Consider the following 1,044,449-nt stretch of genomic DNA (forward strand, 5'->3'; position numbering starts at 1 on the left):
CAAGGGGCAAAAAAATAGTCAGATAATCTTATCTACTAAAGTCTTATTTTATTTTTGTGTATTCTATAAAATATCTTATAAAGATATCTACATTAGATTTATTCTAACTAAGAAGTCTATGTGATATAACAAGGGTAAAGAAAAAAGGAATTGATAAAATAATGGATATTTAAAATACTCAGTTTATGGAAAGATCATCACTTGAAATTAGGGTTGATAGTTTCTTCATTTTTATAGGGTGACTGACTGACTTTGAAGTCAAACCATTATCCAAACACCTTACGAAATTCTATCAGAGTGGGATGAATTCAAAGACTATTTCATCATTACAAACAAACCAGACCAAATAAGCAAAGCTGCAGAAAAATGCCCAAAGAACTTTCTCTCATTGGATGAACTTTGTGAGGTCTTTTTGATCATGGGTTAACTATTTGGTGTATTTCAGATTTTGAAATTGCTGGAGCGTTCCCATGGGAAAAAATATAGCCATTATTTTTGTAGTAAAGATTTTTCATTTCTTACTTTACCCTTTTGCCATTATGCATGCATTATGGTGCTTGCGGTGGTGTTACCTGTATTTCTAACTATACTTTAAACCTAAAAAACTATAATACTTTCCATCTAGCCAACAAACCCTACTTCAGCAAGTTAGGAAAAGAAGTGTATTTGAAACACTGAATCCTTCTCTTGCAAACTGTGGGGTTTCACAGAAAACACTGAGCCAAATAGAAAGGCAGCATTTTATTCTTTTATATAGAGAATAAAAGGTCAGCGGGATTGCAGCATAGGGAAGTGCAAAGGTCTAGAGCTGAGGGACATACAAAACTGACAGCTTGCTGCAGTCTGGTTATGCAAGATCAGTTGCTCAAAAACAGATCTGATACATCTCACATTTACTTCTTGTCTGTCACTGAGGTTGGCCACTCTAACAGATGCAGATGACAAAAGGAAGGCAACTGTAACAAAACAGAGCCTTGCATCTCAGGGAAGCCTCTGTCATTGCCCTCTTCATTTACACTCAGCACTGTGTCCCATTAGAGAAGTCTTCCGGGCACTGCTTTATCTCTGAGCCAAGTCAATCCAGTAAAGAGAGAGTTCTATGAGACTTGGGGGAGATACAAAAAAAATGTGCATGAGTAACTGACATGAATAACTTAAAACTCTTGAATGAGGCCAATTCTAAAAGACATTTGTTATTACAAGAGCCCTTAACTTATTTAGGAAAGTAATGACAAGAGAAATATAGGAAATAAATTTCATTATCACTATGAAAACAGCTGTCATTTGCAACTTTTAATATGTAGTCATGGTTCCTTAGAGGTCTCTTTATTTGTACCAGCAAATGATGGCAATGGAAATTTGTCCCTTCCTTCACTAGATTTGTACAGTAGGCCCTCATTATTTATTTATTTTGTATTTGTGAATGTTGGGGAACATGGAAATCTATATTTTTAACAAGCTTCCCAGGTGATCCCTATATTAAAATATTTTAGAACACAGACCTAAGCTCCAAAAGCAGATGCTTACCCTCTGGCAAGCTGTGGTCAAATGGGAGCATAGGCACAGCCCCCTTTTACTTTCCCTATTCCTCATTTCAGAGGTAAACACTCATAATGTCTGGGCTTTGCTCCATCTGTGAACCTCGGGCAGAAAACAGATAGAACACTGGAAGGTGCTCTTCTTGGGAGTCGTTATAGATACTCTGGAGCTCATCTTTGGGAAGCCTTGAAGAGGAGGTATGAAGCTGCATTTAGTCCCCAGCTGCTGCAGTCTGCTCTGTCTGACTATGGATCACGATGTTTACATTTTCAAGGCTCTCCTTCTTGAAGACAAATGGGAACAATCCCAGTATAGTCAGCTCACCCATCAGCCCTTGCATGGCCCTCCAAAATGCTCCCTCTAGCCTTCACCTCTAGCCGCCTCTTTTACCACTTTCCCTTCCTTTACTTTGCCCTGGATGCATGGGTCTGCTAGTTTGCCCTTGCACAAGGAAACCTATTCCTGCCACATTGTCCTTGCACCTGTATCTGGATCTTCATATACTTGGTGAGAGATCTCACTTGATTTAGTTCTTTTCTCATATGTTACCATACCAGGCTCCTCTGTCCATGGAATACTCCAGGCAAGAATACTGGAGTGGGTTGCCATTCCCTTCTTCAGGGATCTTCCCAGCTTAGGAACTGAACCCATGTATCCTGCATTGCAGGCAGGTTATTCACCATCTGAGGCACCAGGGAAGCCCATCTAGAACCCTACTAAACAAGAAAATACTTCAGAATGATCAAAGAAAGGGAAAACCATAGTCCCTAGTCTTGAGGAATAAACAGAATACAGAAAACCAATTGTTAATGCATCAGACAATGATGCATCACACAATTTAGGATTTATTGGCACAAGAGCTGTAATTATTAAGATACCTAGCAGGTTTCTCTGAGAAAGATGTATAGTAAAATGAATACAGAGCAGTGATTTAAAGGAAGATGTCAAAAGATAATTAATTTGAAAACAATGAGACTTGAAATAAATAACCAACAGGAAAAACTGATTTAAATAGGCACTTATACCAACTAACAATGCACCTATTCCACCTTCATTAAGATAATTGTTAGAAATATCTCCTTTGAGCCTGCCAGAGAGTGTTTTTATGGTTTTCTCATAACTTACTCAGAAATAACAAGAGAATTAAGCACTCATTTCCAGGCACTTAAAGTAATGAAAAAGGAATAGAGACTTGTTTGGTAAGTAGCAAGGGGCCAAGCGGAAATCGTGGCAGCAACTGCCCATACCCACAAGCTCTCAGCTGGGGCACCTCTCACTGGGTTCCACCAGACGGGTGAAGAAGGCGGGCTAAATGGTACCTTCTGGACTGACACTGGGTGATGACAGGTCCTCTTACAGGACCCCTGTTCATGAGGCAAAGGAGGGGGCACAGTGCAGCCAAGCTGGGCTTCTAGGTGCAGGTATATAGCACGTCATCTACAGCAACCTCGGTCTGTGATATAAAAACCTCCCTATCCCAGCTCCTGAGTATCAGAGATGTGAGTTTATCCCTCAGTGATTATGCACTCTTAAGAACTACTCAGTAAAGTGGGAACTCAACTGATTTACTTATGAGGACAAAGTTCAATAAGACTTAGGCACCCTGTGCTCAATCATTTTTCATGGCTAGGTTGTACTCATTATTTCAGAAGCATCTCAGATTCACCATAAATTTTAAACAAAAACAAATTCAAAATCCAGAAATAATATATCCAGTATGGTTTTTCTTGCCTTTTATAGTGAATTAACTCTCCATAATTAGGCTGATCCCAAATTTTCTCACTTCCCCAGGTAGAATGTCACAAATAAAATCTTGAGAAACCCAGTGTGCATCTATTAATCATTGCTTACATTTTGGGGTGGCCAAACATAGCTTATGGGATAACTGACTGGAACCTGCAACTTCAGTTTTCACATACAAATTTTCTCAGAAAACTTTTTTCATCTTACCTGACCTTCACAAAGTCCTGTCTGACTCTTTGTGACCCTATCGATTGTAGCCCACCAGGCTTCTTTGTCTATGGAATTCTCCAGGCAAGAATACTGGACTGAGTTGCCATTCCCTCCTCCAGGACTGACCTGACCCAGGGACTGAACTTGGGTCTCCCACATTGCAGGCAGATTCTTTACCATCTGAGCTACCAGAGAAGCCCATCACAAAGTACATGTATGCTCAATTAATTTTTAGGTTCGGTGATTTTTTAAAAGCCAGTCTCATTCATCTTTGACTTCATAAAATAAATGCTCAAGATGCCATATGGCAATCAAATAAATATTTAGGAATTGCTCTTCTTTCATTTATTTTTTGCTTTTATATATAAGTTTTTATGTTTTTGCTAGTCTGGTACATTAGTCAGTCTTTTGGAGCTAGCCTCAGAAACTAAAAAATCTTCTACCCACATGTACATATATGAGTATATTCATTGTTCCTTATTTTCAAAAGATCTACTGCATACTTTAGAGAGTCCTTGTGACTACTACTGCTAGCAGTATTTCAACTGGAATAATTGCCTTGAAATCATATAGGAAAATTATTCTGAAGGCCTGGAGATCATGGGATTAACTACAGAACTATGGCTTAGAAAAACAAACTGAGTTAAGGATAACAGTCTCTAACTGGAGTCTAACAGGGGTCTGAGCATATTGGCAAAGTCAGAATCATTTATAAATGATTCAATTGTTAGGAGTCTTGCGTTAAAGAAAATTTAGAACAATAAACACTGTGTGCAAAGGATAAAGCGGGATAAAGCCAATATACCACCTCAAAAAGCTTATTGTCCAATATGGGCAACTGACTTGGATAGATCGTACTCTAGTAAAATGCATTACATGGTGATTATCCCCAAATGAGGGATAAACAGGGTGCTATAAAAGGTAATCATTCTTAACAATGTAATTAGGAAACACTTTATGGAGGAGATGGCATTGGAGAAAGGCTTTAAAAGACAAGGGAATAAAAACTAAGGCTGATGGAACAGCTCTACTATCATATCCAGGTCAGAGACAATGAAGGGCTAAAGGAGGCCACAGGGAACAGAGACGAGATCAAAGTGTATTCAGGAATGGCCTGTAGCTTATGGGGCTGGTGTGGGGGTATCTATCACTAGACTTCCCATCCTTCTTGAAAGAAAATCAGAAGTCACTTCCTAATGCCAAGAATGGCAAACGTAGGACAAACAGGATGATTTTAGGCTAATTCTACTTAACTTTATATTTTACAATTCCATATTTCAATCCAGGAAGGTTTACTGATGATAACTGAAATTTTCTGGTCCCCAGTGATACTGTGAAAAGTTAAAGTTTCACATAATTGTATGGTATCCATTATGAACGTTCATTTCCTTCAGATTTTTTAATTGAGTAGGTGCTAATTGCTCTCTTCACACCAAGGTCCCAGATCACTGGTGGTTGCTCTCATTCATCAATAATGCTCACTGTATTGCAGTGAATTCATCCATGAATATTTTCTGAAAAACTCTATTAGGTTTCTCTTATTGCATTAGGAAGACGAGCCCCAGGAACAGATCTTTTGCCCGAAGTGCAATCATTAATTTTGTTCTTCTTGTTGAGTAGCTCTGATTCTTGCTTTGTAAATTCCCTATATTGTCTTAGATTTAACCACAGTCTGAGATGATATTTACAGGGGCAAGGTCCCCAATTGGAGGGCTCCATGCACTTCTAATATACTCATTGTAAGTATGTTGGTATGGATGGTCATCCCTTACTCATATAGAGAAATCAGGTCCTGTTTCTTAAGTACATTTAAAAGATAAACATCAGTGGAAGTGGAAAATAAAACTATTCTTCAACAGGCCATATGGCCGTTATGACATAGTGTCAAGGAAGAGCACAAATTCAGGGGCCTGCCAGTAAGACATTGCTTCAGGGTAAAAACAGTGGTTGTTAAGTCCCTTTGTGAGACTTTTGAAATGATTAGTGAACTTACTAGCTCCTTTCACATGGACAAAAGAGTTCCCACAAAGATTAAGGTCTTGGTTCTGTAGAAGCCAGGAACCTCTGAAGTACCTGTAATTGAGTCTCCAGAGAGAGGCATATCTCAGAAAGAATCTCGGGTGTCACATATTTTGGTGCAAAAATGTTTGGAACTTACAACATTTTTAAAAGAGCCATATTGGAAAAAGCATCGCCAGCCAAACTAAAAGATGAAATCATATGAGACATAGAAAGGTCTTGCAACTCCCATATTTCCTCAGGTAGGAATCAGTGTGCAAAAAGTACTCATTTTTTTAGTGCAAGTTCTTAGTATTATTTTATCCCATTGCCGTTCTATCTCTGTACATTGGATATGTGCTGGACAGATAACCTGTCTTTTTATTATAAGATCTCTGAACAAAGAAGAGCTATGTTTAGCCTGATGTAGATCACAAGGTCCTAGACTTTGAACACGATGCTGTGACTAAATGAGACTTTTGAGGGTCTTGGGATGTGGATTAAGGTGTTTTCTATATGGGAAGGATATGAATTCATATAAAAAGAGAGTTGAGAGTAATAGTCTCTGTGATTGTTCAGCAAAAACTCCCCCCTCCCTCCCTCTGCCTGATTGATGCGAGGCTTGGCCGTGTGCTTTGTCTTGGCCAGCGATGTTGGTGGAGATTACACAAGCGCGTGCTTGTAATGTGCTTGTGTGGCGGTGCTTCTGTCACTGCCATAGGAAGAGCATGTCGTAGGGAGCCTGCTGTTTCCAGGAGGAAGGACATGTGTGGATCAGAGCTTGATCAGCTTCCCCTCGCACCTGCAGCTTCAAGGTGTCACCTCAGTCAACTTCAGACATACAAGAGTGAAAACTCACTGCTCTCATGCCACTGAATCTGGGGTATAATTGTTACATATCAATAGCTGATTGATATGATTCTATATCCTAAGCACCAAGCTGAGCGCTTCATCATTTATCAACCTTGTGAAGCTATAATTAGCTTCATTCTGCAGGAAATTGGAGTTTAGAGAAGTTCAGTAAGTGTAGAGACGGTCCTGTCTGGTTATAAACCTTTTTGCTTTAACCTTATCCATAACTTTCAATGTTTTAGAAAATTCAGGTTTGATCATTTTCTCCCACTTCCTCATACCTTGCTGTTCCCCTGCTTTTGTATGAAGACACTTAGGGGTTAGGACAAGAAGTCTTTCTCTCCACCCACTGCTGCTTTTGACCTGAGTAGAGATGACGCTCAGAGAAGGCAATGGCACCCCACTCCAGTACTCTTGCCTGGAAAATCCCATGGACGGAGGAGCTTGGTAGGCTGCAGTCCATGGGGTCACGAAGAGTCAGACACGACTGAGCGACTTCACTTTCACTTTTCACTTTCATGCATTGGAGAAGGAAATGGCAACCCACTCCAGTGTTCTTGCCTGGAGAATCCCAGGGGCTGCGGAGCCTGGTGGGCTGCCGTCTTTGGGGTCGCACAGAGTCAGACACGACTGAAGCGACTTAGCAACAGCAGCAGCAGAGATGACCCTAACCAGGACTGGCCCAAAATCCCAGTGGTAAAACTGGCAAAAGTTGATCTGAAGCCTTGCAATCACCCCTACTTTATGTTGCTGTTTCTTTTTCCAGTGAAGTATACTACCCCTACTTTCAAGTACATTTTTTTTTAATTTCTGGATCCTTCTCAAGAAAAGAGATTTGAAATATTTATTTGGTGAAAGAAACTCGTCAGTACTGTGTGCTCTTGATCCTAGCTACTTGCATTTTAATCTTATCTCTAAATGAAGATAGTGAGGGCTGGAGAGAACCTCTTGAGCCCTGAAATACTGTCATAAGTCAGTCTAGCTCTGCAGTGCAGGAAGGAAAGAGGTTAAAGGAAGGAAAGAACAAAATGTAGACTTGAGCTCACTTTAAGTGCTAGACTCTCTACATGTGTTCTGGTGTACCTTGCCACCTAGACAGAGACTGCCCTATGGAAGACATGTTACAATGTGCCCCTTTCAGCTTCCATTGAGTTCCTGGACCCATTTCCAGTATGTGTGTGTGTGGAGGGCTTCCCGCATAATACCAAGCAATTCTAGAACACCAGCAGAATGTCTGAGAACTCAAATCTGAGACTATTTGTGGATGAAGACCAAATATGTATTTCTAATAAATCACAATATCACAGTCTACTCTGAAAAGTTGGACCTTGGCTGAGATAGTCAGTTAGGGTTCTTTCTCTTGCAAGCCTTCTTACCAGGCGAAAATGACTTACAATTCTTGGGGGAAAGTCCTTTTAACTGTTTTATAGCAAACTATGTTTTACATGGAGTGGATTTCACTTTTAAATTTCTAGTTTTTTCTCTACTAAGGAAACTGATATTAGACAAGGAAAAAGTTTCTCCAAACCTCATTTGGGATAGAATTTTTTAAGGCTGTGTAATTCATGACTTTCTTCTATGAAGATAGTAGCAAGGCTAATAAAATACTAAGCAATTTTCTAATAAAATTTATGGGAATTAATGGGACTAAAATTTGTTCTTGGAAAACCTGTCCCCCGTTTTTTCAAGAGTCTAGTGATCTTTTGCTCTTTTCTTTTTGTATTTGATCTGATGAAGACTATTTCACATTTTTCTGTTTCTAAAAATGTCACTGTACATAAGTAAGTGTATAAATGTTAGTCACCCAGTTGTGTCTGACTCTTTTTGACCCCATGGACTATAGCCTGCCAGGTTCCTCTATCCACGGAATTCTCCAGGCAAGAATACAGGAGTGGGTAGCCATTCTCTTCTCCAGGGGATCTTTCCAACCCAGGCATCAAACCTGGGTTTCTTGCATTGCAGGCAGATTCTTTACCATCTGAGCCATCAGGAAAGCCCCAAAATGTCACCACTAAGACTGAATCTTTAAATTAGCCTACTGATTAAATTGGCCTCCTAACAACAAAACTGTAACCAAACATTTGACTGCATGTATAAACACCAAGATTATAATGAAACACATATCTATAACTAAATTTCTAATATTAAAAAAATATTTTAGCATTCAGTTCAGTTTAGTTCAGTTGCTCAGTCGTGTCCGACTCTTTGCCACCCCATGAATCACAGCACGCCAGGCCTCCCTGTCCATCACCATCTGGGCCAATTCTTCCTCTCCTTGTGCTGCTTGAGGCTACTTATCCTTTTTATGGTTCACCCTGTTCTTTTCACAGGCCAGTATATCTTGGTGTGGATGGGGGCTGAATTCAGCCCTGGTGGACCCCCCATTACATGATAATATTTGCAACATGCCTAGCATGAAATACTTAATCAATGTTAATTTCTTTCCTCGTTTACTCTGCCATTCCTCCCTTTTTCATTCACTCTGCTCAGAGCAACCGATTACTGTCAACAAGCTTTAGGGCAAGAAGATTTCGCCCCCAAACACTAGTCCCTTATCCTCACTGTCATAAAATTTCACAATTTCCACTCTAAGTACTGCCTGTATGTTTTTAACAGAAGTTTGTTCTTTGAGTATCCACCATTAATCATAGAATGATTTACTTTCTCTTGTGTGGCTGACCCTGCAGGTTGTTCTCTATTGAAATTGAACGTGCTTGTTCCTGTCCTATGGGTGGACGTTGCATCAGTGTGGGCATGAAACAGGAGTGGTGTTTTGTTCTAATCCCTTCAACCCAAAGAACAACTTCATGGCTGAGGTCAAGCTGAGTATGGTGTCCTCCCCCCTGGGCAGAGACGTGGCTACCAGGACACTTTCTGTGTGACATCATTAAAGCCTACCCCTGACAGCAGAAACCCAAGGTTGTCCCTTTCCTATTTCATGCCCCCTATGGTGTGGGCAGGCTAAAAAAATCACACTTTAAGCACTGCTGGAAATCTGAAACATGGGGACAAGTATCTTTATTTTGTAGGGGGGAAAGCAGATTCTCAAAGAGACTAGGTCAGTTTTCCCAAGGTCATATGGCTAGTGAGTGGAGGGGGGGAGTCCCACGCTGGCTGACGGTGGAGTCCATGTGCTTTCAGTATACGTTCCAGTACCTGTGATGCCAGGCATTTGCTTAAGGCCTTGCTAAGGAAAGTACAGGCTGCAGGTCAGCATCGCTGATGTCTCCTGGGAACTCGATGGCTGTGCGGAATCTCAGGTGCCACTCCACAATGCTGAATCAGGATCTTCCTTTTTACTGAGGTCCCCAAATGATTTGTATATGAATCAAATCAAAGTTTGAGAAGCATAGAGACAGGGCATAATAGGTAGCTACTAAATAAAGGCATGATGAGTATAAAAGTAATTTTTCAAATATGTAGGAGAGGTCAAGCAGTTCTGAAATCAGTCACTTGGGAGTTCTAGAAGAGACCAAAATAATGGATGGAAGGCAACATTCAAAGAGTAAAAGAGAAGAGCGTTATTCACTGCAACTGCTGCTGCTAAGTCGCTTCAGTCATGTCCGACTCTGTGCGACCCCACAGACGGCAGCCCACCAGGCTCCCCCGTCCCTGGGATTCTCCAGGCAAGAACAGTGGAGTGGGTTGCCATTTCCTTCTCCAATGCATGAAAGTGAAAAGTGGAAGTGAAGCCACTCAGTCGTGTCCTGTGTCCGACTCTTCGTGACCCCATGGACTGCAGCCTACCAGGCTCCTCTGTCCATGGGAGTTTCCAGGCAAGAGTACTGGAGTGGGGTGCCATTGCCTTCTCCATTCACTGCAAAGGGTGCTCCATGTCAGAGCATCAATACAATGGAACTCTAGGCACTAGGATTATAGGTAGTTTCACTTTTTACACTTTGCTTATCTATAACTTCTAATTTTTCTTTAAGGACATGAATTACTTGTATTAATTTTTCAAGTCAAGGAAAGTGAACTTTATCAGTTGTATTCAGTGTGAAATTCCCCTTCTAGAGCTGACTGAGAAAAGATTAGGCAGAGACACTCATTTAAAAATTGTCAGATAAACTTTTCCTTTATGCACTAATCTTTTATTCAACAGACCATCTAGCACACAGGTTTTGTGACAGGAAATCGTGGCTAGAAAAAGGACATGGCCCTACACTCATGGAGTTTACTGAGCGGTCACTAGATGCTTGTGAAGCACACAGGTCATTTCCTGTTACTCTGGCAAAGCAGAATGCTGACTTTCTTCTCTAGTCTATGGCCATACCACTCTGAATGCACTTGACCTTGTCTGACTTTCTGCTCTGGATGTGGTGGTTTTGCCATTGGAAGGATCCAAATGGCACACGTGCTAGGCAAGCATAAAGGAATCCTTGAACTTTCAGCTGGGAGAGCCTGGTGGACAGATGCAGAGACGAGAGGCAGTTCCACCTGGGCTCCCATCCTGGTTCTGTCAGTGACTCCCATGTGACCTTGGGCTAATTACTTAGTCTTTCTTATCTCTAGGTGTGTGTACTCAGTCCTGTCTGACTCTTTGCAACCCCATGGACTGTACACCTCCAGGCTCCTCTGTCCATGGGGATTCTCCAGGCAAGAAAACTGGAGAAATCTGAAAACTCCGTGCCTTCCTCTGGGGGATCTTTCTGACCCAGGGATCTAACCTGCATCTCTGACATCTCCTGCTTTGGCAGGTGGGTTCCTTACCGCTAGTGCCACCTGGGAAGCCCCAGGGAACCATAATAAACACTTATCTTGAAGAGAAGATGAAAACCACGTGGTACAATGTAGTTTTCCATAAAGAGTGTTAGTACCCACATTGCTGTCGCTTGGATACCCCTGTTTATATAAGGGCTGGATTGAGCCTACCTCCTTCCTCCTCAAATCTTTCTCTGGTAGGTTTTGGAAAAGCAGGACTTGAGCTCTGTGTACTCCTGAGTTGGCCCATACCACAGCTTGCTTCTCTGCTGTCTCCTCGCAATTGCTTTCCTTGCTATCATCTCCTGAAAGCTTCATGCACTGGGTGCCCCTTTCCTCACACCTCAGAGCATCCTTAGTGTAAAATCCCTAGTCTGACAGATGTTCACTGATGATGTGAGTAACATAAGGGGGAGCCCTGCAACCCAGCACAATCTGAATACATGACATGCTCTTTAAAAAAGATTCCCAGGTCTCATGGAGATTAATGCTTTCTTTCTGTCATTTTTGTCTGTAGGGTCTGCTGCCGCCATGCTACCAGTCTTTTTGACTAAGACCCTTTTCCTATCACCCCAGCCGCCTGAGAATACATCTGATTTCTTTATTATACAAAACAATTTGGCCTTCATCCAGATTAAGCTTCTGATCTACTTGTGCATATCTAAAAAGAAACTAATGACTTTTACTCAACGAAATAATCAACCCTTAAATCATTTCTTCTAGAATGTGAAAGTTAAGGCAGAAAACAGCTAGTAAATATCATAGAATACAAATATTGAAGTCCTCTTTGGAGTGAGACTTGCTTGTCCAGATAGGGTTGGGTGGTTGCCAGTAGGTGAATCGAATGTTAAGTGGGTTTACACCATAGGGGACAATCTACTCTAGAAGTGCTTGGACTGGGAAAAGGGAATGAAATGGTGAAGAACTGTTCTACCGCATGCCTCTCTTTCAAGTAACCGAAGAGAGCCCACTGAACATCAGATGTTACAGCGCCAGGGGTGTGCCATTTTTACCTATTAGCAGGCACAAGGGTAACCATCTTCTCAATATTAAGGATAAGACTTTCTGAAGAATACTGCCCAGATGAAAACATGCAGGAAATAGATATGTATGTGTTGAAAACTCAGTGGCAGAACTTAAGTAAAATTCATAGCGTGTGGGTTTCAGTCCTAACCTAGGGGCATACTGAAAAAACCCGATAGATTCCTTAGCTTATTTATTTCAGGTTACCTCTTAAGCCTTGAAGATTCTCATTTCTTCGTAAGTGGCAATTTCAATTTGAATAATTTTTTCAATAAAAATACCTTTATATTTGGAAATACATGAATAAAATATGCACATATTGAAATATTCAGGCATTAAAATTATTTTGTAGTGGAAAAAAATCAACTGTAACTCATTATCAAATACAGTTACTCCTGTACTATATGATGTATATCTTTCCAGATGATTATATATATTTGAGAGCTGGAGAGAGAAATGGGATGAGGGAAGAGAGAGAAAGAAAGAGATAAAGACAGAGAAACAAAAATAATGTATTTGTTTATGCATTTTTTTATACTTACAAAATGAAACCATACTATACGTGTTTCTTTTAACATGTCTTTTTTACATCTCACAATATTATGGCATCTTTTCTTGTTAATAAATATACATGTAAATCATCTCATTTAATAACTACATAGCACTCCATTATATGAATGTACAGCCATATGTTTAGTTCATTTCCTATTCATGGATATTTGGATTATTTCTACTTTTTGCCTTTTGTAAACAATGCAGGTGTTATGGATTAAATTATATACCCACCCCCCCACCCTCCAAACACATTCACATATTGAAGTCCTAACCTCCAATGTGACTATATTTGAAGACTGGGGCTTTAAGGATGTAGTGAAGGTTATAAGGATGGGTCCCTCACCCAGTAGGACTGGTGTCCTTAAGAAGAGGTAGAAGTGTCAGCGATCTCTCTCTCTTCATGCATACATGGAGGGAAGGTCAATTGAGGACACAGTGAAAAAGCAGCCATCTGCAAGTGAAATCTAAGAAGAAACCAAATCTGCAAAACCCTTGATTTGGGTTACTAGCCTCCAAAATTATGAGAAAATAAATTTTTGTTGTTTAAGCACTGGATCTGTGGAGTTCTATTATGGCAGCCATAGCAAATTAAGACCATTGTCATCCTAACGGATTTGAGGTGGTATCTCATCATGGTGTTAATTGTGCATTTTGAATTTCCCTAGTAATTAGTGATGTTGAGCATCAAATGCACAAAATTTTAAGCTTTTGATTTGTATTAACAATCTGTTCTCTAGAAATATTATACTAATTAAAGCTCTTAACATTAGTGCCTCATTTGCCCTCTCTAACACCCATAGGTAGTATTTATCATATAACTTTTGAACAACACTGATTACAGATATGGAAAATGCTACTGTAAGCTCTTTGATTGCAGTTATAAGTTGCTACATTTCTTCACTATCATATACGGACTGAGCAGGATAGGCACTAAAAATATGCTTACTGATCTGAAAGCTACATTTTCAAAAGTATAATCTTTAGAATAACTTATGTGAAAGGGCTTCCCTAGTGGCTCAGATGGTAAAGAATTTCCCTGCAACGCAGAAGACCTGGGTTTGATCCCTAGATTGGGAAGATCCCCTGGAGAAGGGAATGGCAACCCACTCCAGTATTCTTGCCTGGAGAATTTCATGGACAGAGAAGTCTGGCAGGCTATAGTCCATGGGTATAGTTGACCTTTAGAATGATTGCATGAGGTTAAATAGCCAATCTGATTCTTTTAAATCTGCATTCTCTCTGCCTCTCGTAAGACCTCCTATTTCTAACACCCAAGTGTTTTCACATGATCTCTCATCTCCATACAGACTCTTTGATGATATTTAAGTTTACTTACTAATCTTTAGTTCATTTCACTTTCCTTCTGTTAACATAATCTAACAAATAACAGTTATTTTTTACAAGAAAGACAGAAAAGGAGGGTAGGAAATCATGTTTTTAATTGAGGAAGCTCACATCTCTTGACCAAGAGAACTCACTGACATGTTGCACTGTACCCTTCCATCACAGTTAACATTTCTCTTTCTCTATCCGATTAACTTTAAAGTAACAACTCTACCAGTAAATTCTACTAATAATATGCTCTTCAGTGAGAAAGTAAATCTTGCTTGAATAGTCTTCCACTCATGTTTTGCCCTTTCAATCTCTGGTTTTAGTGACTTTTTTTTTGCTTATCTCTTACTTTTTAATAATATGATTGATAGAAGAAGAAAATGTTCAGGTTTGGACCATATCTGACAGAATGTCCTGGCTTGGGTGAAAACTGCTTGGAGATTGCCTTCTCACTGAACTCTGGATCCTACCTTGACTTTTTGTGCTTTTCTAATCAAGACAAAGAAGAAGCAGTCAGTCTCTCACTTTTCTGGGAATATAAAATAAATATATAAAAATTCACATGTTCTATTGGAATGAAAAGGAAGTCACAAAATGGTTCAGCCTGCAGGCACACATAAAAACACAAAAAATAGAACAGGAAGCAAACATAATCTTTCTAGAGGGCATTTAGAGAATCATCATTATCTACCTTTCCACAGATAAGAAAAGGAATGGACACCTCATATAGGTGGAACCATGAAGCATTTGTCTTTCTGAGACTGGTTTATTTCACTTGGCATAATATCCTTAAGGCTATTTATGTCATTGCACATTGAAGAACTTTTTTTTAAAAGGCACAATAGTGTGTATGTATATAAGACATATCGGAGAAGGCGATGGCACCCCACTCCAGTACTCTTGCCTGGAAAATCCCATGGACGGGGGAGCCTGGTGGGCTGTGGTCCATGGGGTCGCTAAAGAGTCAGACACAACTGAGCGACTTCACTTTCATTTTTCACTTTCATGCATTGGAGAAGGAAATGGCAACCCACTCCAGTGTTCTTGCCTGGAGAATCCCAGGGAAGGGGGAGCCTGGTGGGCTGCTGTCTATGGGGTCGCACAGAGTCAGACAGGACTGAAGTGACTTAGCAGCAGCAGCAGCATATATAACATATATATACCTCTTTTACTAATTTATCTATGAACACCTTATATTTTTTGAACCACATTTGTTTAATTCTATTGATTTAATTCATTTTGCTTTTACCACAGAGCAGAATCACAACATATCATTCATCCCAAATTTCTCCCTCACTTTACTATAGCAAGTTTACCTCCTTATGGGACTGCCCATGCCATCCTAAAATTTTTCTAAAATTTTATCCTAAATGTATCTTTCTAAAATTTTTATTTCTTTATACATGGCGCTAACATCTAAATGTTCCATATTCTTCTCATTTTTTACCTAGTTAAAATTTTCCTGTGAGGTGTCTTCTGAGAAATTAAGAAGAAAAAAGTGGAAAAAAATACTTTGGGGAGTGAATGATGGGAGATTATTAGAAGAGGCCAAAGAGTCTAAGCTTATTTGATATAACAGGTCTAACAAGCAAAACTCCAGATTAAAAAATTGGCATGTGAATGTGTTGGGGGTGCTTGAGAGAAGAAAGTGACAAAGAAAACAAATCTATAAGAAAAATCTGTGAGGGATAGCAAGGTAAATCCAGGTGAGTCAGAACAACTAAGCAAAGCTTAGTTTATCAACACGACAGAGGCTACAGGAGGGCAGTCTATAGATTAAAAAAAAATGAACAAAATGAACATTTCAGGTATTTTATGTTGTAATGTACAGTTTCTTAAGGTATTGATTTTATTTAATAGTCAGATTTCATGAAATATTACTAAAATGAAGAGGTTTGAACTAAAAAAATTCGCTCTGTGACATTTGTAGAGTGTCAAGCCGCCATTATATGTAATGAGGTATATTTAGGCATATTATTTAAAACATAATGGATTATTGGCTGCTCTATGGAGATATTCATAATGAGTTGAAGCTGTTGGCATGGTTTAATGAGATTTTCTATTTTTCTTCCATTCATTCAGCTTTTAATAACACCAGGGCCTGTTTTTTTTATTTCAGTAGGCTGGCAACAGTCCTTAGAAAGGAAAAATGCTGCAAGGCTGCTTCAGTCTTAAAGTACTGTTGCAAATTTTCTTAAGCATTTTAGGATCATCTCTTTTATTTAGTCCAGATTCCTCTTTATCATGTTGCTGCTCTGTTTTCAAATGGTAATATTAAATTTCTGTTTGCCCAGATTGTTCCGGCTAAGCACTGTGCATGCCCAAAGCACAACTATCTGCAGAACAACCAACTACGAAAGAAACCCAGACTTACCAGGATAGAACTGCTGCTGCTGCTGCTAAGTCGCTTCAGTCAGTGTCCGAGTCTGTGCGACCCCATAGACGGCAGCCCACCAGGCTTCCCCGTCCCTGGGATTCGCCAGGCAAGAACACTGGAGTGGGTTGCCATTCCCCTAATGAGAAAAAGGAGGAACCACAAAGAGATGGCCAGGAGGAGCAAACTAGCGTGTGCGTGCTGTCCGCTAAATTGTGTTGGACTCGTTGTGATCCCATGGACTGCAGGCCGCCAGGCTCCTCTGTCCATGGGATTCTCCAGGCAAGAATACGAGAGTGGGTTGCCATTTCCTCCTTCAGGGGAACTTCCTGACCCAGGGATCCAACCTGCGTCTTCTGCATAGGCTGCTGCTGCTGCTAAGTCATTTCAGTCGTGTCCGACTCTGTGTGACTCCATAGATGGCAGCCACCAGGCTCCCCCATCCCTGGCAGGCAGAGTCATTACCATTGTGCCACCTGCGAAGCCCAAACTAGTGATATAATCAAGTCCTATACCCTCAGGTGGTGACCCACGAACTGGAATATAATTACTGTGCAAAGATCTCTCCCACAGGACTGGGAGTTCTGAGCCCCACATCAAGCTCCCCAGCCCAGACATCCAGCACGGGGAAGATGAGTCCCCAAAGCCAATTTGAAGGCTGTGCCGCTTAATTTCGGGAGTCCCAAACAACTGCGGGAAACGGACTTCACTCTTAAAGGCACACACTTCACTACACACACAGCGAGACCCATGGCGAAAGCAATGATTTGATAAGAGCCTGGGCCAGACCTAACTGCTGGTCTTGAAGCATCTCCCAAGAGCGGGACCTCCCAGGAGAACTGGGTCCTAGAGCTGCAGCTGCAGCCATATTTGGGAGCTCCTTCTACACGCGGGGAAACCGGAAGTGGTGGTAGGAGAGCCAGGTGGACCCTCCCTCTCTCATTAGCGCCAAGACCTGGCCCCACCCAACAGCCTGTAGGGACCGGGTGCTTGGACTCCTCAGGCCAAACAACTAGCTGTGTGGAGACACAGTCCCCTCATCAGCAGACAGGATGCCTCCAGTCTTCTTGAGCCCACCAACATCTATAGATGCTGCTCCATACAGCCCAGACTACTAGAGGGCCAAGACCCAGCTCTTTCCACCAGTGGGCAGATGCCAGACTTGAGAAAAGCCCGCTCCTACAGCCTCCAGCAGGTCAGACCCTACACTGGCACCAGCTGGGCCCTGGCCCTTCTTACTAGCAGGCCAGCACAAGCTTCAGGACACCCTGACCATGTACCCAGCTGTGTCAGGAATAGAACCCCCACCCCCACCCCCCCTCCGCCCCAGTGTCCCCCACCCCCCACCCCCAGCAACCTGACATCAGCTCTGGGATTCCTGTACCTGCAGCGAGACCCTAGGACCCAGCTCTTCCTGCCAGTAGTCTGGCACTAACTCCAGGACCTGGCTTCACCCAACAGTGGGGGGTGGGGGTGGGGTGGGGGCAATAGCCCCAGAGTCTTCTGGATCCTGACCTCATCCACCAGTCAGCCAGCACTAGTTGGGGAGACCCTAGGTTTCTGCAGCCAGCTGCCTCCTGACCAGAACCCCTTAACCAGCAGTCAGAAACATCCACATAAGGCAGAGCCTGACAACCAACTGGGCTGGGGCCAACCAAGCCCACCAGATTACGCACATAGTCAGTCTGCAACAACAGAAGGACCCACGCAGCCCTCTTATGGAATCCCTAGAGCATACAGCTTGGGTGACGAGAGCAGAGTGCACTGCCAGGACACACAGGACTCCTCTTACAGTGGCCACTTCTCCAGGTTTGAGAAAGGTAACTAACCTGTGTGTGCATGCCTGCCAAGTCACTTCAGTTGCATCTGACTCATTGCAACCCTGTGGACTGTAGCCCACCAGGTTCCTCTGTCCATGGGATTTCCCAGGGAAGACTACTGGAATGGGGTGCCCTTTCCTCCTCCAGGGGATCTTCCCAGCTCAGGGATCGAACCCACATCTCTTACGTCTCCTGCATTGACAGGTGGGTTCTTTACCACTAGCGCCACCTGGGAAGCCCTTAACTAACCTGCTGAATACATAAAAATACCCATAGTGGACTTCCCTGGTGGTCCAGTGGCTAAGACTCCACGCTCCCAATGCTGGGGCCCCAAGTTCGATCCCTAGACAGGGAAATAGATCCCACATATTGCAACCAAGACCTGGTGCAGCCACATAAATAAATATATTTTAAAAAATAGTAACTTAGACAAAAAAAAGGCCGTAGAGGAATGTATTCCAGACAAAAGAAAGTGAAAGTGTTAGTTGCTTAGTCATGTCCGACTCTTTGAGACCCCATGGACTGTAGCCCTCCAGGCTCCTCTGTCAGTGGGATTCTCCAGGCAACAATACTGGAGTGGGTTGCCATTCCCTTCTCCAGGGGATCTTCCCGACCCAGGTACTGAACCCTGGTCTCCCACATTGTAGGTAGATTCTTTACTATCTGAGTCACCAGGGAAGCCTGGTGTTCCAGACAAAGGAACACGTTTAAATCCTAGAAGGACTAAGTGGAGATAGGCAACCTAGCCAACAAAGACTTCAGAGTAAAGATTGTAAGCATGATGAGTTGTAAATAAAACAACAAAAATTATAGAGATTAAAAGCAACAAAGGAAAAACAACAAATAACATACAAGGGAACTCCTATAAGGTTATCAGCTGAATTTTCAGCAGAAATTCTGCAGACCAGATGGGAGGCACAGTGTATTCAGAGTGATGAAAAAGAAAAACCCACAACCAAGAATAGTCTACTTAGCAAAGCTCTCTAGGTTTGATGAAGAAATAAAAAGCTCTACAGATAAGCAAATGCTAAAAGATTTCAGCAGGACTTCCCTGGTGTCTCAGCAGTAAAGAATCTGCCTGCCAATGCAGGAGATGTGGGTTCGATACCTTGGTTGGGAAGATCTCCTGGAGAAGGAAATGGCAACCCACTCCAGGATTCTTGCCTAGGAAATCCCCGAGACAGAGGAGCCTGGTGGGCTTCAAAGTCCATGGGGTTACAAAAGAGTCGGGCATGACTTAGTGACTATACAACGATAACAGAAGAGTTCAGCACCACCAAACCAACTTTACAACAATGCTAAAGGAATTTTTCTGTAGGTGAAAAAAGAAAAGGCCACAAGTAGAAGCAAGAAAATTACAAAATGAAGGAGCTCACCAGAAAACACAAACATATAACAAAGGTAAGAAATCATCTGCACACAAAGCTAGTGGGGAAGTTAAGAGACAAGAGTAGTAAAATTATCTATATCCACAATAAACAGGAAAGGGACACACAAAATGATTAGATATAAAGTAAGATATCAAAAAGAGTAATCATAAGGGGAGGAGAGTACAAGTGGAGAGTTTTAAAAATACATTTGAAATGAGATCAACAACTTAAATCAATTTATATAAAAGCCCAATCATTTATATAAAAGCACTGTGCAGTGTTCCAGAAGAGACATACTTTCTTTGAAGTATTTGCATTATGATTTTTCAAAGCTTAGTCTTGTTGCTGCCTGCCTCTTCTGTGTCTCAAGTTTATATAGCGAGTCCAGAATTAGAGAAGTAAACTAAAAATAACTAATTCCTGATTACTCTTGGGCACTAATTGGGTTTCAAGTATCCATTTATCCTGGCAAAATAATGAACTAAATTTATTAAGTATTTTCATTACAGTTTTATTATTCCTTGAAGATTTCCAAGCCATTTGTATTGGGCATCCATGGGCTATTATTAACTACATTAGTCAGAAGGTAAAGAAAATCGTGTGTTTATTTTTGATGTACAGGATTTTAACATTTCAAGGAGATTATATGCAAGCTGGATAAATGTAAAGCAACATTCTGAGTAAAATGTGTATTTAGTGCAAGTAAACTCTGAGAACCGTGCTGTTATTTGCTGTTGTTGGCACCGTAAAGCAAATTATACTATCTTTCGTTTTACAGAGTTTGTATCACATATTGTAAGGTAACCAAAAGCTATATTCTCTGCCTAGAACAATTAATGTAACCATCAATGGCAGTGGTTTACATGGCTGTAATTATCTCCAGCTTTTATACAGTTCTTTCTTATTAAGTGTTTTAATCATGATGTTACTGAATTTATCCTTTTGTTGATGATAGTGGGAAATAGTTTTCTCTTGCAGCAGTCTTTAGAGCCCTAGGGATTTGGTTTTTCTATTATGTTGACAATGGTTCTTTAGCTTTAAATTGTGTGATTTGCATGGAAAAGTATCCCTACTTTTGTCCCTTCTGAGATTTGCAGGTGTTAAAAGAGAAAACTGAGGTAAATGCTACCAGTAGAATGATACTTTTAATACTTTTTTTCTACGCTGTAAATCTCTGTGGAACTCAGCTATTCTCTGTATCTTACAGCGTTGCATCTGCCAATGAAACAGCAGCAGTCTTGGATATTTCTACCAGGGCCATGGCTGCAGCCTTCTAACTGGATTTTCTCCTTCAGTTTTATTCTCCTTTATTCAATTTTCTGTTCCTCAGAGAGAAATTCTCTGGTCCCCCAATGGAAACAACACGCCAACGCTCTTTCCATTACCTTATCTTACTTTTCTTTGAAATATGTATTTTCTTTGAAGTATATTTATTGACTTTTTTCCCTTTAGAATTTACAGTTCATTGGTTCATGAAATTTGTTCCCTGCTGTATCTACAGCATCTAAAACAGTTCCTGGCATATAATACATATTTAATAAACATTCATAGTAAGAGAATAAACATTGCTAGGTGTCATGGCTTAACACAACTGTGTTTTAAGTGAGAACTTATAAAATACACTGTGCTCAGTCCTAATCACACAGACAACAACAGTGGTCTGTATGGGGCTTACACTTCTGGGTACCACAGGGTGATAAACAATGGAGAAAGAGTTCTTAAAATGTCACCCTCTTCAGGGCACAGCAAGAGGCAATATACCCAGGGGCTCAGTCTTTCTGTGAAAGAAGCCTAGTGGCTTATCATCACAACTGCAGCTTGAAGTCAGGCTTCTTATTAAACACACATTTAAGTGCCAACTGGAAGGTATTCCATAGACCTTAGAGGGTGGGTGATACCCACACCCTCTTTCTCTACAACACTCTAGAATGCCAGTAATTCCTGAAGGGGTAGGGGGAGCTTCTACATGTGTCCAGTGCCTTGGTTTTTAGTTTGGGTGCCCTATCTTTGTGCCTAAGGAATGCCCCTTGATACTCTGGCTCTGGCAGCCAGGGAGCTCGCATGTCTGGGTCCTGCAAGAGTGTAATAATCAGAGACTCAGTTCTTAGCTGGCTGCATTCCCAGGACACTGCACAGAGAACAGACCCAGCTAAAAGCTAGTCTTTCTGTGAAAGAGGTCCTGAAGCTTCAGCCTGAAGGGGAGGGTTCAGCATGGGCACAGCTAGGGGCCTGTGGATGTGCCCTCGGGGAATGTAGTTGTGGTACACACTGCTTTTGTGCTTCACTCTGCCTTACTACATCTCACTGATATCTCCTGGACATGAGTGGAAGCTTGCCTGGAGCCCAGATTTTTGTGACTGCCACTCGGGCAGGGGACACCTCCAGATCACCTATCCCTGGTGGTCAGCAGGGCTTATGCTGGCAACCCCGCAGGACTGTATATATTTGCATACTTTAGACACTACTGCTTGAGGGTCTGAATTCCAGATAGTCTGAATCTAAGTGGTCGAGAGCCTTTCCTTTGGGACACTAACAGGTCTTGGCACACTCTCAATTACTAGGGGCCATTAAAAATAAAATAGTTTGCATGGATAACAAAGGTTTGAGAAACAACCAAGAGCCAGAAAATGTTGAAAGATAAGGCTTATCTCCTGTATGAAATTGCTCCTTTGAGATTGGGAGAGTCTGTTTTATCTAATGTATAGAAACCAACACAAAGAGTCCAGAAAAATGAAGATACAGAGGAATATATTCCAAGCAAAAGAACAAGATAAAACCTCAGAAAAAAATCTTAATGAAACAGAAATAAGTAATTTACCTAATGGGACGACCCAGAGGGATGGTATGGGGAGGGAGGAGAGAGGAGGGTTCAGGATGGGGAACACATGTATACCTGTGGCGGATTCATTTTGATATATGGCAAAACCAATACAATATTGTAAAGTTAAATAATAAAATAAATTAAAAAAAAAGAAAAAAAAAAGAGTTCAAAATAATGATGATAGCAGTGTTCACCAAACTTGGGAGTAGAATGAATAAACTGAATGAGAATTTCAACAAAAAAGATAGAAATTAAAGAAAGTATCAAATAGAAGTCAAAGAGATAAAGAATATAATAACTATACTGAAAAATTCACTAGAGAGTTTCAACAGAAGACTAGATGAAACAGAGAAAGGATCAGTCAACTCAAAGACAGAGCAGTGGAACTCACCCAATTAGAGCAGCAAAAAAGAAGCATTTTAAAAAGTGAGGATAGCTTAGGAGATTTATGAGAGAACATCAAGCTAACATTTGAATTATAGGGATTCTCAAAGTAGAACAGAACAATAAAAGGGACAGACAGTTCATTGGGAGAAATAATGACTACAAACTTCCCTACCTTGGGGAAGGAAACAGACATCTGGATTTAGGAAATCCTATTGTCGGGGGAGTGTGTAATTTTTTGGTTCTGTCTCACCTCAGCAAAGATTTGAACGTTGAAATGGCAGACCAGTGTTACAGCTTGGTTACAGCTCAGTTTTATTAGGAAAAGCAAAGGATAGTATATCCTCAAGGTGTGAGGGTGGGCCAATCCCAAAGGAGAGAAGTCCTTCTAGGCTTCCTCCTTTTATACATTTGTCTCCTCCCCCCAAGCCTGCACTATGCAAATTGGGCTAGCTTAGAAGGGGAAGTGTTTGTTTCACCTGAAGTTCTCACTTGTCTGCAGATTTCCTTTTTTTCCATTTTCATGAGCTTTTTCCTTTCTTTGTCTCTTAGCCACTGCCATTTTGGACTCCTTTTTCCCTGTTCTAACTACCTAACCAGAGAAGGCAATGGCACCCCACTCCAGTACTCTTGCCTGGAAAATCCCATGGACGAAGGAGCCTGGTAGGCTGCAGTCCATGGAGTTGCTAAGAGTCGGACATGACTGAGCGACTTCACTTTCACTTTTCACTTTCATGCATTGGAAAAGGAAATGGCAACCCACTCCAGTGTTCTTGCCTGGAGAATCCCAGGGACGGGGGAGCCTGGTGAGCTGCCGTCTCTGGGGTCACACAGAGTCAGACACGACTGAAGCAACTTAGCAGCAGCAGCAACTACCTAACACTATCAAATTCCGGAGAGAGTTTTCACAGAAGAACAAACAGCCCTAAAATTTATGTGGGACTATAAAAGACTCCAAATATCACAGTCTTTGGAAAGAAGCAAAAGCTGTAGGCACCAAGCTCCATGATTTCAAATGCTATTATGAAGCTGTAATAATTAAAACAGTTTGGTATTGGCATAAAAACAGACATGTATATTAAGGGAATAAGATAGAGAATACAAAAATAAACCCACACATTTATGGTTAGTTCATTTACAGCAAAGAAACCAAAAACATAAATAAAGACAATAAACAATAAATAAACAAAAATCTTCAATAAATGGTTTTGGGAAAACTGGACCCTGTACCTTACACCACATGCAAAAACAACTCAAAACAGATTAATTACTTGAATATAAGACCTAAAACCATAGAACACCTAGAACACAACAGGCAGTAAACTCTTTGGTATCAGTCTTGACAATAATTTTTTTTTTTTTTGCATTTGTCACAAAAGACAAAGGCAACAAACATTTAAAAAAACAAAACAAAAACAAATAAAGAGTACATCAAATTAAAGAGCTGCTGCAAGGTACAAGAAGTCATCAACAAAATGAAAAGTCTGAATGGGAGCATTATCATAAATAATATAGCTGATAAAGAACTTATACAACTCAGTAGCAAAAAACAAACAAAAAAAAATTCAATTTAAAAATAGGCAGAAGTTCTGAATAAACAAAGAGCTTACTGAATGGACATTTTTCCAAAGAAGACATGCAGATGTCTAACAGATGCATGAAAGATGCTTAACATCACTAGTCATCAGGGAAATTAAAATCAAAATAATGAGACATCACTTCACACCTGTTAGAATAGCAATCTATCAAAAAGATAAGAAAGAACAAGTGTTAGTGAGGATGTGGAAAAAAGGGAACCCTTGTGCATTGTTGGTGGTGATGCAGCCGTTATGCAAAACAGTATAGAGAAATTAAAAATAAATAAGACTGACATATAATTTGGTATTCCCACTTCTGTGTATATATCTGAAGGAGATTAAAACAAGTTAGGGAAGTTAAAACATGTACCCTCATGTTCATTGCAGCTCTATTCACAGTAGCCAAGACATGGAAACAAACTTAACTTTAAATGGCTAAAGAAGTTGTTACACACACATACACACACACACACACATATATATATATATATATAATTTCATTATATATATATGAAATTATAGTATTTATATATTATATAATAAACATAATATAATATGTTGTATTATATATAATAAAATATATGATGAAATATTATTATTCAGCCATAAGAATAGAAGTGAATCTTACCATTTGTGACAGCATGGATGGACCTTGAAGGAATCATGCTACGTGAAATAAGTCAAAGTGAGACAAATGCCATATAATAACACTTTTATGTGGAATATAAAAACAAAGCAAAAATGAAGAAATGAACTCATAGTTAGAGAACAGATTAGTGGTTTCCAGAAGTGGGTGGGAGGTGGTCAAAAGATACAGACTTCTAGTTATAAGATAAATGAGTCCTGGGCATGTAATTCACAGCAGGGTGACAGCAATTAACAATGTGTGTGCTCACTCACTCAGTCGTGTCCAACTTTTTGCAACCCCTTGGACTGTAGCCCACCAGGCTTATCTGTCATGAAATTTTCCAGGCAAGAATATTGGAGTGATATTCCACTCCAGTGGAGTGGTTGCCATTTCCCACTCCACGGGATCTTCCCAACCTGAGGATTGAACCCATATCTCCTGCATTGCAGGAGGATTCTTTACCCACTGAGCCACCTGGGAAACCCTAATATGGTCATAAGTAAAGATTAAGAACTTCCAGTATCACTTCAAGTCATCTGAGCAGTCTGTTCTGCACTACTCACTATCTTTAATGAAAATGATATATTGGCATTATACATAAAATCACTGAAGATCTCTGCATAAGATAGCTGTAGAAGGCAAGTGGTGCAGGATTCCTTAGTCCTCTTATAGGATTGAGGAGGGCATGTCATCTTCTAAGGAGTTACATGGCTGTGGCCAGAAGGAGAAAAATTGATCTTTATAGTTGAGCAGATATTTCTGCTATTGGGGAGGTCTGGTTAACACGTAACACAGATGCACAATGCACACAAGAGGAGAGGGAGGAAGCCCAAATGGGCGGAGAAAATTCTTATGTTTAAGTTTTTCTTATATTTCCTTAAAACATGAATTTTTATTTCATTATGGATGAATAACTAGATCATTTTGCAATATACACAAACACTGAATCATTATATTGTATACCTAAAACTAATATATGTCAAAAGGTACCTCAAGAAAAAAAACAACAAAAAACCCCAAAACCTAAGGTTAGAGGGTTGTTTTACTGTGTTATCAAACAACAAAGGCCTTGTGAAAGACATATTTTTAAAAATGGACTATAATTTCCTTTCAGGTAAACATTTTCATCAGTCCAGATAAGAGTTTATATAGGTTTATGCTTACAGTTCTATATTAATTTTCTCAGCACTGAAATATTTCTTGAGCTTCATAATTCACATGATTTCTGCAAAGTATGTGGCATCTTCATCTTATGCTGTTCACCAACCTCAATGTCATTAATGAGTGGAGTGATCATATTTGCTTTTATTTCTAGAATTAGAATCTTCTCATGACTTAGGATGTTTATTGAAGTAATTTTTTGTAGGGGAGGAAAATTTTTATTTTTACTCTACCCATTTCAGGTTCTATAGCTGGGGCCTTGTAAATTAGACTAACAAAGACAGATTAACAAAAGAAAAAGCAAATAGAAGTTTATTAACATGTGCATCCTGAGTGTTCATTGGAAGGACTGATGTTGAAGCTGAAACTCCAATACTTTGGCCACCTGATGCGAAGAGCTGACTCATTTGAAAAGACCCTGATGCTGGGAAAGATTGAGGGTGGGAGGAGAAGGGGCGGGCAGAGGATGAGATGGTTGGATGGCATCACCAGTGCAATGGACATGCGTTTGGGTGGACTCCAGGAGTTGGTGATGGACAGGGAGGCCTGGCCTGCTGCGGTCCATGGGGTCACAAAGAGTCAGACACTAAGGGACTGAACTGAACTGAACATGATCAACACACATATACATGGTTGTACTCAGTGTCGAGTAATTAATTGGGGTGGTTAGAAACCGGTCTTATGTAGCATCTTAGCAAAGAACAATACATTTTTGGAGAAGTGACAAGTCAAAAGAAAAGGACTTCTAGGGTGGCAAACTGTGGGGGTAAATGTATGGGGGAACTAATGGTGAATAAAGTCAAATTAGTAAAGTTTGATTTGAAGATTGCTTTGATGCACCTCTGGGGAGATCACGGTCTAGAATTGTCAATGGTGATTAACTTCTTTCTAATAGAGGGGTCAGAACACTTTTACAAATTTATGTCCTATGCTATGCTATGCTATGCTAAGTCACTTCAGTCGTGTCTGACTCTGTGTGACCCCATGGACGGCAGCCACCAGGCTCCCCTGTCCCTGAGATTCTCCAGGCAAAAACACTGGAGTGGGTTGCCATTTCCTTCTCCAATGCATGAAAGTGAAAAGTGAAAGCGAAGTCGCTCAGTCGTGTCCGACTCCTAGCGACCCCATGGACTGCAGCCCACCAGGCTCCTCCATCCATGGGACTCTCCAGGCAAGAGTACTGGAGTGCAGTGCCATTGCCTTCTCCAATGCATGAAAGTGAAAAGTGAAAGTAAAGCCACTCAGTCGTGTCCGACCCTCAGCGACCCCATCAACCGCAGCCTTCCAGGCTCCTCCGTCCACGGGATTCTCCAGGCAGCAGTACCAGAGTGGGGTGCCATTGCCTTCTCCTCTCTGAGGCAGAGAACCACTAACCACTGTGTATGATTAGTGGTGGTGGTGGTGCTTTAGTTGCCCACTTGTGTCCAACTCTGCAACCCCATAGATTGTAGCGTGCCAGTCTCCTCTGTCCATGGAATTTCCCAGGCAAGAATACTGGAGTGGGTTGCCATTTTCTTCCCCAGCAGATCTTCCTGACCGAAGGATAGATCCTAGGTCTCCTGCATTGCAGGCAGATTCTTTACTGACTGAGACACCAGGAAAGCTCTATTGTATGATTATAATAGCAAAAACAAAGAAAAGCAAGTCAAAGAAACAGATCCAACACAGAGTCAGATTGGCTCTCCCTTGCAACCAAAATAATACTTTGGTGGAGGGCTATCTTAAGTTTCAGGAAAAATTGCCCTCCTTATTATTCATGTAAACTTACCCTTTATTTTCTAATTACAATTTATTACAGTTTTTAACTTTGGCTGCTCTTAGAATTCCTGCCCCCCATTTTGTTTTTGTTTTAGGACACCTATGCTAATAGGATGTTTCTGTAATTTGAATCTAACTGAGCATAAAAAAATTGCTCAAAACAATATAAATATAAGCATTTTTCATTAGGAATTTCACTCAAAAGTATTTTCCTCTAATAAAAGCTAGTGAAGAGATACTATAAAGGAAGCAGCAGCAAATAACTCTTAATCTTTTCTTATTCCCATGAATGATTACATTATTTATTTAATCAATCACAATGTCTTTCTCAGTCTTGGAGGTATTATATTTGAGGATAAAGCTTTTTATAACAGCACTATTATTTGTAGTGTTGTCTTACCAAATTAAAAGGTTTCCATGTTATATGATCAGATTTTATTTGTACTGAGCACTGTCGCTTATCCTTTCTCTTTTGTCCTACTCTAGAATGTGAGTCAAATCATTATTCCCACTTAGATGCAAAATAATGTAAATTTTGAATTATGTGAAACAAAGCCACACCAGTGAGCAAGTTCTAATATTGCAACTCTGGCTGACAGAACACTTCCTTGTTCATTTACCTGTACCTGTAAGTCCAAAGCTAACATCCATGGAAGTTAGGTACACCTCATCTCAACTGAAGTGCCCTGAACTAAACACTTTTATTGTTAACCAAACTTTAGCTGGATATTAAACAGTAAAATCAAATCATACATTATTTCTTATTTACATTTTAGTTCCTTTCTTAATTGTCAACTTCTTGCCTGCTTTGTCCCCAGTTATTCTGCCTTTCCTGTGAAAACCAGTAGAAACATTTTCCACAATTCAATTTGCCTTTGGGAAGACAGCCAGTTCTTTTCTGAGTAAAGTTGACCAGATGACAGTTTCATTGGCCTTGTTTTATTTTTGAAACAGAAAAATAGCAAGTTTCCATCTTTTTTTAATTTTTCTTTTCATGGATGAGAATGCTAAATGACAGCTGTGTTGATGAAATTCACTTTTCACTTTAAGAAAACTGACTATTGGACCATCTGATAAAAATGCTGCTACCATTCGTGCATCACAATAGTTTCCCTCCTCCAAAAAAACAAATCAAGCATGAAACTTGAAAGCTGGAAACCAAAGAAACCTTTGTCATTTTGCTTAATAGTTAGGTTAATCCCAAATTAATAAGTATTTTTAACAATTTGACTGAGGACGGAAACCATCTGAGTCCAAGAGGCATCATTGAAAATGGAGTCAGAGTTTATAAACAACCATAGTGGCAATCTCAAGTACTTAGAGATTTGAGGTTTGTGAAAGACTTGCAGGTCTTTTGTCTCATATCCCCATGATAATCACTATCATGATTGTTCTCAGTGTGCTTTATTATCAATGAAGAGTAGTAATAAGAAGAGGTAATAATTCTTTGTTTTTGTTTTTATTGAAAGTATAGTTGACCACAATATTATTAGTTTCAGGTGTACAGCATAGTAGAGTTTTTTTAGTTTATTAAAAATTTTTTTTTAATTTAATTTTTATTTATATTAGAGTATAATTGATTTACAATGTTATATTGGTTTCAGATGTACAGCAAAGTGATTTAGTTATCCATATACATTTGTCCATTCTTTTTTAAGATTCTTTTCTGTATAGCTTATAACAAAATAATGAGTAGAGTTCCCTTTACTATACAGTAGGAAGTCCTTATTGATGATCTATTTTATATATAATATGTGTATATCATTAATTTCAAACTCGTACTATATCACCCCCCAACCTTTCCCTTTTGGTAACCATAAGCTTGTTTTCAAAGTCTGAATCTGTTTCTGTTTTGCAAAAAGTTCACTTGTGTCATTTTTAAAGATTACACATATAAATGATATCATATGATATTTGTCTCTGACTTACTTCAGTTAGTATCATAATCTCTAGGTCCATCCATGTTGCTGCTGATGGCATTATTTCATTCTTTTAGGCTTGCCAGCTCTAGAGCACAGTTGTGGCTCGTGGGCTTAGTTGCTCCTCAGCATGTAGAGTCTTTCCTGGACTGGAGAAAGAATCTTTGCCATGTTCCCTGCAATGGCAGGCAGATTCTTATCCACTATGCCACCAGGGAAGTCCTGGTTATCTATTTATAGAAATAGCAGTGTGTATACACCTGTCCCAAACTCCCAATCTATCCCTCCTCCACACCCTTCCCTCTTGGTAACTGTAAGTTCTCTGAGTCTGTGTGTCTGTTTCTGTTTGTAAATAGGTTCACTTGTGTCATTTTTTTTTTTAGGTATTGCATATAAGTGATATCATGTGATATTTGTCTTTCTCTGACTTACTTCACTTAGTATAATAATCTCCATCCATGTTACTACAAATGGCATTATTTCATTAGTTTTTATGGATGACCTGACCTGCTTCTTGAGAAATCTATATGCAGGTCAGGAAGCAACAGTTAGAACTGGACATGGAACAACAGACTGGTTCCAAATAGGAAAAGGAGTACGTCAAGGCTGTATATTGTCACCCTGCTTATTTAACCTATATGCAGAGTACATCATGAGAAACGCTGGACTGGAAGAAACACAAACTGGAATCAAGATTGCCAGGAGAAATATCAATAACCTCAGATATGCAGATGACACCACCCTTATGGCAGAAAGTGAAGAGGAACAAAAAAGCCTCTTGATGAAAGTGAAAGAGGAGAGTGAAAAAGTTGGCTTAAAGCTCAACATTCAGAAAACGAAGATCATGGCATCTGGTCCCATCACTTCATGGCAAGTAGATGGGGAAACAGTGGAAACAGTGTCAGACTTTATTTTTGGGGGCTCCAAAATCACTGCAGAAGGTGACTGCAGCCATGAAATTAAAAGACATTTACTCCTTGGAAGGAAAGTTATGTCCAACCTAGATAGCATATTCAAAAGCAGAGACATTACTTTGCCAACAAAGGTCTGTCTAGTCAAGGCTATGGTTTTTCCTGTGGTCATGTATGGATGTGAGAGTTGGACTGTGAAGAAGGCTGAGCGCCGAAGAATTGATGCTTTTGAACTATGGTGTTGGAGAAGACTCTTGAGAGTCCCTTGGACTGCAAGGAGATCCAACCAGTCCATTCTGTAGGAGATCAGCCCTGGGATTTCTTTGTAAGGAATGATGCTGAAGCTGAAACTCCAGGACTTTGGCCACCTCATATGAAGAGTTGACTCATTGGAAAAGACCCTGATGCTGGGAGGGATTGGGGGCAGGAGGAGAAGGGGATGACAGAGGATGAGATGGCTGGATGGCATCACTGACTCGATGGACGTGAGTCTGGGTGAACTCCGGGAGTTGGTGATGGACAGGGAGGCCTGGCGTGCTGCGATTCATGGGGTCGCAAAGAGTCGGACACGACTGAGCGACTGAACTGAACTGAACTGACTGAATATTCCATTGTATATATGTACCACATCTTTATCCATTCTTCTGTCAATGGATATTTAGGTTGATTCCATGTCTTGGCTATTGTAAACAATGCTTCAATGAGCATTGGGGTGCTTGTATTCTTTCAAAGCAAAAAAATAAAACTCATGATATTTACCTTATGTTGGGCCCATCTTAATGTACTCTTAAAACATGCTTTCCTTTAATTCTTACATCAAACCTATGTGAGAGATGTCCCCATTTTATTGATGAATGGGCTGGGTCTTGGAGAAGTTAAAAAACTTTGCCTTTGATTACATGCTTAGTCTCTTCAGTCTTGTCTGACTCTCTGTGACCCTATGGACCATAGCCCGCCAGGCTCCTCTGTCCATGGGGTTCTCCAGGCAAGTGGAATGGGTTGCTGTGCCCTCTTCCAGGGGATCTCCTGACCCAGGGACTGAACCCGTGTCTCTTGCATCTCCTGTGTTGGCAGACAGGTTCTTTACCACTAGGGCCACCTGGGAAGCCCGCCTCTGATTGCAGAGCTAGTAAATGGCAGAGGTGATACTCGAACTATGGTCAATCTTATCTTAGTCTTAGCTAAACAATTACGTAGATAAATATATTACTTTAAAGAAGAAGGCTTGCCTGAAACTTGAAATTTAAAGGATTAGGTTTGAGTTTTCTTTGATTTGGTAATATATTTATTTTAGCTCAGTTTGTTGAATTTCATTGTACCTGCCTAAAATGTTAATATTTGGAGAATCAAGAGAATTATATAAAGGAGATGCATGAGTTGAATGTGCAAGTGGAAAATCCTATTTGTTTTCTTTAGGGGCCTTAGCAAACATTTTAGGGAAAAATAATTCTGAAAATTTCTGTGACAAAGACAAAGCATATCATTTAACTCATAGAGTGAACGTGTCCATTCCTATACATGTTACTTTCCTATGTTAGCATTTGAAGTGTGTGTTTCAGTGGGAAGTATTAATAGAAGACTCCTTGTCTACTGCTTAGGGATAGCTCATGGAGTGGTTAGAAAAGCACAGGTCATTTTGTGTCCATTTCAGAAATCCCCATTGTCATTTTCAGAGATGCCAACTGTCCCTCTAGAAAGTAAATACCAAGTTTTCTCTTTCCAGAAGGATATAAGACAATTCCAAAGAAATCACCCAAAATAAAGCTGTACGTTTTAATCAGACTTTTACTATTTGTTTTAAGGTTGAGATCAAATGTCTGTGGTTCAGAAAAGTAATCTAAAAACACAGATCTACAGAGGTTACTGTTCCAAATATACAAGAGCCCTCTGACACACATTTAGGGGATATACATAATTATTGTTAGACTGCATGGCAATTAGGCATAAATATAAAACAGTTTATGTAAATAATTCTACTTCTTTTTCAACCATATCAAGATTTCTCAGCCTATGAGGTCAGTTTTCCAGTATATATGCTTTACCTTGTTAGTGTTGATGGTTTCTTTGCATATCACAGTGAAGTGTTAGTCACTCACTCCTGTGAAACTCTCTGTGACCCCAGGAACTATAGCCCGCCAGGCTCCTCTGTCCATGGAATTCTCCAGGAAAGGATACTGGGGTGGGTAGCCCTTCCCTTCTTGAGGGTATCTTCCCATCCCAAGGATTGAACCTGGGTCTCCTGCATTGCAGGCATGTTCGTTACCGTCTGAGCCACCAGGAAAGCCTGTATCACATATCACAGTACTAATAATCTCTGGCCACCCAGAACTCTTATTACTTCAGAACACTGGAGTTCAGTTTCCAAGAGTGAGAATTTCTTTTCCCTAACATTAAAGTTCTCTGTGGTCTACCACTGAACATTCCAACTCTACATCTGTTTCATTCTCTAACTCTAGGTTCCTAGATCTCAAAATTTCTGAAATGCATGTGCATTAGTTATCAGTATTGTTTTATAAAATCACATATATTCAGGTCTCACTCCTGACTTACAGAGTTAGAATCTCTATGCATGAGGGAAGTACTTAAAACAAGCTTTCAGATGTTCCTCGGGCAGACTAGAGTTCCCAAATCATCTGTGTTGTTGCGGAGGTCTTGAAAGTGCAGGCAAATTATATCATGGACATGAGATGTTTGAATGTATAATCAAGATATTGTGGGAGAAGAAGATACCCAGACTACTGAGGGAAATAGTGAGAAAAATCTCAGTGTTAGCTTTTCTAAATCTTTCTGAAATTTGTGATGAAAAAATGTGAGAGATATTTGGGTATTTTATGTGTGGCAGACATAAAGCACATGGCACAGAGAATTACCCACAGTAAGTGTTCATTAGTTGTTGCCTCTTGATATTCATTCATTCATTCAACTCATTTTTAAATGCAGAGTCTGAGACTTTTATAAATATGAGCAAAACAAAACCCTCAAGGGAGTATATAAAGTATTGGTAAAAATAAACAACAATTAAATAAATACAAAAACAAATATGAGATATAAATTGAGGCAGACACTTAGAAAGGGGAAAGAGGATGTTAAAGGATTATACAAAAGAGAGAATTTGACCTAAACAGACAAAGGGAACGAGTATGTTTCCCAGGGAAGTCCAAAGGAAGAATAGAAGGGTGGAGAATTGGACTATTTTTGGCAAAGAGGTCAGCATTGTTTTACACACCTGTAGTTGTTATAAATGCCTGTGTTCAGTGATTTGCTTCATAAGTCTTTAGACTTACACCCTTTTATACATTATAAAACTGAGGTTAACTAATGTGAGCAAAGTCACACATGATTTAGCAGGTGATGGGTTTACAATTAGAAATTCAATTGGTTCTGTTCGAAGCTTATGACTTTTCTTTTTCATTTGAACATGAATATTTTTCAAAGGAAAAATGACAGTAACATCTTCTCAGGCTTTGCTTACAAAAGAGTGTTAGAAAACAAGCATTAAATGTGTAAAGTTGGAAGTACAAGGGAAAGAAAAGAGGAATATAAAGATGCTTTCCTGCATCAAAATTTTCTTGTGGGTTGAGATCCAGTGGGTACGAATTCCACTGTGGTAGAAATGGCAGTGTGGAAGCATCTTGAATTCTCATTCTCTTCCAAAAGAGTAAATCAAAGTCAATTCTGTATCTCTGGAGAAACCATAGATGTGAGTGCTGCTTCTAAAGTGTTGAAAGATGAAGATTGATGATTCTTACCACATCCCGAGTTACATTAATGCAGAAGACAGATGTCTCTTGGAGGATGATAGCAGATTATTATAAACTTAATTGGAAAATAATAGAATGGGAAAGACTAGAGATCTCTTCAAGAAAATTAGAGATACTAAGGGAACATTTCATGCAAAGATGGGCTCAATAAAGGACAGAAATGGTATGGACCTAACAGAGGGAGAAAATATTAAGTAGAGGTGGCAAGAATACACAGAAGAACTATACAAAAAAGATCTTCATGACCCAGATAATCACGATGGTGTGATCACTCACCTAGAGCCAGACATCTTGGGATGTGAAATCAAGTGGGCCTTAAGAAGCATCACTACAAACAAAGCTAGTGGAGGTGATGGAATTCCAGTTGAGCTATTTCACATCCTAAAAGATGATGCTGTGAAAGTGCTGCACTCAATATGCCAGCAAATTTAGAAAACTCAGCAGTGGCCACGGGACTGGAAAAGATAAGTTTTCATTCCAATCCCAAAGAACGGCAATGCCAAAGAATGCTCAAACTACCACACAATTGCACTCATCTCACATGCTAGTAAAGAAATGCTCAAAATTCTCCAAGCCAGGCTTCAGCAATATGTGAACTGTGAACTTCCAGATGTTCAAGCTGGTTTTAGAAAAGGCAGAGGGACCAGAGATCAAATTTCCATCATCCATTGTATCATCGAAAAAGCAGGAGAGTTCCAGACAAAACATCTACTTCTGTTTTATTGACTATGCCAAAGCCTTTGACTGTGTGGATCACAATAAACTGTGGAAAATTCTGAACGAGATGGACATACCAGACCACCTGACCTGCCTCTTGAGAAATCTGAATGCAAGTCATGAAGCAACAGTTAGAACTGGCCATGGAACAACAGACTGGTTCCAAATAGGAAAAGGAGTACGACAAGGCTGTATATTGTCATCCTGCTTATTTAACTTATATGCAGAGTACATCATGAGAAACGCTGGGCTCGATGAAGCACAAGCTGGAATCAAGATTGCCAGGAGAAATATCAATTACCTCAGATATGCAGATGACACCACCCTTATGGCAGAAAGTGAAGAACTAAAGAGCCTCTTGAAAGTGAAAGAGGAGAGGGAAAAAGTTGGCTTAAAGCTCAACATTCAGAAAATGAAGATCATGGCATCTGGTCCCATCACTTCATGGTAAATAGGTGGGGAAAGAGTGGAAACAGTGGCTGACTTTATTTTTTTGGGTGATTGCAGCCATGAAATTAAAAGATGCTTACTCCTTGGAAGGAAAGTTATGACCAACCTAGACAGCATATTCAAAAGCAGAGACATTACTTTGTCAACAAAGGTCTGTCTAGTCAAGGTTTTTCCAGTAGTCATGTATGGATGTGAGAGTTGGACTATAAAGAAAGCTGAGCACCAAAGAATTGATGCTTTTGAACTGCAGTGTTGGGGAAGACTTTTGAGAGTCCCTTGGACTGCAAGGAGATCCAGTGAGTCCATCCTAAAGCAGGTCAGTCTTGAGTGTTCATTGGAAGGACTGATGTTGAAGCTGAAACTCCAATACTTTGTCCACCTGATGAGAAGAGCTGACTCATTGGAAAAGACCGTGATGCTGGGAAAGATTGAGGGCAGGAGGAGAAGGGGATGACAGAGAAGGAGATGGTTGGATGGCATCACCAACTCAATGGAAGTGAGTTTGGTTAACTCTGGGAGTTGGTGATGGACAGGGAAGCCTGGTGTGCTGTGGTTCATGGGGTCACAAAGAGTCGGACACGACTGAGTGACTGAACTGAACTGAACTGAATCAGGTAGTGAATCAAAGTGTAGTTGCTTTTCCTGATGAGATCTCCTTAGATAGAATTTTTACAGCCCATTGAATCTGCTGTGTAGCTATTAAACCGGTAAATATTATCCTCTTTGTCCAGTTAGTTAAAAACAAAAATAAAAACAAAACAGGAGCAGTTTGTTCTTGTCTGGAAGTTAAACACTACACCTTTACTGTTTTTCTCAGGGTTTGATCAATTTTCCAGTTTTGTGCTACAGTTTTGTCTAAAAGCAATGGGTGTATATCACTGCCCCGCTGAATATTATGTTGATTCACCACATTTATCACACTCTATAAGATGAGGAGAAAGGGAAGTAGAAGAAACCCTGGAAGTGTTGGTAAGATGTCTTTTCAAGTGCCAGAGAGGAGGATAAAACTCTTCCTAATATAGCGTACTATCACTTCTTTGAAGTACCTGAGGAATATCGCGATTTCTTCAAAGTGAAAAACAAATAGTTATCGGTTGAGCCCGTTATCACTAAGAAAGAGGTACAATTCTTGGCATTTGTGTGTGTGCTTTAGAGGTAATGTGCATTTTACATTTGCTTGTGTTCTATGACTCAAAGCTTCTAGAGCAAGCCAAGAGCTCTCTAATTGGTCCAGGCAAGCAGTGTGCCACTTTACTTTAATGAAACTAGCAGATGTTGTGATGATAAAATTATCTGAAGCAGATTAGGAAGTTGAGTGAAAACAAGTCAAAATCCAAGAGGAGAATCCATAACAGAGAGGAAGCGAAATGATTCTCTTCAGGCAAGTAACTGTACTCAGAATAAGAAGCAGCTTCTATTTATAACTAGCTCAGTAGAGACCTTGAGGGTCCCTTGCAAGGAGATCAAACCAGTCGGTCCTAAAGGAAATCAAACCTGAATATTCAATGGAAGGACTGATGCTAAAGTTGAAGCTCCAATACTTTGGCCACCTGATGCAAAGAGACAACTCTTTGGAAAAGACCCTGATGCTGGGAAGGATTGAAGGCTAAAGGAGAAGAAGGTGGCAGAGGATGAGATGGATAGATAGCATCATCAACTCAGTGGTCATGAATCTGAGCAAACTCCAGGAGGTAGTGAAGGACAGGGAAGCCTTGCCTGCTGCATTCCATGAGGTCACAAAGAGCTGGACATGACTTAGCAACAACAAATAGTAGCGATAATGATAAAAGTTGTACTTAATTCTTCTGGCTTGAATCCTCAAAGATAAAAAAGGATGATGAAAGAGATCATGAGTTTTAAGTACATTGCTGGATCTTATAGAGCTGATAAATGGTCCTGGTATTCATTCTTGGCATATTAATTAGGAGGTAGGTGAGCGAACAACTCATGGAATAATCCTGCCAAGTAAGGAACTGCAAAATGCTGAATGATTAATTCTCCAAACTAGATTTGCTGTTGTTGTTCAGTTTCTCTGTTGAAAAGAAGTTTACTGATTGTGTGCATGTGTGTGTGTGTGTGTGTGTGTGTGAATGCAGTGTGTTAGTCAGAAGGACTGACTATTAAAATAGTATATTCATTTGATACATAGATTCTCAACAACAGGGCTTTGGAAGCTGTAAGTCCTCAGCTTTGGAGTTGAAAGAAAGAAATTACTTGTCAAGTGTAGTTCTACAAAGATACACTTTCCATAGAAAAATGGACATTCGAAAGCATAGCTTAATTTCAACATGCTGGTATAAAAGAATAGGAAAATATAATGAACTTAAGGTCCCCTGGAAATTTCTACTTATAGAGTTGTATGTATTGAAATGGAGAAGGAAATGGCAACCCACTCCAGTATTCTTGCCAGGAGAATCTCGTGGACAGAGGAGCCTAGTGGGCTACAGTACGTGGGGCTGCAAAGAGTTGGACATGAATGAGCATCTGACCACGTGCATTGAAAAGTATCTAAATAGTCTATACAAAGAAACCCATTTAATTGTCTCTTTTTTCCTATTTGATTAAAGAACCCATTTAGCAGGGAGCATACATAGCATTTTTAGAAAAAAACAAGTCAAGGGAGCACAATTTGGAGAATTGCACTCTAGGACAGCAGTTCCTAAACTTTTGGCACCAGGGACCAGTTTCATGGAAGACAGTCTTTCCATGAACCTGGGGAATGGAGGTTGTTTCAGGATGTTTTCAGTACTTGACATTTACTGGGTACTTTATTTCTATTATTATAACTCACTTCCACCTCAGATCACCAGGTGTTCAATCCTGGAGGTTGGGGACCCCTGCTCTAGGATAATAGCTCTTTTTCAAATTCCTTAAGAACTTCCTATTAGTTACATAAAGCCAAGCTCAAATAGGAAACTAGGTCCGTACTATAATAACCAGAAGGGAATTAGGGAGGGTCTATCTCCTGAAATGCACCACATAGTTTAGGATATAATAGTCATTCTTGGGCTCCAAAATCACTGCCCATGTTGACTGCAGCCATGAAATTAAAAGACACTTGCTCCTTGGAAGAAAAGCTATGACAAACCTAGACAGCATATTAAAAAGCAGAGACATTACTTTGCTGTCAAAGGCCTTCCTAGTCAAAGCTATGGTTTTTCCAGTAGTCATGTATGGATGTGAGACTTGGACTATAAGGAAATCTGAGTGCTGAAGAATTGATGCTTTTGAACTGTGGTGGCTGAGAAGACTCTTGAGAGTCCCTTGAACTGCAAGGAGATCCAAGCAGTCCATCCTAAAGGAGATCCGTCCTGAATATTCATTGGAAGTCCTGATGGTGAAGCTGAAATTCCAATACTTTGGCCACCTGATGTGAAGAACTGACTCATTGGAAAAGACCCTAATGTTGGAAAAGATTGAAGGCAAGAGGAAAAGGGGATGACAGAAGATGAGATGGTTGGATGGCATCACCGACTCTATGGACATGATTTTGAGTAAGCTCCGGGAGTTGGCGATGGACAGGGAAGCCTGGCGTGCTGAAGTCCATGGGGTCACAAAAAGTCGGACATGACTAAGTGACTGAACTGAGTCAATATTGAAGTTTTTTTTCCCCTGTATTGTTCCCTCCTTGTGCCTAACTTCTGCCTCTTTTTTTTGTTGTTTTTTTTTTTTTTTTTTTTTTTTTTTGCACTTGGTGATCAATACATCAAAGGCAAAAAGTAAATTTTCAGTGTACATGTCTACACAGAACACTGAGCTTTGTGAATCTTATGTTTGGTATCAGATTTTTATGACCTGTTTCTATAATCTTTGAGACTGGATTCTGGAAAGTGGGGAAGACACTAGGGAAGAGTGGGGAATTCATATGTAATAGGGCAAGTAGACAACTGAATTTCTTCCAGTGAACTCAGGGAGAGCTTCTTCTCAGGATGCTGAAGGGTATGTCTGAGGCTTCAGTACATGGTACCAAGTGGCTAAACAGAATGGGGGAGGTCTGAAAAGTATATAGTGCGGTAGACACCAGTAAGCTATTTCTTGGGCAAAATCCACAGCCAAACGTTTTCAAAGCACATTGGTAGAATTTAACAGATAACACATTTGAATTTTCAGACCAAAAATTTAACAGTTTTGGAAATGTGTATTAAAAGTTTTTAACCTTCTAATAAAAAGGTTTTCTAGTTTAGATATTATGAGTGCCAATGATAAATTAGAAGCAATAGAGAACATGAATTTATTTATTTGTCTCACAGATATTTATTATGCATGAATTATATTGCTGGCATGGTGCTGAGTGTTGGCTTGATCTTTGCCCTCAAGGAATTTACAGAGTACAGCAGACAGAATGGAATAAGCTAGATAGACCAGGGACATCTCCTTCTACCATACACTGAAATAGCTAGAAATTAAAATTAGACACACATTGTATATTAACTATAGCTTATTGCGGGTATTATTTCATGCTAGATCAACAGATAAATGAAGTCCTCATGTGTAGTGCAGTGGTTTAGGATGGCAGAGACTGAGTGCAGACTACATAGCCAGAATGTCCAAGTTCAAATCTTAGATCTACTGTTTAATATCTGTGTGGCCTTGGGCAAGTTATTTAACTCTTCGTTCCTCAGGTGCTTCAGTCAAAAGAGGAAAGTATTAGTGCATACCCCAAAAGGCTGTTCTGGGGATTATAGGAACTGCTGCTGCTGCTGCTGCTAAGTTGCTTCAGTCGTGTCCGACTCTGTGTGACCCCACCAGGCTCCTCCGTCCCTGGGATTCTCCAGGCAAGAACACTGGAGTGGGTTGCCATTTCCTTCTCCAAAGCATGAAAGTGAAAAGTGAAAGTGAAGTTGCTCAGTCGTATCTGACTCTTCGAGACCCCATGGACTGCAGCCCACCATGTTCCTCCGTCCATGGGATTTTCCAGGCAAGAGTACTGGAGTGGGGTGCCTTTGCCTTCTCCGATTATAGGAACTAGTACCTATTAAATGTCAGAATGGTGCCTGGTACATAGTGTGCAGTATATGTTGCTATCATTATAGTTTTAACTTATTATATTAGCTATCAGGGAGTCCAGTTACTTTCAATTAGTTCTTTGTTGTCATTTTAAGAACTTTCTTTAAAGACCTTTCTAGATGCTATCATAAGTAAATATCTGGGAAGAACAGAACTAAACTAAATCATGCAGTACAAGACAACTTTCATTGAACTAAATGAAATAGCAAAACAACCCTTTTACCAAATGTTGCCTTATCTGTTTCTTTGCAAAGACAAATTTCCTACAATAGTTTGATTGCTTTAGTGTGAAAATCCTATATTTGAGTCTAAGCTTTTTTTTTTCTTTTTATTTCTTTCTCTCTCACTCTCTTTATTCCTCCAGTTTTAAAAATATATAATTGACATACAGCAGTATACAAGTTTAAGGGATAGAGCATAATGATTTGACTAATATATATGAAATGATGTATGAAATGATAACCACAATAAGTTTGGTAAACATCCATCATCTCATACAGATACAAAATTAAAGACTAAGAAGGGAGGTTCAAGAGGGAAGGGACATATGTATACCTATGTCTGATATACATATACATATGTTGATGTTTGACAGAAACCAACACAATTCTGTTGAAGCCTGGCTTGAAGAATTTTGAGCATTACTTTGCTAATGTGAGATGAGTACAATTGTGAGGCAGTTTAAAAATTCTTTGGCATTGCCTTTCTTTGGGATTGGAATGAAAACTGACATTTTCCAGTCCTGTAGCCACTGCTGAGTTTTCCAAATTTGCTGGCATATTGAGTGCAGCACTTTCACAGCATCATCTTTTAGGATTTGAAATAGCTCAACTGGAATTCCATCACCTCCACTAGCTTTGTTTGTAGTGATGCTTCCTAAGGCCCACTTGACTTCACATTCCAGGATGTCTGGCTCTAGGTGAGTGATCACACCATCGTGGTTATTTGGTCATGAAGATCTTTTTTGTATAGTTCTTCTGTGTGTTCTTGCCACCTCTTCTTAATATCTTTTGGTTCTCTTAGGTCTGTACCATTTCTGTCTATTATTGAGCCCATCTTTGCATGAAATGTTCCCTTGGTATCTCTAATTTCCTTGAAGAGATCTCTAGTCTTTCCCATTCTGTTGTTTTCCTCTATTTCTTTGCATTGATCACTGAGGAAGGCTTTCTTATCCCTCCTTGCTATTCTTTGGAACTCTGCATTCAAATGGGTATATCTTTCCTTTTCTCCTTTGCCTTTAGCTTCTCTTCTTTTCTCAGCTATTTGTAAGGCCTCCTCAGACAACCATTTTGCCTTTTTGCATTTCTTTTTCTTGGGGATGGTCTTGATCACTGCCTCTTGTACAGTGTCATGAACCTCCATCCATAGATCTTCAGGCACTCTGTCTATCAGATCTAATCCCTTGAATCTGTTTCTCAATTCCACTGTATAATCGTAAGAGATTTGATTTAGGTCATACCTGAATGGCCTAGTGGTTTTCCCTACTTTCTTCAATATAAATCTAAATTTTGCAATAAGGTGTTCATGATCTGAGCCACAGTCAGCTCCTGGTCTTGTTTTTGCTGACTGTATAGAGCGTCTCCATCTTTGGCTGCAAAGAATATATAATCAATTTGATTTCAATATTGACCATCTGGTGATGTACATGTGTAAAGTTTTCTCTTGTGTTGTTGAAAAAGGGTGTTTGCTATGACCAGTGCATTCTTTTGGCAAAACTCTATTAGCCTTTGACCTGCTTTGTTTTGTACTCCAGGGCCAAATTTGCCTGTTACTCCAGATAGCTCTTGACTTCCTACTTTTGCATTCCAGTCCCCTATAATGAAAAGGACATCTCTTTTGGGTCTTAGTTCTAAAAGGTCTTGTAGGTCTTCATAGAACCATTCAACTTCAGCTTCTTCAGAATTACTGGTTGGGGCATAGACTTGGATTACTGTGATATTGAATGGTTTGCCTTGGAAACTAACAGAAATTATTCTGTCATTTTTAAGACTGCATCCAAATACTGCATTTCGGAGTCTTTTGTTGACTATGATGGCTACTCCATTTCTTCAAAGGGATTCTTGCCCACAGTAGTAGATATAATGGTCATCTGAATTAAATTAAACCATTCCAGTCCATTTCAGTTCACTGATTCCTAAAATGTAAATGTTTACTCTTGCCATCTCCTGTTTGACCACTTCCAATTTGCCTTGATTCGTGGAACTAATATTCCAGGTTCCTATGCAATATTGCTCTTTGCATCATCGGACTTTACTTCCATCACCAGTCACATCCACAGCTGGGTGTTGTTTCTGCTTTGGCTCCATCTCTTCATTCTTTCTGGAGTTAGTTCTCCACTGATCTCCAGTAGCATATTGGGCACCTTCCGACCTGGGGAGTTCATCTTTCAGTGTTCTATCTTTTTGCCTTTTCATGCTGTTCATGGGGTTCCCAAGGCAAGGATACTGAAGTGGTTTGCCAGTCCCTTCTCCAGTAGACCACGTTTCGTCAGAACTCTCCACCATGACCTGTCCATCTTGTGTGACCCTACACGGCATGGCTCATAGTTTCACTGAGTTAGACAAGGCTGTGGTCCATGTGATCAGTTTCATTAGTTTTCTGTGATTGTGCTTTTCCTTCTGTCTGCCCTCTGATGGATAAGGACAAGAGGTTTATGGAAGTTTCCCTATGCTCAAAATTCTCCCAGCCAGGCTTCAACAGTACGTGAATTGTGAATTTTCAGATGTTCAAGCTGGATTTAGAAAAGGCAGAAGTTCCAGAGATCAAATTGCCAATATTCGTTGGATCATTGAGAAAGCAAGAGAGTTCTAGAAAAACATCTACTTCTGCTTTATTGACTATGCCAAAGCCTTTGACTTTGTGGATCACAATAAACTGTAGAAAATTCTTCAAGAGATGGGAATATTAGACCAACTGACCTGCCTATATCAGATGGAGAAATCTGTATGCAGGTCAAGAAGCAACAGTTAGATATGGACATGGAACAACAGATTGGTTCCAAATCTGGCAAGGAGTACATCAAGGCTGTATATTGTTACCCTGTTTATTTAACTTATATGCAGAGTACATCATGTGAAATGCCATGCTGGATGAAGCCCAAGTGGGAATCAAGATTGCTGGGAGAAATATCAACAACCTCAGATATGCGGATGACACCAACCTTATGGCAGAAGGTGAAGAAGAACTAAAGAGACTCTTGATGGAAGTGAAAGAGGAGAGTGAAAAAGTTGGCTTAAAACTCAACATTCAGAAAACTATGATCATGACATCTGGTCTCATCACTTCATGACAAATAGATGGGGAAACAATGGAAACAGTGACAGACTTTCTTTTTGGGGGCTCCAAAATCACTGCAGATGGTGATTGCAGCCATGAAATTAAAAGACGCTTGCTCCTTGGAAGAAGAGCTATTATCAACCTAGATAGCATATTAAAAAGCAGAGACATTACTTTGCTGACAAAGGTCTGTCTAGTCAAAGCTATGGTTTTTCCAGTAGTCATGTATGGTGTGAGAGTTGGACTATAAAGAAAGCTGAGTGCCGAAGAATTGATGCATTTGAACTGTGGTGTCGGAGAAGCCTCTTGAGAGTCTCTTGGACTGCAAGGAGATCCAACAAGTGCATCCTAAAGGAAATCAGTCATGAATATTCATCAGAAGGATTGATGCAGAAGCTGAAATTCCAATACTTTGGCCACCTGATGTGAAGAACTGACTCATTTGAAAAGATCCTGATGCTGGGAAAGATTGCAGGCTTGAGGAGAAGGGGATAACAGAGGATGAGATGGTTGGATGGCATCACTGACTCTATGGACATGAGTTTGAGTAAGCTCCAGTTGTTGGTCATGGACAGTGATGCCTGGCACACTGCAGTCCATGGGGTTGCAAAGAGTTGGGCATGACTGACCGACTGAACTGAGCAAAATTCTGTAAAGCAATTATCTTCAATTAAAAAATAAATAAATTTATTTTCTCCCATTCTGAAGGCTGCCTTTTCACCTTGCTAATAGTTTCCTTTGATGTGCAGAAGCTTTTAAGTTTAATTAGGTCCCATTTGTTTATTTTTGCTTTTATTTCCAATATTCTGGGAGGAGGGTCATAGAGGATCCTGCTGTGATGTATGTCAGAGAGTGTTTTGCCTATGTTCTCCTCTAGGAGTTTTATAGTTTCTGGTCTTACATTTAGATCTTTAATCCATTTTGAGTTTATTTTTGTGTATGGTGTTAGAAAGTGTTCTAGTTTCATTCTTTTACAAGTGGTTGACCAGATTTCCCAGCACCACTTGTTAAAGAGATTGTCTTTAATCCATTGTATATTCTTGCCTCCTTTGTCAAAGATAAGGTGTCCATATGTGCGTGGATTTATCTCTGGGCTTCTATTTTGTTCCATCGATCTATATTTCTGTCTTTGTGCCAGTGCCATACTGTCTTGATAACTGTGGCTTTGTAGTAGAGCCTGAAGTCAAGTAGGTTGATTCCTCCAGTTCCATTCTTCTTTCTCAAGATCGCTTTGGCTATTCGAGGTTTTTTGTATTTCCATACAAATTGTGAAATTATTTGTTCTAGCTCTGTGAAGAATACCGTTGGTAGCTTGATAGGGATTGCATTGAATCTATAGATTGCTTTGGGTAGTATACTCATTTTCACTATATTGATTCTTCCAATCCATGAACATGGTATATGTCTCCATCTGTTAGTGTCCTCTTTGATTTCTTTCACCAGTGTTTTATAGTTTTCTATATATAGGTCTTTAGTTTCTTTAGGTAGATATATTCCTAAGTATTTTATTCTTTCCGTTGCAATGGTGAATGGAATTGTTTCCTTAATTTCTCTTTCTGTTTTCTCATTATTAGTGTATAGGAATGCAAGGGATTTCTGTGTGTTGATTTTATATCCTGCAACTTTACTATAGTCATTGATTAGTTCTAGTAATTTTCTGGTGGAGAATGGGAGAAAATAATAGCAAATGAAGCAACTGACAAACAACTAATCACAAAAATATACAAGCAACTCCTACAGCTCAATTCCAGAAAAATAAATGACCCAATCAAAAAATGGGCCAAAGAACTAAATAGATATTTCTCCAAAGAAGACACACAGATGGCTAACAAACACATAAAAAGATGCTCAACATCACTCATTATCAGAGAAATGCAAATCAAAACCACCATGAGGTACCATTTCACGCCAGTCAGAATGGCTGCGATCCAAAAGTCGACAAGCAATAAATGCTGGAGAGGGTGTGGAGAAAAGGGAACCCTCTTACACTGTTGGTGGAAATGCAAACTAGTACAGCCACTATGGAGAACAGTGTGGAGATTCCTTAAAAAACTGGAAATAGAACTGCCTTATGATCCAGCAATCCCACTGCTGGGCATACACGCTGAGGAAACCAGAAGGGAAAGAGATACGAGTACCCCAATGTTCATCGCAGCACTGTTTATAATAGCCAGGACATGGAAGCAACCTAGATGTCCATCAGCAGATGAATGGTTAAGAAAGCAGTGGTACATATACATAATGGAGTATTACTCAGCCATTAAAAAGAATACATTTGAATTAGTTCTAATGAGGTGGATGAAACTGGAGCCTATTATACAGAGTGAAGTAAGCCAGAAAGAAAAACACCAATACAGTATACTAACGCATATATATGGAATTTAGAAAGGTGGTAACAATAACCCTGTGTACGAGACAGCAAAAGAGACACTGATGTATAGAACAGTCTTATGGACTCTGTGGGAGAGGGAGAGGGTGGGAAGATTTGGAAGAACGGCATTGAAACATGTATAATATCATGTATGAAACGAGTTGCCAGTCCAGGTTCGATGCACAATACTGGATGCTTGGGGCTAGTGCACTGGGACAACCCAGAGGGATGGTATGGGGAGGGAGGAGGGAGGAGGGTTCAGGATGGGGAACGCATGTATACCTGTGGTGGATTCATTTTGATATTTGGCAAAACTAATACAATATTGTAAAGTTTAAAAATAAAATTAAATTAAAAAAAATAAATTTAAAAAATAAAGAAATATAAAATTGTGTGTGTGTGTGTGTAACAAGAAGTCTTAGGATTCCAGGATGTGTCTTCTGGCTATACCATTGAATGACTATGTGACTTTCATTTCTCTGGGTCTCCATCCCACATCTGTAAAATGACAGGATATTCCAAGATAAACTCCAAAGTTTCTTGAGGCTCAGATATTAAGTTGGTATCATTACGGTTGTTAATAATACCCTAGGTTCTTCTTCTGGACATATTTGAAGTCAATATCTGCTTGGCCAATAAAATGTGAGTCAAAGTGATGCGTGTGTTTTCTAACAAGACTTTAGAAACCCTAAGTTGTTGTAAACCGTACACTCTTTTGGGGATCATGGAAACAAGTGTTGACATAGTGCTCTGTAAGCCTCAGATGGCCACAATGTAACACAAAAGTAGATCTTTGCTGTTATAAATCACTGTATTTCAGGGCCATTTGTTCCACAGTAATAATTAATATTCCCTAACTTATACATGTTGTACAACTCAATGCAGATGCAGCCTATATAACATGGTGGCCATCATATATAGTATGTAGTAAGTGCTTGAAGTTGTCTGGTTTTATGCTTATCATTATGCTTTGTGTCTGAGTTGAAGGATTGTTAATGAATATCAAGTGGCTCAAATTTGCTTGCACAATGAATTATTGAGTCATTTTTTTCAGCTGATATTTGTACTCAGCCATATATGATATCTCTCTCTCTATTCAAGATTGATCAGTCAGTTGCGATTAGGCCCTATGTCTGGGTATAGTGTAATAATGTGTGAGAACCAGAATGCCTTCTCTCCCCCACTCTGCCAAATATTGTCACAATTAGTTTAGTTCAATTAAAAAAAAACATTGATTGAACATATATACCAGGGACTGTATTAGGTGACTTTTAGAATAACCTTCTGGTGTTAAGGAAATCATTCTCAGGAAGCCTGGGATGAGGTGCACTTTTTTTGACTCAAGAATAATGTGTGAAATGGTTGACATTTCTCTTTTCCTTGCACTGTAAGTCATGGGTGTGGCTACACGTGGCGCTGGTGGTAAAGAGCCTGCTTGCCAATGCAGGAGACTTGAAAGATGTAGGTTCGATCCCTGGGTCAGGAAGATCCTCTGGAGAAGGAAATGGCAAGCTGCTCCAGTATTCTTCCCTGGGAAATCCCACGGACAGAGGAGCCTAGTGGGCTACAGTCCTTGGGGTTGCAAGAGTCAGACACAACAGAGCATACACACGCACACTCTAGAAGCCTGAGGCTGAGGACCAGAGAGCAGAGAGACCTGGACAGTGGCATCAAGAGTAAATTGTGGAGCCTTGACAGCCAGCAAGAAGCTTGGGGTTGAACACCTGACAGGCTAGGGAGGAAGTGGGCAAGATAAACTTTATTGATATCCAAGTTTAGGTCTTGTTGAAGGGAAAGAAAAAAAAAAAAAAAAAGCTGTAGAAAAAAAAAAAAAAACTTGTAGGGAAAAAAAAGCTTGTAGAAAACTTGTAGAATATGTGTTTTATAAACCTGTTACTTAACTACCTTTTATTTATGGATATTTATGCTTTAGTTTTAGGCATTAGGATAAGAGGCTTGAGAATATCAGAAAAACATCATAATACAATGCTTTTTGTTCCTGCCATTTTCTACCCCATTTGGAAGTCCTAATAGCCCATTTCTCGAAGCTGGTAATTCTTAAGAAAAAGTTTAAATTGCCATTGATTACACTGACCTAAGAATCTCCCAATATCTAATTCTTGCATGAAAATGTAACTAGGAAGATGACTCCTGCTGGCTTATAATATGCTAATTAAAAAAGCCCACTTATCAGGCTCAGAGCCTTGATGTGAATATTTGAACATGATTAAAATGAATTTATAAGCCAGCTCAATCTGTCAGATGTTTTCAATTCAATTCTTCTGATGGGTGATGAGACTCAGCATGAGGGCGCCCAAAATTGTCCTGTGAAAATTTTAAAAGTCAGTGAAAAGAGGCTAGAAAAATTTTGACATTTAGTTTATAATCGTTGTCTATTTGGAATTTACTACTTCAGGTCAAGAAAGGTTTTGATTTTCTAAATTACTGCTTCAGAATCAAATATTATTCCATCGGCCTTCTTTAATGACAGAGATTATATATTTTACCACATATCACCTGTGGAATGCTGGCAAGGTCACTTCAGTTATAATATAAACACTTTTACCTGAGCTTCTAGGATGAGCAACACTACAAATTTCTCTTTATAGATAAACACAGGTAGCTTGAGGCCAGTCTAATGTCAGGCTATCGTAAAATGTGCATATTTTCAAATGAATGTTTCTGTTTTCATGTAGCACCGTGCTCTGGTGCATGACGGTCGACTTGACCGCAATGTTGCACTGTAGCTCCTGTGCAGGGTCATCACACAGGCTTATTGCTAAAGCCAGAATGGTCTATAGCTGTTTGGAGGTCCACAGCCGGATGACTGCTAACCCCCCAACCCCCCGCCTCAGTGCAAGGCTTAGAGCTCATTGTTGGTGCCTTCCTAACTCCTGCAGTCCACCTGAATGATCACTGTGGCCGTGGCATCCGTAATGCCATCAAGTAGGCATAGAAGAAAAGTCAGTAATTCGTAGGAGATGGCAAGGGTGACTATGACGTAGGCTCTTTGCAAATTAGGCAGTAGTTAATATGCAATACAGATTTAGAAATCGGTTTTTCACTTTGCCTGAGTTTTTCCCTAGCATTCTGCTTAGTTGCCCAGGAGTCCGACTCTTTGCAACCCCTCAGGCTCCTCTGTCCATGGAATTTTCCAGGCAAGAATACTGGAGTGGATTGCCATTTCCTCCTTCAGAGGATCTTCCTGACCCAAGGACTGAGCCCACGTTCTTCTGTGTCTCCTGCATTGCAGGCAGATACTTTACTGCTGAGTCACCTGGGAAGCCCCTAGCATTCTGAATTTAACTTTATCGTTAACTTTAAGCCAATGTCCAATTTCTCAATAAGATATCCTTCCTTGTTTATAATCTTTTCTAAACATCTTCTATAACATCTCCCCTTTAAATTTTTGTCTCTCAAAATTCATGGAAGTATCATTCAGTGAGATCTTGTCTGGAGCTGTCGCTACGTGAAGAGCTAGATACTGAATGAAAGGTGGAATCTACTAAGCATGATCTGGTTGGATTTATTAGATTTATCTGTGTGAAATATTTAAATGACAAAGTAGTGTCAACAGCTGTGAAGGGTTTGAGACTTTTCCATACTTAAAAGCTTACAAGTTGCCCTATCACAGTTAGTTTCCTGGATACTGGTAGAAGACAGGAGACCCTTAGGTCAGAGAACAAGATTTCATTACTTACAGAACAGAAAGTTACATGGGCATGAAAGTTACATGGGCCTATTTAAATCAGTTCCCTCTTGCCTCTAAGTCCCAAAGAAGTGATACAAATGGGCCAGGTGAATGTTCCCACACTCATTGTGTTTTGATATAGGAAATAAACCATATGTTTAGGCAACCTGAGTTTTCTTTTTTATAAGAGGCTGTAAGCATGCCTACTGTTTGCTTCAGAGAGAGACACCCTGTCTATTTTCCAAAGCTGTTTGCTGTATAATCATCTTTGAAAGGATAGTCCAGAACAAAGACCAGTCAGTGCCTCTTCTTATAAGATAGGCATAAATGCAAAAGGTCTATGGAGGGTTGCCTCCCACCAGGAGCATATCTCTAAATGAGTTACAAAAGCAGTACTTGCTAGAGAAATTCAGAGAAGGAAGCTATGAATTTGATCTTTGATACCAAATTCAAACTGCTTCAGTTAGTTCAGAAAGATTTTAGAGAGCAAGTTAACATTTAGAAACCTTTAAAACATGGGAAATATTTGGAAGGATAAAGAAAAGGACTGGTGCTTCTTTTGAGGAGCACAGTATGCATGTGAGGCAGATGTGTTATAAAGATGCATTGAATCAGCCTTATCACTTGGTAATCATCTGCAGCCATGCTGATTGGTCAGTGTCCATTCTGTACTCCTTGTTTAGAATTGTAAAGAGTAACAGCCATAGTATTTGTATGATGTGGGTGTAGTGTGTTCTCACTGTTGCAGCTGGTTAGCCTTCAATTAAAGTTGCCAGATAAAGTCCTCTATTTTTATTTGCCAAATCCGGTAGTCTTATCTTCAGTATATTCTCGTCTCTATGGTTCAGGGGCTCAACTCCAAACTGTCATTCTGCTCTTGTAGGTAAAAGCAAGCCATTAAAGGTACTTAGGCAAGAGGTTACATAAAAAGTTGCATTTTAGCAGAATGAAAATGATATTGGTCTGCTGGGATAGAGGACAAATCAGATCTTTCTGATTGCCTCGATAATTCCTATATCTCTACTTTGGAGCACAAGTTAAAGGAAAAAAAAAAAAACATTTCGTAAGTTAAGGAGATGAATGATTTAAGGCTGGGTTTCATGAAGACAGGGAGTAGATTCCATGGGTGTGACATAAATAACATGTAGGAGAGCTATGCCCCAAAGCATGTTTATGACATGCATGACCTATAATTGTCCTCTGAGTATCAATGTGGAAAGTGTCACTAGTGATCCAATTGAGATGAAAAGTTCAGAAATGGCTGATACCTTTTATTGTCTTGTCTGCTCTGAATTAAAAGAGTCAGACAGAGGTAAACTTATACCAGAATGACCAGTAAGGTGTATGATTTCTATGCAGTATTTAATTTATGTTAGAATATGAACAAAAAAATGGGTAGCAAAGGAATTTTCATACATTAGAATGTAGATTTGAATGAACTTTCATTTATATAAAGCTCATGGACTTTGGTGCCAGGTGTACTGATGAGCAGAACTGGGATGAATAAAACAGTGGTGGGAAATTGGCAGGAAGAGTACATTGATAGCAGAGGATAGGAGCTGAGGAGCAGAGTGATGGAAAATCAGGATGTCTTACCAGGGTGAGGTAATGTAGACAGTAGGATAACAAGAATACTGAAGGGATAGAGAGGCAAAACAGATGGACTGTGGTAGCTCTAATAGGCTTAATATTAACATGGTGGGGCTTTACTAAGACAACATCGTCTTCTCTGGGTCTCCATGGGGCCCCTGCAGATGGAATTTAGGTCTTTGGTTATCTCCATTGGGAAAAGCCTATGACCCTTCATGGTAAGTAGAACGTAAAACAAAAATAGGGTGTTTTTTTTTTTTTTTCTGAAAATCAAACAAAATAAATATGTAGACACATGAGATTTGGTTTATTTTGCATTTGACATACAGAACAGGTGCTGTAAAATATACTAATGGATAATATTGGGGGGATTCTACTATAGTTGCTAAAAGTTCTAGAAGAGAAAGGAATATGTATGACAAGGATGTTGTCATTGAAGTTTTGGTCAAAGCACAGAGAAAATGCCATATTTCACAGTGAAGTACAAAATTATGATGCAAAAATTTCAAAGGAAGTATTATTCTAACTTTAAAGCAAGATTGAATTTTGACCATTCTGTAAGCATACATAATAACTCTCCTGCAACTGTATTGGGAGACTTGACCATAGAGTCTTTATTATCTAAGAAGCACCAGATAATGTCAGTGGGCCTGCCAGGAAAGACCTAGCCCATGGCGTGTACTTTAGGAGATAGTTAGAAATAACTGTCTTTGTGTTATATGTTGTAAATCATGATTATTGAAGTCTTTGTGTTATATATTGTAAATCATGATTATTGAATGTAATGATTACACAGTTAGTCTGGCAATCTGAAACACAAAATCTATGAAAGAGAATTGATAAGGTTCAGGAAGTTTGGTGGACAAAACATATGGTATAAAGAGTAGCATTTGTAGCGTCAAGCATATCTAAAAATTCTGATTTAAGTAGGTAAAAAGAGAGGCAGATTTTCTCAAGCACCCTAATACTTTCCAAATTTGTCAATGGGTGAACCTATAAAGAAAAAAATAAAATTATCTTGTATGGCATATTGGAATTCAGGGTTCAAAATAGCTGGTTTGAACTTAAAAATATGCTAATCAAAATGAAAAATATAAATAAATATCATTGGCCAACATTTACCCCAGCAGACAAGGTATAAAAATAAGGAAAACATTTTTTCTCTATGTCTGATATATATCAAGGACTTCCCAAATATAGGACATGGAGAACCTTTAAAATAATTCATCTAAAAGACTAGAAAGTGTATTCCTGTTGTTTATTTTTTTCTTAAAAATGTAATGTGTTTTCAACTTTTTTAAAATGAAAAAGTATTACCTTAAAAATAAATACTTAAAGTGTTCTAGGTTTCTCCTCCAGCATACGGAATCAGATGGTTTGCAGGGAATTGGGAGTAGTGACTGACATGGTAGCTGTGAATTACTGAGGCAGAGACTAGTCCCAGTGTGAGTACTCTCTTTGCGGGGTCAGTGCTTTCTATCCAAAGTACCTTGTCTGGCTTATAAATGAAAGGAAGGGCAGGAAAATTTCTCTGGAATGGATCTCCCTTTCTCCTGTGTATCTTGACAGACTGTGACAAATAAAACTGTGTTTTAGCCACAGGAAACACAGGAAAAGGCCAACAAGAGGGACAGCAAGCTGGGGAAGTCAGAAAACTAGGCTAAGTCTCAGTGGTTTGCCCAGACAGGTTGCAAGCAAGCCACCCACCAAGTAGCACTGCATGGTTGTAGCGAAATCTGTAGAGTAGAACACCAGTATCGTGCCCAGAACAGAGAGAGACTTTTTCAGTTGGAGTCCAAATGCAGAGCATCTGTCACAAAGTCACTTATAATTAATTCTGCCTTTAAATTAGCAGCTGTCTTAGGACAGTTTGCTGGTGGGCGGGTTGGGGGTGAAGATACATTCATTCAAGTGTAATGGATTTGAGCTTGTCAGTTTTAAGGTCACCACAGTATCCAAGATTGTGCTCATCTGAGGGCTGCTCATGTTTATAACAGTGGTCATGACCTGTTTTGACATCTTTCATATTTTCTTGGCAAAAGCTAGAGAGAGAGCTCTTTCAGTGAAGAATTTAGCCCATCAAATTCTTTTAATTCCTCTTTCTTTTCCTGCTACTCATATTCTCATACTTTGAAGAAAAACTGATTCCACCTAGAAAAATCATTGTCTAGCTATCCTGCTAATTTCTGAGGTTATGGGTACTTATTTTTCTTTTCCCCACATCATCCTTTGACTTACTATAGTGAAGGATAGCAGGACTACTTAATTCCAGTGTCCTCAGTTGCAGAATAGAAGACTCTGGTGGCCATGGTGAAAGCAAGTCACCACTTTCACAAGTCTTCAGAGTGGATAGATGAGGCTAACCTTCCTCATGGTCTTTTGCTTCTAACTATCTCCCTGTTTGCTTGATATAAATGATTTGTAATACTGTGTGTTCAGATATAATTTGCTAGATTAAGGACTTGGTGACTTGAGTTTCATATTTGGGCATATCCTGTCTTATTTGTTATTTAGGATATTTTTGAAGATTGAGCACAAATAGTACCTCATCTATCCACTAACCATAAATAAAGAGCTATTTTGTGAGTTTTCCAAAAGATACTAATCATAGGCACTAGCATATATTAAGCTTTATTATGTGCTGCTGCTGCTGCTGCTGCTGAGTTGCTTCAGTTGTATCCAACTCTGTGCAACCCCATAGACAGCTGCCCACTAGACTCCTCTGTCCCTGGGATTCTCCAGGCAAGAATTCTGGAGTGAGTTGCCATTTCCTTCCCCATTATGTGCTAGCACTTTGCTAAACACAAGTGTGACAGACACCTTCCAAGATAAGGTCCAATGATCCTATCTCCTGGAATTCTTGCCTTGTGTAATCTCTTCTTTCAAGGGTAGGCTGGATTTAGTCACTGTGACACAATAAACGTTTGTTGATTTTAGCCACTAAGTTTTGGGGTAATTCATTGCACAGCAATCAATAACTAATACAACTTTAGATATGTTATTTCATCTTTCTAGCAAGCTAAATGAAGTGGGTATTGCTATTGCTATTATGAAGAAAGACTCTGAGAGGTTAATTAACTACGTTGTCAAAAGTACAACCCAGATGAAATAGGGACTTAAACATAGATCCCCCTGGCTCCAAAGTTGGTTCTTAGAACTTAGAATAGTTAAGCTATTCTCTCTACAGTGACAGAAGTTTTAAACATTAATGCATATTCAAAACAGGTTTTTCTCATTAGTCAGAATGTTGATGTCATTGAAAACTTCTCTGCCTTTCAGAAATACAGATGGGCATTGTTCTGAACCTTGATCCTGGTTATAGCTAGGAAGGGACAACTGTTCAGGTGGTGTCCGTGGCATTATTTCACTCCTAGGCCCTCTGGTTCCCTCTCTGTCTCCTCCCAAGTCCTCCTGATGCTGCCTTCCTATTCCTGGCAGTGCACTAGGGAACATGGCTGTTTTCTCTCCCCACCTCTATCCTGCTTTGCTCTTGGGATTCAGCCTCACTTTGCTATTGACCATCTGTAGCTCTTAAGAATTCTGGAGAAAACACGTTTTCCCTCTTGTTGAGTTATAAATATAACCAAACTCATCTTAATGATGATGTGAGATTAAGATAGTCCCTAGAGGTATTGCCATGCTTTGGGTTGTATTTTCCCCACATTCAGGATATTAAATTGTTGCTTTTCTACTAGCTTTTCTGCTTTGATATATTTTTTATTCTCCTTCATCTTAAAACACTTTTTTTTTTTTACAACCTGGGGTAAATTTGTATACAAAGGAAAAATAGATAGACCCTGAGTAACGGTTGAGGGTTGTTTTCCATTGCATATGCTTATGGACATGTTTTTTTTTCAAAAGGTACAGATTCACAACTTTGTTTTGAATGACTAGGACAGCCAAAAATTCATTTCCACCTAAGTTGGGTATTATTCTCTTTTTTCCTTTCATTTCACATTATTTGTAAATTTGAACACATTCTTCCTCATTTTATTCCTGGATAATTCTAGCAAGCTTCTATTCTTTCTGTTCACACTGCATTCTCTCCTGTCCAGCCCCTCTATGGCTATGTGAAGAGCTTCTCCAAACCCCCACCTACATTATAGTCTAACTTGATAATGGCATATCTTCATCAAATAAACTGAGACCTCTTCCTGGGATTAAATACAGTTTGTTTAAATAAACTAGAATGGAAAGTTTAGAATGAAGACGCAGCTAATTAAAGTTGGGTTTTATCTATTAGAAATTATCAAATAGGTTTATGATGTTGTTGTGTTTTAGTTGCTAAGTCATGTCTGACTCTTTCGTGCCCCCCGCCCACCCCCGACCCCGGTATCCCACCAGGCTCCTCTCTCCATGGGATTTCCCAGGCAAGAATACTGGAGTGGGTAGCCATTTTCCTTCTCCAGGTGATCTTCCTAACCCAGGAATCAGACCTGTCTCCTGCACTTAATAGTGAGCTACCAGGGAAGCCCCAGGTTTATGATAACTGTACCACTAATTCTAATGTATGGTAAATCACCTTCATGTGTGAAAATGAGTAGGAAAAAGTGATTTCTAATTCAATGTGTGTGTGTGGGCTCAGTTGTGTCCTACTGCCCCCTGATTAAATAATGACTTCTAATATAATAAAAGTCATTTAAATGTCAATATAAATACTTTTAGTTAGTATATTATGTTGCTTGAGCTATGTGAGTAGTAATGGAAGTAACACTGGTGGCAGTTTGATGGAATACCTACAGTGAGACGCTGAGGGTGATGAGAACCTCATACAGATTCTCTTTTGATCTCCAAAACACCCTATAATGTAGGTACTAATACCATCCTACAATTTACAGCTTATTTTAATTTCAAAAGTTAGCACACTTTTTTTTTTTCAAATTCTAAGTAACTATCAGTCCTGTTTTCATCAGTCAATAAAAATCGCATGTTTCTCGCTTGTCTCTCATAGGCGTGTGCAATACAGGGGTTTAGGGAAATGAAATATCTTCTAATATGAAATATACTTCTCTAAATCAAGATTTATTATACCTGTTTGAAGCTTCCACCTGGGGGAATTTTCTGTCATACAAGTCAAAGAACTTCTATTTGTTCTGCCTAGTTTAGCTGTTCCCTCTACTTTGCTGGATAAAATAAAAAAGATGTGACAAAAGGCGACATTAATATCCACAAATCCTTCTCTACAAAAGTGAAAATCGGTAGCTTTTATGATTCCTTTGGCAAAGGGCTCCTTTTTGAAGGGAGCAGCAATTATAAATAATACTAATAGCTGGGGCTGCAGTAATAGTAGTACATTTGTCTTAGAACCTTTTTTTTATATACTTTTATTTTTCCAAGTGAACCAAGACAGAATAAAGTCATAGTGTCTCTATTATAGTTGTAGTGTAAAGGTAGATTAGGAAGAAAAAAAATTTCTTCCTAAGTAATTTTCTTTCCTATTGAAATACGCTATAAAGTCATCAAGCATGTCACTATAATGCTCTTAAAGTTCTCAAATCTCTATTCTTTCTGAACTTGTTTGATTTAGAACAATGACTTTGAGAGAACAAACTGCAGATTACAAACAGCAGCGAGATAAATAGACTCCAATTTATTTTGCATATGTGGTCAAATAAAAACCAGTCCTCCCAAATATATCCTCCCCCCAAAAAAAATCTCTCTTGTAGAATCATGTGGTTGAAATAATTCAGAGAAAATTCAAAATTAATCGTGGTTCAATGTATAAAATATATTAAAGAAATCAACAAATTCAGCACCAGTCACAACATCATTAATTCTCTCAATTTTTATCTTTGGGTGTACAATATAGAAGTAATGTGAAATAGGAATGTCAAAGGATGCATTCCAATGAATGAAAAAATAGTAAAACAACTACTAATTTAGGTACTGTACATCTTCTAATGCTAAATGCCTTTAACAGTCTCTTTGCCTGTACATGCATATGTTAATTTGCCCAGTTACTTGTGACACTTGAATAATCACTTCGTGTTATGTTATTTCAACTAAAATCAGGCAGTGATTCAAGGGAGTAGGAAAATGCTTCTATAAATAATAAACCACTTCTGAGTGATTTTGATTCTTCATATTGCTGTAGTACACTCAATTTGGTAAAGTTAGCAAATCAAAAGGTTCACACCCCACCAGCCTTTACACAGTCTTGAGTCTTTTGTGTCTTGTTAATAGTGTGTATTATCAACTCAGAATCAATGGAATTAACCAATGTATCCTTCCAACTTAGTCAACTTTTGCAATATCCATATTATTTGTATTTTTAGTCATACTTAAGGCCCTCTCCTAAGCTCCCAGGCTTTGTATCTTAGTTTCAGTTTGAATTAACACTTCATCCTTGTTCCCACTTACAGCAACAGGTTTTTTTTTTTTTTTAATTAATTAATTTTAATTGGAGGCTAACTACTTTACAATATTGTAGTGATTTTTGCCACACATTGACATGAGTCAGCGACGGGCGTACATGTGTTCCCCACCCTGAACCCCTCTCCCACCTCCCTCCCGATCCCATCCCTCTGGGTCATCCAAGTGTACCAGCCCTGAGCACCCTGTCTCATGCATCAAACATGGACTGGCAATCTATTTCACATATGATAGTGAAAGGTTGTTGCTGACCCATGAAAGACGCTGGGATTCTTGTCCTCCCAAGGAGAGGAATTCAATCTGGGGCCAGAGACAAGGCATGATTGCTCAGAGCTTTGATGTAACAAAGTCTTATTAAAGTATAAAAGAGATAGAGAAAGCTTCTGACATAGACATCAGAAGGAGGCAGAAAGAATACCCCCTTGCTAGTGTTAACAATGGCATTATATACCTTTTAATTAGTTATTACAATGAATCAAAAGAATGTCTCAAGTTTGTGAAAATTTTACCAGACCCACTCCCACAATTTACATTTTAGGATACTGCTAAGTCACTTCAGTTGTGTCCGACTCTGTGCGACCCAATAGACCGCAGCCCAGCAGGCTCCCCCGTCCCTGGGATTCTCCAGGCAAGAAAACTGGAGTGGGGTGCCATTTCCTTCTCCATACATTTTAGGATAACAAGATTAGAATTAAACAATAGAAAGATCCTACCAGACCCACTCCCATAATATACATTCCAAGATATCAGGATTAGTCAGAAAGTTTTCAGGAAGGAGAAACTGTCCTCAAGCAGGATACATTGTTGTTGTATAATCCCTGCTAAGTCACTTCAGTCGTGTCGGACTCTGTTGGACCCCATAGACGGCAGCCCACCAGGCTCCCCCATCCCTGGGATTCTCCAGGCAAGAACACTGGAGTGGGTTGCCATTTCCTTCTCCAATGCATGAAAGTGAAAAGTGAAAGTGAAGTCACTCAGTCGTGTCTGACTCTTAGCGACCCCATGGACTGCAGCCTACTAGGCTCCTCCATCTATGGGATTTTCTAGGCAAGAGTACTGGAGTGGGGTGCCATTGCCTTCTCCGGTATCATCCCTAGTGCAGAGTTTAAACTGAGTTGTGTACATCATGAGAAATGCTGGGCTGGAAGAAGCACAAGCTGGGATCAAGATTGCTGGGAGAAATATCAATAACCTCAGATATGCAGATGACACCACCCTTATGGCAGAAAGCAAAGAAGAACTAAAAAGCCTCTTGATGAAAGTGAAAGAGGAGAGTGAAAAAGTTGGCTTAAAGCTCAACATTCAGAAAATGGAGATCATGGCATCCAGTCCCATCACTTCATGGCAAATAGATGGGGAAACAGTGTCAGACTTTATTTTTTGGGGCTCCAAAATCACTGCAGATGGTGATTGCAGCCATGAAATTAAAAGACGCTTACTCCTTGGAAGTAAAGTTATGTCCAACCTAGATAGCATATTCAAAAGCAGAGACATTACTTTGCTAACAAAGGTCCGTCTAGTCAAGGCTATGGTTTTTCCTGTGGTCATGTATGGATGTGAGAGTTGGACTATGAAGAAGGCTGAGCGCCAAAGAATTGATGCTTTTGAACTGTGGTGTTGGAGAAGACTCTTGAGAGTCCCCTGGACTGCAAGGAGATCCAGCCAGTCCATTCTGAAGGAGATCAGCCCTGGGATTTCTTTGGAAGGAATGATGCTAAAGCTGAAACTCCAGTACTTTGGCCACCGCATGCGAAGAGTTGACTCATTGGAAAAGACTCTGATGCTGGGAGGGATTGGGGGCAGGAGGAGAAGGGGACGACAGAGAATGAGATGGCTGGATGGCATCACTGACTCGATGGACGTGAGTCTGAGTGAAGTCCGGGAGTTGGTGATGGACAGGGAGGCCTGGCGTGCTGTGATTCATGGGGTCGCAAAGAGGCGGACATGACTGAGCGACTGAACTGAACTGAAGACAACTAGAATGTATAGGAATCTGAATTGGCTAATAACACCCTTATTCTCTGCTTGAATGTAGAACTGTTGGAGATATAGTTACAGGCAGATGAAGATGAAAATGTCATTACTTTTATTGCTAGTGTGAAGAATGTGGCTTAAATAAAAACAAATTAGGTTTCTAATACTTTCCAGATGGAGACCTACCCAGTACCACTGCCGCCCAATCATTGCTTTGGGTGGCTAGGGAAAAGGAAACTAAATTCTTGATATTTCAGAGATGTAATAGAAGACTCCACCTAATTTGGAAACCTGATTTACTAATTTCTTCCCACAAAAATAGTAGGTGAGCAGTGGCCATGAGAAGTGAGGAAGTGGTAGTGCAAAGGCTTGGAAACCTTAACTTAAAATTTCTCTCTGTAGAGAAGCATTACAAAGAGTGAGGGATGAATATTTTCTGTAATATCTCCAGCTGTTTGTTCCTCTAAACCGGTTGGCTTGGCAACGAGCCTGTGGTTTCCCAGAAGGTGTCTATGGGTCCCAGAGGAGATCACTGTGTACAGAGCTATACTCTGAGCTTCATGAAGCCATTCTCTGAATTCCAACAGGGCTCTGCTGTGCAACTTGGACCACTGGTGAGCAGTGTAGACTTTGGTTTAGAAGGCTCTAAAAATGAGTGAGAATGGTACATTATTTCAATTAATCCCAGATCCTTGCTCTACCCAGTGCTTAGAGGTCACCTCATTCTATTTCTCCTCCCACATTATTTCTAGACACATGGCCTAGTAGAGGGCATGCAGTGAGATTATACAACAACATATATTCCAAAAACAAAATGCCTCCAATATAGGAGGCCCTCATACTTGAATATCTGCTCAATGCTATCATTAAATTGCCAGGGGAAAATTAAAGCTCAAAGACTGAAAACACAAAGAAATTAAATTCCAGAATTCTCAAGTTAAATTCCAAAGCAAAGTCCCAAATCATATTCTCTTATCCTTATGAGTTATAGATCCAATGAATTAAAGTGTAATTTTTTTCCTCAACCAGTTCCTATATAATAGGATTAAAAAAAAAAAAAAAAAGACCCTGAGGCCCACTTAGTCACTGTCTCTTTATATATCTGTCCTGAGTCCAGAAACATTAGCCTATAATACAGTTCCCAACAAAAAGTCACGTATCCCCTTCAGGAAGAAATCTGGGCCAGTGACATGATAAACAGTAAGTGGTCAAACAGCCACCAGTCACACCTATTAGATAAGTTTTTTTAGATGACACATTGTCACTTTTTTTTTTTCCCCAGTTAGAATGAGGAATCAATCTCTCATCAGAAAAATGAGGATGCCACAATTCCAGGACAGTGTCTGTAGTTTTTTCCTTCAGAATTGCCTGGCACACCAAGGATGCTTGGGTCATTTACATTACAACTGGCACACTTGAAATTCTAGCCTGAACTTCCTTAGGGGATGGTTATGTTACAGATAATAACACAGATACACACACGCAAAAATGGTACAAACCCAGCAAAATTTCCCAGGTCTCCAGATATCCGGAGGGTGTTTGAGAAAATATTTTGCTCAAATCATAGCTGTTCTTTTTTACATTCCTGTATCTACATTGAGTGGCTTCCCCCACCGATGGCTCAGTGGGTAAAGAATCTGCCTACAAACTGGTAGATGTGGGTTCAAGCCTTAGGTTAGAAAGATCCCCTGGAGAAGGAAATGACAACCCACTCCAGGATTCTTGCCTGACAGAGGAGCCTGACAGGCTACAGTCCATGGGATCACAAAGAGTCAGACATGACTGAGTGAGTGCAAACACCGGTTTACCACTGAATTTAAGGGATTATCCAAGTCAAGTCCTCCAATGCAATGGTCTCACTCCTTTGGATTGAAGTCCTATGTCACAAAGGGTCAGACACAACTTAGCAACTGAACAGCAACAACCCACATGGCATCATTTAAGAGCTCCCCATCGCACCTCTATAAGGTTCATATGCTCCAAGCCACCAGTAAATCCCATGGAGTATTCCAGTGTAAGCGACAGTCTATATCATATAGGTGGTTCCTAAAAATTATATGATTTCACATTCTGTGCCTTTATTTCTCAGTCTGATAAATTTTCATGGCCACAGTTCAATATATGATTAAATAACTTTTATTAAGAAACACATTCATATTTGTGTTATGTTTTCTTTCTTCTGTCTGTGGAGGTAGAAATCAAGCTCTGGGATATTTGAAACATTATTTTAATGATAACTAAGGAGCATTATAAGAAACACTCCCACTAACTTATGATCCTCTCCCTTTAAGACAGAAAACAGCTACAGTTTTTGCTTTTATGTTTGATACAAGAACAGCTGATGAAATCACACTCATATATACTATCAGAAAGTGTACCTGTCTTGAGAGAAGACCAAGTGGAAAGTCCTGAAGACTTGAATATCGTCTCTGAACAGGTGTCAGCCAACCTGGGGGCACATTTACAAATGGGATCCTGCTGTCAGCCCCTGACACCGGGTGGTGTTCTCTCGTCTTCATGGGAAAAGGTTCCATCCATTGGGATAATTGTAGCTTTTTAACACATTTCACTATAATTAGTGAATCTGCATGTCAGTGTTTTTTAGTGTATTCCCTGATTGAATTGGAGACCGTTTTAGTTCTCCCCATGACCCGTCAAAGATAAAGAATTTGTTTACTGTAAATTGCACACCACTCACTCCTATGTGCCATCTGCCACACTTAACTACCCAGAGTTACAATTTTCTAATAACAGCTCTTCGAGCTCAAGAAAAATCACCAGAGGTGCTAATCATACATGCTAAGGGAATATTTACCTCTCTCATCCTTTTTCTTTTTGGTGGGATTTTCATTCTAGTATATTAAAGTGAGATGACATTGGGCTTCTATTAAACAGTGTGCAGCCAAATAGGGTTCAGAACTTTCCCTAAGTGGTAGTCACTTAACATAATTTGGGAGGTGCACTTCAAAGAAAGGGTATAAAGTTCCAAGTTTCAGAAAGGAATTTAGATTTTTTCCATGGCTCTTATTGTCAAGTCATGGGTAAAATCTGTGACGTTTGCTTCTGGAGCTTCTCACCTCCTAGTTTACTGTTTTCTCCTTTTTTCTTCATCTTTTATGAAAATCTTGGGTAACCATGAAGTTTATATGCCATGTTCTTAATTTACTCCTCTCATTTTTTATTATTCCCAATGGCTTTCCTTAGCAGCCATATTGGAAAGAGTAATCAACAAACTTGGAGAAGGCAATGGCACCCCACTCCAGTACTGTTGCCCAGAAAATCCCATGGATGGAGGAGCCTGGTAGGCTGCAGTCCATGGGGTCGCTAAGAGTTGGACACGACTGAGCGACTTCACTTTCACTTTCCACTTTCATGCATTGGAGAAGGAAATGGCAACCCACTCCAGTGTTCTTGCCTGGAGAATCCCATGGATGGAGAAGCCTGGTGGGCTGCAGTCCATGGGGTCGCACAGAGTTGGACACGACTGAAGCGACTTAGTATTAGTAGTAGTAGTAGTAGTAGTAGTAATGCATTATTAACCAACAGACCTTGAATGTCAGCAAAGTCTTCTTTCAAAGAAATGATTTGTTGAAATTTACCTATCAATGGTAACATTGGATAGATACTGGGAGATTTTATTTGGTTGGAAGTGCTCACAGTCCTTTATACTAAAATATCTGCCTTCAAATGAGATATCTGTTATGACTGTGGAGTCAGAACAAATAGATTTTTATTTATAAAAATGAGATATAACAGCAGCAACAACAAAACCGCTAATTCACTACCTCTTTACAAAGCACTATAGACCATTGCTCCTTGAAAGTTTTGTTTTTCTCACTTGGATAATATTAGAGGACATGGCATGATGGAGAAAAGCCAGCTGGCTGGACGTGAAGGGCAGGTTGAATCCCTTTTTCAACATTTAATATTTATGTTCTCAAATATATCCCCAAACATTTGAGGATATTGATGTTACGACTTTATTTTGCTATCTCTGAGTCATTGTGCTGCCAGAGCCCTCATTTAACTAACTGTGATGAAAGAGCAGCACAGATAGTCTGTCCTGCAGAGGACAAGCTGTAAACTTTTCCTGTGAAATTTATCTTTTGTACTTTGATATTTTTGTTACCAAATGTCCCCTGTGCTTCACAAGCTTGTGGATAAAATGAAATTGCATTTGTATTTACGACCCACATTTCAATGGCTTTAAAACCTCTCCCAGTTTACTAGCAAGGTTCCCCTTCCCCAATTTTTCTAAGACTCCCCAGGGATGCTTACTCATGACCATGAATCAGTTATCTCAGAATAAATAGAAATTCAGACCTTTTGTCTGGACCCCACTGAGACTGACATCTGGATAACTTTATCTGTCAGGTACATCCAGTCTGTCATCAGATGCCTCCAGGGTCATTGGAGCCGCATCTCCTTAAGCCAATGAGAGCAGGCTGAAGGGCCCCAGGAGATTCACAGAACTATGGTTCAGTGAAATTTTCCATTCCTCCTGTTCTGGTGCCTCATTTGCTGATCCCGTTGCTATTACCACTGAATCTCTCATCTCTTTGGAAGTTTTGTTCAGCCTTGAAATCTTGCATTGAGGAAGAAGACATTACTTTCCTTGGTATCACTCTCTGAAGGAAGCTGCCCACAGCTAAACTACTTGGGTTCCAATTTTTATTAGTTATGCTGCTTCAATTCTTTGGCTGCACATACACAGAGTCATTTTTACCAGGCACACCCATAGTGCAAGAATGACTGAATAAGCATGTGTTCCAAAGTTAACCAAAAACAGAATCCAGAAGCAACATTTCCATTTATAATGCAGGTCTAAACCTCTTCTTCCTTCTGTTACATTTTCAGTCAGAAGCCCTCATTTTCCTTTATTGAAAAAATACATGATTTTATGTTTTTATATATAAAATATACTTTAAAATTTGAACTTGAATGTTGATGGTGGATTGCTGAGTGGAAAAAAGAGGAATCATAGTCCAAGTTTTTATCTTCCATGAGATTCCTATTCCTCTGCATAAACTTGTGTCATCAAATGTAGGTATTGAGGGAGGGCTTTTTCTCATTTCCTCTTGAGCCAAGCCACTGGGGAAGCAATGACATCTTATTTCTATCACTGATTACATATAACCCCAGATTTTTACTCAGGTAAAACTTCCTTTTTTTTTTTCAGGTAAAACTTCTTGTAAAATTTTGCATTATTTGTGATAAATGTTTTGGATTCTTAGAATTAATGTATTCATTTTGAGGTACGCCAAAGACCCTATTATATGAGGTTAGAATGTCAGTATGAGAGTTGAGGTAATGATTGTAATTTGAAGCATATATATGAACAACAGTCTCATTTTTTCTAACTTGAAATAATAGCATTCATTTAACTTAAATGAAAACAGCATGAATTTAAGTGATGAAGAAATTTGTAAATTACATGGTAGGTTTTTCCCTTTTCCTCTTCTTAATTACCTATGTTCTCATTATATTTTTATTCATCTAGCATCTATTTTAATTTTAACTAAGTTATGACTTAGAAATACCTTTATAAATTAGATGCAACCCTCACTCTTAAGGAGTTCATGATCGGAAGAAACTGAATAGGTTAAACACACACACACACACACTTTGCACTTTATCAGAAACTCAAAAAAGGTCTGCGATTTCACCCTATTTAAATGCTTACCAGGGCTTCTTACATGGCTCAGTGGTAAAAATCAGCTTGCCAATGCAGGAGATACAGGGGATGTGGGTTCAATCCCTAGGTTGGGAAGATTCCCTGGAGGAGGAATTGGCAACACACTACAGTATTCTTGCCTGAAAAATTCTTTGGACAGAGGAACCTGGTGGTCTACAGTCTTTAGGGTTGCAAAGAGTTGACTGGCATAATACATGAGATTCCTGGCTCAGAGAAAAGGGCAAGGTTAATCTAGTCAAAGCTATGGTTTTCCCAGTAGTCCTGTATAGATGTGAGAGTTGGACCATAAACAAGGCTGAGTGCTGAAGAATTGATGCTTTCAAACTGTGGTGTTGGAGAAGACTCTTGAGAGTCGCTTGTACGGCAAGGGGATCCAACCAGTCCATCCTAAAGGAAGTCAACCCTGAATATTAATTGAAAGGACTGATGCTGAAGCTCCAATACTTGGGCCACTTGATGTGAAGAGTCAACACATTGGAAAAGACCCTGAGGCTGGGAAAGATTGAGAGCAAGGGGAGAAGGGGGCAACAGAGAGAGATGGTTGGATGGCATCACTGAGTCAATGGCCATGAGTTTGAGCAAATCCAGGGGATAGTGAAGGACAGGGATTCCTGGCATGCTGCAGTCCATGGGGTAGGAAAGAGTTGGACATGACTTAGTGATTGAACAACAACAACAACTCGTGCTCAGCAGGTGGCACGAACCTCATACTCTCATGGAATCCTTCCTGACCCCCACCAAATTCCATGGCAGCAATGTAAAGTGCCCAGGTAGGTGTGAATATAGGAGGTTGATATCAAAGCTGAGGAACCCTAAGCTTAGGAAGCTCCCAGTGTTGTAAAGGAGGCTGCTAGTGAACTTGCCTGACCTCCACTTGGTATAAGTCACCTTCTTTGGTATCAACGTGTTAGGGGAAAAACCTGCCTTTTTCCCCCTCGAAGGAAGACATTATCTCTGCCTTAAAAGACAGTTTGCCATACAAACATCCTTGAAAAGATAGTTGGAAGCAAAAAGCTGTCAATATCTTTGCTCAAATGGGCAAAAAGGCAAGAGTCCTATGGAAAATTTTTTCTCACCAGTTATCTAGAAACAATAACAACAGTGTGATAAATGCTGTAGAAGAGTTATGGGTATGCCACAGAGAAGGGCACAATCAAGCCTGACTCCTAGAGTCTAGGAATAAAGAGAGATACATTTTAACCCGATAAGGGAAGAAAAACCCAGACAAAAAATTTCATCAGCATGAAAACACTTACTGCTGCTCCAAGACTGCCCTCTAGTGTGTGCAAAGGCTTAACCTCCCTGACATTTGGCTTTGATGTCTGCAGGATGGGAAGATGACCTGTGCATCTCTGAACACTGTTTCTCGTTTGTTTTTTTTTTTTACTTAATTATTATTTTATATTGGAGTGTGTGTGTTAGGTTGCATTAGTTCAGGTATACAGAAAAAGCAAAGTAATTCAATTATGCATATATATTTATCCATCCCTTTTCAGATTCTTTTTCTTTTTTTTTAATTTTTGGCCGCACCACAGGGCATGTGAGGTCTTAGCTCCCCAACCAGGGATCAAACCCACACCCCCTGCAGTGGAAGTGCTGAGCCTTAACCACTGGGCTGCCAGGGAAGGCCCCTTTTCAGATTTTTTCCTGTATAGATTATTACAGAATATTGAGTAGAGTTCCCTGTGCTGTAGAGTAGATCCTTGTTGATTATCTATTTTATATATAGTAGTGTGCATATGTTAATCCCAAACTCCTAATTTATCCCTCCCTTTCCACACTTTTTCCCTTTGGCAACAATGTTTGTTTTCAACATCTGTGAATCTGTTTTGTAAATAAGTTTATTTGTATCATTATTTTTAGATTCCACATATAAGTGATATCATATGACATTTATCTTTGTCTGACATTTCACTTCATATGATAATCTCTAGGTCCATCCATGTTGTTGCTAATTTCATTCTTTTTTAATGGCTGAGTAATTTTCTATTGTATTTATATATATATACATATACATATACACACACACACACACACACACACACACACACACACACGCTCAGGCACTAAGTCATGGCTGTCTCTTTGTGACCCCATGGACTGTAGCCTGTAGCCTCCTCTGTCCATAGAATTTTCCAGGCAAGAATATTGGAGTTGATTGCCATTTCCTTCTCATAAATATATATATGCCACATTTTCTTTATCTACTCCTCTGTAGATGGACATCAGTTGCTTCCATGTCCTGGCTATTGTAAATAGGAATGTGTGTATCTTTTCAAATTATGGGTTTCACGAGGAGTGGGATTGCTGGGTCATATAGTAGTCCTATTTTTCATCTTTTAACGAACCTCCATACTTTCTTCATAGAGGTTGTACCAATTATATTCCCACCAATAGTGTAGGAGAATTCCCTTTTCTCCACACCCTCTCCAACATTTATTGTTTGTGGATGTTTTGATGATGGACATTCTGATTGGTGTGAGATGATATGTTATTGTGGTTTTGATTTGTTTGTTGCTCTAGAACTTAATAATGTTGAGTATCTTTTCATGTGTTTTTTGGCTATTTATATGTCTTCTCTGATAAAATGTCTATTAGATCTTCTGCCTATATTTTGATTGGGTTGTTTGTATTTTTTATATTGACCTGCATGATCTGTTTGTATATCTGAGGACTGTTGCTTTGGAGCTAAAAATTGGCTCTCTAGTATACCGCCTGGATATCTATTTCTCTTGATACTTCTAAGAATTTATGCTAGTACTACATATTTCTCTCGCCTTGAAGCTTTGTGCCTTTATGTGGTGAGTTTAAGGGAACATTTTCTCTTGGAACTGGACAACAGAAGAATGATTTATTGGTTTTGATAGCTACCCTCTTACTGCCTGTAGATTATAAGTGTATGACATGAGAGTCTGGCCCAAATAAAAGGAATCATGAAGACAGAATTTTAGAGCTAAAAGGTTCCTAGCATTATCTAGTAACCCCTTCTTTTTTCCTTCCCTATTTTCTCTTTCTCAAATACTTGAACTGCTTATTATATATTCATGAACCTTGCTGGAGATACAAAAGTGAAGAACAATGGTACTTTTTCTTAATGTCCTCACAGAATAGTATGAATAAAGAAACATGGTCAGTCAATTATGAGAAACTGAGATAAATTCAAAGACAAAGGGAACTGCATGGAGCTGTGACTAGGAAGCCTGATTGAGATAAGGAGGCCATGAATGAATATTCACAGGGGATAATTCTTGAGTTGGGTTTGGAAGGATGAGCAGGGGATATGAGGGGAAAATGGGTAGGGAAGAAGTCTTCCTTAGTGACTCAGATGGTAAAAATCCTGCAATGCAGGAGACCTGGGTTCAATCCCTGGGTTGGAAAGATCCCCTGGAGAAAGGAATGGCTACCCACTCCAATATTCTTATCTGGAGAATTCCATGGATGGAGGAGCCTGGCAGGCTACAGCCTGCTGCTAAGTCGCTTCAGTCGTGTCGGACTCTGTGCAACCCCATAGACGGCAGCCCACCAGGCTCCCCCGCCCCTGGGATTCTCAAGGCAAGAACACTGGAGTGGGTTGCCATTTCCTTCTCCAATGCATGAAAGTGAAAGTGAAGTCGCTCAGTCGTGTCCGACTCTTCGCGACCCCATGGACTGTAGCCCACCAGGCTCTTCCATCCATGGGATTTTCCAGGCAAGAGTACTGGAGTGGGTGCCATTGCCTTCTCCGAGGCTACAGTCTATAGAGTGGCAAAGAGTCAGACATGACTGAGCGCTAACACAAGTCCTTATTAGGGCTTTTAATCTCATGCTGAGAGTCTGGATTTTATCCCAGCTGGTACCAAGGAAATTTTGGAGGATATTTATCAAGGAAGTGATATTATCAGATTTGCATTTTAGGATGATTATTTTGGTGGCAATGTGGAGAAAAATTGAAAGGCAAAACACTGGGGACATTGGAGATCAATTAAGATACTGTTACAGTGACCGAGGCAAGAGATTAATGGGGCTCTGATTCAGCCATTAACAAACAGAATGAAAGGAGTGTCTAGACACTAGCAATAAAAGCAATAGAATTAGTAAAAGATGAGGGGAAATGGGAGCAAGTGACGATTCAAAGATGACTCTGAGGTATGTTGTGTAACTGGGTAGCTGGGCTATCATCAAACAGAATTTGGAGAAAGAAAATCTGATAGCAGTCAAGATTAGTTGAGGTTTTGATATGCTGTGACTTAATCATGTCTGGATCCTCCATACAGAAGTAGCGTCTGGACTCAGGTATATAGATATAGGAGCTCACTTTTATTGTACTCTTTCATTACTTGATCTGTATTTATTCCAATTTTTTATTTCTTTCTGCAATCCCTTTTGAAGTCACCATTCTTGAACAATGGACAGGCTATTGCAAAGCATTGCAGGTTCTCTACTTCACTGAGTACATTTCTTACCTGTGAATGCTCATACATCTAAAGGTACTTCTTTCATGTAAATCTTTGCTTCATATTGAAAGTGACTTGAAATTACTGTAGGGCTCGCACCTTTATTTGAAAGTCACTTAATTCAGTGGTTCTCTGTCATGAAAATGTTTTTCAATAGAATCTGCTTCCCCCCACCCCCCTCTCTGTGGGAAGTGTTTTGATTGTTCTGCAAATGTGCATAGCATTCTCAGAACTCTATTCAGCTTGCCCAGTACTTTTTGAATCTGTTGTAGATTCATATGATAACAAAAAAATAGTTTCAATTCTTTTGTTACTGTTTGCTGTTTGTGGAATTTGGTTTTTACATTATATTTATTCAGCATGAATAATTTATGAATAGGGTATATAATGTGGCATTTTACACACTTAAAAAAATGATTTTTGCTCTCATTTCATAGTCATCTTTTGCTCCATGCTGTACAATTCAGCCTCTTAACAGTTGCAGTCAATTTTATTGGTAGCTTAAGATCTACTTCATCTTTTGTATTATGCTGAATATTGAGTATAGACTTACTTTTTAAAAGATTTTTCATCTTTTTTGAACAGAATGACTCTAAGAAGACAAAAAGAAATGGTATATTTCCATCAGAGAAATGCAATAATTAGAAAGGAAGCAGCCTGAAGTGTACACTTAGTGTTAGTTGCTCAGTTGTATCTGATTCTTTGTGGCCCCATTGACTGTAGTCTGCCAGCCTCTCTGTCCATGGAATTCTCCAGGCAAGAATACTGGAGGCGGTGGCCATTCCCTTCTCCAGGGGATCTTCTCGACGGAGGGATTAAACCCAGGTCTCCTGCGTTGCGCATAGATTCTTTACCGTCTGAGTCACCAGGGAAGCCCTTGATTCTTTCAGATGTTTTGAGTCTGCACCTTTTCCTGGGCATGTATGGTCACTTTCTAATTTTCCCTATATAAGCAGTTGCTTTAGGATGTCCTAATCCTTAGTTTCTGGCTTTCAAAAGAGAGAAACAAAAAAAGTTATTTGAGGAGAAATAGAGCTAACCCTTTAGGTCCCACTTCAGTCCTGGAGGGTGGGGCTTGTCAATAACAGAAGGAGGCACAACTACGGTGGCCACCCACGTCTATGTCTGCACTTTGTGATCACAGGCAGCAATCAGAGCACAGACCTCTGATATTTGGAGGTCAGGGTCATTTTTGTCCACCCTGTCTCCTCCAGGCTCTGTGCAGATTGCTCCAGGATCATGTGCACAGCTGCCTGCCATGGAGTTGGTGTTGGGAGATGGGCAGCTGCTACTGTACTAAGAGCTGAAACTGACCAAAATGAACTGCAGTTTACTGTCCAAGCCTTCCCCTGGAATGTCCAAGGTTTCAATAGACTCCAGCATTCTAAAATAGTTATATCAGACAGATTCTGCCAGTACAGTTATTTTCTTGGTAAAGAGATAGGTTCCTGGTGCTTCCTAATCTGCCATTTCCATTTTTTTCCTCCTCCCTCCCTCCTTTCCTCCCTTCCTCCCCTCTTCCTTCTTTCGTTCCTCCCTCTTTCCCTTCCTCCTTTCCTTCCTTTCTTCTTTTTCTGGAGAGCCAGTTTACCAGCATGCCACTGGAAACGCTGCAGACATGTGCTCCTTGGTACAAGCTGCATTGGGATCAACTGGGCCAGCTGCTCTGACTGTAGTTCTCTAATTAGTCTTCTTCACATGCCCTATGGCCATTTCCCATCGCTGCCTCAATTCACTGACTCTGTGAGCTATTTTCAGGGGAAGTGCTTGCATCCTGTGGTCCCTAATTAATTTCAAAATATGGATCTCACTCTTTCCTCACACAGGGTCCTTTTTCTGCAGACACTTGTCCTACCTAAGCACAGAATTGCTTTCTCCCACCTTCAGGCACTTTATCAGATCTAATCCCTTGAATCTGTACAGTGGAAGTGACAAATAGATTCAAGGGATTAAATCTGAAAGAGTGCCTGAAGAACTATGGACAGAGGTTCGTAACACTGTACAGGAGGAAGTGATCAGAAGCATCACCAAGAAAAAGAAATACAAAAGGTAAAATGGTTGTCTGAGGAGGCCTTACAAATAGCTGAGAAAAAAAAGAGAAGCAAAAGGCAAGGGAGAAAAGGAAAGATGTATCCATCTGAATGCAGAGCTCCAAAGAGTAGCAAGGAGAGATAAGAGAGCATTTTTAAGTAAACAGTGCAAAGAAATAGAGGAAAACAATAGAATTGAAAAGACTAGAGATCTCTTCAAGAAGATTAAGGATACCGAGGGAACATTTCATGGAAAGATAGGTACAATAAAGGACAGAAATGGTATGGACCTAACAAAAGCAGAAAATACAAGAAGAGGTGGCAAAAATAAACAGAAGAACTACACAAAAAAGATCTTAATGACCAGGATAACCACAATGATATGTTCACTCACCTAGAGCCAGACATCCTGAAGAATGATGTCAAGTGGATATTAGGAAGCATCACTACACACAAAGCTAGTGGAGGTGATGGAATTCCAGCTGAGCTATTTCAAATCCTAAAAGAAATGCTGTTAAAGTGCTTACACTCAATCTGCCAGCAAATTTGGAAAATTCAGTGGCCACAGGAATGAAAAAGGTCAGTTTTCATTCCAATCCCCAAATGGGCAATGCCTAAGAATGTTCAAATTGCTGCACAATTGCACTCCTTTCACATGCTATCAAAGTAATGCTCAACATCCTTCAAGCTAGGCTTCAACAATATGTGAACTGAGAAATCCCAGATGTTCAAGCTGGATTTAGAAAATGCAGAGGAATCAGAGATCCAATTGCCAACATCCATTGGATCATAGTAAAAGCTAGGGAATTCAGAAAAACATTTACTTCTTCAATAACTACACTAAAGCCTTTGACTGTGTAGACCACAACAAACTGTGCAAAATTCTTAAAGAGGTGGGGATACCAGACCACATTACCTGCCTCCTGAGAAACCTGTATGCAGGTCAAGAAGCAACAGTAAGAACCAGACATGAAACAATGGACTGGTTCAAAATTGGGAAAGGAGTACATCAAGGTTGTATATTGTCACCCTATTTATGTAATTTCTATGCAGAGTACATCATGTGAAATGCTGGGCTGGATGAAGCACAAGCTGGAATCAAGATTGCTGGGAAAAATATCAATAACCTCAGATATGCCAGTATACCACCCTTATGGCAGAAAGCGAAGAGGAACTAAAGAGTGACAGGTGAAAGAAGAGAGTGGAAAAACCTGGCTTAAAACTCAACTTTCAGAAAACTAAGATCATGGCATCTGGTCCTATCGCTTCATGGCAAACAGATGGGGAAACAATTGAAACAGTGAGAAACTTTATTTTCTCAGGCTCCAAAATCACTGCAGATGGTAACTGCAGCCATGAAATTAAAAGTGGTCTGCTGCTTGGAAGAAAAGCAATGACAAACCTAGACAGTGTATTAGAAAGCAGAAGACATTACTTTGCCTACAAAAGTCCATGCTGTCAAAGCTATGTTTTCCCAGTAGTCATGTACAGATGTGAGAGCTGGACAATAAAAAAAGGCTGAGCACCAAAGAATTGATGACTTTGAATGGAGGTGCTGAAGAAGACTTTTGAGAGTCCCTTGGACTGCAAGGAGAAGAAATCAGTCAATCCTAAAGGGAATTAGTCCTGAATATTCACTGGAAGGACTGATGCTGAAGCTGAAGCTCCAATACTTTGGCCACCTGATGCAAAGAGCTGACTCATTGGAAAAGACCCTGATGCTGGGAAAGATTGAAGGCAGGAGGAGAAGGGGACGACAGAGGATGAAATGATTGGATGGCATCACTGACTCCATGGACGTGAGTTTGAGCAAATTCTCAGAGCTGGTGAAGGACAGGGGAGCCTGGTGTGCTACAGTCTATGGGGTCGCAAAGAGTCAGACACGACTGAGTGACTGAACAACCACCACCATCAGTCCATACTTAGGCTCTCCAATGTTGTCCTCTCTCATTGATTTCTCATTATTGACTAGGCCATTTCTATGAGTATGCACACACACCCTCGGGCCTTCTTCCTATTAAAAAAGCAATAACAGAAGCAGACTGTCTTGATCCATCATCTCGTTCTGGCTACCATTCTGTCTCCACAGTTTGTCTTTTTTTTCATGCTTCCTGTTGTTGTTCATTCACTAAGTCATGTCCAACTCTTTGCTACCCCATGGACTGCAGCACTCCAGGCTTCCCTGTCCTTCACCATCTACCAGAGTTTGCTCAAACTTCGCACTTCCCATGTACCCTTTTTTTTTTATAATCTCTATTTATTTAATTTTATTTTTGACCACGCTGGGTCTTCATGCTGACCGCAGGCTTTCTCTAGTTGTAGTGAGCAAGGGCTATCCTTCTTTACGGTGCTCAGGTTTCTCATCATGATGCTTTTCTTGTTGCGGAACATGTGCTCTAGGTGTGTGTGCTCAGGAGTTGTGGTACATGGGCTTTGTTGCTACGCAGCACGTGGAATCTTCCTGGTCCAGGGATTGAATCCATGTCCCCTGCATTATCAGGCAAACTCTTAACCACTGTGCCACCAGGGAATTCTTCTCACTTACTCTTAATCTTGCTTCATCACTTCAATGAAACTATTCTCGTCAGTCACCAGTGACCTCCATTTCCCTAAATTCAGTGGAATACTCATTCTTGCTTTAGAGCTTGTTCTTCATATATCTTCTTCTGCTTATTTCACTCTTTCCACAGTTCATCTAAACCCATTTTTCTAATACAACTTACATGCTGATGATTATCAAATGTATTTATCTAACCCTGACATTTTCTCTGAGAATGTCATATAGACAGATGTTTAATTGACACTTTTATTTGGAGGTCTGCTAAGGTTTTTAAACTCTACACATTGAAATCTGAACTCCTGACTTCACTCCCAAACCTATTAATCTCTTAGTCTGTCCTCAGATCAGTTATTTCCTCAGTGACCCAAATAGAAAGTCAGGGAATTGCTTTCATTTCCCCCTTTCTCTCATCCCCCATTCACAAACCACAAGAAAGTATTCTTAGTTCCTCTGTAATATATCTTAAATCTGTCTACTTCTATTCTTCACTATATTCTAAGCCCTAATATTTCTTACCTAGAGTGCAGCAAAAGTATCCTGACTAGCCTCTCCATAATTCCTTCTTTACAAACTAATATTTAAAGAATACAATAGAGCTTGCCACTTATGCTCAAAACAGTCAGTGGCTTCCCCATACTCTTAGAATAAAGTTATATCTCTTCAGTATCACCTAAAAGTCCAAACCAGCTGCTTACTTAAAAACTTACTGCTTCATTGCATATTTCTCCCTCCCCTTTCTCTAGGCAAGGTCTTTTCTGATTTAGTGGAACCACTCTAAGGACAACTATTATAATGAAAGGGTTATATGATATATGATCTAGGGTTGGAAACCAAGAGGTAATTATTTTTACCCCGTTACTGAGCTTACAAACAGCTACACTTTGGATACGTAGATTAGTAGGAAAAGTCAGATTTATCATCTTTTCCTGCTGTTTTGACCCTCACTTCATCACCTGGCTCCCCATAAAGACCTTTCTGCTGCTCTCCTCCAGGGCTTGCAAGAAACAGAAAGAATAAAGACATGGCACACATGTTGGGAAAACCATACCTGAAGGAGATCAGCCCTGGGTGTTCATTGGAAGGACTGATGCTAAAGCTGAAACTCCAGTACTTTGGCCACCTCATGCGAAGAGTTGACTCATTGGAAAAGACTCTGATGCTGGAAGGGATTGGGAGCAGGAGGAGAAGGGGATGACAGAGGATGAGATGGCTGGATTGCATCACTGACTCGATGGACCTGAGTCTGAGTAAACTCCGGGAGTTGGTGATGGACAGGGAGGCCTGGCATGCTGTGATTCATGGGGTTGCAAAGAGTCGGACACAACTGAGCCACTGAACTGAACTGAACTGACCCCTCACCCTCTTGGGTGTAGAGGTAAGATTTCTTCTTTTGTACCAGTGTCTCTTGTCCATATTCTTAACTAGCACCTGGCTTATTTTTTATGCTTTGAAGTTAAACATTCTATTGTTTAATTTACATTCTCTAATTTTTTCACATGGTATCAGTTGTCTGATTTTGTACAGCCTAGGATTAAAAAAAAAAAAATCCTGCAGGGGGAATGTCTGGTGCTTGTATCAAGCATTTGTTTGGTTTGTTGTAACTGAAAATAAATTTGGGGTAATATTAGAAACTGACAGTCTGAGTAGATTTTTATCTCCCCTAGGTAGGATCAGGATTACTGAATACTTCATAGATATCTGCACGTGATTTAGTACTTTCAGGCAACCCATAATCTCTATGCTGTAGAAGAGTGAGTGGAGCAGTCATACTGCTTTCATTCTGTTTTACTAAGAATTGGCACCCCACTCCAGTACTCTTGCCTGGAAAATCCATGGACAGAGGAGCCTGGTAGGCTACAGTCCATGGGGTTGCTAGTGAGCGACTTCACTTTCACTTTTCACTTTCATGCATTGGAGAAGGAAATGGCCACCTACTCCAGTGTTCGTTCTTGCCTGGAGAATCCCAAGGACGGGGGAGCCTGGTGGGCTGCCATCTATGGGGTCGCACAGAGTCGGACACGACTGAAGCAACTTAGCAGCAGCAGCATTTCTCCTTAGCAATCACTGTGCTTGTGTGACATGCTATCTCGTGACTACTTTACCTGATACCCATAACCCATTTGTGATGTTTAATCCTGCTCAGAACCTTAGGTACCAGCTGGTTTTCCTGATAAATCTTATAACTTATCTTTCCTGATAAGTCTTATAACTTCTTATTCCCTCTGTTTAGGCATATGTCCCATGTCACCCCAGAAGTGGTTGTCATGTCACACGACATGTTGTTACTGATAATTCTGGAATTATTTCCCCCTCAAAACAGTATCTAATGTAATGATGATTTTGGTGTGTTTTTTCTTAAGCAAGAGCAATATAATTTATCTTTAACACTGTCATTTTTAAAAGTCCATTAGTAAGTTACAATTTACTATTCCTTTTACACAAAGTGCCATTAAATAACATTGAGCTATGTACACACATCAAGGATTTTACAGACTTGTAAAATAGCAGGCCATTTCAAGGATTTCTTTCTTGGTAGAGACATTTATGGGGAAAAGAGAAGTGAGATTAAAAAGTAAATTTAGTTTCAGGTCTAATGACAGTCATCTGCGTTGGGTGGGTTACTAGTTTCTTCAAAGAGGTTTTAATCCATTTTACATTAATCAGAAACTGCTTAAACAGTTCATCAGGACTACCAATCTTTTCTTGAGATGAGGTTGTACATTATATTACCAGAAAAAGATTCTGTCTCAGAGCAGATTTGGACAGTTTTTTAAAGTCTTCCTTTTGACTCAGAAAATCTTCAAAGATCTCTCTCAGACCAAAAAAAAAAAAAAAAAAAAAAAGATTCTCATTGCATATTTGTGCTAAGATCACTCACTGGATGTTTTTGGCCCAGTCAGTCTCTTTTACATTTTGTAATAAATGGCAAAAATTAGACATAGGTTCATCTATGCACTATATATGGAATCATGTTTGCAATGGTGTTTCATCATATACTGATATTCCTTTCCCAGTGTAATAGGAAAATTTCCAAACAAAATCTTGTGGCAACTCAAGATCAATATTAGCTGTTTTATATAGTCTATGGACTAAAGATTTTATATTATCTATGTTCTTTTCAACATGGCCTATTTTATTTACCTAAGTTCAATTAAAAGTGTTAATTAATGCCTTTGCTGTTAGCTTAACAAAACTAGAACTACTCCATTTTAAAGACAGATAATTAATTTCTATTCAGAGATTTAAAAAAAAAATCCAGGCTCAATTATTATTCCAGAATTTCCTTTTCTCTCCTCCCATCCATGTCCTTTCTTCTCTTCTCTCTCCTCCTTATTCATCTCCTTTCCTCAACTTTTTCTCTCCTTCCTCTCCTCAATTCTCTACTTTCCAGTTCCCTTCCCTTCCTTTTTTTTCTTTAATTTTTCCCTCTTTCTTTCCCCCTTCCTTCCAAACCTCCTTGCTCGTATCTGCTCTTGTCACCTTGTCTACTCTGAGGCAAGGAATCAAAGAAAAAGTGGCTGTTTTTTTCTAGGATTAACCACCATCCCTAAAAATGTAGGACTGATGCTGAAGCTCCAACACTTTGGCCACCTGATGTGAAGAGCCAACTCATTGGAAAAGACCCTGACTCTGGGAAAGATTGAAGGCAAAAGGAGAAGGGGCAACAGAAGATGAGGTGGTTGGTTAGCATCACTGACTCAATGGACATGAATCAGAACAAACTCTACTTGATAGTGGAGGACAGAGGAGCCTGGCGTGCTGCAGCCCATGGGATCGCAAAGAGGCAGACACTGCTGAGCAACTGAACGACAACAAAAATCATTTTTCACCTCTAAGAACTCAAATTCATGATTGTATCTGACTTGCCAGGAGTGATGATATATATTCTTGTAAGGCTGGAATCCTATTAGTCATAGAATGGGTACCAAACCAAATCCCATACATGAAGTTCAGTTCTAAATCTTTTAGAGTGGGCTTGTCCACTTAATGAAATGCAGTTTGCCTTCAAGTGTGACATTTCTGGTACAGTTATGATTATAAATTTGTTTTTTCTAATTATGTTGAAACCATGCAAACAGCTACATTGCCATGAATGGTGTACAGGGAATCAGTAAAGACACTGTGCTTTTATAATATTTGACCTATTTAACAAGTAGCTTTATAGCAAGGCCAATTCATATATGTACTGTTTTTACAAAATCATCATAAGTACTATCAGCACTTTGATTATTTACAGCTATTATGTGGTTAGAATTCAGTTCAGTTCAGTCACTCAGTCATGTCTGACTCTTTGCGACCCCATGAATCACAGCATGCCAGGCCTCCCTGTCCATCATCAGCTCTTGGAGTTCACTCAAACTCATGTCGATTGAGACGGTGATGTCATCCAGCCATCTCATCCTCTGTTGTCCCCTTTTCCTCCTGCCCCCAATCCCTCCCAGAATCAGGGTCTTTTCCAATGAGTCAACTCTCCGCATGAGGTGGCCAAAGTATTGGAGTTTCAGCTTCAGCATCAGTCCTTCCAATGAACACCCCAGACTGATCTCCTTTAGGATGGACTGGTTGGATCTCCTGGCAGTCCAAGGGACTTTCAAGAGTCTTCTCCAACACCACGGTTCAAAAGCATCAATTCTTCCGCTCTCAGCTTTCTTCACAGTCCAACTCTCACATCCATACATGACCACTGGAAAAACCATAGCCTTGACTAGATGGACCTTTGTTGGCAAAGTAATATCTCTCCTTTTCAATAAGCTGTCTAGGTTGGTCATAACTTTCCTTCCAAGGAGTAAGCATCTTTTAATTTCATGGCTGCAATCACCATCTGCAGTGATTTTGGAGCCCCCAAAAATAAAGTCAGCCACTGTTTCCACTGTTTTCCCATCTATTTCCCATGAAGTGATGGGACCAGATGCCATGATCTTAGTTTTCTGAATGTTAGTGAACTTTATAACAACATCTTTTATCTAAAATAATTGTGACTTTTTTCCCCAAGCTCAACTCATTTTAAAACACTCCTGAATTCCGAATATTAGTCATTACACTTAAATTCTTTTTGAGAGTCCACTAATTACATTTACAGTTCCCATATTAAGAATTCATAAACTCAAAGCTTTTTTTTTTTTTCTGGTTTCCATTGGATCTTCTACATAAACTATGATATCATATGTGAATAATGACAGTTTTACTTTTTCTTCTCCTATATAAATTTCTTTTATTTTTTGTTCTAGCTTTATTCATCTGGTTAAAACTCCTGGTACAGTATTGAACTGAAATAGCTGAAGCAGACATCCTTGTCTTGTTCCTGAAATTAAGGTGAAAACATTCATCATAAAGTCTAATGTTACCTATACATTTTTCATAAATGCCCTTTATCAGGTTGAGGAAGTTCTTTCTTATTTTCAGTTCATTGAGAAATTTTTTATTAGGAAAGGATGTTGGATTTTGTTAAATCCTTTCCTGTATCTATTGACATATCATAAAGCTTTCCCCCCACCTTCTAGTTGTTTAATGTGGGGAATTATATTTGTTGATTTTCAAATTATAAGCTGATCTTACATTCCTGGAATAAAACTAACATATTAAAAAGTTCAAAGTGCTAGTTGATCAGTTATGTCCAACTACTTGTGACCCCATGGACTATAGCCTGCCAGGCTCCTCTGTCCATGGAATTCTCCAGACAAGAATACTGGAGTGGGTAGACATTCCCTTCTCCAGGGGTCTTCCTGACCCAGGGATCAAACTCTGGTCTCCCACATTGCAGGCAGATTCTTTACTGTCTGAGCCAACAGGGAAGCCCCATTCATGATGTATTGTACATTTTATATATTGTTATATTTGGTTTGCAAAAATTTTATTTCAAATTTTGACATGTATATTAATGAGGGATCCTGATGATTGGTGTTCTTGTAGTATCTTTGTCTGGTTGTAGTAATACAGCAATGCCCTTTCTTTTAGAATGGATTGTGAAGTATGCCCTCCTTTTCAATTTTTTTAGAAGTGTTTCTGAAAAAGTGATACCATTTCTCCCTAGATGTTTGGTAGAATTCACCATTGAAGCCTCCAGGGCTTGGAGTTTCCTTTGTCAGAAGGTTTCTACCTAAAAATTCAATTTCTTTATTTAATATACTATACAATATTCAGTACCTATAGGGCTATCCAGGTTATTTAGTTATTCTTGAGTGAGTTTTGGTAGTTTATGCTTTTCAAGGAATTCTAAGTCATTGAACTTGTTCAGTTTATTGGTCCTTTCGTCCATACTCTGGTCTGAAAGTCTACCAAAGTATTCGGTTGGGACAGTCATAGGGCTCACCTTATTCATTGTTCATCTCTCAAGGATCGCAGTCTTCCATTGCTTGATGTTCAGTATCTTGAAAATTATTACATATTTTGTATTTTTTTTTTTTTTAGGCAAGAGAGAAAATCCAAAATTCTTCATTTGGGCCAGAACGAGAGTTGTTGACCCAGGTATTTGAAACCCATAAATAAAATTTTCTTAGAAGTGAATTTGTTGGAAGTGACCATATCAGCCCAAGTTCATGAACATCAATATATTTCTATCCATCCTCAAAGGTAATGCAATTACTACATTATATTCATATTAATAATTTAGGTTTGGCTGAGCTTCTCTTTTTTACTTAACTAAGAAAATGTGGAGCCTATCTATCCTAACTCACTATTGATAGTGTACTTCCTTTCCAGGGGCCAACCCTTGGTTCTAAAGAGAGAGGGTCTGTGCTTCAGGGGAGTAACAGAGATGATGGAGTATGAAAAACACCTGGTCAGTTTATTATGGCGTTTGCGGACTTATCCTGGATAGATCATCAATGGAATTATGGTTGAGTAAAATCATAAGTTTCTAAGAAAAAGAAATAGCCACATATTTGCCTAAATTATTAACCAGAGTAGTTAATATACATTAATGTATTAGTAGGTAATATACATTAATGTATTAATGTAGTTAATACATTACAACTACCAAAGGAATGTTAACTTTACACAAGTGAGAAATCCCTTATTTTTCTGGTGGATTTGCTTATGATTGTTTATATTTGTGAAATATGCCAGAATAGCTCAATTCTCAATAAACCCTTCCCAAAGGAAAAAAATCCTGACATCTGGGTAGAACATGAAGAAAACAAAAATATTTTTGTACTGCCTACAAAGACCAATTTTATTTGTGAGCTACCAGAGCTCGCTTTCTCTATTATACATAACTTCTTTTAAAATTTAATCTTATTACCTCCAAATGTTTTTATTTAAAATACATATGTACTACATAATGAGATGATACTGCTTAAATAAACCATTAGTTTTTAAATGCACATTTTTAAAAGATTTATTTATCTGTGGCTGTTCTTGGTCTTCTTTGCTGTGTGAGGGCCTTCTCCAGCTGCACTGAGCAAGGGCTATTCTGTAGTTGCCGTGCGCGGGCTTCTCATTGCAGTGTCTTCTCTTGTTGTGGAGGATGGGGTCTAGGCATGTGGGCTCTCGAGAGCTGGCTTAGTGGTTGGCACAGGGGCTTAGTTGTCTCTCAGCATGTGGGATCTTCTGGGACCAGGGATAGAACCTGTGTCCCCTGCATTGGGATGCAGATTCTTCACCACTGAGCCACTAGGGAGGCACTCAAGCACATTTTAAGACAATATTTCACTCTGCTAATTTTATCCTCTTAAAATGAGTATTAGCAAGAACAAATGTGTGAATGAATAACAGCACAGAAGTAAAAATTACTGTGTAGCCACCCAGTGTTTTTGTTGGACACTACTGCTTGTGTCTCTACTTGCCAAGTACCATATCCTCTGTCACAAGGAGAGATTTCTATTTATTTTAATTACTTAAGTTTTTCTAAGCCTTAGGTCTTAAACTTAATTAAGTCTGAAGTCATAAATTTAATTAAGGGTCTTAGACTTACAATTTAAGTTGACATTAAAGAATGCTAAATTTACTTGGTATTGAACATTTATACCCCAAATTTTACTCAGATAATACAAACAAGGTAACTGTGTAGATTTAGGTAATATATAGCGTTGCTTGAAGTTTACAAGAACAGTGGTCAGATGTTCATAATTTTGACAGAGTATAGTTTTAGATACATGTCTACATCTCTGCAATCGTAAAAGCTCAGTGCAGTGCAGTTCAGTTCAGTTCAGTCGCTCAGTCATGTCCGACTCTTTGTGACTCCATGAATTGCAGCACGCCAGGCCTCCCTGTCCATCACCAACTCCTGGAGTTTACCCAAACTCATGTCCATCGAGTTGGTGATTCCATCCAGCCATCTCATCCTCTGTCGTCCCCTTCTCCTCCTGCCCTCAATCCCTCCCAGCATCAGAGTCTTTTCCAATGAGTCAACTCTTCGCATGAGGTGGCCAAAGTACTGGAGTTTCAGCTTTAGCATCATTCCTTCCAAAGAACACCCTGGACTGATCTCCTTTAGAATGGACTTGTTGGATCTCCTTGCAGTCCAAGGGACTCTCAAGAGTCTTCTCCAACACCACAGTTCAAAAGCATCAATTCTTCGGCGCTCAGCTTTCTTTATAATCCAACTCTCACATCCATACATGACCACAGGAAAAACCATAGGCTTGACTAGACGGACCTTTGTTGGCAAAGTAATGTCTCTGCTTTTGAATATGCTATCTAGGTTGGTCATAACTTTCCTTCCAAGGAGTAAGCGTCTTTTTATTTCATGGCTGCAATCACCATCTGCAGTGATTTTGGAGCCCAGAAAAATAAACTCTGACACTGTTTCCACTGTTTCCCCATCTATTTCCCATGAAGTGATGGGACCAGATGCCATGATCTTCGTTTTCTGAATATTGAGCTTTAAGCCAACTTTTTTCACTCTTCTCTTTCACTTTCATCAAGCGGCTTTTTAGTTCCTCTTCACTTTCTGCCATAAAGAATTCCAAAAAATAGCAAGGAGAGATAAGAAAGTCTTCCTTAGCGATCAATGCAAAGAAATAGAGGAAAACAACAGAATGGGAAAGACTAGAGATCTCTTCAAGAAAATTAGAGATACCAAGGGAACATTTCATGCAAAGATGGGCTCGATAAAGGACAGAAATGGTATGGACCTAACAGAAGCAGAAGATATTAAGAAGAGGTGGCAAGAATACACAGAAGAACTGTACAAAAAAGACCTTTATGACCCAGGTAATCACGATGGTGTGATCACTCACCTAAAGCCCGACATCCTGGAATGTGAAGTCAAGTGGGCCTTAGAAAGCATCATTATGAACAAAGCTGGTGGAGGTGATAGAATTCCAGTGGAGCTATTTCAAATCCTGAAAGATGATGCTGTGAAAGTGCTGCACTCAATATGCCAGCAAATTTGGAAAACTCAGCAGTGGCCACAGGACTGGAAAAAGTCAGTTTTCATTCCAATCCAAAAAAAAGGCAATGCCAAAGAATGCTCAAACTACTGCACAATTGCACTCATCTCACACGCTGGTAAAGTAATGCTCAAAATTCTCCAAGCCAGGATTCAGCAATACATGAACCGTGAACTTCAGTGAGTGCAGTTAGTGATTATTTATTCATCTATAAGACAGATGTAAGTTATTTCCAATAAATTGACTCCCTGTCAGAAAAGAAATGAGGATCAGGTGTCAACAAAAATGTTGTTTGCATTTTATCCCACACTGTGGAAATATTTAATCCATCCAAGTATTACCATAATTAGGAGTACCGAATATTGTAACCTTTTAATAAGATATTTATTTATAAGCATTTATTCATAATTAAAACACTTTTATACTGTTTAAAATTTTTTGAATAATGGTAAAATCTTAATACAGAAACTTTTCTTAAGATTGGCCTGATGCCTATCTGTTTACCTTTTGTTTTGTTTTGTTTTTAATCTTAGTCACCAGGGACTCCCACAATTAAATGAAATATATTCATTCCCTGTTTTGGAGAATTTTGTGTCTTTCTGTAATTGGAACACAGTTATTTTTAGAACCGTATGATTGGGCCACCTAATTGACTTCTCTCTTACCGTCTCTGTAAATCGCTCAACCAGTGCCTGCTTCACCTACACCTACACTCACATAGCTCACCTAACTACAAACTTGTCCCCATCCCAGCTAGTGATTGTCCATCTGCACTTGTGTTCAGTCATGTGCGACACTTTGCAACCTGTAGCCCTCTGGCAAGCTGTGGCCCACCAGGCTCCTCTGTCCATGGGATTCTCCAGGAAAGAATACTGGAGTGGGTTGCCATTTCCTCCCATAGGGGATCTTCCTGACCCAGGGATCGCACCTGCTTTTCCTGTGTCTCCTGCATTGCAGGCACATTCTTTACTGCTGAGCAATTGTGGAAGCCCATTAGTGATTGTTCTAACCTTTAAATCAGCTCATCTCCAACTGTTAGCTAATCAAAGGGACCATGAGAGACATTCCCTTTTGCTAGTTTGTGGTAACCAATGAGCCACCTGACACTAATTACTCCATAAATAGTACTCTCCCCTCCCCTGGGAGCATGGACTGCCGCCATGTTCTGCCCACCAGTTGCACAGCGTGCAGTGTTGCTCCAGGACCTTGCTTCAGAAATGTAAGTAAGATCCCCTATCCATTGAACAAGGGGTCCCCGACCTCTGGGGCCTAATGCCTGATGATCTGAGGTGGAGATGTAGAATAATAATTGAAATAAAGTGCACAATGAAGTGCTTGAATCATCCCCAAACCATCCGCCAACCCCTGAGCCTGTGGAAAAACTGTTTTCTGTAAAACTGGTCTCTGCTGCCGAAAAGGCTGGGGACCCCTGGGTTAGACCGTTGATGCTTCTGTCGCTGCCAACTCCAGGCTCTTCCTTTGGTCTTAAAGCTGGGCAGGTACAGGGCTTGCAAGCCTGGCAGGTGCAGCCCAACAACCATTTTACAATCTAATCAACAATATATGCGAGTTCAGTTGCTCTGTATCCTCACCAATATTTGGAGCTGTCAATTTAAAACAAATTTAGATTTCTAACCTTTTAGTGTAACTCTAATGGAATTTCATTGTGGTTTTAATTTGCATTTTCCTAATATGTTGAGGCCTTTTCACATGTTCATTGTCTTCCTTTGTGAAGGTTTATCCCTGCTGATTGCCCGTTAGATTTATTTGGATTGCTTCCCTTTTCATATTAAATTATAGCAGTTATTTATAGATTCTAAAAACCAGAAATCTGAAATAGATTTGGACTAATTTGAACAGCTCTGAGATCTTTGTGTTTACATGAGTTTTCCTAACTGCTGCATTTCTCAAACCAAGACTTATTTTTGCAGATTTTTAAAACTGTTTTCTAACACTTTTTGTTGGCAAGGTTCTGATGCATCTTGAATCTCATCCGAAGTGACTCTTTGATGATTGAACTTTCACTTTTCACTCAGCTTTGAATTTCAGAGTTTAGTCTTAAAAAGTAGCAGCCAAAATGTCCCCATCTTTATGTTAGGACATGTAATACCAGAGTGTTGTAAAAATAATATATGCAGACTTAGTAGTTTGTTACTGGTTCTTTTAAGTCTTGCATACAATTTTATATTTTGGCTCAAGAGAAGATCATTTAAATTTTCTATCTTTGAAGAGTAATTTCTAAATTGATTTTGTTATCAAACCAAATGAGTCTGCTCACCAGTGCAGTAAAACCAATCTAGTGACACCAGGTTGTGGTGAAGGAAAATGTGGTATATACTGCAGGGCACCAAGCAAGGAGTGCCGAAAGCTAATGTACAAAGGAAAAGGCCTGAACTCCCTGATGGCTTCCAGGGAAAGGGTTTGAAGACAGGGTGAGGAAGAGGGTTGTAGGGTATGTGATCAGCTGGGGGAAATTCTTCTGATGGGTGGTGAGATAATCAGGAGTCAACATCATCAACCTTCTGGTTCTGATTGGTCTGGGGTCTACATGCTTGTGGATGGCATTCAGTTAGCTTCTTCCATCTGGTAGAGGTTTTTCAGTGTCTGCAAAAACAGCTGAAATGATATGGCTCAGAATATTCTCTACAGCCCTTGAGAAGGAGCTAAAGGTTCTTGCCTTTTTAGTGGATAAACTATTATTCTTTTGTCTTGCTTGACTGTTTTCTTTTGTTACTGCATTTTCTCACTTCTCTTTGGAAGAATTAAATGAATTCTTTGTAGCTTAGGGAAGGCTTAGGAGTCCAAAATTTTCCTGCAGACAAGAGACAGACAGAGGAAAATGGTAGGATCTGCCTTAGGAAGGCCCCATGAGGTTCTGCTCAGTTATAGTTTTATTTAATTTTTTATTTTAAATTTAAAAGTTTATTAAATATAATAAATTATTTCAGGAAAAATAAAAAAACCTATGAAAAACTGTAAATTACCTTTCATACTGATGCTTCAAACGTTAACACTTTAAACACACTTACCTTATGTTTTCTCTTTGTATTAGGTAAATATGTAAAAAGTATTATAATTTTTGAATCATTTGTGAATAAGCTGCAGGTTTGTAACACTTTGCATGCAGGCTCAGTTGTTCAGTCATGTCCAACTCTTTGTGACGCCATGGACTGTAGCCCTCCAGGCCCCTCTGTCCATGCAACTTTACAGGCAAGAATACTGGAGTGGGTGGCCATTTCCTACTGCCGGGTATCTTCCCAACCCAGGGATGGAAAACACTTCCCCTGTATTGACAGGCAGATTCTTTACCACTGAGTCATCTGGGAAGCCCCCATAATACTTCATAATGCCATAAACACTTCAGTATATATTTCCTGTTAATGAGTATATTGCTTTTATAACCATGGCACAATTACAAAATCAAGAAATTAACACCAGTAAAATACTATTATCTAATCCCAAGACCTGATTCAGATTTCACTAACTGCCCTGCTAATGTACTTTAAAAAACACTTTAGAGTATAAAATCCAATCTAGAAAGACACATTGCAATAGCTTTCCTATCATTTTACTTTCCTTCAATCTGGACTAACTCCTAAATCATTCTTTTTCTTTCATACCCAACATTTTTGAAGAGTGTAGTTCACTTATTGAGGTGGAATCTTCCTCAATTCATAATTGTCTGAGGTTTCATTTTGATTAAATTTGGGCTATGCAATTTTGGCAAGAATGTTACAAAAGTTGTGTTCTTCTCAGTGTACATTATCAGGAGCCCGTCACATTTATGTTTTTTATTACTGGTGAAGCTAACTTTGATCATTTGGTTAAGGTCATATTTGCCAGACTTCTTCTTTCTTTAATTAAAATGTCTTCTGTAGGAAATTCCTTTGAGATCTTGTAAATTATTCCTCTTCTTATTACTGAGTCCAGGCTTGTACTGCTCAGTAGTACAGTGGTAGTACTCAGTAGTACAGGCTAGGCCAGTAAAGGGAGAGATGAGTTGTTAGAGTCAAGGAATAGCGACTTTATTTAGAAAGCCAGCAGACCAAGATGGTATCTCAAAGAGTCATCTTACCCCAGTAAGAATTCAGGCTTCTGTTTTATGAAAAGGTAGGGGTGTGTGGCTGGTGGCTGAACACTTTTTGGTGCCAGACTCCTTTGTTCTTGCAGTTGTTCAAGTGGGTCCAGTCACGATGTTCCTATAAACCTCCAGCAAAACAAATGTTATTCTCTGTTCAGCAACTTTTTATCTCGATATGAATGGAAAAGTGTTATACCTCTAAAGATCAGGGCCTTGAGAATGAACTGTCCTGTATATTTCAGGTTATAGCCAAGATTCTTAACTTATAGCAAAAAGCAACTATAAGAGGTCAAAGTTAAAAAAAAAACAAACCCAGATCCAATGTCGAGTCAGATTTGTGTTTCCCTGTTACATTCTCCTCAACCTTATGCCTACCAGCTTTAGTGTCTTGAATGATTTTTGCCTGAAGCAATTATTAATCAGTGGTTGTCAAATGATGATTTTTCTAATTCCAGTATTCCTTCTACATTTATTACTTGGCATTCCACTATAAGTAAAGCAGTCTTTTCTGTTAATTTGTATCAGTATGGATTCTTGGGGTCTTCTTTTATTTAAATTGAAATAATCTATTATTACTGTTTCTTATTTTGATACTGAAATTGTCTTTTATTTGGCCAGTGGGAACTTTTATGACCTTTTGCCAGGTCCCCATCCTTCTTTGAACATGTCCTTAAAAAGCAATTGAGCAATATTTTAAAGAACTCACACTTGAGACTTGTGTTGTCTTTTTGGGAATACGTTAATCCCCATCATCTAAGGCAGACACTAACAATAAGAAATTTTGTGGCTATTTGATTTGAACATTTCTCTAAGGTGACTTGTTTTAATTACATTAAAAGAGACCTTCAGTGGCCATTTATGATATATTAAATATGGCCATAGTGTCTTTGCAGGCCCTTCCATCAAACTTTGTGACATTCTTAGGCTAATGGAGTGTGGCAAGTTCTACTTTCACCTTTTTGAACTTTTGCCCTGAGATCACCATGTTTGGAAGCCAGTCTAGCCTACTGGAGGATGAAAAGACACCTAGAGAAAAACCAGGGTTCCCAGAGATCACAGTCATTAACTGTCTGACATGTGAGTGAGACCATCTTGGATCTTCTCACGTGGTTGACTCTCCAGCTGAACTGGCTGCATGAATGAGATCAGGCAAAACCAGCAGATGAATCATTTGTTTAAATCATAGTATTATGAAGAATGATAAATCTTTTCTTTTAATGCTTTAAATATTGGAATTGTTTGTTACTCAGTAATAAATATACCATCATAAATTCAAATTATCTGTAATTTAATAATTCCATGTTTTAAAGTATTTTAGAACTTTTCTCAATAACTCAAAAACAGGCCAAAAGTTCTTTGGGGTCCCCTTGGCTGGAAGGTCTATTTGATTTGAATTCGATAGCCCCACTATGACATAAATGACAGGCCCTGCAACTAGCAGCATTTTTTTTTTTCATTTAATACTGCTTTTATGTGAAGGAAAAACTGGGTTATTCAGTCTTGGTAGTTGGCAGACACATTTCTGAAAATGAATGAGGTTAGTGTCACATCAAGAAAAAGATTTCATAGTATTTGTTGCCAGTGATAAAATTTGAACTGTCAAGTACAGAATTTGCATTTTGGAAAACTTATTTCTGCCACAAGAAGCTTCACAGCTTCATAACAGTCTTTTGATATTGGTGATGATACCAACTAAAGTGATACTTTGGCTATTTTATAATGAAATTTTTGTTCAGTATTTGGAAGATCCTCATAACTCAGGGAATCTGTATTTTTCAAATGACAAATGCATGATGTTGCAAAATTATATATGTGCCAAAAATATGCATTCAAACAAATTAAAACCATGGATTTTAATGTAATGAGATACAAAAAGTTTGTTCACATGGTATCAAATTCCACATGCCAACTAACCTTTTCAAAAACTACCATTTATAGATTTGTAGTGTCAAAGAACCCCATGGACGGGGGATCCTGGTAGGCTGCCGTCCATGGGGTCGCTAAGAGTCGGATACGACTGAACGACTTCACTTTCACTTTTTACTTTCATGCATTGGAGAAGGAAATGGCAACCCACTCCAGTGTTCTTGCCTGGAGAATCCCAGGGATGGGGGAGCCTGGTGGGCTGCCATCTATGGGGTCACACAGAGTTGGATACGACTGAAGCGACTTAGCAGCAGCAGCAGTGTCAAAGAGTTCACAATTATTTGAAAGGCTGTTAACTATTTCTCCCTTTTCCAAATATTTACCTTTGAAAATCCAGGTTGCTTCATTACTCAAACCAAAACAACATATTACAACAGGCTGAATATAGAAGTGGACGTGAGAACACAGCTTATCTTCTATTAAGCCAGATATTAAAGAGTTTTGCAAAACAGTAGCACAACCCTTGTCTTATAACTAAATATGCTTTTGTCCTGGGTAATTTTTAGTTCTTCATAGAAATATGGTATTTATGCTATATGAAATTGTTACATTTATAAAAGAATTAAGAAATATGTTCATTTTTTCTTGGCTTTTAATTTGCAATATTAAAAATCCATGGATAGAACTCCCATTAAAAAGCTATTTAGTATCCTTAATTCTTATTAAGAGTATAAAGGAATCCTAAAACCAAAAATTAGAGAACAGCTGCTCACAGCAAACGGGAAGCTGTGTATCTAAAAGATTCCCAGAGAATTTCTACTGACTGCACACTCAAGGCCCTACAAGCAGCTTCTGAAATACCCAGGCAAACATACAGAGAATTCTGAGTTAAATACAATATTCTAGCCCGAAAGCAGACACAAATGTGTCCAAAAATAAGCCCTGCAGGAAGACAATATATACTCATGAATTCCTCAAACATCTCTAGAAGTTCTCAACATTTACCGGAGAACTGATAAGTGCATTTACCAAAACCATGGGATATCATATCTAGTTCCCCTTCCTGAGGGAAATTGATATCCCTTACATGTCAAATCACACAGTCCTACTCTGAAGGAGGTCAGTGATAGGACCCAAACTGCAAACCTAAACTAACTTAACAAGTTCTCACCTCAGATGGCAAAATGTGTCAAAAATAGTCATCTTTTAAGATAGCTGATAGACAGTCATCCTCTAAAATGGCTAAATAATAGACCCCCCCTCAAATATGCCAATGCCCTTATCCCTGGAAACTATGAATCCCATGGAACCTATGTTACATGGCAAAAGGGACTTTGCAGGTGCAATTAAGATTATAAACATTAAAAGATTATCCTGGATTATCTGGGTGTTAAGAATCATGTGAAAATGTTAGTCACTCAGTTGTGTTTGACTCTTTATGACCCCATTGACTGTAGCCTGCCAGGCTCCTCTGTCCATGGAATTCTCTAAGCAAGAATACTGGAGTGGGTAGCCGTTCCCTTCTCCCAAGGATCTTTCTGACCCAGGGATCAAACCTGGGTCTCCCACATTGCAGGTAGATTCTTTATTGTTGGAGCTACTACATTTGGACCTGTAAAAGTAGAGACTTCCTCCAGCTGGAAATAGAAGAGATGGGGTTGAAAGGGAAGTCAGAAAGATTTGAAGTGTGAGAAGGACCTGATGTGCTGTTGCTGGTTTAAAGATGGAAGACAAGGGAACAAAGCAGATTTAAAAGAGCCAAGAAAGGTGAACAGTTGATAGCCAGCAAAGAAACAGATACCTCAGTCCTATAACCACATGAACTGAATTTGTTCTTCAACTTGAACGAGTTCGGAAGATTTATCCTCAGAGCACCTAGAAAGGAACATAGTCCAGATGACACTCTTGATTTCAGTCTGAGACTCTAAGGCACAGGAACCAAATGAGCTGCCCTGTTCCTGGACTTCTCATCTAAAGAGGCATGAGATAAGAGGCTTCTGTTGTTTCAAGATGCTAATATATGGTAACTTATAATAATAATAGAAGACAGATACAATGGCCATTGAACTTTGATATGTGAACATGAGAGTGAGCTCAAGTTTTGACATATTAGCAAAAACTTCCCATCAAAATCCAGGTACAGGAAGGTTTGGGCAACACAACACAATCTCACCAGCATGCTTTGATCCCTTTCACTCTGGTGGGTCTTTGTGAGACAAGCTCATCTTGATGGGTCCTCCAAAACTGTAATAAATACTTTTCTGACAATAATTATGAGCTTGTATGAGCATTTTATTACAATTTTATTACAATTTAAAAGATCTCTAGTAGATCATTTAGAGATTTCTCTTGGTAGTGATATGTATAGAAAAAAATAAGTTGGCTTCAATAATCATAATCACGGATGAACCAGACAGAAAGGAAAATGAATATCTAGTTACAGGTAGATAGCAGGGTTACTAGTTCCTAGACTCCTAAAACCAATTAATATCCATCAGAATGTTGCTTAAGCATTTCATCAGAAATGTTAATTCCTTCTCAGATATAAAATGTGAATTATATTACAATGATCAAGTCCAGTTCAGTTTTCATTCAGTCATGTCCGACTCTGCAACTCAATGGACTGCAGCACATCAGGCTTCCCTGTCCATCACCAACTCCTGGAGATTGCTCAAACTCATGTTCATTGAGTCGGTGATGCCATCCAACCATCTCATACTCTGTCGTCCCTTCTCCTCCCACCTTCAATCTTTCCCAGCATCAGGGTCTTTCTAATGAGTCAGTTCTTCGCATCAGGTGGCCAAAGTATTGGAGCTTCAGCCTCAGCATCAGTCCCTTCAATGAATATTTAGGACTGATTTCCTTTACGATTGACTGGTTTGATCTCCATGCAGTTGAAGGGACTCTCAAAGTCTTCTCCAATACTACAATTAAAAGCATCAATTCTTTGGCATTCAGCTTTTTTTATGGTCCAACTCTAACAACCATACATGACTACTGGAAAAACCATGGCTTTGACTAGAAAGGCCTTTGTCAGCAAAGTAATGTCTCTGCTTTTTTAATATGCTGTCTAGGTTTGTCATAGCTTTTCTTCCAAGGAGCAAGCGTCTTTTAATTTCATGGCTGCAGTCACCTTCTGCAGTGATTTTGGAGCCCAAGAATTTAATTTGTCACTGTTTCCATTGTTTCCCCAACTATTTGCCATGAAGTGATGGGACCAGATGCCATGATCTTCATTTTTTGAATGATGAGTTTTAAGCCAGATTTTCCCACCCTTCTCTTTGACTTTCATTAAGAGGGTCTTTAGTTCAAGTCAAAGGTGAGACAGTTTTGTTGTTGCTGTTTACGTCTTCTTTTTGGCAAGGCTCTTTCCTCCCCTCCTTACTGAATTAACTCCTCCTCACGCTCAGTATCTCATATCATGTATTACTTCCTCACAGATACTGTGACCTTTCAAACTCCTAGCTTGATCCCTATGTTGGGATGATCTCCTGGATAAGGCAATGGCTACCTACTCCAATATTCTTGCCTGGAGAATTCCTTGGAGGAGAATTCCCTGGACAGAGGATCCTGGTGGTCTACAGTCCATGGGGTCTCAAAGAGTCAGACATGACTGAGTGACTAACACACACACACACACACAACACAATGTACTTCATGTCCCTGTCTCCATAACTCTTTTTACACTTCTAATTTTACATGTGTTGATTTTTTTTTTTTTTTTCTGGCTGTACTGTGTGTCATGTGGTATCTTAGTTCCCTGACCAGGGATTGAACCCGTGTATTATCAGTGTAGAATCTTGACCACTGGACCACCAGGGAAGTCCCCTGTTGTCCTTTAAATAATGCTTCTTGAATTTACTAGATTTTAAACTCCCAGGCCCAGGGGCTATAACTGTTTTTGTTCAATATTAGATCCTCAGTGTTTGGTAGTGCTGGCCACATAATAAGGGCTCAGTAAATGTTTTTAAATGGAGAAATGAGTATGATACCTTTTAAATGTGGTGAAATATATGAATATCCTTAATAGGAACATCTTGCTGCTTTCTTTCACAGTGTTTTACCACCACTTGCAAGAGCTGGTGAAATGTATGGTTGAATGTCTGAGAACAATTGCTGTAGTTCACAGTGTTAAAAAAAAAAAAAAAAAAAAAAGGCTTGATATCTATAAGCTTTGTTCTGGTAAGAAAATGACCCATTTTATAGTTGGAGAAAATCTGGTCTTTCCAAGTTTACTGAGGGGCTTCCCTGGTGGCTCAGATGGTAAAGAATCTGCCTGCAGTGTGGGAGACCTGGGTTCAATCCCTGGGTTGGGAAGATCCCTTGGAGGAGGGCATGGCAACCCACTCCAGTATTCTTGCCTGGAGAATCCCATGGACAGAGGAGCCTGGCGGGCTAGTTCATGGGGTCGCAAAGAGTCAGACACAACTGAGTGACTAAGCACAAAGTTTACTGAGCCCAAATAGGGAATCAGAAGTGAGGTTATTTTCTTAGGTTTCTCATCTCTTATTTTAATAAGTAGAAAAGCATCCTTAGGAAAAGAAAATAATTTTTTATATCACTGAGCTGCAATTGCAGGATAGTCATAGGAATGAGAATATGTCTGTAAATTCAATATTCATTTTCTTGATTACAAATAAGGTAATATACCTTGGTATTCTACAGAGCTCATATATGCAGGGAGAAGGTTGTGAAGCCCTTTGTTTCAGTGTCTTTCTATTCAGGATATGAAATATTCATTGAGCTCACCATGCCTTCTTCCTTTCTTCTCCACACTCTATTCTGGTCACCTACTTATTCTTTTAATGAATAGCTGTAGAATATCATGGTGCTTAGAAAAATCTTTTTGTAAATGTTTTTCTTTGCTTCTTTAACCAGGAGCCAAAAATATCATGTGTTTCTGTTTTGGGAGTGTAACAAAAAAAAAAAGCTTCTGAAAAATATGGATGGTGTAGCTGAGATAGGATGGCAATATTTTTTAAAGACACGTTTTTGTAGAACCAGATGGTCTACTATATTCTCAAACAAATATGTCACCTATAATTTGATGAATACCTTCCAAAGGAAAATAATTTTTTCAGGAGATAACAGATGGTATCAGTCAAAAGCATATCGAGATGCTTTAAGAAAAACTTGATGGCTCAAGTGATTTAATTTTCTCCAATGTACCAAGCATGTTTTAGGGTCTAAAATTTGTCATCTGCAAATAATTCAGCCTCATTTCCAAACTTTACTCCATGGAGAATTAAATGCAACCTGCTTTATATGATACCTATAAAAATGACGAAAATTCCAAAGTTGTTTTCTGGCTTTGTTTTTCAAGTATCTACTATACTATGAATAAAAGAGGAGGCGGTGGGGTGGGGGGAGTACATATCTAGGTGTCTTAAAACATTAAATAGTCTAAATTAAAATATAAAAATATTTTAATAGAAGTAAACTTCATTTTACCTATGGGAGCATAAAGTTGTATTAATACTGAAATTTTATTATGGCTTTTCTTAAAGCAGCAGTATATGAACATAATAGAAAAAAATTATGAATCCATTTATTTTGGGTTTTGGCAAATGATACTGTAACTAACAGGGTCATGGTTCAGGACCAACATGCCAGTATGTTGACAGTAAGTCTAATGACATACGTAAGCTTGAGGTGCAGGAGGTACGGTGCAAATTAAAAGGTTATCTTTCTTCAGGCCTCATATCCATACATAAACCGAGATGGGACATATAATTTATCATTTTACCTGGGATGTGTTTGTGAGTGAAAGAGGCACTGATTGTAGTTACAACATAAAACTGTCCAGGGAAAATTGGGATATATAATCATCCCAAGTGTATACGACTCGAGTTGTAATGAATGAGTCAGCTGTTTTTTGGCTGGCATATTTTGGAGACTGGTTATACCCTGGCCACTTTAGACACTGGTGAGGGGGTAATGCCAGTGATTCTGTATTGTCTAGAGTATCATTACTGTTTTCAGACTTTTGTCAACAGTAGAGGAAAAGGCTTGTTTTTAAGACCATTTACAATTCTGTGTCTTAGCATGTAGCTCAAATAATTAAACATACATTTGTTTGTTTAGGTGTAATGGGATTGAGATTTTGCTTACAAGTTTGATGTAATAGACCATGGAAAGGCAATAGTCCCACTAAAATAGCAAATTGAAAAAAAAATACAGGATTTTTTTTTTTTAAAGAAATTGCACTGCTTTATTAGTTAGGAGAATAGATGAAATAAAATTCCAGACAGGGAAGAGCCTTTCCTAGATAGGTTCATAATTGCCAGCCATTTTCTTCTCTAGGGGCATTTCTTACTGGGTCCAGGAACAAGATTGGTCTTAATCTAAACAGAGGAATTCTGCTGAGGGAGAAAGTAGGGCTTTTAAAAAAGCTTTTATAACATATAACATAAACTGGAGCTTTTTAAAAAGTTGAGGTATAATTGACACAGTGTAAATTTACCATGTAAGTTTAAGGTGTACAATGTTTTGAACTGATGCATTTATATCATGGTAAGATTGCCATTGTAGCGCTGTCATGCCACATAATTATCATATCTTCTAGTGGTGGGAATAATTAAGATCTAGTCCTTTAGCAAGCTTAATATTTGTAATACAGCTTTTGTTGTCTATAATCATGTACTACGTATTAGATATCCATGACTTTGTCTACTAGTTTCAATTATATATTCTTGTAATTTAGTGAAATATAGTTGATTTACAATGTGTTTAATTTCTGCTATACAGCAAAGTGACCCAGTTATGTGTGTGTGTGTGTGTGTGTGTGTATTCTTTTCATATTCTTTTTCATTAAAGTTTATCACAGGATGTTGAATATAGTTCCCTGTGCTACACAATAGGACTTTATTTGCAAGTACATACTCATATTCTTATTCTTATCCCTTCCCCCAACTGCTCCAGCTTCTGGTAATTACCATTTTCTTCAGGTTTGGTTATTTTTTGTTTGGTTACTTCTTTTAAAAATTGTATAAGATAGTATGATTGATTGAATTCAGAGGGGACCCAAAAGCATAGTTCCTTTTTCCCCTGAGACATTGCTTGGCGATGGGGTCACCACCTGTAAAAGGTAAAATTTCTAGCAATTGTATTGCTTCCCTGCTGGCTCAGAGGTAAAGGGTCCCCTGGAGAAGGGAATGGCATGACACTCCAGTGTTCTTGCCTGGTTAATCCCATGGACAGAGGAGCCTTATGGGCTACAGTCCATGGGGTCACAAAAAGTCTGACATAACTTAGCAAGTGAACAACAGAGATAGGTACTGCTTGAGAGAGAAGGCTTGTCATGGCCAGTCTCCACATCAAAATACTTGGCATATGTTTGATACATATTTGCAATAGTGTGGATTAGGAAACTATGGAGTTCAGCTCAATATCCATAAGAGGCAGAATAGAATCTCCTATAGTTTTTCAGGATTAAAGAGACAAAGACCTTCCAGAGCCTACAGCAAAAGTCTAGAATGCCCAGGACTAAGGAACATTTTAAAATGAATGGAGACTTCATTTGACTGAAATTGCAACCTAGACCTGACTCAGTTAAATCTCTGATTAGATTCAAATAATCAACTTTTTTATTTATCTACTTGAGAGAAAAAAAGAATAACATTTCTTTGGGGAAAATAACATTCTCAGCAGGTGGTACAATTATTTTTTATACAATGTAAAATATACAATAAAAATTATGAGACTATGAAAAGATAGGATAATACAACCAATAAGAAAGAGCAAAAATAATCAGTAAATGCAGACCTCTAACATTTCTTGTAAGGCCTGTATAGGGGTAATGAACACCTTTAGCTTTTGCTTGTCTGTAAAACTTTTTATTTCTCCTTCAATTTGAAATGATAACTTTGCTTGTAGATCATTCTTGGTTGTAGGTTTTTTCCTTTCAGCATTTTGAGCGGTACTGAGTCAGTCCTCTCTGACCTGCGAAGTTTCTGCTGAAAAGCAAGCTGGCAGACATACGGGAGCATTTTTATGACCATTAACCTCAAACTCTTCATTAGGTAGATTGCTTCTCTCTCTTTTTAGTTCTTTTTCTGAGGGTTTGTTTTGTTTTCTCTCTTGGAACATAACCATCCGTCTCCTCATTTTACCTAGTCCTGCTTATTTCTTTGTATTAGTTAGGTTGGTTATATCTCCTGCTCTTGGAGACATGACCTTATATAGGAGATGTTTTCTGGGACCCAGCAGCATACTGATCTCTGGCCATTACAGTCACATGCTTCAGGGTCTTCCCTATGTGGGCTGTATGAACTTTCTGTTGTGTTGGGGCCAACTGCTGAAGGTGCATTGGTGGGTAGAACAGACCTCCACTGCAGCTGGCTGTAAGGCCATTGGTGTTTGACTGCTATGGCCATGCTGTGGGTAGGGTAAGCCAGCAGCACAGCCGAATGTGCGACCTGGTGGCACATGACTATTATAGGTATGCTGATCAGTGGTAGAATGCCATTTTTAAAAGAGATGGAAGGAAAACAGTGACCAATAGAGAGTTTTATACACAGTAAAATATTCTACAAAAAATAAAGTTACTGCTGATGCTGCTAAGTCGCTTCAGTTGTGTCCAACTCTGTGCGACCCCATAGACGGCAGCCCACCAGGCTTCCCCTTCCCTGGGATTCTCTTAGATGCTATTATCTTATTATGTACTTTAGGAGAGAAAAAGGAAATTAGTGGAAAATATGGTCAAATATGAATAAAGTTTAGGTAATGAGTGTTAATGTTTTAGTTTTGAAGTATTTCAAATGCTGACATTAGGGAGTTCTGAGTGAAAGCCATAGAGAAACTCTCAGCACCATCTTTTCAGCTTTTATATAAATCTCAGTTCAGGTCAGTCACTCAGTTGTGTCCGACTCTTTGTGACCCCATGAACCGCAGCACGTCAGGCCTCCCTGTCCATCACCAACTCCCGGAGTCCACCCAAACCCATGTCCTTTGAGTCAGTGATGCCATCCAGCCATCTCATCCTCTGTCGTCCCCTTCTCCTCCTGCCCTCAATCTTTCCCAGCATCAGGGTCTTTTCAAATGAGTCAGCTCTTTGCATCAGGTGGCCAAAGTATTGGAATTTCAGCTTTAACAACAGTCCTTCCAATGAACACCCAGGACTGATCTCCTTTAGGATGGACTGGTTGGACCTCCTTGCAGTTCAAGGGACTCTCAAGAGTCTTCTCCAACACCACAGTTCAAAAGCATCAATTCTTCAGGGCTCAGCTTTCTTCACAGTCCAACTCTCACATCCGTACATGACCACTGGAAAAACCATAGCCTTGACTAGATGGACCTTTGTTGACAAAGTAATGTCTTTGCTTTTTAATAATGCTATGTAGGTTGGTCATAACTTTCCTTCCAAGGAGTAAGCGTCTTTTGATTTCATGGCTGCAGTCACCATCTGCAGTGATTTTGGAGCCCCAAAAAATAAAGTCAGCCACTGTTTCCACTCTTTCCCCACCTATTTGCCATGAAGTGATGGGACCGGATGCCATGATCTTAGTTTTCTGAATGTTGAGCTTTAAGCCAACGTTTTCACTCCCCTCTTTCACTTTCAAGAGGCTCTTCAATTCTTATTCACTTTCTTCCATAAGGGTGGTGTCATCTGCATATCTGAGGTTATTGATATTTCTCTTGGCAATCTTGATTCCAGCTTGTGCTTCTTCCAGCCCAGTGTTTCTCATGATGTACTCTGCATATAAGTTAAATAAGCAGGGTGACAATATACAGCCTTGATGTACTCCTTTTCCTATTTGGAACCAGTCTGTTGTTCCATGTCCAGTTTTAACTGTTGCTTCCTGACCTGCATACAGGTTTCTGAAGAGGCAGGTCAGGTGGTCTGGTATTCCCATCTCTTTCAGAATTTTCCACAGTTTATTATGTTCCACACAGTCAAAGGCTTTGGCATAGTCAATAAAGCAGAAATAGATGTATATAAATCTAAAATGATTCAAAAATACAGATGAAATAAAGAAATTAGATAAAATCTGAGAGTATTTGTCACGAGTAGAAGTAGACTGTAAGATATGCTAATAGAAATTCTTGAGACCAAAGGTAAGTATTAACAATTCCAGATGGATGCATAAAACTAGAGAAAGAAATGGCAGTGGAAAGTGTAAATATATGAGTAAATATCAAAGGATATAGGTGTTTAACAATACTATCTTTATGGTTTAATTTTTATATTAATAATATATAAATGTAAAATATATGACTAATGTCATAAACATCAAGTGGCATGTAAATTGAGTTAAATTGTTACAAGGTTATTGCATTATTTAAAAATGATAAAAGTACTAATATTAAGAGGATTATGTGATGGCAAAGAGAATATTATAATCTCTAACTTCTAAAAATAATAACAATGTAAAATAAACAAGCTAAAGAAGAAATAAAAGGAAACTTTATTAAATTTATTGAAAATGTATTGAATTCTAAAGAAGGGAGGAAAAGATTAAAAAAGAACCAAAGACCAGATGGAACAAAAAACAGTTATTGAGATACTGTTAAATGCAACTGCATTGGTTATTACGTATAATGGGGTAAGCACTATTTAAAACACAAATGGATTATAAAAATGAAATTCAATTATATGCTTTCTACAGAGATCCATTTAAATATATAGATTGAAAATAAAAGGATGAAAGAAGGTACACCAAATAAACAATAGCAAAAATTCAACATGGCTATAATAATATTAGGCAAAAAAGAGTGCAAGAAATACTGAAAGGCATGAAAATGATATTTCATAATGAAAGAGGATCAGTTAAGCCAGAAGCCAAAAACAATTCTAAACATGTATGCACTTAACAAAACAGCTTCAAAATATATAAAAATTGACAGAAGTAATTATGACTGTGGATTTGTCTATTTCTCATTTTAATCCTGACAGTTACATTCTAGATCTTAATCTGGGTAGTAATTTCATTTCACATTTGTGTTCTGTGTTTATGGTGTACTTCAATTTAAAAGTGTATAAAAATATATTATAGGCTATTATTAAATGTTTAATGCAGTATATTTCTTTTATGTTTTACCAAATACCTGAAATTAGTGAATAGTCCTACATTACACCTTGCTAAGTCACTTCAGTCGTGCCCAACTCTGTGTGACCCCATAGATGGCAGCCCACCAGGCTCCCCTGTCCCTGGGATTCTCCAGGCAAGAACAATGGAGTAGGTTGCCATTTCCTTCTCCAATGCATGAAAGGGAAAAGTGAAAGTGAAGTCGCTCAGTCGTGTCCCACTCTTAGCGACCCCATGGACTGCAGCCCACCAGACTCCTCTGTCCATGGGATTTTCCAAGCAAGAGTACTGGAGTAAGGTGCCATTGCCTTCTCCTAGCATGTTTAAATGACATTTGGTGAAGAGGTCACAAAACTCATCATAGTTGTGAGGACTTTGTGACACATAGTATATGTAAAGTTTCCATTATTCTAAAAACATAGTGAGAAGTATTGGTTAAATAGTATTTTAAGATATTCCTCAAGAAATTATCTTCTTTATAAAAATTATGGGAAAAAGATATTACCATAAATATTGCCAGATCTAGGGAGACCAATAAACTGTGGCTAAACTTTGAGGAACTTTTAGGTAAGCAAGTTCTGAAATTCATATTTATTTTCTGGCATCCCATCAAGCAAATAAATTATATTCTTTAATATACTTTAGTTTCATTAAGTTCTCTTAACAATTTTTTAAACTATTAATGACCTATATTTTCCATATGAAACACTTGCATTTGCTGGTAGATAATACATGCCATATGTTTTTCATGGTTGTTGCTAATGATAATTTAGACAAGAGTTTGGAAAACTGCTTGAGAAATCTTTGTGGTGTGTATAGATGGTCCCTGAATTATGATAGTTCAAAAACAGTTTAAGAATTTTAAACTTTGCAGTGGTGTGAAATAAGTTACATGAGATATTCACCATTTTACTATATAATAGACTTGTGTTAGATAATTTTGCCCCATTGTAAGCTAATATAAGTATTCTGAGCATGTTAAAGCTAGGCAGGACTAAGCTTGGGCATCCCATCTCTCTTTAGCATGTAGTAAGAAAACTTACCTTACTGACTGTAATGAGTAACTTGGACATTTAAAAGGGCTTTAATAAATTTATAAGCCTGTTTTTTTTCTGTTACTTGATGTAATACCTCAAACAAATTTGTATTTTCTTGTCCACAATTCCCAGTGTATGATCATTTCCTCAGTGATCAGAGATTTTCACATTTCCTTGAGGAGAGTTAAGATTGTTGTAACTGGAATGCAACAAAAAGAAAAATCAATGGATGTTCAGCCTTTGACTTCTAAAATAGGCTTTTGAAACTCACATCAAAATCAGTATTTTCAAAAGCCAAAGACTGCATAACAAAAACTGAGTTTGATTGAAGGAAAAACAGTCTCTTGACAATCAAAAGGGAAGACTTTGAAGGAAGTAGATACAGATACTAGGACAATGACAACAAATAGAAAAGAGAACAGAGAAGAGTTCAACTACCCCACCTTCTAGGACACTAGATGAACCGCGACTAGCGTTATCAGTTAGAAACTGTGTTTGGTTGCATGTAATAGAAATTAGCCAAAGTTGCCTTAACCAAGCATTGGTTTATTTAAAAAGAAGTCCAGAAAAGGCATTGGAGGCTGGCACAGCAGTTCCTTAATATCAATATCAGAGCTCTATCCTTCTGCTCTGTTACCCAGTTATCTCTATATGGTTCTCCTTTACATGGTGATTTCATGGTCACAATATGCCTGCTCCAGCCCCATATTGGTGTCCTAGGTAGACAGAAAATGAAGAAGGACACAGAAAGCAAAACTCTGAGAAGTACAATTAGGTATTAAAGGCCAAAGTTGGTTCTTCTACAGTTAGTTGCAAAGAAGTCTGGGAAATGTCTTTTTTTTTTTTTTTTTTTTTAATTTATTTTTTTTTAAGTGGAGTTTCCCCAAAGAAAAGTCATATTGGGCTAGGGATAAAAGAGTGAAGAGTGGATGGGAAATACTTTATGAGGGTGTTGAGAGACTTAAGTCTTCCCCAAGGGTTTCACATGGAGAGAAGCTGAGTGGATATCAGTATGCCAATGCTGTGAGCTGTAGGTAATCTGTGCAAAGAATCCTCATTAATTTTAAGAAGGGAGGGGGCTGGGGAGGACTTTCCATTGACGTCTGCCTGAAGCTTTCTGAACTGCTCTCTTTGGAACTGGCTTTTCAATGGTTAGAAATTCACAGCCTCAGAAATAGAGAGTGGGTTTAATGACATATGGGCTTACCTGGTGGCTCTGTGGTAAAGAATCTGCCTGCCAGTGCAGGAGACGCAGGTTTACTCCGTGGATCAGGAAGATCCCCTGGAGGAAGGAGTGGCAACCCACTCCCATATTCTTGCCTGGAAAATTCCGTGGACAGAGGAGCCAGGCAGGCTGCAGTCCATGGGGTCATAAAGAGTTGGACATAACTGAGTGACTAAAAGTTTCAACACAATTTTTCAATAACAGCTTGTCACACAAGGACCAGACAGGCCAGGGGAGAAAGGAAAATTGCTCTTCTTTTCAGCAGGACTTTATGGGGACAAAATTTCCTCCCACTCACCCCTATGAATAAATATTATAGACTATCTCTTTTGTGATTTAACATGTTTTCTTAAACTCTATAGCTCAAATGTCAGTTCTGAGAAAATTTCTGGGATGGAAAAATGTGGAGAAGGAATGGGAAAAAACTCAAGAGGAACTTTCAAATAAAGCTGTGCCTGAGTTTAATACTGCAATAAATTCAAGAGACTTTCACCAACTATTCACACTACAAAAGCACTTAGAAATATTCTTGGACAACTTTTGGGAATGACCTTCATCATTGCTTTTAACCTTTGTGTGTGTGCTTCCCGTTACCTTTGTTTGATTTATATTGTCATCAAAGTTGTTAACACTTCTATTGCAGGGACTTGCCGTAATGGATGTTCATGGGCTCACCATTTTTTTAAAGAGTGTTGGGCAAACAAGATGTTTCCTCTCACAGACTATCCCAGAGAGAACACATTGTAAATAAGTAATGCCTCCTAAAAAAAAGGAAGGGAAAAAAGAATGTGTAGATTTTGATAAATATAAGCCATTTTTATTTCACTTCCATAGTTTCTGAAGTGAGAGACTAGATATTCTTTCTCCACCCAAAATGCATTAGATGGATACTTCCAGAGGTGTGCACTTTTATTATGCTATTCATTTGATTCATGATTCATAAAGCACCTTTGCACGAAAGCTGGCCTGTGTCTAAGCCAACACGCTGACTTTAAAGATATACTTGGCCATAATTCTCTGTGCTCTGACTAGAGCAGCAGGGAATGCCAATTGCATTTAAACTCCTAGTCTTTCAAAGTAAAATTTAATAAAGAGAAGCTTATCTTATATATTGTCGGTAAAAGTAAAGAGAAGACAGGGATGAAGATGCCAACAAAAAAAGAAACAGAATTGCTCTCTTCCAGAGTTGTGTTTTTTGGGGAAAAATGATTAATCTTATCATTCTCGCTATTAAAATATTTCTCCCACCTTCAGAAAAATAGCATTATCCTTGCAGAAAAGGTTTGTCAGATGTTTTATTTTTGGCTGGAATCAGAATTCTATGATTCTGATTGGCTACTGTAAGTTTTAAAATCTAAGAACCTCATTAGAGTCAACAGTATATATGGGCTTTTAGTGGATGGGGAGTCTCCCTGTTTATATTCTTGACACAATTCCAAAAGTACTAGATTCCAACAACCACAGACAACTTTGCCCTCCATTTGTTTTGATGAGCAGAGTAGTACACACAATACCAATAAATTCTTTAAATGGTTTTTCTTATATAATAGGCTTTTACTCTTGGTAACATAATCACAGAGGTAAATAATAGCAGTTAGAGCAAAGTGAAGCCATGTAGCTAAACGGAGAACCAACTATCACTCTTAGCATTCTTCCCCACTAGAGCTAAAAGCTTTAAAATAAACGGTTTTTAAAGAAAAATTTTAAAATTCCCCTAACAAACGATGGCATCTTTGAGGAGATAAATTTCCTATTAAGCATATATTCAAAAGCTTTAAACATATGCTAAGTGGTGAATAAAGGAAGAAATATTTTGTGTCTAGCACAAGCAAAATTCTTTGGATTTTATATCTAGGGCCTTGGTTAGCAGTTGACATTATTGGTGAAGAAATTAGAATCTCATAAATTCTACCTTAATTTTCTATGACTTGTTAGGAAATGCTAACCCAGCCTGTTACCTTTTTCTACTGTGACTTGGGCACCAGGCATATATGGACGGAAGTCTAGGGCCTTCCTGATTAGCAGCGAAGTGGCTCTTTCTTCATTTATTCCTTTTTTTCAAAAATAATAACCACTTTTAAATAATACATACATAGCATTTTTATCTTTTAATTCTTACAATGCCTTGTAGGCATCAGAGTATATGATATCATTCCCATTTTGCAGATGTGTGTGAGATCTTAAGACCTGAAAAGGTAAGGTGACTTACTCATGCCTAGAACATCCTAAAGATAAGACTAAAGTGTCCTAAAGTCTGGAGTCTCTTCTTGCTGTCAAACATTTTGTGGCTTTCCATGCCAGCAAGATTGGATGACCTCCAGAAATGTAACTGGGCCAATTGGCTTGACTTCCAGCATTGGTTGAACCCAGCTGTTCACTCACCAACCTGGAGGAGGGGAAGATCAACTGAAAGAAAAACATCTGATTCCTGTCCTGAGCTAGCTCACTCTCTCCTACAGCTTTGGCTGTTTGAGAGTAGGGATTCTGTCTTCTGGGGTAGTTTGATGTCTGGCACAGAGCTCTGGAAAGCGATCTAATGAAACACTTGTAGAAACAGATAAAGAGCACTTTACTTATCTCTGTAGTGCTCAGATCACTTAGTTGTGAGTGAGCAATGCCTAATTGCACGGAGATTGCTGTAAGGAATAACTAAATCAATTCACATTTGATGTCAGAGTACAAAGCTGATGGCAGCTATATAGTAACCAGTTAAATGCACCTGGATATTCAGTGCCATTACCTTCTCTGCCATGAAGTTGATATATTGATAAAAAATGACTTTAGTTATTAGATGTTCATTTTAGAAATAAATATTCTATATTTAAGAGCGATTTTTCTATCTCATTAATGAGGTACTAATACATATAATTTTCCATTGGTCATGTATGGACTGTGAAGAAAGCTGAGCGCCGAAGAATTGATGCTTTTGAACTGTGGCGTTGGAGAAGACTCTTGAGAGTCCCTTGGACTGCAAGGAGATCCAACCAGTCCATCCTAAAGGAGATCAGTCCTGGGTGTTCATTGGAAGGACTGATGCTGAGGCTGAAACTCCAGTACTTTGGCCACCTCATGCGAAGAGTTGACTCATTTGAAAAGACTCTGATGCTGGGAGGGATTGGGGGCAGGAGAAGAAGGGGATGACAGAGGATGAGATGGCTGGATGGCATCACTGACTCGATGGAATGAGTTTGAGTGAACTCTGGGAGTTGGTGATGGACAGGGAGGCCTGGCGTGCTGTGATTCATGGGGTCGCAAAGAGTCGGACACGACTGAGTAACTGAACTGAATATATATAAAAGAAATTAAGATCTCATTAATGAACCCACAAGAATAATATTTTGCAAGTAGTAAATACATCACACAGTATCATCTAAGAGTTGGAAGAGTCCTCGGAGAAGTCAGGTATCCTACCTGATGCATGAATTTCCTCTACAACATCCTGAATGCTATCTCCAGCCTCTACCCAGGTTCCAACATGGACAAAACCATTTTCTTAAAACAGTTGATTAGAGTGCTGGATTCCTGTAATTGTTACAGCCCTTTCTAATACTGAACTTAAATCTATTTCCTCTGGATTCCATCCATGCTGCTAATCTCTTAAAAAATTTTTTTTTCTTCCCTTCTGGGCAGTACAATGGCTCTAAACGTGCTGGGCTGGCCTTTAAACTTAAATTGAAAAATCAATGGGTGGTACAAAGCATATGAGTGTTTAAATATGCTTTATGAATGGTTATTTGAACTGGATCCTTCAAAGAATGTAAAACGGATAAAGAAAATTTGAGAATGCTTCATTTTTTTCTCATTTGTTCTATTTTTAAGCACCCCTATCACACTATTTCACTCGTCTAAGTGAAACAGGGATCTTTGGACTAAAGTGAAAGTGAAATGAAAGTGTTAGTCGCCCAGTGGTGTCCAACTTTTTGCAAACCCATAGACTGTAGCCCACCGGGCTCCTCAGTCCATGGAATTCTCCAGGCAAGAATACTGGAATGAGTAGCCATTTCCTTCTGAAGGGATCTTCCTGACCCAGGGATTGAACCCAGGTCCCCTCATTGCAGGCAGATTTTTTACCATCTGAGCCACCTGAGATGCCCTGGAATTCAATATCTATGGGCGTGATTGGTATCTAGTGAGTAGTTCCATTTGTAGTAAAAAAATAATGGTGGGTGGGTGAGGGGGTGGGTAGGAAGAAAATGGTTTGTTTTATTTGAGCACCTAACCGAAGAATTGAGATGTAGAGAGAAGCATGGTGTTTGCCTGTCCTACTGTCTCTACATCAGTCTGTAGAGCTACAGCAAGAAGGTGGAGGACATGTTTGCATGAAGGGCTCCCTGAGATATGAAAAGAGTGAGGGTCCTTTGGCTTTCTCACAACTTACAAAGTGTGACCTGAGTCATAAAGGTGTTATCTTTGCACCTCTTTGAGTTGCTGGGGATTTACTACTTTGAGAGGTTTCCAGTGTTAGCATTTTGGTCTGGATAAATTGCACTGGGTGGAGTTAAACAAGACATTATTCCAGATAGTTATAATAGGGAGAGAGAATGAACTCAACTTCAATAGGACAAAAGGTCGGAGGTTTTTAAGTAGTGGGGTGAGCTAATGGAAAGTAACTAGAGGTTATTAGTGGGGAGGTTGGGCCATGTGTTTAGTCCATCTGTGTTTGCTACTTGGCACTTACTGAAGTCAGGCTCCTACCTCCTACAGAGATAAAGAGATAGGTGTCCTGTCTTTCCCTATGATTGTATTTCACAGGTATGACTCCCAAGTCCTTGAGAAGGATATTTCTGGGTTGTAAAACTGGCAAGAGACTGGGAGAAGATTTACAACTTAAAGGGGCAGAGAATAAAAATAAAAGTTTTCCTCAATAAAGGGTCTAAGAAAAGGGAGATCAGGACACTAGAGTGAGGAAGAAGCCCATGTGAAGTTGGTTAGTCGAGTTGAGCGAACATTAAGGCTGTCTTGGTCAGACATCAGTGTTCTCGTGGAACGCGGCTGTAGTAGCAGCACTGTGAGGCTCTGCCCTCACGTGGTGTCCAGGGAGTGGGCATCACTGAAACGACAGGGTTGGGGGATGCGTGAGGCACCCCTGGAACTCCCAGAAGTGTATGGAGGGGTTTGCAAAGAAGTGAGAGTATGTGTAATGCAGGGAGAGGAAAGACCAGTGCAATTTGGGTTATTGCCATTAATGAGATCCCACAGATAGCCAACAATGGCAAGGCCTGGGAAATACTAGATTACTGAAGTCAAACATTTTTAGCTCACTTTGGAACTTACTGCATCATTCACTTTGGAACTTATTGCATCCTTTAGTCCAGGAGGGCATGTATTGTGACATGTTGCTTCTTTGTCCTTCATACAAAGGGTGCTGTGGTAGAATGGAAATAACATTTCTAGACAATGAAAAGAGGATTTTTGTTTGTTCGTTGTTTTATTCTACCATTTACCAGCTAATAGTCTTATGTGTGTGTGCTCAGTCGTGTCCAACTCTTTGGGACTCCATGGACTGTAGCCCACCAGGCTCCTCTGCCCATTGGATTTTCCAGGCAAGAATACTAGAGTAGGTTGTCATTTTCTTCTCCAAGGGATCTTCCTAACCCAGGAATTCAACCCACACCTCTTGAATTTCCTCTATTGGCAGGTGGATTCTTTACCACCAGCACCACCTCTTTCCTTTACTTCCTTGTGAGAAAATTGGGGATAGTACATCTACCTCAGACTTGTTATCAGGATGTAATCAGTGTACCTGATATCCTTTGCAAAGCCTTATGAACAGCAGGTATGATGTATTTCTTTTGACTTCCATTACTTAATGGAAGTGTCTCATCCATTACTTAAACACAACCTTCATGTGACCCCAATAGGGTCTCTTTAGGGACCATTGTAACTTTTCATAATCAGACTAGTTCTCCTACGCTCTGTTTAAGCAAACTTACTCTAGTTCCCATTCATCTAAGTGGCATATACATGTTCTAAATAGATTTTTTTCTCTATTTTCATCTTTCATGCTTGATCCATCTCCCAGCTGACCAAGTTCTGGACTTGAACTTCTGTGTTTTCTACAATACTCTCTCTCAGGAGGTCTTTTGTGATAAAATAGAAGTGAGTGGAAGTCCTGCCCCTCACACCCATACCTGAATACACATGTTGCTAAAAGATCCCAGTGCTTGCTTACTGATTTTGATGTTTTTAATGGATCTATTTGAATTGGACTAAATTATGCTATGTAGCTGTAAGTTTCTCAACATCAAAATCTACACGTGATAAATCAATCTGGTTTACAGAATATCTAGAGAAGATACCAAATAAAATTCTGTGCTCCTTGATAGAAAATGTGTGCGTTGACAAGTAAAGAAAAATCATTGTTTGGTGGGAAAGTTAAACATTTGCTTCTCAGAAAAAATAAATAAATTCTTAACTGCAAAGGAATTGCTAATTTTTCCATTAAATACTCAGGACAAAGAAATAACTATTTTGAGAGGTCTATCTAATGATGCAGTCACAGTTACTATGTTATTTGGCCCTTATTCTGTAGCAATTTAGTCTGAACAAGACCCGAGTGTATGCTGTTCTTTGGCTTTATGGTCCTCTAACCATAGGCACTGATGGCATTCATGATTATAGATTAAATAGGGCCAACTCTTGTCAGTAATATGTTGGAAAACTCCCACAGCGATGTCTATGGTGCAGCTGAACAATGATGTTGGGAGTGTGTTATTTTGCTTTAGAAAAAGCTACAGCATTCCAACACGGGGTTCAATGCCTGGTACTGGAAGGCTCTTCTCTATTTGATGTAAATTAAACCTTGAGTACACTCTGCCTGGTATTGCAATTAGCATCTGGGGCTGGACCAAATTTTAATTTGTGCAATTGCAGATTATTTACTACTGGATAAGAAATAGACTCCGTCATATCCTTACTTCGTTATATAATTTTGCCTGGGGTTGTGAAATCACTGTTGCATTCTGCCACTGTGTGCAGCCAGTGGGCTTTTAGAATTTTCAGCATGAAAGGCTCTCAAGAAAACATGAAACTCTTAACATAAGGTTATCTCCAGGAGACTACTTTTTGGTTTAGTTATGTGATTGCTTTTGAACAAATGTATTTTTCTTTGGTTCTACGTAGTGGTTTTTACATTAATGGACTTTTATGATAGGTTCTCAGATCTTGTACTTTCAGTTTTATTTTTTGGAGGGCTAAAAGTTTCAGAATGAGATATTCTGGGAGATATTTTCAACTGTTTTGAGTTGAAAAATAAGTTGATCAATTAGGCAATTGACAACTCTAATTGAGTTGATCAATTAGACATCATTTTGCTGATTTGATTTTTTTTTTTTCTGCAAATAGCATCAGTAGAAGGCAAATGTTGTTAAGAGAAAATGACATTTTTTGGACGAAAGCTGCTGGATAGTCTAATTTTTTAAATTTACTGATGAAATCATTCACATTTTGAAGAAAGTATTCACTGAGGTGCGGTATTAATGGGATTCTTTGTGAGGTGACAACAAAGGGCTGCTTGGTTTATACCAGTGTCAGCAAACCAAAACCTAGAAGCCAATTGAGGACACTGCCTACTTTTGTAAACAAAGTTTCACTGGAGCATGGCCATGTCCATTTATGTAAGCTCGTTCTGTGTCTCCTTTTTAAAAGACTGCATGGCTTATAAGGCTTAAAATATCTATTATCTGACCCTTTCTAAAAAAAAATATGCCAACCTGTGGTTTACACTATTAACTTTTCTTGTGGAATCAGAGCAGAGTGTGTACATCCTCAAAACTATGGGAAAATCAAACCACATATTTGACAAAGAGTTAAACCTCATTCTTTCCCATCCCTTGTACTCTGGATAGACATTTGTGGAAACCACAAGCGAACCTCATCTCTCCTGTGAAGTCCCAACTCTTGTCTATGACTGTGGCACCAGAAATTGTTGGATTATTGATTTTTTACCTAAACCCTTGAGAATGTTTTGAACCCGATGGAGACAATATGTGTTTTCAGCAGTGTCATATTTTAGACTGCCTGTTTAGAGCTGACCCTGTGCTACAGTTTGTACTTACGTTATAAAACTAGAGCAACTTATTTCTTTTATTATTAGCTCAAACTAATCACACACCCTTTTCCAAACTATCACTGTGGGCTAATCAGAATCTACACCTGCATTTTGGAATAGGGTTACTTAGCCCTGCATCACTTGGGAAAAGAGTGGACACCCACCCCTCCAAAACTACCCTTTTCTGTCTATTTTATCTTAGGTTCCCTAGAGCAGAATTTGAGAAAGGGATACATGAAGGTAGTCATTTGGGGAAATGATATCAGGCAATAGGAGTCAAGGGACTGGGAGTGGTAAAACAGAGAAGGAGGTCAAGTTAATTCAAGAGTTGAGTTATTAAAGTTGAATGCTGGTTACTGTTATGGGTACCTGGGGCTCAGTCTTTGAAGAACTGTGTCTGTTCTGTGAATATTTTTTCATCTCAGAATTGTCTGCTCAAGACATGAAAAAAGTTCTGTTTTTCTATTGGTTTCCAAACCCAATCCATCAACAGCTGCCCCAGAGGCCACTAACCTCCTTACATGTACAGCTTGAATACGCTGCAGAATGGGTAAACAGGCTAGTCTTGTGTAGGGGTCTCAGATGATGAAGGTAAAGGATTCTAGAGAAACAAGAGACATACTATGAAACTGAGTCCAGGGGCTATTGCTGCAGCTGGGTGACCTAGCAATGGCCAGGACAAAATGGTGGGCCAAGGGAATGCAATACAGGATGTAAAATATGTATATTTCTCTGCTTTTCTTAAGTTGCTACCTACCTCAAGGGCTGATATCTATAACCTAGATCACCTAATCTCCTTTGCTATCTGGCTTCTCATTGAGTCTTGGTACCAGGAGACATGAGAGGAAATCTGAAGGCAGGAGGGGAAAAAAAATGGTGAGGTATTATTCTCCCCAGCTTCCTCCTGTTTGGGCTGCCACTGGCACAACTCCTCTTGGGTAGCTAGTCCAGCTTCTGTGGCTCCAGCTCTCTTTGGGTTTTGGTAACACCATTCTCTTTATTCCAAAGGCCATAGCTCCTTCTACAAGACCTTCTCCTGTAGCTATAGCTTTCCCTTGGGTTCAGTAACCTCTTGTCCCTCTTTTCCTTCAGGCCTGAAGTAGGTTTGTAGCTCTCTACTGTCACGGATCCTTGGAACCTACTCAAACCACTTGAAGTAATCCTTTCATTGAACTCTCGTCTATTTAATCCTTTTCTTCATTTTCTGTCTAAGCAAAACTGAGGAGTGGGGTGCCATCGCCTTCTCCAAGTAAAGAAGGGGAAACATCTTTTGGGTTGGCATTGAAGAGACTCCATAATTCCTGCTACAAGGGCCAAAACCAACAGAAAGCTTGCCAGTATATTACTGGCTTCAATACACTTTGAAAAATGGCATAGAGATGAAATCCCTCTTATGGGGCAACTTTCACATTCAGCGGTCCCTATTCCCATATTGTGGGCTGTTGAACTGGGAATGGTATATTTTAAATTTTCATGCCGTTATTTTTTCTTCTTGTAATATTGACATTTTTCCAATGTAAAGAATTTAAGCAATATAAAAGGCATAAAAATGAAAGTGAAAATCTCCTATAACTCAACCACCCATAGATAAATATTAACATATTGGTGTTATTCCTTCAGACTCTCTTAAGTGGGTCTATAAAATAAATGGGAATCTCCATTTTATGTTTGGAAGGAGGACACTATGAAAAGTGGAATGAGGTGAGAGGAAAGAAGGAGAATTAAGTCACCTTGTTTCTGGGTAAGCATCAAGTTTGGATGTATCTGTTATTATTCAATGATGTACAAACAAGAAAAAAGGAAAAAAAAGAGAAAGAACAAATATTTACCATCCCCTCCAAAGAAACAACCCCACAATTCAAGAATCAAAGGAAAACCAAGCTTTAAAAAAAGACCACATTTTCCATGGTTAAATACTTATGACAACTTATATGTCCATCATGAATGAATTATGGTGGACTCAATCAATGCTACTTGCTCACTACTTAATGAACAGTGTTACTTCAGTGAATGAATGTGATAACCATTCTGTGATACATTTAAAGATGTGTTTATAAACATGTAGAAAGATATTTGTTGTTTGTGCACTACTTTGAAAACAGCATTGTTAGTGGAATGAAGTAAAATATTATATGCTAATATGAAATGATCTTCAAAATATGTTGAGTGAAAAAAAGCAAGGCTTACAGAAAGTCATCTATATTAAAAACATATACATCTAAATGCTTGTATATGCATAAAACATTTCCAGAAGGAAATGAGAAATTATTAGCAATATTTGATTATAGGAAAGGGATAGATATTTGGGATAAGATGGAGTTCAGTTCAGTTCAGTTCAGTTGCTCAGTCATGTCTGACTCTTTGTGACCCCATGAATTGCAGCACGCCAGGCCTCCCTGTCTATCACCAACTCCCAGAGTTCACTCAAACTCATTCCATCGAGTTAGTGATGCCATCCAGCCATCTCATCCTCTGTCGTCCCCTTCTCCTCCTGCCCCCAATCCCTCCCAGCATCAGAGTCTTTTCCAATGAGTCAACTCTTCACATGAGGTGACCAAAGTACTGGAGTACTACCAGATGGAGACTGGAGACTACCTCTTAATTACATACATTTTGTAATGTTTGATTGTTTTTCCTGTTCACATATTATTTATTCAACTAAAGATTTACTAGAGGGGACACAATCCCATCTTTATTATGCACTCAATTAACTTTAAAAAGATACAGATTCTCTTAAATGAGAGAAGAAAGTTGATATTTTTAAATATGGAAAAGGGATTTCTACACAGTTGTAAGTATAAAGGGAAATGACAAGAAAAGTTTGAATTGTAAGGAAATTAAAAATATAATGAGAAAATTTAAAGTGTATGTTAGAAGCAGTGCAGATAAGAATTATCTTTCAGAGAAGTAACCAGTGACTTGGAAGACAGCTTTTAAAAATTCTCCCAGGATTCAGAGGATAAGAACAAAGAGAGGGAATTAACAAGAATGAAGAGCACAGGTGTGAAAGGCACGTGTTCAACCTACATAATATTGGTCTTCCAAGAAAAGAGAAAAAACTGAACCCAGCAAACATCAGGAAATAACAGTGTAAAAACTTTCTGAGATGAAGAATATCCTGAAACAGCACATAAGGCAAATTGGGCAAAAGGAAAACAACACCTAAACATATCCTGGTGAAATTTTTGAATTTCAGTAGTCAGTAAAGTGTCTTCTGCACATCCAGAGAGAAAAAAATGGAGGGATATGACTGGTTTTGATCTTTTCCAGCAAAACAGTGAACATTAGATACCAGTGGAGCAATGTTGATAGAATTTTGGAGTAGGAAGAATTTGAGCTCTAACCAGGAATTTCCTATTTAGTTACGGTATCATTCATGTGTAAAGAGAGAATTTTTGTTTAGCATATATTGATATGTTTGTTATAAGCTTTAGAAAATATATTCCACATTTTTCCTGGTGAAAAAGATTGCTCAAAGATAAACCTAGAATTTTTGTTGTTGTTGATACACACAAGGTTATTCTAATATTTAAATGGTTAAATGAAACGAACTAGAATAGCTACAACAATTTGAAAAATGATAAATTGGGAGAAATCAATCAATTGGAGAAACTACCCAATTTCTACAGTATTAAGACTGTGTGTTATTGGCAGAAGGACAGACACATGAATCAACGAACAGAATAGAGAACTGAGAAATGGACCCACACAGAAATGCCCAATTGATTTTTGACAAAGATGTAATCCAATGGAAGAAAAGCAGCTTTTTCAACAAATGGTGCTGGAGCAAGTAGACATCGATAGACAACCAGAGAGATATACCTTTGGAAAGCCCAAATCAATCTACTTTGGTTTTGTAAAAGCAAAACAAAAAGTGTGATCAACATAGCAAAAAACAGGGCAAAAAAAGAGTTGGCATGCAAGAGTATGCCTACCAAGTGGTAAGCATAAAACATATTGTAAAAGGGAACAGAACAAGACCAAATAAATGAATTATGATACATTTAAGAGGGTTAATGTTTTAAATAAAATGGAGTTGTTCAGGTATCATTAACAAGCCTGTATAAAACAAAAAGAACAAAATAAAATCTAAAAATTTAACCTAAATGCTATCTAAGAGATACACAAGGAAGGACCATTTCATAACACATAAAAAGCACAAATAGCAATATTAATATCAAAGAAAATAGAACTGAAAGCAAAACCTACTAAAAGTGACCATGAAGTTCTTGCATAGATTTAATAGTAATTAATTTTTATGTAGTGAGTAAAATACCATCAAAATATGTAAAGCAAGGTAAAAATATCAGGAGATTTTAGATGCACCTCTTTCAGTTTTTAACAGATCAAAAAGTCAAACATGAAAAAGTATATTCTTATTATAAAAATATATTAGTATATTAGTAGTAGTATATTGTTTTATGAAACAATTTATAATAGTATCTAGTAGTATATAATGGCATGTATATTTATAATATAGGTATACTATGAAGTATATAAAATAATAGCATCTAAATAAAATATAACATTTCATTGTCATATTTCTAACTTTTTATAAACAGAATACATATTTTCATCAACAACAATAAAACATTTATAAAAGTCAGAACTACTAGTCCACAAAGAAATCATAGTAAGTTCTAGAAATGGAATTATAATGGATATATTCTCTGGCCTTAATGCAAAATAAACCAGATATTAATAATAAGGAAGCAAAATATCCCTGTTTGAGATTAAACAAGCATCATTGCAAACTATCCTCCTGTAAACTAAGTTAAAGAAAAGCTCAAATCAGTTGTTAGCAAAAATAATAGCCAGGATGACATTAAATAATATTAATTGCATACTCTCAAAGCTGTATTCAAAGGCAAATTCATAGTTTAAATTTTTCATTATTAAACAAGAAAAAATTGCTTAAACTATTAAAGCTAAAACCAAATAACATGAAGTTAACCAGATACCTAAGTTTATATAAGCCTCATGAGGACATGGACCTCTTCTTTTCTGTTTGGGGCTGGGAGCCCACCAACATCCTGAACCTAGTTCAGGCCACTGATAAATGTTTGTTAAATTGCTATGTGAATGAGTGATTACATAAGTGAATGAATAAAAACAGAGTTTGTGGAATAAAGACAATTAACAGAACTGAAAAATATAAGATTTTCCTGATGTCTGTTCTCACGGCAAAAAGACAACCTGAGCCGAGTGTGGTCTTAGACACACAGGTGGAGTGCACCAGAGGCCTCAGTGTTCATTTCTGGAATGTTTGGTGCCCGTTGGGGATAAAAATCTCACAGATGGGAGACTTGCCTCTGGGAAGAGGGACATCGTGGCAGTTTAGTGCACTGCAAGAGGCAAAAGCCATCCTTCCCTCTCTAATGCTTACCCTCGAAATCCTTTGAACAGGTGCTGAAGACTTCCATTTCAACCCGAAAATAAAACCCATGCAATAACAGAAGTGCTTGAGGCTTACTTTGAGGCTTCTTATAGCAAAAATGTTTCCTGAATGCACAGTTTGAAATAGAAGCTTGCTGCACTGCTGAGGGCTAAGTAACTGAGGAGAAGGGGGTTTCATTGCTACGGGAAAGAGTGCAGGATCATTAAAGACTCATTTGATTGCGTCAAACATTTTCCCAACATTAATTCTCCAGAAAGAAAGAGAAACAAGTAGGATCTCAAATTAATGACACATCGTTGAATATATTGACTGTAGAGAGAGTCACTTTCGTGGTTCCCTTTGTTTCAAGTCACTCAGACTGGCTTCCTTCATTTATGTGTACAACATCCCCAAGTCTTCTGATGCTGAGATGAAATAAATCTTTATCACTGTCAACCCCTAGTCCTCAAAAAATTCTCACTTTTTTTGACCTGTGAGGGGATCAATCAAATTGAAATGAAAGCCTTAATTTTTTGAAATATTGAAATAATTACAACTTTTTGGTCATAGCTCAGGATCAAGTCCCACCTACTTGGTTTTTCACTTAAAAGAGCCCAACATACTCCTTTAATCAGAGAATTTCCCACAATCCTGTTTAGAATCCTAGCCAAACCTAACTTCACAGGTATTTCACATGGAGACTAGTTTGCCTTTTTGCTTTTGTTTGGAAAGTCACCTTTGTCAGGGCTGTAATTAATTCTTGCCAGACTAATAGTGTTCCCTGTGAATCACACAGGTCTTGAGGGGAGAAAGTTGATAATCTAATAATGATAGCAAAATGAGACATCTTCACCTTCCAGACCAGGTATTTGGCTCTTTCTCTCTCTCTCTTTTTTTTTTTAAGGCTGACACAGCTTGGTCTGTAGTTACAATTGCTGCTAGCGGTAGGGAAAATAAAAAAAAAAATAGTTCATTGGCTTTCTTGAACACCATCTTCTGTTTCTGTTTTCAAGTACAAAGTCAGATTCTGAGTCATCCCAGCCCTTTACCTGAAAGCAAAAGCTTTTCAGTCAATAAGATACAACAGCTTAGCTTGCATGAGGTTTTTGGGAAAAGGCCAGATATTCAAAAAACCATCTGCTTGCACTGCTCATAAATCAGAGAAATGATTGCCCTTGATCTGCAGCCATTCCCCATTATAGAGGATATTGGTTTCCAAAAGATGTCACAGCATATTGAAATGAGATGGTCTGTTCCAAGCAGAAAATTCCTCTTCACCATTACATTATATAGTGGAGTAGAATTATGTTGTGTTAGCCCTCAAAGGCAGATAGGATCTCAGAGAAGATACAGGTGGAAGGGTGACTATAAATTTTGCAACTAGCACAAAGGACAAGTCACTAAATTTTTGTGTGTGTGTGTGCTTTACTTCAGTCAAATGCTGTAAAAATTTGAAATGATTGGGAGCAAGGAGTTCTATTTCTGAAGATGTCTTTTAACCAGGTGTCCATCTTGTCAATCGTATCAGTGTTTCTCACCAACGGCAGAGACAGAGGCAGTTAATAGAATGAGTATGAAGAATGACTACCTCAGATATCCCATGAAAGCTAGACACTGTTATTATTTAGCACTTGGAGGACCATCTGCAGAATGCTTGGCATTCCACAAAGCGCAGGGGATGAAGAATGTCTGGCCAGTGGCTTTGATGATCTAAATGAGACACAACCTTCTGAGGAGCTGGCATGGCACAGGCACACTCCACTCATTTACCCTCTGTGGTAAAAGCCAGTGAAACGCCACGTCTGAAATCCACAAAGCATTGGGGAATCCTTGGTACTTTCTTTAATACCCAGGGTTCATTCCAGCTCAGCTGATCTGACAGCATGTTGCTGGGTGATCTGCAGGGAGATGGCTGCCATTACAGCCTCATACGCAGTGTCTCTGTTGAGATAATGGCTTCAGTGAGGGCTCTCTCATTCTAAGTTTACTTTGCCATCTGGTCTGAAATCATTTTGGGCTTCCCGAGTGGCTCAGACAGTAAAGAATCTGCCTGCAATGCAGGAGACCTGGGTTTGATCCCTGGGTTGAGAAGATTCCCTGGAAAAGGAAATGGCTACCCACTCCAGTATTCTGCCTGGAGAATCCCATAGACAGAGGAGCCGTGGGGTTGCAATCCATGGGATCACAGAGAGTCTGATACAACTGAGCGCCTAACACTCACACTGAAATCATTTGTGTGCTCTGTACTTTCTTGAGTGACATGAAATTCTAACTGGTGATATGTACCTCAGATATGTTTTCAGATTGTCTTCATTAAGCTTTGAGTACTGTGTGTTCTACTTTGATTGCTGCTGCTAAGTCGCTTCAGTCATGTCCGACTCTGTGCGACCCCATAGACGGCAGCCCACCAGGCTCCTCCGTCCCTGGGATTCTCCAGGCAAGAACACTGGAGTGGGTTGCCATTTCCTTCTCCAGTGCATGAAAGTGAAAAGGGAAAGTGAAGTCACTTAGTCATGTCCGACTCTTCGCGACCCCATGGACTGCAGCCCACCAGGCTCCTCCGTCCACTGGGTTCTCCAAACAAAAGTACTGGAGTGGGTTGCCATTGCCTTAGCATTTTGTATTCAAATTGGTTTTCCATGACAGTTCTGTAAGATCTCATTCAACTGTTTCAGCTCCTGAGGATATTGGAATATATTTTGACTCATGCTTGGGATTGGGAAGTAGGAGAAAGTCCAGAATAGGGGAGCACAGGAGAAGACCATGGTTAAGCAAAAGATTTTGGTGACTGACAGACCTGGGTTTGTATTCCTGTTCTACTACATGCTTGAGAAATGCATAACATTGGACTAGTATCTAAGATCTCTAAAACTAATTTTCTCCATTGATCATAATCCTACCTCATAAGAATGTGAGGATTAAAATTAAACATGTGTATATGTGCATATATATGTGTGTAACATATATATATATATATTTATATATCTGAACAACCTGAATGAATATTAGTGGAAGTTAGCTATTACTACTCCTATATGAACCAGTGTCAATAACAATTCCAAGGTAGACTTAGGTAGAACAAAAAAGTACCTGAAACAGGATTGATCAACCAAAGTGAGTGGTGATCCAATAAAGACTGGGGCTGAGTTATTTTCTTTATCGCCAGCTGGTTGTGTGTTTCACCGGTTCTTGTGGGGGACAGACTGAAAATTCAAACTGAATCAACATTGAGCACTGTGCATGCACATTCACGTGTGTGTGCCTGCCTGCGTGTATATACTTCAGTTTGAAAGGAAAAGAAATAGGCTCAGCTACCTGAGAGAGGGGACACGTGGGAAGCGAGGAAACACAGGGAGCTGTCTGTCTGCAGCTGCCCTGGGCTTCAAGAGCCTGGAATGAGGTTCCCAGCTGTTCCGATTACAGAAGCAGCTCCAGCAACTGCTGTGTATGCGAAGATTCAGTCATTTGTCACTCCTCAGAGATGCCTATTACCCACCACCACCCTGCTCTAGTGAGCACAATTGTCTTGGCTAAAGTTACACCTTTCCCCACTTCTCTTGACTTTCAGAAGAGCTCACTGTCTGCCTTCTATTGATTTGCTCTGAGGACTGGCTGTCCCCTTTCATGTGTTCAAATGCCTTGCCACCCTGGCATAGTTGACTGATCCACACAGCTGGGCACCTGACCCAAACTGGGAAAATATTCTTCTTTCTCACTGGAATTACAAAATCAGAAAAAGTAGTGAGGGAGGCTGTTTGTTTTCTATGCATCGTGTGATGCTTAGCTACATCCCTGGCCTTTACCCACTAGACACCAATAGCGTTCCTTCTCCCAACTTCTCCCCATCTGCTGCAGTGCCACGATCAAAACTGTAATCAGATCTTGCCAAATGCCCTTTTGTTGGGGGGGCAGGGGACAGTCACCATGATCAGAAGCACCTCGAGACCAGCGCTATAAAAAAAGTGTGGTCTGTGGACTGGTGGGAACAGTGTCACCTGAGAACAACTTAGAAAATATCAGGCCTCACCTCAGAACTACTGAATCAGAATCTGGTGGTGGGGCCCAAGAGTACGTGTTTTCACAAGGTTTGCAATGCCTTTGATATTTGCTAAATCACTCTTTTGTACAGTGACTGTATTGGTTGAGGTTATTAGTCTTGTTACCAATAGAAGTGGACTCTGGCTAGCTTAATTTAAAACTTGATTAGGGAAGACCAAACAGGTGGCTCACAAATTAAGAATTGAGAAAAGATGTTTTGGAACCCCTGCCCTAGATCTTTGCTACCCTAAATATGGTTTGAGGATCTGCAGCCTCAGATCACATGAGGACTTGTTAAGAATATAGAATCTCAGGCTTACCCTAGACCCAAGTTCAGCATCACCTGGGAATTTGTTGTAAATGCAAATCATTTCTAATGGATTTATGTAGATCAGAAATTCTGGGACTGGAGCCTGGCAGTCTGTGTTTTAATAAGCCTTCCAGGTAATTTTGATGCAGCTGAAGTTTGAACCATGGCTGCCGACTGGAATCAACTCTTGGGTTATAAAAGATACTGATGCCTGGGTCCCATTCCAAAAGATTTTGCTTTCAATTTGTTTTGGGTATGGACTGAGTATCAGCACTAGAATTATATAATTCCCACATGACTGGAATATGCAGACGAACTTGAGAACCACTGCCAAAGAGACAGGGTCTTTAATCTCTGCTGCGAATGTCCCTGGAGATTCTGTAGTTTCTTCACCTCTCCAATCACCCTTGCTCAATTCTTATTTTAATTTGTGAGCCCCCACTATACTCCTCCCTAATAAGGTTTTTAAATTAAGCTAGCCAGAGTCCATTTCTGGTGATAACAATGCTAATAACCTCAACCAACACAGTCATTGTCCAGGAGAGATTGCAGGCAGCAGACTCTCAGGAGATGAATAAGAGAAGGTATTTGGAATTGGTTACTGGATTGTGTGTATGTTCAGGTACCTTGCATATTTCAGTTTGGAAAACTAGCAGCCTGTAAACCTACATTCAGCCATTAAGAAACCTACTCAGAAAGTATCTTCCTGCCTGTAACTGTTGGGCAAAAGTTGGCAGCTGAAGGTCATTAGCAGGTAACATTCAAAGCACTGGGAGACTGATAGGCCTGCCTGGACAAGGGGATCCCAGCAGGCCATCAAGAGTGGGTACTCTCTGTGTTCATTACATCGATGATGTCAAGGTGATGAGTCTGCTGCTGCTAAGTCACTTCAGTCATGTCCGACTCTGTGCGACCCCATAAACAGCAGCCCACCAGGCTCCCCTGTCCCTGGGATTCTCCAGGCAGGAGTACTGGAGTGGAGCGCCATTGCCTTCTCTGATGAGTCTGAGGAAACAGGAAAAGGAAAACACCCCAGATGTTTTGGTTCAAGGAGTAGGAGATAGTACATGCAAAAGTTCTGAGAGTTAATACTATGACATATCTATGGCATTGATACTTTAGAATATGTTGGGATGTTATTTCCAACCTAAAATATGTTTTTCAAACTTTTTATTTTGTATTGCAGCCACTCCAGTATTCTTGCCTGGAGAATCCCATGGACAGAGGAGCCTGGCGGGCTACAGTCCATGGGATCGCAAGAGTCGGACATGACTTAGCGACTAAACCATAGCTTATTAGCGATGTTGTGAGAGTTTTAGGTAAACAGCAAAGGGACTCAGCCATACAAATACATGATCTATTTTCCCCCGGACTCCACTCCCATCCAGGCTGCCACATAACATTCTAAAATACAAGTTTGTCCCTTTATTCTGACATGGAGAAGGAAACAAAATGCATGGGATGATTGTCCTTTTCAGATTTTGATGACAGTTTGCTTCATATTCAAAAGAAGTATGTTGTACATTTTTTTTGACCTGTTTACTTGGCATCTTAGTCTGCTTTCATTTAGTTTTACTATATCACAAATGGGAAGCCCATGTGGTGCTAGTGGTAAAAAATCCATCTGCCAATGCAGAAGATGTAAGAGACGAGGGCTCAGTCCTCTGGAGGAGGAAATGCCAACCCACTACTCCAGTATTCTTGCTCGGGAAATTCTATGGACAGAGGAGCCTGGTGGGCTACAGTCCATGGGTTTGCAAAGAGTTGGACACGACTGAGCATCTGAGTATAGCACATGTCACAAATAACCTTGAGAATCTCAGTGGTTTACAAACTAAGAATTTGTGTCTCCTTCACCTGCATCATGCATTGCCACGGGAATGCTAATCCAGGCTGCAGGTAATGCACCACGTGCCATGCTCATTCTAGGGCCAAAGCCGAAGAGGGCCATCTACTTGGGCTGTTCTCTTGGTGCAGGGCAGGGATGCAAGAGAGCAATTGGTAACAGACATCACACCTTACCGTCTCTTCTAGGAGCTGGAACACCATCATGTCCATGTACATTCCATTGTTGAAACTAAGTCATTTGGTGGGGAAACCCAAATAAATATACTTTATCCACAGTGAACCATGGCAAGAAAAAGGAGAGAAATCATTGTGAATATATCCTCTCCAGGTACCTGAGTATCTGCCAGCATGAGAGAAACACATTTAACTCTCTCAAAAAAAAGTTCATGCTTCTCTGGTGGCTCAGAGGTAAAGAATCTGCCTGCAAAGCAGGAGATGTGAATTCAGTCCCTGGGTCAAGAAGATCCCCTGGAGAAGGAAATGGCAATCCACTCCAGTATTCTTGCCTGGGAAATCTCATGGACAAAGGAACCTGGCAAGCTATAGTCCATGGGGTCACAAAAGAGTCAGGCACAACTTAGCGATTAAACAACAGCAGCAAAGTTCATGCTACTTTTCCCTCAGCCTTTGTAACCCAGCAAGTGCAGTGGTGTTGTTTGCAGATGGGGTTGCACAATGGAGTCTGTGATGAGCCCTAATGGGACAATCTAGTGGTGGTCTCTAGAGTCTGAAAGCAGAGGTATCCTCTTCCCTTGACTCTTCCCTTTAGAGTGAGCTTCCCCAGGTGACTCTCCCCTTTAGAATGAGCTTCAAGTTTTTAAATGGACTCTGGTGAATACAGAATACCTGTCCCATAGAAAGCTATGGAGAAGGCAATGGCAGCTACTCCAGTACTCTTGCCTGGCAAATCCCATGGACAGAGGAGCCTGATGGGCTGCAGTCCATGGGGTCTCTAGGAGTCAGACCCAACTGAGTGACTTCACTTTCACTTTTCATTTTCATGCATTGAAGAAGGAAATGGCAACCCACTCCAGTATTCTTGCCTGGAGGATCCCAGGGACAGGGGAGCCTGGTGGGCTACCATCTATGGGGTCGCACAGAGTCGGACACGACTGAAGCGACTTAGCAGCAGCAGCAGTAGAGAGCTATAGTGTTTGAGCGACTCATGAGCAACTAATACCATTTGATATATGTAGCTTTAAAACTGGGTATGGCTAGTAATATTCCATTATCAAATCGGATCCTGAAAGCACAAGTTATTTACACAATCAGATTATACACACTCCCATCGTTCACATTCCCATGAATTTCTTAGTCCATATCTATGAATGGTCTCATGGGTGGTTTCCTGTGACCACTTGACTAAAGATGAAGCTGTCACGCTTGCTTCTTGCAGAGATGCTGACATGAACTGGAACAGTCTGTCGTATGATAGCAATGCTCCAGACAGGAGTGGCCTGAAAGACAGTGGCAGAAATTAAAACTCTCAGGAGTGGCCAGAGCAGTAAACATACCAATTGGCTATCTACCTAAAAGGAAATTTGGCCTAAAATCAGGATCAATATTGATTTCTAGGCTATTGTTATTGTCTGTCCCTCACTGGAGAGGAGGAAGATTAGATTATTCATGACAAGAAGGTTAAGGAATGGGCAGTGTGGTTGGGTCTTTCAGGATGGGCTTAAAGCATGAAAACAATTATATCTCACACATCCCTTTCAGAAGACTTTCTTCATAGAAGAAACTCGTGGTAATCAGGTGGGCAGGATGGTCCATAGATGTCATTTCCCTTTATTAGTCAGTGTGTTGTTTAATAATTGGGTTTATGAATAAGGCAGGCATGGTGGCAGAGATAGATACCAAACTTGCTATAGGCTCAACTGCATGAACTCCCCTTCACTAGATCTGACTTTCCTGCCTTGGATCATTGCTGAGTACCCAGTTTTTCAAGCAGGGGCATCCAAGTTTGAACCACTACCAAGCCTCAAGGATGCTTTCTGGGCGCTTGGTAAATAGATCAACTAAACTGGGCCCGTGCCCAGTCAATAAATTGGGGATTTTTTTTTTTTTTAACTATCAGAAGAGGTACACATGCTCTGGATTTGGACTTTGTCTTTCCTTCACACCCATGCACATTGTCTATGAGTTTACTGAAGGTCATATGCACTGATAGTAAACGTATTATCACCGAATCCACTTCACAGCAAAAACGGGCCAGCAATGAGATGATATCCAAGGGATTAATGGATACTATCATATGCCCTGTCATTCAGACAATACTGGCCTTATAGAATGATTCAATGACCTATAGAAACCCAGCTGTGACATGAGCTGGTAGTTATCGCCATGCAATTTTAGGGTGCTATTTTGTAAGAAGCATTATGTGGTCTGTATATGTTATTGGCAGATTTATACAGAAAAAAAAAAAAAAAATCCAAGACATCCCTGGAGAATTCCTATCTGCTTTTCTTTCTGAGAGTAGGTTAATCAGACTTTTCTTCATTTGTATGACATAACCTAGTATACCTCTAACAGCCCCTCCTTTTAGCTTCAGTTTGTCAGTTGGTTCAGTTCCTTACAACTAAAATAGTCTTAATGAATACAGCCTATTACTAAAGCATTTTTCTTGATTTTTAAAATAGCAGCAAGAGAAGCTCTAATGATGATTTTTATCTTGGCAAATATAATGGTTGACCATTTTTCAAGAGTATGGCAGACATGTTAGTTGTATACTCCATATCCACGCTCCTTAACTTATTTCTGAAAGACTTCTGATGCTCTTTTTCTTTAAGTATCTGTTTGGCTGTGCAGGGTCTTAGTTGCACACACAAGATCTTTGTTGTGGCATGGCGGTGTCTCTAGTTGCAGCACATGGGCTTAGTTGCTTGCAGCATGCGGGATCTTAGTTCCCTGACCAGGGATCAAATCTGTGTCCTCTGCATTGGAAGGCAGACTCCTAACCACTGGACCACCAGGGAAGTCCCCTGATGTTCTTTAAGAAAGCAAAGTACCCAGCTTTAAAAAGAATCTGCAGCATGGGATGAATAAAGAGGGCCATAGCTCTGGTAATGTATGACAAGTAGATGCTGCTTTCAAGAAAACCTTCCACTGTTTCCCCTTGACCCTTTGTATCCCCTGCTTTTTCTTGCCTGGAATGCAGAGTGAGCTGACACTGAAGCTCTCTTGTATGCATAGATGACCAAAGTAAAGCAAAGCTGCCTGCTGAGGGTGACAGAGCAGAAGGAGAGAAGGGTGTCTTTGTGGAGAGTGTGGACTAACCCTGGACCACCTACCTCAGGAATTACGCTAATGAGAGAAGATCTGGACCCTCTTAGATTAAACCACTATATTTTGGGATCTGTACATTTAACTGAACACAATATTGAACTGGCACACATACTATCTCTTTATACTACAGTTCCAGGATTGAGCAAAAAAAAATCTTTCTATTTCCATATAGGTGACAGGGCTATTCAGATGATTTCAAGCTTTTGAAAGTACAATTTATAGCTATATTTTTAAAATTATATGGATTCAAATAACTAATAACTTCTGTTAGGATTGTTATGATTTTAGTCGACAAAAAGAACACAGACTGGGACTTTAGGAGAAAGCAAGTTTTGATGTGATTTCAGGCACATTTGTTTACCTTCAGTTTATTTTCCCCAAATATAGGAATTCCTTATTTTTTTGTGAAAAGTGCCGTCTTTTCTGTGACCCATAAATTCTGCCATTACCAGAGAATGTGTTCTTGCCTCTACTGGTGCTGATGGATTTGTGTTTTACCTTCGGCTCTGCAGAACTGTCTCCAGATTTCCTTGAGGAATATTCACATTTTGCCTCAATAAGCACTTAGTCCACTGTGAAGGTATTTTCCAGGGCTGACACAAGGGTCATGTCTTTTGGTTTCTCTTGTTCTGTTTCTTACCAAGGAGTCTTGGAGGTTTTGTGCATGGCCAGCTGGGGGTTTTCCATTTTAGCTGTACAGGATTTTGTGTCGATATAGCTACCATGCCCCAAAGTGTGTGATATAAACTTCAGGAGCCCCAAGAGCTAACAAGGCAACATCCAGGCCAACATCAGACACAAGTTTGAACCATCAGACACACAAGCAGTGTCCTTGAGCTAGAGTGGGTGTGTAGGATCAGGTCCTTCAAGCCCTCCCCTCAGAATTGCCTGGACCAAGGCTATGAAGGTAGAGAACCCTCTCTACTTTGGAACTAGCACCAGGGAACTGGGAACAGGGCCCTCACTGCCTATTTAGTGCTCTTTCTAGGACCTTCCCATGGACTTCTCTGGTTGCTCAGATGATAAGGAATCTGCCAGCAGTGCAGGATCAAACCTGGGTTTGATCCCTCAGTTGGAAAGATCCTCTGGAAGAGGAAATGGCAACCCCTCCAGAATTCTTGTCTGGAGAATCCCGTGGACAGAGGAGCCTGGCGGGCTGCAGTCCACAGGGTCACAAAGAGTCGGACATGGCTGAGCTACTAACACTTTCTCTCTTCCCTTTTCTTTCTCTCTCTTTTTCTGTCTTTCTTGGACCTTTCCTGTCTCTTTCCTTCTCTTTTCAGATCCTTTCCCCCTTTATTTGCTTTCTCTTGAAACTTCCCCCATGTGACCATTTATATCCAATCCTACTTCTTTTGAACTTTCCCACTTGAACCAGAAAGGGTTTGCATCTAATTGTTCAATAATGATGCATTTTCTTTGCATGTATCTGAAGTCTCTAATCAGAAGTCAGAATCCAACTATCACTGTGATACCCCCTCCTGAGGCCCTAACAATAGTCTTCTGCTCGCATCTTTTGCACTGACAGCTCAGAGCCTCACCAAAAACTGCCTTCCTAGGCATTGCCTCCCTTCCTTGTATTTTAAGAACCTCTATATTAGTTTCCTCGGAGAAGGCAATGGCAACCCACTCCAGTACTCTTGCCTGGAAAATCCCATGGACGGAGGAGCTTGGTGGGCTGTAATCCATGGGGTCACTAAGAATCGGGCAGGACTGAGCGACTTCACTTTCACTTTTCACTTTCATGCATTGGATAAGGAAATGGCAACACACTCCAGTGTTCTTGCCTGGAGAGTCCCAGGGACAGGGGAGCCTGGTGGGCTGCCGTCTATGGGGTCGCACAGAGTTGGACACGACTGATGCGACTTGCAGCAGCAGCAGCAGCAGTAGCAGCATATTAGTTTCCTATGGTTGCTGTAATAAAACACCCAAAGTTGCTGGCTTAAAACAAGTTTATTCTCTTATGGTTCTGGAAGCCAGAAATCCAGAATGGTTTTCACTGGGCTGAAATCAAGGCATCAGCATGAATGTGCACCTTCCAGAGAATCTAGGAGGACATTCATCTCCTTGCCTTTTCCAGTCCCCAATGGCTGCCTGCACTCCTTGGCTTGTCACCCCTTCCTCCATCTTCAAAGCACATTACTCCACTCTCTGCTTCCATCTCCTTTAAAGTTGTATCTCCCTCTGCCTGGTTCCAGAAAGGACACTCGTGATTCCACTTAGGGTTCACTGGATAATCCTAAATAACCTTCCCATCTAAAGATTCTTGTTAGTCCATCTGCAAAGTCACTTTGGCCACATAGGTAACACTCATAGGTTCCAGAGGTTAGAACCCAGGTATCTTTGGGGGCCATTATTCAGGTCACTACAGCCACCCCTCCCACTTTTGACCTCTACTTGGCCATCTGGTGACAACGGGTGCTGACATGTGAGTGCACCTTCTGAACACCTTCTGCACCTTGTGCGGGCCCAGGTGAGGGTGCTACACAGGCCCATTAAATATGATCCTGCACTCTAAAATTTGTTCTGAGAAAGGTGATTCTGTGTTTGTGCAGATAGCAGGAGCTATGCTGTGTAAAACTCAGACCGTTTGGTGGTTTTTGTGCCATAGGAGCAGAGATCATGGCAGCAGTTGAGAGAGAAATGACATGCTCCAGAGAGGCAGACAGAGACGGGGGAGGGAATATGACTGAAGAACAAACAGCAGAGTTGGGGAGCCCTGCTGTGATCCCATAGCCTTACTTCCACTGTTGAGGCTCATCTGAGTCCCTACCCTTATCCTGGTCTGCTGGTCGACCCTTTCTTGCTTTCTATGGGATACCTTCATACCTAAACAACAAACTCCTTTTCTTTCCCCTTAGTCTGATTTTGCCATCCTCAGCTAAGAGTCCTAACAATTACAAGAATGTAGAGACAGAAAGAATGTGGCTGGTAATGGGGTAGAGAGGGTAAGACCTGTGGATAAGAATTTGATTCAGTTGATGTTAGGTGGGCTACGAAAAAGAGAGCTCTTGATAACTCTTGATAACTAGCTCTTGATAACTGACTAGCTCCTGCTTGTCAGTGTAATATTCTGGGTCTAGTACATGGTTTTGAATGTCTGGATGTTGTGCAGGGAAAGCTGGTGATAATTGCAACCAAAAGTAAGGAGGGAAATATTTGTGGCATTGAAAGAATAGCTCTTTCTATTCCCTGAAGCACTGTTACTTAATCTCTTGAAGATTCTATAGTTCAAGGTGTATTAGCAAAAGGACAAGCACTTCATTAGGAAAAGGCTATTACGGTGAAGGAAGAGGACATGGAGATTATCCTAGCCCTCTTGAAAGTCCCTAATCCTAGACAACATCCTTGGAGTCACTTTAGAGATTTTTATTGAGAACATGAGAAAGCAGCCTTCCAAGGTCATATAGCAGGTCTCTCATACTTCTCATTTTTCTGTTGTAAACCTCCCTGGAAATGGCCCCAACATAAGCTGGTATTAAAGATCTGTTAGCCAGTAGCAGATAGCCAGCCAGAAGGAAAAATGGGGAAGAAAAGGAGACTGGGGAAGGGAGGCTGGTAAGGGGAGTGGGGGTGGGGCGGACGGTTTTGCCCAGGCTTGGCTCTCCCCTCATGACCACCTCACATGTCTGAAGCACAAGGGTGGAAATCCATATTTTTTTTCAAACTGGAACAGAAACCAAATTTTGTGTATAGCACATACAGTCCTGAACTTGAGTGAAATTTGAGAGCCTTCAAAATTGAGAAGGAAAACAGATGGGGGATCCAAGGGTCAAGTCTGAGAGGAGAGGGAGCCCCGCTCTTGCCCCACGCAGTGTGATGACATCCTTCTCAGCCCAGGAACTGCTTGAGTTAGCAATGCATCTAATGACTCGGGTTCCTCAGGAAATAAAAAGAAATGCCTACCTAAAGCAGAATGAATTATGGCATCAGCAACACTGGAAAAGTAAAAGGGATTTTCTCTCCTATGAAAGAAAGGAGTTGGAGGTTAGCAAGGGTGCTCCCAGCCAAAGAAGATAGGGAGGGGATAGGGGACAGAGAGAAATATACCAGTGGCAATGAGGATGCTGGTGGGGCAGCGGGGGGTGGGAGGGAGAGGGATTGACAGAGAGTCCAGAGAGAAGAGGAAAATCTCTGACATAAATGGGACCACAGCACAATACACCCTCCCCAGGGAGAGATGGTCCCCCTGGCAACACAGCGCACCCGCTTTTTCCTGCAAAAGATGGGGCCTGCTCACCGCTAGGGTTGTATTTTAAACATTAGCTCAACTGACATCTCTTAATAAGGGGCGAGAACTTCATGTATTTTTGATAATGCACCAGTGACAACATCCCTCTGAGTTCAGCAGAGAAATACTGCAAGAGTAAATTGTCAGCGACAGCATCAGTGTCTTCCCTAGGCATCTGAATTAAGTGACAACAGCCACGGCCAGGCCCCTGACATGGTTTTCAGCATCTTTAAAAAAAAAAGGGGGGGGGGGGGCAACCAAATCAAAGGCACACATGTAAGGGAGAGAAGCCTCCTACCCTGGCATGAGAGATACCTTTGATTAAAGCTCAGTCTGACCTTCCTGCTTCATCTCCACGGAAATGGAGACACATTTCCTAAACGCCAGGACTTTACAGAATCATAATGAGCAGAAAGCAAGACACTTTGAGTTACAGTCCCACCTTCATTCCGGAGCAGAGCAGGGAAAGGAGACAGCCAGGGAGGGGCTCCACGGGGAGGGACTCTACCATGTGTTATCAAAAGAACAATGTGGCTCCGTCACCCCAGTTTCTTTGGTGCAAAGGCGGGATTATCTGTGAAACAAGCAGTCCATTCCCAGACACTTCGGATTGCTTTTCTGCACAGCTGAATTCTTAGGTTATTAGCGTTTAGTGGATGCCAATCGTTTGATGGGAGATATTCTACTTTGAGGATGATATATATTAGTAAATAATTCACTCTGGGAAAACAACCCAAGCTCCAGAGAATTTAAAGCAAAAACAAAACCCAACAAAACAAATCTGCTTCAAAGTTAAAGAGGGTAAAATAAACCAGAGGGTTTTACTTCTAGGTTCTTAGATGTTTCATTAAATCATAATTACTTAAATGGCAAAGTGCCCAAGTAGGCTATAGAGTCAATAAGACTTTGCTATTTTTATCACATTAATTTTGGGGGGTCTGAACAATTTCTACCAACTTGGGAAACATGCCCACTGCAGCACTGTAATGTTCTTCTTATGAATTAAAATTTAAAAATAATGAAACCTGGTTCTTATATTACTAGTGCCCTCCACTTTATTTTTGGTATGAATTATAGAACCTAGCACATCTCCAGTACTTAATGAAGATTAAAACATTGTAATAAAATATGTGTATTGGAAGCAAGCTCTCAAAGAAATCATACACGTATTTTTTAAGCTGGAAAAACAGTATTCGCATCCATCATGTTTTTACATAAGCAGTATATGTTGCTCTATGATTTTGGCAAATATATACTCACCGAAGAGAGGAAGGTAGATTTTTCTGAAGGAAGACAGTGCTTACTAAAGAGAAAAATTCTGCCCGCTTATGAAGAATAAAATTACATAATCTCAAACAGCTTCACCACTGTCCCCATTGTCATTTAACATGCTCTTCATGCGTGTCAGGTTTGTGTTCCTGCAAATGGTGAGCATGTGTCCAATAAAATCTCGCCTGTGCCTGCATGGGGGAGGAATGTGTTATGTTCACATCAATGTTCCCAGACTCAACAAACAGGTCGAGTATAGCCTCCGTCTCGGTGAAAGGCAAAAAAGAATCTCGAGAAGAGAAAGGGCTCCAAAGACATTCAAAACTGAGGACATGCTCCCCTCTTGTGGAGAGCTGTGATCCTTACAACGTGCATCCTGAACTGAATGCTTTTATTTTCCTAAAGAAGGGGTCTTGATGGTCTGCATGATTAGGATCTCAGAACAATGTTTGAAAATTCTAGCAGCATCCTTAGTTGTTGTTTAACCCACCTTCTGATGCAGAGGTCATCAAGACCCTGTGTTGTTCACTGTTTTCACTATTATTTACTATTTTCCTACTTTTACTATTCCTCTTTAAAAAAGTAAAATCTTTGCTGTACCTTCTCCCGAAAGAAAATACCCTTCCCTTTCTTTCAACTGCCTCCTCTTGCCCCTCTCCACTGTCTTTATTGATTGTATTGCTTTCTCTGTAAAATAAACTAAAGAAATCTGGACATTTCAGTTTTGTTTTTTGATTATTTTTAATACAAGGCAATTCATGCACAAATGGTAAATGAGTGAAAACTGAGGGAGATATCAGCACCAAGCAAAGAGATGAAAGAAAACCAGACTTGAACACAGCACCTGCCTGCGAGTGCTGGGTTCAAATGACCTCTCTCACCTTAACGCTGGCACACTGGTGTTTCCTTCCCTCGCGGAAGATCGCCTTACCTCCTACTTTATTGAAAAAAGTAGGAAATCGTACATTAATCTGTATTCAAGTTATCATTTCCCTCTTTCATTTACCAGTTTACCTGGGTCCACATTCCAAACCCTTCCACTCACTGCCAGAATGACACTGCGTCCCAGCAAGGCGAATGTCTTCCTATCTCAGAAATGTGCATCTTTGGTGTATTTGTAGCTTGAAATTCTGCCCCTCTACTGCTGCCGGCATGCTTAGTAGCTCAGTCATGTTGAACTCTTTGTGACCCTATGGACTGTATCCTTGCCAGGCTCCTCTGTCCGTGGGACTTTTCAGGCATGAATACAGGTGTGGGGTTCTTTCTCCAGAGTGTCTTCCTAACCCAGGGATCAAACCCATGTCTCCTGCTGATCCTGCTTTGCAGGAGGATTCTTTACCCACTGTGCCATTGGAACTTCCCGCCCCTCTACGGGATTATTCCCCATTATCTACCAACACACGTGTCTTCCATACTACAAACAAAAAGAGAAACAAGACAACCCACAAACAAAACAAAACAACATACCCACCCTAAATCCTGCACTACCCTCTGTCTCCAATGCTGCTGCTTTGGACATTCCTGAAGAAAAGTCTTCAGTGTCTTATTTCTTCCTTGTCTACTCATTGCTCAGTCTGCCTGACTACTAAGTTCAGAGCCTCCCATTCCACTGGCCTTTCTGTGGAAAGAGGCCCCAGACTGCTTTGCACCATCAAGTAGTTCAGCATCTCCTCAGCTCATTTCCTAAACCACTAGTTCCTTGTGTCCCTGAAAGAAGGTTTTAGTGGTTCAGTAATTGTGGGAAGTGCTGTCTGCTACAGGCCCCCAGAAACTCGGTGTAGAGTAAAGTATCTGCCATACTAAGAAGTCCCACAATAACGAGGTCTGATCCTTTTAACTTAGAGCTTCCTCCACATAACTGATTGAGAAATCCTTTTTTGCTTAATACCTATTAAGCACCTGAAGAAAGAGTGTTTCACTGAATGTTTTGCTGTACAAGCAATTCTTCACTTATCCTTGAATCCCTCTGCTTGTGGGCACAGGCAAATCTTTTCAGGGGATAGATTCAAAGGAGGGATTTACTGAGTCTTAGGCAGATTCAGATTATTCTGAATATTCATTGGAAGGACTGATGCTGAAGCTCCAATCCTTTGGCCACCTGATGCGAAGAGACAACTCTTTGGAAAAGACCCTGATGCAGGGAAAGATTGAGGACAAAAGAAGAGGGCAGCAGAGGATGAGATGGTCGGATGGTATTACCAACTCAATGGGCATGAATTTGAGCAAACTCTGGAAGACAGTGGTGGACAGAGGAACCTGACATGCTGCAGTCCATAGGGTCCAAGAGAGTCGGGCACGACTTCGCGGCTGAATGACAAGGCAAATTCAGACACATTGTCCTCTGTGGCTGTACCTATTTGTAAAGCCAATGGCATATGCAGCTGTTTCCTCACACAAATGTCAAATCTTGATACTATCAAATTTTTAAAAAATTTTCTGTGTAAGAAATGATGTATTATTGAGATTTAATGTCTAATTTTAATTCTCTGAACTTTAGCAAGTTAGGGGCAAATGTATATCTATACTTTCCCCTTATGTGAGAGTTGCTGTATATATTATTTGTTCTTTTTTAGGAGGGTAGTTTTTATTCTTTATATATATTCTGGATTCTGATCTCTCTCACATAAAATGGAAATACTTTCACTCAATTTGTTACTTACATTTTAATTTTTGTAATGCTTTTTTGCAACACTTTAAAAAAAATTTCCTGTTCACAATGTTTAAAATTCTAGTATTGTAAAAATTTTCCTCCATACCTTTTAATAAGAGCTTCTCTTTGCTCAAGGAAAAAAAAAGCCTTTGTCTTATATTTTCTGTATCAAATTTTTTATAATTAAATTTATTTTTATTTTAAGGATAATTGCTTTACAATATTGTGTTGGTTTCTGCTAGACATCCACATGAATCAGCTATAGGTATACGTATGTCCCCTACTTCTTGACCCTCCCTCCCAACCCCACTCCACCCCACCCTCCTAGTTTGTTATGGACTTCTTAATTCAACATGTTGCTTCAATCCTTTGATATTATCTCAGTGTCTACTTGTACGGGCACCTCTGTTCAAGTACATAAGGATTTATTTTACAGACTTATTTACAGTGAATTTTAAAACATGAAACGTAGAGACTCTTGAAGAGGGTACTTTCAGATGCATAGCTGTACAATGTAGAAGGACAGTTTGGATGACAAGGAAAACACATACTTTCCTTTGAAATGAAGACTGGATAGTCAGGTAAAAAGATACCTAGTAAACAAAATTTTGTAATAGACTAGATGATAATGCTTGTATTATCCTATTCTGCATTATTGGTAATATGTTATTCAGTAGCATTTTTTTTTATTTCGGCAGTTGAGATCTATCTAAATTTTGATTGTTCTAATTGTCTGTTTGTTAGAATTTAAAACTTACATCCTGAAATTCAGTCCAACACTTAGGAAAATGTTACTTTGCCTGACGCTGTAGTTCTCTTTCTGTATTCATGAAAACCCCATTTTACTAACAAGATTTACAGACAAATATTAGGTGAATTCTGGAACAGGCAGACAAAAAGGATTATGCTATTTCATAGAAGCATAAAATAATCACTACTTTCTTGACCCAGCAAATGAATGCCATTAGTTGATTTCTACTGAGTTTTTACATCAGCAATTCAGATGCAATTAGTGATTTCCATGCAAAGATAAGAACCAATGACGGAGACTCATGGAAAGGTCTTTGTCCTTGGGTGCTCAGGTGGTTTAATGCTGCTGATGAGTTTGTCAATGGCATTCATGAAATAACTGGACCTTAATTTCATTTGCAAATCAGCACTGAAAAGAGTAATGGTCCTAAGAGGAAAAGCATGGAAAGCCACATGAGACCATGACCTGCCAGCCCAAGGCCTGACCACAGGCATGGGCATTCTGCTGCAGATTCTCTCCCTTCTGAAAAAAAAAAGTGTTTCCCAATGTTACAGTCTTGTGGGATGGGAAGGAAGGTGGGAGAGAGCTTCAAGAGGGAGGGAGCATATGTATACCTATGGCTGATTCATGTTGATATGTACCACTACTACTAAGTCACTTCAGTCGTGTCTGACTCTGTGCGACCCCATAGACGACAGCCCACCAGGCTCCCCCGTCCCTGGGATTCTCCAGGCAAAGAACACTGGAGTGGATTGCCATTTCCTTCTCCAGTGCATGAAAGTGAAAAGTGAAAGTGAAGTCGCTCAGTCGTGTCTGACTCTTCGCGACCCCATGGACTGCAGCCCACCAGGCTCCTCCATCCATGGGATTTTCCAGGCAAGAGTACTGGAGTGGGGTGCCATTGCCTTGTTGATGTGTGCTGCTGCTGCTAAGTCGCTTCAGTCGTGTCTGACTCTGTGCAACCCCATAGACGGCAGCCCACCAGGCTCCCCCGTCCCTGGGATTCTCCAGGCAAGAACACTGGAGTGGGTCGCCATTTCCTTCTCCAGTGCATGAAAGTGAAAAGTGAAAGTGAAGTCGCTCAGTCGTGTCCGACTGTTAGCGACCCCATGGACTGCAGCCTACCAGGCTCCTCCATCCATGGGATTTTCATGTGTAGCAGAAACCAATACAACATTGTAAAGCAACTTGCCTTCAACCAAAATAAATGATTTAAAAAAAAAAAAAAAACAACAACTAATTTTAAGGCCTTGCAGGGCTCCACTTTGCCTCCAGCTTTTATTGCAGCCAAAAGGAATCACTGACATTGTCTCACTTGCTGGGGTTCAGAAATCAATTCAATTCAGTTGAGTTGCTCAGTCATGTCCAACTCTTTGTGACCCCATGGACTGCAGCATGTCAGGCTTCCCTGTCCATCACCAACTCAAGGAGCTTGCTCAAACTCATGTCCATCAAGTCAGTAGTGCCATCTAACCATCTCATCCTCTGTCATTTGCTTTTCCTCCTGCCTTCAATCTTTCTCAGCATCAGAGTCTTTTCCAGTGAGTCAGTTCTTCACATCACGTAGTCAGAGTATTGGAGTTTCAGCTATAGCATCAGTTCTTCCAATGAATATTCAGGACTGATTCCTTTTAGGGTTGACTGGTTTGATTCCCTGCAGTCTGAGGGACTCTAAAGAGTCTTCTCCAACACCACAGTTCAAAAGCATTAATTCTTCAGTGCTCAGCTTTCTTTATAGTCCAACTCTCATGTCCATACATGACTACTGGAAAAACCATAGCTTTGACTAGATGGGCCTTTGTTGGCAAAGTAATGTCTCTGCTTTTTAATATGTGGTCTAGGTTGGTCATAACTTTCCTTCCAAGGAGCAAGTGTCTTTTAATTTCATGGCTGCAGTCACCATCTGCAGTGATTTTGGAGGCCCCCAAAATAAAGTCTGGCACTGTTTCCATTGTTTCCCCATCTATGTGCCATGAAGTGATGGGAGCAGACCCAGTTTCTTCACTCTTCTCTTTCACTTTCATCAAGAGGCTCTTTAGTTCCTCTTCACTTTCTGCCATGAGGGTGGTGTCATCTGCATATCTGAGATTATTGATATTTCTCCCAGCAATCTTGATTCCAGCTTGTGCTTCATCCAGTCCAGCATTTTGCATGATGCACTCTGCATATAAGTTAAATAAGCAGGGTGACAATATACAGCCTTGACGTACTCCTTTCCCTATTTGGAACCAGTCTGTTGTTCCATGTCCAGTTCTAACTGTTGCTTCTTGACCTGCATACAGATTTCTCAGGAGGCAGGTCAGGTGGTCTGGTATTCCCTTCTGTTGAAGAATTTTCCACAGTTTTAGAAGTGGCCTAACTTAAATTCAGAGTAATTTTCTTTGGAATAATAAGGTGAATTATTCAATTAGCATGAATTTAAAGTGGAGTCTTGAAAGGCGAGGAGAGACAAAAGGCACGTGACCAGTCTACCATCTTGACTGAAGATCTGTGTCATTGTTTATCCTCCTTGCTTTCCATTTCTTCTTACCATGAATGTGTGCCATCATGGTGAAGATGACTTAGAAGCCAGAGAAGACGGCAAGGCCGCACTGAGCCTGGTCTGCTCATGGGTGAGGAAGGCTCACTGAGGCCCTCCCTGTGACATGAGGTGCACTGTGCAGGCACGTTACCGGCACGAGGCAGACGTGGACGTGAGCGCCGGCCAACGCAGGCACTTGCGCAGCATCAAGTACTGACTGCCAGATAAGGAAGCCGATGAAGCATAGTCATTGTTGACTCTGATCCGTTGCCTGATTGTCACCAAGCACAGTGATAGGAGCTTTCCAGAACTTCTCCTCACAGTCTGGATAGAAAACCAGGGTCATCTCATGCCATATGTGTGAGCTGAATCATTTCAGTCGTGTCTGACACTTTGAGACCGCATGGACTGTAGCCCACCAGGCTCCTCTGTCCATGGGATTCTCAAGGCAAGAATACTGGAGTGGGTTGCCATGCCCTCCTCCAGGGGATCTTCCCAATCCGGGTCTCCTGCATCTCCTGCATTGGCAGGCAAGTTCTTTACCACTAGCTCCATCTCAGAAGCCCATAGGGTCATCTCTTCTACAGTGTAAACCACCTACCCTCACATTTCATGAGATCCATTTCTTCCTTCCAGTGAATATACCCAAGAATTAAATGGCTTCTCTACCCCAGTGTAGGATGCTGGCATAGATCCCCCTTAGGAGGAGCATTACCCACTTATTGTCAGAATGGAATGTATACAAGACAGTCCGCTTTTCAGGCAGGTGTCTGAGTTTGAATACTCAGTTGAATACCTTTAGGAGAAGCGCTCCCTGGCTTCAAGCCACAGTCGAATCTGGGAGCCGTCTTAGCTGTCAGCAGAATGTCGTGAGGGATGCCAATATGATGGCCTGTCTTTATTTTGTGCCAGTTTCTCTTTCCCCCTATTTCGTTGTGTGTTCTTGTCTCAGGACTTATGCACTTACTGTCCTCTCTACTGGAATGCATATCCTTCTCCTCCTCCAGGTCTCTGGTCTCCTCCAGCCCATATCCTTCTTTAGTTAGACATTTTTTTACTCATTTACTTATCCTTTGGCATACTGTCTATTTTACTCACTTATGATATGCCAGGGAATCAGGGATTAAAAAACAGACTGAGTAGTTTTTCTTAGAGTCTGGAAGAGTACCAGGAATACAGTAGATGTTCAATAAATGTTTATTTTAGATTAATGAGTAAAAAATTCATTCTGATCATTCTGAACAGTCCACTGTTCCCTCTGCCTAGTCCATGATTCCTAGGCTGCTGCTTCTGCCCATTATCACAAGTCCAAATCCCTTTAAGACCTTTAAAACCTGCTCAGTGTCAACTCATGCATAGACTCTGTTGATTCTCCCCAGTTATAAATAACATCACCTCTCTGGCCTCCCTAAAACATTTATAAAGAGCACTTCTTTTTTTTTTTTAATGGGAGTATATAGTTGATTTACAAAGTTGTGTTAGTTTCAGGCATACAGTAAAATGATAGTTATACATACATGTCTGTCTGTGTATTTCCAGATTCTTTTCCCTTATGGGTTATTACAAAATACTGAATACAGTTCCTCCCTGTGCTATATAGTAGGTCCTATATATGTTGGTTATCTATTGTACATGTAATGGTGTGTATGTGTTAATCCCATCTATTCATCCCTTCAACTTTTCCCTTTGGTAATCATGTTGTACGTGTGCTCAGTCCTGTCTGCCTCTTTGTGACTGCAGCCTGCCAGGCTCCTCTGTCTGTGGGATTCTCCAGGCAAGAATACTGGAGTGGGTTGCCATTTCCTCCTCCAGGGGATCTTCCCCACCCAGGGATCGAACCCATGTCTCCTGCACTGGCAGGCTGATTCTTTACCACTTACCACTGCACCACCTGGAAATCACATTTATTTTCTATGTCTATTTCTGTTTTGTATATAAGTTCATTTGTATAATTTTTTTTTAATTTAGAAAGCACTTTCTAAATGGTATTATATATACTTATATATATCTTATAATTATTGCTTCATATGAAAAGACATATTTTTTATTAGAATGAGTGATCCTAGAAGCATAACATACTGTTAACATACTGCATTCTCGGAGTATGTGTAAAATACCCCAGAGCTTACAGCCATGGATTTTGCAGTGGAGTTGACCTCGATTTGCTGTCTGACTGCTCTTCTTTACCTGTGCTGGAGGGCTTTGTGGTCTCTCATACCCACCCCCTGGTTATGGGTCCAGGATTATGATTTTAAGATCATGACATGGGGTACTCTCCATGCGCTACAGGTCACCCCCTTATCCACCTCCCCCTGCTTCTCCTTTTGCCAAGTTATGGCTCTGGATAACAGTAACTATTTATCTTAGCCAAATTGAGTGCCTGGGGCAGAGCAGAAATTCAAGAAATATTTGTAAAAAGGAATGAAATAGTAATGGTGAGAACTGAACTTCTAACAAATGAGTATGTTCGTCCTCTAAACACTGCTGGGTGAGGGAAGGTACAACAATGGTGGGAATTAGGAAATGGCACACGGGGACCAGCTTGTTTCCGTTGCATCAGCCAGGGAGACTGCAGTGGAGTGATGGTGGGAGAGAAATTTCAAAGAGCTTAGGAATGAGCTCTCACTTACGACTTTCTGGGTAACCTAATGTGCCATACCATCTGACACATAATGCCAGCCTTCAGTTGAGGGTGCGACAGCTCAATTAATCATTATGGAATAGGATTGCGGAACACACCGGTTTTGTCATTGTTGTTGCTATTGTTTAGTGCTAAGTTGTGTCTGTTTTGCAGTCCCATGGACTGTAGCCCGCCAAGCTCCTCTGTCCATGGGATTTTCCAGACAAGGATATTGGGCCTCTATTCCCTTCTCCAGGGAAATCTTCCTGACCCAGGGATCAATCCCCCATCTCCTGCATTGCAAGTGGGTTCTTTACCACTGAGCCACCAGGGAAGCAAATCTGGATCACGTAGTGCCCACCCAGAGACATCACCAATGTGTGTTGAATGAAAATGTGAATAGATCATTACTATTAGGAACAAAGATAATGCTATTAACATAACTGTTGATATACAAGAGTTGTTTATTTTTAATTGACTTGTCATATTCTAAGACATTTCAGCGTTACTTTTTCAAGGTTGGTTAGTTACCTCTCTTCATGGAAGATTTTTTTTTTTAATGTTTCTTAATCAAAGAAAGCAAACTATGAAAAGGATTGAGTTATACACTGAAAGACGTACTGTTCAGATAGGAGTCATCATTTTTTATTCTACATTATTAGTATTACCTGTGATTATTAAAGATGTCCCCTTTGCTTGTTTATACTCCCTCATGTTCGCATTTTCAACCTCATTTTACCTTCTGTGGTCTTACTTTTCCTAAGGGTTATTGTTAAGTTACTCAGTTTCTTGCAGGTAGTGTTCCATGTCTGCCATCTAGTGGATTAAAGTGTTTAAGACAATTTTTAAGGTGATGCAAAAGTTTAAACTAGGCACAGTGCTGAGAATAGCCATTACTCCTTTCATCAGAGTTCAAAGCAGTGCCTGGACTCCAATTTACCAAATGTGTGTAGTGAAACTGAAAATTGCATTTAATTTTCTGAAATGGTTTCTGGATATATGTGTTTGCTGTCTTATTAAATTTGGCAGAGCTTTTGAAGAGTTGCATAAACAAAGGTAGCCCTGTTATATTTGCTGTGAAAAGTGTGGTGGTGAAACTAATGACAGAAGCAATCTGGGGGAGAAAGGAGAAATACCAGGAGGTGTCTTTTCTGAAGATCATCCAAGATCACAGCCATGCTGTCCTAGAAAAAGAAAATTAGGTCATTAACCTTGCTCACTCTGTGCCATGAAGTATGAACGCTGTTATGGGTTCTCTTTGAAAAACAAAGGGAACACAAAGATGTTTCTGTGGGACAGTATACTAGTAGATGGTTTTGCTTGTATTGTTTACTGATTTTTCTGCATATATGGGTGAAGAATATATTATTTTTATCATCAATCCATGACTTTTCAAATATATTCTCTGATTATAAAAGTGACACAGTTTCCTTACAGATAATTTAGAAAATTCAGAAATATTATAAAATATAAAAAAGACACCTGTAATTTTCCTCTTCAAAACACCATAACCATTATATCATTTTGATGTATTTCCTTTTGGCTTTTCGTCTCTTAATAGACATAATATATTTATAATATTCCTTTGACAAAATTTTAATCAGTTTCATTCCGCTTTTCTTAATTAACATTATAAGACGAACATTTTTATCAGGTGATTCAAGAATACAATTTCTTTCCTTTTTTTTTTTTTTTTTTTTTTTTGCCGCACCACACGGCATAAGCAACCTTAGTTCCCTGCTGCTGCTGCTGCTGTTAAGTCGCTTCAGTCATGTCCGACTCTGTGCGACCCAATGGACAGCAGCCCACCAGGCTCCCCCGTCCCTGGGATTCTCCAGGCAAGAACACTGGAGTGGGTTGCCATTTCCTTTTCCAATGCACGAAAATGAAAAGTGAAAGTGAAGTCACTCAGTCGTGTCTGACTCTTAGCGACCCCATGGACTGCAGCCTACCAGGCTCCTCCATCCATGGGATTTTCCAGGCAAGAGTACTGGAGTGGGGTGCCATTGCCTTCTCTGTAGTTCCCTGACCAGGGATCAAATTCAAATCCCCTGCATTGCAAGGCAGATTCTTAACCACCAGACTGCCAGGGAAGTCCCCCGAAAAATGCCACTCTAAACAGCCATAAAATAATTTTCATTATTGAGTACAAAAGTTATTTAACCAATTCTAATTATTAAAAGCATAGGTGGTTTTCAAATATTTTCCTCTTTAAAATACTGCCACCTTGAACTCGTAATATGTACGCATTGGTGAGAATTTGATTATTTCCTTGAGTACAAATTCCCTTGAATTTTAAGGGTTCAGAATTATGAAATATTTTATGACTTGTGCTTTAAAGAGCAAACTTACCTTTCCTAAAGTTGTAATAATTTTTTTGAAGCTAGCATTGTATGACAGGATCCCTTTCATATCAGCCTTGTAACATCTTTTTCATTTGATTAAATAAATGTAAAAAGAATTTCTCACTGAATGACAATTTGCATTTCTTTGATTATTAGACTGATTCTTTTATGTTTAGCAGAAATTGCATTTCTTACATCATTATTTGTCCTTTTTTCCCTCACGTGGCATTTTTCTTGTTAGAGCTATTTACAAAGAAGCTATTAATCAGTTTTCATCATATATGCTGCCAATCATTTCCCCAACTTGTCATGTGTATTTTACTTGGTTTGTGAAGTTAAACTTTTTGTGTGGAATAAAATTCACCAAATTTTTCCTTTTTGCTTTTATGCACGCAGATATCCTTTTCATTTTCCATCTTCATCTCTCTTTTGCTTATACTTTTCCATTTCCATGTCTTAGAGGCCATGTCTTTTTGTATCTTTTTGAAGATATCCTTTAGAAATAAAAATTATTTTCATTTGGTTATTAAACCATTTTCCAATATAATTATCCCATTAGTCTTTGGGATAAATGAAGAAGCATCTTCCGTAGGTCATAATTAGCATAAATGTCTCTGCATGTATAGAAAAGTTTTTAATTATTCGAGTTAAGTTTCATTATTGTTAGGTTTTCCTTTTTTAAAATTAGAATTTTAATGGGATACTGGGCGACACTGGGTCATGAATTCCTTGCCATCCTAAACCGTACATCTATTTAATATCTTTTATTTAGTAAACATTAGGACAGAGAGAGAAATGAGTGAAGGTTGGAAGTAATGAAGATAATTCTAAATGATACTTTTGCCTGAAACAAACAGGCTGCCAACTATTTCTCTAGCAAAGATGGGTTCATTCTAGATCAACAGAGAATTGCAATTCAGAGTCTACAATGATGGAGAGCTGTATGCAAATCCCCCCACAGCAAGGGAAACAGCATACTTTATAGAGGGAAAAAAAGTTGGGAGGGCTACCATAAACCAAGAATCCTTGCCTTTTCAGTGACCCAGTACTGGCCAGGAAGGAAGAGGAGTCTTTATTCTTCCTGTTGGGCTCTGCTATCATGACAGGGCATGAGAGTGCTCTCTTCTGATCATCCAACTCTGTTTACTTTAGCTTCCTGTTTATTAATTTTGTAATACTGATTCATGTCTGACACCAACAACACAGATATGCTTGCCTTTTTACTGCAATTGTGCATCAGGTTAATTCCTTTGATAACTCAAATAGGAAATTGAGGCAGTCAGAATGGCTGGAGTTTTGATCCTTTAAACATTTCTCCCTCCTACACCTTGCTCACATTGCTCAGTCACTCAGTTGTGTCCAACTCTGCGAGACCCCATGGACTGTAGCCTGCCAGTCTCCTCAGTCCATGGGATTTCCCAGGCAAGAATACTGGAGTGGGTTGCCATTTCCTCCTCCGGGGGATCTTCCTGACCCCAAGGATCGAACCTGCATCTCTTGCATCTCCTGCATTGGCTCAGCCATTGCCGAACTCATTTTTCTCCCATCCATACTTGTAGATGTGAAAGGCTAGTGAAATGGAGGAGTATGGCATTCCAAGGCACAGTGTGCGCTTCCTCTACAGTCCATCTGATAACCTGAGCGTTCAGCCCTTTGGAGGGGGGAAGGCACCTTGAATGACAATGCAGCCTGCACACTCGTTAGTGGTTTTACCTTGTAATCCTAGATGAAGGCAAATGAAGGGAATGCCCATCAAATTATCTTTTGTTCAGTTCTTTCCTTCTTGCCCTCCTCCAGCTTCAATTTCCCCTCCTCCAGCTTCAACACCATAATCTAAAGTTTAAATGCATATGAAGTTAAACAATAATTTATCATGCCTCCATGCAGTGGTATGGAAAAGGCAATGGCACCCCACTCCAGTACTCTTGCCTGGAAAATCCCATGGGTGGAGGAGCCTGGTAGGCTGTGGTCCATGGGGTCGCTAAGAGTCGGATACGACTGAGCGACTTCACTTTCACTTTTCACTTTCATGCATTGGACAAGGAAATGGCAACCCCCTCCAGTGTTCTTGCCTGGAGAATCCCAGGGACGGGGGAGCCTGGTGGGCTGCCATCTATGGGGTCACACAGAGTCGGACACGACTGAAGCGACTTAGCAGCAGTAGCATGCAGTGGTAAATGGTTAAGAGCCAGACCTAGGTCAGCCCACCTGGCTTGAGTGCTGTTCCTACCTGTGGGCAAGTCACTAAACTCTTAGTATGACTCCCCTTTCTCACTCTTAGTGTGGTTACAATTCTACCATCTTCATGGAGTGGTTATGAGGATAAACTGAGATAACCCAACTAGCACATTTAGAAGAGGGTCTGACACAGTAAGAGCTCTAGAATATTATTGAATGTATGTAGAGTTGACCGCCCTTAAACAGAACACTCAATATGTCCAAGTGGGAGCTTCATCCCAGCAAGGAAGATCTGAGGGAAGTAATTTTACACTCTTATACTAGGAGTCTCCACATTATTGTTATTATTGTTGTTTAGTCGCTCAGCTGTGTCTAACTCTTTGTGACCCCATGGACTAGTTCGCCAGGCTCCTCTGTCCATGGAATTTCCCAGGTGAGAATACTGGAGTGGGTTGTCATTTTCTTCTCCAGGGGACCTTCCCAACCCAGGAATCGAACCCGGGTCTCATGCATTGCAGGTAGATTCTTTACCACTGAGCCACCAGGGAAACTCCTCTATAACTATATTCAAATGTTAATTTTCAGGGAGCAGAAATTTGACTGTTAGATATCACAGATAATTTGAGGTCAGAGATACATACAGGTTCTCCCTAATAATAACACAAGTCTATGTGTTTGGGGTTTGCATTACACCAGCCTCTTTGAACGAGCATACGGGAAAATGGGGAATTAGGAGAGTTCCAGCTGAACTTTCGGAACCACAGGAGCTAGAACTATTCTCTCAGGATTTCTTTCTTGCTTGTCTTGCCTTTCTCTTCCTTCTCACTGTCACCTGGCTCTCTCTGCTTCCCAGGTCTCAGGGTCAAAAATATTACTTTCAACAATTCCAAGTTTGTTATTAATGCTCCAGCCACCAAAGCCACAGAATGAATCAATGCTGCATTCCAATTCTAGCTCCACCAATCTCTCAGACCAGTAGAGTGAGGCCCCTTCTATGATGTAGGTGAGTATGCTTCCCACTCCTGCTGCCTCAACTGAGGCCCCTGAGGGCTGGGCGTTAACACAGAAAATGTTCACTAAATGATGATTTCTAAATCTCTGTTGGGGTAGAGAAACTACAGATGCTAGAAATTACAGATAATGAAGGCAATTTAGAGAAAATGATGAGAGCTCTGAAATAACAAACATTGATTTATGACTTAAAACTTTATACCTTACTTGAGTCCACAAGAGGAACCAGAGAGCAAATTGCCAACATCTGCTGGATCATCGAAAAAGGAAGAGAGTTCCAGAAAAACATCTATTTCTGCTTTATTGACTATGCCAAAGCCTTTGACTGTGTGGATCACAATAAACTGTGGAAAATTCTGGAAGAGATGGGAATACCAGACCACCTGATCTGCTTCTTGAGAAATCTGTATGCAGGTCAGGAAGCAACAGTTAGAACTGGACATGGAACAACAGACTGGTTCCAAATAGGAAAAGGAGTACGTCAAGGCTGTATATTGTCACACTGCTTACTTAACTTATATGCAGAGTACATCGTGAGAAACACTGGGCTGGATGAGGCACAAGCTGGAATCAAGACTGCCGGGAGAAATATCAATAACCTTAGATATGCAGATGACACCATCCTTATGGCAGAAAGTGAAGAACTAAAGAGCCTCTTGATGAAAGTGAAAGAGGAGAGTGAAAAAGTTGACTTAAAGCTCAACATTCAGAAAACTTAAGATCATGGCATTCTGTCGCATCACTTCATGGCAAATAGATGGAGAAACAGTGGCTGACTTTATTTTTGGGGGCTCCAAAATCCCTCCAGATGGTGACTGCAGCCATGAAATAAAAAGGCACTTACTCCTTGGAAGAAAAGTTATGACCAACGTAGACAGCATATTAAAAAGTAGAGACATTACTTTGTCAACAAAGGTCCATCTAGTCAAGGCTATGGTTTTTCCAGTAGTCATGGATGTGAGAGTTGGACTATAAAGAAAGCTGAGCGCAGAAGAATTGATGCTTTTGAACTGGGGTGTTGGAGAAGACTCTTGAGAGTCCCTTGGACTGCAAGGAGATCCAACTAGTCAATCCTAAAGGAAATCCATCCTGAATACTCATTAGTAGGACTGATGTTGAAGCTGGAACTCCAATACTTTGGCCACCTGATGCAAAGAGCTGACTCATTTGAAAAGATCCTGATCTGGGAAAGATTGAAGGCAGGAGGAGAAGCATATGACAGAGGATGAGATGGTTGGATGGCATCATCGACACAATGGACATGGGTTTGGTGGACTCTGGGAGTTGGTGATGGACAGGGAGGCCTTGCGTGCTGCAGTCCATGGGGTCGCAAAGAGCTGGACATGACTGAGTGACTGAACTGAACTGAACTGAGTCCGCAAAACTTTGAGACCAGAAAGTGATTGAAGTACAAAATTTTATTTTACCAAATAATTTGGGGGAGGGGCACATCTATCTATAAAGCAAAAATAGCGCAGCTATGGTTTCTTTTAAACTGTATTCACACTCAGCTATTCTTAAGATCAGTATTTATTTGAGGGGAACTATAACATTTAGAACTGAATTCTTCTAAGACAGTGCTCCTTGCAGCTGATACTCAGCAAATGACTTTCTATAGATTTAATTTATCCTGCAACTATTGACTGTGAGATTTAGAAAACCCTAAGTAAGCTGTGTGTTACTAAAGTCTCTGATCTAAAACTGAGTATGAAGTTCCCTGTCCCTTGTAAACAGATAAAATAGCACACTATTTTTTTTCTGAAGCACCCATTCCAATCGACCAACCTTTGGGTACCCAGTGTTCTATGGTACCTGCTTAAGGCTGTCAGGATATAGAAAGCTAGTTTTGCAGAATAATTGTTGAAAATGTTGGTTTCTTTCCTTTTTTTACATTCTGTATTATTTCAATTTGCAGAAAAACAGAGATGAATAAACAGACACTTAGGTATTCACCAGTTAGATATAAGCAATATTGACATTTTACCGTTTTGCCTGAGACCTGTCTGAATTTACATGCAGAGTAATGTATGTATCTTGAAGTTAAATAAGGTTTGTCAAAGACATGCTTTCATGTAACCACATTGCCATCAAGAAATAGTGCTTTTTGGGACTTCTCTGCTGGTCCAGTGATTAAGACTCTGCTCTTCGAGTGCAGGGGGTACTGGTTCAATCTCTGGTTGGGGAACTAAGATCCCACATGACACGTGGCCAAAAAAAAAAAGTTTCCATTACTCTAGCATGCTCTCTTATGCCCCTTCCCAGTTAACAATAGTCCCAAACCCCCAGAGGCGATTTTGAATTCCACCAAAATTATTTTATCAGAATTATTAGTTGTCTTAGAAGTTTATGTAAATGAAATCATGCTGTTTGGATTCTTTGGCTTAGAATAATGTTTTGTGACTCATCCATGTTGGTGCATGCCTTAATAGATTATTCCTGTTTTAAACATTTCTGAGTAGCATTCTCTTGCACAGATATACCAGTGTTTGTTTATTCTTTGTCCATTGATGGACATTTGGGTTGTCTGTAGTTTTTGGCAAGTGTAAAGAAAGCTACTGTGAACTTTCTTGTACAATTCTTTTTGAGGGCATGTATTTTTGTTTCTGTGAGTAAATGCCTGGGGAAAGAGTTGCCGGATCATAGGATAGATGTATGGACTTCTCAGGTGGCTCAGTGGTGGCAGGTTAAGAATCCACCTGCCAATGCAAGAGGAGCAGGAGAAGAGAGTTCAATCACTCAGTCAGGAAGATCCCTTGGAGGAGGAAATGGCAACCCACTCCAGTATTCTTGCCTGGAAAGTCCCATGGACAGAGGAGCCTGGCAGGCTACAGTCACGGGGGTCGCAAAGAGTCAGATATGACTGCAGGCATGCACCCAGGGTAGACGTATAACATAAGAAGGTGCAGACAGTGTTCAAAGTTGATGAACCACTGTACGATCAGGCCACTCAAGTTGGCTCTTCTGTTTGTTCTCTGTACATTGCCTGCTCCACCTGTGTCTGCCTCACCTACACCTACTCATGCCACTCACCTAACTACAAACCTGCCCCCGCCCCAGTCAGTAACTGTTCTAACCTTTAAGTCAGAACATCTTCACCTGATAGCCACTCACAGGAGCCGTAAGGGGCGTGCCCCTTTGCTAGTTTCCCTGGTAACCGATGAGCCACCTGACGCTAATGCCTCCGTAAGTGGTAACCTCCCCTCCCGCGGGAGTGTGAAGTGCCGCCGTGTTCTGCCCACCAGTCACACACCGTCGGGTGTTGCTCCAGGACCTTGCTTCAGAAATGTAAGTAAGATCCTCTATCCATGAAACCAGGGGTCCCCAAACTCCAGGTTACTATGCTTGATGATCTGAAGTGGAGCTGATATAATAATAATAATAAATAATAGAAATAAAGTGCATGATAAATGTCACGCACTTGGATCATCCCCAAACTATCCCTCTACCCGAGTCCATGGAAAAATATTCCACAAAACCGGTCCCTGTTCTCAAAAATATTGGGGACCCCTGGATTAAACCAATGATGCTTCTGTCGCTACCAACTCCAAGCTCTTTCTCTGATCTTGAAGCTGGACAGGTACAGGGCTTGCAGGTCTGTGGGGTGCAGCCCAACAACCATTTTACAATCTAATCAATAATACATGTGAGTTCCAGTTGCTCTCTATCCTCACCCATATTTGGGGCAGTCAGTTTGAAACAGATTTATAATTCTAACCTTTAGTGTTTGTGTAATGGAATGCCATTGCTTTTTAAATTTGCATTTCTGTAATAAGTTACCTTGAGGCCTTTTCATGAGCTCATTGGTGTTTTTCTGTCTTCGTTTGGGAAGGTTTATTCCTGTCTATCACCCATTTATGTTTATTTGGATTGCTTTCTTTTTCATATTGAATTGTAGCAGTTATTTATATATTTTAGAAGCCAGAAGTTTGTGATATAAAGATCAGAAAAGAAGTATAACTGTCTCTTTTCAGGTGAGAAGATTGTTTACTTAGAAATTCTTTTAGTAAGTCTTGAAGTAGTGTGGGTCTTGAAATTTTTGTTTTTCAGAATTGTCTTGATGATTCTAGTGCTTTACATTTCCAAATAAGTTTTAGAATCAGCTTGTCCATTTCTTCCAGAAAGTCTGTTGGGACTTTAATTGATCTTGCTTTGATTTTATAAATCATTGCTGCAGAGTGGACGTGTCATGTCCTGGAACCCACAAGAGTCCTTAAGATGGACTGCCAAGTGAGGGTTCTTAGGGTTGGGCAGGGAAAAATTCAAGAGCAAGCGAAAGAAAAGCACAAGCAAGCTTATTTAGAGGGATATACTCTCCAAAGACACAATGTGAAACCTTTCAGGAAGTGAATGTGGGCCAGGGCATGAGGTCTTTGGTTTTTATGGGCTAAGTAATTTCATAGGCCAACAAGTGGGAGGAATATTCTTGCTATTCTAGGGAAGGGTGGGGATTTTCCAGGAATTGGGTGACTGCTCATGTTTTGGCTTTTATGGTCTCAGAACTGCCATGGCATAAGGGCAAATGATATTTAGTATTCAGATGAAGGTACAATGAGACAAAGGTTAACGACTGGATTATTCGCCAAGCCACCTTGGTTTCAGCTGGTCGCTGTCACATCCCAGCAGCTGAGTCCCTTCTTCATCATCTAGAGTTTCTATCTGCCCCTTTCCCTCCTTTCACAAATCAATTTGGAGACAATCGAGATCTTAACGGCTAATATTGATTTTTTCCCACTTCACAAACATGGTATATATCTCTTCATATATTTTGATTTTTAAAATTTCTCTCAGCAATGTTTTGATGTTTTCAGTACAAAGATATTGTGCATCTTTAATTACATGTATCCCTAAATATTTTATTTTTGAATGCTATTATCAGTGATAGTTTTCTAAATTTAATCTTCCATTTGTTGGTTGCTTGTATACAGAAATACAATTAAATTTTATAATTGCATTATGTGATCTTTTAAATTCATCTATCCAGTCCTGTAGTTGTTCTCCTAAATTCCTTGGGAATTTCTATGTAAATGATTGTATTATCTGAAAACAGAAAAATTTTCCTTTTTTCTTTTTGAACTTTATATGCTTTCTTTTTTCCTGGCTTTATTGGAACATCGGATTCAGTGTACTGTTGAACAGAAGTGATGAACCCAGACACCCTTGCATAGTACCTTATCTTAGGAGAAAACTATTTGCCATTAAGCATGAGGTTAAATGTAGGCTGTTCATAGATGCTTTTTATCAGTTGGAGGAAGTTTTCTCATATTCTTGGTTTAATGGGAGTTTTTATCAATAACAGGTTTTGAATTTTAACATTTTTCTGCATTTATTGAGATGATCATGTACATTTTCCTTTTGAATTTTTTCATTTGGTGAATTACATTTATTAACAAATATTGATTAATTGACACTGCTTAACACCTCACATTCATGTGTGATAAACCTGATTTTGTCATTTATCCTTTTATCTATTTCTGTGTTTAGTTTGCAAATTTTAAAAGAATATTTATACGTATCATGAGGGATATTGATATTAATCTTCAACTTTACTTTCACTGTTATTCTCAGACTTTCATATTAATTTAAGCTGGTCTGATAAAATTATTTGGATATAACCTATTATCACTTCTTTTCTTTTTTTTAAATTTTTTTTAAATTTTATTTTATTTTTAAACTTTACATAACTGTATTAGTTTTGCCAAATATCTAAATGAATCCGCCACAGGTATACCTGTGTTCCCCATCCTGAACCCTCCTCCCTCCTCCCTCCCCATACCATCCCTCTGGGTCGTCCCAGTGCACCAGCCCCAAGCATCCAGTATCGTGCATCGAACCTGGACTGGCGACTCGTTTCATACATGATATTATACATGTTTCAATGCCATTCTCCCAAATCTCCCCACCCTCTCCCTCTCTCACAGAGTCCATAAGACTGATCCATACATCAGTGTCTCTTTTGCTGTCTCATATACAGGGTTATTGTTACCATCTTTCTAAATTCCATATATATGCGTTAGTATACTGTATTGGTGTTTTTCTTGCTGGCTTACTTCACTCTGTATAATAGGTTCTGAAGGAGTTAGTATAAGATGGTTACTATATCTTTCTTGAATATTTAATAGCATTCACAGGTGAAGCTATTTAGGTCTGAAATTTTCTTTGTGAGAATGTTTTAAACTGTAAAGTCAATTTACTTAATACATAAGTAAGTATATTAAAGGGAATATTCAGATTTTCTATTTCTTCTCCTGTCAGTTTTGATAATATTTGTTCTTCAAGGAATTTATTTATTTTGTCCAAGTTGTTGATTTTTTTAGTATAATGTTTATATCTCTTATTCTTTTTTTTTGTTGAGAAATTATATCTCAATAATAACTTGCACTTCTCTTATTACAAGCTGCTTTTGCTGCTGCTAAGTCGCTTCAGTCGTGTCCGATTCCGTGCTACCCCATAGAAGGCAGCCCACCAGGGTTCTCTGTCCCCGGGATTCTCCAGGCAAGAATACTGGAGTGGGTTTCCATTTCCTTCTCCAATGCATGAAAGTGAAAAGTGAAAGTGAAGTCGCTCAGTCGTGTCCGACTCTTAGCGACCCCATGGACTGCAGCCCACCAGGCTCCTCCGTCCATGGGATTTTCCAGGCAAGAGTGCTGGAGTCGGGTGCTATTGCCTTCTTCGTATTACAAGCTAGATTGAGTTTTTTTCATAGATTTGAATGGCATTTCAATTTCTTTTCTTTTCCTGTAATCTGCCTTTTCTCATTTTTCACTCTATGGTGGGTTTTGCCTTGTAATTTATGTTGGGTTTTTTTTTTTTTTCGTTTTCTTTTTTTATTTTTTTTTAAATTTAATTTTATTTTTAAACTTTACAATATTGTATTAGTTTTGCCAAATATCGAAATGAATCCGCCACAGGTATACATGTGAATGTAATCAAATGTCGTTGTCTTTACTGGTTCTGGATTTTGAGTCATAGTTAGGAAATCAGAATTGTTTCTGATAGAAGTCATTGTGTGAGGAAACCTCTGAAGACCTTAGTGCCTGAGATGATTTCTGTTTTTTATTACTCTCATACTGAGTGAAAATTTGGCTAGATATAAAATGCTAGGTTCAAGTTTCTTTGAAAACTTTTACTTGCTTATTTTGTGTCATTCAATGTTGATGACTTTGTTGGTAGAATGTTCATAATAGCTCTTGGTTATTCTTTTAATGTCTAGAGGCTCTGTAGTACATTTCCTCTTTCACCTCTGCCATGAATAATTTGAATTTTCCTTTTAAAAAATTTGTTTTGATCATCTGGGCTAGTCTTAATTAATTTTGTCATCTTTTAAAATAATTTGCTTTTGAGTGTATCAATTTTCTCTATTGTTTTTCTGCTTTATATTATTGACTTCTCTTTCTGCTTGGTATTTAACTTACTCTTTTATTCTTTTCAGCTTCTATGGTTGTATTTTAGACCATTATTTATAACATTTCTTATTTCCCAATATTAGCATTTACACCCAGAGAAGGCAATGGCACCCCACTCCAGTACTTTTGCTTGGAAAATCCCATGGATGGAGAAGCCTGGTGGGCTGCAGTCCGTGGGGTCGCTAGAGTCGGACACGACTGAGTGACTTCCCTTTCTCTTTTCACTTTCATGCATTGGAGCAGGAAATAGCAACCCACTCCAGTGTTCTTGCCTGGAGAATCCCAGGGATGGGGAAGCCTGGTGGGCTGCCGTCTATGGGGTCGCACAGAGTCGGACACGACTGAAGCGACTTAGAAGCAGCAGCAGCAGCATTTACACCATAGCATTTCCTCTAAGGCTCCACTTGAGCTGAGTTCCAAGAGTTTTGATATGCTGAGTTAACTATTTCTTCCCCTGGTGTACTCTGAGCTCTGAGGAAAGAGAGGGCTTGTCTTATTTACTATATCTCCAGCACCTACTGCACTGCTTGGTAAAGAGTAATACTCAATAATTCTCAAAATAAGTAATACTTTTCCTTGCCAGTACCTTTCCAGGGTCGGAATACCTTTCCATGGTTCTCTGCCCTCAGTACCGCTCTGATAGCTGCTTTGTCAAGAGATCCTTTTGTTCTCTGGTGGCATATAAAGTCCTCTCTATACCAAGGGCCTTGATTGCTTCTAGCTCACATCCCCTCTCAGCTATTCAGGCATTCTTAGTCTTCATTTGCACTGTCAATTGTAATGGTTAAGATACCCAAGATTTTTTTATAATCAACAATAAAAAACTGCTTTAAGGAAACATCCACAGCTACATAAAAATGAAAACCAAAGTGAAAGTGTTAGTTGCTCAGTCATGTTCCACTCTTTGCAACCCCATGGACTGTGGCCCACCAGGCTCCTCTGTCCATGGGATTCTCCAAGCAAGAATACTGAGTGGGTAGCCATTCCTTTCCCCAGGGGATCTTCCCAACCAAGGAATTGAACCTGGGTCTCCTGCATTGTATGTAGATTCTTTACCATCTGAGCCACCATGGAAGCCCCTAAAAATAAAAAGGCTAAAACCAATATAAATAGATTTATCTCATAGATGTTTTTTCCCTACAAAACCTAGGCCCTTTGTCCTTCATTCAAATTGCTTTTTATACAACCTCCTCATGATCCAGGTAACACATTGTCCACCGTAGTTAACACACTGATTTCCTTACTGCAAGAACACAACTTACCTCTTTGAAAAAGTGAGGGGAGAAATACATTATCCTCCTTTGGAATTTATCTGCATTAAGAACAATTGATGGAAACAAAGGTTCACAGTATTACCTGATTAATCTTTTTAGTCAGCATTCTCTAAGAGTCTCATGGTAGCCTTCTTTTGCAGTCTGTTGCTTTAGACAGGCTCAATTTTATGCTGCCAAATTATGAACTACATAGAGGTGTGCATAGAATAGCTTCCTTAATTTTCTAGGTGTGCATGATACATCTGTGGCTTCTCGGCCATCAGCAAAAGCCCCATGGCAGTTTTATGATGAAGATCCCAAAGAGATCCTCTTGTTTTTTCATGTAAATCAATTGCCCATTTTCCAGTCAGAACTGCTAGGCATAACAGGCTTGGCAAGTTTATCTTAAAAACCATCTAGAGTAATTTGTATTGGAGATTGGAGACACTTCAGTTGCCTGACAGCCGCTCTGCCGTCAATCGTGATTGCAGAAATCAATTAGTCCCCTGGCTTTCTTGAGAAACCTTAGTGCAGACAATCTTGTCAAAGAGAAACGTGATGGTTCTAACATTAAATAGATGTTGAAGGAGGCTTTCTCTAAGTTACACAAAGCTGTCTGATTCCTACATTTGACTGCCAGCTTCACTCTCAGGAGCTCTTCTGGAAATACTAAATCACCTGGGTCTTAAGGGGATGAAATTTGGAACATGTATACACCAAAATTGGGGGGAAGGAAATGCCAGTTATGACTGTGATCTATTAAAGAAGCTCTTGAAGTTTTATGTTCAAGCCATAATTTGTGGAAGGATAGGCAGCTAGGTATAAGATTGTTGAAGCCAATTGATTTTTATTGCATGAATGAAAACATTTTACAGTGCAGTGGTTTTTATCCTAGAGAACAGAAGGGAAATCAAAATACTTGTTTCAGCCCATCTAGATATGGAAGACAAGTTTTTGTTTGTCCTTTATTTTTTTTATTTGTTTTGATTTTTTGTGATGTTCCATTGTTCTGTGAAAAGCTGACAAAAATTTTTTTGGCCGTGGAAGGAATAATGTTAGAGTAAGTCAGCTTTACTAATAAGTGTACTGAGCTCTCTTTACTAAATAAATCGAGTTCGTAGATATGACAAACAGACTTCTTACTTTTAAGCTGATCCTTTTTTTTTCTTCCTGTGAGGCTATGTGAAGATAGAAGAAATTTCAGATTCAATTCTCCTTGGTCTGAATTCTAGGAAATAGCTCAATGAACTCCAAACTGAAGTGTTTCTCCTCGTGATCTGAATTAAAAATAAAGGATGACAGTTCAAATGCCTCTCCCTGTAGGATGATAATAATAGCCTGATTGCAATTATCTCATTTTATCCTTGCCCCCACCTGTCAGACAGGCAAGGCAGGAAGTATTGTTTCAGTTTTATACAGGAGGATATGGTGAGGTGACTAAAGTCATATGGCTAATAAGTGACAAAACCAGCAATCCCAGCTAGACTCTGATGCTTTGCCTCTGTCAAACCACAATAATTTCTTTTGTTTTCTTCCTTTTAGAAAACAGACAGGTCCAAATATTCACTGGAAACCTTATTAAATGTCTGAAATAAAGATTCATATGAGGAAATAATTGCAAAATGCTTTTTATTTCCAAAACTTTATCATAAACCTATTTACAAGTATTCTTACTATGTCTACATGGCAAAAGACTTGAGAGTTTAACTGGCTTCAAATCTGAGATTATCCAGCTAATTTTCTAAAAAAAATTCAGATGTAAAAGTCAAGAGACTTTGAGAGGTTTTTATTTTTGATTACAGTAGCATTTTCCATTTTGGAATTTTGTGTATATTGGTAACATCTGGGGAGTGCCTTAACAAGAGCATGTTTTAAATATAAGGTGGGTGTGGTAAGCTGAATAATGGCTTCCCTAAAGATACCCAGGCCCTAACCCCTAGACTCTGTGAAGATTTAACTTTATGTGGAAAGGGGGATTTTGCAGACAGGATTAAGGTAAGGATCTTGAGATGGGAAGTTTATTTTGGATTAACTAGGCTGGCCCAGTATAAACACAAGGGTCCTTATAAGAGAGAAGTAAGAGAGTCAGAGTTAACAGTAGAAATGATGATGAAAGCAAAAGCTTGAAGTGATATAGGGAAGTTGGAGTGAGCCAAGAAAGGAAGGCAAGTGGCCTCTGGAAGTTGAAAAAAGACGCAAAAAAAAAAAAAAAGATTCTTCCCTGAAATCTCCAAAAGAAATGCAGCCTTATTGACATCTTGATTTTAGATTTCTGACCTCCAGTACTGTAAGAGAATACGTTGTTGCTGTTTACAAAATACTAAAAAATCTGCGGTAATCATTACTGCAGCAATATGGAAATAACATAGTGGAAATTTATCTTAGTTTTTTTCCCTTTGATTCAGAGCATCTTAGTCAAGTAGAAGAGTATCTGTTTTGCTAGATTATAGGCAACATTCTTTTCCATTACATTGTCTTATATAGACATATGATATCTTAATTACTGGTGAAGTTTCGAGTTTTGTTTAATTGAAATGAATCTTTCCAAGGAACATTTGATTTTTGTTGGAGAAAAATAGTCTCCCCCGAACAAACATTACTCAGAAGTGGGTTTCTTGTTTTTTTAATGAAAATGATTTATTACATTTCCTTGTTATGAAAACAATATTTATTCTCTGTGTTTTGGGAAATAAAAGGGTATAAATAAGAAAGGCAAAGTTGTCTGTAATCCTACCATAGTTGGCAAATATAGGCAACCTTGTGGAGTTCTCCTGAAAGCAGTGTATGCTCCCCCAGTTGACTGTCAGAGAATGAGGCCTCTGGAGTTGGGCTTTGGACCAGAGGATGAGCTTGGGAAGTGAGAGAAGTAGCTCTCACAGATGTCAAAGGTCTGTGTGGTCTTTAGACTGATAGAAATATCTCAAGTTGTCCTGGAGCGCCATGGGCTAGAACAGGAGACTCTGGCAAGGAACCCTGAGGATACAGCTAGACTTAGGCTGGGCCCTTTGAGTGCGTGCTCAGTCAAGTTGGACTCTTTGCAACCCCATGGACTGTAGCCCGCCAGGTTTCTCTGTCCATGGGATTCTCCAGGCAACAAAACTGGGGTGGGTTGCCATTTCCTGCTCCAGGGGATCTTCCCAACCCAGGGATGAAACCTGCATCTTCTGTGTCTCCTGCACTGGCATGTGGGTTTTTGTTGGCATGTGGAGAACTCCACAAGGTTGCCTATATTTTCCTGTGTCACCTGGGAAGCCCCTTAGGCCCTATATGTATATGTATAGCCACAAGTAATGCTTTCCCTACACATTTCCGTTTTCTCCCTTTGCCCCAGATTCTTCCATAGGGTCTTGGTGAAACTTGGGGATTCGTCTCTTCTGCTGCAGAGAATTAATTGAAATTCTGCCTCTGGGGATGGACTCACGGAGGTTAGCATACTCTCCTCTCCCTAGGAGCTTAGGTGTTAAAACCAGCAGTCAAAGAAGCAGTTACTTAGTGTTTGGTGGCATCTCCTAACACCATGAAGTTCTGTCTGGCTGTGGCAAAAGCACTAAGTCCCTCTACCAATCAGGCACTGCTGCACCAGCTCTCTCCTTGAAGTCACTTACCTGCCAGGGCAAGTGTCCAGAATCCCCCAGATATGAACTACAGGGACCGTCTAGCCCTGGATGCTTGTGTGATATAATATCACAGAGGCAAATGCAGTAGGAGAATGACTGGTGCTACCTTGATTTCAATATCCAAATTAGAGAACTGAATTATGTTCCCTTCTTGAATTTCCTATTGTGAGACTACACAAATCTATCTCCTTCTTTGGCTTCCCAAGTGTCTCCGTGGTAAAGAATTTGCCTGCCACTGCAGGAGACGCAGATTTGATCCCTGGATCAGGAAGATCCCCTGGAGAAGGAAATGGGAACCCGCTCCAGTATTCTTGCCTGGGAAATCCCATGGACAGAGAAGCCTGATGGGCTACAGTCCATGGGGTCATGAAGAGTCAGACGTGACTAAACCACCACCACCATCCCCTTCTTCAGACCCTTCAACCAACAGAGGCAGAGAGGAGTCTGGACAGGACTACCCTGATACTGACCTTGTCTTCCATCTCATGGGTGGAGCAATGCAGGGGTGATGGGCAGTTCAGAGGTACTTCTTGGCCCCAGGTTCACACTGTCTAACCCTAACTCGCAGTGGTCATAAACTGAAGAGGCATCAGCAGAATGGCATGGTGAAGAAGCTGGAGCTAAAGACTGTGAGGGATCTGTTTCTAAAGCACGTGAGACAGCAGCCTGGGGGCCTCAGAAGTAGCTGAAGTTCATGGCGAAGGGGGCTGGATTTCTGACACGTTGATGGCAGCTCAAGTGCACTCATCTGGGTGTGGAAGGTAAAGTGATGGCTTCTGGCAGCTGGAGAGCCTGTGTTTTACAACCAGCAAGTTCACAAGAGCAGTGACAGGAGATCCTTGTGTCACGTGGAGCTCTGTGTTTAGAGGCAGCAAGAAAAACACCTTCTGGGCTGCCTTGCACAGCTGTCTAGGGTTTGCTCTGAACAGTTCTGGTCCATGGGTACATGATCTTCCTTGGAGTTGTACAGTACAGCTGCCCTGCCATCTAACCTCTGTGTATTCAGGTATTTGGCATTTGATGTTGTGAAATAATTTGCTTAGGATTGTCTGACATTAGCTATCACATACTTTAGCATGAAAACCCTCAGGGGTTTGCCATAGTCTTAAAAGACATTTGATGTCAACCTATTTAAAGATGAGACAGCTGTGAAAATTTGTGTACGTGGTATGTGAGTGTGTGTGTTACAGCAAGATCAGCTTTGTTTTAAGGAAGCTTTGTTTCCTGGGATTCAAGCAAAGATATAATCGTGAATGTGTATATAATTTGCAAGACTCTCTCAATCCTACTGCCTTTGAGAAGTCAGCAATTAGGATGTGCTAGGTTTGGTTCTTTGAGGGGTGGTTGTGATGATGTGAATGGATATATGGCCCTAATTTTCTATAGAAAATCTAAAGCTCTACATTTAAAATTTTCATTTGGAAAACAGACATTGGATTCACGGCTGTTACAATTTCTGACGTCTTGGGTAATGTTACATTGTGGGTAACATCTTGCATTAGACATTTTCCCCTCAAACATGGATTTAGAAAGGAGTAACAGTACAAATAATCCCATGTATAAAGTAACCCAAAATGGGTTTTATTTGATGTTGGAAGGCTAAGTAGCAACCTCCAGTGTCATGGCTCTAAGAAAGCAAGCTAGCTAATTCATAAGCAAGGGTGTGAAGATGTCTTGTGGGTGTTAGGCATTACCTGGTTTCTCATGGATTAGATACAAATGATACTACAAGTACAAGAGGTAGAAGAACCTAGATCCTTGACGGCGTAACAGAGCTGGTGATCCAGCCAGTCTGGCAGTGGTTGGTCACAGTCTCCACACATGGTCTCAGTGCTTCGGCACTTTGAGTCAGGGTTACTTGCAACTGAAAGCATGCAAATGAATACTGAGGAGGCCGACTAGTCCATCTCTGGACTTTTCATCAAATTCTCATCCAAAGCAAAACTGATTTAGACCTTTTTGCAAAGATCTGGTGTCTCAGGTGGTAAAGAATCTGCCTGCAATGCAGGAGATCTGGATTTAATCCCTGGATTGGGAAGATCCCCTGGAGAAGGCAATGGCAACCCACTCCGGTATTCTTGCCTGGAGAATCTCATGGACAGAGGAGCCTGGTGGGCCATAGTCCATGGGGTCGCAGAAAGTCAAACATGACTGAGCAACTAACACAGAGCTTTTCAGAATTTACAAGCTTAACTCTTGCCAAGCATGCTTTAAATTTAGCCTGTCTCCTTCCTGCTGCTGTTTAAGCACGTGTTTTATTGTCCTGTCAGTGGAGAAAAACTCTAGGTGATATACTGAGTGTTATTTTTGCAAATCTTCCCAGCTACTTCCATTCCAGTATTAATTAATCTCTGGAACTTTAAGGCTTTCTTGATAGATCTTATTTTATAACGCTTTAAATTGAAACCAAAGCAGCTAATTACATCCTAGTCTAATTGATCTCTCTTTTTTCTTTCTTTCTTAAATTATACTTTAAAACTTTAATGCTTCAAAAACTTGGGAGTGAATAATTGGTCTAACATGTCTTCCAAACTCCATGATTGCTGTAAGATAGGAAAGACCTGTAAACAATCAGCAATTGGAGACTTCAAATAGAGTTGGGAGACCAGAAAGGGAAGGTCTCAAGCCCTGCGACAATAGCAAAGCCCAACAAGAGGATAGACCCCCTTTCTCTTCTGACAAGGATTCAGCTAATGAAAATTCTTACACTCTTTGCTTACTATAGGCCTCCAGCTTCCTTCTCCCCCTTGATTAAAACACTTCCTTCCCTTGCCCTGTGGAGACTTGCATGTCATGGTTGGAGACCTTGCAATCCTCTCCCGACTCAGAATAAATCCACCTTTGCTAGAGAAATAACTGGCAGTGCATTTGTTCTAGGTCCGCAGGCCCTTAAAGCTTCTGAAAGCAATCCTTTGGAGGTCCTCCGTCTTCTACCTGCTCTCTGGTGGTAAAGCCGATGTCACGTGTTGTAGACTTCTGTGACTCCCAGGGACCAAATTCTGTCACCTATTTCTGAGTTGAAATTATACACAACTTAGTGACCAAAAACAGTAATAATTTATTTGGCTCACAAACCTGTGATGTGGGCATAGTTGGGTGGGGTAACTCAATCTGTGCAGAGTGATGACAGGGGAGGTGTCTTTTAGGATAATTGATCTTGTGTGTCAGACTCTTGAGAGTCCTTTGGACAGGAAACCAGTCAATCCTAAAGGAAATCAACCCTGAATATTCATGGGAAAGACTGAAGCTGAAGCTCCAATACTTTGGCCACCTGATGCAAAGAGCCTACTCGTTGGAAAAGAACATGATGCTGGGAAAGATTGAGGTCAGGAGGAGAATGGGGTGACAGAGGATGAGATGTTTGAATGGCATCATCGACTCAATGGACATGGGTTTGAGCAAACTCTGGGAGAGAGTGAAGGACTGGGAAGCCTGGCGTGCTACAGTCCATGGGGTTGCAAAGAGTTGGACACGACCGAGTGACTGAACAAAATGGCCAGGGGCCCAGTGTTGGTGGTTGGTGGGAGGCTTGATTCCTTTCCAGAATGGCCACTTTACAGAGATACTTGGGCTTTTTCTCAGCCTGGTGGCTGGGTTCCAAGAACAGATGGTTTGAGAAGCAGCAGCAGCTATTAGTCTCTTAAGCACAGATCACGTCTACTGTGTTCTGTTGATCAAGCAGTCACAGCTTCTGTCCGGTTCTGAAGAGTGAAATATCACAAAAGTAACAAAGAACTTGCAGCCGTCTTTAACAAAAACAAGGTATCTTGTCTAGGTTTTAAAAATGGAGAAAATGGAAACACAAGACAAAGAGGTCACAAGGTCTTCAAGGTCACACGGCTTGAGTGCAGAGCTAACATTTTTTCTAGGTGGTACAGAGGGCTTCCCAGGTAGCACAGTTGGTAAAGAACACACCTGCCAATGCAGGAGAAATGAGAGACGGGGTTCAGATCCCCTGGAGGAGGAAATGGCACCCCACTCCAGTATTCTTACCTGGAGAATCCCATGGACAGAGGAGCCGGGCGGGCTACAGTCCATGGGGTTGCAAAATGTCAGACACGACTGAAGCAATATAACACACATCATTATAGAGTCCTATTTGTTTACAAGTACACTTTTATGAGAAAATATGACAAAAGCAAACTTTTTACAACTTGTCCACTGTGTTATTTTAAGTTGGTCAATCAAAGCCTAAAGAGAAGCAAGTCTTGAAATATTTAAGAAAACCTCCAGTTGAATAGTGAAGCCTAACTATTACTCCAGTGTCATGGTGTAGTAAACTGCAAAAATCATTAAATAAAAATTTTAAATTGTTTAATAATTTTTATTGAAGTATATAAGTTTTTATAATTTTTACAGGAGTATAGTTTACGCTGTTATGATTGTTTCAGGTGTATAGCAAATTGAATCTGTAATACATATATCCACTTGAGAGGGTCAATTCCTAGGCAGGTTGATAAGAAATCTGGGGTCCCTGAGGAGGAGAAAGGCCTTTGGGGTTCTCAAGGAGGAGATAGGGGTCTGGAATTCTCAAGGAGGAGGAAAGGACAAATGTTTGTTTTTTTTTTTTTCTCTCTACATTTTTTAGTCTTAGTCACATAAAGCTGTTATTTTCTTTAAGCCAGGAACTGATGATTACACAACAACTCAGTTTAAACTCTGTACTAGGGATTATATCAACAATGTATCCTAATTGAGGACAGTTTCTCCTTCCTGAAAACATTCTGACTAATTCTGATATCTTAAAATGTATATTATAGGAGAGTGGGTCTGGTTCAGTTCAGATCAGTCACTCAGTCCTCTCAGACTCTTTGTGACCCCATGGACTGCAGCATGCCAGGCCTCCCTGTCCAGCACCAGCTCCCAGACTTTACTCAAACTCATGTCCATGTGTTAGTGATGCCATCCAACCATCTCATCCACTGTCATCCTCTTCTCCTCCTGCCCTCAATCTTTCCTAGCACCATGGTCTTTTCCAATGAGTCAGCTCTTCGCATCAGGTGCCCAAAGTATTGGAGTTTCAGCTTCATCATCAGTCCTACCAATGTATATTCAGAACGGATTTCCTTTAGGATGGACTGGTTAAATCTCCTTGCTGTCCAAGGGACTCTCAAGAGTCTTCTCCAGCACTACAGTTCAAAAGCATCAATTCTTCTGAGCTCAGCTTTCTTTATAGTCTTAACTCTCACATCCATACATGACCACAGGAAAAACCATAGCCTTGACTAGACAGACCTTTGTTGGCAAAGTAATGTCTCTGTTTTTTAATATGCTGTCTAGGTTGGTCATAACTTTTCTTCCAAAAAGCAAGTGTCTTTTAATTTCATGGCTGCAGTCAACATCTGCAGTGATTTTGGAGCCCCCCAAAATAAAGTCTGTCACGGTTTCCATTGTTTCCCCCTCTATTTGCCATGAAGTAGTGGGAGCAGACACAACTTTTTCACTCTTCTCTTTCACTTTCATCAAGAGGCTCTTTAGTTCTTCACTTTCTGCCATAAGGGTGGTGTCATTTGCATATCTGAGATTACTGATATTTCTCCCAGCAATCTTGATTCCAGCTTGTGCTTCATTCAGTCCAGTGTTTCGCATGATGTGCTCTGCATATAAGTTAAATAAACAGGGTGACAGTATACAGCCTTGACATACTCCTTTCCCAACTTGGAAACAATCTGTTGTTCCATGTCCAGTTCTAACTGTTGCTTCCTGACCTGCATACAGGTTTCTCAGGAGGCAGGTCAGGTGGTCTGGTATTCCCATCTCTTGAAGAATTTCCCACAGTTTGTTGTGATCCACACAGTCAAAGGCTTTGGCAAAGTCAATAAAGCAGAAGATTTTCTGGAACTTGCACTTTTTTGGTGATCCAACAGATGTTGGCAATTTGCTCTCTGGCTCCTCTGCCTTTTCTAAATCCAGCTTGAACATCTGGAAGTTCACGGTTCATGTACTGTTGAAGCCTGGCTTGGAGAATTTTGAGCATTACTTTGCTAGTATGTGAGATGAGTGCAATTGTGTGGTAGTTTGAGCATTCTTTGGCATTGCCTTTCTTTGGCATTGGAATGAACACTGACCTTTTCCAGTCCTGTGGCTACTGCTGAGTTTTCCAAATTTGCTGGTGTATTGAGTGCAGCACGTTGACAGCATCATCGTTTAGTATTTGAAATAGCTCAACTGGAATTCCATCACCTCCACTAGCTTTGTTCTTAGTGATGCTTCCTAAGGCCCACTTGACTTCACATTCCAGGATGTCTGGCTCTAGGTGAGTAAGCACACCATCTTGATTATCTGGTAGGATTATCCCATTGTGTGTCTGGTAGGATCTTTCTATTGTTAAGTTCTAATCCTGGTATCCTAAAATGTAAATTGTGGGAGTGGGTCTGGTAAAATTTTTACAACCTTGAGACATTCTTTTGATTTATTGTAATGTCTAATTTAAAAAGTATATAACTCTTGCTAACACTAGCTGGGGGGCACTCTCCATCCCCTCTCTGATGTCATGTCAGAAACATTCTCTGTCCCCTTTTACACTTTAATAAATCTCTGCTATACAAAAGGTCTTGTGTAATCAAGCCTGGTCCCTGGTCCCAAAGTTAAATCTTCTGCTTCAGAGATCACGAATCTGACACCGTTCACCATAAACTATCACTTTCTTCTTTAGATACTTTCCCCATAGGTTATTACAAAGTATTGAGCAGAGTTCCCTGTGCTATACAGTAGGTCCTTATTAGTTATCTGTTTTTATACAGTAGTGTGTCTATGGTAATACCAATCTCCCAACTTATTCATGCCCGCCTTACCCCCTGCTAACAGCATATTTGTTTTCTAAATCTGAAATTCCATTTCTATTTTGTACATAAGTTCATTTGTACACTTTTTTTAAGATTACACATACAAGTGATGGCATAAGATATTTGTCTCTGTCTGACTCACTCAACTCAGAATGACAATCTCTGGGTCTGTCCATGTTGGTGCAAAAGGCTGTATTATCTTTTTATGGGTGAGTAATATTCCATTGTATATATGCTCCACATCTTTTTTATCAATTAATCTGTAGATGGATATTGAGGTTGCTTCCATGTCCTGGCTACTGTAAAAGCCCTGCAATTTGTGTGCATGAATTTTTTCAAATTAAGGTTTTGTCCAAATATTTGATGAGAAGTGGGATTTCCTGGGTCACCTGATACTTCTACAAGTAGTTTTTAGAGAACCTCCATAATGTTCTCCACAGTGGCTAGGCAATTTACATCACCATCAACAGCGGAGAAGGCAATGGCACCCCACTCCAGTACTCTTGCCTGGAAAATCCCATGGACGGAGGAGCCTGGTGGGCTGCAGTCCATGGGGTCGTGAAGAGTCGGACACGACTGAGCAACTTCACTTTTACTTTTCACTTTCCTGCATTGGAGAAGGAAATGGCAACCCACTCCAGGGTTCTTGCCTGGAGAATCCCAGGGATGGGGGAGCCTGGTGGGCTGCCGTCTATGGGGTCACACAGAGTCGGATACGACTGAAGCGACTTAGCAGCAGCAGCAACAGTGTAGAGGAGTTTCATTTACTCCAGGATCTGTCCAGCATTTACTGCTTGTAGAAATTTTGAGGTTCCTACCCATGGGAGGTGATACCTCATTGAAGTTTTGATTTTCATGTCTGTAATCATATGCACTGGTGAGGAAGATGGGATATGTGCTCTTTCTTTCTTTAAACTGTGAGTAAAACTAACTTTTGAAATTGACTTCTTGTGAACCTGCCTTTTTTGAATTCATACTCCATTACCTACCTAGAGCATTTTTTTTGAGGGAAGAAGTTATTTTGAGCCCATCAGACCTTCTGAGTTAAAAGTTACCCTAAGCACAGATGTTAAAGTTGTCATTAAGATAAAGGCCTGATCTTGGGAAGGAAATGAGAGTAGAATGTGGCAAAACAAACCCACAAGGGCTTTTACTTCATTAATTCTTCTCCATTCACAATCAGCACCCTGTCCCTTTAAAATATCACCTCCTTCAAATCTGCCCTGCAGAGGGTGCTGTGTTGTAGTAAGAATTTGCTGTTATTTGTCAAAGGAGCATATTTTCTACTGATGTATAGTCGATGCTATAAAGAGCAATATTGCATAGGAACCTGCAATGTTAGGCCCATGAATCAAGGCAAATTGGAAGTGGTCAAACAGGATATGGCATTTTAGTGGCATTTTAGTGTTCAAACAGGAACATCAACATTTTAGAAATCAGCGAACTAAAATGGACTGGAATGGGTGAATTTAACTCAGATGACCATTATATCTACTACTGTGGGCAAGTATCCCTTAGAAGAAATGGAATAGCCATCATAGTGAGCAAAAGAGTCCGAAATGCAGTACTTGGATGCAATCTCAGAAATGACAAAATAATCTTTGTTTATTTCCAAGTCAAACCATTCAATATCATGGTAATCCAAATCTGTGCCCTGACCAGTAATGCTGAAGAAGCTGAAGTTGAACGGTTCTATGATGACCTCCAAGACCCTCTAGAACTAACACCCAGAAAAGATGTCCTTTTTGTTATAGGGGAATGGATTGCAAAAGTAGGAAGTCAAGAAATACCTGGAGTAACAGGCAAATTTGGCCTTGAAGTACAGAATAAGCAGGGCAAAGGCTAACAGAGCTCTGCCAAGAGAACACACTGGTCATAGCAAATACCTTCTTTCAACAACACAAGAGAAGACTCTACACATGGACATTACCAGATGGTCAATACCAAAATTCGATTGATTATATTCTTCACAGCCAAAGATGGAGAAGCTCTATACAGTCAGCAAAAACAAGACTGGGAGCTGACTGTGACTAAAATCATGAACTTCTTATTGCCAAATTCAAACTTATTGAAGAAAGAGGGAAAACCACTAGACCATTCAGGTACGACCTAAATCAAATCCCTTATGACTATACAGTGAAAGTTACAAATAGATTCAAGGGATTAGATCTGATAGAGTGCCTAAAGAACAATGGATGGAGGTTCATGACATTGTACAGGAAGCAGTGATCAAGACCATCCCCAAGAAAAAGAAATGCAAAAAGGCAAAATGGTTGAGGAGGCCTTACAAATAACTGAGAAAAGAAGAGAAGTGAAGGCAAAGGAGAAAAGGAAAGCTATACCCATCTGAATGCAGAGTTCCAAAGAACAGCAAGGAGAGATAAGAAAGCCTTCCTCAGTGATCAATGTAAAGAAATAGAGAAAAACAATAGAATGTGAAAGACTAGAGATCTCTTCAAGAAAATTAGAAATACCAAGGGGACATTTCATGCAAAGATGGGCTCGATAAAGGACAGAAATGGTATGGATCTAACAGAAGCAGAAGATATTAAGAAGAGGTGGCAAGAATACACAGAAGAACTGTACAAAAAAAAGATCTTCATGACCCAGATAATCAGGATGGTGTGCTCACTCACCTAGAGCCAGATCCTGGAAGGTGAAGTCAAGTGGGCCTTAGGAAGCATCACTAAGAATAAAACTAGTGGAGGTGATGGAATTCCAGTTGAGCTATTTCAAATCCTAAAAGATGATGCTGTCAAAGTGCTGCACTCAATACATCAGCAAATTTGGAAAACTCAGCAGTGGCCACAGGACTGGAGAAGGTCAGTTTTCATTCCAATCCCAAGGAAAGGCAATGCCAGAGAATGCTCAGACTACATTTGCCTCATCTCACACACTAGCAAAGTAATGCTCAAAATTCTCCAAGCCAGGCTTCAACAGTACATGAACCATGAACTTCCAGATGTTCAAGCTGGATTTAGAAAAGGCAGAGGAGCCAGAGAGCAAATTGCCAACATCTGTTGAATCATTGAAAAAGTGAGAGAGTTCCAGAAAAACTTCTGCTTTATTGACTATGCCAAAGCCTTTGAGTGTGTGGATCACAACAAACTGTGGAAAATTCTGAAAGAGATGGGAATAACAGACCACCTGATCTGTTTCTTGAGAAACCTGTATGTAGGTCAGGAAGCAACAATTAGAACTGGACATGGAACAACAGACTGGTTCCAAATTGGGTAAGGAGTACGTCAAGGCTGTATATTGTCACCCTGCTTATTTAACTTATATGCAGAGTACATCATGAGAAACGCTGAGCTGAATGAAGCCCAAGCTGGAATCAAGATTGCCGGGAGAAATATCAATAACCTCAGATATGCAGATGATACCAGCCTTATGGCAGAAAATGAAGAACTAAAGAGCCTCTTGATGAAAGTGAAAGAGAAGAGTGAAAAAGTTGTGTCTGCTCCCACCACTTCATGGCAAATAGAGGGGGAAACAATGGAAACCGTGACAGACTTTATTTTGGGGGGCTCCAAAATCACTGCAGATGTTGACTGCAGCCATGAAATTAAAAGACACTTGCTTTTTGGAAGAAAAGTTATGACCAACCTAGACAGCATATTAAAAAGCAGAGACATTACTTTGCCAACAAAGTTCTATCTAGTCAAGGCTATTGTTTTTCCAGTAGTCACGTATGGATGTGAGAGTTGAACTATAAAGAAAGCTGAGCGCCAAAGAATTGATGCTTTTGAAATGTGATGTTGGATAAGACTTTTGAGAGTCCCTTGGACAGCAAGGAGATCCAACCAGTCCATCCTAACCAAATCCATTCTGAATATTAGTTGGTAGGACTGATGATGAAGCTGAAACTCCAATACTTTGGCCACCTGATGTGAAGAACTAACTCATTTGAAAAGACCCTGATGCTGGGAAAGATTGAAGGCAGGAGGAGAAGGGGATGACAGATGATGAGATGGCTGGATGGCCTCACAGACTCAATGGACATGAGTTTGAGTAAACTCCAGGAGTTGGTGCTGGACAGGGAGGCCTGGCGTGCTGTGTCCATGGGGTTGCAAAGAGTCGGACAGGACTGAGCGACTGATCTGAACTGATGGTTGATTGCCAATGATGTGTTTGTTGTGGATGCACAGCAACTTGACTCGGGTACATAAAAAGTTCTTTTAAGTTCTCTATGTTCTTTTTTACATAATCACCTTGTGGCAGAGGATGAGTGGCATCTCTTGTGCCATAAAGTAAGTCATTTTCCAATCAATTTTTACACATATGATTGTGTACATGTAAATCCCAATGACCTGGTACAACCTAAACTGCTCTGTGACCTTCAGTTACACTAGTTAAGTTTTCTAAGTCTGTGGATGTGTGTATGTCTTGGAATTGAGTAGCTTTGCATCAATATTTAGATTCCAAACACAAACATACCAAATTAGGTGTTTCTGTCTGTTTCAGACTTACCTCCCTGAGCAGGACGATACCTTAGTCCTTGTAGGTTGCTGCCAGGAGATTATTTCATTTATTTTTCTTTTTGATGGCTGAGTAGCTATCCCTTCATTGTACATACCACATCGTGTTTGTACATTTTTCGGTTGGTGGATATTACGGTGGCTTCCAAATCTTGGCTACTGTAAATAGTGATTCAATAAACATGATGCTGCAAGTCTCTTTTCCAATTAGAGTTTGTAGAGATATAGATTTCCAGGTCTTATGGTAAAAGTGTTTTGAAGTTTTTCAATAGCATATAGTGATCTCCATGCTGTTTTCTATTTTTATACACAAGATGGTTATTTTTATACCCCAGACAGTTATTTTTGTATCCAACATGGTTCAAGGATGGTATTTTGCCCTCCAGGCCCCGCCCAGGTGATACTGTTTCTCCACCATGTGAGGATGACTCTTGTGGCTGCTGGTGAGGGGGGTGGCTTAGCACTTTGAAGATCTGATTTGCATTTCTCCAATAATGTAGGGTGGGGGCGGAAATGGTATGTCGTCTTTTAAAATATTTAAAATATTATAACTAAAATTCATTTTGAAATCAGCCTCTACACTGCCTGCCCGGATTAGTGACCTTCAAACACCTTACCAGGTGAGGTCTTCAGGGCAAACAAAAGTCCTTTAACTCAGGCTTGGGAGTTTTCAATTTCCCTGAGCACAGGTGTTAAAGCTGTTGTTACAAGACGTGGCCACAAGGCGGCAGCACTTCCTCATACTTTCACTTGATTCTGGGGGCAAAGTCCACGTGCTCATGCTGGGTACCAAATGAAAGTGAAATGTGGCAGAACAATCCCTAAGGGCCATTTTGTGTCTCCTAAAAGGTTCCCCATCCCATGCAGCACTACCCCACCTTTGCATTATTAACCCCTTCAAATCTATGCTACCTGGATGATGTCCTCTGCCTTTGAAGCATTCTAAAGAAAGAATAGCAGGTGAAAAGCCTCCCATGGAGACTTATAGAGCCCAGAAGACTTTTCAAACTTCAAGCCTAAAGGGCGTACTTATTTTGGGTAATGAGGCTTGGATTAGCTATGAAAGGCAGGCGAGGTTGTGGAGATGTCGGTTTCATCCAGAAAGGCCAAACAGAGCTGCAACCAGTGAAAATTTGCTCGAATATTTGTCTGACCAACATCAGCACTAAAGCACTCCGTTCTCTGGTTCCAGGGCTGTTCGTGCTGCAGGGATGTGACCCCAGTTCGGGTCTCTGTGGCCTGCCTGGAACACGGAAGGCAATCCCTTTCATTTCAAAAGGAACTTTTATTTTTCAAATTGATTTTACTCGATTTTGAATGTTGCATTTATGTAGAGTGTACAGGTTTGCTGTATACTACATATACACAAATGTCTTTTATTTTTCGACTTTTCTGTCCATCTAGGGTAGTATAAGGTGTAACTGGGGTCCTTTACCGTAGACTCGGTCCAGTTGATGAACGATGCATAACACCTGTGAGGGTGTGTGTGTCAATTGAAATGTCTTAATTTAACCCTACACGGCTGTTTGGACTTCTGAAAAACTGGTTTGTCTGTCCAAGACTGTGGGGCTGGTTCTGTCTTCCCATGGCGTTGCTTTGTGTCAGTTTTGAGATTCCACGCACCAGGGATACCCCATGGTCTCTTTCTTTCTTCAGAATTAGCTCGTTGAATATGATGATCCATAGTTCCTTGTAGCTTGCTGTCAGCCACATGATTTCATCGTGTTTGGTGGCTGAGTATCTTTCCCTTCTTTTACATACCACATCGTGTTTATGCATTCATCTGTTGATGGATATTACGGTGGCCTCCAAATCTTGGCTACTGTAAACAGTGCTGTTATGAATGTTGCGCTTTAAGGCTCCTTAGAATTTGTCGAGATATAGCTCCATCTTGTGACTTCCAGGTCTTGTGGTAAGAGTATTTGGAAGATTTTCAATACATTGATTTTTTTTTTTCCCCATTTCATTTTCTGTTTTTATGGCCAACATAGTCCAAGGAGGGTCCTTTTCATTCTGAGCCTGCCCAGGTGATACTGTTTGTCCACTTTTTGGAAAACGGTTCATCTGGCTGGTGGGATGGCTTACCACTTTGAAGATGTGATTAGCATTTCTCCAGTATTGTAGGCTGGGGAGGAATCAGTATGTCCTTTTTAATTTTATATATATATATATATATATATATAATGTTAGGAAAACTTATTTTGAAATCAGCTGCTACAACACCTGCCCAGATTAGAAACCTTATTCCAACACTTAACTAGGTGAGGTTTTGAGCGCAAAAGTCCTTTAGGGCCCATTAGGCTTGAAGCTGAAAGTGAAGTGAAGTCACTCAGTCGTGTCCGACTCTTTGTGACCCCATGGACTATAGCCTACCAGGTTCCTCTGTCCATGGGATTTTCCAGGCAGTAGTACTGGATGGATTGACATTTTCTTCTCCAGGGGATCTTCCCAACCCAGGGATTGAACCCGCGTCTCCCGCATTGTAGACAGATGCTTTACCGTCTGAGCCACCAGGGCTTGAGAGGTCTCAATTTCCCTGAGCCCCAAAACTGCTGTTACAAACAGCTGCCACAAGGAGGCAGCACTGCCTCATTCCTCTGACCCATTTTTCTGGGGCCACTAGAGCCTCTGTCCATGTATTGATGATGGGTACCAAAGGAGAGCGAAATGTGGCAGAACAATCCCTAAGGGCTAAGGTGTGTCTCCTTAAACGTTCCGCATCCTATGCAGCACTCCACCACCTTTGCATTATCAACCTCTTCAAATCTATGCTGCTGCTGCTGCTGCTAAGTCGCTTCAGTCGTGTCCGACTCTGTGCGACCCCAGAGACGGCAGCCCACCAGGCTCCCCCGTCCCTGGGATTTTCCAGGCAAGAACACTGGAGTGGGTTGCCATTTCCTTCTCCAATGCATGAAAGCGAGAAGTGAAAGGGAAGTTGCTCAGTCGTGTCCTAATCTTCGCCAGCCCATGGACTGCAGCCTACCAGGCTCCTCCGTCCATGGGATTTTCCAGGCAAGAGTACTGGAGTGGGGTGCCATCGCCTTCTCCTGACCAAGTAGTATAGAGGCAAGATAACTGTTCAGACTTCAAGTCTAAAGGGAGGACTTGGTTGGGGTGGTCACTAGTCTTGGATTAGCTGTGAAAGGGCGGCCAGGGTGGGGAGATGTTGAATTCATCCACAGAGGACAAACCATACAGCCTGAACCTGGGAAAATTTGCTCACATATTTTTCTGAGCTCCCTCAACCCTAAGGCAACCCATTCTCTGATTCCAGGGCTGTTCATACTTCAGGGTTATGGCCCCTGCTCTGGTCTCAGAGGCCTACCCAGATCACAGAAGTCATTTCCTTGCATTTGAAAAGAAGCTTTCTTTTTCGAATTGATTTTAGTCAATTTTCAATGTTGTACTTGTGTAGAGTGTACAGCATTTTGATTCTTCTCCATGTCCACTAATATCTTGTTTCTTTCTTTTGACTTTTTGTCCTGTTAGGGCAATGTCGACTAAAAAGATGCACAACTTCAGAGTTATGAGTTATGTTTGCTATTTGGGGCAAAATGCGGACTACAGCCAGGGAGGCAGCATCTCAGATAGCTCTGAGAGACTGCTCCAAAAAGGCAGTGGGGGAAGGTCAATATATAAGGTTTGGTGAAGGGGGAGTTCAACACCATTAAGCACTCATTTTACAAAAGGTTTTTTGTTAGTCATGAGGATCTAACATCACAATGAAGGGACTTGGTGGTTCTCTAGATATGAGGAGATGCAAGGACTGAAATCATAAAATCTGTTTCTGAAAACAAGCAATTATCTGAAGACCTGTCCCACCAGATTCCCTGGAGTACAGAATGCCTCACTCCACCCTGAACTTCCTCAGGGGTTGTTGACGATCAACAGCTATAGTAACCTGGGGTTCAATCTCCGTAGAGGCAGATGGCAAATGCCTTTGTTGTTCACTCATTGGCGATGCCCTTGGTAAGTGCCAATCTCTACTTGACAGCAGTATGGATGATGGACTGGGTACTCTCTCATTCTAGGCTGACTCCAACTGATGATTGATGTTTACACCAAGGGGTGTATATGGCGATGGGAACATCTTGATTGAACCCTACCTGGCTGTTTGGTCTGCAGGAATGCTGGTCAGCTCGTCCAAGCCTATGGGTCTGTGCATGTCTTCAGACTGAGTTGCTTTGTGTCAGTTTTGAGATTCCACACACTGGGGATACCACATGGTATCTTTCTTCCTCTGTCAGCATTAGCTCACTGTGTGTGAGGATCCCCAGGTCCTGGTCGTTTGCTGCTAATGACATGATTTCATCGTCTTTTACAGCTGAGCATCCTTCGCTTCTTTGCACGTGCCACATCGTGTTTATGCATTCACCTGTCAATGGCTATTACGATGGCCTCCAAATCTTGGCTACTGTAAACAGTGCTGCTATGAACATTGCACTTCAAGGCTCCTTTTCAATTAGACTTTGTCGAGATACAGATCCAACTTGTGGTTTCCAGGTCTTATGGTAAAAGTGTTTGGAAGATTTTCAGTAAACCGATTTTTTCTCCATTTCATTTCCTGTTTTTATGGCCAACATGGTCCAAGGGGTTCTTTGTCCTCCAGGCCCTGCCCAAGTGACACTGTCCACTTTTTTGAAAATAGCTCTTCTGGCTGGTGGGAGGGCTTACCGCTTAGAAGGTGTGATGAAGTTTTTCTCAAATAACATAGGCTGGGAAGGAATCGGTATGTTCTTTGTTTAAAAAATTTTAAATATAGTTTGTAAAATTTCTTTTGAAATCTGCCTCTATGACACCTGCCCAAATTAGTAACCTTATTCCAACACTAAAGCAGGTGAGGGTTTGAGGGCAAAAGTCCTTAGAGCCCCTCAGGCTTGGGAGCTTTCAGTTTTCCTGAGCACTGTTGTTGAAGCTGGGGTTCCTTGCAGTGGCCACGAGGCAGCAGCAATTCTTCATTCCTCCCCTTGATTCTGGGGGAATCCAAGCTGAAGTCCACGTTTCCATGCTGGGTTCCACATGAGAGCGAAATTGAGGAACAATCACTAAAGGCTGAATTGCGTTCCCTTAAAGGTTCCCCATCCCGTGCAGCTCTCCAGCACCTTTGCATTATCAACTCCTTCGTATCTACCCTAGCTGGATGCTGTCCTCTGCCTGTGAGGCATTCTAAAGAAAGAGTAGCAGGAGGAAAGATTCCCACTGGGATTTACAGAGATGAGATAACTGTTCAAACTTCAAGTCTAAAGGGAGGACTTTGTCGGGCATTACTAGGCTTGGATTAGCTGTGAAAGGGTGGCCAGGGTGGAGAGATGTTGAATTCATCCACAGAGGACAATGCAGATAGCTGGAACCCAGGAACATTTGCTCACAGATTTTTCTGACGTCTCACAACCCTAAGGCAACCCATTTTCTGATTCCAGGGCTGTTTATGCTTCAGGGATGTGGCTGCACATCCGGTCTCCAAGGCCTGCCTGGATCACAGAAGTCATTTCCTTGCAATTTAAAAGGAACTTTCTGTTTTGAATCAATTTTAGTCGATTTTCAATGTTGTACTTGTGTAGGGTGTACAGCATTTGGATTCTGCTGCATGTCCACTAATATCTTGTTTCCTTTTTTTCAACTCTTTTGTCCCTTTAGGGCAGTATAGATGGTGAATTGAGTCTCTTTAAATTAGGTCCAAAAAATGATTGATGTTTATACCTATGAGGGTATATATGGCAATGGAAGCATCTTGATTCCACCCTACCTGGCTGTTTGGTCTGAAGGAATGCTGGTCGGCTCGTCCAAGCCTATGGGTCTGTATCTGTTTTCAGACTGTTGCTTTGTGTCACTTTTGAGATTCCACGCACCGGGGATACATATGGTCTCTTTCTTCCTCTGTCAGAATTAGCTCATTGAGGAGGAGAATCTCCAGGTCCTTGGAGTTTGCCACCACGGACATGATTTCATCGTATTTGATGCGGAGTATCTTTCCTTTCTTGTATAAACCACATCGTGTTTATGCATTCATCCATCGCTGGGTATTATGGTGGCCTCCAAATCTTGGCTCTTGTAAACAGTGCTGCTACGAATGTTGCACTGTAAGTCTCTTTTACAGTTGGAGTTTGTCGAGGTATAGATCCATCTTGTGATTTCCAGGTCTTGTGGTAAGAGTGTTTGGAAGATTTTCAATAAACCGATTTGTTCTCCATTTCGTTTTCTGTTTTTATGGTCAACATGGTCCAAGGACGGATGGTACATTTCCCTCCAGGCCCTGCCCAGGTACTACTGTTTGTCCACTTTTTTGAGAATGGCTCTTCTGGCTTGTGAGAGTGCATACAACTTCAAGGATGTGATTTGCATTACTCCAATAATGTAGGCTGGGAAGGTATAGGTATGTCCTCTTTTTAAAAATGTTTATATTTTTAGTAAAATTCATTTTGAAATAAGCCTCTAAAATGCCTGCGCGGATTAGTAACCTTATTCAAACAGTTATCAAAGTGAGGTCTTGAGGGCAAAAGTCTTTTAGAGCCCCTTTTAGAGAAGGCAATGGCACCCCACTCCAGTACTCTTGCCTGGAAAATCCCATGGGCGAAGGAGCCTGGTAGGCTGCAGTCCATGGGGTCGTGAAGAGTCGGACACGACTGAGCGACTTCCCTTTCACTTTTCATTTTCATGCATTGGAGAAGGAAATGGCAACCCACTCCAGTGTTCTTGCCTGGAGAATCCCAGGGACGGGGGAGCCTGGTGGGCTGCCGTCTCTGGGGTCGCACAGACTCGGACACGACTGAAGCGATTTAGCAGCAGAGCCCCTTTAGAGCCCCTTCAGGATTGAGAGTTTTCAATTTTCAGGAGCAGTGGTTTTAAAACTGCTGTTAAAGCAGTGGCCACAAGGCGGCAGCACTTCTTCATTCATCAACTTGCTTCTGGAAGCACCAGAGCCTAAGTCTGCCTACTGATGCTATGTTGCAAATGACATCAGAGTATGGCAGAACAATCCCTAATGGCCAAATTGTGTCTCCTTAAAGGTTCTCCAACCCCTCCAGCACTCCAGCACCTTTGCATTATCAACGCCTTCAAATTTACTCTAGCTAGATGCTGTCCTCTGCCTGTGAGGCATTGTAAAGAAAAGGGTAGGAGGAGGAAAGATTCCTACCAAGATTTATAGAGACCAGATAACTGTTCAAACTTCTGGTCTAAAGGGAGGGCTTTGTTGAAGGTCCCTAGGCGTGGATTAGCTGTGAAAGGGCGGCCAGGGTGGGGAGATGTTGAATTTACCCAGAGAGGACAAACCATACAGCTGGAACCCAGGAACATTTGCTCACATATGTTTCTGAGCTCCCTCAACCCTAAGGCAATCCATTCTCTGGTTCCAGGGCTGTTCAGGCTTCAGGAATATGGCAGCTGCTCCAGTCTCTGAGGCCTGCCCAGATCACAGAAGTCATTCCTTGCATTTGATAAGAAGCTTTCTTTTCTGAATCGATTTTAGTCAATTTTCAATGTTGTACTTGTGTAGGGTGTACAGCATTTTGATTTTGCTCCATGTCCACTAATACCTTTTTTTTTTTTTTTTCAACATTTCTGTCCCTTTAGGGCAATATAGATGATTGACTTGGGTTGCTTTTCTCTAGTCCAAGATCCAATTGATGATTGATTTTCACATCTATGACGGTGTGTATGGCAATGGAAGCATCTTGATTTCACCCTACCTGGCTGCTTGGTCTCCAGGAATGCTGATTGGCTCGTCCATGGGCCTATCGCTGCTACCAACATTGCGCGGCAAGTCTCTTTTCCAATTAGAGTTTGTGGAGATACAGATCCAACTCGCGATTCCCAGGCCTTTTGGTTAAAGTGGTTTGAAGTTTCTCAAAAGTTCGGTTGTGTTCTGTTCAGTTTCTATTTTAATGAACAACACGGTCCAAGGAGGGTCCTTTTCCCGCCAGGCCCTGCCCAGGTGCTTCTGTGTGTCCACTTTTTGAGGATGGCACACTTCTGGCTGGTGGGAGAGCTTACCGTTTTGAAGATATGATTTGCATTTCTGGAATAATGTAGGGTAGGGAGGAATCGGCATGTCCCTTGTTTAAAATTTTTCAATTTTGTAACTGAAATTCATTTTGAAATCAGCCTCCTACACTGCCTGCCCCGATTAGTAACCTTATTCAAACACCTAACCAGGTGAGGTTTTTAAGGCAAAGGTCATTTACTCAGGCTCCTGAGTTTTCAATTTCCCTGAGCGCGGGCATTAAAGCTGTTGCTACAAGTGGCCACAGGGTGGCAGCACGTCTTCATTCCTCCACTTGCCCTGGGGACGAAGTCCTCGTGTTCACGCTGGGTTCCATGAGAGTGAAACAGGCCAGAACAATCCCAGGGGCTAAACTATGACTCCTTAAAGGTTCCCTTGCATCACTCCACCACCTTTGCATTATCAACCCCTTCAAATCACCTTGGCTTGATGCTGTCCTCTGCTGTGAGGCATTCTAAACAAAGAGTAACAGGTGAAAAGCTTCCCACCGAGATTTATAGAGACCAGATAACAGTCTTCAAGCTAAAGGGAGAACTTAATTGGGGGTCACTAGGCTTGGATTAGCTGTGAAAGTGTGGCCAGGGAGTGGAGATGTTGAATTCATCCTGAGAAGACAAGCCATATAGCTGCAACTCAGGAAATTTTGCCCACATATTTTTCTGACCTCCCTCAACCCTAAGGCAAACCATTTGCTGGTTCCAGGGCTGTTCATGTTTCAGGGATATGGCTGAAGCTCTGGTCTCCGAGGGCTGCCTGGAACACAGAAGTCATTTCCTTGTATTTGAAAAGGAACTTTTCTTTTTCAAATCAGTCTTAGTCAATTTTCAATGTTGTACTTGTGTAGGGTGTACAGCATTTTGATTCTGCTCCGTGTCCACTAACATCTTGTTGCTTTTCTTTTTGATACTTTTATCTCTTTAGGGCAGTATAGACGATTGACTGGGTCTCTTTCCTCCAGACTAGGGCCAGGTGCTGATCAATGTTTACACCTATGAGGGTGTATATGGCAATGGAAACGCCTTGGTTTTTCCCTACCTAGCTGCTTGGTCTTCAGGAATTCTGACCGAGTCGTCCACGCCTATGTTTTTGTGTCTGTCTTCAGATTGAGTTGCTTTGCGTCACTTTTGAGATTCCACGCACCAGGGATACCATATGGTCTCTTTCTTCCTCGGTCAGAATTAGCTCATTGCATATGAGAATCCCCAGGTCCTTGTAGCTTGCTGCCACTGACATGATTTCATTGTATTTGACGGATGAGTACCTATATCTTGGTACATTCCACATCGTGTGTATGCATCCATCCGTCTATGGATATTATAGTGGTTTCCAAATCTTGGCTGCTGTAAATACTGCTGCTATGGACGCTGTGCTGCTGGTGTGTCTTCCAATCAGTTTATCTAGATACACATCCACGTTGATTTCCAGGTCTTATGGTTTAAGTGGTTTGAAATTTCTCTAGAGCCCGATTGCGTTCTCCTGTTCAGTTTCTATTTTTGGACAACATGGACCACGGAGGGTCCTTTTCCCACCAGGCCCCGCCCAGATGATTCTGTTTGTCTCCTTTTTGAGGATGGCACACTTCTGGCTGGTGGGAGGGCTTAGCACTTTGAAGACCTGATTTGCATTTCTGGAAAAACATAGGGTGGGGAGGAATCGGTATGTCCTTGGTTTAAAAAATTCTAAATTTTGTAACTGAAATTCATTTTGAAATCAGCCTCTACATTGCCTGCCCCAGTTAGTAACTTTATTCAAACACCTAACCTGAGGACGTCTTGAGGGCAAAGGTCCTTTAGAGCCTCTAAGACTTGGGAGTTTTTAACTTCCCTGAGCCCTGTTGTTAAAGCCGTTCTTACAAGCAGTGGCCACAAGGCGGCAGCACTTATTCATTCCTCCCCTTGACGCTGGGGGCATCAGAGCGGAAGTCCAGATGTTCCTCCTGGGTTCCAAAGGAGAGCGAAATGTGGCAGAACAATCCCTACAGGTGGAATTGTGTTTCCTTAAAGACTCCCCATCCCATGCAGCACTCCACCATATTTACATTATCAACGCCTTCAAATCTACCCTAGCCGGATGCTGTCCTCTCCCTGTGAGGCATTCTAAAGAAAGACTAGCTAGTGAAAAGCTTCCCAAAGGGACTTAGAGAGACCAGAGGGCTTTTCAAACTTCAAGCCTAAAGGGTGGACTTTTTCGGGGTTCGCTAGGCTTGGATTAGCTGTGGTAGGCAGGCCCGAGTGTGGAGATGTTTATTTTATCCTGAGAGGGCAACAGAGCTGCCACCCAAGATAATTTGTTCCCATATTTTTCTGATCTCCTTCAGCCCTAAAACACTCCATTCTCTGGTTCTAGGACTGTTCATGCTGCAGAGATGTGACCACATCTCTGTTCTGTGAGGCCTGCCTGGAACACAGAAGGCATTTCCTTGCATTTGAAAAGGAACTTTTTTTTCCAAATCGATGTTAGTCGATTTTGAATCTTGCACTCATGTAGGTTGTACAGCATTTTGATTCCATCCATATCCACAGATATCTTGTTCCTTTCCCCCCCTGGACTTTTCTGTTCCTTTAGGGTAGTGAAGAGGATTGCCTGGGGTCCCTTTTACTCTAGACTAGGTCCAGTTGATGATTGATGCTTACACCTACGAGGGTGTATATGTCAATGGAAATGTCTTGATTGAAGCCTACCCAGCTGTTTGGTCTTCAGGAAAACTGGCTGGGTTTTCCAAGACTATTGGCCTGGTTCTCTTTTCCCATGGAGTTGCTTTGTGTCAGTTTTGAGATTCCACGCACCAGGGATATCATACGGTCTCTTTCTTCCTCTGTCAGAATTAGCTCACTGTGTGTGAGGATCCCCAGGTCCTGGTCATTGGCTCTCACCAACATGATTTCATCGTCTTTTACAGCTGAGCATCCTTCGCTTCTTTGCACGTGCCACATCGTCTTTATGCATTCATCTGTCGCTGGATATTACGGTGGCTCCAAATCTTAGCTACTGTGAACAGTGCTGCTATGAATGTTGTGCTTCAAGGCTCCTTTTCAATTACAGTTTGTCGAGATATAGATCCAACTTGGGATTTCCAGGTCTTGTGGTAAAAGTGTTTGGAAGATTTTCAGTAGACTGATTTTTTCTCCATTTTATTTCCTGTTTTTATGGCCAATGTGTTAAAGGGGGTCCTTTTCCTTCCAGGCACTGCCCAGGTGACACTCTGTCCACTTTTTTGAAAATGGCTCTTCTGGCTTACTGCTTAGAAGATGTGATGAAGCTTTTCTCAAAAAATGTAGGCTGGGAAGGAATCAGTATGTCCTTTGTTTAAAAATTTTTTAAATAATGTTAGCAAAAATTCATTTTTAAATCATCCTCTTCAATGTCTGCCCGGATTAGTAACCTTATTCGAACACCTAACCAGGTGAGGTCTTGAGGGCAAAAGTCCTTTAGAGCCCATCAGGCTTCAGTTCAGTTCAGTTCAATCGCTCAGTCATGTCCGACTCTTTGCAACCCCATGAATCACAGCACGCCAGGCCTCCCTGTCCATCACCAACTCCCAGAGTTCACTCAGATTCACGTCCATCGAGTCAGTGATGCCATCCAGCCATCTCATCATCTGACGTCCCCTTCTCCTCTTGCCCCCAATCCCTCCCAGCATCAGAGTCTTTTCCAATGAGTCAACTCTTCACATGAGGTGGCCAAAGTACTGGAGTTTCAGCTTTAGCATCATTCCTTCCAAAGAAGTCCCAGGGCTGATCTCCTTAAGAATGGACTGGTTGGATCTCCTTGCAGTCCAAGGGACTCTCAAGAGTCTTCTCCAATACCACAGTTCAAAAGCATCAATTCTTTGGCGCTCAGCCTTCTTCACAGTCCAACTCTCACATCCATACATGACCACAGGAAAAACCATAGCCTTGACTAGACGGACCTTTGTTGGCAAAGTAATGTCTTTGCTTTTGAATATGCTATCTAGGTTGGTCATAACTTTCCTTCCAAGGAGTAAGCATCTTTTAATTTTATTGCTGCAGTCGCCATCTGCAGTGATTTTGGAGCCCAAAAAAATAAAGTCTGACACTGTTTCCACTGTTTCCCCATCTATTTTCCATGAAGTGATGGGACCAGATGCCATGACCTTTGTTTTCTGAATGTTGAGCTTTAAGCCAACTTTTTCACTCTCCTCTTTCACTTTCATCAAGAGGCTTTTGAGTTCCTCTTCACTTTCTGCCATAAGGGTGGTGTCATCTGCATATCTGAGGTTATTGATATATCTCCTGGCAATCTTGATTCCAGCTTGTGTTTCTTCCAGTCCAGCATTTCTCATGATGTACTCTGCATATAAGTTAAACAAGCAGGGTGACAATATACAGCCTTGACGTACTCCTTTTCCTATTTGGAACCAGTCTGTTGTTCCATGTCCAGTTCTAACTGTTGCTTCCTGACCTGCATATAGGTTTCTCACGAGGCAGATCAGGTGGTCTGGTATTCCCATCTCTTTCAGAATTTTCCACAGTTTATTGTGATCCACACAGTCAAAGGCTTTGGCATAGTCAATAAAGCAGAAATAGATGTTTTTCTGGAACTCGCTTCCTTTTTCGATGATCCAGCAGATGTTGGCAATTTGATCCCTGGATCCTCTGCCTTTTCTAAAACCAGCTTGAACATTTGGAAGTTCACGGTTCACGTATTATATTGCTGAAGCCTGGCTTGTAGAATTTTGAGCATTACTTTACTAGCGTGTGAGATGAGTGCAATTGTGCGGTAGTTTGAGCATTCTCTGGCATTGCCTTTCTTTGGGATTGGAATGAAAACTGACCTTTTCCAGTCCTGTGGCCACTGCTGAGTTTTCCAAATTTGCTGGCACGTCAGGCTTGGGAGTTTTCAATTTCCCTGCTCACTCGTGTTACGACGGCTGTTACAACTTATGGCCACTGGGTGGCAGCACTGCATTCCTCCCTTGATTCTTAGGGCGGCTGAGGCTGCTGCTAAGTCGCTTCAGTCGTGTCCGACTCTGTGCGACCCCATAGATGGCAGCCCACCAGGCTCCCCTGTCCCTGGGATTCTCCAGGCAAGAACACTGGAGTGGGTTGCCATTTCCTTCTCCAATGCATGAAAGTGAAAAGTGAAAGTGAAGTCGCTCAGTCATGTCCGACTCTTAGTGACCCCATGGACTGCAGCCCACCAGTCTCCTCTGTCCATGGGATTTTCCAGGCAAGAGTACTGGAGCGGGTTGCCATTGCCTTCTCTGGATTCTTTAGGGCACCAGAGCCAAAGTCCTCATGTTCATGCTGAGTTCCAAATGAGAGTGAAATGTGGCAAAACACTCCCTAAGGGCTGAATTGTGTCTCCTTAAAGGTTCCCCATTCCATGCAGCTATCCCCTACCTTGGCATTATCAACCCGTTCAAATCTACCTTGGCCCGATGCTGTCTTCTGCCTGTGAAGCATTCTAAAGAAAGAGTAGCAGATGAAAACCTTCCACCAGGTCTTATAGAGACCAGATGACTTTTCAAACTTCAAGTCTAAAGGGCATACTTTTGGGGGTAATTACAGGTCAGGAAGCAACACTTAGAACTGGACATGGGACAACAGACTGGTTCCAAATAGGAAAAGGAGTATGTCAAGGCTGTATACTGTCACCCTGTTTATTTAACTTATATGCAGAGTACATCATGAGAAACGCTGGGCTGGAAGAAGCACAAGCTGGAATCAAGATTGCCGGGAGAAATACCAATAACCTCAGATATGTAGATGACATCACCCTTATGGCAGAAAGTGAAGAGGAACTAAAAAGACTCTTGATGAAAATGAAAGTGGAGAGTGAAAAAGTTGGCTTAAAGCTCAACATTCAGAAAACGAAGATCATGGCATCTGGTCCCATCATTGCATGGGAAATAGATGGGGAAACAGTGGAAACAGTGTCAGACTTTATTTTTTTGGTCTCCCAAATCACTGCAGATGGTGACTGTAGCCATGAAATTAAAAGACGCTTACTCATTGGAAGGAAAGTTATGACTAACCTAGAGAGCATATTGAAAAGCAGAGACATTATTTTGCCAACAAAGGTCCATCTAGTCAAGGCTATGGTTTTTCCAGTGGTCATGTATGGATGTGAGAGTTGGACTGTGAAGAAGGCTGAGCGCCAAAGAATTGATGCTTTTGAACTGTGGTGTTGGAGAAGAGTCTTGAGAGTCCTTTGGATTACAAGGAGATCCAACCAGTCCATTCTTAAGGAGATCAGCCCTGGGATGTCTTTGGAAGGAATGATGCTAAAGCTGAAACTCCAGTACTTTGGCCACCTCATGTGAAGAGTTGACTCACTGGAAAAGACTCTGATGGTGGGAGGGATTGGGGGCAGAAGGAGAAGGGGACGACAGAGGATGGGATGGCTGGATGGCATCACCGACTCGATGGACGTGAGTTTGAGTGAATTCCAGGACATGGTGATGGACAGGCAGGCCTGGCGTGCTGCGATTCATGGGGTCGCAAAGAGTCAGACATGACTGAACGACTGAACTGAACTCACCAAGGGCCAGACATCCTGGAATGAGAAGTCAAGTAAGCATTAGGAAGCATCACTCTGAATAAAGTTAGTGGAGGTGATGAAATTCCAGCTGAACTATTTCAGATCCTAAAAGATGATGTTGTCAAAGTGCTGCACCCAATATGCTAGCAAATTTGGAAAACTCAGCAGCAGCCACAGGGTTGGAAAAGGTCATTTTTCATTCCAGTCCTAAGGAAAGATAATTCCAATGAATGTTCAAGCTTTTGCACAGTTGCTCTCATCTCACAGGCTAGCAAAGTAGTGCTCAAAATTTTCCAAGCTAGTCTCAACAGTACGTGAACTGAAAATTTCCAGATGTTCAAGCTGAATTTAGAAAAGAGATCAAATCACCAACATCCCTTGGATCATAGAAAAAGCAAGAGAATTGCAGAAAGACATCTACTTCTGCTTCATAGACTACACTAAAGCCTTTGACTGTGTGGATCACAACAAATTGTGGAAAAATCTTAAGCAGATGAGAATACCAGACCACCTTACCTGCCACCTGATAAACCTGTATGCAAGTCAAGAAGCAATAGTCAGAACCGGACATGGAACAATGGACTGGTTTAAAATTCAGAATGGAGTATGACAAGGCTGTGTATTGTTTCCCTGCTTATTTAACTTGCAGAGTATATCATGTGAAATACTGGGCTGGATGAAGCATAAGCTGGAATCAAGATTGCGGGGAGAAATATGAATAACCTGAGATATGCAGATGACACTACCCTTGTGGCTGAAAGCAAAATGGAACTAAACAGCCTCTTGATAGGGGAGAAAGAGAGTGAAAAAGCTGGCTTAAAACTCAGCATTCAAAAAACGAAGATCATGGCATCTGGTCCCATCACCTCATGGCAAATAGATGGGAAAACAATGGAAACAGTGACCGATTTTATTTTCTTGGGCTTTGAAATCACTGCAAATGGTGACTGTAACCACGAAATTAAAAGGTGCTTTCTCACTGGAAGAAAATGTCTGATAAACCTATACAGTGTATTGAAAAGCAGAGAGATTACTTTGGCGACCAAAGTCCATATAGTCAAAACAATATGTCAAAAACTATGGTTTTTCCAGTAGTCATGTATGGATGTGAGAAAAGGACCATAAAGAAGCCCTGGCATCAAAGAATTGATGCTTTTGAACTGTGGTGTTGGAGAACACCCCTTAGAGTCCCTTGGATTGCAAGGAGATCCAACCAGTCAATTCTAAAGGAAATCAGTCCTGAATATTCACTGGAAGGACTGATGCTGAAGAGCCAATACTTTGGCCACATGATGTGAAGAACTGACTCACTGGAAAAGAACCTGATGCTGGGAAAGATTGAAGGTGAGAGGAGAAGGGGACGACAGAGGATGAGGATGGTTGGATGGCATCACTGATTTGATGGACATGAGTTTGAGCAGGCTCCAGGAAATGGTCAAGGACAGTGAAGCCTGGTGTGCTGCAGTCCATGGGGTTGAAAGAGTCTGACACGACTGAGCAACTGAACAACAGAGGCTTGGATTAGCTGTGAAAGTCTGATGTGGTGATGTTGGCTTCATCTAGAGGGGACAAACCATATAGCTAGAACCAAGGAAAATTTGTTCACATATTTTCGAGAACCCCCTCAGCCCTAAGGCAATCCATTCTCTGGTTCCAGGGTTGTTCATGCCTCAGGGATGTGACCCCAGCTCTGTTCTCTGAGGCCTGCCTGGACACAAAGGCACTTCCTTTCATTTGAAAAGGAACTTGTTTTTCTAATCATTTTTAGTAGATTTTGAATGTTGTACTTTTTTAGGGTGTACAGCATTTTTATTCTGCTCCATGTCCACTAGTATCTTCTTTTTCCCCCACTTTTTGTCCCTTTAGGGCAGGTGTAGACAATTGTCTGGGGTCCCTTTTTCTCTAGACTAGGTCTTTCTGATCTTTTTTGCACCTGTAAGTGTGTGTATGGCAATGGAAACATCTTGATTTAATCCTACCCGGCTGTTTGGTCTTCAGGAATACTTACTGATTGATTTTTCCAAGGCCATAGGTGTGTTCCTGTCTTCCAGTGACTGACTTTGTACCAGTTTGAGAATTTCACCCTCCAGGTGTACTGTATGATCGCTCTCTGCCTGTCACAAATATCTGAGTAAGAGAATCCCTAGGGCCTTGTAGCTTGCTGCCACCGACCTGATTTCACTGTGTTTGATGGCTGAGTATGTGTCCCTTCTTTGTACATACCACATGGTGTTTATGCGTTCGTCTGTTGATGGATATTATGGTGGCTTCCAAATCTTGACTGCTGTCAATAGTGTTCCAAGTCTCTTTTCCAGTTAGAGTTTATGGAGATATACATAATCATCTTGTGATTTCCAGGTGTTATTCTAAAAGCGTTTCGAAATTTTTCAATAGAACAATGGTGTTCTCTATGAAGGTCTTATCTATTTTTATACCTACGATGGGCCAGGAGGGCTTTTTCTTCTCCCGGTCCCGCCCATTATTTATTTTTTTGTATACCTTTTGAAGATGTCCATTCTGATAGATGGTAGGGGATACCTCTTTGATATTGACTTCAAATCTGAATAACATAGGGTGGCCATGTAATTAAAATTAACTTTAAGAATCTGTTTCTCAACAGTCGGTCTTTTTATAATCCTTATTCTGTTCCCTACCCAGGCAATGTGTTAAGGAGAAGACTCATTTGGAGCCTCGTTGGTCTTGTAGTTTTAAGTTTCCCTGAGCACTGGTAAAGTTGTTGTTACAAGTAACAACCTGATTATTGGGATGCCAGTGCCTTAGTCAAGTCCTGTTCTGACAAAGAGAGTGAAACATGCCCAAGGCCTGGGTCTCATCAATTTTTCCACAATCCCATTCAATGTCCGCTCGATTCAAATATCAACCCTGTCAAATCTGCCCTTCTTGGACTGCTGTTGCTCTTTCTGTGAGTGAACTCTAGAGAACAACTTTTCAGATAGAAACTCATTACCGGAGAGGTAAAGACCGCATCATTTTTCATATCTTGAAATAAAGGTACAACTTCCTTTGGATTCCTAGGCTTGGTTTCACTGTGAGCGGCCAGCCCTGACCTGGAGATTTTGATTTTTTCCCAACAGGACAATCACTATACATCTAACTGGGTACATTTTTCTCAGTTCCCTCAGCCCAAGGGCAGTTCATACTTGGGACCCAAGGCTCCAAGGATCCAGGGATGTGACTGTAGCCTGGGTTATGGAGGCCAGCCGAATATAATGGTGGTTTTGTTGGTGGCTTAGTCGCTAAGCCAGTTCAGACTCTTGGGACCCGTGGATGGTAGCTGCCAGGCTCCTTTGTCCATGGAATTCTCCAGGTAAGAATGCTGGAATGGATTGTCATTTCCTTCTCCAGGGGATCTTCCTGACCCAGAGGTCAATCTCGGGTCTTTTGCATTGCAGGTGGTCTCCTGCGGGAATATCATAGCCATTGTCAAGGACTGTTCTCTACTGGAGTGTAGTTGATTTCCAGTGCTGTGTTTGTTTCGGGTGTAAAACAAGTTGATTGAGGTATAGATTGGTATATATCTTGGCCTTTTTTTTTTTGAGCTTTTGTCCCTTTAGGGTATCATAGGAGATTGTTCAGAGAAGGCAATGGCACCCCACTCCAGTACTCTCGCCTGGAAAATCCCATGGACGGAGGAGCCTGGTAGGCTACAGTCCATGGGGTCGCTAAGAGTCGGACACAACTGAGCGACTTCACTTTCACTTTTCACTTTCATGCATTGGAGAAGAAAATGGCAACCCACTCCAGTATTCTTGCCTGGAGAATCCCAGGGACAGGGGAGCCTGGTGGGCTGCCATCTATGGGGTTGCACAGAGTTGGACACGACTGAAGCGAATTAGCAGCAGCAGCAGCAGGGGATTGTTGGGGCTCCGTTTGCTCTGTCAAAGGTCCTTGTTGATGACCAGTTTTTACACACGTGAGTGTTTATATGTAACTCCAAACATCCTGATTGAAAACTCTCAGCTCTGATTGGCCTTCAGTGACACTGGTTGGGTTTTCAGAGTCTGCGGGTCTGTTTTTGTTTTGTAATTGAGGCACTTTTTATCAAGTTTCAGATTCTACCCACGAGGGCTGCCACGATGTGCGTCTTCCTCTGTCAGACTTACCTCGCTGAGTATGATCATTGCTAGTTCCTTGTAGGTTGCTGCCGGAGGCATGATTTCATTTTTTTTTTTTTTTTTTTGATGGCTGAGTAGCATTGCCTTGTATGTCTATAGAACACCGTGTTTATGGATTCAGCCATCGATTGACATTATGGCTGTTCCTGTATGGTGGCTGCTATAAACTGTGCTGCCAGGAATGTTGGGCTGCAAGTTGTTTTCCAATTAGTTTTCTTGGGATATACATCCAAGAATAGTTTTCCTGAATCTCATGGTATATGTTTCTTGAGGATTTTAAGGAACCCCAATGCTGTTCTCCCAGCGACTTTTTAGCAATTTACATGCCCAGTGTCAGCTTAGGAGGGTTCCCTTTTCCCCAAGCCCCTTCCAGGTTTGAGTGCTTATAGACTTTTTGAGGATGTCTATTCTGATCGGTGGGATGTGGTACCTCTTGGAAGTTCTGATTTGCACTTCTGTGATAATGTGAAGTGGTGAGGATCTTTGTATATACTTTTTTTCTTTTGTAATCAGTGTGAATTCAATTAACTTTTGTAACTGACTCTTTGAGAGCCTGCGCTGTCATTTTTACTCCTTCACCTACCCCAGGTGTTTCCTGAGGTCAGGAGCCTGCAAGCTGTTGGGTGCGGTACTGGCAGCTTCCAGTGGGGCTCGCTCCAGTAAGCCATTCCCACAGCTGCTGCTGCCGGTGTTTCTCCCCGCCGTGGGTCCCTGCTGACACCGGCCGTCTCTGCGGGTGATCCCTCAACTGTGGGCAGGCAGGTTCGGTTGGGTGTCTTAGAGTGTAACTGCCTTCCCCCTGTGTCCTGGAGCCTCTCCGTGTCCCGAGTGGAGTATCTCTTTTTCTCAGTCCCGTGGAGTCTTGCAACCAAACCGTGTGTGTGTGTGTGTGCACGCACACACGCTCAGTCGTGTCTGACTCCTTGCGACCCCGTGGGCTGTAGCCCGGCAGGCTTCTCCAGGCGAGAATACTGGAGTGGGTTGCTCTGCCTTCCTCCAGGGGATCTTCCCAACCCAGGGACTGAACCCGTGTCTCCTGTATTGGCAGGCAGGTTCTTTACCACTGCGCCCCCTGAGCTTGCTTTCAAATTAGATTCTCTGGGGGACTCCTCCTCCAGGTGCCATGCCCCTCAGGCTGGGAATCCTGACACAGGCGGGGCTGAGCACTCTCACGCCTGTGGGAGAACTTGTGCGGAACTGGAAAACTGTCCTCCAGTTTGCGGCCTGCCAAGGCGTGCGTCTATGGGAGTTGACTTTATCATGTTGGAGCCCCTCCTACTGCTGCCTGTGAAGTCGCTCAGTCATGTCTGACTCTTTGCGACGCCATGGACTGTAGCCTACCGGGCTTCTCCAGCCACGGGATTTTCCAGGCTAGAATACTGGAGTGGGGTGCCATTTCCTTCTCCAGGGGAACTTCCCGACCCAGAGATCGAACCCAGGTCTCCTGCATTGTAGGCAGACGTTTTACCGGCTGAGCCACAAGGGAAGCCTACTGCTGCCTGGGGGCTGCTGCTTTTTTTGGATGAAGGATATCTTTTTGCTAGGTTGTAGCTTTTGTTGTTGTTGATGGTTGAGCCGCTCTGGACAGTGGATTTATCCTGAGTTTGGATCACGGGAACCTCTGGTTTATAGCCAATCTGGTGTTAGCCTGGACTTGGAACCGGCACCCGGGTTGGGCTCAGGTCCTTCTTGTGGTGCTGAACTGGCAGCCTGGAGAGTGGATGCTTTCTCTGGGGAGGCAGCGTCTGCTCGGAGTAGGATTCTCTCAGGGAATTGCTTGCAGGTGGCACGGTGGATCCTCACTCGTCTCCCCCACCCTGCCCGGTGGAACTGGGGGCAGGAATACAAAGTATCACGCTTATACGGGGGTCTCCACTGCTGTGCTCTAACATTCACTCTCACCGTATCCTTTATTTTCTCCATGGCCATGTCCATCAACAAACACATTTCCTTATTTTTTTTTTTTTAAATTTATTGGAATATAGTTGATTTACAATGACGTGTTCCTTATTTCTTTACTGGCTTTCCCCTCATTGGATCATGTTATCAGTAAGGGCAGTTTTGGGTTTCTTCTTTCTCACCTCCCACCATTCAGGCCTAGACTGGAACCTGGCACCCAGTAGGTTCTCCTCAACTGTAAATGAATGAATGAGAGAGAGACCACCCACCACTGCCTGTGTTCAGTGAACACCGCTTCTCAGTCTGATTGAGAAGGTTTCAGACATCTCACTAACCAAGTGGTCTTCTCAGACTCACAGTGATAACTGTAATTTCTTCTATAAAGTAATAAAAAAAAACCCCAGCTTTCCAGCACTTATATTATTGCAGCAATCTTGGTATATTAGAACTGAATGTTTTCATGTGGCATTTAGCCTTCCATTTCAGCTACCTTTGTATTGGCCAGTGATGTTTAATTCCCAGTATTTTACTCCTGAATGGAAGATAAAAGTTTCTTACATGCTTCTTGTGTTTGGTCTTCACAACCAAGTTCTAACAGAGTGTTTCAGAAGATATACAGTGAGGATAGTCAATAAAGAAGAAAGGTGAGCACCGAAGAATCGATGCTTTTGAACTGTGGTGTTGGAGACGACTCTTGAGAGTCCCTTGGACTGCAAGGAGATCCAACCAGTCCATTCTGAAGGAGATCAGCCCTGGGATTTCTTTGGAAGGAATGATGCTAAAGCTGAAACTCCAGTACTTTGGCCACCTCATGCGAAGAGTTGACTCATGGGAAAAGACTGATGCTGGGAGGGATTGGGGGCAGGAGGATAAGGAGACGACAGAGGATGAGATGGCTGGATGGCATCACCGACTCAATGGACATGAGTTTGGGTAAACTCCGGGAGTTGGTGATGGACAGGGAGGCCTGGCGTGCTGCGGTTCATGGGGTTACAAAGAGTCAGACACAACTGAGAGACTGAACAGAACTGATAGTGAGGATACAATTAGATAAACATTTGTTCTGCTTTTTTTCCCCCCAGAGCCATCTAATGCAAATTTTTGGAGATTCCCCCCCACCCCCCACTTAATTAGCTTCAAAAATTGAGGCTGGGTATCTAATCAGAAAGACAATTATCAGTTCTCTGAGCTTTCACATGAGTGTTGTGTGTTTTTTTTTTTTTTTTTAAATCTGATGAGCTGCAAATGTCCTGCTCATTAGCTGGTAAGCACCGACCATCACAGATAGGAACGGGTTTCTTTCTCCAGCTGCTCCCCCTAATGTTGCAGAAACCTTCCTTTTCAGTTCATTAAATTTAACTCCAGGCAATTACCAAACTGCAGGCTGGTTCTTTTCTTGTTATTTCTTTGGCACTTCCACATCTAGTCTCACATTAGCAGCAACCAGCCACAGGGTTGTTGTCGTTTGGGTAGTTATTTTGGAAGATAGGGACTTAGAAAAAAAATCCATTCCAAATGACACATATTTAACATTATCTTTCCTTTTATTTATATTGAAGTGTCCTCAATCGTAACCATTTTCTAAGTTGGCTTTATACGTACATCATCCCCATGAAATATTTTTGAGTTTCATTCTGTAGCAAAAATCTAGACTCTCAATTTCCAGTCGTTTGTAACACTGAAAATACATGGTTTGAAGACTACTTCTAGAGCGTAACTTAGAAATATTTTGTGAATATGTGTGCGCTATGACTTTTTCACTAATTTTTTTGCCAGTCTTCAGTTCTGAAAAATTAAAGACAGAAATAAGAGGATCTTACAGAATATTGCATAGTATTGTGTGTTATGAATGCACCATAATTTATTTAAACTTTTACATTATGTTGCTTCCATATGTTTATAACCACAAATGTGATACATATCCGTATACTCTATCACTGTGCACAGGCTTTGTATCAATTATCCACCTACCTACTTGTCATCTTTGTCACACGCACACACACACACAGTGTACACACATACCACACTTGTCCTCTATTATCTATCCTTCCTTCCTACTCTATGGAATTACTAAGTCAAAAGACATGTTTATTTTTAATTTAAGAAAGTGCTACATCGCCCTTCATTGACTTAATATTTTCCTCATTAGTATAAACAAAAATCTACTTTGCCTCATACTTGGTAAGATCATGTCACAACATTTTCCTTCATCCACAGGGTTTTCATTTTAAATGGCACTTTCTGATATTCACGAGAATCTTTTTTATAAGTTTAAAAGTCACTTACATTTTCTTTTTCTTCTGACACTGTTCTTATATCCTACCAAAAAGTAAGAAGGATCTTTCAGTCAATGATTTTTTTTGATCTCTTCTTAGTTTTGCTTTGTTTTGTTTTTTTTTAAAAACAAGCTTTGTATAATAGGCAGGATCCGGTAACTCTCAGTGGAAGGTACTGCTTTTAAAACTTGTGGACTGTGTCTAGGCATGGCGCTGTTATCTAAGAATTGTACTAATTTACCGCTACATCTGCCTTGGCATGGATCCATAAATATACTAAAATATTTTTGACTAGGGATTATTAACTTTTGAAGGCAAATATGATGCCTATTCTCAAGAGAATTGTATCAAAGTCCTCTTTAGTTTCTATTGCTGAACAAATGTTGCCATAATCTTCTTGCAACATGCCATTATATCATAATTACTACTAGACATAGCTTCAGTACATCATTATCTACTTCATTATAGGAGACATTTTAATTTGCTTTTGCTGTGGATTCTTACATATAGACATTAGAATGAACATACAAAAAATAATTTTCTTGTAACTTTTAAGAATTTTTTAAAGCAGATATCAGATAAAAATCCTATCCATTATGACACCTTCTACAGTTAGGATACTTTTTAAAATTATTTTTGCAGTAGGTAGCAGGTAGTGTAATCAGAAGACATGTAGCCTTTTGGCAAAGACAGTAAAAAGTGATAAACACCAAAATCTCCAGATGAATATTATAAATGAGGGAGCCTTTTATAAAGATAAATTGTGAAAGGGTATAGTTATACATCAGCTGTCAAACTAGATGTGATTTGACTGGGTTTTCATCACTATGTTTATGAAAGGCAGTGGGTTGTGGGGAACATAGTCCTAGACTCACCAACTGACTCTGATCTTGAAATTCTTTTCACTTTTCCATGAAATCAAGACACTGTATTCTAGAAGGAATGGATTTTAAATGTTTAATTTCACGTATTTACACGTTTGCTGAATGTCCACCTCCATTCTTCCAAAATGAGTAATGGGGATTTGGGAAACACTGAATTGCAATTTTATTCTGTTCTTATTGTTGTATTTCTGCTTTAAAGCAAGCAAATAGTGTATCACTTGGTGGTATTATTGTTCAGTTTCTAAGTCGTGTCTGAGTCTTTGTGACTTCATGGACTGCAGCACGCCAGGTCTCCCTGTCCTTCACCATCTCCTGGAGTTTACTCAGATTCATGTCCATTGAGCTGATGATGCCATCCAACCATCTCATCCTCCATCGTCCCCTTCTCCTCCTGCTATCAATCTTTCCCAGCATCAGGGTCTTTCCTAATGAGTTGGCTCTCTGCATCAGGTGACCAGAGTATTGGAGCTTCAGCTTCAGTCCTTCTGGTGAATATTCAGGGTTGATTTCCTTTAGGATTGACTGGTTTGATCTCCTTGTAGTCCAAGGGACACTCAAGATATTATTGGTATTATATTATACAACAAAGTAAATTAATACAGTGTAAGACTTAGTAGAAGAGTCAGGCTGCTTTTGGATCCTGGAACAAGGGTTGTTGTTTTTTTTTTTTTTAGAAATTTGTGATTGCCTGCCTCCTTTATTTTCCCGTATTCCCTGCTCACTCATGTCTCCCACTGGAATTTTCCATGCAATGAAGTGAAAATAAGAGAAAGCTATGAAAGAATTCTTTTACAGACTCCAGAGAATTTTACATTCTCAAGATAGGTTTCCAAATCCCGTCACCCACATCTTGCTGGCACGTCCCCAGCTGTCACTCCTCTCTGATGCCAGGCTCATCATTACTGATATAATTTCTTTGCCTGCCCTGTTACTGCTCTTCCCATGTCACAATATTGTGTTTTCTGAGTAGGTTAGGTGAACATATTTCTGGAAAGTGAAATGATATAAAATGATTCATGACAGAGAACTGACAACTTGAAGCTTTGAATGAATTAGTTGGTCAATTAACCTTAGTGGTCTCTTTATAACTGATCTGCTAATTAACCTTAATGATTCTTTGTCCATTAACCTCACAGTTCACTACTTCTTCGGTTCATTTAATCATCCAACAAGAATTTGTTCTTACTATGTGTTGGACTTGATTCCAGGTGAGGAACAAAACAGATAAAGACTTGGCCTCTCTCCTGTATATCTGAGAGAGAGTAAAAACACAACCTCAGGCCAAAAAGATATATAAAATCAGGACCACAGAGAAAACTAAAAAACGGCAAGAAGAAATAAAAGGGATAAAGGTAGTCAAGGAAGACTTCTCATAGGAGGTCGCATTTGAGCAGAGACCTGCATGAAGTGAGGGAGATGCCAGGCTTATATCAAGGGGAAGAGTGTTCCAGGTAGAGAGAACAGTAAGGGCAGAGCTCTAAGGAAAGTGTGTGGTTTTAAGAGAAGATTTGGTTCCAACTTCATCACCTCCATGCGACACTGGCCTCAAAGGCCATCAAGAGAGGACAGTGAGCATCCTGAGGAAAAAGCAGAGAGCTGGGGACAATGAAGAGGCATGGGCCCTTGTTAATATCATCTCTGCTTGGGATAGAAAACTAGATTGTGGAGAAAAAAAATTCAGAAATTTTTCTTTACCCAAAAGTTTAAATTTCGCTGATGGCCTAAAATTAACAATTACTTTGGTAGAGCCAGAATTGCCATTTAAAGATGATATGTAAGAGAGGACCAAACCCAATAGCCAACACAGACAGGAAAGACAGACATTGTTCAGAGTTGCTAGTCACCAGAGAAATGAAAAACCATGAGACAGACTGAGGTTTTGTTCTGGCCTGGACTGAGTCTTTTCCATAACTCAAATTGTGACCAAAAAGCTATGGGATTTGCCTTGGGTGCTGCCAAGGGGAGGACAAAGGACATTTCACTCTATTTGAAATAGTAATGGGAAAAGAAATGAAGCTATTTTACAATTGTATCTAAATTTAACTCATTTTTCTGTCTTCTCTTTTTCCACCCCTGTCACCATCATATTCATAAGATTGTATGATCAGGGAGAAAAACATGGCTGAACATATATCAGATTGGTAACTTGATTTCCCTTGGCAGGGAGATGCTATGGCAGAAGGTGGAAAGCGGGAGAGGGAGTGATCCTTGAAAGAAAAAGGGGGGAAAAAAAAAGATGCAATATCAGAAAGCCTGACTGCAGGTAAGCACTTCTGTATGGACATACTGTTTCCAGACTAATGGACATTGACAAGACCTGTAAATTGTAGTGTGTGGTGGCTTTTCTTTGGAGTACATTTGGTGTGTAATGAAAGGAATCACTAGGGACTCAGACCAACCAGCAACATGTTCATATTTGTGTTTGCAGGACATAAATTAGAGTTGCAAAATAAAAAATGAAGTTAGTGATTTGACTATGAATGTCCAAGTACCTAGAGCTACGTCAGTTATTTTAAAAATTCTCCTCTTGAATCAGTTGTAATGAACAAGATAGAAAATAAGGAGGCTGCAAATCACTGTGTTTTCATCAGGCATTTGAGTCTAGCTATATATTTTGAGCTTTATATACTGTGTTTAACAGGTTCCTTCCTTATTAGCTATATTTTAGCAAATAGCGATTTCAAAAAATGTTTTAGTTGCAAGCTACCCTAACAATAATTGCAATGATTCATCTAATTTGTGCATCCCTTTCAGAATTTGTTAACATGTGCATCTTAATTTGGAGTGAAGGAATCTTAATTTATTCACGTATGAGCTTCCACCTGAGGGTTAGTCCCCTGCTGGTAGACACAGGGAGAAGGGACAGGGAGTGGCGTGCCTTCTGACTGAGGGGGAGAAGCGCTGTACCGCAGTGTTCCAGCGTGTCTCAGCATCCTCTGCTGCTTCCTACCTTGTAATGTACTCGAAACCAAGGGGTCCTTTGTCCAGGATGATTAAACTGTGGCTTCTGCAGACACTTAAAGGTTTGCATCTCTCAAACTTTCTAAATTGGGATTGTAAACAAAAAGACCCAAGAGAGGGCAATATGGTAGTAAAAAGGTGTTTTTTTCACTGAAGATAAATGTTAACCCACACTTCAGCAGCAAAGGATGCAAATTAAAACACAGATACACACAAGTAGAATGAAAATGATCTCCGTGTTTTATGTTTATCAGCAACAGTTATTTACAAATAACCCATATGAAAATGTAAAAAAGCATATTACATCTTCACATGCCATCTGTATTAACTGAGTAAAGCTTAGTGACAGTATTTGCAAATCTGTAGTAAATTGTACATAGACCTCTTGTGCATTAAAAAAGAAATGTACATAATTTAAAATAAATTACATTACACAATTTACAAAGTAATATTAACAAAAACTTCTTAGACAGCTGCCTTCTTATTTAAACAAAATAAATACTCAGGTAATTAAATTAACCAAAAAAAAACACATTTAGGGGGTTATAATTTATAGAAAGACATTGCAAATTTAATAAAGTTATATTTTACAATGACAGATACTGATTGCTTCAAAATCTCTGTGCTAAAAATAGGCAAGAAAAAAGTACCAGAAAGGAAATCTTAATGTTTATTTAAAAAAAAATAAATAGAGTCCTGAAAAATAGTTGAGAGAAGCTCAGTGAGCATTCAAAGCAGGTAATCTAGAAACTATTGCTTAAAAAAAAAAAAATCTACAAAACACGGGAAGACTGACATCCAAGGACAGTCTAAATAGACTAGAGATTTTTGATCGCTGGAAACATGACTCTCACAACTAAGTGTCTTCATAAAATTTGCCCATTTTAAGATCAGGCTTGGTAGAAGCACAAAAACATAAAGCTACAAAATTAACGCTATCCATTTAGCATTTGTTTTGTTCATTTAACAATGTAGACATACCCATTTTTCAGTGTCCCTGCTAGATACAGAATTATCGTATCACACCGCATAATATCCTTTTTACAGTCCCGTCTGCGGGGCCCACACTCCTGTTTCAGACCCTGAAATCCTGCTCTGTTAGCTCCGGCCACCAGAGGGCAGCACCAGAGCGGACAGGCAGCAATTTCAGTTCTCACATCGCAACCAGACCCAGGGAAGATGGTTGTCTGACCTGATTCCTCACAGATGTGTTCACGGACTGCTCTTCTTTCAACACCCTCAAGCTTAGAGGGGAAACAGAACAAGAAACACATTTTAATTTGATAATATATTTACAGATAGTGAGACCCTGGGCCATTTGGGAAGCCTGATTCTTGCAAGGCTATTCAAACCTTGATTCAGCCTAAGGACAGGCTCTTTTTTTGTCCGTTTTGAGAGCTGCAGGCCTCCCTTGCTGTCTCACAGGGTAGGACGTGTACAGAGACGCAAGGGGAAGGTTGGTGGAGGGGGGAGTACTGGGTAGGACTAAATCTAAGGTAAGAATTGACATTTTTACAGAAAAGGTCTTTTTGTGGGGTGTGGGGAGGGGGGAACGTCCTCCACAGCTTTCCTTTCTTTATCCATGTCTTTGACTGGTACAATTCTGTTTAAACCAAACTGTTCACACTCTAAGTGACACTTTGACTCCAACAGAAAAGAGATATAGGTAGTCACCTCTTTTCTTATTAAAAATGTAGGCATGTTTAGATGGTTCTAGGGGAAGCAGACAAGACTAGTTGTTGCTAAGGGAGCAGACTGGACAAGAGACCAGGCATTGATCATTGTAAAGGAGCAAGGGTATATAGCGAGTTGGAGGTTAGGAAAAATTGAGAGGCGTTACTTGCTTCCTGTGAGAAGTTTTAAATAACTGACTTTGTCTTGAAATGTCTAGGAACTTAAGAGGGTTCGGATTAAGCTGCTGGGACCACTGCCACCTGCCTGAGGGTGGAGCAGACATATAGCCCACGCCTGCCAGCATGGCCTGACACACAGATATTACATGAGGAGAAATGTTCACCAAGTTTGAACACCAAATAGATGAAGGGTGATGTGTGCGTCATTTTCACTCATTAAGCTTTTCCCCTTCTTTTGAATGTCTTAGATATGCATGTAAACAAAAGCCATTACTAATATTTTACAATATCTAGCAGAGTCTTATGTGTGTCTTATGTGTGATAATTCAATAAATATTAGTCTTATTACAGGTACTTTGTGCTTTGCTATAATTAAGAACATGCTTTTATGAACCGCTTTTCAAATTAGCTTTAAGCTACACTGTAGTGTCCTCGAAAAGGCTTTGAAATAAGGATTATAGTCAGTTTCCTAGCTTAGATATTGATGAATGAGCAAATCACCCCCTTTCAAGATCAGTTATGTCACTTCTATGTCATTTAAATGGAAACAGTCCAACAAAATAATACTGTGTCAATATTTTTCTTTTTTTCCCCCCCAACCAAGCAGACCTTCGTACTTACAGAACAGTGATTCTTAATCTTTGTGGGCTCACAGACCATTTTGGTAAGGCAAAAGTGTCAATAGACAAGTTACTACTATATTCCCCTCCTGAATTCTTAGAATGAACAGGAGGAATACTGTTTTGATGAAATCCCAGTAAAGTATTTAACTCATTATTGACTTATGCCAAGAACAAAAATAAGGCTATTTTCATGTTATAAACATGAATATAGTAACCTTCATTTGTCCAAAATAGCCTCCCTGTACCTTTCCTAACAAAAGGCCAACTTCCAGTATGCTCCCTAGTATTAGGTCACACTGAATCTAGATTACTTCATACATGTAATGTTGCAAAAGGTAATCAATTTATGAGTAAGGTCACCTTGGATTTTCATAACATAATTTTGACCTATGAATTCATTTAATTTTAACAGTATAGGTAGGAGGACACTTATCTGCTTTCTGAATGAATGCCATTGTATAGTGTTATAACTATATCATTAGTAGTAACAGTTTATTCCACTCAACAATTTCAAGGGTGTAAGACTTAGCAAGATTCTTCACGTAATGGTAATAGATTCTTTCTCAACCATTTTGGACAAATGGGAGCTCATTTTACTCAAATAAATCAACTTGAGGATTATCTGGGAGACCCCTGAGTACATTTATTGACAATCACAGTTTTAGGGTGACAATATTATTTTTGTCTTCCTCTTTTAGTAAGACAGATGAGATGGAATTTGTTTTTATGCCTTTCCTTGTTGAAATCCTTGGTCTAAGGCAAAATTCTCATTTTCCTGATAACCTGTTTGCTCAGAAATGATTTACACATTGCTTAACACAGGAAATACTGATCAAGGTTATTAGTGCATACCACCTTTAATGCTTATTGAAATATGTAGAAATTTGCTTATTTGAGGGACAATGACATTCTAATCTATCTTTTGTAATCTTTGCAGATACTCTAGAATGAAGAGTAGGGTGAATTCAAACTCTAGTACGAAGGTGATATACCTTCGAGTCCTAACCACTTGTACAGCAACATAGCTATGTTTAAGATAAAATGGCTTGTGATACTTTTTTTTTTTTTAAAAGACCTGAACATCTGATGTCCTCTCCTCTCCCAAAGGTTGTTGCAAAACTGTTGCCTGAAAAATGGTATTGCTTTTTAATGGCACCTTTTGGATTTTCTTTTCATATGAAAGAAACCAGCCAAGTTAGATATCATTTTACTGTGCCATTCCCAGGGCCACATCTGTGAAAAATATAACTACTTGCAATACATTAAGATGTTTAATGACTGCTTTTTGGTTTTGAAATTAAACCCTGATCATAGTCAGAGGGTAAATGAGTGAAAACTCAAGATTACATGATGGAGAATTAGCACTGGAAAAAACCTCTAGACCAGCAAATCACAACTTGCAAATGTGGCCTGCTGACTTTATAGGAAGTTTTATTGAAAAATAGCCATGCCCATTCTCCATGGACTGTATTGTGTATTGTCTATGGCTGTGTTCTCACAATGGCAGAATGGACAAGCTGCAACATAGACCTGGCTGGAATATTTACCATCTGACCTTTTACCAAAAAAAAAAAAAAAAAGAATGTGCCACCCTTGGTCTAGATATTTAATGAGGTCCTGGACAAAATATTTATTTTTCTCTTTTGAAAATTCTAGTTTTTGATATCATACATTAAAAAGACTTGCTTCAAATTTTACCACTGACAAAGACTAAACTATGGATTTTGAAATACATTCCTTCTGAAAGTAGGAAAACAAATCTGGGAGAAAAAAAAAATCAGACCATTTTGATTTCTTTTAATTACAAAAAATCACCAATAAATTATTTTTTCCATCTGCTCAAAATTAAAAAGACAACCAGCTCCTTTTTTTCTTTTCTTTTCTTTTTTTAACAAAGATAACAAATATAAAAATCTAGTCATAAACAGCCTTCAAAGTACAATTAGAAGCCGACTAGAGGGGCCCGTGTTTTGGAGGGTTAGTGAGTTCGGGACTTGAACTTGAAGTTATCGCCATGCTGTTGATATCACAGTGGCTGCAGCCATGAGGAAGTATGTATACAGCAGATGTAACAGCTAACTCCATCCTGTCGCCGTCCCAGCTGAACTTTTACTCTCTTCAGGACACAAGAACTTGTAAATGTCTCCACGACACTTTGAGCACAGATGTCTTCATCCCATATGAAAAGAGGCAGTTTCTATGGCAATACTGGTTAAGCGCCTATCATGCTGCACTAATATAGTGCAAAAATGTGCCTTCCGTATAGCAAAAAAAGATCCAGGCAACCAGTTTGAAAATTAGGGAAAGTAGAAATGTACTGTATTAACACAAGCAAATTAGTTTTCCAGACAATAACCATTGTAAAATACTGAACTTGAGGACTCTTCTAAGGTACTAGTACATGTCCAGAATTCGCACTTTGGAGAGAGACAAGAAGTCTTACAAAAGGGTCTTTGCCTCTGAAATGCAGCTCAATGAAACTATTATCAACCACCAAGATGCTGAATTTACTCAATGGGTTTTCTGCTCAGTTTAGAGCTTAGTTTTAGCCACCATTAAAATTACTTATTAACAAGTATATAATCTGACATAATAATGTGTATCATTCAATTGAGTAGGCATGTTGTTATGTTTGAATATAGTAGTGTAGAGATTTTGGTATTAAAATCTTCATGCGAAAATGTTACTAGGGGTTAACACTGCAGACAGAGGCTTGCATCAGGCATCCTAAACTGGTCAATCCCACCATTGTGTTTTTAGAGATGAAAGTGAGTTATCAGTTGGTAGATTTCAGAAAAGATCACATAAGACTCTCAGAATGCATCATGTATCAACTAAATCTCCTAGAATTCTCAGGGCTGATGGTTTCGATGTAAGTAGTACTGACTTGGTATATCCAATGGCACTGTGATTTTCACTCCTTCCTTAATGATGATCTTTTAAGAAGTAACACTGTAGTTTAATCCACACCGTTTGAATAGCTTTGTGGCCTCTGGATATCCACAGCAAAGGCAGAAAGCTGAAATTGGAAGCTGCAGAGTAAGTTACAACTTACATGTCAGCATCTCCATCATAGGCTAAGGTCAAAGGTTTCAGCCGGTTGTTTTGCCTTCTTTGGGGTTTCTTTGGCTTCTTGCTGTTAAAAAAAAAAATCAGTAAAACTGTGAGAAAGAAAATCTTCAATTGTAATTTTTATTGCTTTAAATGAAAAAAACTGAAACAATGATAAACCTAAAAATTGCTTAATTGCCTACACTTTCTAAATTCAACCCCAAAATTTGATTTTCTGGTTTTTTAATTCCTCAGTTTTATGCTCTGAATAAACATAAACCAGAACCCTTCAAGTATGTTATTATCCTGTAAAAGAGAAATTATCTAGATATAATTTCTCTGGTACTAATAATGGAATAATGTTATAGTATAGTCATTTATATTTGTCCACAAACTTTTATAAATAACACAACTTATAATATGTTTTAAAAGACAGTTGAATTAGGTATTATCATAATCTCTTCCTCAGTAGTAACTTAATAAAAAAAGTACAGTTCACCATAAGTATACAAAGTAATACATGGTGCTTGCATAACCAGGGGGAACAACTTGAGAAGATGACCTGGGGCAGTTCTGGCTCATATTCAGAAATTAAATGGTTCGGATTCAGTTGCTTTTAGATTATCCATCTATGCTTATTCAGAAACTCAGATGAACCCTAAATAAATGTGGAATGCTTATTTGGGACATTAGATCGCTGTTCCTAGTTATGGCCAATTGGAAGTATTTCCTCTGAAATAGATCTCCTTAGATTTTTAAATATTTAAACACTCACCAAGCTAGATAGATCATGGAGACAATGAAGATGAGTAACACGAATGCCCCAGCTGCTACACCATAAACCCAGGTCTTCAGTCTCCCATCTGAGAAGAATAGACATTGGTCATTAACTTACATTAGTCTGCTGTATATATTACAGTCTTTAACTATGACCAATGACCAGTCACATATGACCAAGTTCTTTGAAAACTCAAAATGAATTATTGCTTAGGCAGAGTTAATGATTAATGCAAAGCTGCTATTATGTGTTAGATGCTCTTTTGTTAAAGATAAATTCTCAATGAAAACTGAATTGAAAAATGATAATGTTGCAATTCGAGTTCAGATTTCAAGTTAATATGTCTAAATTTCTGCTACTTCCTATATGGATTTTACTTTAAACTCATGTGTTATGCTATATAAATGTTTTCTTCTGATTTTCATTCTATCTTCAGAATGGCAATTGTGAGAAAAGAAGAAAACAATGCAATTTCAAGAAAATTCCTACAACTTTTTTGATGCTGACAGGTATCTCAACGTAAATTTTGTCATTTAAATATTTTTTTCAGATGAAAGTAAATATATTTAACATTTTTGGAATTAATAATCCTTTATCTAGTTTATACTTTAGAGTGTGCTTTAAAATTAATTTGACAATATCATTTGTAAAAATAACCAAGTTTGATTAACACATGAAAGAATCTCGAAAGAACTTTTTTTCTGTCTTTTCCATTTATGGAATCAGATAAGACAGGAACTTTTTTTCTAGTTTTATGACAGGAACTTTTAAAATTTGGTTTTCTGGTCTCATTCTCTTTGAACTTCTGTTTTATATTCTGAATAAACTTCAAATGGATGATAGTATTAATGATTTTGTCTAACTTGTTCCTCACACCAACATTTATTTTCTGTTATACCCAACCAGCTAAACATTAATTTTATTTATATTTATTTTTTAAACACTAATTTTAATATTGAAATTATAGATTGGGCAAACTGACCCCACAGAGACTGGCTTATCCAACATTTGAAAGATGTCAAAATCAGTACTATGATGATTATTATTTTTGCCTAGAGCTGGATCAACTTAGGAGTTCATTCATATGCTGGAAATAAACCAAGTTAATATTCTAGATATTCTTTTTTTCAATTCTAAATATTTTTAAAAACTGAGTGAGTTCAAAATCAAAAGAACTGTTCTACTGTTGGGTTTATCCATCCTGAGAGAAGTTCAACAAATATTTTTGGGTTTTTCAGAAAACAAGAGCATGCTCTAATTGTATGTTTTTATAATGTATACCTTTTTAATATACTAAAATGTTCATTTTAGGAAAACTATAAAATGAAAAATGACAATAATAATATGTTATATTTAAAAAGCAGTTTTGATATGAGGAGATCTGCTTGGATTCTTGGTCAAGGTCAGGATTGCAAATGGCCATTTGTTGGTCCACCATCTTGGATATTGAGAAGAAGAGCTGTCCATGCTTACACAGACAGGTCAGCTTTATAAAATAAATTTTATCTTCAGATCAAAATCTAATAAAGTCAGGGATAATGTGGTTATATATTAATCACCCAAGTGGTGAAAATACTTTAAAAAAATCCCAATAGTGATTCACCATTAAGGTAGAGTGTTTTGACTCCATGCATTAAAAATACAGCTGTGCTAGCTATACAAATTCTTTCCTTTTTTTCTCAAGTTTCTACTGGCGTTAGGAAGAAGTTTATGCTTTGCTTTGCCTGGCAATTTCCTTTGGTCATGAAGTGGTAATCCCTCTAGGGTGTGAGGAGAAGTGGCATGAGCTGAGTTACATAGAGCTCTCGCAGCACATTTTCAAACACCAGCTTAGTCCCAGGGGTGAGTATATGGCTGAATCAACTGAGGAGACCGAATGCGCAGAGTAAGGATAGAATGTGATCAGCCTCCAGGCTTCACGTCCATTACTGGAAACATTATGAGCTGTCTGTTTAATGACATGGGTCTGGTCACTCTCCAAGTTTAGACTGTCCCATTGCGACAGGACGGCTCCACGCCTGTCCCCATGTATCTGGTCCTAGTACAGATTCTGAGTATTTGAGTGTGCCAGCTCCAAGCACTGACAGAAATTGGTCTGGCTGCCAAGCATCCCCTGCATTACTGACCTTCCCATTTAGGGTTCAAATATTTAACACTCTGTGGTCAGATGGAAAATTCTTGAATGTCTTTTCATAGTTTTGATTTGTTCTAGTTCTGCATGACAACACACTTTCCCCCTAATATTTTCACTGTTAGATTGCTTTAATCAATGTGAAAATAATTCTAAATTTATGACTGAAATTTATCAATCCTAGAATTTTTCTCAGAAGAGAGCAGATTCATATCTCTGAATTTTGAGTATGATTGTCTTTTTCATAATTGTAAGAATTATACGAATATAAGACAGTATCAAAAGAAATGACTATAGATGAAATAATTCTCTGTTAAGAAAATGCTTGCTCATTATTGGTTAAATATACAGCCAAGGAATGCCACATCAGCACTGTCTGGTCACTTCACCTGGCCCAAACGGCTGCAGAAACCAGGTCCTTCCCCGTCCCACTGGGTTACTGGAAGGCTGGGTTGGATGCACTGCCCGACTGGTTTTCACGTCTCCTCTTTTGTCCTCCACAGTGGGTATCACCATCACGGGGATAAGTGTGCACTGCTCAAGTGTACCATTGGAAGACATGACTTCAGTGTACCCTTCTTCACAACTGCATGTCCTTGTCTGCAGGAGAACAAGACTTACACTGTACATGCAAGTTGATCTTTGTAAGTATACCACACCTGACCTGAAGGGCAGGCTTTAAAGAAGTACTGTTCTGGGAATTTACTGCACGTAATTTCTGTCACCACTATGTAAAAAATAACATACTTTTTTGGTACCTTATACAAATTTATTCTAATGGTAGAAGGAAGTGCATTCAGAATTATTTATACGGGTAAAAAGAAGTAGTCCCAGAATAGAATTTTTATGCCTCAAAACATTTTTCGGGGGGCGGGGGGGATGGATTGTACCAGAAGCAGTGTGATGACAAACGATGAAGCTGGCTTGCCTACTCTAATGAATTCACACATACCTCGCTACAGTATGAGTGGGGTTGACTACACGGTGGGTTACAAGACCTGTCAGCATCAGGCTGGCGCACCACCAAGCAGCCCCCTGCAGAACAGAAAACCATATTTTGACAAATAGCATCTCCTGCAGTGATAAAAAAAAAAAAAATAAACCATTGCTGTAGAGGGGTCTTTGAATCCTGAACTGCCTTGGGAGTCCCACAGACTTCTGAGGGCAGCTTACTGGAATACCTGGTTAACCTTGACCACTTTATTTAGGAACTTGAGACCCTCCTCATTCAGAGGACACAGTACTTGCCACCCCAGCAGGTGCTCAGAAGTACCTGTTGATTAGATGATTTTATAGCCGATAGTCTGAAAACACTAATTGTCTGCAAGCTAATGTCATAGTTTCTGAGACCAAGTCCAACATTAAAAAGCAGATTTAATTCTCTTTTAAAGTTAAAATTCTTTCCTTATTTTTCTTTTTTTTTTAATTTTATTTTATTTTTAAACTTTACATAATTGTATTAGTTTTGCCAACAAATTCTTTCCTTGTTTTTCAAATGAACAGTCTTCAACTTAAGATACCTTTTTGATTTATGTGACAACGTTGTAAATGGATTTTTTTATAATATGTATTTCTTTTGGAGAAAGGCACTAATTCAGGATTTTTTTTTTTTTTTTGTATATAAGAAAACAAATGCAGCTTCTAAGTGGTATGTCTGCACTGTTGTTTTCACTTGACACTGTGGTCCTCTAGTGACTCCTCTTATTTCCTCCTCCTTGAGTTTAACACCAGGTATGCCACAGTTGTTACAATGAGGTTTTCAAGATGAGACTAGATGCCATTAAGAAACAGACCTGGAAGCATGTAAAGAACTCATAGCTTCAAACCACACTTGATCAATTTCACAGAATTTTAGCAAAGCAAAAATTTTCCTTTATTTATGGAACTGATGATCCTCTGGAATCGAATTAAAGGTGTTAATTCTTTGCGTTATCACTTAACAGTATAAACAAAATATTCACAGAAAAATTGTTATGGAAAAGCAGTTAGTCATTGCAAGGCAGCTGGAGTGACATGGCTGTACTGAAGTTATTAGCATTAAACACATGAAGACAAAGGAAACCATTGTGAGTTTCCTGTAAGGACAACTATTCATAAAATTAGAACAATCGATCAAGGTAGGTAATATACTTTACATGCTTGACTATTTCCCATAAACAGTCTCACCTCTCCTAAAAGATGGGAGGAGAATGCATATAGTGTTTCATCACAAATCATTTACACAATTTTTTTTTTTTTTTGCTATAAAACATCTTTAGACGGGGATAAATACATGGGATACTCTATGGAAAAGAAATTGAAAATATGATTTCTACAGGTAAGTCTTTTAAAATTTGACTTACCTTATATTGGGGAATAGCTCCAATTTCAGTGTGAAAAGAACTTGTAATGTGTAGAATAAAAGTCAGACAACGATTATTTGCATCCATATTTGGGGGGAAAAAAAAGAAAACACTGAAAACTAACAGGATTCACTGGAAAAGCTGTAAAACTCCTGATTAGTTTAAACAAGGTAGACATTCATTTTCAACACCTGAGTTGAGTGGTGTCCATGCATGCTAATTCACTTCAGTTGTGTCTGACTCTCTGACCCCGTGGACTGTAGCCAGCCAGACTCCTCTGTCCATGGGGATTCTCCAGGCAAGAATACTGGAGTGGGTTGCCATGCCTTCCTCCAAGGAATCCTCCTGACCCAGGGATTGAACCTGCATCCCTTACATCTCTTGCATTGGCAGGCGGGTTCTTTACCAGTACTGCCACCTGGGAAGGACCACCTCTTTCATGTCTTCAGGTTCAGAAAGCCTGTGCTCCTCTCCCCAAAGCTCTGTCTCCCCCTGTTGCCTCTGAGAGTGCCTTGCTTGGATTTTTTTTTCCCCAGAAAATGACACTGTCAGAGAGCAAAGGGTTTCCTGGTAGGTATCTTGTCTTTATTATAGATGTGTCCACTGAGAGTTGCTTTATCAAGTGTTTCTTAACCCAGATTGCTCATGTATAAAATCTTATCTTCACAAGAATACAATTTGACATCCTGCTCTAGATTTCATAGGCTGGAAATGCATAATTAGGTTTCAGTAAATCCAAGTAACTTAAAATTCAATATAAAAATTTATGCTTTCCAAAAAGCATATTGATCCCTGATCCTGTCATCTTACTGTAGATGTTACAATTAAATTTACAAATGGATATTACTCAGAGGCACCAAAATGCACACTACCTTTTTCTCTGCCAGAGGGTCAAAACAATGGCAGCAGGTCAGTGTTTGAGACACTGGGGACCCATCTCTGGGTCCATAGGCTTGATGCTGAGGTTCTTCTTCCGACCTTAGTTCCTTGATAGGAAATTTTTGCAGGGTGGCTCACTCTATCTCAGGAGCCAATTTTCTTCCCTCTTCAAGAGTCTTTGGGATCCCTTGCATTTTACTGGACTCAGATAAGGAAACTTTTAGTAACTGTCTTGGAGAAGGAAATGGCAACCCACTCCAGTGTTCTTGCCTGGAGAATCCCAGGGACAGGGGAGCCTGGTGGGCTGCCGTCTATGGGGTCACACAGAGTCGGACACGACTGAAGTGACTTAGCAGCAGCAGATTAATTCTATGGGGTCTGCTTGGGTCAAAGGGAATTAAAAAAAAAGCTCTTCATTTGGATGTCTCCGTTCAATGTATAATAAGGTTTGAGTGGGGACAGAGTAGGTACTGTGACTACTCAGATGTTCTGAGCCTCAGTTTTACCAATAGGTCTTGTATCTTAGTTAATTAAAAAAAAACTAGAGGTCGTAGATTTCTGAATTTAAGCAAAATATTTGGATTTGTATAATCATATTCTCTTGGCAATATTTTTGGACTGCATATATTGCCTCTAAGGCACAGAAACAGATATAGTCAACAAAGACTGACTTTTTAGCATGTAGTATATAAAATTTTTAAGAAAACAATCTGAGATAACTTATAATAGTAATTTATTAGAATTAGTAATATCTAAAATGGCTGGGTGAGGGGGAATTTAACTGAAATATTTAAAAGTAAAATAATTTATCACTGGTCATCAGGTACACAGCTCAGGTGTCGTGAACTCAACCACATGTGGAATACTGAAAGAATATCTCTGTTTTCTTAATTATTTTCTTTAACCAATTACATGTGTATTATAGGAAGACTTTCAAAGAACAAAGAGGAATGGAAGGTTTACCTGTTACATTTACACCATCTGATCTTTGACACCAGACTGTTCGGGAAGAGCCCTTCCAAGCACTGGCCATCCATTTATATTCGTAACACTGTCCATCTGCAGGGACACAATACACATTAACAGAGGCATTCTGCAGGCCAGGGGGACATCATGGAGACAGGTATTAGTGAAATATTTATAAACAATTAGAAAGGGATAAGAAGTCCATCCTGAATGATTCAAATGTGAAGTTACCATCCTGAAGTTGCCATATAGATGTTACAAAATTCCAGATGCGTACCTAAATGCCAACTAATTTTCCAAGTCGGCTACCATACTGTTTGATGTGAACCCATATTTTCAATTTAAATTTATGTTTTATTTAAAGCATTATATCAGACATACAAATAAGGACAAATAACTGAAAAAATATATTCAACTACCCATCATTCAATTTTAACAAATATTACTGTTTAGTCATATTTGCTTTAGTTTTGTTTGTTGATGAGTAAAAAATACTAACAAACTTGATGGCCTGTTATAGTCCTTCCTGATCTTCCTCTGTCTCTGTCCTGCAATATGCACTATTTTGAAGTACATACAAGCATTTCTGTGACAGGCTTTTTATTCTTTGAATATGACTATAATATAAATATATGTAATCCATAAATGACTTACAGCATTATTTTTAGGCAGTTTTAAAATTTAAAAAGCATTATATTGACACATGATACATATATCTTTTTGAAACTTAATAGCCAATGTTATAGATGAACTATTTCTATGTGATTTTTTAATACAGACACAGTCAATTAATTTTAACTGCTACACAGAATTCCATGATACTAACTACAATTTATTTCCTCTATGGATGGGCTTTTACATCGTGTTCAATTTATACTATTACAACAGTGCCCCAGTGGCCAGCCTTGTGCAAGCCTCCTAGTGTTTCTTTAAGGTAAATATTTAGAAGGGAAATTTCTGGGCATTACTGTAGGGATAGCTGAAACTTTACTAAACACAGCTCATTGTTTTTCTTTAAAGGGTGACAGTTTACATACCCGCCAGTAGTGAATAAGAGTTACTATTACTCTAAACCCTCAAAAACATCTGTAAGTTCCAGATTTAAATTTCTTGTCAGTGTTGAGGGTATGGAAAGCTGTCTTGTCATTTTAACTTGCAGCTATTATCAAACAGTAAGAAAAACGTTTTGCAGCATTCAGATTTCCTCTTGTGAACTGCTTATGTATATCTTTTGGTTCTCCCCAACCCTTACTGAAATCTATGCCTTTTCTGAGTTGTGGGAATTTTTTATTCTAGAATAACAGTTCTCAGATGATGGTCCGGGGACCAGGGATGCCTTTGGCATTCCCTCAGAGTATGTGTCGGAGAAGGCAATGGCACCCCACTCCAGTACTCTTGCCTGGAAAATCCTATGGACGGAGGAGCCTGGTGGGCTGCAGTCCATGGGGTCGCTAAGAGTCGGACATGACTGAGTGACTTCACTTTCACTTTCATGCATTGGAGAAGGAAATGGCAACCCACTCCAGTGTTCTTGCCTGGAGAATCCCAGGGACAGGGGAGCCTGGTGGGCTGCCGTCTATGGGGTCACACAGAGTCAGACACGACTGAAGCGACTTAGCAGCAGCAGCAGCAGCAGCAGAGTATGTGTGTGAGGATTTTCCCTTCTAACTGCACACCTAGGTAAGTAAGTCTGGACTTCCCTCACATACAGAAACTAAACTAAGACGGCCATAGACTGAATGCAGAGGCAGGTAAGAGAATCCAGCTGTCTTGTGTTAAGCCAGATGTTACAGAGACATGGAAAAGTGTAAAAGAAGACCATGCCTGTCATAAAATTTATTTTCTTTTTGCTTTGGAAAATAGTTATTTTTCGGGAAATACGATAACATACAATTGATTTGTGATTGTTTTAAATAAGTCACCAAATATTTAAAACCTTAACAGTTGTCATTTTCCAGTGTGCAAAAGTTTGATATGTGTACATCAAAGAAAAGCCATTTGGGGTCCTCCACAGTTTTACAACTGTGAAATTGTCTTCGAATGCTGAAAAGCTTTAGGATAGTTGTTCTAGACATGAATTCCTTCAAACTGACTTCAGATCTTTTCTGTGTCTGTGGCTTGTCTGGTTTATGAGCTGCTTTGCTGTGTGCACACGCTCAGTCGCATCGCATTCTCTGTGACCCCGTGGACTGCAGCCCGCCAGGCGCCTCTGTCCATGGGATTCTCCAGGCAAGGCTCCTGGAGTGGGTTGCCATGCCCTCCTCCCATTTCAATATGTAGAAGATTTAAATTTTGATTTAAAAGTATTTTTATTGTTTACCATTTTTGTTTGTGATCTTGGTGTTGTACTGGGGAGATTTTTCTCTTTTTCTGCCCAACTTTGTTTTATTTCTTAAGATTTCACACAAATGGGAGTTGTCTGTTTAAATTTTTAGTAAGACTCATAATTAAAGCCATCTAGGTTTTAGTGTGTGTGAGCCTATCTGACACACTTGGGTTTTAATAGTTACAGAATCTATGGTTTGCTTCTCTGTTACTCTTGATAAATAACATTCTAAATAGCTGTCAAGTTTTTACATTTATTAGCAAAATATATTCACAGAAATTATAGTTTTTAAACACTATCAGTATTATAACTGTGTCCTCTTTTTTGTTTCATTGAGTTTTCCATGAGGTGGTCTACTTTGATCAAAAAACAAGCTATTGGTTTTATTGATTATCTTGGTTATTTTCTATCTCACTGAATTCATATTTATCTGTATTACTTGTATGTTATCTCCCTTTCCTTTCCTTTTTTTTTTTTTAAATTGAGTTGAAAGTCGAGTTTATATTACACTTTTCTCTCTCTTGTATAAGCACGCAAGGCTTTAAATCCCCTTCTAAATACTTTGCTGCTGCATCCTGCATACATTTGATATGTAATGCTCTAGAAATGCAGCTTTCAGCTTTTAGTTCTGTGGGTGCATGAGAGAATTTCTTTGCAATTGTTGTTGCTGATTCCTAATTGTCATTATGGGGTAAACAACCCTCTTTCTTTTTTTGGGAATTAACTCAGTTATTGTAACTGCTGTCCTATCTCTCCTCCTTTACTTACCCTGTCCCCAGAATATGGATGGTAAATTTGAGAAAATATAATCAATAAGGTGGATAATTCAATAATTCCTGGGTTAAGTCATCTAGCTCAGGCGGCTTTTATTCTAAGCACTGTTCTCCAACATTCTAAGCTTTCCTCAACTTTTCAGTAATATAGATTTTGGCCCTTCTTTGCTAATATATGTCTCCTTAATTACTTCAGAACATAAGCAAGAATGAGAAGGTTTTTTGTTGAGCAAGACATTCTCTGCTAGGTGAGAATAATGCTTTGAGGTTTTTGTAAATGTATTGCTTATACTGGGTGCATGGCTCTGTGTGTATATACATATACACACAGACATATGCATATATACAAGACATATAAACATATATTTTTATATATTCTGTATGTAAAATTCAACCAGTCCTTACCAATACTTTATCAATTTCTGAGACTATAGTAAAATGTCTCATTTTGCTATTTCTTTGTAATTTTTCTTTCAATTTAAATAAATTGAGGATATTTTTAGATTCACATTGGATCAGGATTGTTACAGGTATGTACAAATAACATGCTCCAAATGATCTTAGCTTGCTTTAACTCATAAAACTTAGAGATATGCTTAAGTATTTCATACCTAACTTATGAAGGGTGGCAAGACTCTTTTTCTCTAAATCTTTAGAATTCAGAATCATACCCTTAACCTAATTCTCAACTTTTTAAAAGCGAGATCTTAGCAAATTTCCTTATCTAAGAGAAAAATTTACACTGTTTCCTTTGCTTATCAACACACCACTAAAATAAATACGTGTTATGAATGGTCGCACTCACCATCACATGGTTTTGTTTCCAGCTTCTGCTCGGGGCACAGATGTTGGTTCTCTAGTTCTTGTATAATCACCGCTCTAGAACGGACCTGTATTCCGCCAAAACCGAGGTCCTCGCCATTCACACAGGTCAGCTGACACAGGCTCCAGGAAGACCAGTCCTTCAAATAACAGTCACCTGCAAAACACAGGTTGGTAGTTTATAACCTTGCCCATAAAGAATAGCCAGCCAGATCATCATTTTATGTTTAAGCCAATTAAGCACTGTTTTTAGGTATGCCAGTCATACATGATATTGGTAAGACGTATATTCAGTTCAGTTCGTGTCCGACTCTTTGCGACCCCATGAACTGCAGCACGCCAGGCCTCCCTGTCCATCACCAACTCCCGGAGTCCACCCAAACTCATGTCCATTGAGTCAGTGATGCCATCCAACCGTCCTCTGTCGTCCCATTCTCGTCCCGCCCTCAATCTTTCCCAGAATCAGGGTCTGTTCCAGTGAGGCAGCTCTTCATGTGAGGTAGCCAAAGTATTGGAGTTTCAGCTTTAGCATCAGTCCTTCCAATGAACACCCAGGACTGATCCCCTTTAGGATGGACTGGTTGGATCCAAGGGACTCTCAAGTCTATTTATACATTTGTGTTAGCGGTGTCATTTTCTGAGTGGATGTTACTGAGTGTAGGCTGTGTGCTGCTTAATGATATCAAATGTAAACTATGTTTAAAGCAGCTCGTCTGTCATGATTCCCCTTATCTTAAATGACAACGAGAATTAACACCAACTACCGCAACTCTTGTCATTATCTTCATAAAGAGGTTTGCTAAGCACTTGGTACTATTAAAAGAAAATAGACATAGGTCTTGTTATCTAGGTATTCAAAATTTTGAAGAACTTGAAGTCCAAGGCTTGGTTCCTATTTCTTCTCAAAGTTGTGGTGGTGAGACAGCCAACCACTCTGCTCTCGTGTGGCAGTAACACACACAATTTCCTCTGACCTGTATCTTCAGTCTACTTCCACCACTTTCTTCAATTCTATACTGAAGAATAATATTTATGCAAAATGTGACACATCATAAGTGCACAGACAGCTGAATTTTCACAATCTGATTAAATGCCCATGCAAGCAACCCTGAAATCAAGCGACCAAGCATTCTCAGAATCTCAGTAACCCTCCCCATGTTATGCATGGAGTAGAACCACATGCGCTTTCTAAAGTTTGGTTTCTTTCACTCGTTAATGTTTGTGAGATCCACCACAATTTGCTCGTTGTTACTGCTGTGCTTTATTATATAAACATACCACCATTTACATATCCATTATACTACTGACGGGCGTGTATAGAGTTGTAAATTTTTCTCATTATGAATACTGCTGTTGAGAACATTTTAGTATGAGTCTTTTGGTGAACTTACATATGTATTTCTTTTGGGTATATAACTAGAAATTAGTTATAGTTCTGTAGCAATTGTTGGGTCATAGTATGTGTTCATCTTCAACTATTTTCAGAACAGGGAAGACTTAATGCAATACACCTTTCCCATACACTAGTTCATTCTTTAGGACACTGCTTGATGATACTGTTCAGAGGGTACAGTACACTTTGATGAATACAGATCCATAAGAAGTTCTTATCACTTTAATTATTTCAGCCATATCACCTAATTTATATCGCCTTATATTATGCTGAAGATGTCTAACGTTAGCACAAAGTTGCCTGCAGATCTGATTAATGAAAAAAACTTGTGGCAGGATTAAGAAGTTCTGGAAAGACATGAATTATCGACAAACAGATCCATGTATAATACTGAAGTGGAGTGAATTTTGTGGGCCTTGATTATAGTGTGTCATTATTACTCTGTGTAATGTCATCCTAAAATGAAGGAAATTCTAGTAAATTTTGGAATTGCTAGGGAGAAAGAAGCTAGTAAGAATTTTTAAGTGGTCAAAGAAAGTTTTAGAAATATTTATATCCCTTAGGAAATACTCCTTTTGGGTCACTCAGTTTTTAATTATACAGGAGAAACTATTAAAAATGAAATAGAGGAGCTCCTGTCAATATGAGTGTAGTGTAACTTCATCTCAGAGACTGCGAGCTCCATGGAAGTAAAATATACCTTTTTACTACTAGGCTTTAGCTCTCTTCTCATATCACTTGATATAGTGTATTTTGACACAAAATTCAATCTTTTAATGTTAGTCTGTGAATTATACAATTAGCACTTCAAAATAATCTATGTCAAGCTTCCAAGATTTAATAACAGTAAATAAGTGTGAGGCACTGACTTGCATAAAATATATTTTTATATTTTGCCATATAAACCACTGTAATAATAAAACTACACTCTGTCTGCCAAAGATAATTACAACTGTTTGAAATGCATTTGCTACCTCAATATTCTACTCTTTAAGCTTATTAGCTCATATGTTGCTAGCTTTTAAAACCCATCATTGGAAAAAAATAGCAAGAGAGGAGTGGAAATGAATAGATTGTAATTTACAACAGGAGCCTCCCACTGGATTTCTAATTTGCTTTAATTAAAATGGTGAATTGCCCTGTTCTATGTTACTATGAGATCTTGAAGTTTTTCTTCAAGTTGTTTACAACAGATTTTATATTAGAGTCCAGTTGATTAACAATGATGTGTTAGCTGTAAGTGTACAGCAAAGTGATTCCCTGTACCTATACAAGTATCCATTAGTTTTCAACTTCTTTTCCCATTTAAACTGTTACAGAACATTAAGCCAAGTTCCCTGTGCTATAGAGAAAGCCTTGTCAATTATCTGTAGAAGTGTGTATATGTCAATTGCAAACTCTCAATCCACTTCCCAACCCCTTCCCCCCTGGTAACCAAGTTTGTGCTCTTGTGAGTCTGTATCTGCTTTGTAAATAGTTCATTTGTATCTTTCTTTTAGATTCCACCTGTAAGCACCATCATATGGTATTTGTCCCTCTCTGACTTACTTCACTTATTATACTAATCTCCAGGTCCATCGCTGTTGCTGCAAATCGCACTGCTTCATTCTTATTAATGGCTGAGTAATATTCCCTTGTAAATATGTACCACGTCTTCTTTGTCCATTCCTCTGTCAATTACATCGACACTTAGATTACATCCAGGTCTTGGTGATTGTAAACACCACCACCAAGAACACAGGCATGCATGAATCTTTTTCGAATTATGCCCAGGAGTGGGACTGCTAGATCATATAGTGGTTCTGTTTTTAGTTTTTTAAGCAGCTTCCATAATGCACTCCTAAACAGTTGTACCAAATTATATTTCCACAAACAATGTGGGAGGGTTCCCGTTTCTCCAGTCTCTACAGCATTTACTGATGTCAACTTTACATGATGGTCATTCTGACAGGTGGGAGGTGATACCTCCTTGAATTAATTTGCACTTCTCAAATACTGACAGAAACCTCAGCAGAACAGAGTTGAGAGCCTGGGATTTGTCTGAGGTGGGTTTTGGCTGGTGAAGGGAAATGGGCAAGAAGTAATGACACACAAACCCTTGGGTGTTTGTTCTGGCACATTCCATTCTCATTTAGAACCCAGAACAGTACTTTCTGTAAGTCTGCTGCTACTGCTGCTAAGTCGCTTCAGTCATGTCCGACTCTGTGCAACCCCAGAGACGGCAGCCTACCAGGCTCCCCCGTCCCTGGGATTCTCTAGGCAAGAACACTGGAGTGGGTTGCTGTTTCCTGTGGTGCCCCAATAAGCAGAGTTGGGAATGAAGAAATGCTGCCTCCTCGTGGCCATTTTGAGTAAAAGCAACTTTAAAACCGGTGCACAGGGGCACTTAAAACTCACAAGGTCTGCAGGACTGTAAGACTCCTTCCTTCAAGAAATGGCCTGGGGTACATAATAGGATAACAATTCAAACAGGGCAGGCTTTTAAGCAGCCAATTTCAAAGGTAACTTTACTTACTGTTTAAAAGAAAAAAGGACCTAACAAAGATCCTCAACATTGTCCATCATTCTGTTCTGTTCTGTGGAGTCGCTCAGTCGTGTCCGACACTGCGACCCCATGGACTGTAGCCTACCAGGCTTCTCCGTCCTTGAGATTCTCCAGGAAAGAATACTGGAGTGGGTTACATTTCCTTCTCTAGGGGATCTTTCCGACCCAGGGCTTGAACCCAGGTCTCCCGCATTGCAGGCAGACACTTGAACCTCTGAGCCACCAGGGAAGCCCCATCATTACAGGAATGCAAATCAAATCTATACTGATGGATCACCTCTCACCTGTCAGTAAGGCAATCATCACAAATTCTAAAAACAGTAAGTGCTGGAGTGGGCCTGGAGAAAGGGAACTCTCCTCAGTGCCTCTGAAAATGTAAACTGTTAACAGCCACTGTGGAGAACAGCATGGAGTTTCCTTAAAAACCTAAAGACACAGATACCACATGGTCTGGGATATTTCAGTTCAGTCGCTCAATCATGTCCGACTCTGAGACCCCATGAATCGCAGCATGCCAGGCCTCCCTGTCCATCACCATCTCCCGGAGTTCACTCAAACTCAAGTCCCTCGAGTCGGTGATGGATATATACACAGAAGGACCTATCAGTGATCATTCTAGGTGAGTTATGTCAGACACAGGAAGACAAATATCATACAGTATCACTTATAGATGGAATCTAAAAAACTAATACCAAAAATTCATTTACAAAGAGACTTACAGTCTTGGAAGAGCCACTCAGGATTACTGAGGGGAAAGAGTGAAGGCAGGGTTTGATCAGGATGTTGGGATTAATATATACACACTCAAGTATCTTAAAAAAGAGCATCACCAAGGGACTAGAGTACAGCTCAGGTAAACCTAGTTAACGCTTCAGCATGCATGAGAGAGGCAAAGCATCCCCCAAAGGCCAGATATTCATCACTGTATACCTCTTCAAGTTGCTGTACCCTACAACCAACTCGACACTGGAAAGCAACTATACTTCAGTAGAAAGTAAACATTAATGTGATAAATGAATTGCCTCCTATATTCCTCTCAGGGCTCACTGACCTGGGCTGCTGCCACATCCCTGGAGACTGAGCAGCCTTGGGTGCAAGGATGGACTGTCCTGGGTCTGAGAAGGATATGCCAGCAACTGAGCCCCTGTAGGGGGGCTTTCCTGGTGGCTCAGCTGGTAAAGAATCCACCTGCAGTGCAGGAGACTCCTGTTGGATTCCTGGGTTGGGACAATGTCCTGGAGAAGGGATAGGCTACCATTCCAGTATTCCTGGGCTTCCCTGGTGGCTCAGATGGTAAAGAATCTACCTGTAATGAGGAAGACCTGGGTTCAACCCCTGGGTCAGGAAGATCCCCTGGAGGAGGGCAAGACAACTCACTCTAGTATCCTTGCCTGGAGAATCCCCATGGACAGAGGAGCCTGGCGGGCTACAGACCGTGGGGTTGCAGAGTCTTCCATGACTGAGCAATTAAGCATTGCACCTTAGGACCTGTAGTGTTTGTCCCTGCTGGATGAAAGCACAGTCTTGGGACCCAGACCTGCCCTCCACAGCCCCACCACGCCTAAGGTGCCCGGAGGATGGTGGACCCTTTGGGCTGGAGGAGCTTTGAAAAGATATCTGGTCTCCAGGGCTCCCGGTGGTGAGGTTCCTACCTCCAGATTCCTTCCTTAGAGGCGTCCAACTTAATGACAGCGCATTCTGCAGGGAAGAATGGAAGGTTTGGGGTTTTGCCTGGTAGTGGGGGTGAAAAATGATGGGCAAGAAGCAATGAGACACGAGCCTGTGGGTGTTGTGGCACATTCCGCACTCATTCACAACTCAAAAGAGGCCTTCTCTCTGAGTCTGGGGCAGCTACAACCAGAAGTGCTGCCACACTGCGGCCGTTTCCAGTAACAGCAACTTTAAGACCAGTGCTCGGGGCACATTAAACTCCAAAGGCTTGCAGGGCTATAAACATCTTCTACCCTGCAGTCATGGCCTGGGGTACCTAACCAACTAACACTTAGAATTGGCTTTAAAAAAGCAAATTTCAATAGGTAAATGTTAATCACGCTCTTTAAAAGAAAAAAAAACAAAAAACCACCTACAAGGATCCTTACCAGTGCCCACTAAGAGACGTACAACCGAATCTACACAGAGGCATCACCATCGACTTTGACCCATCAGAATGGCCATCACCAAAAAGGCTACAAAGAGTAGGTTCTAGAGAGGCTCTGGAGAAAAGGCGACCCCCCTCCAATGCTGCTGAAAACAAAGCGCTAACAGCCTCCCTGGAGAACAGCATGGAGATTCCTTACAACCCAGACACAAGTACAATATGGTCTGGAAATCCCACTCTTGGGTGTACATGTGGAGCAAAGTATGACTGGAAAAGACACATGTACCCCAACATTCATTGCAGCACTATTTACAATAGTCAGGATATGCAGGCAACCATAATATCCTTCCAGAGATGAATGGGTGTGTGTGTGTGTGTGTGTGTGTGTGTGTGTGTGTGTGTACATACATACAAGAGGATGTTACTCAGCTCTCCCAATGAATGAACTAATGCCATTTGAAGGAACACCAATGATCATTCCAGATGAAGTACATCAGACACAGGAAGACAAAGGTCATAGGGTATCAGTTATAGATGGAATGTATAAATTGGTACAAAGGAACACCTTCACAAAAGAAAAAGACACAGTCTTGGAAATACCACTCAGGGTGACTGAAGGGGAAAGATCGGGGGTGGGGTGGGGAGGGTTTAATCAGGACTTTGGGATTAACATATATACACACTCAAATATCTCTAAGAGCATCAACAAGGGCCTACATTACAGCACAGGGAACCCTACTCAACACTCGAATACCTTATGGGGAAAAACATCCCCCAAAGATGAGATATTCATCTATCTTACAAGTTGCTTCACACCTACAACAAACTCAGCACTGGAAATCAACTATATTTCAAATAAAAATTTTAATTTGACAAATAAAATGAATTGCCTCCTATATTCCCCTCAGGCCTCTGTGAGCCGGGCTGCTGCCACATCCCTGGAGTCTGCGCAGCCGTGGGTGAAAGGCTGGACAGTCCTCAGATATGCCAACAAGTGGGCCCCCATAGGACCTGGAGTGTTTGTCCCCTCTGTGAGAAAGCACAATCTTTCACCCGGGCCGGCTCTCCACAGCCACACCAAGCTGAGGGGCCCCAAGGAGGTCGGACCTTTTGGGCTGGAAGAGCTCTGAAAGGTCATCTGGTCTCTAGGGCTCCCAGTGGTGGGGTTCTTACTCCAGGTTCCATCTTTAGAGCTGCCTGACTTGAAGATGACGACAGCTCCCTCGGAAGGGCAGAACTGAAGAGTTTGGGATTTGTCCAGAGGTGCGGGTGAAGAGTGATGGGCAAGAAGTAATGAGACACAAGCCCTTGGGTCATTGTTCTGGCACATTCCACTCTCATTTACAACCCAGGACACAATTTTCTCTGACTCTGGTGTCCCAGTAACCAGAGATGGGGAAAGAAGAGGTGCTGCCACCTCGTGGCCATGTCTAGGAACAACAACTTTGAAAACTGTTCAGTTCAGTTTAGTTCACTCAGTCGAGTCCGACTCTTTGTGACCCCATGAATTGCAGCACGCCAGGCCTCCCTGTCCATCACCAACTCCCCGAGTCTACCAAAACCCATGTCCACTGAGTCGGTGATGCCATCCAGCCATCTGATTCTCTGTTGTCCCCTTCTTCTCCTGCCCTCAATCCCTCCCAGCATCAGAGTCTTTTCCAGTGAGTCAACTCTTCACATGAGGTGGCCAAAGTACTGGAGTTTCAGCTTCAGCATCAGTCCTTCCAATGAACACCCAGGACTGATCTCCTTTAGGATGGACTGGTTGGATCTCCTTGCAGTCCAAGGGACTCTCAAGAGTCTTCTCCAACACCACAGTTCAAAAGCATCAATTCTTCAGCGCTCAGCTTTCTTCATAGTCCAACTCTCACATCCATACATGACCACTGGAAAAACCATAGCCTTGACTAGATGGACTTTGTTGACAAAGTAATGTCTCTGCTTTTGAATATGCTATCTAGGTTGGTCATAACGTTCCTTCCAAGGAGTAAGCGTCTTTTAATTTCATGCTTGCACCATGTGCAGTGATTTTGGAGCCCAGAAAAATAAAGTCAGCTACTGTTTCCCCATCTATTTCCCATGCAATGATGGGACCAGATGCCATGATCTTCGTTTTCTGAATGTTGAGCTTTAAGCCAACTTTTTCACTCTCCACTTTCACCTTCATCAAGAGGTTCTGTAGTTCCTCTTCACTTTCTGCCATAAGGGTGGTGTCATCTGCATATCTGAGGTTATTGATATTTCTTCCAGAAATCTTGATTCCAGCTGTGCTTCTTCCAGCCCAGCGTTTCTCATGATGTACTCTGCAGTTCAGTTCAGTTCAGTCTCTCAGTCATGTTCGACTCTTTGCGGCCCCATGAATCGCAGCACACCAGGCCTCCCTGTCCATCACAAACTCCCGGAGTTAACTCAGACTCACATCCATCGAGTCAGTGATACCATCTAGCCATTTCATCCTCTGTCGTCCCCTTCTCCTCCTGTCCCCAATCCCTCCCAGCATCAGAGTCTTTTCCAATGAGTCAACTCTTCACATGAGGTGGCCAAAGTACTGGAGTTTCAGCTTCAGCATCATTCCCTCCAAAGAAATCCCAGGGCTGACCTCCTTCAGAATGGACTGGTTGGATCTCCTTGTAGTCCAAGGGACTCTCAAGAGTCTTCTCCAACACCACAGTTCAAAAGCATCAATTCTTTGGCACTTAGCCTTCTTCACAGTCCAACTCTCACATCCATACATGACCACTGGAAAAACCATAGCCTTGGACGGACTTTGTTGACAAAGTAATGTCTCTGCTTTTGAATATGCTATCTAGTTTGGTCGTAACTTTCCTTCCAAGGAGTAAGCATCTTTTAATTTCATGGCTGCAGTCACCATCTATAGTGATTTTGGAGCCCAGAAAAATAAAGTCTGACACTGTTTCCACTGTTTCCCCATCTATTTCCCATGAAGTGATGGGATCAGATGCCATGATCTTCATTTTCTGAATGTTGAGCTTTAAGCCAACTTTTTCACTCTCCACTTTCACTTTCATCAAGAGGCTTTTTCGTTCCTCTTCACTTTCTGCCATAAGGGTGGTGTCATCTGCATGTCTGAGGTTATTGATATTTCTCCCGGCAATCTTGATTCCAGCTTGTGCCTCCTCTAGCCCAGTGTTTCTCATGATGTACTCTGCATATAATTTAAATAAGTAGGGAGACAATATACAGCCTTGACGTGCTCCTTTTCCTATTTGGAACCAGTCTGTTGTTCCATGTCCAGTTCTAACTGTTGCTTCCTGACCTGCATATAGGTTTGTCAAGAGGCAGGTCAGGTGGTCTGGTATTCCCATCTCTTGAAGAATTTTCCACAGTTTATTGTGATCCACACAGTCAAAGGCTTTGGCATAGTCAATAAAGCAGAAATAGATGTTTTTCTGGAACTCTCTTGCTTTTTCCATGATCCAGCGGATGTTGGCAATTTGATCTCTGGTTCCTCTGTTTTTTCTAAAACCAGCTTGAACATCAGGAAGTTCGCGGCTAAATTCACAAGGCCTCTGGGGCTGTAAGTGTCTCCTGCCCTCAAGACATAATCACGTAACAGTTTGAACAGGGCAGGCATTCAAGAAGCCCATTTCAACAGGTAAATTTTACTCACACTCAGAAAAAAAACACCGACAAAGATCCTTACCAGTGGCCACTCTCACAAAGCAAATCATATCTCCTCAGAAATATCACCTCTTATCCGTCAGAACGGCTATCATCAAAAAGTCTACAAACAGTAAGTGCTGGAAAGGGGCTGCAGAAAAGGGAGCCCTTCTGCACTGCTGCTGAAAATAAAAATTGCTAACAGCCAGTGTAGAGTACAGCATGGAGTTTCCTTGAAACCCTAAAGACACAGATACATTATGGTCCGGAAATCTACTCTTGGGTGTATATCTGGAGAAAAGTATAACTGGAAAAAACAAACCCCACTGTTTTTTGGGTTTTGTTGGTTTTCAGTATAACTGGAAAAATGTTCCAGGTAACTGGAAAAAACAAACCACCCCAATCTTCACTGCAGCACTGTTTACAATAGCCAAGACATGAAGGCAATCCTGTGTCCTTCCAGAGATGAACAGAAAAAGACGCATTTATGTACAAGGGAATGTTACTCAGCCATCTCAGTGAATAAACTAATACCATTTGCAGGAACGCTGAAGGACTTACTGACGATCATTCTAGGTGAAGTACATCTGACAGAGGAAGACAAATGTCATATAGTATCACGTTTAGATGGAATCTAAAAATGGAGACAAAGGAATTCATCTACAGAAGACAGAGAGTCTTAGAAAATGCATCTAGGATTTTGTTGGGGGAAGAGCAGGGGTAGGCTTAAATCAGGACGCTGGGATTAACCTGTGGTGGTGGTGATTTAATCGCTAAGTGGTGTCTCCGTCTAGAGACCTCAGGTAGCCCATTGGGCTCCTCTGTCCATGGGATTTCCCAGGCAAGAATACTGGAGTGGGTTGTCATTTCCTTCTCCAGGGGATCTTCCTGACCAAGGGATTGAACCTGTGGGTCCTGCATTGGCAGTCAGATTCTTTACCACTGAGCCACCAGGGAAGCTTTGGAGATAACATTGTCGTTCAGCCACCCAGTCGTGTCTGACTCTTTGTGACCCCATGGACTGTAGCACGCCTGGCCTCCCTGTCCCTCACCACCTCCTGAAATTTGCCCAAGTTCATGTCCCCTGCACTGGTGATGCCTTCCAGCCATCTCATCTTCTATTAACGTGGTGGTGGTGGTTTAGTTGCTAAGTCGTGTCCGACTCTTGCAGCCCCATAGACTGGCGAGGCTCCTCTGTCCATGGGATTGTCCAGGCAAGAATACTGGAGTGGATTGCCATTTCTTTCTCCAGGAGATCTTTTTATACACACTCAAATATCTCAGAAAAGAGCATCAACAAGGAGCTATGTATGGTACACCACAGAGAACCCTACTCTCCACTCATACCCCAGGAGGGCAAAGCATCCTCAAAAGACTAGATACTCATCTATGTGTATCTGCATCTAGTTGCTGTCCATCTACAGCAAACTCAACCCTGGGACACAACTACACTCCAACAGAAAATAAGTACTAATTTTACAAGTAAAATGAGTTCTCGCCTATATGCTCCGTAGGGCTTGGTGACCCTGGCCGCTGTTACACCCTGGAGCCTGAGCAACCTGGGTCCCCAGCTGGACTGTCCATGGTGCTGAGGGAGGCGGCAGCAATGTGCCGGCGAATGAGCCCTGTTGGACCTGTAAGGTCTGTCCCCTCGGATGAAAGCCCAGCGCCCATGCTAGGGGCCAGTCCTCCACAAGTATACCGATTGTACCCAAGGGATGGTGGGCCCTTGGGGCTGGAGGAGCTTTGAAAAGTTGTCAGGTCTCCATAACTCCTGTTGGTGGGGTTCCTACCTCCAGTTTCCTCCCTTTGAGGTGCCCACCTTAAAGATGACAGCACCATTGGCAGGGCAGATTTGAAGGGTTTGGGATTTGTCCAGGTAGGGGGAAGAATAGAGGCAGGAAATAAGACACAACCCTTGAGTCTTTTTTTCTGTTACATTCCACTGTCATTTACAACCCAGGACTTTCTCTAAGGCTCTGGTGCCCCAATAACCAGTTTGGAAAGAGTAAATGCTGCCGCCTTGTGGCCATTTCTAGTAACAGCAAATTGAAATCTATGTGCTCAGATCCGTTCAGTTCAGTTCAGTCGCTCAGTCATGTCTGACTCTTGGCGACCCCATGAATCGCAGCACGCCAGGCCTCCCTGTCCATCACCAACTCCCGGACTTCACTCAGACTCACGTCCATCAAGTCAGTGATGCCATCCAGCCATCTCATCCTCTGTCGTCCCCTTCTCCTCCTGCCCCCAATCCCTCCCAGCATCAGTCTTTTCCAATGAGTCAACTCTTCGCATGAGGTGGCCAAAGTACTGGAGTTTCAGCTTTAGCATCATTCCTTCCAAAGAAATCCCAGGGCTGATCTTCTTCAGAATGACTGGTTGGATCTCCTTGCAGTCCAAGGGACTCTCAAGAGTCTTCTCCAACACCACAGTTCAAAAGCATCAATTCTTTGGCCCTGGTGCACTAAAAACTCAATATGACTGTAGGGCTGTAAGTGACTCCTGCTTTAAGACAACGGCCTGGGGTACATAATCGAATAGCAATTCAAAACAGGGCAGGCTTTCAAAAAGTCAATTTCAACAGGGAAATTTTACTCATACTCTTTAAAAGAAAAAAAGCACCTACAAATGTCTTCCCTGTAGCTTATTGTTAGAGAAAAGCAAATTAAGGACTTTCCTGGTGGTTCAGAGGTTAAGAGTGTGCCTTGTACAAGTTCGATTCCTGGTCTGGGAAGATCCCACCTGCCAGGGAGCAGCTAAACCTGTGCACTGCAACTGGAGCTCATGAGATGTTCAGCTACTGAAGCCTGAGCGCCTTGAACCCGTGCTCCCCAACAAGAGAAGCCACCGCAGTGAGAAGCCCACACACCGCAACGAGAGAAAGCCTGCACACAGCAACACAGAACTAGCACAGACAAAAAAATAAACCCAGAAACAAACAAATAAATATATAAAAAAAAAGCAAATCAAATCTACACATCTACACTGAAGTATCACCTCTCACCTGTCAAAATAACCATCATCAAAAAGTCTACAAAGAGCAAATGCTAGGAAGGGCCTGGAAAAAAGGGAAACTTCCCACACTGCTGCTGAAAACCTAAACTGCTAACAACCGTGTGGAGAACAGCATGGAGGTTCCTTATGACCCTAAAGACACAGATGCTGTATGGTCTGAAAATCCCACTCTTGGGCCTGTATCCAGAGAAAAGTATGACTGGAAAAGACACACCCACCTCAAAGTTCACTGCATCACTATTTACAACAGCCAAGACATGGAAGCTAAATGTCCAGGAAGAGAGGAATGCACAAAAAAACACGTACATACATAGAATGGAATGCTGCTGCTGCTGCTAAGTCACTTCAGTCATGTCCGACTCCGTGTGACCCCATAGACGGCAGCCTACCAGGCTCCCCCGTCCCTGGGATTCTCCAGGCAAGAACACTGGAGTGGGTTGCCATTTCCTTCTCCAATGCATGAAAGTGAAAAGTGAAAGTGAAGTCGCTCAGTCGTGTCCGACTCTTAGCGACCCCATGGACTGCAGCCTACCAGGCTCCTCCATCCATGGGATTCTCCAGGCAAGAGTAAGAGTACTGGAGTGGGGTGCCATTGCCTTCGCCAATGGAATGCTACTCAGCTATAAAACAGAATGAAATAATGCCATTTGCAGCAACATGGAAGGACCGGGAGATTATTGTACTAAATGAAGTCAGTCTGACAGAGAAAGACAAGTATAACATGCTGTCATTTATATGTGGAATCTAAACCAATAACACAAATGAACTTATTTCTAAAACATGGACTCATAAACTTCAAAAACTTGGGGCTGGTGCACTGGGACGACCCACAGGGATGGAATGGGGAGGGAGGAGGGAGGAGGGTTCAGGATGGGGAACACATGTATACCTGTGGCGGATTCATTTTGATATTTGGCAAAACTAATACAATTATGTAAAGTTTAAAAATAAAATAAAATTAAAAAAAACAAAAAAAAAAAACCAAACTTGTGGTTATCAAAGGAAGGTGAGAGGGAGGGATAAATTAGGAGATTGAGATGAACATATATACACTATTATCTATAAAATAGGCAGTTGACAAGGACCAATTTCCCTATAACACAGGGAAATCTACTCATCATTTTCAAATAATTTATATGGGAAAAGTATCTGAAAGTGTGTATGTACATAACTGAATCATTTGGCTTTATACCCGATACTTAACACATTATTGTAAATCAATTATACTCGAATATAAAATAGCAATTAAATGTAAAAAGATAGATAGTTTATACTCATTCTTGTTCTTTGCTGCTAAGTCGCTTCTGTTGCTAAGTCACTTTAATCGTGTCTGACTCTGTGCGACCCCATAGACAGCAGCCCACCAGGCTCCGCCATCCCTGGGATTCTCCAGGCAAGAACACTGGAGTGGGTTGCCGTTTCCTTCTCCAATGCATGAAAGTGAAAAGTGAAAGTGAAGTCGCTCAGTCGTGTCCGACTCTTAGCGACCCCATGGACCACAGCCTACCAGGCTCCTCCACCCATGGGATTTTCCAGGCAAGAGTACTGGAATGGGATGCCATTGCCTTCTCCAGTCGCTTCAGTCATGTCCAACTCTGTGTAACCTCATAGACGGCAGCCCACCAGGCTCCCCTGTCCCTGGGATTCTCCAGGCAAGAACACTGGAGTGGGTTGCCATGTCCTTTTCCAATGCATGAAAGTGAAAAGTGAAAGTGAAGTTGCTCAGTCGTGTTAGATTCTTTGCGACCCCATGGACTGAAGCCCACCAGGCTCCTCCGACCATGGGATTTTCCAGGCAAGAGTACTGGAGTGGGGTGCCATTGCCTTCTTCTGTTCTTTTCTAGCCCACAAATATATTGCTGCCCCTTAATCTTAAAGCCCAGGGTCATGCTTGACAATGCGATTATTTTGACTCTATCTGCCTTTGGGTGTTCTGCATGAAGCCCAAATTCCTCATCATTAACATATCACTTGCTGCTAGTTATTTCTACATGACTTGACATACAGCATTTTCCTTCCACATTTTACTTGCTTCGCTCCTGTGTCCAACATTGAGCCACTGATTTATTGGAAAGTTTTCTCACATAGCATTATTTTTTCTTACTCTTGAATGATAATTTAGCTGGCAGTAGAATTTTAGGTTGTTGATTATTTTGTATCATGCTTTGAATATATTTCATTATCTTTTGGCTTCCATCTAAGACGATATCTGTTATAATTCTGATTGTCTTCCATTTGTGGGTAATCTGCTTTTTTCTTTCTGAATGCTTCATAAATCCTCTATTTTCCTACATTTTATGTTTTCACTACAGCGTATCTAGGTGTGAATTTGTTGTGCACTGTACCCAGGACCTACAAGAAGCTTTCATTATGACTTAAATCCTTCTCTATGCATTATGTGTATAAACACTGCCTGCCTCTCATTCTCCGTTCTCTTTCTGGAAATCCTGAATACATATATGTTCTGCCATTCTTTGCAGATGTTAAAACTCCAAGGGGGTGAGTGTCAATAGAGGCTCATGTGGAACTGGACTTCACCCCCAGCTGGCAATAAGGAGGCCGTGCCCACTTCATCCACCCTACAGCCTCTAGCTGTTTGCACAGGTATTACTGAATGAGAAGACTGTTGACATCTCTTACCTTGGGCTTACACATGCAACCCCTTCACCGTGGTCCTGGTAAGGAATGGCCAAAAGTATGAATTCTGTTTTGCTGTTGTTACCTGGGCAAGGCTGGGTGCAGGTTTCTTCGAGAACCACTTTTTTATTACCATCTATAGCGGGTTCAATGTCAGTGCAGAATTCTTCATCCACCACTTTGCTGAAATCGTCAGCTGACCCATCACTCACTACACAAGAAATATTCCTTGTTCTGGTCCCTTCGCCACACTGCGCATCCTGAAGTGGAGGAAGAAATGACTAATCAGGAAAGAAAATAATTCATTAGTTAGCTTATCGCTCAACAGTCATCTCTGCACCACTGATTATGATTTATGAGCAGTTTAAGGAGCATCTGAAACCCTAGGGAAGAAGTCCTGTAGGGCACTAGCTATAAAGCATACAATGAACAATTTATTTGTTTTCTAGCCAAAGACAGGCAAATAAATTTTCATTAAAATGGATCAGTCTCCAAATGGTTTTAAAATACGGGACAGGAAGTGCTTGTTATCAAAACTAATTAAACAGCTATGAAATGGCAAGGTACTAAAATCTTTAACAAGAAACATGCCGTCTGTAAGCTCTGAGAGAGATTTCTGAAACCAAGTCTCTGAAGATAAAGAATACACATTTCCATACCACTTCTTGAGACTGATTACCTGCACTTGGCATGCAGACCATGGGCCATACCGCCACTGATAACAGGGCTTCACTGGGCAAGGCTTGGACTGTTCCATCAAGGCAGGGCATGGTCTTCCATCACCCTGAAAGGGCTGGGTCACTGTTCGTCTTCGGATCATTTTTCCTTAAAAGATACAACGTGATGCACTGTTAGTAATATGCTATATTATCAAGCATGTATCTTTCTCGGAGAAGGGATCAAAGGCATTTCTCCTGAGGTTTGAGGAACAAGAAAGGTTTAGATGTTTTGGAAAGAAATATACCCTGCTTCAACCTTTCTGAAGATTGTCTGATATGACTTAAAGTAAGAGGGATGTTTTATTTTGTACTCCTTGACCATTAATCAAATGCCAAATAAGGCACAAACAAACCTGTGAGGCCACACGTTTGAGAACATTCTGACCACGGAGACCAGTCAGAAAGCTGACAGTTCACAGGACATTCCACCATGCAGGATGTGTTCATCTGCCAGGTCTTCTCCAAGCCAAGCTGAAGGACAGAGGCAGATCTGTTAGTACTGATGCCGAGAATAAGCAAGATGCATAATAAAGTAAAAACATGTCTGCAGGACAAAGACCCCAACTATTAAAAATATAAAGTGGTTCACTCCAGGAGAGGTGGGGCAAAAGGAATAGGATGAATGGAAAAACAAATTTATGTAATATACTTATATATTATTGACCTTTTTAAATAAAAAATGAAAAAAGGAAGATTTAATCTCCATATTGGTTGAATTTCCCTAAAGGAGGAATAAATAGGTCTAAGCACAAATATTTTCTACTAAACACAAAGACTATCATCAATATACGGACATATAATTGCATTTGGGGGATATTATTTTTATATGTGGATGTCAAACTGAAAAGCAAAGGAGAAAAGTTAAAGACCACTTGCCACTCAAACCCCAAAATATAATGTACTAATATAATATAAAACAGTTTTGAATAAGTTACCTCTCTCAAAAGGAGGAGTGGGCCTTTAGAATTTTTATTACAAATATTTTATATATATTTATTAATTTTTAACAGAGATTTTCTCTTTTAAAACTCAGCAGCCAACAGTGGTGTAATTGTTATTTTGGCATTAGCCTCTCATCTCATAATAATGTGTATTTTATTGCATTCAGTTGCATTGCTTAAGTATTCTACCTTTATAGTACAGGAAGAGATTTTATCCACTGTGTATGCACACATGTTAAAAGTCTAAGGTGCAAAGTAGCACTGAGATAGAAAAAATTAAGAGCAGGTTAGGAAAGTGCAATTTTTAAAATTGGTAATCCTTGGGGATTTTTAAGACCTTTTTTATTTCTACATGAAAGATAAGCTTATAGTGTCTAATCTATATAGCAGAAAATGGCAAAAGAAAAGTTTTCTGAAATGTTATGCTGTGATTCAAGTAACGCTCCTGGCCCCAAGTTATGCACTGGGAGAGGATCAGATCGGTGATCTATGCACCAGAACCCTCAGCAGGCACTCCCGTTATATTCCCCACCAGTAATACTTGACAAAGCTGAGCATTTGGTATGAAAACTTTTACCATATCACTTAAGTCTCAGAAAATCACTTGAAGTGACTGGAGATAAGAGATGGAAATCTTAAGATGATATGATAAAAATTATGTTTTGCTTTTAAGGTACATGATGGTTTCGTAGAGAAAGGGTTTGAATCACAGAATTCAATTACTATTGGCTTATTTATTTCACTAGGGGATTAAAAAGGATGTCTGTTTACAGACATTTTGGGTATCTAGCAGTAAGATATTTTAACCCTGTACTACTTACTCTCTTAAATTTTTTTATTACTTCATTTTTATTGGAGTACAGTTGCTTTACAATGTAGTGTTTCTTAAATTTATTGTTTCTTCTTTTCTCCTCTATCATCTATCTAATCTATCATTTACCTAAACATATGTTCAGGGATCAAAGAATAGGAAAGGAGAAACCAAATTATTAGGTATCAGGTAAATTAATGTCTGAGAAACATCAAAGACAGAAGTGCTATATAAATGCTGGATGGGTTTAACCCTAATTTTCCTCTTTGTTGGATAGCAGCACCATCTTTCTTTTTGGCTGTTAGAGGAACAGCAAGAGTTAGCTACTGCCGCTGCACGGAATGAAGGGTTTGCACATGTATTAGTAGGTAGGCAACCAATCCAGTGTTAGAAAAGACAGCCAGCTTTTCTCAGGGCTATTATTTAATTCTACTGCTTCCATCAGTTCAGTTCAGTCGCTCAGTCCTGCTTCCATAGGGTGGGTAAAATGGGAGTTGCTGCTTCCATAAGAAGTCGTTGCTTCCATAGGGGATAAAATGGGATATGAATTGTTTAATCCAATTCCTGTGAGAGGAGCACTGTTCTCCCTGAATACAGTATGTGCTAAAATGTTACGATTTGAATCCCTAATTGTCATCATAGTAGTCAAACATGATAATATTTGTACATAAAAGTAAATTTATCCAGACTTCTGGATAACAAAAACTATTTCTCAGACTTTTACTCACATTTCATTTAAGAAATAAAAGGCTTTATTTATATCTTTTTTCTGGAGTCATATGAGATACTTAAACACTGGTCTTATGTGACTATGTAAGAGAGTTGGACATGACTTAGTGACACAACTTATATGATTTGGGTTAAGCTTTCTGAAAGCTCTCAGAGCTCTTCATTGTTATTTTATTCTGGCCTAGAAGGGCATTTGCATGTGCATTTGCAAAAACAAAAAAAAAGACTCATGTGAGAGGCAGATCACAGGATGCTCTCCAGCCTGTGTGTATAACTATAAAAATAATATTCACTAATAATGTTATTTTTGTATTTTTATAGTGGTCACATTACTTCGATGTTATTAGTTTCAAAGCCAAATTGATTCAGGTATGAAATTTCTGATTAAAGCTAAGGCCATAATTGACTGAATTATGTTGTAAGATAGAGGAATTTATTAACTAAATTTGTTTTCAGTGCATTTGGGAACTCCGTTCCTATGGACAGATATATAGAAAGTTAAATTAGGTCTATATGATAATATCAAAGATATCAAACGGATTAAAATATTTCCATCTTGAGTGTTCCCTTAAGATTTGGAATAATTTACCACAGGCTTATAATAAGCTCTAGAACAGGAAGACAAAGATTGTGGTCACATGTCCACTGAGCCCTACTGAGGTTACAAGTCCCTCCCTGGGTGTTCCAGGTCTACAGAGGCTCGAGCTTTTCTTGGTTCATGTTGAACCCACTGGGCCTTAGTTCAGGAGGAGTCAAAACCTGTCAGGAAGATGAGTACCCTTTTCGTCTGGAAATTAGACAAAATAATTGTAACCTGAAGAACAGCTTCGTGAAAACTACGACTACGTTTTCTCACATTTCATAAGGTCATATTAGAAATGATAACATTACTTTTGTAAACTGGAGAATTAACAGTTACAGATCTCTGTACCCAAAAGATACTAATGGTAGACTCCATTCCTTTGTTTGGATTTCAAGCTCTCTCTTACCCAGACCTGACTCAGACTCTCACAGCTGGATATTAGATCCTAATATCAAAATCTGTTATGAAACGACATGCGATCAATGTTTTGCAACAGAGAGAATAAATGACGGCTCTTGGCAGGTGTCCCAGGCAACACAAAATTCATATGAAATTACAAAAGATGATGAGCAGTCTGATTAAGATTTATTGCCTTTATTCACCTTGATTACTTATTGTTACCCAAGCATTTCTTTCAGAATGGGCTAATTAGCATACCTTTGGTCTCCCAGCAGAACAAAATACAGGAAATTATGTGTAGAAATCAGTAGTGCTTGGAAGAGTCTCTTTTCAAGAGCGGGTTTAGCAGAAAACATCTGCTGGCAAAGAGCTGCATAACGCACCGGTCACTTGGCTCAGCATGAATTGAGACTATTCGGGAAGAATTTATTCACAAAGATATAACACAGCCTCCCCTCACCTCTTCACAGTATTTCAGGTTAACTGACTTGCCGTCACTTCGAACACAATCCAACATCCTTGTTTTAATGCCATTCCCACATACTGCCTTATCACTCAGCTGGCACGTGCTCCAGTCTGAAAGGGAAGGAGTGCATCAGAACAGAAGGCTATGTACGGAACAGATTTCAAATGAAACTCGGATGACCTGAATCCCGTATTTAATTCACAACTGCTTCTTAAGCCCCACCATCAATCATCCCACATGCAGAGCATATGGGTCCCAGCTTTGAACGTATCAGGAGTCAAATGGAATTGCTGGGGCTGCACACAGCTACAGGGATTATTCCTGAGGCAGCTGTCTCCTTGACCATCTTGATGGCTAGTCGTTTGGTGATGCTGTAAAAATGGCCGTGGCCTGCAGGTGAAATGTCACTTAGAAACTGTTTATCCTAATGAAAGTAAAAATGTAAATCTCAACATTTTTGTTTTAGCAAAATAATCATAATTTTAATGGCTGGCATTTTGTGCAGTTACATCCAAATAAAACTATTTCACTTGCTGTCCATACTTAGGATATTGTAAAATGTATTATTTATTTCAAAACCAGCTTGGCCATATTTATTTCTCTTATTAAGTATCTTTTGCAAGGTAATTCTTTTATCTTTCTTCCCAGGGTAATGTAGCCTGTCCCAGAGAACTGTGATTTCATTGTGTCACAAAAGCAAATTGAAGAGAAAAACCAAAAGGAACAAAAAATCAAGCTGACTGCTATGTGTCATAGTACAGTTTCTGGGGTTTATTTCAGCATGAAAATTACATGGGGGAAAATTCCAAAATAAGCTTCAGTGTCGCCCCAAGTTATATAAGCCAAAAAACTCTTCTTTCCTAGAGTATATGCCTTGATGACATATGAGACAAGGGTTTGGGGAAAAATATAATTTATGATAAGTCTTTTTTTCTTCTAAAAAAACAATCATTTTTTTTTGCCTAGCTCTTTGATAACACTAAAAAATTCTCTTCATACACTATTTGGAAGGTTAAGCTTGCTAATGCTTTTTACATCAGACTAATCATGCATGTGAACTGCCCCCACACAAAGAATTGTTGTCCCAGTACTCATAATGATTAAACATATTCTGAAGAAGAAAGACATCTTTCAATAAACTGTTTTCCATGGGAAAGATGTTTATTTCCACCTTCTGAAAGTGGGAGGATGTCTTACATAGGAACCCTTAGACTATTCACAATCTGCCTTCAGAGCTAATGTTTGTGTGAATTTTTCATTCTCTATCTTGATGTTTATTAAAAATAAGACAGATAAATATTTATTTCATTTAATACAGAATTACTGCTGGGAGATTAAGCAGTGTGTGTGGCTTTCCTGGGGACTCAGGCGGTAAAGAATCTGCCTGTAATGCAGGAGACGTGGGTTCGATCCCTGGGTCGGGAAGATCCCCTGGAGAAGGAAATGGCAGCCCACTCCAGTATTCTTGCCTGGAGAATCCCATGGACAGAGGAACCTGGTGGGCTACAGTCCATGTGGTCACAAGAGTCAGACATGACTCAGTGACTAAACCACCAAGTAGCATGTCCAAAAGACACGTGGATGGAGGTGAACCATCCTTCTGGGAATGCTGCTAAGCTGACAGACGTGGAATTTGGCCTTTATGAGGTGAAGGCTACTCACGTACCTGTTACATTATAATCGTAGTGGAAGCAGTTTTTGTTCAGGTTGCAGGGTTCCTTCTCCACAGCGTCAGGGCAGGCTCTTCCTTCCTCAGCTGGTTGTCTGATGGGATCAGCTGACCTTTGCCGGAAACTGCTTTGATTGCAAGGCTGACAGAGAATAACGTAACTCTTCAGAAAGGTGAGTACTTGGCCACACAAGAGCAAATGTATTAAGGCAAGCACTGGAGCAAGAGTTAGAACCTTTGGGCCACTGGCTAATCTCATCTGTAAGTCCAGGAGTTGGATGAGTTTCTGATGTGCCATCTGCCTCTAAGATGCTGTGGACCGGGAATGCTGCCTGCCATCCCAGCAGACAGAGAATGGTGCCACTGCCCCGCTTCCCCAAGGACCGAACCCTCATCACTGCAGCTGCTGCAGGCCATGTGCCCTGAGGCAAGCAGGATCGAGAGAAAGAGGCACCGTTCTATGCTTTGGATACTGACCCGAGATGGGTAAGATACATGTCTAAGGAATAATTTCAATGAGCCCAGAGTCCTGCATATTCCTATACACAGGAAAGCACTAAAATCATTAACTAGAGATTTCTGTTTCACTGATTAGCAGTACTCTTTTGATTTTTGACTATGTGTTTTTTTCCCAGCAAAAAACTCCTGCTTCTTCAGGCTCCTCTTCTACCTCTTTGGAACAGTTCCTCAGAGCTATCTAAAGGGCTGTCTCCCAGGCCATTGTCCTCAGTAAGATCCCCAAATAAAACTTAACTGGCAACTTTCAGGCTGTGTCTTTTTCTTCAGTTGACAATACTTAAGAGTCTGTGTCTAATCTGAAAATATATCTGTTCCTCTATGTTTACTGCAGCATTATTTACAATAACCAAGATACAGAAAAAACCCAAAATGCCCATCGATGGATAAATAAGCTGTAATATGATTATACAACGGAATATTATTCAGCCATAAAAAATGAGGATGCCTACAATTTTTGACAACATGGATGGACCTCAAAGACATTATGCTAAGTGAAGTGTCAGAGACAAATACCGTATGCTCTCACTTACATGTGGCATTTAAAACAAAAAAACAAAACTCATAGAAAAAGATCAGACTTGCAGTTAACAGAAGTAGGGGTAGGGGAGAGGGAGAACTGGAGGAAAGTGGTCAAAGGTACAAATTTCCAGTTGTAAGACAGTAAGTAGTAGGGATACATCCCTACTACTTGGACTACATCAAGTTCAGCATGATGACTGTAGCTAACACTGCTATATGTAATATAGCAAAGGTGTTAACAGAGTTAATCTTAACAGTTCTCATCACAAGCAGAACATTTTTCCCCCCTTTATTCTTTTTTTCTTTTTATCATACCTATTTGAGAAGATGGATGCTAGCTGAAACTATTGTGGTAATCGTTTCACAATATACGTAAAATCAAACCATCATGCTGTATGCCTTAAACATGTCTGTTGATTATCTCTCAATAAAACTGGGATTAAAAAAAGAGTCTATGTGTCAAATATTAATAGATACATCACATCATCCATACACAAAAATATATGCTCATACTAATTACTGTAGGTCACAAATTTTACTGTGGGTCACAGAACTTATAATCTATTTTCTTGGACCCAAAAAATTAAGATTGTGTGTATGTGTATGTGTTAGTTGATCAGTTGTGCTCGACTCTGTGACGCCATGGACTGCAACCCACCAGGCTCCTCTGTCCATGGAAAAACAGCTATTAATATTTTCCTAATGTGCACACATACATGCACACAAATATAAGGTAGCACTAATTTTAAAAAACTGGCTGTCATTCTCCTACTGGTACAGTCTTGTTTTGGAAACATTTGGTTATTAAGAGCAGAAACAGTAACTTCAAACCTGATGCTATGAAATTAGAATACAAAATCATTTGCATACCCTTGTGAAACAGCTGATTGATTCTTTATTGCAGTTTATTCTGTATCCAAGTCAAATGCCACCCCTGTTTTGCTCCTGCTCTATCAGTTGGCTGCTAATCAGCATCTTTAATAATGTTAACACTGGAACAGAAAATTAATTTCTCCTTGAAAACATGTATCTGTCCCATATTATATTTCAGCAAATAAATTACACATTAAATATTTTTTCCATGCTTTTGATGCCACATTGAGTGTGCAGCTTTACAAATGTGCCTGGGTAAGCCAAATTTCCTACATCATCAGCCAGTCCTGTTTCAAGTGACTCTCCTCCCCAGGGCCCATGGAAGTGCCCCATGAGCTGCTGAAATCTAGAAGCTCTGTGCTCTCAGCTGGCTTTCCAGGTCCAAAGATGCTCAGAGTCAGTGCCTGGAAAGAGATTCATTGATGCCCAGCTTTCTTCTTTCTACTCCCTTTCTTACCAGAATCTTTTGAGTTTTAGTGTCAATACTCCTGCTGCCATATCCCCACAGTGTGAAAGATTATTCCTACAATTTAAATAAAATGGCCTGGGCAAAAAGCAAGGGATGATAACAACTTGACACCATGAAAGCACTTTTACTAGAGTCTCATTCTTTATCTCTTTACCTGGAGGGAATCATTATCAACCACTGCAGTTTTTAACATGCTGTGTATTCATAAATCAATCTAAAGACATTTTTGTGCTACGATTAGGAGGATGGTGAAGGAGTATAAAGTTTGCAAGAGGCTAAGCTGTGCCGGGATGAGTCTAAACACTGCTGATTTTAAATGGCACATTTGTAGCCAACAGCACACCTTGGTAACTAATTCAGTAACCAAGTTTTATTTTCTTAATGGTAGTTAAAAGCTTTAGTGGTAAGGAATTAAGCAAATTCTACATTAACAAATGGTTAATTGTCTCACCAAAGAGCATCGGGTCCATGGACCCCATTCGGATACCACACAATCCTCAGGACATGGCAGTTTGCACTCTCGAGAGCCCAGGGGCATCTCTTCTGGGTCACAGAGGTAATCCTCTACATGGTCAGAGGGGCCATCTGCTGTGTTCTGCATGCATCTAGAAGAAAACATGTCTATCAGTGAAGGAATTTGGACAATCGAACAATGGCCAACCCACAAGATTCAAGGTTTCTCTTAAGACATCATTATGGAGGCAGAGGATGGGGAGCTCGGCATTTAATGAATAAAATTCTCCAAACATAAAGACACAGAAGATCTCTGCCTCCCATAAATAGTTGGAGCCCTTCAGTATGACTTAAAAATCTCTGCTTGCATGTATCATTATCATTGTTGAAATTGTAGCCACTATGTGTATACTCTGTATATACAATCTCTATGTGTCTTCCTCTGAAAGGATAGAGTCATTTATTTTCACCTAAATTATCATGCAGAAACTAACGCATTGGCCAAAGATATTTAGAGATGGGTTGCAATTTTGGAATATAATTCATTTTTTTTCTTTCAAGAAAAATAGTGGATTCCACAGAGAAGGTAGAGTCATATATGATGGAAGACAAGGCACATTGAAATCTCCTAGGCAGAGGTTTCATTAACTGCTTTTGAAAGTAACTGATGATCTTTATCAAGTTATTTTGTCATTTAACAAGTAATTTTAGCTTCCCGTTTGCTGATAACCTTAAAAGAAAGCCAGAAGTGCGAGACAATCTTTAGAGTAATAGCACAACTTCTCTAAATGGGGTTGCTGGGATCTTCCTATATCTTGACTGTTTTTATTGTTAGCTTTAACAGAATAAATCCAAACATTTCATTACATTTCATTGTGTTGTGAGGAGTCATAAAGGGCTCTTTAACTCATCTCTTGGGAGTCTAATTAAAGTGGCTAGTATACTGGACTTCGCTTTTTGCCATAGTTATCTCTCCAGGCACTTTTCTAATAGAAGACAAAAACTTCATCCCTCATTTGTGACTCAGAGAAGGTCAACCAAATTATTAAGTTTGGGAAGAGATCTGCATTGCAGATGAAGAGGAAGGCTTGGGCTGTTAAACCTCAAACCCATTGCAATGTTTTAAACTGTTGGTTGCATTATATTACCAATTATACCTGGAATCTCAACTTTTCTCAGGGATTTACAATCAGTAGGGAGATTGCATCTTGACAGTTCTCTGCAGAATCACCTTTCCATACCGTGCTGCTGATTTTAAGAGAAATGTGGGTTTCCTGTGGGATGCAGCAAAAACTGGAAAAGTATGCTGTTGGTTTCGTCTTAACTGGGTTTGTAACCTGAAAAAATATCCACACAGATACCCAGCTCTGCATTTTTTTGTATGCTGAATATAAATATAAAAAGTAATCACTCATGTTGATGTTTGGCAGAAACGAACACAACACTGTAAAGCAATTATCCTTCAATTAAAGATAAATTAAAAAATAAAAAGTAATCACAAAAACATGCAAATGTAGGCTTTTTTGCAATTTCACTGTTGAAGGAAAAAACTAAATTATACATTTTGGGGGGAGAATTTTAGTGTCCTAGGAAAAAATTTTTAGCTTCACTGGCATTTTAAAAATGCTCTGTTGACAGCAGCTCTGAGAGGACATGGAACAGACAGGACAGTTCAATCTCCAAAGTTGGATTTGCTGCTAAGAAAAGATTGCATTCATGTTAGGCTCTGACATGATGTACAAGGATTAACTTGCAAAATTACCTATTGATCCAGAGTTAGGGACAGATGTTCAATACTCTATTACGTACTTATGTACATAAAACTTTTTATTTTCAAAGGCTTTTCTTTTCCTTCAGTTTTTATTATACAAGTAATAAATTCATTTTAGGAAAATCAGAAGAAATAATAAAAAATTCACTACATTGTATCAGAGAGAATCACTTTTAGCAGACTACTGTATTTAAACATATATTTTCATTTCATTAAATAGGAATAAACTTTACCTACTATTTGCACCATTTAGGAAAAACATTAATATGATAAACATCTCATGTTATTAACTGTTTTTCTAAAACATACTTTTTAATGATTACATTTGAATTTTGCAATTTCATCATTTAAATGTGCCACAACTGCAAAAAAAAAAAAAAAAAAGAACCCTTCTTGTTGGCATTCAAATTATTTGTAAGTTTTATTTATTTGATTTTGTATTAATGATATTTTTATCACTGTAGAATGGGGATAGTGGTTTAGTCCCACCACCACTGTTTAGCACTGCAGAAGACAGAAAACCTATTTGGATCAAGTCTTGAGCCCAAAGGAAGGCACTTTAAGTTCATTTGCTTTCTTCAAATGCTTGGACTTTTTCCATTCCATAAGAGAAGGGATTATGCTGTGAGAATATCAAACTGTTTTAGAAAACAGAGCATAGAACCAAACTGGGGCCCAGGGTGGAGCCAGGCACCCGCCACAGTTGTGGCAGTAAGGGGGTAGACTGCCTGCAGAAATTTCAAAAGCAATAGAAATAACCAAATCTGACTGGTTTTTATTATCATCATGTGCTGAAAATTTTAGAAAAATGTCAGTGAAAAAATATTCTGTCTCACCAGGGCAAATCACTACTATTATTCAGTCTTTGATATGTCACACCACCCTAAAAGGGCTTTTGTAGCAGCTCAGCTGGTAAAGAATCTGCCTGCAATGCAGGAGACCCCAATTTTATACCTGGGTCTAAAAGATCCGCTGGAGAACGGATAAGCTACCCACTCCAGCATTCCTGGGCTTCCCTTGTGGCTCAGCTGGTAAATCTGCCTGCAATGTCAGAGACCTGGCTTCAGTCCCTGGATTGGGAAGATCCCCTGGAGAAAGGAAATGCTACCCACTCCAGTATTTTGGCCTGGAGAGTTCCATGGGCTGTATAGTCTATGGGGTCACAAAGAGTCAGACACGACTGAGCGACTTTCACACTTCCTTATAGATGTATTTGTCCTGAAATGTCACCCAATGGTTGCATCTAACACGACATTTAACCTTGCTGCTGCTGCTGCTAAGTCGCTTCAGTTATGTCCGACTCTGTGCAACCCCATAAATGGGAGCCCACCAGGCTCCCCGGTCCCTGGGATTCTCCAGGCAAGAATACTGGAGTGGGTTGCCATTTCCTTCTCCATTAAACCTTAAGGAACATAATTACATGATAAGAAATTTTAATCAATTCTCTATTTGCATTAAAAATGTTTACTGAAAAAATAGGTTGACCTTAAAAGTTACTTTGTTTAAAATGTGTTTGAAAACATTGACAATAGCCATTTGGAAAGCAAAAAGAAGCAACATATATGAATAGACAGCTGGAGGGAAAGCTGAAAGAAGCTACTGTAATTTTTATATTAACAAAAAAACCCCAACTTTATCAAATTTTTAATATAAAGGAAATACTTTTATATTTTAAAGATAAAATTTAAATTTGGCAGAAGAGTGGTAGAAAACAGAATATCTTTTTCTTCCCTGTTTCCCTATTAACTCATTCCCTCCACCCTCCACCTCATCCACTTTTTAATACTCAGAAAAATAACTTGAGACTTAAGATGAGTGAGGTTTAAAAAAAAAGAGATAGAGATTATTTTTATCAGAGCCAATATTTTACACAGGGTTCCAAGGTTTTATGATATAAACATTAATTTGCTCTACTTTCCTACTGAAACAGATAAAGAAACAGTCATCTTAAATTCACGAAGAGTTATGTCATGAGTAAGAATGGAATTCTTCACATTTGGAAGTTGTAAAGCTTTGGATGTTTTATGTTTTTTTACTGTGTATCACTCAGTAGAGTTAGGATAAACTGGTTAAAGAGTGGCAAAACATTTGAATTTCAATGCAACTCTGTCACTTCACTCACCATCTGCTTAGGCACATTACTTAGTACTTTTGAATCTTTTCTTAAAGTGGAGATAATAAAGCCTCATATACTGATTTCTTAGGTTTGAGACCCTTAAGAATCATATGCAGATGCTTTAGGCATAATTTAATGAGTAAATTTAATTGTATTACCCTTATTATGGGCTTCCCTTGTAGCTCAGTCAGTAAAGAATCTGCCTGCAATGCAGGAGACCTGGGTTCAATTCCTGGGTTAGGAAGATCCCCTGGAGAAGGGAATGGATAACCCAATCCTGTATTCTTGCCTGGAAAATCTCGTGGACAGAGGAACCTGGTGGGCTACAGTCCATGGGGTCACAAGAGTCAGAGGCAACTTAGCAACTAAACTACATTTATTACAATATTTCAATCGTATTGGGTTTTAGAGAATTTCTATGACTATGACAGGGTCTCAGTTTGGACAGATAGCATTTAATAAAGGGGGCAGACATATAGATGGATCTTTCGAAACACTAAGGGGTATGTGGGGCATTATAGAACAAGATTGCTCAGTAGTATGACAAGGCTTTTATACTTTCTATGACAATGGAAAAATACTGTGCTGTCTCAAAGAAGAGCCACTAGCCCCCTCCGACTATGCAGCACTTAGAATGGGTCTAGTGTGGCTGAGGAAATGCATTTTATTTAATTTTCATTAGTTTAGATTTCAAGTGAAATAGCCACACGTGGTGAGTGGCTACCCTACTGGCCACTGGCCACAGATAACACATGAGTGGCACTAGCTAGCCAGGGGTTTTAGTGAAGGCTTCCCAGGGCAATGGGAGTATTCAAAAGGTGGACAGTTTGATGCCTTAACATCAAAAGATAAAAGAGTTTATAAAAGATTATCACTGAACTATGGTTAGAAATACAGTTGACCTTTAAGGAAGAACTGATGGGGGTTGGAAAATCTGCATTTAGTCCAGCTCACGTTCATTATGCAGCCTTTTCCCGGCAAGAGCACCGTGAAGCAAAGCTTCCAAAAATCAGAAGGCACAGAGTGACAAACTGCTGCTGGAAGCAGATCCTCTCAGAGCTTTCCATGAACACAAGACTCCCTAAAAGTACTGAAGAGAACTTCACTCAGGAGACCTGGGGGCAGGGCAAGTTCAGGTTGGCACACGAGAACTCGGGAGGTGGCGCCGCCTTTGCTCCCCCGTGCTTGACCTTACCTCACTTTTCGGGTTTGCACACCCTCTCCGCAGTTGTCCCGCGTGTTCACAAAGGTCACCTTGCAGATGCTCCACGGCTCTGTGACCCATATGTACTGGCTGCAGTCACTGTGGCAAGGGACGACCTCATACACCTGAAACACACACGGTTCTCAGTGACGTCACTGCATGGAGCCTGAGAAGGTGAGAGGGGACGCCTCACAGTTCAGTACTCAAGATATTTCACTTTTACACCAGCCTCTCTTTTACTATTCATTGTCCTAAAACAGGAACATGGCGGCCCTCGCGAGAGTTCGAGTTGCAGCAGTGAAGGGCAGGCAGGGCTGGCCCTGTTGTGTTCTGCTGATCTGCGATCACACTGTAGCTGGAGATCAGACCTCACGGACCACATCAGACACACTCTGTACTTTCCTGGACTGAAGCTTACCACACGGTATTACAACTTCCTGGGCCATACCTCCTGGTCACAGTTTCTGTGTCTTCAGTACTTAGCCCAGGATGTTCATATGTGACGCATTCTATAGAGATTTGTTGAGTAAGATGAATGAATGAATAGAAGAATTATCATTAATTTTTAAGCAATTAAGGAAGCATATAACAACAGTTTTGAAACTGTGGTTTAGGAGAAGTCTCTTGAGAGTCCCTTGGACTGCAAGGAGATCAAACCAGTCAACCCTAAAGGAAATCAACCCTGAATATTCATTGGAAGGACTGATGCTGAAGCTGAAGCTCCAATATTTTGGCCACCTGATGCGAAGAACTGACTCATTGGAAAAGACCCTGATGCTGTGGGAGAGACTGAAAGGTAACAGGAAAAGAGGGCAGCAGAGGATGAAATGGTTCAATAGCATCACCGACTCAATGGACATGAATCTGAGCAAACTCTGTGAGATAGTGGAGGACAGAGGAGCCTGGCATGGGGCGGTCCATGGGGTCACAAAGAGTTGGATGCGACTTAGCGACTGAACAACAGTAAGAACACAGCATATAAAAGTAGTTATTTTCAAATAAATATAATTTGGCCCATTTTCCAAATACGTATGTACACCAATAAGAATTTTTTCATGTTCCATATAGGAAATTAAAAGATAAATAATACGAAATACAGCTATCTTAAATAAAGTTATCTTAAATCATTTAGGGCTTGGAAGTAAGGTCTGAAATTGGTCTCATATTACACAGCTGCAAAGCACTGAGGGCCACATGAAATAAAGCAAATTGTCGGTGCTCTGGTGCCCATTAAGGCTTGCAGGTCCAGGTCTGTGGTGGTGTCGTTGGTGGGTTTCAGGATTTTTAGCACAATGAACCAACTATAGTCTTTTCTCAGTGAGAGAGAAGAATGGAGTAAATTAATTTAAAAAAAAAAAGGACTTTAATCCACTGCAACAGAGCTGACTCAATCATTAAAGAAAAATGCCTCTTAAAATTATTTCAAAATCTCTGATAATTCAACTCTATTTCCTACTTTATAATACCCACCCACACACAATAGTACGTGAATATTTTATATAGTTGTTCAATTCCAGAAAATACAGATTTAAGTAGTCCATTGGAGCCATTCTTTGTGCAAATTTTAGTTTTACTAAACATCCCTGGAAAGTGAATAAAGTTGACCTGCCACACATAGGAAAAGTATGCACTGTTGGAGTAAGACTCTGTAATGACTGTCATAAGTGATCACCTTCACATTGTGTGCTGTATTAAAATAGAACTAAATACCATTTTAGTGTTTAGTGAAACATTACCCTACATGTTGTGGAGAAGGGAACGATTGAAGGGGAAATGCCATCTTTCCTAGTCCTTTGACGGCTTTCATTTTAATCTCCTACGCTGGAGAGAATACAAATTTCAGTTCGGAGCGGCCTCCTGCGACCCCTTGGAGCCCACCTACTCCTCTTCCTCACCCAAGAAGCATGAGACAGGAGGTGCCACTGCCTTTTCAAGGCGAGAGATTTAAGCTTGTTCTCCTCTATCCCTGTACCTTAGGCCCTGATTTTAAAATGAGAAAATGCATGTAACATATTAGGGAAAAAAAAAAAAGGGAACTGCTGCAGAAAAAAAGTTTTATGAAAAATATGACTTCTTTTGTGTGAAAGATAAAAAGAATACATTCTGTGATGCCAGGAGTGAAATGGAAACCAACAGCACTCTATCATGAAGCATGAGGTTTAGCGGTTCTTACCTGGGCCTGGAGCAGGGTTCACCAGGAATGAAGCAAAGGGAGAGAAACAGAGACAAGTTAAAATGTTGGTATATTTGGCGAGAAGATCTCATGTTCTAAGTTTCAAGTATTATCCATATAGAAAAGGTGGGTGTGTTTTTTTCTTGGTAAATGACTCGAACATTTATCTTAAAATAGAAAAGCCACCTCCTTATTATTGTTTAAAATTAAGATACACAAACAAATTGCAAACAGCACAGTCCAGGAAAGGATTTGGTAGGCAGGATGAAGAAATCTTAGAAAACCAAGTAGACCTCAAAATACGTATCTTGGGGAATGAATATATGACTGCAAATATCTGGTGGACCAAACTGTGAGCAGGCTATTTATAGACTGATTAATCTTAATCAATTCATTCCACTCATATTTCTGAGGAAATGAGTATTCGCTTCCTCAAATGGAAAATGGAACCTCAGAAATCATTTTCAAGGCAAACTACCACAGATTACTTATTGAGGAATGTATGACTGTAGTAAAAATCTATATGACTTATAATTTTCACAAATTTACACCAACACCCCGCAATGTCCAGTTACACAAACCTTTGCATAGTCTTTACTTTTCTTACATTTTACTAACAAATGAATCCTTAGAAGTTTCTACTTTTAATGTAGAACATTTATGCTCGAAGATTCAGAAATCTATTATTTCCTGTTTCAGTTTTGATTTTTCCATTGTACATATCTCAATATACCACCAGTAGTCTGGTAACAGAGAAGGCAATGGCACCCCACTCCAGTACTCTTGCCTGGAGAATCCCATGGAAGCAGGAGCCTGGTAGGCTGCAGTCCGTGGGGTTGCCAAGAGTCGGACACGACTGAGCGACTTCACTTTCACTTTTCACTTTCATGCATTGGAGAAGGAAATGGCAACCCACTCCAGTGTTCTTGCCTGGAGAATCCCAGGGATGGGGGAGCCTGGTGGGCTGCCGTCTATGGGGTCGCACAGAGTCGGACACGACTGAAGCGACTTAGCAGCAGCAGTCTGGTAACAAATACTCAGATATCATATTCTGCATTAGATTTTATCAGAGTGACACAGAACTGGCTTAGGTAAAAGTTTTAGTAGCAAAGACAACTTGGCACAGCCGTTTTGAACTTTTCTAAATTCACTACATAAAAGACGCTGAGGCAAGCAAAACTTAAATTCTGACTGGCTGTACACATACACACTGAAGGTAAGAAAATGCATAGAATTTATTCAAAATATGAATAAAAATTATTGAAATTTTAAGTTTACTACTGGAAATTCAATATTTTAAAACTTGTATAAAAATATTCTTTTGTATTATAAACATTACATTTCAGTTTTTCTGTTTCATCAGGGTCATGCATTTTCTTTAGAAATCGTTACTGGGGTAGAGACACTCGATTACCAGTAGGTGGCAGCAGTGAGGTATATTAGTCACCTTTAGATGCATTTATTTAAAGGTAAGTTTAGCAATTTTACTTGCGAAAAATCAACACTGTTTTAGAAGACTTTCTATGCAATTTCATTCTCCACTTTCTTGGCCCTTAATTGCTTTATTCAAAAGTGATTTTTATTTCTCTATAATTTTATTGTGATGAACAAAGGTTATTTTGGGAAGGCAAATGTATATGGGTGAGCAGTGTATTTGAAGATTAAAATTAGACAGTCTATGTGTGTATGAAACATACCTACATATTTAAATTTGGTTCATACATATAACTTTGTTCTTTTATGACTTAAACATCCACACACATATCCTCATATCTAGTGTGAAATTCACTCTTTGTTAATCCTCATGTAGATCAAACATGGCAATAACTGTCTGATGAATCTTTTGTTACATTAAACTAGCAATCTTATATTAAACAATTCCTCCTATTAGATATTTCACTCTATTTCCAATGGAACACAAGTAATAACTATGAAGAGCTGCTAACAAAGTGTGTATTCAAAGTCAAAGAAAGTTCCAAATAATACTGAAAAGGCCAATCGCCAAATTGATAGATAACACAGAGTCACTTTGACACCATCTTCATCTCTTTCATCTTATCATATTTCATATCAACAGAATATATTTCCCATTTTTGACCCACACCCTACATAACTTCCTTGATTTTAATTTGTATGGTTGGCAATTGAGATTTTTTTTTCTGAGTCTAATGGATTTATCAGATAAGACAATCTTGCTCTCAACACTCAAATTATTGTATAACAACAGATTAAATACCTTGACAGTATTTTAAACGTAGATTTCATTTTTTATTTCTTTTACATTAATATGCACATATATACACATACAGTATATTAAATCTCTTGAGAATACAGAGATCATCCATCTGACTTGTAATTTTAATAATTTACTCAGGCATTGTAAAGTGGGTCAAATATCTTATTCAGGGGATATTATTTATTCTCTATTTTGGATAAAAAAAAAAAAAGAGAGATCAGTGTGCATCTAAGAAGTATTTTACAATATTCCCAAGAGCAGAAGATACCTGGTTGACATGGTCCAGTTTGGGGCATGGCCTCCCTCCATTATAGGGCTTTTCACGTAGCCATTTAGACCGAACCTTCACACCGCTCCCACAGGACTTGCTGCAGCGCGACCAATTGGACCACTCACTGAGCTTGCAGTCTGAGGGGCAGGGGATGATGCAGGCCTCTTCAATGTAACCTGAGCAGATAAAAATGAGACAAGGGCTGTCTCCTCCACATGGCCCTCAGCTATTACCACCCACCATTCCAGCCCATTTAGAAGGACTTGGCAGCAACATGCAAATGGAGAGGTGTCTCTGTCATTAGGGACTCAAATTAAATCCTGCAGGAAAATGACACATAGCACAGCAACTCTGTTCAAATAACAGCTAAGCAGCTGCTGTATGATCTGCTTAGGATTCATGCTCACCATATTTCAACATTTCTGACTTTCTGACAGCTCGTGTTTAATTGACAATAACCTGTCTGCTGCCATGTCATTCTCATGCTGCCGGAATAATACATTAAAAAAATGATAACAGTTTTCTGTAAAATCCTATCTGCTAATGTCACATAAGTTCAAGTGTCTGAGTCCATGCAATATTCTCTCTCAAGAAGAAAGCCAGACCCTCTCAATCAGTATTCAAAAGGAACCATTTAACTTAGCACCTTATGTTTCGCTTTCATTGAAAATCAATCTGATGAAGAAAAATGAAGGATGTTAAATAAATAATGCCTCATATTATTATAGTGCTGTCAGTTTCAAAGCACCTTCACACACCGTAGTCAATTGATTCTCTTGAAAATAGCTAAACGTAGTGGGCATGTACGGATGCTCTACTGGACAGATAAGAAAACATGTACGGAGAGATAATTGACAAGGGCAAGGTCACATAGTCAGAGATGAGGCCAGGATCTGAGTCTAGTCTAGCACTCATTCCATCAAATCACACAGTCAATTAATTTAAGAGTCTACAGATTTGTCCTGAGAAATGGGAGCATTTTCCTAACCCTTCCCTTAGTACCAACTTGGCATTTCACAGTTATCAATTTATCCCTATTTATCTCAAGACAAACAAGTGGAAAAAGCAAAATTCCCCTGGTCAAGAGTCCAGTGTTATCCTCTGTCACACTCTGCCTGTGAGAGTGGTTGTTCTGGAAGCAAGAGAACATTCTGCTCTTACCATTTTACATCAACACCAAAGATTCCATTTTGACAATGACTATAACGTAAACCAGAGAAGGCAATGGTACCCCACTCCAGTACTCTTGCCTGGAAAATCCCATGGATGGAGGAGCCTGGTAGGCTGCAGTCCATGGGGTCGCTAAGAGTCAGGCACGACTAAGCAACTTCACTTTCACTTTTCACTTGCATGCATTGGAGAAGGAAATGGCAACCCACTCCAGTGTTCTTGCCTGGAGAATCCCAGGGACGGGGGAGCCTGGTGGGCTGCCATCAGTGGGGTCGCACAGAGTCGGACACGACTGAAGCGACTTAGCAGCAGCAGCATAATGTAAACAGTTTCTCTTAAGAACTCTAGGTAGACTTTTAAAAATTTTATTGAGACATAATTTCTATATGATAAAGGTCAGCTCATGTTTTGGTCTTTAATATAGTCTGTGTTATGCAACCATCACCACCATCTGCTTTTAGAACATTTTCATTACTACTGCCATACCTGTTAGCAGCCATTTCCCATTTTCCCCTCCCGTTCTCTAGCAACCACTAATCTAGTTTGTATCTCTAAGAATTCACCTATTCTGAACGTTTTATAAAATGAAATCAAACATTATGCTTTATGATCGGCTTCTTTTACTTACTACAACGTCTTCAGGATTCTTCTATGTTGTGACATGTGTTACTACCTCACTCCTTTTTATAACTAAATGGTATTCCATTGTATGGACGTATCATATTTTTCAATCCTTTCATCAATTGATGGACATTTTAGTTGTTTCCGTGTTTCGTACATTACAAATAATGCTGTGAATATTTGTGTACAAGTTTCTGCACACATGAGTTTTCAGTTCTCTTGGGTATGTATCTAGGAATGGAATTACCTGATCATATGATAATTCTTTAACTTTTTCCTGAAATGCCAAACTGTTTTCCAAAGTGACGGTACCATTTTACGATACCACTAGCAGGATATGAGTGCTCCACTATATACATTTGTCAAAACTTGCTTATTATGTCTCTTTTATTTTAGTGTCCTTTGAAGAACAAAAGTTTAAATGGTAATGAAGTCCAATTTACCTATTTTTATTGCTGTGCTTTGATGTCCTATCTAGGAAACAATTATCGAATCCAAGGTCATAAAGGTCAAAAATGCCCATTTTTCCCCAAGAGTTTTATAGTTTCAGTTCTTATACTGACGTATATAATTCATTTTGAGTCAAGCTAAAAATGTCTAAAGTCACTTACAAATCCATGTCATCAGTAACCAAATTATTTAATGTTTATAAAAGACAATTAATTAACAAAAACCCAACTATTGCCAAATATTATCAAAACTGCTTTAGTAAAAGAACACTAGTATTTCATATGTAATAAATTATTGAAATATTTCTAGAATTTCATTTCCTACCTTGTGCATGTGTGCGTGCTAAGTCGTATCTGACTTTTTGCAACCCTATGAATTCAGCATGCCAGGATTCTTTGTCCATGGGATTAATTAATTAATTCTTGTTATTAATTAATTAATAATTAATTTTTGTCCAGGCAAGATTACTGGAGTGGGTTGCCATGCCCTCCTCCAAGGGATCATCCTGACCCAGGGATCAAACCCGCATCTCTTCTGTCATCTGCACTGGCACGCAGATTCTTTACCACTAGCGCCACCTTTCCTGGCTTGCAGAAGATCAAAATAACTGCAAAAACAAACCTCTAACCTTTTGCCATTCAGTAATTATAACTGACAGTAGACTCACATGATTTTTATGTCACTACTTCAGAGTAACAGATAAATGGAAATTCTTTCCATTTTATCTGCTGAAGTACAAATGGCACTGGTGAAATATGTCATGTCTGACTTCAGTTTGATTCACATTGTATTATTAAGTAAGCAGATATAAAATTTTTATGTTTGATCTTCCAATAGAGTATTCCAGAAAATGTCTCTCCAATAAAACTCAATCTATTAAATTGCTGAAAGATACAAATTAGGCCCTGAGATAAAGACACAACTGTGAAAGAGTATAATGCTTAGCATTCCATTTTAATTTTCTAATGTGTAACAACATTCAATAATTGCCTGTCAAGTTTATCTCGTACAATTAAAATCCTTAATGCTACTAGTGAACTACCAGATAAGCATTCCCCTGCCTTCTCCACTAGGATCATTTTTGAGGGCAATTAACACCAAACGATCACGGGGGATAGAAAGACAGAAACATCTGAAGCGTTTTAAGGCTAAATAAACTGCTGGCATCTTGAAGCAATTTATGGTTCCCGAGAATGCTGGAATAAAATAAATGACTTCACAATGAGGGTGTTAAAACTTGGTAGCTCAACACAGAATATGACACATGAAAAAATCAAACTCCTGAATTTTGATTGTAGTTTTGGTATCTATATCTGTTCTGATGGCTGCTTTCAGGTTGAAATGAATAAAGAACTAGCAGGCTTTGAGTGGCAACCAGAGGACCTTTCAGATATATCCAGTCACCTCATTCATTTGAATTATGAATGTGCAGATAAAGTAGCTTTCAACAACTTTCCCAATTATGATATCGTGCTGTTGAAAGGTGTACTGTTGATAGATTAAAGAATTCATTTTGAAAGCACGTGGAACATATTGGTTGGTTCTGATTTACAGCTGTGTGAATGAGCTCTGCTGGCACTCCATTGGAAACATCTGGATTAATCTCAAAAGTGACCTGAAAAATCTATCCTGCTTAAATGTGTGTTATATGCACATGACTGCAATTGCAAATGAGAACATTTAGCCAGAAGTTTATCTACCATGATCCTTATGGATTTGAAAATACTGAAAAAGGTTACTGAAAAATAGTTTCAAAATGAATAGAATATTCTTTTGTAATTATAGATTAAGAACAGATAACTTGAAAAGCTGGGGAAACTAAACTACCATGTATATATCCAAACTCCTATAATCAACTATTCTACCTATAAAATTCTTATATTCAGTGTATGAAAGGTTATAAATCAACCCTAGGCAATTGAAATGTTCATAATGAAGTATTCAGGTAAGCTTATGTAACTGCAATAAACAGTTATTTTAATTTTATTTTTATATTTTTGTTTCATATACATGTGAAGACATAGCTCTTCATATCTGCTAGGTACTTATAGACTTTTTCAGAAAATTTCAACAATAGTTTTAACTGCTGTCAGATTTTGTAGCTGTTGCTCTTCCAATACTGATAGCTTACCCAATGACTAGGAGCATTCAGATTCAGGCTATATACCTATGTAGTTCACGATCAAGGCCATTTCTAATAGCAAACTCTAAAACACTGCTGTATAATGAAGACTTTGGCTGTTCTGTTTCTCTGATTCCTGGCAGACAGCCTCTAAGCTCTGAAATTTCCTGAGTGACAGGAGTATCTTTGTTATTCATGGTGGGCCTCTTAGACTACATGTGAGTTTATGCGAAGATGTCTAAGGAAGGGGGATGACTATACCACGAAGACCAACTATGTATTTAAAAAGCTTGGGGCTTTCAGCCTCTTGATATCCTCCCAATCTCTGGGGAGAGGAGATTGAGTTTAACTCTGTGGTCAATGATTCAACTAATAATGCCTACATAATAACTCCTTCCCCACTAGAAAACTGGATACAAAAGCTCAGGCTGGTAAAGGACATCCATGGGCCAAGATGGTGATGTCTCCTCGTTCCACGGGGCGATGGCATGGATGCCCTGTGTTTGGGACCCTCCCAGCCCTCATCTATGTGTCCCTTCTATTGACTGGTTCTGATTTTTATCCTTTTGCTATAATAAAACTCTAATTGTAAGTATGGTGCTTTCTGAGTTCTCTGAATCATCCCAGTGAATTATTGAACCTGAGGGAGTAGTGGGGACCCCGAAATCTGTGGCCAGTTGGTCAGAAGTGAGGCTCACCCGGGATTCCCGAACATGCACAGCTCATGTCGGAGGTGAGAGCAGTCTTGTAGAGGACTGAACCCTTAACCTGTGAAGTTTAGCCCAAGTCTAGGTAGTTAGTGACAGAAATGAAATCTACTTTCAGATGTATATTTTTATTTAAAAAGGAAATAAACTTATTTATGCAAGAGCCCATATCCAAAGTTTACTTATTCAACCAAAATAAAAACTTTGAGAATAATTACATACATGAAGGCACTTATGGGCTTTTTCTCCCCAAATCTAACATTTATAATTTTAATTAATATTGTATTAAAAATTGGAAAAAAGTTCTAAGAACCCATTTTGGAAATAGGGCTTTGTCAGCAATATAAACATATTTGATAGAGTGTTCAGATTATGAAGTAATAAGAAACTAACTTTGAAACAGTAGAGTGATTTATTTTTAACTGGATCCTTCAGGGCACTGTTCTTTTAGTCAACAAGAATCACACAATGACATGCTGCTGCTGCTAAGTCGCTTCAGTCGTGTCCGACTCTGTGCGACCCCGCCGACAGCAGCCCACGAGTATTTCCAAAGGATGATCTTTAAACACTAGTTTGTTGAGTTCTTGGCTTCCCTGGTGGCTCAGACAGTAAAGAATCTGCCTGCAATGTGGGAGACCTGGATTTGATTCCTGGGTTGGGAAGATCCTAATAAGTGTTAAACATGATTTTTATAAATTACATGGTCAAGCAAGTTGGAAAATTGTTGCATTAAACTAGGTTAAACAGGTCTTTTTACCCTGGGCTTTCTTTTTTTGTGTGTTGTTTGTTTGCTAACATGAACTGTGAATCTCTAGGAGAATGACTCAGACACTGCATTATATGCTTCTTAACTTTTTCCTACAGCATCTCACTGGACCAGTAAGAAACAGATCATTCTGATAGGTTGTAATTATAATGCATTAAAACTGGATTCATGTTTTGAGCTGTACAGAGTTTTAATGTTTAATTAGACCTTCTTATGTCCATTTCTAGATAAGGGAAAAAATGCAAAAGCTAACAAACAAAAACAAAACCCCTAAACTTAAGAAAATTTCTTCTTAATTTATAAAGTTTTAAAGAAGTAAAGGTTAAACTTATGGCAAAGAGAGAGGAAACTGTTATGCAGATAAACTTCTTGAATATTTTTTTAATGACTATTTTAAACAACCATTTTGTGTTTATGCAGATTAACTACAATTTCCTGTCAGAGCTAAACTGGCTTTCACTGTAACTATGAAAAAATGGCTAAACACTGGAGAGTAAATGCAAGTGAAGATTTTCCTTTTAAATTTAACTGCAAAATGCCCACAAATATGTTGGAGTGCTCTCAGGTTACTTTTTGAGCCCATTGACATGGTTTATGTCTAATGTAAACCATATGGTTTATGTCTAATTCTTCATGCATTTACAAAAAAATTCCTATGTATAAGCCTTGCTCACTACATAACCATTTTGATGATACTTTGAAGTAGAAAAAGACCAGGGACTGAACTTTAGTTTCCTGTGTGGCCTGCATTGCAGACGGATTCTTTACCCACTGAGCCACAGGGGGAGTCCTGAAATGAGAAGACACTCAACTAAAGGGTATTAGACTATATTCAACTAATGGGTATTACAGTTACTTTGGACTTGCAGGGCATTAATATAACAGGATTCTATATAAGGGTCAGTTAGTATCCCTATGAATTATGAAACCTTATAATACAATAGGCTTCCCTGGTGGCTCAGCGGTAAAGAAGCTGCCTGCAATGCAGGAGACGCAGGTTCCATTCCTGGGTCGGGAAGATCCCCTGGAGGAGAAACTGGCAACCCACTCCAATATTCTTGCCTGGAAAATCCCACAGACAGGAGCCTGGAAGGTTATAGTCCCTGGGGTAGCAAAAAAGTGGGACATGACTTAGTGACTAAACAACTACAACAACCTCAACAACAACATAACACAACATGAGTAATGAACAACTTTGTGGTTTTATCAATCAAATTATCATAGTCATCAGCAAGATTACCACACCTAATCATTTCACTGAAGTTAGTCTATGGGGTCACACAGAACTGGACACGATTGAAGTGACTTAGCAGCAGCAGTGTTATCTTAGGGCTTCCCTTGTGGCTCAGCTGGTAAAGAATCAGCCTGCAATGTGGGAGACCTGGGTTCGATCCCTGGGCTGGGAAGATCCCTTGGAGAAGCAAAGCCTACCTGCTCCAGTATTCTGGCCTGGAGAATTCCATGGGCTGTATAGACTATGGTGAAGGTGAAGGTGAAGTCGCTCAGTCGTGTCCGACTCTTTGCAACCCCGTGGACTGTAGCCTAACCAGGCTTCTCCATCCATGGGATTCTCCAGGCAAGAATACTTGAGTGGGTTACCATTTCCTTCTCCAGGGGATCTTCCCGACCCAGGGATCGAACCCAGGTCTCCCACATTGGAGGCAGATGCTTTAACCTCTGAGCCACCAGGGAAGCCCGTATAGACTATGGGGTCATCTCAAAGAGTCAACTCGACTGAGCGACTTTCCCTCCCTCACTCAGTGTTATCTTTCCTCTAAGGCATTGGGGAGGGGGAGGAGTCAGAGCCCAAAAGAAAGGATGTGGAATAAAACATAATAGCAGATATTGTTGATAAAGACAAAGGTAAATAGATTTTTCTCTGCTGCTGTTGCAAATAATGAATTGTCCTTGTTAGTTAAACTTTATTTTAAGCAGTGAAACACTTTGTTCCTAAAAGGTAGAAAGCCCAGTCCGTGTATGGGGGATCCTGGAGGCTATGTTTGACAGCCTGGCCTGAGGGGCTCCATGGAGCCCAGTTTAAAACCTTATAAGTACTAGTTAAGTTGAGGTCTCTGTGACATGGAGCACACAGAACTAAGTGATAACCCCAGAAGTATTCCCATCTCATACAGCATGAATGGTAGCTGCAGGAAAACTGCCAAGGAAAGTCACCCTCAACCTCTATGGTCCTCCTTCAGGGAGCCTGTTAGGAAATAATACTGATACCCACACTTTATTTACACTCCACCCTAGGCACCTGGTTTCTTTTTGTGCCCACATATCCACAGTAGCCCCTTCTTTATTTCCCTGGTTCTTTAAACTTGCATCTTCTACTTCAGGAAAAGTCTCTCACTCTCTGCCTGTCTTTTTACATTTGAAGGGAAAAAGATCTCAACTGTGAAAGATGACTGTAAAAGCAAACACTAGCTTTATCTGTGTAATCAAATGAAAGGTTTAAATTCTAAAATGAATTAAGACATTAGAAAAATACTACCAACTGAAAAAGTTTCTTAGAGAAATCAGCACGCCGTTTCAGCTCATTTAAAAAATTAAAAATTAAAAAATTGCCTCTTTTCCTGGTTTAATGAAACATGCTGTTCCTCAAATACAGGCATCTACTACAATAAGGAATAATTTCTCACTCCATTTTGTTTCTAATTAACCTTTAACGTTAACCTTATATCATCTTCTATAGAATTTCATTACAAAAAGGAAAACATTCCAGGCATATTATGGTTCAGTGGTCATGTAGGTTATTTCAGAATCTACTTTCTTCATATACATAATTAATTTTCTCAGATGTACTCTGAGCTCCACAATGTCTTAAAAGTACGTGTTCTTGATCTAAAATTTACTTGTAAATTGAGTATTCTCTGAATTTTAAAAATTTCAATTGGGCACTTGTACAAGAAATACACTTAGGATGCATTCCTTTTCTAAGTTTTGTTGATGGTCTTTTGTTTGTTCCCATAAATCCTAATAGGAAAAAAAAAAACCCACACTTGGTGGCACATATACAAGAATTTCTGACTGATAAAGCAGCATCCAGCATTTACAGTTCCTTACAACACTGAGGGACGATCATTCAAACATGATACCTGTTTTCAAATCATCTATATCATAACTGCAGGAAACCGGTGGAATAAAGATGGAGACCATTTAGGTTATTATGCAATAATACTAAATGCTGTCATAGGGTGGGCTATCATTATAAAATGAAAATATCTTACTAGAAAGCCTTTGTTTCACTTGTAAAGTTTTCAGAGCTTTCTTTTTATTAAAATAATTAGTATTGCAGTACAAACCCCTTATGAAGCAACCTGTAAGAATGACTGCAACAGCCAGAAAGGGTTTTGCAAAATATTAAATTTTAATGGGCATCCTTTGAACCCCACTGATGCTTCCAAAACTAACTGCTAAAGCCATTCGTTACTGTCCAGAAGGTTCTCTGTGATACCATTCATAAACATGCGAGGCAAAGAGAGAAAGCATGAAAGAATCAATATAAATCATTCTATTTTAGAATTAATGTTAAAGGGAAATTAATCTTATACCACTGAGGCATTAGACAAACTATGCTGAACAATTCAATAGTGACTGTAGTTAAAAGACTGAAATAATTAAAAGAGTGTAATGTGTCCTGGAACAAGTAGCACAGCTATCTGAATGCCAGCATGGTGGTCAAAAGGCAGTACAAAGTCCTAGAATTTAGTCACTGGATTGTGAATACTGAGTGCACAAAGTCAAATGCACACACAACGCTTTAATGCAATACCGTACTCTGTTTATAAATAGAACAGTAAATAAACACAGCGCTCTCTCCTATTTCCCTGAGCCAAAAAAAAAAGACTTTCTTCATCCTCAGGGCAATCGTTAACTTGCCAATATCCTTTCACAGAAGATCCTACAGAATTCATTCTGTTTTCAAAACCATACCTAAATAGGCATTCACCTTATAAAGATCCATGTTTACAAATTTTAAAAACTTCCTAATGTTTGTGCTCCTCCCCACAACTGGTAAGCAAGGGAACTATCACCCATTAGGTGTTGATTGTTTTGACACCCTCTGCACACCCCCACCTCCCCGCCATCTTGTCAGAATGCAGATGACTTGGCAGCTCTGCAATGTGGGCTGAATTTCCAGTGGCTTTTCTGGGATGTCTACGCTGCTGGTCTGAGTAAGAAGGGTTCAAATCCCAGTTGGCAAATGATAGCCTAGGCTGACAGCCTATTTTTGTAAATAAAGTTTTATTGGAACATACCTGTGCAATTCACTCACATATTGTCTCTGGCTGCTTTCATGCTACAACTGCAGAATTGGGTAGTGGTTACAGATACCTTTTGGCCTGTAGAGCCTGAAATATTTGCTTTTGGCCCTTTAGGAAAACATTTGATAACAAGTAATTTAACCATACACAGTGGAGCCTAGTAGGCTATAGTCCATGGGGTCGTAAAGAGCCAGACATGAATGAAACAACTGAGTGCACACGCAACTTAACCTAAAAGCTGATTCTCAAGCTTCCTCCGAGTCTGTCCAAGTTGGTAAGTATTTTATAGGTATCAATAGCAATATATAAAATTACTTTTAGGTGATAGGAGACCTATGTGTACATAACAGCATGAGCTCAAGAAAAACAGTCATATGAAATAGGCTTTTTTGCTTATTTGAGATTAACAAATGATAAAACATCACAAATAAAAATGAGTTCAATTTTAGAATATCTGTTGAGAGTGCATTGTGGCTTAAACTCGATATGAGGAACATCAAAGACAAATATGCTGAGAGTAAAGATTGAAGAGAAGTGTCTAGAAGAAGTTACATAATTCAAAGAGCTCAAGACTTGAGTATCTGGCACTTTTACCATTTATCCCATTTACCTTGAAAGCATTGTTTTGAGATAAATCTAATAGAAATGTTACTCCTTATTTTTTCAAGGGAAGTTGAGTGGACACAAAGAGAATTAAATAAAAATTCAATATTCCCAATTAAAGCTGTAATCATAGGCTGGGAAAAAGCAGGTTGTCATAGTTGCTAATGTAAAGCAAGAGATAAGCTGTTGTCCAAATCTGGTGTTGTGCAAATCAGGCAATTCTGAACCTACCTACAATTCAGTAGGCAGAGAGAAGCACACATACTTGATGAAGAGCATGTAGAAAGTTTGTGGATTATATATGTTTATTCCAAAGATCTTAGTTGTTCTCAGTGATCTGTTTGATTATATCCCAGAATTGTGACGCAGAGGGAAGGGCACTGTTTGAAAAAGTGTCCAAGCCTGATTGTAGATCAAACACAGCTACAAAAATTCCCTCCAACTCCTCACTCATTCATTCATTCTACAAATACTTACTGAGCACCTACTGTTCTAGTGCTTGGGATACATGAGTGAATAGAGTAGTCAAAGATAACTTCATCAATCTGTTTTTGTACAGGAGATACAACATAGATAAAAATATAATAAATAAATTACATGGTATGTTATAGAGTGATATATGCTTTTGAAATACAAAATGTTGAGCAGAAAAAGGGGTTTTGGGTGATCTGGGTAGGGTTGAGGGACAGCATAATAAAATCTGTCACATTTCAATAAGAATCTTGTATACATGCACCTTGCATAAGCTAGGTTACCTCTGTGATTCTTCAAAATATTGAGGTTAAATGATATCATAATTCCGGAAGTTCTACCTCTTGTTATGTGAAATTTTAAGAGTGATTAACTGGAGAAGTACCTAGTACTATGTGCATAGGCAATCAATTTCTAGGAAATCAATTAAGTTCTTTGGAACAGACCCTGATGCTGGGAAATACTGAGGGCAGGAGGAGAAGGAGGCAACAGAGAATGAAATGGTTGGATGGCATCACTGAATCAATGGACATGAGTTTGCGTGAACTCTGGGAGATAGTGAAGGACAGGGAAGCCTGGCGTGCTGCAGTCCATGGGGGCAAAGAGTTGGACACGAGATAGCGATGAACAACAACAACAATCAAGGTCTTAGAGGATTCTAGCAGTGAGGAGAAAATGTGTAATTTGGTTTTTGAATGATTTACAGTCTGTTGCCAATAGTGACACTGTCCAAGATTTCATAGCAAAAGTAAATATATGTAGTTTGTATTATGAGGTTAGGACACATAACAGCCAAAAATCTATTCATATATTAACATTTGCATGGGAACTATACTTAATACCATGTATCAGGAGGGGTGAACATTTATTTGGCTCCCAGGTATACTTTAAGATCTGATTTTTGGAGTATTGGTATTGCTTTTCAGTACAGAGTCTATCACTATGAGAAATTCCAGACAAAATTGTGCCTTGAGTTACAGATGCTTTAAAAAAAAAATGGTAACCACATGGGAAATGACCTAAAATAATATACTTGAACTGATGACAGTCAAACTGTTTTATCAGTATAATAACTGATAATATGATCCACAGATGGATAACACAGATTAAATAGAAATGCCATAAGGCCACTATTGAACAGGACAGGGGATTAGTGTCTTTGCACTCCACACACGTGGGGATCAATTTTATGTTTAAACTGAAAGCTGTAAGAGACTTTTCTTGAAAGCCACTTTAAAACCCCATTTCCACCATACATCTGGAAAGCTGATTTGGCCGAGCAAAGGCAGGGGTCATAGAAACTGCAATTTAGAGAACGCCTAGGATAGAGTACCAAAGTGATAGCATTCCACTATCAGGATTGACAGAACATCAGTAGTAATTCCAAAGAAATCAGGCAATAGAGAGTCAATTTCCTCAGACTTTGAGTAAAACTGTTAGCAAACACTAAAATATCCCACTGGACACGCATCATAGATCAGATTTACTGAGAAAGGAGTAATGATGGATAGACACAAAGAACTAAATTGGAACAGTTCACTTGAAGAACTTCAACCCATTCACAATTTCCATGAAGTTCAGTGCTTCTAGGGACCCACCTTTTTCCTAGATGTGCTTTTCTTTTAAAATACAGTACTGAGTTCTTCGTGCTTTGAATCGACAGTGCTAAGGTAGGAAGTCTACTGCTTTTGGTCAATTTCAGTTTTTTCTGTAGTTTTTTGCAAGGGATCAAACCTTTTTTTGGAGAAGACTCTTGAGAGTCCCTTGAACTGCAAGGAGGTCAAAGCAGCCAATCCTAAAGGAAATCAGTCCTGAATATTCATTGGAAGGACTGATGCTGAAGCTGAAACTCCAATACTTTGGCCACCTGATGCGAAGAGCTGACTCACTGGAAAAGACCCTGATGCTGGGAAAGATTGAGGGCAGGAGGAGAAGGGGACGACAGAGGATGAGATGGTTGGATGGCACCATTGACTCCATGAATATGAGTCTGAGTAAGCTCCAGGAGTTGGTGATGGACAGGGAAGCCTGGTGTGCTGCAGTCCATGGGGTCACAAAGAGTCAGACACGACTGAGCAATTGAACTGAACTGAAACATTTCATGAGAGTCACAAGATATTTTTAAAGTTTTCTTTTTTTTCTAAAAATAAGATTGACTGTTAAGTGGTTGACCGAAGCACTCATGCATCTAATTAGCAGATCAGGGTAAAAGAGAGAACAGATGAGAGTCATTCTGAAAGCTTACAGGCTATATTAAAAACAAACGATTATCTTGGTGATTCACTACGAGTAACAATTTAAAACATGAGCAAACACTTACATGCTACAAGTCAGGAGAAACATTTTTAAAGTGATCTCCAATTTTACGTTTTAATGACTAACTATGGATCTTCTACATTATCATCATATCACCTCAGAATGGCAAGTGTGTTTACATTTTTCCTGCTATATATAGCACCTATGTTATTTAACTTATACACAGAGTACATCATGCGAAATGCGGGGCTGGATGAAGAACAAGCTGGAATCAAGATTGCCAGGAGAAATATCAACAATCTCAGGTATGCAGATGATATCACTCTAATGGTAGAAGTGAAAAGGAACTAAAGAGACTCTTAATGAGGGTGAAAAGAGGAGAGTGAAAAAGCTGGCTTGGAAACTCAACATTCAAAAAACTAACATCATGGCATCTGGTCCCATCCCTCCATGGCAAATAGAAGGGGAAAGTGTGGAAGCAGTGATAGACTATTTTCTTGGGCTCCAAAATCACTGCAGACAGTAATTTCAGCCATGATATGAAAAGACGCAAGGTCTTTGGAAGGAAAGCTATGACAAACCTACACAGCATATTCAAAATCAGAGACGTCACTTTGCCAACAAAGATCTGTATAGTCAAAGCTATGGTTTTTCTAGTAGTCATCTACCACTATTAGAGTTGGACCATAAAGAAGGCTGAGTGCTGAAGAATTGACGCGTTTGAACAGTGGTGCTGGAGAAGACTCTTGCGAGTCCCTTGGACAACAAGGAGATCAAACCAGTCAATCCTAAAGGAAATTAGTCCTGAATATTCACTGGAAGGACTAATGCTGAAGATCCAATACTTTGCCCACATGATGCAAAGATCTGACTCTTTGGAAAAGACCGTGATACTGGGAAAGATTGAAGGCTAAAAGAGAAGGGAGTGGCACAGGATGAGATGGTTAGATAGCATCACTGACTCATTGGACTTGAGCACAGTCCGGGAGACAGTGGAGGACAGAGGAGCCTGGTGTGCTGCAGTTGATGGGGTCGCAGAGTCGGATACACTGACTTAGCTACTGAACGACAAAAATGTTATTTGATACAGAGAATAAAAAAAATTACTCTTACAGAAATTTTTCAAGGCATACTAAACTTAATATTGTTCTAAATGCATAGAATAATCTTAAATTTAGAAATGCACATATACAAAATTCTTATATCCAGAGCCTCAACATAATGGAGTCTTATAATGGGGGCTCCTATCACTAGACTTTGATATAACAGTAATTATTAAATAAGGTTAAAAAAAAAGGGTTTTTGGAAACTTCATTTTGGGGACAGATTTAAGAGATTCCATAAGCGTGTCAAAATGATACCCCATAATGGTTTATCTATGTGAGATGATCCTATTAGTTCATGATGTCTTCTGAACTATATAATAAAACTGGAGGAGTTCTGTTCCAATAGCAGAAGCTATTGCAGCAAGGTTGGCGGGGAACTGCCATGTACCTCTCTCCTAGTAGTTTAATTCATCTTTCTCAGGTCACCTCCATGAAGGGAGGAAGATCACTGTCCAATGTTTGCAAATACTGGTACAAACAATATTTTGTGACATCCGCGACATCCTCAAGTGACATCCGTCATTCAGGCTGACCCATAGGAAACTGATCTCATTCCATAATAAAATGACAGATACATTAAAAGAATGAACAAATATTGCTTAAAGCTGACTATATTATGACATAGAACCAAAGAGTTCACTACATACTTTGGCCAAAACCATTCTTCACAAACTTTTGGCAACTCATTAACACAGTAAATTAGCTTCTTTTTTTTTTTTTTGATATACTTTTTGTTTCTTTAGAAAACAAAAATTTCCTAACTCTACATATCTTTTTCTGGTTTTGTTTGTTTGGGCCAGTCTCAACTTAATGATGAATAAACAAGGGATACTTGAGTTTTCACAAATTATGGCTTTCAATCTTTCTCCTCTGCCACTGAATGTACCTTAGGCATGTCATGAATCTTGCCAGTTCAGTTCTTAAAAGTCTGTCTAGTTCAAAACTTTATTCTCAAATTATAGTGACATCTTCTCTACTCCTCCCCACTCTCTGTACACAGACTTGCTGGGGATTGTCAAGCCTACTCAGCCTCAGAGGAGGTCTCTGGCACTATTCTGCCTACATGTAAGGTGCTGGCTTCGCTGGTGGCTGACTTGGTAAAGAATCTGCCTGTAATGCAGGAGAACTAGGTTCAGTCCCTGGGTTGGCAAGATCCCTTGGAGGAGGGCATGGCAGCCCACTCCAGTATTCTTGCCTGGAGAATCTCATGGACAGAGAAGCCTGGCAGGCTGCAGTCCATATGGTCACAAAGAGTTGGACACGACTGAATGACTAAGCACTGCACAGCAAGGCTTCCCTGTCCACCAGCTTTGGGACTTGGTTGCCAACTTCTGGACAATGAGACAAGTGCCACTGAATGCCCTGTTATATATAAATGATAGACATACAGTGTGGTGGTGCCCCTGATGTTCAGTGTAGAACTCCCTTCAGTAAACTTTCATTTCCCTCCATTCTGAAACATGTGCATTTCAACCCCAAAGATAACGAATGTTCAACAGTGAGGAAAAACTGGACTACCGTGGCTGTTGCACCTGGACGTCTCCACGAGCCTGCCATTCTGGTCATAGCACGCCATCGCCTGGTAGCGATATCCTTGACCACATTCCTTGATATCTCCTTGGACCTTCATTCCCAGCAACACTTCCGCCTTCCCCTCGGGCAAAATGCAGTCGGACCAGTTTCCCACAGGCTGTGCGTTATACTTGTCACAGGGACAGTACTGCGTCTCAATCAGGGGGTACAGATGAGAATTTTTACATTTTTCCTTCTTCTTACTTTTTCCTGTGGAGAAAATTAAGTCGGAAAATACCATTATTAATACCAAGCATCCCTAGGTTTTTTTTTTTTCTTTCCTACCTTCCTTTCTTTAACTGTATTCAACTGTAGCCTATAAATAAATGCTACTTTCTCCCTCTGCAGTGCTTTTTATGTATGTTTTTGTTATACTGGGTGCTTTGCATAGTGAAAATTTTCTTTTTGTTCTCAGTTTAAAAAAGCCCATTTTGAATAAGGCACTAACTGTTGTGCTGAATTTTACACTCCTTGAAAGGATTAAAATCCTCTCAAATGATCACGTGCTTTCAGTGACTGGGGAGTCTGAGGTAACTGCATAAATATCTGCTTTATAACCTGTGCAAAAATATGACATGGAGAGACAGTCACTGCACAGGCCCACACAGTTAACTAACTTTCTGTTAAGTCCAAATAAATGGTATAGTTATATAAGGGGACCCCACTCCAGTACTCTTGCCTGGAAAATCCCATGGACGGAGCAGCCTAGTAGGCTGCATCCATGGGGTCTCTAAGAGTCGGAAACGACTTCACTTTCACTTTCAGTTTTCACTTTCATGCATTGGAGAAGGAAATGGCAACCCACTCCAGTGTTCTTGCCTGGAGAATCCCAGGGATGGGGGAGCCTGGTGGGCTGCTGTCTATGGGGTCGCACAGAGTCGGACACGACTGAAGCGACTTAGCAGCAGCAGCAGTTCAGAAAATGAGAGTTTCGCATTTACTTTTCTGATTGTGAGTTCACACCTTTCAATAGTTCTGAAGAACAATCATTTTGACATACTTGGTGATTAATGTAGGGAATAATGATATTAAAAATGAAAATGTTTAATATCAAATAAAAATATTAGAAATAGTTTGTGTGTAAACCTAAATAAATTCCCTTGTAAGATAAAAACTTGAGTATAATAGTAATATGTGCCTGAATAAAACCATTATTTTAATTAGATTACATATATTTATCTCATATATATTAATTATATTGCACATAACTAGTTACATATGTCTTATATATATATATTTAACTTTCATAAGCTGCCTTATACAGTTTTCAATAGTCTTCATTATGACAGCTGGTCCATTTTACCACTTAGAATTCTGAATACTCTAGTAGAATGAGCGTTTTTAGGTTTCTCTGGCCACTGACAGTGTTTTTGCATCAGAGTTTAGTTCAGCATGATGGCTCCTGTTTCTGTTCATTATGCTTTTTGCCACTGTGACTACCTTTTAAAATAAAGCTTTCAGATACAGAATTAATGTCGTATTTTTCTTCTAGATGATGAAGGATAATCTGAGGTTGTGACAAGGAGGATGACTTAAGAAAATCAAGTTGCAACCTCTCCCTGGGTTCCTAAAAATCTTTTTTTCTAAGCATCTCACAGTCTATTGATAATTCAACAAAAGTACATGTTAAAACCAAAGAGTAATCTAGCACAGATCGTTTAGGCAGACAGAGTTCAATTTTCAAGGCTACTTTTTCTACTGAAAGTACATAATGCATCTGTCACGGCCACCTTATGTTAAAATACAGCTCTGAATCCACTGCCATATTAAGTGTTACGACAGCAAGAATAAGGCATATCCGTGCATTTTCCAAATACATTGTCAGAACTATCTTGTTCTGATTTTTTATTATGTTTTTCTGCCTTGGCAAGTGTTGGCTTTGGCATCCCAATTATTCTTACCAACGATAGCACGCTTTCTGGTCCTAACTGCGCCGCAGTCTCCGTTGCATGAAGAAAACCTGGACCAGCTGGTGAGCTGACAGTCATCTTGGCAAGGCATCTGGCAGGCTTGGGTGAGGGCTGGCACGGGGCCTGCATACCGGAGGCATTCATGGATGCCAGCCTGCCCTCCATCTTGCTTTCGACAAGTAATGGCTAAAGGAAAAGCAAAGGGCTATTTATCATGAATTTGAATGTCAGTAATTACCCTTAATCAGGAATTAACCGAACATTGTTTTACTTAGGTGGAGAAATCCTCTTCTGGCTCTTTATTTGCAGCAGAAATCTGGTAGGAGTGTTTCTAGTAATCACGGTGGTCATTAAATTGATCCTATAGCATTTTTAAAATAACAGATATCTGTCAGACACAACAGAAGCAAACACATGCACACAGCAGGTTTTATTAGATGTCATTAAGGATTTTAGGGCTTCCCTGGTGGTTCAGATGGTAAAGAATCTGCCTGCAATGCGGGAGGCCTGGGTTCTATCCCTCAGTTGGGAAGATCTCCTGGAGAAGGGCATCCATTCCAAGATTCTTGCCTGGAGAATTTCAAGGACAAAGGAACCTGCCGGGCTATAGTCCATGGGACTGCAAAGAGTTGGACATAATTGAGCAACTAATACTTTCACTTTCAAAGATATTAAGTCACATGTGGATTATATTTAGAAATGAATTATTTAAAAGAGAAAACAGACAGGCTCTGCTGCCCATGGAAATTTCCAGGCAAGAATACTGGAATGGGTTGCCATTTCCTACTCCAGGGGATATTCCCAATCCAGGGATCCAACCCACGTCTCCTGCATTAGCAGGCAGATTCTTTACCACTGTGCCACCTGGGAAGCCCCTAGAAGGGTCTTAGTGGCAGTCAACTCTTTGGAAGGTTTGGGTAGGGGAGAATGCTTATGAAACTTGTCACAGAGCTCCATTTGCATAAAAGAAGCATGTTTCTTTTTAAAATTACATTGAAAGCTTGTTGTGATGGCTTTGAAGTGATTAATGATTAATGGGAGAGGGCAGTGTCAAAGTCCCTCCCTACTTCCCTCTGTGTACAAGTTCTTCACATGCACAAATAACAAGCATGAGTTTAAAATGAAGACAAGGGTGGGACGAATTGAGAGAGTAGCACTGAAATATATATGTTACTATCTGTAAAACAGATAGTTAATGAGAGATTGCTGTATAACACAGGGAGCTCGACCCAGTGCTTTGTGGCAACCTAGAGGGGTGGGATGGGGTGGGAGAGGGGAAGGAGGTTCAAGAGGGAGGGAACATGTGTATACTTATGGCTGATTCATGTTGGTGTACAGCAGAAACCAACACAACAGTGTAAAGCAATTATCCTCCAATTTAAAAAATTAAGACAAAACTTTTAGCAATCTTAATCTATCACATCATAGTTGACATTTCCAATAATTACATATGGAGTCTCAAAAAAGGGTCAAATAATTTTGGTTTATATATTTTAGTTTTCCCAAGATATTGTTTGACTGAATTTTTAAAACCAAGTCATTGTTTTTTTACCTATGGAACATAGACGTAAAATTGCTTTAAGGTAAAATGTCTTAAAGAAAAAGAGCAAGTGATGTCTAAGTCCTCTTTCCTCCCGCAGCCGTTTCCCCCCTATGGGTTTTAGAAATAATTCATTTTTTATTGAGGAAGCAGAAGAAACATTTAGACCTTGGTCCTAAAGTTAAGGCTTCATTGGACCAGCCTAAATGGCCCAGTCAGACTGATTTACGTGGGCCTTTCAGGTTTTTGGTCTAGGCTGACACTGCAGCCTAGAGTCAGACCCTCTGGATCTGTATGTTAAAACTCAACTACTCTGTAGTACAGGAGTATGTGATGGGGGTGTGTAAAAAGATTTAACAGCTTTATCCAAGGAAGACTTTCTCTGTGTACGGTGAACACAACTTGTTGGTACTGCTGTAGGAAAAGTTACATTAATTGGGCAAATGCAGGTGAAAACACTTATTTCTTAGCTCTAGATCTCTCTTCATTTAGTATGCACAACACTGGAAGAGCCAATCTGTATGAAATGAACAGAGGTCCATGAATTTTAAAGATGTGAAAACCTGGTTGAGGGGAGAGTGGTAGACTTTAGGAAGTTGACGTGACAGGAAAAAACATTAAGTGCTCCAAGAGATTCTCACCTCTTGGAAGAAGAGTTGTCTGGTGGACTGCAGTCATCAGACCAGTGCCAGGTAGAGGCTCTCACATCAAGCTGCAGATGATCATCACCTGGATAGCTTTGGGAACATGCGCATGCCCTTGCTAAACTCCAACATTCTGATTCAACTGGTTGAGGGCAGGGTCCCAGGCATTAATATCATTTTTAAAGCTCCCTGGTGATTCAAACGCGTATCAGTGAAATGAGACCACTGCTCTAGTAGGCAGTGTATTTCCAGGGGCATCAGATACTCCTGGAATACTATTCAAGTTGAAGATTTCTGGATTCATTCCAAAGCTCCTGGATGAGAGCTCTGTGTGTGGGGTCAAGGAATATGCATTTATTTTCAAGTTGCTCAGATGGTCCTCATGTCCATTCAAGCTTAAGTCCTACAGGCCTGAGTATTCAAGTCACTAGGATATGTTTGTCTGAGACTTGTGACTAAAACTGAGGGTACTCTGGTGCCCAAGTTCCCAAAGCTTGGCACTGTGCCAAGGCTGAGCACGTGGGAATGAGCTAAGGGGAACTTAAACTTGGAGTACAAGGAGTATACCAAAACGAGCATCCAGGTAGGTGGGAAGACTGTTACCTGTGGATTTGTATAGGAGCAATCCACAAAATGAAGTATATTAATAAGCTCATGTGATTTTGCAATTCTCTCTACACCTGCTTGAACACTTTATACAAAGGAAGCTCTGATGGTTTGTGGCCAAAGTTGCCCCAAGGATGCTTAAGAGGAAGGATTGATAAAGAGGAAAATATTAGATCTTTACTCATCAGGATATGTAGGAACCTCAAAAATGATTATTTTGGAAAATAAGAAATTTAACCATAAGAGTTCTAAGCTGTGAATAGAGTCACACTGTTTATAACTAAAAGAAAAAAAATCTAAAAAACTAAATTTATATTCTTAGAAAAAAGATGAATTTATCTAAGCATCCAATTTGGCTCTCTGAAATACAGACTTGACTATAAATCTTTTAAACTAAATGCAATTGCCTTGGGTTCTCCATTAAGGTTTTCTAAGGTTCTTTCTCATAACTTTTATTTCACAATTGTTCCAACCATCATCATATTAAGGGACATGAAAAACCAAAATAAAGTAAAACTACTATCAACACAATTCTAGAAACTAATTTCTTCTGTGCAAATCTATACCATTTATATAAATCTAAAGCCTATATTCCTGTAGCACGCAAAATCTCAGAAAGTATTTCAAGTAGCTCAAAAGAAAAAAAAATGTAAAATTCCCATATTTATTCTCAGGAGCCCACTCAGCACTCCACTCCCTTTATCTGACAGTTTAGGCAGCGTATTTTGAATGAAATACTTATGCAATGTTATCCAAACAAGCAGCAGCAGTACCATTTGTACAATATATTGAAACTTATCATACATCTCAACTTGTTTCTATTCTGACTTGGAGGAAATACAACAATTCAAACAGGAATTTAATCTGAAATGAACTTCCTGCCATTAGGGTGAAGAAAATATAAATGTTTGGAAAGGAAACCATCTGAGTTCTCAACTGTATTAATCTTAGAAATCATCTTTAAGACACTGAAAATAGGGTGGTTTTCACTGCAGAAAAGATGCGTCATCCTAAGCATGGTTTCCTAGCACATGAGAAAGCTACATATACACAGACAATTGTATTTACAGGCGCAGGGTGCGTATCTTGCGTACAACAATTACGCAAGTTTTCCTTTGGGCTGAGGCCTTGTTAGGAAGATGGCCCAAACCCATGTTGCCCTATGGATAAATTACCATGAAAATGAGCACGAAAGCTTCTTAGTGAGGTCAGCATATATAAAAACAATTATTTTAAAGCAAAATTCCTTCTTTATGCTGATTATATCAATCTGATTTATAATGTTAGCTTATTTATATGAAGCACAGAAGTTATTTAAGTGTCATGGATGGGCAGCTTCTAGGAGGCTGAAAGCCTAGAAGATATCCATGTGACTTACCTTGGGGGTTACTTGGAAATTAAGCAAGGCAAGCTCAGCCCAACAATACTGAGGAAATGTTGGAAAGATAAGTAAGAAAGCCAGTTTCTTCAACAAGTAAATGCTCTGAAGAAAGGAGCTCAAATTGTTATGTTAAAGGTGGCTAAAGAAATATTCTAACCAAATGCAATGTGGAGACATTCATGAACCCAAATTGGAACAAACTGATTGTAAACAGACAATTTTGAGATAATGGGGGACAGTTAAACGTGGTATGAATATTAGACATGGTATGAATTACACTTAATTTTGTTTGGTGTTATAATAATACTTTTGTTATGTTTAAAAAATTGGATATACATCTTAACTGGGAGTTGTTTTAAAATACTCCAGCACGATATCTTTACCTGTGTGAGGAGTAGCTGATGACCAAGAGTGACAACATGTTACAATCTGTTCAAGTTATGTCAGTGGTGACTACACGGCTAGTATTTATTACATCAGTCTCTATACTTTTGTGTATCTTTGACACATCCCATACATTTAAATAAAAAGATTAATAAGTAGAATAAGTAGAGCCAATTCCAGAGTGTTTCCATGTAAGTTGAATTTTGAGTTATGTTTTAAAGAGGAGAATAATAAAGGTTTCTGAAATGAAAGGCAATAGATAACATTGGGAGAAGGCAATGGCACCCCACTCCAGTACTCTTGCCTGGAAAATCCCATGGATGGAGGAGCCTGGTAGGCTGCAGTCCATGGGGTCGCTAGGAGTCAGATACGACTGAGTGACTTCACTTTATTTTTTCACTTTCATGCACTGGAGAAGGAAAAGGCAACCCACTCCGGTGTTCTTGCCTGGAGAATCACAGGGACGGTGGAGCCTGGTGGGCTGCCGTCTATGGGGTTGCAGAGTCGGACACGACTGAAGCGACTTAGCAGCAGCAGCAGCTAACATTGGTTTGAGCTAAAAGGACATGGGTATCTGGGTTATGCATATATGAGTATGTAAATGGAAGGCTACTGATGCAGCTCTGAAGTAAATCTAATAGAATTCAGAATGGAGTTGCTCATCTTCATTTTTTTGAAGAGGAATGAAATGCCCTTACTGTTCAAGATGCACCAAAAGAAAGTATTCTATTGGTCTGTGGATTACCCTTCAGCATGTAAGGCCAAGTTGTCATTTCGTTTGAATAATCAGAGTGAAATAAATGACTAGATTGAAAATTCGTACACAGAAGTTCATTACAGGAAACAGAATAAGATCAATGCCCGAGTGGAGTGAAAGCTGTTAGATTTTATGTAACGAAGAGTTCAAGGAGCTCTGAGGCCTTATTTATTAAACTGAACCATATAAACAGGGCTTTTCCCACAGCAACCATGTCTGGACAGCACTGCAGACAGAATATGATGGGCTGACTGAGCAATTAAGAGGAGTGATTTTTTTTTCCCTATGATATTACGAAAGAAAAAAAAAAAGACAATAGTGAAAATGGATCATGTAGAAATAAAAGAGAAAAAGCTTAATGTGAGTGGGAGCTAGTTACCAAGAGACCTAATTGTGCTTAGAAATAAGACCAAACCTATAAATAATGCAAGAGGGCTCCAGTTGTTTACTACGTGGATTTAACGATCTTGGTCTTTCTCTGTGTGAAAGAGATTTTTCACGGACAAGTCTGCCAAATTACACTTCCTAATTACAATTTGTGACTGTAACTCTGGCCGAATGGAAAGAAATGCACCTTTTTTTTTTTATTGATTCTAAATAGTTACCAGTGATCTCTAGTCTCACTGATGCTCTTAATATATGCAAAAGTCCTTGTGTAGAGACTTACTAGGAAATAATAATCAGCTCCCTGTGGAGCAGCACAGACCAAGGTCAGTTAGATCCTTGACTGGGAGCTGGGAAGGGTTAACTGACTGCAACACAACCAACAAGGCACTGAGGAACCATCACAAAAGGCATCCCCGTGTCAAGCGTATTCTATCAGCTATTTAAAAAGCAGCAAATGCCACTCATTATTTTATGACAGGGCTCTCAGAGATCTAAAACAAAACCAAAATCCCCAAATCAACTAGAATGCTGATATTCATAGAAAACTAGAGGAAGTGATTTAAAAGCAGAAATAATTCTAGAAGTTTTAAATAACAACTTACCTCAATGAAGAATATGAAGATATTGTCTAGTAATGAGTAAGTATTAATAGTATATATATACAATATTAATATAATTAATATTAAATATCATGGGCTTCCCTAGTAGCTCAGATGGTAAAGCTTCTGCTGGCAATGCAGGAGACCCAGGTTCAATCCCTGGGTCGGGAAGATCCCCTGGAGAAGGAAATGGCAACCCACTCCAGTATTCTTGCCTGGAGGACAGAGGAGGCTGGCAGTCTACAGTCCATGGAGTTGCAAAGACTCGGACATGACTGAGCAACACACACACACACACACACACACACACACACTATTATATATTAGCCCAAAGAAGAGTTTAAAAATCATGTCTGCACAAAATTTCTTTACAGTAAACTCCTTGGCTCTTTTCTATCTAGTTCTCTTTCTACGCCATTATTTTCATTCCTATTATAAAAGTCTCTAAAAATTAATAGATTAATGTGAGTTTCTGAGATAAATTGGCCCAGATCTTCTGGGCCTAACCCCAATAATGCCTCTAAGGTATAATATTTTAGAAATTAACTGAAAGAGAGATAGCAAGGGTATCAATACTGTTTAAGCCACTATTTGCTCACAAAAAATAACAGCATGAATTATAGTTAAGTATTTACATCTCACCTTATACAAATTCATTTAGATGTAATTTTGTTGGGAGGAAAATTAGAACCTTCCTTTTTATTCCTAGACTTTCCTTTTATAACCTTTTTAACCAATATGTGATACAGGATAAGGACTCCCAGGGCCTGGAAGGTCCCTGCCATGTGAGGCATACAATTGAAGTTTTTTTCTTTTCTGTGGTCTGGACTTGAGAATACATCTGAATCAGGCTGGCTTCCATGTAAAGGCTGATGTCAGATCTTAGTGATGGATCAACATCATAGTGGACATTCCTTGGCATGCAAGGATACAGAGTGTGTGGGAGATCAGGCAGGGTTGATCCTGGGGATTATTAACTCTAGTTCCATCTAAATTACAGAAAATACACTTGGCAGGAGGTAGCATCAAGATCAACACAGAGATTGAGAAAGAATAAATTTGAATTCATGAAATCCAAGGATCTAATCTATGATCTTTTTGGATCATATTCCTGATATATATATGTCATAAGGTAATAAACACTGTTAAAATATATATATTAGTAGTGGTTGACATTACCCCCTTAGGACAGTTATAGAGGAAAAAATAAATAAAATGTCCCAAACTGTCATTAATATGAGCCACCTCTTTTATTTTGAATGCAAATGTAATGATGACTCGAGCTACAGCTAGTAGGGCTATGTTTCAATGACATAGTCACTGACCAATCAATAATCTAGCCCTCTAAATGCCATCTAAACTGTAGAAATGTGAGCAGAGAGAAGAGACAATAGAGGTTACAGTTCTATTAAAAGTTTATACCAAGTGACTTGAATAGCACAAAGCAAATATAACCTGTATACATACATTTAAAAATTAAATAGACTAGATATAATTTTGTTATTTGCATTTCTTTTATTGACAAAAAATAAGAAATATGCCTATTTCAAAAGCCTTCTAAAATTTCCTTGTGAGATTTAAGAATGATTTAAAGTTGCAAAAACCTGTTAATTCCTTCTTTAAAATACCTTTTTCTCCTCTCTCTTTTTAGTGCTTATACCACCAGATAAGGGATTCCCTGGTGGCTCAGCAGTGAAGAATCTGTCTGCAATGCGGGAGATGGAGGTTTGATCCCTGAGTCAGGACGATCCCCTAGAGAAGGAAATGGCAACCCACTTCAGTATCCTTGCTGGGAAATCCCATGGACAGAGGAGCCTGGTGGGTTACAGTCCATGGGGTCACGAAAGAGTCGGATGTGATTTAGCGACTAAACAACCACCACCACCACCAGATGAAATTTTCTGGAAGCACCATTCTCAATACCCAAAGCCTCACTAAAGTTCCTTATTACTCCGAACTCCCTATTGTATTCTAATGTAAAGCATTTCCATAAAGAGTACTTTCACATAAGTTTGAAATACACAGAATGTAGACTTGGTCATGACTGCATTTACCTGACCGGAGTAGAATCTTCCGATCTTCTTATACCTGTGTTATTCTAACTCATTTGTGGGGAAGGCTGATTCTCATTGCTTTGCTTTACAAGGAATGCCAGCACTGGGATGATAAGCAGCTACTGTTGGTGACTCATTAAAGAGACTCTGGGAACATAACTGCTTTCCAGCTCCTTTGCAATGCATCACCGTAGCTGATAGTTCCTACAGCTGGAATTATGCTAATAACAGGATTAAGAGTAAAACTGAACATCTGTCTATAATGGCTGTGCTGTGCTAAGTCCCTTCAGTCATGTCTAACTCTTTGCAAATGATATGGACCATAGTCTGCCAAACTCCTCTATCCATGGGATTCTCCAGGCAAGAATATTGGAGTGGGTTGCCATTTCCTTCTCCAGGCTATGTTCCCCATATAGGGATCAAACCTGCATCTCTTAAGTCTCCTGCACTGGCTAATGTTTTTTGTTGTTGTTAGCGGGTGGCTAACAGTAGGCACAGGTGACTCAATATGAGGACGACGAGGGCAGCTTGCTAGAAGCTGGTAAAAGAATTAAGAGTTATTTTTTTTTTACTAATAGGAAAGGCTCAAGTCATTTTAGAAAAAATGAATGGTGACTAAGTGTTCTTCTGAGTGATGTGTAGTATATGAGACACACACATTATTTCCTTTCTATTCATACTTAGTAAACTAACTCTTCTTTTGGTTCATACAACATTTTTATTTAACTTAAGAAATTTAAATTAGCAATTCAAAATGTAGTTCACATCAGAATAAAGGACAAGATAAATCCTGTTCTTTTTGAGTCTTAAAATGCAGTGTTTTTACAATTAGTTTAGATCAAAATCTAAATTTGATCTGAGATTTCATAAGATTTTTAGTTATAAGAGAAAATTCACAGAGTATTTAACTCTCTTTAAAAAATAATCCCCTATGCTATACACACTGAAAATATTAGAGTTAAAAACTATATGATCGTCTTTGACTTACTTAGGTCCATCTCTGCTGCTACTGTCTGCTACTATGTCCTAAAGTTATTTTCTTCTATTACATGTTGAAACTCCATTTATTTTTACCCATTTTGACTACAGTGGTTCCAGTCTGAGCTCTTCAACGTTGCATTGCTACAACAATGCCCTGGCTGGCATCCAGACCCATGTGTCTTATCTTTCTAACTTACTCTGTACACGCTGACAGATAAAACACTGCTTTCATCAGGTCCTTGCTTGCACCACTTATCGAACAAGGTCTAAAATACTGATCCTGACATTTATGGCCCTCTACAAAATTACCCCGGGCTCCAGCTCACATCTTCAGAGCTTCAATCTATCCACTTCTCTGTGAACACATTTAGTTTTTTTTTTTGTTGTTTTCCTTACCTCCGATGCTTAAATAATAGACTTGCTCTCATTTTCTAGTCTTTTCTCCTTTCTATTTAATCTAATATTATGGTACAAGTCAAGTCCCGGCTCATCCTTTAGATCTTTCTTAAGCTCTTTATGTTCAAATGACTACTTTTGCAATAGATTAGTTTCCGTCTTTATCTCCTCCTTGTTAGGCGATGTTACCAGTGATCTCATTTCCCTAAACAAATTAAGTTCCCTGGGCTGAACATCTTCATCCCTTCTTAACACTCATGACTCTTTCTACGCAGTCTTCCGAATGCAATCAGAGTCACAAGAGTGACTGGAATTAGAAAGTCTGGAGTATTAGAGAGGAAGGAGGAATAGCTTCTCCATAGTCTTTGCTCACTGATGATAATTTTCACTACATCATCTTACAATTTAGTAAGATACTAATTTCTTACATTCTTATTTTAATTATTCAAAATAGCACAATTTGGCATTTTTAAAAGTCTCTGGATAAGGGCAAAGATGAAAATAAAACAAGAGTCTGAGAGGCCAATTCTGCAGAGTGCTGAAAACAGCTATGACCATCAACAAAAGAATTCTTTGCCTTTCTACCAATAATACAAGATATTTCTACACTCTTAACTCTCTCCATTTCATACTTCTGTAGGAATATAGGCTCTCAGGAAAAATAAAATCTTTATCAAGGCAACAAAGAAAATGATTATCTTCATACAGAATTTAAAGGGGTTCTTCTGAGTATATTTATGCAGACATTACTTGTTATAATGAACAGTCAACTATGAAGAGGAATAAGCAGAGGTTTTTAGATTTGGAAATGAAAAGATCACTGGTAATCACCAAAAGAAATGTTTTATACAGACTGTGTCAATAAAAAACTAAAGACCTTGTTAATACTGTTGCTTTTATGCCTACAGCGATCTATGCACACATTTATTAGGCCAGGATCTAACAGGAAGGGGGAAGGATTAGCATCTAATGAAGATTTACTATGTGCAAGGGCTTCCCATGTGGCTCAGATGGTAAAGAATCCGCCTGAAATGTGGGAGACCTGGGTTGGATCCCTGGGATGGGGAGATCCCCTGGAGAAGGGAAAGGCTACCCACTCCAGCATTCTGGCCTGGAGAATTCCATGGACTGTATAGTCCATGGGGTCACAAAGAGTCGGACATGACTGAACGACTTTCACTTTCACTATGCGAAAGCACTGTAAGGATCATTACTTTCTCAGCCTCAGAGAGAGGAAATGAATAAACCAAGGTTGTGCAGTCAAGTAAAAGTGTTCAAAACTAAAGCTGTTTTCACCCTGCACAGTTTTCACATCTTAGAATTCCCTCAGTGCCTACAAAGTATAGTTTTCACCTGTTTTACCTAAATTCATGTCACACTTTGATGGCAGGATATTATCTGTGCATAGATTGTAGGATACAAAAAAATTGTAACAGATCATTTGGTCCAGCCCTTTTTTCTTTTTTTTCCCCATCTAAATAAACTGAGACCTAGAAAGGCAAAGGGGATGAATAAAACTCACATTGTGTGAGTGAAAGAACTGGGACTAAAATTTAAGTTTCTTGATTCCTAAACGCATGCCTGTTTTCATTATTAACTCTATGCAGGGTCCAGACTGTATGCAAATGTATGCTTGATTCAAGGAGGAATTAGTAGGGCACGACAAGAAATCCTTATATCACTCAATTTCTCATGAATGGTTTGAAATGGGGAGAAAAACTTTCAACTGTAAATACCTAAGTCTCTGAAACTGTGAAGGGAGAGAGTTATTTTTTAGCCGATGCTGATGGTAGAGGATACACAATGAAAAATAAGTATTAACACAAAATCCTGAAAAACACTAACTAGTTAATGTTAATTGTAAACTAAATGTTTCAAATGAAGATTTCTAAAATGACTTTCAAAATAGAAAATTCTTACCAAAAATGATGCTATTTTTTTTTTCAAATTTAAAAAAAGCAACCTTTACTCTGTAAAGAAAAGGGGTCCCAGTTGAAATCAGCAAAAACTGGAATCCAATTCTGTATGTTCACACTTTTGCAATATCATCAAATATGTAACTACAAATGAGGGTGTAAAATATGTTTTTATGAATTAAAGAAAGGTGGCTGTGTATTCAATTACATATTCAAAATACATTTTAAATATGTATCTGGAATTAAATGTATAAGCAGCATGAGTAAAAAGAATCATGTACTCTTTACAAAATGAATTTGCTACATGTATAAAGAACACTTTTCAAAGATTGGAATGAAAGTATTATCCATAATATCTAGTAAATAATCATGGAAAGCTGGAAATATTTCCATATTTCATTTCTGCAAGATACCATGTTATCTAGCAGTGTCGACAGATTGCAGTCCACATATGGCAGGTTTTGAGTACATAAATTTGCCATTTAAAAATCAGTACTAAATATGAACCAAATTGGGGGTAGCCATGACAATGACAAGAAAGTCATTGCTGAGAATTTCTGGGAAAGTTAACCAATTATATTACATTATATGCATGCACATACATAACGCATATGGGCAAAGATGTAAGAATCTTATTGATTGTTAAGGTGACAAGCAAAGTGTTACAGAATACCATGAGCCAAAAACTAATTACAAGAACAACAACAAAAACAAGCTGCACTGTACATGCTGATCATCTTTCAGATAAGCATGAATGGAAGTGCAATTAGAGGAGCTATGTTCGATCCCTGGGTTGGGAAGATCCCCTAGAGAAGGGAATGGCAACCCACTCCAGTATTCCTGCCTGGAGAATCCCATGGACAGAGGAACCCGGGAGGCTACAGTCCATGGGGTTGCAAAGAGTCGGACACAGCTGAGCAACTAAAACAACAACAATGACAAATGAACTACTAATGTCAAAGAACAAACGACACAACTTAAAAGACAGGTCTCGTGTTCTGGTGTGTGGTAGAATGGATAGTAGCAGATTTTTATGTGCTCTGCTCTGCTTGCCTAGTGTGGCATCAGAATAACAAACTCTACAGGCTAGCTAGTGGTTAAATTAGTGATGCTGGAGAAATGTGAAGCAAATCAAGTGTGGAATGGGACCTCCCACCTCTTGCCTGCCGTCCGGGCCCACAGCCCTCCTGCGCTCCAGGGCTGTCCTGTTGCACGCTCCAAGGGACAAGCTGGCACCGGCGCCATTTGTGAGTCTTCCACCTACATGGAAAGAACAGAAGCCGCATCGAGAAGAAGCAAACATGCCAGAGAAATCACAGTGATACAATGCCAAGGAGCCATGACTTTGACCACTACAGAAAGGAATTTGACAATGCTTTGGTCTTATCCAAATTCAATTTAAATCTTCATCAAGGAATTATAAAAAGCAGCACTAAATATAAAAGTACTTTCTATGGCCGTGGAGACAAGGGTCCATCACAGTCAATTCCTTAAAGAATGAACTCTACTGATAGTATTTAGCATTTAAAAATGTCATGAAGAATGTGGGATCTTAGTTTCCCACCCAGGGATCAAACCTGTGACCCCGTGCAGTGGAAGCAGATCCTTAACCACTGGGCCACCAGGGAAGTGCCATATTTAGCCTTTTTAATGATTAGGATTGCCAGCAAATGTAGCAGATGGTATCAGAAGTGATGTGTTTCATTTTAAAAAGGTATATTTATTTTATAATCAAGTTGTACAACTGCATTCAAGCCATGAGCCTTCTGTATAATGCTCTTTTGATTAGCATCATAGGGGTAACTCAGAAGGTGCAATTTATAATACACTTCACAAAAACAAATCCCTCAAATAAATAAGTTTGGGCTCATAGTTAATGTCCATCATGTAACCATACAATTATATTGTCTGTCATCTAAGAATTAAATACAGATAAATTAAGATGACAAATTTGCCATCAATTTCATCTTAAATTATTATTTTGTGATCACACATTCCATCAGTTGATGCCATAATATTTCATTTGTTGGCACTGAAAGTTTTGTCAGGACTGCAAATTTTCACTACATCAAGCTTTAATTAGGTACATTTTAAAAATAATTATGGAAAAAAAAGCTTTTCTCTAATAATTATCATGATGATGATATGTATAGCTTCAATAGCTTTAATTCCCTTGAGGTGACCAGAAATGAAGAGAACAGACATCTTATTAATATCACTGATATGAAGATGTCATTTCGTGAGCCAGAATGCCAGCATTCATGAAGAACATGTGCTCTCTGGAGCTCAGGAAGGACTGCTTTGGCTATTCTTGAAAGCACATGTTTCATAATTATTAATCACTTTTCTGCATTTCCTATAGTTTATATCAACAAAAGAATTTTCCTCAAGCTCCTGAAGCTAAAAATAGAACTTGGAAGTTTACACAAGTATCTGTGTCCCTGGAGATGATTTTGGCAGCAAAGCAGCTCTTTAAAAAAGGCAAGAGATGGTGCCCACAGTCATAAGCATCCTCAGCTCCACTGAGTCTGCATATAGTGTTAGCTCCTTTTCTTAACATTGGAAAGAGGAGGACCTGAAGTGTTTCGCGCAGTGCGTTGCTCACAAGGCTTTTCTTTCACCCCGTTACCTGTAGCTTTGGCACACTTGAGGGGCCTCGCAGGCCTTCTCTTCATAGAGTGGATCCGTGCAGTCCCTGCCTCCATTGGCTGGCAGCTGAATGATGACCCGGTGCCGAGTCTGTTTCTTGATTCCGGAGTCCCCTGGAATGAAGCAGCTTTTTAACCTTTGTTCTCTGCACTGATAAAGAAATCTCCGAATACCAGCCTGTGTGAAGAAATTACATTGCCTCCAGCTACACGTGCTTTATGGAGAAGGAAATAGCAACCCACTCCAGTACTCTTGCCTGGAAAATCCCATGGACGGAGGGTCCATGGGGTGGCGAAGAGTCGAACACGACTGAGCGACTTCACTTTCACTTTTCACTTTCATGCATTGGAGAAGGAAATGGCTTCGACATCCCTGAATGAGAGGCCTCATTGAGTCGTTTCCTCAATTCTCCCAGAGACTGCTTATATTGGAAACCCAATCAATTTATATTAAAAATGTGAAGAATGGAGAAAATAGTTCCATAGTCAGCTAGCCTTCCTAAGGCTCCGTTACAACGTGACTGCTCTGTCGTGTGTTTCTTTCCCCTTGAGAAATATGGCAGATCTAATTAATTTATTTTTCTTTCCCTTAAGTTTATTTTCATCCCATTTCATATATAGCCCTGTTTACCACATGGGACTCATACACATCTAATGAATCTTTCTTACAAAAATATATTCAATGTTTTATGTGAAATTCTATTTCTTGGCTATTCACTTAATTTGAAATGTATAACTCATAAATTATTCTGGTCATTCATTATTCATGTTAAACAATTTAAGATCTTTAATTCAGGTCACATCCTAAACATCTGAGCTGTCATTTCCTAGAGACAGAATTTTTAGAGAAGCATTCAAAAATAGTAATAATTATTATAAATAAATTACTCCAAATTATGTTAAAAAACAATGTATCTAATTAAGGTTTCCCTTAGATGAAGATATCAACTTAACAGTGTTACTGATATAAAGTTGTTCAGAATTTTTTAGTATGAGAAACAGGTGACATATAAGACTGACAGCTTTGATAAAATATGTCTCAACTTACAATATATACATTTTAAAGATGAATAGTCATGTGTCATTTAACAGAGTTCCCCTGATGCATTTACATTTTTTCATAAGACAATTAAATATTTGAGATGTAGACTACAAAAACAGAGATATTTAGAAGGGTTAGTAGCCTTTAACACAATGAAAGTTTAGTCAGAAATGAAATGCTGCTGCTGCTGCTAAGTCGCTTCAGTCGTGTCCGACTCTGTGCGACCCCATACACGGCAGCCCACCAGGCTCCTCTGTCCCTGGGATCCTCCAGGCAAGAGTACTGGAGTGGGTTGCCATTTCCTTTTCCAACACATGAAAGTGAAAAGTGAAAGTGAAGTTGCTCAGTCATGTCCGACTCTTCAAGACCCCAGGGACTGTAGCCTACCAGGCTCCTCCGTCCATGGGATTTTCCAGGCAAGAGTACTGGAGTGGGGTGCCATTTCCTTCTCCAGAAATGAAATGAAATATCCTTAAAGTCATTGTTTGTAGAAAAATATGATTTTATGATTAGAAGTTTTCAATAAATGGAACATGATTTTACATGGAGTCAGGGTTACCCCTCAACATGATCTGGCCACTGATTTCCAGAAATGTGAATTGGAGATGCCTGTGTTAGAAGGGACGACAGAGGATGAGATGGCTGGATGGCATCACTGACTCACTGGACGTGAGTCTGGGTGAACTCTGGGAGTTGGTGATGGAGAGGGAGGCCTGGCGTGCTGTGATTCATGGGGTCGCAAAGAGTTGGACACGACTGAGCGACTGAACTGAACTGTATTAGATAGGAGGTTCCTTAAAAAACTGGAAATAGAACTGCCTTATGATCCAGCAATCCCACTGCTGGGCATACACACTGAGGAAACCAGAAGGGAATGAGACACGTGTACCCCAATGTTCATCGCAGCACTGTTTATAATAGCCAGGACATGGAAGCAACCTAGATGTCCATCAGCAGATGAATGGATAAGAAAGCTGTGGTACATATACAAGATGGAGTATTACTCAGCCATTAAAAAGAATACATTTGAATCAGTTCTAATGAGGTGGATGAAACTGGAGCCTATTATACAGAGTGAAGTAAGCCAGAAAGAAAAACACCAATACAGTATACTAACGCATATATATGGAATTTAGAAAGATGGTAACAATAACCCTGTGTACGAGACAGCAAAAGAGACACTGATGTATAGAACAGTCTTATGGACTCTGTTGGAGAGGGAGAGGGTGGGGAGATTTGGGAGAATGGCATTGAAACATGTATAATATCATGTATGAAACGAGTCGCCAGTCCAGGTTCGATGCACTATACTGGATGCTTGGGGCTGGTGCACTGGGACGACCCAGAGGGATGGTATGGGGAGGGAGGAGGGAGGAGGGTTCAAGATGGGGAACACATGTATACCTGTGGCAGATTCATTTCGATATTTGGCAAAACTAATACAATATTGTAAAGTTTAAAAAAAAAAAAAAAAGGATAATGGGTCAGATTAGGGAATCCTAAATGTCTGATAATGCAGGAGAATTTCTTTGAAAAAACAAACAAAAAAACAAACAAAAAACAGATTTCTCGGCATGTACCTAGAACTAATACATGAGAATTTTGGGGATCTGGATGTGCGAAACTGTGGATGTGGGAATCTGATTTTGACAAAGCTTGCTGGGAAATGGTGATAAACATCTGAGTTTGACATCTATTGGAATAATTGACCCTGTATGTCCCAATTTAAGATTCTAGGGTTTGCATGTAGCTTTTTAGAATTTTTCCTATAGTGGGGGAAACTTGTACTATTAATGACTGTTTTAACTATTTTAGTGAACAGCTGGAACACTATAGGTAATGACGTAGGGAACTAATGACGTAGGGAGGTAGTGGGTAGCAGAGTATTAACGCATTTGAAAATATTATCATAGGCTTTTAAAAATTGTAGCAATCATAGTCTGAATGTTAACTGCAACTTTTACATATTAAGTATAATTTATCTAAGAAAGATCTAAGGAGTGCCAATAGGACTCAATAAAATTGGCAATGCTATCTTCATTTATTATATTGTTCACTGACTGCTATTTTTAGACCCAGGTGATAAATTCTTCTAATAATTTAGAGCTAGGAAAAATATTGTTTCCCTTCAAAATCTGTTAAACACCCACTGTGCTTCAATTTCTTGCTTTATTCACCAGAATCTCAGAGTTAATTTTCTCAAGTACAGAAGCTTACCTTAACTTTGATTTTACATGATAAATTCTCTTCTCCCTTCCCTCTACCCTATTTACTACCTGACTCCATGCTTTTTTTTTTACACTATTATCTATTACTTTCCTTATGTTTTATATTTATGATGTGTCTTTAATCTTTTTAAAAGACTAAATGAGCATTCATATCATTTGTTTAGCCTTGAGGGAAGCAGGAAGACATGTGTTTGTTTTTTAACAGGGAAAAAGAGGGAAAGAGCACAGAGGGGTCTTTGTTTCCCGGGTGGTTGAAATTCTTGAGTCAGTAACTTTTTTCAACTGGCTGATAAAAAACAGACACAGAATTTAGGTCAAGGGATCTGGAGACTGGAGGGGAGAATGAGGTTAGCATCAGTGGTACCATATAGATTCCCTAGATATCACCTGGTACATACCCAGGGTGTTGAGATAGGAAGCAGCAATCAAATGTTAGTATTTCAATTCTACTTTGTTTACTGTTTTGAAAGCAAAAAGCCTCCTAATATAAAACTCTGAAAGTGCCTTATCACCATCTCCACAAGCTTGTACTAGATATATATAAGACTATGATAACTCTTTTTCACTTCCATAATTGATTCCACAATGGGAATCCATTTATTCTTATAAAAAGTTCAAATACCTTAACCTTGTGCACGTTAAGGTTAAGAGATTGTGATCCGATTAAAATGGAACATTCCAAAGCCATAACACCTAGAGAGGAAGTTTAATGGAGTTACACAGAAAGTGTCATGACATCCACGTTCCTATGAACTAGGAGGTTCATTTCTTCTCAGCTCTCAGTTAATGAATTACTCATACACGCAACAGAACAGCACCGTAGAGCTCAGGCCAGTTATACAGCCCTCAGATCAGAGTGCAATGGGAGAGCTATAGCACATGTTTAAAAAAATTTAATAAATAAAAATGGAAGCTTCCTCACCAGTAACTTGAGTTTGTAAATGTGGAACTTGAAAAGTTCGTATGTATGTATTTATACCACTTATTGCATGTGGTGGGGATACATAACACAGTTTCCAAAATCTTTGTATTTCAGCACTGAGAGCAATGGTCACACAGAGTAAAGTCTTAATAAATATTTGCTGAATGAGCAAACACATTAATTTCACTTCTCAACTGGATTATAACTAACATCTTCTGTTCTTTTTTATCCATTTTCTTATAGAATTATTCAGATGGGTACTAAGTCTGTTCTTTAGTTTTAATTAAAAAAAGAAAGGTATCACTTTCATTGGAAATAATGAGCAGGGGAAAAATAAAGGAATATTCCTGTAGTGTTTATACTTGAAAATACCTACCTAGGATAGGTAGAGAAAAAAGGGATCACATATTTATGTGGTAATGGGCCACAGAGACTCAGAGGATATATAATCTCTCACTCAGTTACACACTTTTCAGTTATCTTAAGACATTCAAGGTAAATTTCACTGGGGAAGTTTCTTGATAGAAGGATTTAAAGGGCAGGCAAAAGATGGGTTAAGATGGAAGTGAGGTAGATGACAGGTGGAACAGCATAGTGATAAGAAATTGAAAGGGAAACATTTCACGCAAAAAATAAAATGTAAAAGCAGTTTTGAGCCCATCAGGGGTAATTCTAGAAGAGTACAGCTTGAGAGCATCAAAGTAGAAAAGGTGCCTCTGCAATATCCCTTCCAGCCCTCAAGTCAATAAATGTAGTAAGAAAAAAAAAAAAAGGAGCACAGATGGTGAGCAGTCAAGTGTATTATTTGATCAAAAGTATTGATTTTTTAAGATGAGTTACAAATATACACATAAATGTTTTCCATCTTTAATAAAGCTCTTTGTAAAGAAAATTTGGAAAAGTTAACTAGTACACTGGTTTGAGGATTAACTACTGTCTCCTCAATACTGATGTTTATCAGCATTGATTTTTCAAGACGTTATCACTAGAGAAGGGCTTCCTTGGTGGCTCAGGTGGTAAAGAATCTGCCTGCAATGTGGAAGACTTGGGTTCGATCTCTGGATTGGGAAGATCCCCCAGAGAAAGGAACCCATTCTAGTGTTCTTGCCAGAAGAATTCCATGGACAGAGGCTACAGTCCATGGGGTCACAAAGAATCAGATACTACTGAGTGACTAACACACACCCACACATACACATACACCATGAGAGAAGAAATTTCAAATTACTCTGTTCTTTCTGGAACCCTGAGCTACTCTTATCTTTCTTTCTACAATACTATAATATAATGTTACCTATCTAAAGTGATTTAAAAAGGAGGATAGTGCCCCATTTTCATAAGTTCAAGACTCCTATAAAATGTAAATTTTACCTATAGAATTAAATTTCAAAGAACAACCCCATTCCTGAATTACTTTTCTTTTGCTATTATCTATCCTCGAACATTCAACTTTTTAAACATTTTTAAATTGTGTGTGGAAGTCAGAGTAATTTCAATGGAGCTTGCCTCATTCCTATTTCATATCAAACAATGAAAAGCTAACGACATGTCATTGCTTTATTTTCCCTGCAACAAAAGACAAGTTTTCTATAAAACCATTGTATCTTTATTCTCAGTTACAGCAGTCTACAGGCAAAACAGAAAAGGCTTCTCCCAGCGCACAAAGCATCTTGGCACTGTTGTTCAATAGCAACCTCCTCTGCCACCCCCTGGTCTTTCGTTTTTTCCCTCAATACACAATTATAGTTATTCTTTTTAAGTCTGAGTGTCTAGGTTTAGATTTCTGAAAGGCTTTTGTTCTTGGAGACTCAACAGAGAGCTGCCAAACAGAAGAGGCAGAGCTCACCTGCTGGTGGGAAGATGGTCTGAGCTTGGCCAAACATAGCCCCACCTCTCGGAACCTCTTGCTCACAGGATAGCAGATTCTTGAACTGGCATTCTTGCACTCCTTGGCCACTACCACCTAGGAGCTCCAGAGGAGACCAGTATCCTAGTGGCTCCAAGCATTTTAATTTACAGCAGTTTATACCTTCTGCTGAGACACCATCCCAAATAAACATCTCACATACCTGACATTCGCCCTGACAAACTAGCAGTTCCGATTCCCCCTGCATCATCACCTGGATCACAGCATACATGCTGTACACAACTTAATTCAATTTGTCAGTCTTTTCTATCTTCTAATCTTTCCACCATTGTACCCAAAGGTGAGAACAGGACATGGAACAACAGACAGGTTTCAAATCGGGAAAGGAGTATGTCAAGGCTGTATATTGTCACCTGCTTATTTAACTTATATGCAGAGTATGTCATGCGAAATGCCAGACTGGATGAGGCACAAGCTGGAATCAAGATTTCTGGGAGAAATATCAACAACCTCAGATATGCGGATGACACCACCCTAATAGCAAAAAGTGAAGAGGAACTAAAGAGCCTCTTGATGAGGGTGAAAGAGGAGAGTGAAAAGGCTGGCTTAAAACTCAACATTCAAGAAATGAAGATCATGGCATCCAGTCCCATCACTTCATGGCAAATAGATGGGGAAACAATGGAAACAGTAACAAACTTTATTTTCTTGGGTTCCAAAATCACTGCAGATGGTGACTGCAGCCATGAAATTAAAAGTCATTTGCTACTTGGAAGAAAAGCAACGACCAACCTAGACAGCATATCAAATAAAAAGCAGAGACATTACTTTGCCGACAAAGGTCCGTACGGTCAAAATTATGTTTTTTCCAGTAGTCATATATGGATCTAATAGCTGGGTAATAAAAATGGCTGAGCACTGAAAATTGATTCCTTCAAACTGTGGTGCTGGAGAAGACTCTTGAGAGTTTGCTGACCTACAAGGAGATCCAACCAGTCATTCCTTTGAAGGACTCATACTGAAGCTGAAGCTCCAATACTTTGGCCACCTGATGTGAAGAGCTGACTCATTGGAAAAGACCCTGATGCTAGGAAAGATTGAAGGCAGGTGGAGAAGGGGACAACAGAGGATGAAATGGTTGGATGGCATCACTGACTCAATAGACATGAGTTTGAACAAACTCCGGGAAATAGTGGAGGACAGGAAAGCCTGGCGTGCTTCAGTCCACGAGGTTGCAAAGAGTTGGACATGACTGAGCTAATGAACAACAACCCTAAGGAGCACGTTGTCTATCAGCTTCAATCTTTTCTTAGAAATTTCCCTTCACATTCTTTGCCAGTGGAGGCAGTTTCTACCTAGCCATTTCCCAGTCTTTTCTCCTCGCTTTAACGCCGTTGTAGTTCAGTCGCTAAGTCATGTTCAACTCTTTGCGATCCTGTGGACTGTATAGCACACCAAGCTCCTTTGTTTAACCCCGTCTCCTGGAGTTTGGTCAAATCCAGGTTCATTAAGTGGGTGATACTAACTAATTCAATAACATCTAACTCCTCTGAAGCTCCTGTCATTAATTTTACCATCATCTATCTACTCTGTGGCAGTCATCAACTAACATTTCATTACATAATGGTTTTAGAATATCCCTCACTGTAATCCTTTCTCTTCCTACCCCTGCCACCACTCTGTTGGTCTGGGCATCCACACAGTTATTCTATTCAAGGCACTGGAGGCTCTGAATTGCTGTACCTCCTCAGCTCCAGTGACTTTTTTTGTGCATCTTGCATCAATTACTAGCTCTTCTGTCATCCCCTGATGATATCTTCATCAATATTTGTACATTCTCATCTTTAAACACCTTAATTTCTGGTCATTCCACCTAACCTTTCACTTTACCTACTATACTAAAGGTAAAAGTTAATTTCACTAAAATGCTTTACACTTCTAAAGGTTGCCAATCCACTCTCCCAATCACTTTTTTCTCTATATCATCCCCTTCATGACCTTACTTCCATCCCAACCCACCTTAGATTCCATACTCCATTATTATTGAAAGTACTCCATGGAAAACACTCTTGACTTTCTGTTCCACTCTCCCTTTCTTGTGCTCTTCTAGAAGAGCCCTGACCTTGCTGCTGCTGCTGCTAACTCGCTTCAGTTGTGTCCGACTCTGTGCGACCCCATAGACGGCAGCCCACCCGGCTCCCCTGTCCCTGGGATTCTCCAGGCAAGAACATTGGAGTGGGTTGCCATTTCCTTCTCCAACCCTGACCTTAATCGATGCTAATTATTTTCCTACACCTTTCCTTCATTCAGGCAGCTGAACATGGCTGAATAAACAGTGGCAACTGTGTTGAGCAACTCCTTTTAAAATGCACGACTACATGGCTATTCCATATTGCCTATTATAAGTTCTATTACATGTTACTTGGCCACTTTTGCATTCTCCAAAATGATCTCACATCTTTTTTCTTACCTAACCTGAATCCTTCACTTGATCCTTCACAAGCAATCAAGACATTAGAACAATCATTAAATGTCTTTTCTGTCTCATACTACCAGAAAATAAGCTTTCTGATATCAGGAAAATTGGTTTCCCTGTTTACTGATACATACATATGTGTGTGTATATATACATGCACACACACACACATATACACACACATCATGAAACTTACTACTCATTTTTATGTTCAATCAAAAACTAGAAATAGTGTCCTGCTATGCATGCAGGCTCAGGTGCTTCAGTCATGTCTAACTCTTTGCAACCCTATAGACTCTAGCCCACCAGGCTTCTCTGTCCATAGGGTTTCCCAGGCAAGCATACTGGAGTGGGTTGTAATTTCCTTCTCCAAGGGATCTTCCCGACCCAAGGATGGAACTGGCATCTCTTAGATCTCCTGCATTGGCAGGAAGGTTCTTCACCACTAGCGCCAACCAAGTCTAATTCAATCTTCTACAACCTGCCTCAATTTTCCAACTTCACATTCTGACTTTCCCCCAGACATTCCAAGCTCTAGTGGGTTGGATCCCACTTTCTTTTGAACAGTCCATCTTTTTCATGGTCACTAAGACTTTCCTGATGCTTTTGATCACCTGGGGTTCTTTTATGCATTCTCTCTTTCAAAAAGGTCTCTTCTTCCTTCTTTTTGGCAAGATTTCCCCTGATATTTGCTCCCACAATGGATTTTTCCTGTTTCTTCCCTAGAGCTCTTTCTGCTTTACCACTAAATCTTGTTACTGGGTCATCTAAGTCTTAAATCTAAGTCTGATCTATGTAGAATAGTTCTATATTTTAAATGAGATCAAAAGCTTCTTTGAAGCTCTTTTCTGTAGGGCCATCAAAGTATTAGTTAAATACAGTAATCAATAAATTAGAAATGCAATATGTATTTATACATATATTACAGATGAGTATTAATTTAATTAATACATGCAGAGCATTTACAATTTATTTGTTCCCTCATCTGTAAAATTTTTAAGTGCCTTATATAAGTTATTACAGTTTGTCATATAAAATTTTTTATATTTTATAAATGGTCAGAGAAGAGTAAAACAGCTTTAGTGCTATAAAAAGCATCAGCAGAGATCAAATTAAAATCATGTTATTTAATTTCCAATTATAGGTTTTTAATAAGTTATATCTATTTTCTTCCTTTTCCAGACACAGATAATGCATAATAAAATAACAAATTCATAGGCTACTAAACTATTACCTAATTCTTGGACACATTTCAATATCCCAAATTAGTTTCAGATGAAGATATAATGAAATGAGAGATATTTACTTGATTCCTTATTTTTAGGAAGGCTATTCTAGAATCAATTTAGTGGAATATTTCTGGTTTATTTCTTAAAATTTTTAAAAATATAATCACACCAGGCTTTTTTTTTTTTTAGCCACACCATGTAGCATGTAGGATCTTAGTTCCCTGACCAGCGATTGAACCTATGCCCTCTGCAGTGGAAACACAGTCTTAATCACTTGACCCTACTTTATTTCTTTAAATAAAGAAATATTTATTAGGGAAGTCCCTACTTTATTTCTTTAAAATACTTAAGACCAAGAGAACTGTTATTTCAAAATATTTTATGCAAAATGAAAAAATGTCCAATATAAAGAAGAGGCAAAGTTTTTTTCTACTTTCAAAAATTTTACTTCACAAATGTTAAAATTCTGTGAGGTTATTAATCATGGTACTACAAATGTAAATGCATGTTTTGGAATTATTAGTAAATGGCTTACATCAATATAAAATATTAAGTATAAAAATATCCAGAATAAAATTTTCAAGCACATAAATTTCATGTAATAAACCTTTTACATGGTAATGATGAATAACCAATTATCACAGGAATATCAATTTATGAGAAACTACAACTCTATTGCTGATTGTGACCAAACTAAAAGATATCATATGCTATTTAGTTTTTAAGAAAGTAAGGAGACAGAGTCAATTCTAATGAGGTGGATGAACATAGAACCTATTACACAGAGTGAAGTAAGTCAGAAAAACAATTATCATATACTAATGCATATATATGGATTCTAGAAAGTTGGTACTGATGAACCTATTTCAAAAGCAGCAATGGAGACACAGACACTGAGAACAGACTTAAGGACAAGGTTGGGCAGGGAGAAGAGGGTGAGAGGTATGGAGAAAGTAACATGGAAACGTACATTACCATATGTAAAATAGATAGCAAATGGGAATTTGCAGTATGACTCAGGGGAAAACAACCCAGGGGGTGGGATGGGGAGGGAAGTGGGAGGGATGTTTAAGTGGGAAGGGACATGGGTAAACCTATGGCTGATTCATGTTGATGTTTGATAGAAACCAATGCAATAATGTAAGCAAATATCCTTCAATCAAAGATAAATAAAAAAAAAAAAAAAGAAAGTCAGGGGATAAAAGAAGAAAATCTGGATAAAAATGACAGACAAAGACATTGCTATATCAATAAAATTAAAGTCATTAACATTTTTGAAGAGTTAGTGCTAACTCTTGGTCCCAAAGCTTTTAAAATGCCTTAAAAGACTTTTGATCCAGTGGTTAAGAATTCAGAGGAATTGAGAGAGTAGCATGGAAACATATACATTACCATATGTAAAACAGGTAGCCAGCGGGAATTTGCTGTATGACACAGGGAGCTCAAACTGGTGCTCTGTGACAACCTAAGGGGGTGCAATGGGGTGGGAGGGAGGTTCAAGAGGGAGGGGATAGATGTATATCTATGGTCAATACATAAACTGATTATCCTCCAATTAAAAAAAAAAAAAAAAAAAGAATCTGCTTGCCAAAGCATTGGACATGAGTTTGATCCCTGGTTCAGGAAGATCCCACATGCCATAGAGCAACTGAGCCTGAATGTCACAACTATTGAAACCTGTGCTCCACAAGAAGAGAAGACATCTCAGTGAGAAGTCCCAGCATGGAAAGAAAAGGAGCCCTTGTTTGCAGCAACTACAGAAAGTCCAGCAATGAAGACTGGGCACAGCCAAAAATAAATAAATAGATAAATAAGATGTTAAAAAATGAAATAACAGAAAAAATTTCTATTCTTGCTCACTTTGTGATTTATTTTATATATCAATGGTATTTAAAATAGAAAAAGCATAAGAAGGAACCCATATTTGAACTATATAAAATAAGCACACAGCTAAAACAATCAATTATGAAGTTTATAATCTTATGTAATATCTTCAGGATTAAAAAAAAAATATTCTGGTAATTTAAAGCAGTTGTTAAACCAGAAGTTGATTCTTACATTAATCCCTATAGTGAGTCAAGAAGCATAAGTAGAAGCATAAAAGAAACTTAAGATAAACTACCTCTATTTGTCAGAAGAGTAAAATAAAAAGTAGGAGACAATGTCATTTGTGACACTGAGAGAAAAGGTGCTCACTTTCTGTACAGTCACCTAGAGGATGAGGACATCTTTCTTAGTGGCAATGAGAAAGGACCTTATGCATGTGGCATAAGCCCTCTTGGAGGAGGTTGCCATTAGCCCCACTATAGAGCCACCAAGCAGATGACCCACAGACTGCAGGACAATTATACCAAGAAAAAAACAAACCAAACTGGGAACAAATCCTCATCTTATAAATGCCTCATGGCATGTTAAGTGTTGGCAGAGGTATGCTTTGATAATTTCCCTCTTTCCTTTATTCCCATCCTTTGGGCCACATAATTGAATCTGTAGTGAATCTGGTCCCATGGCTATTTCCTGCAACTAAGTAGGTTGAAAACGATGAGTACTCAGAAGATCATTTTGTATTCTTTTTGAAATACACAAGGCCGTTACACATTCTTGTAGAATCAGTGCTAAAGGAAACACTATGAATATAATAAAATCTAGAATATTTTCACTTAGATCTATATCACACAGTTATTTAAGTCCATTGTGGCATAAAACTCATTTGACTTATTCATTTGGTACTCTAAAACCTGTATTATTTTCTAGAAGGCATTTCAAATGCCAAATTTCATGGCATTTGTCCCAATCCAGGATCATAGAGTCAGCCCCATGTAAGAATCAAAACATTGCTCAGCCAGAGGAACTTGGAGGTCTAGAGAGAGGGTTACTGGGTGAACTGCCTTCAGAACTCTTCAGGGCATACCTTCTTTACATGAGGAAGGGCAAGATGTCCAGTCGCTATATGGTGTCACAATACAGTCCTTCCTACAAGGAAGCAGACAGGGTCGCACTGTTTCAGGTCGAAGGCTTTCAGGACACCTAGGAAAAGCAAAGGGAGGTTACTAGACCTCTGTACTAACCCAGAACCAGGTAATTTATATCTTTAGAATTTTTACTTCTAAAATTGCTAAACAGGCATCCATCTGTAGTATTCAACCTCCAGGATTCTTTCTACTTTTTGACAAGAACTATACAACTGAAATAATTCTTCTGAACTGAACCTCAATAAAGCTTCTCAAGGCAGGAAATGAAAATTTAATTATAGTAATTGTGCTATGTAAGAGAAAATACAATAATTGTTCTTTATCCATTTATAACAATCTATTAATAAAACTGCACTTTCTAACATGTCTTATAAGAAATTTATGAAAGTTCAAATTACCAATTTAGGGAACCAATTCTACACCTTTGTAAAACTAAATAGGCTTATTGTCAATCATAATTTTCCAGGCTACTCTGTACTTTATTTTTATAAAATATGTTTAGCAAAAAGTAAATTTATAATGGCATATTCTATACATAGTCCATGCTCAAAAACCAATATTATATTTACAGCTATGAGTGTCATAAAAATAAGGAATAAAACAAAGTATACAGCTAATTAAGATAAACAATTTTTGTTCTGTTCCTGGTTTCATTCACTGTATTCTTGTTTTTTCTTCCATTTTCTTCCAAGTTTTCATCTACTGGATTTTAAATATTTTAGGTATTTTTATAAATTATAATATTGTTACAAAAAGAGTGAATGAATATAAATAAAAAGAGTCAATAAGTAATTTAAAGAAAAACAAAACACTGTGTTCTTGACATAGATTATAGTAAAATTAGCTTAATTATACTTTTTTAAAACACCAAAATATAAAATATATTATTAGGGACACGAGAGAAAAATAATGACAAAACACTGAAATGCCTTATACTTTATAAGGTTTTCACTTCCTAGAAAAATTTTAGGAAGCTGAGGTATGAATTTTAAATAAACTAGTTTGTTTATTGTGTACTTATTACATGATTTTTAAATTTCCCAATTCTTTTCTGAATCTTCACAATCTGATTCTACTATCATTAGCAATCAAATGTTATCAATACTAGTAGATGCATATGAGGACAACAAAACATAATAACATAATTCATGTAACTAAAAGTAATGTTCTGATTCCTAAAAAATTTTCTTTTGAGGTGATATCATATCATCTCTGAAAAGTAAGTTAAGAGGCAGTGAAGAAGTGAATCAACCAGTATAACTGTTGCTGGAATAACTTGGCAAATTAGTGAAAAATGGGATTTAAAAATACTCCCCATAGGAGAAGTCAAATTTCTTGTACGTCAAGATAAATTATCTTTCAACAAGTAAGTTAATCAGGTTTTCAGAACTGAACTATGAGTGAATAAATCAACATCATTAATCTCCTTCCGGTAATTTCTATATAGCACTCTGCTGACACTTCATTTTTGATATATCTATAAGTTTTTGTTTATGTGTCCTATCTCATCCATAAGTATTATATTCTATTCAACTATACAGATACATGTTGTTTTTTTTTTTGCTCACTCAGTAACACCAGCCTTTATTTGAAAGTGGATTTTAAAAAATACATTGGATTTAACATTTCAAAATGAAATATTCTCTCTGGTTTATGTTGAATATACGCTTGGATTTTCCTAACTGCTATGCCTACTCAAAGTCATGAACAGAAAAGAAATTTAGATAAGAATCATTAGAAGTTAATGTTTTGTTACAACTGATATTATAAATCACTAGAATTATAAGTTAACCTACATTCTTAACCAGGAAACATTATATGGCAAAACCTCACATATAATCATCCTGTTAATTCTTGTTGAAACTATTAGTAAGCATTATTGGAAGCATTCCTTCTCAATGAGGCAATTTTAGAACTTTAACAATGGGAGAGCATTACTCAATTACATGCTTTTCAAATTTTAGCTCTGAATAAATCAATGGAATTTACAATGCTATCACTGACAACCTCAAAAATTCTATTTTAGTTTAGAAATTTCCTCAGCAAGATATTTGATTAGCTGCGGAGAACAAAATTACCAACAACAAAGCTGTTAAATGAACAGACCGATATAAATTATACAGCCTAGATCACAGCCAATGAAATGAATTCAGACTTCCTTTGGTGAGGCAATTGGTTCAGTCAACATGCTTCTTTTCTCCTTTGTACTGTTTGTATTTAGTGTTTGTGGTTTAAATCAAGGAATTGATTTTCCCCCAAATCTTATTCAAGGTCAAATTAAACAGATGTGATAGGAGTTGAAGTTTGTTACTCGGAGGATAGATAAGATCAATAACATTGATTTTACCATTGCACAGTAATCTGTTTTATTAAGAGGAGTTTAAAACAAGGTTTCTATTTGCATTTTTGTTTCAAATGCCTAGTATGGAAAAGCAGTCACTGAATTTTACCTAGCATATTTAGGCATAAGAGTAGTAATATTTTCTTTTGAATTCACATTTGCTTTATTTTTTAGAACTTTAAGGGCAAAGGAAACTCATTTGATTTAACAAATCTATACTTGTATCCAGGTCATTGAATAAAGGCGGCAAGGGTAAAGCACATTTTTAATGGATTATTGTGGTGCTCTGACATGGGGCTTCAGGATATCCTTTCTATTGAATGATTTAATGACATTAATCCACCAGGCTTTACCACACATAGGCTTGCGTGTATGTACATCCACTGCTGAGGAAAAAACTCTGTAGTTTGCATAAGGGAGGAAAATATAACAGGAACATCTAAAAGGTAAATGAAACTGCAAAAGAGGAACCGAGTGAGCTTACCCGTAGAAGCTCAGAACAATAACCCTCCAATCTGAACCATGACAAGTTGGTCAGGTGATAACCTCCTGCAGCAAATATTTCTGCCTCTTTGCTTGTCCCAGCAAGTCCCACAATCCCCCAGCACTTGGGACTTCCGCTTCTGCTGTTACTGCTATTGACTTTTAATATACTGCACATTAATATCCTTTGTTACATTCATCACAAATCCAGCATCATTTTTACTGAAATATTGGTTTGGGGCTACCTATGAAGCATATGGAATAGTTTCTCAATTTACTCAAATCTTTGGGCATATATTTTCTAACTACATACTTGTTTGCTAGAGAATCCAGAGTTGACATATTGTCTGTGCCTTGTGAGAAACAAAAAAAACCATATCAGCATAACTGGGCTAATCATTTGTTGGAGAAAATTAATAAATCAGTTATAAAAATACATGCAATGAGGAAGAAATCTCTATCATTGCTGATTTAGACAGCATCCATCTTTTAAAGTTCATATCATCTTAGCCATGTGAAACATGAAAAGTAAAACCCATCAGTTTTGCATGTTTCTTAATTTCTAACTAAATGATGGGGCAAAATATTGCTAAAGTCTAGAACCCTGGCCATTAGAAAAAAAACAAGTCATCATGAGATTTTTATTTATCCCCTGGAGTTTGTCATGTATCAGTTACATTATTATCATTTCTCTGAAACACTAAGAAGTATCTCAAATTTTCCAAGAGAAAATAATTTCTAAGATTTATTGAGTGCTTACATTACTACTTTTTGTTTTCATTAAATTTCTGCAAATATTTTTGAAAACTGAAGCCAGAATCTGTTAAGTAGTATGTTTAAGACCACACACGGAACCTAAGTACTCGACCAAGTTTTCAGAAATTTTTATACCAGTGAAAACCAGTGAAAAACTGATGGGTTTTACTTTTCTTGTTTCACATGGCTAAGGTGATACGAACTTTAAAAGATGGATGCTGTCTAAATCACAAATGATAAGAGTTTTTTTCCTCTTTGCATATATTTTTAATAACTGATTTATTAATTTTCTCCAAGAAATGATTAGCCCAGTTTATACTGATATGGTTTTTTTTGTTTCTCACAAGGCACATACAGTATGTCAACTCTTGGGTTCTCTAGCAAACCGTTTGCTGTGTTATCACACTACTTGTTAACTACAGTGAGACACTGGTGCTTTTTCTGCTTATTTTAACCCTCATCCTATCCTAAGGCTCTCTCTTGGGAGTAAATGGTTTATTCATTTAACCATTAAAAGATGTTGTACGTTTGGCCTCAGTATTTTTGATATAGTGCCTTCTAAGGGAAATGAAAGGCAGATCATAGAAGGCTATTGCCCAATTCAACTAGATGGGCAGCCTCCACAGCCTACGGGTACACAGGAGGTCATTGATGACCCCCACTGCTAGGACTTTGGATACTGTCCCTATTGATCAGCCAGGCCTAGAGTGAGCACTTCTTTCACTGCCTTACTAGCTCAACAAAAGCAGAAAGTGCTACTATTAACACTGAAAGTAGGTACCACATGGAGAGATTTCTACAGAATTTATGGATCCCAGGTACCAGCTGTTATAACTTTATCAGTGGCTGCCTTCAAAACAGAGAAGTCTTACTCTTGAGGTCAGGTATGATGAGCATCAAACATTCCATTTCATGAAGCAAGTGAAGCCTGGGCCCATCCCTACATGGTTGGCCACAGGAGTTAACTATTGTCATTTTCAAGTCCTTACTTTTTGGGTCCCACTTGGCCAACATTGACCCGCACACAGATGACTTTTCTTGTCTGCATGCCAACGGAGCAAGAGGCCTCCCCGTTCCAAGTTGTAGTTGTGTTGAAGGACGAAACTGAAGTGTCCTCGATACACTGGCCCCAGGGTCCAGTTTGCCAGTGGTACACAGTACAGGGATGCTCGTTACAGCTGCGTACCTCTTGCAAAGCACTGGTGTTTGGGCACTGAACTCCACCTACAAAAACAGACAGTATTAGCAGATTAGATATGGTGCCAACAGAAACCTTATCATTCTCTGCTCCTTGGAATTAACAATAAGAATGATGCCGGCCACTTACTAGCACATGTGGCCATACACTGCTAGGAAGGCAAATCGCATGAATGGCATTGTCTGGCTTAAAACTTAAACTTTGTGGTATATTTGATATTCGGTTTGGGGGACTCAAGAGGACCTCAAAGACAGGCCATTATTCTCTAGAGAAGATGAAAATGAGGAACAAACGAAGTCTATGTAATTCCTAACTAGAGGAAACATGGGCACTGAGAATCCACAGATGGGGAAAACCCAGTATGTTCACAAATGATATCCATCAAATTGAAAGTCTTAATTATAGGTTTCAAAGTGCCGCTTATTTCAGTGAATTAGGATTTAGGGTGATTTAAAATCAATAGAAGCTTTCTGACCCTCCATGGCATCACTGAAGAATACATTATACATGTATTAATGATAATACACAGTATTTCTTCAAATCTAAAATGCGTGAATGACTGTGAGATAGACCATCATTTTATGTGTTCCAGAGAGAGTAAAATGGCATCAAATTAAACTACAATACTTTTTTTATCAACTCTAATTTTTACTGTATGCTCACCCAAATAGCTTTGTATGACTTATTTAAATACTTTTTAAAAAATGTACCACTTTTACATACATTAAAAGGGAAGGTATTCCTAAAACTTCTTTACATTCAGAATCCAAATCTTTCAAATAGCTTATTAGTTGACACTCATCAAAGTTTGTGTTCTCCTACATATATCATCTCTGTGGCATCGCATGCATTGGTTATCCAGGATATCTTAAAGAGTGTTCCCTGTTGTCTCCAGGGGTTTTTTTTCCAGGATACTGGTACCTATTTCTAAGTTCTAATGTGGCTCCATTTTTAATTGTACCAGAAGATGTTTGTCAATGAAAGATTTAAGCTACCAAGGGAGGGTTTATTTTCCTTCCTCAAATGGCCCTTACCTGTTTTTTATTTCTTTGTTTTTGGTAGAAATATTATGGGGTTGCTATTGCTCTCAGGAATAACAATGAAATTCCCAAGTACTAGCAATGACAACTACATTATAACTGTTGCTTGGCCACAGTGATTTTAAAATGAACCTAATGTAAGATGCAGCAATTACAGAGATGATAAAGGGTTAAACACATGTGTCCTTCAACCAATAGAATGTGGTGTGGAGTTGTCAATATGGAACTCTTTTTTAACATGCTGGCCCCATTATAAGTACTTCATAGGTGGGATCTCATTTTATATCCACAGCTGCTGAATAAGTTAAAAATTATGAAGCGGATGAGTCCAGACAGCTTAAATGATGCAGTCACAGGAGCACTTAGGGATTTATGGAGTCCGGTGCTGTTTTTTTGTTTTTACCTAAATGCTATTTGTGATGCCAGCTCTGAAAATAAAAAGCTTTATCCTGTTAAAAACAGAGTATTTGGAGGAATTTATTGTTTATTGACAATTTGGTCTAGTCACACTTATGTAGTCTCTGGATTTCATTTTAAGAATAGAAAATAACTGGTTGTTCACATGGAATGGTGGGACCTTGGGTGTTCATCTCACATATCTGTGACAGTAAATGGAGGAATACTGAACATAATAAGAGGTGGGTTTTAGATATTAGGAAAGCAAGTTTTAAAAAGTTTACAAATGTTAAGAAAAGTGATTCAGTAGCTAGTGACCCTAATATGACAGGAGATCTGGGTTCAATTGCTGGGTTGGGAAGATCTCCTGGAGAAGGGAATGGCAACCCAGTCCAGTATTCTTGCCTGGAGAATGCCACAGACAGACGAGCCTGGAGGGCTACAGTCCATGGGGGTCACAGAATCAGACACAACTGAGCAACTAACACTAATATGGAAGATGGCTCCTAAAGTTTGAGATCTGGGTAAAAGTAATAAGCAAAATCACACCCTGAGCTGATCTTCAGGTATCATTTCATTTGTGACTAAGGACATCCCTCTATTCAGCATATAAATCAGCAGGCAATTCATGTGATAATTTAACTGCAATTTACAGTCACTTATGCAATGTTGAACATGGGATCAACATCAGAATAACCTGTATTAAACAGCGTTTCATTACTGTCCCCTGCTTCATGAAGGTGAAAACATCTGTCACAGCTCATATCCTATCTTCCATCACACAACTCAGCAACCCTGGGAGCAAGAAGTTTAGTATTTGAATAGGGACAACTCCTAAACCTGCTAATTGGATTGGAGAGAAGTAAATGAGCACTCTTATTACCCACTTCCCTGAGGCTCTAGATTTATCCAATGGTATTTCTCAGGAAAACACATGCTAACTGTAGAAAACTGTGTTCACTTTACATAACCATTTAAAACTATATCTTATTTAATAGTGAAATTACCCCTCCTCAATTGAATAATGTGTTTTTACTTACCCCATTTTTACTTTGAATATACGTATGCTATGTAAGTTGTGATTTTAAAACTCTGCATTATTTTTGACATTGGAATTGACTGGTTGGTTTTGAAAAAAATAATAAGAAAACAGCTTCTACAACATCAGCATAATGCGTCCAGGAACTGCAAGATAACTGTTAAGTTTACAAACATAAAGACTATTTATTTTCTTGCCCCAATCCACATTAAAGCTGCATCAGCATTTTTGGTGTGATGTCAAGGTATTTGCACAGATAAGTCCCAGTGTGGTCTTAATTGTAATAACGATGTGGCAATTTGGAAAGCATGGCTTGGATAATCAGTCACTGCAGCACCGTCATGTTGTTGGGGGAATACTTTTATGGTTGAAAAATTGATAGATATGATACTGAATTTATTTATTATTTATGGGAAGATTTAATTCCAGACATCTGGGAATATTCCCATTCCTGTAGTACTGAGATTATAAAATGTCACCTGTGATAAAATTAGTGATAAGTGTATTTTTTTAATTCTCTTATACATAAAAATATATGCTTCATATTAATGTGACTATTTAGGCTTTCTATCATTTCACCAAAAGGAAAGATTTTATAATACTTTGATGAAATTCTGTTATATAAATAAACTTTCATGTTCATACAAAAATGCCAATTATTATATGCAAAACTTCTCTCAGAAACTAAAAATGACTTTTCCTCCCTACCATCAAGCCCAAAAGACCTTGGTTAGGAGACATTTAACAGAGCTATGTTGTTTTTGAGTATGGCATTGAAGTCCTTAGAATTTAGATGAAAGATTGGAGAGAAAAAAAAAAGAATCTTTTCAGGGACTTCCCTTGTGGTCCACTGGCTAAGACTCTGAGCTTCCAATGCAGGAAGCCCGTGTTCGATCCCTGATCAGGGAACTAGTCCCACATGCCGCAACTAAAGATCCTGTATACCACAGCTAAGACCCTGGCACAGCCAAAGAAAGAAATAAAATAAATAAGTGGTTTTTAAAAAAAGACCTTTTCAAAACATTAATTGAATACCTATGTACTGACTGCAATATGCAATGGTTACCTATGCTTCAAGGGATAGTCTAGAGGGGTTAGAAATAGAAATAATTCTTGCTACTCTCAAGATCTTACAATGCAGTGGAGAGAAGTATAGGGGTGATAATATAAGCAAAGAGTTGAGTACAATTCTAGGTGAAAGCAATAATTAATGATAAAGAATATGGCAATTACGTTAAAAGAGGTATTTAGTATAATTGGGATTCAAAAGTTTAAAATTACATTAGTTTGGGGAATACTAAAAATGACTAAGGTTGCTGAGATGAGGCATTGAGATGACTTTTGAAGAAATAGGAGTTCGATAAGCAGAGTTCTGGGAAGGGAGACAAGGAAGAGAAAATTTAATTTAAGCAGAAGAGAAACTAAATAAAAGCTGAGGCACTCAGGCAGGTATGACCCTGGGAATTAGCAATATTGATGCAGTCAACTGGAGTGCAGAATTCACGCAGGGAAGTAACCGAGGATAAGGATAAAAAAGTGGATGAGGCTCAGGGTAAGAAGAGGCTGTTACACTGTACTGTGAATTACAATTTTAAGATACTTGTAACTTTGCCTGCTACTGCAGCCCTAATACCTTTGACAGCAGATTACTGGTGGGTGAAAGGCAATGGCATGATTTCAGGGAATCTAACCGGAAGTGCGTTAGTCACAGAGAACCTCAAGAGACGCTGGGGCGGCCACCACCCCCTCCATTTTTTCCCCCTTGTAGTAAGGGACAAAAGATATCCCACAGTAGAGTCTGTATAAGTCCTGTAGGACTGTAGGAACAGACTGACGTGGTGGTCATGTAGGAACAGACTGAAGCAGAACTGCTCTTTCAGTCAGTTCAGGAAGATGGGGAAGCGGCAGTATTTACTTAGAAGTCAGAGTTATGTGTGTATGTATGCTCAAAATAGATCCTGATCTCTTCAAATTCCTCTATAGGAAATAGAAGTACTTCCTGGTTTTCAGAACTAAAATCATTCCACTGCAAAAATGAAACAAGGTAAAACAGAAATATTTATCCTCTCAATGTTTTATACTGCAAAGTAAAACTTCTGAGAACTACTAATTATTTGAGGAAAAATTGGCATAATTTTATTTCAATTTGCATCTATTTTCTGCAAGTACAAAGAAGGTGTAAAGACACACTAACACTTGGCTGAAGTTATAATATCAGGTCATTCTGAACTCTGCAAGAATAAATATTCTCTTATATCTTGCTTTTTAAAGATAATTGACTATAATGAGAATAGCAGTTGTTATACTTAGTGGAAAACATTTTGAAAATCATTTTTCCTTTTAAACCAAGTTTGTTAAGAACCTGCAACATGAGTTAAAAAATGGAGAAGGTCATAAATATAACATCAATTTTTAATTTTTTTAAAAATTCAATATACTACAATGCATATCAAAAATATGTCAAACTTAAGTGTTAAAGGATTGAATTCTTTTAGAATTCCTGAAATAATTCTAAAGTAGCTCTTGGGACCCATCCTGTATTTTCACACGATACAAAGAAGATTTTTACATCAAAGTGTCAAAAAAATCTAAAAGCAAATTATTAATCTTATTTAAACAAAAGTCAAGGCTTTTGAAGTAAGACACATACACACAATTTTACTTTCAAGTTGAAAAGAAATATTTTTGTATTAACTATCTTCAGTTATGCCATTTGTGATTTGGTTTCCAAATGACAATATTTCAGTAAGAGGCATTTTATGACATTTTGGTTTACTGCCAATACACAAAATAACAGGTTACATAATATTACTCAAAGATTATATGAAAAGTAATTGTATTCAAATTATTTTTATTCTATTATTTTTTATGTTTAACTTTGAACTAACCCCAAAACTATAAGGGATATTTAAAATGTTACCAATAATTGTTTCCCCTCGATCATATGGAAGAAGTTATTGAAATGATGCCCCATTACCCAAAATACTTCAGTATGTATTTCCTGCAATCAAGGGCATTTTCCTATACATAAGCATATGCAATATTCAGGATTAGGCAATTAATACTGATGCATTATTTCTATCCAATCCTCAGACCCATTTAAACTTGCCAATTATCTCAAAATGTTTTTTATAATACAAGGACCTGGTTCAGAATCAACTGTTGCATCTAAATGCATCTAAAAGCTTATGTCCGGCTAGTTTCCTTCAATCTTTCTCAATCTTTCCTTAATTTTCGTAACTTAGACACTTTTGAAGATTAGGGGCCAGTTATTTTGTAGAATATCTTCCAGGTACGGTTTGTCATATGTTCCCTAATGATCAGATTCTACAATACGCATCTTTGACAGGGATGGTACAGACATGACATCATGCTCTCATCGCACCACACCAGGAACACATCCTTTGTATTTGCCCCATTACTGATGATGTAAACTTTGATTACTGAAATAACATAGTGTCTGTCAAACTTCTTCATTAGAAGGATATTTAAGACTGTAAATATAATGCTCTTCATCAGACTTTCAATTAATTTATTTATATCAAATGTGGATTCATGGTTTCCTATCTTAGTTCAGTTCAGTTCAGATCAGTCGCTCAGTCGTATCCGACTCTTTGCCACTCCATGAATCACAGCACGCCAGGCCTCCCTGCCCATCACCAACTCCTGGAGTTCACTCAGACTCATGTCCATCGAGTCAGTGATGCCATCCAGCCATCTTATCCTCTGTCGTCCCCTTCTCCTCCTGCCCCCAATCCCTCCCAGCATCAGTCTTTTCCAATGAGTCAACTCTTCGCATGAGGTGGCCAAAGTACTGGAGTTTCAGCTTTAGCATCATTCCTTCCCAAGAAATCCCAGGGCTGATCTCCTTCAGAATCGACTGGTTGGATCTCCTTGCAGTCCAAGGGACTCTCAAGAGTCTTCTCCAACACCACAGTTCAAAAGCATCAATTCTTCGGCACTCAGCCTTCTTCACAGTCCAACTCTCACATCCATACCTGATCACAGGAAAAACCATAGCCTTGACTAGACGGACTTTTGTTGGCAAAGTAATGTCTCTGCTTTTGAACATGCTATCTAGGTTGGTCATAACTTTCCTTCCAAGGAGTAAGCGTCTTTTAATTTCATGGCTACAGTCACCATCTGCAGTGATTTGGGGGCCCAAAAAAATAAAGTCTGACACTGTTTCCACTGTTTCCCCATCTATTTCCCATGAAGTGATGGGACCAGAGACCATGATCTTCATTTTCTGAATGTTGAGCTTTAAGCCAACCTTTTCACTCTCCACTTTCACTTTCATCAAGAAGCTTTGTAGTCCTCTTCACTTTCTGCCATAAGGGTGGTATCATCTGCATATCTGAGGTCATTGATATTTCTCCCTGCAATCTTGATTCCAGCTTGTGCTTCTTCCAGTCCAGCGTTTCTCATGATGTACTCTGCATATAAGTTAAATAAACAGGGTGACAATATATAGCCTTGACGTACTCCTTTTCCTATCTGGAACCAGTCTGTTGTTCATGTCCAGTTCTAACTGTTGCTTCCTGACCTGCATACAAATTTCTCAAGAGGCAGATCAGGTGGTCTGGTATTCCCATCTCTTTCAGAATTTTCCACAGTTTATTGTGATCCACACAGTCAAAGGCTTTGGCATAGTCAATAAAGCAGAAATAGATGTTTTTCTGGAACTCTCTTGCTTTTTCCATGATCCAGCAGATGTTGGCAATTTGATCTCTGGTTCCTCTGCCTTTTCTAAAACCAGCTTGAACATCTGGAAGTTCACAGTTCACGTATTGCTGGAGCCTGGCTTGAAGAATTTTGAGCATTACTTTACTAGCGTGTGAGATGAGTGCGATTGTGTGGTAGTTTGAGCATTCTTTGGCATTGCCCTTCTTTGGGATTGGAATGAAAACTGACCTTCCCAGTCCTGTGGCCACTGCTGAGTTTTCCAAATTTGCTGGCATATTGAGTGCAGCACTTTCACAGCATCTTAGTTAATGTATATAAATAGCTATTGTTGTTAATTTGCATTCACATTGCTCCTGTATGTGGCTAGTGGGAGACTCTTCAAGCTAGCTTCCCTGACCTTTTTTTAATTTCACTTTGATTTTATATTGGAGTAGAGTTGGTTTACAATGTTGTGTTAGCTTCAGGTATAAAGCAAAGTGATTCAGTTATATATATGTGTGTGTATATCCACTTTTTTCAGATTCTTTCCACATATAGGTTATTATAGAATATTGACTAGAGTTCTCTATGCTACATGGTAGGGCCTTATTAGTTATCTATTTTATATACACAATAGTGTGACCTTTTGAAATATTTTCCTCTTCTTTTCTTTCTGGCACAAGATCCTCCAGGCACATCTTGTACTTTTGCTATCCCAGCCCTAGAATCAGCCATTTCTCCAAGAAGCCCTGGCTCCTCTCATCGGAGAATGGTATTAGGCACCAAGATCTCAGTGCTGAACACACTGACTGCTAATAGGGTCCCACTGCTCTCATGTCATTTCAGTGAGCAGAGTTAACACATGTATATGTCTATAATATGAATATCATACTTATATTTGAATTTTATGTATTTATGTATTTCTATGTCTAGGACTTCCCTGATAGCTCTATTGGTAAAGAATTCGCCTGCAATGTAGGAGACCCCAGTTCAATTTCTGGGTTGGGAAGATCCCCTGGAGAAGGCTACTCACTCCGGCATTCTTAGGTTTCCCTGGTGGCTCAGACGGTCAAGAATCCGCCTGCAAGGCGGGAGACCTGGGTTTGATCCCTGAGTTGGGAAGATCTCCTGGAGAAGGGAAAGGCTACCCACTCTAGTATTCTGGCCTAGAGAATTCCATGGGCTGTATAGTCCATGGGGTTGCAAAGAGTTGGACAGAACTGAGTGACTACACTTTCACTTTCATGTCTAGGTTTACAAATTGAACACCATGAATTCACACTGATAACTTCAAATTCCAATATAATACAACATGGTTTACTCTAGTTTTCTTTCTTAACATATTCAAAATTCCCTTCTTTAGCAATAAGAAACCCAACTATGTTTAATACATGTACCTATTTGGTCAACCAACTCCCCTCACCAATCTCCCACTGCCATCTTCACTGCTCTAGCCATGGGCCATCTTCATCACTCTGCTCATACTCTGACACCCTGCATTCAACCACTCCACATTACTGAAACCCTCCTCAACCCTGCTTGGCTCCGACACCTCCCACTGGGTTGGTTTCCTCAATGCTGAGATTCCCTCTCCATCCTGCTTGTGCCCTGGCATCCTATATTGGGTCACTGCTTTTAATCTCTTGTGCAATCCATGTGCCCCTCCCTTTAGACTTCTCAGCGTCTCTGACATTTCAGGTCAGGCCACCCTTTTCTCACTGGGGATGCCCATCTCACTCAGGTTGGGCTCTGACAACCCACCCTGGATCACTACAGACCCCCTCTCCTGCCCACCTGCTGGCACAGATGCTCAACTGTTTGGCTCCACTTAATAACTTTGCAGATAAAACTGTTCATGAAGGGAGCTAAAGAGCCTAGAAAGGACAGGAAGGAAAGGGAAAAGAAAGTATAGCATGAGGTAAAGGAAAGTGCTATTCTATTATTTTACCATTCTTTTAATAGGAGTAAAAAAAATAATGAGTCATAACATTTTAACAATGCAGAGTGTGTCTAGTTCATTGAGGTCATATGGAATACTCCTCTATCTCACACACTTATATATATACACATGGATATAAATACACACAGACATAGAGGTAGATACACAGACACATACAAAAGAAGACTGATAAACCAGGGATAAGATCAGTAGCCAGCACAACTTTCTTTCCAGCACACAGTAGGAATGTATTTCCTCTGCCCCCGCTGAAATTAGGTTCAAATTCAAGTCATGATTATATGACCTGGTTTGATAATGAAATGTCAATTGAAATGATATAAATCACTCTGGATGAAAGAATTTAATTGCTGACTCTCTTAAAACAGATAAGAGTCCCCAGCTACCTTCTTCCTCTGGCATGAAGATTGTGAGGTAGTCTTTCATACAGAGGTGCAATGCTGAGACATTTCATGGAGGACAGACTGTCATGGAGAGTTGCATGTCACTGTAGCAAAATTCCCAAGAGGGAAAAATAATTGTTCTATTAAGTTACTGAATTTATGGGCTTACTGCAGTACAACTTTGACTTCATCAATACAGAGGTTATATAATCTCCAGTATAATGTATAATGGTGACATTTTTACTGAGATAAAAGTACAAATGAATAGGTTACAGCATTTATTTTGTAAATCCACAAAAATGCTTTGCATGTGGACTTGTCCTGTAAGTTATTTCACCAGAAAATCATTTAATTTCATGTCTAAACAATCAATATATAATTTTATTAATGTGATCTTTACCCTTAAGGTTATCACAGTAATATTCTGATCCACAGATAATTAAGAAGATCAGGCTTCCCAGATAGCGCTAGCGGTAAAGAACCCATCTGTTAATGATGGACATGTTCGATTCTTGGGTTGGGAAGATCTCTTAGGGGCGGGTATGGCAACCCACGCCAGTATTCTTGCCTGGCGGGCTATGGTCTACAGTGTTGCAGAGTCAGAAACAACTGAAGCAACTTAGATACATACACACATGACATGTACAAGTATTAATTCTTGGGGAATAATAGAAAAAATAGCTTTTGTGCAGAATTATAAAAAGGTTATCTAATTGGCAGGGAAACGTATTTTAAAACTTCCTGCAAATTAGTTTCTTAATCATTTAAAAAATAGCTTCAGAATTAGAAAAGTCTTATTTTGAAGGAAAGAAAATGTGTTTCAGTGTCAAGCAAATAACAGGTATTAAATTGTCTTTGAAGGACAAATTCTTCATTAAATATTTCACATAATGATACCAGTTTCTGTAGCTGTTATTAACAGAGACAAATAACAGCAGATTCCCCATTGACTGAATCTCCTCTACAGTTTCCACTTAAAATAATGTTTTGAGTTCACGGGCTTCCCTTGTAGCTCAGCTGGTAAAGAATCCACCTGCAATGTGGGATACCTGGGTTGGATCCCTGGGTTAGGGAGATCCCCTGGAGAAGAGAAAGGCTACCTCTCCAGTATTTTGGTCTGGAGAATTTCATGGACTGTATAGTTTACGGGGTCTCAAGGAGTCGGACACAACTGAGTGACTTTCACTTCACCTTTATGATTAATTATTTTCACATTTATAATTCTCCAGCATGTGTTTCTTATGATGCAGCTGTTAGCCTTCATTAAAAATTATCCAAGTCCCATCCTTTCAAACTAAGCAGATGATACATACCAAAGAGCAATCATAAATTCCTGCCTTTAAAGCATTTCATGACCTTTCAGTGTGAAGCACCACGTCTACGGAAATAATGATCTGGTGAGTTCTGCAAGCATGGCAAAATCTCAGCCATGTGACTCATAAGGCGAAAAGTCACTCATTACTAGTCACACAGCAAGTGTCTGCAGAGTATAATGGATTTATAGGAAGCGGGGTGACCACAGATCTAATTTTAATGAAGCCCAAGACATAATTTGAGCTGATAGAGTGTGAAGTCTGAATATAATCTCTACAAGGTTAGAGTTATTGTTTGACAACATAAGGAATATAATTTTTTCTTGGAAAGGTTCTATTTTTTCTATTAGGTTCCACAGATACATTCTTATTTTGGTAGCAAAAAATTACACTTACATTGAGGTGATGAGAAAAAAGTGTTTGGACACTTAAAAAATTCTAAATGTTCTCATAGGTTGACTATTTTAAATATGTTATATTTTCTCCCACAGAGTCCAAAAGACTGTGGGTGGGATGATTTGGGAGAATGGCATTGAAATATGTATAATATTATATATGAAACGAGTTGCCAGCCCAGGTTCGATGCACGATACTGGATGCTTGGGGCTGGTGCACTGGGACGACCCAGAGGGATGGTATGGGGAGGGAGGAGGGAGGAGAGTTCAGGATGGGGAACACATGTATACCTGTGGCAGATTCATTTTGATATATGGCAAAACCAATACAATATTGTAAAGTTAAATAAAATAAAATTAAAAAAAAATATGTTACATTTTCTCCTGTGCCTTAAGGCCAACATATTTTTGGCCTTATATTTTTGCACAGAATAACATACAAAGAAAGAAAATTTGATTAAAAAAGAACACTAGCACATTTCTATCACTAAAATGTTTCATAAACAGGAAAATGAAATAGGCAATGTGAAAACTCTTCTAAAATTGATTAACTGGGGGTATAGAAAGAAACATGTGCACATAAAGAAACATGTGCTTACTACTATTAACTGGGGGTATAGAAAGAAACATGTGCACATAAAGAAACATGTGCTTACTACAAATAGAAATCATTAGTGTTAAATGTGAATGAAAATAGTCATTCAGCCTTGATTATATTTAAATAACATATGCCTATATTCTTGAGACAGAACATGCGGCACGTGACAGAACTTGACTTATTTCTGTGTTTTCCTTACTCCTGTGTTATTTTCCAGAATGACAAGATTAAGTATGACATTATATCACCCAGTCACAGAGGCCAAATTAGCATTCAGATACAAACTTGAGAGACAATTACCAAGAGCCTTGTATTTCTTGACAATGGAGCTTGCATGGTATGAATATATGAGAAACTTGTGCTTTATTCACCCAATAGCATGAAGTGACTTAGGAGCAACATATTTTAAAAGTGAACACAATCTACATATGAAACTCAGAGCCTATGTTCAGAAACCTGAATGGTAGAAAATCCATGTCATTTTCAGTCAAGCAATAGTCATGGTGGTGGTTATTTTTAATAAAGTTTAGTACTTATGAGATGGTAGAATAGGATTTCACTGGGAAAAACTGACTACTGAAATGAGAGAAAACAATGAAACCCGTCATTTGGAATTTAAGGAGTCATTTTCGGATTTCTCCACAAGTTTAACACTTTGAAGTAGAAAGAACCTGAGTTATTAGGAGGGAGGAAAGGAAAAGTGAATTCATTTTTCAAAGTCTTTTCTCTTTTACTAAAGATCTATGTTCAAGATTAATATTAAGGAAGAGTAGCAAGCTGCTGCTGCTGCTGCTAAGTCGCTTCAGTTGTGTCCGACTCTGCGATAGCCTAATATGTCAACAGATATTAAATCTCCTTGGTTTGCTGGGTTTCAGGAAGCTGATTTTTGTGGAACTATCACTGTATCTGGGCTGTACACACAACGAAAGGCACACCAGCTTCTGGAAGAGATCTGAGTCCCTTCTCAAGCTGGTGACCTTACCTTCCTCTCCTGCATAGGCCAGGATGGACCGCGCTCGTGTCTGTTTTCCTTCTGTGGTTTTTCCCGAGCAGGTGTGAGAGCAGGAGGACCACGTTGACCACATGCTGAGCACACAGTCCTTGGGACAGGGCACATCGCAGGCAACCGGGATGGGGAAGATGGCGTCTCTGCACAGCTGTCTGTCAACTTCTTCTCCTGGGAAAGACATCATCACCAACAGTCCATCATTTTAAAATAATGTAAAATGAGCAACTGAAACCAGACGGGCACCAGAATAAATTAGCTTACTTTCCTTTTGTTCTCTGTTAAAAGCCAACAACAACAACAAAAAAAGAGTCACTGTCTACTACAGTCAGATGTTAAAAGAATACCAGGAATGAATAAACAGATAGATCCCCAAATGAGGCTTTTTTATTATCAGTGCTTAGGTGTGTAGATCAAACACATTGCTTCAAGTATTTTATGCTGTAATACCTGCCCAGGAAATGATGTTTATAGATACTAATCTCTGCAATAAAGAACATCAGTGAACTATGTCTCTCCCCTTTATTTAATTGTTGGAGATGAGCCATCATTCACAAATAATGATTCTATCCATAGGATGTACCATTTGTTTTCATGAAACCAACTCATAGTCGCTATTTGTAAACTCTTGTGTCTCCTAGGGAATTTATTTTTGTACAACTGGCAACCTTTCTCTTTCATTTAAAAATGACTTTGTTAGCTGGAAATAGACAGGAAGCATAAATAGTGGGACAGTATTATAAAACCACTGGCTATAGCGATCCCATTTTGAAAGGGGGAAAAAAAAACCCAAGGTACGCAAATAGCAGAAGCAAGATGTTGTCACTCCAGTACTTAAAGCTCTTCAGTAGTTTCCTTCTGCTCTTAAGATAAAGGCTAGATTTCTCAAAAGTCTATGAGACTTCAAACCCCATGGCTCTTGCTTCCTTTTCTAGCTTCACCTCACTTCACTCTTCCTGTTACCCCAAAGCCCTAGAGTCTGGCACTTATGTGGTGTTTTTTGAGTGAATGAAGTGAGATATACAAAAGGCAAATGAGAAAGAAAATATTGTTGCTGTTAATAAATGCCAAAGCAACCTAGAATAATTACAAATACGTGATCAAAATACAGTATGAAAAAAGTCTGAACTCTGTTGCATAGCTGGTAAGCATAGGAGCTAATCATTCAAACAGTAAAACAAAATACAAACAAGCAAAATTAATCCTCTATTTTTCCACAGACTATATCCATAATTCTGGATGGGTGTATCAGAAATGTGTGCTTTAAGGCATTATGCATTCAGATGAGAAAAGGTGACTAATCTTGCTTTTGTTCATTGTTATAAGCAAACAACTCAGCTTTGTCACTGATGGAGGGTTAGGAGGATAATTTTAATGGACAGTCATTTATCCATGTATTTTGAAAACAAGATAAAAAACCAGAAGTCAATGGGAAATGCTCTAACATATTAAATAGCTACTAGTTTGTAGGGCTTTAAATCATCAGGCAAAATCAAAAGTCAATTATAATGCACTTACATGTTAACAATCACTAGTTTGCAAGGCTTTAAATTATTAGACTTGCTCACTAGTAAGACTCACTAAAATGGAGCTGAGTCATCATTACATCATTCATTCTCCTTTAGTTACTCTGACCTGTGAGATCTCTTTTGAGTTTGGCTTATATCCCAATAAATGACATGATAGCTTATATGATAGAGTACAAAAATCATTATAATACAAGGCATGTAATATTTTAGAATTTAAATAACAATGATGACTCTTGTGTTTACTAGACTTTTTTTGTTAGTGCAAAGAGTGAGTTGCATATGTTTTATTTCCTTTATTGCTATCTTTTATTGTTTCATCTACTTTCATCCACTTTTGTTTCCAATAGTCTGTAAAATGTAAGGCAAGTTTGGGGCTACAGTTTTGTTTTCTATAAGAGTTACCTAATCATTTCTACTCAGAAAAATTTAATTCATTCGGTAGCATTTGAGGAGAGACTGCTACCTGTGTGTTATTACATTAATTTGGATGACATGATACATTTCTGTTGCATATAGCATAAATCTGAGTTCCCTGGTGGCTCAAGCAGTAAAGAATTTGTCTACAATGCAGGAGACCCAGGTTTGATCTCTGGGTTGGGAAGATCCCCTGGAGAAGGAAACAGCAACCCACTCCAGTATTCTTGCCTGGAAATCCCATGGGCAGAGGAGCCTGGTGGGCTATGGACTATGGGGTCGAAAAGAATTGGACACAACTGAGTAACTAACACTTTGACTTCACTTTCTTTCATAGTATAAACCAAAGAGATACACAATTTTAACCTTTTTTGCTTTCTGAATTTTTTTTTCAACTTGTGTCCCACATTTTATGTTAGCTCTTTTTCACTCATCATTTTTGGTTTAGTTACCTATTGATATATTTTCCTGTAGTTACATTCCTTCTAGAGTCTCCTTAACTCTCTGTGGAGCTCTAAAGATCCACTTTGGATCCGACCTCCGGATTTCAGCATTTAGTTTACTCCTCCCTTGCCCCCTGAGCTTTGTCACATGTGACCTTGCCTGTTTGCCCCCTAATGGCTCCTGACTGCCCATCTCGGTCTTGCATCCAAATACCAGTATTATGTCCTGGCCACAGTGGCTTTTTCCCCTTTCCTCCTACAGACCTATCTCATTGTTGCCTCACTGTTGCTCTTCACTTTTCATGAATCTTTCAGATCCTCACACAGTAGACTGCTTCTCACCATGCAGGTTTCAGTTGTCTCCCTGCGAGGGGAGCCTTGAAAGTCGCTCAGTTGTGTCTGACTCTTTGCGTCCCCATGGAATACAGTCCATGGAATTCTCCAGGCCAGAATACTGCAGTGGGTGGCCTTTCCCTTCTCCAGGGGATCTTCCCAACCCAGGAATTGAACCGGGGTCTTCTGCATTGCAGGAGGATTCTTTACTGAACTATCAGGGACTGACCAGATACAATTTCATAGTAGCTTCATTTTGTTTTCATTTTAGTGAGTCTTACTCACTAGTGAACAGTCTAATAATTTAAAGCCTCATTTTCTAGTTTCACTAGAAACTATTGTAATGAATTGTTTACATGTCTAGTATTTGATCCTGCTACTAAAGTACGAGCTTCATAAGGGCATGTTCTTATCTGCTTTGCTCATTATTTTATACTTAGAACCCAAAGAGCACCAGGAACCTAGTGGGCAAGAAATAATCTTCTGCTACGTAAACAGATAAACTAATTAACCTGAAGTTACTGTTCTAGGGAACAGAAGGTTGGACTAGACGAATATGGGTTTAAGCACAGTATTTCTTCAATGGCCATGTACTCCACTGCTTGAGGACTGTGCTAAGGTGTATTCAGAGGACAGCTGGTGGCATATGCACAATCTGGAGTTTGCTAGAAATGCAGTCTCTCAGTTTCCACCCATAAATTGTGACTTGCATGTTCAAATGATCCCTGGGTGATCTGTATGCAGGTAAAATTTAAAAAGGATTGCTTTAAGATTTTTCTGCCCTTATTCTCCTGTGGCTTGATTAGAACCAAATTGCCTTGTGAAAGAGAAGCATATAAAACAAATTCATCTGGATTTCATACCTAACATCATTCATTTCTCTGTGGGACACCCTTTTAATCCTCTCTTTATACCTGGCTGAAAACAGTCATTCAATGAATAGTTACTGATTGTCCATCCTTGGTCAGGCACTGTGCCATGAATATTATACACATCATCCCAGCTAATTGTGACAACAATCTTTTTTTTTTTTTTAGGTATAATTGACATATAACGCTACATTAATTTTAGGTATATACAGTCACCACAATAAGTCCAATTAACATTTCCATATGATCACATATAAACATTATTTTAAGGAGATAAAAACTGTTTTACATGACACTACCAGAGAAAATATAGAAGTAAATAAAACATAAACATATAAAATATCAGGTTAATTTACAATCTTTCCATAGAGAGAAATGGAAATTCCATTTTTCCATATCGACTCTCCTATTACTAGGACACTTTCAACCACCATATGTCTCCATTATAGAACCATTTGAGACTCTGATTATCTGAATGTGCATCCCCATAAATCCAGGCAGGCACATCTGATTATCATTACGATGAATAACATAGTTCTACAATTCATTCAGGCACAGAACACAACCTGTTTCTTTTTTGTTTTTTTTTTCTTTAATCTTTCTGAAGTTGAAGTGAAGTGCTACTCGCTCAGTCGTGTCCTGACTCTTTGCAACCCTATGGACTATAGCCCACCAGGCTCCTCTGTCCACGGGATCCTCCAGGAAAGAATACTGGGGTGGGTTGCCATTTCCCTCTCCAGGGGCTCTTCCCGACCCAGGGATCGAACCTGGGTCTCCAGCATTGCAGGCAGATTCTTTTGTCTGAGCCACCAGGGAAGCCTTTTCTGAGGTTAATTTCTTGTTATTCTGAATGTGATGCCAACATTTAGAATACTTCTCATGCTTGCCTTTCTGTATTAAATATGCTATATTTTTTGGCATTTCCAACATGAAAAATTTGGAAGGACTGCTTTGCTTTTAGATAACATACTTATCCCCTCAGTCCACATCAAGCTCTAGACATTTTAACCAAATCTTAAAAATATGCATATTTTACATGAAATATATAACACAGAAATAAAGGAATGAATCATTGTCTATGTATTACAATTTAGTCTTGCTCTGATGCCTTAACTGAAGCATATTTTGTTCAACCTTGTTTGTGAAACCCAATAACAAGAAGTTGAGGAATAAGATGAAAATGCCTGAGTTTATTTTTATGAACTCAAAAATGTATTTAAATATTTAAGTTGGTGACTCCCATTTAACATTTTTCTTCACAAATATAATCTTAAGAATATTTTTAATAATTTGCCATTTCAATCCATTTAAACACGTATTTTGCATCTTTGAAGTAACTCCCAAATGTCCCCTTGTTTAATCTATTTTCATAGATACCACCAAACTCTAACTCTTCTAAAGTATCTCCTTTCATTCTGCTGTTTCCTAGTATAGAATAAGAGAACTGAACATCTGCTTGAAGTAATTAAACTAAAAATTCATGAAGATTTCCAGAGAAATAAAACACGATGAGAACTGAGGTCAGAAGTTAAGACTTTTTCTTTGCTTGGAAAAAGTATATACTAAAAGTTTATTGCACTCATTGTGGTGAAGCATAAATGTAATATAAAAGACAAACCTTGGTTTACGAAGGTTTTTATAGAGTCAAGGTTTTTATAGTTTAGGAGCTGAGTCACTAAGAACACAACACTAATACATTAAATACATTTTTAATGTATACATTTTTAATGATATTAAAATATAATGAACTATATTTTAATGTGAAAATATATTTAGTCCTATTCCATAAATGTCACTTGCATCATCCTGATTATTTTTTAATCATAGAAATGTGGAGATTGTTATAGTTGATTTTTAACAGTCCCAGTAGTACTTTGTGCAATACACCTCCAGAAGGCATTGTAAAATCAGAATTCATCAGTGCAATGAAACTGAGATGAGGGTAAGCAGAAAGGAGAAATCAAAGTAGAGGAAAACCAGATATACAGTCAATATATATATTTTTTAAATCACACTAGTTAAAAAGTCTCTAATATTGTAACTTTGGGATCAGATTCCTCTTGCCAGACATGTACAAGCTCTAGAGTCACCGTAAGAATTATTATTGAGTTGTTGATGTCTTATGTATTCTTCAGAAATTGTCTTAAAAATTCATATGGACTTTTGAAAGTGAAAGCTATTATTTATATACTTACTTACATATTGATAACCAATATAAATGCAATAAAGAATTGAGATGGGAATTGAGATAGGAAAAGAATGGAGGATCCTATTTGCCTACATCTCCTAGAAAACATTTTAAAATAACCATCTTATCTGAACTTTAAAACAACTGTAAGATATGTAGGTTCAGAATCACTCTCTACCTATTGAAGTAAAAGATCCATAACTTATGTAACTCTTTTTCTTTCCCCTTCTTGAAGAGATGCTACACATCTCTTCTACTTCAAAGGGAAGTTTCTAAATCAATTTTAATCTCTGCACTCCCTCTGTGATCACATTCAGTAGCAGGTCTGATTTATTCAATGTACTCAGTATTGCCTGACCCTGTGTTCTCTTCCAGATCACTGCCCACTTTCCTCTGATGGCCGGCAGCATGCCATTCCCTCCGCAGTCCATCACCCATCCTGACCCCAAGGGTGTATTTCTAAAATGCAATATGAGCATCACAGTCTTCCCAATACCTATCAGCTGAAGGCCAAATTCTCACTAGGGCAGAAAACAAAACATCCTCCTTCTCCATCACTGCCTTGTGGTTTCCCTGAATTCTCGCCACGAGAGCCATTTGCTTTTCCAGGAACTGACATGCTGCTTTCTTGCTCCTCTGTCATTTCGTGTACATGGTTCTCCATGCGTCATTGCCCCACATCTTGCTAAGTCATCCTTTAGGACTGAATTTCCTTCCTCTACAAACCTCCTCTGACTTTCTTAAACTGTCCAGGTGGAGTTATGCTTTATCCTCTCTGTTCGCACAGTTTTGTAGACATTACACTGTTTAAAACTGTTTACAATTATCTGTTTACTCACATTTACCCCCATTAGCCTATGAGAACCTTCTGACCAGAGATCTTATCTTATTCAACATCTTTATATCTGGATCCCTTCTTTCAGTTATTGTTAAGACTTAAGAGAGTTTTGCAGTAAATATGGAGAAGGCAATGGCACCCCACTCCAGTACTCTTGCCTGGAAAATCCCATGGACGAAGGAGCCTGGTAGACTGCAGTCCATGGGGTCACGAAGAGTCAGACATGACTGAGCAACTCCACTTTTACTTTTCACTTTCATGCACTGGAGAAGGAAATGGCAACCCACTCCAGTGTTCTTGCCTGGAGAATCCCAGGGACGGCAGAGCCTGGTGTGCTGCTGTCTGTGGGGTCGCACAGAGTTGGACATGACTGATGTGACTTAGTAGCAGCAGCAGCAGTAAATATTTGTTGGATAAGGGAAAAAAATGAATTGGAAAGCCCAGAACATTTGTTGTTTTCCTGAAAAAGCCACTGGTATTATACAGCCTGTTTTCACATTCCAGGCAAAACTGAAACAAATGACCCTGAGATAAAAAACATCTTCCTTCCCTGAGAGCAGCCATATTCCAAATCTAGGCTCTGATGTAGTGAGTAATACAGGCTTTAACCAGAAAACTAATAGGGCTTATCAATGAATTCAGTAAAATAGTAGGATACAAAATCAATACGCAGAAATTTCTTGCATTTCTATACACTATCAACAACAGATCAGAAAGAGAAATTAAGGAAACTAATCCTATTTACCTCTGCATCAAAAGTAATAAACTTACCTAAGGAGACAAAAACTTGTACCCTAAAAACTACAAGATGCTGATGAAAGAAATCATCAAATAGATGACACAAACAGATGGAAAGATATATCATGTTCTCAGGTAGAAAGAATCAATACTGTCAAAATACTGCCCTAGGAAATCTACAGATTCAATGTAATTCCAATCGAATACCAACAACATTTTTAATTGAACTAGAACAAACTGGTTTTTTTTTTTTTTAAGTTTGTATAGAGATGTAAAAAACCCAGAATAGACAAGACGATCTTGAGAGAGAAAAACAAAGATGGAAGAACTGGCTCTCTGACTTCAGATGATATTACAACACTACAGTTATCAAAATAGCATGGTAATGGCACAAAAAGAGAAATACTATTGTATTGAATAGGTTAGAAAGCCCAGAAATAAACCCATGCACCTATGGTCAATTAATCTAAGACAAAGGAAACAAGAATATACAATGGAGAAAAGGCAGTCTCTTCAATAATTTGTGCTGGAAAAACAGTATAGCTACAGGTAAAATAATGAAATTAGAACACTAACATCATATACAAAAATAAACTCAATGGATTAAAGATCTAAATGTAAGACCTGATACTATAACACTCTTAAAGAAAAACATAGAACACTCTTTGACACACATTGCAGCAATATCTTTTTGGATCCAATTCGTAGATGAAAAACAAAAATAAATAAACTGGACCTCATTAAACTCAAAAGCTTTTGTACAGCAAAGGAAACCATAGCAAAACAAAGATAGCCCATAGAATGGGAGAAAGTAGTTGCAAAGGAAGCTACTGACAACAGATTAATCTCCAAATTACACAAAGAGCTCATGAAACTCAATATATTTAAAAAAAAAAAACAATTAAAAAATGGGTGGAAGATCTAAATAGACATTTCCCCAAAGAAAATGTACAGATGGCCAAAAAGCACAAGATGCTCAACATCACTTATTAGAGAAACGCCAATCAAAAAACCAGGTCACATTGATCGGAATGACCATTGTCAAAAAGTCCACAAACAATAAATGCTAGAGAAGGTGTGGAGAGAAGAGAACCCTCCTACACTGTTGGAGGGAATGTAAATTGGTACAACCACTATGGAGAATAGTGTGGGGGTTCCTTAAAAAACTAAAAATAGAATTACCATATGACCCAACAATCCTACTCCTCAGCATATACCTGGAGAAAACAATAATTTGAAAAGATACATGCAACTCAATGCTCATTGCAGTACTGTTTACAATAGTCAAGACATGAAAGAAAACTTAATGTCCATCAACAAAGGAACGGATAAAGAAAATATTGTACATATATATAGTGGAATATTATTCAGCTGTCAAAAGAATGAAATACTGCCATTTACAGCAACACGGATGGACCTAGAGATTATCATACTAACTAAAGTCAGACACACAGAGACAAATGTCATATATTATCATTTATATGTGGAATCTAAAAAAGTGATACAAATAAACGTTTTTACAAAACAGACTCACAGACTTTAAAAACAAAGTAACAATTACCAATAGGGAAAGGTAGAGGGAAGGAAAAATTAGGAGTTTGGTATTAACATACACACACCACCATATATAAAACAGATAATCAATAGAGACCTACTGTATAACATAGAAAATTTCTCAATATTCTACAGTAACCTACACGAGAAAAGGATTGATATATGTATGTGCTGTGCTATGCTTAGTAGCTCAGTCATGTCTGACTCTTTGCAATCCCATGGACTGTAGCCTGCCAGGCTACTCTGTTCATGGGGATTCTCCAGGCAAGAATACTGGAGTGGGTTGCCATGCCCTCCTCCAGGGGATCTTCCTAACCCAGTGATCGAGCCCGGATCTCCCACATTGCAGGCAGAATCTTTACCACCTGAGCTACCAGGGAAGTCCAAGAATACTGGAATGGGTACCCTATTATCCTCCTGGGGATCTTCCCGACCCAGGAATCAAACCAGGGGGTCCTTCATTACAGGTGGATTCTTTACCAGCTTAGCTACCAGGGAAGTCTGGAGATATATATATATATATATATATGTATATGTATATATACATATGTGTGAGTATATAATTGAATCACTTTGCTATATACTTGAAACTAACACATAGTAAATCAACTATAAAATAAAATAAAAAGTAATACAAGCTTTAATTTCATTTTTGAGAAGAAACCTAACAAAGTATAGTAAGTAAGATGATTTGTTATAAATAAATGATGACAATTTAGTACTAAATATAACCATAACCTTGCATTTCTAGCTTCATTGGCCTTAGGGCACTTGTAGTGCAAATTGCCCACTTCGTGAATAGGGTGTTAGGCAAACAACTCTTTGTTACTACATCACTGACATCCTTTCCGAATAACTCTAATTAAGGATTTCACTTTGGGTTAGGCAGAAAAATAAGTAAACAGTCAAGACAGTTATCAGGTCCATGACTTCTGCCTCTGTTGAATGTCAACGATCATGTTGAATTTTTAAACTCATATTCTCTATATGTAAAATCTGATACTGGTAAAACTGAAGGTACATGTGTTTTGCAATAAAGGTGTGAAATGTATTTCTTAACTGAAATTAATACTTCATTTTATGCTCTTTCCAATTATACCTTCGTTCATCTGTCTGAACAAAACCGTGCTTTGCTCATTTTTAGTAACTAAAAGGTGAACTGACTCATGTTTATAAAAACACTATAGAAATTCTCTATAAAAGCACTAAGAAATTCTCTGAAGCCTTTGTGGCTCAGATAATAAAGAATCTGCCTGCAATGCAAAAGACTCGGGTTTGAGCTCTGGGTCAGGAAGATTGCCTGAAGAAGGGAATGGCCATCCACTCCAGTAATCTTGCCTGGAGAACTCCATGGACAGAGGAGCCTAGTGGGCTACAGTCCATGGGGTTGCAAAGAGTTGGACATGACTGAGCAACTAACATTTCACTTCATGGAAACTAGACAAATCAAATAATGATTTTACCTCTGGCATTATTCAAGATTAAAGAAAGCTTAATTCATTCTTAGTTCCTCAGTTTGTTTTAATTTCATATTTTCATTCTTGATTTGCTCTTTCTTGTGACTTCAGTCTCCTTGTTTTTGAGTTTGAAATTATCTATAATGTTAACATCATCTCTTCCAAATTTACATTTTTAGTTAACTAGAAGTTAAACAGCCCTGGTGTAAATACTGCCTCTATCACTTAACTACTATGTGTTCTTGGGAAAATTATTTAATTGCTGTGAGATTCAGTTTTCTAATCTGCAAAATGGAAGTTAAATATTTATGGTGGTGGTGGTTTAGTCATTAAGTTGTATCCGACTCTTGTGACCCCATTGACTGTGGCCTGCCAGGCTTCTCTGTCCATGGGATTTTCCAGGCAAGAATAGTGGAGTGGGTTGCCATTTCCTTCTCCAAATCTTCCCAACCTAGGGGTTGAACCCAGGTCTCTTGCATTGTAGGCAGATTCTTTACTAACTGAGCCACCAGAGAAGGCCAAAATATTTATGGTACTGGTATGCATATTAAATGAGAAACTTGTTTATGGTGCTGGTGTACATATTAAATGAGAAAAATGTTTTAATTGTGCCTAGCTCAATGTCTGACACACAGATGAAAAAAGTTACATATTATAGCAATATCACGCCTATTTCATCTCCTTCTGTCAGTGGAGGAGCTGAACATCCCTTCCTGCACCCTTGTGGAAATGGATCTACTCCATTCAAAACACCATGTTTTTCAATACACTTGCATTAACATGCTTAATCATCTCCCCCATAATTCTGGTTATAAGTGGGCTTGCAGAAAGGTATTAGAAAATACCATTGCACTAGACTCACATCATAAACTTCACCATTCAGTAATTTTGTATTTTTCTTTTTGTTAAAGTGCTAAGGTTGTGGGAAAATACAGAAACCTTTGGAAAAGCCAATTTATGTAATTATGACCATTAGATATTAAATCTCATATTCTGAAAATTATCTAGAGTTGTATTATAAATGTCTTCTGGGCCTCAATCAAAAATTTAAAAATCTAAGGTTATATTAGAGAATATTTAGATCACAGTGATAAGCAGAAGTACCAAGACGTGTGGCATCCTATAATCTTCCTTCAGTCCCTTCTCTATGCAACTTCTAAAAACTGTATGTTAAATAGCTGCACACAACTACTTTCAGTCATTAAGCCTCACAGGCATCTTCTAGACAAGGGAAAAAAAAAGTTTCTTTGGAGATGCAGTGATGCAATTACACTGAACTGTTTTACAGTACTAAATGAGAGAAATTATGTTACTAAATGAAAGCAATTATACCTTAGGGTCATTTTGAAGCATTATCAATACCATCAACAGAACAGTCCCATTTATTATCACCTATTGGTTTAATTAACTTTAAAAGCTTATGTGAATGCACAGTTCCATATCAAGCATTTCCATAGACTCCCAAGTACTTGAAAATGAAATACAACTCCTGTGTTGATCTCTCCAGACTCATCCTCTGTCCCACTAAGGCATGTGACAGGCTGTATCCCAGTTAGTCCCTCTAACAACTCTGCAAGGCTCTTTGAGGATGAGGGCACTGGGAGTGGCTTTCCCTTTTGTTTTGTTCCTTTCAAACTTCTGTTTTTCCTTTTTTCAGGTCTTGGTTACCTCTCATTCTTTCTCTGAGAGAGTTTCACATTTCCAATCTGTCCTGCAAATTATCCACCAGTCAGCCAGCCACATTGCTGTGATTGTATTACACCCTCTAATGATTCCCTGTAGTTTTCCAGATCAAGTGTGCATTCCTGTCTGTTGTGTTTTAAGACATCCCACCATCTGTCGTCACTTGACATACCTTGTCCAACAAATCCATTTGCAATGCTCTGGGTATGGTTGCAACAAAATTAGGCTCAGGGGACCACATTACTCAGAAAAAGATGACTCCATGCCTTTATCAACTCTTTGGATGTGATGTGCTCAGATGCTTCAGTCATGTGTGACTTTTTGTGACCCTATGGACTGTGGCCTACCAGGCTCATCTGTCCATGGGATTTTCCTGGCAAGATCACAGGAGCAGGATGCATGCCCTTCTCCAGTGGATCTTCCTGACCCAGGGATCAAACCTGCATCTCCTGTATTGCAGGTGGATTCTCTACCTGCTGAGCCATCAGGGAAGCCATTTAGGACTACATTAAAAAACAATGTCAATTTGTAAATTTTCTTGTTTTACCATCCTTAAGTACTCTTAAATTTTGGGATCTCTTTTATATTCACAAAAATAAAAAGTATAGTTACTCTACAAGTAGCTATTATAAGATCACAATGCACAAATGAGTCTATGGAGTAATGGAAAACATTACAGAAAAATATTAAGTAGACCTATATTTGACTTTGAAATCTTGCCAGGATTAAGGAGAACAAATGATTTAGAGATACTATATTTATCACATAAAATGTTCATCAATAAAAATGAAAAGATAACCCATAGAGTGGGAGGAAATATTTGCAAATGAAGTGACTGAGAAGGGATTAGTCTCCAAAATATACAAACAGCTCACATAGCTCAATATTGAAAAGCAAATAACCCAATTCAAAAAAAAAGTGGAAGAACTAGACATTTCTCCATAGAAGATAAACAAATGGCCAACAACCATATGAAAAGATTCTCAACCATATGATGCTTACTAATCATTCAGTTCAATTCAGTTCAGTCACTCAGTCATGTCCGACTCTTTGTGACCCCATGAATTGTAGCACGCCAGGCCTCCCTGTCCATCACCAACTCCCAGAGTTCACCCAAACTCATGTCCATTGAGTCGGTGATGCCATCCAACCATCTCATCCTCTGTCATCCCCTTCTCCTCCTGCCCCCAATCCCTCCCAGCATCAGAGTCTTTTCCAGTGAGTCAACTCTTCACATGAGGTGGCCAAAGTATTGGAGTTTCAGCTTTAGCATCAGTCCTTCCAAAGAACACCCAGGACTGATCTCCTTTAGGATGGACTGGTTGGATCTCCTTGCAGTCCGAGGGACTCTCAAGAGTCTTCTCCAACACCACAGTTCAAAAGCATCAATTCTTCAGCACTCAGCTTTCTTCACTAGAGAAATGCTAATCAAAACTACAATGAGGTATCACCTCACACCCATCAGAATGGCAACTATTAAAAAAATCTACAAACAATAAATGCTGTGGAGGGTGTGGAGAAAAGAGAGTCTTCTTGCACTACTGGTGGGAATGTAAATTGATACAGCCACTATGGAGAACAATATGGAGGTTTCTTTAAAAAAAAAAAAAAAAAAAAAAAAAAAAAACTACAAATAGAACTACCATGATGTGAAGTGTTAGTCACTCAATGGTGTCTGACTCTTTGTAACCCCATGGACTGTAACCCACCAGGCTTCTCTGTCCATGGAATTCTTCAGGCAAGAATATTGAAGTGGGTTGTCATTCCCTTCTCCAGGGGATCTTCCCAACCCAGGTATTGAACCTGGGTCTCCCACACTGTGGGCAGATTATTGTCTGAACCAACAGGAAAGTCCTTTGAACTACCATATGACCCAGCAATCCCACTACTGGGAATACACTCAGAGAAAATAATTCCAAAAGACACATGTAACCCAGTCTTCACTGCAGCACTATTTACAAAAGTTAGGACATGGAAGCAACCTAAATGTCAATCAACAGATGAATGGATAAAGAGTATGAGTTATACATACATATATATAATCGAATATTACTCACCCATAAAAAAGAACAAACCGTGCCATTTGCAGAGATGTAGATGGACCTAGAGACTGTCATACAAAGTGAAGTAAGTCAGAAACAGAAAATAAATATTGTGTATTAACACATATACGTGGAATCTAGAAAAGTGGTAGAGATGATCTTATTTGCAAAGCAGAAATGGAGATGTAGAGAATAAATGTATGGACAGCAAGGGGGGATGGGTGAAAGTGAAAGTCACTCATTCGTGTCCGACACTTTGCAAACCCATGGACTATTTCCCCATGGACTAATCCCCCATGGACTGGAATTCTCCAGGCCAGAATACCGGAGTGGGTAGCCTTTCCCTTCTCCAGGGGATCTTCCCAACGCATGGATTGAACCCAGGTCTCCCACACTGCAGGCGGATTCTTTACCAGCTGAGCCACTAGGGAAGCTCAAGAATACTGGAGTGGTTAGCCTATCCCTTCTCCAGTGGATCTCCCTGACCCAGGAATCGAATCAGGTCTCCTGCATTGCAGGCGGATTCTTTATCAACTGAGCTATTAGGGGGGATGTGTGGGTGGGTGGGATGAATCATTGACATATATACAGTATTGATACTATGTATAAAATAGACAACTAATGAGAATCTACTGTATAGCACAGGGAACTCAGTGCTCTGTGGTGACCTAAAAGAGAAGGAAATCCAAAAAAGAGAGGATCTATGTATACATGTTATTTATACACTTCGTTGTACAGAAGAAACTAACACAACATTGTAAAATAACTATACTTCAATAAAAATTAATAAAAGTAATCTCTAATAAAAATAAATAAGAAATAAATATAGTGTAAAATTTGGCTCACTGATAGAATTGATCGGTGATCAGAGATCACACAGTTTTTAAAGGGAGACATTCTGAAATTCGAACACAGTTTTGAGGGAATGAAAGCTAAGTGATTGGAAATCAGGAAGAGAGAACAGTAAAGTATAGGAGACTATTCTATATTGAAGGCTCTAAAGCAGAAATTAACTCAAATAATTAACCATCACCATTAAATTTTTCCAAGATCTTCCATTTTGCCCTCTGACAACCCTGATGTAGAAACAGAGTTTGAACCATGAAAACTCTGTGGGCTCAGAGTTACAGCTGAGTAAGTCACAGTCTGTCTCTTTAACATGGATAACTCTAGTGGAGTATCTGCTAGTAAATCACAGAAAAGAATCCAAGGGAAAATAAAGCTTCACTGATGGAAGAAATTGCTTTTGAACTGTGGTACTGGAGAAGACTCTTAAGAGTCTCTTGGGCTGCAAGGAGATCCAACCAGTCAAAACTAAAGAAAATCGGTCCTGAATATTCATTGGAAGGACAGATGCTGAAGCTGAAACTCCAATACTTCAGTCACCTGATGCAAAGAACCGACTCATTTGAAAAGACCCCGATGCTGGGAAAGATTGAAGGTGGGGGGAGAAGGGGACAACAGAGGATGAGATAGTTGGATGGCATCTTCGATGTGATGGACATGAGTTTGAGTAGGCTCTGGGAGTTGGTGATGGACAAGGAAGCCTGGCATGCTGCAGTCCATGGGGTAGCAGAGTTGGACATGACTAAGCGACTGAAGGCTATAGTTTTTCCAGTGGTCATGTATGTATGTGAGAGTTGGACTGTGAAGAAAGCTGAGCACCGAAGAATTGATGCTTTTGAACTGTGGTGTTGGAGAAGACTCTTGAGAGTCCCTCGGACTGCAAGGAGATCCAACCAGTCTATCCTAAAGGAGATCAGTCCTGGGTGTTCTTTGGAAGGACTGATGCTAAAGCTGAAACTCCAATACTTTGGCCACCTCATGTGAAGAGCTGACTCATTGGAAAAGAGTCTGATGCTGGGAGGGATTGGGGGCAGGAGGAGAAGGGGATGACAGAGGATCAGATGGCTGGATGGCATCACCGACTCGATGGACATGAGTTTGGGTAGGCTCCGGGAGTTGGTGATGGACAGGGAGGCCTGGCGTGCTACAATTCATGGGGTCGCAAAGAGTCGGACATGACTGAGCAACTGAACTGGACTGAGCGACTGAACTGAACTGGGCTGAACTGAAAGCGACTGAACTGAACTGAACTGATGGGAGAAATGTGATCCTATTAATTGATCCAAAAGCTGTTCACTTCCACACTGAAAATCACGGATTGGTGGGAACTTACCAGCCCATTTCCTCAAGAGTAAACATTCATAAAATGTTGCTCAGAACCATCTCAGACCTAAAAACAATCACGAGTTTGTAACAATAATAATAATAAAAAAAAGTATAGCTACAGTTGGTAGAAAAAGAGTTCAACAACAGAAACAGAAAGCCTCTGTTAAGATCAAACAAAGCCAAACCATGATTAATGAATATTTGTAGGAAATAAACCTGAGAGTGCTATCAAACATTAATATCTGTCCTGATACAGCAAGAGTTGGTTGGTTAAAGATGAGCCAGAATGGAACTCAGGAACCAGTCAACATAAGTCAAATTAAAGGCCAACGAGAACAAGAATCTGAGAAAAGATAGAAAAATTACTCTAGTCCCCAGTTTTCTGAACCTGGGGGAAGGTGGGGAGTGGTGACAGTTCTAAATCTTCTCGTCTGCAGGCCCCGTTACACAACTACTCAGTTGGATCTACACAACAAGATCTCAGAAGCATTGAAGAAGATCCCTGACACCACCATCACATCACAACATTATCATTTGTGTGTGTGTGTGGGGAGAACATTTAGGATCTACTCTCTTAGCAGTTTTCACATATATGACATAGTGTTGTTATTTATAACCACAACATTGTGCCTTAGATCCCCAGAACTCATGCATCTTCTAATTGAAGTTTGTACTTTTTGTCTAATGTCTCCTCATTACTGCTTACCCAAGCCCTTGGAAATTACAGCTTTTTCAGATTCTACATATAAGTGAGATCATATTGTATTTGTCTTTCTCTGACATTTCACTTAGCATGATGCTAACACTAAGATGGTAATCATACTGCACTATATAAGTGTATCAAATAAACATCTTGTACATCTCAAAGTTATATAATGTTATATGTCAATTACATTTCAATACATTTTGGGGGGAAAATCCCTAAGTGATTCTGATACATCAGTGTTCAGGAGCTCTTCTGTCTACTTATTTCTGAGGAAGGACAGATAGAAGGAAGAATGGTCTAATAGTTCAAACCAAATTCTCATAGTCATAATTGGGACTAACATTTATGTGTACTTATTTAATTAAAAGTAAATAACTGGCCCATTGCATCACCTTAATTTCTCTCAAATAACTTTTGTTCTTGTTGTTCATCTCAAGCCCCAAGCTGAAGAGATAATTTAGGTATTTTAAGGAGACATATAAGTAAATCAGAGTGGGCTCTTTTTTTTTTTTACTTTGTCTTCTATAAACAGACTAAGTAATGAAGTTCTATAGTAGTGGTTTCCTAAAGACATCTGGGGGTAATATCGTTTTGTTTATAAGATACTTTGATGAGTGTAGGTGGGCTATTTAATCATAAATCAATAAAATACAATTGCTGCTCTGAAGGAACACATACACACATTTATACCAATATATATGTAATATAATTTGATCCAAAATCTAAAAGCAAGCATTGGTATACATTAGTGGAAACTCTGCTCTTACAGGAAAGAGTAAATGTTTTCTATAATTGAAACATAACTAGATTAGGCTAAAGATATTACACAATTTTATCAAGTAAATATGATGCTAATATTCAGTTGGTGTGTGCTGGCTTGCACACAAAAATGTATACTGATTTTTAAAAACAGACTGCCAGATTAAGGCATCTTTTCAAATTGGTTTGTGTTTGTGTCTTGGTCAGTGAATACTTTGTTAAGTTTTACAAATAAAAGGCTTGAGTATAAGCAACAATTTATTTACAAGTTCGGTTCTTTTAATACCTAGTGTTTCCATTATAATTTTAAAAGAAAAAAAGTAAAGAAACAAAAAAATTATGCATTTGAGCTCAAGAACCTTAAATTTCTCCCCAGTCTAAATCTAAATCTATCTATCACTGCAATTCAAGGTAAGATAATCTCTCGTGTTTCTTTTCTGTTTAGAAATCTATAATAGTTTTGCACTGATTATTACATTCTAAATTAAGGGAGATGAAATAACATTTCTGAGTACCTCATAAGTGTCTAGCAAATGATCATCATCATGACAATAGGTAAATATTTTTGTTAGTCACATTTTACAATATTTGAAAAACAGAATCAAAGTTTTTTTCTTTGCTTTTCAACTCTGCCCCAATTCATCAGCTATTTAAAGCAGAAGCAGGATTTCAAGCCCACATTCCTGGACTTCAAAGCTCATATTTTCTCCATCATAACATGACAAATTCCAGGCATAAGTATCTTATAGGCATGATTCAAAATTGGTAAAACAAATGAGTTTATATTTTGCCCAAATCTATATACTAATGCAGTTTTCAAAATATATTTTCTTTTTCTTTCAGAGTATAATCTACCCTTATATTAGACCAATTCCATGTAGCATATTACAATCTGAAAACAGTATAACTTTGAGAAATGGAACCACAGTAAAGTCACAACTTTTAACAAATGGAAGCTTAATTTCTTTGGAGGTTTGTTTTCCTATGCAGTCTAACTGTTTCTGACATTTCAGTAGTGCTTTTATAAGCAACTCGACCTTTGATACATCTCTTTTTATAAGCTTGGAGCCTGATAATTGTCAAAAACAAAACATTCAGGAGGAGAGTCAAAAAAAAAAGCAAAAAAATAAAAATAATTGGCTTACAAAGCAATGCTTTTTCAGATAAAATTTTATCTGATTTATAATCTCACCTTTTGATTTATTTTTAACACCCTGCATTCATATGCTATTTTACATTGTACTTTCATAATCTGAGGTTCAGAACACATGCAGTAACCAGGCAACAAAGCTTTAAGGAGCATTGGCCCTAATGCTTATGAGGATAAATGTTAAAAATAATAATTGAGTAAGCAAATAAAGAAAGAAGAGACATAAACAACAGTTTATGTTTAACTCTTTTACTAAAAATCAGCCTAAATACTAAGGAAACCATGATTACATTCACTTACAAACTGGCAGCACTTTTATCCCCCAATTCTATAAGCAGCTGCTAGAGTATCAATGAAGATAAAAAAAAAAATGTGTGAATACTTTCTATTGTAAAACTATATCTTTTAGCATTGTATGCCAAGATAATGCTCTCCAGAAGCCATTAAAAAAATCAAAACCACTATTGAACTAGAGAAATCTTAAAAAGTACTCAGCTTATGTGTACATCTGAAAGATGGAATAGAGGCTGCCTATGTGATCAAACAAGGAGAGAGGATGCAGGCAGAATGAGTTCCATAGCTAATGTGCTAAGACTTTTGAAGTCTTTACCCCAAGGGCATGAATAATAAGCTACTCTGCTTGGGTTTGGATGGACTTACACAGCCCTGGGGGAATGCATGAGATGAAATACACAGACTCAAAATAACAGGGGATTTGGGGAGTTGAGATTTGTAGGCAAGTTACTGGGAAGTCAATGCCTAGAATAACAATAAAGACCTACAGAGGAAACTTGTCAGTAATATTCTAAGATCATAAATTTTTCAAGTGATAAATTCTATAGTCAGAAGTATAAACAAATGCTATGATCATATGAGAACACTATACTTCTATTTCTACTCAAAAGGACATGAACATAAAATCACAATCTGGAAATGATAATTGCGAACATTTGAACATTGCTATGTGTTAGGCACCAGTGTTTCACAGGTTTTAGCTAATTGCAATTCTCTAACAATCCAACGAAGTGCATATGATTACTATATCTGTATTACAGAAAAGGAAACTAAGGTGTGGAAGTTGAATAATATGTGATTGATATCTTGTAATTCTCCAATAAAAGACTGTTGTTCATGTAGAAAAGTGTGGAAAGAAAAGATATGGAAGTGATTCAGTTTAAAGACTGGGGGCCATAGAAAAGGAAAGACTTGCCCAGGGTCACACCACATTGTTAATGATATAGCTGGATTTCTACTATTCATTCAGTGAGCATATGAAGTTAAGGGTTCAGGGAAGAAACATCTGTTATTTTCTTATGTACAAGGTCATTACAGAGATTATAGATACTACTTCACAACACTGTGTTCAATTATCTGATGCACCAAGAAACACAAATTCCACTTCTCCCAAGGCCAATATACTTGTGCTATGTAAACTGCTTAAAATAACCTTGAGAAGCAGAAAATACTATCTTGCTTCCACAAGTGAGGAAACTCTGAATCAAATATAAAAACAGTAAATCTCACTGAAGCATGCATGGGGTTAAAAACACAGAATTTCTTGAAACAAAACAAAAGAGATAGTGAAGAAACTCAGCCAATGAAGAGTAGAACTAAAGTCAACAACTTAGGAGTAGGAAAGACAAGAAAAAGTTATGGGTTTGATAACAGCAACCAAATCTATGTAAATAAAGGAACTGAAGTTAAATAACTGTGAGACATCATTACAGAAGACCACACAGATGCCATGAATCCAGAAATTAAACTATTCAACATAAATCAATAAGGTAATTTTAATAGACATATATCTGATGAGATAAGCAAGATGTTCTGGTACACCTTCCAGTAAATGGTATTGATAGAAATTCACCCCATTCCATTTCTTCAGGACACATTAGAAATGAAGTAGCTCTTGAGAAAGCAATTCAAATAAAGCCAATCTCCAATCCAGCACTGCTTCAAAGAGAGAATGGAAATCACTGATCACCCAGTTGGTAAACACATTTTGCAGTATAATCCACTGCAATTTCATCAGCTGCTCTAATTCTTCTCTCTAAAATGTCTTACAAACAAATGATCACTAACGGCAAACATCCATTTCTGATATTTGATGTGAGAGAGTAATTCCTTTTGCCTTTTCAACTTAAAGTAGGAATGATTTAAGTATTTCAAAAGAACTCAGCTACAATCTAAATGGGCTTTCCTGGTGGCTCAGACTGTAAAGAATCCACTGGCAATGCAGGAGACTCAGGTTCAATCCCTGGGTCAGGAAGATCCCCTGGAGAAGGGAATGACAACCCACTTCAGTATTCTTGACTGGAGAATCCCAAGGACAGAGGAACCTGGAGAACTATAGTCCATTGTGTCACAAAGAGTTGGACAGAGTACATCATGAGAAACGCTGGATTGGAAGAAACACAAGCTGGAATCAAGATTGCCGGGAGAAATATCAATAACCTCAGATATGCAGATGACACCACCCTTATGGCACAAAGAGAAGAGGAACTAAAAAGCCTCTTGATGAAAGTGAAAGAGGAGAGTGAAAAAGTTGGCTTAAAGCTCAACATTCAGAAAACGAAGATCATGGCATCCGGTCCCATCACTTCATGGGAAATAGATGGGGAAACAGTGGAAACAGTGTCAGACTTAATTTTGAGGGGCTCCAAAATCACTGCAGATGGTGACTGCAGCCATGAAATTAAAAGACGCTTACTCCCTGGAAGGAAAGTTATGTCCAACCTAGATAGCATATTCAAAAGCAGAGATATTACTTTGCCAACAAAGGTCCGTCTAGTCAAGGCTATGGTTTTTCCTGCGGTCATGTATGGATGTGAGAGTTGGACTGTGAAGAAGGCTGAGCGCTGAAGAATTGATGCTTTTGAACTGTGGTGTTGGAGAAGACTCTTGAGAGTCCCTTGGACTGCAAGGAGATCCAACCAGTCCATTCTGAAGGAGATCAGCCCTGGGATTTCTTTGGAAGGACTGATGCTAAAGCTGAAACTCCAGTACTTTGGCCACTTCATGTGAAGAGTTGACTCATTGTAAAAGACTCTGATGTTGGGAGGGATTGGGGGCAGGAGGAAAAGGAGCTGACAGAGGATGAGATGGCTGGATGGCATCACTGACTCGATGGACGTGAGTCTGAGTGAACTCCTGGAGTTGGTGATGGACAGGGAGGCCTGGCATGCTGCGATTCATGGGGTCGCAAAGAGTTGGACACGACTGAGCGACTGAACAGAACTGAACTGAAGGGACTTAGCACAGCTACAATCTATGCTTCCAAGAATATTACATTGTAAAGGAATTATTTTCTATTTGATGAAGTTGACATGTTAAGACTTGTAAATTCAGGGTGTAAAACATGTGACTTTGATACATATATAATATGACTGTCACTGAAGGAATATTATCACATTACATAATTATAGCCTAGTATTATTCACTATATTCATCATACTGTACATTGGATCTCCACAGTTTATTTACCACTTTAAGAGTAACAAGTCTGCACTCTTAAATACAATCAATCTTATCCTTCCTCATTCTTTGGTAACCACCATTCTACTCTGTTTTTATTTTTACAGTTTTTTTTTTTTTTTTAGATTTTTCATGTAAGTAAGAACACACAGTACTTTCTGTCTGATTCATTCTACCAGCACAATATGCTCAAGGTCCAAAACAAATGGCAAAATATTTCCCTTTTCATGACAGAATAACGTTCAATTATATACAGTCATGTCCGGATGTGAGAGCTGGACTATGAAGAAGGCTGAACACTGAAGAATTGATGCTTTTGAGCTGTGGTATTGAAGAAGACTCTTGAGAGTCCCTTGGACTGCAAGGAGATCCAACCATTCAATCCTAAAGGAAATCAACCCTGAATATTCATTGGAAGGACTGATGCTGAAGCTGAAGCTCTAATATTTTGGCCACCTGATACGAAGAGCCAACTCACTGGGAAAGACTGAGGGCAGGAGGAGAAGGGGGCAACAGAGGATGAGATGGTTGGATGGCATCATTGACTCAATGGACATGAATGTGTGCAAACTCGGGGAGAGAATGAAGGACAGGAAGCCTGGTATGCTGCAGTCTAAGGGGTCACAAAGAGTCAGACATGACTGAGTGACTGAACAACTACACACACACACACACACACACACACACACAACCACATCCTTTTTTATCCATGTATCCGTGGGACTCTTTTTTTAATTCAAATGATCAGAGCAGAAGACTTTGAAGATAAAGGCAAAGCAGTTTTATAGTGCAATTGGGAATAAAAGAGCTGCCACAGACAGAAACATCAAATTTTTTTAAAAGCAGAACATATATTTAAGGTAAAAAAAATTAAATACATTGGAGAATTTATATAATAAAAAGATTTAGGTGGACTCAGGGAGAGACTCCTTTCCATTAGAATGAAAAACAGAAATGCATATAACATTGGCATGTTTAGTGAATAGGGTCATGGGAAATTGTACTTGGTTAAAACTGATGGAGGATTCAGTATAATGAGGAAATGAAGCAAGCTAGCTGAATGGCATTTGTGCAGTTATTGCATTACTGGGTCGTGCATTGCAGTTTGAGATTTATGTACCTGTGGTGCTCAGTATCTATTTTCTTGTCCTTTTGGTAGTGACTTGGCATGGTAAGCATTTGGAATTAAGGATGGAGGCGCTGAGTGCTTTAAAAACAGCACCTGTTTTAGAAAGTATTTTTGAAGCAAATTATATAAAATTCTATGAGAACCACACAGGGATAAAGAGATCCTACAGCAACAACAGCGTTCCTGAAGCAGTACTAAAGCAGAGTTACCAGCATGTACAGACAATCTCACTGAGGGACACTGCAAAAAATACATGTGTTTTGAAGTCTTCATTTTTAAGTTTCTCTGTTAATTTAATATTTTCATAGCAAAGAGAATGCATTTTACTACTAAGCATGAGGATGCTCCTTGATTTATATGGTGGTTATTATATTTGGTTCATTTGTATCCTGATCATTTTATTACTCATTTGGTCACCTTGTAGATTCCAGCTTCCACGCCTGCTCGTCTCCACTAAGCAGCCAGTTTAAAATCCTAATTCTGATCACATCATTCCTCTCTTGAAATCTTCCAAGAGCTTCGCATTAATGTGGAGTGGCTTCCCAAGTCCTAAAGGGCTCTCTATGGTGTGGCTCTTGTCACATCAATCTTTTGCTGCTTTCATATTCTGTTCCAGCCCCACTGGCCCATGTGACACTCCTGGAACACTTCAAGTGTTCTGTTTGGACTCTTCCTTCTGGTTGTAGTATTTCTCTCTCTGATATTCACTTCATTGCTCCCTCATGTCCAAAACTTGCTTACCCATCACCCTTAGTTCTTGCCAGCTCCAATCCTAAATCTTGACAATTTATAAAACCTTAGGGTTTTTTTCCTTTGTAAGTTTCTCCCATTTTGTAATGTGGCAGAACACAATTCAAGTGCTTAGATCTGTGTCTCCTGGGCTGCAGTCTTAACAAATCCCCTCCAAACACATTTCTCTTGCCTCAAACATGTCTCTGTTCTTGGAAAATTTGATTAATATTCCATTAGAAAATATTAAAACACATGCCTTCAACTGAAAATGGAAAAATTCTGCTCTGATTCTGGTTTCTGTTCTAACAATGAAATTTATTTGTTGAACTCTGTATTTATCCTATTGGCCTCAGAACAGTATAATCAGTTGTTCAGTATGTAGTATTTTAACTTAATAGTCACAACTCCAACAAGATTGGCATCAAACCCTCAAAACTGACCCTATTTTTCTACTTGTTGATATATCCCTGGCTGACCTCTGACAGCTGTCAACTTGACCACGTATTTCTATCTTTTTGTTGAGATAAAAGAATTCCTCTTTGATCCAGCAAATGTTCAAGACAGGCAATTTAATAATCCAGATTACCAGAAATAAGCACAAGTACCAATAATCAAATATAATGTATTTACTTAATACGGAAATTTCACTTACCTGCTGATAATGAAAACAACTTAGTGTCTTTGTGTTTAAAATGGCTGGATTCATTGCCAGATACTGATTTATCATCATAGAAAACTAAAGCTTAAGAGAGCTTTTCATTTTTTTTTTTTTTTTTTTTTTTTAGAAATGAATAAACTGAGCTGGTGATAGTAGAAAAGATTTGTCCAACGTTTTACAGTAAGTGACAGAACTAGGATTAGAATTCATGTCTCTTTATTCATATTTAGTAGTCTTTCCAGTATTCCTCCAGAGATGATTTGTATACATAATATTAGTTGTGCTATCCCGGGATATAATCTCTAAAGTTGCTGAAAAGAGTGGAGTACTGCCTTGGTTAAATGAGTTGGGATTTCATAATTGTGACTGGCCAAATCACAGTAGGAGCCTGCCAAAATATTCCAAGTAGCAGTATCAATCATGCTTTAGAATATACTGTGACTGACTGTGATCATTTTTAAAAATGTATTTGCCAATCCCCCTTCCTATTAATTAATAAGAGCTATTTGTATTATGCATGTATATTTAAGCTGTATTTTAGCTATAATGAAGTATAATGCCTAATTAGTAATTTAATGAACTTACTGAAAGTAAATTCTACACCAAAGGTTAAGGTTGTTGTTTAATTGCTAAGTCTCATTTGAGTTTTTTGCGACTCCATGGACTGTAGCCCACCAGGCTCCTTTGTCCATATCAATTTCCAGGTAAGAATACTGGAATGGGTTGCCATTTCCACCTCCAAGGTTAAGATAACTATACTTATAAAACACACACATACATGAAATATAAAATCAAAAGTTTTAAACTACGGCATTGATCCATTTCTTGAAATAGGAAAGGCAGAATGAAAGATAAGTAGAGTTGTTGATTAAACCTAGCTAATGTCTTCGGGCAGAAAAAGGTGATGAGAGAGGATGAGATGGTTGGAAGGCATCAATAACTCGATGGCCATGAGTTAGAGCATGAACTGAGTCAGTTGGCAAAGAACTGACTCATTGGAAAAGACTCTGATGCTGGGAAAGATTGAAGGCAAGAGGAGAAGGGGATGACAGAGGATGAGATGGTTGGATGGCATCATCGACTCGATGGACATGAGTTTGAGCAAACTCTGGGTGTTGGTGACGGACAGGGATGCCTGGCAAGCTGCAGTCCATGGGGTCACAAAGAGTCAGACACGACTGAGTGACTGAACAGAATTGAATGTCCTTCTACCCTGAGAATGACTCTGAGAATTGTTTCATGACTCTTAAGTGACCTAGTGCAGACTTGTTAGTTTTTCCAGAATATAAATTATGAAAGCACACTTCACTAATGCAATATAGTCACTCACTCCCATTATCAGATAAAACAAGGCTTTCACAAGCCAATTAACCTTGTCTGCATGCAGAGGTTGGCTTGTTTGTATATGTACTAAGGCCACTGTTTGGCTTTAGTATAAAATGCTGTAAATAATATTTTGGTTACAAATAATTATCTGCAAAACTCTTAATCCTATATTTTTCTTGAGGAAAAAGTAAATAAAGTATTATTTACTGATAATAGAAAACTCCACACAACAACTTTACAGGAGAAATAGGTAAGCAGAATTTAAATTGCATTTTTGAAAGATTAAATATTAATTGAAAATCTATTGGAAGAGTTTCCATGCCCTTCTCCAGGGGATCTTCCCAACCCAGGGATCAAACCTAGGTCTCCCATATTGCAGGCAGATTCTTTACCATCTGAGTGACCAGGGAAACCCATGATAAACCTAGACACCATATTAAAAAGTACAGACCTTGTTTTGCCAACAAAGGTCAGTATAGTCAAAGCTATGGTTTTTCTAGTAGTCATGTATGGATGTGAGAGTTGGACCATAAAGAAGGCTGAGCATTGATGAATTGATGTTTTTGAACTGTGGTGCTGGAGAAGACTCTTGAAAGGCCCTTGGACTTCAAGGAGATCAAACCAATCAATCTTCAAGGAAATCAGTCCTAAATATTTATTGGAAGGACTAATGCTGATGCTGGGAAAGATTGAAGGTAGGAAGAGAAGGGGATGACAGAAGATGAGGTGGTTGGATGGCATCACTGACTCAGTGGACATGAGTTTGAGCAGGCTACCAGAGATGGTGATGGACAGGGAAGCCTGGCATGCTGCAGTCCATGGGGTCACAAAGAGTTAGAGTGAACTGGGCAACTGAACAACAACAAATATGGCTTGTGGGATCTCAGTTCCCTGACCAGGAATTGAACCTGGTTGATGGCAGTCAAAGTCCAGAATCCTAACCAGTAAATCACCAGGAAACTCCCAGCAAATTTCTCTTTGAGTTAGTGTTTTAATAACATTTTTGATAATACTTTTACCTAACTGTATCTGTTTACTGTCATTCCAAACAAAAACATTTGTTAAATTAATAAAAAAAAATAAATTGGGCATGCCACAAAAAAAAAAAAGAAAATCTACATATACTTAAGTAATTAGGAGACACTATGTGTTTAATAATGAATGTGCATTTGGGGATATGGTGCCAATTGATGTGTAATTTCATTAGCACTTCTATTTGGTATTAAGAGGGCATGGTCTCTGTGTCCAACTCTTTGTGATGCCCCTGGACCATAGCCTGCCAGGCTCCTCTGTGCATGGAATTTTCTAGGCAAGATTACTGTAGTGGGTTGTCATTTCCTCCTCCAGGGGATTTTCCTGATCCAAAGATTGAACCTGCATTACCTGCGTCTCCTGCACTGGCAGGAAGATTCTTTACCACGGGCCACCTGGGAAGCCCTTAGAGGGCATGCTGCTGCTGCTGCTAAGTCACTTCAGTCATGTCCGACTGTGTGCGACCCCATAGATGGCAGCCCACCAGGCTCCCCCGTCCCTGGGATTCTCCAGGCAAAAACACTGGAGTGGGTTGCCATTTCCTTCTTCAATGCATGAAAGTGAAAAGTGAAAGTGAAGTTGCTCAGTCGTGTCCGACCCTCAGTGACCCCATGGATTGCAGCCTACCAGGCTCCTCCGTTCATGGGATTTTCCAGGCAAGAGTACTGGAGTGGGGTGCCATTGCCTTCTCCTTAGAGGGCATAGGTATATCTATTTATACAGCTGTTATCTATCAGAATTGCACTCATGGCCACATAAAGTAACTAAAGTATCCTGTATCTTTACAGGATACAAAATGATAAAACAAAGCAATAATATTCTTCCCATACCAGTAATTATTTTCATATGTAAAATGTATTGCCATTTGTCACAGTAATAGAGTCAACAGTTAAGAGATGGTAGAAACATTTCCATATAATTAAAAAAATCAAAGGCTATGTTTCAAAACCTACCATACTACAAAATCTATAAAACCTACTATACTGATATTGCAAAAAATATGTTTTCCTTTCTGAAACACGTCTATGTCATTAAAAACAGTTGCATTGAGTATAACAAAGTAAAAGCTATAAAGAAAAAGCGCAAGGGAATCAGATAAAAGGATGAAAATTCCAACACATTATAATATTTTAGTGTGAGCTTCTGATTGCCATTTTACCTTGTCTTTTTTTAGGACCTTCTACTGTTCTGAGATGTAAGAAGAAAACTACAGTATTTTAAACACAACTTCATAAATGTTCTGTATAGAAAGTATGTTTTAAAGATGAAAATCACTAGAACTAATCAATGATTATAGTAAAGTTGCAGGATATAAAATCAACACACAGAAATTCCTTGCATTCCTATACACTAATAATGAGAAAACAGAAAGAGAAATTAAGGAAACAATTCCATTCACCATTGCAACGGAAAGAATAAAATACTTAGGAATATATCTACCTAAAGAAACTAAAGACCTATATATAGAAAACTATAAAACACTGGTGAAAGAAATCAAAGAGGACACTAATAGATGGAGAAATATACCATGTTCATGGATTGGAAGAATCAATATAGTGAAAATGAGTATACTACCCAAAGCAATCTATAGATTCAATGCAATCCCTATCAAGCTACCAACGGTATTCTTCACAGAGCTAGAAAAAATAATTTTACAATTTGTATGGAAATACAAAAAACCTCGAATAGCCAAAGCGATCTTGAGAAAGAAGAATGGAACTGGAGGAATCAACCTACCTGACTTCAGGCTCTATTACAAAGCCACAGTTATCAAGACAGTATGGTACTGGCACAAAGACAGAAATATAGATCAATGGAACAGAATAGAAAGCCCAGAGATAAATCCACGCACATATGGACACCTTATCTCTGACAAAGGAGGCAAAAATATACAATGGATTAAAGACAATCTCTTTAACAAGTGGTGCTGGGAAAACTGGTCAACCACTTGTAAAAGAATGAAACTTGAACACTTTCTAACACCATACACAAAAATAAACTCAAAATGGATTAAAGATCTCAACGTAAGACCAGAAACTATAAAACTCCTAGAGGAGAACATAGGCAAAACACTCTCCGACATACATCACAGCAGGATCCTCTATGACCCACCTCCCAGAATATTGGAAATAAAAGCAAAAATAAACAAATGGGGCCTAATTAAACTTAAAAGCTTCTGCACAACAAAGGAAACTATTAGCAAGGTGAAAAGGCAGCCTTCAGAATGGGAGAAAATAATAGCAAATGAAGCAACTGACAAACAACTAATCTCAAAAATATACAAGCAACTCCTACAGCTCAACTCCAGAAAAATAAATGACCCAATCAAAAAATGGGCCAAAGAACTAAATAGACATTTCTCCAAAGAAGACATACAGATGGCTAACAAACACATGAAAAGATGCTCAACATCACTCATTATCAGAGAAATGCAAATCGAAACCACTATGAGGTATCATTTCACACCAGTCAGAATGGCTGCGATCCAAAAGTCTACAAGCAATAAATGCTGGAGAGGGTGTGGAGAAAAGGGAACCCTCTTACACTGTTGGTGGGAATGCAAACTAGTACAGCCACTATGGAGAACAGTGTGGAGATTCCTTACAAAACTGGAAATAGACCTGCCTTATGATCCAGCAATCCCACTGCTGGGCATACACACTGAGGAAACCAGAAGGGAAAGAGACACGTGTACCCCAATGTTCATCGCAGCACTGTTTATAATAGCCAGGACATGGAAGCAACCTAGATGTCCATCAGCAGATGAATGGATAAGAAAGCGGTGGTACATATACACAATGGAGTACTACTCAGCCATTAAAAAGAATACATTTGAATCAGTTCTAATGAGGTGGATGAAACTGGAGCCTATTATACAGAGTGAAGTAAGCCAGAAAGGAAAACACCAATACAGTATACTAACGCATATAAATGGAATTTAGAAAGATGGTAACAATAACCCTGTGTACGAGACAGCAAAAGAGACACTGATGTATAGATCAGTCTTATGGACTCTGTGAGAGAGGGAGAGGGTGGGGAGATTTGGGAGAATGGCATTGAAACATGTAAAATATCATGTATGAAATGAGTTGCCAGTCCAGGTTCGATGCACGATACTGGATGCTTGGGGCTGGTGCACTGGGACGACCCAGAGGGATGGTATGGGGAGGGAGGAGGGAGGAGGGTTCAGGATGGGGAACACAGGTATACCTGTGGTGGATTCATTTTGATATTTGGCAAAACTAATACAATATTGTAAAGTTTAAAAATAAAATAAAATTAAAAAAAAATAAAGATGCATATAATGAGAGACATGGAAGAGAAATTTTGTAGCCATGTATGTGCTGTGTGTTCAGAACTAGGTGTTGTGGGTAATTAAAGCCCGATTAAATATGTCTATCATTTTATTTTTAAATTAATTAATTTTAATTGGAGGATAATTACTTTACAATGTTGTGATGGCTTTTGCCATACATAGTCATGAATCAGCCACAGGTGCACATGTGTCCCCTAATCGTGAACCCCATCCCCCTGCCCTCCCCACGCTATCTCTCTGAGTTGTCCCACAGCACCACCAGCTTCGAGTGCCCTGCTTCACGTGTTGAACTTGCACTGATCATCTGTTTCACATATGGTAATATACATGTTTCAATACTATTCTCTCAAATCATCCCACCCTCGCCTTCTCCCACAGAGTCCAAAAGTCTGTTCTTCACATCTGTGTCTCTTTTGCTGTCCTGCATATAGGATCATTGTTACTGTCTTTCTAAATTTCATTTTTATGCATTAATATACTGGATTGGTGTTTCTCTTTTTGACTTACTTCACTCTGTATAATAGGCTCCAGTTTCATCTACCTCATTAGAACTGACTCAAATGTGATCCTTTTAATAGCTGAGTATATGTACTGTGTATATGTACCACAACTTCCTTATCCATTTGTCTGCTGATGGACGTCAAGGTCGCTTCCATGTCCTGGCTACTGTAAACAGTGCTGCAATGAACATGGGGGTACATGTGTGTTTTTCAATTCTGGTTTCCTTGGAGTGTATTCTCAGTAGTGGGATTGCTGGGTCATATGGCAGTTCTGTTCCCAGTTTTTTAAGGAATCTCCATGCTGTGCTCCATAGTGACTGTACCAGTTTGCATTCTCACCAACAGTATAAGAGGTTTCTCTTTTCTCCACACCCTCTCCAGCATATACTGTTTGTAGACTTTTTGATGGCAGCCATTCTGACTAAAACCCAATTAAATATGACTTATGGTTTCCAGAAATTTATAATTTCATCCAGTGGACAAAATGAACTCATGTGAAATTATAATCACATTCTGTGGCACTGACTATAAATGAAATCAGAGCTAAGAACTGGAGATAGTGCAGGAACATATTACATTCACATGTCTTTTTCTAATGTTTCCACTGTCACTGTTCATTAATATAGACTTCCTGAGAAATTTGTTCACCAAATCTGAATATGAACCAAAGTTTTACTCCTCGCAATTACTGAATGAGGATAAATCATTCATAGGCTTTGAAGTTAGATAGACCTGAATTTGAACCTCTCACTTTCATTTTCTAGACAGATGACTTTTTTCTTATTTTTAGTATTTGGTTTAACCTGCATTTTTTTGAAGTATATAATATACGCAGGGCAATGTTATAAAAAAAAAATGTATGGTTCAGTAATTGTCAGAAAACACACCTGGGTAATCACTTATCAAAGAGTGCAAAATAGAACACTTGTTTGCACTTTTGAAGTCCTGGTGCCTTGTCATGATCATTCCAACAATTCCTCCTTCCCTCTTCCCCACAGTAACTATTATTTTGATTTTTAGCTCTGTTGTTTGGTTTTGTTTGCTTTTAAAATTCATATGAAAACGTTTTCCACATTCTTCATATGGTTTTAGAGCACTTATGCACACACTTCCTTTCGGTATATACTTAGGGGTGAGATTCCGAAGTCACTGGTGATGAGTATGTTCATTTTCGCTAGACAATGGTAAACTGTCACTTTTTCTGTAGCAGTGTTTGAGAGTTCCCTTGCTGTACATCCTCCCTAACTTTTGGTACTGTCTAACTTTTGAACTTTTAGCCATCCTTGTATATGTGTAGAGGTACAGCATTTTGGTTTTAATTGGCATTTTCTAGTTACTAACGAGTATGTTTTAATATATATTTATATTATCTTACAATGTCTTTTTGGAAAAATCTGTTCAGGTCTCCTAATGATTTTTTTCCATAGGAATGACTGTTTTTCCTGTTGAGTTGTAGCAGTTTTTTATATATTCTGAATACATCAGAAGGAAAGTTTTCATCAGTTCAGTTCAGTTGCTTAGTCATGTCTGACTCTGCGAGCCCAAGGACTGCAGCATGCCAGGCCTCCCTGTCCATCATCAACTCCTGGAATTTCCTCAAACTCATGTCCATTGAGTCGGTGATGCCATCCAACCATCTCATCCTCTGTCATCCCCTTCTCCTCCTGCTTTCAATCTTTCCCAGCATCAAGGTCTTTTCCATGGAGTCAGTTTTTTGAGTCAGGTGGCCAAAGTATTGGAGGTTCAGCTTCAGCATCAGTCCTTCCAATGAATATTCAGGATTGATTTCCTTTAGGATGGACTGGTTGGATCTCCTTGCAGTCCAAGGGCCTCTCAAGAGTCTTCTCCAGCACCATAGTTGAAAAATATCAGTTCTTCGGTGCTCAGCTTTCTTTATAGTCCAACTCTCACATCCACGGATGACCACTGGAAAAACCATAGCCTTGACTAGACGGACCTTTGTTGGCAAAGTAATGTCTCTGCTTTATCACTAAATATCATACATGATTTAGCAATTTTATCACATACTTATCAATATAAAGTAAGTTTCCTTTGTCATATATAGCTTTTATTATGTTGAGGTATGTTCCTTCTATTCCTGCTTTCTGGAGAGTTTTTATCATAAATGGATGTTGAATTTTGTCAAAGGCTTTCTCTGCATCTATTGAGATAATCATATGGTTTTTATTTTTCAATTTGTTAATGTGGTGTATTACATTGATTGATTTGCGGATATTGAAGAATCCTTGCATCCCTGGGATAAAGCCCACTTGATCATGGTGTATGATCTTTTTAATGTGTTGTTGGATTCTGATTGCTAGAATTTTGTTAAGGATTTTTGCATCTATGTTCATCAGTGATATTGGCCTGTAGTTTTCTTTTTTTGTGGGATCTTTGTCAGGTTTTGGTATTAGGGTGATGGTGGCCTCATAGAAGGAGTTTGGAAGTTTACCTTCCTCTGCAATTTTCTGCAAGAGTTTGAGTAGGATAGGTGTTAACTCTTCTCTAAATTTTTGGTAGAATTCAGCTGTGAAGCCGTCTGGACCTGGGCTTTTGTTTGCTGGAAGATTTCTGATTACAGTTTCAATTTCCGTGCTTGTGATGGGTCTGTTAAGATTTTCTATTTCTTCCTGATCCAGTTTTGGAAAGTTGTACTTTTCTAAGAATTTGTCCATTTCTTCCACGTTGTCCATTTTATTGGCATATAATTGCTGATAGTAGTCTCTTATGATCCTTTGTATTTCTGTGTTGTCTGTCTCCATTTTCATTTCTAATTTTCTTGATTTGATTTTTCTCCCTTTGTTTCTTGATGAGTCTGGCTAATGGTTTGTCAATTTTATTTATCCTTTCAAAGAACCAGCTTTTGGCTTTGTTGATTTTTGCTATGGTCTCTTTTGTTTCTTTTGCATTTATTTCTGCCCTAATTTTTAAGATTTCTTTCCTTCTACTAACCCTGGGGTTTTTCATTTCTTCCTTTTCTAGTTGCTTTAGGTGTAGAGTTAGATTATTTATTTGACTTTTTTCTTGTTTCTTGAGGTATGCCTGTATTGCTATGAACTTTTCCCCTAGGACTGCTTTTATAGTGTCCCACAGGTTTTGGGTTGTTGTGTTTTCATTTTCATTCGTTTCTATGCAAATTTTGATTTCTTTTTTGATTTCTTCTGTGATTTGTTGGTTATTCAGCAGCGTGTTGTTCAGCCTCCATATGTTGGAATTTTTAATAGTTTTTCTCCTGTAATTGAGATCTAATCTTACTGCACTGTGGTCAGAAAAGATGCTTGGAATGATTTCAATTTTTCTGAATTTACCAAGGCTAGATTTATGGCCCAAGTTTATATCCTGAATAGAGGTTAAATTTTACCAAACATCCTTCCTGAATCTACTGAGAAAGTTGTACTTTCTTTTTTACATGGTTAATTAATTGAATCAGCTGTTTGACTTTTGAATGATAAACTGACCTCACATTCCTGGAAAAAACCATAGCTACTTGTTATCTATTACTCATTTTATATATAATTGGGTATTATTTCCTAACTTTTACTTATAATTTTTGCTTCTAATTTTGATATCCAGTTTCAACTTTAACTTTGGTATTAATGTTATGCTTGGTCTCATTAAATAAGTTGGGATTATCTCTCATTTTTTTCTTCTCTCAAAAATTTGTATAAGACTGACAGTGCTTTTTCCTTAATATTTTGGCAGCATTTGCTAGTAAAGACATCTGGATTTGTACTTTTCTTTATGGGAGATATTTATTTTGGATTCAATTTTAGTGAATTGCATTTTTCTGGATATTTGTTCTTTTCACCTAAATTTTTAAACTGGCATCAATCAGTTAATCTTATTATTTTACTATTTTTTCATGTTTTTATGATATTTAATGATATTCCCCCTTTCACTTTGAAATTGGTAATATATACTATCATTTTTTTCTCATTTGTCTCTGTATGGATTTATAAATCTTTAATTAGTCTATTAAAAGACAAATTTGTGTGCCTTTATCATTATCTAGTGCATGCTTTATTTTCTATTCCATACATTTTTTTACTCAAATATTTTCTTCCTATTATTTATGCTTCTATTTCTAGTATACTTTTTAAAGTACAGGGATACTCAGCTATTGTTTTTTTTTTAGTTTACCTTTGTGTCTAATATGTTTTTAAGATTATAAATTTCTCTTCACATACAGATTTAGTTGCATTTCATAAGTTTGGATACATAGTATTTATACTAGAAATCAGTTAAAAATATATTTTACTTTCCATTTTGATTTTTTTCTTTGATTCATTTACTGACTGGAAAATTATTTCTTAATTTTCACACATGAAGAATGTATCTATTGTTTTAATATTGATGTCAAGCTTAATAGTACTATGATTAGAAAATACATTCTGGGAGATTTGAAACCTTTTACATATATCAACACTTGCTTTATGTCCCCCAATATTTACAGATTTTGTATTTACTGAGAAGACTATTCTGTGATTATTGGATATAATATTCTTCTAGTTCAAATTTGTTAATTGTGCTTTCCAAACCTTTGTTATTATTATTGGTTTTTGTGTTATTATTCTATCAGTTTTTGTTAGTGATCCAATAAAATCTCACACTGTATTTATTAATTCATACTTGTCTCTTGAAATCCTGGACAACTTAATCCAGTTTTCATGATTAAAGTGATCTGAAGCTGGCCTTAAGACTCTCTGTGTATTGGTCATTTATTTATTCTTTTGATTTATCCTAGAGTAGGGTTCTTTGTGGAGAAGGCAATGGCATCCCACTCTTGCCTGGAAAATCCCATGGACGGAGGAGCCTGGTGGGCCGCCGTCCATGGGGTCACTAAGAGTCGGACATGACTGAGCGACTTCACTTTCACTTTTCACTTTCATGCATTGGAGGAGGAAATGGCAACCCACTCCAGTGTTCTTGCCTGGAGAATCCCAGGGACAGGGGAGCCTGGTGGGCTGCCATCTATGGGGTCGCACAGAGTTGGACACGACTGAAGCGACTTAGCAGCAGCAGCAGCAGCAGCAGGGTTCTTTGAGATCTCATCCTAAATACTGATATACTCACTAGAGTCCCCTTCTTGGCTGATCCTGAACTCTAATTTTGTCTACATAGCACTATTTGGCTATTAAAAGCTGTTAATCTTCTCAGCCACACAGCCTCCCATTCTAGAGTTGTAGATATCCATACAGCTGAGACTATCCAAATAGCAAACTTTTTTTTTTTTGCCATTCTCCTCTCAGATCTTTTTCCTATAATTCTTCACTGCCTTGTTAGCTCTCCAGTGTTCTCAAAAAAATATTTCTTTTCTGGCTTTTAAAATTGTTCTTAGAATCAGTCATAATTATTACTCTTCATTATCAACAGTAAAAGTATTTAATAGCTATGACTTTAATAACTTGAGTTATTATACTCAGGTTACTTAATCTGAGTCTCAGTTCATTCTACTATAAAATAGAAATAAAATTATTACCTTTAAAATTTTCTAGTGTATAATCTGCACATAGTAGTAACTCAGATAAGAATGATATTTTATTTCAACTGTGAATATTCATTGGAAGGACTGATGCTAAAGCTGAAACTCCAATAGTTTGACTACTTGATTCAAAGAACTGATTCCTTGGAAAAGACCCTGATGCTGGTAAAGATTGAAGGCAAGATGAGAAGGGGACAACAGAGGATGAGATGGTTGGATGGCATCACTGACTCAATGGACATGAGTTTGAGCGAACTCTAGGATTTGCTGAAGGACAGGGAAGCCTGGCATGTTGCAGTTCATGGGGTCACAAAGAGTTGGACATGACTGAGTGACTGAACTGAATTGATGCTTTATTTACTTAGAGATCTGATCTAGTCTGGTGGTTTTATCTTATATTTGATAAGTCATACTTCATTCCTGACCTCTCTTTTGATGTTCTATCTCCTATTCATCACACATCATTTGCTTATGCTGCTTAATATCTCAAATATAACTAATTCATCTAAATAACCTTTCTTCTCAAGGTCACTTGCTCCTATAAACTATAGATAAATGTTTTTGTGGTAACTTTGCTTTTCTAGTTAGGCCCCAAATTTTGAAGGAATGTCTGAATCAACTTTCTATTACTATTTATTCAATGATCTGATTTGTCCTTAAAAATGTCACTAGCCTTTTAGTTCCACTGCGAGAATCTTGTTGTGGAACTTAGCTCCATATCTTTGGGCTAATTTAAATGTCTCCTAATTGTTCTACTTCCAGACACTCAGACTCTATCCTCCAGTTCTGTCAGGTTAAACAGTAGTCTTAATCCAGCATTTGATAGTATTATACTTTCCCCCAAAAGTTTTCAAGTAAATGTGGTCTGTTCAGTAATAAACACCAAGCCATTAGGTGGCACACACACACACACCCTTCCATAACCTTATGTTAGTGACTCAGTTTATCTCCAAACTACTTTCAGATGAAACTTAAGCTCTGTACACATCAGCATATTCAATTCTCCAGGACGCATGTGCACCTCCTCCCTTTGTCTTTACTCACCAACTTGGGCCTTTTCTCCCCAACTCAGAAACCCTTTTGAAACTCCATCACACTAAGAAATGCTAATTCAACCTGTCCTCTGTCAAATCCTCCTATAGCTGGAGGTAATCCCTAACCTCTGAAAATCTGTAAAGTCCATAGAGATGCAACAGGATACTTTGACAAACTGTAGACATTGTCAAATGGAGCTGAACTTAAAACTATGTCTTAGCTGCACAATCTTGAGTAGGTTACCAAAGTTCCCTGTCTGCAAAATGGATTTAACACTAACTCTTTGGATGGGCTTTTATAAAGGTTAGATATGAGAGCTGTAAAAGCTGAACACAGTATAAAGAGCCTAGTACAAAAGAGTTGTTACAATAAGTGATAGATATTACTTCTATCATTATTAATAGTATGACTCATTTAAATTAAATTGTGTGCCATTTTTATTGTAACTACCTTTTATGTAAATACTCCATATATGTCAGTGTTATTCTATATATGTACATATATAAAATACGAATCATGTATATATGTACTTTTGCAAATCTTGAATGCTTGAAAATATCTGTTGACTGATATATTTGTGTATGAGTACATAACATTTTTAGAAATAGACTTGATGAATATTTAGGTTGATAAAAGAGCTTTTCACAACTGTTGAAAAAAAAAAACAACTTCAAGTTTTGGTATAATCTGACTACAACCTGAACCATTCCAGCTTTCATTTATGAAGGTAGTCACTGAAAGGTCTATAAAATCTGTGAACACAAGGATATTGATTGTGCTCAATGACAGAAGCCTTCTTCTGTTGAATAATCCAATCAAATGTCATTTTGGCATAAGAGAAAAAGTAAGCCTGATGACAGGCAAAGGTCTCAGTGTCAGGCGGGAGGAATCAATTTTAGTCATGGAAACAAGAGGGATCAATATGGAGACCACCAGTCTACAAATATACTGAAGGGTCTGAGAGGAAATCAGAATGCTGACTCTGTTATTTGAAAGAAAAGCCCACAAATACTGCTCTCCAAAATGTAATCTTCTAAAACCTTTCTGCTTTTATCAGATAAGTGGTGATCATTTTAAATTAGACTGTGATAATAAGCATACTACACACTCAGACATTTCATGTATCAGAACACATCTGCACACACACACACACACATAACCAAAGAGTGCTCCATTTGAATTGCCCTGTGAGTAGGACTACTTTCCAATTACAAAATGTCATCTAGGTCACCTTCCATTCTCTTATACCTTTAAATAATGAAACATGCCAAGTCCATTTATATAGCCTTGCATTTTCAAAGAACTTTATACATAATTACTAATTTTAAGAAATTTATTTGTTAATTTGGCAAATATTATCTCTGAGACAGAACTCTCTAGACACACTGAGTCACAAGCTTAGGACTCTGGGATAGAGCCACATGTTTAAAGAAAACAAACGTATGGTTACCAAGGGGAAGGGTGGGGGAGGGATAAATTGGGAGACGGATGAACACATACACACTACACTATATAAAATAGAAAATTAAGACCTTACTGTATAGTACAGGGAATTCAGTACTCTGCATTGATCTATATGTAAGAAGACTATAAAAAAGAGTGGATATATTTATACATGTAAGGGACTTACTTTGCTGTACGGCAGGAACTAAAACAACATTGTAAACCAGCTTTACTCCAGTAAAAATGTAAAAAATGGGGTTTTCATAGCACTATGTTTCCATTGTATGACTTTCTCCTTCATATGACTGATTGGGGAGTGAGAGGAAAAGAGGATTGGCACATACCAGGTACAGGCCGTCACAACCATCTAACTGGTTGATTGCCAAATTCCAGGTTTATGTCTGGAAGTCAGAATTTAATATATTAATTCCTATGTCATATTGTTCCAAAAAAGGTTTAATGTAGTGCTAACAGTAATTAAAAAGTTGAGTCATAAATTTATTTTAAGTACAGACATTGGAGAAATGAAATTAACACAAGCAGTTATGCATATAAAATCCCATATACTGGTTACAGGTTCCTCATAATCATAGTTCTAAGCTTCTTAGCAGTCAACATAAAGGGGATTGATTATCAGAGTTATCCAAGAATGAACTTTTTAGGACAATTTTCAGGGGAGGTAAAATTGTTCTTGATTTAAAAAAATAGCAAATTTCTTCCCATGATTTTCATAAAGGAGATACTATATAATTAATGCATAAGTGTTACCACAACAACTTCCTTCCACATGCCTTTTGTGACGATGTCTTCAACATGGGCACATTAAGTAAACAATTCAGTGAGAAGGCAATTGTACAGAGAAACAGACTATCTTTACTTTCATATGGAAAAATATTATACCTAATCACTATTTTCTAAAAAGATTTCATAAACCTTTTCTGATAAAGGACCAATCTAGCTTTTTTATTTTAGTCCTAAAACTTTACAGTCTTGAAGCTTTTTAGGTCCTAAACCCAGGAAAGGTGTGACCAGTGCTAGGGAAAGAAGAATTAGAGCATGATAAAGACCTTAGGAGAAGGCAATGGCAACCCACTCCAGTACTCTTGCCTGGAAAATCCCATGGACGGAGGAGCCTGGTGGGCTGCAGTCCATGGGGTCGTGACTGAGCGACTTCACTTTCACTTTCCACTTCCATGCATTGGAGAAGGAAATGGCACCCCACTCCAGTGTTCTTGCCTGGAGAATCCCAGGGACGGCGGAGCCTGGTGGGCTGCTGTCTATGGGGTCGCACAGAGTCGGACACAACTAAAGCGACTTAGCAGCAGCAGCAGCAGCAGCAAAGACCTTGATAGTAAGGATATTCATGATACTATCAGGGAAAAACTGAAGTGGTGGAAAGTGGTAAGGAAGAGGCACTATTTGACAGAGTGAGAACATTTATCACCCGTTGTCCAGAGGACAGAATTCCTAGCTGGCAGTCCAAGAGTCAGAGCCTGCTGCCCCCATTTCCTTTTAAAAGTGCATGTTTCCCCACAGGCCACTAGGAAAATGCCCAACAGAAGTAGGTCACTTTGCCTAAATAAAACTAGTAGAAATCAATATTATTTAAAATGTTCTTTGGGTAAATATTTTAACACATTGATTTATAACAGTTTTCTTGCACTCTTATGTTTATGGATGAGAGTTCACACTTACATACGGGTTTAAAGTATTTTTCTCTTTTATCCTTGGGCTTTGTTTCTTTTATTTCTGGTTGCTACTATAAGAGATAATGTGAGATAAAAGCTGTTATTGACAGCTGAAGACTATTATTTTTAGGGCATCCTACATTATTACAGATAAATTACTACAGATAAAAGATAAAATGATGATCTGTTCAATGCTAAAACACTAAATATAGGAACCAGATTACATCAGGGCTATGGAAATTATTAGAATTTTTTAAAAGTTTCTATCAGCTCATTGCTTTCACATTTGTTACGGAAAATATTTATTGTGGTAATGTTTGTTTGGTGTCTACTATAAAATGAAAGTACTTTGAAAATTAAAATATCAGTGCACAGCACACATTTAGTTAAAAATATAACAGGTACATATAATATTTTTCCTTTGTTAAACATTTACTGTCCCTTTCATGATAATCTGCACTAGGTGTTTTGAGGCATTTGAAATATTTCTGTAGAATCTGAATGCCAAAGAAATGAAAGGATTATTACAGTTGACAAACTCAGACCAACTCTCTCAATGCCCAAACTACAAAGAAAAGTTACTAGAAAATGGTACTTTATTAGGGGTAACATGTAAGACCCAAAATATATATCACACCACATTCACTTCTGTGTTGATTCTGCACATTAATGAATGGAAATATATTGTCTGCATATTGTCACCCTGCTTATTTAACTTATATGCAGAGTACACCATGAGAAATGCTGGGCTGGATGAGGCACAAGCTAGAATCAAGATTGCCAGCAGAAATATCAATAACCTCAGATATGCAGATGATACCACCCTTATGACAAAAAGGAAGAACTAAAGAGCCTCTTGATGAAAGTGAAAGAGGAGAGTGAAAAAGTTGGTTTAAAACTCAACATTCAAAGAACTAAGATCTTGGCAGCTAGCCCCATCACTTCATGGCAAATAGATGGGTAAACAGTGGAAACAGTGACAAACTTTATTTTTGGGGGCTCCAAAATCACTGCAGATGGTGATTGCAGCCATGAAATTAAAAGACGCTTGCTCCTTGAAAGAAAAGTTATGACCAACCTAGACAGCATATTCAAAAGCAGAGACATTACTTTGTCAACAAACGTCCATCTAGTCAAAGGTATGGTTTATCCAGTAGTCATGTATGGATGTGAGAGTTGGACTATAAAGAAAGCTGAGTGCCTAAAAATTGATACTTTTGAATTGTGGTGCTGGAGAAGACTCTTGAGAGTCCCTTGGACAACAAGGAAATCCCAAACCAGTCCATCCTAAAGGACATCAGCCTGAATATTCATTGGAAGAACAGATGCTGAAGCTGAAACTCCAATACTTTGGTCACCTGATCCGAACTGACTCCTTGGAAAAGATCCTGATGCTGAGAAAGATTGAAGGCAGAAGTAGAAGGGGGCAACAGAGGATGAGATGGTTGGATGGCATCACCGACTCAATGGACATGAGTTTGAGTAAACTCTGGGAGTTGGTGATGGACAGGGAGGCCCTGTGTGCTGCAGTCCATGGGGTTGCAAAGAGTCAGACAAGACTGAGCGACTGAACTGAACTGAACTGAATGGAAGTTTCAGACAGCTCAATGCATTGTACAAACACTACTCAGAAACAGAATCATAAGTAAAAGCTGAGCTTTCTGATCCCTCTAAGAACATGGCTAATTTGACTTTTGCTTTTAGAAAATGATTACCAAATGAGAGTTACAGGCATTAGAAAATGAAAGTAACAGCAGTAATCGCATCACTCCATCTCTTTCTCTAAGAGTATTTTTCTTCAACATAAAAAGTAATTTTCTAATCTCTACTGAGAAAAATAAAGGAAAACTTGACATATAATGGAGAAATACACCAAGCTCCTAGATGGAGATGTTATATACAGTAAAAATGTCAGTTTTGTCTAAATTCATTTAAGATTTGCATAATCCACCTTCCTACTCTGTTGGTGGGAATATAAATTGGTGCAGCCATATGGAGATCTATATGGAGGTTCCTTAAAAAACTAAAAATAGAGCTACCATATGATCTTCCAATCCCACGCCTGGGCAGGTATCCAGAGAAAACCATAATTCAAAATATACATGCACCCCAATATTCATAGCAGCACTGTTTACAATAGCCAAGACATGGAAGCACCCTAGGTATCCATAGACAGATAAATGGATAAAGAATATGTGGCTTACATACACAATGGAATATTACTCAATTACAAAAAAGAAATAAATAATGCCATTTGCAGTAACATGGATGGACCTAGAGATTATCATAGTAAAAAAGCCAGAGAATGACAAATATCAAATGATATCATTTATATGTGGAATCTAAACTATTTATACAAATGAACTTATTTACCAAACAGATTTAGACTCAGGGACATAGCTCTCCTAGGTACTCTGAATGGCCCCAGAGTGCTTCAGTGAAACTGAAATTGAAACTAAGTTGCTTCAGATAGGCAATCTTTTTATGAATGTAGAAACTTTAAAAGACAAATAAATATTTTATATAAGTAGAGTGGTGATTTGGTTGTAAAAACATTTTCAATCTTTGTACCTCATGTGTGCCTAGCCAGGCAGAAGCGCAGCATACATCTGAGCTCTCCTAGGTACTCTGAATGGCCCCAGAGCTCTATTTTCCTCCTCTTATGCATGTGGGCAGTCAAATTAGAATAATATGGACCACTAGGCTTCAGTCGAATTACTGCCATTCTTCTATGAGAAAGAGTAAAGTTGTTAAGAAATCAAGATATACTTAATTCAGAAGGTATGGTTCATGCATACCCCCAAACCCACATGAAGTACAATTTCATAAAAGAAAAGTTCAACAAATTTTTTTTCCCTCTGAATTTGACTAAATAATTATGGTATCTTTAAAAAGAAACAGTAGGGAACCAGTCTTGCCTTTCTTAATTTTAGAAAGAGATAAACACTTCCTTTTTTCTGGGGATGAGAGGCACATTCTTCATACATATTATCATGTTTTTCACATTTAATACTAACCTTTTTATTGACCAAAGCTACATTTTAAGCCTTCAGTAAATCCGCTTTGAAATGCTTTTATCAAATTATGAGAAGAGGATTTGACTTTGTGAACAAAGGTAAAGGATTCTTTTATGACTCAAATGCAACTCTGGTATGGTGTTTTCCCCTGACTGTAATCAATCAACCATCCCTGAGTACAGTCCATCTAAACAGCATTAAGTTATTATTTAATTTAACTCCACCCTGCTAAGAAACTGCATTATTAATGAATGCATTAAAGTACCCTAAAATACATAATATAATATTCTTCACACTAAATTGAAAATAGAAGAAAATAAAATTTTAAATTAAACACATAAGAACAATCAACATTTTAATCATTGCTATGATTACAATTTAATCACTGTCACAATCTAAATGATTAGATCAATTCCAGGAATACAAAACTTAAACAACCCTACTACTTCTGAGTAACAGAATTAATACAATTACTACAACTTTTTCCCAAGTATTCCTAGCATATTAAAACACGATATTTAAAAATTACAACTCTCATCGATATTATAATAATCTGTCAATATTTTACACTTTTATGTACAGGTCAGAAGTATGTATATGTAACATTTGGCTATGATCTTCTCCAGTAATTATGAAAGACATCCTTACAGCTACATTATCAGAGGCTCTTTAAATAAAAAATAAAGTGTTCAGTATAACTTCTTTCTTTATTTGCTTGCTATATCATACTAATTTGGAATATTCCTTTTTTTAATTAGCATTATGACAACCTATAAAAATCTTTCAGGATTGATTAAATATATAAAATAAAAATTCTAAAACATATGGACTTCCTCACTTTCTAAATTTAACATGTGAGAGGAACAAGAGCAACGGCAACACTGATGAAACCCAAATTCCACTACAATAAAATCCTCAGGATTATTCCTAGGTCAAATTTGGTTTTAAAGACAAATATACTTCATTTAGTTTAAAGAAGAATAAGAGCATCTGTTTCAACCTCCTTTCCTCCCTGCTGTAATTGGAGTTCTATTTCTACATTATCTGATTATACCACCTCCATAGCAGAATACTTTAAAAATTTTTTATTTAAAAATATTTTTATACAGTTTTAAAGGTTCCTTCCCATTTATTTACAGTTAATATAAAATATTAGCTATACTTCCTGTGTTGTACAACACATCCTTGAACCTATCCTATGCTCAATAACAGTATACCTCCTATTCCTCCAGCCCTATATTGCTCCTTCCACCCCCTTCCCACAGGTAACCACTACTTAGTTTTATGTATCTGTGAGTCTGCTTTTTTTGCTATATTCATTAGTTCACTGTACTTTTTATATTCCACATATAAGTGATATCATATAGCATTTGTCTTTCTCTGACATTTCACTTAGCATAATGTCCTCCAAGTCCAAACATGTTGTTGCAAATGGCAAAATTTTCTTCATTTTTATGGCTGACTAGTATTCCACTGTGAGTGTGTGTGCATATGTGTATATGCCACAGTTTCTTTATCCATTCAATAGTTGATGGACAATCAGTTTGCTTCCATATCTTGGCAATTGTAAATAATGCTCCTATGAACACTGGGATGCATATATCTTTTTGAAACAGTGTTTTTTCCAGACATATACCCAGGAGTGGGGTTGCTAGTTTATATGGTAGCTCTATCTTTAGTTTTCTGAGGAACTTCCATACACTTTTCAACAGTGGCTGAAACAATTTACAATCCCACCAACAGTGTACAAGGGTCCTCTTCTCTCTACATCCTTGCCAACAATTTCAGCCTGCCTTTCAGCTGTGGAAAAAGTGTAGCCAAAGAGTAAGTTTAATCAGAAGAAGTGAGAACATGAAGAAACAAAGGAAAATAGCTAAAGGAAACCGAATAATAATGGGTTAGTCATTAAGCAGAGCCAAAGACTTTTAGTTCCTTCTCAAGGTCTATCGGTAATATTCTGAACCATATTCTGTGAGCTGTCTGGTAGATACCGAAACCCTACTGGGTGGAAAAAGTTAACTACATGATGACCAGAATGTAGCCATGATATAGCAGCCACAATTCTGAGGACTGGTCTCAAGAAATGGAAACAACCACGTCTGGACCTAAAGATTTAAACAACCAAGATGATGCTGGTCAGACCACTGAGGACCAATTTCAAGATGACTGTCAGAGCTGACTGTGCTGTTTCTGCATGTAGCCACCCTCCCTCAGGCTATAAAAGCTATTGCCCACTGACTCTCAGTGGGGGGAGGTGGCCTTTGGACAGGTGTACCCTCGGCCCCCATCGCCAACATCCAAAATAAAGCAAACTTTCCTTTCCACCAGTCTGGCCTCTTTAATGGCTTCTGAGCAATAAGCAGTCAGATCTGGGTTACATGCTATCAGGTTGGTACAAAAGTAATTGCAGTTTTGAACTGTGAATTTTAAATCATTGTAACTAGGCTCAAACACATATTTATTAATCAAAATCTGAACCATTACAATCAATACATTTTTGCCAACAGGAAATAAGTGAGTTTATTCCTGTAGCATAAAAATCCATGTTACAGGATTCCATGAACTCGTGGAAAGCATCTTCTGCCTTCTGCTGGTTGTGGAAGCATTTTCCCTGTAAAAAGTTGTCGAGATGCTTGAAGAAGTGGTAGTGAGAACTCAGGTAGAATATGGCAGATGAGGCAAAAATTCGTAGCCAAATCTGTTCAACTTTTGAAGCATTCACTGGTTGTGCAATGTGCAGCTTTCCACTGTCATGGAGAAGAACTGGGCCCTTCCTGATGACCAAAAATGTTGACTGCAGGGGCTGCAGTTTTCACTGCATCTCACCGATTTGCTGAGCATACTTCTCAGATGTAATGGTTTCACAGGGGTTCAGAAAACTATAGTGGATCAGACTGGCAGACCACCAAACAGTGACCGTGACTTTCTCTGGTGCAAGTCTGGCTTTGGAAAGTGCTTTAGAGCTTCTTCTTGGTCCAACCACTGAGCTGGTCATTGCTCATTGTCATATAAAATTGACTTTCCCTTGCACATCAGAACCTGAATGAGAAATGGTTTGCTGCTGCTCAGTATAAGAGAAGATGACACTTCAAAACAATGATTTCTTTTTATTTTCTTATTTTTTAGCTTTACAATATTGTATTGGTTTTGCCATATATCAACATGAATCCACCACAGGTATGGGGCACCCACTTGTGGAGCTTCTTCACCTTTCCATCTTGCTTCAAATGTCGAATGACCATAGAATGACTGACATTGAGTTCTTCGGCAACTTATCATGTAGTTTTAAGAGGATCAGCTTTGATGATTGCTCTCAGTTGGTCACTGTGGACTTCTGATGGTTGGCCACTACTTTCCTCATCTTCAAGGCTCTGGTCTCCTTTGCAAAACTTCCTGAACCACACTGCATTGGATGTTCATTAGCAGTTCCTGGGCCAAATGCATCATTGATCTTGTGAGTTGTCTCTGCTGCTTCAAAACCCATTTTGAACTCAAATAAAAAAATCACTCAAATTGGCTTTTTTGTCTAACATCATTTCTATAGTCTAAAATATAAAATAAACAGCAAGTAATAACTCGTTAGCAAAAAACATAAAATAAGAAGTGTGCATTAAAATGATGTATAACATAACCACATTTACTTAAGAATGTATTCCAATATCAAATGGCAAAGCTCAACAATGCAAAAACGCCAAGACTTTTGTACCAACCGAATACAAAATGCCTGAAATATATCATTAAATACATGCTGTGGAATGGATGAATGAGTGAGTCTAAGTAGCAGACTCTTAGTGATCTAACCAATGTTCAAACCAATTCTAAATGTTGATGTGATCAGAACTTCTCTGCAGGGTTCTAGCTCTCTCATGGCACATGGCCATCTTCTGTGTTGTGCAGCCTAGAAAAGCCCAAACTAAATACTCAGAAGGGTCAGTGTATACTTTTCTTATTTAAAACTTCTGATATAGCTCTGAATCAAAGCTGACATTTTGGAATCTTAATATGAAAAATATTAGGAAGAAATTCTGTGACATCATGTCATTTCTGTGATCTCTACAATGATGTCCAGCAATGGAATGGTTCAATGACAAAAGAGTAGAAAAGGACAGGAAGGATAAAAAGCATCTTGTAACAATAGTGGGAAAGAAAAAACAGATGCCTTGAGGCACTTTAGACACTACTCCATTTCTGTTGGCCTACTTCTGCTTTGGTAAGGACAACGAAGGTTTTCTTAATCTAACATCAAATGCTTTAAAGGTATAAAACAAGTCCTTCTTCTTCCATCAAATTGTCACCTTGCATTCTTCTACTGAGAAATCTTCTAGCAAAATTAGTTGATTCAAAAAAGCTACATCTGACCCTTCTTTAAATAATCAAAAGGTTTTGAAAATGTTTCACAGACATATTCTTAAGAAAAACAGAGATTGAATAATTGCTTAGAGGCGATTATTGAATACACATGGGAGTATGAGCCCAGACAGTCACTCATTCAAAGTGGGAACTAACTTTCTAGTCTCTTTTTGTATCAGTTAGATCCATTCTGGGACAGAAATAAGAAAACACTTTACTGATTTAAATAATGACTTCAGGTCAGGATATATTCAATGGCTCAAATGGTACCAACAAATACCTCTGTCTCTGTCTTTTATATTATCAACATTATGTAGAGACTAGATAGTTACAGTGTCTTTTTGGTTATTTCCACACAAGTTCTTGGGTGTATTCTCTCCTGCTAGCCCAAACTGGGTCATACGCTTATCCTTAAAGCAATCACTATGGGCAGGTAGATGGAATACAGCTTTGGCAAGTACAATCCCGGCAAGCTTTGTGAATAGGTTTGGGGGATGGATAAATTCCTCAAAGAAAAGTCAGAGGTATAGTCAATGAGAGAGGGAATGAATGAATGTTGAGTAGGCAAGTAACATATGATAAACAGGTATCTAAAAATTTCGTATCAATTTACAAATTCTTTTAATTAAGGATTTAAGACTTTAAGATATAAGATCAAAGATTAAAAATTTTTAATAGTTAATTTACTTAAATTCTTTATCCCCTTTTAGCTTACTGGAAAAACTCAAAACCAAGAAAATGCCCTGTATTAATCTTACAGCTTATCATACCTCATTCCCCATTTCAATACCAGGTGCTACTGAAATAAGATATCTTAGATTGAGGATCACAGCTAAGCAGCATCTACTCTTACCCCCTAATATGGATTTTTGAGGAGTATTTTTTTTTCTTCTTTCTTTTTTTTTTTTAATTTTATTTTATTTTTAAACTTTACGTAATTGTATTAGTTTTGCCAAATATCAAAATGAATCCACCACAGGTATACATGTGTTCCCCATCCTGAACCCTCCTCCCTCCTCCCTCCCCATACCATCCCTCTGGGTCGTCCCAGTGCACCAGCCCCAAGCATCCAGTATCGTGCATCAAACCTGGACTGGCAACTCGTTATTGTGGGAGACTAGTAGTCTTAAGAGTTCAAAGATTACTACAGATTTAGTTTCTCAGATATTTAATTGCCATTCCACAAAAATCTCCCTGATCTAAGTCAAGTGAAGTCTAATTTCTGACTATAGCCACTAACATTATCTTGCCAAGGAAAGAAAGAAAACAAAAATTTTCTGTGCATGCCAGAGTACAATCTTCGCATCATATGAATAAAAAATGTACTCATAATCTAATTTTAAACTAATAGAAAAATGTTATGAGAACTAATTTTCAAAATTTGGTCAAATTCACATCAGTTGATTCAAATGATCTTAGTTCTCTTCATTTAATAAATGAAGACTTTATTAGCTCAATACTAATTTGAATCAATAGCATGTGTTCAGTGGAAAAAAAAGAAATGTCAATTCAGAGATCTACTTCCTTGTGTAACAAGAGAAAGGATTTTCTATGATGGAATGTTACTGTTATGTACTTATTATTTTCTGATAGCTAATAGAATAGAAAAGCAGGCATTCATTTTTTAAGGATATATGTATATTTTTTTTTCATACATGATATTTTATATGTTTCAATGCCATTCTCCCAAATCTTCCCACCCTCTCCCTCTCCCACAGAGTCCATAAGACTGTTCTATACATCAGTGTCTCTTTTGCTGTCTCGTACACAGGGTTACTGGATGAAACTGGAGCCTATTATACAGAGTGAAGTAAGCCAGAAAGAAAAACACCAATACAGTATACTAACGCATATATATGGAATTTAGAAAGATGGTAACAGGATATATGTATATACATATGGTTTTGAATATATACAAAAATATACACAATAGTTATTTTATGACAGTGTTATAAAAAATAAGGGATAGGCTATAAATAATTTGATCAATATGGGTAATTAATAACATTATCATCTTTAGCCAAACAAACAAAAAAGAATGGCTTTTGTGCTTAGTTCCCTTTTTCACTATATTTTGAATTCACGTCAGATGAATGAAAGTAACAACAAATATTTAAACAGTTTTTGCTATGTGTAAGGCACAATTCTTACCACTTAACATATTTTAACTCATTTATACTCCATGACAATATTATGAGTAGGTAACGGCATTATCCTTATTTCATAGATGAGGAAACTTAGTCACAGAGGATTTAAGAAACTTGCCAAAGAAAATGGTAAAGTTAGCATCTGAGCCCATACTTAGTGCTTCAATGACTGGGTTGCAGAAAACTGAATCTCAGCAAAAATCAGATTAATGAAAAAATGCTGTGAGATGAACCCTTCAGATTGTAGGTTTTTATAAACATTGTTTACTTTTTTCCTCTTTACGCAAATAGAGTGGCTGTTTTGCTGGTGAACTGGCACGTGAGAGTGCAGAATTGGAAGGCACATTGAGATGCTAATGGAGTGTGCAATTTGCTGTCCTGGCTAATCTGACCTCTAGTAGGCAAAGTTTGAATTTGCAGCGAGAGCAGTAACAAAAGTTTCCTTAAGGAGAAATTGAGAGTCACTTCCTGAAAAGATGAAAGGTTCAGGAATAAAAGAAAGAAATTAATGACGAATCTTATTGACAACCTGTTATGTGGAGCACAGTGCTAGGAAATCAGCACACTAAAATAAATAAGACATGATCCCTACCCCCAGAGTGACAAACAGTATAGAGGGGATTATGGGTAAATTGGAAATAACCAAATTCTCTAAAATGTACCATGATGCAAAAAACAGAAGGACAGAAAGATGAGCGATAAAAAGGGCAGATGAGATCAGGAAAGACATACTGTGATTCCTAAATAGCTCCGAACACTATGCAGGAGGCAACAGAAAGCCATCAAGAGATTTTTAAGTAGCTAAATCACACAATCAAGAGAGGATGGCTGGAGATCCCTGTGATCCCCAAATTGGGAGAATCTGCTCACGGGACCCCACCGTCTCTATTAACCGCCTCAGTAATTCCCAGTCTGTCTCCTTTAAATTAGCACCACCCTTTCCATTGTTGCCACCCTTATCTAAGCCTCACCACTCTCTCTCACCTGAATTACTGCCATAGCCTCTTCACTGCTTCTTATTCATGCTTTCGAAGTTCATTCTCAACAAAGCAACAAGAATGATTCTTTTTTTTTTTTTGAATGAATTTTTTTTTCACTTTTTTTTTTAATTTTATTTTATTTTTAAACTTTACATAACTGTATTAGTTTTGCCAAATATCAAAATGATTCTTTAAAAACAAAAGTCAAAGTTCCAGTTACTTGTCTACTCAAACCTGCCAACAGATTTCATCTTAGAGTGAAGATCAAAGCCTCTGTTTTGTCTTCCTACTCCATAACCTCTCTCAGCTCATCCCTCATTATTCAGCCCCTAAAATGCTCTACTCCAAGCACAATGGCCACTGTGTTGTGCCTCAGATTCAAAGCAGTTCCCACCTCTGGGTCTTGCATTTGATGTTCCTTTTTAGCAGAGTTTTCTTAAGAGAACAAACTGGTCATAGCAAACACCCTCTTCCAATAACACAAGAGAAGACTGTACATATGGACATCAGCAGATGGTCAAAATCAAAATGATTATATTTTTTGCAGCCAAAGATGAAGTTCTACACTGTCAGCAAAAACAAGACCAGGAGCTAAGTATGGTTCACATCATGAGCTCCTTGTTGAAAAACTCAGGTTTAAATTGAAGCAAGTAGGGGAAACCACTTGGCCCTTCAGGTATGACCTAAATCAAATCCCTTATGATTATACAGTGGAAGTGATAAATAGATTCAAGATATTAGATCCGATAGAGAGAGTGCCAGAAGAACTATGGATGGAGGTTTATAACACTGTACAGGAGGTGGTGACCAAAGCTATCCCCAAGAAAAAGAAATGCCACAAGGCAGAATGGTTGTCTGAGGAAGCCTTGCAAATACCTGAGAAAAGAAGAGAAGTAAAAAGCAAAGGAGAAAAGGAACGATATACCCATCTGAAAGCAGAGTTCCAAAGAATAGCAAGGAAAGATAAGAAAGCCTTAAGTGAATAATGCAGAGAAAGAGAGGAAAACAACAGAATGGGAAAGACTAGAGATCTCTTCTGGAGAAGGTGATGGCACCCCACTCCAGTACTCTTGCCTGGAAAATCCCTTGGATGGAGGAGCCTGGTGGGCTGCAGTCCATGGGGTCTCGAAGAGTTGGACACGACTGAGCGACTTTACTTTCACTTTTCACTTTCATGCATTGGAGAAGGAAATGGTAACCCACTCCAGTGTTCTTGCCTGGAGAATCCCAGGGACAGGGGAGCCTGATGGGCTGCCATCTCTGGGGTCGCACAGAGTCGGACACGACTGAAGCGACATAGCAGCAGCAGCAGCAGCAGAGATCTCTTCAAGAAAATTAGAGATACCAAGGGAACATTTCATGCAAAGATGTATACAATAAAGGACAGAAATGGTATGGACCTAACAGAAGCAGAAGAGATTAAGAAGAGGTGGCAAGAATAACAGAAGAATTGTATAGAATATGTCATAATGATCCAGATAACCATGATGGTGTGATCACTCATCTAGAGCCAGACATCCTGGAATGTGAAGTCAAGTGGGCCTTAGGAAGCATCATTATGAACAAAGCTAGTGGAGGTAATGGAATTCCAGCTGAGCTATTTGAGATCCTAAAAGATGATGCTGTGAAAGTGCTGCACGCAATATGCCAACAAATTTGGAAAACTCAGCAGTGGCCACAGGACTGGAAAAGGTCAGTTTTCATTCCAATCCCAAAGAAAGGCAATGTCAAAGAATGCTCAAACTACCACACAATCACACTCATCTCACATGCTAGCAAGTTCACGCTTAAATGCTTCAAGCTATAGTGTTCAATGGAGAAGTCAATGGCACCCCACTCCAGTACTCATGCCTGGAAAATCCCATGGATGGAGGAGCCTGGTGGGCTGCAGTCCATGGGGTCAATGAGGGTCGGACATGATTGAGCGACTTCACTTCTACTTTTCACTTTCATGCATTGGAGAAAGAAATGGCAACCCACTCAAGTGTTCTTGCCTGGAGAATCCCATGGACAGAGGAGCCTGGTGGGCTGCTGTCTATGGGGTCGCACAGAGTCGGACATGACTGAAGTGACTTAGCAGCAGTAGCAGCAGCATAGTGTTCAATAGAACACAAACGGAGAACTTCCAGATATACAAGCTGGACTTAGAAAAGGCAGAGGAACCAGAGATCAAATTGCCAACATCTGTTTGGATCATAGTAAAAGCAAGAAAATTCCAGGAAAACATCTGCTTCTGTTTTATTGATTATGTCAAAGCCTTTGACTGTGTGGATCACAACAAACTGGAAAATTCTTAAAGAGACAGGAATACCAGACCACCTTACCTGCCTCCTGAGAAAACGGTATGCAGGTCAAGAAGCAACAGTTATAATCAGACATGGAACAATGGACTGGCTCAAAATTGGGAAAGGAATATATCAAAGCAATATCATCATCTGCTTGTTTAACTTATATGCAGAGTACATCAGGTGAAATGCCATGCTGGATGAAGCACAAGCTGGAATCAAGATTCCAGGAGAAATATCGACCACCTCAGATATGCAGATGGTACCACCTTAAAGGCAGAAAGTGAAGGGGAACTAAAGAGCCTGTTAATGAAGGTGGAAGAGGAGTGAAAAAGCTGGCTTAAAACTCAACATTCAAAAAACTAAGATCATAGCATCTGACTCCATCTTTCATTACAAATAGATGGGGTCAAAAGTGGAAATAGTGACAGATATTATTTTCTTGGGCTCTAAAATGACTGTGGATGGTGACTGCAGACATGAAATTAAAAAATGCTTGCTCCTTGGAAGAAAATCTACAGCAAACCTAGACAGCATATTAAAAAGCAGAGACATCACTTTGTTGACAAAGGTCCATCTAGTCAAAGCTATGGTTTTTCCAGTAGTCATGTATGGATGTGAGTTGGAGCATAAAGAAGGCTGAGTACCAAAGAAATGTGTTTCAAAATGTGGTGCTGGAGAAGACTATTGAGAGTCCCTTGGACTTCAAGGAGATAAAACCAGTCAATCCTAAAGAAAATCAATCCTGAATTTTCAATGGAAGGACTGACGCTGAAGCTGAAGCTCCAATACTTTGTTCACCTGATATGAAAGCCGACGCATTGGAAAAAACCCTAATGCTGGGAATGACTGAAGGCGGGAGGAGAAGGGGGCAACAGAGGATGAGATGGCTGGATGGCATCATCAAATCTATAGACATGAGTTTGAGCAAACTCCAGGAGATAGTGAAGGACAGGAAAGCCTTGCATGCTGCAGTCCATGGTGTTTCAGAGTCAGACATAACTGAACAATTGGAGAACAACTGCCTAGGACATTATCTCCCCAAATTCTCATGGAGTGACTTCTTTGCCTCCTTTATGTCTCCTCACAGTTTTGACTCTATCAACAGGACTGAGTAAATCTTGGTGCTATGAGTGAGAGGAGGAAACCAGGAAGAAAAAACAATTTTGGAGGGAAGATGATGAATTTCACTTTGGTACATACTAATTTGGAAATGCCAGTAGGGTTTAGCTGGAGCTATCAGGTAGAACTCAAAAACAGAAGGCTGAAGGGGAATCTTAACATTTAAGGAAGAAGCACAGAAGGAATATAGCATACTGGAAACAGAAGTAGCCTGTGGTAGACAAATTCTGACAAGTACCTTCCATCAAAAAGTATAATTGAGTCCAGTATCCCTTGAATATGGCTAGCCCAGTGTCTGGCTTTGACCCAAAGAAAGTGGTAGAAGTAATCTTATGGCTGCCCCAGAATCCAGGCATTATAAGGTCTTTCGCTTGTTTTGCCCTGTTGGAACACCAGTCTATGATCACCTTGAGACTAAGCCAGTCTAGTCCACTGGTGATGAGAACACACAGGGAGGAAAAACAAGGTTCCTTCTCTGATATTATTGAGGCCAATTTAGACACCATCCACAACAGCCCTCCAGTGCACTATACCTGACCAGTGAGCCGAGGAGGAACCAAAGAGAACCAAAGAGGCCCAGCCAACCAATAGAATTGAGGAAAAAAATTTGTTAAGTTTAAGGGTGGTTTGCTATGCAGCATACAGATCTGGTACAGAACTCAGTACCTAGAAATGGGGTCTTCTGAAACATAAACCTAAAATATTACCTCAATGGACATGAACTTGAGCAAACTCCAGGAGTTGGTGAAGGACAGAGGAGTCTGTTATTAACAGCATCAGCTGATGTGCTACAGTCCATGGGGTGACAAAGAGTCAGACACAACTTAGCGACTGAACAATAACAACAACAACAACAACAAAACAGGTAGCATGGCCAAAATGTAGTAAAGGCTGAAAAGTAGGTGAGAAGATTAACAGAGGATGGAGTCAGAGTCTCACATTACATATTTTGGAAAAATTGGCAGAACTGTTGCTTATAGAAACTTGCAAGATAGAAAATATTAAATGAACCTATGAATCCACATGTTTCTGGGAAAGATGTTAAAAAATGTCAATTTAACTTTTTTCCACTGAGAATCACATGCTATAGAGAGAAATAAACTATAAAAAGAATAACTCAATGTACAGTTGGAATTATGATGATGCCATAATGTGCTGAAATAGAAAATAAAATAGTTTCTTTTTTCTAGTTAGAAGAAGAGAGAAAGATTTTCAGAGTCATAAATGGCCTAAGATAAAAATCAATTCAAGGATGCAGCTAAAAGTTCTTTGATAAGACCTCAGGAAAATTGTGGTATTTAGAAGACTCTCTGTCCTTTAAAAGGCCTCTAAAATTCTTAAAGGTAGTTTCCACAGCAGCCTCATACATGGCCCAAAATCAAGAGAGGTTTTTTCCAAAAACAAATTATCCACATTATGGATATGGCTTTGGTACCAGAGAGTGACCTCCAATGAGATTCTTAAGAAACCCACATTTTGACAGGGCTGTATTGATAAAAACACTGTCACCTTGGTCTTCGAGAAATTGAAACGTTTCAAAATGAATAAAAGAATTCCAGGCTCTCTGGTTCAGGAGAAGGCAGACTAAGGGAGTCCCTCAGCTATAAATGTGCATTTCTTATGGAAAAGGCGAGACATCTTATGGAAAATCCAGAAGTGAAGAAGTGAAGAACAAAGAGCCAAGGAGTAAAATGGACTAGGGAACCACTCTCAAGGAACAAAAACTGGCTTAGATCAAGGAATTTTCCCTCCCCTGATATACGGGAGACAGGCTGGGTTTCAGAACTGGTGTAGGCCACGGACTGCTGAACGCTTCCTGTTTTTCTCATCTTTGAGTCTATTCTGATTTTCTGCTCCCTGTTACATCATTGTATGTTGTATGTGCGGAGAAGGTATCTTGTCTTTTTTGTTCAAATTCCTGAGACTTGAGAATAGCCACACCTAGAAACCATAAATTTCGATTTCAATGTGAAATCAGGTTCTTTGCGACAAGTAACATAAAACAAGGATTGTATGAAATCTTTATCTTAAGGAAAACCATTTTTCACAAATCACTCTGTGAAAAGCATGCACTAATGTAGAGTAAGACCTTGAAGAAATGTGTATGTCAGGGGAGGGAAGAAAGGGTTTCATTTTTGGGGGAAATTATCTGAATGATTAAACTTTTTATTATATCTACAAACTGAAATATCTTTCAATATGAGGGTTATGTTTTCCATGTTTTGACACCTTAAATAATTCATTCAGATAAACTGATTCTGTAGGACTGAGTACTTTCTAAATTCACAGAAAAAAGAAAGGAATAATGATATTCAAGTTAGAGACAAAAGCACTTGAACATTTACAATTTTAAAAAATAAACACTCTAATCCTATCATAGGAAATAATTTTGTGTTTGTGGAGGGGGTATTATGTGGAAGATACAAAGTACAATTCTGTTTAAGATGTCAAGTTCTATAATTTTAATCTGATCAGATGAGACTGTTATTTTATTTTTGCAATGCTAGAGACCAGGGTTTGATCCTTGGGTTGGGACGATCCCCTGGAGAAGGGAATGGCTACTCACTCTAGTATTCTGGCCTATAGAATTCCATGGACTGTATAGTCCATGGTGTCACAAAGAGTTGGATATGACCAAGGGACTTTCACTTCACTTCAAGGTTATATATTTATTTTTATATTTTATGATTTATTTTTTCTCCTCAAAAAAAAAAAGAATTTTTTAATAATTAAAGAATATTCTTTAATTATTTTATTTATTTAATTATTTTATTCTTTAAAATAATTAAAGAATAGCACTAAATGACTTTGAAATGCACAGGAAAGAATTTGACAAATTGCCTCCAGGGGAAAAATAGCTCATTTAAAAATAAAAGCTCAAAGCATATATGTAAAAAAGAATACAAATAAAAAAGAGTGTGTGTGTGAGTGCTTGGTCACTCAGTCACGTCTGACTTTTGTGACCCCATGGAATGAAGCCCGCCAGACTTCTATGTGCGTGGGATTTCCCAGGCAAGAATACTGAAATGGGTTGCCATTTTCCTTCTCCAGGGAATCCTCCCCACTCAGGTACCAGACAGACATCTCCTGTGTCTCCTGCATTGCAGGCAGATTCTTTAAACCCTGAGCCACCCAGGAAGCCAAAAAAAGAGTCGCTGCACCTGAACCGTTGTCCCTGAGATACCTCGTCTACATTTGAACTAGATGCAGATCATGAGATAGTAAACTTTAAGCCTGATGATGTAACTGCCTGAGAATTTTGATAGTCTCAGGTGAAAAGGGGGAGTACCTTGCACTTTAGAGAAATGCAAACAACTGTGACCAGATGGTGGACAGTGGTAAATTAAATCCTTTGCCACAATTCTTTGTAATGTCTCTCATCAAGCGGTAGAGCCTGTTTCTATCTTCATTAAATCTGAGTTGTCTTTGGGACTTCTTTTGACCAAAAGAATGTGGCAGAAGTAACATCGGACAAGCTCAAGAGTCTTGTCAGCTTCTGTTTCCGTCCTTTTAAAGCAGTGCCCTACATCCACCATGTAAGGAAGCTGCTAGACTAAGTGAGAATGAGAGCCTCTGTCAAGAAGCACCAACACACCTCAGTGGGCAGTTCACATCAGCTGGAAAATATGTGAGGGGGTCCACCTTGCATCTGGCTCCAGGCACAGCCAAACCTCTGCAAGTGAGCACAGTCAAACCCGAACAGGAACTCGGAAGAATCACGAGAAATCCTAATCAGTTTTGTTTCAGCCAGTGAGTTTCGAGGTGGTTTACTGCCCGGCAACAGTTACATGACACATGACCTGAGAGGTAGGAAAGAAATCAGAGGGATGGAGACTCAATGAAATCAGGGGAAACAAAGTCAGCTAGAGGAGATTACAAGATAAACAAAGTCACAGAGGCAAATAAGAGAGAGAGACAGTGGAAGGGATGAGAATCTGTTAGATAGATTAATCTGTTAGGAGAATCTGTTAGGTTTAACAGTCAAACTCCAGTTTAAATGATTGAAAGATGTGTCTTCTATCATACTGGCTTTTACTGCCCCAGCTATGAGAAAACTGGCTGCCCTGGGTTATGTTAAGGCACTTGACCACTTATGATAAAGTGAAAAGCTATTTTCTTTCTCTTGCATTTGCCATTTCAAGTGGTAAATAACACTCAGTGAGAGATTTATATCATCCAGTTAAGTGGTTAGCAAACTACTGTTCACTTAACTTTCATTCGAGGTTTCTGCTATAACTATCCTACTTTAAAGAAGAAACTTCCTTATAAAACTCTGCTCTTTGCTAAGATACTGCTAGGCAATAGAACACTGGCTCAATCCTGATGACATCCTTACAAATAAAAAAGTATTTTTTATTTATATCATATCAAAACATAATATACATATCACACATGCATGCATGCTCAGTTGTGTCTGACTCTTGAGACCCGCCAGGCTACTCCATGGAATTTCCCAGGCAAGAATACTGAAGTGGATGGCCATTTCTTCCTCCAGGGGATCTTCCTGACCCAGGGGTACAACCTGTGTCTCCTGCATTGCAGGCGGATTCTTTACCACAGAGCCACCAGGGAGATCCATACATTCCACACACACTTACATATACAAATGCACAAAGCTAGATCAGGACATCTGATGCCAGATTTTTTAAGACCAGAATAAAACTGCGATTACTACAAGCCAACACTGAAGAATAGCTTGTTGTCTTAAACTTTGTAAAAAGGCTATAATGACTTTCATCTTTACAACAAATTGAATAGAGAATCTCAACCGAATTATAGGAAACAAACTCTTACCAACAGTGTTAGATGATCCTAATTGTAAAGTAAGAGAGCTTAGATTTAAGCATAATATCCAACCTAATTATATTCCAAACACATTAAATGACATAGCATTCTACAGGAAGGAAACTCCTTAGTTGATTTATTGCCTAAATTATGGAAAAACAATTCAGTTATAGGACATATTCATGCATTTAAAAAGATCAGCTTTTCCACGTAATGGCTATGTAATTTGTGTTAAGAAGTAGATTCCAGTTCCAAAGAATGATCACGGTTTTGAAATTGTGTTCTACAGATATTTCAATTGATCTGAACTCAAGTTCTTGTCAGTTTTAGGAGCAAGTCATAGGTTAGCTTTCCTTCTAAACTTACACAAATTTTAACCGACGTTTTCATCACTCCTCCTTCTGCATTACGAGGTTCTTGTACATTATTGATAATAATTATGGAAAGATACAGCACAAAGGGTATTATCCTGATGGAAAAAAGCAAAAATATTTAAGAATAGGTTTTTCAATTTCAAGTTCTTGAAAAGATATGTCAACATTTTCAACTATTGAACAACCTCAATGCCTGCTACTTGGGTGTTTTTAAGTTTCTGAGCCTTCTGAAATTCCACTTTCCATATAACTTAAAATAGAATTATTTAAATTTCACTGGAGAATTCACGAACAATTATGTCATAATAGCTGGAAGTTTCCTGGACCCACCTTCCTCCTTCCAGATAGCATCTGTGGGCCAGTGGTTGACTGGTTTGAGAGTATAAAATCCCAGCTCCTTTATTTTTAAAACTATAAGTTTTGGGATTTAATCTACAATCCAGAGTGTCTCACCTGCTTAGACTGTGTCTGAAACTTTGGTGCTTCTCTGTGCAGAAAGGAGTTCACTTAGCAGGTCTGAGACTGTTATCCTTAGACACTCTTGATCACTCAGCTGGCCCGTGGCTTGTATCTGGAAACTTGAATATCTGCAGGGCTCTATGTTCTCTGGGCTTCCTTGATAGCTCAGTTGGTAAATAATCCACCTTCAATGAGGGAGACCCCAGTTTGATTCCTGGGTCGGGAAGATTCCCTGGAGAAGGGATAGGCTACCCACTCCAGTGGTCTTGGGCTTCCCTTCTGGCTCAGCTGGTAAAGAATCTGCCCACAATGCGGGAGACCTGGGTTCAGTTCCTGGGTTGGGAAGATCCCCTGGAAAAGGGAAAGGCTACCCACTTCAGTATTCTGGCCTGGAGAATTCCATGGACAGTCCATGGAGTTGCAAAGGGTCAGATACAACTGAGCGACTTTCACTTTCCGTGTTCTCTAAATAATTAAAATTTTGGTCACTGTGCCTAAAGCATTTTTACAAATAATTGCTGCTTAGACTGAAAGACTGCTTTCCTTGTGGGAGTCTGCAATTTTGGTATGTGCTACTTAGCAGGTCAGGCTTTCCCTAGTGGCTCAGTGATAAAGAATCCACCTGCCAATGCACGGGACGGGGTTTGATCCCTGGGTCAGGAAGATCCACTGGGAGGAGGAAATGGCAACCCATTCCAGTATTTTTGTCTGGGAAATCACATGGACAGATGAGTCTGGTGTGCTAGACCTTAGGGTAGCAAAGAGTCGGACACAACTGAGCACAGCACACAAACAGAAGGTGACCTCATGGCTGAGTCAATACAAACTCGTGACTCCTGGGCTCAGATGAGCTCTCCTGGTAGACAACACTTCACACATGTCACAATTCACAGATGGAAAATGACACACATTCTATGTGATTTTGTTGGGAGAGGACTCTCAGAAGCCTGGACTTTGTTTTCTCCAGACTTTGCCCCGTGTGCCTTTTTTCTTTTGCTGCTTTTGCTTTGTGTCCTTTTGACAAAATAAATCACATACTGAGTTCTGTAAGTTCCTCTCCTTAATTAAAGAACCTGGGGGTGGTCTTGGGTACCCAAGACACACTCCCCTTTCATTATTTTGCTTCTTCATTCCCCATTTTCTTACTGGCTTTCCCTAAGAGCACATCCTTAATCAACTGTTGGCATCCCAATCCTTGACATGGTCTATGTCTCTAGGGCAGCTCATGAATATTCTCAATCAGACCAAATATTAGTTTCAACTAGAAGCTTTGTAATCTCTATTCCTGGGATGATTTCCTCCTTACCTCTTATACTCTTTTCCAAATACCTCTATCCCCCTCCAAACTGTTGTTCTCTAATAAATATATATTTGGACAAATTAATTCAGCATTTACATGATTTGCAAATTGCATATGCATTGTATGTACAACAAGGCTTAAAATAGAACAGGCTTGCCCCATTTCTCCCCATACCGAGTCCTGTTTTCCAGAGACAAAAATTTTCCATACTTTTTAGGTGCTTATTCCTGATTTACTTCAGGATACCAGGTTTTACATTCCTCTTAATAATGAATTCCTGGGAAAAAAGAAGTACAACATGAACTGCTTGGGGAAGAAATAGTATTCAAGTCTCTCCTTCCTTCTACTCATAGGCGGACACATATCTCGTTCCATGAAGGAGAGGAAGAAATTGGTGGTAAAAATTAAGAAAGACTAAGAAGTCATATGACAAGCCAGTGCTTGGGATATTAGAGTCATCTTCAACCATCTTTCACAGTTTGTCCTTCTGGAACTTTTGCCGATATACAGAAATGGTTCCCAAAACAGGCAGAAAAATTTACTTTAAAGACCTGCTTCAGTACTACGCTCTTAGTTGTCTTAACCTTATGTCTTCTTCAGCATTACCCAAATCCAGCCAGTTTGCTTTGGTGCTGGGAGTCTTTGGATAAAAGAGTCAGTTCCTAGGTTCCACCAAAACAATCCTGTTCTCATTTTAGTAGAGGGGTTCACAAACTTCATTGTGCATGTATCAGAATTATCCAGAAATCTCCATAAAAATGCAGCTTTCTGGGACTTGCCTCTGTATATTGTAATTAAGTGAGTCTGTAGATAAGACAGGAATCTGGATTTATAGCACACTTAAGGAGATTTTGATACTGGGGGATCCAGGATACCCTTTGCCAAAGCAGATCTAGCACCTTATAGGGTAATTTGAAAAAATACTTGCATATAATGAAAATACACATATGTACATATATCTCATATCTATCTATAGATGACTTAAAACATCTAATGTTATTTATGTGCACGCTCAGTCGCTCAGTCATGTGTGACTCTTTGCAACCCTATGGACTATAGCCTGCCAGGCTCCTTTGTCCATGGGATTTTCCGGGCAAGAATACTAGAATGGGTTGCCTTTTCCTAATCAAGGGGATATTCCCAACTCAGGGACTGAACCTGTGTCTCTTGTGTCTCCTGCACTGGCAGGCAGATTCTTTACCACTGAGCCACCTGGAAAGCCCTAAAATTATGTATACATGAAAAATCTGTTGACATTCTTAGAAATCCAATAGTTTTTAACCACAGTGGCATGACACAATGGTGTGCTACAATCAGGGTTCAGGTGTATGTTAAACATTTGTTGTTAATGACATTTAGAGTAAGTCAGTTACTCTTAACAAATGAATTGCAATAATTTAAGGTTGTCTATATAATCATGACATTCCCAGTTAGTTGAATTTTGACACACTTTACCTAACAGAAGAGGAAGGAATTGAGCTTCAAGAACAGTATAATACACTTGGAGGTCATGGCTGGATACTGCTCTTACTACTGTACTATTAATATTAGTAGCTGTGTAATCAGGGATTGTATTGATTTACTTCTATAAAAATATTATTTTAGGGTTTCATAAAAATCTCTGTCAAGTGTGAATATGACTCATCCATGTCAGTGTCACTGGTTAGATGTTAACTTTTACTCATGTGGATAAAAATGAGAAAGGTAGCATAGAAACTCCAGGAAAACAGTAGTTTTGAAATTCACACAGAAAGGTATCAGTACTCAGATTCCTGGAACAGAACACATGATAATGAAATATGGATAGCATCATTTTATATGGATAGTATGATTTTATATCATCTTATATGGAAACAATATTTGATTTACAGTATCCTTACATAATCAGTAAGATCACAGACTATTTTTCACTTTCAGCCTGATAGCCTTGCTTTCTTTCTGTCTCTAAGGAACCAATTTGGGAAACAAAGTACAGTTGCCTCATCAATTTACACCTTTAAATAAAACACAGACAAATCCTGCCAAACCTGGAAGAAGGCAGATTCTGGGTTTGCTCACAGATTCAGCATCCTTGAGGATCCCACTTGCCCCCTGCCCCATCACCCCAGACCTTTTGTGCAGAGTTCTTGCCTTTGTGCTCAGAGATCTGGCACTGCTTTTCTGAAGGTCTTTTAATTATGAGTAATATTTTTTTTTTCTGTTACACATAAAACGTTCTTCTCTTTCTGGAGAGGCTAATTGCCTCCTTGAGTTCTCCTTTGTCTCTCATTTTTGTTACACCCCTCTGTCAGAGAATCTACACAAAACTTCTCTTGGGGGTTCTTCCAACTCTTTCCCAATCCTGCTCCTTAGGAGTCAGCTGGGAAAATGAACAATAACAGCAAGCGGCAAATCCTAATGATCTCAAAAGCCTGGTAAAGAATAATTCAGAAGAAAAGAGACTTTAGACACTTTGTGATCATTAACAAAGTTGTGAAATTTGTGAGGAAGGTGGGAGAAAAAAGATTTTTTTTTAATTATTTGTTAGATTCACAGGCTCTAATTCCTCATTTCCCTAGTTGAGCTGTAACTTAATTATAAAACAAAATCTATAGCCACAGACAGGCCTGGAGGTACAGTCTGTACAACTAATCAACTTTAATTCCCTGGGCTCGATTTAATTACAAAATGACATTCAATGCAGCTGCTAAACACTTTACCAGATGACCACATGATAATACTCGTACAGCACTTACAGGTCCCCAGCTTTTGAGCTGATCCTAGCAGTGCAATCATGTTTCAGGTATAATAAATTTGAACAGCTCTAGGATCTATAATCAGAGATTCTCTTGATTTTATACATTTCTGTAGTTGAGCCAGCTAAAGTATTGAGTTGCCCTACAACTAATAATATATGTCAGGGAGTAAAACATAATGACAGAGGAGATGTCCTGATAAAGAACAATAATAACAAACTGAATTTCAGTAACACATTTCTTACCTTTTTAAAATTCATTGTTGTTGTTTGGTGGACAAAGTGAAATCTGCCTTATGTATACTGAGTTATCAACTTGTATTTCAGATTATGACATACATTATTTTTCAATGTAACTAGACATAGCTAACTCATTTGTCTGCTTGTCTCAACGTTCCATAAGAAAATTTGGGAAGTGATTGTCCTACAAAATATTTTTTACCTGACAAAATTAATCACTAATGTTTTTAAAATAGTCAGCTCCTCTAGTATATTTCAAACGTATTCAATTTGTACAAACATCCAGGAAGACCACTGCGATACGTAAGATCTGATTGTTCATTTTATAACATTTTGCCAGAAGTTCCATGCACAGTTAACTTTTCATCTTAGAGCTGTTTTCATCCTAGCCCACATAGATATACTTTTAATAATACTTGGGATCCCAGTTTCTCCCTAGGTCTCTAGGAGGTTAAGAAAAATTATTTAAATTGAGGAAAAGGAATCAAGAAGCAGTATCATTAAGGGAGTTACTAATGATGCTAAAATAAATATGACCCTTACTGCTTTTCCAGCAACTCACATGGTAATGTAGTGTCATTTGATTCAAATTAGGATTTGAAGTGGGTTTATAAACACAGCAGGATGCGTTCCATTTGCGTCCTTTCTCCTAGATGTTAATCCTCTTTTCTTGCCCTTTAGAGTAGAACTGGGTACAAGCTAAAGAGAGGATGTATCGTAACTAATTATATCTATAGAGAAAAGAGCAACATTTACTGTCAAGTATCTGGAGCTCTAATCCCCTTCACATTCACCTTCCAGCCTCCAGTGCCGGTTCAGATTTTACCTGATGCGGTCCTGCTCGACTACCTGAGACACCAGACAAAGACAACACTGCACGTTTCAAAGTTGAAAGGCTCATTTCTCAGTACTGGCAGTGCTTGTCAGTCTCTTACCCCAGAGAGTATCCTTCTCTACTGAGCAGTGATTGAGTCACAGGAGGAAAAGATTCTGTTTGCTGGAAGAAAATAGGATAGAAGGAATCATGACGGTTACCAGATGCTCCAGTGGCCCTGTGGGGGCACCAGAACGTTTCTGCGTAGGCTGCAAACAGCAGCAACCGTCATCCACGGGGCCCTGCAGCGTGGTGCTCACGCTGCTCTGATGTGCAGTCACAGGATTCCAGAGTCGGAAGGGACCTTAGAGACAATTTTAGCCAGAGATTTACACTACGTCTGGGGGAGTTCTGTGTTTCCTAAGTGTAATTCAGGGATTGCTAAAGAGTCAGGGGGAATCTCCCTGAAACAGTAGCATCACACTTGGAAAGGATGCAAAAATCTTCAGTCAAGGCTGAGAGCAAGACAGTATATTTTATCAAACAAAAATCAGTTGTAAAAGTCCTGGGTAATTCCTATGGTTCAAGAAGAGAACTTTGTGGAAAATCCTCACCTGGGGGGGACTCTATGACATTCCTGGAAGGGAGAGTCCCAGAGTTCAGAAGGTTGATTCAGGAGGAACTCTAGGCTGCAATAGGAATCATGGCTTGGTAATCATTACTAAGACACAGTATCAGGGTGGGAGATGAAGGCTTCTCAAATCAAGTCAACCAAAGCTAACAACCCTTCTTTATTTACATATCACTTTCTGTGGCAAATTAAAAAATCTTAGAAAAATGTTACCTATCATTGTTTTTACACCTTGTCTTGATGATGGTTTCTTATTGCATGTTACTTGTTTTAAAAGTGAAAATACCCTGTGATTGTTTAAAGACCCTCTCCACAGCCACCATCAGAAAAAATGAAAGAGAGAAAGAGAAGAAACAGGAAGAAAGGATGGAAGGGGTAGTTGTTTCTGTGTTTGTAAACAGAACCAGCTATGACGCGAGAAGACATGATATTTTAACATAAGGAAAAGTATTTCTCCAGGGTCAAACAAAACAACCATAAAATAAAAGGAGGACAGATAATCTTTCTTACCATCACTGTTGATGCACACAACCTCCTGAACTTGGGAGCCTGGACCGCACTCCTTGCCATTATCTGGTTCACAGTCGCCGAGCCTCACCGCTTTCCAGTCATAGCAGGATGGCTCCTCACAGGGAATGGCTTCCAGTAAGTGAGGGCAGTTCCCAGTGCCTCCAGAGCCTCCAGTGGGCTCATTGGTGATGCGCCGCTTCCTCAGTTTGAAACCTGAATTGTTGGGGAAGGAAAATATTCTTTGTTACCATCATGGGTTGAATATTTCAGAAGGCTGAATGAAACCCTAAGTGAAAGCAGGATAAGGATAAAGGGTAAAATTCATATGTGCTTTATTCACTAGTGTATCCCCAAACTCTAGTTTAATAGGAGCTCATTAATAATTTATTAGATGAATAAATGAATGAACAAATGGCCAAAGAGAGACTTTTGGTGTTAGCTTACTATAGTAAAAATAAAGCAAATAAAAAGAGCTGGAGAGAGAGAAAAAGAGAGAAGAGATTTTGCTTTTGGTTAATTTGGAAAGTCTGTAGTTATAAAATGTTAAAAGACAATAAAATCTCCAAAGACACCATAAAATCTCAAGCTATTCAGAAATATTCATGACACCGATAAAAGTGATATTACTTTGAATTCCTCAACAGGCTTATGTGGTTAAACTTGAAAAGGAACCTCTGAGAAGTTGGATGATCTCAGGAAATTGTCTCTTTGAGCCTTAGTTGATTTTAGACTCCCCAGAAATTTGAATTAGGGATATAATCCATCTGGGTTCTAATGAGGAGTATTCAAAGACCTGCTCTGTGCTTTAATAGCACCTAAGTGTTGCCTTGTCTGACATTGTATGACAAAATTAGTAAGTCTGTCTATTACTAAGTGAACATACTAGAATCACTAGAAAGCTGTCCTTTGAAACAAAATAGAAAAGTGTTTTCAATTACTAGATCATGTGAAAAATCACTCTACCGTGCCTACCACATGGGAAACAACTGCATTTATTTTACTTCTTTCAGATATAACATTTGCATCATAAAAGTAATAGTCATTATTTTCTCATCTTAAAATAATAAGGAGTTCTATTTATTAGGTACTAGCTATGGGTCAGCAATGAAATAAATGCTTTATGTTTTATCTCCTTGGATCTTTAAAGAAAACATGGGTGCCAGATCAGATTACATCACTTTTACAGATGAGGGGATAAAGACGTACATTAATTAACTTATCTAAACAGTAGAGGACAGAACAGGTTTCCCGATTCAGGTCAGTATGACACCATAGCTCATCTTAACCACTGCACCAACTGCCTTAGATGTTCTCCATCTGTTGTCTAAAATAATAAGCATCTCGCCTACATTCTGCAGTTTTTATCTTCTGGTGTCATTACCAGAGTGGGTTTATACTTCTTTTGTAATCAGTACTCTTTAGCCATTCTAGAAAATACTGTCAACAAATGATCACAGGAACACGCAGCAGCGTTTGTTAATAATTCATGGTTTGACTCCATTGATGGGAGTTTCAAGCATGCCATTTTAGTATTACATACCTTTTTTGCCTTGCTGGTCATTACAGTTTTCATAAGTGCAAGGTCCCCACGCTGTCCAAGGTGAAACCTCACATTCAATAGGACAGGGAATGTGGCACAGCTGTGTCGTGTTGGGGACAGGGCCAGTGCATGATTTCAGGTCCACTGGTTTTGGGGCTGTTTGGAGACAAAGAGAGATCCCTTAAGCATTAAACATAGTACTGGTCAATAATATGATTCTTCTATGTGTATGAAGAAGGAAAAATGCTTAGAGAAGTGTCACCAAGACATTACTTCAATGCTTCTCAGCTCCATCCTGAGAATAAAAGGAGAAGGAGAAGGGGGAAAAGGAAGCAATGTAGTGTCATCAAAGGAAACTGGGCTAGAAGTCCTAAAATTGTTTAATCTTCAGCTTCACCACTATGCAATTAATAATGCTGAGTCTAATATTCCTAGCCAATAAAACAATACTTATGGCTAATTTTATTTCTAAAATTTTATAGTCAGAATCTAAAAATGTAGAATTTCCTTTGGAGGACTGAACAGAGTAGGAGGGGAAATAAATGTCTATGGAAAATCTCCACTGAGTGCCTTGTGGCACAATAGTCTCTGTTTTGGCCCACAGAAAGGTACCTGGTGGATATGATGAAGGACCAAATGGGGCATCTCTATCTCCAACTGCATGACTCACCAGGTACTTTCCAGAACTTTCAAGAGTACAGCACCTGCGTATGTGATCCAAAGCTCAGAACTGCTAAAGGGACTAATTTATAACTGTCCATGTATGTTCATGAGTTGATCAATGAACTGTGGATAAATACTGCTAGCCCATGCTTCTTTCTTCCTTTGATGACTGCAATTTGGCTATTTTGTACAACACATACATTTGACAGTTAATGTCAGATGGTGTCCATAGTTCTGGTTAAAAATGACTAAGTGAGAAAGATACTTGAAGCTATAAAGACATCAGAAGAGAATCAAGTTTACTACTGTCATAAAAATTTAAAGAAGCAAATGTCTTAGACACACATTTCTTTTAATGACAGCTAGCTTCTGTTATAGTCTGGTACTCTGAAAAGCCCATCCACGTAGCACAAAAAGCCTGACATAATAAGAGATTTAACTCTTAGGTTCTTTATGTAAAAGTGAAGTGAAAATCACTCAGTAGTGTTCGACTCTTTGTGACCCCATGGACAATACAGTCCATGGAATTCTTCAGGCCAGGATACTGGAGTGGGTAGCCTTTCCCTTCTCCAGGGGATCATCCCAACCCACTGAACCCAGGTCTTCTGCATTGCAGGCAAATTCTTTACCAGCTGAACCAGCAGGGAAGCCCATGTTAAGGACTATCAAATTCCAATTACATGGGATTGCATATAGATGTTCATAGAGAAAATAAAATATTTTAAACTATAATATCCCAACTTTTAAATAAAAATATTCAATACATCTACTTGTAGTTTAAATATTAAAGCAAACTGTAGGTACTTGCATATCCCTCAACTTTCTACATACAGAAACACACACAATCATAAAGGCTAGTATATTAACTCCTCTTTCTGCCACATTTTTCAGTTCTGAAAAATATTCTACAGAGTTTTCCTCCAAGAAGTACTTATTTCCCTCCCTTCTGAGTCAAAGCCTTCCCCTTCTCCCCTCCCATACACAATGAAGTGAAAATAAATGACTGGGCATCCCTAACTTGCTTAACATGAGCACCATGAGCATTCTCACTTAGGTTTATCAGAATTGCTACTAATTTGTATCATAACATTAGCCAAAGCCAAAAATGATTAACTGGATTGCTTTCCAACAATGAAAGCCCTTGGCACAGTAATGACGGAAAGTACAGAAATAAATGCTTCATTTGTCTGAATATAAAAAAAAATGACACTGATAATATGCATCTCACATAAAATGATTTGTTTTTAATATTCTTACAGGCATAAGAATCTTGGGATGGTTGATTTCATGTGGCAACTTGCCTGGGCTAAGGGAGGGTGAAGCACTGTTTCTGGGTGTGTCTGTGAGGTCATTTCTGGAAGAGACTGGCATTTGAATCAGTAGGCTAACGTAGACTTTCCTCACCACTGTGGGTGGGGCATCATTCAACCCACTGAGGTCTGAATAGAACAAAAAAGTGAAGGAAGGTCCATTTTTTCTCTTCCTCATCTGGGATATCTATCTTCTGCTCTTGGACATCAGAATTCCTGGTTCTGGGAAACCAGAAAGTACACCAGTGGCCTTCTTCCCAGGATTCTGGGAGCCGATTCCTATAATGTACTTATATACAACCTATTGGTTCTGTTTCTCCAGAGAACCTTGACTAATGTAAGTCTATAATACATAGAAAAACTCCTATAACTTCCAGTTAACGTAATTCCTTCATTTGTGGAATCTTTTAGTGAAAGTTTTAGTCCTTCAATCATGTCTGACTCTTTGTGACCCCATGGACTGTAGCCCACCAGGCTCCTCTGTCCATGGGATTCTCCAGGCAAGAGTACTGGAGTTGATGGCCATTCCCTTCTCCAGGGGATCTTCGTGACTCAGGGATTGAATCCTGGTCTCCTGCATTGCAGGCAGATTTAAATTAATGCTTATATGTATACTTACTTGAAAAGTCTCTGTGTTTTATTTTCAGTGAACTAAGAGTAACTTTATGGTTCAGTGTTATCATACAGTTTTGGAAATTAGAGTTGGAAAGTATACAATTGTGAGAACTGTTAGAGCCTGAAGAACTTTATTTTATATAGAAAGTTGAAAACTTTAGGAGGAAACAAGGCTTTGTTTTTTTTTTTTTTAATTAAGGAAACAGATAAAAACATTAATTCCTGGCCATTTTTCTAAAGTTTAATTTTAACTTGGTGTATTTTGAGTAAACAAAGAAGAATAATCACTCACAATTCTTTAACTACTAAGAAAGAAATATGATGAATAAAGGCTTAAGGAAGTATTTCTTGAAGCAAAATATGCTTAACAATCTTCTGCTAAGCTGGCCAACTCAGCACAAAGATAATACAGTTCTTGAAAAACAGTGCCAACTAAAAATTGGCACTTGCCATCTGCCTCTTCAAGGATTAAACACAAGCTGCTATGACAGCTGACCTTCAACACACTCTGAAAGGGGTTCAGTGTGGAGACCCAGAAGGCGGCACTCTGTGCTCTGGGTAAAACTAACAGGACAGGCTTTCAGATAGATAGTTTCAGAAGATTTTATGAGCCCACTTCTTGCATCTCCTCATATCTAGAAAAACACTAAAATCCTTTAGAGTGACATCTGCTCCTTATGATTAGCAGCAACCTTCTGCAAAAAATGTGTGCCTGATCGCACGTATTCCCTTCATCAAAATTATATATATATATATATATATATATATATATACACACATACATACACTGACCTTCTCTCCTACCTCTTTGGAGGTTTCTCAGAGCTATCTAAAATGCTGTCTCCTGGGTTATAGTCCTCATTTTGCCCCAAATAAAACCTAATTCACAACTTTCACACTGTGCATTTTTTTCAGTTGATAAAAGCCTCAATTTCACAGATAACTTTCTATCTATCTTTCATTAATCAAATAAACACAAGGGGGAGAATATGTATTTGTGTACGATTCTATTCCTTTGGTGATTTTCACTGTAGATTTTCTTATCTGGTATATGCTGGTTTGTTTTTTTTTTCAGTTTCAGTTTTTTTTTATTTAAAAAAAGATACTGTAAATAAATGTATTCAGCCAGTTTTACAAATATGAATCACACAATTGTTGATCTAACTGATTGGGTTCTGTCTTAGACCTTCCCTGGCATACAAAGAGGTGGCAAATTGGGGCTACCACTTCAAGCCTCATGCCCAATATACAGACTGACCAGTGGAGGTAACCAGGATGAAACCATCAGGGAAAGTAAGAGGAGGTTTGGGTAGTGAGAAACATAGGTTCAGCAGAGTCAACTCTATGCCTTCAAACAGTATATGCTTATTAATGTAAATCACAGGTATGAGCTGAACTCTTCAAAAGCTGTCTTTTTTTATTTTTTGCAATGGCTCAAGATTTATCTGAATTCAGTATGATTCAATAATGAAGTAAAGAACAGACACAGAAGATCTTATTAGGTTCTAGATTAATCTGTGAGATATAACTCCTACAGTTTTATATTACATAATATAGCATTTATTGCTGATCCCTTATTCTCAAACATTGAGAACTGAATTTTTTAGCATGGCCCAGTCATCATTCTTATATAATTTTATTAGAAATTATTAAGAAACTGTTCTTCCAGTATAAGGTCCAAAGAAGTATACATTAGATTTTTTAAAGTCTTATTGTTGATCTCTTGAAAATAAAGGAGATATTTTATTGTTCTCATATGACTTAAAGGGTTTTTAATTATATGTACTCTGTATGCTTCACAAGGTCATAAAAGAATTTTATTTTCTAGACTTAGCAATTTTTGTAGGTCTGAAACATTTTGCATTTGTATAGAGTATCACAATAGACAAAAATTCCTTATAGGAGATAAACTTAATCATTTGTTTCCAGTAATGAGGCCAATATGGTATTGTGAAAATATACTCTTTGTATAATCCCTAAGAATAGTGAATATGTAATTTTTTTCAAATTAAATGTCTTATTCTGAGATAAGTATAGATTCACATGAAATTGTAATTTCACAGAGATCCTACATATCCTTTACCCAGTTTCTCCCATTAGATCTCACAAAACTATAGTATAATACCACAACCAGAATATTGATATTGATACAGCTAGGGTACATGTACTGGGTCGAATAGTATTCCCCTCTCCACCCTGCCTCAAATCCGTGTCTTCTAGAAGCCCATGGACAGTGGAGCCTGGTAGGCTGCAGTCCATAGGGTCGCTAAGAGTTGGACACGACTGAGCAACTTCCCTTTCACTTTTCACTTTCATGCACTGGAGAAGGAAATGGCAACCCACTCCAGTGTTCTTGCCTGGAGAATCCCAGGGACGGGGGAGCCTGGTGGGCTGCCGTCTATGGGGTCGCAGAGTCAGACACAACTGAAGCGACTTAGCAGAAGCTCAGAACGTGACCTTATTTGGATATAGGGTCACTGCAATTACTAGCTAATGAGGTCCTACTGGACTCAGGTAAGTCTTAATTAAATCCAATGACTGTTGTCCTTATGAGAAGGCCATGTGACGACACAGAAAAAAAGGAACTGCCGTAATGTAGAGAGAGATTAGAGTGATGTAGCTACAAAGACTGCCTACATCCACTTTGTTCTTAATCTTACAGGGAAAGAATTCAGTCTTCCGCCATTAAGTATAACATTAGCTATAGGTTTTTGTACATGATCTTTACCAAGTCAAGGATGTTTCTCTCTAGTCCTATTTTTCTGCGAGTTTTTATGACAAATGGGTGGTGAATTTTGCCCAGTTCTTTTTCCCCACTGACTGATATTATCGTGTGAACTTTTGCTCATTAGCCTGTTAACGTGGTGGATTCTATGAACTGATTTTTCCAATACTGAACTGGCCATGTTTCCCTGAGTAAACTGTACTTGGTCCTAGTCTTCAATTCTCGGAATGTATAACTGAATTCTGTTTGCTAATATTTTGCTATGGGATTCTGTGTCTGTATTTATGAGGGATTTTGGGCTGCAGCTTCCTTTTGGTCCTACTAGCTTGCTGTTTGTTCTTTCTTTTACTGCTGTCTGGATAGAAGTTTCCTGTTCCATATTCAGCGAGTTACAGTAGTTTTCTGGTAATTTTCTTTGCTTTGACATCTAATTTGTCTGATAGTAATATACCCCATTCCTGCTTTTCTTTGAATAATATTTTCATGATTTATTGTTTTTCATTATTTACTCTCAACCTGGGCTATTGCTATATTTGAGGTTTCTTGTTGAATGTGTATAGTTGGGTCATATTTTTTAATCCACTCTACCAACCAGTGTCACTCCTTCTTACATGTTTAGTTTTTTATAGATAGAGAATACATTTTAATTTTCATATGGTGTTGGAAGCAAATTCTAACATTGCCTGAATAGGTATCTGTTAGATCCTTTCAAAATCTGTTCCCACTGGCGTTTCTGGGTGGTTTTCTTCTCTCACTCCAAGTCTGAGACATGGGAGGAAAAGATACACCAAGGGAACTCATCATTTGTCTTTTCTTGAGTTTTAAAATCTCTAGCTTGTCTGCCTCCTCCTCCATCTTTCAGAGTCATCTTATGGTCTGTTTCCTAAAGGATTTTTTTTTTTAATTTAGTGAGAGAATTAGGAAAAATTACAGCTTCTCTATCTTCCTGGAAGCAGAAGCCTATATGTTATTTTAAAAATAAAACTTTTCAACTTTATAACTGGGATCATAAGAAAGGAAAATCCTCAAATGAGTCCCCAGATCCAGAGCACAAATCCTGTATAGTACCAGAATCCTAAAGCTGGCCATTCCTTTGGGGCATTACTGATCCTAGGTCATAGAACCTGCATATCTAGATTTCTTTAATTACCAGGGACAAAGGAGGGCATTTTCAGTCAGAACATGCAAGTTTAACTAAACAGGCCATCATTAAGGAAATTTCTAAAGGATTTTTTTCTCATACAAAGGGAAGTGAACAGAAAAGCAGGGACTAAAATGGCAGATGGAACAGTGACCAAAGAAAATATTAAACGTGAGTAAGAACAAACACTAACTGTAAAAGCATAATTGATGTTTAAACAGAGAGTGTGGAAGGCAGAACAGTGGTCTCCTAAAGATCGTATGCCTTAATCCTTGGAATCTGTGAATACATTATCTTAATGGGAAAAAGGACTTTACAGATGTGATTCAGGGTTCAAGCCCTGAGATGAGGAAAGTATCCTGGATTATCGAAATCAGCCTAATCTAACCACATGAGTCCTGAAAAGCAGAGAACCTTTCCCAGCTGGTCAGAAAGGAGAGATGGGATAAGGAAGAGCAGAGATTCAAAGCATGAGAGGATTTGCCATTTCTGTCTTTGGAGGAAAGGGATAAAAGCCAAAGAATATGGTCTCTAGAAGCTGGGGACAGTCCCCAACTAACAACTAACAAGGAAACAGAGATCTTGGTTTTCCAAATGTGAAAAACTGAATTCTGCCAACAATCCGAATGAGCAAGAAAACAATTGTTTCATTAGAGCCTCTAGAAAGGAATATGGCTCTACCAAAGCCCTGATTTTAGTCAAGTGAGACCCATGTCAGACTTCTGACCTACAGAACTAGAAGATAAAACATTCAGTTTGTGGTCATTTGTTATAGTAGTTATAGAAATCTAATACAGACAGTTACAAATAGCAATATAGAAATAAAATACAAGACTATATAATATGAAAGCTGGTGAAAGGTACTCAGAGGTAAAATAGTTTACAGCCCTTGGCAAGGTTAGCATATTAATTATAGATTATATTCATTTGGGTCTGGACTTTAATATTTTAAGGTAATCTCTTTATATAAATAGGATAAGAATATATAACTTCTAAACCAAGGGAAACAACATAACAATAACAAAACTGTTGTAATAAATTTAAAGGAAGGCAGGAAAGAAAAAACAAAGAAACAGAAAAAAAATGGAACAAAGAGAATAAGATGGAAGAAATGAATACAAGAGGATAGACCACTAAAAGTCAAAGACTATGAGGGTTAATAGAAAAATAAAATCTGAAATGACATTTTATATCTACTAGTTTATCCAAAAACTTATATGTTTGCCAAACCAAGCGCTGAAGGAGATGTGAAACAGCCACAACAGTTAAACACCACTTCTAGAAAACTAGGTTGTTTTCAACATTTGGGAAAATAACTTGGAATATTCCTCTCAAATGTTTGAAGACAGGCTTACTCCCAGGTATATACCTTGGAAAAAGTCATCAGACATCATTTACCTCAGGAAATATTTACAAGAATTGTCATTGCAGCATTGTTTATAACTGAAAATATCTAGGAATAACACTCAGATGTCCAACAAAAAAGGAATGGATTTTAAATGATGGTGTCAATACTACTGTGTCAATACAATGTTATACAGAGGTGCAAATTAAACTATAGTACAATCACCACTAAGATGAAATGCACAAGTGTATCAGAGTGAAGAAAGCAAACCAAAGAAGAATATATACAAAATGATACTACTCATATAAAGTTTTAAAAAGCAAGCATTATCATCATGTTTGGGGATAAATATGTGTCTGAAAAACAGGGAGTGGCCACCATTGTCTGTGAACTGGCTTGGTCTTTTCAGCTAGGCTCTGATGGAGTACGACAAAAAATAAGACTACTTCATTGTCTAAGTGAAAACAAGGTCACCATAGGAACCACCAAAATATCAACTATTCCCATCTCCCAGCTAATTAAGAGTGAGGTTTGCCTCTTTATCTATTACAGTTTTGGTCTCCCTCTAGTCTTTGCTACTTTCCAGTAAGGTTAAGATAAACCTGGTTATAGAATCACACTTGCCTCCTTATAGCATTCAATCCATAGCAAAGTCCATTTATTTAAACTCCCCTAAAATAATTACTTAACTGAAGCCGAAATGCTAATATAAGTGCTTTCTGACACTCCTACTGAGATGCCCATGGCTTTGCCCAGGTGTGAGTGCATCCTTGCTGCAAAAAGTAATAAATCCAACTTGTTCAAACACAAGTGTGTTCCTGGTGGTGTCTGGCTGAAAAGCATGGACATGTAAAATATATAAGAAAAAGCAAGGAATGTCAAACATCAGATTTAGAATAGGAGCCCCACCTGTGGATGGAGTGCATATGACTTATTTAATAACAAATGCTTACTGGCATTTACGATGTGCTAGGCAATGTTACGGAGAAGGCAACGGCACCCCACTCCAGTACTTTTGCCTGGAAAATCCATGGACGGAGGAGCCTGGTAGGCTGCAGTCCATGGGGTCGCGAAGAGTCAGACACGACTGAGCGATTTCACTTTCACTTTTCTCTTTCATGCATTGGAGAAGGAAATGGCAACCCACTCCAGTGTTCTTGCCTGGAGAATCCCAGGGACGGGGGAGCCTGGTGGGCTGCCGTCTATGGGGTTGCACAGAGTCGGACACCACTGAAGCGACTTAGCAGCAGTAGCAGCAGGCAATGTTATGGTCCCCCAAGTACTTAACAAATATTAAGTCATATAATTTTCACAAAACCCCATGGGATAGGTATTTCAGTTATCTCTCTTTGGGGTGGTGGCGGTGGATAATTATTCCCAAATGGGGAAACTGAGTATGGAAAGGTTAAGTAACTTTCCCAAAGTCATATATCTAGGAAACAGAGTTAGATCCACATTCACGCAGTCTGGCTCCATGATCTTCAGCGTGTACTTCTAAGTACTACCCCACGTGATCTTGGAAGGATAAATGAGGAAGTTTCAGTAAACACACACACACACACACACACACACACACTGGCGAATACATCTAAAATAGGGCATAATGTATTAAAATACAGTTAATGCGGATTATTAATATTATGTATATATGTCATAACAGTGAAAGTGACAGTTGCTCAGTCGTGTCCAAGTCTTCGTGATCCCTGTGGCCCACCAGGCTCGTCTGTCCATAGAATTCTCCAGGCAAGAATACTGGAGAGGGTAGCCCATCCCCTCTTCAGGGGATGTTCCCAACCCAAGGACTAAAAATGGTTCTCCTGCATTACAAGTGGATTCTTCACCGTCTGAGGCACCAGGGAAGTCAAAACAGTAAAATGAAGCTATCAAGATAATCCAACATCAGCCTTTGTGGCCAATGAGTGAAAATTAATGTGACTTTCAAACATCAGTTGGGAATGAAACTAAATTTTCATTCTACAAGGTATCAAGAACTGGATATCCAATTATTAGTAAATTACTATTAACATGGGATGTTCTATACTTATATTGATAATAATAATAATAGTAAATACTTAAATTGAATTCACTAAATTCTTTTAATCATCACAGCAATCTCATGAAGTAGGTACAACTGTGGTAACCTCAAGTTTGAAGATGAGGAAACTGAGGCACATAGAGATTAAGTAACTTGCCTAAGGTCACACAGCTAATTAGTGGGAGCTGATATCTGACTTTAGCAACTATGCCCTTATCCATTTTGCTATATACTATGATATGACAATTAGCAGAAGACATGTTCTTCCCCCGTTTTTTACCCCAAACTCCTGGAAGTCTATAATATGAAGTGTGGCTTGACTAGGAGACACAATATATTTTTTAAACAGTCTATTGAGTTACTGCTGTGGGGGTGACAGAAGAAATTGGGAGTGATATTCATCTGGAAAATGAGTCCTCAGTATTTTAATAAGCAACATTTCAGATTCTCATCTTTTTTTAATACAAAAATTTTAAAGCTAAATAAGTTCTGTTCTAATGCCTAAAAATATACCAAATGTGTTAAACTTTTTATCATTAAAATATATATTTTGAATCTCAAAACATTTTAAATGACAGATTTCACAACCAGCATACTTCAAATCTGTATGTTCATAAAAAAAAATGTGTATGTTCAATGATATGCCTCCTCTGAGTCATTCAAAAGATATATTAAGGTTCAAAGGTTGAGAAAAATGCAATAGGTTTAATAATTCATTCATCCATTTAGCAAAATGGCTAAGCATTTTACATAAAGTCTCCTGATACTGTATTCATTATCCATTGCCTTCCCTGAAAATCTTATCTTTTTCTTAAAATAGCATTGTTTCTTCAAACAAGCTTATTTGATTGCAAATTCACAATTACAGGGAAATTCTTTTGGGTTTAAGTCTTGGTTTCTGTGTAGGAACTGACCAAACACCATTATTAAATACAAAGGTACCTGATAATGAAAGAGATTCCAAAGATCTACAAATAAAATCAGTTACAAATGGCTTTCCTTTCCTTTGTTCTTATTTTGTTCAATGTGTTAAAATATGTATTAGATGCCAACTCTGTGCAAAGCCTGCCATTGTATTGGGAACCTTTTGCCCAAGGGTGCTAGACGGTCAATGGCAGGGGCAATGATGATTTGTTTTTCTTATTATAAGTATGTGTTAGTAATTTAGGGTCTATGTAACCAAAGTGCTTTTAATTCCATGAAGATTCTACTGATGGTCTACTCCACATCCACTTACATGTCAGCTAGAGGCACAATAAAGAACTTATGTCAAGCAAATAAAGTCTTTGCTTTATTCTGAAAATTAATCAAATTCTACTTGTATCAGCAATTGCTTAAAGCTTTTTGAAGATGTTCTTGTACTAAACTTTATCACAGAAAATTTCTTTTATCTTTCATAGGCTGCTATAGTTAATGAGGACATGAAACCTATTTTCTTTTTAATAATAGAAGGCATTGTTTGTAAGATAATGTACTTACACTTTAATCAATTTTGCAACCATATTTAAAATGATGGTTGAGAATTATCTCTCAGTATTTAATGTACTTTGAAGCTCACTGCCAGTCCTTTCTGGCTATGATTAATTCATTATAGAGCTACTGTTTTGGATTAATCATTTCTTAAATTAACACAAGACATATACTTTATTTACGAAGCACACATGTCTTGAGTTCATTTTCTACACCATGATTAATATTTTCAGTATCTGATGGACCTATCACTGCTTCTATGAAGCTTATGAACTGATAACCACGATTTTCATCCCCAGAGCATCCTGTTTGACCTAACTCGCCTCCTCTTTGTGCTTGTTTGTCTTTGCCATTTGGATAACCCCTTGAATCAAATCAAAACATTTGACTGAGGTCACAAAACATTATCCAATTTTTTTTTCTTACATTAGACAATTTCAGAACAAAGCTGTTTGAATGGTCCCTGTGTTTGAAATTGTGGTATATTTACATTTATCTAATTTATCTGTTTAATCTTTGGGGGTTAAACTCTAGGCTTGCTGCGTTGTTGTTGTTGTTTAGTTGCTCAGTTGTGTCCTATTCTTTTGCGACCCCATGGTAGCCCACCAGGCTCCTCTGTCCATGGGATTTCCCAGGAAAAAATACTAAAGCCATTTAGTATTTCCCAGAAAAAATATACTTTAGGATTTCCCAGAAAAAAATACTAAGCCATTTCCCTTCTTCAGGGGATCTTCCTGACCCAGGGATTAAACTCGCATATCCTGCACTGGCAGGTAGATTCTTTACTACTGAATCTCCAGGGAAGCTCCTCTAGACTCACTCTATCTTGTGTTTTTTTTTTTTTTTTTTAAATATAAATTTATTTCAATTGGAGGCTAATTATTTTACAATATTGTATTGGTTTTGCCATACATCAACATGAATCCACCATGGGTGTACAAGTGTTCCCCATCCTGAACCCCCCTCCCCCTCCATCCCATCCCTCTGGGTCATCCCAGTGCACCAGCCCTGAGCACCCTGTCTTATGCATCGAACCTGGACTGGCGATTTATTTCACAGATGATAATATACATATTTCAATGCAATTCTCCCAAATCATCCCACCCTCACCCTCTCCCACAGAGTCCAAAAGACTGTTCTATACATCTGTGTCTCTTTTGCTGTCTGGCATACAGAGTTACTGTTACCATCTTTCTAAATTCCATGTTAGTATACTGTATTGGTGTTTTTCTTTCTGGCTTACTTCACTCTGTATAATCAGCTCCAGTTTCATCCACCTCATTAGAACTGATTCAAATGTATTCTTTTTAATGGCTGAGTAATATTCCATTGTGTATATGTACCTCAGCTTTCTTACCCATTCATCTGCTGATGGACACCTAGGTTGCTTCCATGTCCTGGCTATTATAAACAGTGCTGCGATGAACATTGGGGTACATGTGTCTCTTTCAATTCTGGTTTCCTCGGTGTGTATGCCCAGAAGTGGGATTGCTGGGTCGTATGGCAGTTCTATTTCCAGTTTTTTAAGGAATCTCCACACTGTTCTCCATAGTGGCTGTGCTAGTTTGCATCTTGGTTTAACAGTCAAGTAAAAGGTGCACTGAATACATTTCATACATTTAGATAAGGTTGTTCCCAAATATTCCAGTAAAGAATACTTAGGTCCAGATTAAAATAAGAAGAGAACCTTTTTCTTTCTTTTCTTCTCAGCTATATATTCTAGTTTTAACTTTTTAATCACGGGTGTTGAGGAGACTGATGGTGGCGAAAAGAGCTAGTCCATGAACACCACTGGTGCTTTCAACTGGACAGACTGGGCAGACTTCTAAGCAAGCCATCTTCCCTCTATAAAGGACTCCATCCACCCTGCAGCTGGTGTGCTGTGGGGACCAAGTGATGGACTTATTACTGTTTTTACCTCCAGCCTTCACTGCTCTGTTGGTGTCAGGGACAGGAGTGCCAGGTCCCTTCCTACTTCTCTTAGGAATTTTACTCCATCTCACAGGGGTTGTTCCTTTGCCCTGGTGCCTCTGTTGCCTCAATCCTATATCATTATCATCTTAGCACACAGAAACTGCTTTAAGCATCTAGCCACTGAATGAGCTCTCTCCTGGTTTCAAGGGCTGACTGATGCAGGTTGTTCTCTATTTATGGACTCCGAGTGGTCAATTTAGGGAACTACAGAGAGAGATCCATATGCCTATGCTCACAATGCCATATTGCCTAGAGAACAACTATCTTTGTGTCTTGACTCAAATAAAACACTGTTAAGTATTTATAGGGACAAACATATGTCAGGTAATTTCTCTTGGTGACCCTTATTCTTACAAAACAAGGACACTTAAAAATACATGGGACTGTTCAAAATATATATCTTCATGGCAATGCCAATCATGTTAGGATTTAAATTTCACAAACTTTATCAACAACTTGATGAGGACATCACTCTCCTACCATGGGGATGTACCATCTGTTGTAACTGCAGATACAGAAGGTCCCCCCCCACCACCTTTTTTTTTAAACAGGACCTGTTGGAGAATAATCTATATAAAAGTTACACTAAAATCTTTCACAGTATTATTGACTGAAATTCCCATTTACAATGCCCCTAACCTAATGAAAACATTAACAAATACTGTAAATTACAATAAGCAGATGTTTGGAGCGTGTACTGCTATCCACAATATAATGACAGAGAACCTTAGCAGTTAGAATTTCAAAGAACTGCAACTATTGTTTCAAAAACAGCTATTAAAAAGTCAGAACATCTAATCAAAGAAGGCCTGCAACCAGCTCTGCAGAGCTGAGCTCCTCCAAATAGAACTGTTCTGATGACCAAGATGACAGTCTGCAAGGACTGCCATAACAAGATACCACAGAGGAGGTGTCTAGAACAACAGCAGCCTATTTATTTGCTCACAGTTCTGGAGACTGCAAGTCCTAGACAGGGGTGCAGGCAGCGTCCCTGAGGCCTCTCTTCTGGTGGCCTTTCACCCTCCTCACGCCACCTTTTCTCTGTGTGCTCATCACTGGTGTCTTCCTCTTCCCAGTCCTATTGGATCAGGGCCCCACCCTTTTGATCTCATTTAACCAAAATTATTTCTTTAAAGACTTATTTCTTTATCTCCAAGAAAAGTCACATTAGGGTTACAGCTTTAACAAATGAATTTGGGGAGAGGGGCACAATTCAGTCCATAATACCAAGCTTAATGGGATATTGAAGGAAAAACTAATTTGGGATGATGACTTAAGCATAGTCACATGCACTGGCATATTTGATCAACTTTTCCCTGTTCTTCTGGGGGAAAAAAAATCTATGCTAAACTTGCACTAACTCAAGTTTCTCCATAGCAGGTTGCTGCCACTGTTACTGACTACACTTTGTGAGTGTTAGTGGCTCAGCTGTGTCTGACTCTTTGTGACCCCATGGACTGTAGCCCGCCAGGCTGTGGGATTCTCCAGGCAAGAATACTGGAGTGGGTAGCCATTCTTTTCTCCAGGGGATCTTCCCAACCCAGGGATCAAACCCGCATCTCCAGCATTGAGGGCAGATTCTTTACTATCTGAGTCACTAAGGAAGTCCAGCTACACCCTTTTCAGAAGCAAACAGAGGTGAATATAATACCTCCAGTATGAGATTTTCTGTTTTTCCTGAAATTTTTCATTCTTTTCTCAAAACCTCTATCCATAGAACTCCAGGTGCAAACTCTCATTTCCTGATCACTGCATAGACAGAGGATGTACCTGCCAAAAAGCTTAGAGAAATTTTATGGCATTTCCTTATAATGTCTTGGCTTATAATGTCATTATTAAAAATAAAAGAAAACTTGAAACACTGAGTCAAAGGCCAAAAGCATGATTTATGGGCAGCCTTGACCTCTAACCTCAAAACTGCTTACCATGTACAAATAAGCTATTGTCATAATGAGTCTTTTGGATCCATGTCCTCTCAGATTTTCTGACCCACCTAGTTATTTTTGCATATCTCAGATCTGATTCTTCTTCTAATTAATTTTCTCCACTTAATCCTTTGTAATTATCCCTACATTTGCCCTTACACTTACTTGGTCAGGGCCAGTGTTTGTGAATACTTACTTAAGTAAGTCACTCAGCGAATGTTGACTCAACACCTATATGTACCAGGCACATGCTGGGACACAAAGATGCTCAGGATTTAGGAGAGAACAAAACAGATAAAGGTGCCAGCTTTCTTGCAGTGGGAATTTTCACTGAAGGAGTGGAGAAATCTAAAAGTAACAAGAAGCTTAATCAACTACTAACTGGCATAGCATGGTATAAGGCAAAAAGAGCCAAGAAGAAAGAAAAAAAAGAGCAGAGGAAGGGGTCCGGGAGTGTGACGGGGAGAGGTGGGCAATTTAAAGTAGGGCAATCACATCTAGCCTCTTCGAGAAAGAGACATTTGAGACAAGGCTGAGGGAGGGGATGGAGTTTGCCAAGCACTTGTCTGGGGGAAGAACATTCCTGGCAGAAGGTGTGGTCCAGGAACTACAGAGGAGGCTCAAGGAACTGGAGAAAAAGGAGCAGGAGACAGAGGCATGGGAAGTGGGGTCAGAGACAAGGGGCAGGGGAAAGAGACGGATTTTACTTGGAGTGAGCCACAGCAGAGGCATGGCTTTGAGTGGAGGAGTGACACGGCCTGACTACGATTTTAAATGACTGCTTTGCTGCTGTGCCAAGAATGGACTGTGGGGGGTACAAGGGACATGGCAACACCTGTTAGTATGCTATTCTAACAGTAAAGGCAAAAGAAGACAGTGCTTCAGACCAGGGGTGATAGTGGACATGAAGTGGTCAGATAAATAATGAAGGTAGAGCTGGAAGAATTTCCCAAGGAACTGATGGTGAGAAAGAGAGAAATCAAGAGTGACACCAAAGATTTTGGTCCAAGCAACTAATACCGAACTTTTGGTTGTCATTGCACCATTTCTCATTGTTCTTTACCTTTCAGACTGTGATGAGTTTTGGTTTTCTTTTTTTCCTCACAATGCCTTTCAGAAGATCAGGGTCCTATGCTCCATACAACATTCCAATTGACAGGAATCCCAATTCCTCCTCTCTGTATGTCTACTCCTGACCTGTTAAGCTTCACGCCATTTAGTTCACTCATTCCTGCAGCTGCCAGCTGAGTTGGCAGGTCTAGATGAAATTGCTGGGTTTGACATTTAAACAAAGTTTCCAAGATGTCTAGATTGCTCCTATAGGCTATAACATGAACTATATTAGGCTCTAACATGAGCGCTGCTAATGTTCAGCCCATTCATGGTAAGACACGTGAAGTCCATGCTAAGACTTCTTGAAAAAAAAAGAAATACCGCTAAAGTTTCTAGCATTAAACTCTAGCATGTGTTTCTAAAATAGCAACGAAAAGATCAAAGGTGACTGAGTCACAACATCGCTTGTTGGAAAACGTCATCATGTAGCATTAGAACTTTTTGGAACGTGCAAAGTTAGTGATTTCTGGGTCTGGGGAGTAGAATCATGGTTTTTCAGGATCCATGCTTAACCTTACAACAGAGCCTTCTCAATTTTCAGTGCATGCAACAATTACTGGAAGGCGGGAGTGAGGAGAGAGCTTGTTTTAAAGATGCAGACTTCTGGGTGCTGTGCCCAGAAATTTGTGGGCACTGCATTTGGATTGAAACATAAGAAAAAGCTCAGAATATGGATTTATAACAAGCACGTCAGTTGATTCTTTTTTTTTTTAATTTTATTTTATTTTTAAACTTTACATAATTGTAGTAGTTTTGCCAAACATCAAAATGAATCCGCCACAGGTATACATGTGTTCCCCATCCTGAACCCTCCTCCCCCCTCCCTCTCCGATGCAAGTAATGCTCAGACTACCTTTTGAGAAACATAGCTACACAGGACTGGAGCTGAAGCTAAGCATAAGATGTCAAATCTCTGTGACACTAAATACTTATCTTTCAGAAAGTTTCATTCATTTTCCAGAACAGAGATGTGCACACTCTGGTAAAGAACTGCTTGCTGTTGTCTTTGGCCATAAGAATATTAAGAACCATTTCTTCAAGGGTATACTTTTTCCTATCAGTGATGTATTTCTTCCTGAATAAAATTCTTGTAAGCGTAAGTCCACATTTTAATTTAGGGTAGCATGTGAACTGAGTTTGAATATTTTCCTTGAGTTTATACTATATTCTTTTAAATAAAACTGCTTGGAAAATGATATTGGAGATTCAAAAACATCTGCCGTTATAGATTTCAAAGCTCATTAGGAAATGTTTCTGGAGCTTTGATACTGGTGATCTCCTTGACTCACTTATGTGTGCTGATAAAATCATTTTGGAGAAGGAAATGGCAACCCACTCCAGTATTCTTGCCTGGAGGAGCCTGATGTGCTACAGTCCATGGGGTCACAAAGAGTGGGACAGACTTAGTGACTAACTCAAAATCATTTTAGGGAAAATGAGTAAAACTGTGGGAGAAAGTGAGAGATCTCTAAAGCAGATTGACTTGTATATTTTGGTTATTAATCCCTTATCACATATGTGCTTTGCAAATATTTTCTCCCTTTCCTCAGTTGGCCTTTCCGTTTTGTTGATGCTTTCTTTTGCTGAGTAGAAGCTCGTTAGTTTGATGTAGCTCCACTACATCACTGTTTATTTTTGCTTTCATTGCATTTGCTTTTAGTGTCAAATCTAAAAATCATTGCCAAGGCCAATGTCAGGAGCTTACCCCTTATGTTTTCTTCTTGGCATTTAATGGTGTCAGGTCTTACATTCAAATCATCAATCAATTTTAACTGAATTTTTATTAATTATTAATGAAGCTCCCTTATATTTTATCTCGCAGATTTTTAACTCTTTAATCTCAGCTTTTTCTCATATTTATGTTCCTCTTGACTTCCAGCCTGTTGTAATAATCAAAATCTTATATCTTTTTCATTTTCAGTTTTTATTTTAATGGTATTTTGCATATCATATTTTTACCTTGTTACTTTTTTTCTAAATCTTTTTTGTAATTTAAAGACTTTACTCCTAATTTCTCTTATTATTTTTAAATTCCCTATTCTCAGATAGTTCAGATTTTTTTTTTTTTCTGAAAGCAAAAATGAGAGAACCTTCAGCAATGAATGTACAGGTATATGGGTGATGAATTCTCCTTTTACTCTGCTGACCTCCTCCTGATTAACCCCCAAAGCGTCTCTGAGTGTTTTAAAGTATAGCTTAAAAAAATGGAATGGTCTTGGTCTTTAATATTTCACATCATTCAAAGTTTACATGAAGAGCTACTTGTTTTAAAAGCCACTAAACCTGACTCAGGGCTAGCCTGGTGGCTCAGATGGTAAAGAATCCACCTGCAATGCAGGAGGACCTGGGTTGGGAAGATCCCCTGGAGAAGGGAATCGCTACCCACTCCAGTACTTGGGCCTGGAGAATTCCGTGGACTACAGTCCATGGGGTCGCAAAGAGTTGGACACATCTGAGTGACTTTCACGTTCAAACCTGACTCAAGAAACCCCTGAACGTGGAGGAAAAAAGAAAATGTCAGCATTACAGCCCAAGAAAGGAAAGACTACAGACATGGAGGTGGAGAGAGGCTTTAAGCTTCTGGCTCCATCTTGATGAAGGACCAGGTGGTATACAACCTGAAAAGGGCTCTTGAGAGGATATTTAGAAGAGGATCCAAAACTCGGGATCCTGCCTCATATGTATTTTGCTTGGTTCCTGTGTTCTGTCAAGATGATTTCTGTCTCCAGTCTTGATGAATTCATCAAAGAACCCTCCTGGCTGTGGTATTTCTCAGCTCTATCCTCAGATTAGGGGAGTTTGCCAATTAGCTCAGCAGGATTTAAGCTGGACAGCCATGTTCATTTTGTAAAGACTCATAATGATCAGCTGGCAGCAAATAAACCTGAGAAACCATAGACATGAGAAGAAAAGCTGGTCCTTTCCTCAGGACTCTGGGTTTTGACTCTGCCAGGTGAAGGCCTCTGAAACTAAAGAAAGGATGGAGGCCCCTCAGATTCTTTAGCTGTCCCGCCAAAGTAAATTAGGATGTTATTCTGGGGAAGGGAGAAAACTGGGCCCTGAAGGCACTTACTCAGTTCCCAAGGTCTAAGTTGGCAATTGTTTTTTTTTTTCCCCTAGCAGAAACATTGCTTGTTTCTGATGAGATTTCAATCCTTTGTTATCTTTATTCACATGTATATATCATGTGGCTTTTCCTCTAGGTGCTTTGAGGCTTTTCTCTTTATCTTCAGTGTCCAGAAATTTGAGTTTAATATGTTGTTGTTGCTGTTGTTGCCATTGTTGTCTTTATATTTATCCTGTTTGGGGTTTGCTGAGCTTATTAGATATGAAAGTTGATGGTTTCTTTTTCAACAAATTTGAGAATATTTTGGCCTTTATTTCATCAAATATCTGTCTTATCAGATCACTCTCTCTCTTTCCTGTAGTATCATTAATACTTGGATATGACTTTACCAGTACTCTTGCCTGGAAAATCCCATGGACGGAGGAGCCTGGTAGGCTGCAGTCCATGCTAAGGGTCGGACACGACTGAGCGACTTCACTTTCACTTTTCCCTTTCATGCATTGGAGAAGGAAATGGCAACCCACTCCAGTGTGCTTGCCTGGAGAATCCCAGGGACGGGGGAGCCTGGTGGGCTGCCGTCTATGGGGTCGCACAGACATGACTGAAGTGACTTAGCAGCAGCATGACTTCACCAATTATTGAGTCGCTCTTCACTTCCCCCACCCCCACCTCTTCCTCTCTCTGTTCTTCAGATCTGATCATTTCTATCGATCTGTCTTCAAGATCAATAACCCTTTCTCCTACTCAGATTCAACAATTTCCATCAATCTATTTTCAAGATCACTTAATCCTTCTTTTGGTAGCACTAAGAGTTAAGCACACCGAATGTATTTTTTAAATTGCAGACCTGTTACATTTTTGAATTTCCATAGTCTTATAGATGTCTAACTTTCCCTTTATACTCCCAGCTGTTGACTCCCCAAGACAATCTTCTCCTTTAAACCTTTGAAAATATGTACAGTAATAAGTTCCCTAAAGTCCTTGTCTGCTAACTGTAATATCTGGGTCTTCTCAGATATACTTCTATTGACTTTTTTCTTGATAACAGATCTCTTTAATTTTGCATGTAGAGTAACTTATTATTATTAATTTTTTTGGCTGCACCACATATGCCTTACAGGATTTAGTTCCATAAACAGGGCTTGACCCAGTCTATTCTTGTCTGGAGAATTCCATGGACAGAGGAGCTTGGCAAGCTACAGTCCATAGGGTTGCAAAGAGTTGGACACAATTGAGCGACTAACACTAACCACTGGACTGCCAGGAAATTCCCTGGAGTAATGGTTTATCACACTTTCTAGACTGTGAATACTATGTTGCAGGAAATCTGAACTGCATCATCTTCCTTTATGATTTTTTTTCTGTTAAACAGTTAAATTGCCAGTAGATCCTTTTGATCTTCTCAAACTTGATTTCATTTGGATTCAGGCTTGTCTGGTTCAGATTTGAATTTGGTTGTGACAGTACGGTCCTACTCCTAAGCCATGAGGGCTGAGGTGTTCAGTGAGTATTCTCATCCTTCCAGGGCTGGAACTTTGACATCTCCTGCTGCTGCTGTTGCTAAGTGGCTTCAGTCGTGTCCAACTCTGTGCGACCCCACAGACAGCAGCCCATGAAGCTCCCTGGTCCCTGTGATCCTCCAGGCAAGAACACTGGAGTGGGTTGCCATTTCCTTCTCCAATGCATGAAAGTGAAAAGTGAAAGTGAAGTCGCTCAGTCGTGTCCGACTCTTAGCGACCCCATGGACTGCAGCCCACCAGGCTCCTCCGCCCATGGGATTTTCCAGGCAAGAGTACTGTAGTGGGTGCCATTGCCTTCTCCATGACATCTCCTAGTACTGCACTATCTGTTCTATCAGCCTTGCAGCCCACGATCTCTGCTAGACTTCACAGAGTCTCAGTCAGCACAATGCCCTGGTCAAGGCTCCATGGAGTATCCCACATAGACTCCTGGACTCCATCCCACTCCCCTCAGTGCAGCTGCTTTTTCTCTGTTTGCTGCACTGAAATTTCTAGTCATTTTAGCATCCTGGAACTCAGATTTCTGACTTCTTATTTTAGCAAGACCTGAAGCTATGCTTGTTTTCATTTTTTCTACTCTGTGTTAGGAAACAGTCTCAAGTAGAAGACTGAGGTGATTGATCACCTCACAATTATGACCACAATTTTCTGCTGCTTGCTGTTTAATACCCAAAACCAGCTGCTTTGTAATTTTGTTCAATTTTACAATTATTCTTATTGAGAAGGTTACTTAATTATAGTTGGAAGCTGAAGCCTAACAATATGCTTGATTTTCTGATGATTTAAAATATTTACTTACAAGGATTTTATAAATATGTTTCTAAATATGCATATCTTAGAACTTTCATCTCTTTAGCTATCAGAAGAAGAAATTTTGCAAAATAATGATTATTAGAAATCATATATATCAACCCTTGGGGGTCATTTATTAAGTCCATTTATTGATTTACTCAGTAAATATTTACTAAATAACTATTATGTGTTGCCTATTCTGATAGTGATTTTTTCACCCCTAAGTAGCTTAAAAGGATTTATTTTGACATGTGTACCAAGTAGATAATGAAACTTGCACTATTCAAGTATACTGTACTCTCAGTTCAGTCACTCAGTCGTGTCTGACTCTTTGCGACCCCATGAATCACAGCATGCCAGGCCTCCCTGTCCATCAACAACTCCCGGAGTTCACTCAGACTCACGTCCATTGAGTCAGTGATGCCATCCAGCCATCTCATCCTCTGTCGTCCCCTTCTCCTCCTGCCCCCAATCCCTCCCAGCATCAGAGTCTTTTCCAATGAGTCAACTCTTTGCATGAGGTGGCCAAAGTACTGGAATTTCAGCTTTAGCATCATTCCTTCCAAAGAAATCCCAGGGCTGATCTCCTTCAGAATGGACTGGTTGGATCTCCTTGCAGTCCAAGAGACTCTCAAGAGTCTTCTCCAACACCACAGTTCAAAAGCATCAATTCTTCGGCGCTCAGCCTTCTTCACAGTCCTCTAATATTGTACTCTAATATTATTTTAAAACTTTCAATTATTCTGCCATTATAAGAATGTGTGGAAGGGAGACAAATATACCTGAGTGTTCTGAGTGGAGATGTCAAACAGATAGGTCATTATATAATTTTTGTTTCTCAGATGAGAATTTTAGGCTAGATATACAAATTTGGGAAGCCAAACAATACCCTGAAGATTCAAAAAAATATCACTGCACCATCATTCTCTCTCACATCCCCCTACTTTGATCCTCTGCATAGTACTTATTGCTATCTGATGATTGCTTGTTTATTTTATCTCTTTGCTTTCAACCCATCTCTTAAAATTCACAGCAAGTATTTTGTCTGTGTTTACTTCTCTATTTTCACCATTTAGAATATTACCTGGACATAGAAGGCACTCAGAAAATATTGGTTGAATAAATGAAAGAATGACTAATTTTCTGACATAGTAATAGAAGCATAAGCATTTTCATATATGCAGTTTTTATGCTATTAAACAGGAATAACCTTATTATAAACCATTGGCTCTGAGACCTAATTTAAAAGAAACCAATGTAATAGACATGAACTTGGTAAGCTCTGGGAGATGGTGAAGGACAGGGAGGCACGGCATGCTACTGTTCATGGGGTTGCAAATAGTCAGACATGATGGGGCGACTGAACGATATATTTTAAAACAAATGTCACTTAAGAGGGGAGTTTAAATTTTTCCCAGTAGCAAACTGTCTTATAATTAAAAACCCTAAGTCTAAGGCATACTGGTTAAGAGCACAGGCTCAGAAAGCAGGCTTTTTGATTCACTATCCAGGTTATTATATTTACTAGCTATATATGCCTTGGTAAAAATATTTAATTTTTCTGTACCTCAGTATTATATAACAATGGTACTTCTTAGGCTTTTGGTGAAGGCCCAATGAGCCACTAATGGTAAAACAGAACAGCATCTCACATATAGTGTCTATTGCCTTCTCAATCCTCCTCATTGTTAACATTAATTACTTCAAATTAACTTATTTAGGTCTACAGATATACATTTGTAAATAATTTTATCTTGATCAGATCAGATCAGTTGCTCAGTCATGTCCGACTCTTTGCGACCCCACAGCACGCCAGGCCTCCCTGTCCATCACCAACTCCCAGAGTTCACTCAGATTCACGTCCATCGAGTCAGTGATGCCATCCAGCCATCTCATCATCTGACGTCCCCTTCTTTTGCCCCCAATCCCTCCCAGCATCAGGGTCTTTTCCAATGAGTCAACTCTTCACATGAGGTGGCCAAAGTACTGGAGTTTCAGCTTTAGCATCAGTCCTTCCAAAGAAATCCCAGGGCTGATCTCCTTCAGAATGGACTGGTTGGATCTCCTTGCAGTCCAAGGGACTCTCAAGAGTCTTCTCCAACACCACAGTTCAAAAGCATCAATTCTTCGGCACTCAGCCTTCTTCACAGTCCAACTTTCACATCCATACATGACCACAGGAAAAACCATAGCCTTGACTAGACGGACCTTTGTTGGCAAAGTAATGTCTCTGCTTTTGAATATGCTATCTAGGTTGGTCATAACTTTCCTTCCAAGGAGTAAGCGTCTTTTAATTTCATGGCTGCAGTCACCATCTGCAGTGATTTTGGAGCCCCCCAAAATAAAGTCTGACACTGTTTCCACTGTTTCCCCATCTATTTCCCATGAAGTTATGGGACCGGATGCCATGATCTTCATTTTGTGAATGTTGAGCTTTAAGCCAACTTTTCCACTCTCCACTTTCACTTTCATCAAGAGGCTTTGTAGTTCCTCTTCACTGTCTGCCATAAGGGTGGTGTCATCTGCATATCTGAGGTTATTGATATTTCTCCCGGCAATCTTGATTCCAGCTTGTGTTTCTTCCAGTCCAGCGTTTCTCATGAGGTACTCTGCATATAAGTTAAATAAACAGGGTGACAATATACAGCCTTGACGTACTCCTTTTCCTATTTGGAACCAGTCTGTTGTCCCATGTCCAGTTCTAACTGTTGCTTCCTAACCTGCATACAAATTTCTCAAGAGGCAGGTCAGGTGGTCTGGTATTCCCATTTTACCTTGAAGAAGACACCAAAAAATGAAACTGATTCTTCCAAGACATGGCATTAATGTTGAAGCTCAGTCTCCCTTGCACCTGTGTCCAGATTTATATCATGGATGTGTGCTGGAATAGATTTAAGGACCTTTGACATTCCTTTTTCTGTGTCTAAAGTTGTTCCTTGTCCTACATCTAGTTAGGGCTGAACTTTTCTCACTGTTCAAAGTGGGATCATATTTATTCAAGCTTATGTCTTTGTCAAGCCTTTCAATTTTCTTTTAAGGATGCGAATCCTCTTCTCACCTAGATGATGGCTGGAATATGTGTCTCTGCATTTAAGTGCAACTAAACAGAACTCAGAACAACAGTGCTCCAGATACCTGTGTCAGGGGATGTAAGGAAACTCTCTCTCTCTCAACATCTATCAACGCTCTGAGGAGGGCTGCCTGAGGGAATAGCTCCACATCCATTCACAGATACTCTGAACTCTATCCCTGGGTTATCCTGTTTAGCAGAGACCTATAAATCTGTACCATATCACATTAATCCCCACTGATTTGCCTTTTCTGAGTTACACTTTCATATTTACGCGAGTGGCCTACATTGAGGAAAACCACTTAAAGAAAAAGCTTCCTTATAAAATTCATTGTGGTGTTGATACTAAAGATGTTAATGAGGCTGTAAAGCAATATCCTTACAGTGTCCTCTTTATTAAGGCCTACTGGTGAATTTTCTTTCTCTTAAAAGCAGAAATTGTGCTTTTCCTTTACAACTGGTTTCTACTATCTAATGGATGCTATGAATTTCATAATTAGCATAGTATTCCTCATTGCTTGGCTCCTACAAGCTTAGAGCTAAAACTATTAGTCCCACTTCAAGAAATTTCTAGGATCTTATGGCACACATTTTGTATATTATTATATTCATCATTGAGTTGATAATCGCCTTCTACTAGTATTTTTCCTTTGTCCCACATTCTTCACCCATTTATTCTTAAAATGACATTATCACCCTTTATTTTATATGCTTACATAAAACAAAATGGGGCACAGATAAGTATTAAAAATCATATCATTGAATGCAGATTTCTAACTGCACATAGAATAAAAGTTGCTTGAAAAATTCAAGTCACTCTCAAGCCAGCAATATAAGTTATCTTCCCATAAATAATATCTGCTATGGGGAAATTTACATAATTTTACAGAAGACAATCATTACCCTCTCTAAGGCACACTGCATGCAGCACAAACATATACTGTTCACGTGGAAACGACGACTACAACTCATGGCCCCTCGCTGCCGGCTCGATACTGACGGGGGAAAACCTACAGACATTAGGTGACTTGACATAATACAGTAAAGGTACCTTTTCAGGTGACATACAGGAAACTGCCACTAATCAACAGCTCTTTACCTACAAAACTAACAATTTCATATGATTCAACACACTATTGGTTCAAATATCAAGAGCCTGTCAAGACTTCAGGACTTGACGTGGGCAAGACTTCATGTTGACCTCTCATAGAACCATATTGAGGAATCAATCTCTTAATGGTGTTGAATCTTAAAAGGCAATTAAATTATCCTTAATTTTTTTTTTCAATTTTCTGTTATAAGGACCATTTTTGTTTATTTTTGCAACAGAACTATCTGCAGTTTGTGATATTTCTGAGGACAGATCATTTAATACACTACAACTAGTTTCAATGATTTTGATAAGGTTGTGGGTAGCTGCTGTATCCAGTTTTTTTATTCTGAAGCAAATTCATAGGGCAGAGGTGGACTAGACAGAATTTAGACTTGGAATCAGAAAACTGGCTTGAGTCTGTTCTTTTGTCACTTACTGTCTTGGTATGTCTGTGAAAATGTAGTCATGCATTAATGGGAAAACACTATTACAACATGCTAGTTTCTCGCTTAGTCCTTCTGCTATGAATTTTTGAAAGACAGTGAGAAATGGATCAATAGCTTTCTTAGTGAAAACCTGACTTTTTAGTCTCAAAATACTTCTGGAAATTCCTAATGCAGTAGGAACTTAATTGACCCAAGCCTTTCTAACCAGACCTAGCTGAGGACATGTAAAACAGAAAGCCTTTTTTGTGATTTTTCGCATGTATTTATTAACATTATTTTGACAAAAAAAGTTAAGGTCTCCCAGGCCTAAAGCCTAACTAATCAAGATTTCCAGGAAAAATATCAATAACCTCAGATATGCAGATGACATCACCCTTAAGGCAGAAAGCAAAGAAGAACTAAAGAGCCTCTTTATGAAGGTGAGTGAAAAGGAGAGTGAAAAAGCTGGCTTAAAATTCAACATTGAAAACACTAAGATCAAGGCATCCAGTCCCATCACTTCATGGCAAATAAATAGGGAAAAAAATGAAAATAGTGACAGACTTTATTTTGGGAGGCTCCCAAATCACTGCAGATGGTGACAGCAGCCATGAAATTAAAAGACACTTGCTCCTTGGAAGAAAAGCTATGAAAAAGCTACACAGCATATTAAAAAGCAGGTATCACTTTGCCAACAAAGGTCCATATAGTCAAAGGTATGGTTTTTCCAGTAGTCATGTACAGATTTGAGAGTTGGACCATAAAGAAGGCTGAACACCGAAAAATTGATTCTTTCGAACTGTGGTGCTGAAGAAGACTCTTGAGAGTCCCTCGGACAGCAAGGAGATCAAACTAGTCAACCCTAAATGAAATCAATCCTGAATATTCGTTTGAAGGGCTGATGCTGAAGCTCCAATACTTTTGCCACCTGATGCGAACAGCGGACTCATTGGAAAAGACCTTGATGCTGGGAAAGACTGAAGGCAAGAGAAGAAGGGAGTGACAGAGAATGAGATGGTTGGATGGCATCGTCAACTCAATGGACATGAATTTGAGCAAACTCCAGGAGATAGTGAAAGACACGGAAGCCTGGTGTGCTGCAGTCCACTGGGTCACAAATAAACAGACACAACTGAGTCACTGAACAACACCAAGGCCTAACAAATATGATTTTAGATGCTCAGGAATCCTGTGTGCCATAAAGGGCAGATGAACCAGTGTGGGACAGGCTGAGCAAGGAGGTAAATGTGCTTTCAGAGCAACCACACAATCCCAGGATTATTGCAAGTATCTCCATCAGACTCCTTTAGCAACAGAGTGCTGCTTAAACTTCTCAAGGATTCAGCGTCACAAAGTAAGGGAAGCGGTAATTATTCTGTCTCCTATAAATACAGAAGTAAAATAGTTCTATTTCTTTTTACTCTGAAATAATACAAAGGAAGACAATTTTTCCAAGAAAGGAGCAATTTCATTTATAATGTAAGCATATGAAAGGATTTTGAGACATACTGAAAAGAGACTCCATGAATTATACATTCTCTGTGTTGTTTCTCAACTAGCAAGGCCAGGATACAATTAAGCCTTTATTACATGCAAAATGCTTAGAGTAAAACTATCATTTAAAGAAATTCCTTCCTTTTTCTCAATTTAAGCAGAAAAGTAAACACATAAACAAAAGCAGTTAATACTCATTTGGCATATAATAAGCACAAGACCTTATGCTAGGATGTGCTTTACATATGTTATCTCATTAAGCCTTTGTAGAGGAAAGGAAAACAAAGGAAGAAAAAAATGAAGTTAGTGAGACATAAATATTAGTCCAAAATGAAACACTATAAATTAGATGTCTAGGAAGTCAACATCCTTTCATTGAAGGCCTTTTTAATCTTTTTTAAAGATATTTCTAAACGACGCAGTTAGCAAACCACCCAGACTTCTGGTAAGAATGATGGATAAATTAAAATTTAGGAGGGGAAAAACACCATTCCCTCCTTCTAAGCTTATCATTTTGGGGAGTTGGCATAATACTCATGACACAATTATCAAAGCATAGAATTCTGTGTAATCAAATGGGAACTTGTGTAATGTAGTATAAGAAAGGCATAGGCTTTGGATGAAGGAAGATCACTGAAATCTTAACAGTACAACAAAGATGATTTGAAACAGCAGGTACTTGGATAGTTATGACAATGGCTGAAGGCATTTCAAGTCAGATAATACAGGAGCAGCATGAGAAAAGGAAGAGGAATGCCACTGGTCTCTGCTGCAACAGACAGCGGATCCTTGGCTTAGAGGAAGTTCTTGTCTACAGATAGGAGCATCAACTCTGATGTTGAGAAAATATAGTTTTGTGTAAAATGATAACTCAAAATCACATAATTACAAGAGTATGGACGGCTATTTTAAATTCTTAAATTGTGTTCAACATACAATTTTTCTCATAATATTAGTTGACCCATAAGAGGCATTTTGAGTGGGTTCTGAACTAATAATATGGATTCTTGTATTTCAAGTGTATTTTTTTGTGTGCAATAAATGGTGAAGCTTTTCAAGATGAATCTGTTGTCATGGCTTCCTTTTCCCATTGCTATTCTCCCCGGTTTATTTCCCTTTTTATTGCCCATTGCTTTTAGCAGGAATAAATATTAATGAGTTCCACAATGTAGTTTGTACTCCTCTGTTAACACTGGTGAGAGTAGCTACTCCCTATTGAGCAATCATCAGCAAGGCAGGGAACAGCCCGCCACAAACCATTTCTTTTACATTCTTAGATGGCAGGAGCGTGCCTCAGAAAAAAAAGAAAAACACTCTATTCATTCGCCAGTGCAAGTCCCGGAGTACTCATTTCAAAATTCCTTCTGGTGCTATCACTCACCTACAACTGACTCGATGAAATAAGTGCTTAAGGGTTACAAAAAGCACACACAGCACAGTCACTCGATAGCGTCAGGTTATGTGACATTTTATACACCCTTTTTCTTTCATTAATGGAAGGTCTTTTACTAACAGCTCTGGCTTCTTCCCATCTTGGGTTACAAGTACAAAGTAAGATGAAACAGCATCTCAGTGTAAAGTGTTCTTCCCCTCCAATTTCCTAACTTAACTACTAGCAACGTATCATGGTCTTCTAAAGATCAGCAGCTCAGGGACCTAAAACTAGGGCTCAATGAACATAAATAAGACCAATATCAGAACTAAAGTTCTACTTCACTTCTGAAGACACAGAGTGACTTTTCCCAGTCACTCCATTCTCCCCAGTTTTACATCCAGAACTCTGGGGAACCTGTTTTCAGGACATGAATGCCTGTATTTCTTTCTGTTTCTCATCCTAATATACCGATCCTCTTTGGCAGAGAACAAAAAAATCTTGTGTATTTAGAACAGATTCATTAAGAAACTCATGGAGCTTAAGGTCAGGGTCCTTCACATACACAAGACCCTTCTGAAACTGTGATAGAGAGCTTAGAGATTATGTATTTGCAATTTTGCTTTTTTAAAAATGCATAAATTATGTACGTTTTGGGCCTCAAAAAATAAAAAAAGAGGGATTTCCCTTTCTCTATTCCAGTCTCTCCAAAGGCTTTGGAAAGGGCCTTTGAAAAGGACCATCATGAGATATATGATCAGATAAAATCATTCCCTGATTATAATCATCATGGTGCTTATCAAAAAGAGATTTCTGCATCCATTTCAGACCTACAGAATCACAATCCCAGTGGATAATACTCAGGGACTTTTTGCATTTTCTTAAAGCATACAGGTGATTCTTAAGCCACATTTTGAAAACATGTGATTTCCAGAAAAATAATATGCCCCGTGGATAAGGGTAAAGGTTCTTTGTTAAATATGGACCACGTTTATATAGTATATTTTCATATTTTAACTAAAGAGCACCAAACTGGCTCTCCAGTGTGTAGAAGCCTCTCCATGTCAGCCTTGTGAAGGGGCAACTCTGAACCTCCAGTAAACAGGCCTTAAATATAAGGCTACTGCTGCTGCTGCTGCTAAGTCGCTTCAGTCATGTCTGACTCCGTGCAACCCCATAGACGGCAGCCCACCAGGTTCGGCAGTCCCTGGGATTCTCCAGGCAAGAACACTGGAGTGGTTGTGAAGAGTCGGACACGACTGAACAACTTCACTTTCACTTTTCACAAGGCTACTAGTAGCCTTAAATTCAGAGGGCAGTGATCAAGCATGCTTTTTAAAACATTCTGTCTTCAAAATCTAAGTCAATGGTGCAACGTAACAGTTGCTCAATAAGTATGTATTAAGTGAATGAAGAAATACAAATTGAGGTACCCGAATTGTAGCACTTCATTAATCAGACTGTGATTGATGTTCAGAAAAGTAACACTTGGGAGAACAGACACAGAATGAGTTTAACACTAACCCTCTGACTGGAGAAGGCAATGGCACCCCACTCCAGTACTTTTGCCAAGAAAATCCCATGGACAGAGGAGCCTGGCAGGCTGCAGTCCATGGGGTCGCTAGAGTGGGATACGACTGAGCGACTTCACTTTCACTTTTCACTTTCATGCATTGGAGGAGGAAATGGCAACCCACTCCAGTGTTCTTGCCTAGAGTATCCCAGGGACAGGGGAGCCTGGTGGGCTGCCGTCTATGGGGTCGCACAGAGTTGGACACGACTGAAGCGACTTAGCAGCAGCAGCAGCAACCCTCTGACACAAGCTTCTCTGGTGGTTCAGATGCTAAAGAGTCTGCCTGCAATGCAGGAGACCCAGTTTGATCCTTGGGTTGGGAAGATCCCCTGGAGAAGGAAATGTCAACCCACTCCAGTATTCTTGCTTGGAAAAATCTCATGGACAGAGGAGCCTGGTGGGCTACAGTGCATGGGGTCACAGAGTGAGACACAACCTGAGCAACTAATACAACACTCCTCTGAGTACTGTGACATGAAACATGTGACATGAGCATCTTTTCTGACATGAAAAGATGCTATGAGTTGCCAGTCCAGGTTCGATGCACGATACTGGATGCTTGGGGCTGGTGCACTGGACGACCCAGAGGGATGGAATGGGGAGGGAGGAGGGAGGAGGGTTCAGGATGGGGAACACATGTATACCTGTGGCGGATTCATTTTGATATCTGGCAAAACTAATACAGTTATGTAAAGTCTAAAAATAAAATAAAATTAAAAAAAAAAAGAACTGCAAATCAAAACTATAATGAGATACCACCTCACACTGGTTGGAAAGGCCATCATCAAAAAGTCTACAAATAAATGTTGGAGAGGGTGTAGAGAAAAGGGAACCATCCTACATTGTTGATGTGAATGTAAATTAGTGCAGTCACTATAGAGAACAGTATGGAGGTTCCTTAAAAAACTAAAACAGAATTACCATGTGATCCAGCAATCCCACACTTGGGCATATGTCCTGATAAAACTCTAATTTTAAAAGATGCATGCACCCCAATATTCACACCAACACTATTTACAATAGACAAGACATGGAAGCAATCTAAATATCCATCAACAGAGGAATGGATAAAGATGTGGCATATACACATAGAATGGAATATTACTGAGCCATAAAAAGACAAGGAAAAAAATATCATTTGAAGCAATATGGATGGATCTAGAGGTTATCAAACTAAGTGAAGTAAGTCAGACAGAGAAAGACACACATCATGTGATATTATTTATATGTGGAATCTAATAACATACAATACAACTGAACTTATTTACCAAAGAAAAACAAACACAAATGTAGAAAACAAATCTATGATTACCAAACTGGAAGAGGGGAAGGGGTAAATTAGGAGTTTGAGATTAGCAGATACAAACTACTATATATAACTTGCAAACAAAGTGACTGACAACTGATTAATCTTCAAAATATACAAACAGCTCAATTGAAATATGTATATTACCATATGTGAAATAGATCACCAGTCCAAGTGTGATTCATGAAACAGAGCACTCAAAGCCAGTGTACTGGGACAACCCAGAGGGATGGGTTGGGGAGTGAGGTGGGAGGGGGGTTCGGGATGGGGGACACATGTACACCCATGGATGATTCATGTCGATGTATGGCAAAAACCACCACAATATTGTAAAGTAATTAGGCTCTAATTAAAATGAATAAGTTAATTTTTAAAAAAGCAAAAAACAAAACAAATAACCCAATCAAAAAATGGGCAGGAAACCTAAATAGACATTTCTCCATAGAAGACATAGAGATGGCCAACGCATAAAAAGATGCTCAACATCATTAATTGTTAGAGAAATGCAAATCAAAACTACAATAAGGTATCACCTCACACCAGTCAGAATGGCTGTCATCAAAAAATATATAAACAATAAGTGCTGGAGAGGCTGTGGAGAAAACGGAACCCTCCTACATTGTTGGTGGGAATGTAACATTGGTACAGCCACTATGGAGAACAGAACAGAGGTTTCTTAAAGAACTAAATATATAACTACTATATGATCCAGCAATCCTACTCCTGGTCATGCATCTGAAGAAAACCATAATTCAAAAAAATACATGCACCCCAAAGTTCATAGCAGTACTATTTACAAGAGCCAAGACATGGAAGCAACCTAAATGTCCATCGACAGAGGAGTGGATAAAGAAGATTCCATAATACAATGGAATATTACTCAGCCATAAAAAACCAAAATAATGCCACCTGCAGCCACATGGATGGATTTAGAGATTGTCATATTGAGTAAAGTAAGTCAGAGAAAGACAAATACCATACTGTATCACTTATATATGAAACCTAAAAAAATGATACAAATGAATTTATTTACAAAACAGAAACAGAGTTACAATACAGAAAATAAATTTATGGCTACCAGGGGGAAAAACGGAGGATAAACTGGGAGATTAGGATTAACAAATATACACTACTGTATATAAAATAGATAACTAATAAGCACCTAGTATATAGCACAGGGAACTCTATTCAATATTCTGCAATGATCTGTATGAGGAAAAAGAAAAGTGAAAGTGAAAGTCCCTCAGTCATGTCCTACTCTTTGTGACCCCATGGACTATACAATCCATGGAATTCTCTACGCCAGAATACTGGAGTGGGTAGTCTTTCCCTTCTCCAGGGGATCTTCCCGACCCAGGGATCAAACCCAGGTCTCCCACATTGCAGGTAGATTCTTTACCAGCTGAGCCACAAGAGAAGCCCAAGAATGCTGGAGAAGGTAGCCTATCCCTTCTCCAGCTGATCTTCCCGACCTAGGAATTGAACTGGGATCTCCTGCATTGCAGGTGGATTCTTTACCAACTGAGCTATCAGGGAAGCCTGCATAAGGAAAAAATCTAAAAAAGTGTGGACATATATATATGTGTGACTGATCCAGTTTACACATAAAACTAACATAACATTGTAAATCAATTATACTCCAATAAAAATTTAAAAATAGGTAAACAACAAATCCTACTGTATATTACAGGGAACTATATTCAGTATCTCATAATAAGCTATAATAGAAAAGAATATGAAAAACTGAATCAGCTTGTTGCACACCTGACACTAACCCAACATTATAAATCAAGTCTACTTTAATGAAAAGAAAATAATATTAAGCAGTTGATGCCAACTGTTCCTTCCCCACATTAAACATTTAGTCATCACAGAAACCAAATAATTAACATAGTGTCTTAATGTTGTTAGAGATTAAGTTATGTCTGACTCTTTTGCGACCCTTAATAAACACAATCAACACCTTGTTTTCATATCATCATCATCATTATGGTATTAACTTCCTATTAGCATGAGTGTTTGGGTCTTAAGTATAGGTATTTAAGTATTTCATTGGACTTTATAAGTTGGGAAAGTTTCAATGTGTCTAGCACATTAATATCTTTTTGTGTCATAACATTATTATTCAGAATGTTTTATCCTTATTAGCTCAATATAACTCACATATTTAACAGTGTACCATCTATGACTTTGTCAAAGACACAAACATACATAATGAATTTTGTTACCTTTTCTGGGTAATAACTCCTTTGTCATGATTACTTTTGTCTAGGTAATCAAGCCAGTGTCATTCACCTTTACCATTAAGAAACTAGGGGAAAAAATGAGAATGATACAAAGGGAGATAGGTTTGAGATACTCACGAATATTCAGATGTTTCCTTCAGTTTTAAAAATTTGTTATAATTTTCATGCTTTTGAACAATATCAAGTAAGCAATATAATTTGTATTGAGTTTTATGTTTGTGAAGCTTATCCTTTACTCTAAAAATTCTGGAGAAAATTCTGGGAATTTTGATTACCCAACAAAATGTTCTATCAAATGTCATTTAAACAATCCAGCCGTTCAATCTTTTGGATAGTGTTAACATTGCACATATATATGTATAACTTAAATCTCATGTTATTTCCTTGATAAAATAAAAATTTCATCTGCATTTTGTATATAAAGATGGCATTATTGCCTGGGAAGTACAATGTATGAATCTGTGTGTTTATGTACTTTTCACCAGTGGTACCTGCTTGGACTAAGTAATCCATAGTCTTAAGTTTGATCACAGTAAAACACATACAATACATTTGATTGGTATCATAATAATTAAAACAAAATGATTTTCTATAATAACCTTTGACTCTGATAAAGGTTATAACTTTGAATATATTATTTTGATTTCTTGTAGCTGTTGAGAACTTCACTGTTAATTTGTTAATTATTTTGTAATTAATTTTTTTCCTTCTCTCTATTCCTTTTAATATGTCTTTGGAGTTCATTAGCTGAAAACCCACTATACTGTATATAATTTATACACATATTCTCATCTTGCTAGCAAATTTTCTTGATTCTGTATATTCTTGTCTTTCATCAATTCTAGATAATTCTCTCATCTTTTCTCTTGATTCTCTTTCTCTGAATCTTCTTGTTTAATTCTGTATGACTGTAATCCTTTTTTTTATTTTCGATTTCTATTTTCAATGTTGCATTTTGGATAATCTGCTTACATTTGTCTTTAATGTACTGATAATCATTTATCTCAATATGTGTAATCTATCCATTTGTTTATTTCCAGTTAAAGTACTTTTTAGTCCTAGAACTTCTGTTTCTTTTCTTTTAAAAAATCTGGTCCTTTTAATTGTGCCTCATTATAGTTAATGTTCTAATTTTCCTTTACATCTTAAATAAGTTTTAACATATGTATTTTATAGTCTGTATCTGCTTTTTAAAATATTTCCAAACTTGCAAGTCAAATTCTACTGTTTGTTAGGCATTTTAAATCCTGTTTACAATGAATTATTTTGCCTCATGTACCTCACAATTTTGAGTGGCGTCATTTGTCCAGGAAAATCCTGCAGCTTAGGTTAAAATGTCTCTCTCTTTAGACTTTTTACTTTTGCTATGTCAGGCACTTTGGTGATACAATTGCCTGATGCCATTTCTTACTTTAATTTTCAGCTTTGTGGTCTCAGGATTTATGGAAGTACCATAAATTTGAGACTTAAACTCATATGAGTACAGGCCATAGCTAGAATGTTTAGGAAGGTTTGTTTTTGCCCTGATTCAAGGCTAAAGCTGATCTGCTTCTTTTTTATCTCCGGCTATAAGTATGTTGAATTTTTCTGCTTACTCATTGATCCTATAACCCTTTGAGGTTGATGAAGTAATGCAGTATTTCTGCTTATGCTTTCTTTCTCTGAGCACAAGTTAATGTCATGCCCCTTACTGGTTCCACTCTCCCAAGTCCCCATAATGCAAACCCGTCTCCCATACCATCCCCTCCCAAGGGCAATCACAGAAGGTATCCACTCAGCTTTCATTATCGGGAAATCATTTAGTTTATCAAGACCTCAGTTCAGCTCTTAAAAGTATTTTAAAAACTATTGCATCCTGAATGTCCAAGTATTTTTTTTTTAAGCTTTATCTATTTTATTTTTTTTAATTTTATTTTATTTTTAAATTTTACATAATTGTATTAGTTTTGCCAAAGTATGATTTTCAGAGCCTTCCCTGGTGGTCCAGTGGTTAAGAATCCTCTGCTTGCCAATGCAGGTGACACGGGTTTGATCCCTGCTCCAGGAAGATCCCACATGCCACATGGCAACTAGGCCTGTGCACCAAAACTGCAGAGCTACCACTTTAGAGCCAGTGAGCCACAATTCCTGAGTCTACGTGTTGCAATTACTGAAGACTGCATGCCCAAAGCCTGTGCTCTGCAGCAAGAGAAGCCACTGCAATGAGAAGACTGCTTACTGGAACTAGAGAAAGCCCACATACAGCAATGAAGACCAGCACAGAGAAAAATCAATCAATCAATAAATCTTTAAAAAAATATGATTTTCAGCTACTCTACCATATTGCTTAAACATAGCATAAATGTCATTAAATATTTTTAGGTAAATAAGCAACGCGCATCAGGATATAAGGCCAAGCAGAAATGAAAACCATATTTCCTGATTATCTGTCTGGGATTCTCATGAAGGTAGCCTTAGTATGAATATTCAAAAGATTTTTAAGCTATCTATATAATTAGAAAAGAGAAAAAAAGAGACAAATAAAAATAGTCTCTTAAATGAGGGGCCCACCTACACAAAATGCATAAATTTTTATTCTCATCATTTGATCTAACAACTACATCATGTTTCCTGTATTTAGAGTCAGAGGTGTGAACAGTAATTCTTCAGGGGTGAAGGATGATGTGTGTGACTAGAGTCCCTACCTGAAAGAGACAATGTTTAATTGCAACTGAAGCATTAAAGAGACAATTTTCAGACAAATTTTAAAAATTGCACCACTTTAACAAAGGGGAGAGTAAACATGTCAAACAACAAATGTTTATTAAACATCGACTAAGTCAAAGGTATTATAAGCATTGTTTTCATGATTTACATGGCTTCCTAGCTGTCTCATTATATTTTTGTTTGATTACCTTTTTGGTTGAATTTTCCCTGACACATCATTAGTAAGCTCTTCCTATACTAAAAATTCTAAGTTACTCCCAGTGTAGACCACTGACCAGCTTAATCTAATTCCCAGCATGTAAGTTTTTATTAACTTCTATCCCAGTGGCTTAAACCTCTTGCATCTCACTTTCCATTTTGTAATCTACTGATCACAAAGAAATTTCTGTAGGGGAGTAGGGAAACATCCCTTCTCTTCTACAAAATATCCAGAGGACCAATTTCTGAGGAAGGCCTGATTCCTGCAGGAATTTCTTATGTTTTAATTATTCTATATCACAGTGCTTTTTACATCCCACTGTATCAGTGTAGGTAGGGTATGTTTCTCAAACACAACAACTATGTGACTTACTTCCTTCTTCATTTACCATATGAAGATTAGTAGAGCACAAAGTGGTATGTTTAAAAAATAATAATAAATTATGAAAACTGTTCACATGTTCATGGATTTACTACAACAACAGTGTTCATAACCAAACTTTACACATGTTTATATAATTATGATATCTGAGACATTATAAAGTTAGTAAATTCAAAAATCCTTTTATGTTTTCTACAATACTTATATCTATATGATGATGTTATAGAAAGCCAAGAGACAAAAAATCATTTCTATTTCATGTGTGTTTAGTCACTCAGTCATGTCCAACTCTTTGGGACCCCACGAACTGTAGCCCACCAGGCTCCTCTGTCCATAGGGATTCTCCAGGCAAGAATACTGGAGTGGGTTGCCATGCCCTTCTCTGGGGGATCATCCCAACCCAGGGATCAAACCCCAGTCTCCTGCATTGCAGGTGGATTCTTCACCACCTGAGCCACCAGGGAAGCCCAAGAATACTGGAGTGTGTAGCCTATCCCTTCTCCAGGGGATCTTCCTGACTAAGGAATCAAACCAGGGTCTCCTGAGTTGCAGGCTGATTCTTTACCATCTGAGCTACCATGGAAGCCCCAGCTTTAAGTCTATTTCAAGGACAACAGAAAGTAAAACTAAACTACTATTTTTTCTAGAGGGTTTAAGAATTATATCAGGGAAGGTATAGAGACTCTTGACACACATTTCTGATTGAAATGTTATGTAAAACAGCCTCATCCACCTGTTATTTCAAAAGCGATGGACAGGGAAGGTGCAGCACTAGGCTTCAATGTACTCTGATATTTAGCTTCTGAATAACAGGGAAAGAGCAGCATATACATAAGAATAGTCCTTTTTCTCCCAAAACAGTGTTGACTGAAGCAGGGTAGTCTGTAGAAACTACAGTAAGAAGACTACAATTATAAATAATTTGTACTTTATAGGGATGGTGACTATTTTATTCACATTTTTGGGGGCAAAACATGTGAAAACATGAGCTCTTTATTCATCCTTCTGTCTACCCATTCACAGTACAATCATCCTGCCCTCAATTCATCTTTCCATTGATCCTCCAAACCTTTCTGCTGGTTTGTCTCATTCAATGTCATCATACAGGCTTATTATCCAGACTGTCTTTCTTAATAACCACAAATCCCACAGACCTTATGCAGATATAAGTGTGGATTATTTGGTATGTTTTGTATAAAAGCATGTTCTAAAATTTTCTATGATATAAATCACAGTAAGCTTTATGGTGCTTTATAACTAATACCTTTGGCTTCCCTCATTTGAAAACATGTTCAATCTGTATCAACTGGAAGGATGTCTTGAGTTACTATAGCTAGAATCTACTTTCATCTCACTATGAACTCTTATAAGAGTCAATTCACATTATGCATCTAATGATCAGTAACACTTCCATCAGCTTTCTAGGAGTTACACTGATAACCTTCTCATGGGCAAGGCCTCTTGCTGTCATATTTTGAGGATAGATTTCATGCCAGGACAAGTTGGACATTTTTCAGACTACTGGGATTCTGAACAGCCAGCTCAGAGAAACTGTCAAAGATTTTACTACTGACTCTTCTCAGCAGAGAACCTGTCAAGTCTTTCTTCTAAATAAGTGATAATGGAAATTTTGATCACCTCAATATTCTTTTAGAACTGAGAGAGTTCCATGGATAAAATGTGGACATTCTCCAATATCAAGTAGACATATTTTTCCTATTGTCTGTAGATGCCATTACCAACTTAATAACTATCCTGATAATTCAACTCACTCATACCAAGTTTTGAATATCATACTTTATACTTTGTGAGTACTTTAATAATAAATATTTCAACTTCCTGAAAATTAAATATATTAGCTCCAAGGGAAAGAATTATGGCCTTATGTGGTATGAGTCAGTTAATAGCAGAAAATACATCAATGAATAAAGTAATTTAAAGTGATCTGGCTTTTGCGCTATGATGGTCATTATCAATCTTCTATGTAACATGATATACCGAGATAACAAAGGAAGTTGATGTCGTATCACTTGTTTTCAGTATTTTTGTATAAAGAAATTTTACGCTGAGGCTAAAGTATGTCGAGTTAAAGTATTTTTGATAGTTTGGTTATGTGTGAGAAGACATTTATAGAACACAGAGAGAGAATCTACAAAAACACCATGCAATCCTTGTTCTTCAAATTAAGCACAATATGAATTGCTTTTAGGATAGGCTTTTCATGGTTAAACAGTCAGGATTTCTTGAGATCAGTACCTTCCCGTTAGGACTGAATAAACAAGTTATTCTGAGAAGTTTCCCTGTTTTAATAAAGTAAGCTTTCATTCTTTCGTATTTATTGAAAAAGATAAGACTGTGAACAATCTCCATAGCCCACAGTCTAATTGTTCTCCATTCACACATATCTATAGTATTCACATGTGTTACCCTTGGGATGCTGGTATATCTAACAAGTTTCCTACTGGGGAAAATTGAATACTACTAGGAAGAACTCTGGAGAAGGCAATGGCACCCCTCTCCAGTACTCTTGCCTGGAAAATTCCATGGACGGAGGAGCCTGGTGGGCTGCAGTCCATGGGGCCGCTAAGAGTCGGACACGACTGAGCGACTTCACTTTCACTTTTCACTTTCATGCATTGGAGAAGGAAATGGCAACCCACTCCAGTGTTCTTGCCTGGAGAATCCCAGGGACGGGGGAGCCTGGTGGGCTGCCGTCTATGGGGTCACACAGAGTCGGACACGACTGAAGCGACTTAGCAGCAGCAGCAGGGAGAACTCACATAGTCTAAGTTCTGAGGAAAAAATAACTGCAACTTTTAGTAAGAATTAACTGCTTTTGCAAAGACTATAAGAGGCTTATTAATATTATTGATATTTGACATGAAAGGACACAGATTCTTAAGTTATTTATGTTATATACTTACAAGATTGAATATTAATTTTAGGTGAATTGACTACTTCCATATCTATGAATCTCTGCTTTGGTGTTTGCATTAGTCCAACAGATACATCTTAATAATACTATTCTTTGCGTCTTATCTTTTTTTCCTGTGACTTTTATTGTTATTGCTCTGCAGTGCCTTGACAGCAGTAGTCAGGGAACTCTATGACAAAATAATTTTTAAAAGTGTCCAATTACAATTCAAAATTCTGAAGGAACCTTTGAAAGTAATAACCTACAGGATATAATTGACATTCAGAAACTAAAATCTGATCTACTTCTAGCAATGAAATTATACTACTCTGAAAGGACTGCCATAATAAATTCACCAAAGGGCATTAAAAATGTAGCCATTAAAGTGACTAAGAAAATATTAATGTACTAACATTACATGTTTTATGCTACTTCCTTAAAATCGCAAGACATATTAGTAGTAAAAGGTATCCCTAGGCTAGATTACTAAATGAGTTAACATGCTGTGTAAAGCCAGTGGATACAAAACAATTAAATTCTGCAAGCTGCAAATGCAAAACTTTAGTCCTTATTTCCCAAGAATTACTAGCCACTCCTTTTTGGTGGGAGGCAAAAGAGCTCTCTCTTCTTTTGTTTTATGAAATGTCCTTTTCTCTTGGTTCTTTCCTTGTTTTTCTGATTCTTCTTGGTCATATTCCTTCTCTGAATATTTATTTTTTTATTCCATTCTTTTTTTTTTTTTTTTTTTACCTTTAATACATGCTGTTCCTTCTGCTTAGAATAAACTCCCTCTTGCATGCCTGACCTGCTTAACTATATGGAGTATATGCATCATAACTCAGCTCAAATTCCACATTCTTTATGAAGGTTCCTCTATTTTCTCACTACAGCTATTCTAAAACTCAATTATAGTGGCTCAGATGGTAAAGAATCTGCCTGCAATGCAGGAGACTTGGGTTTGAACCCTGGGTGGGGAAGAGTCCCTGGAGAAGGAACTGGCAACCCACTCCAGTATTCTTGCCTGGAAAATCCCATAAGCAGAGGGGCCTGGCAGGCTACAGTCCATGGGGTTGCAAAGAGTCAGACACAAGCAAGCGACTGACACTTTCCTACTGCGTTATGACTACTGGTCTGTGTGCCCTCATGATGACCATGGGCATTTTCCTGACATGAAATTTGTATTGATATTTCTGTCCTCATTACCATAGACAATTTTTGGAATTCTTCTGGCAACTAATCAATATGTGCTGAATGGATTAGTGCTACAAGTCCTGCAGTTCCTCAGGTAGTAAAATGTTAAGAGGCTCTTAAGAGGCTCAGTCCAATGATGATCAGAATTTTAGAGTAATATTAATATTTAACAATATGTACTTTTAGTCTTGGCCATCTTGGACTCACTTATTCTTTTGTACACTTATCACATTTGGTCCCCAAACTGAGATTTAGACCAAAAAAGTTCTAAGATATGTCTACCAAATCAAAGCATTAATCAAAGGTCTTTTTTTTTTTTTTTTTTTAAGTTATGCCTTTGGGTTAAAGATCTTTTCCTGTAGTTTTATTCTCGATTTCTTTTAAATTCAAAGTGAATTTTCTCTGAATACCATAATTAATTTATTTTTTCAACATCATTATAAAACAGCAAAACAAAGTTTCTTTTTTAACATACAGGTTTTACTTATTCCTATATGAAGAAAAGAAATTTGGGCTTTGGAACACATATTTGCATCCTATATGTATCCTTATAAGACACATGTTTATTCTATTTTGATAACTGATTACTCTTTCTAAATTCTGACTCAGAATCTGAAGCCAAAATTTAAAGACAGGCTTGTCAACAAACCAGAATGAACCAAAGATGGAACTTTATTAATTATTTTTACAACCATCATTTAGACTACCATTCACCATAGTTAATATCTGCCATAATGTGAACAAATATACAGCTCTCTTCATGCCCCCAAATGACTGCATATATAACCCTGCAGGATGCTCCCATGCCTGCTCTCCATAGATGAGTCCTTGAGAAGAAAACAAGATTTACCTTCTTTGTCCTTGTGCGTGTTCAATAGCGAGAGGAGGTTGTCGTTGGCCTGCACGCAGTACACCTCTCGGGTCTGGACCCCTCCTCCGCAGAGGGCCGTCTGGTTGCCTCGCCTCTTGTCCTGTTGACTGAGCAGAGGGTCCACCCGACACTCAGTCCACTCCGTGGTCCTCCAGCTGTATCTAGATAAAGAAAATGCCGGCAGTGGCCATGTGTTAGTGAATAAAACTTTTCTCCAATCCTATTTGTTTTTCCCCCTCAAGAAAATTAATCTGAACAATTCCTTCCCCTTGAATCAATCTTAGACCACACCTCTGGCACAGGTTCAGTTTCAATCCCTTCTTCTACAGCCTTACCCTGCTCCGTTTAAAGAGGGGTTAAATTTAAGATGATCCAGTTTTAATTGCACCTACTAGAAGTTACTTATAAATATTTTATGCAAAGAGAGCATAATGCTGAATATATGACATTTTATGTTTAATTAAGCTGAACTCAGGCTTGCCCTTTTTTCATGTTTATAAACAAAGGAAGATTGAATCTGAGAATGGAGAACATTCTATATGATGATGAACCCAAACATTTGTTTTGTCTTTAATAAAATGTATGAAAATTCCTTCTTCATACTGGTAAAAATTGTAATTGTGTGTTAGTAACAAAAATATAACATAATTCAGAGTTTTCTCTTTATTGCTGAGAATAAGAGTGTTTTTTTTTCCTCCTGTAACATTTGAGCATCCCTGATGAGTACTGATGAATGATGAAAAGAGCTGACATTTCTAATCAGTGGAACATAGGAAAGATGATCTATGCTTCTAAATTAAAGCTCCAACCAAGATTATGATGTGAAAAAAATGTCGAGGGATTGTCAGCCTAACACATGCTTTAAGAAGATAGCCAGGGTCTTGATGTCACTGAAGATAGACAGTGATGGCATTTCTCCACCTCAAGGAAAATGGATATTCTAAAAGCACAAAGAAAATGGCTCTTGGAGTACTTTATGTCACTTTACCAAGATGCTTCCTTAGTAATCAGATTAACAGCCAACAAAGGTACAAATGGATGTGCTAATGCTCATCTCAATTAGACAAAAAGGTTAAATGGGCTCTTGGATGTCTGATCAAGATGCTTTGCTTTGTCAGTGGTAAGGTTTCATGTCGGTAAAGGTGAACTTCATGCCCATTTTTCAATTTTTGTAAGTGGGGATTCATGGTTTAACAGAGGTACAGGTCTGGGGCATCAAGGAACAATGCTCTTGACATATATTTATAAAGGAAGTGCAGCATTCAGGTCAATTATAAAATCATTGATAATTGATGCCTTGGGAGGAGAGATGGGGAGGTGTGACAGAAAAGAAAACTAAACAAGCCATTCATTAGGGGAGTTAAAATGAAATTTTTATTTTATTTTTTTTATAGAGCAGCATCTCAACATAGGTCATCCTAAGGAGTCCTGTGGGAGAAATAAATTTTTTAGTAATGTAAAGTGATTACACATTCTTAAAAAAAATGCTACCATGCACAAAGGGTTAGAAGACAGAGATTTAGAATAGGGATTTATTTTAATTAATAGTTAATGATGTTTGAATAACTGAGAGGATAAAGACATCCTAGCTTGAGATAAAAAAAAAAAGGAAGAATCTTGCAGAAGACGAAACACTCTGACTAGAGAACCTGGCAATTTCCCTGAAACTGTTATGTCAAGGGGAACACACAAGTCAGTGGGGCAGGCAGAGAAGTTAGGAAGGAAACGCTTCAGAGTGTTCAGTTACTGGTTATGTTAGGGGAGAAGGGAGGATTCCATAGTGCTGCATAACTGAAGATCTTGTATGAATCATTACTATGCTTTGTGGTTATTATTATTACTGTTAGAAATGGGAGGAGCAGCAGCAGCAGTGGTAATGGTAATTTTCCTCTTCACTGGTTCATCAAGTGCAAGCTGTTAGCCTGTTCCCTAAATGTTTCAAATATTCCAGGGAACCTTTCAATGAAGCTTGTGGGTATCTACTGATAAACTAAGATTCTGTAAGTTTTTTCGTAAATACTCTCTACATTCAGACCAACCTGAAACATATTTATCACCAAGTTAACTCACAGAAAAGTCTTCGAAATGATTTTTAAGGATAAAAACAATATAGTTACAGTGCCAAATATCTCAAAATCAGTCGTGTTTAATCTGAATTTGATGAACATTTATTGGGCACTTACTATGTGCCTGGTCCTATGACATATACAAGTGATTAAAGAAGAAACAATCTCCACACCCAAGGTTAATAAGCAATCTTGGTCCTGAGAGAGCTTAAAGTCTTATTATTTTGATGTAGTATTCTACTCTATTTAATAGGACTTGTTATACACAGTACTGAATTTTAATAGGGCTTGCTCAATAGGCAAAAGGAACCTATATTTTGAAAGATTATTTTACCTTATAGACTAGTTGACAAACTATGGCTAAATTCAACCTGTACCGTTTCTATAAATAAATTTTATGGAAACATATCCACACTCATTTCTTTACACATTGCTTACATCTCCAACAGCAATGGTACCCTACTCCAGCACTCTTGCCTGGAAAATCCCATGGACGGAGGGCCTGGTGGGCTGTAGTCCATGGGGTCGCTAAGAGTCAGACAGGACTGAGCGACTTCACTTTCCAACAGCAGAGTTGAATCATCATGACAGAGACACATGTGGCTCATAAACACTAACATATTTACTATCTTCTCCACTACAAAAAAAGCTTGTCAATCCTCATTATAGAAAACATGCAAAGAACTACTGCTAAAAATCCAACTTTTGTGAATATTGGAAAACATAGCTTGTTACTGACACTTTTAGTAAAACTGGTATTTTTTTTTTTATAGGATAGTGTTTGTAAAGAGATACATTTCTACTTAGAATTTGTAAAAATCAGTATTTCTCAACACACCATCCAGTTGAAATCAAACAGCTAAAGGAACATGCAGTTTGGGCAGATGGGGCAGCAGAGACCACTGTCCTTATTAACTCACGTGGCACAGGGGGCAACTCCATCTCCTTGAGACACACAGGGCTCTTCTTCCTCAAGTTCTGGACACTTCTTCTCGCTGCCAATAGGAAACTGCCTGATGAGCCGAGCTCTCATGCGGGTGCCTTTAGGGGAAGCGGGGTCATGGCATGTTTTTGAGCAGGGGCTCCACTCCGACCACTCAGACACCTGGCACTCCTTGGTCATCACGCAGGCCTGGAAGGTCATTGGCAGCTTCTCTTGCTGGCAGAAGCTGCAAAAGAGAATTAATGTTCTCATCACAGACTTGTAGGCAGGCATGAACTTATAGGCAGGCATGAACTTGTAGGCAGGCATGAACGTTCCAGAGCAAAATCAGCTTGGACATTTTTATTTCTACTTGGAAGTACAATTCCAATTTCACTGATAATGTACCAACATTTATGACGTGTAAAAGCTGTTAGACTCCAAGCTAACATTTGCATTTCCTCTTAGTTTGTAATAGTTGTTAAACCATTCACAGGAAATAGAAAATAAAAGGATGAAGCAAAATTAGCTGAAACTAAGTTTACCATATTGTTCATTTTACTCACTCCAGATTTGTTTTAACTTAGAAAATGAACTGTTAACATAAGACAATTTTCACCCTATTTAGTGATTTAAATAAACATGCTTGGATAACTACTACAATATTATTTTGAATAGAAAAAAGTAATTTAATTTATGCTTACAATTATTTTTAATATCATCTGAAATTTTAGCTGTCAATTACAATTATAATGTAGGCTTATTCAAATACATCAACTTTTTCCAGTTCATACTTTAATGCAAGGTCTACATATGAGTATATTAATTAAACACATCCTAAGCATTTGAGGCTTCCCTGGTGGCTCAGACAGTAAAGTGTCTGTCTGCAACGCAGGAGACCTGGGTTCGATCCCTGGGTTGGGAAGATCCCCTGGAGAAGGAAACGGCAGCCCACTCCAATACCCTTGCCTGGAAAAATCCCACGGACGGATAAGCCTGGTAGGCTGCAGTCCATGGGGTCACAAAGAGTCGGACACGACTGAGCGACTTCACGTTCACTTTCTTTAAGCATTAGGAGGGTGACAGAGGATGAGATGGTTGGATGGCATCATTGACTCAATGGACATGAGTTTGAGCAAACTCTGGGAGACAGTGAAGTACAGAGAAGCCTTGTGTTCTGCAGTTAATGGGGTCACAAAGAGTTCAGACTTGAGTGAGCAACTGAACAACAAACATTAGAAATATAAGTTTATTAGGCTATACTGCTGTAGAGATATCCTCTAAATAGATCTAGAATATTTAGTCACCAGTAAAGTATTTATGTTAAAATTCTTATCTAATGTTTCCTCCTTGAATTAGAAGGATGTTGAATTCTTTTTTTTTAATTTATTTTTTACTGAAGGATAATTGTTTTACAGAATTTTGTTGTTTTCTGTCAAACGTCAACATGAATCAGTCACAGGTATACATATATCTCCTCCCTTTTGAACCTCCCTCCCATCTCCCTCTCCATCCCACCCCTCTAGGTTGATACAGAGCCCCTGTTTGAGTTTTCTGAGCCATACAACAAATTCTTGTTGGCTATTTTACATATGGTAAGGTAAGTTTCCATGTTACTCTTTCCATACATCTCACTCTCTCTTCCCCTCTCCCCATGTCCATGAGTCCATTCTCTATGTCTGTTTCTCCACTGCTGCCCCGTAAATAAATTCTTCAGAACCATTTTTATAGATTCCATATATATGCATTAGAATATGATGTTTCTCTGTCTCTTTCTGACTCACTTCACTCTGTATAATATGTTCTAGGTTCATCCACCTTATCAGAACTGACTCAAATGTGTTCCTTTTTATGGCTGAGTAATATTCCATTGTGTATATGTACCACAACCTCTTTATCTATTCATCTGTTGATGGACATCTAGGTTGCTTCCATGTTCTGGCTATTGTAAATAGTGCTGCAATGAACAATGGGATACATGCGTCTTTTTCAACCCTGGTTTCCTCAGGGTATGCGCCTAGGAGTGGGATTGCTGGGTCATATGGTGGTTTTATTTCTAGTTTTTTCAAGGAATCTCCATACCGTCTTCCATAGTGGCTGTATCAATTTACATTCCCACCAACAGTGTAAGAGTGTTCCCTTTTCTCCATACCCTCTCCAGCATTTATTGTTTGTAGACTATTTGATGAGGCCCATTCTGACCAGTGTGAGGTGATAGCTCATTGTAGTTTTGATTTGCATTTCTCTAATAATGAGCAGTGTTGAGCATCTTTTCATGTATTTGTTAGCCATCTGTATGTCTTCTCTGGGGAAATGTCTATTTAGGTCTTTTTCCCACTTTTTGAGTGGGTTGTTTATTTTCCTGGTATTGAGTTGTATGAGCTGCTTATATATTTTGGAAATTAATCCTTTGTTAGTTGTTTCATTTGCTATTATTTTCTCCCATTCTGAGGGTGGTCTTATTACCTTGCTTATAGTTTCCTTTGGTGTGCAAAAGCTTTTAAGTTTAATCAGGTCCCACTTGTTTTCTTTTCTTTTTATTTCTATTACTCTAGGAGATGGGTCCAGAGAAGGCAATGGCACCCCACTCCAGTACTCTTGCCTGGAAAATCCCATGGACGGAGGAGCCTGGTAGGCTGCAGTCCATGAGGTCGCTAAGAGTCGGGCACGACTGAGCAACTTCACTTTCACTTTTCACTTTCATGCATTGGAGAAGGAAATGGCAACCCACTCCAGTATTCTTGCCTGGAGAATCCCTGGGACGGGGGAGCCTGGTGGGCTGCCGTCTATGGGGCCGCACAGAGTCAGACACGACTGAAGCAACTTAGCAGCAGCAGCAGCAGCAGCAGAAGATGGGTCATAGAGGATCTAGCTTTGATTTATGTCATCAAGTTTTCTGCCTATGTTTTCCTCTAAGAGTTTTATAGTTTCTGGTCTTACATTTAGGTCTTTAATCCATTTTGAGTTTATCTTTGTGTATGGTGTTAGGAAGTGTTCTAATTTCATTCTTTTACATGTAGCTGTCCAGATTTCCCAGCACCATTTATTGAAGAGGCTGTCTTTGCCCCATTGTATATTCTTGACTCCTTTGTCAAAAATAAGGTACTCATAGGTGCATGGGTTTATTTCTGGGCTTTCTATCTTGTTCTATTGGTCTATATTTCTGTTTTTGTGCCAGTACCATACTGTCATGATGACTGTAGCTTTTTAATATAATCTGAAGTCAGGAAGGTTGATTCCTCCAGCTCCATTCTTCTTTCTTAAGATTGCTTTGGCTATTTGAGGTCTTTTGTGTTTCCATATGAATTGTGAAATTTTTTGTTTTAGTTCTGTAAAAAATGCCATTGGTAATTTGATAGGGATCACAATGAATCTGTAGATTGCGTTTGGTGATATAGTCATTTTCATAATATTGATTCTTCCTACCCAGGAACATGGAATATCTCTCCATCTGTTTATGTTACCTTTGATTTCTTTCATCAGTGTCTCATAATTTTATGTACAGTTCTTTTGTCTCAGTAAGTAAGTTTATTCCTAGATATTTAATTCTTTTTATTGCAATGATGAATGGGATTGATTCCTTAATTTCTCTCTCTGATTTTTCTATGTTAGTATATAGAAATGCAAGTGATTTCTGTGTATTGATTTTATATCCTGCAACTTTGCTAAATTCACTGATTAGCTCTAGTAATTTTCTGATACTATCTTTAGGGTTTTCTATGTACAGTATCATTTCATCTGCGAACAGTGAGAGCGTTACTTCTTTCCTGATCTGGATTCTTTTTATTTCTTTTTCTTCTCTGATTGCTGTAGGGGAGGGAGGAGGGAGGAGGGTTCAGGATGGGGAACACATGTATACCTGTGGCGGATTCATTTTGATATTTGGCAAATCTAATACAGTTATGTAAAGTTTAAAAATAAAATAAAATTAAAAAAAAAAAAAAAAAAAAAAAGGACTTCCAGAACTATGTTGAAAAAGAGTGGTGAAAGTGGACACCCTTGTCTTGTTCCTGATCTTAGGGGTAATGCTTTCAGTTTTTCACTATTGAGAATAATGTTTGCTGTTCAGTTCAGTTCAGTCACTCAGTCATGTCCGACTCTTTGTGACCCCATGAATCGCAGCATGCCAGGCCTCCCTGTCCAGCACCAACTCCCGGAGTTCACTCAGACTCACATGCATTGAGTCAGTGATGCCATCCAGCCATCTCATCCTCTCTCATCCCCTTCTCCTCCTGCCCCCAATCCCTCCCAGCATCAGAGTCTTTTCCAATGAGTCAACTCTTCGCATGAGGTGGCCAAAGTACTGGAGTTTCAGCTTTAGCATCATTCCTTCCAAAGAAATCCCAGGGCTGATCTCCTTCAGAATGGACTGGTTGGATCTCCTTGCAGTCCAAGGGACTCTCAAGAGTCTTCTCCAACACCACAGTTCAAAAGCATCAATTCTTCAGCACTCAGCTTTCTTCACAGTCCAACTTTCACATCCATACATGACCACTGGAGGCTTATCATATATGGCCTTTACTATGTTGAGGTAGGTTCCTTCTATGCCCATTTTTTGAAGAGTTGTAATCATAAATGGGTGCTGAATTTTGTCAAAGGCTTTTTCTGCATCTATTGATATTATAAAATGGATTTTATCTTTCAATTTGTTGATATGGTGTATCACATTGATTTGCATATATTGAAGAATCCTTGCATTCCTGGAATAAACTAGCTTTTTGATGTGTTGATGAATTCTGTTTGCTAAAATTTTGTTGAGGGTTTTTACATCTATGTTCATCAGTGACATTGGCCTGTAGTTTTCTTTTTGTGTGTTGTTTTTGTCTGGTTTTGGTATCAGGGTGATGGTGGCCTTGCAGAATGAGTTTGGAAGTGTTCCTTCCTCTGCAATTTTTTGAAAGAGTTTTTAGAAGGATAGGCATTAGCTCATCTCTAAATGTTTGACAGAATTCTCCTGTGAAGCCATCTGGTCCTGGGCTTTTCTTTTTTGGGAGATATTTTTTTATCACAGCTTCCATTTCAGTGCCTGTAATTAGGTTATTCATTTTTTCTATTTCTTCCTTGTTCATTCTTGGAAGATTGAACTTTTCTAAGAATCTGTCCATTTCTTCCAGGTATGCTTGTAGATAGCATTTTATTGCCATATAGTTGTTCATAATAGTCTCTTATAATCCTTTGTTTTTCTGCATTGTCTGTTGTAACCTCTCCTTTTTCATTTCTAATTTTGTTGATTTTATTCTTTTCTCCTTTTTTCCTGATGAGTCTGGCTAAAGATTAGTCAATTTTGTTTATCTTGTCAAAGAACCAGCTTTTAGTTTTATTAATCTTTAGTATTGTTTCTTTCATTTCTTTTTCATTTATTTCTGCTCAGATCTTTATGATTTTTTTCCTTCTACTAATTTTGGGATTTTTTTTTTTTGTTTTTCTTTTTCCAGTTGTTTTAGGTGTAAAGTTAGGCTGTCTATTTGATGTTTTTCTTGTTTCTTGAGGTAGGATTCTATTGCTATAAATAAACTTCCCTCTTAGAACTGCTTTTGCTGCATTCCATAGGCTTTGAGTTGTCAAGTTATCATTATCATTTGTTTCTAGAAATTTTTTTATTTCTCTTTTTCTTTGTAACCTGTTGGTTTTTTAGAAATGTGTTGTTTAATCTCCATGTGTTTGTGTTTCTTACAGTTTTTTTTTCTTGTAATTGATATCTAATCTCATAGCATTGTGGTCAGAGAAGATGCAAGATATGATTTCTATTTTCTTAAATTTACTGAGGTTTGATTTGTGACCCAAGATGTGGTCTATATGGAGAATGTTCCACGTGCTCTTGAGAAGATGTATTCCTCTGCATTTGGATGGGATGTCCTGAAGATATCAATAACATCCATCTCATCTAATGTATGGAGAAGGCAATAGCACCCCACTCCAGTACTCTTGCCTGGAAAATCCCATGGACAGAGGAGCCTGGTAGGCTGCAGTCCATGGGGTCGCTAGGAGTCGGACACAACTGAGTGACTTCACTTTCACTTTTCACTTTCATGCATTGGAGAAGGAAATGGCAACCCACTCCAGTATTCTTGCCTGGAGAATCCCTGGGATGGGGGAGCCTGGTGGGCTGCCGTCTATGGGGTCGCACAGAGTTGGACACGACTGAAGCGACTTAGCAGCAGCAGCATCTAATGTATCATTTAAGACTTGTGTTTCCTTACTAGTTTTCTGTTTTGATGATCTATCCATTGGTGTGAGTGGGGTGTTACAGTCTCCTACTATTATTGTGTTCCTGTCAGTTTCTCATTTTATGTCTGTTAGTGTTAGTCTTATGTACTGAGGTGCTCCTATGTTGAGTGCATATTATTTACAGTTGTTATGTCTTCCTCTTGGATTGATCCCTTGGTCATTATGTAGTGTCTTTCCTTATCTCTTGTAATCTTCCTTATTTTAAGGTCTATTTTGTTTGATATGAGGATTGCTACTTCAGCTTAATTTTGCTTCCCATTTGCATGGAATATATTTTTCCATCCTCTCACTTTCAGTCTATATGTGTCTTGAAGTCTAAAGTGGGTTTCTTGTAGATAGCATATACATGGGTCATGTTTTTGTATCCATTCAGCCAGTCTGTGTCTTTTGGTTGAAGCATTTAATCCATTTACATTTAAAGTAACTATTGATATATATGTTTCCATTGCCATTTTCTTAATTGTTTGGGGTTGATTTTGTAGATCCTTTTTCTTCTCTTGTATTTCTTGACTATGTAAGTCCATTTAACATTTGTCGTAAAACTTGTTAGGTGGTACTGAGCTGTCTTAACTTCTGCCTGTCTGAGAAGCTTTTGATTTCTCCATCAGTTTTGAATGAGATCCTTGCTGGGTACAGTAATCTTGGTTGTAGATTTTTCCCTTTCAGTACTTTAAATGTTTAAATGTATCCTGCCATTCCCTTCTGGTCTGCAGAGTTTCTGCTGAAAGATCAGCTGTTAAGCATAGGGGGTTTCCCTTGTATATTACTTGTTGCTTCTCCCTTGCTGCTTTTAATATTCTTTCTTTGTGTTTAGTCTTTTCTAGTTTGATTAGTATGTGTCTTGGCGTGTTTCTCCTTGGATTTTTCCTGTATGGGACTCTCTGTGCCTCTTGGACTTGATTGACTATTTCCTTTTCTATGTTGGGGAAATTTTCAACTATAATCTCCTCAAAAATTTTTTCATATCTTTTCTTTTTCTCTACTTCTTCTGGGACCCCTATTATTCGAATGTTGGTGCATTTGATATTGTCCCAGAGGACAATCCTCATTTCTTTTCATTCTTTTTATTTTATTCTGCTCTTCAGAAGTTATTTCCACCATTTTATCTTCCAGGTCACTGATTCGTTCTTCTGCTTCAAATATTCTGCCATTGATTCCTTCTAGAGTATTTTTAATTTCAGTAATTGTGTTATTTGTCTCCATGTTTATTCTTTAATTCTTCCACGTCTTTGTTAATTGATTCTTGCATTTTCCCCATTCTGTTTTCAAGGTTTTTGACCATCTTTACTATCATTATTCTGAATTCTTTTTCAGGTAGTTTTCCTATTTCCTCTTCATTTATTTGGACCACTGTGTTTCTAATTTGTTCCTTCATTTGTGTAGTATTTCTCTGCTTTTTCATTATTTCTTTTTAAACTTACTGTGTTTGAGGTCTGCTTTTCCCAGACTCCAAGGTTGAATTCTTTCTTCCTTTTGGTTTCTGCCCGCTAAGGTTGGTCCAGTGGTTTGTGTAAGTTTCTTATAGGGTGAAATTTGTGTTGAGTTTTTGTTTGTTTGCTTTTCCTCTGATGGGAAACACTGAGTGAGGTGGTAATCCTGTCTGCTGATGATTGGGTTTGTATTTTGTTTGAGGCATCCTGCACAGGGTGCTATTGGTGGTTGGGTGACGCTGGGTCTTCTTTACAGTGGTTTCCTTTGTGTGAGTTCTTACCATTTGGTACCCGCTAGGGTTATTTCTCTGGAAAAGGCAATGGCACCCACTCCAGTACTCTTGCCTGGAAGATCCCATGGACGGAGGAGCCTGGTGGGCTGCAGTCCATGGGGTCGTGAAGAGTCAGACACGACTGAGCGACTTCACTCGCACTTTTCACTTTCATGCATTGGAGAAGGAAATGGCAACCCACTCCAGTGTTCTTGCCTGAAAAATCCCAGGGACGGCAGAGCCTGGTGGGCTGCCGTCTATGGGGTCGCACAGAGTCGGTCATGACTGACGCGACTTAGCAGCAGCAGCAGGGTTAGTTCTCTGGTAGTCTAAGGTCTTGGAGTCAGTGTCCCCACTCCGAAGGCTCAGGGCTTGATCTCTATCAGAAGTGTGAAATCAGTGTTTGTTCTTCTCTTGTGCTTGCACTCTGGGTCCACACCAAGGCAATGTATGAGCTGTTGATCACACCCTTTTATTATTTTAGCAAACTGCAACCTATGAGAAGTGTGAAGTCATTGCCTCCTCTTCCTCTGTGCTTGCACAGTGGGTCCACGCCAAGGCAATGTATGAGCTGTTGATCATGCACTCTTTGTCTATGCTTGCACTCTAGGTCCACACCAAGGCAATGCATGAGCTGTTGATGATGCATTTTTATTATTTTAGCAAACTGCAACCAGACACTAATCCGAGGAATTTCAGTGAGAGACCTGCCTTGAGAGATGTGCCTAGTATAAATTAAGTCCTCAGTTTCCCAAGGATTGATGAAGGCTCTCCATCCTGCAGTTGGAATCAATGTGAGAGTTGGACCATAAAGAAGGCTGAGCACTGAAGAATTGACACTTTCAAACTGTGGTGTCAGAGAAGACTCTCCCCAACCCTCCTTCCAGAAGGGATGTTGAATTCTTAATCCTAATGTCTACATACAAAGATGAAGATGATGTTAGAGAATGTCATCGACCTTGGGTTTATGCACTTTGAAGGATTTTCCTGGAATTATACTGCCTTGTGCTAATTCTTAGTTGAACTCATGCACATTATCAATAACTAGTAGTTCATGTTTACAAGATAGAGGAGGCCTGTTGCCACAATAGAGCATCTGTTCCAATAGGAGAGTTCAGTGATAACTCTGTCTCATCATTCAGGTGCTATATTTAACTATGATAATCAACCATACAGAGAGGCAGGTCCATTTTAATATAACAACTCACATTCAATCTTCTTAATTCTACTGGCATGTGTATGAAAATTGCATTCCTAGGAAACAATTAGAGCTTAAAACGTCAAAGTCAATTTGTCTGAGATGGGAGTTCTGGGCAGAAGAATCATCTGAGAGTGGCAGTAAAATGGTCCTATGAGTCAGCTCTGTTGCTCCTTATAACAACAGGGAGGACCAGAATCCCATTTTTACTCACATGTCATGTATTGCCTATTAATGATGCATTAGGTAACAACACTAGCCTAAGAGCAAAACTTTCTCTGTGATGAACAACACAAGGTATTTCATGAAAATTAGGCAAAATAATGACCAAATGATGATCTCTACAACTCATTTCATACAAAACCCTCCATGTTTAATTTCCTCTTAGATACATTTATAACACTTCATCAGATTGTTATCATACACATATATGCATATATGAGGCTTCCCAGGTGGTGCTCATGGTAAAGAATCTGCAAGCCAATGCAGGAGATGCAAGAGATGTGGGTTTGATCCCTGGGTTGGGAAGATCCCCTGGAGGAGGAAATGGCAAACTGCTCCAGTATTCTTGCCTGGAAAATTTCATGGACAGAAGAGCCTGGCAGGTGACAGTCCATAGGGTTGCAAAGAATTGGACATGAATGAACAACTGAACACACACATACACACATGTAATACTTACAAAGTTTATATTCTATGTATAGGCAGAGAATTAACAGTCCCTTTTAATCTTTTGTGGAGAATTTGACCATTAGTTAAATGCCTCCTTCTACAGCTACCTGGTAACCTGATGAAAGTTGAAATATCAGCTATGTTACTAGATAATATTATTTATAATAGAATGATCAATTTGATAAATTTAATTTGCTGTGGAGAAACTAAAACTACCTGGTAGGAAGCTACAGCTTTGTGCTTCCCTAAACTCTTGGACTAGAATTTATTTTTCTGGAGACTTTATAGGTTATTACAAATAGATCACTTCCAGAGATACCAATGCCTGTAGGGTTGATACTTTTAATGCAAGGCTGCTCTTTGACCTGCTGGATGTAGAATTATCCTTCTTCCCTGAAATGTGTTGCATGAATTTCTAGAAGAATTCCCATCAGATGAGGAATGACTATGGTTACAATGATGACAAGCTCTATATCTTTCTAAGCAGACTAATACCAGATGGCAATCTTGTGAGTCTTGTGTATCTGAAAGTCTTGACAGTGTAAGATTAAAACTTAATTCATATTACCTCATGCATGAAAAATGCTGGACTGGATCACTCACAAGCTGGAATTGAGATTGCTGGGAGAAATATCAATAACCTCAGATATGCAGATGACACCACCCTTATGGCAGAAAGAGAAGAAGAACTAAAGAACCTCTTCATGAAGGTGAGTGAAAAGGAGAGTGAAAAAGCTGGCTTAAAGCTCAACATTCAATAAACTAAGATCATGGCATCTGGTCCCATCACTTCATGGCAAATAGATGGGGAAACAATGGAAACAGTGACAGGCTTTATTTTGGGGGGCTCCAAAATCACTGCAGATGGTGATTGCAGCCATGAAATTCAAAGACACTGCCTCCTTGGAAGGGATGGTACAGAGAGGGAGGAGGGAGGGGGGTTCAGGATGGGTAACACGTGTATACCTGTGGTGGATTCATGTTTATGTATGGCAAAACCAATACAATATTGTAAAGTAATTAACCTCCAATTAAAATAAATAAATTTACTTAAAAAAAGGAAAAGCTATGACCAACCTAGATAGCATATTAAAAAGCAGAGACATTACTTTGCTGACAAAGGTCCATACAGTCAAAGCTATGGTTTTTCCAGTAGTCATGTATGGATGTGCGAGCTGGACCATAAAGAAGGCTGAGTACTGAAGAACTGATGCTTTTGAACTATGATTTTGGATAAGACTCTTTAAAGTCCCTTGGAAATCCTAAAGGAAATCAGTCCTAAATATTGACTGGAGGGACTGATGCTAAGGCTGAAGCTCTAGTACTCTGGCCACCTGATGAGAAGAGCTGACTCATTGGAAAAGACCCTGATGCTGGAAAAGATTGAAGGTGGGAGGAGAAAGGGATGAGAGAGGATGAGATGGTTGGATGAGAGTCAGATAGAACTGAAAGACTGAACAACCAATAATCCTTTTGTGTGGGTACCATTATTATTTCTATTTTATATGAAAGAGTTTCTGAAAGGTTAGGCAATGTGTTCAAGATTATATGGGAATTTGTAAGAAGGGAACTGAAATTTGAACTTGGATTTTCTAAAATCAGAGTCTATTTTCTTAGTCACTCTGCCCTTCTTCTCACAGTTTAAACTGATTGTAAATCTCTGTTAGAGCAAACTGCTGTAGCTGAGACCAATGCCAGGGTTACTGGCACAATGTGAATCCACTAGTTTCACTATTTCACAATCCCAGGATTTGTACCATCCTAGAAGGAAATGGCAACCCACTCCAGTGTTCTTGCCTGGAGAATCCCAGGGACAGGGGAGCCTGGTGGGCTGCCATCTACGGGGTCGCACAGAGTCGGACACGACTGAAGCGACTCAGCAGCAGCAGCAGCACTTTGAAAGAAAATGGCAACCCACTCCAGTGTTCTTTCCTGGAGAATCCCAGGGACAGGGGAGCCTGGTGGGCTGCCACCTATGGGGTCGCACAGAGTTGGACACGACTGACAGGACTTGACAGCAGTAGCAGCAGCACTTTGAAAACGTGCTACTTGTTTTAAGGAGGACTTAGTAATTAGGGAAAAGTCAAACCACATGAATTTTCCTGATCCATGTTAACAACTTTTAATGCAGGTCCTACATAGAAATCAGCAGCATAAACATAAGAACAGTATTAAGTAATATGATTATATAGTTTGCAATATATGAGACATGTAACATATCTATTTATACTTTATTTTTCATTTAATTTTCTAATACCATTATTTCAGTAAATGTGAAATCAAGTAACTCTATATATTGGACTTCAGGAGTACAAAGATGTGATTATAGTAATTAAACTGGAATCATACAATTCTGCTTGGGGAGGCACAGAAGGATATATGAAGTAGTACATTATTATTTTAGACCAAGTGAAGGTAATTGATGGAAACATGAAAAACAGTCTTTTGTTTGTTGGTGTGTGGGGGAAATACAGCTTTTTTCCTTGGCTTCATTGTAAGGAGCTTTTGTTGAGCAGTGAAAACAAGAGTGGAATTGAAGCCTAGGTCAGATCAAGGGCAGTTATGTAGATCCAGAAAAGCACCTTCTGTGGATGAAAGAACCATTCAAAGTTTTGGAGCATAAAGGACATGATACTTGCATTTCATGTAAATTCCAGTGGCAGGGTGGAGGTTGGAATAACAGGGTAAAAGATTAGAAACAGAGAGACTATGATGATGATTACATCATTAATATTTATAGTAAACACAGACTGAGTGCTTTCTGTGTGCTAGACACTGATCAAACTGAGGGAGGTATGATTGTGAACATGAGATTGATCTTCATTGAATCCCTACTGTGAGCCACATACTATATTGTTTTACCTAAAATATCTCTATCTCATGAAATCCTTAAAACTGTTCTGTAAGATGAAGCTTTATCTCTCTTTTATTTTAAGATGTATGCTCTGTTGCTTCAGTCATGTCTGACTCTTTGCGATGCTATGGACTGTAGCCTGCCAGGCTCCTCTATCCATGGAATTTTTTAGGCAAGAATACTGCAGTGGGTTGCTATTTTCTACTACAGAGGATCTTCCTGACCCAGGTATTGAACCCATGTCTGTTACATTTCCTGCATTGGCAGGTGGGTTCTTTACCACAAGCACCACAAAAATGGAATTCAAATGTCTCACGAAAGTCTGGATAAAGTAGCAGAAATGGAATTCTAACTAGATATTTCTGCTTATAAGACATATGAAAGTGTGAACAAAAGCAATGACAGGAGAAATTAAAAGGAGTCACAAACTATCAAAAGGGGAGTTAGAAACCATATAAACTAATGTACAGCTGAAGGTGTTAAAAGAGAGGACGGAGTCACTAAATAACTTGGAGGTTTTTAGCTTTGGCGATCTGGGGAGCACTACTACGATACTTTGAAATGGAGAACATGGAGTGAAAAAGCAAGTTTCTGGCAGTTGATAATTGAGTTTAACATCAGTATCTTAATTTAATATGGACATATTTCATACACATCCAACATGCAGAAATTTCCAGTAGACTGATCCAGAATTAAGGATCACAGTTTAAAGTTCTGGATGACTTGTATACTTATAAAAATCATGAGCATATCAGAGTTCACAGCCAAGGCCACAGGCGTAGCTGACTGTTCACACACTGGGGCTCATTTTGTTGTTGTTCAGTCACTAAGTCATCTCTGACATTTTGTGACCCTATGGACTGAAGCATGCTGGGCTTCGCTGTCTTCCACCATCTCCTGGAGTTTGCTCAAATTCAGGTCCATTGAGTACATGATCGGAGAGGGCAATGGCACCCCACTCCAGTACTCTTGCCTGGAAAATTCCATGGACGGAGGAGCCTGTTAGGCTGCAGTCCATGCGGTCGCTAAGAGTCGGGCACTAAGAGACTGAGCAACTTCACTTTCACTTTTCACTTTCATGCATTGGAGAAGGAAAGGGCAGCCCACTCCAGTGTTCTTGCCTGGAGAATCCCAGCGACAGGGGAGCCTGGTTGGCTGCCGTCTATGGGGTCGCACAGAGTCGGACACAACTGAAGCGACTTAGCAGCAGTAGCAGCAGCAGAGTACATGATACTATCGAAATATCTCATCCTCTGTTGCCCTCCTTCTCCTTTTGCCTTCAGTCCTCCCCAGCATCAGTGTCTTTTCCAATGAGTTGGCTCTTCATATCAGGTGGCCAAAGTACTGGAACTTCAGCTTCGTCAACAGTCCTTCCAATTAACAGTCAGGGTTGATTTCCTTTAGGATTGACTGGTTTGATCTGGCAGTCCCAGGGACATCACAATTTGAAAGCATCAATTCTTTGGCACTCAGCCTTCTTTATGGTCTAACTCACATCCCTACATGACCACTGGCAAAACCATGGCTTTGACTCTACAGACCTTTGTCAGCACAGAGATATCTCTGCTTTTTAATACACTGTCTGGGTTTGCCATAGCTTTCCTTCCAAGCAGCAATCATCTTTTAATTTCATGGCTGCAGTCACCATCCACAGTGATTTTGGAGCACAGGAAAATAAACTCTGGGGCTCATTTTAGGCCTGACTAATTCACACATGGTCTTACAGTGGACCTTGATAGGTCTGTGAGCACTGTGGTGCTTATTAATTTCATTTTGCAATTGCTAGTGAGACTAAATAGAGTCACCAAATTGACACTTACTAAATTGTTCAGATACCATCATTTACCGTTCTCTCCTTTGTTCTGGTCATGCAAAATGATGACATGAGAGAGCTTAGGGGAACCACACATTTTGGTTCATTATGGTTTTCGTGAGAACATACACCTCCGAGAATCAAAGACAAAGGCTATGCCTCTGTAGAGCAGCATGGTAGAAGATGTGAATGTAGAAACTATGAAAATTTCCTTTTTGTTTATGTGGTATATCCAGGATAGCCCTGATGGCTAAAACTGAACAGAAGAAAAGTTTGGCTTTGAGACAAAAACAGGTATTGCTTAATCACCTTGAATCACACAGAGAAGAATCAGACTGAAAAAAATGAAAAAGTGGAGAAGGCAGAGTTTAATTTTTGCCTTTAAAGAGACTTCATTAAAAGATGAAAGAGCACAGATATTTCTGACAGTTACTTTTAAACCTGATCATCCAGTATATTTAACATTTTTTATTTCTGGGCAAGGTTAAAATGTATAAACTGTAGGTCACTTTTTATTTCATTTTTGATAATTCGAACTGTACTATACAAAATAAAATGCCATTTTAAATATTTTGTATGAAAATTATTTCTGTAGCCCATTTAATAATCATAATACCTGTCAAAATATACCTTCTTTCTGAAGGTAGCCTAATTAATCTCCCAAAATAGCATGATCATTCTTTAGCTTTTAAAAAAGAAACTTTCCACATCTCTCATTTTTTTCAAGACCAAGTCCAAACTTTCATTTCTCGTAATCAAAGCTCTCTATAATCTGTCACTACCCCATGACACGCTGGTCATCACTTAAGCAAAATTAATATTTAGTCTTCCTCCCTAGTACCCTGCAGTTCTGCTCAGTCTCCTTACTGTCTCCATATAACACTAGCCCACTTCTATCTACCCACTTTTGCCTACACCACTTGTAATTTGGAGTCTCATCTCCTGTCTTCTGTATCTCTCAGTATCTTCTGTATCTCTCAGGACCTAGGTGTTATGGCCCATGCTCAAGAAAAGTCTTGAAATGCGGCCTAAAACATCCCTCCCCAAGTAGCACCATGTGGCAATTTTTCATTCTCACAGGAAAAATATGAAATAACAGAATGAAAACAAAATGTCATAAGTTATAAGCAAGAAATGTGTGTCCCTTACAAATAGTTAAGCTGAATATTTGCACTAAGGGGTGAAAATGTGACATCTGCAAATCCCCTGTTTGAAGTTTCTTTGCTTAGAATCACTTGTTTAATCCTTTCTCTCTCACCTCTCCTCTTGATCAATCAATAGACAGATAGGTATCAATATATGAAAAAAGACTTTTTTGTTCCTAACAAAGCAAAAAAGAAAACAACATCATAGTAGTTATGTTTGGAAATCACCCTAGACATACTGTCTCTAATCCAGGGACAGTAATAAAATGGATCAGAATAGTTTTTCATTGTCTCACTGAAGTCTAACATCTGCAGTTAGGGGCTCTGGAGGCAGAAGTTATTCTTGAAGGCTTAGTATAATCTAGAATTTTGGTATTAAAAATGGTCTGCAGACAAACACCTTGACAATTAACTGAAAGCTTGTTAGACATGCAGGATCTTAGATTCTCAGGCTTCACTACTGAGTCAGAATCAGTATTTTAACTACATTCCAAAGTGATCCATAAGCATACTGAAGTTTGAGAACACTGATCTACAGCTAACTCTCTCAACTACTCCAAAAATAGAATCATTCACTATTTACAGTCAGCAAAGGAATCTTTAACAGTATAGCCTTTCTTCCTACAGAAAACAGAAACTGAGTAGATCACACAAAATGGGATTTATTATCAGATATTAGGTGGTTTAAAGGGCATGTTTTCATCCTGCAAAGATGCAAATAAATTCAGTAACACTATTAATGTTACAGGAGAATTTTCTATATAAAGGGTAATATCATAAATCTTTTCATAATATTAATAAGCATGCCCAAGTTTTGTAAAGAGAACAAACACAATTTCATGTTCAGAGTAGATTAAAAAATTCATTTTGTTGTAAAAAGCAAAATATATTTGTAGCTTGTATATTCTGTTAGGCATCATGGTCCCATGTTTTATTGGATTACATAAATTGCTCTGTTAATGAAAGTGATTGTCCTTATCCTGACCTGCAAAATACAAGGGTATGCACAATGTTCACAGCAGCTCTTTTTACAATAGTTAAGACATAGGAGCAATCTAAATGTCCGTTGACAGGTGAATGGATAAAGAGGAGGTGGTATACACACACACACACACACACACAAGAGTATTGCTGCTGCTGCTGCTGCTGCTGCTAAGTCGCGTCAGTCGTGTCTGACTCTGTGCGACCCCATGGACTGCAGCCTACCAGGCTTCTCCGTCCATGGGATTCTCCAGGCAAGAACACTGGAGTGGGTTGCCATTTTCTTCTCCACAAAAGAGTATTAGGCAGCCATAAAAAGAATAGGTAATGCCATTTGCAGCAACATGAATGGCCCTAGAGATTATCATACTAAGTCAGACACAGAAAGACAAATATCATATGATACCACTTAAATGTGAAATGTAAAAAACAAACAAACAAATGAATTTATTTACAAAACAGGAACAGACTCAGACTTCAAGAACAAACTTATGTTTACCAAAGGGGACAGCAGGGAGTGGGGTAAGAGAGAAACAGGAGTTTGGGATTAACATATACACATTATTATATATAAAATAGATAATCAGCACAGTCTTACTGTATAGAGTATCAAACTAAATTATCTTTTAATAACCTATAATGTAAAAGAATCTGAAAAATTATATATGTGTATGTATATATATATATAAACTGCATCACTTTTATGTACACCTGAAACCACATTGTAAATTAACTATACTTCAATTTTTAAAAAATGATAAAGAAAATATAAGGGCGTGGAACTTAAAACACATACAGAGTATTACTATAACTCTACTGACTATTTGAGAAAAAAAAAATTACATACTTTTGGAGGCAGATGTATTTTTCACATATACAAGATAGCCATCAACCAGCTGACAGTTATGTCTGCAGTTCCATTTCTTATGCTTACACACAAATGATTTAACTTTAAAATCATATTCAGAGATTAATATAAGAATGTAATACTCAAATATATGTTTATTTTTCCTATGATCTACTGTTTCCTTTTTTTCAACTGAATAAATGAGTTGACCAATAGGACTGCCTAGTTTTCTGAGTCTCCAGTTTGTAACAGGATAGAAGTTGATGAATGCTGTATTCATAGTCGAGATCCAAGTCATTTCTAAACTGCCACTCTTGAGTTGCATGACTCTGATCAGGTGACTCTTCTACCACATAGCTTTTTCATATGATGAAATTACATTTTCTGAAAAGACCTCTAAAGTCCCTTTCTTCAATAAAAACCTATTAAGTCTTCATAATCTAACCAATCTAAATTCTTATTGGCTTGCATTTTCATATTGGATCTTTAAAAATAATACCTTTCCCATCTCTAACTACGTGCAAATGGTATTTCCTTTTTTCCCACAATGATACAGTATTAATATAAAGACATTTATCACATTTATAAACATATGGAAACAACATAAATGGCTATAAATAATGGGAAGGTTAAATACATAAATTATGGCTACACTCATAACACAGAACATTATTCAAGAGCCTATCTGTAAAACTGTCTTATTTCTGTCTTGAATTTTTCAGGACTGGGAACTAGCAAAAATGAGTGAAAAATCAGAGCACACATATATATTCAGAAAATATTTCTTAATTATGCTCTAAAATGGTTTTCAAGCCATTTATTTTAAATGTTACAAACAATTAATCATAAGTTGAGAATCTAGAATTTAAAAAATACTTTTCCCACCTTTAATTACGTTCAAATAGCATTCCTTTTCTAAGCACAAACTTTGATCTCCTCTAATTTTACACGTATTTATCCATTTGAATGAACCGTTTACATATTTTCTAATTTCATTCTCTAAGTGTGCCCTTTCCTTCACAGAATTCAGTGAGTTAGAAGAAATAATTCTTATGGAAGCAAAATGCATGCACAGTCAAATTACTTTCCTTATAAAGGCAGAGGTCTTTCCCCTGGCTTCGATATTTGAAAACCTTTTGTTGAGCTGCTGGGAACGCTGCCAAATGGTGTCACCTGCCAGCTGGAGGGATCATATGCTCCCTATTAGAGCTGAGGGCCATGCTGCTGGTCAGCAGCTGAATGTGGGGCTACCAGCACTGCATGTACTGAGTCGTGGGCTAAACTGCTGCAGCAGAGAGGCCTCCCTGGAAGGGCCAGTACGTACATTTCCTATCCTTTCAAACAGCGAATGCTTGTGTGTAGCTGCTTCCTTATCACCCATGCCGTTCCAATAGGAGAACCACAGTGAAGTTTCATGGCACAATCCCAAAGCCGCCCCCAGTGAAAACTCTGTAGATAGCTTTCTGAGCCAGGGTGAGAACTACCTACCAGCCTTCTAAAATGCTGTTACCTGGCATGACTGATTTGGGCAATTCCTTTCATTAAAGGCCCTCTTCAGCATTAAGGAATGTTTCACAAAAGTCAGACTAAAGGAAAAGAGAAGGGAAACCTAGCCACAGAAATATTTTAGCTATTATTTTGAATTCTGCATCTAATTTCTAATGTGTATGTGTGGCAGGGGCGGGGGTGTGCAGCATCAATAAGCAATTCTTGGATACTCGCTGGATGTTCGGGAGGTCAACTTCCTTCTGACACTATCTATCCAGAGACAGTGTCAGATTTCAAAGGCCTACAAGACTGTCCCCACCCTCTCACTTCAGATGCCAGGTTGCTTCCTGTACTGACTGACTGCAGCCACACACAGATTCCCAAGACTCTGCTTCTTAGGTTTGAATAATTTGCTAGAACAGTTTGCAGAACCCAGAGTTAAAAACATTTTACTTACCAGAATAGTGGTTTATTTAATAAAAGGATATAACTCAGGAAGAGAGAGACAGAAGAGATGCACAGGACAAGGTATGGAGAGGGGGTGGAGTTTCCAGGCTCTCTCCAGGCCTGTCATTCCATCTGCACCTGCACTTCCTCACCAATCTGGAAACACTCCAAAGCCATCTATCTGGGGGTTTTTAAGGAAGCAAGACTGGTTAAATCATTAGCCACTGGCAACTGCTTCAACCTCAAGCCCCTCTCCTCTGCTAGAAGGTGGAGAGGGGGAAGATGGGATTGAAAGTTCCAACTCTTCCATCACAAGCTGGCTCCACTGACAACTAGCCCCTACCCTTTGGTGCTTTTCAAAAATCACCTATTGTCATAACAAAGACACTTTTATCACGATCTACACTGAAGAATTCCTATGGTTTGTGCAACTCTGAGCCAGAAACTGTGGATGATGAAGACCAAATATACTTGAGAAATATATTCTGGTCATCTGAATAACCAAATATATATTCTTTTATAAATCACAAGAACATATCAATTATTTAAAAGGAGACTTCAGTTCAGTTCAGTTGCTCAGCCATGGCCGACTCTTTGTGACCCCATGAATCGCAGCACGCCAGGCCTCCCTGTCCATCACCAACTCCCAGAGTTTACTCAGACTCATGTCCATCGAGTCAGTGATGCCATCCAGCCATCTCATCCTCTGTCGTCCCCTTCTCCTCCTGCCCCCAATCCCTCCCAGCATCAGAGTCTTTTCCATTGAGTCAACTCTTTGCATGAGGTGGCCAAAGTACTGGAGTTTCAGCTTTAGCATCATTCCTTCCAAAGAAATCCCAGGGCTGATCTCCTTCAGAATGGACTGGTTGGATCTCCTTGCAGTCCAAGGGACTCTCAAGAGTCTTCTCCAACACCACAGTTCAAAAGCATCAATTCTTTGGTGCTCAGCTTTCTTCACAGTCCAACTCTCACATCCATACATGACCAGTGAAAAAACCATAGCCTTGACTAGACGGACCTTTGTTGGCAAAGTAATGTCTCTGCTTTTCAATATGCTATCTAGGTTGGTCATAGCTTTTCTTCCAAGTTAATTCCAAGTGAAATTAATTGTGTAAAGTTCTGGTATGCATGGATTGTGAAATGCTCCTAGGAATAGGATTGTTGTAAAGATATTTATTATAATGATGTTTGCATACTCTGCTATGAAAAATAGGCTATAAAAAAAGGAGACTTACTAAGTATCAAATCAAATACTGACTGTCATAACTTTTATAACATATGAAAGAGAGTGAGAGAATTAATCTAATATATCTCTGGTAAGTAATAGAAGTTAAAAGCAAGAAAGCTTTGGGGCAGTAATAATGATTGGAAATTCTTTTCTATATAGACACTGGATTAATTAACATTTGCATGACCTGGCCAACTCCCCAGTGCCTGGACAATCCAAAGTTCCTAGTGACTATTGAAAGTAGTATAGAACATGATCATGGAATCTAATTCATAAAACTATAAGAAAAATAATGCAGTTACTCTAAAATAATATCACTTTTCCTGCTTTTGATGACCATTTATTTGATATGTCTCTGGTCTTTTTCTATTTTTTCTGAACTTTTACTCTCTTAGATGAGCATCCATAACCATGTTCAACTAAAATAACTATGGACCTATTTCTATCTACCTCAAATATAAGAGCTCACAAACAGAATTCACCATCTTCCCCTCAAATTGGCTTGCTGTGTTGTCTTCTCCAAGCCTCCTGATTCTTCACTGTCCACTCTCTCTTATGCTAATTGGCAACAAGGTAACACAAATCCTTATGCAGGACATCTTTTCAGATCATCCTTTGATCTCCATTTCCATTCTTATCATTCTGAGGCAGGTATTCCATGTCCCATGGGAGGAGTAAAAGGCTAAACCACCATTTTTCTTTAATCTGCCCCTGTATCCAGAGTCCTGTACTCCCCTGTCAGAACGACCTGATACGTTTATATTTATTCAATTTATCATCTGCTCAAAAGCCCATAATGGCTGCCTTGCAGTCCAGTCGATCCTTTCTCTTAACTGTTAAGTTTCCCATGCGATCCCTAGTCTCACGAATGTGGACACACAGAACACCAACTGCACTCTTGCACTGCTTTTCAGTCTCTGGCTCTCTCTGGCTCGTTTACTATTTCAAAGACCTGCTCAAGCTTATGACATTCTTATTCACTACTGAATTTAAGAGCGGGGAATTTAAAATATCAATTTAGATTAGCAAATGACATACCCAGATTTGAGGAACCTTGCTTTAAATAGCCACTCTGACAAAGTGGCAGAGCTGGTCTCTAAGAATCACCAGGATCGACAAAGAGTGGTAAGCTGGTTCAGATCAGGTAAAACTTAAATGGAGGCAGAAATTGTGCCTCCTGAGAGGGACATTTCCTAAATAGTATTGCTACTCATTCAGAAAGAGCTGACAAGAGCCCAGGTATGGCAGTGCTGAAGCAGGCTCTAGCGGGACATTCATGAGGGCAGGGTGGTGTGGCCTTAGGATGGGGGGCCAAATGACTTTAGTGAGAGGGAATCCTAGGTTCTCACTTCCAACTTATGCAGAGAAGCTTATTAATTTTTTTTAAATATCAAGGGTTAAAATTTGTATGTGTTCAGTTGTGTCAGACTCTTTGTGACCCCATGGATCTGTAGGGGTCTCTTCTGTCCATGGGGATTCTCCAGGCAAGAATACTAGAGTGGGTTGCCATGCTCTCCTCCAGGGGATCTTCCCAACCCAGGGATCAAACCCAGCTCTCCTGCATTGCAGGTGGATTCTTTACCATCTGAGCTACGATGGAAGCCCAAGAAGGCTGGTGTGGGTAGCCTATCCCTTCTCCAGGGAATCTTCCCTGGGTTGCCATGCTCTCCTCCAGGGGATCTTCCCAACCCAGGGAATCAAACCAGGGTCTCCTGCATTGCAGGTGGATTCTTTACCAGCTGAGCTACCCAGGAAGCCCATAGTTTCTGTGTGTGTGATGCTATTTTCTCCCCTACTGGACTTTATTCTTTTTCAAATACGGTAATGTTATCTTATTTATTCATTTGTTTATTTATGTCTCAATATCGGGCAAGAAATAGATAACATATACTCAATTAATAAACAATATGATGGAGACAACCCAGCACGATAAAAATCACTGTCAACATAGCATACAAGTAGTAAAGGGTGTTCTATATATGATAAAACTGGAGAAGGGACTTTTAATCAGAAGATATAAAAACTTCTTGAGACACAGATACTTTATAATAAAATCTCACAACCACTACTCAAAAACTCTTTAATAAACTCTTGAAATGTGCACTCTGTGGAATGAAAAACAGTTTCCCTAGTTGTTTCTACACTGAGAAAAAAATGGGAAAAAGCTAAATCTTTTAAAAGAAGATAATTCTATTTGCCTTTCCATAATGCATTCTTCAAAAGACTCAGGGAAGAAATCAAGACATTCAGAAACAGGACTTTAAAATCAATATCTTTAGATAAAATGAAATAAACATGAAAAATGAAAAGTCACTCTGACTATATGGGGATTCCTGCTAGAGTATTCGGAGAAGGCAATGGCACCCCACTCCAGTACTCTTGCCTGGAAAATCCCATGGATGGAGGAGCCTGGTGGGCTGCAGTCCATGGGGTCGCTAGAGTCGGACACGACTAAGCAACTTCACTTTCACGCATTGGAGAAGAAAATGGCAACCCACTCCAGTGTTCTTGCCTGGAGAATCCCAGGGACAGGGGAGCCTGGTGGGCTACCGTCTATGGGGCCGCACAGAGTCGGACACGACTGAAGTGACTTAGCAGCAGCAGCAGCAGCTAGAATATTTGTTAAACTTAATGGAAAAGTACATGTTATTGACTATATTTTCATTGCATCACTTCTTCACTATTTTGCAATAGATGTACCTCGTAATCTCAAAGTTATTTCTCTTTAATGGTAGAAAGTTCTTTTGTTGAATTACAGAGTTACATGGACGAGGATGTTTAAGGAAGATTAAGAAAAGGGAGAGGGTAGAGTCTGTTTATATACCTATTTGCATGTTATAAGACATACAGGGCTTTGAGTTATAAATGGAAATCTGATCGGGACAATAAAAACTTGCATATATTTGTCAAAACTACCAGAATTTGGAAAGATATTTTTTTTTCAGTTAAAATACAGTTTTGTTTTACTGCAACTCTATTTCAAGTGTTAGGGAAGATCTATCTAAAACAACATCTAATGAGCAATAAAAAGAAATGAATCCAATTTTTATAAGATGAAGGAAATGATTTAAATATATGCAGATGGCACTTTTAAATATATAGATTTTAATTTTAGCAGGGTGAGTTGACTACAATATGTTATTTTATCACACAAATATTCTATGATAACTAATTACTAAGACTATTCTTTAGAGTAAAGTAATTCTAACATAAATGTATAATTGTGTACTCAGGCTGGGGAGATCTATTATATTACTTCTGAAAATAATTACTGTATATTAAATGTTTACACAGTAATAAATATTAATGATCAATTTCATTAATATTAATAATAACCATAACACCAATTTAATGGTTTGCGAGGCATTGAGTCTCCTTATTAGTTCAGAAAAGCTACTATACAGACTGTATTTTTTAATCAAATGCAATACATGGGTAGATTTAATAATATTATAACATTATTTACTGAGCCTTACACTTCCTGAATCAAAGCAATATATAAGGTGATAGGATAATCCAGAATGCACTGCTACAACTGGCCATAAGTATCATAAGAATACCATAAGGCATTTTTTTTCCTTTGACAGGAACCCAAGATAATACTCCCCCAACTAACTCTTCCATTTTATAGATAAGGTAACCGCAACCCTGAAATGTTAAACAATTTTTCAAATACATAGAGTTGCCGCCATTGGCTTTCTAGTTCTGTTAAGGGCTGCTATCAGCGTCTCTACTGAGAAGCCCGGATGCTTCATGCTAGCTCTCCAGCCCCAAGCTCTCATATCTGAATTGCCTAAGGGAAAGGTAGCACACTCTTGCTGCTGGGTTCCACACCCCTCCAACACCCAAGATGACCCCACGCTGTGTCCCCCCATAGCATGGTCTTCATGGAGTCTGCAGGAGGCAGCCTCTGCCATAATCATCTCAGAGTGCATGCCCACATTGCAGGCTCCCAGGCCACAGCCCCAAGTCGTCAATCAACCCAGTCTAACTAGATTCCCAAACCCCAGGTGAAGGAGGAAACAGACACAGCTGGACTCCATCTTAGGCCAGGCTGCAAACATTAGGCTACATGCATGGTCACCCTCCCAATGGACTCTGAACTTTGTGCCCAGTGTCTACAGAAGTGGCATATCAATGGGAAACCAGATCCCCGGGGATAAAAGAGCCTCAGGACTTGGACTTGGACTCTCCGTTGCTTAAAAGAATATGCTAATTATCTCTGTAACAGAACAAAGTCGTAAATTCCATTATGTTTATCGGGATATGACCACAGTCTTATTGATGAATGTCCACTGTTTATCTAGTCTTGTGACACATGAATCATGGGTTAACTTTGATCGTATCTCTCTTTTACCTTGTCCAGACTAGTTTCAAGGAATTTGGGGAGGTAGGTTTTAGCAAGTACACTTACGGTATATAAAGTTTTCACAAAAATTGGTCGGGGTCCTTGGCTAAGAGGAGACTATGCCTTGGGCCCGCTGGTGTAATAAACTGCACTCCACTATCTGCATTGTCCTTCTGAGTGAGTTTGTTTCCCGGAACGCGTGGCTACAACACAGGTAATGGAAACGTCCTGAGGAAAGGCCCCTCATTAGGTATGAGGTGAAGAACAGCAGTAGGTTTTTTTTTTTTCTTCCCAAGAAATCAGTTGATAAATCCTTCTTGCTCAGTACTTTAATTTCTTTTTATATTCTTGAAGTGGGTGTGAGGGTCAAAATCTGTCAAACAAATATCCAGATATTTACTTTTTAATCACATATGCGCCTAGAGATACACTGCATATCTGCAAACACAAATATCCTTCAATGGACATTTACATGTACTTAAATACATGTACGCAGTGTACCAGTTGGAAAAGCATCAGAAGTGACTTTATGGGTCATACATTTTAATTGTACCTTTGGACGGTATTCCAAGATCATCATCTTCCAAGGTCAAAATCCTAATTCATAGTCTGATCTGCAGTGGATGAGTCCCATTTCATCATATCTGAACCAAAACTTGGTATTATCAAACTTTTCAATAGTTTTTAAATCTGAAAGGTGATAGTGGTTAACTCTTTGTCGTCTTACTGTGTATTTCTCCGATTATTAGTGAGGATGAATATCTGTTTATAAACCAGTTGACCGTTTGCTTGTCCTCTCTGTCATCACATGGTAAGGACAGCAGGGCATTTTCAGTATCTTACAACTCAGGGCTGCCTCACTCTCCCTGCCATAGTTTAATCCGCAGGGATTTTGCTCATATCATCCCACAGGACAGCTATATGGATGACTATGCCCATGAAATCTTGTCATCAGACAGTGACAAGTACTCAAGATTCTCTTGTGAAATATACAGCCATTAGAAGTAGCAAACAGATGTGATAAAAAAATTCAAGGACTCCCACCACAGAGAGGTTTCTAGGTGTCCAATAATCTTGGGCACATGACACCCAAAGTGCAAAGCAAACCTCTGGATAATAGAGGAAATATACATAACATACAGTGCTTTTAATCTGATCCATTTATTAAGTAAACTAAGTTAATGCACAGCTGCGAATGAGGCCAAGAGCAAAACAAGCGAACACGCAAGCAAACAAAGAAGTTAAGCTCTTTAAGCTCATTCAGACTTTTGCCCCAAGTACCCTGAACCTGGCTGTCATGGCTCAGTAGAAACAACAGTCGTGGAACCAAAGAAGATCTCATGACAATACTTTATATAGAAAACTCGAGACTCCCTTGGAGATGTTCTGCAAGACTGAAGACCCTTTCACTTTACTTCCCGACTGCATCTCCCTGTCCATTCTGCCTTTTGACTTTAGTTCCTCATTGCTTCTTTCTCTCTAATCTATAAAAGAACCTGGCATCCAGACCCCAAGATGATGGTTACTTTCAGGCACTAGCCTGCCATCTTCTTAGTCTGCTGGCCCCCCGATTAGTCTCTTCCTTGCCTCAAAAAAAGAAAGAAAGAAAACTCTAAAGATGCTACCAGAAAATTAGTAGAGCTAATCAATGAATTTAGTAAAGCTGTAAGATACATAATTAACACACAGAAATCCCTGGCATTCCCATACACTGACAATGAAAAATCAGGAAGAGAAACTAGGGAAACATCCCCTTCACTGCTGCTACAAAAAGCCTAATATACTTAGGAACAAATTTACCTATTAAATCCTAGTTTTGCAACCCCATGGACTGTAGCCCACCAGGCTCCTCCATCCATGGGATTCTCCAGGCAAGAATACTGGAGTGGGTTGCCATTTCCTTCTCCATGGGATCTTCCCGACCCAGGGATCGAACTTAGGTCTCCTGCATTGCAGGCAGACGCTTTAACCTCTGAGCCACCAGGGAAGCCCATTAAATCCTAGTAATACCTATTACATACTTATTAATCCTCCTATTAAAAATAAATTAATAAAAAAGAGAATCTCAGTTTTGCACAAAGTCATGCTTGCTCTTTTTATCTGAACCTCACCTCCATGATGTCAGGCAGTTTCTTCAGTTACCTCAGTGCTTGTTCACGGAAGAGGTGGACAGGCTGGCGAGGATGAAGGTTTTGCATAAGCTCAAAATACGTACTTCACTGCATCAAAGCTAAATGACACCACTGGTCTGAATGTTTATTCTGCCAGCAGCAGTGGACAATCCTGGACTCTGGTACAGCATCATATTCTGTGAGAACAATTCTGCGATTGGCTGCAGATAAAGTCTTCGATCTTAGAAGTAGCGTGCAGTTTGATCTCAAGGGAACAGACCAGTCCTTGGTCTGTGAATCTGCCTTCGTTGTTCACCATGCTTCTGCCAGCACTGCCCTCTAGGACTTATTTAAATGCCTTATTCAGTCATGGCACCCTATTGCTTCTGAACAGGGAACCTATTTTATAGCAAATGAATGAAAGTAATGAAATGAACATAATGGAATCCATTGGTCCTAACATGTAGCCCCACCATTCAGAAGTAACTGGCCCTATGGAAAGACAAAATGGTCAAAAGATGTTTCAGTTAAGGTACCACCTGGGAAATAACGGTTGGTGAAGTTGGGATATTTTACCTGAACCAGCAGCAAATATATGGTGCTATTTTTTCCAGAGGCAATGTATATGTTTCTGTGAAACAAAGGGTAGAATAAGGAGTTACACTTAGTGATCCACTTGAAAAAATTATCGTTTGCAGGACTTTGGGCATCCTGCTAAAGAGGTTTTAGCTTACAAATCATGAATTCTTCCACTAGGAGATTATTCTTAGTGGTTTAGAAGCTGAGTAAACAATAGGCTGTTTTGGTTCTTTGTGCCACTAAATCAATCGGCATAAAAAGGAAGGGTTACTTAATTGGTTGTGGTAATTGATCCTGTATTCAACAAAGACAACTGGAGATGCAGCTTCAGAATGGAGGTGCTTATGGTGGCTCAGACATTAAAGAATCTGCCTGCAATGAGGGAGAGCTGGGTTCAGTCCCTGGGTTGGGAAGATCCCCTGGAGAAGGGCATGGCAACCCACTCCAGTATTCTTGCCTGGAGAAGCCCATGGACAGAGGACCCTGGAGGGCTACAGTCCATGGGGTCACAAAGAGTCAGACACGACTGAAGCAACTTAGCACACTTGGTACTGCAATGTCTAGTGTTATGAAGGCAGGTCTACTAATCTCAAACCGACAGGGCATTCAAGGTTAGTGTCATCTCCCCAAGCAAAGGATCCCCAACAGCTGCAATTCTAGGTGAAAGCAAAAGGAAAACTGAATACACACTGAAAGAATTAACTTATATATCACAACTAGAGCCTTGTAACAATTACAGAAACTTTGGGCTCACTTTTCTTTCTTGTTTTATTATGTATATATGTATTCATTTATAGTAATCATATTAATATTTCCTACATATTGTCCTTTCTATTTTATATATGGCATGTTGGTGTTGGATAATATCACAATACACATTTACCTAAATTTTGGACTATGGTTGATTTAGAGAAATAAATATTACAAGGGATAGAATTAAGTACTTTTTAGAATTTGGAGAAAAGGCAAACCTATTTTCCTTCATCAGAGGGCTAGTTCAATTTCAGTAGCATGCTGTTGTCATATTGATATATGAAACATCAGAATGGAATAAAAGTATTATAAATATTTAGCATCTGAAAAAAGAGAATGACTTACTAAGGCAAATAGCACAGACTGTCTTACCTCACTTGATTCCAATCTCCTCGGAGCATATCTCATGTACATCAGAGACTGGAAGGATGAAGACCACATATCTCTGGTTAACTTGCAGCTTGTGTTACACATATGAACTAGAGTTCATAAAAAATGCAACTGTATGCAGCCTGGTAGGATTATGAACTCAACTGTAGGCAAGTTAGGTGGTGCAGTGGTAAAGAATCCTCCTGCCAATGCAGGAGACCCAAGAGATGTGAGTTCGATCCCTGGATTGCGAAGATCCACTGGAGTAGGAAATGGCAACCACTCCTGTACTCTTGCCAGAAAAATCCCATGGACAGAGGAGCCTGGTGGACTATAGTCCACGGGGTCTCAAAGAATTGGACACAACTGAGTGTGCACACACACGTGAGTGCATGCGCATCCCCCCCCCCCCCCAACACACACATGGGCAACATAAGAAACGAGGTCATCCTGAGAGGAAGGCAAGTAGTCACAGAGATGTCTGATTATTCTACACCAGCTACAATGCAGCCTCTGGCTTCTGGGATGCTGAGTAGGGAGTAAGGAATAAGGCACTGATCTCTGCTGGTGTTCTCCCTTGTGGGACTGGGTACTTCTGGCCATGTGGCATCAAACCTTGTTTCCCTGGCTCTCCCTGGAAATCTGCACTCTGTCCGTTGTCAATAATAAACCTCTTTCTGCTTTTAAACTAGCTATTATGGACTCAATTATTTGCAGATAAGATAACTGACCAGTATACAGTACTAGCTTTCTAATAAATTCACTTAGGTCTGTAATTACTGTTTTGGCCAAATACCAAATTATATATTTTCATTTATAATGTACTCAATTTCTATTATTTATAAGTGGCTTTCAATTTTTTAGCTTCATCCCCTCTTTAGCTGGAGAGTATATATTTTTCTTTTAGCTATCTTTCAGTTGCCAGTTTCTAATTGTAATGTGCAATTATGGTCAATGTAGTCTGTCTGAAGTAAGGAGAAGAACATTGATTTAATCCAGATTTGTCTGGTCTCACACAGTGTACTTTATCTACCACATTATATAATTTTGACCTCTGTGATTTCCTCCATTATTTTAATTACTTTAATGGAGGAAACCATCCATAAATTAGATAATTTTTGTTTTCCACTTTCCTCCATTATTTAGCGTTTTAAAAATATCTCACTAGTATTCATTTTGCTGTATTGTATACAGTAGGTTTTAAATCTATTTTTAAAAATGATGTTTTGTTACTAAATTATTATATATAACTAATGTCAAAGTACTATTTATTGAATAAATTTTCCTTACTTGTGATACTTCCATCGTTATATACAAAAATTTTAAATAGAAAAAAATTTTTTTCAGATTATATTCCATTATAGGTTATTATAAGATATCGAATATAATTCCCTGTGCTACACAGTAAATCTAGATTAAAACCTCTTAACAGTTTACTTTTTATATGTATATCCCTGAACCAGCGCAAGCACATTTTTAACATCATTACTGCTAAGTCGCTTCAGTCATGTCCGACTCTGTGCGACCCCATAGACGGCAGCCCACCAGGCTTCCCGTCCCTGGGATTCTCCAGGCAAGAACACTGGAGTGGGCTGCCATTTCCTTCTCCAATGCAGGAAAGTGAAAAGTGAAAGGGAAGTTGCTCAGTCGTGTCTGACTCTTAGTGACCCCATGGACTGCCATTGCCTTCTCCCAACATCATTACTACTCACTGTAAATTTTGACACATTCAGTACCTTCATGAAGTTGCCCTAGTTCTCAGTTTCTCTACTTTTAAGAGGAAAAATGCATCATTACAAAATGCACCTGGAATTAGTTCAGAGTGGTGTTCAGATTTCTATCTCAAATCTTCCCACTAAATTGGACATATAAATTTATAAGTCAAAATGACATATGTGAAAATGCCAGTAACAGATTAAGGCACAGATCCTGTAAACAGCCATATGGTCTGACAATTTTGATCCAAGGCTATCAGGAGAGGCAGAAATAAATTTCTAGAGGGCACTGCCTCATCTCATCCAAATATGATGTTTAAAAATCAAAGTTGAAATTCAGTCTTTTCTCAATTTCTCTCACACATTAAAAGCAGTCTATAAAATGTGTTTCCCAGCAGCAGTGATTAAATTGCTTGTTGTCTTTTATTCACTTAAATCCTAGGAAGTGGCTCATTGTTAAATTGTTTCAGCCCTTCCCTCTTGCTTTCTCACTCTCTCTCATTCTCACTTGAGCCATTCCCTTCTTAGCTCTCCCCAAGGTCTGTTTCACCATAGTCCACAGAGCTCTGGAAAGTCTATCTCTTCTGTTGCTCTAATTACTTTTCTCAAGAGAATACAACTCTGCAGCTTCTTTCCCTTTTTATTGTAAGGGAAAATAAGCAAAGGGGAGGGTTTCTGTGATAGCTCCATGGGGAAGAACCCATCTGTCAATGCAGGAAATACGGGTTCAATCCCTGGGTTGGGAAGGGTTCCTGGAGAAGGAAATGGCGGCCCATTCCAGTATTCTTGCCTAGGAAATCCCATGGACAGAGGAGCCTAGCAGTTTATAGACAGTGGGGTCGCAAAAGAGTCAGACACAACTTAGCAACTCAACAACAACAGGCAAAGGGGAAAGTATTAAATAATGAAATGAGAAGAAGGTTGTAAATTCTCAAAGACGAGTTTTGATTTCCTGACATATATATATTCTCTGATATACATTATATATATATATATATATATATATATATATAATTCATTCATTTTTTAATTCATTTTGCTTTATTATTGTAAACCACCCTCAAATCCTTATTGGAAGTAGATAGATTATAACTACATTATATGAATACTAAAAGAGACATGAAATGAATTTCTAACGCTTTCATGGTTGGCAAATGACATTGATAGCTCACACTATTTAGTATTTTATTCATCACAAATATCAACAATCACCAATTCCTTTCTTGTTATATTAAATTTACCTTAGATGTTAATCTCTGGTCTAATTAGGGAGTGAACTAGGATAAAGGTAAATTAACTACAATGCTTTGTTTCAATACTTAACTACTCTTCTTTAAGTAATAGGCTATTTAAGACATAGAGTTAATTGAAAATTGCCATTATCAAGTGTCTCTCTTCAATTATTGAGGTAGAACACATATTACTGTATTTGAAGACCACAGGTCTCACTACCTGCTCCAGCTCCAGTGGGAATTACTGGAACAAGAGCTCTTAACTAATGACACTGTGCACTTCCTTAGACACGATTCATTGTGCATGGGCTGTATAGCACAATCAACATTATAAGGCCAATCATCTCTAAGTATTTTTACCATATATTAATTCCAATCTAAAGCACAGAATAAATTTGAGGTTTCCTATTTGCAAGACTTCTGAAGATAAAAGAGAACTCAAATACCACATTACTAGTTAATGCCTCTAGATCACATTTTCTTCTTCTGTACTAATAATTAAAAATAATTATTTCAGTGAACGTAAATAAATTCCCCAGGGAAAAAATTTTACTGATTACTATTATAGTTGAAACTGCTTTTTCACCCAAGTTAAAATACCATTCAAATGAAATAACTGATATAAACACTGGAAGAGATTAGAGAAACATTTCTTCTGTTAATGGTTCCATTGTATATTATGAAAAATCAAGAGATTCTAATATAACATTTTTAGAATTAAAAGACAATTGGCAATGTGGATGAATATAAGTTAAAGACATAAATATCAACAGCTTTATCCACCTAGACATGGAAATATTAAAAATTCTATTTATATCAGTAAGAAAAAATATCACCTATAAAATATTTAGGACCAAAGACAACTAGAAATATTCAGAATTGATATACAAATTATAATGTATTATTTCAAAGGATGATACACAACAGAAGAGCACAAGAAAGAGAAAACTATAATACAGCCTTGCTGATAGTTTATAATTATATTCAAATATAAATTATTCCAGTTAAAATCACAACACAGTTTGTCCTATAATTAAAGATCTCAGTGTTAAAATAGCTAGAAAATCATTAAAAAAGTAGGAAGGAGCACACTTTTCATTCCAAATATGGAAAAATACACTATATTTCCTTTAGAAAAAGGTACAGGGTGCCGAACAGGAGAAGATAAACAGATTAGTCGTATAGAATGGAGAATTCAGATTTATAATCTGAAAAATCTGAGGTATCGAAAGGTCAAGGAAATGAGAAAAATAAGACCTTTTTAAATGGTGCCAACAAAGATAGATGTACAAAGGAAGGAAAATTTATAAATGAAAGCTTATAGAAAAGATGTAAAGGGAAAATTAAAACAACGCAAGTCTTATGAGAAAATCTCGGAGACTAAATATGTAACTTTTAACTAGAAAAGCCGTCTTAACCTCAACTGAAAATGTGGAACCTTTAAAAGAAAAAAAAACCCTGATGTTTTCAATATTTAAACCTTGTGCTAGTCAGCAGATAACAAATTTGAAAAAAAAAATTAATGAATGTTATGAAGACTTAGTTACCATAAAATAACAAGAGTTACTATAAACTACTAAGAACAACACACATAAAAGAGAAGAAATACATATCTTTTGTTTATTATATACACAGATGCACAGAAGAGGAAACGAATGATAAAATGCTCAGGTTTGGTCAGGGAATTGAAAATTCAAATAACAATACTATTCATAAGCATGAAACAGCCAATAATTCAGAGCATTTATTTAGAAGAATGCGAGGAAAAGAGTAATCTTAAACACTGGTAATGGAAATGTTAGATGTTACCATCTTTTCAGAAATCATCTATAAACAGTTTAAAGTAAAAATTGACCCAGAAATCTTTCACCTGGGAATATGCCCTATAGAAATAAAAATACTAATTTAAATGGACATATATATGAGGATATTTATTGCATGTTGGTTCTCGGTAGTCATAAACCAGAAATAAAGTTAGCAGTATCAACAAAGAATTTAAAAGCTTAAAAAGAATGGTTTAGAGCTATTCTGTATAAATTGGAAGGGTTTCTATGGGATTTTATGTAGCAAAAAATAGGAAATGGAAAAACATATACAATATGATCTATTTTTTTAAATGTGAAAAATAAGTTAATTGTGCATCTGTATGCATATGTAAGACCAATATGTGTAGGTGCATATGAATATAGCTTGTTAAAACAACACTCCATGGAGGAATGGGGATGTGCAAGATGTTTTAATAGGGAGCAAGGATGGAAATAACAATACATTTAGTATGTATGAAACAATCCAATTTAAGCACAATTACATGATACACAATAAATACATAATGTGTTGCACAGACACCAGAATATGAATGGTGATTATTTCAGGGTGGTTAGATTCTAGGTGGCCTTTACTTTTTCTTTATGTTTTAATATACTGTTCTCAGTTTAAAGGTATTCTTGTTTACATTAACAGAAATATAAGTCTGTTTCCATTGTGTATGATGGAAAATTCTTAGAGATGGAAATACCAGACCACCTTCTCTACCTCCTGAGAAATCTGTATGCAGGTCAAGAAGCAACAGTTAGAACCAGACATGAAACAATGGACTGGTTCCAAATTGGGAAAGGAGTACCTCAAGGCTGTATATTGTCACCCTACTTATTTAACTTATATGCAGAGTACATCATGAGAAATGCCAGGCAGGATGAAGCACAAGCTGGAATCAAGATTGCCAGGAGAAATATTAATAAGCCTAGATATGCAGATGACACCACCCTTATGGCAGAAAGCAAAGAGGAACTAAAGAGCCTCTTGATGAAAGTGAAAGAAGAGAGTGAAAAAGCTGGCTTAAAACTCAACATTCAAAAAATGAATTTCATGGCATCTAGTTCCATCACTTCATGGCAAGTAGATGGGAAACAATGGAAACAGTGTCAGACTTAATTTTGAGGGGCTCCAAAATCACTGCAGATGGTGACTGCAGCCATGAAATTAAAAGATGCTTGCTCCTTAGAAGAAAAGTTATGACCAACCTAGACAGCATATTAAAAAACAGAGACATTATTTTGCTGACTAAGGTCAGTCTAGTCAAAGCTATGGTTTTTCCAGTAGTCAGCTATGCATGTGAGAATTGGACCATAAAGAAAGGTGACCACTGAAGAATTGATGCTTTTGAACTGTAGTGTTGGAGAAAACTCTTGAAGAGTCCCTTGGACTGCAAGGAGATCCAAATAGTCCATCCTGAAGGAAATCAGTCCTGCATATTCATTGGAAGGACTGACACTAAAGCTGAACATCAATACTTTGGCCATCTGATGTGAAGAACTAACATTAGAAAACACCCTGATGCTGGGAAAGACTGAAGGCAGGAGGAGAAGGGGATGACAGAAGATGAGATGGTTGGATGGCATCAGCAACTCAATGGACATGAGTTTTAGCAAGCTCCAGGAATTGGTGATGGACAGGGAAGCCTGGCGAGCTGCAGTCCATGGGGTCACAAAGAGTCAGACATGACTGAGTGACTGAACTGAACTGAATTGTGTATGAAGAGTAATAAAAATAATTTTTTAAAAGTAATCACATTATGCAATATTAATATGTAAGTTAGAGGACACAAAGCAAGGGAATGTGATCAGCAAATAAGAAACAAAAAGGTGGTTCTATTTACTGTTACTGAAGTATACTAGATTTTGAAAACTTTGAGATGTAAGCTTCAATGTAATTTTATAATTACATCTGAAATACATGCTCATAAGGGATTAAACTATGATTTTTGCTACCATATCTAGGCATTAACAACTAATTTTCAAAGATAAATTTTGATATGATTTATATAATATTGAATATTTATATAATACAGAATATCTAGATTTTTAAATAAAAATAGCCATGTGAATAAAGAACAATTTTTTTTTCTTTATTTTACAGTCTTTGTATTCTCAAGGCCATAGGGGATATGGAGAAAGGCACAAGGAAACAGGAGTATCAAGTGATCCTAATTTGTTCAGTTTAAATATTTATGAATTTCTGATTATATAATTAGTATTTAACTCTGTTGTCTTCCTAGAATAATGTGACAATTTTATAATATTCTATTTGTGCTGATCTCACATTATTTCCACCTTTGTATAAGCTAGAGTTACTGACACAGCACATCCCAATTAGGTAATACTCATGTCTAACTTACAGCCAGGTTCTAGTCTGTTGCAACACTTTCTGAACATCCAGTTGTCTTCTTTCTCAAGTCTGGAGAGTAAGTTGGTAACAACAAACCATGGGGATGACAAACATCTGATCAATTATGTGATGATTTTTCTCAATAAAAACTAGTTATCTAAGCAAAACAATTCTATTTGTACTTCATACCTTTCTTCTTCCATGCATACCTTAAAATTGTAATTCCAATAAGTGCTCAACATTTTCTTTTATTGAAGTATGTTACACTATTATGAATAGTACTTTTTAAAAGCTTTTCTACTATTTTAGTTTTAATTGTAGGATAGTTACAGTATTGTTTTTTTAAATGTCTAAAATTTTTTAAATTTCATCTTCCCTTTTAAAAAGTTTCTAGACAATATTCACCAGAAACTTTTTTTTAAATCAATGATATACCTTTGGTATTAAGGTTACTGTCCTAGATTAATGTATTTAATTTACATATAGAAGTATTGTCATGCATTTGCATACTAATGAAATAAATATAATGTATATAAAGAGATTACAGGCATAAGACATATCTTAAATTTTCAACTTTTAAAACTGACCTTGCCAACGTGGTCATTTCTAATAGAGAGGATCCAGGCAGAACAATGGACGCAGTTTCAGGGGCTGCATTTACTAGGTTAATGATTACAGCCCCTCATCTTTTGGAAGCATCAAGTACTAAGTACCTTCTCAAAATCCTCTCACAGTAGAGGGATAGGGGACAACATCAGAGTGACACTCTCAAGTAGTCCACATTATAGCTGACAAAACACAGCACGTGAATGATACAAAACACATTCTTATTATCAAAGGCAAATTAATGTACAGCACAACTGAGGCACTCCATTTAGGCTCGAGAAGACAGAACCAGACCTTTTTCATCATTACTGTTCATACAGCCTTTCCATCCTTCCATTCTCCGCAAATGTCCCTGACAAGCAATAAATGCTCACTGTGGATTATACAGCCCTGACCCTCGCAACAAAATAGGACCTACTCCCAAACCCTGACCCTACTCCCTACTCATTCTCAGCTTCTCCCGTTCCTCTGGCTCCCCTGGGCTCCAGGCTGTCAGCTTCATAAGGAAAGTAAGAGAGAATGAAGCTATGTAAAAATATGTCAGCAATGCACTCTTACCAAGAAACTCCGCAAATCACATTAAGGAATGTTTTCTTTTCAAACGGATTTATTTCACAACACTCTGCTTTAGTTGTTCAAATGCAAACAGTTTCAGAAATCAAATTTGCAAGTCTAAAACTGAATGCCACAGCAGAGCATATGCATCATTCATGATGATTTCACAGTGTTTCTTAGCCTGATTTACAGTTGTCAAAATTAACATTACATGACACAATCTATTATGGGTTTCACTCAATACTGCCTCATCCAAATCATGACAAATTCAATTAAAACTAGTTTTGAATCACTTTAATGCTTCCATTTCTTTCAGTTCTTTACTACCCCTTCCTTTCCTCCTGCTAAGATATAAACTTTATATGATTCTAATTATGACATCCCTTTAGTAACAGTTTCTTCACAATTTTCTAACACAATCCTTACTTTCATATTTTAATTTTTAATTGCAGATTTATTTTAATTTGCTTTCTTTGATTTATCTGTATTATACAGAAAAATCCCACAGCGTTCTGACCTAATACCCAGACTTTGTCTCTATGGAGAGGTTGCTGAAGACATTAACCTCTGACATTTAGCAATTCAATATATAAATATAGTACCTTTTTATGTCTAGCTTTATGTTGAATGCAGTGTCTTATTAGGAAACAAAGATAAAATAATTAAGAAATGGTAGGTCACTAAAATATTTTTCAGTGGAAATCTGTGATAAAGTAATTCCTCACAGAAATCACGGATCTGAAGACCAAAGTAGTCAATGACATTAGCTATCACACACACATACACACACACACACACACACACACACACACACACACATAAAACATTTATTGAATATCACAAGTCATACAAAAATTATCTTTAAATATCCTTTGTAGTATGACTATCCATAATCATATAATTTTACAAAAATAGTTTTATTTCATGCTTAGTAGGATATAGCTAAAAGTAATATCTTACTAATTATATATTGGATCCTTCTAGATTTTAAATTAGCTTTTTCGTCTTGTGTGAGTAGAACCCAAGATTCTGTGAGTTTATCAGAAAAACATATTCACAGTAAAATGTGTATATTTACAAAGTAATATTGGTCTTATCCTACCATAATAAAGACAAATAAACGTTGAAAGGTGTTTATTTTATTTTGTAAATCATTGTTTATTGATTTCTTTCTTCTTATGTAATATAACTCTGCCCTTTTGAAAGGGATTTTAAGAATCTAAGATGGAAAGAGCTGTGGTTCTTTTCATTTTTTTCTTTTGTTTTGTTTTCAGGGATCTTTGCCATCTGATTATTTTAAAGCCATACTTAACTATTAATAAAAATTCAGATTTTGCTCAGCCACTTCAATTTACACTGCAACTTTACACAGATAGCTTTTAATGTATTCATAAAAATCCTTATACATATATAATGCAGGAATATTATCCCCATTTTGGAATCAGAAAATAAATGACAGAATTCTGACTTAAATCCAGGCAGTCTAAGTTTGATGCTGGTGTTTTGTCAGTTACATCAGTTGCATAAAACGATTTATTTTCCCCCATAATACTATTCATTGAATGTATAATACTAGTTAGTTTGTATGCTCCTAGCAGATGGTGACTCTACATCCTTTTTTCAAACTAACCAAAAGAGAAGGTGCTTCCTCTACAAGGTGCACCAAAGACTCATCTACCGTAACTTCTCTCTCTTACTAACCTGTCTGAATACCTAACATTTTTCCCTTCACTATTCTTTTCTAATAACAGAGAGAAGAGCCATGTATTATTATGAATAGCTTATATGAGTTGTATGTTACGTTAAATAATCAGTATCTGTAGAGGAACAAAACCAAAGCCAGATGAAACGAGACTGAGTAGAGACAGTCTCCAAAATGCCATCACATGGATGTTTAGAAAGGCTTTAGATATATGCACTTAATTGCAGAAGAGAAGAAAGACACAAATGAAAAATAGACTCAAAAGGCCTCTCATAAAGGAGGACCCTTTGGCTCAAAGAAAAAGTAATTCATAATTTTGCATCAGCTCAAACTTTATTCCACAGTCCCTTGCACCTTCCTAAAATTCTGCTAGATTGCTACAACACCTAAGTTATAAGGGAGGGATATGCAAGGTCAAAGCTGGTATAACTACTTTTCAAATAAAAAGATTAAGCACATAATTGTTGTTTAGTCACTAAGTCATGCCCAACTCTTTTGTGACCCTATGGGCTATTGCAACCCTATGGACTGTAGCCCGCCAGGTTCCTCTGTCCATGGTATTCTCCAGGCAAGAATACTGGAGTAGGTTGCCATTTCCTTCTCTGGGGATCTTTCCAACCCAGGGATCCAACCCACATGTCCTGCATCGGCAGGCAGATTTTTTACTGCTGAGCCACCACGGAAAACCAAGCACATAATAGGGACTCATTTGCTGAATAAATATGCAGATACAGATGGTGATCAGCCTTTGGAAAAGAGCAGTTGGTCCATTAGTCAATTCATCCGCGACTCATGCAGGGTGAGGCAAAGTCAGGCTAAGCACCTATGGAGCAAAACTGAAGGAAGCACTGGCAGGACACTGGAAGTGAGGGTATCCTCAAAGTTTGTGCCTCAGGAGTCTCTCTTGCCTCCTGCTGGCTTGGTCCTGTTTCCATTCCCACTAGTCTATTATGCCTTGATTGGAAGTCCTTCTTTCTTACTCATTATCTAGAAGAAAAAAAGCCAAGTAACGCTCTTTGGCAGACTTAGGGTGGGGAATCAGTAGAAGATAAAGGGAAAGGAGAAAAGGAAAGATATACCCATTTCAGTGTAGAGTTCCAAAGAATAGCAAGGACAGATAAGAAAGCCTTCCTCTGTGATCAATGCAAAGAAATAGAGGAAAACAATAGAACAGGAAAGATTAGAGATCTCCTCAAGAAAATTAGAGATACCAAGGGACTATTTCATGCAAAGATGGGCTCAATAAAGGACAGAAATGGTATGGACCTAACAGAAGCAGAAAATATTAAGAAGAGGTAGCAAGAATACACAAAACAACTATACAAAAAAGATGTTCATGACTCAGATAACCACGATGGTGTGATCACTCATCTAGAGCCATACAACCTGGAATGCGAAGTCAACTGGGCCTTAGGAAGAATCACTATGAACAAAGCTAGTGGAGGTGATGGAATTCCGGTTCAGCTATTTCAAATCCTAAAAGATAATACTGTGAAAGTGCTGCACTCAATATGCCAGCAAATTTGGAAAACTCAGCAGTGGCCACAGGACTGGAAAAGGTCAGCTTTCATTCCAATCCAAAAGAAAGGCAATGCCAAAGAATGCTCAAACTACCACACAATTGCACCCATCTCATACACTAGCAAAGTAATGCTCAAAATTCTCCAAACTATCTTCAACAGTATGTGAACTGTGAACTTCCAGCTGTTCAAGCTGGATTTAGAAAAGACAGAGAACCAGAGATCAAATTGGCAACATCCGTTGGATCACAGAAAAAGCAAGAGAATTCCAGAAAAACATCTACTTCTGTTTTATTGATTACACCAAAGCCTTTGACTGTGTGGATCACAACAAACTGTGGAAAATTTGTAAAACGATGGGAATACGAGACCACCTTAGCTGCCTCCTGAGAAACCTGTGAGCAGGTCAAGAAGCAACAATTAGAATCAGACATGAAACAACAGACTGGTTCCAAACTGAGAAAGGAATAAGTCAAGGCTGTGTATCATCATCCTGCTTATTTAACTTATATGCAGAGTGTATCATGGGAAATGCCAGGCTAGATGAAGCACAAGCTCAAATCAGGATTGCCAGAAGAAATATCAATAACCTCAGATATGCAGATGACACCACCCTTATGGCAGAAAGCAAAGAAGAACTAAAAAGCCTCTTGATGAAAGTGAAAGAAGAGAGTGAAAAAGCTGGCTTAAAACTCAACATTCAGAAAACTAAGATCATGGCATCTGGTACCATCATCACTCCATGGCAAATAATTGGGGAAACAACGGAAACAGTGACAGACTTTATTTTTGGGGGCTCCAAAATCACTGCAGATGGTGACTGCAGCCATGAAATTAAAAGACGCCTGCTCCCTGGAAGAAAAGCTATTACCAACTTAGACAGCACATTAAAAGCAGAGATATTACTGTGCCAACAAAAGTCTGTCTAGTCAAAGCTATAGTTTTTCCAGTAGTCATGTATGAATGTGAGAGTTGGAGCATAAAGAAAGCTAAGCACCGAAGAATTGACGCTTTTGAACTGTGGTGTTGGAGAAAACTCTTGAGAGTCCCTTGGATTGCAAGGAGATCCAACCAGTCCATCCTAAAGGAAATCAGTCCTGAATATTCATTGGAAGGACTGATGCTGAAACTGAAACTCCGATACTTTGGCCACCTGATGCAAAGAACTGACTCATTTGAAAAGACCCTGATGCTGGGAAAGACTGAAGGCAGGAGAAGGGGACGACAGAGGATGAGATAGTTGGATGGCATCACTGACTCAATGGACATGAGTTTGAGCAAGCTCCAGGAGTTGGGAAGGACAGGGAAGCCTGGCGTGCTACAGTCCACGGGGTTGCAAAAAGTCGAACTGAGTGACTGAACTGAACTCAACAAGTAGAATGAAGTAATTATTAAAAAGGAATCTCTTTGCATCCCTTTCTCTTCCTTTCTGAAAGGACTGAGCTTGCAGAAGGTAGAATTTGGCTAGCATACATAATTATAAGGATCAAAGTGACATGTTGACATGGACATATTGAACAAAGAGTAGAGGAAAACCTCACTTATCATCATCATGAAAATATATGCACAGGGACAGTTAGGGATCAGCTTCAGTGGTTTGGCATCAATCATAGCATTCTTGGCTATGATCTATTTTGTAGGTGGTACCCCAAATATTATGGCCAGTTTAAAGCCTATATATTATTTGCTGTTGCTGCTAAGTCGCAGTAGTCGTGTCCGACTCTGTGTGATCCCATAGACGGCAGCCCACCAGGCTCCCCCATCCCTGGGATTCTCCAGGCAAGAACACCGGGAGTGGGTTGCCATTTCCTTCTCCAATACATGAAAGTGAAACATGAAAGTGAAGTTGCTCAGTCTTGTCCGTCTCTTATTGACCCCATGGACTGCAGCCTACCAGGCTCCTCCGTCTATGGAATTTTCCAGGCAAGAGTACTGGAGTGGGTTGCCATTGCCTTCTCCATATATTATTTGAAGAGCATGAAATAGCTGACCACCAAAACAGTAAAGGCAAGTTCTTTTCTTTCTGTTTCTACTACTTGCCAGTGTTTCATTTTAGCTAACCTAGCTATCCTTGCATGTTGTTATTTATTGCTCAGAGTTGTGGAAAATCAGAGGCTCATAGAAGGCAGAGATCAAAGATACAATCAGACTTTTCAGTGGAAACTGCCAAGACTGAATTCCTCCTAAACCGATTCTGTGTTGTCTGTTTGACCTCAATATCACCAGCACTGATACCATGATTCAGACATTCCTCACCCCTTTCTTGGATTATTAACATGACCTAGTCAAGGCTGCCTATACACTAACATCTGGGCCCTCCAATCCATTCTGCATGCCATTTATGTCTGTGAACATAATTCTGCTCCTGCTTACTAAAAAAGCCCTTCAAATTTTTTGTCTTACTATCTTCACCACCCTCTAGAGATGATCTGTTCCTTCCCAGTTCTGAGATTTTTTTCAAAAAACTATGCTTTACTTGGAATGCTCACTTTTCTCATCACACCAAACCTAGGTAAACACAATTCATTTTGGGGAACTTCGTTAAATTTTGTTGCCTTATCAAATTATTCTAGACAATATAGACGCAGCTGTCTCTTGAAAATTATAGTCATTTTATTTCAGATTTATCTTTTCATCAGGTGTTTTTATTAGCAACTATGATCTATATATTACACAACTCATAAAAGACAGAAACTTCCCGAGTCTTTATTGAGTTATAGTAACTTAAAATAATTTTGCTTAGTTTTTCACTTTTTTCCTGTTTCTCATGCATAAAGTTCAGATATCAAGTAAAGGGACAATGCTTTACATAGAGTTGGAACTATATAGTGTCTACCATATTTTAGTTGACCTATATTTTAAATTTTCACTCTGCAGGATCCTTGATAGATGTGAACTTGCTAGAGAACAGCATTTTTGATGAGCTTTCTAAAACTCTATGTAAAATCCAAAATGTATCAGTATATCATTTCTTGTATGAAATCTGAAAGTCTACAAATTTTGTACTATTGAAAAAATTTCTGATAAATTATTACTCTTGAATAAAAATTTTATCCCTTTTATTCTATCTATATCCATCTGTCAAGAGGACTGCTATCTATCTGTCTATATACACATACACATTTGGCCACCTGATGCAAACAGCTGACTCACTGGAAAAGACCTTGATGCTGGGAAAGATTGAGGGCAAGAGGAGAAGGGGGTGACAGGGGATGAGATGGTTGGATGGCATCACTGACTCAGTGGACATGAGTCTGAGCAAACTTCGGGAGATAGCAAAGGACAGGGAAGCTGCAGTTCATGGCACAGCAAAGAGTCGGACACGACTTAGCAACTGAACACCACCACTACATATAAGATACATGTCAATTAGTAATCTGACTGTAAGATATTAAAGGCCTTTTCAAAGCTTTATTTATTACTTTTTTTTGTAATATCAAAGCAAAATTTAATGCATTCTTGTCTATCAGTGGTCAAGATTGATTTTTTAAAATCAAAAACATGCTTCTTTGTTCCAGCTCTTTACACTGGACATAATTGTACCAACATTCTAAGATCTTCAGAGTACAATGGCTATTTGTATTAAGCACAGTGCAGTGATTTTGTTCATTTACAATTCAGTCACTATCCTGGTAAATGCTACCCAAGCAAATTTTCCATGATGACATTCTTTCAAAATGTAGTATCAGTAACCAGATACTTATACTACATAGAGAAAAAAACAGTTGTCAAAAAATCTTTGGGGAAAATTGGATAACTGCTCTGTAATAAAATAATATAAAATTAGAACAATAAAGAACATAGCAAGGTGAAAGTGTGATAAGAGGCCTAAAATAATGCCCAGTATGTAAGCAACAATTTTAAGGAGGAAATAAGATATAAACATGAAGTTACTAACACAATGTGTTAGTAGATTCTACGAGTGAGCATATTCTTAATTATGGTATTCAAATAATGCATTAATGGTTTGCTAAAATCTTTATCCCACATGGATTTTTTTTCCCTCTGAAAGTTATTTCCTCCCATTGAAATTCTTGTTATATTCCAGTCAGAGAGAGATTTGGTACTACCCATATAAAGCTGGTAGAATTCCAGCAAATAAAAGAGAACAATGGGTGAGATCAAAAGTGCTGCCAAGGAAACGCAAGGTCACTGCCCAATCCGTGGCCATGCTGCTTAGGAAGTGCCCGCTCCAGGAAGTTTCTCCAGGAAACAAGCTCTCACATCAGCTCAAGGGAGAAAGCTAAACTTAGAACAATCAAATGAGAGATATTAATAAAGTTCTGAGGAAAGGCATTTGGAATGAACTTGATGTAAAGCTTATATGAAGGAGCATGAGGCAGTGATGTCTACAAAGCAATTTAAATGCTTTCCTTTCAGTTAAACATTTTAAAAGCTACCTAAGAGTTGCCTTAAAACAAACAAAAAAAAAAACTATCCCATGATAGGATTATCATTTAAATCAGAAAACACTCTTGGGAGGTAACAAGGATAGGTGTACAAGAGGTGAAGATACCCAGGCATGATGAGACAGTGGTACCTTCAGATATGAGAAGTGACCCTGAGGGCCACATTGCTATTTTTGAATCTGATATACGTGGATATTGACTATATCAGCCTTTTAGTTTGCTGTTATCAACACCAAATAATTGATAGGTAAGAATAAGTTTAAGTAGCTTCAAGATGTAAACAGAAATAATATGCTTATAGTATAAGTAAAAATGCTAATAAATGGACTAAAAATTAAGCTAAATATACTAATGCCTATAACCTATAGGAATACATTTACAGTATTATGAATGGTACATTTTTAAACTTTTATAGAAATATATTTTATCTAACTATGCAACAGCAATTCTTTGGTGTTAAACAGGCACAATGATATTGAAATATATCCTAAGGTATGTCACCTGAATGGCCTAATATCTATATTCTACATTATATATATTCTATATTCTCTTAGTTTAATATTTGGGTTATTTTCTTCAACAATCTGCAGAAGTTTCCATTTTCCTATTGGCCTTACTTGACTCCCTACTATTCACTAAAAGGCTCAAGTTCTAAGACTAAATACTTACTTAAATTTTAATATTTGACAAACATTTATTGGAGGCTGATTATTGGTCAGGCACTTAGTTGAATGGGAGTAAATAAAGACTAAGTTAATTAACAAGTAAATCAGCAATGACATGGAAGTAGTTCCCTGGCTCTGATACTATATTCCAGTGTATGTCAGGGGTAGCAAGAAAGCAAACTGCAGACTTACAAGAGTTAATTCAGAAGAGTTCAATACAAGGATTATTAACAACAGCATGGGCAGTGTTATATTGTCAAGGCATGGCGAAGCACCCTGGGGCTTAAACAACGAAGAAATTTATCATCCCAAGGTTTATCAAGAGACCAAGAAAAGGATTTTAGCAGCACTAAGACAGATGGAGAGCCGTAGGAAAAGGCTGCTAGGCAAAGGCTGAAGTATTTTGTTAGAAAAACTCAGCCACTGCTGACCCAAGAAGGCAGAATGAATACCCCAATCGTCCTCTCTTCCCACTTTCTGATAGACCTCACTTACTCCCGTGGGTCGAGTTCAACCAGGAAGAAGAAAACTGGGAAGTCTTATTAATATGCTGCTCTGAGATGAATCTCCAGGCACCTAAGCTGGATCTGCAAGGGTTAAGAGTGACTCTCTGAGAGTAAATATAATCTATACCCGGTCGGCTTGAAAAAAGTCAAGGTTATCTGGTTAGCCATATATTATCTACAGAAAAATGTGGACACATTGACTATTTCTTTAGTAAGATGTGGCCAGAATGCAGCTGAGGCAAGATGGAGAGAAATACTGGTGAGTATCTGGCAGGCAAATCAACATGGGCTATTACAGAAAGTTTTTTAATCTAAAAGCCTGATATTTATGCATGAAAAGTAGTAATTTTATAAGTGGACTCTGAGGAACCTAAAAATAGTCAGTATTACTTTAAAAAAGTGGGCAATTTACTACCTCCTTTTTGGTAAGCTTAGGATAAGATTTTCAATTTCACTGATTCACAGGTATAGCTTGGGAACAGCCTCAGGAACCATATAGCACATCAACCAAGTAAAAGCCACGCAGATACTTTCAAGACCAGGACAGCTGTCCTATTCTACAAGCCCTGCATAGATACTCATTTCCATGTTTCATGATCAAGTGATTTGTGGAACACGTTGAAAATTAACTTTCTGCCAAGAAAAACAGATACGGTTTTACACCTACAATTTTACGCATGATTTTGGTTCAAGGTTCATTGTCATCACAAAACTTGGAAGGCTATCGGAGAATTTTTAATATCCCTCCTTTCACTCATCACTGCCTAACACTGTCCACACATATGGTTTATGGGTGAAAAGATTTAAGTCCCACAAAGTTTAAATGTCTTGTGCAATGGTGTGTAGCCATGAGGGCATAGGTTTCCCTATTCTTATTAACAACGTATTTCTCTTCATTATCCATTACTTAAATTTTGCAATTTTCAGACTGTTGTAAAGCCAGTAGCTTTTACATGACCAATTCTAGACAGCAAGCTTAAAAGAGAAGGATGGAGTAGTTAACAAATATTCTAATGTAAAACAGGAAACACACAGAAAGAGACTGTGTTGAAAAGAAATACAATTTCCTCTCAATAAGATTTAATTTTGAAGTTGAGAGGGTATGTAAAAAAAAGCATGAGTTTAGGAAAAAAATCAGTCATTTGAGCATGATTCATCACTACTGAAATGCTAAGACGCATTTATATAGAGACTAAAAAGAAAATTGGTAACAAACTCAGAGAAAAATACTCCAATGTGTCAGTATTTCTGGGAGTTACTATTTTATTCTTCATGTATTAGGCAGTTTTTCTTTTTAAAAAAGATCACTTATTTTAGAGCAGTTTTAAATTTACCACAAATTGAGAGGAAGTCACAGAAATTTCTTATATACTCCCTGCCCCCACAGATGCAAGGCCTCTCCCATTATCAAATCACTCACTAGAAAGGTGCATTATTTTTTTAACCAAGGATGAACCTACTTTGACACATCATTATCACTCAAAGTCCATAGTTTACATTATGGTTCACTCATGGTGGTGTGCATTCTATGGGTTTGAATGAAAGTATAATGGCATCTATTCATCATTATAATATTATGCACAGTATTTTCACTGCCCTAAAAGCCTTCCCTTTTCATCTCTTTCTCCCATCTAACTCCTGGCAACACTGATCTTTTTATTGTCTCCATAGTTTTGCCTTTTCCAGAATATGACATATGTAGTTAGAATCACACAGTACGCAGCCTTTTCAGATTGGCTTCCTTCACTTAGTAATATGCATTTAAGTTTCTTCCATGTGTTTTCATGACTTGATAGCTCATTTCTTTTCAGCACTGAATAATGTTCCATTGTCTGAATGTAAACAAAGTTTGCTCATCCATTCACCTATGAAAGGGCATCTTGTTTGTTGGAGGCTGAGTTAATTTTTGTGAAGGGTGTAAAGTCTATGTCTAGAATTTTTTTGCACTTGGATATTCAGTTGTTCCACACCATTTGTTGAAGAGACTATCCTTGCTCCAGTGTATTGCTTTTGCTGCTTTGTCAGAGATGAGTTGACTATATTTATGGATTGAGATTTTTTTTAATCCTTCTATATTTGTGCCTAAAATGTCTGATATATGGTGTTATCTAGAAGCTTGATAAATCTACTTTTTCTTGGCTTAGCCAACAGAAATTTGTTTTAAATCCTAAATCTTATTCCCTCAGGAATTTAATGGGCTGAATTTCCCACACTTCTTAGCATTGCTTCTACTGGATTTATACTTGCAACCAATTGCCTTTGTTGGGCAACACAATGAAACAAGGCATGTTCAGATGGAAGATATTTTCAAAAGTAGGTCCTACTTTGACTAAATGCTTCGTATTACATATAGAAGATTCCATAGTTCTTCCTGAAATATATGCCTTTGAAATGCAGACCCAGGAATTGGTGAGCTGGGACAGCTAAAAGATTTCCAGAAGTGAGTGTGACCTACAGCCAAGGCTTAAATCTTAAGAGCTTTAAAGCTATGCTTGCTACAATATAGAAATCTCTGCCTCCTATACCCTCTTCTTCTCCACTTCACTTTTGACAACTTAACTCAGCCAGGAGATGAGGGGTTAGGGTTACACTTCCCCTATGGTACATGGATGTGGAATTGGCTACTAAGGACTTTCCCCCTCTCCCCTGTGGATGGGCCATGCCCACCTAGCAGGACTGAGATACTCCAAAGGAAAAGATTCTTGAGTGGATCTTCCTGGATTGGGTTCTAATTAAAGGAATCTCCTTCCCACCTCTAAGTCCTAGATTCCTCCTTCCTTTACATCTGGAATTTTCACGTGGATACTTTTTCAATGCAATCCCTATCAAGCTACCAATGGTATTTTTCACAGAGCTAGAACAAATAATTTCACAATTTGTACAGAAATACAAAAAATCTTGAATAGCCAAAGCAATCTTGAGAAAGAAGAATGGAACTGGAGGAATCAACCTGCCTGACTTCAGGCTCTACTACAAAGCCACAGTCATCAAGACAGTATGGTACTGGCACAAAGACAGAAATATAGATCAACGGAACAAAATAGAAAGCCCAGAGATAAAGCCACACACGTATGGACACCTTATCTTTGACAAAGGAGGCAAGAATATACAATGGAGAAAAGATATTCTCTTTAACAAGTGGTGCTGGGAAAACTGGTCAACCACTTGTAAAAGAATGAAACTAGAACACTTTCTAACACCATACACACAAATAAACTCAAAATGGATTAAAGATCTAAATGTAAGACCAGAAACTATAAAACTCCTAGAGGAGAACATAGGCAAAACACTCTGCGACATACATCACAGGAGGATCCTCTATGACCCACCTCCCAGAATATTGGAAATAAATGCAAAAATAAACAAATGGGACCTCATTAAAATTAAAAGCTTCTGCACAACAAAAGAAACTATAAGCAAGGTAAAAAGACAGCCTTCAAATGGGAGAAAATAATATCAAATGAAGCAACTGACAAACAACTAATCTCAAAAATATACAAGCAACTCCTGCAGCTCAATTCCAGAAAAATAAACGACCCAATCAAAACATGGGCCAAAGAACTAAACAGACATTTCTCCAAAGAAGACATACAGATGGCAAACAAACACATGAAAAGATGCTCAACATCACTCATTATCAGAGAAATGCAAATCAAAACCACAATGAGGTACCATTTCACGCTAGTCAACTTCCTTTTTTTAATACTATAAACAAAAGTGATTATCAGTTTTTACTGGCTAATTTCAAGGCAGGAAATTAAAACCCTAACCCCTTATTCTCTTATTTAAGTTTAAAGAGAAGTCACATACTGCAATGGACTGAATGCTCATGTCCCCCTAAAATTCATATGATGAAAACCTTAACCCTCCATGTGATTCTATGAGTTGGGACCTTGGGAGATAATCATGAAGATGGAGCTCTCATGAATGGCATTAGTGCCCTTATAAAGGAATCCTAGAGAGAGCTCTCTCCCCGATTCTGCCATGAGAAGATACAGTGAGAAGTTAGGAGCCTGCACACTGGAAGAGGACTCTTATCATACACCAGATTTGCTGATGCTTTGATCCTGGACTTCTCAGCCTCCAGAACTGTGAGAAAAAATCTTTTCTGTTATTTATAAGGCACCTAGTCTATGATACTTTGTTATGGCAGTCTGCATTGAGATACATAACCTCACTTGGTAATAACTGCAATGGCATTCCATATGTGACATTCCTGGTAAGTTGCTTCAGTTATGTTCAACTCTTTGAGACCCTACGTGGTGTAGCCCACCAGGCTCCTCTGTCCATAGGATTCTCCAGGCAAGAAGACTGGAGTAGGTTGTGATGCCCTCCTCCAAGGGACCTTTCCAACCCAGGAGATCGAACCCATATCTCCTGTGTCTCTTGCATTTGCAGGCAGGTTCTTTACCACAAATGCCATCTTGAAAACCCTCTACATGTGGAAGCACCATGATTTAAGTAGCCCTTTACTGGTGGGTTTCAGATTGTTTTTCTGTAACAAATCATGGTATAATGAGAGCTATACATATATTTACACACAGATGCATTTTTTTAAATTCTAGAAATAAAATCACTGCCAAAGAGAACATGTATTTTTAATTTTGACACATTTTATAAAATTATTTTCAGATACTTTTTACCAATTTTTTCCCCCACCAACAGTGTATAACAGGCTTTCTTTCCCTAATTAAATACTACTGGTGCTACAACAGCAAGTCTTAGGCTTCTATCCAAACAAAGGCCTTGTTTGTAGGACTGGCCATTAGCTGGCATCTGGTAAGTTAACTTGTAAGCCGTTCCCCACACTGATATCAAATTTTCTCTAAATGATAAAACTGCTCTAAATTATAAAGTGGCTCTCAGTGACTAATTTGTTTGTCTAAGCAATTTGATTTATGGAGAACACTGTTTTCCCTCTGGGAGTTTGCAAGTTTTGTACATGCTAGGTAGAGAGTGCTTATGTGATCAACTCCAATAAAAACTTGGTGGCACTGAGTCTCTAGGGAGCTTCCCCAGGGGACACCACTTTGCCCGTGTTCTTGCAGATGTGTGCTGGAGGGGCACAGGCTGAAACTCCTCAGAGACAGGACCCTGGAAGCTTGCCTCTGGTTTCCTCTCATCTTCTCTGCATGCACATTTTCCTTGGCTAACTTTGCTCTGTCTCCTTTCACTGTAATAAATCTTATCCATGAATGCAGTTATATGCTGATTCCTGTGAGTCCTTTTAATGAATCACCAAACCTGGAGGCTATAATTCCTGGTACACTACCAAACATTTTTATTTGCTAATCTGACAGGAGAAAATGAGATGGAACAATGTTTTATACTTCTTAATTATGATTGAGGATTAGCATATTTTCTCTGACCTGATCCTGTCCTTTGCTGAATTTAATAGACATGATTTTTAGAGCAGTTTTAAGTTCACAGTAAAATTGAGTGAAAAACACAAAGAGCTGCCATATACCCGCTGCTTCGACACATGCATACCCTCACCCATTATCATCATCCCCCATCAGAGTGGTACTTGATGAACCTACACTGACACATCATTATCACCCACAACCTGTAGTTCATATTATGGCTCACTCTTGGTGTTGTACATTCGATGGGTTTGGACATTTGTCAATCGTCACAGTATTACATGATACTAATGAGTAGTTTTGTTGCCCTAAAAATTCTGTGACCTGCCTATATATCCTACCCTTCCATCTAACCCCTGGAACACTGATCTCTTTATTGTCTCTGTAGTTTTGCCATTTCCAGGATGCCATATAGTTGGAAGCATACACTATGCAGCCTCTTCAGATTGGCTGCTTTCACAAAGTAATATGCATTTAAGTTTCCTCCATGTGTTTTCATGGCTTGATAGTGTATTTCTTTTTAAGCACTGAAAAATACTCTGTTGTCTGAATGTAACACAGTTACTTTATCCATTCACCTACTGAAGGACAGCTTGGATGCCTGCAGATTTTGGTAATTATGAATAAAGCTGTTATACACATCCATGTGTAGATTTCTGTGTAGACATATGTTTTCAGTTCCTTTGGGTAAATACCAAGAAGCATAATCATTTGGTAAGAGTAGACTTAGTTTTGTAAGAAGCTGCCAATCTGTCTTCTGACATGGCTGTGCCAGTCTGTATTCCTGCCAGCAATGTAGGAAAGTTCCTGTTGCCCCACATCTTCACCGGCTTTTGGTGTTGCCCGTGTGTTGGACTTTGGCCATTCTACTACGTCTGTGGTGGTATCACATTACTGCTTTCATTTGCATCTCCTGGATGACATATGACTTGCAGCATCTTCTCATATGCTTATCTGCCATTTGTATATCTTCTCTGGTGAGGTGTTTGTTAAAGCTTTCCAGTGCATTTTTTAATCCAGTAATTTGTTTTCTTACTGCTGAGTGTTAAGAGTTCTTCATGTATTTTGGATAGCAGCCCTTTATCAAATGTGTCTTGCAGATGTTTTCCTCAGTGTGGTTTGTCTTTTCGTTCTCTTGAACTTTTGCTGATTTCCACATTAGATGTTGGACTTTTCCCCTAATGATTTGTAGGAGTTCTTTAGCATTAAGAAAACTAGCTCTGTGTCAATTTTACATATCACAAATTTTTTTTTTTGGTTTATCTATTTGGATATTAATTGATAACAATTTTTCCTAAGCAAAGTTTTCTTTATTCCAATAAATAGTATAGATCAATCTTTTCCTGTATGCCCTCTGGATTCTGTGGCCTAAGGCATCCTTCCTTATTTTAAGATTTTAACATTCCATCCTTTCTTCAAGTATTTAAAAAGACAAAATTTTTAAGTATTAAATGAACCCGGACTTTGTTTGGTATACAAATGAAAAGGGGATACAATTTTTCTGCCCTCCTCACTTCTTCTTTACATGGGGCAGCAATTGCCCACAAACAAAACAAACATTACATTGTATCTTTTCCCCCAGCTTGGAAATGCTCCTTCATCAGGGGTACCATGTTGTAGGGTTTTGAGGATCTTTTTTCTAGACTCTTTTCTGATCTGACTGTTCATGCACTAACATAAAATTATTATTATTATTCAATGAATAAAATGATTTATCTTGTGATATTAGTCTTTGCTCTCTACTTTGATTTTTCAGAATTTCCCTGGCTTCTACTTACTTTTCTCTTGTTTGTTTTACAGTAACAATGTAGGAACAGTTGATATATTTACTAGATGTTCTGGACAGGCACACATTTACTTTTGTACCTTTCCAAGTCTGGTACTCTGTGCAGAAACTTTATAAGTAGGTTTATTTACATATTTTTTTACTACTGTAAATGGGATATTTTAGTACTTTGTTTCCATCATGTTTAGCTAATTGCAGTTTGCATCTACGAGATATATTGATTTTGGGATATTATCTTTGTGTCCTCCATCCTATTGAGGTATTTTATTGTTTATACTGTTTTTTCAATGGAATATCTTGAGTTTTCTAAAACATCTAGAAAAAATCTTAATATTTCCACCTGCTTTCCAGTTTTCACTTCTTTCTCTTTTCAACTACATTGACTAGTACCAACAGATCAATGTTAACAGTGGAGATAATGTGCTGCCTTATCTTATTTTTCACTACAAAGGAAATGCTTCTAGTGTTTCAGAATTGGGTATTATTCTGTTCTTTGGTTTGGTTCCTCTTTGTCTATCTCTCTTCATAAAATTGTTCTGTATTAGTTCTTCCACGAGAACATTATTTCAGTCTCCTCTAGCAGAATATTGGCCCTTTGCAATTTCAATCTGTGGATTAAAGCTTTTCAAGCTCAGGAAAGTCTTCGATTATATTTTGGGGGGTTTATCTTCTTTTGCTTTCCTTTTTTCTGATCTATTTTGTTTTTCTTGTTTTATCTTGAGGAATCCCATTATTTCATATAGGGATCTCTTTTGTTTTCAGATCCATCATCTTTTTTTTTTTTTTTTAATTGGAGTTTACTTGATGTTCTTAAACTGTTTTCCATCTCAGTGACACCTTGCACCATGGAATATCTTCTACTTACTGATGTATGCAATATAAATTTGACTTTCTTGTTTTATAATTCTTTTCTGAGCTCTGACAAATCAGTTTTAAAATTCTATTTTCTTGACTCTTCTTTGATCACTAAACTTCTGGTTTTGATTCAGAAGACCATATTTCCTTTAATATGTTTGGTTTCTTGAAAAGCTATTTGTTAATACTTTCCTAGCAACTCTTTACCTAGGTTAAGACTCTATTCAACCCTGGCTGGAAATCACAGGTTCACAAGGAAGCCCCTTAACGTCATAGTGTATGTAATGCTTTATAACTCTCTTCTACTGGTCATCAAAATTTTAATCCCCTAGTCTATCAAACTAATAGTCTTTTCTTAGCAATAACGGCATACTGAGTTTCCTCCAGTCCTTCTATTACGTCATTCTGTTTTCAAACAGAACCCAAGGGTGCTCCAATAGCGCTTTCACTAACACAGTTCATGCCATTTTAAGAGGTGTCATGGACTTGGCAGCTCAGAAATTTCAAGCTACTCTTAGAGATTTTGAGTGCTTATGAAAGACGTAAAAACATGATGTGCCTCTAACTGTCCTCTCTCAATTATATCTAATTTCACTGCTTTGGCCAAATCTTCTCTATCAATTATGGTTTGGGACTGTGATTGTTTCCCATTGTCATAAAAGACGGACTTTCATACACCTCTTTCATCCTTATTGATTTTAGTCTGTTTGAAGCAGAAAGCAAATCTATCATCTTTAGCTTTGAAGTTCTAGCAGCAATTCTACTAAAATTTTTATTTGCGCTATGAACTGCTTACCCAAGATTCTTAGATTTATTTAGCTAAGTTTATTTAGGTTTTGTAATAGGCCTTTTTAGCTTTACTAAATAACTTTTTATTCTCTTACATCATGAAACTGTTTCTGAATTTGAAACACTTTAATCATCAAGTCTTGCACCTGTGGCCCTGTTCTTTGTTGGAGTTATCCATCTATTCTTCACACTTTATTAGCTTCACTGATACTGTGTAATGCGTGAGAAAAATATCTAATTATTGTCTCTTCTTTACTAAAACTAACTCTCTTAACCAGAGATATTCATATTGTATGTATAGTCTTCAAATAAGAGAAATATTATGAAGCAATTTGTTTTAACATAAAGTTTCATTTACACCCGAGTATAAACTAAGTAAATTGTAACATACATGCAAGTGTCATTTTATTGGAACAGATACGATATGTCTAATGAAATAAGAACCTTGACAGATCTACAGATTTTTAAATCTATTTACTTCCAAATAACTGGTTGGGAGTATCAGGTTCCATGCAGTGGTAGCTACTATTCTAATTATACTTTTAATTCAGTAGTCAACATGAACTTAAATGTCTACAGTATATTAACCCAGTGACAGCAGGAGAAAACTCAAGTTGCCTTGGAGGCTCATTCAATTAAATGGTGGGAGCCAAATAACTAATACAACTAATACTTTAGGAAAAGAGATCAAGAAATCATCAAGAAAAGGTCAGTCAGAAAAGAAAAAAACAGAGATTGAACTGAAAATGTACAAGACACAGCATCAGAGGTGAACACACACACACACACACACACACACACACACAGGGGGTTATAGGGAACCTGAGTAATGACGGCAGGAGAAGTATACTTCAGCAAGACCAGGAAAATAATTGGACAAAAACTTCTGAATAGACAGAAAGAGCAAATTACTGTATGGCTGAAAGAAAATACTATTGTGTAAGTGAAAAAAGGGAGTAGCAAATATCCTAAAAATAGCAACCAGAACAACACCATGATGAGAGAAATTGTCTCTCATCAATTGATGTATCAATTGTCTGTTTTCTCACTTATTTCAATTGTATCCTGCTTCAAAAAGGCTTTCGGTCAGCGTTCAAAATTCATAGACAGTAAAATCATTAGACAGGAAAGAATGAAGGAAAATAATCAGGATGAGAAGGAAAAGAAGCCAGTGGCAGGGTCGGGGGAGGGGGGTAGGTGGGGGGCGGTGGTTAGTAAATAATAGGCATGCCACACAGTCCTATTTATATTCTCAAGAGCCAAAGTAAACAGGAAAACGTGACCTATTACAAGATTTCCAGGGGCCATAAGGAAAACGATCCAGATGCTCACCAGAAGCACATGGATTGAGACTTCTGTGAAATTTATCTTATGTGTTTTTAATCAAGAGAACAGACTGTGTGATGGAGGAGATGACACTTTCAATGTCATTTCTACAATAAATATGATATAAAATTCTGAGTGATGTTACCATAATTTCTCTCAGTTCACTCCAAATCATAGCTGCGTAAATATTTCAGAAGAAGCAATTATGCAAATGATTCAGATAAGCCACTCCCAGATGGTCTAGCTTATCCAAGAGCAAAATTTAGAATATCCAGAGAACCTCATATCCTTCAGATAATCCTCAATGAATATTTTCACAAGAAATAAATCATACATGAGAAAGTCTTTCATAATACAGTCCTTGTTTACCCAGAGATAATTTGACAAATAATTTCTGTCTAGACAATGCAGCCAATTAATTACATGTTTTCTAAACTAAGCTACTCATGATTAAATAACTTCTACTTACCTTGTTTTCTGCTGGTTCCCCCTTTTCTTCTCTGGGGAAAAAGTTATTCCATTTTATAAAATGTGAAAGGAATTATTCTTACAAATAGCTCCCTGGGTGGTGGTTTAGATTTTGTTTATAGGGTAATTCTGAAAATGCTATAAACTTAGAAATTGCAAGTGTGCCTTAGTCTCACTAAAATAAGTACCTGAATTGAACATTCCTAAACTCCAGCCCTTTATGTAAGTCTTTTTTTTTTTTTTTCCCCTTATAGGTGGAAAACAGCATTGCTGACTTAAAGCAGCAGCAGCATCTCATAGAGAATCTCCTAAGCTTTAGGTTTTGACAGGAAAATTTAAATGAACTCTAGTGGTAGAGAGCCTAAGTATGAACAAAACAAAAATAACTTCAGGAAACCCGCAAACATTTAAGTTCCTTAAAATGAAAAATGCCCCCCTTGGGGGTGGCTCCCCCTAGGTGGACACACAGATGAATTTCAGGACTTCCAACCACAGGTCTCAAATACTCTCTAATGCGTGGTCTTGACAGAGAGATACCTTACCTCAAATCAGCAGCTTTCCCTGTCTTGTTCGTGCACATAACCTCTCTGGTCTGGTATCCAATCTGAATGTCCCAGTATTTGTTCTCTTGGCGGTTCTGCCTGTTTCTGTTTCTCTTCTTCTTGATCAGTTCACGGGCCTCAGGATCCTTTACTCCTTTCCCTCGGTCCTTGTCCCGCTCTTTACTCTTCCCCCGTCTCCTGGCCTGTCTCACTTGTCTCGAGTGGGGCATCGAGCACGTGCTCCAGGGCCCCACCTGCAAGCTGTACATGCGCTCCTCGGCCTCGCAGGGGCCGGACTGGCACACCTGAAACTCCGTCAGGTTCGGGCACCCCGAGCCGCCGAACTGGGGGGGCGCCACCACGTGACGCGTCCGGTGCTGGAGCCCGCTGCCGCACGTCTTGGAGCATTCCGACCAGGCGGAAAACTCGGACACGATGCAGTCCTGCCGGCAGGGGATGAGGCAGGCCTGCTCCAGGAGCGGCTTGGGCTCGAAGTACTCACAGATGATATCCTCCGCAGGGACATCTTTCTCTTTCTCGATGCACGTTATCTCCCGCACCTGAATGCCTTCCTCTCCCTTAACGCACTCCAGGGGTTTCTCCAGGCTTTTTGAAATCACCGGCTGACACTGATTCCACGGTCCCAGCCTCCAGTCGTACAACTCTTTGTGCCAGTCACAGACTTTGAAGCAATTCTGCTGGTTACTGGGTCTCTCGGCCGGCTTGCAGTTTGTATGCAGCGTTGTCCATCCTTCCACATGCGCACACCACACAGCCCGGGTCTGAATGCCTCCTGGGCCACATCCGTCTCCCATGCATCGGCCCCACGGACCTAAAAAAACACAAGAGTTAACAGCGCTACTAGAATAAAACCACAAATTACTTCACGTTCCAGAAAGACACTTCAAGATCTAGAACGTTAACTTCCCTGGAGTGTGGTAAAGTAGGTCTCTTTACAGGGCTGTTGGAAAGTAATGATCTACACTCTATTCTTGCGGAAGGTGAACTGTGCCACAGAATTTATATAAGGGAACTGCTGGGACAGATTAACTTTGAGTCCTTTTGGGATTACTGAAAACTTAATTTTATGCATTGTCTTAATGGGAGGTAGAAGAGAACCCTTGCTCATAAAGGTCACCAGAAACTAGTCACAGTGAAAACCTGTTCCCCTTGCCTTACATCCATCACATGCATTTCAGGAACTGGCAAAGAAAATGACAGCTTGTGAAGGACCATGTCTCCTGCAGGCTTTTTTTTTTTTTTTTTCCTGAGCAATTAACTATTTTGTACCATGTGCTCTCTTCTCCCTCATTTTCCATTGCTCTACCTCCTATGACCTCAAGAATCTATTAGTTGTACACATGTGTTGACAGAAGTGTTCTCTTTCTGGTAACCAAAGCTGGGAGTGAAGAATCTTCATTTTATAGCACATTCTGCCTTTAAGTTTACCAAAAAAATTTTTCTTTCTCATCTCCGCAGTAAAATGTACAGATGGACAAGAGAATAAAAATTTAACTAAAAGACTTTTGTAATTTTCTGCATCTTAAAGGGTGACTTCGCATTTTATTAATGTATTCATTTCCTAAATATGAACTATGTGGTGACATTATGGAGCAATTTTATGGAATACTTAAGTCAGAGGATTTAATGAGTTGTGGGCTCTTAACCTTAGAAATCTTCTTATCATAGATTAAAACCAACTTATATTTGCATATATCATTTGTTTTTTAAAGATAGGATTCTCAGGGCTTTAACAGACAAATATCAATTTATGTAATTGAGATCACATTATTTTGGAATTTTAAAGAAATGTAAAAATCATATGATCACATTATTTTCAAAATCCATCTATGGCATCTGAGGAACTATTTGATGTAGACTAGACCATTCAGGTGTGACCTAAATCAAATTCCTTATGACTATACAGTGGAAGTGAGAAATAGATTTAAGGGACTAGATCTGATAGACAGAGTGCCTGATGAACTATGGATGGAGGTTCGTGACACTGTACTGGAGACAGAGAGCAAGACCATCCCCACGAAAAAGAAATGCAAAAAAGCAAAATGGCTGTCTGAGGAGGCCTTACAAATAGCTGTGAAAAGTAGAGAAGCGAAAAGCAAAGGAGAAAGGACAGTTATACTCATTTGAATGCAGAGTTCCAAAGAATAGCAAGGAGAGATAAGAAAGCCTTCTTCAGTGATCAATGCAAAGAAATAGAGCAAAACAATAGAATGGAAAAGACTAGAGATCTCTTCAATAAAATTAGAGATAACAAGGGAACATTTCATGCAAAGATGGGCTCAATAAAGGACAGAAATGGTATGGACCTAACAGAAGCAGAAGATATTAAGAAGAGGTGGCAAGAATACACAGAAGAACTGTACAGAAAAAATCTTCACGACCCAGATAATCACAAAGGTGTGATTACTCACACTCACCTAGAGCCAGACATCCTGGAATGTGATGTCAGGTGGGCCTTAGGAAGCATCACTACGAACAAAGCTAGTGGAGGTGAAGGAATTCAAGTGGAGCTATTTCAAATCCTGAAAGATGATGCTGTGAAAGTGCTGCACTCAATATGCCAGCAAATTTGGAAAACTCAGCAGTGACCACAGGACTGGAAAAAGTCAGCTTTCATTCCAATCCCAAAGAAAAAACAATGCCAAAGAATGCTCAAACTACCGCACAATTGCACTCATCTCAGACGCTAGTCAAGTAATGCTCAAAATTCTCCAAGCCAGGCTACAACAATACATGAACCATGAACTTCCAGATATTCAAACTGGTTTTAGAAAAGGCAGAGGAACCAGAGATCATATTGCCAACATTTGCTGGATCATGGAAAAAGCAAGAGAGTTCCAGAAAAACATCTATTTCTGCTTTATTGACTATGCCAAAGCCTTTGACTGTGTGGATCACAATAAACAGTGGAAAATTCTTCAAGAGATGGGAATACCAGACCACCTGACCTGCCTCTTGAGAAACCTATATACAGGTCAGGAAGCAACAGAACTGGACATGGAACAACAGACTGGTTCCAAAGAGGAAAAGGGGTATGTCAAGGCTGTATACTGTCACCCTGCTTATTTAACTTATATGCAGAGTACATCATGAGAAACGCTGGGCTAGAGGAAGCAGAAGCTGGAATCAGGATTGCCGGGGGAAATATCAATAATCTCAGATATGCAGATGACACCACCCTTATGGCAGAAAGTGAAGAAGAACTAAAGAGCCTCGTGATGAAAGTGAAAGAGGAGACTGAAAAGTTGGCTTAAAGTTCAATATTCAGAAAACTAAGATCATGGCATCCAGTTCCATCACTTCATGGCAAACCAATGGGGAGACAGTGGAAACAGTGTCAGACTTTATTTTTTTGCGCTCCAAAATCACTGCAGATGGTGATGGCAGCCATGAAATTAAAAGACATTTGCTTCTTAGAAGAAAAGTTATGATCAACCTAGACAGCATATTAAGAAGCAGAGACATTACTTTGCCAACAAAGTCCGTCTAGTCAAGGCTATGGTTTTTCTAGTGGTCATGTATGGATGTGAGGGTTGGACTATAAAGAAAGCTGAGTGCCGAAGAATTGATGCTTTTGAACTGTGGTGTTGGAGAAGACTCTTGAGAGTCCCTTGGACTGCAAGGAGATCCAACCAGTCCATCCTAAAGGACATCAGTCCTGGGTGTTCATTGGAGGGACTAATGTTGAAGCTGAAACTCCAGTACTTTGGCCACCTGATGCAGAGAGATGACTCATTGGAAAAGACCCTGATGCTGGGAAAGATTGAGGGAAGGAGGAGAAGGGGACAACAGAGGATGAGATGGTTGGATGGCATCACCGACTCAATGGATATGGGTTTGGGTGGACTCCAGGAGTTAGTGATGGACAGAGAGGCCTGGCATGCTGCAGTTCATGGGGTCGCAAAGACTCGGACACGACTGAGCGACTGAACTGAACTGAACTGAGAGCATCTTCAGTAGGTTTTTTGGGAAGGGGACAGGCAGCATACAGGGTTGGACTCTCGGGTCACTTAGCCCCACCCCACTGTCCTCCTTCCTCATGGCTTCTTCCCTAAGAAAAGCTCCATTATTATCATTCACTTTTATACATGTTGAGATTATATATATGTATTGTTTGAGAAGAGGCTTCTGTCTGAAAAGTAAAAAACCACTAAACTAGGCTAGCGGGTTCACTCTATGGATGAAGAAAACAGTGCCAAGGAGGAGTCACTTGCCAAGGTCACATCTTAAATGAATAAGTAAACCATCTTGGATTTCAGATTCCAGTTCTGACTTTTATTTTTATGATTTATCCTAGATTTTAGAGCTTGAGACTTAAATACTCTGGTACAAAATTAATCTACGAAGAATGAGATATGAAGAATGTGCTTCTATTTAAACATTTAATTTTGTTTAACTAGGAGGATGTTTACAACTTGGGAAGATGTTAGCTTCATTACAAATGGAATAGTGGAGTTGTAAATAGAAAAGAGATTGAAAATATTATGCTAACTAATCACAGTTGCATGAAAATAAGAATTTGATATGTGGCATACCCATATCATTACTTTATCAACTTCATATGCATATGTAATAAGGGGTTTCAGTTCAGTTCAGTTCAGTTGCTCAGTCCTGTCCAACTCTTTGCGACCCCATGAATTGCAGCACGCCAGGCCTCCCTGTCCATCACCAACTCCCGGAGTTCACTCAGACTCACGTCCATCGAGTCAGTGATGCCATCCAGCCAGCTCATCCTCTGTGGTCCCCTTCACCTCCTGCCCCCAATCCCTCCCAGCATCAGAGTCTTTTCCAATGAGTCAACTCTTCACATGAGGTGGCCAAAGTACTGGAGTTTCAGCTTTAGCATCATTCCTTCCAAAGAAATCCCAGGGCTGATCTCCTTCAGAATGGACTGGTTGGATCTCCTTGCAGTCCAAGCGACTCTCAAGAGTCTTCTCCAACACCACAGTTCAAAAGCATCAATTCTTTGGTGCTCAGCTTTCTTCACAGTCCAACTCTCACATCCATACATGACCACAGGAAAAACCATAGCCTTGACTAGACAGACCTTTGTTGGCAAAGTAATGTCTCTGCTTTTGAATATGCTATCTAGGTTGGTCATAACTTTCCTTCCAAGGAGTAAGTGTCTTTTAATTTCATGGCTGCAGTCACCATCTGCAGTGATTTTGGAGCCCCCAAAAATAAAGTCTGACACTGTTTCCACTGTTTCCTCATCTATTTCCCATGAAGTGATGGGACCAGCTGCCATGATCATCGTTTTCTGAATGTTGAGCTTTAAGCCAACTTTTTCACTCTCCACTTCACTTTCATCAAGAGGCTTTTGAGTTCCTCTTTACTTTCTGCCATAAGGGTGGTGTCATCTGCACATCTGAGGTTATTGATATTTCTCCCGGAAATCTTGATTCCAGCTTGTGTTCCTTCCAGTCCAGCATTAAAATACATTTATGGAAACAGTCCTCCCACAGTACTGATGTCAAAACTTTATGAGCCAAGAAGGTCAATGAATTTATTACATTTTTAAACATAGACTACCTGATAGTATTTTAATATTACTTTCAACTTATCAAAGGAAAATACATATTTAGAAATCTGTTGACGCTCGCTTAGAGATTTTCTAAATAACCAGTTTGAGAATCAGAATATGGGACTCTTCTCAAGGGAACATAGTGATATATATATATGCATATATATATAATTTTAGTTACTTACATACATCTTTGCTATCTACTCATTTTCCTTATTGTACCTGAACAACAGTAATCTTTATTTCTCAACCTAAACACAGCACATAAAGACACATTTATATTGGACCATCAAGTTATGACTTCAGTTCAGTTCAGTTCAGTCACACAGTCATGTCTGACTCTTTGCGACCCCATGAATTGCAGCACGCCAGGCCTCCCTGTCCATCACCAACTCCTGAAGTCTATTCAAACTCATGTCCATCAAAGTCGGTGATGCCATCCAGCCATCTCATCCTCTGTCGTCCCCTTCTCCTCCTGCCCCCAATCCCTCCCAGCATCAGGGTCTTTTCCAATGAGTCAACTCTTCCCATGTGGTGGCCAAAGTGTTGGAGTTTCATCTTCAACATCAGTCCTTCCAATGAACACCCAGGACTGATGTCCTTTAGGATGGACTGGTTGGATCTCCTTGCAGTCCACGGGACTCTCAAGAGTCTTCTCCAACACTGCAGTTCAAAAGCATCAATTCTTCGGCATTCAGCTTTCTTCACAGTCCAACCCTCACATCCATACATGACCACAGGAAAAACCATAGCCTTGACTAGACAGACCTTTGTTGGCAAAGTAATGTCTCTGCTTCTGAATATGCTATCTAGGTTGGTCATAACTTTCCTTCCAAGGAGTAAGCGTCTTTTAATTTCATGGCTGCAGTCACCATCTGCAGTGATTTTGGAGCCCCCCAAAAATAAAGTCTGACACTGTTTCCACTGTTTCCCCATGTATTTCCCATGAAGTGATGGGACCAGATGCCATGATCTTCATTTTCTGAATATTGAGCTTTAAGCCAACTTTTCCACTCTCCTCTTTCACTTTCATCAAGAGGCTTTTTAGTTCCTCTTCACTTTCGGCCATAAGGATGGTGTCATCTGCACATCTGAGGTTATTGATATTTCTCCCGGCAATCTTGATTCCAGCCTGTGCTTCTTCCAGCCCAGTGTTTCTCATGATGTACTCTGCATATAATTTAAATAAGCAGGGTGACAATATACAGCCTTGATGTACTCCTTTTCCTATTTGGAACCAGTCTGTTGCATGTCCAGTTCTAACTGTTGCTTCCTGACCTGCATATAGGTTTCTCAAGAGGCAGGTCAGGCGGTCTGGTATTCCGATGTCTTTCAGAATTTCCCACAGTTTATTGTGATCTACACAGTCAAAATGAGTTACTTACCATTAAATCTAAATTTCAAAATGTAAGAGTCTTGAACTAACTCAAAGTATAAAACCCAGGTATAATTCAGGAGAACTTCTTAATAATTCATTATTTTTTAATTCTTGATATAAATATGCAATTATAATGAATAGACCAAATCAGATTAGGACTATTAAGAAGTTAGTCTTTTATCCTCCAAGTAAAAATAGAAGTTACAGATTTGCCACTTGAATATTTAATTGTACTCCTTAGGTAGGTTGCACTACTACTAATGGGTATGCTTCAACTAATTGATGAAAGTATTTTATTAAGACATCTGATTATACAAAATGTTAACTGGCTTTAAGTTTGTATGTGATTATTGAGTAAGCAAACACACTTACTAAAAAACAAACCATCTGAACTTAGGAAGCAGAAATACACACTACTAGTTAACTATTAAGTTTGAAAGTTACTCTAGATAAATAAAGATGGGTAAAGCCCTGCATGTTTCTCACATCATGTTTACTACAATTTCAGTTAATTTACTAAATAATAGTTTGGTAATATCTGTTTATCCCATTAGACTGGTTCTATGGCCCTTAACAATAGAACTCTGCATATTTTTGTCAAATTTGGCTTGATCATATCTCTTTAATTTTCATGGCTGGCTTCTGAATGAATTTCCTAAATTATTTTGTTCAGGAAAGAGAGAATTTGTTTTGTAGATCTTTTTATTCAAGGCATTAGTTACATGCTTAGGGCTTCCCAGGTGGCGCCAGTGGTAAAAAAAAAAAAAACCCACTTGCCAACGTAGGAGACTTAAGAGACACGGATTCAGTCCCTGGGTTGGGAAGATCCCCTAGAGGAGGGCAAGGTGACCCACTGAAGTATTCTTGCCTGGAGAATCCTATAGACAGAGGAGCCTGGTGAGCTATAGTCCATAGCACTATAAAGAGTTGAACATGACTGAAATGACTTAGCATTACATGCTCAATATCAATGCCAACAGGAAAAAAATTGAGTTCAAGGAAATGTCTACACTATTTCATACACACTGATAATGAATAAGTATTTCTGAAGTTTACTTAGATAATTAGAAAGAGCATATATTCTATATACAAATTCAATTTTCATTCCAAAAATAGTATCATAGATTCCTATTAATCATTTGGTTATAGATAACATTGTTGGGTTTATTTTATTCCCAGTATATTTACACTGAGAACCAGGAGATACCCCAAGAAAATTCTAGAGATCTATAAAAATACTCACTAGGCTAAAGGAAAATAAACGCATGAGGGCACCAGTGAAAGTAGAGGTGGCAATGTAATCACAATTGAACTTAAGTAAAGCTCATTCACTTTGCAGGCTATCTTACCTGTTTTCTTATCTTCTCATTGCACCTTGGGTATTACATTTGTGTCCAATTGAAAATCCACATCTTCACCAATGTATACCTGATAAAGAGCTATCTACCTCTGTCCTCCACGTACTATTAAAATAATCACACATTGAACAGAAAGCGGACCACATCTAAGATTGTTCTTGGCAGCTAAGAACTGTCAGCCCAGTTAGCTACCATGTTTGAAGAACTACAAATATTTTGAAGTGCAATTTGAAAGCACAACATTCAAATTCTATCCAGGAGAACATGAAGTTGTCTCCCAAATACAATATGAGAATGTGATATTTTTAATTCATATGTCTCTGCATAAATATTAAATTGTAGCCCCACATCTTATGGGACTAAGAGTGGGAAATGGTGGTGTTGGAAATGTTGTGTTTGTGTATCAGGATGTTTGGTTTTTTATTTTTTAACAAGAGTAGAAAGAATTTACATTGGTTTGAAACTTGCTTCATTTATCATTTTTGTTCATGATTATATTCAGAGAACTAGGAATCTAATTGTACAAAATAAAAAGTAGGCAGCTTTTTACTTAAGGGCTTGGATAATATTCCTTTATGAATGGAAATGTATTCCTGCACACAGATTTATAGGACTGTGTTCATTCAGTATCATGCAAAGCGCTTTTAGGATGCAGGTCAATAAATATATGTAGAAAACTTAGCTTGACAGATTGTATGTAAATTGAGAAAAAACACTGGATGTCTTATTCCAGCAAAAAGAAGTTTCAACAACTGTTTACATATACAAAATATTTATGTAATTGTTGGATTCACAATCCAAATATTTTCACTTGGAACTGATGCAAAATTATGCAAAATTGTTACAACAACTTTAAATGAATTCTATGTGGTTTAGTTTTCCACTGGCTAGGGCTTTAAATATGATTCTTAACTAACTTTCAAAAAATGTTTATAAAATAATGAATTTATTTTTATTCCTGCTAAAGAGGATTGCATAGCACGCCTATTCTCTTCATGTCATTCAAAACTCTCTCTTTATTTCAGTCTACAAAAGACAGTCTTTTAAATTTAAAATTAGTATGTTGCCCACCATATTCAACACGGACTCCTTCTAAGGTTGTTTTTTTAATATGTCAAGGGCATGAGAACAATAAAAGGTTGAGTCTATAAAAGGCCACATTATTGACAGGTGGCTAGCAACTGTTCCAAAGAGCCTTATAAAAGATAAACACTATAAAAGGAGCATAAGAAAATTATGCAAACTACTTTCTGTCCTTGTTTGCTATAAAACTCTCAAATGAGCCAGTTTCTTGTTTGACTAAATACGTTTGCATCCTTCAGATGAGATGGTGCATTTCCCTCCTGGATCTGCTTATGGAACAGCACGTCCTAGTTTATCAAGAGCAAGGAGTGCACAGCTTTGTAATATACTGTATTCTGTCTCATGATTTATGCACCATATTTTATTTTTGAAATATAAAAGTCACAGAATTAAAAAAGAAATTCTATTTGTTTATACTTGAGTTAAATACATAGGGAAAAATAACTAGAAATGACTGCTAATTATCAGAAAATTCTTTATAACTCCCATAAACTAAAGGTAACTAGTCTTCACATTTTGCTATCATTCTATTAGACAATTAAAAATATATTTAAATAAATTTAAGGTCATGCTATAAGTTGTTTTACAATCTGCTATTTTTACTTTACAATCTGCTATAAAGTCACTCTGTTTTAATAGATGGTGGGCAGGCTCAGGTACACACATACACATACACATACACACACACAGAAATACAAAGACTGATCCTACTAAACACTTAAAGTCAGATACTCTTCATATTTGCCCAGTTAGATTTATACTCTGGTTGTGTGGCAAGTTGTATCAATTTATAGCGATTTATCTAATTGATATTCTATTTGTGGAAATTTAAATTTTTTTAAAAAATTGTTCCAAACTATAAGAATGTTACAATAAACATTCACTGTTTTATATTGGTCAGGTAATTTAGTCAAAAGGTTTTCAAATTTTCAAGCTTTTGATACATCAGTATTGCAGATGTGTCCATCCAAATGTATCAGTTTGTCCTCCAGACAGCCATTTAGGAATATACACTTTTTCCTGATAATTTACAGACTGCTATTATTTTTAAATTTGGGCTTCTACTGGGGGAATGTTATGTGCTTATTTCCTCAGAGTCCATCCTTTGACTATTTTAACATGCAGATAGTCTTTATTCCCTTAAGTCCAATCCTTTGTGTACTGTGGTCGACGAAAGACCTCAAAGCTTTTGAAGAATTCTAGTGTCTTTCCTTTTTTCCAACACTGAAAAATAATTTTGCTTATTCTGTATTGATTTGGTCATTTCAAGGGATTTTTTCCCCGTGGATAGAAGCCAACATGTGATCTTAAATGTCTGTCTTGAAATAATCCCATAGATTGGTAAATTCAAATGCCTGGCATATCGTGCCACTCTATATTATACTAATTGACTTAATTCTAAGTATGCACTCTGTCAAGAGGACCCCTTTGTGTACATTTATGAGCATAAACAATTAAATTTTGAATATTTACTGACCTACAACTGATTAAATTTCCCTTTTAAAGGAAAAAAAATAGGAGCGCTCATAACTTTTTTGATTTGAGTTTTAATTTCACTTTAATTTAAAATATAGCTCTCAAATGACAAATCAGTTTGGTGGATAAGGAAAGATCACTGTGAAGTCAAGCTGAGCTTTCATCTTCAATAAGTAATTAAACTTTAATAAGAAGTTATATAAGAGTATCAAATTAAGTGTACAAAAATTAGAACAAGCTCTTTAAATCTGATGAGACAATGAATGATGAATCAGTGACTAGGAAAGCTGATTTCAGAGTTACCAAATATAGCCATCTATTTTCAGGCCCTATCAATTTGATCTCTCTTATGAAAATTACTTAACCTCTTTGAATCTTGATTTCTTCCCTTTGTAAAACATAATATAATATGTACCATGTCATTAACTTCCATCGTCTCATATCACTATTGGAAATAATAAGCTAAGAACCCACATTATGAGAAAAATTTGTGATAAAGTTGTGAAATGCTTTTTTCTCACGCAGAAAGAATTCATTTTTGTGTGACAATCTTTTAAATTCTGCATGCATCAGAGATGATTTCTTTAGGCTAGACTCCATGAAAGGCCATTGACCCATGATCTCCCTCGAAGCAGTTTCCTCAGCACCAGTCACTATTCAGAAAATTGCAGGCCTGGGCAGTGTTGACCACAGCCACATAAGAGACTCAGTCAGAGATTCCCAGCTAAGCTGCTTCCAGATTTCATGGAAATTTGAAACTGGAATTTGAAACATGGAAACTAAGATAATTTTATTGATTATAATCAGCTAAATTTTGAGGCAATTTTATTATGTAGTAATAGATATTACTATTTTATTAGGTAGTAATAGATATCTAACAAAGACTATGTAGTAATTTTATTATGTAGTAATAGATATCTAACACAGACTATGGTCCTGAAAGACGTATGCTGCCATAACCAAAAATCCAAAACCTGGTAATGGAATACTGGAACCAGGCAGTGGCCAGGCTTAAAAGGGAAATGAGGAAAGTGTTAGGAAAAGCCAAAGGTGCTTTTAAAAAAAGGCTGTTGGAAGAAGCCTAATGGCAGCTGCCAGTAAGAAAAAGAAGTGAGAAGATCTCAAAAGAAGATATACAGATGGCCAAGATGCACATAAAGAAATGTGCAACATCACTAATTCTAAGAGAAATGCAAATCAAAACTATAATGAGGTACCATCTCACAGCAATCAGAACCATCACCAAAAAAATCCACAAACAATAAATGCTGGAGAGAGTGCGGAGAAAAGGGAACCCTCCTACAAGTGAATGTAAACTTGTTCTGTTACTATGGAGAATAGTGTGGACATTCCTTAAAAAGCTAGAAATAGAACTACCATCAGTTCAGTTCAGTCATTCAGTCATATCCAACTCTTTGTGACCCCATGAATTGCAGCACGCAAGGCCTCCCTGTCCATCACCAACTCCCGAAGTCTACTCAAACTCATGTCCTTCAAGTCAGTGATGCCATCCAGCCAACTCATCCTCTGTCCCCTTCTCCTCCTGCCACCAATCCCTCCCAGCATCAGAGTCTTTTCCAATGAGTCAACTCTTCGCATGAGGTGGCCAAAGTATTGGAGTTTCAACTTCAACATCAGTCCTTCCAATGAACACCCAGGACTGATCTCCTTTAGGATGGACTGGTTGGATCTCCTTGCAGTCCAAGGGACTCTCAAGAGTCTTCTCCAACACCACAGTTCAAAAGCATCAATTCTTTGGTGCTCAGCTTTCTTTACAGTCCAACTCTCACATCCATACATGACCACTAGAAAAACCATAGCCTTGACTAGACAGACCTTTGTTGGCAAAGTAATGTCTCTGCTTTTGAATATGCTATCTAGGTTGGTCATAACTTTCCTTCCAAGGAGTAAGTGTCTTTTAATTTCACAGCTGCAATCACCATCTGCAGTGATTTTGGAGCCCCCCAAAATAAAGTCAGCCGATGTTTCCACTGTTTCCCCATCTATTTCCCATGAAGTTATAGGACCAGATGCCATGATCTTCATTTTCTGAATGTTGAGCTTTAAGCCAACTTTTTCACTCTCCACTTTCACTTTCATCAAGAGGCTTTTTAGTTCCTCTTCACTTTCGGCCATAAGGGTGGTGTCATCTGCATAGCTGAGGTTATTGATATTTCTCCGGGCAATCTTGATTCAAGCTTGTGCTTCTTCCAGCCCAGCATTTCTCATGATGTACTCTGCATAGAAGTTAAATAAGCAGGGTGACAATATACAGCCTTGACGTACTCCTTTTCCTATTTGGAACCAGTCTGTTTTTCCATGTCCAGTTCTAACCGTTGCTCCTGACCTGCATATGGGTTTCTCAAGAGGCCGGTCAGGTGGTCTGGTATTCCCATCTCTTGAAGGATTTTCCACAGTTTATTTTGATCCACACAGTCAAAGGCTTTGGCAGAGTCAATAAAGCAGAAATCCCATATGACCTAGCAATTCCACTACCAGGCATATACCTGGAGAAAACTATAATTTTAAATGGATATATATGTACCTCCAATGCTCATTGCAGTACTATATATAATAGCCAGAACCTGGAAGCAATCTAAATGTTCATCAACAGAGTAACAGTAAAGAAGATGTGGTAATATATGCAATGGAATACTATTCAACCATAAAAAATGAAGTAAGGCCATTTGCAACAACATGATGGACCTAGAGATTGCCATGCTGAGTGAAGTAGGTCAGAAAGAGAAAGACAAATATCATATGATATCACTTAAATGTGGGATCTTAAAAAAATGGTTCAAATGAACTTATTTACAAAACAGAAACAGAGTCACAGATATAAAAAACTTATGTTTACCAAGGGAGAAAGTAGGGGGAGGGATAAATTGGGAGATTGGGTTTGACATATGCATGCTACTATATATAAAATAGGCAACTAATAAGGACCTATTGTATAGCAAGGGTACTCTGCTCAATATTCTGTAATGGCCTATATGGGACAAGAATCTATAAAAGAGTAGATACATGTGTATGTATAATGGATTCACTCTGCTCACTAACAAACTAACAATGTTGTAAAGCAACTATACTCCAATAAAGATTTAAAAATAAAGACTGAAAATCTTATGGAGATTGAGGAAAGGGGATTTTTATATCATGACAGAGAGTTAAAGCAATACTGTCACCTGCAGTAATGTAAAGTAGAAAATATACCTTATGAACTGGGCAATCTAAGATTCCCAGTCAGAGTGTTGAGGGTGCCACCTGCGTTATTATTATTTTTTTTTTAGGATATATATAATTGTCACTTCCTAGTCACCAATTCCAACTAGCAATGTCATGAATACAGTGGTATTCACTTCATGGGAAATAAATGGGAAAATAATGGAAACAGTGAGATACTTTATTTTTTGGGGCTCCAAAGTCACTGCAGATGGTGATTGCAGCCATGAAATTAAAAGACACTTGTTCCTTGGAAGAAAAGCTATGAACAACCTAGACAGCATATTAAAAAACAGAGACATTATTTTGCTGACTAAGGTCAGTCTAGTCAAAGCTATGGTTTTTCCAGCAGTCATGCATGGATGTGAGAGTTGGACTATAAAGAAAGTTGAGCGCTGAAGAATTGGTGCTTTTGAACTATGGTGTTGGAGAAGACCCTTGAGAGTCCCTTGGACAGCAAGGAGACCCAACCAGTCCATCCTAAAGGAAATCAGTCCTGAATATACATTGGAAGGACTGATGCTGAAGCTGAAACTCCAATACTTTGGCCACCTGATGCAAAGAACTGACTCATTGGAAATGACCCTGATGTTGGGAAAGATTGAAGGCAGGAGGAGAAGGGGATGACAGAGAATGAGATGGTTGGATGGCATCACCAATTCAATGGACATGAGTTTGAGTAAGGTCCAGGAGTTGGTGATGGACAGGGAAGCCTGGCATAACAAAGAGTCAGACATGACTGAGCAACTGAACTCAATCCCCTGAGTGGGATTTTCTTTTTGACAAATGTGTAAATGTTGTCTCCAGGATGAGGGAGTGATTGTGTCTGCTATATAGACTCAAGTAAAAGCAAAGAGCTTTTGATTCATTTTACTAATGAGAATTGAGGAAAACACCTTTTTTAGATCAGTATCTGCCTACCAAGGTCCTGTTGATTTGTTGTAGTTTAAATACCACATCTCTCATACCATCTGCAAATGGGCCTAACACGTGGTTAAGTTTAGAGCAACTTGCTGTCATCTTCTACAATCCATTCAGTTCTACCTTTTTTTAGAAACACAATAGGCCAGTTAGGCAGGAATATGATGTGGACCATGTCTCCAGTGTCTTTTGAATGTTTAATGTGGCACTAATTTCTCCAATGATGTTAGATACCACAAAATGCCTCACTTCTACCTACAATTCATCTCAATCTTTCAGATAGTCAGAGTCTTAGTTACTCTCAGTAGTAAGCTACTGTATGTCAGCCTAGCAGGTGATATCACAAGGCAGGTGATATTTTGATATCACAAAATAAATATTCTCTTGCCCCTTTTCCCAATTGGTCAAGAATGACCCCATGATTGGTAACTCTCTCCCAATGTCAAGTTGTTCATGAGTGAGTGCCAAGTGGGTTTCTACACGCATACTCAGGGAAGCTCTGGGAAATCAGGCTGCTCAGCTGTTGGTGAGTTGAAGTCACACAAATCTAGTTAAAGTTGTGCATAATTTGAAGTCACAGGAGTAACTAGAGGTGGAGGTGGAGCCACAGGATTTCAGCTAGCACATAAGTGGCATCTCATGCTTAGCAAATGATGGGGATTTTTTGGGGTTGTTTTTCTTCTAAAAATGTCAAATGAAAAACAGCTGTCTAAAAACATATACCTTCAGGACAAAATTGCTAAAGGCTGAAGAAACCTGAACTTTTAGCATGTTTATTCATTCAATAAATATTTAGTGTTTAGTGGGCCTACAATGTACTAGATGCTGTGATAGGCAAGAAAATAGATATTCATTAAGAAAGCACTACAAAAGGTGGAAACATCAGAAATGGAAGAGTAAACAAAATATGGCATATAAATAGAATGGAATAGTATTCATCCTTAAAAACGAATGAAATTGTGATATGTGCTACAAGATATACGAGCCTTGAAAACATGCTAAGTGAGGTGGGTCAGACACAAAAGACAAATGTTGTATGACTTCACTTATATGAGGCACTGGGGTGGCCAAATTCATAAAACAGAAGGCAGAATGTTACCAGGGACTAAAGGAAGAAGCGAATGGGGAATTATTGTTTGACGTGTGCAGATGCGTGCGTTCTCTTTGGGATGAGGAAAATGTGGGGATGGTCACTGGTAATAGTGCATAACAATATGAATATACTTAGGGTCACTGAACTGTTCAATTGAAAATGGCAAAATGGCAAATTTTATATTATGTACATTTTGCCTTAAAAAAATAAAATGTTACAACAAACTTCAGCCCACATTTTTTATATTCAATCTATAATCTTATGAAACTTCAAGACACTTCTGGATATAGCAACACAGTGTCAAGGTTCTAGGAAGTTACTGTTCAGTTCAAAGCATTGGGGAATTCTTAAATTCCTTGGGCCTAGAGGCAATTTATTTGAAACCTTCAAGCAAAATGGGAAGAGGCAGTTTTAGATCAAATAGACTTTTCCTTGTTTTATTAAACACTGAAAAAAGATAGTAGCTCAGAAACGCCACCATTATTATCTTAGGTCTAGTGCCTAGAATATTAAATACATAGTTATCATTAAAATATATTTCACCTTCTTCTGATGATGTTACACTATTAACTACATACAATAATTACAGTACAGTTTTAGCCATTAACGTGAGATTATGGATATGATCTTCACAAAATGTAAAGATAAAAATGAATGGAAGTAATAACCTTTTGGCATCAGAGCTGTTTTCATTATTCATCTAGAAACATTTTATTCTTTGATTATTTAGGATATTTTTTGCCCCTACTTTCATTAACAAACATGTGCATGCCTGTTACTTTTTTGTAAAGTATATTTTAGGATTATTTTACAGTTTACTATTCTTCTGCATATAATAAACCACTCTAGGAAAACAAGACCAAAGTAGATTTTCCCCCCAATATGATATAGCAATTAATAAGGCTCACACACAATAAGTGTTAATTTCTTTCTCTTGCTCACTGGGGCAGGACTACATTACAGGCAATTATTATTTCCACATAATTGCCATTGCACTAAATGTTGTAATTAAGAAAAGTAAGCAATTCAAGTACCTGAAACATCAAATTTTTGCTACCAGAATATTTCCTCTGAAGCCAAGTTAATCTTTCCAAACTCTAAATAACCAAGGAACTTGAGTTTATAGTTTAGGGCAGTAATTTGCAATATCAGTGACTTGGAAATGTCTAGTAGACCTTCTATTATTATTTCCATAATGGATAAAGTCAAGTGAATTTATAAAGTTAAGCACGAGTCCAAAATTATAAGATGCAATGAAAAATAATCAGTATGTAATTAAAGATTTGAATGTAAAAGCTTGTTTCCCAAAAAATGAAATGAAGAATATCTTGATTTTTAAGAAGGATCTTCCCAACTCTGACAATAAAATATTATCCATAAACATGCACAAATTTCTCAAGAATTAGAGTTATCAGTACTTTTCATATAATAATTTCATTTTGTAAAATACAGCACATGTAAGACAGCCCCAAATTAAGCCATAACAGGATTTGATCAATGTTGAGTATTTCTAATTACCTAATAGCTCAGATGGTAAAGCATCCATCTGCAATGCAGGAGAGCCAGGGTCAAACCCTGGGCCGGGAAGATCCCCTGGAGAAGGAAATGGCAACCCACTCCAGTATTCTTGCCTGGAGAATTCCAAGGAAAGAGGAGCTTGGCAGGCTCCAGTCCATGGGGTCACAAAGAGCTGGACACTACTGAGCAATTAACACACACACAATTCATGTCCTTTCTTAACAAAATCAGATATTCAGTTTTATCTTCAAAGAAATATGACCAAAAAGGCAGTGTTGAAGATGCATATCGTTCTGTTTTTTAATAACTGTGAACATTATATCTTTAGGAAGTGTTAATTTTACCCTAAAACATTAAGATCTTATTCAGAATTAGGGAGTCAGAAATAAACATCCATTTTGTGATTTTTGTTTCTATGCACATTTTTGTGTTTGGGTATACATTTCTCCTTGATTATTAAATTTCCATGGCTGACAAATTCCATAAGTATTAAATAACTATAATTTAAAAATCTATTACATTAATACCGGTGTATGAGGCCAATCTATACTTTAAGACACACCATTAGTCTTCTTGAAGACACATGTAGATGTGATACTTCTTTTGCTTGATTGGAAATCACAGTAAGGATGCATTTAAAAATGTATGTATCAATTGAAATTAACTCAGGGAATAATTTCACATGGCTTCACTGATTAATTGGTTCCAAGAGGATGATAGTGAATCAACTAAGGCAGATGGTTAGACGAGGAATACGAGAGCTGACAGCTGCACATTCATGGAAATCATAAAATTTAAAACTAAGGACACGGCAGTAATAAACAGTGCAGCATTTTGTAGCCAGGGATCTTCAAACCATCAGTAGTTAAGTGCAGCTTACACAGGTATCATCCAAGCCTGGGTCAGAACCCAGGTGTCCTGACTTCCCAGCTCACATTCCCTGACTTTCTACTCTCACACTCTACCATGGGAGATTTCATCTCAGATGAACAGCTCACAGTGGGACTCTATTTCTTAAACTTATTTAGTAAATTATCAAAGTGACTTCAGGCTCCAAAAGTAATTCATTAATTTACAAACAAAAAGTATCATTATCTTGGAATCTGTGGCTTGGAAGGATCCATGGAGATCCTGTAATATAATCTTTTTTTGGTTCTTTTAGCCTCAGGTAGAATACTTCTGGTGACAAGAGCTCATTGTTTAGCAATGTCACTTCATTCTGCTGGTAGAGAGCTTTATTTATTAGAGATTTCTTCCCAATATTTCTATAAAATAATCTAAGAATTCTAAGCTAAACTCTCCCTGATGACTTTCCAAATATTCTAAGACTCCAAACTAAATTCTAATCTGCTTGCTTTCCCCTCCTTATTCCTAATAAGACATCTGGTCTGGTCACTAGGCTTGTAGCTGTTTGGTGGCCTTGTTAGATTGTGCCATAATACGACAGAGCAATCTGGAAACTAGTAAAGAAAACAAAACAGACTAGACAAATAAAATATCTGACAACATCCACATATCTTTTATTCCAATTGAGATAAAAAATAATAACCTCATATCCATTTCAACATGATGAGTCTTAACCAAGCCTCTTAACTCTGCTAACTCATCTTACGTATGGTCTGTCAACATTTAGAGTTTTTTCAGTTTATATTATGCTATGTAATGAATTAACTCACTATGGCTACTCCTTTGGTAATTGCTTGGCTAACTCAGCCCCATTAGGACAGAGGTACATATTGAAACTCCTGTCATTGAACACCTATTTATTCAGTGAAGCCTTACCCAGAGGCTGACTCGAGGAACTAGAGGTATGTTTTACTCTGAGCTCTTCCAGATTCCTTGATCAGCAACTCTGATTCATGTTCTTGAGGTGCCATGCATGCAGTTATGTATGAGAGGTTACCCTCAGAAGGCTGTAATTCCCCTGCATTGCCCAGAACTGGTAACCTTTTAGTTTACATCTGAAGGTTAATGTTCATAATATATGTCTGCATACTTTGATATACTGTACATATAATGCTACCAAGAAATAAAGACTAATTACAAGGCAAACACTTCACACATCTATCTGCATCAATTTAGTATTCTTTTGGTGGAAAAAAATAAGGATTATTTAAATCGAAATTACACTCATAAATGAAATTCTCATTATAGGAAGCAATTCCAGTGCTAAAAATGTTCTGAGCATTCTATACTGAATGCTCATTATTTGCTCGAGTACAAAGGTCACAGGGGCTCACAGATCACAGATGGTCTCCAGGCTAAATAGGACACACCAGCAGGATAGAGGAAACTTGCATTTGGATTACTTAGACTGTGTTCCTCCTTACCAGAGTTTAATCTTAAATTTTTTAAATTTTGGTTTTCTGTTGTAGGGGCACTTATCATGAGATATACACTCAAAGTTTTAAGTGTACATTATCGACTATAGGTATAATGTTGTATAGCAGATCATTAGAACTTTTTAAAACGTGCCCATGGATTAATATTTTCCCCTCTCCCAGCCTCTGGAAACCAGCATTTTTACACTTTGCTTTGACAAGTTTAACTATTTTAGACAAGTCCATTGTAAATCGCATTTTGTTTATTCATTCATATATTGATGGATATTCAGGAATTTTCTTTCATATTATTGAAAAGTCATTATTGGAAAATTCAAAATAGTTTTTAATGTAGAAAAACATGAACATTATTATTTTCTTTTTAAAATATGATGGAGAAAAAAGAATCCACTATTGACTTTTTATAACAAATTCTGAAGTAAGTTCAATATGACACAATTGTTAAAACCACCATGTAATAAATTTATGTAATCTGCTGGTATTATTTCCAAGAGTGGGCTGTGGAGACACACACGTTAGCAAAATAGCCTTAATGACATGCTTTAAATCACAGTTCCTTGTCATATACCATAAGATAACACTGAATTCTTTTAAATAGTAGAGTGAGTTTTACTATTACAGTCAGAGAGGAAAATGGGTTCACTGGGGGCCTAAAGAAGGATATTCTACTCCTATTGGGGAACACAAAGTTTGACGGAAACAGTGATATTTCAGTTGGAGAGATAGAAATGGCAATCACAGGACATAAGGTTGGACAGATACTAGTGTGGGAGAAGAGAGTGCCAGGAATAGGGGACAGCATGAACAAAACCAGGAAATGAAGACTGTATAAATAAATAAGCACATGGGACATAGGTCTGAAAAGGAAGGGGAGCTTGGGGCCAGGTTGGGGAGTCACGGGCAACTTTTCCATAAGTGTATCCTAGCTTAATATAGCTTACAAAACTTTACTACAGGTATTAATAAATCTCAACTTCCTTTCAAAAATATGCTGTAATTGTGTGACTTTCTTACATTATCTGTCTCACATGTCCTGACCTATTGTTACACTGTGTCCTATTTTATGGACAAAGCATTTGCCTATGTAAAACTATTTCTCCAATGAGACTTTAAGGTCCTCAAGGACAGGAGCTTTGCCATGTTACTTTTGTGAGTGTGCTCAGTCACGTCTGACTCTTTGCAACCCTATGGAGTTCAGCCTGCCAGGCTCCTCTGTCCATGGAATGTTCCAGGAAAGAAATACTGAAATGGGTTGCCATTTCTTCCCCTAAGGATCTTCCCGACCCCGGGATCAAACTTGTGTCTTCTGCATTGGTAGGTGAATGTTTTGGTTTTTTTTTTTTTCCCCACCATTGAGCCACCTAGGAAACCCACTCATTTTGTAGTTCCCACTATAATGCAAGACTGCCAATAAAAATTGATACTAAAGTTTTTTTCAGCACACATTTACTTAAGACATAACTGGGATTCCTCCTTAATATATACTTGGTGAGCTGTAAGAGCTAGCAGGGGATGGCTGTTTCTAGAAATCCTCGAAGGAAAAGATTCTGAATTAAAATAAATAGTTGGACATCCTGTGTGAATTATCAAGAGGCTAGAAAATAGACTACCCTGACTATGGAGGTCAAGGTTATATTACACTCAGAAAGTGACAGTATTGAAAGTCAAGCACTAGACGGGATAGCCACCCTGCCGGCATCAACAGGGGACCTGCAGTCTGTGATTTCAACATCAAAAATTCATTAATTGCAGAGCTAATAGGTGAGTAAAATAAACGTAGCTTAAGAAAATTTGTGCCTAAAAGCTAACTCAAGCCTCAAGGACATTAGACAGTTAAATTTTAAAGCATGACTTTTTTTTTTTTTTTTTTTTTTAAGAAAGAGCCACCCATGATTGTTGAAAATGAGATTTTACTTAGTAAACTTTAACATTATTCACCTTCTGCCTTCTTTTCTATTTTTTTCCCTGAGACTGCCATCAGAAAGATGCATGTTTATCATGTGTATTTTATTTTAGTCTTATTTGTCACTTGCTAATATGCTTGTGAAGATAAGGACAAGAAGTGATGGAATTCAAATTATTTTCCTCACATAGGCTTGCTTTCACCCTGATGGTGTTAATAGTTGACTCATTATTTCAATGGCATTTTCTTCAATGTCAGGAAGTCTCTCTGAGGATCTGTTACATTTTCATAATTGCTATCTTCCCCAAGCATTCTGATTTCTCAGTGTGACAAACACTACCCCTTAGATTTGAGAGTCACAGTTCTCACAGGAAATATCCATCATGTAGAGGTTTTTTAAACTCATTTTGCCAATGGCTAAATTTTTTTAACTGTATGTAAGCAGTTTTCAGAATTTTATGCCATAAAAATTCAACTGTTATTTGATATCTTGCAGTTTCCATGACACAAGGAATTATAAAGCAGAGTCTACTGGTGAGGGAATTCTTTTATCTCTGTCTTCTCTGTAGCTCCTGAAAAACATGATAATTTTTGCTTGTTTTGAAAAGAAAATGAGCGCATGTAAAATGCACTGGAAAATATTTCAAGATTCTTAGCAGAGTTCTTAGATGCCTAAGAGGATGAGTGAAAAAAATGGGAATTTGATCAAGAAAAGGTATATTTCTTAGGACTTCAACTGCCCTTTTTGAAAGTATTCCAAAGGAAAAATATTTGACATATTTGGGGTTTTGAATTTACTCAAATTAAAAAACAAACAATAACAACAGAAAACGTGTCTTTCATTTACCTCTAGCTCTTCTGGTTTGGTTTCCCTGATGGCTCAGACAGTGTAGAATCTGCCTGCAATATGAGAGACCTGAGTTCAATCCCTGAGTCGGGAAGATCCCCTGGAGGAGGGAATGGCTACCCAATCCAGATTCTTTCCTGGAGAATTCCATGGGCAGAGGAGCCTGGCAGGCTACAGTCCATATGGCCACAAGAGTTGAACATGACTCAGTGACTAACAGTTTGACTTTTCTTCTGGTCATTACCCATTTGTTGTTGATTCCCTTACTGTGTAAATGACTGGATATGAATAACTTAGATCCCATTTATTACAGTAGCTATCCATTACATTAGAGGGGCTTATAATGTGCTTAAAGGCACTAAAGCAACCTATACTCACACCTGGAATTCTAAAAGTCCACTTGGCATACTTCTAACTGTTCTCTTTTTATTTTTCTATCCCCAAAGCTTCAGATAATGCATATCACATTAATTGCTACTATATGAATACTCCTATAATGAATAAATACTAATGAATTAAATTTCAGCTGCCTAATTAGAAAGATTTATCACTATTTATACTTTAGTGAGGAGAAACTTATCCTAATGAGCACAACACCTTAATTCAGTTAAAATACAAATTTTCACATAAGTCATATTTAAGAGTCTAGACCCTTTCTACTTAGAGTATGTGACCTAGGATATAGGAATATCAGTAGTGCCTGGGTTCAGTTCAGTCACTCAGTCGTGTCCGACTCTTTGCGACCCCATGAACCACAGCACGCCAGGCCTCCCTGTCCATCACCAACTCCCAGAGTCCACCCAAACCCATGTCCATCGAGTCGGTGATGCCATCCAACCATCTTGTCCTCTGTCATCCCCTTCTCCTCCTGCCCTCAATCTTTCCCAGCATCAGGGTCTTTTCCAATGAGTCAGCTCTTCGCATCAGGTGGCCAAAGTATTAGAGTTTCAGCTTCAACATCAGTCCTTCCAATGAACACCCAGGACTGATCTCCTTTAAGATGGACTGGTTGGATCTCCTTGCAGTCCAAGGGACTCTCAAGAGTCTTCTCCAACACTGCAGTTCAAAAGCATCAATTCTTCAGCACTCAGCTTTCTTTATAGTCCAACTCTCACATCCATACATGACCACTGGAAAAACCATAGCCTTGACTAGATGGACCTTTGTGGACAAAGTAATGTCTCTGCTTTTTAACTGCTGTCTAGGTTGGTCATAACTTTCCTTCCAAGGAGTAAGTGTCTTTTAATTTCATGGCTGCGATCACCACCTGCAGTGATTTTGGAGTCCAAAAAAATAAAGTCAGTCACCGTTTCCACTCTTTCCCCATATAAATTCAGAATCTGCAAACCCAAACCAAAACCTACTTACTCAGAATCTACATTTTTAGAAGATGCTTAGATAATTTGTATGTATATTAAGATTTGGAAGGTACAGATCACTAATTATTTTATACCAATTTATAAAAGAGAACTTTATATTAGTCAAGGCAGAGAGGCATGTGCTCCTAGATGTGAAGAATTAATATGGAAAAAAGTCAGTTTTTTTTCAAGAATAATTCATAAATTTACTCATGCTTTCAATGAAGAGATAATGAGTAGAACCATCTGCTAAGTTGTGTGCCAGATCTGGATATACCATGATGTTTCTAAGTAATGCAGTTCCTACCCTCATGTAGCATTGCACCTACTCAGAAGATCCGCTTATACAAAGCATACAAAAACTATCATACGCTTACAAGTAGAACAAAGGCTAACAGGATATTCAGGTTAACATATGTCAAATAAAAACACTAACGAAACAATTTTGAAAGAGAAAATGATTCCAAACTTCATATTGTTTTAAATAATCAACTCTATGCAAAATAAACGTGAATACAAGCAATGCTATTGGGACTTGTCTGCTTTTATATTGTCACAATATGATATAAAAAAAATAAATGACATACAAGTAAGAACTGAAGAATAGTTCAGCTAAACATAGTATAATATTCAGAAGCATATATATGCAAATAAAATATAATAAAGGGGCATTTTACATTAATAGTACATAATAAAAACATATGAATAAAAATAAATAATAAGTAACATTGAACTCTTGACAAAAGAAGCTAAATCTCTACCTGGTAATATACACCAAAATAAATTACCTATGCATAGAAGAGTTCAGTATAAAAATAAGAAAACCATTATAAACAGAATTGAGAAAAATATATGCAAATTGTTGAAACAAAGAAATACATCTTCTGTCACTGACCCTTACATACTTGCTTCTGTCTGACCAATCTTTCCAATGAGAACAATTAGAAAAGCTAATTTAAAAAACAAATCTGTTTGATGTCATCAGAAAAATATGAATGCAGCAAAATCCTGAAGAACTAATATCCCAGACAAAAATGAAGTGCAGAATAGGTAGTTGGAGATTTGTCTCAAATTAAGGCATTTTCCATTTCTTAAACTATGGCCAAAAGGTGAAGAAGATTAGAACTTTTAGTAGTTTTATGGACCTGGGAAGAAAATGTTATATCCAGGTTGACCAGGAAGAAAAAAAAAAAAAAAACCTTAGCTGTCAGTTATAATTTCTAAATGCTATACTTATGGATAAAGGAAAAAAATAAGCTTTTAAGAAGGCTGAAATTCAGCTTCTAACCAGTTGAATTTCAGGCTAGATATTTTCATAGCCTAACACCAGAGATCCTATCTGGAAGATCCTATCTGGAAGAGTGCATCAATTATACAGAGTCCCCACCCCCACACACACAAAAAAACTTTTAAAGAATTGCAATGGTGGGGATTCAGCCAAAAATTGCTTTGGATATCAAAATATAGGAGATCTGTATTATTAAGGTTATCAGGCCTTCATGTTTAAGTAACTACGATGAATGTTTTTTCAGAATGTGGAAAACATGACGAACCATATCTGCAGAGAGCAGAAATCTATTTTTAAAACAATCAAATACAAAATGTAGAAGTGAAAAATATAACAATCTAATTAAAACAGAGAAGGCAATGGCACCCTACTCCAGAACATTTGCCTGGAAAATCCCATGGACGGAGGAGCCTGGTAGGCTGCAGTCCATGGGGTCGCTAAGAGTCGGAGATGACTGAGCGACTTCATTTTCACTTTCATGCATTGGAGAAGGAAATGGCAACCCATTCCAGTGTTCTTGCGTGGAGAGTCCCAGGGATGGAGGAGCCTGGTGGGCTGCCATCTATGGGGTCACACAGAGCTGGACACGACTGAAGTGACTAGCAGCAGCAGCAATTAAAACTTAACAGAGATTTAGCAGCAAGAGGATTGATGAGATAGAAGATACTCAATTTAAAATGTCTAAAGTGATGTAAAGATTGAAAAAAAAAAGTAAGAAAATATGGGACATGAAAAAATTGTTAAAATTCAAACAAGTTAACAGGAGAAAAAAACATCCAAGAGGAAATCCTTCAGGAAGTAATAAAGACTGAAAAGCTAGATCCAGGTGAGTGTTAACAATAGAACATGGGGTAAACCAAGGCAAAGAGTTTTAAGGTCATTAAATTTTCTGGGATTACATAGAACTACAATTTAGAGTTGAGTTTTAATGAATACAAAGTTAAGCCACTGAAAGAATATCCAAACAACATATACTTAATGAGCTATCAGAAAAGAAATAGTGGTAGTAAAAATAATTAGTGAAATAAAGGAGAGAAAAATATATGCGGAAGAAATTGAAAAATGGAAAAACAATAAGATAGTATATGTAAATTAAATAAATATTCTCAGTAAAAAACAAAGGTGGTCAGACTGGATGTAAAACTGAAGCCCAACTCTTGTGTTTTAGAATAATATCTAAGATATAAGGAAACTGAGTTATAGTCAAAAGATGAAGCAAATTATAGCATGCAAACACTAACCAAAAGAAAGCTGGAACAGATATATCAATGCCCGACAAAGTGTTTTAAGAAAAGACACAAAGATAGTTAACAGTAATAAGATACTGATCTACCAGAATAATAAAATATTTCCATGTACCTAAGTAACATCCAGCCTCAAAACATATAAAGCTAAATTGATAGAACTAGGAGAAACAGACAAATGTCAAGACATTAACAAACTTCTCTTATTTAACTGATAGAAGAATTATAGACAACACGACTAGCAATTCAGATTTGAACAACATGATTAACAAAACTCAACATAATTGATATACATATAACCTTGCATCCAGAGCTGTACAATAAATACATTCTTTTGAATATATACAAAACAAGAGCTAAGACTGACCACATGCAGATTTCAAAGCAAATCTCAACAAATTTCAAAGGATTAATATCAAATAGACTATATTCTCTGACCACAGTGGAATTAAGCTATAAATCAGTAACAAAAAGATAAAGAGAATTGCCTTGAGTGCTTGAAAATTAGCAATGTGCATTTAAATATGAATCAAATAAGGAATCACAACATATATTAAAAACTATTTCATGGCAGATGAGAATAAAAATGTGATGTCAAAATTTGTGAGATAAAGCTAAACTAATTCTTAGAGAAAATTTTATAATTTTAAATGCTTAAATTAAAAGTACTTAAAGAAAACAACTGTATAAAGTATGATCTAAGTACTAACCTGTAGAAATGAGGAAAGAATAAAGTAGCAAAGGTCTATCTAGTTAAAGCTATGGTTTTTCCAGTAGTCATGTATGGATATGAGAGTTGGACTATAAAGAAAGCTAAGCACTGAAGAATTGATGCTTTTGAACTCTGGTGTTGGAGAAGACTCTTGAGAGTCCCTTGGACTGCAAGAGGATCCAACCAGCCCATCCTAAAGGAAATCAGTCCTGGGTGTTCATGGGAAGGACTGATGTTGAAGCTGAGACTCCAATACTTTGAGCACCTGATGAGAAGAGCTGACTCTTTTGAAAAGACCCTGATGCTGGGAAAGATTGAGGGCAGGAGGCAAAGGGGACGACAGAGAATGAGATGGTTGGATGGCATCACCAACTCTATGGACATGAGTTTGGGTCAGCTCCGGGAGTTGATGATGGACAGGGAGGACTGGCGTGCTGCAGTTCATGGGGTCGCAAAGAGTCGGACACGACTGAGCGACTGAACTGAACTGAACTGAATTCCTAGAAAAACACAAAATGTATCAAAACTGACATTAAGATATATATATATATAATAAAATATATGAATAAAAATAAATAATTAACATTGAATTCAAGAGAATTCAAATGACAAGAAAATCTGAGAAGAGACTCAAAATTTTTTTCTAATATAAGGTAAAGAAATTAGCTAAGACAATAGAGTTTTTGAGTCATAGTAGTTTGAAGTACCTCAAAGCATATATTATCCCTATTTATAACAAAATACAATCTATGGCAGTCAGAAGAACTGAGTGCTAATAGTATACACGGTATCAGTTTAATTTTTGTTTGTGTAGATGCTTGTCTTATATTTCTTTTGTATTAATCTCTGTCAGCATCTGTTCCCTCATTTTTATATAGAGGACAGTAAGAAGATACAACTCATTGGGATGCTATGAGTATTAAATTGATCACTTAGCATTATTATTACTGAGAAGTAAAAACCTAGAGATCAGAAATTATATTTGCCTAAGGTTCAGAGACATATTTTGACATTTTGGTTACTCAGCAATGAGTAGCAAATAGCCACTGGACCTGATGCCTGGTTGTATATGGCTATCAATGTATGTTTTAAACACCTTTGCACATAGAAACATAAAAGAGACACATGCTTTCTGATGCACTTAAATTACAACCAAGGATAGAAGAGCAGAACAGACTCTTAAGTACATGATGGTAACCTTTAAAGGGCTTTTTCTAACCTCTAAATACTGTAGCCTTAATAGCATTTACTAAGATCCCAATTTTCCTCAGGAACTATCCTTCCCTTTAGACTCTACCCATGGATCACCTTGACGGCCTCTTATCTCTGTCACATTTTCGTTTTTCTTATCTCCTCTCTCAAGGGTTGAATAGAATCAATAAGAGAGTCACTTTCTAATAAGATGGATGCAAATCAAAGAAAAGGAAACGGGTGACTTAGGTATTAAATTGACGGGTCTATTACTTGTAGTAGAATTTCACAATTCAGGAGCCATCAATACTGATCCACAGGTAAAGCAGCATCAAAGGCTTTGTCTGTGATGTCAAGCAGAGTTTACTTGACTGCTTCTTGATGCATAAGCACGTTTAGATTTCAAATAAAAGGAAGGAAAAATCCCCAGTTGTCTCTGCATATCTAAGATGATGCAACAAAGCTTATTTCCAAGGAGGAAATGTGAATAGTGGAAGGGCCAACCCTCTGAACTAGTTATTATGCTATGATGCCAATTTCCACTGAAATTGTTCCTGCCCATTAATGTTAATTACCAATAATTTTCAGACCCTGCCAGCTAGAACAGCTTTGCAGGCATATAAATTCAATAAATATGGTATGATGAGAACCAGTAAGTGCTAAGGTTGAGACCTAAAACCTCAGAGGAAAATAAGGCAAATGTGAGTTGGGTTTCTATTGTGTCCTCAATTGAACCTTTCTTGGTCAGCTACACATATCCTACATTTAAAAGCTGTTCTCATCTCTTTTCAACAAAACTTTCTGTAATGTGACCATTACAATCCCCCTCCTCAAAATATTGGGACGTAGGGCTTTGGAGACCTCACCTCCTTTTGTAAACTCTAGCTGTTTGCAGATAAAACTCCTTGTGTATGGGGAGTTTTACTTTACTAGAGGGAGAGGTCCAGTAAATTGGATAATGGGGTCCGATATAAAAAAGCAGTCTCGAGAGTCTTAAAGACAAGCAACCCACTTCAGACACTTAGAGCTGCAGGAACAGATCCAGGTTTTGTGGGATCTGAAGCTTGTACAATTTGGGAACCCTTGCTAAAGAGAAAGAATACAAAATTACAGGCACAAAATTAGCCCCAAGAGTAAGTTTTTATACAGAATGAGAAAGCAGACAACAAATGTTAAAAATTACTTGACTATCTAGGGCTTTAGGAGGTCTTTTGCAACTGAAAGGCTTTATTCTCTTCAAAGTAAACCCTCCTCTAATTAGCTAGCTAAAGATGACCGGGTTATTTACCTCATTGATTCTTAATTAATTATTTGGACCTCAAAAGGCTGCAAGGAATGAGTGAAAAACACACACACACACTTAGAAATTATGCTGGGTAGTTCTTGTGGGTGTTCAAATGGATAGCAGGAAATAATTAATATTATTATTATTTATATTCTGCCTATTACATACTGCCTATCACAGGAACTAGTATCTATTAGAGATCAAACAATTTTATTGAATATTATTTTTTATGAATTTATTATCAAGGAACACATAGTGCATTTGACTGTCCAGTAGTGATGAAACTTTATTCCTTTAAATATTACGCTAATCTATAGTGCAATGTTCTGTTAAAAATATTTAAAGTTACATTCTACAAAGTATATCAAAAAGAATATAAAATAAAGTTTTCTTTTCAAAACTATGAAAAATGACACCCTATTTTATAGGAGGAATTAACTAACAATTCAGGAAAAGGAGGAATTAAAACATTTGAAATTTCATTACTGGTTGTTTCATTTAAAAATGGTATCTACTTTAATACAAGCATATTAAGCCAAAAAAACTAAAATACTAATATACTGTATAATCTAAATAGTACTCTTACTTTATATTAAGTGTTAATTGTCTGAATTGATATAGGTCTCTGCAGTCCATGGGGTCGCTGAGGGTCGGACACGACTGAGCGACTTCACTTTCACTTTTCACTTTCCTGCATTGGAGAAGGAAATGGCAACCCACTCCAGTGTTCTTGCCTGGAGAATCCCAGGGACGGGGAAGCCTGGTGGGCTGCCGTCTATGGGGTCGCACAGAGTCGGACACGACTGAAGCGACTTAGCAGCAGCAGCGGTAGTGATTGAACAATATAGGAGGTATTCTCAGCTTTAATAACAATTCCCTTTATATTTTCCTATGAAATCAATATTGTTTTAACCTACAAACACGAACATTTGTAGTGTTTCTTATGCTTCCCCTTTCTTCTTAATAGTCATTATTAATCATGGACCATTTTTTGTCAAAAACTTAGCTTCCCAATAGGAGCAGTTATATAATAATGTTATAAATTAATACTAAAAGTAGGGCAAAATGGAGACAGGAAAGACGTCTTTCCTCTCCAATGCAACTGCATTGGTCCTAGATGACAGCCACACTACAATAAACACACTCCTGAAAAACGATGATGTTCCCTACGGCCCCACCGTCTAAATGCCAAAAAATGTAAGTGATTAAACAAATATTTTGTTACCAATAACCCATTCATAAATCAATGTATGACACAGAGTAATCTACTCTGATTGTTTTAAATAATTCCCTATGAATTACTTTAACAGAATTACATAAAACAACCTCGAAAAATATGTGAAAGGAATTGCTCATTTGCTTTATTAAAAGCATTCCGAAAAACTTTTCAAGCCATACATTAAATAGAAGTATGTGAATAAGGAGAAAACAATATGTATAATTTTAATATTAAGAGCTAAATAAATGCATATTCTTTTAAAGTTAAAAGAGGCTTCAGAGACCACTGAACTCAAATATTTCACTTTGAGTATAGTGAAATTAGAATGCTGAAGTGGTATTTCCAAGATCAAGGTAGGAGTCATGATAGCAAATTGGACCAAGAAGTATAGGTCTCTGAATTCAGCGCAGTGCTCTATTCTGGATGTGAAGTCCATTCTTCCCCATAAGAAATGGAAGTATTGCTTTTAACCTCACAATACATCAGCATAATTAAACAAGAATAAGTGAATCAAACAAAGAGTAAATCTTTAGAAGACACAACTAAGAGTTAAAGAGCTGCCCAAGAAAGTGAAAGTCACTCAGTCATGTCCGACTCTTTGTGATCCCATGGACTATACAGTCCATGGAATTCTCCAGGCCAGAATACTGGAGTGGGTAGCCTTTCCCTTCTCCAGAGGATCTTCCCAACCCAGGGATCAAACCCAGGTCTCCCACATTGCGGGCGGATTCTTTACCAGCTGAGCCACAAGGAAAGTCCAAGAATTCTGGAGCAGGTGGCCTATCCCTTCTCCAGCAGATCTTCCTGACCCAGGAATTGAACCACAGTGTCCTGCATTGCAGGCAGATTCTTTACCAACTGAGTTATCAGGAAGCCCCACAATTTTATGATGTCTGTAAATGTCAAGTCTTAAAATAGAGGCACAGATGGAGGAAAGTGGAACACAGAGCAAGGCACATGTAATTCAGCCTCTATCCCGAATGGTCCAATTATTTCATTAAGATAAACATTTACATCTCAAGTTAAATCAATGCCTGGGCATGACTAGTTATTATATATATGGTGTAAGTATGCATAGTTTCCCCACTGTTCTGAATTCTCCAACTAATTAAATCCAAGTTTTAAGAAAAGTGGGCTGGGATAGTATTTTTAGATGATTTCAGTTCAGTTCAGTTCAGTCACTCAGTCGTGTCCGACTCTTTGCAACCTCGTGGACTAGAGCACGCCAGGCCTCGCTGTCCACCACTAGCTCTGGGAGTTTACTCAAACTGATGTCCATTGAGTCAGTGATGCCATCCAACCACCTAATCCTCTGTCGTCCCCTTCTCTTCCTGTCTTCAATCTTTCCCAACATCAGGGTCTTTTCAAATGAGTCAGTTCTTCACATCAGGTGGCCAAAGTATTGGAGTTTCAGCTTCAACATCAGTCCTTCCAATGTATATTCAGGACTGATTTCCTTTAGGATGGACTGGCTGGATCTCCTTGCAGTCCAAGGGACTCTCAGGAGTCTTCTCCAACACCACAGTTCAAAAGCATCAATTTAGATGAGTAGTTCTCCACTATATCTATGGCATGTGCATGAGTCCTGGGAATCTTCCCAACTCAGGGATCAAACCCACATCTCTCACATCTCCTGCATTGGTAGCAGGTTCTTTACCACTAGCGCCACCTGGGACGCCCCAGCATTTCCCCTAGAGTCAGCATTTAACATTTTTTCCAGTTCAAGCTATTTATCAATTAATATTTCTATTTCACTAATCCACAAGCCATTATGTACATAGAGGGTCTCTGCTATAGGAATCCCACATGGAATATGAAAGACAGAATAAAATATTAATTCATTGATTTATAACATAAATAATTAATTATTCAGTTAATATGCACACCAAACCTATCACACTAGAGAAGAAATACCTCTTTTCCTCTGATCAACTGGAAATACATGTGTGATAAAAATATAACACTTAAAAAGTGGTTTTCAAAAATCTGTACTTTAAGTAATTAAAGATTTCTTTTTCTTTTAGCGATACCATGTATAGAGACACAAAATAATAAGATGCTTGGCCTTTCCTTGAGTAACACAATAACCAATGTGAGAGAACTCTTTGAAACAGACACTTTGCAAGTGGAATACTATAACTTAAATGTACAAAGTGTCACACAATTCCCAAATAAATGAATAGCCAAAATTCTTCAGGAAATTAAAGATCAGACCACTTTATTGTTGGTTGTAATCGCCATTATTTTAGAAAAACTATTGGTTCTTTAAAAAGAAGTAAAACTTTTGACTTTTAAAAAGGCTTATTATAGCTGAAGATTTATTAATATAAATTAATATAAGTAAACAAGTCGTAACCAGAATCTATGATCTCACTTCAGAGACACACCACCTCTAAACTTATCTATTATCAGTACAGTTTTCCAGAAATTAGTAAACAGACATTGCTTTATTGACTATGCCAAAGCCTTTGACTGTGAAGAACAACTAAAGAGCCTCTCGATGAAAGTGAAAGAGGAGAGTGAAAAAGTTGGCTTAAAGCTCAACATTCAGAAAACGAAGATCATGGCATCCGGTCCCATCACATCACGGCAAATAGATGGGGATATATTGGAAACAGTGGCTGACTTTATTTTTTGGGGCTCCAAAATCACTGCAGGTGGTGATTGCAGCCATGAAATTTAAAGACAGTTACTCCTTGGAAGGAAAGTTATGACCAACCTAGACAGCATATTAAAAAGCAGAGACATTACTTTGTCAACAAAGTCCTTCTAGTCAAAGCTATGGCTTTTCCCGTAGTCATGTATGGATGTGAGAGTTGGACTATAAAGAAAGCTGAGTGCCAAAGAATTGATGCTTTTGAACTGTGGTGTTGGAAAAGACTCTTGAGAATCTCTTGGACTGCAGTCAGATTCTTAACCATCTGAGCCACCAGGGAAACCTTAACTTATTCAGCAAGAGCACAAGACTCATATATTTCAAAGTCCTTGGTAGAAATTTATTATTCACAGGGATTCAATCCTATCTTTTTGAAGAACATGATGCTTTCAGAGTATCTTAAGAAAACTGGGTCCGAATACTCAAAATTACCCCCTCTCCAATAATTCTCCCCGTTTACTGCAATTATGTTAAACTGAAATCTCTTCTTAAATGCTCACATTTTCCTAATAGTCCAACACACTGCACACAACTGACTTAGATGGTGAGACTCCCTGGCTTCTATAAAAAATAATGCTACTTTTCATAGGATTTAACAAGTTTCCTAAGATGTTTGATAGGTGATTTTCACGTGTGCAGCTCTAGAGGTTAACAGCAGATAATGAATGGAGAGGAAATGGTGACCCACTCCAGTATTCTTGCCTGGAGAATCCCATGGATGGAGGAGTCTGGTGGGCTACAGTCCATGGGGTCCCTAAGAGTCAGACTCAACTGAGCGACTTTACTTTCATTTTTCACTTTTCACTTTCATGCATTGGCCAAGGAAATGGCAACCCACTCCAGTATTCTTGCCTGGAGAATCCCAGGGATGGGGGAGCTTGGTGGGCTGCTGTATATGGGGTCTCACGAAGTGACTTAGCAGCAGCAGCAGATAATGAAGAGTTCTGTCCTGTCTATGGAATAGCTAAAGGCTACAAAGGAACATTAATGGACCTTCAGTGGTAAACAGTAGGAAGGGAAAGTAGCAAATGCTTTTAGTTGCTTTTCTGATGCCTCCAGTACTAGTGAAATCAGTTTTCAAAATGAGAGGGAAACCAGCTCCACTGATAGCCTCTGGTTGTGCCCGTAGCACGAAATGGTTTTATTTACAAGACATTACAAACTCATAGGATAAAACAGTTTACTTTTCGGTTCCAGATGCAATTCTGAGCTATAAATGGTTTATTAGTAATAATCAAATACCTGACTATTTAAACTGTAAAAACAACAGTAAAATGATTTTATAAGACATGAGTTTTTGAAGCTTATAAAACATTTCTCATGTTTAGAAATAATCCCATAGTGCCACCTTTCATTCATTTATTATTCATTGTAATTTCCAATGTGCTGAATAGCTGCAAAACCCATTTACAGTTTTACACAACCTTTCAAAAGATGATCACATAAAATCTTTTTTGTTGTTGTTGCTTTAAATTTTCTAAATTGCGATGCTTAGCTTTACAGGTAAATGACCAGACATATATAATGCATATAACATTAAAAAACAAACAAGGAAAAGGTTCAATTAAGAACGTATTTTGGATTATCATGAAATCTTACTGGGGCAATGAAACACAAAATACTCATTTCATTTTAATATATGTAATCCAAGTAAGGCTATCAGAAACTTCTACAGCAATTTCAATTTTTTTTTCATTCTGTGGTTGTATATTTAACAGATATACATGCCAAAACAGGGAACATGCCAAAACCTTTGACTGTGTGGATCACAATAAACTGTGGAAAATTCTGAAAGAGATGGGAATACCAGACCACCTGACCTGCCTCTTGATAAATCTGTATGCAGGTCAGGAAGCAACAGTTAGAACTGGACATGGAAAAACAGACTGGTTCCAAATAGGAAATGGAGTACATCAAGGCTGTATATTGTCACCCTGCTAATTTAACTTATATGCAGAGTACATTATGAGAAATGCTGGGCTGAATGAAGCACAAGCTGGAATCAAGACTGCTGGGAGAATATCAATAACCTCAGATTTGCAAATGACACCACCCTTATGGCAGAAAGAGGAGAAGAACTAAAGAGCCTCTTGATGAAAGTGAAAGAGGAGAGTGAAAAAGTTGGCTTAAAGCTCAACATTCAGAAAACTAAGATCATGGCATACGTTCCCATCACTTCAGGGCAAATAGATGGGGAAACAATGGAAACAGTGTCAGACTTTATTTTTGGGCTCCAAAATCACTGCAGATGGTGATTGAAGCTATGAAATTAAAAGACGCTTACTCCTTGGAAGAAAAGCTATGACCAACTTAGACAGCGTGTTAAAAAGCAGAGACATTACTTTGCCAACAAAGGCCCATCTATTCAAGGCTATGATTTTTCCAGTGGTCATGTATGGATCTGAGAGTTGGACCTTAAGGAAGGCTGAGTGCCAAAGAATTGGTGCTTTTGAACTGCAGTGTTGGAGAAGACTCTTGAGGGTCCCTTGGACTGCAAGGAGATCCAACCAGTCCATCCTAAAGGAGATCAGTCCTGAGTGTTCATTGGAAGCACAGATGCTGAAGCTGAACCTCCAATACTTTGGCCACTTGATGCAAAGAGCTGACTCATTTGAAAAGACCCTGATGCTAGGAAAGATTGAAGGCAGGAGGAGAAGGGGACGACAGAGGATGAGATGGTTGGATGGCATCATTGACTCGATGGACATGAGTTTGGGTAGGCTCCGAGAGTTGGTGATGGACAGGGAGGCCTGGCATGCTGCAGTCCATGGGGTCACAAAGAGTTGGTCATGACTGAGCAACTGAACTGAACTGAACTGATAGCAAGTACAACTGTTATTTAAAATGCTCTGTTTTAAATAAAATGGTCAAGCTGATATCTAGCCAGTAAACATATCTTATACTCTATTATTAAAATTCTCTCACTGTATTTTGTACTATCTTAGATTAAATTAAGGTGCTAATTCTATAATTATGAATGGTTCTATTACCCTTCCATGTTGAACCAATATTGCATATTTATGCTTGTACCATATTGTTACATTTCAAAGGGCATAAATGTTAAATCTTCATTATTAATACAGAACAATCATTTTCGTTTGACTTTTAACTTTTGTAACAGTTTTAATTTGGTTTAATAATGCCACATATTTACCTTTGGTGGACAGTTAAATTATTTTATAAATAAAAAGTCATTATATGAGTCACTATGCAGTGTGGAGGAGACATGTTGGAGGCAAAAGGAAATATATCAACTTTAGCTTTTATTGAATTGAGAACATTGTCACATTTGACAATTTCTCTTGACCAAGAGACAACCTAAAATAATTTTAGCTTCAGCTGAATTAAAATTATAATAATTTTGTACCAAATATTTAGCATAAATATCATTTAAACATTTTTCAATTACAATGTTCTGAAAAAATTATCCATTTAAAAATACATCAAACCATATATCTAGAGCTGCACATTTTTGCTTTTGCCTCAAACTGTGTTATGGCTCAATATGGCAGTAATCTTCATTTACAATTTTGATATTTTGTTCATGATGGATTTTTTGCATTAATTTGCATTTCTAAATGTATTACATTTAAAATGTTACTATTTTGATTACTGAGTGGGACTCCCTCGCTTAAATTTTGCACTGAGAAAAATGTCTCACTTGCCTCACTCCATTTCTGGCTTTGATTATATAAGGAAATCATCATCTGTGAATAAAATGTGCAGTAAAATACAGATAACAGTTTAAAAACAAAATGAATTTTCCTAATAAGCAGCAATTCAAAGAAGTCTATATATTTAAAATTTAACCATTTTGATCAAAATAAGTCAGAATGACTGTCCTATGATAAAGATATTGGTTTATGGCTTTAGAGATCTATGGATAGATTCTCAAAAGAAAGAAAAATTAAATATACACACAGCTTATCATCACATTTTATAGCAGACTTTCTTAAAACATTCTTCTCAGTGTGAAAAAAAAAAAAACTGAAGGAAAACATTTCCTTTTCATCACTGGAAGGGAAAACAAGATTAATTATTATTCTGAAGTTCAGAAGAGTTTCTTATACTTGCAGATATCTTTTTCTTTTCAACTTTTAGAATATCACTGCTTGAGAATATTTTTATCATCTCCAAGGAATATTCTGACAGACAAAGAGAACTAGAATGCCAGTGATAAGCCAGACATGAATTCTAACATGCCTATTCTATAGCTGGTCAGAATGGGTCTCATAGCTGCCAAGCCCTGTGCTAGTGACCAGTGAAGTTAACCGGTGCTTTTCTGCAGTGCAGGGCAGATCTCCTTACCTCTGCTGTGGGTTAGAGTCATCTGGGGAACTTCTAAACAATACTGATACTTGGGTCTTGCTCAAGATCAATTACTGGAAATTTCAAGAAGATGAAGCCCAAGCACCAACACTGTTTCCATGCTCCCCAGACACTTTAATGGGCAACTGAATTGAAACTCACTGGCATACAGTCTAATGACCCGTACATTGAAAATGACAAGATGCCATTAGAGAACAGGGATACTGCTTTAGCAAAGTAGAGGGACTACTGCACAGGATGCACAGACAGACCTTCCTGAAAGGTAAAACCTAGACACAGACTGAATGATGAGGCAGCAGCCATGTAAGCAGGCAAGCACAGGACATTTCAGGCAGACAGAAAACATGAGCAAATATTCTTAATAGGAAAAGAAGGAGCAAGTGTGTAGGATTACAGAGCAGTGATGGGAGACTGACAAGATGGGAAGTTAGGTGGGTATGAAATGGGGGTGCTGGAGAAGGAAAGTGACCAGGAGACAATAGTTTTGGGTGCCTACACTTCATCAAGTTGACCACTCCACACTTGTTTTGCCTTACCCCAGTTAATTCACATAGCAGCACTTTGAGGTCTATAGTAAGTAAAATGTAATGGCTCCACTACAAAGAGAAATATAGTAAATATATTTACTATATATATATATATATAATATATATATAGAATTCACTGGAATTCATGTACATAGAAAGGATAAATATTTTAAAAAGTAGTACCCACCCCTCCATGGTCTTTGTTTCTTTCTCCTCTATTTGTTCTCTCAAGTAGAAATCAGTTTTTATAGGCTTTCCTTCTTTCTAAAATTAAAATGTGGATAAGAATTTCTATACAATACAGAGAAAATATTCAAGATACAACAACATAAGCTCTGGCCAGGGTAGGGCTATGTCGTAAAAAATTAAGCTACGGAGTCTGAGCTGAGAATTTCTTTATTTGACAAGCTATTGGCCAATAATTATGGCTAAATTGGTTAAAGCTGCTAAAATGAAAACTATTATGTCAGGTCAAAGTACTTGCTGGTTCAATGACTGCTTTCTATATCTCAGTATGCAATAAAATACTTCTATCTTAACTGTTATTTTCCATAATTTGATAGGAATAAAGAAGTAACTTTTACTGGAGCAGGGTTATGACTTGAGTAACTGACAGTGCAGAGAGTAGACGTGACTTCTGTAACCTTGGCCTTGACACATCCTACTGAGAAAACGTTGTGAGGATCTTTGTGTGTGTGTGTGTGTGTGTGTGTGTGTGTCATATTATTCTTTTTTTTTTAATTTTATTTTAAGCAGTGTCTATGCTCATTTCTTTCTTTTGGTCAATTGAACACGCAATCATGGCTTTCTTTTTTCTTTTAACAAACCAGGTAAATGATGCTATCCCCTTAAGAGTCACAGGTTAATGTCATGAGCCATTTCAGTCCTGCTTCTATGGTCATATTCCTTTAGAAAATGGAAATGTCATTCCCAGCTGCCATTCTCCTTGAGGCAAGAAGTTTAACCCACAATTTCAAAAAATATAAGAGGTCAAACCTTTAGAAATCAGTAGCAAATGGAGTAAAGATAGCTTTTCATGTATGGAACCTACTCCAACTAAGAAAGCTCTCACCCATTTGGAATGAATAAGAAAAAGTATAGTTTCTGGTCTTACGTCTAGATCTTTAATCCATTTTGAGTTTATTTTTGTGTATGGTGTTAGAAAATGTTCTAGTTTCATTCTTTTACAAGTGGTTGACCAGATTTCCCAGCACCACTTGTTAAAGAGATTGTCTTTAATCCATTGTATATTCTTGCCTCCTTTGTCAAAGATAAGGTGTCCATATGTGCGTGGATTTATCTCTGGGCTTTCTATTTTGTTCCATTGATCTATATTTCTGTCTTTGTGCCAGTACCATACTGTCTTGATAACTGTGGCTTTGACCAGAAACTATAAAACTCCTAGAGGAGAACATAGGCAAAACACTCTCTGACATACATCACAGCAGGATCCTCTATGACCCACCTCCCAGAATATTGGAAATAAAAGCAAAAATAAACAAATGGGACCTAATTAACCTTAAAAGCTTCTGCACAACAAAGGAAACTATTAGCAAGGTGAAAGACAGCCTTCAGAATGGGAGAAGATAATAGCAAATGAAGCAACTGACAAACAACTAATCTCAAAAATATACAAGCAACTCCTACAGCTCAACTCCAGAAAAATAAATGACCCAATCAAAAAATGGGCCAAAGAACTAAATAGACATTTCTCCAAAGAAGACATACAGATGGCTAACAAACACATGAAAAGATGCTCAACATCACTCATTACCAGAGAAATGCAAATCAAAACCACTATGAGGTACCATTTCACACCAGTCAGAATGGCTGCGATCCAAAAGTCTACAAGCAATAAATGCTGGAGAGGGTGTGGAGAAAAGGGAACCCTCTTACACTGTTGGTGGGAATGCAAACTAGTACAGCCACTATGGAGAACAGTGTGGAGATTCCTTTAAAAACTGGAAATAGAACTGCCTTATGATCCAGCAATCCCACTGCTGGGCATACACACTGAGGAAACCAAAAGGGAAAGAGACACGTGTACCCCATTGTTCAGCGCAGCACTGTTTATAATAGCCAGGACATGGAAGCAACCTAGATGTCCATCAGCAGATGAATGGATAAGCAAGCTGTGGTACATATACACAATGGAGTATTACTCAGCCATTAAAAAGAATACATTTGAATCAGTTCTAATGAGGTGGATGAAACTGGAGCCTATTATACAGAGTGAAGTAAGCCAGAAAGAAAAACACCAATACAGTATACTAACGCATATATATGGAATTTAGAAAGATGATAACAATAACCCTGTGTACGAGACAGCAAAAGAGACACTGATGTATAGAACAGTCTTGTGGACTCTGTGAGAGAGGGAGAGGGTGGGAAGATTTGGGAGAATGGCATTGAAACATGTAAAATATCATGTATGAAATGAGTTGCCAGTCCAGGTTCGATGCATGATACTGGATGCTTGGGGCTGGTGCACTGGGACGACCCAGAGGGATGGTGTGGGGAGGGAGGAGGGAGGAGGGTTCAGGATGGGGAACACATGTATACCTGTGGCGGATTCATTTTGATATTTGGCAAAACTAATACAGTTATGTAAAGTTTAAAAATAAAATAAAATTTAAAAAAAAAAAAAAAGAAAAAGTATAGCTTTGGACAAAGACCACTGAGCATTGCTGCCAAGCTGGGCTCTGGAGTTTTCTACCTGCCTGCAATAAATTTAAAGCTTCAGCTGTTAATAAAATACTGGCAATTATACATTTCATTTTATTTCAAGGAGAATGTTATGAGACTTGTTTAGCTTCTAGCAAATAAAAAATTCATATTCAATACCAAATATGAACCTAAATTGTCAATATTACCACATATTCCTCTAAGAATGGAGGAAACAAACAGCATTCCATATCCTCCTGAAATTCTTAGAGTGATCTCCTATCAGGAAATTTGTGCTGAGGCTGGTGTTTGTGTTTTCCCTTCAGCTCTATTATTTAAGGAAGTTTCCCCAGTATCAGAAGATGGGAGTCTGAGACAAATTTGTTTTTCTGAGGTTCCTGCTCCACGATAGATAGGCTGATCCACCCTGAGTGCCCTTTGGGGAGATATTAGCTCCCTGAAAGCAAATTCATGCCACTCCCCAAACAACTCATTCTTTCTCAAATTTTCCCCAGGGGAAAACAAGGCAACAATTTCCCTATAAGAATCCTTTAAGATTCCTTTAAAATTCCCTATAAGAATACTTGAGTGTGTGTGTGTGTGTGTGTGTGTGTGTGTGTATATATATATATGGGGGAGACTAAAACTATATGCATTTTCTTACTGATACATCAAACCTCCTTCCTTAGCTGAAATATTCCCTTTTAAAATGCAAGCTCAGTTGAACACAAGTGTTCAAATATTGGGATATCTAGATGATATTTCCTTAATCAGTCTTCAGTTTTCCTTTACATTCTTAGTGGTATTTTCTAAGTAATAAAATGTTACCTAAGGTAGATAGGTATCAGTGATAAATTTAAGTAGAATATTGAAGTCATAAAGTCATAAAATTTAGGTAATTCTTCACTTTAAAAAATTGGAAAAAAATTTTTTATATTTTGGGGAGAAATGATTTACATATGAACAAAATGTCCATAATGTGCTAAGCTTTCATATCCTTTAAAGTTTAGGGTGAAAGTAATTCCAAATGAGGGAGATCATTCACATAGATGAATTTATTTAAACTTATTCAACACATTTTTTGAGCCTGCTAGGTCTAATATTAGGGTGGACACTGAAGGTACAATGATGAACAAAAAGATTGATTCCCTTGGCCCTCAAGGAACTCACAGTCCAATGAGGAAACAGACATTAATCAAATGTTCATAGTAAAATGCATGGAAATTGCACTTGTAATAAACACTAGCAAACTACATGATAATAAGAGAGTAAAACAGAGGTCTTTAATCTGACCCAGGGGGGTCAGTGGAGACTTCGTAATGGAATGAGAGGACAAGCTGCCAGAACGTCTGAAGAGAGGATAATTTGGCAGAAAGAGATCTACCTTCCCATGAGGTTACAGTTGCCTTTGAAACTCTTCCAAAATTCATACTCTTTAGGTCCTTTTGCAAGAGTGATCCATAAATATTATAATTTCCTACATATAGCTTCATGTGGGATATTATATAAACATATAAATGATATTAGAAAACATTCACATTTCTCCTAAGCTTAGAGGCTATTCTCAAAATCTATGATATTCAGACATAAAAGAATAATTTAACAAAAACTGAATATTTCAAAATCACATGTAGCATTAGAGAAATATTCTGTCATTCAGCAGGCAGAGAAACTAAAAACAAATTCTGTTAACAAAACCCAATTCACAGAAAAGCCTGTGTTGATGATGGAGTTACCAATGTCAAGGGGAGTAGCATGTGACATTATGAGAGGCTTGAGTAGAGAAAAATGGATCCAAAGATTCTAGCTTAATAAAATATGATGATATTTGAAATAACAACCAAAATATGTGGCAGTAAGGTAGTAGAAATGATAATTACAAAATTTGAAATGTGAAAATAATGAGTACTTAGATTGGGCATAATTATATCTATTGTGCAATAGCTTCATGTAGTTCCTACTGAAGTGTGTGCTTACAGTGGTTCTGATATATCTAAATAAGAAGAAAATAATTTACATAAATAAAATGGAAAAGGTGATCAATCCCCATAACTATATGATGGGTGCATTATTTCAAAAGCAGTTCTCTACCTCCCATGGGAAAACAGGACAACTTTGGGCCACTGGTTTTGAAATTCGGCTCTTCAGATTTAGTAGTTGAGTATTTCTTTTTTAAAATGGCTAAAATATTAGGCAGATGCTCAGTGCACAAAAGGCTTATTAGCAAATGGCTCAGTGGTAAAGAGGCCGCATGCCAATGCAAGAGATGCATTGTCACAAGTTCAATCCCTGATATGGGAAGATCCCCTGGAGAAGAGAATGGCTACCTACTTGAGTATTCTTGCCTGGGAAATCCCAGGGAGAGAGGAGCTTGCAGGTTACAGTCCATAGGGTCACAAAGAGTTGGACACAACTGAGCAAGAGAGCACACACGCACACCATGTACATAAAAAACAAGGATAAAGCTGAACTAGCTTGAAGAAGATGCTGGAGTTCAGTTAGCTCAACCTCTCTTGCCTCCCTCTCCATCCTTCCATTCCACACAAGTATCTCAGCTATCCTTGCAAAACACTTTAAATATGATGGCTTTAAATCAATTTAAGGGAAACAACTTCCCTTAAAACTACAAGAACATTTTAGGAAATATTCTTGAGGTAAACCTTTGAACATGTGAAATGTGAACACTAGAATTAATTTTTCAATATGGGTTTCTAGACATATTTAGGTCTAGGTGAACTCTGAGAACAAAGGATCTTGTAAGATGTATCAGTCACTCTCAGTTCAGTCACTCAGTTGTGTCTGACTCTTTGCGACCCCATGGACTGCAGCATGCCAGGCTTTGTGGTCCATCACCAACTCCCAGAGACTACTCAAACTCATGTCCATTGCATTGGTGATGCCATCCAACCATCTCATCCTCTGTCGTCCCCTTTCCCTCCTGCCTTCAATCTTTCCCAGCACCAGGGTCTTTTCAAATGAGTTAGTTTTTCCCATCAGGTGGCCAAAGTATTGCAGTTTCAGCTTCAACATCAGTCCTTCCAATGAGTATTCAGGACTGATTTCCTTTAAGATGGACTGGTTGGATCTCCCTGCAGTCCAACGGATTCTCAAGAGTCTTCTCCAACACCACAGTTCAAAAGCATCAATTCTAAGGCACTCAGCTTTGTTTATAGTCCTAAGTCTCACATCCATACGTGACTACTGGAAAAACCATAGCCTTGACTAGATGAACATTTGTTGGTAAAGTAATGTCTCTGCTTTTTAACATGCTATCTAGGTTGGTCATAGCTTTTCTTCCAAGGAGCAGGCATCTTTGAATTTCATGGCTACAGTCACCATCTGCAATGATTTTGGAGCCCCCCAAAATAAAGTCTCTCACTGTTTCCCCATGTATTTGCCATGAAGTGATGGGACCAGATGCCATGATCTTAGTTTTCTGAATGTTGAGCTTTAAGCCAACTTTTTCACTCTCCTCTTTCACTTTCATCAAGAGGCTCTTTAGTTCTTTGATTTCTGCCATAAGGGTGGTGTCATCTGCATATCTGTGGTTATTGATATTTCTCCCTGCAATCTTGATTCCAGCTTGTGCTTCATCCAGCCCAGCTTTTCACATGATGTACTCTGCATATAAGTTAAATAAGCAATGTGACAATATACAACCTTGATGTACTCCTTTCCCGATTTGGAAACAGTCTGTTATTCCGTGTTCAGTTCTAACTGTTGCTTCTTGACCTTCATACAGATTTTTCAGGAGGCAGATCAGGTGGTCTGGTATTCCCATCTCTTTCAGAATTTTCCACAGTTTGTGATCCACACAATCAAAGGCTTTAGCATAGTCAATAAAGCAAAAATATATGTTTTTCTTAAATTCTCTTGCTTTTTCGATGATCCAGTGGATGTTGGCAATCTGATCTCTGGTTCCTCTGCCTTTTCTAAATCCAGCTTGAACACCTGGAAGTTCACAGTTCACGTACTATACAATATTTTACCAAAAATAATATTATACTGTAAACAATGATTTAAGCCTAATCATTTACTCTTTCAGGGAAAGAAGCTATATGATCATGTCTATGGCTCCCAGATTAGCCCTTAAGCTTTTATTTGAGTCATGTTCTCAAGTACTAACTTATATCTTGCTAACTAAATGGAATCTGAAGCTATAACAATTTTTCTAAGAGAGTATGTCACTAGTGAACTTTTGAGACTATAAAGAAGTCAAAATTTGTAGGAAACATATTAATGAAAATTTAGAGTAGGAAAAAGAGAATGGACTTTAACTATTTTAGTCGTACATTTAAATTTTCCATATAAGAAACATTTCTAACAAAAGATATATAGAGTCTTGTGAAATGTGAAACCTAGAAGATAGATGAATATTATAAGCTAGTAAACTTTCTGATCTAGAACACTATCAGAAATAAGTATACCATTTGACAACTCTCAGAGTAACTGATGTACTAACTAGACAGAGTCTCATAACCTAGGATAGTTAGTAGTAACATATAATCATTACATATTGTAATTTTCAAGTAAACTCAGAAAGTTTTAGAAAGATGGTAACAATAACCCTGTGTAGGAGACAGCAAAAGAGACACTGATGTATAGAACAGTCTTATGGACTCTGTGGGAGAGGGAGAGGGTGGGAAGATTTGGGAGAATGGCATTGAAACATGTAAAATATCATGTATGAAACGAGTTGCCAGTCCGGGTTCGATGCACGATACTGGATGCTTGGGGCTGGTGCACTGGGACGACCCAGAGGGATGGTATGGGGAGGGAGAAGGGAGGAGGGTTCAGGATGGGGAACACAGGTATACCTGTGGTGGATTCATTTTGATATTTGGCAAAACTTATACAATTATGTAAAGTTTAAAAATAAAATAAAATTAAAAAAATTATATTAAAATAATAAAAATAAATAAATAAATAAAGTGACTGCTCCAAGTTAGTTAGAAGGCCATCAAATGAGACTAACATTTAATCTTGAGTTCAAGATTAGCATCATTGAGCTGTCCGGTCAGAATATTAATGATAAGGTCAACCATAGTTAGACACCATATTATTTCATTTTCATAAGAGAAGACTAATGAGTTAGATGTAATGTTCCATAACAAAAAAGTACCTTTTCTACTGCTGCTGCTGTTGTTAATTCATTAAGTTATGTTCAATTCTTTGCAACCCCATGGACTGCAGCATGCCAGGCTCCTCTGTCCTTGACTGTCTCCTAGCATTTGCTCAAATTCGTGTCCATTGGGGAGGGGATGCCATCTAACCATTTCATCTTCTTCCACCCTCTTCTCCTATTGCTTTCCATTCTCCCCAGCATCGGGGTCTTTTCCAGTGAGTCAGCTCTTCCCATCATGTGGCCACAGTACTGGAGTTCCAGTTTCAGCATCAGTCCTTCCAATGAATATTCAGAGTTGATTTCATTTTGGACTGACTGGTTTCATCTCCTTGCTGTCCAAGGGACTGTCAAGAGTCTTCTCCAGGACCACAGTTAGAAAGCATCAATTCTTTGGCACTCAGCCTTCTTTATGGTCCAACTCTTACGTCTGTACATGACTACTGGAAATATGATAGCTTTGACTAGATGGACCTTTGTCAACAAAGTGATTCTCTGCTTTTTAACACACTGTTTAGGTTTCTCATAGCTTTCCTTCCAAGGAGAACGAATCTTTTAATTTCATGCCCACAGTCACTGTCTGCAGTGACTTTGGAGCTCAAGAAATAACATCTGTCACTGCTTCCACGCTTTCCTCTCTATTTGCCAGGAAGTGATGGGACTGAATGTCATGATCTTAGTCTTTGGAATGTTGAATTTCAAGCCACCTATTTCACTCTCCTCTTTCACACTCATTAAGAAGCTCTTTAGTTTCTCTTCACTTTTTTGCTATTACAGGGCGATCATCTGCATATCTGAGGTTATTGACATTTCTCCCTGCAACCTTGATTTCAGCTTGTGATTCACCTAGCCCGGCATTTTGCCAATGTACTTTGATTAGCCAGGGTAACAATGTACAGCCTTTTCATACTCCTTTCCTAATTTTGAACTAGTCAGTTGTTCCATGGACGATTCTAACTGTTGTTTCTTGATACGCATACAGGTTTCTTAGGAGACAGGCAAGGTGGTCTGATATTCCCATCTCTTTCAAAATTTCCATACTTTGTTGTGAGCCACACAGCCAAAAGTCTTAGCACAGTCAATGAAGCAGAAGTAGACGTTTTTTTTGGAACTCACTTGTTTTCTCTCTGATCCAGTGAAAATTGGCAATTTGACCTTTGGTTCCTCTGCCTTTTCTAAACCCAGCTTGTACATCTGGAAATTCTCAGTTTACACACTGCTGAAGCCTAGCGTGAAGAATTTTGAGCACTACCTTGCTAGCATGTGAAATGAGCTCAATGGCATAGTAGTGAACATTCTTTGGCATTGCACTTCATTGGGATTGGAATGAAAATGGACATTTTCCAGTCTTGTGGCCACTGTTGAGTTTTCCAAATTTGCTGACATACTGAGTGCAGCACTTTAGCACTTTTAATCTTTTAGGATTTTAAATAGCTTAGCTGGACTTTCATCACCTCCACTAGGTTTGTTCATAATAATGCTTGCTGCTGCTGCTGCTGCTAAGTCGCTTCAGTCATGTCTGACTCCGTGCGACCCCATAGGCGGCAGCCCACCAGGCTCCGCCGTCCCTGGGATTCTCCAGGCAAGAACACTGGAGTGGGTTGCATTTCCTTCTCCAATGCATGAAAGTGAAAAGCGAAAGTGAAGTCACTCAGTCGTGTCCGACTCTCAATGATCCCATGGACTGCGGCCTACCAGGCTCCTCCATCCATGGAATTTTCCAGGCCAGAGTACTGGAGTGGGGTGCCATTGCCTTCTCCGTATAATAATGCTTAGTAAGACTCAATTGACTTTATATTCCCAGCATCTGGCTCTAAGTGAGTGACCACACCATTGTGTTTATCCAGTCATTAAGATCTTTTTTACATAGTTCTTCTGTGTATTCTTGCCACCTCTTCTTATTCTCTTCTAGTCCTTACCATTTCTGTCCTTTATTGTGCCCATCATTGCATAAAATGTTCCCTTGATAGCTCCAATATTCTTGAAGAGTACTCTAGTTTTTCCCATTCTACTGTTTTCTTCTATTTCTTTGCATTGTTCACTTAAGAAGGCTTTTTTAATCTCTCTTTGCTATTCTCTGAAACTCTGCATTCAGTAGGGTATATCTTTCCCTTTTTCCTTTGCCTTTGCTTCTCTTATTTCCTCAGCTACTTGTAAAGCTTCCTCAGAAATCTTACATTTTCTATACAGATTATTGCCTCCTGTATAGTGTTAGGAACTTCCTTCCATAGTTTTTCATGCACTCTGCTGACCAGTTTTAATCCCTTAGATCTATTCATTACTTCCACTATGTAATCATAAGGGATCTGATTAGGTCATACCTGAATGGCCCAGTGGTTTTCCCTACTTTCTTCAATGTAAGCCTGAATTTGGCAATAAGAAGCTCATGATCTGAGCCACAGTCAGCTCAGCTCCAGTTCTTGTTTTTTTGCTGACTCTACAGAGCTTCTCCATCTTTGGCTGCAAAGAATATAATCAATCTGATTTCAGTATTGGCCATATGGTGATTTCCATGGTTAGAGTCACCTCTTGGGTTGTTGGAAAATTGTGTTTGCAATGATCGGCATGTTCTCGTAAAAAAAAACCCTGTTAGTCTTTGCCCTGCTTCATTTGGTACCCCACGGCCAGACTTGCCTGTTATGTCAGGTATCTCCTGACTTTCTACTTTTATATTCCAATCTCCTCTGATGAAAAAGGACATAGTTTTTTGGGGTTTTTTTGGTGTCAGTTCTAGAAGGTCTTGTAGGTCTTCACAGAACCATTCAACTTCAGCTTCTTCAGTGTCAGTGGTTGGGGCACAGACATGGATTACTATGATGTTGAATGGTTGGTCTTGGAAACAAACTGAGCTCATTCTGTCATTTTTGAAGGTGCATTCAAGTATATATTTCAGATTCTTTTGTTGACTATGAAGGCTACTCCATTTCTTCTAAGGGATCATTATATCCCTTGGGGGGGAATATATATATATATATATATATATATATATATATATAATTTGTATTATATTGATCATTTCTATTAAATTCTCCCATTACTGTCCACTTTAGCTCACTGATTCCTAAGACGGATGTCGACATTCAATCTTGCCATCTCCTGCTTGACCACACCTAGCTTATCTTGATTCATGGACCTAACATTCCAGGTTCCTATGCAGCACTGTTCTTTACAGCAACAGACTCCACTGTCACCATCAGGAACATCCACAACTGCACATCATTTCCACTTTGGACGAGCCACTTCATTCTTTCTGGAGCTATTAGTAATTGCCCTCCACTCTTTTCCAGTAGTATACTGAACACCTTCCAACCTGGGGGGGCTAATCTTTTGATGTCATATGTTTTTGTGCTTTCTTACTGTTTACAGGGTTCTCGACACAAAAGAGTGGTTTGCCATTCCCTGCCCACTCCAGTGGACCATGTTTTGTCAGAACTCTTCACTATGCTCCGTTCATTTTCAGGAGCCCTGCACAGCATGGCTCATAGCTTTATTGAGTTATGCAAGCCCCTGTGCCATGACAAGGCTGTGATCCATGAAGAGGAATACCTTTGCTACTGACTAGCTTTATTCTCTGTTTTCTTCATCTTGAAAATAAGGAAAAAAATATTTCCAGGGGAACAAATTAGAAAATATATGTGCACAGAAGATCTTCCTTGGTGGCTCAGATGATAAAGCATCTGCCTACAATGCAGGAGACTAGGTTCGATCACTGAGTTGGGAAGATCCGCTGTAGAAGGAAATGGCAACCCACTCCAGTGCTCTTGCCTGGAAAATCCCAAGGATGGAGGAGCCTGGTAGGCGACAGTCCATGGGGTCACAAACAGTCACACACAACTGAGAAACTTCACTTCACTTCCTGTGCACGAAACTCTATGTACTAATTCATATACCATGATAAATGTTAGTTGGTTATATATAGCTCACATTATTTTTATTATATGCATATTTTTGAAAAAAAAGTCTGAAACACATCAGATTTGCAAATCATTAAGGCATCTCGATTTTACTTATCTCATGAAAGCTCAATATATCTATTTTTGGAGTAATTTATTTCATAAAACTCAGAGGAAAAATTTCCCTTATTTTTCCCAAACATCTCAGTAATTAGGTTTACAAGAGTACTCAAATAAGTTTTGTGTTTGAGATTTTAAATATGCAGGTTTATGCATTCATCTCACATGCTAGTAAAGTAATGCTCAAAATTCTCCAAGTCAGGCTTCAGCAATACATGAACTGTGAACTTCCAGATGTTCAAGCTGGTTTTAGAAAAGGCAGAAGAACCAGAGATCAAAATGCCAGCATTCACTGGATCATCAAAAAAGGAAGAGAGTTCCAGAAAAACATCTATTTCTGCTTTATTGACTATGCCAAAGTCTTTGACTGTGTGGATCACAATAAACTGTGGAAAATTCTGGAAGAGATGGGAATACCAGACCACCTGACCTGCCTCTTGAGAAACCTATATTCAGGTCAGCAAGCAACAGTTAGAACTGGACATGGAACAACAGACTGGCTCCAAATTGGAAAAGGAGTACGTCAAGGCTGTATATTGTCACCCTGCTTATTTAACTTATATGCAGAGTACATCATTAAAAATGCTGGGCTGGAAGAAGCACAAGCTGGAATCAAGATTGCTGGGAGAAATATCAATAACCTCAGATATGCAGATGACACCACCCTTATGGCAGAAAGTGAAGAGGAACTAAAGACCTCTTGATGAAAGTGAAAGAGGAGAGTGAAAAAGTTGGCCTAAAGCTCAACATTCAGAAAATGAAGATCATGGCATCTAGTCTCATCACTTCATGGGAAATAGATGGGGAAACAGTGGAAACAGTGTCAGACTTTATTTTGGGGGTGCTCCAAAATCACCGCAGATGGTGACTGCAGCCATGAAATTAAAAGACGCTTACTCCTTGGAAGGAAAGTTATGACCAACCTAGAGAGCATATTCAAAAGCAGAGACATTACTTTGCCAACAAAGGTCCATCTAGTCAAGGCTATGGTTTTTCCAGTGGTCATGTATGGATGTGAGAGTTGGACTGTGAAGAAAGCTGAGCACTGAAGAATTGATGCTTGAACTGTGGTGTTGGAGAAGACTCTTGAGAGTCCCTTGGACTGCAAGGAGGTCCAACCAGTCCATTCTAAAGGAGATTAGTCCTGGGTGTTCATTGGAAGGACTGACGCTAAAGCTGAAACTCCAATACTTCAGCCACCTCAGGTGAAGAGTTGACTCTTTGGAAAAGACCCTGATGCTGGAAGAGATTGGGGGCAGGAGGAGAAGGGGACGACAGAGGATGAGACGACTCGAAGGACATGAGTTTGTGTGAACTCCGGGAGTTGGTGATGGACAGGCAGGCCTGGAGTGCTGTGATTTATGGGGTCGCAAAGAGTCAGACATGACTGAGCGACTAAACTGAACTGAACTGATAAAGATGCAAGTTAGCATAGCTAAGTTTCGCCACTCTAACATTTCTCCAAAGAAGACATACAGATGGCTAACAAACAAATGAAAAGATGCTCAACATCACTCATTATCAGAGAAATGCAAATCAAAACCACTATGAGGTACCATTTCACACCAGTCAGAATGGCTGCGATCCAAAAGTCTACAAGCAATAAATGCTGGAGAGGGTGTGGAGAAAAGGGAACCCTCTTACACTGTTGGTGGGAATGCAAACTAGTACAGCCACTATGGAGAACAGTGTGGAGATTCCTTTAAAAACTGGAAATAGAACTGCCTTATGATCCAGCAATCCCACTGCTGGGCATACACACTGAGGAAACCAGAAGGGAAAGAGACACGTGCACCCCAATGTTCATCGCAGCACTGTTTATAATAGCCAGGACATGGAAGCAACCTAGATGCCCATCAGCAGATGAATGGATAAGGAAGCAGTGGTACATATACACAATGGAGTATTATTCAGCCATTAAAAAGAATACATTTGAATCATTTCTAATGAGGTGGATGAAACTGGAACCTATTATACAGAGTGAAGTAAGCCAGAAAGAAAAACACCAATACAGTATACTAACGCATATATATGGAATTTAGAAAGATGGTAACAATAACCCTGTGCACGAGACAGCAAAAGAGACACTGATGTATAGATCAGTCTTGTGGACTCTGTGGGAGAGGGAGAGGGTGGGGAGATTTGGGAGAATGGCATTGAAACATGTGTAATATCATGTATGAGACGAGTCGCCAGTCCAGGTTTGATGCACGATGCTGGATGCTTGGGGCTGGTGCACTGGGACGGCCCAGAGGGAGGGTATGGGGAGGGAGGAGGGAGGAGGGTTCAGGATGGGGAGCACGGGTATACCTATGGCAGATTCATTTTGATATTGGGCAAAACTAATACAATATTGTAAAGTTTAAAAAGAAAATAAAATTAAATAAATAAATAAATAAATAAAGTGCTTACTTCATTTCTCATTGGTTCCCAGAATCTCATTTGGCTGAAACTCTTGGCTATCTTTCTAAGCCTGACTCTATATATGATTAGTGATTTCATTTTGGAATTTTTACCATGTCACTCTAGATATGTCATTTTCAGTTACTGCAATTACCTCCAAACTTTTTAAAAACTTTTTATTTGATATTGGAGTACAGCTGATTAACAATGCTATGATAGTTTCAGGTGCCCAGCAGAGAGACCCAGCCATCCATATACATGTATCCTCTCTCCCTCAAACTCCTCTCTCATGCAGGCTGCCACATAACACTGAGCAGAGTTCCCTGTGCTGTACAGTAGGGCCCTGTTGGCCATCCATTTTAAATACAGTGCTATGTACATGATATCACTTAGAGGTAGAATCTAAAAAGAAATAACACAAATAAACGTATTTATGAAACAGAAACAGACTCACAGACTTAGAAAAGGAAATTATGGTTACCAGTGGGGAATGGGGAGGGATAGTTAGGGAGTTTGGGATTCACATGTACCTCCATATGTTTTAAGTAAAGGCTAAAAGTAGACCAACTCTAGGCTCTTCCGAGGCCACCAGAAACCACAGTTGGACCAATATTCACTGGCAAAGAATTAGATTCAGAGATAATATCCTGCATTTTTTCATCTGCTCCAAATAAAAATTTCAAGCTCTACTATATCTCCATTGTGGAGTTTTCTAGTTATGCTGAATACTGAACATTTTCAGATACAGGGCAGAATACCAACGAAAGAGCTGAAATGACAGATGCTGCTTTGCAGACAGAGCAGCTGAATGTGAGCCCAACTACTGAATATGAGGTGGTAAAGCTTTCATAAGTGTGGGGCTTGTTCATCTCAGTGCTCAGGAAGTTTGTTAAACACAGTCTATAGCAACCAGAAAAGGCCCAAGAGGGTTTCTATTTAAGCAGTGTTACTCTGAACATAGCCACAATATTTGAACTGAAATATGCAATAGGCTTTCTACTCCAGTTTTTCAACCTAAATGCATTAAACTGTTATATTTCATTTCTTAAAAATATAAATTCATTTATTTATCTAGCAAAAGAGACAAAGACTGAGAAGTGTTTGGTAGGCAGTTGAAAATAATGAGTTGGCAACATGGTTGGTAATTAAATCCATAAATAAGGATGAGATTATCAAGAAATAATATATTGTTTTAAAGATTTACCACAGGAAAGAAGATTAAACTTCTTTCTTTGTGGCTCCATAAGTATAAACTGCTCTGAATGTCAAACAGGGATTTCCTGATCTAGTAGATAAGGGTTTGCAAACTCATCTACCTAAAGGCACTTGATAAGAAGCAACAATAAGTGAAGAGTCAGCAGTAATATAATATGGAGAGAATGTCCTATCAAGAATGGAGTGTGAGTGGGAGTTCAAAGTCTACTTCTAGAGGACTATTTGGCAAAAATTCTAGTTTGCCTAAAGGAGACCAGTCCTGGGTGTTCACTGGAAGGACTGATGTTGAAGCTGAAACTCCAATACTTTGGCCACCTAATGCGAAGAGCTGACTCATTGGAAAAGACCCTGATGCTGGGAAAGATTCAGAGCAGGAGGTGAAGGGGACGACAGAGGATGAGATGGTAGGATGGCATCATCAGCTCAATGGACATGGGTTTGGGTGGACTCTGGGAGTTGGTGATGGACAGGGAGGCCTGGCGTGCTGCGGTTCATGGGGTTGCAAAGAGTTGGACACGACTGAGCGACTGAACTGAACTGAACTGAACTGATGTATTGTGGTGATGCGATGCATTCTGGAATATAAACCTAATGTAAAGAAATGAATTTTTTTCCTTTTAAAAATGCATATACTTGTTCTAAGAGGTGACCATAGTTAACAATGGTATGTATCTTTTAAAGCTATTTATTTGAATGGGAACAAATATATATGTATTAATGAGCTCACACTACATTTAGTTAATGCTTTTGGCCATGTTTCATGACAGCTCACTAGACTCATTCTATTGTGTTAAACAGATTTTGCCATAAGTTGAAAACTGTAACTATTCTAAAAATGTTAAATTGCATATTTTACTTCTGCCTTCCTTCACTCATTTTTCCTAACCCCCATATCCTGCCTCTGACAACTACCAATCTGTTCTCTGTATATTTAACCTTTTTTATCTTATATTCCACATGTAAGAGAGATCATATTTGTCTTTCTCTGACTTATTTTAATAAGTATAATGCCCTGAAGGAACCTGAATGATGCTGCAAATAGCAAGATTTCACTCATTTTCTGGTTGAATAATATTTTATTGTGCATACACTACAATATTATTATCTATTCATCCATCAGTGGACACTCAGGTTGTTTCAATGTGTAAGCTGTTGTAGATAATGCTGCAATGAATATGGGGGATATGGATATCTCTTAAATATCTTGTTTTCATTTCCTTTAGCCATATAGCCAGTAGTGGGATTACTGGATCACATGGTAGTTATATTTTTAAGTTTTGAGGCGCTTCCTTATTGTTTTCCATAGTGGTTACATTAGTTTAGGTTCCCATCAACAGGGTACAAGGGCTTCCTTTCCTTCACACCCTCACTAACACTTGTCATCCTTTGTTTTATTGATAATAGCTATTCTAACAGGTGTGAAGTGATATACCTTATTATGATTTGGCTTCCCTGATGGTTACTGGTGTTGAACACCTTTTCATGTACCTGCCAGCCTTCTTTATGTCTTCTCTGAAAAAATGTATTTAGATCTTCTGCTAATTTTTAACTGAGATTGCTGTTTTACTATTGAATTATATGAGTTCTTTATATGTTTTATATATTAACCCCTTATTAGATATACGATTTGCAAATTTTTCTCCCATTTTCCATAGGTTGTGTGATTTTGTCAATGATTTTCCTTGCTGCACAGAAGCTTTTTAGTTTGATACAGTCCTAGTTTTTAATTTTTTCTTTTGTTGCTTTTATTTCTGGTGTCAGATTTAAAAAATCATCACCAATGCCTGTCAAGGAGTTTACTGTGTATATTCTTTTCTCAGAGTTTTACAGTTTGGGGCCTTATGTTCATAACTTTAATTCCTTTTTAATTAACTTTTGTGTATGGTATAAGAAAGTTGTCCAGTTTCATTGTTTCACATGTGGCTGGTCAGTTCTCAGCAACATTTATTGGAGAGACTGTCTTTTCCCCTTATATTCTTGATTCCTGTGTCCTAAATTAATTGACCATATATTTGTAGGTTTATTTCTGGGCTATGTATTCTATGGGTTTGCTTTCATGCCAATATCATACTACTTAGGTTATTATTGTAATACAGTTTGAAATCAAGGAATGTGATACTTCCATTATTCTTTCTCAATATTGCTTTGGTTATATGGGGTCTTTTGCGATTCCATACAAATTTTTGAATTGTTCTATTTCTGTGAAAAATGCCCCTTGAAATTTTATAGGGACTTCATTAATCTGTATATTGCTTTGGGTAGTACAGATAATTTAACGTTGATTATTCCAATTTAATGAACATGGAATATCATCTTTTTCTCACACAGAAATTCACAACATGTCTGAACTGAGGCTGAATTCATCATCTTCCCTACCAAACCAGGTTCTACTTCTTTCCATATTTTCTAGTTTAGTAATAGACCCCAGTATTCATCAATGACACAGGCTAGAAAATATAGTCTTCCTAAACGCCTTGCATTACTTCACATCTATACCTGTTCAACATGTACCAAACTGCACTGAAACTTAGTTCAGCCTTTCGTCAAGACTGCGGACCATCCATAGTCTTCTAGTCCCATTGTTCGCAGCTATGCTCACCTTCAGTGTATTATTTGCAGTGATGTCATAAAGTGTCTCCAAAACATGGTTTTGTGTGATTATTCCTCTAATTAAAAAAAATAAATGCCTTTGGAGTACCACCATATTCCAAATGAAGTTCAAACTATTAGCTTGCTTTTCTGAATCTGTTTACATTTACTTTCCAGTATTGTTTACTACTATGTTCTAACATACTGTCACACCAACAGTTAGTTTCCCATATTATCTATCAAATAACTCCTCTTTCAATATCTTTCCCATCTCATTTGACAGCCTGACTCTCTTGGGTCCTGTAATATGAGTTCAGTTAAAATCTCCCTGGTCAGGCCATTCTGCTCTATCATGTTTGAGACAAATTGGGTACTTGGTTTTATCTTTCCATAGTACCTTACGCATGTAGTTAGCACTACATGGTAATCAGTATTTTCTTTTTTTTTCTCTCTCTAATACTAAGTAATCTATTGAGGATACAGATAATATCTTCATAATTTCCTAGAACTTTAACATCTAGCAGAGAGTCTGGCACACATTTGGCACTCAATAAATGCTAACTGAATAAATGAATCAATGACTACTTCCAGGTTAATCATCTTTACGTTGTCATATTTTCTAAGATGATTCATTATTCTGACTGCTCTTGATATAGTCTCTGTTTTTCCAATATCTCCTTTAAAGTATATTATGATCAGTACGAGATGAACAGGAAAACAATTCTATGATGAAAGATCTATGAACTTTAAAGTCAAATATACTATTATACATTAAAACACTGGAAAGTGCAATATTTATTTGGAGTTATTGTAGCCCACCAGGGGTTGCCCACATGAGGTTGCAAGAGTTGGACACAACAGCACCTAAACAACAACTCCAAATAAATATTCCAATTTCCAGTGTTCTATTATATCATAGTTTAATGTTTTCCTATTCTTGGGTCTAACTGTATTGTCATTGACCAATCTATCTTTTGCCTTGACTCTTCCAAAACCTTTCTGCATCCTGCATCCCAGGACATTCCCTATACCTACAATAACATCCCCACTTTACTCAGACCATTGACTGCTCATTAATTATTTAAGGTCTAACTTAAGTGCAAAAGTCCTCACAGGTTCCTTCAGGAAGAACAAAATATTACTTTTTCATAATTCAGCTAACAGTTTTCTTTTTATGTTTGTTATATGTTGCCATATTTTTGAACAATAACCCCCTTCAGGATGCTTATGATTCACAGTTTTATAGCTCATGTGGTATTCTATATAAATTTAATGTGTAGTAAATATTTCTGCATGATCAAGGCAAATCTTGAGATTATGTAATGAGTTAAACATTTTATGTGAATACACAGGTAAGAGATGTGCACAATTCTTTTTCTTCAGCTGCTTATTGAACCCCAAAAGATAATAATAATCATTATTGATCTTTTACAGTTTATAAATTGCTTTCAAATGTCTTCTCATTTACCTTCATGAGAACTCTTCAAGATGATGCAGAAAGTTTTTTGTTATCAATTTCCTATCTAGTTAAAGATCTCTATGTAGGAATATATAGTAAGAAGACCAAACTGAAGGTCATCTAGTTTCTATACTTAAGAGCCTTCCTAGGAATTGAAAATAATAAAGTTTCTCCACTAAAATTAACACCAATTAAATGCATGTAAATAATCACTTCACAGGGCCAATTTCTAATAGACTACTGCTGAAACCTGGGGTTTCAACTAATATATTAATTGTATGAGTGCCACCACTTGATCTGGAAGCTACTGTTTTTCTTAACTGCATAATCATATTAAATTAGCATTGATGGAGTCTGACACTTAATATTGTAATGTCTGCTGGTATGTCTGCTTTCATGTAACTTTTTTTTTAATGGAAATTTTCTGACTGTATATATCCAAATATGATTTAATGATCATTTCTCTGTAAAATATTTTCATAAAAAATTTACAAACCAGAAGAAAACCAAAACCTTCCTAGATTACCCTGGACTTATTTGGGAATTAGAAGATGTGATTGTAATAGATAGGAGCTTCTGACTGGGAACAATTTTTTACACAATGAATCCAAGAAATGATTTCTTTTTCAATCTTTCAAATTGCAAATCAACAATACTGTATTTCATTTCAGCTCTCACATAATTTATTCACCGCTGCAAGGAGGCAAGACCCTCTAGGGAACCTTCCAAATCTATGTAATGTTAGATTTTACTATATTTTCCATTTAGCTACGGCTGACAGATGTGACAAAATTCCAAGTATTTGGGTAACTCCCCCAACCGGGCCTATACAAGCAGTTCCCATAGCTGCACAGAAGAAAGACTGCAAATTATGCCACACTCAGTTTAAATTATTTCAAGTTAATTTGCACTTGAAGTTCTCTCCAAAGACGCCTTTATTTCTCAATGTATCATAGAGCTGTTCTGAACTGATTTTATTTAGGTTCAAAACAACACTTCAGCTTGGAAATCATCCAACATTGAAAGGAAGTACAAAGATTAAGGAATTCGCTAGTTTCAGAAATAGTAATGTGAAGAGAGAGAAACATTGATTATAGAAACTAACAGCTGTAATCATTTTAAATAGGTATCTAAAATTAGAGAATCAGATCAGGTTTTGAGTCAGCTATGTAACTCAAGTTTATTTGTTATATAAAGGGACTAAAAAAATAAACATATCTATACATAGGTGCCTTGAAATGTTACTGATTGCTTTGCTTTTGCATTTACAATGTCAAGGTTCTTTAACATTGCTAAGAGGCAGATAACTAATTAAGAGACAGAAAAGCCCAATACAGCAAATTTGCAGCAAGAAAATAAATGAACTTCTGTCATACTGATAAGACAGTGTGACTTCAGGTTAGTTTGAGGCTGACCTTGAGGGATGGAATTTCATATTCTATCTAAGCACTGCAGCCTCTTTTTTTTTTTCATTTAAGTTTTATTTTACATTATTTACAACACTATGTTGATTTCAGGTGCATAGCAAAGTGATTGAGTTTTATATATATATACACATATATATATATATATATATACACACACACACATATGTATCCATTCTTTTTCAAGCTGTTTTCCCATATAGATTATTACAGAATATCGAGCATAGTTCCCTGTGCTTTACAGAAGGTCTTTGTCAATTATCTATTTTATTGTATCTATATGTTATTATATACATAGTAGTGAATGTACATGTTAATGCCAAATTCTTAATTTATACTTCCTCCCATCTTTTCCCTTTGACAACCATAAGTTTATTATCTAAGTCTGTTTCTGTTTTGTAAATAAGTTTGTTTATAACATTTTTTAGATTCCACATATAAGTGATATCATATATTTTTCTTTCTCTGACTCTCACTTAGTTTGATAATCTCTAGGTCCATCCATGTAGCTGAAGATGGAATTATTTAATTACTTTTATGCAGTCTCACTCTTTAAAACACATCTTTTTAAAAAATTTTTTTTGCTTTTGTGCATTACTTTATTTTTTTTAATTTATTTATTTTAATTGGAGGCTAGTTACTTTCCAATATTGTATTGGTTTTGCCATACATCAACATGAATCCACCACGGGTATACACATGTTCCCCATCCTGAACCCCCCTCCACCTCCCTCCCCGTACCATCCCTCTGGGTCATCCCAGTGCACCAGCCCCAAGCTTCCTGTATCCTGCATCGAACCTGGACTGGCGATTAGTTTCTTATATGATATTATACATGTTTCAATGCCATTCTCCCAAATCATCCCACCCTCTCCCTCTCCCACAGAGTCCAAAAGACTGTTCTATACATCTGTAAAACACTTTTTTTTAATGTCCTTTTGCCATAGAGAAAATGAAGTACATGAATATACTTTAAGTAAAATTAAACCCATACTGTAGTAATACTGCTCTACTTAGATGATCCTTTTAATGCCTTTTCCCTGGGAAAGAGAAAAGAGAAATCCCACTAGAAATGTCTTCCTAGTAAAAAGTACTAATGTAAACTTTGTATATTTCAGATGTCTAGCTATTTATTATCACTGGTCTTTAATTTTCTTATCAGTTTGGAAATTCTCTGATTTTATGACTACAGTTACTGAGTTCAGCACACTTAAATTATGCATAAAAATAATATATGAATTATAAGTAAATCAGGCACAGTGCAGAAAGAATTCTTTAAATTTGAGCAAGTGTGTTACCTTCAAAGTTAGTTATGGTGATAAAGTATTTTAAATAAATAAATGTTGCACATAACATTTTAAAAATTGTCCTTTAAACTCACACTTAATTTCCGAACAAGCTAGTTTTGCTGCTTGATGATAGCACTTCTCCACCTGTGTAACTTAAGCGTGACAGTCTCATTTAAATGATTTCTTGGATCTCACGTAAACAAAGTGTGTTATAAAAGTGATTATAATTTGTATTGATGGAAACGTCAAAAAAGGCCACTGAAAATGTACACCCAGTTACTTTGTCCCAGTACATCTCTGGTGGCTCTAAACAAAATCTTAAACAGAATCTGCTCACTCAACTTAGAAGCTGAATTAGAACAGTGTGTAAGAAGAATATTCTTAAAAGTATATGGAAATAGTATTTATTCACTGAAACTTTTATAAGGTTCTATTTATTTTGCTGTGCTGTACTTACTCGCTCAGTTGTGTCTGACATTTGTGACTCCATGGACTATAGCCCGCCAGGCTCCTCTGTCCATGGGATTCTCCAAGCAAGAAAACTGGGGTTTCAACTAATATATTAATTGTATGAGTGCCACCACTTGATCTGGAAGCTACTGTTTTTCTTAACTGCATAATCCTATTAAATTATAAAATGGTTGTCATTTCCTTCTCCGGGTGATTTTCCTGACCCGGGAATTGAACCTGCATCTTTGGAGGCACCTGCACTGGCAGGTGGATTCTTTACCAGGAGAGCCATACCGGGAAGTCCATATTTTTTAAAATTATAATTATAGAAGGTTCACTATTTTAATAATTATTTTCTGAAAACCACAAGGAATACAATGTGCTAAAAGATGTGAACTCTTTTACAGAACTTCTCCTGATTGTAGATCATGTTAAATGGATAGTACTTGCTGGATCAGTTTCTGGCAGACTTTTCAACTCATGGGATAATTAAAGGGAAACTGATTCAATAATGTGGTCTCCTTTTCTACAAAAGTAGTGCAAAACATAGTGAAGGGCACTCACTTCAAATACAAACCAACCATATGTTTATTGGAAATTCCTTACAACTTTTGGAAAGTAGTTGGGTTTTATGGAATTCTATTTTTCTCAACTTAAAAAACAAATCCACTTAAAAAAATCAAGTCTAACACAGATTACTAATGCAAATTAATAGTACATATATTGGCTTCAGCAGAAAAAAAATCAACAGTTCAACGTATAACCAAGTGGCAAGAAATTCACATACAAAGCTTCCACTGAAAATCATCTTATTGCTAAAACTGTAGTTGGAGTGTTTTCATGTTTTGCCTGTTTACATGTGGTTCTTCCTGAAAGCAGGTGAGAGACTAAATTATCTCTCACAAACATTTCTAAGAAATGTAATAATTTACTTTGATCTTAATGGCAATCTCCTGTTGAGACTGTTGCGCCCTGGATTTCATGCCTGTTTGCTCTCACGACCTTATCTACCTAATAAAGTATTTCTGTATTCATGATTGCTTCATAACCCAGGGAAAAAGAACAGACTTCATCTACAAGTAAATCCAGCTTCACACTGGAAAAAAAATGGCAACATTAAAATAACACTATGTAAATTTATGGGCTTCCCTGATAGTTCAGTTGGTAAAGATTCTGCCTGCAATGCAGGAGACCCTGGTTCGATTTCTGGGTCAGGAAGATCCACTGGAGAAGGGATAGGCTACCCACTCCATATGCCTAGGTTGTTTGTACTGTCCTCTCTAGTGATGCAATCGTTAGTTTGATTATTAATTTTATTCTACAAGAACCAAAAAACAACATAGCTTTCATATAGTGATATTTAAAAATTATTTTGTAATTCTTACTACTTAAAAAAAGGGCATGCATGATTTAAAATAGTGATGCTTGCTTTAAAATTTGAACATTCAATAAAATATTTTAGGACTCCACTTGTATGTTTCAATATGTGCACACCACTCAAACTGGTAACAAATGCAGTGTTTAGGTTCTTTTCTTTATGAAGGATGCTGCATATCCAGATGAATCAGACAAGGCAAGCAGCAGGTAGTAAATATATTATCAGGATTTCATATACAATGCATACAGATTGTTAATAACACAGATCTTTCTTTGAAGATGTATGTAAATCATCGGAAGACTCATGGATATGAGTTTTTATTTTCCTTCTTAGTTCAGCAATCTGTTTCACCCTTTGAATATTCTGAGCAGTGTTTTCTAAGCCATAGAGATCACTACAGTTCACTCTATGTGTGTGTGTGTGTGTGTGTGTGTGTGCACGCGCGCGCGAGTGTCATGTCCACTCAGTTGTGTCTGATTCTTTTAAAACCCCATGGATTGTAGCCCGCCAGCCTCCTCTGTTCATAGGATTCTCCAGGCAAGAATACTGGAATGGGTTGCCATTTCCTCCTCCAGGGCATTTCCCCAACCCAGGGATTGAACTCATGATTCCTGTGTCTCCTGCATTGGCAGGCGGATTTCTTTTTACCACTGAGCCACCTGGGAAGCCTTCACTAGAAGGATACTAAAAACTAGAAAATGAAGAAATGTATTTCACATTCCCTTAATATCTTCCTCAGCTACACTCTACTTGGAAAATGACAGGAACTGTTATACAGAAACTATTATGTTTTTCTTTTTTCCTAGTGCTGCTGCTGCTAAGTCGCTTCAGTCGTGTCCAACTCTGTGCGACACCATAGATGCAGCCCACGAGGCTCCCACATCCCTGGGATTCTCCAGGCAAGAACACTGGAGTAGGCTGCCATTTCCTTTTCCATTTTTTTCCTAGTGCAGTGTTTCAAAAATGTGACTGTGCAAATAAGCTACTTCGTCAAAATGCAGATTCTGACTTCCTAGGTTTGGGGTAGGAACGATATTCAGCATTTCTAACAAGCTCCCAGGTGACGTTGCTCTTCATGTCACATTTAGAGTTAGAAAGCAAAACTATGGTCCCTGTTTTCTTGCCGGCTATAGGGGGTCATTCTCAGGTCTTTTCCCATCTTTCCCTCCATCACTAAAGGAGTGATGGCACCTCAAGACCTTTTTGTGGCTTGAATCTCTGACTTCTGCCATCAGTTTAAGAAAACTCTGTTTTAAATGGCTCATGTGATTCAGTCAGTCAGGCCCACCTGGATAAATCTCCATATCTTAATGTCAATTGAATTTGAATTTTAATTACATCTGCAAAATATCTTCATAGCAGTATCTAGATTAGTGTTTGAATAACCAGGAGCTGGGAATCATGGGGAGTCATCTTAAAATTGTGCCTGAGCAAATTAAATAATTCTTTATGTTTCAGTTCCTTCATTTGTAAATGTATATAATATACATACCTATCTCATAAGATCTTTTTGGCACTTAAATATTATAGTATATGTGAAGCATTTAGAACACCATCTGTCTCAGGCTAGGTATTCAGAACCTATTAGCTACAATTATTACTATCAGTATTATGGTCAGTGACATCTTTTTCTTCCCTTCAAACTTATTTCTGCTCTGGGACTAGGCTAGCTCAGTGTAATTCTTCTTAGTTTCTCTAGACAGAAAATTACAATCATGTCTGCTCAGCCCTCTGGAAACTCTCCAAAGAAGACACTCCATTAAACCACTCTTTGAACATACAGATAGCCAATGGGCACATTAAAAGATGCTCAACATCATTAACTAGTAAAGAAATGTGAATCAAAACTATAATAAGGTATCATCTCATGCCATTGAGAATGGTCACCATCACAAAGTCTATAGATAATCAATGCTGGAGAGGGCGTGGAAGAAAGGAAATCTTCCTGGACTTTTGGTGGGAATGTAAATTGTTACATCCACTTACATATAGAAGTTATGTCTGTAACTCCTGTTACATACAGTTACATACAGGAGAACAGTATGGAGGTTCCTTAAAAAACTAAAGATAGACCTACCATGTGATCCAGAAATCCCACTTCTGGGCCTTTATCTGGAGAAAGTCATAATTTAAAAAGATACATGCACCCCAATGTTCACAGCAGCTTATTTACAACAGCCAAGACATGGAAGCAACCTAAATGCCCACTGACAGAGGAATGGATAAAGAAGATGTAGTATATACCTACAAGGGAATATCAGTCATAAAAAAAATGCCATTTGCAGCAACATGGATGGACCTAGAGATTATTATACGAAATGAAATAAATCAAGACAATATAGGATAATACCTACATTTTTTTTACATCTAAAAAAGATACAAATGAACTTTACAAAACATAAATAGACTCTCAGACATAGAAAACAAGCTTATAGTTACCAAAGGGGAAGGTGAGGGTAGGGATAAATTAGACATCTGAAATTAACATATATACATTCCTATATATAAAATAGATGAATAAGGACCTATTATACAGCATGGGGAACTCTATTCAATATCTTGCAATGACCTACAATGGAATCTGAAAAAAAGACCATATAGCATAAGTGTATATTTATGTGTGTGTGTGTGTGTGTGTGTATAACTGAATCACTTTGCTGTACACCTGAACCTAATACAACATTGTAAATCAAACTACACTTAAACAAAAAATAATCCAAACAAGCAAACAACTCTTTGAGTGGACATACTCAAACCTGAGAATTCCTGCTTAGGGAAGACATGCACAGCACTCTTGGCTATTGCCTTTCTCTAGGTAAGATCACTTCTCTGAATGGTTGTCCCATTGGTCTCACTCCGCCCTAGTAACCTAATGTGTACTGTTTAGTTCAGTTCAGTTCAGTTGCTCAGTCGTGTCCGACTCTTTGCAATCCCATGAATCGCAGCACGCCAGGCCTGCCTGTCCATCACCAACTCCCGGAATTCACCCAAACTCATGTCCATCGAGTCGGTGATGCCATCCAGCCATCTCATCCTCTGTCATCCCCTTCTCCTCCTGCCCCCAATCCCTCCCAGCATCAGGGTCTTTTCCAATGAGTCAGCTCTTCGTATGAGGTGGCCAAAGTACTGGAGTTTCAGCTTCAGCATCAGTCCTTCAAATGAACATCCAGGGCTGATCTCCTTTAGGATGGACAGGTTGGATCTCCTTGCAGTCCAAGGGACTCTCCAGAGTTTTCTCCAACTCCACAGTTCAAAAGCATCAATTCTTCAGCACTCAGCTTTCTTCACAGTCCAACTCTCACATCCATACATAACCACTGGAAAAACCATAGCCTTGACTAGATGGACCTTTGTTGCAAAGTAATGTCTCTGCTTTTGAATATGCTCTCTAGGTTGGTCATAACTTTCCTTCCAAGGAGTAAGTGTCTTTTAATTTCATGGCTACAATCACCATCTGTAGTGATTTTGGAGCCCCCCAAAATAAAGTCTGACACTGTTTCCATTGTTTCCCCATCTATTGCACATATTCAAATTTATTGGCAGTGTTCAAAGCTTGCCCGTCAAAAAAGCTAGAAAACGCTTCCCCAAATTGTGTTAAATTGCTAATTACAGACAAAGGAGCCCATCTGTAAACTATGAGAAATAGCTTCAAGTTCACACACACACACACACCTGTGCTTATTAGTTATTATTCCTGCTTTGTAATTCAGAAATAACAGGATCAGATAAATCTTATTTCAGAATAAATATAATTTATTTTACTAAATAAAATTAATTCCACCACACCCAATAAGTGACAGCGCCAGGATTAAAACTGTGCCAGTGTATATCCAATGCCCATAGCTTTTTCAGTTATTGTACTGCCTCCCTCATTAATCACCATTGAAAACTTTCTATTCTTCTGGAATCAATATTTGCCATTATCTGAAGGTATCTGTAGTCTTAAAGGTTTACAAAAATTTACTACTATGTGCCAGCAAAGTGCCAGGCATGATATCTTATATGAATTGTGCATTAAAATGATATTTGTTCAGAAAATATTAAAATTAAATATAGTGGTGTCTGACTATACTTTGACCTTCTGTTTACCTTTGACTTCACATATACCTATTCTATCTTCCTAATGCCCTAACTGAACGGACACTGATGGACAAAAGGACCTACTGAAATGCACTGAACAAGTTAACATGCTTCATAAAGCCTATATTTTCTGAAAGAAGAGAAAAGTTGGAAGATCAGAGCGAGAAGCTTCAGTTAAAGGCATCCCCTCTATCCAGTGAAGTGAAGCAAAAAACACTTCACACACTTAGGCTGGAATTAATTGGAAGTATAATTGGCAACAAATATAGACTTGAGCTGAAAACACAACAGGTTTCAGAATACATTAGATTATCACTTAATTAGTGGCATCTTTGAACCATAAACCAATCTTTCACTAATTCTATATACAGAACAAGGATTTAATTGAGAGGAACAAAGCACTGGAAATCCTCATTAGGAACCCCTAATACAAGTGGGAAAAAGATAGTTTCTACCTACAACAAGTTATTTGAACTTTTAATCAAACTTTAAATAAGTTTGACTTAATCAAAATCCTAATAACAGTAGGCTGCCTGAAATACAAAATCCTCAGCATTTTCAAACCGAACGTAAGGATATATAAGAGATACAATATTTTAAAGACATAGTAAGTTAACAGTGGACAGATAACAGCATACCTTAGTATACCTAAATATGTCTTGCTGCTAACAGAATTACAAGATTTTCTTCTCATTCATGCACAAGATATGACTTAAATGACTTAACCTCGTAGGGACTACGGATTACAGGCAATCAATAGAATATCTGTTTTGGTACAGTTTCTTTCTCACTGAATTTCTTTGATGGCAAAGCAGGGAGGAGATAGGGATCCCTGGGTGTCTCAGTGGTATTTGGAGTCTCAAAAGGTGACACGTGGCTGGTTCTACCTCTAGCTTACTGTGAATAGTTTTCTCGCCCTCCACACCTGTGCTAATTTTGCTTAAATCAGTTGAGGTATACTTTTTGTCACTTGCACCTAAGAGAATTTCATCTCCTTCATCCAATCACCCCAAAGTCACACTGTAGTAAAAAAGCAATCCTCATATAAAATCATCAATTCTATTGCTAGATTATGCTTTCTGAATATTTTTTATCTTCCAACTAGATTGTTCAACTATTCCCACTACAACATTTTTTTTTTCAACTTCACTGGAATCATGAGTATATTACTTCTTTGATTTTCTCACATTTTCCCTTATTTGTCTTTGACACAGTACCTTACAATTTCATTAGTGGTCCTACCAGTACCCTAATATCTTTTTGTTGTATGCTTTCTCTTCCCAGGTGGCTCAGAAGATGCACCTGCCTGCAATACAGGAGACCTGGCTTCAATCCCTGGGTTAGGAATATCCCTTGAAAAAGCTAATGGCTACTCACTTCAGTATTCTTGCCTGGAGAATTCCATGCACAAAGCAGCCTGACAGGCTACACAGGTGTCGCAAAGAGTTGGACATGACTGAGTGACTTTCACTTTCTCCATACCTACACCAAAGCTTCCCAGAATTACTGGGGAAAAAATCTATTCATCAGCCACATGACTTTCATTATAAATCCATGATCCTTAACTTTATATAAATTCTGCAAATCATATCACTTTCCCTAGTCAATTCTGAGACACATATTCCATCAAAAAATAAAAGCATTTTAAATATTCCCAAACCAAACTTACCCCTTAGTTCCCAGACATAAACTTATCTCACACTTTAGATCAGAAAGAACATCAGCATGAGTTTCAACTTTCTGCTACCAAACCAACAAAGCTGCCATTGTTTTAAATACTGCATAGTGATTAAGATACTGAGCTTTGGAGCTGGGGTCTTCTACAATACTTTACTAACAGTGGCATTGACCTGTTAGTTATCCTCTCAAAAATAGTTCCTCAGTTCCTTCATCTTCAAAATTGAAATTTTAATAGTCTCTATTTTATTGAGTTGTTGCAAGGATCAAATTAAATTATGCATGTAAAGTGCTTTATAATGGAGTCTGCCACATGATAGGCTTAAATAAATAATAACTATTACTGTATCATTATTTTTATTGTTATTACTATTACTTTATGGAACTGCTTTCTATCTCTTACCTTCCCTTCTGTTTCAACAGACAAAATTTTCTCCTCCCAAAGGCCAACACTTTCACACAGCTTTTGAATCCTTATGCCCTTCCTTCTCCATTTGTCAACAGTGCTCGGGTCAAACAGTAGTTGTGGAAGGGCTTCATAAAGAGCAGTTTTTACAACCCTTGGGAAACATTTACACCAATCCTGTTCCCCAGAGTGAGATTTGTAACCTGAGGCTAGCCAGGGGTCCAGGAATTATACGCAAATTTACGGATGTGCTGCTTCTCCTCTCACTCACTTCCTGGGGAGAATATGCTTAGCTTATCATCTATTCATGGTTCATGACCAAGAAAAGGTTAAGAAACAATTGCTCTATAGCTTTTGAGACCTTTGGGGGCATAATTTGCCATATTAAGTGGTGGTTTGGGAACTATATTATGGGCACCATAAAGAAAATCAAATAATTTAACATGCCTCATTTGAAATGGCTCTCCAAAGAGAAAACACACCGCCAATGGGTGCTTCACCCAAGATAAGTTTAATGGCTGCACCATATTTGAAATGCTAATCATTAATTGACACTTCACAACTAAGTGACTTTAAAAAATACATTCAAAGTACTATGACTGATTTAAGGAAGTGATCAATTCCCCATGCAGAGGGGAAGAACAAAGGCACTATTGGGTTACTGTATGTAATTTAGAAGTATTTGTCATTGTTACAATGACAATTTGAGATAATATTGTCAAATAACAGGAAATTGACTCAAACTCTAGGGATGGCATCCTAAGTAAAATATAAAGCCTCATCATGATTATGTTTGCCTAACAGGATTAACAGAAATAATTAAACATTCTAAAAACATGCTTAAGCTACTGAGGTGAGGAAATATATACAAAGCTTTAAAGTACCTATTATACATTTTGGTAATTCCAAATTTAAATGAACCAGGCCTAGCTACAGGGTCTGCTTCCAGAAGGTGAAGACCCAGGGACATTCGATCTGATTCAGTGTTTAGTGATTCCGGGAGTCCTAGTTTCTTTTCACAGGCACTTGCAACTTTCATTTCCTCCTCACTTCCCTTTCAATCAGACTATTGCACTTGGGTTTACACTGTACTCCCACTTTTAAAAAATTCCTTTTACAAAAAAAGGACAGAAGGAGATATGCCTTCAAACAGGGGACTGAGGGATGCAGGAGGATTTTTAACTTTTACATGTTTTTTTAATCAGGTTTTATAATAAGATTTGCACTATATTTTAAGCACATTTAAACTAACTTGGTTCAGTGGGCAAAGGATTCCCTTTTTATGGGAAAATGTTTTTGGAATAACAGAACCCATCACAAATTTTATTTTATATAAATTAATCTGAGCATATTAGGGATTACCAAAATAACTCATTGTCTTTCATGGTTCAAAAACTTCAACTTCTGTATTTCAATTTTACCGTTATTCAGTGTCTCTAAGAATATCTATCACATAATAAGGCTTCTTGATGGTCCATAATATAGACTGCTTGAATAAAATGAGTAAGCACATAATATGGTATAACATATAAATGCACACAGTTATCAAGAATAACATTTCTATTATATAGTCTCCAAGCTATATAAATAATCCACGTTATACTTCTTATACTTCTTAATATACTTTGAAGCCACATTGATCTGTTTCATACAAAATGTCTCAGAATTACCATAATTTTACACTTGAAAATTTATATAAGGTTTGTTATTCCATGTACATCATACATAAATGTAATATTGTCAGCCACCTTATACATATTAAAATGTGCTACTAAAAAGGTACCACACTGCGAGTTGTACACATCTCTCTCTTTGTAATAGTTAGCTACATGTATAATGCTCCAGTGTCAATCTAAAGGCTATGGTCTTGAGTATGAATGCACACTAAATATTTATCAAACTGTTACTTTCATTGATATGCAAATGACTTTTCAAAGCAGGGACTACACATTACACTTGCAAGTGGGAAAGCACACAATGAAATGTCAGAGGCTAAAACTCCTCACAAAATAAAGAAAATGCCATTAGTCTGCAAAAATATCCTTTATATCTTAGCAGCTATACAATCTACTTTTATTCACAAGACATGTCTATTAAGACAGGACATGTGTTTCACTTGTGTTCAGTAGTATATTAACATCCATTTAAATCCTATAAATTTAGATTTATCTTTCTTTTTAAAAGTTTCCATCACTTGAGTTTTGAAAATTGTCTAAAGATCTTAAAAGGATATTATTTAAAAACAAAAGTATCAACTACTTGGCAGGAACACATTTGCTTCTTAAAACAAGCTCTATCTGTAAAACAGGTTAAATAATACAAAACAGAAGAAATGTGTTTTAATCACTTTCAAAGATTAGGCCTAAGCTTAACAGAAAATCATTAAGATACATTTATCAGAGCCTAAAGAACCAATGACTTATTGGTAAATGAGTGATCAGTCATCTTCTTGTCATTATCTGAACAGAACAGATACTAAGGAATCCACTCAACTCTGATTCAGGGTTTCTCAGCCTGTTCTTGTTCTTTGCTTGAGTCTTTGTAGAATCAAGAAGAGAGTCTTCTTGATGTCATATTCTTTATTTTTTAAAACATGGACTGAAGAGGAAGACAAAAGTGAAGTTGAGAAAACTTTCTCCATAAAACATGCAACTGGCTTAAATATAAAATGGAATGAATTTTCAAAATGATTTAGCCATTAGAACTAATGGGGTCGCACTGAGTTTAGGAAATGAGATCATCCTCTCTGTCCATGAGGCAGAACAACCACTTTAAAACAGACCTCTGAATTCCTGTCTCTAGCCATGACACCATGAATATTTCTGATTCCTTCCACTGCTTTTCTTTGAATTCATGCCCAAGCAGCTGTAAATCTCAGTGAAGCACAGTGGGAAGGTAAGCACAGTGTTTGTCTTTGCAAAAGTTCTTTGGCCTCCTGGTTTTGCTTCTCTGTTATGGAGCTATTAATTTTTTACAGACCTTCTGTTTACCACCACACCCTGTCTCATACACCAAGTACTTTGGTTGCTTCCTGAACCAGTTCATATAATTCTGTTGGGTTCAGAAATCACAGAAAAGTCTGGGCATTTATTATTAAGGGGAGCCCCAAATGATTTTTTTGTTTTGCTATTTGTTAGCTAGAATCAATACATTCTATCATTATAATCTCTGCAAAACCACAGATGTGTATGCCTGGCAGGCAAAGCCATCAGAGAGACTAAGATCTTCCCCTGCAGTAGAGAAATCTTATTTTTATTTTTAATTAATATAAAATGCACACAGAAACCAGAGGCTGAGAGACCCAAAGGAATCTGTTCTAAAGCCTTCAGCATTCTCTAGTATATTCTCATTTCCATGTCTGCATTTTTCAATGCTTATTTGATATTCCTTTGAAATTCATTTGGCTTGGGCCAAAATAACTCTTGAAAATGAAAGATGCTCATACAAATAAAATATTTTATTCAAGGATCACTTTCTGTTTTCTCATTTATTTTCTAACAGACTGTCATAAGTTTGAATATGCACATTTTATCTTTTTCCTTCTCCATGATTTCTTAACCCTATGAAAATAGCACATAGCTGAATCAGACTGAGGGATGTCAAGAGGTTCCTCAAACATTTCTAGCAATTTTCCCCACTTTAAATTCTTTTTCTCCTCATTCCTTTAACCTGGAAGTGAATTCCAATTTCTTTGCCTAATCACAACTTATTAATTTTCAAAATGCCTGGCTCAAAGCCTAGAATTAAAACTAGTTAAACTGATACTTTACATATTATAAAGATAATACAGGGACAATGTCATAATTTAGTGTTCAGTGTTAAACATTTATACTTATTCCTTCAACTCATGTTGAAATACTTGTCATAAATCAGCAATATTGCATAATTATAGATGCTATTAAAACATATTTAATTTAGAAAAATTCAATGGATTTTGCTCATGCTTCTCACAGGTTTGAAAGTGTTTCCATAGGTCTAAAAATAAAATAAGCAATCATAGAAATTATAAATGTTTACTGTTTGCTTTCTAATATATTTGGTACAACTGTATTACATTCTACTGAGGGTGCACAAAATTTATAATAAAATCAATAACTAATAAGATCTTATCAACAACTCAAGATAACAAAGTACAAATAAACATAAAACCATAGGACCTTTAAAATAAATCATTTACTCTTTCGGTAGCTAGATTCTCTCAGCTGTAACACGGAGACTTTTGAGTAGAATACCTTTAAATCCCACCTTAGCTCAAACTGTTGTACCATTAACGTTTTCTCCTTTTACTCTAGCCCAGGGATTTATGTGTCCTCTGAATTCTAAGTTTCGGACCACTCAGTTGGCAGTCTTATACTGTCATCTTTTGTATCGTGGTCTAATATGCTGTACCTCAATATGCTATGTCCACAATCATTAACAAATAGTCACTGTGGATCAACTAAGCATAATCTTTAGGCATTTAGGTAATGGAATTTCATTTAATGTGACTGATGCATGTCTAGACATTGTATAATATGTGGGCAAATGAAGTAGATCAACATAGGAAACATAATAGAAATCTAAGCAATACTTGCCAGATACTACATGAGTGGTTGAGAAAATTATTATAAGGAAAATTCAGAAAAGAAAGAAATTTAATAACCTTGATTTACTTGGAAATGACCATGCACTAAACTCTGTATTAAGCCCTTGAAAAGTAAAAATGAGTAAGATAAGACCCCTGCTTTCATGAAAATCACTAGTAAAACCCAAGCTAGTCTATGAAGAAGACAAAGCTGGAGGGTTTCTGAATCATTTACTCAGAACATTTAATTTCCTACTTTTTGTAGGCTCTCTGCTCAAGCAGGACAAGTGCAATGTGACATGCATCTTTATATTCCCTGGAGTGTCTTATGCACAGTAGGCACACCCAATGAAACCTCATAAATGATTCTCTTAACCACATGAATTTATACTCACAAATACCCTACAACAGCCAGATCAGCCTGAGATAATAAAAATCTGCTGACATGATTTACATACCACCTGAGTGTCACGGCTGCTGTGCTTTCTGACTTATCAGTCTCATGATTTGGCCCGGTAAATGAGTTATGGGCAGTTGAATCCCTTGTGACTCAGATTTGATTTTATGGCCATAACTCATAACTAGGATGGAAGGAACCTGAAGGAATCTCTTCTCTACCCATCTTCAGCTGCTGTTTCCTTTGGTCTATATTTCAGTCAACACCTGACATATATATTTTTAATATAGTAAGGCTTTTACAGACATATAATAAGTAGTTTAACTTAGCTTTGATAATGTTATATTAAATTTCTGGAAGGAACCAGTACTTGGACATTGCCAAAAAAAAAGGTCCTTTATAAACAGAAAAATGAAAGATTTTTTAGAAGGTAACATGACTAGGAAGCCACACAGCAAGTTTGACAAGAAATGTAGCATTTCCTGCCAGTTAAAGCCTTCCCCTGGGAGAGAAGCTGATGGTACTCTGAATTCTGTACAGGATCGATGCAAATAGGCTTTCCTACCTAGACACAACTTCATACCGCCCATCTGACTGACTGCTAATTCTCAAAAGGGCAAGTAAACTATACATGCTATCTGTAACTTCTTTAATGCCACTGTAGTTAAAAAGCTTGTGAATATCCAGTACAACTGCTTTACAGTGTCCCTTTACTGAAAACACTTATTCAATTATTCAAGAAAATTGAGGGTCTGTTGTATGCATTAAAGTGGTAGTTTCAAAGCCTTAATAAGCATCAGAATCCCATGGAAGCTTATTAAAACAAAGATCGCACAGCCGTACCCCGAGTTTCTGCCACAGTAGGTCTGGGGTGAGGCCCAAGAATTTGCATTTCTTACAAATTTCTTACAAATTCCAAGTTCACACTGATGCTGGTGGACCATGGAATAAGCCTCTAGAACCAGTGTACCAAGGATCAGTTAAATATGTTTTATATGCATGCACACACAGAGAAAAAAAAAACAACTTTGCCAGTTATTGCTCAGTGACTTTTCTAATTTCAAATACATGTACTTCCTATAACTCATATTTCTTTCAGATCACTTGGGGAACGAGAATTAGATTCTCAGTAACTTTGATTTTGTTCCATTGACTCATCAAGGCTAAATCTCAGATATGAAATTCAACAACAGGTAGTTTAAGTTTTCACCTAAATAATACGCAAGAAAACTTGAACCGTGCAGTCCCAAGGGAGTGGAAGCTAGAATCAGTTGAGGGTAGCCATAAAATCCAGAGTGGATAGCCCCTGCTGAATTCTTACATGCAGAATTAAAAAGTACTTCTTTAGTTCTAAGGCAGAGAGAATCTGTATGCTGACCTACTTCTCAAGAAAGCATGATTGATTAAGTTTGCATAATACTCTGAGGAGGATAAGTGCTTTATTATTTGACCTAAGATTAAAACAAACAAACAAACAAACAGTGTGTACCCCTGGCTGATTCATGTTGATGTACAGCAAAAACCACCACAATATTGTAAAGCAATTATCCTCCAATTAAAATAAATAAATTGATTTTAAAAAAGGTCTACATTACAAGTCCCTATTTAAAGACTATCATCTGCTTTAGATGATCACAGTATTATGCAGGTTATATCAAAAATGAGAACAGAACAATAGATAGCTGAAATAAGTAGTTCTAGGATCTAATTACCTCATATTTTTGCTATTCAAATGATGATTGTGATTATTACCTAATATGATAATATAACGTATAGCTCAGATTGTTTGGAGGCAGCAAAAAAGACTTATGTATTAAATGACCTTAAGATGTATCTAAATAACATGTGTATAAAAGAGTTTTAATTCAGCAAAAAATCTTTGGCTTACTTTTCTTGAAGAAAAAGCTTCAGGAATATTTCTAATGCTGTCTTATTTACTTTCCAAGGACTGCTAAAAAGTCTTAGAAAGTTGAAGAAATACAAATAAATCAGATAAGCAACTGCATTCAAAGTATTTAATTGAACACACAGACAAGAAAGTTTTGATGATTTTGTGCCTCCGGAATTTGCACCCACGGCTCTGTCCTCCACTCCATGTTACATACATGAAAGATTTTGCAGAAGAGCAGAAACTGCCTGCTCCTGAGCCACACAACCCAGAGTTCAAATCTCTGCCCTTCTGATGAGTTGTGTCAATTCCTCCAGTCGAACGTGACATTCTCAGACCCAAATGAAGGTTTTGAAATATCACTTCAATCTTCAATCAGACAATTATTTCTTATAAAACCAATTAATCTCTTCGTTCCTATGTTTCTCCTCCTCTACATATAAATTCACACTTGTACCTTCATGCTTTAATATCCTCAATTTCCTCATCAGGCAAGTGGCATTTTAATTAGCTACCAGATGAGACTGTTATTAGGATTATGTGAAATAATAAATATGAAGTTATAAGACACGGAACAATATAGGTAATAAATGTGGTAATCTTTTTAAGGAAAAAAAAAAAAGCTAACTGGTTGTACCTCAGTGAGAACTGATATAAGTCTGTGATCCCAATAACAGACAATTCATCTGTGCTCCAATTTCATTGTTTGGGTAACCATTCTGAACAAGAGAGATGTGGTCAAATTCCAATTAATACAGGAATATCCCAGTTGAGATAAATACTTACTTACCATCTTTGTATTCCTATCAACAAAAACCTTAAGACTATCTTTCAGGGGCTCACTTATTTAAATCTCTCTTTTTGTCCCCAGAAACAAATAAAAATGCTCAGCTGAAATCTTACAAGTAACACATGAAGAGAAATGCTGAAAAGCAACCTTCTTGCAAGAAACCACATAATATGAAGGGAGAAAACTACAGAACTTGTGTTTATGGTGTCTGTTTCCAGACTGTTATTATTTAGTCGCTGAGTCATATCTGACCCCACGGACTATAGCCCGCCAGCCTCCTCTGCCCACAAGATTTCTCAGGCAAGAATACTGGAGTGGGTTGCCATTTCCTTCTCCAGGGATCTTCCCAATCCAGGGATTGACCTGTGTTTCCTGTACTGGCAGGCAGTTTCTTTTCTCACTGAGCCACCAGGGTAGACCTCACGTTTCCAGATTATACTGCAGCTATTTACTGGGGCTGCTATAAAGAGTGAATTTACTCAAAGAGAATGATGACAACATGATACAAAATGACCTCCTGGGTGAAGGGCTGATCCTATATATTAAACTCTAATATTACTGTCCACAGTCTACTACAGTAGCTAAATATTATTCATTACTGGTTTGTGCTTGGGCTTCTAAGTCATAAATAAGTAATAACAAACCAGTGAAAGGAACAGATAACTTTTTTCCTCTTATCATATAAAATGCCATCTTGCTTTGGAGTTACAGATCATACAGACATCATCTAACCTCTACTATAGTCATTTGCTTTTTGAAAATAGTCAACAGTTTGATATACCACAAATATAATTATTAATCTAGGTACTAGGTTTCAAGTATCCCCTTCACCTTCAAATATTAGAAGTTATTTTCACTTCCAATGGGCACAGTTACTGGCCAGATCTTAGGTATCCATGATCCAGATGAACCTGATGCCCTAGTAACCTAGGCAGAATGTCAAATTTGCTGCCACAAATTCAGACTGCATTTATTTACTTACAAGTATCTTCTCTTTAATCCTAACATCAAGTCTCATGTCCAAGTATCAGGTAATAAGTGACTGGTTGTAAGTTATTATAGGAATCAAGCTGTTCTGTCTCCCATTCAGAAATCATCAATTTTCTAAAAAGGTTTCTTAAACGGGCATACTTCAGAACACAGAGCAGACAGTAATCTGAGAACCAGACAAACTTAAGTTCCTTCCAATGTGAACATTCTAAGTCCAAGAATAAGTGTCAAATTTCCCCTTCCTTTGAACTTCCAAAGTATTACATCTCTACTTGCCCATCTTTGTGTGTCCATGTATATGTAAAGAGTGATTGACAGGACAGATACTCTCTCTTAACTCTTCCAAACACAGATGCGGTAATCTACCTATAGCTCCAACGCTATGGCTCATCAATTAACAGTTCTGCATAGCACACTGCTGCTGAACCAGTTAAAAGCCAGGTGAAGTCATGCAAAACTCAACTCTTGAGACTGGCATTTTGCATTCACTTCCCTTCCTCAAATTAAGGAAGGACTAGAAGAAATTACAAAATAGGCCAAAGAAAGAAAAGAAAAGAAAAAGATGATCCTACTTTACAGGGTTCAAGTTTATTCTTATAATCCTTTCCTCTCTAAATGCCTCTTTCAGCTTAGCTTATAAACATGCCATGTTACAGCGGTGGCCAACATTAACATATGAATATAATTCAGCAACTAAATGAAAAAAAAAAAATAAATGAACTGATTGCTCATCTCTTTGTCAAAAATAAGACTCTCTGCTCATTTAAGCCCTAAGCATAAGCTAAGAATTTACTGTCATTCTGCCCCTTTAGCAGATTACTCATGTACTAAACAGGGAAACTTCCTAGACAGAGTAACTGACAGAAACTCTTTATATATATATCAGGAAGCAATTTTAAACATGTCTCATGTGTGAGATTCTTTTTCTAAGGAGTAAGAAAATACACACCCATCCCTCAACCTATATTATAGAAGTCAGCGGATCATTATTTCTCAGTCTAGTGGCAAATCCCTACAAGTGCGACAGGTACACTGATGCCAGATATTCCTACGTCACTTAAACTCTGTGACTTTTACTAACAGGTCCTGAGTATTTAACATGATTCAGATTTTATTAAATGGAAAAAAATGGCCACAGAGTTTTTTTCCCAAATGGTGACAACCAATAGGTGGATCAGTATCAAAATCCTTTTTTAAACAAGTAAGAACAAAATAGAGTAGAAGATAATAGAAAGGGAAAAAAGGAAAAATATCAGAATGTATCACATATAACAAAGGTATTATTACTTAAAATTTTACAGTTGTATATATATGTGTGTGTGTGTGTGATTAGTTGCTCAGTCATGTCCAACTCTTTGTGACCCCATGGACTGTAGCCTGCCAGGCTCCTCTGTCCACAGGGATTCTCCAGGCAAAAGTCCTGGAATCGGTTGTCATGCCCTCATCCAGGGGATCTTCCCAACCTAGGGATTGAACCCAGGTGGCGGATTCTTTACCAGTATGTATGTATACAGAGTTTCAATTTTAAAAATATTTTTTAATGAAGGTCACAGTAAAAAAATTTCAGAAAGCATAGATTTAATAAATCCTGCAATACTGAAATATCCAAATGTGTTAAAAAATAATTGTATAATAATATTTTAAAGTGTGTGCTCTGTGCCAGATGACATTCATAGTGGTGTACGTGCACTTTTAATATTAGTCCTTGCATTAACCCTGTAAGGTGGACATTTTTATCTTCCACGTTGTATAAACTGAGCTACCGGGTCATTTATTTGAGACTCTCGTAATAACATTTTGATTGAATTAGCATTAAATAATGCATTTTTTCTTAAGTGAATAAATTGTTATGACTCTTCATCTATCAGAACACACTGATGGTACCATTAAAGACACCTTTTTCACCCTACATTATTTTTAGTTTTTTAGTAAATACATGAAAGTATTTTCTTAAATATGCCACAGGTTGGGGTGGGGAGAGGGGGTGGGGGAAAGAAGCTTTTCCAGAATAACACTTTAACCACAGGAATATTTGGAGCCAACAGATACCATTTGACTAAATTTGCCAGCAAACAGTGTACACAGAGTACTCTGCATCATTATTCTTTCTCTTTGATGCCCCTCTGCCTACATGGATCTCCTCAGTCAGGTTCAAAGAATTCTAAGCTTGCAAACTACAACAGATTGTTTAGCATGACCACTGCAAGAGGAGTATCCAAGTTAGCTGAACAAACCCAGGAACAATTGTGTTAAGAAGGGACCCAGGCAAGCACACTATTCTTATTTTTCCTCATGTGAAAATGTTAGTCGCTCAGTGTGACTGACTCTTGCAACCCTATAGACTGTAGCCCACCAGGCTTCTCTGTCCATGGGATTCTCCAGGCAAGAATATGGGAGTGGCTAGCCATTGCCTTCTCCAGGGGATCTTCCCAACACAGGGATTGAACCCTGGTTCCTCTTCAATCCTCTGTGACTCTTCAGTTCTGAATAGACATATCTAATTCATCTCACCAGCCAGCACATAGCAGACAATAATAATGAAGCAGAGATTAAGAGAAATTACAACACGTGGTTTCAAGGAGGAGGATGCAGATACACAGAATCCTATGGGGAAGAGCACAAAGGTGACTAAAGCTGCCTGACCCCTCCCACAGACACCCATGCTCTCCCTTAAGCCACAGATTCCTGCTCTCCTGCTTTCCTTGCTCAGATTATAGGCTTTGGAATCTTGAAACTAAACAGTGACCCTGTAAAATTTCTATCACTAAGTTCTTCAACAATGACAACAACAACAAAAATCACAAAACCCAATAGATTATTCAGTAGGTATCTTCTAACTCAATATATGCTATGCTATGCTAAGTCACTTCAGTCGTGTCCGACTCTGTGCAACCCCATAGATGGCAGCCCACCAGGCTCCCCCGTCCCTGGGATTCTCCAGGCAAGAACACTGGAGTGGGGTGCCATTGCCTTCTCCAACTCCATATATGCCTTGTGTTATTCAATGTATCTTGCTCTTATTGTCACGAATCATATTTATGTTTACATCACTGTTGCCTACAATATTCTCCAAATTGGCTTTTAAATCTGGTGGTCAATATTATGGACCAACTTAACTGGGCCATGGAGCTCCCAGGTTAAACATTATTTCTGGGAGTGAAAGTAAAGGGCTATCTTGATGAGGTTAGCCTCTGAATTGGAGAACTTAGTAAAGACTGCCCTCTCCAATGTGGATGGGCATTATTCAATCTGTCTCTTATTTGATTCCAAACTAATACGTGGATATCAAGTGTTACTTGTTGGTCTCCTGGTTGGTCCATAACTAGTACTTTTGTGCCTACAGTCCCAGATACATATCTTCATATGGGCCCTATGATATTTATTTCATGTAGAGCCTTCAGAGCGCCTTCTATATAATCTCTTCCAAGATCTTTACCTATCTGCACCTTCCAAAATCCAAAATTGATTCTATGAAATTTAAGACAACCATGTTCTCAAAATTTTATTCTCTATAGAAGAAACCAACACAATTATCTCTAATTAAAAATAAATTTTAAAACAAAAAAACCTTATGTATTGTCAAACAGAGTCAACAATATATCTGCAATTGTTACTGAAGTAATTGACATAAGAGGATATACACACTTTTTTTGGACCAGAGCCTAAACACAAGTTTGTGAAGAGCACTCTGCATGCTCATGAGAGTACTTTAATTTTCTCTGATATATATCGATAGCACAAGAGATGTAAATTACACAAGGATTTGCAAGCTCATATTTTGCAATACTGTTTGCATGTCTCTTTGTATGGAGGCTTTTTTGATCATGTGTGTGTGCATGCTAAGTCACTTCAGTTGTGTCCAACTCTCTGTGACCCTATGGATTATAGCCCTCCAGGCTCTTCTGTCCATGGGATTTGCCAAGCAAGAATACTGGAGTGGGTTGCCATGCCCCTCTCCAGGGGATCTTCCTAACCCAGGGATCGAACCCTCGTCTCTTGTGTCTCCTGCATTGGCAGACCAGTTCTTTACCACTATCACCACCTGGAAAGAGATGCTCTCAACAATTTTATATATTTAGACTTCATTCTTTCTACCAAACTGCTTACCCTACCTAAGTATATGCTGCTGCTGCTGCTGCTGCTAAGTTGCTTCAGTCATGTCTGACTCTGTGTGACCCCATAGACGGCAGCCCACCAGGCTCCGCCATCCCTGGGATTCTCCAGGCAAGAACACTGGAGTGGGCTGCCATTTCCTTCTCCAATGCATGAAAGTGAAAAGTGAAAGTAAAGTTGCTCAGTCTTGTCCCACTCTTAGTGACCCCATGGACTGCAGCCTACCAGGGTCCTCTGTCCATGGGATTTTCCAGGTAAGAGTACTGGAGTGGGGTGCCATTGCCTTCTCCGACCTAAGTATATATGTATATACAATTTGAACAATGGTTGTTTTGTTTACTATGTCTAATCAGATAAATGATTAAGAATATTTTCATATTCATGTTGACCTATTAAAATATCTTCAGTTTGAACACTGGCACATTCTATAGTTTTTATAGATAATTAAAAGATCATGTTGTGTGGAACTAGTTGCTAGTACATTCAAGGTAGGGTCTACTATGAAACAATGGGTACAACTGTGATAAGTATTCGCATTTTTCCCTTTAAATGAATCATCAATCTGCGCCTAAATTGCTCTAATCAGTAGGTCCTAATATAGCATTAGCCAACCATATTGAGGATAAGGAATTGACTAAAGAATTAGCTAGTAAGAAATCTTTACCTGAAACATCAACAGAACACTGACATAAATCTCAGCAATATCCAATTCATAGGGTAATGAAAATAAAAACAAAAATAAATGGGATCTAATTAAACTTAAAAGTTCTAGCACAGCAAAGAAAATCGTAAAGAAAATGAAATACAGCCTACAGAATGATAGAAAATATTTGCAAAGGAAGCAACTGACAAGGGATTACTTTACAAAATACACAAATGGCTCATGCAGCTCAATATCAAAAAAAATAAAAATAAAAAAATGGATAGAAGATCTGAATAGTCATTTCTCTGAAGAAGACATATAGATGGCCAAAGAATACATGAAATACGCTCAGCTTTGCTAATTATTAGAGAAATGCAAATCAAACTACAATGAGATATCACCTCACACATCATCACACATTCATTAGGATGAATGGCCATCATCCTAAAGTCTACAAACAATAAATGCTAGAGCGGGTATGGAGAAAAGGGAACCCTTTACAGTGCTGGTGGGATGTAAATTGGTACAGCCACTGTGGAGAACAGAATGGTGGTTCCTGAAAACACTAAAAATAGAGCTACTGTACGATCCGGAAATCCCACTCCTTGGCATATACCCTGAGAAAACCTGCAATCCAAAAAGAAGCATGCATCCCAATGTTCAGTGCAGCACTATGTACAATCGCCAAGAAACGGAAGGAACCGAAATGTCTATCAACAGAGAACTGGTACATATATATATACAACAGAGTATTCGTCACAAAAAAGTAGGAAATGACATTATTTGCAGCAACGTGAATGAACCTAGAGATTATCTCACCAAGTGAAATAAGTCACAGAAAGACAAATATCACATGATATCACTTCTATGTGGAATCTAAAAATGATGATACAAATGAACTTATTTACACAACAGAAATACACTCACAGACTTCAGAAACAAATTAATGGTTACCCAACATAAAAGGAGGGAAGGAGGGATAAATTAGGAGTTTGAGATTAACATTCAGACATTATTACATATAAAATAATCAACAAGGACCTACTTTTAGCACAAGAACTCTACTCAATATTCTATAATATCGTATATGGGGAAAAAATCTGAAAAGAATGGATATATGTGTATATACTACTGAGTCACTTTGCTATTCACCTGAAACTAACAAAACACTATAAATCAACTATACTCCAATATAAAATAAAAATTAAAATTTAAAATATCCAGAAAACTTAAGAAATCTTCACACAATTAGAATCCTTTTAAAGAGTAATTCATAAAGCTCTAAAGCAAATTTAAAAACACAGAAAGCAAAACAACATATTCAGAGGCATAGTTTGGTCCTATTTTTGTTCAAATAATTTAAGACAAAGTAAGTTTGAACATATAAAACTTTGGATTTGATTGTAAATTTTCTTTTTTGTCTCAATAGGCTTTATTTTTTTTTTTTAATAATTTTCCTTTTATTTTTTAAATAGACATTAAAAAAAAAGCAGCTTTAAATTCACAGTAAAATTAAACAGAAAGTACCAAGAGTTCCTATATAGCCTCCCCACTACACACACACACAAACCCCCACTATGAATATCTTCTGCCAGAGGGTACATTTGTTACAATTGATGAACCTCCATTTCAATATCAATTTCACCCTAAACACCAATGTTGAAATGATTGAAAGCAAAAAGGATATCAAAGAAGCGTCAACAAATTTGTCACTTTACAGTCACTGAGGGATTTTGTAACTTACTGCACAAAGAAGAGCTGGACTTTATTTTTTCCTGTACAAACATATTAACTTTGTGTGAGTGCCAATGTGTTCTTTCTAAAGTTCATACACAGCCAAGTGTCACATCTTTCACTTTCAAGAAAAGGTAAGCCTTTTGGTTACCTATATAAAACCTAAATTAACAGGATTCCCTCCCAGATGGCTCATTGGTAAAGAATCTGCCTGCAATGCAAGAGACCCGGGTTAGATCCCTGGGTCGGGAAACAGTACCTCACTCCACTTTCTACTTCTATAATCCACATGTACAAAACAAAACAAACCTCATCCCCCAAATACATTTTTCCTCAAATAACCCTAAAGAACCTCACAGGTCCATATAGTTAAAGCTGTGGTTTTACCAGTAGTCATGTATGGATGTGAGAGCTGGACAATAAAAAAGGCTGTGTGTCAAAGAATTGGTGCCTTCAAACTGTGGTGCTGGAGAAGATTATTGAGAGTTCCTTGGACAGCAAGGAGATCAAACCAGTCAATCCTAAAGGAAATCAACCCTGTATATTCATTGATGCTGATGCTGAAGCTGAAGCTCCAATACTTGGGCCATCTGATGTGAAGAGCTGACTCCTTAGAAAAGACCCTGATGCTGGGAAAGACTGAAGGCAGGAGGAGAGGGGAATGACAGAGGATGAGATGGTTGGATGGTATCACCGAATCAATGGACATTAGTGTGAGCAAACTCTGGGAGATGCTGAAGGACAGGGAAGCCTGGCGTGCTGCAGACCACGGGGTCGCAAAGAGTTGGACACAACTGAGCTACTGAACAACCAACTCCATTTATACTTCTTGTCCTAAAGCAGCCATGGGCATGGCTCATGTTGATTACTGAGAGTCAGTGGAACCTTTTTACCCTGAGTCTTCTTCCTCTTTAATTCATTCTCCAAGTTACCGCTCCAGTAATCTTTAACTGGAAAACTGATTTTTACATTTTTATTTTAAATTCTTCGATCATTCCACAATGGCCTTTGGTCAAAACGCAAAATTCATGTGCTGTTTCAGACTTTCTATTACCTTACCCCACTCTACCATTTCAATTTCATTTGGAGTCTCTCTTGTTCTCTGTGTTCTGAATATACTGAACTCTTATTATCTTTTACCCCTAAGATTCCTTAATATTATTCATTAATTCTTCCCAGCTTCAAAAAGTTTCCCATCTTCTTTGCCTGGTTAGTTTGTCCTCTTATTTACACTAATGGCTTAATCTACATTTTGTTCCAAAAAAGTCAATTTGTCTCTCACAACCCAGTTAGGTCCTCCCCCAGAGGGCACACACCATGGCACCATATACTCTCATCATACCAAAGATCAGGTTCATTTGCATTTTTTTCTCCATACTACTTTGTCTTCTTAGTTAAGCTGTAAACTCATTGGGGTCATATAATATGCCTGTCTTCATAGATTTTGTTCATGATTCTCAGTTCATGCTGCTGCTGCTGCTAAGTCACTTCAGTCGTGTCCGACTCTGTGCGACACCATAGACGGCAGCCCACCAGGCTCCCCCGTCCCTGGGATTCTCCAGGCAAGAACACTGGAGTGGGTTGCCATTTCCTTCTCCAATGCAGGAAAGTGAAAAGTGAAACTGAAGTCACTCAGTCGTGTCCGACTCCTAGTGACCTCATGGACTGCAGCCTACCAGGCTCCTCCATCCATGGGATTTTCCAGGCAAGTGTACTGGAGTGGAGTGCCATCGCCTTCTCCGTTCTCAGTTCGTATCAATAAGTATTTTTTGATAAAACTGTGTGAAGTGGTAAAACTTCATATACCTCAAATAAGAACACATTTATATGCCATATACATTAATGAAAAATCTTTGAGCTATAAGGGATCCAAGAAGTAATCTATTTCATCATTCTCACTTTTATTTATTTATTTTTAAAATTTACATTTATTTATTTTAATTGGAGGCTAATTACTTTGCAATATTGTATTGGTTTTGTCATATATCAACATGAATCCACCATGGGGGTACACATGTTCCCCATCCTGAACCTCCCTTCCACCTCCCTCCCTGTACCATCCCTCTGGGTCATCCCAGTGCATCAGCCCCAAGCATCCTGTATCCTGTGAAAGACTTGATGCAAAAAGTCTGTAATTTACCTGAGGTCATAGAATTAATTTGCTTTCTTGCCAGTTTACATTTCTAAGTAGTACATTGCTCTCTCTTTGCTTCCTTTATTTTTTTATGTTAATCATGTTGATGTGCTTTTTTTCTTAAGACTTTGAAAACTTGAAGTTGCTATTCATTTGGTATTTGGATATACAGATAATCTGAATTTAAAATACTGGTCTGGAGAAACAAACATATGTCTTTAAAATGTCTTACATATGCCAAACTTCCCTTCTAATATCCACACAATTGTTATTTTTATAATCTCTCTGAAATATCATGGTAAGAGTTTTGATTATGTAGAAAAATAAATGCAGAAATAAAACCTGTGTATTTTCCATCCCCAAGAATTATCTTTTGGAAATAAATTCATTCATTCTTTCAACAAATATTTACTGATTACCTACTAGGTTTTAGGCATTGTTCAAAGTATGCTGCACAGGGCAATGAAGGAAAGAAAAAAGGGCCTGGCCTTATAGAGCTTGGTTCTATTGAGGAGATAGAAAAATAAACCAATAAATAAGTAAATGAAATGATACACTGGATAATTTGCTGTTGTTCAGTCACTAAGTTTTGTCTGACTCTTTGCACCTGCATGAACTTCAGCAAGCCAGGCTTCCCTATCCTTCACTATCTCCCAGAGTTTACTCAAGCTCATGTCCATTGAAATGGTGATGCTATCTAACCATCTCATCCTTTGCTGTCCCCTTCTCCATTTCCCCTCAATCTTTCCCAGCATCAGGGTCTTTTCCAATGATTGGGCTTTTGCATTAGGTGGCCTAAGTATTGGAGCTTCAGCATCAGTCTTTCCAATGAATATTCAGGGTTGATTTCCTTTAGGATTGACTGGTTTGATATCCTTTCAGTCCAAGGGACACATAAGAGTCTTTTCTAGCACCACAATTTGAAAGTTCTAGAGCCAAACTATAATAATTTCTAGTACAGAATTCAATAGAGTGCAAAGTATCCGTGCAATCAAGCCAGTATGGCTCCATTTTTGGTATATGCAGCAGACACATCTTTTTATTAAACATTTTCAAGTAACATTCCCCTGATCTTATTCTCTGGCATGGACAGCTTCCTTCTATACTAATTTGACTGTTTACAACAGGTCACATAGAATATTAGTGTGGATCAAAATCTAGGCAAATTTTAACTAAGGAAAAAATGTGTAACAATATATACATATATATGTGTATATATTTTTCCTCACCATAGCAATGTATTGCTGTTGTTTAGTCACTTAATCATGTTCAACTCTTTGTGACCTCATGGACTGTAGCCCAGCAGGCCTCTCTGTCCATGGGATTTTCCATGCAAGAATACTGGAGTGGGTTGCCATTTCCTTCTCCAGGGATCTTCCTGACCCAGGGATTGAGCCTGAGTCTCCTGCATTGCAGGTGGATTCCTTACCACTGAACCACCTGGGAATTCCAGCAATGTATTACTTAAGCCTAAGTTTTGATATTTTGATACTTGGTATATTAAATGTGGTTTTCAATTTATTGTGAACATTCATGGAAGCTAAGTTTTTAAAAAGGAAAAAAAAGTTACAGAAAAACAGTTCTCTTCTTTCTTATATACCTATGTGTGTGTGTGTGTGTGTGTGTGTGTGTGTGTGTATGAATACCCAAATCAGTGCATGAACATAAGGATATACACATGCATAGGTACACATAACAGCTAAAAACTACTGATCAAGCCTGCTGTGTAAGCTCTAAGTGCAGTAACCAAAAAAGGAAATGTTGAGATGTTCCTCCCAGACCAAATCAGGGAAATAGAATTTTTAAAAATTCCTAAATACAACCATTCACTATAGGGCCTAGGACAAGGACAATGAATAAAGTAAAGAAACTTCTCAAAATTAAGAACAAAGAATAGCAGAAAAGCCATTTAACTCATCAATACTTTTTTTTGTAAAGTTTAAAATCCTACTCAAACATGATTCAATGAAAATCATGCTTTAAGTTTTAATGTCAATCTTTCATACTTTTATTTGGAAAAAATGCTGAAGTTTTAACCTGTAGAAGCATTAATTTAAAATAAATCCTACTTTCTAATTCCCAGGATGCCTTGGTAACACTTGGTAACTTGATTACACATGTAATGAAACAGGATTAACAAGATTATATTTGTATTCTTAAATTTAAGATATTCTTAACAGAAACTGTATATAAGAACTGAGCTTGCTTAAGCATCACACACAGTTTCTGTGATTAAAAACTTGTATCAAACATTTTCAGATATATTGTTCTTTAAAACATTTTAGTTATTAAAGTTATGAAAGGTTTAGCTTGTTTGGTTTTGAATTGTACTGGATTTACTAAGATTCAATACTGTATCATTCTACAATTTTACATTAGTTTAGTACCCAGATTGGAAAGCAAAACGCCAACAGGGCCATAAAAATGGAAAATTATTTGTCTTTTTAATGACTGAATATTATGTGGTTAATTAGTTTTTTAAAATAGTCTACTTTATGCATTTGATATGGACTTTTATTTGTATATGTGGTGATGTTCATGTTATTTTTCCATGTTTATATATGTTCATGAAATAGATGGGAACATCCATATTACATTTACTTGAACATCTAAAAATATTTGCATGACTTCTACTGTAAATCTATCTCACTTTTTCTGAACCTTAATTATCAAGAGTGCTAGGTTTAGACTCATGTAGTGGCTTAGTTGCTCAGTCGTGTCTGACCCCATGGATTGTAGCCTGCCAGGCGTCTCTGTCCATGGGAGTCTCCAGGCAAGAATACTGGAGTAATGTGCCATTTCCTTCTCCAGGGGATCTTCCTGACCCAGGGATTGAACCTGGGTCTCCTGCATCACAGGCAGATTCTTTACTAACTGAGCCACCAGGGAAGCCCAATTAGATTCATAATTTGGTTCAAACTGTGTGTTCAATAATTATTTGCTAGGTGCCCCTCATGAATGACTTTATCCTGTATGTCTCTTTTTTTTAAATTGATAAAAAAAGAGACAATAATTGAATAGTGTTTCAATATTAAAATTTACATTTATAGTATAAATATACTGAAAGTGACATAAAATTATAATGTTTCAATAGAAACAATTAGCACACTAATTAGCACTGTTCTTCTTTCATTGTGGTTATCACACTGTGGTCTGATCATGATTTAACAGTATTTAGAAAAAAACTGCTTTCTAGAGCAACATGGTGATGTGAAACATTTTTCATAAGAACTAGAGTAAAATAAAATTTGATAGATGTTCTGCCAAATGCCCTAGATTGTTTGGCAAAGTTGTGTAGTCTTGAATGATACAGTTCACTTTGGCAGCTAGAACCAGAGCTCAAAAGGGAGATGTAAATAAAATACCATATTTTATACTTCTATTAGAAAATGAACCTTTCTATTAATAATTTGCCCATGACAATCCATCATGCCTCACCTCATCTAAAGCTTCTGCCACACATCATAGTTTTAGTCTTAGGAGTAATGATTACATGCAGCTGTAAAATACAATGATTCAAAATGAAAAGTCCATTAATCACGTAATAGGAGCAGCACCAAAGAACTGCACAGTGAAATCTGGGATTTCCCTTTGTCTACTTTTTGGTACTCAATCTGTTTTGGCCTGAGGTCTGCATGCAGACAGATGCTCAGAATTGATTTTCTTTTTTCTTTTTTTTGCGTCCTAATGACTCCCCTTCTCCTCTTTGCATTAAATTGATTGAGGTGGACAATGACTGTGCTGATATTCTAAACAGATTGTGACTCCCCCATGGAATACCTGAATCAAGGAGAAATAGAGTTTGGACCAATATTTTTTCCACATTGGCTATTTTATCTGTGGGTACCACGTAATTCTGACCAGTGTGTGAGTAGTGCTGAAATTAACTTATTTTCCCTTTACATCGTTTCCCATAGTCTGAAGAAATAACACTGACTTGGGAATCATAAAACATAAATACATCATACCTAGTTGGCTGCATGTTTTCTAAATTACTTTTCAGTCACCAAAGAGTAATTTCTCATATCTATCCTCCCTCTCTTATAATGAAAACCAGAGGTTTGGGGAATACTTCTTGACAAGGTTGTTGCAGTTTGGACGAGAGCTACATGATACACCAACCAGTAGCTACATGATAGAGGTTCTGAGATCCTTGTTAAAGGCACAAAATTATTTCTTATTTTAATCTTGAACCCCAGTGTGATATTCTATCACATGATCGGTATTGTCTTGCTAATGAAAATGTAGGCTGCAGTTGACTATATCCTGCCATTTTACCAGGAATGCAGCAGGCAATGGATACATATTTGTGAAGTTCTTACTTCGAGGTTCTTACCAATATCATCAGATACTCATTTTCAACTCTCTTGAACTCCTCATTCATTTCTCCCCTACCATCTCCTAGTCTTTCCTTTCACTGACATTTTTTTCTAGGCTATCATATTTTCATTCTCTAATTACAGCGATTCCCTTCCTGTTCTGTTACTCCCTACAAAAAAAGTGTAAAATCCAAAATGGTTAATACCCTAAATAAGGGGAAGGAGCAATTTAAAACAGTGATCCAGTGGTACTGTAAGTTAATAAATATATCATCTCTAAAAACACCTATTACAAGGAATATCTTCATATACTACCCTTTCTCTAAATTCATTTTGAGATCAACATATTGAAATAACTGAAATACACAGTTACCAAATCTAGCACAATGAATAGATGTGGAACACCAATGAGGGTTTCATGCTTTTAAAAAATGAAAGCTATCATTGTGTTCTTTATATTTTCCTAGTTTACCTAGAAGGAGATTTGCTATTTCTATTTTATACTGATGACAGAAAAGCATCTCAACATTTAAAGGTACTCCAATATCAATAGGGTTTGGTCATTCATATGACTGAGTTTTTCTCTTCCCTTAGGATTCAGCCAGTATTTTTCATTTCCATTAACAACGCTAGCCCTTCTTACCTGACTACTGCAATAATTTGATAACCCCGATGCTGGGAAAGATTGAAGGCAAGAGGAAAAGGGGACAACAGAGGACAAGATGGTTGGATGGCATCACCAACTCAATGGACACAAGTTTGAGCAAGCTCTGGGAGATGAAGGACAGGGAAGCCTGGTGTGCTGCAGTCGACGGGATTGCAATGAGTCAGACATGACTGAGTGACTGAACAACTGCAGTAACTTACTAACCTGATTCTCTCTTCGGTTCTTAAAATAAACCTGACTTTATTTTCTCTTGCTGCTGCTGCTGCTAAGTCGCTTCAGTAGTGTCCGACTCTGTGCGACCCCACAGACGGAAGCCCACCAGGCTCCCCCGTCCCTGGGATTCTCCAGGCAAGAACACTGGAGTGGGTTGCCATTTCCTTCTCCAATGCATGAAAGTGAAAAGTGAAAGGGAAGTTGCTCAGTCGTGTCTGACTTGTAGCGACCCCATGGACTGCAGCCCACCAGGCTCCTCTGTCCATGGGATTTTCCAGGCAAGAGTACTGGAGTGGGGTGCCATTGCCTTCTCCATTTATTTTCTCTTACAAAACCCTTAAATGATACCCTATTGTCTACAGCTGTCTTCAAATTGGAAGCAAGCTTCCTAAAGGTGTTTGTGAGAAGACGCATTAAAATGTTGTAGAATCTTGTTATTCCAAGTGTGGTCCAGGGACCAGAAGCCTGAGTTACCAGCGGCTTGTTAAGAATGCAAACTCTCAGATTCCACTCCAGACTTGCTTTATCTGAATCTACAAAAAGTTCTCCAGGTACTTTATTAATTTTTAGTCAAATTATATTTTATCTATAAAATAAAGAACACATTAAGAATTGCTAATATTTGGTGTACAAATCAATACTGGTGCCTTACTTAGTTCACTGGCTACCTATGCTATTCTGAAAGTCAGACTTAGATCAAGCAAAGGCATATTTAATTTTTTTCTTACATTTTCACTTGTTTAACATATTGGAGTTTCCTAGTACATTAATACACTGATTGAAGTATTATATAGTCTTGCTGTTTAGTCGCCAAGTCATTTCTGATTCTTTAGCAACTCCATGGACTATAAAAGAAGAGGCTCCTCTGTCCATGGGATTTCCCAGGCAGGGAATACTGGAGTGGGTTGCTATCTCCTTCTCCAAAGGATCTTTCTGACCCAGGAACTGAACCCATGTCTCCTGCTTTGGTAGGCAGATTCTTTACCACTGAGTCCCCAGGGAAGTCCATTATACAATCCAGGGTAGCATAAATCAATTTTCCCAACATAAATATATGGCATGAAAGTGTCAACATGAATTAAGGATAGGACAAAGTATGCAAACATGAATGAACAAGAAACTGACAATGCTGATTTTTCTTTTCCTATTACAAACTCTTTTTCAGTCATTTGTGGGGGTTGCAGGGGGTATGGGCTTCCCTGGTAGCTCAGCTGGTAAAAAATCCACCTGCAATGCAGGAGACCCTGGTTCAATTCCTGGGTTGGGAAGATCTACTGGAGAAGATATTGCCCTGAATATCCATTCCAGTATTCAGGGTACAATGACAATATAGTCATATCTAATAAGAAACTGACCTATGGAATGACTGAGAATATTATTTGAATTATAATTCACAAAGCACTTACTAACTAGCATAACTGTACTCTGTACTTTGAGTTTTGCATTGATCAAATCCTAAACTTCCCTCAAAATATTACAGGTACTCAGTATCAGTATCAAAGATTGCCAGTATCGATATGTACACTAAATATTAGTAACAATGTGTTTATTTTCCAGTACCTTCAGGCTTCATGGTGAATAAGATATTTTAAAACTAAAGATTCTGTTAATAATGACAAACTTCTGTCTCTTTTCCAGCAGTACTGAGCTACGAATTATCACTTAATAGAAGTGTTCTAAATTAAACAGCATTTTGAAGTAACTTGAAATTTCATTAATAATGAAATGAAACTGTACCATTAGAGGAATTAGCTTTCCTTTGTCCTGGTCAAAGAAAATGACTGAAATAATACATGTTAAACAAAATCGTGACAACTGAAATGAAATCCTTTGTCAGCAAACTTTCAGGAAGAATCACACAGAGAACAAGGCTGATGAGTTGATAGAAGAGGCATGTCAAATTATGTAATTTGGGGATGTTGCTCATAGGGAGATACAACCGTGAAAGTATTCCGTCATAGCTCATGAAAAGTTTAGTTTGAGACAGTATATAAGAATATGTATGGATAAAGATATGTTGTGCATGGTTAGATGACATTTAGCAAAAGTGGTGTTTTGTGAGGAGGAACCACGCTCTGTAAGAGTAACAACTGATCAGATTCTAGAGTAAGGTTATGAACAGATAATATCTTATGTGAATTTCTTTCACTGTATCCTTCTTAGTGCAATGCAAGAAAGAAGTAGAAGCATGAAGGGCCAAATATTCTATACTGGTTTTAGAAGCAAGCAGGCAAGCACATAAGCAAATACAAGACCAAGATCTATAGTAAATTCTTAACAATACTCTGTAATGATATGTGGACAGTTATCCTGAATACCATTTATACTACCAAATGTTGTGCTGGTTTGCTCAGGTAAAACACTTTCAAGAAGAATCAGATTTAAAGGTACATTGAACAGTTTTCTTTTATTAAAAAATGAAATCCAAATTTACTGCCTTCTAGAAGAATTCTACAAGAATTCTCTCTGGACTTCAAGGAGATCAAACCAGTCAATCCTAAAGGAAGTCAGTCCTGAATATTCATTGGAAGGACTGATGCTAAAGCTGAAGTTCCAATACTTTGGCCACCTGATGCAAAGAACTGACCCATTGGAAAAGACCCTGATGCTGGAAAAGATTGAAGGTAGGAGGAGAAGGGGACGACAGAGGATGAGATGGTTGGATGACATCACCAACTTGATGGACATGAGTTTGATCAAGCACCAGGAGTTGGTGATGGACAGGGAAACCTGGCGTGCTGCAGTTCATGGAGTCGCAGAGAGTCAGACATGACTGAGCAACTGAACTGAACTCAGAAGAATTCTGCCTAGTAGATGGTTTGGAAAACATAAATATATTTGTCTGTCTTTACAAGGTAGTATTTTAAGCAAATGAAATACCCATGGCATATTGAAAAACAGAGACAATACTTTGCCAACAAAGGTCCGTCTAGTCAAGGCTATGGTTTTTCCTGTGGTCATGTATGGATGTGAGAGTTGGACTGTGAAGAAAGCTGAGTGCTGAAGAACTGATGTTGAACTGTGGTGTTGGAGAAGACTCCTGAGAGTCCCTTGGACTTCAAGGAGATCCAACCAGTCCATTCTGAAGGAGATCAGCCCTGGGATTTCTTTGGAAGGAATGATGCTGAAGCTGAAACTCCAGTACTTTGGCCACCTCATGTGAAGAGTTGATTCATTGGAAAAGTCTCTGATGCTGGGAGGGATTGGGGGCAGGAGTAGAAGGGGACGACAGAGGATGAGATGGCTGGATGGCATCATTGACTCGATGGACGTGAGTCTCAGTGAACTCCGGGAGTTGGTGATGGACAAGGAGGCCTGGCGTGCTGCAATTCATGGGGTCGCAAAGAGTCGGACATGACTGAGCAACTGAACTGACTGACTGAATACCCATGGACACTATGCACACTTATATTTGGAATCAAAATTTTCTCACTTGTTCAAATATTTGAAATAAAGAACTTCAGTAGGTTTTAGACCTATTTATTGACGGCATAGGGAAAAAAGACTTTCAATTAGTCTGCCAAACAACTGATTGACATTAGTGAAGACACAGATATAACCAGTCAATAATTAATGTTGAAGTATTCAACAACAGTAGTCTAATTTCTATCATTAGTAAGCAGATTTGAAATGACTATTATGACTTAGTAGGCATGAATACTAATATAGTCTCTTTTTTTGGATTCACCTGTTTTTGTTGCAGAATTATTTTGCACCTGGACATGGCACTAAATATTAAATCTTACTGAGCGTAGAATCAGAACTTGGAATTTTATATTCAATATGTTTTTTTTTTTATTTTTACACTTTACATAATTGTATTAGTTTTGCCAAATATCAAAATGAATCTGCCACAGGTATACATGTGTTCCCCATCCTGAACCCTCCTCCCTCCTTCCTCCCCATACCATCCCTCTGGGTCGTCCCAGTGCACCAGCCCCAAGCATCCAGTATCGTGCATCGAACCTGGACTGGCAACTCGTTTCATACATGATATTACACATGTTTCAATGCCATTCTCCCAAATCTTCCCACCCTCTCCCTCTCCCACAGAGTCCATAAGACTGTTCTATACATCAGTGTCTCTTTTGCTGTCTCGTACACAGGGTTATTGTTATCATCTTTCTAAATTCCATATATATGCGTTAGTATACTGTATTGGTGTTTTTCTTTCTGGCTTACTTCACTCTGTATAATAGGCTCCAGTTTCATCCGCCTCATTAGAACTGATTCAAATGTATTCTTTTTAATGGCTGAGTAATACTCCATTGTGTATATGTACCACAGCTTTCTTATCCATTCATCTGCTGATGGACATCTAGGTTGCTTCCATGTCCTGGCTATTATAAACAGTGCTGCGATGAACACTGGGGTACACGTGTCTCTTTCCCTTCTGGTTTCCTCAGTGTGTATGAATTAAAATAAAGAAGTGAAGTATTTTTAAAAACAATACTAGTAGATAATAATTATGATAGTGATTAATTAAATTGAGAAATATTTTTTACATTTTTGTGTTTATCTTAAAGCATATAAAATAAAAACAAATGGAGCTTCTGGAGGACACTAAATGTACTCTAAATTCTTTAATCTTACTTTCCCATCTTTTTAATTTATATTTTTGTCTTATACAAATATAAAGTTTTAAAGTACAAAGTATTAATCTATATCATACATTACAATATATTATTATAAAATAAATATTTTAAAGTTACTTCTTGACTACCATGTTTTTATCTTCCTCACCTTTTTCAAAAACAACTAAATACAGGTTATTTTTGTCCACAACTTCTCTTTTTCACCCAAACTTTTCAGCTAAGTAAATGTTTATCCTCCTGAACACTGGTCAGTAGTTATAACTCTATGTTCAGTTCTTTTATCTTTGGAGCAATACTATTCATTTATTGTAGCCTGCTGCCCACCCATTTCTAAGTCATCTCTTTCACTGAATTTCCCTTTTATATTTTCTTTTCTGTCTCCTGAGTTTCTCTCAATCCACTGATAGCTTCTAAGATATTTATCTGGTGGTACACTCATTCACCCTCCACAAGGCAATCTTGGCTGATCTTTTCATTCATATTTCTTTCTCCTACACCAACTCTCTACTACAGTCAAAACAGCTTATCCACCCTCCCCAGGACATATCACACATACATGCTCTCACTTTGCAATTTTCTTGGATTACTATATGCTTAAAAATGTTCTTTTGGGCCTCTCTGCAACCTAATTAACTCCCTTCAAGACAGTTCATATTTAACTTTGTCCCTTTTCAATAAACTGAATCTATTTTTATTCTTGAAATCCTGTAATTTTATTCACTATGATGATTATTTGTCTTGTACTATGTACAATGTCATATAATATTGTATTCATATTCCATTATATACAATGAAGTATTTTTCTATTTAATTATTTTGCTGCCTTTCATAAAAATAAGCATTGTATCTATGAATTCTGAAAATCTTTGAGGGAAGATAACCTCTGATTACCATGTAAGAGTGCCTACTATGTTGCTGACAGAGAATAAGTGCTTCTTAATACAACAGCTGAGCCACCAGGGAAGCCCAAGAATACTGGGGTGGTAACCTATCCCTTTTCCAGGGGATCCTCCCCACCCAGGAACCAAACCGGGTCTCCTGTATCACAGGTGGATTTTACCAGCTGAGCTACCAGGGAAGCCTGACAGGAAAGATTCATCAACTATGTATAATGCATATGTTTAACTCATAAAATTAAGAGTCCTAAGTACTTTCATTATGCCTTGGAGAGATTAATAGAAATTACATGTTTATGGTGAATTCTTAAAGTCAATTGCTTGGGTCAAAACTGGTCTAGTTCTGTTATCTCAAGATCATTTTTTCTTTTATTATTTCATTAGAAATAATAAAAGAGCATTCTACTTTATTTCATTTGTGGAGTTAAAGTTCAACTGCCTGATCTAAATAAATAATAAAAGCAAGAAGCCAGACGGAAATCAATCCACATGTAAAACAGAAATGTAATGTGATTGAAATGACAAAGGAAATCAAATTATAGACTAAATCTCAGATAACTTTTGCAAAAGAATCTGATTTGTGCCATGGAAACAGAGAAAGCTTGTTGATATAAGAAGTATTATGACACTTGGCCTTCCAGTCCTCTCCTTCAAAAATGCTATTAAAAAGCCTTATATATTTGATCATCCTAATCATTACCATAAATAATGGTGCCCTAAGTCCAGCTTATTTTAGTGTGACACTAAAATTTAAATGAATATACTGTTTATGTATGTTATTATGCATTTCAAGCATTTCAGCAAAAGTAGTAAGTGAATATTCACATAATCACACATATATTAAGACCAATACCATTCATTACTTAAGGATTTTAAAAAGTATTTCTCTAGAAAAATCCTCACAGCAGAGGTATGATTTTATCTGCACAAAAGAGAGGGTTTTTTTTTTTTTAGTAAGCATCAAATACATGGGTACATATTTGATCATTCAAAACATGAACACATTTTTACTTTGATAGAGATTCACATAACACCCTTTGGTAATACTGACAGTAAGATTTTGAAAAACTGACCATGTACTGCTTCAAGTATGATAATACGTAATCATTAAATAGATAAGCCACAAATCAGAAATATCAAATAAAAATTTGAAAACCAAGTGCAGTCAGCCATGTGGCATACTGCAGAACACAGAGAGCAAAGTGAGTGAAACCACATTAAACATGAAATTAATTCTTATTCATGAGCTTAATCCTAAGGGATTACTCTTCCAACCTTAAGTATCAATGTCCTTTCATCTTTCAAAATGTTTTCAGCACATTATAAAGTCAAATATATTTTACACTGTACCTAGAGTATATAGCTTACATTTAAAACACAAAACAACACATTTACTCATGCATGAAGACCTTTCAATTATTTACAAGGCAACAAAAAAAAAACAACAGTAAATGTGGTTTCAACTCCATCTATACGACTCTGCCTAACCTTGGATCCAGAGTTAATTATCCTTACAGCTTTGAAAGTACATGTAAGAGGCCCATGGCAGTGACCTTACTATAAGATTATCAAATGGAGGTCAGGGCATATGAACCATGACTGAAGGCCTATTTCTTCAGATGAATCCTTTTCAAAGTTTGTAACCTATTTACCTCACACAGATGTTTTTTAAATGCCTTCAAAGAATGTAATTGCAAAGACCACATGTACATTGGGATGACCTTGAACATATTAAGTGACACTGAGCTACCTTTTATAACTATGAACTTTTAGTAAACATAACCCTTGGAACATAAATATTCAAAAAGCATAGTTGATTATCCAGAATTGTAATTAAATATACTTGTATGAGAAAAATTACTGACAATTTCTGATGACAGTTCTATTATCACCAACTGAACAAATCAGCTTCTCCCATCTCAACTTCTCGACAAGAGCTTTCCATGCTGGGTTTTGTCCTCTAAAAAAAAAATCCCTTGGAGAATTGCATTTTCTATGGGAATAATGTGTACAGGAGTAAGAGAAAAACATAAATGAGATATCCATGCACTATAAATATGAGGTACCTCACTCACACTATGTCAGTATTACCCATGTTACCTCCATTGCTGAATTTTGACTGATAGTCCCAAAAGTCAGAAATTATATATTGACACATACAGTGACTAATACATCTCCAAGTTGATGCTGGTATTCATGTTTACATAGTGTGACATGATGCTAAAATTGTTAAGTATTCATTCCTGGATGGATAAGAATACTTTTGAATCATGGGAAAGCAAAACCAAGTGCTTTGTTTATAATTATAAATATCTAGTTTTTATATTCTTAACTATGGATGTAAAATGGATATATACATAAAATAATCTATATTAAAGTGAAAAATTTATGACCAGAAAAATGGAACCAATATGACCTGGTTTCTTATACTCAAATGGCAGCATATTACTTCAAGTGTTAAACATAATTAAATTTATTAAGTTCTAAACATTCACATGGTAAATACACAGTACTTAAAGTTCAACAATCCTTTTTCTAATATATCTAATTTACAACTAAATTTTCATATTAATATCAAGGCAAAGAAGCAGCAAATACAGTGTTTATAGACATGGAATGAATTATTTTCTAATGATGAACACATAGAGGAAATACAGATATCACTTGGTTAACATCATAGATGCACCTAAGGTGTTCTGAATAATAACACTAAACTAGGAGAAGGCAATGGCACCCCACTCCAGTACTCTTGCCTGGAAAATCCCATGGATGGAGGAGCCTGGTGGGCTGCAGTCCATGGGGTCGCAAAGAGTTGGACACGACTGAGCGACTTCACTTTCACTTTTCACTTTCATGCATTGGAGAAGGAAATGGCAACCCACTCCAGTGTTCTTGCCTGGAGAATCCCAGGGAAAGGGGAGCCTGGTGGGCTGCCGTCTATGGGGTCGCACAGAGTCGGACACTACTGAAGCGACTTAGCAGCAGCAGCAAGTCTACATAATAACAGTCAGAACAAATTTCTCCTTCTTTTCTAATATCTAGGGCTGTTCAGAGCTATTTCAAAGCTGCCATCAGAAACCTCAATATTGCTTTTATTCTTCTGGAACCAAAATCATAAAAGAAAGCCACCATTTTTCTTGATACTTAAAATAAAGGGCTAAGTACACCTATGATACTTATATACGCAAATGGAAAACTAAGAACTAAATGGCTTAAAAAGGCAGTTTTGATCTTTAAAAAAGGATACTGACATTTATCTCATTTTGCTGACATAATGAGAAGAATATTTATATGCCAGAATGTGAAGATCAGCCGATAGATGGAGAGGTGCCCGTATCTCAGGCGGAGTCTGGGTGGGGCAGGGTGGCGATCATTGGCCCTTACTCAAGCAGAACATTGGAAGCAGCCTGCAACCCTGGCAGCAGTTGCTTCTGCCCCAGTACAGGCAAAAAGTCCATGTAGGCCCTGCCTGTCCTGCAGTGTGGATCCACAGCGGGCAGGGGTGGCAATAGGCGGGGTCAGTGGCCCACTGTAAGTGACAAAGGGAACTTGCACACAAATCTGCATCTGCGCAAAGTGAGAGAAACAATCGTGAAGGTCTAAATAGGCAGTGCACTGTGGACAGCCTGGACAGTTCTCTGTGGCTAACACAAGCCGAGAGCCTATACGAGCCCCCTTCTGCTTTAGCATTCCCCTGACTCCAGGACAAGGGTCCCAGTGTGGGGAGAGAAGGAAACACATGCATCAAGGGTACAGAGCCCACTTGCGCTCAACCCCCAGGGCTTCTGCTACAACAGCTTGGGAACAGATCCCACACCTGACAGAGGCCACTGAGCAGAGGGAAAGTCCCAACTCAAACCTGGCTCCCTCCATCTGCAGTCACACCCTGTACCAAAGTGGTAACCGCCAGTACACCCTGAGGAAAGATGTACTTTGCATCCATATCAAATCCAGCTTTTCCACCAAATGCATTGGGTACACACAATTTATATAATGATGCTCACACATAAGAACATCCCTTTGAGATCTCAGTGGGTAACTGTTTAACCTAAATTCAGAGACGGAGAGAAAGTTAAGCAAAATGAAGAGGCAGAGGAAGTGCTCTCAATGGAAAGAGCAAAAACAGTCCCTAAATATCCCTAGAAATAACTTATCAGATAAAGAATTCAAAGCTTTGGTGATAAAAATGCTAACTAAATTAGGGAAATGAATAAATTAGCACAGTGAAAATTTTAACAAGGAACTAGGAAACGTAAAAGAGACCCAATCAGAAATAAAGTTTCAAATCAAAAAACACATTAGAAGGAAATAAAAAATACATTAGAGGGACTAACAGACTGATACAGGAGAATATATAAGTTATTTGGAAGATTAGATAATTGAATTAATCCACTCATAAAAGCAAAAAGAAAAACAAATTTTTAAAAATTAATATAGTTTAAGAGATCTCAGAGGCTTTCCTAGTGGCTCAGTGGTAAAGAATCTGCCTGCCAATGCAGGAGACATGGGTTTGATCTCTGATCCAGGAAGATCCCACATGTTGCAGAGCAACTAAGCCCACATGCCAGAACTACTGAGCCTGTGCTCCAGAGCCTGGGAACTGCAGCTACTGAGCCCACACGCTGCATAGGCTGGACATGCTGCACCTGTGCTCCACGGGAGAAGCCGTCACAGTGAGAAGCCGACGCACCACTAGAGAGTGGCTTCTACTCACCACAACTAGAGAAAAGCCTGCACAGCAACAAAGACCCAGCGCAGTCAAAATAATCAATTGACTTTCAAAAAGATATCTGAGGTAAATTGGGCACACTAACATTCACCATCTAAGTGTCTCAGAGGGAGAAGATAGAAAGGGGATTGAAAATGTATTTGAGGAAACTATGCTTGAAAATTTTCCAAGCCTGAAGAAGGAAACAGACACAGTGTTCAGGTATGGAAAACACAGAGGAACTCAAACAAAATGAACCCCAAAAGACCCAAACCAAAACATCGTAATCAAAATGGTAAAAGTCAAATATATAGAGAGAATTCTAAAGGCAGCAAGAGTAAAACAGAGAGTCTTATACAAGGGAATCCCCATAAGGCTATCAGCTGATTTCTCTGCATAAACTTTGAAGGTCAGAAGGGAGTTGCATGATATATGCGAAGTGCTGAAAGGGAAAAAAATTGCAACCTAGGATACTCTACCGAGAAAGACTATAATTTAGAATAGAAGGAAAGATGAAGAACTTCTCGGACAAGCAAAACTAAAAGACTTCATCAATACTAAACCTACCCTAAAATAAATGTTGAAGGGTCTTCTCTAAATTGAAAAATAGAATCTACAGGAAAGAGAAAATCCCACTAGGAAAGACAGAAAAATATGTAGTAAGGATTGATGATTACTTAAATAAGCCAGTATACAGATTAAAAGACAAAATATTGTAAAAATCACTATAACTACCATAATAAACTGCTAAAGACATAAAACATGACATCAAAAATACAAAAATCCTTTCCTAGGGAGAAGATTTAAAAATGTAGATCTTTTAGAATGTGTCCTGACTTAAAAGACTACCATTTAGAGCAAGTGGATATAATTACGGGTCAACATATGAACCCTATGGTAACCATAAACTGAAAGCCTACAATAGATATGCAAAAACCAAAAAGAAAATAATTTAAACATACTTCTAAAGAAAAGTATCAAACCATAAGGAAAAAAAAGAATTAGAAATAAATGTAAAAGAACTATAGAATAACTGGAAAACAAGTAATAAAATGGCATTTTATTTTATTAAAAATAAAGTACATTGCTGTTGTTGTTTAGTTGCTAAATTGTATTTGATTCTTTTGTAGCTGGTCAGGAGAATTCTGTCCATGGAATTCTCCAGACAAGAATACTGGAGTGGGTTGCCATTTCTTTCTCCAGGGGATCTTCCTGACCCAGGATAGAATCTCCTGCACTGGCAGGTGTTTTTTTTGTTTTTTTTTTTAACCACTGAGTCACCAAGGAAGTCTATATAAGTACATAGCTATCAATAATTATTTAAATTTCAGTGGATTAAATGCCCTGATCAAAAGACATAAGGTGGCTGAATTAGAAAAACAAAACAAAACAAAAAAACTCTTCAATATACTGCCTACAAGAGACTCATTTCAGGACTAAAGACACATAGACAAAGTGAGGGGATGGAAAAAGATATTTCATGCAAACAGTAACAACAAAAAAACAGGGATAGCTATACTCATATCAGACAAAACAGACTTCAAAGCAAAGACTATAATAAAGGACAAAGAAGGTTATTGCATAGTGATTAAGGGACCAATACAATAAGAGGGCATTGCACCCATCAATATATACTCACCCAATACAGGGGGCACCTAAATGTATATAGCAAATGGAACAACATATGGAAAGACCAATGAGTCAATGATGAAACTAAAGACGCAATCAGAAAATGCAAATGAAACTTTCTAAAACCAATGGTATGCAGTAAGAGCAGTTCTAAGAGGAAAGTTTACAGTGATAAAGGCCTATCCCAGGGACGGGGGAGCCTGGTGGGCTGCTGTCTATGGGGTCGCACAGAGTCGGACACGACTGAAGCGACTTAGCAACAGCAGCAGCAGCATGAAACAAGAAAAGTCACAAACAACCTAACATACCAGCTGAAAGAATTAGGAAAAGAAATAAAAACCCCAAAGTCAGCAGAAAGAAAGACATAATAAAGATCAGAGAGGAGATAAATAAAACATAGACCATGGAAACAAGAGAAAAGATCAATGAAATCAAGAGCTAGTTTTTTTGAAAAGATAAAAACAAAACTGATAAAACTTTAGCCAGGCTCACCCAAAGAGAGGACCCAACTAAACAAAATAAGATATGAGAGAGGAGAAATAGCAACTGAAAACCTCAAAGATATTAAAAAATCATAAGGAAATGCTATAAATGGTTACATGCCAACAAACTGTACAACTAAGAAAAAATGAAGAAATTTCTAAAAACATACAAGCTGCCAAAAATGAATCAAGAAGAAATCAGCAATTTGAACGACTGATCGCTAATAGTGAACCTGAATTTGTAGTTTAAAAAATCTCAGAAAACAAAAGTCTAGGACCACATTACGTCACCGGATAATTCTGTCAAACATATAAAGAAGAGTTATTCCTCCCAAACTACTCAAAATATTGAAGAATATGGAACATTTCCCCAATTCATTCTATAAGGCCATCACTACCTTGGTATTGAAACTAGACGAAGATACAACAGGCAGAAAGTAAATAACAGGGCAATATCTTTGGTGAGTATACATGCAGAAGTCCTCAACAAAGATCAGTAAATTAAATCCAGCAATATATAAAAAGGAATAACTAAATGATCAAGTGAGATTTATATCAAGGATGTAAAAATAGTTCAATATTTGCAAATTAATCAATGTAATACATCACATTAACAAAAGGATAAAGATCACACTATCATTTAAAGAGATACAGAAAAGCATTCAACAATTGAAAATCCATTCATGATAAAAACAGCTTTCATATATTGGATATAGAAGGTAAATATCTTAACATAATAAGGGACATTTATGACAAATCCACATGGGCTTCCTTTGTGGTTGAGATGGTGAAAAAGAGTGGGAGTGTGGGAGTGTGGGAGACCTGGGTTCAGTCCCTGGGTTGGGAAGATCCCCTGGAGGAGGGCATGGAAACCCACTCCAGTATTCTTGCCTGGAGAATTCCATGGACAGAGGAGCCTGGCAGGCTACAGTCCATGGGGTCGTAAAGAGTCTGACATGACTGAGCGACTAAACACACACAAGACGATGACAAATACACAACTAACACCACACTCAACAGTGAAAATCTAAAAAATTTTCTTCTAGATTTCAGGAACAAGACATGACTGCCCAGTCTTGCCACTTCTATTTAACACAGTACTGGAAGGCCTAGCCACAGCAATCAGACCAAAAGGAAAAAAAAAGACAAGAAAGAAAGAGAAATCAGCTGTGAAGCCGTCTGGACCTGGGCTTCTGTTTGCTGGAAGATTTTTGATTACAGTTTCAATTTCCGTGCTTGTGTTAAGATTTTATATTTCTTCCTGGTCCAGTTTTGGAAAGTTGTACTTTTCTAAGAATTTGTCCATTTCTTCCACGTTGTCCATCTTATTGGCATATAATTGTTGATAGTAGTCTCATGATCCTTTGTATTTCTGTGTTGTCGGTTGTGATCTCTCCATTTTCATTTCTAATTTTATTGATTTGATTTTTCTCCCTTTGTTTCTTGATGAGTCTGGCTAATGGTTTGTCAATTTTATTTATCCTTTCAAAGAACCAGCTTTTGGCTTTGTTGATTTTTGCTATGGTCTCTTTTGTTTCTTTTGCATTTATTTCTGCTTTAATTTTTAAGATTTCTTTCCTTCTACTAACCCTGGGGTTCTTCATTTCTTCCTTTTCTAGTTGCTTTAGGTGTAGAGTTAGGTTATTTATTTGACTTTTTTCTTGTTTCTTGAGGTATGCCTGTATTGCTATGAACTTTCCCCTTAGGACTGCTTTTACCGTGTCCCACAGGTTTTGGGTTGTTGGGTTTTCATTTTCATTCGTTTCTATACAAATTTTTATTTCTTTTTTGATTTCTTCTGTGATTTGTTGGTTATTCAGTAGCGTGTTGTTCAGCCTCCATATGTTGGAATTTTTAATAGTTTTTCTCTCGTAATTGAGATCTAATCTTACTGCATTGTGGTCAGAAAAGATGCTTGGAATGATTTCTATGTTTTTGAATTTACCAAGGCTAGATTTATGGCCCAGGATGTGATCTATCCTGGAGAAGGTTCCATGTGCACTTGAGTAAAAGGTGAAATTCATTGTTTTGGGATGAAATGTCCTATAGATATCAATTAGGTCTAACTGGTCTATCGTATCGTTTAAAGTTTGTGTTTCCTTGTTAATTTTCTGTTTAGTTGATCTATCCATAGGTGTGAGTGGGGTATTAAAGTCTCCCACTATTATTGTGTTATTGTTAATTTCTCCTTTCATACTTGTTAGCATTTGTCTTACATATTGTGGTGCTCCCGTGTTGGGTGCATATATATTTATAATTGTTATATCTTCTTCTTGAATTGATCCTTTGATCATTATGTAGTGACCATCTTTGTCTCTTTTCACAGCCTTTGTTTTAAAGTCTATTTTATCTGATATAAGTATTGCTACTCCTGCTTTCTTTTGGTCCCTATTTGCATGGAAAATCCTTTTCCAGCCCTTCACTTTCAGTCTGTATGTGTCCCCTGTTTTGAGGTGGGTCTCCTGTAGACAACATATGTAGGGGTCTTGTTTTTGTATCCATTCAGCCAGTCTTTGTCTTTTGGTTGGGGCATTCAACCCATTTACGTTTAAGGTAATTACTGATAAGTATGATCCTGTTGCCATGTACTTTATTGTTTTGGGTTCAATTTTATACACCGTTTTTGTGTTTCCTGTCTAGAGAATATCCTTTAGTATTTGTTGGAGAGCTGGTTTGGTGGTGCAGAATTCTCTCAGCTTTTGCTTGTCTGAAAAGCTTTTGATTTCTCCTTCATACTTGAATGAGATCCTTGCTGGGTACAATAATCTGGGCTGTAGGTTATTTTCTTTCATCATTTTAAGTATGTCTTGCCATTCCCTCCTGGCTTGAAGAGTTTCTATTGAAAGATCAGCTGTTATCATTATGAGAATTCCCTTGTGTGTTACTTGTTGTTTTTCCCTTGCTGCTTTTAATATTTGTTCTTTGTGTTTGATCTTTGTTAATGTGATTACTATGTGTCTTGGGGTGTTTCGCCTTGGGTTTATCCTGTTTGGGACTCTTTGGGTTTCTTGGACTTGGGTGATTATTTCCTTCCCCATTTTAGGGAAGTTTTCAACTATTATCTCCTCAAGTATTTTCTCATGGTCTTTCTTTTTGTCTTCTTCTTCTGGGACCCCTATGATTCGAATGTTGTAGCATTTAATATTGTCCTGGAGGTCTCTGAGATTGTCCTCATTTCTTTTAATTCGTTTTTCTTTAAACTCATTCTATGAGGCCACCATCACCCTAATACCAAAACCTGACAAAGATCCCACAAAAAAAGAAAACTACAGGCCAATATCACTGATGAACATAGATGCAAAAATCCTTAACAAAATTCTAGCAATCAGAATCCAACAACACATTAAAAAGATGATACACCAGGACCAAGTGGGCTTTATCCCAGGGATGCAAGGATTCTTCAATATCCGCAAATCAATCAATGTAATACACCACGTTAACAAATTGAAAAATAAAAACCATATGATTATCTCAATAGATGCAGAGAAAGCCTTTGACAAAATTCAACATCCATTTATGATCAAAACTCTCCAGAAAGCAGGAATAGAAGGAACATACCTCAACATAATAAAAGCTTATATGACAAACCCACAGCAAAAATTATCCTCAATGGTGAAAAATTGAAAGCATTTCCTCTAAAGTCAGTAACAATACAAGGGTGCCCACTTTCACCATTACTATTCAACATAGTTTTGGAAGTTTTGGCCACAGCAATCAGAGCAGAAAAAGAAAAAAAAGGAATCCAAATTGGAAAAGAAGAAGTAAAATTCTCACTATTTGCAGATGACATGATCCTCTACATAGAAAACCCTAAAGACTCCACCAGAAAATTACTAGAACTAATCAATGATTATAGTAAAGTTGCAGGATATAAAATCAACACACAGAAATCCCTTGCATTCTTATACACTAATAATAAGAAAACAGAAAGAGAAATTAAGGAAACAATTCCATTCACCATTGCAACAGAAAGAATAAAATACTTAGGAATATATCTACCTAAAGAAACTATCATTTTGATATTTGGCAAAACTAATACAGTTATGTAAAGTTTAAAAATAAAATAAAATTAAAAAAAAAAAAGAAACTAAAGACCTATATATAGAAAACTATAAAACACTGGTGAAAGAAATCAAAGAGGACACTAACAGATGGAGAAATATACCATGTTCATGGATTGGAAGAATCAATATAGTGAAAATGAGTATACTACCCAAAGCAATTTATAGATTCAATGCAATCCCTATCAAGCTACCAACGGTATTCTTCACAGAGCTAGAACAAATAATTTCACAATTCGTATGGAAATACAAAAAACCTCGAATAGCCAAAGCTATCTTGAGAAAGAAGAATGGAACTGGAGGAATCAACCTACCAGACTTCAGGCTCTACTACAAAGCCACAGTCATTAAGACAGTATGGTACTGGCACAAAGACAGAAATATAGATCAATGGAACAAAATAGAAAGCCCAGAGATAAATCCATGCACATATGGACACTTTATCTTTGACAAAGGAGGCAAGAATATACAATGGATTAAAGACAATCTCTTTAACAAGTGGTGCTGGGAAAGCTGGTCAACCACTTGTAAAAGAATGAAACTAGAACACTTTCTAACACCATACACAAAAATAAACTCAAAATGGATTAAAGATCTAAATGTAAGACGAGAAACTATAAAACTCCTAGAGGAGAACATAGGCAAAACACTCTCCGACATACATCACAGCAGGATCCTCTATGACCCACCTCCCAGAATATTGGAAATAAAAGCAAAAATAAACAAATGGGGCCTAATTAAACTTAAAAGCTTCTGCACATCAAAGGAAACTATTAGCAAGGTGAAAAGGCAGCCTTCAGAATGGGAGAAGATAATAGCAAATGAAGCAACTGACAAACAGCTAATCTCAAAAATATACAAGCAACTCCTACAGCTCAACTCCAGAAAAATAAATGACCCAATCAAAAAATGGGCCAAAGAACTAAATAGGCATTTCTCCAAAGAAGACATACAGATGGCTAACAAACACATGAAAAGATGCTCAACATCACTCATTATCAGAGAAATGCAAATCAAAACCACTATGAGGTACCATTTCACACCAGTCAGAATGGCTGCGATCCAAAAGTCTACAAGCAATAAATGCTGGAGAGGGTGTGGAGAAAAAGGAACCCTCTTACACTGTTGGTGGGAATGCAAACTAGTACAGCCACTATGGAGAACAGTGTGGAGATTCCTTAAAAAACTGGAAATAGAACTGCCTTATGATCCAGCAATCCCACTGCTGGGCATACACACTGAGGAAACCAGAAGGGAAAGAGACACATGTACCCCAATGTTCATCGCAGCACTGTTTATAATAGCCAGGACATGGAAGCAACCTAGATGTCCATCAGCAGATGAATGGATAAGAAAGCGGTGGTACATATACACAATGGAGTACTACTCAGCCATGAAAAAGAACACATTTGAATCAGTTCTAATGAGGTGGATGAAACTGGAGCCTATTATACAGAGTGAAGTAAGCCAGAAAGAAAAACACCAATACAGTATACTAACGCATATATATGGAATTTAGAAAGATGGTAACAATAACCCTGTGTACGAGACAGCAAAAGAGACACTGATGTATAGAACAGTCTTATGGACTCTGTGGGAGAGGGAGAGGGTGGGAAGATTTGGGAGAATGGCATTGAAACATGTGTAATATCATGTATGAAACGAGTTGCCAGTCCAGGTTCGATGCACAATACTGGATGCTTGGGGCTGGTGCACTGGGACGACCCAGAGGGATGGTGTGGGGAGGGAGGAGGGAGGAGGGTTCAGGATGGGGAGCATATGTATACCTGTGGCGGATTCGTTTTGATGTTTGGCAAAACTAACACAGGGTTTCAGGTTTAAAAATAAAATAAAATTTTAAAAAAAAAAAAAAGAAAGAAAGAGTAAAAGCATCTAACTTGAAGAAGAAGAAAACTGTTACTATTTGATATTATTTGGCTATGGAGAAGGTAACATATGGAAAATCCTAAGAATAAGAACATACTTTTGAGCAGTAGGGAGATTATTATATTTTAAGAAGTATAACATAAATTTGGATAGTTTTAATGAGGCAACTAATGGAAGAGCATGAAACATAAACAAAAGAATTAAAATTTAATATTGTGATAAACTGAAGGACAAAGGCTTTTGAGTACTAGAATGACATAGTTATAAAAATGAAAAAGGTTGCTGGAGGAGGATAAAGATCAAAATAAAACCATCTTCAACAGTATTTCTTTCTTGCAAGGATAAAACATCAGGTAGGTAATATGATGATGAAGAAAGAGGAAATCAAAAAAATATAATTAAATCACATTCGTGATTACCAGGCAGCAGCAAACACTGGGTTCCAAGTCACCAGCATCTCCTGCCTGGATGACTTTAATATATTGTCAACCAGTCTTTATACTTGTCCTTCATATCTTAGCCTGCTTTCCCCAGAAAGTAGAGGAAGGGAAAGAATTTGTGTTTCTCTTGTGTTAGGAAGTGCACTCCCAAAGGATACAGAACAATGGAAACTGTAGGTGAGATAGAGAATTGAGCCAATAGCAGAGTACACTATAATGCTGCCCATGGATTGGCACCAAGAATAATGCATTGCTCGCTCTTTCAAGACAAATGTTTAAGAGACCACAAGAGCTACTCTAACTCAAGACAATTCTGAGAAAAAGAGAAAAAAAAAACTGTCCACATTCTCTCTTCTAGAGTTAATTCCCTTATAATTCCAGATTGTACTTGCATGGACACTAACTAGTAAGATCTCATGCGTCTCACACCTCAGTGAGGCCCTATAATGGAAGGTGAGAGGCATGAGAAAAGGTAATCTCAGGTCATGCTCACATTAATTTGGAAACCATGGTGGATGGGTGAAATGAGGATCAATGAGCTCAGAGACAGGTGTGCAGCTGACAATACCTGATGATGTGCATTTGAGGAACGTGATACACTTCTCTGCCAGTCTTTTCTTCACATAGCACACAGGATGATCATTTTAGAAGCTAAATTAAGATTGTTTCCGCCTCCAGTAACTTCCCGGTGCATTCTGAAGCCAATTCAGACCCTTTACCATACACTCAACCTCCCTCCAGCCCCATCCATTCTCTGCACACTTTGTACCAGCTACGCTGGTCTTGTTGCTAGTCAAATATGCCAAGTGTCTTTTCCAGCTCAATGGCTGAACCCTGTATGACTGCAGCAGGTCCTAGCTGCAGCATGTAGGAAACCTGGGCCCCTGGAGCACAGAGTCCTAGCCCCTGGACCACCAGGGAAGTCTGTGGCTGAACACTTAAGAAAGGTGTTTTCTTTCCTGGAAAAACTATTCTTTGAGATATCTACATGGCACTCTCCCTCAGGTCATTTGATGTTTTCCCAAGTGTCATCCTATGAAAGATGTCTTCTCTATCTCAATGAACCTATATTCTCCTACAACATTTTATTTTCAATTACCTATCTTTAGCTTATGTTAAGTATGTGTCAGTACCTAAAAGTATACTGTATATTTATTTACTACTCTAGAGTCTGCTTTTTCACTAAAATACACATTCCCTGAGGTCATGAAGTTTACTTGTCTTGTTCCCTACAATTTTACCAGTACCCAGAACACAGCAAGCACTCAAATAATTGAATGAATGAATAAATAATTAAATGACTTTAGTTTTACCAAATACTGTTTCTGTTAAAAAAAAAAGAAATTACCATTTATTAAATGGTGACCATATACATTATCAGGCTTCCCTGGTGGCACAGACAGTAAAGAATCTGCCTGCAATGCAGGAGATCCAGGTTTGATCCCTGGGTTGGAAGATCCTGTTGAGAAAGGAATGGCAACCCACTCCAGTATTCTTGCCTGGAGAATTCCATGAACAGAGGAGACTGGTGGGCTACAGTCCATGGGGTCACATAGAATCAGACATGACTGAGCATGCATGTGCACATATACATTATTATTCAAATTAGGATACCGAAGAGAATATTAACATTTGCTAAGTACCTATTATGTAAATGATTATATAATCCATTGTCCAAACAGAGAGCGCAAGGGATGCTATTAATAATTACACCAGAATAGCAGGCATGGTTGTCTTTGTGTCCGAGGAAATCTGCCAGATGTTTAAATGTATTATGGCTTTCTCCTCTGATATATTATGTAAAGTTTAAAAATAAAATAAAATTAAAAAAAATAACAAAAAAAATAAAAATAAAATATCTGACTCTCTATAACATCACCCTACTTTGCACTCTTGACATAGGAAAGATTTTTTTTTTTAATTGAAGTATATGCTCAGACACTCAGTCATGTTCAACTCTTTGTAACCCCATAGACTGTAGCCCTCCAGGTTCTTCTGTCTGGGGATTCTGCCACCAAGAATACTAGAGTGGGCTGCCATTTTCTGCTTCAGGGGAATCTTCCCAATCCAGGGATCAAACCCATGGCTCTTATATCTACTGCACTGGCAGGCAGATTCTTTACCATTAGTGCCCCCTGGGAAGACCCAAAATTAAAGTACAGTTGATTTATTCAGGTGTACAATATAGGGATTCAATATTTTTATAGGAAAGACTATTTCAATTAATCTCTAGCAGGAAAGTTAGTTAGTCCCTGCTTAATAGATACAAAGGGAACACAAATGTCGCTTCATCTAAAGCATTCATGTGATACCAAATTCTGAGTGAATGTTTATTCTTTATCCCGTGCCCATCCTCTGTATCTAAAATATTAAAACAATGACAAATTTTGTAGGGATAGATATGCTATATATTATGTACATATGTGTGTGTGTGTGTGTGTGTGTGTGTGTGTGTGTGTATGTGTGCTGCTGCTGCTGCTGCTAAGTCGCTTCAGTCGTGTCCGACTCTGTGCGACCCCATAGACGGAAGCCCACCAGGCTCCCCCGTCCCTGGGATTCTCCAGGCAAGAACACTGGAGTGGGTATATATGTGTGTATATATAATGAACACTGGAAATAAACTCATGAGCAATTGTTCAATCAAGTTGTCTAACATTACATTATCTTTGTCTATGGCCACACCACCCTGAATGTACTTGATATTATCTAATGTTGTATTATTAGCTTTATAACAGATAAAATACTGGATAGATAAATGAAAACTTGAGTATTCACTGGTTAAAGTAAATCTGAGATAATAAATATTTTTAAATTATAAAGCTAACACCTCTAGGAAGACAAAAGGAAAATGAAAGGCAAAGGTATACAGTGTCTATATAAATCAATTTTTAATAACTATGTTGATGACAGAAACAAAGAATATAGTTGAAGAAAGTTCTCATATTACTTCTAAACTATATATGTTTACTATTTCCAAAGCTCACATGTATACATTTTTTAATATGGTACTCACCCCAAATCCTTATGCTAGATAATGCTGGCATGCTAATTTTTACTTTATAGATGTGAGTGCTCAGTCTCAAGGATAAGTAATGTATCCGAAGTCACACAAGGCTTAATCTGGGGCTTAAACTCAGGCTTCTTAAATTCAAACTCCTTGTATTCCTTCAAGCAAGTCTTTAACTTTTAAGTTTGGGAGTACTGTAAACTTGTAAAATAAAAATTAAACCTCACTGCTTCTTGCTTGTCATCTGGTTATGGTTTTCAGAAAAAGCTGTCAAACTCATAGGCAGTACCAGAATGACTGAACTTAAGAAAACTTGAAAAACATATTTTAAAAAGAAATGATCAGATTCAATTGCTTCTGTAACAATTAGGCTGAGAGAGGGGAAACAACTAAATCCAGTTGCTGTTTTAAGTTGTTTTTTTTTTTTAATTTTATTTTTAAACTTTATATAACTGTATTAGTTTTGCCAAATATCAAAATGAATCCACCACTGGTATACATGTGTTCCCCATCCTGAAGTTTTCATTTAAAAATTTTATTCCTCTTTCAGATGATTAGTAAAAAATCAAATACTTTGCTCATTGCTTCAATTTTATTTTCATTAAAGAGAAACTGAATAGTCATTTTTTTGTTTCAAGAATATGCCTACTCTAATAATATAAAATTCTCAATTCAAATCACTGTGATAATGCCTTCGTGTGTTGATACAGCACGTTCTAAGAATTTCTACCTTGTCTAGTAGATGAAGTGCTCAGATGCACAACCCAGAGAATTCCACATCCCATTCACTTCTAACAGATTCTCATAGAAAATTCACATCCTTTCAGCCGAGAAGGAAAACCTTTGTGCATGTCACTGGCACTCGCAGTGATTGCCAGATGACTTGGATGTAGCTATTAATAAGGATCCCTGCTGTTGCTGCACTTCGTGATTTATCACCTTCACATCTAAGTGGGAGGAGGTCAGGTCAGACAGAGGAAGCTATTCATTCAAAGGTGGCATTTCTCCTTCCACAGCCAGCACTTTAAAACACAGTAATTCATACCTAATTAATGGCTGTCTTTTGTGTCATTATGGTTTTGTTCATTGAGGTTCACAATACCATCTGCTACTTTCTGATACAATTCTTCAAAAATATTACCATTACGGTTAGAAGTGTGCCTGCAATCAAGAGTCCTGACTCCTTTTCCTTACCGAAGACTTCAGCTACACCAAGGTGGCCTTATCCTTTATTCAAAGGGTAAAGATCAAGAAAATTTACGATTTAAACTACTGTGCTACATATTACTGTCTTTCCAAACTCTAATTTGCAGTCAGTGACATTTGCTTACCTAGTCTCTTTCATTAACATTTATGAAAGCATACAAATATTTTATAGCCCTAATAGATAAGATACATAGCAATGCTTTATTGACTTTGGTTATCTTTACAAATCAGCTCAATAATAAATAGTGAAGGTGTTTATAATGTAACACTGAACCTACTTTTATGGTATTCTATTTCCTTATCTCTTAGACCTGAAATTTACGGCAACTGGAAATAAATTTATCATCCACTGGGGATACTTATCTAAGTCTGAGAGATCAAATTTATATTCTGCATGTTCAAATGTCTCATCAATTTGGTGATGAGCTCAATGGAGAGCAGTATTTCTGTGAAAATATTAAATAATTAAGAATAAACACTGCGCTCTCTTTTGTAATCTAATCCTATCCATTCTAGTTTCAGATATTATTTTCAGTTACTGCGTTTTAATTCCTCTTGGTATATAATGTATTTTCTCAGTGATATAGTTCCTCTTGAAAACTGCTTTTTCACTCCCGAGAAAGATTACACCATGGTCACATGGAGATTAAGTACAAAGTAGTGTGAAAACTCACTAATTTTTATTATCATCTATAAAACACTCAGAGCTAAATTAATACAGATCTGACTGCCCAATCCCACAGTATGGTAACCAACCAATAATTCTATAGTGCACTTAGACATCTTCCCAAAAAGTACTTCTTGCCTATTTTATGTGATATTCAAATGGTCTATAAAGAATTACAAAGATCTTGATTTTTAAAAATTCAAGTTTTAGGTAAAATTAATGAATAGTTGAATATCCAATCATTAAATAAACTTCTGGAGAAGGAAATGACAACCCTCTCCAGCATTCTTGCCTTGGAAATCCCATGGTCAGAGGAGCCTGGTGGGCTATATTCCATGGGGTCTCAAAGAGTCAGACACAACTTAGGGACTAAACAACAACAAAAATAAACTATAATCTTGTTAACTTTTGGGGCTTCCCTGTGGCTCAGCTGATAAAGAATCTGCCTGCAACGCAGGAGACCTGGGTTCAATCCCTGGGTTGGGAAGATCCCCTGGAGAAGGGAAAGGCTACCTGCTCCAGTATTCTGGGCTGGAGAATTCCATGGACTGTATAATCCATGGGGTCACAAAGAGTTGGACACGACTGCGTGACTTTCACTTTGTTAACTTTTGATGGCTCCTACCACTTGTTCTCAGCACAACCACTCAGAATGTTGTCAGACACTTAATACAGACAAAGCTGACATGGCCTGACACTACATAGCATTTTGAAGGGTCTTGCACCTTCCTTCTAGAGATCCCCTCATTGTTAAGGAACACAAAACAAATCCACATCTTTCACAGAAATTTAACATCTCATGATTTCTTACATAGTAGGTTGGGTACTGCAGATAAAGGTCTTTAATACAATCACTGTCTTATTATTAATGATCTCTTACAGTTAAAAAAAAAGTTCTTAGAAGGAGATATCTTTTTTGACCTTAATATAACTCACATATTGAATTAAAATTAAGCCCTATGTTCATACTGACTAATGTACCCACACATGAGGCAATAAACTTATAGGGCAAGCCTTTTCCTGACATCAAAAGACTGACTAATGAATGTACATTTGTTTTCAATTAAAATATGTAGATTAATAGTATTGATATAAATTTTCATACCGTGTTTAACTAACCATTAACTGTATTCACTTGTTAGTATTTTCAATTATGGCATTCGTCCTTATATTTTGTGTATGAACATTTATGTTGGTATACCTACAAAATTACAGAAAAGCCACAGATAGTATAAAGAGTTTAAATATAGCCTTTACAAACTTCCCTAATGTTAACATCTAATACTCAAAGAAATGAAAGAAAGCACATTTGTCAAAACTAAGAAACAGACTTTGGTAAACTACTTCCACCTGAATCCCAGACTTTGTGTGTATTTCATCAGTATTTTTTCCCTAATATCTTTTACTGTTTCAAGATCTAACTGAAGATTCTTTCCTTGCATGTAGTTGTCATGTCTCTAGGATTCTCTATACTATGACATTTTTCAGATCTTCATTTTTTTTTATAACTTTGACAGTTTTGAGGAGGACTAGTCACATATTTTATAAAATGTTCCTTCATTGGGGTTTGTCCGATGTTTTTCTCATGATAAGCTTGTAATTATTGGTTTTATGAACAAATACCTCAGAGATGGAGGGCTTTCTCATCCTAATATGTAAGGTATACATTGTTTGAATCTGACACCATAAGGCTTGTTAATTTTGATCCTCATTAGGGATGTTAACCTTAATCATTTGGCTAAGGTAGTGTTTACCAGGATTCTCCATCAGAAAATGACTATCTTTCCTTATCCATACTAAATTATTGAATGCCTACAAACACACTCATAACATAATCTAGTTTTATCAATTTAGCTTCTTGGGTTCACTCATTGATTCTTTCATCCCATAAGTTTTAAGTCTAGCATATGTCAAGTCCTGTTCTAGGTGCTGGAGATGCATATAGAGAAGACAGCCTCTACCTGTAAGAAAATGATTACCTAGTATGTTTAGATGGTGATTGCAATGAAATTAAAAGACGCTTACTCCTTGGAAGGAAAGTTATGACCAACCTAGACAGCATATTAAAAAGCAGAGGCATTACGTTGCTAACAGAGGTCCGTCTAGTCAAGGCTATGGTTTTTCCAGTGGTCATGTATGGATGTGAGAGTTGGACTATAAAGAAAGCTGAGCGCCAAAGAATTGATGCTTTTGAACTGTGGTGTTGGAGAAGACTCCTGAGAGTACCTTGGACTGCAAGGAGATCCAACCAGTCCATCCTACAGGAGATCAGTCCTGGGTGTTCATTGGAAGGACTGATGCTGAAGCTGAAACTCCAGTACTTTGGCCACCTGGTGCGAAGAGCTGACTCATTGGAAAAGACCCTGATGCTGGGAAAGATTGAGGGCAGGAGGAGAAGGGGATGACAGAGGATGAGATGGTTGGATGGCAACATCGACTTGATGGACATGGGTTTGGGTGGACTCCGGGAGTTGGTCGTGGACAGGGAGGCCTGGCGTGCTGCAGTTCATGGGGTTGCAAAGAATCAGACACGACTGAGCGACTGAACTGACTGACTGAATATGTTTAGATAGGCAACAGCAAATGAACAATAATTCTACAATGAATATGTGCTGCTGTAGTGATGGAAAGGAGGATCTTGTGCAGCACCAAGCTATGACAGTTTAGTTTCCCTGGCGGGCCATGGGAAGTGTTGTAGACAAACTGACATACTATTGAGTCTTAAGGATGGCATTAACCAACAGAACAATGGAAAACTAGAGATTAGTGGCAGAGAGAAAAGTATGTAGGAAGGCACAATGACATTCACACAACAGGTCGCCTTCAGGGAAATACAATTTTGGCATGTCAGAATATACATGGAGGTTACAGACAAGAGGGTTGAGGCCACTGGCCAAATCATGAATAAATCTATATCATGTGAAGGAACTTGTGCTTTAACTCAAAAGCTGCTGCTAAGTCGCTTAAGTCGTGTCCAACTCTGTGCGACCCCATAGATGGCAGCCCACCAGGCTCTGCCATCCCTGGGATTCTCCAGGCAAGAACACTGGAGTGGGTTCCCATTTCCTTCTCCAATGCATGCAAGTGAAAAGTGAAAGTGAAGTCGCTCAGTCGTGTCCGACTCTTAGCGACCCCATGGACTGCAGCCTACCAGGCTCCTCCGTCCATGGGATTTTCCAGGCAAGAATACTGGAGTGGGTTGTCACTGCCTTCTCAAAAGCTAAGCTAAGCTAAAAAGCTAAACTCAAAAGCTAAGGAAATCTAAATAGGGGAGTTGTATACCATATGATTACTAATTTTAAGAGCAGTCTGGCACAATGTCAAGACAGAAAGGTCCGGTAGAATAGAACTGAAGTACACAGGGTCTGATTATAGAAGTGGAAATGGAGGGAAGTGAGTCATTTGCTAAATTGTTTAGAAGACAAAACTGGTAAGACTTGATGAACTGACTAAATTTCAGGAGTGAAGAACAGTTTTCTTTCTGGGAAAAGCTTCAATAGGAAGAGAATGAGATCAAGGCTGTTTCAGATAATGGAGCTTTCAGATAATATGACTTAGCAGGTTATTGGAAATGAAGCTATTTCTTAATTTGTGAAAGGTCATTTTCTCTTGAAAACACTTCTAGGACAAAATGTCAGAAGAAAATTTTTAAAGTATTTGCCATTTAAATTGTTAACATGCAAATAGTTGAACAAGAAAGTAAACACATATTCTTGGTATTTCTGTAATTTAATCTTTAATTCTCTCCCTGTCCAAAATAAAACTCAGAACAAAGCCAAAATTGTTAACATGCAAATAGTTGAACAAGAAAGTAAACACATATTCTTGGTATTTCTGTAATTTAATCTTTAATTCTCTCCCTGTCCAAAATAAAACTCAGAACAAAGCCAAAAGAAATCATCTAGGTAGGAATGATATACTAGGTATATCATTCCCAGTAGGAAAATGATATACTAGATTATTAAAGTATAAATTTCCAAACTATGTATACCCTTAAGAGTTAAGGATTAATGCATAATTTGCTGAGTCCAGTGAAAAATAAAAATTCAGGGCCCCTTTTAAAAAAATCAAGGATTAAGTGCTAATATAAGAAATGAAAGAGGGAACATGACCATATATCCCACAAAAATTAAAAGGACAATAAAGGAGTACTATGAACAACCCTTGTGTCCACATATTTTATAACTTAGATGTAATGGACCAGTTCTCTGAAAAACACAATCTTTTGAAACACATACAAGAAGAAACAAATAATGTGAATAGGCCTATATCTACAAAAGAAAATGAATCAATAATTAATAACTTCCACAGCAGAAATTACCAGGCCCAAGTGAGTGATGAGTTCACGGTGAATGCTACCAAACACTTAAGGAAGGGGTTATGTCAATTTCCTACCATCTCTTTCAGGAGACAGAAGCAGAGGTAGTCGTAACTCATTATAGGAAATTAACCTAAATACCAATACCAGATAAAAGGCATTACAAGAAAACTACTAATCAGTATTGCTTATGAACACAGACACAAAAATGTTCAACAAATGTTAGCAAATCAGATCTAAAAAACATTTTAAAAGATATACCACAGCCAAGCAGGATTTATCCCAAGTATTCAAGGCTAGTTCGACACTGGAAAATCAATTAAAATAACCATTATTAAAAAAAACTGCATGATAAAATCAATAGATTGATAAAAAGTGTCTGACAGAATCCAATACCCATTCATAATAAAAACTCTCTGTAAACTAGGTATATGGGGAACTTTCTTAATAAACAGTACAGCAAACCTACAGATAGTGTCACAACTAATGGCGAGAAACCAAGTGTTCCCTCTCAGATCAGATGCTAGGCAAGGATGTTCCCTATCACCACTTCTTTTCAACACTGAAGAAGAAGTCCTTGCTAATGCAGGAAGGAAAGAAAAGGTATACAGATCAGGAAGTGAGACTTAAAACTGTCTGCAAATGACATGATCATCTATGAAGGCAATCTGAAAGAATGAACAATAATATCCTGAAATTAATGAGCAATTATAGCAAAGTTGCAGGATACAAGGTTGCACTATATAAAAATCAATGACTTTCCCATATAACAATAATGGAAAAGTGGGGTTTGGGAAATTAAAAACGCAACATCATTTCTCCCCCTCATGGCTGCAGCCATCATCGCCATCACTGTTTCAGCTGCCACTGTCACTATGGGTCATCTGGGCCCAGTTTCCAGGTTAAGGATGGACCCACCTTAAAACTTAGAACCCACCTTAAAACCAGATCCCTCCTTAAAACTGTTCTGAGGTTCGAGATCACACATGGGAAAAACACTCAAGAAAGTTCTCTTTGAAAACACTCATATGCTTATAAACTTTCAGCAAAACTGATGAGAGAGAAGGATGAGAGGGAGAGAGAACATAAATTATCAATATCTAGAATAAAGCAGGGGCATTAGTACAGATTTTAAGAGAATTGGATCTTAACTTCACAGACTTGGTTCATGAACATCACTGAACAGATACAGAACAATATAAACAACTATAACAACAGCAACAACAGGGGGAGCAGTATAATTTTCAGAGGTATCACATTATATTAAACTTCTACTTTTTAACAAAAATAATTGTAAGGCATAAAAGAAATTTTAAACTTTGACCCATTTATAGACAAAAGAAGTCAGCAGAAGCTACCTCAAGCCCTAATATTGGACTTAGTAGACAAAGATTTCAATCAAATATTATAGATATGTTCAAAGAAATGAAAAAAAAAAACCTGTCTAAAGTACTAAAGGAAAGTATGAGAGTAATGTCACACAAAATACAGAACAGCAATAAAGAGACTGAAATAATAAAATGTAGGAAAGAGCTGGGATAGGAGCTTCACATAAGGAAATGTTAGGGTGGCACAAAGTTCATGGGTTTAGTAGCCTGCATTACAAATGGAGAAAAGACACACTGAAGGCACATGGTGAGGCCACACACAGCATTTAGTTAAAAGCTGATAGAATAAAGGGAATGAAACAAGAAATACAGCTTTTACCTTACGGAATATTACTATTGGAGAAGTTACATATCTATCACTGTGCCACTGCCAGTAAAGAACATTTCTTCTGATTATATCAAGACAGTCTCCTTGGAAAGGGTTTTCTTGTATGTGCTTTTATTTCTGCTATTATGTTTTAAGTCATGCAACTAAAACTGCCTAGAAGGTAAGGAAATCCTTGCCCTTCTTCAAAATCTGTCTCAGTGCCATCTCCTAAAAACCTTTCCTACTGTTTGAGCTGTAATGATCAAATCTTTGCCTGTTTCCTAGGGTATAATTGATTCTATCAGATATTGTACTTCTACATCTGGGAATGATTTTGCCTATGAAAGGCCACTGACGACGCGTGGAGACATCCGGCAATGTCTGCAGCGTGGAAGACCGCGCTACTGACGGCTCGTGGGTAGAGGGGCCACAGATGCTGCCGAACCTCATACAACGAATAAGACAGCTGTCAGAACAAAGAGACATCCAAAAATTTCATTAGTGGCGGCACTGGCAAACTCTGGTGTAGGTACATGCTATAAAACAGGTGAACACTTCACAGAAATCTTCCAGAAAGCATTTCTCCAAACAGCAAGTGTCCACACTGAATTACTGTAATGCCAACTAAAAGTATGAATACAAAAATAATAAGGTCATATGAAAAATCTTACACCCAAGAACACCATCATATAGGGATGACAGCTTATGTCCCCCATGAAGCAGATGCCAAGATGGGATTGGACATGTAAGATATTTATGGAGAAAATGCTAATTAAGACTCAAAGTGTGTGTAGGGAGGGGGTAGCGGGGGCTTCCCTGGTGGTCCAGTGGTTAGAATCAACCTTGCAATGCAGAGAACACTGGTTCCATCCCAGGGCTGGGAAGATCCTACATGCTGCGGGGGTAACTGAGCCCATGGGCCACAACAAATGAGACTGATCTTTGGAACCTCTGAGCCACTACTGCTGAGCCCACACACCACAATTACTGGAGCCCACGCTTTGCAACAAGAGAAGCCACTGCAATGAGAAACCCTCACACCAGAGCCAGAGAAGAGACCCCACTCACAGCAACTAGAGACAGCTGGTGCAGCAACGAAGACTGAGCACAGCCAAAGAGAAATAAACATTTTTGCCTGGCATGCTGCAGTCCATTCAGTCACTCAGTCAGGTCCAACTCTTTGTGACCACCAGCAAAGTTATTTGAAACAATTCAATATGAAATCCTTTTCTTTTGACTTGTCTACTAGCTTAAATAACACAGTTAAGGGAATATTATCTATAGGCTAGATAAAAAGAGGATGTTATATTAAGGACACCATCTGTGTCATTCACTTTGGGGATTGAGATTTCAATGTAATCACATATCTGAGTTAACAAATGCATGTATTACAGGCATACGAACTGTGCAGTTCACTTGTTATAAAAAGAAGTTAAAACTTTTTAATATGTTTAAGTTTCAAAGAAATACTCCTTTAAAACATATAGGTGTTTTCAGTTAAATAACTTGAAATAAAGTTAAAAAAAAATGCTATGTAATTATACATTTATAACAACCTTTAGATAAATAGAAGGGATTCTCTCTTATGTCAGATGGTAAAGAATCTGTCTGCAATACAGGAGACCTCGGTTCGATACCTGGGTTGGGAAGATGTGCTTTGGAAAGGACAGGCTACCCACTCTAGTATTCTTGAGCTTCCCTAATGGCTGAGATGGTAAAGAATCTGCCTGCAATGTGGGAGACCTGGGATCAAAACATCCCCTGGAGAAGACAACGGCTACACATTCCAGTATTCTGGCCTGGAGAATTCCGTGGACAGAGGAGCCTAGCAGGGTACAGTCCATGGGGTCTTAAACAGTTAGAGACAACTGAGCAAACTGCACTTTCACTTTCATTAGACAAATAAAGGTAAAAATATGCCACAGATACATTTTTAAATCAGTCTGAAAAAAACTGACACATTGAAAAATCTGGATATACACCTACATTTTCACGTTTCAGCTAAAAAACTACTTAATGATGATTAAAAGATACTTCACTCAGTTCAGTCCATTCAGTCACTCAGTCAGGTCCAACTTTTTGTGACCCCATGGACTGCAGCACGCCAGGCTTCCCTGTCCATCACCAACTCCCAGAGTTACTCAAACTCATGTCCGTCGAGTCAGTGATGCCATCCAGCCATCTCATCCTCTGTCGTCCCCTTCTCTTCCTGCCTTCAATCTTTCCCAGCATAAGGGTCTTTACCAATGAGTCAGTTCTTCATATCACAGGGCCAAAGTCATGGAGTTTCAGCTTCAGCATTAGTCCTTACAATGAATATTCAGGACTGATTTCCTTTAAGATTGACTACTTGGATTGCCTTGCAGTCCAAAGGACTCTCAAGAGTCTTCTTCAACATCACATTTCAAAAGCACCAATTCTTTGGTGCTCAGCTTTCTTTATGGTCCAACTCTCACATTTATACATGACTACTGGAAAAACCAGAGCTTTGACTAGACAGACCTTTGTCAGCAAAGAAATGTCTGCTTTTAGTATGCTGCCTAGGTTGGTCATAGCTTTTCTTCCAAACAACAAGCGTCTTTTCATTTCATGGCTGCAGTTACCATCTGCAGTGATTTTGGAGCCCAAAAATATAAAGTCTCTCATTGTTTCCATTGTTTCTCCATCTATTTGCCATGAAGTGATGGGACCAGATGCCATGATTTTTTTTTTTTCTGAATGTTGAGTTTTAGGCCAACTTTTTCACTTTCCTTTTTTGCTTTCATCAAGAGGTTCTTTCGTTCTTGTTCGCTTTCTGCCATAAGTGTGGTGTCATCTGAGTATCTGAGGTTATTGATATTTCTCCTGGCAATCTTGATTTCAGCTTGTGCTTCATCCAACCTGACATTTCACATGATGTACTCTGTATATAAGTTAAATAAGCAGGGTGACAATATATAGCCTTGATGTTCTCTTTTCCTGATTTGGAACCAGTCTGTTGTTCCATGCCCAGTTCTAATTGTTGCTTCATTATCTTCATACAGGTTTCTCAGGAGGCAGGTCAGGTGGTCTAGTATTCCCATCTCTTTCAGAATTTTCTACAATTTTTTTGTGATCTACACAGTCAAAGGCTTTGGCATAGTCAATAAAGCAAAAATAGATGTTTTTCTGGAACTCTCTTTCTTTTTCGATGACCCAACGGATGTTGGCAATTTGATCTTTAGTTCCTCTGTCTTTTCTAAATCCAGCTTGAACATCTGGAAGTTCATGGTTCACATACTGTTGAAGCCTGGCTTGGAGAATTTTGAGCATTACTTTACTAGTGTGTGAGATGAGTGCAATTGTGTGGTAGTTTGACCATTCTTTGGCATTGCATTTCTTTGGGATTGGAATGAAAACTGACCTTTTCCAGTCCTGTGGCCACTGCTGAGTTTTCCAAATTTGCTGGTATATTGAGTGTAGCACTTTCACAGCATCATCTGTTAGGATTTGAAATAGCTCAACTAGAATTCCATGACCTCCACTAGCTTTGTTTGTAGTGATGCTTCTTAAGGCCCACTTGACTTTGCATTCCAGGATGTCTGGTTCTAGGTGAGTGATCACACCATCGTGATTATCTGGGTCATGAAGATCTTTTTTGTATAGTTCTTCTGTTTATTCTTTCCACCTCTTCTTAAGATATTCTGCTTCTGTTAGGTCCATGCCATTTCTGCCCTTTATTGTGCCCATCTTTGCATGAAAATTTCCCTTGGTATTTCTGATTTTCTTGAAGAGATCTGTAGTCTTTCCCATTCTATTGTTTTCCTCTGTTTCTTTGCACTGATCACTGAGGAAGGCTTTCTTATCTCTCCTTGCTATTCTTTGGAACTCTGCATTCAAATGGGTATATCTTTCCCTTTCTCCTTTGCCTTTAGCTTCTCTTCTTTTCTCAGGTATTTGTAAGGCCTCCTCTGACAACCGCTTTGCCTTTTTGCATTTCTTTTTCTTGGGGATGGTCTTAATCACTGTGTCCTGTAAAAGGTCACGAACCTCTGCCCACAGTTCTTCAGGCACTCTCTCTATCAGATCTGATCCCTTGAATCTGTTTGTCATTTCACTGTATAATCATAAGGGATTTGATTGAGGTCATACCTGAATGGTCTACTTCACTCAACCTATCTAAAACTAACATTACAGTTACATATGATTTTGAATGTCCCTATATTCTAGTTTCTTACATAGTCAAAGCACTCAGTTATTCATTCAAGCCCCTGTGAATCCTTTCTTTTTCTTCCCTCCATATTCACTATGTTAATGAAACCTAAACATCCCACCTCCTTAAATGCACATAAAGCCATTACTGCCTTACTTTTCCTCTTGTTTCTATTCTTGTTAAGGATTTATCTTTTTCATTTATTTTGCATAAAATATTAATTTCCCATTTCAAGTATTAACAGTTTCTTCTACATTTCTCCTTCATTCTTTGCACTGTTGCCAAAATAATCTTTTGAATGCATATGCCATCCCTTACAAGTACCCTTCAGAGAATCCTTTGCTGTCCAGTACAGCCATTCGACAGCCCAACATGGACAAATTCCAAATTGACATCTCCAACTGTAGTCTTTTCCCTGAATTTCTGAATCACACGTTAACTAACTACTTGGCATCTCCACTTTGATATCTAATATACACCCCTAACTTCATATACCATAAATAAACCCTTTCTATCACCCATAAATCTGTTCTCATAGTCCTCCCTCTCCTTCATAAATGAAAACTTCATTCTTTAAGTTACTGACTTCTCTTTCTTCTCATTTTATCACATCCAGTCCATAAGCAAATGCTATTGAATTTACCTTCAAAAAATATCAATTTCATATATACAAAAATATGTATTAAGCCCTTAATATGTAGCAGATATCATTTTATGTGTATCGGACACAGAGTCAAAGGTCCATGTCCTCCTGCAACTTATATTAGAGTCTGAGGAAAAGTCCATCGAGAAAACAATGTAAACACAACTTTTAAAGCACTTATTGTCCTTCAAACTAGGCAGGTTATTTCCTACTTGTCAACTTGCTGACAGCTTCTCCCCTAACTTGCCAACATCCATCCCAGTCTAGGACACCCAGCTCCCAGATTTCACCACTTTAGTACTAGAAGCTAAAGCCTATAGAGTGCTCATGGAAGTTTCAGAAGTTTAGACTAATTCTGATACACACTGAGTATCCAGATCTCACTCATGAATCCTGGAAAAAAAAAAAAAAAACTATGAGGGGTAGAGGAAGGGTGGTATTAGGCTAGGTTGTTGAGTAATAGTGATGAAATCCAAAATCATGTTTGTGGAGAAAAGAACATAAATAATATGAATATCAAGCATCAATTGAAAAATGAGGAAAGGCTTTAAACAGAAGTTAGGAATAAGAAGAGTGTGGTACAATGGAAAGGGTAAACTTTTATTTTGCAGGGTGTGGAAGTTTGAGTTCGAATTCATCTTCTTATTCAAATACTATTAACTGAACCCCCTTTGTATGCCAAGAACTTGACCATGGACTTGTATACAATAATGAAAAGTACAATGTCCCTAACCTCAGGAATCATAGAGGTTGGATCATAAAAAAAGCAAAGACATTTCAGAAAAACATCTATTTCTGCTTTATTGACCACAATGAAGCTTTTGACTGTGTGGATCACGACAAACTGGACAATTCTTAAAGTGATGGTGAATATTACCTGCCTCCTGAGAAACTTGTATGCAGGTCAAGAAGAACTGGACAATATCTAGAACTGGACATGGAACAATGGACTGGATCAAAATTGAGGAGTATGTCAAGGCTGTATATTGCCACCCTGCTTATTTAACTTATATGTAGAGTACATCATGCAGAATGCCTGACTGGATGAGACAAGGTGGAATCAAGATTGCTGAGAAAAATATCAATAACCTCAGGTATGCAGATGACACCACCCTTATGGCAGAAAACAAAGAGGAACTAAAGAACTTCTTGTTGAATGTGAAAGAGGAGAGTGAAAAGCTGGCTTATAACTTAACATTCAGAAAACAAAGATCATGGCATCCGGTCCCATGGCCAATAGTTGCGGAAACAATGGAAACAGTGACAGACTTTATTTTCTTGGGCTCCAAAATCACTGGGGACGGTGACTACCGCCATGAAATTAAAAGACACTTGCTCCTTGGAAGAAAAACTATGACAAACCTACACAGCATATTTCAAAGCAGAGACATCGCTTTGCCAACAAAGGTCCATATAGTCAAAGCTATGGTTTTTTCAGTAGTCATGTAGAGATGTGAGAGTTGGACCATAAATAAGGCTGAGAGCTGAAAAACAGATTCTAAGTGTGGTGCTAGAGAAGACTCCTGAGAGTCCCTTGGACAGCAAGATCAAACCAGTCAATCCTAATTTGAAGAACTGATACTGAAGCTACAATTCTTTGGCCACCCGAAGTGAAGAGCCAACTCAATGGAAAAGGCCCCGATGCTGGGAAAGACTGAGAGCAGGAGGAGAAGGGGGAGACAGAGGATGAGATGTTTGGATGGCATCATCTGCTCAGTGGACATGAGCTTTAGCAAACTCTGGGAGATAGTGGTAGACAAGGGAGCCTGGAGTGCTGCAAAGAGCCTAGGGTCGCAAAGAGTCAGACACGACTGAGTGACTGAACAACAAATCTCATGAAACATACTTTAGTAGTGAGAGAAAGATAGTAGATAATTTAGTAGATAATTGAAACCAGTATCAAATAAATAATATAATAACATCTATAGGGAAGAGGAAGAAATATAAAGCAGGCTCATTGTGTAGCAAGTGATGGGTGAAGGTACTATTTTAAGTAGGATATGCAGTATCCTTTCTGAAAGGGTAACATTAAGTGACCAAAATACTTAGGCACAGGAGTTGTAAACACACTGAGATGGACATGTCCTTCTTATACCAAGGAATATCAAAAGAGCAGGTGTGACTATAGACTAAAATAGATAAGAAAATGGCAGATGAGATAAGAGAGTTAAGTCACGCAGGTAAAGTGATGCAGGGCTTAGATAATCATGATAAAGAATATGGATTTTATTCCATGAGAGATGGGAAGCCACTGGAAGTTCTAAAGGATAATTTAATTACACTTTTTTCTTTAAAAAAAACACCCTTGTTTCTTTGTTGATAATACACTTTGGGGCAGGAGCAAGAGTGGTGTCACAGAAATCTAAACTCTCACTTCCTTGTCTTTTGCTTTAAATAAAACTTGCCAGAGTGAGTAGACTGACGGACTGAGATTAGAGGTACTTTTTTGTTACTGACCAAATAGAAGCTGACTGTTGATTCTCCAGAATATTAACATTCTTATTCTCACATTAATTCAGTGAGACAAGATGTTAAAATCTGTATTTGCCAGAGGTATCTTTTCATTCATCTTTGATGGTACAGGGTTTAGCTTTTTTTTTTTTTTTTTTTTTTAAATTTTATTTTATTTTTAAACTTTACATAACTGTATTAGATTTGCCAAATATCAAAATGAATCCGCCACAGGTTTACATGTGTTCCCCATCCTGAACCCTCCTCCCTCCTCCCTCCCCATTCCATCCCTCTGGGTCGTCCCAGTGCACCAGCCCCAAGCATCCAGTATCGTGCATCGAACCTGGACTGGCAACTCGTTTCATACATGATATTTTACATGTTTCAATGCCATTCTCCCAAATCTTCCCACCCTCTCCCTTTCCCACAGAGTCCATAAGACTGTTCTATACATCAGTGTCTCTTTTGCTGTCTCGTACACAGGGTTATTGTTACCATCTTTCTAAATTCCATATATATGCGTTAGTATACTGTATTGGTGTTTTTCTTTCTGGCTTACTTCACTCTGTATAATAGGCTCCAGTTTCATCCACCTCATTAGAACTGATTCAAATGTATTCTTTTTAATGGCTGAATAATACTCCATTGTGTATATGTACCACAGCTTTCTTATCCATTCATCTGCTGATGGACATCTAGGTTGCTTCCATGTCCTGGCTATTATAAACAGTGCTGCGATGAACATTGGGGTACTCGTGTCTCTTTCCCTTCTGGTTTTCTCAGTGTGTATGCCCAGCAGTGGGATTGCTGGATCATAAGGCGAATCAATGTAGTGAAAATGAGTATACTACCCAAAGCAATCTATAGATTCAATGCAATCCCTATCAAGCTACCAACAGCATTCTTCACAGAGCTAGAACAAATAATTTCACAATTTGCAGGGTTTAGCTTTAATGGTTAGAGATATACTGGACATATGACAAAGTCTTAACCAGCTCAAAATAAGAAGTCAAATTAAAAACCAGTACACACTGTGCTATTGTACAGTGGCAGAAACCAATACAACATTGTAAAGCAATTTTCCTCCTATTAAAAAATAAATCAAGATTTTTTTTTGAAAGACCAGTGCAGGATGTTAGGACTCCCACCAGGTCAGTACTCTAAATACTGTCAGTACTCATTAGTCAGCACTCTAAATATTGAGGTAATTCATAACCACAAATCTTCCTTTAGGGTTGGGGCTGGAATTCATACTACCTCTATGCTCTAAAACCATAGTTGACAAAGTTTTCTTGCAAATGGCCAGACAGTAAATATTTGAGAGTTTGTGAATCATATGGTTTTTGTGGAGCCACTCAATTCTGCCATTACAGTAGTAAAAGCAGCCAAGAACAAAACATAACCGTGGTTGTATTTCCAATAAAACTTTAATCATAAAAGCAGGCAGCAGGCAGGCTGAATTTGTTCTTAAGGCTGTAGTTTGCTGATTCCTGGCTAAAAGTACCTTAGGGAAAGTATCAGCTTTAAGAGACACCATGCTGGTTATGATACAGGGACTTGGCAGGAAAAAAACTCAAAAATCACTTTTGCAGAAAATACTTCAAACCCAAACTTCAAAGAATTTCCATCAATAATGTTCTAAGGAACACAAGTCCTATAGGAAAAGGAAGTGTTAGTCGCTCAGTTGTGTCCGACTCTTTGTGACCCCATGGACTGTAGCCTGCCAGTCTCCTCTGTCCATGGAATTCTCCAGGCAGGAATACTGGTGTGGGTGGCCATTCCCTTTTCCAGGGGATCTTCCTGACCCAGGGATCAAACCCAGATCTCCTGCATTGCAGACAGATTCTTTACTGTCTGAGCCATGTCAATGACTAGGAAAGGAACAACCAGGAGCAAAAGTCAACAATAACTATCACACTGCAACCAATACATGCAAAAAGAGCAGATAACGGAATTATAATGTAAGAATGTTTACTCACTGAAAAGAATATGCATGTAACAAAAGTATGCTGAAATAAAAAGAGGCTATAAAATAACTAAGTAATAGTTTGAAAAAGAATAAAACAATTACAAATAAAAGATAAAATTCAAATTATTGGTATAAATTCAGTGAGAATGTTAAACAGCTGATTTGATACAGCACATGAGAACATTAATGAACTGAAATACTGGTCTGTAGAATCATTCATAGTGTGACACAGACATCAGGACAAGGAAAAAACAAATAGCAAGTTCTAATATCTTCAATTAGTATTCTGAGAATTAGAGAAAGTAGTTTCAGAAGAGGAAGGGCTAAATTTTTTTTTTTTTCAAAATTGATCAAAAATATCAGTTCTCAGATTTAGGATTCTAGTGAATTTTTAGAAGTAGAATTTTTTCAAAACTCACATCTAGAAGCATAACATAAAACAAAGGAATATATTAAATTTTCTCAAAGTGCTAAGATAAAGTATTTGGCATCTTGCAACCAGCCATACACTAGGAAAAGGATTATTTTTCAAAATAATGGTGAATTAAGGACATTTTCAGATACCCCAAATTAAGGACAATTGGCCAACTACATATTCTCACTAGGAAATCTTCTTAAGAACATACCTCATAAAGAAGTTATTGAGCTTCAAAATCTGAGAAACAGTCCATAGATGTGGATAGATTTAAGGTATTATTGACTGTACGAGCATACCTCTCAGTTTATTGTGCTTTGCTTTGCCACACTTCACAGACACTGCGTTTTTTACAAAATGAAGATTTGTGGCAACCTTGCAGTGAGCAAGTCCACTGGTACCATTTTTTCTAATAGCGTTACTTTTTAAATTAAGTTGTGTACATTATTTTATAGACATACACTATTGCACTTAAAACTACAGTATAGTATAAACATAACTTTTATATGTCTTGGGAAGCCAAAAAATTCTTGTGACTAGCTTTATTTCAATGTTTGCCTTACTTTGGTAATCCAGAACTGAACTTGCAATATCAAAACAGGGTATGCGTGTATAAAGAATTAGTAAGAATAGCTAATATTTAGGAAATAAAAATGCAAAAATTAAATATGATAAATCAAATCACACCTTTTTAGATAAGTTGGAAAAGTGTGATTTGTTTTTTTCTTTTTTTATTTTTTAAATTACAAAACTATGATAACCCATTTACAGGAGACTTGAAAATACAGAACATATTTGATTATAGTTCCACTGTGTGTGTGTGTATATCACAATGTTTTTAAGTAGATAAATAAAGAATTTTAACTGGAGTTTCAATATCACACTCCCCAAAATTAACAGAATGAACAGACAGAAAAGTAGAAGGATATAGTAGATCTGAAAAGCACCATGAACCAATTCAACCAATTCAACATAATTAAGATTTACACAATTTTCACACAATAGGATACAAATTCTATTCAAGTTCCCATTGACTATGAACCAGGGAACACTGGAACTGGAACATATCTAGGAACATAAAACAAGGTGCAAAATTTTCATAGTCTAACATTATTGAAATCATACCAGAGTCTGTTCACTTGTCACTGTGGAATTAGGTTAGAAGTCAATATGTGATTTGATTTAAAACAGTCTAAGGCACTTGTATTTTGCAGAAGGAAGAGACAGCAATTAAACTCAGGATTTGTAAATTTAAATATTTCTGACAAGATATCTATTATAACCACTATTATATCTATTACTATCTATTATAACTAGCTAAGAAGTGTAAAATTACCAAACTAGAAGGTGAAAAAAATTAACTGAATTAAATTTGGAGAGATTTACAGGACTACAAGTAGAGTTAAGTATATTTACACAGAGGAAGGAATAAATGTGTTGAAACTAAGAACATTCAGCAATTACTGGATAGTCATTTCAAAAATATCTATGTAGCTAAATCTCTAGCAGAAAAAAAAAAAGAGAAACTAAGATGTAATTTTGCATTTCATATCCAAAGAACAATGATATAAGCAGGAACTTTGCTAACTCAAAAATATCAGTCAACAAATATAAACATTGAGAAATCCAATCTTACTTGCTGAGCTTACAGGAAGGATTGCAGAACTCTAGCCTCACAGAAGGTCAATTACAGCCATGCAGCCTGCAGGCTCACATAATCTCAACATTTGCAAGAGTCCCCTTTGTGGATGGCTTACAGATTTTATTACTGCTTTCATGTTCTACCAGAGGTTTTAGCACATACTGTGCGAATAACATCAGCAAACAACGAATTAAAAACCAGATAATCAAAATTAATACTTTCAACTGGAAACAATTTATGAAGTTCAACTTGTTTTAATGTGATACTAATCATTTTTATGTATTCAAAAACTAATTATCCACTGACTTCACATATTTTGGAAAACAAAAACTACTCAACTATACTATTCTAACTTATTATTCTAATACAAACTTGTCATGCTGTTAAGATTGTGATAAAATACAAACATGTCTAATGCAAAATTACAAATATGTCAAACAAACAAAAACTCTGCTGGAAGGTCTTGAAGGTTTAATTGCTGTTTGTGAAACCAGAGGAAGACTTCAATCACATCAAACACTATGTAAGAGTTTTATACTCAGTTTTAAAAAAGTATTTCTATTTCTAAATCCAAAAATTGTCTTTGGTGTTCATTAATAAAACATATTTCATTATTGGTTAAACAAGATATTTAACAATCAGTATTTTTTTTCATGGAAAAGGGAAATCTAAAATCTGTTTTAAAAATCTGCTGAAAAATAAATAATACTTTTGACCATCACAATTTTGGTCAATATATCACATATTTGCAGATAGAATGACTCATTAGAAACACTTTCTTAGAGCTTATTTCTCAAAGATGCTTTTAGAATGCATGTTTTTTATGAGGGGGCATTATCTCCTTGTATATAAAAGCACACCATTGAAAAGACTGTATTAACATGTGAATGAGCAGTAATTCATTATGTTTGCTCAGTCTTGTCCAGTTCTCTGTGACCCCATGGACTGCAGCCTGCCAGGCTCCTCTGTCCATGGAATTTTCCAGGCAAGAACACTGCAGCAGTTGCCCTCTTCTACTCCAGGGAATCTTCCCGATCCAGGTATTGAACGGAACTGGAGTCTCTTAAGTTTCCTGCATTGGCAGGCAGACTATCACGGTGCCATCTGGGAAGCCCAATACACTATGAAAGAGCTGAAAACTGACAAATTTTAAAATCCTCTAATTGTTGTTGTTGTTTTTTTTTTTTAAACAGGGGGCTTCTCTGGTGGCTCAGTGGTAAAGAATCCACCCGTGCAGGGAACACGAGATCAATCCCTGGGTCAGGAAGATCCACTGGATAAGGAAATGGCAACCCAATCCAGTATTCTTGCCTGGAAAATTCCATGAACAGAGGAGCCTGGAAGGATGCAGTCTATGGCTGAGCAACTATAAACAACAACAAAAACTTTTTTTTACAAAAAGCCTTCAAACCATTTCCCCCTTTGATATCATAATAGTCTTCTAACTAATGTCATCCCAAATACTTGTTCAAAATTCTTGTGTCCCTAGCACTGATCACAAAATAAAATGAAAATAACAGGTTTTTTTTTTATGACAGATAAAGCCATTCTGAATTGTTTTAATACTTTCCTTAACAACTATCTTTTTTCCCCAAATCAAACTATGCTCCTACTCACTTTCCAGGTGGCTCAGTGATAAAGAATACGCCTGCCAACTCAGGTGACTCAGGTCACCTTTTCCTTTTCCCCTGGAAAAGGAAAGGGCAACCACTCCAGTATTCTTGCCTGGAGTATCCCATGGACAGAGGAGCTTGGTGAGCTAGGGTTGCCAAGAGTCAGACACAACTGAGCAACTCAGCATACACACACACCCTGCTGCTGCTAAGTCACTTCAGTGGTGTCCGACTCTGTGCGACCCCATAGACGGCAGCCCACCAGGCTCCCCCATCTCTGGGATTCTCCAGGCAAGAACACTGGAGTGGGTTGCCATTTCCTTCTCCAATGCATGAAAGTGAAAAGTGAAAGTGAAGTCGCTCCATTGTGAGTGACTTAGCGACCCCATGGACCCTAATGGTACCCAAATCATCTCACAGTCAGAAACACAGTCATGCTGTTCTCTCTGTCTCAGATGCCTTCTCCCATCCTGTCCTCCTCCATCTTCGCAACTCTATTTGACTTTCAGGCCTCAGCTAGAACATCATTCTTGGGGTTAATTTTTGGTTGCCTAGATCTCAACTAGGTTGAGTGAGATGCTTTCTCCTTTTGTACTCATAGAAATTAAAACTATTTTTACTATATATTGTTTTGTTTGTAATGTGTAAATACATACGCATGTATACATATACATATATGCACATAATACCTGTACAGATGTATATGTACCTGTATATATACATATAAACACAGATATCTATATTAATATATGAATATGAATACTTTTTATATATATACACCTAACATATAGCATGGAGAAGGCACTGGCACCCCACTCCAATACTCTTGCCTGGAAAATCCCATGGACAGAGGAGCCTGGTAGGCTGCAGTCCATGGTGTGGCAAAGAGTTGGACATGACTGAGCCACCTCACTTTCACTTTTCACTTTCATGCATTGGAGAAGGAAATGGAAACCCACTCCAGTGTTCTTGCCTGGAGAATTCCAGGGACAGAGGAGCCTGGTAGGCTGCCATCTATGGGGTCGCACAGAGTCGGACACGACTGAAGTGACTTAGCAGCAGCAGCAACATATAGCATGGTATCTGAAAACAGTCTTACTCAAAAAAGTCAAGTAGATGTATTAATAAAGCTTGTCAGCTCTTCTCGGAGAAGGCACTGGCACCCCGCTCCAGTACTCTTGCCTGGAAAATCCCATGGACAGAGGAGCCTGGTAGGCTGCAGTCCATGGTGTGGCAAAGAGTCGGACATGACTGAGCGATTTCACTTTCACTTTTCACTTTCATGCATTGGAGAAGGAAATGGCAACCCATTGCAGTGTTCTTGCCTGGAGAATCCCAGGGACGGGGGAGCCTGGTGGGCTGCCATCTATGGGGTTGCACAGAGTCGGACACGACTGAAGCGACTTAGCAGCAGTCAGCTCTTCTAATTTAGTTTATCAATGAACAATCTATTTTTATCACCATAACTTATCCTTGGAACATAATTTTCCTTAGTGATTATAGCACTATTTTGCCATTTGTCATTAAATATTGTTTCTGACTTTTCAGGAGAAAACATATTTCAGTAATTGCTTTAGTTCTTTTTCAAAGCTCTTCTCTACTGCTCATTTTATCAGAATTTAAAGATGATGTATTTTTTTTTTAAATGTCAGTTGGAAAGATAATGTAAAATTTGCTTTGTGGAGTAGTTACCATAGACTATGATTAGTATAAAAAGGAGATCAGTCAAAGTTTGCAAAATTCTTAAAAGAATTTAAACTTTATGATCCGTTAGTTATTCATTATATTGTTAAATATTTTCCTCCCTTTACCATTTTTAATTTCTTCTTTCCAGTTGAGAATCAGAAAAAGAACATAAGTAAATCCTGCAATTCTTCATTGAAAATATATTAGTACTAATCTATTGTTCCAAAAGATTTTCTATCTCAAATCTCAAAAGCTGAATGAATCACATGACAGTAAAAAGGTTATGTCAGTGTTTGACAGCACAGATGCCTCTGATATTAAAGAGAAATTGAAATTAAACAATATTTACAAATTATCTCTACTATAAATAGATAAATAAGAAAATAAAAGAAAGGGAATGAAATTATAATGATCTTACGTAGATTGTCATGTAAAGATCACAGAGTCAGTTCAATATCCTGAAATGTTATTAAAATCTAAATATTGATTTCATAATTTTGAGTTATTATGGGTAAACAAATATAGTAAACTAATAGATCATAGTACTTCAAAGGGACTTTGCTGCTGCTGATGCTGCTAAGTCACTTCAGTCGTGTCCGACCCTGTGCGACCCCATAGACGGCAGCCCACCAGACTTCCCTGTCCCTGGGATTCTCCAGGCAAGAATACTGGAGTGGGTTGCCATTTTCTTCTCCATTGCATGAAAGTGAAAAGTGAAAGTAAAGTCGCTTAGTTGTGTCCGACTCCTAGAGACCCCATGGACTGCAGCCTGCCAGGCTCCTCTGTCCATGGGATTTTCCAGGCAAGAGTACTGGAGTGGGACTTCAGGAAGTTAATTTATTCAACTCCAGCCTTCTGGCAAATATGGTATTTCTAATGAAGCAACTAAATTTCAGAAAATTTAAGTGAATTTCTCTGCTTATATAGTTAAATGTTAAGGTAGGAAAAGCCATAACAATGTAAGACAAGGATTTCAAGAGGCTAATATGTCACATTGTAACACAGGGAGAAATGATTTGAAAGTACATAACCATATATAAACTTGCCCAGCCTTGGCATGTGTTAGTTAGATATACCAGTGAACAACAATATGAGTATCACTTTTCACTAGTCCCACAGGTAACTAGCTATCTATGAAGATCTGCAAATAATGTCAGAACTAAAAAATGCTTTCACTACTTAAAAGTTGTTTAGGCCAATAAGTGATTAAAATATACATGGTTTGTATAGTCATTTCTAGAGAAAGAACTTCAGGTATTGCCAACTGAAATTTTGTTTTTCAGCCACATTTTCTTGGTTTATTTTAGTCACACATTCTGTCACTAAGTGAGAATACGAAACATTTCACCTGCTCCAGTTCTCCTGAAGAAGGTCTAATTATCTTGAATAGTTTTGTGCCAAGTACACAGCAGCAGTCTTCCATTTTATACCCAAGCTGGTTATGAATCTATGGTTCTGTCCCTTCTAACCTATATACCGTGACCAGGTACAACACTATAAGGAAATAAATCCCACTTTCCTTAGAAATAGTCCAGAACTTAAGCAACTTAAAGTCATAATTATTTGAGCTTGCTTTCCCATCAAGAAGAATAAACACAGATCACTTTTTATCCTGGACCAAAATCCAACAGTTTGACTTTGCAATGATCCAGCAAAATCGATTCTAACTACTGGGTGTGCACAGTGTCTATTCAGTGATACTAAACCCTGAACACAGAATTAAGAGTGAAAAAAATACTACTACTTAAGTGTGGAAGGACAATGAATTTTAAAAGAAGGTTTATGAAGTGCCATGCCCCTTGACCTTCTCTTATTACTATTGCCTGGCGAACCTTTTCAAGATGAATGGTGTATATCTTTATCTATGACAGTTGATTTAGCAATCACAACATTTCCCTTAACTTAGATAAATTGCCCAGTCACTTAACAAGAAGAAAGGCCAACATCGACTGCGGCAAAGGTGATTTAATCCAGTTTTGTTCTATATTAAAATGTCATCAGATCTGAACAGCAATTTCATCAATAACACATCTAACCAGAAATTTCCAAATTTTAGAAATCAACTGTCTGCCCTAATAGAAAAAAACAAAGTAGGTAAATAAGACACAACTTTTCAAGGCAAACTCAAAGGTATTGATCCCAAGATAATTTATCTCATCGAGAGTCTCATTTATCATTTAAAATGAATATGACTTATAGAAATAACTCTACTGGTTCAATGTTTGTCCTTCTAGAGAGTACACAAGTGAATGTCATGTGAACTTTGTAGATATAAGATTGACTTACTCTGCCAAACTAGCCAATGAATATAGAAAGAAGCAAAGTATAGTATGATATTATAACCGAAATCTAATAAAATCAGGAGCCTTACAGATACAGAATGAGGGGTGATTTGCAGGACAAGAGACCTAAATTCTTTCAGAAATTAGCTGCCATGAAGAAGACAGGAGGGAGAACTCAGAAATAGGGAATAATAATGAGCTCAGCAAATGCAATGAGTGAGCCTTATTAGCTTATCCAGGATTACAGAATAGCCAGGTAGTGAAAAGGATATTTGAGTGAAACTGAGGAAATTCAAAACTATTGCTTATTGCACTCAGTATGATAATGGTCATGGAGCTCTGTAGAAGGTCTTTGTTTCTGGGGAAGGCAAAACAAATGTTTAGGGGGAAGTGTCATGATGTCTGGAGACAACATGTCATGACTCCCAAAGTAGTAGAGTGTGTGTGTGTGTGTGTGTGTGTGTACACTGAGCAACTGTGGGAAGAGGTAAGGAGTTGATGAACCTAGGAAAAAAGTGTACATAGATACACTGCATATTATTTCAACTTTTATGTGGGTTTAAGACACTTTAATTTAAAAAAAAAATCAGATCACATTATTCATCTGCTTAAAAATCTGTACTGGTATGCCATTTTATTTAGAATTAGGCCATTCTTCAGAGTGACCTACAAAGCCCAACATGATTTAATTCCTCATAATCTCTCTGATCTCTTTGCCCATAATTCTCCCCGTTTTGTTAATTCACTTCAGCCACTCTGGAAATTTTGATGCTTCTCAAACATACCAGGCATGCCTTTGTACTGGCCTGTTCCCTCAGCCTGAAACACCATTCCTCTAGATGTATTAATTCCTTATTTAAAGGCACTTCAAGGAGATCTAGTGTAACCCCCTTATTTAAAATTGTAACTTGGTTGCAACACATTGTTAACGTGTACATTTTCTTTTTAAATCACTTCTCAAATTGTTACATATTTGATTACATACTATTTTCACTTTTATTGCATGCATTACCCCAAAGTAAGCTCCAAGATGATTGGACTGTAGGGTTTTATGTTCACTGAAGGACCTGGGAGGGTTCATAGCACATAAGCATATAAAAGATTCTTAACTAATCTTTGTTGAAAGTTTAATGAAATTAAAAAAAAAACCTTTATGGCATTCTTTTTACTTAGAAAATGGAAGATTTTAGTGCAATTTTGTGGTAGAACACAATGGGTTGTGGAAAATAAAACTGCAAGGAAGAAACAGTTCTGCATAGAGACATAGAAATCTGGGAAGAGAAAAAGCAATAAAGAGGTAGAATCAGAAAGGATCTCAAGACAACTGAGATATTTGCTTACTTTTACAAATTGAACGAGGAACTGAAAGGAAAATAAAATAAATATATTGACTACCCTGTAGATATTTTGTAATATGAGAAAGCTCATTTACAATCAAATGATTCAGAATAAATATAATCCAGTCAGATGCTCATGAAGTATTTGATTAGTAATGTACAAGAAGTATTTAATGTAGAGTATTTAATCAGAATTGGAGTAAGAACACTATACTTGTCAAACTATATAGTATCCTAATGACGAAATGTTGAGACTGCGACCTGACTTCAAAGCTCATTTGCAAAAAAGCCTGGGTTACTACCAATGGGGGTTGTTGTCCTGTAACACATTTAAAGGCATGCATGCATGCTCAGTCGTGTCTGACTCTTTGTGACCCCAATACACTGTAGCCACCAGGCTCCTCAGTTCATGGGATTTCTCAGGCAAGAATACTGGGATAGGTTGCCATTTCCTTATCCAGGGGATCTTCCCGACCCAGGAGTCAAACCTGGGTCTCCTGTATTGTCAGGTAGATTTTTCACGACTGAGCCACCTGAGAAGCCCCTACTACTTTAAGGACGATAGCAAATGAAGCATATGCTTGTTAGGAGGCAAAACCACCTGGTAAGGTTTTCATATTTCAAATTCTAACATCAGCAATGTAATCACAAACTACCTTAATACCAAAGGAAATAAACAACCAATGGCATGTAATTCATATTGTGGCAATATGGAATTATAGAATCCTCTCTCTGAGTGTGGAGAGGTGAATAGGAATCTTCAGGTTAAAGGGCATGGCACTCAAACTTCTTTGCAGGATATGCATTACTTAGTCACTCTTCTATTCCTGGGTATTTAAGTGGTACTTATTTAGGAAATTAGTGATGCGTATGCTCTATACATTCAGCAAAAGCAAGACCAGGAGCTGACTGTGGCTCAGATCATGAACTCCTTATTGCCAAATTTAGACTTAAATTGAAGAAAGTAGGGAAAACCACTAGACCATTCAGGTATGACCTAAATCAAATCCCTTATACAGTGGAAGTGAGAAATAGATTTAAGGGCCTAGATCTGATAGATAGAGTGCCTGATGAACTATGGAATGAGGTTCGAGACATTGTACAGGAGACAGGGATCAAGACCATCCCCATGGAAAAGAAATGCAAAAAAGCAAAATGGCTACTGGGGAGGCCTTACAAATAGCTGTGAAAAGAAGAGAAGTGAAAAGCAAAGGAGAAAAGGAAAGATATAAACATCTGAATGCAGAGTTCCAAAGAATAGCAAGAAGAGGTAAGAAAGCCTTCTTCAGCGATCAATGCAAAGAAATAGAGGAAAACAACAGAATGCGAAAGACTAGAGATCTCTTCAAGAAAATCAGAGATACCAAAGGAATATTTCATGCAAAGATGAAAGGCCCAAAAAAGGACAGAAATGGTATGGACCTAACAGAAGCAGAAGATATTAAGAAGAGATGGCAAGAATACACAGAAGAACTGTATAAAAAAGATCTTCATGACCCAGATGATCATGATGGTGTGATCACTGACCTAGAGCCAGACATCCTGGAATGTGAAGTCAAGTGGGCCTTAGAAAGCATCACTACGAACAAAGCTAGTGCGGGTGATGGAATCCCACTTGAGCTATTCCAAATCCTGAAAGAGGATGCTGTGAAAGTGCTACACTCAATATGCCAGCAAATTTGGAAAACTCAGCAGTGGCCACAGGACTGGAAAAGGTCAGTTTTCATTCCAATCCCAAAGAAAGGCAATGCCAAAGAATGCTCAAACTACCGCACAATTGCACTCATCTCACACGCTAGTAAAGTAATGCTCAAAATTCTCCAAGCCAGGCTTCAGCAATATGTGAACCGTGAACTTCCAGATGTTCAAGCTGGTTTTAGAAAAGGCAGAGGAACCAGAGATCAAATTGCCAACATTTGCTGGATCATGGAAAAAGCAAGAGAGTTCCAGAAAAACATCTACTTCTGCTTTATTGACTATGCCAAAGCCTTTGACTGTGGATCACAATAAACTGTGGAAAATTCTGAAAGAGATGGGAATACCAGACCACCTGATCTGCCTCTTGAGAAACCTGTATGCAGGTCAGGAAGCAACAGTTAGAACTGGACATGGAACAACACACTGGTTCCAAATAGGAAAAGGAGTACGTCAAGGCTGTATATTGTCACCCTGTTTATTTAACTTATATTCAGAGAACATCATGAGAAACGCTGGACTGGAAGAAACACAAGCTGGAATCAAGATTGCCGGGAGAAATCTCAATAACCTCAGATATGCAGATGATACCACCCTTATGGCAGAAAGTGAAGAGGAACTCAAAAGCCTCTTGATGAAAGTGAAAGAGGAGAGTGAAAAAGTTGGCTCAAAGCTCAACATTCAGAAAACTAAGATCATGGCATCCGGTCCCATCACTTCATGGGAAATAGATGGGGAAACAGTGGAAACAGTGTCAGACTTTATTTTGGGGGGCTCCAAAATCACTGCAGATGGTGGCTGCAGCCATGAAATTAAAAGACGCTTACTCCTTGGAAGGAAAGTTATGACCAACCTAGACAGCATATTCAAAAGCAGAGACATTACTTTGCCAACAAAGTTTCATCTAGTCAAGGCTATGGTTTTTCCTGTGGTCATGTATGGATGTGAGAGTTGGACTGTGAAGAAGGCTGAGTGCCGAAGAATTGATGCTTTTGAACTGTGGTGTTGGAGAAGACTCTTGAGAGTCCTTGGACGGCAAGGAGATCCAACCAGTCCATTCTGAAAGAGATCAGCCCTAGGATTTCTTTGGAAGGACTGATGCTAAAGCTGAAACTCCAGTACTTTGGCCACCTCATGCGAAGAGTTGACTCATTGGAAAAGACTCTGATGCTGGGAGGGATTGGGGGCAAGAGGAGAAGGGGACAACAGAGGATGAGATGGTTGGATGGCATCACTGACTCGATGGACGTGAGTCTGAGTGAACTCCGGGAGTTGGTGATGGACAGGGAGGCCTGGCGTGCTGCGATTCATGGGGTCACAAAGAGTCGGACACGACTGAGCGACTGATCTGATCTCATCTGATGATCAAAAGTGATCTCCAACTCTACCTTAGAGATTCTGAGCACAGGACTAGACTTCTTGAACAAAGACAGTGAGATCATGGTTTTATTTTAAAAGTGCTAGGAGATTTTTCCATGTGTTTAATATACATCTCAATTCTTTAAAGATTGACAACTTATGATCCATTGTTAAATTACAATACAGAACACTTCATGTTTGAAGCTTTATCTAAAAATACAATGTTTAAATGAAAAAATATATTTTGAATTACAATCACTTGGCTTACAAGTTTTCTAGAACACAATCAACCTCAACATCACAAGCATCACAATCCTTTACGCTCTCAAACACATGGCCTATTATAGTACATTTAATGGATTTTAAAACAATCAATTGCAGGACAAGTTATTCCATAAAATTCATTTTGAATATATCTGTAACCAAACAAGCATTAATTATTAAAGAATCAGTTAAGGTGGTCCCTTGATTGGGACTTAAGAGGTCCCAATCAAGTAAGGTTATCACTAGGTTGCCGTTTAACATTAGCGTGTGATGTAAATCAGTTTAACTGGACATTATCTTTCTTTTGCAGGATCTATTCTCCAAAAAAAAATAGTCATTAGGGAAACGCTTTTCTAAGCAAAAAAAATTTTAGTACGTTTAGTTAGAAACACTTCTGGTAATTATATCTAAGGTCTTTACCATTCCCCATGTAATTCTAAATAACTTACTTGATTTATTAGTTTTGGTAAATAGTTCTTGAGTTTGTACTACTTATAAAGTACTACATGTAGTTTTTCAATATACATATAGCAAATGAACATTTCTGTTTATTTATTTATAGCCAGTTCACTTACTTACATCCAAGAAATAGTTACAAATTTAATTTTGTTCACCAGTAGTTTAATTCTAAATGAGAAATATTCCAATAATTCTAACTTTAACCTAAAAACATTTTTATGACTACTTGCAATATATAGCAATTATTGGATTTCCCTGGTGGCTCAGGGGTAAAGAATCCACCTGCAATGCAGGAGACACAGGAGATGATGGTTCCATCCTTGGGTGGGGAGGATCCTTGGAGGAGGGCATGGCAAGCCACTCCAGTATTCTTGTCTGGAGAATCTCACGGACAGAGGAGCCTGGCGGGCTACAGTCCATAGGGTCATAAAGAGTAGGACATGACGGAGCTTGATGGCACACATATAGCAATTATTAACTCAAGATTCTTAAAAGTAAAATAATGTTAATAAGCAAGTCAGAGTAAGACAAATATTTATCACTTATATCTGGAACCTTAAAAAGTGATACAAATGAACTTATTTACAAAACAGAAACAGGTTCACAGATATAAAAAACAAACTTGGTTAGCAAAGAGAAAGGAGCAACAGAGGAATAAATTAGGAATTTGGGATTAACAGACACACGCTACCATGTATAAAATAAAACAATGAGGGCCTACTATGTAGCACAGGGAACAATATTCAATATCTTGTAATAATCTATAAGGGAAAAGAATTTGAAAAGTATATATAATGTATAAATGAACCAGTTTGCTGTACACCTGAAACATTGTAAATAAACAATATTTAAATAAATATAGTGTTATGAAACTTCACTATTTTAAAAAAAGTTTCAATAAGAAATTATTCAATCAAATAATAATAACCAGTAGTGGTAATTCTCTGTTGAAAGCGGCACTCATACCATTAGCTGAAATATAAATGCAAATAATAATTTGTAAGGCAATTTACTAAGAATCATACAATTAGCCTTGCCTCTATGCCAATAAATCTTTATCTAGAAATGTACTCTAAGAAAATAAAAAGACTGTTTAATACTATTACTTGTAAACAAAAAGTGAAGTCAACACATCTATTAGGATGACTATTAACTTAAAAAAAAAAAAACAGAAAATGGCAAGTATTCATGAGTATGTGGGAAAATTGAACCCTTTGTGTACTGTTTTTTTTTTTTAATTTGAAACATATATTTTTCTAGTACTCTAGATTTAGAATCATCTTTTTAGGAATGATAACCTGTGGTACTAGGATTATTTTTTATATTTCCATTTAATATTTGGAAACACAGGAATATTACATAAAACATCACCACCAAATATTGTACAAAACTTGTGGATCACTCATTATAAGTATGTGCATATACGTGTGTGTATGTGTTTGCCAACCTTTCACTTTTGAAAAGTTTTGGCATTTAAAAAAAAATTTATATTGGAGTACAGTTGATTAACAATGTTGTATAAGTTCCAGATAAACAGCAAAAAGATTCAGTTATACACATACATGCATTTATTCTTATTCAAATTATTCCCCCATTTATGTTATTATAGAATATTGAGCATTTTCCTGGGCTATAAAGTAGATCCTTGTCAGCTGTCAATTTTAAATATTACAGTGGTATGTACATGTCAATCCCCAGCTCCCAATCTATTCCTCCCCTTCACGCTTCCCCTCTGGTAACCGTAAATTCCTTCTCTAAGTCTGTGAGCCCGTTTCTATTTTTGTAAATAAGTTCAACTGTGTAATTGTTTAGATTTCACATATAGGCGATATCACATTATTATATTTGTCTTTTTCTGTCTGAATTACTTCAACTTGGTATGATAATCTCCAGGTCCATCCGTGGAACCCTTGCATAGTCTTGATGGGAATGTAAAATGGCACAGTTGCTGTGAATAATAGTATGGTGGTTCCTCAAAAATCTAAAAATAGAATTACCATATAAGCAGCAATTCCAGATGGGTATATACCTCGAAGAAGTGAAAGTAAGTAAGTTCATTTGTTTACACACAACTATCTATAAAATAGATAACTAATAAGGACCTACTATAGTACACAGAGGAGAAGGCAATGGCACCCCACTCCAGTACTCTTGCCTGGAGGGTCCCATGGATGGAGGAGCCTGGTGGGCTACAGTCCATGGGGTCGCGGAGTCGGACACGACTGAGCAACTTCACTTTCACTTTTCACTTTCATGCATTGGAGAAGGAAATGGCAACCCACTCCAGTGTTCTTGCCTGGAGAATCCCAGAGACGGGGGATCCTGGTGAGCTGCCGTCTATGGGGTCACACAGTCAGACACGACTGCAGTGACTTAGCAGCAGCAGCAGCATATTACACAGAGAACTCGAATCAATGATCTGTAATGGCCTATATGGAAAAATAATCTAATAAAGAATGGAATATGTATGTGTCTAACTAATTCACTTTGCTTTACACCTGAACTACACTCCAATAAAATTTTTTTTACATTTGAATCAGTTCTAATGAGGTGGATGAAACTGGAGCCTATTATACAGAGTGAAGTAAGCCAGAAAGAAAAACACCAATACAGTATACTAACGCATATATATGGAATTTAGAAAGATGGTAACAATAACCCTGTGTACGAGACAGCAAAAGAGACACTGATGTATAGAACAGTCTTATGGACTCTGTGGGAGAGGGAGAGGGTGGGAAGATTTGGGAGAATGGCATTGAAACATGTAAAATATCATGTATGAAATGAGTTGCCAGTCCAGGTCCGATGCACGATACTGGATGCTTGGGGCTGGTGCACTGGGACGACCCAGAGGGATGGAATGGGGAGGGAGGAGGGAGGAGGGTTCAGGATGGGGAACACATGTAAACCTGTGGCGGATTCATTTTGATATTTGGCAAATCTAATACAGTTATGTAAAGTTTAAAAATAAAATAAAATTTAAAAAAAAAAAAAAAATAAAAAAAAATAAAAAAATAAAAATAAAAAAGAAATGAAAGTAGAGTTTTGAAGAGATAGTTGTATGCAAAGGTTCATAGCAGCATTATTCACAACAAACAAAAAAGTAGAAGTAACCTAAGTGTTTACTGATTGTAACCTAAGTGAATAAATAAAACATGGTATAGACATAGAACAGAATGTCATTCAATCTTAAAAAAGAAGGCAATTTTGACACCTGATACAATGCTGAAGACATGCTAAGTGAAACAAGTTTAGCTACCAAAGGACAAATACTGTATGATTCAACTTCTATGAAGTACCTAGAGTAGGAAGTTCATAGAGACAGAAAGTAGAATGGCAGTTTTCGGGGCCTGGGGGGAGGAGGTAATGAGGAGTTATTACTCGGTGAGTACAGTGTTTCAGGGTAACAAGATGAAAAATATTCCAGAGATGGATGATGGTACTAGTTGCACAATAACGTAAACATTATACCACAGAAATGTACACTTAAAAATGGTGAAAATAGTAAATTTTGTTATGCATGTAACAATTTTAAAAAACAAAAAAGGATAAAATTACTTTCCATAAATTAATAACCATGAACATTCAAATAATGAAATACTTACATATTCTCTAATATTCTCCTCAAATGTCCCCACTGTTGGGCACATTTGGTAAGTAAAATAAATGAGATCTGGTATTCTTTTAAAGGGTAAGTTAAGGAGAGTAGTTTCCCTCTGTAGACCTCTTTTGATGGTGAAGCAGATGTTCCCTAAGGCACAACTGGTCCCAGGGAATTGCAATTTCAATGAAACAAACTGAAAATGATTCTCTAGATAGGTTCTACTGGGGGGAAAATTGCATCCTTCCAGACCACCAATGATCAGAAACATGAACGTTAGGGCATATGTTTCATCTTCTCCCCCAGGGCAGCTAACAAATTTGTAGAAGAAGCTGTTCTAAACTCACATATGAAATTCTGCCCCAGAGACTGAATCTGCATATGAAAAATCAGTCCCAATAATGAAACACATCAAGCTGCTGAGACTACAATGCCTGGAAGGAAAATGTTGGAGGCTTTATATTTTTTCAGAAGTCCCTAGAGAGAAAAAGAAAATTAAAAAAAATAAAAAAACCTTCCCTTTATTATCTGGTCACTATTCACAACCTTAATAGAGTGGGTGGTCCATTATAATCAGATCTCATTTTCTGTTTCACGACTTTATACAGAATCTACTTTGAATGCATACTGCACCATGATTGTCCCTTTTGGATTCTTCTGTTTTAATGTTTGTAATGTTTTATAAGACATGGAATTATATTATTCCATTCTTCATACCCAATTTGTAAAAGTTTTAAAAAAATCAGCCTCTGAAAATGTAGGCATTATATCTACTGAATGAACTGATGAAACATTATAGAAGTGTTCTAAAAGAGCCAAATTAATAAATTAATAAAATTGTTTTCATTTAAAAGTCCTAACATTGGAGAGCTTAAAAGTATTCCGTAGCTTAAAGAAAAAAGTGAAACTCCATTATTAGCGGTCATTTCTCATCAGGCCAATTTAAATTTAAGGTATCTCAGCCATCAGTGTGGCAATGGCTATCACTTTTGAAACACTGCTATAGAGGTTTCAGTCGATTTAATATGAAGAAGTCTAACCATACTACATTTGTTCATCTAGGCATTCATTATGTGTGTATTCTTAGATGTTATAAAAGCATTAAAAGATATAATTTCTCATTTTTGAGGACAGAATGGAAAGCAATGCTTATTTTGTATGATAGCACATCACCAGAGATAATGTGCAATGGGAAAAATACAAAAAGCAACGTAAATTGCTCAGCTCAGCTTCTGAAAAGCACATTTCCTTGAGAGAATGCAAAGTTACAGCTGTCTCTTCTCAGCAGAAGGGGACACTTTGTGGCATTTGATAACATTTTCAAGAGATTTATTATACTTTTCTCTCTACAAGAAGGCCAAAATTCAGTAATGATAACAGGTTCAACAACAGAGAGAATGTTAAAGCTGATAGACCCAACAAAACTCATAAGGCCATCATTTTGCCATAATGGTGCAACAGAAGCAGTTACAAAGGTAAATTAATTTCACCCTCTCCCCCCCGCCCCACACACACTAACTTGTAGACCTAAGCCAACTGTGGCTATTAACTACCATACAGTGTACTCTAATATGATTCAAAGTCTACCTATGTGGGTAGATCATCCCCATTACTGAGGACCCAGAGTAGGGAATGAAGATGGCTCCTAGATCTTACCTATTTCTGTGTCTTCCAAATTTCCAATGTCCCTCTGAGGTAACAATCCTATAGAATTCCCTAGCACTCAAAGTCCACAGATGTAAAGGAAGGCATTAATGAAGTCAAATTCAGCAGATCCATATTAAATTAACAACATTTAACAGGAATGTGAATATGAAGTCAAGTGGGCCTTAGGAAGTATCACTACGAAAAAGTTAGTGGAGGTGATGGAATCCCAGTTGAGCTATTTCAGATCCTAAAAGATGATGCTGTGAAAGTGCTGCACTCAATATGCCAGCACATTTGGAAAACTCAGCAGTGGCCACAGGACTGGAAAAGGTCAGTTTTCATTCCTATCCCAAAGAAAGGCAATGCCAAAGAATGCTCAAACTACTGCACAATTGCACTCATCTCACACGCTAGTAAAGTAGTGCTCAAAATACTCCAAACCAGGCTTCAGCAACATGAACCATGAACTTCCAGATGTTCAAGCTGGTTTTAGAAAAGGTAGAGGAACCAGAGATCAAATTGCCAACATGCGCTGGATCATCAAGAAAGCAAGGAAGTTCCAGAAAAACACCTATTTCTGCTTTATTGACTATGCCAAAGCCTTTGACTGTGTGGATCACAATAAACTGTGGAAAATTCTGAAAGAGATGGGAATACCAGACCACCTGACCTGTCTCTTGAGAAACCTATATGCAGGTCAGGAAGCAACAGTTAGAACTGGACATGGAACAGACTGGTTCCAAATAGGAAAAGGAGTACATCAAGGCTGTATACTGTCACCCTGCTTATTTAACTTATATGCAGAGTACATCATGAGAAACACTGGGCTGGAAGAAGCACAAGCTGGAATCAAGATTGCCGGGAGAAATATCAATAACCTCAGATATGCAGATGACACCATCCTTAAGGCAGAAAGTGAAGAAGAACTAAAGAGCCTCTTGATGAAAGTGAGAGGAGAGTGAAAAAGTTGGCTTAAAGCTCAACATTAAGAAAACAAAGATCATGGCATCCGGCCCCATCACTTCATGGCAAATAGATCAGCAAACAGTGGAAACAGTGGCTGCCTTTATTTTAGGGGCTCCAAAGTCACTGCAGATGGTGGTTGCAGCCATGAAATTAAAAAACACTTACTCCTTGGAAGGAAAGTTATGACCAACCTAGACAGCATATTAAAAGGCAGAAACATTACTTTGCCAACAAAGGTTCATCTAGTCAAGGCTATGGTTTTCCAACAGTCATGTATGGATGTGAGAATTGGACTATAAAGAAAGCTGAGTGCCGAAGAATTGATGCTTTTGAACTGTGGTGTTGGAGAAGACTCTTGAGAGTCCTTGGACGGCAAGGAGATCCAACCAGTCCATCCTAAAAGAGATCAGTCCTTGGTGTTCATTGGAAGGACTGATGTTGAAGCTGAAACTCCAATACTTTGGCCACCTGATGGGAAGAGCTGACTCATTGGAAAAGACCCTGATGCTGAGAAAGATTGAGGGCAGGAGGAGAAGGGGATAAGAGAGGATGAGATGGTTGCATCCATCACCAACTCAATGGATATGAGTTTCGGTAGGCTCCGGGAGTTGGTGATGGACAGGGCGGCCTGGCGTGCTGCGGTTCATGGGGTCACAAAGAGTTAGACATGACTGAGCGACTGAACTGAACTGAACTGAACTGAATAGGGATGAAACAGCCGATATGGGAATTATGGCTTGGTTTCCTTTTAAGTCCAGTAGTTTTTTTTCTATGATAACCTTTAACATGATGAAGGCTCTTAAAATCGTATCTTCTCCAACAATAACAAAACCCTTCTCTATGCAGTAAACACATTAACAGAGTTTGGGTATTATTTTCTAGGGCTTTGGAAAAGATAAACCACTAAACAGATTCCTAGGAGTTCCTAAAAGACAAAAACATCTTTGTCACACATTTTAACACTTGATTCAAACATAAAGCTATTCATTATTCCTCCCTAAATAATGCTTTAACTATGACTAACCAACTTGTAACACTTATTTAATGGGTAGCTGTAGTTCCACACTTATTTTTTAATTTTTATTTGAAAGATAATTGCTTTGCAATACTGTGTGGGTTTCTGCCATACATCAACATGAATCAGCATAGGTATACGCATGTCCCCTCCCTCTTGAAACTCCCTCCCACTTCCCACCCCATCCCACATCATCCCACCTCGAGTTCCCTAAGTCATACAGCAAATTCCCACTAGCCATCGATTTTACATATGATAGTGTATATGTTTCCATGTTAATCTCTCCATTTTTAAAGATTTGAATGTGGTTAATTGTGTCAACAAAAATAAAGCTCAATATAACCAAGTTCTTATTTTTGAAGAGATCAAAAAAATGGAAAGTACTTTTAAAAACTAAATAAATACTTTTAATTATGAAGAATGATATTTATATTCAGAGATCACAATTCAAGCTTTATACCTAGATGGACAATTAAAAGAGACTAACTGCATACTGATTTTTTAAGAAACTATGCTCATGAGAACAGAAACTGTCACACTGAAATCATGTACTAAGAAATATACCCAATGATTCTACCAACTATATGCACAAACAAAATTATAATATCCTTATTTTTAAACATCATGCAGATTCTACACGAACAATAATTTAAAGTACTTTTATATACAACATCTTATTTTGTTCCTATTCCAATCCTATGAATAAGAATATTAATATTCACATAAAACAAATGTGAATATATGTGTCATTAAGTTTTTGACCGAGATGTACTATGCTATGCTAAGTCGCTTCAGTCGTGTCCGACTCTGAACAACCCCATAGACGGCAGCCCACCAGGCTCCCCCGTCCCTGGGATTCTCCAGGCAAGAACACTGGAGTGGGTTGTCATTTCCTTCTCCAATGCATGAAAGTGAAAAGAGAAAGTGAAGTCGCACAGTCGTGTCCGACTCTTAGCGACCCCATGGACTGCAGCCTACCAGGCTCCTCCGTCCATGGGATTTTCCAGGCAAGAGTACTGGAGTGGGGTGCCATTGCCTTCTCCGAGATGTACTATATAGATTTCTATATAGTACTATATATGGTACTATATAGATTTCTATATAGTACTATATATGGTACTATATAGATTTCTATATAGTACTATATATGTACTATAAAGTTAAGTCTTAAATAGATGTGAAAAGTAAGGATAAGAGAAATTAAATGATTTGTCAAAGATCAATCTACTAGTTAGTGCTAGAGAGAGATTCAACACAATGTGATGTTCTTTTCATAATACCAAGTTACTTAAAATAGAAAATAGTATTTGGAGCTTCCTAGGAATGGCAATCCACTCCAGTGTTCTTGCCTGGAGAATCCTAGGGATGGGGGAGCCTGGTGGGCTGCTGTCTCTTGGGTCGCACAGAGTCGGATATGACTGAAGGGATTTAGCAGCAGCAGCAGCAGCAGCAGGCAGTGCTAGTGGGCAGAGAACCTGACTGTCAATACAGGAGAGGTAAGAGATGTGGATTCAATCCCTGTTAAGGAAGATCCCCTGGAGGAGAGAATGGCAACCCACTCTAGTATTCTTGCCTGGAGAATCCCATGGACAGAGGAGCCTGGCGGGCTACAGTCCATAGGATAGCAGTCAGACATGATTGAAGCGACTTAGCACGCAGGCATCAAGAAGTATTTCATTGATCTTTGAGAGCTATCTACATCAACTCAATGTTAAAGTCCCCCCCACCCCGCCACACACCCACCTCAACTTCAGCCATGTTAACTATACCTTTTAGGAGTTAATTCCCTGACAAGATCTCTAATTAGGTACCCTGTCCCATAAAACAAATCCAAGTTTCCAACTCCTTTCTGGATATTTTTATGTGAATTTCTTTGTCTGACATATCAAGTCCCAAAAGATCAAAACTAGATTCATTATCTAAAAGTACTCTTTACCTGTTTGTTTTGCTATCTTACTTAAGGTCATGTTCTATCTACAAACAGAGGTAAAATTTCTCAGAATCATGTGCAGTCTAGGTCTCTGACATCTAATGTTTATGTACCCAACCTGACAGCTCCCCATTCTTTTCCCACCACTCTTTACTTATGCTTTCATAAGCCTAGTCCTCATCCCACTTTGAATGAACCATTATATTAACTTGCTTATTGATTTCTCTCCTTCTAGCCGCTTTCTTTTTCAAGTCAATCAATGGGCTGCAGAATTAATATAAAATACAGCTAAATAGTTTATGAACATACTCTATAACATGCAGAAGAAAAAACTTCAGCTAACCTTAGTAAAATATTTGATTTAATACATCAAAAGTGTGGGAACCAGAATCACAGGTGCCCCCCAATAGTTTGCACCCCCTGGGTTCTGTGTCTTATACAGTCTCCTCCCACAGTGAATAAGGCTGATCTTTGTAACCAACCAGCTATTGTGGAAATGATAGCGAGTGATTTTAGGGATGAGGTCATAAAAATATTCTGGTTTCTGCCTTGCTTTCACTGGGATTACTAGTTCCAATGGAAGCTGGCTGCCATGTTTTGAGGATATTCAAGCAGCCCTACACAGAGGTTTCAGTTCAGTTCAGTTCAGTCGCTCAGTCGTGTGTGACTCTTTGTAACCCCATGAATCACAGCACGCCAGGCCTCCCTGTCCATCACCAACTACCGGAGTTCACTCAAAGTCACATCCATCGAGTCAGTGATGCCATCAAGCCATCTCATCTTCTGTCGTCCCCTTCTCCTCCTGCCCTCAATCCCTCCCAGCATCAGTCTTTTCCAATGAGTCAACTCTTCGCATGAGGTGGCCAAAGTACTGGAGTTTCAGCTTTAACATCATTCCTTCCAAAGAACAGCCAGGGCTGATCTCCTTCAGAATGGACTGGTTGGATCTAGAGGTCCACATGGAAAGAAATTGAGGTCTCCAGCCAAGAGCCAGCTCTAACAGGCTGGGAATGCAAATGAGCCACCTCAGAAGTGGATTCTCTTGCATCAGTCAAGTCTTCAGATGGTTGTAGTTCTGCAAACATCTTGACTTCAATCTTATGAGAGATCCTATTCCAGAATCATCCAGTTAATTTACTCCCCAAATTTCTGATCTGACAACAACTGTGTGAAATAATAAATGTGTATTTTAGGCCACTAGATTTTCTAGAATTTTTTTTTACACAGCAATGGATAATTAATGCAATAAGAGCTTTAATTTCATAGGAAGCATTAGGTAGTAATAAGATATCCTGGACAGAGAAATAAAACATGGGTGCTAGGCATGAGACAGTAGAAGCATATGCTGCATCAAGTACTCTACGAGGTCAGGGGATGGAGATGATCCTTCTGCAACCTGCATTTCCATGTACAAATCCACCTTAACGATCTTTTCTCAGAGTCTGTTTTATTCCATATATGGTTAATGTGTTTGCTACAAGTGAAAGAGCTATTATCAAAATCTGGGTGGATCTTAAATAAGTAAGATCTGCAAGTCACATGTTATTCTTACTTGTATATTTATTGAACATCTGTTTGAGATACTAACAAACTATAAAATAATTTGGCTCTATATTGATAACAAAACAATCCCTCTTCTCTATTTTGAAATCCAGTTGTTAAAAGAGTTCTATCTTCAAAACTTTAAGGGGAAAATAATATCTGAGTGTCTCAAGAAGCTATAAATTAAAAGAAACATGTGCAAATTCTCCTGACATACAGACCAGGGTTTCCCAGGTGCTACATCTTTTGTTAAGGGGGCTTTCCTCTGCACTGCAGGATGCTCAGCATACCCTTGGCCTCAATCCACCAAATACCGGTAGTACCATTCTCTCCACTACTTCAAGTCAATATAATAAAAAATGTTTGCAGACATATCGACAAATGTTTCCAAGAGGGCAAAATCACCCTTGGCTAATGACCATGTTTTAGACTCTAGAATGGAAGGTAATTTATAATCATTTACTGGGAAAACATTTTTTTTTTCAACAAGTAGGAATGTTCCCATCTGTTCTGTAGCACTTCATACTTTAGGACAAAATATAAAGGAAATCCAGGACCTTCAGTTTGGATTTTCTGATTAAAGTCTAAGGCCATCTGCCATGGTTATAATAATCTGCCAGATTGTCACAAATGATCAGCCCGATGTTAGGAATCAACATGAGAAATATATTTTTAGAGATAGGGCTATGATGTCTTTATTGCAGAACACAAAGACAGTTTTTAATTAAGCACATACACACGGTACTCTGGAAAAAAGTAATCATTCATTCCTTGTACTTTTAGTAGTTTCCCAAATGAATTGTAAACATTATTTAGGAAAAAAGAAAAGTAACGACCTTCAGGCAATGGGGATGACAGAAATCACAATTCAGGTCTCTTTTGTTGAAACTTTCAGAGTTGAGTAAGCAATATTCATCACCTAAACCAGTCAAAGGTCTTAAATAAATGTGAGGCCAGAAACTTATTAATGGCCTTGGAAAAGGAATACACATGCAAAATAAAATACACATGTAATATGTAAAACTGTGTTTGTGATTCTCTCCTACTTTTTAGATTTATAGACATTTCTGCCATGAAATGCTTTGCTGTGGCACATGTGGCTATTCTAAAAAGGAGATAGAATTATTTCTGCAGTAATAGGGACTTCTTTGTTAGGTTTCTGAAATACTCTTCCATAAGGAATGATCAAATTACGTAAATTTTTCCACTTTAATGACTGAGGAACATCTATTTTATTGAAATCTCAATTACGAAAATAAACGATAATTACTTTTGCTTTAGTTAAAGTTCCTGCAGAAGCAAACTCTAACACAATGATTTGAGTGTGTATAGTTTACTTCCTTGAAAGGAAACATTGCCAGAGGGATAAGAAAGTCAGATCCAAAAGAGGCGGGGAGTCAATAAAGGGCACATGGTTAAATTAGCTGTCACAGAAAGCAACAGAAGCTTAAACTCTGAGAGCCAACATGAAGTTGACAATTCATTATCACAGTGCTGAGGGGCAAGAGAGCTGGGGTATTTATACACAAACTCTCACCTACTATTTTTGGGGGGCTACTACAAGAACATTAATTTCCCAGGCAGAGAAAGCAGGCTTTAATGCCCGAAAAGGCCCTCAAATGAATAAATACAGAATTGAGCAGTTAGAAGTCAAATAGCTAATAAAGTAGAGAAGAAAGAGGTATGGTACTATCTGCCTCTGTATTCACAATATCTATGTTACAATATAAATATCAAGTGCAGAAATGTCAAAGCAATACTACCTTCCTAATTAGATATTCTTGCATATTAGCAAAGAGGAAATATTTGTCTCTCCATATTAAAGATGTGATAAAAATGTCCTTTTAGGAGATTCCAAATGAAATTTAAAAAATTAAAAACAATTCCCCTTTGGTTGATCAATTAATTGATATAAATCATAACTACCCACTTATTATCTGTTGTTTATAAAATTTAATTATTCTTAAGATAAAGTTTTAAAAATCCCTGTTGACTGAAAACTACAGCATTAACAAATTCAAATTGCACAGAAAGTTACAAAATAAAAGTCAATACCTTCTCCTCTGAAACTAGGATCTCTCCCTAATCTTGCTATAGTTAATATTTGCTTGTTATTCTTTCTGCTGCTGCTACTGCTGCTAAGTTGCTTCAGTTGTGTCCGACTCTGTGCGACCCCATAGACAGCAGCCCACCAGGCTCCCCCGTCCCTGGGATTCTCCAGGCAAGAACACTGGAGTGGGTTGCCATTTCTTTCTCCAATGCATGAAAGTGAAAAGTGAAAATGAAGACACTCAGTCATGTCCGACTCTTAGCGACCCCATGGACTGCAGCCTACCAGGCTCCTCCATCCATGGGATTTTCCAGGCAAGAGTACTAGAGTGGGTTGCCATTATCTTCTCTGTGTTATTCTTTCTAGAAATATATACACATATATATAATTCTGAATGATTTTTTTTAATGCTTCCTGAATTTTAGGAGAATTTTTGGAGATATTTTCACCATTTTTGAAAAATTCCCAACCAACATTTCTTCAAATATTATCATTTGAAATTCCAATTGGACATCAGTTAAATAATATCATTTTTCTTTCCAATGCCCTTTAACTTCTTTCATAATTTGCAATTTTTTTGTTCCATTAAGTTTAATTTCTTCATCTTCCAGGTAACTAATTCTTTATTCATCCATACCTAATCTGCTCTTAAATAATCCACTGAATTCTTAAGATCAATTATTATTGTTTGTATTTGTTTCTAGCTTACTTTTTTCCCTTTCAAATATTCCTCCTTTTCTTGGATAGTAACTTTGTCTGTTCTCAGAAGTTTTCACTCCATATTGAATTTTTAAGTCATTCTAAAAATACTTATACAGACTGGGGCCAATAATTTCATGCAGTAGAATAATAAGGTCTATAGTTTCTCTTGAGCCTTAGTCAGTGTCTGTGTGTGTGTGTGTGTGTGTGTGTGTGTGTGCATGCGTGTTTGTGTGTGTGTGTTACAAATAGGATATTGTGAGCAAATATTCAGACTATAGGAATGCTGTAAACTGTGGGTTTGTGGTGATTTTTGCCAAGTACTTCAAGGAACCCAAAAGGGACCACTATGAATTAACTTCTCACATTATTTAGATAGGACAATTTTATATTTGTCCTATATAACTTTAAATATATGAAATGGAGACCTATGATTACAGTCCTTTTTTTGCAAGGGTGCATAGCTCTTCACATGTCTGAACTTTATGTGGGAATCTCAATTCCAACTGCCTACCTCTTCTAGTTCCACAGTCTTTTCTCCCATCTTGAGCTTCTTAGAAAAATCCCAGTTCCCTGATTATTTGTACACATTCCAGGTCAGCCTTGGCTTCACTGTGGGGTTTATGACTCTGGATTTAATATTACTATTTTTGATCCTTCAAATTTCCTATTATTGTAAGTTCACTCCTACTTTCAATATTAGACTTCAATATTAGACTGCATTTTATAGAGCATTAACATTCAGTATAAGGAGGTCTTTCATGATATGAGGTATTTCACAGTGTGTGAAATATTATCTCTGATTCATCTGTTCATTCCCATTTTTACCTACTCTTTATCTTTACTGTTTTAATCCTGCCCCTAAAGCATCTCCTGTTTCTTTTGGCACAGTATGTGTCCCACTATGCTTTTATTTCTTCCACTTTTGTGATTATTAAAATCATGTTCTAATAAATACTTTAAATTCACTCACCCAGTTTCAATATTTTATATCATATCCCAAACATTTAATATATCCTGCCCTCAAAATGGGAGAAGGCAATGGCACCCCACTCCAGTACTCTTGCCCGGAAAATCCCATGGATGGAGGAGCCTAGTAGGCTGCAGTCCATGGGGTTGCTAAGAGTCGGACATGACTGAGTGTCTTCACTTTCACTTTCCACTTTCATGCATTGGAGAAGGAAATGGCAAGCCACTCCAGTGTTCTTGCCTGGAGAATCCCATGGACGGAGAAGCCTGGTGGGCTGCAGTCCATGGGGTCGCACAGAGTCGGACACGACTGAAGTGACTTAGCAGTAGCGGTAGCAGCAGCCCTCAAAATATAGTTGCAATCAGTTTGCCAAGCCTTAATGATAAAAGTAATACTTAGTGAAGAAAGTAATGCTTAATGAAGAAAATAGCCAAAAATAACATCAAAAATCCTTTCTCAAAACTCAAATGAGTTAATTTGTAATCTTTAATTCATCTTTCACTAAATCTTGGAGATATTTTCCTGCTTTCCCCTCAATCTCATTTCCAATTTCAACCTGAAATAATTTCCTTTAACCCAGTTTATCCTTTATGGAGTAGCCCTGCATATTAGTTAATTTCTTTCTCTCTTCTCAAAAAAATAATCTGCTTTACTTATTATTTCCTGTTACTTTGAATGCTCAGTTGTTCCTTCTCCAGCAGATCCTTTATCACATTCTAGAATGCTTTGTTTACTACTTATATTCACTCTTCTCCCACCTCTACACTGTGACAGACACTGGACCAATCATACAAGACCCATCATTAACCCTCTTCTGTCTTACCTTCCTCTATAATAGAGAGAAGCAAGTGAAATTACCAATTGTGCATTTTCCCTTGCAGTCATGAAAAGCCAAGCTACAGGGCTGTGGCCAAACATCAAATATAGCTAGAAAACCCTGGAGGAGAGCTTCTCTTATTAAAAAGGGTAAGCCTTCCAAGAAGTAACTTTTCTTTGCCTCCACCACTTTCTGCCTGGAGTGTGGTTGTTAAGTCTAGAGGTGCATCAGCTAGCTGTCTTGCAATTGCTGTGACCTTACAAAAAAATGCTAAGAAAGGTGAAGTAAAAAAAAAAGCAAAAGGCACCTGAGACCTTGATTTATTTTTCAACCACAGAACTCTGTTGCCGGAGTTCTTCTCAAAGGAATGCTCATTAAAAAACATACAAACAAGAAATGTCGTTTGACTTTTGATATCTATCTCCCTCCACACCCAGCTGACAAAAATTAAAACATGAAACAACTAATTATGCTTGCTAATCTCTCTTTTATAACCAACCATTCACACAACACAGTGGCTACAAACTAGTGGCCCTCAGGGCACATTAGTGGCAAGAGCTACCTGCATGGCTCCCAATAGTTTATATAAATTTTAAATTAATCACCAACACTTAAGTATTAGAAAATGTTAACTTTGGGGATTTCTGGATTCCTTGAACCATAAAATGATTAGGGAACACTGGACTGACCAGGACTTCCTGAGGGCAAACTCATGAAGTTGTACAACAGCTGCTTTTGAAACTGAAGCAAACAATACAATGGAGAAAAGACAGTCTTTTCAACAAATGTTGCTGGGATATTGACAGGGAAAAAAAAATGAGTCTAGATATAGACCTTATACCCATCCGCAAAATAACAGAAAATGGATCACAGAAATAAATGCAAAACACAAAAGTATAAAATTCCTAAAAGATAACAGAGGAGAAAATGTAGATAACCCTGCGTACAGTGATGATTTTTTAGATAACACATCAGAGGCACAATCCATGAAAGAAATAATTGATAAGCTGAACTTAATTAAAATTTAAAATGTCTGCTTTGTGAAAGACAATGACAAAGGGATAAGAATACAACCCACAGATAGGGAGAAAATTTTCAAAAGACACTGTTGATAAAGAACTATTATCCAAAATATGCAAATAACTCTTAAAATTCAGCATTAAGAATTAAAAACTGATTAAAAAATGAGCCAAAATACCTCCCCCAAAATGTACAGATGGCAAATAAGCATATGAAAAGATGCTCCACATCATATGTCCTTAGGAAACTGCAAATTTAAATACCAACCAAATACCACTGCACACCTATTTGAATGGCTAAAATCCAAAACACTGACAAAGACAATGCCAATTTCTAGTGAGGATGTGGAACAAGAGTAACTCTCACTCGTTGCTGATGGGAATGAAACATGATTCACTCATTTCGTAAGATAGTCTGGCAGTTTCTTACAAAACTAAGCAAACTCTTTGCATATGATCCAGTAATCGTACCCCTTGGTACTTTTACCCAAAGCAGTTGAAAACTTAGGCCCCCACAAAAACCCACAGGTGGATGTTTATGGCATCTTAATCTATAATTGCCAAAATTTGGAGGCAGCCAAGATTGCTTTCAGTAGGTGGATACATAAATAGCATGTGGTACATCCAGACAATGGAATATTACTCAGTGTTAAAAAGAAATGACCTATTAAGCCACGGAGGAAATTTAAATGTACATTAATGTAACGAAGCCAGTCTGAAAAAGGACCATACTGTATGATTCCAACTATATGCCATTCTGGGAAAGGCAAAACTACAGAGACAGTAAAAAGATCGGTGGTTGCCACTGATGCTCATTAAAAAGGTTAGGTAAACAGGTGGAGCACAAGATATTTAGGGCAGTGAAAATACTCTGTATAATACTATACACATGTCATTATCATTTATCAAAATACATAGACTTTACAAAAAGAGTAAACCCTAACATAACCCTAAATGAATTATGCACTTCAAGTGGTTATGATGGGCCAATGTCAGTCCATCAGCTATAATAAATGTAACCACTCCCGCAGGGAGATGTGGATAGTGGGAGAGGCTGTGTATCCGTGAGAGTCATGGGTTTCTTGGGAACTCTTTGTATTTTCCACTCTATTTTGCTGTGAACCTACTAAAGACGAGTCTTTTGAAAAAAAAAAATCTAGGAAAAAAAAATTAAAATGAGCAGTTTTCTCCAGGTCGTTACCATGCTTGTCGAGTCAGCTTTGTCCACTTAAATCACATGCCTGCCCTCCTTGGGCATTTACCACTTGCAGTCTGGATACTGTCTTCACTGATCAACTAATCTTAATAGACTGTTCTTAAATGGCAACCCACTCTAGTGTTCTTGCCTGGAGAACCCCAGGGACGGGGGAGCCTTGTGGGCTGCCATCTATGGGGTTGCACAGAGTCAGACACAACTGAAGCGACTTAGCAGCAGCAGCAGCTCTTAATCTTATTGATTTCTTTAGGAACAATGTCACTCCTGAGCATCCCTATCTTCTGTTGCATATGCTCTCCTCCTCAGTCTCCCCTAATGCTGTATCCTTCGTGATCTTCTTCTCTGGTTTCTGTTTCTGCCTTTGCTCCAAAGATGCTGCCCTAGGATCTTTCATCTGTCTTTTCTCTCCCTGCTGCTGCTGCTAAGTCACTTCAGTCATGTCTGACTCTGTGCGACCCCATAGACGGCAGCCCACCAGGCTCCCCTATCCCTGGGGTTCTCCAGGCAAGAACACTGGAGTGGGTTGCCATTTCCTTCTCCAATGCATGAAAGTGAAAAGTGAAAGTGAAGTCGCTCAGTCATGTCCAACCCTCAGCGACCCCATGGACTGCAGCCTACCAGGCTCCTCCGTCCATGGGATTTTCCAGGCAGGAGTACTGGAGTGGGGTGCCATTGCCTTCTCTCTCTATTCATTCTCAATTTGCTATACTAGAGAATGACCGAGTGGAATGGGGTTTCCACACACATAATTTCCATTCTCACTACTCATGACCACTCTGAAGCACCAGTTCCAGGTTGCCAGTGCCTGCTGAAATGTCCAACTGAATGTCCCACAGTCACTGCCAAGTCCACATATCCAAATCTAAACTCATCATCTTCTCTATGGCACAGGTTTTTTCCTCTGTTTCTTCTCTTTTTTAATGACGCCACCATCCTACAAGTTTTCATTCAGCCTCTGAACACTCTTTTGCCTCTAATCCATCCCAATCGTTTCTCTAAGCCCACCTTATTTATGTCAATATCTTTTGCCTCTGTTACTGCAGTCATGGTATAGCCACCTTTAGTATTCTACTGTTCTTTCTCGATGATTCTGCTACAATCATTTTAAAAACACAAACTTGATACTTACTCTCCTACTGAAATAAATCAACTGCTTTTCAACTGCTTACTTTTATCTGGCATGTGATCTTCTGTAGTCTGGTCCAAATCTACTGACCGGAATTATATTTCTAAGGTATTCAATAGTCCCTGCATAGCCCTCTGATTTTTTTTTTTTAACTTAGATACTCTTGGTATTATTCACTGCTGTGGAACTGTTTTCCCTTCAGCTTCTATACAAGCCATGTATGCCCATATATATACTATTCAAGTTATAGCCTGTCTTTTTAAATTTTCAACAACTATTTGAGTACAAATAATGCTTTTTCTTTGGAGAAGGCAGTGGCACCCCACTCCAGTACTCTTGCCTGGAAAATCCCATGGATGGAGGAGCCTGGTAGGCTGCAGTCCATGGGGTCGCTAAGAGTCGGACACGACTGAGCGACTTCACTTTCACTTTTCACTTTCATGCATTGGAGAAGGAAATGGCAACCCACTCCAGTGTTCTTGCCTGGAGAATCCCAGGGACGGTGGAGCCTGGTGGGCTTCCGTCTTTGGGGTTGCACAGAGTCGGACATGACTGAAGCGACTTAGCATAGCATAGCAATGCTTTTTCTTAGATATGAACAAAGAAGACTTAGTGTGGAGGTAGGAGTGTAACACGGAGCTGTAGGTAAACTCACAGGCTCTGGAGTTAAGAGTCCTTTATTCATATCTCAATTCTATCATTCACCTGGAGTTTTTAAGTCTTTTGTGACTGAATATCATTATTCATAGAATTCAGATAACACTATAATGAACCACTGCTGCTGCTGCTAAGTCGCTTCAGTCGTGTCCGCCTCTGTGCGACCCCATAGACGGCAGCCCACCAGGCTCCCCCGTCCCTGGGATTCTCCAGGCAAGAATGCTGGAATGGGATGCCATTTCCTTCTCCAATGCAGGAAAGTGAAAAGTGAAAGTGAAGTCACTCAGTCGTGTCCAACTCTTCTCGGCCCCATGGGCTGCAGCCTACCCATGGATCCTCCATCCATGGGATTTTCCAGGCAAGAGTACTGGAGTGGGGTGCCATTGCCTTCTCCGATAACAAACCACTAACGAACCACTAGTATTGCTCTAAGACTAAATGAGTTAATATTTATCACTGAGTAGTAACAGATGAAGTACCAGAAAATAAGTTGTCACTTAAATGTTAGCTGTTGTTACTACAGTCTAGTGAGTAAAATCTATAAGAAGTAAGAAGCTTTATATCAATAAGTGCTATGAGGAGTACTAACTGAGTGGTTTGTCAAATAGTAATTCAGGGTGAGGAGACGAGTGCATGGTCAGGGAAAGGCTCAATGAATAGGTGACACTGGAGCACTGGCTGCAGTTCTCCAGGGCACCCAGTCCCCTACAGATGCAAAGAGGCTTTCTAAGCAAGGGGAATAACAAAGTGCAGAGGCCTGAAGTGATGTCTTTGGTGCCTGGAACTTTGTTGAGCGAAGTAGAAAGACACAAATGATTAGATCAGAAAGATGGATGATTAACCAATCATGTAGGGGACTGCAGGCCACTATAAATGGCTATGATTTATTTCAAGGGGAAAGGGAAGCCCCTGGGGTATTTTTAAGAGCAGGCATGATCACCTGGACTGCTATATGGAGGGCAAGAATGGAAGAGAGAAAACCAGTTAGGAGGCCACTCTAGTCTAACAGGCAAATTGTGGACCTCACAACTGTCTTTTCCAAGTAGATAAATCCTTATCTTTTAAGAACCAACACAAAAAATACTTTTGTTTTACAAACTCTCTTGATTTTCTGTTAAATTGCAATTTATCTGTATGTCCCTAATGGCTGTTCATGAATAATTACTCATAGGGCACTTCTTCCTAAGCATCTTCTAAGCTCCTTATGGGGGATTTATGTGACACAGACTTCTGGGAGTCCAATTTGTTGTCATAACTGTTTGTTGGAGAAAGTAAATTTGCACATGCAATTTTGCATATCTAGAATCAGTATTAAAATTGTATAAAATATGAATAACAAAATCTTTGTTCTGCATTGATACTTTACTTCCAATATTTATTTGAAAACTAAATCTATGGAGATAAGACTGGAGACAAGAAGATACAAGAAGTGTACTGAAATAGAGATTTTAAGTGAAATAAAGATACTATTTGAAGTCTGAAGGGGCAAATTAAATATTCATGGACTTCTCAATCAAAGTGAAAATAAAAGCCTACATGACTAGGCTAAAACTTCTGAATGTTGCATAATGAGGGCAACCAAATTATTGGGGTTGAAAATCAAATTAAGCAGCTCAAATACTGCTATACTGTACAGAAATTAAAAATAAATAAATAGAAAAGGAATGGTGCTGATTGTATTATAACAGTGCTGACTGTATGACAACCAATATTGCTGAGGAAACTTCCAGATATTCAAGCTGGATTTAGAAAAAGCAGAGGAACCACAAATCAAATTGCCAACATCTGTTGGATCATCGAAAAAGCAAGAGAATTCCAGAAAAACATCTACTTCTGCTTTATTGACTACGTCAAAGCCTTTGACTGTGTGGATCACAACAAATTATGGAAAATTCTTAAAGACATAGAAATACCAGACCACTTCACCTGCCTCCTGAGAAATCTGTAAGCGGGTCAACAGGCAGCAGTTAGAACTGGATATGGAACAACAGACTGGTTCAAAAATTGGGAAAGGAGTACATGAAGGCTGTATATTGTCACCCTGCTTATTTAACTTATATGCAGAATACATCATGCAAAATGCTGGGCTGGATGAAGCACAAACTAGAATCAAGATTGCCGAGAGAAATATCAATAACCTCAGATATGCATATGACACCACACTTATGGCAGAAAGCAAAGAGGAACTAAAAAGCCTCTTGACGAAAATGAAAGAGGAGAGTGAAAAAGATGGTTTGAAATTCAACATTCAGAAAACAAAGATCATGGCATACAGTCCCATCACTTCATGGTAAATAGACGGGGAAACAATGGAAACATGACAGACTTATAATGGGGAACCCCAAAAATCACTGTAGAGGGTCACTGCAGCCATGAAATTCAAAGACGCTTGCTCCTTGGAAGAAAAGCTATGACCAACCTAGACAGCATACTAAAAAGCAGAGACATTACTTTGCTAACAAAGGTCTTTCTTGTCAAAACTATGTTTTTTCCAGTAGTTATGTATGGATGTGAGAGTTGGCCTATAAAGAAAGCTGAGTGCAGAAGAATCGATGCTTTTGAACCATGGGGTTGGAGAAGACTCTTGAGAGTCCCCTGGACTGCAAGGAGATTGAATCAGTCCATCCTAAAGGAAATCAGTCCTGAATATTCACTGGAAGGACTGATGCTAAAACTCTTAATACTTTGGCCACCTGATTCAAAGAACTGACTCCTTGGAAAAGATCCTGATGCTGGGAAAGATTGAAGGCAGGAGAAGAAGGGGACTACAGAGGATGAGATGGTTGGATGGCATCACTGACTCCATGGATATGAGTTTGAGCAAGTTTCAGGAGTTGGTGATTGACAGGTAAACCTTGTGTGCTGCAGTCCATGGGGTTGCAAAGAGTTGGACAGGACTGAGTGACTGAATTGAACTGATATTAGGGAGCTAAGCTGTAACATATCTTCAGATTGGCAACATTTACACAGAAGAAACAATAAGAGCAACTGTACAGAGAATGGGGGTGATTAAGTAAAGAACAATCAGTTCCCTACTTTGCAATAGAATGGCTTCATACACAGTCCTTCAAATTCCTCTATGTTGGTTCGTTGTCTGTTTTGGTACAATAACAACAACAAAAAATTTAAATTTTTAAAGTAAGATCTTCCTAGTGGGAAATAGTAGGAGGATTTCTGCCTAGTGAAGTTTAAAATTACATTAAAAACAAGTAATTTTTTTCACTTGAAATTCTCCTATTACTGTAAAAATTTTGAAGACTACTATGCTGATCAACACTGATAAAAATGTGGTTATCTAATGCTTAGGAAAGCTTTTACCAAAAGATTTTTAAGATTTTTTAGATTCAAGTACACACATATATGTAGATACATATAAATGCCAAAATATGTATTATTACAAGCTTATAAAAATAAAATATGAAGACTGATAGACCATAGTCATTCCCTCAAGTCAGTAAGACAATAGATGATTTTATTTTAATTTCTATCAATTTTCTTCAAGAGATAAAGTTTTAAATAAACATGTTTTTTCCACCAGGTTGACTACTCACAAATCTTACTGCTTTCACAATGTTTTTAAAGAAAAAAACCCATTCTAGATATCCCCCTGTATTCTGTTGTAATATTCTATCAAGTTTATAGTATTGTAAAGAACAAAAAATAGTTAGGAGGACTGAAAATTTAACCAGGCATAATTTTCTGGTCTACTATAAATTTACAAGATCAAAATAAAACTATATTTGAACCTTTTACTTCTGCAGACAACTTTAACAATAAGTACTTAACCTGGTGGGACACAGGCTAGTCAATTCTAATTGATATAGTATAAATAAATATATGGGCTTCCCTTGTGGCTCAGCTGGTAAAGAATTTGCCCACAATGCAGGAGACCTGGGTTCGATCCCTGGGTTGGGAAGATACCCTGGATAAATAAATATATAGTAACATACAGTTAAAAGTAATCATAAATATAATAACTAGTATATAAACAAGTATAGTTTGACATTACAGCCTAAAACCTTCAGGTTTGTATGTCTCAGCAGTTTGTTCTGATTACCATCGAGTGTCCTCCATCCTATTCACTTGGCACCTGGCTTTTGTTATCTCTTATTATAGATAGCTCTGGAAACTTCTTTGGGATTGCTCTCCTACCAATAAACACATTATCCTCCCCACATCATTATCTCCTTTTCTTAGGAAATTGTGGAATATAAGCAGTTAGATCAGATATATTTATCTTCTATTAAGAACTGGGGAACAACTGTAGTTTCTCAAAGCTGAAATGATTTTGACAGTTGAGTAATTTTTGTAAAGTATATTTCATGGTGAACCTTTGTCTGCTCACATGAAAAAAGATTCATAAAGAAAATTCCTTAGCAAATTATGGCAGCCTAGGTATTTACTGTTGTCTCCTTTTTAAGAAAATATTTAGTCATAAAGAAAACACAGGGCTCAGCAACTCAGCAGTAAAGAATCTGTCTGTGATGCAGGAGATGCAGAAGATAAGGGTTCAAGCCATGGGCTGGGAAGATCCCTTGGAGGAGGAAATGACAACCCACTCCAGTATTCTTGCCTGGAGAATTCCATGGACAGAGAAGCCTGGTGCTCTTTGCCATGGGGTTGCAAAGAATCAAACACTACTGAGTGACTGATCATGCAAAAACCTATATAGTCTAGTTCTTTAAATCTCAAATTTTGGTACTGATGGCTATTTGTTCTTTCATATCAACAAATGAAAAATAATTTCTACATTGTAAAGTCACAGAGGAATTGCATAAAATGAGTGAAGTGTATAAATGAATGATGCATAGCACCATTCCCTTTCTGTGGATGCTTCACGCTTCCTCCTGTTTGCTTCCTCCTCTTCCTTGCCTATCCCTTGCTTTGGGGCATTTCCTGGTGCTATCCCTGGAAGCTTTTTCCTAATTTTATTCTTGTTTACTGGTAGTCTATTCACCTTATGCTGCTGCAGCTGCTGCTACTAAGTCGCTTCAGTCGTGTCCGACTCTATGCGACCCCATAGACGGCAGCCCACCAGGCTCCCCTGTCCCTGGGATTCTCCAGGCAAGAACACTGGAGTGGGTTGCCATTTCCTTCTCCAATGCATGCAAGTGAAAAGTGAAAGTGAAGTCGCTCAGTCGTGTCCAACCCTCAGCAACCCCATGGACTGCAGCCTACCAGGCTCCTCTGTCCATGGAATTTTCCAGGCAAGAGTACTGGAGTGGGTTGCCACTGCCTTCTCCAATTCACCTTATAAGTTCACCTAGATTTCCCAGAAACACCTTCACCTTCATATGTCTGAAAAGTAAACCATTGGTCTGAGCCTCTCTTCTCTGTGCATTTCCTGCCATTAACAGTAGTGCAGACTAGAGCCCTTGGAACTGTCTTTCCCACTTCCCCCATTTCACTCTTTCCATCTTATGTGTCACTGCTTTTACTCTCTAAACATCACTCTATTACCTCTCCATCATCACTGCTTGACTGAAGTTTCTTACCCTTTCTGGCTTGGATCATTCTGCTGATAATGGAAAAGCTCTTCGCCTTTACAGTAAAGCTTTTCCGCAGGAGCAGGGCAATCTGCTTGTTCTAAAACATAAATCAGAATGTCATTCTCCTGATGAAAAGTCCTTAATGGCTGCTGCCCATTGCAAACTACTCTTCATGGTATATGTATCCTTAACAAACTGACTCCTAACTCCAAACTCTGTCTTCCTGAGTTTATTATCAACTCTCCTTTCCCGCAATATATCTGCAGCAGTCCTGTAGTGGGGACAGTTTAATCAGAACTTCACCACAAAATGCAATCTATTGAAATACAAATTCCAGGAGAAGTACATGTGAATAAACTAGCCAAGGTTATGTGTTCTGCATTGAGTAAATACAATAGCTCCAAACTGTATCTAATAAAGTTTCTGTGATTTCAATAAAAGATAGAGAGGGGAAATACATGGGTAGCCTAAAGCAAACATAACAAAACTTTTTTTTTAATCTGTTATCTTATAAATGAGCAGCATCTTCTATAAAGGGCCAGCTAGTAAACAGTTCAGAGTTTTTGATTCACATAGTCTTTACCATGACTATTCACCTCTGCACTGTGGCACAGTGGCAGCCATTGACAATGTGTAAAGGGATGGACAAGGCTCTATGCCAATAACATCTTACTTTCAAAAGGTTTGCGGCAAGATTTGGCCTGCGGGCTGTAGTTTCTCAATCTCTGCATTGTACCAGAGCATGATAATTTCAAAATAAGGTACGTATGGATCAATTAAAATTTTGTTGTTGTGTGTTTAATGAGTTATTGGAAAGGGAAGTTACTGGAAAGGAAAAAAGTTACATTAAACTGTTTGGTATCACTGAAAGAATAAAAGAATCATATAGTCTCTATGCAAGAGAAAGGGACAACCACAGGAGAAATGAAACTAACAGGTTCAAATGGTAAGACAGAAAGAAGGGTAAAGGAGAGACTGAGGAGGTCATAAGTGTTTCAGGTCATCAAAATGGAACGGCAAATTTAATATTTACATTTTAAGCAACAAAACATAATTAACAACACCAAAATAGTTCTTCCAGTATGTAACGGAAAAACATACAGCAATGACAAAAAGGGCTATGACATACAGAGACTGAACAGTGAACTTGGAAAAAATGTTTCTTCCTCTGGGGAAGAAATCAGCTTTTTCACAAAAATAAAATTTAGACTTAAAAAAAAATTAGCAAAAACTCAAGAATCTGGAAATCATGATTATACAACGCACTCTTGTTTTTTTCTTTTATAAATCTAAGGAAATAGTCTGAAATGAAAACAATAAAAAAGATATATTGTTTTGATGTCAAAATGGAGAAACATGCAAAAATCAAAAAATAATCAAAAAGGAATATTACATAGTCATTAAGACATTGATTCTTTCTAAAAGTCATGTGGAAATGCTATACTTTTCAAGTAAAAAATAAATAAAATTTTATAAGCAGCCAATTTCAAACTCTTTAAAAAAATAGCTGAATAAAACAAAATGACAATATTCATGCTTAATGTTAACTATATGCTGCCTTGGACTTCTAGTATAATATTTTTCTGCCTATGTATTCCTTGCCTTTTCCAAAAATTTTTAGGCAGAACATGTAAAAAACAAATAAAAACTAAATGCACAGATGGTTTTTTTTTCAATCTGGTGATCAGATTATTCAACATAAAAACATAAAATTGTGGAAAGTTTAGGAAGAAAAAGAGAATGAATCTTAGATTATGTTTTCAAAAATAAATGTGATATAGTGAGGAAAAAGGTAGAGAAGAATCAGGAAAGCAGCAACTTTTAAGGACATAAAGATTTTCTAAATTATATTTTAATTTATGTAATTATATTCTAATATATTTCATTTACATTAAAGCCAGTAAAACACAGAGGGTATAAGATAAATAAGTTTGTCAGGTCAAGATACATGAGCTATACCTCCTATCACATTTTTCAATAGTAAAATAAAGGATATGTTATACAGATGCATAAAAAACAATTTTACTCATAACTTGAAAAATTATAGTCAGTACTTCAAAGCTTATCCAGTCACTCATTACTGTTTCTCTGCATAATTCAATTGAGAATTTCTTATTAAGTCAAAATGAATAGCATCCCTCTGATCTAGAATTATATCCATATCAAGCTTATGCTCAGGAATTAATGTTCATTAGTGATGTCCTTCAGACCAAATATAAAGGAAAATGGAAATCTCTTCTCTTCTATACATCGACTTCCTTCTCTCCCCCCTGCTTCTTTTCTAACAAGCAATATGATATAAGGATTTAATTCAGGTCAATCTCTTGCTAATCCACAGCGTGAAAGAGAAAGCAGCATAGCTAAGGGGTCTGTATCAGCATTAAGCTTGCTTAATTTTCCAGGAAGCTTTAATATCGTCACCTAAGACCTAAGAATCAATAACGAGGAGCTCATCTTCATAAAGTCACTTAAAATGTAAGTCTCTTTGCCAGTGAAACATTTTTCAACATCCCTCCCACCCACTCGCCTATCATACAAAAGCACTCATGCCATCTTTGTCTTCTTCAAAATAGAAGCAAATTATATATGGCAGAGCACTAGGCACCAGAAGGGAACTTATTTAACCTGTGCCATATTTAGGGACAATACAACAACAGAGTAGAAATAGGATTTCATTTTTGAAGTATCAAGAACAACAAAACAAATTATCCACCACATAAATAATATCATTGGCCTTGAAGATTTTTTGTCCTCTAGAACAGTTTCTAACATGTATAATGTTGTTATATATGTTAATTCTGAATGTTGTTATATCTAGAAGTTACAGAATTTAGTAGTTGCTGTTTTTTTAAACAGATTATATCTAATGAACACTTGTAATGGGGTTTTGTTTCTATTTTTACTACAGCAATACCCAACTTTGGATTTTGCACAAAATTAGATGGATAATCATTTTAATGAATTCAAGCATTCTTAGGAAAATTAGCTATATTCTAAATTTTAAAAATATATGTGAATATACACACACATATGCACACACAAACATACATATAAGCATACACAGAAAACTTTTTTGTCTTTTTGGAGAGGAAAGAAAAAATTTATTTTAGAAACTCAAGAGTCACATAATATCCTAATAATCCTAAACTCAACCCCTAGTAGCATTTACAAGCCATTTATGATTTGTCAGAAAATGATGCCATCTACATACAGGAAATCAGGCTTTACAAATAGCAGATGGCCTTCAATTACTTTTCTGGTAATGGCTTGATTTAAAAAAAACAAAACAAAGACTGTAAAAATCGAATACAATTTGAAGTCTCCAATCATTATAATTCATTACACCAGCCCGTAGATTTAAGTTTTTATATGATTGAAATAGAATACTTACTTATATTTCAAATACATGTCAATAAATATATACTACTACAGAAGACTTGTACTAATTTATAAATAAATACACATTTGTTGGATTGTTCTTTGAACCCCTTTCTTTCTGCTTCCTGACCAGGATAGAGACCAAATATTTTGGAACCAATGAATCTTAGTGTGCAAAGAATTGATGGAATGAAAAGCCCTAAGAAACATGAAAGATATTTGAGTAGAGAGGAGTAAAAATATGGGCTCAAGAAAGACTCAAAAGAAGAGTCAGAAAACAAGTAAATAAAACTTCACCTAGTTCAACATTTTTTATAAGGTTAACCCATCAACTATTTGCAAACAATTTTTGATCATTATAAATTATAATACTCATAATTATGCCTTGACTGTTTCCTAGAACTGTGTTAAAATATGTGTCGGGTATTTTTTTTGGATTTAAATGCAAGATATCTTTTTTTTTAAAGCAAGTTTCCCTGGTGACTCAGGTAGTAAAGAATCTGCCTGCAACTCAGGAGACCTGAGTTTGATCCTTGGGTCGGGAAGATCTCCTGGAGAAGGAAATGACAACCCATTCCAGTATTCCAGACTGGAGAATTCCAAGGACAGAGAAACCTGGAGGGCTATAGTCCATGAGGTCACAAAGAGCCGGGCAGGACTGAGCGACTTTCATGTTTTTTTAAAAATGGGATGACACCTAGAAGTCAACATTTAGCATGCATTCATTAGCTTTTATGATCATCTTTAAGACAATTTTGTATAGGATTCTACAGAAATCCATTGGTAATGTGGTTACATAACACATATATTAATCTGGCAGTTGTTATCATTTTTTTTTTTATTTTTAAACTTAACATAACTGTATTAGATTTGCCAAATATCAAAATGAATCCGCCACAGGTACACATGTGTTCCCCATCCTGAACCCTCCTCCCTCCTCCCTCCCCATTCCATCCCTCTGGGTCGTCCCAGTGCACCAGCCCCAAGCATCCAGTATCGTGCATCGAACCTGGACTGGCAACTCATTTCATACATGATATTTTACATGTTTCAATGCCATTCTCCCAAATCTTCCCACCCTCTCCCTCTCCCACAGAGTCCATAAGACTGTTCTATACATCAGTGTCTCTTTTGCTGTCTCGTACACAGGGTTATTGTTACCATCTTTCTAAATTCCATATATATGCGTTAGTATACTGTATTGGTGTTTTTCTTTCTGGCTTACTTCACTCTGTATAATAGGCTCCAGTTTCATCCACCTCATTAGAACTGATTCAAATGTATTCTTTTTAATGGCTGAATAATACTCCATTGTGTATATGTACCACAGCTTGCTTATCCATTCATCTGCTGATGGACATCTAGGTTGCTTCCATGTCCTGGCTATTATAAACAGTGCTGCGATGAACATTGGGGTACTCGTGTCTCTTTCCCTTCTGGTTTCCTCAGTGTGTATGCCCAGCAGTGGGATTGCTGGATCATAAGGCATGTCTATTTCCAGTTTTTTAAGGAATCTCCACACTGTTCTCCATAGTGGCTGTACTAGTTTGCATTCCCACCAACAGTGTAAGAGGGTTCCCTTTTCTCCACACCCTCTCCAGCATTTATTACTTGTAGACTTTTGGATCGCAGCCATTCTGGCTGGTGTGAAATGGTACCTCATAGTGGTTTTGATTTGCATTTCTCTGATAATGAGTGATGTTGAGCATCTTTTCATGTGTTTGTTAGCCATCTGTATGTCTTCTTTGGAGAAATGTCTATTTAGTTCTTTGGCCCATTTTTTGATTGGGTCATTTATTTTTCTGGAGTTGAGCTGTAGGAGTTGCTTGTATATCCTCGAGATTAGTTGTTTGTCAGTTGCTTCATTTGCTATTATCTTCTCCCATTCTGAAGGCTGTCTTTTCACCTTGCTAATAGTTTCCTTTGATGTGCAGAAGCTTTTAAGTTTAATTAGGTCCCATTTGTTTATTTTTGCTTTTATTTCCAATATTCTGGGAGGTGGGTCATAGAGGATCCTGCTGTGATGTATGTAGGAGAGTGTTTTGCCTATGTTCTCCTCAAGGAGTTTTATAGTTTCCGGTCTTACGTTTAGATCTTTAATCCATTTTGAGTTTATTTTTGTGTATGGTGTTAGAAAGTGTTCTAGTTTCATTCTTTTACAAGTGGTTGATTTTTATGATACTTTTCCCATTTAGAATATGGCTCCGTTCAGTTCAGTCGCTCAGTCATGTCCAACTCTTTGTGACCCCATGGACTGCAGCACGCCAGGCTTCCCTGTCAATCACCAACACCTGAAACTTGCTCAAACTCATGTCCATCGAGTCAGTGATGCCATCCAACCATCTCATCCTCTGTCGTCCCCTTCTCCTCCTGCCTTCAATCTTTTCCACCATCAGGGTATTTTCTAAGGAGTCAGTTCTTCGAATCAGGTGGCCAAAGTATTGGAGTTTCAGCTGCAGCATCAGTCCTTCCAATGAATATTCAGGACTGATTTCCTTTAGGATGGACTGGTTGGATCTCCTTGCAGTCCAAGGGATTCTTAAGAGTCTTCTCCAACACCACAGTGCAAAAGCATCAATTCTTTGGTGCTCAGCTTTCTTTACAGGCCCAGTCTCACATCCATACATGACCACAGGAAAAACCATAGCATTGACTAGACGGACCTTTTTTGGCTAAGTAATGTCTCTGCTTTTTAATATGCTGTCTAGATTGGTCATAGCTTTTCTTCCAAGGAGCAAGTGTTTTTTAATTTCATGGCTGCAGTCACCATCTGCAGTGATTTTGGAGCCCCCTAAAATTAAATCTGTCACTGTTTCCATTGTTTCCCCATCTATTTGCCATGAAGTGATGGGACTGGATGCCATGATCTTAGTATTCTTAATGTTAAGCTTTAAGCCAACTTTTTCACTCTCTTTCACTTTCATCAAGAGGCTCTTCAGTTCTTCTTCGCTTTCTGCCATAAGGGTGGTGTCATCTGCATATCTGAGGTTATTGATATTTCTCCCAGCAATCTTGATTCCAGCTTGTGCTTCATCCAGTCCAGCATTTCTCATGATGCACTCTGCCTATAAGTTAAATAACCAGGGTGAAATACATAACCTTGATGTACTCCTTTCCTGATTTGGAACCAGTTTGCTGTTCCATGTCCAGTGGTTTGGTTAGTTACTTTAAATATAACTACTAATTTGTGTATATTTTTCTTGTATCCAGTCACTTAGCATACTTTCCCATTAACGGTAATAGTTTGCTATACTATGTTGAGTTTTTTAGGTATACAGTCACAGCGTGTATAATATGGTTCACATGTATGCATACTAAAATAACATTGCTGAGTTTTCATCCAAAAGTGAAGTGAAGTCGCTCAGTCGTGTCCGCCTCTTTGCAATCCCACGGACTGTAGCTTACCAGGCTCCTCTGTCCATGGGATTTTCCAGGCAAGAGTACTGAAATGGGTTGCCATTTCCTTCTCCAGAGGATGTTGCCAACCCAGGGATCGAACCCAGGTCTCCTGCATTGTAGGCAGACAGTTTACCATTTGAGCCACCATCCAAGACGCTACTCAAATGGGAATAACAAATTGAATATGGGACAAAGAGTCTTTCTTTTTTTATTTTGTTTTCACTTCTAAGCCTGAAAAAAAGCTCTCTAAAGGAAGCCACTAATAGATAAAATTATATGAGGTAAATTCTAGCTAGACTCCACAATTTAGAAAACTTGTCAGTCAGAAATTGTGTAAATCAAAATGACTCTGAATAAATATTTATACCTTCTAAGCTTTTATGCATATTTTCTTACCTTTTGCCTCCAGTAAAAATTTTAAAATTTGCTTTTATATTTAACTGATTAACTGTTTATATTTCAGAACACTGATACTATTTAAGGATAACACATTTAAGTCCATGTTTTTTTGTGGCAATTTAAATTCCTACATCACTCATTTGCTTTCTGCTTTACTCTAAGTGTAGAGGCTTATCGAATGTCACTTTCACATGTTAAGACATTACTTCAATAGATAATCAATGATGCATTACTCTGAATGACCTCAAATAGTTATTAAATTTACTTGCATTCAATTTAAATTATTGCTTGAGAAACTAATAATATTTTTAATAATTTATAAGAGAAAACTTAACTCAGTCACTGAGACCTTCATCTTAAAATATATGACATACAGATATTGTAAGCAACACATAGGCAGAGGCAAAGTCAGAAGCATCAATCTGAATTAATGCACAGTTAAGATAAAAAGTTTGCATAGGATTCATCTAACCATCTATGTTCTATTAAGATGAACAGGTAAAGGTATAACTATTCACACTATCTTCTTACTAGTATATAGAATTATGTTCTTTTTTCTTACTTTAAAAAAAAATAAAACACACAAAAATGCATTCATATATAAATCATGTATTCTTGAGTATTCATAAATTGAGCATTTTGTATAACCATTTTTTAGGTGATCGGAGTAACATTTTTATGTTTTTTAAATACACACAAAGATGGAAATAAAAATATGAACATATGTTATTAATGCATGAAGTCAATATATAACTGATAAATCAGATAATCCTCTTTAAATCATTTTACTTATTTTGAAAAATCAAGAATTACACATACATATATATTAACAATAACATTCATAATTTTGGTAAAATAGTGCTGTAGTAAAGAAATAATATGAAACATATTAGCAAACAATATAAAAAGCACTTTGCAAGCATGTGTGCTAAGTTGCTTCAGTCACATCCGAGTCTTTGCAACCCTATGGATTGTAGCCCACCAGGCTCCTCTGCCCATGGGGATTCTTCAAGCAAGAATACTGGAGTGGGTTGCCATGCCCTCCTCCAGGGGGTCTTCCCCACTCAGGAATTGAACTTGCGTCTGTTACGTCTCTTACATTGTCTCCTACTTTGTTTTAGTTATCAGAATGGTTAAAAAAGGGAAATGGATTTGGACAAATAAAGTCTTAAGTGTTCAGTGAAGAAAATTCTGCAGCACTTAGGGCCTTTTTATTTTTATGGACTTAATATGATACACTGTTTTCAATTACACTGATTTTTAGACTACATCATACCCCAAGTTAAATTACTTCATAATTGCATCAGGAAAACATTAATATTCAGTTAATAAAACTGAACTGTTATACAAAATTCCATTTTGTATAACAAGAGGAACTAAGAACATATTTCATTAGAAACTAATGACTTTTTTTATTCTAAGAAGCTTCAGCAATCTTAAATAAAAAGTATGCCTATAGGACTGGTGTGCTGCCGTCCATGGTGATGCAACAAGTCGGACACAACTGAAGTGACTTGGCACACAGGCACACCCACAGTATAAATGCACTCATACCTTAGATGATATTCCTGGTTGTCATTCTAAAACATTTATCTGTATTATTTATTGGTAGCAAAAGAAAAAAGAATTATTTAGGGTTTCATCTCTCGTACTGAAAGTTCCTACGAATATTGAAAAAATTGTCTTTTATTTAATAATTGTTTTATAAACAAAACCAGACCCAAATTGTTATGGTATAGGAAGAGTCTTACTTGAGGGATCATGACAGAGATTTTAACAGCTAAAAGTGAGTATAAAGAAAAATCCAATCCACTTGTTACCATGGTTGAAGCTGAAGATTACACAATTATTTAGCAGCAAGATTACAGATTTTGATACTACAGTAGACATACATAAAATTATATAGAATGAAACAGTTGTGCTGACTTTGACATATGAAAACCCGTGAAGATGATACACTGACTCAACAGGCATGTTAGGCGCTGGCTCCACTATATGTGTCTAGAACACATGCAGTAGATCCAGGATCCCAGGTAGAGCACAATGAGGAGTATATATGAGTGGTCTAAAGGTAAGGACTGCGGGAGTCTCAAGAGGCTCCTACAGCAGCTCAGAAAGTTCAGTTGCTGGATGTGGTACCAAGAGTCAATACTGACTCATTGCATTATTTTTTTTAACTAAATACAGGAAGTACCATGCTAAGTCTTTAACATACATTACTTCACCTAATGCTGACAGAAAATTTGTGATGTGCAGATGACTGAATTGAGGATAAAGTGCTTAAGAACATGTCCAAAATAATAATACTAGAAAGTGCCAGAAACAGTATTTTACACCAGGAGCATTTGAAAACAAAAACACTAATTTGAAAAGATATGCACTCCAACGTTCACTGCACAGTAGCCAAGATATGCAAGAAATCTAAGTATCCACTGATACACGAATGAATAAAAAAGATACAGACAATGGAACATTAGCCATAAAAAAAAATTGCCACTTGTGGCAACACAGACAGATCTAGAGGGCTTTATCCTAAGTGAAATAAGTCAAAGAGAAACACAAATACCACATAATCTTACTCATATGTAAAATTTAAATAATAAAATAAAAACCAACTCAAAGACAGAGAAACAAATGGATGGTTGCAGAAAGGCTGGGGGGCAAGGCAGGAGGTGGGGTGCGAAACAGCTGAAAGGGACTAAGAGATACAAAATTACAGTTACATAACACTTACTGGCGAATAGATGGGGAAACAATGGAAATAGTGAGAGACTTTATTTTGGGGGGCTCCAAAATCACTGCAGATGGTGACTGCAGTCATGAAATTCAGACACTTGCTCCTTAGAAGAAAAGCTATGACCAACCTAGACAACATATTTTTTTTTTTTTTTTTTAGTTTTGGAGACCTTTTTATTTCTGTTATTGCTGTGCTTTAAAATAGAGTCATCTGCAGGGACAGCTGTCTGCCCAAATCCCAAGTGGTCACCTCCTCAATGACTATCTGGGGCACCATATCATCAGTGGTCTCTTGAATTCATAACAAAGTCTACCAACCCAATGGTCTCAATCGAAGGCAGTGCATCTAACCCTAACCTGCAATGGGGATGGTGCTTGAGGATGATGGATTAGAAAGAAAGCAAAATTTTTTTCAATATTCACATCTGTTGAGTATTCGATATCAAAGAATTTAGGGCTGTCTATGTAGAGACATAAAAATAAATGAGCCGATGGACAATTAAAGAAACATGTATACAAGCACAGATTAGAAAAGAACCTGAAATCTTTCACATGCAGTTTTCCCAAATGAAATCATATTCTATGTCATGAACCATATAAGTCCTTCATAAATAGTCAGATTTTAAAAATCAATTATTATATGTTTAAATGCCAAAAGAATTTACTGTACACAGCATATAAAGTAATATATTCTGTTTTCTCTTTCACTAAATACTATTTTGTAAGCATTCTTCTCTTTCATTAAGTAGTATTTTAAAAATTCTATCACAAGGTATTATAATTTACTTCTTGATTATTCCATCATTGAACATAATGATTTATTCCTGATTTATAAACAAAAATAGGATCTTAAATATAAGTATTGGTATACTTCATTTTTTTAAGAATAGATTTATAACAGTTCAAATGTATGATTTTCTTAAAGCTCACTTTCCAAAAATGATATACTAATTTCTCCTTCTAGCAGCAGTATAATAAATGATCATGTTATTATACTATTGCCTCAATTAAGTATTATTATAAGCAATTCTTATATTGATAGAGGAAAATAGCATTTTTACGTACGTATTTTACTTAATAGTACATGTTTTAATTGGCTCTTTGTATTTATTTAAATTGCTTTCTTTTTTTTTTCTTTTTTTTTTATTTTTTTTTTTCTTTTTTTTTTTTTAATTTTATTTTATTTTTAAACTTAACATAACTGTATTAGATTTGCCAAATATCAAAATGAATCCGCCACAGGTATACATGTGTTCCGCATCCTGAACCCTCCTCCCTCCTCCCTCCCCATTCCATCCCTCTGGGTCGTCCCAGTGCACCAGCCCCAAGCATCCAGTATCGTGCATCGAACCTGGACTGGCAACTCATTTCATACATGATATTTTACATGTTTCAATGCCATTCTCCCAAATCTTCCCACCCTCTCCCTCTCCCACAGAGTCCATAAGACTGTTCTATACATCAGTGTCTCTTTTGCTGTCTCGTACACAGGGTTATTGTTACCATCTTTCTAAATTCCATATATATGCATTAGTATACTGTATTGGTGTTTTTCTTTCTGGCTTACTTCACTCTGTATAATAGGCTCCAGTTTCATCCACCTCATTAGAACTGATTCAAATGTATTCTTTTTAATGGCTGAATAATACTCCATTGTGTATATGTACCACAGCTTTCTTATCCATTCATCTGCTGATGGACATCTAGGTTGCTTCCATGTCCTGGCTATTATAAACAGTGCTGCGATGAACATTGGGGTACTCGTGTCTCTAAGCAGAGACATTACTTTGCCAACAAAGGTCCGTCTCGTCAAGACTATGGTTTTTCCAGTAGTCATGTATGGATGTGAGAGTTGGCCTATAAAGAAAGCTGAGTGCCGAAGAATTGATGCTTTTGAACTGTGGTGTTGGGACTCTTGAGAGTCCCTCGGACTCCAAGGAGATCCAACCAGGACATCCTAAAGGAAATCAGTCCTGAATATCCACTGGAAGGACTGAGGCTGAAGCCAAAACTCCAGTATTTGGCCAGCTGATGTGAAGAACGGACTCTTTGGAAAAGACCCTGATGCTGGGAAAGATTGAAGGTGAGAGGAGAAGTGGACGACAGAGGATGAGATGGTTGGACAGCATCACCGACTCAATGGACATGAGTTCGAGTAAGCTCTGGGAGTTGGTGATGGACAGGGAAGCCTGGAGTGCTGCAGTCGATGGGGTCACGAAGAGTCAGACACAACTGAGCAACTAAATTGAACTGAGGAAACAAGTCATGAAATGTAGTACATAAAATAAAGAATTTCATCAATAATATTTTAATAACTTTGTATGGAGACAGACTGATACTTATGGTGATCATTTCACAATGTATGCAAATAAACCACTGTGTGGTACACCTGAAACTAACATAACATTGTAAATCAGCTGTATTTCAATAAAAACAAAAAAAGCAGCTACGTCTGAGTTTAGAACTTCCGTCACGCCTCAAAATATTATGAATTCCAAGTTAATGTAATCTATGTTCGTGAGTTTTAATTTTAAGTATTCACATCTAACCTTATAAACGTTTAACACATATTACTTCAAATTTGTAAAATATTTTTTAAAGAATCCGAAAAATAAGTAAGCTCTGTTCATATTTGGAGAAGTGGGTAGCTACATGTTTTTCTTTTGTGCCAGAGGGCAGGGAGGGGGAGCCAAATAACAACAAAAACAATGATAAAAATACAAAACTACAGGACAATGACAAAAATAAAAACAATAAATCTCTAAGTTATGATCACGTTTTTCTGACTTGTTTAAGAGCAAAAATTTTTAAAGTCTGTGGTACATAGTGTATTATTCTAATTAGGCAAACTTTCTACAAATTACAGTGATACATATTTAAGAATATACATGCAGTCTCACATAGCATGGTTATTAGGAACACATTCAAATCAGTTCATGTAAGTGCTTCTACTGTACTACTGTTATTTTTACAAAATGAAAATTTCTCATCTCACAGGCAGTATTTCCATATGACTTTTAAAGCCATTTAATATCGACAGTTTTTCTGCCTATTATGTATGATATCACTGTCTCTTAACCATAAAGACACATCTATGTTCTTTACAAAACTTTTCAGTCTCCAACACTGAGTTCATGTTCCCAAGGCTGAAACTTCTTGTTTTTAGAGCAGAGGAATCTTTTTGACTGTATCACTTTCTTGCACTATACCTAACCCACACAATCTGTTTCTGTTCCCAAATCAGACTTCCTCAGGCTTAAGTTCCTCAACACTGATGTAGCATGGCAACTGCCATATCATCACCTGGAGACCGCATTATTCAACTAACAGTCCTGGAGTGGGGAAAACGGTATGTGCGTTATGAACATCTCCTCCCATGCTTCTGATACAGAACAAAGTTTAAGAAACATCAACTTTGTGTTAGAGGCCTGAGACTGTTGAATCTGAAATTGTTAATGTGTGATCACCACACTATGGGAGAAGCCAAGGAAGGACAGAGTGAAAAAGTCTCTGGATCCTGTGCGTGTACTAATACTGGGACACCTTATATGCATTTAGAAATAAACGGAAAAAAAAAAGGCGGGGGGGAAGGATGGAGAGAGGCTGAGTTTCAAGCAGGATGGGAAATAAATTATTTTTCCAGTTCTTCTCTTTCCCATCTGTGTATCATTGTTAAGTTATTCACGCTTTCTGTTGTTAAACTGAGGATATAAAAGTACCTAGTAGATTTTTGTGTATGTATGTGTTATCTGATGTGCAATATCTGACATATTAAATGTTCATTAAATATTTCCACTACCATATATTTATTCATTCTTTCATCCATGCATCTATCCATTTAACTAGCACCTGCCTTATAAAATGTGTCAAGCTCTGTGCAATGTTATCAAAATACAAAGATAAGAAAATCTAGACATAGCACCTTTCCATTCAGAAAGCTTAAAATATTGTGAGAAGACATATATTAATCAAATAACTGCTCAGATATTTTTAAAATGTGCCTGTATCTAGAAAAAGACAGATGGAGCTAACAGACTATATAATATGATGAGAAAACGTAAATGTTTTCCTGAAAAATCTGAAGGAAGAGCAGGCACGAAGACAGCAGGGATAAATGGTATCTTTGGGACAGAGAACAGCAAGTGCTGGGCCCTGTGGCTACTCTAAATGCCTCAGTGTGAGTGACCATACTTGGCGGGGGGTTTTATCTTAAGTCATTGTAGTTTTTTACAGTAGGAACTACAAGCAATATATTTTTAGTTGAGAAGTGGAAAACTTAGAAAAAGTTAAGCAAGTCACATAGAACGTTAACAAGAGACCTAAAAGCAGAAATTTCAGTCAGTTCCAAGTCTATGATTTCTTACTCTATTTGAGTACAAATGTATTCCAAAGTGTAAAACTAAAAGCTTCTCCAGAATATGAGTTCAATATCAGGAAGGTCTCTAACAGTAGGAGTGAGGAGACAAGGAGAAGAAGTGGTAAAGAGGAATTTGTCTCATAAGCATCATTACTAGAAAGACAACAGATTCAGCTTAGAGACACTGCGTGGATAGTAAATGTGTCATTATTAAATTTTATTGTTCAGAAGGCAATTGAAATGTTATTAAAATTATTTTGGTTTACAATTTCTATTTCAGAAATTTAAATGAATATTCACTCATTTTTACAACCTATCTCCTTCTCTGCTACTGAAGACGATTCTGTTACTAAATAGAACTTATTTGTAATTATCATTCATTTTTATTCCAAATTAGTAAAATTAGATTTTAGAAATATATGTTTAGGTATTCTTTCCTTCTAAGCAAGATATTTATGCACAGGATTGATTACACGATTGAAGTTCTCTTTTTGTGGGTTCTTGGATTTATTCTATATATTAAAAGAAAAATAGCAGATTTCTTGACTATTATCCAGAAAACATATGCTCAGCCAGATTTGTGAAGATGTTTCAAAACTATTAGTTTCCTATAAACACTGACACGAAAAACAGATTTCCTGACATACATGATGTAAAAATAAACAGAAAATCCCAGAAATACATATCAACTTCCAACTCAACACTGAAAGTTACTTAGGAGACTTTTGGAGATGTGTTCAATGTGCTACACAAAATGCTATACACAGTTTTTCAATGTGCATGAATTACACTGGCCAAGACAGTGCTTATGGCTGATAAATTATAAGTTTATAATATCACGTGACCGTCAACTCCTAGCTAATGGTGAAGGCTAATCTCTCTTTCCTTTCACAGAGGAAATGGAAACCTGGCTCATACCACCTTTAACGCTTTAAATACTGTGACTTCATTTTGAACACTTGCATTGTTTGTTCAACGAACTGCCTGGTGGTGCTCAGTGCCCACACCTGGGGCCTCAGAGGCGCCATCTGCAGGCTGAGCCCACCCACCCTGGTTCTAGGATCATTTGACTGAGATGGCGGAAAAGTCAGAGAGATTTTACACAAATTTGGTGACTCCATAAGGAAACAACATTAATTCTGGTAATTTTGATAATTAAGCCTGATAATAAATATTTTTCTTATTCACTATCGTCAAGCCCTTAGGTTCCCTCCCAGTTATGGGAATTGGGTAACAAGAAGAATCCTTGTGCTGGGTTTCCTTCCAAGGACTGTAATTATGCCAGCACCTACCTCATAGCCACTCCATCTCAGCCTACTACCTACCTTCACTTCTATTCACGGCAAGTCTCTTAACTTTTAGTTCACACATCCAGACTTCCTCCATTCATTCTGGTTCATGCTTCCTCTGCAATATTTTTTCTCATTCCCAAAGGAATTTGGAGGAATTGGAGACTGTCTCTTTTCTACATCCCAATGATTGATCTTATAATCATCAAAATATTAACTGAAATACTACATTGTATTTATTTTTAGTACTTAAAGAAGAAGCACAATAATGTGATTATATAATATTACTTTTGCTTACTAAAGTATATATACTTGCTATTTCACTTGTGGCTATGGTTCTTTAGCTTATTAATGCAATGCATTCAGACATATATAAATATCATATATATATAAACAAAAATCTCCACAGACTTCTGCTGCTGCTGCTAAGTCACTTCAGTCATGTCCGACTCTGTGCAACCCCATAGACGGCAGCCCACCAGGCTCCCCCGTCCCTGGAATTCTCCAGGCAAGAACACTGGAGTGGGTTGCCGTTTCCTTCTCCAGTGCATGAAAGTGAAAAGTCAAAGTGAAGTCACTCAGTTGTGCCCAACTCTTTGAGACCCCATGGACTGCAGCCTACCAGGCTCCTCTGTCCATGGGATTTTCCAGGCAAGAGTACTGGAGTGGGGTGCCATTGCCTTCTCCGCCACAGATTTCTATTTATCCCTAATAATAATCATGGAAATCCTTAACACTACTCTAAAACTTCTTTAGAAAACATAATTCCCTTGCATCATGAACAGATGCAAAGATTTGATGATAAATTTTATTGATTCACATCTGCTTTTATGGCTTGGAAATGTCAGCTAGTTAACATAATGTAAAATAAATCATAGTGATTTCAAGTTTAAGACAAATTCATAATCATATGCAATTTTAAACATTTGAAATATTAAAAACCACAATAATTTTATTCAGAAGTGGTGATAATATATTACATTCAAAACCATTTATGAATGACTATCTTAGAAATAGATTATCAATAAGGACATATTGTATAGCACAGGGAATTCTACATAATATTTTGTAATAACTATATGGGAAGAGAATCTAGAAAAGAATAGATTTAAAAAATTCATGACATGAGTAGTAAAAGACATAGTTATGATCATGTTGACATGATCTTGTAAAAATTCACCTGACATGACTTTTAAATCAATGAATATTTCATTACAACTATAATACACAAGCCTGACTTCTTTGTAATTTTTTTTAATGAAAAAAAGAGTTGCCCCTTATAAAGCTAAGTTTTTAAGCCTATTTTCCCAAATCTCAACTAAGATCAATAATTCTAAATTAAAACCAAAATGAATGATTTAACTGACAAACAATAAACTGTCAGAACAATATGGATACCCACCCCCATATGCATCTCCTATATGCCTCGTTGTTCTCCTGCTAAAGCACCCTGGAGGACCTCTCGCTGATCCTCCCCTATCCATCTACCTGACTATCCATGCACAGCTCCACAGAACCCTCCTTCCCTCTCGTGAGATGTTCTGATTATGCCAGGCTGAAACACCTCCCAGGTCCAGCTCCAACGTCTTCAGGACAGTTTCAAAAGAAACTAAAACTAACAAAAACAATTATATACTAAAACGGAAAAATATATTTTAACATATTTAAAATTTATCAATTAAAATAATGATAATATTGATATAGAAGATGAGATTTGTTATACTGGCAAAAGTTTGTAAACTTTTATGCCCAGTTTTAGTACGTGACAGAGGCACCATCCTTTCTCTACTAATAGTTATAACAATCTGACAATCTGTACCAAGAATCTTAAAAGAATTCATCCTTCTAACCGAATGACTTTCTTTCCAAGACTGCATCATGAAGAAGTACTCAGAGATGTGCAAAGAGACATACCTACAAGAATTTAATTCCTAGCATCTTTTCCATAATAAAACAACCTAAATGGCCAGTATAATTGAAAATATACTCCATTAAAAATATCAACTTTTCTAAGCTTATTTAATAAAATAAGAAAATTGTCCATGAATATTATGAAGTAAAAAAAAAGTGATATACAAATTATGTGATCTAAAATAAGGTAATTTATTCATTCATCAGCCATATACTGACATCATGAATGTAATAGATACTGAGTAACAAAGGTGATTAAAATAATCCCTGACTAAAGAAGTTCACATTTCAAGAGTAAGAGACATATAAAGTATCAAAAAGAAAGTTATAGGTATTTGGGGAAGGCACCTCCTCAGCAGGGTGCAAAGAAGAGAAAATATTGTCCTTTAAAGTACTACCACCCATCAGGAAGAAAAATCACAGAAGCTTCACAAGGAAGTGGTATTTGAGTTGAGTCTTCACAGGAGAGCAAATTTTGGATCCCATAATCTTTTACTCTTAGAGTTACGGCTATCTGTTGCTTATGTAACAAGAACTTCAAATATTACATTTTAGTACATAGCACTATCCTTCTCTTTCTGAGTGGTTGCTTAAGAGTAGCTCACTTACTATAGCAGGATTTTCACAACCTTATCACTATAGAGTTACAAATGTATCAAATCATATTTTACATGAAGAGGAGCTCTAAGACTTAACTAACTGAATATTTAAAATAAGCACCAGTATATATCATCAAGTAAGATAGAGCTAAGACACTTTTTAAATACAAATGAACTACTTAATGTAAATCTTGAACTTGCTCACTTGCTTAATTCCTGGATCTAATGGATATACAACATAGTTTTATACACAAATTTTCATTGGCTTTCCCACTAAAGCCCCAAAGAAAGTTTATTTGTACCAAAGCATAAATGTTATAACACATGGTTCATGGTAAATATGGCTGTAAGTTGGATGTAATAACCAATAACAGCCATTTGATATTTCTGGTTCAAGGTAAATATGGCTGGAAGTTGGATGTAATAACCAATTACAGTCATTTGATATTTCTGGGTTCATTTTGAAGTTGGGGTTTGTGGAACAGTGGGCTTGACAAAGAAGCTGATCTAAACTGAATGTTTGGTTAAACTGTGAAGCGAAGAATGTGAAAAAGTAACTAGCTAGGATTAGGGTCAGAATTTGGAGTTCAAGTAGACATTATAAGAGACCAAACAAGGAATCAGAAACAAGGTAGAAACGGTAGCTGTTGCATAAAGCTGGCAGGTTTATGAAAGAAATAAAACTGAAGGGAATCACTGAGGTTGCTGAAGATACCAACAGGGAGTTGTTACAAGTTTCACAGGCAGGGAGAAAGCTACTCACAATATAAAATCCATTTAGATTGTTAATTCATATCTTTCTGCCTTTAGTATGTATGCCCTCCCATCATTTCAACTCTCAGCTTTTTAGTCATCCACTTCTGTCAAGCCTTTCCCTCTTCGTCCTCGCCCTTCTCCAGCCCAGACAAATTGATCACTGCCTCTTCAGTGTTCTTAGAGCACTTCAAACATGCCTTCTCCATAGCCCCAGTTACACTGATTATGGTTGCTCTGCGTCTGCCTCTCATGAGCTCCGTGACCAAAGGATCAGTCCTATGAGTCTGTACTTCCCCACTGTTAGACAAGGATCTAGACTGGAGTAGAGGAAAATGTTTGTGCAGTAAATATTGGGGCTCAGAGGGCACCATACCTCATGCTGATATCACTAACACGTTTGTAATAGATTAAAATGGAACAGGGGAGAGCAGCTTTGTTTAGAAGATGAAATAACAGTCTGTGTATCACTTGAATTCATCTGTCCATTCTAGATGCATTAATACGATGCAACATATAATAAAAGAAATATACACGTGTACATGTAGGCACACTTGCTGACAATATTATCACAGACCTATAATAACTCTCAAAGTTTTCTATGTGAGTAGAATGATATGTCTCTGTAAATTTTTGAATGTAGAAAACCACTAAATCAGAAAGACTAAAAGACTACTTAAATATCACTTAATTCAGCATCCTACCAATGAAACATTTCTCACAGAACTTCCTCATAGTTCTATTCAGCAATAAAATTTTGTTCATAATGAAGACTCTGGTGGGTGCACTTCAACCTTCTGAAGACATTTATGCATCACGATAAACTGCAGATTAAATTATGTGCACTATGATGTTATTGTTAAGTACATCTTATTGGATTACAATATTTTAAAACTTGGTGATTTGTGTATAATGTCTCTTCTGTCCATTAAGCAGACTTTGATTAAGATACCAAATTTCCTGTGCACATTAACCAAGAGAATTATCAAATACACACACACTCACACACACAACACAACTTAAAATAAGGACATGTACTGTACAGAAGTTAGTAAAGACCTTCAAAATAGAACATTCTAGAATATTCCACATTTTTCTCCAAGTAAAACTGCTACCTGGCTGGATACTTTATACTTGAGGATTAAAATGATCCTTCAATGTGCTCACGATACATTTAGGAGTTAACCATCCACTCTGTCAACAGAGACTTTTGACATTGGTTCTATATTTAGGAAATCAAAAGATGATTGCTCCTTGGAAGAAAAGCTATGACTAAGTTAGATAGCATATTCAAAAGAAGAGACATTACTTTGCCAACAAAGGTCCGTCTAGTCAAGGCTATGGTTTTTCCAGTGGTCATGTATTGATGTGAGAGCTGGACTATAACGATAACTGAGCACAGAAGAATTGATGCTTTTGAACTGTGGTGTTGGAGAAGACTCTCGAGAGTCCCTTGGACTGCAAGGAGATCCAACCAGTCCATCCTAAAGGAGATCAGTCCTGAATACTCATTGGAAGGACTGATGCTGAAGCTGAAACTCCAATACTTTGGCCATGTGATGCGAAGAACTGACTCATTGGGAAAGACTCTGATGCTGGGGAAGATTGAAGGTGGAAGGAGAAGGGGACAACAGAGGGTGAGATGGTTGAATGGCATCACTGACTCGATGGACACGAGTTTGAGTAAGCTCTGCAAGTTGGTGATGGACAAGGAAGCATGGTGTGCTGCAGTCTATGGTGTCACAAAGAGTCAGACATAACTGAGTGACTGAACTGAACTGAAGCATAGATCTGAATTTGAATTTAAAAACCTACTATACTAGTAGGAGAAACCTACCACATAAATTCATGAACACTTACAGCCCTAATTTTCATCTCTTTCATCACATGTCGTAAGATATAGTGTCTTCAGAAAAGTAATTTTTGAAGTACAAGAGACAGAATGAGAATGTTTCCAAGCCTATTTACTGTAATGTTTGCAAAGAATTTCATTTGAATAAATTTACACTAGTTCTTTTACTTTCAGTAATAAATTATAGCTCATTTCACAGCTGTACCCCTTACAGTAGTCCACAATGAATGTGTCATAGTTTCACTGCCTGCAGGCAAATATAATGACGCTGGCAGGTTTTCACTTTGTCTCTTCCTGGGAAGAAAAGAAAAGGAACTCTACAGCTGGAAAGATAGTCTCCCTGTACAGGACACTGCAAGTCAGCAGTTCTGTTGTCAATAATAAGCCTATTCAAGAAATTGCATCACTTTATATATTTGGAAAACCATTCCCTGAAATTAAAGGTAGAGTGCAATATTGTACCTAAACACAACACAGATGGTCTGACTACTTTTACTGTTTTCTATTGTATTAAACTAAAGCCAAAAAAAAATTAAGTTAAATTTAATGGCAAATCTTCACTCCTTAAGGAAGACTACAAACTGGGATACTTTTATAATACATCATTATATTTTACATATTATAAATCAAATCACTAATATATCTATATACGTTGTTCCTTAAGCTATAAGGAACCACAGAATGGGTGGAAACTAATAGAAGAGAAGGGCTACAAAGAGTCCAGCAGTAAAGAAAAGCTTAAAAAGAGAGTGAAAGCAACCTGAGACTACTTAGGAGAGGGAACAGAGACTGTGCAAGCAAGTGCCTGCATGTGTGTGCCTATGTTTGTGAGCGACTACAAAACAGAGAGAGAAGTTCTGTGGGACATTTGGGGAGATGTAAAGAAGATTTGGGATATTTTGTTTAACGGTATTTAGTATAAACTCCTGTGTTACACTGTCGAGAAAACCTACAGTCAAAATCCATATAAGACTCTAAAAAAAAGAGGAATAAAAAAAGGTAACATCAATACACTGAAATTAAATATTGAGTTATGACTTGAAGCAGTAGTTAAACTTTTCAATGTTAAGCTTCTTTGCATTGTGGAACAATATGACAATATGTTTACATTTGATTACAGGATAATGAATTATTTAGAAAAAAAGCATGTCATTATTTTATGTCACAAAATTGAAGAAAATTATTAGAGTAAATGTTAAAATCTCAAGGAAACTGTCAAATGCTCAATCAAGATACAAAATAGTCAAAATAGTTATTAATATCCAAATCTGTAATCATTTACTACATCTCCCTATGCTTGCCTGAAAGTACTCAAACTAAATGTCTGTTATTGTCTCATATTTATACTACATGTGTTCTCAGTTGTTCAGTCGTGTCTGACTCTCTGCAACAGCATGAACCACAGCCTGCCAGGCTCCTCTGTCCATGGGATTTTCTAGGCAAGAATAATGGAGCAGGTTGCCACTTCCTTCTACCTAATGCTTCATGTTATCCTGCTGCTGCTGCTGCTGCTGCTGCTGCTAAATTGCTTCCGTCATGTCCGACTCTGTGCAACCCCATAGACGGCAGCCCACCAGGCTCCCACGTCCCTGGGATTCTCCAGGCAAGAACACTGGAGTGGGCTGCCATTTCCTTCTCCAATGCATGAAAGTGAAAAGTGAAAGGGAAGTCACTCAGTCATGTCCGACTCTTCGTGACCCCATGGACTGCAGCCTACCAGGCTCCTCCATCCATGGGATTTTCCAGGCAAAAGTACTGGAGTGGGGTGCCATCACCTTCTCTGACATGTTATCCTACATGATGCCAATTTAAATATTTAAAGCTTACTCTTAACATACCCAAGAATATTTTCCCTATCTCTTATTCAATTAAAATATTAGGGCATATAATTTAAACTGTTTTGTATAAAATTTTTATTTTTGTTTATGTCAGAATATCAAAGACAGTAAGATATTTATCCTGACTGCTAGTGTTATACTAAGAGTGCAGTTTGGGGGAAATCACTTGGCCTTAGGAACATGGGTTTATTCTTTCATTAAAACAGAAGAACATTATGTCCTGCCCAACACTAATGAAGAAATCATGAGAATTTAGCAAAAGGACATGTTGAGTATGAGTGCTTAGAGAATTGTAGAGTACCATGAGAATACAAGCAGGGATTGTTATTATACCCACTAAGTTGCAAAAACCACCAAATTGGCAACTTCTTAAATTCATTAACATTTAAATTTTTCATTAGCATCACTTAGGTTTTTCTGTGCATTTTAAATACATATGATTAAGTAATCCACTCATTCTTTAACTCATCGTAGCTTTCCCATCCCGACTACTTTTTCTTTACTGAAGATTCACTACATGATCAGATTAAAACCCCAAAAGAAGCTTCTTCCAAGGCATCCTACAAGTGTACTCAAGACTTTTCTCCTAAATGTGATTTTATAGGTTCCCTAAAGCACTTTCTTGTATTTCTCAACTACTTACATTCTAATTACATAATACATTTTTATTGGAATTTTAATGTATTTTCTCAAATGATAATTACATCATAATTTAAACTCCTGGAAAACATAATACATAGTGTGCTGTGCTAAGTTAAAGATAATATAGCTCAGGAGATTAGCTCAAGATTGCAGAGAAGGACTTGTGCTCACCCCTTCCCACAAGAACACTGGAATCACAATTATCTGCTGAACAACCACTGACAAAGAAATGCTGGAACCTACCAAAAAAGATATTCTACATCCAAGGACAGAGGGGAAGCCAGGGCAAGATGATGAGAAGTGCAACCATGATACAATCGAGTCCCATGCCCACTGACTGGGTGACACACACAATGGAAAACAACTGCACCACATAAGTTCTGTCTCCCACTGGAGAGAAAGTGCTGAGCCTCACAGCAGCCTTCCCAGCCTGCAGGTTGGGCAACAAGAGGAGGAGTCCGCAAAGAGTCTGATTATGAGGGCCAGAGGGATCTGACTGCAGGACTTTCACAGGCCTGGGGAAAAAGAAACTCCACTCTTTGAGGACACACAGGGGATCTTGTGTGCAACAGGACACAGGAGAAAAGAGTAGTCATCCCATCGGTGACTGGGCCAGGTCTGCCTGCTGGCACTGGAGGGTCTCTTGCAGAGGCGCAGAGGTAGCTTGGGCACAACATGGGGAAAGAAAACTGCCCAGAGCAGGCCTGGGAAGCACTCACTGGAGCGAGGCCTCCTGGACGCCACCATTAGCCCTACCAAACAGCCCCAGGGCTGCGTCACCCCAGCTCAGACAGCCAGCAGTGAGGGAACATGGCCTCACCAATCAGAAGACAATTGGATGGAAGTTTTACAACACAGATGAAAAGACATTATACCATGTTCGTGGATTGGAAGAATCAATATTGTCAAAAAGACTACACTACCCAAGGAAATCTACAGATACAGATTCAATGCAATCCCTCTCAAATTACCAATGGTATTTTTCATGTAACTAGAACAAAAAAAAAAATCTTAAAATGTGTATGGAAACACAGAAGACCCCAAACAGTCAAAGCAAGCATGAAAAAGAAAAATGGAGCTAGTAGCATGAGGCTCCCTGATGTCAGACTATATACTACAGAGCTACAGTCATCAAAATAGTATAGTACTGGCAGAAAAACAGAAACATACATCAGTGGAACAGGATAGGAAGTCTCGAAATAAACCCACATACCTAGAGTCAATTAATCTATGACAAAGGAGGCAACACTATACAAGGGAGGAAGCACAGTCTTTTTAATAAACGATGCTGGGAAAACTGAACAGCTACATGTAAAAAAGGAATAGGTTTTAACACCATACACAAAAATAAATTCAAAATGGATTTAACACCTAAATGTGAGACCAAACACTACAAAACTCTCAGAGGAGAACATAGGCAAAACACTCTCTGACATAAATTGCAGCAATATCTTTTTGATCCGTCTATGAGAAGAATGAAAATAAAAACTAAGACAAACAAATGGGACCTAATTAAACTCAAAAGCTTTTTCAGAGCAAAGAAAACCATAAACAAAATAAAAAGACAACACAAACAATGGAAGACAATATTTGCAAATGATGTGACTGACAAGGGGTTAGTCTCCAAAATTTATAAACAGCTTATGTGGCCTAATATCAAAACAAACAGCCAATCAGAAAATGGGCATTAGACCCAAATAGCCATTTCTCCAAAGAAGACATACAAATAGCCAAGAGGCACATGAAAAGATGTTCAACATCATTAATTATTAGAGAAATGCAAATCAAAACTACAATGAGATATCACCTCACACCAGTCAAAATGGCTATCGTTGAAAAATCCACAGACAACAAATGCTGGAGAGGATGTGGAGACAAGGAAACCCTCCTACACTGTGGTGGGAATGTAAATTGGTACAGCCACTATGGAGAACAGTTTGGAGGTTCCTTAAAGAACTCAAAATAGAGCTATCATATGTTCCAGAAATCCCACTCTTGGGCATATATCCAGAGAAAAACATGGTCCAAAAGAATATATGCATCCCAATGTTCACTGCAGCACTGTTTACAACAGGTAAGGCATGGAAGCAACCCAAATGTCCATCAACAGAGGGATGGAGAAAGAAGACATGGTACATACATACAATGGAATATTAGTCATTAAAAGAAATGAAATAATGCCATTTGCAGCAACATGGATGGACCTGGAGACTGTCATACTGAGTGAAGAAATTTAGAGAAAGAGAACTATCATATGATACTGCTTATGTATGGAATCTAAAAAGAAGTGATACAAATGAACTTATTTACAAAATAAAAACAAACTCATAGACTTAGAGAATGACCTTATGGTTACTAATGAGGAAAGGTTTGGGGAAGGGAGAGTTTGGGAGTATGGGATTAACATATACTCACCGCTATATTTAAAATGGATAATTAACAAGCACCTACTGTATAGAATAGGGGACTCTACTTAATATTAGGTAGTAACTTAAATGGGAAAAGACTTTGAAAAGGAATAGATGCATGTATGTATGTACACTTGAATTTTTCATCACAACTCTGTTCAACTATACTCCAATATAAAACAGTTAAAAATAATTTTAAAAATAATATGGCTCAGTCTTGCAGTTCCTCAAATGATTAAATATATTTATCATAAAACCCAACAATTTCACTCCTGAGTATATATTCAAGAGAAACAGAAATACATGCCACACCAAAACCTGTACATGAATGTTCATAGCAGCATTATAGACCAAAAGTGGTCGCAACTCAAATATCCATCAACTGATGAATGGATTTTAAAAATGTGGCATATCCATACAAATGGAATATTATTTGGCATAAAAAAAGGAAGTACTACTACATACTACAACATGGATGAACCCTTAAAATATGTTAAGTGAGAGAATCCAGTCACAAAAGATCACATCAAGTGTGACTATTTATATAAAATGTCCAGAATAGGTAAACATTAGGAGATGGAAGTTATATTTGTACTTGCCTGGGGCTGGGTGTGACAGAATAGAATGGGAGTCTGGGAGCAAGGGCTGAGGGGTACAGGATTTCTTTTGGGAGTAATGAAAATATTCTATAGCTATTTGTGGTGAAGGATACACAATTCTGTGAATATACCAAAAGCTATTGAATTTCACACATTAAATGGTGGACTGTATGGCATCTGAATTATGTCCAATAAAGCTATTAAAAATGGCTCTGTGATAGCAATTCTAAATACTCAGCATATGGCCAATAAAAGTGATTCATCTTATCTACAGTGACAAGAGTACAAGGATCACTCTTTCCTCTAATATTCACCTTTTTCATTAAATCATCAAATTGATTCAGCTTGTAGATGATTCTATTAAGAGACAAAATTACTTTGAGAAGAATGATCTTGAGAGCTCTGAGAACTTTCGTCATGATTTGGGACATCATGATGCCCACAGCGTGGAGCGCTTAATCAACCACATTTGAAAGACCATATTGCTGCTGCTACTGCTGCTAAGTCGCTTCAGTCGTGTCTGACTCTGTGCGACCCCATAGACGGAAGCCCACCAGGCTCCCCCGTCCCTGGGATTCTCCAGGCAAGAGCACTGGAGTGGGTTGCCATTTCCTTCTCCAATGCATGAAAGTGAAAAGTTAAAGTGAAATCGCTCAGTCGTGTCCGACTCTTAGTGACCCCATGGACTGCAGCCTACCAGGGTCCTCCATCCATGGGATTTTCTAGGCAAGAGTACTGGCGTGGGTGCCATTGCCTTCTCCGGAAAGACCATATTATCTGCTCTTTAATATTTATTCTCTTCCAGTGGAATTTTCACAGCTCAAGCAGTCCAAAGCCAGTACTTGTACAAAACAAGCCAACAGAACTGAAGAAGTTATATTAAATCCTATAGTACAAGACAGGGAGAGAGATGTATCTTAGGAGCACTCAAAGCTTTCCTTATGAATTATGTGATTCCATAAATCCAAATCCATTCTGATGGCGTACCAATTAGAGGTGTACAGTCACCGCTGCAAGCTGTCAGAAGAAGCTGTTTTATAGCGAGATTGAACTCTGTGATCTCCACCGCATTTTCATGATTACACACACCAGCTCAAGGCAGCCAATGCCTTGCTCCTGCTAGTCTCTTTCATTCCATGAGGCATGTTCATTAGTAAGAATGAATGAAGCACAGCATGTTAAGTGGAGGGAAATGTTGATGTTCACTGGAAACAGGACTGTTCAGATACTTTGATTTTGGAGTTTCATATATTCTCATCTTAGTCATTCTCAAACTCAAAACAAAAAATTTTTAAATGTCTTTTCCATCCTATGGTTAAACTTCACATGTTTAAAGACTTGATATGATGGTCAAACAAAGACTGTGAACTAGTGGCCCATAATCCAATTCTGATTCACTAGACACTGTATCTGGCATACAGAATTGTGTGTTATGGGCTTCCCTGGTGGTTCAGTGGTAAAGAATCTGCCTGCCAAAGCAGGAGACACGGATTCAATCCCAAGGTCGGGAAGACTCCCTGGAGAAGGAAATGGCAACCCAGTCTAGCATTCTTGCCTGGGAAATCTCATGGACAGGAGTCTACACGTTATAGTCCATGGGGTCGAAAAAGAGTTGGACGTGACTTAGTTGGAAACTGTGCCTTACGAGAATTTTTTCAATTGAACCCCATCTCTAAATGATGGAACTCAACAGACCCACAGCAGAGTGCGAAGCTGTGTAACTTCTTTAATTAACCAAGTCTCCATAAGAAGAGTGAGCTTAACCAGCCTTTACACCAAGGCTGGTCCACTTCAGTCATTTATATTCTCTGCCACTGACTTCTCAGACAAATAATACATAGATTTCAGGTTTATTGATTTCAACATTGGTCTAATCAAAACTGTAGAGGAAAAGATAAAATATTAAGTCACCCTAATATATAAACCTGAAAGGATACTCCACTCTTGAAGTAACTGTTTAATCAACATTACTTAGTAAAGACAGCAATGCTCATAGCAAGTTTGCAATAAGAACTAGAACAGTTTAGTCATATAATCAACAATCTTCTAAAATCCATAAATTCACATATGACTTATATTTGCAAATATATCTTTATTCTTAGTAATATTTTATCCATCCAAATTGAGTTGGGCTTCTAGATTCCAAACAATTAAAAACAGCGGCTAAGCTCCGTATGACAGCCTGTTTGCTCTGGTCCACACGCTCCCTTCTTTCTGCTCACGCCTCAGAACTTCCTGCTGTCCCTGGACATGTGCACCATATACTTTCTTCACAACTGTTCCTCTTTGTCTGGACTTCCCTCTATAGCCTTTGTCCACTTTGTAAATTGTTTATTTTTCAATTTGTATATTATGCGAATCTTCCCTTCCCTGTCTCCTTCTCTAAGATAATCACCCCTTTCTCATTCTATATTATTATATGCTTCTGTTTTTACAATAAGTTCACTAAGAATTAATTACTTATTTATCCACAATAGGGGGGCTTACCTGGTGGCTCAGATGGTAAAGAAATAGCAATAGAAATCCAGGTTCCTGCAATGTGGGAACCTGGGTTTGATCCCTGGGTGGGGAAGATCTCCTGGAGGAGGGCATAGCAACCCACTCCAGTATTCTTGCCTGGAGAGTCCCCATGGACACAGGAGTCTGGTGGGCTACAGACCATGGATTCGCAAAGAGTTTGACACGACTGAGCAACTCAGCACAAGCACATCCATGATAGGGGACTTCAGAAGGAATGGGTTTATGTGCTGTGTGTGTTTGAGCTCCAGCACCTAGCACAGAGCTTGGCATAAGACAGGCTCTAGGCACTTGCCAGTCTTAATTAATTGAACCTGATCAACACAAATTGATGAAGAAAAAAGTCACCAGGAGTTGGGTAATATAGTGGCTCTGAGTAAACTATATTCCCCATAGAAAAAATACATTGGATATATACATTATCCATATACACATGTAGAATAAAACAATAATTAATCTGCATCGTTCCACCTGAGGTTGTGACATATACTGCCTTGATGATAGCCCAATCAGTGTAAACTATCTATAGGAAATACTTCATGTAAACAATGTTACTGGACATTCTGACCAGCGGTGCTATTAGAAGAAAAGTACTTCTTGGAAATCTGCACAGGGATTGCAGTTTGAAGCCTGCTCAGGCACCAGAGAGGCAAACACAGGAAGATGGTGAGACATAAAAAGGATCTTAAAATAAAAGCTGTAAGTTAGTGGGAAGTAATGCAAGGACTCATGTAATGAGATCTTATACATGAGTTGGCTCCCAACGAATATTAAATTGGCATAAAATTTTCTAAAATAAAGTTTTAACATAAATTTTGTAATTAATATTTTAGTGAAAAGTATTCCTAATTGCATACCTTTGAAGCCTCTTACACTGTTGGTGGGAATGCAAACTAGTACAGCCACTATGGAGAACAGTGTGGAGATTACTTAAAAAACTGGAAATAGAACTGCCTTATGACCCAGCAATTCCACTGCTGGGCATACACACCGAGGAAACCAGAATTGAAAGAGACACGTGTACCCCAATGTTCATCCAGCACTGTTTATAATAGCCAGGACATGGAAGCAACCTAGATGTCCATCAGCAGATGAATGGATAAGCAAGCTGTGGCACATATACACAATGGAGTATTACTCAGCCATTAAAAATTAAAAAGAACACATGTGAATCAGTTCTAATGAGGTGGATGAAACTGGAGCCTATTATACAGAGTCAAGTAAGCCATAAAGAAAAACATAAATACAGTATACTAACACACATATATGGAATTTAGAAAGATGGTAACGATAACCCTGTATGCGAGACAGCAAAAGAGACACAGATGTATAAAACAGTCTTTTGGACTCTGTGGGAGAGGGTGAGGGTGGGGTGATTTGGGGGAATGGCATGGAAACATGTATAATATCATATAAGAAATGAATCACCAGTCCAGGTTCGATACAGGATCCTTGGGGCTGGTGCACTGGGATGACCCGGAGGGATGGTATGGGGAGGGAGGTGGGAGAGGAGTTCAGGATGGGGAACATGCATACGCCCATGGCGGATTCATGTTGATGTGTGGCAGAACCAATACAATATTGTAAAGTAATTAGCCTCCAATTAAAATAAATAAATTTAAATTAAAAAATAAAATAAAACTCACCTCTATAAATACTAGATATAAAACACATGCGAGGAGATATAATAATTTCCTTGATACCAGATGACAGGTGAAGTTCTATGCAATCTTTTAACCATAAATAATTGTGCTATTAACGTGTGTATGTTATGTTGCATGCATTTATGTAGGTATGTGTGTGCATGCATATGTATGCTTGTAATGGTATATTAAATTTTAACTGTAATTCTATCATAATTTTATAAATGCTATAAAAATTTAGGGAATATACAGACCCAGCAATCCCACTGCTGGGCATACACACTGAGGAAACCAGAAGGGAAAGAGACACTTGTACCCCAATGTTCATCGCAGCACTGTTTATCATAGCCAGGACATGGAAGCAACCTGGATGTCCATCAGCAGATGAATGGATAAGAAAGCGGTGGTACATATACACAATGGAGTATTACTCAGCCATTAAAAAGAATGCATTTGAATCAGTTCTAATGAGGTGGATAAAACTGGAGCCAATTAAACAGAGTGAAGTAAGCCAGAAAGAAAAACACCAATACAGTATACTAATGCATATATATGGAATTTAGAAAGATGGTAACGATAACCCTGTATGCGAGACAGCAAAAGAGACACAGATGTACAGAACAGTCTTTTGGACTCTGTGGGAGAGGGAGGGGGGGATGATTTGGGAGAATGGCATTGAAACATATAATATCATATAAGAAACGAATCACCAGTCCAGGTTCGATGCAGGATACAGGATGCTTGGGGCTGGCGCACTGGGATGACCCACAGGGATGGTACGGGGAGGGAGGTGGGAGGGGCGTTCAGGATTGGGAACATGTGTACACCTGTGGCGGATTCATGTTGATGTATGGCAAAACCAGTACAATACTGTAAAGTAATTAGCCTCTACTTAAAATAAATAAATTTAAATTAAAAAAATAAATAAAATAAATTGCCAAAGCAAAAAAATATATATAAATAAACAAAAAATAAATAAATAAATAAACAGGTTGTAATTGGCATAAAACTGTAGAATAACCATTTCTCCTCTAAACTGAGAAACCGTTTATTTCCTTAAGAAGATTTTGAACCACATGTACTGAGGTGTAAGTAGGATATTTATATATACAGAAGATGTGCACATACATATACAGAGCATATACACGACACTTACATTTACATAAAGAGGGAGGGACGAAACGAGTAAGGGAACGAAAGAGACAACGTTCTATAGGAGAGGAAAGAGAACCTTGAGAAAGGAAGCCTCAGCGTTGACTCTGCATTTCCTACACCCTTTCACTCACAGCATCACAGATCAGGAAAGTCTTGCCAAGAATATTCTTAGGTGTTTTCACACAAAGGAATTTTGGAACACACCACCCCAGTTAAAGAGTCACACCTCCAGCATTCTTTGCATGGCAAAGATATGCACCATCACAGTAAAAATAAAACACTAAGGTAGAATGTCTCTGCTTTAAAACTACTTTGAAAACTCTGCAAAGAGCAAAACAGAGGCTTTTGCAACTACATGGGTGGCTCTGACAGCAGGGAGAAAGCAGAGCAACATCGGTTGCACAGAATCTTGAAATACAGATGCAAGAAGAAAGAAGAATCAAAATGAAGGACAGAATGCAGAGAGATCCAGGAAACAAACTCCATCCCAGAGAGGAGGCATTCATAGCTCACAGCAGGACATGCCAAGTAAGAGAGAATGTTTATGAGCACTGATGTGTGCCAGGCATCACCTAAGTGCACTACAGGTTTCTCTCAAGTTACCCTTAAAATAACCTGGAGGGGTAGATACTAACCTCATACATATGGTATGTCTGAGGAACAAGAGACAGAGAGATCAGAGATCACATTCTTAATAAACAACAAAATTAGGTCAAGATTCACATCTATCCAGCTCAAAAGTCTCCTCAGGAACATCTCTTTCTATTTATTACATACACACGCAAACGCACACACATATATTTATTTAACTGCTGAGCAATCAGTGTTTATTTCAAGATATAGGTTCAATTCTCTACAACCAGTCTCACTCATTGTCAAAGGGAAGTACTGAATCCAGAGGGTCCCTTTGACATTTACAGTCACACTCTCTGATTTTGGTAGAGAAAACTAAAAATAATTTTTACATAGTGGAACCCAAACAGGCACCATTTGTGCTCAGATGCCATTTTTTAGCAGGCATGCTATAGAACATACTTGCAAATCTATCCATCATCTACAATACTCAGAATCTCCAGCTACTGCTCAGTTCAGTTCAGTTCAGTCGCTCAGTCATGTCCAACTCTTCGCAACCCCATGGACCACAGCACGTCAGGCCTCCCTGTCCATCACCAACTCCCAGAATTTACTCAAGCTCATCTCCATTGAGTTGGTGTTGCCATCCAACCATCTCATTGTCTGTCATCCCCTTCTCCTCTTGCCTTCAATCTTTCCCAGAATCAGGGTCTTTTCAAATGAGTCAGCTCTTCACATCAGGTGGCCAAAGTACTGGAGTTTCAGCTTCAACATCAGTCCTTTCAATGAACACCCAGGACTGATCTCCTTTAGGAAGGACTGGTTGGATCTCCTTGCAGTCCAAGGGACTCTCAACAGTCTTCTCCAACACCACAGTTCAAAAGCATCAATTCTTGGGCGCTCAGCTTTCTTCATAGTCTGACTCTCACAACCATACATGACTACTGGAAAAAACTTAGCCTTGATGAGACAGACCTTTATTGGCAAAGTAATGTCTCTGCTTTTTAATATTCTGTCTAGGTTGGTCATAACTTTCCTTCCCAGAAATAGGTATCTTTTAATTTCACAGCTGCAGTCACCAGCTATTGCTACTACTGTAATAATCTAAGGGGTAACTTCTTATCCAGACTGTGCCACAATTAGATAGCCCTGCATTGGCTATATACCATAGGTTAAATTATTCCAGCCACATAATCCAGACCTGTGCCTGATACATTTACTTGGAAAAGCTAATTTTCTATCAGGCTCTCTCACCAGAGCAATTTGGTGGCTGTATTTCTACCCTTGTGCACACACACTACCCACTTCTGAGTCATCATCCTACTACTCCCCTTCTGGTGGTGCTCAGCACTCTGTGTTCACAGGAAGGTCTGCGGGCAGACTAACCTTGACAACTTGGTTCTCAGGTCAGCTTCCCCATGGCTTCAGGACAGTGGACTTCCCCTGTTCCCCAGAAGTTCAGAAGGATATTTATTGCACCTCGACTTTCTGCCGGCTCCTGGCTTCCTCCACGCAAGAACAAGTGGATAGGTAGCTATGTATGTGATTTATGAACCAGACCGGAGTGAGCTAAAGATATAAGACATTCACAGTACACTTAAAAATCTCACAAGCTTGCAGGCTGCTATATCAGGCCATTTGCTTCTCTCTCGAGGTATTGTCTGTCGCTGTCAAACTCTCTCCCAAAGTTTCCCGCTCAAGGCAGAACTCGACCAAGTGTACACCCATCTCAATTAATTCAGTATTTAATTCCCATATATGTTTCTCTTTATATGAACAATTGTGTTTCACTGTGGGACAAATCATCAGAGTAACAAGAAGAATGGAGTATGTGCAGCACCGGCTGGATTGAGGCTTTGAACTCCATTAAATAAGAGTTCTACCGACTTGTACTATTTTCATTTATGTGATGAAAAGACTGCAGATCCCTTACCAGAGAAGACATGTAGATGACAAGATGAAAAGATAATGCTCAACATCATATCTCTCATTAGGGAATAGCAAATGAAAATAACAAGAAAGTACAACTGCACACCTATTTAAATAACAAGAAAGTACAACTGCATGCCTATTTAAATAGCTAAAACTGAAAACATTGACAACATGGCTAGGATGCAGAGCAAGAGGGATTTTCATTCACTGCTGGCAAGAATGCAAAATGGTACAGTTTGGAAGACAGTTTGGCAGTTCCTTAGAAAACTAAACATACTCTTAACATATGATCCAGCAATCACACTCCCTGGTATTTACCCAAAAGAGCTAAAAAATCAGGTCCACACAAAATCTGCATATGGATGTAGATGGATAAAGCAGCTTTATCCATAATTTTTAAAACTTGGAATCAATCAAGATGTCATTCAATAGGTAAACGGATAAACTGTGCTATATCCACACAACAGAATATTGAAAGAAGTATTGTATATTAACACATATATATGGAATCTAGAAAAATGGTACTGATGAATGAATTTGTAGGGCAGGAATAGAGATTCAGGCATAAAGAACATACCTGGAACACAAAGGGGTAAGGAGAGGATGGGATGAATTGAGAGAATAGCACTGAAACATGTATATTCCCATATGTAAAACAGATTGCTAATGAAAATTGTTGTAAAACGCAGGGAGCTCAACCTGGTGCTCGGTGACAACCTAGAGGCAGGGATGGTTGGTGGGGGGAGGTTCAAGAGGGATGGGACATATGTATACTTATGGATGATTCACTCTGTTTATGGCAGGAGCTAACACAACATTATAAAACAATTATCATTCAATTAAATATAATTTAAAAAAAATAAATGAGTTATCAAACCATGAAAAGAATGGAGGAACTTAGATCACATTATTGAGTGAGACTAAATCTGAAAGGGCCACATACTGTAAGATTCCAACTGCATGACAGTCTTGAAAAAGCCTATGGATGGATACAGTAAAAAGACCATTGGTTACCAGCAATCTGGGAGGAGAGATGGACAGATGTAGAGATGAACATGGGAAGCACAAAGGATTTTTTAGGGCAGTGAAACTACTTTGTATGACACTGTAGTAGTCCATACCTATATTAAAGAACACATTATATATTTGTTCAAAATCACCCAAAGTATATTAGAGTGAATCCTCATATAAAATGAACTATAATACAAACTATGGACTTTAATTAATAATAATGCATCAATATTGGCTCATCAATTGTAACAAATGTACCACACTAATGTAAGATGTTAGCATATTAAAAAGCAGAGACATTACTTTGCCAACAAAGGTCCGTCTAGTCAAGGCTATGGTTTTTCCTGTGGTCATGTATGGATGTGAGAGTTGGACTGTGAAGAAAGCTGAGTGCCGAAGAATTGATGCTTTTGAACTGTGGTGCTGGAGAAGACTCTTGAGAGTCCCTTGGACTGCAAGGAGATCCAACCAGTCCATTCTGAAGGAGATCAGCCCTGGGATTTCTTTGGAAGGAATGATGCCAAAGCTGAAACTCCAGTACTTTGGCCACCTCATGCGAAGAGTTGACTCATTGGAAGACTCCGATACTGGGAGGGATTGGGGGCAGGAGGAGAAGGGGATGACAGAGGATGAGATGGCTGGATGGCATCACTGACTCCATGGACATGAGTCTGAGTGAACTCCGGGAGCTGGTGATGGACAGGGAGGCCTGGCATGCTGCGATTCATCAGGTTGCAAAGAGTCGGACACAACTGAGTGACTCAGCTGAACTGTGCTATGTATGCTAAGAAAGATGAGCAGGAAAATAGGACACAAACTGTAGATTTTTATTTATTTAAATAATCACCTAGGATGTTAAACAAATCATAACCACAAGCAATTCTACTGTGAATATATTTAATTTGGAAAGCACTGGTGACAAGGGTAACTGCAAGAATGTGAAAGTTCAGATTCCAAAGAAATCTTAAGACACTATACAAAATAAAGTATGAAAATTATATTTATATAATTCACCCTGGATTTTCACCTCAGAATATTTTGATGGTCTTTGGTCCACGCTGTCTACATGTAAAAGCCAAAGTAATTAAATAACAAAAAAAAAGACAAGTGTACAATAAAACATTTCTTTCTAGATTTGGTTTGTTTGTCTTGGTGTTTCTTAGTTGGAGAAAACAGATAAATGTGTTGGATCAGTAAAACTCCTTCAAGTTATGACATTTTTAGGAGAGAAAAAGGTAAAGAATGGGAAAAGAACTAACATTTTTTAAAAATATAGTCACTGTATTTTAGGTACTGTGCTAAACACTAGTTACTACTTTTTAAAACTCTACAAATGCCCTCTAATTTCAGAACCCCTGTCACCAGTCTAAGGTAAGAAAAAAAGTCAGAGCTTAAGTAATTTCACCAATAAGGAAGAGGCAAGATTTAAAATTATTTGTCTGATTTCAAAGTCCATGATCTTTCCATTTCACAATGCTGCTTCTCTTATAATTTGTTGGAATATCTAGCACTATAATTGTATCAATGTGTAATTTCTAGTGCATTTACAAAAAACAGATCCTTTATAGAAAGCTAAGGCACTTTATTAGACTTACTACAGGTCATAAAATTAAGTAACCATTCTATTATATAATAGAATAATAGCAATAATATATTGCTTAACATTTACTGAAGTCCCAATATATATGAAGTATTCTACAAATATATACATATGTTATTATACTTAATCCTCAGAAAACCCCTACAGAATACAAGATGTTTATCCATACTGGGGATGAAAGAATATATTCAGGGTTATGAAATAATTCCATAGGTACCATGAAAAAAACATTTTGATCTATGCTATCCCAAATTAATTGACGTTGATCATCTGTTCATCCTGTCCATCCTTGGACACTGTGTCCATCCCTCCCTCTGCTTCATCTCTATTCTTCATTTAATAAGCAAACTGTGTCACATTCAAAATTAAGACAAATTATAATCACAACTGAAATGCAAAACTTTTTTTTAAAGATAATATCAACCTTATGTTCCTACTACCTGGAATAACATTCCTCTCACCTATGTTATTTAATGAATGGTAAGACTAAGATGGCTATTTTTTTCGTATACATTTTAAATATTTTATATTAGTACAGAAAGAAAAATGGATAATACCTGTTTTTATTTTAAACTGATGAAACAATTATTTTATGTGCAATTAACCATGTAAAGCACACAGTGACAGTCATTAATAGCACTGTCTTGCATTGGATGAACCCAGGTCAAAAGTGCTTAATGTGAGAATTTTCTTGAAAAAAAACTCAGAACTAGTTATATATATATATATATCTTCATCACCTGATTCTGAAAAATGGCTAGTGTGTATCTGAAGCTGTGTAGCTAGGGTGTAGCTGAAGCTGCAATACTTTGGCCACCTGATGCAAAGAACTGATTCACTGTAGAAGACCCTGATGCTGGGAAAGATCAAAGGCAGGGGAAGACAGAGTATGAGATGGCCGGATAGCATCACCGACGCAATGGACATGAGTTTGAATAATCTCTGGGAGTTGGTAATGGACAGGGAAGCCTGGCATGCTGCAGTCCATGGGGTCATAAAGAGTCAGACATGACTGAACAACTGAACTGAAGTGTGCATCTATTTCTTGGATTTTAATGTAATTTCATTATTATAAAAATAGAACAGTCTTATGGACTCTGTGGGAGAGGGAGAGGGTGGGAAGATTTGGGAGAATGGCATTGAAACATGTAAAATATCATGTATGAAACGAGTTGCCAGTCCAGGTTCGATGCACGATACTGGATGCTTGGGGCTGGTGCACTGGGACGACCCAGAGGGATGGAATGGGGAGGGAGGAGGGAGGAGGGTTCAGGATGGGGAACACATGTATACCTGTGGCGGATTCATTTTGATATTTGGCAAAACTATTACAATTATGTAAAGTTTAAAAATAAAATAAAATTAAAAAAAATAAAAAATAAAATAAAATATAGCCTTAATTTCAAAGACAAAAAAATAAATAAATTCAATTATTTCATTAAAACTTTTTTGAAAATATATATCTGCAGCCTAAATTGATTAAAGTTGGATGTATTTACTATTTTTTGTCTGACTCATGTTAAGTCAATCATACTTTGTTCAATGCCCTTCATTTGGAATTGCTAGGTGAATATAATTAGCCATAATTATTACTGAAACAATTCCATACTCAAGAATATTAAATAGAAAAACTGTCTAATGCTTATCAATAACAGTAAATTATTCACCTTCCAATAATGTACATTCTCTAACTCTGCATGTATGGAATATGTTTTTCAAGTATTAAAAGTTAGCTTTAACTGTACATAAAACTGTTGAAACATTTACTTTTATAATTTAATATCTTATATTTTGGGTTTTTTCTCTGTTGAAAAGCAACAATGTTGTGATGAGACTTAAATACCACTTGGTTACTCACTGTATCAATACTATAACTTTCCCACTTTCTGGTTTATTATTCAAACAAGATTCTATCTCTACTATTCTACTTAAAATGTCTTTTCCCATAGGAATTATCTTATTAGTTCCTCCTTTCACTGATCTTTTCTGAAATATATCATAATCCCTTTACAGACACTCGGAAATGTCTTATACTTTGTGCCCCCATCCCCTTCCGAAGATATCTTCTTCATTTAGCACCTACTGACATTTTCTTTGAACCTGTTCTGACCACACATTGTCAGGCTCTTTCAACAGTTTCTCTCATTGATGTTGTAGTTAAGTCATGTCCTCCTTTTTTGCGACCCCATAGACAATAGCCCACCAGGCTCCTGTATCCATGGGATTTCCCAGGCAAGAATACTGGAGTGGGTTGCCATTTCCTTTTTCAGAGGATCTTCCCAACCCAGGGGCTAAACCAGAGTCTTCTGTACTGGCAGGATGATTCTTTACTACCGAAGTCACCAGGGAAACCCCCTCCCACCCATTAGCCTATAAAATTACCCAATCCATAAAAATTAACCAAGTCATATTTCAGGGCCTCTTGCCTTCTGAGATGGCCCACACTCTGGTCTGTGGAGTGTGTTTTTCTCTAAATAAATCCACTTCTTACCTATCAACTGTCTCTCATTAAATTCTTTAGCCATGAGGCAAGAACCGAAAATTTACCGGGAAGAGCTACTTTACTCTAAGTTATAATGGCTTCCACCAGCTTATAGGTTAGAGTCTAACATCTTTATCATAGGTTGAAAGTTTTGTTACAATCTGGCCCAACTCTTCTCATTAGCACTAAATCCATTCATTCCCACCAAATATTCCAGACTTGAGCTCCAACACTTATAAGACCTGTAACTATTGTATTGCCATGCCTTACATTTTTGTTGTTTCCTTCTATCAGCTATACAACTTCTTTGCTCTCATAGTGTTCTGTTCATGAGTATGGTATGCCCTGTTGCAACTGCTGTATATTATTCAACTGGACTTTGTTGCGGGCAGGGAAAAAAGTATCTTAATCCTCTATCACAATGACTCATGTAAGTCACACAGTGAGTCCTCAACAACCCTTTGTTGTGAACTGACTTAAAAAAAATAATTAAAAATGCCTTCTACATTAAACTTTCATATAATATACACTATGTACCCTCAACCTTACACATTATGTACATATATATCCTATATGTATATATACATGTTAATACATTATATATGTGTATATATGCATACAGCTATCTTTATGGTGTATGTATGTGCATATGTGCACATACTTTAGGGTTGAAAAAGCCTTTAAATACCATCTTTCCTAATCAGTAAATATCACAAAATAGGAAACCAAGAACTAAAGTCATTGAATGACCTTGCCAACATTCTAAAACTTGATAATGACAGTGTTGAGTTCCTCTATCAGCTCTTCATCCAGTGTACTTTTCACTAAATCACTTTAATTCAATGATCTCAGCAATAATGTGATGCTAAATAATCTGTTCTACCAAGACCAAGCTTATCCCACCAGAATCTTAAGACTGTCTCACCTCATTTTCTCTCCCAAATCCCTGCCTGTCTCCTTACTGCCATCAAATGAGGAACACTTATGATTCTATCATCTCTTTATTTTCATTTACAGTATATCCCTCTTCTTTAAATATCCTCTATTTCCTCTGATAACTACTCTCAGTTCCTTCATAGATATGGTAAAGTCTACTTTCCCTGCGGAAAAAAAAATTAAAAGGTTCTTATCTTGCTCTCCTGTTTAATTCACCATTTTTTTGTTCGCCAAACCAAGGCTCACCATAAAAGAGATTACATTATCCTCATCATACAAGCTTATACTTGTCCATGCATATAAGTCTAAAGTTTAAAGATTACATTCTCATCACTCACTCATTTCATCTTCATGATATGATGAATAGTCAGGAGAAGGTCATATTTACAGGCAGATGAGTAAACTGGAGATCAAAAGTTAAGTGACATTCCAACGTTCCTGAAGAGAGCAAGAGCTGGAACAGACACTGGAATCAAGGTCTCCATATCCTTGCTCGTCTGAGCTTTCCACTAGTTTAAACTGTTTATTGGCTTATGTTTCCATCATGACATTAATATTGACACATATTGGCACCTCAGATTCTATACAGTGAATGCTGCCTAGACTCATCTTTGATCTGAACTACTGCTCGGCTGTTAGTACTTTAAAAGTACAAATTTGAACCCTGGCTTTAGCTAAATCAGAGATCCTCAACTCTTTACTTAAAACTGAAAAAAAATTAATTTGATTTCATCTTTATCAACTAATCAGTTCATCTTTAAACTTCAAGTGGTAACAAGAATGATTCACACTAATATCCAAAAGGCTTTTCTAATCATGTGTACATGTGTGTTATTTCATGCAAGATTCTGAGGCAAATTATGTACTTTGGCTTTAGATAAGTTTCTATTCAATCTCTTCACTAAGTTGCTACACAGATCCAACAATTTTTTATAAAAAAAATCAGGATATCAATGTTACTGTAGCACAGACTAATTTGTCTCTGCCTTAGAGCTCTAAAAACAGCTGAAGTCAGGTCAGAGACACTCTTCGCAACTCATTTGTGATCCTATGACCAATAATATACCTTCCCCCATCATATCTACTGCATCCTTCTCTTAATGTTTAGGCACTGCCAAGAAACTCTTTAAAATCCATCCCTAGCCAGAAGCATGGAGCATAATGCTTCCCACTTTCTTCCTATAAACAATAAGTTTCAGGTCAGCTGAAGAATTCTCAGCGTCCTTTAGAGGAGAGAGGAGCCCCAGGAGAGGAGTGGTAATTCCTCATTTGGTATTGTTTTCCTGCCTGTCACTGCCCCACCAGGACCTCTAGTCAGCACTTTGCTGGGAGATTCCAAGGGGCAATTAGTTGCTTGCTTTTGTTGGCTGGTTGAAAACAAAGCAAAAAAAAAAAAAAAAAATTCAAGACAGGAAAAGTTTAAACCTAAACATCCTAACAATTACACACTTTAAGAACCCCACAATTCACTCATTAAGAATTGAGCTTCGCAAGGTCTCAGCCAGCTCACTGGCGCCCCATTTGCCTTTAACTGTTAGACATGCCCTCACTTGGCTTGTTTCCACGTGTCCCACATAAGCTACACTTAACAAATTTAAGTCTGTACCCGTATACATCATGGCATGGAGTGAACTGTTTGCTTTAACACAGAATAAAAACCGGGGCTAAATGTTTGCTTGCTCTTTGCCAGAAATATATTTAAGAAAGTCCTAACAGAATGAGAACACAGAGGTTAAAAATATTGCACTTAATTATGAAAGTGCAGCGTTGGTTGCCCTCATTAACTATGAAGCTGTGAGGGAAATATCATTTCAGTGACTCACTAATGCCTTTTAGTTATTAGGTTCTTCTTTCCCAATAGCCTCGGACACGACCTAATTTGCCTCCTAGGAATCATACTTTTTACCTTAGGATCCCAGCACACCCAGGTCATCAAGAAGCACAGGGGTCCCTCCTGAAGCCCAGCAGTTTCGTGATGTGGACCCAGATGTGAAGATGGGAAGCACTGGGGGACTCCATTCCACTTACCAGTCTTCCACAGATAGAGGATGGGTGCCTCCGCTTCGCCAGGCGCCGCAGCCCCGTAGGCGCCCGGGCACAGCAGCAGCAGCAGGAGCGGCAGGACGGTCGGGCGCCGGACCGCAGTGCCCCGGCTCCGGGACGCCGAGCGCCCCGCTGGCAGCCCCATGCCGCCCGCAGCCGCTCCAGGGTCCAGATCCCTGAAGGGGACGCGGCGGGCAGGGAATTTTCCTTCGCCCTCGGAATGTCTTCCCAAGTACAGAACGCAAAGCTCTTTCCCGCTATTGTTCGTTTTCGTGTCAGATGAAAAGGAGGGAAAGCGCGTTTAACACCGGGGAACAATAGCGTCTGCGGTGGCCGTGGCTGCCGCCGCCGCTGCCGCCGCTGGCGGGGATGCTGCTGCCGCTGCCATTCCGCGCAGAGTGGCAGGTCTTGGCGGCGAGGGAGGCAGCCGTCCGCAGGGGGCCCCAGCTGACTGAGCAGGTCCTGCAGTCCGGGAGGCAGCGCGCCCCCGCCTCAGCCAGCTGGAGAGAGAGGAGGGGGCGTGAGCCGACCCCGGCACCGAGGGCGCTGGAGGCAGGGGGCGGCTAGAGCGCCAGGGCGAGAGAGGAGGCGAGTGCACCGGAGAGGGGACACCCGGATCCAACACACCCAAAGAACTCCAGTGCACATGGCGTGATGAAATATGTTTGGAGGGATACACCAATAAAAAGAATCACCACCCGACAGGCTTCGGCATGACAAACAACAGGCATTGAAATTCATCGTCACCCAAGGAGTCAAATGCTAGATCCAGTGGCATGTTCTTAGTATATATTTATTTACACAAAGCATCGATGCTTCTCAATTACTTTATGTGGGGAGCAGTATTTATCATCAGAAGTGGAGAACATAGGAAAAAAGCAGAAATATTTACTTGCTGTTGAAAGGCACTTAAACTTTTAAAAATCTTTTTTTTTTAACTTAATTCTATCAGTAAAAATATGAGCAGTACTGATCTGTTAGAAATCAAAGTACCTTGTCTCTTAACAGCCTTTAAAACTGAATTAGTATTAATAAGTATTTGCAGTGATACCTAATTATATGGATAACATTTTACAAAAACTAATTGTAAAATTATATTTCACATATAAAATTATATTTTATAAAATATTTTATATTTATATAAAAATAAATATAAAAGTGCTATCCCTTTATTCTCTGTCAAAATTATGTTACTTTTAAGGATTCACACAGTTCTGAGTAAAATTAAAGGACAAATTGAGTTTTCCTTATTTGTGTATCTCCAAATTAGTAAATTCTTTACTTAAAAATATTTGACACTTAAAAATATTTGACTCATAACACTACTGTAGGAAAAGTGTCTTTATATAATTTAATGAGTTTGGACCTTTTGTTCTTTGTTTTCTCTTTCTTAAACCAGTAGTAATAAAGAAATGTGTGTGAAGTCTGGTAATGCTTTGCCCTTTCTCTCTTCTCCCCAATAATAACCTCTACTAATTCATTTCCTAGTAAAGATAAAATAATATCAAGGCATTTAGCCAATTAAAAACCAGGCTAAAAAGAAAGCCAAAGAAAACTATTAACATCCAGTCAGCAATATTTAGCCAAATAAAACAAAGTCTAAAAAGCAGGAAAACTACTCTTTATGAATTTACTCCATCAGCATAGCCAAGCAGAGTTTAAAATGAGGAAGCTGCTGTTCCTGAAAGAGGAAACCTTCCATAAAGCTCTCTTGGGACGCCTGTCGTTTTGCAGATCATTCCAGACACAGCCCTGCTGCATGCATTAGATTAAAAGCAGGTTTGATCAAATAATTTCTAGGTCCTGCCTATTTAAGCATTCTGACATCAGAGGAAATTAGCAATGTTGAAGGTTGCAAATTTGGTCTTTGTTTACTTTCCACTCTGTTAGGCCTCTAAGAGGGAATTAAAAGCTCAGAGAGCCTTCGCTCTGTGAGTCTGTGATTAGGAGAGATAAGCTAGTGTGGATTACTATTTCTTCACTGGTGAAAAATAGTAGGCAACCATCAAGAGATTATAGGTTGATAAAGGATACAAAAAAGCCTGATTCCAACTTGTGTGTGGCTGCCTGGAAGAGCACTTGTTTCAACAGTTAGACCAAAGAAGAGAATAGGATTTGCTATAGCTTCCTTGGGTCTGTCTTAGAGAACACTCTGCACTACCACTCTACAAAGGCAGTGTTTTTCTATCCTGTTTTCATTTCTCGAATGTTGGCGTGATAAACCCTAAAATCCTCTACTTCTGGCACAAACAGCATTTAAAACAAAGTACTCAGTTAATCAGCCCATTCTAAGCAATTTTGGGAATTCCCAAACCAATCCACCAAGTAGAAAGTCATTAAATAACAGAAGACAGAGAATCTAAGGATTCAAGCTAGGACAATTTGATGTACAGGATAATGACCTAACCCTTTGAAAAGCCATCAGATGCTATACTTAATAGCTTAATGTCAAAAGAAAATTTAAGATTCTGGTTTTTATATTTATCCATCTGCTAACTGCTAAGTCACTTCAGTCATGTCCGACTCTGTGCAACCCCATAGGCGGCAGCCTACCAGGCTCCCCTGTCCCTGGGATTCTCCAGGCAAGAACACTGGAGTGGGTTGCCATTTCCTTCTCCAATGCATGAAAGTGAAAAGTGAAAGTGAAGTCGCTCAGTCGTATCCGACTCTTAGCGACCCCATGGACTGCAGCCTACCAGGCTCCTCCATCCATGGGATTTTCCAGGCAAGAGTACTATTATCCATAGTTGTATAATAATTCCTCAACTGGTCAATAGTTAAAACATCATGGCTACAATTTCAAGCATTATACCCAAGAACAAGGGATTGGTGCTAATTCCAAATTTGCTGTCATTTAAAATACATGACTAGGGCTCATATTCTGCTGTAATATCTGAAACCAGCCAACAATTGATTTCCTTCTTTTAATTTCAATTTACACAAAGCTTAAAGATCACTCTAAATAATATTATTCAGCCATAAAAATGAATGAAATAATACCATTTACAGCAACATGGATGGACCTAGAGATTATCATATTAAGTAAAGTAAGTCAGACAAGGACAAGCATCATATGATACCACTTATATGTGGAATCCACAAAAATTATACAAATGAAGTTATTTAGAAAATAGAAATAGAATCATAGATAGAAAACAAACATGGTTATCGAAGAAAAAAGGGAGGATAAATTAGGAATTTGGGATTAACAGATATACACTGTACTTAGTTGCTCAGTCATGTCTGAATCTTTGTGATCCTATGGACTGTAGCCAAGCTCCTCTGCCCATGGGAGTCTCCAGACAAGAATACTGGAGTGGTTGCCATGCCCTGATCCAGGGGATCTTTCCAATCCAGGGATTGAACCCAAGTCTCCCACATTGCAGGCGGATTCTTTACCATTCGAGCCACCAGGGAAGCCCTACTATCTATAAAATAGATAAATAACAAGGGCCAGTCGGATAGCACAGGGGACTATATTCACTATTTTGTAATAACCTATACTGGAAAAGAGCTTGAAAAAGGAAAAAAAAAATATATATATATATATATGTATGTGTATGACTGAATCACTTTGCTGGACACCAGAAACATTTGTAAATCAACTATATTTCAATTAAAAATTTTTTTTTAATTTTAAAGAGTTAAAAAAAATCAGGTCAGATACACGCACATGCACAATTAGTAATAGATAGCTCTGGACAAGGTTACAGAAACTAAGTCATAGAAACATTTGTCTCCACCACTGTCACATATGTGTTCTGTAACAATGTCATCATTGCACTTGAGGACAAAAATGTATGGGTCTCTGAGGACAGATAAATGATATATATATTCAGATACATGTTCTTTTGTGAAAGCTATAGTATCCAGTCAGATAAATCCTATCAATAAAACTGATAAACAGCAAGAGATAGAAAGACACAACAATCTTTGTTTTCTAGCAAATGACATAAATAACACACAAATGTTTTCATGACATGATGTTAAAATTTAGTCACGAGAAGTCTCAAAGATGCAGATCAAACTGACCATCTGCACAGCCTGCCTTGAAGTCAATCACTCATTTTTCATGAAGAACTATTCAAGTATTAATGAGCCAGGCAATAAAAGTTTTCAAAGCAATGGATGAAAAAATGCAAAGAATTTATGGTGTTTTTAATTTTTAGAAAGAAGACAGTTCTGACCCTATCACCTCTCATGTGTTGCTCTTGTATCTGTCTTTATTATTTTTGCTCTCATTTCCAAATTCCAGAGAGGGTGGGTGTGCACAGATGTATACATGTGTTTTCTCTTTCAGTAGAACATAAATAAATATATACCCATACTTGATGACCCAAAAGATATACAGACAATGACTTTCAGTGATTAGGATCAGCACTTAAAATCAATCAAAAATTCATTTACTTGACAGAGAGGGAAATAACTTTTAATATCATCAGTTTTTAGGAAGAAAAATAATGATTAAATGAAGGAATATATCTGTTATTCAGAACTACATGGCAAATTATCTAAGAATAACCATTTTAAAATAACTTTAAAGAATTCTCTACATAAATACATCTTGCCTTATAAAAAAAAGTTACCCAAAAGAATTCTGTTTGTGTGGCCTCTAGGTGTCATAGTTGACTAACATTTGGGGTAGAAAAAAATAATTTTGGGCTTCTTTCTATTTCCCCCTTCTTGCCACACCCACCAGACTATTAAAAGATAAAATATTTCACTTTTTATCTTTGCAATAAGTAACAATGAATTTTACTTCCCCAATTCTGACTCCAGTATTAATCATCTATTTTCCTTCACCATCTATTTTCTAATTCCTTTTTCTTTATAACTACTTTGTTCTGTTTGTTGGTTGGTTAGTTTATTAGTTTGCTGGCTTGTCAGTATATATGCTGAAAGGAGAGGAGATTCTAAATTTTAAATAGTTTTACACAAAGAAAATAAACACCAGAATTTCTCCATTTTACTCAGAACTAACTCTGGAAACAATAAAGATCTGCTATGAGTATTCAGACTCCTTGTTTTGACTATCAGGTAAAAATGTACAGTATTTTGGTTCAGATCCTTCCAGGTTTGGAGAATGGATCACTCACTGTAAACCTTACAATAAGGACCTCATCCTGGGTGGTATGTGAGGCATCAATAGTCCTGATACAACTTAGTACCCCAATCATTAAAATATTTCACCAGGGGTTAACTTGGGAGAATGCTTCCATACACAACACTCAGGCCAATGCAATGATTCATATGTTCAAAAGTACAGAGGAATAATGTATACAGAGGCAACAGAATTGATTAGTTATCACTAGTTGTGCTGGTGGCCTACAGGTGGATAATGAAAATGTACTGAACTTTAACAGACAATTGAAAACTAAATATGAAAGCCAGGAGCCCTGAAAAAGAGACTCTTTATCTCCTACAGTGGCAAAGTGGAAACAAAGCTGAAGATCAAACCGAAAACTTAATCATTAAGAGTTAAAGTCAAAGATAACTGAATGATCAACTGAGACCCATATGTTAAGCTAACATTAGGATCTGCTTGGAAAAACCTGGAACATGGGGCAGTTAATGCCCCCATGTCTGGTTCCCCAGACTCCTCTGAACTCTTTAAGCATTGAGAGGCAGCCCACCTCTCCCTGTTAAGAGATGGCATATACCACCTCTCCTAGCGTTTGGGTTGATAGCTAGGAGTAAGCACTAAGTCAGCCTAGTTGACAAACCGTGGTCTACTAGAGAAGGGAATGGCAAACTACTCCAGTATTCTTCCCTTAAAAACCCCATGAACAGTATGAAAAGGTAAAAAGATACGAAGTCAGAATATGAGCCTCCCAGGTCAAGTGGTGTCCAATATGCTACTGGGGAAGAGCAGGGAAATAGCTCTGGAAAGAATGAAGAGGCTGAGCCCAAGCACAAAAGATGCTCAGTTGTGGATGCATCTGGTGGTGAAACTAGAAGTCAATGCTGTAAAGAACAATATTGCACACAAACCTGGGATGTTAGGTCCATAAATCAACGTAAGCTGGACGTGGTCAAGCAGGAGATGGCAAGAGTGAATATCAACATTTTAGGAATCAGTGAACTAACATGGAGACAGGTATGGGTAAATTTAATTCTGATGACCATGATATGTACTACTGTGGACAAAAATCCCTTCACAGAATGGAGTAGGCCTCATAGTCAACAAGCGAGTCCAAAGCGCAGTACTTGGGCGCAATTTCAAAAACAGCATGATCTTGGTTCGTTTCTAAGGCAAACTATTCAACGTCACAGTAATCCAAGTCCATGCCCCAACCATTAATGCTGAAGAAGCTGAAGTCGAATGGTTCCATGAAGACCTCCAAGATCTTCTAGAACTAACACCAAAAAAAGATGTCCTTTTCATCATAGAGGATTAGAATGCAAAAACAGAAAGTCAAGAGATATCTAGAGTAACAGGCAAGTTAGACCTTGGAGTACAAAATGAAGCAGGGCAATGTTTAAAAGACTTTTGCCAAGGGAATGCTCTGGTCATAGCAAACACCCTCTTCCAACAACCCAAGAGATGACTCTACACATGGACATCATCAGATGGTCAATACTGAAATCAGACTGATTATATTCTCTGCAGCTGAAGATGGAGAAGCTCTATACAGTCAGCAAAAACAAGACCTGGAGCTGACTGTGGCTCAGACCATCAGCTTCTTATTGCAAAATTCAGGCTTACATTGAATAAAGTAGGGAAAACCACCAGGGCATGCAGATATGACCTGAATCAAATCCCTTACGATTATACAGTGGAAGTGACAAATAGATGCAAGGGATTAGATGTGGTAGACAGAGTGCCTGAAGAACTATGGACAGAGATTTGTAACATTGTACAGGAGGTGGTGACCATTCCAAAGAAAAAGAAATGAAAGGAGGAAAAGTGGTTGGCTGAGGAGGACTGACAAATAGCTGAGAAAAGAAGAGAAGCAAGAGGCAAAAGAGGCAAGAAAAGAAATACCCAACTGAATGCAGAGTTCCAGAGAACAGCAAGGAGAGAAAAGAAAGCCTTTGTAAGTGAACAATGCAAAGAAATAGAGGAAAACAATAGAATAGGAAAGACTAGAGGTCTCTTCAATAAAATTGGAGATATTAAGGGAACAATCCGGGCAAAGACAGGCACAATAAAGGACAGAAATGGTATGGACCTAACAAGAAGCAGAAGATATTAAGAAAAGGTGGCAAGAATATACAGAATAACTATATGAAAAAGATCTTAATGACCTGGATAGTCAACGATGCTGTGGTCACTCACCTAGAGCAAGACATCCTGGAGTCGAGTAGGCCTTAGGAAGCATTACCACAAACAAAGCTTGTGCAGGTGATAGAATTCCAGCTGAGCTATTTCAAATCCTAAAAGATGATGCTGTAAAAGTGTTGCACTCAATATGCCAGCAAAATTTGAAATTTCAGCAGTGGCCGCAGGACTGGAAAAGGTCAGTTTTCACTCCAATCCCAAAGAAGGCAATGCCAAAGAATGTTCAGACTACCTCACAACTGTGCTCATTTCACATGCTATCAAGGTAATGCTCAAAATCCAGAAAGTGAAAGTCGCTCAGTCATGTCCAACTCTTTGGGACTCCATGGAATTCTTCAGGCCAGAATACCAGAATAGGTAGCCTATCCCTTCTCCAGGGGAGCTTCCCAACCCAAGAATCAAACTGGGTCTCCTGCACTGCAGATGGATTCTTTACCAGCTGAGCTACCAGGGAAACCCAACTGTAGTATTAATTCAGCCTAGTCATGCTAAGTTTGTTAGGAGAATAAAAGGCTGAACTAGCAAAGTAGCTATGAGAATTAGCTAGCAACTACTGGTAGGAGCCAGAAGACTATTCAAGAGGCTTGCTTTTGAGCGTGTTTGATTAGGGTTCAGAACCCATGGGGATAAGAGATTTATTAACTTGGAGAAACATACCAAGGATACAAATTTTAATACTCTGCCAAAGACTGAAAGGGGTGGTGCAAACTGATGGTTCCTAGAAGCCAGGACAAACACTTATGAAAACTGAAATGACAGGGAAGGAAGAGACACTGCTGGATTAGATACATTATGTAAGGAAAGGGAAGACCAAAGAAAAGATTATGTCCGAGTGAACACAAAGAGACCACACATATCACCAAGGCCTTCAGAAATGTACAGGCTAAAAAGACACCAGCATCACTGAGTTCCATGGTGGGTCTTGGCACAGCACCAATAAGTGCAGTGGTCCCATAGGTTTAAGTCTGATCCATTTGAGCTAATTTTTATGCATGGTATGATAGTAAAGTTCTAAACTCATTACTTGGCACATGGACACTCAATTGTAAAAGGTTGTCATTTTTCTCACTGAAAAGTCTCAGCGTTTTGTAATCAAAAATCAACTGACCATATATCAAATGGTTTACTTTTGTTCCACTCTGAAGTATATCTCAGAGACACTGTGGTTCAGTTTCAGGCTATCATAATAAAACAAATATCACCATAAAGGGAGTCACGGAATGCTCTGCTTTCCCAGGGCATAAGAGTTCTTTTCATACTATAATGTAGTATATTAAGTGTGAAGCAGCATGTCTTAAAAAAAAAAAAAAAATACACACCTTAATTAAAATACTTCTGTTTTTTAAGCCAAAAAGTATTATATAAAGTTGATACTGCGTGCTCCTCTCTCATTCCTGATTTTGGTGATTCATGTCTGTTTTATTTTTTCTTAATCATCCTAGTTAAAAGTTTGTCCTTTTCTCCAGTCTTTTCGTAGAACTTCTGATTTCTCCGATTTTTCAATACTGATTTTCTTTCTTTAAATTCATTGGTTTATACTCTAACTTTATAATTTCTTTTCTTTTTTCAAAGGCTTAATTGCTTTTTTTTTTTTTTTTTTCTGGTTTCTTAAGGTGGAAACAGGTTACTGAGGCCTTAAGTTACTTAGGTACTTAGGTTACTTACTGAAGTTATGTGAGCTGTTCTTGTTTTATGATGTAGGCCTTTCTTGTTTTTTGACATAGGCCTTAAAATCAAAACATTTCCTTAAGCACTGCTCTTCTGCATTCAGTTCAGTTCAGTTCAGTCGCTCAGTCGTGTCCGACTCTTTGCGACCCCATGAATCGCAGCACGCCAGACCTCCCTGTCTATCACCACCTCCGGGAGTTCACTCAGACATGTTGTTTCATCTTCTTTCAGTTCAAAATATATTTTTAATTTCCCTTAGGATGAATTCCTTGTTCTGTGAGTTGTTTTTACATATATTTGTTAATTTCCAAATCTCAACTCTGCCTCCCTAAAGGCAAGGAGCTCCAGGTATTTATGGGATAATGAATAATGAAGCAGGGCAGTTTGAGGCATGGGGAGCATAGGAAAAGCTGACTGGAAAAAAAGCTGTGGTAATTGTTATTCTGGAAATACATAGCTAAGCTACAGGACTATGCATGTTCAAAATGTCATGGAGAGGATACTCAGACTTGTCCAGTTAAAGGATCAGTGGGTCTACCCGTCTTAACCAGCTCAAGCTGGAACTAGAAGCAGCTGACTCCAAGTTCCTAGAAAACAACTCAGTCAAATGGCATACTGTCCAGGTTACGTGCTGCTTGGAGGACATGTAAATCTTAAAATGACTCTGATTAGTGAAGGAAGATGAAACAGATTTAACCCATGGTTTCAATTGTGGTTCCCTGGGACTTGATAAGTCTTTTTTTCTCTTGTTTTATAATAAATTCTTACTGTATTTGATGTAGATTTCTGATTCTATTCAGGCTTTGTTGAGTTCCTTAGGTATTTGGTTAACGTTTCTCATCAAATTTGAGGGCCAGGTCTTTAAATACTTTTTTTTAGGGTTCCCTTCTACTTCCTTTACTTCTGGAATCTCCACAACCTATTTGTTGGCATGTTTAATGCTGTCTCACAGATCTTTGAGGCACTGCTCATGTTATCTTTTTGTTTTTCCCTCAATATTCATCATATTAGATCATTTCAATTGATCTATATTCAAGTTTACTGATTCAACTGTTCTACTTTCCAGGGACCTAGAGTGCTTCCATCTTTTGACTCAGTATTTCAACATGTGTTCTACATGGATGCCTCTGAAAGAAAGGAGAGGGCAAGAGAGTGCTACAGTTCTATGAGATGTCTACATTATTTATCTCTGTATACCATTGTACAAAAAGATATTATATAGTCACAATCTGATTGCAAGGGAAGTTGGGAAATTTATCTCCCTGTAGGCTCAAGATGAAGAAAATGGAATAGATTTAATAAATAAATAGTAATATCTCAACCATAAATTACTGCATTCAGACAACTGTGTCACCCGAAAGCCTTATGATTTTTCTTGTCTGATTACCTAGATGATATAACCCTCTTACATGTTTTCAGCTCTCTAGAGAGCTATGGGCTTCCCAGGTAGCTCTCGGTGGTGGGGGAAAAAAAAATCAAGTAGGAGATGCAAGTTTGGAGATGCAACCCTATTTGTACTAACTCCTCTTTTTCTCATGTATTTATACATTTTTAAACATTTTTATTTATTTACTTCTGGCTGTGCTGGGTCTTTGTTCTGCACAGGCTTTGCTCTAGTTGTGGCGAGCAGGGGATACTCTCTCGTTGCCAAGCTTGGACTTCTCGTTGTGGAGGCTTCTTTTGCTGCCGAACATGGGCTCTGGCAGTTGTGGCTCCCGGGCTCTAGCACGCAGGCTCAGTAGTTGTGGTGCACAGGATTAGGTGATCCACAGCATGTGGGATCTTCCTGTACCAGGGATTGAACCCATGTCTCCTACACTGAACCACTGGGGAAGCTCGTGTTGTTGTTTGGTCACCCGGTCGTGTTTGACTCCACGACTGCATGGACTGCAGAGCGTCAGGCCTCTCTGTCCTTCACCCTCTCACGAAGTTTGCCCAAGCTCCTGTCCACTGCACTGGTGATGCCATCCAGCCATCTCATCCTCTCTTCTCCTTCTTCCCTCTGTCTTTCCCAGCGTCAGGAATTGTTCAGTGAGTCAGCTGTTCACATCAGATGACCAAAATAATGGAGTTTAAACTTCAGCATCAGTCCTGCCAACAAGTATTCAGGGTTGATTTCCCTTAAGACTGACTGGTTTGATCTCCTTGCTTCCAAGCGACTCTCAGGAGTTTTCTCCAGCATCATAGTTTGAAGGCATCAGTTCTTTCACACTCAGCCTTCTTTATGGTCCAGCTCTCACAACCATACTTCAGCTACTACTGAAAAGACCATAGACTTGACTATACAGACTTTTGTCAGCAGAGTAATGTCTCTGCTTTTCAGCATGCTGTCTAGGTTTGTCATAGCTTTCCTGCCAAGAAGCAAACATCTCTGATTTCATGGCTGCAGTCACTATTCTCAGTGATTTCGAGCCCAAGAAGAGGAAATCTGTCACTACTTCTACCTTTTCCCCTTCTGTTTGCCATGAAGTAATGGGACCAGATGCCATGATCCTTAGAAGAAAAGTTATTATCAACTTAGATAGCATATTAAAAAGCAGAGACATTACTTTGCCAACAAAGGTCCCTCTAGTCAAAGATAAGGTTTTTCCAGTAGTCATGTATGGATGTGAGAGTTGGACTGTAAAGAAAGCTGAGCACCAAAGAGTTGATGCTTTTGAACTGTGGTGTTGGAGAAGACTCTTGAGAGTCCCTTGGACTGCAAGAAGATCCAACCAGTCCATCCTAAAGGAAATCAGTCCCGAATATTCATTGGAAGGACTGATGCTGAAGCTGATACTCCAATAATTTGGCCACCTGATGCAAAAAATTGACTCATTTGAAAAGACCCTGATGTGGGGAAAGATTGAAGGCGGAAGGAGAAGGGGACAACAGAGGATGAGATGGTTGGATGGCATCACCAACTCAATGGACATGAGTTTGAGTAAACTCCAGGAGTTGGTGATGGACAGAGAGGCCTGGCATGCTGCAGTCCATGGGGTCTCAAAGAGTCAGACATGACTGAGCAACTGAATTGAACTGAACTGAACTGATGAGTAAAGTCATCTCTTGTGTTGTTGAAAAAGGGTATTTGTTTTGATGAATCCACTCTCTTGGCATAATTTAGTTAGCCTTTGCACTGCTTCATTTTGTTTTCCAAGGCCAAACTTGCCTGCTGGTCCAGGTATCTCTTGACTTCCTACTTTTGCATGCCTATCCCCAATGATGAATAGAACATCTTTTTTGTGTTAATTTTAGGAGGTCTTCTAGGTCTTCATAGAACTGACAAACTTCAGTTTCTTTGGCATTGGTGGCAGGGGCATAGACTTGGATAACTGTGATGTTGAATGGTTTTCCTTGGCAACAAACTAAGATCATTCTGTTATTTTTGAGACTGTACCCAAGTACTGTATTTCAGACTCTTCTGTTGATCATGAGGGCTACCCCATTTCTTTTATGGGATTTTTGCCCACAATAGTAGATACAATGGTCATCTTAATTAAATTTACCCATTCTCATCCATTTTAGTTCACTGATTCCTAAGACGTCAATGTTTATTCTTTACCATCTCCTGCTTGACCATGTCCAATTTGCCTTGACTGGTGGACGTAATTTTCCAGGCTCCTATGCAATATTGTTCTTTGAAGCATTGGATTTTACTTTCATCATCAGACAGCCCTGTTTTAATACATTTAAAATTCTGCTACTGTTGTTTTAGCAGGGTTTGAAGATGAAGCACAGAGATCTCTTATATTCAACCCATAATGTTTAACTGGGAGTCAATAATTTCATTTTCTAGTTTCATTTTTCTTTTACATTTTTAACCAACTATGAAGACAAACTAACTGATGTTCATTACTTTCATATGTTAAACGTCCGTTAAACTTTTCACATCAGAAATGGAAATCACATCATTATGTGACAACAGAAAAAAAAAAAAAAAAAAGAAACACAGAAGTTTAACAATTTGCCCATGTGCTTAGTGATGGTTTTGAAAGTAGTAGCATATCAGGCTTCCCTGGTGGGCCAATGTTAAAACTGCTAGTTTCCACGGCAGGAGTTGTGGAACTTCATCTGGGAAGTTCCCCATGAGCGCAGTGTGGCCAAAAAAATAGTAGTAAGATACCTTGATCTCCCTATACATTATCTTCCCGAATTAGAGACAGCTTTCTGAAAATCAATGATTTTGTAGAGAATATCTGCACTAAAAATACAATAAACACAAAGTGAAAGTGTTAGTCGTTCAGTCATGTCTGACTCTTCGGGACCCCATGCACTGTAGCCCACAAGGCTCCTGTCCGTGGGATTTTCCAGGAACCAATACTGGAGTAGGTTGCCATTTCCTCCTCCAGGGTATCTTCCCGACCCAGGGATCAAACCTGCATTTCCTGGGTCTCCTGCATTGCAGGCAGATTCTTTACCTGCTGAGTCACTGGGGAAGCCCCTATTTGTATGACTTGAATTTATTTAAGTAGTACAAGGTCCATGAAATAAATGCATTAAAAGTGCTTATGAAAAAAAGGAAAATAATTTAAATAATTCATGTGCTTAAAATGTAAAAGTAATTTTTTTTTTTTTTTTAGTAATTAGATTTGGAGATAAACAACTGTACTCAAATGTCCTAGGACCAGATGTACAGAATGAATTCAATGGCAATATTTTCCTAAGAAAAATGAATCTTGGTATACATGATTATCCATAAAGGAACTTAAAAACTCAAGTTGTCCTTGAGATAAAACAATTTGTTATATAAAAGTCATGTTTACTTTTTTAATAACAATTTTTGACAGTCTTGCTACTGGTATTTTAAGCTGATATATCTTTGTTTACTAAAAGTGTGGCCTTTCTTTATACTTCAGCTTAGTAGGTGGTGAATAGAGATCAACTGTTCAACACCGATTCTTGGCATTCACAAATGTAAGATGTATTCATTCTTATGGAGAAAGATATGTTTACATCTTACACCCTGCACATTACAATGCAATAAAAAAATCTATAGTTATGTTGAATTCAGCATTTGAAAATGAAAATCAAGCTCAACAAAAGATGAAGACAGGATACTTTAAGAAAAAAGCAAATGTCAGTAAATGAGCTCCATCCTTTGTACTATCCTGTGGTGACAGCGGACGTCACTACCAATTTTCTCTAGCTGCTAGTACATGTCTGTAGCTGAAAACAGTATGAAAAGCTTTCTCATTAATTGCTACTGGCAGATCTGCTACTTCCAAAAGTTTTTCCCTTGAGATACAGATGCTAACCTGTCTCAGTTTATGACAATAGCATCCTTCTGCAATTTACAATGAAAATATTTTTCTTTAATTTGCTAATTGGTGACACAAAAATGTTGCAGATCCCAGCAGATGATAAAGGGGACAAAAAGGTACTCAAAACCTGTTTTCCTTTCTAAGTTGAATAACGGGCTAAGAACAGCCAAGTTGTGGCCGAACAACAGCTCACTATCCAATTTTACTTTCCTCAACTGAAAAGAAATGCACATAAGCATCTAAACTGGGATGTGAATAAAAGCAGGACTGCAAAAGTGTCTTAGCAAACATGACTATTTAATCTACAACATATCTCATTTTCCAATTTTTTTAAGGCTTTTTGAGTGTGTGGACAAAATGCCCTTATAAACACATGTGTCTTTAAATTAAAAGTGACAGAAACCACATTTTGCAGCTGTTTGAATATTCTGAAATCTTTACATTTTTAGCCCAAAATAAGAATATAAATACTGACAAGTACAACACTGTCAACAAACCACAAGCCAAGCATCTAGACCAAGGCTCTTCCCAGGGCTTGCTTAATTGTAACCCAGATGTGACTGTGGAAAGTTAATTTCAGCACAGTTCTTATGTGATCTCCACTATGTCTGCCAAATGAAACCTGATGAAAACTGACCTGTTCATTCAACCAATGGGAAAATATTTACTGAGTGCCTACTACGTGCCAAGCACTGTGAAGCTCTGGAGATACAGTGACGTACATATACACCACACATCATTCACTGAGTCGTCCTGTGTGCATGTTAATGAGCTTGGAAGTGTACCTGCTACCAAACTGCCATGTTCCTCAACCCTAGGACAAAATAATACATACGATAGCATCACGTAAACCAAGACAAAATGTAAAATGAAGACAGAACACAGAATCAAGAGAAAAGTCCATGGTATTGTTAGACATGTAAATAACTACCAGTGGGCATTATCCTCAATCAATACTCTGCAGGGTAAACTGCTCCAGACAGGTAGCCCCATAGTGTGTAATGAGCAGAAACTTCAGGCTCTCTGTGTTGTCATTGCTGATGTCTGGATCCTGCTGCTTTTACATTCTGGGCTGCTGCAATGACTGTACTGTGTTGGCAGCTGAAAGGAAAGCTTACTCTGGTCTCTCCCATAATAAGCTAGGGACAAACCCTAGAATCCATTTTAATTTCACCCCAGGTAACTAAAAAGGTAGTGTTGGTGGGAGCAGGAAGAATCACTGACAATGGTGAGTGTGGAAGAAAACAAACACCAAAACAATCAACTGAAAAAAGTACTAACTCAATGGGTTTAAATCACAAGAGATTTCTCTTCAGTAAAATCGAATGACAGACCCACACCCTATCGTGTTCTGCTCTCATTATGCAATTATGGGGGGCTATACTAATGATTGGGAGAAGGCAATGGCACCCCACTCTAGTACTCTTGCCTGGAAAATCCCATGGATGGAGGAGCCTGGTAGGCTGCAGTTCATGGGGTCGCTGAGAGTCGGACACGACTGAGCGACTTCACTTTCACTTTTCCCTTTCATGCATTGGAGAAGGAAATGGCAACCCACTCCAGTGTTCTTGCCTGGAGAATCCCAGGCAAGGGGGAGCCTGGTGGGCTGCCGTCTATGGGGTCTCACAGAGTCGGACACGACTGAAGTGACTTAGCAGCAGCAGCATACTAATGATTTATATACTCTTAGAAAAAAAGTAAGGTTCACAGGAAAAAGAGAGGAAGTAGAGATTTTTAAATAGGTAATATGTTGATAATATTAACATGGATGTTATTATTTTTTTTAATGAATAGGAGCACTAATGTATTTCGTTCTTTCAGGTCAAACAGGTACAAAGGAGCACCAATATTGGCCTATTACTATTTACTATAACCACTTTCTTAGTATTTTATCATGAAATTCCTACAATATATAGCTTTATCCCTGAATAATAAGCACTATATCCTTTTAGTCTTCCATGCAATTTAAAAAGCTCCTGCATTATGCTCTTCATATTGGACTGTTAGCCACCATATTCCTCAGTTATTGAACAGAAGAGTTTTAGCCACACCATAAATAAACCTAATGCTTACCTCTAAGCAGTAAGTAATTAAAATAAACGGTAAACATTTGCTTTATAGCATGTTTTTCCTCTCTAAATTATGATTTTTGCAAGATTTTTAATGGCTTTCATTTTTATTGCATTGCAAAAGTGAAATCCTATTCTTTGTATGCACTTCATTATCTCATTTGATTGGGTTTTAATTCCTGCAACATACAGCAAAGGCTGATGTGCCTTTTTGAAACAGCGGTTGCATGCTGAGAATAATTAGCTTCACTAAGGCAGAACAAATGATTTCTTTGCAAAACACCAAGTCTGTGTTTCAACAAAGATAACTTCAGAGCGCCAAGTTATCTTGGCATTTCCAGTATACTGGTTACTTTGAGTTTAATTAATATTTTTTATAATCTTAATTCCCTAATAACTATGTGACCCAGAGATTATCATAAAATGTTGCTTTTGAAATCTGGAGGTGAGGAGACACTGATATGGTTCATTTGATTTGTCAGTTTTCATTAAAATATTTATATAAAATATTATTTATTAATATTATTTAGATCTAGTCATAATTCATGCAAAAGTTCATTATTGGCTGTGGCTATTGGAATAGTAGTAGGCTATCTCACCTGCCCAATTCACACTGATATTCTGAAAATCTTTTATTAATCTAATAGCAAAACACTTAAAAACAGCCAGATTCATTGAATTTTCTACTTATTTTTGGTGAGACAATATAAATGTGGTAATTAAATCCCACAAGTCAATTTATACTAAAGAGAAGTCATTGAGTAATAGCAACAGAGAAATCATTATAATTTCTTACAATTAAGAGGCTAATCTTCTTTAAACCAGTAAAATCTGCAGTGAAAGCTCCATTCAACTGTTTATATTTTAGTTAAGATTCTTGTTGAGTTAACAATTACTGCAGCACCTTGAGTGGAAACATTAAACAGAGTTCACTGCACAGCAAAAAGGTCATGAATACATACTGCTCTGAAATTAAACCTGACTTTAATTTCCCTACACAACTGCAGGAAACTTAAGTTGCCGTTGAATTACACAGAGACACTGAACATCTTATAGTTCCATATATCACTGGCTTGACACATCAAATTGCATGCAAGACTCCTTCAACCACTCCAAACTCACTACGAACAGATCCATCCTCTAAAATGTCTCTGGACTAAGCAGGTAAACACAAGCTTTAAACGTTTAAACTTGATAGTCCATATTTACAAAGAAATGCAACCGATTTCTGTATGTAAATCTTGTATCCTGCTACCTTGATGAATTAGTTTATTAGAGCTGATAGTTTTTGTGTGGAGTCTTCAGCGTTTTGCATACAGAGTATCATGTCATCAATTTTACCATGTCTCTTTTAATTTGGATACCTTTTAATTTCCTTTTTCTGTCTGACTGCAGTGGCTAGGATTTCTAACACTATGTTGAATAGAAGTGGTAAAAGTGGGCATCCTTATCTTGTTCCAGATTTTGGCAGGAAGGCTCTCAGTTTTCCACTGTTGAGTATTATGCTGGCTGTAGGTTTGTCATAAACAGCTTTTATTTGCTGAGATATGCTCCCTGTAGTCCCACTTTGGTAAGAGTTTTATCATGAATGGATACTGAATATTGTATCAAAAGCCTTCTCCATATCTACTGAGGTGATCATGTGATTTATGTCTTTTCTGTTGCTGATATGGTATATCACATTGATTGAGTATGCTGAAACCATCCTTGTGAATCCAGAATAAATCCAACTGGATCATGATGAATGATCCTTTTTATATATTGCTAGATTCATTTTGTGAATATTTTGTTGAGGATTTCTGCATCTATATGTATCAGTGATACTGCCTTTTAACTTTCTTTTTTTTGGTAATGTCTTTATCTGCTTTTGATATCAGGGTGATGATGGCTTCATGGAATAACTTTGGCTCTGTTCCTTTCTCTTCAGTCTTTTGGAAGAGTTTCAGAAGGGTCCGTATAAGTCCTTCTTATGCCAGACAAAGCTGATGGCATTATCCTCCCAGACTTCAGACAATATACTACAGAGCTAGAGTAATTTTAAAAGCATGGTATTGGCACAAAAGCAGACATACAGATAAATAGAAAAGAATGGAGTGTCCAGAAGTAAATCTACATCTTATGGTCAATTAATCTTTGACAAAGGAGGCAAGAATACACAATAGAGAAAGGATAAACTCTTCTGCAAGTGGTGTTGGGAAAACTGGACAGTCACATGTAAATCAATGAAGTTAGAACACTCCCTCTACCATACACAAAAATAAACACAAAATCGTTTAAGACTTAAATATAAGCCATGATACCAAACTCCTAGAAGAGAATATAGGCAAAACATTCTCTGACATAAATCTAAGCACTGTTTTCTTAAGTCAGTCTCTCAAGGCAAAAGAAATAAAAGCAAAAACAAGCAAACTGGACTTATTAAATTTATAAGTTTTTGCACAGCAAAAGAAACCATAAACAAAATGAAAAGATAAGTGGGAGAGAACATTTGCAAAAGGTGTGACTGACATGGAATTAATTTTCAAAATATACAAGCCCCATATAAATATCATATATAGCACTTCATATAAATAAACAAACAAACAACAAATTTTCTGTCCAATCAGAAAATGGGTAGAAGATCTAAATAGATATAATTATCCAAAGAAGACCTACAGATGGCATGTATATACATGAAAAGATGCTTAACATCACTAATTAGTAGAGACACGCAAATCAAAACTACAAGGTATCATCTCACATTTGTCAGAATGGTCATCATCAAAAAGTCTACAAATAATAAATGTTGGAGAAGGTGTGGATAAAGGGAACCCTCCTACACTGTTGGTGGAAATAGAAATTGATGCAGCCACTATGGAGAATGCGATGGAAGTTCCTTAGAAAACTAAGAATGGAGATATTATATGATCCAGTAATTCTACTCCTGGGCAGATATTCAAAGAAAACTAATTTAAAAGATATATGCACCCTAATGTTCACAGCAGCACTATTTACAACAGCTAAGCTATGGGAGCAACCTAATGCCCACCGACAGATAAACGATAAGAAGCTCTGTTGTATACCTGTGTGTATGCATGTGCTTAGTCGCTCAGTTGTGTCTGACTCTCTGTGGCCCCATGGACTGTAGCCCACAAAGCTTCTGTGTCCATGGAACTTTCCAAGCAAGAATACTGAAGTGGGTTGCTATTTCCCACTCTAGAGGATCTTATACTTAGTCACAAAAAAGAATGAAATAATTCCATTTGCAGCAACTTGGATGGACCACTAAGTAAAATAAGTCAGAGAAAAACAAATTCAGTATATCACTTACATATGGAATCTAAAAAAAAAAAAAAGATACAAATAAACATATTTATAAAACAGAAACAGTCACACAGAGGAAAGTGGGGCAGGAGGGGGCATAAATTAGAAGCTTGAGATTAATAGATATGCACTACTAGATAAGAAACATATAAACAACAAAGTCCTAAACTATAGCTAATACTTTGCAATAACCTAATAACCTATAATAGAAAAGAATCTGGAAAAGTATACATATATATAAAACGGAGTCATTTTGTTGTACACCAGAAGCTAATGCAATGTTGTAAATCAACTATACTTCAGTTTTAAAAAAGATTTCATTAGAAATATAGATGCAAAATTTTGAAATAAAATATTGACAAATTGAGTTACTTGGTAGAAAAATAAAATACTGTAAAACATTATTTAGAGTTATGCCCAGATTGCAAATAGTTGAATATCAGGACTTATATATTTCCCCATATTTCTAAGGAGAGAGAGACACATTCTGTGATCATTATAATATACCAAAGAGAAATTTGATAAAATTTCTTAACAAAAGATATACAGATATTTTCATAATGATAAAAGATGTATGGCCCTTACCACAAAGTAATTACATTCTCCAGAAAACATTTCAATATATTCTCACTAAATTACTGAACTGATACAAATACAAATGTTGCTACTTAAGTTTTTAATAATTCTAATAGTACAAAAAATATAATTGGAAAAAAGAAAGAATAAACAACTATTAGAGTGAAAACTATTAATAACTAAATTTATAATATAATATATCTAAGAAAACCAAAGATATCAACAGAAAAGCCTTTTAAATGACTGAGAAGTCAAAAAATTAAATTTTTAGTAGGTAAAATGATCATTAATTTCCTGAAATTAAGAATAATCATTTGGAAAACATGGCAAAACGAATTCCTATGTATAAATAAACTAAGCTAGAAGAACTTGGGAATTAAGAAGAGCTGTATAAGATAGTTAGGAAAAGAAAATTTGAATGTTTCTCAGGGGATTTTCCAAAATAAGGAAAAAACTACGTTTAAATTTAAATATAAAGGCCTAAGTGACTTTCAGCTCAGTTCAGTCACTCAGTCATGTCCGACTCTGCAGCTGCATGAACTGCAGCACGCCAGGCCTCCCTGTCCATCACCAACTTCTGGAGTCCACCCAAACTCATGTCCATTGAGTCAGTGATACCATCCAACCATCTCATCCTCTGTCATCCCCTTCTCTTCCTGCCCTCAATCTTTTCCAGCATCAGGGTCTTTTCCAATGAGTCAGCTCTCTGCATCAGGTGGCCAAAGTACTGGAGTTTCAGCTTCAACATCAGTCCTTCCAATGAACACCCAGGACTGATCTCCTGTAGGATGGACTGGTTGGATCTCCTTGCAGCCCAAGGGACTCTCAAGAGTCTTCTCCAACACCACAGTTCAAAAGCATCAATTCTTCTGCGCTCAGCTTTATAGTCCAACTCTCACATCCTTAATGACTACTGGAAAAACCATAGCCTTGACTAGATGGACCTTTGTTGACAATGTAATGTGTGCTTTTTAACATGCTGTCTAGGTTTCTCATAACTTTCCTTCCAAGGAGTAAGCATCTTTTAATTTCATGGCTGCAATCACCATGTGCAGTGATTTAGGAGCCCAAAAAAATAAAGTCAGCCTCTGTTTCCCCATCTATTTGCCTTGAAGATATGGGGCCGGATGCCATGATCTTAGTTTTCTGAATGTTGAGCTTTAAGATAACTTTCTCACTCTCCTCTTTCACTTTCATCAAGAGGCTCTTTAGTTCTTTTTTACTTTCTGCAATAAGGGTGGTATCATCTGAGTATCTGAGGTTACTGATATTTCTCCAGGAAATCTTGATTCCAACTTGTGCTTCATTCAGTCCAGCATTTCTCATGATGTACACTGCATATAAGTTAAATAAGCAGGGTGACAATATACAGCCTTGACATACTCCTTTTCCTATTTGGAACCTGTCTCTTGTTCCATGTCCAGTTTGAACTGTTGCTTCCTGACCTGCATACAGGTTTCTCAAGAGACAGGTCAGATGGTCTGGTATTTCCATCTCTTTCAGAATTTCCCACAATTTATTGTGATCCACACAGTCAAAGGCTTTGGCATAGTCAATAAAGCAGACATAGATGTTTTTCTGGAACTCTCTTCCTTTTTCCACGATCCAATGGATGTTGGCAATTAGATATTGGTCCCTCTGCCTTTTCTAAAACCAGCTTGAACACCTGGAAGTTCACGGTTCACGTACTGTTGAAGCCTGGCTTGGAGAATTTTGAGCATTACTTTACTAGTGTGTGAGATGCGTGCAATTGTGCGGTAGTTTGAGCATTCTTTGGCATTGCCTTTCTTTGGGATTGGAATGAAAACTGACCTTTTCCAGTTCTCTGGCCACTGGTGAGTTTTCCAAATTTGCTGGCATATTGAGTGCAGCACTTTCACAACACCATCTTTTAGGATTTGAAACAGCTCAACTGGAATTCATGCTCGTTAATCCACTTCATACATATTTTCCTTACATTACTCCATATGATTAAGTGATAGTAAAATATTAAATCAGATACATGGATTCTAGTACTTAAACGGAAATACACAGCTATGGAAACAGCCTTGGACTGTCATTCTACGAGATAAACTCACCACATTAAAAACAACCTGAGAGTGGCACAACCAGAGGTGTGCAAAACCGTGGGCCCACACACCAGGCAATAAATAGACTTTACAAACAAAAAAAAGTTTCTGTGACAGTTTAGAACACATCAAAAGTGACATTTCAAATCAGCAAAGAGAAATAAAGAAAACAGAAAATGTTGTTTGCACAAACTTCCAGCCATTTGGAAGTCAGGAATAATGCATCTCTCCTCAAAATTTAAAATAAATTACAGATGAATGAATCATGAATAAAACCAAAACTGTAAAAGTACTAATACAAAATGTGGGATGATAAATTTGGAGTGAGGAGGGCTGCTGCTGCTGCTAAGTCACTTCAGTCCTGTCCGACTCTGTGCGACCCCTTAGACGGCAGCCCAACAGGCGCCCACGTCCCTGGGATTCTCCAGGCAAGAACACTGGAGTGGGTTGCCATTTCCTTCTCCAACGCATGAAAGTGAAAAGTGAAAGTGAAATCGCTCAGTTGTGTCCAACTCGCAGCGACCCCATGGACTGCAGCCCACCAGGCTCCCCCGTCCTTGGGATTCTCCAGGCAAGAACACGGGAGTGGGTTGCCATTTCCTTCTCCAATGCATGAAAGTGAGAAGTGAAAGTGAAGCCACTCAGTCGTGTCCAACTCATAGTGACCCCAGGGACAGCAGTGTACCAGGCTCCTCCATCCATGGGATTTTCCAGGCAAGAGTACTGGAGTGGGTTGCCATTGCCTTCTCTGAGGAGGGCTAACATAATCCAAAACTCAGAAGCCAAAAGATGACATGTGGTCTCATCATAATTAATTAAAATAATTTAATAATTACTTACTAAATTAGTAATTATAATTTCAAAAATTATTAAATTACTAATACTTTAACTAAAATAATTAATTAAAATAACACATCAAGAGTAAGATCCCATGATCAAGAAAAACTGGAAAGATGCTTTTTCTATATGTTCCTTCAGTTTTTTTTAACATATAAAATCCCTAGCACAACAAATATTTAACAATACTATAAGAAAGCAGATGAAGTTTATCAATAGGCAGTTCACTGAAAGTGATGCACAACTGGCCAGGAGACGAGAAAAAAGAGTTCAACCTTATAATTTAAAAAATTAAATTCAAAATAGCAATGAGAAGCCAATTTTTTACCTGTTCAGTTCAGTTCAGTTGCTCAGTCGTGTCCAACTCTTTGCGACCCCATGAATCGCAGCACGCCAGGCCTCCCTGTCCATCACCAACTCCCGGAGTTCACTCAGACTCATGTCCATCGAGTCAGTGATGCCATCCAGCCATCTCATCCTCTGTCGTCCCCTTCTCCTTCTGCCCCCAATCCCTCCCAGCATCAGTCTTTTCCAATGAGTCAACTCTTTCGCATGAGGTGGCCAAAGTACTGGAGTTTCAGCTGTAGCATCATTCCTGCCAAAGAAATCCCAGGGCTGATCTCCTTCAGAATGGACTGGTTGGATCTCTTTGCAGTCCAAGGGACTCTCAAGAGTCTTCTCCAACACCACAGTTCAAAAGCATCAATTCTTAGGTGCTCAGTTTTCTTCACAGTCCAACTCTCACATCCATACATGACCACAGGAAGAACCATAGCCTTGACTATATTTTACCTGTTATATTAGTATTAGTAAGATTAAAGTAAGTTTAATAGCATTTAGTAGACACCTACATTTTGTGCATCCAGCAGTTCTTCTGGTGAAGCAACACCATCATACAGTAATGCCGCCTATTTATTTTCCACGAGATGGTTAGCAGCCCCATCATCCCCCAGTTCCAGGCTGCTCTAAATGATACTGTGGATAAGCCTGCTCTCTCACACTCTACAGTGAGATTTTAGGTACAAGCTCTTAGCAGTTGGCAATATTCATTAAAATTTAAAGGGCAATATATCCTTTAAACTGTTGAACTTTTTAGAAATTCATTTTCAATATATAAGATATAAAAGATATAAGATACAGGAGACATTTCCCTTTGGTTTTGGTCCTCCAGTGATATTTGACTTTTGTTTCAAAATAAGTAAGTACTGTTTGTATGATTTTTAAAAAAATCTATTTAAAAACATATACAATTAAATCAATAACAAGAAGCTGAAGGAAAATTCTACACGTTATTGCACTTTAAAAATAGGAACTGCAAGTTTTAAGAGAGCAAAGCACACATGCAGGAGCCTATGAAGAGTACAAAAAACATTTGATAATCATGGTGTAAGGCTTAATCAAAAATTATTACATCTACATACTCACATCATGTACTTATGAAAATAATTAGTTTAAGGTATTCTGCTTAAATGCTAAAGTACAATTAGCTAGTACCTGAATTTCAAGTACATCACTTGGGAGAAAATAATTCAACTTTTGTGATTCTTAACTCAATTATTGTTCAGCTTCTGCTGCATTTACACAGTTGGAGCAGCAGCTTGGAGTCATACCATTCTCCTTCTAAAAATATACTACTGAAAGAAGTTGGAACCTGATCTATAAGAAAAGGAAAATCATTCTTTGGGTAGAGTATGGCTAATCCAGCAAAGAGACTCCAAAGGCTGCAAACGTCTATTTTGGTAACAGACACTGGTTAAGTGTCTGCAAACACTTGAACAGAGCCGTGAGATGCCCAAGTTTAGGAACCAGCACTGTCACTGCCCTAGGATTGCTCTCCAGTGAGCAGTAATAATGGGCTACAGATGCAAGTGCTTGGACTGGGACAGGGAGACAGGTTCAAGACACTGTTCTCCCCTATACCTGAGTGACCTTGGGAAGATGGCAGAAAGCTTTGGTTTCCTCATCTCTAAAATCTGGGCTTCCCTGGTGGTCTAGTGGTTAGGAATTTGACACTGGTTTGTCCCTGGTCCGGGAAGATCCCACATGTTGTAGAGTAACTAAGTCCCTGTGCCATAATTACTGAGCCCATGTGCTGCAACTACTGAAATCTGTGTGCCTAGAGCCTGTGCCCTGCAACAAGAGAACCTACCACAATGAGAAGCCTGCACACCACACCAATGAGTAGTTCCCCACTCTCTGCAACCAGAGAAAGCCCAAGTGCAGCAACCAAGACCCACCGCAGTCAGTAAATGAACAAATAAATCTTAAAAAAAATAAAAAATAAAATCCTAAAAAATAAATAAATAAATCAATAACAAGAGAATTAAAAATTCATATTGGAGCAGTAAGAAGAAATATAAATGTGCAGAAACAAAATTAACGGTCTAACATACAAAGAATATCACAAGAAAGATCCTGAAATATAATAACCAAAGTCATGGTAAGTATGGTATCTCAGTGATACAGTGCGAGCACAGCTCTCTTGAGGAGGAAACAGAGACTGGAACAAAATAACTAATTACCCTTAGAAAGAAAAAGGGAATCTCCTAAAATTCAAAAAAGGAGTCTCCATTTTGAAAGTATTTTTGGAATTTATTCATATAATTAGTGAAAGGACGATCCATTCAAAGAAATAATACACTGTAAGATTAAGAAGAAAAAAATAATAATGATAAATATTGTGAAAATTGAACTTTTGATGAAAAATTTTAATGAAGGATCAAAGAGATCCTCCTCAATAAACTTTTAAAGAAAATTTAGATTTTGCTTTGACAAGCTTCTCTGACTCTTCGTCTCCATGCTTTGTTGTTCATTCATAGCAGTCAAAGCTGTCTTCTCTAAACTTTTTTCTTCAAGGAATGGGTGGGTGTTATTAGGCTAAAAATTGTTTCACAAGATAAAATTCACACTTTATAATAGGTGCATGCGTGCTAAGTCACTTCAGTTGCGTCCCACTCTGTGTGACCCTATGGGTTACAGCCCACTAGGCCCCTCTGTCCACAGGCTTCTCCAGACAAGAACACTGCAGGGGGCTGCTGTGCCCGCCCCTCCAGGGTATCTTCTGACCCAGGGATCGAACCCGCATCTCTTACGTCTGCCTGCACCGGCAGGGGGGTTCTTTACCACCAGCTTCATCTGGTAAGCCTTTCATAACAGGTAATTTCACTTAAAACCAAGGTAAAAACACAAACAGAATGTGAACCATGAGTATCTACTTTTAAAACATTATCTATCCACACTTTCAGTTCTAATACTTTGGCAACTTTCAACCATGTGCTGCGAGCCTACCAGAAAGTAGGAGAAACTAAGCCTTTCCAGTTGACAAACACGAAGGCAAAGGAGTGCGTGATACACGAACACAGCGGTTTGTTTCAGGATGCTTAGCAGGCACTAACTAGTGAGAGCTCACACAATAAGCAATTGAAAAATGCTGGTACATAGACATCAAGCTTCAGAAACAATACCCGAAACATACTGGCATTACATACTGCCTAAGGCAAGAGCGGAATCAGTATTAAGTCTGGGGTGAGTATTTGGTCCTTTACTTTTGCAAGATTATCTTGTCTAGGATTTAAGCAAACCAAGCAGTGACTTTTCAGACCTATAAATTATATACGACAACAAAATGTTATATGCCTTGTGGACTTTAGAGATTTTATTTTGCCATACTTTATTTTTGGACAGTAGCTTTAAACGTACTACATCCTTACAACTTTTAAAATTACTCAGTGTTGGTATCACAAAGGACTTTTCACTTTCAAAGAAGAGTTATATTTTTTCACATTATAATTATGTTAGGAACAGAAGGCAAGTTTCTTTTTCAATCAATATTTCATAAGTTTAGTTCAAATGATATTTTCTGTGAAGAATAGTTATCTGTATGACTTTCAGCATTTCCATCTTCTGCCTTTTCATTTTAGTTTTATTAGTTCTTTCTATCGCCAAAAGAACAAATTAGACACCCCCTTTCTTACTCACCAAACACTGTTAACAGCCTTTGGTTACTAAGAAAGCAGCTATTTGTAAGGCTGATAAAATTAAATTTCATGATGTTTAGACAACACAGCCTTTAACTGGCTCATCACAAGTAAGTTTTTGCCTCCTGAGCTGGTATATTTTGGAATGGGTTATACACACTTCACTTATTTCCCATCACGTTTCTTAACATTCACAGGGAACGTTTGGTGGTATCAGTACCTTTGTAATCATAATAAAGGGAAGAAAACTCAAATCTTACTGTTCTTTGTTGATTTTATACAAGGATTGAGATTTACTGTCTTCACAACTGCATCTAAGATGATTTTCTCAAGATACTAAAGAAATGGAAAACCCATCTACACAGACTTACTATGATCTACATAGAGGAGGATCAAGGCTCTCAATGACCAGCTTCTTAAATTTTCTGTTGTCTTGGTTATTCACATCCACTGGAAGACACCTTTAATAGCCAGGGCCTTAGCTCTTTTGGTGCCAGTATTCTATACAAGGGGCTTCCCAGGTGGTGCCGTTGGTAAAGAATACACCCATCAATACAGGAGACGCAAGAGGTGTGGGTTCAATCCCTGGAAAGGGATGATCCCCCGGAGGAGGAAATGGCAACCAACTCTAGTATTCTTGCCTAGAAAATTCCATGGACAGAGGAGCCTGGCAGGCTACATTCCATGGGGTCAAAAGAGTCAAACACGGCTGAGCACACACATTATATACTAAGATCAGTTAAGATGGACATTAAATTTCTTGCCTGCTGCTGCTGCTGTTAAGTCGCTTCAGTTGTGTCCGACTCTGTGCGACCCCACAGATGGTAGCCCACCAGGCTCCCCCGTCCCTGGGATTCTCCAGGCAAGAACACTGGAGTGGGTTGCCACTTCCTTCTCCAATGCATGAAAGTGAAAAGTGAAAGTGAAGTAGCCTAGCCAACACCAAAGTACATCAGAGAATATGAGACAATTATGCTTATAACGGCTAAAGCCAAAAAGGCTAACTCACAGCTGGCCTAGAATACCTGTAGAGATATGACTTTGTAAACTAAAATCCAGAATTAATTAATTCTGGCATTTGTTTTACTAATTTCCTCCAAGATTCTTTGTATATCTTCTGGTAAATGAAATTTTATGATACCTGATCTCAAGGAGTTCATAATATGTATCTTTACTCTCAGAACTGAATCAGTGTGTGCTAATAAAAGGCTAATTGGCTTTTTCATTACACTTTATTTTTAGTTTGTTTTAAATTTTAGGAAACTTTAAAAATGCCATCCCAAACATCTGTGTACTCATATCAAAACTGAAAGACATTAATATATTATAATATTTACATGAAATAGTTTTACTTAGTAGAGACAGAAAGAAAATCATGTAAATGGAATTTGTCCTGCATCCCCAACTTCATTCCTTACCCTCCTACTAATCCTCACCAACAACACAGTCATCAGTTTGGTAGGGACCAAGGTCTTCCCCAGGCACTTGCCAATAGTCCTGACTTTCAACAGCTAAGCACCTGCATCGCTTTGCCTATCCCTATCTTTGACCACTAAAGCCCACCCATCCTAGTACATCAGGCCAGAAGGATCAAAATAAGCTCCTCTCCTCCTCCACAGCAGCCCTTAACAAGCAATTGATGGATGCTGATAGCCCTCATCCCTGAAGTGATCCTCTTCTGTCTTCCAGAGTTCTCCAGCAGGACTGTACTTGTCCCAGGTATTCACAGTTGTGAATCACTTGATAACACATCCTTTATTGGATTTCTTCTCTTTTCTGTTTCATTTCTCCACCACCTATTGGTTTCCTTTGTGACTGTCTCCAAAATAGGGCTTCCCAGATGGTGCTAGTGGTAAAGAACCTGCTTCCCAATAAAGAAGACTTAAGACAACCAGGTTTGATCCATGGGTCGGGAAGATCCCCTGGAGAAGGACATGACAGCCCACTCCAGTATTCTTGCCTGGAGAATCCATGGACAGAGGAACCTGGTGGGCTACTCTCCATGGGGTCGCAAAAAGACAGACATTATTAAAGTGACTTAGCATGCATGCTCTCCCAAATAAACTATCTGCACTTAAAGTCTTGTCTCAGAATATGCTTCAGTGCAACTCAAACTATTGTATTTCCCAATCTATGTTAACACAGATGACAAATAATGCTTGTTCACTTTAAAATCTAATGAATAAACATAACATATTTTATTTTATTTATGTATTCCTCTTTTGGTAGTTATTTAGATTGAGTTCACTATTTTGCTATTAAAAATTAGGCTGCCATGAACATCTTTGTATACCATCCTTGGGCACACAGGCAAGTTTCTCTCCTTTAAACACCCCATGTGATACTATTGCTTCATCATAAGCATATATGTCTTCACTTACTCAGATACTGCCAAATTATACTTCAATATACTTAACAAAATTTTATTCCAGCAAAAACTGATTTCATAAGTTTTAAAAATTTCATCAGTCTCATTTTTTCCTACATATTTCTTCAAAGAATCAACAAATAGAATTAACCATTTATTCCAGTGGACACAAACACGTCATACAGCTCAAAAAACCAGAAACAGACTCACAGATACGGAAAACAACCTTATGGTTACATAAGGGGAAGTGGGGAAGATAAATTAGAGATTGACAGACATCAGTTCAGTTGCTCAGTCGTGTCCAACTCTTTGCAACCCCAGGAATCTCAACATGCCAGGCTGCCCTGTCCATCACCAACTCCCAGAACCCAAACCCATCCATGTCCATCAAGTCGGTTATGCTAGCCAGCCATCGCATCCTCTGTCATCCCCTTCTCCTCCTGCCTCCAATCCTTCCCAGCATTAGGGTCATTTCCAGAGCCAATTCTTTGCATCTGGTGGCCAAAGTATTGGTTTCAGCTTCAGCATCAGTCCTTCCAATGAATATTCAGGACCCGACCGATTTCCTTTAGGATGGACTGGTTGGATCTTCTTGCAGTCCAAGGGATTCTTAAGAGTCTTCTCCAACACCACGGTTCAAAAGCATTGATTCTTCGGTGCTCAGCATTCTCTATACTCCAACTCTCACATCCATACATGACCACTGGAAAAACCATAGCCTTGACTAGAAGGACCTTTGTTGGCAAAGTAATGTCTCTGCTTCTAAATATGCTATCTAGGTTGGTCATAACTTTCCTTCCAAGGAGTAAGCGTCTTTTAATTTCACGGCTGCAGTCACCATCTGCAGTGATTTTGGAGCCCAGAAAAATAAAGTCTGACACTGTTTCCACTGTTTCCCCATTTATTACCATGAAGTGATGGGACCAGATGCCATGATCTTAGTTTTCTGAATGTTGAGCTTTAAGCCAACTTTTTCACTCTCCACTTTCACTTTCATCAAGAGGCTTTTGAGTTCCTCTTCACTTTCTGCCATAAAGGTGGTGTCATCTGCATATCTTAGGTTATTGATATTTCTCCCAGCAATCTTGATTCCAGCTTGTGCTTCTTCCAGCCCAACATGTCTCATGAAGTACTCTGCATATAAGTTAAATAAGCAGGGTGACAATATACAGGTTTGACGTACTCCTTTTCCTATTTGGAACCAGTCTGCTGTTCCATGTCCAGTTCTAACTATTGCTTCCTGACCTGCATACAAATTTCTCAAGAGGCAGATCAGGTGGTCTGGTATTCCCATCTCTTTCAGAATTTTCCACAGTTTATTGTGATCCACACAGTCAAAGGCTTTGGCATAGTCAATAAAGCAGAAGTAGATGTTTTTCTGGAACTCTCTTGCTTTTTCTATGATCCAATGGATGTTGGCAATTTGATCTCTGGTTCCTCTGCCTTTTCTAAAACCAGCTTCAACATCAGGAAGTTCACAGTTCACATATTGCTGAAGCCTGGCTTGGAGAATTTTGAGCATTACTTTACTAGCGTGTGAGATGAGTGCAATTGTGTGGTATTTAAGCATTCTTTGGCATTGCCTTTCTTTGGGATTGGAATGAAAACTGACCTTTTCAGGTCCTATGGCCACTGCTGAGTTTTCCAAATTTGCTGGCATATTGAGTGCAGCACTTTCACAGCATCATCTTTCAGGATTTGAAAGAGCTCAACTGGAATTCCATCACCTCCACTAGCTTTGTTCGTAGTGATGCTTTCTAAGGCCCACTTGACTTCACATTCCAGGATGTCTGGCTCTAGGTCAGTGATCACACCATCATGATTATCTGGGTCGTGAAGATCTTTTTTGTACAGTTCTTCTGTGTATTCTTGCCATCTCTTCTTAATATCTTCTGCTTCTGTTAGGTCCATACCATTTCTGTCCTTTGTTGAGCCCATCTTTGCATGAAATTTTCCCTTGGTATCTCTAATTTTCTTGCAGGGATCTCTAGTCTTTCCCATTATGTTGTTTTCCTCTACTTCTTTGCATTGATCGCTGAGGAAGGCTTTCTTATCTCTCCTTGCTATTCTTTGGAACTCTGCATTCAGATGGGAATATCTTTTCTTTTCTCCTTTGCTTTTTTTTTTTAATTTTATTTTGTTTTTAAACTTTACATAATTGTATTAGTTTTGCCAAATTCTTTTTTCACAGCTATTTATTTGTAAGGCCTCCTCAGACAGCCATGTTGCTATTCTGCATTTCTTTTTCTTGGGGATGGTCTTAATCCCTGTCTTCTGTACAATGTCACGAACCTCCATCCATAGTTCATCAGGGACTCTGTCTATCAGATCTATTCCCTTAAATCTATTTCTCACTTCCACTGTATAGTCATAAGGGATTTGATTCAGGTCATACCTAAATGAGCTAGTGGTTTTCCCCACTTTCTTCAATTTCAGTCTGAATTTGGCAATAAGGAGTTCATGATCTGAGCCACAGTCAGCTCCCGGTCTTGTTTTTGCTGACTGTATAGAGCTTCTCTATCTTTGGCTGCAAAGAATATAATCAATCTGATTTCGGTGTTGATCATCTGGTGATGTCCATGTGTAGAGTCTTCTCTTGTGATATACTACTCTATATAAACAACAAGGTTCTACTAAAGAGTGCAAGGAAATACATTCAGTATCTTGTAAATAACCTATAATGGAAAAGAATGAACATCACAGAAATACTTCTATGACATTAGGATAAAACATACAATCCTCTAGAGGCAAATATACTAGAAGTGAATCTGACATATTATAAAAATAGAAGCACTGCCAATTTTTTTAAACACTAATTTGTATAAGGTTATTGTTGACTTGTTAACACTTGGGACTTATTTTAATTTTCAAAATTTCTAAAGTTGAAAATATGTTAAACATAGCTAAAGTTGATTTTTATTAATAGCATCTAGAGTCAGGGGGTTTGATCTGGAATGCTGAAGTCTTGACAATGATGTAGTTGTCCATTACATCCAAAACTTTCCATATATATTCATTTTATCTAAACTTACTGGTCCAGTGGTGAAGAATACACCTGCAGGAGATGCTGGTGATGCAAGAGACAAAGGTTCAATTCCTGGATTGGGCAAATCCTCGGGAGGAGGAAATGGCAACCCACTCCAGTATTCTTGTCTGGAAAACTCCATGGCAGGCTACAGTCCATGTGGACAGTTCATGGACGACTCAGCATGTACACACACATACACACATCAACGTGTTAAGGTAATTAACCATGACAATATTTCAAAGTTCTTGAACCACATTTTTAATTCCACTGAAGAAAGTTAAAATAAATTAGCACATATGTAAATATTAAAATTTAAGTAAATTCTATTGTAGAGTGAACCTTTTATCTGTTGAACAGTTGACTGTGTGCAAAATTTAGTTACAGCATATACCTATAAATAAACGAGACTAAAATAAATAATTTGAATAAGAATTTTGTACTTAAAAAATAAAATGTAGGATATATTCAAATAGCCCCATAAAACTTTATTCTTTTTCATTAAATATTTAAGGTATTTCCTTAAAGATGAATGGAGCAGAGAACATACTTTATTAATATGTAAAGATAATTTCATTTAGAACTCAAAGTTTCAGGTATTTATCACACTCTAAAACATCAACTAACAATAATATCAGTAAAAGAAAAAAGCACAATGTGGACATTGGACAGAAAGATTTTGAAAAATATACCAAAATAACATAAAATGTAAAGCATTTAATTATCAGAAGGTGGAAAAGTTTTGCTGTAAATCCCTAAGAAATTAAAATAAAAATAGAGTATGAATGTATTGATATTTATACATCATAGATACATGTAGGTACACCTCAAAAGACATACACACACAAGAAGACTCTTGAATGTGGAATTTAAAAACTCATTGTTGGGACCACTGGCAAGCTTTTCCAGGCTGACTGCTGCTCAAGGGAAAGAGACTAGGGAAACCCATTCAGCCTGATTCAATTTAGATATGCAAATTTTATCTTGTGTGCTTGAAAGGAACATTATGGTACAGCATAATTTGCATTTTCAGTTGTAAGATATAGTATTTCAAATCTAATAAAAACACCCCTCTATAGTCCACTTTAACAGTCCCCACATTTTAGCCTATCCACTGTTCACTTTCACTTTCAAACTGCACTGCACATGTCAAACTATCAAATTAGTTTATTAGGAAAAGACAAATATATTATGGAAGTCATTCTCTATACAAACGGGGGGAAATATTAAGTGGTAATTAACTGCTAACATATGACATAATTTAGAGGAACAGACAAAAAGAGTCCTTGAAAGAAATGAAGAATTATTCTATGTCAAATATATTTTTATTGATGAGTCTGATGGAAAGTTAAACTTTGGAATGAGAGCCAAGGTTTTCAACTAACAATTTACCTTTACAAAAAGATATTACACACTCAACTAAAGTTTTACCAATTTGGATAATGAGCACTGAAAAATCATTTTAAAAAGAGACTCTTGGGTTAAGATCTGTCTGTAAGTCATATTTTTAGAGAAATACTTCTCTCATCATCAGGTAAGTAAATAGCCACATCACATTAATAATTATTTGCAAGTTTCATAAATACTAACCTCTAAATAGGAGAAATAAATTGTATAAATCCCCTCACATTAATGCTTCTATATCAGGTCTACTAATATCTCTGTTAATATCATGTCTACATGGAAAGAATTTTTAAAAGACCAAGTTTCATTCAGTCAATAAGATGCTATGAAATTTCTAATCTAAAACTGGTACTATTTTTCCTGTTGATCCTCAATCATACTCATTTTTCACTATCCAAGATGGATAATGTAGTATGGAAACAATGACCAAGAGTTCCAGTTTGACAAGTATAATAGGTAAACATGTGGGGAAACAATTTAAGTGGGCAATTAAATGTAAGGTCTGTTACTCAAAGGCTTTGCTGGTGGCTCAGTGGTAAAGAATCCACCTGCTAATGCAAGAGACGTGAGTTCAATTCCTGGGTCAGGAAGATCTCTTGGCGACAGAAATGGCAACCCACTCCAGTATTCTTCCTGGAAAATCCCATGGACAGAGGAGCCTGGCAGGCTATAGTCCATGGGGTCACAGAGTGGGACAAGACTTGGCAACTCAACAACAACTATCCTAACAACTTTAGCAATAACTAACTAATAACTTTAGTGGCTTTTGTTTCATTTTTTTTTTTTTTTAAGTTGGATCCAGTCAAGGCTCATCACGCCTCTTTAGCCTCTACAACAATCCCTCCCAACTTCCCAATCCTGGAAAAAAGCCAACATTTCTTTTCGTTTCTTTTTTCTGAGAATACAGATACAGTATATTAGCATGTCTGTGCCTGTACTCCTGACTTTATTTTGCTATTATTTTGTTTTTAATGAAGCATAATCGATTTACAATATTGTATTAGTTTCAAGTATACAAAATAGTGATTCAGTATATTTGCAGGTTATTTTCCATTGTAGACTGCTGTAAGATAATGGGTATAATTCCCTGTGCTATACAATACATCTTTGTAACTTTGTTCTCTACAGTAGTTTGTATCTGTTAATCCCGTACCATCCTTACTTCCGTCTCTCTTTTGATAACCAGAAGTGTGTTTTTTCTGTATCTCTGTTTCTGTTTTGTCTATACATTCATTTGGTATTATTTTTTAGATTACACATAAAAGTGATATCACACTCTTTGTTTTCCTCTGACTTATTTCACTAAGCATAACATTCTCTAAGTTCTTCCATATTGCTGAAAATGGCAGTATTTTGTTCTTTTATATGGCTGAGTAATATTCCATTTTAAAATATATACCTCATCTTCTTAATTTAATCATCTGCTTATGGGCACTTTGATTGCTTTCGTTTACTGGATATTGTAAACCATGCTGCTATGAACACTGGGTTGTGTTCATCTTTTCAAATTACTGTATTAATTTTTTCCAGAGAACAACAGTATGTTTTAGCCAAGGTTATTTTAGTTACATCTTCAATAGTTTCTTCAGCCTTGCAAACAAGGTAAAAACTAAGATATGAGTTAATTCAAAGAGAAATCAATAGATTGTATGAAAAATGGAAAGTTCTCACAAGCTTAAATACAGGCATTCAAGAGTAAACATGATCCTTAATCCTTTCAGTGTTAGAATATAGTCTGCCCCACTCACTCCCATCAGAAAAAGTTAATCCAATAGTGTTTCAATCACCTTATACTACATTTAAAAATATTCCATCCATCCCTAAGCTTTGTTTGTTCACATTTTGAAGCTTTTGTTTTCCACAGGCCAAACTTCAAAGCAAATTGGTTTTACACACACCTTGCATTATAGCTTCAGAGGTTAGAGATGATAAAATTAAGCTAGGGTTAAGTATGTGCAGGAGTATTAGACAAGCCTCTCACAGCCCCCATACAATTTCCTACCCTTCCCTCAAAACGCCCCAGAGGCTTAATTCTGTAGTCATAACCAGTCACCTCAGGGGTTTACCACACCACACGCTGTTTCCCTTGGAAGTGGCATAAAAGCCTCCCTGCTCCCATGATTATCTCATCCCTTAAGGCCCTAATAGAGTGTCCCTAGACCTTAATAACATAGTCTCTTTTTTATTTCCATATGAAGAATCTTTGTAAAATAATTATTATTCCTATATTATTCTGCAGCATACTTTAAATAAATGGCCAGAGTGTAAGAACAGATTAACACAAATTAACCTGACTTGTTCTTCTTGATTTAGCACATTGATTGCTGTATGTGCCACAAAGTTGTGGGAATTGATTCTTACATTTTATTCAAGATATGCCCATTATAAAGACTTTCAACTTGACATTTTAGATCTCTCTATAGCATAGACACAGGATCATTAAATATTTAGCCTGTGTCTCACAGGCCTCCTAGAGCAGTTTAAATTTATTCTCACTTAATCTTTGAATCTTTCACTTACCCTGCTTAGTTCCTAAACAGTGTGGTTTTCAGTCTGGAAATCACAGGGCTTTATTATCTTTTCAAGCAAGTACAAAGTTTCTTTTTCTTTGCGATGATTTTAGAGTTTATTCTAACAAATATATCCCAACACTGATGTTTATCTTAATGAGTTTCAATGAAACATCTCCTTGCAGAATTCATTTTCATCATCACTGATAAATGTTTTTACATATGACTTATTGTTACTGCCTTTTGTTTCCTCATATGGGTTTTCCTATATGATTTGCTTACACAGCTGGCTTGTGTTTGAGGCTATGCATTTTCTAAACAGATATGGGCTAAAGAAGGAAGCAAACTTAATAAAATGACAAATAAATCAGGGCCTGAATATTCCCTTGTAAAGATTCTCACCAGGAAATTTTAAAATATTGAATAAAGCAAAGTCCATTTGGGGAGAAGGAGATTATCTGTGAGACAGGTTTTTATTAATGCATTTGAAACGAATACTGTTCATCAGTAAGGCATCAATGAAACTGATATCCTTTTCCCTAAGATTTATATCCATTTTATTCTGTTTTTCTGCCCTTTGAACAGAATTGTCTGTTTTTTGCTTTCCCAAGGGAAAAACCTCAGTGAGCTTTTATGGAGCCATATTTTTTTAAACCTAAGGATGCAATTGTATATCGTTAATAGATAATATTATGTCTGTTTTTATTGTTTTTACATAACATGTCAGAAATGAAAGCATTTTTTATTTCATGGCCAACAATCAAAATCACTATAATGCATAGTATTTTTCTTGGAATTGTTCCTTATTAAATTCAGAATTACAAAACTCTTCGGAAGAAACTGTCTTGCAAACCTTAACTAAATTATCTAGTCTCAGCTAAATATAGAAGTGAAAACTAGTAAATATTTGCAATCCATTATATTATCTGCTTTGGTGATTAACAGTCCATAAAGAGATGTTAAGGATATGGTTTCATCTTATGCAGGCTTTACATCTAGATGCCATACTGACATAGGCTGTTTTAGTAGGAAGTCAGTGGGGCAGCCACAATTTCTGGACCACAACAGTGAATGTTTTAAAACCCTGAGGAATTGCAGGCCCATTTAGTCCATCTGTGTTACAAGGCGGGGTAAACAGGAGCAAGGGTGTATGAGACTTCAGTTACTGAATAAAATTATTCTTCCAGGCATCAAGGGCTAACAAAACATGCATTAGTATGCACTATGGGGGGAGGGGAGGGAGGTTAGCATTTTCCCTAAAGTCAGGGAGATGGGCTTTTTAATCACCAAAACCAAATTGCCCAGAGAATCCATCTATTCTTCAGTTATTTCCAAAACCTCTAATATTTTTTTATGACTTTTCATTTAAATAATTCAAGTAAACTGAGATTTTAAATTTTTGATGGATTTATTTTCTGTAACTCCTGAGTTCTGTAATTTTAAAATGTTTTTACAAAAAAACTAATTCACACATATAGTAACAGTAGAACCTATAAGGTTACATCTTTGTAGCATCAAACAGTCACAACAGAAAATAACAGCAAACAGCAAAGCAAACAGTTAAAGGGAACAGTGTCATTTTCCCAGATAAGTCATAGATCTCTTTTTTAGATACTGATTTGTTCAAGCAGAGCAATAATTATGTGACAGTCATTTGACTGAGGACCTTCATGGAGGATCCAAATGGTGTTCAGGCTTAATTATTTAGCAAGTCTATCCTAAGCAGAGCATTTGAAATGTAACAAACAAAATGGCTCCTGAGTAACAAAACATCCAGACAGCTATCACCACAAAGGTAGATCAGAAACTTGAAGAATTTTCAGAGTTGAGGCATATTAGGATTTATTGACTATTAATTCTACTTATCCATTTCACCGTTGGAGTGACTTGACTATTAAAGACAAAAGAATGAATGGCTACATCAAATTCAAGTCCATACTTCCTAAAAATTATGTTACCAAATTCTTTGTCCTCTTTCATTCTAATGCCTCTTTCCAAGTTACTGGCATGTAGGTACTTGCATCTTCACATGGCTTTTTCTACATACAAGGAAACTCTTAGTAAAGTGGTCTCAGAACGCTAACACAAAAATAGGTATAAGATTTTACAGTGTCTGCAACATTACAGTAATACGTTCTGAAAATATGAAAATAGTATTTCAGTTTAAGTGCTTCAAAATTCCATTTTCCAAGAATATCTGAAGCAGATGGGGCTAAAATTATTTACATTTTACAGATCATTTGTGTCTCAGACTTTTTCCACTTTCAATTTAATGTAAGCAATTGGGTGCATTTTCATAAGGGAGATAATTTGATACTGAACAGTCTAGAAAGAGAATCTAATGTCAATTTTACTTGTGAGCCTAAAATAAATTATAGGCATAGCTCCTTTTATTGCACCTTACAGATTCAGCATTTCTTACAAAATGAAGGTTTGTGCCAATCCTGCTTGGAGCTAGCCTATCAGTGCCAGTTTTTCCAACACCTCACTTCATGTCTCTGTGTCATATTTTGGTAATATGAGGCTAAATTTCAAACATTTTCATTATTATTGCATTCGTTATGGTGATCTGTGATCTTTGATGGCACTATCACAAAAAGTTAAAACTTGTTGAAGGTTCAGATGATGCTTAGAATTTTTTAGCCATGAGGTATTTTTAAATTAAGGTATGCACATTGTTTAAGGCAAAATATTATTAAATACTTAACAAAGCATAGTATAAACATAACTTTAATATGAGCTGGGTAACAAAACAATTTATGTAACTTACTTTATTCCAGGTCTGGAAAAAAACTTACAATATTTCTGAGGTCTGCCTGAAATAAGGGCATGGTTTGTGAGCACTTTCTTAAAAAGCAAGCAATGATCACTACAGACAGAAAAATTCATTAGTAAATAATAACATAGACTATCCTCATTTTCTTTGTAAAACTTTTAATCTTATAAATTAAGAAAAGGTGGAATATATTAATAAAATGTATTAAATCTTAAGAAAGTAGGTTATTTACTGTCCCTCAAACTGGGCTTTCATGTCTGCAGTCACCATCTGCAGTGATTTTGGAGCCCCCCAAAAAATAAAGTCTGTCACTGTTTCTACTGTTGCCCCATCTATTTGCCATGAAGTGATGGGACTGATGCCATGAAATTAGTTGTCTGAATACTGAGTTTTAAGCCAACTTTTTCACTCTCCTCTTTCACTTTCATCAAGAGGCTCTTTAGTTCTTCTTCACTTTCTGTCATAAGGGTGGTGTCATCTGTATATCTGAAGTTATAGATATTTCTCCCAGCAATGTTGATTCCATCTTGTGCTTCCTCCAGCCCAGCATGTCTCATGATGTACTCTGCATATAAGTTAAATAAGCAGGGTGACAGTATACAACCTTGACATACTCCTTTTCCTATTTGGAACCAGTCTCTTGTTCCATGTCCAGTTCTAACTGTTGCTTCCTGACCTGCATACAGGTTTCTCAAGAGGCAGGTCAGGTGGTCTGGTATTCTCATCTCTTTCAGAATTTTCCACAGTTTATTGTGATCCACATAGTCAAAGGCTTTGGCATAGTCAATAAGGCATATATTGATATTTTTCTGGAACTCTCTTGCTTTTTTTGATGATTCAGTGGATGTTGGCAATTTGATCCCTGGTTCCTCTGCCTTTTCTAAAACCAGCTTGAACATCTGGAAGTTCACAGTTCACATACTATCGAAGCCTGGCTTGGAGAATTTTGAGCATTACTTTACTAGCATGTGAGATGAGTGCAATTGTGCAGAAGTTTGAGCATTCTTTGGCATTGCCTATCTTTGGGATTGGAATGAAAACTGATCTTTGACAGTCCTGTAGCCACTGCTGTGTTTTCCAAATTTGTTGGCATATTGAGTGCAGCACTTTCACAGCATCATCTTTCAGGACTTGAAATAGCTCAACTGGATTTCCATCACCTCCACTAGCTTTGTTTGTAGTGATGCTTCCTAAGGCTCACTTGACTTCATATTCCAGGATGTCTGGTTCTAGGTGAGTGATCACACCATCATGATTATCTGGGTCATGAAGATCTTTTTTGTACAGTTCTGTGTAGTCTTGCCACCTCTTAATAGCTTCTGCTTCTGTTCAGTTCAATTCAGTAACTCGGTCGTGTCTGACTCTTTGCGACCCCATGAATCGCAGCACGCCAGGCCTCCCTGTCCATCACCAACTCCCAGAGTTCACTCAGACTCACATCCCTCGAGTCAGTGATGCCATCCAGCCATCTCATCCTCTGTCGTCCCCTTCTCCTCCTGCCCCCAATCCCTCCCAGCATCAGAGTCTTTTCCAATGAGTCAACTCTTCGCATGAGGTGGCCAAAGTACTGGAGTTTCAGCTGTAGCATCATTCCTTCCAAAGAAATCCCAGGGCTGATCTCCTTCAGAATGGACTGCTTGGATCTCTTTGCAGTCCAAGGGACTCTCAAGAGTCTTCTCCAACACCACAGTTAAAAAGCATCAATTCTTCGGTGCTCAGCCTTCTTCACAGTCCAACTCTCACATCCATACATGACCAATGGAAAAATCATAGCCTTGACTAGACGGACCTTTGTTGGCAAAGAAATGTCTCTGCTCTTCAATATGCTATCTATGTTGGTCATAACTTTTCTTCCAAGAAGTAAGTGTCTTTTAATTTCATGGCTGCAGTCACCATCTGCAGTGATTTTGGAGCCCAGAAAAATAAAGTCTGACACTGTTTCCACTGTTTCCCCATCTATTTGCCATGAAGTGATAGGACCAGATGCCATGATCTTAGTTTTCTGTATGTTGAGTTTTAAGCTAGCTTTTCCTTCCAATGAATATTCAGGACTGATATCCTTTAGGATGGACTGGTGGGATCTCCTTGCAGTCCAAGGGACTCTCAAGAGTCTTCTCCAACACCACAGTTCAAAAGCATCAATTCTTTGGTGCTCAGTTTTCTTTGTAGTCTGACTCTCACATCCATACATGACCACTGGACAAACCATAGCTTTGACTAGAGAAACCTTAGTTGGCATTGTAATGTCTCTTCTTTTTAATATGCTATTTACGTTGGTCATAGCTTTTCTTTCAAGGAGCAAGTATCTTTTAATTTCATGGTTGCAGTCACCATCTGCAGTGATTTTGGAGCCCAAGAAAAGAAAGTCTCTCACTGTTTCCACTATTACCCCATCTATTTGCCATGAAGTGATAGGACCAGATGCCATGATCTTAGTTTTCTGTATGTTGAGTTTTAAGCTAGCTTTTTCACTCTCCTCTTTTACTTTCATCAAGAGGCTCTTTAGTTCTTCTTTGCTTTCTGCCAAAATGGTGGTGTCATCCATATATCTGAGGTGTCACCCAAAATATCTTACTGATATTTCTCCTGGAAATCTTGATTCCAGCTTGTGCTTTATTCAGCCCAGCATTTCACAAGCAGTGTGACAATATACAGCCTTGACGTATTCCTTTCCTGATTTGGAACCAGTCTGTTGTTCCATGTCCCGTTCTAACTGTTGCTTCTTGACCTGTATACAGATTTCTCAGTAAGCAGGTAAGGTGGTCTGGTATTCCCATCTTTTTAAGAATTTTCCACAGTTTGATGTGCTCCACAGAGTCAAAGGCTTTGACGTAGTCAATAAAGCATAAGTAGGTATTTTTTAGGAGCTCTCTTGCTTTTGCAATGATCCAATGGATGTTGGTAATTTGATCTCTGGTTCCTCTGTCTTTTCTAACCAGCTTGAACACATGGAAATTCATGGTTCATATTCTGCTGGATGGAATCCAGTTGAGCTATTTCAAATCCTAAAGATGATGCTGTGAAAGTGCTGCACTCAATATACCAGCAAATTTGGAAAACTCAGCAGTGGCCACCAGATTGGAAAAGGCCAGTTTTCATTCCAATCCCAAAGAAAGACAATGTCAAAGAATGTTCAAACTACTGCACAATGGCACTCATCTCACATGCTCGCAAAGTAATGCTCAAAATTCTCCAAGCCAGGCTTCAATAGTACATGGCTTTACCCATAAATACCAACAAAAGGAGCAGCATTACAAAACATGTGAAAATATGCTACAATATTTAAAGAAGTGGGGAGTGGAAGTTAGAGCATACGTCTTGTCAAGGAAATAAAACTACTTAAAAGGAATTTTCAAACATGTCTAACTTATTATCATGATAGGATTCAAAAATATTCTGCCTCTATTCAAACGGAATTGAAACTCATTGAAAATAACAAGTCTGAGATCAAGAAATGGAGATTTAAAATACATTGAATAAAAAGCTGCAGTAGAGAGAATGAACATCAGACTGCATTAAACCAACTTCTATAAATCCCAATATATGAAGTTAAATGAAGTTTAAGCAATTATCCCTCATATCAAAATTAAAATTACAAAGATGTGAAATCATACAAGATATGTCAATTCTTTCAAAAAAGTTCCTTCCATCTGCAGTAGAAATTTCAGAGGCATAAGAGAGGAAAGGAAGGAAACAATACCAAGAAAAAGAAAGAAATTATAGAAGGACTTTTCTTGCAAAGTTCACAAAACAAGAAAGATATAGATTAAGAAAAACAAAGCAATGAGCCACAAAATGATAGACTAGAAGGTCCCCTGCTCATATCCCCCCTCACCATAATAATTTGGCAGCCATCTATATAGACAATAGTGATTTCTGTGGGAGCTTTGGGATCCAGATGGAAAACTGTGAAACCCCAGTGGAGTCTAAAACTGAGGAGGTCTGTTTTGGGAAACAGCCCAATGCTGAGATGCTGACTCCTGGCTACAGACTTAGAAAAACCCTGACCCCTGTGGACTTGGCTACAGCCCCAGCAGCCTTTGAGTCTACCACTGGCATCATATATACTAAGTGACCCTAGAGAAGTCCTATCCATACATAACTCAGGGAAGAGGCCTGGAGGACTTCGTCCTGGTTGTGAACCCTTAAACAGCAATGGTTCCTTCCTCTCTCAGCTACAGTCAGAGGACAGTCCTGACTGCCAACCGATTCCCCAAATGATCTGAAAGGAGCTCTCTCAAGGACTTGGTGGGAGTCAAGGCCATCTGTATACCTTGCTTATATATCTGTGACCCAATCTTTCTGTATCCAAATATGAATGAACCCTAAAGCAGCCCTGTACTCAGTGTCAAACCCTACTGAACAAGGTGTTGGAGGCAGTCTCCTTCACCGAGTGATCAGTCTGCCCAAACTCCTGGTAACAGGTTCACCAACTGTGGAACCCACTGCAGACTCAGCAACAGTCATATGACCCAGCTCCAACCTAGGCTGATTTCAAGTTTGGAGATAATTTCATCAGCCTGGGGAACCAACAGAAGAATGTCATTGCCTGCTGAAACCAGTCCATAAAGAGTAGAGGAAAGGTCTGCTTATTCAGATGCACAGATACAAACACAAGGCTACGTGGATGACAAAAAAAAATCAAGAAAACATGGCAACACCAAGGCAAAGCAGTGGTTTTATACATTTAAAGTGCTGAAAGAAAAAAAAAAAAAAATAACCTGCCAGCCAAGAATACTATACCCAGAAAAAGTGTTTTCCAGCAATGAAAGAAAGGCACTGCAAGACAAAAATTAAAGCTCAGGAGTTTATCATCACTGGACCCTCTTACACCTGAGAAGCCCATAAAGTGTGATATCAATTGACAAAATGTGGAGGGAAGAGAAATAAAAGTGTAGAGTGTTTGTTTGAAATTAAATGTAAGTTATTATCAGTCTAAAATGCTATTATAAATACATTTTATTTCATGTAAGCCTCAGAATAACAAGAAAAACTTTTAACAGAGACACAAAATATAAAGGAATAATGTCATATAACAATAACAAGGTTACAAAAGGAGACCACAAGAGAGAAAAAGACAAAGAGCTTCCCAGGTGATGCTACTGATAAAGAACCTACCTGCCAAAGCAAGGTTTGATAAGAGACACAGGTTTGACCCCTGGGTTGGGAATATCCCCTGGAAGAGGGCGTGGCCACTTCAGAATTCTTTCCTGGAGAATCCCATGGACAGAGGAACCCTAAGTCCATATGGTTGCAAAAAGCTGGACATGACTGCAGCATCTTAGCACAGTACAACACATATGTACAGCAAAACACATATATATATAAATAGAAATCAAATGTAAAATAAGTTATATTGTTATGACCAGAAAAAAAATATGTGAAAGAGACAATGTTCTATTAACAAATGGCAAAAACTCTCAAAAACAAAAGTACTTCTAGATTATATGTGCATGTCTAGAAGTACTTGCATGCAAGTGAGTGGGAGAGATATAAAAATGCCAACTTAATTGATGGGGAAAGAAGGAAAGTAATCATTCTGGAAAACTGTTTATTATTTTCTCTCAATATAATACCAAATAGGCGAAGAGCTAAACACCAAGCGACCACCAGAATACTGAAACCAAATATAAATAAACTTTTATGAAAATCTTTTTGTAAAATGGGCATTTGTTTCTACATATAATACAAAAGAAAAGTATTAAGGTAAAATATAAAACACCTTATGTAATAGAAGGTTTTAATTATGTTGAAAATTTTCTAATATAGCATGTCTGCCTGACATAAATGAAGTACTCTTCCAATAAGTCACGATGATTGATTCAGGGATGGGCTCACAAAGTCAGAAGAGTAAAACTCAGCTCTAAGACCAATATTAAAACTGTCACAAACAAAAGCATTCTCTTCTCAATGGCATTGCCAATTAAAGGATCAGAGAAATCTGGAGATGACAAGAGACTCCGAATTAAGAATAAGGTCAACCCAGAAGATAACCAGTAAATTGAGCAATGGATAAGAAGATAATGTTCCTTTGGTATGTGTGTCTAGCCAAGCTGCAAATCTGTGGATGGTCCCATAAACCTATACCTTTTCTTTTTCATCCTTTCCTTTTTCAAAGATGAACTGTAAGTTGCATTCCTGACCCTTGAGAGGAAAATATTCCTAGGTGGAAATTATTATTGTATTAGAAAACAATATATGCTCATTTAAATGGTTCAAATAGTAAACCAAGCATACAAATTTTAAACTGTTGTCCATATTTGGCAAAACTAATACAATTATGTAAAGTTTAAAAATAAAATAAAATTAAATTAAAAAAAATAAATAAACTGTTGTCCAGAACTGTTTACAGTTCAAATAGGTATCCTTCTAGATGTAAAAATATACATATGTATATAATTTTAAAAAACATTTATGAATTGACATGGAAATCATAAATTCTATTATATTTAATGTTATTAATATTATGTTATGATTATATTTTCATGTAACAGTTCAACATACTGTTCTATGCCTATAAATATGGATTTTTCATATTCTTTTAATAGCTATGTAATATTTCATTACACAGTGATGATTTACTCAATATTTATCTTTAGACACTTATGTTAGTTCTGTTATTTTTAAAATTACAAACAATACTTAGTAGACATCTTTGTATGTACATATTTGCACAAGCGTACATGTATTAATACACTGAACAATGAATTCTTATCTCAAGTTGTCTGACCTATTGGTGGAATAGTAAAAAACACAGAAAATACAATTTGTGTTGACATTCATTACAGAAATAAATTCCATCTGAAGCCATGCATACAAAATGCAATTGGAATGGTATTTTTGCCTGACTGAGAGAGAAATACTCTTTTCTTTAATTTATTTATTTTAATTGGAGGCTAATGACTTTACAATATTGTAGCAGTTTTTGCCATACATTGACATGAATCAGCTGAAAAATACTCTTGATGAATATAAGCCATTATGTTTTATTGTCCTGGCCTGGTTTATCCTTCCTTCCAGGCCATCACAGTCACTTCACTTTCCAATTCTCATTATAGTCTCAGTCACAAACCAAGTTGTGTGTCTTTTGTGAACTTAAGAAATACAGTATGTAGGTTGCAATTTTCAAATAAAATCAAGTAACAAATGTCCTTGAAACCTATGGGGAAGCTATGTATCTTAGAGGCACAAAAGACAGTGATAACTGTGAATAACTAACATCTGTTGAGTGCTTATACTATTTTTGATGAAAGAGCTATTTTTGAAAGAGCTCTGCCTAGACTATTTCATTCAATCTTTACCTAACCCTAGGTATTAGTGGCTCAGTTATGTTCAACTCTGTGATCTCATGGACTGTGGCCCACCAGGCTCCTCCGTCCAAGGACATATCACAACTTCCTATAAGGAAAATGAGGTAGAAGGTTTAAATAACTTGTCCATGGTCACACAGCTCAGAAATGGCATAACTATGATTGTAAGTCATAGTAGCTGCCTTCAAAGAGTTTACAATACAACTGGGATATATAATATATTTTGAACAAAGGCACAGAGATTTGTGTACTGAAGACTGAGAAAGCAATCTGAGAAAATGAAAAGGTGTCAGAGGTACAGGAAAAAGCATGGAAAATGATGTATAAATATTATGAACATGACATTGTGCATTTGGGAACCATGATTTGCTCCCTGTGGGTAGAATGTGATTTGATTGAGGAAGTAGCAACTGAAAAGGGGCTGGATAAATGAGCTGGAGATGGGAGTGTGGATACAGGTAACATTGAAAGGTACAATGAAGACTGAAACTGCATTACCAACTTGGCTCACCAGCCTGGCTATAAAAGTACAACACATTTTCAGTGGACATTCTGTTCCACCTCCTTAGACAGTGCAGACTGACCACCGAGCAGCCACCTTATGACCTAGGTAGGAAGCCCTGTGTGTAGTGAGATGTCGGAGCCCCCATTCTAGCTTGGGTCCTTGGGTAACTCAGTGGAGTAGAACTTACCTACATAGGGCTATATGTGAAGTAGACAGAAGCTTCTTTCTTTGTAAGCTACCATATTTGTGGTGTCTTTGATAGTAGCTACCTGGTCCACTCTCATTTACTCAAAGATTAATCATGCTTCTTCAAATAGCTTCCTGGATGAGTTTCATTTTGAGACTAAAATTCAATTCAAATATGTCAATATAAAAGCTCTGTTACCAGTTACATTTACATGTATAAACAAACACTGCATCATCATAAGTTTAAGAATGATAAGTACATAAGGAGTATTGAGAATACTTCTAAAGGAAAATTTAAATGGGATATTTTAAATACACATGGTTATGGAGAGTATCCTTTATCCTTAACAAATATTCAGTCTCCTTTCAAGGAAATTTCAGGTTAGAAGCTCAAAAGCAATGTAAAATAAATGGATATATGGAGTATTAGATCACAAGCCACCTAAGTGAGTAAAAGGACCACAGGATATATATTTAAGGACAGTGTTAAAACTAGGTCCTGAGTTTATCTCTAGATTTTCTTGCCAGTTAAGACAAAGAGACAAGTATGTCATTTATTCTATTATCTTCTTTAATAGTCTCATAATATATTTTTGAAACACAAAATAAAAATGCAAGTTTTTCACTTAAGGTCTCACATTTTGGACATCTACAAATATGACTTTTCAAGAAGACATTTCAATTAAATGCAGTCTGAAGACATTCTCCTAAATATCTGAAATCTAATCAATTAAAAAGAAGATTTAAATCTTACTACTGCATAAGCATTTAAACATGGATGTGTATGGTTTAGGAATTACATACAAGTTGAAGAAAATCAATAAACTAGCTAATTTTTTCCTTATTTCATATATACTGATTTACAAGAAGTAGGCCATAATGTCAGAGTGCTCATATTTCTACAATATTAGGGTCATATAGAGCATATTACTCAATCATCATAACACATTCTTCACTTACATTAAACTAATCATAATTAAACTAGTCTTCATCAAGTCAAAAGTATATGGATTTAGTGAAAGGACTCAAGATTGACATTATCCCTTCATTTACTTGAAAGGAAAATGAATACCTAAGAAGTAGAAAAGTTCCTGGTCTGTAATGCAGTCCATGTTTCTAAGATTCTGATTTGGAAGGATGACCTGCCCTGATTTCACATTCACCATAACATCAGCCATAGAAATTAACAGAGAAAAATTCCCAGTTCTACTCAGTTTATTTCATGTTGGGAATCCTAATTTCAACATGGAAATTCACTTTTCCTTCAAAGACATTTAGTAGCAGTTTTTTTTCCCACCTAGTACCAAGAATATTTGATGCTTAAAAGCGAGAATTTTATGCTAAAAGAATGTTAAAAGGATTAGAAAAGATGATCTCAGATGATGAGATGAGACAATTTTACCAGGAGGACAATGAATTTTTAAATGTTATAAAAAGTATTCAAACATGAAAGCCCCCTTTACTTTTAGTAAGAAATTGAGTTACACTGTTAGCTATTCTTCCAGATATTTCAGAAAAACAAAATATTGTCCAAGATTTTTTTTTCCAGTTTATTACATATTGCTAGGATGGTTCATGATTCTGACAGAAATCAGCCATTTCACAATCCTTAAAGGAAAGATTAAGATAATTATGGAAATTCACAAATGAACACTAAGAATAAATTAAGGATTGATGAAGTAATCTCAATGATACTAAAATAGGTATTTTTTTTACTGAGTAAAGACTAAGACTGAAAGACTAAGACAGAATTAAAGTATAAAAATTACTTGCAAATATCTGGATGGTTTTCAGAATAAGATCTTTCGCTTGTTCTGGGCAAACCTATCTGTGAGCAAGAATGAAATAGAACAGGACATTATGCTAACAAGTACTAAAAATTTTATATATGTGACACTTTAGAGAGATAACTTAGTGTTCTCAGAAACTTTAAAAGACACCTATTTATTAGTACATTTTATAGATAAGCAAACTGAAGTACATAAAAGTAACTTCCCCAAAGATATAAAAAGCGGCAGAGCTGGGACTTGCATCTGAGCTACTGGGTTCTGGATCCCATATACTCAACTCAAAATATTAAACTGCCTCCTACTAGGATAATCTAAAGCAAATTAAACTTGGACTACCATTTATATAATTAGTTAAAGAACTTCCTGGTACTAGGATATTGGCATCATGTTTTGTCTTTCGAAAAATACCTTAAACCCTATGAAAGAATATACAGAAAAGCAGATACTAGCTTTATAACTGGAAACCACAGAATAGACCAAAGGGACCAAACCATGATGCAAAATCAAAAATTCAAGTCTTCAGTGGCACTAATGAGATGCATAAGCTAAAGATGAGAGCACATATACAGACCATAAAAGAAAATGTTATTCTGGCAGAAAAGACATCTTTTACTGTGTGCAAAATTACAGTTGCACATCTCCACTGGCTTAGAATATAGATAAATAAACATAAACACAAATCCCTAGGTCGTTAGCAAAAATCTGTTTGGCTAGAAAACACCCCTGGTCCTCCATGATTGAAAAAATGAAAGAAACAGAAACACCACCTCTTTAAGGGACTGATTAGTATAGAGCATATAACAAGCATACAAAAACACTGTAAGACACAAAAAGAAAAGTGGCAGACGAAGAAAACTCATTACAGCAAGTTTACCAATTGCATTAGCTTCCTAATAACAAATTACCAGAAAGTGGTTGGCTTAAATCAGCAGAAATATATTCTCTCCTAGATCTAGAAGCTTGAAGTCCAAAAGCATGGTATGAGCAGAGCCATGCTCTCTCTGAAGCCATGCTCTCTTTGAATCTTTCCTTGTCTCTTCCTTACTTAGGATGGTTGCTAGCTTTCTTTTGCATTCCCTTGCTTTCAGTTACATTACTGCAACTTTTGCCTCCACTGTCACATGGATTTTCCCAGAGTGCCTATGTCTCCACATGGCCTTCTTACAAGGACATCAGTCACAGGATTTAAGGACCACCCTAATTTCTCAAAACCTCTTTTTACCAACTTATGTGTGCAAAGACCCTATTTCCAAATATCCACCTTATGAGGTTCTGAAGGGACATAAATTTTGAAGGGACACTATTCAACCTGGTATACCATGGAATACATGAACATTTAGTCCAAAAACTTCTCTTATGAATTTACAAAATGAATAAAGTTGTCGCTTTTATGATCAAGCATACCAAACAAAAATATAAGAATTTAGAGATGAGATAGTGAAAAAACAGAAATAGATATAATGGAAAGGTAAAGAGTTCAGGGAAGATATGACATTAAAATTAAATATCACAAAAATTAAAGTGAAGTTAAAATGAGCCTGACAGAAACAAACTAAAAAACATGAAAATAGAATATTATTAAAAAAGAAAGTAAATAGTGGAACAAAATTAATAGTTACAGATATACAAATAAGTAAAGTCTTAAAATACAAGTATATTTGAATCTAGACTTTGGTAGAAACATGTAATACTACTGGGAAAAAAAGGCCAAACTAGACAACATGCAAACATGCCCTACTAAAGTTACCAATAACTGAAATCAAAGAAACTATCATTTGTCCAGCTAGATTAAAGATCAAAATAGAAATAGAGAAATAAATGGAGAAATTTTTAAAACGGTCTTAGAATTCTTCATATCAACTTTTAATGTCCAAAGACACTGGACAATTTCCACAAATTCCTAAGTGAAACCTAGTATAACCCAAAAATGTGTACCCAAGTAATACGTAAAGTTTTAAACATGTAAAAGTATTGGGAATAATGGTCCCATAAACTCTTCCTTAACAATCGAGTCAACTAAATGATACAGCTGCTGCTGCTAAGTCGCTTCAGTCGTGTCTGACTCTGCGCGACCCCCTAGACGGCAGCCCACCAGGCCTCCCCGTCCCTGGGATTCTCCAGGCAAGAACACTGGAGTGGGTTGCCATTTCCTTCTCCAATGCATGAAGGTGAAAAGTGAAAGTGAAGCCGCTCAGTCGTGCCCGACTCTTCGCGACCCCATGGACTGCAGCCTACCAGGCTCCTCTGTCCATGGGCCTTTCCAGGCAAGAGTACTGGAGTGGGGTGTCATTGCCTTCTCCGAATGATGCAGCAGTAAAGTCTAAATCTTTATACCAATATCGTGTTCCCATAACACACCTGAAGTAAATGCACTATGATGACTCAGGCAAAGAGCCAAACAGAATGTATCAAATACAAACACCTAAAATGGGGAGAATGTAAAAAGATGAAGAGAATGCAAATGTAGTAGTTTTATCTCTTTTGTGCCTATTATATCAATAAGCATATTTTAAAGCCTAGAACTCAAGAACAGTAGCTTATTAAATAGTATATAAGTAAATGCTAATGAAAAATATAATTGATTAAAGGGAGATATATGCCAAAGGAAGTGAAGTAGAAAGAGGATACTTTATCATTAGACCTATATAGTAGAGTATTTGAATATTCTACAAAGAAAACAGCATTTATAAGTTATTTTGACTTCCTAGTATAAATTAATATAACAGACAAATATCTGTATGTATGTGACATTATGATACTAACATTCATAAATCAAAAGTAGCAAGTGATATAAGACAAAATATATTTAAAAATCAGTAACATACAACTAATTCATACCTCTCTTTAATATGCAGATTGAATAAAATAATTATGAATATAGAATATTCTCTATAGGAACATAGCATCTTTTAAGAAATAAGCAATGTGAAACAAACACCTCATAGGTTTTATAACTTAAAATTTAAATATGAGTGATTATTGTTATTTTTTGTCTGAGTTGTGTGATATTTTCTTTATACTGCATTTCTAAAATAATTATCTTTGATATAATGGGTTTAGGAAAAGAGTATTAAAATAAGGAAAGTACAACATTCCTATTTGACCCTCATGCAATAATTCAGTTTCCCCATTTTTATGCATTTTTCAACCATTTTCTAAGGCATTTTCACAAGTGCAAAATATTGACAGTATATCAGCAATGAACCAGTAATTTACAAGAGGTGTGGATGTGAATTTAAATGTGTATTAATATCATTCCATTTATTACTTGACTTGCCAAGGCAAACATGATTACATTCACTTTGAAAACAATGATCTAGTATATAAAATGATTTTTTACATACCTATACTTTCTATATTACTAGAACCTCCTTGAGAACAAGGACCATTTTAGTGGTTTCCCCACAACCTTGCATACTGCATTATGTATAACAGATTGTTATCAATATTTCTTGAATTTATTTTTATCAATAGGCAAAGACATTTGCTTAAAGGAGAAATGTCTGATGTATCACCGAAGCAGATTAAAAATAATGACAAAGGAAAATAGAAGAAGTGCTAAATTTTCACTTAGGCTAACTGCCCAGTCCTCATTAGGCCATGGGCACATGGACCTCCACTTATTTTCATGGCTCAAAACACTGATCGCAGCAACCAAGCAAAACATATGGGAACCAGTAGACCATAGCTTCATTAGCACTGAAAATTTACCCCAGCAGTGTCAGCTTCTATGTTTATATTACTTCATCTTCAGGGTCTCAAAGTTTTAATAAAAGTAACCATTTTGCTTTTGCATTTGTATTTACTCAAAATATAAATGTTACATAAAAGCACAATGAAATTTACTAAAGAAATGTAAAATAAAAGCTTACTGTGATTAAATAAATTTCTTAAATCTTACCTTCCAAAAATCATTTTATATGCATTATATTGTATCAACTTTACAAAATTTGGGGGAGACAATATCTTTGTGTTGAATAATTTGATAATATACTTGGTAAAGTAGTGATTTATTTGCAAGCAGAATTAGGAGTAAAACTGTGGTTATCTGAAGCTCAGTTTAGGACACTCTTTATACTAGACTAGAAGACAAGTGAAATCTCAAAAAAGCAAGATTCAATTTGCTCAGCTATCATGTATACCTAAATTTCATTTCTTTCAAAATACTATATATACTCCTAAAAGTCATTTAAACATTGTTAATTTCCATGCCCATAAATAAACAACAATTTAATTTAAAGATAATCATGAGTTCTTTCATTTTTCTGGAATCTTTCAACCTAATCTAACCACTATACTGAAATTAAAAAAAAGAAACTGGCAATCTGTGATTACATAAATCTAATCAGGACTTAATAGTTATTCTAATTATGAACAAATAAGAAATTTTTTTTAATAAAAGTTTCTGTGTTTGTTGTTAATTGTTTTTTTTCTCCTCCCTAAAATTATCTGTTGTACCATCTGGCCTAGAAAGCTTGAAAACACTGCTGTCTGGATAGAACTATGACCAAGTACCCAGAGGTGAAATCCCAGAATATTAACCGTCTTCCATAATTCACTGCTGAAACCACCAGTCGGTTATTGCCATATATTTTACTCTTATCATATCAGTCATGTTGACTTTTAATCTAGATTAAATATTTTATATAATTTTTATATAAAAGTTGTATTTTAAAAGTTGCAATAATAAGGTCTGCAGGAAAACAAAAACAAAACAACAACGAAAGACAGAAAAATGCCGAAAAACCAGCTAATAGGGTAAAAAGAAACTGGATGCTGGCAGCATTGAAATGACTTTTTAGATTTGAATAATACATTTGGTTATTACCAAATAAATTATTTTAAACAATTTGATAAAATTTGAGTTTAATCAATATCAAAAAATTTACTTTTGCCAAGTTTGTCTTTAAAGCAATCACTGTAATGGCTACAAATATCTAAAGAGTAAGCAATTAGTGCTATAATGCAATATTACCCTGGGATGTATCAACTTTGCAAGTGTGAAATAAATGGAGTGCAAGTGAAAATAGAATCATAGCTTCAAGAAAAAAATTCTGTTTTTAAATTTAGGATTTCTGAAACTAACTTTAGACTACACCAAATTTGAAAAGAAAAAAAAGGAAAAAGAATAAATTTACCCAGAAGCATGCTGTGATTTCTATTTACCTGGCACTACTGGAGTTCACCACACTTTATCCTGTCACTTAGTTTCACTTTTGACACTTCGTTCTCCAAGGCTTAAATTCCTGGAGTGAAGGGCATGTGCCAAGTCTTCCTTCACTCAAGGAAAAATCTTTGGGAACGGGCCCCCAGTGGCAACTTGGACAGCTTTTTCAATTCTGCTATATTTTCTCACAGACACTGAGCAGAGGTAAAGGGAAACAAAGGGACAAACACATAGCCTGAAGTTCCTAAGTACTTAGAAATATTAATCACCAAATACGGGACATAAAGTCGATTACTTCAAGAAGTGGGCTCTGGTAGGTAAACATACCCTTAGATGTAAACCAACAGGGTGACAGAGGAATGAGTGTTTTGAACTATACTTCGCACCTGTCTTTCATTTATTTGACTAGTGTCACTGGCTTTCTGATTAAGAGTACATTATGGGAGGAAGATTTAATAGAAGTCAATTGGAATGTTCAATTACAAGGCAAAACAGCCACCTGAGAAGGCCTTACAACTAGCTGAAAAAGAAGACAAACGAAAGGCAAAGAAGAAAATGAGAAATATCCCATCTGAGTGCAGAGTTCCAAAGAAGAGTGAGGACGGATTTTAAAAAGCCTTCTTATGTGAACAATGCAAAAAACAACACAATGGGAAAGACTTCAAGAAAATTAGAGATAACAAGGGAACATTTCATGCAAAGAAGGGCACAATAAAGGAAAGAAACAGTATGGACCTAATAGAAGCAAACGATAAGAAGTGGCAAGAATACACAAAATAATTGTACCAAAAAAAAGGTCGTAATGACCCAGATAACCACGAAGGTGTGGTCACTCACCTAGAGCCAGATATCCTGGAGTGTGAAGTCAAGTGGGCCACAGGAAGTATTATTATGAACAAAGCTAGTGGAGGTGAGGAATTCCAGCTGAGCTATTTCAAATCCTGAAAGATGATGCTGGTTAAAGTGCTGCACTCAAGATGCTAGCAAATTTGGAAAACTCAGCAGTGGCCACAGGACTGGAAAATGTCAGTTTTCATTCCAAGAAGGGGAATGCCAAAGAATGTTCAAACCACCACACAACTGCACTCTTTTTACATGCTATCAAGGTAATGTTCAAAATCCTTTAATCTAGACTTCATAATAAGTGAACTGAGAACTTCCAGATGTACAAGCTGGATTTAGAAAAAGCAGAGATCAAATTGCCAACATCTGTTGGATCATAAAAAAAGCAAGAGAATTTCAGAAAAACATCTACTTCTGCTTCATTGACTATTTTAAAGCCTTTGACTATGTGGATCACAACAAACTGTGGAAAATTCTTAAAAAAATAAAAATACCAGACCACCTGAGCTGCCTCTTGAGAAACCTGTATGCAGGTCAAGAAGTAACAGTTATAACTGGACATGGAACAAGAGACTGGTTCTAAACTGGGAAAGGAGTATGTCAAGGCTATATATTGTCACCCTGTTTATTTCACTTATATGCAAAACATCATGTGAAATTCCAGGCTGGATGAAGCACAGCTGGAATCAAGACTGCCAGGAGAAATATCAATAACCTCAGATATGCAGATGATACAACTGTAATGACAGACAGCAATGAGGAACTAAAGAGCCTCTTGATGAGAGTGAAGGGAGAGAGTGAAGAAGCTAGCTTAAAGCTCAACATTCAAAAAATAAAGAGCATGGAATCCGGTCCCATCACTTTATGGCAAATAGATGGGGCAACAATGGAAACAGTGACAGATTATTTTCTTGGGCTCCAAAATCACTGTGGACAGTGACTGCAGCCATGAAATTAAAAGACACTTGCTCCTTGGAAGAAAACTTATAACAAACCTCGACAGCATATTAAAAATCAGAGACATTATTTTGTCTACAAAGGTCTATATAGTCAAAGCTATGGTTTTTCCACTAGTCATGTACAGATGTGAGAGTTGGATCATAAAAAATGCTGATCACTGAAGAACTGATGCTTTCAAAGTGTGTTGCTGGAGAAGACTCTTGAGAGTCCCTTGGACTGCAAGGAGATAAAACCAGTCAATCCTAAAGAAAATCAGTCCTGAATATTCATTTAAAGGACTGACGCTGAAGCTGAAGCTCCAGTACTTTGGCCACCTGATGTGAAGAGTCAACTTATTGGAAAAGACCCTGATGCTGGGAAAGATTGAGGACAAAGGGAGAAAGGGATGGTAGAGGATGAGACAGTTGGATGGTATCACCAACTCAATGGACATGAGTTTGAGCAAACTCCAGGAGATAGAGATGGACAAGGAAGCCTAGCGTGCCGCAATCCATGGGGTTGCTAACTGTTGGACATGACTGAGTGAATGAACAATAGTTTACATACATAAAATACAAGTAGTAAAAGAGGTAGTGCCAATACAAGTTTATTATGGGTTCTAAAGTTTACAATAAGCTATTTGAAATCTGAGAAAAAAGACAATAGCAATCATATTCAGTCAAGTATATATAAAGTTTAAAAGAATAGATGTCTTTCTCAGAAGGGTCTAACAAGTAATTATTTTGAAAATTGAAATCTTTTTATTATGAAATCTTATTCTCTGGCCTCTGGATATCAGTTAAAAATTGGGCTGGACTGTTCAACACAGATAGTAGGTTAAATTAGCAAACTGCTTTGTGGTTATTCTGCAAAAGTCTGATTAGATTTACCCTACAGTCAATATAAGAATTAGATCTGCTATTCAAGAAGCAATCTGCTCTTTGAGTGGTAGAGAGAATACCTCAGCCCTCAACTTATTCTGTATTTTATCTGTGGAAGAATATGCTCATTTTCAAGTTTTATTTTAGCACCTATCGGCTGATAACACTCAACTCTACCTCTCCGCCACCCATGTTTCTCCAGAGTTCATCCCATGGGTAATGATGCTGATAATTGATTTTAATTACTGTTCAATAAAAATTAAAAAACAAATTATAGCTATCAATGATTACCATCATCTCCTTTAACAATATACATATAATAAAATAGAATATAAGGGAAAGAATACACACAAGTAAATACGAGAAAGAATTTTCCCATCATAAATGCTAAAAAAAAAACTAAAAATTTATAATCTATGGTAACAACTGTAAATGATTCAGATATTTAAAATTATTTATATAATTAAAAATATTATATGTAATGGATTTTAAAAGTAGATCAATATATAGTCAAGTAATACATGAACTTCATGTTACCTAAAAATTCAATACAAGTATCATAATAGATATAAAAAGAGACCAATAAATATGTCAGTTCTGTATACTACATGAGAAAATGGGACTGAAATATCAGATTTACTAAAGAGAAAAAGAAATCATACTAGGATGAGCTAAATCACACTAAGTATGATTTAAAGAAGGAATAAGAACATTGAGACCAATCTGCCCAGCTTTCTTCCAGCTGAGATTTAAAATGAACTAAATTATTTGACAAACAGTTTTTACTATCTTAGTGAGAAATACAGAAAATTGAAGTTTTAATGAAGCTAACTTCTATCTAAGCACTTCACAATTAAAAAGAACAATGCTCCTAATAAATTTAGTTCATAAGAAAAGGTAGTTTCTGTAGAGCAGTTTGCTGAATTTAATATGGAAGTGACAGTAAGAAAGGCCTACACAGATTATCCTTTTTTCTCACTTATTTGAACAGGAAATCAGAGCAATGATTTAACTTAAAATCAAATGTTTAATACAAAACTGTATTAAATAATAATAATGAAAAAATATACTTCCTAAGGTTGTTTAAATACATTTAATTTTTGTCTTATTAATAAAGAAATATAATATGTAAGATTTAAAGCAAGTAATCACTAATATAAGATAAGGCAAAGAAATAAATAATTGTCCATAGACCTCTGTCACATAATTTACTTGTCAGAAAAATCATTCAGATAGGTAAAATGTTTTTAATTAGACAAGTATTAAGTATAAACTGGCCATTAAAGAGCAGTATTATTGTTTACTTCTATACCTAGAATCTAGCAATTCAGTAAAAATTTATGTGTGAATATTGATGATTAAAGTCTTTGCTCCAGTATTTTCTTTTAACAACACACTAAAAATCTGTAGTCAAGCCTTAAACTTACTGGGGTGTCCATGTATATAAACAGCGAACCAAAGCCAAAGCACACAGTCTACAGGCTTGAAACAATGTGGGTACCAAGAATGTAAGGGGAAAAACAGTCCCTAACGATTACTTCCATATAACATCAAATTTTTAACATAAAATAATCGGGCTTAACTACAAATCACTTTTCAAAGATTTCATATTTAGATTATAATCCTTTTCCAAATGTAGGGTGCCATTTAAGTTAATAAATGCTCTTTGGCCCAGGTCTTCACAAGCTATCTGTATTACAGTTCAGTTCAGTTCAGTTGCTCAGTCGTGTCTGACTCTTTGTGACCCCATCTATTACAGAGAGAAATATAACTAGGAGATAGACTGACAGACAGATAGACAGGAAAGAGAGAAACAATATGCTTGGCTTGAAATGGAAATGCCGTGATTAAAAAAATGCTTATATGAAACCAAAATAAATGACTACAACATCATCATATGCTATAAGAATATTAGAAATCTACACCTAAAATGATATAATAACAATACAATTGCTTTCCAGACCACATTTATGATGTGAAGACTAGCAAAGGGATAGGCCCACATTCAGGGCGACTAATATAATGCAGGTTTGACACACGGGCTGCTCCCACCCAAAACACTGGTAGACATTGCTAATTGATTATGCTACATTTTAACCAGTAAGTTTAGGCACCCCACTCCAGTACTCTTGCCTGGAAAATCCCATGGATGGAGGAGCCTGGTAGGCTGCAATCCATGGGGTCATGAAGAGTCGGACACGACTGAGCAACTTCCCTTTCACTTTTCACTTTCATGCATTGGAGAAGGAAATGGCAACCCACTCCAGTGTTCTTGTCTGGAGAATCCCAGGGACGGCAGGGCCTGGTGGGCTGCCGTCTATGGGGTCACACAGAATTGGACACGACTGAAGCGACTTAGCAGCAGAGGTGTAGCTTCAGTCTTTTGCCAAAGACATACAGTACGGCAGACAACCACTTGAAATTGATCAGTTTCGACATTAAAACCAGTCTGCCACACAGAGAAATGAAATCAACTGGAGACTAGAATGGGCAGGGAAGAGTAAGCACAGGATGGACCCGGAGGCCCTGTTTAAATAGATTGAAAAAAGTCTGGTATTCCATATATGTCACAAAGCAATAAAAATATATGAAGGGAGGAAAAAAAAAAACTTTCAGAGAGACTGAGCATAGCAATGTGTGGAAAAAGATTTAAATAGGAAAGTTCTTGGATGAAAAGTCAAAATGTAGTAATAGTAGTAACGGGTCAGGTTCTGAGAATATTATCTTTCTTGCGCCCTAGTTTTTTTTCAGGTCTAACTCCCTATAATGAGCCAATTTTACCCCTTTGTCCTATTTTTGAAATGTTTACTCACTGAAATTAGAAACCTTAATGCAACTTTTTTCAGTTATGAAAAGCCAAAGACATGGGAACACAGCTTGTTGCTGCTGCTGCTGCTGCTAAGTCGCTTCAGTCATGTCCAACTCTGTGTGACCCCATAAATGGCAGCCCACCAGGCTCCGCCGTCCCTGGGATTCTCCAGGCAAGAACACTGGAGTGGGGTGCCCTTGCCTTCTCCGGGGAACACAGCTTACCAATTTGCTTTATATTGAATTTCTCTTAAATCTACTCAGATATTTTCTCAAAAACACATTTTAAAAAGTTCTAAATAGCGATTATATATACTAGATCCTCTTATAAAGTTATATACTATATTATACACACACACAAACACACACAATATTTACTAATAGAAAGGCTTAATATTGTTAAATTGCAAATTCTCCCCAAATGTATTTGTAAGTTTAAGACAATCCTATCCAAAATGCAGCAGGCTTTTATTCTTAGAATTGTCAAGATTATTTTAAAATACATAAGGACATAAAGAATCTAGAAAAGGTAAACCAGTTCTTTAAAAAAAGAAATCTTATATTAGCAATACTTGATTGAAAACAATCTCTATAAATCTACAGTAATCTCCATTGCCTGGGACTGAAAAAAAAGGCTAAAGTTCACTGATACCAAATAGAGAGTTCAAAAATGAACCCAAGAATCTGCCTGCAATGCAGGAGACCTGGGTTCATTCTCTGGGTTGGAAAGATTCCCTGGAGAAGGGAAAGGCTATCCATTCCAGTATTCTGGCCTGGAGAATTCCATGGACTGTACAGTCCTTGGGGTTAAAAAAAAAAAATGGTTTCCCTTGTACCTCAGCTGGTAAAAGAATGAACCTACATATGCATGGCCATTTGATTTCCAAAAGAAGTACCAAAGCAATTCAGTGGGTGATACCCTTTTCAACAAGTAGTGCAAGAACTAATTATCCATAGGAAAATACAAATATTGAATATTAATTTTACCATGTCCACAAATTCACTCAATATGAATTATAGAACTAAATGCAAAAACTAAAATTATGCACATTCCTAAGTTCAACAGATGGAAAAGGCAATGGCACCCCACTCCAGTACTCTTGCCTGGAAAATCCCATGGACAGAGGAGCCTGGTGGCCTGCAGTCCATGGGGTTGCTAAGAGTTGGACACAACTGAGCAAATTCACTTTCACTTTTCACTTTCACGCATTGGAGAAGGAAATGGCAACCCACTCCAGAGTTCTTGCCTGGAGAATCCCAGGGACGGTGGAGCCTGGTGGGCTGCCATCTATGGGGTCGCACAGAGTCGGACACGACTCAAGCGATTTAGCAGCAGCAGCAGCAAGTTCAACAGATGCATTTGCCACTCAGGAGCAGGCAGAGACTTCTAAGATAGTTTATAAGAAATACAGATTAAAGATATAAAAAGTGATAAGCTGGATGTTAAAATTTAAAACTCTGCTCTTTGAAAGGCTATTTAGAAAATATGGCAAATCACACATAACAGAAAATATTCTTAATGCACTTTCTGCCAAAGAACAAGTAGATAGAATAATGAACTCAGAACTCAATAATAATAATACACCCAAATTAAAAAGAGACAAACGATTGGACCAGACCTTCTACAAGAGACAAAAATGACAAATAAGCACATGAAAATTAGTTCAGTATCACTGGTATTAAGAGAAATGCAAATTAAACCCCAAATGAGATCCATTACATACCCATTAGAAAGACTTTAAAATTCCTTGTAAATCTTTATCTCAGCTGGGCAGTGATAAAAATGAAACACACTTAAGCTAATTTAACAAAACTCAAAACTGATGTATATTTTTTGAGGCTTATATTATTGCACTGGTTGTTCTCCACAACATAGTAGAAAGCTCAGACAAAAACCACAAAATGACAGACACAATGCTAAGGGAAAAAAAGGTAAATCAACAAACATGTATAAGCCATAAAAAGTTAGGTTCTATCCATACTAAACTCTTTTGTCTTTATTACAAAGAAACAGTTCCAAGGAACATCACCTTAGCTCCTTGCACATGATTCCCTTTACTCATTTTGATACTGACTGGTCAGAAGAGTTCTTTTTCTAGCAAAAAGGTAGCATCTTCCCCAACTCCTTTACTCCAATATGATAGTGGTTTTGATTTTTCATACTTTTAAGCTACTCAGAAATTGTTAATGAGAATTAAAGGAGATGTACATGAAAGCATTAGGTAAACCACCAAATGTTATTGCCGGGTTATCACTCACCACTAGTTGTACCTCCAGCATTTTCTCACTGTGCAAGAAGAGCTCTGATAAATTTCTGGATCTGCTTAAATTAAAAAAAAAAATCTATCAGATATTACGAACACAACTTCTTACAGAACATGGAAAATGGTATCTGCTCAGTGTCTATGTTAATATAACGTAATCCAGCCCTCAATGGTTTTTAAATTTTATCCTAAATGTCTATACAACATTACCTCACTTAGAATCACACAAACGCAAGATGTAAATATTTCTTTGAAGCAAAAACTAAAAAAAATGCAAATCAACACTCAAAATACCATCTTTCAGACAAGCACTCTTTTTTATCATTGTAATTTTCCTTAAAAATAAATGCTTTTGAATAACCTTAAAATTACATGACATATCTTTTATATTTCTTAAACACACACAAAAAACTATATGGTCCTTGGGAATCATGTTATTCAAATATTTCTCTGTAAACTTCATGAGTCCAGTCTACACTGATAACACACTGTGAAGCAAAGCTATTTCTAGGAAGTGTCAGTTAAGCAGGCTGGAAAAACAGTGCAAAAAGGGGACTAAACAGTGACTTGTGACATGATTACAGAAAACAATTTACTGACCACAATCAATATGTTCTGCTTCACTCGCTTCAGATGCAAACGTCCAAATTTTTAAAATTTATTCTGTGGTAATTTCAGACTCATATTTAAAGGTTTTGAAAACAGCACAGCTTATACCCCAAGAAGAGCCTTTCACTCAGCTTCTCCTTACGTTAACATTTTAACCACAGGGTATTTATCAAAACTAAGAAATTAAACTCGTTGTGGTATTTTACTATTTTAACTAATATATTAAACTTGCTCAGACTTTATTAACTTTTCCTCTAATGTCTTGTTTATGTTTCAGGATCCAATTCAGGATTTCACACAGCATTTAATGAGCAGGTTTCATTAGTCTCCTCCTATTTGTGATTTCTTCAGCCCTCCCTTGTCTTTCTTGACACTTTTGAAGATTACTGATTGGTTATTTTTTAGAATGTCCTCTTCCAATTCAGAGTGTTTGATGTTGTTTCATATTAGGCTCAGACTTTACATTACTGGGAAAAATCATACAGAGATGCCGTGTCCTTCACAGTGCATTGTATCAGGGAGTATATGAGGTCAGTATGTATCAGTATTACTGGGATGTTAACCTCAAAGTCCTGGTTAAAGTCGTGTTTGCCAGGACTCTGAACTCTATAGCAACTATCGTCCTTACTTAATAACCAAATACATTTGCAGGAGGAGGACACTGGAGGTGATGTACATAATTTGTGCCTGTTTGTTTGATACCTACTAGTCTTAACATCTATCCATGGACCTATCTAATGGAGATTATTTGTGTGTTCCTCTAATTGACAATTCTATTTCCTTCTCCACTGTGGCTTCTCTGAAAAGGTCCCAGTGAGGTGAGGAGGGACTCTTCATTACTTCTTGGTAAGGATGAAAGTCCAAGCTCTTTAGGTGGTCTCCACTGACATAATGGGGGTCTTAGAGATAGCTGGCTGTTGGACATGGAACAACAGACTGGTTCCAAATAGGAAAAGGAGTTCGTCAAGGCTGTATATTGTCACCCTGTTTATTTAACTTATATGCAGAGTACATCATGAGAAACGCTGGACTGGAAGAAACACAAACTGGAATCAAGATTTCCAGGAGAAATCTCAATAACCTCAGATATGCAGATGACACCACCCTTATGCCAGAAAGTGAAGAGGAACTAAAAAGCCTCTTTGATGAAAGTGAAAGTGGAGAGTGAAAAAGTTGGCTTAAAACTCAACATTCAGAAAACGAAGATCATGGCATCCGGTCCCACCACTTCATGGGAAATAGATGGGGAAACAGTGGAAACAGTGTCAAACTTTATTTTTCTGGGCTCCAAAATCACTGCAGATGGTGACTGCAGCCATGAAATTAAAAGACGCTTACTCCTTGGAAGGAAAGTTATGACCAACCTAGATAGCATGTTCAAAAGCAGAGACATTACTTTGCCAACAGAAGTTCATCTAGTCAAGGCTATGGTTTTTCCTGTGGTCATGTATGGATGTGAGAGTTGGACTGTGAAGAAGGCTGAGCGCCAAAGAATTGATGCTTTTGAACTGTGGTGATGGAGAAGACTCTTGTGAGTCCCTTGGACTGCAAAGAGATCCAAGCAGTCCATTCTGAAGGAGATCAGCCCTGGGATTTCTTTGGAAGGAATGATGCTACAGCTGAAACTCCAGTACTTTGGCCACCTCATGTGAAGAGTTGACTCATTGGAAAAGACTCTGATGCTGGGAGGGATTGTGGGCAGGAGGAGAAGGGGACGACAGAGGATGAGATGGCTGGATGGCATCACTGACTCGATGGACGTGAGTCTGAGTGAACTCCGGGAGTTGGTGATGGACAGGGAGGCCTGGCGTGCTGCGATTCATGGGGTCGCAAAGAGTTGGACACAACTGAGCAACTGATCTGATCTGAGCTATTGGAGATGAGAAATCCTGGCTCCCTATTGGGCCTTGCTTGACACCTCTCCTATGGGAGGATTGAGGCATCTTGTTATACCTTGGTGAGAGTGCAAAGTGGGAGAGGGGGGATCAAAGTTGTCTTCTTTAGTGTCTGGCTTCTGTCGAGTGATTACTGTCTATCTTGATAGATTGTCTTTGCTTGTCTGGTCCTTGGGCTGAAGAGGGCAAGCTTTCTGTTAGGACATTTTTTTTTTTTTTTTTTTTTTTTGTCTGTGCCTATTGGTATTTCTAGGTTTCCAACTTTAGGGCCTAGTCTGGAATACATAAAGCAAAATAAAAACTCAAGAAATTCACCATCATGCTTATTTAGTCCCAAGGTCCCTAGAGGGTCTGTGTTCTCTCCACCATTAAAAGCTATCATATGATACACACACACACACACACACAAACACACACACATATGATATATACACACATGTACATCATTCATAATGTCCAAGGTTTTTTGCTTTGCTGCATAAGAATAAGGAAAGTTATTATCAACTTCACCTTTCCAGAAGCATAAATCATTTTGCTTATTTTGAAATTAAGTTAATATTATTTTTTGTTGGGTTTGAGAATTTCTTTATACACCTGAACACAAATTCCTTATCAGAAATGTAATTTGCAAGTTTTATTTCCTTCTGATATAGAGATGATAAAATTTGCTCAACATCTTCCTTGTGCTGTATATTTTAGATGCATTATTCAATTTAATTACAACAACTTTATAAAGAAGGTACTATTCTCATTTACAGAAGGTGAAACTAGGTCTTTAGGTATAGAATAACTTTTCCAAAATCACAGAGTAAGAAATGGACCACAGTGTAAAACTCAACCATGTCTTTTCCCAAAGTGTGAGCTTTTCAACTACATATATATCTTCTAAAAAAAAATCTAAGCATATATGAAAATAGTTTTTAACTGAAAAATATAAACTGGATAAATCATAACCTCATAGGAAAACAAAATCTGTTGGGATGCATATCTGACTGTACACTGTGCTCCTAGTAAAACTGTGAAAATAAATCATGAATGCTTACTTGAAGCACCATAACAAGTGATACTAAATATATGAAAAATAGAATAGAGAGTGCAAAAACACTCTGGTTCATGAATTCATCATGTTCATGATAACAGCTCTCCCAAATACCAAGAAAACTATTCTCAGTGTGTAAATGCAACATTTATGCCAAAACAGCAGGAGCCCGTCAGTGCCAAAACAGTAGCAGCGGGAGCACCCCAGCAACTGTAGGCTTCCGGGCTGAGAAGGGAACTGAGCTACCAGGGAAAGAAACACACTTCAGACAGGAAGCCAGCCTAAGGACACAATCTGAGGGACAACGTGCCAGAAGAAGCATCCTACACAATCTGGGCCACCAGGAACCAGCACCTTTGATATAAAAGGCACAGGAGAGGCAATAAATCATGGTTTTCTGTTCATTTACACTGATTTACAAGAGAAAAGGAATTATAAGAAAATTATCTAGTACTACTTATTCTTTAAATTAGAACTTGTAAACCAGTAGGGAGTTTTGAAATACCAAGCAGATGGTATAAAATCAGGTACAAGACGATTGCTACATGTACTCATTAAAATGATAAAACTAATTTCACATTTTTGTTGTTTAATAAGCCATTTAGAGATTTAGGTCATTTTTACACTTTGCATGAAGAAGTGTTTTCCATTTTATTTGTGTAATATGTACCTTAATAAAACCTGGGTCCAGAAAACAAACTGTAATTTCTAATAAAGCTGATATATGAATTGCTAAATCAAATAAAATATACTTTAGTATCTTAAGTTTTCTTTATACATTGTGAATCATTACATCAACAGTTAGACAAGTATAACATTATTTTTTATCACAACTCCTTTTTGAACACCATTCAAGTCTTTTCTACATACATGTTACTTAACCGAACTGAACACCCAGAGTACTAAAAGAGATCATCTTGAAGAGTGTAATTCATTATAGTATTCCTACCTCCAAGTAAGATTAGTTCCGAGACTGAAAAATAAAATTGTGGAAATCATATAAATGTATAAAACCAAAGACTTTGATGGGGAAAGTGAAAGTGAAAGTCGCTCAGCCATGTCCGACTCTTTGCAAAGCCATGGACTATACAGTCCACGGAATTCTCCAGGCCAGTATACCAAAGTGGGTAGCCTTTCCCTTCTCCAGGGGATCTTCCCAACCCAGGGATCAAAACCAGGTCTCCTGCATTGCAGGTGGATTCTTTACCAGCTGAGCCATAAGGGAAGCCCTTTGATGGAGGGATGGGGAGCTGGGGGAGGGGAGGGGGGGCGGCAATGAAATTCTTATCTTCTGCTGTTTAAAATTCTTAAATTTTAAATTCACTTAAATTCTTAATTTTACACTAATGCTTAATAATAAACTGTTTCATTCAGTTAGCAAATATGTACACTGGAAAGCCAATATAAGATAAATGGGAAAAACAGCTAAGGGATATTCAAGAGTGACTAAACTTTGTTGTTTTAGTCGCTACTATTGCTGGAAGTACAACACTTTTTGAAGTAAGACCTTATTCAGTTCAGTTCAGTCGCTCAGCTGTGTCCGACTCTGTGCGACCCCATGAATCGCAGCATGCCAGGCCTCCCTGTCCATCACCAACTTTGCATTTAAGATTTTTCAGTAATAATGGAAGTTCATATGGATAGCAGGGAATTCCCAGAGAACAAAAAATATCTGCCAGCTTTTGTGAGCCATTCTGCTAAATAAAGACTTTTTCTCTACAGTATATTTACTAAAAAATTTCCAAGTTTTAAATATAATATTCCTTGCCTTGGAAGAATTCCGAAACAAAACACTTAATAACATGGTATTCTTGCTGAGTAACTTTTAGAAAAACAATATCATGATCATGGTATTTAGTATTAAATGTTAGTCACTCAGTCATGTCTGACTCTGTGACCCCATGGACTGTAGCCCACCAGGCTCCTCTTTCCATGGGATTCTCCAGGCAAGAATACTGGCATGAGCTGCCATTTTCTTCTCCAGGGGATCTTCTTGATCCAGGGATTGAACCCAGGTCTCCTGCATTGCAGTGGATTTTTTATCATATAAGCCTCCAGGGAAATTCCCATTTAGTATTAAATGAGAGGGTTTTTTAACTGCAAAGTATGCTTCTAATTTTCTTAACAAAAAATCCTATTAAGAGTAAATAAAACTTAACAAAAGGGTGAAAGTCCCAAGACCCTTGATATTCACTTCAATTTTTTACTTTTTTCAAGAATATTTAAAATATATGACAAAAGCCTACGCTTCATAACTAGAATGTGCTGAGATTACAGCATCAATGAAAATATTCTATCAAAGTCATCTATTGCTGTGTGTGTGTGTGTGTGTGTGTGTGTGTGTGTGTGTGTGCACTCAGCCACATTCAATTCCTTGTGGTCCCATGGACTATAACTTGCCAGGCTCCTTTGTCCATGGAATTTTTCAGGCGAGCATACTGGAGCAGGTTGCTATTTCCTCCTCCAAGTGAGCTTCCTGACCCAGGGATAGAGCCCTCATCTCCTGCATCTCTTATACTGGCAGGTGTATCCTTGACCACTGAGGCATCTGGGAAGCCCATTGGCATGTGCAGTAACTAAATAATAAAATCCAGTATCTGAATTTGAAGCTTTAAGTTTATTAATAAATTTCACCAAAACATTTTGTGACAACACCATTGTTTCCATTTTAAACTGAAGAACCTGTGAAATTAAACAATTTCAATATTTTATTTTCAAAGGTTATTAAGTTCAAGAGTGCTGAAGAATCTGTGAAATAAACAAGTTCAATATTTTATTTTCAAAGGTTATTAAGTTCAAGAGTGCTAGGAAGCTTCTGAAATATGTCAAATGGACCCACGATAACCCTATGAGTCAAACTAGGAATTTCCATTGTGAATTTCTACCTGAAATTCTGAAGAAATGATTTTCCATTAAATCATGTTCATTATAAAACTTCAACCTGCAGCTGACAGACCTTCTATTATTGAATGTACAAAATAAAACATTAGCCATCTGTTAAAATTTTCTTTCTACCTTTTAATGAAAAATTTGTATTAGTCAGTAGAATTTCTCTATTTCCCAGGAATAAAGGACACAAGAAACTTCCATTGTTCAAGTTGATAGGGCTGCCAGACAGAAACCTCATCAGTCACTGAATTGCCCTTGAGCAGCACAGTTTTATAATATTTCTAAAGAGTCTGTTTGCACCTGAAAATGTTCTTCCACTTAAGAAGTGCACTTTGAAAGCAGACACATTTTCTCTCTGTTCTATTCTCAGGCAGAAAAAAATGATACGTTTCTTTACTGCCTTTCTTTGTTTTCCACACGCACATTCAATAAACTGTTCTGTCAAGAAAAAGAGCAAAGGGCTCAATTCAATAAAAAATTGCAGTGATTATGCTATGCAATTTCGCTCCTGCTACTTTATCACAATTTGCCATTCAAGTGGACACTGCTGTGCTCCCAGCTTTAGAGGTGGGGTGGGGGGAAAGTCCATCAAGTGCTGCAAGGTCATTTTATACTGGAAAGACACAAGGGCAATTTGAGAGCAAGTCTATGTCAGATCGTCAGCAGTCTGCATCATAAGCCAAAGTCATGACTTCAAGTGACACAAAGCAACCAGAATGGATCATTATCAGAGAACACGTATTTACCTAAGTAATCTCAGGGTTTCAGTTAATCCGTATTACACAAGAAGCTGCACAGTTCAGGCCTCAAAGGCATGATTTAACTAGTTATTGCTCTTTATTACTGCTCTACCTCAAGACCACAGAGGGGCGTGAAAAACTAGAAGTGAGCTCTAGCTTGGGAAGATGATTCAGTAGGCTTCTTGTTCTGTGTATTTCCTTTCAATACACAGAACTGAAAGGAAAAATGGTAAGTCTACAGGCCAGATGATCCAGGTTTCCTTTTAACCAGGATATTGTTCTGGAAACTACGTGACTTCAGAACTGATTTCATATTAACATAGCAAAGATTTCTGCAAACATTTGTGTATGTGTGCTACAAGTCGCAACATGTTTGTAGCTGTTATGGTTCACAATAAAATAATAAGATATTTTACATTTTTTATTCATACTGGGTCATGAAAATCTGGCATGCATTTTATACATACAGCACATCAATTCAGACTAATCATATTTCAAGTGTTCGATAGCCACACTTGACTGCCACTACAGGAATCAAACCACACTAGACTCTACAGAGAAAGCCAGACATGGACAAAAACATATCATCAATATGCCAATATCTCTAAGGTGCTCCTGGAACTCAGAAAAGGTAGAAAGTTTCCATCTGGACTAGCAAGGATAGTTGTTGATGATTAAAGTTGCTCTATGGTGATTGGTATCTATCTAGCCACAGTTTTAACAGCAAATTATGTAAGAAGCTGGATGTATTAGGGGCTTAAAAGGGTATTTCTGGTGTCCCTGGAGGTGACTTTAAGATAGTCAGGTCTACAGAAGCTAGCTTGAAGGCTCTGATTCCTTAATAAGTGAACAGAATAGCAGCACTGGTGTCTGGGAGAAGAAAAGGTGTGTATGGGGTGGGGGTGGGAAAAGTGTTGAGCCTACAGAACAGCAGGTCCTTGGAGTCCAAGCAAAAGTTTACTACCAAAGTGATTCTCATCTATCAACCCTGTAAAGTCAGGAAAATAAGGTCACCAGAAAAGTCAGAAATGGCAGATTGCTGAAAGACATATAATGAAAAAAATTAATGAAATAAGACACTCATGAGAGAAAAAGAGTTCAGATTAAATTGAGAAACAGAAAAATAAGTGGATGCGATCTTCAATAATATATTTCAGAACATTAATATCATGACTAGACTATAGAATGGACAATTGTACAGAAAACAGGAGATGTTAGAATTATGAAAGTTGATGAGACAAATGAGAGATAAGACGTTGGAGGGAAAAATCCAGTATAATCATGAAGAATTTCACATGCAAAAGTCTCCACGATTAGAAGATAGGAAAAGACAGAGTAGAGAGATAAACATCAAAATGCAGTTTATCGTGGAAGCTATACTACTATGATGCCTCAGAGGTTATTCACAAAATTGCAGTCTGGAGACTTTCAACGAACATGGTAAAGTAAGGGACTTTCCCCCTCCACTGCTTCACACCATCACAAAATAATGAGAATATTCAATGAAACAAAAATTTTCATACTGGAAAATATACAAATATATGTCATACTGTTACATTCTGAATCAGGTTTTATGATTTTAAAACAAATGAAGGATGCCATTTATTGCCTAAAATAGGTTGATATATAAATGAAGAATTAAAATGAAGAATAAATGAAGAATTCTCCATATAAATGAAGAATTTTGATAGAATTAAACTCTAGACATTTTCATTTTGCATTTTTCATTTTCATTACCTAACCTACTCCCCCAAACAAAACTGAGGTTGAAAAGCAAAGGATTAAGAAATATGATTTTGATCGAGAGGGTACAGACCAAGGAGAATCCTATTTAAAGCCAGAATATCACTGACAGCTATGTAAATGAAGCTGATCTCCACTGTATAGTGACCTACACATAAGTAGGCTGAAATGGGAAAACATTGACAATTAATTAACCACACTTTCTGAGAAACACTGTGTCTGCACAGTTCTTACCTCATAAATGATGATACAGCTATCAAAAAAATCCAAATGAAAACCCTGTAATACTTGCAGAATAAAAGGCATCAAGAATAGTATGTGGAAGATACAGTATACATACATATTTGACACAGACATTTCAGGAATGAGGAAAAGAAATGTTGGAGATGCAAGAAAAATATTAAGCTGAGAAAAGTGGTAAGTACATATGTAAATCTAAATCAATTCTTGTTTTATGGGACAATGATAATACTGAACAAGAGCATTTGTATCAGAAGAGAGACCAGTGTTGACACACTCTGTAGTACTTGGATTCTTTGGGAAACAGGAAACATGCTGACTGAATGTAAACCTATCTAGTAACACCTGTTTTAATACTAACTTCTAAAAGAATGAAATCCAAAATCACTGCAGATGATGACTACAGCCATGAAATTAAAAGACGCTTACTCCTTGGAAGGAAAGTTATGACCAACCTAGATAGCATATTCAAAAGCAGAAACATTACTTTGCCAACAAAGGTCCGTCTAGTCAAGGCTATGGTTTTTCCTGTGGTCATGTATGGATGTGAGAGTTGGACTGTGAAGAAAGCTGAGCACCGAGGAATTGATGCTTTTGAACTGTGGTGTTGGAGAAGACTCTTGAGAGTCCCTTGGACTGCAAGGAGATCCAACCAGTCCATCCTGAAGGAGATCAGCCCTGGGTGTTCTTTGGAAGGAATGATGCTAAAGCTGAAACTCCAGTACTTTGGCCACCTCATGCAAAGAGTTGACTCATTGGAAAAGACTCTGATGCTGGGAGGGATTGTGGGCAGGAGGAGAAGGGGACGACAGAGGATGAGATGGCTGGATGGCATCATTGACTCGATGGACGTGAGTCTGAGTGAACTCCAGGAGCTGGTGATGGACAAGGAGGCCTGGCGTGCTGCGATTCATGGGGTCGCAAAGAGTCAGACACAACTGAGTGACTGAACTGAACTGAACATCATATTCACTGAACAAAAAATACTAATGCTAATTTTCACATACAATCAAAAATCCACGGTTTAAAAACATCAAAACTCATAAAATATGGTACTCATTGTAATGAAATAACCCATAATGTAGTGTTGTGATCAACATAAATTAGCCATCAAAGTTACTGTTTCAGGATCTAAGCTTCAGCTAATTAAGAATACAAGTGAATGTGTCACAAATAAGTAAGCATTCATACAACACACTAAGACTTCTCAAGTGTTCTTTGTGTGGTATTTAAGTCTTTTTTCATCCTCTGTGCTTCAGTGAACATTCTGAAAAAATACACAGGATAAATATGTATATAGTCCCCTGTAACATCAGTTTGTTTTTGACAGTATCAGCCTTATGCTTTTATTACAACAACAAAGAAAAATGACATTACCATTTTAGGAATAAAAAGTATATATTAAGTTTCAAAAATATTTTTCTCTAATTTTAATTATTGAAATCTTAGGATTTAAAAGTAATTCAGTTACTACTTAATTCAATAATTTGATAAAGTTTGCAGGAACCAATTAGAAAATAAATCTTTAAAGCTCATCTGTTAAACTTTTGCTTGTTGCTAGGTCATGCATTTTTTTATATGCATAAATTTTACTGACTGACCTACTCATACGTACTTATATAAACAAAAATAGTTTTTCAATGTATAAGTTGGATACACTAATAAGTGCCTCCCAGGACATAAAATAATGCCATCTCTTTTGTTTATCCAGTGTACCCTTTTCCCTTATTTAAGGGATGGATGCCACTGTTTCAGAGATTTCTTACTGTTATTATTTTAATTACCCAGATCCTGTTCATAGAATCTTGTATATATTGAAAGTCACTGAGCAAAAAAGGAAAATACAAAATAAATAAATCATACATTGATGCTTTTAGAGGAAGAATTTTTACAAACTTACAAATCAACCAGCTGTTCAAATAAATAATGTATGCTACAGCTGGCTCTTACATGAGCTTGAATGTCCAAGAGTAGCAGATGTCCCAGTTCTATAAATGAGGTAGTAGAAGAAGATCCTAAATTGTGATGGAAACAAACGGTGATGCAAACCTACAAGTGGGCATCTGACTATAAAAATGATTCAATGTATATTTTTCTAAAAATTCCTATAAACAGAGTAAAATGCTTTTCAACTAAAAGATATAAAAATATTCTACAGCCTCCAAAAGAGTGAACTAATCTCTACACTGATTTTTTTGTTTGTTTTAGATAAGCTCTTTTCCCCCTAAACTATGCAAGTTAATGGTTTTTTTTTTCCCCCATTTAGAAGTGTGTTTAGAACCTAGAGTGACAGTAATTGAGACAATTAACATGGCTCTGTCTACAGTGATACTTTGTCCCTTATTTAAAGAGGACCTATTTGAGCCCAGAACTGCTCAAAAAATAATATCAAGAAGAAAAATCTCAAACCAAAAAATGAAAAATGTTAAAATACCATAAAATTCCTGTTCTCAAGAATGACCACATAATGGGGAAAAGAGATTTGAACAAATAACAGTATCTCAGGTCCAACAAGTAGAGGGTGCTTATGAAACACTAGCCCAGTAATGCCATGATGTAATACTCATCATGAGTAATACCATGATGAGCAAGAGAGGAGGCCACAGTTCTCATAAAGAAGATGATTACTAAGCTGGTTTGAAGTCTTTATAGACATTCCCTGAGTAAGCAACATAATGAAAGGGAAAGTATTCTAGGCAAAAGGAATAATTTGCGTAAGATCAGGTATATCTGAATTAGCATAGTAAACAGATTTGGAAAGACAAAGTAGAAAGTGGAAGCAACAACCAGGGAAGGAATAAAGGAGAAGTTATAAATGATGCTGTAGGCTATACTCAGAGATTAGAATTTATCCTATAAGCAATGCAAATCTACTTAAATTATCTTGAGAGGTAAAACAACATGTATCGGGTTTTTCACAATAAGAAGGGAAAGTTCCTTCATTTCAGAGTGTGTGTCTGTACGTGCATGCGCACACTCAGTCACTCTCTCATTTGTCTGACTCTTTGCAACTCCATGCACTGTAGCCTGCCAGACTCCTCTTTCCATGGATTTTTCCAGGCAAGAACATTAGAGTGGGTTGCCATTCCCTTCTCCAGGGGCAATCTTCCCGATGCGGGGATAGAATCCATGTCTCCTGCATCTCCTGCACTGGCAGGCATATTCTTTGTCACTGCGCCACCTAGGAAGCCCTCATTTCACTGTACTTAGAATGAAATCGAGGGTTAATACACAGGAGGTGTAGATGGAAAAACACTGAAGCCATTACATAAGAAAAGATGATACTCTGAACTTACGCAGTGAGGATGGAGGTCACCTATTAGTCAGAACCAAAGTATGCTTCCTTATTGACCTGACATAAGACCCAAACTGTTGGTAAGAGCATTAAGTTTCCCATAAATTTGAACCAATCTTCCATTTTAACTTTTTAACCTATCCCAACCATATTCCCCTACCAACTCCGTTTCAGTACACTGGATCAATGTTCCAAAATGAAACCAAGCATTCTGCATTCATGTGTCTCCTAAACTCATCCTTATTCAGAAGTTAATTACAGCTCTTCTTTGATGCCTTTCAGATCACTTCAGTTGTATCCCTTATAATGCCTAGAACAATATCTTCCACATGGTACAGTTGCAATAAATGTTTGGTGAATTTAACTGAGGAAACTCTGAACAGTTGACTTGCTTATCCACATAGCACAGGCAGAGGTAAAATCCAGCATGGAGAAGCATGGTTGTTACCAGGGCCCAAGCTAGTGCACGACTGTTAAGTAAGCAAGCAAGCACATACACAGTAGCCACACTATTCCTCTCATGTCACCTGAGTTCAGCACAAAAAGATTAAAATATCTCCTTTTGGGCCTATTGATAGAGAAAGACACCGCCACCTCTGCAGTCCCACCCCTTCTGAAGGTAGCATTAGGTTTAGAATATACTATTCTAAACACATAGCTTTCCTCATTACACATTTTCTTTTTCATGTAATCCAAGGAAATTTCTGAATAAGTGATATTTGTCTAACAATTTTTTGGTGGTACCTGTATTTTTTTTCTCTAAAAAGAAATGCATAGTATACATTATATCTCCAAATATATCTTAAAATAAATGGAGCTATGCCTACACAATACTGTTGCTGCTGCTAAGTCGCTTCAGTCGTGTCCAACTCTGTGCAACCCCATGGACTGGAGCCTACCAGGCTTCTCCGTCCATGGGATTCTCCAGGCAAGAACACTGGAGTGGGTTGCCATTTCCTTCTCCAATGCATGAAAGTGAAAAGTGAAAGTGAAGTCGCTCAGTCGTGTCAGACTCTTAGCGACCCCATGGACTGCAGCCTACCAGGCTCCTCCATCCATGGGATTTTCCAGGCAACAGTACTGGAGTGGGGTGCCATTGCCTTCTCCCATGCCTACACAATATTAACAACATACTATAAAATTTGGTGCTGGTGGACACCAACATTTGAAAAAGCAACTTTAATGCTATGGTTTTTAATATGAAAAGAAATCATTTTTAAGACCCAGAGAAAAACTCATGAAGGCTGTTAAAATAAGGATGGGTCATTCATTATTACAGCTATCTAAAGGGCAAATAATCAATTAACAAGTTATCATATAAATTATGGCATGAAACAATTGTTTATGAACAAAGTATTCACTGATGTTGTTTCTCATCACGGTCAACCAGGGATTCTCTTCTCCCCAAATGGTATATCATCTCAAAGCCCACTAAGAGTATATAGGGATTCCTGTGCAAATGCAACTCTACTTAGATCGAAATGATCTATCCCATGAATACGTTTGTTTATTCTGCAGGGTATTTCCATCTAATCCTTTCCTTCTTCTAATCCACACCTACAGAATTCAAAATGAGAAGCTTCTGCATTTTAATGAATGCAGACATGCAGTATCAATATTTACTCACCAATATTGGTTAAATTTCCTAGTTAAAAAAGAAAATGGCCAAACTCATTTCTACTGACAATACTCAGAATGGACTCAACCAGCTCCCACCAGTGCTTCCATATCCTTGATAAACATCATAGTTTAGATGATTTCATGTATCTGCATAGACATATTTTTCCTAATCCTCTGACAAGATAATGTGTTAACTTTGTTACTTAAAAAACAAAATCAGTCAGCTTGAGATCAGAAAGTTCTTAAGTTAACAGGAACAAAAAATACAACTTCTTACCAGAGAAAGCTCCTTGGTATATGTGTCAAAATAGTTTCCTGAATGTTACCAGGTAAGAGAAAACGACGCTCGCTTAAAATGACAGCAAAATGAGTATTTGCATATGCTTTTGTGACTAGAATTATTAAGCAGAATTTTATTAAAATATTAATACATTTCCTTGGTCTTTTTCTTTAAAATAGCTGGAAAAAGGTATAAAAATTTAGTAAGTTTCTGTTCTTTTGGCTTTATGTAATTTTTTAAATTGTTTGCTTGCTTACCTGCAAAAGTAGTACTAAAATGCTTCTCCTCGGTTCTATAGGGTATTCTGCTTATCTCTAGAAAATTATACTAAATATTCTAATCTATGAAAATTTAGTTTGTTTAAACATACACACACACACACAAAACACTGAAGAGTCAATTATATTAGCAAATCTCTGATGGTCCATGTCTGTTTTCTTGACTGATGGAGGGTTTTTTTTAAATAAAGAGAAATATGTCTCATGCCGATGCCAAGTAAGGATCTTCAAGATTTATTGAGCCTGTACTTCATTTAATATTCTAAGTCTTAATTTATATCTATGGATACAGAAGAAAGAAAACTATTTTAATTAATATGTCTGAAGTGAAAGCAATATATTGTAATTGAGGGGTTTAGAGACAACTAGAAGAGAAGGCAATGGCACCCCATTCCAGTATTCTTGCCTGGAAAAAACCCAATGGACAGAGGAGCCTGGAAGGCTGCAGTCCATGGGGTCGCTGAGGGTCAGGCACGACTGAGCGACTTCACTTTCACTTTTCACTTTCACACATTGTAGAAAGAAATGGCAACCCACTCCAGTGTTCTTGCCTGGAGAATCCCAGGGACGGGGGAGCCTGGTGGGCTGCCGTCTATGGGGTCGCACAGAGTCGGACACAGTTGAAGCGACTTAGCAGCAGCAGCAGCAGCAGAGACAACTAGAATTATTTTGGAGAAGGAAATGGCAACCCACTCCAGTATTCTTGCCTGGAGAATCCCAGGGACAGAGGAACCTGTGGGCTGCCGTCTATGGGGTCGCACAGAGTCGGACACAATTGAAGTGACTTAGCAGAAGCAGCAGTAGCATTATTTTTGGTAAGTCCACGTCACCTCTAAGTTTTAGTCAAAGAATAAGTCAAATCCTTAACAAATTTTAAAGCACTGAAATCATATCTAGCATCTTTTCCAACCACAATAGTATGAAACTAGAAAATAATTAAAATAACCGGAAAATTCACAAAATGTGGAAATTGAAAACATGACAATGAACGATCAAAGAAGAAATAAAGAGAAATCAGAAAATACCTTGTGACAAACAAAAATGAAAATATAACATACCAAAATTTGGGTGATGCAAAAAAAAAGCAGTTTTAAGGGGGAAGTTCATAACAATAAATACCTATCTCACAAAACAAGTCTCATACAAACAACCTAACTTTACACCTCAAGGGACTAGAAAAAGCAGAACAAACAAACCCCAACATTAGTAGAAGGAAAGCAATAAAGATTAGAGCAGAAATAAAGAATAAAAAGACAATAGAGATTATCAATAAAACTAACAGTTCTTTAAAAAGATAAATAAAATTGACAAGCCTCTAACTAAACTGAAAGGGTAAGAGGGACTGCAAATAAACAAAATCAGAAATAAAGGAGGAGATGTTACAGGTGCCACCAAAGAAATATAATGGATTGTAAGTGATTACTATGAACAATTACAAGCCAATAAATTGGACAACCTAGGGGAAAAAATGAATGAACTCCTGGAAACCCAACCTTCTAAGACTTAACTAGGAAGAAATAAAAAATATTAGCATATCAATTAATAGTAAGGAGACAGATTCACTAGTCAAAAACCCCCCACAAAAATCCAGGACCAGGCAGCTTCACTAGTGAACTCTACCAAACATTCAAAGAAGAATTAATACTGATCCTTCTCAAATGCTTCCAAAAAAAAACAGAAAAGAACTCTTCCAAACTCATTTTAAGAGGCTATTATTACCCTGATGTTTGATTTCAAACAAGGACACTGTAAGAAAATTACAAGTCAATAACTCAAAATTCTCAATAAAATATTAGCAAAGATAATTCAACAATATATAAGAAAAAATGTAAAAATTCCCACCATGATCAGTTGGAATTTATTCCAAGGATGAACAGATGATTTAACATCTACAAATCATTCAGTGTTACACACAATATTAACAAAATGAAAAATAAATATTATATGATGATTTCAACAGACACAGAGAGGCAAAAGTCAACATTCATTTGTGATAAAAACTCTCAACAAAGTGGGTATAAAGGGAATGTTCCTCAATATAAAAAAGGCTACATATGACAAGCCAACAGTTAATCCTGTACTCCATGGTGAAAAGCTAGAAGCTATTCCTCTAACATCAGGAACAAAGTAAGTATGTCCACGATCAGCATCTTTATTCCACATAGTGTTGGACATTCTAGCTAAAGAGCAATTAGGCAAGAAAAAGAAATAAAAGGTAGCCAAATTATAAAGGGAGAAGTAAGACTATCATTATTTTCAGAGAACATTATATAAAGAAAACCATAAAGTTTCTACCAAAAAAAAATAATAGTTGTAGGATACAAAATAATTATGTCAAACAAACTGCTGTATTTCTATAGATTAATAATGAAGTATCAGAAAGAAAATTCAAGAAAACAATCCTATCAGAAAAAATAAAATACCTGAGAATAAACTTAACCAGGGAGGTGAAAGATCTGTACATTTAAAACAATAAAACATTGGAGAAAGAAACTGAACAAGACACAAATACACAGAAAGACAAGATTGGAAAAAACAAATTTATTAAAATGTTCGTACTACCCAAGGAAATTCCAGATTTAATGCAATCTCTATCAAGATTTCAATGCATTTTTCACAAAACTAGAAAAAAACAATCCTACATTTTGTGTGGAAACACAAAAGACCTTGAATAGCCAAAGAAATCCAAAAAAAAAAAAAAACAAAGCTGGAGGCACTGTGCTTCCTCTATATTACAAAGCTATAGTATTAAAACAAAATAGTATTAGCATAAAAACAGATACACAGATAAATGGAACAGAGAAAATAAGTCCAGAAACAAATCCACACATATATATCAATTAACTTATGACAAAGAAACCAAGAATATGCAACACAGTAAGGACAATCTCTTCAACAAATGGTGCTGAGAAAACTGGACAAACACATGAAAAAGAGTAAGACTCAGCCACTATATTATAACACACACAAAATCAAGTCAAAATGGATTGAGCTATGAAGCCATAACACTTCTAGAAGAAAACAGCTGATAAGCTCTGTGACATAGGTTTTAGGGATAAAGATCAGATTTCAAACAATCTAACACCAAAAAGTGAAATCAACTATAGCACTCCTCTATAGTCCTGCTGTTTCATTTTCAAAAAAAATTCAAATGTATTAGTGGAAAACCTAATCAGGCTTTCCTATGGCTCAGCTGGTAAAGAATCCGCCTGCAATGCGAGAGACCTGGATTCAATCCCTGGGTTGGGAAGAGTCCCTGGAGAAGGGAATGGCTACTCACACCAGTATTCTTACCTGGAGAATTCCATGGAGTGCACAGTCCCTGGGGTTGCAAAGTGTTGGACACAACTAAGTGATTTTCACGTTAATGTTTTTTGAAAAATGTTAGTGTCCTAAACAAATGACCTCAATGACAACAAAATCAAAAAATAAGCAGACTGAACCGTTTGCTCTCTTCCAATAGAAATATATAAACCTATACTGAACCACTGATCATACATATTGAATAAATACCTATTAATTAATGATGTAAGAAAAAATAATAATTGATTCACATGATTAGATCAACTATTCTGCTTTAGTATCTTCCACATGTCCCTTTCTCAGGAGCATTTTATTAGAACCACTATGAGACAGGGGCTGTTAACTAGTCAGCAACTTGGGTTCAACTTCAGCAAGATCTAGCAGAGGAGCTGCAGATGGGGTTTCCAAGTCTGTCATTTTAAAAGCTTCTGAGGATACTCTAATTTGAAAACATATGAGATTTCTGTACTTAAGATTTATTGAGTGCATTCTAAGTCCCTTCAGTTGTGTCCAACTATCTGTGACCCTGTAGACTGTAGTCCGTCAGGCTCCCCAGTCCATGGACTTCTCCAGGCAACTGGAGAATTGCCATTTCCTTCTCCAGGGGATCTTCCCAACCCAGGGATCAAATCTGTGTCTCTTATGTCTCCTGCATTGGCAGGTGGGTTCTTTACCACTAGTGTCTCCTGGAAAGCCCAGGCACCTGGGAAGATAAAAAATATACTAATTCCAGAAAATTTCCTTTCTCACCACGTTTTACTGTCTGAGCCATAGAAGCAAAAGGTCTCATAAATGAGATGGACATTTGAAGTCCAGTTTTTTAAAAAGCACAGTAATAAATTACTTTTCCTGCAGTCTCCTGCTAATTTTTATTGTGTTTATCTGTGTATTTCAAAGAAAAAATAGTATAGTTGACATCATCTTTAGTAACACATAAAAGAAAATTAAATAGGTTAACAAATGTTAATATGATAAAACTGACTTTACATTATCAATATGTATTATAAATTGCAATCAAACTCACTCATCACTTATTTGAAAGCAAAGGTGGTGAAACATCTGCCTGCAATGCAGGAGACTTGGGTTTGATCCCTGGGTCAGAAAGATCCCCCGGAGAAGGGAATGGCAACCCACTCCAGTGTTCTTGCCTGGAAAATTCCATGGACAGAAGAGCCTTGCAGGCTACAATCCATAGGGTTGCTAAGAATTGGACACAACTGAGTAACTAACGGTTGCACACTTTTCACTTATCTATTGTCATCTAGACAGCATATTATGCTAACAAAGGTCCGTCTAGTCAAGGGTATGGTTTTTCCAATAGTCACGTATGGATATGAGAGTTGGACTATAAAGCAAGCTGAGCGCCAAAGAATTGATGCTTTTGAATGTGGTGCTGGAGAAGACTCTTCAGAGTCCCTTGGACTGCAAGGAAATCCAACTAGTCTATCCTAAAGGAAATCAGTCCTGAATATTCATTGGAAGGGCTGATGTTGAAGCTGAAACTCCAATATTTTGACCACCTAATGTGAAGAGCTGACTCATTTGAAAAGACCCTGATGCTGGGAAAGATTCCGGGAGGAGAAGGGGACGACAGGGGATGAGATGGTTGAATGGCATCACTGACTCAATGGACATGAGTTTGAGTAAACTCCGGGAATTGGTGATGGACAGGGAGGCTTGGCATGCTGCATGGAGTCACAGAGTTGGATACAACTGAGCGACTGAACTGAACTGAATGCTGCCATGACTCAGGATGCTACCAGGCTTTTAACCTGCCCTACAGTGAGAATAGCTTGGGTTTTTAAAAATTGAGTTAAGGGTACTTGGTAAATGAAAGGAAGCAATTATGCAAGAGTTTCTATTTATCTTCATATCACCTAAAGAAAAAAGTACCATGCACTGTGTATCATATCAGCCTATTAAAATTGGGCATAACATCTTAATATGTTGCCCAGAGGTTTATAGTATACTTTCAAAAATGATGCTGTATTCTGTGAGTTTAATTCCCTGAATGGAGCAACTTTGTTTAATGTCAATGATGACTCTTTGGTTAACAGATCTCTAAGGTTTAAATTGTATTTCATATCAAAAGCCAGCTGCTACACATATATCAATCTCAATTGAGTCCTATAACTCAAAAACAAATCATGCTGTCTAAACCCTGCTCTTTTTCCTTACCTGATATATGTTCCTCCTATAAAGTTAATGGCAAATACACAGTTTAGAATTTGGGGTTATATATTATTTACAGTCATCAGCACACAGCACTGGGAGAGAAACTACGAGTCCGCTACCAGGGCTTTTACCAAACAGAGCATAAACGCTCCGTAGGATGCCATGGATGTGGCAGACAGTTGCACAAGCTCTCCAGAGAAAGCACAGGGCATCATTCTTCAAACATCAGTTTTTCCAGTGTAGTTAAATGTTACTAAAAATGAATGTTTGTCTTCCCAAAATCATATTTTCCTCGTGCATTTTCTGAGTTATAGAATCTGCAAAGGAGAATAGATTCTGTATTATTCACTGGTCCTCACAGTCCCTCTCCTAGGTTCTCTTAATGCCTAAACAATGAGCTTACTTATATGCACTCAGGAGGTCTGCTGCTCATAAAGCAGGTAAAAATAGTAGTTACAGTTAGCAGACTTTCTTTTGCAAGTGACATGGCCTTGTTCTGACACCAGTGCCTTCTAAGGTATATGCTAAAGTCTGTGGGCAGTTCTCTCTTAAAAAAAAAACAAATCTTCAATAAATGCTCATTACTTTAAAATAGGGGAAAAAACAGGCTCTAACTTCTTCGAATATATGCTCTAGCCCATTTGTGCTATGAGCAAAATGGATGTAAAGAAAAAAATTGTACCAAAGAACTTAATATTTACATGAAGATTACTTTTCTATAATATTCTTCTAACCATCAAATAAAACACATTTTCCACAACTAATGGAGACAAAACTACCTACCCTTCTGCTTTTATCTCTTGGTCCTAAAATATCCCTTATAATTCATTTCTTTTAACTTAATTTCAAAGATTGAGAAAATGAGACACATAAAGTAATGTTGTATCTAACTGACTTAGTCATATCTCTTTAATGTTTACTATGCAAAAAAGTCTTAGCTTATTGAAATACATATTTATCTCTTTCTTGAATTTTATTATCATAGCATACACGGATTTAAGAACTGGTTTAGTATAAAACAGTGAAAGAAAATAGTCTAACAATAGACTTGTTTGTGATTATGAACTATTTAAAACTGCTAGCAACGTGTATCAGTTGATTTCAACTGTCATTTAACTAACAGAACCAACAAGACTATACTGTTAAACAATATGGGATTTAAATATAGCTGAGGATGATACTATGTTTGAAAGGTATATCATTTTTTAAAGCATCCTATTCTCTGCCTGTAACTATCATTATTATATTGTTCCATATTTGGATAAATGTTTGATGAACACAGATGCCATAAGACTTCAGTCAGTTCAGTTCAGTTTCAGTCGCTCAGTCATGTCTGACTCTTTGCGACCCCATGAACCGCAGCACGACAGGCCTCCCTGTCCATCACCAACTCCCGGAGTTCACTCAGACTCACATCCGAGACAGTGATGCCAACCAGCCATCTCATCCTCTGTTGTCCCCTTCTCTTCCTGCCCCCAATCCCTCCCAGCATCAGAGTCTTTTCCAATGAGTCAACTCTTCGCAGGAGGCGGCCAAGGTACTAGAGTTTCAGCTTTAGCATCATTCCTTCCAAAGAAATCCCAGGGCTGATCTCCTTTAGGATGGACTGGTTGGATCTCCTTGCAGTCCAAGGGACTCTCAAGAGTCTTCTCCAACACCACAGTTCAAAAGCATCAATTCTTCGGCGCTCAGCCTTCTTCACAGTCCAACTCTCACATCCATACATGACCACAGGAAAAACCATAGCCTTGACTAGACAGACCTTTGTTGGCAAAGTAATGTCTCTGCTTTTGAATATGCTATCTAGGTTGGTCATAACTTTCCTTCCAAGGAGTAAGCGTCTTTTAATTTCATGGCTGCAGTCACCATCTGCCGTGATTTGGGAGCCCAAAAAAATAAAGTCGGATGCTGTTTCCACTGTTTCCCCACTTAACCATCCATAAAGATATTTGAGCTTAACTTTTCTCTCTTTAATAACTCAGTGAGTGAATATTATAAATTTCTAGACAAATTTTATGTGATCAAAACCTTACACGCATTTGTCAATGAACTGAACTATTGTGGAAAACAGTCTATGAAAGACTGATTACCTTCTATACCCACAACCATAGGTGAGTGCTCATAGTGATTGCTCATGACCTGCTCCCTCATCTATAAATGCTAGCCTAAATGGTATTCAACCATTTAGATGATCTACTTTAAGAAAAAAAAAAGTAATTGAACATTGATAAATAAAAGTATTTGATCCAACGTGATTTCAACCAACTGAATCCTCTCTCTTGAATAAACTGAATCTGAGGCCTTTATAAAGGAAAAATAAATAATAATTAGCAAGCAATTATTTTTGTGTATGTGAAGTCACTTCAGTCATGTCTGACTCTTTGTGACCCTATGAACTATAACCCACCAGGCTCCTCTGTCCATGGGATTTTCCAGGCTTGAATACTGGAGTGAATTGCTATGTCTTTCTCCAGGGGATCTTCCCAACCCAGGGATCAAACCCAAATATCTTATGTCTCGTGCACTGGGAGGTGGGTTCTTTACCACTACTGCCACTTGGGAAGCCCTATTTCCTAATAATATAACCTAATAACCGAATTATTATCCAACAGTGATTGAAACAAATCCCAAATATACTACTAAATGTTCAATTATCACTCAACTTCCTTAGATAGGCAGGTACACTTGCCTTTGCCTCTGATGATAAAATTGTTGAAATTAGCTATAATTCTGAGTCAAAAGGGAAAAGGGTGAAGATAATGTTTTAGTTTCAACTTGAATTCAGTAGGTTACCAATATCTGAAACCCAGGAAGACTTTATGTGTTAGTGTACTATGACTGGGAGAAGGCAATGGCACCCCACTCCAGTACTCCTGCCTGGAAAATCCCATGGACAGAGGAGCCCGGTAGGCTGCAGTCCATGGGTTGCTAAGAGTCGGGCACGACTGAGTGACTTCACTTTCACTTTTCACTTTCATGCATTGGAGGAGGAAATGGCAACCCACTCCAGTGTTCTTGCCTAGAGAATCCCAGGGATGGCAGGGCCTGGTGGGCTGCCATCTATGGGGTCGCACAGAGTTGGACACAACTGAAGCGACTTAGCAGCAGCAGCAGCAGCAGTACTATGACTGCCACAATAAAGTATCACAAACTGGATGACTTAAACAATAGAAATTTACTATGTCACCAAAAGACTGCTGCTGCTGGGGCTAAGTTGCTTCAGTCATGTCCGACTCTGTACAACCCCACAGATGGCACCCCACCAGGCTCCCCCATCCCTGGGATTCTCCAGGCAAGAACACTGGAGTGGGTTACCCCTTCCTTCTCCAATGCATTAAAGTGAAAAGTGAAAGTGAAGTCACTCAGTCCTGTCCGACTCTTAGTGACCCCATAGAATGCAGCCTACCAGGCTTTTCCGTCCATGGGATTCTCCATGCAATGGAGTGGAGTGCCATCGAAATCCCAAATCAAGGAGTTGGCAGGGTTGGTTTTATCTGAGACCTGTGAGGGAAGGTTTTGTTCCAGGCCTCTCTCTTGTATCTTACAGATGGCCTCCTTGTCCTGCGTCTTTTCACATCATTTTCTCTGTATGTGTCTGTGCCTAGATTTTTATAAGGACACCTGTCATATTCCATTATGACCCAAACAACAACATCATTTTAACTTGATTTTCTCTGTAATGACCCTAACTCCAAATAAGTCACATTCTGAGGTACTGAGTATGAGGGCTCAACATATGAATTTTAAGTTGGCAGTGGGGAAACACTACTCAACCCATAACACTCTAACAATAAATTCTAGATTTTTAGCTTTAATTGAAAGAAAGAAATCATAGGCATTGACAACTGTGAGCTTGCATTCCTGCAAAGCCTCCATCAGCGTGAGTTAAACTGTAACTACTCTCTCCTGCATGCTCTGCTCTCTTTTTCCTGTTGTCTTAGTCTCTTAATTTATTAATCTCTGGTTACTACTTGTCAACTGTACATTTATGCATATCAATAACTATCTGAGGATTTTCTGTTCTTTGAGTAATATGAGAACATTTAACTTCCTGTACCTCTAGTGTCAAAAGTGTGAAAGCGTAGGTCACTCAGTTGTGTCCAGCTCTTTGTGACCCTATGCACTGCAGCCAGCCAGGCTTCTCAGTCCATGGAATGCTCCAGGCAAGAATACCAGAGTGGGTTGTCTTTTCCTCCTCCAGGGGATCTTCCCAACCCAGGGATTGAACCCAGGTCTCCTGCATTGTAGGCAGATTCTTTGCTGTCTGAGTGACCAGGGAAGCCATGGTGCCTCCACTGAATGGCAGTAGCTAAAATTAGTCTTTCATGGCTGCCTTGAGTTCAGCCATCTTTCTTTTATGCATAAGTGATTATTGGATCAACCATGTGATAGGTCCAGATTGGACTATTAAGTGGTCAAAGCCACTTAGAGGAACTATTCAAAATAATAAGATGGATCTAAATAAACTGGTTGAATTCATAGATTTAGGAACTACAAGTCTAATTTCCCTTTAACTACATGGCAGGCACAGAACAACCAAAAAGCAGTAAAAGAAAAGCAGACTTTCTAAAAAAATTTATTATCATCTGTCAAGCTCATAAATCAGATTTCATTTTCCCTTTGTGGGAACAACATTCAAATCATGTGTCCTTTTATTTGAAGTATTGACTAGCCTCTTGTTTAAATGACAGTGTTTTAGACTGAAAACTTTGATTTTGAACACCTTTAAAAAGGAAGAGTCAAAAATGTTTTTTAATTAAAAAAATTTTAATAAATAAAAAGGAAAATCCCACACAATATACATTTTGGGGGAGAAGAAATGGATCACACCCTCAAACTAAAGCTCAGTTTCATAGCACCAGGGAAATATGCCTACCTTCTTGATTAGGGATTCCTTTAGAAGCTGCCAATGTTATTAATTAAAAAACAACAACAAAAAAGCCAAACATACACATGCATTAAAAAGAAAGTAAGCAAAATCTACATGGAATAGAAGTCGGAATAGAAGTCACAACACTGATCAGAGAATTTAGAGAGGAATGTAATGCAGGAGGAAGTCGGTAGGACAGGAGGCAAGTAGACAGGAGGGAGCCAAATCAAGACAGAACTCAAACTCCCACTGGGTTACCAGAGGTGTTGACAGATATAAAAGGCTCTGAACTCCTTGTTCTGCAAGGTATGCTCACAATCAACTCCCATTAAGTAAAAGAAAAAAACAACAACAAGCACATCTGAGTTACATAAAACTAGAAAGTAACTAACTTACAAATACCTCTTCTCAATGACATTTACATCATGAATAAGATAAATACAAATATCACCATTTTTCCTAGCATTTGCCCATTAGATTTATACTAGTTTCACACTTTATGACAAGAAATGACTATAATTCATCTCATTTCCATCTAATGATTGGAAGTGGAAGTGTTAATTGCACAGTCGTGTCCAGCTCTTTGCGATCCCACAGACTGTAGCACACCAGGCTCCTCTGTCCATGGAATTTTCTAAGCAAGAGTACTGGAGTGGGTTGCCATTCCCTTCTCAGGGGATCTTTCAGACCCACGGATAGAACCTGGGTCTCCTGCATTGCAGGCAGATTCTTTACCATCTGAGCCACAGATTAGTTGTTCACATACAACCACAATAAACATTCAATTAAATAGTTTATTTAGTTCTTTACCAATTATATCTACCAAGAAACTATAACACAGAGGAATAAAAATTAAGCCCAAGGTATGAAAGACTGTGTCCCAATAAAAAACCCTGAACACAGCAAAAAATACGTATGCACATGCACACACACACACACACACACATGAATGCATCCACACCACACAGTATAACTGGTGGCAAATTTGGAATTAATTGTTTAAAAAGCTTTAGTCTGGCTCATTACATCAAGAATTTGATACTCTCATTTATAATATGTTACAGAGTGTGGATTGACAAACTATAGCCTGTGGGCTAAATCTGCCTTCTAGCTGGTTTTATATCAGTGGAGAGGTTAGAATGTTTTTTTCACAATTTCATATGATCACATTTTAATAGACTCTATAAGGACCTATATAACAGTTTTCCTTCTTGGCACACAAAGTTTAAACTGTCTTTACATGACAATTTACAGAAAGTTTGTCCTGGTAGTGATTATACTGCACTCATATACACCCACTCCAGTATTCTTGCCTGGAGAGTCCTGTGGGCAGAGGAGCCTCGTGGGCTGCTGTCCATGGGGTCGCACAGAGTCGGACATGATTGAAGCAACTTAGCAAGCATGCATGCATTGGAGAAGGAAATGGCAACCCACTCCAGTGTTCTTGCCTGGAGAATCCCAGGGACAGAGGAGCCTGGTGGGCTGCCGTCTATGGGGTCGCACAGAGTCAGACACGACTGAAGTGACTTAGCACCAGAAGCAGCAGCACTCATATACTCAAATGTTGTTATAAACTAATTATTGTCATGCTTTGAGCTAGGCTTTTAATATCTCAAAAAGCAACCAATTATCACCATGTTATCAGCCTCCCTGCCCTCAGGTTAAGTTTTTTAAGCTGTTACTCATTCTGGTTACATCTCAATCCCTGGCCATCATCCAGAGAGAAGATAAAAAGTCAGATTAAAAAATAAGATTCTGTAAAATATTTTCCGTATATTGTTTTATTCAACAAAATGTATTAGGCACTTCCTTTGTATCAGAAAAAGTAAATTAATGAATCTGCTCTAGGTCAAGGCCCAAGTTATTGGCTTGGCCGGCTGTGTGGAGAGATGTGCACTCATGCAGTAAAAGGATATTGAAAAAGCTGCAAGGTGAGCTTCTAAATAAATAGAAGGTCTGAAATGCTTATGAGGCATAAGGTGAAGATACACGGGAGAAGCTGGAAACATGGCCTAGTAACTCAGGAGTAGTATGGCCCGAAGAATATTTCAAAGCCATAAGCATGTACTTGGGAATTCAAATACATTTGAAATTAACAAAGTAGAGATATATAGGTAAAGAATGAAGGAAGAGCACATAGGGATTACCAACAGTTATGGCTAAAGAACTGTGAAATTAGGAACAATATCAGAAAAAGTCAAAGAGCTTTGATCTAATTTTAAGAAAAAAGTGATGGTTATCACTATGGAATAGTCTTAGAGGTTGTCAATTAATGAAACGTTTTTCAAAGGTGAGTTAATTTAAGAGAATAGTTGTGATATTAGTAGAAGAAGATAAAGAGGAGTGTCTAGGGAAGAAAAGAGATTGTACCGCGCCGAAGCAAAAATTGTACTGGACAAAGTTAAAAAGACAACGATTACTTTATTCATGGCTATTGCCAGAGGGAAGAAAGGCCAGACTCAGCCTGAGATAAATTCCACTGAGACAAAGGACTGGAGAGTTTTAAGAGATGGAGTGGGGTCATCTTGGGCCATCTGTGTTTGCTAACTGGCCTTACAGATAAATTTTCTCCCATCTTCATGACAGGTGATAGTTTTACAATCTGGAGCAAAGTGCCTCCCCAATGTAGCTTTTCTACTCTTACCTAGAAACTGGCAGTCAGGGGCCCTATCTTCCTTAATGATTGAAGGATGGCTCCCAGGTTTTGAAAAAGACATTCCTTGGTTTTATCAATAAAACCGTCTGACTCTGTGTGACTCTATGGACTGTAGTCTGCCAGTCTCCTCTGTCCATGGGATTCTACAGGCAAGAACACTGGAGTGGGGCGCCAGTTCCTTATCCAGGGGATCTTCCCAATCCAGGAATTGAACCTGCCTCTCTTATGGCTCCTGCATTGGCAGGCAGGTTCTTTAACACTAGCGCCACCTGGGAAGCCCAAACTGTCAAGAGGTCTTTTAATTTTTTTTTTTTTAATTTTATTTTTATTTTTAAACTGGGTCTTTTAAAAGATTTATATTTCAAAGGGTAGAGAAAGAACGGAAAATTCCATTTTTTCTGAAGTAAATGCTCTAACAAAAGGTAAGTTGAGGGCCTAGAATTAAGAAGAAGCCTTTCTAAAGTTTAGTCAAGATGAGGAGATTTTTAAAGTTGACCTGATCAACTAATTTTGAGGAGATTTTTAAAGTTGACTTGATCAACTAATTTGAAAAGTAAATTGAGATAAGTTGGAGACAAAGATAATAAGTTACCTCTTCAAGGAGCTCAGGTATGAAGGGATAAAGACACTGGAAGTAGAAAGACTGCAGGATTAGAAACTAAATATGTTTTTACAATATAAGAAAAACATTTTATAATCTGAAGGAAAATGAGAGGGATATCATATAGAGATTTGTACGAATAATCACAGAAACAAAGTCTCTGAGCAAAAGTCAGAGTACTGGGGATAGAGTAAATTTTTAAGGTAGACAGTTTCTCTTCCACTGAGACCATAGGACAGAGGAATCAAAAATATTTGTGTAGCAATAGCTTAGCAAAATAAAAATACACAGAAGTTAATTAAAAGTAATTTCTCCCAGAGTAGAGGCCTGATATCAAGGGAACAGGCTTTTTAAAAACCTTCATACTAAAAGTGTTTGAACTATTAATATTCTGTTAATATCATCATCTTGTGGACAACTCACATTTTACTATACTATTTTCAGGTATTCTAGAAAAACACCCACAACTGATGACCTCAGAAATACAAGAAGTCTCTCACTGCCCAGTGCTAGCCCTGCTGTCTTTGGAGGAGTGCTGAGATGTTTATAAGCAATAGCTGTTAAGACTGAAGTTAGGATTCTAAACCGAAGGTTAAGTGCAGCCTTCTTTTGACTCTGCAAGAAAAATGTTATAATCTTGGGTTTTTATATGGACTATTGAATGCTGGAATATTTCATGTGACAAAATAAAAATATACTTAAATATAAATGGGCTCTGGTAAATCAGTGAACCCGTAAATCATACACAAAATTCTGTATACCATCTAGAGTACCAGCTTTTACATTTTGTGGAGTCATGATATTCTTCACGAGGGTGATGAAATCCACGGGCACATAAATTTCCTCCAGTATAGGTGGAATTCATTGCCTTTGCTCTCAGCAAATGCTATACTGGGATAAAACAGAAAGCACACCATAATATTTAAGGAGAAGTAGAAAGAATATTAAAATGGCCCGTTCTCATAAATTGAAATGGAGTTTCAGGTAAAAATACTGTTACTTTCTGTCAGTTATCCATATTTCAATATTATATAATTCTATAGATTTACTTCAGTAATATTTCTGTGGAAGACAGCATATTAAGTTTAGGCTCTAATTTAAAAGTTGAGAAAACTTTTAAATATCTTCACATGTGGATCGTACTGTACTACTATGACACAAAATAAAAATACCAACTAGTACTTCAAATGCTTCTTGGTAGATTCAAAAGTTTGCAGATAAAATGTTATCTATCGCTAGTGTTAGAAAATATCCGTAAGAAATTAATTTCCTGGAAAAAAACACAGGGAAGCATCAACATCCTAGCATTCAATAAAAAAAGATCCTTTAAAGAACTATGCAATTTAATGCTTAAAATTTTATATCTAACAAAAATTAGTCTGCGTCGTAATTCTGAGTATTGTTTTGATCTTTTAACCAATATAATTAGGAAAGGCTATGCCATTTAACTTACTAAAAATTGTTTTAATCTAGATTGTACAGGTTTAAGTGAGGCAACAAAACGTACATGATATGAAGTAAGTCAGAAAGAGAAAGATAAGTACAGTATACTAACACATTTATATGGAATCTAGAAAAATGGTACTGAAGAATTTATTTTCAGGGCAGCAATGGAGAAACAGACATAGAAAATAGGCTTACAGACATGGGGAGAGGGGAGGAGAGGGTGAGAAGTAAGGAGAGAGTAACATGGAAACTTACATTATCATATGTAAGATAGATAGCCAACAGGAATTAGCTGTATGTCTCAGGAAACCCAAACAGGGGCTCTGTATCAACCTAGAGGGGTGGGATGGGGAGGAAGGTGGGAGGGAGTTTCAAAAGGGAGGGGATATATGTATACCTATGGCTGATTCATGTTGAGATTTAACAGAAAACAACAAAATTTTGTACAGCAATTATCCCTCAATTAGAAAAATAAAAATTTTTAAAAACTATATGATATAGGGAAGCCATATGATATATAGTAGTATTAGAATAAAATAGAGACCAACCTTAAAAACTCCCAAGCAGACAAAAGATCACTTAAGCCACATAAGAAAAGCTGCTACTGCTGCTAAGTAGCTTCAGTCATGTCCGACTCTGTGCGACCCCATGGACTGCAGCCTACCAGGCTTCTCCCTCCATGGGATTCTCCAGGCAAGAACACTGGAGTGGGTTGCCATTTCCTTCTCCAATTAAGAAAAGCTAAGTCTAGCTAATTTCATAGATATAATGGGAAGTTACTTTAGGTCATTTCTTATAAATGCCTCTGATAATCATAAAAGAAAGTTAAGACATCTTCCAAGTTACTCATTTTTTCCAATCCCCTGCTCTCTGGAAACCCCCACAGTAATAACTAATCCTTGTAAAGTTTAAAAAACTTTGATTTTCACTTTATAAGTCATCTTGTAACATTATGAGCAACATGTCAGGTTAAGACTTGAAGGAACCCTACTCTTGAAAAGTTTGTTTCTCACTCAATAAAATATTCATACCATGTAAAGCTCTCAGAATTGTCCTTTAACAGTAGAGAGCTAACAATCTGAGACTGATTATATTTGTTTTCAAGTTTTAAAACTGATTAACAAGCATTTTTTATATCGGCAAAATATCTAGAAAAGAGTTTTTTCTTCTCTAACAAAGCGATTCAAAGGAACATTAAGAGGGAAAAATCATGACACAAAAAACAAGATGTATAGCTTGTTAGCATATGCCATATAAAACGCAGAGTAAATGCTCAGAAGTGGTTCCCTCTCTGCAGCAGAGGGATAATGAGATTCTAAATCTACCTATAATTGAGACCAATAGCTTATTACAGAATAGGAACTACAGTTCAAACTCACTCTCAACCTTAGTGAATGAAGAAATATAATCATTTAATATCTATTGCATTAGACCACAGTAGGGAAACCTAGAGATTGATTCTCACAATGAAGTCTGTATCTCTAGAGAAGAACAGAGCTATAAGAGCATTGGATGGCAATAATGACCAATGTGGTCTCCATAATAATTATTATAAACCTAAATAGCAATGTTTATGATCTATCTATTAACTGTCAAGTCATTAACTATGAAAATATATCTACAATAGAATATATAGCCAGTAAATTTAATGCATATTGAACGCCATTATTTTACTAAGGTACATATTACCATCAATACCACAATCAGCTTTTGTGGACAGCCATAATAATAATGCTGCTGCTAGTCTCTCTGAAACATAAGTAAACTAGCAGCGACACCAACAATAAAAATCACCTTTTACTCATATTTATTAAAGGAGAAATGTCTACCACAGTAAAACTTCTTGTTGCACTGTTGATAACTTTTTATTCTTTTTGATATACAAGGAAAATATACAGCAGCAATTTGCTCAAATAGTTTTAATGTAGTGAAATGAAAGATATCAACCCACACACAGGAAGGCATGAATAACAGAAAGTGAAAGTCACTCAACATGTCCAACTTATTGGGACCCCATGGACCATACAGTCCATGGAATTCTCCAGGCCAAAATACTAGAGTGGGTAGCCTTGCCCTTCTCCAGGGGATCTTGCCAACCCAGGGATCGAACCCAGGTCTCCCTCATTGCAGGCGGATTCTTTACCAGCTGAGCCACCAAGGAAGCCCAAGAGTACTGGGGTGGGTACCCTATCCCTTCTCCAGTGGATCTTCCTGACCCAGGAATCAAACTGGGGTTTCCTGCATTGCAGGTGGTTTCTATCAGCTGAGCTACCAGGAAAGCCCCTGAATAACAGAAAAATATAGGTATTTAGATACATTAGAAATATACATCCATATCCATTTAAATACATGGAATATATAAGACAGTCTCAGAAATTATAAAGCATTTAGTAAAGCTTTAGATGCTCTGAAAATCAGTTCCAAATACTCAAGCAATTACCTTAGCTTACTATTAATAGCAAACAGTAGCAAACAATGACCAACCTGTATAACCAAAATCTAACCACCCTTTTCTTTTTTGCTCCTTCCCTTCTTTCTTCTTTTCTCCTTTATTGCTTTCTTCCAACAGGTTTGCACCTTCTTTGTGCTATGCGTGCTCAGTTGCTCAGTCGTGCCTAACTCTTTCGCGACCCCATGGACTGTAGCTTGCCAGGCTCCTCTGACCATGGAATTTTCCAGGCAAGAACACTGGAGTGGGTTGCCATTTCCTTCTGCAGGGAATCTTCCCAACCCACGGATTGAACCTGCATCTCCTGCATTGGCAGGAAGATTCTTTACCACTGAGCCACCTGCAATCCCTCTTGGTGCTATGGGCCACTCAATATGCTGGCATACAGATTTTGTTGTTGTTATTTTTTATAAAACTATTATTCCATTCTCTACCATCTCATGACTCCTTTCCAGTGAGGAAAGGAGTTGATTTACAAAGCTGTGTTAGTTTCATGTATATAGCAAAGTTGAACATACATATATATTTTTTCAGATTCTTTTCCCTTATGCTGCTAAGTCACTTCAGTTGTGTCTGACTCTGTGCGACCCCATAGATGGCAGCCCACCAGGCTCCCCCGTCCCTGGGATTCTCCAGGCAAGAACACTGGAGTGGGTTGCCATTTCCTTCTCCAATGCATGAAAGTGAAAAGTGAAAGTGAAGTCACTCAGTCGTGTCCGACTCCTAGTTACCCCATGGACTGCAGCCCACCAGGCTCCTCTGTCCATGGGATTTTCCAGGCAAGAGTACTGGAGTGGGGTGCCATTGCCTTCTCCACTTTTCCCTTATAGGTTATAACAAAATATTGAACATAGTAAAAAAATGAGCTATCAAGACATGAAAAGACATGGAGAAAATTTAAGCAATATAACTAAGTGAAAGAAGTCAATTAAAAAAGGCAATGTACTGTTTCATTCCTTATGTATGACATTCTGGAATACACAAAAGTAAGGAAACAGAGGTTGCAAGGGGTTAGGAGGTAGGGAAGGATGAATAGGCAGAGTGGAGATAATTTTTTAGGGCAGTGAATATATTGTGTGTGATACCATAATGACAGACACATATCCTTATATATTTGTCCAAACCTATAGAATGTACAACACAAAGTGCGAGCCCTCTGGTAATATGTGTATCTTGGGTATCAATGATATCTCACTGCAAGTTCATTATTTATAACAAATGTACCACCCTTGTGGAGGATGTCAAAAATGGAGGCGGCTATGAATGCATGGCTTCCCTGGTGGCTCAGACAGTAAAGAATCTGCCTGCAATGTAGGAGATCCAGGATTGATCCCTGGGTCAGGAAGACCCCCTGGAGAAGGGAATGGCTACCCACACCAGTATTCTTGCATGGAGAATCCCATGGACAGAGAAGACCGGAGGGCTATAGTTCATGGAGTCTCAAAGAGTCAGACATGACTGAGTGACTAACAGGTACATATGCATGGGGGGCAGGGAGCATATCGGAAATCTCTGTACTTTCCCCTCAATTTCCTGTGAACAAAAAGTGCTCTAAAAAGAAAAAGTCTTGAAAAAAATAAGTAAATAAGTGGGAAAAAGTATAGTATGCTTTTCTTTCAGCATTACATGGACACATGGACACACTATTACTTAACACATTATTGATGCCTTTCAGCTTACAAAATACTTTTATTACATTATTTCATTTCACTCTCACAACCTTTTATAGTACACAGATATTTTAATCCTCATTTAACATATGAAACAATGAAAACTTAAAAGCCCAAAGTGCTTTGACCACAGTTCCCTGGTGGCTTAGATGGTAAAAAATTTGCCAGCAATTCAGGGGACCTGGGTTCAATCCCCGGGTTGGGAAGCTCTCCCAGAGAAGGAAATGGCAACTCACTCCAGTATTCTTGCCTGGAGAATCCCACGGACAGAGGACCCTGGAGGGCTATAGTCCATAGGGTCACCTAAAGTGTCAGACATGACAGAGCAAATGCCATTTTCACTTTCAAGACACTAATAAAAGGAATCCTGACTTTTTAATCAAAACACATACAAGTATATACATATCAATCACTAGCAGTAAAATTCACCAAAATTTGGAAATGGACTGGGGTGTTGGAAAAGACTCTTGAGAGTCCCTTGGACTGTAAGGAGATCAAACCAGTCTATCCTAAAGGAAATCAGTCCTAAATATTCATTGGAAGGACTGATGCTGAAGCTGAAACTCCAATACTTTGGCCACCTGATGCGAAGAACTGACTCATTGAGAAAGACCCTGACACTGGGAAAGATTGAAGGCAGGAGGAGAAGGGGACGACAGAGGATGAGATGGTTGGATGGCATCACTGACTCAATTGACATGAGTTTGAGCGAGCTCTGGGAGATGGTGATGGACAGGGAAGCCTGCCATGATACGTCCATGGGGTCGTGAAGTGTTGGACATGACTGAGCGACTGAACTGAACTGAACTGATGGTACATATTAAATAAGAAGAAAAACGCCTTTCAATTTTCTTTCAGTTAATCTTCCCCAAGGTTTCCTCGGCTCTACCCACTGGGAAAACCAGGCAGACCTCTTCACCTTTATCTAAATTTAGCTTCTTTGGAACTGAGAATAGGTACTGAACCCACTATGGGCTTTAAACCACAGCAGTGTCTAACTCCCTTCAGTTAGGCACTAAAGTGATACATTAATCTCAGTAATCACAATAACTAAATCACACAAATAACAATGTCACACATTGAAAATAAAATAAATAGATTTAATTCTCCCTCACTTCATATACCTAGGGACCAGTGGAAAGATCTATTAATAACATTAGGAAATAATATTTGGTGACACTATTCTGCAAGCTGCTTTTAATTGTATCCAATTTCACAATTTCAAGCCATATAAACACTAAATATATGTTCTGAAAAAATCATGTTTATAAACTATGGAAACTCAGAAATTAAGATGAGTATTCAGGCCTAGTTACAACCATAAGCTCAAATGACCTTGAAGTCATTACACGTGAGTACCGTACAGGTACACTTGGAACATGTTCAAATCTTGATCTCATCAGTTAAATACACTCTGGCTTCTGGGATCAAGCAAGCTGTTTTGGCTCAATATATTTCTTCTCCCCTCCAGATTGACCCCTCCCTCTCCTTCTGGCATGAGGGCATCAGAACTCTTTCCATGAGACATCTATGTCACTGTCAAGGTTATAATATACTTTTCTGGCATATTGTATAAGTAGACATCACTAAGGGCTTCCCTGGTGGCTCAAACAGTAAAGAATCCACCTGCAATGAAGGAGACCAGGGTTTGATCCCTGGGTTAGGAAGATCCTCTGGAGGAGAGAATGGCAAGCCATTCCAGTATTCTTGCCTGGAGAACTCCATGGACAGAGGAGCCTGTCAGGCTATAGTCCATGGAGTTGCAAAGAGTCAGACATGAGTGAGGGACTAGAGAGAGACACAGACATCATAAACTGGTAAGTGTACAACGATAAAGTACTCCTAAAATTTATTGTCTAAAAGATTTTTAAACATCACATGTTCAATGATTCAAACTTAACAAACTTCAGGAAAAAAAATAGCTATTTTAGACAATGTATTATTTCCCTAGGCTTCTCTTTAGCTAAAATGAATTGTCAAAAGGTATGTCTTTATATACATACACTCTTCAGCCACCAAAGAGAAAGCATGGCATAAAAACTACATGACCCTGTTGGTTACAAGGACCTACTTTTTAGCACAGGAAACTCTGCTCAATTTTACCTGACAGCCAGGATGGGAGGGGAGTTGGGGGAAAATGGATATATGTACATATATGGCTCAGTTCCTTTGCTGTTCACCTGAAGCTATCAGAACACTGTTAATCAGCTATACCCCAATACAAAATAAAAAGTTTTTTTAAAAAAGCTACATGACCATCTGCAAATGAAGACAAAATCAACTTGATACTGTACTCATTGCTCCTATGGATCACTTTTGTTATAGTAAAGAGAGAGCTATGGTCATTGCTGCTGTTTTTATTCCTTTAGAACTCTTAAATTAAGTGATAATGGTTTTTCTCAGTTTTATTAAAGTATAACTGACAAATTAAAAATGTATATATATATATATCAAATGTAGAACATGATTTAATATATGTATATATTTATAAAGAGTTACCACAATCAAGCTAATGAACACAACTATCACCTCACATAGCTACTGTGTGTGTTTGCTAAGATCTATTCTTTTTCTTTTTTGCCCACTCTCTGCCGCTCCCAGGATCTCAGTTCCCCAACCAGATATCAAATCCAGACTACAGAGTGAAAGCATTGAATCCTAACCACAAGACCACTGGGGAACTCCCAAGATAGAGTCTCTTGCCAAATTTCATTACTCAAAGCAGTATAATAATAAAGGGATTCATTCACCCAGAGCATATAACAACTATAAATAAACATGAACCACATCAGCACACCTAAATTTAGTAAGCAAATACTAACACATTTGAAAGGAGAAATAAATAACACAACAGTAGCAGAGAAGTTTAATACCCTACTTTCAACAACAGACAGATAATCTCAAAAGAATATGCATAAGCAAACTCTGGACTTGAGCTATACTTTAAACCAAATATTCCTAACAGACATGTCTGTGACAGTCCACACAACAGGACCTGAGCACACATTATTTTCAAACACACACAATATATTCTCCAGGATAGATCATATGTACGGTCACAAAACAAGTCTTAGTAAATTTAAAACAATTAAAATATCATGCCAAGTTTCCTTTCCAAACATACTGGTATGAAACAAAATCAACAGCCAAAGGAAAAATGGAAAATTCAGAAATATGTGCAAATTAGATAACACACTCCTGAACAACCATGAGTCAAAAAGAAATCAAAAGTGAAATTTTAAAAGTATACTGAAACAAAACTTTGGGAGATGGTGCTGGTGGGAGTATCAAGCCCAAATGGGGCTATGGTTGAGTCTACAAGGTGACAAGACTACATCAGGCTAGTAACTGGGACCATGGTCAGCAAGCCTGCCACCTGGATGCAGACTTGGCCTCTCAAAATGACCCTTTTCAATCTTCAGCTCTGCTAGGCTTTCGCAGCCTCCTATCTCCCAATGGATCCCAAAGTTCCCAGAAAGGCACTTTTGTCCACAGATGACTATCAAGTTACTGTTATTATGGTGGAATACAAGTAGGGGACCTCTTATTTCATTACCTTGCTAACATCACATCCAGCTGCTATGGATTAAGATTCAACTTGCCTATATTATTAAGTTAAGCTTTCTTTTCTTGAAAATCTACTAAATTTATAATTTTAAAATTGCTCTGCAACCCCAGATATTTTGACAAACAACCAAGGAATCTGATTTTCTAAGGAATTATGTTGTATAACCACTGTCAACTACTACAGCTGAACAAATGAACATGGTTTCTACCATGTTAATTGAAGAATAGACACTGGTTCTGTAGGGTGGATGGTTATATGGAAGAATTTGTCATCAATGAGCCTGCTTCTTAAAACAAATAATATAAGTGAGAATATTTTGTAAATTATAATTTACTATATTATACTAGTTTGAATTATTACCATTGATAGAAGTGTTAATAGGAATTAATAACATTATTATTAATAACTCATTATTACCATGAGGGGTGAGCAACCATTTACCATAGTCCATGGTTGAATAAGAATAAGCAATGCACAAGCAACACTATTTAGCTGTGAAGTGCACTCAAATCTTTTTTCTGGTCTTTTCAAGGAATTATACCTCAGTGAGTTGCTTGTATTTCTCAGTGTTTTCTCAGTCCAGTAATTGTGGTTATTTTTGAAAGGTACTTTCAGCATTTTCAAGCAAGCATGTTTCACATTTTAACATTATTTTGAATAAATGATGGACCCAACCAGTCCATTCTGAAGGAGATCAGCCCTGGGATTTCTTTGGAAGGAATGATGCTGAAGCTGAAACTCCAGTACTTTGGCCACCTCATGCGAAGAGTTGACTCATTGGAAAAGACTCTGATGCTGGGAGGGATTGGGGGCAGGAGGAGAAGGGGACGACAGAGGATGAGATGGCTGGATGGCATCACTGACTCGATGGACGTGGGTCTGGGTGAACTCCGGGAGTTGGTGATGGACAGGGAGGCCTGGTGTGCTGCAATTCATGGGGTCACAAAGAGCCAGACATGACTGAGCGACTGAACTGAACTGAATTGTTCAACACACAAATAAAATTTTTGAGGTTGTAAAGTAATTCCCCATATTTACATTTCATTTTTGAGACATTTGGTAAAATAACAATACTAAATGATTTGTTTTACTTGAAGCTCTTGTAAAAACTTTTTTCATATTACAGAATACACTCCTAATGGCAGCAAGAGACGAATCCTTATTTTGTAGACTATCATGGTCATGCTTCACAGAAAACAGTAGCTATACAAACTCTACACTGCACTGTTTTGGCAAAAAAAAATTGCTTCAAAGCAGGCATGACTTCAAGCACAGCAGAGAAATGAGGAAGAAGGTGTTATAAACATTTCCTTTGGGAACTATTGGTTTCATCCTATTTTTCCCAATTGACTCATATACAAAGATTTGAGCTGGGCATCGGGCCAAGGCAAAGACTAAAATCAGACCACAGAAGCAGAAGCACACTCAGACTGCAGATAAAAATCAATGAGATGACGAAAAATAATTCCAAAAGAAGATAACCTGAACAGATCTAAAAAAGGAAAAACAATTAGACAAAAGAATTAGTTCCAAAAGAATTACCAGACTAGGTACTTGAGCTCACCACATAAAGTCAGTTTTGCTGTAACACTTGTTTTAAACAGTGAATTTGTTCCAACATGATTGATATACTAAGGAGAAAAATTTAGCATATCCGGAATTTTGTGTCTACTTAAAATGTGATTTCATCTGTAAGAAATACTTGGTGATGGCAGAAAACTGCACCCTGCTGAACAGAGATGGTAGAAATACACAATACAAAGACACTCAAACACACACCCTTCCAGCCACCCCAGTTCAGTGTGAATTGTGAGCCCCACACACCCACAAATGGTGTTACAACTTTTTCTGTATTTCAGCTAAGCCTACTTCCACCACTTTGAGATAACTCATCTGCAACCCTTCTAACTTCCATGCCATAAGCAAAGCCTCAAGTCTTTTTTTCAAATGTGTAAATGCAACATTTATTGCAGTATTCATATATTTTATATAAAACTATACTTCCATTTTTATGAGGTTTCAACTTTTCCCCATAATCCTTACAGTGTTTTATTGAATCATTTTTCATAGTAGGTGACTTTTAAGAATATGTGTCACATTATAAACTTACAGTACTGAAAAAAGGTATAATTACAATGCTATATAAAACATTCAAGAAATATTCACTCGTCCCTAAGATATTTTAGTATTTCCTAGGTAAGAAATATGAAAAGTCAGAAAATCATTTAATGTAGACAATATTATCAATATGACTAGCCAATAGGATTTTGATACAAAAATTATTTATGCAACACAGAGTTATTTTTACTCAGATATTTCTTTTTGGAAAAAACAAACATGTATTTTAAGCCTAGTTTTTCTCTATACAGCTTTAAAAGTTTTTCAGTTTTTTCCTATAAGGTCAAGTTGAGATTTTTAAGAACCTCATTATTAACTTGCAATAAATGTATACAACTTGAGTTTTTCAAAAGAGTCAAGCTTCTAGCACCTGTTAATAAAGTAATAAAGCCACATAAAATAATACAACCAATGATCTAACCTGAATTTCATAATGCTAAACAGGCTACTAGCAAATAAATGGAATTCAAGTGTATAGTAGAACAGTTATTAATTACAGGAATAGATTAATATCTTAGCAGTAGGTGTCAGTATCATGTTATAGGCATAACTATGTGAACAAAGGAAGAGTAAGAATGTGATCTAACTCAAATGATTTTAATAAAATTCAATACCATTCTCAAATAATTTTGATAAAATTCAATACCATTCCTTAGTTAAAAAAAAAAACTTGCAGAGATAATTACTGTTCAGCTGTATACTTAAAAACAAAACATTAGAAATTCCTTGTTAAAGGTGGGAACACTGTTTCATAGAATCAGTAATAGTTTCATTCTTCAAGTCCTAAAGCAGAGAAGTGATGAGGCAAAAACAACTATCATTTTTTAGAAATTCACTACATTTCAAAAATATTCACTTAAAAAAAAAAGTAGAAGAGAACAACCAACTGAAAAATATTTATATTATTGTTTGTTAAATGACTGTTTCCAGGCACAAAATGAATGGATTATTTAATGGATATGGGAACCATTAACCAAATCATTAACAACAGTAAAGAAAGAAAAGAATGACTAACTTGCAATACGCTTTTAAATAAACTACATTTTTATAGAAATACATGCAAAATAACTAAATTATCAGAGACAAAAAAAAAATACCTTGTTAACTGAAAGGGAACAAATTATTTCTTAAAAGGTTGTATTCTTCCCAAAATAAGACTCCAATGGGGCTGGGAATTGAAAATATATTTAATGAAATGGTAAAGAAGTTCAAGTAGAAAATTAACAATGAGCCAAGAATTTTTATAAAAAGTCTTGAGAAAGTATTTGCATTATCATATTTAAATAATAAAAAAGCTGTATTATAGTATAGTACCATGCATGCTATATGCATGCTATTTATATAAACATAGAGGGCAAGACATAACTTAGACATATGTTTTTAATATAAATTTGGGCTTCCCAGGTGGCGCTAGTGGTAAAGAATCCATCTGTCAATACAGAAGATTCACGAGATGTGGGTTCAATCCCTGGGTTGGGAAGATCCCCTGGAGTAGGAAATGGCAACTCAGTCCAGTATTCTTGCCTAGAAAATTCCATGGACAGAGGACGCTGGCAGGCTACAGTCCATGGGGTCACAAAGAGTCAGACACATCTGAACACACACTATATAACATTTACTAGTTGATAAACCACCAAGTCAATAAACAGAATCTATTACTTCAGTTCAGTTCAGTCGCTCAGTCATGTCTGACTCTTTGTAACCCCATGAATTGCAGCACCTCAGGCCTCCCTGTCCATCACCAACTCCCGGAGTTTACCCAGATTCATGTCCATCGAGTTGGTGATGCCATCCAGCCATCTCATCCTCTGTTGTCCCCTTCTCCTCCTGCCCCTAATCCCTCCCAGCATCAGAGTCTTTTCCAATGAGTCAACTCTTCGCATGAGGTGGTCAAAGTATTGGAGTTTCAGCTTTAGCATTAGTCCTTCCAAAGAATACCCAGGACTGATCTCCTTTAGAATGGACTGGTTGGATCTCCTTGCAGTCCAAGGGACTCTCAAGAGTCTTCTCCAACACCACAGTTCAAAAGCATCAATTCTTCAGCACTCAGCTTTCTTCACAGTCCAACTTTCACATCCATATATGACCACTGGAAAAACCATAGCCTTGACTAGACAGACCTTTGTTGGCAAAGTAATGTCTCTGCTTTTCAATATGCTATCTAGGTTGGTCATAACTTTCCTTCCAAGGAGTAAGCGTCTTTTAATGTATTACTTAGTAAATGCTAATAGGGAACTGAAGAAGTGTTAGGAAAATAATCAACTCCCTTATCACCCCAGAATAAATTTCAGATAGATTTAAGCACTGAACTATTTTTTTTAATCTTAGAAACACTAGAAGAAAAAAAAAATCCTAGAAAAAAGTATCCAAGGAAAAGTTGTCTCTGTTCCTTAGATAAAAGACAGGTCTCTAAATATAAAAGTAAATAGATCACAGAAATCTATGTTTAAAGAAAATAGCAAAAAAGATGACAAACTGAGGAATCATTTGATACTCAAATATGAAAAATCATTCAGAAAGATTTTTAAGAACAATAACATTAAAAGCACAAAAGAAAAATGGGTCAGGCAGTAATTATAGTGATTAATGTATAAAATGTATAATGTACAAAAATTAATATATACAAGGATAAATATAATGATAAACACAGGGCAAAGAAAACCTTATTACTAACTAATGTAAATACAAAGCAAGTCGATCAAAAACAATTTTGAATTTACTAATTTAGTAAATAGTTTAAAATGTTTGGGTTTCCATGATAGCTTAGTTGGTAAAGAATCTGCCTGAAATGCAGGTGACCCCGGTTTGATTCTTGGGTAAGGGAGATCCTCTGGAGAAGGGATAGGCTACCTACTCCAGTATTCTTGGACTTCCCTTGTGGCTCAGTTAATAAAGAATCCACCTGCAATGCATGAGACCTGGGTTCGATCCCTGCTTTGGGAAGATCCCCTGGAGAAGGGAAAGGCTCCAGTATTCTCACCTAGAGAACTCCATGGACTGTATTGTCCATGGGGTCTCAAAGAATCAGACATGACTGAGCAACTTTCACTTAAAATGTTTAGCAGTAAATACTGATGATGCAACAAGACAGGTCCTCTCATATTCTACTGCTGCTAAGCTGCTAAGTCGCTTTAGTTGTGTCCAACTCTGTGCTATCCCAGAGATGACAGCCCACCAGGCTCATATTCTACTAGTGAGGTATTATTATTTTACTATGGTTACCAAGCATGAATGATTTAAACTACAGAAGTTTAGTCTCAGTTTTGAAAAGTGGACATAAGAAATCAAGGTGTTAGCAGGGTTGGCTTATAACGGCCATCTTTTCTATGTACTTTTATGTACCTGCTGTATGTCTGTAATCCTAACATGGGCCACCCATATGACCTAATCTTTCCTACTGACCACTTTACATGTCCAATCTCCAAATATAATCATATTCTGAGGTACTTGGGGTTAAGATTTCAATGTATGAATTAGGGGGTGTAGGCACAATTCAGCCTATATGGTGTGTCAAAGTAAAAATTACACTGGCCAAGGAAAACTGTGATCAAGGCTTTCATAACAGAATAGAGACCAGAGTTTAGTCTGAACTCAACTCCTCTGAGAGGAAGGGCTGGAGAATTTTAAGAGCTGGAGCAGGAGGATCTTAGGCCACCTTTGTTTACTAACTGGCTTCACCCAAAGGAAAAATATCTTCAATTATTTTTATGACAGGAGGGATAGTCTCCAAGCCTTTGAGAAACACAGTCCTGAAAGAAAAAAAAATGGCAAAGATCTTTAAGAAGATTTACATCTCAATGGGAAAAGAAAGAATGAACAATTACAAATTTTCTACAGCAAACGCTCTAAGAAAAGGTAATTCAAGGATCCAGGGTCAGGAAGAAGACTGTCTACAGTTTAACGAGTCTGAGGAAAAAGTAAAGCCCAGCTTAGTGGAGAGTGGTGGTGGGGGGTTACTTTACTTTCTTCTGAGCATTTTGAAAGCTGTATCTAAGTTCTTGTCAACTGATTTCTTTTGAAACATTCGTTTAATTTGTGAAATGCTACTCCAGGGGGAGAATAATTTAAAAGCATATAAAGAATTGTATTTTCAAGGTGAAACAGGAGAGAAGGGGGCAGGACATAAACTTTAAAAGAACAACATTGCCCACAGACATGACATAAACTGATTAGAACCAATGAGGTCCAAGATGGCAGACAAGTCAAATTCCACTAGACCTTGAGCCTGAGAACACACTCTTAACACATCAGCAACCTAAATAACAAACTCACCAGCGCCATGACAGTTCTTAGACCAATCATCAAAGACCAAGAAATGGGCGGTGGACCAATTCCTGGAAATTCCTGCTCCTTCCCTGAAATAGTTGAAATAATCCTCCCATTCTTTAGCCTATAAAATTAGCCAGACCATAAAGCCTAACCACCCCCTATTTCAAGCCTGCTCTCACCTTCTGAGATGGCCCACACTCTATCTGTGGCATATGCTTCTCTGCAAATAAATCCACCAGGGCCCAAAAGTGGGCTCTTGTCTAACACTCAGAAATAAATTGTCCAAGGAGACACATATGCTGACAAAGCAAGAGATTTATTGGGAAGGGACACCCGGGTGGACAGCAGTAGGGTAATGGAACCCAGGAGAACTGCTCTGCCACCTGTCTCCCAGCCCTGGCTTTTATGGTGATGGGATTAAGTTTCCCAGTTGTCTTTAGCCAATCATTCTGACTTGGAGTCCTTCCTGGTGGTGCAGGCCTTGTTCAGCCAAGATGGATGGCAGTGAGGATTCTGTGACATGGTTGGACACATAGTGTCATTTTTTTACCTTTCCTGAACTCTCCCTGTTGGTGGTGGCTTATTAGTTTCAGGTTCCTTACCAGTACCTCCTGCCATAAAACAGCTCATGCAAATAGTTACCATGGTGCCTGACCAGGGTGGGCAGTTTCAGTCAGTGTGCTTCCCCTAACAACTTTATCTCTCACTGAGTTCTTTCTGCAATGAGACATCAAAACTTGAGCTTCATTAAGTCCTGAAACCAGGTGTGTGATCTCAGTTGGAAAACATGGGTTTTGGCCAGGTTTGAGTCTGGGCTGTGTGGATTTAGTCCCAATCTGAGGTACATAGTTTCAGAAGCATTATTCATAATACTGCTGCTGCTAAGCTGCTGCTAAGTTGCTTTAGTCATGTCTGATTGTGCGACCCCATAGATGACAGCCCACCAGGCTCCCCCATCCCTGGGATTCTCCGGGAAAGAGCACTGGAGTGGGTTGCCATTTCCTTCTCCAATTCATAATACTGAATAACTGTAAACTCCTTACTTAAATTTCAAAAATACACAAATAATTTATTCTGATTGTCAAGGGAGTGTATAATTTCCTCAATTCTGTCTCACTGCAGCAAAGACTTGAAACAGTGGACCAGTGTTACAGCTCAGTTTTATTCAAAAAACAAATGTTAGTATACCCTCAAGGTGTGAGGGCAGGCTGAGCCCAAATGAGAGGCCTCAATCCGTCTTGGCTTCCTCTTTTTATATGTTTTGTCTTGTCCCCTACTTGAGCTTGGCCTAAGCCAACTGGGCTGGTCAAGAAGGGGGCGTGTTTGTTTCACCTGAAGTTCTCACTCTGGTCCGTGGATTTTCTTTTGTTCTGTTTTCTCAGGCTTCTCCCTTTCTTTTTCTTTTAGCCACCGCCATTTTGGACTCCTTTTTCCTATTCTATCTATGTAACATGATACTTACCACAAAATATGATCTAACTACTACCAATATGGTTTACTAGAAATTTTTCATATAGAAAATACCCATGATTTCTTTTTAAGAAAATACAAGCATTGTACACAGTATAATCTGATCTGCAAATACATTTTACGTATATGCAAACATACACACACAGAATCAGAGACCAGATAGATTTGAAGGAAACTCAAAAATATTTGCAGTATTGACCTACTTGTTAGAGAACTATGATATTTTTATATTTATTTTTATGTATTTCTAATTTTTAAATATAACATAAGCAGGGCAAGAAAAAGTAAAATAAACACATACCAATTAAACAGACTAATTTAAAAAGCGGGCAGAAGAGCAGAACATATTATAGTAGTGAAGGGAAGCATAATTTGTCACTCCAAAATATGCTTCTTTGGCATAAAATTATTTTTAAGCAACAGCAGATCTAGCAAAAACTCTGAAAGCTGAGCCGTTACCCTTTTGTAAAAAAAATTTACATTTATGATGGAAATTTCCCTTTGTAAGAATGTCTTCCTCATTATCTCAGGAAGAAGGGGATTAGCAAAACTGTAGAAACTCTTTTATCAATAAAGAGAGCAGGGACTTAAATCTTCATGACAATCATACCTGTGCTTACTCTGCTTTGCATACTCATCTCCCATAACTGAATCTCCCCTCACCCCAATCTCAACACTTCCTTCTCCTTGCAATAGTATTTAACATAAAGGCTTGGTCCATAGAAGGAGCTGCTTTTCTTGGGTAACTCCCACATATACAAGACATATATACGTTTTATTAAACTTCTGTTCTTGTATTGTTAATCTGTTTTTTATAAGGTGGAGTGAGGAGGTGTGTCCCAGCCAAGAACTTAGATGGATAGAGGGAAGATTAATTTTTCTCCCCACATTAGTATTTTGGAAATAGCTCTCTAATGGCTAGATTTATGGACTAGATTTCAAAACTGAAAGCAAGTTAATAGACTAAGAGCTAACTACTAGTATATTCTTAGCTTCTAAGCCCAGAAGTGAAGGAACATTGTTAATATTTTAAAATTGAAAGAATTTTTTCAAATTCATTTTCTCTTGGGTCATTTTACTCTTGTTTAATGCATCTGAGGCATGATGGGGTTTCAGAATTCTCTGCCCTCTACATTTTTTTGTCCCACTCAATCACCTTGTGTAGCAGGAAGGAAATGTTTCAGCAGTGTGCCAGAGCTGGCTCATACCAACATAAAACAGTCCACTGTGAATATTTCTTTCTGAACATCACTTCACAGTGATGTCAAGTTGGAAGTGTGGAATGTGCAATGATGGAATTATTTGCACCAGGGACAGGAGCTACAAATCAGGGCATGCTTTCCCCCTTAAGAGTCAGTTGTTAAACATTTATCAGTGCACCCAGTTTTAGTATGATGATATATCAAACTAATGCAATGAAAAGCAATCAGTAATATTTAGAAATACATTTTTTAAATTTATTTTTTATTGAAGGATAGTTGCTTTACAGAATTTGGCTGTTTTGTGTCAAACCTCAACATGAATAAGCCATAGGTATACATATATCCCCTCCCTTTTGAACCTCCCTCCCATCTCCCTCCCCATCCCACCCCTGTAGGTTGACACAGAACCCCTGTTTGAGTTTCCTGAACCATACAGCAAATTCCTGTTGGCTATCTATTTAACAAATGGTTATGTAAGCTTCCATGTTACTATTTCCACACATCTCACTCTCTCCTCCTCTCCCCTCATGACAATAAGTGTATTCTCTATGTCTGTTTCTCCATTGTTGCCCTGTAAATAAATTCTTCAGTGCCATTTTTCTAGATTCCATATATATGTATTAGAATATGGTATTTATCTTTCTTTTACTGACTCACTTCACTCTGTATAATAGGCTCTAGGTTCATCCACCTCATTAGAACTGACTCAAATCCATTCATTTTGATGACTAATACTCCATTGTGTATATATACCACAACTTCTTTATCCATTCATCTGTTGATGGACATTTAGGTTGCTTCCATGTTCTAGCTAATGAAAATAGTGCAGCAATTAACAATGGGATACCTGTGTCTCTTTCAATTTCTGTTTCCTCAGTGTATATGCCTAGGAGTGGGATTATTGGGTCATACAGTGGTTTTATTCCTAGTTTTTTTAAGGAATCTCCATACCATCTTCCATAGTGGCTGTATCAATTTACATTTACCTACAGTGCAAGAGTGTTCCCTTTTCTCTACACCTTTTCCAGCATTAATTGTTTATAGACATTTTGATGAGGCCCATTCTGACCAGTGTGAGGTGATATATCATTGTAGTTTTGATTTGCATTCCTCTAATAATGAGCAATGTTGAGCATCTTTTCATGTGTTTATTAGCCATCTGTATGTCTTCTTTGGAGAAATGTCTGTTTAGGTCGTTTCCTACTTTTTGATTGGGTTGTTTGTTTTTCTGGCATTGAGTTGTATAAGCTGCTTTGTATTTTGGAAATTAATCCTTTGTCATTTTCTCCCATTCTGAGGGTTCTCTTTTCACCTTGTTTATAGTTTCCTTTGCTGTGCAAAAACTTTTAAGGTTAATCAGGTCCCACTTGTTTACTTTTGTTTTCATTTCTGTTACTCTAGGAGGTGGGTCATAGAGGATCTTGCTTTGATTTCTGTCATTGAGTGTTCTGCCTATGTTTTCCTCTAAGAGTTCTATAGTTTCCAGTCTTACATTTAGGCCTTTAATCCATGAGTTTATCTTTGTGTATGGTGTTAGGAAGTGTTCTAATTTCATTCTTTTACATGTAGCTGTCCAGTTTTCCCAGCATCATTTATTAAAGAGGCTGTCTTTGCCCCATTGTATATTTTTGGCTTCTTTGTCAAAAACAAGCTAACCATAGGTGCATGGGTTTATTTCTGGGCTTCCTAGCTTGTTCCATTGGTCTATATTTCTGTTTTTGTGCCAGTACCATACTGTCTTGATGACTGTAGCTCTGTAGTATAACCTGAAGTCAGGAAGTTTGATTCTTCCAGCTCCATTCTTCTTTTTCAAGACTGCTTTGGCTATTCAGGGTCTTTTGTGTTTCCATATGAATTGTGAATTTTTTTGTTCTAGTTCTGTGAAAAATGTCATTGGTAATTTGATAGGGATTGCATTTAATCTGTAGATTGCATTTGGTAGTATAGTCATTTTCACAATATTGATTCTTCCTACCCAGGAACATGGAATATCTCTCCATCTGTTTATGTCATCTTTGATTTCTAGAAAGAAATACATTTGTCTTCTAGATGCTATTTAGACTGAAGATCCAAGACAACTGGGGGTTGCAGACATAAATTCAAAAGACAGCTGCATGAAACAGAATTTTCTTGGAGAAACCCAAGGTTGTCAGGAGATTAAACTCCATGGGAGAAAAGGAGATCAAGAGGATGGTTTCAAGGCACTTGTGTAAGAAGATTTGCATTGTTTAAAAAGAAAATGGAAGAAAACAGTTAACCAATGATCAGACAACCCTATAAATCAACAAATGATCAAAAATCCTATAAATAAAGAGAATATGGTTTTAATCAAGCAGGTCCATATGGGTGCTTCCCAGGATAGGCCCTTTCCCCATATCCTCTCCTTAAGCTCCTCTCTGAAGTACCTAAAGGACAGTATTTGATGCAGATTTTCTGAGTTGTTTTACAGATATCTCTCTCTCACACACACACCCCAAATGGAAGATGTTAACTACTTGATGACCATGAGCACTGAGCCCCAGGCCTCCTGGAACCTAAGGATTGATAAAGGTAAACCCTGTGACACCACCCTGTTACCTCACCATCAACCAACAAAAGAACTGTGCAAGATTTATTTGATCATGTACCTTGCAACCTTCCCCTCCCTGATCTGGCTTTTAAAAATGCTTTGCCTGAAACCCTTTAGGGAGCTTGGGATTTTCAAAGCATGAGTCACCCATCTCCTTGCATGGCCCTGCAATAAACCTTCCTCTGCCCCAAACTCTGAAATTTTGGTTGTTTGGCCTCACTGTATGTCAGGCAAACTTGTGCTAACCCTGGGATACTCGTTAATTATTCTTCTTCAAAGTGTTATCACTTTAAGAAGTCTTCTTCAAAGTGTTATCACTTTAAGAAGTCTTCTTCAAAGTGTTATCACTTTAAGAAGTCTTCTTCAAAGTGTTATCACTTTAAGAAAGCTTCAGTGTGGTCTCAAGGAGTCTTATATTTCACAGAACCTGCTGCTGCTGCTGCTGCTGCTAAGTCGCTCAGTCGTGTCCGACTCTGTGCGACCCCATAGATGGCAGCCCACCAGGCTCCCCCGTCCCCGGGATTCTCCAGGCAAGAACACTGGAGTGGGTTGCCATTTCCTTCTCCAATGCATGAAAGTGAAAAGTGAAAGGGAAGTCGCTCAGTCGTGTCCGACTCTTAGTGACCCCATGGACTGCAGCCCACCAGACTTCTCCATCCATAGGATTTTCCAGGCAAAAGCAATATACCTATTAGGTACAAAATAGATAACTCTCAAACAGAAATGAACAAGAGCGAATTCCCCCCACCCCCCCCCTTTTTTTTTTTCAGTATCTGATAAGACTTTATTAACATGGAGCTTTATCAAGATTTAAAGGGAATAAATCCTGTCTTAAAATAATCTTAATTGACAAATCAATTTAAACAATGTTCTAAAATGCAAATCTGCCCACTGATTTCCATATCAAAACCATTTTACAGCTTGCCACTGTCAATGAGATGAGTTTCAAAATTCTTAGCATAATTCATTAGACAATTCATAACCTGGTTCTGCTCACCTTCCAAGTTTTTCAAATCGTAGCCGCATAATACCTCCCTTAATCCCTATATATTGCCCAGATCCTCACCCAAACCAGAGTAGATTCACTGAATAGATTCTGTATTCATAGAGCAAACTAAGTTTCCTGCCTACGGGCCCAAATCACCCGGACTTTTAAGTTATAAATCTGCATCCTTTAAAACTCAAATTCTGCAAGATGAGACTATATTCATCCTTTACAATGCTTGCCCCATACACTGTGGAGACATACAGCAAATATTTTAAAAGAATGAATGAATATTTAAGGAGTACTTAAGAGTCTTCAGGGAAAGAAAAACTAGTACTTAGTTATAGAATATAATTTCTATAATATTTACTCTTTGCAGGTTATGAATGAAGTCACATTACTAAGAAAATGCCCAAAGGTCCTCAGATAGTTAATGGAGTTTAAATCTAGCACTTTGCTTTTATATTACTCTGTTAATACAAATAAAAACCCCTTTATGTTTTGGTTAGAATCCGTTGCTGCCATTTCAGACCAACCTTGTAACTGTTACAGGGATCAACAAAATCGGACTGTTTGTTAAATCTGTTTCTTTTATTTTAACCTCTGCTTCCAGTTGCATTTGTTTACTAAAAGGATACTGTCTATACATAATGGCCTGCCTCAGGGAACAATGCCCAGCTGCCTGAATGTTAAACCAAAGTGCCTTTGTTCAGGGAAATAGTCTGATCCTGTCCACTGTGAATGGCTACTGGAGGACGAAATTAACACATTCCCTCTCTGAGGCTGACCATTCCAGGAGACCTCCGCAAGACTCAAGACCTTTTTACTTTACTACCTCCTCCTCCTCTCTGTTCTATAAAAGAACCTGGCATCCAGACTCCGACAAGATGGTTATTTTGAGACATTAGTCTGTCATCTTCTCGGTCTGCCAGCTTTCTAAATAAAGTCATTAATCCTTGTCTCAGCACCTAGTCTCCAATTTAATGGCCTGTAGTGCAATGAACAGAGCGAGTTTGGACTTGATAAAACCACCACTATCCTTTCCTTACTCAGAAAATCTAGACAAAAATATGGATTAAGTTTTTAGTGAAAATATCTCTAAATTAGACTTACTATATATATTATGGCTTAACTCTATGAGGGAATGTATGTCTGTGTGTAAATACATATACAGAAGTAGACAGATGTATATTCACAATCCAAACTGAAAGGAAGATAAAGCAAATAAGAAAAAAAAATCTTTAAAATTGAAAAAAGAAAGATTTGTGTCAATCTCTAGAGTAAACTGATTTACCTGCCTCTTCTCCCTCCAAGTCCAAACCACATCATTCTGCCTAGCTGAAGCAAGTGATGATCTCTATTGATTAAAAACGAAATGTGTGGCTAAATCTATGCACTTCAATCAAGGCTCATTTTTCTTGAGAATGACCCAATGTTTACTTCTGCATGAATGTGCCTAGCAGGCAGTTCCATATACAGTTTTTAATAGTGTGAATGTCTATTGCCAGACATCTGTTCTGAACCTATCTTTATTTTAGTTATTCCAACTAATTGCATTATTTTGGTAAACAGAAGAAAGCAATTTAAAATGACATCTATCTGGATCAGTCCCAAACTAATCAGTTTGTTTGTTTTTTTCCCCATTCCCAAAAGATGTAAAAACAGATGTTTCTGTTATTCTGATACTACCTATCTTTTTATTATGGAATCAATTTGATTTCCATTTTCTGCTTTTAACTGATACTACTACTTGCAATCTTATACAGAACTAGTTTTAAAACATTTAAACTTGAAATTATTATGTTTTAACTACAAACTTTCAAACCTAGTAACCTTTGATGTGAAAGCAAGATGTGGCCCCACTCCTGCCACTGAATCAACCCAGCATTGTACTGGAAGGACTTCGGATAAGATAATAAAATACATGAATAAATGCCATTTCTGATAAAATTAACCTGTGGCATCAGATAACTACGCTGAAAGCTTGTTTCTTTATCTGCAAGATTAAGAAATCAGAGTAGGTGGACTCTTACTCAGCCATTAAAAAGAATGAAATAATGCCATATGCAGCAACATGGATGGACCCAGGAGATTCTTATACCTAGTGAAGTAAGTCATAAAAGGAGAAATATCATGATATCCCTTATGTATGGAATCTAAAAAGAAAAGATACAAATGAACTTACTTACAAAACAGAAAAAGACTCATTAGACAAAGAACTTATGGTTGCCAGGAGGAAGGATGAGGGGAAGGGATAGTTAGGGAGGTTGGGATGGACATGTACACACTGCTACATTTAATCTGCATAACCAATAAGGACCCACTGCACAGCACATGGAACTCTGCTCAGTGTTATGTGGCAGCCTAGAAGATGGAGTAGTTTAGGGGGAGAATGGATACACATATTTGTATGGCTGATCCCTTTGCTGTTCACCTGAAATTATCACATTGTTACTTGGACATACCCCATTGTCAGAGTAAGTGACATCTCAATTTCTCAGAGTCAAGGATAAGACCCTGGCTTTCACACCTTCCTGTTAAAATGTTGCCAGAAAAAGACAAAGAAAAGGAACAGTTAGAAAAGCTGAAAAAGATCACTGTCACAAGGCTAAAAAGAAAACAGCTGAATAAAGAAGGAGGTTTTCAACAGTCCAAATGGTAATAATCTTTACCCTAATATAGTATCTTCCAGCTTCCAAATATTTTTTCATACATTAAAATTTGTCATCAATGAAAACTGTGATGGAAGTGTCAGGAGAGTGTGTAATTTTTTCAGTTCTGTCTTGCAACAGCAAAAATTTGAAGCAACAGACAGACCAGTGTTATAGCTCAGTTTTATTTGGCAAGCAAAGGAAAATACATCCTTGAGGCATGAGCGTGGGTTGACCCCAAAAAAGTGAAAAGAAGTCAGCAGCTCAATTTTGGCTCCTCTTTTTATATGTTTTTCCTCCTCCCCCCCGAGCCTGACCTATGTAAACTGGGCTAGCCAGGAGGGCTGTTTGTTTTACTCGAGATTCTCACTCTGGTCCTCAGACATTCCTTTTTCTATTTTCGTGGGCTTTTCCCTTGTCTTTTGGACACCACTATTTTGAACTCCTTTTTCCTATTCTAACTACCTAACATTCCCCCCTAAAGAGATAGGAGGCCCAATTCTTTGGTAACATGGGCGTCGAGTTCTCTTTGGCTACTTCCTGGCTGAACTGGGATGGCGAGGGGTCTTGGGCCTCCCTGTCTTGCTAGTCTCAAGGCTCAGAGTCCTTATCACAGTATCAAACTAAGGGTGAGTGATATTTTCCATGGTTGGTGGTAGTTTTATAAATCCTTGTTGAACTGGCACTGCATGCTGTAGCTTGTTGACATGGGCAGAGAAAAAACCAGTTAGACAATTGATAATACATGAATAATACATGGATAAGGGGACAGAGGAGCCTGGTGGGCTGCTGTCTATGGGGTTGCACAGAGTCGGACACGACTGAAGTGACTTAGCAGCAGCAGCAACAATACACGTATAAGCAGCATCAATATGGTGATAACAGGGATTAGTAGGGGCATTAGCCAACTCCAAATCCCCTTACCAGAAGGATTCCCCCAAAGAGAGATTGTAACCACCCTGAGGACTCTCCAGATTGTTCTTTGAGATCCCATAGGATCTGAATGTTTTTCTTCAAGACTGTGAGACTTTCTTTAACTTAGCTGGAGGTATTTACCCAGAAACAACATGTCTCATTCAAATGCTTCAGGTCCCTCTGTGTTCAGGGATCAGGATATCTACCTCCTGTCTATTGTGGAGTACAACCCCTGCCAAGCTGTGTTGGATCTTTAGAGCTATTCTGAGAAATCTTATCCCCAGACACTTAATTTTGGGGGTGTTCATTAGAATGGCACTCATTTGTAGTCCTAAATAGATATCTGAGATCTCCCAGGAGCTCACAGGAGTATTGAATATCTTCTGTTTTCTTCCATGGCTTGACTCGTGAGTAGTGAATCCAGGAGTCGTGTCCTGTTACCTTTACTGCTGTGGGGGTAGAAAGTATTACACAGTAGGGGTCCTTCCATCTGGACTGGAGTTGAGCTTTAGAGGGCCCATCTTTCCAGACTTTAATTAGGACTTGAGTCCCCAGAGCATACAGTGTGGCTCTTTAGAATCTTTTGGGTCCTGGTTGACAACCCACAAGTGTGGAATCTTGCTGGAATTGCCCAATGGCCATGGTATAAGACCGGACAGTCTGAGCCTCTGGATCGAGGAAGAATTCATTGACATAAACAAAAGGTCTCCCATAGAGCATCTCATAAGGACTAAGACCAACCTGTTCCTTAGGGACAATATGGGTGCAGAGGCAAGCTATTGGTAAAGCCTCCTTCCATCCCAGGAAGGTCTCTTGGGTTATCTTTTCTATCACTGATTTTAAGAATCGGTTGGCTCTTTCTACTTTTCCTGAAGACACGCCTCCAGGCACAATGGAGATATTAAGTTAAGACCAATGCTTTAGAGACCCCTTGGGTGACCTTAGAAGTAAATAATGTCCCATTGTCACTTTGTAATGACCTGGGCAGAACAAATCTCGGAATGATTTCATGGAGCAGTTTTTTTACTACCTCCTCAGCCTTCTCAGTCCAGGTGGGAAAGCCTTTCAATCCATCCTGTGAATGTAGCTATCATGACTAATATGTATTTATACCCTTGAGAAACTGGATTCTAGGTAAAATCCATCTGCCAGTCCCCTACTGGGTAGTTCCCACCATGTTGGGTGGGCTGGGCCAGCTGGGATCTTCGAGCTCCTTCAGTTCAGTTCAGTTCAGTTCACTTCAGTTGCTCAGTTGTGTTCGACTCTTTGGGACCCCATGAATTGCAGCATGCCAGGCCTCTCTGTCCATCACCAACTCCCGGAGTTCACTCAAACTAACATCCATCGAGTCGGTGATGCCATCTAGCCATCTCATCCTCTGTCGTCTCCTTCTCCTCCTGCCCCCAATCCCTCCCAGCATCAGAGTCTTTTCCAATGAGTCAACTCTTTGCATGAGGTGGCCGAAGTACTGGAGTTTCAGCTTTAGCATCATTCCTTCCAAAGAACACCCAGGACTGATCTCCTTTAAAATGGACTGGTTGGATCTCCTTGCAGTCCAAGGGACTCTCAAGAGTCTTCTCCAACACCACAGTTCAAAAGCATCAATTCTTCGGTGCTCAGCCTTCTTCACAGTCGAACTCTCACATCCATACATGACCACTGGAAAAACCATAGCCTTGACTAGATGAACCTCTGTTAGCAAAATAATGTCTCTGCTTTTGAATATGCTATCTAGGTTGGTCATAACTTTACTTCCAAGGAGTAAGCGTCTTTTAATTTCATGGCTGCAATCACCATCTGCAGTGATTTTGGAGCCCGAAAAAATAAAGTCTGACATTGTTTCCACTGTTTCCCCATCTATTTCCCATGAAGTGATGGGATCAGATGCCATGATCTTAGTTTTCTGAACGTTGAACTTTAAGCCAACTTCTTCACTCTCCTCTTTTACTTTCATCAAGAGGCTTTTTAGTTCTTCTTCATTTTATGCCATAAACGTGGCATCATCTGGCTGTTTAATTGGCAAGTGAGACAAGAGATGACCACTTGTTGAACAATCATGAGGGAAGGCTTGGTGCTTAACCTTGAGGCTCTTGGATCCCTAGGGCGGAGTGCCACCCAATGTCCCAATTGATGGCATTTGTAGCAAGCCATTTCAGGAGACTTGTCATGGTTTGGACACTCTTTGGCCCAATGTCCCGCCTGTCTACAGATTAGGCATCTGTCTCGTGCCTTGTCCTTCAAGGACTCAGGGTTTACCATAGGGCTTCTCTGGAGGGCACCTAGCATCTGGGTATATCTTGTCTATTTCCTTTTCTCCCTTTCCCGGGCCTTGGCCTCCCTCTCCTGTTCTCTGTTATAAAAAGTATTGGTGGCTGTCTGGACCACCTAGAGAGGCAGCAGGGCCCTGTTGCTATAGCTATTGTAACTTTATCCTGATGTCTGATGCACACTGGGACAGGAATTTGTCCTTTAAAATCACCTGTCCCTCATAAGAGTCTAAGTCCAGATTGGTAAACTTTTGGAGGCCTCTTTTTAGCCTTTCCAGACAGGCAATGGGGTTCTCATTGGGCTCCTGAGTTATTGCTGAGACTTGGGCACAGCTGATTACTTTTTGCTTGGCTGCTTTTAGTCCTTCCTTTACACAGATCAGAAAATTATCCCTTTCCCAGATGTGCTCAGGGTCATTATAATTCCAATTAGGATCTGAGGAGGGGACCACAGTTTCCACCACTGGGTATTTATCACTTGACATGTGAAGCCCCGTAGCATACCTTCGAGCTTCCTTTAAGACCCTAGCGTACTCAGGGTCCAATAAAGTTTGACTAAATATGACCATGATGTCCTTCCACGTCAAGTCAAAGGCCAAGGCAATGTGTTGGAATGCATCTGTATATTTGTCTGGGTCACCTGTATAGCTTCCCAGGTCTTGTTTGATCTTAATTCTAAGAGGGAGAAGGGCTTATGGATCCAAGTTGGTCCAATTTCTTCTCCAGTTCCAACTAAGGGACATACTCAAGTTGGCATTTGTGGAGGGGGTGCTCCAGATATGGGGGTACTCTTGGATACAAGAAAGGAGCACCAGGAGACTTGGGAGCCATGGGAAGTGAGCCTTCTCAGGTGGCTTCCTTCTCTTGGTTGTCTGTGCCTAACACCATTTGCATAGTAGGCTCACTTTTACGGCATACACCAATCCCATGCTTAAGACAGAGTTCCTTCATATCTCTTAGTTGGAAGAAAATCTGGACATAGGGGATCTCTGTCCATTTCCCTTGTGTTTTGAAGAATAAGTATAGCTGGTATTGTACTTTAAACTCCCATCCTCAGGCCAGTGTTCCTTGCCCCCCAGAGGATACCATGGCCATGCAATGGCACAAAAGAATTTTAAGCAACTTCTCCTTAGAGTTAGAGGATCAAACAGCCTCTAGTTATCAAGGATGCATCTCAAGGGCATCTGTCAGGAAATGGATTGGTTATTTCCCATCTGAAAGACAGTGATGAAAGGAGGAAAAGAAAAAAGAAAAAAAACTAATATGCCTCCTTCCATTTTTATGGGTGGACTTCCTTAGAGGTGAGTCTTTCTGAAGCTTAACCTACCCAGTATTGCTGCAACCTGAGAGCCAGGTGTCCCTGGGTCAGGGTGCAGATCCCCAGGCAGATTAAGGCATGACAGCCTCTTGTAGATCGAATTCCTGGGCAGGTCAAGGCAGGTCAGCCTCCTGAGAACTGGGTCTCTGGGCAGGTCGAGATATGTTGACATCCTGGGACCCCTGGACTGGCAGATCCCCAAACAGGTTGAGGCGTGACAACCTTCCATGGACCAGATCCCTAAGTAGGTCGATGCAGGTCGACCTTCTGGGACCCCCGGACTGGAGTTGGTCATCTCTATGGTCTGAAGCATAACCAGTGCTGGGTAGGATTAAGGGGTTGTAATCAACTTATTGCTGGGTTGTCCACCACGGATGGGAATAGATATCATGATGTAAAGCAATCCAAGCTTGTGCTCTGAGACTGGGAACCTGGTGAAACAGCCATAAGTCTTATCTTCTTCTTGCTCTGAGGGAATGTAAGTCACTAATTTCTTCCCCTAGTCCTCCATAAGAGCAGTTTAGAGTGTTTCCAATGCTAAACATTTCATTGTCATAGAACTCCTTCAGATAGTAACAGAAGTAATGAAAAAGAAAATGGGTTATCTGGTCCTGTTAGGGGCATTAAGAGTATTTTAATAACAAGAGGGGTGGGACAATGTTGCCTACAAGGGGACAACATTGGTTGTAGGAGTTAGTAAGTACAAAAAAGATCTTCATGAGCTATTTCATGCAAAGATGGGCAAAATAAGGACAGAAATGGTAGGGCCCTAACAGAAGTAAAAGATATTAAGAAGAGGTGTCAAGAATACACAGAAGAACTGTACAAAAAAGATCTTCACAACCGAGATAATCACGATGGTATGATCACTCACCTAGAGCCAGACATCCTGGAATGCAAAGTCAAGTGGGCCTTAGGAAGCATCACTACAAACAAAGCTAGTGGAGGTGATGGAATTCCAGTTGGGCTATTTCAAATCCTAAAAGATGATGCTGTGAAAGTGCTTCACTCAATATGCCAGCAAATTTGGAAAACTCAGCAGTGGCCATAGGACTGGAAAAGGTCAGTTTTCATTCCAATCCCAAAGAAAGTCAATGCCAAAGAATGCTCAAACTACCACACAATTGCACTCATTTCACACGTTAGCAAAGTAATGCTCAAAATCCTCCAAGCCAGGCTTCAACAGTACATGAACTATAAACTTCCAGATGTTCAGGCTAGACACAGACAAGGTAGAGGAACCAGAGATCAAATTGCCAACATCCTTGGATCATTGAAAAAGCAAGAGAGTTCCAGAAAGACATCTACTTCTGCTTTACTGACTATGCCAAAGCCTTTGACTGTGTGGATCAGAACAAATTGTGGAAAATTCATAAAGAGATGGGAATACCAGACCATCTGAACTGCCTCCTGAGAAATCTATATGAAAGTCAAGAAGCAAGAGTTAGAACCAGACATGGAGCAATAGACCGGTTCCAAATCGGGAAAGGAGTACGTCAAGGTTGTATATTGTCACCCTGCTTATTTAACTTACATGCAGAGTACATCATGCAAAATACCAGCCTAGATGAAGCACAAGCTTGGATCAAGATTGCCAGGAGAAATATAAATAACCTCAGATATTCAGATGACATCTCCCTTATGACAGAAAGCAAAGAAGAATTAAAGAGTCTCTTGATGAAAGTAAAAGAGGAGAGTGAAAATCTTGGCTTAAAACTCAACATTCAGAAAACTAAGATCATGAAATCCAGTCCCATCACTTCATGGCAAATAGATGGGGAAACAATGGAAACATTGAGAGACTTTATTTTTGGGGCTCCAAAATCACTGCAGATGGTGACTGCAGCCATGAAATTAAAAGACTCTTGCTCCTTGGAAGAAAATTTATGACCAACCTAGAAAGCATATTAAAAATCAGAGACATTACTTTGCCAACAAAGGTCCATCTAGTCAAAGCTATTGCTTTTCCAGTAGTCATGTATGGATGTGAGAGTTGGACTATAAAGAAAGCTGAGCATTGAAGAATGATGCTTTTGAACTGTGGTGTTGGAGAGGACTCTTAAGAGTCCCTTGGACTGAGATCAAACCAGTCAATCCTAAAGGAAATCAGTCCTGAATATTCATTGCAAGGACTGATGCTAAAGCTGAAACTCCAATACTTTGGCCACCTGATGAGAAGAACAGATTCATTGGAAAAGTCTCTGATGCTGGGAATGATTGAAGGTGGGAGGAGAAGGAAAAGACAGAGGATGAGATAGTTGGATGGCATCAGTGAGTCAATAGACATGAGTTTGAGTAAACTCCAGGAGTTGGTGATGGACAGGGAAGCCTGGTGTGCTATTATCCATGGGATCACAAAGAGTAGGACATGACTGAGTGACTGAACTGAACTAAGAACAAACTGATTAGAGGCAACAGATAAGATATTTCATAAAAGTGGAGTGTAGATTTGATCTGGGGTTATGTTTGTAACTTTAGGAGAAGGGTGGCAGGGTTTGGGGCCCAAATGGCCTGCAGGGCTAACTTCCAAAGTGGCAAACTATCCCTGGAACCCCAATTGCCCTTGAAGGGATGCCACCAACTGATGGGCTTCTAGCAGGCACTGTGTGCCTGTCACCTGCCCTACTGGGTCCACTGAGAGATGCTGTTGTTGCACATGTTATAGGAGACATGGAAGATGAAGCCCTGAATATCTACAGGGATTGGATATTATACAGTATTTCCCTCCCAAAGGCCAACTATTTTCTGGTTGTCCCTCCAGAAGATTGTAGAGGTAACATTGTGGGCCTGGAAGTGGCTCAGGAAAAGAGCATGAAACAGGAGGGAAGGGGGCAGGGCACAACTTTTGAAAGAATGACATAGAGCAAGGGCACAACATAAACAGATTAAAATCAAATGGATCCAAGATGACAAGTCAAATTCAACTAAACCCTGATCCTCAATCTGCAAGCTAAATGACACACCCTGAGGTGGCAGGGCAGTTCCAAGGCACTGTCAGAAGACCAAGGAGTGGGTGGTTCCCCAATTGTTGGAATGATCCTCCTACTCATTAGCATAAGAAATCACCCAGCTTGCCCAAACTAACCACACCACATTCCATGGCCAGGCACTTGCCTTCTGAGATGGCCACACCCTGTAGAATGTGCTTCTCTCTGAACTGGAAGAAATCCACCTCTTACCTATCGCTGTGTCTCTCACTGAATTTTTTGCAATGAGACATCAAGAACCTGAGCTTCATTAGATCCTAAAACCAGGCACTGTGGATTTTAGCTGGGCTCAAATCTCAGTCGGATATGACTGAGTGAGTAAGCATAGCACAGACTCCCTGCCACGTGGGTTTGAGTCACAATCTTAGGTAAATTATCTCAAGCACAACTTTCAGAAATGAAAAGATGATGACCTGCCCAATACTTTGTAAGCAGTGGCATAGACTGAGAGAGGAGCTGGAGGATGGGAGGAAAAAGCAGTGGGAAAAACATGCCAAGGAATCCCCTTCATAACCTTCTGGAAAATCTTCTAAATACCTGACCTGTGCTCAGTTTTTTTGGCCTGATCCTTGGCACAAAGAAAATTAAGGACAAAATAACCCCCAGCCTGTTGGGAAACAGCTAGTAAGTAGCCCCTGCCAGAGTTTCTCAATTGTACCCATCGCTGGCACACCTGTTTGCAGGGAGTTTGAGGAAACAAGTGTCAACTAAAAAAAAAGAGGTACAACTTGAGAGTTGCGAGTTCAGTTTTATTTGGGGCAAAATGAGGTGAAAGAGGAGAGTGAAAAAGTTGGCTTAAAACTCAACATTCAGAAAACGAAGATCATGGCATCTGGTCCCACCACTTCACAGGAAATAGATGGGGAAACAGTGTTCACTACAGATGGTGACCGCAGCCATGAAATTAAAAGACGCTTACTCCTTGGAAGGAAAGTTATGACCAACCTAGATAGCATATTGAAAAGAAGAGACATTACTTTGCCAACAAAGGTCCATCTAGTCAAGGCTATGGTTTTTCCTGTGGTCATGTATGGATGTGAGAGTTGGACTGTGAAGAAGGCTGAGTGCCGAAGAATTGATGCTTTTGAACTGTGGTGTTGGAGAAGACTCTTGAGAGTCCCTTGGACTCTGAGGAGATCCAACCATTCCATTTAAAGATCAGTCCTGGGTGTTCTTTGGAAGGACTGATGCTAAAGCTGAAACTCCAATACTTTGGTCACCTCATGCGAAGAGTTGACTCATTGGAAAAGACTCTGATGCTGGGAGGGATTGGGGGCAGGAGGAGAAGGGGACGACAGAGGATGAGATGGCTGGATGGCATCACTGATTCGATGGACGTGAGTATGAGTGAACTTCTGGAGTTGGTGATGGACAGGGAGGCCTGGCGCGCTGTGATTCATGGGGTTGCAAACAGTCGGACATGACTGAGCGACTGAACTGAACTGAGGACTGTAGCCCAGGAGGCAGCATCTCAGATAGCTCTGAGAGACTGCTCCAAAGTAGTAGGGGCAAGTCAATATATGAAGTTTTGGTGAAGGGGGAGTTCAATACCATGAAGCACTCATTTTACAAAAGTTTTTTATTAGTCATGAGGATCTGATGTCACCATGAAGGGATTTAGTGTTTCTCTAGAAATGAGGAGATGTAAGGATTGAGATCATAAAATTTGTTCCTAAAAACATCCAACTATCTAAAGACCTCTCTCACCAGATTCCCTGGAGCACAGAGTGCCTTACTTCACCCTGAATTCCCTCAGGGTTTGTTACCCTGAATTCCCTCAGGGTTCGTTGAAGGTCAACAGCTACAGCAGCATGGAGTTCATTCTCTACAGAGGCAGATGGCAAATGCCTTTGTTGTTCAGGCATTGGCAATGCTCTCGGTAAAAGCCAATTTGAAGTTGAAACAAGAAACAAGAGATTTAAAGGAATTAAGATTTTGTTAGCCATATGTCCTTCCAACCATAGGAGTGAGGACCTCCTACCTTAACCTGAGGTCTCCTGAAATCTGAGACAGCCGCATGAGCTTTCTGCAGAGTTTGTTTTTGCTGTCTAGGTTTCCGGCACTCTGGGCTTCTTGTCACTTCCACTGCGCTGGGTTTTCTTCTCATTCAGCTTCCACCACAGGAGTTTTCGCCAAGTTGGGCTTCTGCTGTGCTTGGCCTCTGCCTCACAGGAGCCAAGATGAGGTTGTTTCAGCCAGGTTAAATCTGAGAAATGGCACCAGATATGTTGGGGGAGTGTGTAATTTCCTCAGTTCTGTCTTGCCGCAGCAAAAATTTGAAATGGCGGACCAGTGTTACAGCTCTGTTACAGCTCAGTTTTATTTATTTTGGACTCCTTTTTCCTTCTCTAACTACCTAACAGAAGCAGGACACAGACTCATTTTCATATTTTATGAATTAAAAAGTCAGGGTTAAGGAAGATGAGGTCAAACACATGAACATGAGTACAGGAAACCTGAAATCATAAAATATTTTTGCTCCACAGTCATGACTTGTTATAAGCATAGCTTCTGGTCTGGATAGCCTGGGTTCAAATCTCAGATCACTGGGTGTTTACTGGCCCATTGACCGCCCTGGGCCTCAGGATGCTTATCTGTAAAATACAGGTCTTGAATAAACTTAACAAAAAGACTTGAAGTAAGGATTAAAAAGCTGGGTATACATGTGAAGCACTAAGACAATCGCCTGACTTTCAATAAGGGTTAGCTGCTATTATTACAGTCAATAAGATGACCAGTGGGCAGAAGATACAGCCACAACATCACTACCTCAGTTTATGGTGCTTTCTCTTATGAGGCTCTGGAGGCGTTGATAAGACAAAGAAAGTGTGTCAAGGGAACCATGTTGGAACCATGCAACCAGCAGCCGTGTTGCCACAAACGGAAGCAGGGTGGCAAGGTCTAAGCCCCACTCTCTGCCACAAACGTTGGGAGAGGTGACTCTTCCCTGGACAGTCTCCTCAGAGAATAGCCTATGAGCAGATAACCAGAATTTTCTCATTTACAAGGAATTTACATCATTCTAATAAGAGCTTTGTTTTAAGAAAGCATTACACAAAGTCATAACATGTGAATTTAATTCCAGTCTAAGAAATTGCACAAGTGTAAGCATGTAAGTTAATTACTTTTAATGTTGAAGACAGAATTAACTCATGTAGTAACATCTGGTGAGCCTATTTGGTTCTTCAAATTAGGATAATTAGAACTGACAAAGTACCTTCATTCCAACTTCTCTTTCTCATCACCAAGTAGATTATTTGCCAGTTTACATTTTGTTGATGTTGTGGCAGGGTTTTTTCTTTCATGTCACCAAACATATTCAATTTGTTTTACATTAAACTATAGCAGTTGTAATCATTAGTATGCCACTGTTCATAATTCACATTTATATTACGTTGAAAAAATTTTATTATGAAGGAACTATATAGCATTTAAATGGGCGGTGTGTGTTAGTCACTCAGTTGTGGCTGACTCTTTGTAACACCATGGACTGTAGCCCACCAGGCTCCTCTGTCCATGGTATTCTCCAGGTAAGAATATAGGAGTGGGTTGCCATTCCCTTCTGCAGGGGTTCTTCCCCACCCTGTGATCAAACCTGGGTCTCCTGCTGCACTGCAGGCAGATTCATTTCTGTCTGAGCCGCCAGAGAAGCCCTTAAATGGTCAGTACGTATCCTCATTATATATTGATGGGAACCATGAAACTATACGAGTTGACTACACAACTTGTATACAATTATACAGGGCAACTTTCTAAGACTTTCTAGAAGACATTCACTCTTAGTGTTCCAAGCTTTTACTACAGGTCTTTAATGTACAGTAGGCACTCAATAAATATCTTTGCCATGAAAGAATGATTAAACCAGTCAATCATCTACATGCAATTTTATGCTATGTATTAGTTAGAACATAATTATTTTGCTTTTATTTTAGAAGGCTTTTTATTGCCATTTTAATTTATGAAACTTTGTTACATTTGTTCAAATGTATATCTTCCTTGTATCATATGTCTCTTTCATTGTGTGCATTCTAAAAAATCTTACACTGCTAGGAAAAAATGCCTACACATATAAAACTCTAATCTCATGCTTTAAGTATAGGATTATTCATTCTATAATTTTATATTGGTTTTTGACCGATGTTTTATAATATATAGTATTCAGAACAGTTGAGGACCCATTCAGACCCTTAAAAAATTCACTTAATCTCCCTGGGCCTAAATTTCTTCATTTACAAAATGACAATAACCATGCCCTTATTTTCCTTAGTTCAGAGCATTGTTCTAGAGATCAAATTACTTCTTAATAAAAAATTACATAAAATTATTAACTTAGAATATATCTTAATGCATTGTGGGACTTCCCTGGTGACTCAGATGGTAAAAGAATTTGTTATGTGGGAGACCTGGGTTTGATCCCTGGGTTGGGAAGATCCCCTGAAGAAGGGAATGGCAACCCACTCCAGTATTCTGACCTGGAGAATTCCATGGACAGAGGAGCCTGGCAGGCTATAGTCCATGGGGTCACTAAGAGTTGGACACAACTGAGCAACTTTCAATTCACATGAAGTGTTTCAGGATTTTATTCTTTTTAGTGAAAATGATGAAATATTTCAAGTATTTAAAAAAATATGTATTAAGACAAAATTCTTTCTTTAATGTATTCAAAGATTTATATGGCAAAAATATGATACTGTGGTTGAGTAAAATAAAGCAAAAATGAGAGAATCTACCTTTAAAATTCTATTTTTAAAGTCATCTGAATCTGTAAGTGTAAATTTGTTAGGTCAGTAGGGCAATTAGTATTTTAACACATGATTTAAAAATCAATCAATTCAGGTAATAATATTGTATGACACCTTTCAGTTTTTCTATCTTTTGTCCAGAAGTGAGGTTTATTTTCAGAAGAATACTTGTGAACATGCCTGAAAAGGTCACAGAGAGATTTTAATGTTTTTAAATACCAACCTGAGCCCTGTGGCAAATATGTAAAAAGAAAGCTGCAATCAAGCTATTTTATACCTTCTGCATATGTGCTGCTGCTACTGCTATGTCGCTTCAGTCGTGTCCAACTCTGTGCGACCCCATAGATGGCAGCCCACCAGGCTCCCCCATCCCTGGGATTCTCCAGGCAAGAACACTGGAGTGGGTTGCCATTTCCTTCTCCAATGCATGAAAGGGAAAAGTGAAAGTGAAGTCGTTCAGTCGTGTGCGACCCTCAGCGACCCCATGGACTGCAGCCTTTCAGGCTCTTCCATCCATGGGATTTTCCAGGCAAGATTACTTTGTGGGATTAATACAAATTGAAACTCAGATCTTCCTCTCTCCTAATTTCTCTTAAATATGTGTTTCTTTACTGTCCTTACTGTAGAAAATTTCCATAATCAATTTTTAATCTATAATGAACACTATTTCCAAAAGGTCTAGTGTAGAGTATACATTTAAAAATCATAAAAATTAATATAATTAAGAGATAAATTGAGACAAGAGTTTCCATTATATTCTAAGTATATCAAAATCTCCTTCAAGGAATATAGATTCTACCAAGTAAAAACGCACAAAGAACTATAAATGCTAGCATTTTAGTGATAATTTTATTGAGATTATTTAAAGTTAAAATTCACTCTGTCTTAGGCAATCTAACAACTGCAGAGTATAACAAACATTCTAATTTCCAAAGCATTAGGAAAGAGATGAATGCTAATTGTAAGCACTTATGGAGAAATGGGAAATTAAAAGAAGGAAAAATTCAAGTCCTTGAATACATGACTGCTTTCCCTACTCAGTACCTTTGAGGATAACCTGACTTGCCCATTAAAAAATGAGTGTCTGTCAAAACACTGCTGTATATAAGATGCTTTCTTGTTTTAAATAGGTATACCAGATGGTAGAACTTACTATAGACATTTATCTCCGGAGTATAGTCAATTCGGAAACAAAAGCTTTCAGCATTTTGCAGATTATCTTTTATTCAAGGACCATAAAGGATGTTTCAGGAAAAAACGTAGGAGTGGAGTGGGGTTTATAACTCCTTAGTGTCTGTCAGTCCCACGCAGTAGGTAAAAAGTCACATTAACTATGTATGAAATGAGAGAATACGCTGAAAGGTATTCTCAAGTCACAAAGAACCAATGCACTGATTTCCCTTGGTTCTTTATCTATTGTTCAAAGAGGAGTTTCACGGAAATTTTGGGTTGGTTTTATTCTCACTGGCATTTAATGTGAGCTAGGAACAAAATTCACTTCATTCTACAATGGAATTGAAACCTATTGCAAAAATATATAATGAGTTAAAGTGACTAAACTAAGCAAGTTGATTCTATTACAATAATATTGTTCATTCAATCCTTTTTTAAATGACTGGAATAAAGATCAAACAAAACAAGCTATTTTAAAGCCCAGTCAGCCACGTATCGTGTGAGGTTTGGGAAGTCCCTCATTTTTGTACTTAAATTCCTGTCTTGTTTTCAGATAGAAACTAATGTAAACTAGTAAAGAATTTAGCTAAGTGACCAATCCTTGTAAGCACTCAAAACACAATAATTATAACAAATTAAATAATCTAAAAATGTATGAAGAAAAATAGCTTATATTTCCTGTCACACTGAAAACCTTACTTCATTGAGGAAATTGGTTGTCATATATTATTCTACACCACTATTTATACAGACAAACATAAGCACACCTATGGCTTCAGACTACTGAGAATTTAATGAGCGCTAGAAATTCCCATCTTTACCCTAACAGGTCAATAGAGGCAAAATTTAAATTTTGTGATGTGGCATATTTGATACACCAAAATCATTCTACTTCAAAATTTCTAGTTTGTTAAAACTACAGTTAAATAATTTCATTGTTCACTTCCAAAAAAACAACCTAATACAATGGTCAGTAGCCACATGAAATGCAGCTACTATGAAATGATATACAAAGTCAAAAATACACACCAAATTTTGAAGACTTAGACTGGTGAAAAATATAAAGTATCTCACTTGTAATTTTTGTATAATTACAAAATAATAACATTTGGGATATATTGGTGAAAATGTTTAATGAACTTCACCTTTTTTTACTCTTTAAAATAGCTACTAGAAAATTAAAAAGTATGTGTGTAGCTCACACTTGAGGCTTACATCATATTTCAAATTTACAGTGCTATGTTATTTCCTTTCGAACCATTCCTGTTCTTGACTTACCCATCATATCTATGCAAGTTATGCCTTTCCTGCCTTCAACACTGGATTCTTAGCACAATTGTGCTTGTCCACTTCACCTTGGGTATTTCCATCCCAGATTTCCCTAATTATCCTCTGACCATGACATTGTATCAACAGTTCTCTCTGTGCTTCATCTAAGGCTGAAATCCCGCTAATCTGGGAATGGAGTTATGCCTTTATTTACATCACTGAAATTCAGCACACTCAGCACAGAAGAGCATTCAAGATGCCATTTGTTGATTGTTGCCATCTTTATTTAAAAAGCCAAATCCTTTACAGTATCACAGTCATTTCATTACAATTAAAATAACTAGTTTGGGGCTAAAATAAAGTTTATTCACTGAACTCTTTTAAAAATAAAAATCACAAGGTGACTTAATTTTTCATTTTACCTTAGCCAAACTTAAAATTTAATCCTAAAATTTACACAGTTAAAAAGAATACAAGCAGCAAATGAAAACTAGTTTTCTGGGAAATTTTAGAAACAGATCATTTTTGTAATACTCAGTTCAATTCAGTCCAGTCATCAGTCATGTCCGACTCTTTGTGACCCTATGGACTGCAGCATCCCAGGGTTCCCTGTCCATCACCAACTTCCTGAGTTTACTCAAACTCATGTCCATTGAGTCGGTGATGCCATCCAACCATCTCATCCTCTGTTGTCCCCTTCTCCTCCCGCCTTCAACCTTTCCCAGCATCAGGGTCTTTTCCAATGAGTCCGTTCTTCACATCAGGTGGCCAAAGTATTGGAGTTCCAACTTCAGCATCAGTCCTTCCAGTGAATATTCAAGACTGATTTCCTTTAGGATATTCTGGTTGGATCTCCTTGCAGTTCAAGGGACTCTCAAGAGTCTTCTCCAACACCACAGCTCAAAAGCATCAATTCTTCGGCGCTCAGCTTTCTTTACAGTCCAATTCTCACATCCATACGTGACTACTGGAAAAACCATAGCCTTGACTAGATGGACCTTTGTTGGCAAAGTAATGTCTCTGCTTTTGAATATGCTATCTAGGTTGATCATAGCTTTTCTTCCAAGGAGCAAGAGTCTTTTAATTTCATGGCTGCAGTCACCATCTGCAATGATTTTGGAGCCCCAAAAAATAAAATCTGACACTGTTTCCACTGTTTCCCCATCTATTTGCCATGAAGTGATGGGACCAGATGCCATGGTCTTAGTTTTTTGAATGTTGAGTTTTAAGCCAACTTTTTCACTCTCTTCTTTCATCAAGAGGCTCTTTAGTTCTTCTTTGCTTTCTGCCATAAGGATGGTGTCATCTGCATATCTGAGGTTATTGATATTTCTCCTGGCAATCTTGATTCCAGGCTGTGCTTCATCACCTAGCATTTCACATGATGTATTCTGCATATAAGTTAAATAAGCAGGGTGACAATACACAGCCTTGACTATATATTGGGGTAAAGGAATTATACTCCAATTAAAAAAATAGAAATAAAATATATTAATACATATGGCTGATTAATGTAAAAAATCATCTGACTCTTAAAACTTTTTTTGGCATTTAAAAGTTAACAGGAAATAGTAATTCCCCATACTAAATACCTGTACACACAATTTGAATAAACAGCATATATAAAAATACTTAAATATTTTATGTGACAACCTTGCTTTTTGCTTATTTTTCTAATCTGTATTGAATTGCCAAAAAAGCTATTTGTGTACAGTAATGTATATATAAAATACTTTTAAGTGTTAAATATCATTTGCATTTGAAAGCATTCTCACACAGGCATGCTGATAGCAAGGAGTGAACAGCATTTAAAGCAAGTTCAGCAAGCTTAGGTTACTAACTTCTATCTAAAATAATACTGTTTATTTTCCAAATTAATCTTCAAAATTTCATCAGAAGCCAGTTTCAACAATTTAGCCTGCATTTTAATTAAATTTACATCTTTAAATAAAAGTTGTGACAGGATTCCAAATTTTGTGCTTTACTAGGTGGTATTTGTCAATAATCTTAAACTATTACACGCCCTAATGTGACTGGAATATAATTTCTGTTCTCTGTGACTAAACACTCAAGCTCAACAGTGTCCTAAATGGTTTATACCTTGCTCATCATGACCATCACTGACCACATGATCAGACATCATGACAATGTCAAACTGCCATGAAAATGTCTGAACACTTACTCCCAATGTCTGTACCTGTTTCAATGTTAACAGGTAAGAGTCCATGGACCATACTCTTTTTTTAGTATACCCTTCCCAGTATTTAGCATTTATGCAACAAAAATCTTTTACAAGATTTTTTTCATGGTATTAAAATACAAACTCTTGTATTTTAAAAATAATTTGTGCATTAGAGTCACTAATGCCCTAATTCTCAAATGTGCTAAGAAAATAGCACTTTGTAAATCTAATCCTCTAAGAAAAACCATTATCCTAAGTTCTCTCTTGGTCTGTAAATGCTTGGGCCATTTAATTAGTAGGCTCTTGCTCACAGTATCAGTTTCATTCTTGGGTTCATTTACTAGCTAAGGCAGACAAAGCCAACAGCAAAGGAGCTGAATAATAATGCAGGATGTAGAAGAAAATATTCTAAAGCAACATCTGGAGACAGAAAAGTCATTGTGAAACTCTAGCAGTTAAGCTTCTTAAGAGAATGTCAAGTCCCAGGGAAGGAGAGGTACTTTTAAGAGATCACCCTGCTTTTATAGCTTGCTTCAATTCTGAGAAATACTAGATACCCATGTGGTTAATAATAACATCTTCAATTTCAACAATTGATAATCCTCAAAAATTCAGTAGACCACTTGACCAGGACTGCATTCAATCCTTTTTTACTTCTTGGTTTTTTGAAACCAGAATTCATGTTTATGCTTAACCATTACAGTCACAGTTTTCTTCTGATACCTCTGATTCTCTTAAAGTTATAAATGTGAAGTAGAACTAAACATGGAAGGACTCTTTGGAATGGAGAAAAAGTGTTTCCAAAAAGAGATATTAAATGCTTTGTCCATATAGATGTATTCATTGATACTAAGTCCCTCAGAATGACCTCAGTTCATCAAAGACCTGAGGCACCTCCAAGAAAGAAAGAAAAATCCTAGGCTTCAGAGGTTTCTGGTAATGTCAGCTGCCCCAGCAACAATAGTAAAACAAATAAAGAATTTTCCCATCTAATTAGACTCATGCTGAAGCTAAAACTCCAATACTTTGGCCACCTGATGTGAAGAAATGACTCATTTGAAAAGACCCTGACTGGGAAAGATTGATGGCAGGAGGAGAAGGGGACAAAATAGGATGAGATGGTTGGATGGCATCACTGACTCAATGGACATGAGTTTGAGTAAATTCCGGGAGTTGGTAATCGACAGGAAGGCCTGGTGTGCTGCAGTTCATGGGTCGCTACAGTTCGAGTCGGACACGACTGAGCTACTGAACTGAACTGAATTAGAGTATAACCACAAAAGATACAGTGGATATTAACGTAGAGAGAATATAAAACCCAGGGGCAGTGATGCATATGTTGAGGCTCAAATGATTAATTTCATATTAATTAATATGGTATTATACTATCTTCAAAAGAGCAATTAATAAGATAAAAACTTCTAAACGCAGTTTTAGAAAGCAGAACTCACGAAAACTCCTTAAGAGATCTGGTGCCAAGAATGTATAATTTGATGTTCCATTCACTCATGGTATTGAAACACAAGCTTTAGTATATTAAAAATAATCTGTGTGTCAGAACTACTATGTGCTGCAACAAGAAAAATAACCCTTTATAAATCTAAATCTCCAAGAGAAACCACTGTCCTAAGTTCTTCTCACTTGGTCTGGTGATATCTGTATATGCTTAGGCCATATAATTAGCAAGATTTCGCTCTCAATATCAGTTCCATACTTAGGGTAATTTTCATGTTACTCCTGTCATTTTTCTAACTGTTCTAGCTTTACCTACCTGAGCAAGGAATCTCGCAAACTGTTATTTAGGTTATGATTAAGTATTTAATTGGAGAAGGAAATGGCAACCCACTCCAGTATTCTTGCCCGGGAAATTGTACGGACAGAGAAGCATGGCTGTCTACAGTCCATGGGGTGGCAAGAATCGGATATGACTGACTAAACAATGAAGTATTTAATATTAAGGGCTTCCCTGGTGGCGCAGAGGTTAAAGCATCTGCCTGCAATGTGGGAGACCTGGGTTCGATCCCTGGGTTGGGAAGATCCCCTGGAGAAGGAAATGGCAACCCACTCCAGTATTCTTGCCTGGAGAATCCCTTGGACAGAGGAGTTTGGTGGGTTACAGTCCACAGTCGCAAAGAGTCGGACATGACTGAGCGACTTCACTTTCACTTTCTAGTTTTAAAAGAAGTATGTACACATTGTGAGAAATTTGGAAGATAAAAATATCCATATAAAAATAAATCAAATAAGCAGGGCAATGGATAATAGAGTTTTGCCAAGAGAACACACTGGTCATAGCAAACACCCTCTTCCAACAACACAAGAGAAGACTCTACACATGAACATCACCAGATGGTCAACACCGAAATCAGACTGATTATATTCTTTGCAGCCAAAGATGGAGAAGCTCTATACAATCAGCAAAAACAAGACAAGGACATGACTGTGGCTCAACCATGAACTCCTTACTGCAAAATTCAGGCATATATTGAAGAAAGTATGGAAATCCACTAGACCATTCAGTAATAACCTAAATCAAATCCCTTATGATTATACAGTGGAAGTGACAAATAGATTCAAGGGATTAGATCTGATAGACAAAGTGCCGGAAGAACTATGGATGGAGGTTCATGACATTGTATAGAAGCCAGTGATCAAGACCATCCCCAAGAAAAAGAAATGCAAAAAGGCTAAATGCTTGTCTGAGGAGGCCTTACAAATCACTGTGAAAAGAAGGGAAGTGAAAAGCAAAGGAGAGAAGGAAAGATATACCCATTTAAATGCAGAGTACCAAAGTATAGCAAGCAGATATAAGAAAGCCTTCCTCAGTAATCAGTGCAAAGAGATAGAGGAAAACAAAAGAATGGGAAAGACTAGAGATCTCTTCAAGAAAAACAGAGATACCAGGGGAATTTTTCAAGCAAATATAAGCACAATAAAGGACAAAAGTGGTAGGGACCTAACAGAAGCAGAAGGTATTAAGAAGAGGTGGCAGGAATACACAGAAGAACTGTACAAAAAAGATCTTCATGACCCAGATAACCAGGATGGTATGGTCACTCACCTAGAGCCAGACATCCTGGAATGTAAAGTCAAGTAGGCCTTAGATAGAATCACTACAAACAAAGCTAGTAGAGGTATGGAATTCCAGTTGAGCTATTTCAAATCCTAAAAGATGATGCTGTGAAAGTGCTACACTCAATATGCCAGCAAATTTGGAAAATTCAGCAGTGGCCATAAGACTGGAAAAGGTCAGTTTTCATTCCAATCTCCCAAAGAATGTTCAAACTACTGCACAATTGCACTCATCTCACATGATAGCAAAATAATTCTCAAAATTCTCCAAGCCAGGCTTCAACAGTACGTGAACTGTGAACTTCCACATGTTCAAGCTGGATTTAGAAAAGGTAGAGGAATCAGAGATCAAATTGCATCATCAACAAAGCAAGAGAGTTCCATAAAAACATCTATTTCTGGTTTATTGGCTACACCAAAGCCTTTGACTATGTGGATCACAACAAACTGTAGAAAATTTGTTAAGAGATGGGAATACCAGACCACCTTACCTGCCTTCTGAGAAATCTGTATGCAGGTCAGGAAGCAACAGTTAGAACTGGATATGGAACAACAGACTGGTTCCAAACTGGGAAAGGAGTATATCAAGATTGTATATTGTCACTCTGCTTATTTACCTTATATGCACAGTACATCATTCAATATGCCAGGCTGGATGAAGACTAGCTGGAATCAAAACTACTAGAAGAAATATCAATAACCTAAGATATGAAGATGACACCATCCTTGTGGCAGAAAGTGAAGAGGACCAAAAAAGCCTCTTGATGAAAGTGAAAGAGGAGAGTGAAAAAGTTGGCTTAAAACACAACATTCAGAAAACTAAGATCATGGCATCTGGTCCCATCACTTCATGACAAATAGATGGCAAAACAGTGGACAAGATAGATCCAGGTATGTATTTCTTTTTATTGCTTTGATTTCACTAATTTATTGGAATGTGATAGGCTCTTTTGGGCTAAATAATTAGCACTCAAATTTCTCCCCTCCAGGGTCCTATGTTATTGCCTCTGAGATGCTGTGACTGTTCTTTGAATTTCAGAAGCATATAACTGAATGACTCATACTCTTTATGTCGTGTCATGCTATGTTATATCATTAGTTGGTATGAGGTCCTTCCCATTTCAGTTCTAGTTCTTTTTTCTATCTCACCATCTACCATAAGCAGTCACTTTAATGTTTATTATGTGTCTTTTGGGAAGTATTTGTCTTTTAAAAAACAAATATTATTTGGTGCATGTAAGCATTTATATACATAAAAAAAGGCGGGGGGTATGGTTCCACACTTCCCCCTGCTCCATTCAAGACTGATGTTTAAAAATCAACTCGTAAAATCAGGACGCATCTAGTTCTTTACACCTGTCTTCTGCACAGTTACTTTTGTCTCTTATCTATTCTCATAGTGATGATACCTATTCTGTCTATTCCTGACAGCACACAAGCGCGGCTGAGAGGAGCTTCCCCATGGCCAAGGTAAGGAGCAGCGGCTACGGTTTGCTGAAGCAGCCATGAAGAGATACCCCACATCCAAGGTAAGAGAAACCAAAGTAAGACAGTAGGCACTGAGAGAGGGCATCAGAGAGCTGCTGCTGCTAAGTCACTTCAGTTGTGTCCAACTCTGTGCGACCCCATAGACGGCAGCCCACCAGGCTCCCCGTCCCTAGGACTCTCCAGGCAAGAACACTGGAGTGGGTTGCCATTTCCTTCTCCAATGCATGAAAGTCAAAAGAGAAAGTGAAGTCGCTCAGTCGTGTCTAACTCTTCGCAACCCCATGGATTGTAACCCACCAGGCTCCTCCATCCATGGGATTTTCCAGGCAAGAGTAATGGAGTGGGGTGCCATTTCCTTCTCCAGCATGAGAGGGCAGACAGACTGAAACCACAATCACAGATAACTAGCCAATCTGATCACATGGACCACAGCCTTGTCTAACTCAATGAAACTAAGCCATACCATGTGGGGCCACCCAAGATGGATGAGTCATGGTGGAGAGTTCTGACAAAATGTGGTCCACTGGAGAAGGGAATGGCAAACCACTTCAGTATTCTTCCCTTGAGAACCCCATGAACAGTATGAAAAGGCAAAAAGATAGGACACTGAAAGATGAACTCCCTAGGTGGTAGGTACCCAATATGTTACTGGAGAACAGTGGAGAAATAACCCCAGAAAGAATGAAGGCATGGAGCTAAAGCAAAAACAACACCCAGTTGTGGATGAGACTGGTGATAGAAGCAAGGTTTGATGCCTTAAAGAACAATATTGCATAGAAACCTGGAATGTTAGGTCCATGAATCAAGGCAAATTGGAAGTGGTCAAACAGGAGATGACAAGAGTGAACATTGACATTCTAGGAATCAGCGAACTAAGATGGACTGGAATGGGTGAATTTAACTCAGATGAACATTATATCTACTACTGCAGGCAGGAATCCCTTAGAAGAAATGGAGTCACCATCATAGTCAACAAAAGAGTCTGAAATGCAGTACACGGATGCAATCTCAAAAACAACAGAATGATCTCTCTTTGTTTCCAAGGCAAACCATTCAATATCACGGTCATCCAAGTCTATGCCCTAACCGGTAATGCTGAAGAAGCTGAAGTTTAATGACTCTATAAAGACCTACAAGATCTTCTAGAACTAACACCCAAAAAAGATGTCCTTTTCATTATAGTGGACTGGAATGCAAAAGTAGGAAGTCAAGAAACACCTGGAGTAACAGGCAAATTTGGCCTTAGAGTACAGAATGAAGCAGGACAAAGGCTTATAGAGTTCTGCCAAGAGAACACACTGGTCATAGCAAACACCCTCTTCCAACAACACAAGAGAAGACTCTACACATGGACATCACCAGATGGTCAACACCGAAATCAGACTGATTATATTCTTTGCAGCCAAAGATAGAGAAGCTCTACGCAGTCAGCAAAAACAAGACCGGCAGCTGATTGTGGCTCAGATCATGAACTCCTTATTGTCAAATTCAGACTTAAATTGAAGAAGGCAGAGAAAACCACTAGACCATTCAGGTTTGACCTAAATTAAATCCCTTATGACTATACAGTGGAAGTGATAAATAGATTCAAGGGACTAGATCTGATAGAGTGCCTGATGAACTATGGACGGAGGTTCGTGACATTGTACAGGAGACAGGAATCAAGACCATCCCCAAGAAAAAGAAATGTAAAAAAGCAAAATGGCTTTCTGAGGAGGCCTTACAAATAGCTGTGAAAAGAAGGAAAGCAAAAAGCAAAGGGGAAAAGGAAAGATATACCCATTTGAATGCAGAGTTCCAAAGAATAGCAAGCAGAGATAAGAAAGCTTTCCTCAGCAATCAATGCAAAGAAATAGAGGAAAACAACAGAATGAGAAAGACTAGAGATCTCTTCAAGAAAATTAGAGATACCAAGGGAATATTTTATGCAAAGATGGGCTCAATAAAGGACAAAAATGGTAGGGACCTAACAGAAGCAGAAGATATCAAGAAGAGGTGGCAAGAATACACAGAAGAACTGTACAAAACAGATCTTCATGACCCAGATAATCACGATGGTGTGATCACTCACCTAGAGCCAGACATCCTGGAATGTGAAATCAAGTGGGCCTTAGAAAGCATCACTACGAACAAAGCTAGTGGAGGTGATGGAATTCCAGTTGAGCTATTTCAAATCCTGGAAGATGATCCTCTGCAAGTGCTGCACTCAATATGCCAAAAATTTGGAAAACTCAGCAGTGGCCACAGGACTGGAAAAGGTCAGTTTTCATTCCAATCCCAAAGAAAGGCAATGCCAAAGAATGCTCAAACTACCACACAATTGCACTCATCTCACACTCTAGTAAAGTAATGCTTAAAATTCTCCAAGCCATACTTCAGCAATACGTGAACCGTGAACTTCCAGATGCTCAAGCTGGTTTTAGAAAAGGCAGAGGAACCAGATCAAATTGCCAACATCCACTGGATCACTGAAAAAGCAAGAGAGTTCCAGAAAAACATCTATTTCTGCTTTATTGACTATGCCAAAGCCTTTGTGTGGATTACAACAAATTGTGGAAAATTCGTAAAGCGACAGGAATACTAAACCACCTGACCTGCCTCTTGAGAAATGTGCATGCAGGCCAGAAAGCAGCAGTTAGAACTGTATATGGAACAAGAGACTGGTTCCAAATAGGAAAAGGAGTATGTCAAGGCTGTATATTGTCTCCCTACTTTTTTAACTTATATGCAGAGTACATCATGAGAAACACTGGGCTAGAGGAGGCACAAGCTGGAATCAAGATTGCCAGGAGAAATATCAATAACCTCAGATATGCAGATGACACCACCCTTCTGGTAGAAAGTGAAGAAGAACTAAAGAGCCTCTTGATGAAAGTGAAAGAGGAGAGTGAAAAAGTTGGCTTAAAGCTCAACATTCAGAAAACAAAGATCATGGCATCTGGTCCCATCACTTCATGGCAAATAGATGGGGAAACAGTGGAAACAATGGCTGACTTTATTTTTCTGGGCTCCAAAATCACTGCAGACGGTGATTGCAGCCATGAAATTAAAAGACGCTTACTCCTTGGAAGGAAAGTTATGACCAACCTAGAAAGCATATTAAAAAGCAGAGACATTACTTTGCCAACAAAGGTTCGTCTAGTCAAGGGTATGGTTTTTCCAGTGGTCATGTATAGACCTGAGAGTTGGACTATTAAGAAAGCTGAGCACCGAAGAATTGATGCTTTTGAACTGTGGTGTTGGAGAAGACTGTTGAGAGTCCCTTGGACTGCAAGGCGATCCAATCAGTCCATCCTAATGGAGATTAGTCCTGGGTGTTCCTTGGAAGGACTGATGTTGAAGCTGAAACTCCAGTACTTTGGCCACCTGATGTGAAGAGCTGACTCATTGGAAAAGACCCTGATGCTGGCAAAGATTGAAGGCAGAAGGAGAAGGGGATGACAGAGGATGAGATGGTTCGATGGCATCACTGACTCAGTGGAGATGGGTTTGGGTGGTCTCTGGGAGGTAACGGACAGGGATGCCTGGTGTGCTGCAGTTCATGGTGTTACGACGAGTCGGACACGACTGAGCAACTGAACTAAACTGAACTGAGAGCACAAACAATGCTCTAAATGTATTTATACTAGCTCCCCTATATATCTATTGAGAAATTCTCCTCCCTCTAAGCACTAAGAATACAATTGCGATATTTTGGAATTTTAGCATGCTTAATTTCACAAAAACCTTCAAATTACCTTCCAGAGAGACTATTATTAGTTTATATATCAATCGGAACTACATAAGAACTTGTATCCCCTATTTCCTAAACAGTCTAATAATTCAATTTTCTGTTTAAAAATATATTCCATATAGAGTAGTATATCAGAGTTACTTTAACTTGTAATTTTTTCATTACTGATTAGCTTACATTCACCAGTCATTACATATTTGTTAGCCATTTTCTGTGTACTACCTATTTATATACCTTGCTTTCTTCTGTGTTACCTGTTTTCTCTTGCTAATATAAATTACTGCTGTCAAAACTTTTTCAGATTTATCCATGTCTTACTCAGTATGGGCTACTATAACAATATACCATAGACTGGGTGTCTTAAGCAACAGACATTTCTCATAGTGCTAGAGGTTTTCAAGTCCAAGATCAGGGTGCCAGTAAGACCCAGTTCTAGTGAAGGCCTTCTTCCTGGGTCCTTACATGGTGTAGAGAACACCTCTGGCTTCTCTTCCTCTTCTTCTAAGAACACTAATCCCATCAGCAGCGCCCCCTGCTTCAAGACCTAATGCTAATGCTAAGTCATTTCAGTCGTGTGTGACTCTGTGCGACCCCATAGACGGCAGCCCACCAGGCTCCCCCGTCCCTGGGATTCTCCAGGCAAGAACACTAGAGTGGGTTGCCATCTCCTTCTCCAATGCATGAAAGTGAAAAGTGAAAGTGAAGTCGCTCAGTCGTGTCCAATCCTCAGCGACCCCATGGACTGCAACCTTCCAGGCTCCTCCGTCCATGGGATTTTCCAGGCAAGAGTACTGGAGTGGGGTGCCATTGCCTTCTCCGCTTCAAGACCTAATCTAAACACAATTACCTTCCAAATGCTATCACACTGGGAATTTCAATTTCAACATGAACTGGAGAGAACATTCCATAACAATCTCTTATTGGCTTGGATGCTACAGGTATCTTTTCCAAAAACAACTTTTTGGGGCTTGAATAAAACCATGATTTTGATGCAATCAAATGTACTAATATTTTTTCTCATTATACTTTGTGCTTCTATGGTTCTATTAGGAAGTCCTTCCCCACTGCAAAGTCACAATCTTCTATATCTTTTTAAAATCTTTATTCATTTATTTAGTTGCATGGAGTCTTCGCTGCTGCATGGGCTTTGTCTCATTGCAGTGAGCGGGGGCTACTCTTCCTTACAGTGTGTGGGCTTCTCCTGGTGGCTTCTCTTGTTGCAGAGCACAGGCTCTAGTGGGCATCAGTAGCTGCAGCATGTGGGCTCAGCAGTTGTGGCTCCTGGGCTCTAGAGCTCTAAGTAGTTGTAGTGCATGGGTTTTAACTATATAATCAGTCACACGGTGTTCTGAACTTGGTGAATGACTGAAGCTTATGACATTTCCAGCTGTGATTCCCATTCAGAGGTGGGACAACTCACTATTGAAACCATCTCTCACAGTTGATGCACAAATAAATGGCAAGAAAAAAGGGAAGGTCACACCAACTGAATGTATTATTTGGTCTGGACCTAAATTGGAACAAACCAACAGTAAAGAGCCATTCCTGAGATGACTAGGGAAAAGTATGGATTTAACATTAAGAAACTATTTTATTGTTACATATAAGGGTTATATTTTCAAAATCCTCTGGTAGAGATATTTATATGAGGTATCAATATTTATGGGTACAAAAACATCTAAGGTTTTCTTTACAATATTCACACATACATACACAAAGGTATTAGAAGAGATTATTCCATTCCTCCATTTTTTAGATGCTTGAAAATTTCTAAGTGTAAAGAAAAAGTGACAAACAATAGTGTGTTACACACACACACACACACACACACACACACACAAGGTAAAACAAAAACAATATGAAAACACTATTTCAAAAATGCTTGCCTGGGATATTACAATATTGCCAGTGTAATGGGGAAATAGAAAAGTAAAGAGAGCTAAGACTTCCAGGATAAGCTGTTCACAGATGAATCTTACATATGCTAATGGATGCCAAGTATGTTCTTAAGTGTTTTAGTGCTTGTATGTGTTGGGTTAAATCTGCAAGGAAGCTCTCCAAAAAATTCACAATGACCCTACGTCCTAGAATTCAAATTGGCCTTTAATTTCACTTTTGTATGTCTCCATATTTTATCACATTTAAACAATTGTGCAGATTTTTATTTCACAGTCACAGGAGACATAAAACAAATGTACAGTATATAAAACTGCATTAAGGATTAATATTTTAAACTATAACTTCCAACTGCCATATCTGCCTTACTTGGCTGCAGAATGTTCATTTTGAAATAAACTGCCAATAATAAATGACCAATTATTTTTTCAGTAAAAAAAAAAAAATCTCTATGAATGTTAACAGACATAATGGAAAAGACAAAGAACTCCCAGCTACACCATTCACACAATCATACTTGCTACCTCATTACTGATGATTGCTAGATGATTACTTTATAAATACCTTCTGGTATTCAGTTAAGATACAGAAATAAAGTATGTCATGGCAGTAAAGTTAGCTATTTTAACCATCAGAGAGAAATACTTCAAGCTGCTGCTGCTGCTAAGTCGCTTCAGTCGTGTCTGACTCTGTGAGACCCCATAGACGGCAGCCCATCAGGCTCCCCTGTCCCTGGGATTCTCCAGGCAAGAACACTGTAGTGGGTTGCCATTTCCTTCTCCAATGCGTGAAAGTGAAAAGTGAAAGTGAAGTCGCTCAGTCGTGCCCGACTCTTAGTGACCCCATAGACTGCAGCTCACCAGGCTCCTCCTTCCATGGGATTTTCCAGGAAAGAGTACTTGAGTGGGTTGCCATTGCCTTCTCCGTACATTAAGCTGTTCTCTCTATATAAATCAAAAAAGTGGTGAGTCTCCAAAGTATATATTAATTAGAAGGAGTTTGCTTGAACACACTGTTTACAAGCCTGTAGAACTGTAGGCTTTTGGCCTCAAATTAAATATTCTCTTGGAGTTTTTTTTTTAACTTGACTTAAACAGTTCCCATTTATCTTCTCTTTGCACTCACTGTCTGGCCAGATTGAATACTCTGACACCTGCCGAGTGCTGTTTTTTCCTGAAGTGGGAGAGTGAGTAATACTTTTCCTTCTCCCTGATGACAATGTTTTTGCAGCTGCTTTTCTTGGCTATTTTGTCAGTCCTAAGTTCTTTCTTTTCCATTAAATAAAAAGTAAATATTTTTACTTGTTTTCAATTTTCATTTACTGTATTTTATTTTTTTGTTGAATAAACTGATCTTATCTTGACAAAGAGCTATATCCTTAATACCTAACACAACATTGACAGCATGTAAGAGATTCTATAAATTCTGAATGTTTACATCAATGCACATTCTTGTACTTATGCATTCACTACATAAAAAACAGCAAATGTAGCACTCAGAGTTTAAAATATTCAGGAATCTCTGCTAAAATCTTACTTATCTAACTTTATAAGCCATTGTGATGTTTTTAAAGGCACAGAGATCTCATTTCCTTGTTAGTTTGTGGGACAATTTAAATTACTGATGGTTTGTACCTAATAACGCAGAAACACTCAAGTTAATCAGAAATAGAATGAGTACCCATCTTGTGTGATAAAGCCTGCTGTCTTCTCTGTACAAATATGCTACTAATTCACAGTGAGAACTGCAAGATATTTTCTCTCAGCAGGGTTGCTGGACTTGAGCTGATGTATTTCACTCTCTAGATTTCTCTATTGGTGAGGATGGGGAAGGAGTGAGATGAGCATTTAATCTGTAGTTACAAAACAGTCAAATCTACCTGATTAGAGTGAATCTTTAAAAAGTGATGCTGAGCTCATCAGTAACATGCAGCCATGCTCACCCCAGGCTTTTAGAATTCGAATACTGCTTTGTGAGTACAAAGTACTACTGTGGACTTTAAATGCTTTCTCTTCTTCAAAAGTTATGCCAGCCTAATTGTTTTCTGTCTGAGACTGATGATATCACTTGATACACTGTGTTTCAGTTAGAATGTCCATATTTTTATGGAGTAAAGAAAAAGGCATTTTGGGACAGAAAGGAACTGCAAAACTGAACATTTTACCTATAAGTATCTCAGGAAGAAGCCATGCTTGTTTTTGTTTTCTTGTTTTTTTAACTTCATCTTTGTCCCTCTTGAGAACAGTGTGAACCACAGAGCTGTATGCATTCGTATATTAACGTGAAATAAAATGTCTGAAAATCAACAAAAATGTCTAAAGAGTGGGAACAAGGTTGCTTAATATATGCTTTTCTTCCTCAGTGATAAGGCATGAATGCTTAAAGAGGGGACTCTCCCAAGGCTACAAGTAAAAAATTGCAAGACATCTTAGGAATAAAGCTCCAGGAAATGATATCAAAGTTTCCATATACTTTCTCATATGTCCCACCATTCCATTTTAAAACAACACAACTCTTAATTTATCTTTCTTGTTACTAAATGACACACAGTAGAACTCGTATGGGAGCACTGCAATAAGACAGCTGCCTATCACAGAGCGTGAATTTATGCTGTAGCAGAAGTACAGTGCATTCTAACATAGAGATTCTTCTGTGCCACCAAATGCAAACCTGAATTCTTACAATTATTAAGGAAAGTTGGTCTTACACCCAGTCATTTACAGTCAAGTGTGGAATGGTTTCTGGCCTGATGTTTTCCTCTGGAAGATCCAAATAGAAGAATACAGTTATATTTCTTTGTATATGATTTTATAAATATAGTTGGTGGGAATGTAAATTGGTGAAGCCACTGTGGAAAACAGTATGGAAGCTCCTCAAAAACTAAAAATAGAACTACCATAAGATCCAGCAGTTCCACTCCTGGGCATATATCTGAAGAAAACAAAAACACTAATTTGGAAAGACACATGCACCCTGATGTTCATAGCAACATTATTTTCAATAGCCAAGATATGGAAGCAATCTAAGTGTTCATCAACAGATGAATGGATAAAGATGATGTGGTATACACACACACAATGGAATACTACTCGATCATAAAAAAGAAATTGCATTTTGCCATTGGTGACGGCATGAGTGGACCTAGAAGGTACTATACTTAGTGAAATAAATCAGACAAAGATAAATACTATATGTTAACACTTATATGTGGAATCTGAAAAATAAAATGAATGAATATAATGAAACCGACTCACAGATACAGAAGGTGAGCTAGTAGTTACCAGTGGGGAAAGGAAGGATGGGAGGGGCAAGATAGGGGTAGAGGATTAAGCTGAACAAAGGAGTACAAAATAAGCTAAAAGATATATTCCAGCACAGGGAATATGGTCAATAGTTTATCATAAGTTTATATAAGGCAGCACAATGTTGTATACCTGAAACTTGTGTCTCAGACAGTAAAGATCTGCCTACAATGCAGGAGACCTGGGTTCTATCCTTGGATTGGGAAGATCCCTTGAGAAGGGAATGGCAACCCACTACAGTATTCTTGCCTGGAGAAGTTCATAGACAGACGAGCCTGGCAGGCCATAGTCCATGGGGTTGCATGGAATTGGGCACAACTAATACAATAAATCAACTATACTTCATTAAAACAAATTATAAATATAGTACTCTCACAGCTAAGTATGGCTGACATTTTTAATTAGCCAAGTGATGTCACACTCTAAGAACTGGTATTTAAAAAAAAAAAAAAAAGAACTGGTATTTTTAGGCCCACAATAAATATCAGGAGAAAAATTCTCCTTTATGTTGAAGATTACAAAAATAAGTGATTTATTACATCACAAAAAGAATTCTAATTCCCTGCCCAGATTATAATTAGATATACCTTAAAATCATTAGTCTTCATGCAATTTTTTCCAAATGAATATAGCTAGAATTTCCTTTTTAAAAATCATGAAATTGAATTTTTACTAATTTAAATGCAAAACACTTGTAAATTTTTGTCTAAGATGCTTTGTCTGATCTTCTAAATTAATAGTAATAATATGTTTTGAGGTGGAATACAAGAAATACTGAAATAAAAGAAGTAAAACACTTTATTTTTTAAGTTAAGTATTCTCATTCTCTCTCATTTTAGTTTGGGACAAAATATTTCCCAATATAATGTATGTAGCTAATCAAAGCTTTAAATGCTCGATGTAAATTTCCAGTTTAAAAAATAAACTTAAGATGAAATTTAGTATGTAACTCTATCAATGACTTTTCATCTAATTTTTCCATCATTTTAATTTTTATTAAAATTACTAACATACTTTTGATTAACATATGATAAAACAAAATAGTAAACTATTGGCATGAAAGAAGAGAATGACTCAAATATACATTAATAAAGTATATTATATATCATTTTAAAAGACTTTCTGTGGATCATGAGCAATAAAGGCAACACCCACCTGAGTCAAACTTTCAACCAAGATTTGTAAGAAGCTACCAATAAGTTTTCTGCTTGAAGTTTTTGTTTTATTATTGAAACCAGACAGACTTGAGAGCTAGAAAATAAGCATAAAGTATTTGGTTTGGTGCACATAGGTCACAAAAAGATTATGAAGATAAAGCTTACAGAGGTTTGTCTTCAGAAAAGATCTGTAACTAGACACACAATAACCTTAAATAGCTTGTTCCTCCAGATTTCTTTTAAAAACACAGTAACATAAAAAACAACAACAACAATAAAATTATTCTTAGCATCTATTCAAGTTTTACTATACACAGTTGTACTGAAATCATGCATTCATAACTTGTTCATAAAAAAATCAACATCCTCTTTTTTATTTCATCTTTTTTTTTCCCCCCTTGTTTGTTGGAGAAGGATGCCCTCAGGCACTTATTCAATTAGTTGATAGTCAACCATCATAAACTAAAACAACATATTTGAAAAACAGTCATAGCTACATATTATATTCAAAATCATATTAATGATCCCTAAATTACTAGAAATTGTCTATTCTGTGCAAAATGGAAAGTTACATACTGAGAAATGAGAACAGCATTTGGGCAAATCTGGCTTACAACAAATATATTTATATCGAGTGTGTGCAAATATAAACTGCTTTAAAGTCAGGCTTTGTTTTAGAAGATTGCTTACAGAGCTTTCAAAGTATCTGTGTCTTAATTGCGAAAATTTTGCTGACCACGGAGAAATTCATATTATTAAAAGTTTTGCGGAAAAAGCCGTGAAGGATTCAAAGTTGTAATAATACTCATGAACAGTTTAATTTAGAAGAAAATGTGGGGGTGGAGGGTAGCAAGAGAAGGGAAATAGAGCAGGAGGAGGCTGGCTGAGGCCTTCTGAGGTCAGGAGTGTTGACATGCAGCTGCCTACTCAAGAGTAATAACAGAGAAAACTGTGTTCTCAGGATCACAGTCTCTCCTCTAAATCTTATTAAATGTTTTATAGTTAAATGCTAAGAACTGAGGAAAACATTAATACGGAGAAATACATAAGAACATTAAAATATATAGGGGCATGTATTTCAATTCAGTTGGTAGTCAGAATTTTGTAAGACATGTCAACACAGAAACTGCCAGCAAAGTCATAATTAAACAACTAAATAAGCAAATTAGACTCCTTGTTTAGTTAAGATGGGGTTAGACAAGCAAACTAAAATTAAGCACTAGAATGACATGAAATTTTTCATGCATATTTTCAAGGAAGAGCACTTACTGTTCCTGACTATTGAGATTGAATCTAAATCATTTACTTTAACAACATTTGAAGTGGATTTTAATGTAAATAAATACATGAAAAGTTCAAATTGAACACAATTTTCAAGATATATAATCATTAATTTTAACTACAATTGAATTTAAGGTCAAATAATCTATACATTAAACTTTGTATCACAGGTAAACATCGTGTTACATTACCATTTACAGAATGAAGTCGACACCATAAAAAAAGAAATAAAAACTGTTAAAATCTTTCTTACAGTTTAAATAAAAAATTGTCCTTAGTCTAAAATCCTTCTGCAGAAAAAAAGTTTTAGTGGAAGAACATTTACCTAAACAAAATTCTGATTTTTGTTTTTTTAGTAACTATACTTCTTAAAATAAAAAGGATTTTGGATTTTGAAAAAAACAGAATTATTTTGTGTCATAATGACAAGATAGCATGGAAGACTTTGTTTTGTACTGTTTAAGGGAGAACATGTGACTAGGGTAAACATATTTAATTAGCTGACATTCTCAAGACACTAAGGAGTCAGCCTATTGAAAAACAATGTTGTAAACATAATATAGTAATTAAACTGCATTAAAGTAAAAGAAGTTATCTAATACATATTTTTGAAAATCATTTACCTGTCTTCCATTATTTATTCTGTGACAATCTTTAAGACAAAGAATCCTTCACAAGAACACGGAAAAGGAAGAGGAAAGTTTATTGTTCTATGATATGTATAGAAGACATACATCTTATGAATTTTAAAAGTTACTGTCCAGAGCATCAGAAGAAGTTGCCCATAGATATTTCTTCAAGAAAGGCAAACCCATACTTTCTGTTGAGCACTGTATCACACTCATTTACAGTAATTGATTTTCCCCTGTATAAACCCATCAGATTTCTTGCTGAAATCAGATTAAAGCTCCAAGAAAGGGTTATACCAGCCTCTTTTTACCTCTATGGTTGCCAATCTTTCATAATGTGGTAGCCTAAGAAACATAAAGGGACTGAGGAAGAAAGGCAACAAGCTTTTAGAGGAAAAAATATTTTAAATTTTTTCCTCTCTGTAATTTCCTCTCTTGAAATTTTGTTTCTTTCCTTTCTTAGAGCTCTCCCTTTCTCTTAGGCACCTTCCTTCTAAGGTCACACTTTTTCAAGCTGTATTCCATATTGTAGAACTCCAAACACTGCCCAAGTTTGGACTCTGGGGACATGATCCATGAAAAAGATTGCTAGACCCATCTCCACATGGCTAAAATAATCCTCATTTTTTTTAACTGAACCATACCAAGTGTTTCATGGTCAAGTTCAAGATTTCAGATTTCCTAAAAATTCCAATAACTATATGCAGAAAGTTCCCTAAGTCTAAAATACAGATGTATATTAGATACAAAGAAAATAAAGCTACAGCTGTGGATGAAAATTAACTGAAGATGGAATTTAAAGCATTGAATCTCAGACCTGGCTGAACATCAGAGTCACTTTCAGATCAGATCAGATCAGATCAGTCGTTCACTCGTGTCCCACTCTTTGCGACCCTATGAATCACAGCACACCAGGCCTCCCTGTCCATCACCAACTCCCGGAGCTCACTCAGACTCACATCCATCGAGTCAGTGATGCCATCCAGCCATCTCATCCTCTGTCATCCCCTTCTCCTCCTGCCCCCAATCCCTCCCAGCATCAGAGTCTTTTCCAATGAGTCAACTCTTCGCATGAGGTGGCCAAAGTACTGGAGTTTCAGCTTTAGCATCATTCCCTCCAAAGAAATCCCAGGGCTGATCTCCTTCAGAATGGACTGGTTGGATCTCCTTGCAGTCCAAAGGACTCTCAAGAGTCTTCTCCAACACCACAGTTCAAAAGCATCAATTCTTCGGCGCTCAGCCTTCTTCACAGTCCAACTCTCACATCCATACATGACCACAGGAAAAACCATAGGCTTGACTAGACGAACCTTTGTTGGCAAAGTAATGTCTCTGCTTTTGAATATGCTATCTAGGTTGGTCATAACTTTCCTTCCAAGGAGTAAGTGTCTTTTAATTTCATGGCTGCAGTCACCATCTGTAGTGATTTTGGAGCCCAGAAAAATAAAGTCTGACACTGTTTCCACTGTTTCCCCATCTATTTCCCATGCAGTGGTGGGACCGGATGCCATGATCTTTGTTTTCTGAATGTTGAGCTTTAAGCCAACTTTTTCACTCTCCTCTTTCACTTTCATCAAGAGGCTTTTGAGTTCCTCTTCACCTTCTGCCATAAGGGTGGTGACATCTGCATATCTGAGGTTATTGATATTTCTCCCGGCAAATCTTGATTCCAGCTTGTGTTCCTTCCAGTCCAGCGTTTCTCATGATGTACCCTGCATATAAGTTAAATAAGCAGGGTGACAATATGCAGCCTTGACATACTCCTTTTCCTATTTGGAACCAGTCTGTTGTTCCATGTCCAGTTCTAACTGTTGCTTCTTGACCTGCATATAGATTTCTCAAAAGGTAGATCAGGTGGTCTGGTATTCCCATCTCTTTCAGAATTTTCCACAGTTTATTGTGATCCACACAGCCAAAGGCTTTGGCATAGTCAATAAAGCAGAAATAGATGTTTTTCTGGAACTCTCTTGCTTTTTCGATGATCCAGCAGATGTTGGCAATTTGATCTCTGGTTCCTCTGCCTTTTCTAAAACCAGCTTGAACATCTGGAAGTTCACGGTTCACATACTGTTGAAGCCTGGCTTGTAAAATTTTGAGCATTATTTTACTAGCGTGTGAGATGAGTGCAATTGTGTGGTAGTTTGAGCATTCTTTAGCATTGCCTTTCTTTGGGATTGGAATGAAAACTGACCTTTTCCAGTCCTGTGGCCACTGCTGAGTTTTCCAAATTTGCTGGCATATTGAGTGAAGCACTTTCACAGCATCATCTTTTAGGATTTGAAATAGCTCAACTGGAATTCCATCACCTCCACTAGCTTTGTTCGTAGTGATGCTTTCTAAGGCCCACTTGACTTCACATTCCAGGATGTCTGGCTCTAGGTCAATTATCACACCATCGTGATTATCTGGGTCATGAAGATCTGTTTTGTACAATTCTTCTGTGTATTCTTGCCATCTCTTCTTAATATCTTCTGCTTCTGTTAGGTCCATACCATTTCTGTCCTTTATTGAGCCCTTCTTTGCATGAAATGTTCCCTTGGTATCTCTAATTTTCTTGAAGAGATCTCTAGTCTTTCCAATTCTGTTGTTTTCCTCTATTTCTTTGCACTGATTGCTGAAGAAGGCTTTCTTATCTCTTCTTGCTATTCTTTGGAACTCTGCATTCAGATGCTTATATATTTCATTTTCTCCTTTGCTTTTCGCTTCTCTTCTTTTCACAGCTATAATTAAGGCCTCCCCAGACAGCCATTTTGCTTTTTCACATTTCTTTTCCATGGGCATGGTCTTGATCCCTGTCTCCTGTACAATGTCACGAAGCTCCATCCATAGTACATCAGGCACTCTCTCTATCCGATCTAGGCCCTTAAATCTATTTCTCACTTCCACTGTATAATCATAAGGGATTTGATTTAGGTCATATCTGAATGGTCTAGTGGTTTTCCCTACTTTCTTCAATTTAAGTCTGAATTTGGCAATAAGGAGTTCATGATCTGAGCCACAGTCAGCTCCTGGTCTTGTTTTTGCTGACCATATAAAGCTTCTCCATCTTTGGCTGCAAAGAATATAATCAATCTGATTTCGGTGTTGACCATCTGGTGATGTCCATGTGTAGAGTCTTCTCTTGTGTTGTTGGAAGAGGGTGTTTGCTATGAACAGTGCATTTTCTTGGCAAAACTCTATTAGTCTTTGCCCTGCTTCATTCTGTATTCCAAGGCCAAATATACCTGTTACTCCAGGTGTTTCTTGACTTCCTACTTTTGCATTCCAGTCCCCTATAATGAAAAGGACATTTTTTTTGGTGTTAGTTCTAAAAAGACTTGTAGGTCTTCAGAGAACCCTTCAACTTCAGCTTCTTCAGCATTACTGGCTGGCACATAGGCTTGGATTACTGTGATATTGAATGGTTTGCCTTGGAAATGAACAGAGATCATTCTGTTGTTTTTGAGATTGTATCCAAGTACTGCATTTCGGACTCTTTTGTTGACCATGATGGCTACTCCATTTCTTCTGAGGGATTCCTGCCCGCAGTAGTAGATATAATGTTCATCTGAGTTAAATTCACCCATTCCAGTCCATCTTAGTTCGCTGATTCCTAGAATGTCGATGTTCACTCTTGCCATCTCTTGTTTGACCACTTCCAATTTGCCTTGGTTCATGGACCTGACATTCCAGGTTCCTATGCAATATTGCTCTTTACAGCATCGGACCTTGCTTCTATCACCAGTCACATCCACAGCTGGGTATTCTTTTTGCTTTGGCTCCATCCCTTCATTCTTTCTGGAGTTATTTCTCCACTGATCTCCAGTAGCTTATAGGAGACCTACTGACCTGGGGTGTTCCTCTTTCAGTATCCTATCATTTTGCCTTTTCATACTGTTCATGGGGTTCTCAAGGCAAGAATACTGAATTTGCACATTAAGAAACTACTGATTGAGATTATGCCCCAGGCACCATTTTAGAAGTTAATCTATATAGAGGTAAACGAGAGGCATAGTCCATTCATCCAGTGGGATCACAATCTAATGGAAACTTACTGATTATAAGAAGAAACTAAATACACATGGTCTACACTCTCATCTCTCACCCCTAGCCCCACCACCTACACACTGATAGTGGAAAAAAATTAGAAGATGCTTTTGTTCTGCTATATGCAGCTGAAACTGATTCTAACTAATACATGTGTTAAACACGGTAAATTTAAGAAGGGAGAGAAGCTCTTACAAGGTAGCCAAGGTAGTCAAAGTTATTTAGAAACTTGTATAAAATACCCCAGTTCTACCACATGGAGGTATTCGAGAAGCAGGACTGGATTCCAATGATTCTCTTGTAGGTCCTGATTCAAAAGCCACTCTTAGCTGCCTTTATTCTTACTTTAAATTAATTCCCAGGTGTGATGTGTGGTGCCAAGAAAAGGATGCACTATCTAACAAATACATGCAGAAAACTGAAAAATTAGCAGGTGGGTTATAGTCCTCAGTCACTGAAAATCCCTATCAATCCTCCTGCAAAGAAAAAGTTATTTTGGACCTGAAGGTATTAGGTAAGTTTCCCCTAAGACCAAGCTTCAGAATATGTCACTGTCTCTACTGCATTATATTCATTATTGTACTAGTCATTCAGGATGTTGTAACAAAGTATCAGGATCTGGGTGGCTTAAACAACAGACACTTATTTTCTCACAATTCTGGAGGCTGGCAGTCCAACATCAGAGTGCCAGCATGGTCAGATTCTGAGTCCCTCTCTTCCTGGCTTGCAAATGGCTGCCCACTATGTCCCCACATGGACTGCAGAGAGAGAGAAATCTCTCTTATAAAGGCCACCAAGTCTACAGGTTTAAGATTGCACCATCATGACCTCATTTAACTTTAATTACCTCCTACAAGCCCTTTCTCCACATACAGTGTTATTAGCATTAGTCACATTGCAAGTTAGAGTTTCAATATATGAATTGGGGTTGGGAGTGGTGCACAGTTCCATCCACAGGACTTTTATTTTATATGTTTAGAATATACAGATAGGGCCACAGGAACTAGAGATGGCAGCAATATAACTATTTTCATGTTTTAAGATGCTAATAGGCCTAAAAGTGTTAGGGGATTAGCATACAGTCTTCTGTGCTCACACTTTCACATCCACAGATTCGACCATGAACTGTGGAGTACTTTAGTTTATTGAAAAAATTTCTGCATAGAAGTGGCCCTGCACAGCTCAAACCTGTGTTGTTCAAGGGCTAAGTGTACCTGGAAGTAAAACAATCTTCATAAAAAGAATACTTTCTTTGATGACCTCTGGAGACATAGCCAATGAACTGATCTTGACTTTAGTTTTGGTTTAAGCATCCCTCAGCTTGACTCAACTTAAGACAGGTTTCCTTCTGACTATAAGGTGCCTCAGATAGTAAAGAATCTGCTGGCAATGCAGGAGACTCGGTCAATCCCTGGGTCGGGAAGATCCCATGAGAAGGGAATACTACTCCAGTATTCTTGCCTGAGGAATTCCATGGATAGAGTCACCTGAGGGCTACAGTCAATGGAGTGGCAAAGAGTTGGACATGAATGAGTGACTCACACTCATTTTCACAAGCCTCTGACTTCTCTTTTCACTTTAGAAAAGTGACATGAGTTCTCTTTAGAAAACTTGCTATTTTATCTTCTTTCTCTGCCCCTTTGAGATATAAATCTTCTCCCAGCCTCTTGCCATTATGATGACCCAGAATGTCTCTCTAGAAGACATGGAAGCCATCCCTTTGAACTATTTTCAGCCAGAAAGACAGTGCTCCAGTCAGAAGCCATAATCACCAATTTGCAAATAATTGGCCTAGTCACTCTGACCAACCTCCTCACTACTCCGTACATCTCTCACTAGTTTTTCACTAGCTCACTTCACAGCTTACAATTTCCTCCAGACTTTGTTTGAGCAGAGTTGAGTTCCATCTCCCTCCCCCGGCCACTACAACGGTCTTCAACTGAGTCTTCTCTGTCTAATAATTCAGTCCAATTTTCCTTCACAGTTCTGAACACAAGTAGGGACATAATCCATAAGATACACAAATTATGGTAAATCCTACAGTCTTACCTTACAGAGCAGGACATTTTATAGTTGTCATCAGAAGTATGAAAACTTATACATTTTTACCAAGAGGAAAGTGAGGCTACAAAAATGAGAGTGGAACTGATGGAAGTTTGAGCTGAGGTTTTCTCCTTCACTATGAGGAACGTGCTAAGCTAATCAACCAGTTCTGCCAGAAAGGTAGACTAGATAACTTTACTCAGGGTTTAGAAGGAAACTCTATACGAATACGCTTTATATAGTCTATTATTTAAAATTTAATAATACCTACTGTCCTAATTTTAACATTAGATGAATTTCTAATATAGAATTACCTGAAAAATAAACATCTTTAAAACTTTTATACAAAGGATATTAATTAATAAAAAATAAAGACTTCTGGTCTTGATTTTTGTTTCTCTTATCAAAAATAAGTCATTTAATCCTCATAATGCTAGAATTTGTCTAAAAACACCTTTAATGACAGAAAAAAAAAAAATGACAGTCTCCCTCCTCTTGATTTATTCCCCTGCTCTAAATTTTGTTGCCACACCAGAAACATACATTAATTTACCCAAAAGGGGAAAAAAATGAAAGTAATAAAACAAAGAAAATATTGCTCTAATCTTAGGTTTATTTTCTCATTATTCAAGGTCAAATACAACAACCAAACAAGCTTCAAGTTAAATATAAGAAATGCAATAAACCAATAACTTATAATTCTCTTAAGGGATATAAATTGTGAGGAGCTTTTTATATTTTAATGGGAAAAATAAATCTAACATGATGATTTACAAAATGTTCCCACAAAACAGTATTCAGTAAATTATTCTACACCACCTCACATTTGTCACAAGGCATGGCTATTTTCTTAAGCATATTTAAATGCAGTCCCAACAAACAATCTTATTTTCCAAACTGCTTTTTTTGGTCACATTTCATTTTAGCAGTGGGGCACATCTCATTTGCTCCCTCATGAAAAGCTTATCTATAACCCATCTTGAGTCAACAAATAAATTAATTCATCTGCTTTGCTTTTAAATTTTAAGTTGCTATTTGACATAGTTTTCCAGTTAAACTACTGAAAAGTATTGTATGCTCCCCAAAGTCCTTCTGTGTATATTCCACATTGGATCCAAGCATACATTTGGGGAACATTCTTAAAGCACAAATTGCTATTTTACATGTTTTTTTTTTTTTTTTTTTAAGTATGTCCTTCAATTGCTTGACAGCAAGACCAACTTTAACCTTTCTAATGTTCATTTCCTTTTGCCTTGCAGAAGGAAGGTATGCAGGATAGGTATGAGTGAATTGACCTTGTTCTGTCCTTCTTCTCAACTATTTTCTCAATGTTACAGTCTCCACAATTACACCAGTAATCAATTGGTTTCCTTTACAGGGATGCTGCTGTTAAATTACTTTGAGGAAACTATAAGCAGAAGAAACTAGTCAGAAATGCAAAAAATTCATTTAATCAAAAGTTTTCCTAAATGGGGTCTTATTAATATTACTATTTCAGCATTCAGGTTACTGGCTGACAATGTTAAAGGTATCCACCTTAAGATGCTGAAGAATGATTAACAATGATTATAACCCTACCTACAGGCCAGTATGCTACTGGGACATTCACATTATTTGGAAAGGAAGTTGGAAAGCCACATGCAAGAGGGTAAAGAAAGGAACTTTACTGGTGGTGCAGTGGACAAGAATCCTCCTGCCAATGCAGGGGACACAAGTTCAACCCCTGGTCTGGGAAGACTCCTCAGCCCTCAGGGCAAGCCCATGCTCCACAACAAGAGAAGCCAGCAGAATGAGAGGCCCCTGCAGCACAAGAGAGCCCCCACTTACCACAACTAGAGAAAGCCCACGTGCAGCAATGAAGACCCAGTGCAACCAAAAACAAGTTTTAAAAAGTGACCAGTAAAAAAAAAAGAGAGAGAGGTTAAAGGAAGTCTCTTTATTATTTGTATCTAAGGAAGCCATCAGCTCTAATCTAAGGTTTCACAGTACAACCTTTACGTAAGTTGTCTTGAATTATATAAAATGATGCTCATGGAGTAGAGTTTAAAACCATTCCCTTAACATGAGACAAAATTGGCTCTAGTGGAACTGGTCTACTTGAACAAGAGTTCTTTAGATTCAATAATATTTCAAAACCAGTTATTTTATATTCCAAGCTGAATTCTATTGGCATATCTTAGTGAAGGAACCTGAAACTGCTTTGCAAAGTGGTGTTATATGCATATTGTATACTTAGACATCATAGGAGAAGACTCAGCCGGTCTGGACAACCTGTATAATACCACTGCACTACGGCTTTGATTCACTCTGTCATAGATGTGATATGGAAAATGGATCATGAGGCATTGATGATTTCAGAAATGGAATATGGTAACAAAACAAGAGAGGCAAGGACCGTGAAAAATGACCCTTTTCGAACAGACAAGAAAATCACAAGCCGTAATTATGCAGACAATTTATACATAAGGCAGAAGAGCATACCCACTTAGAATAAGCTCATTAAGTCAGAAGACTTTTGACAATACTGTGAGAAAAGGCAGCAATGAGCTGAACATCAAATGGATTTCACAGACAACTTCACTCCCTGTTTAGGCCCTGTGAAGCCCAAATTATTCCTCATGCTTTTGAAAATTCACATGAGGCTTATTCTCCAGCTCTACTCACTTTCATAGCTGGCAACATGACAGCATTACCCACCACGTCAACTGGATAATGACCTATTCTCCCTCTCCCCCAAAACATCCTCTTTCCTTGAACTCTTTAGCACATGCTTGTCTCTGCACATGAGAAATCAGACCCTGCCTAGTGTTGAACAGAGGCAATTAAGAATCTCAAATGGGTTCATCCTGAACTTATGGTATCCCTAAATGCAGTGACGGTCTCTTTCTGAGAAAAAGGCTGAGGGAGACTTGTAACACAGCCACTCTCAAGAAGGCACTGTGAAGGCAGAGGTGGAAACTGGAGTACTGCGATTACCAGCAAAGCAACATCAAGGCTGGCCAGATGCCACGGGGAACCAGGAGACAGGCAGGGACTGGATTTCTGGTAGAGCCTCCGGAAGGAAGCATCCCTGCTGACACCTCGATTCTGGACATGGAGCCTCCAGAACTGGGAGAGAGTAAATACTGTCATTTTAAGTCACCAAGTCCATGGTTGTTGTGGCAACCCTAAGCAACTAACACCCAGGACATGTCTTCCCTCTTCATCGACAGTCTCTACTTTAGGTCTGCCTAATGGTCTCCTCAGAGGAAGAGCTTTCTTAGGCCAAATCATTAAAATAGATCTCTAAACCTATCAGTCTTTATCACCATATCCTATTTTCATAGCCTTCACCAAAAGTTACAATTACATACTGATGTGTTCATCTACTTACTGTCTGACTTTCACACTAAACTATAAATTCTATAAAGGCTCATTTTTATTTTCTTTGTTCAATTACACTCACTATGTCCAGCAACTTGTACATGGCCAACACACAGTTGGGTTCAAAAGTCATTGTTGAATACATAAATATATTCATAAATTTGTTTATTTATAAACAATCTATTTATTATTATATTATTTATAAATAATCTATTTATAAAAGCATTCAGCCTTCCCAGGTGGCACTAGTGGTAAAGAATCATGCCAATGCAAGAGATGCAAGAGATGCGGGTTTGATTCCTGGGTCAGGAAGATCCCGAGGAGTAGGAAATGGCAACCCACTGGCAACCCACTCCAGTACTCTTGCTTGGAAAATTACATGGACCTGGTGGGCTACAGTCCACAGGGTCCTAAAGAGTCAGACACAACTGAAGCAACTTAATACAATACAAAAAATCATTCACCAATTTACAAATTAAAGCATACACACAAAATTCATGAGCACAGAATTTACTAAAGAATGGAAGACAAAGAGAGATAAATTATATCATCCATTGAACAGTACAAGTAACTTCAAATCCTAGCTATCTCCATTCTCAAAATCCCTTTTGGTGGTGCCACAACTGTGGGTTTTCCTTAGCCTTCCCTCATGCAGCGCTCAATCTCCTTTTTTCTTTAACTTCTGTTTTTTATTTCTGGTCCCTTCTCTGTTATTTCATCTCCTTCCCACACCCAACTCTTGGGAATAAAATAAATTTCTATTTTATGCAGAGGAGTTTTATTCTCTAATTTTCACCCTAAACATAATACATTTTCCCTTGTTTTTAAACATTTATAGGTTACTTTTTATACATCAATGACTGCTGCTGAGAAAAAAATATTCACACTTGGAAATAAGGCAAAGGGAAAACAGTCTAGGTTTTGAGTATCACACTGCAGGATTCTTTAAACAGCCTAAGGAGAATATGTGTTTGACATATTCATTAATTAAAAGCCCAGAGGAGGTAAAGTTACCAGTTAACTGGTAGATTTTCATCTGATAGTGAAGCAAATAACTTGTCTGGTAGAAAATGTAATCCCCAAGTTTATGGGCCACTGCCCAGGTGGCTTAGTAAAGAATCCGCCTGCTGGTGCAGGACATGCATTCAATCCCAGGGTCAGGAGGATCCCCTGGAGAAGGGAATGGCAACCCTCTTCAGTATTCTTGCCTGGAAAATCCCTTGGACAGAGGAGACTGGCCGTTACAGTCCATGGGGTCGCACAGAGTTGGACATGACTGAACAAATGAGCATGTACACCCCTCAGGACATTAATCAGTTATGTAACTAACCTAGCCATTCTTTTCCCAATAATCTTTCTCTGATGCTAACATAGTTCTCTTCCTATAATCAGTTGCATAAATGTTTGGCATGTACTCATCCTGGGAGTCATAAGATGGACTATAAAAAAAATGGCAGTTTAGCAGTTGTGAGTGCTTTAAAAACATTAACTTATCAATTACTATTTACCAAAAAAAATTCTTAAGGAACTAAAATGTTTTCCCTCTAAACTGAGTTGTACTGCCAAGCCTCAGGATATCACCTTAGTAACTTTCCCACATTACTTAATACATAGCATTAAAGAGTTTAGAAAATAAATAATGCAAAAAAGAAAATGCTTTACCCCTGAGTAGTAGACCACATTTTCCCTACATTCCCACTTTCATTTTTTTTTTTTATTAAAGTCAAACTTATTCAAAAAGAGCAGTCACATAGAAGTCAGGGAACTGTTCTCTCACTCACACTGACACTGTATTACAGAGACAGCTATTCAGCATGGCCTGAACTCATCATGTTGCTGTCCATCACTCCCACAGCATCCACAACCAAAGTTATCCCTGGGCAACAGGTGCAGAAATTGCACTAGGTCAGATGCAAAGTGTATGGCAGGCCATCTTCTTTAAATATTCATTTTAGAAAAACACTGCTGAAGCTTCAGTTAAAAATAATCTCAAGTAAAGCCATTGACAGATTTATGATACTCTGCTTTTACCATCTTTGCTAATTAAATTAGAAGAGTCATAATCAAAACCTAAGCACTTCAGGTTATATAGTATAAGCATACACAGGCACTTACACACATGCATACATTTAAACTAGAGCAATAATATTAAATAAGTAATTTGTAGTTATATTAACTTACAGTAGACTATCAATCTGACTTTGTTAAACTTGAAGATTACAGAAGGTACTTCAATAATGTTATTGATTCTTTAAAAAAAATTAAATGTGTGCATCAAGATGACACATTGGTCACCAAAATAGCTACTGTCCTTCACTTAGCATTTGTTTTTAAAATAATGGATTACTAAGGATGAAATTTCTGAATGTTGAGCTTTAAGCCAACTTTTTCACTCTCCTCTTTCACTTTCATCAAGAGACGTTTTAGTTCCTCTTCACTTTCTGCCATAGGGTGGTGTCATCTGCATATCTGAGGTTATTGATATTTCTCGAGGCAATCGATTCCAGCTTGTGCTTCTTCCAGCCCAGCGTTTCTCCTGATGTACTCTGCATAGAAGTTAAATAAGACGGGTGACAATATACAGCCTTGACTTACTCCTTTTCCTATTTGGAACCAGTCTGTTGTTTCATGCCCAGTACCGACTGCTGCTTCCTGACCTGCATATAATAGGTTTCTCAAGAGGCAGGTCAGGTGCTCTGGTATTCCCATCTTTTTCGGAATTTTCCACAGTTTATTGTGATCCACACAGTCAAGGGCTTTGGCATAGTCAATAAAGCAGAAATAGATGTTTTTCTGGAACTCTCTTGCTTTTTCCATGATCCAGCGGATGTTGACAATTTGATCTCTGGTTCCTCTGCCTTTTCTAAAACCAGCTTGAACATCTGGAAGTTCACAGTTCACATATTGCTGAAGCCTGGCTTGGAGAATTTTGAGCATTACTTTACTAGCATGTGAGATGAGTGCCATCACTTCATGGGAAATAGATGGGTAAACAGTGGACACAGTGTCAGACTTTATTTTGGGGGGCTCCAAAATCACCGGAGAAGGCACTTGCACCTCACTCCAGGACTCTAGCCTGGAAAATCCCATGGACGGAGGAGCCTGGTAGGCTGCAGTCCATGGGGTCGCGAAGAGTCGGCCACGACTGAGTGACTTGACTTTCACTTTTCACTTTCATGCATCAGAGAAGTAAATGGCAACCCACTCCAGTGTTCTTGCCTAGAGAATCCCAGGGACGGGAAGCCTGGTGGGCTGCTGTCTATGGGGTCACACAGAGTCGGACACGACTGAAGCGACTTAGCAGCAGCAGCAGCAAAAACACTGCAGATGGTGATTGCAGCCATGAAATTAAAAGACGCTTACTCCTTGGAAGGAAAGTTATGGCCAACCTAGATAGCATATTCAAAAGCAGAGACATTACTTTGCCAACAAAGGTCCGTCTAGTCAAGGCTACAGTTTTTCCAGTGGTCATGTATGGATGTGAGAGTTGGACTGTGAAGAAAGCTGAGCGCCGAAGAATTGATGCTTTTGAACTGTGGTTTTGGAGAAGACTCTTGAGAATCCCTTGGATTGCAAGGAGATCCAACCAGTCCATCCTAAAGGAGATCAGTCCTGGGTGTTCTTTGGAAGGAATGATGCTAAAGCTGAAACTCCAGTACATTGGCCACCTCATGCGAAGAGTTGACTCATTGGAAAAGACTCTGATGCTGGGAGGGACTGGGGGCAGGAGGAGAAGGGGACGACAGGGGATGGGATGGCTGGATGGCATCACCAACTCGATGGATGTGAGTTTGAGTGAATTCCAGGGGTTGGTGATAGACAGGGAGGCCTGGCATGCTGCAATTCATGGGTTGCAGAGAGTCCAACATGACTGAGCGACTGAACTGAACTGAACTGCAGGATGAAATTTAAGCATTTGTTTATAAAATACATTTTATAGTACATATTCTTGATGAATTATTAGATTCAAGCATTAAGGTGAAAAATCATTTTGCTATGGTTTCACATACAATTGTGGGTCATTCACAGAACAGAATCAAACGTACAAAGTCATGTTAATATAGAGTATGTGATAATGTTTCACTATTCAGTAAAGAGATTCTATAGGCAGAAAGAAGAGAAGGTATGGCTTGTTTTTGCTGTTTTATTGTTAACTTGCTTTAGTGACATTTAGCCTGGGTAATAGTAACATGGGGTATTTTGTGTGTTTTTTCAGAGACTTATCTACAGTATCCTTTTTGAAGGGAAGTCTTCAACTACTGCTAAGTCACTTCAGTCGTGTCCGACTCTGTGCAACCCCATAGACGGCAGCCCACCAGGCTCCCCTGTCCCTATGATTCTCCACACAAGAACGCTGGAGTGGGTTGCCATTTCCTTCTCCAATGCATGAAAGTGAAAAGTGAAAGTGAAGTCACTCAGTCGTGTCCGACTCTTCACAACCCCAAGGATTGCAGCCCACCAGGCTCCTCCACCTATGGGATTTTCCAGGCAAGAGTACTGGAGTGGGGTGCCATTGCCTTCTCCAGTCTTCAACTACAAGAACTTGCAAATAGGCACATGAGGTTCTTTCCTCTAAATTACAGAATTGCAGCTTACTGTGTAAGTGTTCAAACCAGTAACCAATAAATCAGGCACAATAGGGACCATTCAACAGAAAAACCAAAAAAGCCCTAAACAGTAATTATACACATAGGCTATCTGCCAGTAGTTTCAATAAGGTTTTGATCAACCATATGCTGCTCTATTCCTCATCAGTCCCAAGGACCACCAGTGCTGAGCAAGACCCAAGGGTACTCCCGAAAGACCTAAAGACTTGGTAGACATTAAAAAGGAAGAAAGAAGGGCAGGTAGAAAGGAGAGAGGGTACAAAAGTGTTAAGAAGGAAAGAAAAATAAACTGGAAAAGGATGAGCGATCCAACTAATGACACATGCTAAAAGAATGATTTTCCGATGCCAGCCTGATGTCGTTTTTATAAAAATGTTCATGCCTGCCTGGCTGTTACATAAACTAAAACTACAAATCTCTCCATTCTTTATTCAAGAGAAAGTAAATAAAGATACTGTAGGCTTTGTACATGGACTTTTTATCTGTTACACATAAAGAAAATACTATTTTTCATTTTGCTGAATAATAGCAGAAAGACCAGAAGAAAATGTAGACATTTAACTAAATCCTGTTATTAGAAAATGTGGGCAGAGGGACTTCCCCAGAGATCCAGTGGTTAAGACTACATGCTTCCAATGCAGGGGGCATGGGTTCGATCCCTGCTTGGGGGGCTAAGAGTCCCACATGCAACATAGCATGGCAAAAAAAAGTGGGTGCAATAACCAGCAAGAATTAACTCTCCCTTTCTCCCTATCCCTTGAATTAATCAGAAAACTCTATATGTATCAGCACACTGGTCTGTGTACATAATACAAGTTGGTTGTATTTTACATAGTCCCTTCATTAGTCAATGTATTATTTAGACTAAGTATCAGGCAGTCTGCTAGATGATTGATACATATGCTGAATAAAACGTTGTACTGATGGAACACAGAGCTTAGGCCAACAGGCATTAAGCTAATAATCCATCACTAATATATAAATGTATATTTAAAATCTTGATGACTACTATAAAGTGTTAGGACAGCAGTTAAACATTAAGATAATAGTTACTGGGGTGGAGGGCACTCTTCCATACATGTATTTACTTCACATTAAGAAGTTTTAAAATATTGATAAATCTCAGTGGAAACGTCAATTAGGCAACTGGATCCATTAGTCTGGGCTGTATTAGAGCATAAATGGTCAGATTCAAGCATGGTGGTAATATTTAATACCACAGAAGTAGATGAAAACTTCTGCTGTCCTCCAATGCTGTCCTAACAAGAAACATTTAAATGTTAAATTTTAGTGTTAATCAAGGATAAGTTACTTAACATTTTGATTGCATCTTTTAGTCAATGCGCTATTCAATTAAAAGTCATATTTAGTGATTTCCACCTTTGCTTCCAAGTGCTATCAATGGAACTAAGGTAAATTTTAAGAGAATGACATTTTTTGGTTATTTGAAACGAGGAAGGAAGGATGGGGGACACTTTTCAGTCCAATCACTTCTGGCTCTTGGATTTCACATTACTGCAAGAAAAATCAAAAATAGTATTTTTAAAATCAAAAATAACAAAAAACTCAATTTGTTAACATTTATTTCTTTTATTCTAACAAATATCTAAGTGAATGGTAAGAAAAAACAATGCTAAGAAAAGAGAGTCCCAAAATTATGAATACTCTTACACAACTGGTAATGACTATTATTCCTGAGCATAAGCTTTGGATGATTTAAGGACTGGGTTCAAATCCTGAAACCCTCAGATACCTAGTAGCTCATACAAACTGTGTCTTTCAAAGCTTGAATTTCCCTACATGTGGAACACTGCTAATAATTCTTATTTGAAGGGTTAATATAAGGACTCGTTATTTACGATAAGGTTAATAAAACATGAAGACTCAGTAGAGTCCATAGAATGATCACTTTTAATTTTACTTTAAAATTCTACCACCAAGAATACCAAGATAAAAAGATAATTCATTTGACTTGACCAAAACCAAGACTATACTTGATTGCTTCTAAAACTCAATGAAGTGATTCTTTTAAAATGTCAGCTTAATTATTTTCATTGATTATTTAGAGTCATCTTAATTATTTTCATTAGAAGAAAAAAAGAATAAATAAGATATACTTCTATTTATGAAAACCATTCTATTCACTTAAAGATAACTAATGCTTCTTCAGTTCTTAAATACAGTACCTGACTGCACAGGCTATCCTGAAATATCCAGAATAAAACAGAAATAGCACAAAAATGGAATCTGAAATTGGAGAAAGAATTATATTTACATTATTCTGTGTTTCTCCACCCATGACTCTCTTGAGACTGGCTAAGCAACCTTTAGAAACAATCACTATCCTGGTATTTTGCTTACCTCTAGACTTTTTGATCCCTGAAGCAAAAAGGATTGACACTTCTAAGACAGACTTTGATTATTCACTCTGCTTCACAGAGAAGCAGGTCAAGACTATGTAAGTCAGATACAAAATCCCAACTATAATATATTCATCATCTTCAGAAACACTCACCAAAGAAGTTTCTCAAAAATTCTGAAAACCCCATGTCACACACACCCATATACCTTTCCAGATGAGATTTCTAGTTAATACGTATCCTGAAAATCACTCAAGTCATATTTACATAGACATTTCATTTTTTACCATGTGTTTAAATGATCAAGATATCCACCTAGGACTGAATATGCTGATATATGCAGCATGAATTCTTTTTTTTATTTTTTTTAATTTAAATTTATTTATTTTAATTATAGGCTAATTACTTTACAATATTGTATTGGTTTTGCCATACATCAACATGAATCCTTTTCTATCATTATGACAGTGTCCTCTTAGCAAAGGAGTTATATTTATCAAGAAGATAAAGAGTCATCTTGGTAAAACTTTAATATACTAAAAATCTATATATTAATTATCCTAAACCAACACATTCCTAGGATTCACATTTCTAAACTGTGTCTTGGCTAGTTTAAAGAACTAGTTACCATCTCTGATGAAATCCTTTGCCTTTTTGATAATATTATCACCTGGATTGGTTTCCATCAACTCTTATGTTACTGGTCTTTGCTGTCAACTCTTATGTTACTGGTCTTTGCTGTCTGAAGTTCAGAATGATCAAGTTCACTACACTTCAAAACAGATCAATATTAAAAGGCAGCATGCATCCAGGTTCCATGCTCAGTTACTCTATCAACTGATAAAGCCCAACTTGTACAGGCACCAGCAGAAATGTGACCACCAAAGAGACACTACAGAAACTGCTGTTTGTTCCTGAATGGTACTGAATCACTCATACATTTGAATTACTTCTTCTCATGTTTATGGCAGCTACTTGAAAATTATTTGCATAACTTTCATATGGACTGAGTTCAACAGTTGCAAATGTTTGGTGGTAATCCATTGACCCAAACCAATAAGAACTTTAAATCAGGTCAGTTAGTTCACCGAAACCAAATCTGTACGACAGATTAGTTTCAGTTCAGTTCAGTTCAGTCTCTGTCGTGTCCGACTCTTTGCGACCCCACAGACTGCAGCACACCAGGCCTCCCTGTCCATCACCAACTCCTGGAGTTTAGCACATGTCAATCCAAAATGGTCCAATTTTCAATTCTGATTTTAGTTCTCTAAAAACTAATATCTTTTCAATGTCTCTCATTGATACAATTGAGAACAGTTAGGAAAAAAGGATCCTGGGAAATTTGTTTTTATAATTCTTTTGGAGAATACAGGGAAAATGTAGAAGTGAGTATGAAGGATTCCAAATTTATAACAGAAACTTATCAGATGAAGTGCTAGTCTACATATGGGAAAATAAAGCTTTTGATATATGATAAAAATTGCTCTGCTTTATTCATAATCAAAGAATATCAAATGTTAACAAAGATTTAAAATAGCAATGAAATCTGGTGTTGTTTTTCATTGTTGTCTAAAACATCGAAAATTAAAAATGCAAATATTCACCTCCTGGAGCATGATTAATCCAATCAATGGGATATTAGCTGACCAATGAAAATAAAAATATTGCAATTGAAAGAAATGAGGTAGAGTAAAATTTTTAAAATATCTAACATGCTTTTGAGAGAAAAACTGTAGAACAGGAAAGCCAGTATGATCACTTGTATGTAAAATATAACTTTAATGCACAGAAAATCTAGAAGGATATATGTATGTATGTAAATATATATATGGGCAGAGACTGACTTTCATATATATATATATATATATATATACACACACACACACCATTCACTTGGTATAACTTATTTGTTATTAATATATCTTTTTATAATATAAAGGGATATTATTACATTTTCTATTTAGGTATAATTGGCATACATCATACAAGTTTCAGGTTTACAACAAAATAATTCAACATTTCTATACATTGTGAAATGACCACCATAATAAGGTCTGTTAAGATCTATCACCATACATATTTATAGACTTTTTTCTCTTGTGGTGAGAACTTTTAAGATATATTCTCTCTGCTGCTAAGTCACTTCAGTCGTGTCCGACTCTGTGTGACCCCATAGAGGGCAGCCCACCAGGCTCTCCTGCCCCTGGGATTCTCCAGGCAAGAACACTGGAGTGGGTTGCCATTTCCTTCTCCAATGCATGAAAGTGAAAAAGTGAAAGTGAAGTCGCTCAGTCGTGTCCCACTCTTAGTGACTCCATGGACTGCAGCCCACCAGGCTCCTCCATCCTTGGGATTTTCCAGGCAAGAGTACTGGAGTGGGGTTCCATTGCCTTCTCCATATATTCTCTCAATACCTTTCAAATATGCAATATATTGTTGCAACTTATAGTTGACATGATAAAAATCACATCCGCATACCTTATTTTATAATTAGAAGCTTATACGTTTTAACTCCTTTCATCCATTTCACCCAAGCCCCACACCCATGCTTCTGGCAACCACCGATATGTTCTCTGTATCCATGAGGTTTGTTTTTGTTGTTTTGGTTTTCTTTTCATTCCACATACAAGTGAGATAACACATTTGTCTTCCTCTGACTTACTTAGCCTAATGTCCTCAAGAGAGCTTCCCTGGCAGCTCAGTGGTAAAGAATCCATCTGCCAATGCAGGTTTGATCCCTCGGTTGTGAAGATCCCCTGGAGTAGGAAATGGCAAGCCACTCTAGTATTCTTGCCTGGGAAATTCCATGGACAAAGGAGCCTGGCTGGCTATACAGTCAGTGAGATAGCAAAAAAGTTGGACACAACTTAGGAACTATACAACAACAATGCTCTCAAAGTACATCCATGATGTTTTAAACAGAAAAACGTTATTCTCACGGTCAAATAGCATTCCATTTTATACATACATACCATATTGTCTTCATATATCCATTGATGGACACAGGTTGTTTCCATAACTTGGCTATTATAAATAATGCTGCAATAAACATGTGGTGCAGATATCTTTTCAAGATAGTATTTTAATTTTCTTTGGATAAACACCCATAAGTAAAATCACTGGATCATACAGTAGTTATATTTTTAATTTTTTGAGGAACTTTCATACTATTTTCCATAGTGGTTGCACCAATCTATATTCCCCAAAACAGCACATAAAGGTTCTCTTTTCCACATCCTTCCATACACTTGTTCTCTCTTCTCTTTTTGAAAAGAGCCATTCTAACAGGTGTGGCGGAGAAGGCAATGGCACCCCACTCCAGTACTCTCGCTTGGAAAATCCCATGGACAGAGGAGCCTGGTAGGCTGCAGTCCATGGGGTTGCAAAGACTCGGACGTGACTGAGCGACTTCACTTTCACTTTTCACTTTCATGCATTGGAGAAGGAAATGGCAACCCACTCCAGTGTTCTTGCCTGGAGAATCCCAGGGACAGGGGGGCCGGGTGGACTACTGTCTATGGGGTCGCACAGAGTCGGACATGACTGAAGCAACTTAGCAGCAGCAGCAGCAGCAGCAACAGGTATGAGGTGATATCTTACAGAGGTTTTGTGTCTGACGATTAGTGACACTGAGCATCTCTTCATGTACCTGGTGGACACATCTCTATGTCTTCTCTGGAAAAACATCTATGCAGATCCTCCTTCTCCATTTTTTAAATTAGATTTTTTTTTGCAGGTGGGAGCTACCGAGCCATGTGTGCTTTCTGTATATTTTGGATGTGTGCTCAGCTGCATCCGAATCTTTGCAGCACCATGGACTGTAGCCCACCAGGTTCCTCTATCCATGGAGTTTTCCAAGCAAGAGTCCTGGAGTGGATTGCCATTTCCTACTCCAAGGGATCTTCTTAACTCCGGGATCAAACCTGCAACTCTCACATCTCCTGCATTGGCAGGTGGATTCTTTACCACTGGTACCACCTGGGAAGCCCCCTGTTTCGGCTATCAGTGTCTTATTAGAAATATGATTAGCAAACATTTTCTCCCACTCAGATAATGGCCTTTTCCTGTACAGAATTCTTAGTGTGATGTATTCTCACATTTTTTTCTTTGTTTCCTTTGTTTTTGTTGTCAGATCAAAAGAAAACATTGTCAAAAACAATGTCAAGAAGTTTATCAGCTACGTTTTCTTTTAGGAATCTTGTGGGTTCAGACTGAGGTCCAAGTCTTTAATCCATATGAGTTAATTTCTGTATATGGCATAAGAGTGGCCCCACTCTCTCGACACCACTTTTTGAAGAGATTCACCTCTCCCCATTATATATTCTTGTCTCCTTTGCTGATAATTATTGACTATTTATGTGTGAAGTTATTTCTGGGCTCTCTATTTTGTTACACTGATCTATGTGTGTTTCTATTTATTTAAGACCATTTAGGGTCTTTTGTGGGTCTGTAAAAATTTTAGGATTGCTTGTTCTGTTTCTGTGAGAAATGATATTGAAATTTTGATAGGAATTGCGCTGAATCTGTTGATTTCCTTAAGTGGTATGGATACTTAACAATATTAATTCTTCTAATCCATGAGCACAGAATACCTTTCTATTTGTGTCTTCAATTGTTTTCATCAATGTCTTATACCTTTCAGCGTACAGGTCTTCCATTTCCTCTGCTAAGCTTATTCCTAAGTATTTTATGTTTTCTGATACAATTGTAAATACAACTGTTTTCTTAATTTCTCTGTTAGCTCATTATTGGAGTATATAAATGCAACAGATTTCATATACTGTTTTGCATCCTGCAACTTCACTGAGTTCTTTTTTTAGTTCCATTTTTGGTAAAGTTTTGAGTTTTCTATCATGTCTATCATGTCTATCAGTTTACTATCATGTCGTCTATAAACAGTGAGTTTTAGTTCTTCCTTTCCAATGTGGATACCTTTAATTTATTTTTCCTGACTAACTGCTCTGGCTAGGACTTGCAATGCCATGTTGAATAAAAATGGCAAGTGTGGGCATCTTTATCTTGTTTTTGATCATAGAGGAAAAACTTTCAGCTTTTTACCAGTGAGTATGATGTTCAACGGAGAAGGCAATGGCACCCCACTCCAGTACTCTTGCCTGGAAAATCCCATGGATGGAGGACCCTGGTAGGCTGCAGTCCATGGGGTCGCTAAGAGTCGGACACGAATGAGCAACTTCACTTTCACTTTCCACTTTCATACATTGGAGAAGGAAATGGCAAACCACTTCAGTGTTCTTGCCTGGAGAATCCCAGGGACAGGGGAGCCTGGTGGGCTGCCGTCTATGGGGTCGCACAGAGTCGGACACTACTGAAGCGACTTAGCATCAGCAGCAGCACAATGTTCAATATGGGCTTATCATATATACAGCCTTAATTATACTGTGGTACATTCCCTAAACAAGAGACATTTTAATAGAAATTATTGCAGCAATTTTATCTAGCTACAAAGAAAAATTATCAGGATAAGGATGTAGTTATTAGCAAGTAGTCAAAAAAAAAAAAAAAAGAATCTCTAACTCCCTGGTTTTGTGGAAGGCAGAGCCTGGATATGTATTGTTTAAATCTATGTTATAACAGATTACCTGCAACAAGATAAGTATTCAATTTTTATCAAGTAAGTGCGTGAATGGTTAAAAATTCTCATGATAAAAGAAAAACAATTGATAACAGATCACACTAGAAATAGACCACAGTTAATTCATTAAGGAAAACTGAGCTGGATAAAATATTAGGTAATATTTGAAATTTTTTCAGGGAATTAAGGTCATGCCTAAATACTGTTCTATTTTTATGTTTAAACAGACATCAGTATTAGTAGTCAGGACATAGTTTATACTTATAACTTAATAAACTTATTACAAATTATGTAAAAAAATAAATTTACTAAAATCAGTAAAGTTGTTAGAGCTGGGAGTTGACATGAGTTCTCTGGTCACACATCTTACAATGTAGCTTGGGAATCTGTTTTTAGGTATGTCACAATCACTCATGTGTGCTAATAAGCCTGGGGAAATTTTCCTTTTAATAAAAGGTGAAAGAAACCCAGAAAACCTCTAAGAAATAATTTTCTAGTTGTGAACACATCGGTATGTTGTTACGTAATAGACTATGTTTTAGAAAAAGAATCTGGTAACAAACAGGGCAACTAAGCCAGCTAGCTCCTGATATACTTTTAAAGCTGGAAATAATCTGACCCCTTCCCAAACCTCCTGAAATGAGAACCATGCCAATTCCATGTTGATGGATTCCAAGTCTTAAGGCAAGGGATCCAGCAAGGCAGCTGTAACAAGTGGACAGAGTGAAGGACAAGTAATGCATTTGGGGGAGTTTAGAGGAAAATAATTTATAAAGACATGTGGAACATGTCTGAATTTACTGATTATCTACCACCCTCTTCTACGTATCCAAGCAATTAGGTTATCAGTTTTATTCCCCCTTGGCCTAGGAACTGAACTATTTTTTACTTAGAATTTCCTTCTTGGTCTACTGCATCTGTATATTTTTACATATTTTTTCCCTGTATAATCCTTTCCCTAAATGAAAACCTTTTATTGGTGTTTTCTAAGATTGGTTACTACCAGCAGCTATGTCACTCATTTCACATTCCACCTCATCTGCACTTACAAGGAAAACACATAGAGGGTATAATGAAGACTTCTTGAAAACATAAGAGACGAAGTAAATTTAAGCCTTATTTTAGAACTTTTCATCTCAGCAGGCTCTCAAGCAAACTGAGAGAAAAATAAGGACTTTGAGAATCACAGGAACAGGACAGAAGGACAAGGTCCAAGTAAAATATACCAGAGAACAGCAGAGTGGGAAACAGCAGTATTCTCTTACTACTCTCCATGAACCCTTAGGATTTCTAGTCCTACTATTATCTTCTTAAGCAGGTACTGATATTATGGGAAAAAAAAAAATGTTAACATGAGGACCAAAGTTTGAACAGAGACTTGCAATAACAGGAAAGGAATAGGAAAACATATTATAAATTGCAGCATCTAGAAGATGGGGAGGATTCGAGAAGACACTTGGCTGAATCAATTATTTCTAAAGAAATTTTATTTTAAGATGTGCACATAAATTAATCACAAAGAAAAGACTGTCTATGCACAAAAATACTTAGATAATACAAAGTTTAATTGGTGTTATCTATTTCTAACACAAGTTCACAAACACAAGTTCAGTTCACTTCAGTTCAGTCTCTCAGTCATGTCCGACTCTTTGCGACCCCATGAATCGCAGCACGCCAGGCCTCCCTGTCCATCACCAACTCCCGGAGTTCACTCAGACTCACGTCCATCGAGTCGGTGATGCCATCCAGCCATCTCATCCTCTGTCGTCCCCTTCTCCTCCTGCCCCCAATCCCTCCCAGCATCAGAGTCTTTTCCAATGAGTCAACTCTTCACATGAGGTGGCCAAAGTACTGGAGTTTCAGCTTTAGCATCATTCCTTCCCAAGAAATCCCAGGGCTGATCTCCTTCAGAATGGACTGGTTGGATCTCCTTGCAGTCCAAGGGACTCTCAAGAGTCTTCTCCAACACCACAGTTCAAAAGCATCAATTCTTCAGTGCTCAGCCTTCTTCACAGTCCAACTCTCACATCCATACATGACCACAGGAAAAACCATAGCCTTGACTAGACGAACCTTTGTTGGCAAAGTAACACAAGTTACTAACATCATATGGAACATAGTAGAATAAATTGGTGAGGTATTTGATATCATAGTAGTAGCTCAGCTAGAATGTTAAATAGGGTAACACATGCAAGGCAAAGCAACTGTTGTGTAGTAAGCAATTAATGTCAACTAAGTTTTTCCCTGATAATATAAAAATATCATTAATTGTGTGCTCAGTCACTCAGTCATGTCCGATTCTTTGAGACCCCATGGATGGCAGCCTGCTAGGCTCCTCTGTACATGGAATTTTCCAGGCAAGAATATTGGAGTGAGTTGCCACTGCCTACTCCAAGGGATCTTCCTGACTCAGAGATCAAATCTGTGTCTCTGAAGTCATCATTAATTGCATTTCCCAAATAAACACAATTTGAAAAAATGTGAACATAATATTCACTCTATTTTTTCATATAAAAATGACTTTTAACTTTGGCCACTACTTTGTAATGTTACCCTCCAACTGCTGTAAGATGATAATCATATTCCCCACTGTGTCTGATATCCTAAATCAAATCAATCATAAAAGACTAAGAAGAGAAAATGTGATTTATTTAAGATATTTTTCTACTCCAAAATAAGACAGGTCAAAAATCTAGAAAATTTTCAATTATTTAGAAACAGTTCAGACTACATTCACACTCCAGTAATGCAAAAGAACTGGTTAGTATATATGATTTAAATCTGGATATGGAGATCTACAATAATTTGCCATCATAATCGTCTGAAGGCTTTGAATTATCTGTCATCAAAAACCAAGCAATACCTGAATCAGACATTTCTCTGGCATTTATTTTAAAAGGTTTTTGACTTCAAGAACAACAGCATGCTTATCTTTATGTCCTAGGGACCCTAGCAGTGTCTGGCACATGACATTGTAGGTAATCAATAAACTCATAAAATGGATATAGGTATTTCATTTGAACAGGGAAGGGACAAGATGTGATTCTTCTTACTCTACATAGTATCAGTAGATCGTTCTCCTTCCTATTATAAGACCCTTGGAAAAGAGGTAAAGTTCAGCAATAAAATGATGAAAATACAGCGAGAGTAGATAATTTTAGAAAAATAGAAAGAAAGAAGAAGATATTTAGTAATGACAGAGTCAAGACAAAAGGCAAAGAAGAAAAGAAAAAAGCTATCTAGAAATACACAGATGAAGTGAAAGGGAGAGAAACAAATTGCAGATACCAGGGTGAGGAATAGGTTCTACCTGCTACATCTCTCAGTAACACATTAGTGAAGGATTAGGACTAAAATAAAAAGCTTCAGCTAAACAGAGAAAGAAGCAGATATCACAGTACAGGTGAAAGACAAGATATGAGAGCATTTGGAAAAATTAAAGGTCTCATATATGTTACTTATCAAAATATTACAAATAATGTAAAAGTCTGAAAGTTTTACATGAAGTTCATTTTCATAAGAAACTTCAGTATCTGGTGGCTATTTACAAAACAGAGTCGTTGTGAAAATATTCATTCTTTGAGGATGGCTGCCATGAACGCTTTTGTATTTTTTTCAGCATTAACCAAAAACAGTTCCCAAAAGATACAGAGATCTAAGTAACTGAAATGATAATCTTAATTATCCTCAAAACACATAGCATAGATGCTTAAGTTAGATTTCTTAGATTATCCTGTTATTCTCCCTGCATAAGCAAAAGCATTTATAATTTTATTCTAGTTTATCATGAAATTTTGAATAAAATAAAATGAAAGTTCCATAGAGCCATCTGGAAATATTCCTATATTGGACAGAGGATATAAAATCTATACTGATAGTGGGACTGAAGAAAATGAGTCTTAGAGGTTATGTTTCCTAGCTTACTAATTTTAGTACCCAACTGGACCAATTATTTTTTAAGAACTGACTTGCTGGATTGAATTTCTTTCTCAACCCTAATATTCATGAAGAAATATAGAAACTGAAGACAGGCAAATAGGCATACCACCTTTCACTGCCTATTAATATAAGACAATTTTTTAACATAGCCCAGGGCAGGGAAAAGCGGGTGCTCTTGCATTCTGGTAAGACCAGAGTTATTAGCTATTTGTTTGTTACAAGTAAGGTCAAAGTTATGTTAATAGGAAGAATATGAATTTCTCACAGAGACCAGATGGGGACCTTTAGAAATAAATGAGTCGTCACAGTGGGAAGTAGGTTGATTTCAAATACTTTGGGTGAAAATGAGCTTCAGCCTGGAATAAAAGCCCTTTACCCACAACAACATCTATTTCCTCTAAATGGGAGACAAAAGTCTTCATTATTCTCCTCTAACAGTCAGAAGACAAACACTAGTACAAAGCATCCATTTCTTCAAGGCCAGCAGAAAAACATCAAGAAAGATGAGAAAAGATTTTTGTATGTGCTTTAGGCTACAAAATTTGAAAGACACGTGGGATAACCGGAAAGAGAGGTTGGGAAATTCTGTGTATTTTTGTATGTGTGTGGTTGGGAGGAGGGCCTCCCAAGGGGGTTAGACTGAGAGCACTGGAGAAAGGGGCAGAAATGAAGACTGAGGTTTAAAATGTTCAGTTATGACATCTCCCCACAACACAGACCTACCTCAAGTCACCGATGCTGATGTGACAAGCAGCAGTCAGCTAGCTAAGCCACCTCATCTTCCATCTATCAAACCAAACAATGGGAACTTTGGGTCAACTACCTGAAGCCTACAGTAAATTCATTAAATTTCCCTTAATAGTCTATATACTCACTTTGGGAACAAAAGATTATAATAGAATCTAGCCAAGAGAGGGTATAGTCCCATCCCCATGCCACTGCTGCTGCTGCTGCTAAGTTGCTTCAGTCGTGTCCGACTCTCAGCGACCCCATGGACTGCAGCCCACCAGGCTCCTCCATCCATGGGATTTTCCAGGCAAGAGTACTGTACTTCAATGGCATTCTAAATGTGATGTACTAGAAATGAGTGGCATCTACCCACAAGGCCAGGTCACAGGGGTCAGGCCTCCCTGCTGCTACTGCTGCTGCTAAGTACTTCAGTCGTGTCCAACTCTGTGCGACCACATAGACGGCAGCCCACTAGGCTCCTCTGTCCCTGGGATTCTTCCTAAAAAATGACTTGAGGCAACAGAGGTATGTAGGTGGGCAAGTAAAGGACAGAGCACCTCATGGATTACAAACCATTTTATTTCTCTTGAAATATGGCTGTCATCAACATCAGATTCCTAAAATGTAAAATGGGAATCACCAGAAAGATTTCTTCCCTGTCTATGGCCTTCAAAATATCACAATTACAATTTTGCAAGTGGGATCTACATTGAGAGATTAAAATCAATAAAATTACCATAAAACCTTAAGTAGGAAAGATTCTTCAGATTTAAGAGAAAAGAGAAGAAATATAAATGTATATAATAAGAAAAATACAAGATAAAAACTGAAAACTATAACATTCTCTAGGTTTTCAGGAAGTTTAACACTTTTTCAGGGTATTCTTATATGCTGTTAATATTCCATGAGAGGTTATGCCCAGGGTCAGTTGCTCCAAGGCAAAGACTTTAGGTGACATATTTTAGCACAGTGTGTATTTTTTACATCCACTTAATATAATAATAATAAAAAAGCTAGTGGAGGTGATGGAATCCCAGTTGAGCTATTTCAAATCCTAAAAGATGATGCTGTGAAAGTGCTGCACTCAATATGCCAGCAAATTTGGAAAACTCAGCAGTGGCCACAGGACTGCAAAAGGTCAGTTTTCATTCCAATCCCAAAGAAAGGCAATGCCAAACAATGCTCAAACTACCGCACAATTGCACTCATCTCACATGCTAGTAAAGTAATGCTCAAAATTCTTCAAGCCAGGCCATGAACTGTGAACATCCAGATGTTTAAGCTGTATTTAGAAAAGACAGAGGAACCAGAGATCAAATTGTCAATATCCACTGGATCATCAAAAATACAAGAGAGTTCCAGAAAAACATCTATTTCTGCTTTATTGACTATGCCAAAGACTTTGACTGTGTGGATAACAACAAACTGGAAAATTCTTCAAGAGATGGGAATACCAGACCACCTCTCCTGCCTCCTGAGAAATCTGTATGCAGGTCAAGAAGCTAGAGTTAGAACTGGACATGGAACAACAGACTGGTTCCAAATCAGGAAAAGAGTACGTCAAGGCTGTATATTGTCACCCTGTTTATTTAACTTATATGCAGAGTACATCATGAGAAATGCTGGGCTGGGTGAAGCACAAGCTGGAATCAAGATTGCCGGGAGAAATATCAATAACCTCAAATACACAGATGACACCACCTTTATGGCAGAAAGCGAAGAAGAACTAAAAAGCTTCTTGATGAAGTGAAAGAGGAGAGTGAAAAAGTTGGCTTAACATTCAGACTCATTCAAAACTCAATATTCAGAAAACTAAGATCATGGCATCTGGTCCCATCACTTCATGGCAAATAGATGGGGAAACAGTGATTTTTCTGGGCTCCAAAATCACTGCAGATGGTGACTGCAACCATGAAATTAAAAGACTCTTGCTCCTTGGAAGAAAAGTTATGGCCAACCTAGACAGCATATTAAAAAGTAGAGACATTACTTTACCAACAAAGGTCCATCTAGTTAAGGCTACGGTTTTTCCAGTAGTCATGTATGGATGCAAGAGTCAGACTATAAGCTGAGGGCCAAAGAATTGATGCTTTTGAACTGTGGTGTTGGAGAAGACTCTTGAGAGTCCCTCGGACTGCAAGGAGATCCAACCAGTCCATCCTATAGGAAATCAGTCCTGAATATTCATTGGAAAGACTGATGTTGAAGCTGAAACTCCAATACTTTGGCCACCTGATGCGAAGAACTGACTCATTTGAAAAGACCCTGAGACTGGGAAAGATTGAAGTTGGGAGGAGAAGAGGACAACAGAGGATGAGGTGATTGGATGGCATCACCGACTCAATGGACATGAGTTTGAGTAAACTCCAGTAATTGGTGATGGACGGGGAGGTCTGATGTGCAGCAGTCCATGGGGTCACAAAGAGTTGGACACAACTGAGCAACTGAACTGAACTGAAAAAAAAAAAAAAAAACAGAATGAATGGAGTATGAAAGAAATAAAGAGACTAGCAAATTTTTTAAATTTGAACAACCGATTTTATAAAACTCCATTCAAGTTAGTAGAGATGCAAGTGCATACTGGAGAAGATAGCAATATAAATTTTTAAAATTTTTGACAATTACCATTTATAGACTCACTCTTCATGTCATATGTAGAATATATAAAAGATTTACATAGAATACACATTCATGTATGTATGTAATCAAATTTAATTCAGATCTATATTTTAACATCTCAGCAAAAAAAAAAAAATCATTGCAAAAACTCAGTGTTAAGTTTTCTCTATGTTAATCATGAGCTCAAGCACTTGGAATTCATGAATAATATGCCTAGGGCTATGATAGTATACGAATGTTCTTTCTACTGAATAAAAGAGATGAGGAAGATGAAAAGTTGAAAGGTTTTATTTTTAAGGCATACCAGTTTAAAAAATCAAGTTTAATTTTATATCTATAAGTTGTCATAGAAACACAATTTGAAAGCAAACAGAAACTGAGAAAAAGAACATCTTAAAACCCAGGTCATGTAAGAAACAAGGAAGCAGTACCCTATGATATACTGCACACCGCAGTCCACTATTTCAAAATGAATGTTTACTACCTCAGAAAGTGTGATTAATTTCAGGGTTGTCATACATACTAACTTCAGAGCTATGTCTGTATTCCCACTGTCTTGCAAAGGTCAAGTGGAACAAGACAGGAAAATTAATACCAATTAAAGTAAAAAAGGAACTGAGAAAGTCTCCTAACATATTCCCTCCATTTTTTCCTAAGTTTTTCCTGGCCTATTAAGAATCCAGTGACAATACCATACAATTAGGGAAGAGACAAAAAGGCATGAAAACCTGGGTTTATGCCTTTGAAAGTGTCATTTTCCTTATTTTTTCCTTGTTTTTTCTCTCCTTTTCTCCCTAAAACACTCATCCTGGAAACTTTCTTTTACTTCCTTTACCCTAAGATATCCCTTTCCACGTTTCTTCTTTTCTTTTTCTTCTTTCCTTAAAAAGTAACCTCTAAACTTCTTCCAAAGTCCCTTTTTAGTTGTTTTGAGGAAATCATCAGACAAAAAAAAGCTACATATGGAAAGCAGATTGTCTCAGGAGATGCACATTAGTATTAAATATTTTGGTGAGATTCACAATTTCCCTATACCAAACTCATACAGACATATTTCCATACTAGATGATAATGCATGCTCTATATGAAAGAAAAAAATATAAACAAATACACCTGAGAGACTAAGAAGGCATAGAAGGTTGGAGGTAGGAAATGGCAGACTTTAATAAAATAATGTATTATATAGTGGCATATAAAATTTCCCACAAAACACCATGCTGGATAAATGAAGCTTCAAAACTATATGGACATCACAATTGTTTTTTTAAAAAAATTAACTCACACAAGTATACACATACACCCTCCTGCCAATTACACAATTTTGATGGACATTATTTTTGTAGCTTAAGAAACATTTCCTCTCCCTCAGTTCCTTTTTTTGTTTGCCTTTTAGTTCAACTTTCTACTGACATGCCTTTAAGTTCACTGATTCTTTCCAGCCTGCTGATCAGCCTACTAAATGTAATTTTTTCCTTGACTAAATGTTTGTGATTTCTAGCCCTTTCTTTTGAATCTCTAAGTTTTAATCTGATTATTTTAGCTGTTCTTGTACACTGCCCACTTTTTCTATTTGGGCCCTTAGCATATTAATCAAAGTTAAATTCCCAGTCTGATAATTTCCAAATCTGTTACCCTTCAGTCTGGTTCTAACTCTTGCTTTGTTTGTTCAGACTATGTTTTGCTTTTTAGCATACTTTGCAATTTTCTGTTGAAAGCCAGATATGAGGTATCAGGTAAAAGGACCAGGGGTAAATAATTCTTTAGTGTGTGGCTAAGAGTTAAGTTTTCTTTATTCTCTGCTGCTGCTGCTGCTGCGTTGCTTCAGTCGTGTCCGACTCTGTGCGACCCCATAGACGGCAGTCCGCCAGGCTTCCCGTCCCTGGGATTCTCCAGGCAAGAACACTGGAGTGGGCTGCCATTTCCTTCTCCAATGCATGAAAGTGAAAAGTGAAAGTGAAGTCGCTCAGTCGTGTCCGACTCTAGCGACCCCATGGACTGCAGCCTACCAGGCTCCTCCGGCCATGGGATTTTTCCAGGCAAAAGTACTGGAGTGGGGCGCCATCTTTATTCTCTACTGCATGTGATTTCAGAGGCAAAAATGTCCTCTGGTGTCCTTGTTCTTATATCCCTTGTTGCCTATTGGTTTCCCTAGAGATTCCTTCTAAATAGAACCTGATGCTTACAGTTCTTTCATGGTTTTACAGGAGCCCTATTGATGTGGTGGTTAGGTATGTGGATAGGGATAGGCATTCTATATTCCTATGATTCAGCTTCAGTATTTTTACTGAGATTGTGTCCCTGGTCGATGACCTTCACAAGTGCTTGTCAGTTTTTATCTTTTCCTATCCCTTTAGGTGACAGGAAAGCTAGAGGGGGCCAGATTTAGATATTTCCCTTCCTCCAGGGAACTTAGGTTCTGGTAAAACTCAAGTCAATTAGACTCTGATAAAATAGTTTTCAATGAGTATAAGCCTCAGTTTATTTCAAAATGGTTATTTCCTCCTTCTCCCTTTTTAAAGCATGGAGGGAATTTTACTTTAATTTCTACCTGAGAAACTAGTGGGGCTCCTGGTGGTAAAACTTGGAGAAGTGTGGAGGCTTTCCTAAGGTTAAGCTCACAAAACATTCTCTCTGTCAAGCTAGTCTCCAATACTTAATTACACTTTAAGTGTTCCTACCCAGGTACAGCAAGAGATTCTGCTTCCCATAAACTGTGATTCTCTGTGTTTGCCTGTGTTTACAGTTTGGGGGCAGCAGTTTGCCCTGTGGTTCCAATTCTTTGATGAATCTATAGAGTTATTAACTTTCAATTTGTTCAGCTTTTTGCTTGTTAAAAGGATGGGAGTTACAACCTCAAAGCTCTTTACATGCTGAACCTAGCTTTATAAATGCTACTTTACCGAATTATTCATCCTCATTTGCTTATAAGTACTTAATATTCTTTAATCATTAAAAATCTGACTATTCAGGGACATAAGCCCATCAGTCACCAGTTACTTCAGCTACTGTGAAAATGTGTAGACTTTATTTTCCTGACCTGCTGGAAAACAGAACTGGTTCTCCTGATCTTCACAACATACATCCTGACTTCTGGTTCCAGCCTTGATCCTAAAAGGTCTATCTGTGATTTGAGACATATTTGATCTTCACTAGCATATGAATAATTGGTAAATTATTTTACTATGAATGTGATTAGCAAGTCTCTTTTACTATATTTGGCCAAAGGCCAAATACTTACTGTTAACGGAAAGGTTGCTTTCCCTCTGGAAATTTATGAAAGAAATGGCAAATTATTAGAAGTTGAAAGTAGTTCTGTTTTACTTATATGCCATTCCCTGAAAGTACTTCTATACTATTTGGCAGAAATTTTGGTAGAAAATACCAAAACACTGCATCGTTGTTGTTATTTAGTCACTAAGTGGTTTCCAACTTTTTTGTGACCCTGGGACTGTAGCCTAACAGGCTCCTCTGTCCATGGGATTTCCCAGGCAAGAATACTGGAGTGGGTTGCCACTTACTTCTCCAGGGGATCTTCCCGGCCCAGGGATTGAATCTGCATCTCCTGCATTGGCAGGCAGATTCTCTACCACTGAGCCCTCAGGGAAGCCCAAAATACTGCATACCAAAAGTTAATGGTATGCGAGAAAACTAATGAATTGAAGAGGATTAAAAAATCAATGGTTTCTAAACTCAACTTTGAAAAATTACCATGTTGAAAAGAATTTGTTGTGATATAGTCATGATGAACCATGCAGGTCAAACTAAAGGATTGGGAGAGGGTTGCTATTTTTAAGTTATATACTATATAGTGAGTTTGGCAACTTTCATACAACCAAAACAAACTATCTGCACTGTTAAAATATTGTTAACAGTCACCATATTTTCACATATCCACTTTGAGTTCATGCTTTAATGACTTTTTAAATAAAATGACAGATGAGAATTGCACTAAAAAACCTCAAATTTTCACTTAATATTTGTCCTTAGTAGAAAGAAAATGCCTTCATGGATAAAAAGACAAGAGAAAAAATACAAGCTAAACCTTAAGGGAGGTGGGGACTAGTGATGTATAAAAATTTAATAAGCTTCAGTATTCCTACTATGCTGTAACTTCATTTGTTAAAGAATGGTATAAGTAGCAGTTCTCTGAGTAATGTGAATAAAGGTTATTAGCAATAATAATGGTTTGCTAGCTGATATATTTGCAGATTAAGCAACCTCTGCCATGGAGGTTAGTAATATTTCAAAGATATTGCTCAAAAGAGAATAGAATGAGTATTTTATTTCTGTATCAAGAAAACTAGGCTCATTATCAAAGTGTGTGACAGCAGAAGTCTTGCTTCTCTCATTTTTCAGTTTAATGAGTGGTGAGAATTCTACCCAGTACTGAAAATTTCATGACATTTTACTCGTTGGATCATATGGTGCTCTAGAATTATGCTCAGACCTTCTGCTACTCTGTTCTTGTTAAAGATCACATCAGAAAATGCAACATCCTATTTCATATCCAGGTCAGTTTTATAATAATAATTAATAATGTATGTAAGTTTCTCCATTAGGACTGCATTTTTCCCATTTTTGTAGTGAAAATAAATAGTCAGTGCTAAATTTCCAAAATGGCCACCAGGTTTCTGACATTTGAGTTTTCATTCATGCCTTTAAGAAAGAAGCTTTGAAACTTTCATAAAATAGCTGCAGGGTGCCAAGTGTACTGACTAGCTAGACTGGTGGTCAGAAATGCAGATGTGGATCAACCATGTGATTATTTTCTTGATAACACTAGGAATTCAAGAAGGTCTCTAAAAACATGGCTCTGAAATTAAGGGCACTGTGCATGCAGTTTAGTCTGATCCATGCAACTTTGTGAACTGTCCATCGGGTTGCCTTGTTTCATGACTTCTTCTAGTGGAAGTCAGAACCACTCAAATTATATGACTAATTCCATTTCTTTTCAGTAACTATTACTATTTCATCTGAACTCACCCTATTGCAAATGCCATCAGTAGTTCTGTGAACATTAGTATTAGTAGCAACTCTCAGTACTGGCCAATTTGGCTAAAATAACAAAATTTATACTAAATCACTTAAGTAAATCTTGCCTAGATGATCAGGCATTATTTTCCAGATGCTATTCTGAACGGCACAATTAAAATTATTTTGGAGAGAGAACAGAGTACGCTTTAGCTTGCCTGAGACTGTGGTCCAGAAAGCCAGGAAGGAACTAGCCCAGAGTAGCTGATGGTGCCTAAGCCCAAGGCCCTCTAATCACAGTCAATTTAGGGAGCAAAAGATCAACACCAGAGACCTGCAGACATACGGCTGGAGTGGTCTGGAGGCTCAACTTATGAAGGTAATGATCATAGTTCATGGTATAACCCCAGAGAAGTAAAGAATCAAACCTAAGATTTGAAGATAAATATGGTAATAAAGGTATAAACTCATGTACCACAAAAGAATTCCTTAGTCCCTTGGTTTTCAAATATTGCTGTGTCCTTGAATCACTGATGGGAAAATTATTTGAGGAACAGATGTTAAGCAGTTTCCTTTAAGATAGGGAGCTAAAGTTTTTCAAAAAGATTTGCAGTTTATATCTGTTTATATCAAAGCCCCATTCCTTTTCCCTTTCAGGAACTGGCAGGCACAAATGTTTCTTTCCCTTCCCACTTCAGGTCCGGACTTATATCCAGCATAAAAGAAGAGAGTTCCTAACTCAAGAAGTAAAGAAGACTAGCAGATTGCAAAGGAGCCCTTCAGAAGCATCTTGATTTCATTCTTGAAATAAAAACTTCTCTCTTAAATTAAAAGTCATCACCGCAGGTTCTGAAAGTGTGGTCCCAGACCAGCATCTTCAAGATCAACTGAGAATATTTCAGAAATGCAAATTAACTCCAGAGCTACTGAATCAGTAAGTCTGAGTGTGGAGCTTGCCCATCATCATTGTAACAAACCCTCCAGATGATTTTGATATATAACTCAAAGTTTGAGAAGCACTGGATGATGTGACCTATTCACTAATTTTTTCCTGAATTGGTGGGTAGTCCTATGATCTATATACCATTAAGATTTTCAGATTCAATTGTCTTTGTCCTAAGTATTTATTCAAATACATCTGCCCTGGCCTGACTGCATATTTTACTCATAGTTTTAAAAGTTAGAGGGAACATTTGCTATCAGTCTCATTAAAAGGAATCTGAAGTACTTGTGTGGATAGTCCACATTCCCAGAGGTATTCTGAACCAAAAATGAACCTATAATTTTTCAGGACATCCATTTTCTGTCTGTTACCTTATGAACAATCTGGAATAGCCATAAGAGGAAAAAGTCTTAAATTAGAGGGCTCAACTAAGTCTTTGGCTTCTCCTATAACTAGAAGCAAGATATGACAATTTTATGAGTCTCAATTTTCACATAAAGTAGAAATAATAAAGTAAAATGAAAATAAAAATACTTCACATGGTGATAACTGAAAGATTATTTATGTGAGGGAGAAAAATCCTACCCAAAATTAATTTGCACATTTTACCTAACAGTTCTGTGTTCAGCTGTCTTAGGGCTTCCCTGATAGCTCAGTTGGTAAATAATCTGCCTGCAATGCAGGAGACCCTGGGTTGATTCCTGGGTTGGGAAGATCCACTGGAGAAGGGATAGGCTACCCACTCCAGAATTCTTGGGCTTCCCTGTGGCTCAGCTGGTAAAGAATCTGCCTGCAATGTGGGAGACTTGGGTTCAATCCCTGGGTTGGGAAGATCCCCTGGCGAAGGGAAAGGCTACCCACTCCAGTATTCTGGCTTGGAGAATTCCATGGACTGTATCATCCAGAGGATTGCAAAAAGTTGGACATAACTGACTTTCACTTTCACTGCTGTCTTAAACTATTCTGTGGCAAAAAGAATGTCCACCCTTCTGTAAAAGTTATCCACATGGTAACACCCAGATTTGTGATGCATTACCTGACATTGCAGAAGGGATTTAGCAGATGTGCTTAAGGACTTTGAGATGGACAGAGTAAATGAAGGAAGAGGGTCATGAGTCAGAGAATACAGGCACCCTCTAGAGGCTGGAAAAGGCAACAAAATAAATATTTCCCTAAAGCCTCCTAAAAAGACTACAGCCCTATTGACAACTTGATTTTAGACCAGTGACATTCAGGTTGTACTTCGTACCTTCAGAAATGCAAGATAATAAATTTGTGTTATTTTAAGCCACTAAAGTTGTTACTTTTCTATGGCAGTAGTAGGAAACTAATATTCCTATATTTATTCTCTCTTAAGCTACTTTAAGATGTAAAACAGGGGTGTGTCCCACACATAAGCATAAAAGGACCACTGACATCCAAGTGCATCCCAGCTGCTGCTGCTAAGTCACTTCAGTCGTGTCCGACTCTGTGCGACCCCATAGACAGGAGCCCACCAGGCTTCCCTGTCCCTGGGATTCTCCAGGCAAGAACACTGGAGTGGGTTGCCATTTCCTTCTCCAATGTATGAAAGTGAAAAGTGAAAGTGAAGTCGCTCAGTCATGTCCGACTCTGTGCGACCCCATAGACTGCCGCCCACCAGGCTCCTCCATCCATGGGATTTTCCAGGCAAGAGTACTGGAGTGGGGTGCCATTGCCTTCTCCAGTGCATCCCAGAAGCATCATTAAAAAACATTGGCAAGGTAGTTACTAGAGGTAAGCATTATGTACCCTCCTTTCACTGAATCAGAGAGTAACTCATCTTAAGAAAACAGTCAAATCACCATTTGGGAATGAAGCTGGGCCTTTGAACTTTTCAATTTGCTTTTGAGAAGAATGTTTCTTCTCTGTCTTTTGCAAAAGTTGAGTACAGAGTCTTAGCTGCCCTAGCCACCAAAATATAGAGCTATACTTACCATTATGTTCCCCCAGGGAGAAATCAGAAATTAGCATAGTGGAACAATGAGTTTTTTGCAAGTGCCTGAAGGATTTGTGTTTGCCTACACTGTAAGAAAATATGTAAGGAATGAACCATGAGCTTCTTGATTAAAAAAAAAAAAAAATGCACCCAATTGCTTCACCAGTGGAAGTACATTCTAATAGTTTTGAAAAGAAATTGAAATATATCATATTGATACTGTGTTTTGCCAGGACTGCAAACAACCAGGATATCTTTTTTATTTTCAAGATGTATAATGGTAATATTTCAAGTACAAACAGCAACATGAACTGGGTGAAATATGGGATTCCAAAGAGGTTTAAGCAGTTTCTCTACAAACTAGAGAGAAGTATTTCTGAGATGCTTACAGATGGTGATCATCTCACTGTATCCTCCCATGGTAGAGAGTAGAGAGAGCAAGCTCCCACGTCTTTTTCACAGGGGCACTAATTCTATTCAAGAGGGCTCCACCTTCATGACTTAATTACCTCCCAAGGGCCCTACCTCCTAGTAACATCACACTGGGGCTTACGATTTCAACATATAAATGGGGGTATTACACAAACATCAGCCGATAGCAGAGGATAAATATTCAATCATTATACCCTCCCTAGCAAAGTCAGTGTTTCATGAAAGGAATCTTTTAACTGTGGGACCAAGTGGACTACCCTCGAGGAACATTATGCAGGCCAACAGGGTCTTGAGACATGTATCTGGGATGAAGATCTGGCTATTGACACTGGAATGAGTGGGAGGGTGGCTGCAAGGGATACTGGCCTGTACACCTGCAGTATTTCACAATCCTTAGGTAAAGAACTCTGGACTGGAAGTCAGACTGTCCAGGGTTGGAATCCAGAACGATCACTTCATACTTTGTCTGGAATTTTTCAAAGACCCAGTTACCAGTCTGTAGGATGGAGATGTGCGTCTCACTATACAGCTTTCATCAGTATTAAATGGGACAATCAAAGAACTTGCCTAATCTTGTGCATGTAATGAACATTCAGTAACGTTAAATATTATCAAAATTACGATGATGACTGATGATTATGCTGGGCCTGCTGCTAAAGTAACATAGGTCATAGCTGAGAGAAAGGCAGAGGGAAAAGGAACAACCTATGCTATCTTATTCTGTCTTTTTTTTTTTTAAACCAAAGTACATCACAAGCTGCTCCAGACCTGGGTTATGGAAGATACCAAGTCATGTTCTTGTGGGACAAAATAGGAAGTAGCAGACTGGTTTTCAACTACATAAATACAAGAAAAGAAGGTGAACGGTGTCCCTATGTATAATTGGTGAGCTGGATGACAAGAGTCTTGATCCCTAGGCCAAGGAAAATCTAGCTGCAAATAATAATGCTAAACCTCACACACAAATAAAATCTGACCACTTTGTGCACTCCCAAAATGAGAATTGACACTAGCTGGTTGTGTGTCCTAGTTCACATGCCTTTCTCGTGATAGTCCAAGCCCCCAGAAGTCAGCGCTCAGTACACTAACACCAAGTCGTCACTGGTGACTAGCGGACTCCTGAGCAAAGCTGAAACAGATCATCTTCTCCAGAGCCACTTACACTTCGAATATGGCTCAACCTACCACATGTGACGTAAGTAAAGAGGAGTAACCATATCCCACCAAGTGGATGTAGCAGAAGAGAGACCTTGTTTGCAAAGATACACACTGAAACAAGACATCCATGGAGGAATAAAAATGAAGGATGGAAAGTCACAATGGTTTTTCCTGTTTATGTAAAGTAACTGGGTCTTGAATGAATTTCTGTCCCTGGACTTTTGACTATGGCCCCACGCCCTCACTATTAGATGTATCTCAAGTTGGTTTCCCTTACTTCAAATCAAATAATTCAAACAACTTAATCACATAACCTCTGCTACTGAATCATGGATTTTTGCCTCAATGATTACACTCTAGCTCATTTTGAAAATATTACCATAACAAGTGGTGCTGGGAAAACTGGTCAACCACTTGTAAAAGAATGAAACTAGAACACTTTCTAACACCATACACACACAAAAAAACTCAAAATGGATTAAAGATCTAAACGTAAGACCAGAAACTATAAAACTCCTAGAGGAGAACATAGGCAAAACACTCTCCGACATACATCACAGCAGGATCCTCTATGACCCACCTCCCAGAATATTGGAAATAAAAGCAAAAATAAACAAATGGGACCTAATTAAACTTAAAAGCTTCTGCACAACAAAGGAAACTATAAGCAAGGTGAAAAGACAACCTTCAGGATGGGAGAAAATAATAGCAAATGAAGCAACTGACAAACAAATAATCTCAAAATATACAAGCAACTCCTACAGCTCAATTCCAGAAAAATAAATGACCCAATCAAAAAATGGGCCAAAGAACTAAATAGACTTTTCTCCAAAGAAGACATATAGATGGCTAACAAACACATGAAAAGATGCTCAACATCACTCATTAACAGAGAAATGCAAATCAAAACCACTATGAGGTACCATTTCACGCAGCATGGCTACGATCCAAAAGTCTACAAGCAATAAATGCTGGAGAGGGTGTGGAGAAAAGGGAACCCTCTTACACTGTTGGTGGGAATGCAAACTAGTACAGCCACTATGGAGAACAGTGTGGAGATTCCTTAAAAAACTGGAAGTGAAACTGCCTTATGACCCAGCAATCCCACTGCTGGGCATACACACTGAGGAAACCAGAAGAGAAAGAGACACGTGTACCCCAATGTTCATCGCAGCACTGTTTATAATAGCCAGGACATGGAAGCAACCTAGATGTCCATCAGCAGATGAATGGCTAAGAAAGCTGTGGTACATATACACAATGGAATATTACTCAGCCATTAAAAAGAAAACATTTGAATCAGTTCTTATGAGGTGGATGAAACTGGAGCCTATTATACAGAGTAAAGTAAGCCAGAAAGAAAAACACCAATACATTATACTAACGCATATATATGGAATTTAGAAAGATGGTAACAATAACCCTGTATACGAGATAGCAAAAGAGACACTGATGTATAGAACAGTCTTTTGGACTCTGTGGGAGAGGGAGAGGGTGGGATGATTTAGGAGAATGGCATTGAAACATGTATAATATCATATATGAAACGAATCGCCAGTCCGATTTGATGCATGATACTGGATGTTTGGGGCTGGTGCACCGGGACGACCCAGAAGGATGATACGGGGAGGGAGGAGGGTTCAGGATAGGGAACACATGTATACCTGTGGCAGATTCATGTTGATATATGGTAAAACCAATACAATATTGTAAAGTTAAAAAGCAAAATAAAATAATTTTTAAAAAAAGAAAAAAATATTACTAAAACTTCCTCTTGAATAGTGAGTAATGGGCAGAAAGTATTATCATAACTACAAGGGTATAAACTTAAGTCGTTAAAGGTTTACACGTGTGTCAGTACTACTTTATAGAGATAACACTATCACAACTCTGATTCCAAATAACCTGAGCCATCTGAAAATCCACTAAATATCCTGAGCAATCTTAGTATCACTGGGAGTCACACCATGCAGTGTAAAAGTCCAGATTACTGGAAACTTATAAATACACACACCCATATTTTTTTACATTGTTTGCCAAGTAAACAATGCATAAATGTTTTAAAAAAAATCCTTATATTTTAGTTGTTGGTTTGTTTTGATGAGAATAACTGAAAATATCCAAAGGGAAGGTTAATGCCACAATATACATTTTTATTGTTTTAATGACCACACACATCTGAAGTGACTTAGCACAGCAGAGCACATACACTAAAAGGCTAATATATATTCAATGGATTAGTGAAGAGGATGGTAGGCAGAGGGGATTCAAAGACTTTGAATTGGGGGGTTCACACTATAAGGGGTAAAATGCACACAGTGCTTTCATGAGCCTGTATATCTAGTAACAGCACGGTTTACAGTCCAGCCTTGTCTCTTGGCTGAGAGAGTAGGCTTGAGGCAGGGGATATATGGGCCCCAGGTTGAGCAGCTGGATCCTGGACCCTGTGAACTGATACTCCGAGATGAAGATAATAGCAGGAGCCAGGAGGAGCTAAGACTTGTCCAGATAAAAAGATAAAGAGATCACATATTTCTCAAGGAAACCTTACCAACTACACATGAACAGAAAAGCTCCTCAGGGACCAAAAAGGTAGGGGTGGGGGGGGCGCCACCTATAGGAGGTGATGTCAATCTACACACAGGCAAAGCCAGATGATTGGCCAGAAGAAACCTGGAAAAAATGCCCCATAAACGTGATTCATAGTACCCTAAGGGTGCAACTCACTCTCTCTGAGCCAGCCCATGTGAGTCTATTGACACATACTCTTCCCTCATAATAAACGCTTTACTTATTTCACTACTTTCCATCTCTTTGTAGAGATTCATTTCTACAAAGTCGAGGGATCAGGGTGTTGTCACAGGCCCTCGGGGTCTTGTGGCTAGGATTCAGCACTCTCACTGCTGTGGCCTGACTTCAGTCTCTGGTTGGGAAACTGAAATTGTGCTTCAAGCCGCTGCAGGCTGACATCACCCAAAATCAGGCTGGCCTCTAGTTGCAGGATGTGAAGCCCAAGTGAATTGTCTAAAAGCTTGCAAAGCCACAGGCTAGGAAACCAGAAGAAATCTGAACAACTACAAAACACGCAAAAGCAAGATTCAGTACCCCAAATTAAGCAAGACTTAGTCAAAAGGTGGGACTTGGCAAGCACCTCTGGACAGAAAGCAGTAAGTGGAATGGCCAAGTCCATGGAAAAGTTAGAGGGCACCATGCTCCCCTCCCCTGAGAGAACTGATTTGGGGTTTCTCCCTAAATCACCTAATGCTGGGTTCCCCACCTCAGGAACTTTGAAAAAAAAAAAATACTAATACATTCAGTTCACTTGATACCAATTTAGTCAGAATCTCTAGGGGTTCAAAGGGGGCTTCCCCCATGGCTCAAACAGTAAAGAATCCATCTGCAATGCATGAGAAACAGGAGACATGGGTTTGATACCTAGCTTGGACAGACCCCCTGAAGGAAGAAATGGCAACCCACTCAAGTATTCTTGCCTGGAGAATTCCATAGACAGAGAAGCCTGGTGGGCTACAGTCCACAGGGTCACGAAGAGTTGGACATGACTAAGCAATGGAGCACGCATGCACGCCAGGGGTTCAAAACACACAAGCATTTAGAACTACTAATTTTACTAGCAAGAATTATCTAACTCAGGGAAATGCTGATGGTGAAATGTAGGTTCTTATAAGGAATTCCCTGCAACCAAACCTTCCCAGGGGCATGAGCACAAAGCTGGTAAGGTCACAGGGCTTACAGGGTCAACAGCAGCCATGTCAGGAGGGAGCTGCCTAGACACTAAGCCAGTTCAGAGGAGAGGCTTAGCACTGAATAGCAGAAAAAGATTTTATCAACTTGTTCACAACTTGATGGCTAGAATGAAGTATATCCGAAAATGAATGATCACAAAACGGTTATGACTTAACAGCATATGTAAGTGCCTATGAAAAGCAAGCAATGAGATATGCCCTAAATTCTTTACAGCTTCAATCCAGGGCATAATATAGGCCTTCTGCCTAAAATTCATCAAAAGCATTTAATTTCTAAAAGCTGCTACTGGTCAAAATGTTCACAAGTTCATTTCATGCAAAAACAAAATAAAACCGAAAAATCTAAGCAGCTGATCCTTATAGCTGCACTATTTTTCCACCCTGAAAAGTAGTGGGCTTCTGTGTATTTCTAGATGTTTTTCCTCCTAAAATGTGCACTTGACAACTGAAATGAGATGCCATGCCCTCCTCTGTCTGAGAGTCAGAAAAGGGGCTTCCAGTCTTTGCCCCGAGGAGGTAAGAGCCCTCTTGGAATGTGTCCATCATTAAAACAGTGCTTGAGGGCATTTACCTGCTCATATTTTAATTATTGTTCTACTCATGTTATTTATGTTAACCCTCTGGGAAGTCAACCTCAAGCCCACTTTTAGCAATGTTTTCCTTTTTTATAAAGATATTTGGGCTTGGACCAAAAAATAAACTGCTTTTTAACATTCATCGTATTCACTCGCAGTACGGTGAAATTAACCCCTCTACAGGACCGGTGCTGGAGGGCAAGATAAACATACCACATGAGCTAACAATTTAACCTGAGTCAGCATAATAATTCTGTTATTAGAGAACTCTATTGTACTGATTGGCATACATCAGCATAAAAATCAACTTCAGAGTAAGCACCAAGCCCTTTCCCCAAATGTAGGTGCACTGCTGCAGGTCCCCACCTGCTCCCACTTTTTTCCTGTCAGAGGAAGCTGAAAAAACTTAAAGCCAAAGAAGGGTTTATTTTTGCAACATCACTTAAGTCTGGAAAAGACAAGGTTTACTTGGTAAATAAACTATTTTCTTACTTTAAATATGTAACTTGAAGAGGTCAATTCTGTGCAACAGGGGAAGAAAAAGGAGCAGATAACATACTGGAGCACACAGGGAGAAAGCAATGTTAAAGTCTGGGTCTGGTGTGTGTCCAGTCTAGGGTGAAAGATAAGAGATCACTGGATGATTTTGAAATGTGAAAGAAGACAGAAGTTCATTCTCTTGAGGGTCTCCTTGAGGACAGATTAATTCTTGGATGTCCTTGAAATTCAGTACTTTCTCTGTTCTAAGAGCAAAAGCTCTCTCAGGGAAACTTTACCTCTACCCTTTCTATTCTCTCTAACTGCAATTTAGCAAATTTATTTAGTTTCATGTTGTAAGGTTTCAGAAGACAGAAATCACATATTATTGATTAGTGCAGCCTCATGGTGCCTAACTCTCAGTATGTTTCCATCTGTTTATTAGTTGCTTCGTTCAGGGTAGGTAATAAGATATCTGAAAAATTTACTCAGAGCATCTCAAAGTGGAAGCTCCTTTGCCAGCAGGTGTCGCCTCCCGTATTTGGCATGTGGAAATAAGAACCAAGTATATTATGGAAAATAAATATATTTTGATGTGAAAGTGAAAGTCGCTCAGTCATGTCCAACTCTTTGCAACCCCATGGATTGTATAGTCCCTGGAATTCTCCAGGCCAGAATACTGAAGTGGGTAGCCTTTCCCAACCCAGGGTTCAAACCCAGGTCTCCCACATTGCAGGTGGATTCTTTACCAGCTGAGTCACAAGGGAAGCCCAAGAATACTGGAGTGGGTAGCTTATCCCTTCTCCAGGGGATCTTCCTGACCCAGGAATTGAACCGGGGTCTCCTGCATTGCAGGCGGTTTCTTTATTTACCAACTGAGCTATGAGGGAAGCCATATATTTTTGACATATATAAGGTCAAAGTACATATCCAAATAGGTAATTAATCTTATAAATAAAACCATTTTTAAAAACTATGAACATAAATTGCTTAAATGTAAGGACTTGGGAGTCACATATTATAAAATACTCTTGGACCAAGACTGTAAAGAATTTTTTTTCATCCCTGTTCTTTATGACCTTCATCTTGTAAAGCTAAGATGGCAGGAACTCTAAGCACTTTATTGCATACAAATATATCTCAGTGTATTCAATGTATCTCAGGGTATTTGATACAGCTCAGTGTATTCAATATATTTCTGTGTATTCAATATATCTTAATTACAATAGTGATGAGCATAATTATCCTGTTTAAAATGTTTATCTTTCTTTTCTGTATGCAGAGCTTCTTGGTGGCTAGCATCTATTTCTATAAATCTTAATTCAACAATTGATGCATATTGTATGTATGTAACTACGAACATGTGTAAAGAACAGAATGCAAAGCATGGTTAAAGTAATCAATGCATTCAAAGCACCAAATGTGTTCACATGCCTGAAAGAAATTCTATATAACTGAAAGCTGCTTAGTACTAAAAGATGAAAACCAAAAATCCATTTTAATAAGAATGTGCTGAATTTTTTAGAATTTACTCAGTATATGAATAAATGCAAAAGCAAATAATAACACAAGGAGATTTATACAGAACTGCATGTTTTAATTCTTCAGCTCTGGGGGACGATGATCACTATGGGGAAATAAAGAATGGTGATATTAATTCATTTATTAAAAACGGGCTACCTGTCAAAGACAAATAGCCTCAACAAATTATACATGTTGGATACTAGTCATTATATATGTTACAAGTGAAAGCTGGGCCACTACTGACTTTTCAGGCATAAGCAAAGCTCTAATATTCTAGTATGCATGCATGCTACTGGTGTTAACGGCCCTTCCAGCCCTTCCTGCTGTGAATGGTCCCTGAACACTGATGGTTGTGGTTTGCAGGTGGTCATGAGGAGGAATGTATTTCCTGTTAAACTGATGCACACAAACCATCTATAAAAAGCATCAAGGCCTACAGATTATGGTAAAAATAACTCACATCTGAAATTTTGGAATCAAATATTTCAAAGAGTAAATTTGTAGTTTATTTTTCTTCAATCATTACCTCATTGTTTCCCTAAAATGCTATGTCAAAGTTGTAAGTCAAAAATGCTGCTGAATGATTAAAATACTATGTAATTCCTTTCATGTGTCTTTCTCATTTGTTTGCCAAGCTATGTGAAATAGGCTTCCAGGGAAACGGTATACTAACGTGCATTTATGGTAATTCATAGTGCTGAGTTAAGTGAAGTAATAAAACAGCATTTCCTCTAATTTACTGAAGGACAAGGGACTCATTAGGAACTGAAATAAATGACATTTTCATAAAAAATGTGAACTTCCATTGAGACTAACAGTCAGGTGCAAGGAATACACATATATATTTTCGGTTTTTTTATATTTGTCATCATTACATTCACTATCATTCAACCCCAAGCATTTTACTTATTACCACTTCATTACAAGAAAGAAACAAACTGAATGCAATAATGAAAAGTGAAAAAGATTAATTTCAGACACGACTCACAATAGGAATCTGTTGACATCTGATTCTAGCTACAGCAGGGAGCTTAAGGCACAGGTTATGCATCTAACTCTCTGAATGGCATGATACCGTAGTCTAAAACATAAACTATAATCTAGGCTAGGAAATCCAGATTAAAGGAATTACTGAATGAAATTATCCATTCTATGTTAAGTATCTGTTAAGCACATTAGCTTATTCACTCACAGATTAATATGGTATTACTGCACAGTATGTTTAAAAGTCAAGTGTTCTCAAATTATCACTAATTCTACAAAAAATAATACACTTAAGTATGCTTTATATTTTTCCTTTTCTCTAACATATAGCTCTCTCTGCAGAAAAACTTGCAGAACAAAGTTCCTGAGCACGGATTTTGGGAGAACTGTCTAAAATCCAAATGACATCATTTTGAAAGCACTTAAGAATTACCAAGGCTGTGGCCTTGAGAGGTCCTAGTCCTAGAGAGAATGAAGTACAAAGGACAGAGCCCAACGTTCATTACTGCTTTTCCCTTTAAAATCATTTGCCAATTTTTAAGCAAAGGGTGGTGGTGTTGTATATAGTAGTTTCTGATTGTTTGCGACACCATGGACTGTAGCCTGCCAGTCTCCTCTGTTCATGATATATTGGAGTGGGTTGCTGTTTCCTACTCCAAGGGGATCATCCAGACCCAGGATTTAACCCATTTCTCTTATTTCTCCTACACTGGCAGGTGGATTCTTTATCACTGAGCCACCTGGGAAGCAAAGGGTAGGGGCTGAAAACTTGAACAGAGCTTCTAATGGGACTGGGGCAACAAACTGGAGTCGAAGGACATCAAGGAGGAGTGGTCCTGATAAACACCCCAGGTAGGACCCATGAATGTTGATATCAATTACACAACCAAACAAGACTATATATCAAACACTTACATTGATATTTGTGTGTATATGCACACACATAAGCAACATACTTATTTCAAAGCTGACACAGATGAGTAGCTCTAAGACTGAACTGAAATTCTACAATTGTGTTGAATTGAATTAATATAATTAATCCGTTCTCTCTACCTGAAGCAAAAGTGAATCCACTCAAAAAAAGAAATATTCAAAGACTAAAATTACCCCTAAATTTTTTCGTACATTATGGAAAGAGAACATTTCAGTGAAATTTTTCAGGCACATCAAGAAAAAAGAACAAATTACTCAAGGCCAAATGGGAAAAAGGCAACAGAAACAAATCCATGGTAGAAAAAGACATTGAATTATCAGACATAACTATTATTACTTATTACATAACTATTATTTATTACAATAAATATTGTGAGTATTGTCATGTGATTACAAGCTGGAGGTCTTCAGTTGAGAGGTGTAAACTATAAAAATTAACCAAATGGTCATCCTAGGAATAAAAATTTAAGAGTGACTGAAATTTAAAAAACATACTGTGACTCCAGGCATATAATTATATTGAGTATTAGACTCAATATAATTAGACCAAATGAAACTAATACCATCCTTTTTATACATAAGTATAAATTTCTAATAACTACAAATTAAGCAAATTTTCCAAAAAATTACTCTACTGGTATATGAATTTCATCCTTATGCTCAAATATAGGTTGTAGTTTTCATTCTCCATCTATGAAAGTATCATTTTTTATACATATGTGTCAGGTCACTTGAAAATTTCATTTTCCCAGGTGTATTAAAAATGAGTTCTGACGCAGGATCAAGATGGTGAAGTAGGAAGATTCTGACCCCACCTCTTCCCACAGACACATACCAAAACTACTACTACTTCTAGAAAAACTCTGAGAATGACCTTAAGACTAGCAGAAAAGCTCTTCTACAACTAAGGACATAATGAAAAAAGAAAATAATCAAGATGGGTAGGAGGAACAGAGATGAAGTCAAGTCAGGACCCATATCCCCAGTGTAGCCACCCACAAGCAAAAGGGAGGTATCATAAAGGCAGAGTCCCCTCTGAAGGAGCAGGAGTTCAAGCCCCACATCATGCACCCCAGCTCTGGGGACCTGCATCAGGAAGATGAGCCCTGTTAACGTTTGCCTTTGAAAGCCAAAAGGACCTACTTTCAGGAGAGCCTAAGTGCTGGGGAAAAAACAGACTTCACTCTTAAAGGGCTTGTGCACACTCACTTGCTCTGAGACCTAGCACAGAAGGCAGGGGTTTAAAAAGTACTAGGGCCACACAAGAAAAAGACTGACAGATGAACTGTAGGCAAAGTGCCAAAGAGGTCAAGATCTGTTGGAACTTTCTCCAGGGACTGAGGCAGTAGAGGGTGCCATTTTTCAAACTATCCCTCTACCTACTAGCTCAGTGCTCAGTTCAGGGAATCAGTCCAGAATATTCATTGGAAGGACTGATGCTGAAGCTGATACTCCAATACTTTAGCCACCTGATGTGAAGAACTGACTCCTTGGGAAAGACCCTGATTCTGGAAAAGATTGAAGGCAGGAGGAGAAGGGGACGATAGAGAATGAGATGGTTAGATAGCATCACCGACTCAATGGACATGAGTTTGAGCAAGCGCTGGGAGCTGGTGAGGGACAGGGAAGCCTGGCGTGCAGCAGTCCATGGGGTCGCAAAGAGTTGGACACGACTGAGCAACTGAACTGAACATGTGCAAAAATAAGTCTGGACCACTTTTCTATACCATAAACAAAAATAGATTCAAATGTATTAATGCCTGAATGTAAAACCTGAAACCATAAAACTTGCAGAAGAAAGCACAGGCAGTCAGCTATTTGACACCAGTGTTGGCAATATTTTTTTAGATATGTATCCTCAGGTAAGTGCAACAAAAGCAAAAACAAGAGAGACTACACATTTAAAATCTTTTGCACAGCAAAGAAAACCAGCAAAGAACTGAAAAGGCAAAAAACAAAGTGGGAGAAAATGTTTGCAAATCCTACATCCACTAAGGGGTAATACCCAGAACACTTAAATAACATAACTTAATATCAAACAAACAATCCAACTGAGAAAATAAGCAGAGAACCTGAACAGATATTTTTCCAAAAAAGACATATAGATGGCCAACAGGTACATGAAAAGATGCTCAACATCACTAATCAGAAGGGAAATGCAGGGGACTTCCCTGGTGGCACCATGGATAAGAATCCGCCTGCCAATGCAGGGGACACGGGTTCAATCCCTGGTCCTGGAAGATTCCACATGCTGTGGAGCAACTAAGCCCATGTGCTGCAACTGCTGAGCCTGTGTGCTGCCATTACTGAAGCTCACTGGACCTAGAGTCTGTGCTCTGCAGCAAGAGAAAAGTAATGAGAAGCCCTTGCACTGCAACAAAGAGCAGCCCCCGCTCGCCGCAACTGGAGAAAAAAGCCTAAAGGCAGCAAGGAGGGCCCAATGCAGCCAACAATAATTTTAAAAAAATGTTTAAAGGAAATACAGGGCTTTCCGCAGTGGATCAGTGATAAAGAATCCACCTGCCAAGGTAGGATACATGGGTTCAATCCCTGATCTGGGAAGATGCCCCATGCTGCAGAGCAACTAGGCCTGCATGCCACAACCACGAGCTTCTGCCCTAGAGCCCAGGAGCCACAACTATGGAAGCCCGCATGCCTACAGCCCCTGCTCCACAGCAAGAGAAGCCACTGGGAGAAGTCTGTGCACCACTCGCCGCAGCTCCAGAAAAGCTGGGCACCAACGAAGACCCAGCGCAGTCAAAATAATAAAGTCACTGAAAAAAAAGGAAATGCAAATTTAAAGCACGATGTCAAAAAGGCCATTTTAAAAAGACAAAAGTAACAAGTGTCAGTATGTGGAGGAAAAAACTCCTTGTTGCTGGGAGTGCAAATTGGTGCAGTTACTACGGAAAACAATATGGAAGCACCTCAAAAAATTAAAAATAGAACTACAATATGATCCAGAAATTCCACTTGTGGCTATATATCCAAAGAAATGAAATCACTAAGTTAAAAATATATATGCACTCCTTTGTCTGCACTGTTATTTATAGCAGCAACTGTAAGCGTCCAATGATAATGGAGGCAACTGAAGTGTCCAATGATAAATGAATGAAGATGTGGTGTATATTATACACTGAAATGTTACTCAGCCATAAGAGTGAAATATGCCATTTGCCGTAACATAAATGGGTCTAGAGGCTATTATGCTTAGTGAAATAAGTCCAAGGCAATTACTCAGTGATTTTACTTAGATTTGGAATCTAAAATCAAAACAATGAACCAGCAAAACAGAAGAGAATAAAGAAAAACAGACTCATGGAGACAGAGAACAAACTGCCGGTTGCCAGAGAGGTGAAGAGGATTAAGAGACACAAACTGTCAGTAATAAAATAAGTCATGGAGATGCAATATGCATCATAGAAAATACAGTAAATAATACTGTAATAAGCTTAAACAGTGACAGAGTATAACAACTTATCATGGTGATCTTAACACATATAAGTGCTGGATAACTATGCTGTATACAAGAAATATATGTAGATTAAATATAATTCAATAATAGATATATATTATTATATATAATATTATATTATATTATTATTATATATATAATATAATACATATAATAATGAAATGCAATTTTAAACAAGTCAGGATTACACTGCAGTCAAATTAAGCAAAGAATGCTGAAATATGAAATGTATCTAGAGATATTTAGGTTTTTGGTATGCAATATGCCTATCTTTTTCATATGTATCTCTAAGCCTTGTTATAGTTTTCAAAGAGAACAAGTTAAAAGGTAGCACTTTATTTTCTAAAGCTTTCAGAGAATGATTTTATGAAAAACTTCTATTCTTTTAAATTAAGAACAGTTTTCCCCCAAACTTAAGTGTTAGTCGTATTGCTTTTTCCCCTATTCTTCGTTCTCCATTTTTGTCTACTGCTTTAAAATATTTCTCATCTACACAGAGAGATTCCTGAGAGCTGTCTCCTACTTAGGAGACATATTGTCTACATGTGATTTATTCTAGAAACCAACACAACATTGTAAAGAAACTATCCTCCAATTAAAAATAAAACTAATAAGGAAATGTAATAAACAAATTTCTAATATAAAAAAGACACTGCTTACACCAAAAGTAGCACATCAATTCTCTTCATTTTTTCTAAAACTTCAAGAAATTATTCATCAATTGGGGAAAAAAACTGAATAAAATGCTATATTCACCACTTTTTATTCAACAAGTCTGAAGGCATATATATGTATGCACACACAGACACCAAAGGTAAAAAAAATAAGTCATTCACCACTGAAAATATTAAGTCAGCTATAACAATAAAGAATGTACTAAAGATTATCCAAAGGGAGGATAGATGTTATTTACTAAAGCAATTAAAGAGACACTATCAGGCTTTTATCATTGATCTAGACAACATGAGGATACCACTGGGCCACACATGCACAAAGGAAGTAATGCTGAATATCTACATTGCCTCTTTCAGATTGCATTACATAAACATGCTGTTCTATATTATTTTCTATTATTTTATGATTCCAATTGTACTTCTCTATTGAAATTAGAAGTTTATGCTGCGAAACTCTCAATTCAAAGATGTGTTATAATTCAGAAAGCCTTTTCTATGTCTAAAGCTTGGAACTGAAAAAAAAATGTATTATATATAGCCTCTTGCTTTCCTTCCTTAGAACAATAGCATGGAGTAAGAACAGACTGTCTGAGATTAAATTCTAGGGTACTGTACACCAGCTATGAGTCTGTACAATGTGCTTAATACCTCTGTGCTAAAGTTTCCTCCTCTATAAAACAGTTCTCACCTATTTCACATGATTACTATTAAGATTAAATAACATATATAAAGGATTTAAAACAGTTTTTGGTAAGCCCGGTGTGTTTACTGTTATTTTTGTGACCATTATTAATACCATTGCTATTTACATATTCTAGTCCCTCTGCTCAGGATGTATTTTCTTTCTTCTTTCACTTGGCAAAATGCTTCTCATTTTTCAAAACCTGACTCAAAAAAAACTATCCTGAACCTTTAAAACAATGTCCTTTTTTAGTGCTATCCTAACAATATTTATATCTATATTTATTAACAAAATTATACTGTTATTATCTATCTGAATGTCATACACCTGTACAAACTTGTCTCCTTCCTCCCCACTAAGTTCCTGAAGAACAAGTGTCCCTTCTCTATTTGTTCCCTAGAACTCATGCACAGCTTATGTATCAGGGACCCCCAAGGATACCCCCATGGTCAGTAGTTCACTAGAGGGCTCACAGGACTCAGCATACAGTTGAGTCATGGCTATGATTTATCACAGAGAAAACATTCAAAGCAGAATAGCAAAGGGAAAAGGTGTATGGGGCAAAGACCAGAGGAAACCAAGTTAAGATGTTGAGTCCGCTTAGGCTGCCCTGGCAGTGCAGTGGTCAAGACTCCTCGCTCCCAGTGCAGGGGGTATGAGCTTGATCCCTGGATGGAGAACTAAGATCCTACATGCCACACAGTGTGCAGGTGGCAGGAAAAAAAGAGTACTCTCCCTTTAGAGTCACACAGGACATGCTTTTTTTCCCCTCCAGCATGAAACTGTGGTAACACGTGCAAAATACTGTCTACCAGGGCAGCTCATTAGAACTTCAGGGCTGAATGGTCTATAGAGAGGGTTCATCACATAAGGTACTCTCTGCCTAACTAATAGCAAAATCCCAGACTCACAAAAGAAAAACAGATATTCCACATAAATCACACTAGGCAAAGTGAGCCCCTTTTCTCATTTAGCTAAAGTTTCATATCACTATAAGGAACTATTTTATACTTTAAGTTCCTAAATGTCAGTCAAGGTCCAGTCTTGCAAGAAGGACTTTTTTTCCTGCCCAAGAGCCTAACACATAAAATTTAATCAGTAATTATTTGTGTAACCTGGATTGAAGTAAGCTACCCAATGAAACAATGTTAACAGCAAAATAAACCCAAATGGTCAAATCTCATAATTTATAATGCAACCATAATACCAGCTAATAATGAACACATTCATCGTAAGCATTTTTCTATACACACTGCAATATGCACTGCACTAGGTCTTCAAGACACACTGGTATCAAATGGATGAAATCAGGTAGGAAAGTCAGCTGTATAAAGAAATATTTAGAACTAGCTGTACACAGTGTATATATATACATACAATTATAGCAATACTGACAGTAATAAAAATCAATTTTATATAATTAAATATTTCAATATTCTTAGGAGTCAAATAATTGTTTCAATTAAAATACATTTCATAAAGTGTCAACCAATGTCCAAAATTACATTTGTGGTTCAGCTTTGGACAGTTAATTAATATATTCTGAAAAGTCTTCTCCACCCAGTGATAATCTCATGTAAAGATGGGCACAATAAAGGACAGCAACAGTATGGACCCAAAGGAAGAAGAAGATATTAAGAAGAGGTAGCAAGAATACACAGAAGAACTGTACAAAAACAAAGGTCTTAATGACCTGGATAACCACGAAGGTGTGGTTACTCACCTAGAGCCAGACATCCTGGAGTGTGAAGTCAAGTGGGCCTTAGGAAGCATTAGTACCATCAAAGCTAATGGAAGTGAAAGAATTTCAGCTGAGCTATTTCAATCCTAAAAGATGATGCTGTTAATGTGCTTCACTTAGTATGCCAACAAATTTGGGAAACTCAGCAGTGGGCACAGGACTAGAAAGGGTCAATTTTCATTCCAATCCCAGAGAAGGGCAATGCCAAAGAATGTTCAAATTACTGAAAAATTGCACTCATTTCACATACTAGCAAAGTAATGCTCAATATCCTTCAAGCTAGGCTTCAACAGTACATGAACCAAGAAATTCCAGATGTACAACCTGGATTTAGAAAAGGCTGAGGAACAAGAGATCAAATTGCCAACATCTGTTGGATCATATAAAAAGCAAGAGAATTCCAGAAAAACATCTCCTCCTGCGTCATTGACTATGCTGAAGCCTTTGACTGTGTGGGTCACAACAAACTGTGGAAAATTATTAAAGGGATGGAAATACCAGACCACCTTACCTGCCTTCTGAGAAATCTGTATGCAGGTCAAGAAGCAACAGAACCAGACATGGAACAAGGGACTGGTTCAAAATTGGGAAAGGAGTATGTCAAGGCTATATACTGTCTCCCTGCTTATTAAACTTTACTGCAGAGTCCATCATAAGAAATGCTGAGTTGGATGAAGCACAAGCTGGAATCAAGATTGCTGGGACAAATATCAATAACCTCAGATGTGCAGATGGCACCACGCTAATAGCAGAAAGCGAAGAGGAATTTAAAGAGCCCTGTGATGAAGGGAAAGAGAAGAGTGGAAAAGTTGACTTAAAACTCAACATTCAAAAAACTAAGATTATGGAATCCAGTTCCATAACTTCAGGGCAATAGATGGGGAAAAAGTGAAAGCTTGAGAGATTTATTTTCTTGGCTCCAAAGTCACTGTGGATGGTGACTGCAGCCATGAAATTAAAAGATGCTTGCTCCTTAGAAGAAAAGCTATGGCAAACCTAAACAGCCTATTAAAAAGCAGAGATATCACTTTGCCAACAAAGGTTCATCAAGTCAAAGCTACGGTTATTCCAGTAGTCATGTATAGATGTGAGAGCTGGACCATAAAGAAGGCTAAGCACTGAAGAACTGATGCAGGAGAAGACTCTTGAGAGTCCCTTGGACTGCAAGGAGATCCAACCAGTCCATCCTAAAGGAAATCAGTCCTGAATACTCATTGGAAGGACAGATGCCAAAGCTGAAGCTCTGATACTTTGGCCACCTGTTGAGAAAAGCCAACTCACTAGCAAAGACCCAATTCTGGGAAATGATTGGTGGGCAGGAGAAGAGGATGAGATGGTTGAATAGCATCATTGACTCAATGAACATGAGTTTGAGCAAACTCAGCAAGGTAGTGAAGAACAGGGAAGTCTGGCATAAACACAGTCCATGGAGTCACAAAGAGTCGGACATGACTAAGCAACTGAAGATCAACAACCCAGGGACTGAACTCGCATCTCCTGCATTGCAGACAGATTCTTTACCTATGAGCCACCAGGGAAGCTCATAAAAAGTCTTACTGCTACAAAACAACTGAATTAGACATAAAGGAAGCTTTGCTTTTTCTTGGTTTTCAGAAATTAAGGGAAATACACCTCTTCAGAGGGGGCAGGAGGGAAGCAAGTACACAAATCAAATCCTGAAACCAGGATAGAAACCTATGAATTGGAATCAAATATGAAAGCTGGGTTTGGCCTGTGGGCCAACCTCACTAGCAACAGTGGGACTGAAGCTATACCCTGAGTCCACCACAAAGTACGACAGCTGACTGGGAGCCTGGGTGGCAGCAGGGACTTTAAGGGAGGTTAGGGAGGAAGGGGGAGAGAGAGAAGATTCACAGCTTTCAACAGATTCCCACTGGAGTCTACTTTCAAAACAAATTAGGATTCACTGAACTAGAGGTCTGCAATCCATCTAAAGAGATGACTTGAAGAATCTGGGCCCCAGATACTAATCTGGAAGCACTGGGGAACTGAGACGGAATTATTCCAAGTTCCAAAACAATACAATTCAGTGTATTTGAAAGACAGACCGGGAGAAGATTCAGCACTGAGAAATGCAAAGAAATAATTGTTTTTGAAAGAAGTGATAAGCTTATCTGTATGGATTTAGTAAAATATACCTTCTTATCCTTCTCCAATTAACTTACTAGAAAATATTGAGTAATTCTGAGCAATCATACATGATTTAATAAGTAGCACACTCCCACTCTTACAAGGCTTTATATAAAATTGAGCTCTTTGAAGTTTGTCTTCTTTGAAAGTATTAAATATTGGGATAAAGAAAATCAGAATGTAGAAAATTATTCTTGATTAGCTGTAGATCCAGAGAAGGCAATGGCACCCCACTCCAGTACTCTTGCCTGGAAAATCCCATGGATGGAGGAGCCTGGTAGGCTGCAGTCCATGGGGTCGCAAAGAGTCGGACACGACTGAGCCACTTCACTTTCACTTTTCACCTTCATGCATTAGAGAAGGAAATGGCAACCCACTCCAGTGTTCTTGCCTGGAGAATCCCAGGGACAGGGGAGCCTGGTGGGCTGCCGTCTATGGCGTCGCACAGAGTCGGACACAACAAGCGACTTAGCAGCAGCAGCAGCTGTAGATCATCTGAAATTACAGCTAAGTTTTGAATAGCACCTTTCTTACAAAGGGCTTCCCTGTTAGCTCAGATGGTAAAGAATCCGCCTGCAATGTGGGAGACCTCGGTTCAATCCCTGGGTTGGGAAGATTGCCTGGAGAAAGGAAAGGCTACCCACTCCAGTATTCTAGCCTGGAGAATTCCATGGTCAGTCCATGGGATCGGAGAATCGGACATGATTCAGCGACTTTCACTTTCTTACAAAAATATGACCGAACTCAGTATCCATATGAAAGAATCAGATTTGTATAAACATGAAGAAAATGTATTTATCAATAAATGACCACTCATAACTAGCAGGTTTTTTTTTACTCTTATGCATTATTAAAAGCACAGAATTTTTTAAAAGGTCATTATATGTGATCTAAAAATTCTATCTCCAAAAGTACTAACCATTAGCTTAAATACTGTTGTTATTCAGTCACTAAGTCATGTCCAGCAGCCCACCAGGGTCCTCTGTCCATGGGATTTCCCAAGCAAGGATACTGGAGTGGGTTGCCATTTCCTTCTCCACAGGATCTTCTAATCAGGGATGGAACCCAGCTCTACTGCATTTGCAGGTGGATTCTTAACCACTGAACCACTTGCAAAGCTCATAGCTTAAATATATTTTATCCTAAATGACATCACAGTATCTTCATGTGTACCCTAAGATTTATCAGTCAGCTGATAAAAATTTCTATTAAATCAATTATAAAGCTATCAGGGTAGTCAGTGCATTATTAATACTGTAAAGGTTCTCATATGCTATTTAACTTCTGCCTACCTTTACAGATTAAAAATTGTATGTACATATGTGCATAACTTTTATAATTATTTTAAATATTTCTATTCATGCTTGGAATAGGGGAAAAACAGACATACAATATTTATCTTATATACTAATATTTATACAATATAGACTGGGTAATATGGTTTACATTATTGGATAATTTATTAATTCAGAGAAGACTGCTCAAATTCAACCCCAAGGCCTGAATGGTCTGTACATTTTAAAATCAAACAACAATGACAATGTGCACTAACAGGAATATGATACAAAGTAAAACAAAATCTTTATTTGTTTCTATAGTTACATTAGTCTCAATAGGCTAGGTTATGCTGCTGTTACAAACAATTTCCCATTGTTTCAGGGACTCAGGCTGAGCAAGGCTTCAATTCCATGTTATGACAATTGCCAAGATAAAGGAGAGAGGTGAGAAAGAAGGAGAGCAGACAATTCTGTACCACTTGCCAACTCTCAGGTTTTTCCTTCTGCTCACTTTCCATTGGCCAAAGCAAACAGCACGACATCTGACTGCTTCAGCTTATGGAGAACGTCAGTCCTATGAAATGCCCAGAAACCAGGGAGTCAACAACATTTGGAGAACAGCACTAATCATCAAAATAATGGACAAATACATGCCAAGCACTGCAGTAGTTACTGCAGGCATCCATGCTATAGACACAGAAGTACAGTTTTTCAATTTAAGAATATATACCATCAAAACTTTTTGTCAAAGTCTTTCATTTTTAATTTCTTATTTTCTTCTCCCAAAAGATTATTGTAAAATTATTATTTAGTTGAAAATGTCAGGAAAAAGATCTCATACCAAAAAGACATTACTTTTTAAAATATTTCTTTTAATTATAGTTTTCCTAAATCAAATAGTTTGAAATGAGACTACTTTCAGCATAAGTGACTATAATTACTCTCAGTACACTGATCCATTCAATCAACACTTGTGAAATTCCTACAGTTCATAAGCTCAGAGGTAGCTGTTATCCCAGCTTTAAAGATATCTTTACGTTTTCCTACTACAAGATACTTAAACTTGCTTTTCCCTATTTCTTATTGAATGATGACTTGACTCCATCTCTGTGAAGTACCTTGAGTTCTATAGCACTCTAGGTCTAGGTATGTAACTGAGATATACATAGGTTTTTGTTTGTTTTACAGCAAACTCAGCAGTATTGTATCAGCTTATCAAGCATACACAATTAAAGCAAACACTATTAAAATCTCATTAGAGCAGAATAGCTTTAAAGAATCAGATATTCGAATAATATTTTTAAATGGTGTTAGATTGGAAGAGCTACCTAGTGGGAAATCACAGGGCTGCATTCTATTTAGTGTTTTTCCAAACTTTTATCTAAATTGATATAAAAGTAGTACTCAAACTCATGATGACAAAGAGCACAGACAAAGTGTAAGAAGAAGCCAACATCATGTGTTTAATTATTCAGCAATAATTTGGAAGCCAACATCTGTGATTTATTTCATTTTTAATTCTATCACCATACCACTATTCCTACCCTATTTCCTCAGAATTCAAAATTAGCTTCCACTCTTGAGAATTCTGAAATGTTTTCTCTCAAGAAAGTAATTTGGTTATCTTTGGCCATGACTCATGCAAATTCTAAAACACTACTGAAAATATTATCAAAGTTAAATGTGCAACAGGGCTAATGAGATAGACTGTCTAGGCTCTCTATGACATCAAACTCTTCCAAAATTCTACAGATGTCAAAATGTATGTTCACATGGTCGTGTGGTGCAAAATATTTTACAAATTAGATTTTACCCACTTTCAATTAAGACCACTGTTTCTTTTCATTTTGTTTCTGCTCCATGGTTCTTCCCATAGTTTGGATGCCACTGAACTGGCTACAAGCATTGATATTTTGATATTCAGCTAAGGGACAATTGATTTGGGAACAAATATGACACAACATATGTGAGTTTCAGTCATTCATATATTATGTAACTGCTAGCCATCTACCCCTAGGAATGACTTTCAAGCATATTCCTAGTGACCACTCAGTGAATGATTCTCTCATGGATGTGCATGGCCAGAGATCACAGTTATTTCATATGTTCCCTGCAGAGCCCAGCACTAGAATTATGTGGGTATTAAAAGAGAAGCATGTTTAAATGTAGCCACAGAATGGCTGTTGGAAAATTACTCCAGCTTTTATAACCATATGATGTAATAAAGAGGTTCTTTCAACTCTGACAATCCTAAAATTTTACATGACATCAATAAAAAGTTGTGGGGCTGAAAGAAACTCTTCTATACAGTCAATTTTAAATAAAAATTCAGACAATCATATTAGAGAAAATGCTTTGATGTTTTGTTCTTTTTATATCAAAAGATATGAAATTATTGTCATATGAATAAGTGGTCAGAATATACACTCAAAACATAGAAAAATATATTCTAAAATTGTTTTAGACAGTTAATTGATAACATTACATTATTTTTAGGATACTGCAATGACCATCGTATCTATCAGCTTCTGAAGACATAACTCTGATATCTTTTCTCAGTCTAAATAATCATTTTACAAGTAAACCTGTATTTGCGGTTACATATGTATATATATTTTTATAGAGAATTCCCCAAATTGCTCCAGATTTAATTTAGGTCACACAAAATTTGGATCCATCCCAGAATCAAGACCTCCACCATCATCATTCATCATCTGTATCATCACCGTCTCCAATACAGTCAAGGCAGAATTAAGAAAGAAAGACAATTGAAAAAACTCCAATCCCCATTTTTTTCTATCCCTTTTAACATCTATCATAATATTTGAGCTGTCAGAATTATTGGAATATGTGTATTTTATAGGAAAGTTTATGCCTCTCCGTCTGTTCTTTCAAAAGTAATGAAGGAGGTTACAATAGCTGGTTTATCATCTCCCTCACTTTATTGTCCTCAGTCAGATAAAATATATTGGTCACATTATTGATGACTCAGTTTCTGCCGCCTTATGTGAATAAGATAGGGGTGGATAAACTCCAAGTCCTTCTGGCTTTTACTTACTATGATTATACCTCATATTAACCCAGTTTAGGATATTCAATGGGAACAGTGGCAGATTTTATTTTCTTGGACTCCAAAATCACTATGGACAATGACTGCAACCATGAAATTAAAAGATGCTTGCTCCTTGGAAGAAAAGCTACAACAAACCTATACAGAGTGCTAAAAATCAGACATCACTTTTCCAACTAAGGTCTGTCTAGTCAAAGCTACGGTTTTTCCAGTAGGTACATACAGATGTAAGAGCTGTAACAGCTATTACAGCTGGCCATAAGGACGGCTGAGCACCAAAGAAATAATGCTTCCGAACCGTGGTGCTAGAGAAGATTCTTGAGAGTCCCTTGGACTGCACAGAGATCAAACCAGTCAATCCTAAAGGAAATCAACCCTAAATATTCACTGGAAGGACTGATGCTGAAGCTGAAGCTCCAATACTTTGGCCACCTGATGCAAAAAGCCAATTAATTCACTGGAAAAGAGCCTGATGCTGCGACATCGAGGGCAGCAGAAGAAGCGGGTGACAGAGGATGAGATGACTGGATGACATCACCAATTCAATAAACATGACTTCAAACAATTCTGAGAGATAGTGGAGGACAGGAAAGCCTGGCATGCTGTACTCCATGGGGTTGCAAAGAGTCAGACACAACTTATTGACTGAACAACAACAAGGATATTCAACAGATATACAACTATAAAAATTACTTTTAAATTACATGTATCTTGTAAATAATATATGAAATGATCATGCAATATTTCCTATAGTTATAATATACAAATAGACTCGATTTTAGAGGAAATAGTCTGATGGGAGGAATTTTGAGGCCAAGGATCAGAATAGGCAAAGCAAAGGAGAATGTAATTATTTAGGGAACTGGAAGTTATTTAGAATTGCAAACTTCTACTAAGGTTATTAGTATGTGATCAAAATAAAGCTGATGCAATTTTAAAAAGCCAATTTTCAATGCTATATGTCATTCATGTGAAGAATCTGCTCATTATCTTTTGGAGAACACGAGTCTCTGCCAGTATTAGGCAGATCAAAGTGGTCCACGTATTCGTTTCTCACTGCCATCATGACAAATTACCACAGAGTTAATGGTAAAAACACAAATCTATTATCCTACAACTCTGGAGGTAGAGGTCTGAAATGGGTCTCAGAAAGCTGAAATCAAGGTGTCCAAAGCATTTTTTTCCTGAAGGCTGTAAGGGAAAAATCATTCCTTGCACTTTCTAACTTCTAGAGGCTACCTGCATTACCTGGCTTGTAGCTATATCACTCCACCATCTTTGTCATGTTTTCAGATTCTCCTGCTTTGCTCTTTCCCTTAGAAGGACGATTTTTTGTTACATTTTACCCACCCAGATCATCCAGGATAATTTCCCCATCTGAACACCCTTAATTTAATTGCACCTGCAAAATTTCTTTTGCCATGAAAAATGACATGCTCACAAGTCCTAAGGATGAGGACACCAATATCTATGGAGGTCACTATTCTGCCTACCATATTGAGTTAGATAATCACTCTACTCTCATTTTAAAGTATCTATTTTAATCAATTCTATAGAGCAAGAAGAACATGAGACGCTGTAACTAAAAGGATGAACAAAATAGTACACACAAGCTGGTAGAAGACAACGACATTAGTCAAATTGAGCAAATATACAATTATTTGTGCAAGTATAACAGGAAACTTACTATCAAGATCAAGGAACTGAATTTAAAGTGCAGAAAACGTATGCAGTTTAACAGAGGAAGATCAAATAAGGCCTATAATATCAAACTAAGAATAAAAAAGTAAAATGAAAACTGTCCAGTATTTCATTTGTAAGACCTATTAAATGGTGGAGGAAAGTTATTAGGTTTTCTTGTCAAAGGGTTATTAGGTAAGAACACAGGAAAAAACTAGATTTCACTGAACTGAATAAAATGGCAGGTGAAAAAAATTCAGGTAAGATATGTTGACAACTCTTCCAAGAAGTCTGTATATTAGGAGGGAGAGGGGAAAATAACTAGGAGGGAATGTGAGTTTGAAGGAGAAACAATGAGAAAACAAATATGTATCAAAAACTAAAAATAGGAAGGTTGAGGTTAAAGATATAGTATTACAAAGAAATAACTGATAAATAAAAGACCCCAAACCAGCTGGGAAGACAGGGAACCCAGAGCCCTCATGGGTCTTTTCATTGTTACCAGAAGGGAAAGAGAAAGTATTGTGTGAAGTTAAATTTTAGGTGTGTAGGTGAGAATTAAGAGAGTTCCTTTGTGATAGAGTTCATTTTCTACAAGAGCAGGCAGCATGGTCCTACGTGGAATCATGAAGATAGGACAGTTAGACTGATGAAACATTAATGTTTTACCAAGGACGTGAGATGAAAATGGTAGATAATGAAGTAGAGGGTACTGCCAGGAAAGTGGTTATGTCATATATAAATGAAATTAAATAAATTTAAAGAGAAGAGAGAGCTAAGCAGAAGAGTCATATCACTAATTCCTTCAATTCACTCATTCACTTGAGATATCTGTCACGACCTACTATGTCCAAATATCTACTCAAGCATCAAAGAGGCAAGGAAACAGCAGTTTCAGAGAAGTTGAAGAAGTGAAGTAATGTGACAGAAAACTGGAAAGATAAAGTTATGGTCTGACAATGAGATTTAAAATCAAGATTACAGATACTACCCATTAGGAATGGATGATGCAAGCACGAAAACAAAAGTGATTAAAGGAAAAGGCAATAAGGGACTTCCCTGGTGGTTTCAGTCCCGAGTTGGGGAACTAAGATCCCACATGTGACTACTGAAGCCCACACACAAGTAGAGAGTTCCTGTGCTGCGACAAAAGATCTCCCGTTACGCAACGAAGACCTAACACAGCCAAATAATAAATGAATAATATTTTAACAGAAAAGGTAATGGACTGGCTCAAGTAAATGAAAAATCCAAGGGATTAGTTAGCTTAATTCTAGAAGACATGGGCTTCTCTGGTGGCTCAGATGGTAAAGAATCCAACTGCAATTCAGGAGACCTGGGTTCAATTCCTGGGTTGGGAAGATCCTCTGGAAAGGGAATAGCTACTTGCTCCAGTATTCTTCCCTGGAGAATCCCATGGACAGAGGAGCCTGTGGGTACAGTCCACGGGGTCACAAAGAGTTGGACACGACTGAGCGACTAACACTAGAAGACATCAGGCTCAGACATCAGGACTTGGAGCATCTCCATTCTTGGGGCATGACACATGTTTTTTTTGTTTGTTTGTTTCTTTCCAAGCTATAATAGGTAGCTCTCAGGAGGAGAAGGGGGCAGCAGAGGATGAGAGGGTTGGATGGCATCACCAACTCAATGGACAGGAGTTTGAGCAAACTCTGGGAGACAGTAAAGGATAGGGAAGCCTGGCGTGCTGCAGATGATGGGGTCATAAAGAGTCGAACACGACTTAGTGAGCAAACATCAACAATAGAGAAAATGGCCAGGAAGAGATCTGTATCCAAAGAAAACTTTATCTGAAAGACTTACCTACACAGCGGCATAAATATCTGGTTACCAAACATCTGCTTTCATCCTCCTCCTATGAATCAGCCCTCTCCCCTTTGAAGCCCCAAGTCCCTACCCTTAGATCAAGCCAGCATGTCAGCCTAAACTGTCTGACTGCCTTTAAGTCTCATGTCTTTATGAGATTCTCATATGTATATAACTAAATTTGTTTCTTCTCTTAGCCGGTCTTATATCAATTTAATTATTAGTTCAGTCAAAGAAACTAGAAGGGAAACATTTTCTACCCCTGCATAATATTTATGCTAATTTTTTAAAAATATTGCACTATAATGGAAAAATATAAGTGCCCAAGTCAACAGAACATGAAATGAATCAGTGAAAGAAAACTGTCTCCTTGTTTGTTCAACCAACATAGGTCATTCAAGTAGCTTACTACTAACATTTGTGGGTTTTTTTGTTTTTTGACTAAAACACTTGTTACCACAATTGGCTTCATTTCTTATAATGGTTGGTATTATGAAGGAAAATAAACTATATAAAAATTCGGATACGAGAACATGAAACATCTTGAAGTCCTTGAAACCAAATCCCAAGCACTATGTTATCACAATGATTTAGTGAATCTCTCACTGTCATATCAGAATTCCCATCAGTTGCTGATATTACTTAGACCTCAGAAATGCATGTTTGCCCTCTCACCATCTGATGTGTTACAACGGAGTGAGGTACTTCCTGCTCCCCTTTCCTCTCCACCCCCTCACATTCTCCCCCTCATTCTCATTTTTTCCCCTTTCCTCTTCCCCATTTTCTAAGTGTAGCAGAAAAACAACCTGAGGGGGAAAAAATGCCTTTTCATTATTCTACAGTCACTTATTTTCATATTTCAAACTCAGAGTTGACAAGAATTAACTAAATTTACACTAATGAATCTGCACTTGTTGTATGAGGAATTATTTTTTGGTTCACAAATAAAATGTTCCTTAGTGAGATAAAATAGGAGACAAAACGGCATTGTTTTGAAGGAAAATAAGGGCTTTCTTTCTAAGTAAGGGAAACTTGGTCATGCGAAACAGTTGAACTGATTTCCAAAGAGTGACCACATTCTTCCATTTCTTCTAATAAACTTCCAATGCAGCAATGCATAGTTAAAAGCCCCCTTGTGAGACACTATGTTACTATCCTGTGTTGTAAGATTATAATCTATATTAAACACAGACAAGTTATAACTTTTCAGGATTTCTTAGATCATGTCAAAACTGATAGCCACAATGTATTATATTAACTTCATCTAAAACAATATTCCAGATATCCCTGTGAATAGGGAAATCTGTGCAAATTACACTGTACTCTAGCCTACAATAAGAAATGACAGAAGGAAGGTCATTAATCCCGAAAAGTCTTGAAGGGCAATGAGGTTTTTTGTTTTTTTAACAGAGCGTCTAGAAATACATTCATGTTTATTCGTCCCAACTTCCAGCTTTGAATTTTTTAGGGGATGTGGGGAAGGAAGATCTTGGCAAGGAAGGAGGAAGAGGAACAGAGGAAACCACCTGCCTAGGAGATTTTGTTCCTAGTTAGAAACTTTGGTCTTCAAAGAGTTAAATGTGGTAAAGGAGGCCCACTTTGTAAGAAAAAAATGCTCTTGAGCTACAAATTTATTCATTCCTTGACTAGCACCTACTGCTGCTGCTGCTGCTAAGTCGCTTCAGTCACATCCGACTCTGTGCGACCCCATAGATGGCAGCCCACCAGGCTCCCCCTTCCCTGGGATTCTCCAGGCAAGAGTACTGGAGTGGGTTGCTATTTCCTTCTCCAATGCATGAAAGTGAAAAGTGAAAGTGAAGTCGCTCAGTCGTGTCCGACTCTTAGCGACCCCATGGACTGCAGCCTACCAGGCCCCTCTGTCCATGGGATTTTCCAGGCAAGAGTACTAGAGTGGGGTGCCATTCCAGATAAAGCTAGTTTCCAGTATCTGCTGTCAAGTAGCTGACTGTCTAAAAGGGGGTGGGGCGGGCCAGAAAATGTATCATGAGGTATGATACAGAGTTCAGTAATATACATAAGCACTGGCTACTAAGGAAGAACAGGAGTTAGCATCAAAGACGGAAAAAGGTATTCAATTTAGAACAGTACAGATATGCAGAGGCAAAAAAGGAACATGAATCAAAAAACTGAACAGCAAATTCCTCAATATATCTGGGAACAGAGCTGTGAGCAAACATAGGACAATGAATCTGAAAAGTAAGTAGAGTTTTTAACATTAGTAAAAAGCTACAAAATATTTAAACAAAATTGGGGAACCATGAAGGATTTTCATAAAGTAATGCATATTTTAAAAATACATCTAATACTAGAAAAATAAAGCCAAAGCAAATAAAAATCACATATCTTTCTTAAGAAAATCAACATTAATTTTTATTTCATTTCTATGATAAATACAAAATAAGAATGCCTTTTTTGTAATAGGATCACAATACCAATGGCAAACTGAAAAAACTATGAATTCCTTAATGACTAAAATACCCAGCTGGTTTCTAGAATTTTGAAACAAGATAATGGTATGACTATAATCACATTGGCAGTGGTAGGGGAAGGAAACTGATGTAGGTGAGGATAAAACAAGACAGTAATATGACTTCCTAGAAAGCTAGTACAAAATCCCAGACTAGCTTCCTCAGCTGGTAAAGAAACACCTGCAATGCAGAAGACCCCGGTTTTAATTCCTGGGTCAGGAAGCTCCCCTGGAGAAGAGGCAGGCTACTCACTCCAGTATTCCTGGGTTTCCCTGGTGGCTCAGATGGTAAAGAATCTGCCTGCAATGAGGGAGAGCTGGGTTCTATCCCTGGGTTGGGAAGATCCCAATCTTCCCCTGGAGAAGGGAAAGACTATCCACTTCAGTATTCTTGCCTGGAGAATCCCCAGGGAAAGAGGAGCCTGGTGGGCCACGGTCCACAGAGTCACAAAGAGTCAGACATGACTGAAGCAACTTAGCACTTATTGCAGATGATTAATTTTAAAGAAAATCTAGTCCAAAAAAAAAATGATTACGCTTTTTAGAAAGAGAACCCATAAATTCAAATATTAGGAAAAAAAAAATTCTTAACTCTTCAGTTCAGTTCAGTTCAGTTCAGGTGCTCAGTCGTGTCCGACTCTTTGCTACCCCGTGAACCACAGCACGCCAGGCCTCCCTGTCCATTAACAAAATCCGGAGTTCACCCAAACCCAAGTCCATCGAGTTGGTAATGCCATCCAACCATCTCATCCTCTGGCGTCCCCTTCTCCTCCTGCCCCCAATTTTTCCCAGCATCAGGGTCTTCTCAAATGAGTCAGTGTCTTCGCATGAGGTGGCCAAAGTACTGGAGTTTCAGCTTCAGCATCAGTCCTTCCAATGAACACCCAGGACAGATCTCCTTTGGGATGGACTGGTTGGATCTCCTTGCAGTCCAAGGGACTCTCAGGAGTCTTCTCCAACACCACAATTCGAAAGCATCAATTCTTCGGCACCCAGCTTTCTTCACAGTCCAACTCTCACAACCATACATGACCACTGGAAAACCATAGCCTTGACTAGACGGACTTTTGTTGGCAAAGTAATGTGTCTGCTTTTTAATACAATGTCTAGGTTGATCATAACTTTCCTTCCAAAGAGTAACTGTCTTTCAATTTCATGGCTGCAATCACCATCTACAGTGATTTTGGAGCCCAGAAAAATAAAGTCAGCCATTGTTTCCACTGTTTCCCCATCTATTTGCCATGAAGTGATGGGACCAGATGCCATGATCTTCGTTTTCTGAATGTTCAGCTTTAAGCCAACTTTTTCACTCTCCTCTTTCACTTTCATCAAGAGGCTTTTGAGTTCCTCTTCACTTTCTGCCATAAGGGTGGTGTCATCTGCATATCTGAGGTTATTGATATTTTTCCCGGCAATCTTGATTTCAGCTTGTGCTTCTTCCAGCCCAGTGTTTCTCATGATGTACTCTGCATATAAGTTAAATAAGCAGGGTGACAATAGACAGCCTTGATGTACTCCTTTTCCTATTTGGAACCAGTCTGTTGTTCCATGTCCAGTTCTAATTGTTGCTTCCTGACCTGCATACAGGTTTCTCAAGAGGCAGGTCAGGTGGTCTGGTATTCCAATCTCTTTCAGAATTTTCCACAGTTTACTGTGATCCACACAGTCAAAGGCTTTGGTATAGTCAATAAAGCAGAAATAGGTGTTGGGTCCCTTATATTAAAGTTCATGAAGTTATAATAACCAACCCTTATATATAATTATGGCTTCCCAGGTGGCTCAGCAGTAAAGAATCTGCCTGCTAATGGAGGAGAAAAGAAGATGCAGGTTTGATCCCTGGATCAGGAAGATCCCCTGAAGGAGGAAATAGCAACCCACTCTAGTATTCTTGCCTAGAGAGTCCCATGGACAGAGGATGCTGGAGGGCTACAGTACATGGTGTTGTAAAGAGTTGGACATGACTGAAGTGACTGAACACACACACACTAGTTTTCTTGCCTGGAAAACTCCATGGACAGAGGAGCCTGGCAGGTTACAGCCCACGGGGTCACAAAGAGTCGGCTGGGCAACTGAGAACATATGCACGATATAATTATGAATTCTTTTGGAGAATAATAGCTTTAGGCCTTAAAGCAATGACAAAATCATTGAAGGGCGATTTCTGACAATTTCAGCTAGAAAAGCAGTTTTTCTAAGAATAATGAAGCAAGGACAAAGAGAAGGAGAAGTAAGGGATTTGAGTTCAAAAACTACAGACACATCATCATTCTTGGCACCACCCTGTCTAAACTTGTCTGTCTACTTTCCCAACTAATCCTGAACCTTTTTCAAGGCTATTGGATGTCCCAAAAAATAAAGTGAGATCTCCTTTTGTGGCCTGGAGAATTCCATGAACTGTATAGTCCATGGGGTTGCAAAGAGTCGGACACGACTGAGCAACTTTCACTTGAGCTTTTCCTTTTGTGACTGCAAATGTTAGTTGCTCAGTTGTGTCCAACTCTTTGCGACTCCATGGACTGTAGCCCACCAGGCTCCTCTGTCCATGGGATTTCCCAGGCAAGAATACTGCAGTGGGTTGCCATTTCTTTTTCCAGGGGATCTTCCTGACTCAGGGATCAAACCCAGTTCTGCCACACTGCAGGCAGATTCTTTACCATCTGAGACACCAGGATCCCTTTTGTGATTAAGTCTAAGGTAAACTTGGAAACTTGGGAAAGGAAACTTCCCACATTCACACCTCCAGAATTATATGGGCAGTGCCCTGGAGGAGGGCAGAAGAGGGAGGGACTTTTTTTTTTTTTAATAAAATGCTTTTGTAGAATATTTCAGGACTTTCCAAATTTGTAACCTTCTTTCAACTCCCCACTCAATTAATAAAACAGCTACATCATAAAACAGCTTTTTAGTATTCGCTTCCAACATCAAATTTGCTAGTATTATACATACATAAAGGAACTGATTAAATTCTTAATACCCCTATTTTGAAACACAGAAATTGAAGGAGGTAAGATTATAATATTTAATGAATGCCTTTATATACCAGACACTGTACAAGACATTTTACCTGTTTTATTTCACTTAACGAGCAGGTGGCTAATGGTTTAGCCATTGGAATAATTTGATAAAAGTAAAAACGTGGTAGAGAACTAAAACTGGAAGTATCACATATCAAATTATATAAAAAGCTGTACATTCTTCACTCACTCCTTCATTCGATTTATTTTGTGACACCTAACTAATATGCATATAGTGACTCTGTTTTGGTCAATGTAAAGACCAATTTGAGATGTAGTATTGATTCATGTAGAACTATGACCAGTATTGAAATCTGAGGGTCAGTTATTTTCTAAATGTGTAACCTTATTGACCTTACAGGATATTGTTTATTAAATATATAATGTTAGAAAAAGATACCTATGAGGAGAAACTATTTGCCCTATTAAAATTACACTGATATAGAAAAAGTAACTATTAACTTAGGCACTTGAGATTTTATCACTTTGAATTTTTACCTCAAACCTTTCTGTATAGCATGAGTATTGGCAGGAGGTCTGTAGGGGTTTCCAAGAGAACTTGGAAAGCACTTCAGCTTCTCCCTCACTGCAATGTTCTGTGTGAACCCATGCTCTGTGCTTTTTCATCTCTAGGTTTGTAAGAAGTGCAAACCAGGAAAAAAGAAAACATGTAAAAGAAAAGTAGATAGAATGCCAGAATGTGAGTAATCCTTCAGAATAACTTGTCATAAAATCAAAGAAGGTAATTTAAGCTAACAGAATATCAAGCGCACCAGTTCTTAGCTATAGATTCTGGGACTGCATAGAATCTCCTCATTGTTAGGGGTTCAAACAGAGGCCCCTCTGGAGAGGCAAGTGAAGGAACCAAACTCTGGAAACCCATCAGAGGGCTGACACACTATTTCCTTCTGGAATAAGTTTTTTTCAGAAGGGAATGTACACTTACTGAGGACTATTTGTTCTTTCCCTAAGGTAGAAGATTAAACATTCTTATGAGCAAAGGAGATTTCTGAACCCATTTCTGCATGGTTTAAACCATGGCCAATACCTCATAAAATAAAAGACCTTGTCAATTTAAATTCTAGTGTCCTGTGTTGGATTTTTAATATTTTTAGCTTTTTTGAGCTAATAGTTTCTCAAGCCAGGTTGTTGCAAAGGGTAATCACAGAATTTGAGTTGATTAACTTTCCTTTGTTCTTTATGTGGGGGAAAAAAACTGAAAATATGACAATTCCTGGTACTGCTAGACAAATAGGATTTGGCCTTTTTTCCCCTCACAACGTCACAAATACTAAAATGCATACATTCACTGAGTGTTTTAAACATCCCAGGCACTGAGAAGCCCTTTCCATGTCTTAACTCATTTCATCTTCATTTTTACCCTATGAGATGTGTGCTATTATTTGGTTTTCATGGCTTCCCTGGTGGCTCATATGGTAAAGCATCTACCTGCAATGCAGGAGACCCGGCTTCGATCCCTGGGTTGGGAAGATCCTCTAGAGAAGGAAATAGCAACCCACTCCAGTACCCTTGGGAGAAGGCAATGGCAACCCACTCTAGTACTCTTGCCTGGAAAATCCCATGGACCGAGGAGCCTGGTAGGCTACAGTCCATGGGTTTGCAAAGAGTTGGACACAACTGAGTGACTTCACTTTCATCTTCATTTGGTTTTCATACATAAAAAAACTAAGTTACAGACAGGTCAAGAAACATACTCAAAGTAACTCAGGAGATGACAAAGGACTCATATCCCCTTAGTTTGGCTTCATAGTTCCATGTTCTTATCTGCTATGTCATGCCACATTTACTGGGTTTTCCTTCTGTTGGCTGGTGTTAGCCTAAGTTTCTCCAGATAATCAGCTGTTAGAAGGCAAACAATTTAAAACAAAAAGAGTCCATTGACTGTATTAAGGATATTAAAGAAAAGAGTGATATACCTTTAAGAAGAGATTTTTTTTTTAAGAATGTTCTGCAATAAATCAGTGATTTTCCAGAAATAGGATTATCTAGGCCAGCCTCCCAAAATGCCAACTGAATTTCAAAATCATTTTCTTAATGTCCACACGGTAAGTAGCAAATAGAAGATAATATTAGATACTGCCAATTAATGAACAGTTAAAATGTATTCATTTCTATGTAAATAATTCAACAAAAATTGGCAATTCACAGAGTTGTGAACTAGATGAATACAAACTATGAATCTCTGATTAAGATTCACAGAACTGTTTTTAATGAGTCATTTTGGGAAGTGCTTTCTGTAGAAGACTAACTCAAAGAGAAAATAGCTGTGTATAAAATAGAGCAAATACCCAATGAGGCACAAGTTGGAGAAAAGTAGGTCATGCTCTCATATTTAGCAAGAGGAAAACAGTATAGAAACCTAAAAAGTTGTTTATATATATAGTAATTTGTAAATTAATTTCTTCTGGTATTTTGTGGAAGACTACTTCCTTGGGGGAGTCAAAGAACTCTTGGTTCATAACCATTTTTATTCAAGAATCTCATGATCCATTCCTCTCATAGGTAAAATATTTAAAACTGTTAAGTTTATATTATTTTCATTTGATGTATATATGTCACAAATACGTATCTTTTCTTGTAGTATTTGCTGATCTGGTAGTTTTGCTTTATTCCACATATTTTAGAACTGTCAATTAGAATGGTCTCCAAATGAAAACAGGAAAAATGACATTAAGGGGTCTGGGAAAGGCACTCCTTGAGTGTCATTTTTGCATACAAAGGAAAAAGTAGAAGGATTCGTGATAAATCTCTGAATATTTGAGGAAAAATATATATTCTGAGTTGCTTCTGCTGTAGGATGTTAAACTGAGCTTCCAAAATAAGTTTCCAGACAAGAATTTTTTATGGGGATCAACAATCAGTACAATGACTCTTAAACCCCTCAGTTACACTGATGAGGGTTTACAGTAGAGTCTTTTTGATGAATGGAAGGATGGGAAGCATTATCTGCCAACTCCATATCAGCAAAGAGGAGCTGCTATAAGGGAAGGAGATCCCCTGAAAGAATGCCAGTCATCTTTCCATCTTCCAGGCTAAGGTCAAACACCGGCTACCTTTTTTGATAAAAAGCACAATGAAGAAGTAATCCCCACTGGTCAGCTGGTACTCAGCTGTAAAGAAAATGAATTTATCAGAATTTTCCATAGACACGATCAAGGCCACACAAATGAGAGAGCACGTATGGGATCATTTAAGATCCTTTCCATGAAGAACACTGGAAGAGGCGTGAAGACCTCAGCAAAACAAAGACTAAGTGACCAATCAGAATGGAGATTCATCAAAAAAACTGATGAGTAAGCCCAAGTGAAAGGGCTATATATTTTATAATGCCAACTATCAACATTCTAGAAAAGAAATAAGTATCAAAAAGGCAAAAGGATTAGTGGTTTCCAGGGATTTGAAGATAGGGAGGGATGACTAGAGCACAGAAGACTCTTAAGGCATAAAACTACTCTGCACAACACTCTCATTGCCAATAGATGATTATACATTTGTGAAACCCCCAGAAGGTCCAACTGAGTAAATCCTAACTAAATAGTGGAATAAAGGTAGTATATTAACATTCACTTATCAATTTTAACAAACGTACTATACCAATGCAAGATGTTAATAGGGAAAACTGCAGGAAGGTGGAGGCAGGGATATCCTGTACATTTTCCATAAGCATAAGTTACTCAAAATTGAGTTTATCTTACTCTGCAATCCCACTCCTGGGCATATATCCAGAGCAAAACATAATCCAAAAGGATACATGCACCCCAATGTTCACTGCAGCACTGTTTACAAGAGCCAAGACCTGGAAGCAACCTAAATGGCCATCAATAGAGGAGTGGATAAAGAAGATGGGGTACATATACACAATGGAATATTACTCAGTCATTAGAAAGAATGAAATAATGCCATTTGCAGCAACATGGATGGAGCTAGAAACTGTCCTACTGAGTGAAGCAAGTCAGAGAAGAGGAAATACCACATGACATCCCTTATATGGGGAATCTAAAGAAATGATACAAATGATCTTACAAAACAGGAGGAGACTCACAGATTTAGAGAAAGATCTTATGGTTGCTAGGTGGAAGAATGGGGAAAGGGAGTTTGGGATGGACATGTACACATGTACACACAGAGCTATATTTAAAATGGGTAACCAACAAGGACCTACTATATAGCACAGCAAACTCTTTTTAATGTTATGTGGCAGACTGGATGGGAGGAGAATCTGGGGAGAATGGATACATTGTGTATGCATGGTTCAGTCCCTTTTCTGTTTACCTGAAACTATCACAACATTGTTAACCAGCTACACCTCAATACAAAATTAAAAGTTAAGGGAAAAAGTCTATCTTGAAATAAAAATAAACATATCTCTAAAAGAAAGCAGCTAGAAACTATTTTAAAAACAGCACCAACCATGAAAGGGGGAAAGGGAAGAGAATGGGAGAAAAGAAAAGGGAATGAATATTGTGTGAAGTGTGAGACTGGGTGAAATTATATGAAACATGGTTGGTATGCACCCACAGACAAATACCTTCAGAAACCTGATCGTCCACCTTGCCAATGGCAGAGAAGTCTGACACTGGTGGATAGGAAGCTTCCATGAATGGCACACCTGATCCTTAGTCAAGACACAATTTGCCCTTAAGAATACTCTCTATACACCTCCAGCTTCAAATATTTATCAGGATTTCCCATTACCCTAACATTCATTTTCCAAAACACTGTGAATTTATAAAGTAGGATAGAAAAGCAAAACATCCCTGCCCAAACTAATTCATAAGTGAACTGATGACCTGTGAAACAGGTTAGCACTCATATCTCCCCCCATTTACTATTTGGTTACCATCTTCATTGCTCAATCTAACTGTTCAGTCCCTCACTGTCAATTAGAGTGTTGAAAATACTGTGATATATATGATATTTACACATATATGATATATATGTGTAAATGATATTCAAATCATTTACAAAGTAAAATGTTAAAAGTAGTCTATTATTTACAATAAATTGGAAAGCCATAGACAAACGGTGATATGCCAGAGTTAAATTAAAAAGTGAAGAAAGAATCCACCAAGGTAAGTTTCAGAAAAGATTAATTTTAATATCAAAACATTAATTTAAAAAATCTTTGGGAAAATGGGTAGTGCCTGTTTCTAAAAGAGATTCTTGTACTGACTGCAATGTAGGACTCAAAGCAAAAGGATCATGTCATAACATCCTGTCATTTTGTTTGGAAAATCATAAGAAAATACTCTAAAAGAGTAAGAGGAAAATACCTCTGTAAGTTCTTCTTTCATTTTTTAAGATAATGTCCTATGTCCACCTCTCCACTACCTACTATGACACTTTGATTCTCTTAATGTATGCACAATGGACTTTTTCTGATTATTATTATAGTTTGATAAGATTCCCATAATCACCCCTATACTTGTGAACACCTGTCATATTCATAAATTTAGAGGAAATATGACAAGAGAACCTATTAATAAGCACCTTCCACTGGTTTCTCCCCACCTTTAAGTCTAGAGTACCTTCATATTTAAAAACAGTTAATTAGTAAGCCATTGCAAACAGTGACTGCAGCTATGAAATCAGAAGACTGCTTCCTGGCAGGAAAGCAACAACAAACCTAGACAGTGTGTTGAAAAGCAGAGACATTATTCTGCCAACAAAGGTCTGTATAGTCAAGGCTACAGTCTTCCCAGTAGTCACATATGATTATGACAGCTGGACCTTAAAGAAGGCAGAATGCCAAAGAATTGATGCCTTTGAACTGTGGTGCTGGAGAAGACTCCTGAAAGTCCCTTGGACAGCAAGGAGATCAAACCAGTCAATCTTAATGGAGATCAACCCTGAATATTCACTGGAAGGACTGATGCGGAAACTCCAGTATATTGGTCAGACGACTCATTGGGGAAGTCCCTGATGCTGGGATAGATTGAGAGCAGAAGGAGAAGAGGGCATCAGAGGATGAGATGGCTGGACAACATCACTGATTCAATGAACATGAACTTGGGCAAACTCCAGATGATGGTGAGGGACAGGGAGGCCCAGCATGCTGCAGTCCATGGGATCACAGAGTTGGACATGACGGGGCAACTTAACAACAACTACAATGTAGTATTTTAACATAATTTCTCACTGTTTGATCCTCATCTCTATTTCCAGTGCTGTGTCTGTCACTATTATGGGCACTGAAAAAAGAGTGGAAAACAGTATCCATGCCTGAGACATGCATTCTGGTTGGAGTTCTTTTATGATTGTAAATCACAAAAATGTACTCATAGTGAATAATCATTTCATTCTTTAACTTTAATTATTCACAATTTAATTAGTGAAATGGGTGAGGGCTGCAGAAGAAAAAAAGTTTAAAGGACATTATCAAAGAGGCAGAAACTTAATATTCCCTGATAGCTAAGTTGGTACAGAATCTGCCTGCAATGCAGGAGATTCCAGTTCTATTCCTGGGTCAGGACAATCCCCTGGAGAAGGGATAGCCTACCCACTCCAGTATTCTAGGGCTTCCCTTGTGGCTCAGCTGGTAAAGAATCCACCTGCAATGCGGGAGACCTGGGTTCAATCCCTGGGTTGGGAAGATTCCGTGGAGAACAGAAAGGCTACCCACTCCAGTATTCTGGCCTGGAGAATTCCATGGACTGTATAGTCCAGGGGTCGCAAAGAGTCGGACACAACTGAGCAACTTTCACTTCACTTAGAGATGTTTTAAATAGCAGAAAACTATGGAAACAACCTAAGTGCCCATCAACAGAGGAAGGGATAACAAGATGTGGTGTATACATACAATGAAATATCATTCAGCCATGAGAAAGACGGAACTCTTCAAATTTGCAACAATTTGCACTGAATCTTAAAGCATTATGCTAAATGAAGCAAGTCAGAACCAGAAAGGCAAATACTACACGGCATTACTTATGTGGAATAAAGAAAACATCAAACTCACAGAAACAGTAGAAAAGTGGCTGCTAAGGGTTGGAGGAAATAAGACAATGTTGGCAAAAGGGTATAAAGTTTCAGTTACAAGATCTGAGGATCTAACAAACAACATAGCAACTATAGCTGATAACACTACTGTGTAATACTATTGTATAACTGAAATTTGCTAAGAGGAAAACTGAAATGTTCTCACACACCAAAAGATAAATCTCTGAGGCGAATGTGTGATAATTAACTAGGGGGGAATCCTTTCAATGTATATGATAATGGGCACTTTAATTATCTCTACAGTTTTGTTAATTATATCACAATAAAGCTGGGGAGGAAAAAGGAGAAAAAGAGACGATTGTGTGCTCAACCATTTAAAAAGAGAAAAAAGTCATATTCGTAAAACAGAGGTAATAGAGATACATAAAAAATAGCCAGAAAAAAGAAAATCCAACAAAACTAACTATAAAAAGATAAAAGTGAACAGTGGTAGTTTTTTAAGAGTGATGGGACTTGACAGGAATGGTACTTTAATAGGAAGCAAGGGATGCAAAGTTAGAGATGGCAAATATATAGTAAATTGAGTTATTACTTCTTTGCTAATCACTAGTTTAAAATACTATTAAAAAATAAGTTTTTTAAATTAGCAACACATAAGAATCTATTTAAAGAAGTAAAATTAATGCTTGTCTGCACCTGAAATAGTTAACTTACTTCTGTGTTTTTTATACTTTTGAGCACAGGATCTTTTTGAACCTTAACTTTTAAATTACATAATTATGTAGAAAAATATTTTCTTTACAAAACGAATACCTTTTACACCATTGTTATCTCTACTGAATCTAAGAGTTTTAATTGAATATTTTTCTCTGTTCTAAATGACAGAAACCTTTTATCTCCTTGTTCTCTAGTCTCTACAACTTCCATCTTGTAGGTACTCACTTGCCAGAAGATTATTCCCTTCTCATTTCTATTCCCTTGTCCTTCCACAGTCCAATACAAATCAAAAAGGAGAGGGGGGAAGGCAACATTGGATTTATCTATGATAAGTATAAATTTTTACTGGGTTTCTCCATTTCCTACCAGAACAAACCTTTGAAAAAAGAGTAAAAAAAATTTTTTTAATTAATTAAAACCAAGCAAATAAAAAACACTCCTCTCTTACACTTTTCTACTTCTTGGCAGAATGTGGTTTAAAACATAGGTACAATAATGTAACTGTTTTCGCAGCTCTGTAGATACTTGTGGGCTTCCCAGGTGCTGCTAGTGGTGAAGAACCCACTTGCCAATGCAGGAGACTTAAAAGACATGGGTTCAATCCCTGGGTGGGGAAGATCCTCTAAAGGAGAGCACAGCAACCCACTCCAGCGTTCTTTCCTGGAGAATAGCATGAACAGAGAAGCCTGGGGGGCTTCAGTTCATGGGTAGCACAGAGTCGAACACGAACGACTCAAGTGACTTCGTACAATGCAGACACTTGTAGTTGCTATAAACTTCTTTACATGTCACTACTCTGGCAAGATGTCTTATAAAGTATTTCTAAAAGATTCTTTATTTCTTGGCAAGAATAAAGCCTTTTATAAAGCATTTAGCATTTGTTTTATTTAACTGAAAGGGGTTTCATAATTATTGTGTCACAGTTATAAATAGAGCCTACAAATAAATTTCCTTTCCAAGCAGTAAAGCCAACTCCAGTAAATGATTCATTTTATACTTTCCTCTGCTTTGTTTGAAAAGGTCCTGGGCAGTGGAAAATAATTCATGTCTAAAAGGAGATCTGTGATTATTCAATATATCCCAGAGATAGTGCTGCACTATTGAGTGCCCAGCACACACTGGGTGTTCTGTAAGCCTTGAGTGACTCCGTGTAAGCCTGCCATCCGGCAGCTGGTCCATCACAAGGATGAAAGCTTTAATAATGGCTCATTCAGAATTCATTTCTAGCTCAAAACCCACCTCTTTTCATTTAACATGGGTCTCTTACTGGAGGAGCCTGGTGGGCTGCCATCTCTGGGGTCACTATGAGTCGGACACGACTGAGCGACTTCCCTTTCACTTTTCACTTTCATGCATTGGAGAAGGAAATGGCAACCCACTCCAGTGTTCTTGCCTGGAGAATCCCAGGGACGGGGAAGCCGGGTGGGCTGCCATCTCTGGGGTCCCACAGAGTCGGACACGACTGAAGCCACTTAGTAGCAGCAGCAGCAGCTCTTATCTAACGTTCTGAAAAACTAGTAAAATGTGGACTTGCACATTTGGAGAATAAAACTTTCCTATTTTGCCATCCTTTTATTAAAAAACAAAACTTTCTGGGTTGGGGTTTGACGTGGTGACTCATTTGCTGAGATTAACCTTAAGGGAGCAGATCTTTGAGAGAAGCATGTCTTTTTATTTTTCCCACATTAATAGATCCTCCAAGGTCTCAACATTTGTTCAAACTGCCACTGGGGAAGTCATAAATTGGTTTTTCCTTAGTCAAAAATTTGCTTTTATTATAGGATCTGTTTTTTTTTTTTTATATCTTGGCAAGACAAGATGCAGTTAGGTATATCTAGAATTGGTATTTCCGAGGCTGTTTCCACAGCCAAAGCAAAATTCAGTTTCTCACGACTTTTGAGTTGATTGATTATTCTGTAGAAAAATTGAGAAGTAAACACTTATAGAACTGACAAATCATGTGACACTGAGGTTTTTTTAATTTCTCAAAATACATTTCAAGTGTGGGATACAACCCAATTTTGTACCCTGACATTAATTTTTAATGTTTCCAAATTAAAGTTAAGACAAGCTGTTATGCAAATGCTACTTTCACTGAAAAAAATTATTGTTCATATATAAAAATGCTGTAGAGGTCCACTACCAGAGATGTTCTTAGAGAATGCGTCATCTAGGAATAAATAATTCTGAGGTTTTTTTATTCATTCTCTTCGTAAAATAAAGGTAAACATTTGAAACAATTGGTAAGAGTTATAGAACTGCAATTTCATTTTGCATACTTTACTCTTCCCAGCTCCTGTTTTAATCATTTGAACTATGAGCAACATTGTCTGAAATATAATAAAGCATTTATATGAATTACAAGAATGTAAAATTCAAGCTGTTTTAAAGAGGAGTTGCGATTAAGTAACTGTGTAAGATTACACAGCTGCTCCTGCTGCTGCTGCTGCTAATGACTCTGTGCGACCCCAGAGACAGCAGCCCACCAGGCTCCCCCGTCCCTGGGATTCTCCAGGCAAGAACACTGGAGTGGGTTGCCATTTCCTTCTCCAATGCATGAAAGTGAAAAGGGAAAGTGAAGTTGCTCAGCCGTGTCTGACTCCTAGTGACCCCATGGACTGCATCCCACCAGGCTCCTCCATCCATGGGATTCTCGAGGCAAGAGTACTGGAGTGGGGTGCCATTGCCTTCTCCGGATTACACAGCTACTGAGTAGCAAAGGCAATTCTCAGTCTTAACCACTAAACTGAAGGCTTCCCACATCAACTCTTTGGTGTTCTCTGAGGAAAAACTTCTTTGACTACCATGTGCTGGTTCAGAGATCTGTCATCATTAAAGAAATCTTCTAAGAAGTTTGGGAGCAAGTGATCTAATATACTCAATGAAAGATGTATATGTCATGTCAGTGCCTTATTAAGATCTGTAAACATTATGTTTAAGTACATATGTAGAATGGTCCAAACTATTGCCTTTAACAAGAATATGGCTATTTAAAGAGAAACCCTATAAATCCTCCTGATATATTGTCCAAAATATTACTTATACGGTTCTCATATACACACACATCTTTACATATATTTATATAACCATACACACATAATTCTTTTAGAGAAGTTACTTTCTTCCATAAACCAAAAAGATATGAATCTAGCAGGAGAAAGCAAGAGGTGAGAATTTAGCACAAAGTAGTCGGAAAGGCACTGCAGCTGGACGAAAAAAGCAGGGTGGGGGAAGCAAGGGTGGAGAACTAACTAATAACTAAGATTTGTTGATAATTCAAATGTGCTAGGCAATATTCTAAGCACTTGATATATACTAAGTCATTCAACCCTTAGAGCAAGACTTTGAAGAATGTATAAATATGTCATTTCACAAACTCAGCCTCATGGGAGCACAGCTGAGGATAGTCATTTGTTCAAAAATCACATGGCTAGGAAATGGTGAAGTCAAGATTTGCATATAGTCAGTCTGGCTCCAGAAAACACATTTTTCACCATTAATGGGCTAGTTTTGTTTTAATTGTGATATCCTCTCAACATGTGTCAGTACCAAATCTCTAGTGCTTGTGATTGAAAGCACTCTCATGGTGACAGTGATTTCTGCTAACAAGAATACTGTTTTGTGATAAACCAACAACACTGATTACAAGTTAATGACCATGTAATTTTAAAACAGTCAAATCCAACTCTGGATTCTTGAACTTTTAGTAGAAGACAATCCAGTTTCAATCATGCCTTAAATATATTATGGTATATTAGCCACAAGGTTTAAAATATTTAGAGATGCCCCATACTCCTATACTTAATATCTAATTCTGAGTCACCTAATTAAGTACTTAAGTCCCACTATTTCAGCCTGATATTCACACGCACAGTATCAAGCATACGGAGGACAAAATAGCAAGTGGGAGGAATTTATTTCATGATACATTTTACAGGCAATTTCAGAAACCAACATGGATGAACTACCATCTACCCTTTATTTAATGACCCAAACCTTTCTTCAAATACTCCCAATGATTCAAACGTCACTATACATTAACAGATGAAAATTCCTGTGAAACTATGCAGTGAGTTTTTTGTCTCTAGGAGTAGCTTTCATTGTTACTTAACTATTTTCACATCACGTCTGTCACATGGTTGGTTAAATTAAGGGCATCACTTCTTACCCAATACAAAAGGTATTTTACCTTAAATCATGGTGGTTGAAGAGAAATTTACTGAAAAGGAGTTTGAAGAGTGGATGAAATTCTAAACCTTATAGAAACTCAAGTGCTTCTAAAGAAAATGGAGTGGTTATTTAATTCATTGCTTTATACCAAAATGTACTGATTTCAGTAACAAGTGGCAACACAATCATTTGCCTTATAAATCATTTAAGTTAACAAGTTTAACATCCTCTTTAATTAAAGTTTAAAGATAGCCTAGACTAAAAATAACAAATGATTTAATTCATCCACAGTTTGATTCCTTTCAGAGTGCCAATTACGTTATTTATTAAACAATTATTATTCTATCTATAAAAATTATCAGATAGGTGGGATTTTTATTGGCAAATGAATTTCTATACATATATAGTATCATGCATATGTGCATGCTATATCACTTCAGTCGTGTCCAACTCTTTGCGACCCCATGGACTGTAGCCTGCCAGGCTCCTCTGTCCATAGAACTTTCCAGGCAAGAATACTGGAGTGGGTTGCCATTTCCTTTTCCAATATAGTATCATACAGATTACAAATGAAAAAACTATTTTTAGTATATAGTTCAGTAAATGTGTATAAGGCTATTTAAGAAAATGGTATGCCAAGCAGTTAGTAAATTTGACAAACATGATGTTGCTCAGAACTACTAGAGTTTACCAGAATTTGAACATTCAAGTACATACAGCAGCACATAATAAAATATTCAATACATCAAGCACTGAAATTAATGTTATAAAATGAGCACTATTAAAAATAATTAAATAATTGAAATGAAAAAGCTGGTTCAAATTCCTTAAGAATTGTGCTTTAATTCAACAAAAGTTACAATCTAGAAAATGTTGAAAAAAATTGAGAATTTTAAGAAAGATTGCCATATCCTACTAAAGAAGGAAAGAACAATAAACAGTAATTTCTGTGGCTTTATCCAGGTAAATGTTCTCTCAAATATTCTTTGACATTTTCAAACTATGGTTTTACATCTCTAAACTAAAAGAATTTCTATAAATGATTTAAAACTATTATTTCCTATTCCTTTATTAAATAAGACTAATATTATATCAAATTAAGCTATTCTCACTTACCTAAATCTGTCCCCCCAAATCCAAACCTTTAAAAAAAAAACAAACAAGTCACTGTCACAGAATCTTAACTTTCTTGGACTTCTTTTTATCATAAAGATGTACAGCAAGGTTTATGTTCCAGTCCAAGTCCTACTAATCGATGTAGAATCTCAATCTAAGATTCAGTTATAAAATGGGGGAGAAGGACCTATGAGTACACTGTCGATTCAAAATTATACTGCAAGCTTGTTTTAGACACTTGCTTTCAGAAGACAGAAAAGAAATGTTTTAAAATACACAACTCTATATTTATAACAACATTTTCACTAAAACTATAATATTTACTGCTCTTCATAACTTGGGTTAGTTTCTAAAAACAGTAGTTTATTCCATGAAAAGATAATGATACTGTTCATCCTAATATGGACACTTAGTTAAAAATATCAAAAGATTCTTTCAAGTTCAGATGGATTTGCACTGATCCTCTGCCTCCCACACTTCGAATTTTTTTAATCTCTAATTTAAGAGCTACGGAGCTGTGGAGGGAAAATGAACAAGGAGTTGCACAAAGTTATTTTGTCAGCTCCTACTGATTACATATTTATGGAGAAATAAGTGTCCTTGGAACCATGTTTAAAAAGGCAAGAGACTAGAGACAAGATCAAAGAGCCAGGTACTTTTACTTCTTTTAAAGAACAGAAAAGGCACCATGGGTATTCTTTTATACCTATATATATTTTATAGCTCAATTTGTGTGGTTGAACAAGTCACAGTGAGCTGGATGCCTTCTCTTTTGGATGTTTTAATTGAGATTATTTTCCCTGGTATGCAGATACTTACTTGCGTAATTTTACTAAAAGTTAACAAAAGGCCAAAACCAAATCAAGCCTTTATGTTTATGAGAATATCAAAATCCAGCTGCATATTTTTAGTGCCTTCCTAACCACATGTCACTCCTCTGGAGTTTAGTTTACATCTTGAATTTCATAATACATTGGTTTATTTTTCGCAAACAACTGGAACATTTAAACTCAAAGAAAGCAAAAGTGATGCTATTCCTTGGTCACCATTTAAACACCTTCCCGGTGTTTGAAGCCAAAGTAGTGGTTCTGAGATTTCAAATGTTTACATGTTATCCATAGCCACAAGTGCCTTTGATGTCGGCATTTGGATTTAGACATCTATGCAATCTGACTTTTAAGTATTACCTTTGCCTTCAACAACTGGACTCCATTTTCAGCTTCGCCAGAATCTTTATTTTTCCCCTAAAACTATTTTATATAAATGGCCCAGAGAAGCCCTGGTTTGTGCTTCTATTTTTACAGATATATATTCAGTTGTATCTTTAAGAAGCTGTTTTACTGTGTTTACTTTTAAAGGCGTCGGAAAAAAATGGTTAGGCAAGTTGACACTTCCTTCCTCACATCTGGGAGTAGTAGCCAGAATCAAGGCATCAGACAAGTTTGTGCCTTTGCTCACCACTTGCTTCAGCCCAGGCTTGAAATCTGTTGATTTCTATTGCCTCAGCCAAGTCATTCTAATAATTCACCTAAACAGATAAATTAGCACCTAACTGAGCCTGATACTGAACCATCAGGCTTCCCTGATAGCTCAGTTGGTAAAGAATCCACCTGTAATGCAGGAGACCACAGTTCAATTCCTGGGACAGGAACATCCCCTGGCAATAGGATAGGCTACTCACTCTAGTATTCTGGCCTGGAGAATTCCATAGACTGTACCATCCATGGGGTTGCAAAGAGTCGAACACAACTGAGAGACTTTCACTTTCACTTTCTACATTGTGTCAGGCACTGTGTTAGTAACCTTTGTTTCTCACAATAAGATTTGAAATAGGTACGAATATTATGCCCATGTACCGCTATAGAAACCAAAGCTTTGGGCAAATTAAGCACATTGGCCAAGTTCCCACAGCTGAGCCAAAGACAAAGGAATCACAGAATAATCATTTCTTTAAAGAAGTTAGACTCCCTAATAAACATAAAAAACTTTCTTCCACTGTCTTTCAACCTTCTTCTCTGGGATAATTCTTTTCCTGTTCCTAGATAAAACCTTAAGAAGTATCCAGTTTTTCAATTCCCTTTAATCAAAAGGATCATCCCATTTCATTAGTTAAAATGTCCACCTAATGTAATAATCAAATTCAAACTTCATAAAGGTGAAACCTCTGCTTTTCCCATCTTGAGCCCATTTCAGGCTAATAAGCCTGTAGCAGTGTGCTGGTTAGGTGCTTTCTTCTCTTGAGTCCTTCCCCCTTCACTAGACTGTCACCCTTAGGGGTCACATGGAGGAAGGGGCAGGTGCCAAGGTCATATGGAAGCTGAGTCTTCTGGGCGACAGATGACAAATCCTAACTGGGGTGAGAAGGAACACATCTGTCCATTTCTCCAAGGACACCCAACTGAACACTCAACTTGTTCTGACATGAAATATTCCTCTCTGCTGGTGGCTTCTATTCACTTCCAGAGGTCCACCTTTGGTCTTCCTGGTTAGAAAAACTTTCTAAATGGTTTCAGGACAACTTCTTCCCAAGAATCAGTCAAATGTAAACAGCCTTCTCCCACAACAGATGTCACTGCCAGTGAAGTTGCTCAGTCATGTCCGACTCTTTGCGATCTACCAGGCTTTGCTCTACCAGGCTCCTCCATTCATGGAATTTTTCAGGCAAGAGTACTGGAGTGGGTTGCCATTTCCTTCTCCAGGGGATCTTCCCAACCTGGGGATTGAACCCAGGTCTCCCACATTGCAGGCAGATGCTTTACCGTCTGAGCTACCAGGGAAGATGTCACTGCAGTTTACTCCTAATGCAGCTTCCTAACTCTGCTCAGGCAGGGACATTTCTCTCATCTTTTTAAATACATTTATTTACTTACATGTATGTAAGTATGAATTTCCAAAATGCCAACAAACATTATCAAACCCTATGAATGGATACTGTGAACTTTCCCCACCTTAATTTCAGGTGATGGGAAGACATTCCCTTCTTCAAAAAGCCTTTCATTCCATTCCTCCATAGAAAATGGGTGAAGCACCATTAATTTGACCCAAACAAGCCTCTCCACAGATCTTAACATTCTCATCAAACCTCTAGCTACCCCTAATTTATCTTCCTAGTAACTGATAAACTCGGTTGAAAACTACACTTTCATTATCTTGTTTCCAAGTCTTATGTGAGTGGTGCAGATCTGACTTGAAATGTGCCCAACACGCTGGCACAATTCTTGTATTCCTCAGTTCAAATCCCCCAATGTTAGCACATGTTATATCTTATAGATTAAAGACATAAAGGAGAATTTACCCAAATATAACCTTGGAAATATCTGATGAACAGGTTTATAGAATCTCATCTGCATAGATTATTCATCCCACCTAAGGAATTCCAAGTAACATGTCATCAATGGCTAAGATCTTTTTTGACTCAAATTATTAATATCTACCAGAAAATGCAGTACCAAATCCCCAAACCTTCAAAATATCATGGAAATATATACACACACACACACACACACACACACACATATATATATATTCATGATCTAATCAGACAGCAAATTTAATATTATACTCACCTTCACATATAGTAACATGTATACATTCAATACTATAGCAATCCATATACATAAATTCTATTAATTTATATACATGGCATATCAGTCATAAAAAAATCTCATGTACTCAAAACTTCATTGCAGATAATGATTCAAGGTAAATTTTAGTGAAAACAGTGCACATCTTAAGGCCAAGAAGGGGCTCAAATGAGCCCAATTTACACAGGACCGTATCCAGGAGGTCGGAGATACAAATGAACCAAATTAGAAATTAAAGGTTTAATTAACTTATACAGGTATTTTTCTGTAGCCCCAAAAGACCTCGAGAGTATCCATTCTTGAAAGTCTGGGCCTGCACACAGTAGCTTTAACATGTATGTGCCGCACTCATGTTTGGACATATTTCAACTTAACAACAACATTTCAAATACAACTGTAAGGTAAATCATCAACCCAGTTTAAACCTATGTTGTTACTACTTTTGCTTAAGAAAAAATTATGACTAAACAAAGTCTTTGGCAGAATAGTCAAATATTCATTCAGCAGTTTATACAGTTAGACAACTCACCCAGTCTTTGGTCTATGAGGATTCAAGAATCTCCTCATGGGGAGGGAAGGGGAAAAGATCATGATGAGAAGCACCTGGGAAGCATCATCCCACCTTCACCTGGTCCACCTAAGGCTGTTAGGAGTGAGGAAGGTGATTATTCATGTTACAGCCTGAAAAATAGTTATATATTCCCACTAATCAAACCACTGACTATCTTTTAAGGTTGAAGAAACTACCCCCAAACTGTTAAGTTACTGGTCTTATACTGCACAATTAGTAAGCAAAACTCTAACAAAAAATTTTCAGCCTCCTTTTACTAACTACCATACATGAAACTGAAGTTTTTTCAAAGTAGCTTAGCTTACAGATTTGGCATGAATTTATTTCAATAATGAAATAATAAGTGGCCTTATGCTCCCCACTCTGCTCCCCCGCCCCCTACAAATTCTCCTCTTTCAAATAGGTTACATTCACAGAACTCTTCCTAAGCATCTCTCAGTAAGATAAGCACAGTGCCAGGGAGGGTTTAAAAACAATCAGCAAAATTAACCTTAAACTTTATTTTCATATAACATCAACAGTAACTCTAGATGCAGGTAAGAGACAATGGGAATTCATTTTTAAATTTTTTGAAACAACTTTACCATTTTGTTACCAAGTCCTAGTTTCAGCTGAACAGGATTATTCCATTAAACTAGGTTCACTTGTCTAATTAGACCCCTCTGTATTTTATCCTCTATGAGGTCTTTGTCATACCTGAATGCTCTAGTGGGTTTCCCTACTTTCTTCATCTTAAGTCTGAATTTGGCAATAATTCAAGGGATTAAATCTGATAAACAGAGTGCCTGATGAACTATGGACAGAGGTTCGTGACATTGTACAGGAGACAGGGATCAAGACCATCTCCAAGAAAAAGAAATGCAAAAAAGCACAATGGCTGTCTGAGGAGGCCTTACAAATAGCTGTGAAAAGAAGAGAAGCCAAAAGCAAGGGAGAAAAGGAAAGATATATCCATTTGAATGCAGAGTTCCGAAGAATAGCAAGGAGAGATAAGAAAGCCTTCCTCAGTGATCAGTGCAAAGAAATAGAGGAAAACCATAGAATGGGAAAGACTAGACATCTCTTCCAGAAAATTAGAGATACCCAGGGAACATTTCATGCAAAGATGGGCACAATAAAGGACAGAAATGGCATGGACCTAACTGAAGCAGAAGATATTAAGAAGAGGTGGCAAGAATACACAGAAAGTGAAAATAAAGTTGCTCAGTCATGTCCGACTCTTTGCAACCCTGTGGACTGTAGCCTACCAGGCTCTTTGGCCCATGGGATTTTTCCAGGCAAGAGTACTGGAGTGGGTTGCCATTTCCTTCTCCAGGGGATCTTCCCAACCCAGGGATCAAACCCAGGTCTCCCACATTGCAGGCAGACGCTTTACCATTTGAGTTACCAGGGAAACCCAGAATACACAGAAGAACTAGACAAAAAATATTTTCATGACCCAGATAATCACCTAGAGCCAGATGTCCTGGAATGCAAAGTCAAGTGGGCCTTAGGAAGCATCACTACAAACAAAGCTAGTGGAGGTGATGGAAATCCAGTTGAGCTATTTCAAATCCTGAAAGATGATGCTGTGAAAGTGCTGCCCTCAATATGCCAGCAAATTTGGAAAACTCAGCAGTGGCCACAGGACTGGAAAAGGTCAGTTTTCATTCCAATCCCAAAGAAAGGCAATGCCAGAGAATGCTCAAACTACCACACAATTGCACTCATCTCACACGCTAGTAAAGTATTGCTCAAAATTCTCCAAGCCGGGCTTCAGCAATACGTGAACCGTGAACTTCCAGATGTTCAAGCTGGATTTAGAAAAGGCAGAGGAACCAGAGATCAAATTGCCTACATCTGCTGGACCATCAGAAAAGCAAGAGAGTTGCAGAAAAACATCTATTTCTGCTTTATTGACTATGCCAAAGCCTTTGACTGTGTGGATCACAACAAACTGAAATTTTGTTTCAGGATTTGTTTCAGAATTTCAGGAAAATTCTGAAAGAGATGGGAATACCAGACCACCTGACCTGCCTCTTGAGAAATCTGTATGCAGGTCAGGAAGCAACAGTTAGAACTGGACATGGAACAATAGACTGGTTCCAAACTGGGAAAGGAGTATGTCAAGGCTGTATATTGTCACCCTGCTTATTTAACTTATATGCAAAGTACATCATGAGAAACGGTGGGCTGGATGAAGCACAAGCTGGAATCAAGATTGCCTGAGTTTTCACTAACTTCAGGTCATATTTGTTCAAAGGAATAAAAGATAACAGCTTGTAATGAGGAAAGTAAAGGATAAATTAAAATATTTACGCTAACTAAAATATTTACTGTTTTCATTGGGTTAAATTTTCCCCAGTTTCTCCATGTCCTAGTCCACCTCTCCCCATCCCTCCTCCAAAAAATAACAATAATAAGGTGTAAGGAGAACTATTTTGGAACTTTCAGTTCTTGGGATGTTGTCTAAACAGAAAAAAACTTCGAAGCAACAGTGTTGCATGATACTTGCCGGTAAACTCACAGGGCGGAGGCCTTGCGGGCCGCCCTCTCCGTGAACTATCCCGAGGCGGCACAGGGAGCTCCCCGTAGGGTCCTGAAAGACACGACGGACAGGAGCAACAAATATTCAGCCTGCGGGCACAGCGGCCGGGAATAGGCAGACACCGAGGAGGGCGCAGCGTGGAGGCCTGAGTCTGGCAGAGGGCGCGCTCAAGACCAGAGCTCCCCAGGAGCGAGACTGGGACTGAGCTTCTCTCTCCCTGCGCCCAACACGTCCCTGCCTTCAGAGTGGGCTGGTGCGCACCCGGCCGCAGCCACAGCCCCTGTTCCATCCGCGTTCGTCGGAGCCCGGAGGTATACATCCTACAACCAGTGGCCATGCTCAGAACCCAAACCCTGGGTCCCAGCCCCCTCACCGATCCTGTGATGGGGTTCACCGCGCCGTCTATAGTTGAGAGACTGGCTAATACTTTCCCACTCACTCGCTCTTTGCCCCCACCCACCCAATAAACTACACACAAAAATCAATAACAAAGGACACCACAGGATTGCTATTCCCTTCACAGGCTTACCTTTTTGGATTTTGCTCTTACTACATTTTCCCTTCCATTTTTTTCTCGTTCTTCCTGGCCACCCTTACTGATCTGTGAAGGGCAAAACGACCGACCAAGCTGATCTCCCAACACCCTTGACAGAACAGCTTTCAGGTGTGATTTATTTTTAATTGTCTACGTGGATTGTTTTTCTAAGGTTTGGAAGTCTCTAATTTTTTAAACTAGTGTGAAAACCATAGCACTGGATGCTGAAATCATGACTTTCTTTTATGCCTATTCAATCTGCCTCTGTAAAATTTCTCCCTTCCCCAACCCTCAGTGAGTCTTTCAACCAATGATGAGATTTTGTCACCCACTGAATCTAAGCCAGGATTCTCAATATCAGCTCTATTGACATTCTTTGTTGTGGGGGCTGTCCTGCGCATTGTAGGGTGTTTAGCCTAATCTTTGGCCTCTACTGACTATCTAGTCACGGCACCCCTTCACTTTTTAAAACCAAAACATTTCCAGATATTTTTGGAGCAAAGGGCTTCTGGGTGGCTCATATGGTAAAGAATCTACCTGCAGTGCAGGAGGCCAGGGTTCCATCCCTGGGTTGGGAAGATCACCTGGAGAAGAGAATGGCAACCTACTCCAGGGTTCTGACTGGAGAATCCCATGGACAGAGGAGGCTAGCCGGCTGCAGTCCATGGGGATCACAAAGGGTCAGACAGGACTGAGGAACTAATACTTTCACTTCTTTGGAGCAAAACCATCTCCTCTTCCCCCTAAAGAACCACTGCTTTGAATTATTCAAGAAGTGAGTTTTATTATAAAAGTAGCTTGGAAAAAAATCTACTTTGTTACATTATGTTAGTCCTCATATGCTTTAAGTAGTAAGAAGACATTTAGGATTTTCCTGGGGCTAACATACTTCACCTATATTATTCAAAACTGAAAGCAAATGACACACATGGTAATTTCTTTACTGGCATTTCATGTTCTACTTCTTTTCTCTAACAAATATTAAAACTAGACCCCAGGTAAAAAATAAGATTAATTGTCCTGTACATGGGGAAATGCATAGATACACTAATCAAGAGAATTGTAAATCACCTGAAATGTAAATGCATGAAAAATTTATAGATTAAATATGACAAAAATGGAAAAACACAACATACTGTTAGACAAATTTTTGTTTACAAAATCAATTTAATGAAAAGATGTTATATACTGAATTAGCATGCATATATCTTATTTTCTGATAAAAGTTCTAATTCCAGCCTTTAGTTTCCTGACCATGGAGGAAAAACTACACTAAAATAATTATGTTAGATGTTTTCATGTTATTTCAGAGATTAATTCTATCTGTAGCAATGTGAAGCAATGCTGACATGAAACAAAGTTACTAAGTAATTAAAATAAAAATATTCAATGAAGATCATGGGATTATCATTATTAACTGGACTGTATGTAGAGCTCTAGTTTTGACTTACTTCTATGGGCACCCCACAAAAACAGTTACTTTTCTCCCAGAGACTTCACTTTACCATCCATAAATTCTTCATGTGTCTTACACTTTGCAAACTTCAAAGAATTTTTATATCTATCACCTCATTTATTACTCATAGGTGTCTGAAATAAGTGGCAAAGAATTGATCTTCCAGCTTAAAGAAAGGGATGCTGAAGCTCTGAAAACATAAAGTCCTTCCTCAACAGCCATGAATAAACAAGAGTAAAGACTTGTTTGTTTGGGGGCTTATATTCTTTCCACCCATCCAATTTGACTCATAATTGGTATGCTTTTCTCTACTTCACTCACCTGGATTAGACCTGATGATGGTTTACGACCACTCCAGAATACACAGTTAGACTCAAGACACTTAATAAAGAAACTCTATATTCCATGTTGAGACTTAAAGACCAGAAATTGATAAACTTGAATTTAAGATTGAGACTAGAGCCTATTCACTGTGTGACTCTGGGCACCTCAGGAGCTTTATTGTCAAAAAAAAAAAAAAAAAAATACTTTGAGGATCAAAATACATGAGGAGGCTCTTCTGTTAATGGACTTGAAAACTACATCTATGGTAATTTCATAGATGTTTTCACATGTCAAAACTTATAAATCATACAATTTAAATGGGTTCAGTTTCCCATATGTAAATTATACCACAATAAAATTATAAAAAAAATTAAGAGAAAGAATGAAAACAAGAGAGAAGTTTTGCATGGACTAGTGTTGACTGACAATATGCCATGAACTGAAAAAGATGGTTTACCTCATCTATCTGCACATAAGTTCATCTGAAAATATTTAAAATGAAAAACCATTTCATTGACTAGAAGATCTGCTCAATGATCTCAATCCTGGCTGCTCAGAACCAGAGACTATCGCATCTGTCATTTAGTGCTAGCTAACCTTACTGTGGTGTTCCCAGGAAGATCAGCTGTAAGAAATCTACCTACAACGCAGGAGACGCAGGTTCAATCCTTGGGTCAGGAAGAGTTCCCCGGAGATGGAAATGGCAACCCACTTCAGTATTCTTGCCTGGGAAATCCCATGAACAGAGGCGCCTGACGGGCTGCAGTTCATGGAGTCACAAAGAGTCAGACACAACTGAGCACATATACACACACATGCAACCTTACTGTGGCTATAGGAAAAACAATCTGCCTTTGATATGCAAACATTAAAACTGTTCACCTAAAATAAAAAATTGGAAGCGATCATTGGTGTCACAAACAGCTGAAGTCTGGAGAAGATTTTAATAGTGTTGTAAGAACAAGACTTGGATATTGGTAGTTGATCTAAAATGAACAAGATGAATAACACTGTCAAAGTTAGTCTGGGCACCAGTCCTTCTGTCTCCTTATCTCTTCAAAGGATTTCCAAACCAATAAATAAAATATCAAGCTAATTTTATTCCTCTTTGGAGTTAAAAAAAAAATCTTTTACTCCAGGCTGTTTTTAGGTATTGAATTGTCCAGTACAAATTCATATCTAAAGAAACCATATTGCTTTAAGGAATTTGACCAAAAAAATAATATTCAGATACAGACATCCTTAATGGGTGCACCATATTAGAAGATTCTCCTAATACTTTTAGGATGGGGAGGATTTTGGAAAATAAAAAGTTTATGAACAAAGATGATCGATCTATTTCGACCATCTTCATCAAATTCAAAGCTAATATATGACATACTAAGAATAATGAAGTCTAGAAGGAAGCACTATAAAAGAGAATACGAACTGAATCACCCTACACATGTTGATGCATATTCAGTGTATCCCCCTAACAAAGGAAAGGGGAAAAATATAGCTAGCCCAGTTTATGATGGTCCTCAAAATTGCCTAGAAAAGCTCTTCAGAGATCCTTTCTTTGAAAGACATGGTTATTAATTTCAAAGTAACATTGAGGCTGGGTCAAACAGAAAAATGTAACTATTTCATAGCATAACGTTTTCTTGGAATGTTGTCAGTCATCATGGAATGCCTAAACTCTTCACAAAGAAGCAAAAACTATCTTACAGACTGTGGAGCAGGCAGGACTGTAGCTTTCTTCCTGAACTGAAAACATTGATTCATTGTCCTCACTTTGATACCTAACAAATGCTGGAGTTTCAAAGAGAACTACTTATCATTTTAGCTTTGTTATCAATTTTATATATAACTTTGCTCAAATTATAGACCTATGTCTCTTGCTTTTTATAAAAATGCAAAAGTCTACCTTTGAAAGATTAACACAAATTGTATGCTATTTTCTGAAAAAATATCTTAAAAGTATTTTAAGCTTACAGAAAAAAAATTATGACACTTTTAAAAAGATATAGCTAAAGAGATGGGACTATTCAGATGAGAAACACTAAATGATATACTTTCAATATTTGCTTGATTGGAAATCTGTAGCTTGATGTAATAAAACTAGGTTGTCATCAAAAGATTGTAAAGTGACATGCTTTTCAAAGATGAGATCAAGCAGTCACACTGGGTATTATATTGTGTATAATACACTGCATATTATATTATATGCTGTTACAGCATCAGTTTATGACATGCTTGTGAAAAATACCATGACTTTAGGTAAGAGTAATCTAAGTGTTCCTATATATAGTCCTAAATATAAATAGATTTTACTGAACAGTAATCTTAATTATCTGTTTTTCACTCTGTAAGAAAAAAAGAGGTTGATACTACAAAAGGCCTTTATAATTTACAGTTAGCTGACTGAAGCGCATGCAAATGGAAATAAAACTGCAGCCCCAGGACGTTCTAAAACATGACACATGAGGTTGCCAAGGTAACCCACCAGGAGGCTGTCTTGGCAACTTCTGGAATAAAATGGGAAGAAAACATTACAGTGAACAGATGGGGGATGGGGATCTTCTGGGCCCAGTTATATAATAAAAGTGCTGCAAAAAACTACAGCTCCATGAAATTGATTTCAAACAAAAAAGGAACAGAGTATCTCTCACACTTCTAGAGTTTAAACTGGGCAGGATTTATGATCCACAAGAGTAGAATTTTAAAAAATTATTTTAAATATTACTTAAATGGAATAATTACTTTAAAGCCACTATGCATTAACACATTAATTTTTACACTTGCAAAAATTCAATATGGGTGTAGAGCTGATATTCAGGGTGCAAAGGTGATGCTAACTTCGTAATATCTTACTATTAGGACAGGTCTTGAGGGGATAGCAAAACTTGCCTAAGAAAATACTCTCAAGATAAACATCCAGGGAGAATAATAAATGAAACCATAGGTGACAGAATCATTCAGTTTAGCTCATTGATAATTTTATATTTATTCTTCACATTCCTCTTTTAGAATTACAAATGATTCCTTTCATTTTGCAGTTGTTTCTTTATATTTCACAATGATGTCATTCCTATTAAGCATATACTGAAAGCTTTAGTTCCCTCTCTTTGAAAAGCTGATTCTCTCCAACATAAGGTTATTCTATAAATAGTAAGTGAGTCTCCTTGGCCTGTCCTGAGACTTTTTTTCATTTCTCCTTCGTCCCTGAGGCTTGAATAAGAACTGTCTGAGCTGATGAAGGACATATGTAGAGATGGGGCACTGGTTTGTGACCGTACTTGTGATTGTCCCAGCTGAACGGCGTTTAAGAATTCTATACACCAGCAAAACGTTCCAATAGGAAAGAGGGGTTAAAAAATAACACCATTTCATTTCAGATGTTTACAAACTTAATAACTGCTTTTTAAACTTTATATAAAAATACAGAGATTTTGTCCTTTGCAACATGGCCCATAGCAAGATCACTAGAATCTTGGATTATTACGTGCCCTGGATGAAAGTAATCCAATCAATTCCATTTTAAAAATCAAAGCTGATTATTTTACATTGTACATTCATTCATAATAACCAATGCTATTTTGCTGTTTTGGTGCAGTGGAGATATTAAGCTACAATCTTCCTTTTAAGAGATGATTTGCCTTGTAATACATAAGCAGCTGCAGACCTTCCCCTGGTCATATCATTTTCCTTAAAATCTTTCAGTATTTCTCATCACCTGTAGACTAAACGAGTCTGCTTACTGTAATTCACAGGGCCCTTCTCAAGCCCCTGGATTTCTACCTATGCATGGTAGGCCCCATCCACCAGAAATTTTCATTCTCTCTGAGCATTGAGGGATATTTATTTTTTCTCTCCCTAGGGTGTCTGTCTATTTCTTCAGAAACTTACTTCAACCCTGCTCACAAGTCATATCTTTTGTGAAATAATGTACCCTCCTTTTCTGTACAAAGGGAGGTGGCTCTTTTTCTTTGCTACTATTGCACTTTTCACTTAACTATTTTGCGGTGTATGACATTGTGTTGTGCTTTAGAACTCTCCGGTGTATGATTACTTCTTGAAGACAGAAGTATGTCTCGCTTATTTTGGCCCACTGGTACCTAGCACAGTCTCCAGCACTTTGACGGCAATCAACAAATGTTTGCTGAATACTGAATGGACTTCCTCAATTATAGAGTGAAGAAGCGGCAGGGTGAGAAATAGATCTACAACTAACTGATTCGTAAATTTTGCATCAGATTAAAGTGATCTAGTGAAGTAGGTCTGAAGTTGGACAAAGATATCTGCCTTTTAAGTAAGTATTGGAGATGATTTTGATGGCAAAGTTTTGGAACTGAGACAGACTACTGAAGAGTTTCTAATAGAAAAAAAGTGGGCAAGTAGAGGAATAATATAAAACTGGATATATTTTCCATAAAAAATGGATATAATCAACTTTATGTAAATACAGCAAAATAAAGTATAAAAGCTTACCATCAAGTTTAAAATGTAACATCTACAGTTTTAATGGTATTTGTAACATGTGGGGGAGCAAGTTGTTATTGTTCAGTCACTAAATCACATCCAACTCTTTGCAACCCCATGGACCAGCACACCAGGCTCCTCCACAATCTCCCGGAGTTTTCTCAAATTCATATCCATTGAGTCAGTGATGCTAACTGACCAAGTTATAAACTTAAAATCTCAATTAAATAGCATGATCCATTTTCTTAAAGTCATGAGAGTATCCATAATATCCTTATAGCATCCAAAGCTGTCAGGCCAAGGAACCCTAGAATTCCTGCAGTGAGAACCCTAGAACTCTATGTTTTGAAAAAAATCAGAGAGAAGGGTTTACTGTATGAGTGTCAGATATTGAAAACTACTGTAGTGCTTATCTCACGGACTAAAGTCTTTGCTGCTTGAGAAATAAACACTGGCACAATTATTGGTGATATTTCAAATTTTGAAATAATTAATTAAACCAGGGTTTCTCTGGTGGTTCAATGGTAAAGAATCTACCTAACAATGCAGGAGATGTGGGTTCAATCCCTGGGTCCAGAAGATCCATGGAGGAGGAAATGGCAACCCATTGCAGTATTCTTGCCTGGGAAATCCCACGGACAGAGGAGCCTGGCAGGGTACAGTCCTTGGGGTCGCAAAGAGTCGGACACGACTTAGCAACTAAACAACAACAAAAAATTAATTAAACCAAGCGTATTTGAAGAGCTAGGAAAGTTTGTGTTTATATATTTTAGTTTATCTAATCCCAAAATTGCTCATTTTGAGACTGTGTTCCCAGAGTTTTTAAAGATCCCAGGGAAGGGTGGGAATGAGCTTATAAATGAGATGCTGAACTGGCTTATCGCCAATCTCCTCTGCCTACAGTTCTATAGGGATGATAACTGATTTCTCAGTCATACACACAGTATGTGATGTCCAGCCCTGTACAGCCACAGTTTATATCAACTTCTCAGCAGGCATCACCTAATATATTAAATCTGTGATTCTAACTCCATCTCAGAACTTGAGTACCAACTTTCAAATAGGGAAGAAACGTGTCTCTGAATCACACCTGCTTTGCCTGGTTCTGATATCCTGTCTTGTCTTAAATCTTGCTGTCACATTATGATGGGAACAGTACTATCTGTAACCCCTTTCCCAATACCAATCATTGGCTAGAATTCTTTCATGCTGGGCAGATTACCTGGACCAGAATGCCACTGAATTTTATATTGTGTCAGTTAGACTTCTCACGTTGCTGTACCCAAGTGAAGCATACAGGTCTATCATTTAGCCACCGCTGACATATCCATGACTTTTCTCTATGAACCATTCAGATAATATACAGATAATTATTCATTTCAAGATATAGCTCTATAGCTGTATTCATATTCTTGCTCCCATAAAGCTGGATCATAACTTCCTCCTTTTTTTATCAAACTAGAATGCAAGGGCCTCAGCATACATTACTATCATGTCTGCATGAGCTAGGATGGAAATAAGTCCTGATTAAGTCATGAACTAACTGGAAAAGTAATGCATTGTCTATTACTGAGAGTCTAAAAGTCCTAACTCTTGCTGGGAAATAAACAGTCACATCATTTAAGCACAAAATCATTGAAGACGGAAGAGATGCCCCTGTTGATCTCCTGGCACATTTCCTTTGAAAGGTAGTTTTTTGCCTGTACATTAAAAAATATTCATTCTCCTCCTCACACAGAAACTCTTACATCATTTACCAAAACAAATATAGCATAGAGAAGAGATTCTCCTTGTAGGGAAAGAAGCATCCTTTCTAAGAAGAGACACACTTAGGGACCAATGCAAGGGAAGTTGTTCCCTTTTTGGTTGATTTTGGTTGGTTAGTGTTATTTTGTACTTTTTAATATTATACCTTCCGTGTATGTTTCTTTTTTTTTCCCAAAATTGAACTGGTTGGTTCAAGCTGTCATATTATCAGACTAAGTTGGAAACAAGAGGAGAGAAGAGAAGTGGCAGAAATGGAAGAGAGACAAGAAACAATGTCATAATAAAAAGTACATTTTTTCTTCACGACTTTCTCCAAAAAGTTTAAAATCTGAAAACTAAGAGAACCTTGGACCAAAGGACCCCAAGATACTAAAAACATGATATTTCTCTATTTTATGGATTTTTAAAAGTAATGGAAGTAAAGAATCCCTGAAAGAAAGCAGACAAAGCAACGTGATTAGCTTCCCTTCCTTGCTCTACTTCCCTTGCTTGCTCTACTTATATGGTCCTCTGAAGGCTAACAGTGCAAAATACAATCATCTGTCCGTATGCTTCACCTCTGAGCTGTAACACTGAAGGATAAGTATGTACATAAATTAGGTTTCCCTAATGGCTCAGCAGTAAAGAATCCACCTGCAATGCAGGAGACCTGGGTTCAATCCCTGCATCAGGAAGATCCCCTGGGAGAAGGAAATAGCAACCTGCTCTAGTATTCTTGCTTGAGAAATCCTATGGACAGTAGCCTGGTGGACTCACAAAGAGTCAGATACAATTGAGCACATGTTCATGAGTATATAAATAAACATTATGAAACATTCATTTATATTTGTACATTTCACTAAAATTTGACAATTTCAGTAATATGCTCGAAATAGAAAGAGATCTTTGGCAACTTTGCCTGAGTGGAAACTTAGAATTAAATCCAATGCTGTGGAAAAAACAGTTTTGATACCAAAACGGAATGACTTCTCTATAATAGCTACTTAAGTATATGTCTAAATGTTTATTTACTGATGAAAATATAAACTAAAGAAAATTAATACCTTCAACTCTTGATTAGAAAGCAATGTAAAAATTGCTTCCAGGTGTGATACTAAGAAAAGCTATAAAGGTGTGTGTGTCTAGTAGCAGCAGTACAGTTATAGATGTCACGTCCTAAATGGAATCTGGTCAGATAACACCTGAAAACCAAACATCAATCTCATATTTTGAATCTTATTAATAAGGGTAATTGTTGACTGATACTTTTCAGGGATGCCTGAGAATTGGACTCAGTCAATTCTCCTAGCAATATATTTCACAAGATTTATAGAAAAACTGGATGCCACATAGAAAATAAGTGAGAATCCAGCCAAGAACTACATATTGAACCAAACACTTGCTTTGTTGTCCACAGCAAGTAATGAATAATCTCTATTGATAAGAAGCAAGTTTTCTGATGATTGAGCTAATTATGAGCACCTGAGGTGACTGTGACTAAAGGAAAAAGCTAAAGGGATTGCAGCATTGATTACTCTCTAAGCCTAGGTTGCCCAGCATCTTTGGTCACACTGCCCCAAGTATGAAGTGACTGGGACATCAAAAGCAGTACATGTTATGGACTTCCCTGGTGGTCCAGTGGCTAAGAGTCTGCACTCCCAATCAGGAGGTCTAGTGTGATCCCTGGTCAGGGAACTAGATCTCACATGCTGGAACTAAGAGTTTGCATGCCGCAACTAAAGATCCTACATGCCAAAATGGAAAAAAAACAAAAAACAAAAAACGCAGGCATCAAAGAAGATCAAAGATCCCATGTGCTGCAACTAAGACCTGGTGCAACCAAATATATGTATAAATATACGTAGTACATGTAAAAAAAAAAGTAGTCATGTGGAATCCATAGCCTCTGCCATATTGTTGCTATGTGAAGTTTCCTTAAAGCTAAAACAAAAACAAAAACAAAAAAATTGGTACGGGTTAAAAGATACTGTGTCTCATGGGTTTGATGGTGAATCTGAACCATAGACCATTACTGATAGTACAAGAGAGTTTGCAAGGACTATTTACTCTGTCTGTTTTGCAGATAAGAAAAAGAAGGCTTAGAGATTGTTATGATGGAGTGGCCAAGCCAGTAATGGAATCTCCTGACAGCAAAGGATGTGCTTTTAAATAATACCAGATGTTTTGTTCATATTGCTCTCTCCTGTCTTAGCAAATCCAGCAATGGGACTCTTAATGGTTGGTGATAATAACTCCATCATATAACTGTACTTTAAGAGTTGATATATAATCCAATTTTATCCTCAGTGGATGAAACTCATCACTGTAAAGCGGGAAATCTATGTGATATCAATAGTACCTACCCCAAAGCTCTCTCTGATGTATTTCCTTTTACTGTTCAAACTATCACTGAAGTCCCATAATTTCCCTGAATTTCTCCCCAGGAACACAGGAGAGGATAACAATCTTTTTCTGAGCTTATTTACATATGCATCTATTACTACTTGGCTGATTTCTTCCAAAATGCACCAAACCCTCAGTTTATTGCTTTTGTTTCTTATTCAAAGTTGGTATCATATTTTTGCCTGAATACTCTTTATGTGGCTGTTTTCATCCATGTTATCACAGATTACAACTACCTTAATGGAAGGGAATGTGTCTGCCAACACCTTCATCTATGTGCCAAAATATCAGACTTGCTTAGCAGTAATAAATATAGCAAAAGATCATTAATGGACATATGTGGTACACACAGCTTTTTATATAAGTAAATAGGCATCTACCAAACTCAACTTAGATTTCCATTTTTATAGAACACTCAAACAAAAAGCTGAAATTTATGAACCTGCATTGTTGACAGAAGGTAAATGAAAGAGAAATTCCCTCTGAGTTGCAATTTCATAGTAGCCTTAGGTGAGGAAAACTTTATTCTCTTTTGCTATAACTTTTAAAGAAGACATAAATTTTACTATAAAACCTGCACAAACTTAATCACAAGAAGAAAAGGAGTTAATCTTCTAACCTTAAAGTAAAAATAACTGAATGACCTGATTCTGTTTTTTATAAAGTAGTGCAGAAAAATCACTGCTTTTCATTTTTGTGGGCCCAATTTATAATTGGTCTTTTCATTTCGCTTTTAGATCCTTCTACACTCCAAATTCCAGAAGCATAATTACACCTTTAACACCTCAATGAATCACATTTGGGTTTTGTAGAATATGTAAGCACATAGTCAGTGATGACAGGATACTTCCTGAATATACCTAAAATTACAAAAAATCTTTGAAGGATATATATTATGGGTGGTAAAACCTTTCTCCTATTAAAAATTAAAAATTACTATTTTTATTCTAAAAGTATAAGACCGTATAGAATTGTACCAACTATACCTAATAATTCCATTAGTTTACTTAAAATTCTCTTCTTTCCCTAGTTTATTACACCATTGTTCTTTTTAATACATCTTACTGAAGGTATATGATATATATGATACATGCTTCCCTAGTGGCTCAGATGGTAAAGAATCTGCCTGCAATGCAGGAGGCCCAGGTTCAATCCCTGGGTTGGGAAGATCCCCTGGAGAAGGGAATAGCTACCCTCTCCAGTATTCTTGCCTGGGGAATTCCATGGATACAGGAGCCTGGTGGACTACAGTCCATGGGGTTAAAAACAGTCAGAGAAGACTGAGAGACTAACATTTTCAATTTCACTTTTCCATACATATTAAAATTATATATACATATTGTAGTATGTATACATATGTGCTGTTCTGTGCTTAGTCACTCAGTCATATCTGACTGTTTGCAACCCCATGGACTGTAGCCTGTAGGCTCCCTCTGTCCATGGGGATTCTCCAGGCAAGAATACTGGAGTGGGTTTCCATGCCCTCTTCCAGGGGATTTTCCCAACGCAGGGATCGAACGAAGGTCTCCCGCATTGCAGGCAAATTCTTTACCATCTAAGCCATCAGGGAAGCCCAAGAATACAGGAGTGGGTAACCCATCCCTCTCCAGAGAATCGTCCTGACCCAGGAATCAAACCAAGGTCTTCTGCATTGCAGGGGAATTCTTTACCAGCTGAGCTTCCAGGGAAGCCCATATATACATATAAGAATATATAACTTTTAAGAAAATCTATGGAAGTGCCCTAGTTTGTTGGGACTGTTACAACAAAAACAGCACCAATCAGGTCATTTTTAAAAAATTATTACTCATAGTTCTGGAGGCTGTAAAGTCAAAAATCACAATGCTGGAAGATCTGGCATCTAGTGACAGCCTGCTTCCTAATTCATGGGCAGATATATTTTTGTTATGTCTTCACATGGCAGAGTGGGCAGGAAACTCTCTGGGGGCACTAATCCCATTCTTGAGAGCTCAACACTCAAAAATTTAATCACCTCCCAAAAGTCCCTCTTCCAATTACCATCACATTGAGGATTAGGTTTCAACATATGAATTTGGAAGGAACACAAACATTCAGCCTGTAGCAGTAAATTATTGACAGCATAATCATTTTTAAAGTGCTAGAACTTTTCATATATTGTTAATATGATCTTGCAAATCTTACAAGGCATCTATTTTAATTCTGCTTTCACAGAGAATTAAAGAGTAACTCGGGGAAGATAAATTAGTGACTACCAGAGCATAGACTTGAAGCAAGTCTATGTGAGTTTAGAGCTTGTTACTTTTTTTTTATGATGCTTAATCTTTAATTTGTGATTATAAGATACACATTCATTGTTAAAAATTAATGTCAATAAAACAATCACACTGAGATGACAACTGTTTATACTTATATAACACCTGTTTATAGTCAATGACTATGAACTCTTGTAGTTACATTTACACACACACACACATATATAGAACATAATATAAAATAATGGTATCTAATATTGACATCTTTCTCTATTTCTTTTATTTGTTTTACCTTTTGGCTGCACTGTATGGCATGTGGGATCTTAGTTTCTTGAGCAGAAATCAAATCCAAGTTCCCCTTGGCATTGGCAATGCATAGTCTTAACCATCAGAGAAGGCAATGGCACCCTACTCCAGCACTCTTGCCTGGAAAATCCCATGGACAGGGGAGCCTGGTAGGCTGCAGTCCATGGGGTCGCTAAGAGTCGGACACGACTGAGCGACTTCCCTTTCACTTTTCACTTTCATGCATTGGAGAAGGAAATGGCAACCCACTCCAGTGTTCTTGCCTGGAGAATCCCAGGGATGGGGGAGCATGGTGGGCTGCCGTCTATGGGGTTACACAGAGTCGGAAAGGACTGAAGCGACTTAGCAGCAGCAGCAGTCTTAACCATGGGGTGTTCCTGGGGGCTGGTGGGTAAAGAATCCACCTGCAATGCAAGACAATTAGGTTCAGTCCCTGGGTGGGGAAGATCCCCTGGAGGAGAGCATGGCAACCCATTCATATTCTTCCCTGGGAAATCCCATGGACAGAGAAGCCTGGCGGGCTATAGTCCATGAGGTCACAAGAGTTGGACACCACTTAGCAACTGAACCACCACCATCATCAGTCTTAACCACTGGACCACCATGAAAGTTTCATCTTTTTTCATATCTATATATTCATAGGCAGATGTGTTAGAGTCATATATTTAAAAGACTTCTGTATAGCCAATATTACATTCCACTTTTCAATTTATAAATGAGTGAGCTTTTTCATATATTGTTAAATATTCTCACATTACATTTAATGGTTATGTAATATTCTCTTTTGATAACCTACCATGGAATAATGCTACTAACTTACAACTTGTGTTGTCAAGTGTTTAGATCATACAACAACATGAAATTGGCTATATAAGTTGCTTTGGATATTGGTTGTATTCATGGCTTTCCTTTTACTACCACCAGCCTTGCCCTCATTCATTCCTCAATTCTGAGCAATTTGAATTTCATTTTCTACCCTCAACTGAAACTGCTCTTGCCAAAGCAACTTATAACCCTTCCTGTTCCTAATCTAATGACTGTGTGTCATTGTTCTTAACTGACCCATCTGCAGGGGGTGACTCATCTCTCTAGTGACCTTCCTTTTTTTTCTCTTGCATCATATAAAGCCATATTCACTTTTCACCCAGTGATTTCTCCGCCATGTCTTTTAAATCTTAGCTTAAAAGCCAACCCACCCACCCTCAAAACAAGCCCTCTCAAAACATTCTCTCTAAACAAGTTTTCCATTGCTTTACATCGAGAACACTGTTCATTTAGAGACTTAGCACAAGTTGTTTTAAAAATGACAAAAACAGAAAACCTGTCTGTTTATTCAACAGATGGAAAACACCAAAGTGCAAGAAAACTTTGTATTTTATTATCCATGTAAACCTATAGTGGGCTTCCTAGGTGGCTCAGTGGTAAAGAATCTACCTGCCAATGCAGGAGATGGAAGAGACTCAAGTTCAATTCCTGGGTCAGGAAGATCCCCTGGGATAGGAAATGGCAACCCACTCCAGTATTCTTTCTTGGAAAATCCCATGGGCAGAGGAGCCTGGTGGGCTGCAGTCCATGGGGTCTCAAAGAGTCAGACATGACTAAGTGACTGAGCACACACACAAAACCTATAATGCAGCACAATGCTTGGCCCTATATACTGTGCTGCACAGTGAATGAAACTTTCTTTCCCCTCCCTCCTTTTTCACCAAGGAGAAGGACTTTCTTTGAAACTTTATCACTGAAGGGCATGCAAGTACTATCTGACTGAATGTAGTGCTGTAAGCTTTGTATAATTCATGAAAAGATTTTTTGAGGTGGTAGCATCAGAAAGAAAAGAACCTATCTCATATAGGAAGAGAAATTATCCCTTCTTTCATTCATGAAGTCCTTGCTGATGAAACCTATTAAAACTCTTGGTCACTGTGTGTGATCATAAGCTATTTAGACAGCCTATTCCAAGATACAATTTGATCAGTCATTATATACATCTCACCTAGATTAATAGCTTGAATCTCTTCATTAAAAAATAAAAATGATGCTTAGGAAATGTCATAGATCCATACACATTCTTTGTTTTCACCTTTAAAAGTAGATGATTCTATGTTCTTGAAAATTCAATTATATACCTCAAAAAGGACAATTGCTATTATAACACTTTCAATCTTGAAGATTAATTACCTTCCTCTAGCTTTGCTCCTTCAGGTGAGTTTCTGATAATAGGCATTTACTGGAGAGTCTACTGCCAGCATTTTTACACCTTGATCTTAATTATATATAAATTTTTGCATACTTCTTTTCAAGCTACTGTGTTACAAAGTATTAAATGAGTGTGTCTATGAATCTCTGCATATTTAAGTATGCTTTGTAAGTTCAAGTTTCAGTCTTGTCTCCTGAAAAGAAAACATGCCTTGTTTTATTCTTAATCTTAGAGGAATTGATTAAAGCTAATTTCTTGATATTAAAAAAAATTTACTACATTTTTCAATGTTGAATAGCTTCCCTAAAAAAAAAAAGATAAAAGCTCTGTGCAACTCATTATTCATCCAGTTCCTCTCCAGATTTCTATATTCTCCAGTCCACATCATCAGTAGAATAGACTGCACTCCAAACACAAACTAACCTCTTAATCAAATCAAGCTCCTCACCAGGCAGCACTGCACAAGCTAGAAGGAGTCCCAGAATATATTTACTTGATCAAGAGTCTTTCTTTTTATTGGTAATGGCATTATCACATCCCTTTCAAAGGTAGTAGCATACTCCTAAAATCACTAAAATTTCTGGGGTATTTGTATTAAAGCACATTTGAATAGTCTTAATCTTATAGCATTGTCATTAATGGATTTCTTTAAGAATGCAATGAATCATAGCTGCAATCAGTTTCTTCATTATTTTTTATTGGAATAAGAAATCATTTACATGGTTGAAATACATTTAGTAAGCAACAATATGACTTGCTAATCAGTAAATAAGGCAAATAGTTAATTCACAACTGCAACTCAGTGAAAATAATGGTTATGTTCAGACAAATGTGCAACATATATTCAGCATTAAAAATTATGTTCTCAGAGCATGAGGTTTTTACGGTGATTACTAAAGAAATGGAAGTTACAATATTTGCTAAGATTTTGACAATTTATGTAGAGAGTCAAACCAAAAACACATGAAGTAAAATAAGCATTTTTTATGATTCAAATCTGATTTCTCAAGTAATGACAAAAGCTGCTTCCAGAGAAGATTTATGGGGGATTTTCATTCATTCAACAAATAAATATTGTGCCCCACCAATGAGACAAACTGCTCTGGGTGAACTACACACATTAAGACTTTGTTCTTGTAGAATTTATATTCAACTGTAGAGGAGGTGGAGGCTAACCAGCAAAAGCAGTATAGACCAGAAGAAAATACCATCAATTACTGATTCCAAAAGACAATAGAAACCAGGTTATACTCAACGATGACTGGTAAAATTCTAGATTATAGCCTTTCTGGAAAAGTTACATTGACTTTGAGTTGGCACTGACGAGGAGAAGGTAAGGAGGGAGAGGGAATAATTATTTCAAAGGCACACATCTAGGAAAATTCAGAATATGACTGGAGCACAAGGGCAAAGAGGGAAATCACAGGAAATGATTTAATAGGGGCCAACTCAAGTTTGTCTATAAACCTTGATGAGGACTTTGGCCTTTACTCCAAGTGTGTTATAAAATTACAGAATGTTATAAGCAGGAGGAAAATAGGGTATAGTTACAGATGATGATTTAAAATACAATTGTATTTTTAAAAGATCACTCTCTGAAACATAATATGTGTGTGTGTGTGTGTGTGTGTGTGTGTGATTCAGCTGTGTCTGATTCTGCGACCCCATGGACTATAGCCTGCCAGGCTCCACTGTCCATGGAACTCTCCAGGCAAGAATACTGGAGTGGGTAGTTATTTTCTTCTCCAGGGGATCTTCCCAACCCAGGGATTGAAACCAGGTCTACTGCATTGCAGGCAGATTTTTTTTACAATCTGAGCCACTAGGAAAGCCCCTGAAGTATAACAGATTGTTCCATTTTAACAGGATTACTTATTAGATTCTCACTTTTAATCAAAAGCTTCATGAATGTATGTATGGAGGATACAGTATAAGATGGCCTCCTGAGGCATATCCTTCAATAATCCCATTCTTTTGGATGCAAGCAGAATTTGTGGCTTCCTCCCAACTAATAAAAACCAATAGAAAAATGGCAAAGATGATGGGATATAATTCTCATGATTCAGTTCAGTTCAGTTACTCAGTCGGGTCCTACTCTTTGGACTGCAGCACGCCAGGTTTCCCTGTCCATCACCAATTCCTGGAGCTTGCTCAAACTCATGTCCATGGAGTTGGTGATGCCATCCAACTGTCTCATCCTCTGTCATCCCCATCAGGGTCTTTTCCAAGGAGTCAGTTCTCTGCATCAGGTGGCCAAAGTATTGGAGTTTCAGCTTCAGCATCAGTCCTTCCAATGAATATTCAGAACTTATTTCCTTTACCATTGACCGGTTGGATCTCCTTGCAGTCCAAGGGACTCTCAAGGGTCTTCTCCAACACTATATTTCAAAAGCATCAATTCTTACGTTTAGATCTTTAATCCATTTTGAGTTTATTTTTGTGTATGGTGTTAGAAAGTGTTCTAGTTTCATTCTTTTACAAGTGGTTGACCAGTTTTCCCAGCACCACTTGTTGAAGAGATTGTCTTTAATCCATTGTATATTCTTGCTTCCTTTGTCAAAGATAAGGTGTCCAAATGTGCGTGGATTTATCTCTGGGCTTTCTATTTTGTTCCATTGATCTATATTTCTGCCTTAGAGGGATGGTATGGGGAGGGAGGAGGGAGGAGGGTTCAGGATGGGGAACACATGTATACCTGTGGCGGATTCATTTCGATATTTGGCAAAACCAATACAATATTGTAAAGTTTAAAAATAAAAAAAGATTAAAAACAAAAAGCATCAATTCTTTGGCACTCAGCTTTCTTTATAGTCCAACTCTCACATCCATACATGACTACTGGAAAAATCATAGCTTTAACTAGATGAACCTTTGTTAGCAAAGTAATGTCTCTGCTTTTCAATATGCTGTCTAGTTTGGTCATAACTTTTCTTTCAAGGAGTAAATGTCTTTTAATTTCACGGCTGCAGTCACCATCTGCAGATTTTGGAGCCCCCCAAAATAAAGTCTGACACTGTTTCCACTGTTTCTCCATCTATTTGCCATGAAGTGATGGGACTGGATACCATGATCTTAGTTTTCTGAATGTTGAGTTTCAAGCCAACTTTTTCACTCTCCTCTTTCACTTTCATCAAGAGGCTCTTTAGTTCTTCTTCATTTTCTGCCATAAGGGTGGTGTCATATGCATATCTGAGATTATTGATATTTCTCCTGGCAATCTTGATTCAAGCTTGTGCTTCACCCAGCTGGGCGTTTTGCATGATATATTCTACATATAAGTTAAATAAGCAGGGTGACAATATACAGCCTTGACGTACTCCTTTCCTGATTTGGAACCAGTCTATTGTTGCATGTCCAATTCTAACTGTTGCTTCTTGACCTGCATACAGATTTCTCAGGAGGTAGGTAAGGTGGTCTGGTATTCCCATTTCTTTAAGAATTTTCCACAGTTTGTTGTGATCCACACAGTCAAAGGCTCTCATGATTACCTTAAATTATATACAATTGGATTACATTAGTCCACAGATGGGAGAGATGCTCTCTTGCTGGACTTGAATATGCGAACTGTCATGTACCCAGCACAGTGCAGGGAACTACAGGCAGCCACTGGGATTTGAGAACAACTTTTAGCCAACAGCCAGTAAGAACCTGATGTCCTCAGTAGTGGCACTAGGGGTAAAGAACCGGCCTGCCAATGCAGAAGACATAAGAGACATGGGTTCGATCCCTGGGTGTGGGAGATCCCCTGGAGGAGGGCATGGCAACCTATTCCAGTATTCTTGCCTGGAGAATCCCATGGACAGAGGAGCCTGGCGGCCTACAGTCCATGGGGTCACAAAGAGCTGGACATGACTAAAGCAACTTAGCAGACATGTACATCCTCCTTGCCCAAGGAAATGGATCCTGCCTACAACCTGAAAGACCCTCTAAGTGGATTCCTCCCTGGTTGAGTCTCTAGAGGAAACACTGATTTCACATATACAAATTAACATTTTAGAAAGATCACAAGGATAAGATTAGAGGAAAAAGATTCTTTCCTCTGTTGCAATAAGGTATTTGAAAACATCATTTTCTGTGACACTGGCCGTTTCAGTTTGCACATGCTTATTAAGTCTCTAAATTTTTCTTTTTCATCCAGATACACTGCCCAATCCATTTTCACTTTGCCACCAGAGGTGCCTTTTTAAAAATCTTTCCACTGTTTTTTCTTCAATGGCTCTTTTCCAGTAGAACAATAAAGTCTAACTCTTTGCCTCAGCATACAAATCCCTGCACAATATGCCCCTACCCAACATTCTAGCATCATCCCTCATAATTCTCTTACACTCCTGGCCATACTTAACTATATTTCATATTGAACATGTGAAATATTCCCTCACACCTCCAGACCTTTGCAGGATCTGATCTATCTGGAATATCCTGGCCCCACCTACAACTCTTGTCTCTATTCACATTGGTCCACACACCCTCCCCGGATGAATTCAGTCCAACTTGCCCACCTAACTTCCTTTGAAATATTATCTTTCTTATGAAGCTCCCTTGAATTCTCTAGTCTGAGGAAAGCATTCTCAGCTTCATACACCCTGAATATCATTTTACTTATTGAACACACATTTGCCTTGCCTTATTCTTCTAGATAATAAGGTCCTTGAGGGTAGGACCTGTTGATTTCTTTTCTGAGCTAAGATGAAGATTAAAACGTTTAGTAATTTCATGAGTCCTACACATCCATAGGCATCAGTTTCATGCAGATACTCCATCTGAGTTTCAGTACATTTTACTTTGCCACAAATTTCAGTCTATTTTTATTGACCAAAATCCACATACAAATTCTGACACAAAATCCATGTACAAATTCTGACACTCTTGTCAATGGTAGAAGTAAATGATAGAGCAAAGCTCTCTTCACATCTATTTGTTTAATATTTGTCCTTCTCTCTTCTTCATTAAAAGGTGGGCAACCACACTATGGGTGGGTAAGGGGAAATAAAGATCAAAATTGACCAAGTTTAAGTAATTTTTAACAAAGCTAAAAATAGATTTGACCAAGGTTTAATTGGAACATACCAGGCATTATAATTCATCATAAATTAATGGTGTGCATTTTAATGTTTTTATCCTATTATCCTGCATTTTACAAAAGCAGTTGTAGTTATGCTTACAAAAGCCATTATGATATATTAGTTCCTTATTATTACTTTTATATTAATAATAAAAGCCCACCCAAAAAGAATTCATTATATAAGAAGACTTGGTATCATAAGCTAATTTACTATAGCACACATTTTTATTCATGTTTATACTAGGTATATTTGTATACTACCTTTAAGTAGGTTTTCCTATAAAATGATGCTGCTGCTAAGTCACTTCAGTCCTGTCCGACTCTATGCGACCCCATAACAGCAGCCCACCAGGCTCCCCTGTCCCTGGGATTCTCCAGGCAAGAACACTGGAGTGGGTTGCCATTTCCTTCTCCAATGCATGAAAGTGAAAAGTGAAAGTGAAGTCGCTCAGTTGTGTCCGACTCGTAGCAACCCCATGGACTGCAGCCCACCAGGCCCCTCCATCCATGGGATTTTCCAGGCAAGAATACTGGAGAGGGTCGCCATTGCCTTCTCCTATAAAATGATAATAAAGATAATTTGGATATCTATAATTTAACACCTTAGCTTGCTTAATCTACATGGAATACCAAACTTATTAATATCGTGATATTATTTCTTTTACAGTGGTTTAGTACTTCATATCCTCTAATTTCAACTGGGCTTAGCCAGTACATTGCAAAAATATGAACACTATAATTATATTGAATCATTACAAAGACTCTAAAAATGAATACTAAAGTAAAAATAATATTTCTTTATCATTTAAAAGTCACTTCCTTCTATTACATTCATTTCCTAACATGCTCTAGCCATTGTGTATCTATTTTTATCATTAAGAATTATTTTAAAGCATAATGTATTTTTTTATTTTTATAAATCAACAAAGTTAAATAATATCACACATAAAATTCCCTTTATCCTCAGAGTAAGGAGGAAATAGTGGGCACTAGAAGGAGTACTTACTGAGTATCAATGGTATAAAAGTCCATACACTTTAAATATAAATACTATATTTTTATTATCCTGTTTAATTATTCCCACTCTCAAGGTTCTACAGCACATCTGAGATGGCCAGGTCTTTCTTTACCTCTTCGCTGCTTGGTGACCTCATCCTATGCTTACTAACTTTCTCATTCAGCTCAGATCCCATTACCTATTAACTCAAATGCACTCAATATCTTTCCCTGCCTTCCTCTTTGGTTTTCCCACACACTCATCTAAGAAAATCCTAACAATTATCTACCATTTCTGAGCTTGTTTCTGCTAGGAAAAATAACCAACAATAGGGATGCAGATTAAAGTTTTCCAATTTCACTAATTTCAAGAATGCCTAGTAGATATATGAAGGCATAACATCAAAAACTTAGAGGAGGACAGAGGATATAGAAAACTAAGCTTTTATAACCTAGTATATTTAGCCTTATGGAAGTTATCAGATTTTCAAGTCTTAGAAAATAAAAATTTAATATTATCACGAAAGACTTATTGGAGTTGTAGCTATCCAGCTATCAGTGGTAAGATAATGATAAACACAGCTAGACTTTATGATGACTCAGTCTCTGAAATGATGGCTATTTGCAAAGACTACAGTCAAGCAATGCTCAGCTTATTTTATTAGTATAAAATGAATGTGGTTTTACCTTATGAACACAATCTCCCAAAAATCAAGTCTATGATTTTTCTCATGGGTTTTTTATTTAACCCCAGGGTACCAAATGCCATTATTCTGGCTTTACACATATGTAATATGTTTAAAGTTAGTAACCTGTCAACTTTTTCCCATTAAACACATTATTTCATTCACAGTAGCCTTATCTGTGAAGCAGTGATATGATTCAGCTCATCTATCAGCTCTTTGTGCAATAATTCTTTCCTACCTCTATGTGAGAAAATGATGTAAAGTTTAAAAAAAAAAAGTATCCCTTCATAATTGTAATGAATTCCTAAGCTCTTTTGACAGTTGCATCTAAATCTAAACTTTTAGCACACAATTTTATCACTTAATATAATTACTTTTTTGGGGGGGGGGAACTGGATGCCATGATCTTCATTTTTTTTTTTATTTTATTTTATTTTTATACTTTACAAAATTGTATTAGTTTTGCCAAATATCAAAATGAATCCACCACAGGTATACATGTGTTCCCCATCCTGAACCCTCATATAATTACTTTTTAAAATCTGTTAAAGGATCTTATTCTGTTTTCAATACCTACTTTAAAATTTATTTAATGTGTAGATCACCTAGCAGAAAATAAAAGAAAAAGTTTTTGATACCAAAGAACGAGAGGCTAGAATGAAAATTATACCCACTGAATGCTTACAGTAAAAATATAAGGACCATGGATTGATTGGGCTTCCCTTGTGGCTCAGCTGGTAAAGAATCCACCTGCAATGCAGGAGACCTGGGTTCAATCCCTGGGTTGGGAATATCCCCTGCAGAAGGGAAAGGCACCCCACTCCAGTATTCTGGCCTGGAGAATTCCATGGACTGTATAGTCCATGGGGTCGCAAAGAATGAGAAATGACTGAGCAACTTTTACTTTCACGTTCATGAACTGATTATTGATTTTTCTTTCTGATCATCTGATCATTTCAATACAATTTATTTAGAAGTTCAAGTCTATATATCAAATTGTCTGTCAAACTCAAGTTTTAAACTCTTAACCTCAGGTGGCTTCGCTGGGGCTCAATGGTAAGGAATCTGCCTGCCAGTGCAGGAGACATGGGTTCAGTTCCTGGTCTGGGAAGATCCCACTTGTTGTGGAGCAACTAAGCCTGTGTGCCACAACTTCAACTACTGGGGCCCGCATGCCCTAGAACCCATGCTCAACAACAAGAGAAGCCACCACAATGAAAAGCCTGTGCTCCACCAACTAGAGAGTGAGTAGTCATCCCTCGCCACAACTAGAGAAAAGCCCGCCATAGCAACAAAGACCTAAAAATAAATAAATAAAATTTATAAATAAATAAATAATAAATAAATAAAAAAAATAAATAAAATAAATAAATAAATAAATAAAATTATAAAATCTTAATACCTCTTCCGTTACTCATTCTTATTATTTTCCTCTTAATCATGTATCTATTCTTCCTGTTATCTTGTCTTTTAATTCATGTTTTGTTTTCACCATTCTTTTCCCCTCCCCTCTGCCTCTTCCCTTTTCTCTCTCTCTCTCACACACACACTCAGCCTCTGACACTTTTTAGTCCACCCATAAACATCTCTGCCATCAGTCTTCTCTTTTCATGGTTTGGGTGTTCAATAACTTTTTAAGTGGCAAAACATAATAACTATTAACTGATTTCCCTCTCTAATTTACTTGCTGTTAGCCTTTGGGAATTTCAGATTCCTTCGAAAATCTGGTGGTAGCTTTAGATCCTCTTGTCAGAAAAATCTCATACATGTGAAATTCACCACACAGTTTCTGATAGTTACCAGAGTTATAAAAGCCAGAACACAGGTACTAATTTGAAAATTTTCTCGTTTCCCCCACTTACAATCCACCTCTATCCCCTGCCACTTTAATCCTCTTAATGGATTAGTGAATCATATTAATTTCCTCAAAAAACTTTTTCAGCCCTGCTATTTGCTGAATTCAATTTGAATCTTTATTCTGGACTCAAAATTCCACAAGCCATGGCTTTAATTCCCATGATAGTCACCATTACTTCACTCTGAGGCGCCCACAGTCTAGCCTGAATTGACATTCACAGTACTTGGTCCCATGCAGTTTTTTCTTTGCTCATTTTTTCCCCACCTAAATGCTCTCTAATCCAGTTAAAATATACCAGTGCCTCGGTACCAAACCAAGAGATTCTTTATTAGTTGATTTGGGGTACAACAGGGGCATTGGGGGCTTAAAAACTTTCCATGTGTCTCAATGTACAGAAAAGTTGGAAAACTAATGATGCAGATAATCTAATACTTTAATCCCTCTGTTCTGTCTCCATTTTAATCTTCTTTTCTTTTAGCCCCAACTCAGAAGATAATATAGAATACTTTTGTAACCAAACGAAAGGTAGTTTTTAAATAGAACACAAAGCAACAGCTATAAATGAAAATATGTTCAATTTAGATTTGATTTAAATGAAGAACTAATGTTCATCAAAAGACAAAATTGGAAGAAGATATTTTAAACATATATGCTCGGCAAAGTACTCATCTATGATGTAATAAAACTGCTGCCAATTAGCAAGAAAATGGAATAATTTTTTTCTTAATGTGCAAAGGACTTGAACAAGCATTTCATTAATGATAGTACACTTACCTAAGTGACCAATGATAAAATAAAGGGATAGGCAATATCATGACTTATCAGATCAGATCAGTTGCTCAGTTGTGTCCGAATCTTTGCGACCCCATGAATCCCAGCACGCAAGGCCTCCCTGTCCATCACCAACTCCCGGAGTTCACTCAGACTCACGTCCATTGAGTCAGTGACGCCATCCAGCCATCTCATCCTCTGTTGTCCCCTTCTCCTCCTGACCCCAATCCCTCCCAGCATCAGAGTCTTTTCCAATGAGTCAATCTTTGCATGAGGTGGCCAAAGTACTGGAGTTTCAGCTTTAGCATCAGTCCTTCCAAAGAAATCCCAGGGCTGATCTCCTTCAGAATGGACTGGTTGCATCTCCTTGCAGTCCAAGGGACTCTCAAGAGTCTTCTCCAACACCACAGTTCAAAAGCATCAATTCTTCAGCGCTCAGCTTTCTTCACAGTCCAACTCTCACATCCATACATGACCACAGGAAAAACCATAGCCTTGACTAGATGGACCTTTGTTGGCAAAGTAATGTCTCTTCTTTTGAATATGCTATCTAGGTTGGTCATAACCTTCCTTCCAAGGAGTAAGCATCTTTTAATTTCATGGCTGCAGTCACCATCTGCAGTGATTTTGGAGCCCAGAAAAATAAAGTCTGCCACTGTTTCCACTGTTTCCCCATCTATTTCCCATGAGGTGGTGGGACCGGATGCCATGATCTTCGTTTTCTGAATGTTGAGCTTTAAGCCAACTTTTTCACTCTCCACTTTCACTTTCATCAAGAGGCTTTTGAGTTCCTCTTCACTTTCTGCCATAAGGGTGGTGTCATCTGCATATCTGAGGTTATTGAGATTTCTCCTGGCAATCTTGATTCCAGCTTGTGTTTCTTCCAGCCCAGCGTTTCTCTGCACAACAATAAGACACTACTACACATTGAGAAGACTGATAATGTGACTACAAAAAATGGTAGCTAGCAAATTCAGAACTAACATTCTCTTACACTGCTCATACTTACACAAAAACACTTTGGAAAACTATTTAAGTTTCTATAAAAGCTGAGCATAACTGAATGTATACATTCTTATGAGCTGTTGGCAATTTTAGCCTTAGGTACCATCCTCAAAATGATGCTCACACACACACAACTAGTAAATATAGCATTATTCAAAATAGGCAAAATGGTAAAAATATCCTTTCACTGTATAGTAATTACACAGTTACATTTCCATGCAATAGAATACTATAAAGCAATTTAAGTTACAAATTACTGCTATATGCAGCAACATGGACAGACTTCTCAGACATAATGTCTAGAGTGAAATAAGCCAGAGAAAAGAGTGCATTCTGGGTGGTTTTATTTACATAAACTTAAAATAGCCAAACCATGGTAGTAGAAGCTAGCATACCAGTGACTTTTTAATAGACAGAGTTAATGCCTGATATGAAGAAGGAAATGGCAACCCACTCCAGTATTCTTGCCTGGAGAATCCCATGGACGGAGGAGCCTGTGGGCTACAGTCCATGGGGTCGCTAAGAGTCGGACACGACTGAGCGACTTCACTCTCATTTTTCACTTCCATGCGTTGGAGAAGGAAATGGCAACCCACTTCAGTGTTCTTGCCTGGAGAATCCCAGGGACGGGGGAGCCTTGTGGGCTGCCATCTATGGGGTTGCACAGAGTCGGACACAACAGAAGTGACTTAGCAATGCCTGATAGGAAGGTGTCCTATCAGTCCTCTTGGCTGATGGACAGTGTTCTATATTTGGATTTGGGTGATGGTTACCATAAGCATGGGTTTCCCAGGTGGCTCAGTGGTAAAGAATCTGCCTGCCAATACAGAAGATGTAAGAGACACAGGTTTGATCCTTGGGTCAGGAAGTTCCTCTGGAGGACGGAATGGCAATCTGCTCCAGTTGTCTTGCCTGGAGAATTCCGTGGACAGAGGAGCCTGGTGGATGACAGTCCATAGGGTCGCAAAGAGTTGGACATGCCTGAACACACACGCACATGATGTACCATAAGTGTATTCATCTTGTACAAAAGTCACTGAACTGTACAGTTACCTGGAACTATGAAAAGTGAAAGTGAAGTCACTCAGTTGTGTCCAACTCTTTGCGACCCCATGGACTGTAGCCTACCAGGCTTCTCTGTCCATGGGATTTTCCAGGCAAGAGTACTGGAGTGGGTTACCATTACCTATAACTGTATGTTATATAATATACTTTAATATAATGTTTTCAAAGAGGAAAGAAGACATGTATAGGCATAAAGTGAAAGTGTTAGTTGCTCAGACATGTCCGACTCTTTGTGACCCCATGGACTGGTAGCCCACCAGGCTCCTCTGTACATGGGATTCTCCAGGCAAGAATACCAGAATGGGTTACCATTTCCTTCTCCAGGGCATCTTCCCAACCCAGGGAGTGAACCCGGGTCTCCCTCATTGCAGGCAAACTCTTTACCATGTAAGCCACCAGGAAAGCCCCATGTACAGGCATACCTAGTTTTATTCTGCTTCACTTTACTTCACTTGCTAGATATTATATTTTTCACAATTGAGCAAGTCCATTGGCACCGTTCTTCCAAAAGTATTTTTCAACTTCATGTCTCTATGTCACATTTTGGTAATTCTCACAATGTTTCCAACGTTTTCATCTCCTCACACTTCCGTATTCCCTGAGACACAACAATATTGAAATTAGGCCAATTAACAACCAGAATGACTTCAAAATGTTCAAGTGAATGAAAGAGTTGTACACCTCTCACTTTACATCAAAAACTAGAAATGATTAAGTTTAGTGAGGAAGGCCTGTGGCGGATTCATTTTGATATTTGGCAAAACTAATACAATTTTGTAAAGTTTAAAAATAAAATAAAATTTAAAAAACAAACAAAAAAAAAACCATAAAAAAATAAAATAAAATAAAAACTAAAAAAAAAAAACCAAAATAGGTCAAGAGCTAGGCCTCTGGCACCAGTTAGCCAAGCTGTGAGTGTAAAGTTGTTGAAGGAATTTGAAAATGCTACTCCAGTGAACACGCAAATGATAAGAAAGCAAAACAACCTTATTGATGATATGGAGAAAGTTTTAGTGGTCTGGGTAGAAGATCAAACTAAGCACAATGTTCCCTTAAGCCAAAGCCTAATCCAGAGCAAGGCCATAACTCTCTTTAATTTTATGGAGACCGAGAGAGGTGAAGAAGCTGCAAGAGGAAATTTTGAACAGAGGTTGGTACATGACGTTGAAGCAAAGAAGCCATCTCCATGAAAAAAAAGTGCAAAGTGAATCTGCCCCCGCTGATGTAGAAGCTGCAATGAGTTATCCAGAAGATCTAGCTAAAATAATTCATGAAGGTGGTTAAACTAAACAACGGATTTTCAATGTAGATGGGACAGCTTATTCGCTAGGTAGAACAGCCTATCTTGGAAGGCAATGCCTTCTAGGACTTTCATAGCTAGATAGTCATCGTTGGTGCATGGCATCTGGTTTCAAAAAATAAGCTGACTCTCTTGTTAAGGGTTAATGCAGCAGGTGACTTTCATTTGAAGTCAGCACTCATTTACCATTCCAAAAATCCTAGGGCCCCTAAGAATTATGCTAAATCTACTCTGCCTGTGCTCTATAAATGAAACAATAAAGCCTGCAAGACAGCACATCTACTTTGAACATAATTTATTGAATATTTTAAGTCCACTGTTGAGATCTATACTCAGAAAAAAAAAAAAGACTTCTTTCAGAACAATACTACTCATTGGCAATGCACCTAATCACCAAGAGCTCTGATGGAGATGTACAGTGAGGCTAATGTTGTTTCATGCCTACTAACACAACATCCATTCTGTAACTCACAAACCAAGGAGTAACTTCAACTGGCAAGTCTTATTCTTTAATAAATACATTTCATAAGGCTATCGCTGCCATAGATACTAACTCCTCTGATGGATCTGGGCAAAATAAATTGAAAACCTTCTTGAAAGGATTTACCATTTTAAATGTCATTAAGGAAATTCATGAAAGAGGTCAAAATATCAACATTAACAGGAGCTTGGAAGAAGTTGATCCAACCCTCATGGATGACTTTGAGGGGTTCAAGATTTCTTATGGAGGGGGTAACTGCAGATGTGGTGGGATTAACAAGAGAACTTGAATTAGAAATGGAACCTGAAGATGTAACTAATTGCTACAATCTCATGATAAAACTTCCACAGAGAGTTGTTTTATATGAATGAACAAAGAAAATGGTTTCTTAAGATGGAAACTACTCCTGGTGAAGATGTTAAGACTGAAAAAATGACAGCAAATAATTAAAATATTACATAAACTTAGTTGATAAAACAGTAGCAGGATTTGAAAGACTGACTCTGACTGTGAAACAAGGTCTGTGGATAAAATACTATCAAACAGTTGCATGTTAGACAGAAACCATTCATGAAAGGAAGAGTCAATTGATGTGGCAAACTCAATAGCTGTATTATTTCTAAAAATTACCATAGCCACCCCAGTCTTCAGCAACCACGACCATGATCAGTCAGCAGCCATCAGCACTGAGGTAAGACCCTTCAGTAGCAAAAAGATTACAAATCACTGAAAGCTCAGATGATGGTAGCATTTTCTAAATCAATAAACAATTTTTAAATTGAGGTATGTACATTGCTTTTTATTAGACGTAATGCTATCACACACTTAGGAGACTACAGTATCATATAGACATACCTTTAAATTCACTATAAAACCTAAAACTTCATGAGATTTGCTTCATCTGCCTTATTGCAGTCATCTGGAACAGAACCATAAGCTCTCCAAGATACGCCTATATGTATTTACACATCACATGAGTAGAGCTTTAAGATATTGCCTGTAGAAGGGCAAATTTTATGTAAAAAAATGAAACACATTTGGAAAATTGTGGGTTGTACATTAGTGGTGAACATCGATGTATTTTTCCTGGATATTCAACGGTGATACAGTTGTCCCTCGGTATCTGCAGAGGATTGGATTCAGGAACCCCCACATATGTCAAACTCTCTGGATGCTCAAGTCACTGAGTCAGCTCTCCACAATTGCCTTTCTGCATCCACAGATTCAACCAGCCTCAGATTGTGTGCTACTGCATGTATATATTGAGAAAGATGCTGGGTATTTGTGGACTTGTGCAGTTCAAACCCATGTTGTTCAAGGGCTGACTGCATTGTCGTGTCATAAAGGACCCATATTTGGCTATAATGACACCCATGCCACACTGATTCTGTGATTCTGAATAAGGAGATCCAGGGATATGAGTGCTCAGACAAGAGAGGAAGCAGGAAGGTGGAAAACCTTTCTACAGAGTTGGAATACATAATGGGTAGTACCAACTCTCCCATGTCATAGGTAATAATAGCCTGCAGTAACTGGCTTATTCTCATATGCAAGATTTCACTATGCTGCTGCTGCTACTAAGTCGCTTCAGTCATGTCCAACCCTGTGCAACCCCATAGACAGCAGCCCACCAGGCTCCTCTGTCTGTGGGATTCTCCATGCAAGAATACTGGAATGGGTTGCCATTTCCTTCTCTGGATTTCACTATGAGGGACATGTGAACTTTCTAACATCTAGGAAATAATTTTTTTTTTCTTGAACCTGGACCCGAACCCTTCGAATAGTTTTACAGTTCTTTCGCTTTCTGGAAAATATGAATGCATCACTACTAACAGGAAAACAAATTTGTCTCTCCTAATCATACAATTTCCTCAATGTTTTTCAAATACAGGCAATACAAGATTAATTTAGGTCACCAAGTTTATAATTTTCATTAAAATAAAGTTAAATATTGACTGGATATAAAATGTTATGTTTATTGCAAACTAAAGTTACTAATTCCATATAGTAAGCTAACAACTTAGAAAAATGATTATTGCCTATTAAAAACTTTATTGTGACATATTTAAAGATTATATTTTCAATCACTAAGAAGCTACTCTCTTTTGTAGACAATCTATATTAAGCACAATGCATATTAGAGGTCCTATTATTGATGTACTTTCATAAAACATGGTGAGTTCCTTATATCTTAGCAACAGAGGTATAAAATCTATTTTTACTCTTTACCCAATTTTTTCCTAATAATTGTCTTTTATTTTCCTGGGATAATTTATCATCATGTAATTAAGGAAATGGCAAGCCACTCCAGTATTCTTTCCTAGAGAATCCTGTGAACAGTGGAGCCTGGTGGACTGCTGTCCATAGGGTCGCACAGAGTCAGACACGATTGAAGCGACTTAGCATGCATGCATGCATTGGAGAAGGAAATGGCAGACAATCCCAGGGACAGAGGGGCCTGCCATCTACAGGGTCGCACAGAGTTGGACACAACTGAAGCGACTTAGCAGCAGCAGCAGCAGCAACTCATATGCTAAAGTACATTCAATTTCAAAAGCCTCAGGCTTATATACACCATTCAGATTTTTTGCACTGAAAACTATATTAATTGTGAACCATGATAATTTTTATAACTGAAAGTATAAATTTTCAAAGTTAATAATTATTAAAATATTTACTTAAATATATTTTTATACATATATTAGGGGGCTTCCCTTGTGGCTCAGCTGATAAAGAATCTACCTGCAATGCAGGAGACCCTGGCTTGATTCCTGGGTCTGGAAGATTGCTAGAGAAGGGATAGGCTACCCATTCCAGTATGCTTGGGCTTCCCTACTGACTCAGCTGGTAAAGAATCCACCTACAATGCAGGAGACCTGGGTTCGATCCCAGGGTTGGGAAGATTCCCTGGAGAGCGGAAAGGCTACCCACTCCAGTACTCTGGCCTGGAGAATTCCACAGACTGTACAGCCCATGGGGTGGTAAAGAGTCAGACACGACTGAGAGATATATATTAGAAAGCATTTTGAAGGGCTAGAAAGTATATTCAATTGACTAACATTATATTTAATGGTAAAAAGCACATATTTTGAGGACTTTAAGTTTAGACTAAATTTTTTTAAATAAAAAGGTTACTGTTGTGTTCAGTTGCTAAGTTGTGTCCAACTCTTTGCGACCCCATAGACTGCAGGACTCCGGGCTTCCTTGTCCTTTACTATCTCCTGGAGTTTGCTCAAATCCATGTCCACTGAGTCAGTGATGCTATCTAACCATCTCTTAAAATCAATTTGTGTGGGCCCGTACCCTTAAGGACATTTCACCAGAAAAGGTATACAGATGGCAAATAAGCTATATAAAAAGACATTCGACATCTTATGCCATTAAAAATTCAAATTAAAATAACAGTGAGATACAACTGCACACTATTAGAGTGGCTAAAAGTCAAAACACTGACAACGCCAAAGAGAACATGGAGCAACAGGAACTCTCATACATTGCCGGCAGAAGTGCAAGCTACAGCTGCTTTGGAAAAGATTTCCACAGTTTCTTACAAACTAAACACACTCATGCCATATGATCTAGCAATCAAGCTCCTTGATATTTACCCAAAGGAGCTGGAGGCATGTCCACACAAAAACTTCCACACAAATGTTTATAATAAAGCTATATGCAGACAGCTTTATTCATTATTGCCAAAATTTGGAAGCAACCAAGATGTCCAACAGTAGGTGGAAAGATAAAGTATGGGACATCCAGACAAGGGAATATTATTCAATACTGAAACAAATGATCTATCACAAAAGACATGGAGGAAACTTCAATGTGTGAAATGAGCCAATTTGAAATGGCCACATTGTATGATTTCAACAGTGACATTCTGAAAAAGGCAAAGAGATAGAGACCGGAGAAACAGTGGTTGCTAGGGCTGGAAGGATAGTGACGAGTAAGTAAAAAGTTCTTAGGGCAGTGAAAATCCTCTGATGATTAATGATGCTATAGTTATGGATACATATTATTAAACATTTGTATTATATACATGAATATATTTGTGTGTTGTATTTCTAGATTGCACAGCACCAAGAGTGAACCCTATGTAAACTATGCACTGTGGGTGATAATGATATGATGGTTCATCAATTGTAACAAATGCAGCATCCTCTTGGGGGATGGTGATAAGAGGAGACTACCCACGTGTGGGAAAAAATGGTATATGGGAAATTGTTATACCATCCTCTCAGTTTTGCTGTGAACCTAAAACTCCTCTTAAAATAAAGTCTTAAAACAATTTCTGATTGATTCAAAATTCCAAAAATTTTTGGAATTCCAAAAATTTATGATTTGATAAAATTTCTATTTATGATGGAATAAAGAGTAGATGTACCTCTCCATTTCACTTTTCCACAGTTTTCTGACAGTACTTGCTGTGAAAGATGTGAAGCTTTTGCTATTTTTTTTTTTGTATTGACATGTTTTGATTTCTTTCTCATTTTCTTTTATGTATCCTCCATAGATATTTTCTTTGTGGCTACCATGAGGCCTATAGAAAACATCTTATAGCTATAAAAATCCATTTTATATTGATAACTTCAATCATATGTAAAACTACTCTTTCACATATCCCCACCCCCACTTTTATTATTGTCACAAATTAATCTTTATATATTGTGGATACATTAACATAATTTTGTAGTTAATTTTTACACTTTTTATCTTTTAAATTTTGTATCAAAATTAGAAGCAGTCTAATCTACCAATACAGTGTTACAGCATTCTGTATTAAGTATACATTTGCCTTTACCAGCAAGCTATATTTTCATATACTTTTACATTACTATATAGTATCCTTTCATTTCAACTTGCAGGACTCCCTATAAAATTTCTTGTAGGGTAGGTCTAACGGTGATAAATTCTCTCAGCTGTTGTTTATCTGAGAAAGTCTTTATTTATCCTTCATCTTTTCAGGACAGTTTTGCTGGATACAGTATTCTTAGTTTGGAGTTTTCTTTTCCTATTAGCACTTTGAATATGTCATCCCACTCTTTTACAGACTGAAAGGTTTCTGCCAGGAAATCTACTGATAATCTTAATCTTGGCACATGACAAGCTGCTTTTATCATTGATTTCAGGACTTTCTCTTTTGATGGTTTAATTATACTGTGTCTCTTAGTGTGGACCTCTTTTGATTTATTTTAGCTAGAGTTCCTTAAGCTTTCTGGACTTGGGTGCCCATTTCCTTTCTCAGTTCAGTTCAGTTGCTCAGTCATGTCCAACTCTTTGCAACCCCATGGACTGCAGCACGCCAGGTCTCCCTGTCCATCACCAACTCCCAGAGTTTACCCAAACTCATGTCCATTGAGTCGGTGATGCCATCCAACCATCTCATCCTCTGTTGTCCCCCTTCTTCTCCTACTTTCAATCTTTCCCAGCATCAGGGTCTTTTCAAATGAGTCAGCTCTTCGCATCAGGTGGCCAAAGTATTAGAGTTTCAGCTTCAACATCAGTCCTTCCAATGAACACTCAGGACTAATCTCCTTTAGGATGGACTGACTGGATCTCCTTGGGACTCTCAAGAGTCTTCTCCAACACCACAGTTTCAAAAGCATCAATACTTCGGTGCTCAGCTTTCTTTATAGGCCAACTCTCACATTCATATATGACTACTGGAAAAACCATAGCCTTGACTAGATGGACCTTTGTTGGCGAAGTAATGTGTCTGCTTTTTAATGTACTGTCTAGGTTGGTCATAACTTTCCTGCCAAGAAGTGTCTTTTAATTTCATGGCTGCAGTCACCATCTGCAGTGATTTTGGAGTCCCCAAAAATAAAGTCTGCCACTGTTTGCCCATAAATTTGCCATAAAGTGATAAGACTGGATGCCATGATCTTAGTTTTCTGAATGTTGAGCTTTAAGCCAACTTTTTCCTCTCCTCTCTCACTTTCATCAAGAGGCTTTCTCAGGTTTGGGAAATTCTCAGTTTTATGTCTCCATATACATTCTCTGTCCCTTTCTCCCCTCCCCCCCCTCCTTTTTTTTTTTAATCTTCCCCCTGCCCCACTTCTAGAACTCCTATAATGTATGTAACAGCTGCTTAATCATATCCCTAAGCCCCTTAAGCTTTCTTCAGTTTTCTATATTCTTCTTTCTTTGCTCCTTTGATTCAATAATTTCAAATGAACTGTTATTGAGTTTGCTGATTTTTCTCTTCTGCTTGATCAAATCTGTTGTCAAACCCTTCATGTGAGCTTTTCAATTTAGTTATTGTATTGTTCAGCTCCAGAACTCCTTTTGGTTCTTTTTTGTACTTTTTGTCTCTTCATCGATATTCTCTTTTTGCTCATGTATTTTCATGATTTTGTTTAGTTGTCCATCTGTGTTCTCTTGTAGACCACTGATCTCCTTTAAGACAATTACCTTGAATTATCTGCCAGGTAATTCATAGATCTTTGTGTAGATTTATTTTGTTCCTTTGATTGTACTGTTTCCTGTCTCTGTGTGTCCGTCATTTTGTGTATGTGTGTGCTATTTTTCATTTGAAAAAAATAGCACTTCTCTCAGTACTTTTAGGCTGGCTTTTTACAGGGGAAGATTTTCACCAATTAACACAGCTAGAGATTCTGGGGCCCCCTGAAACCTTTTTCGGGGGGATGCAATTTCTCTGTTCTTGTACCTGTAATTTCCCGACTAGAGAGATTTGCAATTAATAGTTTCTCTTTCAGTAGCTCATAATCTCTTACTCCCTCTAGTGTCTGTCTGCAATACTGCAGGTTCTGTGGTACTGCAGCATGAAGCTGTCCAGCTCCTTTTTATTCCGTGGCCTGCAGGCACCCAAAGTATCCTGGTTCTCTGTCAGTGCTAGAAGTCAGGCCAGTCAGAAACCACTCCCTCTGGCAACCCTTGGTATACCTGGATGAATGCCCCACTCTCCCGCCCAAGAAGCCATAAATTGGTTGCATTCTGATAGTGCCAACTCACACTGGCCCCTGTCTATAGCACTGCAGATCCTCTGGTACAAATAGGAGCAAAGTACTCCTATTCTCTTTTACTTTCAGTGGCCTGAGGAATCCAAACTATGCTGTTTCCAACCATGGCAGTGCTCCAAGTCATATAAGAAGGAAATAAAGTCCTTCAGGCAGTTCTCTGAAAATCTTGCATGTTGGACACTTATTCTAGTTTTCTCTTTCCCACTAAGAAGCCATGAGTTGAAGTTCTCTTTAACAGCAATGAGTTCTGCTGACTTAAGGGTGAGGTATCTGGAAATAAACTAAACTAGTTCTTATCATTAATTTCAGTGTGGCTGTTCTCAACTTTTCACCTGCATAGGGTTCCACAATTTCTTGATTTCTGGAGTACCCATATTTTGGCCCATATATTGTTAAGTCCATTGGAAGGACTGATGTTGAAGCTGAAACTCCAATACTTTGGCCACCTGATGTGAAGAGCTGACTCATTTGAAAAGACCCTGATGCTGGGAAAGATTGAGGGCGGGAGGAGAAGGGGACGACAGAGGATGAGATGGTTGGATGGCATCACCGACTCAATGGACATGAGTTTGCGTAAACTCTGGGAGCTGGTGATGTACAGGGAGGCCTGGCGTGCTGCGGTTCATGGGGTCACAAAGAGTCGGACACGATTGAGCAACTGGACTGAACTGAATTGAACTGATTGTTAAGTCAGTGTCTTTGTGGAGGGACAAGGGCTGGGTCTACTTATTCTGCCATCTTGCTCTTATTCTCACTGATTTCTGCTCTGATCTTATTTCATTTTCCCACTTAACTTGGTTTTATTTTGCTCTTCTTTTACTTGTTTCTTATAGTGGACACTAAAGTCATTGAGACCTTTTTTTCCTTTCCTAATATAGGCATTTACTGTTACAAATTTCCCCTTTAATACTGCTTTAGTAGCATCACACAAATTCTAATACACTGAGTTTTCATTTTTGTTCAATTCAAAATAAATTCTAAGTCCTCATTTGATCTTTTTCTTTGACTCAAATGTTGTTTAGATGTTGTCTTAACACTTTCTGAAGTGTTTAGTCTTACATAAGGATCTTTAAAAATATTTTATAAAAATAAATTACATTTTCTGACTCTTCTTTTGATTAAAAATATATTTACCTACATGTGAAAAATCAATGACCATATTTAAAAGCTAGTAGTAGGCTTTCTTTTTTTTATTGAAGTATAGTTGATTTTTTTTTTTTTATGTATTCCTTTTCCTATTTGGAACCAGTCTGTTGTTCCATATTCAGTTCTAACTGTTGCTTCCTGACCTGCATACAGATTTCTCAAGAGGCTGGTCAGGTGGTCTGGTATTACCATCTCTTCCAAGATTTTCCACAGTTTATTGTGATCCACACAGTCAAAGGCTTTGGCATACTCAATAAAGTAGAAATAGATGTTTTTCTGGAACTCTCTTGCTTTTTCGATGAACCAGCGGATGTTGGCTGGTTCCAAATAGAAAAAGGAGTATGTCAAGGCTGTATATTGTCACCCTGCTTATTTAACTTATATGCAGAGTACATCAGGAGAAATGCTGGGCTGGATAAGCACAAGCTGGAATCAAGATTGCTGGGAGAAATATCAATCACCTCAGATATGCAGATGACACACCCTTATGGCAGAAAGTAAAGAACTAAAGAGGCTCTTGATGAAAGTGAAAGAGCTTTGCGAGTGAAAAAGTTGGCTTAAAACTTAACATTCAGAAAACTAAGATCATGGCAACCGGTCCCATCACTTCATGGCAAACACGAAACAGTGGAAATAGATGAAGAAATAGTGGAAACAGTGACAGACTTTATTTTTTGGGGCTCCCAAATCACTACAGATGGTGACTGCAGCGATGAAATTAAAAGATGATTATTCCTTGGAAGAAAAGTTATGACCAACCTAGATAGCATATTAAAAAACAGAGACATTACTTTGCCAACAAAGGTCTGTCTAGTCAAGGCTATGGTTTTTCCAGTAGTCATATATGGATGTGAGAGTTGGCCTATAAAGAAAGCTGAGCACCAAAGAATTGATGCTTTTAACTATGGTGTTGGAGAAGACTCTTGAGAGTCCCTTGGACTGCAAGGAGATCCAGCCAGTCCATCCTAAAGGAAATCAGTCCTGAATGTTCATTGGAAGGACTGATGTTGAAGCTGAAACTCTAATTCTTTGGCCACCTGATGCGAAGAACTGACTCATTTGAAAAGACTCTGATGCTGGGAAAGATTAAAGGCAGGAGGAGAAGGAGATGACAGAGGATGAGATGGTTGGATGACATCACCAACTCAATGGACATGAGTTTGAGTCAACTTCAGGAGTTGGTGATGGACAGGGAGGCCTGGCATGCTGCAGTCCATGGGGTTGCAAAGAGTTGGACATGACTAAGTGACTAATCTGAACTGATAGCTGATTTATAATGTGCCAGTCTCTGTTGTACAGCAAAGTGACTCAGTTATACTCATATATACATTCTTTTTATATTCTTTTCCTTTATGGTTTATTACAAGATAGTTAATATAGTTCCCTGAGCTGCACAGTAGGACCTTATTGTTTACCCATTGTAACCGTAATAGTTTGCACCTACCAAATCCAAATTCCCAATTCATGTTCATCTCTCCCACAGCCCCTCCACCCTTGGCAATCATAAGTAGCCTTTCTTTTTTTAAATTAATATCTCAACTAAATGAACAGTTATCAAATATACAATTAAATAACTTCAGATAATCTATTTTAAGATTTTAGTATGCACAATTATATTGTATGTATTTGCATGTGTGTGTGCATATTATATAACTTGGCTTAAGTGAATATTAAAACTTTGCCCATGCACATTTGGATGACATCCTGGGTTCACAATAATATCTCCACTGTATGCTACATTGCCGTCTTCAGTTATTTGGATGGGCAGGAAATGCAAACAGGGCCAGTCATAATGCAACCACTTCCCTACATGTCAAGCTATGGATATTAATCCTGCCATGTTAGTGAGAATCTCTCCCAAGATGTAGAAAAAGAGGGTTCTTGCTTTTCTTTCTTGCCAAACTGTAAGAGAAGTGATATCATATGTCATGACTTTGGTTTTATGAAGAAAGCAATATCTGGTAAGTGAAATGATACTAGAAGGTAAACTGAAAGAATGTCTTGGTGCTCCTCACAGCTTCCAACTGTCAGTCATCTTCAGATATACCCAGGCCCTTAGAAATTATATTCACTAATGAATGCCCTCTTATGCGTAAGATAATTTATGTCTGTTACTTGAAGCCAAAAACTGTTCTTAAATATTGATATTAAAGTATTGCAATGTATTTTTAGAGGAATATCTTACTGGAAAATTAAGAATTCTTTAATTTTAATGATAACTAATAGAAAAACAGGGCTTCTTCAGTGGCACAGTGGTAAAGAATCTGCCTGCAATGCAGGAGATGTGGGTTTGATTCCTGGGTTGGGAAGATTCCCTGAAGAAAGAAATGGCAACCAATTCCAGTATTCTTGACTGGGAAATCCCATGAACAGAGGAGCCTGGTGGGCTACAGTCCATGCGGTCTCAAAGAGTTGGACACGACCTAGTAACTAAACAACAACAACAAATAAAAAATAAAATATATGACTGCAGATATCAGTTTACTTATTTATGACTCTAAGTTGAATTGTCAGTTATAATAAAATCATCTATAACAAGCAATTCTAATATAAAATGTTATCATTATAATCCTTATTTCTTCTGGCAATTGTTTAGATAAGGTAAACAATTTACTTTCATTATTTTCCATGTTCATATACTGAAAATTTTAAAAAATGTTTACAGGGGCTTAATATTCAACCAAAGTTGTTTGATCAATATGAATGTAATTTGGCAGTAAAATTTAGGTACTAATATAAATCTTCATGGCCCACAAGTAAAAGGATCTTTTTCTTGGGTACAATAGAGAAAGGTGATGTAAAAGGAAATGGACAAATGGGACACAAAAGCATAACTAACGCCTGAAATCAAACATGAAATATATAAAAGAGACCTTGGGAAATATAGTTAATCTGGGGTTTAATATTATTAATATATCAGGAGCTCAAAACAAATTTATAAAGAACAAACATTTTCTGCACATTTTATTTTTTTCTTCTCTATGATAACCGATAATGAATATGATGGGTGGTACCTATCAATTCCACATTTTGGTCATTTTCTTTTATAATAATCATATTTTTTTTTCCTGTGAGTAAGTGGAAAGCAAATCAACCTATAGACATAAACTGGTTTTAAGGCAGTATGCAAGGTGCTGCAGGCAGAATTTCAGAGACAGATGATTCCAACACTCTCTAATGTTTTCTTTTAAAGTGCTTACACTATGAATAATACAACTTAAAGTTTTATATCCTTTAATTGGCAGAATATTGTTAAAACAAATTTTAACAGGTTAGGAAGGAGGAATTGTGGCGAGCTGAGGAATAAAAAGATGACTCATACTCTCAATATAACCCACAATTTCCACCTCCAAATAGTTCCCATATATGAAACCCCTTAAATTATATTGTAACCCTTCCCTCTAGAGTCTTGACCTGCAGTTTGAAAAATACTGGCATTGATATATGAAATATACAGATAATGCAAAAAAACTCATTTTACCAGATAGTTTCACCTTCTGCCCCCATCAATCATATTACAAACTCTGTCAACAGGAAGCAAATTGCCTGGCTTAAATTTCACCCCACTCCCTTCACATGGTCACTTGAGAGGAAGCGTTAATGGCCTATATAAATGTCAAAAGTTAACAGTGGTAAAGATATAGAGACACCATTCTAGTTAATTAGCCTCTAAATAGCAAAACTTGTGTTGAAAGAAAAAGAAAAAAACCAGGAAAGACTTCTGGATATGTTTTGTTATGTTCTAAGATTTGATGTTATTCTCTACTGTCAGTGTCTGCCTTTTACCCTCTCTTCAATTTCCCCTCTAGCTCTTCAGACAATCTTTTTTCCCACTTTCTCCTCTCTTCACCTTACCTACTAGCCTGACAAAGTTCAACATAATAAGGGGTGCAAATAGATTTAGAAAAATATATTTTAGGTATATGACACTATTTAGTAAATTCTAAATCATTCTATTTGTCAATCAGCTAACAAATATTTTTTGTATGCCTACTACCTACCAGACAATATCATACATTCAGATGTTGGACACAGTTAACAAAATAGTTTCTATTTTTGGAAAGTTCACATTCAGTAATTAATTGAGGAGAAAGTATTAAACCAGTATTTACTATCAAGAAACTCTATGTGCAAAATTGAGGTTGTGCGTTAGAACCTAGCTTTTCATAGTAAACTATGAGCCTTGGTTTTTGCTATTGTTCAGTTGCTAAGTTGTGTCTAACTCTTTGAGACCCCATGGAACACAGCAGGCCAGGCTTCCCTGTCTGTCACTATCTAGTGCTAAGGAAATACATAATTTGGGGATGGAGCTTATTTGAGTTAGAAAATGTTTACCTGCATAGCAATATCCATATTGTGATTTGAAAGAGGATCACCATCTAGATAAGGCAAAGAGAAGGGGTAGAACATTCCATGAAGAGGGGACAATATATGTAAAATCTGTGTGGCAGGAGAAACCATTGTATGCTGAAATGGAAAATCAGAGAGGCTTACATGAAGTGAGCACACAGTATTACTGTGCATACACATGAGCTTGGAGGGACTTCCCTTGTGGCTCAGTAAAGAATCCACTTGCAATGAAGGAGACCAGGATTCAACCCCTGGGTTGGGAAGATCCCCCGCAGAAAGAAATGGCAACCCACTCCAGTATTCTTGCCTGGAGAATTCCATAGACAGTGGAGCCCGGTCAGCTACAGTTCATGGCATCTCAAAGAATCAGACACAAATTAGCAACTAAACAACAACAAAAAATTAATTAAACCAACCTTATTTGAAGAGCTAGGAAAGTTGGTGTTTATATATTTTAGCTTATCTCTTCCTAAAAATACTCATTTGACTACTGTGTTCCAAGAGTTCCTAAGGATCCCAGGGAAGGGTGGAAATGAGCAGTGTGAAGGAGATGGTTTAAAAAGGACATATTCTGGCTGCTATTTGGAGAATGGAGAGGAAGAGCAGAGGGAATATGGCTGTAGTGACTATAGCCCAGTTGAGGATTCTGACAATAAGCATAGGGAGACGTGAACTAATTAAGAGAGTTACTGAGGTGGTACAATGGATTAAACTGGGGAGTAGGAGAAAAGAATCTGGCATTACTTTTTCTTAAATTAAATATATGACAGATAGTCATATATTTTGGGGGGCTCCAAATCACTGCATATGGTGACTGCAGCCATGAAATTAAAAGACACTTACTCCTTGGAAGGAAAGTTATGACCAACCTAGACAGCATGTTAAAAAGCAGAGATATTACTTTGCCAACAAAGACCCATCTAGTCAAGGCTATGGTTTTTCCAGTAGTCATGTATGAATGTGATAGTTGGACTATAAAGAAAGCTGAGCGCTGAAGAATTGGTGCTTTTAAACTGTGGTGCTGGAGAAGACTCTTGAGAGTGCCTTGGACTGCAGGAGATCCAACCTGTCCATCCTAAAGGAGATCAGTTCTGAGTGTTCATTGGAAGGACTGATGTTGAAGCTGAAACTCCAGTACTTTGGCCACCTCATGCGAAGAGCTGACTCATTGGAAAAGACCCTGATGCTGGGAAAGACTGAAGGCTGGAGGAGAAGGGGACGACAGAGGATGAGATGGTTGGATGGCATCACCGACTCAATGGACATGAGTTTGGGTAAACTCTGGTAGTTGGTGATGGACAGGGAGGCCTGGTGTTTTATGGTTCATGTGGTCGCAAAAAGTCGGACATGACTGAGCAACTAACTGAACTGATAACAGATAGTAGAGAGTTTTACTTAACTGGGGAAAATGAAGTTAGGAAAATATTTGTTAGATGGTATATATGAATATAGCTTTGGATCACAAAGCTGACCTAAAACTTAACTGCTAAATGAATATTAAATATTAAATTATCAATAATTGTATTAATAATTGCCCTTATTAGGGATTATAAGTGTTCTGGGTATATGATTTGAATAGTCCATTTCTTACTAAAACATTTCCAGTTTTCTATGAAAATCTAGGTACTTAAAATAAATATCACAATTATTTTCAAGTATGGGTGTGCCCAGTAATTTATTTCTCATGAAGGAAAAGAAGCCATACTTAAATGAAGGGTTGAAAACTATGTCTCACTTCTTGCTTTACTCAAAATTATAAGAGGAATTTCTAGTGGTGGAAATAATACCATCAGGAAGGAGTAAGAGCTTTAAACTATTTTTTTCTCATCTATCCCTCTGCCACTGAATATTTCAATTTGGTCTTACAGTTCTGTGTTCTCTACACAACAGGCTGCGATTTATCTCTTTCCCAGACACATAAACCCCAAAGCTGTCAACTGATTATCCAAAGCTGCTTTGAGTATTCTTTCTATAAAACAAAGCCAGTTCTATTATCTCAAAATATTTCCATTCTGCAACCACAGGTTTTGGTTCAGTAATCCCAAAATTACTCATTCATTCAAGCTTAGTGTAACACCTATTTTGAGCAAAGCAGTCTGCTAAGTACTGAACTGCAACATACAAATATTAGCTTGTTATATCTCACAATGATTTAAATTTTGCTAAATTGATAGCAGAACACTTCATATAGTTTTGGGAAGACTTGACAAGTATAAAATTATTAGCACCAAGTTTTAAATTAACTAAACGATATGCTATCATTAAACATTTCTAATATTAGCTTACAAAAATTTACAGGTTATCACAATTGCCTTTTCCAGTAATAAAGGACCAAATGATAAAATAAAGCCTAAGAGACTTGCCTTCGGAGAAGGCAATGGCACCCCACTCCAGTATTCTTGCCTGGAAAATCCCATGGATGTAGGAGCCTGGTGGGCTGCAGTCCATGGGGTCGCTAAGAGTCAGACACGACTGAGCGACTTCACTTTCCACTTTTCACTTTCATGCATTGGAGAAGGAAATGGCAACCCACTCCAGTGTTCTTGCCTGGAGAATCCCAGGGACGGGGGAGCCTGGTGGGCTGCCATCTATGGGGTCGCACAGAGTCGGACACGACTGAAGCGACTTAGCAGCAGCAGCAAGAGACTTCAGCATCTTAATTTAGTAATAACATTGAAAATTTTAACTAATTTGATACAGAACCTGATCACAAGATTTATGTACACTCAAATAGTTAAACGTTAATTAATCTATCAGTTACATTAAAATGTCTCCTCACCATCATCACATTCACTTCTTACTAGCCTTGAGTGATTAGTAGAGTTAAGATACAATTAAAATGCATTAGAGTTAAGCTAGAAACTGTGAGAAAGAAAAATATTAACAATTCTAAATGAAAATACCTCTCTGTCTTGCTCAACCTTTGAAAGTTGTTTTTCAGTGATTATTCAATTCTGTTCAGATTTTAGGACAATTATACTAAATCTACATAAATATTATTTTAAAACTGTCGCCTTTTCAAACATAAAAATGGGGCAGAATCTTTAGATGCATTCATGGATCATATATACCTATTGCTTCTATGATTTATTTCCTGTCCTGGTGTTTGCTATGAACTTGAATCATGACTAATTTATAATGCTATCATGAGCTTCTGGTTTAAGACGAAAAATTTGGCACAAGTAGTACCTCTTCTTACTCATAAGGTAGAACATCTTGTAGATTTTAGAAAAGCAGAGAATATCAGAACAAACCAAACCAGAATCTTGTGGAAAAAAATTAAAAAGCTATATAGGAAAGTTACAGTCCAAGTATGAAGTGAGTGTTCAAACCAAAATAAGAAGTCAGCAGGATTGAGGAAGAATAACAGATTGGATACCAAGAAATTGAATGAATGAATGACCTGCTGAAAATAATAAAAATATAGTGAGGAAGGGAAACGCTTTTTCTTCCATAAAGAAAAATGAAAGACAATAAATATTCTGGAGATAATAAAGCTGCATAAGAAACATACGGGAGAGAATGTAGAAAAACAAAACATGTTCTGATTTTCAGAAATCAGTAAACAGTGTATATTAGTTCCTTTTCCAATTTACTGGCCATAATTCAGTTTTAGGAAGCTACAGTAATAACCAGAAACTTAGATTAGTTGTATTTAAAAGTTTGATGAGCATCTAGTTTATATATTACACAGTCACTGTGGAATGGTAACAGTTTAAAATCTTATTTTTTACTCCATTATTTACACATATGATTTTTTGATGGCCTATTTTGGACGATGACAGTATTATAATTCTCCCACCTCTCTTCAGTCTATCATCCAATTTCTGCTATCCATATATTGTATTTTTACTCCAAGATTGGTAATATTTATTTCCCATTCAATAATAATAATAAAATTTCCTGTCTTTGGAATATTGGTCAATTATAAAAGTTTATAGCCCATAACAGCATTTATCTCATTATAACTATATAAATATTTGTTCATTCCATAGACACACTATATTCTATTATTATATCCTTTTTCAGTTCTATTTGTACTTCATAGAGAGAACGTTCAAAGGACTTTCATATCTAACTCTTTAACTAGTTAAACAACAAAGAGAAAACTACATATCAATAAATAGACAGATGAACAGACAAACACACCCTTGTGGATTTGCAGGACTGTAACAGAAGATTCAATTTCGTGTCATCAGAGTCCCAGGAGAAGACAAAAACGATGGGGTTAGAAATATCATAGTTAGACACAGATATATAGATATAATACAAATATGTAAATATATCACAGGCTTCCCTGGTGATTCAGTGGTAAAGAATACATCTGCCAAGCAAGAGACACGGGCTTGATCTCTGAGTGGGGAAGATCCCCTGGAGGAGGAAATGGCAACCCTCTCCAGCATTTTTGCCTGGAAAATCCTATGGACAGAGGAGTATGGTAGGCTGCAGTCCATAGGGTTGCAAAGAGTCAAACAGGACTAAGTGACTAAACAACAAAAACGACATAGTTAACTATCAGTTCAGTCACTCAGTCCTGGCCCACTCTTTGTGACCCTGTGGACTGCGGCACACCAGGTTTCCCTGTCCATCACCAACTCCTGGAGCTTGCTCAAACTCATGTCCATCGAGTGGGTGATGCCATCCAACCATCTCATCCTTGGTCATCCCCTTCTCCTCCCACTTTCAATCTTTCCAGCATCAGGGTCTTTTCCAATGAGTCAGTTCTTTGCATCAAGTGGCCAAAGTATTGGAGCTTCAGCTTCAACATCAGTCCTTCCAATGAATATTCAGGACTGATTTCCTTTACCATTGGCTGGTTGGATCTCCTTGCAGTCCAAGGGACTCTCAAGAGTCTTCTCCAACACCACAGTTCAAAAGCATCAATTCTTCGGCGCTCAGCTTTCTTTATAGTCCAACTTTCACATCCATACATGACTACTGCAAAAAGCATAGCTTTGACTAGATGGATGTCTCTGTTTTTAATATGCTGTCTAGGTTAGTCATAACTTTCCTTCCAAGGAGTAAGTGTCTTTTAATTTAATGGCTGCAGTCACCATCTGCAGGGATTTTGGAACCCCAAAAAATAAAGTCTGTCACTGTTTCCATTGTTTCATGTTTGCCATGAAATGATGGGACCAGATGCCATGATCTTAGTTTTCCAAATGTTGAGTTTTAAGCCAACTTTTTCACTCTCCTCTTTCACTTTCATCAAGAGGCTCTTTAGGTTTTCTTTGCTTTCTGCCATAAGGGTGGTATCATCTGCATATCTGAGGTTATTGATATTTCTCCTGGCAATCTTGATTCCAGCTTGTGCTTCATCTAGCCCAGTATCTTGCATGATATACTCTGTATATTAGTTAAATAAGAAGGGTGACCATATGCAGCCTTGATGTACTCCTTTCCCTTGACATACTCCTTTCCCAGTTTGGAACCAGTCTGTTGTTCCATGTCTGGTTCTAACTGTTGCTTCTTGAACTGCATACAGATTTCTCAGGAGGCAGGTAAGGTGGTCTGGTATTCCCATCTCTTTAAGAATTTTCCAGTTTGTTGTGATCCACACAGTCAAAGGCTTTGGCATAGTCAATAAAGCAGAAGTAAATGTTTTTCTGCTTCTACAACAACATATAAACATATTCTTCTACAACAACAACATAGATTTACCACAAATATATATACATGCACACACAAAATATGTGTGTATAATGTAATAGAGCAATCACAAAAGAGTTATATAGAATACACTCAAAACAACACAGAAAAATCTATTTAAATGGTACTCTAAAAATGCAAATAAAACATCAAAATTTTAAGAAGACAGCTAAAGTAGTGCTGAGAATAAAATTCCTGGCACTGAATGTGTATGTATGTGTGTGTGTTTGTATGTCACATATATAATTGTTTAGAAATTTAGAAGATTAAAGATCTTAAGGATCACACTTTAAAATATTTCAAAGTGCATCTAAATTATATATATATATTTATGTATATATGGCCATGTATTATGTAATATATGTATATGTATTATGTAGACATCTATATATAATACATAAATTAGATATATTTTTAAAATAGAGAGATCCAGTATGATATCCCTTATATACAGATTCCAAAAATGTTACAAATGAATTTATTTACAAAACAGAAATAGACTCACAGATATAGAGAAAGAATCTATGGTTACCAGGGTGAAAGGGAGAGGTGGGATACTTAGGGAGTCTGAGATTGACATGTACACACTGTTATATTTAAAATGGGTAACCAACAAGGATCCATTGCATAGCACAGGGAACTCTGCTCAACATTACATAGCAATCTAACTGGGAAAAGAATTTGAAAAAGAACAGATACATGTATATGTATAATTGAATCACTTTGCTGTACACCTGAAACTAACACAACATTGTTAATCATTGTTAATACTCCAGTATAAAATAAAAAGTTAAAATATATATTAAAGTCTAATTCTTAAGATTTTTAATCTAATAACTTTAAACAACAAATTTTGTATAATAATGACCTCTTCTTTTGATTAGTTAGGAAAATTAAACTGATACATTCAGTTTCAAAGGCTTAATGTGTCTGATACTAATTGTCCTGATTCTTGTTGCCTTTGAATGTTTAACATGTCCTATTTTTTCATGTCACTGTAGTAATGAAGCTACATTGTAAGCTGAGATTTCATGAATAAAAAAGGTCTTTCTACCAAAAACAGTTAAACCAAAGCTCTTTCTCTATATTCCTTATGCCATCGTCATCTTCCTCCTACCATTATTATAGTCATTGATGGCTATGGATTCCACCATGAACAGCAATTCAACAAAATGGAACAGAAGTCACTAAGGTCAGCAAATTCAAATGAGTATGCTGCTGCTAAGTCACTTCAGTCGTGTCCGACTCTGTGTGACCCCATAGACAGCAGCCCACCAGGATGCCCCGTCCCTGGGATTCTCCAGGCAAGAACACTGGAGTGGGTTGCCATGTCCTTCTCCAGTGCAGGAAAGTGAAAAGTGAAAGTGAAGTCGCTCAGTCGTGTCCGACCCTCAGCGACCCCATGGACTGCAGCCTACCAGGTTCCTCCATCCATGGGATTTTCCAGGCAAGAGTACTGGAGTTGGGTGCCATTGCCTTCTCCGCAAATGAGTCTACTGTTAACTAAAATATCAAGAACAGGAAGACATTCTCAGGACCATTAAGCAAGCTGATTAGAGTATGATGGAGGAAAGCAATGGATAAAATCTTGGTGCTTGCAAACATTAACCCACTGTGTATTCTGAAATAGAAATTTGATCCTAGAAAACAAACTGAAGAATGTGAATAAAGTCCGTAGTTGTTTTTTGTTTTTTTAATAGTGAGGTTCAGTTCAGTTCAGTAGCTCAGTCATGTCCAACTCTTTGAGACCCCATGAATTGCAGCACACCAGGCCTCCCTGTCCATCACCAACTCCCGGAGTTTACCCAAACTCATGTCCATCGAGTCAGTGATGCCATACCAATGCTAATTGTTCATTTTGACAAATGTGCCTTGGTTATATACAACATCAATATAAAGGGAAAATAGGTGAAGAGCATTCAGGAACTCTCTGTATATTCTTTTTAACATTTTAACAAATCTAAAATATTTCACCATATCCAGAGTAATGAAAATAAAAACAAAAGTAAACAAGTGGGACCCTAATTCAACTTAAAGGCTTTTGCACAGCCAAAAAAAAAACAAAACATAAATAAGATGAAAAGATCTCTCTGAATGGGAGAAAATATTTGCAATGAAGCAACTGACAAGGGATTAATCACCAAAATATACAAAAAGCTCCTGCAGCTCAACACCAAAATAAATAAGTAAACAACCCAATCAAAAATAGGTGGAATACCTAAATATTCACTTCTCCTAAGGAGACATACAGATAGCCAAGAGAGACATGAAAAAAATGCTCAACATCACTAATTATTAGAGAAATGCAAACCAAAACTACAATGAGGTACCACCTCACAGCGATTAGAATGGTCATCATCAAAATATCTACAACAATAAATGCTGGAGAAGGTGTGAAGAAAAGGGAAACTTCTTACATTATTGGTGGGAATGTAAATTCATATTGCCACTATAAGAACACAATGGAGGTTCCTTTAAAAAAAACTAAAAAAAAAAAAGAAAAAACCTACCATATGACCCAGCAGTCCCACTCCGGGCATATATCTGGAGAAAACCATAATTCCAGAAGACACATGTATTGCAATGTTCACTGCAGCACTGTTTACAATAGTTAGGACTTGGAAGCAACCTACATGTCTATCAACAGAGGAATGGATGGAGATGTGGTGCGTGTATGTAGTGGAATAACTCAGCCATAAAAAAGGAACAAAATTATGCCATTTGCAGAGGTGTGGATGGATCTAGAGACTGTCATTCAGAGTGAATTAGGTCAGAAAGAGAAAAAATTGTAAACTAACGCCAGGCTTCAGCAATACGTGAACCATGAACTTCCAGATGTTCAAGCTGGTTTTAGAAAAGGCAGAGGAACCAGAGATCAAATTGCCAACATCTGCTGGATCATCGAAAAAGCAAGAGAGTTCCAGAAAAACATCTATTTCTGCTTTATTGACTATGCCAAAGCCTTTGACTGTGTGGATCACAATAAACTGTGGAAAATTCTGAAAGCGATGGGAATACCAGACCACCTGACCTGCCTCTTGAGAAACCTATATGCAGGTCAGGAAGCAACAGTTAGAACTGGACATGGAACAACAGACTGGTTCCAAATAGGAAAAGGAGTACGTCAGGGCTGTATATTGTCACCCTGCTTATTTAACTTATATGCAGAGTACATCATGAGAAACGGTGGGCTGGAAGAAGCACAAGCTGGAATCAAGATTGCCGGGAGAAATTTCAATAACCTCAGATATGCAGATGACACCACCCTTATGACAGAAAGTGAAGAGGAACTCAAAAGCCTCTTGATGAAAATGAAAGTGGAGAGTGAAAAAGTTGGCTTAAAGCTCAACATTCAGAAAACGAAGATCATGGCATCTGGTCCCATCACTTCATGGGAAATAGATGGGGAAACAGTGGAAACAGTGTCAGACTTTATTTTTGGGGGCTCCAAAATCACTGCAGATGGTGACTGCAGCCATGAAATTAAAAGATGCTTACTCCTTGGAAGGAATGCTATGACCAACCTAGATAGCATATTCAAAAGCAGAGACATTACTTTGCCAACAAAGGTCCATCTAGTCAAGACTATGATTTTTCCTGTGGTCATGTATGGATGTGAGAGTTGGACTGTGAAGAAAGCTGAATGCCGAAGAATTGATGCTTTTGAACTGTGGTGTTGGAGAAGACTCTTGAGAGTCCCTTGGACTGCAGGGAGATCCAACCAGTCCATTCTGAAGGAGATCAGCCCTGGGATTTCTTTGGAGGGAATGATGCTGAAGCTGAAACTCCAGTACTTAGGCCACCTCATGCGAAGAGTTGACTCATTGGAAAAGACTCTGATGCTGGGAGGGATTGGGGGCAAGAGGAGAAGGGGACGACAGAGGATGAGATGGCTGGATGGCATCACTGACTCGATGGACATGAGTCTGAGTGAACTCCGGGAGATGGTGGTGGACAGGGAGGCCTAGCATGCTGCAGTCCACAGGGTCACAAAGAGTCGGACACGACTGAGCAACTGATCTGAACTGAACTGAACGCATATATGTGGAATCTAGAAAAATAGTATAGATGAACCTATTTGTAAAGCATAAATAGGGACAGAAACACAGAGAACAAATGTATGGACACCAAGGGGGCAAAGGAGAGTGGGATGAATTGGGATATTGAGGTTGACATATATACAGTGTGTATAAATAGATAACTTTTGAGAACCTACTGTATAGCACAGGTAGAAAAAAAGAAGGTGCAATCTGTTTATAGGACATATATTAAGTTAAACTTAAAAATGCATTCCCGTATACAGTAGGTGCAGACAAATACTGAGTCTACTTATAGGAGGAACCTAGAATAGTCAAAATCATAGGGTTAGAAAGTATACTGGTAGACACCAGGGGCTGTGGGGTAGGCGGCCTGGGGAGGGGAAACGGCAAGTTAGTGTCTGATGGGGATAGAATTCCAGTTTAGGAAGGTGAAGAATTCGGGAGATTGGATGATGGTGAGAGTTACACAACGTGAATGTACTTAGTGCCACTATAACCATATACTCGATTACGGTTAAAATAGTATGTTTATATTATGTGACTTTTACCACAATAAAAATATTTATGTATATATGGGTTTATGGGTTGGGAAGATCCCCTGGAGGAGGGCACAGAAACCCACTCCAGTATTCATGCCTGGAGAGTCCCCATGGACAGAGAAGCCTGGCAAGCAACAGTCCATGGGGTCACAAAGAGTTGGACACGACTGAAGCGACTTAGCACGCACATGCATGTTCCCCCATTCCCCCTCCCAGCGCCTTGAAACCCCCCCCCCCCAGTAAATAACTGGGGGCTTCCCAGTTATTGGCATTTATCCTCCAGCTTCGGAGAAGGCAATGGCACCCCACTCCAGTACTCTTTCCTGGAAAATCCCATGGATGGAGGAGCCTGATAGGCTGCAGTCCATGGGGTCGCGAAGAGTCCAACACGACTGAGCGACTTCACTTTCACTTTTCACTTTCATGCATTGGAAAAGGAAATGGCAACCCACTCCAGTGTTCTTGCCTAGAGAATCCCAGGGACGGGGGAGCCTGGTGGGCCGCCATCTATGGGGTCGCACCGAGTTGGACACGACTGAAGCGACTTAGCAGCAGCAGCAGCAGCAGCATCCTCCAGTTTGAACTCCGCTGAGCCACCATATATATATAATATGGGCTTCCCAGGTGACGGTAGTGGTAAAGAACCCACCTGCCAATACAGGAGATATAAGAGATGTGGGTTTGATCCTTGGGTCAGGAAGATCTCCTAGAGGAGGGCATGGCTGTATATAAAGGGCAGAGTCCCAAATGTTTAGTTGAGATTTCTGCTCCATTTGAGGAATATAGGACTCTGTCACCTAGGAAATTTCTTCTGAATGAACTGGGTGGGGTTTCAGTTACTGGCGTTTATCCTCCAGTTTGAGCTCTTGATTGGTTCAACATACAGAATATGTGATGCTCAGTCACAAGTATATTCCTGTTTAAACCTCTGATTGATTTCAAGAATACAGAAAAAGATAAGATTTATTAATTCATAGAACATTTTTTAATTTATGAACTTACTGTGTGCCAGACCCTGTATTTAGCCCCCAGGGAACAGTGGTGACCAAGGCAGATGAGGCTGTGACTCTCCTGGAGTTCACAATTCACAGGAGAGATGGGCATCAACAGCCAAATAAACTAGGTGATTTCAGAGTGGACCAATGACTATGAAGGGGAGAACTAGAAGGAAGGAGAGCCACCCAGGAGAAGTGGAGAAAGAGAAAGCTCTTGCAGAGGGGCCACTTGAGATGAGATGTGTAGTATGAGTTAGCCATAAGGAGATCTGACGAAAATGAGAGTTCCAGGCAGGAGATGAGTAAGTGCAAAGGCCCTGAGTTGGAAGTGAGGTCTGTGTACTCCTGGCACAGAAATGGGGGTACTGTGGCTGGAGTCAGGGAGGCGTGAGGGGAGGGTGTGAGAGGGGGCAGAACCAGATCAGACATCTGAGTGAGAGATATGGATTTCATCCGAAAAACCATGGGAACGTGCTAAAAGATATGAATTTGAGAGAGCTGTCAAGTGATTTTGATTGTGGAGAAGCTCTGGTTGCTCTGAGCAGAACAGAGAATGGGAGGCAGCAGGTTCTTGATTTGTCAGGAATCTCAAACCCTCCTAAAGTAGAAGTCCAGGGTAGGGGCGAGCAGAGCAGATGTCAGAGGGGTGACCCCACTTCCGACCTTTACAGTAGTATTCTCTGAGATGAGGGGGCACTGAATCTGGTCTGCCTGATTTCTGACTGTGTCAAGGCTAAGCTCAGGACCACTCCTTCCACCTGCCTAGCCAACCTGTGTATAAATTCAAAGCCCTATACAGGAAAAGCCAACACTACCTTGGCCAAGTGATCAAGGTTAACATTACTAGTGACAAATCATGTTGATCTGATGTACTCCCTGATAAAATATGATGAAAAGTGCATTTCACCTCTGGACATTCATCCCCAAAACCTGTAATCTCAGTCTAAGCATGAGAAAAAGTTGCTTGCTCGGTTGCTTCAGTCATGTCTGACTCTTTCCGACTCCATGGACTGCAGCTCTCCAGGCAGACGAACCTAAATTGAAGAACAATTATCCAAATACCTGACTCCAAATAGGTTTTTAAATTTTAGCCATCCTAGTGAGTGTGTGATGACATTGTTGTCTTTATTGCATTTTCAAATTAACATGCAGTAAAATTAACTGTTCAGATCAGATCAGATCAGTCGCTCAGTCGTGTCCGACTCTTTACAATCCCACGAATCGCAGCGCGCCAGGCCTCCCTGTCCATCACCAACTCCTGGAGTTCACCCAGACTCACGTCCATTGAGTCAGTGATGCCATCCAGCCATCTCATCCTCTGTCGTCCCCTTCTCCTCCTGCCCCCAATCCCTCCCAGCATCAGAGTCTTTTCCAATGAGTCAACTCTTCACATGAGGTGGCCAAAGTACTGGAATTTCAGCTTTAGCATCCTTCCTTCCAAAGAAATCCCAGGGCTGATCTCCTTCGGAATGGACTGGTTGGATCTCCCTGCAGCCCAAGGGACTCTCAAGAGTCTTCTCCAACACCACAGTTCAAAAGCATCAATTCTTTGGTGCTCAGCTTTATTCACAGTCCAACTCTCACATCCATACATGACCACAGGAAAAGCCATAGCCTTGACTAGACGGTCCTTTGTTGGCAGAGTAATGCCTCTGCTTTTGAATATGCTATCTAGGTTGGTCATAACTTTCCTTCCAAGGAGTAAGCGTCTTTTAATTTCATGGCTGCAGTCACCATCTGAAGTGATTTTGGAGCCCAAAAAATTAAAGTCTGACACTGTTTCCACTGTTTCCCCATCTATTTCCCATGAAGTGATGGGACCAGAAGCCATGATCTTCGTTTTCTGAATGTTGAGCTTTAAGCCAACTTTTTCACTCTCCACTTTCACTTTCATCAAGAGGCTTTTTAGTTCCTCTTCACTTTCTGCCATAAGGGTGGTGTCATCTGCATATCTGAGGTTATTGATATTTCTCCCGGCAATCTTGATTCCAGCTTGTGTTCCTTCCAGCCCAGCGTTTCTTATTATGTACTCTGCATATAAGTTAAATAAGCAGGGTGACAATATACAGCTTTGACGTACTCCTTTTCATATTTGGAACCAGTCTGTTGTTCCATGTCCAGTTCTAACTGTTGCTTCCTGACCTGCATATAGGTTTCTCAAGAGGCAGATCAGGTGGTCTGGTATTCCCATCGCTTTCAGAATTTTCCACAGTTTGTTGTGATCCACACAGTCAAAGGCTTTGGCATAGTCAATACAGCAGAAATAGATGTTTTTCTGGAACTCTCTTGCTTTTTCCATGATCCAGCGGATGTTGGCAATTTGATCTCTGGTTCCTCTGCCTTTTCTAAAACCAGCTTGAACATCTGGAAGTTCACGGTTCACATATTGCTGAAGCCTGGCTTGGAGAATTTTGAGCATTACTTTACTAGCGTGTGAGATGAGTGCAACTGTGTGGTAGTTTGAGCATTCTTTGGCATTGCCTTTCTTTGGGATTGGAATGAAAGCTGACCTTTTCCAGTCCTGTGGCCACTGCTGAGTTTTCCAAATTTGCTGGCATATTGAGTGAAGCACTTCACAGCATCATCTTTCAGGATTTGGAATAGCTCAACTGGAATTCTATCACCTCCACTAGCTTTGTTCGTAGTGATGCTTTCTAAGGCCCACTTGACTTCACATTCCAGGATGTCTGGCTCTAGGTCAGTGATCACACCATTGTGATTATCTGGGTCGTGAAGATCTTTTTTGTACAGTTCTTCTGTGTATTCTTGCCACCTCTTCTTAATATCTTCTGCTTCTGTTAGGTCCATACCATTTCTGTCCTTTATCGAGCCCATCTTTGCATGAAATGTTCCTTTGGTATCTCTGATTTTCTTGAAGAGATCTCTAGTCTTTCCCATTCTGTTGTTTTCCAACTGTTATTAGTGTACAATTCACGGCTTCCCTGGTAGCTTAGCTGGTAAAGAATTCGCCTGCAATGCAGGAGACCCCAGTTTGATTCCTGGGTCGGGAAGATCCCACTCCAGTATTCTTGGGCTTCCCTGGTGACTCAGACAGTGAAGAATCTGCCTGCAATGTGGGAGACCTGGAGTCAGTCCCTGGGTTGGGAAAATGCAATACAATTCAATGATGTTTATACATATAGAGACAGATTTGTATAACTACCATCACAATCAGAATAAGGAACAGCTTCTCTGTGTGTGTGTGTGTGTGTGTGCTCAGTCATGTCCAACTCTTTGCAACCCCATGGGCTGTAGTCTGCCAGGATCCTCTGTCCATGGGATTTTCTTGGAGAGAATACCAGAGTGGGTAGCCATTTCCTTCTCTAGGGGGTCTTCCCAATCCAGGAATCAAACCTGCATCTCCTACGTTGCAGGCAGATACTTTACCCATTGAGCCATCCTGGAAACCCCATGGAACAGCTTCATCACCCCCAGAATATCTCCCTTGTGCTCTCCCTTCACAGTCATACCCCCTCCTCTACCCCTGGCCACCACCGATCTGTCAATATAGCTTTGTCTTTGTTTAGAGTGGCACATCAAAGGAACCACACAGTGTTTAAACTTCTGGCTTTTTTTCATTTGGCATAATGTTTTGGAGATTCATCCAAGTTGATGCATGTATGAAGTTCGTTCCTTTTGGTACTGAGCAGTCTTTCACAGAGTGATTGTGCAGCAATTTGTTTATCCATTCACCTACAGAGCTGCTATTAATATTCATGTATGGGTTTTTGTGTGAACTTAAATTTTTATTTCTCTAGAGTGGCCCAGGAGTAGAACTGGCAGGTCATATGGTAACTGTATATTTAACATCATAAAGTATCAAATTGTTTTCCAGAAATAAACTATTTCACAATGTAAAGTGTATTACTAGAAAAATTAACATTGAAATCCTGTGTACAAAAACTTAGTAGTTATAGCATGAAATCATTTTAATGACTGAGGACTCAGGATTGATACATAGATCAAGCAAAAAGGAGATTCAAAGGAGATATGCCAAAACAGACTGAATCAACTTCTTTAGTCATAGTGGTTAAAGATCATCATCACTTTCTAAGTGGTAAATCCAGAATGAAATCAGAATACATCACATATTTTAATTTCACATAGATAATATAGTGCATTAATTTAATGTCAGTTTGGTTAATACTTTTGAGGTTGTCTATGTTTCTGTATGTACTAGAAGTGGATACAAAGAATCTTCAAAGTTCCCACAAAAAAGCACATGGGGCGTGACAACCCGCTCCAGCATTCTTGCCTGGAGAATCCCATGGACAGAAGAGCCTGGAGGGCTACAGTCCATAGGGTCGCACAGAATTGGACACAACTGAAGCAACTTAGCACGGAAGCAGGAAGATTAAGGAAAACCCTGTAGAATACTGTTGCTAAATGTGCACTGTCTTCAATATGAAGTGAAGTATAAATAGTAGGAAGCCCATCTGGCAGGCCAAACAATTTAGATTAAGTTTTACCTGTAGTCTAAATTCAGTTTTCCTTCAGGCTGCATAACTAAGTCCCAGAAAGGTGAAATCTCTTCAAGCCACTTACCACATTTTCTTTTTAAAGCACAAATTACAATTCCTTTCAGGGGAGAAAAAAAATCATGAGTCCAGAAAAGCAAGCCTGGGTTCCTTGCACTGATGTTTTCCTACAAAACACAAAAATATGAGATGACTGGTCATTGTTTCATTCACTATTGATAAATTTGTTATTGCTTCTATGTTCTCAATAAACTGTTGGAAAGTACCTACAATTTGATTCATAGGAAACATGAAACTGTGAGCAAGTAGTATTTGGCATCATTCTGCTCCTTCAGGGAACTGGAAGGGGAGCACAAGGAGTAACAGCCAACCACATCCTCGCCCAGTGCAGTGTGAACTTACGGAGGATTGTTCCCTATGTATTTTGAGGGGTGAGCTCTCAAATGCATAGTTCTGAGTTAACATTTTTTTTTAATTCTATATACGTACTATAAGTAGAAATAATGAGGAAAAGATGACTCTAATTTTTTAAAAACAAGGCTAGATATTCAACTTTGTTTTCTTCATAATAAAATGTAAAAGAAACTCCAAAGTAAACACTGTAAAATATTAGAATTAATTAGCATAAGTAGATACTATACAAATTGAGATCATTTGCATTTAGAGACTATAATTTTTCTCCCCTTAATGACAGCAGGTTCTATTACATAAAGAATGAGTAAAATAAAGACCTAGTCTTGGTGGGAATATATTCTATCAATAATACTTATTGGAACTATGCTTGCTATTCAGAAGCCCTTTCAGGAACAGTCAACCTTACACATTATACCTAAGTCTTTGGATCAGGTTACTACGATGAACAAGTTTAAAAGGATCAACAAAGACTTTATGAACATGCAATTTTATATAGGCACATACTCTATACTTCTGATATGAAAAGTGATTTGCTTACATCTAGAATCATTTAAGCTGTATTCTTTAAAACATCTATCCAGGAAAATTAGATTGGGGTTTTCCATAGTAAAAACTATTATAAATATCAGAGCTTTTTAAATAATAATTTATCTTGGACTATTTTTCAGTAAGAAAAAGGATCTTCTATATAGTTGTACCCCTCGATTTGAATATGCACTAGAAACATACCTTAGTGCTAATACTGGGTCAAGGATAAAAATGCTTAGAGTGAAAAAGATATACTAAACCATATCCTATATATAATTTGAACAAAAATAAGTGAATGTGCTGTATAAGATGTATTAGTTATAACCATTCACCAAGAGCTAAGTACAATAAGACAAAAAGGAATCAACTAAAATTTCTACTATAATGCATTCCATTATGATTGAGAAACATATTTTGCACCATCCCTTTTGAAATATTTAAGTTATTTCTCAAGTCATAATTCCTGGTTTATTCTTATGTATAATGCATATAGTCTACTTGCATAATAATTGTAAGAATGATGAATGTGTTTACTTCTTTCTCTCCTACTCAAAATCATCTTCCTTCTTTCTCCTGGACTTCCTCTTTCTTTAGGTTCAAACTAACAGATTTAACTAATTTCTTCTTGTGCACTACTTTAATTCAGATTTGAATTCCTTAGATAACTTAGTTTTTAGTGATGAGACTAAAGTTTGTAAAAGATAACCTCTATTACACAATGTTGAATCAATTGCAGTCTACAAAGTATATGTAGACAGCTCTTAAGGGAAGGAGGAAGTAACTAGATACTATCTGGATGGAGGATGAGAGAAAACAAATCAAAAAAATTCATGCAGGTATAAAGAATACCAGTCAGTGATCAGAAATGGAGAATTGGAATCAGGACCCAGGGAATTTGGACACAAAGGGAGACGCTATGAAGGACGCTATGAATGTGTAGATTATGAAGTCACAACACATCCATTAGTTATACCTTATGGCTGGATGGCATCACCAACTCGATGGACATGAGTCTGAGTGAACTCCGGGAGTTGGTGATGGACAGGGAGGCCTGGTGTGCTGCAATTCATGGGGTCGCAAAGAGTCGGACATGACTGAGCAACTGAACTGAACTGAACTGAACTGAACTGAACTTAGTAACTGTATGATCTTGAGCATTAGCTTTCTCATCAATTAAAATAGCAATATTGTCTATCTCATTAATTTATTATAAGGATAAAATTAGATGACCTTTTAAAAGCTCTTAGAACAGTATTTGTGTTGGGATTTATTGTGTGTGTGTATATGTGTGCATGCTCAGTTACTCAGTCATGTCCAACTCTTTGCAACCCCATGGGGAGCAAAGGAGGACCTCCCCTTTGCTCCTGTCAGGCTCCTCTATCCATGGAATTTTCCAGGCAAGAATGCTGGAGCAGGTTGCCATTTCCTACTCCAGGGGGTCTTCTTGATGCAGGGATCAAATCTATGTTGTTTGTGTCTCCTGCACTAACAGGCAGATTCGTACCACTGAGCCACCTGGGAAGCACACCCTAAACCTTTGATGGGCTTGCTCAAATGGTGAAGAATTTGCTTGCAATGCAGGAGACATGGGTTCAGTTCCTGGGTTGGGAAGATCCCCTGGAGGAGGGTATGGCAACCAACTCCAATATTCTCACCCGGAGAACCTCCATGGATAGGGGACCTGGTGGGCTACAGTCCATGGGTTACAAAGAGTTGGACATGACTGAGTGACTAAGCAGACAACTCTCTCATAGCAGCCAACAATTAGTTAAGAGTAATAGCCACGTGAAGGCAGACAAGAATTGACCCATTAAGTAGCAACATTGATCTTAGGATTATTTTCTGCACCTTTTAATAAACTCTAGTTGACTGGAATATTCCCTCTATATGTCCACTGAAATAAACTACCATTTCCATGTCACTGTCGATTATATTTTCCTCTGGGCCCAAGACTTTGTAATATCAATGCTTTGACAACTCTAAAACTTATCTCTCCAACTCTGGTATTATATATGGCTCCATCCTGCTAGCTGATTGTTCTAGAGTCTTGCTTTCCTTGCTGGTGTTAAAGAAGCAAGACTACGTAAATCCAATGGCTCCAAGGAAAGGAAGTCTGCCAACAATCTGAATGAGCTTGGAAGCTGATCCTTCCCCAATCAAACTGCCAGATGAGAACCCAGATGGCTGATAGCTTGCTTCCAGGCTTGTAGAGAATCCAGCTAAGCCACAGCCAGACTCCAACCCCACAGAAACTGTGAAATAATAAACTTGTGTTAAGTCACTAAGTTTGTGATGATTTGTGATGCAGCATAGAAAATAAATACAGCTATCCAACAGGCATTTTCTCATACATTTATCCTGTTCAAAATAGAGTGTTGATCCCTTTGCCATTCAAAATGGCATCTCTTCTAATGTTCCATATCTAAGGCAATGGCCCAGCCATTCACTCAGCTTATCAATATTCTCTCATAAGTATTTTTGATGCCTTTGGTCCTCACAGATTCAGAATCCTATCAGCATTAATTATGTCCAGAGTAGGAATACTATTTCTTATAATCATTTGGTTCCATCCATCAGGAATTCTTACCTGGGCTACTGCAATGAACTGTTTTCTTCAATTCTTAACCCTCTAGAGTCTATTTCCATACCCAGCCAGAGAAGTTCTTTAACAGGTAAATAATCTATCCCTGTGTTTAAGCCTTTCAAACATACCTACGACACTTGGAACAAATCCCAAAGCATTTATATAACTTGTGGTCCCAAATGATCTAGCCCATGGATAACTTTCATCCCCTAGTCTGCCTTTCCTTCCTTCATCCAATTTTCTCCAGACACACTGATCTTCTTGCCAGTTCTTGAGCATTCCATGCAAATTCCTTACCATGGTCTTTTAATTGTCCTTTCTGCCTGAAATGAATTTTACCATAAACTTGCTTTCCTTTTTATTCATACTTCTTCCCACATGTTATCTGCTCACACAGACCTTTTATGAATAACTTATCTAATGATATACAACTACATGACTCCCATTTCTCTTACCTTGCTTTGAGTTCTTTAAACTATTACTTACTAAAACTATCATTATCATTTGTTTCTCTCTGTATTATCTCTTCTCAATAGGGTATCAGTTATGTTCATACAATGCTAGGCAACTTGTTGGCTTTGTTCATTTCTGTATTCTAGAACACTATGTGGCACAAAGTAAGCCGGTGATGAATTGGGCATAAAATTCCAGCTGAAACCGTTTTGGTATCCTTTCAGAAAAGGTGTTCTGCTACAGTGTTTTAGGAGTCAGGTTATCTCAGACAAAAGCACAAGAGTACATTTCATATTTGCATTGAATATTTATTGCTACCTAATCATAAGACAACATTCTGTCTCCACTTTTTTGTATTCCGTTTTCAGAAATTAGGTATGAGAGCAATCTTTATGAAGCAACGAGTATTCCAGACTGCAGTTCTTGACTTCTCTGCCAGCTATACATCCACAATCATTTTTTTACTCTCTATTGTGTTATCTAGTACAAAGAAATAAAAAATAGTGTGACAGAAAAGTGAAATAACTTATTCCCCATGTATGTTAACAGTGAGTGTAAAAGTCATGTCTGCAATGTTATCCAACAGAGGCCAGAGACTATTCACAGGAGATCTGCTTGGGGTAACTCAATCCATCATACTGCCATTGCTTGACAGTCACAGGCAAGAAATACCTTGGAACTGCAAATGAATCTTCTCACTAACAATTCATAGCAATCTGCAGAATATTGGATTTGGCACATTTTCCTCACATATGTTCCATATGTTCCAATAAAAGGAAGCCTACTTTTTATGCTGTTCATATTTTGTACAAGATGATATTTGCTAACAGACTGGCATAATGTGTTGATGAGTTGAATCAAATAATTCTCCCCTCCCTTTGTCTGAGCCAGTGCTTTGCTGTTAGAGGAATGGGTCACTTAGATGATTGATAACAGAATCCACAGCCTTTCGCCTGCAGGTCACCGGTTTGAACCCAGCCTAGTTGAGCAACGAGAAACATCTGTTTCCATAGGCAGCTAGTCAGAGGTTTCCATGAAATGAATGGGTACTCTCATTTGCTTACTGGGCCTGAAATAATACTCTTAATCAGAAATATATTCTGCTGTGAGTAAATGCCTAGATTGTCATTACACTAATATCCTTTTCTCAAGACACTATAAGTTAATATTTAATAGCTGATATTCAGTTTCTCACTAGAATTTTACTCTTTGAGATAAATTTACATTAGTGTTTTCAATGTTCTCAGCATTAAATAATTTTTATTTTAGACTTTAATAATTAAAACTAAAATGTATTACAATAACAAATCAAATATGCATGTAATAATTAAGGTTTTGCCTTAGATTTATTTTCACTTCTCAGAAGTTGGTATGTCATCTTTTGGAAAATTTAAATAGCTTTTACAATATTTTAAGTTAATGTAATAATCAATGAATTTAGAAGTAAACTCACAGAAGAATGTTTTTCTTTAGACATTTTAAGATAAGGGAGGTTACATTTTCCTCTATTAGATGGGTGATCCAATGGATGAGTTAGGAGTGAGTCAGGCTAATTGGGCCCTCCTTTTTCCTAGAAGCTATCAAAATATATATAATGGGAAATAAGTTATTTTCACTCTTAAAAATATATGTATCTTTTTTTAAAGATAATTTAAAAACATATGCTCTAAAACTGATAACATGGAGACAGACCCCAGACACCAAGGGGTGATAAAATATTTGACTAATTACCTACACCAAAGATGAAACTTTTTTAGCACATTATGTAAATACTTCCCAAATGAGTGGTCCTTTACTTTGGTTCTTAGGCCTCACAGTTAATATTTAACTACATAAGGGAAGTTGCAGAGTCCTCTCCTGGCCCCATAATCCAACTAAGATCCCTGACTAAAGAGGAGACTTTAGAGTAACAGGCTGGCACTCCAGAAAGATACTAGCTCAATCTGATGGCATATAAAGGCAGTCACCAGTGCCCTAACAGTCATCTCTTTCTTTTGTTTTTCATTTTAAACATTTCATTTTGTGCTGGGGTATAGACAAATCACAATGTTGTGACAGTTTCAGGTGAACAGCAAAGGGACTCAGTCATACACGTGCATGTATCCATTCTCCCCCAGACTGCTGCATAACATTAAGTAGAATTCCTAGAGCTACACAGCAGGTCCTTGCTGGTGATCCATTTTAAATATACCAGTGTGTACATGTTATCCCAGACTCCCTAACTATGTCTTCCTTCCCCACAACTCTTTCCCCCTGAGAACAGTGAGTTCATTTTCTCTAAGTCCTAACAGTCATTTCTTGGCAGTACAATAGGGGTAGATGTATTAGCAGGCCCCAGAAAAAGCAGCAGTACCTCAGGCTGAGTACAGATCATGGTGCTTTAGACTCTTCCTGGGGTGGCTGTCCATTAAGGGCTGTCTTCTGCCAGGGTTAACTCTGTGGTTCCACCATTGCTGTGAGTGATCAGACACCTGAGGTCCAAGTGGAATTCTCAGTATTAAAAGTGCCTGGGTATTGAGGGATGAGCGCCAATCCCTAAAACACATCAGTGATGACCAGGTACCTATGTTGGGTTTAACAAAGACGTTAAGGAAGCTATTTTAAATATGTCTAAAGCAGAAAAATAAAATGTTTATTTCATAGTAATACTGAGTAAATAATGGATGTGAATTTGGCCAAACTCCAGGAGATAGTGAGGGACAGAGAGGGCTGCTGTGCTATAGTCCATGGAGTTGCAAAGAGCTGGACATGACTTAGTGACTGAACAACAAGAAGGATGACAACAATAACAAGTAGAAAGGGAATACAGCAGGGAAGCGAAACAATAAAAACAATACTAAAGTTGAACTGAAAAGTTCAATAACTTAAATGAAAAATTTCTGGAGATAATGGAAGAAATTGTTGAAGAATATGAAGACTGATTAATAGAAATTATGCAAAAGGAAGAGTAAAGAAACTGAAAAATGATGAACAGAGTTGTGGTGACCTGTGGGACAATATCAAACAATATAATAATTGGAATCTCTGAAGCAAAGTGGAAGGAGACCTGCGCAGTAAAATATTTACAGCAAATGGCAAACATTTCACAGAGAAGAACATAAGCTTAATGATTTAAGAAGATCAACAACCCCTAGGAAATGTAAATATAAGAGACACCATGGACTTCTGTTACATTTTGTTAAGATTTTTCTGGGAAAAATACATATAACAGTAACTATATATATATGTTATTTGTAAGAGTCTCATTTGTTTGCATATAGGGAGTCCTTATACTTATCATACCCTGGAGAATGAAATGGCAACCAACTCCAGTATTCTTGCCTGGAGAATCCCATGGACAGAGGATCCTGGCAGGCTACAGTCCATGGGGTAGCAAAGAATTGGACACGACTGAGTGACCATCACTCACTCACACTTACTATGGGCTTCTCAGGTGGCACTAATGGTAAAGAACCTGCCTGCCAACGTAGGAGATGTAAGAGATGTGGGTTCAATCCCTGGGTCAGGAAGATCCCCTAAAGGAGGGCACAGCAACCCCCTCCAGTATTCTTGTCTGGAGAGTCCTATGGACAGAGGAGCCTGGCAGGCTCAAGTCCATAGGTCCTCAAACAGTCAGACGTGACTGAAGTGACTTAGCATGCATGCACACACAGTTACTATAATGGTTAAAATTATCATTAGAGCTATTTTAAAATACTGTTTGTCCTTCCTGGCACACAGTAGGGTAACCATTACAGTTAAGTATAGACATGCGACTTGCTTTTCCTAAAATTGTAAGTGAAAATAATGTGTTACGACAATGATTATGGAAGCATAAATCAACCTGGTGCAGACCCCCTCCCACCAATGTGCACTGGGCATGTGTCATAAACAAGAAATCTTTATATAAAGTACCTGATGTTTGGGCTTCCCTGGTGGCTCAGCAGTAAAGAACCCACCTGCAATGCAGGAGATGCAAGTTCAACCCCTGGGTCCGAAAGATATCCTGCAGAAGGAAGTAGCGACCCACTCCAGTACTCTTGCCTGGGAAATCCCATGGACAGAGGAGCCTGGTAGGCTATAGTCCACGGGGTTGCAAAGAGTCAGACACGACTTAGTGACTAAACCAGCACCACCGCCACTTTATGTTTAGGAGCTACTGATGCTTTCGAATTGTGGTGCTGGAAAAGACTTATGAGAGTCCTGTGGACAGCAAGGGGATCAAACCAGCCAATCCTAAAGGAAACCAATCTTGAATATTCATTGAAAGGACTGAGCTGAATCTCCAATACTTTGGGGTTTTTTTGTTTTATTTTTAATATAAATTTATTTATTTTAATTGAAGGCTAATTGCTTTACAATACTGTAGTGGTTTTGCCACACATTGACATGAATCTGCCACGGGTATACATGTGTTCCCCATCCTGAACTCCTCCTTCCACCTCCCTCCCCATCCCATCCCTCTGGGTCATCCCAGTGCACCAGCCCCGAGCATCCAGTCTCATGCATCGAACCTGAACTGGCAATTCATTTCACATGTGATAATATATATGTTCCAATGCCGTTCTCCCAAATTATCCCACCCTCGCCCTCTCCCACAAAGTCCAAAAGACTGTTCTATACATCAGTGTCTCTTTTGCTGTCTCGCATATAGGATAATTGTTACCACCTTTCTGAATTCCATATATATGTATTAGTATATTATATTGGTGTTTTTCTTTCTGGCTTACTTTATTCTGTATAATAGGCTCCAGTTTCATCCACCTCATTAGAACTGATTCAAATGTATTCTTTTTAATGCCTGAGTAATACTCCATTGTGTACATGTACCACGGCTTTCTCATCCATTCGTCTTGCTGATGGACATCTAGGTTGCTTCCATGTCCTGGCTATTACAAACAGTGCTGTGATTAACATTGGGGTACACGTGTTTCTTTCAATTCTGGTTTCCTCGGTGTGTATGCCCAGCAGTGGGATTGCTGGGTCATAAGGCAGTTTTATTTCCAGTTTTTTAAGGAATCTCCACACTGTTCTCCATAGTGGCTGTACTAGTTTGCATTCCCACCAACAGTGTAAGAGGGTTCCCTTTTCTCCACATCCTCTCCAGCATTTATTGCTTGTAGACTTTTGGATCCCAGCCATTCTGACTGGCATGAAATGGTACCTCATTGTGGTTTTAATTTGCATTTCTCTGATAATGAGTGATGTTGAGCATCTTTTCATGTGTTTGTTAGCCATCTGTATGTCTTCTTTGGAGAACTGTCTGTTTAGTTCTTTGGCCCATTTTTTGATTGGGTTGTTTATTCTTCTGGAATTGAACTGCAGGAGTTGCTTGTATATTTTTGAGATGAATTCTTTGTCAGTTGCTTCATTTGCTATTTAATCTCCAATACTTTGGCCACCTGATGGAAAGAGCCCACTCATTAGAAAAGACCCTGATGCTGGGAAAGATTGAGGGCAGGAGAAGGGGCAACAAAGGATGAGCTGGTTGGATAGCACCACCAATTCAATGCACATGAGTTTGAGCAAACTCCAGGAGATAGTGAAGCACAGGGAAGACTGGCGTGCTGCAGTCCATGTGGTCACAAAGAATCGGGCACGACTTAGTGACTAAACAACATCACCAGGAAATAACCGACTACTCTGTCTGACACAAAGGTCTTTCACAGACATACCACGGATGTCATATGTTGTTTCTGAGGATGAAAAAAGCCTGAGGAGGACTAGAATACATGGCGTCAGAAAGGATTCAGGCAGGACTTTTCCAGAAGTCCAGTAGTTGAGACTCTGCCTTCCAATGCGGGAGATGTGGATTTGATCCCTGGTTGCAGAGCTAAAATGCTGCATGCCCTGCAGCACAGCCATAAAGTAAAAAGAAAAAAAAAGAAAGATTCAGGCAAATCAAAAGATGGGAGAGTTAGAGAGAGCTCTATGCACAGGGAATTACATAAATTATTAGGAGAGAGGGCAACTGAGAAAAGTTGCCCTTCACTATCAGGCAACTGAGAAAAAAAGACATGGGGATGATTCTTCAGGGAGATTTTTAAAGATGTAAAAATATTATGTGGCATAAAATATATGACCCGTGTTCTTCTTAAGTCTCCTATTTTAACAGGTCTTTAGAAAAATCTTTTTCACTAACTGCTTCACTGTGGAGTGTATTTTCTTTGGGAGACTGGAAAAAAAATTCCATGGTATTATAGGGAGAAACCAGAAATTATTGATGGGAGACAGTCAAAATAACTTTTCCCGGAAAATCAAAAGTATATTTTATATGGCCAGAAAAAATACAGCCTTTTAATATTAATTTTTAAATTAATTATTAATATTTAGGTATGTATAAATATTACAAATGCTAAGTGTTGATTTAGCCAACAGTTATGAATACGCACGTTGGAAATACAGGAAGAGGGAAAGTATTTGTGATGGGAAGGGAGGAGGCAAAGAGAAGTAAAACCTCATCCAAGGAATTCAACAGATATCTGTAACTGAAAATCAGGGAGTATCAGCATGTGCATGTTATTTAGAAGTATGAGCTAAAGACTAGAACAATGAATTAAGTGATTGGAAGTGCTTGTCTCTAGGTAATGGCACTTGAGATTAAAAAGGAAAAGTATATGAAAGAACCAATTGTTTCTTCAAGAAAGTATAGCTATTTGACAAAAACTAAATGTATAAGTAAAATTATTGTTGTTAGTTGCTAAGTCATGTTCGACTCTTTTGTGACTCCATGGACTGCCAGGCTCCTCTGTCACTGGGATGTCCCAGGCAAGAATACTGGAGCAGGTTGCCATTCCCTTCTCCAGGGGATCTTCCTGACTCAGGGGTTGAACCTGTGTCTCCTGCATTGGCAGGCACCACCTGGGAAGCCCTATCAGAGCACAGAGCAATGCATATTACTCAGAAAAGACTTGAAATGATCGAGAAAATCATTACTTATTATTATAATAAACTCATATTATTGTGAGAAACATAAAAAATGCTGAACTAATCTATTTCATTGAAGGTCTTCTGATCAACCAGTCATGTAAAGCAAATAATCAAGGAAGAAAACAGACAAATGCAAGACTTTTTCTTCTCTTCTTTTTCCCCTTTTCCTCCATTCCTTCCACCTTCCCTCCTTACTTCCTTTTTGTAAAAGCAGGGAAGGAAAGGTAATCCTTAGTAAGTGAAAAGAATTCTCCCCAGGAAATAGTTGTTTCAGGCTCAGGATTCAGGACAGAATCAATCTTAACTGAGGAGCAGGCGGAGGGAAACAGGGCTTAGCTGGCATTTCGTTGGATGGTTGTGACCCCCAGGGCTTACCATTCTTGTTGATGTTGCTTTTGACTTGTAGTTTTCTAATGTTTCCCACTAAATCGATTATTGCCTTTAGAAGTAATTTCATGGCTTTTGGAGTACTATAGCTTTATCTTTCTAACCTTCATGGTGCTGTGAAAGATTGGTCTCATTTCTTGTTAATTCTGATTCTTCTTTGAGGTTATTCTTTCGTTCTCCAAGGGAATCATCAGGTATGGTTTTATTAGTCTTACACATCATGCCACCTCTGGGGAATTTGTGCTGACTAATTTATCTTCCCTGACAACTGCTGAAACAAATGGTAGCCAGAGCACTTGCTTTATGTTTGCGCACTTCTTTTATTGCTTGCCCTGGCAGTGAGCAGTCATAAACACCAAATAGACAAGGATTTTCTTTTTCCAATATTACAGGTAATGGTCACTCTTAAATCATTACAGTTGTAAAACTTTTTAAAAGACTAGTTTAACTCTACATTTTTTTTTATCTGACATATTCATATCTTCTTGTACATGGCAGCAAAGGATAATGGGAAAAAAACCACTCACTAGTGTTAGAGTCTAGACTCTGGTCTCAGCCCTATATAGGACTTCACAAAATTTAAGTCCTCCAAGCATCAGTTTTATCATCTATAAAATATAGGAACCTATGTCTGAAGTTGACTGAAGTTTTAAGAGACTGTATTTCCACTAAGAAAAAGTATCTTCCAATTGTCAGATCTTTAAACAGCACCAAGTTCTCTCGAGAGCATATTTTATGTTCCATTAATTAAAATGTATCCAGAAGACAATGTCCAAAGGTCTCAGTTTTTTAAAATATGTGTCTCATTATGAAACGCTCTTTTACACATACACAATTAACAGTAGACTACAGATCCCCTGGAGAAGGAAATGGCAACCCGCTCCAGGATTCTTGCCTGGGAAATCCCATGGACAGAGGAGCCTGGTGGCTTACAGTCCATGGGTTCAGACACAACTTAGTTAAAAGTGACTGCAAAGTTTGGAACAATGTCTCAGAGCAACTATTAGAGTAATAGATACTTTGGATTTTGCCTTCAAAATCCAGCCTTCAGAGTCTAAAATATTTACTATCTGGACCTTATCAGGAAAAGTTTCTCAAACCCTAGAATTAAAGAAACAAATGGGAGAGAAAGAACAAATCCTTCTTACAGAAGAATTCCAAAGATTAAATACACAAGTGTGAGAAACAGAAAATCACCATTAGAACACAACAGTAACAACTGCTGCAGACAAGATATGCTGATGTTAAAATTAGTGGACAAAACTTTGAGGAGAAACAGGATAGCTGCATAGTGAAAAGATATGTATTAATTATTACAGTCATTTAAACACCTACACAAACATCTTCATACCCTTCCCTCCAGAAAACTGAGCTTAGTTCTCCTACTCTGGGCTGGACTTAATGACTGACTTGTAAAGAATAGAGTATGTAAAGGGAAAAATAATGACTTTACAGGGGAGAAGCTTTGCAGATACACTGTCAAACAAGTGATGAAGCTTAAGCTCACCAGTGACTACACATTTCTATTCTGTGCCTCTGATAGGATGCAATGAGAAGGGCATTTCATCTATGTGATATTTTTCCTCAAAACCCAGAATCTCAGGGAAATCATGAGAAAATATCATCTATACCCAAATTGAGCAATATTCTAAAAAACATTTAACCAGTAATCTTTAAAACTTCCAAGAAAGTACAGAGAAAATTCCACAAACTAGAGGAAACTAGGAGATGTGATGCCTAAATACATTGCAAAATCTTGGATTACATCCAGAAATAGAAAAAAGGACACTAGTAGAGAAATATGTATTTTATAAATGAATATATTGTGAGTATATAATACTTAAAATGCTATAAAATAAATCAATCTTATTGCAAATGAATGAAATAATGGAACATATATTTCACTAAAAGAAAAACTATGAATAGTAAGCAAATAAACATAAAATTGCTAAGTTGAGCCTCATGATCACTCATGACTTCATCAAATCCTAGTGACTGCTCTCTCTCCATACTGTGACCTCCTTGAGAACAGGATAGGTCAGTATAGGAGTCCTCCATTCCAGGTGCCTAGCAATTCCTTTCTTTGTTCTTTCTTCCTTGCTTTGTTTTTTAAACATGAGACCACTAAAGTCCTACTCTCTTAGAAAATTTCAGTTGTGTAGTGTAGTATTATCAACTGTAGTCCACATGTTTTGTATTAGGTCTGGAAAATCCCATGGATGGAGGAGCCTGGTAGGCCGCAGTCCATGGGGTCGCTAAGAGTCGGATACGACTGAGCGACTTCACTTTCACTTTTCACTTTTCATGCATTGGAGAAGGAAATGGCAACCCACTCCAGTGTTCTTGCCTGGAGAATGCCAGGGACGGGGGAGCCTGGTGGGCTGCTGTCTATGGGGTCGCACAGAGTCGGACATGACTGAAGTGACTTAGCAGTAGCAGTACCATACCTTATTCATCTTAGAGCTGAAAGTTTGTACCCCTCTACCAACCTCTTGATATTTCCCCCACTCCCCAGCCCATGGCAACCACTTTTCTACTCTCTGTTTATATGTATTTTTTGTGTTGTTTTTGGATTCCGTATATAAATGATACCACACAGTGTGTCTTTTTTCCATCTAATTTCACTTAGCATTGTGCCTTCAAAATCCACCCATATAGTAAAAAATTGTAAAATTTTCTTCTTTATCATGGTTGAATTAGGATTACATCTTCTTTATCCATTCATCCATTGATAAGCACATCGGTTGTTTCTGGAGCTGCTGCTGCTGCTAAGTCGCTTCAGTCGTGTCCAACTCTGTGGACCCCATAGATGGCAGCCCACCAGGCTCCTCCGTCCCTGGGATTTTCCAGGCAAGAATACTGGAGTGGGTTGCAATTTCCTTCTCCAATGCATGTATGCATGCTAAGTTGCTTCAGTCGTGTCCGACTCTGTGCGACCCTATGGGCAGCAGCCCACCAGGCTCCTCTGTCCACAGGATTCTCTAGGCAAGAATACTGGAGTGGGATGCCACGCCCTCTCAGGGGATCTTCCCCACCCAGGGATCGAATCTGCATCTCTTTTGTCTCCTGCATTGGCAGGGGAGTTCTTTACTATTAGCACCATCTGGGAAGCCCACTTTTCTTCAGTAATATTCCTCAAATGTGCATTTCGAATGCCTATCAGCTTTGTACTCATTCTTCCTTCTGCCAGCAATGCTTTTACTCTATTAAATCATATTCATTTTACTTCCACATGAAATGTCACCTTCTCAGAGAAACTGCCTGTGAAAATCCTATATAAAATATAGTATTTATACCAATTTGCTTTTTTCATATCATAAACTTATTTGGTTTAGGATTGTCTATTTTCTCCACTAAGAAATATATTTTCACAAAAATATTTTCACTTTTTTTCCTGAACACTTAAAATAATATCTGACATACCGCAAGTGCTCAATAAATATTGAATTGAGTTAGTAAATAGAATCATTCTGCAAAGCAGTATATCATAAAAACAATGTAACTCTATAGTAACATAACAGGCAGAGAGGTCAACCAACAGAATATACTAGATAGATTTAAAACCTGAAATTCACCCAAATACAAAAACAATTTAATATAAAAGAAAGAAAACATTTGAAATTAGGAGAAAGATTGGTTCAGAATGATTGTTGTTTTGACTTGAGTAACTATTTGGAACAAGAATATCAATGAAGCTGAATCTTTACCTTATACCTTAATATAAAAGAAACTCCAGATGAATTAAATATTTAAATATAAAAAGGATACCAAGAAATGCTGGAAAATCCATGGTAGGATTTTGAAAGTCACCTCAGAAATGGGATGAGTTTTATAAATGTGGTACAAAGTCCAAAAGTAATTTTTTAAATGTTGAAAATTTTTACCACAAAAAATTTAAATGTTTTTATTGAAAAATCATTTTTAAAAACCCAGAGGAAAAAATCTGCAACTTGGATCAAGCACAAATTGCAAATTTTCTCAATATATGACAAGCCCCTAAAAATAAATAGGAAAACAACAGATACCTGGAAGAAAAATGAGTAAAGTATGTGAATAGATGCCATATTGAATTAAATATTTCTTAAATATGTGAAAATATGTTTAACCACACTGCTGCTGCTAAGTCGCTTCAGTCGTGTCCGACTCCTCTGTGCGACCCCAGAGACGGCAGCCCACCAGGCTCCCCCGTCCCTGGGCTTCTCCAGGCAAGAACACTGGAGTGGGTTGCCATTGCCTTCTCCAATGCATGAAAGTGAAAAGTGAAAGTGAAGTCGCTCAGTCGTGTCCGACCCTCAGCGGCCCCATGGACTGCAGCCTTCCAGGCTCCTCCTTCCAAGGGATTTTCCAGGCAAGAGTACTGGAGTGGGGTGCCATTGCCTTCTCCGTTAACCACACTAAGAAAATGCAATCCAACTAACAATGACATGCTATTATTTACCTATTTCATGGTAAAGAAAACAAAAAATGACACCACATCGTGCTAGAAAGTGTAGACAGAGGACATCAGGCGCTCTCATACACTGTTATTAGAAGCATAAAATGAGACAACTTTCATTAAGAATACATTAGGTATATACTGCTACATAACAAATTACCCCAAAACTTAGAGGCTTAAAAATGACAATAAGCATTTATTTTCTCTGACAGTTTCTCTACATTAGAAATTTGGGAGCTGCTTATATTGGGCAGTCCTGGCTTAGTATCCCTTACGAGGCTGCAATCAGGATGTTTGTCAGGGCTGTGGTCATTTTGAGGCCTGATGATAGCTGAGTGATTCACTCACACACCTGGCTAGCAATTTGGTGCTGGTTGTTGGTAGGAATCCTCAGTTCTTCTGCATATATGCCTCTCCCAAGGCTACTTGAGTGTCCTCATGACACGGCATCTGGATTCCTCTACAGTTAAAGAGATCCAAAAGAAAGCAAGGTGGGAGCTGTGATACCTTTGACTAGACCCTGTAGTTTATGTATCACTTTCTCTATATCTTATTGGTCATATAGGTCGCACCATTCAGTGTGGGAGGGGGCTACACAGAAGCACATATTTCAGGACAAAAGGATAACTGGGGATCATCTTGGAGACAGACTACAACCTGGCGGGGGGCGGGGGGGAGACTTGGAAAATGCTTTTAAAAATAACAATTTCATACAAATTCTGGAACCAAAGTTTTATTTCTAGCCAATATTCCAGATATACACTCTTTGTAAAATTAAGTTCCCAAGAAAGTGTGAGTTGACTCTACTGAGTTTTTATGATTTTTGTCTTTTTGTGATGTATTAATCAGTTTGCTATCATTGTTATAATTATTGGCACTTTCAACTCAATTCTTCTCTGAGATTTCAAGCTTCTTGAGTGTACCGATTACCTGGCCTATTTTGTATCCCCAGATATTCCTAAGCACAATATCAAGGACCCAGGAAGTGTTCAATGTATATTTAACTCAGGATTTCATAACTTCAGCATTACTGATATTTTGGGCCAGATAAATTTTTGTTAAAGGGGGCTTTTCTGTGTATCGCAGGATATTTAGCAGTAACTTTGGCCTCCTAGTAGATGCCAAGAGCAAACTCTAAATCATGATGAACAAAATATCTCTAAACATTGCCAAATGTCCCTCCAAGAGAAAGAATCATCCCCATTTGAGAGCCACTGGGTTAAAACAATAACATATCCAATCCTGGAGTAGCTACAGAATTTTAAAAGATTTTAAAGCAAGATTTACTAAGTATATTTTTTACTACATATAATAAATTGGTATAATAAGTTAATTAAGAGTTAGAATGTAATATGTGATAGATTATAAACTAAACAAGAGCTAAATCTTTAATACTTCTGCCATTGTCCTTTAATCACGAGTCGTGTCTGACTCTTTTGCAACCCCACAGACTATAACTCGCCTGTCTCCTCCGTCTATGAGATTTACCAGGCAAGAATACTGAAGTGGATTGCCATTTCCTACTCCAGGGGATCTTCCTGACCCAGAGATAGAACCCATTGTCTCCTGCATTGGCAGGCAGATTCTGAGTCACCTGGGAAGCTCAACTTTTGCCATTACTCATTTATTATTCTTAATTGTTCCTTGTTATTTTATATCCAGAGTTGACCTTGTGTAGGAAGGCAAAGAATTCAGAATTCCTCATTTAGTAAAACATTATGATATGCAACATGATGACTAATGGTCTATATGCGAGATATATCATTTTCTTCCTCCTTTCTTCTAGATGACTATAGTAAAAATTGATTATCAGTACACCAAGGATATGATTTGGAATAAATACTCCACTCTTTGATGCAGATCAATTCATCAAACAAGGATTAAATATAAAGATTAATTACAGTAGCCAAAGCATTTGTTCTGCATGATTTCTTTTAACTCATAACCAATGGTTTACAAACTACAAATTATCATCTGTGAAATTGGATAAAGAGCCTTACAGTGGGAATGATGGCCAGAGTAGGCCAGAGTAACGCTAAGGACATCTAAGATAGATCATCATTATCTCACAAACAGCATTACTGGGGAGAAAGGGCCTCCATAGCACATGGACAAAGGAATTAACAGATCATTCTTTGTCGTTAAGATTGTTGTTTCGTCATTGAAAGTCTTTGTGGTATTAAGAGCATTTCCCATCTCTCCTCTCAACTCATTTTCCCCCTTTGTCTTAATTTCACCAAGAGAAGGGAGAAAATAAAAAATGAAGGAGAGTGGGAAGCTGGAAGAAAGGGAGGGAAGAAAGGAAAAAGGTTAGCAGAGGAGGAATGGAACATAATTTTTCTGTGATAGAATAATATTCACATAGACCTCTAGTCTACAAGATAAAAACTAAACTACTGGCCAATCTTGTACCTTCTTTTCCTTTAATTTCACCAAAACACAATTTAGCCAATATCTGAAAGGCCCATTTTGAAAAATACTTAAGAAACTTAGATATTAATAATGACTATATTGTCTATTTCCATAATTTTTTTAAAGTATTATAAAGGATCACTATAGACAAACTTTCTGTTGTTCTGTATAACTTCAAACAATATTCTTAAAAACTAAAAATTTCTGTTTCTTTTATTCTATATTATATTGCTTCTCTTATCTGTCCTGATATCTAAGGATCTGCCACCAAATCCCAAACAGCTTTATACATCTACCAACAGTTTCAATACTTAAAAATAGAACTAAAGTCATTTTCAGTTAAAAAAGATTTCACTCAATCTTAATGTGACTAGAGTACAAAATATGAACAGTAGATACTGTTTTTAATACTGACTCTATTTTGTTTGCATCATCGCTGTCTAATAGTCCATCATGTTAGAACAAAACATGAACAAAGAGTGAGGTACCTAGTTGTTTATTATTTTATATTAAGACAGAATATAACTGCAGCATATTATTATCATTATTTATTTATTTACAGGCTACCGGTTTTACAGCTTGACTGTAAAGCAAGAAAAAGACATTGCAGAATCATCCTACCAAGGTGAAAGTGAAAGTCTTAGTCAGTTGTGTCCAACTCTTTGTGACCCCATGGACTGTAGCCTGCCAGGTTCCTCTGTCCATGGAATTCTCCAGGCAATAATACTGGAGTGAGTTGCCATTCTCTCCTCCAGGGGATCTTTCCAACCCAAGGATCAAACCTGAGTCTCCTGCATTGGCAGGCAGATTCTTTACAGTCTGACCCAACAGGGAAACCAGCTTTAGGTAGTGTAGTATTAAATCTTATTTTAATCACATAAATGTCTATTTTATTTATCCCATTCTAAATAACCATCCAAAGAATATTTTTAAATTCATTAGTGGCAACTCCTTTTTTAAAAGAAAAAAAATTATCTCATTGAAATAATAGCTAGAACTTTTTTGGTTTTTTCCAAGTTTTTTTGTTGATATTCTTATTTGCTCTTATTAGCATCTGTAAGGCCCATTGAGAAGGCCTCAATGAGGTTTCCTAAACTGTTTTTTCTTGTTCAAAAAAGTCCTTAGGTTAATTTGACTTTTGTTTTATAGGTAACAACAAAACAGTTGTTTACAATGAAAGCGCTCTAGGATTTAAAAATGGGAGACAGCATCTCTGTAGTTCTGAGAAAACTGCTCCTCCTACCAAGGTAGGTTACTTGAAATAATAACTAGAATTTACACCAAATCCACAATTCAGTAGCTTGAATGACTGGTCATATATCCAGTTTTGAAGACAAGATAATTAATCAAGAAGGAATATGCTTTGTGTGCTTTCAGGTAGAAATATTCATCTTCTCTGGAAGATAAATGTTATTTCATAGATAATAATGTCTACAGCATGATTAACCCCAGATGAGTTGTTCTTAGAATCATAATGGAACTAAGTATAATGTTTATATTGATGAAGTTAAATGTAATTTTTGTCTGGAAATTCCAGGTTATCTTTTTTCCCAAGAAAAAATTTTGACATATGGTATTATTCATTGAATCTTCAAAGACAAATACTCTTGGTATCATAAAATTTATTCATTTTCTATTGCAATTTCTCTTATTTAAGCCAAATAAAAGAAATGGCAGAAATTGTAATTTCATACAGTTCAACCTAATTGTATGAACAAGAAATCTAAGGAACTGAAATAAGGAAAGGAAAGAAAATATAAAGAATACTGGCTTAGTAAAGGTAGACAGTCCTCTGTAATGTGTTATAGTCAACAAAACAACTTAGGAATAACACAAAAAATATTAACATCCAGACAGGTCTTTCATTTTTTTTTAATTTACATATAAAGAAAGCATTATGAGGTTTAAACAACCAATTCACATGTGACTTGTGAATTTTACACTTGAACTTGGTGTCATAAACAGTGATCTAATGAATAAGACATTAATAAAACATTCATATCAAGAAAAAACTAAAATTCAAAAGGATACCTGAATGCTAATGTTCCCTGCAGCACTATTTACAATAGCCAAGACATGGATAAAACCTAAATGCCCATCAACAGAGGCATGGATAAAGAAGATGTGGCACATATGTACAATGATACACTACTCAGTCATAAAAAAACAATGAAATAATGCCATTTGCAGCAACATGGATGGACCTAGAGATTATATTAAGTGAAGTAAATCAGAAAGAGAAAGACAAATAATACATGGTATCACTTACATGTAGAATCTAAAATATGATACAAATGAACTTCTCCATGAAACAGAAACAGACGCCCAGACATAAAGAACAGACATGTGGTTGCCAAGGGGTAAGGGTATGGAGAAGGGCTGGATTGGGAATTCGGGATTAGCAGATGCAAAGTATTTTATACAGAATGGGTAAACAATAAGGTCCTACTGTACAGCACAGGGAACTATACTCAACATTCTGTGATAAACCATAAAGGAAAAGAATATGAAAAAGAAGGCATGTATAACTAAATCACTTTGCTCTAAAGTAGAAATTAGCACAACAATGTAAATCAATGTGTTTACTTCTGTAAAATAGATTTTTAAATAAGAATAAATTAAAATATTCTACTCAACACTGCATAGTTAAGCACAGTGAATGCATAATTCTGATTATAATTTATAAAAGTTAATAATGCATTTGCTAAAGAAGAAATCCTTTATTTTTCTTTAAAAGTTGAAAATGACAGGATAGAATCACCCTTTTATGACGTTGATTTCAAAAGTTTACTGTAGGGGCTAAGATCATCTGTGATATCTTACACCTGAATCTATTCTAGCTGAAGCCTAGGGAGTGATCTGGCACAGGTTTTTTAAGAAACTGAAAGTGAAAGCGTTAGTCGCTCAGTCATGTCCAGCTCTTTGCGACCCCATGGACTGTAGCCCACCAGATTCCTCTGTCTATGAAATTCTCCAGGCAAGAACATTGGAGTAGGTTGCCATTCCCTTCTCCAGAGGATCTTCCTGACCCAGGGATCAAACTCACATCTTCTGCATTGAAGGTGGATTCATCGTCTGAGCTACCAGGGAAGCCCTTATTAAGAAAATGAACATCTATAATGAATTCTAAGTTATGAAAAAAAAAAGAATTCTAAGTTATGAATCACCCATATAATAGGTATATTTTGAAGGATATAAAGAGGCAATTATCTAAGATAATTTCGGATATTACCACTAACTTGAGAAGGACAAGGATGAAAATATCATTCATCTCAGCTTCAGCATGATAACTTATAAGGCTGGCATAATATCCAAACCAAGTGAGTGTAATCAGGCACCTCGGCAATAACACTGTTAGGATACAGTGCAAAACTGGAAAGAATTCAAAGCCCTCAATGTAGGGTGTAAGGTATTATTCAACACAAACATTGACCACTCTTTCTGAGTATTGAATTTAGAGTATTCCTCTAAAGGGCAGAATCGCCTGGTAATTTTGTTTGAGAAAATGATTCAGTGGTTTATTGCTTTTCCCAGTACTATCACATTTCGGTTGCCACATAATACACATTGGTAATTATAGCCACTGTGATGTACTTTAGATCCTCAGAATTTATTCATGTTATTGCTGGCATGTGTGCATGCTCGCTTCAGTCGTGTCCGACTCTGTGCAACCCCATAGACGGCAGCCCACCGGGGTCCTCTGTCCACAGGATTCTCCAGGCAAGAATACTGGAGTGGGTTGCCATTTCCTTCTCCAGGATTGGCAGTATCCAGCTGGCAGTATTCAATATATACTCTAACCAACATCTCCCATCCCCTCCCACCCGCTTCAGTCTTTAACACATACCATTTTACTATCTCTGTAAGTTCAGCTTTTTCAGATTCCACATATTAAGTGACAACATATGGTATTTGCCTTTCTTTTTCTGGCTTATTTCACTTACTGTAATGCCCTCAAGGTCCATCCATATTGTCAACAAAAGTTCAGGTTTCCTTTTTTTTAAAAATGGCTGAATAATGTTTCATATGAGGTATATAAACCACATTTGCTTTACCCATTCATCATAGATATGAAGTCATCATGAACACACACTAAGGCTGTTTCTGTGTCTTGGCTACTGTGAGTACAAGCTGCCATGAATGTGGGAGTGCAGGTATCTCTTTGATTTCCTGGAAAGAGCAGCTGCTGGAATAAGTCAGAGGCCTGAAAACCCTTCCCTGGAATCCTTCGCACTGATGAAGTGGGGATAGTTATACTTTCCTGTGTGGATAGTTACACAAACTGAAGTTTCTGGATAAACACAGGTCCTGGGAATTCCTATATGGCCATTTTGCTTATGTCTCTGCCTTGTTTGGAAATATTTCAAACTAAAGATTATTCTATATTTCTGGTTATGACTTCATTATTTCAGAGATTTCTAAACTATAACAAAGTAAAATGAAGAATTCTAAAGACACAAAAAACTCATTACTTAGAAAGAAAAGCTAAGAATATTCAACTTTAGGATTAATTACCACATACTTCATAAGCTTTTTCAAATGAACATTTAAATTAATTGCTGAGAATTTCACATACACAAAAGAAAACTATTTGTAAAAATGAGTTAATGTATTGCTTTAATTTTGAATAATTTGCAGGTGGACAAATTTGAGGCAATTCGCCTTTATTCTAAAGACACTAAAATAATTTTTGAGCTATTTTTTAAGGTACGTGTGTGCATGCTCAGTCATGTCCGACTCTTTGTGACCCCATGGACTGTAGCCTGCTAGGCTTCTCAGTTCATGAGGTTTTCCAGGCAAGAATACTGGAGTGGGTTGCCATTTCCCACTCCATTCTTTAAGGTATACGACAGTATAATTTTTTAGATGTTTCTGTTTCATAAGATGAAGAATGATTAGACCATCAACCCTTATATCCTCTGGGGGTATTTCTCTTTGGCCAAGAGCTGTTCCCTTTCTCTGAAACAAAAGTAATTTTGATCTATGCTTTACCACCACCACCTCCATTTCACCAGTACATCAGCCTTCTCCACAAACCAGTATCATCTCCTTCATCATAAAATTCTGTGAGGCCATGTCAAAAGAATAACCTAGGCACCAGTTCTTTATAGTGTCCCTCTTTGGTATCCACAGTTAACTAAACCAATAGTTCCTGCATATTACAATTCCAAAGCTTTCCCCCACTCACTGGCACAAGAGAAAACTGGAGTGATCCAGCCAGAGTAACAAACACACCTCAGGAACATATCTCTGAGGTCAGGAGGCAAGGATTTCTTGGTCATACACACCTGCCCCTTCCTGACTGAAGCCAAAGTGAAAAGTCTCATAGAAGATGAGAGCAGAGAGCCAATGACATCTCTAGTAAACCTTATATAGAGTGACAGTAATCTTCTAAAGGATGGGCTCTGGCATCAGCCAATCCTCCTGCTAAATAGATTATCCTTTCTTTGACCTCTTTAGAAATTCAGTATTACTGCGTTCTATGAATGGCCACATTTTGGAAGATCAAGTGCATCTTATGAAGGCAGCCTGATCATTTCGTTTATAGGTCAAGGAGAAAGCAGCATGGCCAGCTCCCAATCTGGTATATGCACTTTGTGTGTGTGTGCCTGTGTGCACTCAGTCATTTGTTTTTATAATTAAGTAAAATAAAAACACTACATGTCAGAGAATGTCAGACATGCTTTTTAAAAACTAATACAATTATGTAAAGTTTAAAAATAAAATAAAATTAAAAAAATAAAAATAAAAAAATAAAATATTAAAAAAATTTTAATAAATTATCTTTGATCAATAAACCAAAAAAAAGAAAAAAAAAACATCAGTACAAAGTCTCCCTTGATATATAATACTATGACAAATGTGGTTTTTAAAAATGAATCTAAGCTCCTTAACAAATAGGTCTTGAAACAGAAAAACTGTTAATGCAGAATTCTGATTGGTACAGACCCTAAATGCAGTAGCCAAGAAATGAAAATTAAAATGTATCATTCTACAGTCTTTCAAGTGGACAGGTTTGCAGACAAATGTAAAGGTGTTTGCCAAGCCCGTGGCTTTCTTCTCTGACAACTGCGCTTTCCTTCCCCCTACTCACAGAGATGGAGGCCTTGCCAGTGTTCATTCTAGGTGCCCTGATTTCTTCCTAGATACAGTGATTATTTCATGGATTAAGCGTGCCAAATAACATTTTCCTTCCTGAAAACTTGGATTTAGGCTTAGACATAGCACTTAGATGGCTTCCCAGGTGGTGCTGGCAGTAAAGAACCTGCCTGCCAATGCAGGAGACTTAAGAGACAGGGTTCAATCCTTGGTTCAGGAAGATCCCCTGGAGAAGGGCATGGCAACCCACTCCAGTATTCTTGCCTGGAGAATCCCATGGAGAGACGAGCCTGGCAGGCTACAGTCCATGGGACTGCAAAGAGTTGGACAGGACTGAAAGGACTTAGCACAGCATTTAGATGCTTTTAAAAGTTGACTAAAAAGTGACCTATAAAACAGTATTGGATTGATAGTTGTTGGGCATTATGTTCTAAGTGATTTCATCCAATTCTACATACCAAATAGCATCTATGGTTCATGACAATTTTATCAGTTATCTACTACTGCATAATAAGTTACCACAAACCTAGTAGCTTAGCAGTTTCTGTGTGCCAGCAGTTCAGACATAGCTTAGCTGGGTCTCTTGATTTCTCAAAAGACGGCAATCACCATGTCACCCAGGCTCACTCTGTTCACAGCTGAGCTCTTGACCTGTAACTTAGGTAAGAAAGAGTTTTCTTCTCGAACTCTTCCAGGTTTTTGGCAGAGTTAATTTCCTTGCAGCTGTGTGACTTAGGGCCCAGCTTCTAGCTGCTGTCGGACAGAGGCTGCTCTCGGGCCCCAGAGGTACCTTCAGTGGCCTGCCATGTGGCCTTTATCCATATACGTACAGTAAATAAATATGTACTATCTTATGATTAAAAATTATCACATGAAAGCTTTCATTAAGCTGACCTGACAAACATTTTATGTGGTCTCCTCAAACCTAATGTGCATACAAATCACTTAGAATGTCTTATTAATAAATGCACATGCTGACTCAGTAGTCCTAGGTTGCACTCTGAGATGTGCATGTCTAATAATGTCCAGTGATGCCAGTACTTAGAGACCATACGTGCAACACCCTGAGTAGCAAGGGAAAATTTTAGGAAATACTTCACACACTATAGTTGAACTATGGTAAATAGCATTTTCCTATACAGAGAAGGCGATGGCACCCCACTCCAGTACTCTTGCCTGGAGAATCCCATGGATGGAGGAACCTGGTAGGCTGCAGTCCATGGGGTTGTGAAGAGTCGGACACTACTGAGCGACTTCACTTTCACTTTTCACTTTCATGCATTGGGGAAGGAAATGGCAACTCACTCCAGTGTTCCTGACTGGAGAATCCCAGGGACGGGGGAGCCTGGTGGGCTGCCGTCTATGGGGTTGCACAGAGTCAGACAATAGGTCATGCTAACCTCCTAAATATTGATCTAAATTAGTATTTATGCTAGGTACAAGTTGGAGTGACTACCCAGCTTATACTGATCTTTCGACTGGCTTTAGTACCAAGATAATTTCCTATCTACCTCCACTCCTGTGCTGTGCTTAGTCGCTCAGTTGTATCCAACTCTTTGTGACCCTATGGACTATAGCCCACCAGGCTCCACTGTCCATGGGATTCCCCAGTCAAGAATATTGGAGTGGATTGCCATTTCCTTCTCCAAGGGATCTTCCTAACATAGGGATGTAAATTGTGCCTCCTGTGTCTCCTTCACTCCAGGAGGATTCTTTACCAGCTGAGCTCAGATCAAGGATAAACTGATCCAGTTAGACAACTGATCCATTAAGACAGTAAGATTCTTTCTGGATGATTATTAAAACTTAAGTCACTTTAGTAGTAGCCTCTCTAGAAGTCTCAGGCTCCTGATACTCAGGTCCTTGGAGTTGGCTTTTTGTCTGTCTTTTTAAGCTTAGTTGATCAATTCATATTTTAATTCATGAACTAACTTAATATGTTTCTAATAAATTCCCCTCTTATTTAAAGTTGACTTCTGTTGCTTGTGACACAATGAACCACAGTAACACAGCTTATCAGAGTAAGGGTCAAATGCAATTATTAAAAACATCTCCTGTAATGAACACCACAATAAAGATTAAGTGCTACGGTGCTGTCCAGCAGAATAGGCACTGGGCACACGTGATTATTTAAATTAAAAAAAATTATAGAAAATGTAAAATTCATCTCCACTGTCTCTACCTTTTAAGTGTCTGTACCCAAATGCGGCTACTAGTGACTGTCCTATTTGATGGTACAGATAAAGGAAATTTCCATCACTGCAGAAAGTGCTGTGGGAAAGCACTGCCTAGAAACTGGGCATCTGATGAATTAACTGGGTCTGCGGGTATAGCAAAGTTTTGGAAAAGACTACTCCAACATGGTACAAAATTATTCCACTGGTCACTGTACTGAGAACAAATTGATAAATTATGCCTCTAGGTTCTAATTTCTCTTTTCAGAAAGAAACTATCCATTTTTCTAAGAATGCTATGATACTCTTGAAATGATTTCTATGTCTTTTTGATAAGTGGGCTGATCCAAACCTCTAATCATTAGTAAATGACATAACATTATTATTTGACAAAACAAATTTTCATTAACAGGATAAAAATTAAATTTGAAATGGGAATTAGGGTTTCCCTGGTGGCCCAGTGATAGAGAATCTGCCTGCCAATGCAGGAGACATTGTTTGATCCCTGGTCTGGGACGATGCCACACGCTATGGAGCAACTAAGCCCATGAGCCACAACTTTTGAGCTTGAGCTTTAGAGCCTAGGAGCCACAGCTATGGTAACCTGAACACTGTAGAGCATGTGCTGCAACAAGAAAATCCACCACAATGAGAAGGCCTCACACAGCAACCAGAGAGTAGCAACCCCCTTGCCACAATTAGAGAAAAGCCCACAAACCAACTAAGACCCAGCACAGCCAAAAATAATTAAAAACTTAAAAAAAAAAACACAAAAACAATATTTTTAAAAAAGTAAAATATTACAATGTTTATGTTAATGCTGGGAGAAGGCAATGGCACCCCACTCCAGTACTCTTGCCTGGAAAATCCCATGGACAGAGGAGCCTGGTGGGCTGCAGTCCATGGGGTCGTGAAGAGTCAGACATGACTGAGCGACTTCACTTTGACTTTTCACTTTCATGCATTGGAGAAGGAAATGGCAACCCACTCCAGTGTTCTTGCCTGGAGAATCCCAGGAATGGGGGAGCCTGGTGGGCTGCTGTCGATGGGGTCGCACAGAGTTGGACACGACTGAAGCAACTTAGCAGCTTAGCAGCAGCATGCTAATGCTAATATATTCCTGCACACATACATACATATATCCACAAATCTGGATTCAGACTCTTATTTGTCTGAATCTTCAGCCCTGTGTTTTCCAGCGACTCTGTTTTCTCCGGATAAGGAATGACTAAAGCATAAAAATAACCACTCTTGATTTTTCTTGTTTTCAAACTATTATATACTACATCTAAGAAGCAATCATTAATTATTTAAAATCCTCTTATTAATGAAAGTAATGACCAAGTTATAGTCTGTACCTGTGTGCAAATATGTCATTGTAAGAAAACCCACAATATTCTGAAGTAAAGCTAAAGTGACAACACTTGTAGGCTGATATAGTCTCCAATAAATGATAAAGAAACTCTTTCTCTGCATGACATTTTAAATGCGACATGGTACATTTACTCTGAAGGTTACAATGAAAATATATTTACCATTTACTTTAAAATACATAAACTACTTAATATCCATATAAAATATGGATGATACTTAGAATAGGAAACATTGTGACTGAAACTTAATTATTTAGGCTTTTAAATAATTGTTGGAAAGATTTTAGGGTATAAGTGATGAACTAACTAGTTGATAAGAGCAGTATGCTAATGAGACTTTGGTTCCTTTATAACATCAGTTAATTTCAGAATCTTTCATACCTCTTAAATGCTAAGACTGTGAAGACTGTGTGTGTGTCTGTATGTGAGAGACAGAGAGAGTGAGAGAGAGAGAGGGAATACTGATTAATGTAAATGATCTGGATATCAGGAAGAGAAGCTATAAGTATATACGCTGCTGACATGGGATCAATAGTATTATTTATTTGAAAATGACATTTAACTGTATTGCTTGGTCATTAAGTTATAACATTCTCTGAATCTGGAGTCTACTAAGGTCTCCATTATATCATGTGCAATTCTATAATTGATAAAATAATTTTGGTGGGCCTTCCCAGCAGATCTAGCACTACTGATTCCAGAATTAAACCAACCTATTCAATTCAGTGTGATTCAATTACATGTGATCTCCTAACTCAAAAAAAAACACTCATTAAACTGTAATACATCTTATTATGTTATATTACAAAAGTATCATACACCTAAGCAATACAACAGCTGTAGTAAAATAAAACTCTCTTCCCTTCTGGAGATGTTTAGAAAACCAAATATGATATTTGGCAAAACTAATACAGTTATGTAAAGTTTAAAAATAAAATAAAAAACAAACAAACAAACAAACAAAACAAAAAAAAAAAAAAGAAAGAAAACCAAATATGATAGTGAATTAAATCCATAGGGGAAGCTCAGGCAGAACAATGAAACAACATGAATGGGGCTTCTCAGCAGAATTATGATCCTGGTAAAGGAGATTTCTTTCTAGAACTGTCATCAATGAACCTACACTTGTTCACACTAGAATACCTATACTGTGTGACCAACACGGAAACTGCAATGTTTCAAGTACCCAATGTCATGTTAAAAGACTGTGATATTTTTACATTTCTCTCCTCAAAATTGAAACATAGAAACAGTGTAAAGCAACTATACTCTAAAAATAAATTAAAAAAAAATATGCCATGATATCTGATGTTTATACTACTTTGCATTGTCCTTAAAAGATTATTTATCTCTGACTTTGTATACTTTTTGTCTACCATTGATATAAATTTTACTTCATACTGATGTTAATATAAGTAAGGAAAAGTTATCTTGCTGTACTACCATCACTACTGAACATAGTGTTTGTAAATTTCCAAGGTGAGTGCAGAGAGGGCACTTTCAAGGCCCTTCTAACTGCACCAAAATGGTCTGAGTTTTGTTAGTGCAAATTTTAAATTTTTTGATGTAAACAAACTTGTGAATGTAAATGTATATGTTTTGAGGGAGTATTTCAGTTCAATCTACATAGAGAGAGAGAGAGAGAGATTTATAGTCAGTGAGCTTTAGAACAAGAAGATGAGGCTTTAGAAAGAAGAGGCTTGTGGGGCCGCAGGACACAGAGGTCGAGAGCAGAATAGTAAGAAATTTAAATTGCAATCACATGAGTTTTTAATCTTAAAATCAATCTCTGAAATAAATAGTCCCTTTTCCTCTGGGAGGTGGAGGAAACAGAGGAAGAAAATGTTTGCCAGATGTTGCATGTTCCCAATAAGGAGGGTCAGATAGTACGATGCTTGTTTTCCTGCCTCTATAGTACACATGCTATCAATAAAGTGCTACAGTCAGGCCAGGTGGTCCACTTTAATGAGTCCTCCTGAGTGGCTATTAATTAGCATGTTACTATATAATGTCTTATTATCATTCTATAGTTTATAATTGGGTCCTTGGTTCCTTCATTTTTTTCAGAGTATCTTTCAAGGCTTAAGAAGAAGTTCAAATGCTTACAAGAGCTCAGGGCAGTAAAATGTTTTGTGGGAGGCAAAGAACTGGTACTGGTGGGGACGGAGTACACAATATGGGAGCCAACACGAATGGGGGTAACTAGTAATAATGAAAGGCTAAATAATAATGATGAGTGCAGCTGGCTCATTTTTTCTATCTCAGGCTTTAGCACCATCTAACTGGATAAAATATATATGGTTCAAATTATAGTAAAGTATTTTTCCTCCCTTGATATTCCTTTATGCACTCAACAACTATTTACGTGCTGCGATTCATGGGGTCTCAGAGAGTCGGACATGACTGAGCGACTGATCTGATCTGATCTGATCTGTGATATTTCTGGCAATGGTGTCTGAGATAAAATTATTTTTTTAAACGTCATGATAAAAATGAATTTTAGGTCCCTTGCCTTTTGGACTTATACAAGATAAGTACCTTCTGAATTCAACTTGTGAAAAAACTTTTAAAAGGTGAATAAAACACTGTGCCAGTTACAAATGCTGCTGCAGCAGCTGACCTTCAACTCCCCAAGAAGAGAGTTCATGGTGAGTATCAAGAAGGAGGCACTCCATGCTCTGGGAAAACTGGCAGAACAGATGTTCAGATAGTTAGATATTTTCAGGAGCTGATTTTATTAACCCAATCCTTGAATCTTCTCATATCTAGAAAAGTACTGAATCCCTTCATGGTGACATCAGCTCCTTGTGACTAGCAGAAAACCTTGGGAAAGATAAATGCTTGATTGCATGACCTCCCCCTACACCAAAATCACATATATATTAACTTTTCTCCCACCCTTACCATTTTGGTGCAGTCTCTCAGAGCCATCTGCGGTGCTGTCTTGCAGGCTGCAGTCCTCATTTTGCCCCAAATAAAACTTAACTCGCAACTCTCACATTGTGCATTTTTTTAAGTTGACAACTCTAACAAAAGAAGAACATCCATATCCCTTAAAATATATGAATAAAATCTTAATTAAAACATTAATTTTGAAAACAGACAGATTTATTCTTACAAGGTTACATTTTTCACTTTGGAAAAACACACTGTCTATCCATTTGCCACACCCAAGACAGGTCTAGGCTATGTTGTTGTTAGCAATTTCATAGGTCTATAAATCAAGGCTATGGTTTTTCCAGTGGTCATGTATGGATGTGAGAGTTGGACTGTGAAGAAAGCTGAGCACTGAAGAATTGATGCTTTTGAACTGTGGTGTTGGAGAAGACTGTTGAGAGTCTCTTGGACTGCAAGGAGATCCAACCAGTCCATTCTGAAGGTGATCAGCCCTGAGATTTCTTTGGAAGGAATGATGCTAAAGCTGAAACTCCAGTACTTTGGCCACCTCATGCGAAGAGTTGACTCATTAGAAAAGACTCTGATGCTGGGAGGGATTGGGGGCAGGAGGAGAAGGGGACGACAGAGGATGAGATGGCTGGATGGCATCACTGACTTGATGGACGTGAGTCTGAGTGAACTCCGGGAGTTAGTGATGGACAGGAAGGCCTGGCGTGCTGTGATTCACGGGGTTGCAAATAATCGGACACGACTGAGCAAATAAACTGAACTGAACTCAACTCATAAATCACTTCATGGCAAATAGATGGGGAAACAGTGGAAACAGTGGCTGACTTTATTTTGGGGGGCTCCAAAATCACTGCAGATGGTGATTGCAGCCATGAAATTAAAAGACCCTTACTTCTTGGAAGGAAAGTTTTGATGAACATAGACAGCATATTAAAAAGCAGAGATATTACTTTGTCAACAAAGGTCCATCTAGTCAAGGCTACGGTTTTTCCAGTGGTTATGTATAGATGTGAGAGTTGGACTATAAAGAAAGCTGAGTGCTGAAGAATTTATGCTTTTGAACTGTGGTGTTGGAGAAGACTCTTGGGAGTCCCTTGGACTGCAAGGAGATCCAACCAGTCCACCCTAAAGGAGATCAGTCCTGAGTGTTCATTGGAGGGACTGATGTTGAAGCTGAAGCTCCAATACTTTGGCCACCTGATGCAAAGAGCTAACTCATTGGAAAAGAGCCTGATGCTGGGAAAATTTGAGGGCAAGATGAGAAGGGGACGACAGAGGATGAGATGGTTGGGTGGCATCACCGACTCAATGGAAATGATTTTGAGTGAACTCTGGGAGTTGGTGATGGACAGGGAGGCCTGGCGTGTGTGGTTCATGGGGTTGCAAAGAGTAGGACATGACTGAGGGACTGAACTGATAACCACCACAGTGATCAAAAATTCTTTCCTGAGGTAATTTGTGAAAATGAAATTAATTTTTACTTTTTTGTGAAAAAAATATCAATTGGGAAGTTGTTGTGAATGTATTGTAATTTCTCATCCATGTTCTATGTGAGGTTCCCATGTGGAAAAAGGATCAGTGGAAGTTTACAATGATTTGTGTCAAGAAGAAAAGGTCACTTTCACTGTAAAAATTATACAATTAAGTATGCCAACAATTATTATCAACCATATCATCTGTTGGCACATGGGTCTTAATAGTTAAGAAGAAATCCCTCAGCAGTTTTGGTTTGTTTTTTAAGACCACTGTTAAGCCCCCTGTTTTCAGACACTGTAGACAAAAATGTTGAGGTTCAACCATCTGTATTACTATGCTTAAAATTACTTGTATAAAATTTACATTATCAGTATAAAATAGTTTCCAGTGAATATTTAAGAAGCTATTCTTTGGCATTACACAAAAACATATGTATATTTCTGCTCTTTCCAACTTGGATTCTTCTCTTCAAAATCAGAATTCTGTATCCCACCCCACTCCTCTTTTTTGAAGAAACCACTTAGCTACCCAAAGAACATGGATATCCCTAAAAAAAAAAAAAAAAAAAAGAGGTGCAACACATTCTCACATTCTCTCTAAAAAGAAAAACACATTGTATCTGGAAATATAAAACTGGCATTATGTAGTTTATGAAAAAGATAAGAAAGATGTCAACCTTTAAAAAAATATAACTATTAAAGACAATTAAACTTTGAAGACTTGGAGTAAGAATTAGAAAAATTTACAAAACAAACAGGAAACATAAGCATAGAGACTCAACAGCATACCCACCAAAATTAGAGAACAAAAGAAATGAACCAAAGCTTGATTTAAAAGAAGGTGATGTCTTTTCATACATCAGGATAAATTTTATGGCAATATCTCAGTGAAAAAGGAATATGGAAATCCACTATCTGTTACACATAATTATGTTCCCAGTTGACTGAATAGTAAAGTTCATATAGTTCTCATCCCATAGTGAGTTCAGTCATTCTAGACAAGCACATAATAATTTAGAGTCCTAATAAAGGAATTATTGCAGCCGTATTTGTAAAAATGACCTCTACGTAATTATTCTAGTCAAGTTCTAGTGCCAGGATAGGAAAAGCAAAATAAGTAGAATGTTCTCATAGATGCTGTCTTTAACAGAGCTTATTTTTGGGTGTTCTACTTATTGCATATACATGCCTGATCTCTTGTGAAACACATCCTATAACAATGTCAAGGTTAGAAGTGAGGCTCTGTAATTTTCCATTAGTCATCAGGTACTAGATTCAAGCTGCAGATTGTGTCTTCCAACTGGTTTATTTAGCTGGTGCCAAAGCCTGTTCAAATGTTCCCTGTTTGCTGTTTAGTTTTGTATTTGTGACTCAAAGTATTGCCGCCAAGTATTCTATGAACTCTCCAAAATAATTGAATGAAAACAGGTTGGCAAATGTCATAGGAATGATTAGATTAGGGGAAAAAGTCAAATACATCTGTCGGGGAGTTTGGGCAGGGGGAAGTACTTCCATGTAGATCATTAATTCTTAATATAATGAGAATAATAAAAGTAAGGCACTGATGATATACTAAGTGTTTAACATTAGCTGGAAAATAATGATTAAGCAGTAAAAACATATAAAACTTCAATTGCAAGGTGATGAGTACATTAGAAGCAGAGCAGGAATGAAATCAAAGTGACAGGAAGAACACGACAGGAAAGGCAGAAGACCAATGACTGACTGCAGACTCCTGGCAGTGTTTACACTTGAATTCCCTTGCAGAAGGCACCAGTATCCTGTTAAATAGCCATCCTATCAAATACTCAAGCCCACATGTCTGGGGTCAGACACGGAGAGGCTAAGCTGCTCAAATGTGACTAGATGAACAGAAGGGCACACTGGAGTGGAATTAATGAGCCAATTCTGCAGGACACAATTCTCATTTCTTTTTTCCAGTATCTGACAACCTTCCCTAACTCTTTCTCTAGTTTAAAGTGCAAATGGCATTTTACTATTATTATCCGATAACAGCTCTTCAAAGCTACTGTCAACTTTGCCTCTTTGGTTGAGAGTATTCAATCTGTATCTATTGTCCATTTCAAAATTCTGAATAGTATTCATTATTTAATTTTAATTATTTAACATGATTTATTATTAATAATCAATACATATAATTAATTGTGCCTATCTTCACTCTCTTCTTGGTCTTTGACCAGAAAAACCCTAAAAATAAAGCATAAAACAGTTATTTAATAGCAAATATTAAAAAATAATTTAAGATATATAATACACAATGATTTCCATGACACAATACATGTATTGAATTTTAAAATTTCATCCAAATTATTTATGATCAAATCAGACTAGATATACAGGAGAAAATACATCTATTCAAATACAATCAAAGCATCAACTCATTTATTGCTCAGTTTCATTATTTTAATTTACTTTTCTTAAAAGTAATTTCTTTCAAATGTACTGTATGCAATGCTAACATTTATTTCAAAACCAGTATATCATTCCTCCAATTCATGGAACAGCATTATAGAGATAGTGCAATGAATGAAAAAGAAACATAGACACATGAAGGAACTTTAAAGTTTATACAGGTACTGAAGGTCAGAAGAGGTAATAAGTTCAAAATCCAGGAAAACAGGTAAGGAAATAAAGCAGCAAAAAGACTGGGCAACACAGGCCAGACAAAGGCACACCCTCTATACAACAGGAATTTAGAGCCCAACTAAATATTAATGAGAGTAACAAGATACAAACATCAAACAGAGCTCCAAAGTAATGAATTGAATATGACCTTATTATCTCATGGGAAAAAAGTATGGAATATTAAGCTTCTGCAATGAAAAGTCAAGACAAACAGAAACCTCCAGGATGGAAGACGAAGTAAGACAAAGAGAAAGAAAAGTACATCTAAGGTATAAATTTAAAATTTTTTTATTGAAGTATAATTTTCATATAATACAAGAAAGATCTACAGTGTTCAGTTCAAAGAGTTTGGGCAATTGCATGCAACACTTTTTTGTCAAAACTAAAATAAAAGAACATTTATATAATCCCAGAAAGTTTCCTTATGCCACTTTTGTCCGTTTCTACCTCTACCCGAGACAATCACTTTCTGACCTCTATAATCATATATTAGCTTTGCCGTTTCTTGAAATTCATGTAAACAGAATTACATTGTATACATTTTTTAAAATCTAGATTATTTTGGCTGGGACTGGGATCTGGGAGCCAGGCTGGCACAGGGTGGCGCAGAGATCAAGCCTTTGGAGTGGGAGCACTGACCCCAAGACCCTAGACTGCAGGAGAACTAACCCTAGTTAGTATCAAAAAGTGAGAACTCACATAAGGTAAGCTTACTAAATACAAGACCTGGGATCACCCAACCATCAACAGTACCCTGTGCAGGAAGCCTCATCTAAACAAAAAACAAAAATACAAACCCAATTATCAACAGACAGAATTACCACCTCACTCAGCCTTGCCCATCAGAGGAAAAACAAACAAACAAACAAAAACTCAGCACAAATCTCACCCTATATGAAGATTAAACAAACCACTGGACCAACATTAGGAGGGCAGAAATCAAAAGGAAGAAAGAATTCAACCTTGAAGACTGGGAAACGGAGACCTCAAACACAATAAGTTAAAAAAAAAAAATAATGAAAAAGCAGAGAAATACCATACAAATGAAGGAACAAACTAGAAACACAGAAGTCCAAATAAATGAAGAGGAAATAGGAAAACTACCTGAAAAAGAATTCAGAATAATGATAGTAAAGATGATCAAAAACCTTGAAAATAAAATGGAGAAAACGCAAGTTATCAATTAACAAAGACTAGAAGAATTAAGGAATAAACATACAGAGACAAACAACACAATTACTGAAATTAAAAAATACTCTAGAAGGAATCAATAGCAGAATATCTGAAGCAAAAGAACGAAACAGTGAGCTGGAAGAAAAAATCGGGGAAATAATATCTGAAGAATAGAATAAAGTAAAAAGAATGAAAAGAACTGAGGATAGTCTCAGAGACCACTGGGACAATATCAAATGTACAAACATTCGAATTATAGGGGTCCCAGAAGAAGAAGAGAAAAAGAAAGGGTATGAGAAAATTTTTGAAGAGATTATAGTTGAAAATTTCCCCAACATGGAAAAGGAAATAAGTCAATCAAATCCAGAGGCACAAAGAGTCCCATATAGGATAAACCCAAGGAGAAACACGGCAAGACACATACTAATCAAACTAACAAAGACTAAACACAAAGAAAGAATACTAAAAGCAGCAAGGGAGAAGCAACAAGTAACGTACAAGGGAAACTCCATATGCTTAACAGCTGATCTTTCAGCAGAAACTATGCAGACCAGAAGGGAATGGCAGGATATATTTAAAGTATTGAAAGGAAAAAATCTGCAACTAGGATTACAGTACCCGGCAAGGATCTCATTCAAAATTGATGGAGAAATAAAAAGCTTTTCAGACAAGCAAAAGTTAAGACAACTCAGAACCATCAAACCAGCTTTACAACAAATGTTATAGGGACTTACATAGTCAAGAAATACAAGAGAAGAAGAAGATCTACCCCAAACAATTGAGAAAAGTCAACCCCAAACAATTAAGAAAATGGCAATAGGAACATATATATCAATAATTACTTTAAATGTAAATGGATTAAATCATCCAACAAAAGACACAGACTGGCTGAATGGATACAAAACCAAGATCCATATACATACTGTCTACAAGAAACCCACTTTAGACCTAAAAACACATATAGACTGACAGTGAGAGGATGGAAAAATATATTCCATGCAAATGGGAAGCAAAAGAAATATGGAGTAGCAATCCTCATATCAAGCCAAAGAGACCTTAAAATAAAGAAAATTTCAAGAGATAAGGAAGGACACTACATAATGATCAATCCAAGAGGAAGACATAACAATTGTAAGTATCTATGCACCCAACACAGGAGCACCTCAATACATAAGACAATCACTAACAGACATAACAGGAGAAATTGACAGTCACACAATAATAGTAGAGGATGATAACACCCCACTCACACCATTGGACAGATAATCAAAACAGAAAATGTGTAAGGAAACACAAGTCTTAAATGATACATTAGATGAGATGGATTTCATTGATATCTTCAGGACATTCCATCCAAATGCAGAAGAATGCACCTTCTCCTCAAGTGCACATGGAACACTGTCCAGGATAGACCACATCTTTGGTCACAAATCAAACCTCAGTAAATTTAAGAAAACTGAAATCATATCAACTATCTTCTGCGACCACAACACTATGAGACTAAATATCAATAACAAGAAAAAAAAATGGTAAGAAACACAAGGATATAGAGATTAAACAACATGTTTAAAAATAACTAACAGCTTACTGAAGAAATCAAAAGGGAAATCAAAAAATTTCTAGAAACAGATGACAATGTAAACACACAACTCAAAACCTATGTGATGCAGCAAAAGCAGTTCTAAGAGGGAAGTTTATAGCAATACAATCCTACCTCAAGAAATAAGAAAAACATTGAATAGACAACCTAACTTTACATCTAAAACAACTGGAAAAAGAAGAACAAAAAAAAAAAAAACCCCAAAATTAGTAGAAGGAAAGAAAAGATCTGAGAAGAAATAAATGAAAAAGAAATGAAAGAAACAATAGTAAAGATAACTAAAACGAAAAGCTAGTTCTTTGAAAAGATAAACAATATTGACAAGCCTTTAGCCGGACTCATCAAGAAAAAAAGAGAAGAATCAAATCAACAAAATTAGAAATCAAAAAGGAGAGGTTACAACAGACAATGCAGAAATACAAAGGATTATAAGAGACTATTATGAACAACTATATGGCAATAAAATGGATAACCTGGAAGAAATGGACAGATTCTTAGAAAAATTCAATCTGCCAAGTCTGAACCAGGAAGAACAGAAATTATAAACAACCCAATTACAAGCACTGAAATCGAAGCTGTGGTCAAAAATCTCCCAAAAAACAAAAGCCCAGGACCAGATGGCTTCACGGAAGAATTCTATCAAACATTTAGAGAATAGCTAATGCCTATCCTTCTAAAACTCCTTCAAAAAATTGCAGAGGAAGGAACACTTCCAAACTCATACTATGAGACCACCAGCACCCTGATACCAAAACCAGACAAAAACAACACAATAAAAGAAAACTACAGGCCAATATCACTGATGAACATAAATGCAAAAATCCTCAACAAAATTTTAGCAAACAGAATTCAGCATAACATCAAAAAGCTCATACACCATGATCAAGTTGGGTTTATTCCAGGAATGAAAGGATTCTTCAATAAACACAAATCAATGTGATACAACATATTAACAAATTGAAAGATAAAAACCATACAATCATCTTGATAGATGCAGAAAAGGCCTTTGACAAAATTCAGCACCCATTTATGATTAAAACTCTTCAGAAAGTGGTCACAGAAGGAACCTACCTCAACATAGTAATGGCCATATATGATAAGGCTACAGCAAACATCATCCTCAATGGTGAAAAACTGAAAGCATTCCCCCTAAGATCAGGAACAAGACAGGGTGTCCACTTTCACCACTGTTATTCAACATAGTTCTGGAAGTCCTAGCTACAGAAATCAGAGAAGAAAAAGAAATAAAAGGCATCCAGATGAGAAAACAAGAAGTAAAGTGCTCACTGTTTGCAGATGACATGAAATTGTACATAGAAAACCCTAAGATAGTATCAGAAAATTACTAGAAACTAATCAGTGAATTTAGCAAAGCTGCAGGATACAAAATCAATATGCAGAAATCACTTGCATTTCTACATACTAACTGAAAAATCAGAAACAGGAATTAAAGAATCAATCCCATTCACCATTGCAACAAAAATAATTAAATATCTAGGAATTAACTTACCTAAGGAGACAAAAGAACTGTACACAGAAAATTATAAGACACTGCTGAAAGAAATCAAAGATGACATAAACAGATGGAGAGATAGTCCATGTCCCTGGGTAGGAAGAATCAATATTATGAAAATGACTATACTACCAAACACAATCTACAGATTCAATGCAATCCCTATTAAATCACCAATGGCATTTTTCACAGAACTAAAACAAAAAATTTCACAATTCATTTGGAAACACAAAAGACCCCAAATAGCCAAAGCAGTCTTGAGAAAGAAGAATGGAACTGGAGGAATCAACCTTCCTGACTTCAGATTATGCTACAAAGCTACAGACATCAACACAGTATGGTACTGGCACAAAAACAGAAATATAGACCAATGGAACAAGATAGAAAGCCCAGAAATAAACCCATGTACCTATGGGTACCTTATTTTTGACAAAGGCAGCAAGAATATACAATGGGGGCAAAGACAGCCTCTTTAATAAATGATGCTGGGAAAGCTGGACAGCTACATGCAAAAGAATGAAATTAGAACATTTCCTAACACCATACAAAAAGATAAACTCAAAATTGATTAAAGACCTAAATGTAAGACCAGAAACTATAAAACTCTTAGAGGAAAACATAGACAGAACAATCGATGACATAAATCAAAGCAAGATCCTCTATGACCCACCTCCTAGAGTAATGGAAATAAAAACAAAAGTAAACAAGTGGGACCTGATAAAACTTAAAAGGTTTTGCACAGCAAAGGACACTATAAGCAATGTGACAAGACAACCTTCAGAATGGGAGAAAATAATAGCAAGTGAAACAACTGACAAAGGATTAATTTCCAAAATATACAAGCAGCTCATACAACTCAATACCAGAAAAACAAACAACCCAATCACAAAGTGGGAAACAACCTAAACAGACATTTCTCCAAAGAAGACATACAGATGATGAACAAATACATGAAAAGATGCTCAACATCGCTCATTATTACAGAAATGCAAGTTAAAACTACAATGAGATATCACCTCACACAGGTCAGATGGCTATCGTCAAAAACTAAAAACAATAGATGCTGGAGAGGGTGTGGAGAAAAGGGAATGTTCTTGCACTGTTGGTGGGAATATAAATTGATACAGCCACTATGGAAGATGGTATGGAGTCTCCTCAAAAAACTAGCAATAAATGCTGGAGAGGGTGTGGAGAAAAGGGAACCCTCTTACACTGTTGGTGGGAATGCAAACTAGTACAGCCACTATGGAGAACAGTGTGGAGATTCCTTAAAAAACTGGAAATAGAACTGCCTTATGACCCAGCAATCCCACTGCTGGGCATACACACTGAGGAAACCAGAATTGAAAGAGACATGTGTACCCCAATGTTCATCGCAGCACTGTTTATAATAGCCAGGACATGGAAGCAACCTAGATGTCCATCAGCAGATGAATGGATAAGAAAGCCGTGGTACATATACACAATGGAGTATTACTCGGCCATTAAAAAGAATACATTTGAATCAGTTCTAATGAGGTGGATGAAACTGGAGCCTATTATACAGAGGGAAGTAAGCCAGAAAGAAAAACACCAATACAGTATACTAATGCATATATATGGAATTTAGAAAGATGGTAACAATAACCCTGTGTACGAGACAGCAAAAGAGACACTGATGTATAGAACAGTCTTTTGGACTCTGTGGGAGAGGGAGAGGGTGGGATGATTTAGGAGAATGGCATTGAAATACGTATAATACTATATATGAAATGAGTTGCCAGTCCAGGTTTGATGCACGGTACTGGATGCTTGGGGCTGGTGCACTGGGACGACCCAGAGGGATGGTATGGAGAGGGAGGAGGGAGGAGGGTTCAGGATGGGGAACACATGTATACCTGTGGCAGATTCATTTCAATATTTGGCAAAACCAATACAATATTGTAAAGTTTAAAAATAAAATTAAAAAAAAAATAAAATTAACATTGAGATAAAAAAAAAACAACAACTAGGAATAGAACCACCATATGACCCAGCAATCCCACTCCTAAGCATATACCCTGAGGAAACCAAAATTGAAAAAGACACATGTATCCCATTGTTAACTGCTGCACTATTTTCAATAGCTAGAACATGGAAGCAACCTGGATGTCCATCAACAAATGATTGGCTAAAGAAGTTGTGGTATATATACTCAATGAAATATTACTCCGCCATAAAAAGGAATGGATTTGAGTCAGTTCTAATGAGGTGGATGAACCTAGAACCTATTATACAGAGTGAAGTTAAGTCAGAAAGAGAAAGATAAATGTCATATTCTAACACATATATATGGAATCTAGAAAAATGGTACCGAAGAATTTATTTAAAGGGCAGCAATCGAGAAACAGATATACAGAACAAGCTTATGGACATGGGGAGAGGGAAGGAGAGGGTGAGATGTATGGAAAGAGTAACATGGAAACTTACATTACCATATGTAAAATAGGTAGCCAATGGGAATTTGCTGTACGGCTCAGGAAACTCAAACAGGGGCTCTGTGACAACCAAGAGGGGTGGGATGGGGAGGGAGATGGAAGGGAGTTTCAAAAGGGAGGGGATGTATATATATATATATATATATATATTGATGGCTGATACATGTTGAGGTTTGACAGAAAACAACAAAATTCTGTAAAGCAATTATCCTTCAATTAAAAAATAAATTAATTAAAAAAAAGAAATTCCAAATATAACACTAAAAATAATAAATCACAAGTTAAGAGGATAAAATAATAACTTTTGGCAAAATTCAACATCTATTTATGATAGAACCTTTTAACAGAGTCAGTGTAGAGGAGACCCTCCTCAACCTAATAAAAGCCACTTATGACACTCAAAAAAAAAAAATCCAGATTATTTTGCACATCAAAATATTCTTGGGATTCTTCCACGCTGTTTTTATCAGTAATTTGTTCTTTTTTAAAAATTACTGAGTAGTAATCTATTATATGGAGAAGGCAATGGCACCCCACTCCAGTACTCTTGCTGGGAAAATCCCATGGATGGAGGAGCCTGGTGGGCTGCAGTTCATGGGGTCGCTAAGAGTCCAACACGACTGAGCGATTTCACTTTCACTCTTACTTTTCACTTTTATGCATTGGAGAAGGAAATGGCAACCCACTCCAGTATTCCTGCCTGGAGAATCCCAGGGACAGGGGAGCCTGATAGGCTGCCATCTATTGGGGTCGCACAGAGTTGGACATGACTGAAGGGACTTAGCAGCAGCAGCAGCAGCAATCTATTATATGAATGTACAAATGTATATCATTTGCTTTACCCTGTTGATGGATATTTGTTGTTTTTTTTCTTCAAGTTTTGATATAGGAAGAATAAGACTGACATGAATATTCCTGTATAAGTCTTTTTATGGGCATGTTTGATATTCCTTTAGGTACATGGGTCATAAGATAGATGTATGTTTAACTTAATAAGAAGCTGTCAGATGGTTCTCCAAAGAATTTATTTTTCAATTTTCTTTAGCAATTTATGAGCATTTTATTTGCTTCACATGTTCACCATAGGACAGAGTCCTATGTACAACAGTTTACACAATAGTAACAGCTTATGGACGCAGGAGCCTGGTATGCTGCAGTTCATGGGGTCGCTAGGGGTCGGACACGACTGAGCGACTTCACTTTCACTTTTCACTTTCATGCATTGGAGAAGGCAATGGCAACCCACTCCAGTGTTCTTGCCTGGAGAATCCCAGGGACGGGGGAGCCTGGTGGGCTGCCGTCTATGGAGTTGCACAGAGTCGGACATGACTGAAGCAACTTAGCAGCAGCAGCAACAGCTTATATGAGTGAGGTAAACTTGTTACCATTAATGAACTAATATTTATACATTTCATATTCTCAGGGATTTTTGTTTTACATTTCAGCCCTTCAAGTGGATGAGAAATAGTTTTGATTTGCATTACCAAATGACTAAATTTTCACCATCTTTTCCTTTGTGGGGGGTGGCTTGGAACTTCCCTAGTGGCTCACATGATAAAGAATCTGCCTGCAATGCAGGAGATCCAGGTTCAATCCCTGGGTTGGGAAGATCCCCTGGAGGAGGGCATGGCAACCCACTCCAGTATTCTTGCCTGGAGAATCCCATGGACTGAGGAGCCTGGCAGGCTTGGAAGATTGCATTTTTCTAAGAATCTGTCCATTTCTTCCAGGTTATCCAATTTATTGCCATATATTTGTTCATAATGGAGAAGGCAATGGCAACCCACTTCAATGTTCTTGCCTGGAGAATCTCAGGAACGGGGGAGCCTGGCGGGCTGCCATCTATGGGGTTGCACAGAGTCAGACATGACTGAAGTGACTTACCAACAGCAGTTGTTCATAATAGTCTCTTATAAGCCTTTGTATTTCTGCATTGTCTGTTGTAACCTCTCCTTTTTCATTTCTAATTTTGTTGATTTTATTTTTCTCTTTTTTTCTTGATGAGTCTGGCTAAAGGCTTGTCAATATTGTTTATCTTTTCAACAGAACTAGCTTTTGGTTTTATTTATCTTTACTATTGTTTCTTTCATTTCTTGTTCATTTATTTCTGCTCGGATCTTTATGATTTCTTTCCTTCTACTAATTTTGGGGGTGTTTTGTTCTTCCTTTTCCAGTTGTTTTAGGAGTAAAGTTAGATTGTCTATTCGATGTTTTTCTTATTTCTTGAGGTAGGATTGTATTGCTATAAATGTCCCTCTTAGGACTCCTTTTGTTGCATCCCCAAAGTTTTGAGTTTTCAAAACAGTGTTTTCACTGTCATCTGTTTCTAGAAATTTTTTTATTTCCCTTTTGATTTATTCAGTATCCTGTTGGTTATTTATAAACCTGTTATTTAATCTCCATGTGTTTGTATCACTTACAGTTGTTTTTTTTGTTTTTTTTTGTTTTTTTCTTGTAGTTGATATAAGGCACTTAGAGGGCTCCATTGCCTGGGGTCCTTCTCTGGTGTTCAGCGAGTCAGGTACATAGAGGGGCCCTCTTGGCTGGGGTCCTACTCTGTAGATCAGCACATCAGGCATTTAAAGGGGCACCCTGGGTGGGGTCCTACTCCACAGTTCAGTGCATCAGGCATTTGATGGACCAGCCTCTCTATTGTTCAGCTGCTGATGCTGGCATGTGGGGAGAGAGGGACTATGGTACCGGCTCCACCCGCTACGCATGACCCAGAAGTATCACCTTGCTTCCATGGCTGCCAGCTTTCCTCCACAGGCATTTCCCATCACAGTCTCCCTCCTCACCTCCCCTCAACCCGTCTCTCCACAGTCCACAGCAGCCCTCACCCTGGGATTGCTCCACAATCCCCAAACTCCAGCCCCCAGCTGCTCTGCCTTCTGGCTGATTTGTGTCCCTGTGCCAGGTATGTATGGCTGCAGCAAGGACTGTCTTGATTCTTATTCCATTTAGGCTGCCACAGATCAGCTGTTTCACTCTCAGCCTTAAACATTTCTCCTCTGATTCAGACAATTGCCCCAATGTGGGGCTCGGACCCCTGTTTCAGTTCCCCCACCTGCCAAAGGCAGGTCCAGTCCTACTAACACTCCTGTTTCTCCCCCTAGTTCCTTCCTCCTACTGAGTTTTGCATGGTTCTGGTCAGGTATTCCGGAGAAGGCAATGGCACCCCACTCCAGCACTCTTGCCTGGAAAATCCCATGGACAGAGGAGCCTGATAGGCTACAGTCCATGGGGTCACTAAGAGTCGGACATGACTGAGCGACTTCACTTTCACTTTTCACTTTCCTGCATTGGAGAAGGAAATGGCAACCCACTTCAGTGTTCTTGCCTGGAGAATCCCAGGGACTGGGGAGCCTGGTGGGCTGCCATCTATGGGGTTGCACAGAGTCAGACACGACTGAAGTGACTGAGCTGAGCTGAGCTGGTCAGGTATTCTTGTCTGCTCTCAGCTGGTTTTCTGAGTCTGAAGGTGTATTCCTGATGTATCCATGGAGAGAGACATACTCCACGTCCACCTACTCCTCCATCACCTTGTTCTATCTTAGTCAATAATCTTTTAAAGGCATGTGTAGCTTTAGAAAAAGAAAATTTCTCTATATATTTATTTATATATCAAAACTTTCATCTGATGTCATTTCACATTAGCCTAAAGAACTTCTGGAATTTCTGCTGGAAATGTTCTGGAGATGAATTTGCTCAGCTTTTGTCTGTCTGAAAAAAGCTTTACTTTGTCTGAAATATTTGGGGCTTTTTTTGCTAGACATAAAATTTAAATTGATATATTTTTTTATAGTCTTCAGTTTAATTCAGTCGCTCAGTCATGTCCAACTCATTGTGACCCCATGAATCGCAGCACGCCAGGCCTCCCTGTCCATCACCAACTCCCGGAGTTCACTCAGACTCACGTCCATCGAGTCAGTGATGCCATCCAGCCATCTCATCCTCTGTCGTCCCCTTCTCCTCCTGCCCCCAATCCCTCCCAGCATCAGAGTCTTTTCTAATGAGTCAACTCTTCGCATGAGGTGGCCAAAGTACTGGAGTTTCAGCCTTAGCATCATTCCTTCCAAAGAAATCCCAGGGCTGATCTCCTTCAGAATGGACTGGTTGCATCTCCTTGCAGTCCAAGGGACTCTCAAGAGTCTTCTCCAACACCACAGTTCAAAAGCATCAATTCTTCAGCACTCAGCCTTCTTCACAGTCCAACTCTCACATCCATACATGACCACAGGAAAAACCATAGCCTTGACTAGCCGGACCTTTGTTGGCAAAGTAATGTCTCTGCTTTTCAATATGCTATCTAGGTTGGTCATAACTTTCTTTCCAAGGAGTAAGCATCTTTTAATTTCATGGCTGCAGTCATCATCTTAAGACACTTCAAAAATTCCATTTCATTTTCATACCCTATGGCATCTGTTCTTTTTGACATAAAAAAATCACTAATGATTTTTTAAAACATTTTTTTCCCTGCATGTATTGTGTATAATTTTTCTGTGACTGGTTTTAAGATTTTTTTGCTCTGATCTCTTAAGTTTGCTTTTCTTTCAATTTATGTTTTTTAGGATTCACTGAGCTTTCTGGATTGATATCTTCATTTGTTTTGGAGATTTCTTAGTTTTTCACTCTTCAAATACTTCTTCTGTCCTCTTTTTTCTTCTCCTTGAATTCTAAGCTACATGTATGCTAGACCATTTGATACTGTCCTGCAAATGTCAGACTCTTCCATCTGTCCCCCTCTACCCCATTTTTTTTTTGCTTTTTATATTTGTATAATTTCTATTGAACTGTCTCAAATCTATGAATTCTTTTTCTGCTGTATCCAGTTTGCTAATAATCCTACCAAGTAGACTTTTTATGCCTGATATTTTATCTATTTTATTTCTATCATTTTCATTTGCTTTTTTAAACAGTTCCCTTTGCTTCATCATAATATCCTGTCTATTCATTCATGTTGTTCACTTTTCCTACAGATTCCAACACTTATTATAGTGATTTTAAAGTCCCTTTTCCTTTCAGAAAATTACAACATGTGGGCCATTTCTGTGTTTGCCTCTCTTAACCATTTCCTCTTTTGACCATGGCTCACATTTTCTTGTGCCTTCACATATTTCACAATTTTTATTACGTGCTAGATATTATATAAAACAGAACAATAAGTAATATTTACCCTATAAAGTATCTTACCACATTTTTTTTACTAGGCTTCTTGTTTGGAAGCCTGCATAAACTGAATCTTCAAATTTGCTGAGTCTGGGCTTTTTGAAATTAATTAGATTCAGCTCACTATGTCCTTTAAAAGTGCTTGGGTGTTAAGCACTGGCAAAACTCTAGAGATGACTTTGTACCTGACAGCCCATCCACTGAATTGTTAACTCTTGGCTCAGAAGCTTAGCTTCCAGTATGTCTGTGGGTTGTTCTCTTTACTACCCGGTCTTGCCTGCCTTCTGCTGCCTGAGCTGAACTTCCTCCATCTTGCTGCCTGCCCCTAGTCTTCAGAGCATTGCTGCAGTGCATTTGAAGACAGCCTGGCATCCTTAAAGGGATTTTTCCCAGTAATCCTGCCTTACTCATGGCCTTTCACATATTACTTTTGAGTATTTAGTTCAGGCCTTGGGAAAGAGTTAGAGGGTGGGCACAGACTCCCCTGATGATTGAAGTGCCATGAGATTATAATCTATTATATCATTGCAGCCCACACACAGCCATTAAACATTTGGCTGGTCTCCTTTTACTCCTGTTTTTAGTGCACTCATGTAGTAAAAAGCTACTTGAGGCACATAAACACCATTAACTGTTCTGAAAGAAATGAAAGCAGTTGTCATTCTCTCTCAGGAAGTCATTACCTTTTGGATTTCAGTTTATTAAAGTTTACCCGTGCTCTCAGCTAAGTTGTTTTTTATTTTTTTAAACTTTTTTGTTTGTTTTTAATTTCCTCTGGCTTGTGCTTTTCTTTTGGGGGGGGAGCATAAGTTAATGGTACATAACTGAATTTTTGTGAAGTGGAATTAATTTTTACTACTTTGTAATTTTTTAAAATACACTGGCTTTTATTTTTGGCTGCACGAGGCCTTTGCTGCTGCACAGGCTTTTCTCTAGCTTTAGTGAGCGGGGGCTACTCTTCAATGCAGAGCTCAGACTTCTCGTGGTGGCTTCTCTTGCTGTGAAGCATGGACTCTAGGAGCTCGGACTCAAGTACTTGCAGCACGTGGGCTTGGTAGTTGCAGCTCGTGGGCTCCAGAGCACAAGTCGGGAGTTGTGACACATGGGCTCAGTTGCCCCGAGGCAGGTGGGATCCTCCTGAACCAGGGTTTAAATCCATGTGCCCTGCATTTGCAGGCAGAGTCTCAACCAGTGGACCACCAGGGAAATCCTACTTTGCAACTTGACTGGATTCTGTATTTCTGTTTTACAACACTTTCAAAACACTGCCTCAAGAGTTCTCTTTTCAGCAGGAGTGATGATCACTAGTAAAAGTGAAATACTTCCTTCTTTCTCTCCTAACCACTTAACTGTACTTGTTCATGTAGTTTAAAGTACTTGATCCCCTTGTGACTGTTATTATCTGACCATGTTTCTCATTCCCTGAGTCTCTGACTCTGGTCACATTTCCTTCTCTACCTGTTCATTGTTGGACCTTCCAATATGTTGAGAACAATTCAGATCTTGGTTTTCTAGAATTTTTTTTTTTTTTTTTTTGGCTCTGCTGGCTCTTCATTGCTGTGTGGGCTTTTCTCTAGTTGCAGCAAGAGGGGGTTATTCTTCATTGCAGTGTGCGGGCTTCTCATTGAAGTGGCTTCTTCTGTTGCGGAGCACAGGCTCTAGGGAGCGTGAGCTTCAGTAGCTGAGGCATACGGGCTCAGTAGTCGTACTCCTAGGCTCTAAAGCACAGACTCAATAGGTGTGGTGCGCAGGCTTAGTTGTTCCATGGCATGTGGGATCTTCCTGGATCAGGACTGGCAGGATGATCCTCTACCACTGAGCCACCAGGGAAGCTACAGACCTTGGTTTACTATTAAGCTATATTCTTAGCTTGGTTTCCACCACAGATGTATCACTGCTCAGACATTTTGCCTGAATCATTAATTTGCATTGGTTGGCTCTTTGCTCAGGGTTCTCACACTGTATAAGGATAGCCTTGTCCTGAAAGCTCTTGTTTCTTTAATACTAACCATCTTGTCTTAACCTGGAATGGGAAAGTACTACTTCCAAGCTGGGCTGACCTTTTGGATTTGGTCAGTTGCCCAACTAAACACATAAAACTTGCCTATCATTCTCTGACTTCACTGATCTCTATAGTTATGAACTCTGAACAGGACAAAAAAAAAAAAATCTGTCAATTTCACTTCCTGCTGTTCACTTGAACTCCAACCTGAATAGTCTGTCTCCCAAGTCACTTAGCAAATTTGTTGTCTCACTTGAGATTGCTCTGATTATTTAATAATTAATCTTAAAATACAAACACAGGAGGTATTAATTATGATATATTATTCCCCTGGAAAGATTTTATTATTCTCCTATAAATATCTGAATCCCAAATAATCTTCAATTTGCAAAACATTTGGGGATGTATTTTGAGTATAGTGTGTGTGTGTGCTAAGTCACTTTAGTCATGTCCAACTCTTTGCAACCCTACAGATTGAAGCCTGCCAGTCTCCTCTGTCAATGGGATTCTCCAGGAAAGAATACTGGAGTGGGTTGCCATGCCTTCCTCCAGGGGATGTTCCCCACCCAGGGATTGAACTCATGTCTTCTGAGGCTACTGCACTACAGGAGGATTCTTTATATCTCTGAGTCACCAGGGAAGCCCTTGAGTATGTGGCTCCACCTATTCCTTGACTACTAGTGCCCATTACTAAGCTAATGACCGTGTTGATCTACCAGCCATCTCATCAATCCCATTCTGCTAGCTCCTCAGAGAACAAAATATATGAAACAAATAATGAAATTTCAAATTGTGCATCCCTGTTTCTTGTCTACACCATTTAGGTCATTTATGCTTAAAAATGTTCTTTCCAATTTCACATTTAACTCCTTCCACAGTCTCATAGGAAATATTCAGTGATAGTCAAATCTTTCTTAGTCTGTTTTCCAATTATTTATAGCTGTCCACCTTCTCTTTCTTAAAACTCAGCATTCAGAAAACTAAGGTCATGGCATCTGGTCCCATCACTTCATGGCAAATAGATGTGGAAACAGTGGAAACAGTGACACACTTCATTTAGGGGGGCTCCAAAATCACTACAGATGGTGACTGCAGCCATGAAATTAAAAGACACTTGCTCCTTAGAAGAAAAGTTATGACCAATCTAGACAGCATATTAAAAAACAAAGACATTCCTTTGTCAACAAGGGTCTGTCTAGCCAAAGCTGTGGTTTTTCCAGTAGTCATGTATGGATGTGAGAGTTAGACTATAAAGAAAGCTGAGCACCAAAGAATTGATGCTTTTGAACTGTGGTGTTGGAGAAGACTCTTGAGAGTCCCTTGGACTGCAAAGAGATCCTACCAGTCCATCCTAAAGGAAATCAGTCCTGAATATTCATTGGAAGGACTGATGCTGAAGCTGAACCTCCAATACTTTGGCCACCTGATGCAAAGAATTGACTCTTTTGAAAAGACCCTAATGCTAGGAAAGATTGAAGGCAGGAGGAGAAGGAGACAATAGAGGATGAGATAGTTGGATGGCATCACCGACTCAATGGACATGAGTTTGAATAAACTCTGGGAGTTGGTGATGGACAGGGAGGCCTGGTATGCTGCAGTCCATGGGTTCACAAAGAGTCGGACATGACCGAAAGACTAAACTGAACCTTCTCTGTCCCCCAGGCATCATTACTTTTGTCCTGGGTCCTTCTCACACTTCTTATTTGGTCTCTCAGCCCCCAATATTCATCCCATCCATCCCCATGCATTTTCAGCAATAACTACTGAAAGATCTTTTAAAAATGCACATATGACCATAATTATTAGCATAAAGTCATAACCCCTTAATGCACAGGATCCTTCATGACTATTTTCTCAGTTTTCAGCCTAATTTCATTTTTGCCCTCATAGGTATACTATGCTCCACTTATACAGATTTCATAGTTAAAAATATCATTCTCTTTCACAGACTGTTTCCATGTTCTTATCTTGCCTACAACTCCATTTCCAGCTTTACTCAACTAGCTCCTCCTCAGGCATCTCCTCCTTCACAAAGTCTTTATTAATCTTAAGTTTGAGTCAAACACCATCTCTTCATTCATCCTGTGCAAATCCTTATCAAAGGACTTATCACATTATATTGTAATTGTTGATTTACTTAACTCTCTTACCTAATTGGCTTTAGGTAATGTTGATAAATTCAAATTTATCAAAATTAACTTCTGTTCTTTGAAAGACAAAGTTAAAAGAATGAGACTGAAGGGAAAAAATTCTGCACATCATATATCTGATAAATGCTTGTATCCAGAATATATTTTTAAAACCCTCCCAAAACTCAATAAAAAGAAAACAAAATAATAAGAAAAACTGGGCAAAGTCTTGAACAGACACTTCACCAAACAGTCTATGAGAATGGCAAATACGGATTTGAAAAAATGTTCAACATCAGTAACTATTAGGGAAATGCTGATTAAAACCACAGGAAGAAGCCACTACTCATCTATTTAATGGCTAAAATTAAAAAGAATGACCATACCAAGCTTTTTCCCCCATGGGGGTCCATTTATATGTTCAGGATTAGGTGTAAAACCATAGAGACAATATAGATTGTGCTACAGGACCATGACCCACATCCATGTGGTCTTTCCTTATAAGAGAAAACTCCTCAACAATAAAAAGGGATGGACTGTGCATACTTACTAGATGGATGAATCAAGTAGACGAATGAAAAAAGCCAGACAAAGAAGAGTACATAATGTGTGATTTCATTAATGTAAAATTCTAGAAGATGCAAGCGAATCCATAATGACAAAGTATATCAGCGGAAGAGTAGCAAGAATGAGGTTACAAAGGGACACAAAGCAATTTTTGTGGGTGTGAATATGTTCATTATTTCTATCACAGTTTTGGTTTTACAAGTATATTCATATGTCCAAATTTCTCAAATTGTGTACTTTAAACATGTATAGCTAATGGTATGCCAATGTATGCTAATGGTAGCCAATATACCACAGGAAAATTTTAATGAAATTTTTTAAAAAATCTATACATTCCTCACTTCTCCAAGGAATCATCATCAATCTTTATTCCCAGATACTAGTAGATAGCATTCTTTTATGCCTACTTCTATCATTCATATACCTTATCATATTTCATTGTTTCCCTTGATTTACCTTTCTACTTCACTAGATTTTAAGCAATATAAAGGGGGATATTACTTTTGAGAGTGATTTCTTAGAGATAAGACACACCCTCTCTGAAAGCACACATTGGTTTTGTTCAAAGTAGAACAGTGACTTGAATGGATATTGCCCTCTACTGATACCTGTTGACTGGAGAAAAATGCACAACCTACAAGTTGCAAGTTATGTGTTACTTGGGGATCTTACTGAGGCCTATTGCCTGGGAGACAGCCATAGCCATGAGAAATAGCTCTGAGCTATTAAGATAGTTGTGAGGAACTGCTCCAAGGAGGTAAAAGAGGAGCCAGGATATACAGAAGTTTTTGCTGGAAAAAAAAATGTACTCATACATCAAAAGATTACTGCTAATCACAAAATACAGACATTTCAAGTTCATGATTATTGTGCTTCCCTTTGTATGAGAAGATCCAAGAGTCTGGGCTCACTGCAATTATTTCCTAGATATGCATCTTAACTAACTAGGGCCAATACCCTGTTTTTCTCCATCCTGAATGCCCCTCAGAGGCAGCTACAGTGGTTAATGGCTTGATGGTGGGGCAACATTCTGTTTACCAAAATGGCAGGCAACAATTTTTGTCCATATGCCAAAGGTCTATGTCTATATACTAAAATTTGTTGTTAAAAACCATCATTATGAATTATTAATGACTGAAGTTCAAAGACTAATCTGAGAAGAACTGAACATCTTCACAGTGATCTTCACAACTTTTGAAAAGTTGAAATCAGAAGGTTTAATACATATACTTTAACACACATCATGTAGATATGCCAGCTTCCATTTGGCTCTTCTGTCTTAAATCTAAAACTAACCTGATACTCCTATGCATATCTGTCACTCAGGGGAAACTTCATTAGGGGTTTCATGTTGGGAAACATAAAAGATTATAATGCTAATAGGCTACGCTGTATCCAACTGCCATAATTTAGGAGTTGGAGTATGGAAGAGCTTTTGAAAGCAAAACAGTGTTTAGGAATGAGAAGTGGAATGTTTCCTGCCATATCAGTAAAGAAAGATTGTCACGGTCATCAACGATTGCACCACAGTCTTTGGTGAGCTGATGAGCTCTAAGCGAACTCAGGAGAGAAAGAATACCTGAATATGAAAACACAGGATACTGGCCCCAGATAGCTAAGGCGCATATTGAAGGAATGATTTGAATGAGCCCAGACTCTTGACTCTTCCCATACATAGAAACACACTAAATGTCTAAACTTGACATATCTAGTTTTCTTTAATTAACAATAATCTTTTGAAGTTCAGACTACCTGCCCTTTGTTACAAAACCCCTATTTATCTTGGCCTCTCTCCGCCTACCTCTTGGGAGCAGTTCTCTCAGGGTTACTTGAGATGCTGACTCCTGAGCTTGAAGTCCTAAAAATTCCCACCAAATAAAACATAACTCTTAACTTTTAGGTTGTGAATATATTTTCTAGTCAACAGTAACAGAGAACAAATATAATGAAAATCAAAATAAAGTTTGGGGATAGCACAAAAGTCTAAATAGGCATTAAGATGAGAGGTAAATGGGGGTGGGATGAATTGGGAGATTGGGATAGACAAATATATACTATTGATACTCCATATAAAATAGATATCTAATGAAAACATACTGTATAGCACAGGGAACTCTACTTAATGCCCTGTGGTGACCTGAGTGGGAAGAAAATCCAAAAGGGAGGAGATACCTGTATATGTATGGCTGGTTCATTTTGCTGTACAGTAGAAACTAACATAACAATGTAAAGCAACTATACTCCAATAAAAATTAACTTAATAGAAAAAAAAAAAGAGATGAGAGGCAAGTGGTATTCTTTTCTTCCTTAAACTAAAATTTTCTAGTTATATAATTTAAAAAAAAGCAAAAACTAAGAACTCTATTGGTATTTTGTGTTACTGCATGGAACTCTTGTTACTAAAAGAATACATCCTAGACTTCCCTGGCGGTCCAGTGGTTAAGAATCCTCCTGCCAATGCACGGGACATGAATTTGATCCCTGGTCCAGGAAGATCCCACATGCTTCGCCCCCATGCCTTGCAGTGACGAGGCCCATGTGCCATAACCACTGAGCCTGTGCACTGACAGCCCGTGCTCCACAACAAGAGAAGCCACTGCAGTGAGACGCCCGAGCTCCACAAGCCCTGCTCACCACAGCTAGTGAAGTCCACACACAACCACAAAGACCCAGCAGAGCCAAAAATAAATAAATAAATAAATAAAAGAATATGCTTATTTATTTACAAATAGGTAAAATATATTACGTATATAAATATAAATTTATTTATAAACTTACGAAATAAATAAACTAATAGCCTCATATAGCTATTGAGCACCTGAAATGTGGCTACTCTGAATTGAAATGCATCAATTTTTAACTTCATATGAAACATAGTATTTAAAATATCTCATTAATTTTTTATCTTTATATTTATGTTGAAATAATAATGACTTAGACATACTGACTGATCATTAAGATTAATTTCACCCATTTCTTTTTACTTTTTCTAATATGGCTACTAGAAAATTTTAAATTACATAACATGGCTTGCATTTGTTGCTCAATTGTATTTTTGTTGAACAGAACTGTTTATAGAGAATAAACACTTTCATCCAACACCTGAACTGATAACTGGCATTTCACAGGAAGAATTTTCATACCTACATGTTAGTCCTTTTACATTGTAGTCATTCCATTTCAATAAAGGAACAAAAGAAGAAAGGATTTCAAATTTTGAATATAAATGTCACTACACTCTAAAAAAGCTGGGAGGACACTGCTGTGTTTGAGAACAAACATAAGGAGGCATTTGGGTCATAAAAAAAGAAAAAGTCTCAAGGCTAGTCTTAAAACAGACATTAAGGTAAAGGTACAGCCAAACTGGCCTCTATAAGAGGAATTATCTATTTTCACTGCAATATCTTGAGAAAAGGAGACTCTGGGCCCCTGGACTGATAGGAAAGCATTTGGGAAAAATCTTGCTGGAGAATCAGAATGGGCTCCTGGGTAACTGATGGACTGGGCTCAGGCGCAAGGAGGATCACTACAATATGACTCATGGCAGAAAATGAACTTTGAACTTTAATAAAAACCAGGGTTGGATACTGTGTTTTTAAGTTGTTTGCTTTTTGTATGCTTAAACCACTTTAGCTGTTATACATAAAGCTTTCTGTTTATGACGACTTGTGGTCTGACAGAAAGGAACCATGTTTAAATGCATGGTAAAAGGATGCAGAGAGTGCAATGAAGAATCCAGAAGGAGTGATAAGACACCACAAAGTGATCAAGACTTCAGCCAGGAGCACAGCATGGAAAATAATGACAGTCAACTTTCAGCAAAATGTTGTAAGCCTTCCTTCACAGATATTTTTAGAAAAACTGGGGAGTACATGCCCCAGGCAGGCGGAGAAGGGGCCAGAGGATGAGATGGCTGGATGGCATCACTGACTCAATGGACATGAGCTTGAGTAAACTCCAGGAGATGGTGAAGGACAGGGAAGCTTTCCAGTCCATGGGGTTGCAAAGAGTCGAATACAACAACAACACACAACAACAACAACACATGTCTCTAAAAGAGGGCTCATGGTGTTTTATTTGTCTACTAATGGAAAGGGTGACTCTGGAAGACTGAAGAACTAGGGGGACACAATGAATAATTTATACATATGAAATCTCTATTCAGGTATTTCCAGTTTCTCATCTACTTTCACTTCCTATTTTAGATTTAATATTTAATGAAAAAGAACAATTCATTTAATTACAAGCTCTAACTAGATTTTTAAAACACCACTTTGAGCTTAGGGGATACTAGGTGTCAAAGTGGTAAGATCTCAATATTTAGAAGCTCCCTTAAGACTTTAAAGTTTTAATTAATTTGATTCTTACTAATTCACTCTTAATTTAAATTTATTATATTTTGAATATTATTTCTATGATTAGGGTATTCATAAAACATGTAACATTTCCTTATGACCAGGCTATTTTAAAATGACAATGCATAAAACAATGAGTCTACTTAGATATTAGCTATGGTGATCGCTGAGGCAAATTTGAAGAACACAAAGCCAGAATCCAGGGTGTCCAAGCTATGTCCCACTTATAAATAAAAACTAAATCTTACCCCTTTTTAAGGTTAAACTGCAATTTAAAGTATGGCAATACTGAAAGTAGAAAAACTGTAAAGAAAAAAAAGAAGAAGAAAGAAAGATGAATCTTTACAGGGTATTTTGAAAAGAAATGTGGGGTCACCTAATGCTGATATGCCACAGTGGAATCCTGTCTCTGTAGCTAATTCATAATTACTATTTCCTGAAGCCCCTTTTGAAAATTAGAACAAATAATGGCTAGCAAATATAGCCCATTGTTGTAATGACTGAGGTCTAAATAGAGCCATCTTTATCTAACTGGGTTTTATAATCTATTTTCTTGCCACATTAATCCTTAATGATTTTTACAGCAAGGGTTTTTAATCTGGCCCACATGGCCAGACATCAGGGAAATCTGTGACTCCCTTGAGAATGTACACAAAATGTTTTTGTTTCTTTTCTCCCACCTTGGGAGAGTAGTTTCATATCATATTTCATATTACTAAAGAGATTTATGAAAATAATTTAACAAGCACTGATTTGGAATGTCTTTTAAGTGAACTCTAGGTGATTTCCCTGGTAGTCCAGTGACTAAGAATCCACATTCCCAGTGCAGGGGGCCCAGGTTCAATCCCAGGTCAGGGAACTAGATCCCACATGCCACAACAAAGATCAAAGATCTTGTGTGCCACAACTAAGACACAGCAAGTCAAATAAATAAATAAACTTTGATTTGATGAATCCTGTTATCTCATAAAGAAAACCTACTGTGGGGATTGTGGTTAGCACTTGGCATTTTCATGAGGCCCTTGGTTCGATCCATGGTCAGGAAACTAAGATCTTACAAGCTGTATGTGTGGCAAAAACAAAGAAACAAAAACAGAAGAAAATTATCATCTCATATGTAAGTATTAGATGAAGATTTGAAAACACAGAGTAGCAAAGAGTAGTAAAACTCTCTATCTATTGGGGAAGAATATCTGAAGAAAATTTACGAGTATATTTAAGATCCTACCTCTATCAGTTCTGTTCAGTCGCTCAGTCATGTCTGACTCTTTGCGACCCCATGGACTGCAGCACGCCAGGCCTCCCTGTCCAACACCAACTCCCAGAGTTTATTCAAACTCATGTCCATTGAGTCGGTGATGCCATCCAACCATCTCATCCTCTGTCATCCCCTTCTTCTCCCACTTTCAATCTTTCCCAGCATCAGGGTCTTTTCCAATGAGTCAGTTCTTTGCATCACGTGGCCAAAGTACTGGAGTTTCAGCTTCAACATCAGTCCTTCCAATGACTATTCAGGACTAATTTCCTTTAGGATGGACTGGTTGGATCTCCTTGCAGTGCAAGGGCCTCTCAAGAGTCTTCTCCAATACCATAGTTCAAAAGCATCAATTCTTCAGCACTCAGCTTTCTTTATAGTCCAACAAATCTAAAAAAAAAAATTATTCTTGTTGCTGCTTTCAGCATTCTCTTCCATGAAAACCCAGAGCAGTTTCATTCCCTTCACATTCTCTGCTATGAAGTTTAAGAATTACTTTTTATATTAGCATATATTTTTCAGTCTTCATGTATTTTAACCTTTTTTTCAGACAAAAATTCATCTTTAAAATTAAATACAGACACCTCTGCTATGGTGGATAATACTTTAGCCTTTGAAACCAGAATATTTGAGTTCTGGTTCTGCTATTTGCTAGTTCTGTGGCCATGAATAAGTCATAATACCTCAAATCCTCTACTTCCTCTATTTAAAAAAAAAGATGTGGGATAATAATAGAACCTATTACATTGAAATGAGGTGATATAAAGAATGCCTGGTACAATAAATTCATTCATTCAGCACAGCTTTCTCAAACTCTTAAAATTATTCTCATTAGAAATTATTACTAAGATCCTGTAAAAAATTCAGATAAATCAAGTCACTAACAAGTTTTAATTATTTTCACTGTTTTCCAGCTTTACTGACATATAATTGACGTATAACATTGTGTAACCTTAAGGAGTCCAACATGTTGATTTGATACTCTTATATACTGCAAAACGATGCCACCATAGCATTCATTATCTAAGACCTGCATCATGTCACATAATTACCATTTCTTTTTGCAGTTAGAACATTTACTATCTAGTTTTTCAAGTGTATGATACTGTATTGTTAATTATAGTCACTATGCTATACATTAGAGTCCCCAGAACTTATTAATCTTGTAACTGGAAGTTTGTACAATATTTCCTTTTTCTCCCACTCCTTTTTTAACCACAATCCTAGCTTCTGTTTTTATGAGGTCAGCTTTGTAAAAGTCCATGTATACACTGTATCATATGGTATTTCTTTCTCTGCTTGACTTTCTTCACTTAGTACAATGCCCTCAAATTCTATGTATGTTGCCACAAACAACTGGATGTCCTTTTTTCACACTGACAAATAATATTCCTATGTGTTTGTGTATGTGTGTATGTATATACATATCTATATATACATATATATATATCAATATATATGCACATCTTGTTTATTGATTCATCTACTGACTGTGGTGTTGGAGAAGACTCTTGAGAGTCCCTTGGACTGCAAGGAGATCCAACCAGTCCATCCTAAAGGAGATCAGTCCTGGGTGTTCATTGGAAGGACTGATGTTGAAGCTGAAACTCCAATACTTCGGCCACCTGATGTGAAGAGCTGACTCATTGGAAAAGTGATGCTGGGAAAGATTGAAGGCAGGAGGAGAAGGGGACAACAGAGGATGAGATGGTAAGATGGCATCATCGACTCGATGGACATGGGTGGACTCTGGGAATTGGTGATGGACAGGGAGGCCTGGTGTGCTGTGGTTCATGGGGTCACAAAGAGTCGGACATGACTGAGCAACTGAACTGAACTGACTCTTACTTTGTTTCAATATTTTGGCTACTGTGAACCATGCAACAATGAACATGGAAGTGCAGATATCTCAAGACCTCATTTTCATCTCCTTCAGATATATACTATGATAGTGCGATTGCTGGGTCATATGGTACTTCTAGTTTTAACTTTTTAAGGAAACTCCATGTTTTTCACAGTGGCTGAACTAAGTTACACTCCCATGAACAGTTGATAGAATAATGACTAAGTATTGCCTTGAGAATTTAAAATAATACCTTTTAACTGAAAAGCAATATATGTTAAAGAAACATTTGCTAATTCAAAAATGAGGGAATTCCCTGGTGGTCCAGTGATTAAGACTCTGCTTCCAATGCAAGGAGGGTCCATTTGGTCCCTGGTCAGGATCCCTTAGTCAGTTTCCTGACTAAGATCCCATGTGCCATGCATGCAGCACAGCCAATCAAATTAAAATAAATAAGCAGATGTCTCACTTCCCCAAATTAAAAAAAAAAAAGCATAGCCTCAAACTACAAATGACTGCTTACTTTGTATAGTTCCTTCCATTTATTCCCATATGTTCTAATGTGAACAGACTGTACAGCCTTTATAATGTTTCATACATTATCTATTGCATATTGCTTTTATTTAGTGGTATATTTATCATCACTTCTCATGTAATAAAATATTTAAAACAATTTTTACAAATTTTATAAGATCTAATTGCATGGCTATTCTATATTTAGGTAACCCTTTAATTCTGTAAGTGTACGGAGATACAGGTAGGCCATTACAATAGATTTGCAAGTTATTTTTTTTTTCTCCATGATTCTGATTTCTTTTAGCCATAATATTTATTTTGAAATTTCAAACAATGTTAATGAAAGATGCTCACCCCTCTCCTCACCTTTGGAAGGCCTGGGCTAAATATGAGGGCTTAAATAATTTAATCAATGCTTCCAAGGGAAGATATGGGCTAAAAGGGGAGGTGAGGAATGATTTAACTAACCTCACGTTGTTGGACATTTAGGTTAAGTGAGGGCTTCCCAGGTGGTGCTAGTGGTAAAGAACCCATCTGCCAATACCAGGTTGGATCTCTGGGTCGGTAAGATACCCTGGAGAAGGGAATAACAACCCACTCCAGCATTCTTGGTCTTCCCTACTAGCTCAGCTGGTAAAGAATCCGCCTGCAATGCAGGAGACCCCGCCTTGATTCCTGAGTGGGGAAGATCACAAAAAGGGATAGGCTAACCACTCCAGTATTTTTGGGCTTCCCTGGTGACTCAGCTGGTAAAGAATCCGCCTGCAATGAGGGAAACACGGGTTTTATCCCTGGGTTGGGAAGATCCCCTGGGGAAGGGAAAGGCTACCCACTCCAGTATACTGGCCTGGAGAATTCCATACTGCATAGTTCATAGGGTCGCAGAGTTGGACACAACTGAACAACTGTCACTTTGAGGGCTTCCCTCCTAGCTCAGTCGGTAAAGAATCTGCCTGCAATACAGGAGACCTGGATTCGATTACTGGGTTAGAAAGATCCCCTCGAGAAGGAAATGGCAACCCACTCCAGTATTTTTGCCTGGAGAATCCCATGGGCAGAGGAGCCTGGAGGACATCGGGTCCTCAAAAAGGACATGGACATACAGTCCATGGGGTCGCAAAAAGCCCGACACGACTGAAGCGACTTAGCATGCATGCACTTTGTACTGAAATCTTATTAGAGCTCTCCTCGAAAGTAAAAGTTGCGCAAGCGTTTCCGATTTTTTGCAACCCCATGGACTGAGGCCAGAATCTGGAGGGGGTAGCTGTTCCTTCTCCAGGGATCTTCCTAACCCAGAGATCGAACCCAGGTCTCCTGCATTGCAGGCGGATTCTTTACCAGCTGAGCCACAATGGAAGACCTTAAGTTTAGGATAAATTCCAAAAGGTGGGTCTGCGGGGCTAAAGGATGTGAAAATTTAGTTTTAATACTCTTGCTACATATTGTCTAACTGCTTGCCAGGTTATTTATATCTTTACCAACATTATGTGAGCAGGCTCATTATCTTACACGTGTAAATAGGAATTTAAGATATTAAATTGTATGTTTTTATTTGCATTTCTTACTTTTACGTATCTACATATTCTATTGGCTACCTATCCTATCAGAACACAAAAATACAATAAATTACTATCACTTACTTCCTTGGTTATGAGGTATCTTGTGACCGTGACTATAAAAGTAGCTTTCATTCATTAAACGTGAAGTTCTCTGCAGGCAATGAGTCCAGTCCGCGGTTGACAGGCATTGCCAATACCCCATTTAACTCTCAAAACAACTCTGTATGGTTATTCTCATTTTTCACATGAGATAACCTACCCTTTGAGATATTGGGGAGAGTAGCCCCAAGTCACAGGGATGAGTTGAAACACGGAGATTTGGGCGGGGATCTCACATTCTTGTAACTAAGCACTTATGGGGAGGAAGGAGACATAAGGTACAAAAACAAAACCAAATACGGTTCCCACCCACTTACTATTCCTTTCTATAAGTAAGAGGTTCTAAATTAAAACAGATGTGACTTCTCAGCTACCAGACACCCGTCTACCAACCGATTTATGTCACTCCCAGCGTCGCGAGTGTCAGGGACCACTTGAAGAGCTTGGACGAGAGGCTGCTCAGCTCAGGGAGCTGAAACAGATGGTCACCGTCTTTCCCCTTTGCAAAGGGAAACAGCCTGATAGGGGAAAACGGAGGGAGTACTACTCTTTTCAAACCTTCCAGGCCCAGAGCGGTCAAATTTTAC

General features: G+C 38.1%; 1 protein-coding gene and 6 long non-coding RNA genes across 16 annotated transcripts; 4 read left to right on the forward strand and 3 right to left on the reverse strand.

The window, feature by feature from the left end:
* Nucleotides 1-9,375: 9,375 nt before the first annotated feature.
* LOC129658503 (uncharacterized) lies at nt 9,376-17,216 on the reverse strand. Its single transcript, XR_008717371.1, has 3 exons — nt 17,117-17,216; nt 16,328-16,466; nt 9,376-9,804 (listed from the first exon to the last, which is right to left on the reverse strand). It is a non-coding gene; the product is annotated as an uncharacterized LOC129658503 (long non-coding RNA).
* A 90-nt stretch (nt 17,217-17,306) lies between these two features.
* LOC129658502 (uncharacterized) lies at nt 17,307-21,068 on the forward strand. Its single transcript, XR_008717370.1, has 5 exons — nt 17,307-17,522; nt 18,059-18,147; nt 19,466-19,548; nt 20,027-20,103; nt 20,725-21,068. It is a non-coding gene; the product is annotated as an uncharacterized LOC129658502 (long non-coding RNA).
* Nucleotides 21,069-82,995: 61,927 nt separating this feature from the next.
* LOC129658504 (uncharacterized) lies at nt 82,996-84,927 on the reverse strand. The gene is made up of 3 exons (XR_008717372.1): nt 84,864-84,927; nt 83,783-84,183; nt 82,996-83,493 (listed from the first exon to the last, which is right to left on the reverse strand). It is a non-coding gene; the product is annotated as an uncharacterized LOC129658504 (long non-coding RNA).
* Nucleotides 84,928-85,040: 113 nt separating this feature from the next.
* LOC129658957 (uncharacterized) lies at nt 85,041-219,712 on the forward strand. Of its 10 annotated transcripts, none has more exons than XR_008717623.1 (8): nt 148,827-148,940; nt 195,056-195,155; nt 202,595-202,667; nt 203,520-203,639; nt 204,793-204,933; nt 206,548-206,606; nt 212,403-212,567; nt 219,342-219,712. It is a non-coding gene; the product is annotated as an uncharacterized LOC129658957 (long non-coding RNA). The 10 variants fall into 10 exon arrangements; XR_008717617.1 differs by lacking the exons at nt 212,403-212,567; nt 219,342-219,712 and adding exons at nt 157,643-157,736; nt 208,436-208,698 and having other exon boundaries at nt 148,901-148,940; XR_008717615.1 differs by lacking the exons at nt 148,827-148,940; nt 212,403-212,567; nt 219,342-219,712 and adding exons at nt 85,041-85,154; nt 208,436-208,698.
* THSD7A (thrombospondin type 1 domain containing 7A) lies at nt 200,167-689,363 on the reverse strand. The gene is made up of 28 exons (XM_055589867.1): nt 689,191-689,363; nt 479,717-480,548; nt 422,749-422,997; nt 419,742-419,923; nt 377,227-377,382; nt 375,687-375,899; nt 309,225-309,419; nt 296,248-296,482; nt 291,618-291,733; nt 278,924-279,056; nt 277,451-277,554; nt 264,641-264,835; nt 262,686-262,949; nt 246,625-246,803; nt 244,121-244,126; nt 241,939-242,072; nt 236,855-237,008; nt 234,021-234,165; nt 232,349-232,464; nt 228,779-228,896; nt 228,386-228,531; nt 227,792-227,966; nt 212,381-212,554; nt 208,474-208,569; nt 205,242-205,324; nt 204,679-204,889; nt 202,156-202,243; nt 200,167-201,465 (listed from the first exon to the last, which is right to left on the reverse strand). Exons 1-28 carry the CDS (start codon nt 689,348-689,350, stop codon nt 201,381-201,383), a joined length of 4,944 nt encoding a protein of 1,647 aa, XP_055445842.1. The 5' UTR covers nt 689,351-689,363; the 3' UTR covers nt 200,167-201,380.
* Nucleotides 689,364-869,364: 180,001 nt separating this feature from the next.
* LOC129658958 (uncharacterized) lies at nt 869,365-872,611 on the forward strand. The gene is made up of 3 exons (XR_008717624.1): nt 869,365-869,492; nt 870,682-870,836; nt 871,995-872,611. It is a non-coding gene; the product is annotated as an uncharacterized LOC129658958 (long non-coding RNA).
* A 125,791-nt stretch (nt 872,612-998,402) lies between these two features.
* On the forward strand, nt 998,403-1,006,655 carry LOC129658505 (uncharacterized). The gene is made up of 3 exons (XR_008717373.1): nt 998,403-999,031; nt 1,002,102-1,002,199; nt 1,006,413-1,006,655. It is a non-coding gene; the product is annotated as an uncharacterized LOC129658505 (long non-coding RNA).
* The last annotated feature ends 37,794 nt before the right edge of the window (nt 1,006,656-1,044,449 follow it).

The sequence above is a fragment of the Bubalus kerabau genome, chromosome 8, assembly GCF_029407905.1.
Source record: "Bubalus kerabau isolate K-KA32 ecotype Philippines breed swamp buffalo chromosome 8, PCC_UOA_SB_1v2, whole genome shotgun sequence".
NCBI lineage: Eukaryota > Metazoa > Chordata > Mammalia > Artiodactyla > Bovidae > Bubalus > Bubalus kerabau.

What these genes read in the sequence shown, in the direction of transcription:
- THSD7A (XM_055589867.1), bottom strand. Translation starts at nt 689,350, where the DNA reads ATGGGGCTGCCAGCGGGGCGCTCGGCGTCCCGGAGCCGGGGCACTGCG. An exon ending in GGGAAAGCTGCTGATTTGAG is followed by an intron (nt 422,998 to 479,716) that starts GTAAGGTATCTC and finishes TCTCTTTTGCAG; the next exon opens with CTTCTGCCAGCAAGAGAAGC. An exon ending in CAAGTGTGCCAAAGCTACAG is followed by an intron (nt 277,555 to 278,923) that starts GTAACGGGGTGA and finishes CTTTCCATGTAG; the next exon opens with GTGGAAGACTCACAAATGGC.